Genomic DNA, 1,054,403 nt, shown 5'->3' with positions numbered 1-1,054,403 from the left:
TTCATTTTCCTCTTGAGCCTGTGTCTGAAGGTTTTTCAGGTAGCCAGTTTCCAGCATGCTCCATGGATATTTAAGGTGGTGGGTACTGAATTACCTCTGTACTCTGGCTGGTGCAGTAGCTTTTCAGCTCTTGAGCCTTGTACTGCAATACACAAGGGTCACTTTAACCCCCTGAATTCAAATAGTGTGAGTAACAACTGAATTCCTGGAAGCCCCAGTTTAGGTTGGAATCCTTCATAAACAGATTGCAGCACCATAATTATCTGGGCACTTCTGTGTGGCTCCAAATGCAGGGTAGGAGAGGGAGTCTTACAGAAGGCTTTTGGTAGTTGTGCCACTGTCTCACACATGGCCTAGCAGAAGAGGCACCTGGCTGAGAAATGCCTGTTGTGCTGTCAGCTGTATCAAGCTCTGCTCATTCACTGCTTGTTTCTTTCAAGGGTCAATGTTTTAAGCTTCCTGAGATTGCTGATTTAACTTTCAGCATTAATAATGAAAAGCCACTGGTAGGAATTGACATTATTCAGATCTCCTGTGGACTGTGGGGAAAGGGAGGGTAGATGGAGCCATGGACAGCTGATGTTGCAGAACTGAAGAATGAGAGCAAAGTCCTAGGAGAGGAAAGATGACTACTTCAGTTGTATAAAGGCTAGGATTACTTATTTTAGTTTGTTTCTGTAACATATGTATAATTTCACTGACCGTTGTGGTCTTGGTTTGGGGGTAAGATCTGCACACACCCCCTGAGGCTTCTGGCAACATTGCTTGGCTGGCATTACATGCAGTGGGAGCAGCACAGAGGGTACCAGCGCCTCCACTCTGACAATCTGCTGACACCTGAGGATCTATATGATGAACAGTACTGTTGCTAAGGGTTGTCTATATAATTGATAATCTGGCTGTATGTGATAGAGACTTATTCTAGGAGCAGGTCATAATTGTGTGTTTTCTGATGACGGGGAGGATTTTGGTTCCCAAACTGAATTGTAGAGCTTATGAGGCTCTGGTTGGATGGTTTCTGCAGGCAGAAAACTCTGTGTGAGACAGACAAACACCCAAAATGCTGCGTAGCTAACGATTGTCACTTCAAAGTCATCTAGTAGCAATTGCTATAGAGTAGAATTATCTGGGGACTCTTCTTTGGCTATGATGACACTATACATCTTGCGAAACTGAGCTGAGGTTACCATAATGATGAGACTCTATTAATTTAATTTGATATTGCTACAGGGCCTTTTCATGGATTGTCTGAAAAGATTAATATTCTTTTAACAGAAACACTTTGGCAAATCAAGTCACCATTTCCCATTCTTCCACTCCACCCCTGCATTTTGGGATCTGCCATGTACTTTTTCCATCACGCCTCTAGGTTCGTCATACTGCATCCATCAGCATGACATGAGTTTTACATACTTCTTTTTTAGAGTGCTCCAAGAACGTCTCCTCTGCTTTGTAGGGCATTGTGTCTTATTTTAAAGCCTACTACTGCAAAAATAATATGCAGTTTCATGTTGGGGGAAGAGGAAAATGAGCGGGTCTGATAACTGACAACTTCAGGGCTTTTTGGAAACCCACCAAGTGGACTAAAATGGAAGTTTTCCCCAAATGTGGAGCAAAAGGGATTTGTTCCCAGCTGGGAAGAGACAACCATTACAAATCCAGCTGGCCTTCCCTGTACAAGATGTGCTGTTCTCCCTTGTGATCTACCACAACTCTGCAGTGTTATTTTTAGACCTGCACGTTCCCCTGGGTAGTACCAGTGGGACCCAGGTAGCTACAGTCAGGTATGTGTGAGTGAGGGGTTTGTTGCTGTGTGAGTTGCAAGTGTCTCCAAGGAGACGAGGGAGCCTGAATGCCTGTGTCCTGACTTCATGTACCCCTCACGAGGCTGCTCTTGTTCCTGCTCTGAACAAAAGCCTGTGGACTATGGTGATACAAGCTGGCACTGGCCTGACACTTGTGGCTAAAGGGAAAATCCTAGGCATGTCCTGATGAGAGAGCAAGCTCATCTCATGTAGGAAGAAGTTAAAAACGTATAGGATTATGAGCATGTCACTTGGTAGAAGTGGCTGCAGTGAATAATCACCTGTGATAATGTGTAATTGTGAGCGAGTGCTGTGGGTCACAGCAGTGAATGGTTGTGAAATGTGCCATTTCCCATTACATTTTGCAGAGCTTCATGTTTATGCAGGTCTGTGAGTACACATCTCTTGTAATACAGGTTTTTGGAGAGCCCTCCATATTTCAGGTTCCTTCCTGGCAGGCCTGTCAGCAGCATCATCTGTCCATGTAGTAACTGCTATAATAGGGTTTGTATTTATTCACCTGCTACCTGTAATAGGAGCAGATCAAAACACAGTTTTTCTGTTTAGAAAAAGCTAAAGACACAGGTGTCTTCCCCCCCCTCTACCTGCAATGGGAATAAGCTGGGCTAGAAAATCTAGTGTAGTTAAACTGAGGTAGTTGGAAGGACAAGGCTAAAGATGGTGGTATTAGCAAATGCAAACTATGGTACTGAGAGCAAAAGCAAGGCCAGATTCAATGGGGCTTAGGGCAACCTGGTCTAGTGGAAGGTGTTCCTGCCTGTGGCAGGGGGTTGGAACAGAATGATCTTTAAGGCCTCTTCCAACCCAAACCAGTCTATGGTTCTATGTTCTATGCCTCTTCTCGGTGCCATTCTTTTCACCAGAGCTGGTGTGGGGATGTCCCACAGATTTTCAGTGATCTGAGGATTGCCATGGTAAGCTATTCCTGCTACTGCAGCTTCTGAGATGCAGGACCTATGGGGCCAAGGCAATGGCATGGCAGCTCCTCATGTCAGGCATGGCCAGCTGCAGTGTTTATATTCCTGTATTTATCTGGTCCCTAAGTAGGTTGACATAACATTTCCACTTGCATAAGCTACTGTGGAGTAGTGGGGAGGTGAAAGTGTGTGTCGAAAGGGCAGGAGGAGGAGAGAAGTTCTGCTTGTCATGTCTTATTTTAGTTCAGTATTTTTAATACCCTGGCTTAAATTGCCCTTAACCTGGTTCATAAATCCAAAGCTATGCTCTGATAATATAGCCAGGTCGATGTACTTACAGGTTTGATTGTAAAGATGAGCAAATAAATATAAAATGAACAGGCATATTGCTAAACTGATCCAGTACAATTTCACTGAACTACTGGAATAGAATAATGCAGCAATCAAAAGCTGCTATTAAAACTGAATCCATAAATCAGTGGATTCAAATTAACAATTCTCCAAATTAAACCTGCAGGTAATTAAATTCAATTTAGAGTTGATGCTAAGAGGAATTGCTGTGTTGGTCTCATTGGAAAGACACATGGAGAAGCCAAATCCTTTCTGCTGATGACATAAACCAGTGCTTTGGCCAGTACAGGCCTTAAGCTGGTGAATGACATAAGCACATGAGAAGTAGGTACAAAGAGGACATTAAAGCCTTCCCAGGAATGTACTTCAGAGCAGACAAATGCAGAGAATTGATTTATGTATGTATTTTGCATGAAATTATCAGCATCTGCATCAAACGTGTGGCCTCTTTGGGTCTTGTTCTTTTCTCACAGTCCTATTCTCTTACCTTCAGTACCATGGAATCTTCTCCAGGCTTCCTCTGGAGACGGTGGTTGGATTGCAGGCAGCCCAGTTTCTCTTCAGACCTCTTGGTGGCTGAGAAAGGGGGGAATTTCCCAGCCTCATGTTACCTTCTAAGGTATTGTTACTGACCATACAAATGCCAGTCTCTGCTACAGGTGTATTCATAGCAGAAAGGGGTGTGTATGGGGGAGGGAAGAGAGTCAGAGACCATCATGACCTGGGGTGTCTTCAGGTATCATGGTAATGCTTGGAGAAGTCTGGAGGGAGACAAGGTGGCTATTTCCCGCCTCCCCTGCTTCCAGACAGGTGTCTGTGTGAAGTATGATACCGCGCTGTCAGCGGGATCCTTCCATGGCATAGCAAAGGCAATAATAAATGACCTTTATACTTCACAAAACCTGCTCAGCTAGCATTAAGCATATGTTCTTTCAGAAACACTCTGATAGCAGGATGAGGGCAGAGAGGAGGAGGCCAGCCAGGAAGCTTGATGTCAGCCTTCTAGCTGAGGTAATGGACATAAAAATCTCCATATGCTGAGAAGTCACTTTAAGAAAAAGTATTAACCTAATTAGCCCATTCGTCTCTTCTCTCATCAAGCATCTTTCTAACAACAGTTATTTCCTGCCTTAAACTAGGAAACTAATACAGGTAATACCGTTGCTTGTGGTTTGGATTTATTAGAACAAGTTGTCTTGCTCTTTAGAATAAATTCGCTTCAATTCTGTCCACTTTGTATCTGTATAGACTAGGGAATTTCATTGCACTAAGCTGCCTTAGTGAATCCTAGAGTCAGAATTGTATCTATGGCCCTTTAGGATAAGGCAACCAAAATAATAATGCAATTCAAAACAGTCTTTATTGGAAAGCAGGAACTCATTTGCAGGTAATGCAGGAATTGCCCCAGGGAGAAGCAGTCACATGGAGGTGGCACACAAGCAGCTGCATTTGTATGTTTAAATGAAAATGGATGGTTGAACAAGGCCTGATGCAATTTTGTTTCTAAAAAGGCTTGCAAATATGCTTGCTAGCAATTCCCCATCAGAGCCCTGTGTCTTAATTAAACAGGTTTAATTAGTTCAGTTCCATGCAGCATTGCTAATCTGCAAGAATAGGAAATTCCTGAATCTCCCCCCCATATTGGTGACACAGTGGTTAAAAATGCAATTTGTAGGCTTTTCCAGCTCCAGTTAACACAGAGCTGTAGGAAATGCCTCTCTTCAGCCTTGGGCTGTTAATAGAAGTTTGGGTGTATTAGGAATGCTGCTGAATGCTGTGAGGGCTATTTTAGATGTGGAATCTTTCACTTGCAAGTGACTAAATCCTTTGGTTTAAATGGGAACTTGGTGTTTCTGCATTCAAGGATGTGATCTATTAGAAAATCATTAAAATCATGCCAAGAACCCAGTTCTGAGTCAGTAAAATTCAGTTCCAGAAGAATCTTGATCCTTGAGCTCATCTCTGAGCTCTCCATCTAGCAGAAATATTAGCAATTACCTGGCAGCAAATCTTCAAGCCAAAAGAGCCTGGACTTGTTTGGTGTTGTGCAGTGCCCTGTAGGACTAGGCACTGTCTGTCCTGGGCTTCCATCCAGGGCTTTCATCATTGGGATGTTTATGAACAAGAATTCCAATGCATCTATTATAAGAAAAAGATAGTCCTAAGATTTCAAGGTTAATTAAAATGAGGCTAATAGTGGGGAAGATCGGGAGCTGGTGTATTCCTAAACAGCCAAGAAGATGTTTCTAGGGAATGTAAATGCTAACCTGATACGGTAAAGGGAAAATACCAAGTGCTCACCTAGCAGGAATCTTGGCCAAGTCTTAAAAGGTGATTAGCTGTTTAGCCAGTGTCAGGACATCACTGGTGGTGTACAACCGCTCTGTATTATAGATGCAGGCATTGCAGTGCTGTTTGCCAGAAGATGGCACTCCAAGTATGGCATGCTGCGTGTTTCAGAGTCCTATCTGCTTGCTCCTGATCTATTGGGTAATAGTTTATGCACTTGCAGACCCAAAGTTGACAGAGATCTATTTAATCAATACAGCCTAAGGTTTTATAAGCACCTACTACCTTATGCCTCAAAGAGGTCTGTGATCCAGAAAAATGGGGGGGAGTTCAGCAAACAAGAAGTCACTGCTGAAACATTTAGGTTGGTGTCTCGCAAGCTCGGTGGAGAGATTTGGGGTTTGCCGCACAATTCTAGCGTCACTACATATCTCTTCAGGAGAGGGATATGCCCTTGGATAGCAGGGTTCTACTGCAGTGTAATTTCTGTGTCTGCACATAGGTATACAGTACTGTCAATCTTTATAGCTGCACCTTGAATATAACAGGCATATACAAGCTTTGTGACCTGGAATAACTGCAGGGGGAGTGGGCAGGCACAGAGTGTCTGAGTAAATAGTGCAGGGCTGGATGGTACCTTGATGCACTGTGAGTGCTCCTGACAGTGACAGCTCTGTACCATCCTGCTGGGGCAGGGCTGAAGGTAAGCAGTTAAAGGAAAACATTACACAGTGCTTAGGAAATGAGGACTGGATATCGTGCATAGATTTCTGTAGAGAATCTCCTGTTGCTGTTTCAAGCAAGCAATGGAGCAGAGCCTGAAGTTGTGGCGAGGCCATGAGTGTATTAGCGGGTGGTTTTCCATGACAGTAGAGATCAGGATGTGAAGGATGCACACTCTGCTCAGCAGTGGAGCATCACTTCCCCTCTTTGATCAATAGCTGTGAGCAGTCTAGGAGATGCAGGACCAACTTTCATACCAGGTGTTTTCCCAGGGAATGCTCCAGGAGTAACTGAGCCTTTCTTCTTGGAGACTAAGCAATAAAAGTTTTAACACAGGTGCCTCTTCTCTCCTTAGCAACCCACCTCCCTCCACACTGTTATTCCTTTCCTCTCTTGCATTATGGTCCATTCATTCAGACTTCCCATAAGCTAAAAGAACATAAAGTTTGTGGGCATGGAAGAGATTTATTTTGCTTTGCAAGTGCGATAAAATCTTTCTTTTTGCCCTTCAGCATCAAGCAGAGTTGTAGTTAAGGGGAATAAGTTAATCTTTTCATATCGGGGCAATAAAGGAACTGTGAACTCGGTCCAGAGCCCATTGGCCATGTGAGTGAGCACAGCCATGCAGTATTTACAACCCAGAAAGTGCCCAATCTGTACTTCTCTCCCTCATACTTTACCAGCAGATGCTTCCATTGTGCATAAGCCCAAATATTAATGATTCTTTTTTTTTTTTTTTCTTTTTCCTTCTTCCTTCAGTACTTGGGGACATAATCCCATTGTCACAGTGCTGGCATGCTTTAATTTTCCTATGTGGAAACCATTCTTCTGAGGCTGAATTTAAGAAAACAAAATGCCAACCAGTGGCCTCAGTATTGCTAATACTGATTCCATGGATTTCCTTTTATCACACCACAGAGCTAACAGACATTACAGAAAGCTAGTGAGCAGCCTTGGCTCATTCTGATTCCCACATACTCCTCTTGATGACAGAGTAAAGACAGGTCAAGTGGCTCATTTGAATGAGGAGCTGGTGAGGCTGGGACCTATGAAGGACAAAGATCAGCTTAAGCCAAAAGAGGCATTAAATTCCAAATTATTATTCTGGAAACCCTCTCTAGATCCAAGCACGCCCACTGAAGAATCCCAGGAAGGGTAATCCATCAGAGCAACCAATTCCACCTATTGCAAAGTTAATGTGGGTCTCTGAATGTCAGTTGTGTGTTTTTAACCTCTTATCACTGCTTGGTTTAGCTAAGTGCTGCTCGAGTCCTGATTTCTGCCTTGGATTATACCAAGGGTAAGATATCTTTTGTGCTAGTGTGTGGGGAACAGCCTTGGGTTAAGGTTCACTTCTAGCGCTGCTACGCTTCTCTCCTTAGGGTGCATAATTCTCCTTTTTGTTTTCCCTATATAAACAGCCTGAATGACTACATATAAACACGTGCCTCAACACAAATTCACCCTCTGCCTTCTCAGGAGTGCAAGGGGCAGCACTGAAGAGCCCTGGCAGGCAGAGCTGCCTCCCCAGGCCTGTGGGAGAGCCGGGTTGCTAATTGGAGCATCCTGATGTGGCTGAGTCGCTGGGAATCCCTGGCTGCTCTCCAAGCCACTGCATCAGGATGACAGCTGAAATGCAGATCTCATTTTCCCTTAATTCGTCAGGGAGCCTGCCTCTGATTGTACACCTCAGGGTTCCCTTTATGCTTATGCACTTCCCACAACTTATTAAGCTCTTAATGGATCGCACAGTCGTCAAGCTGCAATGTGCCGCCTTATTGGAGTAGCATGTGTTGGCTTCTCATACTGTGGGTTTGAGTGAATTTGGGATAGTTCTGCTGCCTCTGGTGAAGGTTTGGGTGTAGGAAGCTCTGCTGTGGTCCTTGAGGATGAGGAGGTGGGCTCAGGCTCCATGAAACTAATACTGGTGTCAATTATACCTGGATGCTCATGAGCTGGAGAAGTGAGACAGAAACAGTTCCTCCCCCAGTTAGTTCTTTCCGCTCAATTTTGAGCGGACCGAAGTACAACTTACAAACTAAGGTAACGGTAAAACACACTGCTGGGGTATCAAGGGTTTGTCAGCTTTAGGCTACAGCAGAGTGTGAGCTTCCACCAGACTGTCTGCTTGGTAGAATGGCAGACAGATCTACTCTGTCATTACAGCTGAAGCTGTGTCACTGATGACCCATGGCTTCCCTGCAGTTTCACAGCTACTTAGTCCTTCTTAAACATCTATTTGGTCTAATGGATGGATTTAATTTTTCTGAGAGCATATGTGACTGCGTATTCTGAACTGGGGCAGTGATTTTTCTACAATAATCCACACATCTGGGCAGGCTTTTTCCTTTGGGTACTCTAGCAGCATTCAAGCCTTCGTGGTACCTAAAAAACCAAACTTTGGAACAAATGAAGTGAGAGGCTGTGTTACAGAGGAAGGGAAGATCAAGAATGAGGCAAATTAGGACTGGACAGAGTATGAAATGTAAAAGAAATACCATGACCTTTTCAGGAAGACTGAACTGTGATCAGTCTTCTGAAGTTTGATTGTCATTTCTGATACTTGTTGATTGCATTTCCTCTTCATGACTTCATATATGTCCATCATCTGATCTCTGCCCCAGCTGCTAGGATCTCTTTTCTCCTTTTTCCTGACTGAAATCCTAAATAATTTTACCTTCTTATTCTCTTTCTTCCATCAAAACCTTCTGGGGCTTGGTTTTTGAATATAGATGTTGGCTGAAACATTTGGATCCTGGATGCCGTTTGGGTAGACGTCCCACCAGTGCCAGTGTTGTCTGTAGCCTCTCTGACACATGCCTCATGAAACCTGCCTTTGAGTTCCAGCCTTGGTGACAGTCCTTGTGATGCTTGGTCACCATTTGAAGCTCATTATGGGGACAGCCACTCTGTCCCCAAACTCAGCTCTTAGTTTAATCTTGTCCACAGCATCTCTTGGGGTGTTTCAAAGGGCCTCATAGGCAGGATTATTCAGGCAGTGTCTGTAGATAACGGAACATGAAGGCTGGGACCTGGGCATTGATACATTTGTCTGCCTCCTTCCTTCTACTATAGTCAGGCTCTATTCAGTTACCCTTGTTGCTGTGTTGGTCTCTCCTGTATAGCTCTGCCCTGGACACTGCCTGTAAGTGCTTTCATACAGGGTTCTAACTCTGCATCTGTGCTGTGTTCGGAAAGCTTGCAGTAGGGTAAATAAAACCCATCTACTTCCAGTTCCCTGTTATATGCATGTTTAACTCTGCTGAGCTCAAAGGGTGGCAGAGGCTAAGTGCACCTGCAGTGCTCATCCTACAAGCTCTGTCAATTCCAGGAGAAAGCCATGCCTCATGTAGGAGGTGAGGTAATAATTTAAAGTGATCCAGGAGACCATGGTGCAAGAAACACGCCACTGCTTGGAAATACTTCAGAATTTTTCCAGGAATGACTCGGAAATCTTGCTCTGTCCTTCTTGTTGTGTACAAAGTAGCATTAGAATATGGTTTCAGTGACTCTTTGCAAGCAGAAATGAGAGTCCTAAATCACTGATCGCTTCCAAATTTACTTGGAAATATGAGAAACCTTTATTTCCATTTTGAGGATCACAACTACAGCGCTGCCTTGTGCCATTAATAGGGAAAACTCGCAGGTTTACCAAAACACCCCATGTCTTGCATATGACTTTCACAGATGTCTACTATCACTTACATTTTTATCATCATGTACAATAAATACCAAACTTTGCTATTGTCTTCACTGCACTGCATTCAAAGGGAAGGCTGAACATGCAGCAGCATAGTGGGGTTCCCCCTTGCCTACCTCATAAAAGCAAAGAACTTGCCAAAACCGAGTAGCCGAACACTGCGGGCATGGAGAGAGGACTGCTCTTGGAGAGTGATTCTGTTGTGTTTAGTAACCAAGACAGAAAGGGAACAGCCAAATGCTCAGTCCCTCAAACCCCCAAGGTAAATCTGCTGCAGAAAGCTTTGTTCTACAGTTCATTGCCACAACTCTCTGTGTGGCAAATATTATACTGGGGTTTGTTTCCTTTTGTATTACAAATAGCTGTAAAGAAAGAATGGAAAACATTGGCAGTTAAAGGAGAAACAACTTTATGGATAAAATAGATGGTGTGTTGTTGGTCGTGTTGGTATTAGCCTAATTATTGTGCAAGTCCATTCTGAAAAGGGTTGCAGAGCAAACTGCTGTCATAAGGAAGATTAATTTCTGTAGTGGCAGTTCTACACAGTCTTTCTTAAATCACTTGTGGTGCGTTAGGTAATAGAAGTAAAGCAATGGTTTGTCTAAAGGTTTAATTCTCCTTGATGAAGCTTCCTCAGTAAGTGCCTTTTTGAATCTGGCTTGGCTTGCGTCTAAGATCTTCATGAATGAAAAATGCCTGCCTTGAACCAAAACTTTGAATAAAACAAAAGCTGTTTGGGAAAATTCTGCTTATTGTAAACTTGGAGGTTTTGAAACTCTCCAGCGTGTAGCAAGTGGCTAGCATGACAGAGTATGGTTTTGGATAGGTTCTGTGCAGCAGGTGAATGCTTTAGGGTTGATTCTGGTTTTATTACTCTATGGGTGTTTTATTTTTTTAGTCTTTAGGGATCTCTGATGGTTCAGGCAGCAAATGTGCTTGTGGAGTCCTTGGGCAACTCTGGCTCATGCTGTTCTACCCTATCATGACTGCTATGCCCAGGAGCCACCTCCTTAGAAAGGATGCTGATGGATGGTTAGGGATACGCATGGGAGGAAAGCTTTTCCCAGAGAGGTTGTTGCTGAATTAAGAAGGCTTGAGGGGAGGCAGGCAGGAAGCTCCCCTGCTGCTTCTCATAATAAAACAAAACACAGAGGAGTAGGAAGGGGTTTTGATCATGTTTTCCTCCTCTGCAGGATTTAAAGGTCCCTAACAAGTTGGCAGATGTTAGTGGAAGTCACTTTCCTGTGGCTTCAGGAAGAATCTAGACCTCCCTGTGAAGTCCTAATCACAGGACTGACCTTCTCAGAGGAAAACAGATACTGTAGAGGGCAGGCAGGGGTATGGGTCTGCCAGCTCTGACCCTGCTTCAGTCTGGTCTCATGCTTTATGCCAAAGAGTGTCTATATAACATTCAACCAGCCAAAGATGTGAAAGCTTTGTAATTACATAGGCAGAGCACATCCTCTGGTGAAGAGACTGCCACTTTGCCTGGGATGAGCTACTGTGCTCTTGAGCTGCTGGAGCAGCCAAAGTCACCCATCTGAATGGCGGAGGTGACAAGAGCATTAAATGCTGAGGATAGGTCGTGATCTGTGCCTGCCTGCTCCCCTCTGTACACAACCTCTGCCCAGCCATGGGAGATCACTTGTTCAAATAGGGCAGAGCTACATGGGGTTACTTTGGCTCAATCCCACCAAGGTCAGGAGAGTTTTATCTTGGCTGATGTGACCCACTACTGTTTTCTACCCAGTATTCCTCCGCCTCGCTCATGCTCAACTCCCTCTTGGCAGTTGTGAGAACTCTGCCATAGCAAATGCACCACAGATGTGATACCTGAGACCAGGCTTTGCCTTTACTGTGTGCTTATCTCCAGGGTTGTAGCCTTGTGTCATGGTCAGCCTAGTCTCAGTTTCAGTTTCTGCTATGCAGAGATGCTTGTATTAGGGGCTTTAAAACACAGAAATTCATTAAATAGCATAAAAAGCAACTGTTTGTCATCTATAAAATGAAGGGAAAGTGAGGCCAAAATACAAAATTACTTTACTCAGCATCAGATGGTCCAGAGCTGCTGCAGGATAAGGGGGTGTGCCTGGTTCCTGTGCCCTCTCTGTATGCTTTGAGCAATGCTGCCTCTGGCTGCAAAAATGTGTTTGGATTCCTGTGGCTGGCCTAGAGCAAAATGCCTTTACAGCATGTGCAGGTGATCCCTATGAATGTATTTTCTCTGAGCAATACCCTCAGGTTCAGCTGCTGAATGGCTCCATCTAATCAGAAGACCTCTTTCTTCTCCTCCCCACCTGAGAGTCTCTTCAGCAAGATTACTGCCAGAGCAATTCTGCTTTCTGTCACAGGGGCTTCACTGTGCCATAAAACTGACACCTTCTGTGGTACGTGTGTGTTTCTGACACAGATACTTACTCAGCCCCACAGGGCCAGCCTCATTTCCCAGCTTCAAAGCATCGTCTGCTGTCTCCTTCATACATCATCACCAGCAATGCACAGATATTAATAAAATGCAGACGGACAGAATGATGATCGTTGGTTATGTCGAGTAAATGTAAATGGGTTTCTCTCTTTGGTAAATGACACCCGGCAGGCTTATTTCATAACTTATGCTGACTCCCTGGGACTCAAGGTTGTGACTAACAGCTGTTGTTTTTACACAGTGACTCGCCTTGGCTGGAGGAGAACAAAGGCAGATAAATGTAATGTGATTTGTGGAGTCGCCTAGCGGAGCCTTGTCAAATGGGGCCATCTAAATCCCAGTGATAAAAGTGGGCCTTTTGCTGGGTTGTGACCAACAGGAGCTTTTTGTATTGTCAAGCTCGGCTCGTTCTCTGGAGAGAGCAGCGTGTTCATCCAAGAGCACCCTGTATTCCCCCTGTAAGCAGCATCAGAGGCATGTATTGAAATAAACACCAAGGCTTTGATTGAGGAGACAGCTCCGTCTTGGAGGAGATAGCAGACACATTGCAAGTGGCTTGCAGAATGCTGCCTGGTACCGAGTGAGGCAGATTTGTTTGGTGCTTGTCTCAGGAGGCCAAGGAGAGAGGTACTGCAGCTCTGTGCTCTCTGAGCCCACGGGGAGGCCTGTCCTCTGCAGTTGTGTTGGCTGGGTTGGGTGTTTGCATTTGAATTCAATTTTAGGTAGGGTCTTTAAAAAGAAAACCCAAACCTAATGGGTATCCAGGATAATCGGAAGTAAAGCGCAACCTTATTCACATGAATAGTCTGCCTGAGTTGTTCTGAGTTCCCAGGAGGTTATTTTTATTGTATTTAACAGAAGAAAATGCAAATAGCAACAAAACCAGCTTTCAGGAACTTGTGTTAAATAATCATTTTGCCTCTTGTCTGAGCATTAAACAAATTCCTTCCCAGAAGCATCCTGCCCTTCTCCATTCCCTCTAAGCATTTCTTGTATTCACTAATAATTGCCCATATTATTTTCCTCTCCTTGGCTGGCATGATGTACAGTCATCTTCATTGAGGTACAATTGTCTTCATTGAGGTCAGCTGTTGACAAGCTCAGAGTATCTTTCGGCTGTGCTGAGCTCGAGGGAGTTCTCATGACCAGCTGCCTGCTTGGGGAATGCTGCTGGGGTCAGATCTGGGTGCTCAGCTCACTGCCAGTGCTTCAGGTTTGGCGAAGCTTTTGATGCACGTTCCTTGCCCAAGGCTTCTCTTTCATGCTTATTTGCCTCAAGCAGCTCTAACAGCACCTGTTGTTCTGCCCCATTGTTTCATTAGGTAGTAACAAGCCATCCAGGCACTCGAGTTGGAGACTTTGACACTCATTGTTTCAGTGGTAACTCTTTCCTGCACAAGAGGCTTGTTGCCATCAAAGCTTCTTGTAAACACTCTTGGTAATTACAGCTGTCTAAAGCTGACTGAATTTTCTGCTTGACATGCTGATGGCCTTAAAAATTAGGAAGGAAAACAACTGCTAGAGAGCTAAAAATTTGCTTTCTAAAGCTCTAGCATGTCCTACAGCTGGTTGGTAAGGTTTTGTTAGTAATTCAGTTCTAGTTTTCACTCACTGACCAAACTGAATCGTAAGGTGGCCATCCGTCTCACTAAAAAATGTCTGCTCTAGGTTCAGTATTTGGTCTGTGTTTTGTGGTGCAAAATGCACTATTAAACTTCCTCTTGTTTAAACTAAGAATATTGACAAGCACAACTATTATTTTGATGTAGATTTTGATCCTCAAAACTCTGAATGGCTTTGCCTTTTTTAAGGGTATCTGTGGGATGGTGGCTTTCCCGAAGGAGAGGTCTCAAACCCGTAGAGAAGTTGCTTTGCAGAACACGACCTGGCAGATTTCTAGCTTGCAGAAGACCCTTTTCCTCTTGTGCCCAGAGTGAAACCAGGCCTACCTTCTGCTTATAAAGAAAGAAATCCCTTCCCTCTCCCAGGTCTGCACTTAAAATCACAGTGGATTATTTGCTCTCAGTGAACGTTTAATGTAGAGTTAACTTGATTTGCAGGAAGGAGATCTCAAGGCATAGAGCACCGTGTGTTTAGATGGTGCAGTCATTGCAGCTCTCCTTGAGCACTCAAGCTCCAGAGTATGACACTGCTAACCTTGGAGAGGGATTACATTAAGGCATGTTGCTTTCAGACTGAATACTGTCTTGACAAAAGCATCCTCCGAAAGTAGACAATAGGTGTGTTACATATTCAGGCTTGTAAAATGGAAGAAGAGGTAAAGAGAACTATTGTTCCTGGGATGAGGGGGAAAAGCGTGGTCTTCCAAGACTGCTCTTGATTAACAGCTCAAACCCAGAGAGCCCCCTCGGAATGTTTGAGTGGTTCCCCTTTTATTTCAGCACCAGCTCCGAGCAGCAGCAATGGAAGCAGCCGAGTGGAAGGCTTAACTGAGCTTTCACTTCTGAGCTGTTCCCCAAGAGGAGAGGAAACTCTCAGCAAGGTGACAGCAGAGTGGGAGCTCATGGTGCGGCTGCACATCTCCGTGATTAATAGGGCTCTGCAATTTGAAGAGCTGTCAAGCAAGTGCCTCTTGCCTCTGCTAGAACTCGGTGTTTAAATAGGGCTTCTTGCTGTCAGTGTTCCTGAGCTTATTTGGTATTCAAGGATGCAAAGAGGAACATAAATAATTTGATATTCATACTGACAACTCTAGGCACTGCCATAGCCCCAATTTCAACAACGTAATGGACAGTATGTTATCTCATAATGTGTTTTGAGATCAGAGCTGATTTAAAGGTTATTCATCCTGGGAGAAATTATGCTGTAATTGAATTTATCTTGCATTTATCTATTCAAGGAAACATAACTACAGTTTAAGGGAGAAAAATACATCAAGAACCTAAATTTTTATTACCAGTTTGTATAAAAGATACAAATTATTTCAACATCTTTCCTCCACTGAGCTGTATTATTTGCTTCATAATTGAAGTCCAGACTGGAAAATAGAGACTTCTTTCAGCAGATAAAGCTCTACACCTTTACCTCAAAGGATAGCTGAAGATGATAGTGGGGTGAAGCAGCACAGAACATGGAAATAATCAGGTAAATGTAAAACGAATTAGAAAGTAGCTGCATAGGGTTTAATGGAAAAAGAAATGTTCAGCTGTGAAACATGAAAGCAGAGCTATAGCATCCCCAGCCTGCGAAATGGGGGTTAAAGCACTTACTGGGGCAAATGGGTACATGATAACTCCTGCCTCTCTTAGTTGGCCAGGGCTCAAAGAAGCTCTTATTCAGATTAACAGATGGTGATAGGGCATGTAAGAAGCCACTGACTTGAGAGCTGTATCCCAGGGCTACTCGTAACCAGCCTGTGCTCCCTCCAGGGTGTGCAGTCTCCCAAGTGTGATGGCCTGGAAATGGAGCAAGAAGGGATGTTGGAGTATGTTGTCCATCCTTGGCAAGTACAGCAGCACGTGGCAGCAATGGAGCAAAGCTCTCCCTCTTGGGTATCTTGGAATGCTTCACTGCAATGAGTATAGTGGAGTGAGAGGGGTGAAGTGACAGGACCAGGACCATGTAATAAGTAAGCCTGGAACAAAGCCAAAGCTGGAAGGTAGGAACAGGCAGTACATGCAGTAGTTTTGAGTTGCTGGATTTGCACAGATGTGCCCATGGTTTCCTTCCAGAAGCTTCCCCAAGCCCTGGCTGCGCTGTTTTCTCACAGCGGCCAGACCTCAGCTTGGACCATGGGGCTTCCACTCATGAGCCCTGGCAAGTGGCTCGGGGGATACAGGAGGATGTCCGCCTGGGTACAGCACTGTCCTGCAGCTTCTAGGGGGGCTGTTTCAGAGCATCTTGCTTTGAGGCTTCACAGGTGGCACTTCAGAGCATAGACAGATAATGCTGAAAAACACTGTGGATGAATTGGATGTCATTGCCATGTCCAGCGAGCTGTTTTGAAAGGGAAGATTGATATAGTTGATCAAAACGCTCCTGAATGTGGATCTCTGTATCTTGGTTTCCTTGCCCAAATACCACAGTTTTGGTAAGGGGAAAAGAATTCATTTATCTCCGAGATAACAAATTTTAGGCTAAATTTTAGCCAGATGGTTCAAAAAACAGCTGAGAGATTATAGCCCCCAAACTAGGCTTTTAATAGAAATTATAAATCGCTATAAAGCTGCCACTAGCACTGTTCTAACAATGGAAGAATTATTTCCCTCATTCATTTTCCTGTTCCTTATTATTTATCTTCCTGTTCTTCATTATCCGTGTTGTTTCACCTCTCCTACTGCTTGGTACATCAAAGGGAAGGATTCGAGCCTTAGGATCCTTAGAGAGCCTCAGGAGCAGCAGAATTTCATGCCTTGCTTGAAAGTTTTCTTCAGAACTCGTCTTTAACTTGACAAAAATACTCCGAAGGATGCATCAGCCTGGGATGTTGTGCATCAGATTTGCACCAGTACCAGCAAAAAGGTTCTTTGAATGGTCTTGGTGGCACCAGTCCTGCTCATTGAATTGGAAGTTACTTATTTCTGGAAATCTGCAGCCTTGTGAGTTTACTCTGGCCTCTGGTATTCTCCTTGCTGGGAGACCAGTCTCCATGTCCCCCATGTCCTGCTCTAAAACTGACCGTGGGATGGTTGGATTCGTCTCGAAGGGTTTTTAATAGCTTTTTTTTAAAGCAGCACTGCAGCAAAATATTTATTCTCCGAGAGCTTCCCCAGCCTGAAGTGATTGCACAAGCACCGAGTGTTATTTCAGTGCCACTTGAGTACAGTCAATATTTGGGCTCTCCAAGAAAAAACCCAGCAGCCTGAGCGATGCTTACACACAGGTTGGGAAGAGCAAGTCTGCTGTTTGTCCTCTGTGTTCAGGGGTGCTCCCTGGTGAGGCTTTTACCTTTAAGGCAGTCACTATGAAAATGAAGTGTCTTGAAAAATCCCAGCTCTGGGAGGCTTTTAGCTCCTCAGAGGTAATAAAAAGACAAATAGATGGCAAAGCAGCCAGCGGTCCTATGAGGAACCTGCCGCTCATTCTGTGTTCCTGGGGCTGAGCCCTGAGAGGGGGACTCAAGGATTCCCTAGGCATAGGCTGGGGATGTGCAGGGGAAGGAGGAAGGGCAGGGAGCACTAAGAAGGGGTATAGGGGAGCTGACTTGAATCATCCATCTTCCTCCTGATTTACCCCCTTGAGTTCTGTATGTGATGTTGATACGGTGTCTGCTGTCTCACAGGCCTGTCTGCATGTGTCTGGTTAGGTTATATGCTTATACAAGGTCAAGAACAGCAGGACCCTTTATTCCTGATCTTAGGCTTGAAGATGGTGATGGGTTGGGGGGGTAGCGAGGTCTTGCTCCACTGCCCCACCAAGCCCTGTTACCTGTTTAGAAATGGTGGTGTTTTGCTAATGTGTGACTTTCCTCGCCAGCTTAGGTTTAACCATGCTCATCCTTGCTGTGATCAGGCTGCCTTTCTTTGTTTTGCTTGTGATACAATCTGTGATTGCAGTGTCATGGCTATAAATGATGCAAGTGGAGTACGCATGGGGGAAGTCTAGGCTTTGCTTTAACTGGGGGGGGGGGGAAGAGTCATCTATCTCTTTACTTACATACATTGATTCAGTTAAAAATTCCAGGATACTGGGAGTCAATCAATTGGCTGAATTGTCCTTGTGCCACTGGTGAAGCTCAAGAGTCCACCAACCTTTATGTGCTGGCAAACAACCTTTCCAATATTACATAAAATAGCTTTCCAATGTAATGCATCATTGCCTCTGGATGACCATGAACTCTGAAAGCACACCCAAAGCCCAGATGATTGTTAATATTTTAACACATGCATTAGTTCCACGAGCATCTGCCCTGTCTGTGTCCCTTCAGGTGACTGCAGCACTCAGCTTTGCTTTATGGTTCTCTCACCTTTACATGAAGCACAGTGTAACATAGCTGTCAAGCAAGACGTAGAGAAGCAAATGCATTGACTGATACAGAATAGAGCTGGAAAATCAGCTTGATGGAAAACAGAAGGAGAATACCCCTTGGTATAATAATATTTGCTAGTGGCTAAGCAGTTCTCACCTGAGCTGCCCTGGGGGAAATGAAGTTTGATTTCCCAGCTGGAAAATTTCACTCTAAGGTCAGCAAAGGGAAACAACTGTGAGAAGAGAGAATGTATTTCCTTCAAATGCTTATTAATGTGTGGATAGTGGCCTGACAGCAGTGACTCCTGCTCAGGTTTTTACTTGAATCCTTCATGTGAAGGAATGGATGTTGCTGAAACTCAGTGTCACAGCTGCATCTTGTGCTATGGCTGCTATGTAACCTTCTGGGACACTGAGACAGAGGCAGTGAGAAAGCAGTTACTTTCTGAATTAGAGTTGAGGTGAGTGGTGAAGTGCTCAGTGGTTCATCATGAAGAAGCTGCAAGATGTCTGTGAGTAGATTGAAGCCTTTCTGCAGTGGGGACTGGGGGAGGAAGGAGAATATCCAGCTTATGCTGAGTACAGTACAATTTTATGCAATTGTACCACATTGGTACAGGGAGATGAGGCCATTCAATGTCACTCAAATGTGTAGAATTCTGCTAAGCTGGAAACAAGACAAAATACAAATAAAGCAGTGGGTTTGGTCACTCCCAAACCCAGTCTCAGGTTTGAGACTCCTCCATCAGAGATACTGTTTTGAGGAAATCCCTCAGGATGGAATAAGAGTAACAGTTCTCTTCTGTCCTGAAATGCTTCATCTCTCCATGCCACTTAAAATGGGTTGGAAGCAATGGCTGGCTATGGCTGCAGACACCCTGGCCTGGTTCTCCTGCACAGCAGTAAGAGCTCTCAAGCAGCAGCCTGCTGCATCACAACATCAGGTTCATATTCAGTAGACAGGAATTGGTGGCAGTAAGTTAAACCTCTCCAGCACCCTGGTGAGGGCCTGCAGGGTGCTAGCTGCATGCAGAGCCACCCGCAGGACTTCAGACTCCTTTTCCTTTCATGCTAGGGTGCTGAAAGGCTGGGAGGTTGAGCTTGAAATAATGCCACTGCTGACATGAGAATTGGAGTTCAGAGGCAGATTTGCCCAGTGACAAGGCATCGCCCTGAATAGGTGTTACTTTACCTTGCTTCATTACATGAACAGAATTCAGTTGATTTTATTGAAGAAAAAGCAGTAGTGGAACAAAGGGACATTTTCTAATGCCATTTGAACCTGCCTTCTATTTTAATTTCAGCTCATGCCAACAGTGATTGCTTAATTGTAACTGTCAGCCTCTCCGCAGCCACTTCACTTTGCTCACTATAAACAAATCTATTTTAAATCCTGGCAACTAGGGGCAAACATCTCTAAAATGTCTAGAGCTGGGCAGATGCCTCAGCCAGTCTTTCCCTCCCCTCTGTAAATGGCACTGAGCACAGCTCTGGCTATGCTCAAATCACTTTTGTGCTCTCTTCCCACGGATGCTCTAGTTTTGTTGCTGGCACATACAGGGCTTTTAGTGGGTGTAGGGAAATGTTAATATGAAGTGAAGTGTTTTTCTTTCATGCCTGTCCCTGAGCATCCAACCTCCATCAGAACTGGATGAAAAACGGCTAAAAATGTTCATCTGCCTCCCTTTTCCCCATGTGTTTCCCCACAGTAGATAGGAAGCATTACCAAGACTACTATAACTTCAGCAGAGCTCTAGGGAAAGGAAATCACTGCATTTCTCCAGCACTACCCCATTTCTGGCATTCAGAAAAAATCCCCAAAGCCACCCCAAAACCATTTTCTCATCCCAAAACTTTTTTTCCCTTTCTCTGCTTGTACCTCGAGTAACTCACGAGATCTGCCTACAGCAAAGTGCAGGGGCTGCGGCCTAACTCCTGTGAATGAGATGGTGCCTCTGCTCCTTATGGTTCAGTTTGGGTTTTCTGTGGGCACACCTTTTGCTTTGCAGGTACACGAGCAGACAGGCAGTCTCTGAGGCAATTTCCATGTGCCCTCTCACAGAATGGGGAGTAGGGAGGGCTCATGGGCTGGGCGAGCACACACGGGACAGTTAGGGACCATTTACCACTGCCTGTCCTTGACTGCTGGTATCTGCAGTTGGTCTGTATCTTTAGATTTCATTTCACAGGCACATTTTAAATTGCTACATGTCTAAGGAAAGAGACAAAAGGGTTCTTTGCCTGCCGGAGACATGAATCACATCAGGAAAGGGAGAATAATAAAATATTGTTTAATATACTGCAATAGACACAGCAGATGTTTAACTTTCAATAAAAATGACCCCGTATCATTTTATTAACTTCAGGGATGCATTAGGCTCCTCTTCAGAAGGCAGAAGAAAATACATCTATTGTACCAAAAATTAAAGAGGAAATTGAAGGAAGATGTCATCATGGCATGTTTTCCCCACTACACAGTCTGGAGGACTGAGTGATGCAGTAGCACAGTTTTAATTAGAGGCAGCTCCTGTCAAGTCTTACTCGTATGTGCAATTTGAACCCCAAATTAGCCACCTCTTCCAAAAACATAAAAATCAGGCTGCTGGATTCTGCAAACATTAACTGCTGAGAAATCATGTGAAGTGTCTTAGAAAGTCTCTGGTGTACGTGCAGGCAGGCACGCTACGTGCATGGGCATACATAGCTAAGACCGCATATTCCAGTGATAGCTAAGAGCAGATAAACCTCCACTGACAGCCAGCTGCTGTCTTGAGTGTGGAAATCTGTAAGAGTTAAGACAATGTAGAATCTTCAGTTTATGTCCTGTCTCCTTCTAGTACAGCAGAAGGAGATACTGGACTGCACTGCTTGGTGCTTGAGAGCACTACTTCTTCCCTGCTCAGCTGGGTTCACTGTGTTGGTCAGATAACACTGACTGTGGGCATGAACTCCCACTAACATCTGAGGCTTGTTGAAAGAACTGATTAAGGTGGCAGCCTCTAGGAAGCCCCAAACGTGGGCTTTGGGGTCACAAGTACCCCTCCTGTAAAAGTTAAGCAAACACTTGTTTGCAGGATCAGGACCTGGCCTGTCACATCCATAGGGGATAAATGTCTTGCTTTAACTGCATCAACAACAGGCTTCTGCTTCAGAAAGCTTCAAGCTGAAGATGAGCTGAAATTATTTTTTCAAGCTATTCCAAGTGCTTTTCTCAGGCTTTGGAGTGTGTTTTGATGTTTTCTGCTTTCACTTCAAAAGGCTTTTTGACCACATTCCAGCTTGACATCCTTATACAAATATGTGAAGTGTTTCAGCAAGATGAGCCCTTTGTGAAGCTATTTTAAATTGTCGTAGGACTTCATGCTTTTATATTGATTTAGGACAGTTTTGGGTCACGTAGAATGATTTCATAACATCAGAGATCATCAGATTTGATAAGCTGCAATTTAGCAATGATGAGCATTGTGGACATGCATAATATGATTTTGGAAATTATTAGACTTCTTAAAACCTGCAATAGCATCACTGACAGGCATTGCCCATTGCCCTCCACTGTTCCTGGGCTACATTAGTAGCTGCAAATGATATTAAACCACTACCCAACCGAAGTGTGGGCTACCAAAGACAGCAAAGAGGGGAGAGTTATAAAGGTTAAACTACCGCAATTCAAGTCTATCGAAACAGAACTTGAGTGCTTCTCTAGAAGCTGTTTGGTTTCCCTAGACTGCAGAAGTGCTTTAAAATTCATGGTTTTGCTTATTTTCTGGTGTACTCATTTGCTACATTGACCCTTTCAGTTCAGAGGCAAGACTGAACTGCAGCACAAAGCAGGTTACTACCTGTCTGTTGAGCTCTTGTCAGCAGTTACAGGAGGGCTCTCAGCCTGTCCTCCATGTGATTGGATGCAGTGAAAAGAATACTTGTAGTGCAAGGGAAAAGTTTGTGTTCAGTTACATTGCTTCACAATTGGGAGATTAAAATGCAATTAGCAGGGGCTCAGTTGGTGATCACCCGGTTGACAGAGGTAGCTCTAAGTTCTCCTTCTCTCCTTCATACTAAAATGCTTTTCTCAATTAAATTTATACTAGAATGCTTTCCTCATTTAAATTAATCCAGTTTAAAACTTGTAAAACTGGTAGTCCATACGGAATAAGTATCAATAGGAGGAGTTAACATAAAACAGCTACTGCCAGACTAATCCTCTATATGTGTGCCTACATACTGGCCATTGTAGGCAGTCCCCAGCACAATCTCCTACTCCATCTTTCAGGACTACTCCCTCCACTTCTTTCTTCTAGTCTGATTTAGACGAGGTCTTCAGGCATTGATTTGAGCACTGTGCTCAGCTCTACTGCTAAATTGTCACAGAGAACCTCTGCAGCATCATATCCAAACAACCTCCTAAGTAATTTTTCATTGTAGTTTGCCCTTTGAAGGATGGGACAGAGCAGAGGTATAACCCAGTGGCCCCTGATTCCCATCACTATGTAACTTACAAAGCTAAGGTTCTATATTGGAATAGAGTTATTTTTATGATCTGTGTTGCCCAGACTCTACATAAATAATTACCATAACAAGGAGTTGTGTAATCTACAGCAGTAAGAGAAGGCAGTATAACTAATAGTGTAACACGGCCACTGCAGGATTATACCTCATTGTAACCGGGGGGGAAAGCCCAAACATTACCTGTATAATCTGGTAGCACCAATTTAAACTAAACCAAAGCATGGCCAGTCATTTGTGCACCTTTTGCAGTGCAGCCCTGTGGAAGTATCTCCAAAGGACTTTAATGCAGCAACAGTGACAAACGTAGAAGATGCAGTAATATTCATTAATTTTAAAGCCACTCACCTTTTAATTAAGTATGCTGTTGTAAAAGCTCGGGTTCCAGCAGAGATCGCCTCTGCTGCTTTTGTTTTACCTTTTTTTTCTGTCATTTTAAGGAATTTTCCTTGTGCTGTATTTACAAGCAGAGGAACACCTGGTTCGTGTTTCAGTTATGCCTTTGAGGTGAAATGTCTGCTGTTTGACAGTAATCATCTGCTTCCAGCCCTAACTATTCCATGATTCTATGATTCCCTTTAGTCCTTCAGGCTTTTACACAGAAACATTTGGGTTGTTTTGAACCCAGTTCTAGATGAATCAAGATTAAATTTATCAGCTCTTAAACTGAAGGCTGCAGCATCTAGAAGCTTCTTTTCTATGCAAAACAGATGAAATACACAAGCAGCTTATTTCATCCAGACCAGTCTGCAGGGTTTCAGGCCTTCAGAAATTCAACCTTTTGAAATACCTTCGTCAGGTTTTTACGCTTCAGGACAGATGTCTCAAAACATACTTGCACAAGATGCCAAACAAACAAAAAGCATTTGTCTGAGTGAGCCCAAATGGCTATCCTAGGGTCTTGTTCCAACTAACCCTACAAACGGAGCCCACCCAGAGGATCGCTTGTCCAATCAGAGAACTCTCTAATTACTTGGAAGAGAAGGGGAAGGGCGCACTCCCTGCTTTATCCCAGGAACTCTAGTCTCAAACCCAGGCTATTACCTTTAGTCATAAACTGCCTGCCCTAACACTGTACTGCTTCCAAGGGCAGTGCCAGCTGATGGGGAGAGAGCAGAAACCCACATCAGTGATTTTTGTAAAGTAAGTTAATTGAATTCCTTCCATCAGTGACTTCTGATACAGTACTAAATTCTGCATCAAAACTCTAGGAAATTTTGGGACTCTTACCAAAACCCACATTTCTTTTAATTGTAATGAGCTGACGGATATTTAGACAATATGGAAATTATCATCAGTAATGTCTTAAGAAACAAGCAGAAAAATTGCTGATGCTTAACATAAGAGCAATACTGGGATTTGCTGAAGTCAATGAGGGCATTTGCATTTATCCAGCCAAGTGCTCAATGTCGGGTGTATTTGTTATTGTGAAAGCATACTAAGTCATCAAGCTGTCAAGGAGCTTTGCTGACATTGTTACATTGGAATAGTCATTTAAAAGAAATAACTATAACTTCACTAATAGAAATGTGTTATTAGCGCAGCTTTACTTTTTAAGCCTCCAAATAAGATAGCCAAGACAGTGTTCTGCACTCATCCCCCGCCTTCAGGTAATTTTCTAATGCAACAGAAAAAAGCACCTCTCCCAAATGTATGGACAAAGCCAGAAAGGGAAGTACAGGTTCTGTTGTAACAGGCCATGAAGGATGCTTGACACCATCTTTTGACCGACTGCTTTGCGTTTTCTGACTACCACCCTTCTCCCCAGAGGTGGCAGTGTCAGGAACTGAGGGGATAGAGCTCACCAAATGCTTGGGACATCCTCCAAAGGAAAAACCAAGGATTTCAATGTAAAGTTGCTCTTCACCAGGAGTTGCTAGGATCTCACTCCTGTTCCTTGGCTCCAGAACTACTGCAATTGCATTATCCTCTGCCTAGCTACAAGCAGGATGAAAGCTCGCTTCAACGTCTACCAACGTGTCATTTTAATTACTTCACTGTAGGTCCTTAATCCAGATTTTCCTGCGCAGGGTATTGATTTGCTAGACAGCATTAGGAAGTTGTGCTTTAATTCTGGATCACTTTAAGTTCTAAAACGTGAAATTAATTAGTGGCAGTCCTTCCCCGCGTTTTAATTATTGCACTGTCGGCATAGCAATTTGCCTAAACCCTGGGGCTATACAGCAGCCCTTAGCATCTTCTCCCTCAAGCCCTTTCATCCTCTGAGGAGAGCACTGCTCTTCACAGATGTTTAGTTTGCAGACTAGCAGTTTATAGCATCTTTGCCTAGCAGTCACTTGTCATTATGATCAAGTTAATAGTTATCACTGTTTAAATACGCTAGTCATTTTGTGTTGATACATGGTATTGACTGGTTTCCACAGCTACAGCAGACAGACCTTGGGGTCTCCTGAGAGTTCAGAGAAAACTATTCTTGAAAAGGTGATGGGATAGGTAGGGATTATGATGTACAGCATTAGATGTGGAGAAACAGTCATGTCTGTCTCACAGCTTTCAGAAACATGTTATCTGTTTTAAGTTCTATCTTCAAAAGCCTAAGCAATATTTACCTTGTTTTTCCTTGTTCAGTAAAGTGTTCTGTTCCCTGCCAAAAGTGATCTATGGACTCTGTTGTATCACTGAGTCTCATTGCTGACTAATGCTTCTTAGTAAGGGGGATGAGAAATCTTACCAGTCAAGTATGGTAGCTGTGCACCAGAGGAGGAGTACAGCCCTGAAGTGTCTACCCTGCAGTCTCAAAGTGCCTGTAGTTTGCACAGACTAGACCTAAGACTGCTGTTTGGATGCTGATAACATGTACTGTTATCTGCTCTGCAGCCACAAAGCCAGCCAAGGATCACCTGTACCAACCTGTGCTGTAGCTCTTCGTCTGTATCTAGCTAGCTCAGGACTGTCTATGGCAAATGCAGTCACAGCTCTTCCACTAAAGGGCATTAGTTAATGTTATGTACATATTTTGAATTTACTGTAGGAGAATGTCCTGATAAAGCATGTTTAAGAAAGATGAAAAAAAAATACATATAAGGGAGTATAGAATCAAAGAATGGAAACAAAATCAAGTTTTCATCACTCAGGGTATAAAGCAGCCACTTAAACTTTCTATTTCTTCCATTCTGATAATTCCTCAATATGCTAGGTTATTTTACCTCCTTTTTCAAGCATTACTACAGCCACTGGCAGACTGAAGTTAGTGGGACGGATTGTAACTAATTTCCAATTCCATTCTTGTAAAAATGTAAAGTTTTTCATCCCTTTTTATTATCTTCTAAGTCCAACAGACTGTAGGTTAGAGATCACTAGTCATGTCGTAAGGCTCGTTTGCAAACCACTGTAATCCAATTACTATGTAACTAGGTTTTGACAACTCTTCTTTCCACTGACTTACAGAACAAAACCTATGTTGTGAATACTGTAATGGAACAGTTAATTCCAATATGGAGACGACTATTAAACCAGGCTGTGTGTATGACATGAAAAAACAGCCAACAGCCACCTTGTATGAGCTGTCACTAGGCAATGTTGACTGAAAGTACTGTTTATCGCTGTTCTGAACTTTGTGCTACTTGCAGCAAAGTGTCTATTTACATCCTTATTGTTGTGTAGCTTCTGACCTTAGTTCTCCTCTCTGTTCTTTCACTGCAGTTACATCGCTGTTCTGGAAGGCCGGCAGGTGCCATGCTCTCAGGTACGTGCATTATTCCTCCAGCAGCACTGAGTTTTGTCTACAAATTCTCTGCTTCCTCAGAAATGACTCTGCATCTCAAACTATTGACTGTTCAGATGGAAAGCATTGTAATCTGTTTCCCCAGAGGGCTTGTCTGCAGTAGCTTAACTTGCCCTGCACATAACCAAAATCACTAGGATACCATTTTTCAAAAAACAATTTAAAACACACGCAAAATGTTAAGAACTCCATGCATCTTTTAATACAGGTTTATTGTTAAGCTGAATCCTTGTGTGACAAGTGTCAGCCCTGAGCAACTTTGGGTGAAAAACCCAAAACACCCAAACAAAACAAAAAAGACTTTTACAGAGTTGACTACAGGCTTCTAAGGGAAATACTGATGGATGCCTCAACTAAAGTAATTAAACTCACTCTGGAGATTTACATAAAGAGAATAAATGAAAAAGCCTCCCTTTTTCTGAGGAGGGCTATTCAGTACAGGCTGTAGCCACAAAGGCATGAGAAGCCAGGGTTTGCTGTACTCTTGAAAGACCTGCAATTACGCGAATAATGCCTCCACCTTACAATCTCAAATGAAACACAGGGACCCAGGCATCTGATCTTCATGCATGATTAGATTATAGCTGGCATAGGCTTTGTAAGGTACACGCTTATTTTCGTCATAATTCTTTATGACTAAAAGTAATGAATTTGAATCAGATACCTGCTCTCAGGTGACGAGTACTTCCTTTCCACTGTGTGTTTTGAATTTAACGTGCCTGGAAAGACAGTGGGGTGAAATGTCCAGTGGGGTGACTCCTGTCACAACATTCTGTTACACTGGAACAATCTTAGGAAGTGAATGTAACTAAATTCAACCTATACACTTCAAGGTATTTTATCAATAAGGTGCAGTGCTCAGTCACAAAGTTAATTGATTAGTCCTATTTCTGTGACTGGAGCAGAAACACTAAAGGACAAGACAAGGAAGAAGAATCCGCCAAGCCTTTGAGTCACAAAAACACCTTATCCTTTTGATGCAAGTGTCAGATTAATCTTCGTAAATGGTCATAACTGCTTGTGCCTGGAGCTCAGCCATGTCGTTCCAAAGAAAAGTTATACAACTGGTTGCATGTGCAGTCTCATTTGCAGAGTGTTAGAACCACCAACAGAAACATACAGACATTTACTGTATGCTTGTAACAGGGTAAAAGATACTTGCCCAAATGTTGAGTGGACTAACAGAGTATTAGTTTTTTCCTTTAATAGTTTCACTAAAGTTTGCCTGCACAGACTGCCACGGCTGCTATTAGACACCTCATTTCTTGCAGTCGTGTGCAGATTACTCTCCATTCTTCATTAAATTCACTTTTAACTATAATAGGCAGACACAGCTCAGAGGGAAAATCTATTAATTTTGCTGAAAAATGTTAGATCTTGGGGGGGGGGGGGGGTAGTGCAATAAATTAAGTTCAGTTACCACAACAGGGATAAGTAAACAGGGACCAGAGGTGGTAACTTCTAAGACCAGAAGCAAAATTACTCCTGGAGGTTCCTTCCTTCTAAGGCAAGGATGCTTTTAAAAGCAAGATCTTTATACAACTAAGTAGAATAACTTTATGGACACAACCCAATTCCCTCATGTGATTATATATGCCTTAGAAGTGAATTAAATAAACATGAAACACTACAGATTCATCCCTGTATCATAAGTGCCTGACTGAAAAAGCATACATAGAAATTATTTTGTCCCTATATGTTCCTTATGCAGCTTATACAATCTTAATATTTTTAGCTTGATATAAATGGGATACTCCAGAAATATAGCAGATGGAGCTCTTAAAGTTAGAAAAGGAAATCAGCTTTTCCTCATATGAGATACTACTTACTTACTTCTTTATATAGTATGATTTAAAACTGGAATAACTGAAAAAATGCAATCACTAAATAGCATCTACACTGATTTACCTTGGTAAAGACAGGACAGCTTGCATTCAGCTAAGTTATCTGACAAAACTAATAGGATGCCAGTGTACACTTACAAATCTAACAGCATTCCACTATATATTTAGGAAATAAAGGCTAAAGAAGTAAATAATTGTAATGTAATTTTATCCACCTAGAAACAAAAGGTCAAAAGTCACAGCATGGAACTTCATTTTATTTTGTAAACTCATTAAAAAGATGTCCATGTACAAAACCAGGATATTTTAACAACATAAATGCAGACAAAGGAAATGATAAAAATTCAACACGTTAATAAAAAGTCGAGTTTTTATTTTCTTTCTGCATAATTCCATGTATCTTCCATACCATCTGCACACAATCTTAACTACAATTGTTAGAATCATTAAAATTCAGGAGGCTGAACATAAAAACCATTTGCTCTGCTATAGGAATGTGTTGCTGAAGGATACAAACCCTGTAGCATGTTAGCTAGAAGTAAGACACAAGACTGAAGAACTGGCTGAAAGGCTTCTAAATTGTTACTGTGTATTCATCTTCTGAGAATTCAATCTCAGTTTTCTTCTGAAAATATTTATATATTCCTTAGGGAAATAACAGCATTAGATTGAACGGGGTTTTTCAAAAGATGTTTGTTTCCATATTATCCTAATACATCTACTGCAGCTCCAAAAAATAAAAGTATTTCTGAAGTAAAACCATTTCAGTCCAAACAAGTGTTTCATTGTGCACCAAAAGTCACAGCCAGTTATATGACAAGCTACTGTGACATATAATTCAGGCTTCAGTATTGGATAGTTGTGACTGCAAGTTTGGACTTAAATCCTTGAGACACTGCCAGTGAAAGGTCAATTATAAAACTTAATTTTTTTTTAATCTGCAACTTAATTTGTCCCTGTTTCTCCTCCAAAAATGACTCTCAGGATTGAAAACTTATTCTTGTAACCACTTCTTGAGGTTTATTAAAACGCTTTCTTTCTTGTGTCCTCAAATGTAGGCTTGAGACTCTTGAGCGTTTCTCTAGATCCACTCTTCTTCACTAAGCAGAGTTTTTCAGTCAGGAAAAATTCATATCATGAATCCTTCTACTCCATTTCCATTGTAAGTGTCCTGGCTTCCAGGAGTTTAGTAATCTCACGATTAACAAAGAGCAACTTGAATGCCTAGGCTAGAGTAAATACACTTCCGAGATCTGTATTTGTCCTCTGCCAGGACACAGTAGTAGTGCAAGAAACCAGCCCCGCCAACATAAGGCACTTACTGACATTACATGAGAGGGGGGCAAGGGAGAGAACTCTTGTAACATGCAAGTCTAGCAAGAGTCTCACTGGAGAAAACCTTGATATTGCAGACGTAGGGTGCACTGCCACTTCACTGTGAGCTGCTGTAATAGTCTGCTCTGTAACAGGTATCAGATCCTCCCATTGGCAGCCACTTCATTAATCTTTGTTTTTTGGTGATCATATTTCACAGAAACAATAAGGAAAAGCAAGAGGGTTGCTCCTTGGATAGCAGCCAGCAAAAAAAAGTAATAGTTTAATTGGCAGCCATTAATATTACCTAGAAAGAAAAAGATTGATACAGATTACATGAATTAAAACGTCACTCCCTTCAAGCCTAACTAGTGAAGACATCTGGCAAAACCAAACCAAATCACATCTCCATCTGACAGCACAGTTTAATTTTTAATTATCCAGAGCAAAAGATGGACCTTCTGAGGAAGACGTGCACAGTACAAGGATTGCTTGCATTTGTGCTTCAATGCCTCAAACCAGGCAGTGTCCCTGAAGACGCTGATATGCTGTTACTGCAGTATTTCTTACAATAAATAGCTGGAAGCTTCTCCTACCACTGTAAGACCTTTGTGCAAACAAAGACTACATACATATAACAGTGGGCATGCTTCATGAAAGTCAACAATTTTAAGGGCTAAGAGGTTAATAATCTTTCTTTCTTCCCCCTCCGTCATGTTTTTAAGTCTGGTTTCTTATGCTGCAAACTTGCAATGCCTTGACTTCAGATAAACCTCAGTGTGTATTTTCATGTATGATTTACTTCATAATGGTAAGCAGTAAAGATCACTCCTCAATTTTTGAGGAGATGCCCGATTTCAAATGCAGAAAGAAAGAAAACATCCCTGTGCCATGGCCAAACGGACTAGAAAAAAATTGCTGTAAATAAAGCTCTGGATCCAAGATGGAAGCAAAATCACACTGATAGACGTTAGTAATGTAAAGCCTTTACCATCCTTTCTAGATGTGCTTTTAAGGAGCCTGGAGAAAACAGTGCTGTGATACAGCTTTAATGAAGGCAAAAAAGGAAGTCTTTCATGTTTTACAGTTTAACTGAAACAGGTAAATATATGATTTCTTTTTTTGTACTATGTATACTAGAGTCTCCTCCAGCACATTTTCACCCCTACTATATGCCTTTCTGCATCTGGAGGCCTGTACCTCCCTTCTCTGCTAACTCAAAGCTAAAATAAGAACAAAAAGATGAATGTTTTTAAAGGGAAAAAAGTTTGGCAACTCAGATATAAAGAAAGTGATTACTCAGATGTCTAAGCCTTCTTTTAGGACAAAGTTTACAATTCATGAAAACATACATGGCTTTTTTTTGGCTCAATTCACCTTTGACACTCCCTCAAAATTGTTACAGTGATTTGTACCGGATTAAATAATGTTAAATTAAGAAAGCTCATTGCTAAAATATTATTCCTCTATTAGGCAATATGCATTAACTATTGCTGTACTTCCAAGAACAATGTATTGGGGCTCATTTCCAACATGCACATAAGCCACAGCCAGTTGGACCATTATGATTATCAAAAAGGTTAGAGTAAAAACAGTGAAGTATACATCGATCCTAACGAGCTGTTCATGCAGCATGCCTATAACTGTTAAGATTAAATTACTTTAATTACTGAAACTTAAGATCCAATTAAATGAACTTATAATAAAACGCAGTAAAATTAAACAGTCTTTCCTTGACATTTAAAATACAATATACATGTGAATCTCCATCTCAATAGCAGACGTGTTTAAAGAGTAGTAATTATCCTTTATGAGATGGGATATTAAGCCCATGCAATCTCGGTTTTTGTCAGAGAAATAACAATCATTTCAATGGCAGCAACCAACACAGCAGTGCCAGCAGAGAGTGAACTTTCTCAGCAGAGGTGAGGCAGGCAGTTACCTCTCATATGGTATCACAAGTTAGTATAAAAAGCAGAAACTTGGTGCATGTGACTACAGTTATTATACAGCATCTAATGTGTCCTGGGTTCAGCTGTAGCAGTTGTTGTTCTCCTTCTTACTAGTTGGTGCAGTGCTGTGTTTTTGACTTTAGCTTGAGAAGGATACTGATAACACACCCATGTTCTTAGTTGTTGCTAAGTAATGTTTGTTCTGATCAAGGACTTTTTCAATCTCATGCTCTGCCAGTGAGGATGGGCACAGGAAGCAGGGAGGAAGCAGAGACAGGATACCTGATCCAAACTAGCCAAAGGGGTGTTCCATACCACAGCACATCATGCCCAGTATATAAACTGTGAATTTGGTAACTTTCAATAATGTTCTACCAAATGAAAAATTAGTGATTAACAGTTAAACCAGTAGCTACTATGGATACTACAGATCAAAATCACCCACTGAGTTCTTCAGCCTTGAGCCAGATGAATATAGCTGCTGAGCATGCTCGATTGTATGCTGAAGGGAGAAATTTCCAGTTCTGACAGCTGTCCAAAGGACAATCCACTGAGCTTACTCAAAACAGATGACCAGCAAGTCATGAAAGGTAACATCTTCCAGTTCTAGCCAAATCTGGATATATTTACCACAACCTAAATATCTTATAGAGAAAGCATTCAGTACTGTCTTCTCTTAGGTTGCTTCAGAAAACAAAGGCAAAAGGCTAAAAAAGCAACAAGTATCACACTTATTAATTTGTATGAAATTCTAGCCTCCTATTGAGCCCTTATTAACTGAATTATCTATACAGAATTGCAGAAAAAGATAGCTCCTCTGATTTTGGAATTGACTGGGAATTTGGGGAAAAAAAAAAGTCTCTATGTAAGTTTTCATTTGGTGAGGGCACTTCCATAAAGTTAAGGCTACCTGTGACCTTTTGCAGGTTCTTAAAGAGTAACATACAAACAAAAGATGGCAATTTGAGGCATGTGTACTGTTCCAGACAACTTTACGTTGTGGCAGCATGCAAATTGGGTTTAAATGGCAAATTCTCTCATGACAGATTTAAAGCAAGCTTAGGCTGCACTTTTAAGCTCCGTCTATACAATAGGTCTAGCATACATTTTAAGAACTTTTCACACTCCTTCTGTTGGAACTAATTAGCCCAATGAGGATGGGATTTTTCTGGAATTCCCGAGGTGCCACCTACTGGTGCCAATAATTATTTTTAACTTTAACTGGCAATACAAAGCAGATTGGACTTTTTTAAGACTACAAATAGCTAGCAGACAGAATGACCTCATGGTAAGTTTGATGAAGTCTCCTGAAACTAGGAAGCTGAATAATCACTAAGAGAGATGGGTACATTTTACTCCCTATAACTCCAGAAAGTAATTTCAGGACTTTATAGAATCATGGAACAGTTAGGGTTGGAAAGGACCTTAAGATCATCTAGTTCCAACCTGCCATGGGCAGGGACACCTCACACTAAAGCATCTCACCCAAGACTTTGTCCAACCTGGCCTTCAACACTGCCAGGGATGGAGCATTCTCAACCTCCCTGGGCAACCCATTCCAGTGCCTCACCACCCTAACAGGAAAGAATTTCCCCTTTAGATCTAATCTAAACTTCCCCTGTTTAAGTTTTAACCCGTTACCCCTTGTCCTATATTCTATCAAATATATTCTTCTTCCACACAGAAATTAAGTATTTTTTACTACAATACAAAAGTTTCTAAGTCATTTCTAGTGATGAAATGCAATAACAGCTGAGCAGGTAATTGAGAGGCCTTACCAAGGCAAAATACTTTATGCATCTTTCCCATGCTTTCATGAGGGCAATGTGGCATTTGGCATAGTCACAATTACTTCACACTTACTTCACACTTACATGTAAAATGAAATTTTATCTTTAACAAAATAGTAAATTTATTTATTTTTTAATAAGCACTGTGCCAAGACTCAACAGTTCCACACGCTTGATGCTTAACTGCTTGTGAAGGAAGCCTTCTACTTGATAGACTATGAATCCACTGAAAATAACTTACCAAAGTCTGTGTGATTACTCATCCAGCCAATTTCTTTAATAGACACTAGTGCCAACAAGCCAGAGCCAACAAATGATCCAATCCCCGAGAAGAAAAAAAACAGCCCCATGATGGCACTCTGCATAGATTTGGGAGCAGCTGAATATGCAAATTCTAGACCTGTATTAAAAGATAAAAAATGCTATTAGAAGATTTAAGAAATGATAGCGACTTGTTCTCATTTAATGCCACAGAAATTGCAGCTGTATACTACTTGTGGTATGTTAAAGACCTAAAACCAACCTTGGATATCAGGAGACAGGGAATTGAGGTAGTGAATCCCTATCAATCCCCTCTAATTGTTTTATGAACCCTGTTAAAGGTCATCAGTGTATCAACCTCTTAGACAACATTTAAGACATTCACTTTGATTTTATTAGATGTGTAAAATCAAAAAAATCTTCTGAGGCAACATATACTTTTTTTTCCTGTCCAAAATGATCCTCAGATTCATGACACTAACTCTAACCTGGCAAATTCCATGTTCCCCATTTCACTTATTTCTATACTGCCCATATGATGTGCAGTATTTACAAAGCACACGACATTCCCTGCTGAGAACAAAGTACTCAGGAACTGAAAGGTCACTCCTGCATTGACCACAAGCATTTATTTCTCACAGACTCAGTGTCTGTATCTCTGAATGTGCAGACAGAAATTAAACATAGCTGGAAAAGCAGCAATTAGTTTTAATTTAATTTCCCTGTAGAACTCTCCAAGCCCACTGCTCGCTACCCTGTTCTTTTTAAGACTTGTAGATATGGGACTTCAACATTAAATTGTCCTTATTCAAATTTCAACCAATAAAACCAAGAAAAACAGACCAGTGACATCAATGTGAAAAATCTGAGCTACTGAATTTGAGTACCAACAGAATGCACTGGGTTAGGCTCTGCCTTGCAAAGACTAATGCCCATGATTAACTCTCCTTCTTAGAGTAATACTCCTGTCAAAACTCAAATGGGATTATTCGCAAGAGACAATCATACACATTCTTTGCAGAGCCTTTTCTGACAGGTGAAATGCTTGTTTCAAAACAGTCTGCTTCATACTGAAAATTAATGCTACCCCATAATCATTTTTCTTGCCAAAGAGAGCATTATAGACCTGAAAATGGCACAAACCTTATGTCTTGCATAATAAAGGTATGCTTTATCTACATCATTACTAGTATTTGACTTCTACTACTCCAGACAGAGTTTAATAGAAAAACAGTAGCATTTCTTTCTAAGAAAAGGCCTGACATTTCAAGATAGTGCCTGTTATGAGGGAGGAGCTTTGTTCTTCTAAAAGAAACAAAACTATGTTCTCACTTATTCTGCACCGACACCTGAGAAATCTCCAATAACCAACACACTGCTTCTCTTCTCTTTTGCAAAACATGTTATCATGGGCCAACAGCAACCTGCCTGTGATTCTAGAAGGGAACTGAAACATTCTTCATGCAACTCAGTTGTGTGGGTTCCTGTAAATTCAAACCATAACAAGAGAATCGCTACAGTGATGGAGAGACATCTGCAAACGGAACATGGGGGAGGGCAAAACTACACTTATTTGGGGAATTAAAAACTCAAGGTTTTCTTTCTAAGCTTTGCCACTAATCTAACAATGCAGATTTTTCAAGGCTAATCTCACTTAAAGAAAAAAACAAGTCTACTACTTTCCAGATACAGTAACTTGGTTTTTAACCTCTTGTTAAGCTACCACAGCTGCCCCAAGTCACCAAAGGATCGGTCATGTTTTGGTCATCAGGCTTTTATACAGTCTGTACAAGTTATCTCAAGTGTATCACATAAAAGGATCTGGCCCATTTCTTCTCTTATTTCACACATCTACTGGATGCGAATGTTACTGCTAGAAAAAGATCTTAAGACACAAAACCAAACCAGAATGGGTGTAACACTATGCACTTTTTGCAACAAAATAAGGCACATTTCTAAACCTGAATAATGTTTCCAGCAACCCTAATATTTAATCTGGCAAAAGGAACATAAAATCTTTTCTTTGCCATCAGAGCTATTTTTGCCTGCTGGCAGCCATTGATAATGATTTCATGCTACCTCAAACAAGCCGTTTTGCAATGAAACTCTCCAGTTGGTGTTGTCATGTGTGATTACAATTCCCAGTTAAATAAGGATCCTTTAAGAGGATTGACAGAAAAATACAAAAGATTAATGCAATGTGTGTCATCTTTTTAAAGAAGGTACCTCAAGTGTAACTAATGTGGCTTAATAAGAATATGCTTAGGCTTGCAGTAAACAAGTGATATTTAGTCCCTTTTTATTCACGATAAACATTTCCAAATTACTGTAGTTGTTACCATTAACACTTTGCTTATTTTGAAGCTGAATTTCATAGCACAACAGATACCTTTATCAACTTTTTAGTATCAACTTGGTAAAGTATACTCTGAGGTCTTGAGAGGCATGCTTAAAGATACTAAGAATTCAGTTTAGATAATCAGAAAGCAGGTAAGAAAAAGCTTTGTAAAACAAATCAAATGAAAGAATAATAAAGCAATTAAGATCTGCATAGAATGGCTGGTTTAATGAAAAAGAGAAGCATTTGCATTTCCTATCACTGGCCAACAGGTTTTGAAATTAAAAAACTCCTGGTACAGACCCAGCAAGTGCAGAACAGCAGAGTGTTCACCTAGAATAGTGAGAGCCTTAAACACTTCTCATGAAGAAGTCCACTAGAGCAGCTGGAAAAATAAAAACCAACCCTCAATTTGGAGTTCAACAAGCAGGGACTGCATCAAGTCCTTGACCCTTCCACAACCTGCAGACAGGTTTGTTATTTTCTCCTTGCAAACACCTATGAACTAGTAACAGTGCCCGACAGAGAAACTAAAATATATATCCTCTGTTAAAGGATATGTGTTGACTGCACTGCTAAAGCATACTATCCATTGAAGAATCTAAAGTGTGTAGCATCTTGAGTCATAAGGTGCTTTAGAGATCATGAACTACCCCCTCTACCTTTAAAGATAAATCTATCTAAAGATATCTCTTTATTTTTTAAAGATAATGAACAAATGATAGGTGTTTACTGAAACAAATTAATTCAATGACTTGTCTATACATCACTGGCAGGGGGTGGAGAGTGGTGGAAACCAGAGACCTTTATCAGAGATCAGACTCTTACCTCAAACCTTCAGCCATTTGGCACTTACCCATTCATATACAATACTGACTACTGCAGAACAAGAAATGAAGAACTAGATTTCAGTTGGTGCAATCCAGTAAGACCCTTATGTCTAAATCTTATGTTTACTATCATTAGACAGTTTGTGTGAGGTGCTGGTTTCCAGGTACATGCTATGTGCAAGCAGAGAGCTAACTGCATTCACATTGTAAATGGGACACTCCCAAGACCAATCTGGTGGGAGACATCAGCCTACCGTTCACCAGAAAGGAATGAGGACACTAATGATGCATTTGAATGCATATCACAAAACTACAAATACACACAAGGCAAAGCCGTATCACAAAATAATTCCTCCAACATACTAAATAACTAAGGTGGAGTTTAATATGCGATAGATATGTCTAACTCTTCCCATCACACGAAATCACAGGCCAGACAGCTCGTAGAGAAGCTTAGAGCTTTTTTTTTTTGTTTCCTTAGATAGGAAAGGAAACCAAGCCCACACTTTTACTTGCTTAGCAATCCAACCACCTTGTTTTATTTCCTAACAACTGTGATGACAGTAGAACATGTGTAACCAGAAACCCGGTGGAGTGGAGGTTCTCTGTTCCACTAAGAGGGGAACAAATGGGCCATGTGACAGCTGGGGCTACCGCCAGCAAGAGCTTACAGAATTAGAGAATCTCATTTTAACCCACTGTACTTGCCCAGCGTGAGGAATGAAAGTAACCTCCTGCAGGGGAAATGAAACCAAGAAATGCTGTCCTAAGGAATCGAAGAAAAAGAGCTATAAGGAATGCCAGTTTGAACTGACGATCTTCAAAGTTCAGCACTCTCAACACATTAATAACTAACTATAGTTAAGCAAATACTAAATGATTTTTAAAAATCAAGACTCTGGAAGAGTTCCAATATATTACATCAGGAAGCTCTGCAAATCTCTTTAAGTAGTATCAGAATAGCTACTTCTATGATCATGAAAGGTTTCTGTTACTGCTAACCAAGCATTGCTTCCAAGCACTAGATACAGAAACACTGTGCTAAGAGATTCACAGTAGATTTTCACTCGTTTAACTACAGTAAACCACTGTTAGGCATACCACAGTGACAAGAGATATGTTGCATGTGCTTTCCTCCTCTAATGAGCCCTGCATGTATATGAAACAGAGCAGAAAATAAGATTTTATAGTCCTCTTCACCCTCTCCTCCCACTTCACTTTCAGTTTAAAAAAAAAAAATAAATCAATATGATCACACAGCTGTTCACTGCATCACACAGAAGAGTATTAAGAAATCTAAGTTTTCTTGCATTTGTTCAGGAAAGGGAGGATTTGAACAGTGCTTCAGTTTGCCCAGTATCACACTGAAGTACTAAAACAACTACAGAAAAAAACTTATCTCACCAAAAAACTTTAGATAGGAGTTATGTAACACTCAATTAGAGATGTAAAAAGTCAAGTAACATGAATTTAAGCTGGCGATAAACCTTTCCAAAGATGGCTTATTTCTTCCTTTTTCCCCTCAGAAAGGTGTTCCCACTTACTGATTGTCTTTCTGAAGGGTGAGCTCAGCTTTAAGCCAAAAAACATTACAAAGCACAAATTTTATTTGCAACAGAAGATTCAGAGGAGACAATACTGCATTGAAATTATTCTTTCAAATACGATGTTGGAAGAGTATATTGTTTTATATTGTTTGCAAATACCTTGCGCTAACTGGATGACAAATGAATATTGTAAGTGTTGCTCTTCTTGAAATTCAGCCTTGATAACATACTCTCATAAAAGCCAATTTTCAAATGTGAAAGACAATAGTTTGCTTTGACACTTATATTAAGTTATATCGTATAATACTGTATTTGGGAACATTAGAGCTTATTTATAATGATTTGAGAAGGAAATATTTATTTTCTAAGAATCCATCATTTATGATAGATATGAAAGCAGCTTTAAACCACACAAAGACTCTTACCTGCTATACTTGCAAATATTTCACTGAATCCAATCAGCACATATTGAGGAATCTGCCACCATATTGGCATATCTGCAGCATGGTATGTAACATTTCCAATTGTCTGATTAATTGTTTTAACCTTTACAATTTTCAGTCTGTTGCCTTCCAGAATTCCTACATGAAAGGGGGGGAGAAAATAATGACCTAAGACGCAAACATTGTTTCTTCATATTAAGAACTAAATGAGGATTCAGCCCTGCACTGCAATTACAAGTTATAAAATAGGAATATGTATTTCCTTATATCCTAACACAAAGCATTTCAGACTATTTTTGCTGTTGTTTTTCCAAAGCATACAGTTCTTCTGCCACAGAATTGGTGATTATATTATTACTCAGTAGGGATAATTATACAAATACTTAACCCCTTTCCAGATGCATTAGCTGAGAGCTCTCTCATATGAGCTACGTTGGGTTTTTTAAAGGCAATTTCATTTTCACAAACTACTACTTTGCAGTGTTGAACCATTGCTTCTGCCACTAAAGTATTAATAATTTAGAAACCATTTCAGTTACCTAAATAGCTACACTAGTTCTGTAGAACTATGGAAACCCTCTATGAATATGACCATGACATTTATATGACAGTTACCATCCCAAGTGATCCAAAAGCTCATTAAAGCTTGATTTACAAGCAGTTCTTTGCATAGGAAGTACTTCATGCAAAATGAGAAACAGGTACTATAGATGGTAAAATATCACCACTTTTAGCTCACAACAGTTTAGAGTAGAAAGTATCAAATAATGCTGTAGGGGTTTTGTTGAAGTTGCCCACATTAAGGGATCTGCCTCACTGTTACACAAAATGCAGAGAAACTTCCTGCTTCACCCCAAAAAAAGGTCTATAAAAGACCTTTCAATATCCTTGGAAATAAGGTGGATTTATTCATTACCAATTCAGAGGAGCAACACTGAGTCAATGAAACTACTTCCTACAGAACCTGTTACACACATGGACTCCTATTTAGTGCCTGTCAGTTTGGTCTCTTTTTACTTGTTGAGCCAAGAGCTGACCTAATCCTGGGCCACAAAATATCACTCCTGTTACCAAAATAAAATCCACCACCACTGTACAAGGCTTAGATGACAGACACATTGCTTCATGGGTATCATACCATGTACAACTGATTATATCTGCTTCCTCACTTCTAGCTTTTCTTTCCTAGAAGCAGCCAAAGGATGACATAGATATTTAGTGTGATGTTGGCTGAACCTATTGACAGCACTTTTCATATAAACGAGCACAATCAATTTCTAACACACAACATAACATCTGTTTTCCTGTTTATTCTCAAGTCTGTGACATACAAACTTTGAGGGGGCCAACCAGATCACTGTCTCTCTGCTAAGTGCCCGTGTTTCAAGGGAAATGGCTAATACTTGCAAAAACCACCTCATACCATGACATGAAGTTTCTTCATTAGCCCTGGTCATGGCAAGAGATCCAAGCTTGGAAGAAAGCATGAGGCAAGCCCCCTATAGCTCCCATGTGTAGTCTGTAGGTGAGGCCATAACTAAACAAGAAGTTCTAGAAATCGTATGCTAAAGGATAACATTGTATTTCATCATTTTAGGGAGCAGGAGCCAGAGCTCTGAAAACCAGAGTGAGGAAGCACACATTAAAAAGGGACTTAAGAGTTCTTTGAAAAAGATGGAAAGCTGCATTTTATAACTCGTGTTTGTTCATTCATAGCAGTTCAGAATCGATTCAGCTTGAAATCTCACAACAGCTCTACAGTCTGATCTTCTGAAATCCAAGAGCTGTACAGGGAAAATATGTTAGGCTGACTCAAGTTTGTTTAAATATTACCTTGAGGCCCTTAAGGAGTGTTTTCTTAACAAGTGTTTTTCAGGTAAAGACTGTTCTAAACTTAATACCTCAGTGCCAGGCCACCACTTTTTCCTCTACCTTCCTCACTTTTTAGGTGACCACTTACCCATCTTAAGTATCTTTTAGTTCTTCAGCCACCTCTGTGCCCGCTGGACTATGAGGAGCTAATTTAATTAAAGCTGGTTTTCTTTATGTTTTGGTTTTAATACAGCTGCCAAACATTTCAGAATGGAACTTAATTAAAATGTAACCAAAGCAATGCAGTCAGCTAAGAACTTGGATGTAATTCCATTCATACGTATTCAACACACACAAAAAAATCACTGCATCTCAAAATGATCCTTAATGTGTTTGATACTCTTCACAACACATGCAGATTTAGGAGGTATTTAGCCACATATGAGCATAACTACGCAATACCAAATTTTGCCATAAATTATCTTCAAAGTCGAGTACTTTGGAATCCAGAATCTATTGATTCTCACACTTTGACAGACGAACTTCAAATTTAATCTTATGGTTTTAGTAGTTAAAGGGATTTTAAGGTCTTGCTATAATTGTTTAAACTCTAATAATGAAGTAGATTTTCCAGTTGAATAACCTTAAATACTGCTGCTTAGAATTTACGATTAAATGCATGGAGCACTGGCAGATGTTCATTAAATCTAATCACTTTTATTCTCACAGTTTAGAAGATACTTAAAATAATCTAAACAACCTAATAGGCAGCCTAGGTAGTGTCCACAATTAATGTCAGTTAAGATAAGCAAGTTAAAATGGAAATATGGCACAAACAAATTAAGATACTTCCAAGATTGCAAGTTAAGATATTAACATCTTCATGCGTTTACAATTTTAATCAGTATCTCTCTCCAAGGCAAAAATGGTTGGAAGTGATGTTTTATTTTATGCATACGAATATATGGCTTCTATAAATACACTTATAAAAATTTTATGAAACACAAACCAACAGAAGCATTCCACCCTGCTAGAAATAAAAAGAGTTTCCTAGGCCCCAAATTTGTCACAACTGAAGCTCTTAAACTGCTGTTATGATGAAGGGATGTTAAGTTACTCCGAAAGGTTAAACTTTCCAACCAAACTGCAGGTAACCACCCAAAGAATTCATCTTCTTAAGAAGAGTCAGGAGAGGACGAAACCAACAAAGCCATGAGTTACATTCGTAGGTGAGTAGAAAACAAGGTGGCATTTCAAATTTTGAAGAATTCTGCTGTATGAACACATTCCCCAAATCAGCAATCATAGCTTCATATGCTTTTCTTCCCCAGTACTAGTAAAGACAGATACTGCTGGTTGTGCATTCGCTTATATGTGAGCCAGCAGGTTCTATTTAAGGAGCTGACATTTAAGTGTTTTACATCATCTTCTTTTGCTGGTAGCAGTGTCCTAAGTAATATGGAATAAGAGAAACATTCCTATTTTAAAGTTTAAATGACTTTGCTTTAAGAACTTTCCTTGCCTACATAGAAAGTGACCTTGGCCTAATAAGATAATTATCTCTCTTATTGAGAGAAATCTTAATAGCCGTATAAAATGTCCCCTTCTCTAAAATATAGGAGATTACAAGTGCTGAAATTAATTTATTTAATGCTATAATGCTTTATCAATATGTTCATTACAGTGATACTAGGTGAAGGCTATAGGTTCTATGAAGCATTGCTCAGTTCCACATCAGCAGTGCTTAACAACTTTAAATCATCTCAAAAGCAGCCGATTTATGGTTTGAACAGAGTTGCCATCTTTTTCCTCTCATGCTATAGCTAAGCTATTTTACACTACAGTAATTCCTAAACATTAGGGAACATTAAAGTAGGGGAGAAAAAAAACTAAAGTGTAAGGAAACTCTTGTTCAGCCATAACCTAACTTTATTATTTCAGATACAGGGAAAGGATTTTAGGTAAAACTTCACTTTTTTAATACTCAGAAGTCAGACTGTATGAAGGAACATAATTATTTCTGAACTGTTCTTCAGATTAAATAAATTTTCAACTTAACAATAAATTGTTGATAAATCAGACAACATAGACCTCCACAATACCATAAAGTTTAAATTAAGGTGACTAACAGCCTTATAAACACTGGACACTTTGCTCAGGCACTGAACATGAAGCTAAGGATTTGTTGAGAAAACATGGTCAGAAACCAAACAGTTCTTTTCTATCAAGCATACCAGAAAGTAACACTGTATGTTAAAACCTTACCTAACAAGTTGGCTTTAAAAGGTATGCTCAAAGTCTGTTTCAGGCAGGAAAAGTGGTCCAATTATCACAAACATTCAAAACAGTTCGGTAAGTCCTTGGGTAAAATCTCTTTCATTGTGAGAAATATATCAATGCAGTTCCATTTAACTAACCCATGAAAAAGAATTCTGAATAATCTTAAAGATTCACAAAGGTTTTTTAAAAATGCTCTTGCAAACAGCTGAAAAAAATAACGGTGTAAGTAGATCTCTAAAATTGTTTTCTCACCTGCAGCAAATGCAGAACACATTACAAAGAACATTCCAACTGCAATCCTCTTCAGTGAGGATGGAAGCAAGCCATTTCTCTTTAAAATGGGGTCCACCAATTTGTCTTTTAAGGGTATAAGGATGAGAATAAGCACTGCATCAAACATAGTCAACCAGGCTGCTGGAAACTGAAAGAATAGATGAGTTAAGTTAGCATTATCATACTTCAAGGATTGATTTTTTACTATTATTTTTTACAAAAGACAAATATTTTTGATGGAACACTGAGAGCCAAAATAACCTGCAGATATAGACACTGTGAAAAGAAAAATAAATGTGTGTAAAAGCTGAGGAAAACAATCAGTTATACAGGTTTTCATTTAATTTGGCAGGTCATGATTCTATTAGCTCAGAAGCACAAATGATTCCTCACCATAGTAACTCCAACAGTACTGCATAGTCTTGCTTCCAGCTGTGCTGAGGTGGGTGTGTGTTGGGGCTGTTGTTTTGGGTTTGGGGTCTTTTTGGGGGGGGGGGGGAGGAAAGGTGCAGGGGTGTAGGAGCTTTCCACTAGAACTGAACAACATCAGCTATTCAGAGTGAAAAGGTTCTTTTCACAAATGCAAATAATACTGCACATCGCAAAATGAGGACTAAGAAAAGGACTCAGCAGATGAAGAGTACTCTAAGAAAACAAAATGTAGAACTCAAAGATTTTTGCAAAGGATTTTTTTGTAAGATTTCTAAGCTTCAGAGGGTCCATATTTTACAACCTTACTCTTAATTTTTGTTAAAGCAAAAGTTAACTAAAACTATATGAATTCCTTTTGAAAGAAGAGATGGCCATTAGCATTGCTGCAACATCCAAGTTTTTCTGCATGCATCCTGAAATACATTTAATGGAAAAAACAAAAAAAACACTATCCTTTGGGAGCTTTTCTGCCATTAAGCCTTTTTTTTAGCCATAGAAAACCTGTCTGAGGAATGGCTGATTGTGCTACTCAAATCTAGTAAACAAAATTGTGCAATTATTTAAATGAATACACCCCAAGATACATCTTTAAAAGCATTCAAAGTTAGCATTAATAGCGCACAAGTCAGGAACTGATTTAATGCAATTAAATAGTCCCTACTGTTTTGCTTCCAGTGATAGACTCCAGTTTGACAGAATTAAACTTTTTTTCTACTTCAGTCACGAGAAATATTTAATAGCTAGGTTCTGTAGATCTATTATTAGGCTTGGAACTTTCAGAAATATGCCACAGAGTAGTGGAAACAGAGTTTTACTAATGGAATACAAAACTCAATTAAAATTAAATTACACTTGTCAAATGAACAAATAGTATGGTGGAATACATGCATTTCTCATTTGCAAGAATCAGTAACTGACAGTAAGATTCCCGTCTGTATGAATGAGACAATTTCTACCAAGCTTAATAATATTTAGCATCTGTTCAGAGATAACAAACAGACAGTACAGGAAGATTTATAAACATGTTCTGGTTTGGGGGTATTTTTTATATTGCATTTAGAACAGTGTGATACTGTACTATGCATCGCACTGACTCTGTGACCCAAAATACAAGCACTGCTTGATCTATGTGTTTCAGACACATTTGGTTTTTGGTACTAAACTGTTTCTGTGGGTACGGAAGCACAAGGTTAAAATAGATAAATATTTTTCTAGAGATTATCCAGGATGACCAAGGGGCCTGTGGCCCTCAAAGCTACAGCCAGAGTAACTGAAGCAGCCAGCCACATTCCCTTAAGGCTGCAAATCTCAGCCACTGCAAGTATCTCAAAAACCAAAGCCCTCAGCCCTCTAACACAGTGTGGGCATGTATCATTCACTGGAGATTAGAACCCTATTTCACTGAGTGGTTGTAGTCACTCCAGCATGGCTGACAAGATGACAAACTGCAAAAACATGAGTTAGCAAAATGTGAACCTTTAGATCTTCATAAGCTAAGCATGACTTGGCACTTTCACAGGAGTCTGCACCAAGAGCACCAAGTCTTTGACTGACATCAAGCCATGTCCATATTCAGCTTTGTCAAAAGCTCCAACTAGCATTAGAGCATGTATGAGGACATTTTTAGCACCCTCTCCATGTAGACACATTGCAACAGCCACTAAACATACTACTGCCTTCTTGCTCTGCATTACAGTTGTCATTGCAGTTCTCCAAGGCACCCAGACAAATGCTTTCTGGTTCATAGTCTGCAAACCCCAAGAAGTAGATGATGATAGAATATGAATTGATGAATGGTACAATTATGATGTTAGAACTGAATTCATCCTAAGCTCTCTTTAATGTTTTCCAGGCATTTCAAGATCATGCACTTGAAAATGGGAGTAATAAGCTCATTTGGCTATATAAAAATATTCAGTAGTTTGCTACACAAGGTTACATACATTGCTTAGCCATCTTCACTCACTTTGGAAAATGCACAGTGCATTCTGCTTAGTTAGTCAAGTTCTTGCTTATTTTAAAATATTCAGCAAAACTTCAAACCTGTCAATTTCCCTCCCTCTCCCATTCACCTTTTTGTTTGCTTCAAATACCACACTAACCTTAACCTCTGTAACAGTCTGTACAAAGACTGATTTGTGTAATGAGAGTCAAGGATGTAGGAATTTTTTGCCCTTGCTGAATCTGTTAAGAAAGAAGAGAAATACCAAATGCCTCTGGCACTGCTGCATTTCATACAATCGATCACTTGGGTTTGGGGTTCTTTGGTGGTTTGCAGTTTTTTTTGTTTAAAAATCTACGTTTTTCCATTTTCTACTCTATCACGAGCCTGCAAATTAAAAGGGCATACACATATATCACTCTTTTCATAGCAAGAGGAAATATATTAGTAAATACACTTGATTAGTATTGGGCAGAGGTACCTAAAAGAGCTTAAAGAAAGCCTAGACCTGATAAGGTACAAAGCTACTAAGGTAAAACATTGTATTACCACTCGTTTATTATCTCCAAACACTTCCATTTGGAGAAACCAAACTAGTCAGAATTGCTTTCAAAGAAACTGCCTACATAATATAGGCTGCAGGTCAGCATCCTTCAAGTAGACCACATACCAAAGAAGGCAGCAAAAATCAAATTAACTTATTATTGACTTCTACTGTTAATGCTGTTAAACCACAGGAAAGTATTTCAAAATAAACCAAGAAGAGCAACATAACTGATGCACTGCAGAAAAAGGAGCCAGTCACTCTTATGCAAGATAGAAAATCATGGTTTAGAAGTATCAAGACAGACCAGGATTATTGTTCCATTACCTTGTATTGAATTCTGCATACTCTACGTAAACACTAAAACCAGGTAACTAACTTTTAAAGCCATACTTTCAAGTTCGAAAAAGTGGCTACACAGCATGAGTGGTGTTTTAGTCTTGTCAGCAAAACCCATAAAAGCCATTATTTTTCTGAACTAATTCCAACATAATACTCTCCTTACAACTTGAAAACAATTCTAATGCCCAAAAAAGTGATGGGAAAGGCTCAGTTTGATAACCAAAGCTCCACGTTCATTTCTATACTATAAATATTCAGACTGACAATGGGACTCTGAAGTCATGTGTACACTTTGTTACAAGAAAGAAAAGCCACTTCTCTAGTCAAACTGACAGTGTTTCAACAAGACAGTCACATGTTTCATAATAACAGAAAAAAAATCCAGAGAGTTCTCTTAAATGCAAGCAATAAATAAATATGAAAAGCTCAATGAAAAGAACAAAATGGGTTACATATCAAAACGTAAATGTGCCAACCTGTACTGAAGAATTAGGAGTATACTAAAAAATCCCAGTTACCTTGAATGTAATCCACAAAATTGATGCAACTAAAGCAGAAGCCTCCGATTAATCAGGTTTTTTTTAAACAAGAAAATATCTTATGTTTAAATAAACATGCAACTCAAACACACCAAAACTTAACCTTGAAGGGAAGGTGGCCATGGTGTTCTGTGCCCAAATGCTATGCAACAAAAATTACACAAACTGAGAACTCAGCTGAAGAAACTGACCTTAGATCCTTTTGTTGATGCATTTAACTGAAGAAGTGTCAGACTACTCTTTATTTTTTTTCAACTACGTAAAAGTAACTAACTAGCACTGGGTTGGTTTAGAAGTCTTACTTGACCACTTACTTAACCACTAATTTCCATTAAGCCTTCAGCTATGATTCAAAGTAGTTCAGTTTTCAAGCAAGTTCAAACACAAATAAAGTACAAGCATTTTTTTTGATCTCTAAGAAGACTGAAGCCATTCTGTATTATTGATATTAATTTAAAATAAAAGAAACTGATCTTTAAGGTCAGTTCAGCCCAAACTCTTCTGTGATTCCAAACTTAATTTTAAAAGAGTTTCCAGTAAGCCTGTTAATATAGTCATACTTTGTTTTTAATTCTCAGTACCATTTCTGCAATTACGTGATGCCAGCCTTTCTTGAAATACAGTGATTGAACAACTACCTTCAGTATGCTCAACTGATCCAAGGTAAAGGGAATAAATATTAACTGAACAGTATGAAGTTACAAATGCATTCAGTTCTGAATTTGCAAATAATAATGTTACAGTTAAGTATGGGTATTCCTACTGAGTCTGTACGAACGTTGTTGTGCTACTAGCAACTGTGAAAACTTAGGGCATGTGAATTTAAAAGGTTTCTTCAGAGATCATACTTTGTTTGCTGAAGGATAAAGATACTCTTAATTGAAGCAGTGAAAGCAATCTGAATACATACAAAACAGGATGGTGTGAACTTCATATACTGGTAGGTATGCCAAAATCTCTGGACTATGTGTCATGTTTCTAAATACCCAGTATCTGTGGTCATTGATCCTCCTTAGTCACTACCTTAACTTCATGGAATTTTTGTACAATACTGTTTTGCACTTCAACTAAAGAAGCTTCTCACCGTTTTGCCAGCTTACCGTATGAATAGAGTTGGTGTCATTTGATATTTCAGGAATTTTCAGGTGGAGACTTTGCAATACATATGTTGTCTGCATCTAGTAGTAGGAAAGATGCGATTACTTGGAGGAGGACTACTGAGAGCAAGATATTTTTACATTTTAATCATTAACAAAGATGATAACAGAGGTAAAGTGCTACTATAGCAAAACAAAAAGAATTAGTGTCAGAACCTTGCAGGATTTTTTAACCCCTACATTTATTTTTACTAAAAGCAAAGAATCATTCATGTCACCTTAAAAACAACTTCTGTGTATTTTTCTACCAAAACGTATTTGCTATCCCAACTTCTCTTCCCAAGACAGAAGAGCCAGAAAGGAATTAATCAAAATGAAATCTGAACCACTTACCCTGACCTATCTGAATCAACTACAAGATGAAACATAGCTCAAATATTTGAGATGTTAAATTGTACAACTGTTAGTTTTAACTATCATTTTCTTTTCTTTTTTATTAGCAAGTAAAAATACTATTTGAAAGTATTCTTCGCAGCCATTTTTCATCTCTCAAGTTCAGAATGAGTTTCATATTTATGAGAGTCCTCAGAGAGACGCGAAATTAGATGCTTTGGCATACTGGTAAGCTAATATAGCTTTCCACAATTTTATCTAGCAAATAAAAAAAAAATCAGAAGCTATCATCACATAGCATTAGTTTTGCTAATATAACATTATTAAAATTACTCCCGAGATGCAACCCCAGATGTGTGAAAGACAAGTAGTTAACATTATTGAAGAAATGGGTGTTAAACAGGTCAAACTGCCAATACCAGAGTACCGAAAAAATCTTCTTCGATACTCATCTTTAGAATCACTGCTACTGAATGCCAAGTGTAAATAAACCTTACAGAACAGCTTCCCCACAAAAGCTTTTGTGTGTTTCCTCCAGGTAACTGCTCAGGGGGGTAATTTTCAGAGAGGAGTTAGATTTATAACACAGACTCAGAACTGCAACTGCCAAGAGATCTTTCAAATGCAACTGGGAGGAGGAGGAGGAAGTTATGGCCCTTAAATTATGGTTTTAGACATGTAAAATAAAAATGTAATTATTTGGAACTACTCACTTGAAAATATACTGTCCAGTAAGGTATTAAAGCCAAAAAGACAGGGATAATCTTGACAAGAGCCTTCACATCTTCTACTTTATCTTCTCTGAATGGGCCCCCACGAGACAGCTTGGCCATCTCAAACAGGCTTTGCTTGCGAGGTTGCTGAAGTACTCCCTGGCTTTCGCTTTTGAAAAGAATTTGAAATGTTCAGTAAAGCAGCAACAAAACCTCAATATCTCATTATAAAAAGGTCACACATTTCCAAAAAATGTTACTTGTGTAAGTTGCATCAGAACAACTAGATCAGGATGGATCATCAGCAGGTGAAAGCATCAGCTGAAAACTTCTATTATAAAGCTTTCTTTATTTCCCATCCTCACACCACCATGCATGAATAACTGGCACTGCAAATTCAGAACTTAAGAAGAGGATCACAAAATACAGATTATTCTTATTAATTGAATTGTTTTGTAATATGAATACATAGAAGGCCAACAGTATTCCACGGCCTTCCTAAGAGTGGGGTAACCATTTGGGAAGCAAAACATCAGTAGACATTTTAGCTGTCCATCAAGCCACTCTGAATATTAAATGCAGATTATAGTGTTTTTCAAATCAGAACTCATCCCATAAACATATCTAAGCAGAGAAGAAAATTAACTAATGCTTTAAAGGCAGCTTGCTTAGGTTATGTTATGCTTTCAGAATGATCTGGCAAGCCACAGCATTCAATCAAAACCAGCAGACTTGACCTTGCAGCAAGCAGACCCAGTGATTTCAAGATGTGCCACTCTCTCACTCCAGAAAGTATCTCCAGGACTAAAATTTTCCAGTTCTCAAAGCAAAATTGTATCTCCCAGTGTATTCCCTGGTGTGACTTCCTGCCATCTAGTTTGAACTAACTAGTTCCAACTCTTATCACTGAATCCAGACTATACAACAGAGCTCAATACACACCTGTTAGCTGAATGTTCCACGTGTCTCTTTCTTGAACAACAAGAATACGTGAGGATTTTAAACATGTCTGTGAAGGCACTACCATCAGGTGGTTTTGTGATGAAGAAACTCTGACCACATAAAAAAACCATGAATGAAATCCCAATGCAAACTGTTGGGATGCTGTAGCCAATAACAAAGCTCACGTTCTGTTGAATGTATGCAATGCCTCCCAGAGACAGAATAGCTCCCAAATTAATGCTCCAGTAAAACCAATTAAAAAATCTTCTTGTGGCTTCTGGACCCCGGTCTTTGACCTGGAAAGGATTAAAAAACAAGTCACTCCCTTTCTGAAGAAAATGAAGCCTGTTTATTAGATTCCATCAAGTTCAAGGCACGGAAGAGTTCAGGTTTAGAGTCATACTGAAATCATTGAAGTGTTTCGGGCTTAGCATGATATTTGATGAAATGACACCTTACTGAGCTACCCCATTATATCAGTAACCTACTGCTACAAGTTTAGGATAGGGATAAAATAAGCCATACAATGCTGTAGCTTCCCCATTAAGGACATCATTATTTCTACTGCATTGTCTCTCGTTTGGTCATTTCTCTAGACAAAGCTCACTCAGACTAACATCCCATAGTCCACAGAAGTTGAAATAACTATCTTTTTTGGTAAACAAAGTTAACCTACTTAAAAATTAATTATTAGCATTGTAACTAATTGCTTCTTAACTTGTCATAACCGATAACCATATTCCATTTTCTAAGCCTCAAATGACTGCTTGGCAATTAAAGCACAAATTTAAACTTTAGCACAGTCCTAATGCCTCTCAACATAAACTGAAGACTTGCCCCTCCAACATTTAAAAACTGAATAAATAAATTTGGATTGCTTGAGGTGTCACAAAATCCCAGTAAATATTTATTCTTCTATTAAGGCAGCACTGTTCCTAGTGCTGTCTTCCTGCTTGGAGCTCTCAATGTCTCTCAAGTGAAAGTAAAGACAACCCTGGTTTATAAAACTATCCTGTAGTGTTCATTATCACTCTTTATTCTGTAGTGCCTACTGTAAGTCACCTATGTTTTGTAATTAAGTCACGGGAACCTAACATCACTCATAAGATGCGATGTAAGAGGAATCATGCAAATTACAATTTGAAAGACATCAAAAAGATCAACTAGTCTGTAGAAGAATTCGTAATACTCTATTTGTCACTATTTTATGACTGAAAGGCCATTAATAGTGACTAGCAAGTCAGTGCTATGCACCAGTCCTTCTGAGTCAGGTTCTTGATTTCTAATTGCAAGTTTCCCTTCCTCATTTGCAGGATCTTCAAAAGACCTGTGTTTAGTTTGCAATATGAAAAGCAGGCTATGCCTTGAAATAGGTTTTTAATGTTGTCAGTTCTGATTTACAGCTTCAAGTTTCTCAGTGGTACATAAACTCATCTGTATCATTTAACCATGCCTAACAAAAGAAACATTAAAGTATCTACTCCTGTGCATAGTTAATAGCATCGTTAGGCATTCAGACAGGCCTGCTAGCATGTCAGATACAATCTTGGAGCCTCAATCCAAGAAATTCTGCCTTTCCAATTTCAACTTGGTACTCGCCTCCTAATTCTAACAGTCAGCACCTGCAGTAGTGTATCAAACTAGGAATTCCTTCCGACCCCCAGATATTAGAAAACAATTACATTGTAAGCACAGTGCTCTAAGTTACATAGAGTTAACAATCTACTTTATGAAGTTTCCATTTCTTCACCATAAAAATCTCAGTTCTAATTTCTGCAAGGAGGATGACCTCCCCCTCTCTCTTACAAATGACCTTGCTCACATCTATGCAAAGAAAAGCTATGAGATGGTAAGAATAGGACAAGTACAGCATGATGCTTCCATCAAGTTTTATCCCTGCCTCCAAACATTAGCTTATGAGAAACTTCCTGAACCAAAGACAGCTTCTATTACATAACAAATGCAGCAGATCACCTCTCCATGAACTTATCCATCCCACCTCTGAACCCAGGTCAGCACGTAATACCCTGTGGTAAAAAGTTCCCCAGCTAGTTACACAGTGAGAAGAACCACCTCCATTTGTGTGTTTTGAACCTGCCTTTTCCTAGCCTCACTCATTTTACCTAGTTCCAGGAAACAACAAAAGACAGCTGAGCTTTATCCCATCCCTGACCCATTTCTGCCTTTCCCCCTGATCATTATTTCCACAAGCCACTGTTACATCTTTCTTCTAGCTGCCTTTTCAGAGATAGAAAGTTGTAGAGTGTTTCATGATTCCTTGCATGGAAACTAACGACCATGTGTGTGGCCATTCTGTGAAGCTTTCTTCTCCATGTCCAGTATCCTTTTTGAAACTGAGTGACCAAAAAAGTAATACGATGCTCAAAGGACAGACACATTGTCTGTCTTTCTTACAAAGAACAGAATCCATTTTCTGCTTCCTTATCAAAGTATATATACACACTAAAAACCACACCATAGCCACATCTGAAATGCCACTATGGTATTTCATTGACAAACATTACTAAATTAATAAAACTTACCATGAATTAGCCAGTGGAATATCCTGTCAAAGTGGTAGAACTATGAAGAAGTCTTACCAAAACCAAAAGACACGGTAGAGTTAAAAGGCAATCCTTGTAGCTCCTTCCAAATATCACATGAGCCACATAAAATAGGAGCTGTATTGCATTTACAGTGAACTACTCAAAATTCCCCCCTCTGGGCTATTACTTGAGCTGTGTGACAGCACAAAATAGATCAGTCTACTCTTCATAAATAGACACTATATTCTAATAAGGGACCAAGAAGAAAACAATGCCACAATTTTATTATTTTATCAAGGATAAGTATTTTTCACAAAACAGCAGGAATTCTCCCTTTCCCCCTTATGCTTGCACTGTTTTCAATCACTCAAGCACAAAGAAAAATCTATTGCTCCCTCTGCTCAATTTCATCTGTGCTCAAGCATAGCAGCACTCAGATTGTGGTACCAGCATCACTAGCTTCATTGTTTTCTTAATATCCTACCAGCAACTGCAGTAGGAAAATGATGCACATTAATGGCATAAGTATGGTTTGGGTCCTGGATCAAATCTGTCCTGTAGGCTAAGGGTTCCACATCCCTATACTGAAAGTCAAAATAAGTATGTTTGAAAGATTCTGTACCCATCGCAACCCAAAGGTATGGAAAAGGTTACCTTCTTAGATTTACCATGTTTCAGTCAAACTCCTTACAACAGGAAAACACAAATATTAGCCAAAAGCCATGGCTAGAGTGCAAGGTCTCCTATCACAGCACAAAAACACTGCAGTAAAACTCTTCAAAGGTGCCCTGAAATGAACATTAGCACATACCTAATACACACAATTTATTTGTTCTAGGTAACATATGGCTTTGCAAATGAGCTGATATTCAGACATTTTCCACAGAATTTACCAGTGATGGACAGCTGTCACTTATTTAATCAACTCCCACTGCATAATACCCAGCCCCAAGTCTCCAGTTCACTGTTCTGCATTCTTCAAACTTTACACAGCTGTTTTCCCTAGTAAATGGGATAGCATGTCATTCCCCAAGAACAATAAGAAACAATCCAGTAGTGCTTCTGCTTCAATAAAAATACAGAATGACCTATTGTACTATACAAGGAGCATCCCAATTGCCCTAATTTTTCCTTAGGCCAAATTTTAATTATTAAAAAAATCACCTCCCAAACTCTTCCAAAAATTAAACAAAAAACTCACACCAAAAAACTCCAACAACAAAGAAATGAAGGAAATGAGCAGCTCTAAGCAGTCTGGCCACAGCTGCTCTGTTGGTCTTTGGCCACATGTCAATGCTGCCTGCATTCAGGTGGGCCTCTAAAGAGGAAGTAATCCTGCTACTTTCAAGACATCTAACATAACTTTTGCAAAAGAAAAATCTAACCTCTTATTTTTCTACAGTCAAAAATGCGTTTTATTTGATATATATGAGAACTATCCTTCACATGTAGTTAATCCAAATGTAGAAAGAAAAGCACAATGACATTCTTAGTTTTGTAACTGGGACCTATGCAGCACTGCATTTCAAAATAGTAAAGAAATAGTTCTCAGAATAAAAATTTCTAACACATAACATATATCAGACTGATTATGGCCAGATAAGAGGTAATTTCAACCACGGTTTTCATGATAAAGAATCCTAAGTGCCTGGAACACTGTTATGGGAATTGTGTAGTCATTAGGTTATTTACAGCCACTTTCAGCAGAGGACACATCAGCTGCATAACTCTGCACTGCAGCACTGAACTCATTTAGGATACAAGGTTAACATCTTACAATCAGAACAAAATTTTAAATGCAACTAGAGCAACAAGAGAGGAATTAGATCTTTAGTTCTGACACCTGATGAAATGTCATTACAGATACCTAACCAATGGCAAGTTCCATAGCACAGCTGTCCCTGAGGTTAATACTTAGACCTCATTCTGCCTTAGAAGAAAGATGACCCCTTGCTGAATTATTCCTCCCCTGGAATTTTAAACAGCAATGTCTTTCTTAGGAGATGATCAAAAGCAGTTTGTATGGCTTGAAACCAAAAATATTATAAAGCTCAAACATTAAGATTCTATTCGATTCTCCTGATTTTTATGTAAAGAGGCATGCATCTATGAGCACCACGTCTTCTCCATAGCTCCCATTAGATGCTTTGCTTTGTCACAAAGTAATTTCCTAGCTCTCTAAGGCAGTTTCAAAGAAAAGGTCATCCACAGGATTTCTTATTTTTGCCACAGCTAGTGACTATCTGGTGCCTACCATTCCACTGCTTCATCTGATTTGGCGTCATCTGCTAATGATCTCAAGTATTTCCTAAACCACAACATTACAGAGTTCCAGTATGTCATAATCTTCCCTCTCTCCCTCTTCAGATCACAACAAATCCAAAGCTACGACCTCCTGTTTGACTCACATGAAAGGAAAAAGATTAGAAGTTACTGACATTAGCAGTTTCTGCAATCAACTGACAGTCACAAGTGACAAATGTAACAAAAAACCCCAAACTTATCCCGGCCAACTATGTGAACAGCCACACAACGGAGCAAGGGTGAAAACACAGAAGCTTGCTCTTGTCCTTAGCACACAAAAGAAAGAACAATAACAGTTTTCCACAGTCAAATTCACAGAGAATTTCTGACCACCTAATCCATCATTACAGACACCGGTTAGTCTTCGAGAGTCTCTGGAGAAAGCGCAGTACCAGAGCTGCTACATAATTTCAGATTTTTATACTAAAATTTGGCTAGTCCACATTTAAAGTCCGCTTCCTCTCACTAATGTCACATGTGTTCTGCTTCTGCTGGAAACAAGACACAAATTAGTACTGCCCATGTGAGTGTCACAACTGCAGTTTTTAAACTTATCTACAGTCTTAGATGGTTGCAGTCGAAAGTTCAACAACAAAGTAACTTGCAGTTAGTGATGTTCAGTTCTTTATACATGGTCCTGCATCCTTCCCCAGAGGCTGGCAAATCTAAGCTCTACAAGTAAATGCTGAAAAAAAAAAAAAAAACAAAGATCACTCTAAAGCCGTCTTTCCACCAGCAATTTCCAATAAATTTCCAATAGCACTCTGTGTCTGATGATGCTACTGCAACAATGATTTTAGCAAAGATAGATTTTTGAAGATTACGGACTGATAGATCAGTGAATGTGGTTCAAGTCATAAAGAAGATATAATGTGGTTTAAAACTAGCATCTCTAATCACCATCACCCCAAAACAGATTTATTTATAATTACTCCTGATCTAGCTGATACTAGATCAGAAGCCTACTACTACTGTCGGCTTCAGTGCTGAAGCTAAACCAGCTTTCACAATGATGAGGGAAAATCATATTGTTTCCCAAGTACAGAAAGTCACAAACTGCTGCATAGAACAGGAAGTGACAGCAGAACACTGGCACTTAAAAGGGGAACTGGAAAGTGCCAGGTTATACACATCACATGATTACAAACACTATTCTGAGAACCATCAGTTCAGATTTAGACCAGTATGACAGATCAATCTGAATTTCTAGAAAAAAGGCTCTTATTTATAAACACAGTTAAAGTAAAGCTGGTCTGTGCCTAGTTTGCAGTCACTGTTTTTTTGCTAACCTGACTGAGAAAAGTTACTCTATACTAAGCCTACTTAGCCACTTGTAAGAGCAGTTCTAAAAGTATCCATGTAACAGAAGTTAAGAAACTATTTTAGAGGAAAATAAATACTAGAATTCAGTTCCCAATTTCCACAAAGTGATTCTTTTCTTCTAAAGAAAAATATCCTAATTATATTTGGGCTCAAATTACAGATCATACATTAAAACAAAAAAAAAATCCATTGTAATTTTTAAGAGATGTTCAAACAGTATAATTTACAATATCTAAAAGTTGGTTCATACCAGCTAAACAACATTATATACAATTCATATTTTCTTTTGGTATTTAAGGGAAAGAGGACAAATCTCGTCAGCATGTGTCCAGCCAAAACACATTTGCATTGTATTCTGGCCTCCCAAGAATGTGACTCTGGAAGACAGACTTTGTTCTCAGCAATACATATCCATTTACCCAGCGGTTTGCTGCATTTCGATGCATGGAGAAGGCACCCAAGAGGGCCCAAAACTGCACAACAATGTAAGTGGTATGCTGTAACATACTTAATAATAGATAAGTCAGAAAACCAGAGAAGGGCAAAAATTCAGTACTTGGCAGAGCTCTACTGATTATTATGAACCAGAAAGGAGTATTTCTTTTGCTTCACCCTACATAAATCACTGTGAATTATCTGCAACCCTATCCAAAACCTGCTTTCTGTGAAATCCTGGGGGGAAAGCCTTTAGAAAATCCAGCTACAACAGCTATGCTTCCATTGGCAATGGTTCTTCTTTTGCTCTGTTCCTGCCATTATTTATCTCTTATATTTAATGTTCATAAAGTGTTCTGGGGATAAGCAGGCAGCTTTGAAAAACACCTTACAAGATAAAGTCATATTAAAGCTATTTCACTTGATGGGCTCATGCTGGCTTGAACAGAACCAGTACACTGGGGACACGCAATCCTAGGCTATAATAATGTTTTACATTTATATACTGCCTTTCACCCAGAACTCCAGAATTTATAATGTAGCAAATACAAAGAATTACAGATGTAAACTACAAATTAGATAGCAGAGGTATGTTTGGCAAGATCCTGTGGTAGATTCTACCTCTCACAAAGACTTTCATGGCATTTCTGATACCTGCTCTAACCAGAACTTAATGAGCCACTAAACACACCCACAACTGTATAAAGGTATCTTCCTTGCCTTGTCACCAAGAACAATGGTTAGAAAAGCTGCTCATATCCAACCATCTGAAATTCTCCATTTGCAAAGCTGAAATTATACCCATTACCTTAGCAGATTATAAAATGAATAAGTTTACATATATATGCGCAACAGTGCATTCCAACAGACATTTAATTATAAGCTGTCTCTCAAATGTTTTCTGTAAAGCCACTTGGTTCTGCAGTGATGATCCAATGAATGACATCACTGAAATGATGATGTGAATAAGGTCGTTTGACAGGACATGTCCTTATGAGAAGGGCTCAGGTAATGTTTACCATGTTGAGAGCACCTTCCCATCCACCATGTGGTGCAGCATTATCCTGCACAAAAATATCACTCAAGGGCAGTGCAGTAGACAGAGAATGTCTAAAGCATAAAAAACTGTTCTCTAGCCTTCACTTACAGAGGATGATTGCTTATCAAGATATCTGACCACTGCCATACAAGGCGTGTGTTATCCTTGTCAAACCTAAAATATGTATCAGATATTCCACCTGATGAGATCCAAGATCAAATTAAATCCACAGTGCAGGATGCAGACAATCCACTTAATGGCCATTAAGCATTCAACCCAACTCTTCAAGACAGTGATGGCTTAACCAAACCAGGTACCGCAAGTAAGGCAGGGCTACGAGGAAGCCAGGAGTCATAAGAGATCAGACACCACAGACACTAAAAATGTATCAAACAGGGTACAACTTAACAGCTTACGTTACACAGAGAACAAAGCTGCATTATCTGATTCCTTCTGAGACTTAACACCTACTGTGATGTGCATCAATAGGCACACCATCCACCCCACCAAGGTAAGCCCATCTACATGACTGACACCTGTCTCCTGGTTCAGATCTGCACCCACACACAATTTGGCAGCTGCCAAATAATACTTGACCTGGTCTGCCCCGAAAGGGGTGATGTTGGCCTTGACTGACCCGACGCCCAGCCCCACGAGTACGAGTCCGATGAAGGTGGCTGTGGCACAGTAGCGGGTGGCTCCCACCAGGGAGCAAGGCGTCATGGTGGCGTTGGCGGCCGGAGAGGAGCAGTTCTCTACAGGGAACAGGGGGATGTCCCCACAGAGGCCCTGGCGGGTGTGCGGTGCAGCGATGACAGGGAAGGCCAGCATGCCCAGCAGGTAGAGTGCCATGCTGAGCAGGATGGTGCCAAACTTGCCTAGGAGGGCGTCAGCCAACCAGCCACCGAAAGGTGACACCAGGTAGGTGATGCCCATGAAAAGCAGCAGGGCCTGGCTGGCCTGGGCACCCTCCCAGCCGTAGGGAGGCCCGTTGAGGAACAGCACCAGGTTGGAGGTGATGCCGTAGAAGGCCACTCGCTCCAGCAGCTCGGCCAGCAGCACGGCAGCGCAGGCCAAGCGCCGCCCATGAAAGGCGCTGCTCGCCGCCCGGCCGCGCTCCGCGCTGCTCAGCAAAGGGCTACGCTCGCTTGGCTCCTCCATAGCGGCGCCTCCGTCCCGACCCCGCCGCGCACCCACCGGGGCTTGGTGAGCGGTGCTCCCAGCGCGGGGCCGGGCATTGGTTACAGCTGTGGTGCGCGGAGCTGCACCGCGGAACGGAGGTCACTGCTCTGCACCTGCAGGGTTCCCCTCGCCGCTTGCATTAGGTGGTAAAGAGGGCGGGGCGGGGAGAGGAAACATTTTACGGTTATTTCCTGTGTTAGTTCAGGCTGGGAATGGCATTTTAGGGTTAACTGGAGCTGGGTGAGACGTTGTGAATGGCACGGGTTCAGTGCTGGCTTCCGTGAGAGCCCTACTTTTCTGCTTAGGTTTTTCCAGCAATAACAATGACAGCGAAAGTACAGCGCGGTTTGTTTCCCTACTTTGCTTCTCAGTCGGAAAAGCAAAAGCGAGGAGCGTGCCTTTAAAACGTCCATCCTGCAGAAAACCCGCAAATGTGCCTTGTTAATGACTCTTTTGGCCGTCTTACACTGCCCCTGATAAATGAAGCATGCACACCTGTGCCTGGAGCTGCTCTGTGGATACTTGTCCCACTAAACAGGAGAGCGCCAGCTGGATGTGTGTCCTACATTTGGTGTTTGGGGTGAGGTTTATCTGAGGTGTACCTGCAGTAATAGTACGTCATAAGTACATGTGGAGAATGAAGACTGATTTGAATGGAACAAAGGGCATGATTAAAATGAGAAAACATAAATTAGTGGTTGCACGATCAAGGCACTAAGTGTTCCTTTTGCGCCACCATCACATATGTTGAGGTAAAGGTCATGGAAGTACATAATTGTCTTCAACAGCGGATCATAAAGTCATATTTTGGCCAGAACAAAGTGGGAAAGATACTCTTGGTTGTGTGTTTTCAGTGAAAAAAAGGTAAATTGTTTGCCATCATATAGTTACACCCAACATGTGCATATGACTTAACATTTTTGGAGCAGCGTTGGTAATTGAGCAAGCAATGCTTGTAAAAGTAAATATTAATTTAATGATGGGCCTTCCTAAATAACATATGCCATTAAAATGACTCATTAAATATATTTACTCTCAAGTAGTTAAATTTTGTGACATAGGACAATAAGGAAAATGCAGCTAGCTGTAGAGATCACATTTTGTGAACATGACCGATTCTGTCATTTAAAAGAGTATGTGTCAGCTTTGCCTAGCTTAATGCAATATATCAGTTGAGCTTACATTTTCTAAGGGGTCTAATAGTATTTGCTAGAGACTACAAAGTAATTTGGCACACTTTGTATTATTGTGTGTTTCAATATGTGCAGATACCACATTCTAGAGGCCCTTCATAATTTGTGACTGGAGCGAGATTTTTATATTGGACTACCCAACAACTGTTACAAACACCTAACAATGCTGAGTAGTATTTGAAATGTACATTATAAAATGTTATTTAAATCTTCAGGTACTGAGAAAGTAGGTGTTCTCACTGAAATTCACAAGCTACTGTTAGAACCCAGACATTATTTCTGGAAGTACAGCAGCTTCAGGAAGGTGGGTTTAAATTTTCCTCTAAACAAGAACACTTAGCTACAGTATATGTAAAACTTACTTATCAAGATATATCCGTGACTCTTTGAATACAATGAATACACTTATGTCTATATAGTGATGCATTAGTGCATATACATGTTTCCAGAGACACAACAATAATTAATGCTGCAAAGCATTTTTACCTTTTTTCAGTCAAGGTCTATATAGCATGAAAACCAGAGTCACCATAAATAGTGATAAAATGTTAAGACCTCTTTGAATGTTTCCCTTACTTTCTTTTTATTTCCCAGATGACTGGTTAAGTTTCCTCATATGTCTCATGGAGCAGGCCTTGTTTTACTTTTGCATTTTTGTCTTTTTTGTGTTACACACTAAATGTGCTGGATAGCTGTTGTCTGGTTTTACAGCTAGCAGTGGTGAAAAGTTACAACGGCCAAGCTCTCTGTAATTAGGTCTCTCTTGCAGATATCAAAACCGCAGCTTCCTTTTAACACAAAACACGTCTTTCTGAGCATCATCACATATCCTGCTTTAGGATGCAGCTAGGAAATATCCCTGTTTTGGATGATGTAGGCTGTTTTAGGTACAGGGCAAGATATGTTTCTTGGTTGGCATGCACGCTGCCAACTTCGGTGCCATGCAGCCGGATGGTAGCTGGATGAGCTACATCGTGTGTGTGAGATCTTAGAACCAGAAGGAGCATCTGTTGGGACAGGATTTAGAGTAGCAGTGTACCAGGAGACCGAAAGCTGCATAAGCTTCATGCAGTAGTGTGATACGTTACAGTTCTGTTAAACTGACAGTTGTGCAGCAGTGATGACTGGTGCTAGATTTGAGGGTGGTAAGTGCTCTCAAAAGCTCGAACATGCTTCCTATAGCCTGCTTCCAGTGAAACAAAAAGCTAGAATCCTGACTGGATTCACAAAAGCTCCCTGAACTTCAACTGAGCTGGGATTTCATGCCAGTAATGCTTTTGAAAATGGACATTAAAATAGCTTGTTCCCTTAAATTAGTATTTATACAAGATTTGTTGCTCCTTTAAGTTGTAACCATTCTTTTTAGCTTGGGTGGAGTTTCAGATGGTCTGAACAATGTTGTGCTGGATTATTTCTAAGTGGTAACTCAGTGAGATGCAGATAGTTGAACATAGCTCCGCAGCATGAAGACCCATTAGCAAAACATGGGCCAGTGTACCAAAATGCTTACAATTTGCCAGAATATACTCAAATATATATCTTTATCACTTCTAAACCCTCAATTCCTGCAATTATTCTCAGAGATCCACGTGAGTTATTTAAAGAAGTACTGTTTTAAAAATTACTAACTTTAAAAGCCTTTCTCTGTATCTGGCATATTTTTCTCCCTCTACCTGATACTGAGACTTGGAGGAATGCCTTAAGCCACAGTACACAGGCAGTGCAGTTTGTAGACCTCCCTTCCTACAGCCTTGGGGAAACATAAGCATCCATGTGGCCCTGTAGTGAATTCCACCAGGAAACTAGACCAGGTTATGGGTATACAGGAAAAAAAAAAGTGAGTTTTCTGTCAGATCACGCCCTCCTTCTCATCTGTCTCCCAGCCACAAATGTCCTGCTTGTTCTCTCAATGTTTTCACAAGATACTGACCCAAATTCAAGACCATATCTAAAGTCAGCCGCCTGGCCCCTATCAGTCTCCCAACAGACTCCCTCAACTCAGTGTTGGTGCCTGCTGCGCCACTCATCTGGTCTTTGCTGCTCGCTGTGCTCCCAATTGGGGTTTATCCTGAAGACTGGCTTGGTGATTTGGATACAGCTTTTCCCCTCCTGAGTTTAGGCTCTTCCTTTTTGTCTTCCCTGCTTTGTTGAATCTTTGGGTTCTGCCTGCTGCTATGGAAGCTGAGGTTCTTCACCAAACCTCTCCCCTGGACGTACACACCTTTGGCTCTTCATTATATGGCCTTCCTGACGTTCGGTGTGGTCTTTGACCATCCCACTGCCTTGTTCTTTAGACGAGCCCATTCCTCTGGCTTTTCTACTTGTTGGCATCTTACCCACAATTAGTATTTTCCCCATTCCTGCACATAATATGAACCACCTCCATCTTGGGAGACACATGGCAACGGCAGTGTAGCCTGAGGAGACGGTGGCTGAGACCGACCTTCTCCTCATGTTCTCTCCGAAGACCTTTAATTTAGGGCTCCCCCGAAGCCATGCTGTGAGCCCATCGTCTTTGTGCCGCTGAATGAAAACACACGGCGCTATTTACAGGTGAGGGGCTGGCACAGGACCGGTCAGGACAAGGCCGTCCCCTCCCCAGAGTGGTCCCGCCACCCCCAGGGCGGGCCGGGGGCTGCGGCAGGTGGCACCCCGGCCCCGCGCCGCGGTTTCCGGGAGGCTGCGGGGCCGCGTCCGGGCCGCCGGCAGGTGAGGGGGCGGCGGCGCTGCCCATCACTGAGGTGGCTCCCGCCGCGCGGACAGGAGGGGCCGCTATGAGGCTGCTCTTGCTGGCGTGCCTCCGAGCGCGGACCGGCAACGCGACCACCGCGGCCCGGATACAGTAAGTGTCGTCCGTCCCCCGCCCGCGATGCGATGGGATCGGGGATCCCGCTACCTGCTCTTACCCTTGGAATCCTCGCCACTGCTCCCGCCTGCGCTGCCCGCTCCTCAGCGAGCCGGCGGGCAGGGATGGGGGTGGTTCCCCCGCACGCTGAAGCTGCCGCAGCCCTCCCTGGCGGGCAGAGGAGGCTCCGGGCTGGGGCTGGGGTCCGCGGGTAGCGGGGGTCACGCGTCCGCCATTGGCTGCCCCCGCTGGCGCACGGAGGCCGCGTCTCTCTCGCCTCAGCTGTGGGGATGGCTGCCGGGGGTCTGTGAGAGGGCCGCCGAAGCAGGGCCCCTCCAGTAACGCCGGCCGGGGCCTGCAGGCTGGAGGGGTGTCGGGGGCGGCCCCAGGTGAGTCTTTGCGGTGGCTCAGCCAGGGCAAGGTGTCCCCCTTTGCCCCGTTACTGGGGGGTAGGGGAGAGGGGGAGCTGAGGGGTTGCCCCACAGAAAATACCCCAGAACCAAACCGAAGTTGATTCTGCTCAGGGCAGGTTTTGGGCACAGGAGCCGGTTGCATTTGCAGGGTGACCCAGGCTCACAATCCAGGAGCAGAGTTCCCCTCACTGGCCGCCCCATAGAGCCCCTGTAGAGTCGGTGTTAGTGGAGCAGCGGGTTTTTCCAAGAGGTGCCCGCTTTGGGGAATACCCAGGATGAGATGAGAAGTCAATGCGAAGACCAGGAGGCTGTAGGAGCTGTGATGAGGGTCTGAACCGAAGCCATCCTGCAGCAGTAGTTGTACAAGAGCTACTCCAGTCAGTGCCCTTGCTGTGGGGATTCCACATGCGGCTCCATTGGGGATTATGGACACGAATCTGTAGTGCTTTGGAATAGTCTGGACTAACAGAACTGCATAAATATGCTTAATGTCCCTGTTTAACTTTTTCTATGACACCTGGGAAAGGGATGTGGCTGACAGCATTTCCAAGGGCTTTGCTGTGCATGGGAGTGGTGTTTGAAAGAAATACAATGAAAATTAAAATGTTTCAGAATGGTTTTTGCCTTCTGAGGCATGAAATAAGGACTTGGTTGCTTTTTATCTGTTTGAGTCATCCACAGTTTAGTTATTCCTCTTAGGATGCATCTTCTAGGGTAGCCTTCTTGTAGTAAAGTTTTCCCTGACCTCGGTCTGCATAGTGTCATGTTTTTAATGTTGTGCATTCAAAATAGTCCTGTGACACTCAGTTTTTGCACTAGTTGTGTCATACCAAGTTCAGACTTGGATTTGTGCAAAGCTTTGTATAAGCTAATGGTAGAACATATCTGCTGCTTCATGTCGGTCACACAGGTGTTGAAGGTTTAAAGCAAACGGAGCATAAAGACCCAATAAAGCTGAAATTTTCTGAGTTTTACAGTTAGCAAATAAGTATTAATGAACAATAAGTATTAATAAGATGTTGAGATAAAACAAGTATGTCGTGTTTATAACACATTTTTATACTTGTGCATACCAGCATAGAGTTCTGTGGCGTGGTTTGTGTGGTATTCTGCATTTCCTTTCATCTCTTACTTTTTGCTCTCGCTGGATAATACAAAAGTAGTTATTCTTGGGGACATCAATCCCCGTTCTTCCTCCGTAAGGTTCTTATACCTTTACAAATTAAATATTCACTTAACTTCATCTCCCACTTGAAGTTTGTGGAAAGTCAGGCAAACATTTAGACTGTGGAGCCGTTCAGAGATCATCTAGGGGAAAGTAGGTTTTGCATTATTTCTAGTTAAGCTAAGCCTGAGTAACACAGAAAACAAATGTCCACGTATTATTTCAAATTGTTTTTCAATTACACTGAAGTGGATTGTGATCATGTAAGCATACTCTATCAAGACATAGTGGTTTAGCAAGGTGCCCTTATGTGAATCATAGTAATGAGCACTTTTGGTTAACCTTCTCCAGCTGTGACTCCTGCATTGTGGCCTGAGATAATGTGTTTTAGTATGAAAGATTTGGTGAGATGCAACAGCTCAGTTGGCAGATGGTTTAACATATTATCATGTTAATGCAGTCATTTGCAGCTATGTGAACACATCTGCAGTGATCTGTGTAGAGTGCATCAACTTGCTTTAGCATCCTCTTGCTTTATAGGCATACTGGGTACAAAAGTGGATGCTGCTTTCACGTACACCTTCGAACAGAAAGAAAACGAGTGAAAAGTCAGTTTAATTCATGTTCACAATAAAGGTGGATTAAGGATTCTACCAGAAATAGTGTTTGAAAGTCAGTAATTTGTCATGTTCAGTTGCTGTCTTATCACCTACCATAAATACTGTTTGTCATAATAATATAAATGTGCCTCTTCAGGAAAAAGAAAGAAGTCTGATAAGGCAAGCGAGTAAAGAGGCTAGTGAAGTCACAGCTATCACTAAAACTATCCAACTCAGATACTTCCATCCTAATACTGGTTTTCTTATGACTTTATGCCATTTAAAAATAATAAATAAATTTACATAAGATTCTGTATATGGCCAAAGGCCTGGGGAATGTCACTTCTTACACTAATCTGCCTTGCCTAAGGTTCATGTGGCAACCTTTGTAGCATATGTGATAGTGCATTGAAAATGCATGTTTCAGTTAATATTGGGCTTCAGTTGTATCCGAGTACATGCTTATGAATGTGTTTGTTCACCTTTTTTTTTAGCTTTGGTTAAGTATAAATGAAACAATGAAGGTGTCTTCAGGTTGGACATTTGCCAGCATAAATTTGTGGTTTAATATCACTGGGTATACCATGTTTATGATATTATAGCTGTTCCTATAACTGCTTCATCTTTTCATAAAGAAAATACTAATTTCCTGAGTTCAAATTAACTGGTGACAAAGCTGACCAGAATCTAATTTGGCTAGAAATGAGCTTGCTAAAACAAGTGATATAATGAATGCACTGTGGGCTTTATTCCTGTATTGGTGTGCATAATCTTTAATCACCTTAAAAACTATGAGCAATGAGTAGAGGATAAAACACTAAGCAAAAGTCTTTGGTTAGGCTGTCATTCTTCAGCCTTAGAAATAAGATCAAAGAAGGTGTTAGGAAAGAAAGTAAATGAATCTTCTCTGCCCCTTGAAATGTTCTGTTCATCTTCTATTATTTGCTAGTAAGGAGGAATAGAAATCTTGAATTAATTGGTTAATGAGAAAGATTTAGATTAAGCACTTTGTCAATAATTAAATATTTTTTTGAGAGAGAAAGATGGTTTCAGTTCACGTTTGAAATGGGAGAGCTGAGAGAGCCATTCGGTAAATCTCCAGGTAATCAACTGCAAAAGAATTAAACCCACAAATTCAGTAATGCTCTTTGCAATTATTTTTCTCCTTAGACATTTATTGGAGTAATTCTGAGCAGCAGCTTTTCTTCTGTTTAGTCTTACCCTATCTGCCACCATTAAAACCATACAGAAGAGCGCTTGTACAGCAGGAGATCCTCCTCTCTTCGTGGTAGATCACAAGAGGTGTTTCATCTACTTACGTCAGTTTGCATAGGTGCTGTGCAAGTTTAACCCTGCTGTTGTTTGCATGGCCATTCCCAGAGCAGGCAGCTGCAAGGCAGGCATTCATCCTCCACCTTTGGAACTGAGAAGCACTCATTTACGTGGCCTGCACTTGATGTATGTTGCATCCCAAAATGTTTTACATGGCTAGACCTATTTATAAGGCAGGAATAAACTTTGCAGAGTTATTTAGTCCTTCCAAAGGACACTTACTGACTTCAGAAGGATTCTCTTCCCATTTTCACCTGTATTTTTATTTCTGTTCTTATTCATACTTCATTCATGCCAACACGATTTCTCTGTGTTGTTTAAGGGGGAAATTTGAGAGAGAAATAAAATGAAGAATGCTTTGCTTTAACAAGTAAGAAAAAAGAATTTGCAATACAAACAGGGAAGATTGAGCAGGGTTTCAAGGTTTTCTTGCAATTTGATCAACTTCAGTGGGAATTGTGAATATTCAGCTATGGCTGAGTTTCAGAAAGGCAGTGGAGGTGACTCTGCTCACTTAGTAAGTTTTGAATTGGGCTCTATAGATTAACAGTAGTTGATGCATAGCTGCTTTACAGAATAGGCAGCCTAGGGGAAAGAGATAATTAAATATTTTTGGATTAAGCCTATTCTCTGCCATTCAAGATGTGTCAGTGTATCTGCCTACCAGGAACTTTTTGGAAATCAAACATTCTTTGTCTGCAAGTAATTCCATCGAAATACTGGTTGAAAATTAGAACATAAATGTTTTTGAGAGGAACACATAACAGAAAATGAAGCAAGTTTCAAAACTACAGTACTTTAGAAGTAAACATACTTCTTGCTCATTTGTGTCTTAGCTTTGGCCATGCTATGTTTGGAACTATAAAACTGTTTCTGTATATGAAGACCTGTGAACTGCAGATTCAGGTTGAAGTTTGGTTATAAAACATCATGTGGTATTTCATAGTCGTGTTAGAGAAAAATGTTTTTCTATAAAAATCTTTAATGAAGTGAAAACATGTCAGAAAATGGTTGTACCTTTTGGCAATATCTCTCTGCAGATGGTATAGATCCAGAGCAGACAGAAGTTTCACTGACAAGCCTCGTGGTTTCCAAGAGTTTAAAAAATAAAACAAAATATATCGATTCCATGAAAATTAAAATCCCTGGAGGTGGGAAATATTTTGTTCATTGTGCAAATATGTGTATGTATCACAGTGTAAGCAGTGACTAATATAATGTACTCTAAGAAATGACCTTTCAAACTTACTGAATGACTGAAATTTTCCCTGTTTGGTTACTTCCTAGTATAACACCCAAAATCTGGAACTTCATTTTAGAAACGTTAATATCCCTAAGCAGTGCTATTGGCTTTCATGAGAGTTTCAGTAGAAAGATAAGGCAGAGCAAGGCAAATTCTGTATCAAGCAATAATCAGTGGTTGGTAAGACACTTGGAAATTTATCTACCACGTACAAAAACTGTGACGGAGATAAAATGTGGCCATGAGATTTAGCATTCTCAGTGTTATCTTAGATTCACAGACAGCAGGAGACTGTGAATGTTCATTTTTATTTTTCGTTCAGAAAGTATTTGTTTATGAAATGGCAAAATAATGTGAATACAAAGTTGCCAGGAGGAGAAAGGATGGGTAATGTATCTCTTATGTCTTGGCTTGATTCAGGGACATCTGTGACTTTGCAGACAGATCAGCCTTCAAAAAAAATCTGCAGTAACTTTGCAGCACCCTCTTATCATGTTTCTTGATAACAGCATATGTGTGAAAATCTGCTTTTTTTATTATAAAGATGAAAAGTCATTTAGCAAATACGAAAATATCGCTGCAAATTTCAGTATTTAAATACTGCCCAATATCTCTGCTTCCATGCACATATATTTCCATATATGCATAATCTGAAGCCTGTGACTAATCATGTTGAGCTCAATAGTATGTTTATGAGATTAAAGCCTCTTTACATCTGGGAATTTGAATGTTTCTGGGAATAATTTGGTTTTTTTTTTCTTTGTTAAGCTATATGCAAATTTTTTACATGCTCCTGAGTCATTATGCATAGAAAAAAAAAGTTGAAATAACAGAGGTAAAACACAATTTGTGAGCCTTGGAATACTTGAGGGAGTCCCCTTCTGTTTACTGCAGAAACAGCTGCCATTCAGCTGTGAGATTTGGAGCTGTGGAGACTGTGGAGGAAAGAAGTAGTATTCCTTCCTAGTGTATTAAAAAAGATGCTTTAGATCAACATTCCTAACTGAGTTTCTTGATTCCCGATGTCCTGAGAGAGTTATTTTCAAATTAATTGTAATATGCAAACATATTGCTTGTACATGATAGTGATTTATGGTAATTGCAATACTGATGGGGAAAGGAATCTTTCAGACTATTTAATGAGCACCTGTGAAATTATGGAATACAGGCATGAGCATCCCAACTATTTGCCCAAGAGAGTTTCTTTCCACAGCTGTGAGATTTGGGCATCATTATTTAGTTATAAATTGAGAGCCTCTTCCAAAAACCAAGCAGGTACTTGGAACAAGTTCATGGGACAGCTGATGTAAGTAATTGCTCAACAGTGTAAATAAGGAGCTTACAATCTGGCTGTACTTTATTATTTACTAGTACTTATTGCAGTTTATTGGTCTTGTTTCAAATGGTGAAGTTAAAAGTAAAATGAGTTTCTTTTTAGAATAAGGAAGAAATACAGCACCATATGTTGTGCCAATGGAGCTCTGTCTGATATAGTGCTAATACATTCCTTCCAAGGCCTCTAGACATTTTACAACATTTTTAGCACCAATTTCTGCAGTAATGACTAACTTCTTCAGGACAGAAAATTACATTCCTTGGGAGGATATGAAATGATCAAGAAACGAAACAGCGACATTATCCAAGAAGCCATTGAGTTAGGATTTTAATGCCAGAGCAGTTAATACGCTATGAGAAATAAATCAACTGGAACAATATGTAATAAGCAGAAAGCATTCTTGTGGTCTTTTTATAATACTGAAAATGTAAACAGTACATGTCAGCAGATACAATGTGCTAGTTTTTATCAAAATATGGATTTTCTCAGAAACGTGGGTTTGATCAATGGAAACATTGATAAATGACTCTGGTTTCCATGGGAGGAATTGTGAGCCTGAGTATAAAAGAAAAGGCTAAAACAAAGCTCACCAAAATGCCTAAAGTAAAGCTCCCTGTAGTCAATCAGTTTCTTGACTTTGGCAGTCTTTCAATCAATGTTTTAATATTAGGAACCATAAGGATGAATAGGTGAGCTAAGGAAGTGTGGGGGTGTGGTGGTGTTGGTTTGGGTGTTCGTTTTGTTTTATGTTTTCTCTTTGTTAGAAATTGAGATGTTTAAAAAAGACTGTGAAAATGTGTAATTAACTTTTGTGGGTTTTTTTTTTCTTATACTTCAATTATCCTGTGCCTTTTTTACGAATGGGTAAACTAAGACAAGAAGCAATTAAAGCCACAATCAAACAAAAAGGGGATACAATTTTAACTCTCCAGTTTTATTTAGGTATTCATTTATTTGCATATTCTGTGTTTTCAGTAGCATTGATCAGCTGGATGTATTTGTGCTGTTTTCACTCAGTGGCCTTTCTACAAAATAAGAATCGAAGAAACTCTAAGATAAAGATCTAACACACTCAATTCCAAAGGAGTCTTTTCAGCATATTAAGCAGAAGCTCAATCAGGAAAGATCCTGATTGTGCTTCATTTCTGCTGATTTCCAGAGGTGATGCTGTAGGCTTGGGCTTTAAAATGGATGCAGATTTTGTTGCTTGGAAATGTGCCTGTGGCTTCACAATGCTGAAGGTAATAAATGTTTTCCAGTAAAAAAAAACACAACCTTGTGAATCGCTCCATGGTTGCTTGAACAAAATGAGCATAAATGCGAATATCACCAAAATTATTAAGGAAAAACATTTTTATTAGGCTTATTTTATATATTAGCATGCCTACAATGTTAATAGTGTATTTTTTTTGTTCTTTTTGTATTTGTTCTGATAATGAAGGAATCATCTACATGCTGCAGGTCACATCTGTGTTCTTAAAGATGCTTTCATGTATGAAAGTCAAACTGAAATAGCAAACCTAATCTCCACAGACAAGTTTGATGGAGCCCTGGCCATTCATCTTTATAAAGGAGGCAGACTTCTGCAAGGTAATCCTCTTTCTATTTTGCAGTAAAAATACCTCTTAAGAAGGTATTGAAAGAGAAGAAAATGAATAGTTATAAATGTATAAACCCACACATACTGTAGTTATTCTGTTTATCCATTTAAACAAATGTTCAGAAATACTGATAATCTTTCTCTGTGCGAGATCTAATCCAGGGAGGAGAGAACTAAATAAATGTACTTTTAAAGCACATAATGCATTTTATGATTAAGTACTTTAACTACATTAAGATAAGAGAATTATATTAACATTAAGATATTTTCAGCAAATGTGTTCCTTCAGAGGATAATGGCTTGGCTAAGTATAGCTGAGGTCAAATAGAAAGTATAGAGGCTAATTTGATTTTTCTGCTCAAAAAAGAGTCAGGGTTTTTTGGACATTAAATAACTTTAAGATGTTGTTCATGCCAGCTAAACTATAGGAGACAGGGTATTACCAGAAAACTAATAAATTTTTCTGTTGTATCTAGCCACATAGCACAAAATTTAGCCTGACATTAATGATACACTAGAAGCCCTGACTTTCAAAATTACAGGCAGTCACCTTCTGAAATTGCAGGTGTGGATCCATTTCTGTGTTGTACAAATCTATTCACTTGGACAAAGACAAGTAATTTGATACTTTCATCAGATCTCAGTATAAGTTCTGTTGTGCTGGTTTTCAGACTTAAGAAGTCCCCCTGCAATTTGTGCTGGTGGGTTTTTAGAAAGCCTGAATTATTACATCTGGCATGCTTGTGTATCTTGTGTTACAATGAAGCTCTGATTCTGGTAGGGACCCTAGAATACAAATAAAGTAAGTAATTCTCCAAGATGATCTCTGCTAACATATGTATTAAGATTTCTCTTGTTGGAATATAGAGATGATTGGTTTTGTGACAAGATCAAGAATTGTTTTGGAAGATGCTTATGGAAGGTCTGAGGACTATCTCTTTTTTTGCTAAGGAATAAAAAAGAAGGTTGCATTTAAAATGTTTACTCTAAAACTGTGTTGTAGTTTTGACGTGCATAGCATTGCCCAAGTGCTGTTGCTGTTAGCTTTTCAAAATTGCAAGTAACCTGCAGAGCTTGATACTTGAATGATTTACAAAAGCTCAGTAATTTAAATAAATCGCAGTCACACTGTTCCAAAAAGCATTTGCAATAATTGAAAGAAAAATAAAAGAAATCTGAAAAGCAAGGCAGTAAATAATATGATAGCTGGGATGATCCTAATAAAAGTTATTGTAGACTTCTTGGAGGGAAAAAGTGATTTGAAGGAGATTCCTGTTTCATGGAATATGTGTTCTTCCATACTCTCTATATGATGAATTAGCATAAAGAAATCCAGTGATTAGAACCATACTGCCATTACTACCATACTACCAATCTTTTGGGCCTTATTCTGGAAACTTTGTTTACATGATTGGGGATGTATGATCAACATACAATGGATGACAGTAGTTATTTACTTGTTTTATTTATTAGAGAGACAAATTATTGCAGAAAGCCTCTTGAAGACTAATGCTGTGGTGCTTTGCTACAAACCTTAAATTAAACCTAAAAGCTCTATATACTTAGAGTATAATATCTAAAAATGCCAAAGAAAGTCTTTTAAGTAGCCAGAATGGCAATTAGTCTTTCATTCTTTTTGTTTCTTTCATTTAGTAATGAAGCAATTAGCAATGCTAGTAAATCCTCATCTTAAAGCTCACTTAATTTTCAAATATAAATGGAAAACATAGAGTACCTTTTCTATTTTTATCAACATATTTATTATGTTCCTCATTTGCTTTAAGATTTCTTTATATGCTTGATTTTAACCATTAATTTTAATCATGAATTATAAGAGCTCATTGAATTTAACCTGTCATTTCTCTCCAACCCCTTAAGACACTGGATATTTACAGAAAGTGTCACTGATAGTTTCCACAGTCATGAACATTCAAGGTCATTTATGTTATCTCCTAGAAGGAAGAACCTGCACCAACACAGCAACCTCTCATGCCTGGTTGGTGGTCCACTGCTGAGGATAGTGTTGTCTACGGAGTCCCTCATCCCTCTCCCCTTCCATCTGATAGCAAAAGTGAAAAAACAAAGCACATTTTGTGCCTTTCTTGATACACAGTTTGTAGTGGCAGTATGGCCTAACTGCCTATTCTTGTTCCCAATCAGGAGGAAACCTTGGCTTCATCTGTAAAAACTAAGAGGTCTGCAAAATCCACAAAACTGGTCATCTTAATGGCAGGTTTTGTAGGCTGCCTTATTGGAGACTGCTTCCTTTGCAAGACTGCAGTCCTGTTTGGAATTTAAAACAATGTTCTGCATGTAGTAATTAGCCACCAGGAGGCTGTTATTTGTTAGCTTAATGTGGTGTAAAACTGACCGCTTAATTGGTTTCAGTGCTGAAACAATCAACAGTAAACATTATTGTCTGGTATCTTGATTAGTTTAAGGGGAGAACATTACTGGTGACTTGTCAGTTACTAAAAATTACTTGACTTGAAAAGAAATACTATTAGAAAGGAGTATCTTGCACTACTATTGGCTTTTCTGTTTTCCTCTTAAGTGATCTTTGACCATGTCCATGTAGGTCTAGCAACTGTTAGCATAGAAGTGCTACACTTACCTGTTCTGGTGGCTTTACCCTTTCACAAATATGAATTTATTCTGATGCCATATATCAAAACTAGGCTTTTACCAGAGAGCGTACACCACAAGGATATGTATGATTTTGTTGATACTCTAAAATTTGAATGATGATAAGGTCTTGTGCAGAATGTCTCATAGCCAACATGACTTCCTCTGCTCATACTCTTCTGAGCACTGTAAGGCATTGTAAAACAACTTCCTAACTTGAGTGATCACAGAGGGTCTTGGAACAACCAGTTATAAGCACAGATCCATCTTCTGGGATAGAATTAGGAAAAACAGTGGGTTTGTTGCAGGTTCACATATACTGCCTTATTTAATTTGGTGGCCTTTTCCAGTGGTGCAGATCCATCTATATTTTTTGTAGCAATAAAACTGGCTTCAGAAGTCAATATTTAAAAAAAAATTAAAAAATCAGTAACCAGCTTTGCAGGATGGTTACCCAAACCCCTCCGTGTTGGAATGCTTGAGGAGGCAGTGAGTGAGTGGCTGAGGCTAAATACCTGTGACAAAACCTTGCAATACTTTATCTTATTAAATGTGAATAGCATTTAAAATATATAGGCTGTTTGGTGGGCTGCCAAGAAACTGATTGGTTTTACTGAGCATGGAAAAGGCAAAGAAGTGTCTTATAGAGACACAGCAGATAACATGCTATGGAAGTGCGTAATTACTGTATGGGGTGTTTTCAGTGCCCACGTCATGAAAGTTCAAGTTTCTCCGTTTCCTTTTCAAAGGCTTTTGCTTACATAAGTGATACAGTATTATCAGTATACTCTTATACTTCTAATGTTCCTGTCTAATCATTGCCACTACATAATCTTAAGTCCTTTCCAACACTAACCATCGTATGATTATATGTTTCTATGTTGGTCAACTTTACATTATAGTCATTGCTTTGCAGGTAGCAAAATTCCTTTTGGAATCATCTTTGGTGGGACAGATGTAAATGAAGATGTCAAATGTGAAGAGAAACATCGGGTAATGGGAGCAGTGCTAGAAGAAGCCAGGTAAAACCATGTGTGGAAGGTTTATGACAAGAAATTGCATTTTTGTAATGGCCGATCTTTTTCTTCATAAAACATAGTCTGAATGCAGTCTGTTCATTTTATATTTCCTCGTATTTGTCCGTGTAAGAGTTGATGGAGATACTGCTGAAACTTGGTCTCTTGGGTTGTGAATTTTCAGAGACTCAAATCCCATTAAAAGCTAATGAAATATGTACTCTTACTAACTAATCCTGTGCTTTGCCTACTGAATTCTGTTTTGTGGAATAATAGAACTATGCATGTGATGAGGATATAAAATTCTAAGGCAGGTGAAAGAAACGAGAGTAATAGCAGGAGTACTTAACCTGGGATTTGGTAGCATGTTGCTCTGTAGAATAATCTGCTTTATGGGTAGAAGTTATAAAGGCAGCCTTTGATGGTTAGTATAACTCAACACTATAGCAGCTTGATTGTGGCTTATTTGACACGTTTGTAATGGATACAATTTTATGAAATCAAGTTTAGATTTCTTACCAAAATTATTTTAGACTATTTATATTTGCAGAGATTTAGGTAAAGAAATAGAAATGCACATCTAAATATCTGAAACAATATCCATACAGTTCTCATTTGTGCAGAGCCATCCTGGCCACGAAGTGGCTGATATTTGGTATTTAAATAGTGAATCTTTAGTAGTGGAGGTAGTTAATGGTGAGTTAGTGGTGGAGGTCTGATTATTTAAATTGCAAATATTTATTAGTGGTGGAGGTCTGAATATTCTCATTAAATCTTGTTGTAGTAATAGAAGCATAAACGAGGTAGGACTCTGTTTGCAAAGGCCCTGTGCCAGAAGTGCTAAATGTTGCACCAAGTTGTTTCTTTTTCTTTTTAAACTTTTGCTTCTTAGTAAATTCTGGTTTATATTACATATATTCAAACACATAAAACATTCTGTATTGGAATTAACATTTCATTCCGGTACAGACCAAGGTGCTCAGCACACTTAAGTGAGATAACAACTAAAAGTAACTGGTGTTTGTCCTGGTCATCACAGAATCAGACCTCTTTCTTGGAGGCGTGGCTTTTAGCTTGTTGACAGAATTCTTGATAATAATAAAATGCAGATGACTCGCATACAAAGATTTTGTTCCCCCCCCCCCCCCCCCCGATAATGTGATCCTTTCTCTAGGTACGTGAGCAAAGAAACAGACTGAAAAATGTCTTTAATTTCAATGTCAATTTCAGTTTTTTAGGTGACTTGACAAGGGAGTATTTACAGGGTGTTTTAATGTCCATAAAATTCCTAGGAACATGTCAGTGTAGTCATTTAATGTAGTTCAAGAAATCAGAGAAAGTGACTGAGAACCAAAAAGCATTACTCATTGTTTCAACATCTCCAGAAAAGAAGTGTCCTTTTGCTTGCCTTCAGCAGTGTTTGATCATTTCCATGTTTGGCCAGTAAGCCCTTTTCTTATTGGAAACTAAAGCATTTTACAGATGTAGAGATTCCAGTGGATGACATTAAGCAATAGTTTAAGTTTTACTGAGATTGAGGCTAATGTTACCGTTTTATGTGTAGCCAGAATAATAGCTCACCGATGGCAGGGATGGCGCTACTGCTACCTCTCTTGCGCTCCTTTTCCTTTCTCTTGCTTGTGGCTGTGTGATCCACTCTTCCTTGTGCCAGGACTGGACTGCTTTATGAGCAGGTTTAACTCACTAAATGGTGTAAAATTGGCTTCTTTTTTTTTTTCCGGGTTAGTTTTCTACCCCTTTAATAAGAAAAGTCAGCTTGTGGAAGGATACGAGAAAGGATGTCTTCTTGGTGGCAGTAAGTTGCTACAGCAGGTCACTCAGCTTCATGGACTATACTGTGCCTGAGCCTCTGATGACTTGAGTATTCTGAAGAGTCATCACTCCAGAATTGAGCTCTACATAAGCGAAGGGGTCCCTGAGTGTACAAGGTGAGATAAAATTTAAGCATCTGGAACATCTTATCAAATCCAGTGGTACTGCTTGCATATTTACTTTAGGAGAACTTAACTACTTTGCTGAACAGCGCTTGGTCAGGATACTGTCTCTGTTCATTCTAGGTAAGACACATAATTACAGTGGGACAGATGCAGCAGTATGGATTTTAGTTCATGTTAGCAATGAGGAAATGCATACTGAATCTGCAGCAGGCTTGTATCTCGTAGTTTTACCTTTTCCAATAGCACTATATGTTCTAGCTGTTATTAGCTAGCTTAACACTGGCATAGATATGGTCTTCTGTCTATTGTGCCCTATAAAATGTGGTAGGTAAACAGATTTTAAAGACAGCACTTAATCACGTTTATTGAGAAATCATTAGGGCATGTTCTTGCGTCTTAGTGTGACTTGTAGTTGGAAAACAGCTTAAGGACCCATTCAAGACTAAGTTTATATACTTGTTTGCTTTTGTTATCAGATAATCAGAAGTTATTCTTTAAACAGGTCTGAAGGAAGAGAAAAAAAGGTATCTAATATGTCAGCTAAATTTCAGCACTGTGCAAAACGAAAAGTATATAAAACCAGAATCTCTGAGTGCCTATTTGATCCAATTCCGTGTTTAAAATATGATCTATCACAAGCATAACTAATATACCTGTGCAAAAACTGTTTTACTGAATGTTTGGGTTTTTTTAATGATGATTAAGTTAGGAACTTGAAGTATAGCTTAGTAGCAGGGATTGCCCATGATGTATCAGAATATGTTACTGCATCTTTATTCAGTTGATAATATTTTCTCTGCTACAGGAAAGCAATTCAGTTTTCTAGAACTTACTCTGATTGCATCTCTTACCCAGTATTATCACTAGTATTATTCATTGCATAGCTACTAAATGAAACATTGATTTTATTGTTTTTTTTCTTTATTGATTGCAGGGTTCTAAGCAGAAAGTATCATGAATTGTAGATTACTTGTCCAGTACAATATACCATCACATTCCATAAAACAAAGTATTGAACATTGTCTAGCTTTATGAGTGTTTCATTTTTAATCAAATTTCTCTAAATGGTAGTTGTACTCCTCTAGGGTACTTTTTTTCTGTGGAACAGTTTCGTAGACTTAGGCGCAACAGAGTTTTTTTCTGCTTGTTAATGCAGTGTATTGAAAGTGTGATTGCAAAAACTGGAAGAGGAGCATGTACAACTTGACAAAACAAGCATTTGCAATGGCTTTAATAACCTTAAAGCTGTCAAGTTGTATATATGAAATTCATTGTAATACCATAAAGCAGATACTACGAAACAAATGTATGGGAATAAGGTCTGGAATAAGGTTTGTTTCAACAAACAAAAGTAGGAGTTATAATTCAGCATTTATGTGACTTCTAATGAATGATTGTGATTTCATGTCCCCAGATTATAATGTCTCCAATAGGAAAGCACTGTTCTGGTTGTGACTCGGCAATGTGCTTCATCTCTAGCGATTGAGGTGTCATAGGGTCATAGTCATAGGGTCGGCTCAGGACAGAAACGTTATGTCTATGAAAAACAAACACCAAATCAGAAGTGTAATATGTGATAACCTCTTTTTTATATTCAATATCTATAAAAGCAGTAAAAAAAAAAAAAAGAAACTTCGCTTAGCAGGCATTTTGTGTCTCATATGAAGGAGGCATTCAAAGATTTCTATTCCACAGTACTGATAGTCTTCAAAAATGGTCCCATTTGTGGTTCCAGTTAACACTAAAATACCATTTGAGTAAAGTCAAAGTATGTGTTTATATTCCATCACAACTTAAAAGCTACATTAAAGCCCAGCATGTTCGTAAGATCTCTTCTGAACAGGAATTCTTTATTAACTCTGACTCCATAAAAGTATCTTGTGTGACTTTTTGGTATTAGACCAAGCTCCCATTAAGCATAACTTGTTTATCTAGATGGCTTAAACATCTGACTTTTGTGGCTAAAGTCTCTCTGTGCTGAGAAACCCAAAAATAAAAACTGCTGCTTTTAAATGTTCTCTGATGTAACTTTTCCATTATGTGAAATGATAGTGTGCTACATCCATTTCATAAAGGCACATAAGTAGAAGTCCAGCTGAGCCATTATAAACAGCCATAAGAGAAAAAGTGGAGGTAAGGCTGGGAATTAAAATTCTCTTTTTTGCTGCCAGATGACAACTCTAGTCATTAAGTTATTCAAGTATACTTTGGTTTGCTTGTTCATATTTTGGTATTATCATTTATATATTATTGTAAAGGAGGCGTAGATGGTGTTAGTATACTATTACAGTTCTTTCATTTAAAGGCCCTTCTCATATCAAGAGTCTTAAGGTGATAACAGTCAAAGTGCCCTTCTATAAGTATTGTGTCTGGCTAGGTTAACGGTCTGTTTGCTTGAGATGATGACTGTGGTAACTCCAGTTTCTGGACACTGAATTCTTCCCTATTTATTATAGAGGAATATCAGGCATTTAACTCAGCACTGCAAATTTCATCTGCACTGCAGGTGCATAACATTCAGAGCTAGAGCTGAGTGTCCCAGGCCTGTGAAATTTTGGAGCTGAAGTCAAATCACTGGGTCATCTTTCTTCTTTTTTAGTTTAATTAATTCTGGTATTTTTCCTGAAGAATAACAATTTTGTCTCTCAAATGTTTGTTACTCATTGACAGCTTTGACTACTTAGAAGGAGAGAACACTGAGGAAAGGTTTAAAGAAAAGTTCATCTACTCATTTGAATTAAACTCAATTGGAGTGAGTTGCAAACAGTGGGGCTGGGTATTGTCAAACAATAGTAGTATGAAGGTTACTGGACTTAAGATCCCTTCTTACCTAGCTTCCTGATTAGGAAGAGGGCTAGTGCAGCTTGTAATGATGTAGAAACAGGAAATGCTAGCTCACTACTGCAGCTGTACATATTAATCAAATAAATGGGGGTATTTTCCTATTAAATGGGTTTTCTCTTACTTTAAGAAATCCTCACTTTAACTCCCAAGAGCTCTAAGTTGGAAAGCCTGAAGAGGTACCCTTTGTTTCACCAGTATTTTCTGGTAAAACAAATAGAAAGCCTGCTTTCTGTTTTTCATCTATAATAATGCTCTTTGTTCTTACAAAGAATTTTTCTGAAGTACTTTCCTGGTTTTATGTTTAAACACTTTAAGCAGATGTTCCCTACTATTTTTGTCCATTTAACTAGGTTTGCAGTGGCTTTCACGGTGAAAATGAAGGAACTGGCAGCAGCAGAGTGGGTATGTTTACATGATGATGGTGATGCTTATAGTAACTATGCATTCTCCTAAAATGTTTTCTAAATAATGCTAGAGAATTGCAATAATCTTCATATTCTTTATTCCTGTTTTTCCTTTCAGAGAAAGCATTTCATATTTATGTACTTCAACAGGTCAAATAGATCTGGCATTTAAAAGCTGTTTAGCATTTGAAAAGAGTATACAGCAGTTTAGGAAATGTTTCTCTCTAACATTTAAAACTAATTGTTGCTGCTGTTATCGAGATTCTCCTGATGCCATCCATATGCATGTATTGTTTCTTTTTGCATCATTTAATAAACTCTGTGTTGCTAAAATTGCAGTAAACAGCTTTACTTACAAGAAAGAATTAGGAAGAATAATTTGAAAATACTTGTTTTGTCAACACTGGAAATAGAATGAACATTTTAAAGTGAAATCCAGAGGTAAAACTGAAGTTGTGCTAAGCCCAGCAATATGTGATATACAGCCCTGTTGACCACGCCTTGAGGAATATGTAGCACATAAATAGCAGTTAACTTTGTTGAAACTCATCTCTCCTTCTGAAAAGTGAATGAAATACACTGTGCTGAATGATATATGGGAAAAACATTGTATAAAATTATTTTCATCCAGTAGTATAGTGGTTAAATACATATGGCAATGTTTTTGGAGGATATAATTTAGCCAGGAAAGGACTGGGAATAATAATGGTTTGTACAGTTTCTCTTCATTTAGTTGGTACCATTACATCTGCTGTATTGCAAGTCTACTTCAGAGATACAGTGCAATTATTTTAGCATCTGATGCTCCTGCTTGAAAACAGACTGGGTCAACATTTTCACCCCTGCATGGTTAAGCTGATGGCAGACTTCCAGTGGAGAAAATTGAGACAAAGCCTTGAAGTAGACAGTGCTCAGTCCTGGTTTCTGGTTTCTGAAGACAGTAGTGTCAGGCTGCACTAGTGACCTGTGAAAAACTCCACATGAGGCCGCAGGGCTTGCTGATTTTCTGTGCAGGGTTAGCTTTCTAACTAACTTCTTAGCTAAAAACTTGAACTGGTTCATAGAGAACTTCACTGAGCACCAGATCCAGTGCAGAGCAAGCAGTAACTATTTGGCTGACAGTAAGGGGCAACACACTGGGATAAAAACAACAAAGCAGGACCACCCTCTTGCAAGCTGCCACCAGTTGTTAGCTCCACTCACCTCATCTTATGAAACATCAGCTGAAGCTGAACAATAAATGCAAGAAGTAGAAACTAACTGCTTGGTATCTCTTCAGTTCTGACTTGCATTTTACAAACCCATTAATACACCCTTGCCTAAAAAAAAAAAAATCACTTAGAGTGGAGCTTGTACAACAGTTCAAATTAATTTTCAATACTTTGTTTCAGCATGAGTTATTATTTTTTTAGTCTGTTTGCATTAGAAGGATACCTGAGCAGGCACAGGATCTGGTATTTACATTACAAATGTAACTTGGTTTTAATAATTGCTAACATTAACTTCATGATGGGTAAACATGAAAGGCTCAGGTTCCGTCATAGGTCTTATGCCAGAAAAAGACAAAGTAACAGAGTATGAGGAGGAAAAACAAACTTGGATTTTGAGATTCCTTTGAAATCAGCACCTCAAATGTTTTTAAGTACTTTGATTGTTTTTTACCTAAACACCTTTGTGCTCTGGGCCTATTCTTAGTGTTTTGGAGAAGGTCTGCAGTAGACTGACAATTGGAGGCAAGTCTGTCAAGTCCTAAATTGACATACCAACTGCTGATCTGTGTCTTAAATGCTGAGGTTTGTGTTGTTTTTCTAGCTGTTATCTTCATGTAAAGGGTGAAAGCAAACGCCACACATTTACTTTCAAACAGTGAAGAATAAGAATGCATCTTTCCATACTGAGGTCACAGAATATTAACAGTTTTTATATATTAACTCACACTGATGTGAACTGCATTATTCCTTTAATGTGTGCTTTATTTGTTAGATGGTCAATTAAGAATTTAAATTATGAACATGTAAGCAATTTCACTGTGCTCAAGGGCTATATCTTCTGACAAATCCTTTTCTATTACATTTAATAAATTATCTTTAATTATGAACTACATAATGCAGTATTTATAATGTTCTTTGTTCCAGGTAAGTTTGAAATACTGTAAAAGACCTTGTGCTTACAGTCAGTGTTTTATTTCAGTAGTGGGAAACTGGTGCATAAGGATTGGAAGGTTCAATATAATTAAAAAAAAATGAAGCAATAGCATTAATTGAAATTCTTACAAGAATATAGTTCAAAACTGAAACATTCAAGGTTATATTGAGCAAATCTGTTGGAGATTACACCAGTTGAGTAATACCTTAGCATACTCCTTTACAGGCATTGCAACCAGTGCTTTTTAGAGCAACTAGCACAAAGGTTTGCCCAAATACTGTGAGCTCAAAAAACCTCTGCTTGTTTGCTGGGGAGCGTTGGGTTTTTGGTTTTGGATTTGTTGTGGTTTTGTTATCATATATAGAACATTCTCAAGAATACTTTGATGTTTTTGTGGAAAAAATGTATTCCCAAATTCATGATTTGAGTTGTAGAAAGAGACTGAAATAGGAACTTGCTTATTTAATCACTTAAATGAAATAACTAGCTTAGTAGCACTTTGGGAGTAGCTTTGGAAGTTGTAAGTAATTACTTTTTAAAATAGCTATTTTCAAATAATTTCTTATGCAATTTTTATTTGGGGATATTCTGCAATAACTACTATTGGACAGTTTTCCTGTGTGAACAAGTCCATCAGCAATTTCTGAAAAGGTTCGAGGTAAATGTGGTTTGTTTCATGTCCAATGTGTATAAAATTCTATTATGGATAAATGTAGACTGTGGTTTCAAAACCAGCTATAGTTTTTCTCTCAAGATGTAACATTTTTGGGGAAGTAGGGCTGTTCTGTAGTTGCAAATCTTTCTATTCTAGGGCGATATTTTAATTTCCTATGCAATAAGCAGTTAATGATTTTGATGAAGGATACAGAGATAAATTAAAAATACATTTGCACAACTTTGTAATTGTGTTAATTGCAAAATTGATTCATTGATACTGTAAATGTTCACTGTAAATGTAATCTGCATTGCTGGGTTTTGGTGTACATTAAGTGTATCTCTCTAATTGTCTATTTTGATTTTTAATAGTCGAAAGAAAACCACACTGATGTGCATTGTGTTAGACCAGTTGGGGTTTTTTGAAGGTTGATATTTTATAGTGAACTAAGAAAGTTACTTTTCTTCTCCTTCTCTTTAAAGCCAGATGCTAGGAAGAAAATATATGTCCAGACTCAAGGTGAGAGTTTTGAAATATTGACTAAGGCATTCAGTTTATTAATTTATTTTTACACAGGAAATATTTTGCTGAAATGGGTATGGGATTTGAAGTCCTGATTCCACTGAAGTTGAGCTTTTTGCCATTTACATTAACTGGGGCAGTATTGCAGTCTCTTAGCCTAAATTTTCAGCTTTTTGTTCTTTTCAAAAAAAGCTTCCTCAGATTCCTTACAGTAGCAATCTGAAAGATAAGGTCATATCTAGGGGAGCACCGAACTTTCTTCAAAGTATATGGAAGTTTTGATGCAGTATGACTATTCTCTGAAACTAAATTCCTTTTAATGCGTGGAGTTCCCAGCATAATGATGCCCAACAAGTATCTTATCCAAAGTGCTTGAGTAGTCTAGGGACACTCAACTCAGCATTTTAGATGTGATTGCTTAAGCTACAGCTCCCGATTGATCTACAGATTCCAAAGCTCATTTGGTATATTTAATTTTCAAAGAAAATAAAATCGTTTTCAGAACTACTATGTTGAAAAGCTCATTATGAGGTCTGTTTAGGCCATATTTAGTCTATATTTAAGACCATTGGGAGGCAATAGCTAAGATATTTAAAAAATAATAGTTTCATTAGTAAAATAATTGATCTTAAGGTCCTTTCCAACTCTAATTATTCTATGATTCTATGAGGCAAACCAAATAAATTAACATTCAGTTTAAATTAATATTTGTGTAATTTTATATAATTTTAATTTGCTATCTTTGCCTTATGTTAAGGACTTAGAATCATAGAATAGTTAGGGTTGGAAAGGACCTTAAGATCATCTAGTTCCAACCTCCCTGCCATGGGCAGGGACACCTCACACTAAACCATGTCACCCAAGGTTCTGTCCAGCCTGGCCTTGAACATCGCCAGGGATGGAGCATTCACAACCTCCCTGGGCAACCCATTCCAGTGCCTCACCACCCTAACAGGGAAGAATTTCCTCCTTAGATCCAATCTAAACTTCCCCTGTTTAAGTTTTAATGCGTTACCCATTGTCCTGTCACTACAGTCCCTAATGAAGAGTCTATCTCAGCTGACCTGTATCTGTTTTGGAATATGTCCCCTTAGATAATACTATCCCCTGTATAGATTTTAAAAGGCCAAATATTAGCGAGGTATAAGTGAGCTTAATTCCCTGGATTGCTAAAGAATTTCATGTGTTGTGTGATTGGGCAAAATTTTCAATTGAATTTCAGTTTGATGACTACAGAAGCATTGTGCAGGCAACCTGACCCTGTTGGGATGGGGAAAGTTTGAGATGAGAACAGCTGTGTATGGAATTCAGTGTGCTTGACAGAAATACTGTTTTCTCAGGGCAACACTTCAAGAGCCATAGTTCAGCCATCCAGGGACCAATTAAACATGTTGTGTTTCTCGTTTTGTCTACACAGGAATTAAGACTACACCCAAGGAAACATTTGACTGGTATAGATTTCTACAAAATGCAGGTAAAACTCATTTTTTTTTCTGTGCTCATTATATTTATTCTCGGTAGATGTCAATGATGAAAGAATTTTACAATGTGAAGGGCAACTGATTAGGTTGTAAAATGACTTAATGATAAGGAAAGTGAAAAAAATCTTCCATTAGATTCAGGCAGAATATCAATCGGATTAGTCTGGTTAGTAAACTACATGGGCTGTCTCCACATTTCTGGTCTGAATAGCACCAAAAGATAAAATCATCATGACCTATGGGTCACTGTCTCTTAGAAAGTAAGTTAGACCAAAGCACCAGCACCTGAGCACGCTGTGCATTAAAGTTGTGTGATAGAAACTCTGGATGTCTTTTGCAGAAGAGCCAGTGAGGCGAAGAAGTGATGAAGAAAGGAAATACGTGTTGATGTTTTAATATATGGTCTTGACCTAGAGCCCGTTTCCATTTTCACCAAAGTAACAGCATGTAAGGCAGATGACCTAATTTAAAGACACCTGGTCTTGGCAATGCTTTAATCGTTCCAGCTGCCTTTTCCCTAAAGAAGAATTCGTAGGCATTTTACTGTGGTAAAAATATTTCAATATTATGTTCATCAGTCTGATCTCTGATAGTACAGCTGTTCCCTCTGTTACAAATGAATCCTTACTTGTCAATTGCTTTATCACATCAGTAAATGTGTGCCATTATTCAAAACTGGTGCCCAATTTTAAACTCAGCTTTGTGACATTATTTTGTTCTCAGTAAATCATGGCACGCAAGCACAGCACCACTAAGATTAATAGTTTTCTGAAGTGAAAAGATTTGTCACTTGCTAGCACAGCCTCAGTGTTGATTGGATCTCGTGTCCAACCACTTTATGATTAAAATATCAGTCAACAGATTGAAGAGGGGGAAGCTCCCCCTAAAGTGCATTTCATCTAATGTATTAGAGACAGTATTTTGCCTAATGTGTACTAATGCAAAAGTGCAAAATAATTCATAATGTACATGAAAAGCAAACTAAAATGTGACTCTGACATCTGTGCCTGTTAAGTAATAACTTGAAAACTGGAATTAGATTTTCCAGTATTACTTTTTTATGACTGTTTCATCCCATCGGTTTTGTCTCTGTATCCATGTGGCAGCCTACAATTTCCACTTCTTTTAATTTTGCCCAAGGAGGTAGGTTTTTTGGCTGTACCAGTTAGGAGCCAGAGTGGATGACTCCTAATTGGAGTTTATAAGGATTTCCCATTGAATTGCTTTTCTGGGTATTTCCAGTTTCAAAGTCTTAAAAATTCTACTAAACTTGGAGAAATCAGGAAAAAAACATCAAAAATAGAAGGCGGTTTTGCTCAGAAGAATATGATTTTGATAGTGTAGGTTTGCACAATGAAGTGCACTTGAAAAGATTCCTAGCTTTCATGCAGATTAAGCTGTCCAATCTCGTTCACCTTTTGGCTTTTATGATTTTTTAAAGGTTTTTTTGATGAAGTTCTGTTCCATATTTAAAAGACATTTAATGATTTTTGTGGGAAATATTTAACCAGGTAATTCTTGCCTGTATCTTTAGTAGTGTCCTTGGAAATTTTTCAAATTCAGGATTCCCAAGACTGAATGTAAAGAAACAGGACATGCCCTACAGTGCAAATTATAATACATTTGAGGCATGAGTGTTAAATGTCCTTGGTGGTCAGACCATACATTGTCAGGTTATTCTTTAAAATAAAATAGGCTGTTCAGAATATTTCAAGACCTTCTTCATAGAACAGACTTCTTATGAATATTCTTTGTACTGATTTGTATTTTTTTTTTTAGTCATAGAACAGCCTTATCATCTGACTCATGTTAAATATAACCAGTACATAAATAGTCTCTAAGTTAGTGTAATGGCTTCAGAAAGAATTTAATGGTAAATTTAAGTGAATGGCAGACTACATCAAATACATTTCATTGTGGGAGGCTTCCCCCCACCTCCAGCCCCCAAATGTGAATGGTACTAAACCAAAAGCTAAGAAATCTCAGCTTTTTGGACATTTAATCTTATAGTTTGGGTTGCTAACGAAAATAGCAATAGCCTAAGAGAAACTGAAAGAGTGCTGTGAAATGTTATTGTTATGGGTACAGTACAATCTTAGTACAAAAATCATGGAATTAGTATTTCTTCGCAGCCTCAGTAGCAGACTTGAGAGTTGCACAGGTGATGTTTGTGTAGTGTGCATGTGTTAGCTTCTAGCTGCAGTATTTTCAGTGGCTGGCTGTTAAAATATTTATTGACTAAATCTACAAAAACCAGTGTTTAAAGTTAATCTGCATTCTGATTCTGCATTCTGATTAACAGCCAGCTTCACAGTTTGTCCTATGAGGATGAGAGACTGTAGTCAAACCCAGAAGTTGAACCAAGCACAGATTTCAACACAGACTTCCAAGAAGGCAATGTTTTCAGTATATTTAGTAACTCAGGCTGTTTAGGGTAGTGTTGCAGCCTGTGTCAGTCTGGAGGTCAGACCACATGATCAAAATGTTTTTCTCTGACCTTGTAATACAGGAGTCTGTAATACAACACCATCAGTTTTCTTAGCCATTTTAGAAGCCTGTTTAGACTTGAGAGAGACAATGAAAGTTCAGGCTTTTGCTGTAAATTGATTGACAAAAAATTACAAGACAGTCTAAGTAAACAGTAAAACTGGGACTGATCTTCTCTTAACAATTTAGCTTAGGGATTGAGCATAGCTAGTTAGGATCACAGGCTTGATGTCATCATACTGTGATGAAAGGCTCCTTTTGATTTCAGTGGAATGTGGCTGAAGCTTGTGAGATGTAAAACCTAATAAACACTTAAGACATCATGTGATTAGAAGATGTAGATAGCTAATAACATCTATGCTAATGAACTGAGAAAGCTCTTTTACCCAACAGATAAGACTAATAACTGGTTTCCTGGAAGGTGACATAGAATCGCAGGGTCAGATGCTTACTGCATTGTCAAATAAGACATGCAATATACTTTTGTAGTTTGATTTTTCTACTCTCAGATAATATCTGCTTCCTAGCATGGCTATTTTCAGAGCTTGAAAAGTTTACATAACCTGTAATAATACGGACAGGGATTTACAGAGCCGTTATGTTTTCCTAAAGTTATGCTGGAAATAAAGAACCACGTAAGAAAAATTAAATAGTAAAGGTTTGTGCAGATATATAGTTGACCATAGAAATAATATCATAGCAGCAGTAAGCTGTGTTCCCCAGCAGATCTGAAAGCATAGAGCATTTTTGTTGTCTGATCTGTTAGAAGTAATGAGAAACAGGGGAGAAGAAGGATTTCTGGAGAATTTTGCAGTCTGATTTCTCTGCATTAGGAGCCCGCTCCTGGAAGTTAACAGGCTCATATAATTTCTGTTGTCTTCAGAACCATCTCAGCAATTCTAGCAGTTATTCACTGTTGAATGTGAATGGCAGGATAAACGCTTTGGATACAGTTACTACCTTCCCTTCTCCTTAATTTCTATGAAACAAATTGCTTTGTAAAATAAAAGCTCAACTTCATAAAATGGTAATAAATGTTCAAGATCTGCAGGTGGCTAAGTGTATTTCTGAAATAAGACCTAATTAGGCTAATAATTGTTGAAGTTCTGTGTCATCAGTAACTTCAATTAAGGAAACCATGTCAAACAAGCTGGAAAACTTGGCTGGTCTGGGCAGCTTGTTTTTAATAGTTGGCTTGTGAAAGAGACACAAGGTCAAACTCTTGATGCCAAGAGACTTGAAGTGTGAGTGATGGTATTTCTGCTGTGTGTAGGGAGATGAACGTGAAGCATAACTGTGAATGGGAAGATTTAGGGTATCAAAAATACATGCCAGGTTCTTTACCTCTCAGCAAGGTAATGGTTGATATTTCTCACTTAGAGGCTTGCAGCTTTTCAGGAAGATTAAGGATTTGCAGTAATATATTTATTTTTACTGTACATCTGTGATTACTACATTTTTTTCCCTGATAGTACCACGGGGAGTGGAGTTACATGAATTTACTCTTTCAGAATCTGGTTAGATAACACTGCTACTTATTCTTGCCTTTCTTAGAAAAACAGTGTCCTTCCTAATGTTGCAGAAATGATTTGGGGTTTTTCGTTACTTGTGTTCATGTTTTGCTATCCTGGCATCAAAGTACAGATTTTAATAAAGGCCAAAGTATAAACTATCGTAGTGTGTCATGGTAGTAAAATAGTTGATGTGACAAACAGTTAAACAGTTTCAGATAAGGCACAAACTAGGAGACAGTGAAATCTTAAAACAGCAAACTGCTTATTTCCAGTATTGCATTATGAAAATGTTTACCATGTTTCACGTACTCCATTCTCTCATTCTGTCCTGCAACTGAAGACCTGAAAACAGTTTGCTAAAAATTAAACCCAGTGCTGTTACTGCATGCTTGCAGATGATGGGTAAGTCTAGTTGGATAAGTCTAGATTTGACAAACTTCTGGGCCATGCCATGACGCAGTCATAGCCAGCAGGAGAACATGAATCCTGAGTATTAATCACATTTTATCTATTCACCAGTATATTTTGTGCCAGGTTCCAGTACTATCAACAAATACATTGGAACAGCACTAGGATACCCTTTTGATCATTCAATTCCTCTCTGAAATGTGACGTGCTAAATTGCTGTGTTTCAATTTTGAGCAGCATAATACCACCTCTGCTCCGTCATGAAAAAGGAGTTGCATGACTGTGGGAGTTCCGTGTCAATTTTAATCTTCCGCTGTGCCTATCTCATTTCAGCTCACCTGCAGTTTATTTGTTACCATCCCCATAGTTCTGTATGGCATATGAGGCCAGCATAACGTCAAGTTGATGAGAGGAATGAGTTTTCGTAACCCCATCTATCTCTGTTCTTGTTTTGACCTTTCACATATTGCTAAACAGGTGCCCTGCAGGCTCAAGACTAGCTGTGGCCAATGTGCAGCTGGTTTTTATAGATAAAGCCAATGTAACAAATCAGACTACAGCAATAGACAAGTACTGACAATGTATGTGTAAAGGAACATCTCTTACCAGCATTAAACAATTGGTTTTGACACTGAAGGAGATGTTGATTACAGTGGCAAGATTTGACTTGCATTTAGTGTGTAGTGATTCTGAAGGGTGGCTGGAGAACATGTACCATGCAGTCTCTCTTTTTTATAGCCAGTGATTATGTACGGATCTTTCCATTTTGTATTTTCTTTGCAAAGCACGCAGAAGGATGTATGAACTACCAGAAAATTAAGCACAGCGTGGGGTTTCAAATCTCTGCTTTTGTAACACTAACAGAAACAGGAGGAACAGACACAAGCTGCTTTTTTTTTTTTGTTATTTGGGTGTTTGCATGTCAAACAAGATGGAGTCCTAGTGAATGTGTCAGAAGAATGAACCCCTTGATTGTGCCGTATTCATGTATTTCCATTTCAGAACTGAATCACACAAGGCAGTAGTGTATGAAGTAGCCTATCCGGGAAAGGCAGAATGACAGTAAAAATTCACGTATCAAAAGTCTTGTAAGCTCTAGGAAAAAGAAGAACTCTCTTCTCCAGTTTTCATCCAGCTGATGGCTGTAGTTGGTAGAGGCAACTACTGCAGTTATTCTCTTTGTATGTTCCCCTTGTCAGTGTTCTTGTGAGGAAAAAGCATACTAAAATGATTGTTCTCTTGTACAAATGATGTGTCTTTTTTTTTCACAGCAGGTGTGCTAGCAAGGCTTGAGAAAGCAATAGGTTGGGAAACAAGGCGTTGTCTTGATGTGTGCATTTAACCATTTTCAGTAAATGAGCAGAAAGCTAATAAGATATGCAAGTGCTGCTGAAGTTTGATCTTAAGTAGACAGAGAATGAGTAAACTCCCAGCACTAAGCAGTGGCAGTGATGTGCTGGGAAGGCAGTCTTCTCAGGAGTGTCTTTATAAGCTTCCAAGTGGATGGAGTGGGGAAAGTCTGCCTGCAAAAATGAACTAGGTGATGACTAAGATGTAAAACATACAATAAAATAAAACCACCTGATTCTTACTTCACTAAATTGGATTGCAAAAGCAAACCTAGCCCTTTTATGATAGGTTTTAGAAATGCCATGTAGAATCCAGTCTCTAGAACAGTGTATCCAGTATCTGCTATTTTGGAGAAAAGTACATAGAGTTTTGTGATACGGTAGTGCTTTGTAAAGTTGCATGAAGGGGGTGGTCTACGGTGAGAGTTCCAGGTTGTGAATGTATTTTCAAAATAACTGTCAGATGAGTGGACTATTTTCATTAATAACTACTATTTTAGGTAATTTCACTAGTGCAATAATAGGATTCTTGCTGATGAGATGCTTGGGAGAAGTACCTATAAATGCCACATGAACTGAATGGCAATATCCAAATTACAAAGTACAATTGCCATCTGTGGGGCCAGTTGCTGGTTTCTGTTTTGGGTTAAGGTTTTTGTACAGGGAGCAGAATGGCAGTCAGTACTGCCCAGAATTGGTCTCTTAGGGCTTTTCATTGTCACAACACTTTTAACCCTCATTTAATAAGATGAAGAGACTGAAAGCCGTAAGACAAAAACAAAATGATGTTAAGGGAGAAGAAAGTTTATTTCAGGTGTAGTTAATGTTGATTAGGTGTCCCTGCCTGTAGCAGGATGGTTGGAACTAGATGATCTTTAAGGTCCCTTACAACCCAAACCTGTTTACGATTTTGTGATTCTGTGGTTAGGGTACTGTCATATTGAGAGTGCAGTAATTCTATAGTCTGTGTGAGAACAGGAAGACGTGTTTTCTCTCTACTTTCTGACTACCTTTTCGGTGCTAACTGTAAGGTTGTTCCAAAACAGCCAGAGCAGAACATTGATAGATGGAAGTTCATGGTGTAAAATGAATATTTGTACCATATGGATAGATAAAACGTGATCTGAATTTTGATGACACTTTCTAGTAATTTGTTTTGTGTGATTTATGTTGTAAATTGAAACCAGTGCCCCATGTCTTAAAAACAAACTGTTAATGGTCCATTGCACCAGAAGAATGCATTTTTTAATCCAGATGTTTGTGTATTAGAAATTACAAATTATTTCTTGGTCCAATAGTCAGAAAAGTATTACTTACCATGTCTGCTGCAGCCGCTCTCAACGACTCAAGCTGTTTAAGTTAAATGAAATAGACTCAATAATGAACCCTGTGACAGGGAGCATTTAGAAGTCCCTGAAATGAATTTTAATTTTAAAAGCAATAACGTTTGAGTATGTAATGAGTTTTTTGATTCTCCCTCTCCCACAAAATATAGGTTTGATGCAGAACTCCTGTTAATACAATTCCTTGACATGAGGGGAGATACTCCTGGCATGTCTTCCAGGGCTGACCCTGTCATTAAGTTACACAACACCATAAGGAAACATAAGCTGCTACCAAGTTTGAGTGATCTTAAATTACAAACTGCATCAGTTCAGTGATGCTGTGTAAGCAGCTGAGTTATTCCTGCAGCTGCTGAAAAGTGGAAGGGAAAGGGAGGAGGAGACCTCAGGGAAGGGAGCTTTGCAGTGTTCAGCAGCAGCAGGTCACTGTGCCACCACAGCTGTCCTTGTGGCCTTCCTGGTGATCATAAATCTCACAGACAGTCATTCCGACCATACAGCATAGCCCTCCTGATACCTGTGTGACATCTCCCTGTATGGGACCGATGCATTAATGTCCCACAAACAGCCTGCTGCTGATGAGCAGCAGTTTGCTGCTCCTTGTTGAACTGCCTAATGTTAGATAATAAGTGTCATCTATCCTTGCCATGAGCTCAATAAATAGGTGAACTGAAGGACAGCAAACTGATTTGTGCAGTACAGTAAATCAAATGTGAACATTCCAGCCTTCTAGTGTTTATTAAATTATGTTGTTGTTATGTGTGTTCATTCAGCAATTTGTGGATTATGTTGGTTTATTATAAGCACATTTTAGAAGTTCATCACATAGTGACCCTTCTCCAGAAGTGTGTTCTGAATTAATTGTGCTGTCATAGAGCCCATGGCAACTGCAGTATCGTACATCAGACCTTCTTTTTCTAATATAGCCTACAAAATTATTTTTTGTGGGTTGTTGCTGTGTATTTACAAGATTTTTAACATTAAAAACTTGTATATTGAGGTTTTTTTCCCCCAAAATAATTTTTCATTTGTGTTTCATAGCAATGAGGTTAGTATAAATGCTTTCCAATAATGTAAATTATCGTTAACTATTCTGTTTTCTACATAGGATTATATTAGGGATAGATACCTATGGGACATTTACCTGATCTTCTATAATAAAAAGTGTCAGATTACCAGCTCTAATCCCTGCAGCCATTGATTAACTAAACCTCACAATATCCTTGAAATAGGTGCTGAGTTATATGGATGCAGTTTTACACTTCTTATGGATAGAAATACTGAGAAACACACGGATTTGTACAGTTACCTAGTCAGTCAAAGCTGGGTTCTGGTATTCCAGAATAACAGCCATCATTTTTTTTTTGTCCAAATCCTGCACATTGCCTCTGGAAGTAAACTCGTGTGCCCTGTAAAATGACACGCATGATTAAGTTCTCCACTGAGTTGATCTGAGGATTGATGCAACAGCATGAAACAGAGGGAATAATAAGGAAGATTTTTCAGAATGCACCCTGTTATGGTTTTTACTGTGGTATGTGCTCATTCATGAAACAGTTTGGAGTGTTCAGCTTTTTTATCTGCATTTGGACTATTAAAGTTATTTGTTGCAGGTATTCCTACAGATACAGACAGTTTACATGTTTTTCTCTTGATATGTGGACTTCGAAGAGTCAAAGACCCCCTGTATTTAGTAGATGTCTTTTCGGGTAGGTACCGGCTATTTGAATACCCTTGTTTTGTTACTGGGTTCAGATGTGTTTCTTCTAATGTTTATCAGCTTGGCATTCGTTGCAGAAAACTTAGTAATATATTTGCATTTAAAAGAAGAAATGCTCATGTAACCATTGATGTGTTCAACGCATTATTTCTGTAGTGCATCTTTTCCAGCCTGCTGGGAATAACAAAGCATCAAAATCAAAGCAATACTTGATGATTGTACTTGTTGGGAAAAGGGGTTTGCTGTTACATATAATATTAATGGAAAACAAAAGATGAGTTCACCTCCTTCAAAATAACTTCTTTATCTTCCTGTCACATGGCTGTTACACTGATTTGCATGTGTGCTAATTAGTATCACTAAAGTTACAAGCAAATTTTACCACCCATCGTTATGACTCCACACTGTAAATTAGGCTGGAGTTTTCTCATAGTCACATAGATGAATGTTTTGCCAGGTTCTGTTTGTCTGTAAAAGGTTCAGATATTCCAAGCCAGAAATTCAGCCTCCACTATTCAGCTTGCTTTTATAAGCCTTTAGCACCTTGTGACACTTACTTAGGAACAAATTACGGTTTATTAAAGTAATTGGATTTGTTCTATTCTGGTATCGAAAAAGCAGCAGATTTCTCTTTTGCATATAACTGAGTATTAATCGTAATGGTTGGAGTTGCTTCTACATGTACCTTTACATAGGAGAAAATTCAAATAATTTTGTCTCAGCAGCCACAGCCACTGCATTATTTAGAGTATTGTTCTCTCGAGATGATTCAGATTTAATATCTGAGCTTAGTTAAATGACCCTTGAATCACAAGAGATTGCATGGAGTAGAAATGCTAAATACTAACTTTTCATTGGAATTCTGAGGAGTAATATGAGGGCTGAGTGTGAGCATGGCACACATTCAGTCTTTTAAGGAGTAATACAATATTTGCCTAATTCTTTGGTATTCATGCAGCTGTTTGCATTGATTTCAGAGAGAGAATTAAACATTAATAATTTTGATTAATAAATTTTCTTCTTCTGGTTTAGATTGGCACAGAAGGGAACCCAGCATCCATCTGGGCATAATTGGACCTGCAGTAAGTTGCTGTAATTTTTATTTATTTGTCTTTTTATCCCTAAATACCTCTGTTTACTCACATCTGAGATACTGCAATACTTCTTTCCAAACCACAGTAATTCTTTCCAAACTGAACCTAAGGCAGAGGCCTTCTAACTGTTGCAGAGATAAGAAAGTACAAACCTAGCACTTGTAAAGGCTATTCACAACAGGTCTAAACTATAGAAACAGAAGAAATTCCAGTGCTTGGACTTGCCAGGTTCAGAGTTCTGCTATCAGCTAATAGGCTCCCTCACTCAGCATCTGCATTGCAAAAGGGAAAAGCAGCCAAGAGGATTTTTCTAAGGGGGTACACAGTGAGGTAGCCCAACTCCATTCAGGTAGGTTTTTATTAATGCAGACTGTTACCGGGAGCTCTAAAAGAGTTTACAGCAGGTGTAGATTTTGTTTACACACACTGATTTTATTTTTTGTTTGTTTAGAAGGCTTGGGCTAATTTTGTAAAAAGCATTTGCAACTGGATCACTGCAGTTTTATGTCTAGCTCACGCATGTGACTTGATAATGCCATTAGTCTATTATGGTCTCTTAGAACAAAATGTTTTGAGTTCCATTTGACTACAGAAAGAACTTTCATAGGTAAAAGGTATCAAAATATTTGGATTCTAATACTGGTGTGGGTTTATATACGTGTGGGATAGTACAAAATTGTTTAGTGTAACAGAAAGTACTAAAAATGTGAACTCTTTCAGATAAAATAATAGTCTTATTTCAATATGAATAATTTATAAATGAGCCTATCAAATATTTTGAAAGGCAACAGTTGTCGAAGATTTTTTTGCAGGTGTTGTTAATGAGGAATTGTAATGCTCTGAAGGTGCTATCAGATGTTCATTATCCCTGTTCTTACATCTTTCATTCACATGGAGGATTGCATCTTTGTTCCATTCCATTTAGATTTTGATGGCATTTCTGGTAGTCTCAGTTTGTACACAGTTAACAGTTGTCAGCAGGTGCAAAACGATCTTAGGTTTCTGTCTGACACCAGAGAGCAAGAACAGAGCTTGGGCTGACAAATAAAATTAGAACCTGAGTGCATTAAGGCCTGGTTTACATATACCTGAGAGGGAAGGTGGTGCTGACTAAAATAAAATCAGAAACTGAGTTGTTCTTGTATATTCACATCTCAGATTAAGCTTAGAGTTGGTAGCATTCCTTCAAATGAATTATATGTATTTTAGTAAAAGTGCTGGCCAATATTAATGTGAGACTTCACTTTTTCCCAGCAAGTCACAGAGATCTTGTTTAACAAATCTAGAAGTTACAAATTCTAATTCTCTCTTTTCACGGTCGGTCAGTTAAGTGGCAGCTCCTCTGTGATTGCGAGCTCCCTTTAGATAAAGCGCACGGTTGGGCTGCTGCCTCAAAATGCTGTCATGAATTTCTCAGCAATGGTTTGCTTTTCGTGACGCCCTAGTGCCTAAAAGGGTTTATAATGATGACCATCGCAGTCATTATTATGAATTAATCTGTAAATTGGTGAGGGAGAGGAGGAAAGATGCCTCAGAGCCACCAAAGTGCTTCTCCTAATTCTGTGCTAAATCACGTTCATTCCCACAGCTTCCCATAGCCTGGCAGAGGGACCAGGTGGAGCTGCAGGGAGACTGTCCTGCTGTTTCTGTTTCTAGTGTGTTGCCTATGCCAAGAGAGCATACTTTAAACTAAGAAAACTAATGGCAGCGCTTCTCAAAAGAAATATACATGTACTAAATATATAGCCATAGCAGAAGTCTTGAGAAGGCAGCCTGTAGCCTTAATTTAACCAGTGGAAGGGTATGAGTAGGCAGCAGTGTCATACCAGACAAACTCTAGCTGATGCTAAAAGGGTACTAAAAGCTTCACTGTTGCATCTGGGTAATGTGTTCGTGTCCCTCTAAGTCTCCTCTCTGATTCGTCTTCACGTGAGCCTGTAAACTTGTAGGCAGTCTGTTTTGTGTGAAAATAAATAGAATCTGAATTGGCAAATAAGAACTGTTTTTCTATTTTCTCGTTCAGTTTTGTTCTTTGTATATTTGGGGACATATTTTTTTCTTTTTAAAAGCTGGTTTTTTGCTTTTTTGTCTGCATTTTTTTTTCCATGCTAAAACGCAAGATGATGTGGAAGTGAACTGGTGTGGAAGGCAAATCTAGAGCAGGTGTAATGAAGCTGTGCTTTAAATCAAAAGATGCGCTTGCTGCCTCCAGTGAGGATTTTAAACATTTTAGTCGTCTTTTTACATTTGCTTCACTTCTTCATAAGCTAACATCTTTACAGTAAGCCACCAGAAATAACCCTGTAGCAGTGCATAGGACTGAACCTCCTCAAAACAGTTTATAACATATTTCTGCCATAGTACTAAAATATTGCTGAAGGACAAAAATAACTCTCAGCTCTGTTGGTATTTATCTGTACTCTTCTTATTCATGTTGCTACTCAAATACAAAACCTTAAAACTACCAGTACCATTATCTGTGAAGCAAGTTACATTTATTGTGGATATGAAAAAAACATTAAGATTATAATAATTAAGAATATAAAGAACAAAGGCACACGCACTGTTCTGTGCTTTGCTTTCATAAGATTATATAGCCTTTCAGTGCATTTACCATGCACAGTTGTCACAAATGGTGCAATCTAAATCATGTTGCAGGGTTGGCTCCTGTATGGTGTAAAATTTTTAGCATTTTTCTTCTCTTCCAGTTTTCTTTTTATTTATTTCTATAATGAAATTCAAAACAGTGGCTAATTTTCAGCAGCTCCATATTCCAAGAATAGAATCTTATGAAACTTTAAGGCCACAAAACTTCCCTTCAGCATGCAACCTCTGGAAGGCCACTTTGTACTCACTTTGTAATTCTTAACCACTCTTGTGGATAGTACAGAATATCGCTATGTTTGTAATGATACTGTATTCCATTGACAGCTATTTTTCCTCTGTCCAACTTCTTTTCATACCTACTGAGACAGTTTTAGTTGAATAACTTGCCTCCACAGATAGTGGGACCTATCTCTTTATACTGGATTGCTGTTACCTATTCTGTTTTGTGGGCTAGTTCTAAAATGAACCAGCTGTTGAACACAACTTATCTAAGCAACTAGAGGAAGTCTAATAATAACCTGCTCCAGAATATCCTCAAGCACAATAACTGAGAAAACCAGCTAGGAGACAAAGATACAATTTCAGATTCTTTAGCCTGCTGAGGACTATGAAATTCTGCCAGGTACATCCTGCCTTAAGTGTCCTACTCACAGATGTTTTAAAAGGTAAGATGACAACTCTTCTAACCCCTTGTTTGCTCGTTCTGCAAGAAAAGCTTCCTGAAAATGACAGGTTTGTTAGAAATGGTGAAATGAGCTGTTCCAGTATCTTAAAGAGGTTGTATATTTTTCTTTTAGACCCAAAGTTTTGTTTATTTAGATCCTAGTTCCCAGATGTTTTGGCTGAATTAAAATGGGGGGGGGGGGGGGGTTGAAGCAAGCCAGAAGACAGTGAATTTCCTTAAGCATTTGGTGTATGGAAAAGATGATGTAGAATGGTTGAGTTTAGTGTGTTTGCAAGGATCTTACATTTCTGGTGCAATCACTGCAGCCAGATTGCGTTGCGTCGCAGACGGTGCTTGTGTTTTCAGTTGTAGGCAAAGCTTGGTCTTGCTGAGCCTATTCAAGTAATCGATCAGATAAGAATTGTAATGTGGTGTCTGTCACCTGCTGCTGTGAATAAAGTGATTCCTTTCACAGTGACGCTGTCAAAACCTCACAGTCCGGAGCAATTGAGCAAATTCTTCCTATCTGTATTGAATATGGTTGCAGATACAGCTTTTCACTCTTTAGTGCTCCGGATGATATTCTGACAGAACTTTGAAGGGAAAACCAGGTATTAGTACATTTAAAGTCTAGAGTCATCCCAGCATTCTAATGAATATGTTTCTGGACCATTGCTTCTGTCTGAGTTAATTCTTACATGGCAGCAATTTAATATAGTGTGTTTATAGAAGATTTCCTAGATTTTGATAATGGTAGGCTCTGTGCTTAACAGGCACCTTCATCTTTGTGCAGGGTTTTGATTTATGACTTTCTGCACTATCAGTCACGTCTCAGATATTTCTTTGCCTGTCAGCAGAGTAGAACTTCTCTAGCAGTGCATCTGGTCCTGCTAGGTAATGGTTTCTTGCCATGTGCCCACTCCCCTTTCCATGTGTCAGTTTACCTCATCTGTTCTGATATTCGTACACGCAAGTTGCTTTCCTCTGATCTCTGCTAAACTGATGAAATTTGCAGCTCCTTAAAGGCTCTTCCTCTGGATGGATGGTATCTTAACAAAAGTCGATAGGTAACTGATGATCGTATCTGCCTGCTACATGGACAGGTAATAACATAAAATGTGCCAGCAAACACTCTACCTGTAGAAGAACTGGATCATGGAGACGTTTTGGGTGAAAGTAATATTCTTTTAGTTCCAGTACCTTTTTCTGAGACTATGCTAAGTTCCTAGGCATCCTGCCATAGTGTGTTGGCTTTGGAAGCATTCACATCTTTTAAGTGCATTTCCAACTTACCGAACAGCTTATGTTGCATCTAATTTCTGTTATATTGAGCCTGTGGTTGGATAACTGTGCCCCCTCAAGTTCCTAAATGTAGCTCAGGGGATCACTTCTCTTAAGTCATTGCTACACCCATCCTGAAAGTAATACTTTATCTGAATTCTCATATTCAGGCCTGGCTTCTTGGAATATTTACCTATAGAAGAATACAGCTTAAAGGACTGTTCTGTGTATGAGGCAGATGGCAATTTCTTGGCTTCCACTGAAGTAGATGGGATAGAAATTCATATCTTGCAATATTAATATCACAGGCTGTAGTTTTCCTTGTCCTTTTAAAGGGAGAAGAGCAAAGGACCACTGCTCATTATATCACTTGCAAGTATTCCATTGATTTTAATGGAAACAGAGTATAGGTTCTCACGAGAGGACCTCAGCATCACAACAGCACTTTGGGGAAAATGCTGAAAAGGTATTTGTACAGAAATTAAGTTCAATGTGAAATATCCAAGGAACCTGTGACATGACATCCTGGTTTAATGGATAGATCTGTATCATGCCCTGTCATCAGTATCAGCAAAGAGCACTTGATTTTCTCCCCTGCTGTTACCAAAACTACTTTCCTAAGTAGTAATGCAGGCCTTTTATTTCTTGCATTCGTTAGTGCAAGAGTGATTCACTTGAATCGTTTCATTTATAAAGCCTTGAAATAATTGATCTTGTGTTCAAAAAACACAATCATGGTTATAACAAATTCTGACTTTTTCCAAAAGTTTTCTAAAATGCTTTGATAGTGTTCTTTATATTGGAACGTGGAAAAAAACCCAAACAAAATGTAAGCATGCATTAACCCCAAGCCGTGTTGTTCCCAGTGCTTACAACTGCTGTATGCTGTGTAAACTACCATAAGTTAATCTAATATAGTCAGCCTTAAAAGCAAAAAAAAATCTCTTTCTGTTCTTCATGTCTAGTTAAGGGTTTTCAACTTCTGTTTATTTCTTTTAATTGTTAAATGATAATCACAGCCATAGCTAAGCTTTGCAGATAAACTGCTGGAGCTAATTGCTCAGCTTAGACAACATTTTAATAACTCTGACATACCGTCATGTTAGACTGTATTTTAGAGTTTTGTGTTTGTTCATTCTCAAACAAGCGGTTCTGTCAGTGCATAACATCTCTCTGCCTGTCTCAGTTTACATGCGGATTGCTTCCTGTATTAACTAAAGCCCGAAAAATTCCTGTTCTTCCTCGCATTGCTTACTCCATACACAAAGTGCCAAAGAATTGCTTACACATCAGTGCGTTGTTCCTCACTTAGACAGTAAGTTGTCAAATCGGTCATTTGAGTACTGTTAGCCTTAGCAGAGTCATCTGAAAAGTCATTCATGTTAAATAGATCTAGCACTAATTAGAACCTGCAGCCAGAGAGATGTCAGGGGAGAAGAAAGGGAACCTCCTCTTCTGACAGCAGCCCAAAGCTACGCTGCATTAGAGGAGTCATTTAAAGGTTTAGAGTGGAGTAGTCAATTCATGCTCTGCTATGCTGTGCACTCAACCCCCCTAGCTGGGTATTCTGAGTGTCAATCACTCACAAGAGTGCTTGTCTGAAGGGTCAAATGTAAACACCATAGTGGTAGGATTTCAAAGCTCAGCACATTCATGTCTTTAACTATTTTAGTAAAAAATGTGCTAAAATTTATTTTTCTTTTCTGGGTATTTCAAACATGCTGTAGTGCTAAAGTAGTGCCATATACCTTTGTGTGTATTCCTTCCTAGGTTGATCCCCTTTTTACCAGTGAAGTTAAGGAAAAAGTTAAAAGGTAAGAAGTTAATGCTAAGCCTTCTGTCTGCTCCAAGTGAAGGCACTTGGCTGACTAGCTTTTTAATCATGTGCTTAAATGCTCTTTCATAAATACAAACGAACATATGTGCACAACTCTATGGCTAATGAATTGTTCTAATTTCTTGGCATGTAATGTTCTCATACTAGATATTCCATACATTTTAAATTTTAGAATACCCAGTAGGTCTCATGCTTTGTGTTAAATCACATGTGGTTTAGTGTGATTTATGTTTGTTACGCTTTTAAGTCTTCTCCTTTCTTCCATCCTGGCTTCTGCAAGATTTTGCATGCTTGCTGTTGGTGGGTGAATGAGTAGCTGGACAAGATAACCCTGTACAGCTTTTATTCTGTCCCTAGTTTATATGCTTCCTGATTGAAGGATATAAATGTTAGAGAAATTGGATCTTTGTGTGTGTCTGCAGAATTGAGAATTGTCAGAGTTGAACAGAACCACCATGTAATAGCTGATACTATCTGATAATAAAATGTGCGTAAGGGGCGTGGTTTTTCATTCCATTGAAGCCAATATAATGATCTTTGTTTTCTATCAGGTTATTCATGGGCAACATGACTCCTGCCATCATGCATTTGTACTCCAGTTGATACAGTTATTTATCTCTATAGAAGCTGGTTGTTAAAATACAATCAGAAAAGCAATGTTTAACAAAGTCTGCTTGACAGGGAGCTAGCCTTAATGTCAAATGCACTTGTGTTTCCATCTGGCTTAGTGATCTCATGTTGAGAGCCATGCAGGAGCAGGCTCATCAACTGGAGGAGATGCTGGCTTTTCAAACATGATCACCAGTCTGAAAGATCTGAGACTGCACCCATAGTTTCCATCTTTTTTAACACTTCACCCTTGATTCAGTTGGCCTTGATTAATCGGAGGAAGATGAAACAGGAGAAATTTAACCAATCAGAATAGAAAAGTACTTATAATGAAAGAGGAAGCAGAAGAGATCTTTCAGAACCACATTCCATCCCCCAAAACCAGCAGCTGAAAAGTCAGCATCTCCTGCAGTTGACCATTCTGATTGTGCTCCATTTCTTAAGTACTTAAACTGTGTATAAGTATTGAAGTCTCTGCATGCATCCTTCCTATATTGCATAAATTCTTTAAGGGAAAATCACACCCCTCTCCATTGAACTCAGCTACTTCATTTAAGTACTTACAGTGGTTAACAGAGCAAGGTGTAATTGATCAAAACTAAAACTCAAGAACAACAGGCTTATAGCAGTGATGGATAGGAACTGATAGTGACTGACAGCAGTGTATACTGTACTGAATTTATAACCACATTTATCAACAGAAAGCTAACCAGAACACGGTGAAGTGGCAAGTGAATCTTAACACCAGAACCAAGCCTGAGTTGCTTTGACCACCTTCCTTCAGTGCCATAAGTTTTAGGAAAAATTGTTGGAGCAGGTTCTTATCAGGAGCCCTATTTGTGTGCATTTTATTTCTAGGGCACCTGGGGTACACTTATTACAGGAGATGCCCCAAGATGATCTTCATGCTGCTATGAAAAGGTGCTTTGCTGTGGTGAACAGCTCCATTTCAGAGGGGATGTCTGCTGCAATTCTGGAGGTAATTGCATCTTGGCGGTAAGGTTTTCCTGTGAGGTTACAGTGAATCTGAAATCGCCTTTTATTACTGGAAATGTGTGTCAACATTTTATGTCCATGTTTGAAAGCTAGTGAACACAAACCTAAAAGATCTATTTCTTCAAGTGTTAGTAATTAAAGTTTTCGTCTCTTGAACTGACAGGGGTTTTTGCTTTATTTATTTTTTTAAACGGCAATGTAATTTTATTAATCCTGTTAAATTAACGAGACAGACCTGAGATAGAAGAACCATTCTGATCTACTGGGGTTGTCATTCATTATTCTTGACTCCACATACACTTCCTTGCAATGGTGCTAGAGCAGACTTTCATTTATTCTTACATCCTTTCAAAAAAGCAATCTAAGCTAAGATCTGTGTTTGGTTATTTAATTCTGAAATGATTAATGAATGAATGACACGCTCAATTTTTTTTGCCATCAGTAATGAAAATTAATAACAGGTTTATTTCATACCTGTCAAAGTAGGGTGCTGCTTAGTATCAAATGCTTCCTAGGAAAAAAAATAAATGTACTGGAAATGGAAGTTATTTGGGCAGACACCTTTTACTATTCCATTTTTTCTGGTGACTGCAGAATGTTCGTTTGTGATGATCTCAGAAGATCATAGAAACTACTACATGATTTGTATTAATGACTCTCCTTTCCTATTTCTAGTAAGTACTTACGTATTACATTTCCAGCATGCTTTTCTTCCATGTCTGAAAGTCCTCAGAAGTAAGACCTAAGTGAGCATTGTAAGAATTAACTCGTAACTTGGAATTTATCATGGAAGTTGTGTAATGGGGATAAAACAGCTGGTATGCTTTCAGAAGCGTGAGCATGTTAGTTCATGTGCACATGGGCTACAAGCAAATGAGTTACCAATTGCAGGTGCAAACTGAAATCTTGCATTATAGTAAGGGCAGTTCAGCAGACATGGCATAGGTGTTGTGAGCCAACAGCTTCAGTCCCAGCTGAGTCAGGATATTCTACAAGCAAAATCAGGTCTTCAGTTACTACTTGAGAGACTACCTAAAGCTTGTGTTTTTTAGTACCTCAGACCTGTCTGATTTCTTCTGAAGTTACAAGGGTTTTGGTATTGTATGTCTGTTTACTAGACAGTTGTACAGTGGGATTTGATGACATGCTTATAAAATACCCTACTGTAAAAATCCGTCTCTCCAAGGAAGTGTCAGTCTAAGTCCCTGCTTGAGTTGGCCAGCACTAGGGAGAGCCATCTGTTAAGTTCTTGTTAAATTAATAAGGCAGAAAACTCTGTATAAGACGACTTCTGGTCCTAGGCTGGAAATAACATCTTGCTTGAATTTGGAAATGCAACTTTAATTCTCCTGAAAGTTCAAAATTTAACAAGGTCATGAATCTGTAAACAACAGTATTTTAGTATGAGATAAATATATAATAGATAAAAGAGATAAATACATAATCATATCTATTTCAACCTGCCTTAAGGTATGAAATCACTAGAAGCCATAACTAATTACTTTGTCATCTAGTACTGAGATTTTGCCGTAACTGATCTGTTTTCTGTTTGGCATTTGAAGAAGAGAAAACAAACATTATAGCAAGTATTTAAAATGTATCTCTTCCTCAGAAAGCTCAGGAGTTCTGCATGTTCCTGGGCATGTGATGGTGAAAAAGGCATTACTACTGGAAAAGCTTGTATGTTCTCTATCTAGTTGGTAAGAACAAGATTTAGATTCCAGCACCGTTTCATTGGAGTACTTCTCCTGTGCTCTAAAGACTATTCCAACTGTTATAAAAATTATTAGATTGTTAGGCTTTTACAAAGGAAAAAAAGAAAGGCCAATTAGAGAAAATAATCATAGAAAAGGAAGATGGCCAGACTTTATTCTGCTGTAGGGCAAAATCCAGTCTTAGACATCATGTGAAGTTCAGGCCTAGTAGTTTGGAATATAAGCCGTAGCACACTATAAAAATAAAGAGAAATGAAGGGATTTTATAGAGCAGTAAAATTGAAGAGGGGCCAACAAAAAGATGTGTAGGCTAGGAGGAAGGGAATGAGGGACAGTCCAGACAAAATAGTAAATAAAACCTGTATTTACTCTATAAGCTTTATACTGCTGTTTAGAAATGCTTATTGGATAAACATGCTTCCAAAGCTGAAATTTACATCCTGCGTCCTTCTGAAACAGCATTAAAACACATTTGCAGTCAGAATAATGTAACAAAACAGATGGCCAATGGACTAAATTGTTATTTTATGCTATTATTTGTGGAACCTAGGTCAGTAAATTATACATATTTTCAACAATGTAAATTATTTTTTTTATTGCTTAAAAATAGACTATCTAAATTAAATTCTAAGCCACTTCATGCAGTAATTATTTACAGCCCAATCCATTTGTTTAAAGCTCGCTGGTATAAAGGCAGCCCCTCATCTCATGTATTTGGCCATCTGTTCTGTCTTTCAGAAGCTATAATTCATTGGTACCTATGTGTTTTGGGACCTGAAAGCTTCCTTATGAAGCAGTTACCGCCCTCCAACTCTATGAGACAGAACAAACGTCTTTCCCTTTAGATTTCAGAAATTACAAAAAATTAAATATAAACTTAGTGATCAACTCCAATGAATCATCAACTATTTAGCATTCAGAAATAGATGTGAATGAACATATCTTGAAGAGATCTATTTTAAGTGTGTGCTACAGTCCAATCTAAACTTCACTACAGCAATACTGTGCCAGCCTATGCAACCACACTGTTAGGTACAGTCCAACACAGAACTGCCTCAGGCCATTCACACACATACTTGATGTTCACTGTCTATGTGCACAGTGTCCACTATCCACTGACATGCTGAATCCAAACTCCCCTCTGTCTTGCTGGTAACTGTTCTTGGGGATAGTAGCACTTTAGCCATCAGTCCTCACGTGGTTGTGCTGTGGTTTTCATGTTTTCTTCCTTTCCTTCCTTCCTTCTTCCTGGTGCTCTTTCCCTTGAGTGGACAATCGCTTGTTTGGGAAGTAGTCAGACTTGAAATACTCTTACAGTTTTGTAAAAGGAGAGATCCAGAGGTGAGGAGAAGGCCTCAGGCAGGTGACAGTGACCACTGCCACTGTCAAGCTCTTCATTTTCAGTTCGCACGGTCAAAAAAATGTCTACGCTCCCAGGTCACTGAACGTCTATGAATGAGGTCAAGAGCCAGCAGACTGAACACAAGGGCATTTAAGCCTGTCAACAGAAAGGTCTGAAAAACAGCTGACTCAGCCATTCTCTTTTAGAAGATGTTGATGCTTCTGAGGTAACCCTGTGTTAGGGCCGTGGTTGGGTAATTAGAGCCAAAAGCCATGTCCTTGATCTGCAGACTGAAAACCTGTCAGACGGAGTGGGGCACCGATCTGTTTCATTTCCTGGGTGAACTTCAAAGTTCTGTGAACTTTACTGATAAGTGCATTCTGTCATCATATGGTTTTTGCAAATCTACCTTTGGAAAACAGATTTAACAGTGAAGTCAGAGCAAATGACAAAATTATTGCATTTCCTCTCACAAAAAGACTTTTTAGTTTTAAAAACCCTGCATCTCAACAACTCTAGACACTTAAATTCAGAAATCTGTAGTTTTTACATTTCTCATTTATTTAATCTGGGCTGTGTTCACTTAGTTAATCTATTTGTCTGAATTACCTCCAGCTGACCCAGTAGTTTCTGATACAGAGTAGAAGACGTTATTTCATCGAGTGTTGTTATTTTTAGTGCCAACTAGTACAAAGCAGATGTTTGTTCCAGAAGGACTATAGAATTTCCATGTCCAGAGTATATTCATCTGCAGTGGTGATTTAAGCAGCATTTCTCTTAGATATTTTAAGCTATTAAGTCCTGTTGCTATGTCTCAGAAGTCCCTCACTGTTCTAGACATAACTGGTTCTGTATCAGCCAGGATCTTTTTGTCTTCAGTTTTGTCTGAGCTATAAAATACTGTGGTTCTCCTTGCAGTTCTGTTTTCTTACTATGTAGACTGAAGGAAAATTGCTAGCCATCCAGGAGTGTAATGACAGTAATTAAAAATGCATTCACTTTGAAGTGACAGGGGATCGGTATGAAACAGATTGAAGGTTTGGGGGAGTGAATTCGTTTCTCGTTTGACACCGTGATAATTGTACAAGATGAGTTTTTGCGGTTTTACAGTCAGTGCATCTCAAGACATCCGAATTCATCAATAGTAATTAAAGTTTCAGATCAGGATATGCATGAGTAACGGAGCTGAATGGCCAGGGTTTGCACATCAGTTACTGCAAAATCTAAGCTGTATATTTTAAAGTTGCCAGGCATTAGGGCGCTTGGAAGTGGTTTCTTAGCTGTGCTACCTCTCTGCTCCTGATTCTGCAGGCAACCTGAAATGCTACCGTGTTAAGACCCCACACTTCTTTTCCTTTTTTTATGCATGTGCATAAATGCACACATACATATGCATACAAATAAATAAATAAACACATCAACTGCCCTATAATTTCTGTGGACTCAAATCCTGCTTCTTCAGATGTATTCCTTGGTCTGTGAGGAGTCCCATAGCAATAGCTTTGTAGATAATATGTTTTGAAAGCGTAATGTGTTCTGAAAGCATAACCTTTTCTCTCCTCTCCTTGGTATAATTCAGTCAGAAGCTGGATCACTGCATACTTCTGTGCAGCCCCTGAATGCCCAAAGTCCAAGATAGCCTATAGTCACAGATGCTGTCAAAAGAAAAACTCCTTCCACAGTCCTGTATGACCCCTAGGAATCAGAGCTGAGGAGAAGGAGCCAAGCGATTTACACGGTCACCTTCACTGTCGTTGAGCTGCCCACCTCTGTCCAGTTCTGCACATGTTACAGAAAGTCTGTGGAAAAAAATAAAGTGGTTTAATGGAACAAAGGAACAGATACTTTGGTGGGGAGAAGTGGCTTTTTGTGCTATGAACTAATCTTCTCATCTGTGCATAATAATGGTAGGAGTTACAGTGACAACCTTTCATCTGAACTTTAATTTTATCCTCTTCAAGCCTGTAACATGTCAGGAGCTTCCTTCCAATGGGAAACAAACTGCATACTTTCAGATGGAAAAGCATAAACAATGAAGCAGCTATTTGTTAAAGTTCTGGACTGATAATATGTTCTAAGTTACAGTACTAATAAAAGGATAAACAAAATATTTCAGAGAAGTTCCATATAGGAGATCACCTTCGACGTGGTAGCTTTCAACTAAAAATCTGGAGAGATGGGAAAGAAAGAAGTCTGGTTTGTTGTTTCTGCCTTTCATTTTAAAGTTGTCATCATTTACATCTCAAAATCCCTGAATCCTAATAAACTGTTGTTTCCTCTTTCTGCGTTCCTCTAGGCAATGGATTTAAACATTCCAGTGCTGGCAAGGAACATTCCTGGGAATGCAGCAATAATAAAACATAAGGAAACAGGACTGCTATTTTCAAATCCTCAGGTAAGAAAACAACAGATCTTAGACCTTTCCCTTCCAAAGCCTAGGTTCATTTTCCATGTTTGCAGACTTGGCTTTTCCTCTCAGCAGCTTTTTCTCAGATTCTCCTACAATCCTGTGTTTTAGACTGCCTTTCTTTGCATTCACTTTGCAGTTCACTAAACTCTGACTAGGTGTCAGCCTTGCTGAATGTTTGCCTTGCCTGTGCTGCTGTACAGCGTGCCATCTGAGTGGCGCACTTCAGGTTTGAAGGCTCCATAAGCCTTCCAACTCTGGAAGAGATGCTATACTTGTGTCACAGTTCCCCTTAAGTACTAACTGAAATACAAACTCATATTTGACAAGGAGTTTCTAACCAAAAGAACTAAGAGTCTGAAATTTTAGATAATACGTTATCTCTAATTTCTAGCAGTAAGTGTTAATATAAAGCACTATTAGGTTCAAGATACTGCTCGGTCAGAAAATAATTAATGATTAAAATTAAGCAAAGGGTTAGAATGGAGCTTCTGTGAAGAGAAGCGAGAGTGGGGACAGGGAACACTACCTGTGTTTAAACACTAGAAATTTTCATTTCAGTATATTTTCCTGCATTATGGCTTTGCTGTTACACATGTGTTTTTATCCAGCTCAAGACTAAAAAAGCCCTTACTAGAACAGTCCATTTGTAAAGTAGAAAATGTATCATATTTACTTTATGGAGTGTGTGTGAGTGTGTGTGTGTGTGTGTGTGTGTGTGTGGTTAATGCCTCCTGATAAGTTGTACTTCAGGAAGGCAAATTCTCTCAGTTAATTTTGGGGGCTTTTTAATAGAAAAATTCTATTGTTTGCTTGTTTGTTTTTTTTTTTTGTTTGTTTTGTTTTATGGGATATGCAATGTTTCCAATAGCTTCTATGGAGAAAAAAGTCTTCATTAACATCTGAATTTTTTTTCTCTTCTTGCAATATCCTTTGGAAATGGGATACTTCCAGGCTAGTGGGGGCTGAGATATAAAGCTGTTTATAAAATCCTTTGTATTCCCTGCAAAAGCCCATTGACTTCCATATGCTGCTTCAGAACTTGACGGATATATGATCATGTTGAACACACAGATAGATAGCTTCCTTGATACGAATTCTCATACGTTCTGTTGGTTCCCTCAATATGCTGCTTACATTTGGCTTGTAATTCAAATACATTATTCATACCATACCCAATTAGCTTCATCATACATCCTTGTAAGAAGCCTCTTTTGCAATCTCCAAGCGTCCTACATTCCGAGTGTTTCCTTGGAATCCAAGATCAATTAAAAATACGCTATATATTTCCTTACTTGGAGGAAAGTGCAAATTTAAATACAGAAGTAGGCCCAGTGACATCGGTGGCTGTGTACAAATGGCGAAGGACTTCCTTTTATGTCAGAACTGGAGTCACAGGCTGTAAATATGTCTAGAACACTGTAAGCTTAGTTTATATAAACCCCTTCTGCCTGAGATCCCTTCTCTGCAACATAGCAAAGATCAGAAACTCCCCTATTCTGCTTTTTGATCCCCCTTTTGCAGTTACTCTAGCTCAGAAGTCCACAGAATCTCTTTGACATGAAGATGGTGACTTGCATTACCATATTCATACTCATAGGTAATATTTGTATTGGAATCACTAATGTTTGTGCAGATAGATAACCTATCTTAGAAAGTAATATTCCTGCTTTTCTGTAAAACATCAATTGTATCTCATTTAGTAAAAGCCCTTTTGTCCTGTCATTGTTGTCAAATACAGTATAAACTATCAAAGTTTGGAAATGGGTCAGGAAAGTACTTGGTTACAAGGGTAATACTCTTAACTCCACTGCAGAGTTGTTGAAAACTTTCTTCATGAGCTCAGAATGCCAATCATCATTGCTCATGGTTTTAAAGTAACCATTTACTCTTGTTCCTTATCTCCCCAAACCATATCAAATACAATTTTTAAACCACTGTACATAGTTTATCATGGGTTGAGAGTTATATTAGATCAAAGAAATGTGATTAAGTCAAAACACAGTTTCAAAGTAGGTTTCATATTTTTATTGTTGTAAGAAGGAACAGTTTGCCCATGGCACTTTGGATACTGCTTAAGAAGATTCAGTTGACAACAGGGAGCAGAAAACATCTTCTGGTAAGAAGTTTTGTGGGGTCTGTTACTCTGATTATTTTGACCTCTTAAGTATCTGGTATTTTGTGCCGCAACCTCAATTGCATCAGGTTAGTCAGGGAAAAAGCCTTTAATCATATAGGGAGATTACTGCTGTGGTCAGGTGTTTGTGAAAGGCTCTCTGCCTTGAAGAATCCAGACCACCAAGGATTAGAAAATGTCAAAGACTTGCTACGCAAGTTTGGTTGTGATGATACAGACTGTATCACAGCTCAAGAGTAGAAGGCACTGCTTATTTTCAAGTCATTACTGATCTGGGGAGGGAAAGCTTTACAATAAAGTTACCTTGGATACGAGCAGTTGTGTATGGTCTGCAGACTATCTTATCTTTTGAAAGCTAAATAAGAGGGATATAGAATTACCATTATACAATGAGAATTGTTTTAAATTGTGAATGCTGATGGTTTTCTTCTTTTGTTCTTGCTGAAAGTGAGCCTTTGCAGCTTACAGGGAAGTAGGAAATTCTGTGCATGACTGTAGTTACCGTTATCCATTTGCATTTATGCTGAGGCTACTTGACTGGAAATAGAGAAAGCCTTGCCAGTCACTGAAGACAATACTTGCATAGAAACAGTTAATGGAGAAGTGAAAGCTATGAAACGTTTTGTCCTTGATACTACCTCACTACTTTTAAATCATGGTTTGATCCTGCCATTACTTGAATTTGCAAGTTTATGGAATATTTCACACTGACTTAATAGGACCTGAAATAAAAAAATAAGTAATAGATAAGAATAGGGCAATAAATAATGCAAAACCACGCTGAAAGGGAAGACAGTTATTCAGCATTCTGAGTTTCAAAATTACATGTTCAGCATCTGTAAAAGCTCACAGAAGGAGCTAAATAAACAGGAGGAGGTAAATAAACTTCAAAGCCAGTAAGAGAGGCCAAGCACCAACCAAGTTTGAGAGAGAGTGGGTCCTGGAAAGACTTGTGTTAGCAGAGACAACTTTTGAAGTGGTGAGAGGGAAACACAGCTCAGCTGAGAACAGGCACGAATACACTGAACATACATTACTCTCCTCTGCCAGACGTGGGTCAGCGCCACTGCCAGCAGGGCTTCAAGCCAGAATATTGCCCAAGTTTTCAGAGCTTTCAACCTTCACACTGACCAGACTAATTTGCAGTTTCTGGCACTGCCAGCAGTCACTGTTTATACTCCCCTAGAAATATTGGCCCGTTGCCCTGTGAAGTACACAGATGGGCCAGCTGACTTCTGAGCTGTGCCCGCCACTGGGTTGATCTCTCGCTATTCTGAATTTACATCTGGCACTCGCCTTCCCTTGGGTGATTCTCTGTTGTTTAAGAATCATGTTCCTTTATCTGCTGAAGCTGATATGAAATGGTTTAATTGCACAGTTACTTTCATTACATAAATAATATATTAACCATGCATCTTATTTTCATTATGTGTGAGCTGCAGTTCCGATGTAGTTCTCATGGTAGTTGAAGGAATAAGTCATTCTAGTCAGTGCACTCACTTTCTAGCTTTATTTCCCAGATACCTGCGTATCTGTGTCTCTGCAAACTATTATACAGAATTTCTTTTAGGTACTATATAGAGAAGCTGACGTTTTCTTTAAAGATGGTCGGTCAGTTTACCGGGGAAAAAAAAGTATTAGGGATGCTGCTGTTGAAAAATGCTTGTGTCTGAAGTACTATCCATAGAAAGGGCACGTGAAGTATCTGTTCTGGAGGTACACGAGATGATCTTCTCTCCTGTTTGTTCTGGGTAGTGGCTAACTACTGAGGTTCAGCTTTTACAGTGTTTTTCTGTCACATGTAATTATACTGATTTCTGTATGTGAATAAAAGGCTTACTACAAATATGGATGTCCCCCAATAGTAAGTTAGCATGCGCATCACCTCCTTCATTCTGGCTGCTGAAGTGCATACCCTTATGTTTGCTAATTGGAAAGTCATTGATGAATTTTTCCCCTCCTTCAGCAGGAGTGAAGGTTACTTCACATCTGCAACAAAATATGAGAATGCACAAAACCGTGTGCAGTATCACTTGCACAAATTCAACGGAACAGCTGACAGAGCCATGTTACCACACTGTAAATAGCTTGTGTATCATCAGCTTCTAGAACAGAAAAATTGGATGTTCAATTTTCTGAAAAAGCTCCGAGTTCTGAATGTCTGCATTGTGCATGTGGGAGCTTCAGGCTTACCACAAAACTGTGACTGAAATGCAAGTCAGTTTAGTTAAGTGAGACACCTGAAAAATGAAGTTATTGCTTTCTAAAGCTGAGCATCCAAGACAAGCTAAGCCAGCTGTTCAAAGGGTATGAGGCAAAACCCAGATAAGTCATAGTGAATCTTCCCATTGGCTTCCAGTCAGATTGCAGGTGACTTGTAGGTGGTCATATTTGATTAGTAGAAGTAAAGATAAAACTAAGAAGTCCTTATTCTCTGCTTCCTGGTATTTTTCCATTTGCTTTTTCTCCCTCCTGCAGTTTCTCAACTTTATGCTTTGGAGTCAGTTTGGCATTTTCCTGAAATTATCTCCAGCACTAAATATTGTAACTGTGAATAAGGATCTAATTTCTTCTATCATTTACATGTTTCCAAGTTTTTGTCCTCTATATCCACATTTTAAAAGAATGCTAATAGGAGTACCTGTCAAGAAATGTTACATTGCTGCTTCTGTTCTTAGGTAATTTACATAAATTATTTTTAAACATTACATAAAATCCTCCACAGGAACATAAAATTAAAGTTGGAATGTAGTTCAGTGTGAACAGTATTTATTACTGTGATTATATAGGCAACTGGATGAAGCCACCATAAGTCATGTAAGTCTTTCCCACCTTGCCTGCTCTGTATTCTTGGCAGATATTGAGGAAGGAAAGGAGGAAAAGAACGTGGCTCTAAAGCTGGAGTCAGTGGCTGTATCTGCACTGTCTGAGAGAAGCAGCCTCAGGGTACTTCCTGGACCAACCTTACTTAGTATTTTTAGGGTGAGAATCACAGGAAACCAGGTAACTCCCTCTTTGGGCCATGTGAGTTCCAAGGGAAAAACTGATATACTGATAAAATGAGCACATACCTGAACACCAAGGTAGCTGTGGATGGAAAATGGGCTGGAGGTGAAGCATGTGGTCCTCCTGGCTAGTCCAAAGGCTGATTTTGTCAGTGCTGTGTGGACAGAGCAAAAACTACAGTACTGTAAAATAAGGGGTTGTTAATACACATGTATGAAAATCTTTCTATTACCTAGTTACAAACCTTTCTGACTATTCAAATTTGATGCCAGTGATGCATATATTGATAGTTTATCTTGTCAGTGAGAGCCAAAGCAGTGATTATAATATGTTTAATGTGATTTAACATACCAGCATTTCCCAGGGGTCACTTTATAGCCATGTATTATGCATACCCATCACTTGCATTACAACAGGGAAATTGATTCCGTGGTAACCAAAGATTTTCTATCCATGTATGTATTTATATACACTGTGTACTTAGATTTTCAAGTATAGCTTAGTAGTCAGCCTAGTGTTCATAAGAATTCTGGTCTTGTTTGTGATAATGCCTTTCACAGCCGATAGACTGTGTAAATAACGTATCTCTGTCTCCCATCCTTTTTGTCCCCCGCATCCCTATGCACTGATCTTCACTACCACTTGTGTAGTAGTGCAGTATCTTAATTTTCCATTGACACAATAGCAGTCTGCTTTTCTGACCTGAACCAAGACACAATTTTGCAAAGATCTGAGCACATTTATAATTGAGCTAAAGTATTGGAAGTTGTCTCCTGATAGAAAATTAGACCAGCTGCTCCGAACAGATTAGTTCGGACATCAGATCTCCTTTCACATGTTGGAAGTTCACAGTTTCTCTTCCTTAGAACTAAATAAATTAGAGTGGCAGAGGAGCAGGCAAAGGAAGAGCTGTATTTTGGCCAGTACAGTTAAAGGAAATTAATATATTTTATTGCAGAGCTTGTTTTGCTAACACTGCTGTGTCTGTAAGTGCCCAGATGCATCTGCTCCAGAAGAGCCTGTTGCTGCCTGCCTGTGCTTATCTTCATACTGTAACTGTTTATGTTGGTTTTTAGTCTTGCCATAAAACTAGCTAAAGATGTCACAGTAGCAGTGAGATACAAGTTTAGCTGAGCTGAGATCAAAAGCCTGTTGCCAGTTGTCCTCCATGCAGGCGACCAGATGAATTATTTAATTTATAATCAGCCTGGTTTTCTAACACTTGGGCAGGCAAACAATTTTTGAGTCATTAAATTTGTTGCTCTTATTTGTCTTAATGCTCATGGGATTGTCTGTGATTTTAAATGTCTTAGTTGGCGGGCTGTGTAAAATGATATACAGAATAATTATTTATTGATCACTGTTTATAAATAAACTATGATACTTGACCTTGAAAAATTCATTTGAATGACTTCATGTATTGGCTCAGAGTTGAAGAGCTTTACTGAAATCACAGCTGATACGGGTACAAGCTAGTTCAGTATCATTAGAACTTTCTTTATCTTTTTTAGGAGTTTGTTGTGCTGTCCAAGAGTTTGATGAATGACCCCATTATGGAAAAAGAAATTGTAACAAAAGCCAAAGACTACATGAAGAAACATCATTCATGGGAAAGTGAAAGAAAAGCCTATGAGAACCTTGTCCTAAGACTCCAGTGAATTGCAAGACCACAACTGATACCCACCAGTCTATGTAAAGCACTGTAATGGAGGATGTACAATTAGATTTGGGTTTCTCTTGGTTTCTTTTTTGAAGAGATATTAAGACATGCATTAATATTCTGTTCAAACATACCAACATCACAGGAGTTGTCTGCTATTCAAACTCAGATTTTATCTAATTCAGCACACTGTCTCTAGTGTACCAGTTCATCACAGACCAGTATCATTTTGTAAGATCACATAGGAGAAATACACTCTTTGAAGGCAGTTTTTATTGTTGTAAGGCCTCAAAGGGAGGATTTCTTGTATGCAGTGGAGCACACCACTACATAGAGCCCACATGACTGTTCTAATCATACTGCATCCTAACCAAACTGCAGTTATACCAATCTGAATGTATTTAGGTACATTTGACATGCACATACATGTTCAGAAAGCCAGGATTAGTTATATAAGCAGAGTATAAAATTATCAGGATGGAAGCTTTCTTAAGACTGGAAGATCAACATTTCTATTGACTGAATAATGACCTACAGTTATATAATGACTGCATAATTGCCAAAAAGCAAACAAGAGTGTTGCTGCTTGAGAAGAGTGAGGAGTATAGGGCATGTTTTGTACTGCCCTCTGGGTACCTGAACTGCTCTCAGGTTAGCTGATGTGACCAAACTATCCTGTGCCTGCTTTTTTTCTTGGGACCAGAACAGGAAGGCTGGCACAGCACCTGCAGCCATACATGGCTTCAGATTCCTGAACTGCACAGCACTGCCTACAGCAGCAAGACGTGCTCGCAGACAGAGATGCTTTGTTACATGAACTACCTCTTAGTTTGCCAGTTTTGTTGGTACCTCTGTGATTTATTTATTTACTAAAAGACTTATGAGAGCTGTGAAAAGGGAATAGGGGGTGGGTGTATTTTCAATTTACTAAGTATTTTGGTACTGTTTGTTCTCATCTGTGGCTTTCAGGATATATTGCAATATACTGTAGCAGGCTGTACTAAAGTGAGACTTACCTGGGTTTGAAGTCCATACTAATCATACCTTCCAGCTTGGTGCTTCTGGACAGATCTTTGAATCTGTAACTGGTCAAAGGATTTACATTTGCAGAAAACAAACAGCAAAGGTCATATTTTTAACTACTTGTTATTAGGAAACTATTTGCTTTGTATAGGCTTGATCCTGCCAATGAAAACCAGTGAGATGTTTCCTGTTGATGTAATGGCTGTTTTATCAGACTTTTCTTTGCAATAATGAAGTCCACTGTATATCTGAAGCTTTCCTCTTTATTTTTGATGTTTTGCAACTGTTGGGACAGTAAAAAAAAAAAAAATAAGCAATTTGAATGCTGTATATTGACTTCTCCAAAATCTCCCCCACCTTTTACTGTAACAGGCTTATGCTCAGCATTGCCTTCAATAACACAGTCCCTCAAGGGCCAATCTGGCCTGGCTTGAAGTCCAAGCATTGCTACATTCCCTTTTGAACACAATTTTCCTAAACATTTCTGGTGTATCCTTTGGCATGCTGGGATGTAAGAACCTGTGCACTAGTTCTCAGGTTAAAAGCCAGCAGCCAACATCTACCATTGAACAACTGCTAAGCCTGCAGCTGAATCAGCCTGTTGGGTTTTCCCTGCTGTCTCAGGAGGCACTGTGTTTCTTTGGACATCTCCATTACCAGTGACTATTGAGGCCTCTTGTGTCAAGACACATACCACTGTGTATTGAGGCAGTGTCTCAGTTGGCCACTATATACTGAAGAAGGAACCTCAATAGTATGGATTTTCAGCATGATGTATGTGGTGTAGAACTGTAACAGGCAATTAAAAAAAAAAACAACAAACCCTATTTAGAGCCAACTGAGCTGACCAGGAGTCCTGTTCCTCTCAAAACACCTCCTCTCAGAAGATCTCTGCCACTGTATCTCTGATATTGGCTTTGATCCTTCCACCCAGAAGACAATCAAGTATTGGATGTCTTCTGAGAACTACAAATTGTTAAAAAAACCCAAATCAAATACATAATGTGTGACAGAAGTCTAAGCATTGAAATAGCGGTAAATTATTAGTCACAGTAATGATCAGAAAGCTTTTTCTAAAGCATGATACATTTATAACCAGCCATCAAGCAATTCAATACATTGATCTGGAATTTGTGCTATTTCTAGCAAAACAAAACATGTTCAAGTGAGAAATTCTGCTACACCCTCAGAATGTAATTAACATATGATTTTTCAGGCTGTATTTAATCTATAAATACAAAATCTGCATCTGGGAAACAGCATGCTCATTTGCATGTGATAACCATCACAGAAGCACAAACAACCCTTCTGCAATATATGCATTAAGGGGAAAAAAAATACAAAACAACCAAAATAGTGGTGAGCTCAGCCCTCAGGACTGTTTTATAGTCATCAAATGAGGCAGCGTTCATCAATCAAGGGCATTCAGCTTTGATATCATTTATCACTGGGCTTGTGTTCTGCAACGTGAAGCCTGTCTATTAAGGCTAAGAGGTTGGGGCAACAACTGCTAGGGAATTTCATTGCAATAAATTGCTATTGAATTTATGTTTTAAATTTCATCCACTCTTATGTTCCAGGTCCATAAATATTCAATGAGATTTGCAAGTCCTTGTAAAGAAAGTATTAGACCCATACAAGCAATTTTAGATATATCTTTCAAGCAACTTCACTCAAATACTTTTATATGTAAGAATAATCCTTTCATTGTCCTGCAGCCCTAATTATGGTATTTATCCTCCCCCCTTCAAAGCCCCGTTTCTTACCCTGGCAGCTTTTTAAGCAAGGCACAGCCTGATGAGCTACAGATCCAAAAATAGCACTTGGTCTGTTTACAGGAAAAACCTGCATTGTGCATTTACCCCATGGCTAATTCTGTATTTCAGGACCTTAAAAATGTAAGGTTAATTAATCCAATTACATGGATTTTATTTCGCAATTAATTCTGCCACTGAATTCGCAGGAACTAAATGAAAGCAGTGGACCTGTACAATGGGTACTACTATGCTGTTCCCTTTCTTGGCACAAGTACTTCAGAAGTGGAGACAATTTGGTAGTGTATGGCAAAACCCAGCTAGAGCCTGGGGAGTGTGGAACGATAGCTTCCTGAAGGGGGATTTCATTTTAATTAGCCCTAAAGCAGATACAGTCCAGGTTTTGGAGGTTGTTTCTACATTCCCAATGCAGCCATAACCAGCATGTGTGCTAGTTACACTGATACTGTGTTAAGTCTTCCCATTTCAGCCTGCTCCCAGGCAAAAAGTTGCTGTTGGCTTAAACCAGCAAGGATTTACCAGCTACCAGCTCCACAGCCTCGGCTCTGCTGTTCTCCCTTCCTTGGCTTCTGCACTAACAGGCAACTGCTCTTACTCATTACAGAGGGCCTCGGTGGGAAGCAAAAAGCACCAGAGGAAGGAACCCGAGTATGACCGTGGCTGTGAAGATATTACTATTTTAGTGTTCTAGAAAAGCCTATATCAGAGCAGTCCGAGCTCCGAAAATAATTCAGGTGACGTGGCATTTTAAGCATCAAATTTTAAATTCATCTGTGAGCACAACGAGCGTTGACTTACCACAGTTACTGGGGGTGCCAAGGACTGCAGGACTCCTCCCTGTTCAGCCGTGGTCAGTTTGGTAGCTCAGCTCAGTCAACAGCTTAATTCGTCCTTCTGGGATGCCACCTGCAATCTGACCACTGTGATTTCATTTTAACAGAACCTCAGTGCTCCAGATCAGCAAAGGCAGTTGTTTGGTGATCTCAGGCAAACTGGTTTTCATGTTTTGCTATTAACTTTCTTGACATAGCAGGACTTAAAACAACTGTCAAAAGAAAATGTTAAATAATATATTGGAAGATTTGAAAGTACTTGTGCTCCTTCTGAAAATCATTTACCATCAACTCTTCCTGAGTATTAAGAAATCCAAACATCTACAAATGATACCTTTATGTTTAATGAATACACAAGTAGCTCAGTCTGCTGTTTTCAATGTATTTTCTCCTGTCTATTGGGCTCATAACCCATTCTGTCCCTTTCTTCCCTCGGTCTTTTTAATCCTTTGGTCAACAACCATTCCACATGGAAATAAAGGGAAAGTTTTGTCAAAGGCTTCTCGGAGATGGGTGCTTCCATGTGGAAATCAATCATTTGGTGGCTCAGTGGGATCTGAGCTGTTTTCTTTTTTTCATTAAGTTGTCTAAAGTGATTTCATCACTCCACGATTTACTTCACTTCCACCTCCACTCTCTGGTTGGTCCAAGTCGAGTTGCTTTAATGTTTGAAACTTAAACCCCATATAAGAGCAGGTATCTGCAGCCCTGCACATGCCCCAGTGTTCTTGGAGGCCACAGGTAGCTTTAATTCTGCCTGACATAGTCAAAGGAAAGCGTTGATCTCCCAAACTCTTAATTACATTTAGAATTTTAGCGTAAAGGGTGTATTATTAAAACAAAGGCCACCAATAGAAGAGCAAATTATAAGATACAAAAACCAATTACATTCTCTAAAGGGGTGGGTAACTTTTATGTGCACTTTAATCCTCTTTAAATGAACTGTATTTTCATCAAGTAACTATTCCATGTCATTCCTATGATATCTAATTCCAGGTATTAAATATTGAGGGTACTTGAAACTTCTCATCCTTTCCAACAATGTAGGGCAGCATTTGTTTTGTCCAGTGCCTGAAATACGATTCTAGAAATTCATTTCCCCTAGAGCATTACCAATAAGCTAATTTAAACCATTTTGTTTAAACAATACATTTCGTTACCAACAACAAAAAACATCTACTTACTGAGAAATCATCGATGTGGACCCCGTCCTGAAACACCCCCACAGCACCCTTTAACCCTTCCTACTCCAGGGGCAAGTCGCATCACCTCTTCCATGACAGTTTAGCATTCTTCTCACATTGCAATTTCCATTCTTGTGTACTTCAGCACAAATCTCCTTTAAGTCTAGCTACAACTATAACCTTGCTAGATAGAGGTCACTTATTTCATTTGTCTGATTCAATCAAGTTACATCAGGCACTGAAACAAAATGCCCCTGTGCTGCTTCAAAAATTAATCCCTGCCGTTGAGACGCTGCACTGTTATTTTAGTGGCTTTAATGAAGTGAAATGAGTTAGGGAATCTTTAATTTAACTGGAGTAATATATCAAAAGCTTATATGCTTGGAGCGTGGCCTTTGCCAGCCCTTACAGCCACCTAGGTTCTTTCCACATTTTTTCTTTAAAAGACACATTTAAGTATGCAGTCACCTGAAGCCACATCTGCAATGTATGATTTCCTGCTTAACGTGTACAAGTGTTTGCTCCTTGCAGCACGCACTACGATGCACGCCCAGGTTAATCCCTATGCTTACCCACACTTGTCAGCACTAGTACTCTGTGTTTAGAGGAGGGAGGAGGCTGCAGGCTCTCTCTATGGCTTTTAGGCACAAGGCTGTTCTGGTCTGCCAATACCATTGGTAGGAACGATTGGCTCTACAGCCCCTGTTTACATACCCATTATAATCCAGCAATGACACCAGTTATTTGAAGAGCAAGGTAAGGCTGTAAAGGTAACACACTCTAACAAAGTAGTAATGTTTTCAAATATTGGTATAAAATATTAGCACTTCAGTCCCTATGTAGAAATCAACCACTGAATTCAAACTGTGACACTGATGTGGCACTACCTCTCACTCCTCAAACAGCATCAGCAGCTGTTAGGTTACAAGGCGCTATCTGACATGAATAAAGGCATTAAAGGCTGTCTCACGCTTCATAATGTGGTTTAAAATAAGTTTGTCTTGGCCAGGGATTAGTGACAATATGGCTATTTACGAGCTGCACTGCAAGCCAGGCAAAAGCAACAGCATCTTTTTCTGTATGGAAGTAGAGCAAAGTAAGGCAACAGGAAATTTAATAACCATTTTCTGGAATAGGGGAACATTAGTATTACATGTTCTGAATATTCATCATCTTTTAATACCATTTCACTCTCTTTTTGATCTCAGTATGACCCTAGTAATGATTCTGCTGTGAACAGGTTTAGTATCTTTCACAAAGCCTGTAGCTCATCTTCAGTTTTGTATTTACTGTTTCTTACTGATTACATCTCTTCTTCTTGTAGCCTTGGGAAATGCTCTGAGGTGTCCCCAGAGTATTGTGCATCTAGTTACCTAGTGCAGGTTCCATCCTTTTTAGTTACTTTTCTGTAGCTTAATGAGATCATTCTTCTATCCCCTCCACTCTTAAAACATTCGTCCCTGCCTGTTATTTCTTTGAATAAGACATCAGGATGTGTTTAAGGAGAAGTCTTTGAGCCATCACTGTTAAGTAACAGTGTTCTACGCTGAAGCCACCTCTGTCCTTTCATCCTACAGCCTGCTGAGCTCTGATTTTGCCAGGAGGCAGCTCTATAGCAGGATGGAGTCACCCGACTCAGCTCGAATGTGGGATACCCTTTGCAGCAGCAGCCCAACACACAGGGCACTGTGCCCTGCTGAGACAAGGGAGCTGTAGATGTGCCTGTGGACATACAGGGAAAACCGTGAGTGAAATGGGAAAGTCAGCACAGCAGAAACAGAAGTGTGTCCTGGAGTCTCCTGATGCCTGATGTGCCAGTGATGGACACACACAGCAGCTCAGCTGAAGGAAGAGAGACAAATGCTTACCCTGCCTACAAAGAAATGAGCGGAGGTAATCTTGGATCCATGGAAAAGAAATGATTACTCAGCAGGGGAATTTCTGCATGAAGATAAATAGTCAGGAACTGATTTCCTCTAAGCTACTTTATGGTTAGCAAGATTAATCTCCCCTTCATATGAGGATCTCATAAATATAGAAAACTATTCTTCCACATTTCCTTTATGGTCAGTGGAGAGTCCAGGCCTCATCAAAACTATAGTTCATCAACATAGCCTTAGGTGAGGGTGATTCGCCTAGAGCAGATATGTGCCTCCATTGGGTGAGACCTTTTTGACACCCCCAGCTCAGTAAGGTTAAATCCACCCCAAATTCAGGTGTCAACTTTCTGACAAGGGGTTGGCACTGGAGGACAGCATCTTTTTAGAAAAACACCTGAAAGAGCCACAAGAAACAGATACCATGGAAGGGAGGAAGCTCTTGAAGATGTGTGAACTCTGCAGGTGACAGCAGCATCCCGCACATGTGGTGTGGGCAAGGTTGCTGGCAGATGGGACATGCTATCCATTAGGACAGCAGTGAAACTGGCTACAAACATCTCTGAGCTTCCCTTGATCACCCTGTTACACCTGGGTAGGGTGTAACACAGGGGAACAGCTGTTCTGATGACAGATCTACCTGGAAGAGCATCCGTCCAGTGCACACAGCTATAGACAACAAGCAGAACAAGTGTTCCCCAGGATGTATTCACTGCCCAATTTGCTGTTTTGCCCTCAGCAGTATTTTGGGTTTTTGACACTAATTTTTCTGTATTTAAATATATCTAAAACTACTAATAAATGTATCAGTTCTGCTATAACATTTGGGGAAGGAAATGTAATTATTTTCTAAAAGTAAACAACAGGTAACTTTCCTTTAATTGAAGGAAAGGCTGGTTCCTGAATCACAGCAAACTTGGTTCCTGCTTTAAGCAAAGACACCACAATGGCTTGATCTCAAATCCCACAGAAACCTGCATCCACTGTTAGCTTTGTGCACTGCAGGTGTGTAAGAGTCAGAACAGGTCTACACCTTCCTAAGGTGTCGCACTGATGTAAAACGTGTTCCAGCGCCACCACAAATGTCACACAAATAACATGCATACAAGGACTTCCAATCATGTGTCTTGGTACTGAAGGATTTCCAGAAAGACAGAAACTTAATCACAGGAAGCAAAAAAAGCCCAGAAAGCCTTTGGATGTAGCAGGTACTTTTGTGATGCTCTTTCAGAAGCTGTCACATAATATAGATGCTGTTCTCCCCAGCATCTTTGTAGTTTTGCCTGTAAATTCATGTTTCCCTGCTCCCATCTATTTTTGGTAAGGCCAAAAGTCCCCCAGAGCACTAAAATTACCTCTGTCAGAAATGTCAGAAGAGTTTACAGCTGAAGTAGGTGTTTGCCTGGAACACGAGAACCAGGTACGCCTCATGTGTGCTGGGGAGATACTAAAGTCAAGTTGCTGCCACACCGCCTTCAGGGGAAGACTTGGGAATGTGGCTGTACTGGAAGGAGAGACTTCTGTAGCATGTCTGCTTTGGAAGATCAGAGAAAATAAGTCATATTATCCCTCTGGGCTTGAACCGTGAGCCATTAAAGACTGAGCAAGATTAAATCATTTTAAATAAAACCTTCTTGCTTCATCTGTTGGGAGAAAAAACAGAAGAGCCCCTTAATACAAATGCAATAATTGGGGATACACTGGTGATGCTTTCCCTGCTTTCCCCCTTTGTATATTGTCAGTTCTCCCTACAACATTCCAGGGTTAGAACCTCTCTGCCTAGTAGTGCGAAATAAGTGAGCTCTTACTTTTAAGAGGAAAAGTCAAATTCTGTTGTGGCAGTGTTAAAATTCAGTTGCATCAAGCTTTATGTGTAACTGAGCATCCATCCACCTAAGCAGTGAAAACTACATTTTCAACAACACATCAATCGGCAGGATCTTATTAAGAAATGTAAAACCACCCAAAACATGTTCTTAGAGAGAGTAAGCCTTGCAAAGACTTTTTAGAAGGACACTAATGGCTTAGACCTTGAGTTCAGATTTGGGGAATGCAGAATATCAAATAGACACTAAAAGCAGCTTTTGTGTGTGTCTTTGCTCCGAGGTACCAGGGCCTCGGGGCATTCCCATCTCCCACTGATTCTATTAAGAATATTGGCTGCGCAGTACACCTCAGAAGTCAGACCTTTGTGTCATAAACTGGGCACTCGACTCTCTCTACCACTTTAAAACTGGGGATTTTAACTGTTCCATCTCTCTAGGTTCCCTGTATTTTTCAGGCCAACAGAAAATACAAAGAAACCCAGATTTTGCAGGAAAAAAACCAGCTATGACAAGTGCATTGTCATGTACTTGTGACAACTGTCAGCACATAACCTCAGAGCAAAAGACGCCATCTCTGGCCATGGATACCCCAACTTCCTCTGTGGAACAGGGGATAGCTGTGGGCTGATACAAAAGCTGCCGGTACCCATTCACAGGGGAAGCAGATTAATACCCTAAACCCCCAAACCACCATTGTGTATATATATGCAACTGCGTGAGCAAAATACCCATGTTTTCCTGCACATTATGCTCCATTATTTTTGAAGACAATGGTTTCCCTTGGCATTAGTACTCAATGAATGGTAAGTTGATTTCAGCTGAAAGACTAAACAAACAAGCACTAACAATGAGAATAAATCAGATTGCAGCAGCACTTTCAAGTAGCTGGTAAAAATAGTATTTTAATCAAATAACTCAGCTGTAACTGCCATGAACTGCTGGGGAGGTTAAGGCTCTAGCTCAGTATCCTAGTGAGAAAACACACAGAATTATTCAAACCACATGATTTCATCGCCACTGCTTGACTTGGATTTAAAGCAGAAGATGGCAGGCCGAGTTCCCATCCCCACTGCCAAGTTGAAGCCACCAACAGAACAAAGGTTAATGGAATATTCTGAAAGATGAGACATTTAACAGAGAATTGCAATGTGTATAGCAATTCCTGTGGCCAGGCTGGAGTGGATACCTTCAAAATAAAGGATTTGGGGGGTGGGTTTGGTGTCTTCCAAAATGAGGCATTAGGCCACAGGACTCTAGACTAGTGCTTGTGAGATGAGAGTTTAGCATGCAGTGGCCACGCTTGCACAGGAGGCGACTGCTCCTATATTGTGGGAATACTGAGAGGTGAGTAATGGGAAAGTCCAAGCTGCTCAAACAGAGCGATGCTGAAGATCAAAGCGAACGCTGCAGGTGACGCCATTCGGGTGTGCTCTGGTGTGGCTGAAGTTAGAATGTGGCTCTGAAGGATTTAGCACTCAGTGGACGCTGTGGGAAGCCCACTTCAGCAAACTCTGTCAGGCCACTTCATGGGCAACAAGCAATGTACAGTTTGAAACGTATTCTCAGTTAACATCAGTGAAATGAGACACAGCGTGACTGCAGTCTGTGCACCTGTGTCAGATTAAAACCAGCCCTTAGCTTGCCTTAGAACATAGTTCATGTTAAAAGGAATTAGAGCTGAACAGAGCTGAGAACATTATTTTTAACCTTTTTTTCTACAGAGGGCCTTACCCAGGGACTGCCAGATTATGTTTTGAGACCAAAAGACAGTCATCTTATTCAAGCTTAGGCACAGACCTTCCGCGTTCCCACATCCAGCCCAGCAGCAGCACCCAAACCAGAACAGCACTTCCAGAAAAGCATCTAAAAAACCAGCATAAACCTGCTGGGATCCTGGGTGACCTGGTCCCTCACTGCAAGAAGCTCGTTTCTGGTTCTACACTTACACAGCTACAGCTCCGTAGCCTGACGGTCACGTCTCTGCCTATGGATTAAAGAGTCTCTTCAAATTTATGTTCACCGCCTAAGTACTTTGGGGTTATGATCAAAGCACCACATAAGCTCCCTTTGATACATGGCATGGATTGCGCTCCTTGACTCTCTCTCTTGCTCTAAGGACTTTTTCAACCTTTTAATATTCCCCTCTCTGAATCCTCTCCAGTTCTCAGTGGCTGAAGAGGAAGATCAAGTCCCACACTTGTGAACATGTTCCACTTCTCTTTTTTGCTGCCCAATACTAACACAGGGGTGTTGTCAGAGGCCTCTTAAACCTAAAGCCTGAACTCTTTACTAGAAAACATGATGTCAACTTAGACTAAAACCAAACTTACCAAAAGGATATGTTTAATAAAACCCACTTTGATTGTGGATGTCAGCATAGAGTTACAGGTTGATAACAGTGACAACAGCTCTGGCTTCAGAGGTAAAAAGGACTAAACCATCAACTGTCTCAGTAGTCATAAAAAAGAAAGAAAAGGACACACTAATGCAGTAGAGTTTGCTCTATAGAGAGCAGTTGAAAGTGTTGCACTTTTCTGTAATACTGAAAGAGAATATTCCTCAAATCCAACTGCCCTGCAACTGAAGCAGGTATTTGTAATGAAACAAAACACTCAGCAGGAAGTCTATCACCACTGCTGCACGGCTGCTTTCCTACACCACTGCTTGCTCTGCCCACCCTCACCAAAGGGCCCTGCCTGGGCTGGGGTTAGGCTGTGCTCCACACACTGCCCCAGCCCCTGCTCCTGCTCCCCTGTTCTGTCTCTCACAGCCCAACCTGGAATAAAGATCATCCCCGCTTTCCTCTCTCTGCCTCCACAGGCCAGTTTGTCACAGCCCAGCGCAGCAGGGTCGGGAGCTGCGGGAACAGATGTGTGCTGCACCAGTGCCTTGAAGCAGGCGGCTGGATGAGAGATGCTCCCGGCATAAATCAGCACGATCACAGCTCGGTGAGGATGAGCACAGCATCTGCAGCTGCACTGGCTCAGGAAAGCCATGGAGCCCAGAGAAAGGTGTAAGAAAACAGGTTCATCCCTGTGGAGCTGACACCTTCCTCACTGTGCTGGCACTCACCCTGTGCCCAGCTCTGATGGCTGCACTGAAACTGTGTGTGACGGGGCTTTGCGTGTTTGCTTCCTGCAGTGATAAGTACTGCTGGGGAGAAGGGTATACGCCCATGATATTAGTGTTTCCCTGCCTTTTGTCCCATTAGGAACCTATAGGTCTTGCTTGGAAGTGGGTGTGCACATCAGCACAGCCGGTGCCAGGCTGAGATGTGACATGACGCCAGCCATGATACAGCTCAATGGGTTTAATAAACCAAGTGGTTGCTGTATGGTAATATTGTATATACCAAAAATTAGAATTCATCTGTCCCCGGAGTAATTAAAATAATTGCCACCAGAGGAAAAAGCTCTGTGGACTATTGCTACATATTGACTTTGATGGGAAACTACTTCTGTGACTGATAAATCAGGAGCAGACATTTGTGCCATGAACCTCTGCTTTCCAGTAAGATCTTTAATTGACTTCTCCATAAAGATTATGATGACTCGAAAACTGGTTTATCCTGCAGCCAGTGGTCTTTTACTCTTCCACACCAAGCATTTAAATGTCAATCTATCAACAAGTTGTCCACTGGGAACAAGGCTGCCCTTGGAGGCTGGGAGCTCAGGCTGTGTTCCTTATTAGCCCTTTCCTAGACCCTCTATAGTAATTTAACCTAAAGTAAACCAACATGTGATTAATTCACTTACAAAAAACACATCACCGTAGTTTTGATTACCCACCTCTATTATTTCCTCCAGAAAAACTTAATTTGAACAGTTGCAAATGAAGCCTTTTGAGTCCAGTTTTACCTAATTGAGGTTATTTAAAAGGCAAAAAACCTACAACCCTCCAAAATGTTATGGAACAATTCCCATCAGACTTCCCCCCAAACTAAGCATTTTACTTTATATTGAATATTCATTTCCATATGGAAAAAATTAAGGAAAACCAACCCCAACGCAAGACTTCATGAGCTGAAGCTTCCCCTGCTTTGTGTGTAGCTGTATCAGCAGCTGGGCCAGCCTGCCTCCTGCATTTTGATGCCTCATGCAGCTCCTGAGCTCACTCACATCTGATAGCAACAGATATGGTTATAGGAAGGAAAAAAATCCAGGTGGAAATTATTACTGCCTTGCTCTGCCTTGGCACCACATGTAAAAGCTATTGTGATCATGCCAGATTTCCCTGAATACACAGCATAGAGCCCGAAACATCTCCGTTAAGAGAAGTGAAATGCAACAGCAACCTCCAGAACAATGGAAGAGAAACCCTAAGATGCTTTTCTGTACTGTCACATGCTAGTTAGAGGTCCTAACATGATCAGGGCCCCCCTCTCCAGCCCTGCAAGGGGACAGTCTCTAGTATATAACATCCACACTGTCAACCCTGAGCTGAACCCAAACAGAGCTGCCACTAACCACCAAGCCACCAGGGCCATCCAGCGGGGCACAACTTCCAGAGGACTGTAGGGCAAGGCAAGCCCAGGCCCTTCCTGCCAGCTGACAGAAACCTCACACCACCAAGATGACAAATAACCAACAATAACCTCTGACAGGAGCTGCTGGTAATGACTTGTTTCCTGTCTCTTGTTTCCTAAAAAGCTCTCCCAGCCTCTTGACTAAATGAAATCAGTGAATCAACACACAAGGTCCAGGTATCAACTGTGCTCTACATTTAGGGGCAAATATAGTCTAAACAGCCAAATAATCATGCTCCTCTCTCAATACATACAGAATTTATGGTCACTGCAATATTTCAGCAAGGTACTTTCTGAAGGAGGAGCGGGCTGCAGAGCAATTAGGATGAAAAAGAGTTCTGGCTGCCTTTAGCTCCATGGCTCTCATCTGTCACAGAAGGAAATATATGCTGCTGCAGAAAGCCTGCATTAAAAGGCTGGGAGGAGAACATGCACCCCCCCAGCTGCTGGGTGTTGCAGTGGCCACAAGCTTCTCTGCAGCGCCAAAACCACATGTATGGAAATGACAGGCTTTTATTAGTGCTGCTACGACAGTAACAATCAAGTCTTTACCTTGCCCATCACATTTGGTTCTGTCTGCCTCACATTTACAGAAGTTGTTCCAAAGGTTCTGAAGTACACTGCATGAAGCAGTTCCTTCTGGTCTGGCCTAAGATTTCCTCACCTCTGTGGCTCCTGTTTGAGACCTACTGGCTTAACTGCTACAGGAGTACAGAGTCTGACTCCTCTACTGCAGCTCTTCACATCCAGGGATAGTCCAAGCAAGCCTATTCTCCAGCTGTAAAATGATAGCTACTTGCTTCTAACTCACCCAGATCTAAAGTTACCTCCAGATTACTATTTATTTTCCACTGCAAACAAATACATACCCAAGGAAAGGTATTTTGGCTTTGGATGATTAACAGCAAAGATAAATGTAAGGACAAACAGGTGAAACCTAGTTTCTGTTTACATATAAGGGGTAAACATAGAACTAGTTCTGTTCCTCCAATAAACTTCACTGTGTACCTAAAATAGAAAGCAGGTGTGGTTGCAGAGCCAGAACCTAATCTGGAGCCATAGCTCACTCCTGAGTGTCCTGGCCAAGACAATCCTCACGGCACCACCATAGGATCCATGGACCCAATATGTATTTATTTGCTGCAGGTGTTTTTTTATTCACTCTTTATTTGACAACCATGCACAGAAGTGAGACTCCAATTCCCTGCAGAAGGTAGCAAGTTTCCCCTTTCAGAATAACTGCTGGGGCAGCTGGAGACCACTGCCTTTGCTGTGCTTTAATGACAAGGTGAATAGGGAGAGCTTGGAGGAGAGGGAAGAACTCAGATAATCAAGTAAAGCTGCTCAAAATGTAGTCAAACAGTAAGTGCAGGGGAGCCCTTATGCCTTTGAAAGTTAAGCATTGCTTGGGCTGTTCTTATGAGAAGGCAGGACAGAAACCCCTGTTAAAAAATGACCTGGGTAGAATTGCAGCTCTGATGTACAAAACTCATTTCTCCAACATCCATCCTGCTCACTGCAAACCTGGAACTGCTGAGCCAAACTCTACCCTTTCCCTGGAGCAATCTGCACACCATAGCTGGGAGGAAAGCTCCCCAACATCCCTGGAAGCCCCCACAAACCCTGCAGTGCCAGGATAACAGCAGGCCAAGTGACCGGGAAGGCCAGCTTACACCAGTCCCGCCTCTGCTACAAGCACTCGGAACACGGAAAGGAACGAAAGACCTCATGAGACTGATCTCTTACCTCTGTGACAGAGTGATGAGAGAGACTGCAGTTCTCCTTTCAGTGCTAATAAACAGGTGTGTATATATCCTGTCTTCCTCTGCATATCCACACCCTGTCTGTAAAGCTATGTGTTTTTTTCTTTCTCCAACTTTATCCTGAGTATTTACTGCCCATATCTACTACCCACAAATGATGTGTTTCAAGCTAGTTGTACTCTTTGGGGGAGGAAAGGAGAAGGGAGGGGATCCTGAGATCAATAAGTCAGGTTAAGTAATTCACAGCTATCCCTTTTTATAGAAAACAAGTCTATTCCCCACCTCCCCACACCCCGTATCATTGTTGCTACATTATCTGTATGAGCCAGGCATTGGCAAGGAGGCTGGGAGAAAAAACTGACAGGACATTGTAAGAGAATTTAATGAAGTGGCTTCAAATATTGTATCAAAATAAATGAAGTGAATAATGCAAGAGCTCATTCCAGGTCCCTTCTACAACAATAACTATTGTGCGAGCAGCACATCTGAGGAGATGGGGATGGATGGATGAATACAAAGGTGCCACTCCAGCGCATTACAGAGCAGGGAACAATAGGCAGCCTGAATTGTGATATTTAATTTCGGTAATTCTTTGAGTCCATACACTCAGGGAGAAAACAGCAGGTGGTAAAGGAGGAGGAGGAGGAGGAATTATCAGCCTTTCTGATCTTACTTAACTATTTTGCTTCTGCTTAGGATGGAGGAAGAGGGCTGATTGCACGCCTGCCTCTTTGAACCCCCATGCGAGGCTATTGTATGTCAAGCAGCTTGGTGACAGCCATCAGCAAGCAGAGCTGCTGGCTTCCCATGAGGAGGACACTAGCTTGGCACTTCCACTCAAATTATCTGCCTTTTATTAAGCATATATGCAACAGCATGCAATAGGAATGGCCCAGAGCCAGGACACTTGGTCCCAGCCCCAGCAGCAACTACTGGCCTTGTTTTCAGCCCTGATCCTGCTGTGGATTCAGTTCAGTGCATCTTCTGGGCTTGCCAGCACCTGCAGCTGCACTCAGCAGACACCTTGGAACTTGGCATGGAAAAGCCCTGCTAGGACCCTGCTTTTGCAAATGTGGCTGCTTATTCACATCCACCTGATGGTACAGGGGGAACAATCCCCTTTGGTATGTGTACTTGTGAGGAAGGGACCTCTATTTGGACTCAGAAGCAAGGACAAGGATTCAGACATTGGCAGATTGCCTATTCCCAAATTACTGTGCTTCCCTGTCACTGTCAATAGTGAGGGAACACTTGATATTCTCTGGCTGTTTGCAAAATACCTTTTTATTTCCTCTCTTTACATGAAAAATCCTTCACACTGGTACGACCTTCCTGGGACTGGCACTGAGCACTCAGGTAATGAACAGTGCTGTCAGTAACGCTCTCCCTGCACTCCAACACTGGCTCTGCAAGAGGCTCCCCACTGCTCTCATCTGGGTGCAGGGGTGCAGTCAGCAACACAGCAACACCTTTCTGCAGAGGTCATGGGAGCACCACACTGCTAGCAACCAGGAGCAACGCACTCCTACCAGCAGTGACAGCAGAGACCCATTGGGGAATCAGCAGCAAAAGCCATTACAACCGTTACCTTTGCTTGTAAACACTCCCTGTGCCTCTGCTCTCATTTTGTCTGACTATTCCCTGTAGGTCTGGCAGAGAGAAAGCAAACAGCCGGCACCTACCCCTTCCTCCCCTCCAGCTCTGCCACCCACAGCATCCTTCCCTCCTGGGTTAGACAGATCCTGCACCCATCAGTGCTGTCCATCAAGCCTCTCCTAACCCAACTGCAATTCACTGACAGCTTTACTTGCAAATTCCCTCTCTGCACAGCTCATGCTAAGAACCTTAATATTCCTGGAGATTCAGGAAGGGGATTTCCAACAAGCATTAGGAAAATTAAACTTCTCAAGAGCTGTCTCAATCTGACAAGCTATTTCTAGCTCTTCAAAGTACGGTAAGTGAAAAATATTAAAATGGGGGATGGGGAAGTGGTAGTAAGCAATTGATGAATTACAGCTAGAAACGAGGGCAGCATAAGTCTGTTTCACACATATATGGATACACACACACAGAGAAATACATGAATACGCATTAAGGCTTCCTGCTACCTTATAACAGAAAATTATCTCCCACCCTTTCTTCCACACAAAGCAGCAGATAACACTACTGTGCGGGGCATTCGCAGGTTGTTTACACCTCATCAAGCGCAGAAATGGCAGTTTTTATTGCTGTTCTCTTCCCAGCAAAATACACACCATGTCCCAGCTAAGTCCCCTTTGCTCCTTTTTCCCCCCTCCCTTCCCCTTTCTCTTTTCCATCCCCTACAGAGCTTTCAAGCCTACACCCCAAACAGAGAAGCTGTTTATAGCCCAGGCCATTGCTGGGTGAGAAGCTGAACCAGGTTTTCAAGATGTAAGGGTGTGACTCTGAAGGAGGAGAGGGTGATGCTATGTTTTTAGGAGGAATAAAGCAGCATAATTTAGCTGGTACCAAATTTTTCTGCAACCTGGAATAGCTCTGGCTCAAAACCTTGACATTTCCCATGGTTTAAGGCCTGATTTGAGTCAAGGTACTTAGCTTGTCTGTCTGTCTGCTCTCCCTCTCTGCTGCCACTTTGCAGCAATCACCCAAGTAGCCTCACAAATCACATTACAATTGGGCTAGAAGAGCATCCTCTTCAATTACAGCCCCTCATTACAGGTGCTTTAGGAGTAGGGGACACAGGTTCTGTACTAGACCAGGGGACAAAGCAATTAGAAAAGCTGATTAAAATCCTATTGCTCTTCAGGGGCTGGTGTGATTGTGTGAGGGCTGTGCCATGTGATGGAAAAAACCTTTCTGAGCTCACAGCCTGCCAAAAATGCCGCTTCAGCTCTATGAACTGGTCTTGCAAAAGACACATTATTGAGTGCTGTGTTAAAGCTACAGTCAAGCATATGCAGAGAGCTGGGTACAGAGCTAGATCTGATCAAGACTTGGGATTTTTCAGCATTACAAAATATTTTGCATTAAGACATGCAGCCTGATACTATGTAAAGGAGAAACACAAAAGGGACTTATGTGACCTTGGTATCCTGCCTGGCGGAGCAGAAGGGAATGCCAAACGCTAAGAGCAATGCTATTGATTAGACCTGAGAGGGAGAACTGGTGGAAGAAAACAATACAAAGTTATTAATGGCAGAGAGGAGCACAGTGATTTGGGTTTTTGGCTTGCTGACAACAGGATAGCAAATGGGTGCCCCCAGTCAGTGAGACAAAGGATTTGCTTGAGAAACAGGGAGGCTTGAGATGCACCTGTACTGGTGGGAGAATCCCACCAGGAGCAGAGCACAGGGATACAGATTATCCTGGGCAAAGAAGCAACCCAGCAGCATCTGGGGCACCAGCAACGTTGCCCTCCCCCAAAGAGCACAGCCCCATTGTGCAGCAATGCAGGCAGGGCATGGTCCTGCAGCCTTCAAGCAAGCAATCCAGAAGGTGCAACAGAAAAGCAGAGGCACATCGATTATCAGTACAAGAAGAACTAAAGCTCTTGGGGACCCATCTAGAGCCTGCTGTTAAGCTCACACTTCTCTACTGATAGCCAGTGAGATACCCAACAGCTTGGGCAGCCACAGGCAAAGGTAGGTAGCGATACCTATCAGATCTCTAATGGAACCTCATGGCACAGCACAGGGTAGAAGAAGGGATCATCAGAGAAACTTCTGACTTTGATGGCTGCCTGAAAGGAAGTTGCTCTGTACTTGGCTGCTGAGCATCACCATGCAGGGATGAAGCCGAGGCTCTCAGGACCAGCTCCTCACACTGGCCTCTAAAAGAAGGCTGAGACACAAACACACCAGAGCAGATGGAGAATAAGCTGCAGTGAAAATCTGCCACTGGACAGCCTTCTGCTGAAGGCAGCTGGCCACATCCAGTGTGTGCTAAGATAAGCACTGCTCATGGAGAATACAGTCCCTTTATTCCCATCCTTATTTCTCCTCCACTCTGTTCATCTGTGCTTACAGAGTTCAATAAAATGTTGAAAATGGGACTCTTAGTCATCACTGCATGCTTCTATCATCAAGGCTGAGCTCTTTGGACTGTTTTTAGGTCATTAATATGTTAACTGACTGTAGTAAGCTCTAATTTAATTATTAGGAATGAAAGTCTGAACATGAATAACCGAATTCCTCATTACACTTAAAAATTGCAGCTTTCTTTTGCTGGTAATATTGGTTTGAGTACTCAGGTACCAAATATCGAGCCACTGTTAGCGTGCCCACACAGCATCAATCCGAGTTAGAGAGAAGCATCTGTGACTGCAGAAGGGGAATGCAACAGGAGGCCTCATTTGCACCCACTGAAACAAGGAACAAGTTAAGTTCTGGAAGACATTGCAAACAACTGTGGTTCAGTACTGAACGTGTGCCTCCAGGCTCCAGGGGCTGTTTTAAGGAGGCAGATGCAGAAACTTGTCGTATGTAATCTACCAGCCACCTTTATAATGTGACAGGAATTCCTTAATGAGCATTGGCAGTACATACAAACAGATCAGCAGTGCTGCTTCTCCAGCCATTAATGTTACATACGTGGGCTGCTTAATTTGCTGCTTCTCACAGAGCTGTCGCAGGAAGCCTGCATAATGAAGGATTTGTTGACAGAGGTCTTCATATCAAATCGGCAAAAAGGTAGAAAATAATCCAGTTTTAGGCATACTTGCTTGACTCATGTAACCTTGGCCCTCCTAACACTCCTGATTATGGGCATGATGTACCAGGCGTTCTGCTTTTCTCAGGCCCTTATTGCTGCAACTTTTGAACTTCATCTGCTAAAGCTTTCACCAAGAAGCCAAGCAGCATACTCACTAATTTCACAGGAAAGAGGCATTATCTGTGCCTGAGGAAGATGACGGCTGTTGGAGACCAAACACACATTCAGAAAGGTGTTTAAACATGTGCCTGTTGCCAAGTGCTCAAGCAGACCATTCTGAGAGTATTCTAACAGTAAGAAGTGAACTGGAAACAGAACAGAAATCCTATCTCCTCAGCACTTTGTAAGTGATATCCTGACTTGTTTTAGACCTCTCTTCTACCTGTCCCCAAGAGGCAGCTCATTCTGGGGCCAGACATGGCAGTGAAGAATAGACAGTCCCACTACTCCTGCGCGGGAAGCTCAGGTTGGCATTAACCCTCCTGTAAGACACAGGCCTCTCCTACTTCAAACAGGTACATTATCTTGTGTGTTTCTGATAGTATGGGATGGGAGTATCATAGAACTGATTTTATATAGTAGCTGTACTACAGGTAGCATCACTGCAGTACTCTAATGCTGTGCATGGACAGGATATGGTACTACAATAACCACATAGAAATATGTGACAGAGCTCCTGGGCTTTCAAGGACTAAATACACTCATCTCAGAGGCTTTTTTTCATGTTTGAGGCATTGTCTAAATGCATCATTTGACAGCAATAGCTCCTTGCCCGAGTTAATTCCTCAGTGATGCTTACTGGACTTTGCTTGATTAATACATACAGGAGTCCAACCAACACTCTCCTAAATGACACATGAAAAACTCCTCTAAGTTATAGTACATGAGTCCTTCAGCTCCAAATAAGGATATTCCACAATGAAGCAGTCCCACAGACCACAGGGGAATGACAGCAGAGAGTCTTGGAGAAGCTGAATATATAGAACCAAATCAAAGAGTCTCCTGTGTGCTCATTTCATTTACATCTCATTCATTATGGAAACAATGTGTGAAAGTAGTTTCTAGAGCTAATGAATGCAGGCTGCACATCGATTTAATACCTATTTCGCTTTTTCAAGTCACTTACCTCCATAGAACTCTAGTTCCAAAGTAATTATTTAGCTACATTGCTCAGACTTTGAATTCACTGGTGTATTAATGCAGCTTGCTCTAAACCACTATATATTTAAGACTGCTGAAGGGGAAGCTTTTAAAATGAAGGAAGACAGGAAAGAACCAGCTTACCTGATTTATAGGACAATTGAGTTTCTACTCCAGATTGTATTCATGCATAACATCTCTAAAACAAAACAGCCAAATTGCATCAGATACACTTGCTGTTGTTAACATGCCTGTATCAGTCTATCTACTCACAAAGAAAGAGACTCAAACATGAAAATAAAGAGACAACTGCAAAAAGAAAAAGTAATTAATAACACTTACAGGAGACTTCTTGCTGTCAGCAGGGCTCCTTATCAGGCTCAAGAGTTTGCCCATGGGAACCACAGCTGCAAACTGTTACATGTAAGCACCACCTAACCACCATCACTGCTTTTATAATGGGAGAACAGAAATTAGCCTCCTTTATTTGCCAATGGAATTCTTTGTCTGAAACACAACCTTTTCTTTCTTGAGATGCCCCTGAAGGTCTCACAAGTATGGACCCTGTACTGTAAGAAAACTGAATATATGCAAACACCCCCTATCAACAGATGATAGGTAGATGATACACACATACAAAAATCTCTATAGGAAGTTGATTTATTCTGCTATTAGCAGATTGATTAAAAGTGTTTGCTGGCATACAGATGGCCACAATCCACTCTGGCTCTCCTTGAGTAGAGCTCAGGATCCTGTTCAGTGACTGATACATTAAAGGGTGTGGGGGGAGCGATGCCTCTTCCTAGTTTTGTCAGAGATTGCCTATGATACTTTGAGCAAATCACTTAACCTTTGTGTTCTCTGTGCCAATAAGGAATCTGCCCTGCTCAGAGCACTCTGAGATCTATGGACAAAGAGCACTGTAAATACTATGTATTATTTATAGTATTGCCCTATGGATAATAGCAAGCTACAGCTGCTAGAGACAGCAGGGACCTCTGAGCAAGCAAAAAGGCATAAATCTGAATGTCAGTATCCTCAGCATTGTAGCTGGCGGCTGTTTTGTCCTAGGAAAACATTTTGGTGGTTTGTGCTACCAGATGAACTTGCTGTTAGTTCCTCATGTTCCCCAGAGGCAGCTAACACAGAAATCTGGATTTACCATAGCAGCTCATTGGTAAAGCAATTCTGACAGCCTGCTCCCAGTGTGGCTTGTACCTGCTCTTTCCAAAGGAGAAAGATTGGCCATGCAGTGATGCTTCTGCAAGACAACCTTGCACGCACGCACGCACGCATCAGACTGCCAGCTGAGATTTGGCCACTTCTACCCTGACCTCCACATTGCTTAGGGGAAGTCTCTGTGGACACAATGTAGTGATGTGTAAAAAGCACCCAAAATAGCTCCGGAATCGGAGGCAAGTGGGCTGGAATACTGCTGAACCTGCTGGGAGGCTGCAGTGCTTTGCTCCAGCACTAAGGCTGCTTCCCTCACCTGAGAGCTCATCCAGAGCTAGAGTGGGCCCTGCACTGTGCTGTCCTCACTGCCGCACTTTGTCCTTGAGCTTGCATAGCACCGAGTAATCCAGGCCTTGGTGAGAGGTGCTGAAAGAAAGCAAAGACCATCTGACGTACAAGTACTGATCTCCAAACTTTTGTGCACATTTGCCCTATTTATACCAACTTACTCCGTTAAATTTGTCATCAAAGACATTTAGCCAAATGTGGATCTTCCCAATAGCACCAAACCCAGAAACTCACATATCAGGCTTTCAGGCTACAAATATGCATGTGGATTTATTTGCACATAGTTTCAAATCTTGGAAGGGTGACTCAGTGCAAATACATTTGTAGCACAACATGTTGTTCAAGTTATACCTTCTCACCCCAACACTGCACAATGTAAAACATTGTGACTAGATTGTGCCATGAACCTTAATTCACCGATTCATCAAAGGACAAGTCTCCATACTGCTGCCAGTCTTTCACGGTAAATGTTCTGACAGTGAAAAGAAAGAGATGTTCAGAATAGGAAAAAAAAATGAAGCCACTAAAATGCAAATTTTATTCACAGTTGGCATGTTTATAAATATATATATATTACATTCTTACAATCTACAGTACATTCTATATATAGAGGGATTCAATCTAAGTGTTTGTGGGAGGGTGGGTGTGTATTAAACTGAGCAACCTAGATTCAATGATAGGAGATTTAATAATAAAAGGAGGGCAAGGGCTCACTCTGGAAAATAAAGGGAATCTTCATTTTAGTTAGTGCTTTGGAACTTTGCCACTGGTCACTGGAGACTGCTTTTGGACCTCACAAAAATGTCATGGTTTTAGGGCTGGAGGGCACATCGGATTCAAAGAGTAATCACTGAAATCCCACCATATGTACATCCTTATCAGAGGAAAGCAAAAGATAATCATCACCTCTGGGAGAAACAAATGTTATCTACCAAGTTTAGCTGTTCAGGCTTCAGTGTTGAATGTGCAGCACTCCTCTGTGACCTTCGAGTGCCCTCTAAATGTGCTGAGCAGGGGTCTAAAGAAGCATGAACAGAGGGAACAGAACTACCTGACCTCTCCCAGGGAAGGGGGTGGACAACGAGGCAACTGGTGTTGGTGTCTGAGTTCAGCACAAGCTACATTTACCCAAGATAGTGGCCAACTCCGGTACATGACAGCATGTAAAGCAAGTAGCAGAGTGGTACCAAGATGTCTGTGCTTGGCAAGAGCACATTGTGGAGACGTGAGTGTGCACGGAAGGGAAGGAGCAAACCACGTGGTTCCAAAGTTGACTGATGCTAGTAAGTGCCCTCAGGATAACAGATGGGGAGCGCACCAGGGAAATGGCTGGGAATACAAATTTGAAATAGGACAATCAAATAAAGTGGGCTTCTAAAAATAGCTTGTTCTCTCAAACTTTCCAAAACAGACCTTCCTTTATATGAGTGATATTCTGAGTATAGATAACATCTTCTATTTTACAAATTAAGAAATACTGAAAATTGGCTGGCAAAGTTTATTACCTTGGCATCTACTGAAAAAGAGAGTTTCAGTTTTAACTGTATATGTGTATCCATTCTCAGTGCTCGGGAGGCAAACCTGCTGGTTTGTAAACAGCCCAGTTATTCCTTTTCCCCCTCCAGATTCTTTGGAAACTCCTGACTTGTCAGCTCTGGGAGCTGCTCTGCTCACACTGGTGTTTTTTTGTCAGCTTTAAATTCATGTTCATGGATGGCCATTCTCCGCATGTGGCTTGACTGATACGCTCTCTTTGTGGATCTATTTATTCTGAGACCAATTTTTTGCTTTTAACCAAAGCTTGCAATATTGAACAGCAGACCTGTGTGAACTGGAGTTTGTTATATTTATTGATTTCCTGGGAAAGCTCAGAGAATGAGACCGTATTCTTTTGCTAAGGTTTTGTTTTTTCATGTTACCATGCATCAAAAACCCTCACACATCTCTCACTTCCATCTCTGAGCACAGAGAAGGCTTGCATTTTAAGAGCTGTCCAACTCTCCCAGTTGCTTTTGGGTGGCTTCTTGGGGCTCCACTGAGTTATTATCCACCAGCTGATTCATGTTATCAATACAACATTTTGCCCCACTACCCAAAATTAAAGGCAGAAGGTGAGTGAAAAACAAACAAACAAACAAACCAAACAAAAAGAGTCTTTTGTGTCTCACTACACATTTTCATGTAATCTCTCCATATAGTTTTTAAGTTCTTTGCACTCCCCCAGGTCCATATCCTGGCAGACCCATTTAATGTCATCCTCACTGCTCATCAAGACGGAGTTGACAGTTGGACACCCATCATCAGAGGAGATGGTGGTAAAGGTGGTGAATTTAACCCGTTTCCTCTTAGAGGTAGGAGAAGTAGTTGGTTCACTTTTCTGTTCTTTCCCTTCAGTGAATGTGGACTCAGTAGACCTGAAAGACTGTCCATTAATATTTTTGGTGGCATTTGTGTTGAGGAGATATTTGCTCTCTTCATAGTCCACTCCTCTGTCAATGGCTGTGATACGTTCATCTTGTTGGGATGAGAAATTTATGTGGTTCTCCAGAAGTTCTGTCCTGTTGCTCAGCCCAACCCAGTCATGAGAGTGGCTCATGCCTTCTTGCTCTTCAAAGGGAACTTGTTTGTTTCTGTACTTCAAAGCAAAAGTGACACAATTGATAAGGAAAACCAGAATTGCCAGGCAAAAGACTCCCAGGAGAGCATACATCCCTATCTCCAGGTCACTGAGACCCCTAGGTGTCTGGACTAGGTCATTCTCTTCCAAGTCTCCATTGCTTCGTGGCAAATCCACCTGTGCAGGGAAGCTCGTGAAGTCTATTGGGATGTTCTGCAGATGGCTGTCATCATCCAGGAGGCTTTCTCTGTCTTCTTTTTTACTTAGAATAGACCTTTGAGTGGTGGTTCCTTTGCCTTGCTCATGGCCCATTGAGGAACTGTAATACTGGCCATCTCGCTCCTGAGAAGTAGTTTTCTGACGCCGATCACTGGCATGATTTTCTAGGTGGACACCAGCACCTCTGTGTTTACTGTCACTGATGTTAGGGTTGGCATCACTCTGCCCAAACTTGACTTTAATGCTACCACTTCCAACAGCTAGGATGCTCTTTCTTTTGGATTTCTGGCACGATTCACTGATCACCATCTCTACCTTCACCAGTGTCCCCTGGCCTTCTGTCTCAGCAGCAATCACAGGCCACTTGAATTTGGGGTCATGGTGAACGGAGACCACCTTCTCATCCAGAGATGTAGCTGACAAGGAGAAGTCTTTGGAGTCATAAATATCCAGGGGCATGACAGATCCATCACTGAACTGGATCCAGCAGCTGATGGCTGCTTCCTATAATATATAAAACAAATACATGCATACCCAGAATAAATATCGAGGGAAATATGTTCTGTCCTGGTCTATTCCCTCCTCCTCTCAAGATCCATATACCACTTATAACCAGAAAAGAAATAAAAAGGGAGAGCAGCAAAATTAATATCTTGCCAAGATGTGAAAAGAAATGCTAGCTTAAAACACTCATTGATAATAAGATTTGTCTCCCCAAAGGTGCTTAAAGGAGCTGTATCCCCTGGGCTCTGAAGAATCTACTTCAGCACCATAATAAATTGCATGTCAGAAAGCATTACCAGTGACTGAGATCATTTACTATTGTATATTCAAATGAAAAAAAAAATTACATTATTTCTAAACTGCTTAAAATACAAAGTCTCCTCTTATTACACACAACACATGTTAAAAAATACCTAATACAGCCAGTAGGTCCATGCATGACTCCATACCTGCAGTCCTTGATTTTTGTCTCTTGAATTAAATAAGCCTTTTGTACAAGCAGAGGAAACCAATCTTTGGGAAACAGCCAGGGTAATTTTCACACTTGTTAGCAATTAAAAGCAATACAATAATGAGGTTTAATCTCGTGTCACACCAATGCAGGCTGTGTATTTCAGAGTGCGTGGAGGCTTACTGAGTCTAAGTGGGTCAAACCTGAGTACTAATTGCCTATTGCACGTGTATAATGGCGCAGCATTCCTGGGAAACTTGACTTTTGGTTGCTAACTTGAAACATTTTTAAGTATTCTTAGATCTCAGAAAACAAGTGCTCACCCATTTCTGAAAATCAGGTCCCATAAGGACTCTCAAATGGCCATCAAAATGACAATTCAAAATTGACATATATACAGAGAACAAATATATAGTATTGTCTTTTAAATTGTTTCTAGCACATAGTCATTCACCTGTTCAGATCATGGAGAATAAGCCTCCAGTCTTTTGGGATTGTATTGTGCATAATCTATTGGCCTGATTCTGAAATCCTTACAGCTACAAAGCTCCCCATGCTTCAATGGGAGATTTGCTTCTGTCTCTGTTTCAGGACAGAGCCCTAAGACTTTGCTGACACTGTTATAAATCCCAGCTTTGTGTTTATTAATCTTTGGATGTTTCTTGCAGGCTGCAGAGAATTTGTGTCATCAACTTTCATCCTCCCACTGTGTTGCTTAAACCTGCATAATCATTTAATAATTTTGCTTTGCTTTGGTTATAGGGATTGTGCTTGGAAAATCATTTACTAAGCAATGGAATGAACCACATGCCTTTCAAAATGAAGTCGGTCCCTGAAGGGTGTAAGGTGTGCATCTTCCTCACTGGTGTAATTCTGATCCAGTGTTGTTCTGAGTGTACCCCTGCATCCAGAGAGGGATTCATCTACGCTCCATTTCTGGGAACTGAAATGTCAGTGCTGGGCAGCTTACTGGGACTAAATGCCATCAACCCCAGCTTCTGGGCTGATTTCAAGGTATTTTGTTTAACTCCCCCATGTCAGCAACGGATTAGCTCACTCATCTTATTTCTATCTGCCTGGCATTGATTTTTTAACTCCCTGGAAGACTATGGGAGCCTGATTTTTATCACCCTATAAAGACAGGAGCTCTGCATTATTTCTCACCCTGCTTCCCAAGGATAAGACCCTATGATGAATTAAAGCATCTCAACACTTGGCCAGATTTCAAATGTGCATGTCATGACCATTTACCTTTAAAGCTCAGAACATGTTTAAGTGTTAAGAGCCCAGTGCATCCTTGAGGAACATCCCAGACTGATGGATTTGGGTTGGAAAAAAAGTTAAAATTTCAAATGTAGACAGAAGCACAAAGACAAATATCAAGGAGGGACCGATAGGGACATTTCAAAGTCCAAAAGCCCTTGGTGACTGTTGGCTCCCTAGTACAGGAACTAAGAATAACATGGGGAAAAAAATTAGTTTATGAAATCACAAATCAGGAAATGAGTCGATGCTGATTCATATTCTAGTAATGGGTTGGAATGAAAGGGATGTTCCCCAACTTCGTAAAATGCTCACAAAAAGTAACTAATGGAGCTTGCCATAAGGCATTACACTTCCTCACTTAAAGATGGACTTAAAGGACTGATCTGGTTACCTGTGGTGGGAGGCTGAATTTGTCAACCTAGCTGCCTGTATGTCATGTGATCTAGTAGGTACTGGAAGGGACAGAAGGGGGAGGGGGGTGTGTGTGTGTGTAAGGAGACTGCCGTTGCTTAATTATGACACATCATTCAGTTTCATGTGTTATTTATAGGATGCAGCCATGACAGATGGGGGATGCCTGTTTGTTGACTGGGGTTGTTTAGACATAGTGCCATTTTTCTGAGATCTTTGTTTTTCTGTAAGGGCACCTGCTGGCCTTAAATAAAAAGTGCCCATAAGGAAAATGTTTTATTAGCACAGTATCAATAAAAATCTGCTTGATTTCATCAGCTTGTAATGTCAGATATATTGAATCACAGCGGTGTCCTCCCACAATACAATACATGTGGGCAATAGTACCTGCTTTGGAGACTGGAGCAGCTCTTGTGCTACTGCAGTGGCAAAGATGGCCTTATTGCTTCCTGGACTGAGCTGCAGAGAAAGTGACAATCCAGTCACCAGCTGCACTCCCAGGTCAGTTATTGTCACCTTCTCATCCAGAACTGTCACTGTCTTCTCAGCCAAGATAGCATCTGAAAGGGGGGACAGTATCTGAAAAGAAGAATCAAAGTTAGCAACAGCCATTTTGCATAGCACCAAGCAAACCAGCTACACAGAACTTCTGTAATACATGTAACTGGTATTTATGTTAATGGGCAGAATTACTCTTAGCAGACAGACATTATTAAAATATGATTAAAAAATGACTAGTCACATTTTGTAACTCTTCTGCAATAATAGGGTGCTTATAACAGCTTAATTGTAATCAGCTATTCCATTCGCCTCTGCAATATGCTAACCACATCTGCTTCAGATGTATTAACTATTTGTAAATGTAATCTTTATATGAAATGCAATTATTTTGTAAGTGATTGACAGCATATATATAATGCAATCTACAGTTTTCTATAAAATCCATTGAATAAATGACATTTATTTCTATCCTATAGAAATAAAGGCTAATCTATTGCTACAATAACCACTCATGGTATTGTAATCAAAATTGACACAGAAAACTTATCTTGGTTAAAAAAAATGTGCACGGAGGTCAGTGCACTGATACCTAACATCCAAAGATGCTCACCAGGAAGCAAGTTGAATTTAATGATCCATACAGGGTACCACGCATATTCGAAGCAGTTTACAAGAAGCATTCTCTGAACATAACTTGCATTCAGTTTTTTTTCCCCTCAGATTTTTCTCTTCACAGCTTTATGTGCATCTGCTGGAGCACTGAAGTCCCAGAGCTTTAGAAAGTCATTCACAAAATCTTAATAGATTTTGCAGGAAGTCAAAAATCTCAAATCCCATTTCTCCAGCCCTGATAACCTCTGTTATTGACAGTGCAGTGGTTGTTTTCTGGTTTGATGGTCAGAGATGATGAGCACGTTTGGAGAGTTAGATTTTTTTTACCCTGTTTCAGTGCTTGTTAACATGTTTTCTAATTTGTAACCTCTCTCTTATTTTTAATTAATCTCTCTTACTTTTTCCTTCTCTTCTGGGACTCCCTTTTCTAGGCTGCTATTTCTTTCCACAGCATGTGAAAAGCTGCCAATGAGATGATGCACAGGTGAGTTACTATGCATCATAGTAACTCACTATGGGTGTTAACTTCAGACATAACACTCATATGTTACTCCAGAGTGAGTTACTCCAGAGTGGGGACACTAAGGTACAGCCACATATACAGTGGTACTTACAGGCCACAGTCTTAGCCATATTGGCTGAAACTGATGAAGCTAAATCTGCACCCCTGGAGAACATAACGTAGTTGTCTCTCTCAGTCAGTGTTCTGAACATCATTCTAGAAGTGCCAATGATTATTATTGCTTTGTGCATATTCTGAATTATGCCCCAACATTTACATTCTGTAACACATGCCTTGAGCTTGCCAGGTGTGCAGGGATTTGATCTGAGGGGACTTATATTCCAGTCTCAGATCCTCAACCAGCACTAGTTAATTTTTACTTTACCTTTGCTCTGTCGATGCAGGCTTTGAGAAAACTGAGCTGTTTCACCAGCCGCACTGTGATAGCCCGTATGCTAGCTCCAGGTTCAGAAACACCCTCAGACAAAATTAACCAAAACTTCAATCTACATTACTTTGGGGCACAAGATAAAAGAAAACCATCTCTTTGTGTCCCAGTCCTTGCTGCAATTCTGCTTCATCCTGTTGCTAATGCAAGAAGCTGCTGTACACCTCAGCTCCCAAGGTGGTGGGTTAATGGAGGAAAAGGGATAAGTAATTAATTTTCCCTACCTGAATCGTTGTCATTCCAAGCTCCTGCCCAATCAAAACCTGTCCGTCCTTCAGCTTAGCGATTCTTGGCTCTTCCACCTGCATGAAGTCACTCACCAGGTCAGTGATGTCAATCTGCCAGTCAGAACCCAGTAAATAGTTCAGCTGGCCACCAGGGTCTGAGGCTTCAGCTACAAACTGTGTGAGGACTCGCACCATTGCATGTTGGTACTGAAGAGCACAGCCTCTTCCCTTGCGTTCATCCTCTTCCTCATCATCGCTGTCCCTGGCTGGCCTGGTAGGACACCACAAATGAAAAAGTAATTTAAACTGGTGCTAGGAGTTGCTTCAACAAGGGACCCTTTGCCCCCTTCGGTTGCTCTGCTGAAGCTGATTCCTTCAGTGCATTTCTGAAGTCAGCCAGGTTCCCCCACTTTAATCCTATTTTCCTTGTTCATAACTGAGACCTCCAGGCTGCCCAGATCTCCAAAACAGCTGCTGAAATCAGCAACTGGCCTGCTAACTTTGGTACCATACTGTCCTCTCCTAATATCTCTCAGTATTTTCCATGTTAAGTCCTCACTTTGAGGACCTTCCCACTTTTTTTCTTTCTGGATCTTTTCATAAACATCTTAGTGTTGCCATGGGAATCTCCTCTTCCTGTGTGCCATTCATACTGAAATCATGTCTCCATCAAGATCCCCGTCTCTTTGCTGTTATATTAACAGAACCCTGGTAATAAATGATGCCTTACAGGTAGGTGGGAATAGCAAGTACCTACTTTATCAATTTGTTCTTAAAACACTGACAACAGACATAAACAATCCAGATCTGCCTACGTCCATCCTCTGCCTTGTCATTCACAAACCACTGACCTGTGGGCATGAACAGAATCTTTAAAGCTCTAGTTACCAGTGTCCTGACTCTGAGACACTGAGCAGTGCCACTGGACCCTACAGTGATATGAAACAAGTATGTACCAGTTGTGATCATTGACAATGAATAAATTAACTGGCAGGACCTGTGAACCAGGCTGCAGAATGACCAGCCTTGCCAGAGCTGGTCCTTGTTGATGTCTTCCTGCTGCCCGATGGCCAATCCTGCCTAACTTGACCAATTGGCTCTTCCCATCCTAATCACTAGCACTACACAAGGAAACTGATTTCCAGTGTAGGATCATGCAACCTGCATCTTCATTTCCCGCATAAGTCCACTGCAGGAGCCTATTGAATAAATGTCTGCTTGACCTTCAAATTTACACCGGAATTGCATTAACGTCAAATAAGCATGCTCAGATCCACTGGCCCTGACAGGACTTTGGCACGTACACATCCCAGAATGAACATCCTCTAATGAAACCCACCTCTTATTAGAGATGATGGGGACTCTCCACCCCTTGATCTGATTTAGTTCTGTGTCAGAGACCTCTATCTGCAGTGGGAGACGAGGAACCCAGACTGTCATTTCTAAAGGGGCACTTAGATGCTGGTAAGTGAAATTAACTATGACATTCACTTTGCCTTTCATTTCCTTCCCGTTGACAAAGACATAGTCACATCTGTCAGAAACCTGAAGAAAGGAGAAAGAACAAGAAATTAGTGAGTTTCTTCACAAATTATAAAGTACACCACATGCTGGGAAAGTGAGTGGGAGAAAGAGAAAGGATATAGGTTTAAAGTAGTTCCAAGTTCAGAGGACATCTAGGAAAAACAAAAAACGTGACTGGCATGACCCCTTAACAGCCTGTATAATCTGGCATCATTTTAAAAGGCAGGCTTTTTCTACTATAAACATTTTCTAGTTTAATTTAAGATAAAAGAACAGCTTCATTCTGTTCTTAATTCCCACTCTAACACAAGGATAGTCCTCTCTCCATGGCTCAGTCAGACTCTGCTATCCTCCATCTCCTCTGCTTTGTGTGTAGCCCAAAGAATACCACATACCCGTGAGGAGGAACAGGTAACTGCTCGTATACAAAACTGAGTAGGGAACAGATTTTTCTAGTCAACCCCAAACTGGGACAAAAGGTTCTTCAGGAGTCCCATTACCTGTGCCAAGGCATGAGCTGGTCACATCAACTAAAAACCAGTCACAGGGAAGAACTCACTGATGCCCAGTGGTGTTCCCTGGTGCCAAACACCACCTCAGCTGCAAGGCTGACACAAGTCTTACACAGTGCTCTGCTCAAGCTGGTCCTGATGTCATTTTATTTATTACCTGCAGTTTTGGACATCAATATTGCCAAGAGTTACTAAATCTCACTCAAGCAATTTAGCAGCTATTGCAAGGATCTAGGTGAGCTGACAGGACCTGTTCATTACAGCTGGTTAAAATATACGAGTAAATGTACACGTCTAATAATTTATTAACTACCACTTTACTGTGCTGATGATCTGAAGGAATGATCTATTAAAAGTCTGAACTCTTTTCACAATCCATTACCATCCAGACCTTCCATTCCATTCTGTAAATGTATTTAATATTTCTAACTCCAGAATGCAGTTTCATCCCCATCAGAATTTAATGCCGTTTTCTCCTTTTCTGTTTGAATGCTAAATGAATTTAAATCATATTTAAATATCACCAGCTTTCATAGGATAATTTGCATTCCTAATATTATTATCTTTAAACAACAACAACAACCCCCCTTACAGACAGATCCACAGCAAATCCATTTCCCTCCTTGCTTGTCTGAGCACAAGTTATGTTCCAAAAAGGGTTATCATGACCCTTGCAATGGCTCTCTTGCAAGTAATGGCTGTTCTAAGGTCAATATCTTATAGTAGCCATTGGTTTCAGCAGGAAGGTAAGGAATTTATTCACAGGCAGAATTATGGTTTGGGGGATTTTCTCACATTTAGCATGTTTTACATTAGCTCTTAACAGCTCCTGTGAGGATCCAATCTCATTGTGTTGCACAGAAATAAAACCTAGCTGCTGTCAAAAAAGCCTCAGAGCATGGGGCTGTGCAATGCAGGGAAAGGACCTCACAGCAGGCAGCTGAGGACAGACAAATCCTGCTCCAGCTGGGGCCTGTGGCACTGCTGTAATATCCACTTCATCATAGTGTTCATCCAAACTGGGCTGAGCTGAGGAAGAAGAAACTCTGCAAAACTCCAGGAGAAGCTTCATAAGCATAAGGCATAAGCGTATTTCCCTTCTGGGAGCAGCATGTCTGGGCAGCAGCAAGAGAGCAGACGTTATTCGTGCATCCTTGCAGAAGGCACACTAATTTAAGTGTAGGCTTTTCAGGGTGAGAACTACATCATACTTCCCACCTGCAAGGTCTAACTGTCTAATGGGCAGGAAGTCAGAAGACCTTCAGCCAGTACCTGGTACATTTTCTCCTTCTCCCACCCCATGGGGTACCTTGGTAAGTGGAAATCGTCTATTTCTTGCTGGCACTGCATTTATCCCTGTTGCCTTTTTGTATTTCAAGTGCTCTCCTCAGACCAGACAACTCCCCAATGTACCAAGAACCCCTGTCTACTGCTTCCAACCTCTCCTGTTTCACTGGGATGCCAGTGAGAATTAAAACAGGGCAGAGCCTCAAAGTGCTGATTCCCACCTGAGAGGCAACAGATCAAACCTGCAGGCAAAGTGACCCTGAGGAAAACATTCTGCCTGGGAGCTGATTGCCCTGAGGCCCTTCACCTGTCTCTGTGCTCTGCAAGCTGCACCATACCCACAAGTGAATGGCCTGAAGACAGGGATTAACTTTAGTGGTGCATGGGGCCAGGTAACAGCTTTCACTGTGACTTCCTCATTGCCTCTGCTTCCAGCTAGCAACATCTCATATTCTTGAATATTAGCTAGTTAACGCATCAGGCAATTAAATGTCTCCATGGGTGATCAACCTAGGACTGAAACCATCTCTTAGAGATCTGAGGTAACAGGTAAACTGTCTTGCAGTATGAAAACCAGTTGGGGGATATTTCCAAACATTGCAGAGAAGAGAGGGGAGCCCTCTCCCAAGCAGACCCCTTCAGCCTCCCCTGCAAGTCTCTGCTCTGCACTGAGCAGTGGCTTTTAAAGCATCCATAGATAGCACAGGGGGGATTTGGCCGTTGTTTTTATTAGACTCTGTGTGTGTGTGAAGAGCAGCACACAGGGACTGGAAAAAGGCTGAGACTCTCCCATGTAACAGAGGTAATTGCTGTATTATGCTAGCAAGAGATGGGAATCAGACTCTCAGATTTTAAATTCATTAAAGTTCAAGCAATAGCAAGAGAAAGAAAATTTGGCAGGCAAACAGATCTCAGTTCCAATTTTATCAGGGTATACTACAGAAAAAGAGAGTTAAAAAAAGAATCCACCCCTGAAAACCTACTATATGAATGATTCAATAAATACCATGACCTTGTGCTTTCAGGATTATGATTTATAAAACAAACTGATGGTCAGGAAAAGAATGACTATACTTGGGATACCCATTTCTGCTGTTTTCCTTTCTGTAAGTGGAGATGGCAACAACTATGAGCTCATTCGGTTCCCAGCCAGCCCTTCACTCTTTGAATGAATAAGCATCACTGTTCACTGCCGTTTGCATGCAGTCCTAACAGAGGAACAGCAAAACATGGTGCAGAGTACAGTACATTCTCGTAAATCAGGCCAGGACGTTCAGAAACAGGTCATCAATAGAAAGGCAGATTAGCCATGTCCACATTACTACAGACACATCCAAACAATCCATCTTCCAGCACAAGGGAAAGACTAAGATGTAGAGAAAGAAGAAAAACTGAGTTTCTCCATCTCCTTTGAGTTTTCTAAGCTGTTTGTTGGAAATGAGTGAATATTTAGTGAAATGAGTTTGGTGGGACTCAGCTGAGCCTCTGCAGGATGGATCTGCACATGAGCACAGACCATCCATCCAGCTCAGCAGCTGGCAACCTCTGGGCAGTCCTCAGGGCTGACACAGGCGAAGAGAGTGATGGGTTCCCCTTCGCACACCTTCTCCATGTTAATTCTGACAGGGGCAGCACAGAGAAGCTTCTGCTGCCACTGCCTTTTCTGAGCCCATGTCTCGTTTTCAACCTGTAATGGATTTCAATTCCTTGCTATGTCAAGCAGTTCCTTTTCTTTGGTGTTAATTCTCATAAACAGCCTTTAAGTACCAGCCCTCCTCTCTGCTCTCCAGTCCTGGCTTTCCACGACTCACCACACACAACAGCAATGGCTGTGGTTCAACTTTATTAAACACATGAATGGAGCCACTGCACATACCCTTGGATGCGTGTGCGAGCCAAAGAGAGGGCCTGCACTAAATCAACAACAGCTCCCCGACAGTGAGCTATTAAGGGAATTATGGGGTTGCAAAAGCTTGGTCTCCACAGTGACAGATTTCAGAAAACTATTAAACGCATTATAAAATGCAAGAGGGGAACTACAAAGGGCTGGAGCAAGGTGGGCGATCTGTGGGGAAAACCAATTTGTTTTCTTTCCAAAGTCTAGCAATCCCACCTATATCTCCTTTTCCTTTCCCCCTTTGAGTATTGGTATGTCAGGAATGGCAACTCAGTTTTCAGTGAAGGTGACAAGGGTTCAAGAGCGAAAGAGTAGATTTTCCTTTACTGCTAATGTAGTGCTGGGATACACCTCTCTGTGTTGTGACCACTATAATTCAAGGGCATTATAATGCCATTAAGCCCTTCTGGTGCTGTGCTCCCTTGCTGAAGCCTTTCTGGGCTTTCTGTCGCTGGAGCTTTTCACACAACCATGCTGAGCTGACTGCCATTAATTAAGGGAAGCTGTACTTAGTGCTCACAAGATGCTCCAGAAATCCTCTCAATACAGGGGACTTTTATCTCTCGAGGGAACTGGGATTTGAATGGCTTTTTTTGGCCATGAACTTGGTAGGTTACAGAAGTGCTTTGGGTTTCGTTTGGCTCCTGCAGCTCCACCTCTTTTTTGGTGAACAAGTCAGACAACTTTCTCTGAGTCACATACATATCTCATCTCCCTGCACCAGGGCAGCAGAGGGCAGAGGCCCATTCCTTGCTGCCAGCACAGCACAGAATTAGGAATTAGATTTCTAAGTGCACCATGTCTGTACCAAACATGTGGCTTCTGGCAAGCTGGGTGTCGAGTTCAATCATCACTACTATAGAACGTGCAAGGTGGTGTATTTCAAATGAGCTCAGCATTGCATTTAATTCAAACCCTTAGTCCTGTTGTGAGAAATGGGAATAGAGTTAAGTCACTGCTGCCTCCTTCCCCAAAATCCTCGCTGTAAATTCCTTCAGCAACTTTCTACACGGGGTACCCCAAAACTGGGCCCAAAACTCAGCTGATCGCCCCGCAACTGTGAAAATGATGCGGCTGTGTCACTTTAATTCAGGATTGTTTCCTTGGCAAATACTGACCAGAAAAGAAGGGGGGCATTGCTGGTCCAAGGCATATTTTTATAATATAAAACTTTTTTGATAATAAAATACTTTTTTATTAAAGCCTGTTTGTGTTCTTTGAAAAGAAGTCAGCTCTGTCCTTTAAAGCACCCCCATTCTGTACGTTCTTCAGGTGTGATCACAAGCAAGAGAAATTAGTTTTTATTGATTTCTCTTATTTTATTTCACTGTTTGCTAGACTCTCTGTGGAACAAAACGCTAAATGCTTTGAAGTCTTGTATTAGCAGGACTTCAGCCAGCCTAGGAAAAAAATGGAAAGAAGCAATAAAGCCCCTCATAAATCACACACAATCCATATCCCACTGACCTCCTGGCATCCAGTGCTCCAGTGAACATTATTCCCATCCCTTTCCTAAAAGGATTTTACTGCTCTTCCCATTACCCTTTTGCAGAGGCTGTATATGGTAGATATGAATCTGTGTGGCTGACTATTCCTTTGGTCCCGTAAACCCATGTTAGCTCTGGGCTGAATAGAATCCAAAGATCTAATGGGAGGGAGGGTACATCGTAACTCCCAGAAGAGGTACCCAGCATTTCACTGTTAGCTCTCAGAAATAGCTTTAATAGTCTTTTCACACCAAATTATCATCATTAAATTCCCACAGGATAATGGCAAAACCCTCACAGGAAACGGCTTTTCTGCTACAGTAATTCTGTAGAACTCTTACAAAGTCACAGCTAATAAGTCTTTGAAAATAAGATGCACCTAGAGCAGTTCTGGTTTAGGCATTTCAAGGGTGGCCTATTAGGAAAGTGTCTGACATTTCCATGTAAAACCTGTATTTCAGAAACACTCTGGGACTCTGGTCCCCTGTGCATGTTCTGTAAGTGATCCTTCCCTCATACAAGCATTCTTCTTTTATAATATACGCTTCAAACAAAGCCCTGCCACCTTGGCAAGCTCATGGGATCTCCTCTGATTTAGCACTGCACACATTTTCCTTGGTCTACCAGCATAAATGGCGATATTTAGTAACGTAAGTTATGTTAATGAGCCCTGCCTAAATCACTGCTGTCAGAAGAAGAGTGGGGGAGTCTCTAACAACCATTAAAATTGAATGAGGAGGGAAATAAATAAGCAAAACCAGCTCATTTGAGCTATAAAAGACTCCGGAACACAAGCTGTGTACCAAGGTACAAAAGGATGAGGCCATTATTAGCTCTATAAGTCACTTATAAATGACTCGGGGGAGGCGGAGTCACCTTTAATCACCTGCTCTTAACCCGCAGTGCTGGAGTGAGATACGTTACTGTGATAACTGAATCCAGCCTGAAATGATGCAACGCAGAGATAAATTACTTTAACAAAGAAGCAATGCAGGAGGTAGGTCAGCTCTAAGCGCACTGTGTGTCCCAAAAAGTGACCTCAGATTCTGTGAGGACCCCAAGTTTGAGAAATCTCTGTCCTCAGACTTGATAGCATCAGCAGAGCCGTTAACTACCCTGGATGCTGCTGGAATTAGGAACAACCACTGAACAGCTGCTCTTAAGGAATAATTAAAGCACCTCCTGTGTTGCAGAGAAAAGGAGATTTTTATTCCCGCCCCCCAGGAAGAAACAGTAAATGGATATAGCATCAAGTTTAGGGATGCTCTTCCCATTCCTCAGTCAGTGACTTGTTATGTTCAGCAGGGTGAACATCTCAAGCCAGGCTGCTCCACAGCTGCTGAAAGGAGAATGACTTGTCTTGAACCCTAACGACTGGATTCCAGACACACTTTAAATCTAGCATCACCTTGACAGCTTTCCCCATGTGGGGGGATGTACACTGCGTAAGGTCTTCTTAATTTTAAATATTCTGAATTTTGACAGTAAGTATTGAAGTATCTGCCAAAATAGCTGCCAAATGATGAGCTGTGTTCACAAGGCTTTATACCTCATCATCTCTTTATACTGGTTCTCTGCTCTGTGCAGAAAGGTTGTGCCTGCTTTAGAGGCGACAAGTGACACACCTGAACTCTACAGAGTCAGGAAAACCAGAGGGTGCTCTCAGATTTGAAAGTCCTCACCTTCAAAGCGTCCACACTTTCCTGCAGTGTTTTTCCTAATGCATCATGACACCAAAAAATGCTGCGATCTGATACCAAAAAAGCTGTATCTGCTTTTTGATCCAGAGACAAACATCTCCCTTAGTTTCTAAGGGTCTTTAGAGCTTATCTCCTGTCAGGCATTTTCATAGTGTCATCACAGAAACATACCTAGCACTGCTCCAGAGGAAGTTCAGCAATAAATAGATATTAGCAGAGACCTGTGCAAATGAAACATGGTTTTTTTCACTGTACTTATCCACCTGAAGCACATCACAGTGGATATTGATTAAGAGAACTCTGATACAAATTAATTTATATTAAATTCTTTGGTTTGTTCTATAGCTTTGTGGCAAACATCAATATATTACCCTCAGCAAAATGCACCTGAGTGCAATATGCAATGGCACGTTTTAAAAGGACTTACAGTTCTGGGCAAACATTTAATTCTAGCTGCGAGTTTAACACTTACTTTGTGAAGTTACGGATCTGACACAATGTTTGCAGTTTGCTGGTGTTATCAACTGAGAAATCCCCTCATTGAAAGTTTCCCCTCAGGAATCACCTTTTGTTTCTTTTTTGATTGAGATTTGGTGCATAAGATTTTGGTGGATTTTTCCCTTCCATATGGCTTTTGCACTCATTTCCACAGTAAGAACAGTTAAATTTATTTCTATGCAGTGGATCTGCACAGAATCCATACACTTGTCAAGGATGTAGTAAGAGAAGAGCAGCTGCCACGCAGTCATTTACGGACACATCATTAAACCCCCTTACACACCATGCCTAAGTACCTGCCTAAGGAATAACTGCAGTCTGGAAAGAGCTTCATCCTTGTCCTCAATTTGCCACAATGCACAGGAGGAGCCACCTTGGATGACACGCTCCCAGAGCACATGGGACTCTCCTATGGGACAGGCAGTAGATGAGGAGGATGAATGCTTCATCTCATGAGGGCTTTCAAGACACCTACACTTGGTTTCATTTCTGGGTCACGAAATGAGTTTTCATTTCAATTTCAAATGATTAAAATTATGTAAAGATACCATAACATCAAGAAAAAATGTTATTTTAAAATGAAAAATCAAAACATTTCATTTTGGAAATGTCAAAACAAGATGTTTCTTTGACACAACAGGAACCTGCTAGCATCCTTTTCTTCCCTTTTCTGTCAAGAGATTAAATTCCTGGGAAATCAGCATAATTTCATGAAGCTGTTTTACAGAGCTACAAATCTGACTGAATATATTGTGCCAAATTTTCCCCAAGAAGCCATAATCAACTGGGGCCACAAATCAAAACAAAACCTTCACAATGAAACTCTGCTCAATTAAAATCCAATCATATGAAATCTGAAGTACCTTTAGCACAATGAATAGTGCTATTCTCATCTGCAGAAAGGAAAGTAAAGGCACAGAACAGACTTTCTCAAAGCCTGGGATTAATTCCCAGCTCCATCACACACTTACTAGATGACTGTGTGTAATGTATTGAGATCCATATTCTCAAGGATATTGAAGTGTTATCTCCCACTAAACTCAAGGGGAGTTTGGTGGCTAAATCTCTTTAAGAATCTGGGCTTTAATCTCCCTTTGATGTATTTGTAAAATGAGGATACTATCCCCTTGTTTTACAGGGATTTTGCAAAGCTTAATCTAAAGAAAACAAGAGCGAGCTCAGGTGCAAGGGTTACACAAGTACATCTTTCTCTTGCTTGGAATTTGTCTGTACTTAGAGGACAGTCCTTCCCTATTTTCACCTGCACCAGCACACACCCACACCAAGGGCACAATACAGTTCTATGGGACGTAGTGTTAAGGGTGAAGTTGTGTCCCTGGCAAGCAGGCGATGCAAGGAGAAATCAAATGGCTCCATTCACCCCTGCAGTTCTCCACTCCTTTTGCTGCTATGGCCATCCCTCATTTGCTGTTGGCTAGGCTGCAATTCCTGCTTTCCAGCTGGAAAAGGAAGGTGGTGACTTCCTGTTCACCTGCTGCTCTTGATATTCAGCAAGCGGTGTTCCTGCCAGCACAGGATAAGCAAAAGAATGAGAGATGGCTTTGGTGTCTGTGCCTCTAAATCAGTGGGACATGGAAATGTCAGCACTGTCATGCAGGAGAGCTTTAGATAGGCAAGTACTGTCTGACAACTAACCAGAAAGCTGCTGGACTCGACCCACCACCTCATGCTTTAGATTTTAGAAGCCACAATTGTTTGTAATGAATGTGTCAACACTTTCTTGCCAATGATAATTAAGCTGCATCTCCCTGTTTCTCTCTTGATCAGAAAACCACATGCACTCTATAACACTCACTGTATCACTCACTGCAGGCATCCAAGCAAAGAGGGAGAAGAATGATGAACACATCCAGTACCCCAAGCTTTTTATTACTAAACTAAGAATGGCATTTCTCCCCTCCTTCCAGGAAAGCTTAAAGAGGAGTAACGACAACAGAACAACTCTGCCTCACACTCAAGAAAAGACAGGAGACACACAGGCTGCTTGTCTGTGGGTAATAAATACCTGACTTCCAAGTGAAGCAGAGCAGATCAATAATATGACAAATCAGACAGACTAAACACTGTAACCACGCTGCAAAGGGGATGGTCAGTCTTCCTTATTTGTCAGAACCAGTGAGTGAAGCAATGCTGGAGAGAGAAAGGTAATTGAGAGCACACAGCTTGAAACTGCCTGTTCCAAGGGCTGCTCATACTGTATGCCAAACCCGCACCTTTGGGAGCAGCTGGGAGGAAAACAGAGAGAACTGTGTGCACCACGAATCTGACCGAACACACAGGAAGGCAAGGTACTTTATGGAATTCCTGTATTCTCCCAGGGCAGCTGAAGGATCTCAAGAAATGCTGAATCTCCCCAGATGCAAAAAGGACTGGCAAAGGAATGTTGGCAGTCCCACCGTGAAGCAGTCCCACTGTTCCCCAGCATTCCCAGCACGCTGGAACACCCCAGAATCAAAACACTGATGTCAGACCCACACTGTGAAATGAAAGAACCAGCAGCATTAACCTGCAGTCAGTAACTTTGGTTTTGTCTATAATTACCATGACAGTAAAACTAGGTGTGCAAAGAACCTATTTGTCATATCTAGGACACTTGATACTCCCCTTGTCTACAGGAAACCAGAATCCCTGCCAACTCCTTTCTGTTCCACAAGCGATCCCACCTGCAATTCAGCTGAAGTCATCAAATCTCATTCACAAATGGCCAAAAAATATTTCTGTTGGCTACCATAATACCGATTTTACACTGCTTTGTCCTACATTAAGCAACAAATCTGTACTTGGATGAATTTACCAGGTATGTGTTTTACTCCCTCATATGCTGATCACAGAAGGTATGTGTGTAATTCTCTCTGGCATCCACCAAGTTATTCCTCACTGAGGCATGGTTTCAGCAATGTGGAGATCACTCTGTTTTGATAATCACCAAATCCAGCATACTGTAGCAACACTCTACAGTCAGAGACGAGACCCCTTGTACCCAGCGATGTTCCCTTCATACAGCTCCTACGACATCTAACCAAGGCAGGGAATCAGACTTCTATTTATTGTTTGAGATAGAGAGCTGAATCACACAGAGATCAGAACACATGCCTAAGTTTTCCCAGTACATGTGTGACCCAGCCCAGAAATGATTCCCAAAATCCTGGGCTCTCCTACCACAGTGCCCTGTTACTCCAAACCAGGGCAGACTCTGCTGTGTTAGTGAAGAGTTCCCCTGACCCCACTACCTGTGGGAGCTCCACACTTCTGCTATTGGCACACACACTGCTGTCACCCTTTTGGCATCTTCCTGGTGCTCAGCATCTGTGGTACCTTTTATCTTTTGGGGTGATACCCTTGCAGGATCATCACATAAGCAGATGGAAGGATTGGACTGTCTGAATCTCTGCGGTATTTGCTTAATACAGTATTTCCATTGGCTATGTTGAATTTTCTTTTTTGGCACCGCCATCACATACATTACAATTATGTTAACAAGCCTGTCTTTCTAAAGAACTCCTGGTTTTCTCTTCATTAGCCTGAAACACATTTCCAGTCATTTCTCATCTATCCTTACCAGGTCACTTTTGATATATTGTACAAGTGCAAAGGAGAGCTCTCCTTCACCAGCAAATTCAAATGACTATGACATATACGCTGCTTTTGAGGGTGTAGGTGGGATGGAAGTGAAGTACGCATGATGTGCTGAGTAGTGGGTACCACAGCTCCTCCACACGGCCTGCTGCACAGTGTAAGATCCCATGGCTCGGCAAGCTCTGTGCTTCAGCTCCCCTTTCAGACTGGGCTCCTAACTCAGGAGGTCCCCAGCTCAATTTCCGAATCTGAGCACTAAAGGCCATTGAAAGTCACTTATCACCTACAAAACATTCACATCTTATTCTGAGATTTGTATCTGTTACTCAGAATTGAGAACACGGCATGATCTAACACTGACTCCAATTAAATGCATTTTCTCTCTGTTAGAAAAAAATAAGATCCTCTTTAACAGGGTTTTCATAATTTTATGGAAAACTACTAAAAAATGAATAAAATACAGAAGTTCTTTTTGATCAACTGAAGCAAAAGGAAACTACCACCCTTATTGTGGTTTTAAGCATACTGCTACAAAACTTGATACTAGTTAGGTCCAGCAAAGAGAAGAGACATAAAGAAGCCAGCTTAAAATACATTTTCTTTAAGGCTATAAGAGAAATGTAAATCTTTACAGACCATTTTTGACTTCTAAACTAGTTAGAAAAAGGCACTGGGCTGATACGTTCTCTGCCTCCTTGGATTCACTCATCTTTCATCTCCATCACTGCACTGCAGGCTGGAAGCACTGCTTTTTTTTTTTCTTTTTGACAACATTCTCATTTTTCCAGTTTCCAAGAAATCTCTAGACAGGGATTGTCAGTTCTAATTACGCAGCTCGTGGTGCAGCGACAGGTGGTTACTGAAGGCTCAGAAATGACACTGACACTTGCAAATGGATTAGAAAGTTTGGCCTGTGCTCTTGACAAAAACAGCCATAAAGGAAGGACAGCAGGAGAGTGGTGAAGGCTACTGCATGGGACTGGGAAGACCTGGTTTTTTGGTTCCTCTACCAATACCACATGTGCAAGGTGCACCTGCACTACGGCGTGCCCGTCCTCAAGCTCGGAGATCTACAGAGATTTACAACGTATCTAACCAGCTAAGCACTAAAAGCAATAGAAATGTATGCACAGTGCTGTGGCCATGATTTATCTCTGTACCTTGTCCCACAGAGTACAGCACCGGGGAGACTCACTAGTTTGGGCATCTCTGTGCCATAGGCCATGGCATGCCATAGACATTGCAGGCATGTCATGTCTCTAGCCCTCCAGCAACAAATTGGATGCGTGGTCAAGGATCCAGTCTTTAGTAGAGTCATTTACCATCCATCAAGTGAAGACAACAGCACTTTTCTATTTCACAGGACAATCTTTGTGTTTGGAGCATTAAGGATGCAAAATTTCTGCCCAAGGATTTCATCCAAACCTCAGACTTTTCTCTGACTCTGGTAAGCTTTCATTCTGCCAGAAAAGGGCCCGGACTTCTGCCCTCAGACAAGAAGTGTCCTGCTTGTCTAATTTCTTTCCAAAAGAGTTATGGGTTATACATAAATTTTAATTAGGGACACCACTGAGAACTGATCTGACCTAAGCCATGTATGAGACCAGACCTCTGCAGACTTGAAGGAGGTGAGAGCACGAAAAAGAAGTGCGTGAAAAGACCCTGCAGTGAGAAGAGAATACCAAGATGAAAGGAGAGGAATTTGAACTCTTCAGTGCTCTCAGACTTCAGTGTCCCACAAGTACAGATCTGCAGGCAACTCCTTCAGTTTAGCCATGTCTCAGCTAGTACTTAATAGAACAATGAACAATTGCTGCTGAAATTACCTGTGTAACTTAGACATCATCCTGAGCGAGGGCACTGCATTTCAGTCACTCCAACGCAGGGAAAAGGAGATTACATGTGTTTAGTAATGGCAGGCTTTAGAGCTACAGAACAAAGAGATTTCAATCTTGGTAACAGGATGACTTCAAAGAGTCTTAAAGATCCAGTTCTCTTTCTGATACTGAGTTTGCACAGGCAAAGCCTAGTTCTGTTCCTCTGGCAAGTATTCAGACATCCACCATTACCACTTAGAGGAAAAAGGAGAAATCTGCTGCAATATACATACACTCATGCATGCATGCCAGGCTCTGGAAAGCTGGCCAGCACCTTGCAGTGACTGGAGAAAATAACGAAATAGCAAAGCATGAAAAATTTCTCAAAGAGACCTAAGCCTTTTTAAGCCAAAAATCAGTTGCAGAGAAGCATATATCTAAGCAGACTGTGCCGCAACAGCAGAGCGGCAGCCATAATAAACAAATGCCAGATGAAAGCTGGCATCAAGCAACATGGACAGGCCACAATGCCAGGGAACGTTTTCCAAACAACACTTGCTGTCACAGTGACTGCAAAGTTTGTACTGGAACAGGAACATCCTTCCCAACTGGAGCAGTGGGCTGAGGTGCGGAGCAATGAGGGGATTTCTGTCCTCACTTGACTCACTAACACAACCATCTCTTTCTGCAGTTTCCTATTTCTGGAGAACTGAAGATAAATGAGTTCCCAAGCTGGACTGCAGAATGGCATATGGCCGTGAGCTCGTCACCCCTCACGCTACTACGCTGTGACACATGGAGGTCAGACTGTGACCATACTTGCATGAGTTGCAGCAGACTGGCATGGCTAGGGGGGTCACTGCCTGATAGACTTGCTTTTAACAAACTCCTCTCCACACCTTGCTTGTTAGCAACCAAGATCCAGACAGGGCATTCTGTCCTTTCCCCATCTGCTAGGGACTTGCTCTCCTTGCACTCATTTAAGGAAGATTTCAAGCTCTCAACGCCTTCTGATTTCCTTTTAATGGGGAAACAGCAGTGAATCAAGCGGTGCATGCCTATGTGTGTGCAGGCACGTGTGCGTGCATATGTACACAAGGCCAAAGCTGGGAACAGGACAGGTGTGATCCTGGCATTCCCAAGTATTCCACAGACTGGGTAGCAGTGCCCTTTCTGTCAGGATAAAAGGAAAGTATCACCTTCATCATTCTAACATGTCTCCCACCATCTGCAAACACCACTGCTACTGACGCTTACCTTTCATTTTACATCTCTAAACAAGCCCCTCGTGATGGCGCAGATCTAAACCCATGCTCCTCCAGTGTCTCTCTGGGGATAGAAATAATCCAAAACCACTTGCTCCCCACTGTGAACAAAGGTCATTATTTTGACAAATTAGTTAAATCTCTCTCAGTCAGCAATGATGACCCTGAATTATTCAGCATGCATCTGTCTTCTTGCTTATAAAAACGACCTGTAAAGCAGAAAGTGTATTTCCCTTGAACCACTTCTTAAAGACGTAAGACAGTCTGGAGTCACTCCAATGCCCCTTGAAGTCAATGGGAGCCTTTGAGTTAATTTTCATTTAATTAATTTAATTAAATTTACAGATGATGCCAAGCTGGGAGGGGCTGCAAGTACACTGGAGAACATCTTTAGAATTCAAAATGATCTTAATAGAGTAGAAAATGGTTTGAAATAAATAGATGCAATTCAAAGAAGGTAAGAGCAAATTGTAAAGCTGGAATAAAAAAACTGAATAAAATACAGGATGGGGAAATATGGGAGAAAGGAAACACATTATTTCATCTTTGTCTCCGATTCAATATTGATCACAAAACCAAAAATAGGTCCTGTTATACTGGAAAATATATTTTGCACACTAACAGACAGAACAATGCAACCCATGTGAAAACCACCACTGAAAGCTCCTCTGAACTTCTAGACAGGAGACAACTTGACTGCGGTGTTCAGCACCCTTCCTGATGACCTGGAGTGAACTACAGTCTTTGTAGCAACGTTAATTTATGTTGCTAGAATGCAATTAAATGAGTTTGCAGTGCACAAAGTAAACTTTTTTCGTACTTTCTTCTTTCAAGATGTGATAAAATGCTAAATATATTATCCTCACCTGTATTTACAGCAACAATGGTGATAATTTACGTCACTTTGTGAAGTGTTCTGATGTGCAAGACAAGCCATTGCCTAAAAATTGATTGCATTTCATTAAACCCAGAAAATACAAGGAAAACACATATTAAAAAGATGGGACAAAGCCATTCTGCTTTCCTCATATAGCTAAACAAAAGGCTGATTTAGGACCAGTTAAATTACTACAGCTCAATACTGTTTCATTTCCGTGTTCCTTCTTTTGTACAGTCAAATAAAATAACAATGGTGATAATGATGAACATTTTATATTCAAACTCTTACTATTATCTAATACTGTCTCAGCATTTGCAAAGAATATATCTCCCAATAACACACTGTAAAGCATACCACTGTGAAGTCTCAGGGCCTCTGTACGCACTTTTTTCATAAAACTACTTGTTTCCATAGTATAGCTATTATTATCCTCTTTGTGCAGAAGAAGGAATGAAATGTTTACAAAGTTTTCCCCTGCTCACAGAGTGCTGGGGAATCTGCAAATGTTATCTGGGGCTAGAAATGAGGTCTCATTACTCTGAAGTTTAATAATAATCAACCAAACCACAAAAATATAGAATCATAGAATCATAGGATAGTTAGGGTTGGAAAGAACCTCCAGATCATCCAGTTCCAACCCCCCTGCCATGGGCAGGGACAACTCACACTAAACCATGTCACCCAAGGCTCTGTTCAATCTGGCCTTGAACACTGCCAGGGATGGAGCATTCACAACTTCCCTGGGCAACCCATTCCAGTGCCTCACCACCCTAACAGGAAAGAATTTCATCCTTATATCCAATCTAAACCTCCCCTGTTTAAGTTTTAACCCGTTACCCCTTGTCCTATCACTACAGCCCCTAATGAAGAGTCCCTCCCCAGCATCCCTATAGGCCCCCTTCAGATACTGGAAGGCTGCTATGAGGTCTCCATGCAGCCTTCTCTTCTCCAGGCTTAACAGCCCCAACTTCCTCAGCCTGTCTTCATACAGGAGGTGCTCCAGTCCCCTGATCCTCCTCATGGCCCTTCTCTGGACTTGTTCCAACAGTTCCATGTCCTTTTTACGTTGAGGACACCAGAACTGCACACAATACTCCAGGTGAGGTCTCACAAGAGCAGAGTAAAGGGGCAGGATCACCTCCTTCGACCTGCTGGTCACGCTTCTTTTGATGCAGCCCAGGATACGGTTGGCTTTCTGGGTGGCAAGCGCACACTGAAGCCAGCTCATGTTCATTTTCTCATCAACCAACACCCCCAAATCCTTCTCCGCAGGGCTGCTCTGAATCTCTTCTCTGCCCAACCTGTAGCTGTGCCTGGGATTGCTCTGACCCAGGTGTAGGACCTTGCACTTGGCATGGTTAAACTTCATAAGGTTGGCATCAGCCCATCTCACAAGCGTGTCAAGGTCTCTCTGGATGGCATTCCTTCCCTCCAGCGTATCAACCAAACCACAACTTGGCATGAATAGAAAAGACAGGCCTGAAACTATTCCCTCTCACAGACATATTCTAGAAAAAATAATGACACAAAAAGCTCACTCATTGAATGGATACAAGTCTAGGGGAGGACTGAAGAGATGCAGTTTCTGCTTCACCTCTGCCATTTGACCTCATGAAAGGTTTGTCTTCTCATTTTGTTCATTCAATGATGTTTTATTCACAGCTGTTCAGACTGTGAAATGACAGACTCTGATAGGGAACTGGAGCTCCTGGTCATTGAGACTCCATGCTCTTGGGAGATGTAGGTGTTGTCATAATAGAAATGTACTAAAAGAGACAACAATAAACATGGAAAGAGCAATTGTCTGTCTTGTGTGTATAGCCCTTACAATGAAGAACAGACACGTAAAATTTAGGCTATGATGTGCCTGGGGCTAATAGCAAAGTAAAGTCAGTTCTTAAAACATACTCGGGGTCAGCATAAGATTAGAAAAACTTCAGCTTTTCCCACCATAACAAAAGAGAAAGCCAAATTGTGCTCTAGCTCTCAACCTGTCAGCCCCATTGCAGCTAATGGGGTTACATGGCAGAGCAGCCTAGGTGCCATTTGGCCTGTAAGTGAAAAGCACTTGATCTTGCTGCTAACCTGAGACGACAGTTCCTCCGAGCTTCCTTCCACTTTCAAAGAAATGACAAGAGAAACACATTCAATAAAACATTTCAAGAGCTGGTTTCAGTGAGGATGGGAAATCAAAGGTGGAGGATAATTTGAAAGCATTTTGGAAGATTTTAGCTGCTTGTTCCCCATTGACTCTGATGGGAGTCATGCTGCTTTGATCTTCCAAATGCTTTCACACTCTCTCCATCTGACAAGCACCCACACCATCTATCTGTTTACTGTTAAATCAAGGTGAGCCCTGAACTTTGATTTCAGAACTATCTTCAAACAGAAAAGAAGAAAGAATAGCCAGATTATGGAAGAGACCCCATCTGAAACTATATAACCCTGTTGTATTGACGCATCTTGCATATTCTCAGTTTTTAGGAATTGATGATGTTAATAACAAAGCTGCATAACTGATCCAGAAGCTCCTGTGAAGCTTCATTTCATGTGAGGACACTAGGGTATAGAAGCTACAGGAAAGAGCAGACATGGGTCTGTGTACTCCGTACCTGGATTTCTTCCAGCAAACTCCTATTTAAAGCCTATGATGAACTCTGGACCGTTAAGGGAAGAACTGTACCAATCAGCAGCTTGTCTCTCCCAGCACAGTTTGAGAGAAGTAGAACAGCTCCATGCATGCATTCTCCATGCATACATACAGCAAAGACATGAAGAGGAAAACAGAGGAAGCTATGACGAAGTCTTTAACCTGGATTTGGCCTTGCAATTGAACAATGGTGTAATTAGCAAAATCTTCCAAATTCACCTAACAGTGCTTGGATTTCAAGGACACTAGACAGACTTCGGTGCTGAGGTCCCAAATGATCAGCTACGGATATCAAATTCTGCTAGTTCATGCTGAAAATCCCTCTCTGGAAATCAGGCTTACACTACAAAGGATGGATGACTACTCACATGCCTAATTCATTACAGATTTTAAACTCAGAGGCATAAGTGAGGCACTTCAAAACACCAGGATTTGCACCAAATTCTGCAGTACCCTGGATTGACCTGCAGCTCCTTTCAACAGATATATCCACCTCCAGAGGAACATTTACGAAAACATGGAGCAGAACTGTCGAGCAGCTGCTTCACTTGCTCTTGCAGTGCTTAGAGACATGTTACACCTTCACTAGTCCCTGAAAGAGTACCTGCTGTTACTCACACAGGAGCTGGCAGAAATGAACCCTCTAAAATAAAAGATCTCCTGAAAATAGCACATAGGGGAGTGGAAAGGGGAATCAGCAGAGTCTGACAGTCAGTTATTGTTATTTATTTGAATGAGGCAGGTGATGGAGCCTTAGTCCTGGACTGTCTCTCATTCTGCTACAAATCACACAAATACACAGCCACAAGCCTAAGACCACTCAAAATATACAACAAAGCTGAGGCGCCAACTCCTCTTTCTTGACTCTCATGCCTAAGTAAGCTCAGAATCAGGCCAGACCCATCAGACCAGGGTATGCTGACTGTTCCCAAAAGCAGTGCTTTCAGAAGTACTACCACAGCACCAGCTAAGCATCAGCACTTACCTTTGCAGATACTGCTGTCAGGGGAGGAATAAAGCTTGCAAGAAAGTGCATCTCAAGAGGCTGGTGCTTTTTAGCTCGGCAACAAGTGCCTACATTTGTGAACTGTGTTAGAGGTTAGAGTTCCTCACACAGACCTACATGGAAGAGCAGAGCTGTTCTGCTGACGTTTTAGCGGGATGCTAAGATGACTTTTTTTCTTAAGCTTAAGAAATCCACCAGGAGGATGAGTGGAGCAGTTTTTATAACAAGGCTCCTCAGGAATTCCAGTTAGGTGGATATGTGTTTCACTTCTTTACAGGGTATGAAAGTGATAAGATGGTGCAGCCTGTCAGATCTCTGCCATTTCACAGCCACACTTGCTCTTTTATAAAGACCTCATGGCCAAAACCCAGCAACACTCATGTATTTAGTGTCGCTGCTGTGCCAGATATACTCAAGTCTTTAGTGCTTCACTTATGCTAATCTGCAAGTCCCCTGCATAAACATGCCCTGTCCCATCTTGCAGGCACCTAGAGCAGCCAGGCAGCTGCACCCTCTCCTCTTGGTTTCCAGACAATGTGAACAAACTGGACAGCTCAACTGTATGGAAAGTTCCTTGGAAAAATGTACATAATTAATGCCAAGCTCTCGGCACAGCGAGCTGGCAGGAGCTCGCTCTGGTTTTATCCCTCATACTCACCAGTGGGATGAGAAGACAGCTGATGACAAGGGCTAAATATTGCTGCGATTGAGCTCAACCTGGTGCATTATTCTGGCTGCTTGTAACCTTACATGTTTTATTTAGAACAGACTGGGCTCATCTGGTACCCTGTGCTTGCTAATCATGCACTTGTCACTGCGGCTTCAAAGCAGCAGACTGCAAGGTTCACTGGTGTCCCGTCACTCTCTTCCTATTTCCTGCTGGAAGCCCAACTGTGCCATCACTCAGTGCACCCAACTTCAAGACCTACCATATATCTGATGACTGACACTCATCCATTCCCAGGCACAGTAAGACTGGGAAAGAGGGAGCAGTTTGTGTGGTATAGCACTTAATGGGCTGCACAAAGCCTTCTGAACTTCCCCAAGAATTACCTGTTGTAAGATTTTCAGGTGACTTATTAAATTCCTTATTTCTCCTCAGGTCAATAAGGGTTGTCTGCCTCAGGAAGATGTTACGAGGCACTTGCTAAGATTATCCTCACCATGCAAAATCATGCTATAGAAAGAGAAAAGCTGATTACAGGATATGTACAGTTCCTCCTTGGGCTCTTCCCTGCTGTGTCTCACCCAATCTCTGTGTATGTGTGTGTGTATTTCAGTGGGTTGAGATACAGCAGTTAAGAAGAGGTTCCCTAATCCTTTTCATTTCTTTGAAAAGCAGGACTCCATATAATGGAGGCAGAAGGAAAATGAAGTGATATTTCCAGCAGAACTATGATTGATGCAAAATCTCAGTGTGTAGTTATTCATGCCTATAGGATTGCTTGGGATGAAGTTGCATTTCAAAGTTGTTGGTTCCACAGGTTTTTTTGCATAAAGCAGTACTAAAAAAAAGTTGTTCTATCACCCTCAGAAACTGAGAGGAGATCTTAGCACAGTTTCATCTGGATTTTTGAGCCTTCTTCCCTCAGACATGTGCAGACAAGGGAGATTTTAGGGTTTTTTGCACTTATAGATGGATATGTGTGAAACCTGAAAGGCTTTCACAAGCTAAAATAAATCTTGCCACATTAGCAGACACTTAGATGGAGACATCACTCACATGGCATCTGTGTCTGTCCTACCTGCTTTTTATGTACAAAAAAACATCCACAGAATTAGCCTGGCCAACTCATTTCACAGAGAGTGCTTTCTTCCAGATACTTATAGCTGGCTAGCATGTAAATGTTGCTGTCTAGGCTCTCTGGATTACAACAATTTTTCTCATTCCCATACCTACTTGTAAATCTTCTGACAAAATTTCCAATGGACCAATGTAAGCTTCTTCCTCTTTTGCACAGCTTCTTAATAGACTGTGTGTACTGCAGCTGCACGTTCCCTTGTAATACGTTACTCCTCATGCAATTTTAAAGTTCATCTACTTTTAGTAAATCTGGCTGTTTCAGCTAACAGTTGTGTAGCCTTACGGATTTTTATCAGACAAGCAGATCATCTTTTTAACACCTTGAGTTTCTGGCTTTCATATCTTTCATTAAATCTATCTCCCTTTCATGATTTATATTTATGCCAATGCCCAATTCTATTACAACTCTCTCTTCTGCTTTTTCAATTTCGTCTATTATTCTTTTTGGGTCTATAATATAATTTCAGTGGCTAACACATGGACTGTCACTTCACATTTATGATCTGAAACATGAATGCGCATTATTACTTTATCTTTATGAAAATCCATGATAACTAATGTACTGATTAAATTTCTACCAAGCATCTTTATGTTCAGTTTCATGATATCTGGCCTCTAACCTCCTTCTCTCCAAACAAACTTTTACATCCATATTTACATATTGAGATCATTACAGTTCTTTTATCTCCCTGTCCCAATGAATTCAGAAGCTTATAATGGATTTAGGCGGGAGCTTAATTAGAAACTGCTCTTTTCTGCATTTCAGGCTACATTTCAAGTGAAAGAGAAAAACATGACTCTAACAAATGAAACACTTGATGTAACTTCCCAAAAGGCCACAGCTAGCTAGGTAAGTATTTAGTGGAACAGACAAGTATACAGTGGGAGATCATGGTGGTGCCCCATTCCCTAGGAAGCTGGCATTCATTTTACACAGGTGTACGTCTTTGTAAGAAAACCACTCTCAGCAGTTTCCCTCTGGTTAACAAGGACACCAGTGCAGGCAGAATGGGATCATTTTCAGGAGGGTTTTTCCCTTATTTTTCTTCTTTGATGAGCAGGGAGGACCTCCAGGTATCCTCAGAGATACATTCTTTGGCCTGCTGCACTTCTGTCTTGCTATGAAGAGGAAAGAAAACATACGAGGCTTTTCCACTTACGTGTAACTAGACTGCTCACCGCAGTGTCAGCTTCTGATGGAAGAGCCAAGCTGGGGTTGTTCCCAGAATGAGAAAACGTACCAAACTCCAAAAAAGCTTGCCTGAGTGATCATCTCATTATGACTTAGCTCATTAAAACTCATTAAAACTTAGGGCAGCCCTGAAGCAACCATAAATTCTGCTAGCAGCAAACTGGTCTGCAAAGGGACTAGATTCCATAAGACATAAACACGCTTCTCAGTTCCAGCTTTTGTGCTGCAGGTACTAGGTGGGTCTGAACAGAAGGCTTTGCATCTAAAGGGAAATGCAGTGATAGCTGAGTAATAAGTCTGATTATTCAGCAAAATTTTCTATACTTACTGCAGCTGGCTGGTGGATGAGAGTGTTTCTGCTTTTGGGTTGGTGGACATCACCTGCTTGCTGTCAGACCTTGCCAGAGCTAGTTCAGATTTCACCCTAATCATGCACTTAAACTCATCTTTTGAACTATATTTTCCAATGAAACCTGAAGTTGAGTGCTCAACTCCCATTAGACTACACCAGGTCAGTGACCTTAAATCACACTGAAAACCTCAGCCTTACAATCAAGTTGTTTTTCTAATCCTTTCACTAAACAAAAAATAAATGACTGACCAGACAAAGCTAAATATTACTAAATCTGGGGACAGCCATTGTAAAATAAGGAACGCCTTATGGCTCTAAAGGACTGACATCACCTTGACATCAATCTCTGGCAAAAGTATATGATTAAAAATACTTGTTTGAACTAGAAGTTTGTAAATCACTTCACCCTTGACAGTGTGTAAAGCAGGTAACTCACCTTTTGCTGATGTCTGAGTGGGAAAGAGTCCAAGACTCCTTCCACGATGTATCCTCCCTCCAACAGCACAATACCAGATTATTTCTGTATTTGTTTCCTGTGCTGTTGAGTGAAGGAATTTCTTGACCAGTTAATGTGTTTCTAGGATCATCTTCAAATGTGCCCTAGTAATTTCTGATTTATCTTTTCTTCAGTTTTTCTGTGTTGGGCACACTTTATGACATTTAATGTCTCATTTTATGCACTCAGTTTTCTCAGACCCTCAACAGCAACAGAACAACCAATCAGTCCATGAAGAAAACTCTTGCCAGCAATTAGCCCTGCTGGAGATCAGATGGTAACTGTCAGATCTGGAGAATAAGAACTACAGGATGAGGTTACTCATACCTATGTACAGCTTTCCTTGCAGCCTGAGCTCCAAAGACATAAATATCAGTGAAGGCAGCCCAGTTTAATCTATTTAGAACACAGCAGGAGATGAGATTAGACACACACATTGTTTAACCTGGGAACAAAGGGCAGAATTTGGAAAGCTACTTGTCAAGGTGTCTTCAAAAATTAGTGTAGTTCATGCAACTGTATTGCCAGAGGGACTGTTTCTTCTCCTGTCTGCAGGCCTGTGTGAAATCCTTGTGATGAAATTCTCAGCCCTAGGGAAACAGTTGCTTTCAAGATTTGTTACAAGCTTGAAACTCAGCTCAGCATCATCAAAATGTGTGAAGAACTTTCAAGGAAACATGGGCTGACTTATGGCTATGGCACTGAAACAGCTAAAATTGGCTCTGGCTGATCTTTGCTTTCAGCATCAAGCTGATGCCAAACTAAACCATCCAGGGACAGTGAGAGCTGTGCTTAGACACAAAAAAATTTCCCAATAAGGAACAGACTTTCTCTTCTCTTCATCCAATAAAGTGCACAGCAATCCCATTAACTGCACTGGGTTAACTCTGGATTCTCAGCAGTAGGAATCAGATCTAATCATTACAAAAATTGTATGTGTGCATGTGAGACTGGGCCTGATTTTTTCCGTTAGTGACAGTCAAGTGCAATTAATCCAGTGCTTACAGATGATGCCTAAAATGTAGTTCAGTACACATTCGTTGTGCCTTTAGATGCTAAGTCACCAGGGCAAATGATACTTTCCTTCATTACTGAAGTTTCACTCTTCCCTCTCCGACTGTTAGTGGAATGAAAGGGAGCATGTAATGGAACGTCATGTTCATAGGTTTCATCTTGGCATCAGCTCCAGGTCTGCACAAAATCTCAAACCCTACAACAGCTTTTCTCATACTCAGAAATGCTGAAAAAAATTGCTGAATCCTGAAGTCTAAAGAAGGTGCCCTAAATTTACTCAAACAAAACCCTTTACAGTTGCAAAATAAATACCTGCTTGCAAATAATCTGGTTATTTTAATAGTTATTATATGGAAGAGATTATATAAATTGAGAGAAAATATCAGCTTTCTATAATACCCACCTGCTCTAAATACACACACTTTTAACTAAAATTGAAGAGCCATTAAGGCCAGTTTTTATAGGTGCTTAGGTTTCTAATTCCCAATTAAATTAGTTGGATTTGAATGCCTAAATAGCTTCAGAAATCAGGCTTATCATCCAATAACCAGTTAAACAAGACAATGCTGCAAAACAAGGTTGAAACAGGAAAGTTGATCAGCATTCCTAGGGGTAGCTGATGTGGGAAAAATAATAGCACTAATGTTTCCTACAAACAGATATAATACCCCAGCCCCAGCCTTAGAAAAGGAAGAAGACCAGATCCTGTCACGTGTGTACAGCGTGAGAACTATTATAGATAACTATTTTGGATAATAAACTGGACTCAGGTAACTCCTTGTATTCTGACATCTCAAAGCACTTTTCAGATGTGTTTTGTTTATCTTCTTATGTTCTTGGAAATCCTTCAGAAGTATTACATCAGTTTTGCAAGTAACAGCAGGGAGAGCAAGTAAATGGGTAGCCAAAAGTCATCATGGAAACCAGGGAAGTGCTGAGAGCACGAGTCAGGACTACACTGCACTTGACAGAACGAAACAACACAAAAACATCTGCCTCCAAACATGCTCACTCTGAGTTATTTAAGGATAGCGATTTTTAAGATTTAATTATGCCACACCAAAAACATCTCAGGAAAAGAATAAATTGGTCTCTTATGAGATATATTTGTTTTGCCCAAGCTTACCTAGCTCTGCAAGTGGAAGCTGAGCACTTCTGCAAATGTTAAATGAGGAACTGTAGGATCTGGACATGCCGTAAATGGTGCTTACGAGACATTAGGGTACCACTAGATATTTTGTTGTCTCAAAGCTTTCAGAAAAGATTAAAAATGGGGCTGATATTAGAAGGCTAAAAACTGGCAACTCAAAGGGTAAGTAAGGGCAGAAACACAGAGAAAAATATATAAGATGCAGCAAGCACAGAAAAATAGCAAGAGCAGCAGCAACAGTGGCACAGCTGGAGAGCCACTACAGAAGAACTGCAGGAGGACTGAGAGATGAGGCTGAGTTGAAATGATGGGTGGGTATCATTAGCTGAATGTTAGCAACAACAGGAGCAACAGAGAAGACGGAGAGAAGCCTATCCAAAGATGGACAAATCATCTCCCATGTACTGTCTTTACATTCATTTTCCTGCACATATATGGACGGGAAGAGAGACATGAAAACCTGCTCTGTGGATAGAGATGTTTCACCTTAGGACTGTATCAGGACATTGATGTCTAAATGCCTGAATTTAGAAATGCTCTGGACTGCAGAAATTCAAGTATCACTCTCCATGGTTTCAAAGGGAACTGTTCACCCTCTAGATCAGTCTCTGCACTTCTTTACTCCTATTAATTAATGCTTGGCCTGGTAAATAGTAAGCATGATTACATGCCTAAAGCTGAACAGAAAAGTATTTGTGATTCAACCACAAAGGTCTGAAACTTACCTTGCCTAAGTCAATTCATTTAGCCTGTGGCCTGATGCACAAAGTTCTTGCCATTTAAGCTTCAGGCAAAGAGGATTACATGCTTGCCTCAACATGGGCCTAGAAAGTAATGCAATATGGTTCAGACAGTGGATGAAAGGGAAGAAACCTTCAGTCAGCAGACCTGCACAGACTCTTTTACATAAGAAATCTGGAAATATTTCTAAGTCCTTACTCAGCCACTAATATTTTATCATGACAGTAATTTTTATGTGCTGTGATTAAGTTAAATTTAACAGGAGTGCTTCCTTAAGAGTCTGTCCTAGTTAATGTATTAGTAACAATCATAATGCTGATGGTACATTTTATATAAAGATCTCAAAGCATTTTTCAAGGATTTAGTATTAATGTTCTTTATCTGTCAAGGTAATTCAGAACCGTTATACATCTTTTTGTATATGTCTATGCTGAGACAAATCAAGCAAACGACATGCCAATATTCACAATAGCACACCGATGTCACAGCTGAAAGCATATGCCAGAGCCCCCACTACAACGAGCACATTTCAGTGCAGCATCTGAAAACCCATCCAACAAGTTATCCAACTGTTATCCTATTTAATTAAGGCAGAGGCAAATGAAATGAAAATCAAGTGTCACACACTGTATGCAGACTGAGCCCTTATTATGATCTGTAATGCCTAAATCCCAACCCAGATTTAACCACTAGACCATACCTCCTCTCTCCATCACCACTGAAGAAGAGAGAACAGGCCATGATTACAGTCATGGGATCTAAGTGCATTTAAATCAGCTGAAAATACATTGTCACATATATTTTTGTTTTAATAACACCATTCCCTTCCATAGGTAATACAATATTGGGACAGTCTTCCAAATGATAAGCAAAAGCAAAGTCATTTTGTGGCTGCGATATCCAGAATGACATCCATCTGTACCTCAGGCATCCAGAAAAATCCTAAATTGGGCTGAGAAGACAGTAATTTATATGGCATATTGTAACTTTTCACTGCATGGTAACAAAGCAACACAGAATTTTATGTCATGATCTGGAGGCTGGCTTACAGCAGGCACAAAGAGCTATAAATACCACATCTTCTAAAAGGAAGTGGCAGACGGTCACTGGAACTGAAGAACCCAAAGAGTTTTAAAGCTGAAGGGATCTTCTGAAGAGAAATAATCACAACTTACAATGATTAATGCAAGTTTCGGAGACAGGTGCTATTGGATGATGTGAGCCCAATTTAGCTTTCATTTCTATCAGTGTGACATCATGTGTTTCAATAATGCACTGCTGGCTTAGCCCAGTGGAAGAAAGAACTAATTTCCCTTTATATTCAGCTTGTCTATTCCTTACCTCCTTGGCACATTTTTTCTAGCAATCAACCAATCTCTTTTCTTTGAGATGATGGAGCACTTCTCAACACTGGCAGTAAAACTCCTAATCCCCCTTGGAAGGCAAGGTGGTTTTGACATTCCTACATGGGTATCTTTCACTGTACAAATCTGACACTCAGAAACAGGGTGAGGCACTTAGAGTATCTTCACAACAGCTCCTGAGCATCTTCACTGGGGAGATTCAGAGCCACGGGGCCAGGTAAGACTTTTACATGGATGGTAATGATGTGACAGCATGAGAACGCCTGCACAAAACCGTAATTAACATGTCATTTAAGCAAATACATAGAGAAAGAAGCACTCCTGACCATCTCATACCCTTAGCTACTAATTCCTACTCCAATGTCACTTCTTTCCCAGTGCTGGCACAAGCATTGTGAGCATGTGAAATGAATTCAGTGAGGGAGCAGGGAGCTGAGCAGGCAGACAGCTCATCCACAGGAAAAAAGAAGCAGTAGCAAAAGGAAAGATTAATTTTCACTCAGTTGCACTCACGGCCAGCAGAAAGACAGGGGTGGCAGCTCCATGTTAGTTCCTTTGAAACAGTCATAGATTTGCACCTTAGCAATGGTTTAACACATTAGGTACATTCATCAGTCCCTTTTGGGTTCATCAAATGATTAAATCTGCCCACTCAGATCTCCTTTGGCATTAGTGACTGGATAGTCTTTAGATTTTGCCTTATTCTTTTTATGAATATAGACATATTCCTCCTAATAAAGGAACAGAAATACCCAAAGAAAAAAGAGATTATGATCCCTGCCTCTACAAGAACACATATTCTTTCCCATTAAGTACAAAGAGACAGATTTCTGGGTATCTTCTGTATAATTTTGAGGAAGCCTTCAATCAGGAATTACTTGGATTTTTTCTGTTACAGAGAGGTTCTATATCTTATAAGCTTATAGGCTTGCATAAATACAAAGAAACTGTAGACAGCAGCAACTGTAGCAGTCACACTGGGATTTACAGTATGGAAGATTACAAAAAGGCAAACAACTCCACAAAAAACTTGTTTCTTGCCAAGATTCACATCCAAATTGTGAATAAGCAGTATGGAAAAGGGACAAACCCGGTAACTTCAACAGCTTTAGGTGAGTTTCAGTCGATTCCTGGGACATGTGGGACTGTTATATCAGTTCTACATTCAGAACTCTCCTTTGCTATATCTGCTGTTCATATCAGAAAGAGAATAAAACTGGTCCCGCTCCCTTTATAACCAACACTAACAGCACATGCACTGACAATTACTATTACAACTTTTAATTTAGATACCAAATTTTTCTGAGTTTTTGCTGTCTCCTGATTGCTAGGGCAGTTGGAAGAAGGATTTTGTTCTTCACAGTTGTTTCATTGTAAGGTGAAAAGTTCAGAAAGATTCTGATGTCAGGAATACTGAAACTGAGTTGAAATGACAGGACATGATTTCATCATTTTCTATCAGAATGAAATGTTTGGACATTGCAGACAATAAAAACATCCATTTGCTGACTTAAATCAAATGCGTGTTTCAAGACCGATCAAAATTATTTGGGATGGAACAAGGCAGTTCAGCTGGTGAGAGAAAACACATTATAATGTGGAAAAACATGGCACGAACTTGATCTTCACCAAGCCCTCAAGGCAGAGATTTATTTTCCCATTACAAAAGTCAGCCCTACACAACCACACTCTAGGCAAGTGTTCAATCCAGACAAAATACCATTTGCTGATGGGAAAATATTTTCTTTGATAGCATTCATCAAACTATGCTGATTACATCTGGCTTTTCCTTCTATTTGTATCTTCCGAACCCTGAGTAACCAAAACCCATGTGACAACTTCACTTGAATGTGATGTTGCACATTCTGGTTAGCTGGTTTAATAAGATTACTGCTTCTGAAACAGGGGCTTGCTCTTACTCACTCGTCTCCCACTTTGCTTTGCTACACTGCAGGATGCTTTCTCCTCCTTCCTTCTCCCTCCACCAAATCACTACAGAAAGCACCAGGGAAGGGTGACTACTTGGATTCCCTCTTTGACTACCTGAGCTGCTCAACTCCATCAGGCCATAACATACACCTCCAAATACCCTCAGCTGGGCTTAAACTCCAGAGATCACAGGAAAACTGTGATTCTCCATACTCTCTTGTGTGCCTTTGCAGTACTTCCTTTTCGGGGCCCTATGCCTTAGACCTGCCACAAGGGTTTTCTTTTCCAGTTAAAAGCCGCAACTGAAAACCTGTGTAATCACACACACCTAAGAATGTGTTGTAAAAAGAATATCAGATGGACTGCCACTAGCAATATGGTTGTGAAATCGGCAGCACTGGAACTGTCAAGGCTAAACTAAGGAGCAGATAAAATCCTGGACTCAATTATCTCCTCCTTTTGATTTTTCACTCTGTCACTCCACTAACTGTAGGATTCAACTTTTCCCTGAAGTGTAAGAAAAGAAACCAGTGTAAGGAAGACAAGAAACAGCTACTAAAAGTTTAACATTTTAAAACAGTGTCTGCTTCAGGCTATTTTAAATGCTCTGACACTTCAGTTTCCGTAAAGTCTGTCACTTGTTTAAAAAGAAGGCATTTTGCCACTGATAAAACCACACTAAGTGTTACTGAAAGATTTATTAGCCTGCAGTAATATTTTACAAGTTTCCAGGTGCACTGTTATCCCCTCTAATAGAGTCCAAAGCGATCAGAACAAAGTGGGTAACAACCCTTCGCTCCATCAGCAGTAGCTTCCTATCATGTAGGCGCAATCTGGCTTTGCAACTCTACAGCTGCTTGATAAACAGCAAGCAGGGATAAAACATCACTGCTTCACTCCTCACGCAAAGCCAGAAAGATGAGATGCTGCAGAGGACAAGCAAAAATGCCTGACAATTTTCCCAGAGCCAGAACTGGTTGTAGAGCTTTGGGAAATGGGAATTCAGAAGGAGAAGCCATACCATAACATCCTGCACAACCCCATGGCTCGCCAGGTTGTGCAAGTGATACCAGAAGTCGTAACCCTCCTTTCACTCCTTCTGTCCCAGGAGTTTGCTTGTAATATAGACAGAAGTTAGTACGTCTTTATCTAAGAAAGCAACAAGATGCTCTAGAAGGAAATAAGCTACAGGTAGTTTGTTAGAAAATTACAGAGTTTTGGAAAACACACAGATTTTGAATGGAATCCTCTACAAGTTACACAGTGTATTACATAAAAGAGACAGAGAAACTGTATTCCATTCCCAGTGTTGGCACCATTCACTATGTTACTTCTGGCAAGTGGCTTCTGGACAGAGCTGAGAATAATTGGAATTTTTAGTTAACTGATAAACAAAATGAACCTAAAGGAGTTTTCATTTCAGGGTGACCAAAATGCAGGTTTTCAATTAACTTATCAAATTGGAAACCCAAAGCATTGGAAAGTGTTGCTTTGGAGACTTTTAGGTTTGGTTGAGCCTTGAAAACAAAGGCCATTTTGAAATGGGAATGTCTTTTCAAAATGACAGAAGATGTTGATTTTTCCTCTCTCCTCATTTTTTATTCAAATCATCTTGAGAATCTGATCCATATTAACAACTCAGCAAAAAAGTCTGCTCACCAATCTCTTTTCCACGAGGTCAGTAGGAGTTCTACAATGTACTTCAATGTTCAGAATCCCTTCACAGCACTTTGAAATCCTCACTTTAACCTTTCTGTGTCTCAGATTCCTCATTTGTGAAACCGAGCCCACAACATGCCTCCATGTTATTTTTGGTGTGGTTACTCTGTCATGATGGACCAAATAATTTCAGGTAATGATCTGTCAATAAAAATACTGTTTCAATGGACTAAATTCCGTCCTGACTTCTTCAACCAAGTCTGGCAGGAAACAAGTTAGTGCAGAATTTGGTCCAGCTCTTTAAAGATCTTGGAAGTCTCAAATGAAAGAACTGAGTAATAAATGTGGTCCCTGAAACAAAAAGAAAAATGAGGTATCCTCATTCTGCAAGGAAAATGAGCTTAAACTCATCATTAATCAACACCAAGGAAACAGGAATAAAAGCTAAGCCACGAAGACGTAATCAATCTGCTAGATGCGACATGACAGATGCACTGAAAAACAGCAATGGGAAAGACACAAAGAAATTTAATCTTTCTTTATATTTCAAGGGGCATCTTAAGCAGACTTTTTCTTCCATTTTCTATTCACTACTCTAATGTCCAGAGAACAGAAACTCTAATTACTGTTGCATGCTGAAGGCTGGCCAGTAATTATGTATCTTTATCTTCATTAGATGTCTGTGAATAAGGCTTGAAGTGAAACCGAGCAGGTAAACTGGAAACTCTGAGACATGTTTTCAATTAAGAGCTCCCTTTAAACTCAAGTTAATGCTGCTCAAACCTGCCTTCCTGCTGCAGAGCAGTGAACTCTAGGGGTTGTTTGCAGAAGCCCAGAACATCTTGATCTCTGACTACTGATAGGGCCTATCATTAGCATCATTGTGCAATGATAAGCACACAAGCCTTTACTGGTATATTCGTGGACTTGCAACCGATGTTAGCTATTCACTTCAGCAGTATTACAACTTCAATTTCTTTGCCAGGGTTAGAGTTGAACATATTTATCCTACAGATTGTTGTAGATTTGTATCAGACAAAACCGTTGCACAAACATCCGATGAACATGCCAAATAATTCTGGTAAAACTCCAGAAAACAAAACTGATTTTAAAAATATTGTCCAAATGATGCATTTGCTTTCAAATTCTTTTTATACAGTTAAAAAGTTAGCTAATGAGTGAGTTAGTGAGTGAAGACTTAGTCTATTAACTTCCACAGGGAAGACAAGGACCCCAATTAATTTCTTTCTGCTTTTGAACCTAGATTCAATCTAAGAGTTTGCTATACTTGGCTGATTTATCAGGTTCAGAAGGGCTTCATAGAAGCAAAAAAAATTGTCTCTTTTAAGACAGCCAGACAGACACATTTAATCAGAAAATACCAACATGGTGCCTGTTCACAGAAATAGAAACCCTGAGTAGATTCTAAAAGGGAAAAATAAAAAAAATGCTGGACTCTGAAATTGCTTGGGTTCATCTTGTGTATAAGAAATTATCATGAAGAAATTACTTGAAGCAAGTCCAGTGAGCGTAAAGAATTATATTTGAGAAAAAAAAAACCATCTGTATAGAGAGTGCAAGAAAGATCATTTAAACCTGTACTGTGCTCTATTCTTCAATTACCCTGCTCAAAGTTATCACTCCTTCTGTGACATGAAGTTACTAAACCTGCACATATGTCTTTACTCCCCAACAGGTTCCCATATGACAGTAACAACCAAGCACCTACACCCATCTTTGCCTACAAAGGCAAAAAATGGTCACTAGGAAGAATCTCTTTCAGGTGATGGGGCCCAGAGAGGCTTGCTTTGAAGCTGAACACTACCCTCGGCTGTTTGAATTCAAATTAACATGAACTACCATAACAGGCAGGAAGCTTAGCAATCCAGTCAGCTTCAGGCTAAGGCAAATTTCACAAAGGCCAAGTCCTTGATATGGTGCAGTTCACAAAAACTAGGGGGATAACAGGGATTCCCAGCAGCTGCAGGGGCAGCCTGTAGTATTTGTAATGGCTTTGCAACATGCTGGTTATGTTAAAAAACGTTCAATTTTAACTTTTATTTGTAGCCATGTCTCTCACTTCCTCTTCTCAAGTGACAGCCACAGATGAGTTTGTGAAAAGATAAAAGCTGCTGTAGACAAGCCAACATTTCTGTCACTATGCTGGAATACTTTCTACCACGTCTCCCACAACCACCGATGCTGACCATGTCCTTCCACTACCATTAAGGTGTGTTAACCATTAACCAAGCTGAGTAGGAATATGCAGGACTTCTTACAAGCTTTTAGTAGCAATATTGGTACAAGCTGAAAGTTCCAAGAAGCAGCGATCTTCCTGAGGATCAAGTCTGACCATATGATTCCAGTAATGAAAAAGCTCTTAAACACACTCTTGCAGGCTCTCTCCTCACCACTGACTAGGAATGTACATACTCTGAGTCAGAACTAAGATCAGCAATATCTTATTGTCTTGCCATTTATATTTCAAGGAGGTTTAGGCTACAGTGCTGTTGTACAGAGTAAATCTGCTGGTCAAATGCCTTATCCAGCAGTTTCCAGTCCATGACTGGCAGTCAATATGTCTCCTGTGCCACATCCTAGTAGCAACTGTGACCAAAGAAAATTCCAAATTGAAGTTAATGTTGCTTTCAACACATTGATGGTTAACAACCAAGAAAAGACCCAAACTTTGAGCCATACAATTCCTGTTCCAATGGGGCAAAGCAACCTCAGAGGAACTACCTCCTTCTCTAGAACATCAGCTGACAACATTCCTACACAGCCCATATAGCTGAAAACTAAAAGGCAAAGGTAGAGTGAACTCCAAAAATACTTTAAAAGTGGGAAGTGACAGACAATTCCAAGTATTTGACACGCAGGATGAAAAATGTGTGATTTTGTGTTTGCTTTATTGCTCCACCGAACCAATCTGTACCTAACAGTGATAATAAACCTTCATCTTCCAGGGGTAGAACAGTTAGGAAGATGAAAGAATTTGTTATATTAGAGAACAGCACCAGTTTGCAGGGCCTCTGTCTTCGTGTAATGGAGCAGAGCAGTATGATCCTACCTTAATGACATCTTCATCTGATGATCTGCACTCCACAGATTCCAGAAGATCAGTCACAGTGCCATCATCTTCCACGGAGATCACTTTGACAGGGACAGCCACTGTTTTTCCAGTCAGAATAGCTGTATTCAGGATCTCTGCTTCCTAAGAAACAAGAATAAAAGTCTCTTTGGTTAATATTGGTTGCTATCAATTCACTAGTACCACCTAGATTCAAATTCACTTTAATTTCTAATGGCTATGCCAAACACTGTTCCAAGTGCAGCAGGCAGGAAAGAAAAATTTCCTCCCTTCAATCCCTGAACCAAACTCCCAGTTCTGATTCAGGCCTGTTAAGGTATTTGTCATGCCCTAATTGCTATTTCATGAATGCTCCTCAAGTATCAGAGAAACCAAACATTGGAGGAATGACCCTGCACCACATAAACAAGATGTACCTTGCATCTAGCAATAGTGAAATCTCCATCCTGAGCAGCTCACTAATAACCTCAATGAGCACACAAAACTCATGTCTTAAGTCTTGCTGGTTTACCCACAAAACTGTTTTCCGAAAGGTTTTCTACAAATACTGAAATTCTGTGACACTATTGGACGCATAATGTTAACGTTTAGACCAAAGAAATCCTGTATAATTGTTAGGGAACAAGTTCGGTTTGGGAATTAGGGCATTAGTTTAAGACTGCCACCATTTCAGTTAAATGGGAATCAGGCCCTGATCAGGTTTTCTAGGATTATCCTGGCTCTTGTCAGCTAATGGTGGGCAAGCACTTGTTCACAACAGTTTTTCTTTACCTGTAAATGACTCTTGTGCAAAACCATTCTCTCCAAAAAAGGAAGGATGCTGAGAATCATTTAAACAAAGTGAGCTCTGCTGTGACCTGTATTTCTGGTACATCACTGCTGTGAAGGTTATTGCAAAATACATTCCTTCTATTTGATTTATCACTTCTAACTTCAAAGCACTGAGCTCTGATTGTATGAAGATCATGAGACTGAACAGTGCTCTCAGTTACCTGGGTGGCACATCAGTCTCACACAGCAGATACCACTGGCTTGTGCCAAGATACACAGAGTACACAAACTGGTGCCTGAATTCTTCGGCTCCTAATTGCAAGATACTGCTCATTCCTGGAAGGGTCTCTGAGCTACTCAGAACTGTGCCTGTGAACCGCAAACTATCCCATAGAACAAGAGGCTCTTGACTTCAGTTGGTTCTTGTGAAATAAAAGCTTCCAAAGCCCCCCAAGTGCTAACTCCTCATTATCTAAATAGCTCACACTATGAGCTCTGAGGCTGACCTGATTTTACTTGTGGAAGACAACAAAGGGGGAGATTGAAACCAAGTTACCAGAAGACAACTCCCCTACTGCCTCATGGGCTAAAGAGAAGCTGAGATTTCCCTCGTGGAAGGGACGCAGATCAAAAAGACCTTTTTCCTATTACTTAAAGTAACAGAGGCACTTTATTCAGACTCAAAGCAATATTAAAAAAAAAAAAAAAAAGGAAAAAAGGTCTTTTGATAGCTGCTTTGCTAAAGTTGCCCCATCCTCAACATGATTTTTAGGGGAGGGTGAAATAAGTTTTCACAAAAAAGAGAGCATAAGAAGAAAATCCTCTCCCTCTGTCAGCACAAAAGCCCTTCATATATTTGGATATCATAATTCATACAAAGGTGAGAATATCTGCCTGTACCATAAGGCCCTTCTGTCTTGAGTGCACCTTTGTTCCTAGTAGAGATTATATTATTCAGGCAACTGAGATTTCAGAAAGATTTGCAATTAAGTTTCCAGGTTCTTTTATTTGTTTCTCAACTGGGCTTTGCAGCGGTTACTGCATGCAGGTTATTTAGATACTTCTGCCACTCTCCTTCAGGCTCCACAGAGCTGCAAATGGGAGCAGCTTCGGCTTAACAAGTGCTATTATGCATTCACTATAATTACAGAATCCTAGCATTAGGTCCTGATTTTGATGACATCTGGGCATGAATCTCATTTCATTGGGACTATCTGAGGCCATACCACATGCCTAGCTACTAACACCTTGTACTAAGCTGAAAAAACCTGCTCCGCCATGCAGGAACAGCTTTCTTCCTCCACTGACACATTACAGTATGACCCTTGCAATTATTTTATAATGCAATGGGAAGTTTAATAATCAAGCCTTTGAAACAGCGTGATTAATGAGGTCTGCTTACCAAAGGCAAATGTAATTTCCCCTGGTAAGAGCTACTAACTGAGAACGGCTCTCACAAGCTCCATGAATTTCTTTCAAGTTTCTGAATTTTCCAAGTGCTAGTTTTGGATATTCATAACACAGACTGCAGTCTAACATAACAGTTTCCTGCCATTTTATGGCAACACATGCAGATGGCTACTTAGGCCATCTGCTGCTTCACCACCACTACCCTGCTTTCCTTCTCTGCTACCTTCTAAAAGCATGTGCACAGCACATCTAATCCTCAGGCAATTCTGCATGTCCAGACTCACAGCTGGCTCCAAAGCTCAGTAACATGGTCTCAGGTCCTGCCTCAGAGCTTTCTCTCTGGGCTGCAGTCTGGCAGATCTGTGCTTTACCCAATTGTGTGAGTAATCCCAATTACTTTAATAACAGTACTTACATGCAAGGAGATGAGTGTATTCATACTTGATTCTAAGGCAAGGCAGCAAATTTATACATTGTTTCTATCCAAAGTCAAAGGTTCCAAATTTGTAGTTTTTGTCTGTTCTAGATCTACGTTCAGAAGCAGAGCGCTGCCAGAACTGTGCACAGTCCTTATCACATGTGGCAGCATTGCTGATTCTTAGGCAGCCATAAAATTCTCCAAACCAGGCTTTGTCCCCTCTGTCCCCAAAAGAAATGAGGGCGGTGGGGGGCAAGAATGCCTGGAGGTCATACAAATTTCCTGACTTCCTATCAGCAAGTACTTGCTCAGTCTTAGGAAAACAAATCCACCCAATACCTCTTTACAGTAAAAGAAGGGAAAAGCGAGCTGGTGATGGTCCGAAGGTGTGTTAACCTACACAACAATAACTGAGCTGTGCATTCTGTTTGCAGTACCTCTGCATCTATGGATGTGGAGGATGATTTCTTTAGGCACCTGGTTTGCATCCCGCCCTTCAATATCGAGGCATAATAACCATTTACACCTATTTACACAGCAGGAGCAGAGTAAAACACTTCTTCAGCCATTTGTTTAATGGCTAGAAAGGGCTTAGTGTTCCCCTGCTGAATCCATATAAAAATTATTTCATTTTCAGGGAACAAACATGATACTTATTTAGCTACTCAGAGATTTATAGTTCAGAGTCTCAGCATGTAAATGCCATAAATCTATACAGTTACTAATTTAAAAGTGTTGCTTTTTTGCTGCTTAAGAGATAAAGGAATCTTCTGAAGAAATATTATGTTCTTTATCCATAACTAACACAGATTATAGGAGATAGGATGTCAGGGCACTGCAAGATGGGAATAGCTATGCTTTCGCAAAGCTATAGCCAAATATTCTATCAGCCACAAGCTGATTCCCTGAGCAGTTATTAAAAAGATGCTGAACTTTCTCTAACTACTATGTAGCATATCTCTGTAATTCGACCCTCCCAAGTACTAAAATGAAATAAGAATCAGAGAAAAACATTTTTCTCCATGTAACAGAAATGGAAGCTCACGTAATATTTATTCTCATATTGCCTACCACGTTGAAAAAATAGTAATAGTTTAAAGAAGATTCTGGAGTGAGTGTTCCTTACCTACTGAAGAGATTCGTATTAAATAACTGAGCATATTAAGCCCTCCAGCAGAAACATATTCAGAAGATGTACACAGTAAGCATCTATTTAAGTAGAAATGCAGAAGTGAATACCTATTATTTTTTTTCAATTTTAATTTGTAGCTTCCCTGCAATTTAATTTCCCTTTGGACATATTTTGCCTTATAATTCCTGCGGTGAAAGAAAGGACTTTAACAATACCTTTACAAATCTTAAGGAATTTCTTTTTCTCCCCTTAGTTCTCTCCATATTTACACAATATTTCCTAATGTTTGTATTAATAATGACATTTAAAAGAAATAAATACATGACTAACTCATGCTTAGCTCTGGGGCCCCAAAAAGACAGAAAAGTTTAGTACTAGCTGTTTGCACCCTTTTCCAAAAGCATTTTAGCATGATTCCACATCAGGTAATTGGTAAATGAATTAGGAATAAGAATACTGAAACTTTGAAATCTTAGACAAGTGATACAAAGGATTAACTGCCCATTTATAATCCTTTAGACATAAACCACTGACCGAGTCTGCACCTAAATTCACCTCTGAGAAGGAGTTCAGAACACAAGGGGTCTTTCGTGAACCTCATGACTCAACGGGAGGGTGTCCCTGACAGTTTTGCCTGGCCTTGCTCTCTATGCAGTCAATACTTAAGTGTACTTTGCTGTTGGACCTTGTTAAACCACTCTTGCATTTCCCATTGAACTTTGTTATCTCACTGTCTTATCTCAATAAAATACATTTCTGCTTCTTTCTTGCGAGTGAAGTGCATCACTCCATCTGCAACTCACACCCTTCAGAAGGAGAAGTATTTGTCCTACTACAACACACAAGGAAAACGTACAAGTCCCCACAACACTGCAATACATGTTCTATAGCACAGAGATCTCAAGTTACATTTTTTATTGCAGTAGTGGAATGTATTTTGCAGGCAAAATATCTAACTTGTAAAATCAAGCATGTTACTTGTTTTCAATAGGAATATGGCTTTTGGGTTTACTATGCACAGGCTGCATTGGGAAGAGAATAAAATGCTCACTGAAATCTCTTGAAATCCAGGGCATGCCATCAAATAGGAATGAATGGCTGCTTGAAAATCCATCCCATTTGGCCGTCATTAATATGTTCCATTTTACTATTTTTTTTCTTTTCTATTAATCAGTCTTGTAGAGCATTATTCCAGAGCACCACCTTGAATCCTTCTACTATTTATTTTTAAAAGACCCAGATTTTCTTCCCCCTCAGCTAGCAGCCATCTTATTTATATCAGAGAATCCATGCTTCAGTCTTGCATAACTAATTTCAAATCTTATTTAGCATCAAGTCTCAGAATTAAGAAGCTAAGTGACAGCTGTTTAATTAACTCCTTAAGCTGATTAGAAAGCATTACAGAAATCCCCCCAAGGAAGACTTTATAACTGTCAAGAGAGACTAAGGCCATGTTAATGCTTCTGTTTAAATTTAGTAAGCTTCTAAACCAATAAAGTCTAAATGCTTGACATCCTCGTGGATGTGGTCAAATTCAGCTTTTTCCCTCATGTTGCCACTGCAAGGACAAGAAACAAAAATAACAACATAGAAGGGATTTGAAAAGGCAGAAAGCAGCAGCTGAACAATAAAGCAAGTAGATGCATCTCTGAAGGAAGCTGTTGTGAGTTCACACCATCTTGACACTCGGTTATACTGGATTAGTATCCAACGCTGGAGTAAAGCTGAGCTTGCACCTTAAATGCAGAGTCATCTCCTAGCTTCTGGTTGCGAGTACAAGGGTTTGTTCATGGGTTCTTTAAACTTAAATCCACCTTTAATGATAGGATTATGGCAGCTGAAATACAAGCTAGCTGGTGGGGCTAGATACATGGTGGTCCAGAGAAGCTGAAAATGCTCCAAAGCAGATTTCCTTGTTCGTAGAACATTATTGTCAGCTCTGAGCTTGCAAACAGCTTGAAATAAATAAAATTTAATTGTAATTTCTTTATTTGCCCTGTGGTTTCCAAGCCTTTAGGATGCCCTAAAAAAAAAAAAAAAAAAAAAAAAAAAAGAAACAAAAAATTGTCTGCAATTCTTCTGTGTCTAAAAGAATAAAGGAACTGTGGCCAGAAATAACACAAAATAATTTGTGAGGCCTTTAACATAGACAGAAGAATTGCAAGTACAAGTTGAAATACTGCAGAAGTAGGAGAAATGATGGTGAAGCCTTAATGCAAAAATGTGAAAAGACAGACATGAACTTCAAAGTTAGGTGTTCAACGCGTGCACCTTCAACTGTGCAGAGTGAAATGTGAAGTCACTGGGAATGGGAGAGAGGAGAGAGATGAAAGCAAATTAATTACGTTTAAATTAAGCACTTGATACTTAATCAGTTTCCTTTCTTCCTTGGTACAGGCAAGAGAGCTCCACAATCAGATGTGCTGACACAGGGTTAAAAAGGACCATCAACTGAACCCCAAATGTGTGATTCTCTGCATAGACCTACCTGCTGACTCCTAGTCTTTCACATAGCTTGTAGACAGGCAAAACTTGATTTAATAGCAAAATGTGATTGCAAACCCATTGTTTAGAAAGTAATGGGTGGCACAATAAGTGTCTCAATACATATATTTCTTTCTTCTTCAGTCTGGTATTCCATGGCAGCTCAGGCTGCCATGGAATAGGGGGAACTTACCTCCAGCCACGCTCTTTCTTGCTCCTCCTCCACTGGGGCACAGTCAGTGCTTATGGAGTGAGCAGATTTGGCAAGGGTGAGCAGGGAAACGAAAGCACATGCACATACAAAGCACACCAATCACAAATTTCCAGTTAAAACCAGAGAAAAGCCAATGGCTGTATTTTGCTGTAAGGAAAAAGCAACATGGGACAATCACAGTGACTGTCTGCTCCTCCTACTGTCACACGTGAGGCATTTAGGAAAAATACCTAATTATATTTAATCTGAGAGTTAACTTTTGCAAAGCCTTTTAGCTATTTTATATTTTTACTAATGAACTTTCATCTCTGTATAGATAGAACCTAGCACTGCTAAGTTTGAGGAGGAGGAAAGAAGAGCCAACTATGTAAGACATTGCTGCATGTAGTAAATAGGAGAGAAGGTGCAAATAACAGGTAGGTGTTGCAAAGGAAAAATGGGATCATTAATAAGTTGACCAGCAGTGAGAGGTCTCTCATTACACAGACAGTGATAGTCAGTATAAAGCTCTAGAAGGAAAGAAACACATCTTAGAAGCAAAACTGAGGTGCTGCTGTATCTGCCTCAGTGAAGTAAGGCTGCGGCTCAGGCTTGTTTCACATCTGTATGGTGTTACAACTGGCAATCCTGGCTTGCAGACACCACCTGTTATTGTGGTCCACATCTTTAAGTGGTGACAAAGCCAGGAAATAAATCACCTCCAAGGGAGAGAAAAACATCTTTGCTTGTTGTGCCTCTTTTCCCAGCCTTTGTCTGCCTCATGTATCCGGACTGGCATTGCTCAAAACAGGGATCTTTTGGGGGCATTTGTGCAGTGTCCAGTTCACAGCTCAGAGCTGAGCTCCAGCTGCTGGACCAGCTAACAAGAGGTAATGGTTTTCTTTAAGGTGAAACAGCAAGCACACAACAAATGCAAGAGCAAAGTCGGGGTGGTAGGACATTGCCCCTGTTTTCAGTGCTAGCTGTTCTTTACAGCCCTGCTGCTGGGACAATGGCACACGAGGTTTTAACGTTTTCTGCAGTGACTTCCCGTAATTTTAAGCCTGTACTTTCTTCTAAGGATTTCTGGGAGTCAGCACCACACACACAAACTATCTAGAGAGGGTAATGAGCTATTTAGCAACAGGCAGTTTGTAACATTACCAGTAAGCTACCCAAGCCATACTGGATTTCCTTGATGCTCAGAGAGCTGAGGAACCAAGTCCTCTCATGGGAGTTCACTTTTTTCTAGCCGTAGAGTCAATGCAAATTCTAATTTGTCTCAGGTTTAAAGTCCCTTTAATGCTTTGATGTCTAACATTTAGGAGTTGTGTTAGCATACTTTCGGCAAGTCCTTTAATGCTTTGATGTCTAACATTTAGGAGTTGTGTTAGCATACTTTTGGCAAGTTCTCCTTTGGTGCTTTGGTGGTTTGCAGCACTAAGTAGGCTACCATGATCCCAGGAAGCTGTCATGTACGTTCTCAATTTATCAAAGTCAGAGAGCTATAAGTCTGTGAATTGTCAGGCTGCGGTTCTTCAGAGAAATTGCTAATTAATTCACAGGCTCCAAACTGTAACTCCATGAAGCTGCGCGTGCATACGTGATTTTGGTCTCTAGACAAACTGCTTTAGCTGATAATCAACAAGGTTTGCTCTTAAAGGCAAACAAACAAACAAGCTCGTGGAAGAGTTCTTTGCTTTTTCTAAGCAGGCTGCTTTTAGACATCGTTGCAGGAGGGAAAGGCATGCCTGATTGTCAAAGGAAGACCTTTCAGAGAAGCAGAGACAGGAGATCTGGCCTAAGGTACACGGATACGCTGTGTCTGATGCTGCTGAACTGCTGAGACTGGAGAGACTGGTAGGGACATGTCATGCAAAATTAGCTAAACCCAATCAGAATTTCACACATGCGGTCAGTATCTCAGCTCCCGGATTGATGTGCCAGCGTGAAGGCTCTTTTGATTCTCAGGCCTGCAGTTAGAAAGCCTAATGCAGAGGTTTGGTGCCTGCAGGGGTTGTGGAGCTCTGTAAGGGGTGGACTATGGGATGGGATGTAGGAATTTCCAGCAACAAAATGAAAGCTCTAGGACATCACTTCAAAGAAAAGATGCCAACGAGACTCTAGCAATGCAATTTAGCAGAGCAAATATTTGGTGCAACGTGTAGCAGAACCAGGATGAGTGGGGTCAAAGTGACTGAAACAGCTTTGCTTTCATGGATACAAGTACGAAAAATCCCAAAACAAATCAGTGCCTTGCATAATACATTGGGGTTTTAATTCTTTTTCTTTCTGCTGTCACTCCCAGGCGCTACTATGAGCTGCACATGAATCCTCCCCATCTTCCACATCATGCTGTGAGCTCAGTGGTCTAAAGGGAATACTAAGGGACACGGTCAGGGAACCCTGTCCCCATCTGCCTTACAGCTCCTTGGGGCCTGGCCAACACGGAGCAGATTAGAGCAACCCTTGGGATGCAGAAGTATCCAGCAGAGACATTTGACAGGGTTTTTTTCTGTCATTCTCTGCTTCCCAGAGCCAGACAGCAATGAAATCTGCATTCTTTCCTGCCTGCACACCCTGCTCCTCTCGCCTCCTGCAGACACTGATGCCCCTAGGGTGGATGACCAGCAGGGCTCTGTGCCACCAGGCCCTCCCTTCTGCCCCAGTCCTCACTGTCTGCTCTGGCCACAATCACAGTTCAGCACTGTTACAGCCAATAAGTGACAAGATGAAAGAGAGTAGAGTCTGGGAAGGGTGGGAGATAGGACTGGGAAGGAATCTGAGACAGATAATGGGGAAAGGGGTAAGAAAGGAGGGGGACTCACAGTTTCCCCAGGGCAGGTTGACTGCTGACTAAAAAAAATACAGGTAAAGCACTGTGCGCCTTGTTAAAGGGCTTTGCAAAACAAAGTACATGCAGCCAGTGTTGCAATGGATGCTAGGCACAGCTGAAGAGTGAAGCTGTTTTAGCAGAGACCTCCCTGCTCACACACTGCTGCTCTCATACTCTGTTATCTGCTCCCTTCCTCCACATAATCACACATGGGATGAAGCCTGTTTCTGCACTGGCTGGAAGTACTGATACTCTAGATTAGGAATGCGTAAGTGACTCAATGACCACAGCAGCTACAGCAGCTTACTTGGAAAAATATTTCTTAGTACATATCACAGAGGTGTAAATGATGTGTCTTTATGGTACTGGGGAACAGGCTTTCTGTAAAAGGCTGTGTGGGAATCAGGCCCCACCAGAATCACCTGAAATAAGCAAACCAGACTGAATAAAAGGAGAGCCCATGTTTTATTTTCTGATTGAGTTTAGATTTTCTACTGTTTTACTATCAAACAAATCGACACCTGAAAACAACTTCAGTATCATCCTGTAATGCGTGATGATGCACCTGCTGAGGTCTGCCTGACAGTGCTTTGTGCAGTTTTGTTCCCATATTGAAGCCCTCCTGTGAAATATTCCATTATATTCACACATCAAACTACCCCCAGGGCCTGTCTTGGTGACTCCCGTTTCCTTTATTGGCCACATGTTTGCACTGACCCATCTGAAGCAGGGCAGATGTGGGCAGAGGTGCAGACGCAGCCATCCTTATTCTGGATCTCAACAGAAGCATCCCCTCCTCCTCTGCTGCTTGCCAAGCACCAAGCACACAGCATCTTCACAGTCTTTTGGACTTGAGGATCTCCGCAACTCAGGCACACAATGCAGATACATCATTTTCACCTCAAAGCCCGTGACATTTTTGCCCCATCCTCACTATATGCCTTGTTATCTCCAACAATTTTCCCAGCTTCTAATGTCTACCAGCCAGCTCTGTCACCAGCACATCTGTACTTTTTCCCAGCACACCTGCAGAGCTAGTTACTTCACAACCTTCTTTAATATTCAGCTCTCCCACAGGGACTACAGGATGTTGCAAGTCTTGAACAGACACGTTTGTTCTTCTCCTCCCATCTCTCACAACTTTGGTTTAATCCTGTGAGGTCAAGCAAGACCTGTCAGTAAAACAGGTAAATCAAGATGCACATATGGCGTTTATAAATTTATATAGAAATCCAGGTCCCACCACATCTACAAAGTACTTCTCTGACAGGAAAGCCATTTAGCACTGTCTACCACAGCAACAATCCTAACACATTTATCAACTCTGACTTGATTTCCCCATCATTTTAAAAGTTCTGCTGTCACCCCTGCAGTTTTCCAGAGGCAAAGCCTCAGAAACAGTAAGGTTAGGAGATCTGCCCAAGCCACCACAGTGCCAGCTGTGCAAAGCCAGGAACATCTCTGGAGCTCTGGCATCCCATTTCCTTTGCTGCATATGGAAAACCCTGATAGTAACATAGATGATGCACCAAGGACAGTGGGCAGACAAAGAGAAAACGATGCAGTGACAGTGAGAAAAAAAGCAGATCTGCAAGGATGAAATCTGTCCCAATGTGGTAATTACTGTAAGCTCCCATGGCAGAGACAGAGAGCAAGGACCAACCTATTTTTTCAGACTTCTAAAGAAATAAAGAGGTTTGTAAGGAATAAGAGCAGCCACGTTCTCCTGGTCACTGTGTGGAGGAGAAGCTATTAAGTTGCCTATTCCAAAGTTTTCTTCCAGATTGGCCTTGGTACTTTTCATAGCACATTCATATTTAGTAATGTCAAGCAATAAGCAGTCTGAGCTAAATTGGGATCATCGCAGGGGCCTGGAAACCTGCCGCAGAACCAAAAATTCATTCATGAGCAGACTAAGGGCAAGCAGCAGGGAAGCCTGCAGCCATCGGGCTCTGCTGGGTCAGTAATTAGCTCTTCATTTGAACTTCAAACAGGAACACAAAAATAAACACGAGGGACGTTCAGAAAAAATATGATGTTCCAGCTCCCATATGGCAAATGGGGCCAAAGTCTGCTCTGATACATGTGATCACGACCTTTATGAGGACGTCATGATGCCCAGGACAGAATTTGGGTCACAGTATGTCCTTAGAAAAAATCCCTGACAGGGACTTGGTGAGGATGCTGGTCCCTGCCTGCAGCACCTGCAGAGGCTGCACCCTCCTGCTACTGTGGGTACGCTCATCCCTTCGCTGGGTCACACCATGTGTTGACACTGCAATTCTAGGAGCAAAAGTAAGCAAGTGTGCCTTTTATCCACACGTACCTTTGGTTATAACACTGCCATGTCTACAGGTGAGGAGCCCAAAAACTGCCTTTGCTTTTTATCTTGGTAAAGAGAGATCCTTATATATTCATATGACACAGCAACCACACTTTTATTTCCAAACCCTTCCCCTGTTACAAGTTCCATGCCCATAAAGGTATTTGGTGCCTGGATTTTAGTGGCACTACTGATTTAAAACTTTTTCTGTGTGATTAGCCTGTGACAACTGCTGCCAGACCCTTTGCAGATATAAATGGGTGTAATTTTGCTGATCTTATACATACTGACCCATACATTCATTTTCCTTGCCATATACAGAGGCTGTAGTATACGGAACCGCAAGAATCTGAACGAAGACAGAATACTTTTAGGCCTGATAAAGTAGGCAGAGATACAAAGCAGTGAGCCCGCAAGCTCTGCTTTGATCATTTATCCTTCGCAGATTTGTGACAAATTGTTTTTTCTGCATGAATCTGAACTGATACAGATTTACATGAGTAGTTAAAAAGTAATACCAACTGGGAAATAAAATCCCTAACAGCATGACAGGAAAGCAATAAACTTAAGAAGTGGTTAGACAAGACAGAAGAGTGATCAGAAATGCTTTGCAATAGAAAAGAATTAATAACAGGGAAAAGGAGCGGTCGGACACTTGTAAAGCTGGTTGTGTCAGGCTGAAAGCAGAAAATCCAAAAAGCCATTAGAAAAAAGACATGAAGAGTCTTGTAATAATATCCTGGGGAACATGCATGCTGTTGATTCGATGCCTTTAAGACTATGTTGTACATTCTGCAACTGTTGCTTAATGACTAATCCTTCTGGGATGATTGGTAGAGAACTTACGTTAGTGACAGTCCAATGTCCTCAAGGAAATAAATCTGAACTTGACATCATATTACATATTTTGTACCCAGGACATCTGAAGTATTTTCCTAATCCGATGTATGCAGAGATCTGTATTCAGTAATTCTTCTGATGTTACTCCCAGAGTAACAGCTTTCTTTTCTTCCTTCAGCTTCTTCTCATTTCAAGTATGAGAAAAAAATCAAACGAATGAAGTGCTAGTCACTCTACCATGATTATGAAGTTGTGAACCTGAACAGTTCTAGGCTGCAACACCCACACTGACAATAAAGGCTGTTATTTGTAGTGCTAGATAACGGCACAGGAGGCTGTTTTCAGGGTCAGGCATCTAGAAGTGACTGGGACTCATACTGTAGTTGGTGATTTCAATAGCAAAATTCTCAGTGGTTTTAATGAGTGTAACCCTGATGACTAATAGATCATCTGTCTTACTGTGATACAATATTCCAAAATCTTAACCAAATGCAACTACAAGTATCTCAAGGTTCTGGCCTTTTTGTGCGAATCTGAAAATTAAGAAAGAGATGCATGAGGAAGGAGTGTTTTCCAGATAACTTGTTCAGAGGCAAGCTTACTGTTAGGAAGGAAGGGGAGGGTACGCAGCCTTTTAAGATTATAAAGCTCTTGTCTGATAAATAACTGCCTCCAGATACCAACACTGAGCCTGGTGTGACCATTTATCACCTGTTACCAGCTATACAGGCTGCCTCCAGACACTGGCTCCTGCAGGAGCCATGATGATAACCGGCTGCAGTAGGCTCAGTACTGGCCTGTGACAACCTTATTTATTGGGTTAAAAAAGAAGAAGAAAATCTTTAGATGACAGCAATAAAAGCCTGGTTCTTCTTCAAGGTGCCGCCAGACACATGGGACTGAAACAACCTGACTTTTGCTTTCATTTGCTTAGGTTTTCCTGTTTGTTTGGAATTTACTACAAGCCGGGGCCCTGCAGCCAAAAGCTGTACAAAGCTCCTGACCTACCTTGATAAAATGACAGTTTTGCTCAACAAAAGCCTGTTTCCAAGAATCAGAATTCCTGTGATGACTTGCAGTGACTTCAGTGAGATCTAGTCTGAGCTGCATTCATCGCTTATCAGCGGTTAGATGGTAACCACAATATCGCCATCATTCAATGCTTCTTTTATGTGTTTCTGCTTTCTACATCAGGAATTTCCCTCACTGTCCCCAGCATTTCAATTCCCTCTTCAAAAAAGCAAATCATCCTTTTTGCTTTCCCTCTCTAACCTTTAATTTTTTGCTGTTCATGTCTAGGACAACTGAAAAGGGCCCTAAAAGGGCTAAAAAGGTAATACAAGAAAAAAGGCTACAGGTGAGATCCATGAGATGAGCAGTGGTCTGGTGAAAGGGAGCCAAGACTGGAGAATCATAGTCTTGCATCACAAAAGAGGAACATCACCAGATGGCAGAGCTCAAAACAAACAGAAGATGATTTTTTTCCCACATAATGTAGCTAATAATGAAATTCCTTGCCACGGAAAATGGGAATGTTTGAATGTGTTAAGCTCCACTGCAATTTAAAAGCAATCAAATAAATTAAAGAAAGAAATAGATCACACTTCCAAATCACAAACATGCTGAGCTACACACCCTTGAAAGCAGCTTCCTTTGCTCCATCGTTCCCATGGCATTTGCTATCAGCCCCCGTTGGATATGGGGAAATGGATCAGAAAAATCTTTGTCTTTAGCCAGTGTGATTCTCTAGACAGAAAGAGTACTCTATTTACTGCAACTGAAGTTTAAAAGCAGAATTAAATTCCCAGATACACAGATTTGTTCACCATTGTCCTGCTTTCAGAGACTCATTTTACAGATAGACTTGAAGAATTGTATTGGTTAATGGAACGGATTTTGGCATTAGTGGAAAATACAAGTCCTCAATATCAAATATTAAATTATTCCTGATTAATTCTTTTATAGGCTTGGACTTGCAACTGATTTAATACTCCTAAATAATTACTTCTATTATAACTGTGGCTTTGATTTTTAATTAACTGTACAAAGTTTCTCATTCAGATCTAATATTACCTCTGTTAACAATGTCAACTCCCCGTTTAGAGATTTTGTTCATATTAAACTCTGATGCTCAGTCCTTAAAGTCTGCTCTTCCACAACTCTGTGAACAGATTCCATATGAACCTTATTTATTCTACATCATCACCTACAAAAATGCTGTCTCCAGTATCCTGAACACTGTTGTCTGACAAGTAACTCCATTCTCTTAGTACTACTGCTCACATCACCTCATCTAACTCACATGATTCCTCAATACTAATTCGATGGTCATTTTTCATCTCCTGATTTTCAGCTACTTCACTGAAACTACTGACAATGTTTAAGTTAGGACATGCACAGAGCTTCATCTTTTACTGGGACAACATTTCTCTTCCTGACTAATGAAAATCTGGAATAGCTATCTCTACAGTACTTTATGATTATGCTGAGATAATGAATGATGCTGATACAGTGTATGATGACTGTATGTGTAGGATGACTTTATTTTTGTTCTCTCTGGCCAGAGAGAAGCCTCTCCTGCAAGAAGCTTTATGATTAAAAATACCAATAACCTGTTAACTATGTCTCTTTGGGAGCAGATGAGTGTTCAACCACACTGTGTCTGCAGCAGCATCACACATTTGTTGCAAGGTTACTGGACAAGGCAAAGCACAACATTCTCAAACTTGTGTGCCATTACTCACCTAAATCCATATTTACAGACCTAATTAAGTGACTTTATTCCATTAAAATTCAATGCAAGTGAGCTGTCTTGGAATTGTATGCTGATGACTTCCAGTGACCAGGCTCCTTATAATTCAGAGTCTGGATATGAATTTAGATGGCATATTTGAACCATTTACATCGTAATTTGATCCCTGCTTTGAAAATGTCAGTTTCTACTTTACCTTCCTTGTAATTAGATTCACATTTTCCTATGGAGAGAGGATATTGACAGTACTCACAAACACCCTTTAAATCTTTCTTTGGATAAAGGGGTGAGACATAGTATGTAAAATGAAAAGTGCCAGCATCACTTTGCAAACTATCACATTGTGACAAATAGATGTAAACCTGCATTTTTAAACCCATGCCCTTGTTGTGTTTTAGGGATCCCTTGAAGTCTCTGTTATTTTGTGCATTTTCTGCCTGCCTACAGTCAGTGTGACCGTAGCAATTCTGCCAGCCATCGCTGTTTTTTCTCGAATAGCTTGCAGGGTGACCCCGAGCTCTTTTATCTTGGGGGTCAAGCACACCCCTCAGTGCTCCCAATCACAACAGGCCAGTAATGAGGATCTGAACTGAGTCTTGGATGATCATCAGCCATCTGACAATTTGTTTCACCACTGCAGCATGACCAGAGTGGTTATACAGGAGGCACATGTCTCTCTCCAACACATGTGGGTCTTGCAACACCCTATGCACCTGCTCTGACACAGGCTACCATCTCTTCCAGCCAGAACTAAATAGTCCCTGCAGAATTCCAAAAGCTGGTGATAGTCAGTTCTCACAGATGCTAAAGAATTTCTGAGAACACATGAAGATCTGGCAAGATTTCTAGAGATTTTGAAGCTTTCAACTATTTTTCCATTAGGATTCCTGAAGGAGTTCTACTGAGAACCAAAAGCTTTGCAGGAAAACATTTTAAAACAAAAATGAACACAGGATAACGTGCTGCTGCTCTACTGGCTGGCACCTCAGTGAACTAAGATGGGGAACATCAGTTCTCTAGCTGTGCCCTGGTTCTGCCCAGTCACTGAGCTGCCTCTGCACCTGCCTGCACCCAGAGAAAAGATGCTATAACTTATTTCAATTTATGTTAACTTCCAATTACATTAACAAAAACAAGAAAATGCAGCCTAAGAACTCAATTATGTTGTGCTTGAGGAAATATGGAAATAACCATGAACTGCTGCATTTAACAGACTTTCTGATATGAAATTATTTGTATTCAAATCTGTGCAAAACCAATGATCATTTCTAGTTTTGATCAACTCAGCCTGTTCTTTGGGGAAATTAATTCGATGCTCTGGGTGTAAACATTCTTTCAAAGTTCTTACCGTAGAGCACTGTTTTCCTCCTGCTCTCCTTCGCACCAGAGCAATTTTCAAACCATTCCCGTTGATAACACAAATGAAACAGAAAGACCACTTCATCAGGAGAACCAGAAATTGCAATCAGAGAAGTAATACTTAACATAGAATTTAATCTGTATTCACATCATCTCCTGGTCTTTTCCAGGGCATGTGTGGGTGGCATGCAGAGACTTTAAGCAGGAACAGGTATATTTATGATTGCTAATGAATACAAGTAGAAGTGCAGCAGCTTTAGACAAAAAGTGGTTTGTTAAGCTACATCACCAGACCAAAGAGAAAGCAAAGATCAGTGCGAGAAGCTTGGTCACAATGAACAGATACCAGCTATTTCTTATTAAGTCACAGTGACAAAGCATTTAAAATCTACTAATACTGGTACCATCCTACCAGAACCTTGTACCAGGTCAAGATGCCCTCTCAGGGAGTGCTGTCCAAAGAGGAGGGGACCTTCATATTGGAAATGGATGTCTCTGAAAGCTGGCCATGATGAATGCTAGAGCTGAGCTTTGCTTCCTTGCAAGTAGAATGAATCTCACAAAATATTTCCATGTACTGCAATGTGCAGAAGTGACAGCTGTAGTTAGAGCAGCATCATGCCAGAGGTTAGATGGGGCATTTTGTTCATGACTCCAGCCCCAGCATGCTGACAAGAACATTTCATCAGGTCCATGGCAATTCAGAGGATGGGGGGGATGAAAACCTCGCGGTTTGTGATTTAGACAAGAAGCCATGAATCTGATAATCCCTGCTGGGAAAGGGAGAAACATGAGCCAAGGATGGATGGCAGTGAATGAGCAGGCAGAGCTGAAGCCTGGGAGCACTTTTTCAGCAGAAGCTACAGGATCACAGTTTTATGTTATTGACTGTGAAACAGGAACACAACACACCTTCCCTGAGGAATGCAAACCCTGGCTGCCACAGCCCTCCCCTCTCCTGCTTCTCAGCCCGTGCTGATCGTTTTTGTCCTGCTAAGACAGCAGAGAGTTAAGTGCATTTTAAGGGCCTAATTTTCTGCTGACTTAGCTGAAATGGCTCAGCTTTGGGTTTGATGAGTGCTGAGCCACCAGACAGGACAGGATGGGATGGAGATTCCTCATCAAGATGGCCAGGGAGGCACTGAGCAGTTAAATGAGAAGAGCAGCTTGCAGAGAAATAGGAAGAGACACCCGAGCACTCGTATGACCTCTGAAGTGCTCACCACCAGCACAGCACATCCCCATCTCCAAAACAGGTTCAGGATTGCCCAGCTCTTCCCTTTGCTAGATGAGGGCTCTAAGGAGGATGAAACAGGCCATTTCCTGTCCATCTTTAATTTCCAGAAAAGATGACACGGAGTGGAATCTGAACTTCAGCCTCTCCCATGTATCACAGGAGGACTTAATTTCCTTCCTAGCTGGTCTCTGATGCCCTGAATTATCAGCGTCAATATCCCCGTTCATCTTCCTTCATTTTCCTTCCATTCTTTCTGTAATTGCTTGGGAATATGAAGTGCTGCCAACATGGGGATCACTATTAACCCTAGGCAAAATGTGCGCTGGAAGACCACAAATCTTAATTCTTCTCTTGTTACCATAGCTATACCTAAGAGGCGACACTTGAATACTGCCTTCAAGCTCTAAGTAAATGATGACTGATGAAGAATGAAAGAATCAGAAAAGGAAACGACAGCATTTGAAGAAGGGCAAGCACATTCACGGTACAAACTTCAGAAATTAAGGTCTCACTATCTATTTCTACAAACAACTTGTCATCACCCTGTCTAAACAGATCTGTATGAGAGTATGGGTTTTCTGAACTGGTGGAGTAGGATTTTCAGAGCTCCTCATTTTGAGAAGAAAACCAGTACAGAACAGTTTTCCCTCATGCACTTGAAATTTTATTAATTCCACAAGAAACACTGACCCAATTCTGACACTTATTTCCACAGTGATAATAATGTACACTAAGGGTGTTTTTCTTCATGTGTACAGTCTTCTACCTCTGTTAAGGTAAGAGATCTAAGATTTTAGATTAGTGAGTAGAGCTTGCTTTACAAATCCACAGGTCTTCAAACCCATCTCTAAAAGTCATTCAAAGGTATTAATCCTCTTGATTTTCATTAAAATGGAAATAAACTGCAAGGAATGCGCCTTAGTGACAAAACACGTAATATCTGTGTTGTGATTTTTTACAGCTGGTGGAGAAGGGTGCTAAGGTTGACAAAGATTTTTTTTCTTCAGTGTTTCACAGTTGAATTAAATTAGTGTTAACTAAAGCACGCCAGAACCAGGACTTAGATTAATCTGAGCACAACCACTGCCACTCAGTCCGCACACCTCTTTTTAGGTGTGACATATGTCACTTCTCTATTGTCATGGAGTGTTTCAAGCTAGACTACACCCGAATTTCTAAAAATGAATAGGAAAGAAACTTTGAAATCAGATACACTATTTAAAATATATTCCTAGCATGGAATATATGACCAGGCTCTGAGAGAAGGGCTCACAAAGTCACTATTCAGAAGATGGAAGCTGCTGGATTATCTTTGTTTGAATGACATTTTTTTTCTGTCCTTTTTCTTTAGTTTTTTTAAATTAAAGCTAATGAAAAACAACGAATGTATCAGGAAAGTATGTCTCCTTTCACCTAACATTACCCTTCCTTTTGATGTTCCCAATTTCCCTGTCTCCTCTCTTCTCCCCACACAAACCAAACAGTCTCCTGGGTTTCTGAGGTGCACCTCGGTCTCTCACTTCAAGATTTTAACATTCAAAAAGATGAGCAGGAAGAACTTACTCGAGTCCCGGGTAAATCAGTCTGGAAGCCATGCGACCCTACTAATTAGAGAGTCCACCTTGTATGCTGAAGGAGGTTATATCTGCATCCTAGGAAGTTTGTATTCTGCACAGATTCACATTCCATTACTGAGTAGGTCTTTTACACCGTCTTACAGGAAAAAACATGGATGCAAAAGATCTGAAAAGCCAACCTGTCAATCTAGGCCCAGGGTGTTCATTTTTTTGGATAGCTTTCAAGGACATTTACTATAAATCTGTGAAAAGAGAGCTACTTACAGGTCTGGGATTTATAGAAAGTGCTGCCTATTTGTGCTCCGTCTTTTGTCAATAGCGTTGAGATTTGCAGTTTGCACTGAATTATCCAATGACCTAAATCCTAGCAAGCTATCAAAATCTGTTTCCCAGATAAAGTCATAATAGAGTTTGATACATTTATCAGTGCCAGGCACACAGCAGTGCTTACACGCATGGCTATTTCTCAAGTCTTCTTCAACAGCAGACAAAAGGGAGGTACAAATGAATTAAAACCTATTCACTCCAATGGTTTAAAATAATTATTAACCATTGGAAACACAGTAACACAATTCCTGCCTCTTGATTTCACACAAACTCCTGATAATGAGACACTATTTACCTAAGGTAAAGCTACCATGTTTTATGCTGACAACTCCAGAATGATTTATTGTGTTCCTTTATCCTAAATACTTGGGATAGATAATACTTCATTAAACAAAATATAATCCATTGCCATTCAGCTGAATAAGACTTGATACGGGAGAGGCAGGGGGTTTGCTAATTGTCAATATAACTTTATGGTGACATATTCTTTCAGCATCAGGGCTGAAATCTTTGACACGGGAAACTTATCTGTCTTTACTCCTCTCCAGCATCAGAAGAATCTTCCTGAAGCCCCAGAAAAGTTAAGTGGGAGCTGGAAGCAGCACTTGAGTTTTTAAGTTTATACAGCTCCTTTCTAACCTGAAGTGCTCTACAGGTTATAGCCCTGATCTCTCAGGAGGCTTTCAGGAAAAACACCTACCAGTCATGTCCTGTTAGGTAGGCTGCCCTGCCAGAATAAGGACCAGAGTATTGGGACTTCAACAAATGGATCAACTGGGCAGAGAATTTTTTCATATTCCCCAATTGCAATTTATTCTGGGATAAACTTTGCTTTCCGTTATTTTCTAAACTGGCAGAGGAATGTGTGTGAGGGTTGCTATCATAACCAACAAAATTGCTAGTGAACTGTAGATCTACACTAGAAACTACAGCCATGGTCCCTAACACCAGCACCAACAGACTTCTATCATGTATAGGTCAGGCTCAGAAGAGATCTACTACACATTCACCAGTAGACTGCACAACAGGGTGGAGGACTTGGCTCACCTTGTAACAATGGCAAGGGAGAATAAGGTCTCCTCCCCTGAACCTCCAGTTTACAACCTCTTTAAATTCACCAGATGTTTGAATCTTGTCTGAGACAGTCTATACCCACACCTAAGCTTTCTTATACATAGTGTAATGGCTTCATTTTATATTCAACTGCTTTCACACAGTCTGCCCTCAAAATTAAACAGTAAAGACATACCAGTGGAGCGACAGATTGTATCTATGGATAGTGAGCAAGGCACAAACTTCAGAGCTCAGTTTGGAGTTATGGAAGCAAAGAAACAGAAATGGCTTTAGCATGCATGAGAAAGGGAAAGCCAAAATGAGACAGACACATCTCTGTTGTGATATTAAGAGGCTCCTCATATATTTTTCTCCTTCTGGCCAAATGCAATCTGTATTACAAAAGGCTCCCAACAATCTGAGGCCCTGGGAATGTCCATCTGGTAGCAATGCAGGCACCACTGAGCAGAGACAGCATTATTAAAGCCTTCAACAGATATAGCCTATTAAAGCAAAGCCACCAAAACTCCACCCAGGCTTCCTGAGAGACATCAGACCAAAGGCTGCTGCTTACTCTGGGACTCATATGTAGGGCTTAAGGTTTTCACAAAGGTTGAATAGCAAAGCTTCAAGTTGTAAAAATACCCATCTCACAGCTGCCCCAGGGAAGGACTGTCACCTGGGTAGAGGAAATAGAGAAAAAGGAAGAGATTTCACTGGAAAAAAAAATCCTGCACTCAGAATTTAAGGTTTTTAAGTGCCTGTGAGAGATTCTGAACAGCATTTGGAGCTTTCGAAACTCTAAAGTCTGCCTTAAGCTAGGTTTATGTTGCATAAATATTTGCTTTCAAATTCATTACTATTATGGAAGATACAACATGAACATAATAAATGATTGTGGTATTAAAGCACATTTTACAGCATCATCTTGAGTGCTGTTTTTTTTAATGCTCTGCTTACATGACATGGAGGGATTTGCTCTGAAACTGCATTATGATGCAGAAAATTCAGTACTATAGCCCATAATATTTTTTTTCTCTTATCTCTAAACAATTCCTAAAAGACAAAATACTGTGAAGAACACAGCTTCAGTTCTGAAATAGAGACATGTGTCTTGCTACTTGGCAGAAAGGTGTTTTGAACTGGGGGGGATCTGGTACTAAAGATCCTAGCTGTACTTTTATGTCCATGTCCTTTGGCTCATGCCTGAAATAGTTCACTTACAGAGCCAAAGCAGAAGCAGCATAGGCTAAGAAGTGGGCAAAAAGGTACTGAAGAGAAGAGGATCTCTATATAGTGGGAAATAAATTAATAAACTGGAGCTTGGCCAGAAGACTCCTTTGGATCCAAGATCTTGTCACTCCTCGGCTTTGTACATTGAGAGCAGCAGGAGCTGGGGCTGGCTGTGTTCCCTGCTAAGGGCTGTGCTGGGCTTCTCAGACTGTCCCCTGGATGTGGCTGCTGTAAGCTACTGAATCTATCAGCTGTCATTTCAGCTGTGATCCCTGTAGCAGCATATTTAGCACAGAGCCAAAATAGGGCTCATGCTGCACTGTTTGTTTAGCAGCCTTATAAAATGTAATTAGTTAAACTTCTCAGTACTCCTGAGATGGAACGGCATTATGATTTCCTTTGTCAGTACTGGTCACATTTTCCTATTGAATCGAGAGAAAACCTTTCTTAAGGAGATCACAGTTAGGAGGAAGAAACCTTTCAGCTCACATGAATGTAGACTTCAAATTGTATTCAAATGGATGGCTCTTGAAAGTACCAAGCAGAATTCTGCTGTCCAAAGATATTACATTTATTTTGATTCTTACTGTCCTCTTTTTTTCATCTTTTTTTTTTTCTTTTCATTTTAATAATAGGAAAATAGAATACAATTTTCTAGGAATAGCTTTATGAAATTATGCAGCATGCCCATAATGTGCAATAATAACACACAACATCAGACAACAGAAAGACTGAGTAGTACATGTTGCTACACACTCCCCGCTTCCCCCTGCTCCTCCCCCTAGTTAATCTGCCTCTGATTACTGTAATGGTCCCTAGAGACAGGCAAATTATTTTGGTTAACTTACAGCATGTATATTATTTTTTCATTTGTGGCTGTTTCAATTAGCAATGTCATCTATTTCCTAAAGCATTTTACTTTTAAATAATTAGGGCTCACCAAAGAGGTTAGCACAAAAAAAAGTATTTGAAATGCTAATCCAGTATCACAGTCAAAACTGTTCAATCAGATTTAAATCCTGTTGTTTCCTAAACATATTGTAAAATATGACAGCATCCACCAAATACTGATAACCTCTGTGCAACACAAAAAGGTAGAGGCCAATGTATTACATATGACGGTTATTAAATGGAAATGCTGACAGACCCTTAAATAAGCTGAGACCGGGCACAGTGATTTAATGAGAGCGATAACGGGCAGGTGGGCTGAGCATCCCTGCTAAGATTAGACCTAGAGCAGCAAACGTGTCTTTTGAAACTGTTTCTTAACACAATCTGTACACAGGACCAGACTGTGCATTACAGGAAAAAGTGTCTTCTTTTTAGGCTAACTTTATTAGCCAGGCCTCTTACAACCTTGTTACTGACACTGACACACACACACACACACACACATATATATATAAAATGCCATAGTGATTAGATTTTTTTTTTTAGAGTGTCTTTCTTTTTCTAATTACATTCAGAATCAGAAAATAGGATGAAACCTGTTGCTTTGGTGCAGACTATGTCTTATCTCTGGGGTTAAATGCTTTTGCTCTTTTTCTTCATCTATTTCATGCATTTGGGCCTAACTCTGTAAACCAAAGCTCAGCCTGAACAGCTACAGCCACTGAAAATTTGCTAAAATAAAGCAGCCGTGTTAAGGCTTTATTCTATGCCCTATGCCTAGTGACTATTGTGCTTTTTGCCAAAATTTAATTAAGAAGATACACTTTATATGATTCTATGGCTCATTCCCTTGGATAGCAGCGAGTCTGTGGGTTACTCTTCTGCTACTCCCAGGAAGGCACCTTGTGGTGCAGGTGCCAATTTCAAAGGCTTGAGCCGGCAGCCAGATGGAAACACAACTTTACTTGTCCCTAATGTTTTCCCTGTTTCTGAACCCACAAGAAGTTTTGTTTCCACACAGTGAAATGAGCAAGAGAGATTTCATCTCATCCATTCCACTGCTCTTAGACAGTGTAAAACTTGATACCTGTCTTGTACTTGGGAATGATTACAGTGCCCATCACAAGGTGTTCTTTTTGTCACCTACAGGTTCCTTGGGATTTTACCTATGGATTCAACCTGAGTCCAAATAGGATCTTATCTTCATATACACATTTCCCAGTAGGTGTTTGTGCTAGGTTAGCACCGTAATCCCCTCCTCTTCTGAAACACACAGGTCTTAATATGCCTTTTTTCCCCTATCCTATTTTCTCAGCTACATTAAAAGTCAGACTTTGCTCCCACTCCTCAGCCTATTGGATACTCCTACACAACCCGAAGAGAAGGCAATTGAAGGAAAGCATTAAATGAGATACATCCCTCCTGGCCTTTTCACATTTAACTCAACTATTAATCATTGTTGCACCGATTACACTGTGATGACCCATCTGCAGCTCACTTATATAAAACAGCCTGAAATCAGACCCTTGGTTGATTACAGCAGGCAATTAGCAGGCTGGTCCAAGACCAGCCTCTTGGCCTGAGTTAAACTCAACTAACTTATCTCAAGAGATTCCAAGCTTTACTCACTGTGATAATTATCCAGGGCAAAAGAGACCTGAAAGTACGTTGAGAAGGAAAAGTTTATCAATAAAAGATACTTTTGCATTCATGATAGTTCTGTGATTATTATTGTTTTCTTGCCCTAAAGGCAGGTGATGGATGTGGAACTATTCTAAATGCCAAAACCAAGGACCCATTGTAAGTTCACTCTGAATACTGGTTTCATCCACATTCTGCATAATTTACCAAACTCTGTTCTTGGGTACGTAAAGAACAGCAAGCCCCCAGTTTGATCACTTTCTATAGGGCTAGAATAACTGCTGCAGTGGGGCACTCAGCTCTGCAGAAGCAGAGGTTGGTGAAGGTGACCATTTGTGGCAACTGTCTTATGCTGCTTCTGCGGTCTCTGGTGGAAAATGAAGTTAAATTGCTGAGCTTTTCACTGTGGAAACATCCAATCTCTTCTAAAGGCATGTTTTTCTATAAGAACCAGTACATTTTGCTGTCATAATACAGTACTACTTGAGTTTATCTCCCTCTGCACACCTGGCATGCCTTCATTCTATCCCACTTATTTTTAGTGTTACACAGGGAGGTTACTGATGTAAAAAGGTGCTCCCAATAGAGGGCAAAGCAAAGCTATAATCACATCGTGGCCTCTCTTCATCACCATGGTTATTATTGTTTCACATTTGCAGGTGCTAAAGGTTTGTCCATGGGGGATATAGAAGAACTGAAAAACAACAGCGAAACACTTGACTTCCACAGACACGCTTCAGGGTCAGATTGTGACTTGTGCAATCAGAACAAAAAATGAAGCATCAATGAGTCCCTCCTGGAAAAGATGAAGATTTCAGAGGTCTGCTTTGCCACTTTTTGTTTTGGGAATGTGTTCTTGGGGTGGGTTGATGGAAGGGGAAGGGAGGTTCGTTATCTCGCTGTAATACCGTTTATGGAGATACATGTCCAACAACTAGCTCAGGGTGTGGGTAAAACACTGCCAACAGCAGTAGCAATCAGAGTAACTGCTAGAAAGAACCTGGAACAGTAATTGATTAGGAATTTATTTCTTATTTGCATTCTAGCATTTTCCACAGCAGGCAGCCAGTCTCTCAGTGCTAGACCCAAATAATGGGGGGGGAGAAACGACATGTTGTTCAGGGGCCCAGAGAGGACTGTAATAGAAGCCTTAGGATTATAGTGGGTGATGGAAAATGTAAATTAAATGCAGGGAAATGTTTCCTAACAAGCACCTGACTGAAAATCCCAGTGAAAGCAGAGAAGTCCCAGTCAGCATGGACTAGATATTTAAATCAGAGTAGAGAATGTCCTTTAAGGCTCTCGTCCACTGTATTTCTGAAATGGTCTTACTTATAGGTGGCTAAGGCACTAAAATATGCCCCAAATGTATTGCCAATGATTCCATAATTGTGCTACAATGGATGGAACAGGTACTGTTGGCATTTTTGGGGGAAAAAAACTCAGATACAACTGCACAGCTGTAGTCTTTGAAGATAACATAGCTGACGGAAAGAAAGTCCAACTAAAAAAGGTTTTCTGGCTATCGTTCACAGGTGGAGGGATGTAAACCTTGGCAAGTTTATGAGCAACAGCTGCTCTGAAATGCTTTTCACATTCTGTCCTTTTCACAAAGTGCACACACGTAAATACAATCCCATTTATCAAGCACACCCACAACCATACCGCATGACTTCATAAAGGACACGTTAGAGTTATCTTCTGTCATCAGATCGTTTCATTGTATTTGAAGTTAAGTAAATTAATGTATCTTGAATTAATTTTCTTAGTGTTAAAGTGCAAACTGGGCTAATAAAAGTGACACATTGACTTTTTCCAGAAAATGATGTTCAGCTTATGGAGAACGGCAGCATAAATGAAAATTAGCCTCAAGACAATGTTAATTACATTTTATCCATTAGGAGGAGGGTAATTGAACCACTCATTTTCACTGCAAAGAAAACCCTTCTGGCTTCATAAAGGGAAACTATGTACCTAATGCACTAATTAAAGTCTAAAAATGTAAAAAAAACGCAATATAAAGAAAAGCGTAATGCAGGTAATGTGTATCTATAGTGTACTGAATTACCATCTTGGACATAATATGTGTTATTGCTCTCTTGCTGTGCTGAGAGGGCCTTCAAAATACACATGATGCAGAACTCAAGCATCTGAAGAAGCAGTCACGGAATACTGCCATGAACATGATACATCCTTAGAGATGTGTATTCAAAATAAAACAAAGGCTTCATACAACCAAGCAAACACTATACGTATACCTGACAGCAACAGTACTATTACAACTAATATTACTAATACTCATAATACCAATTACAGAAAGTGGTCTCTGCCAATTGCAAAACTTTGCCACTCATTTCTATTAGATTTATATGTGTCTGAAAGGCTGCTATTTACTTAGATGGAAAATACCTCCAAACCAGCAAAGGCATATAGGTAAAGGCTGGCCAATCTCTTGAAATAAGTAGGATACCCGTTCTTTTTTAGTAGCTATCTGGTATCTATGAATAGTTACATTAATGATTTTATCTTTTATAAACACTGAATACATTAATAAAAGGACTTTTTGATTGCTGGACTGCTGGAAAGATCTTGCAGTATACCTATATGCTATGATATCCTACTACTTTTGGACCTCCCATGGTTAAACAGAAAGATTCTGAGTTCTGAATATTAAACTGTTTTATAAAATTCATACTGCTCTATCAACAATCTCCGGCTTCTTTCCAATACTGCATACTATCTATTCTGGGCTTCACTGAGATACTAGAGAAAGAGAAAATTTATTTCTTGAATTTCTTTTTAAAGGAAAGAAGTAAAATAAATAAATTAGGGAAGTGCAACCAGTCTTGGGCTGATTAAATCTGTTTGTGCACAAATTCCATAAAGAAATGCCACAGGAACCATACCATCATTTTCAGCAACCAGAAAAAAGTGTAGGGGGGACAAGATCCAGTTGCAGATAATGTTATGGAGTATCTGCCTACTGGGCTCAACAGAATCTGTATCACATCCTTGAACTTACTGACCCAGGAGCAGCATCTCGGCAGACTTACAGTGAATTCAGAATACTTGCTTCTATGAAAGCCAAAAATACCTTTCCCTAATCAAAAATAATAATTTTTAGATCAACCTTTATCATAATATTACCATGAGCATTGAAAAGGATTATCTTATTACAAAAATGAAATGACTTAAATTTACCCTCATCATTGTTTCAGAGGAAAAAGAGGCTTTTTTTTTATTTCATTGTGGATGAAGCTGCTATTTGCATTTAAATGAAGGCATCTGAAGAAGAGGAGCTAGAAAGTTAGGGGTTTTTCCTTTTGAGGATGAGATTTCATTTCATTTCATTTCAGTATTCTCCTATAATGCAAACCTAACTCCACTTGCTGCTTCATTAAAGAGTCAATCAGAAGCTGCTTTCCAAAAACTGTCATAGAGAGTTAGACACCCTGATTATTCCCAGTTGAGGCTTTGTAATGATGCTAACCATACCGTGTTGGCACCCCCTAAATATCAGCAAATAAATGAGGCACTTCCCCATTTGCTGTATAGCATGGCATTTTTTTGACTTACTGTAACGGACCCATTTAGACAATCTGCTTTCTTAATATTCTGATCAGAAACAGGCTTTTATCAAAGGAATCATTTACAACCTATTCCAACATAAACATTCTGAAAAGTACATAAACACATAAATATTTGTCCCAATGTTATAGATGATATTACAGAAATCAAGCAGAGTTCCCAACACTGCACCAATGTCATCTGCTGGATACCTGAATTTACCTAAATGGGAAAGAAGATGCATGGAACGGGATTTTCCCTCCTGCATTAAAAATTCATACCAAATTCCATTCCATTTTGAGCATTCATATCTAGCTCCATACACAGGGGAAAAAACACACCACTTTCAGACATTTCACCTTTCATAGGCAAAGTTGATTTTGCTGACTAACAGGTACTGAAAAAGCCAAGGACACTGCAATGTCCGCTTCATCCCTGGAAGCATTCAAGGCCAGGTTGGATGGGGCTCTGAACAACCTGGTCTAGCGGAAGGTGTCCCTGGCCACAGCATGGCGTTGGACCTGGATGAGCTTTACAGCTCCTTTCAACCCAAACCATTCAGTGATTCTACGTCATCTGCCATTTTCATTGTTGCCTACAGCTGAAAGCAGAGGTTAAGTTTTAGCAGGGAAAGAAAAGAAACATTGAAAGGTGAGGTTAAGAGAAAAGGTTAACAGTGAGCAGTAATATAGAAAGCAAAGTAAGGGCTGGTTTTTGAGTCAGCCTGGATGGGCAATAATTTAAGTCTCCAACAGAAATGCTAAAACATTAGCTGAAACTCAGATTGGAAACATCTCCTTTCCTTTTCTCCTCTCCTCACACTGAAATGGGAGGCAGGACTGGTGACAAAATATTTTTTGTATTACAGGTCCTTTAATTTTCTGAGTTTAAACGAAGTACTTCAGAGACTGGTCATTAGAAACAATCATCTTTGCAAGATAAGATTACCTTATCTCACCCAGAGAGATGAACATTAATGCAAGAGGGATGCTGGGGAGGGACTCTTCATTAGAGACTGTAGTAACAGGACAAGGGGTAATGGGTTAAAACTTAAACAGGGGAAGTTTAGATTGGATATAAGAAGGAAATTCTTTCCTGTTAGGGTGGTGATGCACTGGAATGGGTTGCTCAGGGAGGTTGTCAATGCTCCATCCCTGGCAGTGTTCAAGGCCAGGCTGGACAAGGCCTTGGGTGATATGATTTAGCATAGGGTGTCCCTGCCCACGGCAGGGGGTTGGAACTAGATGATCTTAAGGTCCTTTCCAACCCTAATGATTCTATGATATGATTCTAAGATGACAGCTTCACAGCCTAATGTGTCATAGGGAAGACCTCTGCTTACCCAATTATACCCTTAACAGAAGAGAAGAACTGGGCAGCTCACTCACCTGGCCATTTTACAGAATAAGAAAGATGGTTTGAGATAGGCACTGGGACTGGCAGCGGTAGGGCAGCAGTTGTTGACTGAAATGTTCATCAAACTGAACAAGTCTAACAAGATCTCAAGCCTCGCTGGAGGTGGGGTTGCATCAAATCACACCAGAGGGAGTCAGTGGTTTAAAAAAATCAATCTCTCTTAGTCTGCCACCTGGCTCCAGCTGATTTGTTTCATTCAAGCATCAGGCTCTTTCTCATTAGCTGAGTAGAGCCTAATATACAGATCCAGTGCCCAACAAAGATAAAAGGTTGATGCCCAATTAATACATGGAACTCCTGCTTATTGTTAGAGATTTTAGGCAGGTTACCTATACTCAATGTCCATGTTCAGAAAAACACAATGTTCCTTTCAGTTGTAACTATACATGGCAGTTTCTTAAGCTACCGTGTCAGCTACCTGCTGAATACACAGGCGTAAAATGAAAAGATTTATTTTATTATGGTAGGCATCTCATTTAAGCCATTTTCAAGAATAATAATTTTAAACTAAGCCATAAATTCTCCCAAGAAAATGCCTTTTAATGCAGCAATGCAGGAATATTTCCATTAGCTAAACCAAGAGAAGAAAAAATGTGAAAGCCAAGCAAGAAGCTGCAGAAAAGAAAGGGAATTCTAAGGATGAAATTCTTTTGTCAAATGTATTCATGCACAGCCCATCAAAGTCAACGGCAATTCTGTGTGCATATTCAAGGACAGAATTTGTTCTAAAGGGATAAATTTTCAAAAGATGCTGATTTTTTTTTTCCTTCACACCCAGCATTTGCATAGACTCATTAGTATTTGTGAAATGGGTACCTGCGCCCTTAAACAGGCACTGCAGAGTGTAATTACCTATTCTGCCCGCATAAATGTAGGGGTACGTTGGTGCAGTCTTTCACCATTGTCCATTTAAAGAACAGTGAGGAAAAACAGTGTATTTATGGATATATTCTAGAAATAAGTTTTCACATTCAGGTGCTCTGAATCTTCCGATCTATTCTCCAGTTATGCTCAGGAAAAACATTCCACACATTTATTTTTGCTTTTTAAAATAAATGATGCAAAGAGGTATATTTAAGCAATAAGGATGTTTTCAGGTCACAGTTCATGCCCTCCAAGTCTTCAATAGTGCATTCAGTTTTGCATATGCCACACAGCACTGACTGGCTGTACTAAACTCTGCATTGCTTCACTAATCAAATTCTTTGCAGCCAAACTGAACTTGTAACCCTTTAATGACATCCCACAAGGACTGTTACAGACACCTCATCTACAAAACGCTCATCCCAGAGGATGGGTTACAAGTGCTGACTACCAGTACCTGAAAACATAAATAAAGCTGATTATAAAAATAATGCATGCACTAGGATTGTTTTATAACTGAAAACACATAATAATGATCCAAAGTTTTAAGGACATGAGAAGGAAAACTCTACAATACAAAACAATATCGATATGACGAGATATTTAGCAGGCAAGGCCGGGAGCAGTAAAACTCAAACTTGTACGAGAGGAAGACTGTATTAAATACTTCGCTAGTGCACGTATAGTCCAGTAACGAGTGGTGTCCCTCAGTGATCAGTGTTGGGACCGGTCTTGTTTAACATCTTTGCTGGTGAGATGGACAGTGGGATTGAGTGCGCCCTCAGCAACTTTGCCGATGACACGAAGCTGTGTGGTTCGGTTGATACCCTGGAGGGAAGGAATGCCATCCAGAGGGACCTTGACACGCTTGTGAGATGGGCTGATGCCAACCACATGAAATTTAACTATGACAAGTGCAAGGTCCTACGTCTGGGTCAGAGCAATCCCAGGCACAGCTACAGGCTGGGCAAAAAAAAGATTCAGAGCAGGACTTCTCCCTGAGGAGAAGGACTTGGGGGTGTTGGTCAATGAGAAAATGAACATGAGCTGGCTTCAGTGTGCGCTTGCAGCCCAGAAAGCCAACCGTATCCTGGGCTGCATCAAAAGGAGCGTGACCAGCAGGTCGAAGGAGGTGATCCTGCCCCTCTGCTCTGCTCTTGTGAGACCTCACCTGGAGTATTGTGTGCAGTTCTGGTGTCCTCAACGTAAAAAGGACATGGAACTGTTGGAACAAGTCCAGAGAAGGGCCACGAGGATGATCAGGGGACTGGAGCACCTCCCATATGAAGACAGCCTGAGGAAGTTGGGGCTGTTCAGCCTGGAGAAGAGAAGGCTGTGTGAAGATCTCCTAGCAGCCTTCCAGTATCTGAAGGAGGCCTATAGGGATGCTGGGGAGGGACTCTTCATTAGGGACTGTACTGACAGGACAAGGGGTAACGGGTTAAAACTTTAAACAGGGGATGTTTAGGTTGTATATAAGGAGGAAATTCTTTCCTGTTAGGGTGGTGAGGCACTGGAATGGGTTGCCCAGAGAGGCTGTGAATGCTTCATCCCTGGCAGCGTTCAAGACCAGGTTGGACAGAGCCTTGGGTGAGATGATTTAGTGTGAGGTGTCCCCTGCCTACGGCAGGGAGGTTGGAACTAGACAATCTTAAGGTCCTTTCCAACCCTAACTGTTCCATGATTCTATGAATAGTGTATAAGCATTTTAACGGACGATGCACTAACAGCAGTTTTGCCTCTGGTGAGCAGTTAAAGCCAGAGCTACCAAGATATCACTCATATATATATATGACTTTCTTTTTATTCCCTTTTCTACTCTCTGGCCCTCTCTAGATAAACCTGTATGAAACTCACAGGTGACTGTATGCCTTCTCCCTTTGCTGTATCCTTTGCATCTCTCAGTGTCCCTGGAAGCAAATGCATTCCTTTCCTTGGCCATTCTCTTTCCTCCTTTACTTGGGACTCAAGCAAACTTTCCTCAAACCAAGACTGGATCACAGTCTTTGTGCTTTGCAGACATATTGAGAGAAATAATAAGCACTACTATTTCTCCTGGTTTTGTCTAAGAAATAGTAATAAAATTGCAACAAGCATAGACAAACTTCTGAAGCTGAATTCATGTTTTCATATGGAATGCCACTGGCAAGAAACAATATAAATAACACTCCCAGGAGAAGAAAAATACACCTTCAATCTCTTAAAATAATTTTCTTCTTCCATCAAACACATTCAGCCTCTACTAATTTTATAGCTACCATTTTCTTGCACACTAGAAACTGCATTTTTACCCAGTTACTGAGTTTTACAGATAAAGGCAATGGAAAAGCTGTGGTCATTACCTCTCAATTCAGATGTCTTTAACAACAGTTTTCATCAGATTCAGTGATGCTCACTGGAGATACGGTTACAAAAATCAAGCTATACAATCCTCTTAAAGTGCTATAGACCACTTCTGTTAGGGAAATAAAAGCCACATATATTTGTAATTTCCATGTTCCACATTAAATGCCATGATTCTTAAGTGCTCTTTCTGGTCCTGCTTCTTACCTTGAAAATCTGAATCCGGCAAAATCTAACTATACAAATATATACCTCTTAAACAGAGTAAAGCAGAACAAAATACTGCGGTTGAAAGGGACCTACAACAATCATCTATTCCAAATAAAACATTCCTTATTGAGAGCTATAAAGAAGTTCTGCAGAATATATAATATGGCTTCTTAATGTACTTTTAAGGAAGCCAAGTAACTTTTCCATAGTGAGTCAGCGGAAGATGGAGGGAATTTGCCATCCCTTTAGAATAACCTGTTTTCCCAGCAACAGGGCTCCGAGGCTTTTGATCACTACACCCATATGTGCGTCAGGCACATCTGAAAGCAGAAAATTCACACCTGAAGAAATGAAGGAGTGGAATGATCTGTTGAGGGTGTGGCACCTGTGAGGATTTGGTGATGTGAGAGAGGACTGACTGATCAAGGCTGAGCTGAAATGGGGGTCCTTTGGCCATGGGTGTGAGGGGAATCCCCAGGTAACACCAGTTAGACATGTTACTACCCCCAAGGTCTTAATAGACAGTCCCATTTGGCTCTTCTGCAGAGTAAAGAGTACCAAGAAATTAAAAGAATAAAGCAACACAGAAGAAGGTGAGCCCGCTTTCCCAGGTTTGGGCAGTTCCTGGAAGACTGTTTATTTACCACCTATAGTTGTACAAGCACAGGCACATCCTTCCTGGGGCTGATTGGTGCAGAAAGGCAACAAATAGCTTGCAGCTCTGCAGAGGCACAAGGGGCAGTTCAGGGGAGTACTAAACACTGCCGGTTCCAATTAATTTCTTCAGTGCCGACGACTGACAAATGGAAAAGTATTTCTGATTAAAGATCACCTGATTATCTTTTTGTATCTGTCTACACCCATATCTAGGGCAGAAGTAGGGCATTATCTTCTTCACATAAACACGAAATGGGAACGATTCCGACTTCAGTATAAGCGAGACAAAAAGCAAGCTGATAGTTCACTTACAGATATGTTCAGGTGGAAGAACAAGTCAATAGGCCTGTGGCTCACCGCTCTTATACTGATACCTTCATTAATAAACTCATTTTCATTTCTTTCCAGTGAATTCTGAAAATCAATCCTTTAATGCCTCGTGAACAGCTTAGAGGAGGGCAGCTGCAAGTAATTTGTGCAGCCATAAAGAACTGTAGTCACATAGTAGTACAGCTCCCGTGGATCTCTTCTTACATAAATAATTACATTTGCTCAATGGTAGGGGTTTTTCCAACAATATGAACCATTTATGCAAGCACAGTGTGAAATGTTCACTTTGGCTTTCTCTCCTGAGTTCCAATCAAAGGCAGAAACCTTATGTAGAAAGAGAATCAGACATACCTAAAAAGAAGCAACAAAACAAAAGCTGCTCTTTGGCCATAAAGATATCTACCTTTCTTTAAATAAAGCCAATTGGAGCTTTAACTTACATTATGTTTAATAGAGTATTTAAGTTAACATACAGTTACATACATTAACATAGAGTTTTCTTCTTTGACAGGTTTCAAAGGTGCAGTGACAAGGTGAAGTGCTTGCATTAGGTACAGCTGGACTAACACTTGTTTTCCACAGCAGTTTTTCTTAAGTTGACATTTGAAGTTATTTGTCAAATGCCTCAAGTAAAACATGAAACTGTAGACGAAACCAAAGCTACTGGTTTGAAATCTTCCATGCACTTAGAAAGCCACTGTCAGAGGAGGAATTAAAAGTACCTCCTTCTGAGTCTATACCTAATGTTATCAAGATGTGCTTCCGTACCAATGCTTTTCCCTTCCATTAACTAATTGGTCTTGCCTAAAACCTGTGACAACCAGAAGTTTCAGGTAGTTTCTCAATGATAATGTGCTGCTTTTTTTACACTATCAAATCCATGTCACCTGTTATTTGGGTTTTCTATGTCACAGTTGTGACTGCATATAAATATCCTGGCTATTTTAAGGATAAATCTGTTGTTACTTTCTCTAAAACTGTGCAGTACCAGGGTTATGAAGGACAGGCCCATACAACACTCTTCTGCCAGATATGCTGCTCAACAGTACGAAAAGTAGCAAGAAGATCCTAGTGCAGCTCTACCAGAAGAAACCATGGCTGTGTTTATACTTGTGTTTATGCATTTTTTTAATGGAGCATTTACTTATCTATAGACATAAACAAATAGCCTGTGAATCTACAAATATTTTGCCACAATGTAATACTGGCCTACTAACAGTTGGCATATTCTTAAGTCTTTATATAGAAGATTCATGTTTACTGCTTTCAGACATCATCAACATGAATTTTTACAATTAAGATCTGCCCAACAAAGCCCTCACTGGAAACAGAACAAAACCTTGATCATAAACTCACTGAAGTTTTAAGTGCCTCCACACCAGACACTCCAGAAAGCAACAAGAAATTCTGTAAATCCAAACAGGTTATAAACAGAAAATGAGCACAGGATCAGAGCACCACCACCTCCATGTACACTGAAGACAGCAAGGTGGGTGACCTTGTTCTTCACAGTACTGGATCTAGCCCAGCTCACAAAGGCGCAAGGGCACTTCTTGGCCAGCCAGATGCTGCAGCAGTGCTAATTGTCCAGCTGTTTACACATGCATGCAGGACCATTCAGTGCAGCAATCATATGAAGGGGTGGTTTGCTGGCAATACAAAAGCAGAAAAAACCTGGCTATCAGGCAGAACAATGCCCAGAGGGAATTTACTACACCGATGAAATCAGGTCAGCTCTCAAGGTCCCTGGAAAAGTGCTGGCTTCTGTTTTATTCAGACTCTGCTTGCAACAGGACTGGAAAAGGTGATAGAGCTCCAGACAGAAACCTCAATGCCCATGATAAATGGCCAATGCAAGAAAAATAATTTCGATTCTCCCATTACTCTAGTTCCTCTGCAGATTACATTCTTCACTGATGTTCCTGTGCAATTTTATCAGGAGAAACAGGAAAGCATATCCTCTTACCTTAATCTTTGAAGTCTTGTGGACTATGACAATCCCTAAGAGGCATGTACAAGGCAGTAAAAGCTGCCTCCGCAATCTCCTAAAAGATCCCTGATGATGCTTCCTCCTATTTTGTTAATCTGGATTATTGAATGTATCGAAGTGAAAGGAAGATTTTGTGCAGGGGTTTCCCAATCTTTTCCAGTTATGAGCCTAGTTCTTCATGACTTACAGTCCAAAACATTGAAAAAACCTCATTTTCTAGAGGGCTTAACCTATTCTTGGCTGCTAGGATGCCAGCAACTGGCATCTCAGTCTGCTCTGTAGAACCACTGCTTTCCTCTGCCTACGGTCATTTGGCTGTGCTTATCCTGGAAGAAGAATCACTTCTTCCAGCTGCAAACCCTCTCTTTGTATTGTACTGCACTTTTAAATAGAAATGTCACGAAACCAGGCTAACTTGGCAGATCTCCCTTGTAGAATGAAAACGGTAAAATTCATGTCTGACAACTCATCACGTTATGTTTTCCTTTCATAGTACAGATACTAGCAGACAACAGAGAAGAGCCTTGCGTTGGACCAGCATAAGGGCAACCAAAGCAACCTGAGTACATGGGTTTTTCAAAAGCAAAACAAATGAAAAAGGTCAGACTGGATTCTGTCACATTTCCATGGCAGACAAAGAGAAAAAGCCAAATCTATTTTCAAGGATGGAAGGTTCTGGCTTTTTGTTTTTTTCCCTGCATATAAGTTAATTTCTCAGAATCCCAGGGACATGTTCTGCGCACCAGGGCTCAATCACAGGGCCCTAAATTACATCTTCAATCCCCCATGGAAAAACTGAGGAGGCAAACAACCTCCATTACTTGAGCTTGCTCATATATTGTTCTTAGCATTATATTGCAACCCAGCATATCCAACTGAAATCAGAGCTATGCTGTTATGCACACTACATATACATAATGTATTTAAAGCAGTTGCTGCCTCAGAAAGCATACTACTTAATAAGGCTGTGGAGACACACAGAAAGGAAAACAAACAAGGAAAGGCAACACCTTCAAACTCACAGAATAGTCCACCTATTTTCTGGCTAAATACCAAATACACTTTCTCATTCTTTATGTATGTCTTCCCAGTTTAATGCGGAAAAGTTACATTAGAAAGTAAGATAACTGCAACTGTACTTTCTATTGAAAACCTTCCACTCATTCTAGAGAAGCCAGAAGAACACAGACTGGGGCTGGGACAGCAAGCTGAGAATTGCTTCAGAAAGCAACGTTTTAAAGAAAAATAAAGTTTTTCAGAATAAAGAATGAATAAATCATTTAACAGACCACAGAACAAAATGTGCCTCTAAACTACAACGTTTGACACGTTAGAGCTATTACTGCATCTGCTCAACCAAGTCCCCAAAGTAGGAGAGCATTGGCTTTCTTGGATGCCAGCTACAATACAGATCTATTCTTTTCTGGTTTTGTTTATGACAAAATTAGATATATACTTTTACATATTTTTACATATGTTCATTTTTTTCTGTTTTAAATGTTGAAATGCTTTGTTTTTCCCCTCATATCTACGCTTTCTACTTTTTACAATGGTTCTTGTTATCACCACATCAGCAAAGAGCTATATACATATATTAGCTTGTACCCAGTTATGACAAGGAAACTTAACTCTGTTTTCTGACATCTTTTTAAGATCAAAGAGAAAATACATACCTGAAAACAACACACCTTTATTCCACTGAAACCGGCAGAATTATTTTTAAATTCAAGGGTAATTTGCCTCACAAATATTACAAGCAGAATTTGGGATTTTTTTGTATGAATGACAATGAAAAGACTTATCACTGTGGTGTACTGCTGTTCTTTGTGAAGCTGCACTACTCTTCTAGATATTTTAACACTTATTGTTTTTTACTCTTGGGTTGAACATTTGAAAGTCCTGCAATCTATTTTCAAATTGTCAGGACTGATTCTCATGCAAGGTATGGAGTGGCTTACTTACTTACTTTGTTTGGAGCTGAGGGGTTTAGGAAATAGAAGTTTAGCAGTGCAGAAAAAAGTCACTTTGAACTGCAACTACTGTATCTCCAGGGTAGTAATTTTGCAGAATCCCACTCCAGGGTAGCAATTCTGCTATTTTATGATAGAGCTACTAGTAAGTGGTATGAAAAAAAGAACCAGATTTTTAATTTCACATTTACATTTCTTATATGCCTACAGTTTAGTCTCTTTAAATGTCAAGCTTTTTTAAATGAAAGTTTTTCACATTTTGATGTTGTTGGTTTTTTTGTATTCTTCCCACAATTAGGAATGACATCAGTGATTATAAAACAACATCAGGTACTCTGAAATCTCAGCTACACAGATTTCCTGTTTTACTTTTTCCCCTCATCCCTTCTCTGACGGTCACAATAAAAATGAAACAAACGTCCTCTTACAAATTTATTTCTCTACATTCAGTAAACATTAAATTCTGAGATCTTCATTCTGGGTGATTTGGGTCCATGTCATCTATCTTTAGGTAAGTCTCTACTGTTCTTCTTCCACACTGAAAAGGACCACTCTTGTGGATGCCATGTGTTCATACTGTTCCTCCCGACAACACTTAGTAACACGTAAAAATACACCTCTGCACAGCCCACAGTTTAAATTTCTCTTTAGACACAGTATAAGGGGCCTTATACCAGGAAGAGCCTTGGGAGGTACGATGAATGACTCAGACATCCATCTGAATCACAGCTGTCTGCTTTGCTTTATTCTTTCCTGTCTAAACAAAATTACTTCTCCCTCAGAGCCCCTCCTTTGCTGTTTGCTGTCCCACACAGAAAGCCATCCCAACAGCCAATGTGAAAGAAAGGAGGCAAAGGAGCTGTAAGACTGAAGCTTATACAAATGCTTTCAGGTTCAGAAACATCCTGCACATAAATCCAGACAATCAAATTTGTTTTGCACTGCCCCAAAATCTCCACCAAGGCAACAGCTCCATTCCCTGTTCTTGGAGAGGACTGGTCCCAATCCCTGCTCTTGGAGAGGACTGGCCAGAACCAAGTGCTTTTCCACCCTGTTCAGCTGTCCATGCCCTACTGATGTAAGACAGAGGATCGAGCTTCCCTTCAGACCTTCTAGGCTATTTGCTAGCACTTGTTCCTGAAGCTGTCAGTTCAGCAGCCATGCTGCCTGAAGTGGCCTCTGCCTATGATTTTTAAGCTGTTCTTTTGATTGTGCCACTGTTCCTTTTGTATGCACAGGTGATGAAGCAAACTGCAGAACTGAGCTGGGTTCAGAATGACCCAAAGCCACCCAGAATGGTTATTTTTAGCCAAGCTCAGGTCCCCAGCCCAGCTCTGCTGCAGCTGCACAGGCGCTTGTACCAACCCAGCCGGGAGTGTTGGTGGGGAGGAGTAAGTGTTGCTTGACTTAGCAATGCTGAAGAAAAGCATCATCCTCATCTGACCAGGAACCTGTCCTCTGCTGTCTGCCCCAATGAACCAGCAGCTTTCAGGTCAAATGGGTAACGAATCCCTCATAAAGTGAGGCAAAGTCACACACAGAGCTGGTGGTCATTTCTTCTGAGTCCTGGCCCAGTGTTTAATTCACTGTCCCTCATCCTCTTTCTGGCATCCTGCCTCTGAGTTCATCTCACATAGAAAAAGGAATTCTCACTACCACTGGCTGGCAATTAAAGGAAGGATGGAAAAGTCAGAGAATAATTCTCTTAATTGACTATTTTTCTTACTACTTGTAATCTAGAGGAAATCTAATTAATTCTACATGAAGAATGACTATTCTGCAGCGAAGTGTAATTCCTGATCTCTGGGGCTTCAGCTTACCAGTTGTCAAATTATCCAATTACACACTTGTTAAAATCCGTTTTGGGGAGATTTTCATGGCTCATAAATAAATAATTTCAAAAGCTTTAATCCTCAAAAGAAAAAAAAAGAAAGAAAAAAGGGAAGCTCCTGACCCCCAAATGGTACCTCAGAATCAAAAACCTCATCTAAAAATAATGGCAAGAAGCTGAGAAGAGTGATCCGCACCTGGTTTGCAGCACCGCAGTGGTGATGATCTATTTCAGTAGGAAGAAATTTGCTGCTTCTTTTTCAGCTATGCTTTATTCAAATAACTAATCTGAAGGGAACCAATTAAGGCAGCATCCCTTTCATTGTGCCAAAAGGGAAAAATCTTTTCATAACCACATCAATTAAGAGGTGGGAAGCCAAGGGAGGCAGTAGCTCAAGCCAAGGGTATTGACGTACTTGAAGCAAGGCCAGCATGGAGCCACCAACCTGGTTGGGGGCTGGAGCACAGAATGTTCACAAACAGTGAGATGGAGAGAGCTGGGCCTTAGGAAGAGAAGGCAAATGGGAGGTCTTACTGCTTTCTACAGCTACCCCATCAGAGGATACACAGAAGATGAAGCCAACCTGTCCTCAGGCCTGTATGGCAATAGGATGGGAGGCACAAGACACAAGTTAAGACATGGCAAATTCCATTTAGATGCATAGAAAAACAAATAACCATGAGGCTGAATCCAATACTGCAACAGTTTTCCAGAGAGACTGTGGGCTCTCCATCTTCGGAAGCATTCAAGACTGAAGTAGGCAGCCCAGAGCAACAGGCTCTTTGAGCACAGCATGGGACTAGCTGGAGCTCTCTCCAATCTTGGCTGTTCTGTGACTTAACAACTCTTACAGATTCCCTGATTGAAGAGGGAAGGACACACAACACTTCCATCAGTATATGTTTGAAGGAATATTCTTAAATCAGTGTAAACTCTGGATCCTGATGTGACCAAAATTGCCAAATCAGGGCACAGAGGAAGACTCTCTGTGGTCTTTTGTATGCCAGTGAAAACAATTTAGCAGTCAGAATTAAAGATTGTTTCGCAATATTTACTTCTGTGCTGTATGGCAGCATTGTGTTACAAAATCCTGCGAGTGAAACTTGACATGAAACAACAGAGGAACAGAAGGCAGTAATCCGTTTTCTATAAACCCAGTCTCACTGGATTTCAATACAAGTAAGCAAACACCATCCCTGATTTTTGTATTTCAGCAAAAAAACTTTTGCAATGTGTTTACGATTGAGTCTGATTAACTGAAAGATATAAAGGTATTGGAAAAATAATCCAAATTAGGTGGTGCAGTAACTGTAGTGATTACTGGTGCTTCTGGGCACCAATGTGAGACATCATGACTTTAAAGGCATTCAAAGCACTTGCCAACTGAAGACAAGGTCCCTTTGAGCTGGCTGAAACTGGCTGCACAAAAATCATCAAATTATCAATTATTTATGGGACCTTTATTCTGAAAACTCAATTCACCAGCAATTTTTTCTGTTTTAAACCCGTAATGTTTTTAGTACCTGTGGCTTTACAGCAGTGTGAAAACAGGCCAGCGTTTCTAAATCTTGTGTCCACTGAGGCACGTACAAGTTCTAAGTGAAGGCTTGCTCTAAGTTCAGATCTGCCATGCTTCCCTGAGTCTTCTACATCTCATATCATCATGTAGCTTCAGAGCAACACAGAAAGAGTGTCAGGGCTGAAGGATTTGGCTTGTTTCAACCCAGTTCAACTGCATGTGTCTAATCAAGAAAAACATATGTAACGCACACTTAAGGAAGAACAGCAGCTGTTATGCAAAGCCATTTTTCTTAGGCTTTAATGCATAAGAAAAATATCCTTGTGTTTGTTCCTGCCTCCCTAGGGAACCCAATTTTCAATGCTCCACAGTAAATTGTGTGGTTGCAGCAGCTTTGCCAGCAGCCAGTCCAAACCTTCATTACTCACTGCCCCACTCAGACAAAAACTGGGTGACTGTTGCTTTCTGTTATTACAGGTGATTGTGGCATTAGTCAGCCAGCAACTGCAGCTCCAGATATAAAAACGTTTCTATCTTTTTGTCTTCAAAAACATCAAGATCTTTTTCCATAAGCCTCTAGTAACCTATGGCAGAACAAGAATTGGATTAAACTGGAAGATCTGCTTGATGGTTTTCACTGCTTGGGAATTTAAGTAGCAAAACGTCTGCATTGATGTTGCAATGAACAGAGTTACCGTTTCACTGCATCCTTCACAGGTTAACAAAATGTCTAATTGTAAAGGGAAAGAGCTATTGCTTGTTGTTTCAAATGTTAAGAACCCCAGGGTTGTCATTAATTCTGGAAGGAAAAATCCAAAGAATATGGCATTTTCTGGATTCTGGAGATTGCCAAGTGCTTGTATTATTTTCTCATTTCATTCCCTGTATACAAAACAAAATGCTATGTGCTAGTGACTCACGAATCTGTCAGTTTGGTAGTAGTTACACAACAAAGCCTGCCAGAGTAAGGCCACTGTTTTGCATAACAGTGATAATAGCTGAAGACCAAACCAAGCCTCTTTTAACAGTCAATTCTAATTGGAAAATAAATGAACCCTACACATTAGCTCTGTACAATTGAGTACATTCATTTGTGGAACCCACTCATGTAGGAGTATCAGAACGGTTACACCTGATGGGACTACTTAGCTGCCTGGTCCATCATTTGGGTACAGACAGATGCCAATGTCTCATGCTCTGAAAAAGCATAAATATTTGACATCTACACATGGGGAAGTAGTTTCAGATACCCGTGATTCAATTAGTTTGTGAACCATAACTGATTATGTGTTTACTGCATGAAACATTTTCTTCTATTAGCTGCACAGGCTCATCACAGTTACTAGAATGTGAAATAGAATCTGACTCATGCACTGCATAAAGGCTGATTAATGAGCTTCTGAATACAAAGTCCATGCTGTTGAAGTTGCCTGAACCACACAGAACCACTCCAATAGTTTGGGTCCAGGCACAGCTGTGAGATCAGCAGTCAGTAAGACTGGTACAGCAACAGTTCAGAATTAGCCTAGGGTCAATAATGACCCAGGAACAAGAAGAAACAGAGTACTACTAAACTTTGCCAACAGCTTCAGTTTGGGTGGCATGGTCAACACTAAAGTTTGAACTTAAATAAGCAGCACCAGATAAACCCAAGGATTCAGGAAGAAAAAAAAAAAAAAGGAATGAAATATGAAATGCAGCCCCACACAGTGCAAAGTTCAATCATGGGGACCAACAGCAAGAATTTCCGACAACAGGTATTCAACCTGAAACAACAGAGCAAAAGAAAGATCTGTATGTAATATTCAGTCACTGGATGAATGTATGCCACTGCTAAAACAAACCCCGACCAACCAATCAAAAACCCCCAACAACCAGAGCCAAAACCATGCATAATATCATTTCATATGGAGAAAAACAATATATGTCCAGACAGCAATGGTAAGGGGACATTATCTGGTATCCTGTAGTCATCTTGGCTATCTATTTTCGAGAAAGATGAATTAAAATCAGATCTGGTAGTGCCAAGAGATCACAGAATCACAGAATACCAGGCTGGAAGGGACCTCAAGGATTATCCAGTCCAACCTTTCTTAGCAGAAGCACAGTCCAGACAAGATGGCCCAGCACCCTGTCCAGATGGACAAGAAATGTTCAAGAAACTGTAAGGCCTTCTGTGATAAACTGTACGACAAGAAATTGTAAGACCTTGATCTACCTGATTTTAGGAAGCAATAGGATATACTTGTGAAAAGAAACTAGTTGCTTGCAATACCACAGAAATCCAAAGGTTTCTCTCTTTCCCATAAGCAGATTTCATCTGTGATTCACTAATCATTTTGATTTAAAAGGTCCCTCTTCAGAAATGGGTAACATTTTAATTAAATATTTGAAAACTTGCCAAATTATTGTAACTGCAATTTAAAAGCTATGAATTAGGAAGGTAAAAGCTTTCAACTACTCTCTAGACATCTTTTCCTTTTTCATAAAGCTGACTGTCAGTGAAGTGTTTAGCAATATTCCCTCGTTAAAGTTGAGTAGTGCAGCTGATTCTGGCTGATGTGATCCAGCATGTCTCAGTTGCCAGGCAGAACACAGGCCAGTGACAGCCAAAAGCAGATCCTCCCTGTAATCAATTTGTTCATCTATACTATACACACGGATGGAGATTCACACTTCAGCTCTCCCACAGAAAAGCATTAATTTAATCCAAAAGCATCCTAATCGTCAGTTTAGATGTTAAATTGCAGAGAAAAGGCTGCAACAGCCTCCAATACTCCATTCCACCTCCCCACCATGGATCCCCACTGTATTCCTGAGCAGCTCCCAATAGAAAACAGCAGCACTCTGACAACCTGAGAGGTAGCAAAGCACTGGAGCAGAAGAAAGAGCTTAAGGAAAAGGCAGGGAAAGCCATGATGTCTTTAGAGCTATGTGTGGGTGTAAACTTCAACAGTGACAGCACTTCCACAGCTAGGTCTGCATTCCCAGACCATGATCCACCCATTCCATCCACTGTAATGGGAAAAAGAGCCAAACTGAAACCTTGGTCTCGGAGAAGGCAGTCTGTGGACTTCAGGAAGAACTTGAGTGCACTGCCCATCCCCATCTCTTCTTCTGTAGGAAGGGACTAGTATTTTCTTTCTGTTTTTTATCATTAGTCTGCTCCGGCTTCTAAGTTTTTCAGGGTAAGGTTATAATTAAATGCAGCACTGAGCACCCTGGTTACTAACTCTGAGCTGTCTATCCAGTCTCCAACAGAACATAAATAGCACTAGCTAAACAATTAATGTTTCAGATACATGTATTTTTAAGGGCATTAATACCCTCAAGCATTTTTAAAATCCAGCAATGACTGGCACTGCCATGACAGCTGATTCCTGTAATTATCAGAAAAAATTTTGATACAGAAAAGCTTCCTATATAATAGATAGACTCTTTGCTGCAGCAATTGATTTTATTTATTTATCTGATCTATTTATCCAGCTTCTTACACTGATGGTATGTAGAACAGTTTACTTTCTGTCAACATTTTCATTACACTTTTATGAAGAACATCAGGAGCAAGTTGAAACAATAAATTATCTAAAAGGTATAATGTTAAACTGGTGTTCAGGTTTGGGATATTTATTAATATTATTTAATATGACTGCCATAAATACAACTTCTCACCAACCAAAACAGCTCTAATGGCTCTGAGGACAAGATCATCTCCCATCTGCAATGGGAGAACTGCTTTACAGGCCATGTTGCTTTGGTAGCTTTGCTAGGATGTACCAAAACAGAGCTTCTAACAAAATATCATCTTAAACATGAATTTTCCTATATGCTTAGCAATATAAAATATTTCTCTTCAACAAATAAAGACATTTCTTTTTTACAGCTAGTTTACTAACCTGACCTTGTAAAATAAACGCTCCACATGTGTTTTGTACAATAGCAGCTATGGAGACAAAAACACTGCAAAAATGATCATGCTGGTTTAGAATGTTTTTTAGCTCCACTGCTACCAGTGACCCTTTCCTGGGGGGTACTGACCTTGTAAGTCACCTGAGATGAAGGATAACGTGATCTTTCTTTCTAACAGCTCACCTGAGTTTGTTTAAATGACCTTCACTTGCAGCTTGAAAAAAGGTCAATTTGCTTTTCACCAAAGCAGCTTTTCTCTGCAAGAACCCTCCTGAGTACTTCTGAGAGCACGGACAGCTCAACAAGTTGGGACTCACTGGTAGGGTCAAATGAGTAGGAGTAATTCTTTGCCTTTACTACAACATGTTTGTTGCAAAGTAATGAGCTGGACTTTGGTCACTGACTCTGTTTAAGCCTGTCATAAATCAGGAGTCTCTTCTCAAGAGTTTTCTCCTACATGTGATTTAAATCTGCCTCACCCCATCTGAGTGTCTTGGAGGCCAATGTTGCACTGCTTGAGGATAATAAATAATGGACCAAAACCAGAGAGATAATGGCAGCTCAGCTGCTGATACAAGTTTGCAATTCACTGTAATTCACATGTTCACTACCTCCTTTGCCTACTAAAACATCGCTGGGAGCAATGGAAAGCTGTCTTTGAAGATGTTTCCCCTCCCGAGCAGACTGCAACCTCAACACTGTACCATTAATCAAGTTTCAAATCCCATCTTTTCTTCCTGCCCATTTCATTTCTCCAATGATTTTTTAGTTATTTGTTAGGTTGATGCTGACTAGATTATAAACATATCCAAGGGCTGTCCCACTGTATTCAGTAAGATGGAACAACAGGCTCTCCACAGGCATATGGGCATAAAACTCACCAGAGCCCAAACTGAAGCAGAGTTTGATAAATACTGTAAGGATTCTGTCCTGCTTGGCCCTGGCAAGGTGAGACATGCTAATTCAGCCCTAGTCCTGCCTGCCAGCAAGTCTGAGATTCTCTGGGCAGCAAGACAGCTCAACTACCAACCTCAAAATACCAACACTATGATTAGTATGAGGTAATCCTGGGCTACTCAGCCACTGCTACCACGACTCTGCTGTATTCAAGGATTCCTGCTCTGGAAGGCAAAACTTTTCTGCTGTTTCCCAGTTGCACAGATCATACAAGGCAGTCTATTACATTAAGATCAATTCATCTGACAGGGCTGGGAGTCTCTTGAGAAAGCAATCCAGATTCACAAGCTTTTTATACACAAGGGTGCTCATCATCCAGTTGCCGGGCTTCTGCATCATCTTCATATGTCCTACCGCTACCTGAAACATCTGGTCCATGTTGGTATCTTTAAACCTAATAATGCCTCGAATATCAGGGCAACTACATTTGTGTGAGCCAGGCTGACTCTAATATTAACCTGTTGATTCATAAATTTAAAATACAACCTTTAATTTTAATTTTAAACCTGCAACCTTTTCAAAGAATTTCTGAAGGCACACAGCATCCTGCAGATAGTTTTTTCTGTATTCTAGGAGAAGGGAAGTTAACACAGTGCATTTTCTAGTCAAAAGACTACTCTAATAATGGATTTATCAACATTGGGACCAACATCTCCCCCATGAGATTTGCAAAACAGGTGTTTTGCCCTGATTCCATATCAGATTATTAACTAAATGGAGGGCACAGACAGAATAGGTTTAAGGCACATACACAGCAAGACAAGTGATTTCCAGATTCAGAGCTGGTTCAGTTAACAACCAGCCAGGTATTTTATTATTCACCATTTTTACTACTATTATTTGCAGAAGAGATTTCAACTGATCCATTTACCAGCATGTCATATCTGCCCTCTGCCTTTCTCAGTAGGAATTATCTTGTATGTGCACAGTTGGCTACAGAGCTTGTCTGTATCTCATCTTCACCTAATCATTAAGGCTCAACAAAAGGTGAACACTGTAATTATGGAAGAGCTGACAGAATGTTTGAAAAGCAACAATAATCAATAGCAGCAAGTGTACAATTTGAGTGATTAAAACTGTGCCATTCATCACCTAACAAAATGAGAGTGAAGTAAAATAGGGAAGAAACACATGAAAGAAGTCAAACAGGAACTGGAAGCCGATTCTTTGGGATGCTAATAAAAATAATTCATATTCTAGAAGATTCAGGCATATTACTCTCACTGACACTCACACTACACTGCAAGTCCTCAACTCAAAAAGCCTCAGCATTTTTGCATGTTCAAGACAGCTAATGAACAAAAGGACCATGTGCCTTTTTAATATATTTCAAATGTCTGAACTGAAGAGGTGCTGGTTTTCTGTCTCAAGGGATACCTTGTTCAAGGTGAATGTTAAGAGAATGATGGTTAAAGAGAATTACAACGCATGTTAGTTGACAACAAAGAACACACCACAGAAGGCTTCTGCTTCTTCACTGTTTACTTGTGATTACACCCACCCTCCCACCAAAGTACCAGTTTTTCAGTAATTACCATGGAGTAGTCATCTGGCATTCCTTATCCAGAGTTCTCCATCTAGAATAAAGCCCTCTCTGTTTCTATAACCCCTGTACCAATCAAGGAATTATTAAAACCCCTCTTCTCCAGTTTCCCAGCCACACATTACCTGGAGACACAGACCTTGAAGGAAAACACTGGCAGGGAAATGGGAAGAGTTTTGAAGAAATGCACAAATTACAGTGTGAAACTGTGCTGGTGAAGAACTTTATACCATACAAATATCTGCCTCTTCCATGGGGTTTAGTGGATGGTTTAGTTTCTGTCAACAAGGCAAGAGACACTGCTGTGTGGCTATAAAAGCCACTGCAAAGCAATCATGGTAAAAGGCTAATCATTTTTTATAACCCTGGATAAACATTTCTGCCTGTATTTCATCAGGCTTAAGGGAAAGGATCATGCATTGCAAATATCCAAACAGGAGCTCACAGTTCTCACAATGCTCCCATATTAAATATCTTCTCCCATGCTGTTCCCACTCCCCTCTCAAAGGCTGGCTGGGGTCCCATGTACAGCTTACCAAGACAGGTTCTGTTACACTTTACAATTAGAAAAGGTATTATTGAAGTATGAGGAGTATCAGCCTTTATGGTACCCATACAGCCATAAAACACACCCTACAGCCTTTCTCATCAATATCCTTGAGTGCCCCACTGTGACTTGTGTTGCCATTATTGGTGTAGGGCCCTTCAGGGGGCTCAAAAGCTGGAATGTTAATATACCACAGGGAAAACCAAGAACAGAAGAGAGCACTGAAGAAAGGTAAGGTGAGTGCAGCAAGTGCCCTAATAACTTCAGCAGAAGGCAGGCAATTCCAGAATGTCCTGATGCCGATACATACACTTAAGTCTTTCCACTGCAGTGTTTTGTAACTCAAAAAAGGAAAACAGGAAGCTCTAAATTGGCCGATCTTCTGCTTTGCAATTTACAAATCCATAACAGCTAGTAGAAAAGACTGTGGAAAACAAGGATGGTGCAGAGGTGGTATGTGCTAGTCTATTAAAAAATCAAAGCTCTGCCTAAAGTTAAAGCAGTAAAATTGTTGTTTTGAAAAATTAACCTGTAATTGAAATATTCAACATCATTTCTGTTTGGTGCTTCTAAACATGAAATTACATGTTCTGCTAAGAAGCCTAGGAAAATTGACCCATATTAGCCCCAGAATCAGGGAAATAATATAACACTTTGTTTTCACTGTGGTTCTTCCTAAATGGAAGAGTAGAATTAATTTTTTTTTTTAAATTTTTAAATTACAAACTGGCTTTGCTAAGACCCCAGGGAAAGCTGAAGCACCAAGCTAATCTAAGTTAGACATCTTGAAAGGTCTGCACCTGAATCAGAATTTCCTAAGCACAAAATGAAGTACGTCAAAGATCTGGAGATTTGTGATACCTCAGAGCTGCTTCCCTGACACTCCAGTTAATGCAAAGAAGGTTAAAACTATTCCCAGTCTGTCAGTAATTAGGGGACCCCTGTCATTTATCTTTGCTTTCTCTCTTACCCATATCCCAAATCTGTTGCCTCCTAAATGCCATATACTAATAACTTTATAGACTTCATGTGACTTTTGAGCACAGAACTTTGAGCTTCTGGAAAATGACCTTCTTTTTTGTATTTAATGGAAATGAAGAGAGTGAGTTGATTTGTAGCAACTGCCCAAGAATCTTTGTTCTTATGAACTCGTTTTTTGCCACTTATACCACTCGGTATACCACTAAAGGAATAATGGACATATATGAGAAGAACTAGTGTTTTCTGCAGCGACTGGAACTACTAGAAATGAAATCTTTTATCTTCCCATTAAGGGATGGAACAAGTAAGCCCCCTACATTTCTCATTACGCAAATCAGATCACTTCTACAGCCTTAACCCTCAACACTCCATAACTCATGTGACTGTGCATTAGGGTCCCATCTGCAGACCTGAAAGCCTCTTCTCTATCAGCAAACCAGCAGAGATGACCCAGCAGGAACTCGCCCATGAAAAGAGTCATGCAAAACAAAGGCATTAGTCACACCACCTGGATTTGTATGATGGCCACCATACCAGTTGGAAAGAGCTATTTCAACTGTGACATACACCTTGGTAATGAAGCATGAACCATTAGAAACAAAGTATTTTTGGTGAAATAATCACTACAGCTGAGTGGTTCTGAAGTTGGTAAATAAAAGTAATAGCCAGCTCTGTGAGTTTGGAAGTGCAAAGCACACCTTCAGCCTTCTATAATGGCACAATTAACAGGCTCTCACTAGGGAAACATCCAGGTTACATTTTTTTAAATGCTCTGAGACTGATTTCTGTTTTTTCTTTCAGTGTTAAATAATAATGTGTCAATATTTTCTAATAGATGGTCTAAGAATGAAAACGGGGCCCAGCCAGACCTTGGACAAGTACACTTCATCCCTAATGATGAAGAAATGTGAAGGGGAGAGAATCACAGGATCACAGAATCCCAAGGGTTGGAAGGGACCTCAAAAGATCATCTAGTCCAACCCTCCTGCAAGAGCAGGGTAACCTAGAGTACATCACACAGGAACTTGTCCAGGCAGGCCTTGAATATCTCCAATGTAGGAGACTCCACAACCCCCCTGGGCAACCTGTTCCAGTGATCTGCAACTCTCACAGTAAAGAAATTTTTCCTGATGTTCACATAGAAGCTGAAAGAAAATTTCTGTTTGTACTTAGAATTTGAGTATCCAACAGGTGTTTTAGGTAAGAACAAGGCTAAAGGATCAAGCCCTGTAGTTTGCACACTGTGACTTTAGTTCTCTTCTCACTCTCAAAAGAATACAGAGTCAGAAATAAAAAACTGTGATTCGGGAAGTCCTTAAAAACTAGACCAAATGTAAGAGTACCTGTGATTCAAGTAAGGCATATACCACACTGGACTGCATGTCCAAGATTACCACTTCATTTAACAAGAAGAGAGAGTTCTGAATGCTGGAAATTGCATTTCTGTCTCCAACTCAAAGAGAGCACAACTGTGCCTGCCATGGGAAGCTGTGGTCACTCCTCATGTGGTTTCACTGCTGAATGAAGTCAGCATCTATTTTTCAAGAGGAAACATTCTGTTCCTCCCTCCCCTGTCAGCAGATTATTTGCATCTGTCAGACACTCAAGTTGGAAAGCAGTATTGAAAACTTGCAGAATGTGAGACAATTTCTTACCATAGCCAAAGGGAGAACTCCTACAAGGTCCTTCTGGCTTACGTAGATCTTGGAGATTCCTAGATCAGATGTTGTATCTCCAGGATATTCTACCTGCCATGTGATGAGCTGGGTCCCAGGTAGGTCAGTTAGGTCTTCAATTTCAAAGTCAATCTGCATGATTTCAGAGGAAGGACCATCCGCACTGCAAGAAAGAAAGAATAAGTAATGTTCCATTCACATGACTGATAAGGCAGCAATATAATTACTTTTGTATTAATAAAACAGTGGATTAAAGCTCTTCCAAAGAGAAGATTTGGTGGGATGATGGATTTAATAATGAATAAATCATTCGCACTTAAGTTTTCAGGACATTTCTCACACATTCAAGTGACTTAGTAACACTATGACGTGGATAGTGTTCACAGGTGGAGAAACAGAAACAAATCAAGGTAAAGCTAAGGCTAAAGCTACAGCCTAAAACTCCTGATTCCAAGGCTTTCCTTTAACAAGCACATTGTATGTTAAAGCAACACATGAGCAAATCTAAAGGGAGTCACTCCTTCAAATGGGAAATCACTGCACTGAAAGCATTTTCTGCTTTTTAAAGAGAGAGACGCAGAAGAGAGGTCAAAGCTCAGGATGGGGTCCGTGAACCAGGGCAGCAGGCAGCAGAGGACTGGAAAACTTGGCATTAATTTTTGGCTCTACTGCTACCTTGCTGTGAATGTTTGTCTGAAGCTCCTTTTGTCCTTTGCTAAACTAGGAGTTACAGATAATTGAGCCTGTTGCAGGACAGGAGAGTTACAAAACTGGATTATTTAATATTGGCCAATACTGCCAGGATCCTTGAGTAAAAAACATTAGAAAAGAACAAAGAGTTATGAGATGTGATTCCCCAGGATACTCTGGCAACATCAGGGTAACTAATACCTTATCAATGCTACTTTGTCTTTACATGCTGTCCTTCCTAAGGATACATGGTTCACATAAGTGAATATGACAAAGCAGAAACGTAAAGAGGTAAAATTGGAATGAGGTTTATTGGTACAATTCCTGCAAAGCTTGTTATAAAATCAGCTACTGTGCAGAAAGCAACGCAGTGACGTTTCTGCTGTGTATCTTGGTAAGGTGAGCTCCATAGTCTAGTGGCATTTACAGAGAAAAGAAAATACTCAATTTACTGCAAAGCTGTTGAGGAATGCAGAATTTTGTAGCAGTACAGAAATCCAGGGGACACTGAGAATGACAGTGCATTTACCTGTGAAGCACTGAAGGGAACAGATCTTCAGTGTCTGTGTGGAGGGGAAAGAGCAGAATTTCTTTCTGGGGGCTAATACTCATGGGGAGAAAGGACAGCACAGCACTGAAGGGTCACAGGCCACTTGTGTTGGAGAGTGCCACTAGAAGAATAAAGAATTACAGCAACTGATTGAAGAATCGCAGAATGTACTCCAAATCCAGCAGGTTTCCCAGCTGTTGTGGAACAAGAGCTAAAACTGGGCATATCTTTTTATGAAGAGCAGTTATGACAACAGCCCTGGTTTGGGATTCTTTCCAAAATACTCAGAAATTTTTATCATGCTGGCTAAATGCAACGCTTTGTCCAAAGCTACTGCTTGAAGGGTTTAATCCAATCGTCTTTAAGGTTCAGGTTTTAATGGATGCAGTGAGATCTTGCTATCCTGGATGGAATTTCAAAGGAGACTCTGTGTTTCCAAAATGGAACACATTGTGCTCAATTTCTCATTTCTTCATGTCAGAAAGATCAAAAAACCAAAAGAGCACAACTTCTAATCTAGCAGTGAATGCAGTCTTAGCTCACACTGACCTAGGTAGGATCAGAAAGCTGTTTTATGCAGCTGTGACTATTGAAACTCAGTTGCTTTAATTGTACAAGCAGGAATGGGCAATGCAATACCTATAAATAGCTGACAGTGATCCTGGTTTGTACAGTATGCTCTATCACATTTTCTGTGTTGAAAAAACTAACTGAATCTTCATATAATGAACCTTGGGTTTGTGATTCTATTCAGGGCGCCTTTCTTTATTGTTGCATAGTCTACTACTACCAGTCACTGGCTTTGCAGGATTGGTGCTGTCACCAGGAGACTGTGGCAGCAGCAAGGGACTGCTGCACAGGATGGGGCTGCAGGGCAGAATACCATGGAAAAACAAATGGTTGTCAAAAAAAGGCAACCAGCTTCATCTCTTCCAAGGATGCTGGCGATTAGGAGAAAAGGCATAAAGTGATTAGGGCACAAGGAAAAAAAGGCGGCAGTGAAAGGCACTGGGAATAGGGAGAGAGAAGTGAAGCACGGTCCTTACGTTCTTGGCACAAATACAGTAACCCTGAAAGAATGGAAATATTTCTTAATTTCTCCTTCAAAGCAGGTATTTTCAAGTAGGATTTCTTGAAGCAAGAAAACCCTACACTTTGCTACAAATGTGTTCTTGACAGAAATTATTTGAACTACTTCTTAGAAATACCAAATACCTCCAAATGACAAGATTACAAAGTACCTCAAAACCCAGTAATAATCTTACTGTTTTTACTAAAGATGTATTAAAAACTTCTGAAAGCACTGCATGACCTATTACCAGACCCAGGCTGTCAGCACCAGGTCAGGAACTTTTGTGTAATTAGTTTAGTCATCACTTACTATGATGATCCTTCCATGTGCAAGTCCTATGAAACTATCCCCAATTTACAGCCTTCCTAAGTAGTATTTAGCAGTTGAAGTATTTCAACAGAGAAGTTAAGTGTGAAAGTTACCCTTCAGAAAACAGTTTAAAAATGTAAATGGAGAAACTTGGACACCGAGTATTCATTACTGGAGTTCAGTCACAAACAATATTTGTGCCTCTTATTCCAAAGTCAAGGCTAATGGTGCAACAGGAATATTTCTATCGGGTAGCCAGCCACTGCTACTTGAAATGATGCACTGCCTAGTCCTCCTCAAGGTAGGCATATGCTTTATGCTCACTGTAATGCAACAGCATGTCCCCATTACCATTTTGCTAATGGTAAAACTATGATTGCTATTCTGAACACCGCAACAGTGTCACTTACAAAATGGGAGGCTTCACTATTAGAACTTGTAGGATGGACAAACTCACAGGTTCACAACAAGCTGAGCTGAACAGCGGTCAAAGCAAACTGATTTTTGTTACTAATTTAAAGTCAAATCCTTCACACAGAGCTTTGCTGTTCGTAAACTGTAGCGGAATTCACTGCGGTGCCAATAAACTCTCCTTGTGAACACAGCCCTGCTGAGCTGTGTACACACATTTTTAACGGGTTTCAGCCCAACCTGAAGACAGGGAAGACAGAAAACAAGGAAAACTTCATTGGAACAGAGTAGCCCAGCCTTTCCTCCTGTCAGCCAGGACAGCGCAGCATGTTCCTACTGTACTTCTTAATCTGCTTTTTATTTCTTGTCTAACAAAAGATCAAGCAGCTTTGACAAATTAAGAACAATGGGAAACTCTCTCTTTTCCCTAGGGGAGTGTTTCCTGCCTCCCAGAGCCACTCTGCACTGGGTTCTTCTGACACAGCCCTGACTGAGGCAAATGATTTTGGTTTCCAATTTCTCTTCTGCCCTTTCAGCCCAGGAGTCCCTCCAAATGCAAGAGGCTGGTAGCAAAGCCCTTGGCCAACTGCTAACACCTCTGCCAGTGGTGAGAAACCTTCTAGAGAAAGAACCAGCCACTCTCTGGGTCTCTACGGATGCTGTGCCCTGCAAGACACAGTTTTTGAGAGGAGACCCTGTAAAACCAAGAGAAGCTACTGGATGTTGGCAGTGTTAGTCCATCCAAGTATCCCATTCCTGATTTCACTCACTGTGGTATTGGCTTTGATCTTTACACAATAAGATTCTTTCTGAACCTCCTAAAACGACTGGGGGTGTAATGTTTCTCATGATGTATAAAGTTTTATCACTGCCTTTAGAAGGCTGTATCAGACACAAGAAGCCTGAAGCCATGAATATGCTAAATGAGACATATCCTAGGAATGTTAATGAAAGAGCCTTCAGAAGAAGAGAGCAAGAAAGTAATCTTTATTCTTTTTTAGCTCCACATACATACCCAGGTCTCCAGTACATCTCCTGTATCAAAGGAGTCTGTGGCCTGAGATGCTGCGCAGGCCAGGCTAAGAGGTGGATCAGTAGTGCTCAGAAAAGGGGGAAATGTTTCCAGGAATAACTGGAAAAGCTTTCCAGCATGAGAGAGGGGAGACAGCAGCACCCCATGAGGCCTGAGGGAGGTTGTGAAAACTGTTATCCGCATTTTACAGGAGAGAAAATTAAACTGAAAATGACTTCCACGTAAAAAGAGGGATAAGATGATTTATACATCACAAAGTGGCATTTCAGAAAGGAATTCATTTAAAAGTAAGTAAAAATCTTGGAGCACATAGGTGCTTTGTGAGAAACACCTAAAAATGCAGATGAAAGGGAAAGGAAGCCAGTGTAGACAATAGCCAAAAGGGAAAACACAGTTTCAAACCGCCTTCTCGGTTGAGTCAGTCTTTCCATTTGTATTTAAAGTAGTCAGGAAAGGATCTTGATAACCTTTCAGTTTATTTTCACCAAGAAAAGGTTGCCTGCTACTCTTTGCTGAATCCTTAACAAATACCCACAACTCCTGTTTCACATAATTCTGTGAGGGTTTTTTGTTTCAAGAAGCCTTTACATGAGAGTCAACCTGTTGTGGCAGGGGGACACATTTGCATTCCTCTCCATATTTGCCAGAGACAGCGATGACATCTCTTCTGCATAAACAGGTACTTGCAATGCAATAAACTACTTCTGCTTGGCATGTTTGCCAGCACCCTAGAAATTAAATGTATGGGTTATGTTAACTAAAAAGTGTGGGATCACAGACAAGGAGACTATACCACTGACATGTGAGGAATAAAAAGCTCAGAATGAGAAAAGAACACTGTGTTATGCCAGGCTAATTTATTTTGGCTTTTCTTTGGTGCTCATTGCTACACAATAAGCCATTGCTTTGGAAATGCTGGTAACTTCTTCCAGTTCAGCCAGTGGTCAGCTAAAAATACCTTTGCAAAAGATGATGACGGGTGTACACCTCACGTGCACGTTTCATCTCCTTTTTACGTGGTGGGTTTTTTTGGTGTATTTTATCTTTAGAAATCAAAATGTGCTCCCTTTTGGTTTCCTACCCTAAACCAATGCACACAAACATGTCTGCTTCAGGCAGGATTTGAACTCCCCAATACAGCGTAGAAGGACAAACCTGGGAAAAGGGGTCCACTACCGACTACAGTCCCTGGAAGCTTTATGTCTCTCTTGTACCCATAAGCTAAAGGCCCTCAAATTAACCCTACATGCAAAGAGACATCCTTTATTTTAATGAATGTTTGACTTTTCCCTCTGGCTTCTGAGCAAGAGTACACCCAATTAATATTTTCCACCTTTTTTTTTTTGGAAAAGCTTTTATACAGGATAAAAGTCGCAGAATTTCAGTGAACTATTTTATTCCTACAACTAGGAATTACAGAAGAAATCAAATATGGCAAGATTTGACATTAAGCATAATAAGTTAGCAGCATGATACTGCCTTTCACCAGTTGAGGAGCTGGCTCGGCTCCCGAATGTGAGCTCAACACATCCAGCGCTCAATCTCCCGCATCCATTCAGTAGGCATGGATCTAGCTGGCAAGGCCAGCAGGTTTTCCACCCCTCCTTTGAATTCAAAAATAAAATGCTTAATTCTACCCCAAAAGTTAGAAATTTATTAAAACAAAACCAAAGAATATGGCACGATACCTGCACCATGTGTTGCCAATGAACTACTATATACGCACTCTGCACACCAGTCCCTGGTCCTAGTCTAAGCAAATAATCAAAAGGAAGAAATACTGTGTACAAGATGAGGTATGAAGCGTGGGTCTCTGACTTTTCTTCCAAGGTCAGAAAGAGTATTCAATCAAATCAGTACCTACAGAACCTAACCCACTGCATTACAGCAAAGATCATTATTCACCATTGATATATCAAGATAAGGTGATACATACAGCAGTACATTAAAATATAACTTTATTCATTGTCATCTTACTATTAAAAATTCAGTGATGGGTAGGCTAAAAAGTAATTTTTCTTCAGGAATCAGCGTATGAAGAGAACCAACTAGCAAGAAAAATCACAAAAAATGACTCTGCTAGTCACGTCATAAGATTATTTTTAAGAACGGCTCCATCTCTCTGGAGCATGACATCAGCAGTGCTGGTCGAGAAATATTCACTGAATTATTTATTTGACTTTTTTTTTGCTATTTTCAAATGAATTATTCACTATACAATTTTCCAGCTGTTGATAGCACTTTTCCTAAATAACTCAAACCATTCTAAAGTGGGTAAGAATTAGCAAACCTTTTAATATAATATAAATTTAAAACATAATTTCCCACCAAGTGAGCATTTGAGTTCAGAGCTATGATTCTGAGCATCTCTTAACATAGTAAATCCACTGATCATTTACCACATCATGCTAAGGGAATGGTAAATTAACACTGACTTTATTACATCGAATCTAATCATCATTCACTAAATTATTCAACACAGTAGTGAGTAACCATCAAGTACTTTTGAAGCGGCCCAATCACGAGGCAACAGAAGAAAAACCACAGTTACTATGCAGGTGGGATTGAATTGCTGGGCTAAGAAAACACTTCTACTGACAGTTAAGAAACCTAATAAACCACTGCAAATACACTGTCAATCTGGGCTTCTCTACCTGCTGGTTTTATTGTCCTCAGCATAAAAATAACAATAAATATAACATTAGGCACATGTAAGTGTGATAAGACAGCGAAAGAGGAAACCAGGCATACAGCCACAAAGGACCATTATCAATTGATAAAGTTTCTACAGAATCCATCTAAAGCTCAGGCTACACTGAAGGAGACAACTGCAGAATGTGATGGCTGTTTTCTTAACTGACAAAAGCAAACAACCGAAGAAGGATCACATAGTAAGTCATTTTACACCTTGAAAAACCCAAGTATAAAGGCTTCAATGAAATAAAACTTCATGGAAACAGTGTGTTGACTCCACACCCTTGGTTTGCCCAGGGTTGTCAGCACTATAGGAATTTGACTCTTACATCATGACCCTCAGATCTAAGCCTTTAGATCAATTCCGGAGTGTTCCTTAAAAAAGCCTTAGATATTTCATTCACATTATGATTTCCCAGACAGCTAACACTGTCACTATCGCTTTACTGTCACCATCTCCTGAAAATGAAAGAAATCTTTTGCTGAGTGGGATGAGTCATGCAAGCATAACACTGATTAGGAGGGAGTAAGACCCACTATTTTAATACTAAAATATTACAGGGCCAGTGCTGTGAGTATTTGTTATTGAGTAATCCCAGTGTACTAAATCTTGAGATAAAGCACTGCACTCAGTGCACTACCCTGCAGCAAAATCCAGTCCTCATATATTTATCTACCAAAACCCCTTATGTATGTGAACAGAAAATTTACACTTGTGCATAAATGTATGTGGGATTAGACTTGCTAAATTCAGGTTAAGTCTTTTGTTTAGGAATTATTTATCCCTGAAAGGCAACCATGTAGATGAAAGTTATCTGCATGTGTGCTATACAAGCAAGCTTCCCCTGAGTTCAGGAATCCCGTTTAACAAAGGCTATTTGTTCCCATGCTTACCATACACAAGCCCAAAGGGAGTCCTTGGCTCATGTGAATGGATGTGCCCATGCAGGAGGCACTTGCTGAGTCTGAGACTTAACACCTTGCTGTGAAACTCGTCTACTACGGTGAGGCAAAACTGAGGTGAACAAAGAGGTAATCCAGTTGTTGACTCTGGTCCTACGAAATCCACTCCCTGCAACAGGGAACATGCAGAATATGTATGAACAGCCTCAATTCTCTATAGAGTGCCCATCTGTCCAGGGTCCACAGCAACATTTTCCAAGAAGTATCATAGGCCAGGGTAAAAGCAATCGAAGGGGCTATGAGGTGCTAAAGGGTAAAAATCTTACTCCTCTACCTCCACCTGTTTCCTTTCATGATTTCATGCTCTCACCCATCTTCTGAAATGCACACATAATAGATCACTTATATAAACTTATCATGGCTACCTTTGATAGAGTGCTGATGTTTATTTTTACATTTAAAAGGCTCAAGCAAGGAATCGCCAGCCTGAAAACATTGAGAAGCTGCTTTAAAAGTGAGTTCTAGAGCAAGTCTCCCTGAGAAGTGATAATTTACCACGCTAAGTTACTATTTTCTCATTCACATCAAAGACACAGAATTTTGCTGCTTTATTCCATGCTTCAGACATCAGCCGCTCTCCTTAATGCCCATGTTGGTCATTTAACTTTGGAATAAAGATGAGTTAAAAATTATGTCTCCTACCCATTTTTAAACAAATGTAACTGTAGTCTTAAAACCAGAGTGGGAGATCCAGTATCTTAGCATGTAGCTCCACTCATGTCTCCAAGGTGAGATCTGCAACATACCTTTTATAGGCCTTGCTTATTAGTGTCCACACTGGTTCAACAAATACAATTACATCAACATTACAGTCCACTAGATGCAAGGCCTTAATACATTTCAAAATCAGTGGTTTCTTTGGAGACATCTGCCAAGGCATATCCAATATCTGAGATAAGTATCCTCAACTATAGGAACTTCCTCTGCTGTGAACTATTCAGCAAGTATTTTTGCTGAACTCGTACATCTTGCAAAAGCATAAAGTTCTTTTCAAATTGAAAAAAAGAGAGAAGTTTTCTTTACCCATATGTTCAGTATCTGCCAAGTCGAGAATTAAACCAGAAAAACTTTCCAGCTTCCTTAATAGCAAAATAAAAGAAGCTTCCAGAATCACTTTTCTTTCTTATTTTTAAGCAACAACATGAAAAATCAACTGAAGAGAGGAAAGGGGAATATACACCCTGGCTCTCACACCCCTCCCAGGTTTGTGAAAGAGCTTTAGGCTTAAATGTATTTTTAAATCACAGAATTATAGGGTAATCATAGTTGGAAAGGACCTCTGAAAGCCATCTAATCTAATGCCTTCCTCAAAGCAGGGCCAATTTCAGTGGATAAAGCATGAATGGTTTAAATTTTCTCCCTTTTTGTTTCCAGAGGTGTATAATTTAGAGTCTTTTTTGTGATCCTATGGAAATGCTGGGATAGCCTGAGCGCTTACACTGTCAACTCATACACTAACACCAATGTGTAAGGGAGACAGGCATAAGGAGAGTCTTCTATCAGCTTCTGAAGATCTGAAACTTGGCCATGACCAAGTAACTAGAAGTTCTTTTGATCTCTGTGAGGCTTCTGTTCTCTTCCACCACAACTGATTTCACAAACTATTCTGTCAAAGTTAATTTTAAGGCATTGTTAATAAGCAATGATAAGAAAGCTCCTTTCACTAATTCTTATGGTGAAAATAACGGATCTGGAGCATGCTAAAAAAGGGGATGACAGGAGGCTACATTTACTAAAACCTGAAAATTAAATTATACCACGCTTTGCCAGGCTATTTCCTAGACTGTCCTACAGCAAAGCAGTATCTGATCACCAGCTCTAACTGCCATCCCCGCTTTCATACAAGCACCTTCCCAAACCCATTTGCCAGCTGCACAGCACTTGGGAGCTTCAGCACAACCAAGCTGCTTGAAATGCAGCATCTGTTTCAGTCATGTTATCAGTCTCTGCTGTGCTTTAAGGAGAAACAAGACCCTAATCAAAAAAGCATACAAAACACAAAAGGTTGATAACATAAATATCAGAAGTTTAGTAAAATATAACTATATTGGGAATTACATGGACACAGAGAAAGCCATGTTGCTCTCTATCAATTTTTGTTAATTGAAGACATGGAAATATTGATGTCTGCTTTATATACTATACATGTTTGGCAGTAAGGAACAGATATCTCTGGGTATCCACTGCACTATATACATTTGTTTTGCTTTATCCACGTATTTGAACCTTGACCTGGTGGGGTAAGAGGTACACTCACTAAATTACTTTGGCTGTAAAGATCAAGGCACAGTACACCTTCCCCGCTCCAGCTACGGTACAGTTTTAGTATCTGAGCAGATATTTCCCCTCTGTACACCTTGGGATAATCTGATAGCCATGATGAAATCATACAGACAGGATGATGATACAGGTCTGCAGCTGAGTCTAGGTCCTGTCGCATCAAATCATAGTTTTTGATGTACTTATGACATTAAAAATTGTGTGAGTTCAAAAGCTCACAGAACTCATGTTCTCACTGGCATGAACTGTTCCATTCAGTCAAGAAGTGTCATCAGTTTGGGTCTGACTACATCCAGCACTGACGCACCTGCCTTTTCACCACTGTGAGCCTAAGGCTGAGGTACACTTGAGCTCAGGACTGGTGTCCTGGCAATCCTTGGGTACTGAGAAATTGCAATGAAGAAAATAGTATGGGCAATTATTATGCTGCAGAGAATTATCAAATAGAAGGTGTACTGAGACCAGCAACGTATAACACTGTAGATAGTAGCAATCTGCAGTGATGTATGAGTACAGTCAGTCCCTTGGTGAGGTCTAGCTTTTCTATCTGACCATCAAGTAATTGCTTATCAAACAATCTTAATCTTATTTATGCAAATGGTTCAGGAGCTACTAATGCAAACACAAACTGTTCATATGAAAACTATGATCATTCATTCTAGATGAAAAAAATTCAGCACAGGAAGGAAGGCAGAGCTGCATTTATGTGCTGGTCTGGACAGGAAGAGATCTTGGTCCATATGGATAGCTCCCTGTTACAGCAACCACCACATCATGTAAGCTCTTCATAAACTTATAAAATCCCATTTTAAAAGCACTTAGGGAGTTTAAATCCCTATTCCCCTGAAAGGCTGTTCCAGAACCTGATTATTCTAATGGTTAAAGCAGTCTGAGGAGCCACCCTGGCTGGAACTGAAGCCTTCTATGAGCCATTGCTCAAAGGGACTGGACCATAGCACACTTCTGGCATTGAAATGGATACCATGGCCCAATGCAGCTTCACTTCCCACAACAAGTGCTCATAGCAAAATATTAAGTAACTCTGCAGACCTTCTGGAAGCATGTAATGGCAGATAATAGCTCCCTCATTTAAAATTATTCTTTCCATGCTTCTGTGCCCTCAAATCACCCCCAGACAAACAACTCCTTCCCTACCCCAACACAGCTGTAAACAAAAGAATTACATTACTGCAGACAAATTTAAGTGGACTTTAAATATTCACCAATCCAAGTCAGCAAGCTAAGAAATGGTAGGTTCTCACTACCGTATCTCCATACACCGTCAGAATATGAATACAGTTGTTTGTCATTTCCAAAAGTAAAGAAATCTTTCAGTAAAAGTAATATTCTCAAACTTATAAACTAGAAAACTGGAGAAGGGAGGTAAACAGGCATGGCATGAATTAGGGAAATGCTTCATGAATACTAAAGAAATAAACTGGCATGAGTAAGAAATATCACCTACACGAGTGATGCTCTCACTGTCACCAGCTTACGTGATGGACCTACCACATCACAAACTTCCTTACTATGTGGCAAACTTCCATGTAACGCAATTTGGTCTTTAAAGCTACTTTTATTGATATGTTTAAAGATAGCAATACTGGAACTTAAAAGAAGATTCTGTGAAAAAAAAACAACCAACTCTAGGGCTGAGCAGTCGCACAAACTGCACTGCTTCTACTTGTACAAATCTCAGGACAGTACTTGGAAATCTTTGTAACTGACTGTGGAAAGATGTACATCTAGGCCTTTAAAAAGACAAATTGACTTTATTGAACTGGAGGCAAGGTAATAGAGACCCTAATTATTATAATTATGAATTCAGTAATGCTAGTAATCATTAATAGTTTCAACAGCTTCATAAATCATTCACATAACAGGGAAAAGCAGTAAGTGAAGATCAATTTCCACTCAAGCAAGATTCCGTCTCATGACAGGCACCTAAATATCAGATAGCTTGAATTACTGACTTTTCTTTGGTTTATACTTACTGCTATTGCACTCTAGTTTCATAATACGATTTTTAGCCTTAATGACTTAATTTAATGTAAACTCTCTTTATTTTCAAGGCAAACCTGAAACCACTGCAAATATACACACTACTCTTCTTTCATTGCAAAGGAAAATCCTCAAGGGTGTACTAAATGGAAGACACAATCACCAAAAAATGTAGTCATAAATATCTTCTCCAAGCAAGCAAGATGGAAAATTCAGAGAGGCAACGTACTTCGAACCTCACAACTAGGAATGTGTGTGGAGAAATCCAACAGGCGGCTGTTATGAGTAATAAAAGCAACCAAACAACATGCAAAATTAAAACACAGCACTGCCAAAATTATCACTATGGTTTATGAATATAAACAGATTTTTAGGCATGGCTTTCCATTCAAGCTGCTTGCCTTCAGTAATGCTTTCATTGCACAGCAGGATAAAGTACAAATAAGAGCCACAATGATGGAGGGAAATGGACAAGTTATTCTAAAAACAGTAAAAGAAATAATCTGCTAGATTTTCAGAGGGCCTCAATGTGCAATACCTGAAGTAAGATCAAGAAGAGGAGAAGGTAGGTTGGTGATCTGCTGTAAAAAACAGTAGGTGAGGTTTAAAATGCAGAAGAAACAGAAAGTGCTAACTTTCCACAAATATTTCAAGGATTTAAGCATCAAGGAGAGAAAATTGCTAGAGCAGGTAGGCAGGAGAGTATAATTAGAAACAACAGGAAACACAGACCAAATTCAAAGCAAAAGGACAGTGGGAGAGTCGCAAAAGGAAATGGTAGAAAAAATAACTGGAAACATTTAAAATTAGATAGAATAAAATGCTTAGAAATAAATATTTGTTTGCAGTGGCAGCTATGGCTGTAACAAGCCTTTTCCAGTTTTTGCCTAGTTCCTGAATAAAGGATTATGCAATCAGTGCGTCTGTGTTTCTGTCATTCCCTCCAGTAACACTAGACTAATTTCAACAAAACCAGGCAGGGGATAGAGGTTAAGAATTATTAAGCTTTTTCAAAGCAGGCAGACAGCAGAGGAGAAGAGATTGAGCGATTAACCCCTATGCCAGAAAAGATGCAGTATATTCCCTATGAATCCAGGTACACACTCATTCCTAAGAAGCAAGCACACAGAAACCAGGCTTCTATCTTTTGGCTGCTCACCGAAATACTCCTTCAGTTTTATGGCTTCCCGATTTTCTTTAAAGTTCCAGTTCAGAAGCTGACCCCTGCTCAGCGAAGCACTGAAGCAGGCTCCTTCAGTCTTCTGGGACTCAATCTCATTTTGTAAGTTAAGCATATGTGTAAGTACTCTGCTAAATAGAAATGAATTTAAATACTCTGCTGAGCTAGGCTCTCATTTATCAGCAAAATCACCAGTTCAACTCAATAAATTCACCAAATTATATGTGGAGAGAATTACTCCTGACCCGTGTTCAATGCTGTATGAAAATGACCCCTGTAGGAATATAGAATCCCTGAACCAGGTCTCCCACATAATTAAGAGCACGACCTACACTTCTGCTCCAGACATCCCGAATAAAGCAGTAAACCAAAATTCATAATGTTATCGTGAACAAATGAGTCTTAGTCTCACTTACTAAGCTTCCCAGCATTGAGTACACTTGATATCTGCTGCTAGGGTGCTTATGATCAGTAGCACAGATTATTATCTATGTCACAGCATCCTAGGACATACAATGAGCAACAGTAACTCTGAAACGTAAGGACTGGAAAAGAATCAACTATTTTTCATGCTAAAACCATGCAGCAACATGAATGAATAATATTTCTCTTTGACAATTCCAAAGGAAAAGAGCTACCAAATATGTCTCTCTCTTATTTCCATATTTAAGAATTTAGAACTCTATTGTTCACAAAAGAACCATCATGCTCTGCAAAATCTATGCAGATATAAAATAAGAAGCAACAAATTCATGTCTAAATCTCCGGTGCACACTTTTCTAATGCTAAGGAACAAAATATTCTCAGATACGAAAGTCTAGGATTGATGACAAAGTTTTTACATAAATGTGAGAAGTGGGCAGATGAATTGTGTGGAGAAAAGATGAAACAACTTGGAAACCATTTCTATAAGAAAGGGAAATGAAGAGGATTGAAGCACTTAGCGGTTCCATAGGAGATATTTCTTCCATAGGTATGGAAAAAGTGACATCTCCATCAGTACTGATGAGGGGAAATTAAGTGTGCTTCTCTTTTCAGAAAGTCGTATGTTGAAAATATGCTGATCCTTTGCTCTTCTCATCTATCTCATAAATTCATAGCTGGTGGAGGGAGAAACTTCCACTTATCCTATGCTACTGCTGAAGTTCCAGGCAGTACATGCGTCAGAGTGGACTACCTCGAACAATGGTAAGTTTTTCCGTATCGTACCTTTCTAGTCTCCATGAGCTGCAAAGCCCATGGTAGTCCATGAACAAAGAGATGAAGAGTTACATTTCAAAAACTGAGTTCTTTTCTAGCTAGATTATTCCACTCCATTGCATTCAAATGTGTAATTTGTCACTGGAAAAATGGCCTTCTTGTCAGTCTTTCAAATAAAGATATTAAATCCTTCATTAGCTTGTTTTGAAGCCCTTCAAACCTGGGGGCTGTTTAGGTGGCAATACACCAGTGCAGTGATTCCACAAGATTCAGCAGGGAAAGATGAAAAATAAAAGCGGTAACTGAAACAGTTTTCTAAATGACCAGAGATCTAAGATGTCTATTTAAAGAAGTAAAGTTCAGTGGCGTATCACTTTGTAATTAGATTAGGTCAGTAGCACCAATGTACAGTACCAGCTACCCCAGCTCCCCCTAAAACTACAACAGAGAGAATTTTTTGCTGTGCTTTGCATTCCTAGACAATACAAAGCCCCGAGTGCTATGAATGCTGCTGGCTTTATGAAGATATACATCATTTTGATGTGGCTAAAGCAACCCCAGCGAGGAGCCTGTGCCAATTTGACGTCCTTTCCTTCCTTCAGTTAACATCCATCACTCACAGAGGCACACTGTAACACGCAGTGACACACACACAACAGAAAGAGCAGAAGAAAGCTTTCAAAGCATTTAAGTTCCTCTTTTACGAAGCGTAAACACAGGACACTGAATTCGGTCACAGCAGAGTTTCCAATGTTTGACAACAGAATCCACTCTCTGCAATTGAAATATTTATTCAGGCACAATTACCATACAAGATTAATATTTAAATCAAGGGTAATTTGCTTTCATTATTGCTCTTATTTCTTTTTAAACAACAGTTAAGATTCTAAACTGAATTGAATGATTTATTCTTAAAGCGGATCTTTAACATTCTGCATTTATTAACACCAGTCTGAAAGGCTCAGTCATTGATCAAACTCAGCATGTTCCAGAGTGATGGCTTGACAAAACAACCCTAGCCCCTGAGCTCTGGATTTTACAGCCATTACTGTCAATTATACACCCCACTGCAGGAGCAAAAGAAATCTTCATACATGCCAGCTGCAGCCTTATCCCCAAATTTTGCAGAGTTGATTATTATTTCAAACACTGAAGGGGGGAGAGAGAGAAAAGGGAAAAAAAACCAAGAAGCTAGCTGTAATGCAGGTAATTGAGATTCTACCCATACACTGGAAGACCTTGGCATATGAGTCTGAAATTTCTTTGGAGAGAATACATTTTGATAGTCATAATAGTAACCATAACACTGAGGTCTCTCTAGTCTCTTTCATGCAGAGATCTTCAATCAGTTTGTGAAGATGCCGGAATAGCAACAGGCATTTCACACAGAAATTACAGAAAGCACAAAACCCAGAACCACAGCAACACCAACAAGATGATCTGGGGAGCGTTGCGTGGAGCAAGGTGCAGCACTGACACCCCTGGGCTGCTGGGCCTGTCTGCCTCCAAGGGCAGAGCAGCAGAGGTCCACAGGGCATCCCTGCCTGGCACCTCACTAATGTCATGTGTTACTCTGCAGACAGGAGTTAGTAGCTCCTCATGGTGCTGTGCTGATCTGTCAGCGTGACTGCTGCTGGCCTGGCAGTCTGCACAGCAATCCATTTGATGGAATGGAGGTGCCAGAGTAGATTACTAGAAGAGCGAGGAAAAGAGGTAAAACCCAGTCCCTGGCTGAAATAAATGGGGATTTTACCATTTCAGTGAGGAACACACTTTCCACTGTAATAGTCTTGACTACCTGGACTATTGTCATATCCATCAGACCACACTGCAGAGGCTGTCAGGATGAAGTTTGAACTCACTGTCACCCTAAAGAAAAGCAAGTCTCATGTCTCATGATTCCATATGAGCTCTTCACATCCTGACCCAATATTTTTGGGTCATTTCCAGACATAAAAAACACGTCATCACAATTCCATATATCTCTTCCCTTTGCCTTCTCTCCTTATTTAGCAAAAACATGCATCACTTCAAACAAGAAAAAAAATGGCTGCAAGTCTGCCTGCCTGCTGCAATTGAGGAAGGGGCCCACTGGAGATACTCTTGCATAAAGCTGAATAAAGCTGTAGGGACTTACATCTAAGATTATCCTTTCCCCTGCCACTGACTCCTCTCCCCTTTCCTTATGTGTTTTCTGACAAGAAGCTTTTGCGTGATTATGAAGCGAGTTTTTGTCCAAGTGGAAGAATAGATAATCAGAAACCTCCTTGGACCTCCTGAACCCCATTAGATTTGCATTAATTCCAGCCATCACTTCCAAATGCTGCAGGGCTCACTGCCCAGGCTGGGAAACTATCAGCCAGACTCTTTGTTCTAGAGCCCTAAGATGATGGAAATACCTCAGTGACTGCATTAAGATGATGATCTCTGACACAACTTACCTCCAATTATCTGCTGAAAGCAGAAGAGATACAGCTTGAAAGACCAGGGATAAAAAAGGCAGAAATTAATACTTCAAGGTGTCTATTACAATATCAGCTGTTATGTCACATCTCCTAGGTTTGTGTACTGAAATAGTGATGTTTCTTTCCAATTCCTCATATACAAGATTTTAAAGAATGCATGGCTTGCATACATATATATATGTCTTTAACTTCAATTTTTAATATAACTTCATGATAAGAAATACTGCAGAATTTATTAACATTTTTCCCTTTCCTTTTCTGTTTTTCTCTTGTAAATTACAACAATTCTAAAACCATCCAGGTATAACAAGTGTCCTGCGTTTCAGTTTCAAGGCTTGGTTTTTGTGTGCTCTTAGCTTCTCAAGAGCTATTGCAAAACTCACGGAGGCTCTTTAATCCCCCTCAGAGCTGCTGGTGAGAACAGATGAGAGTTAAATCTGAATGCCTTTAAAACACTGTGTGTGGGTGCACAAGAAGGAATTCCATCACAGGCCTTGAGGGTCATATGCCTGCTACATGCTTATGTGTGCTCTTCCCTGTACTTAGTATTTTGTTGTTGCCTCCCAAAGAATTGGAGGAGAAAAGGAAACAAAAGCCTTATAATTTATAGGAAATGTATATACTACATGTTGCTAGCAGGAAATGTCAAGAGAGAAAAATAAATGCTTTCTGACAATTGCTAGTCATTTTGTGCCAGCAGCTAAACAACATGAGAGCTACGCTTTCCCTTCTCCAACACAAGAGCTCACTGTAGATGAATCACTCCACTGAATTATCACTTTCCATAATTTGTGGTGGTAAATTGTCACTGACATCACAAAAACAACGTGTAAACTTCAGATTTTATTAACAGATAGTGAAACATTGCTGAACCGCACTGTGCTAAAGAGCATCCTATGTAAAGCTCAGCTGGCCTCTCAGCATATGTCAAACCACAAACACTGAGCTGAACTCACACTCTCTTAAGATTCACTTCTTTTTATAAAATACATGATTTTTTTATTCCTAGCACAACATGAAACGTCGCTGTAAATTATGTGAACTAAATGGCAACCAGGAAAATATCAGCACATGAGACCTTTATGTGGCACTGCCTTTGCTTGGTTTATATGCATGTTTGGTAACCTGTTCACCTGTTTGCAACAGGCTTATGCAAGATTTGCCCCACGTATTCAGAGCTGCTAAACCTCAGTGAGGCACCGACACCTACAGGGTGCTCCATGTCACACCAGCGTGTACTCAGCATGGGTCAGAGATGTTCTCTGGACGCAGAAATCTGCCGCTCTGGAACCTGCATTGTGTCCTGCCACTGCTCCCTCACAAGCACTGAGAGAAACCAAAAGCCTCTCCACGGAGAACAAAGTATTCTATGATTGACAAAGTCCTTTGTTGAGCTGTCAACCCTTTTGTGAGGCAGTCCTGTCACGTATAGGGACCTTCAACATCACTGAGCTTCTAAAACTAATCGTTCTAGGCCCAGCAGATGTGTGGGTGTTTCATTTTCCAAGCACTTTCAGGGAGACTGAAATCAAAGTACAAGCTCCTGATAGTGAGGTAATTTTATTTACTTATAAGAAAAAATAACCCAGATTCACTGTCAAGTGCATCATCTCAAAAAACAGTCTCATAGCTTGAAGAATGATGGAGAAGAAATCATGTAAAAGCAAAGAGCAACATAACATTTAGGCACGTAAAATGTTTCATACCATGCTCCACACTGGGATGCTTTTTTGCCATATCCTGAAAAAAATTGTGATATTTACCACAGACTAGACTAGAAGCTTCTGTTAGTCATGTTGATCTTTCTTCAAGACATGATCGATTCCTGGAAGATCCATAGCAGGTATGCCAGCCTGCAAATGGTTTGCTTGTGGGGCACACACCTCTTTGTTCTGCCCTGTCTCTTTAATAAACTACGTTAACAAACCCTGGGGTATGAGTAGGGCAAGTTCTATTTTCAATGACAATTAAGCAGCATGAGCACACCCATGCACAGAAGGAATGCAGATTCCTTTATAAGCAACCCTATTGTGGAGTTGTCTTTATAAGAGGAATTACTTTCACCTTGTGGGTGAAGCTTGAGATCAATCTTCCTCAAGCCTCTTTTAAAATAACACCACCACACGTGGCACGTTCCCTGCTGTGTAACTGTTTTCTTTCCTATAGCCCTGCGAAGAAGCAATGTGATGCTGTTAAACAGACTGCTGAGACTACCCAGAGGGAACATTCTCAGTGCGTAACTGTTGAGGAAAATATCCCCAAAAGAGACACTGCTCTCGGTTAGTCACAGAATGAAACTTCTAAAACAATCACCAGGAGACTGAAATGGACAGTAGAAATCCAGGATGGTAGCAGGTAACACACAACCCCAATGAATCCTTCTCCAAAGCTGGGCTTTCGCAGAGTTCACACGTAACCAGGGCACAGTCAGAAGAGCAGCAGCGTGCCTTCTGTCAAAGCAGCACAGACTACAGACACTAGGCAACAAATTGGTAAATGACACAGCCCTGTAAATCACCACCTCATTTTTGTGTCCGAAATGCAATTACACATTACTACCTACTGCAAGGTGGACTACTAAGACAGATTATTGCAACCTGAGATCCCTTCTTTCTCATGAACCACAAAGAAAGGTGAACTGGTCACCAGCTCCAGAGGTATTTTTAATTTTGCATATTTCCCTCAATAAAATATGCTGTGGTTTTGGTTTTGTTCATGGAGGGTTTTTGTAGGCTTTTCTGGGGGGTTTACTCTCCAGAGCAACAACAGCCAAATACCAAACCTACAAGAGAAACCACTCTTTCCTTAGCACAGTAGTGCCGTATGAGACTTGATTTTTATGACATTTGATACAAGCAAAGCCTTTACCTAAGCACAGTTAAGCTTTCAAAAAAATGTTTTTTCAATATAGCGATTTCACTGTGTGAACAGTTTTAAGCCACTAGGGACAAAGCATTCTGTCTACTTAACCTGCATCAACATCTGCAGTGCAACATGGGCCTCAGGTGCTAAGGTCCAGGACCATTTCAGGTCAGGAACTGAAAGGAAGAGGCTAAAAAGAAATGACCAAATGGAGGAGAATTTTCTGCCTCCCAGCAAGACCTCAGCACCTGTCAGAGTAAAGCGATACCTAAAGTGCCTACAGGTCTATGCCAATTGTCACTGTTGTAAAAAAGAAGTTTGATTAGTAACACTCTCTGGAAGGAGGTTGATTGTTCACTGTTTTTAGACTTGTGCGTGTGCCAGTGAAGGGGAAGCCTAAGCACTCTGCAGTGATGAGGTGCCAAGTTTGCTTTTGCCTCCATAAGGAAGGCGAAATCATGTCTAAGTAGAGGAATGCGAGTCAGCAGAAAGGGGTTCTGATCCATTCCCTGCCACCTTCCTGCATCACCTTCAACCTATGACCTGATGCCAAATTCTCTCCCACTTGCTATACAGAAAAGCATAAAGATAGCAAAGATTTTCAGCAAGTATTTAAGCCCTGTAAATCATTTCAACTTAAGATGACATTCATGCACAAAGTAGTTTAAAATTACATCCTTAAACCTATCTCCACTTGGAAAAACACCTTCCTATGGTTAAGACCATTTTCATGTTGGAGCTGTGCTTAACAAGCCTAAGCGTGTGACTGCACTGAAGCGAGGCTGAGCCTGCTGCAGTCAAAAAGGACTTACATGATTAGGTACAGCAACTAGTGAACTTTCCTCATCTCAGTATTTCTATGCACAACACAGGGCAATGTCTAATTTGTATCAGGGATTAGCCAAAATCTCAGCTGTACTGAAACAATAGTGTCAGGTATACAGTCTTTACCAGAATATACAAGTAAATTAAAAAGCGCCCACATCAATTGCACTGCAATCATAGGGAAGAGAAGAAAGCACAGAAAAATACCTTTCAAACTCATAAGGGTAAACAGATGTAGACTGGAGAAAATCTATCTTCATATGCGGCAAACCCCATCATGATAGAAACAGGGCATCACCAGAGACAGCTCCTGCCAGCTGAGAGGACTGGGTGCTGAAAATGCAGTGAGTACCACATAATCATATTTTCACAAACAATATGTAGGAAGTTTGCAGAGTAGTTTACAGCTCTTCACTTCCGCAACAGATGTACACTAGAGGGAACCAAGCCTCTTATTTTCCCATTTGCCGCAGCCCAGTAGGATCATGGAGGAATGAGACAAATTGAGCGCATAAAATGGAGACTCCAGTGGAACATACAACTCCATGATACCCAAAGATATTCCTGTAATTACTCTCTGATAGCATTACAAGCATATCTTTTCTAGACGGCCACATTTAAAGTAGTTTAAAAATCACATGCGTAATTTCTTGTCCACAATTGCAAAATATAGTTGGTTAATCTATTGCATTATGCATTTGATCTTTCACAGTGGGCCACTGCCTTGCACTTCAAAATACATTTCTGTCCTTGAAAATGGAGTCAGTTACTGAACACTACATACGGATTCTTGAAAATCTAGTATTAGAGGGTCAGTATTAAAAGCTGAAGCGTTTTAGAAGGGGCATTAAATCTAGGAATCTTTAGATCAGCAATCCTGGGGTCTGCTGTAAGTCACTGCATCATTCTGTTACTAAATCAATAAAACCAAGATTTCCTGTGACAGTGGACAAATCATGGAGTCCTTCTGGGCCTCATCTCCCCATTTCTGCTTCCCTACTTGACAAGGATGTTACAGTGATAACCACATGAAACATTATGTGCTGCTCTGATAATCTGATAATAAGGAAAACAGAGTGTGTGCAAAAAAGAAAAACTTTAGTACAGGAAACTCACTGTTTTAACAGAAATGCAAACATATGATGGGAAACCAGAAAGACTAACTAGCATCACACTGCCACATTTACATTGCTTCGGGCCCCAGCATTAACCCATTCAACACTAACTCAAATATCTTGCAATCTCAAGGGACAATTATGCCATCTGGGATTGAGCCAGTGCACGCTCTATCTTCCACAGGGGTCCTTCACAATTAAGTACCAAGTTGAGCCCCCAAATCCTTACAGCAACAGTGATGGGGGAAGCTGGATCCTCTTCCAACATTCTCATTTCAAGGATGTTTAAAATCCAATATTGTACCTGAACAATATTTTCAATGTACCCTTGTCAGCTGTTCTTTAGCATCACTCTGGCACTGCTGTAATATTGTGTAAAATGCCCTCGTGACCTTCTTTACTTTCTGTCTGGTTTCAATCTTCTTTGGAATTAATAAAGATCACTTTTGAGCTCCTTATCTTTTAAAGGATTTATGATAAAAACTGTTTCCATCAACACACAGAAACATAAGAGTAAGTAAAGCCCAGCAAGAAATATTGAGAGTATCAGGAGAGAGAGAGATAAAGCAGATGGCTGAGCACAAGCATAAGAATTTCTAGTTAAGACAATGGGAATTTATGCTTATGGCAGATGAGACATTTTATAGTACTGTTTTTACATATTTCAGATATTAATATCTCTTTTGTCAGGGTCAAGGTCCGAGTGGTGGGATGGGAAGTGTGTATTAGCACAGACAGTTATTCAGGCTGCTGAAGTTGCAGACAGGAGTCGAGGGGTACAACAGTAGACAGGCAGGCTCCTCACCTAACTCCCACTGACATGTGCCAAGGACAGGAATTAAGAGAGTTCAGGGACGATTTTTAAGCCTTCTAAGATAAAGGCTATGTACCTGAGAGCCTGACAGTAAACCAGGAGAGGAGCAGATTACTCTCCAGGTGGCTTTGGTGGAGATGCCTGGAATTTCACAGTTACTTTCCAAGCACAGAATTACTACAAATTATATCGGCAGGTGGAATGTATTCATCCGCAGGTTTTTTGGCTTTCTCAGGCCGTAAGTCAATCTCAACAAAGTATCTTTGCTTGCTTTTCTGTTTTGATTGGTTAGCAGATCAAAAGCACATCTTGTAAGTAAAAATACTACAATGGTCTAGAAATGGCCTAAACTGGATGAGATTCATATCTGGTTGTAATCAGTTGCTAGAAGCTAAGTTACATCTTTGCCCATAAAAGATATTCACATACAGGAAAAAAGTTCCTACGTAATTACAATTATTTAAAATTAAGACTTTGATTTAACTTAAACTGGTTAAAAACATATTCTTAACACAATCCACATAAATACTACAGCACAGCAGATAGAAATAAACATGTCTGCGTGATGCCATATACTAAAAATTGAACAGATGAGGCTGCAAAAATAGCAAATAACCATGAAGTGCATAAACCAGTGATGACTTCCACTGTCTGAAGCAAATATTTTGCTCTGCAGAAAAGGACTGCAAACTGCTGCAAAAAGTGTTCAGAATCACTGCAATATATATGTCAAGAAATAAATTACTCTGAAGTTTGCTGCCCTGCCCTGGTTTAAAGAGTTACATAAATCGGCAAATTTCTCACTTCCACTAAAATACTAATTAAAATAAAGCACGAAGAACATTATCATTTTCTATGGAAAACTTGCCCTGGCCCCAGAGGGTTGCAATATTTCAGAAAGCACAGTGACAACACATACTGGAATTCACCAAAGCAATAAAATAAGGTACTACAGCTGTTCTCAAACAGGAAAGCTATCCAACCTTCAGAATGCCTGCTCACTGGTGGACATCTCTATGCACTAAGGGGTAAAACAGCCTTTTGCTATTGAAGATACTCTCTACTTGGCTTTTCCCATGTTTAAAGTCAATCTTCCAAACCCATTAATTATTACAGAGAATTGCTATACGAACTGGCACAGCTCAGATGGTATGAACAGATACACACAGGTAGGTGTGAAGTGCTCACATCATGGCTCAAAGGTGTCCTAAGGAATCTGAGAGCAAAAGTCTTGGCTGTGCTGAGCTGGGACTTGTTTTCAAGTTGAAGTACATTACAGGTTTGATCCAAACTCCTCTGGGTTTAAGGAAAGACATCAGTGGACTTTTCCTCAGGGTTGTGAAGGTTAAGGAGTAGTAGAAAAACACACGGAAATACCTTCTGCTTCCTTTGCAGGATTGAAATCTCTTCCTGTCTTATCTGGTAGAGATGTCCCTTATGTCACTGCCAGAACGCTCCATTACCTTTTCCTTTCCTGACCTACTTTGCATTCCTTTCTGGTTCATCTTTGACTCTCACAATGAAGTTTATTCCTATCTATCACCACATTCATTTGCAAAAAAATCTGCAAAATGTCAGAAGTCAAGGAAATGTAAAAACATGAACTCAGAGGAGAGGAAGAAAATCGATGCTTCTGTGTCAAATGTCAACTTGCCCATTTCAAAAAGTACTCCACTGGATTTTACAATTTGAAAGAAGCTGTGGCCCTCAGCTCACACATGCACTCAGATCTCCTGGAATCTCCACTGCTGAAACAACACAAAATCAACAATACGGAACATTCAGCTACAGCACTTCTGCTCTGGGGCTCAGGAACCTGTTGGGACCCCGGCGAAGTTTCCCAGTCTGCAAAAGCTCTCACTATTTGATACAGAAAAGCTGTAAATCTCTGAAATCTCTCTTTAAAGCAGGGTTTTAAATGTGAAAGGGTAGGAAAAGCTCAGCACAGACATACACACATAAACCACTACACTGAAACTAATGAGCCACAGAAGCTACATATGCTGTGTATGTTCACATTATACACACCAGCTGACCAAAGTTGTACTTTACATATCACATAAGAGTAACAGCTTGCAGATCACAGGTGTGCTACAGCATCTGGCATGTATTTTTTGACTCACAGGAAGAATATGGATGATCCAATCTAAAGGGAATGTATAAAGCCTAAATTCATTTTGAAGATACGCTATAATGACTGATGTAAAAGAAAAATCAGGTATTCTGGCAAACTAGGAATCATACTAAATCATTCCAAGAGCTAACCACACTGCTTGATACCATTAACTCAATGCCATCCGTAAAGAGATTTGAGGCTCCTGAGTCACAGTTTGCTGAACAGAAGCAGCAGCTCTGCTTCTACCAAGACCTCTTTTGAGTTGTACTGTACCCACTTAATGAAGCACACATTTTAATTTAGTCTGACACTTGGATATATTTTTAGATTTGATTTTTGCACCTTTTGTACACAACTTGAGATGTGTTGCAGGGTGCTAAAGCACGCACATTAAAAACCACTTGCTTACACAGACCGCGGCAGCACATGTATAGAAGTTCATCCAGAGGCAGAGGTCATTAGCACAGAAAACTGGTCTACCTATGGATGCAAAGATGACTTTAAACAGAAAATCTGCCAGTTCTTCATTGACACAGGCATTTGCCAAAAGCTATATATTGTAATGGTAAGATTTTCAAGGTTACTGGTGTCTGTCTGCTGCATTCACATCTGAGGTTCATCAATCTTTGAGCATTACACGGAGTATTTGGACAGTACAACTTTATTATGAAGTTATCTGGAAATGATTGAAGTACTCTGATCATAAATATGCAGCAGCAGCACAGGCAGCCAGGAGTTCGCTTCGAAAGTAGTAAGTATCATTTGGGAGACAGACTTTTGGATAATTCATATGCTATTTTCCTTGGTCCCTACACAGCTTCACGGTAAAGAGAAGACAGACACATGGGATGGAGTGGACAATAAATATTGCTGTAGTTTACGAACCTAGCTTGTCCTCTGCAGCACTTAATTTCCACATCATTTATTTTAAGGTAAATAATGACCTAGTAAGTGATGGATGAATATGATAAAGCCAAAGGTAAATTAACACCAAATACTGTCATTCATGACACCAAGATTAGAAGCAGTGCAAACCATCTGATGAATGTTGCTCATAAAATTTTTCTCATCAACACACCCTCCCAGGAGGATGCCCAAGGGATGGAGTTAACACAGTTCTGCACTCCTGGACACACACATACTTAATTATTCCTTTTTTCAGCAGAGGTCATGCAGAACATAATACAGAAAACAGACTCTAGTACTTGTGGGAACAAACACAGCACAAAAGATGGCTCCTGACCCCAGAAGACTGCAACGTGATTATAGAAGAACAGAGTAAGACTGTACACAGACACCTAGAGAAGCACAGGGATGATACAAGGTGTGGGCCTAGACATCCCAAAGCAGATCAGGGTAAAACAAGTATAAGAGTATCTTTTAAAACACTGATTTAGCACTTATGAATAAACAGGTTCTGAGTCCATTTGAAACTTTAGGTCTTTGAAATAGCATCACACTGAATAATGTTACAGTAATAAAATACTGTAGTGACAGGACAAGGGGTAACGGGTTAAAACTTAAACAGGGGAAGTTTAGATTGGATATAAGGAGGAAATTCTTTCCTGTTAGGGTGGTGAGGCACTGGAATGGGTTGCGCAGGGAGGTTGTGAATGCTCCATCCCTGGCAGTGTTCAAGACCAGGTTGGGTGATATGGTTTAGTGGGAGGTGTCCCTGCCCACGGCAGGGGGGTTGGAACTTGATGATCTTAAGGTCCTTTCCAACCCTAACTATTCTATGATTCTATACTTGGAAAATCTCAGATTAAAAGTGCTACAAATGGGTTCAGAATTAATATTGTTGTGCAATTAACTTAGTTCCCATTAGTAATACGATAAGGATTAACTAAATGATGCCTGATGTCTAATTCAGCTAAAGGTATGGACACAAAGTACCCTTTCATCTCTGGACTGTGAAAGTCAACTCCAGTATTCATATCTTGCCTTTCTATTCCCATGCTTAGTCACTTTGGTTGATGCTGGTGTCCTTCAGAGCTCAGCCTGGAGGCTTGGGACTATTTTTGTAGAGCCAGTGTGGATCAGGGTTTGGCAATACACACCAAGCAGCGGCTCACATGCGAAGTAATGAAGGATGAAAATTATGAAGCTTCCACTGGGAAATCTACAATACAAGTAAGACTGGAAAAGCTGAGTCAATCAGCCCGTTAGAAGGTCTAGAATAAATGTGCCGTAGGATTATTTTACTGCAACTGTGGCATGGCACTCTTCATAGACTCTCCATCCTCTTCTAATAACATTTTGCATTAAGTTAACCTCTGCACGTTCCTAATTTCCGGGCACTCAGGTAAATGATGGGTATTGAATATATTACCAGTATTATTGTTTTATATGTTACAGTGGTGGCAAAAGCTGAGCACTAGTGATTAAGCGTAGGAAATTAAAAACTGCTGTCAACAGTTTCTTTCTCTCTCTAAGGGTTTTATTTCTTCACCATTCTTGCTCTTGTTGCTTTAAGTAGGGAAAATGCTGTGGTAGTGATTTCTTTATTAGAAATGTCAATAGGGTCTGCCAAACTTTAATCAGCTCACTTGGCTATTAGACCAGACTGACATAAGCTTTCTTTATGAAATAAATGACTGCCTTATTGAGCTTACTATTAAAATACTGCAAATACCACCAATATGTTGAATGCAGCATTATCTAACTATCAGTTTCAACCTCAAATATGTTAATCCCCAGAGATGGCGAACCACTGCTGTCAAAGATTTCAGCCAGTGAGCAAGATGTTTTCCCCCTTCTATGTTTATATATTTAAAGCTCCTATGTCCACTAATTCAAAACCACCTGCCGGTAACCTGACAATCAGTAACCTCTGACAACTGCTAAGAAAGCTGTCCATTCACAACTTTGAAGTTGACTGATCCGCTTTCTTAGTGTGAACCCAGCGGTATTAAGTCCTCAGTGAGAAACTCTGGCACAATAGTCCGGCCTAAAAATTGGCAGATTTATCTCCTATTGGTCACTTTGGAACCAGATAAGAAACAGGCTGAAAAATTTCTTCTCTTTGTTCTGTACCAGCACTGCTGAACAGCAGTGAAAGGAGAAACTGAAGAAAGCTTAGAAAAAAGGGAGAAAGATTTTAATTCCATTTGGTCAAGACTGTTCAAGAAATAATGATGTATGCGCCTGACTGGGAATACTGTGACTGAATTTGTTATCCCTGGCTCTGAAGATAGTATTGAAACATTTCTGGAAATCAAATCTCGCTTCAGTTTCTAATTTGCAAACTTCAAATTTGATGCAGTCAAAATCAGAACTCACTTTAGAATATCTTTGTCTTGTTTATTATAAAAACCCTGCATTATTATAATGCTCCAGGCCTATCTATCAAAATGGCACTGGTCTTAAGAGCAGCCCAACCCAAAGCATGTGTAAGTCCAGAGGAACCCACTGACATAGCTGGTATTTTATCCAGCCTTTTCTATAAATTAGCGTTACCCTATTAAGCAATGGATGTCCAATGTCTTACCCTAGCTAAAGATCATTACCACTATCTCTTGTCATAAAGTCCTAATAGCCAGGATTCCATAGCTTGCATTTCATACTTGTTCTTTATTCAATTTGCCTCCATTTTGAAACATACTCTTAAATCCATCCCACCAATGGATTAATTTAAAATAAATATTTCAAGAAAGTACCACTGCTGAATTTCAAGCAAGTGTTCAAGTCTCGCTGATGCCAGTAAAATTTAAGACTAGACTTCAATAGTTCAGTGAATCAAGAGCTGGGGAAGGAGTATAGTGTGTGTTGTAGGTCAGCCTTACAGAGGTAGGTTACCAAGGTGTGAAGACAGCAGTATAGTAACCCCACACTTCTAAATCTTCCTGTAGAGCAAAACGAGGTCTCTCTTCTTGGCTAACCCTACCAGACTGTGGTGCTCTGTGAAGGGTATTCACTTTTCTTTATTTAGCTTTACCACAGTTTTATCTATTGCCTACAAGATGAACATTAGTTACACTGACTGACCTCCCACCTTTTCTTGTGTTGTAGCAAGAGTAATCAAGAGGAGACTAAGTATGTGCATACTAATGAAGTGCAAGTAAATAAATAGTGCCAGTGCTAACTGAAGTGATACATTTTCCTATCCAAAGCCAAAAAAGAACAGAAGCCCCAAAAGCTTATGGGACTTTAAAACAAAACAACAGGGGCAAAGAGAAGGAAGTTGTGAAATTCACCATATCAGCTTTATTGTTTGAGACTGGGCTCTTTGAGGTCGAGCTAAAAGAAGGAAATGCCATCTTTCAGCCTGGGTATATTCTTCCTAGCTACTCATTTCCTCCAAGACACTAAGAAGGAATCATGACAGATGACTCCTCTGCACTATCCATTTGCCCCAGTTTTACAGCAGAGATCAGAAAATTTATTGGATTTTGCCTGAGAAAGAGACAGCGTGTAATAACCCTTGTCTAGGGAGGATAAATAACATGCTGAATGGAGGTAGAAAAGCATCTTATCTGTTAATTGCAAGGAAAACTGTAAAATCAATATAGATATAACAAACCAGTCAAAGCAAGTTTCAAATTTCTGTTCAGGTGTGAGCAAAGAAACAGTGCCCGTTTCCAAGAAAGAGATCACTCCTATCACATTCCATGGCGACAGCGAACTGCTGGTTAGTCCTCTCTCCTACCTTTTCATTCTGTGGCTAATCTGTGCAATGACTTTTCTCTACTGTCAGCAGTGGTACCAGCTACAGCATCTCAGGTGTGTTGATTCCGGGTTCCCTGGCATTCACCACCATACTGGGTTACATACGTCTTAGTACATCAGTTTTATTCATACACAGACAGAACTATTTCAGGCAGCCAGTTCAGTGTAGCAGAAGAAGGAATAAAAAAGAAGCATCCATATTCTTATAAAAAACCTTAGTCTCTTAATTCGAAGCAACCAAAATAGTAACAGCTCCATACCTCCACTGTTTCACTCTCTCCCCAAAGAACCACCAAACTCCAATGCAGCTGGATAACTGTGTTCCAAAACTCTCAGATTCAAGCGCACTTCTTGTCTCCCATGCTCAAGACTCCATTTAGCAATTTCCACAGCAGGGAAGTAGCGTAGTTCCTTTATGCAACACTGCTAGACCTAAGGCAAAGGAACTGCTGTTGGTGGCCCCCAGAAAAGAGATGATCTGAGAGTGAACTTACTGCCCAAGGGATAGGTAGAATCGCATTCAACATACCTTTCATATCATGTTACAAATTGACACTTGTGGCTCATTCAAGTACTAAGCTCTCTAAAGCAGGTAGAGAACAGGAGAACACATGAATATACCATCAGAGCCATTGAAGAGCTTCCAACGCATACAGGAACGTGACAACATAAGCACCTACATCAGCAGCACATTTCCATTACAGGCCTTGAAAAAGCTCTTGCAATTTTGGACAAGCAGAAAACGAGCACAAAGCTCCCATTGAGAATACATGCGCTGAATTAGCTCATTAAATGTTGTTTCCCTGACCAAAAAAAAATGTTCAAATTTAATCTAATGCATCTAATATAGTTAATTACCTGACAAGGAATTTAGATACTGCCCCAAGAGAAGAGGAAATAGAATGTTCTAAATAAAACACGAGTATAAATGGGGTGGAAATCACAACTTTCCCTAGATATAAGAGATGTTTCCTTCGCTAGGATTTGTCTAAGAGAAGTGGGAAATTGTATAAATTCTAAATTAAGCACCGGAGGCTATTCACGGGGTCCTTTACATAAACACCCACTCACAGCTTTAGCAAACAAATTAATGTTACAAGTGAACACAGAAGTGGATTTTTAAGAGCTCTGCGTTTTGATCTACACAGAAGAAGGGGGGCTGGTTGGGTCTGGGGTGGACACACAACTTCTTTGTACTCAGAAATCACAATTAAAAAAGAAGTAAGCTAGACCAGCCAAGGTTTTCCTGGGGTTTTTAGCTTTAAGAGTACATTCCATGCCAATCTCCCCCAGCAACATTTAACAGTTTAGCACAGAAAGCCACACAGGGAGCTGATTGCATGTACATTTTTCCAGGCGCAGTTTCCATTTTCAAACTACTCTAATCACAAATATCAAAGCAACTGGACTACCACTGATTCAAAGACCTGACGTGTGCCACAACTGAACTGCCATTAATATAGTCACAGTGATGATTAAGTAAAGAAAACATGTTAACTATTCTGTTTACTCAATCATTCTGGGATGTAAAGCTGACCAAAGATAAAACTTATTAATTTAACAACAGCAGTAATTATTCTTTTTGAAATGGAAAATTCCTGCATACACAACAGTCTTCAAAATGAAATTACTTAATTCCCACAACTATGAGGTGGCACAAAATAATTCCTTTGACCCAGCTGCTGTTATTTAAATTAATTACACATCTAATTTCTATTAAAAGAAGTTAGGGAAGAATAAACAGATTTAATGTGATTACCCTAGCAAATAAAACACCTCTAAAAATGCAGGTGTGGTTTTCAGCCTCTGGGCAATAAAGGAGTTTGAAATTGTTGAATGCACAACTTGCCCCTAAGTTTGAGCCATGTCTTGATGCCGTCCATTATAGGGTCAAAGCAATACAGAACAGGATCCATGAGAGACAAAAATACTTGTTACTAAATTATTCCATGCAAATGAAGAAACTCAAGGAATCCGCTGTTGGCTTGACTCTAGTGAACAAAAAAAAAAATTAAGAACCAAGGGAAACCAGTTAGATTTCCCACACAGACCATGACAAGAAAAATGCTGCCCTGGCTGCTGGGACACATTAACAATTATCCAAACCAACTAGTTTTTTGGTAGTGCCAGCAACTATATCATAAATTGTCCTTTCTCTCATTTAAAGTTTGCTGTTTCATAAACCAAAATTCAGTGATGTAATTTCTTTTTTAAATTCATTTTTCATTGTTACAAGTCAATCTTCCATTTATTTGCCTAAATTAAGATTGCCTCTACTTAAACACTCCCTCCAGATAACAAGTGCTAATCATTTTTGTTAGGTAATGTTCTCCCTTTGTTTCAGACCTTTTCCATCTGTTTAGCTGTTTATTGACAGAGGAAACCAATTTCAAGGCAGACAGCAATACTGAATATATTTTTGCATTCTGTGTGTGTTTTTTCTCTTCCATGTCTTCCCCAAATTATGCATTTGTTCAGCTATGGTCTAAATGTAGCAAGAGGGCAGGGCCTTCGGTTATTATGTGAATATTATTCAGAAAGTAGTTTAATATAAAAACCTTTTTTAATATAGAAACCTTTGGCAGAACTCCATCACAAAGTAATAAGATTTAGTCTCTCAATTCAAGTAAATTCATAATCAGACTCAAAGAGAACAAGACAGCAGTCTGTCATACTTCATACCTAACTGCCTCCTGTTTGTTCAATAAATGAGGACTCCAAAGTCAGCAAGGTAGCATCCATACTAATAATAGAAGGACTTGTCTGTACAAACATCTCAACCACCTTTCTGACTTCTGCTTCTCTTTTTTCCCTCTTAGCCTCCTAAATGCATAGACCTCTTTAGCTCCATTTATTTATAGCATTGCCCACTATCAGCTAGGGGGGACTCGATAAACTTTCTAAATCATAAAGAACAAGAACAGCCAGATGGTTCTGCTCTATTTTAACCTGATTTTTTCATGGAAATCATCGGACAGGGGCAAATTATTTGTCTATTTACCTGTCAGGCCCATCCTGTTAATTTGACAAGAGATGCTGCCCACTTATTTTGCTTGCAATGAGGGAACATGGGAAGGAGCTGGGAATTCCTGAAGGAGGAGGATGTTTGCAATATACAGTACTAGCAGCACTGCCAAAGAGTATGAAGATGAAAAACCGTAAGACAAACCTATAACAAACCAAGTTTCTGAAGTTCTGCTGCTTTCAGAAAAAACAATTTACTTTTCCCAGGGAGAATAAACCACTATGCGGTCACACTTTTGACCTTAAAATATTATGTGTGAATCATTCTACAGGATGAAATTCTTGAGACGGAACGACTCAAAATAGTGTGTTTTCAACCCCAGAACCTACATTAGTATGCATTTTTGCTAATATCATGCAAAACATGATTTTTGGATGTCACCAATATGCTACTTCTGCAGTCATCTGGGAATAAAAAGTTACAAAGTTCATTCTTTCCTGCTGTCCATTTTGCATTTAACCAGTAATGTGATTTTCATTTCCTTCCAGTAATGCTTTATCATCTGTTCTTTCCTCTTCTCCAAATGACTGAAAAATAGCACTGAACCAAATTTAGTAGCTATCAACAAAAACAAGTTTGCTATCCCATTTGGGGGAATACTTTTCGTGCAGTTCTTTCTCACTCTTCCCTTCCTAAGGCATTTGGGAAAGCTTATTTTATAGGCTTCTTTGCCAGCCAGACATCTTAATCACATGGAATGTCTCAATTTCTGTGGGATTTTATTTAGTTTTTATGATCCTCTAACCAAATTTGAATGTTACCTTGTAAAACAAGAATTCCTTATTGCCAGGATGGGTACCATACTTTCTGGCTCATGCATTCTGGTAGAAATCTGACAAAGGCACAGACAATATATATCAAGTTCTATTCCATTAACCCATTAAAAATAGTACAGGAAACTTCCTCTTAATCTCATATCCAAACCATTTTACAAAGTATTTGTGCAAAATGCTTTACCGTTCAACTTGCCATGTTGACATCTGTGCAGCATTTTAACCAGAACAACTTCTGATCTCTGCCTTTCAACCCGTGATTGGAAATATTTCCCACTCCCACCCCTGTCTGCAGGCTCGGTCTCCATGGAGACCAGAGGACTATCACTTCTTTCTCTTCTCTTTTTTTTTAATTAACGCCATGGCCATGTGCCACTTGAGTGCAAATGCAGTGAAATTTTCATGGGCTTTCCACTCCATTTCAGTAGGATTATAGGTCAGTGAACCTTGAACAGGGAGAGCTAAACACGGCGCTTCCTGATAGACTATGAAAGCAAAGTTAATGTGCCTAAGGAAAAGATTCAGTGAAAGCCAATCCTTATTGGAAGAACTTTTCTAATGATGTTCACTCTCTCTATATATTTGTTTTTTATAAGCCTTCCATCCAAGGTTTTCAAAAGGTTTTATATACACTAAGCATGTAATGCTTAATATTATCACCTCAGTCTTCGGATCTAGACAGTATTGTCCCTACTATCACATGTGAAAAAACTAAGCCATAAATGTATTATCACTAGTCTAAGGTCACCCTGAGAGTGGTGCTGCTGCTGGGCTGTACCTACTGACTTGCCGTGTTCCCTGGGACTTTCAATAAGCCATTTCAGGGAACTAACTTTATGTTTCTATAGCACTGGCTATAGAAACTGTAACTGTATAAACCCTGTAAGGTCAGATCACAAAGGAGAAGCAACATACAAATACAGCAATACTTACAGTTGGTAATTGAATATATACCAAAAAATAGTTCAGCCACTAATTTTTTTCTCCATTGGAAAGCATTATGTCCAGCAAACTCTCTCACAACAGTATATGTAAGGACTCCATTTTCCTGTAAAACAATCTGCCTTCTCTGACCGGTGCAACGGGAGCAGCCCATGACACTGGCTGCTGGCCTAAAGTGCCTCATCAGATTCCACAACTGCAGTGGGCCAGCAGTATTTTGTTATCGCACACTCTTCTTTTCCCCATCTTCATTTAAAAAAACCAAAACAATAAAAGAAAACATGGAGGAGTGACAGTTAACAGCATTGGCTCAATACCTTTTGTTTAAGGAGCCAAGAAAAGTTTGGAATTGAAATCAGATTTTTCTACCAGGGAAAGGCCCCAACACCAAAACTTGTTCCTCCCCTCTGCCCTTCGTAACATCAATTGGGGTTGTGCTCTCAAGTCCTTGCAGAAATGCACAGGGAAAAAGCTATTGACTATATGATTTTGAAGAGGGATGAGGTGATAGTGTTTTGCTTTGTATACTGTATGTGAATCAACCCAAGATCTATACAGCAGAAGCAGCGGGACTGATCAATCTTTATTCGTAGGCAATCAAGCAAAGCTGCATCTTCAAGTCCCTTTACTGACAGCTCATAAAATGATGGTATTGATCACAATGCCTGAATTTGTAGTTTTAACAATAAAAGCAATTTGTTTAGGGAGGAAAGTAGCTCTACGAGGTGAACGCCTGTGGTTTATTAACTTTAAAAAATAATTCCGAGCAATAATGTGAAAGGTTAGACAGAACTTTTTAACCTTGAAGATTTGACTTCCATTTTCCCTACTAAGATATTTTCCGCTTGAGAAAATTTATAGTTTAGATTTTGGAGTCAAGAGAGATGTAGCAGGGTGTGCCTCCATGCCACAGCTCCTGTCTGATGCTCTTCAAAGTGAATGCTGCTACATTCAGCACAGCTCAGGTGAAACCGCAGGGTTCAGGCAACAGTAACTTCTGAAGGGCTCATTCTGCTTGTCCTTTCTCTTGCTGTCAGGCAGAATGAAGTACAGTTGTTAGAACCAAAAGGCACTTAACCAACCCCGTTCTTCTCAAACTCCAGATACATCATCCTGCTTTCACATCCTCCTGAGAAACTGAGGAAGTAGCAAACAGAGGTGTAAGCATGAAACTTGCTCACCTGAGAGGAACAGGGAATAGCGATTACCACTGCTTGTCCTAACCCCATACACTTCCTCTGCCCTGAACCTCTTCACCCAGGGTCTTTTCTCAGTAGGATTATACTGAACCGTGTTTTACCAGCTCTCAGCTGTGAGTGTGCTACGAGGAGACATGCATTTATAAATAAGTCTAATTAATGGGAAAATGAAGAAAGGATAAAAAAGGCAGCTGCACAGTGGAGATACCTCCCTTGCATTCCAGTGAAACGGAACTCGTACATCTGGCTTCCAGAGCCATGGCATGTAGCTTTTTCCCAGTCCCTCCTCCTGTACAGCGTATCTCACTGACTGGAATGACAGATCTGTGGTCACAGGTCTCAGCTAAGACACAGCTCTGAAGAGGGGCTACAGTGTGCTATGTCTGTGTGGAGCCTGCCGTGACAAGGTGGATCTCTGGACACCCGTACAACACACAGCAGCAGCTTCCAGAGCACACACCTCCCTGTGCCCCAATAGGCATCTGGGGCCTGCTTCTGTGACTGTTCCCTACCCAATTTCTTGTCTCCAGCATTCCCAGCTGTGCTTGGAAAAGGTACCACACTGCAGGATTCACTGGGACTGTTAGCATCCCAGCAGAGATGACCCAGCTCAGGAAGAGAACCTGGTGTCAAAAAGTCTGGGAGATTTGGGAGTACCTAAATTGAAACACAATCGTAATTACTATTGCTGTAGGTCAAAGACTCCACTCAAATACAAAAGCTTTACACCGTTACCATTTTGGTTTGGCATTTTAGGCTAACCCCCCCTTCCTCCTTTTAGGATACATCAAAGTGGAATTTTTACTCAACTCCAAATCCAGCCTATCTTATTTTCAACAAAGGGCCCTTTCAACATTACAACACACTGTCAGTTGTTATACACTGAAGCCAGGTCTGCACTACAGAGGCAAGATTTTCTGGAAATTACATAAGCATGAATAAGAAGCTCCATAAGGATGAAGTTTCCTACAGAGATCTGTCTCACAGTTGATTGACTCTCGTGTCCAAGAAAGTACAAGCTCTTATTGAAGATCCTGCCGTAACGGGCTATAAGAATTCAGCTGCCTGGGGATTCTCTAATGTCTTTTTTTCTTCTACGGCCTGCATATTTTCATGCAATGTGTAAGAGTATAACCATCTCTGAGCCAGCTCTGCTGCTGTCAAATTTCAAACACACATGCATAGGCAGCATTATAACATAAGGCTTATTTCCTTGGAAAGCCAGGATAAAGTCCTCCTTTTTCCCTCAAAGAAAAAACAATGAAACTCAGGAGAAATTGACCCAGCTGTAGTTACTTGCTTTATTTACTTCATTAAAAATGATGAATGTAGTCTTGAGTTTGCCCATGTATAGTACTGCTAGCTGGATTTATGACATAAATAAGCATAAATTCTATATGCTGGAAAAAAGCATCATACACCTATTATTAGTGATGGATCTGCACAGCATGCTAAAGTACTTGAATATATGTATTTGCCTGTTGACATCTTTCTAAAATAGAAGGAATATTATAATCTTAAAAATAGAAAGCATGAATATCGTTGACGTATAAGCAAAAACGTAATATCCACAGAGAGCAGAAGCAGTATGTAAATTAACATCTAATGCAACTACAGGAAAAAAACAGGGATTTTAGGAGACGAAAGCTTGAAAATTCAATTTGACATCTTTATGCACATTCACTGAGATGTGGTTAGCAGAGCACAATTTTCAGGTAAATTTAATCTGCGATATATGGAAACTGCAATCACCTAATAACGCATACATATATGTAACTTAATTGGAATTATTTATTAGCCATAGAAATAATTTGTAAGGCTTGATATGCAGCTGTACTACTTTCTTTTTAAGTTGCTACCCAGGCCCTTGGGGGTAAAACCCAGCAGAAGCTGTGTGCACTTTTTGGCAGCTAAGTCACGTTTTTTCCATCAAAGTTTTTGAAGCTTTCCAAATCCTCACATCTCCAGCCTCAAGTTTTCTGGAAGACTATGGGAATTCAAGCTGCTTATAGTCAGCGCCTTCACATCTACTTAATACCTCCCTGAGCAACCCTTTGCAATGACATTCGCTTCTACTATAAGAAAAACCATACAGATTCTCACATACCTACACTAATGTTAAATCCTTCCCAAGTACTATCCATACAAAATCAAAAGTATTACATTATTGTCTTTTTTCTAGGTCCATACTACATGAAAGGCCTCCCTCTGCATTCCTGTTCTCCAGTAGCACCTTCCTCTACAGTAACAGCACCTTTTACGAGAGCACACGACTGTTAACTTTAATGTCTTAGTTTTGTGGCAATTAAGGAAAAGATATTCAGCAGAATAAATTAAAACCTGACACAGTAGACTGAAATGGCTTTTATCTTCTGGATGATTTTAAAAGTTGAGCTGATTATTTCATTTAGAGATCAGACCAAGGCAACTCTCTCTTCCCCCTCCTCTTTTTCCTCTTGTAAAATAACTGTGACAGCCTGGAGAAATATTGTCTATCTTGGTTCCAGCCACTGCCCTGAAGGTGTAAAGCTATAGATGAGCTCAATACAGCTCGTTTCATTGCTAATTTCAGAGGGCATGTAGAGCTTCTTGTATCCCTAGCTTAACAGACAAATTGACTTTCTAATTTTAGACCAGGAGAGTTCTGCACACTCAAAGACCAAAAATGCTACTTTTCTGAAGGAATTAAGTACAAATTTTTGCTACTGAAAACCAGAGCATCTGAGTGACTTTCATCTTGCCATGAAAAACGGTATTTAGGAATGTTGCCCCACAGGCAGATGTTTAAAAACAAGCTTCAGATTGCTTGTTCCTTGGGAGGTGACTGTTTAAAACAGCTCCGGGTAACCTTCCCCACAGCATGCCACACTGCAGCGGGTAATTGCCCTGGTTTTAGAGGAAGGCAGCAGGCAGCTCGTCACAGCCGATGTGCTGTCACCAGGACACCAGTGCTCACAGCTTGGCCAGGAGGGTCAGGCATGCTTTGGTATTGAACCAACACCTGACCTGAACACCCCTTGTGCCATCAGAAAGGCAGTGTTCCCTTCCCTTTACTGCTTAGTTTCCCTCTTCTGCAGTGTTCTGGCAATGCCTCGTTAGCACCCAGCACACAGCTGCTCTGATAGTGTCCCACCTCTGGCTCAGCTCTGCAGAAAAGGTAAATATAGAAAAAGAGAAACAGAGGCTCAGACATACACAGTTCTGCACTGCCTACACAAGTGAATGCCCACATATCTGCCTTGGTTCTCGGGAATCCCTCTCTGGCACCTCAGCTTCAAGAGCCTTTTTCAGGAGGAAGGCTCCTGAAGAGTAGGAAGGGCAGAGCATCCATAGCTCCTCAGAAGTGGGCAACCTGGTCAAACACCACAGCATGAATATCCATCAGCGAAGTGCTGCAACAGTTATTACCACACCTTTAAGCAGGATTTACAGACTAATCTAACCGGCAATATAGAAAAACAAATGCATTTATTAAAACTATATTAAAAGGATGCCAGCTTGGCAAACGAAGCAATGTAATTTAGTCCTTCATGTGTTAGCATTGCAATGATCTTCATAATACACATACTGCTTTTTCCTGTAGTCTTCATTTAAATATTCGTTTTCTTTACTGCGGCCCCTAACAAAATTCTTCCTTCCTTGCTTTCAAAAGTTCCATTTATTGTATTATTTCTTATGGAAAAATAAATCCTCAGTCTCTCAAGAGAAAGGGGGACACAAGCATCATCTTCCACCCCAGCTGGCCAGCAGATCCAGACACACAGTACTGTGCTTACCAGTAACTCCCCTAAGAGTTTTCACCTGCCTGGTAATTGCACATTCCTTTATAACTTAATTCTTCTGATGGAAGCATCTGGATTATCATTAGCAGCTTGTTAGGACTTTCTCAACATGTTTGCAGGTAGCGATTACAATTGCAGAGTAAAATCTTTATTTGTGGTTTATCCAAGGAGCAGAAGCAGCATTTCTTTTCATACACAAGATTAATCCCTTAAACCCCTAAACAGGAGATATTTTACTAGTGAGTTACATAAGCATGACGAGAGTGCCAAAACTAGAAACCTAAAGAGCAAAAAACTGCTTTTACAAAACAATTGCCAATTCCCATCATCTCAAAGGCTTGATCGAAGGCTGCATTTTCTGGAACTGCACATTTATCCCCATGCACTAGAGCCAGCTAAATCCTTGATCATCTGCTGCTTAGAGCTGCTGCAAACAAGATTTAGATTCATGTCATTTATGAGAAAAGTCTTGATTTTTTAATAAATGGTAATTTTTCAGCAAGACATTGTAATTCTCTTTGAGACTCTTAAGGACTAAGTCAGGGGTTAATCTCAATAAAATACATAAACCAAATACAGAACACACACCCACAACCCCTCTCTTCCAGAGTTCTTGGTATTGAATGTGCATAAAATCAGACCTGATTCAATCTATTAGAACTGAAAAAAGAATTGCAATGTAGACAGGATGTCTGCACCACTGAGTGTGTATGTGTACCTCTAACATAAAGATCTCAGTGAGAGTATGGGAATGCATCATTTGTGGGTTTGATAGATACAAATGCAACTAAGACCACTCAAAATTATTTGGTGTGCAGTCCTGACAATCTTGCCAAAAACGAAGCTACTCAGATATAAATTTTTGTATCGGGGGATGTCTTGATTGAAACTTCTGGGGAAAACCAAGCTAACATTGTAGCCATTTCGACATGTGCAGCAGGGTTCAGGAGAATGGCATTGCCTGTTCATATTAAATGTTTAGAATTGCAAATAAGCATTTCAAAAATAAGAGAACATTGCGATGTTTCTTATGCTTTCAAGTGAGGACTTAAAATCTGGCAACAGACGCATTGTTTGGATATTTGGATGAACTTTGGATTTTGCATCCAAGATGTAAAACTGCATTTTGTTTTCACTATAAAAATCTTCCCACATTCTTCCAAACTGAAAGTCTCAGTGGGTGACAGGGTGGGGGGAGACGTTAATCTTGACAAATACAACATAGAGAGACTTGTCAGAGTTTGTCTGCCAAATTCTCCTCTGCCCATAATCCCATGGGAGATGTACCATGTGTTCTTGCAAGAAAGACCGGTTTTAATGAATATGCATGACAGATTAATTCTAAGATGTCCTAATTTCTGCTTTGGAGTTTTGAAAGCTTCTCAATTATGGATGCTGACAAAAGTATAATGTATGTACAACATATATAACACACTGCACATACATTATATTTATTAATTCTTTGTTAGTATTTTATTATTGTCTTTTGTTCTCTTGTATGCCTTTTGCTTTTCTTGCCTTCACTACTTCATGCAAATATCTGCACACGTCTGTAAGAAAATTAATTGCTTCAAGAATTAACAGGAAAATGTATCTCGGAGGAAACACTTCATAATCGATCTGTTTCCAGGTACAATATTTGCCACTTAGGAATAGATTAATTGGATTGAAAATTATTCAGTCTAATTATTTGCTTTCCAGTATAAATTAAATGTAAGAGTCAAACAAACTAAAAATGAAGAAGTTCCACTCAGTACTTTAGATTCTCCTGAGCTCACAGTGCTCATGAGATACATAGGCCTGTTTTCTACGAGGCTGCACCGTGTCACAGTCAAGCTGGCACATTTATCTTCACATGGCATTACTCTGTGCCACATAGACTTCCATTTCTTAGTCTCTTGGTATGATGACTTCATCTTTAATATGGGGTAAGACCACATCTGCACTTGCCAATGTTGTTATAAACAAACCTATGGAGACTCTGGTGCATTAAGGTATAGCTAAAAAGGGAATTATGTAAATACCAGAATCAGATGTTTTGGGATTGATTTTACAGTTGATTTAGAAACGCAGCGTAAGAAGATGAAAGTAATATAGTCTTACTTTCAGTGGTATATATTGAATAGCTATCCTGTTCCACAGACCCCATGCTGAAGTTCACAAAACTTGGACTTAGGAAAGCTTCCAGAGCATCAAGACTTTAAAAAATACAGTATCTTGTTAATATTGAAGGTATTCTACGAGCATCTCAGTTAAAGCTGAGGAAAAGGCAGGCACGTGCTCTTGCAAAATTCCAGAGAAAAAATTATGTCAAGAAAGGATGGAGATAGCAGTCATCTGTTCAACTAATTGCGCATTTGAATATTAGCTTCAGGTGATCCCTGAAACAAGGAATAATATTAACACATTTACATAAGTCCAAGCAGTCCCTCAACTACCACCCTGACAACGAATTTCAACTACAGAGACATCACAGCAAACTGATCCCTTTGTCTTTCTGTACCATCAACAGGAGTGCACAGTAAGTGCTAGACGGGCTCTGTATCAGCTACATCAAGACCAGCCAAGGCTGGGCCTGTATCAAAGGCAAAACAGCAGAGCTGTCACTTACTCACATTTTAAAGTGCACAATGTATGAAGTCATATTTGTGCTTCTTGCATGAAAAAGCTCTCAGGGTTCCTGAGTAACAAATGGAAATGTAGCCTGTAATAGTCCCTGTATTCTTCCAAAGAATTGCGCAACATGCCAGGCTTGCTGGCTCCCTTATTTGCCGTAGAAGATACAGCCTGGCTCCCCACTCCTACACACTCTGAAATGCAGTTTTGTCTAACATCTTACATAACATCTTTTCTATGCATTCCTATGCTCACTTTTGTGTCAAGCTATCATGCATAAAACACATGATTCATAAACTTACACAGTGAGGATGGATTTCAAATTGAAAGATTCAGAGACGCAAATTGAAAGTGTATTGAACATTAAAACAGCTCTATAGAACACTAAAAATTTATACTCCAGATTACATCCTAGGTTGGAAAACGTTTGCAGAAGGAGGAGTGTGTTGGTAGAGGTGGAAGTACTGCTTGTTGTTGCAGATTGCCATGCAGAGGGAGGAATGAATCACATTACACACTCCTTCTGTGTAACCCAAAATATCCAGTGATCACACAGACAGCTCTGCCTATGGAATCTTACACCTCAGTTTTCAGTCCTGTTGCTGATTTTTATATATGTCTGTGTGTATGTATGGTGGAATCAATGCTGCCCACAAAGACAAGGCATCCTACTATCCTAACAAAGTCCAATTTCTTCTATTGGTATGAAAGCCAACAGAAAGTCTTCAAAAAGAAGTCTAACTCACACTATCAGCTCCTGATAGTAGACTGGGAAGGAAGGCTTTCCCTGACTAGAAAACAAGCAAGCAGCCTTTGGTGCTAGTTGACACTCAAGGGACTAGTAAACAAGCAAGCAGCCTTTGGTGCTAGTTGACTCTCAAGGGACTAGTTAGCACATGAAAAGAAACAATTCCCATGTGACATGAGTTATTAGGGCTCATGCAGTTACAAGGGGTCATAAAACAACACACCGCTGACTTCTGCATTGTCTTCATGACAGCTCAGAGCAGCTCCTGCTATGTCAACCCACTTTACTGCATGCACATAGACATTAACAGACGTCAGTACACAGCCTGAAGGTTTAGCCCATATCCCCTCTGCACCTTTAAGATGGGGCAGCAGCACTTTCTTACCTCATTAGGGGTGATTAAAAGGCCAAGAGCTGACTAAGGCAAAATAATTAGAGGATAAATTATATCTGCATCATCAGTTTGTATAAATCAACCATAGATTTTTAATACTGCAATCCTGACTCGTCCATGTCATCAATATATCTATACATTAAGCCATAAAATAACTCAAATGCCCAGTGAACTTCAGCTTTGTACTTGCAGATGTAATTTAGTTAGGATTAGTTTTACTATTTGCATGGATGCTAAACTGTATAACGTCATTCTGTTAACCTTCCAATCCACACTTTGATGTCTGTTGACTTGTATGTGTTAGCTGGGTTTAATTACCTTTTTCATCCAAAACAAGGGAACCCTCATGCCTCAACAGCAACAGGCATATTTTCAGGCTCAGCTCATATTTAAAGTCATCCGCTCACTTTCTCACTCTCTCAGTAATTTGTATTACTTGTTACAAGATTTCCTCCAAGGAAAAGAATATCAACAGCACCATCAGATACTTTCACAGGACACACTTTTGCATTTAATATTAGATTTTTAATAAACAGGAGATTACTCACCTGTGACAGGTAGCAAACTGGGTTTGTCCCACTGCAATCGTTAGTTTGAGCTTTGGGACTACTAAAGTTTAAGGACCACAAACACAGAGCAAGCATGATGATGAATCCTTAAGATTCTTAGGGGAAATCATTGCTCTTCAAGTTTGATATTATGTTTATCACATTGAATCACACCAGGATAAAAATAAATACAGATTAAAGGGCATCTCCTCTACAATGCAGGTGGCAGAAATACCCATAAAACACCTGCACATCACCCAAGGACAGAGAAGAGAGGACAAAACCACCCCAACATGTCTGTGAATGATCAGCTCACTGTGACTTCTGTCAGCAAAGTACTTAGGCTTAGGTTGTTTCTTCCAAATTATTTCATTCCCAGTTCTGCACTTCAAGAACTCTCAATGAATGGGGATTAAGCTCCTAGAATCATTTATTGTTTGCAGATTTTGGAGGCAGACTGCTTAATCTGAACAGTAACTTCAGAAGGCTGCCTCTAGACAACTCCTTTGAGCACGGCGATGCGACTCAGTCCTGTTGCGAACTGTTAAGACAGTAACGAGTGGCGCCCCACAGGGATCGGTGTTGGGACCGGTCTTGTTCAACATCTTTGTCGCTGACATGGACAGTGGGATTGAGTGCGCCCTCAGCAAGTTTGCCGATGACACCAAGCTGTGTGGTTCGGTTGATACCCTGGAGGGAAGGAATGCCATCCAGAGGGACCTTGACACGCTTGTGAGGTGGGCTGATGCCAACCTCATGGAGTTTAACCATGCCAAGTGCAAGGTCCTACGTCTGGGTCAGAGCAATCCCAGGCACAGCTACAGGTTGGGCAAAAAAGAGATTCAGAGCAGCCCTGCGGAGAAGGACTTGGGGGTGCTGGTCAATGAGAAAATGAACATGGGCCGGCTTCAGTGTGCACTTGCAGCCCAGAAAGCCAACCATATCCTGGGCTGCATCAAAAGAAGCGTGACCAGCGGGTCGAAGGAGGTGATCCTGCCCCTCTACTCTGCTCTTGTGAGACCTCACCTGGAGTATTGTGTGCAGTTCTAGCGTCCTCAACATAAAAAGGACATGGAACTGTTGGGAACAAGTCCAGAGAAGGGCCACGAGGATGATCAGGGACTGGAGCACCTCCTGTATGAAGACAGGCTGAGGAAGTTGGAACTGCTCAGCCTGGAGAAGAGAAGGCTGTGTGGAGATCTCCTAGCAGCCTTCCAGTATCTGAAGGGGGCCTATAGGGATGCTGGGGAGGGACTCTTCATTAGAGACTGTAGTGACAGGACAAGGGGTAACGGGTTAAAACTTAAACAGGGGATGTTTAGGTTGGATATAAGGAGGAAATTCTTTTCTGTTAGGGTGGTGAGTCACTGGAATGGGTTGCCCAGGGAGGTTGTGAATGCTCCATCCCTGGCAGCGCTCAAGACCAGGTTGGACAGAGCCTTGGGTGAGATGGCTTAGTGTGAGGTGTCCCTGCCCACGGCAGGGAGGTTGGAACTAGATGATCTTAAGGTCCTTTCCAACCCTAACGATTCTATGATTCTATGACATGCCGAGTTACTTTTCAGGGGTATTTCCCTTTAACCACTTTCCTTAAGATGGTATGCATGTAGCAGTGATGTAGCCCTGAGCATCACTAACTGCAAGCCAACAGGAGATGGTAAATGCTGTCTTAACTGTACATCGGTATTTCTAAAGGATAATCCCCAAATGAGGGAATTATTACTTTATTTTTAACTGCTTCAAAAGGCAGCATCAGCAAGTCAATGCTAATTGTCACTTTTCCCATTTCCAGCAACATGCTCACAAAGAAAAGAACACAGGAATAGCCTTGTTCTCTAAGGAGAGCCCTAAAATTCAGCTGAGATAAAAGGCAATCTTCTTCACAATGACAGCTGAATTGCCCTGTGGCATCTCCTTCACATAAATGTCAGAGACAGAGGAGCAGAGTCCACCCTTAAGGTGCCAGACGGCTATCAGCATGTCTTTGAAGTGCCTTCCTGCAAGCCTTTTGTTTTTAAATGAATTGAATCTCTTTCAAACAGGTGGAAAAGTTGGCTAATAATACCTTTATCTAATAGTTGTTGGTTAATATTTCATCTCTTTTCTTTTGATTTGCTTCAAGATGATAACCATGAACCTTTTTTCTTGTCTATTAGCATTGAGTAGGATGGTTTCAAGAGAGATTCTGCATTTCTTGATAAATAAAATAGTTCTCGTCTTAAAAAAAAAAAAGAAAAAAGTGGGTCAGCATGTAAAAGAATGATGCACTGATGCTTGGCTCACACCAATTTACTTTCCCTCAAGATCTCAAAGGGTTCTCTCTCAGAGAGCACATTTAAGTTTTAAAATGAGAAACAAGAAATGGAAGTTTGTGACTAATTACTTTCAAACAGTGGGATGTAAACATGACTTCTGAGATGTTTACTACTTTCACATCACCGTAACATATAAACTCTTAGAACCTGAGAGGTTTCAAATAGCACAAGAAAAACCTATGAAAGAAAAATCAAAATGGCACACAGTATAAAACACTAAAGCTACCCAGGATAAATAAATCTGCATCTGATCATTATCCATATGCCTTGGAAGTATCAGCCTAACCCAACCCTCCACCCCCTCTGCCTGTCCAGCCTTTTGATATCATACTTGAGTATATCCTACTAGAAAGCATGTATGATGTCTACAGTCATTTTCTTGCTTTTGTATCATCATGATAAACTGAAGCTCATGGGAATCACACATGATGTGATGGGACAAACGACACTGGGAAATATTTTTGCTACATCATATACCTTTCCTGTAATTCCATCAAGCAGAAAATTATCTTTCCCAGCAATAACATACCTCTAGTTGCTAAAGTCACGTGAGCACAGAAATAGCAAGGGAAAAAATTAATGGTGATCTAAACCATAAAACTATTTTTATGAAGCATTTTGATGAACACCAGCAAGAGACATAATGTAATTATTGTGGCTATTAGGCTGTTATTTATGTCAAATTTGTTGCTTTTGTTGTTTCAGAAGCGTTTTAGGATTATAGCACTCTTGAGAGTCTATTAAATGTACTGGCAGACACAACAAGTAAGAGAATGAGGCAGTAGCTCACTGGTGTTACAACATGAAAACTAAATGTTAAATAACTAGATTTGAAAATGAGAAATATAGGGCACTAAGGATAATGTTATAAATGTAATAAAAAGAATGTATTATGCAGGAAAATCAAAGGCAATGCTGTCACAGGTTTTCTTGCCCCTGTTATTATCTAATATTAAGTCCTTGTATCATAAAACTGTTAAGAAAATTAGGCATTAAAATACAGTATCATAAAAAATGAGACACAGAGGAACAATGAGGGATACAGCCCAGAAAATACTGTCATTGTCTCTTACTGTGTCAATAGTCACAGACTGATTCAGCCACTCGTAGTTCAAAATGAAAATAAGTTTCTCTGCAAACAGCAGGACCAGCATCTGATTTCAGGCAGCATAAGCCAGTAACTCCTTCAATGCTATTAGAACTGCAACGCAAAAGTCAAGTGGGAAAGTATCAGAAGAAATGCTACCTTGGTAACATTTCCAACAACGAGCATAGGGAAAAGGAAATTGCCAAGCAAAGCTTATCCATCACATAATTCAAATACATCTGGAGATGAAGCAGTAAACGGTCACATCCAGACATTAAGGTTCTACCTAGAGATGGCCAAGTTTTGTCTAGAATTATTTTGCACTTGCTTGGATCAATGGCCTCATTCCTGCCTTAAGCACAGAAAACAGTAATGTATTCTTTAATGGAGTAACAAACTTTTTCACACAAAAATATAAACATGAATAAAGTATTTCAAGAGGATCGTGACCACATTAGTATCATATCAGAACAGAAGCACATCAGAATAGATCCGGTATATCTGCGTCTTTAGCCACCTCAGTCATTTTCCAAACCTATCCCACCTGGGATGCTTCCCATCCAACAGGAAACACAGGATCCCAGATCTTCCACTTTCATCTGTTCTCAATCATCACTAGTGCAGCAGAGATGCTCCATTTCAGGTACAAAGAGAAAAAGCACCAATCCAAGAAAACATTCAGAAAGTGCAGGACTACTTTAATCGCATCTTTCTAAGACATTCACCTCTTTACATGCAGAATTAAGAAAGGTCAGCCAACTTCCAAAGGGAGTAAGTGGCACATATCAGGATGTATCTCCCTGATTCACTGTTCAGTGTTTCTGAGCCACTGGTTAATTTCCATCATATCTTTTTCTATTTGGGTTTTTTCGATCATTTGCACAAAAACAGCAGGATGGAAGAGAGATCCTTCATTTAGGAGTAGCACTGTACAGATGCCACAAGAAGTAAGCCCATCTAATGATCTCATGGGTCAGGATTCAGAGTGTTACAACATGATTACTGCCTGTGAATGAAACCAGAAGAACTGGGGAGAACTTTATAATTGCTTCACCATTAATCTGGAACACTGTTGCAAGCCCATAATAAGCAAGGCACTGAGAACTTCAAATCATATTTGACAGATGGGCTTAATTAGTTATTCTCACACAGACTCACAATATTTGCTGTTAATATTCATTCTAAAACACCCTGCTGGCTGTGCTAATATTTGTATAGTAATCCTGTTACGATAAGCTTGTGGTGCCAAAACCTCAACAATCAAAAATGATGGATATATTTCAAACTCCGATAGAGAAATGCTCAGGCATCTTGGTTGACTTTGTCACTTGCACAAGTGCCTCCTTAATCCATGAAATTACACCTGTCACAGTAAGTTAGCTTTATTAACACTATCATCTGATCCATGTCAAATTATCAGAAGCACGAAGGTATCGAATCTTTACTTAATTAACATTGCCCCCTTTTCATTCACATGATCAGATCGCTTGATTTTTAGGAGTAATTAAACAACATACAGACAGAATTTGTCAAGTTCCTAATTGAACTATGGAAGCAAACAATTTGGTAAGGGACATCAATATTTAGCTGTCATTCATTGTGCAAATATAGTGACGAACAACACATCTAGATAAGGAAAAAGAAGTTTTCCCCAAAGCACTGAGCACATTCCCCTTCCCCGTATCATGCTTCATCTTCTTACAAGGAATAGCAAAACAGATGCAACTAAATTTGATGAGGAAAACAAAATACTGAATAACACAGTAGAAATATTTATGTTTGTTTACAAACAATGAGGAAGAAGTTCTTGAATGTGAGAAAACCACAAATCTCAACTCGAAGCTCAGATGGAATAAGTCAAACCAGAATTCCCACATATACCTTGTCTTCATCCAATTTTCTTTCCAGTAAAATCTTATATGAATATATATTTCTTTCAATAAACCTGAAGCAATGCTCATACTCAGCATGTGAAAGCACAGAATCCACAAATACTGCATGACAGGTGACATCATAATTTACTTTTTTGTGTACAAGGAAACGTTTTGAAGACTTGCCACTGAACGCTGAATATTGAAGGGAAATTAAGTTTTCAAGCTTCAATTCACCCATGAGGCTGCACTGTATTTTCCTGATGAGGAAGGAAAATCAGGCAAATGCACTGCATGGACCCAACAGGATAAAGTGTGATGGAAAACTCATTGTTGAAATAATCTTTGGGCTTGATCCAATGTCCACTGCAGTCAATGAAAATATTCACACTGTCTTCAGATAGCTTTGAACTGGGATTTTAAAGAATCTGTCTGACAGATTGTGCTAGACAGCAGGAAGCTCTGACCTTGGCACTGCTTCATTGACCAATAAAATTCAGTCAGGTATGAGACAATATATGGCTTAGATTGGAAAATACAGGATACTATAGCAGAAAAATGTGTAGAATCTGAGTTATAATGAGGCAAAAGTGATTAATGTCATGGTTATGAAGGGAAATACTTCCCTTCCTCTTTTTCCCATATACCCAGATTACAAAGACATGAAACTTCCTAGTTATTAGGCTCAGAGGGTATTTGTTTAAAAATTCTAAACCACATAATAAATCCACAAGGCCTCTCAGATTTTGTCAAATTTCAGAAGTAAATCACAGCACAAAACTCCATGTTATATGCAAGTTTTCTAACAGCAATGCCAAACACAATACATAGGCAGGCAGTCAGAGCCTTATAAATATGCACTTGACATACAGTTCCAGAAACAATGAACAAGAAGCAGCAAACGATATAGAAATGCATTCATTAAAGCAATCAGTTGTGACTGGAGAAGGAACATCCACCTGTCAGATGAAGGTTGTTTAAGACAGGTCAGTGTCCTATCTAAGCTGTGGCACAATGGAAATGGAAAACCTATTCCTTTCTGCAGATTAGAAGTTCCTATCAAACTCATCATCAAGGGTTTGATACTTGGAGTACATTTTAGTTTCCTCTAGATTAGAAAAAAACAGACAAAAAACCCCAAGCCAAAACAAAACAAAATCCATTCTGTAACTCTGTGACCCCCAAATATTCCAAGCAAGAACTACAAAAAAAACCCAAACCCAAAATAAAAAACCCCACCAAAACCAGCCCTATATAATTACCCCTTGCTATAATGCAAATCATTAGAAGATGTTAAACCCATCACAACCAAATTCCAAGATATGAAATACTCTCTGGAAACAATATCTCCTGCTAGCTTTAACTTGCTTTGAATATTAGGATGGAATAACATTTTTTTTGTGAAGTGTATGTGGTAGAATTAGCAATGCATTCCAAGATACAAACACAGCTTTTCCAAAAGCATTTTCGGCATGCATTATAATAAAACTTATTCAAGTCATGGCAAAACACTCTGAATAGGAAAATCAGCCGTTGGGTTGGTAAAAGATAGGCTGCTGTGACCTACCTGTTTTCAGAGGCAGCAGATTTCCTCTGGCAAACAATAACAGCTGGTGCGTATTTCCCAGTATAATCCACACTCTCTCTGATGTCCCACAAGTACGGGCTGCTGGCTCTTACACTGAAAATGTTCACACCTTTCTTCACCTTTGCCCTGGGAGGAACAAGAGGATATTTAACCAATTAGATACAGAATGTCAGCTCGATCTGTTACTTACTTCTTCATTATTTTCTCATTACTGCCCCACAGAAAATGCTACCACTCATTAGAGTTCAACAGTGTTACAAGGAAAAGAGATGAGAGAATTAATTAAGAATTCCATATTTTGAAGAAATGTTATCAAGATAGAAATCTTATTGAACTACGGTAATTATAGCTTTAGTCATAGCTAAATTAAGGAGTAGATAAGTTCTGGAGCACGCTCCTCACTCCTGTGCTTCCATTACTGACACTGTGCGCACCACTGGACACGTTACAGCTCTCCCTTAACTAGAAGCTATTGTATTGGAGATGGAAGTACCATTTTTGTCATGAAAAAAGTCAGGTTGTTGCTGGGTCATAAATCTGGATTAAGGAGTCATTGCTAGGTCTCACATTACAAGCAAAATTTGCCTTTTCTTCTCTCCCTCCCTGGATTACATGAAGATGACATTTCATATCTTTGCTCCATCTTTCATCATCTGAGTCCACAACATCTTCATTTCCTTTTAATACTGTTGGGTTTAGCTGTTCTATCAGCACTGATCCTAAAAATACGCAGAAATATCCTGATTTTTTCCAAAGGCAACTGGTTTTCTCAGAAGTCTTTCTATGGATGAGGTTAAACAACAGGAAAAGCTGTGTGACAAAATGTTACAGTCAGGATAACTAAAGTGGCTCCTACCGAGAAGTATTTTTTGGTTCTCATGTGTCAGCACAGTGCTTCTGGCTTCAAATGGAGAAGATGGAACTATACATATATACACATATATATATTTAAATGTGTTTTATTTACTCTCAAGCAGGTGTTGCATTCCTTAATTCTTTTCCTTTCTCTCCCTTTCTTTAACTATGTATCTAAATCGGTATCTTAAGGCACTACTGAGTTAGTCCACAGCTATTTACCACTGGCCACCTTACTGAATTAGGAGAGTTTCTGGTGGCATTAACTTTTGGGTTGTGAATGTGTTTACAAAAACAAAAAGTCCATTGTGGTCAAACAGCCTCATATATGAGCTGTCAGGAAATGACAGTTTAATTATATTTGCTTAAAATCTCATACACAAAATCCATTCGGTGTTATGGCAAGTTCTCAATTCTGAGCAAAAAAAACAAGAAGGTATGTGATTTTTTTGTATAAACAGCTGCTGCCATGCAGAGATGCTAATATCAGTAAAACAAGCACTATCAGCTCTGCCTCCGCATGAAATTACTTGAGAAATCTTTGAAGGACAACATCCACACAGATGTTTTCAGAATAAAAAGCCAAAAGGATTCTTTTCAACTGTCTTGGACAAAAAGGGTTACATCTCATTTCTCCTACCACTAACTCAACAGCGGTGGCTGCAATTTCCTTCACACACCTGGAAGGATTAATACATGAAGGCTGCCAATTTGTGCTCAAGTTCCTCTTTGCTGATTTCACAAAATGTACTTGAAGCAGGTGCAGTTACTGCTGCCACACCACAAACATCTCTCAGGACCGGAGATCAACAGCTGAAGAAGAGTGGAAATTAAACTGCATTCCTGGCATCTTGGAGAAGGAGAGGGACACAGAAAAAGGCTAGACCATATATGTGAAATGTTTATTGGTATATGTCTTTTGCTATTCCCAGTGACCAGCATCCAGCCCCACCTTTCTGTCCACCTCAAGAAAGGAAAACTGCTGTGTGTCAACCAAGACCAATGACAGAAAAATCACTCCCATTCACAGGGAAATGAGGGTGGCTCAGATCTTTGCAAATTAAGCTGGCCATGATTAAAAAACTCATATCCACCCTTCAAGCTCTCTAATGCAGTCACTGTCTCTCTAGCAGTTAATCATGGCTGATGAGAAGGTGCCGTGTGGGATTTGGGTCACCTAGCTGAGCTTATGTGTTTGAGAAGGCAGCTGTCTCAATGGAGCCAAGTCACTGTGCTCAGCTGTAGCGCAGGACAGCAACCAAATTGCTCAAAGCCAGTGATGGGTTGCAAGAGAACAGCTGATTTCATTTCACAAAGCCATATATGCCTGCAGCTTGTGCTGTAGGGTTGGCTCTTCAGGTTTTGTCCAGGACTTCCAAGTCCCAGATGAAGACACTTGTCCCTTGAATTCTCCTGGACAAGACTTGAGGGCAGGAGGGGGTAAAGAGTACGCATTCTAGAAAACCCAAGCAGGCAGTACCCTTACATAAAAGTAACCATTTTCCCATGATTGGAGCTTAAAAGCAATTAGTATATTACAATTCCTACCTAAGAACACACAGCAGATTGCATTGACTATACAACAGTTATGTCTTTATGGGCTTTATTAACAGAACTGGTGGGGAATTAAGAAAAAAGCAGCCTTAGACCATAGCACAGTCTACCATGCTCTGCTGGCACATACGTAACAGCTTTACTGTGACAGAAAGCTGTGCAGGGTCTCAGTACTGCTACATAGACAGCCACACACTGAAAATTTAGGAAATTTCTCACTTACGTTTTAAACAGCATTAAAAACCAGATTAAAATAAGTGTACAAACACAGACACAAAACTGAAAGCATCCCCTTCTTTTCTGTCTGGGTTTCTTTAAGTTCCAGAGTGATGAGGTAAAACAGGAAAAAAGAACACAAAACCAGTGAGGCAAACTGAGGTTTTTTTATCCCTGACGTTCACTTTATCCAACAACAAACTGCCATCCTGCACTGACTTCTGATGTTTCCAAACAAATGCAGATTCTTGTATATACTCCTTGGGGTAATTGCAGTCTATGGATCAGGACTTCTTAGAAGAGCTTTTGATAAGGTCTAATTTAGTCATCTATTAAAAGCCCCAAACCCCTAATTTTCCTGAAAACAATAACGTGACAGGATTGTTGTTTTCTACAGAATTAAGAGGTTAGGAACTGTTTTTGAAGAATCAGTTAAATATACTTCTATAATTAGCACAAAAGCTTCAACTCCACGATCCCAGGAAATCCTTTTTCCTTTAGCGTACATAGAAGCTGTGTTGGCCACTGTTAGGGAACAGTAGAATTTTATTCACATCAATTACAATGGCAGCAGCACCTCACAATGACCTGGATGAAACAGGGTTAACAATAACTGCAGGCATGTTATTTGTCAACAGGTAAACCTGAAGATCCCCAAGGTGAACACACTGTGGCTGCTGTCAGGGCTCAATTACTTCTTGCAAATCTGCTTTACTGAACTGCCTGGCTGTCACAGGGCAAGGTTCACCTTCGGCCCTTAAGCTGCTCCAGAGTGCTCCTGAGACAGCCCCTCGGTTCAGCCACAGTTCAGCCTACTGAGATTTCTCAACTGCAAGACACCAAAAGGCATATGCCAAAAGCCTCTCCATACATTTGCTCAGTTAACAGGCTAAGACAACCAGATTGTACCTTTGCTTAAAACACTGTGCCTGGGCCACAAGTGAAGTTGTTTCAGCATTTTGGGCCCATCACTTCACTTCGGGCCAGATTCTACTTTGGAAAAGAATGAGGAGAAAAAGGCCTTATTAAACATTTCAATCGTGGTTTAGTTTGGGTTTTTCAAAGAAGGAGCCAATCCAACTGAACACTTCCATAATTATTTCTAGAAGCTGTTACTTGCCCCTGGATCACTGCTCATAGTGCAGCACATCAGTTACTAGACTCCTAAGTAGCTCATCCCTTGCACCAAATCAATCATGGCAAACAAAGCACTCGGGAGTCTTCAGTTCCTGAAAACCCATCAGTGCTGACAGGGTACAAATCAAGGAAGGGAGAAAGAAAAATATCATAGAAGGAACTCCTAGAATCAATACATCACATCTGAAATCAAGGAAATACATTTCCTAAGTGCAAAAAGATTGCGATTCCCAATTCTATCCCAGGACCCACTAAACACTGTGTTTACTCTGATGATAAAAGAGGCTTCAACATGACCAATTAAGATGCAGGCAACATCCTCTCTCATTTATCAAACTGTCTGGTTTAGCATCTCCCAGGTTTTGCAGTTTACAACCAGCCAGCACTCAGCTTTCAGCCCATGTCATTACTGCAGGCTGGTAATGGCTGTGAAATCGTTACTTAAGTGTTGTATAAAGTGGAACAGCTGGCTGGTGAGAAATAACAGCATTACAGCACGTGTGCTGCTAAGTGCTGTGGTACAATGTCAACAGAGTGTCTGGTTTAACACTGCAGGGAAGGCAAAGACAGAGAGAGAGAGAGCAAGTGCAAATTCACCCTTAGGATGTGCACGAGATCAAAGGGAAGGAGTGTGCAGACCTGCAGATAACCTGCCACAGGCAGGGCTCCCCACATAGCGTTTTACTCCTTACAGTGTCCTGAATGCAGCATACAAATACCACCCATCCCTGCATTCCAAAGCAAAGTGAAAATAAACAGGTATCTAACCCTAAACAGCTCCAAATAAAGATGTTTTAAACCCGTGACATTGCATCTAGTTTTTTATTGCTGTGAGTGCTGAGGGCAAGGATCTGTAGGCACTTTTCATGCTACTTCCGAACAAGTGAGCTCCTTTCAACATCAAAGGAATGACAAGCAAAGGGAGGCTGTTAACACAGGTGCTACCATGGTTATCATCTTGTTACCAGTGGTGACTAGAAGGTGCCAGATTATGTGCAGAGGGGTGGGCACATTTTTGAGAGCTTCCGGGCACATAACAGGCATGGCAGTGCCATTGCATCTCCCCAAAGCACATCATAAATAACTCGAGGAGGTTGCTATTCCTGTTTCATGCTTTTTCCTAACCAGGGCCTAATCTTAACCCTGCAATGGAGAGAGACCACAGCAGTGTTTATGTGTACAGGACGGCAGTCTTCACTAACGTTCCCCACCTGTGGACAGCAGTGACAAGAGTGGGAGAGGCTTTTGTGCCACCGGTTCATTGCAAGCCAACGACAAGCAAAACGCGAGTGAAAATGGCTCCTCAAGTCATAAGATAAAGAAAGCGGGCCCATTTCCATCCACTGGAAAGTTTAATGCACTGACAACAGCAGCAAAGTGCTCCCTCCAAGAAACCTTGAAAAGTATTCCTGGTCCCAACCTGCTGGAGGTGGAAATATCCAGTCTGCGCTCCACTGATGGTAGCTTCGAAGAGGCTGAAGAGCTACAAAGCCAACCTCCAGACAGAGCAGACAGACCTCATCAGAGGTTTTCTAAAGACCAGAATTAAATGTCACAGCTTGAGAACCAGGTAGTAGGGAACTGGATGTTCTCATGGGATCTAAAACACAGGCAGCAATTTTGGCATGACTAAGCTGCTGATCTATTCAAAGGATTCCCAGGTAGCTGTCTCTTGCTGGTGAGTCACTAAGAGCACTAAGATCACTGTCTCAAAAGCTAACACTTTGAGTATATTAAGAGTCATCCTCTGCAGTATCTTGAGGTCACTTTGTTGCTGCATGTTGCATAAATGAGACCATTTTGACACCACAACACTTCAGTAAGACATTTGCATCCTGATGTTCCATCCCCTGCAAACAACCCCAGTTTGTAAATGCCAGAAAAGCTAGCAAGCTAACAAATAGCACTGGAATAAGAATTAAGTACGTTAACTAGAGCGCACACCAGACATAACAAAAGTAAAAGAGGAGCAGAGCAAGCTTCCCAGTGAGAGCAAAAACCAGTGGTAATTCAGTGGTCAGCAGGCTCTTACTTGGGGCATGCTCTCCACCGGTTTGATAAGTCCTCAATGAATTTGAGACTCTTGGTAACACTTCTTCCACCCCAGTGGAAGTGGTGTTACTGTGGGGCGGTGAGGAGTAAGAGCAAATGAGGAATCAGAATAAACACTTTCATCAGCAGCATCCCAGTCCCTTTCTTTTGCAAAAGCCTTTTTATCCTATTGGCTTCTACCAGAGCTGATCAAATTAACCACTCCACAGTGCAAGGAGGACTGGTTGGAATTTGCCTTCCCAGCATTTCCACCTCTAGTTTTATGTACGACATTAGGGTGATGCTAAATCCATACACTTTAAGGCCATACCCTTCTTTTGCCTCCCTCTGCAGTTTCATTTCTTTTTATGGCTGGAGCTAATATAGGAGAGAATTTGAGCCTGAAAGAGATTTATCTCTTTGAACATCAGTCAAAAATAAACTGTGCCTGTCATTGAGAAAACAGGCAGAACTCAGCCTGCTTTTGTTAGACTTAAGGCTTATTTGCAGCAAGCTGATGAAAACCAAGTGTACAGAGGCTTTCTGGATTTATACCTATCACAACCCCTGAAGAAATAAAGATCATTAACAGGAATAAAACTTCACATTTGAAACTCTTTCAGTGGAAGGGACTGTAGCTGAGAGGGGCCCATTTAAACAAACTGGTTTAGAACTGACTAAACAAAATCAACCAGATGATCTTTCAGGTCCCTTCCAACCAAAACCACTCAATGATTCTAAAACTGCAGGCTTCTCAGGCCACAGGAATGACCTATCACAAAGTTAAGTCATTTAGTGAGACAATTCAACGTAACCATCTCAATGTCTGGCTTTTAATAACATGATCAATTCTGGCATGGCTTATAAAAGGTAGGATTTGGATACTAGGATTTTATGTGCAGAGCTGGCTTCTGTAAGCCTTTTTTTTTTGTTCTGTTTTCCCCATTGAATACGTGCTGTACAAACCAGTGTTGTCAGTTGTGTTAAGAGAAGATGCCTCGAAGTTTCTTCAGATTACACTAATAGTTTCACTGATTGAAAATCCACAGCAGAAGAGAATCGGGACTCCCTGAGATACTGATGGAGTTAGAATAATTTATGGAGAACGGTCTAGCACAACATAAGCTATTTAAAGCTGTATAATATACCCACAAACTCTTATTAAGGTCTGTGGTTTTCAGCCCTGTGAGACAGAAACCAGTTATCATTATGCATCACCATGAAAGCAGATTAAAATTAAATCAATCTGTTTATCTATGGGCTTGCAACGCAGCTTTTCCAAAGCATAACATGTTCTCCATCTAATTAACATTTCAGGAGGAAAACCCATTCCACCCAGACACTAAACCAACCTCATTCAAATGGAGAGAGTACAGAAACACAGCCCAGGTGGATTTATAACAAAATTTAATTAGCGAAAGGGCGCAAGACCTATTTAAGCTTCAAAAGTGGAATTGTGCATAACAGGAGTTAAATAAAATAGATCCCTTTGTAATATGCATCTCTCAGACCTGCCCAACTGCCTATTGTGCTTACAGTTTATGTGCATGCAAGCAGTTGCATATATATATATATATATATATATACACATGCAATCATTACACACAGATTTAGATCATATTCCTGTGGCTTTCAAAAAGAAAGTCCATATGAAAAATATGTTTTGCAAGATGTAAACTACAAAAGTCCCTGGAGAATTGACAGAACGCGCACAAATCAATCCAAAGCAGAAACAAACACAGAGTTTGCAATTCTGACCTCTATTCACTTACTAAACAAACCATGAGAGTGCCCAATCCTCAGTGGGATCCAGAACCCTTTGTGGCTTCAGAACTGCATCTTCTGGATTTAGAAAGCCCCTAAATTATTGCTCAGGAAACAAACCATGGGAGTTATATGGATAATAAGAATAGCACTGTGCCTACCCAGGGACCCAGCAGCAGTCATCCTGGGACTCTCAACATGATGGGAAAGTCAGAAACAGGTCTTTCATCAACACTGTGTCTGTGTCAGCCAGCAGCCTGGCTGATGCACCCTCCTAATTTCATCACGTGGACTGTACGTGATATCAAATGAGTGGCAAAGTAGTGAAGAAGAGGAAAACAGCAGCATTATAACCTGAAGTGGCACTATAGAAATGTGCACTACTAGCTGGTAAAATCTCAGTAAGATGACAGGTAAGACACCACTGTTACAACTGACAAGGTTACTATTTGCTTTGCTCAAAGGAGGTATTATTGTGTTAAGGACAGGGGCTGGTATTCCTGCACATAGCCATATCTCAACAGGAGTTATGAAACAAGCACGGAGATGCTTAAGAGGAAATACAGTCACAAGGTTGGTAGCTGGAGGTCAAGGTGAGGAGGTAACCCATCATCTCTTCTTACCCTGCACTACTCAGCAAAGGCAGTGCTGTGACCTAACACTGACTTGCTGTCACCTCTCCCAGCTGCAGGTCACTTTCTCCTACAGGAATGGATCATCAGGCAATAATGAGCAACAATACTAAACAAAACAAAATATTTATGTATTCAAGGATGTGAAGGAAGGTGTTTGTTTACTGCAATGAAAGACAAAGACAAATAGCGCTGCCTGCTGATTTAAAGTGGTTGGGAGCCCTGCGGACTGTTTTCAGCTACTGTTTCCAAATTAAATGCAAAAATATGATGTAGGGTCTGAAATGTATCTTTCTGAAGTGCTTTTAAAAAGAAAACAATGGAACACATCCCTTCCCGTCCTGCCCAAACATCAGCAAAGCCACTAACAGCACAGCCTGTTCAACCAGCAATTTTTTTAAATTAGATCTAAGAAATGGTAGAAAAAACAAAGCTCAATACTGGGGACTCTATGCAGAGACAATAAAGTGCCCTTTGCCCCGTTTCACAGATGAAAAACATGGTAGGAAACAGCTGCCACACTTGAAGCATGTGAGAGTACTTGGTTGTGAGCAACCCCCAGAGAACCATCTAGACTACAAGGTAAGGGTAATGAAGGATTCCCCAGTTACCCGTTGCAGATGGAGTAAAACAGAACATAGAACAATGAAACAGTTTTTAAGTGCTGTAGGGACGTTTGTAAGTGTGTGTTTGCATACGTGTACATGTATTTTTATGCTGAATGGGCAAGCAACAAGTGGAGGAATTCTGGATTCACTTAAATTGGCTGCGAACATTAGATCAGTCAACAAAGACGACAAGGCTGGTGAACCGTGCAGTACAAGTCTTCCAAAACAAAGAGTTGCTGACATAGGAATAGAGCTATATATTCTCTATAATACCAAGAAACACTCTTGGGGAAGGGTTTGCTCCTTGGAGGTGATCTAACAAAGGTTCTTTGGCAGAAAGTTTATTTCAAACTCCATAAGCAGGACGCTGCTGAGGTATTTCAAAATCACATCTTAATGCAAAATGAAATGGCAGTATCACTGAGCAACAGTGATATAACAGAAGAGAATATTACCTTGACAGTGCTAACAAAGACCTATCAGTGAAAATGAGTTAGCGCTGTTCCCTAGCAACTTCTCACAGCTGCAGATAAAATCATTTTCTGGACATCACAGAAATCGTGAATACTTAGTTCTCTTACACAGGAATTCTCTCATCCATTGCCTATATGCAGCCCCCTCTAGGAGGTAACACAGGAGGAATTTACAGCAAGCTGTACCATTATCTTCACTTGTCCAAAAATTTAGTAAAAGACCCATGGGTCCATGTGGACTGTGTTTGTCCTTCATTCAATGACATGTATGTCAGATGTTCAAAGAATAGCGTTAGAGAGACAGAAACACAACATCTAACAGCCTTCACTGCAAATATCCAGAGCCTGCAAACCCTCTTACACAAAGGTGTTTTCTCACTCCTGGGAGCAATTCCACTGCTTCCTGATGACATTACTTAAAGTTTACAGAATCAGGCCTACAGTAAAGAAAATCTAAGGAAGTGTATAAATAAAGGGTTTGGGTTCTTTAAAGGAAAAAAGCATCGCTCCAGAGAGCTGCTACTGGCATAAAATAGATACTCACTAAGCAATTCAAATACCTATTTCTGGTCTATACAAAGAATCTCAGGCTGAACACTATACCCCTATGCTGACATATTTAACCACCTTTCTGTCATCTGCACGAGCGGCTACCAAAGCAACATTTGCTAAATAGCAGCAATGGTGTCTGCTGCAGGCAAACCCTAACAGCTCAGTGAAACCACTGATGCAGAAGGGAGTTCAATTAATACAAAAATGACACTGCCCAAAATTATTCTGTGTCCTTAATGTAGGGTACACGCAACGCTGCCCATGTCCAGCTGCAGCAGTTAACCCTTGTGCATGTCAGAGTGCACATATGGTTATGGCTTTAATACTGGAAAAGCTATAGAAGAGGGCCTGGCTGATCCAAGCAAGCAGAAGCAGAGAGCACTTGGAATTACACAAAACCCTCCCTGTCGATTGCTCTCCAAGACAGCTATTTTGCAGGGAACACAAAGGCAGCTGGTAATCCTCTCCACACAGAAATCCTGAAAAAACAGTAATTTCATCTCCTCTCAGCCTCAAATTTCATGCATATCCTTGGACTGTTTTATTGTATTTGTGAGTTTTAATATCAGAAAGATAAGCAGGAGTTAGAGAATTCTCCTCACAGCATACAATTGTTCCGACTATCCTACTGTGGAATTCAAACGTTTGAGAACCCCCTATTGCCCATCAATTGGTGGCCAAAGTTAAATATCATAAAACAGACTATGGGAACTTGTAATATAGACTGAGCAAGAATTAGAAACCTTTATAGCTTTAGGCATCAGATTTAAAGTGTCACATTTTTTGGAAGCAGATTGCTCTTTTGAAAAGAGAGGGGTTTTAAAAGTTTTAATGAACTGACATACAGAAATCTTACTTGTGGCAATGGTATTTTTTCCGTCTGCAGCAAAAGCCCAGCAGCAATCAGCCAAAAGCATTAACACTAAATTATTTACCACTTTTTAGGCAGAGGTGACCATAAGGCAGTTGATTATGAAAGTAGTGTCCTTGGCTACCAGCTGGTAGGAGAAAACCTGCTATGAGCTGGTTTATCAGGCACCAAAAGAATCAACGCGCTGGATGAAATGGCTAGATGATTAAGTGCTGAGAGTGATGGACTATATGTAGGCTGGAGAAATCATGATGGAGATAGAAAAATTGCAGAAAGGGAGCCCAGCAAAATAACTTAAACCGTAAGTTCATCAGACATTGACTTTCCCTCATTCTTTAAACTACGAGAAATGTGAGCTATCGTTTCAGGAAACCCCATGCCCCTGTTACACAGTAAGGATTTTACAACACAGCATCACGCTACCATTCAGCATGGAAACCCACACAGTTGTAGTAAGAAGGAAATTAATAGTCTGCCCAGGGATTAGGGCATTGCTTGGACTCAGTGAAATCCCAGCGCCTTTTTGCTGGGCTTTGCCTCACAGCAATTAACTCCTTTTGTTCTTGACAAGTGGATGTGCACTCACAAACTCAAACCTGTTTTTTGTGGGGGTTGACAGTGCTGGTAAGACTTGTGGTCACAGTTAACATTCAAATAAGATTCTCTGTTCCAGCCACACACAGCAGTCCTCTCCTGATTGTGCACTGAAGCAAGGCTGTGTCACGCACTGTCACCTCCGAACCTGGGTATGGAGACCAGATAGGAGCCTCAGCACAATCCAGTTACAGACCTCAGCAAGCACAGGTCATCAGCACGAACATTACATCTAGTGCTGGTGTCAACCTGGCACCCAGGCTCAAGCAACTTGCTGTTCTGGTGTGGGGCTGCTGCAACCCTCAAGCACACAGAGATGCTGCAGCTTGCCTGAGTTACAGCAGACCCTGCAGGCTTTCCTGTGGGCTTCAGCACTGAGGATACACTTCACTCCTTTCACACATGCCATGCACTGCCTTTAGTATCAGAGGCTATAAAGGGAGCCTTGGAGAGGTGTCCATAATGCAAGAGGAGACTATGTACAGAATGAAACAATACAGAGGACACCATGTCATAGAATCATAGAGTCAAAGAATAGTAAGTGTTGGAAAGGACCTTAAGGTGATCAAGTTCCAATCCCCGTGCCATGGGCAGGGACACCACACACTAAACCATCTCACCCAAGGCTCTGTCCAACCTGGCCTTGAACACTGCCAGGAATAGAGCATTCACAACTTCCCTGGGCAACCCATTCCAGTGCCTTACCACCCTCACAGTAAAGAATTTCTTCCTTGCATCTAACCTAAACTTCACCTGTCTATGCTATAGAAGACTGAGTGGCTGTACCTGCTGCTGTCCCAGCCTGGTTTTGTGGTTTGATATTCCTTTAGCTGATGGAGTGTGCTAGGTGACTACACCTTCTGGTTTAGCTTCCTTGAGAAGTAATCTAACTTGTGTACTTCACAACTGCTCTGTATTATAAATCAAAGCACAGTAGGTGAGGACAAGTAAGAGACTCTAGAAGTATGCTTAGGATGCAAACTGAACAGTAATGTTTACATTCCAACTGACACTGCAGGATGGAAGAGATAAAAATCTGTCACCAAAACCAGAATGTGACTGAATATCATCCTCTAAAAATCCTCATTTTCCAAATAAGATGCCAGTAGCAGCAGAGGGTGAACACCCCACCCTCCCTTCCTGAGCCATGGTCTTCTTTTGAATATCTGTCTTCATAGTAACTGCTTTGAGACATTCAGACGGTTCTGTTCCCATGAAAGGCACTGTAGAATCCACAACCTAGCTTTATGACCCACTGAAATATCACAGGCAACTGAGGTTGGCAGAACAGAATACATGTTGGTAGATAACTGGGTTAAATGTTTCAGTATTGAGAAACCTGCAAAACCTACTTGAGCTTTCTAACACAATAGACAGAAGTTAACAGTAGGTAAAATCCCATAGATGACAATGGGGCAAGAGAGCCATGCTGGTTTGAAAGGAAAGTAGCCTCACCCATAGGAACCCTGGTACAACACAAATCTCTGAAGATTCCTAATACAAGAGCAGAGCTGCCCCATCCCTGCTCAGCTTTTAGGTGAAGGTATTTTGTCATGGTTTGACCTCAGCTGACAACTTGGCCCCACTCAGCTGATCGCTCACTCCCTCCCAGTGGGATGGGGGAAAGAACTGGAAAAAAGAGAAAGCTCATGGGTTAAGAAAAAGGCATTTTAATAGGTAAAGCAAAAGCCACGCACAAGCAAAGCAAGGAATGCCCTCACCACTTCCCACAGGCAGGCAGGTGTCCAGCCATCTCCAGGAAGGCTCCATCAATTATAACAGTAAGTTGGGAAGACAAACACCATCACTCTAAATGTCCCTTCCTTCCTCTTCCCCAGCTTCACTGAGCATGACATCATATGATCTGGAGCATCCCTGGGGTCAGTTGGGGTCAGCTGTCCCAGCTATGTCATCCCCACCCCCCAGCTCCTTGTGCACCCCATCCTCCTCGCTGCTGGGGTGGGTTGAGAGGCAGAAAAGGCCTTGGCTCTGTGTAAATGCTGCTCAGCAGTAATGAAAGCATCCCTGTGTGATCAACTGTTACCAGCACAAATCCCAAACACAGCCCCACAGCAGCTACTATGGAAAAAATTAGCTCTGCCTGAGCCCAAACCAGCACACGTTTCTTGGCAACTGGTGAAAAAAAAGTCACAGATCCCACTCTCACCTTTTAGATTGCTTTAGGGACTTTGTGTGTGTGTGTGTGTGTGTGTGTGTGTGTGTGTGTGTGTGTTAATGAGTTTAAGACAAGGTAAAGGCAGACATCTGTTTCATAAAGAACATTTTTCCAGCCATAGCTCGAATGTCTCCCGCACACAGTGCTGTTGTTCTGAGAATCACACTGTTTTATTCCCAAATTGCAGAGAGGTAAATGATGAATCAATAAACATGGCAATGAAGAATTCAGTCCACGGTTCATTCAACTGCATTGAAATTAGCACTTCATGAGCTATTTTGCACACAGATTCTTTATACAGAAAAGTTTTCTTTGAAGACCTATTTCAAGCCCACAGTAAAGGTAGCTCTGCATGTGTCACACTCTACTGCACGTCCCTTTGAACAACTGCCTGCACAACTGGAGGCAGTTTGTAGAGACTAATTAAACAGCAGCCCCTGCCATCACAGGCCCTGCTGCGAGGACACTGGTGATGCCATGACGCATGTGCTCCAAGCAAAGGGCACAGTTGAAGCATCTAAATAACCATGCATGCCAAAGGGGCAGGGGGAGTAGGAGCAGTTGATTTAAGCATTTAAATCCATTTTTTATCAGTGTGTGGCAGTGGGAGTGTATAAAGAGCCCTGAGACCAAGGACTCCAAGGTGACTATGCAGAATTGCAGAAGGTCAGTGTGGGGCTGGGGAAATAAAGATGTTGCAGCACAGTTAGTTATAAAAAGACCCACTCCTCCTGTGGTTACAAAGGTTCCCTTGGAACTGCCTTTCTCAGCCAGAAAATAGGGGAAGACCAGTATAACATATTATTTTAAAAAACCAACCCTTCCTGTTGGCTGAAGAGCTGGCTGCTGATAACAGATTGAAAATCTCTGGTTTTCTGTTGATATATTGCTTTTGCTTAAAAGATAGGAAACAAATGCATTAAAAAAGAAAGATGCCGGGGGTAAATATTTTAGTAATCTCAGTCACAAACCTGTCGTATTATAAGGATTACAGTCCATTAGGATTTTATAAAATACATGGCAAAGCTTATAATGCAGCTATATCTCAATGACAAAAGCCTCCTATTGTGTTTTAGGAATCACTAGTATTGAAAACATTACCAAGAGCTACTTGTTGTAACAGGGCTAGTTTGGGGAAGACGGCATAAATGCAGCAGTCACCACACGTAACATCCCACTCTGCTCCATCCATGGGGGTGAGTAGCCTGTGAGTAGCCTCCTTGGGAAAGGCTGTTTCCTGAGCAAAAAGCCCTGATGTGGCATTTGCTTTGGAAGTTCCTTGCTCTAATGTTGAAAAACAGATGTTGGGATCAGCTAGAACAGCAGCTGTCATGGGCACACCAGATCCCCTGTGCAAGACCTGGCATACAGCCCTATTCCCTGCACAGAACCTAGTCAAGTAGAGACACAGTTGTTGGTACAAGGGGCAATAAATAAGTCCCAAGGTTTTGCTAAATAAGGAATTTTTTCCTCTTCCAAAAATACCCGCCTGGAAGTCAGGGAGTGACTGCTGGAGGAGATGTACTAAAATGGTACGTGCTAAAAAAAATAACATAAAATAGAGAAATCTGACAGGCCCTTCTGAAGGCTAATTTGAAGACCTTCCCTCTAGGAAACTGTTTCTGACAGAGCTATCACTATATATATGTATGTACTGCAACAGTGTAGAGGGTATGCTAATTAACTTTCACCCCACCTAGCCAAAAAATACTATTCTGAAAAGAAGCAAAGCCATGAACAACGTTGGAGAGTCAAATACTAGGTAGTGCTGTTAGCAAACTATTTGCATCAGCAGGTAGGCAATAGCTCTGGTATATACAGTTAGAATGCATTACCTGATGTCAAATGTACATTAAGTTTGTCCTTGAAGCAGAGCAAAGTTAGACTGAAATATAGAAACTGGGTCACTCAGGATGATATCAGAAGCATTATCCTATTTGGTTATTCGTTGACTGATCAGTGCCATAACACTGTCTTGAGACGTGCTCTGCTTGGAATAATGGATTAATTAGAATAGAAACTAAATGCTACTGATACTGGTGACGCAGGAAAAGACTATTACCTGGTGAAAAACAAAGAGAGCTAAATGCTACATTAGACAAAACACAAACTCCTAGTAAAATACCAGTTACAGAAACAGAATCCAATTTTAAATGCGACTTTAGCCCATTATTTCAACAATTCATATTCATCTCTTTCACAGGTAAAAACAAACATGGTCTTTAAAATGTTATTTGCAATACATACTCAAACTAATGATAGTACAGCAATATGCCAGATTCACATTTTGAGATGTTCATCAATTTCCCAGCACTGCTGAGAAGCACACCTATTTACCCCATGATCCAGTGGGATATTTTTCGTTCTGAATAATTGGACTCGAGCAAACAAGAGAGACAGAAAGAACTATGCTCAGAGACTGAGGACACAGACTCCATGTGGATTTTAAAAACTCTTCTACATACCCTTTCCAAATTGCCATGTCTATGTAAATTGCCAGCTCTCATCTGCACTGATTTGAATCAAATTGGCTCTAAGTCAGTTCAGAATTAATTTGAGCAAGATATTAGAAATGTTCTTACTAGTTTCATGTTCTGCGAAGTCACTTTGAAAGCAGAGAAGCTACAAGTCCCATCAGGGTATTGTACTTCCAAAGGTCAAAAAAGAAGTTTCATCAAGCCAATAGTAACAGAAAGAAAACTCATCAGCCTTAGGTGGGTAGTTTAGAGCTAGGTGGCCTTCCTTTTGACTCACTCACACTGGCTTGGCTCCTGCAACCACTTCACCCTGCAGTCATGACACTGTTTTTTTAATGGCATCATAGCAGAGAATTTCCCCTCAACTAGAACAGAGGAAGCAGAGAAAATGAGCTCTGCTGTCCTCAGTATGCCACGTTCCTGCAACAATATTATCACTCGCTTTGGGGAGATAAACAGAGAAACTGCGATCACCTCACCATAGCCCACGGTATGCCAAGTAAGTGACTATTACAGTGACATAAGGCAGGATGCCAGCAAGGCTCCAAGAAAAATGACATTTCTGTACTTCTCCTTGGAATGAAATATTTACAGGAAATATATATACATACATACATACATATATATATATATATATATATATATATATATATATCTCAGCTGTACCACCCTGTGCAAAGCAAGTGCCAAAGAAGGTTTAGGTGAGACCATGCACCAGAAACGGAGATCAGTCACTAGCAGGTCTCCTATCCTGTCACATACTTTACAGGAAAAAAGTGGAGTCAGTCAAGTTGGACTACAGTGTTCTGGTGTTCAACATCCAGGAATGGCATTTTCTTCAAAAGCTGCTACGAACTACAACTCCAGACTTGTCTTTCACAGAAATACACTCCAAAATGAGACACCCAGGATGAATGTTCACATTTGTGAATGTGTGCCTCGAATTCAGCTTCTCATGGGTAAGATCACAAGCAGATCACAGATTAGATGGAATCGCTGCAAAGTTTATTCAGTTTTATAGCAACCCTCAAGTTCTGTAATGCATTCATTGTAGCTTTTCAGGGACTATCCAAATCCCATTTCCCTGAACACAGAAAACTACCTTTTCTGTGTGTTCCTGGCTGCTCAGAAATTTGCAAGCCTCATTCTCCCTTTTATCCCTAAGGAGCTCTCCAAACCATCTCCATTCCATGTTTGTAATTTCTTGCCTCTCTTTTCTGGTCTTGTCCTCTTAGCATTCACCCAATAAAAATATAATATTTACTTATAATCAAGGAACTTCACAGGCCATTAATTTCTTTCTGGCCTCCTTAGAAATCCCTTCAGAAATTCTGGCTGTTGCCACTGACGCTAACTGGAGCTGCTTCAAAACTGCTAGCTTGAGATGACAAAGCCACCCCTTGCTAAGTAAGTTCAAGGATCAGGAAAACAGGACAAGGCTTTTGCTGGAGAGCGCTGAATTGTAAATCTGCCATTGCTATTGCTAGAAAAGTGCCCATTGATTTCATTGACCACTGAGGATTTCTCGGGCTCATTGCATGTAAGTTTATTTTAAGACACTGGTGAAACAGCAACACATTGCAAAGCTGTATTAAATCACATAGCTTTGCTCAGTAAGGGCTGTTTGGAAATCAAAGGGTGTAATATACATATTTGCTCCTGTTCTGCACAATAAATTATTTACTATGTCTGCATCTCATGTCAAGATTCCTAGACAGGTAGTTAAAAGTATATGAAATGATTTATTCAAGGTTTGGAGCGCTTGCAGCATCCATAATGTATCTCAAAACAAGCCATGTTACTTCCAGAACATACTTAATTTTCACCAGTAGTTGAGACACCTATAAAGCTTCCGAGCAATTTAATAAATCTTCTCAAAACTAGATGGGCATGGGTGATTTTGTAAATTTCCCACAGAAATAGGAGGCACCATTCATTTTTAAGCCCTGAGAGGTACCACATCTATCAGTGTTTGTAAGGTACTAAAAGCTTTTCGAAGTATACTCATCTAGATAAAGATTTTATGCTTTGATTTGCTTTTGTGTAACTACCTTTCTCCCCTCAGCTCACCTACTAAACACACAAATCTATCCTTGTCAATTCTGTATTTCCCTTCTCGGGAAGGGGTTTCTGGCAGTTCGGTATCTTCACAACTACAGTGTGTTTTTAAGGCCTCTGTATTCCTTGACAATGTTCACAGGCTGTCTCCAGTTTGCACTCCAGAGAAAAGGACCTTTTCTAATGCTATTGCCCAATCTTCCCTGCATTGTTACCAGCCAATTAAAGACAGGACTTTCCCATGCAGTTACTAATTACTGCTTATTAAAGCTAAGTACAACTTTTGACAATGCACAGTAGTACATCATTTACATAAGATAAAAAGAGGGCATTTAGCATACACAAAGGAATGTAGAAGAGATGGCACTACATCTATTATGAATAAGCATATTGTTATTCTAAATTTATTTTCACTCCACTAAATTAATCTTTCCCATTATGAACCTATTTTTAAATTCCTTATCACTAAACAGAGAATCTCTAGTTTCGGATTCTGCTTGAAACAGACTATTTCTTAATACCTGAATATAGATAACATGTATGTAAGACTAATTATGTCACATAAGCAGGTGGTTTTTGGGATTCCAAGGATATTTGATACTTAGTTTCTTTGTGTTACTGGGATGTATTTTATCAGCTTGAGCCCCTCTTAACCTGATTTGTTATTGAGGTTTCTACTGCAACAGCCCCCCAGACTATGAATAAGAGCACCACTGCTGATACCATTTTCCTGGTTTCCTCTGTTAAATAGTAACTACACATTTGTACATTTTTCTAAATTATTAGTTAAATCTTTAAAAAAAAAAATCCCATTTTACAAAGATATATTGATATTGAGATGTAAAGCACATGCATACAGCTCCTCACCAAATGGGGCCCTGTTCTAGCTCTGTGACAACCTGAGTAATCAGGCTTATAGCTGTGCAGTCCTTTGTCAGTTATGTTCAAGGCCAGAAAGATCTGTACAAATAACTACTCCCAACTTCACAGTCTCCGCCCCATGATGTACCTTTCCCATAATACAATTTCAGGAGCTTTTAAACACAGTGGGGACACAGCACCATTAGCAATCAACAGGACCAAAGGCTACAAAGTCACCTGGGTGCTGGAAAGTGCTCTGAAAGCCTTACCCACCAATTAAAAAGAAAAAAAAAACACAACCAAACCTATAATCTAAAAATGCATTCAGATGCCAAACCCACATCATATCCCTTTCTGAGTCAGGCTGCAACCTACCTTAAAGACTTCCATTTACAAAGCAAGTGTGATTGGAACAGAGTAAGGTCTCATTTTTCACCTTAGCACAACACCATTTTTCTCTTCCTGAGACGGTATTAAGATTTGAGATAATCAGTTCTTTTAGCTTAATAAGGTCAGTTATCAGCTTCAACGAAATACACAGCAATTCTGACGCACTTCTGAAATGAAGCCTATTTTCTTGGGATTGGAATACATACATACATTGTCTTCTCTCACTGTTTATATCTGGTTGTTTTTTTTTACTTCAAGTCAACCTTTCCCTATGAACTACAAGATTTAGTGGTAGCTTGCTGAGTTTCCTATGGCAGCTAGCCAGGTTTTAATTCCCCCAATCTGCTGATAACATATTCTTCAAAGATAAATCACTCTATCACAGGAGCATTGTATCCAGCCCCTGGTTTCACAGTGGCTGAGCCAAAGGGAAGACCAACATCTGAACAACTTGTTTCTGTTTTATCCTGTAAAATATTGATTGTCAGTAAGAGGAAATAAGAGACTGTGTATTATAAGGTACATGAAACAATTTTCTGTAAATCTCAAACCTTTAAACAATAATCATTGTGAAGGAAAGGTAATGCCTCTCCCCAAGATTCTGAATGCTGCCTCCTCTGTCACTGGACAAATCTGAATCTGAACGGCTGTTCTCTTAACACCCATAGGATATAAATGGCCCAGCTGAGTTTACAACAGTAATAAAGAACAGACTTTCAAACTGAGTGTGGACTGAAATATACAGAGTGCAAAATAAACATGCTAAAGCTGCTATATAATTCTGTCAAGCATATGGTAAAGTTATGATTTTATTTAGTGAACAGATTGTAAGAGTGAAGTGATGACAGATTAGGGTATATTGGTCAGTCATAAATAAGAGATTATTCTAATAGGAACTGGGATTGTTACTGATCATGCTGCCATGCAGATTTAGTAAGATCTAATCACTTACAAAAATACAGCTTCTTAAATACATATTGCAGCTCATCTGCAACTTTAGGTTGCTCTGCTGAAAAATCTATGAGCAGTACCTTAACTGCACCCAACTTCAAAGAGAATGATGGGGGATTTACATTTATGGAGGCAATTAGACATCCTTGTTCCTTCTAAAAGGGTCGAGTTACTCCCTTCAGAATGGCATTCTCAGCACAGAGTGCTCTACATTGAGATGACTAAACCAGACAAAGGAAACACTGAAGTCAATCTGAAATCGTTTTTCTAACCCTGATTGCTCTACAGCATTTAGGTAGGCATCACTAGCTATGTCAAAACCAAGAGACCAGGGAGCACATTCCAAATACCTGCTTCTGTGTGCTCCATCTGCACTCAGATTTCTTCTGGGACAAGACCTAGGTAGATACTAGCTCGCTCCACTGCTGAAATCCGTGCCAAAACCAGCTTCATCAAGGCATTATTTCTTCTGTTCTGAGTGCATCATCTACACAAAGACCTTCTTAGACTGTAAATACCATGCAAAAAATATCCCATCAGTGCTTGTTCAACAATTCACATCTCTTAGCAATGATCAGAAATACTGCGAGCACAGAACTCAAAACATTTATGGTTTATAATTCCTCCTGCCATTTCATATTTCATAAGTTATTACCAAAAGAATTAAGCTGGATCACCTATTGGTGTTTTTTCCCCCTCAGAATCAAAGTGGTTACTGTTCAGAGCATATGCAAAAGCTGTTAGGTGCCAAAGTAACTTCATATTTTAAACTCTAAGCAACTATGAATCTTCTTGTAGCTATAAAGTTAAGCAGGGGGATTTTGGATTTCTACCTAAATCTCTGAGACCAAGTATTTCTGAGACCCAGACAACTCCTCTGGTAGGTTTGCTTTTACTGTACTTCTTGTAATGCAGCTCATTTCCAAAGAGCAGAGAAAGTCAGATAATGCTAAAGAACTAAAAATAGTCACACATGACTTTATGAGGAGACATAAAAATTATGCTATGGGAGTATACAAGCTGTCTACGAAGACATACAGCAATTTGCAAAGGTAACTTTTTAAGAGCAAAAAGACACTGGTGAAAATGAATCCCCTGCACAACCCTCCTGCACAGCAGAGAAACATCGACATGAAGCCCCAGACAGCTCCTCTGCTGCAGGTATTACACATCCATCAGTGAGTGCCTGCCAAAGCCATTCATTGCCGAGGCTGACACACCTGCTCCTCCCGGATAATGCTCCATGGGACTTCCATTCACTTTCAGGGTTCAAACTGAAGTGATGTCTGTGACTTTGCTTTGTATTTTCAAAGCCAGGAAGGAATTTCACACATCTCAGAATGTCACTCGGCCCCAGGTAGAATACCCAGAAATGTCTGCAAAAGCAAATTCTAACTTCTCTTTTCCTAAACCCCTCATGGATGTAGCTTCAAGGTGAGGAAACCTGACCTGAAAGTCGGCAGCATTGCTGTTTCAGCACCCAACTCACTTGTCATTAAGAGCTTAGGTACCTAAAGATGCAAACAGGTCTCAAGGGGAATTTATTTACAAATACTCTATAGCAAATTATCCATTAAACTTCTTTGGAATATCATACACAGCACTCATTATGTTCAATTATACAACGAGGCTAGGAGGGGTGGCAAAAGAAAACTGCAGTACACGGCTTGCTTGCGGAATATGCCAAAGCACAACTTGTCCAACTGGAAGAGAAGTTACTGCCCAGTGTTACAAAAATGTGAAGTACCAGAACCATAGCAGCAAAGAATCTCAAATATGAAACTCACTTTGACAGCCCTGCAATCAACATCGGTCTATCAGCTGTGATAGTTACTGAAAGCTGGTGCTCAGGTTTCAGCCTAAACTTAGTTGCTCTTGACAGCGAAAGCTCTAACATGTTTCAGTTGAAGGGGGTCTCCCACTCTCCAGCTATGCTATGCAGGAGCTCCATTCTTGTTCCAGCTTACTGTGGGGCCACCCTGGATGCTAACAAATGCACCGTCCCTACTCAGGACAAGGAGAAGAAAGTAAGACTGATAGTTACGAAGTTCTGAGTGGGAATGGACCCAGTGTAAGACCAACTCATGCCAAGCCCCAAACCTGCATTCAGACTCAGGCATCCCCCAGGCACAGGGCTGCTTTTGGAAAAAGTCTTCACTTGGGGAACATCTCTGAGCTCCACCTTCTGCGCTCTTGATGAAAACATGTACTCTGAAACATACCATATACTGTTGTATGATTCCCAGCTCCAAACACTACAGTTAATTGCTCCAAATGGCTTTACCATCAGCACTCTTGCCTAGTGCAGGTAAGGAACCAGATGACTCATCTCTTTGGTGTTTTCTCACTTTTTGTCTTTTACTGTTATTAACAAATTTGACACTAATGAACTATTTTTCTTGTTTTACATGACGTTTCTTTTCTGTACAAGCTCATGAGGGTCAGGAACAAATGGCTGCATCCTCTATCAACCAGAACGTGCCCCTTGCTCTTCCAACACTTTTGCTTGTGTGACACATACAGTATTAAAAGCCTGTCATTGCTGCTAGACATGTAGGACCACAGGTGGATCAAATGCCAAATTTTGGTTATTAGCATGGTTATGTATTCAAAGCAGCATATTCCAAATGGTATTTACAGGGTACTGAAAATGGCCAAAAATGTTCCATTTCTTTGCTTCTGTGGTAAGAACAAGCTACACAAAGCTGTCACTGGCTCACACTAAGATGTCTCAGCATGGCACATTCCTACTACTGAAAACAATTATATGAGAGAGCAGACAAACAACTGAAAATTAGTAGGCTTTACGTGGCACTTAGGTTAAGTATTCTTGAAAGTATATTCATCTGGCACCGCATTTGCATTCGGATGGCAGATGAGAGAAAATGGATATTAAATTTATTGGTTCCTTTAGAAGGCAAATAGAGCAAAAGAGTCAATTATATCACAAAAGGAGAAAAAAATTCCTAGCTATTCCCCACATATTGTCTGACCTATCTTCAAAGCCTGCTAGTGTGTTTAATATACCAAACAGAAAGGCTGCAAGGCATCCTGGTACTGTGTAAAAGGAAAATAATCAACTCCCTTGTTGACTTGACACTGGGCAACTCAGCCTCACATTTCTTTCTTCCTCCAGCTCACAGCCTGCAAAATGGAGTCAGAGATTTTTCTAAACAACTATGAAACCTAAAGAAGAGTCTCATAAATGCAAAAGTCCTTTTTATCTATTATTATTCATTTGGTGGGGCTTAGCATTTATGCTAGTCTTAAGCAACACAAGGCACCTGATAATCCCATGCTATTAATTTCTAGTTTTTCCAAAGCTTCCTAATACATTTAGCAGTGTATTCATTAGGGTCCTGCAAAAAGCATTTTTTAGTTTGACTACCAAGGGCCTAGAAGCTTCTTGCCAGCACCTCTATGAATGTATTATACGCTTCATACACGCATAGGTTGCTTTTTCAAGTGACATCCAGATCTATCAGGAGACACCTGACATGATTACAAAGTTATTGGGGTACCTGACTTTCACATGGTATTGCAGTCATCTATGGAAACAAATACTCTATCAGTAGCAAGCTTGTGATACGAATGAATTGCCAAATCATCTTCCTCTTCATGGAGATGTCAATCACCTGCAGACTCTGACAGTGCCAATGATGCACGAAAGGGCATGCATTACATTTAAGCTGTTTATTTCAAGCTTGAGCAAAATGCCTCACCAGAGCAGATAGCTTTTGTTTTAGCTGAGCTGTCTTTCCAGGCTCCAGAAAATCCACTTCAGCTTCTAGAAAAAGCCACTACAACACAAAGATGAGAAGTTTCCCATAATTTTAAAAGATTTTGCAAGCACTGCCTTAAGAAACAAATGCTCGGTCAATCTTACAGTACCTTACAGAAAGAGGAATATCAAAAAGCATATTGCACCCAACAGGTTTCTGTCTTACAAGACTATTGTAATATATGCCAAGTGGTGTGTTACACAATTTTTTCTCAAGACAAGTTTAGGGGGGGAAAGAAACCCAAACAAACATCAAGTCTATTCAGGAGCAGCTATTCCAAATAGACTGCTCAATTTGAGTACATAATACTTGGCTGCTCTGAAAACACAGAGAAATATCTGAATTAAACCAGAGGGGGCACAAAATATCAAGAGGGATTATTTCCATTCTTGAATGCACTCATTCAATTTCAAAGGCTAAAGACAGCCTACTAGACAGCCACTTAATAAATTGCTTACATCTTTGAGTAGCCACTGGAAAAATCTTTCACTGCCTTTAGATGTAGTCTTGAAGAAAACTCCAGAGGGATTCTAGACACTTGTTATGGATAAATGGCTGTAGAAAATTCAGTCTGCTCAAAATGGCCAGTAATCCTATGCTCGTAACAACAAGCATGAAACAGCTAACTATACAATTCTACACAGGACAGATTCTCAGGTCACACAGCTGGAACACCTTCAAGGTCACTCATTCTACAGTGTTGGACAGGGACAAACACTGGGTGCCAGTGCTGTAAGCTGCAAGCTCTGGAAATAATGCTCTTTTTATGGGTTCAGGATTTACACCAAAGTAACCCAGCTCTATTGTAACAGCTCCTGACAAAGACAGAGGTTTCTACTGGAGACACCTGTAAGTCTGTATTTCTTTATTGCAATTGCACAATAGGCCAATGCCACAAGTGGAAGAACCTAGCAGAGTTTCATTGACTAAAGAGCAACGGGCACCATACTCAGTCTCAAAACCAACCCCAACTCCTTTGCTTTGTTCCCAACTCTCAGACAGCTTGGCTCAGAGAGCCCAAAGCTCAATTCAGCCTTCCTCTGCTTCCAGTTCTCCATCTGTAACTAAGGACGGTGACATTGACTATTCTGTACAGATGCCCCTGCATCTGTAAATGAAAGTATTATATCAGAGTTTGTTGCTATAGTTATTGTTGAAGTAGGCTGATTTACAGCAGGTATTACGGGTTTGGGGCTTGGGTTTTTTTTAATCAAATAGATAAATAATAATACACAGTAACAAAAAAAAAAGAACACATTAAGTACACTAAGTGGAATGCAGCGAAGGAGGATGAGATTGGCTTTAAGTAGGCTGCTGTCCTGTGTGAACCTTCCATTTGATTGTTATTTATCAAATCAGCAGCACTCAGTCCCACATTCAAAGATTCAAAGTGCCTGAGAACACTCAGTACAAAAGCTTTGGTAACTCACTCCTCTTGAAATTATTCTGAGCCACTAGAGTCATAATTACAGTGTCATAATGAAGAGGAAAAAAAACCCTTCTAACAACTAAATTCTTGTTGTAAATTGCATTATGAAAGTGGTAATTCCCTCTGAAGTAGACATTATCATGTCTTACTGCCCACGCCAGTTCATTATGGTGCCTCCGCTATCCCAGTGGAGCCTTCGCTTAGTAAATGAATGTTTTGGGATGATATTGCCAACTCGGGACTTATTACTTAGTTGAATATGGAAACATTTAGGCCATTAGCATACATTTAGAAGTGTCTTATTTCATAGATGTTAATTTATCTTGGGGGATGCCCTTCTTTCTTCCCTCCTCCTTTCCCTCTTACAATTCTTTCCCTGCAGGCAACTTATGTATTCGGTTAGGTCCTAGTCCATCCATTTGCAAGTTTGTGAACAGCTTCCTACTTTGAAACACCCCTGAACTGACATTTGGAGTCTATTTTCCAAAACATGCGAAGATCCAAGGCACTGCCTATCTTTCCCCACAGCTGAAAAGTATCACCAACTCTGGATGATTAAGAAAGTCTAAACCTGTTCAGCTAAATAATGAGATTTTTCAGGTATTCCAAATTATTTAATTCATCTAATTATTACAAGATTTCAAAGCCACACATACAGCATTTCTTCACAGAAACCTGGCTTAGAGAATTTTTAACTGAAAGCTAATAAATTCCCTCTATCAAAAAGGTCAAGAAGCTAGAATAACACAATGATGGCAATTCCCCCTACTCCCTCATTATTAATATATATTGGAAAATTTAAAGTAAATTAATATAGATTCCTGCATGTCCTTAAGTAAGCTCCCAGTCATGACAGGTGAGTGAAGTCCTGGGGTTTGGTTTCTTTATCATGTGCCAGCAAAGACTGCACATCTGCATGGTTGTGTATGGATGTCACAAGTTGGTAGGAAGCCCTGCTCTCCAGTTGACACACCCTGCATGAGCGCTACTGAGGGTCTCCAAAAGCCTGAAAGACCACATAACATTAGAGCAAGATGTGTTACTTACAATGATTTCCTGGGTGTAATTCTAGCAACACAAGCTACCTCAACTGTGTCATCTGTTTAGAGCTCAGAGAGTACAAAAAATCTCTGACCATTCCTTAGGCAGGAAGTAATAAAATACTGAATGCCTCGGTAAACCACAAATCTGTTTGTGCAGCCAGCTCTGTACCAGATCCGTATCAGTATCATCTCTTAAAAAAAAAAAAGATGCGAATATTCAAAAGCAAGAGGTAACTGAAATTCTTGCATCCTGACCTATCCCTGTGCCATTCCCAAATCACACAACCTGATTAGCGAGTGTGTACAGGTATTTGCACAGCTCATCTCAATTTGCTTCCATGAATTCGGAAGCGTGCAACAAAATCAGTACACTTATGCTGGCATGTGCTATGACATGCTGCCCCAAACAAAATCAGTCCTCTGAAACTATCTCCTTTCTACTGATTTCAGGTCATTGCTATGCAGTACAGGAAGCTGCTTTGCTGCCCAAATTTGAATTCCACCTTGGACACGGGCCTAGCAAGTTACTGCTGGGTTCCCAAAACACGGTGCTACTGCAAACCTTCCACAGCTCCTGCGAACAGCACTTTGAGATCAAAATATGTCTCAAAAATGCTGTTAATCAAATGGTTGCAGCCTTTCCAGACAGACACTGGAAAAAGCCTTCACCTGTAAAGCACACACTGACTCTCTTTGGCCTGGAGGCTGAGCATCCATTCTTGGTTCCTTCCCTCTCCCCTGCTCCAGCTCACCATGGCTCTCAGAATACGGCCCTTGTAGTGCTGAATCTGGCACTTGTCTGAACGCTTGGAAGGAAGGGCTGCTTTCCGCTTCTCCAGCATCTGTGCGAGCAATGGAAATGATGCTGGACAAGAGACAGCATTATCACAAGAAGGTGTTTTAGTAAAGGGAGCCAGAATATATGAAAGAGGCAAATACAATGGCTGCTTTTGCTGAAACTCTATTACAAGTTTATATTATTCCTTCCAGCAGCTTTGATGTTTATTCTCATCATTGTAGCTCCTTTCTCTCTTAAGAATGCTCATACCTACAGCTCACCTTCCTCCCCCTTAAATTTAAGCAGTGGAAGCCTTATTTAAACATCTCTCTGAACGACAGTGGTAATGTTAAAAATTGACTTTCCCCTTCTGAGTTTGAATTTGTCCACACACAACTGCTTCAGCTGGTGGCAACTGACATTTTTCTTTCAGGTTTTACAGATTGCTCCAACCTACAGACTGGCAAAGCAATTACTGTCTGCAAAATCTAGATCACAGGCATATTTTTAAAAGGGTATTTTAACACAGAAGTTGTTGGGTTTTTTTAGTTTTACGTTGCTAAATCAGTGCCAATTAGCATTTCTAGATGCAGAGAAGGAAAAAAAGCCTTCATACATGGACTCTAAAAGTTCAGAAACTAGAGGCAAGCAATCCCATCCCTTAAATAAAATAATAAGCTGTCGTGGTTTAAACCCAGTCAGGTAATTCGTTCGCTCACTTCCCCCCCTTTCTTGCCCTCCCCCTGCTCTCGGAGGGACGGAGAGGAGAATCAAAAGAATGCAACTCCCACGGGTTGAGATAAGAACAGTTTAGTAACTAAGGTATAACACAAATCACTACTGCTACCACCAATGATAATAATGATAAAGGAAATAACAAGGGAACAGAATACAACACCTCACCACCAGCTGACCGATAACTCGCCCCCCAAGCCCGACCAAGCTCCGACCGATACCTCCTCCAACCCTGCAGTCTCCCAGCCCTTCTGGCTAACTCCCAGTTACATCCTGGGCATGACGTGCTGTGGTATGGAATAGCTCTTTGGTCAGTCTGGGTCAGGTGTCCTGTCTCTGCTTCCTCCTGGCTTCCCCTCCTCCCTGGCAGAGCATGAGGCTCACAAAGTCCTTGGCCAAACCAAAACATCGCTATCAGCTCTGTTCCCGAGCCGAAAGTCAAAACACTGCACTGCACCAGCTACCAAGGAGGAGAAACATGACTGCTACTGCTGAACCCACGACATAAGCAAAGCAAGCAAGCAAGGAAAAACCCACCAGATGATTAAAAGCCATTTTCAGTACCTGTTAGCTTGAGTAATGAATACTTAAAACAGGCAATTCCTCAAAAAGAAGACAATCCTTAAACCCAAACACTTCAGAGCTTCTAGGTGTTGGATCCAAAGATTTGTAAAGAGATATCCTTTTGTTGATAAGCTTTTAAAAAACATGTTGCACCAATGTTCACAGGACACATTTGAGAAAGGAATGGGAAGACCACAGTTAAAAAAAAAAGGTAGGAAAATCAAGTTTCACTACAGCTTGCATGGTACCAAAACCACTGCACATCCTTGTTAGAACACAGGGAGAATTGCCCCTTTTTTTTTTTTGGGGGGGGGGGGGGGGGGGGGGGATATGAGAAATGGTTTTACTTACAGAGCATTTAACAAAAAATAACTAATGCAAACAAAATAATAATCAGATTTGGACACAGGGTCCATATATATCAACTTCTATCAAAATACTGAACACAAACTCTATACTAGTGGAATATATGCTGTACTAAGCATTCAAGAACATTATCAATTTGGGCAATGATACTAGATAGCTTGTCTCAGGGTGTGAAGTGTTTAGTATCCTCGTAGCAATACTTCCTGTGTTGACAGCCAGTATTTAGTTTCATCATTTTAAATTAACTTTTACAGATTTAGATCAGATTATAGCCACTATAATACTCGTGATCAACTGTTTTGTGCAACGGAATATCTACTATAGGCTATTATTGTTGACATTCTTTGTGATGGAGTTAAATAAATCATCTTGCATAAACACTGATTTCTCAACAGCAGCTCCACTTTCTCCACTGGGAAAAAATTCTTCTCTGTGAGGGTGCTGAGGTGCTGGCACAGGGTGCCCAGAGAAGCTGTGCCTGCCCCATCCCTGGCACTGTTCAAGCCAGGTTGGATGGGCCTTGGAGCCACCTGCTCTAGTGGAAGGTGTCGCTGCCAACGGCAAGGGGCTGGAGATGGATGAGCTTTAAGGTCCCTCCCAGCAGAAACCAGTCTGTGATTTCCACACCATGGGAAGCAGGTACTGATATGGCAGCCAGAAAAAAAAGATGGGAAAGACATTGCAGAGTAATAGGTTGGGAAAGGCCACCAAAATGTAAACAGGATAGAGAGGTGCAGAACAAGAATACTGCAAGAGATGCTGTTAAGATGAGTCTGACTGGGTTCACTGTAGGCTTCAGGGTGTGATGCTGTAAAGCAAGATCCTTCTTAGGATTGTAAACGTAACAGCAGGAGGGGCCCCATCCAGGACTAAGAAACTCTTGCCCAGCGCATGAACTCACTTAAGGAGAAAGAAGTGGTCAGGCTGACACGACTCTCCTGCACAGAACGGCATTCTGGCTATACCAGTGGCAAAACTGGTACAAGGACCTCAAAGGACACAGTGGAAGTACCCAACAAAAAAATGTCAAGAAGATTAAAGGGTTTTTCCTATGAAAATTTACCTTTTTTTAAGGCTCTGAAGAATGTGGAGGAGTAGAAACAAAAGCTGTTGAATTTCTGTTCTGCTGTTGAATTTTTAATCAGGAAAATAATATTTTTAGGATTAAGATTTCCTAGAAGGTCTAGGAACCAATCACATTCCAGGAATAAAGGACAATAAAACAACTCAATGGATACAAAAGCAATTGCCTCAGACTTAACATTTGACAAAGCTGGAAATCGCAAAGGAACAATAGATGGTAGCAACAATAAAACTCTATAAATAAGGTCGGGTAGAAAAATATACAGATCACTGGTTTGAAAGCAGTTAATGCTGAGAACAGATGAAGGTATCATTCTCAGCAGTGGTGGTGGCAGGAATAGGAAGACATCTCAGTGACACCGCTTGCAAGCGGCAAAGCGACATAGCAACAAGAAAAAGAGAGAGAAAACTGATCTGAGAAGTGACTGATGGTGTGAAAACAGCAGGAGGAGAAGGAAGAGAAAGCAGCTCCTCAGGAAGCAGAGCAGGCAGATTGAAATGGAGCAATTCTACTTGAGATGTGATGGCACAAAGACTGTCCCCAGCTCCCTCAGGTCCTGGGGTGACTCAAAGTCAAATGAACACCAGCAGAGCAAACAGTGTCTTTGGGACCTTGCTGCTGTACCAGTTTAAAACCCCCATATTCACCTGGTTGAGGAAGTGCTTGCTCGGAGAGGATCTCCGGGCAGCATTCAGGACTTGGAGAGGCCAGCTTCCAACATTCAACATGGAGAACAGGAAAGGGCTGTGAAGCAGATAATCCTGATTTTCAAATTGTACTCACTTTGTTTGATTTTTGCCACTGTTCTGTGTAGAGTGAAGCTGAGGATTCCCTTCTCAGTGCTGCATTTCAACAGTAAGCAAGAAGAGATGGGTGGATTTTATGATTTTTGCAGACATGAAAGAGCTTTTGTTTGGAAACTGCATATCTGTGAACAAATGGAATGTGATAAAGTAACAAGACGATCTATTAAAATATACCATGGCTTTACATAGGTATTACAAGGATGTGTCAGATCTGTTCCATCTAGATGGAATTTCACGTTTTACCAGGATATTAGAAGAAAAAGGAAATTCACTGACCCAAAGTTTTACAAGAATGTTCTACATATTTGGCCACCTAGATTAAGACAACAAAGAGAACAAAACATAGATAGCTTTATGTGAAGACAGACATAATTAGGCACTCTGCAAGAATACAGGAAGAGCATACTAATCCCAGTATCCAGCTCCTAAACTTGTCAGTAATAACTAGAGAAGTACAAGAAACTGGAATGGACACTGTCAACACAATGACCTGAGCTGGAAGAGGGTTCTCAACAGACAGCTGAGAGGGTGATAAAATACTTCTATGACTTCCTGCCACTATGTGACTTCATGTAGTGGCTGGTGCATATCAGAGCTAGAAAGTTTGCACTGGGTTTTCCACAAGCCTTGCTTTAGAAATAGACATACAAACCAGACATGAACTCAGCACTGTGACTGCCTCTGGACTTTCTCAAGGGGCCTGTTTCCCTGTCCCACAACAGCAGCATTAAACTGTTTTACTCTCAAGGAAGTGGGAGGTAGGTTGGCAGTGACCCACTCCGAGGGCTGTCCCTGGCCCCAGGCTCAGAGGAGGCATTGGTGCGAGACATATAATCCCCTTGTCCTGACAAAGCAATTAGAAATCCTTGCACATACCAAACAGCATTAGGGGGAGCATGTGAACAGCAAAATACTTTGTGTCTTATCTCAAGACACAATGTTTGATGTTTCTTTATCTGTGCTAACAGACCTTAAAGTCACACTGTTCCCAGTATGATGCCCTTACCCAAACCCTTCTTCCTGTTGGCTTCACTTTACCAGTCATTTGGGGATTTAAGTACATCACAGTGACATCTCCCATTATTAGGTGAAAGTGTGATGGATGACAGGAGCAGCACCTGCAAACAAGGCAGCTCACACCTTGTCAGTGCCAATCACACTTACCATCTGTCTTCCATTTATCTAGCAGGGACCTGACAGCCGCCTTTCATATTGTTTCATTTCTTACCACAAAGGAGACTCTAATGTTTTCTCCATTGAGAACTCAGAAGTTCTATAGGAAGAAAATCATACCCAAAGACATTGATTTCAGAAATTTAACTTGTAGTAATACAAATCTCCCCAGTCCTAAAGAAAAAAGAAAAACAAAACCACAAAATAGCAAACCAAAACAAACCTGTATTTCCCAGACGTTCATGTTCTTCATCTCCCTAAATTAATGAATTATATTGAAAGCATAGTTTTCCCTAACTAAATCCCCCAGTATCTCCATAATGTAGCAGGACAAGCAAAATAAAGCTACACAGTCTATAACTGCATGGAAAGACAAGTGACCCTACAGCCCACTGTGACTCCAGGGAGCACATCTGTACACAGCAGCACTCGGACTACCCAGTGTAAGCAGCACAGTTATCCTGGTATTTGTTAGCTGAACATTAATGTTCTGATCACACAGCTTCACATTTATTGATGGTCCAACCAATGGTGCTTACTCATTGCAAAGGCTAGAAGCTAGTCTTGAGTACGGTTGTAGCTTTTAGGTACTACTGCAATGAAACAGACCGTAACAACAGTCAGCTATAAGGACCAGTCATGGAGTAATGGTTGGCCTCAGGTAACTCTCAGTTTTTGACATCTTCTTGGTCAACATGACTTTGATTCTCAATGCAGTGGATCTTAACTGGAATAATTTTAACAGAAAGAACAATTTTCTTAACAATCTGTCAGTGCAACAGCAGGTAACAGAGTGCCCTTGAACTCAACAGTTCTGAAGTACTTGCCTCCATACTGCTACTGACAATCCTGGGGCCATTAGCAAGTCACTTCAAAATGTAGGAAAGCTATTTTCCCCATCTAGAAGACAAGGGAAATTGTATTTGCTTGACTAGCTCATAAACAGGCTATGAAAGTTAATTCATACTTGTACAGTATGCTGAACACAGCAGAAAAAGGGAGAAGTCTTGAGTGAAGCCTTTGACCAGCCAGTAGCAGAGGTGTGATTTCCCCTTAGCACTACTTTAGAAAGGCCATCACTGTACAAGCTTATATGAGGAAATAACATTTATTACAGTGAAATGATAAAGACACAAGACTGCCACCTTCTACGTGCCAGCATATAACTCCCACTTACTTCAACATGTCACTTACTCAGTTCATGCCACTGAATACAAACTGACCTAAGTGTCAGTCCATAAGACATCAAGTGTGATTCACCTTGTTAAAGGCCACCTTTACAAAAAGGGCAAACCAAGCTGCAAGGCCTGGGAACCTTGAGAATACTGCGAGCTTGCTGTTTAAAATGACAAGGTGCTGCTAAATAGCATCAGGCATTGTTGGCTCTCCTAAACAGTTACTTTTCCTTTAGTCTGTGTAAAAAAAGGCTCAGACTGCTGTATCTTTTATCCTCTTTTCTCTCTGAAGGATTAGGCAGGTTTTAAGTTTTCAGATTTCCTTAGCACCAGAAGCTGTCTTTAGGTCATTCATTTCACCAAAGACATTTACCAAGCTTTGGCGAGGGGGAGAAGCGAGAAGAAGGAAGAACGCTAAGATCTTCTGAAGTTACCTTAAATGCACTTTTTTATGCCTTCTAAAAATCAAACTCATATTCAGCCACTAACGTAAGACACATGAATTCTAGCAGTTGCTATAATCAGAGATAGACTTCCTAATCTGCTAAAGTTGCATTGCCAAGAGAAACTTCCTTTTGCCTACGGTACCATCCCTTAGTAAAGAGATTATAGTAAAAGCTCCAAAAGAGTGACAAGGCAAGTGAAACAACACCAGCTGAGGAGCTAATGCTTGCTGAGGGGCTGTGTATTTCCAGTTAAGTAGTATGTTACTGCTGGACAAGATCAGGACCTGGAGACCATCAGTCAGATAACCAACTCAGTGATCTGGGGTCTTTTTTAAAACTGAAGAAATAACCTATCAATAGAAACTTTTCCATACCCTAACCTGGTTCTTTGCAAGGACAAAGAACCCAGGAAAACCATTAAATTCATTTTTACATCAAGACTGAGCAGTGGAACAGCTGAAATTTAGAGTTGTTTGAACCAGAATGTGGAAGGGGATGGTTAAGTAATAGAACAAACTGAAGCTACAGAAGAATGAAATGAAAAAAGGCACATTAAAATTCTTTTTGATCTGCCAGAAGAGGTACAAATTCAGGCTTGGGATACCATGAAATAGCCACATAATCCCAGGCCTAGAGAAAAGCCCACCTCATTACAGAGTTTTATGTGGCTAGTAACCTTTCTGATCACCACTTACTGCCTGATTGTTTCTACCACTAGAATATGGTTTAGCTCAGCACCAAGAACAAAATTTGATATAGCTCAGCACTAGAAGAGCACAAAAGCAACTGGATAAAATACCAGCCTTGTTTGAATTCTTTTGCTGTATAAATTGAGTGCTAATGATCTTGACTCTACTCCCCTCATGTATTTATGCAGCCTTTTTCATGCTTGCTGGATTATCATTTATTGATTGTTACATAAAATGACAAAATTAGAGAAGTTCATGTAACCTAAACTCTAAAGGCCTTTTAGGGAAAATTGTCCTGATTATCAATGAGCATCACTTACTCACTACCACAATTTCACACTAGTTACTGTATTTCCACAATTACCATCAGAAAGATGACATTAAAAATATCACAGACAGACCACAAACGCTCTCATCGGTTTATATAAGTGGCACCTACATACCTCTGACCCCCAAGTTTGGTTCACAAATGCAGACATACCATAGCTACAGTTTATACAAAAATCTCATCTATCTCACAGTATCAGAGTTTTACAAGTTTCCATTACAACCTTCAGTCATTTCCTAAGAATAATGGTATTTTACACTTTTTACCAGTTTCCTACAGAAATCTGGTGATGGAGTTTGACTGTGAAACCCCAAACTATACATATAGGTTAGGATCAACTTAACAGTATAAAATCAGGATGTTTCTTTGAGCTAGTGAAGCTAAACTGGACTTCCTCCAAATGAAAAGATTTTCCAAAAGCTACTCACTCAGTAGCGACAGCTAAAAGTAGCATCGAAGGCCACAATATGAACATGGAATAATAGGCAGGGTTCTTTAACTGGAAAGCCAATCTGAATCTCTTCCACTTAAGTGTTTATGCTGCTTGATAATTTTTAATGTTGATTGAGAAAATATATACACCAAAAAGAAGTTCCTATGAAATGTTAAAAAATTCAGTACTATTCCAATGTATTGCTGATAAAATATGTTTCTCTCTCACAAACAGAATTCAAACCAATAAGCAAATCAATCCTTATTGAAGAAGTGAGCTAACAGATGACCTGTGGGGTTTGGTGAATTTTAGCTGTCTTTTATATTTACTGCATATCTCCTAATCAAAGATCTCAGATTAATTAGTTCATTCATCTCACAGAAATAACACTTTTTACCAAGATAGATATTACTAATTTCTTCTTAGCAGGTGAGGAGAGCTAAGACTGGGACTTCATTTTTCAAAACCTGGGGCTGCATTTATTTTTATTACAAGTTTCTTTTGACTGCAGCCATGATGCCCAAAGGTTCTCTTGTCTTCCAATCCACCATGCCCCAGCAGGCTCTCCACTGGCGCTACCACCTGGCAGGCCATAGGTTGCAGTTCCTCTGAAAGTTCATTTCAGGTATCAGCATACCCATAAAACATGCAGTGATTTCCACATGGGTTGCAAAGGAAAGCAGAATTTTGGTTTGATGAATTCCAGTGCCTACCTTCAAAGGATTTAAATTTTAAGATTATCTGTGTAGATCTGTACAGGCAAAGTCAGTAGGAAATATCAGGGAGCCTTGTCTACTTCACGGCTCACATTTTAGTAGATGCCGCTACAGCACTGGCTATTAGGTTGCTTTTATAACCTGTGTGCCTGGGCAAATGGAGAGTCCTGGTGAACTGCTCACTTGAATTCAGATAACTAAATTCTATTTAAGTGTGATTTTGGAACATGGAGTTATTTTTTAGACTGGTCTCGGACTTCCATGTCACAATGAAAAGTCTATGAGAGAGGTAGAACTAGCAAAGCTGGTGTCCCAGCTTCCAATCACTTCTGTCAATCACAAGATTTTCTCTCTTCTCTGGGAGTTTATTTTTCCACTGAAGCAGAATCTCTTGAATGCATTAGGTCACATATATGAAGGAAAAAGCAGAGTTAAGCAGACAGCTCAACCAACTAATATTCTCCTTTTAGATCTTCATATAAACTTATTGCAATTTCTGGCAATAGAATGCTGGTGAAAAGGTCCTCTCTTCAAAACACATAACGCCCACACCCCTTTGCACTCCTACGTGTCCTCTGCTGCAAATATATGTTTTCACTTCTTACCATCATCTCCCATACTTAGTGAGGTCATCATATATTATAATACAAATTTAGCTGATCTCGGCAGGGCAGAAACCATGTTCCCAGGAAGGAGAAAAGAATGAAAGCCTCAGGTAGGTAGGTGAGCAAAAAAGAACTGTTTGCAAGGTACATATTTTGCATATAAATCTACTTGTCATAGGAGCGCAAAACAGTAGGAGCACCTTCACTCTGCAGGCACTTCCATCAGCCCACTGCAAGCTCACTTCAAGCCTAACCCTGGTGCACCTTGGGCTGCAGCAGCAGTAGGGGAACATTCTTCCCTCAGATACCACCCAACAGAACATACAGCTGCCATGAAGACAAGTCCCTGTGGTGAGACAATGTGTGAGCAACTCTGGGGGGATCCCATGAATGTATGAGGCTTATGAAGCCTAAAAACTGTGTCTTATTACATAGCAATATCCAAATTCCTCTTACCAACCAGTTCTTAGCAGCCCTTTCTGGAGAGCTCAGCACTTAGATGCAATGAAGCTATACTACTGGAGGACACGAGTGTAGGAATTACAATAAGGCACTGCACGCTGCAGGCTCTGCTGCAGGGAGAGGTGAAGCTACTGGATGCTTGGTGAAAAGTTTAACTACTATGATGCTTCTGCTGCAGATACTTCTGGCAAAGCAGGTGAACTGGTGGAAAACAAAACCAAAAGCAAACCCCAAAACAAGCCACAGTGGAGTTGGGCTCCACCAGATAATCAAGGATACATCTCTCCCCTCATATGCTAACCAGTAAAGGACGTGCAAGAACAGCAACATAAACTACATTACAACATAAATAAAACTAGAATACAAATCAGAAATGGGAACAGCATCAGATCCTGCATCCCTCCCTGAGCACCAGGATGCTTCCTGCTGTCCTGACACACCAGCACACTATATCATGCTCTTTCTGATAAAGTCCACATCACAATGTGAAAAGAGACAGATGCAAGAAAAAGGCACACTTCCAAACGCCCTGATAAACTGTTCTAAGTTAGCACACAGGATTTGCTAAGTATAATTATAAATTGAATAGCTTTAAAAAGAAGAAAAAAAGCTACAACTTATATATCTATGCCAGACATTAAGTACCCGAAGTCAATTCCTTCTCTATCATTTCTTTGTTGAATCATCTCCAGAAACAAGAAAACAAATTTAAAAGACTGCAAGCAGAAAGTACCAATGCTGCCAACTTCAAAACAAAAAAGAAGGTTGTAGTTAGACTTTATTTTAGCATTAGCAACAACAAACTAATGAAAAATAACTGGCTCTACACTGTAGATTCAGAAAACTCATGTTCCTCAGTTTGTAAAACTATGGCAACCCTACATATATTAATTGTAATCTATGCAACACAGCACAGTGTTAATAACCAGCAGTAATTTGGGTTTGCAGCAAACAGGAATTGCAATTGCATAACACTGGAAGCTTTGAAGCATTAACTACTGAAAGCATTCTATAGGACTGACATGAAATAATACTTACATGCTTTCCCTCCTTTAGCAAAACATTTCAGATAAAGATTGCCTTCAACTGCCATTTCCAGTACACATATCTTGAAATTTGGAGAGAAAAAGTAAACCAAAATAGACTAGACTACTTCCCACAAACTTTAGGGATCTTTCAAAACCTTTTGATGGGAAGGATAGAGTCTTTAGCCTTCCCTGGTCAGTCACACGTGCAAAGATGACAGAACAGTGTCTGGTACTGCACACGCTGTGTCCAGGGCTGGTCATTGGTAAGGGACTTTGAGGTTTGCCTTTGATCACAGAGCCCTGCTGTGGGCTCTACAGCAGCTTTCTTTGGGCTAGGATGTACAATTCTATTTGTGCCTTTGCACTCAACCCCCTCATGGGGCCAGTTACAAAGAATACGATGAATAATTAATTTGTACTTAAAATAAGAGAAGATAATAGGATAGAAGCACAGGACATTCAATCACTTACTTTATAAAGGCATTTAATACTGCTTCATTGGGAAGATAGAATTGCTCAATGCTTGTATATTGCATGTCATATTCAAGTAACTGTTGATATTAGCAGTGATAAAATGGCTTCAGAGAGGTTAAGTGACTTGGCCAAGACCAAAGAGGAAGCAAGTGTGTGAATTAAGATCACAAATCAGTCAGTTTCATAAGTCTTAGTGCTCCAAGCTTACAACCTGGCACTTACAGCAGTATTCCATCATTACCCATCATTTAGGTTTTATCTCCTTCCTTCCTTTCCTCTCACACCCATAAAGAGTCAAGATAAATATTTTTAATTTCTCTAGTTCATTAAAAAACAAACCCTAATCCTCGGCCCTTATGGTCCAACTCTTCCACAAAATTAAAACCGTCCATTAGGTTCATGCTCATGACTCTAAATCTTCCCCTGCACCCAACAACGGCATGAGGAAAAATCACAGAGGTACCTTTCCCCATATATTTTAGTATTTAGCAGTTTCTAGAAGGTTCCCCTTGGAGACAATTTCCTGTTAGAAAGGGGATACAGTTTACTCTAAATATAACCATTTTCAAACAAAAAAATATTCAGCTGTGATAAGTGTTTTTTGCCTTTCGGTTGTTTTGCATGGCTGTTTCCTCTTTTTTGACCTGTCTATCCTATATTTTCCATCTGTTCAAGCCATGATTTCCAGTCCACTGGAGCAAAAGCAATGGTAAAAGCATTTTGCCAGCAGCCCTTGGCCTCACTTCATGAATACAGTTCCAAGTCTTGCTGCCACTCAAGGTAGAACTTCTAAAAATATGGGACTTTCAAAATAAAAATTAATACCAATTTCTCATAAAAGAGTTATGCTGGGGGGGTTCAGGGGCTTTCCTCTATCAGAGAGGGGCTCAGAGTGAGTGGAGACCAGACAGATGCTGCACAAAGCGGCTGACTGATATTTACAAACCAGGAGCAGAAACCATAAAGACCAACAATACCCATTAGAGTGCACACAGCCACCAGCACAGCACTTTCTGTCCAAAGGAGCTCTTCCTCTTCCTCCCCATTCCCGTCTGAGGTCTGTTATCCTTTCCTACATATTATAATGAATCACTTTACTGATTATTTACACAAATGGGTCATTTCTGCTCCTTTTTGCTCCATCTTAACTTCCAGGAGAGAGGACCTTTTGTATGTCTGTTCAAGCCTTGTATTTACATGTTTTAATAGGATGAAGTTTCTTCCCATCTATCTTGATGCAATGGCTGTACCTCTGCAAACCAAGAGAATTTAGAGTTCATGGAGACTTAAAACTCAATCAGGTCACAGAAGAGGTCTCTGATGGCTTTTACAAAATGTCAGCTAGAGACTCTTCCAAAGTCAGAACAGGCAGCATATCTCAAATGCATCTTTTGTATAGCTGACCATATTAAAAGAGAACCTACATAATGTAATCATAGAATGGTTTAGGTTGGAATGGACCTTTAAAGATCATTTAGCTATGAAAAATGGATATACTAGGCTAACATAAAATTGTAAATCCTGAAATAGAGCCATACTTCAGTCAAATGCTATCTCAATTATCCAATCACTTGGACACATGTTTACTATGAAAGAGAAGGCCATGAAAGAGGCATGTTGTTTGACACTGGGGTTATAGGAGAAGCCAGAGTAAAAGGAATTTTTTAAGCCAAAGCATTTAATAGAGATCAGATTTTGCTCTTACCTGATACTTGCTATTTCCCCCTCACAGAAGAGGATGTTTATAAATTAGTAACCACTGAAAGCTGAATTTGCTGTGTACATGTCATGGAGAGATGAATGCAGAACATGGATACTACAATTCTGACCAAGAAAACAGCCAAACAAAAACTCAGACATGCTGTAGCTAGATCAAACATAGGCAGGCAACAGTGCTTTAGAAGCAGAGCAAAACAGGTATTATAATTACTCTGGTATTGCAGCAGATTGCAGTCTGAAAGCCAGTTATTGGTAGAAAAACAGGTCAAGAGAAATCAAAACTCAGAAAAGCAATGTAAGTAACAGTAATCTGTTACAGGAGCTTATATATATGAAAAGGTAACAGTAAACTGATGTTTTTGAAGGAGAAAATGCCACATTTTCCATTTTGAACCAATTTCTGCTATCTATTTTAACCTTTTTTTTTTGTTGTGGTACGATAGCTTAGATCTCAAAATACAAAATGCTAAAATTCAAACAAATTGTTTCCTTTTTGTTCCAGAAAATCAGTTTTAGCAGCAATTAAAAGTTTGGGTGTTCAGTTTTCATCCTAATTTAAACAAAGCAAGAGTTCTGAAAATTTTATAAACCTACAAGTAATATCATGGTTATAACTAGCTCTACTTTAACTGATAACAGCTCACAGAAGTACAGATGCTTTGAAGTCACATTTCTAAGACACAAAAATTTACAGAGTAGAAGCAACGAGCAGTTTTTACCTTAGATCTCTTAGACAGAAAAGGGAGAAAAGGGTTTTAGTGCTTATATTTCAACCAACTTTGATGTATAGCAGAAGTTTCCATGCATGCCTGAAGTAATATACCTCTAAAGTCATTAGTGCAGGGGAAAAAGGAAAAAAGGAAAAAAGAAGGAAAAAAGGAAAAAAGGAAAAAAAGACATCCCTGAATGCCTACTTATGAGGAATCGCATTGTCCGTCTTGAAATTATCAGTTGGGAAACAACTTAAATCACAGTCAGATTGACTCAGAAAATCAAAACCTGGTATGTTAAGGAGAGCAGATATCCTACTGGTGTTTGTCCTCACCAGAGAAAGAGGAAGTAACAGTCCTCAAGTCAGTACCTAAGTGCTGTGGTTATTCAATTTATATCTCACGCACTTGCAAAGGAAAAACGACCCCATTTTATAGCAAACCACTTCCCACAGAAATCCCCCACAAATCTCCCTGGTCGAAAGGGGTGGGGGGGAAACAAACCATATCTAGGCAACTTCAGCCAGAGATTGTTGGTCTTAGAGAGCTTCCCACTGTAATGTTCCAATGCCTGGAAAGCCATGAAGTAAATGAACACAGCACTTGACATTACATTCAAAAAATACCCACTACCATCATTCAAACACATTCAAATACATTCAAACACAACCACCATCTATTATTTTTTGTTTTCAGAAATGGTTTTGCTATATCAAATATCCTATATTTGGATAAAAGCAGCACCAGGCTTATAACAAGTTGGGAAGAGATGTTTAAGCATATAAATCCTACTTAGATGCCTAATTCTTGCTCACTTCCTATAAATACCTTTGTGGATTTGAGATGTACTAATCTTAACACGAGTTCAGCGAGAGATTAGGAGAACTGCAAACTCCAGCTCAGGAGACTTTAAATGTTATCTCCTATTAGCACATAGATAGGTCCCAGCTCTACTATTTCAATTTTTGTAAGCACTCCTCAAAGGACAACTTCAAGAAAAGGCCTTTCTCACTCACAGAGATCACATCTCAGACAATTTATACCATATTAGACTGAACAACAGGAGAAATACTGAGTCAACCAACTGCAATACAATCTCTGTAGAGCAGCAATTGAAGGAGTGTTAGGCAATTTATACATGTGAAATTGACTTCCCGTACCAAGAGTAGAGAAACAAAAACTAAGGTACCAAAGAAACACAAAACAGCCTTACCTCAGTGTGAACTGATCTTCTGTTGAATTTTTAGCAACAGATACAAGGAAAGTCAAAATGTCACCTTGCTTGACAGTCTTTGGTGCATACTGGATGGCAATATTATTATCCAACCTCATTTCATTTAAAGAAGGGACAGCATGTGTCTGGTAAAGGAAAACACTCCCAATCCTCTGCAAGGGAGGTCCTGACTCATCAATGTCATTGCGCCCCAGTCGGATCCCATTACTTTTCCTTACATCCTCCTTGGTGCATTCCCCTTTCTCATCTCCTGGTTGTATGGCATAGTAAAGCTCCACAGGGCTCCCTTCAGACTGATCCATGGCTTTCTTACGGCCAGCAACAACAGTAGGAGGGTTAAACCAGCTTGGCAGGAGCTCCAGCTCTGCCACACACAGCCCCAGGTCCCCTTTCAGCCTGCAGCTGCCTCTGACTTCCCGCGTCTCTCGGAAGGCGAACACCCGCAGGCAGGGCAGCTGCTCCGTGGTGCTATAGTCATCCCAGTCCCTGCCCACGATGTAGAACAGCACCTGCACTTTGGGCTTGCTCGGGTAAATTTTGTCACTCATGATGAAGGCCTTAAGTTTCCAATTAAAGGAGAACTTGTTAGTAGATCCAAATGGATTTGAAGACAACATTAGGTCCTGGGGCACTACTTGTTCAACAGAAAAAGGTCCATAGCTGGCATTTAACACAGGTGGCCTCTTGGATTTGTAGATCAGAAAGGATTCCACTCTGGACTGCAAGCTAGAATTCCTCATAATATCCTGGTTGGCTTCCTTAAGAAAGAAGGAAACATCCGCATTGTGGATACGATAGGTCACAGGCAAGTAAGTTGGCAGTAAAGAAAATCTCTGTATGCTCTCCAGGATCCCTCGACTCTCAGTCACTGTTGAAAGGAAAGGAGAGTTTAAAAATCAGACCTCCAAGTCATACTGTGATATAACCTCACTGACTTTACTGAGGGGATTGACAGTGCTATGGTTGGGATTAGGGGCAAAAGGAAGCATCATCAATCCATGCAGAAGTCGCCTAGGTAGATGAGGATCTGTCTCATTAGCTTAGAAAATAACAGGTTATGACATGTTCTACATGGCAGCTAGATTAAAAGAAGTAGCTTATATAGGTTTACTCATGCTCAAAGGTCACATCTTCACTTGCAATATGCATTTACTGTTGGAGAGCAAAATTACCCCATCAGCATCTGTAATGTAAGATCACTGCACTGGCACATTTAAAAAGCTGTGACCACTAAGGCAATCTGCATCTGTATAGGAAACCAATGCGATGGTTTTACATCAAATGCTGCACATGGATCACTTAGAGCTCACTTCAACCTTTTTTTTTAGCACTCTCAAGCAATACATGGACCTTAAGTGGTTTCCTGCACAAAGCTGAATTTCCCTTTAAGAACAGTTAGCACAATAGCCATTTACACAAAAGCTTCTTTATAACACTCTGGTACTAAAGGATTTCAAAAGGAGCTTTATTTGCGTCCAATTTATAGTCCCTTCCATTTCACTTCATCTAAAAAAGAAAGTTTTTCTCCTGTAAATATCAGGATTCATGGCACTGTTGTTGCCTAACCCTACACTGTTCCTTAATACAGCTACATTATCTGTAGGCTGTACATCACTGCACACTGAAAGAACATTTTCAATGACTCTCAGCCTCTCTTAGTGCAAGATAGCTATTTTAGCTGTGCCATCGAGCAATTACCTGAGGCAGGCTATCATATTAAAGAATAATCTCCATTCTTTCTAGGAACTGTCAGTCCCAAAGAGTAAAGACATACTCTTAAAAAATACAGATGCAAATACAGAATGACCTTTTGAACATCTTACCTTCATGTTTATGTCTTCACAACCTAGGAGTGAAATAAATACCTTTTTTTCCATAGCAAACTCAAATCCTTGCCCTCATTCAGAAGAGTGACAGGGTTATCACAGATGGCATTCAAAGGCAACCCAGTTTCCAAGCTCTAGTCCACAAATGCTTTACTAGTCTGTATTTTTTGTTTGACATCCGACCTAAATATTTATTTGTTCATTAAGTACTGCAGTGGCCTAAACTGATGTCAGTTATTCCCTACCACCAACCTTCAGTTCAGGTACTGCAATTCACTGCAAATCCTAGAACAGGATGGAAGAGGCTTGTTATCTTCAAATCCTATGGGAAGGCATTGTTAGTTCCTAAAACCCTCCAACTGCAGATGACAAGTGTTCCCTGAAAATGATCTGGAAAATACCTCTCACAGCAAAGACCATCTTACCTCCCTATGGGCTGTATAACTCAAATGGGGAATTTACCTTTGCCACAAGGGAAGCCCCACTGATGCTACCCATAACTGACACGTCAGGCAGGGCACCTCCGTAACAAAGCAGTTAGTGTAGGGAACCTCACTCTGCCACAGACTTTTGGACTTAATGATCTTTTTTTTGCCAACCTAGTTGATTTTAGGATTCCTGTGCTCCTGTTCTATATCCAGCAAATAAGAGTATTGCTATTTATTTCCCCTCACCCTCTGTGTAAACTGCAACTGCGACAGACTTACCTTACTACTTATGTAAGAGCATCACCTACAACAACAAGGCTGTGATCTCAGCTAAGGTCTCCAGGCACTAACACAATGCAAAAAATAAACTAGAAAACTGGAGCAAAAACTTTCTATATGAAAAAGCAAAAGCAGGCAGCTATTAAAAACAAAATAAAAACCCACAGAAACAAACCAATAACAAACCCCAGATAAGGGTGGGCATCACTCAGCTGTAAGACAGAAGGAACAAACCTCAGCCCAAAAGAGGTCAGGAAGAAATGACTGCAGAAAAGAGTTTCACAGTTACGCAAATCTTTCAATCTTGAAAACCTGAAATGCCTCACCTAATAAGCAATTAAAATGAAAACCTTACTTTTAAAAGTTTAACTACTGTCAACTCTAAGGCCCCACCTGGAATTAGAAATAAAATCCATCTAAAGAATCAGGAAAATGGCCTCAGCACACATCCTCATGTGAGACTGCAAACTGCAACAGCAAAAAAAGGCTAAAGTCCTGTTATCCCTAGAGGTGCAAAATTCAGGATGGATCCTGTCTGAATGTAGAGGAAGTTCCATCCAAGGCTCTTCTGCTTGTTTTTAGTCAAGAGTAAACTGCAGAGATTCTTTGCATACAAGAACATCGTTCAGTTTAGTCTTGGCCTTCTCAACATTCAGCTCCCACTCTTTCCCCAGATATTCACTGAGAGCAGATGAAGTTTTTAAAGACCTTTTTCGAGATAATCCCCCAACAAAGACTTCTAACAACTCTAAATGGCTTTGCTAGTACTTAGAGTTGCAGGGATACATCTCTTATATCCAGCCCTAAGGCAAAATCTGTTCTGTTGTTGTACTCCTCAGATCCCCCCAGCCTATAACATCGTTCCTCCATCTAATGTCCCGTTTATAAATTCCACACTCATTTTGTACTCCTCCCAACAGCCTGGCAAAGCACCATTAAACACAGTGAGGCATCAAGGAGGCAACTTAGAGAGAGGGGAAAAAAGCTCAGGGTATTCAATTTTTTATTTCCCTTATTTTGATTGCAGCTCCCTCCCTTGCATTCCACAGGGAGAAGTACATTATTTTTATATTAAAGCTAACAGTGTTTCACCTCATAATTTTTTAATCATTTATTTTAGTGCTTAATTATCTCAGGGAGTAAATATCTTCCTTATGTATTCTCCATCTCCACAAGACAATGTTCCTCAGAGTTTGCAAATCAATGACTCTTTGGAATAGGAGAACACCACAAGTGGAAACACACAGGCGAACTGCCTATTACAAAAAGGAAACCATCTCACCAGCCAGAGCAGGGCCCACTGGGTTTTAGATTCTGGGGCAATAGCAAACTGGTCTGCTGGCTGTTGCACTTCCCACTACCATCAAGCTGTGGATGTGCACGGAATATGAACTGGCTTTTGCTGGAAGCAGACAGCAGCTTTCTAAACAGCCAAAGGCCAAAAATTCAACCAATTTTACACTTTTATCTGGGGAGAGTTATAATCAGCACAAACAAACAAAAAAAAAACCCTCAAAACCTACACTGAGCTCTGCAGTACCATCTGGATTTTGACCGTGAAAGTTTATTAAGGATTCTGAAGGATAGGAAATTGAAAACAAAAACAACTATCAGCGGTTTTAATTGCAACCATGACTATTTTGGTAAAAAATATGTTGTTTTTTTTTTTTAACAAAGGCAGAATTGTGTAAGATTAGAATTCCTGCGAGTTGTTGGGTAAGACCCAGCATAAAAGTGGAGTTTTAAAGATTTCAGTCATATCATCTACCCTAAATATTGTATCAGATCTGTGCCATCATAATACAGGTATAACCCACCTGAACAAATAAGACAAGAATCACACAATGCCTCAGCTTGAATGTGTCAAACAAAATAAAAGATGGGTAACTGAAGTGTTGTTACAGAAAAAAAAATAAGAAAAAAAACAGAGTTAAATTTGGGAACTGCAATTTATCTTTACTGTACCACTGCATCTGAAGGTTTTTGTACATGGGGAGCTTGGCAGAGGGATAACCAAGTGCAAGAGTGGTGAACATTAACCCGCCTTACTAGTTCTATGTGTGGATGTATGGCACAGAGCACGCCATACTCTGGGTTGACAGAGAAAAGCATGCTATCAGACTGAAACAAACTTTGAGTTTAATCTGTTCATATAAGGATAGATTCCTAAAATCCACAGAGATTCACTCAACTTTGAATTGACTAGTCATGGCAAGCTGTAACATCAGTTTATCTTAAGCTAAGACATCGCAGAGGAAAAAGCAGCTTCTTGCAGAGGACCACACCAAGCGATACCTTGCAGTACTATGGAACCTCAAAGTGCAGACCCTCTACTGGAATAAGCTGCTTCACTGCAAGGTCTAGTGAAGACAATCTAGTGCAACTGCAGGGTGGTGTTATGGCATTCCAGATTCAGGAAATGCGCCCCAACAGCTTGAAACAAACCAATAAAATCTAATTTTGATGTTGTGCTTATGCCAGGAGCTATTATTTCTCAATCCCTTACAATGGCATCTGTGTTTGACCTCTCCTGCTGTGAGCGGTTTGTTGAGGATTTCAATCAGTGGCCACCTGGGAAGAGATGATGTAGTAGGGCAGTTTTCGTTCCTCTCTCCTTAGTAAATCTTCCCCTGACTGACACTGTTTTAAAAATACTTGTCATTGATGGAAGAAGCAAATTCTTTGCAGGTCAGTGAATATGAAAAAAATCCAAGAAAAAGGCAGCATGATCAGTCTCCTCCCTCACAACCAAAGCTTGTGCATACGATACATCCCTCAACACAGCATTGTAAACCTGCTGCATTCGCCTTCCAAAAGGTCATTCTGCTTTCTTCATTAGGCTATTAATTTCATACTGCAGTCTGGCTAAAAATCTTCAGTCTTTATTTCTTTAGTATCATGTAACAGCAGCTCTCAGTCAGTGACAAACACACTGTTCATAGCTCAGTTTTATTGCAAAGTTATTGACCATTGCCTCAGAAAATTGAAGAAATCTGCCAGACCACTAACTCCGTTCTATATTGCTACATCCTTGGGACTTCATTGCCCAAACAGTTACTTTATTGTTAAAGCTGTTCAATCCCCAATCATCCAGCATTCATGAGAAATAAAATACTCTTCCAATCAATTACATAATGCTACTAGGAAAAAAAGCCTTTTTCTTGTAGGTTGAAGGGAACAACTTCTTGGGCAAACTGCCGTACCAGCTGCAAGCTCAGATGGGCAATGCAACAGATGAAATTTGTTACTGTACTTTGAGGGTTGACATAAGTGCTTCTTTTCAGTCTGACCAGAAATTTTATTTAGTTTCAGCTGTTCTTGAATCTTCTGAACACTTTTACTCTCCTAAGTTTGTTAGGAATTCTAATTGTTTTTTTAGCCAAGCTCTAGGAAAAGAACCCCACCGAAATATCAGTCTGGTAGGGCGATCTATTTTCAGAGCTGGAATCCAAAGTCACAAGGATACATATTCCAGTAAAACTTTTTGGCCTACAAGGATTCTGAGAAGGGACTTTTCATTAGGGACTGTAGTGATAGGACAAGGGTTGATGGGCTTAAACTCAAACAGGGGAAGTTTAGGTTAGATACAAGGAAGAGCTTCTTTACCGTAAGGGTGGTGAGGCACTGGAACGGGTTGCCCAAGGAAGTTGTGAACGCTTCATCCCTGGCAGTGTGCAAGGTCAGGTTGGATGGAGTCTTGGGTGACATGGTTTAATGTGAGGTGTCCCTGACCATGGCAGGATGGTTGGAACTACATGCTCTTAAGGTCCTTTCCAACCCTAACTATTCTGTGATTCTAAGACATTCTGGTCTTAACCTAGTTAGGTGGCTGAATCCACTAGTGCCCCTGTTTAAAACTGACCATAATACCAGAGTGAATACCATCCCCAGGCATATCTCAGTCAGTTCATAACAGAGGGACAATCGCCTCTGCCAGGATGCACCACTTACTATGTCCCCATTCCTTACAAGTAGGTATTTCCTTATGAAGACATTATGACATGTAAAAATCTTGAGTGAACACATTATTCTCTGTGTAATACAAGACTGAAATAATTACTGATGTGAGGCTATCACTATTCACACTGGAGCACTGATTTCCCATCATTCTTCTGCTTGCTAGGAAGAGGATTATCAGCATCTATCTTCCATACAAGCAGAAATAAAAGACTCCACCCTATCTGCAGCGGGAATTCTAATCTTATGTCCCAGTGTGGTCACACCATTAGAGAACAGTTTCCCAAAAGAAACTCATGTTCTGGTAACAACACCATCATACTAAAGGACAAGTACCAACAGAACAGCAATAAAGCTAAATCAAAGTGTCACAAACAGGAAAACAAAAACAAAACCCTGGAACCCAAGAGTCACACATTTATCTGTAGCCAACTAAAAATGCCTTCAAATCAAAAAGTCACCAATTTCTTTTGAAGTCCTTTCTTTCTCAGCATTTCAGACTGCTCTACCTGCTTCACTTGATAATGCTCTCTGGAACTGTTTCATCCTTGTAGGAAATCATCATTCCTCAAGAACAATGCTGTTCCCAACCTGCCAACATCCCCCCTTCCACCAAGTTATTACAACTCTTGTTCCAGTCCTGTATGCCTGTGTGGAGCTTGTTACAAAGCAAGGGAAAGATTACTTGAACATCAAGGCCATAGACCATGAAGAATAGCGCCTCTGTAAAAAGGTGACTCCTTGTTCCTTGCAACAGAATTTCAAAGAAGTTGCAGTTCTGTTCGAGAGTGCAACATACATTGAGCGACAGTGAAGTAGATGCTAAATAAAACAAATTAAAGTTTGCAGAGATACAGGCAAATCATTTGGATCATTATTTCTAAGAGGAATACACACTTGCATACCATTCTATGAAAACTATCAAGCATTGCTACTACAGTCAGAAACAGGAAGCATTTTTAAGTGTTGGGTCCTGCAAAGTAGGAAGTGCTCTGACAGAATGGGCTTAAACTCCATGCGAACGTTCACTGCAGAAAGACAAAGTAGTTAATGCTTTACTGAAACAGAGCCTGGAAGCCTTTGCAAGAGGCAATGTTAAAGCCTGCCCATCAAAGCATATCTTAGCCTCTTTTTCTTCAATCATGCTAGACTGCTCCTCTTGAGCAATCTTGTAATCCATCTTGCAATTTCTCCATTAACTCCACAATGAAGTTTCCATGACCCAAGTAGGATAAGAAGAAAATCTAATGAAATGCAGTACAAAATTCATCCCAGAAGGGTCTCCAAATACAATGCTGGTTCAGAAAACAAGAAACACATCTGCAGAACAATCCTCAGTTAAGAAGTATGCTCCATCTTGAGTGGTGAACCACTTGGACCAACTCAAAGAATTGTCACACAAGGGTTTCAAGGACTCACGCTTCTGATTTTACCTACAGTAGGGCAGCAAATTTGGATAAAAGACTTTGTACCCACGAACACGGTATCCCAGAGCAGGTACACACTGATAAGTGTATGATTGGACTATTCGCCTGTTGTGACCAGTACAGGGGTATTTATGTTGTCAATCAGATGTTACTACACCACAATGACTTTATAATATGGGCTCTCCACACAAGATCTTTCACACAGGAACAAAATGTTTAATTTTACAGAAAAATTTAGAAGTTACAAACATTCAGAAGTGGTCTTCTAGAAAGGGAGCTCTTGTTCCACCAAAGCAACCGGCACCACAGAAAGGTGTTCTGAGTCTTAACATGAGCCACTATCAGAATCTTCAAAAGCAGGGTAATAAAGTAAACCCCAAATGAATCCATCCATTCCACAAGCCTGCCTGTCAGCAGCGCCTTGTGATCTACCATAAATGATAAGTCTGAAAGTTGAATCGTGACATCAAAGGACTTCCATGTCTGCAGTGAGAGCACGCATCTGATCTTTGTATGCATAATCTTACAGGCATGACTTCAAGGATCATTGCAGGTCACATATTCATCCAGCATTTTTCATACTTTAACTGTTATTTGACTTGATGGGTTTGTAAGTGCTCATCCCTGATACATGCTTAGTGGATGCAGATTGTACTCCCAGTTGCTGTATCAATCCAGTTGGTGAATGGGCCTGATTATCAGTCAGATAAGGTCCTTTTCACAACAGCGCTATAGCCTGATGACACAATATTTTCTATGAATATCCCATTTTAATGAAGTTTAAAGAAACTTTTGTAAATTAATCATTGATGTCAGAACAGACTACACCTCATCACTGGAGAGAGATGAACAATCCTGAAGTCATTTTATTATTCCCACTGACAGACAGATAAAGAAATAATTTAAATAAAAGGGCTGCAGAGGAACACACACCCCTTTACAGTACCAAGTGATACAAAAATGATCAGAGAAAGAGCATATAACAAAGGCAAGTTCCTACCTGAAAAGGCAGCAAAGTAATAATTAGAGAAAATTATTAAGATAAAAGGCATTGTTTCACACAAGAGCCGATGTCAGCCTGAACATGAAAGAGCAAAGCAGTGATGGGCACCACAAAGTTAAGAAAAACAGGAAAAAAAAAAAAAACCAATCAACCCACAGTTACATTAACTAGTGGGGAACAGGGAAGGAGCAGGAAAGAAAATTCTTCTGACACGCCAGATGCAAAGCATCAATAATCACACAGGGGGCTGCCCCAAAACTATCAGCTGCATGTGATGCAAGGAGTAAAAAGTACTAGACACCATAAGATGCATCACTCCCTCGAGTGTGCCATTGCTTACAGTAGTGAGCTTTTGTCTCTGACTCACTGGGCCATCTTGACACACTCCATCTCTTTGCCTTTTCTGGAGTTTTGATGCATTTATTTAATGAACCATTAAAAGACAGAATCTCTCTTCAGTGAATATAGTACTAGCCCAGGTGCTGTCCACTATGGCTCAAGGAACCCCTATGGTCAAATGGCTAAGAGCCAAGGGCTTCAGTTTCTAACATACTGAAAGATTTCTCAGACTTTCAATGGCAAGTTTGTGTCCCCCCTCCCCTCCTATGCCTCTAACTGTGGAGAAAGAAAGGCATTATGATTTCAAATATTTAAAGAACAAAACCCACAAAAAAGAAAGCTGAAATTCTTGCCAAGAGTATCTTGACTTAAATACCCTTTCTAGTGTAATTATGCTCAGGAACCAACAAAAGGAAAGTAAGGTGGGGTAGTGGGCAAGTGCAGAGTGTGCCAGTAGCCTGACATCAACTGTCAAATTCCTCACAAGAGGGACAGAAATACATGACTGTGCAGTACAGCATAGCCTTATACTGCTTAAATATACAATCAGAAGTCAACCAGATTCTGCCTCAAATATTCGCCTAACCCCCCCTTCATTTTCTGGAAGGATACCCAGCCATTATCTATGGGAGGAAAAAAATTCTAAGCATTAAATTAACACCTGACTCAGCAAAAGTAACAGGCCAGTTTCTGTTGCCGGTCTTTCATGAGACAAGCCACGGCTATAGATGCTAATCCAATTCCAGTGGAATGCGAACTGCAGCACAAAAGTGTTTGTGGCTGCTGACTGATCATTCTCTTCTCCCAGAGTACGTTCCTTTAAAATGAATTGTAAATTTGTAAATCCATATTGTGCCTCTACATCTTGCTACAGTCTCTATCCCCAACACTGAATTTGTACGACCAACAATCACAGTATTGATCGTCTATTGCTACATTCGTTAACAAGAGAAAAAGATTCATTTTTTATAAGTCTTATTTAAATAACACCACAGTGATGGTACATGCAGTAAATTTCTGGAAATGTCAATAAAACTAGTAATATTTCACTAAACATATAAAAATTTTGGATTCTTAAAAGAAAGCGCAACTTCTAAATATTTAAGTGTGTTTTCAGAAAGAAGTGAAGATATCAATCTCTGCCCATGGCAGCGGGGTTGGAACTAGATGACCTTAAGGTTCTTTCCAACCTTAACTATTCTATGATTCTATGATCTGTACCTGAAAAGTCTGGAACTGGAGGACGCTATAGAATATATGTAAGTTATATACACATATATGCACAAGCACAGATACAAGAATATATGGCTGCTTCTTGGGTATTTCTACTCTTCACTGTGATCTCTGGTATAGACACACTGTGAACACAGGAATACATGCTGCCCTGAATCTATACATCCTCTTTCTTTAAAGTTCCAGGCAACAAAGGTTTAATTCCTGTCCTATAATGCTGCTCTAAAATAATACATGCAGTCCAAATCTCACCAGCTTTCCCTCCAAACCAGCTGTTATACTCATTAACAGAGATGAACAAGAACCTTCTTGACATATACTTATTAGCTTTTGAATCACAAGGTCTTTATCCTTCACATGAAGTTTTCTTTCTTTGTACATCCATAACCCTGACACATTCCTGATCCTTTTCATCTTGCCATCTAAACAGGAAGCTAAGGTGTCTCAGAGAAGAATTTGTCTGAAAAAAGGCATGCAAACATCAGTGTAACTAAACAGGCAGGTTTTCAGGAGTCTTATTCCAACCACTGAATGACACCAAACTTCTCAAAGGCCTGTAGCATGCTTAACGATGTTCAGCTATCTCTAATAGCATCAGGCATGGCATTTTGTCTGCCTCTATGTATGCCAGAGAGGAAAAATGAATACGTAATTTTTCCTAAAGGAAGTTTTGCAGAGCTAACAAAAGCAGCAGTGTGTGCAGCTAGCTATACCTCAGTTGCATCATCATCCCCAGGAGTATCCATGATAATCCACTCCCAGATCATGACTGAGCAGAAGAGATGATCTAAAAACTTGCTGCTAAGCAGCTCCTCTCTTCTCATTCCTCTTTTGTTCCTCTCAGCTGCAAAATCATGCTCTCTCTACTCGCCATTCTCTAGCCACTCACTGAATGGTCATCTTGTCTTTCAGGTGAGATCACTCAGCTCCTCTACACTGGCAACAACAATCTACTTTTTCCTGGCTCATAAAAATCTTTCTAGACTTAAAATACCTTTGAAAGTCTGACTTACTGTTCTAACAGAGCTGTGAAATACTATTATTTCTTTAAAAACAATGCTAGTTTGCAATTTGACAGGTGATTTTGTAATTAAGTATTTTGCCCTTTAGAAATATACATGGCATATTACTTTACCTTTATTTCCAGCACAAGAGCACAAAGAATATTAAAGCAATGTGCTATTCTCTCAACTCTCTCTACAGCGTAAGAGACAGAAAAGGTAAGAGCAGTGAAATTATCATTTTATAGCCCCATAACAACTTTTTTCCCTATGCAGACAAACTGCAAAGGGTGGGAACTCCTGAACTTGCCCAGTATTCATCCAAATAAATCTAGGGAAAGTTCTTCGGTTATACAGATCTCCAAAGTCTTATTTGGAAACTGATTACACCTTTTCAAATCACTTTCTTTCTCTTCCTTCTCATACCTATTTGAAAGTGGTTTATAGATAAGGTGATACTGATAGAGATGCTACAGCATTTGACACTCTGTAAACACCTAAAAATAGAAAGATAAGCAAGACTTTTTTGTCTTTTTGCGCCTGATGGTCTCCAGTGTTTTCTTTGGCACTTCCTGGGAGTTCATTCTGTCAATTTTGAGCCAGTTTCACATCTCCTTGAAGATTCTAAAGGTCATATTAATATCTGCCTCAGCTAAATACCTTGTTTTCTTGAAGCCTGACTAGAAATTGGAATGTTATACTTGGGTGTCACAGTCGGAATCCCCTGAGGAGGATGCCATGACACATGGAGCCAAAAACTCTGGCTATTTAATTGCAGTAAAGTTCCTCCTGGAAAATGTGGAGGATATTTGAAATTCAGCAGCAATAAGGACTGCAGGGGAGCTGTACAAGAAGCACTGAGAGCTCAAGATTATTTTCCCCTACCCTGCAATTATCTTGGATACTTAAAAATCCCTGCTACTTGGACATGAATAGTTTTGCATTCTAGTCCCACTGAGAAGCTTTGAACAAAAGATTTCAGAAGCACTGGTGAAAAACACACAATAGAAACCTCAGAAACAATAATCCTACATTTAAATCAAATTACAGATACACTTTCTGCCAAACAGGTCTTCCACTTACAAAGAGCACAAACTGAAGCCCCTGTCACAGCAACCACTTAGAGGCTGGTTCTCCGATCATACACAACAATTGTCCTCATGAGTGTCACATACTTGCACATGTGAATCCATATGTACATTTGAAATAGTTTATTTTTAGCATCCATGTTTGTGTGTATTTAAGAGCAAATCCTACTGCAAGCAAACCTATTAAGTCTGCACCAAGTGGATTCTACAACTGTATAATTGACAGATGTTTCACATCACTGCTTGTAAATAACAGATTAAAAGAAGAGGTTCTCTAATTGAATGTCTACAGAACAAAGAGCAGTATCTACTAGACAGAGCAAGACAGATGGTAGGATTTGTCTGCAAGCAGAAAACCAGCACAAAGGCATTACCCAATTTAAGTTGCATTTGGAACATCTGCTGGTCACTACATTTTATTCAGTGGGGCTAATTTATAGACTGAATAACTGATTTTTCAGCTGCCCAGCTAAACTAATCAAAACCCAAAACCAATTCTCTCAGGTCAATCTGAAGGGAGATTTAGGTTTTTACATTGCATCACTATAAAAGGAAGAAAACAAAAGCAAAAAACCCCAAAACAAACAGAAAACCCACACAAATCCCACACCATAATAAAACCTTCAGAATGGCTTTAAAATTTAAAAAGAAAATTAACACTTCTAATCTTTCTTCTCAAACTCTATCTTACTTTTTGAATATTACTTTCATAGGGAAGCTATTCTGTGTCTCCATTTTAATCCACAGCCTTTCTATTCAATCGGCATGTGTAAGAAGTATTGGAATTTTTTTTCATCTAGTACATTCATAACAAAGGCAGATCATTTAAAACTTGACATTAGCCATGCTGAGGGAAGCACTCTTAAACATACAAGCTACCTCTCATTAGTGTATTTAGATAATAATCAACTCAGTGGATAAATGGAATAAAGTGGAGCAAATATTTCTATGCCTAGTTACCAAGATCCACAAATCACTACCGGCTGCTGTAAGGATTAAACCTGTATTTGGAAGACAACAAATATACAATTAAAAACAAACAGAAAATTACCGATTACCGAATCTGATTTATGTTACTATTTCTAAGCTTCTTTACATATCTATGTTATGCATTGAATAAATACTTAAGATCCCTTTCCTGGTCCCTGAAAAATGGTCTGAGTTGATCAAACAAATCACAGATTGTATAGACATTTACTGCCTGGCACTTCAGGAAATATCCAGGAATAAATCAACTAAGACAAAACACTGAAAGTGAAGGAAAGCAAAAGCATTAAAGTGACACATTAAAAGTGCTCTCCCAAATTGCACATAGTTCACAGAGGTGCCACATATAAAATTTAAGACTTGAGGGTATTAAATTGTATAAACAGCAAGTAGTATCGTTGGTACCATATCAGAAGAACTTCTAATCTTAAGTAATTTTGATACCTTACTATACTACCTGAAGAAGACAGATCAAATTCACTGGTAAATACCTTGGGAGGAGATACCTGTAATAGGTGAAGAATCTCATATAGTGTACAGAAATAGGAGAAATGCTCCCAATAAAAAGTTCATCAGATAAAGTGCATGCAGTACCCTATGGGAATCAGCAGTGCAAGCAGTTTGTATCTGGTCCTTCCAGGTTGTTATGTCTCTGCTGCATGTGCATGCCAGTCCTTCCTCAGCACAGAACAATTAAATTCTGTCTACTTGTTAATGCAACACCAGCTAAAAAATAAAATACCTTGAGCACCTCAGCATTTTTATTGTTTTCTGCCTACTGCTTCCCTATATCACCCAAAATCCACAATTACCTTCTACTGAGACCATATCAGGACCCACAAGCTACTTCTGAACAGCAGAACATGCAAGGAAACACACCACAGTGGCCATCATCAGCACTCTCCTATGAGCATGGAAGAGGTCAGTATTTCACAGACAGTGTGAAACAAAACCCTTCTCTCTCATGTCAGCTGAAGATTTCAGACTGTTTTTTTCTGCACAGTACCTGTGGTTTTGTTTTGGGAGAGGGCTGTTCTCTTTGTGGCTGTTGTTGCTTTTTGTTCGTTATTTTTTTAAAGTAGTGATCCTGTCAGGATGTTCCAAATTATTTACATTTAAGAGAATGCACAACCATCATATGCACTTACTGTCAGCTCTACTTTCTGAAAAGAGGACTCTTCTCATTTCCCCAACAGAGTACAACGTGATCCCTGCTTAGGAACATGCATAATTCCATAGGCTGAATAACTGAAGGCAGCAACAGATCAACCTTTCCTCACAAATACAAAAATATCAACTCCCACCCTTGTTCATGCAGAAACACCCCTTAGGGCTTATGCCCTCTGGTTTCTTTCAGTCTCTTTAAAGGTCACAGTCTGACATTTCAACACTGTTAGAAGCCATATAGGAAGTCTTCCTTCTTATATGTGTGTCCCTGCTTAAGTATTATTCCCTGGTAGTCACAAGGGCCAAAGCAACAAATTACTTCTTTGTAAGAAGACTTGATCTGGTAACTGTGCTTGGAGATTGATTAAAACTAAGTCAAGGCAGCTCAGCTGAAATATGCTAGATAGAGAGAGATTAGCCATAAAACCAACAATCCGCAGGAAACCTGAAACTAAAATAGAAGATGCACCTTTCTTTCTCCTACTTAAGTCGAAAAACAAAACCACAGATGAAGTCAGTCTCATTCATAGGCCAGAGCAGCTCAGCTCTTTTCTATCACAGCAAGTTGTTTATTACCAGTTATAATTAATACTTCAATTTAAACAGAATTCTCCTCTCTCCACTAAACCATGACCAAAAAATGCAACCACCACCCCCAGAAAACAACTTACTTTCTTTATAAACCAGGATTTGAAGCTTTTACATCCCACCTTGTCCTTCCAAATCCATTTTAAGTGGTGACTGAGGTCACCAGACAGCATGAACTGCTCTTTAAGTGAAGAGGGAGACTGAGGGGAGAAACTCTGTATTTAATTAGAATCCACACCAGGGGATGGTTTGGCTAATTGCATAACTTAGCAAAACCCCAAGGCTGCTCCAGGTTAAATTAGTTTGTGAAAGCTTTCTACAAGCTTTTATGCTCTTACAGTACTCAGAATGTTATGTGCTCCAGTAACGCCTTTCCTGACTGATATTACCACCTGCCCAAAGTTCTGAGTCAGAAAATCTCCTATAATTTTTCAGAAGGGTCCACCTCCTTACTGGAACACCTAGCACTGAGCAGCCACAGCAACCGGGAAGTCAGGGAGCCACCTTCCCAAATCCTTCTGAAAGCATTCTAACAGGGAACGGCTGCGGTTGTGGGGGGTTTATTGCTTTTTATTTTTTATTGTAGGAAAAACTGCAGAAAGGTTGTTGGAAAATTTCTGCAGCTGTAATTAGGGAGTCTATCAAATATGTTGCCAATTAGCTTAATTGGTGTACAGGCTGAGTGAGACCTGTGGAGAAAAGGTTTCTCATTACTTAAGGGGGTGGGGGAAGAAAGACCAAAAGTTCTCATAAGCTTGCTAAGAGGAAGAGGAGCAGAGGAAGTTTTTGACTGCTTCTCATGATGAAGTAACAGTTCTCCAAGTATTTAAAGAGAATTCTCTGAAGAATGGTTTCAGCTGCACCTTGCTAAATCCCACACAAAGTGCTGGGATAATGATGATTTCTAGCTGGTTCTACTGGATTCCATCACAAGAGCTAAAGCTCTGATTGGATTGTAAAGATATTCAGCTTTATCAGGACAGATATAAGAGCTGCAATCTTAGGCACTGTGTACCTTCCAGTACCAGGAATAGATCACAGGATTTCTAATACTGCCCAGTGCCTATTAGTTCTGGAGTGATGGACAATGAAAAGGCTACAGTGAAATAGTGAAGAAGGATTTATGTTGCTTTTAAACTAAATTTCAAAAGGTTCACCAATAAGGCAAATGTCAAAATATATTGATCTATTTGGTGAGCACTGTAGATTTGCTGGGTATCACCTCCTGGAGTGTGTACATACATGTTCACACACAAACACTCCCATGGTAAATGTGCTAAGTAATACACAGCATTAAATCACTATCCAAACTATAATTTTGCACAGGAGTAGAAATCCTAACCTGTTCCTATTATTCTGTCTTATCTACATGAACAGCAGATTGTATGTATACACATAAAGTGTATAAAGTATCAAAAGTAAAGCAAAGTACAGCTATATAGCTTTTGAAGCTACATGCCCTGCCTGTGACTTTAGTGACAAGAGACTTCAGTGCCACGCAGCTTGGTTGTGGTTAAATTCATTCCAAGGAAGCCAAGAGTGAACCAAACAGCTCGGTAAGACTTAGTTGGCATAAGATCAAGCTCAGACAAGCAGAACGTTAAAGCTAACAGTGCCCCATGATCATACTCAGAGTCTATTTCGCCACATCTTTAACTATTTTTAATTTATGCCCTGATTTAAGTGCAGCTCCAAGCAATGGAATTTTTCTGGGATTGCCCAGACGTTTGATCTTTGCATCTCAAGAGAATACATGAAATTTCATGTCAAACCAAATCTACACTTTTTTATCTTAAACCTACAACTATGTCCAAACACAGTCAAGATCCAGAATCAAACAGCTCCTCTTTGCCTCAAACCTTAACTAGGATGGCCTCTCAGCATTAGTATTCTGCATTCATAAGAAGTCAGTGAACTAAAAGAAAACAATGTCTGAAGAAGAAGAATCTAATCAAAGCTACAAACCATAGGGGCTTTGTCTCATGGCTAGTGTCTCCTGACCAAAATACAGCTTAATTCACATCACTGCTTCAAGTACTTAATGATTTTCAGTCTTTTATAGTGCAGATCAATTAGCTCATCATGGTATCGTGGTGAGATTAAGTTTAAGTAAAGTTGTTCCCCTGTGTTCATTAGCCTATAGGAAGGTTTAGTCTCTGACGAATTTCCAGTGTGCAGGTTTTAGCAGCATACATTACTGATCAGAGACAGAGGGTAACCTTTAGGAAAAATGTTTCAAGTATCAGATTTTCATGCCAATAATAAAGCCAAGCAATATTTTTATAAATAAAGTTAAAGGAAAATACAATAAAAATGAAGCTATGTATTCCTGTACCCCAGTGAAAACTTTGTACTAATGGAAAAAATAAATGCACAGCAAGTTTTTATTCACAGCCCTCATATCTAAAGGTCACATATATCCTACTCAAAAACACACTACAGTGCTTACTAAATGCAGACATGGAAATGAGCCTATCAAGAGCAGAACAGCACTTACTAATGCATAGCACACATTTCTGTCTGTAAGTAAAACTGCAATGAAAAGAACTAAAGGTAAAGGTACCACAATTAGGTAAAAGAATAATAAATATCCTCCCTATATTATTTTAATACTCCTCTGAAAATTTTACATCGCTCAATTCTGCAAGAAATTTCAGAGGGGCTGTTGGGATTTTGACCTTTCTTGGCAGTGTTACTTTCCTGATGAAGGTCTGTGCATTAACGGGTAACTACTCCCATTCATACAAATAATGTCCATTTTAAAGTTTCAGCTGCAGCGTAACACCTAATCTGAACTGCTGTCTGTGAATAGAGTGGATTCAGCACATCTTATTTACGTGCTTATCTAAATAGGAGGAAGCCACACAATATAATTTAATGTACAGAGCAGTTTGCTAATAGGGAAACTATGCTCTGAGCAGCTTTTACTCAGAAGGTTTCTGTAGCTTGAAATCTCAACTCTTAATACAGCAGAATTTAATTTTCTGGGACACAGTTTCTCACTGACACAGGTGCCCTTATAGGAGAATTTACAGCGTCCATTATCTTCTCAAGTAGGAAGCACAAGAAATGACCAAGCAAGAAAAGACATTATAAAAGACTCCACTTAATCTGAGATTTGTGGGAGTAGGGCTCCAGTTAAACATCAAAAGCTAAGTTCAAAGTCCTACTGAAACAAGACCTGCAGTTGATAGTGTGTAACTCCAGGAGCTGCCCTGCCCATTTAGACAAATCATGACTGGAATTTCTACACAGTCATTACACAGCACCATTTATCTTGCTTAGTGTCTCTGAGTAATGGAGAGGACACAGACACTGACAGTCTACAGAAGATTCATTACCTGGGCCACTGAGGAGAGGAGTAAAGAACAAACACAACACTTTTCATCTCACTTTGACAGAATGGCAGAGGAATAAGTAAAACATGGTCAATACACTCCTGGGAATACCTGACTGTCAGTTTGCTAAGAAGTATGCACACTTTTTGCCTGAGGCTGGAAAAGCAGCTCTTAATTGGAATCAGATTGTGACCACCACACTCACAAAGCTCCTGCTTTGTGAGCAGTTCAATAGATCTCAGCCAGGCCACCTGAGAAGTAAGGTACCAGTCTATTCTGATTTCTTCACAGTTAGGTGGTCTTTTCCTCTCGTTTGGGCACTAAGAACCTTTCAACTTTGCACCGGGGGATGAAGTGTGCTGGACTGTTCTCTAGCCTGCCACGGGCAATCAATGTAAAATTCCCCATGTCAAGCTCAGCAACAGGTTTCACTGCAGAATAGAAGCATGAGTCAAAGCTCTGCTTCTCAGGGGGCCTTCAGTTACCAATGTCTGCTTCCAAACAGTTCAAGGCTGTAACTTTCAATCCGTTATTTTATGACAGAAAGACCCATCAAGATGCAAACAGTACAGCAAATCAAGACAAAAATCTCTGTGTAATGGAAGTACACGAGTTGTGACTTCATCACACTGAGACACCACATAATCCACAAAGACAGTAGAAACATACTTTTTATAGTAGGAATCACTAAAGAGATGCAGGATTATTTCTACCGAAGTTGACATCCTGTTATTTGCCTGCTTGACTTCCTTCCCTGGTCCATGCAGGTCTCCATAACCACAAAGATGTACGACTGCTACTGAAACCAGCTCACTGGGCAGGTTCAGCAGGAGCTCAGCCTGAACTGGCTGACATAACCAGATACCGGGAGGTCCTGCTGAGGTGCAGAAAGGAGTTGGTAACTTAAGGATACTTAAAGGTAGAACTTGGAGGTCCTAACAGAAGTGTCCGAAGAAACAACAGAATGAGGAAAAAGCTTAAACTGAGGTTTCTTCTGTCCCTGTTTAAGTTAATAAGAAAGGACCACCACAATGAAATAGGCAATTTAGGATAAGACATAGCGCATATAAACTGCACTAATTTACATGTAATTGCAGTACACAAAACATTTACAAGCACAAATACTCACTGAACTAAGAAAAGAACTCCAGTTCTAGACAGGAATAGGTAAATCCTGCCAACCTAGTTTCCAAACCTCCCACATGGAATCTACCCTTACAGAAGTAGATTCAGTGTTGAAAAATATCAGCAGCAGTTTGCTTTAACGACCCACTAAGTAAAGAAGCTCCTGAATGCTGGTAAATGCCATCCTGGGTGGGGAAACTTACTCTGCTTGAAACAGGACAAATTACTGTTAGCTGCGTAGAGCTCTTAGGAAGTTTGAGTCCCTGTCACAGATTCCGCTGTTGCCAGCACTCTCTTGGAAACCAAGGCCAATTAACAAAGAAAGCAAGAGCAGGATCATATTTAAAGGTGTACAGGTAGATAAATATACTTTCTACATGCTGGAAAAATTCAAAAGATGAAAAGGATAAAACCTACCACAAGCCAGCATGCAGTGGCAATCTGTCAAAGGTGCTCTGACTTCATTATCACCTCCAAAGTACAGTTCTCCCATTGTGCTTCAGCCATGAATGTAGCACAGGGAGATTTCAAAGCAGGCTACATAAAACATTTTCTTGGCAAAGATCCATGGCTTTATGCTGTGAACCATCTTTTACGTTATGTTTGGTTTCACTGCTCCATTCTGATTTTAACAATACTGTGGATAATAAATGAGTATGTTTCACAACTTGGTAAGATAACCAAAATGCCAGCCTCTACCTAATGAGCCTTATAATTGAGTTGTAATGAATTTTATGTAGTGCAGTGTAACTTGAATGGTGCAAGAGGCACTGGAAAGGTATTTAGGAGGGAACAGTTAACACCTCCATTTTCAAAAGAAGAGATAAAAATAATCACTAGTTTACTCACATATTTGTTATTCCTGACAGCGTTCAATTTAAGACCATGAGATTATTCATGTGAGTAAATCTGTTACAGAATTAAGGCTGCAGAAATAAGCCCCAAGAGGTAAAGGTGACAGTATTTAGAAAGCTCTTCTTCGTGCAGTATCTAGCTAGAACCGTGTGACGCACCCCTGTGAAGAAGGGGTTTACTCTAACATGACATGAAAGCCTGGGAGTTCTGAAAAAGCTAACAGCCACTTATAAACATATTTTTTACTGCTCAGGCTTCAGGGATAAAAGTGAGAAATCTCTATTCTTTTCCTTGTTTCTCTCTCTCTTTGATGAGTATTACCTCACTTGGATTTCACCTGGAAAAGCAATTAAAAATGAAATTAGGTCAATGAAATCAAAGAAATAATTTCAGGTCTCCTAAATTGCTGGCAAACTTTTTAACAAGACGAATGGCAAATGACAACTAACAAATAAGAAGCTTTCACACAAAACATTACTTGAAGCAAAACGCGTGAAATTCAAACAAAGAGCACTTGTGTGAGTACCCAGAATATTCTGAAATACATTTAATGACTTAAGAATAAACAGTGGAAGGTTCAGTATTTACTCACGGAAGAGTAAATAAAAACAAGCAAAGTAACAAAAATCCCCACTTTTCATTATGTTTTGCCCAAGAGGCACCTGTAGCCATTTTCAAAGAGGGATTTTCAGCTTGTAACCACACATAGCTACCGACACATTCTCAGGAAAAAGCAGTCTCTAAAAACATTTCAGAACTTCATGAAAATTCGTGACATACGGAAGGTCTGCAACACTGCTGGGTGGATTTCGGATAGGTTAACCCAGCAGGAGCAGGGGTGCTGTGTAACTACACAAATGGGCTCTGCACTCACTGGTGCTAACAGGCAGCTCAAGCTTTTATTCCTTCCTCCATGCTACTGTCACAGGATTAACCCAAGTTGAAATACTTTGTATCTGTAAAAATAGTACCGACTACTAAAATCTTATCCAGGTAGGTATTTGCTTAGATATTAGAGCATATTACTACATGGATACTTTTCTGTTTTAGGTTTTTATTACATTCACTTTTTTAATTGAGACTGCACACTGCTGGGTTGCCACAGAAGGCCTCCAGTTCAGTGGGATGCAAAAACATGCCACTAAGGAAGATGATTAATGTCATGGTTATCTTGTTGGCACAAGTCAGGATTGGAGGATCCCAAAAAATTTTGTTGCTCCAAGCTTTCTTGTGTTAAAAGTACAGGGTCGTAAGAGCTGAACACAAACCAGTAATTTCACTCCATGGGAATCTGAGTCAGTATCTTGCCGGGGTCTGCAATGCCATGGAAATTTTGTATTATCAAAGGATTTCAAAGAAAAACTGGATGAAATTCAATTTTATGCAACCATGTGTGCTTTTGACACATGTAATAAAAAAATAGTCTGATCCAAATCTCCACACAGCCAATTAAAAAGAGCTCCAAAGAACTTCATCTTCAGATCAGCTTCTCTGTCCAGATTTTGTGCCATGATAGAAGCCAAGACAACAACTGAAGTACTCTATGAATTCACTACTTTACAGAGAGGTTCTGTGGTGCCAAAATGTGTCATCAATAAGCATCATGTAGCTATGCTGATCCAGGAACAAGAGAGGCAAAAGCAGTAATTGTTCTGACAGGCATGTTCTGAGCTCTGTTGGGACTGCATCTGAAATAAAGGCTTTGTGTGCTGTCTAGGGAATGAGCTGTGCCTTACAGCCAGGAGACACATTTTTTGTATCAGCAAAGTATTCAAATATTGGGATCAGGTAATAAGTGATACCTCAACTTTCCCAGCAGGCACACTAAATTAAAACCAAAATCTTCCCACTGACACTATCTGTTCTGTTATCAGGAAGTTCCATTTCTGAAGTTCATGAATAGAATACAGTTGGCTTTACTCAGATTTCCTATTTTTTACAAGCCTGATGCTTGGACAACCTGGCAGCTTTTTAGCTCAATCATATAAATGTCTTAATACCCTGCATTGATCTGGAATCAACACAGTTGCAGACACACAGATAAAAAGCACCTGGAGAATTTGTTGGTTGTTATTTCAAGCTGTTTATTATTCCTTGAGGACTCATATGAACACTCAGAACTATCATGCCTGCATTAATACTGCTCTCCTACACCTCTGGGTACAGTAACACTGTACATTAAAGATGCTTTAGAAAATTGTTTGCGAGTTGATATTGCACTGGGATTACTTTGTACGGTCTGCAGCTTTGCACTAAATAAATACTGGAAAACTGCACACTGTGAAGTAGGCTGTTTGAACTCCTCAGTCTGGCCTTTGGAACACAGTTAAGAATAAAAAAAAAAGCATTGATATTTACCAAGTTATATTTTAAATCTTGGATTTGGCAGGGCTGTGATTAATAAAGACTCAAGGAACTTTAGTAATGCTGTGCTTACAGGCTAGCACTGGAAAACAATCATTCACAGGCTAGTGAAGGAGCACTTTGTAAGCTGTTCGTGTTGCCTGTATAGAGGCAGAGATCCCCATTTTTATCGCTATGGTGCAGTATGACAACAGATTATGAAAAAGAGGTATCACAAGGAGAGCAGAATGAGATGGAAGCATCAGGAGAAAAGTGGGAGAGAGAGCATCCAAAAATTCCCTGCTGGACTGCCTCTGATCTAGTGGGAGACCATCAGCCACAATTATACAAATAAGTTCAAGTCATGCACTCATGCAGTAAGAAAAATCCTATTAAGTGGAACAGATTCTATTGCCATGAGGAAAAACAGGAGCACGGAAGCAAGAATGAATCAAAACAACCAAATCCAGACATCCAAATCAGTCCTAATTCCATTACAACCACTGAAAATAATTTCATGCTGAAGTAGGGCTGTAAGGAAAATCTGTGGTATCAGTTTTTCAAGACAGATCTCAAGATATATCAGTACAGTCATAAGCAAGGTACATTCTGTATATAAGTACTGAGTAATACACAAACTTGCATAACCACTACTTTACAGATGTGCTGATGGATATTTTAAGCAAATAAAATTTCCACTAGTGCCCTGACTGAGTGAGCAAAAGATTCAGTTCCCCTTGGTCAAACAAGCAGTCAGTGACACACTGTAAATCCTAGCCGCTTGTCTGAAAAGACTTACACTCATTCTCCTACACCACGTTTCCTTCAAGCTACAGCTGTGAAATCACCAGCTGGATAAATGAAACTGTGCTTCTAATGAAGAGCTTTGAAAAAACAAGTCATTAAAAATCTCAGTAAAGTTTAGATACAGAAGTAACCACATCAAGCTGAGAGCAGGCAATTCTCTTGGGTCCTGCAGAACTGCTAAAATACAGTTTAAGTAAGCCATTGCTCCAAACCATTTCAGCAGTGCTTCTGGAATTTCAGGACAAGCGAGATTTGTTGCTTATTCAAGCCAGGATCTTCAGGTATCCTAGAACAAGGTTCAAATTCAACTGAAGCAGAAAGAGAATTGAAGTTTCAAGTTTAGGCTTTTATTAGACTCTAATGATAAGAGACCTTTTTATCTCATCATTCTCCAATCAACCACTTGTGTTCTGTAGCACAACCATGACATATAGGGTTATCCCAGTATTCAACTTCTCAATTTGCTTACTTCTGAAAATCAGACACTTTCCACGGTCCAGATGGACACAAGCTCCTATGATAACAAGTCAACGAGACTTAAATGTCATTCCTGAATCTAAACACAGATGAAACACTGAATTAATTATAAGAGTCCTAAGGGAATCCAACTGCAAAATTCCTCAGCCTAAAGGATGAGGCTAAAATAGCTTTTCACAGGCTCTTAGGAATATTAAGTTTTTATCCTTGCAAATGTTAAATTTCATCCAAATGAGGCTTAAAAAAGATAAGCAAACAACAAAGCTGTAAATGGTCTAACACATACTGATTTACTGTGATCCGCAAAAGCATTGTTATTATTGATGATAATATTTTTTTGAACTATGTGCAGTTGAGAACACATCAAATCGCTCCTGTATTTGCAATGAAACCAATACAGAACTCAAATTAACAGCTATATAATAACTGAAATCTTACTTCTTTATTAACAGTTCTAGCCAGTATCACATTCTACAAAACAATTCTGTAACACATTACGCAAACCACACAACTGAATTCTGTACATCACAATTGTCAAAAGCCAGGAAACACATGCAGTTGGCAGTAACATTATAGAGTTCTGGATTGTCAGCTCTGGTTCATGATGCCAAATAATCTCACTTCATTCATCTCAGAATTGTTTTAAGTCTCATCTGTCCCAGTTCCTTGAGAAAAAGACAACCCAAGATATCTTTTACGATCCTTTTAAAGCAATCTACTCTTTGGCTACTCCTGCTCCTTCTGAATTACTCTTAGAGTCTTAGTACTTCTTAAGAGTTTAAAGTAATGAATTTCATAAACTCCCCATTCAGTTAACAAGCAAGTGCCCTACTTATTAAGGCTGGAATTTGCTGACTGCACCTTTGAAATACCTTAAATAATTCTTGAACTCTTGCAATAACGGTGTCAGCAGCCAAATCAGTTAGAAACCTAAAGCCAATCTAAAGAAAGCAGCAGTATGTAGTTTTATAAAGCACCCTTCCCCAAGCGAGAGGCATCCTTACTGCAAACAAAGTGCATGTAGACAATTTGCTGTCTGGACAAGGCAAAACACTTCAGGAAAAGTCAGCAAAAGGTTTAATTCAAAAGAACTTGGCTCTTTTGTCTTGGGCATAGATTTTCAATAGTGAAGCTGCAAAATTCAAAGTTGATTTTACATTCTAAATGCAGAATCTTTCATTTACAAGTTTTTAAGTACTCAGATTAGTTTCTGACTATAGATTCTGCTGTTGCTTATTATTTTATCTATTCTGTCTCCATATCACATTATATATGCATGAATTCACATAGTAGAGATACTGTATCTACATGTCTATCGAGACTATTATTAATCATCTAAAAGGGGAAATGAAAATAATTTGCCAGATGTTATTAAAACATCCAAGTCATTTTATCATCTAGCAATGAATAAAGAAGCTTATGTGGTTGTTAATATATAGTAGAAGGAAAATTACTGCTTCAGGTATGGAAACAAGCCTTTGCAAAGTCAGCTAGCAAACAGAACTGTTGGAGAGCTTAATATTTAAGGATTACATCCAGCATTTCTTTCGTATTTCATCTGAACCAGGATTAACAAGAAGAAAACTCAATGCCTTGAGCAAGCAGATAGAGTGAAGAAAATAAAAGTGACCCAGTACAACAGTGTTACTTTGCACAATTACAACACTTAACATTAAGCATTTGAAAGAATTCTGCAGTACCAGTTAACTCCTCGAAACAACACAGTATTAGACCCAGTTTTAAGATCTGGAAGCCAAGTAGGCAATAAGGCATGGAGTGCAGCAGTTCCTGGGGCTTGTGCTAGATGTCCATCAAGTGTTAGGTCAAACCTTACTTGACTCGTATGACAAAGAGACTGTTTCCAAGTTTTCCGTGACCATCAATCCATTAGCCCTGCATGTAAGCCTAGATTTTTCCACAGAGTTGTCTGGAAAAGTGATTCTATATTAGCTTTCACTTCCTAGCCACAGATTACATTTTAAAATCTTTGGTATCTCTGTTTCATAACAGATTTCAAATTTCCCATTCATGGCTGGATATTTTACACCTGTAATACATATCACATTCATGTCTTCACATTTCAGAGTACTCTCTGAGAGAGTCTGCAGCAAGACTCAATCAAATTAGCCTCAACTGTCGGCAGGACCTCCTGTAGACAAAGCTGTAAAAAGAATCAGTATTCCAAGTTCAGTAGAGCCGTGACAGTAAATACTACGGATAGAGGGTGTGCTCCAGAAATCTAGAGCAGAAAGACGTATCAAAAAATGAATGAAAAAATGTGCACGTAGATGAAAAGAACTTCTCTCTCTCAATAAGGAAAATATTTTTGCCGTTATTTACAGCACTTAAAGAGCTAAAGTTGCAATAGGGTTAGTAACACATTCTGGAAACCAAAGGTATGGTCTCCAAAAAGTATAAGCAAAAACATGCTTCAAAATGACTCTCAAGTTGCATGTGTATTCACACAGGTACCACACCAAAAAGTAAATACCTGAAACGCTCTTCCCTAACCCTCAGCCAGTTATTTGCACAGGCTGAAATTAAACATTAAACAAGAAGTTAATGGAGAACAAATCAGCCTGTCTGTAATACTCAGATGCACCACAGCCCTTTTGCACTCCCACAACTTCATAATATTTCTTCATAATATTCTTCCATAAATTTCCAGAAATGCTGAGAATGGAAAAGGAGAATTCTGCTCTTTACAACTCTCATGCATAAATCTGGGATGACAGACTGTGAGCTAGAACTCCTACTCTCTTCCAATTCCTCCTCAACATCCCCCATTTCCTTTTGTTAATACTCCTATACCCTTTTGCAGTCTATTGTAATTGTGCACACTTCATTTCAACTGCAACCTCCTAACGTTAGAGGACATGCCTTATCTGTGTTTGCAAAGCACAGCATAAATTAACAGTATTATATACATACTGCTAATAATAATAATAATTAATATTTACTCACATGAGCAGAAGCTCAGATACAACATCCCATTTCAAAGAGACCTTTCTATTTTACTGGAATCCCAGTGGGATGACTCAAGGGCAAACATTAGAAAACTAGTTCAAGATCTGAACATAAGCAAATGCTTTGGTCAAGGAGAAGCCCCAGACTACTCATGACTTTCAGAATGACACTTATTCCCCACAAAACACAAAAATATGTGCACAGGACTTGGTGGGTTGGTTGTGGCTGTCTAGCAGATGTCCACCCAGCCACCCTGGGTGGGGTTAAAAATAAGATGAGAAAGCTTGTGGATTGAGATAAAGACAGGGAGGTCACCTACACATTACCATGAGCAGCAAAATAGGCTCAATTTGGGGGAAATAATTTAATTTACTGACAATTAAAATAGATTTGGAAGTGAGAAGCAGAGGCAAATTAAAACAACACCTTCCCCATCCTTTTTCCAGGCACAAATTCACACTTCCATTCATGCAAGCAAATTAGTTCAAACAAGCAAGTTTGTGTTTCTACTTTTCCCCTACATAGCTTTTAACATCATACAAGTGGATATTCAACCATGTACTCTTACTGACTAGAGGAAACACTTTAAAACAAAGTTAATACCATGAACTTGCTTCTCCCTTATTTCCTTCCAAAAAGCTAATCCTATTGCTGTTTAGAGCATACGATAATTTCCAACTGTTGAAGCAGTATCCAGCGGTACATATCAAAGGAAACAAATGGTGCAACTAATATTTGTCTTGGGCTTCTATATACCTCTTCAGTAACTTCATTTTTTTGACTTAGCCTTATAATCTTGTAAAGGAAAATGTAGATTTGTGCTGAGGTTTACTCCATAGTAACTATGTTTTAGAATAACATGCACTGAAGGAGGCTAGGTAAGTTGCCTCAACGCTTTAGATTAAATAAAACATTGGCTTATTTAGTAAGTGGCAGATACTGGATTGCATTTCCACCTTAGAGATCTATTCTCCAACCATGCCTCAGCACGGAGAAAGATGACCTTTCAGACAAAGATACTCAAGACCAAAACACATTCACTGCAAAATGCTATACAGTTCTAATCAGTCACTCACAAGCTTTGGCTCAGCAACTCTTTTCTCAGGACAGAAAAAGTGGAGCTGGAGTTAGAAGAAAACTCCACTTTTATCATTCTTCAATAACCTTGGAAGAAATACGCACAAAGAGAATAAATCTTTTCCCCATTTTGTCAGAATATGATTTTGCATTGTTAGAATGACTCAGAATTCCTACTGGAATTAAGAAATGAGCCTGAAGTAAAAACTGCAGTGAGTGAAACCAAGCAACTGAAACACTACACCTTGAGGCTGCATGTAAAATGCAACTATACAATAGTACTTCGGTATTTAACTGCTTGGTTTTTAGAGAGAGACTGGCATCTCACTGAAAATTTGTGGCAGAGATACCCATATATATGATGATCTATATGGAAGACGTGATACACAGAGCTTCTTGATTCTCCCATAGCTTACCTGGGGGTTGCGCAGCCTTTTTTCCTGCACATCCGAGACATAAAAATGATCTAAATGCAGCTAAAAATCCTGCACAGAAGCAGCAGTAGGGAAGATATTAGGGTCAAGTCCCCAGTGTAGCTGTTGAGCATTCTACAAAAACTGGGTAACTCTTTTAGTTGAGCCTGAGAAGGAAATACATACTTAGAGTAAATATCTGTACTATCTGTAATGTTTGCAGACATCTTCCACATTTCTTCTTGTCTGCACAGACCAGAAATAAAGTCAGGAACTAAACAGTATAATCTGACTTTGTATTCCTGTAACACCCCTTATCTGAGAGTGCTGGAGGCATAATATTGTTGTTCCAACAAACTTTGCAGAAGTAACAAGAAGTCAAACTGACAACACAGAATTGCACTGCTCTTCTTGAATTTCTCCTTTCACTCAAAACATCAAGGGAAAAAAAAACAATCCCACAAACAAAGCAACTGCAGCTCTGAAGTTTCAGTCTGTACTTACAGGCTCAAGAGTTAATAGGTCTCGTAACTATACTTCCAGTTTGTTTTCTTCCTGTCTCAGAAAGAAGGAATCACAATAACTTGCACAGAAATATTAAGGATTCCTTTTTATTTGTCTTTAGATATAAACTGTAAAGACTCAAATATGTTCAAGGTTTCATCCACAACCACAGAAATGTGAAGGGTTTTTTTTAATAAATGAAAGTTGGATTCATAACTAAATCCATAACTTTTGAAAAGCACAAAATACCATGAAACTGATTATTCTACCCTAAGCAATCCTCCAAATGCACTATATAACCATACTTTAAATCTTACCTATCAGTATTACTGCATAAAATTTGCCAGGCTTTGAGAGCATGGTATTCATGATAGCCTTTGGTAAAATGGGAAGAAATGCTGTGTTCATGCATGAATGCTCACTGCTGTTAGAAGGGATTTCAGTTTAAGGGAATATGCATGATACACAGATGGACAGACTGGAGAGAGAGAAGACCTGAATCTGCTCTGTAGAAATTCCACAACCCAAATAATATTGCACAGAAGAGGAAACATACATTCAGATCAACCACCCTGCTTTAAACAGCCTTTAAGGAAGAAAGCTCTGAAGAAAAATCTTTTCAACGTGGAAATACAATGAATGATGGGAGGGAGACATTCTCCAGTCTCAAAGGGAAACAAAAGACAAATGTGAAAGAGAGATGCGATTTGGAGCTGTGCTGTCTCAACCTGTCAGAAGCAGTAAACTCACGAGCGAGCGGATTCATCATATTCTGTAGAAGCTTTCCAATGGCTGAAGTCTCATAGATATTGGTACCTACATCAGCTAGATGAAAGCCAATTCAGGTTTATCTACCTATGCTGCAATCACATCTGTATTTGTAGCTTCAGTGTATCACAAACCCAACAAGAAAACCCATACCTTGCAGTTAACAGCAAAGACTGAAATTCCACTTAGATCAGTGAAAGGAGTATCATCTTCTAATACATTGCAAAAACCTTTTTCTTATTTGTTTTGGGGTGGGATGTTTTGCCTCATAATCCTCTTCCTAACAGATCTGGAGCTAGCAGAAAAGAATCACTGGCAAGTTTCTCTACATTTAAATACAAGTGTGGAAACAGAGAACACATCTATTAAGGACAACATATGTAGAAGTGCTTGCCACATCCCCTACGTGATTAAAGGGTAATAACGAAGAACTGTGACACGTATTTGTTTATATTAATGTAATAACTTGCTAACTAATGATAAATGTATGATAATCTATTCTAAGTGAAATGAAGTGTGCCCTTACAGACAGACTATGCAAATGAAAGCTTCTGCTCACACAGGTCTAGATCATGAACATTAATAACAGTGTATCCTGACTGCTGTGAAAATAATTACATGAGTGATATGTGAAGGCAGAACAGGATGGAAGAAGACAAAGTATTACAGGGTTATCTAAAAAGCTGTGCAAGCCCTAAAGTCTGCCCCACTATCATTTCAGCATCTCAAGGTATACAAATGCAAACCAAGTAATTATTTTTCTATCTCTTAACAAACACACTTTACAACATATAGTGACATGCTTTTTAAAGGCCTCCTGACTTCAAGGTTTTGTGCAACGCATAAGGTCAGTCCTCTTTCCTTGCAAATGGTGATGAGGATTCCATGAGAGCAGCCATGACTAGCTGTGTTACTTACCTCACAGAACCACCAACTGAAACATATGCTCTCTCGTCCATCTTTGGTTTCATACCTCTACCGTTGTTATTTGTGTTCTGGAAATATTTGATGCTGCTGAAACAAGGATGTAATTGTGCAAACTCGTAGTTGTTGTCTGCACACCTTACATGCCACTCCAAGTATGGCTCTACACACTCCTCTTTTTGTCGTGTTTAAAAAAGGGAAGGTGGCTTCCGCCATTATGTTTGGGATGTCTTCCAGATTCATGCAGAAGGGGCAAAAGGTAACTAGAAAATTTCCTTCAAACTCAGTAAAATTCCAGGACACCTTCAGTCACCCGTCAGAATCTTTCCAGTGCAGCAGACTCAGCAGATATGGAAAACTGAACCCATAGCTGTCATCCAATAAACTCCACAATATTCCTTTCCACAGATAATTATACATGGAAAGATGATGCCATCTCTCCTTATGCTAAGCAGTCCCTGATTACCACTGGCATCATTTAAGAGAACGATGTCAGAATACCTCTTGTCTCTGCAATTCTTCCTACAATAAAGATTTGTGAAACTCTGGAAATTAAAAACAAAACTGAAGTTACTTCCTTTCCCTAAAGAGATATAAATGGGAAAGGCCATGTCAGGGAAATTAAAAGTTTAAATTTGGAATGAAGTGAGGATAGCACAGCTGTCAGGAAGCAAGCTGTATCTATTCAAGTTATTTTCAAAATCAAAAATAACCTTCGCAGCCCAGCCACACTTATCCCCTCTCTCCTTCCCTTTTCCTCCTGTACCTTCACTCCAACATGCTTGCACAGACCAAAATGACAAGGTATGAAATGGCACAAAACACAGAAGCAAAGTTTAAATGCAGAATTTCATTAAACAAAATGTTTAGACTTTATATGGCTCTTTTTCCTCATGTACACTCCTTTCAGTATACGGTGACAGTCCATTTTCCCTTGAGTTTTGTAAGCACAACTTTCTTTGCAGAGCCAGACCCTACCATTAATATTGTATTTCTTTTGGAAAGAACTGGAAACATTAAATTCTGCATATATTATGTGATACTCTGGCCTATACAAAGTGATGACTAAGTTCTGATGAAGGTCAAAAGCCATCAGTAACAGCCAAGTTTCCCTTTCTGCCATAGACAAATCTCTGATGGTCATCCTTGGTATTCTGATAACAAAATCATTTAGGTAGGAAAAGACCCTTAAGAACAAGAGAAAGATCATCATCTACAATTCTTCAAAGAGAAGATCACTGACCCATAAATCTACTCCTGCCACTTGGCCAAGCTTTAGTGAAGTCTCAGCAGGAGGGAGCTCCTTTAAAAACCAAACTTACAAGAATCTTTGCAAAGAATTGTCTCTTTACTTTGTGTAATTAATTCCTTGACTGCTACAGAAGGATAGTCTGAGTGAAAACACGCTCTCAGACTGTAATGATTATGCTAATCTAGTGAAGAGAAAAGATGTGCTGTATATTAATCAAAGTCATGAGTTCTTGGACTAAGTGAACAATATTGTGACACTCACTTGTCACAAGTACAGAAGGACTCTATTACAGGATTCTGCATTTATCTTGTGCTTGTGAATGAAATGCAACTAATGAAGGTTCATCATATAAGAAAGTTAAAAAGAGCGTTTTCAGGAAAAATTGCAGTGTCAGAAGGTATCAAGTCCACAGTAAAACTGGTATTTCACCTCCGCACTCTAGAGTATCATGTAGTCTAAAAAACCAAGGGGATTAATCAAAGGTCTTTGGGGAAGGTTCTTCCTTCATCTTTTAAAGACCATTTGGACACCGTTTCTATAAGCAAAGATACATATTCCCTTTCTCCTGTCTACCATAACTTGTATTTTCATAATTCCTGAGTTATTACTGTACTACCTAGTAGGAACACACAGCACAAAGTACAATGCACCCATCAGGCACTAAATACAGTCCTAATCATATAGGTAATGCAATGAGCTCCTGTGTTGTCCTTCTGGGACAGTAAAGCATTACTACTGTATGCCATCCTCTCTTCTGGCTAGCCTTATGAAGGCAGCCGGCTGCACTAAGTTGTTCAAATCCCAAATGATTAAAAATATGCTGTTAACAAATCCCTGTGACTTATTATATATATAAACATAAACATATACAAACCGAAACAAAATGAAAAGACAAAGGCTACCTAACGAGAGTACTAGTTCTAAAGTATGTGTGATTGTAAGCTTGGAGCATTTTTCTCTTCATAAAATTAATTTCAAACTCCAGAATCCTACCATAATTTTTGAATACCACTTCTTAGATTATTTAAGTTACCCCACAGATTTTTGCTACAGAAGGTTTCACCCAGTACTCAGGTGCCAGAAAAGTCAGTCACATACTGATTTGAAGCATGTTGTCAAAGGACAGCTAGGCAACCACAGACAAGTGGGACTACGCAATGGTCTCAAGGCTTTGTGTGTGTGTGTGTAACAGACTGAATTCATAGAAGTTAGAGAAAAATCCCAGAGATCTCTAGATCTAGTTTTACTCTGAATAACACTGAAACTTCTGCTGCTGAAAACTGGTTTCAAGTTCAGGGTCAGACTATCAGCATCTTAGCAAAGCCTTGCCCAGCCCTCTCCAGCACATAAGAAGGGGAAGGGCAGAATTTGCACCACCACCATGGCCCTGCTGTGTCTGTTCGCTCTCTCAGCCATCTTTCAGTCTCTGAAGGATACACAACTACTTTATCTTCATCCTGCTTGTCACACAAATGGATCCCATCATAACCTAGACACGAAGGATTTACAATGCTCTACAACTTGCTATGTAGGTTAATAGCTCATTTTGCCTCCCACTGTACATATGACTCCCATTAGTACTAAGAACTCATAAGAAATAGACAAATGCCTTCCAAAAACCTGAATGAGTTATCATCTTCAAAAGCTCCTTTTGTTAGCAGTAAATCTCTATGTATTTCTTCTGAATACAGTGTATAGAGACCAATAATTATTATACTCTTCCCAGCAGGAAGTAAGACTTATGCAGCCAGTCTTGTAAATATAGCCATTAACAAACCAATTAAAGGAACCATTAACAAATCCATCCAAATTGATTTCAACATTTCTAAAGAATAAGGAAATTTCACAGAAGAAAAACCTGCTTTAAACATTGTAGCAGATTGCAGGGGGGGAGAGGGAACACTGGAAAAAAATCCTTTGTGACTGCTCCTATGCTGGAGCAGAGGAAGAACGTGAGGAGTCCACTCCGAGGAAGAAGGAGCAGCAGAGATAACATGTGATGGACTGACCACAAACCCCATTCCCCTTCCCCCTGCACCACTGGGAGGAGGTAGAGAAAATCAGGAATGAAGCTGAGGCTGGGAAGAGGGAAGGGTGGGGGAAGGTGGTTTAATATTTGGGGTTTATTTTGTCATTACCCTACTCTGATTTTATCGGTAATAAATTAAACTCATTTCCCCAAGTTGAGTCTGCTTTACCTATAGTGTTAATAACTGAATGATCTCCCCATCCTTATCTCAACCACAAGCCTTTTGTCGTATTTTCTCTCCCCTGTCCAGCTGAGGAGGCAAGCAACAGAGCAGCTTTGGTGGGCACCTGGTGTCCAGTCAGGGTCAACCCACCACACCTGAGCAGAAACACTGAAAAAGGCTGGATTTTTTTTGCAGGAAATCTTAAGGAAAAGATCTTAAAAAGGCTTACCACATTGGAAATAAAATCAGACAAAGCACATGTATCAAATACATGTGTTGTGAAAGCAGAAGTGACTCTAATTAGAAAGCTTCTCCTCCTGTTAAAACAAAGGGGATAAATTCTGTTTCCCATTAAAGAAAAGTGAATCCACAGTAATTCCTCAGGAACTGCTTCGCCTTTACATCAAGGTAACAAGTAGCTGAATGTAGTTGGGGTTCTTGGAAATCAGATGACAATGAAGCTCCAGAAGTGCTACCTACACACCAGAGCATCCCATTTTATAAAAGGTCTGTCATGTTTTAATCAGGAGAGGATGATGACCCAGGCTGACATACAATTCATATACTGAATACAACTTGAGAAGCATCTGGTGCATTAAATGCTCACAGAATGCCCTGGTGCACTCAAGGGGTGAAAGCAGACTGTAACACAGATTGGAACACTAAACCTGGCCAGCATTCAATTTTGGGGTTTAGGCAAATCAAAAGCATACACATATTTTTTTAAGGGTTCTTTCCTTTTGTCCCCTCATTGACATTATAGTCTGAAGCAAGAAATGCCACAGAATGTGTCTTTTACCCATATGTAATTAGTATATAACTTCGCAGCAAACTTGGAATATTTTATCCTATCTGAGAAACATGAAACATGTTTCATAAAACATGTGTGGAACAGTTTCATGCCACCTGCAAAGGAAAAAGTCAAAATTTACAGTTCAGAGAGGCGAAACACCAAAGGCTTCAGGAAAGGCTAATTTAATACATCTGTCATATACAATTACACAGTGAACTGTAATCTAAAACATCTATATTTTCCTCTTCAAACATAAAAGAGCCAATTGCCCAGGCTCAGAATTAAACATCTGTTTCATGAAACAAAGATATTAACCTCCAAGATTTTTTTTATGAATCAATAAAATTCAATCATTCAGCACTCTTTAGTAGCAGTTGTTTTCTCCATTACACAAATTGCTACAGCCAATTCCTCAGCTTAAACCACTATGGTGATTGAATTAAAGGTAGTGGGTGGGCTGTTATTACCACAGGGATACAGATGCTTCTTTTACTAATATAACATATTTATTAAATACGGTTTTGCTGCTGTTTCTGTTACTGGATACATTGACAAAACTATGTAGACATGACAGAATCAAGAAAAGAAACAAACACAACTGGTAGCATTATGCTTTGGAAAACCTGCAAATCATGTTTCCATATTAATCACAAGGTTTTAAAATGTTATCACAATTATTCCATTGTTTTAATTCTTATCCATCGTTAGTACATACAAACCAGTCATGAATAAAACAGGAAGTGGCCCAAACCATAACTTCTGTCCTTCCAAGTTACCCTTCCCAACTTTGAAAACAGAACCTAGAGCATGGAGCTTACACTTTAAAACCTGCTTTCTCTTCCTGATGCTGTTTGCAGAACACATTAACTATTTTAGTCTGGAGGTATGGGAACACTGAGCTTCTCTTCCTTCTAAATTTTCCCAGACACCAAACTAATTAAGTGCAATGTGTGCAGTTGTAATGTCTTCTTCACCAACCCCTGGCAAAAACAAAGGGAGTAGTTCACCTAACAACAGCAAACACAAGACTAGTAAATAGGCATTAAAACAAGTACAACCATCATAAATCAAATTCTATTTTGAACTTTGTAGTAGGTTGCAGATATGAAATTCTCCTAATTCAAGAATATTAGAAATAAGAGACTGTGAAAAGGGAAACACATTACTCACACTTGTTAAATCTTGTGACGTACTATGCCACAAGGAATTTGCTTGCATAAGCAATGTTCAAATAAAAAAAGCTCTCCCTGGAGGCTTTAACTAAAATGTGCACAGCACCTTAGCTGATATTTCCAGATTGCCAAGCTGTCCAAACAAATAGAGATCTGACAGTAAAGACATATGCAGCTTCTCAGCTTTTCACAAGGAACACGAACATAGATTAACACCAAAATACCGAAGGAGACCAGCACTGGAAATTGTTCTGCAATGTGAGTGGGTCAGCTGCACCACACACCTGGGAACAAGGTTCCTGGCCTAAGCCCGTTTATCATGGAGTTCAGCATGAATTTTGAAGTTTGATAAATTACAGTAAATGAGAAGATGAATAGTCTGGAATGACTCTATTAAACCATCAAAATTAATGTATACCTCTCTCTAAGCAGAAACATCATCTTCTCCAGACGATCAAGGGTCACTTCAAAGTACACAATTACAATGTGTAATTGCATGTCCTTAGCATATAAAAGGGGTGACTCCTACTGGCTTTGGCTGGCCAGTATTCCAGACTCTTTGTGAGCATCTTCTAACAAGAAATAGAGCAAGTAGCACGAATGAAATCAGTCACGAAAAATTAACAGCTGCATTTCCCCTGAATATCTTTTCTCATCAAAATAGAAGCAAAGTATTTGACCAAAATATAGACTTAAACCAGGAAAAATTACAAAACAGGCCTCCAGAAAGCCTGTATATTTTAATAAGACCATTAGATGCTTTTCCCCAAATTTTGCTATGCAAAGTTATCAAAAGGTTAGAATTCGAAGCCAAATTCCTTTGGGAAGAAAAATAAATCTAACAAAAATAGTTACAAACACCTCCCACAGATTAAAGGTTATTAAAAAAAAAAACAATGGGTCAGAAATACCTCTCTTCTTCCTATCCCTCCACAATACTATCTCATTAGATTGAATGCCTTTTTATTCCATTCAGTGCAGAGAATTTCTGAAATCCCAGTTTAATCAAGCTCAAGTCCTACTGCTCCTCTGAGGCACCATTTTCTTTAAAGCCATAAACTCCAGCCAAGGTTGCGTTAACACTCTTTTTTTCCCCTCCTTGAATTATTAATAATCAAAGCCTAATAGTATTCTGGTGTCTCACCTACTCTTTATGGAAATACTTATTTTCTGATTTCCTTAAGTATTCTCCTTTACGCCAAGATCTATCTCATTCGTGTGTTACTGAAAAAAAAAGATGACATTCAGGATAGATGAGCACTGTGAGGATGTTGAAGGGGGTGTCAGATGCTAGAAATGTAGCTCCATGCTCTAATCTATTGCATCCAACTATTAGCAGGTGTTCCCATAAGTAGTTTAAAGAAGGTTGGGTTTCCTTTTTTGTAAGAATAGAATTCTGGATATTGTGCAGAGTAGCTTCAAATGTAGAACAAATTCATTGATGATTTTTCATCCACCCATCATTTCACATTTTATGTGTCCACTGTAAGCTCTTGGGTCTTAACAACTCTGAAGTCAGTAGAGTCCTACCTCCGTGTACTGATCACACTACAAATAGCATGGGGTGAGTCATCCAGAAGGACCTTTGATACATGAAACCTCAAAGAAATTGTGGCTATGGATGCAGATGGCTACCCACAGATGCAGTTCCTCTCTAAAACCAACCGTAACCATCATGGTATCAAAAAAAACCTAAATGGGTCTGATATGGATTCAGAAGGGGATAAACAGTTTCACATGTGATCTCAGACAGGGACAGTACTCAGCTCCAGGGGAAAGACAAACATGTTTCTTAGTGTTTTCATGGGAAATAGTTATACAGAAAGAACCACTGTGGCACTACTTTCCACCATACCGAGTAAAGTGGCTAGACAAGGAGATCCTTTGGTTCTAATGTACTATACAATCACCGTATAGTACATTATACCTTGCCCCATTTAAAAGCCTAAGACTTTGTCATGCTTGTTTCTTGAGGTAAAACTAAGTGATTACAGAGCCCAAGAACCACTCAAAAGTAGACTTGCTTTGTTCCTTAAAATAAAACTGAGGACCAAGTTATAATTTTAATTGTGGCTGTATTCCACAGATGATAATAGGTTGAAATCCAACCTGACAGAATTAATTCTAATTCTAAAAACATTACAGATGTTTACATGATAGCTTCATCTGGCTAAGAGGGACTGGTCTGTATGAAGTCCTGTTTGTCACTGCCACAGAAGGACTTGGATATGAGCTGATTTTGATGTATTAAAGGGTCTGAATAGTGGGCACTAAAGATATCCTTAATCTAACAAAAAATGACCTTTCTCAAAGCAAAACAGGACCATTTGAACTGGAAACCAGAAAAATTCAAACTGGAAAGCACATGCTTTTAATTTCCAAGGTGATAATCAACAGGAACAAGCTTTAAAGATAACCAAAACAAGAATAGGTCTGATTTTGTATGACCCTTTTTAAATGTACAATACTAGACTCAGTACAAAGGTAAAACAATGAAAAAAGTCTTAATTACATGTTTGATATTATAAACAGAGAGACCCAATGCCTTTCAAGCCCCTCTGCACACAGAATCAGCAGAGCTATAAACAGGGTTACTAGCTTTAAGTCCTGAACTCTGGACAACAATGTCACGTATTTATATGTGGCTAGGGCAGGAAAACAAACCCAGAAACCTAACAAAACCACACACAGCCACATTAATATACTATGAGGAGGCTACTATAGAATTATTATGTTATATTCCAAAACCAGTAGCTAAATTAATCTCTCTCAGCACTGTTTTCTTCTCCAACTTTTTCCCTGCTTTGTCCCTGCACACACACCCCCCCAGCTAAACAAATTAAACAAGGCCTTTGTCATGATTACCTATGGAGTTACTTAGACAAGCAGCCTCCCAAGGAGGACTGCCTCTGAACAAGATGCTCACTAGATATTCCAAGGAAAAGTCACAAGGGAAATAAGAAATGAGTTATTCTGGTGTTTTAAATCATGTCTCAACAGCCAGTGTCTCTGAAATGGTATATAAACAGCTCACCTGCCTACTGCTTGTAAGAACATATAAAAAAACAGCAGCCTGTAAATGTCTTACTAATAGAAAAAGGACTTTTCTAAGAACTGGAAATTTGGTAATCTTGGAAACATCCGATTTAACAGAATGCTCTGAATGTCACTATCAGAAAGCAAAATGAAGAAAAACAAGTACGTCCCTACTTCTGGGAGCAGCTGCTAGAAGTGGGAATCCAAATAAGAAAGTATGTTATTAACCAGCTCTGAAACAATGTAAGAACAACCTAATTTTAGGGAGCAGATATGGAACGTATTGTGTGCACAACAAGCATGAAAGCTTTATTTGGGAATGATAAAAGCTATCTTACAAGATAGCAGTCATTTGTGTAATCCTGGATAAAGGAGAATTCAGTTCACTTCTGTGATCAATGAAAGTCTTAAAAACAATGCAGTCAATGTGATTCTGCTCAGAAAGGACATCAGGGCTGCTGATGTTCAGTTCAAGGTCTTTCAGAGAAGCTAAGAAAACAGAAGGCAGCCTCCCCCAGCCCTGCACCTCCTCATCCCCCTGGAATTCCTAATCCTCTAATCTAGTTTCATCCTTCAAATACTAAACTCCCACCTAAGGACTTACACCACATTTCCTAAGATTATTTTTTTTTTGCAATCTCATTAATATCATTATTAGAAGGTATTTTCTTCCACTTCAGGTTCAGACACTCAGTACAAAACCTGATAATTCTCTTGCTTTAAGAATTTTGCAGGCTTGTAAATTTATTCTGGTATTTCATTTCAAGTCTGGTTTTGGGTTGGGTTGGTTTTTTTAAATCATGGAAACTTCGAGTGTTTAACTTAACAGTTTATTGCATTTCTTAAAGATCAGCCTGAAGAATAAAGTTCAGAATAGAGCAGCAAAACAGAGGCTGCACTTCTTCCTTAGCTTTAAGAACTGCTGAAATAGAATAGTCTGTTAAGTGCGAGATCACTTTCTCTAAATTAAGCAAATAAAAGCCAGAATTAAAAAGACATCTTCATCAACTTCTGTTGTAGTATCAATAGCTCTTAATACCACATCAGCATCCTTAAGCTCCAGCCAGGATTCTATCCACTGAGCTGGGAGTTGAACCAAAGTTTTCAAGAGTCAAAGCCTGGATGTTCTAGTCTCTGCTCCCTCAGTTACTATGGGAGGGTTCAGAAGCATTCAGCATTCACCACTTCCCTCTGCAACACTTCTGGGTGGACTTTAAAGAAAGCACGAGTCAATGTTGAGATGGACTGAAAATCTCTCCACTCATTTTGGTACTGAAATGTAAAACTAAATGCTTGCAACAACCTAGCCTTCATCTACAGAGTAAAGAAGTATAATCTCTAAACAGATGTATTCATGCAATTCTGTTACCTGAAAAGAAAGAAAATGAACCAAGATAAGCACAGTTCATGCCTTACATATTCATTAAATATTATATGCTTCCATTTCTTTAATCATGTGGAAATAAACCAGATTTTAATTAAAAAGATGGTGGTTACCATAAACCAGAATTGGAAAGCAAAAAAGCCTCAAGCCAGGAGTGCACAATGTCTGACAATTTCAATCTATTAGCTATCGTTCTGCCCATAGAGATCATGGTTAGCCAGTAAACTCGCCCTTTCAATTCACTCAAAGCTTCCATCTATTCCATCTGTGCTCTCTGAACCTTTCATTTCCAATAGGTTCAGGCTAATTCAGAGCAGCCAGGGAGGCTGATGAACTCTACCTTTCTTTCACATCCTCAGGGCTACATGCTGACATTTTAAAAAGACCTTAGAAATAAATGTAATGCCACTTCTTTCACATAACAAAATCATTTATTTGAATTCCATTAAGGAAGCACACAGGTGTAATTAGGAATTGGTCCACGACCCAAACAGCTATTTGCCCCTATTCTGGTCTAACAATTCCACTGTAATAAAATAAAACACTCCTGGGAGCTTACAGACTTTGAGCTAAAAGCTGGATGCCCTAAGAATCAAGATGGACATAATTTAAAAAGAAGAATTTGTAAGAGTCCTTGCATCTTGATACATACAAACCAATCGTGGTACTTGTGACAGATTTACAATTCCCAGATGGCAATTGTCTACTATGTACATTCTGGTGGTGGAAGAGAAAACGGGGGCCGGAAGCAGGAAGCCTACACAAGACATGATGAGCCATTACAACTTCCCAATTTAGTCCCAGCACTAGTTCATAAGGAAAGAGAAAACAAGTGACTAAGAACTGGGAGCTGCTGGGTGATAGGCAGATGTGAGAGATTTCATACAATAGTAGTCTGTAATGCTTCATACAGAACTGAAAACCAAACGGAAAATGCCCATATCCATGACAATCAAAGGGGGATGCCTGGCTTTTTGGAAATGGCTGCAAGAGCAGCCACTGCTGATGGCTGAAAATGACCGCAGCAATGCAACTGGGGCAAGGAAATGAAATCCAAATTTCTTCCTGGAAACTCCTGTGTCTTACATCTTCTTGCAGTCTCTACCATCACTGCTACAGAATTCAGCTACTCAGAATTAGTCTGGCTAGATTAAGAATATGAAGAAGTTTCTAAAATCTTAATTCACTCGTCAAAATAATCTGGTATTGTCCACTTCAGTTTGGAGTGCTATAGCTGAATCCAAAAGCATAAAGTATAGTAATCATCACATTGTCAACAACAGTGGGAGGCTTTCCTTCCCCTTCAAAAATGTCAACCAAGCCATGAAATGGAGTTTTCTGAGGGAGAACTGTGACTGATACTATTTTTTATATAAAATTATCTTTGTCTAGCTTGCATAGTTTACATATTACTATTATACTTAAAAAATGTTGCAGTTTTGTAGGTGGAATGGGATGTTTCTTCAGTAAGGTTTATCAGCTGAAAATAGCACTTACATTAAGTGACCACTGTCAATTTTTTTCTCATTTTGACTGTTTCCAGGCTACTCCGTAAGGTTGAAAAACATTTAATTTCCATAATCATGATCTTTTTCTACAAGAGAACAAAAAAGCCTGAGAACAAATTACTGGAGGTACAGCTTGATATGACAAAGAAAGCATAATTGCAGGCTACTGAGGCACGCACTCAGCCTTTTTTCATCTCAGATCTGGTGAGCATTTGGCCTTAGGGTGAGATTACTCACAGTGCCATATCTGTGGGAAAGCTGTTCTTTCTGGTGAGTTAGTTTTCCATCAGATTAGGGAGGTGAACCACCTCAATATGCAACTGCAGTAGAGTTGGCGCTGGTGTCTGCAAAAAAACCCTAACCTACATAAATGAGAAAAAAAAGATTAGTTTTCAGCTGGCTCCATCAGCTCTCTGTATGGTTCATTACTCAATTGCATAACTGCCAGTTCCAGACAAGAAAGAGAGGCTGCAGCAGCCCCAACTGAGGCTGACTTCACCTACTGAGAAACCACACCATCATCCATGCTCCTTTGCAGATCAGATTCAACCTAACAAAGACTGATTACAAATTTTCTTCTGACTGCTTCCAGTTTAGATGTAAGTGAACAAAATTCAGCACCCAAACCAGAGGAAGGCACCAGTGTTCATACACTGTGCTAGCACTGTGCTTGTAAAATACAGTCTTTTAATTTCCAAGATCTGTCATAACCTCCTCCTACAGCCAAATCATAAAAATTCTGCACATCTCTCCTTTAAATCCAGACCTTGACTTCAAAAGACTTATTGTTCTTTGCTGCTGTCCTGGGTTCAGCAGTAGCAGTCATTTTTCTCCTTCGTGGTAGGAGTTTTCACAGTACTTAGCACAGTTTTCACTGCAATAGAAAATACTATGTCATTTCGTTATTCCTTTCTCTTAAGTTACATGGTATCTGTAGTGCCACATAATGCCTCATTTCTCCATTACCAGCACATTTGGTGACTACTTGTCCAGGGCAGAAGGCAAGCTCTATTGCGAGAGGTGTGCAATCCACTTCAATTGAGAAGGAAACTAAGAAATTTTCAGTATCACCTTTTGCCAGCAGGTAAAGGAAGGACACGAAGGGTCTTTGCAAAGTGCGAGAGCTTCTATGACACAAAGGAAAAATTGCTGAGAGAAAACCTTTACTATTTACTACTGGCAAACAAGGTGAGAATTAAGAAGCTCATGTGAATGAGAAAATATTTTCCTAAAAAAAACTAAAAGGAATTATTTTCAAACACTGAATAAAAAGAAGTGAGCATCAGTTATTTTAGTCTTTCGTTCAAGTGGGTGAAATAAAGTACAAACCATTTCCCACAAAATTATTATGAAAACAAGCAAAAATCTGTCTTAGCTGTTTATGACTTGATCATAGGTAAAATTAAGACTTACTTATTCCATAAAATAAATATTGAACCACCATATTTTTTTCAAGTCTGAAACCGAGTTAAAATTTCAGTTCCCCCCCCACCAAGGATGTACCACTGATTTAAAAAATCCAGAGCATTTCACTTGTTTTGCTGAACAGAGCAAAGCTTCTTTGCCAGTTTTTCCATATCAGACTGCATGCTAGATGCCTGATCCTCCATTCCCACCTCAGCTAAGTTCTTTAGGCAGAACATAACCGCAGGAAGCTCAGTGATTTTGGGAACCATCTGAGAAAAACAGCTCTGACCCCTGGCCATTCTGTATAGAAGGGATTGTGTCCTCTGAGCTCAAGCTGCTTTAACTCATGTGAGGGCAATGTTGCGGTTCAGCAGGATACCAGTTTTATAGGATAAGGTCAAATATATGTGTAACTTGCCCATGGACTATGGTACATGCACGTGTGAGGGAGTGTGACGACTCAAGACCTCCTGGGACTGTTCTGGTAATGGTCACAGTCCGTGTGCGCTTACTGTCTTCCTGAAGCAAGCCAGAGAGTACGGGCAGCAGATATTCTGGTTCTCTTTATACACAGTGTTCACAATCCCATTCTTCACTACCAGTTCTTACTCTGCAGAGCAGTAGCAAAGTTTGATCTTTACTTGTTCTTGTCATCTAATTTTCATAAATTTATTCTTGCTTACCCTCAAACTTGATTTTCTGGGCTCTCAGACCAGGTTTCTGATTATTTTCTAACTCCTATGGGTCAGTACTACAAGTTCAGTATCATCTCAAAATCTAACATGATATAGTCTGTTTTCCTTCTGTTCATGTCAGTGCTAAAAACAAGACAAACTTGCAACTGGAAGGTAAACAGTAAAGGCACTGACCTATAATTAATGAGGCAAGGAAAAGTGCGAGAAGTATGGATGAATTCACTTACTGAGTGCCTGAGAGAAACATTTTTTCAGTCACTGGAGAAGAAAATGAAAAGGTAGAGGAAAGCAGCACTTGTAAAGGACCAGTCAGATTCAGACAGAGATGAATTCAATAGATGAGCTATTCCTAAGACAGATGTCACAGAAGCATAAAACATAACTGAAACTGCTACAATAATTCCATAGGCTCCAGACGAGATTTTGATAGTGCTTGTCTGTCAGAAGAAGATAAAACAAGCCTGAGAATGTGTAGTTTCTCTGACAAACTGATGAGACTAGCAGCAACAAGTCAAAGTCCATAGACAATAGGCTGAGGGAACAGTGCAGTTGTCACCACAGATAGGAATACTAGGATGGCTGCTATTCCCAGGTTGAAAACACAAGTGAGAAAAACACATTGGGAAAAAATGATGAGCTTTAGCACTCCACATTATGAACTGAGACACAACAAAAGTCCTCTTATGCCAAATAACATCCTGCAATGCTCTCTCTGCATTCTGGGGGGAATTTTTCTTCATCCCTTGATCTTCACTGTCTCCCAACAACCTCCTAGGTAGAAACTGTAGGCCATAAAGACAAGAAGGTTTGACACAACTGATTAACTGAAAGACTATCTTATGACCCACTGCAACAGCTAAAATCACCCAAGGCCTGTGAATGCTCCCCTGGCACCTAAAGACAGTTATTATCAAGACATCTCTGTGAGGAATCTTTAGTTTTGAATTCACTGTTCCCGATTTGGGCTGCCAAAGCACAAATTTGTTAGCACTGCAAATATGCTGCCAACTTCATCGTTTTGTCTGAAGCTGCTGAAAAGGAAACAGTTGAAAAGAATCTCTTCATGAACCATCTCTTTTATTGCTATTGATGCAATTTGATTATTTGATGAGAACCTATAATGCATATGAAGACATTCTAAACATCAAGACTATAAATACCATAACAAAGGTCTGCTATGTATAGTATCCTCTACTTAAAAATATTTCTCTTTTATCAGGGTCTGATCCAAACCGCGTGCACAATTCTGACAGGAATAGATGAAAGGATGACAGGAACATACGACTGTGTAGAAATAGAAAAGAAACAAACAAATGCTTCAACAGCGATTACTGTACCATTACTCTGACCTACTGCTACTCAGATAAAGAGTCTAAATAAAAAGGCAGAAAAGACACAGTTGATGCTGATATATGTATTTTAAACTACTGCAGCAGAAACAAGAGGGAACATTTACAACAATACCCAAAGTTGTGATAAGGCAAAGGGGGGGAAAAAGGTAACAGCAGCAGCAACCAACTGTGTAAGGATCACAGATCTTAGGTATCTCCCTTAGTTAGCATTTCATCCATTACATAAATGAAGCATTAGCAAAAGCAAAGAGAAAAGAGCACTGATATACCACTTGAAATAGCAGCCTGCTGGATAGCATTTGGGAAATACTTTAATTCTCAAGAGAATGCATAGGGCTACCTGGGTTATACTTTTCTAACCAGTAAATTCAGTCTGAATTCCAGACCTCCAGAAGCTGGGTGGTTTCAAGCAACAGCAAGTCCAAAGAAATCTACAAAGATCCAAACATGAGAAAATAAAGGGACCCTGCACTTGGATGCAGTATTGCTAAGACTGTCCACAGCTTCAAACCAAACTGGCCAGAAAATGTAAGAGAACCTGCAAGCAGAAAAGATTCACATAATTTAAGAGCTTCACATGCACAGCTCTGCTGTTGACCATTTATTAAACAATGACAGAATCTTCTGCTTCTTCAGTGGCAAACAAGTATCTTGCCAACTTTCTCACAAATGGTACCACCGTGTTCACATTCCACAGGTTAAAAAAACAAAACATCTTCATTGAACAAAAGGTTCCAAAGCTGATGATGGTTGTGAGTGGTTCTTTTATACAAAGGCTTTGCACATTTCAGGATATACTGAAAAGGTGCCTTAGACTTGTGGTCTTTTCACTCAAAATGCTCATTTTTTGAGGGGACTTCAGCAACTGTTACTCTTGAGTAAATGGGCAACTAGAAAAAGGTTCAAATATCTTGTACTGGCTCCCTACACAGATCTACAAACCCGAACTAGCACTATATAGGGCACAGAGAAGACAAAAGAAACTCAGGCTTCAGTGGAAGCCTTCATTTCAGCTGGAGGTAAAACCATACGTAAATTAGAAAACAAGAAGCTTAAGGATTGTGCCTGATTCTCTCTGCATTCTTATCAAATCAGCTCAGAAGTTCAGAAGAAAGAATCCATTTACATTGTCTGCTTCAATTTTCACGTCCCAGCAATAAAGGAAACCACTAGCCAACAGTTTCTTTCACCAGTTCATCTCATCACCACCACTGCCACCCACTGTTTGCAACATGAAGGAGCTTAAAATAAACCCCAAAGACTTGGAGAGAATGAATTAAGTATTTCTATGATCTGTATCATCTGTCAAAAACTACTTTTCACTGTAAGTGGTTTGTTGCATTATTAATATGGATATTCCAAACCTTTTCTAATAATTTAGTAACAGATTGTAACAAAAAATATAAAAACATCTTTATGACATCTTTCTATTTGAAGGTTTTATGTGCCCTTTATCACGCTGCTGTTTGAAAAGGTTTAGACAGTTATTAATTGTAACATCATAGGATGGGATCAACTTAAGCTCTTAGAATTTTTTAATCACACAGATGATTTCATTATTTCTTTATTTTTTCCTCTTACACTGCTCTTCTATTCTTACAGGCCTCTGAGTTGTTCATGTTGTCCAGCAATCAGGACAATCAGAATGCCATATTCCTGTTTCTAACTCAGCCACTAGCAATTAATTAATGTGGCAAAAATGTATATTCTCATCTGAGAAGAGGGACAGATGCTCTACAAACAGCAAGTAAAACAGGTCCTTTACTCTGAGCAGGCAAGGCAGTTTAAAAGGAAAAGGGAAAGCAGAAAACTGATTTTCCAAAGGTTACAGAAAGCCACTGGGTACCCTGACTCCTAAATCACCATTGTGAACCACTACATTGCCCAGCTTTCATAAAGATAACTCCAACAAGGTAAAACGATTGTAATTCTCTAAAAGGATAATACCTGACTTAAAAAAAAAAAAAGGACAAGAAATCATGCTTTATAAGGTCATTTAAAAATATAAACTAGTACTATTAGAAGACCATTCCAAGCCATCAGTCATTTTCCCATTTTAAAGCCTATCAAACAGATACATTTCTGCTTTCACAAAATATCAAACACTATGTAATCCTCAATCTTGTTGGAGAAGTCAACATTCATGGATAGCTTTTCTGAAGAGATTTTGTTTATTTTTGAAGATACAGAGCATGCTGTCAGGTCTGTAGTATAGGCTGGCTCAGCAGAAACCCATTAAAACCACTTTACTGGGCAGATGGTGTCAAAGAGTCAGAAGTATGTAACAGAACCCTACTGCGCACAAGTGTTCAGTATGCAAGAAATCATCTTGTATCAGACAATTGCTGCAGGGGAAGACAGTCAACCACAAAGGTTAGAGCATAGCACAGCTGAAGTCATGATAGCTTTACAACTATTTGCCTAATAGTACGGGAAAGGGTAGAGAATAAGAGAACCTTAACTGATAAACCCTGAGTAAACAAGGGAGGATCTATGGAGAGCATCATATCAAGCTTCAAAAAGCAATACATCGCTTTTATTGTCCATCACTAAGGGTATAACTACTCTTCGTCTGTAAGAGGGATATCAAAACTCAGAAAGACTAAACCAAGGTTTTAGAAGTGTCTATTTTGGATTCCCATCTTTTCATATTCTGATTTACAGGACTGCTGAGCAGTTGGCATTTCAGCAGGATTTCTAAGAATCAATCCAAAGAATCTCATTAGAGACATCAGGAAGCAGCAGCCTTGCCTCTACAGTCTTAGAAGATGACAAATTTCAATTAGTCACATATCAGCTATGTACTAGCACACCAGCAGATTATGAGACACTCCTTTTGCATATGTTCCTTTTCCATTCCCTTTTACAGAAGGCAGCCCAAGTTTTTCTAGTATTTTCAATTCTTCAGGTGAGCTCGACACCTAACGAAGCACCTGAGTTAAAAGATCTTGTGATCCAAGTTAAATAGTTCCTAAACATAGCAGATGCAGTGAAAATTAGTGTAAATTGGACATATTAGTGAAGACTGAAAGTATTCATTTAATGCTGCTTACAGTGTAACAAAGCATTATAATAAATTTATAGAATGTGTATGCACCTATTTCCTCTGCTTGAGAAAAATTGCTCAATTTTGCCCCAAGTCACATGCTGTTGACCGCATAAAGATATCCTTCTCCATCTCTAGAGCTACTTGACCAAACTACTTCTATTTCTGAAACATGCTCAAGATGACAGGAGGGTAACTGCTGATGCATGGTGGTTTTACATGTTCATTACATGGGGAAGTTCTGCAAGGCTGAATAGTTCCTTCAACAGTAGCTCAAAACACAATCCACTGAAACAACATTGGGACCCACCTTCATAGCAGGGAAACCTGACAATACACCCTGTATTCCTAACAGCAATGTAGGAAATCAAATTTAAGAATTTGCCATATATAGACAAGAAAATTAACTATCCAATGTATATTACCAAAGTAAAATTAACCAAGCAAGACTGATTACATTAAGACAGAGATGCACAACTCTGAAGGATACCGATACTTCATCTTTGGCACTATTTTCTTGAAAACAAATGGAATTAGACACCACAGCTCAGTAGAAAACAGAGGATACAATTATGTGCTAATACAGAATCTTTGATATGTGAGTGGATTAAAAACTAAGAGGTATTGTTTCCTTTCTTATATTATGGATTGGATTAATATTCAGAGACACTATTAGCTACTTATCTTGGGCAATTCTGGATTCCTCCTCTTGTACAATGAATTTACAGAGTGCACACGGAAGACATACAGTTTTAGAAACGTAAATAAAAAGCAAGCGATGATGGAGACCAACAAAATTAAGGTCCTGAGATCATTTACAATTAGATGAGACTAATCTCTCTGGCTTAAAAATCTGAGGATTTTTTCAGCGGGTAAGGCATTCAGCCTCACCTGTGTTAACATCTGGACACCTGCCTTATTCCTTAGCAAGAAGTCTGCGGACTGACTGCTCAACAGTCTGCCTACCTTGAAAGCAGATATCAAAAGGCATGCTGTAGAGCATCCTGGTTCAGCTAGAGAGGACACTTCTTTTGTTGCTTCTTAGTCTGGCCTTGTAAGGTCATATACATCAAGAATAAAAAGTGTGTTGACACCTTTCTACACTGCTGCTTGGTACGCTCAGTATTACCACTGCTACTGTTTTCTCTTTAACTAGCTAACTCATGTATTTTGCTTGTTTTACAGGACCTACGTTATTCAATATCCTTCCTTGTGTTTTACAGTCTACATGGTCAATTTTACATGCGGTCTTATTTAGCTTGCTCTAGCTGCAAAACTGCAAACTAATGAGGCCAAATGCGTTTCACCAAGAGAAGAGGCGCTATTAAGAGACACCATTAGAAGAAAAGCAAATGAGTATAAAATTGAATAAAGTAAGGCTGGAAAATTGTTATTAACCATTCCCATATCAAAATCCTGGAAAGCCTTATCCAAAGCATCTTACACAGCATTATGACATTAAGTCTTTATTTACAAATAAAACCCCGAATAACAAATCAAATCAATTCACAGGAACTTTAAAAACAGCTCAATGGGCCTTTGAGAAACTGAAGTGACTACAGCAGGAGGGAACAGGCTATTTTGTAAATCTGGGGTAGTGTAGTATCAGCACAGATAATCCACTACCAACCATTTCTACGTGATCTGTACAAGAAACAAAAATGTATGCATTTTGCTGATCAGCTTTCAGAGTGACAAACATCTGCAACAGAGAAAACTTGATCCAAAAACCTCTCTGGAAACCTTAATTAAAAATACCCCAACAACTAACTCTGACGGTGTAAGAACAAACAAACATCCTCTGTGAGTACAGCGGAAGCCTTTTAGGAAGTTAATTGACCATTAAGTGACTGGCAGACTACTCCTACATTGCTTCACTGAACCACTACTCAATGTTGATTTAAGTGACCCTATGCTGCAGTGGATTAGAAACACACACCATCAGCTATTGCGTCTGAAGTACTGAGGCAATACCAAACAGCTCAGAGAAACACTTTAAATTACTACAGTTAGTCTCGCTACAGCAGTTTTTCCTCAATCCCTTTAAGGACAAGAGCTATCTAACTTTTTGCAAGAAATCCAGACCATCTTACACATTGTCACAAGGTCTCTGTTTACAACCAAACACAAATTGGGATGCACTCTGAAAGAGGCCTTGTTACTTCTATTTCCTCCCTTGTTTTTTCCTCCTAGCTTGCACGCATAAGGTTTCTGGCACTGGTTTCACAACACGGCTCAGATGTTCTATGAATCACCACTAGTGTGTGGGCCACAGGCGGAAAAATACCACTCCAGAAAACTGTCTACACTCCGAATTAAAGCCTACTAAAGGCAATGAAACTCTGTGCAGTGACTGTAACAGGCTCTGGATCACACCCACTGGGGATCAATAGATGAATGCAATATCTTATAGAGCCAGAAGTTAGATCATTCTCTAGGTCAAGTTTATTACTAAACTAGAAAAAAACTAGGTCATACCACTAAACCAGAAAGTGGAAGCTTGCACAGATACTACATAGGCTGTACTTCTTTGAAGGATGAAGACTTTCAATCCATTAGCTTTGTGGGGCCATCAGACTAACACCTTACACTGGAATTAAGTCTATTCAATAAAAGATGAAATCAAGAACATGAAGAAGCCAATCCTCATTCTACAGTTAATTTTTCCCCCCATGGAGGAGGGTGAAGTAGCCTAACATCTTCAAATATATACTTTAAATATGCTTGTAATAATCAGTGTTATCTAAATGTCTCTGAACTATTTAAAATCCACTTCATTTTGAATTGCCATTAATAATGCAGCAGGCAATATTACAAAGACTGCTGAAAATAAAGTAATTTAATGTAACACTTTATAAACCAAACCTCCAAACCAGAATCTCAGCTGCCTCTTCAGCTTCTCTGCAATCAATCCGTCTAGAGTCATGTTTATGCATCCTAGGACCTGTGATAGACTGCCACTAGACTTGGCATCCACAACAACCTCAGGAGGCTGATTTAGTGCAAATGCAGCATGAAAAATCAGATTATCTTTTGATTTTTCTCTTTTATTAAATAAAACTGATCTTCATTGAATAAAGCTGCTTTTATTAATATCGAAAACATTGGTTGGTGTCAGAGAGCCTGCCAGTCCTATGGAACTAATAAAAGAAAAGACTGAAGTAAAAAATGAGAACATTACAGGGAAATATTAGAAACAAAATCACATTAAGCCAGAATTGCAGCTGACAAATAAAACATTGGTCTAGCTGTAGATTTTTTGTTGTTTAGTCTGACTTGATTATTTTTACTGAAAGAAAAGAAATAAAAATGGGGCTTCTCCCAGAAGTACACAGTGGCAAGAAACACAGTAAGAGCAAAAAGTGCAAGTTAAATTCTTCCCTTTCCCTTGTATAATGTCTCAAACAACACTAAGTTAAATGTAGCTGGGACAAAGTACAAAAACTTTGGGTTTATGGGAACATCTTGAACCTTAAGGTAAAAAGATTTCCTTTATCCTTTGTGTTTTTAAGAAAACTTTCTGGGTTTCTGCACATGGGCAAAAGCTCACAAGAAAAACTCCTGATCAGACCTGTACTTTATGCTCATATAAGTTCTGGTCATCTGAAATCAGCATGCAATAAATGTTCTGTATGTATCAATTGTACAGAGCAAGAGATGCCTATGATGAGTCTGTTCACAATCAATGTCAGAACTGTTACCTTCAGAAAAAGAATGTGCCCCCTATCACCACAATAAAATCTTTCAACATGAATCGAGACTCAGCCATGAACTCCTACCTAGTCACCACCAAGGAAGGGAAAAAAAAGAATACGTATCTCAGATCCCATATACAGCATTATTTTACATTACCAATGTACTATCAGCATTCCAGATTAATGAACTTCAAAGTATGAAGTGCTGAAGCACAGATTTTTGCACTCTTCAGCTTTTCATTTTCCATATTTCTACTTCTGTTAAATCCACAATGCACTTAAGTGTCAGCAGAAGATCTGCACATACAGATCTTCAGAAATGGCCCACAGCCTTCTGGAAGACAGAACATAACTAATAAGCTCAGCTGTGTAGTTCTATGTACACCACTACTCCCACTGAAGCCAGCAGACGCACAAGTGAGATTAAAGTGAAGTAGCTTCCTGTACAACTACAATTCACAGATATAATCCACTAAAATCGTAAGAGAAATGCTATGTGGACAGAATGATACATTCTGATACTAAGCATAATCACAGAATCAGTAAAATTACATACAGTAAGCCAAAGACAGAGTTTGCCCATAAGAAGACAAACAAAATCCATAACGTAACATTCAGTAGAAATCAAGAGGGTTTAAACAATACTGTAACATGGAAAATTCCAAAGGAAACAGAAGCAATTTAAATCCAAATATCTAGATATTTCTCTATTATAATGTAACCAAAACTAAGCATTTGGGGGTTTAGGTTTCTGGGAGATTTCCACACACATACAAGATAACAGAGGGACAGCTTGTAGATAACAAGGAGATTGGCATCACTGTGTATGTACTATCCACATCTCTAGGCTATGAGGAACACTCTTAGGGGTATACAAGAAAATCCTGCCTAATACAGTTGCCAAGCTTCCACTTTCAAAAAACAGAGAGAAAGGAAATCTAAACAGCAGCTGTGTGGCCTGAGATCTCATTAGAAAGCAACTCGCAGGAAGATTGCAGCCCAGGATGACAGAGAAGAACAAGGAACGCTCAGCAGAATGCAGGCAGAAAAAAATCATTAAAATGTTCATTTATTTTGTTATTGTTGAACTTAGACCTGAAATTTAAAATGTATTCAGGAGTTTAATCTGACAACGAACATTCATAATGTAAAAGGCTCCTCAATCTCATGTCTCACAATATACATCCTGAAATTGTTTAGCATCTCGCAGGAGATGCTCAGTTCATTACAGACTTAAGCCAAGCATGGAACCTGAATTTCAAGTAAAGTATTAAAGTTTTTATTCTGCTCCAATGAGCCTAGTGAGAGGTTTTCCCCTTAAACAAAGGAACGAAATGTCCACTTTACTGTGCCTGCTGTATCACTCCGTGTTTTCATTAATGTCAACTGGACTTCAGTTATTTTTTAATTGAAGATTTCTGAAGACTTTCTTTTTGTAGTTGATACCAAACAGCAAAATACCAAACTGACTGAGAATAAGCACTGGCTCCCTAGAAATGACTGCAGAAAACTCCTAATTGAAGTCAAACTGTGAAATGCAACTGCCCCTATAACTACAGTTACACTGTCTTGTAAACTGTCCATTGTCTATATATATGCACATATATGTACACACACACGTATGTATAATTAGACCGACAATTTATTAAAATACATGGATTACATCAATAACAAATTATTCTGATAAGAACATGAAGCTCCATTGAAAACAAGGTTTCATTTCTCAGGCTGGAGCTGTTTTCTGCATTTACAAGATACAAGCAAAGCAAAACCACAATAGTATTCTCAAGTCTTCAATGTTATTACCTGAAAGATTTGGAAATACAGCAGTAAAAAGGTGTGTTGCTATGGTTCTGAGTAATCAGCAACAGACCTATGCACAATAGACAGCTGATTGCTGTTGCATGTTAGAAGATGTTTTTTACCTCTTTAAGAAAACTTTGTCATCATGTCATAAATGAGATAGGTTTTCTATTAGCCACAGAAAGGCATCAAAGAAACATACTCTGTAGTAGTAATCAGACTTGATTACTACTACATCTATCTTCTTATGGAGGGGAGGGGAAAATCAACCTTTTATGCTGTCAAATTTATACTGTAGATTTCCAGAACACTCTGGTCTTCCCAGAGTATGCAAAGGCATCATAGTACAGATGGAGTCTGCTACTGAATATGGAAATACATTATTCCATCAAAGATAGATACTAGACAGCAAAGAGTCACAGCAATCACGCATTAATATACTGGATACCTGAAGTGCAAAATAAATAGCACAGACAGTATCAGTAATTCTAATGGGCTCTCATGTATCTGGTTTCATAGAATCACAGAACTGTGTAGGTTGGAAAAGACCTTTTAAGATCATAGTATCCACCGCTAATATTGCACTGGCCAAGTCTACCACTAAACTATTTCCCTAAGTACACCTTTTACATACCACCAGGGCTGGTGACTCCATCACTTCCCTGGGCAGCCTGTTCCAATGCTTGACAACCCTTTTGATGAAGAAATCTTTCCCAATAACCAAACTAAACCTCCCCTGGCACAACTTATTCCAATACATATCAGATTTAATGAGACTTCACAATCACAATACACAGAAAAACCTCACTCGTCAGTTTTTATAGGATTTCTTTTCCACCCAAAAGACCTCCTTTCCAAGTCAAGTTTTCTGCCTATGTTTATCATTCAAAGGAGATGTAAATAACATTTAAGAATAAAGTCATATGAGTGCTGTAATTGCTGAGCTGGCAATAAACACTGTACTCTGTAGGACTGAAATGCCACTTACACTCCAATCTTGGAATAGCTGAAATCTCAGCCAAACACTGTGTTAATGCCATGTTAAGGCTGCAAACTGAAACACACCAAAAAAAGACAGGAGATGAAAAAGTTTATATTCTTACTGCATTGTCAGCCTACCTAAAGTACTGATATTCCTTATAATGAAATACATAATTTGCAGCCCAGCTGGGAAATCAAAAACTATTGGAGTGCAAAGTGAATGAAGCAATCTTCCGAAAAGACTCAAGACATCCAATCCCCGTTCCTAATGCATTTCCAATTGCAACTTTAAAACTGTACTTATGTAGGCACTGCGTTTAGGTAACATTTGAGCAGACTTATAATTTTGTTGCTTGCTTTCTTAGCCTGTTCTAAGGAAAAAATGGAGAAAGGAATGTGATACAGCGAACCACCACAGAAACACAAAGCTGTGTATTTTGCCTTCTGTTCGTAAATTCAGTTCTGGGACCAGTAAAATAAGTAACTAGTAAAAACTCAAGAAAAAAGAAAGGTGCTGGTATCTGTAAGAGTAAAAAGATGTTAAACTCTTTTAAACAGTGATGTTTATATACAGAACTCTTTATAAGCATGTTTGCAAAATCATAGATGAAATACATATGCTATTATTCTCTTAAGATTAACCAAGAGTAAACTTTAATTTCATTTCCCTGCTAAAACGTAACTGTATAGCTGTTGATGAACAATCTCTGCTCAGTTAAAATGTGCATTTATCCTAGTTTATATTCCATAGGAATGCTCAGAATCATCTAAATTAAGTATTGCAAAAATGCATTCACCTTTTGGAGAGGCTATCACTGAAAACTAAGTGAGGAGGAGGACTTGAATGCACACAAACACATGTGCATTGCCTATATGCTGTTTTTTTGATTCTTACTATAAACACACTCCAGGGCAAGAAGAAGGTGTCACTGAGTCATCTGAAGTCATGCTGTCAGAACATTCTAACTCTATTCAGCATGAAGAATACCAGACACCTGGTTCAGGCTCTCATCAAAGCTTCTGAACATTTCAGTAAGCACGTATACCTCTGGTTCAGTAAAACCTTGCCAACCAGTCTGAGATACAGGATTTTTTATTACAACATAACAGAGAAGCAGCTAACTCCAACAGCTTGCACCTCTCAAGATTTCACATTTGCAGATAACAAACCTTTTGTCATCCAAAACCAACAAACCTCACAACAGCAACTACTACATGATCGAAAGTGCAATAGCCAGGCAATAAATACCTCAGTAAATGGGCAGATTTTTGTCATAGTCAACCAACAAAACCCCAGCCACTCGGGATTTCCCATCAAGATATCTCTGCTCCTGACTAGCATAGGACTCTCCCCGAGTCCTTCAGTCATGAACTGTGGGTATTGACAGTCAAGGCATTACCAAGAGAGGGGGCAGAGGCTGTGGATTCAAAATAAACAAGAAATAAGATGCAGTGAAGAGACTGAGACTTACCTTTGGAAAAAACTGCTGCCAGGCTCAAAAGGAGAGGTGACAACAGATGCCCCATATTGCTAATCCCAGAAGTGCACATCCTAGGGTGCGTTATGACTCAGTTTTGCACACTTTGTAGTCAAAATAAAACTCGGTCAGCTGGAGAGGCTACATTATCAGAACAGGTCATCCGGAGAGAGTAAAGAGATTTCCTTCGGAGAGAAGGCTTACTTCTTTAGGTTTAACCCTCCCCTTTTCTCCCTTCTTTCTTCAAAACAGATGATACTGTGAAATAAAACCCCTCTCCTCTCAGTAAATAAATAGGAAACAGTTCAGGCTGAAATCTCGGTCTGGGGCTACAGTAGCCTGAGGCAGGGAAGCACCCCACAACACCCCTGGGCAGGGGCGGCGGGGCTTCGGCTCCTTGGGCAGAGACGCTCCTGCTGCTCGCGCCTCACGAAGCCAGCGCTCGCATCCCGCTGGAAAAGCACGGCGGATCCCCGGGCGTCACCAAAGTTTTCCTTTGGGTGATGCTGATCAGCCCTGAAATCATCCAGACACGTAGGCTGGGGTTTGTTGTTGCGCGCCCTCTCAAAAAGTTCTCGATTTCCTTATTGACTTGTCTGACTTTCCGCAAGAGCGGGAGGGGGTGAGCGCGGCTCTCCCCAGAAGGTCATTGCCACAGACGTGCCTATTGCTCCCGGGGCCGGCGGGCGCAGCGGCCGGCGGGTACCTCCCGCTCCAGCCGATGCTGCTCGGCTTGAGCCCGCAGCGGGGCGCCGGCCCCGGCCCGCCCGGCAGCCCGCCTCCTTCGGCCCCGGCTCATCCTACGCGTGCCGCGGTTGCTGTTTACACAGAGACAGAGATTTCAGCCGGGAGATGTAGCGGAAAGCACAAAAAGAGGAGGGAAACAAATAAATAAATAAGCTGCCGAGCCAAGCCCCGCCTCGCACCAGGCAGCGCGGCAGCCCCAATCCCCGGGCAGCGGGGCGGAGCGGGGATGCCTGGCCCGGCCCCGGAGACGGTGCTAGGGGAAGGCGAGCACCGCCGCTCCGGGGGGCTGGAGCCCGGTGGTGGGTCAGCCTCGGAGGGGGTCGGGGGGGTGGCGCCATGAGGGCGTGTTACGGCGCTGCACAGGCTCCCGGAGCGCAGCGGCTGAGGTGGCACGGGATGAGGCGCCGCCGGCGAGACCGGCCTCCCGCTGCCGGCAGCGCACGGGGGCCAGCACAAGCCTAGCTGCCCTCTGCACCCGAATAGCTAGCATCGCTGCGGCTGGAGGCAGCAGCAGAGCCCGCCGCCGGGCATGTGTGCTCTCCTGCGAGTGGTTTGTCGAAGGCTCCTTCTCGCATCCAAACGCATCATATACTGAGCGCATCATATACTAAGGCACTCTTGAGTGAGCCGAACTATGCCGGTACGGCCGGCATTAGGAAACAACGTGAGGACCGTGTAGTACAATACTGCATCTGTATTGTACGAACAGGGGGAACACCTACATTTGGTCTAAATGGCAGTGCTGGGGAAAAACAACTGACTTCAGGTTTTTGATTACGGAAGGTATCAAATGCAAGAACCATTCAACCCTTTGGCCAAGCCTAATAAAAAGACCGGTGTATCTTTGGCAGACAGAATGACAGCAGTATGCAATTTACCACAGCCCAAACTTAAAAAAGTAGCTACAAGAACTTACCATCAGTATGTTCCTTCACAGAGAACATGTTTGGGAGCAATAAAACCACTAATTTAATCTTAACATCCACAATGCTGAAACTTTAAAGCAAGTCCATCAAAATAAACTTTGAAAATGTACACTTCTGTTTGCCAACACCAAGAAGTACATCTTAACCACACAGTGAGAAAAGGCTGTGGTTTGCATGATGCTATGAATTCATTTTAGAAGATCACATCAGTTCTAACAATCCCAGAGAGGTTCTCCAGACCTGAAATGAAGCATGCAACTGGCACTGTATCTGAAACAGAAGTGTATCATCTCAGAGCATCCACTGGCTGAAAGATAAATAATTGTTATTGACATGATATATAGCATGTTGTGGCCAAAACCTTTGTTGTCCAATGTAAGAGAAATATTATAAAATAATACTCTCTATCCAAGATAAATCAATCACCTGGAAAAGGAAGTCAATGCCCAGCTCCATTCAGCAGCAGGATGAAATATGCAAATATGCAAGCATAACACACTAGTTAGTCTGTGTTCTGACAGACACAGAGAAGCTTCCTACAGTCTACAGAAAGTATGAAAAAGTGCAAAAAAGGAAGAGCTTTCTCTCCAGATACAGGTGTAAGCGGGGCTGCTACCAACTTTCCAACTTTTAAGAAAAAATCCCATACTAAAAAGAGAAAACCAAAACACAGTAAACAACCAAACCACCAAGATTCTCTTCTCTCCACTTCTACAGTTTGACTCCGTGGCCAGTACCTGGCTTTTACTTTGTTATTTGCACAACATAAGGAGATGTTTCATACACACAGTCATTCCAGGCATTCAGGGGTCACCTCCTCTTCCGCTGTCATGTTATCCCAACAAACCACGTTTGGGTCTCAAGCCTTCTCAAACTCAACTGATTCAGGAATAAACCATTGCCTCCAGTCCCTTTGGAAATGAGTAAGTGTAGTCATTTCTTGCATATGCCATGCACAGAAATCACATTCCCTTTGCTTTGGTGGGTGTTGTAGTAAAGTGACAGCTGAAGGTTAGGCCACTTGCCAAATTCCACTCTGCAAGAGCAGGTGTCTCAATGCAAGTTTCTTCTTACAAGTACAGGTGAGGACACTTGTACTGTACAGTCTCTGGCTGGGCTAACACCTTTGTGATGAAAACACTGCCCATGGAAAATACCATCAATTCATACTACTCCGTAATGAGAGAACATCTTCCTGTTTTATTAGCAATACACTATTTTGGCAACTATGTCTGATCTTTTCTGGGTAATTAACACAAGTAATTGTGAATGAAGAATTGGCTTTAGGAAAACACAAGAAAGAATGAAAAGACCTTCGTCCCCACAACTTGTGGCTACCTGTAAAGGTGGTAAACCCATTAATCCGCATCCAAGAAGTTAATGAGAAAAATCCATCACTACCGTGAGACTTCTTGCTTCATTTCCAATGTGATATATCAACTGATATATATAGTCCGCTTTATGTAATTAAAATTGCTAATTGTTCTAATCAGTTTATCAATTCACATTTTTGTTTGAGGGCTGGGGATTGTTTTTTTTGAGACAGTAATGTTCCCTCATTGACAATATAGAAGTGCAACTCTGGGAGAAGCCCTGGTAACACAGCAACAAACAGCAGACTGTAGAAAAGACTGTAACCAGGTGAATTACAAGTTTTTCACTAAAACTATTTTTCACTCTCAATTAAACACAGAGAAGAAACCTGGTGCTGCTGAAGTCAGTGCATACTTTACCACTGATTTTTAGAAAGGCAGATTTTTACTCCTATTTTGAAGATTACACAGAGGGCATTGAAATGATTATCTGGGTTTGCTACTGCACAATATCCAAAGTAAGGAACAATTCCAACTGTAGATTCAGAGGACAAAAAGGAAACTCCCAATCAGTTTGGCCTCCCTGCAACTTTATATGATTTAATGCATTGCCTTCAAACTTAGTAGCCATGAAGTTGCGACCATCATTCATAGCAAAGCATGACCTGTTCCACTCTTATTTTATCTTTGTGTCACTCATTTCTTCATCACACATACCTGCAGACTTTTCTCTTTGTTCAGGTAATGCAGAATCTTTAGTGATAGGAGTTCTTTGCCACATGTGTACACTACATCCTGGCCAGCAGTGGCACAGTCACCAGCTGAAGTTTTTTGTGATGCTCCCACAAAAATAATATGAAAATCTGAACAAGATAATGGGAGTTGCCACAAAGACCAAACTGAGTTACACTCTTAAATTTCACCTTAATTTCTGGATCTTACTCTCTTTTGACATTCACCAGCACTTTGATTTTTGTTCCAGTGACAGCAGAATGACACATTCAACTCTGTAAATTTGTTTAGAACTAATTCACATCTGTTCTCTCATACCAGATAGGAAAATAAAAAATAAAAGCACTTGATTTCTTAGAATGCTTCTCTTGCATGAGAAAAGCAGATTCAGTTCAAAATCTTTACAAGGCCAAACTAATAAAACCTTTTTGACAGCTTGCAGTTGTGCTGTCAGTGTAAATACCCCTCAGAGCACCTATCTCTTTAATGATCAAACACTAACCTTAATAGTGAACAGTATTCCTATCAGGCTACTTTATGTTGCAGGGCTTGCTGTCAGTTCACAATAGCTGAAGAAGCAGGTGATGTCAGTCAGAGTTTTCACTCTCCTTTACTTGTTTCCAATGAAGACTCCGAAATAGCTTAGTTACAAGTGAGTTCTAAAAATGACAAAGAACCTTATCGCACTACAGTTAGGCTGTTACCAGCCAGAGCAGTAGCACTCTAATGGACAAAAAGTGTATCTAAGAAGGCTTTTTTATTTGAATTCATGAGCTAATATTTTAACTTGCTTCCATCTGATGGTAGAATTTTAAAAGCTGCTTTGGCTGCAAGTTACATACTCATAGTACAATAAAGTGCAGTGATTTATAAGGACCAAGTTTTGTAAGATACAGAGGCCAGCTTGAATAAGAGCTCAGTAAATAAACTAACCAGTATGTGTGTATCAGGAAAAAAAAAAAAAAAAAAAAAATCAAAATCACTATAGGAAGAAATACGTATCTCATGACAAAATTAAAAGACACAAACAAAATTGCTTCTTCCTGGTTGAACTTAAGCCTCCACAACAGTGAAATCTGATGTATTAGTACCAGTACTTGCCAAGTTACAACAGGGGAGTGATCTAAATGGCTGGAATGTAAGTGTTAAGATACAACAGTGTCCAATCTGAAATCTGGTACCATTTTCAGTGGCTTGTAGGAGCAGATAACATGAAATAACAGAACCGAGAATGTTACGATGACTGTTCTAAAACGTAACTAAAGACAAGTTGATGTGATGCCTTAGAAGTAGAGAGGGCAAAGCCATTTAAAATTACTATGGAAACAATGCAGACATTTGCCTGCATGCACTGCCAGCTTTTTTTCCTTTTTATTAATAATATTTTTGTTTATATCAAATGAAAATGAACAGAGGAATAGGACGCTTAGCATGCTGTGCTGTCTTCCATAGTGGCTAAAGCAGATGCATAGGGAAGAATATAAAAATAAGGCCAGAATACACAATAATTCCCTTGAACACTCTCTCAGCCTTCAACACCTGAACCAGCGGTGGTATCTCTGTTCTCAGAAACCCTCAACAACTTCCCCTTTTACAGGTCTCTTCTTGAACCCACATTAACTTTGGGCATCAACATCTTGGTTCACAAGGAAAGGATCGCCACAGCCTGACCACAGCTCACATTCAGAACCCTCAATACCTACTCTGCACCCAAGAACTTCTGACCTTTACTATAGGCTGGTGTTGTTTTGTTTTGAGAAAGAACAGGACTCAGCTGTCATCCCTGAAAAACCTACAGCATTTTCCATATGAACCAGAAATAAAACCTTTGATTTATAAAAGTGTCTTTGCTGTTACACAGACTGAATAAGAAAAACTTCATAGTGTATATTATTTTCCATTTTTTCTGATAAATTCCATCCCAATACATTTTCCATATTTAATAATCTACTACAGATAGTGAGTTTTTATCTACAGAGGATTTCTAATTCCTCATTCAGACTTTCAATTTAATATAAACCCCTGAAAATGCAATAATTTTATTAAACAGGATTAAAATGCAACTCTTATGCTTCATCAACTGACTTTTTTAGTCTATGGCTCATTAAATACACTAATTATATTTTTGTAACACCATACTGTGAGCAGGGGCTAGACCTTCAATGATTAGAAATATTTTTGAGAACCAATTCACCTTCTGTGCCAAACATCTCTTAGAATCAGAAAGAACCCCGTCCTGCCAAAACTCTCAGGTACAGCATTTATTAATGCCACATACTGATTACTGTGACTTAGATTTAAAAGGTACATAGTTTCTCAAGACTAAGTGAAATATGGGTCCAAATGCACAAACACAATATAGTCCAATAATTTGGAAGGAATGAGAAATTCAAATATGCAAAGAATAGTAGCTTTGAAGAGATTGCAATCTTTCATAAACATATCTTTGTAAACACATATGGCGTCTACTTGTGTGTATACATCAGACCTTAAAACAGTTGCCTATTTGGCAGTATAGATATTACTCAGCTTCATAGCAAAACAGGCTTGCTGCTACGACAAGCACCAACCCCGTTTTCCACCAGCTGCTTGTCAACGATGGAGTTCTAGTGACCCCTAGTGCTAAATTTATGCGGTGCGGCTCCATATAACTGAAGACTCAAGAGGAGGTGCATTTTAGACGTTCTCTGAAATTAAAGAACTGCATCTAAGTAAGTGAGAGAAGTGCGAAGATGAGGGAACTAAAAGACATTGGAAGAAAAAGTAGGTCTTCCAATTTGTGAAGTCTGCTATTATCTATAAATATATCAAACATTACAGTTAGAATAGTCCCTTAAAGCATGCTGACTAAAACATGCTTAGCAAAGTTTCAAAAAGCACGGGATTACTTAAATTAGCTAAGCAAATGGCGGTTTGAAGGACAAAATATTATTCTGACTCCCTTCCTGAATCTCTACCAGTTACTGAAAAAATGGTGTTGTCCAAAATACTGACTTCTGAAATATTTTTGTCTGCCTACTGAATGCTACATATTTTAGATCTCACTGTACAGTAACAGTTGATCTATAAAGTCTAAGTCAAATAGATTTTTAATGAAGGATAACCATTCTGTATGATGGGTTCTTGTTACTTGATTATAGGTACCCAACACTGAAGTGCTTCTTAACATTTTTAGTACTGTGTATGTATTGTAGTGCTATTATTTTAATAATTTATTGGCTTGTTATAAACTATGAATGAAAGATTAATTATACCAAAATTAGTAGCTATACAGAGCCAAATTCAAACCTAATATATAAGAAACTATGCCTTTTAACACCAAACATAGTTTTGCTCATTTCATCCTTTCAGTATGATAAGAGCTAGGAATAACAAACACATCAAGAGGGAAAATATTTGTGATACAGAAACTTAAAAAGAGTTTTTAAGGTAATTTCCATAAAGATACTTAAAATTAAACAGTTCCTCTTCTTCCCTTCTTCTGTGGGTGTTTTGTTTGGGGGGTAACTTTAAGATACAGACCTACATACGCTTCCTGCTCTTGCCTCACTTAGATAAGAAACATCAGATGTAACCAGGGCAGGAGGGTTTGCAGAAAGCCTTAAAGAAGTTATGTTAAGTATCTGTACAAGCACTATTATATCACTGTGGTTAATCTTTAGCAAAGGTATATACCCTCTCCAAAGTGGAGTCAGTAAGGTCTAAAAGCCACTTCAATCAACTTGAAGTGACTGCAAACTGTTTACTGAATTACAGCTCTTGAGATGTGTTCACTTCCACTAATTCTCCAGGCCCCATAGCCACCATATTTTTGCACAGAAAATGCTTGATCAGCAATGTGTAATAAACAGAAGGTAGAAAAATTCATGACATGTATAAATACACATATTTACTTTTCAAAGCTTCCCTAAAGCAGGCAGCTATTGCACACAGTTCAACTCCAATCACACAATGAAATTTTTGCCTTTTTTTCCAAACCCCTCATTCTTATCACAGATGGGAGAGCATATGGTAGAAAGCCCTTGTAGTATATTGGAAACAGCTTCCACATTATAGTACATTTCATATTGAAACTACAGAGTCGGTAACTGGGAGGAATCAACCGAAGATCTACAATATTTTAACCTTCTCACTATAAACAATTGCTGCCCTCTCAGTTGGAACTGTGGGAGAAGGGAAGACAGGAGGGGGAAATTACACTAGCTCCATGAATGCATGGCCAAAAAACCTCACTCCACCCTTGAAAACAAGATTCTGTTAAAAAAAGATACAAAATTACACGGAAAATTGGAAAACAAGAGGTATTAGAACCCACCAGGAACTTAGAGTAGCAAAACTGAAAGAAAAAGTAAAGGGAGAGAATAAGATAGTATAGGAGATGCACACAAAGTTTAACTTTTCTTATGGCTTGCTACTAAACCAGGTTTTTAGGGACTACCTTATGATGCTTAAAATTCCACCTGAAGGGAGCTGCTGGCATTCAGTCTGACAACACTGCTGTTCTAATTAGTCTCCAACCCACAGAATGCACAAGTTTGTTGGCTGTTATATTTGTTGTGTGAGTAAGAGCTGAACAGTGACTCCAAGAGTCTACTAAAACCCATATGGCAAAATTAAAAGTTTTGTTTTCTTTTTCAGTTTCTAGTGGGAAAATGGAATGTAAACTTTTAAATACACAGAACTGAGTTGATACTGCACTCCGGTGTATCATAGGAGAAACAGTCCTGCCAATGAAGGCTGGTTGGCAGAGAACAGGCAAAGGAAGTAGCCAGTCTTTTTCCTGCACCAATCATAGATTAACATCAAGCCAACTTAAAGCACAAACCAGATGGCTGATGCATCAGTTTGACCCTTTATCCTCCACAATAGTTTGGTTATGTTATTCCCCAGGGCAAAAATCACATAGGACCAAAGTCTTTCCCAAAGAAAATCTTCCATATATAAACAAAAAAAATTCCCAAATAATCAACTAAACATCAGTCAGCATGTCTTACTGGAAACAGGTGATTGTTCTGTAGTTAGAAGTGTTCCCACAGGTGCCATCCAGCTAAAATGCCTTAGAAATAAGTATTATTTCATTGCGCTGAACAATGTTAATTCTACTGTATATTTGCATCTGTGAATTCCCTTCCTCCACAGAGCTTGTTTTCATGATTTCGGCAGTCATCCAGGGTGTTGTTCGCACACTCACACACACAGAGGCTTGAAAAACACAACACTTTCTGTAGTGTTAACCATAAAAAACAACCAACCAACCAATACTTATATTCTCATAATGCTGAAAGATACATATGACTACTTTAGCCATCAAACCTGAAGGAAGTCTTTGATTTTGGAATATAAAGCTGCAGCTATCAAGGATGCTGGTCTATGCATTACCTATCCTGTTTCAACCTGTACAAGACCAGTGAGGGATGCCTAGGCTCGAGGTCACCACAGTGACCTCGATAAAGCTTTCTGTTAAGGGCCATCATTCTTAATATTAAGCTCGCTATATTTTTGGGGAGTACTAAACTGAATGCTGTCACCTTTCAAATCACTTTTGTTCCATCTAGATCAGCCATCCATCTAGATGCTGCTTGAAGTTTGATCTTTACTTTCTAATGTGCACAGGCCCTGGTCTTGGACATAACAGCCATAACTTTGCTGCTACAGAACAGCTACAGAACAGCTCTTCTCCAGAGGTCCTCCATTGCAAAGGTTCTTAGGGCCTCACTGGTAGTCCCATAGGCAGAAAATCATCTAGTTTTAATTGAATCTAGATTACTTTCTCTGAAACCTTGATTCAGCCTAACATGTGAGGGTATTAACTCCATGCAAATGCCCAATAATGCTATAATATTGGCACAAAAATAAAATCCTCTGAAAGCACAACAGACTGAGTCACCAGCTACCACCTCAGTCTACTCAGGACAAACACGTAGCTCAGAGAGCACCTTAGTGCCTAAGGTTATTAACAACTAGTTTTTCCTGAGGTTAATGAACAGAAGCAAACATCTTCTGTGGAGTTAACGCTCCCAGGAAATGCCCTGAATCATGATCACTACTATGATTTACATTCAGTGTAAATGCTTTGTATTCAATTTATAGCATTTTCTACCTCGGCATCTCAGAATAGCTTATAAATGTAACAGCATTCTTCTTAGGCATCTTAAGATGGAAATTTTAAACAGAATGGGAAATGAAGTAACAGCTAGATCACAAAGTGCTGTGTATTACAGTTAGGAGCAAAACCTGGATTTTCTTTGTTATATCTAATCTTGAGAGGTTTTTTAGAAAGTCTGTTGTGCCACGTTCTCATCTCTACAATTACCTTTATGAGTGCACAAACACTATGCAGAATACTAGCTCAATTTCATGAAGGATTTTACAGTTGATTCACTCTGTAAAAAATATTTTCCTTCTATATCAACTTCTATAGCAAATACAGAGATGAAATATAAAAATTAAGCCATTACGAACTGAAAGACAAAAAACATTTCACCACTGCAGGTTCAACTTCTTACTAGTATTCTTCCAAAACAAGATTCCAGCTGAACTGACCAAATCTCAGACTCAAATTTTTATATCAGCATAGATGAATACAGTTTCATCTCTGTTTCCCTGCCCAGTGTGATTAGTAGCATAATGCCTGCAAGCAGATAAAGTGCAAAGGGATGAATATGGGGAAAAACATACTGCAAGACTGACACTAGCTCTTAATACTTGAAAGACAAGATATTAAAAGTCATTATTTGTCATTAAGTTATTATGTTATTTAGTTGGGTTTTTTTTAAACGTCAGCTCAGTGCTCAGTAGTAGTCCAAAAGTCTAATAGGAATTTAGGAATGCTTATGAGTAAAAGATGCTGTAATCACAACAGCATAAAGACATGAGGAAGACAAGACACAGGTAGAAGCAACATTTGTCTAAGTTTGAAAAATAGGCGAAATTTCAGGTAATTATCTTTCTTTTCAGACTCGAAGCATAGATTTTTAAGTTAAATGGAAGTTAATATCAGTATCTCTGGATGTTACTAGACACATCATATATCTGAAAATAGATAAATACTATATGTGGAATTAGAAAAATATTAATACAAAGGAGATTACAGTTATTCCCATAGAAAATGTAGGGAATTCATTAAAAAAAACGAAAGTAGAGGATAAAGTTAAAGATATCGTATAAATGCACAATGTAGCTCTTAAATACTACACTCAGGTCTTGTCATTGCCTCAAATAACACATAGGAAAGACAGAAGAAAGTGTGAAAGGAAAGCAAGATCATGTGAGGTATGAAACAGCTTCGCAACAAAAATAAATCGACTGACTCAATCTTATAAACAGAAGTACTGAAGAGAGGCTAACATTGCAAATAGTACTTACTTACACTTTTACTAGGATTTAGAGTCCATTCACAGGAATTACTTCTGAGCCTCATGGCGGGGGGGGTCGAACTCAACCTTTAAGGTCCCTTCCAACCCTAACCAATCTACAATTCTATGATTTACCAGAATGTAATATATTAATATAGTGTTATCAGTCTTACTAACCTCATAGTTTCACTGTCATCATAATAATAATCTCATACATAGTTTTGTGAAAGTTACACTTGTATGGAAGCACTTAAAGACCCTGAATGACAGACTGAAGTATTTATTGGGGTAAACCTAACATCTGTACAGTAGCTCTTACAGATATTTTTGCTTATTGAATCTTTCTTAGCATAGACAAGGTATCTTTGCCTCTCTTCAAATAAATCTTCAAAACTTAACATTATCTTCTTCCTATTTTTCCCAAACTGGGCAGAATTGCTTCACTGCAGTTAGGACAAGGAATTACAACATGCAAAGAGTACAGGATGAAACCCATAGATTTTACTTTGTAGGCATATAGGAGCTGGTCATGATAGATGCTCTTGTAACACCTATTTCTTTGAAGACCCCACTGACTTCAAAATTGAATACGTGTTTCCCCAGGGCCAGAGACAAAGGCTGTATTTCTATTAGCATCTCCATTTTCTGACAGTAGAATTCCTATGAAAATCTCATAATTGGACTTATTGCAGATATTTTAGGGAAAGAGTAGCCTTTATGACAAATTAATTGAAAGGATATATCATTGCACTGACCATCAGGAATGGGCCAGACTGTGACTGCACTTTGTCAGGTCAGCATAACTCAATTTACCAAGAGCCTTCAGCCATTTAAGAGAGATTAAGACAAGTTATGGCTTACTTCTGGTGCTTTCAGAAACCTGCCCAAAAGGCTTTAATGATGTAGCCAGTGATCTAATAGCTCTTGTAAAAGCTCGATGAAGATCTGTAAATGGTAATGTATAGAAGGGTATTTCTTTTCTGTTAGGAAGATCAACAAGAACACTCAGCTCCTTCAGGTCACAGGAGAAGCAGCACTATTAAGTCTACAGCACATTCATGATCTTTCTTTGGAATCAGTCTTTGAGCATCAGTGAAATAAACTCAATACATTCTCACTTTGAACACTCAGGCACATTAACTGTAGGGCAAGACTGTCAGAAGTACCAGAATTCAATTAGTCCTCTGTAGTTCTAATTGTGTGATACCTTTGAAGGTCCTGTGTTTTTTTAATAAGCCAGCTGAGGTAAGTTCCCGATACACATAGTTTGCCAATACCATTGCTGATATTTTACCATAAGCATACTACAAGCATTGCAGTACAAGCACAACAACCTACTGCATCGCAGTCAAAGTCTCACTTGCATATGACCATTTTTACTTTCTTGCCTGCGTTCTACTGGTTCCCAAATAGAAAGAATTTTCTACACCAATCTACTTTTTCTACTACAATTGTTACATGAAGTTAATCACCCTTCTTATAAGTAATTAAGCCTCTGCTACGATACCTGATTGCCCATGAGGAATCCTGCCATTCCATGAGGAATCATGTCCAACTGCCTGCTCTTCCTGAGATTTTAAAGGCTGCCAACCACCACCAAGCAACAGCTCTAAATCACTTACTTCAAATTTCTGAGACACTCCATTTCTGTCATGCAGCTGGTCACATTGCTTATGGATATCAGCTTAACTTTCTTTCCTAGAAGAAGTATAAGCTTTGGTCAAGCTCTTAGCATTTGTTTAATTCTTTAATGGGTATTCTGCAGCATTCTAACTCTCATTCAAAGGTCAAGAATTTGAACTCACTACTTTTATAATAAATATCAGCTCATACAGGCGGTTACATGCAGGTCAGAAAGACTTTTGATGTGCATAGCTGTTTATCAATGGGAGTGAGGACATTCCTAATCTGGCACTTCCCAATCAATTTTCTCATCTGCGATTTAGAAAGAAAACTGCATCTTATGTCCAGCATCATTACAAGTTGTTTTATACTCAGAAGCTTAAACTGACAATAGTCAGGCTAGTGCCACCATTACACAGTAATCATCTCAGCAATGCACATTTAGGTGATTTAATCAAACAATATCAATTAGAACATGTAACTGATGCAATTCATATTATTTTAACTGAAGTGATGCTGTACAGGAATGTAATGAACACAATTTTTCTCTGCTCTCTGTACTGCTGAGAATCTCACAGTCATATATAGTCCAAGGCAAGTGCAAAATGTTGCTTATTGGACTATTTATATAAAGTAACAGCTTTTCTGTCACTACCTCATTTTTTTAAGTTCTCATAGTTTAACAATCCTTTCCCAGTGCCCATTTCATGTGCAGAAATAAAGCTCTCTTCCTGCAGCATTATTGCCAGCTCTTAATAGCAGCATTTAATCTTTGTTTAACAAGTAGTATTCCAGAAAAATTTACAAGTACTTGTCAGAAAACATTGCAGGATCTTGTTACATTATTACAGTTTTATATTGATTAAACACATGGTCAGTAAAATGCATAATATAATTATAAAACAGAGCTCACAAGCTATGCTACATCCTTTTGCAATTCTTATTTAAAAGCAGCTGATTTCACTTTCATTTATTTGTTCTACTCCTTCTATGTGAGCTTAGTACATTTTAACTTAAGAATGTGTCATAGTGTTGTAACGACTCTTAAATTGCAGGACACTAAGAGGCATTCTGCTTAGCAAAAATTACAACATTTGAAACAAGTACTGGCCGTTCATGAAGTCTGCTATAAACATCACTGGATTAAATATTAAACCATAGCAGTCTAGATTATGCTAAACTTTGTAAATGGTCTGATCAGGAAAATGGACTATTTATGTCACACAAACAATGACACGATTTGTTTTGTTTCTAAAGTAGTTCAAGATAGAAATTAAAGCTGTGCACTCCTCAAAGTGAGTTATTAGCCTATCAAAAGCATTAAGTAAACCAAACAGCATAAACAGTTAACACACAAAACCATTCCATCTAGTTAAAAAGATGAAAATAAATAAAATATTTGTCATTAAGGGCACATGTACGCTATGTGCATTAAACAGCCAAGCTATTCAATTAACTGTGCCATTAATAAATAATTTAAATTATTTTGTCTTAGATAAACAGTACTTGCATTACAGGAATTAAGAACCTTTGTATTAGTAAAATAAAAAAATTGGTTTTAGCCCCAGACTATGCAAGAAAGTTGCGTCTTTTAGCCTCAAAGACAACAGTTTGAGATATGCCTCTCCACCCATTTGACGTGGCCAGAGACAATAAAATGCAAACCAGTTGGCACGCCATCCACCAAGCAAAGTGTGGTGGGACAAGGAACTACGTTGTCCTTCATGGCAGTGTAGGGAGCAGACTTTATCAGGTGCAAGTCTGCATCACCACATTCATACTTCTGAGCCAAAGCTGGCCATCCCAGGGATGGTACCAGCATACCAGCTCACAGACGCTGCTGTAGGGATCTGCCTGCTCTCCTCCAGAAAGCAGAATACTGATGGCTTCCTGAAGTTTACCAGTCCTAGCACCTCATTACTGGGATCACACTTAGTGTAACTTCATAACTGGGGAAAGATTTAGTATGTTTTTCACCTAATTAAACTTTATCAGGTCTAACTGGCAGCCCAACTAATAGATTCCACAGTTTCTTCTTAAAATGCCTCTTCTAAAGCCCCATCTTAGAACTCAATTTTCTTTGCCTAAAGAGCCATATAGTAAAAACACATACAGACTGTGGAAGCTCAGCAAAAGTTTACAGAATTTTTAAATCTGAGTTCAACTACAATGAAAAAGAGGCTATAGCTTGGTTTTTAATTTTACTGGTGCAGCCAAATTTTCCAAAGCATTCATTTCTTTCCTTTAACAGTGTCAATGCCCTTGTCAAATCAGTTGTGGAAGCAAAACTGGACTGTTTTTCAATGTAGTTTGTCTTCCATATTTAGGAAATACCCCAAGCTTCTAGAATCGCCAGCACAGAAAACAAAAAAAAAAACAAAGAATGAGAGGATTCTTGCCATGGAATATGCTTGCATGCTATCTGCCTTCCATGAAAAATAAAGCAAAACAAAACCAAAATTTTATTTATCCAGTGTTCCATTTTCCTTTTTAAACTGTAACTACATATACTTGCTTTATGCAAACTATCATAGTGTGCATACACATCACCTTCTGTAAGATGGGCTATTCTGCTTGTCTTTTTATAAAAGTTTCACTGACAATAAACAGGAGTTAAGTAAGTGTAGAGCAGAACTGCTCAGGACCATACTTCTTCATCTACACTTTGGAGATCTAAGTGTGGGGTTTTTTTTAAAACTGTAGAGACTGCAATAGTTTCTTGTCATTATTTCAGCAAGCCCAAAAGAATTATGATTTTAAAATTTGTATCTTATCATTCCAGTTAACATTTGATGCTGCTTTTTCATCTAAGCTAAGACTGCATGTCAATAAACGGTGGGGGCAGACTTGATATATGTTTTTCTTCCCCTTCACCTGCTCCTAATAGAGCTATCCCCCTTCAACCATTAGACACTCAGAAAAGATCATTGCCTTGTTACACCTTTTGTTTCTCCATTAACTCCATCTAAGTGACCCCTTGAGTGTTGTAAAAGCTTATCATCTATTTCCTAACTGAATTAAAGTGAAACCAGACAGCAGACTGTGTACAAAACCTCAGTCAGATCTTTGATCCTTTGAAAACAAAGCAAATTTGAGCACTACAGGATTTAGCTGTATGTGAAGACTAAAGTACAAATCTGATTATCCACTGCAGGGTTGATGGGAGCAAGCAGTTCCAAATCAATGCTACTGGAAAAGACTACAACAAAATCTAATATTCCCTCCCAAGACTTTTCCCTCTTGTACAGTATCTACAAGAATCCTCATATATTTTGTTCTAAAGTTTTGGTTTATTTGGGTGGTTTGGTTTTGTTTTGTTTTTTTTATTTTTTTAAGAAAAAAAGCCTAAAATGTCAACCTCCCCACCCTGATTAGAAAATTAGTTTAAATATAATGATTTCATGCATCTGTGAAGATCTACACTAAACCAAATCTTGTATTAATTTGGTGATTTGAGGGACACCTAACTACCAAAAGGACCAGCTTCAAAGAAATTTAAATATACATAAGATAACACACACAAATAAAGCACACTAGCAACTGCTTACAATCAACCATGCTTATGAGCTATGGTTCTTTCAGCATCACACAAAAATGATTAGGGATGAAATCTGGTTGCAGAAAATATCCTGTTCAATTTCTTTTAAGATAGCAATCTTACAAAGATATAAATGAAAGCAGATTTTGGCCTGTAGCACATACTTGCATGCAGACATAACTTCACAGGATAAGCTGTTAGACTAGAGGATGAAAAAATCTTTTTGCTTAACTGAACTGGAAATGATACAGTGTGCATAAAGTAGCTATTTATAGATTATATTTCCTTTGCAAGTAGCTTGGTGGCATTTTTAATTTATAAAAGCTATAGCATTAACTGTAAATATAAATAACAGCAATGTTGCTATCATACAAGGACTCTTGGCCTCTAACTCACTTATACATTCTCTTATGCCTCTGCTGAGAATTAAGCACTTTTTCAGGTATTTAGATTTCTTAATCCTCTGCATGCTTGGCAGAAAAACAGAGAAAAGAACAGAAAGGGCATGGAAGGTTGCAGTTAATCCCAAGTATGAGGAGGATTGGTTTGGTTATTTAATGTTCACTGCATTAACAAGACTTTGTAAAGCTAGGGCTGCTGTGCATTTTTTGCCTTCTAAATATTATAGAGAAAAAACAAAAAATCATTAATATGCAATAGATTATAGACATTTTCTTTGAGTGAAAAACCTATGGATTTACAGGTTTATCTAAAGACAGCACTGGTGAATTCATACATGAATTTATCATATGAAATATTGGGATATTGATGGGATTTACTTCTGATTTCAAAGAACCATTATTTTTAACTTAAATGGACTTACATCATCTGCATATCTTACAATAGATAATTCTGGCATTATGTTTCACTTTGCATCTATGTTTGTCATAAATAAACAAGGCAGTACATTTACAGTATCTCTAAGTGGACTAAAACCTCATTTTCTGCACAGTTTAGAGAGGAATCTAGTAGTCTAACAAAGCAAGTAAAGAAACGTTTGCATGACTCATCTCCATAATGACCCATTTAGCTTTAAGTATTAAGAATTAACGTGATAACAGAGATCCTAGGTTTTGGCTAAATACTGTAACTCTTATTACACCTACCATTCCTTTACATAACATATAAATCAAAGAAAAAAATGAAGATAACTTTTGCAGCCATTTATTTACACTTTCCTGAATTATAATTAATTTCTACCTTGAGGCACTCAATGATAGAATAAAATTGCTCTCACAGTAGAACCTTATTTTATATAAAGGAAACCACGATTTGCAGACTTTGTACAGTACCTCTGACATAAAGACAGTTGCAGTAGTTGTTTTTAATCTGTTTTCATGTACTGTGGAAAATAAGTACATGAAACATCAAAAGAAAGCCTAAAAAAGCCCCTTCTGAGTTGACGTTCTGCAAATTGGGGATTTAAATGTGCATTTCTACCACGCAGACTGGACATCACTGAAGTAAAAACTGGTCCAGACAGATAATGCAGAAAACAGTCAAACAGAAAAATTAACTGTTACTACAGTCCCTTCCTTCATCTTTGCGACCCAGATAGCATTAGTTTATATATCGTTTCAACTGTAGCAGTGCATAAAGCCTTAGCCATAACTAGGACTCCATTGTGCAGACCAAGGCATAAATGCAGAACAAATGAATCCTATTTTAAATACCAAACACTTGCAATGAGTTGTTCCAGGATGGAGTCAAGGCATAAATGTATCTCCTGATGCATTTGGTGAGGTTTCTTTACCAACCAGCAGAACCTTCAAAGTAATCAGATAAGAGATCAGTGTATGAATACTTGGATGGGCTGGAGTGCTGCCAATTCCCATGGATGTCAAGTCATATCCTTTGCTGCATACTACAAGCATAGGTGGTGAACACTGGGCATAGCAGCGGCTGTTACACTGAGGAGACAGGAATATTGGAATTATTGTAGATAGAGAATCTTCAACAAATAATAACACCTAACTCTGCATGAAGACCTTACACAACTACAGGATGTCTTTGTAGATGTTGCTTTAAATCTGAGGATATTTGTCTGTTCTGTAAAAGAAGGTAACCACTGCCATTTGGGTACCAAAGCCTACATGTTGTACAATTGCTGAGGCATTACTCCTTTGACCTTAGTACTTGAAGTTGCAGAGGTTGTTTCAGTCTTGAACCTGTTACACCTGCAAAATCAGTTTACAGCTGATTTGCAGGCCAAAGGTGGATATACATATGGTGATATTAAATGCTGGCCTGCCTCTGGAAAGTGATGACCTTGGGTTGCTACTGCCCAATTCAGAAAAAGGAACTGAATTTGTTCATAACACCAACAAGCCAAAAACTCTGGTGATAACAAAAGCTTGGTTAAGACAGGTCTGAAGAGTAAACAGGACCTGTACAGCTCTTGAACTGCACGTAGCTGTCTGCTACCAGGAGAAAGATAATTCATCATGATAAAAACAAACATCCATTTTAAACTTGCTCAGCAATGAGGATGGTCTTATTTGCATAATGATGGTTATTTGAATATGATGAGAATTTCCCTGAGCAAGTCTCAAGCTCAAACACATTTAGATGTGATACAGTCTGTACAATTTTCTCAAGGATTGCAATTTAATACTATTTATCTAATGAAAGAAAAATAAATATTGGCTGTAACATCCCATTATGCTTGAGAGCTGGTTTTAAATTACACTTGAATAAAGTAACTGAGTGTGGGATGTTTGCATTTCCTCAAGGAACGGTAACACTTCTCAAAATAGTGAAAAATATCATCTTTCTCTGAGTAGCCTCCATCTCAATAATGGGACTGCAGAGATAACACTAACGAAGTGGGGCCTATTGCATTTTCAACACTGAATATCAGCCATAGCAGCAATGAATCAAACAGCATTTCATCAATATAAAACAGTATCAAGGAGTCCTAAAGCCAAGTTTCAGGGAAAAAAGACCGATATTTAGAGACTGATGAATAACCATTGACTATATTTATACTGGAAACCTCACATGAGTTTTAACAAAGAGGAGCACTGGTCGCTAGAACCATTAGTAAGGAAAGGTATGGATTGGACATTATTTAGTATGTTCAGAGTGTTGCCATTAGCTCTAATAAAGGCATTTCTTGGTTGGAAACTGCTGTTACACACACGACCAGAAGACAAAAGCTCCTGTTTGCCAAGTCTGTATCAAGTACAAGAATTTTTTGCTGTTTCATTGTAGGAAAGCCTCTGCATTTTTCAGGATCTCAGATCCCACCTCTAGTGAGAACTGATAGAATTTCAAGATTTTCAAAAGCATATCTCAATGGGAAGCACAGGCATGGATAAACTGGTGTTGAATATGTACTCACTGCAACAGATATACCTACATATAAGCGCACCAAATTAAGCCAGCATTTGGCTCTTGGTAATTTCAGATGTCAAAAGTGTTTTTAGCAAGGATGCAACTGTATGATTGCAGAGCCATGTATCTGTCTTGCCAAACCTCAGATAGCGTAAGACTGAATTCTGTGCTGCAGATAATGTGGGTAATTAACTATCAAATCCATCCATGTGACAGGTTATTTTATTTGTGTCTTCAAAGGAATAAGAAAAATTATGCCTAAGCTTAGCTCAAAGCTCATCCTGCTCCTATTAAAGTCCATGCAGGCAGGGTTTTTCTGCTGCTGAAGTTAATTAGAACAATTAAGTCATTTTAGGTTAAGAACTAGACCATCAAGAAAGCTTTGTTCTTGTAAAACAAAGTGCCCTTGAGAAACAGTTGAACTACCTGAAACTATCATCTTGAAAAGCTAATAATGCACCTCTAAAAGTGAAAAGGACACAAACTAGTATTTTTAGTGCAATTCTAATAAAGAGTCATTTGTAAAGTTAAACAAATTTTGGTAGATTTTTTTTAATGATGGCTTGCTCTTCTCCTTGTGAACTTCCACTGTAATCTTCCAGTGTGAATCCACCGCATCACAGAAGCATCTACCATTGACTAAAATTCCCAAAATCTTAATGGAAAGTTGCCACCCATTTCAGTGAGAACTGAGGCTGCCACCCTGCCACATGTAAATGCCTCTATACAAAACCATCTCAAAAGAGGTTACCACTTCAGACTTGTTGCCAGAAGTTCTGGCTTCTTCCTTTAAAACTAGGGTTCTATTCCTTTGACGTTAATCTAGTTCATCAAGATCAGCAAGCAGATAAAGACAACTACAAACCCAGTTCACATTTCAGAGACTTAATTTGCAAAATGTGGCATTATCATCTAACATACAGAATAATTCTATATGTCCACTTAGTCAATTCAAGCACATTTAAAAAAACAAAAAGAGATTTCTTGACATTTAGTGCCTCAAGACACTGATCTTTTTGCCAAAGCTGAGCCCATTGGGTTTCTCCACCATGGTGTGCAGAGTTCATGGCTTTGTTGGCAATTAAATTTCAAGACATTTTGCTCAGTTCTTACAGTTCAGTAGTGCCGTTGTTAGAGTCATTATCCTTGCCATTACTTCTAGAAGAGTTAAAGGAAATGGAATTTCACTCACACAACTTGATAAATCATTTCATTAAAAGAAGGAGAAAAACAAAGAATTGTTCCTCTCACAGTGGCACACCAACCAAATGCCCTGCTCAAAAGAGAAATCTGAAGAGTGCTGGGAACATTAAAACTACAGTTTTAGTTAATGTGATGAAATAGAAGTGACTGTAACCATAAAGTGCATTAGCACAGTTGAAATAATAATTTAATAGCACAACGTTACCTGTCTGGAAAGCAGCTTGTCCCTTCATCTGTTTATCTATTTAGTCACACATGAATGGCCAGTCTGTACTTACAGGAATATCAGTTCCCTTTTGCACTGTGACCCATTTTTAACACTTTAATGTTTCCCACCGTACTTTTGGTGAAGAGTGTATGTTACCTGTCTCTTGCTAACTCCTAATATCCCATATTGCAACTCTGCCAGCATACCCTAGATTTACTATGAAAAATTTTAGAAGTATTTAATATAAACCTACAAACTACATGGAACCTGCTAAAATCCAAGTATAAAAAGTACTCAATGTGCTAAGTTGCTCAGTACCTCAAATACACTTTACCAACTCCTAAACAGTTTTCTTGTATGCTCATGTAAGACAAAAGTAGTAAGTCCTTTTTACTGCCCTTCTCTTTGAAAATATCAACTCTAAAATAAATTTCAGAGAGCATTACAAGCACGTGAATGCTAGAGAGCTACCTTGGGAACAGTAAGTGGCACAGAGAACTTCAAAGGGAACAAGAAGCCATTGTTAAATGAAGCACTATTATTATTAAACGGACAAAATTCAAGCAGTGGCACTACCTGGATCTGCAGCTATTTGTGTATTTAGTAGTCTGCTGGATTTGAGAGGCTTCCAGCACTGAATCTCAAAGTAGCTTGTCAATGCCTCTAATGGAGCAGGCCTAGATCCTAGCTCATCTGAATCAATCCAGCTACATAGGCCTCAGTGGAGCTCTACTTGCATATATACATCTATAAGTATATATATACACATCTATAAGCTATATTTATATATTTACACATGGCTAAGCATCTGGCTATGTGTCTCATTGAGGATACAGTTCTCAGCAGCACAGGTAGCCAGCCACATGCCGACTTGAGTAGGTTATTTCCTCTACACATTCTTCATTTTTATTTTCATATATACTTAAACATTCCTTCCAACTGAATTCTAGTTTTGCTTCTGTGTTTTCATGGGGCAGCTTTTTTTGTATTTAAGATTCTAGTATCTTTACCACAGATTTACATCTCATTTGGTAATCAGGCCCCTAACCTAGATAACTAAGTTTGAGTTCAAGTCTTCCAGCTTAGGCTTCCTGCTAAGTTCTCAGGGTATAAACATATAAATAAATACCTTAAACCTACTAGACGGTAAAGGGGCAACACACATTCTATTTGTCTTTTTTTTTTCTTTTTTAAGAATATATAGTAAATAGAAATTATGGTCACACCTAACATGCCTAGATAATGTCATAAAAAAGAATTGAATTACCTGCATGCAATCTGTCAATATCAAAGTCATTATGATTGTTAACTTTTCATAGCAATGCAATCATTGAACCATGCAAATTTACTGTTCCACTAAAATTAGGAGCAGGTAAGAAATGAATCTGAATGTCATTTATGTCTTCAGAGAGCTCCACTAGTAAACAAAACAAGGATAGGTTCATGCTGTGTAGGGAGAAGTCAACCTGCATTCTCCCTTCCTCCACAGCCATTGTTCAGCATGTGACAGTTGCACAGAAACAGGAAAGAAAAAGCTCCTTATGGAGACCTAGAAGATAAAAGGTCCAATTCCCACTTTTTTGATAAGACATTTCAACTGTCTCATGTTCAACTTTCCCATCAAGTTAAGTGGGGGACAGTGCATCCGTATTTCAGAATCACATTCCAAAGACAAAATCAGGAAGGGGTAGTGTTTATAAGTTCTTGATGTGACTTGGCTGTATTTTTCTATGGATTTCTCGGGTGAAAAACAAAAACTGTGGAGTGCAGGGTTTGGTAAGCAATGCGGTGACCATAGCTCATGCACAACTGACTCTAGAAAGCAGAATTTAATGTGTCCAAAGTCATTTGCACAAGCGCTATAGTCTCCATGAATCCCACTGATGCTGAAGCTATCATGCATCCAAAATAGAAATATTTTTCTGTATATTTTGTATAAACACTTTTTTTACACAGTCATATTTATGCTATTTTCTAGTATCTGCCTATGCTCTAATAAATGCATTAAAACTATTTCACATACACTGACATTTTTCATCTGACATACAAGTTAAAAACATTTTAAATCAGACTAAAGGTCAATTTTTGTGACATACATACCTCCAGTGTCCTAGCCATTTATGCTCTACCATTTCTCATCTGTCGTTTACAATCAGGTTGTTTCAGTCTTCTAAGCAACCTACTCCCCTGACATCTGTATCAAGCTTTAAAGACTGTTTCAACAGACTATTTTCCCATGAGATTTTTTAAAGAGCAAATTCTTCATTTAACTGGGCATGCCTCTCTTTTTCCATCTTAATTCACTTCCATTTTCCTCACAGACTTGTAACAAGATGACTATGATGGATCATGTTGATTTTATATGATCCTTTACAATGGAAGAAAAGATAAGACAAGTAAGGCTTTTTGTATTTCCCTAAACATAATACTGCTTAAAGCAGAGAGTACTGTTTGTCAGAAGGCTTCAGAGAATGAAATCAAATGCTTTAGGTTATTATCTTCAGTAACAGTCAATGTTTGTCCAACTTTTCTCTCAATTTCACAGGTACAGTGAAAGTTATGCTGACACATCAAGAGACCTTTGGAGGAAGGCACCACATCAGAGCAGTGCTTTAGATCAAGCCTGCTAATTAATTCAGTTATCAGAGAAACTGTCACAGCATCAAGGACTCACTGAACTCCGACATGTGGAGATAGCAAGACTGTTAACAAGACACCTTGTGCTTCCCCAGATGTTCACCTTACAGAGTTCCATCATTAGGCAGAACAAGTTCTGTGCTTATTAGCACAAAAGACAGTAATCAGCTGAAACAGTCTGGAGAGGAGCTGATGTCTCCAAGCCAAATGGGAACAGTTTAGACCAAACAGATCTGAGCTTGCACAGGCTGGTAAATAATGTGCTCAGAGCACACTGGATTTTGGGTCTTGTCCGATTATTTGAAACTTTTTCTACAAGGGGTTAGTGTTCATCATTTAGATGCATCTAAATATGTCTAACTAGAAGAAGAAAACTACATGTCCACTGCAATAGAACTACACCAGTAATTAAGATACACAACTATTCCAGTTTTTCCCCAGATAATTTTTCAGTTTTAAGCAAACAGCAATTTCCTACTTCTCTAGCAATTTAAATTCTCAAATCAGTTCAGGAACACTGTGTAAAGAAGGAACTTTTTATTCTTTGTTTTTTTTCAGATTTCTGTTTATGTGGCTGTATAAAAGTATTAATCACATAAAACGATTTGGCCTGCATGTAAGGCTTGAGATTAAAGCCTTATAAAGACACTGTAGCTGCTACATTTGAGTAGAATATGATCCAAAGAGTACCACTCTTTGAAGAAATAACATTTAACATGGCGCTGCCCAAGCTTAATGGGTTGGTTGTTTTTTCTTCCAGGAATTAGTGATAGTTTCAAAGTTGATTTGTAGGCTGGAAAAATAAGGTTTTAATACTGCTGCAGAGAGATACAATCTTTTCTTCATGGGAGTTTGCTAAATACTTATTACTGGTCTTGCTTAAAGCAATAGAGTGGGTAAGCCTTATTTAATAGAAAACTGAAAATACAGATGAGCCTTCTCTGAGAGTAATACAAATTCCATAGCATCATTCAGGGTCAGAAGAGGTTTATGCAGCCAAAGACCAGGTATAAGACAAGAAGACGAAGGGTTTTACCTGCTTTTCACAAAGCAATGATAACACATACCTATTCCCAAATGGACTACTGTATTCATACATGCCAGCAATACAGATAAACTTACATGTTTATTACACTTCTGATCCCAACAAAAACTTTGTTGCCATTTGAAAAAAAGCAGTAGATTATTATTTGTGATCATACATTGTGATACTGATAGCCTACAACTGAAAGCACAGTCCAGATGAATCAAAGCTGCATGGAGATAAAAGTTACAATTACTTTAAACTACTGTCTTAAATAGAAGGTTTTATTGTCTTCTAGAAAGTAACCCTACCAACAAATCTTCCAGGATGTCAGCAGTATTATTATACATCCAGATCGTACACCCTAGCACAGTCAGGAAGTAAAACACTAGGAAACAGGAAAAAAGTAAGGTTTAGTTGGTGTGGGAACATAGTAATACAGCAGCACATAAGCTTCCATCAATTTACCACTTATACATACTTCAGTCAAGTATCTGCTCCTAGTACAAATAGGTGTCCCTGGAGGGTTTACATGAAGATCTAAACTGGAACAGTCTTCAGAAGCTTAAGAACCTTTTAGAGCTGGCTAAAAACTTTACAGCATTTTAAATTTTATATTTATTTCCTTAAATTCAATAGCTTTTATATTAAGAATGGTTTCATTGAGTTTTTTCCTGAACATTTAATAATTTAGCAGGAGATGTCACACATCAGTGTTTATAATCATGGTCAGAGTCATCCTAAAGCAGAATGACTGCTTTAGGGTTAGCTTTACTACACAGTCTGGAGCTTGAAGGATACTGTAAAGAAGTAAAATTTGAAACTCAGGTTGTTGTTATTTTAAATATTTTACAAAAATATTTGCTTTCCAAACAGGAAATAATGAATCTGTTTCAGAAAATATTTTGATAATTCAAAATGTGAAGCATTGACAGTGGTAAGGAAATGATTCCAGCAGCATTTCTGCATAATGAAGCAAAGTGTAACAGTTTCAATCTGTAGGGTTATAATTCACTGAAACAACTATAGATATAAAAATACTAGACATTTTATGGTAGCTTTTCCTTTCCTCACACTGGTTTATTTTTGCTCTGGAAATGCAGCATATTCATTAGCCTAAAAATTGCCACCAATTAAGTGGTATATAAATTGTCTAACAGCATATTAATGAGGAATGAGGGGGTGTTAGTTATGGTGCCTTTATGCAGTGAAGAAAGAAGCATTTTTCTCAACTGTTGATATCTAGTCCTTGGACTGCTCTCCAAAGCAAAGCAAGACAGGTCTAGACTTAAACAGACTTCTTGTTGATCAAGAAATGCTTACTGAAAAAAACATCTTTGAAGCTGCTCATAATTTGCTGCTTTTTTTATTCAGTTATATCTGTGCTTGCTGGACAGTTAAACAGAAAAAAACTGCTGTGTAATCTTGGTCTCAAAATACTAATAGACTAATCAGAAATATTGCTCAGTCAATGCCCCCGATTAGTGTTTGCATTAATATATCATCTAGAGTTAATATATCAAGAGCCTGTTGTATCGGGTGTTACACACAGAAGAAATTGTTATGCCTGAAAAAACAGCTTATGAATGCAATGTATATTGTGTCCTTGTTCCCTACAGCACTGGAAGGATCTGTTAAAGCAGCTACCACCTACCCTGCAATCTGTTTAAAAATTTAATCCCCAAGGGCAAGTCTTTGTCACACAAGTCATGGTCCATGGACAACTGAACAAGCAGCATCCAACACATTACCAGAATGGGAAATAGTAAGAGCTGTAGCAGTTCAGTCACAGCACCCTGCTAAGATAACAGTACTGCTTCCAGACCCAAGCTTACATGCCTTCCAGGCATGCCATAATGGAAGTAGAAGAGCTCAAGCCTGCAGAGGTTGGCACTACCTAAGGAGATTCCACAAATTATTCTCTTTCATAATGCAAACTCATCTTGTGTCCCCCCTATGCTTCAAGTTACTTTAGCAAAAATAGTGAATTTTCTGCCATCCCTTGGAAACAAAAGCAGATCTCTTTCCCTTCAAAAGAATATCAAGGTTATTTCCCTTGCATCAGTTAGCATTCCTCAAGTAAAAGCCCTCTGTGCTACAAAATACAGCTGCATGGGACTGGCAGCATGCTGAATTTCAGGGGTTGAAGAAGCTCAAGGATTTGATAGCATCATCTCAACTTATTATACAGCAAGTATAGTTTAGACAGTATACTATATATAGTATATAAAATATAACCTTTTTATGTTTTTACCTATTTCCTCTGTACATGGGCCAGTCTCTCAGCTGGTGCTAATCAGTTCCACTGCAAATACTGCTACATAACTTGATGTCCCTTTCTTTTACTTTACCCCATACATTAGGTACTTGAGCTAGGATTTCACACACCCTGAAGAAAAGGATTTTAGGACTGAATTTGAGAACAGCCAAAATTATGCATTTGTACAGGCATAAGCTTGGAGTGTACTACCACAATGACTATTTCTGCATATGCTGGGGTGCCCTTTTTTGGGGCAACTGAAATCCCCAAGCCTTATGATTTTATTATTATAGTTGCATTCAGCAGAACTGATTCAGTCATGTCTCATACGCACAGGCATGATGACAACTTGAGCATTTTGCTGTTGAGCTAGAGGGTTTTATTCATATGGCACTATTTTAAGATAGCTCATCCATTATACAAGGAAAATAAATATTTTATTCATATTAAGTAATTTTTAGAGCCTGATTGAGGTTCTGGTATCACAGGATCGACTAAGGTAACGTAACCAGATGGTATTACTTGTACTCCTACTGCCAAATAAAATCTGAGCATCCTCTCTCAAATGCTTAATTTAGAGAACTTAATTTGGGTGCCTTTGTTGTCAATCACTCTACTTAAACTCATTTACCAAAAAAATCCAACAGACACTAGCACGCACAATAAATCTCTGCTAACCTACCAGCTAAACCTGCTTTTCTCTAACATCGAAGACTGCACTATAGTAAACGTGGCTTCAGATTATTTGCCTTGGGGATTTTGTGAGCACTTGGCTTCAGACACGTACTGTACAAACTAAAATGGAAGGCATTAGCATTTTGAGCATACTGAATTTTTACGGAAGCTTATGGGGAAACCACTTTATTTGGAAAAGAAATTATGATCCTTTGCTTAAAAAAGTTTTCTGTTAGTTTGGAGAGATGGTGGCTGACTAGGAAATAAAAAAACAAAACCCAAACAAAAACCCAGAACATTTTTCCTCCTGAAATTTTTCCAATTAACGCATGCATTGGATAAAGACTTTCCTGGTATCTTTTCTCAGTTGGAGTATTTTTCTGTATATTAAAATTATAAGATAAAATGGTTGTTAATACATCTGCCTTTTCCAAAGTAAGACATACAGGTCATTCACGACAGACAGTTGTCTAGCCTCTTCTTTTGGTCCTCCCAGTGACGAACACTACATATACAACCATATGCCCTCCCAGGACAGGGCACTATCTCTGCTGTCATTTAAGTCTCTTAGCTGCAATTTGCTTCCAATTTTTTCTCTTTCTGTTCACCCTAATGAAAACATTACCTCCTTTGTCTCTACAGCAGAAAGCAAGCATGACCTAGTGTGTTCACCTGTTTTTAAGGACTGGACTTGATCCCAGGCTGTCACTGAACATTTTTTCATTACTTTTCATTGTTATATGTCACTTCAATATACATCTGTCTTCTCTCTTATCAACTGCCTTGCCCAAGACTTGGCTAATCTTTCGATCATGACATGCACATTTACTTTCTGTAAAACACTGGTTCACAGCTAAGTCTCACCTTCATGCACTACAATAGTATACTGACCTCTTCTTCACACCACCAGGCGCCAGAGAACTCTGTAGTTTTAATTTTGATACAATTCCTATTGTTACATTAACAAATGGCAATATTAAACCCCAAGACATGCAGAAAATGTGAGATTTCCTAATTAAAGATTATAGTAATAGAATCCTCTGTCAACTTCTACTGATTAGGCAACAACCTAAAAAAAAACCAAAAAAACAACCAAACAAAAAACCCCAGGAACCTGATTTATAATTGAATTGAACATGTCCTTCAAAAAGGCCATGACAAGTTTAGTGACCTGTTAACTGAAATTAAATCTTTACAGGAAAAAAATACAACAAAAAAGGGAATGTGATGATTAACATAGCTTGAAAAAGATATGTTTCTTGACTGAAAGTTCAGCTGCCAGAAATCTGAGGGCTGAATATTAACTGTCTTGGTTAGATCATCATTTAACAGAAAGGTGAAATGATCTTCCAAAGCATGCTTTTGTTTGTAGCAAAATAACAGTCTGAATTCCAAGTACTGGATTCATATTACTCATCAGTCAGTTTTTAAAAAAGAAGAAAAAATTAATACCAAGCTAGCTGGAAATACTTTTGATTCTAAAATCCTAGGTACGTATTTCAAATTTCTCCTGATGTGAACAACAACTTTGAGTGAAGTAATAAATGGAGAGGGGGTTGTAGCGTTTTTTGCAATGTTTTTGCACCCTGGTTTCTGTTACAATCAGATGCAGTTAGAATCATGTAACACATCTGTCAAGTATAATCATTATTTTCTCTAAAGACTGAGTCAGTTGGAAGTCGTTTCATTTATGCTATGCATTAAGAGAAAATACAAATATCATAGAAAATAATTACAAGTCATCTGTGAGATAACCATCAACAATAGCTGACATTGTATCTGTCATTTTGTAATGACATAACTGCAACTTATTTTTTCCCCAGAGAAACATCCATAGAAAAAAGCAGTGAACACGTAACAACTACAAGATCCGTATATGATATATAAAATAAAGAAAATTTTATCAAACTAGCATTTCAAACTGTTTGCTATTTCTTCCTCTTTACAGTTCTATTTATTTTTATTTTCCCCTTGCAGACTTAATGGGCAGTTAGGACCAAAGTTTTCCCCCCATCTTCAAATGAAGATAACAAAAACTTTCATGTCCTAGGAGACTGCACATAAAGTCTAGGAGGATAACCGATTTCAACCCTCATGTGCAGCCTAATACAAATGTATTAAATATTTGCTAGTCTCAGAACCAATGTGGGAAAGTACTAACTGTGTTTAGATTATTCATTCTTTTAATCCCATAGGACAGGATTACCCCCTGCTTCAACCTAAGCACATTCTTAGCAGCTTTGCATAACTTTACAGTTGATGAAATATATCCTATATGGCCTTTATACTTGTTCTAGCTTTTGAAATCTCTATAAGGCAGTATATCTGAGGACTGGAAAAATTAGTGGATACTATGGGCACACAAGCATCTTCTTCCCTGAAGACAGGTTTCCCTAAAGCAGGATTTGGCTATCCAAAGCACATTTTCTGCCTTTTGCCAGTATATCTGGATTGAACATCTTCCTTGAACTCAGTTGTGAATCTACCTGTTTGCTCAGGAAATGGTGCATAAACGCTTCTTAGTCAGTGCTACACCAAATCAGAAAAAGACAACCATTTTACCCAATACAGATTCAAACACTTTCCATGCCTTTAAACATAATCCCTCATCATGCTGGTTCACTCTGACATCAATTTCATTAGATGACCTAACATTTCCTTTGCTTTAATTAATATCCATTTTTCCACTGAACACTTATTACCAATATTTAAAATGAGAATATATTGTGAAACACTACTGGAAATTTGTTGGCTAATAATTATCATCTTTTTACAAGAGAGATCTCACTTCACTTCAGTTTTCCATAATTTAAGAGTATTTCAGCAAGGCTGAATAACTGACAGGAACCCTAGCAAGTGTTTTGTTCCCTGTATATATTCTCTGGAGAAAGATCTAAGAATTTTATCTGCGACTGACATTATTAAAGTCTTTTCTGATACATAACATACAAAAATGTCAGATACTGTAGTTATTCCCTCTTCTAAGTGCAGATTTACTACCATAATCCAAATACCTTGTTTTCATTTCAAGTACATATTACATTCAGTATGCGTTAAGCACAACTTTATTATTTGTAACTCACAGTTTACAAGAAGATTCATATCTCTTTCCAGCCTTCTGCTATTCTGATTTCTGCATTACAGCAGGTGACAGGCGTCTCTGGAAATCTGAAGCAGGCTGAGAGAATTACATGTAAAAATCAGTATTCTTCAACTGGAAATGGAAAGGTCTGCTCCTAAAATCCAAGCTCTAGCATTGCATCTAGTTAACAGATGCATGTAGGATGTGGATAATCGGAAAATAACAACTAGGGTGCCAGACTGTGGTACATCATATATCCGAAAGAGCAGCAGTTTGAAGAACTGTACAGGCAAAAGTTATGGCCTGGTGAAGACTAGTTTTTTTCCTTAAAAAGTGAGCAACAGGTCTTTTTCTCCAGGTGCCAGGTCAGAGACTATGCATAGGGTGGCTCATGAAAATAAAACAGCACACTGTGCCTAGAGTTCCTAGAGTGCCTAGAGTTAGCGCTATTTAAATATTTTAATTCATGCTTGCTGAAAGTATGCAAAATTTAGGTAAGAAATGAAGCAGTATTTTAATCTCTTTTTATTGTTTAGATAAATCAATCAATCTCTAAGGAGTTCATAGCTGCGTTATAAGCAGGACCCTCATATTTGTAAATCAATATGTGAATTGTATGAAACAATTAAAATCAGTACAGCAGAAAAGCTTGTGAAAACTTAAGACTTAGTATCTAAAAAACTTTTTCTAGAAAAAGGTCTTTTCAAAGTCAATTTTTCTAGCTATCTTTCTGTATGATCTTCTTCATCTTGCTTGTATAAGGAGTGACCTAGCTCAGACCTGAATAGCTAGTAAGCATGGCTATGAAATTTCCAGGATTAGCTCACCTCTGGAAGCAACAGACATGTCAACACAGAGCTAGCTGCTGAGGAAATAATGCAGAAAGCTCTAGTTTTTGCACAGAGGACTGTGTAACAGTCAAACTACATCTCAAACACTTCTAATGCAGTTTATTCCAACTGGATCCTACAAATCAACTCAGGCCAAAATCACTAGTAGAAAGTGTTTTTTTTAAGCTACTGTATCAATCAAGATTTTGTGATACAGCTTTCTTTCACAATCACCTTCCTAGTTAACTGTGCCTACACATTTGTTTCAGTTGTATTATTTGAACTGAAAATACAGCAAATGGAAGAACTGAGAATACTTCCGTTTCACTGAACTATAAAAGTGAATCATAATTCACATTTATGATTAGGTCTATTCTGTCCAGTTGCTTGGCCTGTTGTTGCTTCACATCTCAAATAAACCCAAAAAAGGTAGCATAGAATTTTGCCAAAAACACAAGGGACATAATAGAATCCATTTAGGGAAGTCTAAAGTGAAGTCAAGTAGAAGCAGAGCACAGTTAATTAAAAGTAGTCCCAAATGCTGGGGGAAAATCACTCCTGTAGGCCTTAGGGCAGTTCCCTAGGAGCAATCAGAGTGAGAAATGGGTATCACAACCATTTGTTCAAAGTAAAGACTTCAAGAAATGAACTTGCCAAGGAATAAATACATCCTGGTTTTTCAAAATTTATTTAGCTCACTTTTATTATTTTGCCTTTGAAACATGAGCTCTTGGCTGCAAAATTACTAGGTAGCTCCTCTCAACTTGAGCTGAGCATATTAAATTCCTAGAAAACCAATAAAGCCATGTTTTGTAAAGAACTAAAATTAAATAGAAAGTAACCCAATTCACCTTCAAAACAAGCTCCATCTTCTCACAAAAGTAGTATTTGAAATACAGGTTTTGGGGAAAGCAAAAGTTTTAATAGCAGCCATCATGAGCCACTAATCTAAATCAAACACTATGCAGCTGTCAAGCTGATAATGGGGGGAAGTCTTATGGGATATTTCAGTGATTTTTTCTTTTTTTTTTTTTTGTTATGCAAATCCTTCAGGTAACAAAACAGCAACAACAGTTCAGTACTGAATACTTTTCATTTGATTTAACATGAAAAAGGCACTTCGGCTAAAAAGCTGCAGAAAGTATATGGCGCTCCTTTCATGATGGGAAAGTAACAAAAGCCTAGGAAGGACCCATTACTGCAAGGTAAAAAGGCACACTGATGCTACTTTAACTGTAGTAAGAATAAATTCCATGCAATTTCACATCTGCATCACTTGAACAAATTATGGCATAATCTACATCAACAGTGTTAAAAAAATAAGCTTGAAGTCTACAGACTTTAGCACCAATGCTTTCAAACATATATCCCTGCAGGTATGTAAAGAATAACATCTCAGTTAAACTTCATGTGGATATAAACATGAACCAGGCTGAAGGTGTACGTTTGTCATAAAATAATGCTGTTTCTTTGCCCAATGTAAATGCAGAACTGGACAGAAATTTAGAGGCTGAACTCTGGTCTTACAGAAAACCATGGTTACCAACATAAAGAAAATGTTGATGTTATTTATTTTTATATCACACATTATCAACTTATAAATTAAGTCTTGACAGATTCCCTTTAACAAATCTCAGCATTTTACCCATCTGTTTGAAATAAAAGAATGAAAAAGCAGTGATCTCCTATTAAATTTCACAGGAAAAAGTAATATATTAGGCTTCAAATTTCATTTCTTCTCTGGGACAACAGTAATTGTGAAAATATTTACTCATATGAATATTGTTGCTAAATTTAAAGAGTAAAATTAACCCAAATGCTTTCAACATGAGGATTTTCACTGGGACCTAAATGTATCCAAGTAAACCTAAGGTGCACTTTGTTCATGTCTTGAGCATTAACTGGAAAATAAAGGGATGAGGGAAACTATGCACCTAATGTAATGATGAACCCAGGAGATTTTAAAAAGCCAATGAACTGAAATACTTTCAGACTAAGTAAATCTTAACTGCATATTCAATTACAGATAACTAAGAGCATGTAACAAACACTTAGGAGTTTCAGCAGATTTGAAGCTATTACCTTTATGTCTCAGAAGTCTACTCCAGTACAGTGACTTTCTGAAATAAAAAAAAAAAACAAAACCACATTTCAAATCTAACCCACAAAACAAACCAGGACCAACAATACAGATAAAGGATTTGTTCCTTTACAAATGCTTGTGTTTGGATTTTTTTCCAAGAAAAATTATCAGCAAAATAGATCATTTTAAGTTAAATAGTTCAGTTTAAGGATATGTGAAAAGTTTGCTACTCTTAAAGAATTTACGTTCTGGTCTTTTTCTATATGATGCAAGGTTTACCTCAGTCATCAATTACACTGCTAAATATAGCATGCTGATTGAAAAACAGGTTTGCGTAAGTTCTTACTGTCAAAGGATATACCATGCATTTCTAGGGATTAGCGTAACTGTGGCTGAACAGAAAAGGTAAGCAGTCTTTTAGAAAATGAGGCCAGGGATAGGATGAGGGGTAATGGTTTTAAACTGTAAGAAGGTAGATTTAGATATTAGCCATACTGAGAGAGTGGTGAGGCCCTAGCACAGGTTGCCCAGAGAAACTGGGGCTGTCCCATACCTGGCAGCGTTCAAGGCCAGGCTGGATGAGGCTTAGAGCAACCTGCTCTAGTGGAAGGTGCCCCTGTACCAAACAAAACCCATTGCTAGTTCCAACCCCAAGATAAACAAAGCTTAACACAGGCAGAAGGAGCGCAGCTGCCATCTTGTTTCTGCAGACTGGGCTATTTTTCCTTCTCTGTAATGCTTACTCTCATTTTAATTCTAGCATCCCCCTTTAGGTTCCGAATTTACCTCACAGCACAGCCCCCCTCAACTTCTCTCCCTCTCCTCAGAACCGTACCACAGCACAGTTACCCAATCTACCCACGAAGAGAGACTGCAACAGAGAAATTCACCTGATTCCCTGCAGCAGTTCCTCACCCTCCAGCCGCCCCCTGAGGCCCACAGCACCGCCCTCGCCCACCTCTCCCACCGAGACAAACCTCTGAGGGCCACCAACGGAAACTCCCAACGGCCGCTGTCGCCCCGGGCTAAAGGGCGGGTGTGGGGGGGCAGGCGGCAGCCAGTCAGGGCTCGGCAGACGGGATAGGGCTGCGCGCGAGGAGCCGAGCTCTGGTGCTGGGCGGGAAGAAGCAGGGGCGCGAGGCGAAGGCGGGAAAGGCGCTGCCCGGTCGCTGTGGTGATAATGGCGGCTCGTTTGAGGTGAGAAGTTGAGTTTGCTATCTGCTGTGAGCAGCTTGCTGCAGCCGGGTAGCGTGCTGCTCCTTCTGCAGGAGGGAGTTCCTTCTAGCTGTCTGGGCACTTTGTGGTGTTCCTCCAGGTCGTGGCTTCAAGCACTTGTATCCTTCCTGTTTTAATAAATAAGAATTCTCTTTGTGGAAACAGAGGCTGTAGTGCTTGAGGTAAGTCAGGCCAGCAGGCTTTGACTGATTTTCCTTCCTCGGGTAACAGTCATCTCTACCCCTGCTGAGTACACAGGAGAAGGGATATTTCTATGTGACCAGGAGAAACAGAGCTATCTTCATTCCTGGTGCATGATGAAACTAGTCCAGCAGGGCCAACATAGTTCCTGTTGGTCTAAAATGACCTGTCTTATACTGCAACAGGGAACACTGCAATTAAATTGTGTTCCTGTCACGTTTAAGCTGATTTGTCTTTTTAAAACAGTATTCTGGCCTGTTGGTCATCACAATTTATGGCACTTTAGTTAAATTTTTTTTCCAAAAGAGTTTTCAAATGAAAGGGGAAAGGAAACTATGTTTTCTGTGTTCTTCCTTTAACTTTGACATTCCAATAGAATTTTCATTGTTGCTTGGAGTTTTTTTTGGTATCCCAAAGCTTTTTTCCCGAATCTAGATCGGTAAGTGATAATGCTTTCAGATTTATTTTTCCTAAGATGTGACGTAAATATCACAGAAAAGAAGGATGTACTGGAGTGGGTGATGTCAAAAGAGCCTAAAACTTTAAAGTTGCTTCTTTTTCGTCAAAAGTGCATAGCTACTACTCTGAGAAATCTCTTAACAGATAATACTTAAGATTAGGGCTTACTACAACATGTTCAAGTACAATAGAAATAAGAAACCTCAACAAACCTATGTGTTTGGGTTCAGACTGCTGGCATGGCACACCATTGCTATGTATTATGTGACTGAAAGGTCTGAACTCAAAACTTAAGGTCTTCTAATACATAAATAATTTCAGCCTGACTTGCAATCATGTTATTTAGTCATATAGTGTATGTAAGTGATAAAAGATTCCCCATTGAGTTAACTTCCTGAGGGCATTTTATTACAGTAACAATCTGCAGGTCAAAAAAAAGTCATGAAGAAACCTTAGGAAGTTGACCTTCTGATTCTAGAGTTGCAACCCTAATTAATTCTTATTTCTCTCTAATAAGGTTTTTATACCTGATAACTATATCTAGTTATTGTACTGTTTGTCAGTACTGCAAATGAGCAAATTTAGCATAATGCTGCTTTCTAAGTAATTGCTGTTTAATCCTGACTTTTTTTTTTAAAAAAAAAAAAAGGCAGTACCAGTGGTGATTGGAAAGGACTTTTAATTTTGTTAAGGCTAAGTTCTCTTTGGGGGAATAAATCATACAGTACATTAGTTGTACTTTATAAAGTTTGATGTTTCCATATGGTAGTAGTTAAATGACTAGTATGTTAACAAAAATAAAATCCACCCATATTGAAATTGAAATAAAACTTGCTGTTGGTCTTGTTGGGCTCAAGGTATCACAGGGAGAGTTTTTGGCAGTGGGGCACCATTGCTAAAGCAGCTGAGATGTTTTGTCTGGTAAAATGTGTATTTACATTAAATGAAATGCAGAAAATACCAAAGCTTGGAAGTGCTCTCCTTATGTCACTGCTGAAGTTGGGTAATCCAACATCCATAAAGTATCTAATAAAATCTTAAATGTTTTCTTATTTCTTCATTTTTTTGGAACAACTTTGCTAGTATCAATATGCATTTCTCTCTCAGCTTCTAATATATGGGAATGTCAATAATGCCTTGTTCTCTAAAATGCATCAAGTACTTTCATATTGCTTTCAGGTACATAAAAGTGTTCTTGAGCTCACAAACAGCAGCTGTAAAACAGGTTGTGTTGAACCAGGAAGAAAAGTGATTTTTACTTATTGATCCAAAGGTTTTAAGAAATAGTCCAGCTTCTTAGACTTGAATTTCTGTCAGTGAAGTTTTGAAAACTGATTATCATTGTACATCTTAATTTTAAAGCTTGTTTAGGAAAAAAATAGATCTGATCCCAACCAATAGAGGACCTGATGTTTAACTGACCTCTTTGTTTTGAAGTCTTTTGCTATTTTAGTGTAGGATGAATGAAGGCAACATCTCTACTTGTTATTTCTATATGCTTAGTACTGTAAGATGTGCATAGAATAGAATTAGCATTATTTTTAAAAGCAAAATCAACTATTCTTATATTGTCTTATCTACACCTAAAAGACAGTGGTAAGAGGCTATAGGTGAGTTCAGAGTTCCAATTTCTGCCAAATAAATAACGAGATCACACCTTTTAAGCTTACTTTGCAATTTGGGGTTTAACTTCAAGTCTGAGAACATGTATTTTTCTTTTCCTTGGTATGTCTTCCAAGAACAATCTTTCCTTTGTTTGAGGAAATAATTTTTGACATACAAAGGACTCTGGAAAAAAATACATGAACGCTAAATGTTTTGTGCTTCATGTCCTAAAATAGCTTTGCAGTTTCTTTCAGATACTTGCCACAAGTTAGTAAGTCTTAACTATCATAACAGTATATTTCAAAGTGAATAAATAATTATAGTCATCAGCACATGAGCTATGCATGGATTTGGTGTTGGAAGGGGATTTTTCCTTTCCAGCAGTTTTTTTTGAGCTTTTTCAGAAATACCCTCAGACTGTCACGCATGGTTGCTCTTGTAGATGCAGGAGGTACCAAATCTTTATTAGAAATTCACTTAAGTTTCCAGGAGCAGGCTGGAAATATTAGTTAATCCTCACTGTGGGGTTGCAGGAAGGGCACTCAAAAGTAAAATGGCTTGCCCTGTGCTATGCAGTAAAGAAGTTGCAGCATGCTGACTTGAATAACTGGTAGTACTGTCACCAGTAGAAGAGGAACGCTTAAAAGTGATAACTAGAATTTTAATGTGCTATATGTGGGCATAAGTGGAAAAGTGCTGAAGCTGCTCTGTGATACAGACCAGCACAAGGCACAGAAGGCTTCCTGCTAGAGTTGGCATAGAGATACAAGGCTCGTCATTTCAACTATGAAACATGAGCAGTGGTACCTCCTTGCATAACACACAAGATGAATCATGAATCGTTTTTTAGCATCATTGAGGGAATTTTTTAAAAGAAATTTAAGTTGGTTGTCAGAAATAGGATTTTTTTTTTTATGGCCCAATTTGCAAATAGGCACTTCCAGATGAAGACAAGTAGTTGGCTTATCTATGATATCTATATGTAACTTTTTGTTATCAGTAAATAATGAAATTTTTGCTATTGACTATATCCTGCAGAGTAGGATCTATAAAACTTACGATTCATCATTCTGCTTTGTGTGTACTTGTATCTTTTAATATCTAATAAACTGCTTTTAAGTGAAAAGGTAAGTCTTCTCACAGTAGTACTAAAGGCTTTGTAGACATCTATACTGTACAATTTGGAGGCAAATGCTACCATTATATTGGATTTCTGCAGGTATAACTTGTGGTTACACAAGTTCAAAACACTGGTGAACCAAAAGCTTATTTCCTTAGGATTTAACGAACTTACAGAAAGTCATTGGCTGTATTTCGCTTTGAAGAGCATCTGTCAAATTTCTGCTTGCTGGCTCCTTCTGCAAGGATCCAGTGTTTGAGATGTCAGAGCCAGATAGGTTTTTAAGGTCATATCTAAGGATTGTCCAAATATGAGGGTCTTTGGGGTTGCCGCCTGTGATGAGCAGATGAAACAGTGTAGCAAAGGTGTTCAGTTGTAGCCTTGCTCTTCTTTATGCTTCCTATTTCTAATGCACAAATGTCAGAAGTATGAAGAGTAGTAACTGGAGTTTCCCATGCTGTCAGTCCTGTGCCTGTAATGGCTCTTTATGCATCCTTCCCAACAGGTGTAATTTAAAGTAACTGAATCGGCATAGACCTTGGTGTGCTACAGATAGCCTTTAAAAACTGCTCTGATGCTTTCCTCCAGTTTATTGTGGTGGTCCTGGCTGTAGATCAGAAATTAAATTGTCACGTTGCTATTTATTTCTGCTTATATCTCATAAGTAGTTAACGCTTATCTGCTTTTAAGTATGCAGAGTATGTTCTCATGGACTTATTGGAAAACTCTATTTGGTATTAACGTGCAAGTTCAATTATAAATGGATGCAAAACTAATTAATTTTTAAAACTTAAAATAATTACCTGAGTCACTTTTGTTTAATTCCTGCATTTGATTTTCTGATTAAAATGTTATAGAACTTTAATGTCTTACTGCCTTTAGACTGAGCACATGTTGTTTTATCTGGTAGTATTTTCAATTATATAGATGTGGTGTTGTATTAATTTGGATCTCTTTAGTAAGAGAGCTTCTTTCCTGCCTTTAAGAACTCTTCTGTGTCTGCCTTTATTTCTCATGCAGTTATTCTGGCTTTTGACATGCACAAATCTTATTTTCCATTCTAGCCAATACAGCATTGCCTATGTGAATTCAAAGCCTGATTCTCTATTCAGAGCTTAAAAAATAACTTCATGTGAGAGCTGCCTAAAGTGCTGCTTTGTCATTTGAACAGGGAAAGATCTGCATGCGTTATTACATATACCTCAAGAAGGTCTCATGTGGCTTGCACAGATTTATTTTGCTGTATCTACAGTTGTATATTCATGAATTGGAACAGCATTAAAATGAGGCTGAGAAGAAGCTAGAATGCAGGATACTTTCACAAGCACATTGCCATACTTATTGGTGGGAAATGGCAACTGTAAATATCATTGACAGTGAGGCTTTTTATGCTTATGGCAGTCCTTTAGCCCTGATTTAAGGTGCCTCTGCCACTTAATCCCAAGTGTTTTGTGCAATTCTACAAGGAACATTAGCAACTTGTAGCTATCTACTAAATAAAATATTTGTCAGCTTGGTATCCAAAAGTAGCTGAGTAAATAGCATTTGTGTGAGTTTTTCTCAAGGGAAAAATTATAATCTAGTGAAAGGGTCACAAATAGAGAAATCAGAAATCCAGATTCCTAGTTGTGGCTGATACTGATCTACTGTGCAGCCTTGAACAGAATACATGAGGGACAGTGCTTACAAATCCTGAATTTACACCAATCGTTAAAATCACAAAAGTGCCTGTCACCTTTTCAAGAAAAATATTTTCTAGAAAATAGATGTAATGGTACTGGTGTGCCTTAGAAGAGTTCTTAAGGCTCTGAAAGGTTCTTTTATGTCAGCTGGGATACTTCCTTGGCCTCCTTATAAAATACCTTCAAGAGTGTTTTCAGAAATAACTTCCTAATATTGAACAATAATTGAGAATTTCATGAAATAACTACTTTTCTAACAAACCAGCTGGATGGTTGAGTAAACAAATGTAATTCTCTTTAAAGGGTTCTAGTTTTCTAATATGTGATTTCTATTAATGATAAAAGTTCCTATCATTAGGAAAGAACTATGCATACATTTGTCGTTCTGAATCGGAAAGTATGGAGCTTTAGCAGCACCCTAAATAACTTTTAAAAATGAGATAACTTTGCACTTTGTTGGCTTATATAGTGATAGATGCTAGCAAATGCCTGCTGTCACTGAAATTTGCAGTGTCAAAGTCCATCAGGGTAGGAGACAAAGCCCTTGGCCCCAGACGTATTATTTTAGTTTGTTCCCCAAAGAGAGACTGAAGTAGGTATTTGCTTTCCCCTGTCTCTACAGCTCAAGTCCCGAAAAAATCTAGAGCAGGATGATTTTGTCAAATATTTGCAAAAGATAAAGTTAGTACAGAAGGGCTTTGAGTATCACACTACTTAGTGCATAAATTCCTGGAATAAAAGTAAAAAGGGCAAGTGAGAAGATTGAGAGCACTGTCTGGTGACTCTTCAGACTAATAGCAGCATACCGTCCTAATCTGCTCCTAATGTTGATGTTCATGTCATTATGTAGCCTCAAGAGCTTTCTAGATAGGTGCACAAAGCATTATCAGCAAAAAGATCTTGTGCACCAAATGACTGGATTGTACATATTAAGAGTGATTTTACAGTTCTGTTCTGTATGAGTTGTCTTTCTCCTTCACTGCTCCACAGAGGAAATGAATCTGCTTTTGGTATTAAAAGGAAAAGTGGCTGCTTCAGCACAGGGATGGGCCAAGATACCAGCTGTTACACAGGTGTATTGCTTACAGCTACATCTGAAATATCAGTGTTTGGTAGTTACCACTGACCCTCCCTTTTTGTGGAATTTCTCTAGGACCTATAGTTGCATTTTTTTCCTCTGAAGTTGAAATGGGCTTTTGTCTGATCACTCCATATGTTGTGTATTCTGGACCATTCCCACCACAGATGTTCCTCTTCATGCATTAAAGCTGGATTTCATCTCATTCGGCTTAAGCACTTGACTTTAAAAGGCAAACAAATCAAATCCCTTTCTTGAGGGTATAATGTATCATTTTCCCCTCTTTGACTGTGTATTATCATCCTTTACATCTGATTGCATCATCAAAATCTAACTTCCTGCATCTGTGTTGGCTAATTAGTGCTTTGGCTTTAAACCTCCTTTCAAAAATATACATTTTCTGAACTAGTCAGTATTTTTATTTATTTTATACCAAGTGTTCTGAGCATGTTTAATGAAAAGAGGAAGAGTGATGATTTCTCTAAATTGGATGCACCAGAGTGAAAAGACAGGGATGCAAAACCAAACAAATCAGTAATGGGGGGGTGGGAAGGCAGATCTTAGGAGTGAGCAAGTAAGGCTAGTGATGCTTCAGTGGCAGCAATCAATCAGGTGGACTAAGTTTAATGAGAGATTTAAAAGAAAAAAGAGAAAAAAAACCCAAAACTTTTGCTCAAAGCATGTGAACTGTTAATGATTTGACTGTAAACCTTTTTGAAAATGCTGTTTCCCAGAGGCGGAGACCAATTGAAACAAAAAAGGGAATGAAACTGTTCTGTAGACAGAAAACTGATGTGTATTTGGTGTACTTGTCTAAAACTCCACTAATCTAAACATTGTATATGAGATAGGCCACTCTTACTTTCTTCAGTTTAAAATCATTTGGTAAATTAGAATACTACTTTTTATTGGCATTATATGTTGGCTTTATTTTTGAGCAGGTTTTTGTGTTGCTGTCAGATGTATCTAATGAGTTGCAGTGTATTCATTCAGTTTAATAAAAACTAAATGATTTATGACTGGAAGCAATTTAGTGTTAAGTATATGCTGTCATCTACTGGTCATCCCATGTAATCTTGTTTCCTACATACAGCTTTTATGTCACCCTTACTGGAGAAATAGGGAGTCAGGGGTAAGGTTGCTTCCTTGCAACTGTCTTGATTGCTGTATCTCTTCTAGGTGATGCAAAAGGTAAAAAATAACTGACCAGTTATATGAACAGATCATTTTGGGGGGCTTTAAAGAAGAACTAAGTTGAGTGGGAAGGAAATGAAGGGCTGCTGTGATAATTGTACCTTCAGAAATAATGTTTAGTCCCATCTTCTGGTTTTCAGTTAATCAGGAGGTGAAAGCAAGTGCTAATGTGAGATACTATGTATTCTGTGTATACAGAGGTGACTTGATTTTTGCACAGAGAATTACTTTCCAGTGAAGCTGATTATTTTCAGCCCATGTTCAAATGTTATTTGCTTGCATTTCTTGTTTGGTCATGAAGCTCAATGCCCAAAGTCATGCCTGCAAGAGCTCACACTCCTTTGGCATACTAAGCAATGCGACTACATCTGGTTTTAATTGTACTATTTCAGATACGCTAAATAAAAAATTACAAGTAATACAAAAATAAATGTTTCTGCTACAGAAGAGTGTTAGCAGGTGATCAGCTGATGTGTTCATGGGAAATGAGGCTGTCCACAGAGAATATAGCTTCATCTGTCTCCATTGGAAACAACAGAGCATGGAGTCCTTGGGCAGAACCTATTACTGAGCCTTTATTGGAAGATGGGCAAAAGAAATGTTAATCAACTCTTGATTAAAATGTGCAGCTCAATCTCATCAACTGGAGGAAGCTAAACGCTAACAATGAGGAATCCCTGAATGAACTGCTCAAAAAGATCATCATAAATTACTGGACTTGTTTTATGGACATGAGTTATATGAATGTTTGAGAAACACCTTTCCTCCTATCCTCTAATTCCATAACAGCAGTTGGAAAGGCAGTTTGGACATGGTAGTGTGGAGGAAAAGATTTCTTCATACCCCTATTTTTCCTTACTTTATGCACATGCAGACTTTTATATCTCTGCCTTCTTTGAGGGTTGAAGACTACTGCTAAAAGTTTGAGTCCTGGTGATATTGCTATTACGCTTTCTCTTACAGTTAACCTTATGCAGAGTTCTTTGAAGACCTACTTGCTTCTTTTTGTTCCTTATCCACATTAACACGGATCCATTTCAGCTGTAAGAGCAGAAACGAAAGTGTGTGGAGAATAAAATGGTAATTACAGCCGGGGAAGAAAGGTTTGATGTATGGAATGGCGGTTCTTGATGATGCCAAGATATGCTTGTGTATGTTTACATTTTATGGTATGTATCATAGTTTGTTACTAGCAGAATACTGGAAATAGGCACTGTTAATGACAATCAGATCTCAGTGCATTTTCTAATGATACCATATTATTAGCAGCAGTTGCTTTTACAATACCTAGAAACCAGGTACAAATAAAATGACAGTGCTTTTAGACTGAGAATTTAGTACACTTAACAGCCTTCTGATTGTTTGGCCTACATAACTTGTATACTTTATTTTAGTACCTTCAATAGCAATTATTCTATCCGCTGAGCAAATGTAGAGGGACAACTTTATTCAGACTTTCATATCTGAAAATCAGCATGAGTAACATTCTAATTTTGGGCATGTGTGCTCTAAAATAATATCAAAATACTGAGTCTTAATAAAAATCAAGGTAGTATCTCTTTTTGATAATGTCTCTCAAGGACAAACTTGGTTTTTTGAACAGAACACTTCTTTGTATGTAATTATCACAATAGGATTAACTTTTTCAAAATACCTGCCTATAAAGCAGTATGGACAGAATTACTTTTCGAGAGTGGGAAAGACCAAGCGGAACTTAATTTTTATTTTCTGCTTTTCTGTTAGAGCAAATCATACTTGTTGCTCAGCAGCGAGGTTGTTTAATTTCTAGTTTCATTTTAGCCAGGACTCCTAGATGAAAGTATAGATCCTAATACTTTGATGTCCAGACATCAGAAAGTTCTTACTGTACTCAAGCCAGCCAACTTCTATATTAAATTTCCAAATTTACTTCTGGATTTGTTACATTTCCAGTAAAGATGGTCCTGATGCAAGTACTACAGGCGTTTTAACCATGATTCTTCTAGATGTGGTCCTGAACTCACAATTAATGGCAGAAGAAAAAAGATTTAAAGAGGTCAAGAAACAACAAGTGTTAGGATTTGGATTTTCAAAGCCACTTACTAGAGTCAGGCCTTCTGGAAGTTAATGGGACTTGGCACATGGCCCAAATTCAAAAACTTTTATCTAAAGTGCCAGTGGCCTGTGTAATGCAAGACTGCCACTAGCTGAGCTGCTGCAGCTATGTTATAGCTGTGGAGAGCAGTATAAAAAAAGGAATCCAGTGTAAACAAGGCCTTCGGGAGAAAGATCTGTAACTCCTCCCAGGCCCCTTCTGTGACCTTGGGCACAATGGGTGGGTGCTTTGAACAGGCACAGTGTTAACTCACAGCAGGGCTTGAACTGAGCCTGTTTATGAGTTTCTGCAATAAAGATTGTGGTACACAAATGCCCATACTTACTTGACTAAGGAAAAGAGATGAGGTACAGACATTGTTTATTGAAATGAATGGAATTGGCAAGTGTTTAATGGCAAATTTGTCTTTACCAGTGAAGTAACTTAATGTAGTCCAAGTACATAAAATGATCAGTGACTTATTCCAACCACAGCGTCTTTTGCAAAATATTTGTGTGGCTTAGGAAAAAAGTACATGAAAAGTAACTCATATGTTGAAAATAATATTTCTACACAAAATATCAAATGGCCTTCAGTGAGCCTCAAGCTAAATATGTGTGAATGTTGGCATTATGGAGTACATTGTGCTGCTGCTTTTCATCTCCTAGTATACCACCTAGTAGATAGAAATATACTTCAGATTAAGTCAAAACCCTTAAATTAGGACCTAATCTGCTAATATTCAATAAAGATAATACAGATTGACTTCCTGGCATTTTAAAGAAATGAATAAGTTTTAACAGACCTAAATTGGGTCAAGATTTCAGCTTAGGATAAGTCATGTTGCTTTTATTGTTTCATCTTGTGAACATATATTTCATCATATTGTTTCATCTTAGTCAGTTATTCTTAAGCTTGTTTTAGTATCCTTGTGCTGACTGAGATTTTGATCAACATGGTTGATCATACTGTCATTGTTCAGTAAAATGTACACCTCACATTTAAGGAGAGAACATGTTTTCACTCCTTTCTAGAATCAACTCTTTATATTTTTAAAATGCAGAGTTGAATGATTTGCCTTGTTCAAAAGGCACAGATAGAATTACAACCCAAATACATTAACTTTGGTTAGGGGTGAGACTGGCACCTTGCTTGTACCTACAATCAGTACACAAATTAGTGTCATTTCTCACCAGAAAGATTATCTTGGATTCAGTTTGGGAAGTGCTCTGTAACTTAGGCATGCCTCACCAGCCTACCAAGATGCCATTTGTCAAATTTCTTTCTGTAAATGTAACCTTTCTTAAGTAACGTACCTGAAAGAGAAATGAATGTCAGGTAATTCAGTGAGATTGAATGGCAGGACTTTGGACACTTATAGCTTCTGCAATGCTTCATATCTGAGCAAGGAAGAATTGCTAAGTTCAGAAATGCCAGAATCATTCATCAGCCCTTTGTTGAGATGATGTGATAAAATGTTCATAGCTTGTAGAATATAGGATTTTGTTTTGCCCGCATCTGCCAATGTATTTTATGTTCGGTTCAGCCTCATTGTAAAATTTGGGGGAAGTAACTGAGTTCATTGATCCATGAATGATTTCTAAAATGGCACATAAAATGTAACAGGGAAGGATATATCAGCTTGGAGTGCTTTTTATGCAAATTACATAAGTAATTTATCCTTTGGCATTAGCTGAGCTGTGTGTATCTGTTACAGCAGTCTGAAGGTGCTGTAAGTCATGGGGCCTAACCTGCTGCCTGTTGAAAACAAATTAGAGGGCTGCCAATTGACTTTGTGGAAGCCAAGAACTGTTTGAAAATCTTCTAAACGGAGAACTATACCAGTTGCTCATACTGGCTAGGAATTGTATTCCATGTTATAAAAATATAGAAAAAATAAAAATATAAAAAAGCTTCACTCCTGTGATGTTATAGACCTGATTTCGTTTGAGTCAGACTCATGGAAGAATAAGACTGGTAAGAATAAGATGAATTAAGGCAAGTTCATCTATGTTATATAATTCCAGTAAATGTTTGCTTGAGTATCTGCTCTGAAGCAAAAATAGCTGACTACTGTTAAGCTAGTCGTGTGTTACTGCCCCATAGAACTGCTACAGTAGTCCATTGTTCTCCATCCTGTATACCCAATACACCTTAATGTTCCCCAAATAGTCAAAACTTTAACAAAATTGCAAAAATCCCCAAGTCTTGCACATGCATGCATGCATGATGTCAGTGTAGAATTTGAAATACAGATGGCTTTTTCCTTTTTCAAATGTTCTTGGAAGGTAGGAGATTATATATAAATATTTTTTGTATGTGCATGTAGTTGCTTCTGAGCCAAAATCTCACAGAGATCAGTGCTGGGTAATAGTTATACCTACACAAAGGTATAAAATTTATATCTGAAGATCTGAAATGTCTTCAGAAGATCAGATGAACAGTAATGGGGAGATACCAGGGTTTTACGCAAAGCCGAATTCCCTGTGCATGCCATCCTCAGCCTTTCACTTGTCAGGGAAAGCTGTATTGAAATGATGGCGGTAGTGGATGCTGACATCTAGTGGTTATAGGGCACAGAGGAGAATCCAACTTGGTATTTTGTTAAAGGGTTGAACCGTGCGTATCAGCGCTGCAGCTGGGTAGTAAGCTTTGGTTTTTAAATGAAGTTTCTTTCAGTCTGCATTTTTTACTTTTAAAGGCTTTGTCGTGCATGGTTTTAATAATTCGCAACTGCATGTTTCTCTAGCTTCTCAACATCATGTAGTCTAAATACTCTGTAAAAGAAAATACTTCGATTTTCACGTGAGTTCAACATATGAATGTAACTGGTTATCTAATTGGAATGCAATAGAAGAGCCTTTAAATGGTTCTTAGATTTTCATGTAGGAATAGAATGGTATTATAGAGAAGGCATTAAGAGCTTGCAGCCCTGACCAATGGCTGTTCCAAGATACAGAGACAAAATCCTGACATCCTGTTCAGAGAAGTATGTTAAGAATTTGCTTTCCGAAAGCAATACTGACAATATATGAATTTGGTATTTGTCAGTCGTTAGCGATTTCATGCAAGAAACATTTACCAAGAACTGTTAAATTCAAGCACATTTACTGTTTTGGAAGCTTGTATAGTCACAATTTTTTAGATACTGGAGAAGTTCTCAGAAGTATCACTCTTTCTGTGCCTTATTCTTATGCCTTTGCTGGTGCTGTGGCCAGAGATGGGGTACTAGGCTACTGTATCTTTGGTATGACCTAATAAGTCATTCCTTGTCATTAAAGGAATAATATTCCATTTTCTAAGTTGTAACATCCTTAACTAAGCGTCACAACCATTCTTTTTCCATTTTGTTGCTTTGAGTGAGATAATTTGTTTTGTCTCACATTTTGGAGATGTACTCTGCAGTTCTGTCTCATGAACAAAAATCTAGAAAAAGTTCTAATACAGCAAAATGCAAAAGATTGTGTTACATTCTAAAGACCACATAAATCTGTGTTCCCTGGCATGTATGGGCTGCTGAATTCAAAATTGCCTGATGCGATTAACCATTTTCTTCATCTGTATTCTAACACTTATGTCAGTTTAATTTCCCTCATTGGAAAAAGATCAACAGTAAAAGGAAGTACAGAGAATGTTAAGATGCACCATTTAGCATTTAATTGTATTGTGTGCAGAATCTCAGCTAGATAAAACTGAAAAAACATTTGCTGTTTTGCAAAATTCAGAACTGCAACATTTTAGGCCTGAATGGTGCCCAAATCAGGCATCTCGGCCTCTACCATGGTTTTCATCATGTAATTTTGAATCTGTTGCTGCACTGTCAGAAGGGCTTTCATCCACCTATATTCCTCGATGTTTAAAGGCCTTAATCCACTCTGTTATGCACTGTTCTGGAGCAGTGACACATAATCTTGCAGCAGTTCTGTGTTTGCCAGCTTTTGGGAGTATTTGCTGTGTTATCTTAAAACAAAATGAGTCATAATTTCTGTTGGTATGGTTATATGTTACATATATATCATACTTGGATCATAGCTGCAACTAAGCTTCATTTTATTTGAACTTGTGTTTAGGGAATAATCTAGATCTGGAAATACCAGAACACTTTGCAGTTGTATTGTTAGGGGTGGTCTTAAATTCATGGTTCAAGATTCTTAATGTACAAATAACATTTTGTTTTTAAATGATCTCTATTTTACTTCTGTTGCTTGATGCTGAAATTAAAAAGTGGGTTTTGGCAATGAAAGTGAAATGAAGTAAGGTAAGCGTGTGTTTGTTGCAAGGTGGTTCTTTGGCTAATGCTGATGCAGTACATATGTTAGACCACCAGGTAGAGCTACATCCAATGATAAGAATCGGGTTTGTGCTGTGTAAATTTTCAGGAGTTTTGGTCTCTCTGACAAGTACGTTTGAGAATGGCTTTTCACTGAAGTAATGTGAAATAATGGCTGTATACTTGTTAGTGGTGAGATTTTGCTTCTCAGTAGACGAAGTGAAAAGATGAAAAAGGACATGCATGAAGACCATTTGGTCACCAAAGCTGAATAGACTGCCGTTTAAAAAAACATTTGGGGTGGTGGTGATGATACTACAAAGAGAGATCTACTTGTGACCGTTCAGAGGCTTTAATTAGGAATAGCATTTAAGATGATTCAGGTTCCAGTTTCTACACTGTATTTTACATTTAGGATAGGTTGTTCTAACTATGAAGCAGCTGAAGTGTAGGTTACTGCTTGATTCTGACTTCAAAAACTCCTGAAATATGTTTGCACGCAAGAAAAGAATGACTAGTTGATTAAGGTCATATTTTTTAGACACAATATATCTAATGATATATTAATGATAAACTAATGGTATGCTAAGAAAACAGGTTGTCCTCTCAGGAGTGCAAGAGTTTCTTCAGTGCTGTTTCACAGCTGTGGACTTGTAGGTGAGAGAGCTTGCATGCTTTGCCTCAGTGTGCTTGTATCATTAGGACATTATACTATTTCTTAATACATATTTTGAAAAAGATTTGTTGCATAACATTAAATATTTAACCAAAAGCCTAGAATGATTAATGTTGCCCCCGTTGCACCTTCTTTTACATTTCTCTTCTCATGTAATCTCAATCTATAAAGTCAATATATCTCTTCTTTCCCAGAAAGCAGCTGTTTGACAGAAAGGTAAAAAACTTTATTTTCCTTATACCTTCATACCTTGAAGTTATATAGTATATATTGAGTTTGATCTTGAACTGTGTGATGTGTGACAGTATATGCAGTGTTTGTCTGGCAAGGCAGCTCTGAATTTGTCATGTAAAAATGTTCTTTTCCCTTCAGTCAGCTTAATGCCTATGTGCCATTCCAGAGCATGATATCTATATATTCTGACAGTCTCTTACAGAGGAGTAGTGCCCTGAGAACCTTCTTACGCAGAAGGTAGATAGCCTGACTTTTCTTGGAGGCCATGCACCTGTAACTTGTGGTTGGAACCACAATGTGATAAGCAGAGTTTTGGTGCTGAGGAGTTTATAGTCATAGGTGTGAAATCTTTGTTTCTCTGAAAATGATGGCATGGGTAATGACAACAAATATGTGGTTGAATGACCTGAAGTAGTTAAGATGTAATAGAGCTCCATTTATTTCTTATTTCAGTAGAGGAATAACAGCTAACAAGAGCTCTGTTCTGGGACTGTGTGCACTTTCTCCAGATTAAGTCAAATTTGTTAGATGTAAAGGAATATATTTTTTTTTTCATGTGCCTACATCTAGTTTAGGTTCGTGTATACATATTTCTTCACGATTTTCAAGTTAAAGAAGCCAATAAATATATTGCATGTACTATAAGCATAAGCTTCTGATGCTGGATTTTGATACATTAAGCTGTCCAGCATCTTGCAGACTGTAAGTGCAGTCCACAGGTTTGGCAGTTGTAGCCATTCTAGAGCACTGAAAGAGTCTGCAGTGACATACTGCAGGGAATACAGGGGAAAAAATAATTTACAGTGCTTAATTCCAGTATGAAGCAAATTGTGGAGAGTTTTGCAAATTTCACTGCGACATGCCGCAGTTTCTTGTGGAGCAGTTTTTGATGTGGAAGGAAAGCTTCTGTTATATAGGAATGGTTGTGGAAATAAAGTATAATCATCTTGAAGTGCACCTAACTTTTAAAATGCAAATAATGCAGGGATTCTCTGATTGGAGAACTGGTGCGGTTTTGCTTATGCAATCAGTGGTGTATGAGGAGCACAGTATTGTGAGACTAATGTAGTTCAGAGACCAAAGCATCTTAATATACATAAGATTGGCAAAGAGAAAAGGATTAGGCTCTTCTTTTATACCCTGCAGACAAGGTGAGCAGTACCAGTCATGCATTTCAACACAAAGTATCCAAATCAGACATTAAACACTTACTGATAAACAGAAACAAGTATTGGAATAGTTTTTTCTGTGGCAAGACTGCAGTGCCTCCAGTGTTAAAGGTCTTTAAGTACAGATAGGCAAGCATTTGTCTGTCTGGAGTGTATTAAGTGGAGCTGATCTTGCAGTAGAGCAAAGGGTCTAGATGACCCCTGTGGTTTCTTACAGACATAATATTTTATGGAGGTTTTTGTGTGTGGATTCCATCTGGGCTTCACCTGATGAAGTGGAAATGACCCTTCCTTGCAACTTTGTTCAGTTCTTTGAGTTAGTGTAGTCACTCATGTATGCAAAGCAAGAAGTTCAAGGGCTTTTGTGGTTTCTCATCCCTCTTTCGTTCCAAGCATTTGCTTGCCTTAAATGTGATGGACTTTGTCCACATCCTTTCCCTGCTTTCCACTTCCCAGCTCCTGTTAGTCTTAATGCTTTTCATTTGCTGTATCTGGCACACACTAGTTTCTTTTATCAAAGGACTTTCACACCTGAGGCCTCCAGTCACATACTTGCAGTAAAGTAACAGCTTAAAAGCAAATCCTTTTAAATCCCGAGGCCAAAGACCGTAACAAACATATCTCCTCTAGGGATCAGTTTCCAAATGTGCTTTTGAACCTAAGTCCCAGCAGGCATTTGGCTTTAAGTGTGTGATAGGGCTTTATTTATTTATTTATTGTAGAGCCATCCTCCCCTTCATTGTTCACATCTCAAGATGTGCTATTTAAACCTATACCTCTGGTGAATTCTGCCATTGAAGTGTAGATTAGCAGAGTGCTGCTGGGTGGTGAAACATTGCAGGACAAAAAGATTTATCAAAATAAAATCTTATGAGTATCAGTTACAGGGAGAATGCCTATCTCTTGTTTCAGGAGGGAGGGAGAAGGTAAATCTTGGTTGTGAATCAACACTTTGAAAGTGTGCTGTGTACGGGGCAAGGCACTCGGGCTGTGGCAGTGTGAAGGAGACTTTTAAAATATGACTGATCTTTTGAAATACTGTGCAAGATGTGCTGTAAACTAAGGTGCAGAATGGGCCTCATAATGAGGTTACACATGAGATACTTTTCAGTAGTAGTTTCTGCATTCTGCAGGCCAGTATGCAAACTGGGACCTGCAAAATAAACTACATACCTTAGGAGACAGCATACTTTATTGTGTGAAAAATCATGTGAACGTGTAGATTAATATTGGCACTTCCAAGGGCCTGTTCAGACATGCAGCTTTGCAGTTTGCAATTAGATGATGAATTCTATATTTTTTGTGGTTATTATTTCTTGGGACATTTAGCCTTGTGTGAGCTCAATGGTAGGTTGCTTTGTATAATATCAATTGTTTCTGTCCACGCTGAGTATTGCCAAACTGTAAAACAAGATCCAGCCCACATACTGGAGCACAGTTCCCTGAGGACAGGGCTATGTACTAGGTAAGGATTGATCTTTATCTTGCTTTTGTCAGCTGTATCTGCTGACAGTTCATTTTCAGGTGACTCTGTACTATAATACCACCACTCACATTCTTTTCTTTACAGTCACATTAGGTGGTTGTTCTTGTTTGAGGAAAGATACCAAGTAATCACAATGTGAAGTTTAAAATTAAAAAATGGTTGCACAGTTTCTTCTTTTTTGGATCTTTCTGTCTTGCAAATCAGAGCAATTCCAGAGCTCACGTTCTCTCAGTCTAGTAAATCTCTGTTCCTTCTTCTCCCCCTCTCACTGTTAAAAGAAGGTTTGTTTTTTCATGCTGTGGGACTTAAGGTACTAAGGAATCTCAATTCTCCCCCCTTCCTTGAACATTCCTTTAGTATTATTTTACTATGAGAGTAAAAAAGGGTTGTTAGAGACAAAAGTTAGAAAGTCCAGTTCTTTAATTCTATATAAATCTGTCTGGTCTGTCCAAATACTACTCTTCCATTTGCCTTAGATACCCTTTGACACTTTGCAGACCTCTGGCATAATTTTGTTACTGTGTGTGCTGTTCCCCAGCTTGGTGAGTGATGGAAATCTGGGATTTACTTGCAGTATATTGTAACACCAAAATAGTCCTTAAGATTTGTTTCTAATTCAACTTATTCACCCATGCAAATATCTAGCTCAGTTGATCTGATGCTTTAAATTCAAGCTAGCTAGTTTGGTGAAAAGTTGAAGCTTTGATTGCAACTGATGCTTGATGTACTTGGCTCTCAGCAGTTCAAGTTACCCAGCTTATAAAATGTTAATTTAGCTTCTATTTGCAGATCAACTCTTTTCAGTTTGGTTATTCTTACGTAAGACATAATAGTTTGAAATACAGTATTTCAAGAAAGTAACTTGTGTTAGGCGTTACAGTGAATTAAAGTGCAGTAATTGATCCAAGACATTGAAGTGAAGAAAAGCAGGCAATTCTAAAGTTAAATGACTCTTAACACAATGACTTTAAAGTATTAAGCCCTATAAAAATATAATGAACTTTTTAACAAAAGAGGGAAAACAAAAAAATGCTTAAAGCTAAATATGCTACAAACACTATGATGAGTCAGAACCCTGTCTAGATTTTTTCCATGTTGAAAGTTACCTAAAGTGAGGCATGTAAATAGAAAACTGGAAAAGAGTGATTATTTGTTCCAACTCTTTTGCACCAGAAGAAGTTGACTATTTCAATCCTTCTAAAGAATCGGAAGCCCAAAGGCAATCTTATGTAGCCTAAAGCAAGAGATTCATAATAATATTAATAGCCATATGCTCCATTTCAGCTAAGTACCCCAAGGCAATGTGGTAATCCTCCCTGATTCTGGAAGTTACATATAAGTCTAGCTACGAAAACTAATATAAATTGAATCTATAACAGAATAGAACAGATTGTAACCAGGTTGAAAGCATGTCCTTTGGGCACAGTCAGCAGAGGGGATATATTGAAATGTAAATTAGTTGGAACACAGACTATTGTTATCAATTTGTTTGATAGAGTTTAGATGTATATGTTAGTATACTACCATTTCCCCCTGTGCCATCCCCTTAATCTAGTCTGCATTTTGTAAAAATGATAATGATTGCAGTTTTAGGTAGCCTCACATCGATTACAATACCCAGTAAATAGTTTTCCCATGGGAGCTCAGGTCTAGGCATAAGGCTTTTGACCTCTTCCAACGCTGTAATTCAGATCACAGTTCCAGTGCAGGTTGTGTCCAGATCTTGATACAAAATAGCTTGTACTATCCTAATAAATACAACCAAGCTGTGTCATGGGAAATGTGCTATGTTGCTGTCTTGTGTTAAAGATGTCATAAACACATGAGATTTCTACTCTTTTGGTCTGTTCGTTTTTATTCTTTTGGTCTCGTCAAGCAGTATGAGCATGTCCCCAGAGAAGCTATCTTCCCGGTGTCTCTTTCAAGTAGAACAGTTCCATTATTCCCCTTGTGCAGATTAAGATTTTTTTGAAGCTGCAACTAAGAAGGGTAAATTTTGAAACAAGTTAAATGCCAAACTTTGCTGAAATCAGTGGAAAAATAAAGCCTTCTATCTGCTACTTTCTCAAAAAAGAAAAAAAAAAGTTAATCCTACCAAAAGACTATGAAAATGCAGGGGGGGGAAAAAAAAAAACCAACAAACCCACTGTAAACTGTACAGTCAGCTAGAAGGGGTTACATATTCAAAGCTTTATTTCCAAACTCTCCAAAACTTGTGGAGGAAAACCATCTGGAAAGTATGCTTTCCAGGTCTTTATTCCTGATATTGTCAAACTTGCTATATGCTTGCAGGTCAATTCTACAACATACAGATATTTCTGTACTCATTCTGGTAGTCACTTGTTTGTGAACTCCAGATGTGTGACAAGCTGATGTTGCCAGTAAAAGTAGTGTTATAGTAGATTATCAGCAAACTTGTGATGGGATTGACATGCATAAGCACAAGTACTTGAACGTGCTTTTTTTGTTTAAATTTCCTTTATTCACATTGTTCCAGAAGTCTGCATGTGGAAGCTGTAAAAGTAAGAATTTGCTCTCATAAACTCGTCCCATGACTATTTTGTGTATTCATTCAGTGCTTCAACAGGTAAGTAAGGTTTTTTACGGTGGCAGAGATATTTTTGGAAGAGACACAGGAATGAATTTGTGTTCACGTTGGTCTTAGCTTCCAGTGAGCATCTGCTGTAACACCTAAGATGGGTTTCACTAAATGTTACCTTCACTAAATGAAGAGAGCTAAGAAGATCATGTAAAATACATACTGCTTTTTATCTTCATGTATTTGCAGACACACAGGGGCAGAGTTACCAGTCTTACATTGCCTAAAGCTGAAACATACATCCCAGGTGGATACTGACACATGAATGGTTTTTAAGAGTTTAATTTAAAAATGAGAATAAAAAGGTGTCTAATATTTTTCCTTTCTTAAATTTCTTACTATATATAAGAGATAAATATACCTTGGAGAACTCCATCTAACAACACTCAAGCATACAAATGCCAGACAGACCTCCATTCAGTAAAACACAGTATAAAATAAAAAAAAATGAAAGATTGATTTCTTATCAGTGAATCTGCAAATATTATACTTTACTGTGGGGTGTCAGTGACATGATTTCAGATAAAGTTAATATAAATTAGATATGTAATAATCTGGCCAAACATGCCCTTAATCTATATTTTGTTAGGTTAGTTCTCAGATTCCTTAGATTAGGAGCTCACCATATTTTTTTTAGAAATTAATAGCATGGTCCTTTTAAGAAGATAAATTTTTATCTCACTCAGATGATGTTCTCAGACTGTCTTGCCCCTTCTGCCCTAAACTACTGAGTTTAATGTCATTGTATTTATAGTGATGTTCCCTGCCTTTATCCCACATTCCTTTTCCTGCTGTCCTTTCTTTGATGTAGCTCATTTTGTTGTTATACACACTATATGCCACACGTCCGTTCAGTGACTGTTTTATATCGAGGGTGCTTTCCCATTGGCCTTGTTTAAAAAAGGTACTAGGGGAATACTTGTTGTTGGTTCCACCACGTATGTAGCTGTGAAGAAGCAGGAGTAGGATTCTGCAAATCATAGTGCCTTTTTTTGTTGTTCACCTGCTCTTATCAGTTAGTTTAAAAACAAATGCAGAAAGACAAATAGAGAGATTTAGGGGGTTGTTGAGGTTTTTAATCTTTAATGAAGCTGTGGTATAACAAAATGAGCTAATTTAGTAAGTGCAGATGTTGACAGGCATTCACAGGAACCCAGGAACTTCATATGCTTTGACTTTCAGAGTTTTAAAGTTTGTTTCAGGAACTTTCACCTCTTTGCTAGCATTTTCTTTGTTCCACACTAACTTTTTTGTCTAGCTGATTAGCATAATTAGGTTAAACCTGTTTTAGCTGTTTGTTGTCAAAGCTTATGGAAGGACCATGGGCCCATATGTATTTTCTAGTCAGCAGATGCAACAGAAGATACTATTCCCTGTAAGCCTTGTGTTTAGTGCTGGTTTGTGGTGATTACAGTTTGGGCAGAATTGTAAACAAGTAAAAAAAACTGTACAAAAGCAATGTTACATGACTGCATATTTAAAGTATCCATTTCTGGGTTTTTTAGTATTATGTATTTTGATGTTTGTTTATAAGTTAATATTGCCAATAATACCAACAGTTCTCATTTGCCCTGCCTTTCAACCAGGAAGCCTTCTCTTGTAGGCTAACCAGTCAGCGCACCCACAATTTGGAACCTGTGCTGCCTCTAACCCTCTAATGAAAAGGGCATGCATGGAGCTCAAAGAAATAGATCCTGTGCTGATGTTGTAATGAAAAGAAAGGTAAAGAATGTAGAACATGAGCTGGAGTTTTGGTGGGTGCATATGAAATCATTTTAGTAAGAATATTGACATTCATTCAGCAGCTGTGCTTTACTGACTGCTAATGTGCAATAATAGTTTCAGCCAGGCACAAAAAAATATTTTATCCTTATAAAATAGAAGTAATGTACTTCCTGTGTGTAAAAATTATATCCTATTATATCAGGCACGGAGCAGTCACTCTGCTCACCTGTAGAAAGAAAAGCTTCCATTTAAATTATAACACTTTAGACACCTAGGAACCAAAACAGGAAATGAGGGTGGAAATAATTCTAGATTTAGTAGTACAATGCATCAGAACCTCAATTATGGTTCTGATTAGTAAAGCTGTATTGAAGTCATTGAACTGTATCTAGTTACCACTGTAACTAGACTGTAGCTCAAAATGTGTATGGATTAAATCCATCCTCTGTGGCACCAGTTCAATGACTACTGTCAATTTACAGTAGTGATATTAATATTAGCAGCTCCAAGGGTCCTCAGGGATCAGGAGACTGCCAATTAGACACCTTGGGGTATGTTTTTTTAAGTACAGTTTCCAAATCTAATTTGATATAAGATCAACCAAAAGAGAAATCAAACTTTTGTATAGAAAATACACTGCAATAGTATGTGAGAGACAGAGAAGAAACTACAGACCTACAGTGCATACTGGGCCTGCAGGAAAAGATCACTTGCCTCTCTGCTGAGTGGCATTAAGGTATGTCAGTGCCTGTGGTAAGCTGCACAGAACCAGGGAAAGGAGCAAGAGTCTTTTTGATACCTTTTGATTTCTCCATTTTTTATATACCATCCATTTATGTTAGTCCCAGGTTACTTTGATTGGAATCAGAAGCTGCCTTGTGAATAGTGTAGGTGCATGTTTAGCTTTTCACACATAGAGCAGTATCTACATTCCTCAAGAAATCCTCTAATTCAGAGAAATCTTACAGTGACATCTAGACTTACTAGAAAGCACTTCACATCCTTAAATTTTTTTATACCTTCTGTATATAAAATAAATCTAATTTTAAAAACCTGCATTTCTTTTCAGACACAGTTCCTTTGTACAAAATCTCTATGTGGAAAGCAAGGGTTAGGCTTCCTGCGCCCACTTCACACCTGTTTGATTTACTGAGCATTTCTTAGCTATACCTTACAGAGCCAAATAAAGGGCTGTTGTTGCAGCTCTGTTGTGGAAGGACAAGAGAAAAAAAAATAAGTGAAGAGGATCAGGACAGCTCTATTCTTGACCTCAACTTCATTGCTTTCTTGATTTTCTTATTGTTTAAATACATCATCATGCTTGTACTTATCATTCTCTCTAATGTGACATGCCATAGGGATGTGTGCAGTGTAAGTAGTCCTTTTAAATTTTCTAGAACAAAACCATAGCAGCAGAAAGAGTAAAGTTGCTTGATTGGCTGCATTTTAAGCCCACTTTATATTGGATTGTAGAATAAATGAAAGGTGAGAATACACTATGAGAGAAAGATATTCTCTTGTCATGGAGAGGGTATTTATGGATTGGTACAGGAAGCTGATATTGCTGTCATTCTGTGGTAAAATGTAGGATTTCTATTTCTCTTCCTTGTCCTATTATTTACATGATTTTTTTCACCTGATGTCTGTCTCTTTCAAAGACAGTTTAAGATGCTATGATATCCTTCGTGGGAAAGCTATACAACCACACAGAGCACACTAGGAAATACTCGCATCATCTTGACTTCAGCTGGGATACAGCCATTTTGCAGGAAAAGCTCTGCTGAAATGTTCCTGGCACAGAAGTGTGTGTATTTCTAACCTTCCTACAAACTATTGAGCTGTTGCTAAAACATGTATCAAAATAGCTTCTCTTAATGTCTATCTTAAACCTTTGGAGAGCTGAGCACACCCTTAAGTGCTTTAGCGCTCTTACCTGGATTTGGTTTCAGTCATTCCAACTGCAAATCACACCTGATAAGTAGCTGATAATTATCCCAATTTTATAGCTGAGTAAATGCTGCAAGGATAGAGTTGTTTAATTTTCACGTTTCTGTGTGTCTGGTTTGTATTAGCATGACAGCTGAGTGTCCAGCCCTGAAATTCTGACTGATTCTATGCTACTGGCATACTTCTGAGAGGAAGCAGCGCTCTTCTGTAACAGGACATAGCGCACAATGTAAAGCAAGCAAAAGCATTTACTCAAACAACGGCTCATATTGGGCTGCAAGTAGACTGCAGAAACTTGTCCATAATGTTATAGATCAAAAAAAAATGTTTCAGTGGACATGATAACATGTCACAGGCAAATATAGTATTACAGGCTTTCATTACAGGCTTATTGATACATTAGACTTTGCACTGCTCTGTAAAGCAACTTCAACTTCAGATAAGGAGCTGAAAGCATAGTGCTTAATCACTAACCATTCACAGTTCTGTTTCCTTTGGCAGTTTATGTAAAGACAGTTTTACTTCTTGCATTGGTTCCTAAGCATCTTTAGTAGTATGTTGGATAAAGCACTGATAACACAAAGAGCTAATTTGTTTCAGTTGCTTCTGTGTATATTTTGATTATGAAGACTTTTGCATTAACTTAAAGACACAAAATGTTATAAAAAAAGAATACAAACCCAGTTGCTTCAGTCTTTGTCAGAAGGGTGTATCACAGAGAATGGAAGAAATTAGCAAAAAGTGAGCATAACTGTTCTGCTGTAAACCACTACTGGAGGTATTTTGTGTTCCTTTTTCCAGGGAAGGCTAAATCTTTGAGTATGTGAGATGTACTCCAAATTTTGAAGGAAGGACAAAGGATTAAGAGCAGGAAAAAAAGATGGAAACTTGCTGAAATGTTTACTTGTAAATTTAATGTGTAAATTTAACTATGTTGGTGTATTTAGCACAATTCAGATGTATGTGTAATGTAAAGTAATTCTGATAGTCTAGGAGAGGCATTTTGCTTCTGTTGCTCATGTAGAAGCAAGGACACTGTGTACTGTTAAATAATGAGAAAGCCGTCTACGGGTTCCAGCCTTGCAGCGTGTTCGACAACTCTGAGACACCGTCCCTGGGACAAAAACACACAAAAAGGTTATTTACTGCCTCTTCTTGCTTCAGTGTTATATGCGGGCTGCAAATCTCTCAGAAGTATAGCCAAAGCCTACAGGAGGTTACAAACCATGGCTGGATGGAAGTAGCTGCTAGGATGTTTGCTGAGCTGGCAGCTTTAATTTTGCACCTGAGCTGCAGCTGAATTGAAACTCAGTTCAACTTCTGTTTCCCAAGCTCAACTTTGAGTCCAAAGTGGATTTATTCCAAATCATAACTAGAGGCCCTTATAATTCATGTTTTCCTGACAAGCCTGAAAACTATCACTTCTGCTCTTCTTTTTTATCACACCCCAAAATGTAAACCAGTGGAAAAAGGCTGGTTTTCCCTTCATTATTTTTCTGAGTTTCAGATTAATTTTGAGAATTAGATAAATTTGATAAGACATGCCTTTTGGAGGAGGCATTGGCAGCTGTAGAAGTTCTGAATCAGCTTACCTCTCCTTTTGGAGTATACATTCTTTTATTTATACCAACTGAATTTGCAGCCAGCTGCCTGATGACAAGAGATAAAGGAGACTCATGCCTTAGTGTATCTGAATTCTGGTGAATTACGAGGCATAGTATAAATTATGTTATTGAAGTCTTCAATGTGCCATACTCAGTCTTGGTTTCAAAATAGTTTTACTCTAGATCGTCAGTTAACCTATTGCTTGGGGAGATCTGCTATTATGTACTGGATTCTATAGCGTACATATACAAAGGAAAATTTGATGTTCCTACCCTAGAAACATAAGGCTTCTATAATGTTTCATGTTTATTAATATATGTGGGGGAAAAATCAAGGCTGAGGTTCAAAGTGTATTAAAAGAGGCTGAGCATCTAAATCTCCTGGTCTGCTCTGAAATATATCTTCAATATTGGTACACTCCCCATCAAATAATGATTTTGTTATTTCTTGAAGCCATTTATTACAAAAGCAGCCTCAGATTAGGTAAGGATGTAATTCTTTATGCTATATAAATTGCATAACATGTAATAAACATTTACTGTCTTGAGCTCTCATGTCTTGAGCTCTCATGTTCGTTTGTGATATTTGCTAAAGCCCATATATTGCTATTCCGTTCCATTGTGATCTGAAAGACTAGACAGTGCTCAAAGCAGAGTCCTGATCAAGAATTGCATGAACTGCATCCCTCTCTTCAGGAGGCACCATGATTCAAACACATCCCTCTGAGTCAGAATTCCCTCCTTGCTTTGCTGCTGCTCTTAGAACATAGCAGTTTTGCTGCTGGTCTGTGCTAGTGGCAGATTACAACACCTAACATGCAAATACTAGCTGACCTGTACTGGCCACTGAGAAAGAACCAAATGAAAGTGAATTAAAAGAACTAGGGTCCTGTATGAAGGTATATAGGCCCAACCTTCTTGTCTTGAGGTAGTCTGATGTTCTGGGGGTATTTATGCTTGTAAGAAATTCACTTCACTCCTCTTCATTGTCATTTTCCATACATGAATCTCCAACTAGAAACAGTTCTCCTTGGATGACTCCTATTGATTGATAGGAGCTTGACTAGAGGAATACATGAAGTGAGCTTTTTCTGCTTATCTGCATATAATAGGTGCAGGTCTGTTGTCATGAGCACATATTACCTGAAACCTAAACCTGGATCAGCTGTTGCAGGTGTAGAATATAACTTATGCTTTAACTGACTAAGAACTATACCAATATGCAATCCTCAAGGATTATTGCAAGTTTGCATCCACTTTAAGAACAATATCTACAAAAAAATCAAAACAAGACTCAAATTTGGTACAATTTCAGGTCATAAGTAGATCTTCAGTGCAGTACAGTCCTGGGTTGTATTGACTAATGACTATATTAGTCATAATGACTAATGACTTCATCATGACTAATCAAAGCAAGTTAAGATAAAGATGCTTCCTATTTTACTTCCTAGTTCCTGTAACAAAAAAGTTCTGGAAAATTGTTCAAGGCTAAAGTCCCAATTATAAAAGTACTAAATTCTCAAAGCAGTAGCTTGTTATTCTTGCTCCCCTTCCTGCATCCCTCTTCCTCCAGGAGCAGCAGTCTTCCAGCTGCCTGATGCTGTGTAAAAAAAGCCAGGGTCATGTAGATGTCACTACTTTGCTCTGTTACTTAGTTCTTTGCATGCTCCTTGAGGTTGCTAGAGTTCGGTGTTTGACTTTTACCAATGTGCTAATTACAGAGGAATTTGAGTATCTTCAGCAGTCAGCTTTCTGACAGCTTTCATTATTGCAGCCGTGATATGTAATTGTAAGATTTACCTTAGTAAATCCATAGACAGTCCATCCCATTATCAGTCTGTATGCTAGATGGAATAACCTGATATGTGCCCTTTTAAAGAAAAGTACTAATGGACAGTGTAAAACTCCCCACTAGGAAATGATGAAATCGTGAAAGTTAGGCTTTCACATGAAATACATTGGTAGAGTATGAAATACTGTAAAGATTCTAACAGGTGAGATGAAAATGCAGTCCCATGCCTATCTTTCAAAGTTTTAGGAAATAGTTAAAGTATTTTCTTAGCTTTGTTTTAATTTTCTCAATTATCATTTTTGGTTTTGTTTTTTTTTGAGATCTTTGTGTATTTATGGGTTATGCCGGAAACTGCATCTGTTCAACTGAGAGCTTAATCAAACATGCTGTTTACTAGTGCAGTTTATAGGATTACTTCTTTTTTGGATTCCCCATCTTCTCTGTGTTCTTATGAAACGAGCTATATTGGTTAATTTTTCAGATCTTACATGCACCTGAAAGCAGTACCGCACAGCGTCTCCTCCTTTGGAACCTGGCTACAATGATCTCAACAGCATGTATGTGCACTTGGTAGCCTGTAATTCTCCATCCTTTCCACATTGGGAAGATGCAATAAACTTTACAAAAAGTAGGGCTTACTGGTTCATAAAGAATTTGAACCATAAACTGTTTGTTTCTAACTTCTGTACAGTGGGCAGCACAAACTACTTCCCAGTTCACAGTCCCTGTGGGGTTTTCAGAGTGTGCACTTCACACAGCATTGCCTGTAATATTTTAAGAGATTACATATCAAAACTTCTGTTGTTATCACTGCAAACAGCATGTCTGCACCATTACCTGGTAGTACGCTTTTTGCTCAGCAGTCAATTTTTACATTTTTTTACTTTATTTTTAAAGAGAAAGTACAAGAAGGTTTATATACAGCTCATGAGTTTTCTGTAGAAGTCTGTTTCATTAGTAGGCTTCAGATCTATAAAGCCTTGTACATGTGCTTCATTTTACTTGCAAGTGTCATCTCCTGATTTTTGAGGTGATTATTCCATCACTGAAGTTCAGTGTTTGCCAGGTGCACAAATCTGAAATGGTTTTCTTAACTTTTTCATTGAATATATGAGACTGGAGCTTTTGCAATAAAGATTTTTAAGAAAACATCCACAAACCAGGCTGCAATCTTTGCAGAAAGTGTTAAATTCAAAATAATCTCTTCACCACCATATTTAAATACCAGATGCAGTAGCTTCAGGATCAGACTCTTGTCAGCAGGAAGCATTGCTGTCCATAGACACTATTAGCAGTAGACTGTTCATGAATGTACATGTTAGAAGATTAAATTTTCTTGGCAAGCAAGGTAGCCCAGGGGTTAAAAGCATGTCTCTTGGAACATCTGCATGCTGGTGTCCTTCAAGTTTTAGCATGCTAACTTCAGGATTATGCCACAGATTAAAGAGTTTTATTTTACCATCAAAGTTCTATAACTAGAATCTCTTGGAATAGGAAACATGATCTGTTTTGCTGACTGCTCTGGGGGATTTCTTCTTTTCACAGGTTTGAAAATTAATATTCTTTGACATTCACTTTAAATTGAGACCTGATATCCAGTAAATCAAAATAGAGATATAAATTTGATGTGCGGAAATCAAGATTAGTTTAATGTTTACTATCTTCATGCAAATTGGATTTCTCTTCCTGTCTACAGAGTGACAATTTCAGAGGTATTCCTAATGTGCATGTTGACATCCTACAAACTAGATCAAGATTTTGACTAATGAGTGTTTGTTTAATGCCTGTCAGTTCATACATATATGAATCTTTTATGCATTGTTAGTTTAATTTGCTTTCTGTTTCACTATGTGAAACTATAATATTTCTACTTTTATGTCAAAGCTTTTCCCTGTAGTGAGAAAAAATACAATGTATGTTGATGTATCTGATATGTATTTATTTAATCACTTCATAGCTTCTTTTCATTGTAAGCAAAATGTTAAGACTGAGATTATAATTTCTGGTTTGTTTTTTTTTTTAAAAAGAAAGGCTAGTCATAAGCATAACTATCTAGACTGTGAATTGAAAAAGTCGCAGAAATTTCCACAAGCAAGCTGTGGAGTTCTTAGCAAACTCTTCTACCTCTTCTCTGTATCTTCATAGGCCATTCTTCCATACTGTCTACCTTCAGTTCTACATCTGCAGCCTTATTGTCCTGCTTGCAGGTAAGCGGAATCACAGGTACCAAGCCGCTCAAAGCAGCTCTCAACACATTCTACCCTAGAAAGGCTTGTTAGACACACAGACTGCAAGTGATATGCTGATGACTGATTCTGCTGTCAGTTCAGATCTCCATTCAGCTAAGGCTGGGCCCAAGGTAATAAACCTACTCAGATATTAAGACAGTTTAGGTGTTCCTGTGCCATGTATCTGGAATCAGAAGCTTTGGGAAGCTTGTTGTAGATACACCTGAGCTGGCTTTGTGCATGTGTATGGCTGTGTGCCCAAGCTTGTAAACTTTCCAGGAAACAGCCATACTGGGGGCTGTGTGCAACACACAGACTGGCCTTTTGAGAGTTACTGAGGTTTGGAAGCAGTACCGTACTGAGATTTCTGTTACCTCTGGAGTGAGATTTGCTGTACATTCTGACAGTGCATAATAATAATATAGTGATACAACAAGTCCTGAATATGCAGTGGACACTGTGCTATTGTAAATGCAGCTAGTATTTTAGAAAGACGTTTTTCATACATTTGCACTACAATTAAAATTATGAAAATAATTGTAATAGAGTTCCTTGAGGGTAAACGGGTAAAACAGGATTTGCCTTGTTAATAAGGAGTAAAAAACCCAAACAAACCCAAACTAAAACCAATCACCAACAAAAAAACACAGACATCCAAAAGCAAGAAAAGAAAGAGCAAGCTACCACACACCATTTTCTTCTATAAAAAAGTGGGGTTGGAAATGTATTTGTTTGAAACCAAGCATATATATGTCAGATTTGTGATATGCAGAGATATGAGTTTGCGCAGGATGTTTTCACATATTAATATTTTCTGTGCTGGCACAGAAAAGACCATTTACTGATCCAGATCTCAGACTATTTTAGAAAATGTGCAATTAAAAAGGGTGTGTGATGGGGGGAGGAGGTAGAATTGCTGGAGTGGAATCACTCTTACTCAGATTGCTAACCTACTTTTGAAAGGTGGAGTCATTTACTGCTGTACCATGGCCATCAGCTCATTAATGAAGCTAGGAGAAAGAACCATAAACACTTCAAAAAGAGATAACTTGGTGGAGTTCCTTCCCTGTTACCATGAACTAAGAAGGAACAACTCCTTACAGTGAAGGAAGAGTAAATGTGCAGCCTTGTGAGCCCTGTGACGGAGCAGTATATGAGACACAACAGTACCGTGTCATCAGTGAAGGTTTCTGAGAATGTACGGGATTGACATTATCTGGTTTAGACTTTACTCACTATGCTGTTTAGCTATTGCTGTTAAGCTGTGCGCCGGTACATAGACTGTGGTCGTGCTTAGGTATCACTGTCCTTTCCTGAGAATTGCCTATACTATTATAAAGCATAATAAGAGGTTTGATATGATGAAATAATTTTGTCTTGGATACTGCATGCATTCTGTTGTGCAGCAGTTGCTGTGAATTAAGTGGAAGTTCTTTCTAGTATTTGAGCTGGATCTTCAATGAGGGTAGGCAGCTGCTGCTATGAAGTCAGCAGAGCTAAGCCAGTTTGAACAAGGTAAGGATTTGGTTCCGTACACTAGTAGTAGACACAAGTGATTGCTGATGTATTTGAACTATGAGAGTACTACCTGCTTACTGAAGGGGCCTGTAGAAATAAGTTTTGTTGTACAAACCAGAGAGGAGAGACTCTAATTTTAGATACAAATAGCAAAAAATTAAAAAAAAAATCTAATATTGACAGCAGGAAATCTTTTGTTGTACAGAAATGTGGTGAAAAGCCAAACACATCACTCAGTGGCTGATATGGACAAACTACTGGCTCAGTGAAAAATTGTGAGCCAGTCTGTTAATCAAAATGGTACTTTAAGTGTCACTTAGGAAAATTGAAAAGTAAATACCTAGACACTCCTAGTAATCTAATGGTTCTTTTAGTGTAGGTGAATAGCCCCACCTAAAACCAGGCCCTATCACTCCATATTTCATTCACTGGATACAAGTTCTCTTGATAAAATTCTATATGGAGCAATCTTATGGCATAAAGACATAGAAAATGATGTAAGAGATCTTTCCTTGATTTATTTTTAAGTTAAGCAGAAACACAGGCTTGATTGAGTGTGGATATCAAGTGGGTGTGCATCATCTTCAGGCAGGTCGAATGATATTTGTAAAGGGTGCAAGTACAAACTGGATGTCTCAATACAGCAAAGCCATGGATGCAATAGCTAGGCGTGTGATGGCATGCGTGATACTCTACCTGATGATCAAAAGGGGAGAGTGCTTCTTGAAGCCAAACCAACAGGTATATCAGTATTGTGAGGACAGCTGGGAGGGTGTGAAACACTAAAAGGACAGGCACACACAGGTGGTTGTGGATGTACCCCACTGAGTCCCCAGACTTTAGAATATGAACATAAAATGTGTCCAAGAAAGTGCTGCCTTTCCTTCATCTCTCAAGGGGAGCTGATGTGCCCATACAGTGGCTGGATACTTTAACCTGATCAATAGAGCTAGGCTAATTTGGGAAAGTTTTGGTCTTGCTGCAAACTCAGAAATGGCAGTTCCTTTTCTGTGAAGCTCTTTCAAGGCCACAAATACTAGATCCTAACACTGTTAGTATCAAGTTTTTTTCTATGTATAAGAGAGGAAGCATGGTCTTGTTAAGAATGTGGTTTATCTGTGGGTTTTCTGAGAGTGCCTTTTGCTGCTGAAATTGAGATAACTGTTAGGACAGCATTTCTATTTCTAATACCTTGGGAAAGAAGGCCCATAGGAGTCAACACAGACACCAGGATTAGAAAAAAAAAGTTAAATACAGTACTTGAATTTCTGTAGCTCAGCAATTGACTATTGAGGGGACTAGTTTTGGACAAGGTCGACACTTGAGCTAAAAGGCATGGCACTGTGTGAGTGTATCAGTGCAGTGCAGTTTGTGAGGGTGGTAATGGGACAGCTTCAACAGCAGCTTGTATCAGACGGCATTAATGGACAGATTCTGATGTGTAGCAGCTACTGTTAATTTTCTATTACAGATTTTCAGTACCTTTTAACTTGTTACACTTACTTTTGGCTATAATCGAAGGACTATTAATCACAATAGCTAGTTACAAATTTTTCTTGTGTTTGCAAGAAAACAAAATACAGTTAAAGATATGCTAACATGTATGTTCCAATGGGTTTTTTTTTCTAAACTACAGCTTTCTAGGCATTTTCTTTAAACCCTCTCTTGTGGATGGACAATTTCACCTTTCGTTTTCTTCCTAGCCTCTAAATGGCATTTTCTTTGCTGTGGGCAGTGCAGCAGCTATGCTCTGCTCTACTTGTCATGTCCCATTTGCTGCCACCCCAATCAAAAGCAAGTGATTTGGCACATCTCTGAGACAGCTTTTTTAAAAAACAATGTTCCAAGGACATAACTAGACACTGCCATTCCTGGGAACCAGCCTGCCTTTCAAAGCCCATTTGCTTTATTTTATGTGCTGCTTCCTGTTCTTTTCACATTCTCCTCTCTTTTGTCTTTTAAGCTTGAACTGTAGAGATTCTCAGGAACAGATTATAACTTTCCTCCCAGGTGAGATCAAAGAGGGTCTGTTAGAGGCCTGGTTGTCTCTTTTTCACTTAAAAAAAAAATAAAAAGCAAACTTTCCACCATCTGCTAGAGCCAGCAGATGTAAATACATTGTAGTGTATGGTAGAGGATCTAAGGTAACTTTCTGAAGCTGTTTTCAACACCTTCCTCTGCCCTTGATAGTTTATTTTAAAGGATCTAAATGCAGAATCTGAGTTTGTGGATTATGGCAAAGGAATCAGTGGGGTAGGCTCTTGAATTCCTAATTTCCAGCTGCTGTATTCCTGTTGAGATACCAAAGCACATAAACAAACTGAGATCTGATTCATTAAAAAACAGGCAATGCAATCTAACTTCTAAAAGGTGTTCACTGAAAATCCCACTGTTAAATTCAGAATAATAGGTCAGTATCTCATACATGCAAGTGTTACATAGGAAAAGTTTTATAACTGCGTTCCTGGAAGTGTTGCCCCATTTTATCTCAAAATCTAAAAATTTGCAGTGTCAAGGTCAGCTTTTACAGTCAGGAGAAGGTAATGGATACAGGGTCTACTCATTATCAGAACCTCCATACAAAATTGATCCCCTTCTCCTACTTATCATTTTTCAGCTTTCCCACTGCCTTTTTACTTTCCTTTCATCTCAGCATTCTGAATTTGTATGATGTGTTTTGGTTCCATTTGTAATAATTGGTGTCACACACCAATACAGCTGAATTAACTGGTTTCTAGTCCCAAATGGAGCAATCAGAAGCATGCAGTTAGTTGCTTTTGCTAAAATAGCCTTGTGTTACTAAACCCATAGCTGACAGCTATGGCAATAGTTAAAAGAAGGGAAAAATATGGTCACTGGATATGGAAGTCACTGTAGAGTCTGTATGTTGGTTCTCTACAGGAAAGAGAAACAGGAGATGGCAAAGCTCCCTTATTGTCAGCATAAGAACTTAGCATGGTAGCATGGAGACTTGAGCTGGGGGTATGTGAACCTTCAGGAGAGAGACTCAGGAGGGGAAGAAAATCTGCAGTAAGACATGGAATTTTGCCTTCAGCTGCAGAGACTTGAACAAGTATTTGAATTTAATGTACAAAAAAAAAATGGAGTTGAATAAAAGAATTGGAGAAGGTGGGAAAAGACAGAACAGCAGGAGCTTAAGATAGCAACAGATTCTCAAGATGGCTTCGGGGGGGGGGGGGGGGGGCGGCTGCATTACTACATTTATTTTCCTCCCCTATCATTAGAGGTCATGCGTGTGTATGAAACATCATTTCTCTTAGAGCCATCCTTAGCTAGCAGCATTTGTATGACTTCCACAAAAGATCAAAACCAAGTTCCTGTGGACTTCATAAAATCCCAGGAATGTCTCCTTTGGAAGGGTCAAACTCTACTGGGGAATACTGGGGAAAGACAAGATAGGAGCTGGGTTTAGATTTTTTGTTCAGCTGTTAGTCTGTAGGAGTGCAGCAACCTAAAGGCTGTTAGTTTGGTGACTGAAATCTTGGGCATGAAGGGTTCTTCCTCCAACATATGCCACTTCATCTAATAAATTTGTAATTATTCTTAGCATCTTGCTTGGTCGTCCACTTCCAGAAGGGCAAAGCACAGAGAGGGCCAGAAGAACTTACAGAAATTCTAAGGAAAGTCTTCTAATTCTGGAGAAAATTATTATAGCAGCTGAGAAATACCACTGGGGTGGTGGTAACTGTGTGGGGTATTGTTACCTAAGAATATTGCATGGAGATCTTTGTTATGCTGGAGGCTTCATCTAGGGTAACAGGCTTCATAGCTGAGGTTCAGTTAATACAGCAAATGATGGTAGCTGTGATATAGACTAGATACTGGTATTTTTCCACGTTACCAAAATGTTTATGACCGAACTGCGCATTATAGCTTCAAGGCTTGCAAACGTACATGATGCTTTGAAGAAAAATGTAGTGTGTGAATTCCTTCAATGTATATACTGCCAGATTTCCCCCTCAGGTATAGACTCCTGCATTTCTTCATTTGAGACTTCTTTATCACGTCGTACACCAGACTGCATCAGACAGTTACTTCAAAGTTTTCTTTCTTGCACTGCACTAAATTTGTTTGTTTGTTCTGCAGCCAAATGCAAAGCCTTCTCCAGCTGAGGAGAGTTTAACTGAGGATCGTCCTTCTGAACCTTCCACAGAGATTCTGAAATGATGCACTGCCATACATGTGGAATAAGAGGTGAGAGAGCACAAAAGATTGTTATATGCTGGTTTTGTTTGGCATCTGGTGAAAAGTGGATATTATTCAGCATTGAGTTACTTAATTGGTGTATCCTGTCAGTCTCAAAAATGGCAAAGGATCATACTGTGTATGGCATGACTATCCATGGTTTATAGCATCAACCTTGATGTGCCTCAAAGCTTCCCTGGAGAATACTTGTAGTAACTACTTAAATACACTTCTGGGTAATCTGTTACTGAGTTGGGCAAGGATCACCATTGTATAAATTCTGGGACAGAATGTAGGGAAGCCAGTTTTACTTGTCTTCTGGGTGAAGCTGGTAGAATATAGATGTGTTTTTCTCTGTTTCTGGATTTCTCTGAATTCTTAACTGTATAAAGGTAGTAGGATTACCCTGTGTATACCTGAGAACAGGATTTGGATTCCATAACTTTTTAGACATACCGCTAGATTGATCCTCTTGATATTAGTTTGTGGGATTGCTTTTATCTTATGCAGTACTCTTCACATTAGGCCTCCATGTGGCTGGTTATTAGTGAGACGATGGTTCATGGAGCATATGTCCTAAGGGGAGCCTGGGATTTCTAAGTGGGTAGTCTCACAATAGCCAAAAGAAACCAACTATTGCCTTTGTGTCCCGCTGTTCACTTAGCTGAATATAATTGCTCAAGTACAGAAAGGCTTTTCAGCACAGTTTCCCTGGGTTTGGGGTGCTGCACTGTGACTAGTCTTGTGACTACATCAGCTTCTGTAGCCAGTAGCAAACGTGAGAATGGTGCACCCACTATTGCTATATCCCTTTGGTCTCAGACCATGAGACCAGGTACTCAGCTACAGCTGGACTGACTGGAAAGTAGGGTTTGGCACAAGTCCAGGCTGAAATGGGTTGTTCATGCTGTCCTGCAAAAACATGTGTCATTGCAGCATCTATTTCTGATAACATAAAAATTTATATTTATGCAAAATGTTGGCTGTTCTAGTTCGAATAAATCTGTATGAGAATGTGAGTAAAGGAAAGGCACTTATCAAAAGAAGCTCACTATGAAAGGAAGTGTAATTTTAGTTGCCATTGATACTCATTACTAAACTAGTGATAAACTCATCTGCTTAGGAAATAAATGTCAATGTACTTTTGTAATTTAAATGAGAACTTGTAATATGGAAAATATGCTTCCTGTTCAGATCCTTGAAGGTTTGCTTTGAAATAGGAGTCCCCTGTGATGTCTATTTCATTTTCTTTCATTGTTCAAGTGTTGTGTCACTGATGACATCTCTGCTGAATGCCGCCCAATTATAACATTGAACATCTGCACAGGGACATTATACCTTCCCAGGGGAATTATGGGAAACAAGCACATTGGTAAACAAAAGAGTAACTAAAATTATTTGTAGGAAATTTAGTCTTTAGTCGCTTTGTTGGCTGCCAAAGGTTATGGCTTCTAACAAAACATTTTTGCCTTTTACAGCTAGATCAAACATTAAGGGAAAGAAAGCTTTTATAATAAATGCAAGGGAAAAGTTATGGTTTGCACTGTACTTATAAAAACAATTTCCATGGGTAAGTGGGTGTTTGGTGGCAAATTGCTGTAAAATATGTTTGTAATATCCTTACTACCACCATATAGGGCAACTTTTAATTTATTCTTTCTGTGCAGAAAATTGAAATCTACTAAAATGCCCAGGATTCCATAAGATAATATATAGATGTAAATGTCATGTATTCAGTCTGAAGCTAAAGCATATTATCTTGGTGCCAATGTTCTGGGTATTTAACAATTCACTTGATGTTTTAATTCCAATTATGGCTTTTGTGGTCAGACACTGAAATGATTAGGCACAGAATTCCCATGCAAGTCAGTGGGAATCTCATGTGTGCAAGTTTTGCAGGCTTGGGGCCATAACCACATGCAGGCTATTTCCAGTGCAGCTTTCGCCAGAATCCTTTGTATTCAGACCTTTGCAAGGAGGAGACTGAGGACACAAGTGGTACCTCTTTGTTTCCCAGTGCTCTTTGGCACTGGGGCAAAAGTGTGGAGGGAAGACAAATGTATAGTCCAGTCAGTCCATGCTCCAGGGACCTTTGAATATTCCGAAAGACCTGCAGTCATGGCAGGATTTTGTCTGTCTGGCAGTGTCTGTCCTCAGCCCACCCCTTCTTCACTGTTTTGTCACTTGAGTTTCAGACACTTCTCCCAGTCTTCCTTCTGCTCTATCACTTTCCTCTGGTTTTCTTTGTCTTTCCTTCTAGTTTATTCCCTATAAATTGGCAGCATTAGAAAACCTTGATCATCTGACTTGCTGCATGCTGCATCACACAGTGATACAGACTTAAGTTATGTATGTGTTTTCATAAACTGTTATGTCTGTTTGGACTTAAGACTGGAAGAACAGGAACTGGTGACCACTGCCTAAGGCAGTGGGATCAATTCTTGCTTGATCATTAGGAGCTGCTTTATTAAACCTGACTTTTATACGTATCTGCAGTGGAAGCTCGATACTTTCAAGAACTGGTCTCCATTCACATTTTTTCTTCATCTTTCTTTGTTGGATTAATCAATAGCTTGCTCCCACCCTGGCAGTATTTCAATTGTTGAATTAGTTTGATTATTTTCTTTCAGTGAATACTGAAATGATCTGCAAGTATTATCCAAAATACTGCAATTTAAAGTCTTACTGTAATGTTGAGGACTGCAGCTGAGAAGCATTGTTCTTTAATTCTTGCCGCTTAATTTTTGAGGGATAGAGCTGTTAAAATGGGGGGGGGAGGCATTCTGTCACACAGGAACTGTTCATTTTTTCAAAATGGATAAATATTGAATATCTTTTGTTTTATCTCAATCTATCTGTCTGCAGCTCCTGCTCCCTTCCTGCCCCAAAATAAATAGACCTGTTGTTGAAATAAGAGAAAGTATGTTTCTATATCTTCAAAATAGAACTAAAAATACCTGCTTGACCTGTGGGTTTTAAGGCAGCTCACAGCTGTGGTTAACACTAGCCCCCCTGCTGAGATCAAAGTCTGGCCCCATCCAGCTTGAAACACTGCTGTCAGTACCTTGTTGTTAGGCAGAAAGTAAGAGAGTGTTCCCCTCTGCTGTGGAAAAGCAATGTTTATTTGATCTTGGGCCTCTTCTGAATAATTTTGCTAAATCTAATTGCTCTTGATGTTTAGCCCAGTACATCATGGGCTTTTTCAGAAGTAGCTCTTTATGCAATGGGTGAAGCATCAGAATACAGTAAGGACCACTTCAAATATCTCTCATCAAGGCAAAGAACTCTAGATAGATTACTGCAGATCAATCTGTACAAACCCTGCATAAACACTGAAGCTCTTTTAAGTTAAAATGTGCTTAAAAAACCCTTATGTTATGAAAGGTGAATAACTAGTAAGAGAGTTATGTAAAAAAAGATAGAGAGGTCTGGTTAATTCACTCGTTCCTGTCAGCTTATGATGAAACAAAACATATGATTAAAAATTGTATTTATTAGCATACATTAACATTTTATGTTCCCAAAATGTAAGCTTCCTGCATGTCAAATGCCAACCCTCTTCCTAAAAGTGAGGCATGGTTCTGACATGAATGATGCTATTGCTGCTGCATATTGCTTGTTTGAAACCAAAACACTTTTACTGATAATTATTGTGAAGGACTTTGCAATGGGCTGTGACATTTGGTTGCTGTTCATGCTTCTGGCATGCAAATGATTTGCAAATTTTTCTGCTCATACGTAAGAACTTTCAGGGTGAAACCATAAATGAGAACAACAACAAAGTAGAAATTTCCTTTGAAAGCAGAAAAAGTAAGTGAGCTTTGCTGATGTAATACCATACTGAATGATAGTACACTGGGTGTTAAGCAAGGATGATTTGTACCGCCTCCCTTAACTGTGAGACTGGGAAATGAGGGTCCTCTTGCAAAGTTCATTGCTAGTTTGATAGATGACATAATCTCTGTATTAAAAATCTCTCTTCTTGACACTTCAGACACCTCTGCTTGACCTGTATATGTGTGTGCATGCTTGCAGCAAGGATGATGTTCCCATGAGTCAGTCTGAATGCAGGAGGGTGCTTTAGGCATATGCAGAGCACAGACTGGTGGGAACCAGATTGTCACCCTTGGGCAAGAGGAGACCAGCTGCTCAAGCACCATTTGTTTCGTCCTTTCTATTACTTTTGCTGTAGCCAAGGAAGCTGTTAAGTTAGGTGTATAGAGTTGACAATGTCTGGGGAAGAGAGTTATCGGGAGATGATCTGCAGCTGTCAGACCCATTTTTTAATAACTGTAGAAGTAAAAACACCATTAGTAAGGGCTTTTGGTTCCACCTCACACCTTCTCCTTTGTTGAGACAGAAGCAGGCTCATCCCCTTCCTGTCTTTTTTAATTTCCAATAAAGTGTTGGATGGCAACAGCCAAGAGTACAGAAGAAAGAGTGGGGCTGCTTTGAGGTCAACTTCAGTTTTCTCTCCATTCACCTACACAAAGCCATTTAAACACACTTGGGCCTTGAGCCTTTATGCTTAACTTTTCCAAAACTCTACTTCTCACCCCTGGCTTTCATTTTCTCCATGTTCTTTCATTTTACTTCACAGAGCAGCCTCTTATTACCCCTTTCTCCAGCCCACAGCTGGTTAGATTGCTGGCTAGCCTTCCCATTTTTCCTACTTTCCTAAAGACATTCTTACAGTAACTATGTGTTGCTTCATTTAATAATGTGGTGTTCTTTACCTCTGGACCACAGATTTCTGTTTTGTTTGCTTAATCTGATCTGCTTTGCTTTGCAGATCAGTCTTGGTCTGTATATGGTTGGCTGTGCCTAGGGACAGTCAGTTACACAGAGCTGAATGGGATGCTGGGCTGCATGGACCTTAATCTGAGCCAATATAGCTGCTTGGATTTTGTGTGGTGTTGAGAGGCTGCAGCAGAAGTAGATCTATTGCTGCTTTGTGACCTAAGGGAAAAGAAAACTCTTTACTGCACTAAGCCTGTCTACTTAATGAGTAAAGGAATTCAGATCAATAAAAGAAAATAGCAGCAGATCTAGAGGAATTCCCCAGGGCCAGATGCATTATCTCACAGTCTTTGTACAGTATTTTGCTTCTGTGCAGTTCAGGAAGAGCTTTTCCACCAGTGCTAGACATTGGACCAGTTTAAGTTTTGGGTTTTTTTTTCAAAGGCTAATTTTAGCTGGGAGATTGGAATTCTTCCACTCCTTCCACAGTCACTGGTGAAAAACAGGCTGCTTTCAACCATGGATCAGAGCAGGAGCTTCTCAGGCTGAAGTTTGCTATTCTTCCCCTCTGCTCAGTGCACAAGCTCTGGACTTACCCTCTGTACAGGACTGAGTTTTGTTCTGAGAGTATGAAGTGATCCCTCCTGGTACACACTTGTGAATTTCACCTTCCTTTTTCATTTGATGGGAGATTTATAAAGACAGAACTCCTCTAGTCATTATCCTTGGCATTTATTTCAACATTAGATAGAATTTGTGATTAAAATCATGGCTCTGATATATTAAACCAAAGTTCAGGGCGGGGGGGAGATTTTCTCTTAAGTGTTATGATGAGTTGCTTTATTTCTAGGTTTTTCAAAGCTCCTCCCAAAAAAACCTTTTAGTTTAAAGACTTTAAATTCAAAACATTTATTAATAATGTAAAGGGCTGCCTGTCACTCAAAAGCTATAAAGAAACTCTGAAATCAAAGTGAAGTGGTTTTTCATCAAAGTGTAAAAACCCTGTAACTTTGGTACCAGCTTTGGTGGTGCTTTGCTTTGTTGGTAAACCCACTTAAAAAAACCCACCATATCATAGTCCTCAACACACAATCACAATCTATCTCAGCTGGTCACTACTAATCTGGATGGTACAAAGTACTGAATTGTAAAATCTCTGGATTCTGTTTCTTGTTATTGATTTTTGATTTTCAGGTAGCAATTATGTCCAGATTTTTGAAAAGTTCTCAATTTTTAGTGCTTTAAAATTTGAGGTATCTGGGGAGAAACATCTTCAGTCACTGCAATCCTGCAGTTGCCACAGAGTTTTTAAAGCCTAAACATTCTGCTGGTTTTGAAACTGATGCTTTTGAAAAATACCACATCTGATCCATATGTAAAATGGGTGTTGTGGCCAAAGAGCAGTAAAACATATCTAGCGCTATGTTTACTAAGTTGTTTGAGCGTCTTTGAGCAAGGGGAGTGCTGAAGTGTCCAGCATAATTCAGCCTTGTTAGTACACTTACTGGTCAACTGCCTTCCCCTGAGAGCCATTAAGATCCTTACTGAGGGTAGCTGTTAGTATCACATTACAAGAAAACAATGTTAAGGCAACCTCAAAAACAAAGGTGACTGGCAAAATGTTTTCTCTTGGTGGAAATGAGCATCACATTACATTTCACTACTATTTGTTTGCTTTGGAAAGGGGGGGGCTAGGGATTTTCACCTTGTCCTTAGGGCAGCAATTTGCTCACCTTACACTTTCTAGTACTGAAAACATTTGTTCAGATTACTGTGTTTTCATCTGATCTGCTCTGTTGTTTATATAGAGGTTGCTTTTCAGTAAAATCCAGTATAATTATTGACACAACTTGCTCTGCTCTCTAGATTATATCAAACTCGCTGGAACACACAGTAGAAAATGGGTTCTCTTTGTTGCTTTAGGTCACTAAAACTCCTATTGAAGTCAGTTAAGCCAATAGATGTTCCTAAGGGATGTCTTGCTGTACTTCCAGAACCTCCGCACACAGTATTTGGAAACAGATCTAAATGTACCTGACTGACTTTAGGCTTCTCAGCAAAATAAATGTTTTGTGGCAGTGGCAAATTATGTTGTAGGGGCAGAGAGAAAGGGAGGTGTGGGAGCAGTCAGACAGTGAAGCTGGAAAATGTGGGTAGAGGTCTGAGGGAGCTGGAGTGTGCAGGTGATCCCCAAGAATAAGTTAAGAGATCAAGAAACCAGGGTGTACTTTAGAGTGTGTTTTGTATGGACAAAGAAGCCATGATCAATCCACATGCTTTGGTTCTGGACTGGATTTGAAACTACTTTCCCATCCAATAAGACTTTCATCTTTTTCTCAACACATATCATGTAAGCCCCAGTTACCTCCATTTCTCTTCACATTTTAAAACTCTGATTGACTCAGTGGCCAAATTTCTGGCCAATCCCTAGAGTAGACTAAGTTTCTAGTTTCTAGATGTACAAGAATGGATCATGACTACCTTGATTTGGAGAGGACCATTTCTGATCTCTAAAGTTTATTTTGACTTACATAATGCTCTTGTTCATATTTAATAGAGATTATCTTTTTAATAATAAAAATGCATCACAACTATATACGTTGTCAGAGATCACTGGGAGTTTAACTAAATTAAAATACTTCACATATAGTTCTATTGAAGGTAATGACATAAAACCTCTGTAAGAACTGCTGAAATGTCCATTCTTTTGGTCCAGCAACAGTGAAAACTCCTGACTGGCACGTTTAATTTGTGCCTGTGACCTGGATCATTGAAACTTTATCTGCAAGAAGAGTGGAAATCTTCAAAATGAGTTTCCAGCACCAGCTTCCTGTTTACATTGTTCAGGGGTAGTTACAGATTGTTAACATGCAGTTGCTGTTTATGGTTAATGATACAATTGAGGCATCTCTGTGCAGTTCTCAGCCATTTAAAACTGTCGTAAAATAACCCAAATAACAGGATGATCAAAGCAATATCGTTGACTCTGCATGATAGTGTGACTGCAGCATTTGCAACCATTACTGTAGAGCACTATAAATATATTTGGAATAGCACAAAAGAGATGTTCAGGTTACAAAAACTATAGTTCAGACCAGAATAGAATCATAAAATAAATATCCAGCTCCATTTGCTCTCCTTGAATATTGCCAAAAACTGTCTTTTGATGCCTTATATAATATTCCTAATTTGCAGTAAACAGGTTCCCAGCATTTATTTGGGAATCAGGATTCATTGAAGCAGCACAAATCAAGCATACAAACATGGAGATTCCAGAATAATTAGAAAGCCTTTGTTGTTTTGATGTTTTTTTTCTCCTTCCAGTTGGGTACTTAAGGCAGGTGACTTCTGATTTCTTTGTGAGGGCTGTGATACATATGCTTTGCTGGGTCTGGATGATTTCAGAAAGTAGTGTTTTATTTTTCATGAACAGCTTTTAGTTGTCATTGCACAGAGTGTTGCATAAGTCAATGATAAATCAAACTAATAGATTTTAAAAACGAAGCGTTAGAAGGTTTTGTAGTTTAAAAGAAATCACAACAAAGCATGAGTGCTGACTTTTTATCACCTCTCCTTTGAGACCCAGTTTATTTCATCATTGATGTGAAGCATGTAGAACAAAACAAGATGACCTGTTTTCATCCTTGGTATAATTCCACTAAAGTAAAAAGCCTTATGCCAGGAATGCATTGGTCCCTATGTAAAAAAGGTCCTCACTCTTCCCAAGAGAAGACTGAAACTGGGTTCTGTTTTCATCAACACCCTTTATCTCACATCAAGGGTAGCTGATTGAACACAAGGAATTCCTAATATGAGTCACTTGTCATTCAAGCTCTTCTGGCTGGGGATACAGTGTTTCTGGCTTTCTTTGGCAAAGTGAAAATTACCTTGTTTAGCAGGGCCAGGGACTGAATGTGAAGCTGGCAAGTAACTTGCATGTGTTCAGTTTCTGTAGGTGGTGAATAATACTGGAGTGATTTTGAGGTTTGAGTATAAATAAATCATAATTATGGTGTTTTCTTCTAAATATATTTGCAGTACTGGGATGAATTTTCCATGCTTCATTCAGGGAGCCCTCCAAACTTGACTGCAATAGCATACCAGAAATAACAGAAAGGATAAAACAGCTTTTAGATATTAGCGATCATTTAACTGTGGGATTTTTGGTTAACATCTACAACAGCATTCACCACATATATCTCTCAATAGGTAAATTGTTATTTTCTAGCATGTGCTAGACAGTAAAGTGATGGTTATTAAAATGCTTCCTTGCTAGCTTCCATATATATAACTATTTTATAGCTATTTCACATTACAACAGAGTTTACTCCTCAAAGTAGGTGCACTTCTTGTAGTTTTCTGTGGATCTTATAACAAAAATTCTTTGAATGTAACTTTATAGGTAGACTTTAATTTCTAGGATTGGCAGTGGAAATGACAATACACAAGAAGCAAGAGGCAGGAAATGCCTAACATTTGCCTTGCCATTTTTCCGTCATTTTCATTTCTTGGTACAGTGAGAACCCTTCTAAAACCCTCTGAAACGATCTGCCACTGCAGCTTGCTTGACACCGCCAGAGTCTGAAAGGGACATTGGTTAAAGTTAGTGGGTAAGGAAAACTTTCAAGATGTTCACTATTATAATTTATTTTGAGTTCAGCAATTTAGGGGGCAAATAAGTTGTCTAAATCCACTTGGGGTGATAAGTCCTCTAAATTTGTAATAGATCTGAATAATTTTTATGTTTTCCTTGAGAACAGCATTTGAAAGTGCAGATGTGAGGATCGTTATCTTAATGACACAACAAAAGTCTGGGCAGTCACAAAGACTTTCTCACATAGTCAAACTGTCCTGGGAGAATCTAATTTGCTGTTGAGGTATAATACCAAACAAATGCTTTTCATTAAGGAGCTGCATGAAACAGTATCAGTCTAACAAGAGGACTAGGCCTTTGAAATGTAAACAAAGTAGCTCTCAAGGTAACATCCATTGCCTTTAATTGAATCTGCCTTGAAAGCAGCAGTTTCCTTGGCAGAAGAAAACAAACTTTTACTGGCACACTGCTTCACCCCTCCAGCTTTTACCTTACCACATTTGGTATCAGGGGAGGTTGTAAGAAAATGAATACTTTTTCTGAAGTGCTACAAAACCTCATGCTGCTATCACAATGTTTGAATTTAGCTCAGTGGTGACAAGATGTTAATATGAGGGTCTGAATTGCAGCAGTCTTCTGTTTGAATGTGGACCATGGGTCTTTGCTCTGTCACCTACTCAGTGGAAGCTGAACACATCTTGGCCTTGCACAGCATTAGCTGGGAACAAAGTCCAGACTTTTGGCATGCTGCTTTACTTTGAAAAATCATGATTTTATATCCCATCCATGTACCTCCAGTAAAGTCTTGAGTTTATTCAAGTGAGGAAGAGTTTGCAGGACTGGTGTGTTTTTTCCTGCTTTGTGACAGTCTGAGGCTTGACTATCAGCAGGTATTCAATCCCTGATAGAGGGCCCTATATTTATGAGGATTTTTCTGTACAATCATAGCTATATAGGTATAAAAAGAACCAAGCACATGTACAAATTTATAAGAAAATCTGTGCATTATGACACAGAAGTACAGACACTAAAAACAAGGAATGAATTCGGGAGCATCCCGAAGTCATAGTTCCCCCACTGTAATGTATATTTTGTGTTCCTTTCTTCCCTGTATTGGTGCCAAAGCATACAATGGATGATCTGTTAGAGTAGGCAGAATTAAGAGCAAACACTCAAGCTCAACCAACTGAACAAATGAAAAGAGGTCCTTGGGCTACCATATATATAGACCAGAAGAATAAGGTATCCAACATTAAACAAAGCATACGCAAACTTCAAATAACATAAATGCAAAAAGATATGATTCAAGCATTGTGTGTATATATTTATTTTTGTATATGCGCAACTAATCGTGCAAATGTAATTGTGTTGGTATTTGCATACAGTAGAACCATGAATTGAAAATGCATCTATTGAAATGAAAATGAAATTAAATGACTTAGCTATAGGAAATTAAAAAACATCTTTGTGGACCTGGAGATATGGTTGATGGTTTTTGAAGTATTGTCTGTGTTGACATTGTTGCATGTATGGAAAGAGAATTTTATCAAGTCTGGTTCTCCTAACGATAGTTCAAGTCGTAAGACTTAATTCTCACTGCGAGTTGTCAAGATAGTCCACTGCACAGTGCTACTGTTTCAGAGCTTGGAAACTGCAGCAAGGAACAACAAATACGTTTGCTATAGACATTAATAACCTGCAGTTATAAACCACCAGTCTCTTAAATTCTGTAATCAGCAACTGTCATGCATTAGCACATTGTTCATTAGCTGCTTGTAATTTAAAGTGGAATGTAAGAGAATGTGTACATTTCCACAGTGCAGTCTGCATGCACACTGTCCCATTTTGGGTGGGATGTATTATGGAAAATGTGAAGACAACTCATCACTGGAAAGTGTGTGTTTCCAGTCATCAGGAAGAAATGTTCAGCTAAGTGGAAGTGACCTAGTATTAGTATAGACTTTCACTACATAGTCTTGTAAACTTTTTTTGTCAGTCCTGCACTTTTAATGAGGAGCAACACCCTAAGAACTCCTGGGGTTGGGGTTTTCTTTTGGTTGTGGATAGTGTTATTTTCTGGTTTGCGAGGGTAAAACTTGGTTTAATGTTTTGAGAATAATCACTAAAGTCAGTGAAGAGCCTCTGGAGGTGCATTAAATCAAATTTAAACCTGCAGTGAGGATATTCTAAGAATGTAACTTCCAAGTTTAGTCTCAGCAACTGAAACCTTTTTGTTGGGATTTTTATTCGGTGTGTAGTAAATGCAGCTTCAGCCTGGTGAAGAATGTGTTTCAACTAATTTTTGTTTTATGGGTGTCAGTTAAGAATACCATGTGTTTTGATGTCAGAAGCTGCTGCTTTTTACTTTTTGGCCTTGTAGTTAGCAGCTTGTCAAACTGGGGGGTGGTTTTCTCTGTTTGAGCTATGTCTAATGTTTATGGGAGGTTTTACACCTGGACCATGAAAGCTCCCAAGAAATGTGGGTCTGATTTCAAATGCAACATCCTCAGGATTTCTGTTTGATTCTTAGGCTCCTGTGTAAGGAATAGAAGGGCACATGCCAAAGCTGATGATGAATTCAAAATACAAACTACCTAGAACTAAACCCAAATCTTCATACGTGTAATAGGAAAGGATTTTCCTAGCATTTTGTTTCTGCTCACTGATATGGCTTACACCCTATATGGGTATGAATGTGCTTTTGCATTCCTTTAAGTGTGCAAAATCTTGGTACCAATTTGCTTCTTTCCTGTAGCCTTATACTAAAACCAAGACCTATCCTGAACAGAATGGGAAAAAAAGGTTTATGAAATTTCATTTAAAGCTGAAACTTAAATTCAAAGCGAAGGAAAATGCTTGCTGTGTCTGGCTCATATTTGTATGCAAAGAGACTTCATTGGACTGTTGCCTATGTTCTCATGGGCTTCTTTCTTTATCTGGTAATTTAAACAGTGAAAGTCTACAGAAAATAGCAGGTTCTTAGAGGAAGTTAAAATTACAGAACATCCACAGCACTATGCAAAACACAGCACAGGCACATCTGCCTACCTGGGAGAGCAAAAGCAGATAGAACCTGGACTCTGCTGAGAGCTGGTGTATCTTTGAGGGTAAATTGAACTGCTGCTGGTCAAATCTTCTCTATATGACCACTTTAGATTGAGTACTGATGAAGACTGATTTGCCTAATTTGTAAGATATTTACATAATGCATATTTCCTTCTCATGCTTGAACTGCATGTTGACTACCTGCTTACTGGGCAGGGAGGCAACACAGGATAACTTACACTGCATGTGTGTATGCTCAGCTATTTGCAGGCCATTATATGGGGTACTAGTATTGCCACAGTCAAAAAGATAATCCTTCAGTAAAGCCTCATAATGTAGCAACCCTATGTACCTTCAAATGTTGGGTAAATTTTGGTGTAGTATTCCTGGAACTGATGTGTGGAACTCCAGTTATGAACCAGAATACCTCTATGGTATGCTCTGCATAAGTGCTGGGGGAAGGAGAAGATGATCAAAGGAGATGATGATCAAGGATCTTATTTCTTTGCCTTATTTAGTTCTTGTTGCTACATAAATAATGCAAATACAAGTGCAGTCACAGGGATCCCAGTCTTCCCTCAGCTATGAATATATTCCAATAGATTTAGCCAATTATAACAAAGAGACAAAAATGACAGAAGTCTCTATTTATTGTAGTAGAGCTTCTACAACACTTAAACAGCACCAATAAACCTTAATTCTTCTTTGAAAGGTTTATTGTATGAATACCAGGCTTTGGACCATTCTGGGACCTGAATTAAAACCATCCGTTGGGCAGTAGCATTGCTGGGTAGGAATGGGGAGGTGGGCAGCTTGAAAAGAAAGAACAAAGTCATCATTCCAGTGGCTTTAATTTGTTAAAGATCTTGTTAGGGCTATAAAACTTTACCAGGTACTGCAGTCTCTTAGTTTAAGGAGGGAGGTCTGGTCTGGTCATTTCATACCAAGCCGTTGTTCAACTTCCCAACCTTGAGGTTTATAGGCTGTCACGTATTGAGCTGTTCCTGAACCATGACTTTATTGAATACTTTGAGAGGTTCAGATTGTCTTTCCTCTCCTTCCTGCCTTAGATTATTAGTACCTACTTGAACCTGAAGAGATTCCATCAAATACGTAGCAGGATTTTGTATATTCTTTTGGAAGAGAGAAAGGGTTTTGTTTTCTCTCTCTTCCATGCAATAGCTCAAAAGAACAAAGCAGTCAGGTAGCATACCATTTTTTCCTGCTTCTAAACACCATCTCCTTCTAATAATATGGTTAATATCTCTAGCATTCATCAAAGGATTATTTAAGAGAAACAGAGCCTGTAGGTGAGATACTAATTACATACGTGAAGATGGATGTTGTGCCAGGGCTAAGTGTCTGGCTTACTGGTGATGAATGTAAGAGGGTAAGGCAAAGGCAAGGACACACCAGGAAAACTTCTGGTTTGCATCTCAAATTGCTTTGGCAATTAGACTCCCGAAGTCCACAAACAGACATTTATCATATCCTTATCCTGACATGTAGGGCCTGAATTATAGGTAGTTCCAGTAAATGAAGAGCCTATCATTTCGGCAAGCTTTGGATAATGCCTAAAAGCACAATTCACAGCAGGGACAGGTACAACTCTGAGTCAAATGTGATCTAATTCATAAAAATACATACATTTGCACAATGCAGAGAAACAGGGTGACAGGGCTTGCTCCCTAGCAATTTACTTTTCCTTCATAAACTTTCCAATTAGATGTCTTAGAAAGAGCATTCTCCCAAGAGCAACATCCACAGCTGTTCATGGCCTGATGTAATCCTGCCCTGCAGAGCAGGTCTGGGGTTTGACTCCTTTTGGTGGACGGGGTAAGGAGACCTGCAGTAGGTATGAAAATCCATCAGGTGTCTCTCAGTTGTAATGAGTATCCTTCAGCCTTGCTAATGGAAGAGCTTGAAAGATGCTTCTTACTCCTGACAAAAAAAAAAAGCTTTTTGAATTTCTAGGAACTCTTTCAAGTTTCCTGAATTCGGTTCACAACCAGTTAGAGCAAACAGAAAGATAAATCTCAGGAAATTTATAGGGAAAAAAAAAAAAAAAGGCAGCTTCAGAGAAGTTCACATCAGGCCTTAGGAGGGCAGTGAATGGATGAGTGTTCCTGAATTCATGCTTTCTGTGACTGTTAGCTTCAGAGAATTTGCAGAACAGGTGAGTTTGACCCATTGTTTAGTAAATCTTGCACTGAGAGTGAAATTGGATAACTTAAGCTGCTATTCTGGTTCCCTTATCACCTGTGTGTAAAGAATTTGACAGTCTGTATTTTAAAGTATTATTAATAGGATTTTTAAATTACACTTGTGCTTGAATGAACTAAATGCTTCCACATGACAAATTGATACGAATGGTTTTAATAAACAGAAAATGAGAAGTAGGTTCATCTGTCCCTGGGGGCTTAGCTGGTTCCATTCATTCTTCTTATTAAATCTTGTCTGTATGGCACTGTTGTTCACCTTGATTGATTACCTGCCTTAGCCGTAAGCTTGGGTGGGTTTCTCCTGTGCTATCATTTCATAAGGCAGTGAGATCCCAGGCTTGAAGAAGTATCTCCACTAATAAGGAAGATTAATAGATACTCTGTGGACCAAAACTTGCCTTGGCTACAATAAACGTTCTCAAAGGAGACTGAACAGCAACAGATGAGTCAGACCTGCTGCATCTTAGTCTGTATTTTGTCAGTATAAATGCTTCTAGCTAACTCATTTGGCAAGAGATTAGAAGCTGAGCAAGATGAACTTCACTCTTTCCCTCTTTAAAAAAAAAACCAAACCCCAAACACTATAATAACAGCTAAATAGTAATAAAGTCAAACTGACCTATAGAAACAAGAGCAAGCATTCCTCTTTCCTTTCCTGTGAAAGATAACCCCCACTACATAGTAACAGGCTTTCGTCTGGAATAAAAGCTAAAAAGTTTATGACCTATGTCAGCAAGCGTTCATCGTGAGAGTCAAGAAGGGATGTGTCTGTTTTCTGCTTTACCTTTGACAGAGTGTCTTTGTGAGCACTTGGTCTACAATTGGAAAACTATGCAGGAATACCTGGGACCAGTAGAAATAGGGAGATTATGATAACTTATTTCGCTGTTTGACATGGAGAAGCAAAATGAGAAGTAACCAAACTGATGATAAAATTATATTTATTCTAATACCATAAAGTAACATCTAATTGAATTTAAAGTTGAATTTTTAATAAAGCTAAAGCCAAGGACAGCGGAAACATCAAAAACATTAGACTAGATTCTAGGAACTGTAACTGCGCAAAATTAGGGATGCTGGAGCAACTTCCCAGTTGTGTCATGGATTTTGAATCGCTTCTGACTTTAAAATATTCTGTTTTAGAGACAGGATATAAGAGGAGCCCTGTTTCTTATGGTGGAATTCTCTACTGTGCATCACTTAGGCATTACTTAAAGAGCTCAAGTGATGCATAGACCTTGCTCAGGCCCTTACAGAAAGATGATCTTAATTTACAGTACATGTTACCATTTTAGATGATAAATTGCAAGATTTGGATTCTCCTGTCACATCAGGGTAGATGCGTATCTGTGTCATTACAATATATGAAGTGTCCCACCCTATTGAAGAAGCCAGTGCTGATTACAAAGGGGGAAGATACACTGTGATGACCTCAGATTGTTTAAATATTGATGGGATTATAGTGTTGTGACTGATGCTAAATACAGGTAACTTAAGGTCCTTTCTAATCCTAACTATTCTATGAAACTGTTTAGATCATTTAAATCTTGCCATAGCTTAAGATAGTCACCAATCTTCCTACAGGTCATCAAGGGTAACTACATCTTAAAGTAGGCATAATAGATACAAATTCTTGTTTCTATATACTGGCACTCACCTGTAGCCTGAAAGGGTATCTTGAATGGTCTGCCCTTTTGGATCTGTCACTCACCCTTGAGGTGTGGTCTCACGGTAGGCTCCAGAGTTGCATTTGAACATGACCTCTCCCTCTCCAGCTACAAAGTCCTGATTCTGCATCAGTCAGCAGGAGTTTTAATGTTGATCTCCTTGAAGGCAGATTTGGTCTTTTTTTGTCTGCAAGACCAGCAGCCCCATTTCTCAGAAGGCTCCTGCCTGTGGAGGTTTACAATACAAAGCTCAACACTTCCCTTGCATTTGCTCCCTCATTGGGCTTGGACAAAGCAAACATCAAATGCTATGAAATCAGGATTTTAGTATTTTACCCTTGCAACATACCCATTATATGGAGATATTTAATGAAGCGAGAGGCCAAAACTGAGTTATCAGGCAGACTGAAAATAACTAGCTTGAAATCATAATCATTGTGAGTGTGTACTTTGGTATTTGAGTGGTAGTTTGCCAACCACTGTAGTGGAATGGCATAATGGAAAAGATGACAACATCAAGATTGTTGTGACAATGTCTGATTGTTATTTGTATGTAATTTAAGGAGTAAGCTAATCTTCTGTGCTAGCACACATCAAAGAAACAAATCAGTATTAAAAGAGAGGGCAGTTTTATAATTTCCAGACTGTCATTCTTATAATACTATTCTTGTACAAACTATCATTAATTTTGTGCCTAAAGTACATTTTCAGCGTAGCTCATTTGCCTTCTCCAAAACTTTTCCACTAACCTTCCTTATAGCCCTTAGTTTCAAGTTCTCTAGCTATGTATAACCTATAGTTGAAGGACATCATGTAACAAGAATTGCATTAAACCTGTATAAAGAAATGTAATTCAGTTAATATGTGATAAGATTGTACTTTCATAGTTATGTCTGTGCAAGATAAGGCAGTGACCAAGTATTTTCAAAACATTGTCCCGCCCTTTTTAAATTATATTTACCAGTTTAAAGCTGCAAACCACTTTAATAGCAGGACATAATCAATCCCAGACTAGCAAGAACTTACAAGTATCTACAAGTAGTTCACGCATACCAAAAGACCCTGTAGGCATTTCAGTGCCTGATACATGTGCACATAGGTATTTATTTATAAAACACACATGGTTGTACCTATGTTATGCATGTAGTATGTGCATTGTAGTATTTAGGTAAGCAGTTAATTCAGTTTGCCTATTTACTGTTGATGTTTATAAATAAATCTGTGTCCGAGAACAGGCTTTCCATGGGTAAAGGCTATGCAATTTACTTAGAGTTATTAAAGAACTTACCAAACTAAGGAGGACTGCCTTGGTTTTAAAAGGAGGTATTGTAGGAGGTCTGAAGTGACACCAAAAAAAAATTTGTCTTACAAACACATACAAATAAAAGTACATAGGTATACAAATGCATATACATATTGCTTTATATATCCACACTCACAGGCTGCCATTTGAGAACGTGATGATTCCAGAATAAATACTAGCTTAATGTTATGCCTTGTTTTGGTGTTAAAAACATATAAATATTGTTAGGGCTGATTTTTAAGATGACTCAATTTCCCGATCCTGCTCCCAGCACGACCCCACAAACAGCTGAGTTAGCAAAACTGGTGGAATGTGAGCTAGCCTGGGAGCAGCAGCATGCAGCAGGGGCTCCTCTGGAGAGAGGGTAGGTACGTGTTAGGTCAGTATTGCTGCTGGAGACGGCATATCCTCAAACCACAGCCTTGGAGATCCGTACATACGCTTTAAAGTACAACCTTCCTTTTGCATATAATAAGGGAATTCTGACAGCATATTGGCACACCCACCAGGAACAAAGCTTCAACAGGCACTGTCAGCTGCCCCAGGGCATTACCTAAGAATAAAAGATTGAAAGGTGTGCTGTGGGGATGATTCATATACCTGAGGCTCTGACCAGGTGCTCTGCAATTAACTGCATTAACCTGCAGCTGGAGTGAGTTCAGAGCGGAGGTTAGCTATGCTCAGTTCAGTTGGTTTAAAATCTGTGCTGGGGATTATATTCAGTTATTTATAAGGCTGGGGTTGGGTTTTTTTGTTGTTGTTTTGGGGGGCTTTTTTTTGTGTGTGTGGCTCTGCTGAAATGTTAAAAAAAAAAAAAAAGAATGCTATCTGAATGCTGAGGTCTAATAATATTTAATGCAGGGTGTACAGGAATTCTCCTTCTAAAGTTAGAGGGAGGCACCATGAAATGACATTTAGAGTTAGGATGACATTTATTTGGAATATCCACTAACTTGGGGTAGGTGGAGATAGACAGCTTTGAAAAGCAGGCTGCTCACAGGGATAACCCTTTTTCAGTTTTACAGAACATGGCAGGGCTTAAAAAATGTGCCTGCCTTAGCACACGGACAGACTACATGATCTCTTTTGAAATCTGTGCAGGATCTTTTTACCCGCTGGGTTTAATTTCAGAATCCAGTGCAGTCATTAAAGAAAATAAAATTATGTTTGTTCTTTCATCTGGAGCACAGAGCAGTATCAATTTTTCATTCCCTCCTCCTTTGCATTCCCCCTTCCAAAAAAAAAAAAAAAAAAAGTATAGATGGAGGAATTCACCCTATAGCTCCCCTAAAATGTCTGAACTTCAACAGCTGCTTTGAATTGATTCTGTATACTTGGTTGCCTAATGTGTGCAACATGTAACACTGGTTCTGTGCTCTTGAACGGGAGATTAACAAAACTGGACTATTTTGTGTACTGAACTTGCAATCAGTCTGGAGAGGTCTATTGTCCCAAATGTCTGAATTTTCTAATTACTTTCTCATGGAGTAACAGTATATTCCAACACTGCAATGTCTGAGCACTTCCCACTCACTAACATAAAGCAGAATTTTCTTCATTTAAAGACAGGGAAACACAAAGTTAGACAATGGGCTTGTGTACACAGAGGCATTTTCCAGTAATACTGTATCATTATAGTTAACCCATGCTGTTGTCTGTGCACTTCTGTATGCAAAAACAAGTATTTCATACTAAGTGGGTCTTTTCCCCCACCTTGTTTCAATAATTTCCAAATAATAAAACTAAATATGAAAAGAAAAAAAAAGTCTGGACATCTGAAAGTGATCTAAATGTAACACTTCCTCACCATATTTCATGCTGGTATAACTTCACTGTATAGGACAGCTTTGTGTATCTTACTCTGTACCATGCTGGCAGTTTGTATATTTAAGCCAGATTGACTCAGTCTTGTGCTTTGGCATGGGAAATACAGCCCAATACAGGTACTGGATTTTGTGACATGAGGATGGACTGTGGTTTAGGCTGTGAGTGAATGTGGGGCTCAAACAGCTGACAGATACTCTGACCTAAAAGACAGGCTGGTCAGGTCTCTCTTGTTCTGCAGCCTGACATCCTAGAGTAAAGATTCTGCCAGCCAGCTACAATAGTTTTTAGTGTCATCAGATGAATGACAGGCTGCACTACAAATACATCAGCTGTGGCTTTTGGACAGAACCAACTTCTATATGTGACCTTTATTTTGTGAAACTTTACATGCCTGCCTTAGCTTCTGGATCAGTCTCTCTAGTGCCTCTTACTTGCGAGATACACTAAGCATCTCTTTTTTGTGATCTGGAAATAATAAATAACATTCCAAACAATGGTATTTAAATTTCTCACTTTTCATGCTTGCTTCAGAGAATGTGTGATTGTCATCACGCCCTTAAAATGCCAGATGGAGAATGTCCAAGAGCAACACACAGCAGTGATTAAACCCATATCACCCGTTTGTGGTACCAAAGAACATAGGAATGTGGTTTGGATATGTAGGTCAGGGCAAAAGTCTATCTAGCATGATACCCTGTCTCTGACTGTGCCCTCTAGCAAATGCCCAGGGTAAGGTCTGAGAATGGGTAAAACACAAAGCTATTGTGGATTTGGTACTTTCTCAATATATCATACTGTATATTGAGGAACATCATATACCTACCGTATACAGATGGGAAACTTTGAATTACTAGATTTTAGTTCAAATCCACCACAGGAGCTGCATCATGGAAGTCAGATTTCTTTTCACCCAAACTGCGGGATGCTAGTGAAATTCAAGTAGATATTGGTTTATTCTAGAATAGGTGAGGGTAGAATTTAATGTGAAGCTACCAGGTCATGCTCTCCATTTTGGCGTCACCAACAAAGAATCCAATGCTGTAAGGAGACGAGATAGCCAGTTCTGTAAGTCCACAGGCACCATATGTGCCTTTCAGATCTGGCTTTGGAGGGTTGTCCAGTGACTAGCAGGTGTTGCTAAATATCTGAGAAAGAAAAAAAAACATTCAGGAGAAGGAGCAAGGTTTGAATTAGAATGGTGGTATTTTATTTCTCACTGTGTTCTTCTTTCTGTTTCTTACACAGGGTACATACTCTGTATCACATTTTAGCCTCTTTATATTGATTATAAAAGGACTTACCTGCAATACTGAACAAGGAGTTTATTAATCCATACCTGAAAAACACTGAGAGATGTGGGTCTCTATTATAGTCTCTTTTAAAAGGCTCTTATGAAGAGAATAGAACTTGAGACAGGAGGGTAACTTATGCTAGGATTGGTTTCTACATGCTAAGGCAGCTGATGTATCAGGCTGTTTTTATTATAGTGGTCTACATGGAGCATGAGAGAAGGTACCTTGCAGGTTTCCAAACTGATTATTTCAGATTTTTTTTTTTAATAATGTTAAGAGTAAAAACTTTCCAAAGAGATAATGTGATAAATCAAAGAAAACCAGTCTAGTATTAGGAAAGTAAATGTCTCTTACCCGTCTTCTGAAAAATTATTTGAAAACCTTTATTCAGAACTTCAGAAAAGGGTGCTACTGTGGCTGCCACCACCTTTACTGTGAAGTGCCATACAATGTAACATGTAGTGTTATAAAGGAACTCTGTTAGATAAAAGGACCTGAGAGATCTTTACCATTTACTTCATGAACATGTGAGAATCCTGTATCTCTGCAGCAGGCAAACGAGCTGGCCTAGGCCTCTCTGGCTCACACAGTGGAGCGTCAGGGACAAAGGGAGGATATGTCAGCAAGCTGCTGCATTTCAGCCCTTGTAGTGCTCTCAGGGGCTGAAGTTGGGCCAGAATGGCCCTTGCATTAGGTTGCAAATCACTTTCTGACTCTTCCAATATGCTTTTGTCCCTCCTACAAGGATTACTACTATTAATTTGACATTTAAGTAGGTGGATAAAACTGGCTCATGGACTGTTAAAGGTTGAAATTAATACTATTATTAAATCATGCAAATGCAAATTACCTTAAGACAGAAACTTAAGTTAAAGACGGTTAAAAGGCATGAGGGTTTGCATAAGGAGGTCTGGAATTTTAGCCTGCCTCCCAAAATAGAAAATCACCTTCAATTCATTAAATAGATTGCTAACCCGAGTTCACTGCATGACGCTGTAGAGACTACTGATAAAATTCTAGAACTGTTCTCTTCTTCTTGTATGGCATTAAGAAGTGAGGCATTAAGAAGTGAGGCACTGTAAAAGTCTATACCAGTCTTCTGAAGATACAAAGACCATAGAAATAATACCAGAATAATCAGTGGTTTGGGAAGACACAGGATAAAGAGAACTGCCTTGTCTATTGCATCCCAACTCTCTGCTGCTGAACAACTGATGAAAGACAATGCCATCTTCTTATGAAATAGGGCTATTGCAAAAAGCATGTAAGAGAATTAAAGAGTGTAGTTGTCAGTGGTTTTAAGTGAGGGAGATTTTTCAAGTTTTGTAGGTCAAAGCTTGGGTTTTTTCTTTCTTTTTAGTAATATACCAAGAAGTGTATAAAAAGTGAAAATACATTGATTTTCAGATTTTTTTTTTTTTCTTTGTTTCTGGTTAAATGCATCATCTTCATGTTTTCTTAAATCTGGATAGTTACAGAAGTACCAAAAGAACATACAATCTTATCTATTGCCTTCTAGGTCACAAGTTGGGTGATCTTTATAAAGCTTTAAACAACTTTCTGCTTTGATGTAAAAAATGTAAAAGTATCAAAATTGAAGACTTAAGATACTGAAAACAGATTACTTTGTTAAGAAACAGGTTGTGAGTGGTGGACACAGAACACTTGGTGGCATCTTTGACACTTAAATCCTAGGGTTGAGGATGAAAACACTTCATGTCAAAGTACCAGTTCTGTTCAAGCTAGATGATGCAAATAGCTGCACTGGAATTTTATTAGAAAGATACTTTAGTGATGCTTTACAAAACAACATAGAATCATAGAGTTATTTAGGCTGGAAAATACCTTTAAGATTATCAAGTCCAGCTGTTAACCCAGCACTGCCAAGTCCACCCCTAAACCATGTCTCCAAGTGCCACATCTTTTAAATACCTCCAGGGATGGTGACTTCTCTGTTCCAACGCTTAACAACTCTTTCAGTGAAGAAATTTATCCTAATATCCAATCTAAACCTCCCCTGATACAACTTGAGGTCATTTTCTCTTGTCCTATCACTTGTTACTTAGAGAAGAGACTGACCCCACCTCACTACAACCTTCTTTCAGGTAGTTGTAGAGAGCAGTAAGGTCTCCTCTCAGCCTCCTTTTCTGAGGCTAAAGAACCCCAGTTTCCTCAGGCCTTCATGAGACTTGTGCTCCAGACCCTTCACCAGCTTTGCTTTTTCTTTGGACCTGCTACAGCACTGAAATGTCCTTCCTGTAGTGAGGGGCCCAGAACTGAACACAGGATTCGAGATGCAACCTCACCAGTGTCTGGTACAGGGGAGGATGATCACTGCCCTGGCCCTGCTGGCTGTGCTGTTGCTGATACAGGCCAGGATGCTGTTGGCCTTCTTGGCTACCTGGGCACATGAGAGCATGAGGAATCAAGATTCTTCTGTAGCAGGGTGGTTCATTTATTTCTTAAATCAGAGAAGATTAAGGGCTGGAGATTAGCATTTTCCTTCTCTTGCATCATCCAGGTTGTACACAAGTAACATTAAGCTATACAAAATAGTGCCCAGAAGTGGGAGTTCCATGGACCTGGTTCATGTGCCTGCAGTGCCTAATGCAAGTGCAGTAGTAGCCATGTAGACCCTTCATACCCAAGAGACTGTTTGCTTGAGATTTTAATACTCCCATCTATTGTTAGCTGCTTGCATTTTTATTTGTGAAGAGTTACAGACTCGTGTCTGAATGAGAGTTTTAAAAATATTGGGTTTATCTTGAAAAGTAAGATTGGGAAATTTCCATATGGAAAATAAGGGAGAAAGTGACTGGAAGAGAACTAACTAATCCTCACTACCATATGCGGCTTTCTGTACATTTATGCCGTGCTGAGCCTAGATTTGGCTGCAAGACATGCTAACATTGCATGCAAAAAGAACGATGAATGAAGTCTATTGAATGGTGTATATAGGAAATGAAAATCTCTGCTTTTTTTTTTTACTAGGCCTGTCCTTGGTTTTAGTCCCTATAGAACTTTCTGCTGTGGCCTGTGCTTTAAAATGATAATATCCCTGTAATATTAGATTGCAAGTGAAAGGATATTCTCCTATCTTTGTGTCATTTTAGAATTACTGGATTTATTTCTGACCAAGGATCTTTTTTATTCTACTTTGGCTTTAGTTTTGTTTGTTGTTTTTGTTCCTAAGAGGAGAAAAATACTGTATCTTTAAATTAGGAGTAGCTGAATAATGAATCTTGGGCAGTGAAAAGGCTAATGTGCTGTGGAAGAGAAGGAGTTTAATCTAATTTAGTTGGAGGGTGTCTGTCTGTGGTGTTGTTTTCTGGACTGTGGGAATAGAGGAGGGAAGCTGCCCCAGTGAATGGTTCCTCCTGAGCCAGAATCAGTGGGGAGTCCCTTAGATGCCACTGATCCGAAGCCAGGCCATGAAAAGGGGATTAAAGAAATGTTCTGATTTGCAATTCACACTAATGCACCCCGTGGAACCTTTGGTAATATTTCAAACCACATTTCAAGGGAAGTGCCCTTAAAATAGCCAGCTAAATTGTATTAGAGTAATACTATACAACCCACTCATCCATTTATGATTTGGTTTTGGTTTTAATTCTTTTAACTGGTGGTGGTGGTGGGTTTCTAAGGCAATCAAAACTTTTGTGCGTTGGGAATATTTGCGCTTGCATGGGAATATTTCTTAGTATGCCTGTCCTATTAGGCCGACTTGTTTATTTAAATATTGGAGAAAAACTGCTACAAGGACTTTGGGGCTATGAAAGAATAAGCCCATTTAGTTTAAAAATAAACATTTTTGCTGCGTGCCATTTCATTTTGTCAATGGCCAGTGGAAATGAAGTAAGAAAGGCAGGCTTCTAAAATTGCTAAAACAGTTCCCAGCTTGCTTTTTCTTGTGGGTGATATTTTTCTTTTACAGTTGCTGTGTTCTAAATGGATGAATTTTTATATATACACATATATGTGTGTATACATATATTTTAGAATTTGTTACCAGAATGAACACTGTGGCAGATGTAAGCAGTTCAAAAGTGCCTGAATGAATGAATACAATTATAGAGGAGGACAGGATTATTGAATGGGACTAACATTAAACTGATCTCTGTATTTTGCGTAATAAACAGCTCGCTAAAAATATGAAACCCGAAAACAAGGTATAGGTACAGGCCTCAGTATAAGATTGCCAATATCAGTTCATGGTCTGCCACAACACTATTGTTATTCATAAGTAATTTAGACTGTTTTACTGAAAATCTTTAATGTATTAATTAACTCTTCAACTCCCTGAGCTTATCATTTCATTTCTCTTTGCTACTGAAGTGTCAGAGCATTTTATCTCAAATGGATTATTTGGGTTTTCTTTAATCCCATTTCAGAAAAACATGCCCCACACTGTAATTTCCATTGACTCCAACATGTACAGAATAGATGAAACTTTGATTTCTACTGTCCCCCATATCAAAGTATTTTATTAAACTGTCACTGCAATAGATTACACAGCTTAAACTTTGGCATTACAGGGAAGAGTGGTGTGGTTTTTTTCTTGTCTTGTTTATGGTTTGCTTTACCTACAAAATATTTAGTTATGGTTTGAGTTATCACAGGCCTTATTAAATATTCAGGGGGTTATAATCTTTTGCTTATGGGACAACAGAGCTGGACTTAAAAATAGATGATTCCTCTGCACATTTTGGAGAGGTGGGGAGATAGCTAGCTAGAGGGAGAAATGCATCTTTCCTGTGAGTTGGCACATTATTTGAAATCATGTTTAATTATAAAGTTTCATTAAAAATCTTTTGCTTAAAATTTTAGAAGCCTAATAAGATTTCCATTAATTTAAACATATCACTATTCCCACAACGGCCCAAATGCTTTCTTTTTCCTCTTTCATCCATGGTTAAATATGTAAATAAAATGTCTAAAGTCATTCTTCAAAGAAGACAAAAGAAAAAAGAGCTGAGGGAAAAGACAGCCATAAAATTCCTCCCAATTCTCCATAACATTTGCCAGAGGGGGGCCAACTCCTAGCCAGGGCCTAGCAGCAGGGGTGCCTGGCTGCTCCATAGAATCACACATCTCAAATCCCACACACAGGAGAAAAAAAAATAAAATAAAATATCTTTTCAGCTGGAGCCATCAAAAGGCTCTTTTCATTTATTAGTTACAGAGGTATCTTCCAGTTGCTGATTTCTCAGCGCTCTCATTTTTTTATATAACGTTCTATTTGTTGGTTTCACTGACTCCAGCTCCTTGAATGGGAGAGAACCCCAGACAGCTCTTTAAAAATATAGAAAGTAAAAGGAATGATCTAAAGCAGGATGCTAAAGTAATGGCTGGAAAAAACAAGGCTGGTTTAAATTGCCACATAAAAGATCAATTAAGAGAGACACAACTACAAAGGTTGAGGGTTCCCTCCTGCCCCCTTTTTTCTCACTTTCTTTTGTATTTCTTTTTGCCCCGTAGGAAAAAGGGTTGCTATCAGTGCTATAGAGGAAAACAGGCCATGGTTTAGTTCGTGTATTTAGATTAATATGAATGGTGATATAATGTGCTTTATAAAAAGACTTGTTGAAAAAAAAGTATGTTTACTAAAAAATAAAACCAAGCTTCCAAACAAATTGAACGAACCAAATATTGCATATGTTCATCTTGCACGTTATTTCAATTCTACTTTTCATTATTATTTAAATCCTACTTTTTAAAAGTAGAATTTACTTGTCCCATGTAAAAGCTTTCCCCACGCTTCCCTCCTACCCCCAGCTGAGCTCTCCAGAAAAGGAATCAGGATGCATACAAATACTAAGAAAACAGGCTTAGATTAATGAAGAATGGAGATGCCCCAACACACACTCTCTCACACACATACATACACAGAGACACACTAAACTAAATAAAGGGGGTTTGCCCATAACCCTGCCTGCTTTTGTAACATTCCCTAAGGAATTTCAAAGTGCTCAAGGAAAGGTCAGCCCCTAAGACCAACACTCTATAAGTATAATCTCCTCCATCCACTGAAAAGCCACAAGGAGGACTACTCATTTAAAACATTTTTATGAGGGCTTTTACTTTTAGGCAGAAACTAGCCACATCTTCAGGGGCTTAAAGACAACCATTAGCCCTGGTCTGTTGTCCTTGCTTGGCTCCATGTCACCCTTATCACAGTTGAGGAAGCCAAGAGTTTCCTTTCTAGAGCCTAGCGGGGTATTAACTCCGACCCTGCGGGATTTGGTAATTTCCAGGAGAATCCGTGTTCGCTTCGATAAGAAACAGGCACTAATGGAGAGGAGCCCGGGTTGTGTGGGCGAGCACGAATGCAGAGAAGGGAGATTTTCCTTCCTCATTAATATGTTCGCTAAAACTAAGCTCAAAGGAAAAAAAAAAAAGTAGAACTAATCTTTTGACTTCTGATCACAGTGCTCCTTTTTGGTCTGCAAAACTGGGAATTCTAGTTTGGCGTGGGATTTAACTTCCTTCTAGCTCTGATAGACCAGTAAACAGGATAAATCTCAAAGCTTAACTTAAAAAGTAAACACAACTCACTTCAGAACGATCCCTGTCTGCAAAACCTGTTAAGTACCTTTTCTACAGTGGATGAAGTAACTTTCCCAAGGGGATGTCTCTAGTTCTCTTAGGGTTCCTTATTTAACGAAGATGAAAAAAGAAAGGGAGAAAAAAAAAAAAAGGCAAGCAACTTTTGAGTGATGCCATCCTGTGATTAAAACCATAGCCAGGTACTTGCAAAAGCCTGCCTGTCCTGCTCATGCAGGGAGTCGAGACAAAGCACGACATTTGAAAACAGCTGAAAGCAACCCTGGTTTATGGCCCTGACAGCGAGGACTTTACAGCACTCGCCATAAAACACATCCTCCGCCCCACATCCTCCTGTCTGCTACAGCATCACCCCCCCTGCCCCGGGGGGGCAGCCCGGGAGGCACCACCCCCCCGGCCGCGGCTCCTCCTCTCCGCTGCCTACCTGAGCAGGGGCTCGGCCGGCGCCTTCTGCGGACCGGAGCTCGCTAAACTTTCGGGAGAGGGCAAAGAGAAGGGACGGGAGGACAGACAGGAGGGGAGAGAAACAAATGGGGCTTTTTCTAATCTGTGCTGATCAAGGAAAACCTGTAGGGGTCCTTAAGGAGGTTTCAAGCCGTTCCGAGTGATTGGAAAGTAATCACCGTGTCAGCTTCACCTTTCTCATGCAAAGTGGATGTCGTATGCGAGGCGGATCCTGCACAGGGTTGTTTTTTATGGTGTTTTTTTTTTCTTTCCTATTTTATTTCATCCTCGGACTCAGCCGCCCCTAAGCCCCAGCTGCCCGGGCCGCGGGAGCTCCTGATAAGGCGGGGACCGGAGCGGGCAGCGCTCACCCACACGGGCCGGCCTATTGCAAACCCAGAGGAGAGGGCGGCGAGAACGGGGTGGGGGGGATTTAGGCCCCCCTCTGCAGTGGCTTAGATATTTCCTCCTCCTCCTCCTTTATTCTGCGCTCGGATAAACCAATCCCCACCTCTCGGCAAGAAAGTCCAGAGCCGTGACCCGCTCTAGAGAGAGGAAAATCCCCGGAGGAAACCCGCTGGACCGAAACGCCGCCCGGGACGTGTGCAATTTGAAGCAGTGGTCGCTCGGATCTACCCAGACCCGAACGGTTCCGGCATCGCTCTGCCCCTGCTCCGAGGATGCAGCGGCGGGAGGAGGAAGGGTGGTGGAAAGACGGATCGTAAAAGTGAAAGCCCAGGGAAAAGAAAGTTGCCGGGCTCCCCGCAGTAAGTGCTGCGCATCTGTGGACTGCGGGTACTTTCCCTTTCCCCGGCTCTTTGGGAAGTTGCCCGCCCCCCTCGCTGCCTGGCCCGGGCTATGGTGACCTGCGCGCCGCCGCCGCCCGCCGCCGACCCCCCCAGGGCGGGCCGGGCCCGGTACTGGTGTCGTCCCGGGCAACAGCCGCTCAAGTGACTCCGCCGGCGGGAGCCGAGCTCCGGCCGTACACTTGAGGCCCGCGCCGCTGCGGCCGCCGCAATGGGGCCGGCGGCGAGGAGCGTCCTGCAGCCCTTGCTGGTGCTCTGCGGGCTGAGCGGCCTCTGCGCGGGGATAAGCTCCATAGACATTGACCGCCCTGGTGACGGAAGGTGCCAACCGATAGAAATCCCCATGTGCAAGGATATAGGGTACAACATGACAAGGATGCCTAACCTGATGGGACATGAAAACCAAAGGGAAGCTGCTATTCAGCTGCACGAGTTTGCCCCTTTGGTGGAGTACGGTTGCCACAGCCATCTGAAATTTTTCCTGTGCTCCCTCTATGCTCCTATGTGCACAGAGCAGGTTTCTACGCCGATCCCAGCCTGCCGGGTTATGTGCGAGCAGGCCAGGCTGAAATGCTCTCCTATTATGGAGCAGTTCAATTTCAAATGGCCAGACTCCTTAGACTGCAGCAAACTGCCCAACAAGAATGACCCCAATTACCTTTGCATGGAAGCCCCCAACAACGGGTCAGATGAGACACCGAGAGGATCTAGCATGCTGCCACCCATGTTTCGGCCACAGCGGCCCAGCAGTGGCCACGATCTGCAGCAGCATAAGGACAGTCTGAGCAGGACCTCCTGTGAAAATCCTGGCAAGTTCCACCATGTGGAGAAGAGTGCTTCCTGCGCGCCTCTCTGCACGCCAGGGGTTGATGTTTACTGGAGTAGGGATGACAAAAAATTTGCTGTCATTTGGATTGCCATCTGGTCCATTCTGTGCTTCTTCTCCAGTGCTTTTACTGTACTCACTTTTCTGATAGATCCTCAACGTTTCAAGTACCCCGAGAGGCCCATCATCTTTCTCTCCATGTGCTACTGCGTCTATTCAGTGGGGTACATTATTCGCCTCTTTTCAGGTGCTGAAAATATCGCCTGTGATAGGGACAGCGGCCAACTCTATGTCATCCAGGAAGGACTGGAGAGCACTGGCTGCACCATTGTGTTCCTGGTTCTGTATTATTTTGGTATGGCAAGTTCCTTATGGTGGGTAATCTTGACTTTAACTTGGTTTCTTGCAGCTGGGAAAAAATGGGGGCACGAAGCGATTGAAGCAAACAGTAGCTACTTCCATTTAGCAGCATGGGCCATTCCGGCTGTGAAGACCATCATGATCCTAGTTATGAGAAGGGTGGCTGGAGATGAGCTGACAGGGTTGTGCTATGTTGGAAGCATGGACGTGAATGCCTTGACGGGGTTTGTACTCATTCCTTTGGCTTGTTATCTAATCATTGGCACTTCTTTTATTCTCTCTGGTTTTGTGGCCCTTTTTCATATCAGGAGGGTGATGAAAACAGGTGGAGAAAATACTGACAAGTTGGAGAAACTTATGGTCAGGATTGGTGTCTTCTCAGTCTTGTATACAGTGCCTGCAACTTGTGTGATAGCTTGCTACTTTTATGAAAGACTTAATATGGATTATTGGAAAATTGTGGCAACTCAGCAGAAATGCAAGATGAACAACCAGACAAAAAATTTAGACTGCATGATGAATAACTCTATTCCAGCAGTAGAAATCTTTATGGTCAAGATTTTTATGTTGTTAGTGGTGGGCATTACTAGCGGGATGTGGATCTGGACTTCCAAGACCCTTCAGTCCTGGCAAAATGTTTGTAGTCGAAGATTGAAGAAGAGGAGCAGGAGAAAACCTGCGAGTGTTATCACAAGTAGCGGCATCTACAAAAAACCTCAACATCCACAGAAAACTCACCTTGCAAAATACGAATCGACATTACAACCACCCACTTGTGTGTGACCAGGTTTTAGAAAAGACTTTATCTCACCTGGCAGACTTACAAATGCCCACAGTAGCAGTCAGAAATTAAACAAGTAAATGGTGCTGCTTTTTTTTTTTTCTCTCTCTCTCTCTCAGAACAGTTTAATATCTCAAGGCAAAAAATGTATCACGCTGAATTCAGGACCTGGTGAGAAGCTGAAGGTAAATGTACTCATGGAAAGGTTTTCAATGAAAGGAATATTGTGTATTAAACCAGTCTCTTCTGTTACTAATCTGTAGTTATGTACTTCATCCAGCCCTCAGATTTATTTAAAAGAGATAAAAACACCCTATTTAACTTTTTCATGTAGCTGAGCTGGATTTCCTGCAGGTTTCTGAGTAACAAGCTATAGTTTTCTGGAGCAATGATTTGATTTTGAAAGTGCCCAGTGAGCATTGTCTCTGCAGGGAAACTAAGGTCCCGAAGAGGCCTGTCCTCAGTGAGTGCGCTATCTGGGAGAGCAACTCTGTGCTAACTTAAAAAGAGAAAGAGAGAAATCCTTTACAGCTCATCTCAGCCTAGTGGGTTTGGAGTGCCTAAAAATAGGTTCAATCTATAATGCTCACCAATATTCTTTCACTAAAAGAGAAACTTCCTGCACCAGACACAAACTTTGTGAATAAGAATAATGTGCAATACATTTTTTTTCTTACCATGACATGAAAAGAGAAACAAGTATTTTGCTGTACATAAAGACAACAAAAGAAGTCTCTTAACAAAAGAACTAAGAGGTCTAGTCCTCAGAAACCCTTTAGTGTTACATTTTGTGGCTTTTTAATGGAAATCAAGCCAATGTTATACACGTTGGGACTGATTTGTGCAAAAAAAAATGGGGGGATCAATTCAAAGAGACCCAAAGGGCTTATTGACTCTTTCTATTGTTAAACAAATTCTCACTATGAATAGATCAAGAAGCACTAGATTCTGCAAAGGGAAGCTTTGTATAGAGTGATGCTCTTTACTGTGCTGGGATGCACAGTGTGTGCTGTATATATTTGTAATATACAATTATTTTTCATGCTCCACTATTTTATTAAAAATAAAATATGTTCTTTAGTTTGATAATTTTGTGTGTTCTAAACTTTCTCTGATGTGTTATGTGGTTAATAAACTTGTTTTCTCAATAACTTGCTAAAAGCATACACTGAATATACTTGCCTGCAAGTATAAACAGATAGAACAAGAATTTCCTCCAAAGATATTGCAAGTTGGAATTAAACAAATGGGATTTTGAAGTTGCATCTTTCTGTGAGCCCCTGCAACTGAGAAAACTGAATGGGAAGAAGCTTTAGTGATGTAAAAAAGCTGCGGAGATGGAGAGTAGTACCGTGTTTACAGAACGCCGAGATTACAGCAGTGACCCTCGGTTAACACCCCTTTCAGATTTGCATGGGGTATGTTCAGCATGTTAAAGATAGCCGGCTCACTTCAGCGCAGTGTGAATGCGACTCAGCCTCGACTCTTCAGGGATTTTATTTCTACCACTACTGAAAGTATCAGTGTTATTTGGGAAAAGACTTAGGGAAGATCGGGAGAAGTAAGAGGGGAAATAAAACCATGCTATTTGAATACTGCTTTTGGAAATCTAGCTGTTAAAACTATATATGCATTTTCAAAAAGTTTAGAGTGGAGCATGATTTTGAATGAACCTGCAGTTTTCCATGCAGTTGACCGATGGGCAGTGTGATCACCTGGGGAGATAGTAACATAACCTCACTTTCTCACACGGGCTGTTCTAGAAAACCCTTTATCAGGTGTCTCATCACAGAAAGAAGAGAGGTCTTAATGGGCTTTGGTGGAGTGAGGATCCCGGTGACAGTCATCTTGTGTCTAGGAACTCTGTAACAAAAGGATCCTTTTCAGTGGTCTGGTTTTTCAGTTTATCTGTGCAAGTGTGACAAATAAATGTGTGTCTTCTTGTAGGCTTTTTAAATGTTTCTAGGAACAACTAATAACTTGAATGACAAAAATTAGGTTGCAGGTATTATTAATAATCTTTGTCTAAATTGCATACGTGCAAAGCAGCTTTCAATGTAAAATTTATCTTCTGGGGGAGGAGGAAATCAATTTTTCCTCCTTTATGCCTGTGTGCACTGTTTGGTACACAGCTTTTAGATGCCCTGGAAGATAATCCTGTCAGAGGACACCCTGCTGGAGCCAAAGTAGGACATTCCATGAACCAAAAACACTCCTGAAACTACTGAATTAATGCCTCTCCATCTGTGTATGTTCTAGTTGAGATGGATTATATTAGATCTGAGAAATACAGTTTTAAAATCACCTGTGTATTGCAAATTGCTACAGGAATCCTTCAAGTATGTGTTTGTTATGGTGCGTGGCACATTGTCAGTAACCTACCTGACTCACACCAATTTCATCTCTGATATAAATGTTAGTGCTGGTTTTACCAGTGACAAGATTTGTTTAGAGAATGGTTTCAGGCTTCACTCCAAAATACATTATCCACTGAAATAAACAGCTCACTATTTTTGTAGACTATAGACAATTATTTGCTTTCATTGTTGTTCATGTATTTTTACAGTCTGCTACTAGGAGTCTGGAAGAGGCAAAAAATGAAGAAAGATGTTCAGCAGTGCCTGAATTCCTGCTGCCTTTCTGAATTTAATCAGTTGTCAGCTTAGGCCCTTCGCTGTCACCAGAGCAGAACTGCAAGTTCTTCTATGAAAATACCAAATATGAATGCTTGGCTAGATGTATCACGTTACAAATAGATTCTCGCTGAACTGTAAACTAAGTATTTAGATTTTATTTCAGCTTTACAGTTATTCAATTATTTTGTATTATTTTACTGGTAAGCGAGCTAGATTCTTCAAGTATATAATGATGCTGATTTCATTACATCAGATCTAATGTACTGTAGATGCAGCCAAGTATAATGATTGTCTTCAAGGACATCTTAAGAGTGAGTTATTTCAGAAATCGTACTTCTTGCTGTCCCGTAACTCCGAACAGCCTTAACAGTTTCATACTGAAGTTGCTACTTAAGGAATTGGAAGCTTGCAGCTGTTAATGGAAAGTGATATACTTATTTTCACAACATTTCAGTGATTGAATATAACATTATTAATAATTTAACAGAGAATCTTGTCTTAGAAGGCTGCATATTAGTAAAATGATAATGATAAAACAAAAGTCTAAGAAAATATCACAAAAAATATTCTGTATTAAACTTATTTACTTGTCACAGTAATTTTATATTTTAGTAAAATCATGTTCATATTTGTTGAATTTTATTGGATTTTTCTCTTAGTACTATCAAGGCCTGTTGGGTATTTGCTTATCAGCAGACTTTTCTTGAAAGTATCTCCATGTAGATGTATTAACAATGCAGTCACTCCATCGCAAACTTGTTGAGGAAGGAATATGAGTCCAAATGTCCTTCTGGAAAGGAAGTTTCATCACAGTCCAGTGGCATTTATCAGATTAAAATAGCTCAAAAAAATTTCATTCTGTTAGTGTATAGATAGACTGTAAATCAAGAATCAGACTTTTGCCACAGGCCTGTGTACAAGTGCTCTGTTCTCTTTGTAGATGACCCATGAGGGTAGAAATTGTCTCAAAGTAGGTAGATTCTGAGGATGCAGACTGTGTCTCAGCATTAAGTACAGTGCAAGCACCATGGTTGAAGGGAAGTGAAGAGCTCTATCAAGGAATGTTCAGATCTGTTATCAGATTTTCCCCAAAGTTGCATTTTATATGTATGTTATTAAAAAGCTATTTTTCACATATGGCTGTCATCCCATGGCTTCAAACTCTATGAAAAGCCCAGTAACAACAGCATCTGTAACATAAACTTCTCTTATTCTAACGCTTAAAATCCATGGCTTCAAGGGGATAGTTCTGTAATGATGGGATATTATGTGCTCAGGTGGTCTTTTGATGACAGGTGGTCTCCAAAAACAGATGGCCTCAAAAGAGGAACTTTAGTGCGTTTTGGTTTAAAACATTTGCACATTTCTTTTAAAAAAATTTGAAATGTTATCCTTGTGTAATGTTGTGAAGTATTTTAGAGTAGCTGAGTTATTAACACTGACAGATGATAAATCAGGGCATCCTTTAAAAGGTGGGTGATGGTGATTATGTGGTCTTGCAGCTTGCTTTGATCAGAAGTGACAGGCCTGTAAGGTCTATGCCACTCAATCCCCCCTGAAGGGAGATCAGCACCTGTTTGCACTTTGAGGCTCCTCTACCTCCCACTGCCTTCCAGCACTATTTCATCTTTTCTAACACACTTGATGTTGATTAGCTATAAGCAAAGTCATTATTCATTTACAAAACACTCCTTGATGGAGCTTACTCAAAACTGTATTTCAGTAGCAGTGTTTGTGCTGTTACAGTTAAGGTTGTATCAACGTTCCCATAACAAAAGCTTTATTTTCAGTGAGCTGCAAGTTAAATTAGCCTGGGTGCTCATATGAACCTGTTTGGGTATTTTTGTCCATACAATAGTATATATTGCCCATGAATCTGTTCTGCTTGAGCTTTCTGTATCTTTTTATGTGTATCTAGAAGAGACGGATGATCAGGTTTGAGAAACAAAACAGGTCCTGGTTTGTAAGGTCAGATTTTAGCTTTAATAAGTACTGTTCCAAATAGCTTTTTCTTACTTGTGAAATGCAATGGATATTTCTACAAAATAGCACAAAGCAAGTCCTTGACTTCACCAAGGGCCATATGGCAGATCACATAAGCAAATCTCTACAGATTGTTTAATGTTGTCTATGGAGGACTTTGGTATGGACTTGCCGATCTACATGCAAATACATGCTGCAGTCAGCAGTGTCTCATTAGTTAATTCTGGTGTGTCTGAGAACAGATGTGATTCGTGCCTGTCTGGTTTGGGAGCCCAATTCTGCTTTTCCTGTAGTAACAAAGTTAAAGCTTTGGGAGCTGGACATCAAAGGCTGGACCGAGTGATCATTGTATATATTTGTAAGGCATTGTTTAAAAAGGAATTCCTTTTATTTGTTGTCACTAGTTTCTTCCTTCTATTCTTCAAGATCTCCTCACAGATCTGCTCCACTGAAATCAATGGGTGTCCAGCTAATTTCAGCATATGCTTTGAATTGGACTTCCTATCCCAGGGAAAGCATGTGCTACAGGAAAAGTCATTATTTTGATAATTTTTTTCCCCACATCAGAGCATTATTTTGCAAGTCCTGACAGGACATAAATTCATTATATAGAAAAAAAATAAAACAGTGAGGGAAATTATTTCAGTTATATTTTCAAAATGTGAGACTGTGTTAGAATGCACAAAGAATAGTGTGTTGCAAAACCAAGTGTCATTTCAAAAAGGGATGTTGATCATGTTGGGATGGAGTGGAAGTTTTGTATTTATTTAACATAGGCTTTTTGAGAACACTGCACATCTGTTTATTGCAGAATGCTCAGAATTAATAAATCTGTATTTCCTGCTGGCAGGATACCCTATCAAGCATTCTTCACTCACTTTATATCTCTGCTCATGAGCCTGCCTTTTACCAGGGGGCTTAGACCTATATTATCTATGGGAGCTATCGATGAGCAGCAACATTTTGAGTTGAGCCCACAATGTGCTCCTTGTTTCCTGCTTTCTTCACTGATCAGCACTTATGTTCCCCTTCCCCTCTCTTCGACTGCTGATCAGTCTTTCATCATCTGCATGTGACTTGCTTCTGTTACCCTCCTCTCAAGTGATCCCAGCCTTTTAGTCTCTAATCTGCCCACACACAGCTTTCTGTGGTACTGGCCAGTAGCTATGACTGCTTTGAGGTTTTTCTGTTTGACATAAACGAAAAGATATTTCAAAACTTGTGTTTTATCTTTCTTTTTGGGTAAGGAGTGTGGCAAGAAATAGAGGTTCAAAGTTCTGAGCTACCAAAGGTGCAGATGAACACAGGCGACTGTTGAGAAGAGACTGCCAGCTCTGAGCAGGTGCCTCAGACTTCAAAATACACTTTGTGGAACACAAGCATTGTTTGGTTCTGTCTTGTATATTTGCTATTTTCTATTTTCTTTATCTGAGACTAATATCTTTGTGAAATAATAAACAGCAAAGGGAGAAAGAACATTTGATCAATTGATAAAATGGGAAAAAAACCTCACCTTGCACTCAAAAGCTTTTAGCCTGAGGAGAGGTTTGTATGCCTCAAAGCTTGCAGGTTTTTCCCAGTTATACCCAGCTGATCTAATAGAAACATTCTGTCTGCCTTCAGCCCATCTTTCTCATATCCTTAGTTCCTCACAGCTATAGCAATGCTACCCTTACAACTGCATTACGAATAGCATCCATGAGACTGATTTTGACCTTCATGGCTCTTTAAACAGATTTAAAAACTGGACTATGATCCCTACAGTAATTTGATAACATTAGAAGTCATGGTACTGAAATCTGAGCCCTTGATATTCTTTCATTTGGTCCATTTCTCTTAAGATTTTAGTGAATCTGGTAAAAAATATTTCAATTTCATATTGTCATTATTTTGTCCTGTAAATGGATTTTTCAAGAAAGGACAGATTTCTATTGAGGTTTTAGGCTTTTTAATTACTGTAGGTGTTGGGTTGTTTTTTTGTTTGTTTTTTTTTGATCCTGTCATCTTTTTTTTCTTTTTAAAATTAGATAAAAGAACCTTTTTGTTCTTTGGGATACTGATTTTAGTAATGAGATATGACAGTTTCCCTAGACTTCTCATCCTTTTGCTACACTCTCAATGCAGCCTTTTAGTTTCTTCAATAAGCCTTTCTTGTTTGACATAAGACATGTTGGTAACGTTTTCATAAGTTATTCATAGACACTTAGTAGAGAATAAAATCCAAGTTACATGTCTACATGTGATTTTTATGCTAACTTAACTTGATAAATTTAAAACCAGATTAAAAAAAAGTATTTCATTAGGTTGATGCAATTCCCAGTGTAGGCATGGTGATAACCATAAAGGTAGTTTTAAGGACAGAGCACCATACCAGGTACCATGTAGAGTAAATTTGAACTGTAGGGTTAGGAAGATCAAGTCTCACTTTAGATGTCTTGCAGATATCTTTTTTGGGGGGGAGGGGGGTTTAGTGATTTCCCTCTTAGAAATTTTGTCTGTTGAAGCGTAATGTGAGGACCATACGCTCTCAATGCAATAGTACCATTCTGCTAACTAACGGATGTACGCTTTTGGAACAAATTCCGCTGCAGTGGCAGGGGAAGGTTTGAAGAATAATCCAATTCAGAACTCCAGCCATTACTGGTTTTGTTAATTAACTTATCTGGGGCAACAGGTTCTCCTGCATGGTGCTTTTGAATTTCTACCCTTAGAGCCCACATAGTTTGGTCTGTGAGGGGCTGTATTATGCAGCTCTTTGGTCAGTTTTGAAAACTACTGAGCCCTTCATTTGCAGGATATAATAAAACCAACATTTTAAAGGCAGAAAAAGGTATGTTCTCTACTCCTTATTTTTTTACATCCACATTTGGCTTCAGATGAGCTGTTGATGGTTAGTGACCTCTGATAAAGGTACTTAATAAACCAGCTTCTGCTTTTATTAGGTAGCACAGGAAACACCAGTGAGACTGGGGTATTGCTGCATTTAGAGTGAAGTGGAGATCAGCATAAGAATGACTGGACAGGGTCCAACTGTTTGTGTATTTCAGCCCTAGGTAATCAGAAGCCACCCTCTTCTGTGTGTATTGGAAATATTATGAAATGGAACAGCTGTGAGTTTGCCTTACGCTCTTCCAACTGCCATCATCCACAGGGTTGCAAAGCATGACACAACACCAAAGCAGAATCACAGCCAGAGTAAGTGCTCAGTGGATCATACACTCTCTGATAAAAAGCAGATTCCATTTATCTATAAATATTATGTGTTTCCTAGAAAAGCAAAATTCTGAAAGCAGCAATTCAGAAGTTATTTTGAGAACTCCAGCTTCTGTTTCCGTTGTACAAAATCTGCACTCAAATCTCTGCCTGCTGAAACTCCCATGTATCTCTGAAGACCAGAAAGCAAACTAGTGGCTTTCTTTTTAACTTGGGAACCATAAGGCTCAAAAGGGCTGAAAGTGTCAGTGACCTTTCTGTGAAACTTGCTGAAGTGTTGGGACACAGTTTGCAGCTTTCATCTCTGCACTGCAGCTGTGCAGATTGGAGATCTCCATTGTGCAATGTGGACATGCCCAGACTCACTGTAATGCCAGTCAGGAGCATAGCTCAGGTCCTGTCATTTCCCATCCTGTGGTGAATCCTATGGTACCCTAAGCCACAGTCCATGTCCATGGAAGAATTCCTGTTTCCAGATTGAAGAGGACGAGGACTTCTTTTTTTTTTTCCCCTTTTTCTCTTACAGTAGCAGTGGATGTTTAAAATATCAACAATGGCAGTGACAGGTTTTGGTTTTTTGTATGCTTTTGTGCTAGTTCGAAGTAATTTTGAGGTATAAGCTGTTTCAGTTTGGCAACCCTTGTGGATGTCCCTTTCCTGCAAGTAATCTCCATTTGACTGCATGTTCCCACCTTCTTGTGTTAATGATCACTGTTCAGTTGGGTATTTACAGCATCAAAGAGCTGCTGTTTGAAATGCAAGCTTAAGCAAACTATCCTTGTCTACAGCAGAACTCAAAATGCAGGAGACTGATGTTCTGGTTCCTTGTTTGATGAGTTTAACACAACAGACATATCTACAACTTGGCATTTAAAAACATCAACAAAAACAAACAAGTTGGTTTCATCTGCATAACAAAATGTTTCTTGGACTTGCAGGGAGGTTCCTTTGAAATGTACAATTGTTTCTGTCAGTGATGGGAGAGGGATCTGGCCAGTCAGGGGCACAACCATTTCAGTGAGTCAAATCTATACCTGCCTCATGTGAGGGCATTTAAAACCAAACCAAACAAAAAACTGCAGGGGCTCTACCATGATATATTTTTCTTGAAGTTATCTTTTTAAAGCACTGATCCAGGGCAAGCTTTGCAACTGATTTTAACAAGTATAGAATCAGTTTGTGACTGATTAGAATGCTACAATTCGTAACACGGTTCCAGTAACAACCTCAGGTCACTCCAGTGAGTGATTCCTGACTTGGTTTTACATGATATCTGTTCAAAACCATACAGGACTCAAATAGCTGTAGTCTGTGAGTAGTTTAGTAAATGTATGCAACAGAATATCCTTTTCTATCATCACAATCTGACCATACATAAAACTCTCACTATAAGAATATTGAGTATGTTGATATTTCACATCAGTGAATCTTATTTCAAGGCAGGTTTATCTTTTGGATTTGTACTTTAAATGTACAAGCAGCACTTCGGGAAACTATGTGGTGAGTTTTTTCTTTTTTATTTTCACAAAGGCCTCCCTAAATTATCTCCTCTTTATTCTGGTTATTTGCAGAAGTAGTTTCTGAAAACAGGAAAACTAATTAGCAAAGCAAATTCCCAAGTTACTGAGACCTGTTCATGTTAGGAAAGGAATGACTGGTTTCCATTTCTTTTCTGTGTTTCGCATGGGATGAGTGACACATGACTAATGTGTTACTGGTATATCTTAGACCTCTGATGAAAAATAAATGCTAGTACACTAAAAATGACAGTAAAGTAATCCCTTTAAGTATACTGTGGCACTCTGTGGTGCTGTTGAGTAGGGCCCAGAACCATGTGGCAGTCACCACAATAATTGCTCAGAATTTCATAAATTTGCATGTGCTATCTTAGATCTTTATATGGCTTCAGTTAATGTAATATCTCCTTACTTCAAACTAGCATTTGTTCATCTAAATATTAACACCAAAGCTACATCATCCTATTACAGATAGCGAACTGAAAAGCAACCAAGTGTGGACAAATCGTTCCCAGGTAGTAAGGCAGGAACAGGTTAGAAGACAGGCACAGCTGAATGGCTGCAGGCACTGTGGGGCAGCTGACTCACACAGGGATGGAGGGAGAAATCACCCCCAGTCAGCTGAGCTGGGAGCCCCAGTTTTTAGATACAGCATCAACAGTATCTTACATCTACATGGAGCAGTGGTTCCCACAGGTGCTGTGGAAGATGTGCTTTGGGATCACAGCAGGAGCAGAGTGTCACTGTCTTTCAGGAACTAGTTAGAGCTGACTGATGATATCTAGCCAGTGTGCTCCCAGTTCCAGAGAATTCATAACGCAAGCCACTAGACTTGTTGTCTCTCATGGGGCAGGCTAATATCTTGGCAGGGCTCCCATATCCTCCTGGATTCCTGTGGGTAATTGGGAACCAGCTTTTTTGTATAAGGGCAAGACTGGTATCTTGCCTCAATGCTGGCTCTTTCATCTTCATGAACTCAGTGAGAACAAAACCTTGAATTACCAGTTTTAAAAGTAGGAGTGAAGCTAAGGCAGAGCAAGAGGAGGTGTATGGCTTTTGAAGGGGAGTTTGAATGGTAGAAGGTTGGGAAAGAGTGGAGCTCAGTCTATGTAAGATATGTGAAAATCTATGTAAGATATGTGAAAATCTATGTAAGATATGTGAACGCTTGGTGACTTACTGAATTCTCATTCTTTTATAAAATCAAAAACCTTATTGGGTGTCTAAAATTCTATTTTCTTATTTTATAAATGTTCAGAAAATAATATCTATGATGAATAATCAGAACTTCCTAACATGGGCAGTAAAGATAGCAGATAGCTTTTCCTGTGACAATATGATTGTGACATATTACGCTAGCATCTCCAGTCTGGCACTTCATGAAGTAGCTGCACCTCAGCTTTGGATGTTCCAATATAACTATCGATTATTGATGATTTATTCTGCTAGTGTATAGTTACTGTATAGTCAAGAGATTCTTCATTGCAGTCACTCCTTTTTGCTGGAGAAGTTTCATTCATCTGCCAAAATCTAGCATTTGCACAGGTTATCTAAGAAGATAATCCCCATCAGGAATTTAAGACTTAGTTTTCATTAGTTCATTTTGTATATATACGCATGATGGTACCTCTAGAACTGAGTTCAGAACTGCAAAAAGACAGGCAAAGTATCTCTCTTTCCCTTTCAAAAACTGAAGCTTGTCGAACATTTCTGAGAAAGGGTGTGAATTACAAGGTGTAGGATTATTTGCAAGCATTCTCTGGAATTTTCACAAAAGAAGTGGTGAAAACCAGAGATGATCTTCACTGGATGAAGAGGACATCTTGTTTTCAGAGCCATTTCACAGGCAGTGAAGATAGCAGCTGAGATCTGCTGCCATAGAGTCCATGCTCTGTCCAGCCTCTAAAAGTTAGGTAACTGTAAGAGAGATTTGAGGCAGCTGATCCCATGAGCACTGTGAATCATTCTTGTCAAGAGAAGAAGAAATTATAAGGCAAGTTTACAAAATCCTATTCTAGCTCTTATTCCCCAAATAGGAATCTTTAAAACATGTTGGAAATGATGTGACCACGTTGTATTTTACTGCAGTGCCTGTAAAATTGCTGTAGGTTGAGGGGGTTTTTGAACTGAGTTCTCTGTTCATGCTCCCAGCACAGGCTGGGGTTGGTGGCTATGCTTTGGGAGTGCCTGTGCCAATCAGGAACAGTGCTGATGCAATTACTGGAAAAGCATCTTTTCCTGTCAGTTAAGAATTTTGTCAGTGTGGAAAAGGAAAAAATGGCCTATGTTTCTATTTTTTTCTTTAAGCTGCTCCACCTGTTAATTAGGCCACACACCCTCAGTAAGCACAGTATGGACAAGAAAGACTGGCCTCAGTAATCTTAATAACTGCAAAAACCAGTATGTCTATTGCAGTTGGGTTTCAGCAGATAAATAACATTCAGGGACACAGGAAATGCAGAACACCTAGAGAAAGCTCAACTCATATATAGGAGGAATGAATAAATAAGAGGGCTTTATCTCCAGTGATTTACCAGTTATCATTCTGATTTGAATTGCATAAGGGTAGGAGGGGAGTGATGCCCCTTTCCACCCATCAGTCTCCACTCATGGCAGCATGGTGCTCATGGAATGTTAGGCATGGGAGATAATTAAAAGCATTGTAATAACTGTATAGAATGTGTCACCGTTGCCTGAAGCTTCACCATCATCTCAATTCACACCCTACCCCTTTCTTTTTTTGCTCCACCCAAGCTTTGGTTTCTTTCACCCACTCATGACTTTTGCACTATCTTCCCATGCTGCTGTAACAGCCTCCCACTTTCTGTTGCCTTTCCTCCAGAATAACAACTGGTCTGTTCATCGTTGTGCAGCTGTACACATAACGACTGAATTCATGGAGTTATCAGACAAATCAGTATCAGCCACAATCAATATTCTTATCTATTAACAACTCACCATATTATACATGCAGGTAGGATAAAAGCGGGGCTGAAAGTACATCGTACAAGTTGAGCAAAATCAAAGAAATAGACATGTTATTAGCGAGGAAACACGAACCTCAGCTAGTCTATCCCGTGTGCTGAGTTGACATTCATGCCAACCCTTTTACAGAGGCCAGGGTAGATGTGACTGGTTTATGACATGGATATCCACATCATGCCCAGAATAATATGAGACTTGAAGCCATTGAAATCGATTCTTGTGGCAGCAGCATTTGTTCAGTAGTGCTTCACTGATCTGCCTTTTCTTTTCCCAGTATATTGTGCCTTACAAACAAACAGGTTAAAAAAAAAACCTGAGAATACCACATAAGACACAAAGGTTCAGTTCCTAGCTCAGCTAGGATCCCAACTGCTAAAGGGTTCCTCTGGTGAGCTACAGGCTTTAAGACAGCAACCCCAGTTTTAGGTGGGCCATATTATTTCTCAGAAGTGAGTGCAGATTTCTACTTCGATTATGCAGTTTTTGAGATGAAATGCATCATCTTGAGTAAAAAGGCAAATCAGATCTTGGCAAAGCTTTTATCAGTAATGGACCATACAGAATGATCATATATTTTCCAGCTGACAGGACCGATTCTGTTCTTTCTGATAGCAGTATCATTGAGAAGTTATCCCATCAGCTTCAACAAGGTACACAGATGCATTCTAGGATAGCTGAGAAAGTACTCTTATAAACTACGTATGTGCCTTTTCTCTTAGATTCTTTTCCTAGTTAGATTCTGTTGGAAAGCAGGCATTGTTTTCCATTGGCGAGCTCTGAAACTAAAATGAAATGAGATAAGTGTATGGAAGGTATCATAGCTTAGGAGGGGATCTGGAGGTAGGTATTTCACTAGCTAACTGTAAGAGACAGAAGGGATGTTTTCCATTTTTATGTATAAGTTGACTACTTTTTGTCCTCAGGGGTAATCAAAACTCACTGAAAAAAACCCGCATTATTGGATTATTATTTTTTTTTAATATGGGCTGTTCTGACTCTTAAACCCTTGAGTATTAAATGTTGTTTTGCTAATGTGGGGAAGGGATAGCTCTTACAAAAGAAATTCCCCTTCTGTCCAAGCTAAGATCTCATCACATCTTTCTGACAACAGCTAAAGCTCTGGTTCTTTTTTTTCTCTAAAAAAGGAATGTAGAGGAAATACTGTCATCCTCAGAGCGTACAAAGTGAATTCTATTTTTTACCTTTTTCTTCCCCCTTCTTTCTAGTCCATGACAATTAAGCTCTATGGAAAGTCCCAAATTTCTTTTTGCCTGGTGATTCTAAACCCCCTTTTCTATCTTTCTCTGAAGCACTGGAGGTTGGCCACGGTTTGAGGGTGGATTTGGCAAGCGGTATTAAACTCTTACAAATTCCTGGCTGATGAGTCTTGCTCACACACCCAGAGTTAGGCTGATTGCCTGATTTGGGGTCAGGAAAGAAGGAATATTCTCTAGGGTCAGACTGGCACAGAACATTGACTTCTTTAGACTGCTGTTTGTTGTTTTGGGTTTTTTTCTTCTGCAATGTACAATACACACTTGTAGAGTAATTGAACAAATACAGTGCTTAGCAGAAGCAAAAATCACTGGTAATGGACTTCATTTTTTCTGCCCCATTCCTCATAGTAATTATTACTGTGTCCTTCAGCCTTTTACTTCAGGTCTAAACTTCTCTATGTGATGGTGGGAAGTGTCTGTGAAAAGTTGGGAGCAGCAATTTTGTGGACCCTTCTGGATGAGCATCTACTGCACAATTATCTCTAACTGAGGGGTCCTGGGTTTGATGATTCAGATGCTGTTTTCCAACAAAAAGCTCCTATGAGAAAGAAAATACCTGTTTGAGCCAAACAATGATATTTTTATTGCTATGAAACTAAACAATTGATTTGTTTATCTTTGGATATTGTATCTGCAAAATACCAAAATAGTGGTATTTTGCAGATATAATATGTTGGTTTTAAACTCAGATGATGCAGAATTTTGTAGAGGGCAGGGAGATTCTGGGTCAGTACTAAGTTTTGTCCTACAGTAGAAATCTTCAGAATTGCATCCTTTCTGATATCTGTAAACATGGCAATATCTGTTTCTGCAGATGACTAGTTCCCAGTGAGAATGACTAATTCCATGTCACTCCTACTGAGGTTCCTGTGTGACACAACAGAATCAACAGGTGACTCAGCCTGGATAAGGATCTAGAAACCTCTAAGCTCTCTGTCCTTTGATTTAGTTACTAGACCTCAGTGAAAGTACAGGACATGAGTATGAAGGCTGTTGTCAGTACCACAAAAATGCAAATTGAATATGCAGATCACCTAGTTACAGATGCAGGCAGGTCACTGACTTAGTAATTGCCTCAGTTACAAACTCAAATGCAAGCATGTGAAAATGCAAGAAGGATGTTTATTTCTTTTCTTTGAGCAATTTGAACTCTGGGTACAACCCTACAGATACCCAAAGTCCTGATGAAGCCTTTGGCACATCTTCTGGCCTCCATGAAGTTTCTTTTCTGCTTCTGCAGTTCTATAGATCATTTCCCACACAGAATTTATGTGCTGAAAAGTGCATTTTCTGGATCTCCAAGAATGGACATTGACCTCATTCTGTATGTCACGTACTTCCTTCTATTCACTTTCTGTACCAAAAATTCCTTTTTTGGCTTTGGTGGATTAAAAGAGCAGTATCTCTTCATCATTCTTAATAAGGAATAATAAAAATGCTCAACTTCATCTATGTTCCATTCTAAGAAGCTGAGTACTTCACGTAAGTATTTGTTCAACAAGATTTTGCTAGCAGTTGACTTTTTGTTGGGTTTATCCACATTAAAATATTATCTGCCGGGTGATTTCTCAATTCTTGCAGTGTTACGTAGTCCACATAAATAATATTAGCTTTCAACCATATTAAAAAAAAAAAAAAGATACAGTGGTAAACAAGGCACATCCAGCTCCTTCAAAGCTTTATTGATTTTGTAGGAGATTCCCCAGTTTTCATCACCTGAACATTTCACTCCACAATATTTAAATGAATATTTCATGTGGTTTATATTAAAAGTAGACACTTACAAACTGCACAGAATCTTCTGCTTTTTTTCTGGCTCATCGATTTCCATGGTAAATGTACCAGTTGCCATGGTTAAATAACGCTTTTTTGACTGCCAGTCCTCCACATTCATTTTGGACTGGGAGAGTGGGATTCTCTCCAGTCAGTACTTCATAACTGTAATTAAAGTCTCATATGCAAGAGTATACCTTTAGTAATACTCCTCCATTACACTGATTTCATCAACACTTGAAAGGTTCTTTTGCAATTAATGATTTTTCACAAGCAGAAACAATTGTCCTGTGATGGACAGAAAGATGACAACTGACATTACTAAGGGTGGCCAAACCAGAAATGATGGCCTAACTGATTTCATTTCTTTTAAGTGGAATATTGATTTCATTCTGTTGTCTTTTTATTTATTTTATTTTTTATCAGGATGCTATTTTTTGTTTTGGTTTTGGGTTGTTTGGGGGGGGGGGGGGTGTTCTGCTTACAAAGGAAACTCCTGCCCTATCCAAGTTAAAATCTCAACACTGCTTTTTCACAATAGTTTGCCAATAAACTTTGATGCTTCCTTTCCTTTTGTCATCCTCAACCAACACTGGGTGTACAACCTGAAATGTATTTTTGCCTTGTCTTTTTTCACTGTAGATCATCTCATCCAAGCTGTATGGAAAGGCTTAATTTTCTGCTTGCAAAATACATCTAAAATCCTTCTTTTCTTCCCATATATATGGGTGAAAGGCAGATACCGCATATTGTACCTTAGTACATATAATATATTTCTACCCATACCAATGAATTCCATCTTATCTCAATTTTATCATCAACACGTTACTACAGAGATTATCTTCCTGATATCTTGGTTGGATTGTGTTGTGGCATGGTCTGCCTGTGGCTTGCCTTTATAAGATGCCCCTTCTCCACCACTTCAAATATTTACAAGGCTGTTTGTGGATTTCATTAGCTAACGTCTTTCACACACTACCTGTGTCATATCCACAACTGCTCCTTTTGATGTCACCTTTATCACTTAATTATTATTTTTCAGTTAAGCCCCTTTGCTTTTCTTGTATTACCTCTGTGTACAGGTGGAACATTTCTTAAACATCTCCTAAGTAATTGCATTGTAATCCCTGTAATACCTTTTAAGATGTCTACTCTGCTGTGATGTCTATGCAAAAATAGCGTTGGTTAAACATCTGGTGTAATATAGTTGCTTCTTGTGCTGACTGGTATCAGTGGCCAGGTTGCATATGTTTTTCCTGGGTAGAACCTCCACTTCTTTTTTTATGTGTTGGGGCATTGCAAAGTAGATTCTGATCCATCACCGAGGCTCTCTAGCATCAGTGCAGTGAAAATAATACATGATTATAATTATTTTGGGTAATTGTGTGACAACTGGCATTGTGTTTTGTAAGCTGGCTGATCAAATGTTCTGCTTCAGGATATCAGCTGATTGCCTCTTTGGTTGGAAAAGAATTACTGTAACACTTGTAACTAAGCCTCACAAAACCAGTCAGGTGCATCCTTTCCTTTTTGCCTCCCTCTAAAGCATTTGTTGTGTTTCTGAGTCATAATCACACTCCATCACATTAAATGCTTTTTCAGAAGTGACAGCCTGTAATAATAGCTCTTCCCCTGTTGTCCCAACCGGGGCCCCATTCAGGTCTGTTTTAAAAACACTTTGAAAATCCCACCCTTTGTTACCTTACTTTAATCCTGTTCATCTTTATGGCAACAAACCCTTAGATACAATTCAAGTATAAACTATGAAAATGTGTAAAAATGCTCACAGCTGCATGAGTCTTAAGGTTTTGTTCCCTCTTGATTAAATATTGGGGTTTTTGCTTAGCATTCATTAATGCCAAAAGAGCCTTTGATCTTTCTTCCACGAGGGCATGGAATCTGCCTCTTGTTAGCCAGTACCAAGGCTAAACAGGTACTGAATTACTTTTGATTACACAGCTCAACCTCTTTAACAAAAGAAGGATATTTTGTTTACTTATCTATATCTGTAATAAGTCAGGTGCATCAGAAGCTTGTGGAAAGACTGTACAATAAAAGCCTTCACTGACCTAATCAAAATTGGATGCCATTTTGGTTTTCAAAGTATAAACTTTTTACAGAGCAAGGTCAATAGAGCCTCTTAAGGTGGAAGGCTAAGCATTCTGAATAAGGAGGTCCCAGAGTCAAGGGAGAGCCACTGATTTATGACAAGCATAAAACAATTCAAAAAAGCTACTAATAGGAAGTTTTTCCTGCCTTTGTGGAGCCACAGGTGTGAGGTGGAAGGTTCTGAGTCAAGCTCTATTGAAACAAGCTCTTTCTCAAGTGTTATAGATAGGAAATGCCTCTTTTTAATGGCTGGTTTAATAAGAGAAGAGGAAAAATAGAGGAAAGAGCAGTGAAATATAGAAATGGAAAAGGAAAGAAAGGAGAGTGAGAAATGGAGCAAGAAACCAAAACCAGGTCCTGATCTGATTACCTCCCATTCTGCTCTGCATTTGCTCTTCAGCATCAATGTGGCAAGAAGAAAGTGATGTTATTTTTGAGATGGTGGTTGCTGGAGGGAACCACACCACAGGACAGGTTTCTAAGGTTTTACACACAATGAAGTGTGCTGTGTGCTGCGGTGCACGTCTCCCTTTGCTTAGACCTTTCCACACTAAGGCTTCAGTCTCTCTCTGTCCCAATTCCTACATTTAAAATTGGGAAGACAGTATTGTTCATCTTTATTGGAGGGAGACGGAGGGAATCTCATTCATTGATTTGGCAATAGACACCATATAAATTTATATAAGAAACAGAAAACCTATTACTTTTAAAGGGTAGACAAAACTGTAGGTGAGGTTTTTGACCCATTTTGAACTTGCCATACCAAGGAAATAAGGCTAATATATTCACAGTGTTTGTCTGTTCCCTCCCTCTATTTTTGTTCATCCTATCAGCTAATTTCCACTAAACTTAAAAGAAGGGTGGAGATCTGAAGAATTCCCACATATTTCAGGAGTTCAGAAGTAAGTAGAAGTCAGGGAAGGCTTTGTTCTCCTATGCTCAGTATAGGCAGCCTGGTATTGCAGGCATATCTGGTGGCCTAGCAGTATATACATACCAGCTGTTTAACCAGTGCAAGTGTTGATTTGTGCCTGTCAAAGCTTTTCCTATTTCTTGCTCATCCAGGAGGGCAAACAAAGGTGGCTGGGGAAGGTGGGAGAAAGCTGCTTTGGGGAATTAAAAAGGCAATGAGAAAAACCAGGCTGTATTATGGAAAAGGACTTAAGGCTTCGTTTGGTAGTGGGAGGATCCCTGGAGGTATTGCAAGGGTTGAAGTTGCTTTTACCTAGAGGTATTGTCTCTGGTGATGGAGGGAGGCAATATGGAGACAGGCACAGGGCTTGCTTTTCAATCTGGAAAAAAAGTGAAAACATAGCACAGAAAACTGTAAACTTTGATTTCTTTAATTTTGCCTTTTTATTTTTCCTATGAGAAAATCAAGAGAGACAACAAACAAAAAAGTAAGGGACAGATATTGTAGATCTCTACAGTGATTTGATAATTTTTTTGTACTTATTCACAAATTCAAAGCTCTTATTAACTCTAAAGTCAGCATTGTTACCAAAGAGCAGCTGGCACAGTAAACATGCCTGCCTCACCATAGTCTAAATTAAAGAATTGGAAGCAAACCCACAAAAATGGAGCCATGGCCATCTTTTATCCCTTTCACCTACATTATACCTGAACTTCAAAATCTAACTAAAACAATTTAGATACTGACATGATTAAGCACATTCAGTTTCATTTCATTTTTCCCTTTAGTTAAAATGAGTTTATTAGTATAAAGATATTCTATTAATTCAACCTCTGAGTTAAAATCAGAGCAAGTCAGAAACTCCTAGAGTCACCATAGTCTAGCCTATGAACTCTCACATTTGCTTTTGAGAGAGCTCTTTTTTTCCATGCAATTCTGCTGGAGACAGGGTAGTTCCAGCTGCTTACAGGTAAAATATGTTTCTGTTTGTGGAAGTTGTATTATTAACCTCCACTGTCTGCACCGAGGTAGAACAGTCTCTGTATAGCTATACATCTAAAGAGGCAAGTGCAAGCAAGCAAACCACAAGTACAGTGGGTTACCACTGAAGACAAATGTATTTGAGCCCTACCTCCTCCTGTGACCCAGGAAGAGAAGCTGCACATCTGGGTTATGCCTGAGAGGAGGGAGATTAAGTTTCTGTGAGTGTCTGGAGAGGAAGGGAGTCCGAAGATGGAGCCAGGCAGTAAATGGCAGAGGCTGAAAAGGCTGTGTTTGTATGGATTGTTTAACAGGCTCCTGATCCTTATTGGCAAACATCGCTTTAAACTGTTTTCATTGATCTGTTTCCTAAATCATTCTAATAGTAGTCAGCAAGTTGCATACTAAGGTATGTGTGATGTGTCTGCCAAACAGTCCTTGCTGTCATGCACAAACATGTATTTTACACACGCAGCCTGGGTGAAAGAATAAGCGAATGGACCGTTCTGAGAGAAGGGGTTCAGAAGGTTTTCTGCTCATAACACTGTAAAGTAGTTGGAAAGTAATTAATGACTTGCCCACTGTGATACAGGAAGTGTGAGTCCCCATACAAATTAATTTTTAGGTTTTCTGATCATAGTCTGAAGCCAGGACAGGACTATATTCTCCTTGCAAAATATTCTGACAGTACAGAGTGCCCGTCCAGCCCATCCCATTTCGGTGTGAATCAGATGCTTTTCAGATATCAGTAAGGATTAAATGTTCTTTTGTCCAAAATAATTTAGCACACAGAAGTGATACCAGTGGAGACATATGTCTGTTTCCAAACCTCCCTGCATCGCTTGTCAGCATTTTCACATAGGTCCCCTGCAACACTCAGCAGTTACGATGCCAGGAATAATTAATATCTGGGTTTATTTATTCTGTATTGTTTGTACTACACAGAGGCTTACTGTGTCACAGACAGACTAAATGAAATCAGCCTATATGGGATGATTAGCCTGTACAATTAAAGCCACTCGAGAAGCTGAGATCATCCATTCTGACACAGCCACTCTGTGTCACACACACACACTTAAATAGAGAAAAGGATCTTTAGCTTACCAGGGAACAAAGCTTGGTATCACATCCAGCAGGCCCCATTCGAAACTCAAGAAGAGGATGCTATCTAAATTCCTGAGACTTTCAAGCTAGTTTGTTGGATGTCATGGATGCAAAAAGCCCTTTGATGATGCAGTCACTCGACTGAGGGGAAGGGAACAGCAGCTGTTACAAGTTCTTCAAACAAGGCTTCCTTTTTTTTTTTTGCCTTTGCATACTGTTAGCCCATGGTTCCATGTCCTGTTAGAACAAGTTAAGATGAAAATCTCATTCCTGCTTATTCTTGGCCCCTTTATTCTCTTCTGCTGAACGAGTGCTTTATTTTGGTTGTGTCCCAAAGCAGAACTGTGACATTTTCTGGTTTAAAAATAGTAACTAAAGAAGAAGCAAGGTTCACTTTTGTTGGTTTTGTTTTCAAAACTGATACAAGGCCCAGTACAGAGCTCAACCATCCAAACACTGAATCAGCAAAATGGAACAGATGGTAATCTGTGACAAACATGCAGAAATGACTGGCTGTTGTAAGGGAAACCAGGAATCGGTTTTGCTGGACTTGTGGCCAGTGGAATAGTAATACCACCTCCTGCATGGCCTTATACTGCCATGTTTGTGCATTGTCTCCTTTAGACTGCTTTGGTACACTAGAAATTTTAGCTAACAGTGTTAAGAGTTGTTTCAGTGGATCATTACCATTGTTACCTTCTGCTATGGTGAGTAGCTGTGAACAATACACCAATAATTGAGAAGCAAGGAACTTAAGGAAATAAAAATGTTGAGGGATGGAGGCTGTAGAAGGGCAACTAAGGAAGTAGGTGACCTCTGAAAAACTGGAGGAGAGTAGGGTCATTATGGATCAGAAATCAAGTGAGTAAACAGGATAGCTTTTGTCTCTATACAGTTAGTTATACAAATATATTTAGCTGTCCTGCTGCCACTCATATTGTAGCAGCACCTCAGAGTTTCAGTTCTGGCTCAAGACAGCTGTGTGCTAACATAGACCAAAAAGACTGTCCCTGCCCTAAATAACTTTTTCTAGCTAGTACAATATGATATTAGCAGGGCTTTGCAGCTGCAAAAATCAGCTGTAAAAGGATATTAAATCTAGGCCACTGCAAAAGGATCTAGTGAAATAAGGGGAGGGATGGAAAAGGAAGGAAAGGAAGTGAAATAGTAAAGATTATCACTGGGAAAATATGTCCCACTTTTGAGGTTTTTTTTCCCCCATGTTCTCCATTCAGAAAAGGGCATAGGTGAAGATGAAAGGGAAATATTATAAATCACATCACAAAAAATGGCAACGTGACAATGTGAAAAAACCCAGACAAATGGTTTGTGAGACAATCGTTGCAGCAGTACTGGAGACGTCAGCACTCCAGACACAAGTGTTCACTGAGAGTAGGGTATAATTAAAGGCAGAATTTATCTTACCTGACAGGGGAAATAAAGTGAATGTACCAAAACCTGCTGTCCTACACACTGATGGAAGGACAAAACAAAGCTTGACACCAACAGCTTCTGATGTTTGAAAATTACTGAAAGTGTCATGATAAGAGCAAATGATACGGAAGGCTTAAACAGTTTGACTAAGGGGTGTGATATATCTCATTATGCAATGATAGGTAATGACTTGATCCAGGCATGCCTTCAAACCTGTTACAGATCTGTTACTTCTTTGACTTAAGCACTAAAAATTCTCATGGAAAAGCCCAAATGTGAATTTTGGAGCAATGCAGAAGTTTTGCTTGCACAGCGAGGTCAGGTACAGGAATGTATGGGCTAATGTGATTTTTTTCTAGATTACAACAGATCTGAGGAGATTATATAATATATAGTGATGGTATAATATACAGTGGTAATGATATAAATTGTCTAAGGGAGTAGAAAGATAATTAAGACAAGATTGAAGCAGTCACTGCCAGATGACATGCCTGCCCATCATAGTGTAATGCAGGTCTTAATCTGGCAGATCACTGTGTGGCACTGTCACACTGAGTAAAAGTACCACCAAAGTGGAGTTTTCCCTGTCACTGATCTGAATTGCTGAATTCCCACATTGTGGGAGAGGCTATCACCTGAATCAGTCATTCCATATGGCTGTAAAATCAAAATATTCATTATTTTTCTAGCTCAGATCCAGCTCCTGCCTGCTGGGAAAAACTCAGTGCAGCGTAATGAAGTGGGTGGTGTGGTATCAGTAAGGAAATGAACTTCTGATAACTTAGTTGAAGCAGAATATTTATATTCATCAGATTTTACCGGTATATCAGCAAGAACTGGAGTTTCCAGGTGACCTAAAGGAGAGCTTGTTGGCCCAAGAACACCCATATTTTTCCTCCAGCTATATCTAATACTCTGGTAGTATTAATTACTACATCTTCCCATGAACCAGGTCTGCCCACACACTGTGAGGACACTGCAGAGCTCTACTGCTATTGCATCGAGTGCAAGCAGATGCTGGTGTAAGTTATTAACTGTCACTTTCAATTGAACCTGACAAGAATGAGTTAATGGAGTAGCTCCATTACAATGGTAGGCAGGCAAATAAAAGCCACACTGAATCTACTTTTCTTGTCTCCCTTGTTTTCAAAGACAGTGCTACTGGCATAACACAGAATGCCCTGTGCATTCATTTGCTGATAATGCTTCTCCCTTTGGGGGTGAGACACAGCTCCTTCATGGATATAGAGTAACTTACTCAACCACAAAGAGAAACCTTTTCCTTCCTTTAAACTGTTCTCAAACTACCAAAGCAGCTACTGATGATGACCTACTTTGCTGGCTACTTTTCTCACTAATAGCAATTGAAAACTGGAGATAACAATCTTGTTTTTTCAAGTACCTAAGATTTTACTGCTTTCATTTGTGTTTCTGTTAAATTTGCCAAGTAAAACTAAGGGATGTATTGTACTGGGTGAGTCTATACCTGAGAATTTTAGAAAATGCTTGACCTGGGGTCTGATATCTGTATTTATAGTTAAAAATACAAATTAGCAGGTTTAATAAGCCAGACAGAGAACATAGGGCAAAGCCAGTCATATTTCAACAGTGGAAATGCACAAAGCTTGCATTCAGACCAAGAAGTTCACTATGAAATGGAATAACTAAGAGAAGGCTTTTGCCTACTACTTAAGTTTGGATGAAATCAGGGGGTTTTGTTGTCATTTCACTCTGCTGATTTTAAATCTCATAGGCCCATGTCAGATTATATTCATGGTAAAGTATTTGAGGAGTGACTGTGTCTTAGACCACTCTCCTGCAAAAGTGCCTGCATATATTATGTCTTTAAAATTAAAATATTCTTCAAGAAACTTGAGAGAAATTTCACACACGTTTAAAGTTGAAGAGGTTGGAAGTGTGTGTACATTAGTTGTCCTATGTAAGTTTTCCTGCTGCACCCATGGGATTTTGCATTCTAAAGTCAAGATTTCTACAGATACTTAGATTTAACTACAATTGCAGTATGGCAAATTGTATAGCAACAAAGTGCAAGAACAAGTATGTCTTGTTTTGGAAGTTTTCTTTATGCCTCTTACTCCAAATGTTTCTTTTGAAAACTAATTTCTTTAATTGTAGCTACTTCCACAAAAATGCTAGTGAAGTGCTGGGAATACACACTTAGGCACTAGACATGATTAAATACACCATGTTTCCTCATCTTCATGCTCTGTGTCCTGTGTATTGTAAGAATAGTTACCGATCCCAAATCTTGCTGCATTGCTATAGTGTTGGAGCACCTTGCCACCAGCTTTGCTTTTCTGGTACCTAACAGATCAAGGAGAATTCTTGGAAGATCACCATCCTCTTTGACTTTTTCCTGATACTGTCTTGTATTTTTAGCTGACATCCATAAAGATATGTCTTTATGTCTTTAAGCCTTTCTGGTAATCTTTATGAAGATGTTACACCCATGCACAACATCTGCTGAGCCATTAAGTCAGCCCCATGCATAGTGTTACAAGTACCACCTACACCAGTTGCTGCAGGTGGTTCTTAAATTTCAAAGACTGTCTGTCAGGACTTCTTAACAACTGCCCTTCAATTTCCAGCAAAAACTCATTTTCATCTTGCAGTTCATTTTGAGGCTCAGCCCACGGGAGGTTTTTTTACTGGGGCGATGTGCATTCAAAAACTTGAAAAAGTTGAGTTCTTTTGAAAGTAGCAACACCCCTCATCCCCTTTAGAAGTACATGTGGATACAAAGCTGTGAGCTTTTTAAACTCTCCTTAGTCCTGTATTTTTCCTTCCGAGTTGCCCTTGATTTTGCCTCTTTGTTGCTGATTTCTCCCCCTCTCCCTTTAGTACTGTCCCTGATTTATATGTCAGAGAGGAGTGCATCTGATCAAAACATGGCAAAGTTGCTGGTTCAGCACTCACAGCAGAGGATGGGAGAAATGGGCTATGTCTAATCCTACTTTGTAATCGCTGTCACAATGCTGTGACGCTGCCAGTTGGCACGTAAGAGCAACAGCGGAATTTGGAGGAGATTATGACAGGTGCTCATAGCGCATCTAGGACAGCACGTGCTGCAAAACAAGTCCTTTACCTACCTGCTCAGACTTCAAAATGAATAGCACATTGTTTTCAAACAACAACCTGCTGTTAAAGAGTGTGCAAGATAGTGCAAGTGGAAGGAAAACTGAGCAGGCTCTAGAGCAACGTCTAGGTATGTGATTGTACTAAATTATATCTATATTCAGTTCTGCTTAGAATGAAGTGGCTGTAAGAAGCTCAACTAGGTAGGGTGGTGGGGTTTTTTTAACTTCAGCCTAGGAAAATTTTGTGGGAGGAGTCACTTTGGAAAGGTGGGAAAGCCTTTACCCTCAGGTTGCCTCAGTAAGAAGCTCCTGCTGTGATACTTGAAAGCCCAATAGACATGTCTGAATTTATAATACACTCTTGAAGTATTCATTCATAATCCTATAGGGATTTTCAGAGCCACAAAGAGGATATATTTCTTTTAACTGGCTACAGGGAAAATATTAGTTCCTGCTGTAATAAACAAATAGTCTATTTTGGTGCAAGAGCAAAAGTATGAAGAGTCAGAGCAAAGGAAAGGGAATAGTTCTGACACTCCTGGAAGTTTCTGTTTTTCTAAAATATGTGATACCCCATGAACTACTTCTATTTTCTCCTCATTCTTTACTCCCTGAAACTTCACTGGTATAACCCGGTGCTCCACCAGTGTGAATCAAAGTCATTGTATTCACACCAGGTAAACTCTTTAGCCAGACTGCTGTACAATTAAAAGAAAGGGAATACTCAGCTATATATATAAAAAAAAAAATGAAAGGGATCTATTTTTCCCTTGGATCATTTGTCCCACAGTCTCCAGGCATATCGCAAGAGAGGATCTGTGGCACTGCATCTCTACTTTATGCAGCCACTTCTGTTGCTTCCACAGTTTTGTGTGGGCTTGTGCAGGCAAATTATGGTCAGAATAACACAGGCCTCCGAGACACATGGGCCAGACTGGTGATGAGTGGAGACTGGGATGAGTATGCAGTGGGATTCTGCTGCTGTAAGATTAAAACTGAGTTTGTGTTGCTGAAAACATAAATAGCCATTCCTAATCATTCTTTCAATTCCTAAGCCGTGTCAGCAAAGTGCTCCTGCAGACTTTTACCTCTTTTGCAGCACGCTGGGACAAGCCCTAGTATGCATCACGGATGTTGGAATTTAAGCAGTATATATCCTTTGTGCTTCATGCGCACATGAAGTGAATGTCAGGAATTGGCACAGATGCTTGCTAGCAGGTGAGGTGGCTGCAAACTCTGTGCTGCTACTGCTGAAATCCCATACTCAGTGGGACTTTACTCTTCTGACTTTTGGCCCTCTGCCTTCAACACCCCTGCAGCGAAGGTGAGATGTAACAACATGTGTTTTTAGCCAACAACAGCCTACACCTTTACCACTAACTCATACTATCCTTCTGAAAGAAGGGGCCTATCCCATTCATGTTTATTTTGATTTCTTTGTCAATGATGTGATTTGCTGCTAGAAAGAGAAAAGGAGCCGAATTTGAGTTTGTTCTTATATTTATTTATCTACTCTAGATCATTTAATATACTTCTTAATCTATACTTTAGGCAAGGCATGACAGCTACTTAAATTTATCCAGCCATAGCAACCCAGCATAGGAAATGAGAAAGAACAGTTTATCCAAGTGAGGCTACAAGGAAGCTTTAAGCAGGCACGGTGTAACTTCATCCATTTTGATGAAAAGAATCCAAAAAGATTTGCTCAGAAGAGAGTGTGCAGCACCTCAGTTCCTACTGAAAGTTCCAACAAATCCTCTGATGACAGTATGTGATCAGGACCAAGCTGAACTTGTTATGTCACCACATTTCCTGTAGCGCAAGTTGTTTTTGCTAGAAGTCTGTTAATCCAGTGTGGAGTCAGTCCAGCTTTGTTCAGCTTGCGAAATCAGAGCCCGAGGTGGAATAGGTGCAGATCATACTATTTGCCCACATCAGAGATGCTTCACAAGATATCTGTCTAAGAGAAGATACAGAGAGAGAATTAACCTGCTTGAATAACTAGTGGTTTTAACTGCTCTGAATTACAGAGGTTTCCCTGAAGAAGGGAACTCAAGTTTACCTGGATGACCACGCTTTAATTATACATCAGTACAGGGACAACATTCTTACTGTTGTGTTGTAATTTTACATTCTGTCAGGCTTAATGAATCGACATGCACTGCTGCCCAGTCTGAGGGCTGACAGACAAACACATTGTAGTCACCAAAAGAAATGTGACATTCTAAAAGCTTGGGACAGCAAAGGGGAAATTGGTGGACTAAGCTGAGCACTAGGAATCCTTATCAACAGAGGACAAGGTTCGTTAAATTGACAGTAAATAAAAAAGCACCCAGAAACCAGGTAAATGGCTGAACTGCAGACTGCAATGTTAGCACTTCAAATTCACCATGGCAAATTCACTTTGCCATCTGAACCTCCCATCACCCAATCTTCCCTTACCTTATTTAGAACTGAGTAACAGCAGGGTCTTATCTTGGGAAGTCACTCTCAGCTCAGCTGGGGAACAGTATACTGGAAGCAGCATTTTCCTCTATAAATACATTAATTGGAGTCCATTTTCCTCACTCTGTATGTGCATAATTTGCACTACTAATGGGAGCTATGTGAGCTTGTCAGTTTGCTGGAAACCTTCTTCCTTTGGGTCAGTGCAAGCTCAGCTGTCTTTCATGATGTACACATTTATCCACTTTATTCATTTTCCTCGTTGAAAATAATGCTTTTACTTCTGTAGTAATACAGGTATTGAGATGAAACCTAGTATGTCAGGTCCAGGTTCTAAACGTCGTTGCTGGTTCTTATGAAAGACACAACAAGGCACTTGGCTGTTGAATAATGCTCTCATTTGCAGAACTGAACATTATAAATTGCAATGGTCAATGGGAAAACAAAAAATTAGTTTAGAAGATATCAGAGATCAGTAGATACTGTTTGTAATGCAGAAATCAGTCCATTTGTAATGACTTTATAAACTAATGTACTTATACTTCATTTTGGATTTTCTGTGTATTTGGACCACTAGCATGTTGAAAGTGTGCATGAAAATACAGGTACAGGAAATCTACAGCATAATACGCTGACATTTATTCTGCTGCAGATTTTACTTCCAGTCCTCACTGAAAGAGAATTTGGGCATGATGTGGACGCCAGGCCAAGCCTACATGTGCCAAACTAGCTTTCTTTTAGGATATGCATAGATATTTTACAGCTGTGAATTTCACCCTGAGAACAGAACTTGTGCTGGGTTTCTACTCTTTATAAACTGGCTCATTTCTTGAAATCCTGGACACTTAAACTGTTCTTTAACTGCCTAGATTGGAAAAGTTAACAGTAAACTGCCCTTCTTTGTGAGCAACTTCAATTTTTCATGCATATTTCATGTAATAATTTTCCATCTTAGTGAACTTAAGTCCACATTTAAATTCCTTAATATGAATTCTGCTATTAAGCCTTTGGTAGGAGGTCTTTTTTTTCTCTCTCCTTTAAACTACTTTGTATTAAAATAATTACTTTTGTTTCATACATGATCAGAGACTCACCTGACCTGTCTCTGCAAGAGATTTGACAACGCCCAGGTCAATATTTTCCCTAGTAAGAAAGCTCTTTGTACAGCTCACCCTGGGAAGCTGTTGAAAAGTCTGAGCTGCAGCTAATAACAAGATTAGTTTTCCCATTTGGCAATTACAACTTCCGTGGTGCTTGAATGGTGGAGGAAATTACTGCAAGTGGAAAACGAGCAGAGCAGAAAGGATGGACGCTTCAAAAGACAAAGATTTTCTCTGTCACTATTTTATTGCAGCTGCCATGAGCTAATCAGACCTTGCTGATAACGTGGGGAAATATCATTTGGGGATCTTATGGCCAGATTACAAAGTAAAGTGAAAGAAAACTGGAATGCTGACTTCAATTTGAAAGGAAAAAATTGTCTTTAGATGCATACATGTGGCAGCTACAGATGTAGATAAAAGGTGCAGATATGCCTCCGGGAATATAACTTTGTCTATGGATTCAAAGGCTTGCATCATAGGCAGAGCTGGTATTGCAACCTATTATTAAAAGTGACCAGCGTTAGCCATAATATGATCCTGTGCTAAGAAAACTGATAATTTTTACTTTGAAACACTTGGAGTAAAGACTTGGAATTTGGCAGGAGGATGTTCTTTGCATTGTGCATAGGCTTTTTGATTTTCCTTTGAAAACTTACATGAAGTTACTGAAGATAAAACTTGCTATAATTTATCATCCATAAATGAGCAGTATGAATATCTGAATCTCTCAGCAAGTTTGGATTTGATCAAGCTGTCATTTCACCTCCTCTAGCCCTGAGAATGACTGGACAAAGAATATTGAAAATAGAGAAGGAGGTCACTACACAGTGTCAGGAGAAAGCAGAAATGTCAAGGTGAGAGGGAGACATGAAGTTGCTGGAGAAGTGTAGTTTGCACAAAGATCTTGATAAGACCGGAATTGTCAGGATAAGTAGACTGGCACTTGGAGTCAACGGGACCAAGAATTAAAGAAGAGTTCATGAAGAATTTAAAGTGTGCTTAATCACAAGCTTGCATAAAGATGGAAGATGGTTTCCTAGTTAAGGAATCTGTCCTGGGGAGCTGAATTCAGCTGTGGAGCGTGATGCCAGTGCAAACATTTAAACCACATTTTTCAGAAAACATTATTAATGTATGTATTTCCCAGTCCACATCTAACTGGAGACTCTTAAGTCTGATTTGCAGAAGAGCAAAGCAATTTACACTTAATAATAAAAACTACTCTGAAGAAGATCGGGCCTTCCATGTCTCAAAGCTTAAATTAATGAATATTTCCAGACTTCATATCTCAGCAATTCTCCATCTCTTAAAAAGGACAATATTCTCTCATCTCAATGTCATATTGTAAAAATAATTCATCCTATGTATTGAATGATAAAAATCATAGGAAAAATAAGATATACAAGGAAAAATAGGCATCATATTGTAACAACTGCTGCTAATGTTGCAGTGAGGGCTCTATAAACGCCCCTTTTGTTCAGCAGTGATGCTGCTATTTGCTGGTTGATTCTGTTGAAATAGAACACACCTGCAGACACACCCGATGCAGTGTTGGTAGCAGTACTGCTGGTTCCTGCTGTACTGCTTTTGCATCTCCCATGTACTGTTGCTCAAGATTAGGATAGCCATTGTTATAGCAATGGTCCACAATACAGTGTCATCATTTCAGAGAGACTGCATAACTGGAACAAAATGTGCTGATAATGAGACTTCATTATTGGCTGAGAAACCACAGAAATTAATGACTTGAAGACTTGACAAGTCCTCTTAGGTTTCCTTCTTCATTCCTCAGCCAGAGAGAGATTCTTCTCAGTTCAACTATCTTCAGAAAATGTTGTAATACCTTCTTTATTAGCTGAGTTTTTTCATGCTTTTAGAAGCATGATGATCATAAAAACAATCACCCTGTCCTCTTCCAACTCCAAAATGTTTGAAAATCTGAAAGTAGAGCTTTGAATGACAGAAGTGAGAAATGTATTAGATAGATATTGTAAATGTGAGACCCATGGTCTATGGGTGATGACTGCAATTTATTGTCAGAGTTATAAGCAGCCACCATTTCCATCCTCATGGAGAGAAGGCAAAGTGGTCATAGTAAAAAAAATGCTTTAGAATCACAATATTAGGGAAAAGCTAACCAACAGCTAAACCAGACATTATATGGGTAAAAGAGAGCACCAGACTTGAAGAAGGGTTTGTTTCTAAGATAGCTGCGTATTTCTTTTCCTGTTTATTTTGAATTATCAGCTCTTACTGCTTTCTACCACCTTTTCTATAATCTTTGAAAAAACAGCCAACATTCTGGCTGTGTACCTTCTGAAAGAGTTCTGCTTCAGGATTATGAGATGCCTTCTTGCACTCCTTTGAAGAACAGCTTGTAACATGTGCATGTCCAAGATTGCAATACAATTGTGTGTGAGTCATGATGGCAGTGCTCCAACACACAGGGAGAGGACCTCGAGTGATAAAACCCACAAAAGGGTAGATGTCAGGGGTTGCTAACTCTTCATGCTTATTGGTTTATATTCCTTGTGGCTAGAACCCTCCATTAAGTTGCAAGGCATGAATCAAGGGTGACTGTGAAGGGGCATATGGTGCTGAATCTGACTGTGATTTAAATGAGACATCTATGGTATATGAGCCTTTTTGCTATTGCTTTATACTAGGGTAAATTTCAGTCTCCTAAGCATAACATGGAAATTACATTTTGGGCTAACTGCTCCTGTTCTTTTCTGATTTCCAGGTGTTCACTGTCAGATTAATGTTAGAGGTAGGATGCAGGTTAGGGCTTGTATCCATGCTATTCTGTATCACAGTATGGCAGTTTGAAACTATTATGAAGTAGTTTTACACATTAAGGTATCTATATCACATCTCTGACTCCTGTAAGTTTAGTGATAAGTGAAAGGTACTTTCATACTGAGATAACTGTGCTGTGGTAAGAAGGATGACACACCAGTAAGCAAAAAAACCCCAACCCAAACTCATAGATAAAATAACCCCCAGTAGATCTAAACCAGTATTTACAGTAGGCTTTACGCTTACCCTTGCAGAAAAAGATGTTCCACAAAATGTTTGTGTTTCATTTGATAAAAGAACAAGAGCATAAGTGCTGACTGGTTCTGAGTTTTGGCTTCTGCTATCCTTTCCGTCTTGCCTCTAATGAACATTTAATTGGTTCAAGCTATGTTTATCCCTACAGTGAGCTGGCAAGCCCAGATAACTGTCTAGATTCTTAGGTGATATAAATAGGCACGCTTCCAGTGAGTTTAAGGGAGAAATGCTGATCTACCCAGCTGAAAGCTTGCCTGTTACATTTCATGTTTTAATTTTTTTATTCTTTTTTCCATATGGAACTATATCTTCTGACTGAATGCAGATGCTTCCTAAGCATAAGCCTTGGGATGGCAGATTGAATCTGCCTAACGTATCTTCTTCCATCCTGCAGCCTTGTAGGAGACAGAAGGGAAGAGGGTTTCTTTAAGTTAGATATTTTCTAGTAATCTTGTGTCAATGGGAAATCCCTATAGTTGCAAGTTTGATCTCTATGTCTATGTATGTAAACTTCTAGGGAATAGATGAGAGAGCAGCAAATGCTATTCAAAAATAAATACTATAATTCCTGGGGATTGTATATCAGTAGAACTAGTTGTATATTGCAGGCAGCTTTTTCTTGCAGCACTTTATATGGTCTCCTAACACCCAGGTAATTGCACACTTCCTGCCAAATACACAGTCTTTGGGGAGAGATTTTTCGGGGTTGCTGATTTATAACCAGAAGTCTCTGAATGCATTGACTAAAACTAGAAATTACTGACTTGGTTGCAAATACATATGGATGCATGTGAGCAGAAGTTGATTCTGGTTTGAATTTTTCCCTCCGGATTTTTCAGCTTCCCATTGCAAAAAAAATATCGATATCAAATGGACAAGAATCAATGTCTGTTACTCTTCTTTTTCCTTACACAGGTATGTAGGAATAACACATCATGCCTGCCTGAGTAGATGAGCTGCAGGCTTTTGCAGAAGTGGCAGGGAGATAGTAACAGACTGCCATGGGAGAAAACCAAGATGCTTTAAGTCAATGCACATGTTGGAGAAAAAAAAAAAATCCAAGGGAAGGCTTCCTGGTGAAAGGAACCCAAAGCTTTTTGGAGGGGCAATAAGCATTTATAATGCTGCTACTATTATGTGTGCAGGAGGATTTTAGCTACTATACCAGAATTGAGTCTGCAGTACTCCTCGGTGTTTGGGGAAAGGAACAGAAAGGCTGCCCCATGCTGAGCAAGGACCTTTTGTACTCTGTAACTGTCAGATCTGACGGAAAGGAAGCCACTGAACAGCTCTGTCGTAGCTGAGGTAATGATTCTTGTTGACTGTTTTCCTGTTGCTGCAAAGATAGGAAGAGTCACACTGTGCCTGACATCTAAGGAGATTCCACAAGCAATTCGCCTGAGTCAGCAGGCCCTTTGCTGCTGCCTGCAGATAGAAGACATGAGCCAGAATTGGGCTATCTAAAGCACACCTCTTGGGGTGGGGGGAAGGTGTGATGAAGGGAGCCTGCATTGTGCCTAGAAAAGGACCAGCTTTCATTATGCAGTTCAAATATCTTATAAATATATGTAATATAGTGTAGTTGTTTCCAGTCCTGATCAGCTTTGAGAATCCCACCCTTTTCTAACTGCAGCCTGTCACTTCCTTGACTAATCCTCCCTATAGTTGCCTTAAGTTAACACCTCTTTATTTCAGAAATTGGCTTTTTTAGATTTATACTCCACTAATTGGCTTTTTCACCCTCTGAACCTTTTCTGCTTCCTTCTGCACGCAACCCAGCCCCTTTCACCACCTAATCCCCTCTTTCCACACTTTGATTCCACCATTCTCTTTTCCCTTCTTTTTATTTCCTCCTGAAATGAGTTTGTTCTCTTTTGCTACAACCCCTGAGGCTCTCGTGTTAAAAATCTCAGACTTATGTTGTGGTGTTAAAAATGTCTGACTTTCTCTGACTTTTATTATCTGACACTTGCGAAATAGGCTCTGATCCTACAAACATGTATGAACGTGCCAACCTTAAATTTGAGTGCAGTGAGACTTGTGCCTGTGTTTATGGTTTTATGGTTTTATCAGAAGTGGCATTGTGTTTATGTTTCTGTTTCTGAAAATCCAAATATAAGGAGTCCGTGTTAGAAAGGTTCTGCTTTACGTAGGGAAAAAATAAGGAAGAAAAGAAATAACTTCTAATCCTCCTACTTGTAGAAGGAGACAGTTAAGTGTAAATCGTATAAATCTGAAAGTCGGAGGGAAAACAACTCAGTTTTCTCCCTCTATATGTATTTTAAATATATATTTTAAATCTCTTCATTGTAATCTCATAATCTTATTGAAGCTGATACAGATTTTGAATACCTGCAGTTGGCAATGCTGAGCATGCAGTTAAACATATCTGCAATTATTTGCACTCACTTATTAAGTTATCGCTGGATTTTTCTAAGCAGAAACCAAATCAGTCAGAAAGATGGACTGCCTATACAGTAACAGAACAATGCTGTGCCCAACGCATACAAAAGATTCAGAGAACCAAATCTGTGCTGTTCCAAAGGGATATTTTAGGAACATCTGGTCTGCACTGGAAGAAGCATTTCTCCAAAAATGGGGGGGGGGGGAATCAAAAAAGTAAAATCTTTACATGTATTCAAAAGCAAAACTTTAACGAACAGGCTTTGATCTGCAAATGTAATTAGCATTAGAATTAGAGATGGAATGGAGATTTGTCTAAAAGCATTAATTCAAATCCCACGCCTGATATTTTCTTATCACTGCTGTAATTCTAACAGTGCCTGTGGCAGATTCAGAAATCAGAAGAAAGGGACAAGGGCAGTAGGTCTCTCACTAGCAAAAAAAAAAGGGGGGGAGGAGAGAGAGGAAAAAAAGTGATATGGAATTAATATCCCCAACCCAACTCTGTTTTCAATGTATGAATTATTTATCTTCCAATCTCCAAACGCCAATATATCTGTATGCACCATTACTTTGATCTCATGCCTCTACCCAGCACTGCAACGCCTAAAATAAGATGGCTGTGGAAACCTATAGGCTTCAGGTATATTTAATTCCAATAATAGACCTAAACATCAACTACAGGTTGCTTTTGAAAAGTCTGGAATAACCTATTTTCTGGAAGCTATTCCTTCTTTTATCCTCCTGTTGTTGTGTGTGTGTGTGTGCATTAGGACGCATTGTGCCTGCAGTTACACCTGAGTAAGCCTTATTGAATTACCTCTGACCGCAGTTACAGTAACAGTGAACAGAGTTGGCCCTGGTTGTTTGGTAGAACGTGAACTGAGGTAGAAAGGTTAAAATGGTCTCCTTTGTAATGTGTGGTCCTTTGTATTAAGATAGCTAATCAGTATTTGAAGGGATGTTTGAATTTAGGATTAACCTTGTTCCGGAGTTCCGTGAGCATCAGAGCATACATACGTTCAGACAAAGCTTTTTGTTTGGTCAACAGTAATACCTTCTATGCCTCTTTCAGTGGGGAAGAGAAGGCAGCTCTGTGCTTTGATTCCTGTGTCACGGGGCCTCCCAGTTTAGTCACATATGTTTCTAAATGTGCTTGTTTCTCAGTAGTGGTAACAAGGCTGCAAAAACTTTCAAACCTATGACATCCCTTAAACATTACAGATTGTGTTCAGGCTAAACTAGGTGGCCAGGATACTACTTCCAGACAGAAGTCAGAGTTCGTATGTGGACATCTCTCAAACTCCTTTCCAGCCAATTCATTCATTCTCTAAATTGTGCTCTCTTTAGAAACAGAAATAAACATGTGATGATTAAGCACTTACCAGAAGATTTGACCAAGCATTTACAGTTTTCAAGTCAGTATTTTTCTTGTTATTACTATTATTAAATTTGCAGTTTTGCTTGATCGTGTTACAGTTTTTACTTTTTTTTTTTTTCTTTTCCCCCCATTTCCTAAGAAGGAAAATAACTTTAGCAGGAACAAAGGCTGAGAGGCTGAGCAAAAGGCAGCCATAAGAGTCTTATCAAAGCCCCAACAGAGTGGGAATAATTATTCACACTCTGTTGGGGGTTCTAGAAAGACCATCTGAGGAAAGGGATCACTCAATCTTTTCAACATGTGAAATTAAAGAAAACCACTAGAAATTCAGTACGGGGTTGGGAGGGGGAAGTGAAACGGGCAGCTGAGAAAAAGACGTGGCTTTTCCTCTCACAGTTCATTCACACCATTAACTGACCACTAGCCGAGCAGGCTGTGCTGGACAGTGCTCACAACAGTAGTTTCGTAACAAATCTCTCTTAATAACTTTAATGAAAGGATAATAGCAGAGCTGAAAACATGACTGGACAATAAATCACATTTAACTGATGTGTGCTGCTCACTGTCTCTCACCGGTGTGTTAGTTGTTTATTCTGCAAATGTAGAAAAATACATAAGCTTTAACTAACCAACCTAATTGTTTGATTTCAAACACCTTTGTGTTATCTCCCACACTTGCCTTCATTCTTGAGAGGCATCTCTTAAATATTCATGGTACAGCCTTAATTGCACCACTGAAAACTTTCATTTTTAACTATTTGACTGCTGCTTTTTGAAGATCACAACCTGTCATATTGATTAATATAGTTTCACTTTTTTGCTGGACTCTCCCATCTGTATCCATTTCTTATTTCAAATGGTAGCTCTCTCTTAGACAAACTCCCTCATTTTCTTATGTTTTTCATAAAACCTACCTCCGTGGAATCCTGTGACACATCTTCAGCACTGCAGTAATGCAAAAGTCAATAATCTAAATAAGCTGAGATTTGTCAGATTATCGTGTTCACTGTCTCCCTGGGAGTTAGATAAATAATTTTATCTCCATTACACAAATGGGAAACTGAGGCAGGGAGGTGTGAAGTAACTTACTCAGGGTCACAAAAGAGGTCTGGGGAGAGTAGGGATTTGAATATACCTTTTACAAGCCCAGGGCTAAATATATTGACCACTATGTCAACTTTGAGTTTATTTTAGAAAATTATGTATATATATATATATATATATGCATATATGTAGTTACTCAAAATCAGTAACTAGGCTTGACATCTAAAATGCTAACAAGAATTGAATCAACTCTAGTCTTTTGTAAAGCAGGGTCTATGTAACTAACTGTAGATAGCCTTTGGCATATCAGAGCTCTATTCAAACAGTTTGGGAGTGTTTCTCCTCCTGAATTGCCTCTCTGAAGTTCACCTCAGGGTAAAGTAGCAAATTGCCACACTGGGCAAAGCCTGTGATTTTTTGAGCACTGCTGCACTGTTGCATGCTGAAGCGCCACCATTGCCTGTAGCTAACTTCCATTCCATCGGTGGCCCTGCAAAGAGAGATGTGGTTGCAGCAATATACAAAAATGATTATTGAAATGATGGGGTTTGTGATCTTCTGAAGAAAACTGCTTGTACAAGCTGGGCTGAATGTTCCACTCCAGCCATTCACACAGCTCAGTTTGCTAGCTCAGCACATTAGTTCACTTTGTGTTATGTTTAAGAATTATTAATGAGGGGCTTGTAAGGCTTGCTTTATTTTAATGTATGATTCAAGACAACACTGGCAGGATTAAAATCTCCATTTTAAATGAAAACCTGTTACTGGTTTTTGTTTGCTTGGGAGTAGGTTTTACAATAGCTTCGCAGTTGGCTTTGCGTTGGAGATTAGGCTGGTTATTGCCCAGATGGTACCTCACCTGCAATTACAGCCATGCTGAACCCTTTTCTTACTCAAATACCTTTCTTTCTGACTGAAGTAGGTTTTGAATAAGCACAAGTAAAATTAAAGGTGATCTCTCTGTCCTTTGGGTTTCCATTATGAAACTGTTTCTTGACTATGTTAAACAAAAGACACTAGGCAGTTTTCTGGCCTGGGGTTTTCACACATTTGTTGAGAAGCAAGTTAATAAAGTGCAGATTGACTCAATAGGTAGAGTACCAACCAGGTACTGAGTCACTGCTTCATCTCTGACCAGCTTCTGGAAATAAAGGATACTATTTATTCTTAAGTCACTGCTTCATCTCTGACCAGCTTCTGGAAATAAAGGATACTATTTATTCTTAAGAAATAACAGGTCTTCATCTCCCTACCGTGTCTTGGGAGCTCTGCCACAGTTTTCTGAAATGTTGGCATCCTGTTGCCATGTAAAAAGCCCTTTTTCATCTTCTTTTCAAAATCCTTGAGAATGATCATAGTTTGCATTCACCACACCATTTCTTACAGTGCTGTGACTGCTGTTTGTCTGCCCTTTAATAGGCTGGCAGGCACTGCCTGACCTGGGATTCTGGACAGTGACAGCACAGCACTTCTGCTGCCAACAGGGGACCAGTGTAGGCAGCCCCTGGTCTTAGGCCTGTGACTTCTGTGGGCTGGCAGCTCTGGAGGAGAGGTGTATTAGGTAAGGTAGAATACTAAGCTCAAGATTTATTTTATATGAGGGAAAAAGGGGAAAGTTTCCAGTCTGAATTCATAAAAATAAAGGCAGACCAGAGCCTGAAAGCAGCCCTACGCTGGCGAAGAAAATGAACTAGGTGATGTAAATGAGTTACCTACATGTCTAAATATTGCAATCCTAAGAACAAATAGAATCTAAACTGTTCACTGACGTGTGCCTCATGTTACATCATATTTTACTACTTTATTCTATGCATTCTGCTAGTTTCTAGCTGATATGCCATGCTTGCCAAGGTGGTGAAAATGACAGGCGGCATAGCAGAACCTGAGATTTGGGAAGTGATTGCTACAGGTAGAGGTTGGAGGCAGAACCAGACCCCAGAGTGCCTTGCTAGCTAAATGTCAACTGGCCTTTTCCTGTATGGGCTAAATCTTGATGGGTTTGTGTTAGGAAAATTGCAGATCCCCAGCACTATATTTTACCCGCAGGGCTAGCTGAGCTGTGTTAGAAATGTGCTGTATACCAAGGGAAAAGTATTCTCTGGTGTCAAAAAATTGTTGGTGTTGCTTTCATTATTTCTTAGAAAAAACACTTTCAAAGTAAAAAAGAGGATTTCTTTTTTTTTTTTTTCTTTTTTTTTAATCTTAAAGGAGAAAAAGCAGCAGGGAGTTGCTTTCCTTACTCTATCTGCCCTTTAAAATCCAGCACAGAATACCCTATTAATTTATTTCCTCTTTTCAGGCATCACTTTTTGAAAAATGCCCCTCGTATTGCAAATATGCAGCTGACTTATTATTACACCCAATGCAAGGATGGAGGAATTAGAAACAATTTCTCCCCCTTTTCTCCCCAGTATCAGGGACTGGTGGCCACATGGCAAGAGCCCTGCTGATTTTTCCTCCGAAGCAAACTAAAGCAGATAAGGTCTGTCTCTCTCCACTGACACACAATGTAGGGATGTGCCGCTGTTATAACCCCTGCGCCACAGTTATTGTTAGCAGGTCAAAGCACTGAATATCAATAGACTAATACCTTCACCCCTCCAACCCGTCCTCTGACTGGAATGTACACTTCTATTGCACAGCTTTCACCTTTGGCCCTCACCATCTTCATGGCTCCGCACTTCAAAGAATCCTGCTCATGTAGAAAATGCCTTATTGAAGGAATGGTCATAGCTGCACAATTATTTCAAAAAAACTCGACATTGTATTTCAGCTGAGGACAGGAGAACTGGTGAAAGTCTGAATCACTTTCAAGATTCAGATCTAAATCCTGAGGTTTAGAAATATGAAAGTCAAAACTACAATAGTCCAAACACACAGAGCCTATTCTTTGCGCCTTGAAATGTGGGAAATTAAAGAGCTGCTCTCAGTTTGACTACTCACCTTTCCATTTTCTGAGGCACCCAACAAAGTTCCCTGTGCTAATGAATACAGGTTTTGATTGTTGGATTACACAGATTATTTTCTGTCATCTTCCAGTCCTTTAAACAATTGCTTCCTTTGAAATCCCTTATGCAAGAAGCATATGACCTTACAACACTCCTATTTCTCTTTTGTATTTAACATCACAGTCCTCTCTGTGGTTATATACAATATGGGGAAAGCTATAGGTCAAGGCTATGAGGTGGTAGCTAAAAACGTAGGGTGCTCAACTATTGAATTTAACACAAAATGCACAGAAGAAAAGAGGGCTACATGGAGAATGATATAAAGGTAAACATCATTTTTTATATCAAATTTTCTTAGGGTTTCAAAACCTAAGGAAGGAGATGGCTGCACACAGGATAGGATATAAATCTGGGAACAGGAAATTAAATGAGACGTAAACTCAATTGCTGAAGCAATCTGAGATTAAAACTTGTTTGAAGTGTGGTCAAGAATACCCATGCTTGTTGGAATTTATACTGGAAAACCATTCCTACCTGACCAGTTTTTCTCTGTCCCTCTCTTTCTCTGTGTTTTCTTTGCTCCCTGAAAACATTTCCTGCAGTGCACCAATACCAATCTGTCATGAATTTTACATAAACATTTTCCCATAATCAGCCTTTCTCCCGCAGCATCTTTCTCCCTTCCTTGCTGGTATCCAGCCACCCCTCCAGCTCTAGTACCTTCAGTCTAGGTGTTATGTTGTACAATGGGGGCCAGACTGTCTATCACAAAACAACAGAGGAACATCTGAGCCTAACAGAGAAATAGCTTCTCCCTGAATCTAGTGCTAAAAATGTTTCACATATCCACAGTATCTTCCATTAACACAATACTGCACGTCACAAACAGAAATACCTATTTTTGATTATCTTTCAGAAACAGATTGGCAACATTTAGAGAAACTGAGGTATTACTATTAAACACCATGAAATGTTAAGTGCCATGTAAGACATGAGGAGTATTTTCAATTCCCTGTGAAGCTACAGACATGCTATAAACGCAGGGAAGCTTTCACATACCTTCTGAAGGTGATTTTTTTGTGAATGTTTATTATGAGATTTGTTGTGCAGTACAATTCCTAGACTGGGATTTAAATGCAGGAAAATGCTGTGGGCACAACAGTCTTGAAACAATAAATGGAACCTAACTTTGTCTAACTCAGCATTTAGAATTTTTATTGGCAGAGACTTGAAGAAAAGAACCAGAAATCATAATTCAGCAAATTCCTTCTATCAACTTTCTGTCCTTGTAGTAAATTATTCACCTCAGCAATGACTCAGTTAGGAAAACCTTAAAGGCTGGATTCCAGCACCCTTGCTGTTATTGGTTGGCATTATGGAGCATCCTGATGAATGCTACAAAAAAATTATTGAAGGTAGTACAACTCTTTATCAAGAAAGGTATCAGTATTTGTGTTAATAGTCACAGTACAAAAACTCCTTGAAATCTCATTTGACAGTCAACTCACAGATTTGTATCACAGTGGGGCTGTGAAGCATTACTCACTTCACAGCCAAATTCCAGGTATTGGAAAACCATACCTGCCCTTGAATTTCTCAGTCCAAGACCTTAGGAGGGGCCTTATAAGGGACAGTCTCAACCGTCACACTGTATTTTATGTCATAATTCTCCTTTTATGTACAGGTAGATATAAGTATCTGTCATTTTACAGTGATGTCTGTGTATTCCACACCACTGCTTTAACCTTTGGCCGTATCTTCTGAGGGGGTTTAGGTTGTAACGACTTTAGCAATGTTTGTGTGCCCTGGCATGACAGTGATTTTTGGAATTGTTTCCCGAGGCTTCCTGATAAGCACAACCTCTTTAGCAGAATACAGTGTTTTGCCTTGTTACTCATAGTACCAAAGTTGTCTGCAAAATACAAATATTTGACCTTTCCCATGTCATTATATAAGCAACAAAAAAATACAACCCTGTTGAATGGCAGAAGTATTTCTTCCTAAGGCTTTTTAGTAGAATTGTAAATTCAGATAGTTGCTCCGTAACCAGCTATGCATTTGGCTGTTTGTAGCATCACAGTTGATTCTTCTTTGCTTTGTATCTTGAGCAATCACTGTGGAGCAAACTAGTTGTTAGATACATCCATCCTGATCATTCTAAGTTTTTCATATCAACTGTGTCCTGCTGTGCAGAAGGAAAGAAGCAATGAGAGATCACATTTAAAATGTCCAAGATGAGCAATTAGATTCAATAAATGTAAGAACCAGCACCTTTCTTCACAGGCAAAGTGTGTCTTAGTGATAGCACAGTGTCAGTCAGAGGTCCTCCCAGAACACTGCACTCTGCATTTTGAGAGTTTTTGGTTGGCAGTAGTCCTTAAGAAACACAATGTTTGCATTGCTCTGTTGAAAGTTGAAATGATATATTTCCCATAGAATATTTTTGAAATCATATAAAATAATCCATATGCTACATAGGCACAGACGTTTCATCTCTTAGTCCTTTCAGCTATCATGAACTGAGAGTTATCATTTCAGGTTTCTGGAAAGCACTTGATGCAGTCAGTTCCTTTTAAAACATATTTTGTTGGAAGCTGTTAGAAAATTCAATAAGGAGACTTTGATCATAATCCATTCATTGACTTTTTTGGACTAACTTTTATATGGGATTTGAAGTGGATTTGAAGCTTCTGTTTCAAAAGCAAAGCATATTTTCCAAATTCCTGCAGTGCCTCATGGCATCAGCTTTGCTTTTGAAATAGAGAATGAGGATGCAGATATATTAAAGCTAAGCTCAGAGAAACATGATTTTTTCACCCCCTCTAGAAAAACAGGAACATCCTTGCTCTTCCTTTGAATACATAATTAGTGCTAATTGAAGACCCATGACAGAAATTTATACAGCAGGACAGGATGCAGAATGCACAGGAGGTTTTGATCAGTGGCAGAGACAAGCAAATGAAGATCTGCAGTTTTCCTCTTGATGGAACCCCATGTCACATGTGAGACCTACATGTCGTAAGTCATTCTCTAGTCATACATAGTCCTCATAAGTGGTTGCCCAATACAACTGTACTGGTTCAAAATCTCCATCTGCTGATGCCTAAATGAGATGCTTGCTTAAAAATCTTAGAATATTTCATGAGACTTCATACCAGCACTGAACTCACTACTGTTCTGTATAGCGTGCACACGGATGTATGTGTGTATCACATACATAGCTCAAGCTAGCGCACACCAAGATCTTGAGGGAGCAGTCTCCTTTCTGTACCTACTAATGCAAGGGTGACTTCCACGGGTGCTAACTGATGTCTCATTTCTAACTCTCCCGTTCATCAAGATGAGAAAATTACATAACACAAAATCCCCATTCTGTTTTTAAAATTTTCCAGCTGTTAAGCAATTCCCCGGATCCAAATCAAAGTCTGCAGATGCCCTGGGAGTAAAGTCTCTGTTGAACTATAATAACACATTCTGGATGCAATTGCATTATTAAGAATGTTCATGATGGCTCCATGAATTTGCCTGGATGTGGATCAGCTGCTCCTAGTTCAGTCATATGCTATATAGTTATGTCCTTATGTCCTTCCTATCATTATCCTTTTCTGATATCTTATGTTCTTGCTTCCTTCAGAATCCTTAGGTCTCCTTCCATTCCCCTCAATTTGACATTAAAAAAGTATCCCACTGCAGAGATATATCCAGACTAATGTGACATCGAAATGGCACCAAATGCCATTGGCAGCTTTGGGAATGTGTATTTACAAGGCAGCTCCATTTTGGTTAAACAAACAAGCAAAAAACCTACAGCTCACCAGTTCTCTGGCTTTTTCACTTATGGATGTTTGCTCTAGATCCAAATGAGTATATCCTTTACTCTGTAACTGGAAGAATAATGCACAGCACTTGTACAGTAAGAATTAATGGAAAAGATGTTTAGAATGTGACCTGCCTTTATGCATTTGGAGCTCAATTCAGCAAAGTGCAAAACAAATGCTTAATTTTCAGGTAAATTAAAATGTGTTTTTAAATACGCATTGGGTAAAAATTCATCCTAACATTTACTAAGTCCATAAAGACATCAAACACCAGCAGTAGTCAGTATTTCGTTCACAGAATGAGATAACTTGCAAATTTTCTAATTGCAGGCAGACATTGGCTCAGGCTTTATGGAATTTGTTTAATCTTTCTGCCTTTATAAAATGTGGATATTGCTATTGGAAAGGTATACCAGCAAATTTCATTAATAGGCTTTACTGGTATAAACTAATTATACCTTTATACAGGGCACTAATGACATAAAACACCGCAGAAGGAAATTTCAGTGTTAAATGTAATCTCTGCTAGGGAGACCAAAAAGTACTAAGAAGTTCTGGCCTGGAGGTCAGGAGGGCCATCAGAGACTCCTCCTTGCATTCCCCCAGGCCCAGTTTTCACTAGGCGGTACCATGGAGTTCCTTAATAGGAGGGCTTCCTTCAACATCTGCGTCTTCTGAAGGGATTTCAATGGAGCTTTTCGCTCAAGTCACTCTGAAAACATTGCACACTGTCATGGATGGTAGCAAGACCTAAGAGACTTATAAATATTTCCTCGGCTTCAGCAGCACCAGACTTTACCTGGGCTCATTTGTCCCCTTGCAAAGTAGTGAAGATTCAGTCACTTGCTCTCAGTTTTAGGTTTTTTTTCTTTGCTAATTCATGTTGACAATTTATGCACTTAGAACTGAAATGGAAAATGGTGAATTTTGGTGTAATTAAGTATGATGAGCTTTACCATATGTTCTGCTTTATGTCAGTGTGCATGTAAATGCTATAATGAGTAAGTAGCTCTTCTACATCACACTGACCATTTAAAATGGTTGTTCTGAAATGGAATTATTTTCTTTTCCTGTACAAAACATGTCATAAAGATTTGTGTTGCAGTGGCTGATAAAATCCAATAACCAAGCAAAGTAAAACCTTCAATAAAGTCATGAGCTAAGAAAGACTTGAAGAGAAACTGTTTAGCTGTTCAAAAGTAATCATGTTATATAGTGACTATAGCTTGGTGCAAAGCAGTTCTGAAAAGTTGAAGAAATAGGATGCTTTGGACAGAGAGAGCAAATTGAACTAAAGAAATATTTCTGAGGTTAGCAGTTTCATTCCCTGTCAAATTGTTCCTTCTTCAAAGATGAATTATTTCAAAGGGTAAAAATGGACATAAATAGGACAAGTTGTCTTTTTTTTTCAGTATGAGGACTTAAGTGCAAGGTTTTCACTCCATAAAATATGTGAATTGATTTATTTGGCCTGATAATAGCATAAAAACATTAGATTTGTATTACACGGTTTGGTGAGGGCAAAATAGAATTTCTACTATACTGCAAAGAGAGTAAAAGAATTGAAGTAAAACACTTTGCTGTGCTGCAAGAACAGTTATCCCTTGGAACAGATACATAAGTGACACTAAAACCTTTGAGAGAGTATGGGGAAGTGAGTGAAAATCTCTGATGTTCTGTTAAACAGGTTGAAATAAAAATCTTTAAAAGGGTTTGCTTTGTGATACATGCATGAAGTTGGACATCTTCTATTGGCAGATAATAACAGCATGTGATTTCTTTTAATTTGCTAGGCAGCTTTTGCCATGGACTGTACTCAGAAGCAGGAAACAGCACAGATGATCTGTCTGATAGAGTCCCGTGTCTGCAATGGGTTCTAAGTAAAATTCTGATGCTCTTATGAAACCCTTGTGCACATGTTCTAGGTTCCCTCAAAACCTAACAAGAAAGTAAGTTCAAATTCAATTCAATAGTTAGTAAATTCAAATATTTATTCCCCTTGATGTATGCTTTAGCCCCGCTTTACCTTTAGTCAGATTAGTTTATTTATTCTCTCTTGCTATTTAATAATTATGCAGTGCCATCAGAAGATAAGCTGGGAATGGACCATAGATGAAAACCCCAATTGATTTTCCCAGGGTGGGTGTTTTGGTTTAGGAATGGTCTCCCTTGGAGACACCAGTAGAAGTGTCAGTATTCGCAGAAGGTAATGTGCTTCCGAGGCAGAACCTGGGTGTCTGTAAATTCCTGCAATTCAAATGGATCTGTAATGTTTAGAATGATTGAAGTTATGTCCTATATTGCAATACCCAAGAGTCTTCCGAGTTTTCCAGTGTGGTTTATGACTGTGCTATCCACTTGAAAAAAATAAACAAAACAAAACCAAAAGCTGGTAAATGAGACAATTAAATGTCTTAGGTTGAGATTCTCCATAATTTATTGCAGATCTACGAGAGAACATTTGTAGATTCCATTTAATTCATTTAATAGTAATGCAAACATTGATATAAATTAAAACTCTGGAACGCTCTCTCACATCTTTTCTCTCCCCATGAGAGGTGAATGAAAATGATTTATTACTCACAGATTATAATTGCTTAAAATAGGTTATGATGTAAGAAAAAAAAATCTAATCCCTTCTACCAGGCAGTAGCAAAATTCTACAGACAGAGAAATTACATCTAACGCCAGTGTGTTAAGGAAGAAACATTCTTCTTCTCCCTTTGGGGAAACTCTAAGAACATCTTTTTAGAACTGTCAAAATTCACAAGCTGTAATAAATTATTCTTTTTCATTACCCATTTATTAAGTAGGCTGTTTGGTATAATAGAAAAAATCTGTCTAATTTTTACAGCATTACACTACTGTGATTTCTCATTTGAAATAGACAAGTTATCAAGAGCAGTGATGTGTTTTATTTTGTACATTGGGACCATCTTTCCTCTGAATTCTGATGAAGACAACTTTTGAAGCATGTAATACTCTGTCTGTCAGGATGGTTATATGTCAGGACGGTTACATGTCAGGAAGGTAGGCTGGCTCAGTGGAATTGCCAACCTTAGGGCTAGCTCATACACAGAACTTCGACTGCAAGCTTAGGTAAGTCATGCACACAATACCCACTACTGCATTTCTGCCATCTCTTTGCTAATGTACATCACAGTGCTCAGTACTTCTCCCCCTTCAAAATGCTGGATCCCATCTTCTTTCTGTCAGACACTGCGGGACAATTTATGAGGAAGGGAGTTAATTTACTGCTCGTAGTAATTATATTGATGTGTCTGATTCACTCTTATTTACAATTACCTGAAGAGCTAAAGTAGACATCAGATGCAAAATTTAGTACCGTGTTAAACAGGAAATCTGAAGTAAAACAGACCATCAAGGAATTCCACAAACTTTAACAATGTTGTAAATACTGGCTATAAGATGCTGCGGGAATCTCACCAATTGTGATGCTGATGTGAAATTCTGAATGAAACTTTATGCTGGATAAATGGATAAAACCCTGGTTTAGGAAATGAGAAATCTGGAATAAGGTCTTGGCTCCATCACAAATCTCTGTGTAATTTTGAGAGAGTAATTTATTCAGTATAATAATTTAGTCTATTATAAATATATGAAGGTATTATACTATAATTACGTTACTATAATTTACATTATATAAAATATATAAATACAGTACAGGCCTGCTCAGGTAAAGCTGCCTTGCGCCTGGTGGTGGAACTGAAACAGTAATGACTTTGGTTTCATAAAATGAAAGTCAAAATACATATTCTTCTGGTTTGCTTAAGCTGGAGCAAATGTGCACACTCTACCGGAGGTTTATTATGTGCAAAGAACTTTTGAATAAAAGATCCAAAGTCAAAAACCAAATTGTAAGTGGTGAGCATAATGGGTTTATTTAGAGCACTGTCAGGCGTCTCGCTCACAGGCCACATTTGCATCCATCCTACCCATGCTCAGAATCAAATGTCTGAGGTATAATACTACAAGTAACAACTGCATTTTCATATTCAATGCTCTGCAAGCTCAGGGGAGGTGTCTGGCCAGATCCTTAGCTGGCAAAATGAACTCTTGTGGGTCACACAACATTACACCACGCTTCTCCTGAGGTTCACTGCATTTTCTATATGGGCTTGCACACATGGTAACATGTAACTACACAACGTAGCCCAGTTAATGTGACTATGAAAGCAGAGTGAATAGATGGCTGCAATGATATTTTTAGGAAGTATGTGTGAGACCTACAGTATTTCTCCACCCCCTAAAAGGGACACACAATGAAAACAGAAAGACAAAATAAAAGCTACCTATCTCCTATGCCCTGAATGGCAACAACGAGCCAGGAATGCTGCCTTGTTGGCTTTGGTTGAAAATATATAAATAAATGATGGTTATAAAACCCACATTGTATCTTCACAGCCAGCAGCGACATAAAGCTGCTTTCTTCAGCTAGGAAGTGGATTACATTTTTATAACTAATCCACAGCTCTTGGACTGAAAAGATTTTCTAAGCCCCCCCTCGCTACTCTTCTAGGTCTGTGCACAATAAAAGCTTCTTTCCACCTTCTTCCACCCACTTCCCAAAAGTATATCCATGGTTCTTTTTTTGGACTTTGTGCCTGTGTAAATAACTTTGTGCCTTTTATTGTTAAACAGGATTCACAGACAGGAAAAAAAAAACAACCCAACACCCAAACAACGCAGTGCTTCACTGATCCATAAAACCATTATAGGCAACATTTCAGTTTCAACAAGTGCCAAAAATTCTCCCCCCCCCAGTATAAAAAATAAAGCAGAAACAAAAATAACAAGGCTATTAATCTTTCATTAAGTTAAAGGGATGAAAAGGAATCGCTTAAAGTATCATTCTTTACTTGCACCACAAGATTGGATGCCCCCTGCTAACTTCAAAGGCTCGAGAAGAAGCTGGTTAATATTGTTGGCACAGAACCAGATTGTGGTTTACTTTAGTTTTTCTGATTTTTTTCTCCAACAAAAGAAAACATTAAGGCTTGGACACTGATTGCTGAGTAACAGCTATTGAAAGAGAGTGCCTTTTGTGCTGCTACCACTAATATGTCAATTTTCAGACACATAATAGCTGTTCAAAAAATTGTGTCAGCCGCTGCATGAGGCCAAAAGTCTGTAACATTGCTCCTGTTTGTTCTGTGGTTTCGGATCAGATACAAATCACCAGTTTTCCCTATATGCCAGAGTGTTTGGATTTGCAATAGCTTCAGTGAAATACGGACTTTATCCATCCCAAGAGAAGTAATAGATCCCCCATAAGCCACAAAGTCACTCACCTGCTTACCTGCGCAATTGCTCTTACATTTTAATTCCTCCCCAGCCCCAAAGTTTGTGTATATTGAAAACAAAGCTAATTGCTACTGAGCGACATAATTTTGTGGTTACTTCTCTTTGTGCAGGGGTTTCTTGTCAGTGTAGTGCAAGCTGTTAAGCTGCAGCTTGTGGTTGCCGCTGCCTGGCAAAGGGTACATAACAAGAAGCAGGGAAAAGGAAGGCAGGAAGTGTTTGTGATGGTTTGATGATGTGCTGATAGCTTAATGTGCTTGGCTGAGTTGTGTGGTGCAGGCTCATGTAAATCCATGTTGCTTGGTGTGCATGTGTGGCAAAGGGAGAAAACGTTCCATGTATTTTGCTCTTTTTCTGATAAAGAAATAGCTCGGTATCCGTTGCATGGTCAGCCTTCAGCCTTTTTCCTTAAGTGGATAGTAAGGAAATACATGCGTGACCATGCAAAGCAAGGCCTCCTGGGCTTTGAGTACCTTAATTCCCTGGGTTTCAGTGCGACTTGTCTTGGGCACAGTAATTGTAAAGCCCAAAGAACCTTCCCACATCCACACAGAATAGCTGCTGTGCCAGATGCTGCATGCATAAGTAGTGGTGTCCATTTGGTCAGCTGAAAGCAGACAAGGCTGCCCAAATGGCATAGGCACAGGGAGATGGAGAGACCTGGCTTTACCCACCAGTGCAGATGGCTGTGCACAACTGGGAGGACAAAAAGCCCCACTTGTGCTTCTGCATAGACCAGATGGAAAGACAAACCTTGGAGTAAAAATCTGCAAATGGCCAGTCCTATAGTAGCTGGAAGTTCTATTCCTGAAAAGCAAAGCAATTCCAGCGTCAGGTCTGGCCAGTAACATCTTATGACACTACTGACATACAGGCACTGGACTCCAGACCTCTGCTGACCTGCTGTAATGTCTTGTTTATAAAATAGGATGAGAAAGTACCAGCTGAAAATTTCAGTGCAGCTTATGGAATTATTCTGCATATAAAGGGAGTAGATATTTTTAAAATACAAACTATATAAAAATAGGGTAATTGGAAATATCTATTTTATTTCATCTGCTGTCATTCACTCCCCTATGGCAGCACCGACTGGATCTGCCCTTTTGAATCCATATTACCAAATGACACAGATATATCCCATTTGTCCCTGTGAAGTTTTTTTTTTCTATTTACGCCAGGCTATTAATGCATAACAACTGCAAATAAATTTGGCTACTTTCCCCAGAGTGTATTTCCCCCAACATCTCCCTGTTACACTCATATCCATTATCTCCTCTAACTATTCCCTCTGGGCAAGATTCAAAATTCATCATATAACTTACATTTAATCCAACAGTGTTTGCATAAGGCATATATACATTCTTGTGTATGCCAAATATGACAGGTATCTTAAATTCCTTCTTTAAAACCCTTTTCAGGGGAAGTCTATTATGCTGTTGCTGTGATGAATAATGGCTCCCTGACTTCTAATAAACTATGTATTTTATTTGTCTGAGTTAGCCCATAAATTCTTTGGGGCAGGAGGAAAGGCCATGGCCATTATCCCTTTTAGGTTTTTCAAGAAGCAACATATATTTCCTGCACAAATAAGCAACTGGAGGCAGTTGCACTCTTTGGGAGGCAGGTTGCCCAATGTTTGCTATTACCAAACACTTTTCAGTTGCTCCTAGTTCTACCAAATTGTATCTGTCCTGAAATGTGGGATCTCAGATGGCTGGCTCAGGCATTTCCAGGAGTATGGTGAAGGGTAAATTTTTGGTGGTTTTGTGTTAAAATATTCTGTCAAAGAGAGGAGGAAAGCATAAGTTATGTTTTTAAAATACTGATACTTCAGTGTTAAGTGCTACAGAAGGTGCATTAGGGAATTAATAACTCTGTCTCAAGGCCAGTTAGTGCTGTGTACACACCAAACACTGGAGATAAAGAGAAGCATTAACCAGCACCTCCATGTACTGAATGAGGCCTGGGTTCCCTGGGGGAAAAAAAAGTGATCATGTAATTCAGAACTCTGCCATAATGTATAAGGAAGCAGGAGGCTTATCTTGCTCCCTGAGCACCTCAACTCCTGGCATTTTCTTATTTTTAAGTGCTTGAGTTTGACCTGAATAACTGTCACCCAACTTGTTTCTCTGTGTGTATAATAAATACTAGAGACTAGTGCAACAATACCAAATGCAATTATTTCATTTGAGCAGCTGTATGAATTGCATCCGTTTCAGGTAGAATGGCTCCTTCCCTGAAAAACTAATTTTCTCCATCTCTCAGATTTTCTGATGGGGTTTCCAGCTGGACAGGACAGGGAGTAAATTCTGCAGAACCTGAGCAGTGATGCAGAAACAAGAGCGTCACCGTGATGTCCTTCCTGGCCATGGGATCTGTGCTATCCCATCAGCAGGGACATTATCCTGACATTTTGTCAGCAAACTTCCCTCTTGCAGTCTTCCTGACTTCAATGGTCTCTGGATCAGGCCTGGGCACGTGTCATGGATGTAAGCATATGGAAAGATTGTATTTTAACACTACATACAGTCTGGCTGCATGCTGCAGCTTTGTGACTTTTACTGCATTTATGCTTCCCTTTGTGTAATGTTTATCTTGAAAAGAAGAGATTTAAGCTTGGCTAAGCAAAAAGACTTTTCAAGAGGGGAATGACTCGTTCAGGCTTGAGACGGCTGTCTGTTAAATGTTATATTAATGATAAGATCCTAAAAGAGCTGGTTGGGGGTAAGCAATCTTTTTCTTTCCTTTTTTACACTATCTTTGCTGAAGTTTCTTTTCCACTTGTAGTGAAGGGGAACAGTTTTCTTTTGCTCTCTCTCTTTTTTTTTTATCACCAACTTCAACCACAGGGTCAGCTTTGATTTGAGTGAGTCAGAAACATATTTATCTCTGAAGTTCCCCTTCTGTGCCTGGGAATGAAGTGTTTCTCCTCATCTCAGAAGAAAGAGACATATTTTAAATAATAGCAGTGCCAAGAAAAAAAAAGAAGAGGTAATGACAGGTGTTTGTTTTACCTGCTGTATAGAAGGCACAGTTTATATGTTGCTGGTACATACATGATTTTAAGAGACTTCTTTAGTTTCTCTGTGACACTGTTTATAGTTTGTTTACAGAAAGAGATCTGTACTCCAGATTTTGTTCTAAACTCTGCTCAGCTCAGACAGTTGTTACAGCAGATAGACTTGACCTAGTACTCACCCTGTTTAAGATGGTTTATTTTTGCTGGCATTCCATAGTTGCAGGAAGCACTCAAGCCTTAATCTGGACTACTTGTCAGGTAGTGAAAGGAAAAAAAAACAATTTAGGGAGCAATCCTCTTGAGAAACCATACATGGGTTTTAAGGAGAGCTCAGCAGGCCTGCAAATGCTGCAGGCAGCTTTGAAATCCCCAGTTTAAGATGGGCCAATGGGGCTTTGCTGTTGATGCCCCAAGGGAAAAGCCAAATGCAGCACTCATCATAATGTGAATGCCTATCAAGAATAAACTGAGATTTTGCATGGTTTGATCATCCTCTTCCTGCCTCCTTCTGCAGTTTTGGTGGAAACAAAACTGCTTAGAAGCCTGGAAACCCTGGAAACATGCTGGTTCTCAGACTCTTAACAGGTATCTCCACGGTCTTCAAGACTGAAATCTTTTGTCCCCATAGCTTCTGCCCTTGGGCAGGAGGAGTACTTGCCATCAGTGCAGCTGCCTATCTGTTCAGAGGGCTGTGCGCATTGAGGAGCAAGCATATGCTATTCTTGGCTGTGGTTCTTTCTGAGTATTAGACGTCCTGACAAGGGTCTTTGTAATGTTCTTGGCTTCTGTGGTCTTCCCTTGCTGTACCCATAGTAACTGGTTTGTAAGTATGCCTGGTATCACCAATGCCAGGCTGTTATGCAGGATCTCACATGGTGTCCCATTGTAGTCTGGTAAGAAACTCCTAACATTTTGAATCTCAGAGCAAGCAGTATTTGCTTCATCTTCCTTTAGTATTTGAACTATCACTCTTTTTTCGTAGTATGGCTAAGCTAGAAAGAACGAATTTCAAGTATACTTCAGAGATACTGCTGTGAGCTTTGATTTCCTTATTTTACCAAATGCACAATTTGAAAGAAGAGGGTCTTGGAGCAGATGCAGAATGTAAGCAGTGGGTGGTGCTCAGCATCTCTGAGAGTTAGCCACAAGGATTTTACACTACATTCATGACATAGGCTTAGTAAGTAGCCTGCTAGTTCTACAAATACAAACAAGAAGATTGCATATGTAGTTTCAGATTACTCTGAATTATGAAACAAAACAATTCAGATGTACTTGTGGCAGATTTGGAGGTGGAATTTGCTTTTTCTATTACTTATCCAGCTGCATTTAGGTAGCTCAGGGAATTAGAAAGTTCTTCTGGTAATTTTTGGAGGGAGTCTTTTGATTTCTTTATTGCAAATCCCAGCAGGAGTGTTGCAATTGCTATGTTTCTGGAAGGTATATTCTCTCCAGTGCCATTACTATATTCCCTTTCACTGGACAATCCTTTTGGAAAATGAACTCATGGGAGGAACTGGGTTGCACAAAAAAAGGAGCAGTGGACAAGTAATTCATATGCATGTGTCCATGGGGAAAAGCTACTGTATATGCAAACCTATTATTCTGTGCAAGCACTAATGATATATGGGGGCTGCGTTACTGGAATATCTGAAGTGTACAAGCTCTCTATAAGTTTCTGACTGACTTGGGGTCTAATGCAGCTATGAACTTGAATTAATTAGATGAATCTTTTGGTACTAACAATATATAACTCGTTCTTACTGTCATTAAAATGAACTGATTTGCCGAGGTGATCAATCATTTATATCCACTTGGGAAAAAAAACATGCCTCTAGAGATATATCATACAAATTCATATTAAAATAGTGGTCATAGTGCATTTTGGCTTGTACTAGAAATGTTACTGCTTAAAAGCTTTTAGAACTGCACCGGTACAGACATTAATGGCTAAATAGAGAAGGACAGATACTCAGCAGATGCAAACTGCTGTCATTTATTTCCACTGAACTGTTGCAATTTATGCCAATTGAGAGAATCACTGTAATGGCCACTTCTGTCTTCACGCTGAATGTTGCCTGAGTAAACAATTAGTTTTACTAATTTAATGGAAACTCTTTGCATGTTTTCCCATGCACTAACCTCGGTTTCAAGATAAGAAAAGCACACAGTGGAGATCAGCTCTGACACAGAGAACGTTATCCAGGCTGAAGTCAAAGGGTGACAGCAGTAGCTGCTACTTGCACAGTTTCTCCTTGGATGGGAAATTTTGACAAAGGGACAGGAAATTCCACAATACCGATAAAAAATAATTCAAGAGTATGGTGCTAACAAGTATAGCTTCACCTTGCAATCGCACTGCTTTTCACTATCTCTGCTCAGAGCATTTCCACCACTGACTTGCCAGGTGTTGAAAAGGATGTTGATCCGATTGCCACTGCTTTGTGCTCCAGACTTGTAAACTTGGCAGTGATTTTGTATTTCTGAAAGCTTCATGGAAGCCAGCCACTTCTAGAGTGCTTCAGGGTAGTTTTCTCTCAGGCCTTGTTGCTCCATGACTTCTGCAGAAAATCTGTTTCCCCACTTCCCTGGAGTGCTAGCTTTCAAGCTACATACCTGTGAACAGAGTATGGGAGGAAACAGGGTTCATGTAGAAGTGGAAGAACTAGCACGACCAAACAATAACCCATGTATGGTGCAATTTCCAGTGAAATTGATGGTAGGAAAACTGCTAAAGATTTGAAAATTCATTCTTTTACCCTTCTTTCTTGGACTTTTTTTCTGTCCTCTAAGACAGGATTTGGACTATTTAGCTGATGTTTCTGTTTTGTGCTTTTCTTTCATTTGACCATCCTGTGTTCAGATTTACTGACAGAAGCACATAGCCCTGAACACCGAGCATGCGCATAGAAAATAAGACTTCTTCATAGATGTCTTTGGATAATGTTTAATGAATTAATGGGTTAATGAAAGGGATGGAAGAAGTACAAATAGTTTATATTTTAATATTTAGTTCAAGAAACCCTTAACAGATGTACACATACTATTCTTATCAACCTGGGAAAACAAATAGAAAGTTACTGAAGCAAACCACTCAGCCTAATATGAAGGTTACTAACCACCCTGGAAAAATGACATAAATGAATAAACAGGCTTCCTTTTCCTTCCTCTAGCAATGCTCCCTCACAAAGACCTGAGACCAAATCTAGTGTGATAAATCATTCCTGCTAATACTAACCATTGTGAAAAGTTAAATGTAGAATTGAATGGTAATCTTGTCAGGCCATTTCTTCCTTAGTTGCAGCATACATACCATGATGCATTCCTCAACTGTTGTTAATTTAAAGGTTTGAGGCTGAAGAAAGGATATTCTGGAAATGTCATGCTGGTCCATGTGGGTTAACTTAGTCTGAGCTATCTGCATTTTCAGCTTGAGGATTCAAAGTGACTTGGTGGCAGACTTATTTTTTTCTCTCTACTATTTATCTTTAATCTGAAAATCAAGAGTGCCAAGATTTAATATTAGAATTATGTGCAGCAGATTGTTAGCGCTATTATGAAAAACAGTTCATACCTTAGATCATAACAAATGGAGGAGTTTTTAGATGTGCATAGATAGAAAAGAAAATACTTTCTGTTTGGGAGATTGTACAGTCTATTTCACTAGGAATGGTAAGAGGAAATGTTAGTTTTGCTAAGAGGAAATCATGCAGATTTCAGATTTGCCATGTGCCACAGGAAAATATCTGTATCCAAACAGTTAAGATTTTAGATTATTTTGGCTTTTGCTTTTGTAAATGGAAACCTTGGGCCTATATCATTATCTGTCCAACTATCTGGACTCATTGTCTTCAACCTTTTAACCATGTTCTTAAGTATGTTTTCAGGAAACAGTGTAAATACCTTGGTTTTGGTAACATGTTTCATCTTAGTCCTTTCTCCATTTAGGAGCTACACAATTCTGACTAAACATCCCTGTACAGAAAAAGCATCCCACTGCTCAAAACTTTTTTACTTTGCTGAGTTCTGTTTTCATTTAGAGCATAGTCAAAATTCCATACTTGATCAGACTAGTGGTATAGTTAGCCCAGTATCCTGTCTTTAAGAGAAGCTAGTAACAGATGCTGCATAGGAAGGGAAAAGGAATGCTTCAGTTAGTAACCCAGGGGTAACCTGCCTGCGGGGAGAGATTTCTCCTCAAGCCACAACAGTTTGAGACAGAGTTATGCCCTGAAGTATAAAGTTTTATATCCTTTAAAAAACAGCTAGCATAATTTCACAAAACTTTTTGTGAAGTATCTGTTTTTTCATAGAGTCCCATTAACTTCCTGTCTCCACAGGTCATACAGTTCAATAAACCAATTATGCTCATTATGAAAGAGATCTCCTCTTTGTCACTTGTCTGTTTGATCCATTTCAATTTAATTAAATGGTCAAAATTAAAGTCTATTTTTTTCCATCTTGAAAATAAATCCCTCGTTGTAACTTTTCAGAAAATAACCTATCTACTTCTGGATATTTCATCTGGAGTAATTCTGAGTTTTTACACTGATGAGAGATTATTTAAGCAACCACCTCACTGATCTGCTATAAAAACAGTATTTTAAAGTTGCAGTTTTCTGTGGAAGAATCTAGTTCAACATGTAGTTCTCTTCTGTCTTTCTAGGATCGTTTGCTCAGACATAATGAATTCTGCTGAATCTGATAACTTTATTTCTTATAAAGTAATCACAGTAAAATAATGAGTTACTGTATCATCATTTTTGCTTGCCTTTTTCACTTGAAAAAAGTCCTTGAGTTCTTGATTAGTCTTCTTGTTTTACAGGACTTTTCTTCTCCCAGGTTGAAAGAAAAGAATTATTCAGATTCTTTACATTTGATTCACCATTGCTCTGAAATAAGGAACGGTATCCTTTCTTATAATGACCCAAAACATCAAGGGTGGCTTCCTACTCACTATGAAAAGGCATAGGTCCAGCTTTTTCATTGGGATAAAAAACTAGTTAATAAAATCAGCACAGTAGTTCAGATATGTTAGCCTGTTAGAGCTCTGACAGGCAAGTCATAGATCTTAAGAAGAAGAAGAAGAAAGGGCAGGAGAAACAGAGATTCATGGGAGAAAGAAAGGGGGGGAAATGTGATTTTAGATGGTATCAAACAAAAGAAAAGAATGTTACTGTCAGTCCTCTCCCACCAAATTTGTCTCTGCCCAGTTCAATGCTGGTTCCACTGCTCAGGTCAGAGATGCATTAAAATGCAATAAAATGATAATATTTCTGGAAAACTGGAACCATCTTGGAACTACTTGAAGAATTCTTAAAGGGACTGATCCCAAACCCACAGAAGTAAATAGGACCTTCTGCATTGATTTCAAGAGGCTTTCAATTACCCCACAATCCTGCACTGTTGAAACAAATGCTGAACTGGCTGTTGGCAGGGTATTTGTGGGGAAGCCACTTCTACTGTTACTAACAGAATTGATCACTAATAGAAATGAAACACCACACTGTTCCCTGACATGGTGACATGACCACTCTGTACAATAACTTTATGTAATGAAAACCATCACAAACTTCAGATTTTTTACATGTTTGAAGAATTAGAATTCATCAGAAGTTTGAAACCTATTGTATTAAAGCTATCAGAAAGGGCTTGTATTTACTTCCCAACCAGCACATTTTAGAAGTCTGTGCACTTTTCCAAGTGCTATTTCATGTCCTGTTCCTAGTGATGACCTCTACTATCTGTGCTGGACTTAGGTATTATTTTTTACTGAAATGAGATCTCTTTAATCAGCTTTAAAAACACTGTGAACTGAAACTGCTCTTATTTAAAAGTTTAACTTTACTTTCATCAATTTATAATCAGAGTTCCTCTGGTATATTTGATTCCTGACAAACAAGGATAAAAGTCTTGTGCCCCCATTGCTAATGAGATGATAAAACAGCAGGGATCAAGTTTTTAATTACTACAGGCTATGCACTGGAGAGGTACCAATGATATTTTCTATTGCATGTCTAAGTTGTAACTTCAGGCTTATGACAGTCATGCTGTGTTCCTCTGCCTTTGATGATCACTCATCTTTGTCTCCTGAGAACATACAAAAATTTCTGAGCTTGGATCCTGGGGGGCTTGCAATTATTGCTGTAACCTGGCACAGGTTCCAGTGTAGTACCATTGCTGCTCAGTGAGGATCCGATATCTGAACGGAGGGTAGGACATGCAAAACATCTATAAACTTTTCTTCTCAGACAATCTGGATTCTCAGTCTAGTTGCCCCTTTAAGAATTATGCTTTTAATTAAGCTGAAGAATCATTTAATATTGTTTCATTTTTTCCTATTAGAAGCACAATCTATTTATTACCTTCTCATACATAAAGGATTATGGCCACAGGCATACAGCAATACACATTTTTCGCACTAGAGGATTCAGGTCCTGGAAAATTGACAATACAGTTTTTGGAAACGATCATGTTTATAAGCTTGTTGAGCGAGTTTTTTTCTTTGAATGAAATTAATACTGATGTAAGAGATTAAAATGCTTTTTCTAGTTATAAATAGCTCCACTATTAGAAAGATGGAGCTGAAGCTGATGGTTTTGCAGAACCATCCTTCCTTACCATGGTTTTACAGATCTCCACCTCACTGATCAGCCTGTGTATATTTGGCCATTACTCTGGTTTTTCAAATGTTTCTTTTTTCTTTTGCTCCATTCCACTCTTACATAAGAGTGACTATTTCCTTTGGCTCCAGTGCAAGGCAAACAAAAGAAGAGCCACCAGTTGTGCTAACATAGACAAAGCCCAGATGAAACCAGAATGAGGATGTTTGCAGGTTACATGGAAAGTCACCTCTCCCAGTTGCCTTAGGACTGAATCACTGCTTTAGATCACCAGAAATGTGTGGGGAGATAAAAATAAAGAGCAAAATCATTGAAAGTGTCTTCTCACTGACTTGCTATAAGTTTTTTCTCTGAGTTTGAGAAATCTGAACATAAACCAGCTAGGTTCTTCAAACAAGAAGAGGCTGTCCCCATACAGGCTATGTACCCACCCACCAAAATTTGCTCTGAACCCAGCGCTGCTTCTTTTCTGCCACAGCTGCACAGCTCTGCCACTGTCCGACAGAAACTTACAGACATAATTTCCTTTCAACTCTTTTACGCTGAGAGAGCACTCTGTGAGAAAATTATTTCCTCCCTATTTTATGTTGCCCTTTCTGTTTAATCTCTGCTTGATATGAGAGAGGTATCTCTCAGCCTTCTTTCCTAACAAAATAAAGCTGCTATTCCTTTCCTCAGTTCCTTCACTTAATACTTCCTCTCTGCAGCTAAATCTCAACCAAGGAGGGAGTTTTCCATTTGGGGAAGGAGTTAAGACCACAGAAATAGTGACATCTCCAGCATGAAGTGGAGTCAGCATGTGGAAAAGATGAGTCTGGGAGGACCTAAAATACAAATAATGAGGAAGTACTTGTCTAAACTGAAGATTTTACAATAATATCATTTGTGTATGGGCAAAATACCACAGGATGTGCCTGCATTCAGAAGTAACTGCAAAATACTGTATGAAAGCAAACTTCAACTAATATATTCATTTCAGCAAGATTTGTGAGTTCTGATCTGACTTGGATTCTCCAGAGACTCCATGTCAGACAAATGCTACAGAAATCAAGAGACCAGATGACCCACTTCTCTCTAGCTTGAGTATAAAAACCGCACTGCTTTGGTAGCCCTATCCAAACTGTCTGTAAGTAATCATTCTTAAGAAAAACAGGGTGTTAACATTAACTTCAAAAAGTACTTCACAAATTTGAAAACTTACATTAAATAACCAACCATGATTAATGCACTTGGCTGTAGAATTCAATTACATTTTAAAAGCAAATCGTGAAGGAGATTTCATACTTGTTTTCTTTTACAACTGATATGACAGATCAAAAGTGTTAATGTTACAAATACTGAACTGACTAGAAACCAAATACAGCTTAAATGCACTGATTTATTTTACAAATGTAGGACATCCAAGTGGTAGACTATTGTTCCGTAGAGGCAATCAGTGGCACTTAAGAACTATACAGCTTGTATCAACTCAAACCAATGCATAAACAGAATCAAGAGATGTCTAATATGCTACATAATGGAACTTGGAATGAAGTTGCCCATAAAATATGTATACTCTGCAGAAATCACTCCATTTTAATGATTAGTTTCCTAAAACGAAAATGTAAAGTGTTTAAAAGATTTAGCAAAATGTGTGCATAGATTGAATAAATCATCATGGGTATCAATTATATCTTGAAAATTGTGTACTGCTTTTATAACATCAAGGACTAGTCTTAATCACAGCTACAGTGTAACTAGAATTTTCTTAATGAGTGTTGTTCTGTTATAAGATTAACTTGTGCTGAAGCTGAAAGAAGCTAAAAGAACTTTGAATTAAAAGAATTCCAAAGAAATTTGAGAGGTATGCAGGGCAGGACATTGTTCTGACATATGTTGAATTTTTGGCCCAAATGCTGTTCTACTTTCGCACTCCATGAGGTATCTCATGGGAGTACAGTAAACAAGAGCTGGCTTTATTCCAGAATTGTAAAATGTAAATATTGCAGTGGGCTACAAGAGCAAAACTATAGTAAATTCCTGTCTATATAAGAAAAATTTGTATAAAATAAGCACTTTACATTATTATAATCCTTAATATAGAGGTACATCAGTTACAACTCTTTAAGTTTCTGTGTTTAGTTGCAAGTCATGCTTGACTGACATATCGTATCTATATTGAATGTGTACCACTGTAATAGCTCTGACACAGCAGCATCACTTTATCAGTTAGGCAAGCTATTAAGTGAAGGCCAGAGAACTTGAAAGACTCCTGAATCAAAACACAAACAAAAAACTCCAGTGAATTCATGTTTATCATCAGCATTACAAAATACTTTAAGATTTTATTATTAAAGAAGACTATTATTTAGTTTACTACAAAGCAGGGTACAGAACCAGTAGTTTGAGAGGTGACAATTCATTTTATGGGCACTCTAGTTCTTGTCCCCCTCTTTGCCTGGCTTACCCAAAGGGGAATCATGGTCAGCTGCTTGCTATTTGTGTTCAGGATTTTCTTAACTTGGTCCATTTTCAGGCTGCTCGTCATGAATGAGATCTAACATGGGACATAAAGAAGATCAACTTTATGATCCACAAACAATTTATGGGAAGCAGCTGGTTTAGTGTGAACACATAAAGTGTTAGTACAGAGATCATTCAGCCCTGAAAACGGGCTCTTCAATGCAGGAGCAGAATACAGCATCATTTTCTGTTATACTAAAACTATAACGCTGTGAAATTACAGGAAGAATTACAAACGAAAATATTCATGTTTACAGAAAAGGGAACATAACTCTTGAGGCTACTGCCATACCTCAAGCCTATGATTTCTATATGCTGAGAACAGAAACATTTGCATTTGGCATCTCATTTTTCTTCAGCAAATTTCTTTCCTCTGACTTTCTCACTAAAAGAGCTGTAGTGTGTATCAAGAACATTACAGTACTTATACAAAAGGAAAACTAGATAATAGGTGTTTTTTATGTCAAAAGATTGTATTGCTTTTCTCCTACTGCTGGGTGGTCATAATATTTAAGTCATAAATGGGCAAATGTCAAAGCAGGTCTCCTGCTGTGTCTGACTCCCTCTAATAATTAGGTGCTGTTTTATTGTTCTGTGGCTTAGTTATGAGTACAGCTGTCAGCTGACATAACTGGTAATGGAAGGACCACATTCCTCATAGCTAGACAACTCCCTTCAAAATTCACAGCATATTTACAGCCATCAGATTTGCAGTATCAGGTTCCAGACTGTAGCTGTGCACTGCAAAATAATATCTGAACTGATGTGACTGCACTGTTAAGTATGTGCATGTAACATAAAAAAAAAACATATTCATACAAAATAAGAGGATTGTGTTGGGAGCCCATCCACGTGTAGACAGAAGGCTCCCATCTGTATTTGCCTAAGGAAAAGTACAATAGCCATTTACGCCTTGCCTGTCTTGCTGCTGTTTGAAAGGTGTTTTACCATCCTGCTTTAGATTGTCTCTATAGGCTCCTGTGGTACTTTGAAGGTCAAAAACTTCTGCTGGGCCTGATAACTAATAAGGGAGAACCTTCCTATCCTGACGTATCTTTTCTTTGAAGGCTTCAGGTGGCAACAGAAAAGCTTGCTTTGCTGAAGTTGTTTCCTGGGTGAAAGGAAATAAGCTGTCTTGGGAAAGAAGGCTTATGGAATGATTGGTGCCCCATTGCATGGGCCACACCAGGAGCTGATCTGCTTGAGGTGACTCTTTGCAAGGTGTACTTCAAGGACAGAGGTCTGTGTTTCCCCCTGCGCAATCAGTCATGGGGTGGCCCACAGCAATGATCATTCTAGACACCTCTTGTCGCCTGAAACAATTTGGATGGCAGCAAGAAGAAAGCATAGATCTAGGAGGTGCTGTTCCCTCAGACACAAGCGGGAGATTTCCTCCACACTTGAAAGCCAGGTGTGAAATAATGGTGAGGGTGGTTCTCAGAAAGAACCACTTCAAGAGGCATTCTTGAAAAGGAAGAAGTTACAACTTCTTGCTACTCCAGCCAAAAGGTACACAGCTTTAATGCTGCAGGATTATTTGCTCTTTGTGTACTTAACAAAACATGTCAGTAATGTGCTGTATAAAAGCTTTCCCGTGGCAGCTGTCAGACTTGTTACAAGTTGTAGTTGAGCAACCAGTCAGAACATGTGGTTTTCTTGGGGAGAGGATTGTTATGAAGATTGTTGTGTTTATTCCAGAAAATTAAATTAGCTCCTTGCTATTCTATAGTCTAGCAATAACTTCCTACTGGAAAGGCACCCTCCTTCAGCGGGGACTTAGAAAAACAAGCAGAAAAATAGCTCATTCAAAGCTAGTAGTGTACGGGAAGGACATTTAGAACAAATTGAATTCTTAACATCTCAGTGCCTAGACTTTATTCAAGGAAGCAGTCTCTGTGGCACCTTTTTTCCTGGGCAGAATCCGTAAGGGCAGTCCCTTGTTGCCAGAAGACAGGTAAGAGACCAGACTTTGGACAGAGAATTTATTTGCCACAGCATGCTCCCGGACACAGAAATGGTAAGAAAAAGTTTACTGAGAAGAAAACCAACCAATAGTCTATCAGTAAATATTAGGGGTTTACTGGCAGGCCCATACTGACCCTGATGGAAGATGTTAATTCACTTTAGCTGTTATTTGAATAGGAAAAAGCTAGAGTGCAAAAACCAGCAAACAACATAAGACATTTTCCTGTTTCTAAACAGTGGCTAATCACCCAGCCGACTTTTTGCTAGATAAGAAAGTTCTGGTGGTGGCTATTTGTGAGAGGCTTCATGCAGTGAGAGGTTTTTTTAATTATTTTTGCCCAGGAGACAAATGTGTAACCATATGATTTCTCCCCCTGCTATGTTAAAAATGCATTTGTATTTTTTCAAGCACACCCCGATTAAAGAGGGCACATCTGTTTTAAGTCCTTCTTTATGAAAATTACTGAGCTTCCTCTGAAAGCTTATCTTTTAATTTCAAAATTCTTTGTAGCAATAACTTAGATAATAACCAACCATATTTCTGTCTTCTTTAGGAAAAAAGGGAGAGAGAGAGAAAGAAAGCACCATTTTTGAGCTTTGAACTCCCCCTCCCTCCCCTCCTTGGGTCTCCTTTGAAAAGGCCCCCCTCATTTGCGTTTAAAATGGATGTTTCATACTGGTTGATTAGTGTTAGTATGGGATACCAGCCGCTCGGAGCCCAGGGCTCAGCTTGAGATCTGCGGATTATTCATCAACTTCCCCGGCAGGGGGGACCGTTCTCACTCTCGCTGCACAGCAGCAAAGTGTTCAGCTTTGCTTTGCAAGGCTTTTTTTTTCCCCTCTTTTCACAAAGTTTTTTTTTTTCCTTTTTTTCCCCTCCCTCTTCTTCCCCATGAAGGGGTTACTTGAGTGTACATAACACCAGATCACTTGTCATACCGAACCTCCCCCTCCCTGACCAGCTTGCTCACTCTGAATAGCACAGAATGGATCGGGAGGTATTTACCATATGTCTGTCTGCTTACACCCATTGTTTAAGGCAAAGATCATTTAAATACGTAAATTGAGGCTTGGAGAGGCACTCGGTTTTATCACTGTATTATGGCCATATTATAGCATCTTTTTTGTTCTTTTTCCTTAGGCCTGCTTGATGTTTATCATATATTAAGTTAGAAAAGATGGAGAGGACATATGTTAGCATGTGTCTGCATTAACAGTATTTCAATAACATTTATCATCATCGCTGTTAGCACTTTGAATCCAGATCTGAACAGACTTTATTTATTTATATTTTCTTATTTGACATTAGCTACCTGTGTATGTTTGTAATATTTCATTGCTATTATTACTCATACCTATTAGATGATGCTTCAGAATCATGGAAAAGGAGTTCTCCTTGTGCAGAACAAAGATAAATAGCAGACAGTTTTGTGCGCCTGAAATCTAGCCCACTTTTTTGTCATCTGATCTTACAAAAGATGAGTTCCCTACAAACCTGGGTCTCTCAGTCCCAAAAGCCATTATGGATACAGGAATACAACTGCAACATGAAGAGTTTTTCCAGATATTAGTGAGCATATATATTTTCCTTTGCTGCTTTGTCTGCAGCTGCCTGAAGGCATTCCTCTTTCCTTGAACATGCTTACACACAAAATTATAATGTCTACAAAAAGGCAGACTTACTTTCTTTTAACTTTAGCCATCTAAAAGAGTCTATGATTCTGTGAACTTTGATGATTAGTTTAGAAGAATGTATCACTAATGGAAAGAAACCAGCACCTGCAGAATATGACCACTCTATCAATACTTACAATGCGGAAGAATATCCTCTAGATATACTATCCCCACTGAAAGAGTCCACATAACTCATTTGGATCAAACTCCTAATTTGTAGATAGCAGAGACTGGATGAGATGATTCACTCTTATTCAGTATGATTTGATGCAATGATCAGAATCATTAATTCTTCTTAAAATTAACAGCTACCACGAGCTAAATTTCCTCTTTTGTTTCCTATTTTCATCCCTGAAAACTCTGAAAAAATATTTTTCTTCTTTGGTACTTTTAGTGAAATATATTTCTCCTTTGGGACATCTTTAATCTGCTTACAAGGAGGTTACTAGGAGTAACAGACACAGCACAGCACTGTGAAGAAGAACTTCACACCTACATGGGCACCCACAGTTTCCTATTCCTAATGAATATAAACTAATGATATGTTTTCTGAACCTGTACCTCCTTGTTGAGCTCTCTCACCATGAAACCATGGCATGTAAAAGTCAGATGTGTTATTTTAAAATACAAATGGCCACGAACACTGCAGTTGTGCCAAGCTCAAGGCTATGGATGTGTATCTGGCATGTTCCTTCAGGAATCGGCACTGTACTCCTACTAGGTCCTGTGTTCCAGGAGGGCTCGGGCAGGAGCTGTACCCAGCTGTTCAGCCACCTCTGTCCAGAAAACAAAACTGTGAGGAGCTAGAAACTAAGTGGTCAAAGAATGATTTTAGGCCTATCCACGGTTAGACATACGCTGAAGAAATTATGCAGACTGAAGTTAAGGATTTATGTGCCTGTTTCTCTCTGAAACTTGTTTGGGGCACAGGAATGTTTCTTTTCACAGCCCCTAATGCCTCCTTACTCTTCTCAATTTGGTGTCTGCTGCAGCATGACCACAACAGTATTTGAGTGCCGTTCAGAATTGCCTCATGTGAATTCTGCCTCTTTCTTCTTTTTCCCAGGAGGAATCCATGTAATAACTACAAAAATTTAAATACATACATAGATATATGTGCATATATACATATGTATACGGACAAGTGAAACTAGTAACCAAGATGTTTGACTCCTGCAGCCAGGAGATGGGTGTTTTCATCACAGACATCAAAAGAAATATATGAAGGAGGTGGGGATGACAATGAAGCTGATAAGTCAAAGGATATTGCAAAAGATGTTGCAAGAGATGGAAAGGCACATTTTACATATTGTGCTGCATTACAAATTATGCAGTCCACATAAAATACTCTAGAGACAACTCAGAGAATACACTATGTGTCTTGATTTCTGAGGGCCACTTTAGCAGGATAGTGTAAATTGGCACAGCTCCACTGACTTGAGCTGATTTGGAAAATAAATTGCAACAAAGGAGACACCAAAACAAAACTTAATGAGCTCTCAGTCATTTTATTCAGTTGCATCTAGAGGCATGGTGATATTTCCAAGGTATTGCTTACAAAGCATTAGAGCCATTTGTCCTAGACTCATTTAACATGTATCTACCCAACTCAAGTCAGCGAATCCATGTACATCATCTGCTTGATGCGATAAATATATGATTATATATTTGATAGTACATCTGTATTTGATACATGCCAAAGCCATGCAATGGCTAGCAACATGGATAAGAATTTAGAACAAATTTAAAATACGATGGAGTTATTATATCTTCAAATTACTGTTACAGAGATCAGGATCTCCGCTATCATCCATGCTTTCTCACGGAAGTCCATGTGGAAATTCATTGATCAGGATCATTTGTAACAGGGTCCATCAGGCATCTGACATTTTAAAAGTTACACAAAACAGAATTTATAAAGTCATTACCTGAAAGCATTCTAAGGGAGGTGAGTGAAATGGTGACACATGTTTTGATACATGTTTAGAGTTGAGTTTAGATACAAACTTTTTTGAACATAACAGAAAATGTGTGAGAATTATATTAAACTCAATTGCAAAATTAATTATTGGGGGTTTAAAATTGTAAAGCACCATTTGGGCTTTAAAGAATCTTCAAAATAAAGAAAATAACTCAGGTATTTATGGTTTTGCTTTAATTTACATTGGTGCTATAAATAGCCGACAAGAAATGATGACAAATAAGCTATTGTAACCCTTTGGGAGTTTATTAGGTCATTTGTGAGAGGGTTGAATAGAGTCATTTGTTGCCCTCAGGTGTCTGAGAGTCTCTTTACCCTTGGGAAAGGAATTTAACAAAGGAGTGTATTTCAAAGAAGGGACTCTCTGTTTTCCACCCTTTTTCTGAAGTGTTTTCAAACACACTCCAAGCTAAAAATTCTCAGAAGTGAGAAAAGGAGGTATATATCAGATGACCCCTGAAGCAGCTGACAGTCCTAGGGAGCAGAAGATATGGTCAGATCCTAGATGCTTGAATCCAAAATATATTTTCACCATAGGAGGCCCTGATTTATTTTTGCCCCACCCACTGGGTGCAAACTTTGAAATGCACAATACAAAAGCCTTGGACTAATGCCCTACTTGCATTTTTTTTCATTTGGCTGAAATGTGACATGTCTTATATTTTGTCAGCTTCCAAAAACACTGGGCAGGGTCTTTGTTACAAAAAAGACATTGCATCTGCCTTAATCTATATATCTTCTTAATTAAGTAAAGGATTAGCATTTGTGTAGGCTATAATAAAACAGACTGTCAGGCAGTATCAATATAGCCATTGTAATGAATCTGCTAAACATCTTTAAGGAAAAAAATTAGTACAGTTTTAATTACCTAGGTAGCATCTAGGTAGCTATCTGTTCCAAGAGCAATGGTCCATACAATCCCTCCAGTTTTCCATTGGAACTGACAGGGAATCCAAGGGGAAAGGAAAAATGGAAGTGAATATGTGTATATGGTTTGTGTATATATATTTTTTTTTTGTATTATGGTTTTTGTTTCTTTTTTATTTCCTGAATAGTAGCAATGACATTTAGCTCATGATTCATATCTAAAATGCACACGGTAAGCATTTATAGCATCACCCATCTTGTACTTGGTTCAGGAGGTGTTATCAAGGGAATTTGCTAGTCCATTATTTCTGCTTAATTAAAATACTTAAGAGATGAAAATCTATGGAAATTAAAAGGTTAGTAATGACAATGATGAAATAACAGCACAGTCTGAGTAAAGCAAATTTGCAGTATGGAAGTCTCGAATGCAACAACAGCAGTTGGACCAGCTAATAAATATGATTGTTCTTTTATTTTTCCTTGGAGGCTATTGCTGATGGGTCCAAGGCAAGATAGATTATCTTTGTTTCAGGAGAAGCATCCTTCCTGTACAAAAAGGCATCCTTCCTTTGCTTAAAAGAACTTCTGTTTGTAGCGTCTCTCAGAGACATGAGTCACACAGAAATAAGGAAACACCAGGCTAAAAAATTAGTGCAAAAACCTGATTTTGATCAGGGAGCTGTCACAGGGCCGTCACTTAAGACTAATGTCACCAGTGTCTTTGGCTGAAATAGGGGCAAATGCACTCTATGAGATGAAATCAATGAAATGAGATTCATTGGTCAGGCCAGGGATATGTAAAACAATAGGAAGTAGAATGTAGCATGAATTTTTCTTCATTAATCACAGACGATAAATCTTAAGAATTCTATTTGTAGCTCATTTCAGATTAATGCTGATCAGTCTTCCAGCACCACTGTTCTATCCTTTACCTTCCTGTTTGCTGCTAGCAGTACAGAAAAACTGCAATGGCTCAGAGATTTTTCTGGCTTGGTATTAGGACTGATTTGTAATTTTTGCTCTGTACAAACACATGTTCTCTTTGTCATTGTAAGACCATAAACCTGAATTTGGTGGGAACCATTAAAAACTCTTGAAGTTTAGGAAAAATTTGCGTTCTTCTAAAAACAAAAATAAATCTTCAAAAATGTACTTAATGACTTCTAAGGGCTAGAAGCTGGGGCTTTTTATCTTACTGGGAGGCTGGAGGATTTCACTGTGTTTTTAAAGCATCTGCCAGTCTCCTTTCCACAGCACAGTGTCAAGCAGGAGTTACTGTATGTTTGAGAGTGAGAAAAACAAAGCAATGTGAAAGGGAACCTGTTTTCAAACATCCTTTTGTGCTCTGGATGGGGTTTTGTTTCCCTTGACAGAAGTCTGAATGTAGTGGGCATTTCTGACCTACATTTCAGGGAGCTGACTATTGTCTGTCTGTGTGTACATAGCACATAGCAAAACACTGCCGTGTTCTCCCTGCGCACTGGTGGGCAGAGATTTGTACATGCCCAACACCCTACGGGGCTTCCCAGACCATCTCAGAGATGCTCCTGCAGATTTGGACACCATATATAATTTTTCTGTCGCTGAAAGGACCCACTTCAAGGAGTTTATAGCTACAATAGAAACTAACAAATTATTGCAAACTTTGCACTGAGTTTAAAAACTGGGTTCACAAGGTAATAAATATGCCTCGCTTTTGGCCACAGTTCTCCTGCACAGGGGGAGTCCCAAATAGCCAGCCTAACATCTGCATGCTGGACCGCCTCCCTCCGTCCCCTTCTTTGCATTTACAGATGGATGCAAGCTTGGAAAGCTCTGTAGAGAAACAGTAGTTCCAGCATCACATCACCTGAAGCACATGCAGTAGCACATACCATGAAGGAGGCTACAGTCCTGTTGTCTGCCACTCTCAAAAATTATTTCCTGGCCTTGTTCAGGGCTTCAAGAGTGTACTGTCATCCACTTAGATTCCACTTGAACCCCCTCTCAAGTGAATGCCCTCTAGCTCTTGTCTTCAAATAGTGGTGTCCATCCTTTTTGATCATACAAGTCATGTAGATTTTTCAAAGGCAGAGCTGATGCTTATGGTCCCTCTTCTCTCTTGTTTCCTCATTTCTTGACTGAAATGTCACTGTGCAGTCAGTTCACAGGTAATTCGTGCAAATCAGGCACTTGCTTGAAAGATGTCCAAGATGAAGAATGGCTAAGGTCGGGTTGCCCCTATGGGACTAAGCCCATGTAGCTGGCATATCTTTTGCTTAGGCTGAATTTGAGAGCACACAGAAATTACTTTTTCAGAAGGCAAAATATTCTGACTGTGACTGCTGCTCATTCCTGGTTACTCTCTCTCTTATGGGCCTTTCGGTATCTTGCCTGTACTGTCATGGATGTAATCCACAGACTGCCTGCTCCTGGCTTGTGGAGACCTGCTTTCTCCTAAGCTGCTCCTTCAGGATCAGTCACTCTTCAGGATCAGTTTTGTCAAGACAATTTTATGCTGGGAAAGTACAAAAGAGTAACTAGGAGTGCTTGAGGAGATTGAGAATGAAAAAGTTAAGTGCAATATGAAATTAGGCACTCTCAAGAACAGGCACCACCTAAAGCAGGAGATTCCAGTATCCGTTTGGTATTCAAGTTCTATATTGTACACCATAAGCACACAGTTCCTCCATGTACCTCAATGGAAAGTTTGTCACGTAAGTGATTTAGGTAATTAAAATCCATGTGTTTACTTCTGGAGTGCTTAGAATAAATTAGGAGCTCTGCAGAAACCTGCCACTTTCCCAGTAGACAAAGCCCTGCTTGCTCCTGGTTACCAGAATGACCCACCTGCTAAGGTAGGGCTATTTAAAAACAGTTGCTCATACTATCTACAGCAAAATTAGTTCACTTGTGAGAGCTGATTCCCATCAGAGTCCAGATAATAACTCCTGTGAATTCCCCTGTTATTGACATCTGTGTCAGTAATTCAAACACACAAATGAAAGACTGAGCTAATATGAAAACCAAACTAGTGTTACAGTAAGCAGTAAGAAATATATTCAGACCCTGAACTGAAACGCATCTTTGGTATCCGAGGTTACAGCCATACTTAGGAAGTACCTAAAAAAAACATTCCAATTGTTTCTCATTCTTCTAATCACCACCACCTTCCCAACATGACCACTACCATGGAAATCAGATGCCATTGCTGCAGAGGGATCAGCACACCAGAGCAGCCTCTATTAACACGTTTATATACCTTGTGCTCCCAGTTCCTCAATAGCTCTGGTTTAGCACATTGCGTCCCTTCTGTGCCCTGAGAGGAAGGTCTAGGCTGAAACATTTCATAATGAAACAATGCACTTGTTTTTCTTTCTCATGCAATCTTTGCATCACTTTATTCTATGCTGCTTGTTTTAAATTCATTTTACATGTAGGAGGAATATCTTTCCATAGTGACAAATGTGCTCCCTTTAAATATGTAACAGTAGAGACTGAGGCCTATTAATTTTAACTTACTGTATTATATATCAAATCATTGTGATTGATTAATTCTAAATGAGAGGTGCTAGAAGAAGATTTAAGGAAAAGGTTTAAAATTGGGATCGAGCCTTCATTATTTTGCTGCTCAATAATTTAAAATGACATCCTTAACTCTGCAGCAATGCATTTAATTTCAGGGTACTTACTAGACTGCATCTGGAGTGAAGTTAAATTCTAAGACACCTCTGAAATATTCATGTTGTTGTAGAGAGGGTGCAATATAAGACTACAAAAGTGACTTTAGGTCTTGACAATCAGACATAGGAGGAAAAGATAAGACTCTTACTAATGGCTTTGACATGATCTAGCAAAGTTTCTAAAAACTATGAATCTTTGAAGGAAGTCTACAACTGCTGGTCAGGATCTTAAAGCATCCATCCATACGGAATCCCACAGAACTGGGGGTGGGTTTTGATATCACAACAATGAATTCACAAGCACCCTAACTAAAACCTATTGCTTTTATAGGCAGCTTGTGATAGATTTACTGAAAATGTGAAAACAGGCATGTGTCTTTGCTTATGTACACTGCAGATAATACTTCTGTCCATGCTTCCTATTTGTGTAAGAGCTGTCTGAAGCATACCTTCTATAACTGCTATATGAAGTACACAAGAAAGTCAAGTTTTCAAGAGTGCAGCAGTCAGTCTTAAGAATTATTTTATCTGGATCACTTATGAATGAAGCCATAGAATATGAGTAAATGCTACCATGTGTGGAAAGAAGTACATGTTTAAATGCAACATCCTTTGAAAAAGGTCAGGGAGCACCAAATGTTCATATTTTATTTTTCTCATCAATTCAATAAAGACAGTTGCCTTCATGCAATGAAATATTCAGATTAAATAAACTGCTATGGAAACAGAATACAGGGTGTGTGGTTTGGTTGATGCAGCTACCCAGGTGTAAGAGACATGTAGAAACGTGTTTGTAACTTAGTTGTGCTCTTCCACTCCTTTCATCCCTGCAGACCAGACATAGTATTTGTAGTGAGCCAGGAGCAAAGTGCTTTTTCTAATACTTTACTACTATATTGAGGAATTTGCTCTGCACTTCTGTAACTAAGGATATCAGTTGTGCATTTGTGTTATTGCTTCTCATGACAGTGTATTTGCCAGGTAACTAAGATCTCAACCCATTTTTCAGAAGTAATTCTTAAAATAGTGTACTAAAGCTGTTCATTCACTTGCTTGGATAGCGCTCTAGATTGTGACTGTGGACCTGATAGTGTGCACAAAGGAGCAGCCACCCTGCTGTCCCTGTATCAGTGGCACCAATGCACAAACTCATTACTGTGGTCGCACATAAATGCTGTGCTGCAAGGCCACTCATTCTCATGCACAGCGCTGACAGAGGTTTCAGTGAAAACATTTCAAAAATGATTTTGCAACTTAAGAAAACATACTTCAGCAATTACCATTTCCTTTACCATGAAACCAAATTCATTGTACATTACAGCTTTAAAGCTGAGATCTAAGGTTCAGATCAACTCTTTAATCCTGACTGTGGCTTCGGGTACTTCCTGATATTTATGAGAAATGCTCCAGGCCTGCAGCTGGGCTTTGAACAAAAAAATAATGAACTTCGTTGACTGTGAACAAAGTTCTATACTATTTTAAAGAAAGTTAAGCTGTGACATTTTTTTAATCCAACACTAAATCACATAACCCAAATTCTCTGCATAATTCAGGAATGAATGTTCAGAGCAGTAACAAGACAATTAGATCAAACCGGGTTGCTACATAAGCTGAAATCAATTTATCTAAACTTAGAATTATTGCTAGTCTCTCTCCTGAAATATATCCCATTGCTTTTTGGAATAATACAATATTTTACTATGTAATACCTGAATCAAAATACTGTTTCCATTCTATTTTAACATACTCCATATACTAATTCTCCATCTCTGCTTATTAGTTGAAAAATGTAAATAATAAAGGATTGGACCACATGTTACAGAATTTCATACTTATATATACAATACACTTTACAAATCTAATTATAGTTTTAAGTTCTGGTGGCCTTGTTCCTGTCTGTTTAATGTGACCTCTCCATTTAATATGGGCTATTTACTGAGAACTTACATCAAATCAGTGCTTGCTCACTTCGCTCAGGATTTGGATACAAATGAAATGTCAGATGTGACTGATGTGAGTTTGTAACGGGCAGAAATTAATGGAAAATAGAGTGAAGTTGATACAGTGCAGGAAATTTTGGCAGGGATGTGATGGTTTTAAATGAGGCCATTTTTTTTGTCAGGAAAAGAGGTCTCAGGGCACAGTCTGACAAAACAGGGCTTGGAATGAGCAGTGATGATAACTGCTGTGATTAGATACCCTGGTAAACAGGGAACACATGAAACAGAAAAACAGTTTGCTTTTGTTGAAACAAAACACATTGTTGTCAAGGGGAACAGGAGAGATTCCTACACAGACTCCAAGAATAGAGTGAGCGATGTTTTAAGAGTTTGAAAGAAGGGCTCAGACCAAAATAAGGATCTGAAGTGAAAAACAGAAATTAGGGATAGAAAAAAATATGCCCTCAAACAGCAGAGGAAATACAACACTGAAAAATATATTTTCCCTCTTCCTGACAGAAAATACGTGCATTTGGTTATATATTATTATAATTGGGTATTATCTCCTTAGTAGCAGGTTTTTTCCATAACGTGCCTTTTGCTTTCTGTTTAGTTATGTAAATACTAGCCCCCCATACTCTACCCGAGGTAGTAAGTAAACTAGGCTTCACTGTGTATTCAGATCAGTTCCTTTATTCAAGCATAATTATAATAAATTAAATGTGATATTAAAAACTTGAATTGGGAAGAAGCAAGGCTATTAACTCACAAGATACTATTTTGGATAGTAGGTCAGTCTTTAAAACCTCACGCTCTCACTTCAGAAGAAAACTAATTAAGAATGTAAAAACACTGTGGTCCAGATTTGTGACTACTTATCACCTACCACAGGAACCTATTTTAAAGGTTAGTTTTGAGCAATTCCCCTTTGAATATTTTTGAACAAATATTTAATAAAATTCAGGAGCAAGATGTTGGGCTTTTAAAAATCTGTTTGCACGTGTGAGTTGCTCTGTTCTGTTGTGAAGTGTTCTTTACTTTTCTTGCTTCGTCACAGCAGACAATACTTTTTATTCTGGTTTCTTGAGGTATTGCCTTTTCTGAGGCTAGAACCAAAAGAGCTATTGATACCTGGACTTGGTGTTACAAGACAGACATGAAGGTAAGAGTTTAACTTATATTGCTATGAGTTTGCAATACACTTAAACATTACACTAGAGGTATTGCAGTGAGGGTTTTCTTCACTGTGTGCATTGGAATCACTTATTTATTGACCATTCACAGCCCCAAAGTGCTGCTCGCTACACAAGTTAACAGCTGTCTGCTAGTACAGTTCCTGGCTCCCACCTCCTCAGGCATCTTTTTCCTGTTTATACTTGTACATCAAATGGGCCTTTGGAAAAATCCCTGGTTTTCTTTTGTTCTGTTTTCTTTGTTCTGTTTCCATGCGGTCTTTTCCCTTTTGGAGATGACATGTATGGGAAATGGCTTATTGTAGCAACAGGAGACAGAAGGCAAAAACAATTGCATCATGGGTAAAACAAACATCAAAGCAAAGTGTGAGCCAAGTAGCCATGAAAAAGTTATTTCATATGTGGTATTTCAATGTGTTGAAGTCTAGCATCAGTAGGATTTTGGCAACACACAAAAAAATTGATGCAGAAAGTTACCAAACAGTTACCATGGGCTAACTCTTGTTTTTCTCAGTGTCTCTGAGAAACCAGGCAGGACGAAGGACATGCTGCACCTGCTGCAATTGGTGCATTGCCATTTCCCCTATGAAAATTCATTAAGCCTACCTGCAGAGTCACAATTCTCACTGGGCTTGGCTTGCTAAAAAAAATAAATATATATAAAAAAGCAAGCCTGAAAGCCTGTGAAAACCAAATTGGAACCTATCTTTCATTAACTACTAATTAACTGTCTGACAGCCCACATATAAAAGTGAGGGTGCTTATTGTTGGTGCTTGTTTTCACTTTATAAGGAGTTGCTGTAGGTAGCCAGCCTGATTAAGTACTTTTAACAACTCCCATCTAAAGATAATTAAATTCTGCAGTGAAATATAAGGAATCTGGCTTAAAAAAAAATAAACATTAAGTACAGCAGATATTTTTACTGAATAAACAAACGTTACTATTTCCTACACACACATGCTGCTTTCTCATAATTTACGTAAGGTAAATGACTTTGACAACATCTTTATATTCTGTTTATATACTGCTCAGCCAAGAAAATCTGCATCTTGTGTTTCTGCAGCTCTAACCCGCTGACCCACTGGAGAGTTCTGCAGGCAACAGAGCAATAAAAGCTGCCACTGTGGGTGAAAAGCCCTCGGCAAGCAATAGTCAGCACTCTCAGAAGAACTGAACATGCCCCATCTAAGTGTATGTATTGAGTTTGTTAAATATTTATCCAGATTTAGATGTGAATAATAGAAACCACATGCTAACAGTACTCCAGCTATCTTTAAGCAGCAATGCCTACACTTTCATAGTTTGAAAGCTCTGCTTTTTAACTTGTAAAAGAAAATTGTGCTTAAGTGGGTACTACACTGATGTCAGTACACACAACAAAACTAGCTTTAGAGGCAATCTAAATAAAACAAGAAGAAATACTTGTATTATGTTAAGAATTAATGTTAACAGTGTCACCCATTTCTACCTGACATAACAGAGAACAAGGCAAATGGAACCTTGTCCTCTATTCACTGCAGGTACCTGGAAAACTGTAAATGACCTCATGAGATCAGACTAGTCTTTTATAAAGGTAAGTTTTTAACTAGACGGTGTTATCACTTGCCCCTTGAAGTCAGTGTCTGCAGATGCATCAGAGCCATCGAACTTTAAGCAAAGCGTCACTTAGAAAGAGATGTGCACTTGAGCCCTGGTGCTGTCTAGACATCCTGCCTTTCCACAGAAGCATGGAAAAGCTTCCCACAGAGCTCATCCCCACTTCAGGCCACTTCTAAGTCATAGGATTTTCTAGTTTTATTGTGACCTAAAATACAAGTTGTGATTCTCTGTACCGATTATAGCGATTGACTCAGTCTCAGTACTTAGAAAAAGGTGCTTTTTCCCCCCTTTTAAATGTATCTCAATGAGAGGACAGATGCTCATGTGTTTTGAACTGTGCATGTTTGATCTGATTTGTCAAGCCATTCCTGCTGGCAGTTTAAATGCCACGCACACTGTGCTCGTTTCCAACCGTTCCTGTTCGTGTTCTGTACACCTCTGGAAAAGAGCAGGAAGTGCAAGCGGCACCGTTGTTAAATGTAGCCGACAAAAGCAGCCCTTCGCTAAAGCAAGTTTTATTTCTTGTTTTATTGCTCCACCTTCTGGTTAACTGCGGTTTACGTGGGATGAGAGAGAAACGATTTTCAGGCGGAATTATCACCCTCTCACAGCTGACAGCCGCCACCCTCCAGCCCAGCGCTGCCCGGGGGCCGCTCCTGCCCGGGTGCACAGGGGTGCCGGGGACACCCACACCTCACCGTGCGGCGGCTCCCTCAGTGCAGCGCCTGAGGCACCACGCACATGGCCACAACGGCCGCCGCACCTCCACTACCTTCAACTCGATCCGCCGCGGCCAGCCCCGCTCTTCGGGACTTTCCGGCAGCGCTCGGGTCTCAGGAGCCAATCAGAGGAGAGTGTGCGTTCCCGCCTTGCCCTACTAGCGCGTGCCGGCCGGAAGACGTGCGTCTGCGCAGGCCGCGCTCAGCCTGAGGGGCGGTCCGGACCGTGTTAGTCGGCCGCTGGACGGTCGGCGGATTTGTGCCCGGAGGAGCGATCTGCGGGCAATGCCGTTTGTGAGAGTGGTTGTTAGCCTGAGCAAGAACGAAGTTCTGTAGCCCCGTGAAGAGGACGGCCGGCTGTGTGTGGCTGGGGTGGAAGCAGTTCCTTCGTGGCCTGAGGGCAGGCTGAGGTGACGCTGTAAGGCCCGCAGGGGCGGGGACGCCTCTGGATGGGGATTTGGGCCGTGCAAGCTGTTTGAGGGTGGTGGAGGACTTCAGGCTGAGCACAAGCGGGAAAGAAGGGTTGCTGGGCTGGGGAAGAGGACAGACAGGTCTCTGAGGCTGGTTTGCATCACTGGGGCACTGCTCGGGCAGCGAGGGCTGGTGTGTCTTTTGCATGCGTTGTGCGGTAATGGAATACATTAGGCTGAGCTGAGTCCCAGGTGTGACTTGCAAGTAACATCAGTAGACCCTGGGTTACACCTGTCTGAGGTTGCAAATCTGCTGTGCTCTCCAGTCTAGTTGACTTTCTTCACAGCTTCTGACAGTCAGTTCAGACTTGACTACAAGAAGCTGTAACTTCCCCACGCAATCTGTTGTGGCTGTGTGGGGAGATTCAGCAGCAGGGATTTTTGCAGAGGGGTGTATATTTTATTATTTCTTTATTAAGGGCAAATACAGTAGTGCTGTTCATAATATTTATTGGAAGAAGGATGGGGAAAGGAGAAGGTTGAACACTAATGCTGTAGGTGGTTTGTCTTAGAAGATGACGGGAAGAGCTAGAGCCAGATCAAGAGGAAGACCTCCAGGGCAGGAGACTCCCATTTCTTCTGTAGGAGCTGCATCTGTAAGTTGATTTCTTTTTTAATGAATGACACGAGGCTTTGAAATGTAATTGCTTGACTACTTCCTCTTTTAGTATTTTGCTGTCATAATAGAGCTAATTGAAATAGGTAATGTTTTTATAGCCTGTTTTGTCCACAGTGATACAGATTCATAGAATAGTTAGGGTTGGAAATGACAGAGAAGCAGAACATTCAAGGCTGCTGTTGATAAATATTTGGGCAGAGCCTGTGTCTACCAGATGTTCTGACCTGTTCCTGTTGGTTTTAATTTTAATATGCAGGACTTTGTCTCTGCATTTGAACTAGTGTCTAGGGCTTGTTTTATGCATATTTGCCCTGGTCAAACTCTAGCTTGAAAATGGCTGATCTGTATTTGAAGCCATTGCCATGTAGCTGGAGATTTTTTTTAAAGCAGTTTCTCAAATCTGTCAGTTGTCAGTAATCATCTTTCGTGTCATTAGTCTGGAGGGGTGATCCTAGTCCATTTCTTGCCAGTGTCAGATGAGTTTAAGTCATGATAGAAGACACAGTTTATAATTCTCTTTCTCAAATGTGAAATACATGGAGCTCCAATGTGAATCTTTAATGAATAGGAAAGGAATGTAGTCAACTCAGGATAGTGGTGCTCAGTGTTTAGCTAATGTTGTGTGTTGCAGTGGCACTTCTTAATGTTATTTATTCACTAGGCAGTAATTGCAAAAACTGTTTTTATAAAATAAATAACTACTTGAAGTATCAGAGGCATTGTTAAAAATGAGAAGTCCAGAAATTTTAGTTACAGAGTTGGGAAGAGATTTGAATTTACTACTAATTAAATGCATATTAACTTGCAAAAAAAGAAAATTCCTCGACCTGCATTATTTTTAAGTTTGAGGTACAAAGTAATAACTCTGCTACATAATACAGGAAAAAAAGTTTAAACTTCTGTAACTGTCACATTTGAGTACTTGAGTATTCTGTACTTGGTTACTGACTTTGTTTTGGTTTACTCTTGGGAGTATGCTGTTTCTTCAGTTGCAGTAGGAAAAGTTATTCCCAACTATTGCAGGTTCATCAGACTTTGCCAATTCAGCCACCTGGCCGTCATCAGCCACGTGTTCATCCATCACTATCAGAAGAACCTGGTGCCCGTGGGTGCCAGAGCGAGAGAAGGCCAGAAGGTCAGAAAGAGTGAAAAAGTTCATTGCCCTCAAGAGCACAATTAAGGCATTCCTTAGACTATATTTCAAATTTTTCTTCTCAAAATGAGATTTATTACTGAGATTTAGAAACATTCACTCTGCATCCTTTGGGATGCAGTGTAACTGAACCAGGAATCTACTCCATCTGTACCATCTCTTCTATCAAAACAATAAATTAGAAAGCAGTTGGCACAATTACCTGCATGACTACCAATCATCAATTTCATTTTGTTGTTTTGTTATGCTTCTTGAATCTTAATAAGGAAATAAAATTTTCTTGCCTATTTTGGATCAAAGTGTATTTAAACATTTTGGTGCCAGCTGGAGCAGAAATGAAAGCTCTGTCCTCCCTGTGTTTGCAAAAAGATTGATTTGGAGGATTTACATCCCTTTTTTTTTATCTGGCTAGTGAGCTGTTCTATTTGCTTACTAGTTAGCTGTCCGTAAATCTTAAGAATTTGTTATGTGTTACCTGAATGTTATTATGAGATGGATTTACTACTTAGCAAAAGCTGTAGCTTAACATTTCATGATTTCTCTTGGTCTTATGTATATCTGATTTTCAAAATGGAACTGTATTTACTTTTATTTATATTTAAGTGTTGACTGTAATTCTTTCTCTTCCTCAAATTTTGAAACAATAGGATTACAGATTTCTGTGGGATTTCAGGAATTGTCTTTAGCAGACAGGGGTAGGCGTCGCAGAGATGTCAATGACCTTGGGGTGAACACTCGGCAAGCCATAGAACATGTTCAAGAATCAAAAACTGGTATGTTTGTATTAGACTGTAGGCATGTAAGCAAGTTGAACAAGTTTTGCTTTATTTCTGCTTTTAGTATCCTCTAGAAGATCAAGTAAATAAAATTTTTACTGTGTATTAGAAAAAGATGCAAGTTGCTCCCAGTATCTGAAGATGACGTGTCTGATGGCAAAGGGCTTCAGATGGAAGTTGTGTTGCATTTTCAATTGCAACTGTTTATATATAAGTGATGATCCTTATATGTTTCTGATGTCCACTTCTTCAGGCAGGACTCTTCAGGACTCTGTAGGTTTGCTTATAGAAGTTCTGGTTTGTAATGCATTGGCCTAACCAAATTCCTAAAGGTCTGATAAATATGGAATTTGAGAATTCTTCTGAAGAAACGTTGTAGTGTAAATAACAGGTGATGCACTTCTCTCCCTGAGATGAAATTGTGCATATGAAAAGAAGCAAAAGCAGGCTGTCACAGTTGTCCTGCCTTCCTGGTAGAACACAATCCTTCTTAATGTTCAACAGTGCAGTTTCTGTTCTGGTAGTAGTTTTGTATTGCAAGTGAGCTGTGAAGTGTCACAACAATGTAACAGCAACTGTAGTCCCTTTTTGCATAACTGAATAATGGCTGGAGCACGCCATAGGCCCAAGAATGGCAAGGCTTGTTCTGCTCAAGTCACTTTGGGCCAGAAGCAGTACAGTTTTCATTCTCACCTAGCTTTTCTGTCTAGAGCTATGCTGATGCTAGGTCATGGGTCACTGTACTTTGCAGGCAGCTGTATTCCTGGCCTTTTATTTTCTCTTTATAGCTTCACACAGTTATGCTTTGTATGTTTTCATTATTTTTTATTTTCATCTGAGATGTTATATTTCAGATGGGGAAAAATGGATAATGTAACCCAAATTAAAATGGATGATCCATAATTGTCTACAATGTACTTTTTGTATGAGACTTGTGTCTTTAGGAGAAATTGAAATGATATATGAAAAAATCAGAAGAAATACTTTAAATAAGTGATCTGAAGCCACTTTTTACTGTTGTGGGTTTTTTGTTTGCTTGTTTGTTCATTTGAAAAATCTTGAAATACCTAAAAAGATGTCATCTTGTAACATATGGGAATGTGGATATCTCTAGTGATTGACACTGTTAGTTTTTGTTTTATGCTTATGATTTGTGTAAGGCAAGATTAATTTGCCCACAAAAGAAGTTTAGGTTTTGGTGAAAATTCATCTTTCTCGTATTCAGTACAAATCCTTTGGGAAAGAGGTTACTGATCTAAATTCTTGCTGTGGGAGTTTTCCTGACAACTGAAGGAAAAAAAGCTCTAATAAGTGGGTGTCTGTGATAACACTACACCTATATGAGCATTTCATATAGTTTACTGAGTCACGGGACACAACAGACCTCTAACCTTTTGTCTGAATGCCTTAGTTTTTTGAAATGTCTCAGAACTGTTGAATTCCCATAAACTGGCAAAAGTTTGTAACTACTGACATTTTTGCCTCTCATTTTAGGTACTTCTGGTGTTAGGATAAAGCTAACTACAAATTACTTTCGTTTGACGTCTCGACCACAGTGGGCTTTATATCAGTACCATGTTGGCTATAGTCCTGAGATGGAAGCACGCCGCCTTCGATCAGCTTTGCTCTTCCAGCATGAAGAGCTAATTGGAAAGACTCATGCATTTGATGGATCAATACTATTCTTGCCAAAAAAACTAGTGAATAAGGTGTGATACAAGAATGCTATCTTACTTTTTCTTTTGACATGCATTTTATGATGCATCTTGTTTCTTACTGGTCTAGAAGTTAGAGAATTGATGTCCCACAAGCAGTGTTTCGTTGTGTTGAATATATTGGTGTAAGCTAATTTGCTTGTGTAGAGAAATTTGGTGATAAACTCCTAGTTCTCACGCTTAGGTTCTGCAGGCAAGAATAATCCTCAACATAGAAGTAGATGGTACATATAGTATTTTTCCTTCAGTTTTCTTTCTGCTTATATCTTTTCATAACTTCTGTATTTTAACATCTAAAATAATCAAAAGGGTAGATGTAGTGGGTGTATGTGGCAAGGTTTTGGTAGCTGGGTGGTCTTGGATGGCCCCTGTGGGAAAAGCTGTGGGCCTACCCTGCGCTGGAAATTTCCAGCTGGCTTCACAACAGAACGACTGTAAACCAAAGCTGAGCCCATCAGGAAAGTTGATGGCTCCTCTCTGTTTAAAATGGGAGGGACACGCCGTGTACTGATGGTAATATATTAAGTTTATTTCTTCAAGTTGAGTCTTTTTCCTGCAATGGTAATTAGTAAGTGCTCTTCCTGTTGTCTTACTGAATTCAGCTGCTTTGTGTTTAAGGCTCCATTCTTCTCTGTTAGTCATCTTCACCCAAATGAATGAATCCTAAAGTAGTTTACAGTCATAGTAGAAATAAAATTCCCATTTGAGCAAAGTCTTGGAATCTTAACATGCAAGTCCAGTTGGATATCAATGGAGCAAAGTGCAGAAAAAGCCTAGTTTGCTTCTAATTTCATTGACCTAACTTTACTTTTCTCAGGTTACTGAAGTGTTTAGTAGGACTCGAAATGGAGAGGATGTGAAGATAACAATCACATTGACTAATGAGTTGCCACCTTCTTCACCTACATGTCTTCAATTTTACAACATCATTTTTAGAAGGTTTGCTGTCCAAGTTGTATCTTTATAAGAAGCCATTCTAAAAATGTCTGACCTGTTTTTCCTTTCCAAGGAAAGGACTACAAACTAGTATTACAAATGTAAATTTGTAAGCCTTTGCAGCTACCGTTACTGTGTGGCCAGTCACATCTGGCAACATTTTAGTGTGCAGTTACATGCATGTTTCTGGCCCATGTTAGTATGAAATGAGTTCATACCTTTTTCTTGTGGAAGCAGATTTATACTGAAGTGCTAACTGTTGTGGGCAGTTAGTCCTATATCTGCCCTCCTTTTGAGTCTGCGGATTTGCTTCTTAAAGCAAATGGTGGTGCAGGACTTTGACCTGGCAAATTACTTCTTTTGCTGTAGTCTTTCCACGTAAGCTTGGTACTTGGGCTGCCTGCTTCATCTGACTGCTACATTCATCTGGGTGGTGAAAGGTTGGGTTGTATGCTAATATTCTGAAGTGATTAACTGTCATTAATAAGTGTCTGTGGCCTTCCTAAATTGAGTTTAATTAAAAGGTCACGTGTGATTGTTTTATCTGGTCAGATGAACAAAAAGTGAGGTTGGGCAGAGGGATGGGGCCATGCATAGTTTGATAGAATGAATAATAATGGTAAATGACATCCATATTTCAACTTCCAGGCTTTTGAAGATGTTGAATTTACAGCAGATTGGACGCAATTACTACAACCCCAGTGACCCAATCAGCATCCCTAATCACAGGTTTGGAAAACAGGATACTTGAGCTTAGGGGTGTGCAGGAAGAAAGGATGGTATTTTGGTACCGTTCTGGTGGTTTATTTTGTAATAAAACCATGGACTTAAATTGGTATTCCTGGGAAGCATGAGACCTCCTTCTCAGTTTCTTGTATGTGGAAGATCTCATTACTCGTTACCAGTGTGTATCCTGATACTACATTTAACTCCAGTGTCAGAAACCTTGCTTAAATGTCTGTAAGGCTGAGATCTCGAGTACTTTGATTTTAAAGCTCAGAAGTGTCTTGCCTTCATTCTGAAGGCCATTTAATCTGTGGAAATTCATACCTGGCCATACCTGGCTGTATGGGTAGTTCTGGAACTCACCTCTTGCTAGCTGTCATGTCATCTACCTGCTACAGGATCCCATACAGTGTGACTGTTGCTTATGGATATCCATAGGCCTCTTGTACAAGTTAGTAAGCTTGAGTTTTGACTGGAGCCCCATCATATATCCGTAGTGTACTCCTTGCCATTAACTTAGCTTGCATAACCTGGTTGGTGGAAGAAAGTGGACAGTGTTCTACTAGATAAACTGTTGGTGGTTTTAAAGTGTTTTGAATACCTGTACTAAAATACCTGACTAAAGATATCTTCATGTAAAATATTTTTCTTTTCTTTTTCCTTTCATTTTCTTTCTCCTTTTTTTTGTTTTTTTTTTTTTAACTTTCAGAGCATTGTTTGTATTTGGATCATGTTTTCTCTGTGTATAGCATGAGGTGTCCCTGCCCATGGCAGGGGAGTTGGAACTAGATGATCTTAAGGTCTTTTCCAACCCTAACTGTTCTATGATTGTATGATTGACTGCTTTCTAATGTCTGGGAAATTAGGCAGAGATGACTCGGGGTGAGAATAGAGATGCTTTAAAGCACATTAAGATTCTGTTTGTTCTTCTTTGACAGGTTGATGGTTTGGCCGGGCTTCACAAGTTCTATCCTCCAGTATGAGGAAAGCATTATGTTATGTGTAGATGTGAGCCATAAGGTTCTTCGCAGTGAAACAGTGTTGGATTTTATGTATAGTCTGTATTACCAGGTTGAAGAGCAAAGGTTTAGAGATACCTGTGCTAAAGAGCTGATAGGTTTAGTTGTTCTTACAAAGTAAGTCTCTTTGTATCCTTGTTATCTTGGAGATCTGTTTATTTTTGGGGGATGTTGCATGTCCTGAAGTATACGGTGAAGCATCAGAAAGATGGAAATTATGTCATTGTCAAGCAGCAAACTAATCGAAGCATTTACAAAGGCAGAAAGTACATGCTGGATTAGTTCTGTTTTTTTCATTTAGTTTTATCACGGTTTAGTTTTTAGCTGAATTGTTAGCCTGTTACAACAGAAAACTTCATGTTAATGCTGCTCATAGGAACAAAACTGCCAGCTTACATGAGTATTGCGATTAACCGTTTTGTTACTACTTTTCTGTTTGAGTTAAGAAGTAAAAAAAGAAAAGGAAAAAAGATTAAATTATTTATTTAGGTACAATAACAAAACATACAGAGTTGATGACATTGACTGGGATGCCAATCCACAGTGTACCTTTAGAAAATCAGATGGTTCTGAGATCAGCTACATCGACTACTACAAAAGGGTATGGAAACTGAACTGTCAGTGTGTGTGTTATGCTGTGTCCAGTCCTCTTGAGCATCTTTATTAATAATCTGGATGATGGAGCAGAGTGTACTCTCAGCGAGTTTGCTGATAATTTACCAGAGGTAGAATATATGGACAGTCTTTAAAGGAATTAATCTTTGATACCTTTGGTTCTTTGAAACAAAATTTACGTATGCCTTTTGTAGCTTAACCTCCTCTACCATGGAGGCCTACTGCTGTAATTGTGAAATCTTTCTGCTCATCAGTTTCAACTGTAAAACAGGATGAGGCTTAAAAAAACTAGAAGCAAAACTTAGGATATCCGTTCTGGTTCAGGATATAGGATATATTTTCTCTGCTTTTTTCGACTTTGCTGTGATCTCACTTTTTTGTTTTTAAATGCTACCCTTTGGATGAGTTCTGAGGTATCATTCTCTTTAAGAAAAAGTTAAACTATGAAGTATGTTTGTTGACATGAATAACTGCTACCAAGACCAACTCTTGCCAAATGCAAGGAAAGGTTGTTGAGTTTCAGAAACTTCACTGGGAATCTTTTTTGATTCTTGTGTTGTCTTGAATTAAATTGTTCTATAGGGCAGGAACTTTGCCCGTTACTGAACTGAAATGAGCATCCTCATCTTGAACTGGGTACTGTGGGTGATACAGCCTAGAGCAAGGCAGAAGCATTGTTGCTGTTGTCTCTTAAAAGCCAATAATTGGATCTCACCAGTAGAGAGAATAGTGCTTCCCTGTTTGGCCTTTTCTGACAAAGCCTATTCCTTTCAAGTTAGATGGACTAACTCAAAAAAGTTGCTGGTTGCTTTTGTTTTGGTTTAGTTTGTTTTAGGAAAAATACTGATTTTTCTAAAGTGAGCATGATTATTAAGAAAACTGTTATGAATAAACTAATGTACAATATACATTTGTAATACAGCAATATAATCAGGAAATTACTGACTTGAACCAGCCTGTCTTGATCAGTCAGTGCAGAAGGAAGGGAGGAAACATGATGCCAGGACCTGTGGTTCTAATTCCAGAGCTGTGCTTCCTAACAGGTACTGTAGCATTGTTTCTTATCAAACCATCTGTTAAATCATAATGCATACTGAAAATGGTATTTTGACAGCACCCTCTTACCAAGTTAGGTAGAAGTGTTTTGTGTGTGTAAACATGAGTTTAGACTGAAGTTTTGCAGCCAAAAGATTAGATTATATAAATGCAGCTAAAGAGTTTGAGGGGGTTTGATGTTGTGTAGTTTTTACGTGTGGTGTTAAACACTGGCCTACTGATAACTTCAAGAGTTTATTGGAGGTAGAACTTCTGCTTAAGAAAAAAAGGTACATTTACTATAAATTGATAATTTTGTAAGATATTTAAGTACTTTATTACTCTGAGATACTGACTTTGCACTAACCATACCTGTCCATCTCAGCACTGTTTTGTTTTCCTTTGGAAAATATAACTCAACAGCTGCATCTGTTGTGTGGTTTCCTCTCAAGTGCAAAAATCCAGAATTTCCTTTTTTTCTGTGCAGATGGGAATGTGTGTACAGGGAGCAACTGAAAACCTTGATTACTCCTGACACTTTGTGTCTGCAGTGCATATACAGTTAATCTGCATGACTTGCAAGTTTGCTTTTCATAGTCTTTTTACTCAGAAAAAGATTTTGCTGTTAACAGGATTAACTGAGAAGATGCGTAATGATTTTAATATGATGAAAGACTTGGCTTTTCATACACGACTGCCACCTGAGCAAAGGCAACGTGAAATTGGAAGACTTGTTGAGTATATCCGAAAGTATGCTACCTTAATGTCTTTTGTACTATTTTATCATACAAATTTTTCATGACAAACTACTTTCCTGTAACAACACTTTGGAAATCATACTGGTTTTAAAAAAAGTCTTAGCAAGAACAGTTTTCTTTGTTTTAATTTAAATCCTGTTTTTAAACAGAGATGACAATGTTCAGAAGGAACTCCGAGACTGGGGTTTAAGCTTTGATTCTCATTTATTATCCTTTACGGGAAGAGTTGTTCAAGGAGAAAAGATCCTTCAATCGGGAAATGTGGTAAATAAAGCAACTTCTAAATATTTTGGATAAACTGATAAAGCAAGTTCTTTAGGAAGGAGGTACCGCGTACTGGTTGATAAGTGAAGGATTGTAAGTGAAGACCTTATACACAAATCTCTGTCCAAACAGGAGACACTCAAACTTCTTAATTTGTTTACAGGTTCTGTTTGGAAGCCCCTGGAGGTTTTCCTGTCTTCTGTTACAATAGTGTCTTCCTTGCAAAGCAGTCCCTCTGTCTAAAAGTCATTTCAGATACACAAACTAGGAGACTATAGGTGTTTCTAACTAGCTTCTATTTGTTAAAACACCAGTGCTTTAAAATGAGAACCCACTATTTTTTTTCAGTACGTAGAATACATACACTATCTGTTCAGTCAGAGGTGAGGTAACTTAGAGGTGAATAACTTGGATTTCAATAGGTTGCCATAAAACATGATGTATTTGTTCTCTAGTAGAAGTCTTTGTTTTGAATAGATGCAAAAGGGCATGTTACAGTATCTTTATTTGTGTATCTGTGTTTGGTAAAGGCTTTTTTGTGTGTGTTGGGTGTTATTGAAAAGATCTGGTATCTTCATAGTAATACTTTCTCAGCAATTACCTTACTAAAATGGAAAATGTAAGAAAAATAAGTCAGTGCTTAAACAGCTGCGTCTTTGTAGCACAGAATCTGTGTGGCAAATAGCAGCAACTTGGCTAAAAATCGTAAGTATCTTTGCATCATTATGAATGAAGCATTTGAAGAGTGATTTTTTTGAAAGGGCTAGTAAAGCTTATTTTCAGTCAGTGACAAGAGCAGTAAAGGAATGGTTCAGAATCATTTATATTTTTCTAGGCAGAAGCATTCCAATCTGTTCCTGAAGTGTATCAGGAAGTAGTTGTGGTATAGTTTGTTCAGGAGGGTGTTGATTTTCTTCCTTTACTGTCTCTTATTTACAGTTTGATTACAATCCTCAGTTTGGTGATTGGTCAAAGGAAACTAGGGCAGCTCCCTTAATATGTCCCAAGCCCTTGGACAACTGGTTATTAATATACACACGCCGCAACTATGACACTGCTAATACATTGCTTCAAAATCTGTTTAAAGTCACACCAGCTATGGGAATCAAAATGAACAAGGCAACCATGTAAGTGTCTTTAGAAAGCTGATGGAAATATCATTTTATTCTGAAGGCATAACTGTTAGCATGCTTAGGCTGTTAAATGAGGAGTATAGTATAGTGTGTCACACTACCAAGTTCTGTGAGATTTGTGCTAAAGTAAAGTTGATTTCGGTAAACAAATTGTTCAGTTTTATCCAGTGACTGACTTCTTACACTTTTACTGGTAAGAGTTTTCACTGGAGGTTCAAACATGACAAAACCAAACCATGTCAGATGTAAAGTTGTTGAGCAAATCCTTCTCATGTGAAGCCATATTTAATATGAAAAGGAGTTCTGGATTACATGGTTTAGTGTGTGATGTCCCTGCCCATGGCAGGGGTTTGAAACTAGATAGTCTTAAGGTCCTTTCCAACCCTAACTATTCTGTGTATTTTCTTGCTGACTTTGGATGTATTCTGATTTTTTCTCATTGCAAACATCTTCGAGTACCTGTGCTTGCTTTTAACTTTGAATTTCATTGCTGTTGGAAGCCTGAATTATGGGTGATCCCTCTTAAAATCTTCAAAATGTGTGTCTGTTGTATGTTTATTAATAGCTGTAAAAGTGACACTTCATACAGCACTGATGCATAATGAGCACTTGTGTTTTTGCTGAAGTTTCAATAGCTGTTAGTTGGGTTTTTTTTCTGTAAGCATTTTTCTCTTCCTTTTCAGGATTGAAGTAGATGATAGAACAGAAGCTTATTTAAGGGGTTTACAGCAAAGTATTACCTCTGACACAAACATAGTATGTATTTGAACCTGTAATTTCAAATTGCATTAAACTCTGTTATTGGTGTTTTAAGACTAGTGGGTTTCATTCTCAGAAATAAAACTCTTGGCTCCTGAGTATCTGCTGTATGCCTACTCATACTGCTGTTCAAACTCCAGACTAACTATGAGTATCCCTCTGGGAAAAGAGCCTTTGTACTTTGCTCTGGAGCATGGGCACTGAAACTTTACAGGTATTTCTTTCACTGTGAACACTTGAATATTCCTCTTGAGCGTAAGAAACTTTTAAAGATCTACAACTGTGATGTAAATCTGAGTGTGCAGCTTCTTAAAATCATTCCTTTTTTTCTTTAAAGGTAGTTTGTGTTTTGTCTAGTAGCCGAAAGGATAAATATGATGCTATCAAGAAGTACTTATGTACAGATTGTCCTGTTCCAAGTCAATGTGTGATTGCTCGCACTTTAAGCAAGCCTCAGACCGTTATGGCCGTAGCAACAAAAATTGCCTTACAAATGAACTGTAAAATGGGTGGAGAACTTTGGAGTGTTGAGATCCCAGTAAGTGATTATTTTAATTTTTTTTAATGGTAATAGCTTTTTTTTATTGAGCCTTACTTCAAAACAAAGCCTTCCCCCCCCCCCCCCCCGAAGAAAAGAAAACTGAATATTGTTTGTGTAGTTTCTTTCTTCTCTATGAGAAGAGGTGTGAAGTTAAATATGACATAAGGAGATACATAATTCAAGAACTCTGTACCTGAGGTTTGTTGAAGTATCCTGAAACCACAGGCCTTATGTCAGGATCTTGTTTGGCTGTAGGATGGAGATGATGGGTGCTTTGGCATGTCTTCATGTACTAATATGTGTTCTGTATTGATTCCTTTCAAGCTGAAACAGGTAATGGTTGTGGGAATTGATTGTTACCATGATACAGTATCTGGAAAGCAGTCAATTGCAGGATTTGTCTCTAGCCTGAATCAAACAATGACACGGTAAGATTTGAATGGGGTAAGGGGAGTGGGGGGAGAAATAATCTTTGTATCTCCCTTAACTGAGAAGTAGTTTGTATATTGTCATCATGAAAGCGTCCAGATTGATTTACTGTACGTAGTTAATGAGAACTTTATATTGTGAATTATTTTTTCCACTCTGTCCCTTAAGGAATAGCCTTGTCCTTCTTCCACAGTGCTTGGGAGGGGGGCCAAGTAGCGGGACAAGGGCTGGGATGGATAGAGGGCATCAGAGCTAGGGATCCTCTGCCTTTGGCTGACTTGTGTAAAAGCTTTTTGAGCGGAGTTGCACGTGGTGCTAAGGCATTTGTCTACCGCAGGGGCTTTGCGAGGGAAATACTGCACTAGCGCACTAACTCTTGCTTGACTGCATTGACCTGCAATAAGACTTAAGTCCTCATAGCCTTTTAAAAATAACTTGATTGAGGTAAGCCTGGGAAATGCTTGGCAGCTCATCTGTTGTTTTGTTCTTCACAGGTGGTTCTCCCGCTGTGTTGTTCAAAGTCGTGGGCAAGAACTCGTGGATGGGCTCAAAGCCTGCTTGCAGAGTAAGGGAAGGCTTTCTGTTCTTCTTGATTCAGAGCTAAGAAAGACAGTTTAGCTTCTCAAAACACATTTCCTCAGCTGCCTTGAGGGGAGTCATTACCAAATTAAAAATATTGATGAAAATTAATAGCATTTTGTATGTATTCCTCCACTGATTCACATATTTCTTGATAAGCGTATGCTGCTTATCAGTGAGCTTCAAAGAATGCTTTAAAGGAGATGGATTTAAAGGATGACAGCTCCTTGCTGTGATAGAGGCCAGCAGAGTAGATAACCTCCTTGTGCTCTTTCTTTTTTTGCAGGTAACACTTGTGTATCATGATGCATACCTGTTTCTGATTAGTGAAAGACTGAGGACCTTAGGTTCCAAAACTTAGGGCTCTTTTCCCAGTAATAAAAACCTATTTTTGTTGTGGAAAGATTTTTCATGATACTAACAGCTTTTACTCTTTCTTTTTAAGCTGCTTTAAGAGACTGGTTCAAGTGGAATAAGTATTTGCCCTCTCGTATTATTGTTTATCGTGATGGTGTAGGAGATGGACAACTATATACTTTGGTTAATTATGAAGTGCCTCAATTTTTGGATTGCTTGAAGAGTGTTGGTAAAGACTACAAGTAAGTCTGTTTCCAACAGCCCCCTTTTTTACACTACAAGAGTAAAAGGATGCTGGGGCATGAATTAGCAGGGCTCATTTGGAGAGCTTTAAACTAGATTCGAAGGGGGATGGGGTTGTAGCTGGGCTTGCCCCAGTGAGGCAGCACTCCAGAACTGATGAAGACTGGGAGGCCTCCTATAATCCTAGGGTGAAATCGGTGTGCTCGGCTCGCTCCCTGGAATGTCTGTACACCAGTGCACGCAGCATGGGAAATAAGCAGGAGGAGTTGGAAACCTGTGTTAAGTCAGGAGACTATGATCTGGTGGCAATTACAGAGACGTGCTGGGACAGCTCACATGACTGGAATATGGTCATGGAGGGCTATGTCCTCTTCAGGAAAGACAGGCCAGCCAGGCGGGGTGGTGGGGTTGCTCTTTATGTACGGGAGCAACTACAATGCACTGAGTTCTGTCCAGGGACAGATGACGAGCGAGTTGAGAGTCTGTGGGTGAGAATTAAGGGGCAGGCTGGCAGGGGCAATACTGTTGTGGGTGTCTCTTACAGACCACCAGATCAGGGTGAGGAAGTTGACGAGGCCTTCTACAGGCAGCTGAGAGCAGCCTCACAGTCACAGGCCGTGGTCGTCGTGGGGGATTTTAACTTCCCTGATGTTTGCTGGAAGGACCACTCACCAACCCAGCCACAGTCCGGGAGGTTCCTCCAGTGTATGGATGATAACTTCCTCCTGCAAATGGTGGATGAGCCGACCAGGAGAGGAGTGCTGCTGGATCTCATCCTCACTAACAAGGAGGATCTGGTCGAAGCAGTAAGGGTTAAGGGCTGCCTTGGTTGCAGCAACCACGAGATGGTGGAGTTCAGAATCTTGTGTGGTAGGACCAGTAGAATAGCAAGTAGAATTGCAACCCTGGACTTTAGCAGGGCAAACTTTGGCCTTTTCAAGCAATTGCTAGGGGAAATCCCATGGGCAAGGCTGTTTGAAGGTAAAGGGGCCCAAGATAGTTGGTTGGCATTCAAGGATTGCTTTTTCCAAGCTCAAGATCGGAGCATCCCAACACGCAGGAAGTCAAGGAAGAGGGCCAGGAGACCTGCGTGGCTAAATAGGGAATTGCTGGGTATGCTCAAGTGGAAGAGGAGAGTTTACAGGTCATGGAAGGAGGGGCTGGCCACTTGGGAGGAATATAAGGCTGCTGCTAGAGGATGTAGGGAGGCAGCTAGGAGGACTAAGGCCTCCTTAGAATTAAACCTGGCGAGAAGGGTCAAGGACAGCAAAAAGAGCTTTTTCAAATACATGGCAGATAAAACTAACACCAGAGGCAATGTAGGCCCACTGATGAATGGGATGGGTGCCCTGGTGACAGAAGATACAGAGATGGCAGAGTTACTGAATGCCGTCTTTGTCTCTGTCTACTCTGCTGCAGGCAGTCCTGAAGAGCCCTGTACCCCCAAGACCTTAGATGAAGTCAGGTCGACGGAGCGGTTTGCTTTAGTTGATGAGGAATGGGTTAGAGACCAGTTGAGCAATCTGGACATCCATAAATCCATGGGTCCAGATGGGATGCACCGGCGGGTGCTGAGGGAACTGGCAGAAGTCATTGCTAGACCACACTCCATCATCTTTACCAAGTCTTGGGAAACGGGAGAGGTGCCTGAGGACTGGAGGAAAGCAAATGTCACTCCAGTCTTCAAAAAGGGCAAGAAGGAGGACCCGGGTAACTATAGACCGGTCAGCCTCACCTCCATCCCTGGGAAAGTGATGGAATACCTTATCCTTGGTACCATCTTAAGGCATATCAAGGATAAGAGGGTTATGAGGGGCAGTCAGCATGGCTTCACCAAGGGGAAATCATGTTTGACCAATCTCTTAGCCTTTTATGAGGAAATAACACAGTGGATGGATGGTGGTCTACCTTGACTTCAGCAAAGCATTTGACACAGTCTCCCACAGCATCCTCACAGCTAAATTGAGGAAGTGTGGTCTGGATGATCAGGTAGTGAGGTGGACTGCGAACTGGCTGAAGGAGAGAAGCCAGAGAGTTGTAGTCTATGGGGCAGAGTCTAGTTGGAGGCCTGTAACTAGTGGAGTGCCTCAAGGGTCAGTACTAGGACCAGTATTATTTAATACATTCATCAGGGATTTAGATGAGGGAATTGAGTGTACTATCAGCAAGTTTGCTGATGACACTAAGCTGGGAGGAGTGGCTGACACGCCAGAAGGCTGTGCTGCCATCCAGCGAGACCTGGACAGGCTGGAGAGTTGGGCAGGGAGTAACTTGATGAAATATAACAAGGGAAAGTGTAGAGTCCTGCATCTGGGCAGGAACAACCCCAGGTTCCAGTATAGGTTGGGAAACGACCTGTTAGAGAGCAGTGTAGGGGAGAGGGACCTGGGGGTCCTAGTGGAGGACAGGATGACCATGAGCCAACACTGTGCCCTTGTGGCCAAGAAGGCCAATGGCATCCTGGGGTGTATTAGAAGGGCGGTGGTTAGTAGGTCGAGAGAGGTCCTCCTTCCCCTCTACTCTGCCCTGGTGAGACCCCATCTGGAATATTGTGTCCAGTTCTGGGCCCCTCAGTTCAAGAAGGACAGGGAGCTGCTGGAGAGAGTCCAGCGCAGGGCAACTAAGATGATTAAGGGAGTGGAGCATCTCCCTTATGAGGAAAGACTGGGGGAGCTGGGTCTTTATAGTTTGGAGAAGAGGAGACTGAGGGGTGACCTTATTAGTGTATATAAATATATAAAGGGGGAGTGTCACGAGGATGGAGCCAGGCTCTACTCAGTGGCAAACAATGATAGGACAAGGGGTAATGGGTACAAACTGGAACACAAGAGGTTCCACTTAAACTTGAGAAGAAACTTCTTCTCAGTGAGGGTGACGGAACACTGGAACAGGCTGCCCAGGGAGGTTGTGGAGTCTCCTTCCCTGGAGACATTCAAAACCCGCCTGGACGCATTCCTGTGTAACATTATCTAGGTGTTCCTGCTCCGGCAGGGGGATTGGACTAGATGATCTTTCGAGGTCCCTTCCAATCTCTAACATACTGTGATACTGTGAAGAGAAATACACACCTGGGTACAAAAAGTGGTTACTGATGAAGATTGTTTCCTTTTCATCCTTATTTATTTTGATTTGAGCTCAAGTAACTGCTTTTTACATGATTTGAGATACCTAACTTGTAATATATCAGGAAAAGTTTTTAGTACACACACCACTTGAGTATTCAGTGTACATACTCTTCAGGCATTCTTCATCCATATGGTAGTCAATACCTTTCTTTCCAACTGTTCGATCATGTCTTGTAGATCAGTTTTTTAATTAGCACTTCTGAAGGGACTGACTGTCATCCAGTCACTTTTGTTCTGTGCAGTTTTCGACATTTTGTTGTAAAACTTAACAATTGCAGTGACTTGGCCTCATAATCTGCTTTGGAAAATGAAAAGATATCCTGACAAGGCAGCAGAATGCAAGTTACAGTAGTAGAAACTGAAGTGCTTAACTACTTTTGTTTGGCTTCTGTAATTACTTGCTCTTTACCAAAACCACTATTAAAACACATTGTCTCCTCTGTGAAAATTGAGGGGGATAGGGTAGAAATAAGGTCTGTAGTTAGAAGATCCCTTTTTAGTAAGTTTTGTGTCTCCCTATTAAGTTAAATACAAGCTGGGTTGGTGAGTAATAGTATCAAAGTTACACCTGAAACTAAAAATCTCAAGTATGAACGTCGTATTTAAATCAATGAATTGGTGAACTTGCATGTGAAATTAATGTTCTGGAGAACTTTCAAGCTTGTTTGTAATTTGAAGTTCTAAAGAATCTTCTTCTGAATTACTTAGTGCATTTTTTTGCCATAATTTTGTTGTTGTTGTCTTATTTTCACTTATGTTAGTCCAAGGCTTACTGTGATAGTTGTGAAGAAACGAGTGAATACCAGGTTCTTCGCAGGGAGTATGGGAGCACTTAAAAACCCACCCCCTGGTACTGTTGTTGATGTGGAGGTTACCAGACCAGAATGGTGAGTTTGTATAGAAGTAGCATGTCTGTTTGCTGGCAACCTGATAATAAAGGAAATGTATCTGATATTAAATTGATTGGGGGATCGTGTAGAGTAGTGCTTTCTGTACTTCTGTCCTTTGGTAAAGAAATCACAGTGACTGTGTAGATGAAGGAAATGGACAAACTTAAGTTTTCATTATGCAACACTTCACGGTTTCCAACATCCAGGATTTGTATACTTTGCAGCGTCACGTATGCTTTAAGGAAATGCGCAGGGTGGGTATGGGGAGGAAAACTCTGTGAAGAAAGGTCTTAAGACTTGTTGCATAGCATAAGATTATTTATGTTCTTCCAGATCTCCTGGCCTTTCAGGAATAGGGGAAGCTGATTTTTGTGGTCAAAGGATAAGTGTATTTTGGGGGTTTACTCAATATGCATAAAGTGACTTGAAAAAATAAGACAAATCCACACAAAGCAGCTATTTCTGTACCAGACCGCTGAGGTTCTGTTTCTTCTATTACAGGTATGATTTCTACATTGTGAGTCAGGCAGTGAGAAATGGTTGTGTTGCACCCACTCATTACAACGTAATTTATGACACTAGCAAACTGAAACCTGATCATATACAACGTTTAACCTACAAGCTTTGCCACATGTATTATAATTGGTCGGTAAGTATTTCCTCTGGGAAATGATAATGTTTTTCTTCTAAGATTGCATGTCAGTATGCAATAACAACCCACAAGAGGGTAGAAAAAGGCATCCTTAAAACAATCCAAAAAGGCATCCTTAAAACAACCCAAAAAGCCTGCAGGTATGCTCTTGACCTAGAGTGGTGAGGTCTGGAGATTAAAATAATCTTTATTCTTACTAGGAAATACTTGCTTTAAGTAGTATTTCCAAATTCTCTGTCAAAACAAAAACTGAAATGATTATTTTTCTTACTTGCAGAAATACTTAGTTCTTTGTATGGAGATGGAACAGGGCTCCTCCATTTCCCTTAAGGCTTCCCTTGTTGCACACCCAGATCAGCACACAATTGGCTCATGCCCAAGATGTGCTTTGTATCTGTCAGTTTGGTGATCAGAAATTCTGCATGTGACTTACACTTCAGTGTCAAATGTAAACCTGTGTGAGAGGCTTTTTTGGAGTGAGGAGGGGAATGGAGCTTGGCAATTTTGGCACCTGTTGTTCTGTGAAGCAGATTTCTTTAACATGCTCAGTGTATGTGATGTTTTTTTTCACAAACGGGCATAGTCTACAAGAATTGTACATTTTACATGTACCCAGACTGTTGAACTCCGGGGCTCTGCTACAGTGAATGTGTGCTTATTTAATGACTTGAAAGTAATTCCTTTTATCTTTTTCCCTCTGCAGGGTGTTATCAGAGTACCTGCTCCCTGCCAGTATGCTCATAAACTGGCTTTCCTTGTTGGTCAGAGCATTCACAGAGAGCCAAACCTGTTACTTTCAGACAGACTCTACTATCTTTAAAGTTGAGTTACCAGCTAAAAAAACCATTGTAGTTCCTTTCCAGGGCATGGGAAATTGTCTGAGACCTGATTTTGGTTTGGTTTTCTTCTGAAGGGACACGTGCATGGCATAATAAGCATGGGCAGTGTGGAAGTTTTTCACAGTAGCAGGAAGAAGCTTGAGATCTGCTACCTGTAAAAATTACATTATTTGGCATGATTTTTTAATACTTATTTAATAGAGTTTCTGGGATTCTTCACAAAAGGTTATCTGTTGTTCTTAAGTTTTAGGGGAAGCCTTACACAGAATAATTAGGATTCAGGCTAGCATATTACACTGTCAAATTCAAAATGCAGCTGTTGCTTCCTTGTTTTCATTGGCTATTGAAATGAGGGCAGAATTATTTCTGTATCTTACCATAGCTCCAGGAACACATTTATGAGACAAGGCTAGGGAGTGCTTTCAACAAGAAGGTATGGCTTAGAACTGGAATGCTGTTGTGGGGGCCGTGTGACTTGCACTGGACTGAGGTGCTTTTTCGTAGTCTTGTCACTTCCTATTTACAACACAGCGTGAGTAAACTGCTGTTTTACAACTGCCAGTTTGTAACTGGAATGAACTAAACGTCTTGGTTGATACTGTTTAAGGGCATTCTTGTTAAACATAATTTCCATTAAAGAATATAAGTGCACGGACGAGCAAGAAAGTAAGTAGATGGGTTTTGGCCTCACAGCACAGTTCCCAGTAATGAGCAGTGCTTAGGCCTGGGTGTGCCTAATTTGGATTAGTGCTGGGTTTTTTTGGGTTTTTTTTTTAACTAATGCATGTTGAACCTTGTTCCTTTTTGTTGTGAGATTTAAATAAAGTTGTTGCTGTAATCCGTGCCGATTTGCTCATGTTAGATGTATTTGCTGTACTTCAAGGGCATTTGGTGTGACATGTGCTAACCATTTTTACCTCTGGAAAGCTCCTGGAGCTGTGCGTCCAGAGAAGCCTTTATCTACAGTGAACTTCAGCGGCCGCCAACAGTGCTGAAAGATGAGGGAGCACCAGAGCTTGTGTTGAGTTCAGGTTTTTAATTTCCTGGGCTGACAGCACTGTACCAGCTTCTTCCACACAGAATTTGTAATGAAGAGAGGCAGCAGGGTTTTGTGACAGATATTTTGGTCCTTCTGCTGTCCCACAGTGATAGCTTTCCCTGTTCACTATTAGGATTCAGTATTTCTTCCTAGTTCTGTATCACTTACAGGTACTCATTGTGATCTGGTTTCTGTCACCGGGGTCAGTAGGAAACTGCGTCCTTATCCACCACCGAAAGGTAGGAAATGGTGGTTGTGGCCTGTTCCTCCTGGAACACTGTCCCTGGGCAGGTGGCTAATTCTTCCTGAGGGGAGTAGGAGGCTGACACTGTAACCAGGGAGCTGATACAGTTCATTCATGAAACATACTGCACTCTACAAAATATCAAATTATTTATTTATATAAAATATAATACACAACAGTTGTACACATGCACACACCCACACAGTACTTTACCACAAATTTAGGCCAGTTATTTTCTTTAATTAACTGTTATAATCTAGCACACGGTATCTTACAGGAATTTACATTATTATCTGAAGACACAATGGGGAAGCTTTGATCATTCATTTATAAACCTTCCAGAAATTACAAAAAGAAAGGCAGTCTGAAAAGTATGTATAAACAGTAAAAACAATTTACAAATGGACAAGAATTACAAAATAGTACCAGCCAATGACTGCCATCAGTGTGTACGATTGGTTTGCTGAAGATGCCAATACTGCAGCTGATATTTGATAATCGCCTGGTGCAGCCTTTTTACTGGCTACAGCTTGGGTATGTAACACAGTTTTTCACTTCTTACTGTAGACATGCACTTGATGGTCAATCTGACATCAATATCAAAATGCCTTTAACTTAGTACTGTACCTCCACAGGGGAAATCACTGGGGATTGAAGGGTAGTTGTGGTGGAGGTTTTGGGTGTGGGTTGTTGTTTTTTCCTCCCCCCTAATTTAGAACATCGAACCAGGAACTCCAAAACTGGAGGTGGTACAGTCGAAACTAGGTGAGTCTCTGAATAACTTACAGTGTCTGAGTTCAGCTTAGTGAAAATGTTGACAAAAGAAATCAGTACAAGGGGTTTGGTTTGGAAAAGAAAGAAAAAAAAGAAGCAAAACCAGAAAAGAAAGCATTTTGCACAGCACTTTCAAACTCCCAGGAGTTACATCAGACAGTGGATGGAGTCAGTAACAGAGTACTTGATCTTAAATTACCATGTTTGAGGGAAGATGAAGACAGCTGAATACACAGTACATACAAAGTATACGCTGTATATTTATTAGACAGTACAAATCATTGTGCATTAATAAGGCAAAACATCAAGGCTGATTAAACTAGGAGTTTCAAGACCATTTCTGTTAGTGATAAAGATTAGATGGAGTAGGGTGATCTCTGCACTTGGAGTCAATGAACAGAGTTTTCTTGCCCCACTCGTGGTTAAAGGAGACTAAAGGCTGAGATTTATCCAGTGGAGTTGCAGGTGTGAAGTTGACTTCAAGTAAAACCACGTTCTTCTGGTCTTAATCCCCCAAAATTTTAGTCAATTTTGTTTAAAAGAAATATTTGCAACAGATAATCCATTTCTTTTTTTCTTGCTGTTTTGATTAAGCAATTCCCATGATTGTATTGATGTCAGAGTTAAAAACGCAAAGGTTTGGGGAAGTTGCACTGCATAGTCATGAAAGCCCTAGTTTTGACGTTTAAAGAAAAAATAAATACACAGACTGGAAGCTTTACAAGTTGTCCAGGAGAACATGACTCATTTCACTGCACCCAGCTTTTTCAGCAGTTTCTTGCCTTTGGAAAGCAGCCCCTTTTTCTTTTTCGAGGACATATCCCTGCCTCTCCCGGGACTACCAGAACCCATAGGTGACGTAGGTGACCCAGAATGGAGATGGACTGTGGGGGATGGTGCTCTCCGTGATGTACCTGTATTCTCAGGAGGAACCTATTAGGTACATTGTTATAATTTATTGAATGTTTGAAAGCTTAAAAGCTGTTATCATCAAGAACGTTGATAACATCCCTTGTCCCATCACCCACTTAAACAAAGGGCTGGTTCCTTTCGTCTTTGTGGCTTAAAACAGCGTACAGGCTTACAGAAAAGACACATTTTGAGAGGAAGTAGAGACGATAGGAAACACTCCAAGAGCCCTGGTTTGGTTACACGTCTTTAAACGAGGAGTTAAAGACACTCCTTTTGCCATAATTCTGGCTACGAAAGCCACAAAACTGGTTTTGGTTTTGCATTTCAGTACTCTGAGAGTACAGAAATGAAGAGGGGTACTTTTAGCTAGGGAATTAAGAGACGTGTGTTAATTACTACAGATCAGCAGTCCATAGAAGCCAAACCATTTCAGAGGAAATGACTTAAAATGCTACATGATTATTTGTTTTAAATGCCTTTTCTTTAAAATTGGCTAGCAAACTTTATGTACAGATTGAGAAGATGGCACATTGGCTTGAAAGAAAACAAAAAAAAAAGGAAAAAAGAAAAAACAAAATCTAAAATGAACCTTAATTGCAATCAAAGAAAGCTTAAAGACCCTGGCTGCTTGATGTGTGTGCTGCAGCTATGAGGTTGCTGAATGAAGGTGAGCATTTGTACGATAGTTAGATGACAGCATTCCTAAACATTTTAAACAGCTAGTTTCGTTTTTTGTTACTTTTGTTTTTTAAATCATCAAAAGCACTTGAATGAAAATGCTGAAATTGCTCATACTCAGCCTACCCTAACTACAGTGCCTGGCTGGCAAAATGCACTACTACCAATTCAAATGCTATTTTCACAGTAGAATCCATGCCATGGGGACCCCTGCTAGCTTTGTAGTTCAAGTTAAAACACTACAATTTACTGGCTGCGTGTGCAACAATGAGATAAGCAAAGGGGCTTCAAGCCTACTTTGATTTTAAATCAAGGTCTAATTCTAATGAAAAAAAAAACAACTTGGTAAAGCACCCCAACGTACACCTGAAGATACCATATGTTTAGTCTAATGCATTCATCCAGTGAGCTGCATGTTCCGTAACAGACGTTTATTGCATTGGTAAACCAAACAGTTGCCGATACTTCAAACGTGCTCTTTCTAGGAAAGATCCAGGTACACTGTACCATGTGAGGGGATGGTTTCAGAATTGCTGAATCATTGGCCTTAGGCAAACTGGGGTATAATCGATTATGGAAAACACATTTTAAGGCAGACAATTTAAGTAGCTAGATTTGAGTGTAGTGAGTTTCAAAACCAACTATACCCTCGGCAGCTACCGCACGTGTTGGCTTACGGCTCATCTGTGTGCTCGGTAAGGGCTGGGGGTCTGTGCTTTTCTCTCCGCACAGGAGCTTGCAATTCCTCCCTCCCGGCTTGGCTAACAATGCAATATGCAGCTGTGGTTTGTAGGGCAGTTAGACACCAAATGCGCCTTTCTATGGAAACAAACATTTAGCTTGGGAAGAAATATGTTCCAAACGCTGACCTTCATCAAGTGAGGTCTAATTGACTGAGGATTCCTTCTGAAAGGATTTGTTTCCTGCAAAAACTAGATTGACTTGACCAGGTACAGTGCAAGTGTAGAGCCTGTTCTTCTGTGGCCAAGGGGTTTGGAGACATATTTCTTTTCTTTCTCCCCACAATTAAGTTTCAAGACTTGCATTAGAGAGCCAGGTAGCTTAACTGAAATCTCTATTGGTATCTTCAGTTGCTCACTTACGTGAAGGCTACATTGCCTTATTAAGGTGTGAAATGAACACTCTTCTTCTGTTTCCAAGCAGATGAGCAAAGAAATAAAAATATATATAAAATATATAATATATAAAAGTATTGCAGTGATGAAACAAAACCAAAAATGAGATACTCTAAACATGATTAGTCTTTGCTAAAAGACAAGTCTCTGGGCAATTAACTACTGCCAGTTGGAACAGGGAGCCATAAGGACCAAGAGATGAATACTGTCAGTCAGCTGCAGTTACAGTTCCTGGTCAGAGGAACGTCTGGTCCAGACTTCCCTCCACAGTGACTTTTGCCTTCCTCTAGGTACTGCATGTAATAGTAGTAGCTTAGGAGCATTACGAGGTAACTACTTGCTTAAACTCCAGTTATAACTGAAGGTAATGTACCGACTGCAATCAGATGGTAAATTTGGTTTCTCCACTGACAACGGTAAGGAGCTAGTGGGAGGCTCAGTCAAGGCATTTTCCCTCATGTTTTATTTTATATATTTGAAACAATTTTAAATGGGTGGATGGATTTAAAATGTTAAAAGTAATGTCTAAATTATAGATGAGACAGAATGGAATGGAAAATAAAACATGAAGATTTTCTTATTCGGGTGCTTACCCTTTTTGCTTTTGTACGCATCGGTGTATCGTGAGCATAGCGCGAGGGCGCGTCAGACAAAAACACTTCCACATCGTCAGGCACTTCTTCAAGGAAGTTGGAAGGAACCAGCCCCTTTTGTCCGTTAAGTTCTCCCTGAAGCAGGATAAAAATTCCAGTGAATTTTTTAAATGAAGCAAATGTAGGCTCCAGAGAGAAAGGGAGATACTTTTGACTGGCAAGGAAGAGGAGTGGTAACAGTTTCTCTTACAGTGTAGCAGTCTGAGTGACTGAAGAGCTGCCAACTTACATAGTAAAACCCATCTTCATCAATTTCGCCAAAGACAGTAATGATGTCCCCTGTGCAGAACGTCAGCTCTGCCTGCAGGAAAGGAAAGAGGTGACAGAGCAGGTTTTGCTCGGCAAAGGGAACATTTTTAATACTAAATCCATTAATACTTTTCCGAATTAAACTGCTGAGAGCAAAACCTTTGTTTTATTTTTCAAATGTATTTTTTTTTTTAGCTTGCTAACCCCAGCACCTCTCCCACTTGGGTTCCAGACACCCCCAGGGCTCCCTGGGACACGAGCTGGGCTTCTCTCAACTGTATGGGTTTACATGTCATTTAGGTTTTGTAACATGTTTTTAATTCCTGTGGCAAGTAAAATGTGGGAACATACAACAGAAATCTGAAAACAATAATTGGAAAATAATAATTCCCTACTCTTTGTAACTGCATATAGAATTGTGTTCTGTACATAGGTATGCAGATACATTGCACAGCATACATCCAAAGCCGACTGTAACATGTCTTGAGCTGTATTGAACAAATCCTACAAAGCCTGTTCGTTGATTTTCACTGAACAGGAACCAGAAATCTACTTGCTCAGGAACCATGAGCTTGTCACACCCATCTGTCCCAAAACACTTGACCACTGTCTGTAATGCTGAGCTATGTTTGAGCACACCAGCTCAGGGAGTGGTGCAGCTCCCTGAGCAGAGCCATGGGCTGTCAGTACCTCCACATCAACGTTGGGAGAGCTTTCTCTGGGATCATAATCGTACAGAGCCACCATCCTCCGCGTGGACGCCGAATGCTGTCTGCCACTCCGCCTGTTTCTTTCTGTTCCAGCCGCAAGGAGAGGAAGGGAAGGAAACCTGTTAAAGTTACTTTGAACAGAAAACAAGCTGCAACTTGTCCCCACATCGATGTCACCCAGTGTTGATACTCTCTAGCACAGTGATAAAAAAAGGGTCACAGATTACCAAACCTATTAACACAGGTAAGGGTTTCCAAACAGCACATACACTTCATAAATACTTTCTGGACAGTTGCCTGCCCTCTGTCTCCTGCATCCTCTGCACAGCATTCCTTCATTTAAGTGGCTAACAATTTAAATCCAAAGAGAAAATACACAATGCTTTAAAGTGTTAAAGCAGGTGAACTGTTGGGGGTAGGATGCTAACAGCTCTCTCAGAAACATCCCAGAACCGAAGAATTGGTTAAAAATTACCAGGTAGGGCAACATTTCTGTCACAAACTGCCTCCTCTCCTCCATTCCAAGCTAAAGTCCTTTTGATTTCTCAGCTACTTCACAGGACACTGACAGCTGAGCACAACAAAAAAAATCCACTTATACTGGCAAAATATAAAAAGATGCGACCAAGATTAAATATTAGTTGAATAAAGTCATGCAGATACTGACTGGTATCCCACAGTGTAGTAAAGGGCTATAAAAGATGCATCCGCATATAGTGAAAACAAAAGGCAAAGCAGCTCCAGCCCCGTTAAGAGCACTCCAAAGTCAGGAGCAGTGAAGTACGCATATTTTCTCTTACCTATTTTCTCCACTGGTGTGTTCAATGGAAGAAAGCCTTGTTTTAGGAGCTGATCCATCATCTCTTCGTCATCTGCTTGGATCTCAGAGACCATATTACATGGAATAAGGCCAATCCTTGTACAGGTTTCTCCACGGTAGAATCCATCAGCGTCTTTGTCCCCATAAACCTGTTATTCGAAGAGCGATAATGTTGGTCAATAAAGGTTTTAGCACTTGGAATTCTGATGCAGGTTAAATGGTGACTAAAGCATAGACAGATGACGACAGTTTAGATGTGGGATTCTGTTACCTTTTGACTACTACTATGGCTGATGCTATAGAACTGGAATTCTGGTTAATCTGAATTATGACTGAATTAATCTGAATTATTAGAAACATCAGCACAATGTCAAGACAGAAATGTCTTTTTTTCATTAGCAGTGAAATGCACAAAACCTGAGAAAGCACCATTAGAAGCCACCAGTTTCTCCCTGTGCTGAGCCGAAAGTATAGTTATGGGATTACACTGATGTTTATGGAATTATTCACATGGCACCAACTCTGGAGCCAGCAGAATTTCCTTTCAAACTGCAGCATTTGCCAAACTGTGCCAAAGCCGTGGTGTTTTGAGTAGAATTGCTTGTATAAGATCAGAAATGTCTGTGTGACAGTTAATACACTTGATGGATTTACTTATTTGAGCTCTGCTGCTGTTTGATGTGAACCAAGGTATCAAAATAGTGTGAAATTCATCAGCAAGAACAGGTAAAGCCCAAATTTCTCTTAGCTTCCAAAAGCGCAGTCAATCCATAAAGGCTGATAATGATAGAGGGGGCTGGGTCAGGGCCTGTACTGAACAAGAGCACTGTTCTTAAGGCCACGCTGATGACTCAGGTCAGGCTGTTCCTTATTTAGGCTCAAGTGGTTCTGCTCAGGAAAAACAAAAAAAAAACAAACAAAACTGCCCCCCCCCCCAAAGAAAAAAAAGGTGCCACAAGAAAAAAAAAAAGGACAAAAACCCCACCCCCCCTTCCCCCCCCCCCCAGCTGGCTCAGCTCACGTACAGTGGGTGTCTTGAAAAGACTAACCCATCTCCAGAGCAATGTGATGAGAGATTCAAAGCAGCAGATCCAACAGTAACCACCATGGTCCCAAATATTAACAGCACTGAGTTAGTATCAGATGTGGGATCTCTCCAGACTTCTCAGTGCCAAACATGTCCATATTTGTGATTAAGTAATTAAAATACCTGAGTAAAATGAACTTTTTTGCATAGAAAAACAAGCCCTTTTCAACAAGCTTAATGTTTTTGGCATTAAGTCTTATCTGACATAGGGAGGGAAGTAACATATCTAACATTACAAATTGTGACCTGGACATCTGCTAGGATCCAATCCAGCACAGTGGAAGGCAGTCGGTATTTTAATAGCCCAAGTTACAATTTTATCTTTGAAATAGGCAATGCAACAAATGAGCCTGTATTTTTATAGCTTCTGTCCCAGAGCACAGTTAAATCTCAATCCCCCTTTGGACCGCAGCAGCTGCTCCTTCTGCCACTCTCATTTCTGCTCATCCTGCACCACATCAATTACACAAAAGGCTGCTGGAGGAGATGTTTACATTTGCTGAGTCAGCAGAAAATCTGCTGATGTTTAAAACTGAGCACAGCAAATGGAACAGCTTTGCCTTGCAGCTGCACAAGCATATGACGAGGCAAGCCGGGCTGGAGGGCTGGCTAGAACACTGTCCCTGCCACCTGAAACAGAGCAGAGTTCTCTTCCATGCCCAGTTCCAAGGCATGGAAGTGTGTGTTTGACATCACACAGTCAGGAAAGGGAGTGGTTTTCCCACCTTCAGAAGACTGGGAAAGAGAAATACCTAACTTCTGTACTTCCATGAATTAAAGGAGTGCCTGACATTTAAAATGTACAGCAGCTCCAGTACGTAAGAAGGTGCAACACTAAACACTACCTCTGCAGGAAAGACAGCAGTTCCTCTCTGAAGCAGTTCTTCCTGCAGGACTTGTGGCAATGGGCATAGAGGGCTTCAGAGTCACAATTTTGGTCTTGGCACCTAAATCTCTAATTGAGTCTGCCCCTAACTATAGCAACACTGAGATTTGTGTCCATTCCCTAACTATTTTTAAGCCACTAGCATTAGATATTAGGTTCCAGATCCACTCAGATTTACAGCCTGAACCTCTGGAGGAATAAACCCCTTAGTCACTAGTCACGCAAGTTGCTTTCTCCACAGGGAACAAAGGACACCTGCTTGTACAACAAGATCCTTCCTTTCCTTTGGGTTTAGATCCCACCTTAATGATCTGTCCTTCTTTAAATGGCAGCTCCTCTTCTGCAGCATCAGGATTTGGGGACATTGTCAGTGGATCGTAGTCAAAGAGTGCAACAAATATTCGAGTAGAAAGATCTTCTGTGCCAGGATCTGTTTCTGATTCTTCATAAATATCTGGAGAAAGATGGTCATGACCACCATAGCCATCTATGGAAGTAAATCCAGAAAAGAACAGTTCAGAACTGTTGTTCTGGCCTCAGCTTTGACCTATTCCAGTTAAAAACGCTTGGCATTTCAGTGAAACCCCAGTGCCTCACTGCACCTCCTTTTAAGCTCAATGTTGGGTTTTGAATTAGCAAGTTGTTATTTTCCTAAAAAGCATGTAATGATGAGCATGCTCGGAACGTGGTGTTGATCCCTGACACCACACTGACATTTACACATGTGAATGCAGCTCAGGTAAGAAAGCCATTTCTGTTAGGTTTACTAGAGCTTGCCATAAATTAATGAAGCATGTTAAGAGTGGTATGAGGAGTCTGATAGGCTTTATCATTACTGCAAAAAGAACCATGCTTTGGAGCCACCTGATTTCCAGCACAGCTGCTTCTGCTCTTCATGGACACAAGAATACCCATCCCAGCTGTGTTGACAGACCATGTTTTAGGTACCAGGTTTAAAACATGGTTATAACCTCTTCTCTCCAGACAGGCAAGAAGAAATACATTTCAGTAGTTATTACTTCAGTGTTGGAGATACACTGCCTATGACTTTGTTTAAACACAGTCTATAGTTAACATAGCCAGCAGTGCCCCAGACCAACCCAAACACTTATGTGTTAAAATCCACCAGAAATAGTTAGCTATGGCTGTATTTAACTGCATTAACAGGCTCCTGAGGAAAGATCATCCCCGAATGACACTGCACTTGACACTGCACTGGAATCTGGCACCAAATCAATTAGGGCATAAAAAAATCAGAACTGGCATTTTGGCTCCTATCTTTCACACTTTTCAAACGTCTTGCAGAATGTCCATGATTCAACAACACACTTAAGGATGGACTGCAGTAAAACTGAATTAGAAAATCAGGCCCAAACAGCAAACAGTGTTTGACTGACAGGTTTCAAAGGCTTTTAGTTTTGTTTGAAAGAGCACGTGGCAGTGCCTTCCCAAAAAAAAGGCTCTTTCAAGACATACGAATTCCCCAGACATAAAGCCCTCCAAACCACAAGCCGCTTGTGAAACACTTGGCTTACAGTGCACATCCCACTCACTTCAGCGGGTCACCTACTTTTGTTCTTTGCTCAGTCAACACTTATCATCCAGTTCACAAGATCCTTCACAATGAATCAATTGAGAAAGTGATGTTATGAATTATGATGGAAATGTAGTTCAACTGTATCAAAGTCTTCCCAACCAATTTTCATAGTAAGACAATTTTTACTGTAATCTCCCCTTACAAATGGAACTCTCCCATTTTTTGGTAGCAGTTCAAACATTCAATATGGAACATTTTAGGTAAAATTTCTCTTTTTGCCCCTACATCAGATGCATTTAACATTTGATATTTTTAAAGTACCAGGAAAAAATTTTAGAGGGTCACAGCTTTAAGGGAACAGCTATGAACTCTTGGGTCCAGAGTGCAAGAAAGAGTGTGAACAGGGAAAAAGTGCAGAACAGCAAAAGGGCAGGGAAAAATTCCAGCCAAGAAGCTTTACGCAGGCACAAAGCACAGAAAGGAAGTGTCGGAGAAGGACATATATGGGACAGAAAGCAATGGGACACGAAGAATGGGATTCTCCCCTGTTCTGCCCTTCTCCCACAGTCAGGTTACAGTCGTACTCAGGCCCACCAGGTGCGTTGAGGGGTGTTTTGTAAATTAAAAGTACCAATTTGTGCATCCAACCCCAAGTGCAGTTACTGGGGGTTTGCTGCAAACATCAATTGTAGCCAAAGGTGTCTCTGGTAAAAGCACTGCCTGTAACAATCTGACTCAGTCACGTTTGCTTCAGTGAACCAGAAAACAATTTCTTGATTAGCTCATCAGCCACTTATCTAATGCTTTCAAGAGGCAAAGCTGTGTATCATACACATACACACAGAATCGTGTATGTAAAAGTTCAGTCTTTGGATGCAGCCAGCCAGATTCCCAACTGATGCACAGTCACAATCACAGCTGCATTAAATTTACCACATGTACACCAACATACACAAGCTGATGATCTGGTTGCAGTCAGTCAGATTTGTTTAAAATTCAACATTAAATTATGATTACACTAAATTTCAGGACCCCTTTTGTTTCATTGCAGATACCAACAAAAAAAACCCTAATGCTTTATGTGTTTCTAAATTCTATATATGGCCTGGGTTGCTTTTATGGGTTAACTGTTTCACTTCAATTTAGTGTGTTATGAACTATGAAAATTGAGATGTTGATCATGTGATGATTTCTATGTTGATGAAGCAACAAATACTATCAGTAGTAGGTATAATTGCCTTAGTTATGCAATGCAAGTTTGTCATTATAATGTAATTATCCCTAAAAATAAGAATAATTTTTGTCTTCAAGTGACACAGCCAAAGTCCTCTGTGGTCACTGAAAAGATCCCAAACGTTTGTTTAGCCCAAAGCTGTAAATCAGAGCAACATTGAACTGCTTCCTATTATAGGGCATTGGGTTGTGATATACCAGCTACTGTTTGTCCCTGCCCAGGCTGTATGAATCAAGGGGAAATGTGGTCATATGGATGGATGCTGTTCAGGTGTGTACAGTACATACTGACTGGCGTTAGTAGCAGCATAGCTTCACAGAGGTTCATGCAATGCACTGGGCTTGGGCTCGGTCGGGTATGGAAAGGCTGCACAGCAGTGTCAGGACAGAGGACTAAGGGCTGTTTGTCCCTTACAGCTGAGCTGAAGAAACTTACCTGGGAGCAGACAGGACTCACGAGCTAGGTTCCCCTGGCATTCTGCATTGCATGCAATGTTGTCATACAGAACCCACACTTGTTAACACGCAGCTCTACAATGTGTCTGTCAAAGGAGGAATAACGTTCGGCATACCGTATCTAGATTCAGAGGCCATGGTACGCTGCTGAGGCCATTTCTTGTGTCCACCAATGCTGCGATAATAAGCTTCTTCTTCTACAGGTGAAATATTTCCCTCACTACCTGACCGAGACCGACCGCCTTCACTGTTACTGTCCATTGTAATTTCTATGGAGAAAAAGGGAATGATCTATTAAAACATATTGTATAGTTGCCTTTGCGGAGGCTCCTGCGGGCAGGCTTTGCCTACCTTTGGTTTCTGACTTGCATATAGTAGGACAGATAAACACTGCATAAGCTTTGCCAGATGTCTCAGCCTCTAGAAATCCTTCTTCAGCAGGGGTATCACAGAAATGTGCACCTTCTCTTTTTAAAGCGTCTGAATTTCATGCTTTTGAAAGTTCACACACTGTAAATATCGTTTGTTAAGTTGTTGGATAGGAATCATCGTTTATTACGAGGTTTAAACAATCCTACCTGCCAGATCTGCAAGGTCAAGAGCACTGTAAACTGTGTTTCACCTTCTAAAGTATCAACCTAAAAACAAAAATTAATTCATTTACTTCAATCCTACCTGCAAGAAGATACTCAAGTATTTACAGCTTAACGGAGAAATTACCTCAAAGAACATAAATTCTGGAACATTGTGGAGAAAGGTTTGATCATTGAATCCTAAGAACATTACATTTTGAAAGTCTTTCCTGCTAATTAAACTTCCCAGAGCTGCCCTAAGAGCTTCCCATCACTAAGGTGACCCCTTTGTTGAACAACACAGCAAAAACCCCAGGCGTGCATGGAAAAGAGTAAGCTGCTGCCAAGAAATTTGGAACCCGTGGTTTTACGCTGTACGCTGAGACCAGCAGCAGTTTCATGTATTTAAACAGTTTTAACTTTGGCTCAGTTGTATTTACTTCCTCCTTTCCCTTTATTTTACTCTGCTTTGCGTTTGTGGAACTACATATTATCATGATGCAGTTATAATACCTTCCTTCTCCCAAAACCACACTTGTGGCCCTCATTCAGGGTTAACTTCCTCTGTCAGTGGGAGCTCTGAACAGTGGGTTCAAGTTTCTACAATGCACTACTATATGCTTTTGTGTGCCCTACTTTTACCACATCATCTGAACTCTTGATACATCTCTCATCTTCAAGGCTTTTTCTTTCTCAGCAGGCTTACAGGAAGCAACTTTTGTGCAGAGTTTTATCAAGTGTTTACATTTGCTTCACTTGTCCTCAAAGTGATTTAATACAGTATGATGCTGAAAGTGAGAAGTATCGCATACAGACCTCTCAACAATTTTAATCACTGGCCTTTCAGACAGAAATTAGCATTCAGACTCTAAACCACATTAAGGCCTTTCAACAGCTTCACAGCAAACCATTTTATTTGTTAGCTACTGTACCTATTGCTCACTGGTTTGCTTGTTACCAGCATTAGACAAAATTTTAACTTATTTCTTATGGAACTTCCCCAAAGAGCACCAATGGGTTGTACAAAACACAGAATACACCAAATCATTCCTTAACTTCCAATGAAAGAAATAAAATCTGAGATTTTTTTTTCTATTTATCTGTTTGAGCACAGTAATTAATGTCTCTCATTCCTAAGCTGTTGCTATTGAGCTACTGAGCAGTGAGGTCAGAACTTAGCGGTTTCCATGTCCTGACTTTGTTGATACAAAGTGAGCCTCGGTAAATTTAAACACTTCCCTTCCTAAATAAAATGAACATTAAAAGGAGCCCAAAGGGTTAATTCAAACCTATCTGCTTGCTATTCATAAAAACATGTTTTAGCAAATAATAGAAAGAACTCCGATACAAAACTTGCTTTAAGTATTACAAACGTAAACCAGAATTCCTTACTCCTCAGTTAAAAAAAGGCTGCTTTCAGAGAAACGGGACACAAAAAACTAATGTTCTTCACAGCAGCACCCAAAAGCTACTTGGTTCAGCTAACAATAACCTGTCACCAGAAGCTCAACAGCCAGCCTCAAGCTGACTCTCCCCCATTTCATAGCAGAGTAATTCCTTGACATCTGTGAAGATTATCCTGGTTTACACCAGGGTGTGGGATGATGATCAGCCTCTGAACACTTGTTCTACATTGAAGACAGTAAGACAGCTTCGTGCATGACAGCTCTGTGTGTGTTTTGATCTATGGTTTCAATAATTATTATTATTTATTAGATATCAAACAGTTGTGCCCACCAGTAGGATTTTGCTTTTAATTTACAGTACAGGCATTTTAGGAGGATTCTATGGAAAGGGAAAAATAATATTTAATACTGAAAGCATTCCTTAATGATCAGTTTCTTCCCTTCTGGTAATTCCCATTTGTGATGGCTCTTATTCACAGAAATGACAGGTGAGAATTGCCTGACATTGCCTACTGTATTCACAAATTAAAGGTCAGGTTAGGGACAGGAACCAGACCAACTTTACCTCTTCATGGAGTAAAGTTCTGCTAATAGCTCACAGAACTCTTCCTGCATTGGTTTTTGCATGTGTTTTCTGGTTTTCAGTGTGAATGTTTCTTATTTGTCAGTACAGAGTGCAAGTTTTAACAGATAAGTATTTGTTTCACAGTGTCTTGATTCCATTATCTTTTCTGCACTACTTTTTGGATTTTCAGGTATACACCAGCATATAGTTTAAGTCATTAGTAAACCAGAATAGGGATGATTCTGTAGGAAATACCAAATCTAGTAAATGCATGGAAGTTCCACAAACTTGTTACATTTAACAGCTTCCATTTTCCCATCTGAATTCCAAAAAGTAGTCAAGAAAATGGAAAGTGAATGCAAAATGACAGTTGATGAATGGAAAGATGGATGGCTGAATGGATGGCTGAATGGGTACATTCATTTTACTGACCCTACAGCAGCCTGCCTGCAAATTTCTTCTTAGGTAAAATCAAACAGTATCTAAGTTTAACCAAGCTTAGAAAAGCTCCAATACCCACTAAATTCAATGACAAGACTCCCAGCGATGTCAATGGCTACTGATTCAGCCCCCTGTGAGACCCCGGCACACTCATATTTAGATGGAGATGGTTTTAGTTCCATTTCATCCCATTTAAACTAAGAGGAACCCCAGCTCAAGACAAGTGTCTGATGTTTCTTTTTTAAGGACCACCTTCCCAACTCTGAGCTGCAAAGAACAGAAATGCACCAATCTGTCCAACTAACCAATGGAAGGGACCAACATTGGTCGAGACCTTTGTGGCACTGCACTGCCATGAGAGGACCTTCGCCCTGCATGCTCCACCCTTTCAGGCCGTCCTGCAGATGATGGATTACCTAAAAGCTAAAAGACAACAACAAAAAAACAGGTTTGTAAGTTACATGCATGGCAGTATTATGGTTACACGGTCGGACATTAATCAGGTCAATCACATTTGGAAGCATAAGCTCTAAAGGCAACTAAACTTAGTTTTTAACTGAAAGGTTAGCTGAAAAGTAAATACTGTTGCCTTGCAAACCTGCAAAAGAAAAAATGGTTCCTTGATTTATGGCAGAGTTTTGTAACCAGCAGTCACACATCAGAACAAAAAGAAAAGAAAAGAATAATTTTTGACATATTCTTTTGCCTTTGTTGTTGCTGCTAAGATGATGTTACAATCTCCTGAAGAGCAGTACAATCAGTCATGAGAGCTGTGGAGACTGGCCTGCACTGAAAGACAAGCCTTTCTTTGCATTCAGCTATAGCTTTGTCCAGTTTGCAGCATGGGAACAAGTGTACATCCTTCTGTTCTTTGAGCACACTGCTTTCCTATAATGGCCTTCAGTTGTTAAAGCCTTTTAAAGGTCATTGAAATATGTAGAAGGGAGTGTAGACACTTCATCTCACATCACAGCTGGCTCTTTCTGTTCACTACCCTTGCAGGAAGTGTTGCTATTTTAATAACCGAATGGTACTATTTTAATGCTCTCCAGAGCATTTATCATGCAGTCATTGAGATTAATTCAGCTTGGGCACCAATTTCAGTGGGTGAAATTTTTAAGGATCATTTCAGCATAAACTGCTAGGCTAGAAGAGCAGGCAGCTGGTTTCTACACATTAGATTTGAGGTTTCCACTGTTGCAGACTGAGAGGGTAAAGAACTTGCTTTGGTCTTTAGGGAGCAGGGAAGCCTAAGGATGCGTCTATCAAAGCGTGGAGGCTCTTCTATACATTAATGGACAGAAATGCAAATAGGCAAGATCACACAGAGGCATCCTTGAAAGATATGGAATGGCCCTGGCCTCTCCCTTTGGAAGAAGCTGTTTGCCTGCATTCTCATGCAGAGATGCAGTCTGCAACTTCAAAGGCAAGAAGAGATGGTCTAAAAAGGAAGGCAAAGTAGTGACAGTGCAGATAAGGTAGAAAATGGAAATATGATGAAACCTGTGACTCCATAAATCTGGGTCACTGTCACACTGGGGAGAGAATCTTGATTCTTGTCCAGAGATGTTTCATGATAAAGAGCATATCCTGAAAATTCTGGGAATGAGGTGAATAAAAACAACATGACGAAATGACATCCTTGACATCAAAAAAATCAAATAAAAAATAACTGATGAAACATTTTTCCAGTTAAAATGAAGCTTTTTTAACAAAAGCGACATTTAGATGGGCAAAATAAAGAAAAACAGTCTTTTGGAAGAATTATAGTTCAGCTAACCCTTAATTAAAATTTAGATTCAGTTGTCCTTTAATAAAAGCAGCCATTATTGTAATTTGTTCTGTGGGAAAATCATTGTAAAGCAAATTAAACTGATTGCAGCATGACACAAAAGAGGACTGGAAAGAAAAATGTGGAATAATAAATAATAAAAATGAATGGGGAGGGAAAAAAAAAAGAGGAAAAAATGTAGCAGAGAGGCCCAAAAGATGGACTCTAAAAATTAACTGAGGAAGGAAAAAAAAGGGGAAAAAAGAAAGAAACCAGACTGATTTGGCAAGCAGATGTTAGAAGGAAGATTTATTTCACACACCAGAGAGTCTTCTGCATCTCTGTGGGATGGCTTTGCAAGTGGACCAGCTGCCCTAGAGTCAGCCATTTTTAAGTCGGTCTTCCAGCCTCCCTGAACATCTTCATTAGACAAATTATCTGTTCTAGTGCATTTCTGAGTCTCATACTTTTTCTCATAACTGGGCTTGACCTGTTCACTCCTGGGCTCTACAAAGGAAGGACCCAGGTCACCGAAATCCTCTTCGATGCTGGTTTGTCTGGTTAAGGTTTTCCTGCGAGCAAGCAGTGGCCTCATGCTTTTCCTGCACGAACAGTTAGCGGTCTCTGCACAACAGCTAGATGCAACGTTGGCAGAAACTGAATCACAAGTATATCTGAAATTAAAGCGAGATTCTTCTTCTTCACTTCCACAGTCTAGTCCACTGTCTGGGCTCCTCGATAAAGACCGGCTATATTTACATCCTTTGTCGTCTGCGGCAAAATCCTCCATGCCTGAAATTCTGTGCTTGGCTGGGTACCAGAAGTTGTGCTGCTGGTCTTGATTGTAGGGCCTAGGTGGTCTAGAGTCTCTAGCTATTGTGGGATTCTTTTTATAGGGCATACCTAAACCCTGCTTGTACAGCAGTTCAGAGTATTCACCATCCTCTTCAGCTACTTCTGGAATACTGAAAAGCTTTTTACTGTGATGTATCTGCTGTGAAAAGTCAGGCTGTTCCAAATAAGTGGCTTCAGTGGTCTTATCGCACTCCTTAAAATTATGTAATGTTAAAAACCAGACAGGGAACAAACAGTGTGTGACAAAAATAAAATGGGAGGGAAAAGGGAGAAGAAAAGAAAAATAAAGACAGAATTAGTTTTAGAGCAATGGCAAACATAAGACATGCAGCTTATTTAGTGAAAAGGATGTCATGCTTTGAATGAGAATCTGTGAAAAATAAAGACATGATTAAGAAGTTGCTGGATGTCAGATACAACATGAGAAGTCAGTACAAACAACTGAGTGATGCTCTTAACAAGAATAAACCCATGCATTTAAAACAAAGCAATAAAAGCCGCATACAGGTTTCAGCATGGTGAATGAGAATGGCATTAAAACACAGCACTAATGCTTAGTATGTTCCTTGCCCCATGCCAAATTGCAATGTGATTTTTCTTTGTAACCAGAACCCATATCTGAGAATTAAAATTCTGCTCTAGCAAGCTTTCTTGCTTTGCATCTGTTAAAGCATCCTATGAATAGGGAATATTAAATCTGCCAGAGGAGAGCTATTCTATTTACATCCTTTGTAAAACACCTGCACCATTTTCACAGCTTGGCTTCCACAGAAAGGACCCTGAGAGGCAGCCTGCACTGACAGCACTGCCATCAAACCTTCATAATCTCATACCTGCTTGATAAAACCAGTACTTGAAATCAGCCTATTAGCAGAAGCAAAAGTCTCTGTTTATACCACAAGTAGGTAAAAACTATCCCAGCCTGGCTAAAACAAGCATTCAGAACACAACAGGCACATTTTGTAATTTTTCTATTACATCTACACAAACATGGGCTGGTGTGACAAGAGAGGCCTATGCAGTGTCTTTGCTGGACTTTGAGATGAGCGAAAAATGATGCAGGAGGTGTCGGGTTTGACTGACATGGTTTATAGAGGCTACATGACGGAGATCACCCCTCCTTGTACTTTATTTACTCAATGCCCAGATGAGGTAGGTCTCTGGACACAACAGCACCCATAAATAGTGACAAGATCATCTTGGAGACTTCAGCAATACCTCTCTCTCTGAGCATATTAAACTTCACTGGGTTTTGGACATCTTCCTTTTTCAGGCACTAGGAACTTTCAAAGTTACTTTATATTTGTTTTATCTGTTTTCATTCCTTTTTAAAACATGCATCACCCTTGTGAAACTTTTGAGAAAAACTGCCATAAAAGTAGAAAAAAGTCAATAAATACGAACATGGTTAGTTTTGACTGGAGCTCAAACATCCCCCATTTCAGAATGCTAGATCAGGTGAGTGAGTTGAATTTTCCCTTGATCACCCATGTCAGCCTTTGTTTTGGGGAACCGCTGGACTGAATAATAACCTCCCAATAAAGCAAATATATACCTGCATGCAAAATGTTTTCTTGGGGCATCTATTAATTTGGGAGAGAATTCTCAATTACAGCTGCAAGGCATGGCTGGCATACTTTCAGATGCAAGAGGAACAGGAATCTGCTGACATCATGGAAAATTCAGCAAACACGGCTTCATTTCTTTTGTTAATTACTGCTATTGCAAAGGGAAACTGCATCTAGTGAAAAAGGGGAAATTACCAAGCACTTTGAGAGCAGAATCTGACCTGCATTTTCTATCAGAAATCATATCAGCATGGTGGGCCATATCCTCCAAATGAGACTCAGACATCCATGACTCCCTAGGCAGTATTCATACACTGAATTCCACTTCTGCAGAATGAGTCAACCAACCGTACCCTTCCCATACACTACTACATGAGAGAAGTCTGCCTGCAGACTTGAACAGGTCTGAAATGATTTACTACACCAATTAACAGTCTGAACCTTTCATTTAAATAGCAACATTGGCAATACTAATTTAAAACCAAGAAGTAAATATACTTTCTGAAGCACAAAGAACAAGAACAGTGTAGGGATAATTCACTTTTTCCCAGAGTAAGGGAACAGAAGAGGCATGCATTAAGATCTAATTTTCAACCTTTATATTAGCAGAGTAATAGATTATTTTTTCTTTTCAGAAGTACCTGTCTCATTCCAGATGACAGTATCAAAGAACTGAATGAAAACAGTTACAAGAATGGTCAAAATTCTTGTATGCAGGAGAAACTAGTATTGGATTTTAGTTAAGTAAGAGCATACAGGATGAAAAATCAACCCGAGTTTCCCTGTAGTTCAAGTCATGCAGCTTTCTACGAAAACACGATTTAGTGTAATTGCTAGACACATTAAAAGCAAACACAATTTACATGCATTAATATACTATGGGAAATATATATTCTGTATTAGGTAGGTTCAACATTCTAAGTATGCTTTAGTTGTTATGTTGAAGCTGTCTTTCAGGATGAACATTGCTGTGCAGTGTTAAAGCAATATTTCTGATAGGTGTTTCCTGTCTCTTGTGATTCCTCAGAGCACAAGAATCGCTAATAAAGCGTTTCTCAAACACAGCTGACCCAACTCTCTTTCTTACAAGCATGCTTTAAAGCCTGTGGAGGAGATGGGACTAGTACTAGAACAGAGACAAATTACTCAGACATTTAAAACCTAAGTTGTTCTTTTACTGTATGCATGGCTGTTTATATAAAACTCCCTGCTCAGAAACAGCTCACTGTCTGGGTAGCACATGTTGTAATATATTGTTGTGTGGACATGGGAAAGGTCCCCGAGTATAGAACAGAAATTGCAACTTCAACAATTACATATAGGAAAACAGTCAGTTAGTTAAAAGATCAGCTATCAAATAATGCAAAACCCAAAAGCAATTACATGTATTACTTTACATCATAAACAATGACATCATAAACAAGGTTCACCCCAGTTCTAGGACTACCAAACAGTGTGATTTCTAATGGTCTGAAAAATCCATAACTAACAGAAATGTTCAAAGAATCAAAGCATGGAGGTCCTCCCAAGGTTTCTCTACAGCCACACTTACTTACCTTAAGTGCATTGTGTGAAGTCACACTAACTCGTCGCCTTCCTCCATCCTCCAGCTGCATTTCTGAGTACAGCTCTTCTTCATCTTCTTCCATAATATCAGACAAGTCAGAACCTCTGCTGCTCTCTGTATGATACTCTTCACCATGGCAATAGTGAGGCTAATCGACAGGATGAAAGAGAAAAATCTTTACTGACTGTAAAGCTGAAAATCCTTGTTTAACACCAATGAGGACTAGAGCACATCCTAGGTTTGCATAGCAGACTAATAGCTACATATAAATTACAGCATGCAGCTTGCTGGTCTGTTCTAGTGGAAAGACCAGATTTCAATTTTTTTGCCCACTTAAGCTCCCAACTCAAGAAATCCAATCTTAATCCCATAGGTGATACAAAAAAGGATGTCTGCACTCACAGCACCCAACCTAGTTTTAGTCTTGATTGAATTCCTTGATTCTTAAATCATGAGGTCCTTCATGCATCAGTGCACTTGCTGACCAAACTGTAAAGGTCCTAAGATAATTCTCATATCACCTGCTCTTCACAGATGCTTGTTACATCACATTGTAATTTAAAAGTGATCAGCATTTAATTCTTGCAGGATGTTACTACCATTGTGTGATATAGCCAGCTAATGAAACTTGAAGCTTTCATTCTCTCAAACAGGAGTGGCCTCTGCAAACATCTAACAAATCAGATCATGAACAGAACTTAATATTTCTGAACTTTCAAATGGAGTCACCTGACTGTCAGATTGCAGAGGAATATTTGATCAGGTATTCTAGAAGCACTAGAATTCTAGAAATCACTGCATTCCTTCCTCCCCCAGTAGTAGTGAAGAAAAGACTTTAGATAGGGAATCAGCACATGGAATAGCAGTTCCTTCTGGAAGATACTGGCAGCACATGGCCATTATAATGAAATTAGCCAGCTAATAATTTCTTATGGAGAAGGCCATCATAGATGAGATTTCTCCAATTTTCTCCAATTATTTCTTGCCTAACAAACCCAGTGGTAGACTGAGCATTTTTCATAAATAATGCAAATGAGCAATTAAAATACAAGTAAGTGAAGCTATAAAATAAACGTCTAAGAATCAAGTTACACTTAACACACTGTAGCTGTTTGTCCAGTCATAATTTCAGCGCTATCTCTCAAAGTGCATTTTTTGACACAGTGTTTTAAAGCAATGAGGAATTCTTTCAGCCTTACATGAAAACTAAATTTGAAACCTAATCAGACCTGAGAATATTTGCAGCCACAAGAGATTTCACATTTAGCTTTGACGAAATTCCTAGTACATAACAGAGCTTAATCTTTTTAGGCTTCAAAGAACTTAATTTCATTGAGCCCTTGTTTCATGTGAGACACCTGAGACAGTAACACAACCAGGCTACTCACTTGCTTTCCAAGTTCTGACCCTTTCAGGAAATCATCAACTGAAGCCCCCCTTCTTTTGACATGAGGAGAATCATAGCCATCTTCCTCCTCATCTGAGTTGGCATACTGGACTACGTTACTCCTTTCACTAAAAACACTCCTCCTCTCCATCTAGAAAGCAACAAGAAAATTGTGAAGCAGACGGTTCCTGCAATCAGCGGAAGAAACGGCAAATATAAGACATTAGGACTCAAGAACCCACCATTTAAACACACTCATGGTTTAAAGCAATCTTGGTTTCCTGACTGTAACCCGAGTTTTCAAGAATTTTTTGCTGCTTGTATTATCCTTGCTCATAAACAATTATACACTTTTATGTGAGCATCAACTCAGCTGCCAGCTTTCTTCCCTGTACCACTTACGTCAAAGTTCTCAATATTCTACAGTCAGAGGCTGCTAACAAAGATGCTAATTTCCCCTTGACAAAGGTTTAGGAGACAGCCTAGTCACTACAACAGCATTTTGCTTCTTCTGCAGCAGCCTACTGCAAGGGAAGAACTTCTACTTTTGGGCACTAAACATGACAAATACCACTGGCACTATTTGACTTAATTTAGAGTGAATCCACCTGTAAAATTCTGTCCAGATCCCTGAATTAAACGTTTCAAGCATCACTAAAATTAACGTAATTAAACACGGTTCAGTGCATGTTATGTCAGCAATTTTCAAAACCAGAGGAAGTATTTTAATTCTCTTTCCCTATATAGTTTTTAAATCAACTTTCACCTCAGAATGCCAAACAAATTGCCTTTTCTCCCTCTATTACATTTATGCCAGGCTGCTTTATTTATAAACAAGAGCAAGAAATATACACATGCATATAGATGTATTCAGCAAACCTTACTGACCCAGAATTATTCAGCTGGGTTTAGCATACAAGCATGTCTCTGTCTGCTGGTTAGATTCCCTTATTAGACTTTTCTTTGTGAATTGTCATTTTGTGAACTGTCAAAAAGATTAGCTCTCACAGTAACTCTGCTCAGGACTTTCGTCTAGCTGTCTATTTAGGGACCCATTTTTACACTGCCCTTTATTGCTTTGGTCTCTTTCAAAGTACTTCTGAACTTGGCTGACTTTTCTCACATAAGCATAAGCCTCCCTTTTGAGTCCTGCAGGATCCAAGCACAAACTTTGATGATTACTACCCCCTGCCCAGAACTAAGGTTCTGCATTTTTGGAGACAACATTTCTAGTACTGTTATGGGCTTCCTATGCCAATCAAAAGCTGACCTTTATGGTTACAAGCATATTTGTGGAAGATGGCACAGAATTCTGGCACACTGCTTCTTCTCAAACTACAGATCTTTGGGGTTTAGGAATAATTAGCTGTTCCTTAAAGCATATGATGAAAAAATTCTTTGATGGAAAGTACCACAATGAATAAAGCCAGCCTAAACAAAAAAAGACTTTTTGAAAGAAAAAGTTTGCCTTTACCCTACTGCTTTCTGCAACTCGTTGTGCAGCTTCTCTTGCCATGGCTTTTGCAACAGTATTTGGGACAGGCGTGCCTTGAGGTTGAGGGAGTATTCGGTTGGGTGATGGAGACCTCCTCCCCTGGAGCGGGCTGTGAAAGTTGGGAGCAGGGGGCTCAAGCATGTGTCCATGAACAGGGGATGCCGAACGAGTCTGCTCCCATGACTCATCCATTTTCAAATGTGGACCTAAATGTTCTTCTTTGGTTTCTGGGGCTCCGGCACTTGCTAATGGCTTAGATTTGGGAGCAGTTCTGGGGTGAGGGGTTGGAGGCACCAGTAGATCAGATGGAATGGCAGCAACAGAAGAATCCACTGATTCCCCTTGTGCAGAGAGTGTTCGAACAGTAACTTCCTTGGCTTCCAAACTCCTTAGTCTCATTAGCTCCACCAATGTGTTCTCTGCTGTTGGAAAGATCACCTCTGCCACCTGAAGTAAACAAGCAACATATTAGCATGAAGATAACTAATTCCCTCCCCTCCAACCCCACTAAAATACAACCTTTCAAGTCTTAACATGGAGAGAATTACTGCCAACACAGAGTGGGCTGGCTGCAACAGCCCCCACCAGTTAGCACCAGTTATCTTTAACCCTTTCAATCCATTTGTCCAAAAGATGAAGTGATTATAGAAAGGAAGCTAATGAGCAAGATAGATACACAGAAACAAGAGTAGGTTCTACTGAAAGCTGAGAAAAACCTGCACACATCCAAGTGCTGTTGCATGCTTATTGTTGCCTTCACCTACCAGTTGAAATTCACGTAATGTGGATGGTCACTATAACGCTGAAAGAACTCACCCGTTGACCTTTTGCATAAACACCATAGCCTGTAACATTGGCCCCATGGGAGGTCCCTGTTGCTGTCAGAGTTGGTGGTTTCCAGGACACCAGTATGGTTGCTGGGGTGGACCCACCCCGTACAGTAACATCTTGAGGTGGAGCTGGAGGACCTATGAAAGACAAGAACAGTAACTATACAGATTCAAAAGCACTTACAGAAGCATAGGCTCAGTAAGTTATGGAGCCAGGAACTGGCCCTCAGCTTACAGCCATTAAGTAAGCTAAACTTCTTTACAAGATGGTCTGTACTTGGAACTTCCTGTGGACCTATTTTTTATCACTCCAGGCTGCATAACTGTTACTTACCCGTAATACAGAAGTTAACAGAAAAAGGACAGAGAGAAAGGCCCTGGAGTGGCACTGCTGGTGGAAAACTGCTGCAGCTGACAGCAAATGACTTTTTGGTATAAATCTCTGCACTGAATGAACCCTACATACTCAGGAATCACTTTCAAAAGTCTCTGCACTATGTGTGACTCCAAGTAATGATTTATAGGCCAGAAGCACATTGATGTTAAGGCGCCATGTGAACTGCAAGCCAGAACTTTAACTTTTTCAACGAGCAGCACACTGGTTTAAAGGATGACTGGATTCAATGTGTTTGCACTGAAGAAAAAAAAAAAGACACCTACTAACCTTTTAAGGAATTTGTAACATATTAGTGTTGAAATACATCCTTACTTAAAAGACGTTATTACCCCACCAAAAATAGCTCTACTTTGGACAGAAAGTCAAAGTAAAAATATCGTAGAAATTATTAAGTCATTAGTTTCCAGGCATCTTGTTGTATTAAACAGTCAAATCTTGAGAAGTGTTTCATGCTAAAACTTCAGAAGCAGGGTTCAGCTGTAAGCATTTCTGTGTAACAGCCAGAAGAATGCAAACCTTGGTTGCTGTGAGTTTGCTCATTTATTGCTTTAGCATACTTCAGCAACTAGAGGGAGATACAGCATGGGAAGTGTTTGGCCTGAAAAAACATCACTGGAAAGGCCTTCCTTTCCCAAATAACAAAGTCAACATAGCTAATAAGTTCAAGCCACCATGTAGGCAGTATCTCCTGACTGCCACACAACACAAGTTTAAAACACGCTCCCCTCCAAGCAGATTCTGTAATAGCACTACACTTATCTCACTGAAATGATTGTAGACAAAAGAGCGAATGCCTGAGTTGAGAACATTTTTACTGGAACTATAAATCAACAACATCAAAAGCAGTAGACATACAAGCTTAACTCCCTCTCTATTCAACCAGCATCACTCTCTTGCATGTCTCCTTACACGTAAGTCACGCAAGCTAAGGAAGAGACCAGAACTAATTCCTGTCCCTTTGCTAGAATCAAATCCCAGCAGGGAGTCAATTAAGCCATAGCACGGTACATGCTGTTGAAATTTCACTTGCCAGGAGTCACTTGTATTTGACTATCCCTGCTTCAGAGACATTCAGTGCTCTGAAAGTCCGAATATATACTTTCTACTTGCCCTTGATTAGATGACCTTGGTGAGATGGATCTATAAGGAGAGATGATCAAATTTTTCAGGTACACCCCCAAAATTGTGAGATTATCCTTTAAATGCATTACATTATTTCTGCTCTAGTTTTCAACATTACTTCACTGTTCTCAAATACTGGGAAACGACTGTTAACACTTATCAACATTCCTAATGCGAAAGCACTTTCCAAAACACAGCCGATTTGCTATCTTTACAAATTCAAATTGTACAATGTGATTGCAACTTCACAATCAAAATGCATTTACATCCCCTAAATGACTGTTGCTTCTCTAAGATGTCTGTGTTCATTTTCAGTAAAAAGTGCTTTAAGACACACAAACAACACGCAAATAATGTGTCACAATAACTGTATTTTTCCTAGTGTTGTTCATGCCAATGAAAATAAATTACTACCAGAAATACTATAACTGGACAAATTAAATACAAATGGAGATTACCCTGATAAAACAGTGTGTAATCTGTGATGATGGTAAGCATGGCTTTCCCTAGTGATCTCCCCAAAATGTTCCAGTCAGAACAAAGAAGAGAGTAATGCAGGACAGAATTAGTTTTAGATACCATAAAGCAAACTATTAATCCCCAGTCTGGTCATGAAAGTGACAGGCGTTCCAACATAAAGCTAAATGTTAAATTATTTAGTATTTTCAAAGAAACACAACAAGCATTTTCGGGCAGGGAGGAAAATATCAAACCTGCTGGCAACGTAGAAAATTCCACAAAGGCCTCCTTTTTTTCTCGCTGTTCCAGGGGAAGCTGCCAGGGCATCTGATGGGGCTTTGCCATGACCTTCACCTTGTAGGCCATATTGGGCTTCAAATTAAAAAAATGATACTTGTAGCTAGCAGCCTTGACAATGTCAAATTCTTCTTCATTAAGAAAGATCACATGACTGTAATTACTATTTGTAGGGAGCCAGGAGAGCTCAGCAGAAATCTGGGTTATGTTGTCCACTTTAAGATTAGAGGGGGCCACTATGACATCCTTCCCAACTAACAAAGTGCACTGCAGTTCATCTGAGTTACCCTTGTTTGTGATGCTCTGAATTGATATTCTGTATGTACAAGTAGAAATATTAAGCTTTTCTATAAGAGCTTTCGTTCTGCTTCCCAAGGCTATGTTCATCCGTATTTCTTTGTCAACCAGAACATTGTAGCTGCTAATGGTTCCCCATCCGGGTGGCACTACCGGTGGCTCCCAGCCCACAATGACACTTTTGGCTAGTTGTTTAATAAGGGTGATTTTTCTAGGATAAGGCACAATGTCTTCTCCAATTTCATCAATGTTCACATCCAGAGTCCCTGCGCCATTGCTGATTACACTAGAGTCTACATGACTTGGTGGACTTATCTCCAAGAGATCTCCTTCCAAAACAGGACCCGAATGGCTGATAAAATTCTGATCTTGTTCACTGCTTAATGTGCTTGATAATCGGGTCTCATTGTCTTGAACAAAATCCACAAAGTTTGAAGGGACTAGTCCTCTTTGTCCGTCTAGAAGTTCCCCTGGTAAGAAAGAACAATGCCATTAAAAAGGAGCATATCTTTTGCATGTCAATGTCTTGCAAGAGACAAGATAAGGAAGAAGATATAAGTGAAAACTGCATATAAACAGCAGTCACAGTTTCAGAATATAAAGGCTCAGTGAGGCAAAACCCAGAAATGCCAGTAAGCTTTCTTGTCGACTTAAAGCTTGCCAGTAGGAAAAGCTGACAATATAAAATATCTTATAATTAGCTTTGCCTGCAAGGAGCGGCTTTGCTGGTGAAGAAACTCTGTTAACTGACACAATGATGACGGAATAATTTTAGCAACTTATTTGGTAGTAGATGAAGGAAGGAATCAGGAGTGTGTTTGACAGATGAGCTGCTTTCAATCTGCATGAATTAGCATGAATTCACAGATTAAAAAAAAAGTACCTTCGTAAAAGCCATCTTCATCCATATCTCCATACACATAAAGGTACTTTCCTGCCGTAAGGGGGAGCTCTGCTTCTGGATTTTCATTTGGTCCATCAAAAGGGTTATAACTGCAATGGAATACAGATGGAAAATGTGTGTTCACTTACAACCCCCACACAACTGCATATTAATCAGAAAAAGGTGTACAGTTCTAGGCCTGCACAGGATGGTAATTCCTCAGCTCAATCTTTTTGCTTCCCTTCTGAAACATACATTCTGAGCTCAGTCTAGGTCAGTTTGTTGTGAACTGCAACTGTACCACCAGCAGGCTGCCATGAAACGTGACCTATTTGCTGAAGTGCTCCACACTTAAAACCACGTCCTTTTCTATATAATTTGCTCACACATTTCTCAGCTGGGACTCTTGGAATACACTGGCCATAGTATTTTCTTTTTTTAAAGTGAATTAAAGCAAACTCTGTTGTGGAGGTCTTTTTCTATACCCATATTCCGTTTATCAGACAGTCTTTTATACAAGTTTAACTTCAACAGAGACAAGTTTAACAGAGACAAAACCAGGGAGTTTACACCTAAAACAAGGTACTCATAGACAAAAACTTCTTACAAAGTATTTAAATCCATACCCATCCTTTAAGAAATTGTTAAGTCACAGAAAATTTTATTATCACAGTACTTCAGATCTGAAATTTTAATGGGCAAAATAAAGATAAGAAGAACTTTCAAATCTTTCTTGCCCTGATGAAAAAGCAATTTGTAAGAACAGATTGAGACATCCTCCATGAAGTAGGAAGTATACCTCATCTCATTTAGACCTTGAAGGGTAGAAATACAGGAGTGGCTAAAAGAGGCATGTCATGCTAAACTTTCTCTGACAATAAAAGCACATGGAAATGGCACTACTGTGCAGCCACTGCAAACAGGAAAGGGGTCTGCCATCCATAACATTGGTTCCTGGTAATAATTAGGTGCATGAATGAAAGTGAAGCAAAACCAAACATTGAATATTACAAACATGTATTATAGAAGTAATGAGCTAGGGGGGTTACCTATATCGGGCAATGCAAAGATGGACTTTCCCAGAGTATCTCTGCTTTGAGGTATTGGAATTCTGGTCATTATCCATCTGTAAAGACAACAAAAAAAATACAACGGTGTTTCAAAAAGCACTGTTTTCCTGATGGGTGACAGAAATCACACAGCAAACATGCAACATTTAAGAATAAATAAATTCAATTCTAACATGGTTAATTTTACTTGGAAGAGCTTAGGCTACAGAGGAACTGCAAGTCAGATTCTAACAGGACAAAGACCTATTCCTTGATATCTTGCTAGAGTGTCAGACCACCTGCCTAAGAATGGATGGTGGTTTTCCTCAAAAGCTTGCTAAATAGGTCAGTGGAAATGGCTGAAGGAGATGTGATGCTGACCACACCATTCCCTTTCATGCTGCCTAATAAAGACATGTTTTTACCATACCAGTCTTACTGACCACCTCACCCTTCTAAGTTTTTACTAAAGTCTTCATTAAAGTATAGTAAACTCAGTTATTCCAAGATGACCTGTTGTAAGTGGCATGCCTAGTGTTTCCAGGCATAATACAGCAACATGATCACACGGACAACCTAGGGTGATACTCTAATGTTTTCATCAGAAGTAATAGTAGAAACCTCATACCAGTGACTAAGCACTTAAGACAAATGCTGAGTTTAGAGCTGGTGCTCCAAACATCTCAAAACATGAGAATCATGTAAGATATACCCCCCCTTGGCAGTCCAATCCTCAACAGCATCTGCTGAATTCCGTCTTCCACTAACTGAAAGAAGCAATGTATTTCCTCTGAATTTACCATCACATTTAATTCAATTCTGCAAGGCCACACACTTATTCCATTAGAAATCCAGTTTACAAACCCTGGAGATTAAATTGTAATGCTGAATCAACACAGACTCCACCTATTCTAGCTCTGTGCCAAGTATCTCTAGGTAAAATAGCAATGCTTTCTGTTATGCTTCGAGCCTAGTAGAGTTTTTACAGAGAGAAATGCACTTTCCTTGTTTTACAGTATGCTGTGAACTCTTTCAGGAAAAATTAACAACCTTTCACCTGAGCTTGAGAGAACTTCAAGATAGAAATACTAGTTTTAACAGTGGGATCAAATAAGGGAAAAATTGAACATAATTTTATGATCTGGAAAATGTGAATATTGAACTGCAACTTTCAGGCCTAAACTGGTCCCTGCCTGGTTTTGTATGGAAGAAAAGTGCACCAGAAAATTACTGAGTCAAGTCATTGTTCCTGTTGGGTTAGCACATCACACACTATTCTGCCAAAACTCCACTTCCAGCGATGAGACAGTAATAGTCAGCTAACAGGTACTCCCCCTGTGTAGCATTTGGGAATGCAGACATTGTCAAGTGTTACCATTCTGAAAACTTTGTACAGGCATGTCACAAAGCTCCTAACTAACCCGATAATGCTTATTCTAGAAGACTTTGTTACTAGTAACAATCAGGGAAGTTGCAGATGTATTTTCACAGAGCGTCAATTGCTTTTATTTCACACTTCACAGCATTATGCTCCATTTCTGGATTTTATTCATACACTCTTCCCCTGGGTCCTGGATACCCCTGAAAGAATGGAGCTTAATTTCTGTGAGCTTGCATAATGTAAGTATGCATCACATAATTACACTCTAGAAGACACACAATGAACAATTCTGCAATAGAGGGCTTGACATTCTCTGTGAGATAACCCAAAAATAATAGAAAGAGGGAGTTAAATTTGAAGTGCACTTCTATTTCTTGCTGTTAGTTTTGCCTCTGTAAGTCACATTGTTACGCTGCCTTTTCTGGTTTGACTACTTCGGGATGCTTTTTCTGTGGCCTCTTCAAAAAGCAGTGAATGTTCCCACTTCTCAGCTATGCTGCTAAACATAAATATACACATATACTTATTTCTGGATTCTCCTTACATATGCCCATGGAATTCCTACTGTACAAGAATATCCCGCACCATACTCAGGCTTGTGATCCACTTTAAAACATTTTACCAACTTCCATAGGTTCAGTGGCAATTAATATAAAATAAAGTATGCACACAGTTTCAATTCATTTACTTTCATAAGGATTAAGAATGGGATTTACACAGCAAGGTAGAGAGTAAAATCTGAAGATCACTTCCTTATAGCTGCCTGCTCACATCCTGCAATTTTCAGTTCCAGGTTATTGGCTCAATATCAGTTTAGGAGACTGCTAGAAAGAAGTCCTGCAGAATGAGCTACTTCACTGTCAGAGAGTACCTGCCTGGACAGGGCACTGCATGGAACTTCTCTTTCACCTGTCCAGGCTGTATCAAAATCACACCTTTTGGCAGATAAAATAAAAATAAAGCTGCATAACACAGATATACACCAAAAAAAACCACAAACTGAAATGCTGACTTACTATGCACAGAAGCAGTACAACAGTGGAGGCTGAGGTTTTCACAGAATCTCAAAGCTCTCTCACACCCATTTTTTAATGCTGTGTAACTAGGGTATCAGCTAAGACTTCTTTGAAAATATCAGATTAATTCCCACTGGTTAACCAAGTTAATTCCCATGGTAACCAAGCTGTCTCAGAAAATTAGAACATTCATATCTTGACCTTCTAAAACCAGGTGGACCAATCTGCACAGGTCCCCTGGAGTGGAGAAGTCTTGGCCCCATAACATATATTTTCAGTAACAAATTTTAAAGGACAAAGACTCACGTCTGAATCAAATCTGCATCTTGGGGTACCAGATCTTGACTTGGACAGGAATGTAGGTTTGACAGACAATTGTTCTGGTTTGTCTCCAGATATTTGAAGGGGTCGTATAAACTCTGAAATCACACAACGACTTCCAGAAGGACTTTCATGACCTGGCAGTGACCAAAACACACATAAGTATTGTTCTTAAGCAAAAACATTGCCAAGTAATAAGAAGCAGTGAGTTATTTCCTCATACTGTTAGAAATCCTTCTAGAAAAAGACTAAGGTAGGTAGACTGTAGTGCATAAAAGTTACTAAGCCTACTAGTTCCTAGCCTTTCAGCAAATTGCATAAGTCAACAATATGTAATGGAATATAATGTAGAAAGTGAAGGTGTTTTAATAAATAAATCAAATAAAAGTTAAAATTTTCCCTAATGAAAAAAAAATAAAAATCCACTTGTGTTCTTTGATAGCTTCAGACGAGTTATCTGACATGCTGCTTAACATGCCCAGCACTAAAAGCTGCTGTTGGAACCCTTCTATTTCCCTTGGGGACTTTGTCATGTACTGTAAAGTAGAATCAAGTCACGTATTTATCTTCTAAGAAAGCAGCTGAAATGCTAGTAATTTAGTTGGCAGGATATTCATGTGGAAATGAAGGGAAGTGATTTGGCTTTTTGCAGGACAGAGTTCCAAGAACACCTGCTTCACATTTCTTATGAGCTCCTCATTTACACTGGTACCAAAACACACAGTTTGATCCCAGGGCCATCTCTTCAGTTTCTAAAAAACAGAAGGGATCCCACCTCCACTTAAAAATAAAAAGAAGATGACAACTTACACTGCACGTTTAAAGGACTCAGGGAGGCAGCCTTACAAGAGGCTGAACACTCTCGTCCCAACTCAAGTGAAAACTGGGCCCAGTGGTGAGGAGAGGCAAGTTGAAACAACTCCATCAATGTTGCAAGAGGGACTAATAAAGTGTAATAAAAAATACTTGTACATTTTTTCCCTTTTACTGTTAGTTTATTCCCCAGATGACATGAAAACAAGCAGGATATTGTAAACTGAACCTAATTATACTTGCCGCATCAGCAGAAGTTACAGCAAAGCTGAGAGCTAGGGCATTGCTGACACAATCAGATATGAAGAATGCCTTCTCCTTTCTCTCTCTCTCATTAACATAGTGAATCTATGCTCTAATTTTTTCAGACAATGGATATGTGTAGGTTCAGCATTTCCTCTCCAGTTCTGCAGAATTCTGGACAGCAGTGTTTTGCTACTGAATTGTAAGCTTCCCAAACACATGCCACAGGAATTATGAGTGGAACTTCTCTGTTCATCTTGCAGAGGAGAATAAGCTCCAAAACATATCATCAGAGGGTTTTTCTGGTGTTCTCCTTAGTCCGATATGATTATTTTTCTCTGCATCACTGTAATTTACAGCAGGACAGCTTAAGCACATTGACAGCAGGGAAATACACAAGTCATCATATAAAAGATTAATTACAACCAGCCCTGCTTACAGCAGTCCCCAGGCTGAAAAAGGGCACATTTTTTATTCTTGGAACCTCTCTCACATATATAACAGAAAAGTCATCCCCGTTCAGAAACCTTTAGCCAATTTAGCTCCTTCTGTTTGCTGTTAATGTGCTTGCCATATCAGCTCATCAGTGCCAAGCCTATAAATAACTGGTCCAACTGTGATTATTCATTCAAAAGAAACTGCTGTTTGGTCTCATACCTCCTGGATTTTTCAGACTTTATTATTAAATTAGTTTCACTATATACAAAATGTGGAGAAAGATTTTTGGACAACATAGCCCTTGCTTTGCATACAAACAGGATAATAATCAGGATAGGAACATGCATTATCAAGAACCCCAGAAATATCAAGATCCTGGAAGATATTTAACTCCCTTATTTTTTCCACTTGTTAAAAAGGGTATGTAAAATTTACCTTGAGTCCTTAATACATAGGACAGAAAACTGTGCACTAGTTGTAATTGCCTCATATGACTGTACACATCTATGGCTCCAGACTGTGCTAATAACTAGATACAGCCTACTCAGATACCACTGCTCAGCAGAGTAAGACTATACCCATATCCCTCAATGTATGTCTAAATATAGCTTCTGCCTCAGAAATAGCTATGCAAAATGGATCTGTCTTCCTAAGTGGACTTATTGCTGCCTTCAGAGCCCTCTGTTTCGCTATTATTTTGGCTACTTGTGCAATGTAACATCTCCCTGCTCAATAAAACCTGTAGTGGGTGCCACCAACTCCTGTCTCTTTATGAAAAAGCATGTGAAATAACAGGAGCTGATCCTCTAAGACTCTTTCCCATGCTGTGGGACTGCTTTCATCTGGGACCACAATTGGAGATATTTCTTAAAGCAGCTTAAAAATTAATGCAGTTTCATTGAATTCTAATATCTGCAATCTATTGGAAAGAACAGATTTTGGGGCAAGCCATGTCATAAAACAGTAGCAGTTAGTTCCTGCGTATTCTGGACAGGAGACTTTAAAAAAGGTCAAAAGATGACTAAATAATACATGAAAATTCATGTTGATTCTATGTATGTAGAGTCATAGTTGGATTAAAAAAAAACAACACAGCATCATCGAGCAATGCCTTGGCAAGAAGAGAAACAGATCCATTGTGCATGAAGCACATTCCTCCTGAAACCTCCCGAATCCTCCTGAATCTTGGTAATCTGCCAATCGTCTGTTCTGGGGATCACGAACACATGAGTACAGACAAAAATGGCTACATTTAAAACCAGGTCTAACTTCACCTCCAGAACAAGAAACAATTTCAAACAGGGTTCTCTTGTTCATCCTAGACAATTTCACTGCTGTCCCTGGGCTTGAACAGCAGAATGTGGAAGAATCAGACCTATTAAAACTTGTTAACTCACTGGAAACTATGAAAAAAAAAAAAAAAAAAGCCCCTTTCATTTTTGCACTCTGCAAAAAAAAACCCAAGAGTTAAAAACGTAAAATTCACAAGGTCAGTTCCTAAGAACACACAGCAGCTTCTAAGAATGTCTCTTTTTTTTTTTTTTTTCTCTAAATACTAGAGAAGAACCTTATGAAGCCAAGGGGATTTTGTCTACAAAGTCTCATAAAATCCATATACCGTCAAAATGGCCTTTATTTTCCCATGACTGCCAAGTATCTGGTTAAGGAAGTCTGAAGACTACCCTTTTATGGAAAGAGGCAAGGAAGAACACCACACTTAATTTAAATTTCCCAACACAAGTAGCGCTGGCCATCCTTGTAGTAAATTAGTACAACCTCCAGTTTATTTATTGGAACTACTGATTCATTATGGACTACCTAAATTATCTAGAAATGCCATTTAAATGAGCCTCTTATCTGATGAATAATAGATCTTAAAGTTTCTATATCTGATGGGCTGATGCCAACCTCATGAGGTTTAACCATGCCAAGTGCAAGGTCCTACAACTGAGTCAGAGCAATCCCAGGCACAGCTACAGGTTGGGCAGAGAAGAGATTCAGAGCAGCCCTGTGGAGAAGGACTTGGGGGTGTTGGTCGATGAGAAAATGAACACGGGTTGACTTCAGTGTGCGCTTGCAGCCCAGAAAGCCAACCGTATCCTGGGCTGCATCAAAAGGAGCGTGACCAGCAGGTTGAAGGAGGTGATCCTGCCCCTCTACTCTGCTCTTGTGAGACCTCACCTGGAGTATTGTGTGCAGTTCTGGTGTCCTCAACATAAAAAGGACATGGAACTGTTGGAACAAGTCCAGAGAAGGGCCACGAGGATGATCAGGGAACTGGAGCACCTCCTGTATGAAGACAGGCTGAGGAAGTTGGGGCTGTTCAGCCTGGAGAAGAGAAGGCTGCGTGGAGACCCCATAGCAGCCTTCCAGTATCTGAAGGGGGCCTATAGGGATGCTGGAGAGGGACTCTTCATTAGGGACTGTAGTGACAGGACAAGGGGTAATGGGTTAAAACTTAAACAGGGGAAGTTTAGGTTGGATATAAGAAGGAAATTCTTTCCTGTTAGGGTGGTGAGGCACTGGAATAGGTTGCCCAGGGAGGTTGTGAATGCTCCATCCCTGGCAGTGCTCAAGACCAGGTTGGACGAGGCCTTGGGTGATATGATTTAGCGTAAGGTGTCCCTGCCCATGGCAGGGAGGTTGGAACTAGATGATCTTAAGGTCCTTTCCAACCCTAACTATTCTATGATTCTATAATTGTGACACTATTATATATATAGAGTGAACTTTTTAGATCCTAATCTATTCTGGCTAGGTTTATTTCATTTCCTGATACATTCAAACATCACCCATTAGGGCAAAGCATCTGGTCATAAACTGATCTTGCTTCCATCATTTGCTTTGCTTTGAAAGCTGTCCTTGTGTTCCCTCTTGTGCTCTTTCTTCCTCACACATAATAAAAATAACTACACTTCTGGTTTGAAGAACTTGCTGTAGCATTACCATCATTAGTGTCAAACAGTTGACTTCAATAATTAGAAATCCTCCCCACTGGCTCAAACATTACTGTTATCAGCGCGTTCATCCTGAGAATGAATATTGTCCTAGGATTTCTGATGTTTATACACTAGTACTGCAGTCCCTGAACAATAAGTCATAAAAATCAGTAGGTTATAAGAAAAGGTGTATAGAGCAAGGCCTTCAAACGACATCAATACAGACTTAGCTGTGTTTTCATTCAAGGATTTCTTGGAATATGTCTGTTTGTTAGGTTTTGAAGGCTTTTTTGAAAGCTTTTTCCATTAACATTTCAAAAATAAAAGTAAGTTAATTTGGAAAGTTTGCCTGAGGACCTCAGAAAGTTTACTTGTTTTTTACTTGAGGACTGGGGCCTATTTATATCAATTCCAGATCTCAATCCAGATTTAGGCTATCCAGCGATACAGACTGACCTTCACTAGCTGCCTAAAGGACATCTCAATACCTAACTACCTTTCCTCTAAAATTAATTGTTGCTTTGAAAATCCCACCCTTGGAGACATGAGCAGCTAATCCTGTTTATGTTACATTTCTACAAATTCTTACAGCTATCAGGTAATGCCTTCTGAATTCTCTATTTAGCGCACTTTAACACCCACTTATGTAAGACTTGCAGCTCCAGATATGCCTCTAAACAAGTATGCAGCACAGTGGGCAAGACCACAAACAGCTCAAATTTTGTGTTCAAAAACCCAAGGCATACAATGTACAAAGTTACTGAAGTGAAATGAAAGAAGGATGTCACCTTGGTTCCTTTTGACTTGATTTCACATTGAGTTTAGCACCCTTCACTGAAAATAACTGCTCATCTGTAATGATAGGGAAATGACTTGTGATTTCTAGGCACTATGCCTCAAATTTTTTCTAGAAACTTAGGAAGATGAAAAGTCAAGACTACTTCATTTTCCCAGCTCCTCTTCATACTGATTTTAAAACAACCTGGGGGGAATTTGTAAGTAATGGAAATTACCTGACAAGTGTTCCTTTGTGGAACGGGTAGTTACAAAGTCATTCTAGCATGGATGATACTGAGCTGGTAAGCATACTCTGCAGCCTTGATAACAACACAGTTAAAATGTACAGTCTAACATGATTTGCATGCAAGTTAGTTTCAAGTGTCTTCAGGTAACCTCTTGCCTTCATCTTCGCAATTTTCTTATGAATAATGAATGGTTAACAAAGTCATGTACTTAGGAGGAGAAGCTGCCTCTGGCAACAGGATATGACCTGACAGAAATTCACTTGGAAAAACACATACTGGGCTGAAGTTACTGAGCACTATATGTGAAAGACCAATAATATAGGTGTAATTTAGTAAGCAACTGTAGATAATATTCCTATTCAGTTCTATTAAAATATATCCCATGAAGCCCCTTTCCAATCAAAATCACTGTGACTGTACCTGTGTTTTTGTAGTCAGTGTTTGCTTGCATTGAAATGTTTTCCTAATGTTCTACTTCCAAGTTTGTATGGGGAAATGCCTTTTCTGTTGAACAAATGCAATTAAACCAAATACATTTCCATGCTTGGCAAAATACTCCATGCAGTCTTTCCATTTTTTACCGAGGTCTATTTACAAGTTTCTTTTATGTAATAGCGAATGCAAGGGGGGAGGGGGGGCGTTCTTTTCTCATGAACTGCTATTTCAGTAAGACAGCAGATCTAACCCTCTCCCTGAAACAGTGAAGGTCAGTCTTTATTCTTCCAGGAGAAGCAGATATTTACATAAAGAATACAACATTTTAACTCTAAACACGTTTCTCGTCACTACACTCAACAAGAGACAATTCTACTCAAAGCAGTGCCTGAATAAAACTGGAACAACCTCAGTGAAGACTTAAAAGATACTCCGAAATTTAAACAAGTCACAAAACAGGAACAAAGCAAATTCTGTCCTCCATTTGTAGAAGCAAACTGTATTTACATCAAGTTACACCTTAAAACGTACAGGGTACAGCAGGTAACTACAGATAAAATGCTGGTCCTTACCTTTGCCTATAGAAGTGGCTATTCCATTCATTAACTGGGATAGAGATTTACCGGGAGAACCAGAGATATCTGAGGATGCCACTGAGTTACTGCTCAGGAGATCAATCTTCCCTGCTTGCTGTCGGAACTTCTCCAGCTCTCTGGATAAGAGGTTAAACTGCTCACTCTGCGTCCGGCATTTCTCCTCTAGCTCTCGGACCTTGGCCTGCACAAGCAAGACATCACACAGACTGAGTTCAGAGCGAGCTGTGACTGCATCAGATTTTCCTACAGTACCAGGAAGCCAGGATAGGCAAAGTATTTGGGATGCACAGGCCTACAATCACATTTTTCTGCCCCTAAATTCTCACCCATGTTTAGAACAAAACCTTTTAGTATCTCTGTAATATCGCAGTAAGTATTCCTTTAATCCCCAATTTCCAAAGGGAAATTTCCTCATTGTATTTTTGGCACTGCTAGAACAAAATCACTGCCAAGAACACCTGCAAACAGATCCTGGAGCTTTGTGACTTCTACACACATCTGAATGTCACTTTTGTGCACTCTTCCAACTTTTCTTAAACCTCAGATGTATTTCTGAGGTTTGCCATTCCTCTGTTACTAAGCTGAAGACTCCTGAGTTGATAGATTAACATTTATGTATTAAAACCCAACAACAACAAAAAAAGGCAAACAATGGTTCATGCAGAATGTGAGCCTAGCTACTGGCTGAATTCCCTTGCAAAAATAATGCTCCTCACTACAGATGCCAAAACACACAGAAGTAATCCAGACACCAGCCAAGAGGAGAATGTGTGTAAGCTTGTGAGAAGTACCAAAATGTCATTGTTGGCAAACATTTTTATTTTGAGGCATCAGCCTTCAACAAAACAGAACTTCAAAGATAAACTTGTGTGCTGACTTGGGAAATCTGCCTACATACAGTTTACGAATTCCTGATGTGAAAAAATGGATGAAGTGATGGAAAGATTCCCTGGCTGAAAGAAATGACAAAGGGAACCTATGACTTTACAACTTTTACTCAAAACATTCATAAGGGGAGTGAAAATGTGAAATCCAAATCTGCACATTCATTGTACCAGCTAAATTTAAGATACAATGATTTTTTTCAATAGAATGCATTTAAATTTCAATCTGCATTTATAAACAGCCTGTGTATCTATTTGCATACACTATCAGATATTCCCAAAAAGAAACCCCACAAACCTACAGTGCCCAGAGAGTAAGGAAAGAGCACAATAACACGTGTTGCAAATACTGAAGAACCAGCAAAGCTCCTGAGAAGCTCAGTTGTGAGGTCTGATTTTCACACAGGGGCAAACAGTTGTTCTGTACTCCGAAAATGTGTCAGAGCAAAAGTACCATTTTAGACCTAGGGAGCACTCGTGGTCTTATGTGCTGCCACCCAAACAGGCAGAAGTAGCTCAACAAAGACAGTAATAAACTCCTTATGTAAACAGCTAATAAATTATATCCTAATCTGATGCTTTATGATGAACAAACATGACTTCCCTTCGTTAAAACCCCCTTCATAGTATATGCCTAGTTAAACAACTGAACTAACAAAGGAAGTCTGGATACCAGTTGGATTCATTTAATTGTACTGAACATCTTTTTCTTGAAAGAAAAATGTTCTCAGTTCATATAAAAAGACCTGCACATACTACATATCAAGAAAACAACATATATTACATATAACTATAAAAAGAGCTTAGCACAGCTAAGGACAAACAAAACACTTATAGTCCCCAGAAGAACACAAAAATCTCAATTTCCTACCACAGCAGGTGGTACTGTTTGTTCCTTTCTTTTGTAACAAATATATTTTTAAAGCTACAGTGAATTTTGAGGAGATAATTTCTTCGTATTCATAAAACACAAATTAATTTAGTTCTGCCAAAGAAGTCTCAAGGGTATCTACCTGCCTCATTATGAAACAGAAAACAATACGGTTAGAGAGACCTTGTGGGAGTTTTACATAAACATTAAATGCTTTGATTTTTGGTGGTTTTTTTGTCTTTCATCTTCTCACCATGGTTTTGAGCAACCAAAATATAAGCCTTTGCTACTTGTTAATTTGGTGCATGAATAATTCATCTATGTACAATTTTAAAAGAACATTAAACAAAGAAAGTAGTAAACTGATGTGGGTTTTTAGATCCCCTCTTTCCAATGGGAAGCTTAAGGATGAGGTATTCAACTCACTAAAAATATATACTGACCTTTCCACATGCAGTTATAGAAACCCTATCATTAAATAAAAAATAAAAGCATCAAATCCAGACCTGAACAAGATGCTAAGGCTGCCTTAAAAAAAAATTTGGAAAAATATTATTTTAATGTATTATTTATTAATTTAAAACTTCTTTGCATTTCATATGTAACTATAAGTTTGACTTTTCTTTTGAGCATCTACAAACTTCAAGTTGTTCTTTCATGACAGTACGAAGCCTGGATGAAAAATGCCTTCACTACTTTTCTATCAAGGTTGTGAGTTAGAAGTGAGTACAAAGCTGTTACTAAGTAAAGAACAAATTGTCCTAAAATCCACAACAGCGCTGGTGGGAAGCAGCCCGTCCCCATCTTTGTTTTTTCAGTTGAGGCAGGTTTATTGTTACCCAGCGACTCACCTCCCTGTGGAAAATCTACGTGTTGGATGTCACTGCAGAGCAAGGCATGTGCTTATGCTCTCAGAAGAATTTTTATTCTATATTGTGGTATAGCCTATCCTAACAACAACATAAAAGTGCCAGGTCTACCAAATCTCCCTAAACCTGGTTCTATAGCAGTGGCTGTATGAAAACACATTCTCTGCTCCAGACCACACTTGAATGTATGCCACCTGGTACTTGCCAAGTTTCTCATACAATACAGAGAGCTATTTCTAAAATGTAAACAGCTTCTTAAATGGAAAATGAAGCAGACTTCATCCATTACAAAAAATACTGTTCACACAAGACAGATATGACAATGAGCAACTTTCCAGGTGGACAGCTTGAATTCAGACTAGTAATTAGCTCACATATTCATTTCATGGTTTAACTGTTTACACAGCAGCAATGGCTTTCAATAGATGGCTCAAGCATTCAACTTAAGGAGAAAATATCACATAAAATTATCTCTGTATTAACAAAGAAACAATCTGAATTCAGACAAAATCCACACAGTCAGAAAGGCACCATCTTGAATAAACTACCAAACCATTCCTACTGGGCATGCTCACCAGAAATAAGCTGTCAAAACCAGCTTCTGGGTTTTCATTAGGTCATGCCAGATTTGAAAAGCAATCTCTTGTAGAAAAAAAACTTCTGATATAAGTGATTTGGTATGAGGTCAATAAATGCCAAGCATGCTTGTGTAACAATGGTTCTAGCACACATCCCATGCAAGGTTAGGCAGGACTATCATACTCATTTTAAAGGTCAAAGTGCAAGATTCATGACAAGGAAAGGAGAATTTATGCCCTAAAATACCTGCATGCTGTCCAAGGTGTTCTGGATGAAGTGCAAAGCAATAAATTCCAAATAGGACACAGTAAACAAAGAGATGTGAAATAAACAAAGAAATAAAAACAGTTTTGAGCACTTTTTTTACATTTCAAAGCAAAATACATTAGAACAATTAACACGCATAAAAACATGCATTAACACAAACCACACTACAGAACATTCCAGAAATCAATACCGCTGCTGATCTTACATTGCAAAAGGCACATTAAATAAAACGCTGAAAATTAATAGGCTCATGGCAATGAAAAGCAAAAGCTTAGGAAACAATGGGGTTATGCAAATCAGAGGTCACAGACAAATCAGCTAAATGGGAATTCTGATTAGCTTGAGGCGGGTAAACAACCATTTGCCTGCCTTGTTTCTACTTCTCTTTTCCTGCATCACATACTTTCCACCAGGCATTAAATAATAATTTAATATTATAACCTTAAAGGAAAGACAAACTTAACATACGCGATGATAACGAAAGCCAATGAGTAAAACATTCTGTGGGAATGAGTGAAACATTCTGTGGGAATAATAACTTTCACAGATACAAATAAACATTTTTATTTTTTAAGATGATCAATGCATCACAGAAAACACCTTCCATCAATACACGACCAATAAGTGCTCAGACAGAAAATGGTAAAAAGAAATCACCTTCTGCTTAGAACAGATTTTTAACTGAAATATTGACAATGCACTTGCTATAATCTATAATATCCCAGGTTATTTATGATATGTATTTTATGTTAAGACCAAATAACCATCCAGTGCCTTTTCTTTTCCTCAGGCAGAAAAACTGGTTTACTTGTGCATCTGTATTTTCTGACACTTAACCTTATCCTTCAAAAAATATGATTGGAAATTAAGGAATCTGTTCTTCAAGCTGAAAAACTAGGGAGGAATTGTTTGCTTTAGGAATCTTCTTACAGGAGCTCTAATTTCTGCTATACATTGTTGTAATTTGTCCTATCTCGCCCAAAACTGTAGGTCAGCCTGCATTTCTAAACAGAAGCAGCAAAGGGAATAAAAAGTTCTGTCAGCACCAGTCAGATATTTGAGTGTATTAATTTATTTCAATTAGAATCTTTGTGGTTTCCTATGTAATTTAACCATAACTGTATGTATCCATTCTAAAGGTTCCATTATTATAAGAGTCTCAGTTTAAAACCACTAAAAATTTAACTCAAACCTAGAACAAAGAGGTTTTGCACACTTTTCCTTATTCAAACTAAAACTGACAGAAAATCTAATGGGTTTTGAATCTGAGTGAGAATTTGCTCCTATTCTCCATGTCACTTCTATACAAGCCACATGCAGTTCTGTATCTTTAGGCAAAGACTAAATCAAAGACTAGACTGGAGATTTTTAGGAATAAGGAGTCGAAGGAAAGCTTGAAAAGCTACTATTGAATTTAGAGGCAATATCCTGTGCCAAGGTCATAACTGCTATGAGCAATTACTAATGAAAACACTGACTTTTTTTATCTTTATGAGGGATGCTGCCTTTATGGATGATGTCAGTATGTGCAGGTAGTTAGTGCCTTAAAAGTTAGTAAATCAGATATCTGAACCATCTCTCAAAATTTTATTTATTTAACAGCATTTACTTACTAAATCCAATAGTCACTGGTAAATTCTACAAACGTATTGCAGCATAGCTGGGAAATGCTAAGAAAGGCCACTGCTGGTGATAAACAGCAATAGGATTAGAGGCAATGAACATGGGTAGCATCCAGAGAAAAATGCTGACAGGATACAAGAATAATATTATTCATAATGAAAGTGCTCAAAGACTGAAAGAGGCTGCCCGTGTGGGCTGTCATATCTCTATTCCCAGAGATGTTTAAAAATGGACTGGGCAAAGCCTTGAGCAGCCTACAGTGATTTTGAAGAGGGCCCTTCTTTGAGCAGGGAGGTCCCTTCCAAACAGAATCATGCGATGATTCTAATTAAAAATTTGAATGTGTATCTGGTGCCTGTGGTTTTCGAATGCCCAGTTCACGCTGCCTAGGAAATACAGTTTTCCAGTAAGAAGAATGAAGTGGTCCCTGTCTACTACGCCCTTTGAAGGTTTTTCAGTGTCCAAATTCTTTTATTAGGTTTAAAAATTTTGGCTCTTTAGCATGTTGCTTTCGGCTGACTACACAGTATTTAATTAGGAACGTTAGGTAACTTATTGGTATTTGCAGCTATATTTCCAGCCCAGATAATAATAATTCCCACAATTAATCACTTCCTTTTTTATATACCTGACAGTATTTTACAAAACACAGTACCAACATTTCTATTCTATACAAGGAAAAAGTGAGGTACACACATCCATCACTTCCAACAGCTCAGCTTAATACACTCCTATCTGAATTATAATCTTTAAAGGATGCAATTACACTAGAAGAGAAAAAAAAAAAAAAGTAGATGCCTACATATTATTTGAACTTTCAAAGTGATGATACTGTACAGTAATCACATACAGAGTGGAACCTCCACAAGCAAAGGTAACACAAAGGGTATCTTCTTACCTCTAGCAATTGAACTGCTCCTTCATGTTCCTTCTTAGCTTCAACCTGAGCCTTGATTTTATAAAAACAGAAAAGGGAAAGGGAAAGAGGAAACAGAAAGAAAAAAAAAATCAGTTAGTCATACCACATGTAGTATGCTCTAACCACAGAAAGCAGCATACTGTATACTCAAATCCCAAGCCAATTACGATTTTGAAGGGGTGGCTCTGCCAATATTACTACAGAGATTTGGTTCCAAGCCACTGAAATAACTGCTTATTTTTAGGAGACTGAATCTCAGCAAATGTTAGCAGCACTGGTATTTTGTGGTACAAAGACAAGCATGCTCAATACACTGCGAGACAAGAACACACCAGAAGTATCTCTGAAACCCTTTACATTAAAACTGAAAAATGAGCTTGTTATTCTACATTGCAGGAGGTGCACACACCTACAACACCAGCTAGGAGAAAGCAACACAAAACCTAAGCTCATTCTTTACATGTAGCAACAGTGTTATCATCTAAATAAATAGTTCACAGAACACTTCAAGGCAACCACAAAAAAGCTTGTCTGTAAACAGGTGTGCAACATTACAGTCTGTTCAACTGAGACAAAGAAGAAAAGAAGGAATTGCAGAAAAGTTTATTTTATGGTAAGAAATTCAGTTATAGATTTCTGGTAGGGAAAAGTCTAAACCTTTGTGTTATGCTTACTTTATTTCCATTTAAGTTTTCACTGTCTTCTTTACTGAAGCCTGCCCCAGGTAAGCAAAATGTTTTATTAACCATTTTATCAGGCTGAGAGCAGTATGATACACTAACTTTGCCTCTTTGCTCCTTTATTAGTGTAACCCAAAGACCACAGTCTGCACATTCCTCATCAAAGGCAAGTCTTAAAACTCTCCAATTTTGCAAAAGTCAACACCCTACAGACTTTCTAATTTAATGGGCCAGAAATTCCCATGATGGACACTGGCACAGCTATGTTAACTTCATTTTCATCATCTGTGAGGGCTACCCTACTCTATTACTGGTTTCAGTGGAAGCTGGGTCAAGCCATAAAGTCACAACTGAAAACATACATGCAAGCTATACTTCACTGTCATGCACAGTAATAAATCCTCCTTCAGACCTGCATGCAGAGTCATATTTCTTCCTATACTGTAATAAGTCTTACTGATAGCACCTGATAAATATTGGCTCCACGAACATTACCAAATATGATGACAGGTGACATAAAGTCTTGTGTTGTCCATCATTACAAGTTTAATAAAATCTACCCAGAATATGAGTTCTTGATAAAGGATTAGAAAACCTGCATCAATAGCTATCTCTCTTTTACATCAAACTGTCTTGTATTAAGGCTTTCTTGGAGAAAAAGACCATCTGATTCCCCATCAGCACAAAACCTTGATGAACAATATTATATTCTTCCTTTTAGGCTGGAAATCTGATCAGTGTGTACACATATTAAAAAACACAGTGGATTTTTATTTAGAATATCAAAACATATCACCAAATGCATCAGACTGCACCAGCAACTTCCTTTGTTTTGAAGTACACATTTCTGCGTTTCATCAGGAACTTCACAACAGCAACAAGATAGACACACTGTGAAACGCCACCTGTTACTGCCTGGGGAGTCTCTACTTTTAATTTTATGGTACTTTTTAAAGTAATTAGGTGACTTCAATTAAAAAAGGAAGAAGGAATTTAACACATATGTACTTGGTACATTGGGAGGTCATCTCTGGGTGAAATGTGAGTCAGCAATTCCTGTTTAATGGTGAAAAGCTTTATAGTTACTTAGGTAACACATTTACTTAAATTATTTTCCTGTCAATATACATTGCACTGTAATGTTGGAAAGGAGGTGTGTTGGACATCCGCAGCCTAGAGGCTACAGAAGGACAAATTAATCTGTGCTTATTTCCACTACCATACCTAGAGAGTCACAGGATCTTGCATAACTCTCTACAAGGTAGAAATGTGCACAGCATAGGTATCCTCCCAAAATCTTCCTGTGTTTTGAATATTTTCCCTCTTCTACCCATACAATGTACGAACCTGGTCTTCATTCTTATCCTGTTGCATTAATAATAACAGTACAGAAGCAACTAAGCATCTTAAGCATGTTATGATGGAAAAGAATCTGACCTTGGAAGGTCTGAAAATCAAATCAAGGCCTTTTTCTTGTTGAGTGGTATCTAGAATGAATATCACAAGTGGATTTTGTCAAGAGATGTGATGGCTGGAATGTTTGTTTATGTTGTCACAGATTCTTATCATGAAAGGCAATTGGAATTAAAAAAGACAATAGCGACTTAATCTCATTCAGAATTAGATGTTTCAGGGCAGAAACAAGTACTTGTGCAAAGTCCAAGGAAAAATATTTCACGCTAATGAATGAAACTAGTGGGAAGGATGAATTATTTCTTAAATGCTGCTAAGTAATGTATAGACAATTTGTTCTGGTGGATTTTAGTATAGGAATTCTAATCTAAAATTCTAGTAAAACTTCTGGTAAATGATTATTAGATAGTCATTTTTAACATCAATAGTCTTATACTCCATGCTACTTCAGGTCCACTGAACAAGAATTTAATCACTGGCTACAGATGCTGAGTTAGTCACATTGAGTACAATACCACATACAATAAAACCTTGTTTGTGTTTGAAGCCTGTCTTGCTACAGCTTAACAAAAAATGACTGGAGAAAACAGTATTACAGAGATTAGTTTCCTGTTGCCAATCTGTAACAAAAAGACTCATGTAATGTGGATTTATTAGAAGGTAACAAAATTTAGCAAGAAGAAAAGCCGCACCTTTTTTTGCTTTGCCAAGAAATTTAAATCCAAAATTTACATGGAAGTTCAAATAATGACAGGTTAATATAACTATAAATGAGTTTTTGAAATATGCCTGAATAGATTAATTGCAAAAGGCTAAAAGAAAATTAACTGAAGATCTCATTTGGCCAAGTGAAGTTTTTCTATTTCAAGAAAACTATTTTAGATGCATCTTTTTATTCTGCTGAGAATGTCTCTCCATGCCAATTCTCTACCAAATTATCATTAGCATTATTATTTGTGTTTTCATCTAGTCAAGCAACTGGAAAAATCAACAGTAGTACTGAGACAACTGCAGCTTTTGCAACTATGGTGCGCAAGTACCTTGACAAGGAATTGACCTGAATCTAATTTAGTGGAGATAGATGATAAGAACTGCCACTGTCTGGAACAGAAAGCCAAAAAAAATCCTAACAAAACATTATTATGTCAGTGAGAATGATTAATTGTTCCAGCCAACTGACAAGAAAATGGTGGATTCCCCTATTTTGATTATAGAATCATAGAATCGTTAGGGTTGAAAAGGACCTTAAGATCATCTAGTTCCAACCCCCCTGCCATGGGCAGGGACACCTTATGCTAAATCATATCACCCAAGGCCTTGTCCAACCTGGCCTTGAACGTTGCCAGGGATGGAGCATTCACAACCTCCCTGGGCAACCCATTCCAGTGCCTCACCACCCTAACAGGAAAGAATTTCCTCCTTATATCCAACCTAAACATTCCCTGTTTAAGTTTTAACCCGTTACCCCTTGTCCTGTCACTACAGTCTCTAATGAAGAGTCCCTCTCCAGCATCCCTATAGGCCCCCTTCAGATACTGGAAGGCTGCTATGAGGTCTCCACGCAGCCTTCTCTTCTCCAGGCTGAACAGCCCCAACTTCCTCAGCCTGTCTTCATACAGGAGGTGCTCCAGTTCCCTGATCATCCTCGTGGCCCTTCTCTGGACTTGTTCCAACAGTTCCATGTCCTTTTTATGTTGAGGACACCAGAACTGCACACAATACTCCAGGTGAGGTCTCACAAGAGCAGAGTAGAGGGGCAGGATCACCTCCTTCGACCTGCTGGTCACGCTCCTTTTGATGCAGCCCAGGATACGGTTGGCTTTCCGGGGTGCAAGCGCACACTGCCGGCTCATGTTCATTTTCTCATCAACCAACACCCCCAAGTCCTTCTCCACAGGGCTGCTCTGAATCTCTTCTCTGCCCAACCTGTAGCTGTGCCTGGGATTGCTCTGACCCAGGTGTAGGACCTTGCTCTTGTCATGGTTAAACCTCATGAGGTTGGCATCAGCCCATCTCACAAGTGTGTCGAGGTCCCTCTGGATGGCATTCCTTCCCTCCAGCGTATCAACCAAACCACACAGCTTGGTGTCATCGGCAAACTTGCTGAGGGCGCACTCAATCCCACTGTCCATGTCAGCGACAAAGATGTTAAACAAGACCGGTCCCAACACCGATCATGGAATGAAGACCAGATTCCTTCCTTCCTGACATTTAAAGAATGAACAAATATTCCTGAGCCCAATATAGATGGAAGCAATGGAAATACAGAGGAAATAGATGTATTTGTATCAATTTTCTCCCTACTGAGGATTTACATATATTGGTCAGGTTAATGTTAGCCTGCATTAACATTTATAAATCAATTAGTACAGCCATGTAAACCCAAGAGTAAACATCCACTTGTTACAAGTGCATCAGCAATCATGCAGGAACCAGTCTGGTGGTTGCAGTTTAAATTCCTTCAAACCAAGAGATCTGTTCCGTGACCTGTGCTCTTGTCACTGCAATTCACTTTTCTACCTGACTTTCCCTTTCTCCACTTACCTTCTGCAGGAGTTCAATTTCCTGCTGTTTGGCGTTGAGAACAGCCAAGGCTTGCTCATGCTCCAACTCCAGCTGTTGCCGCCGTTCAGCAGCCTCTCGCATATGCTGTTTCAAAGGAAGCAGAAAAACTATCAGGAGACTTTAACGCATTCTACCTGCAGTCAAACATGCTGCCATTCCCAGGCATGCAGATATTCTTCTCTACATTAAAGATCTCTGGTATCACTGGTAGGCAAGAGGGAAACTGGATGGGATTTTAATATGGTCAGTACTTAGAGGCACATCGCCAATGCTAAACTCAGGCATTCTGACAGCAATCTCTTAGGATATATGACTGTCATTGCCAGTGATATGCCTCTGTGATGCACAAGTGAACAGTACCCAGTTTATTCATCAGGCACACATTTATATATGGCATTTTGCTGAAAAATTAAAGATTGGGACTAAAAATAGCTTGACAACTCCCTAAGTGCCTCTTTATCTATGATATGCTTTTTTTGTGATTTGTTTTGCAAATGATGACCCACAGAAATAGCTTATGTTTGCTAATCTCTATTATTTATAGCAAATTAAAGCAAAACTACCAGAGGTCAATTTGAACAGAAGTGACTATACGGTACTCAAAACCAACTTTCAAAGTACAGTTGCTACTAATGATTCAAAGCAATATGATAAAGGTTCTTGGGAAGAGCAGAAACTTGTCAAGATACCCTTGCAGATAGAAATCTTTTTCATTACAAGTTAATATTATTCTCCCAATATCATTATAACTTTCAAACACCCTGTTCATAAATGGCAGTTAAGAAAGATCTCTATAGATTCTGATCTCTCTGGCGAAACTGGGACTAAAGGTTTTTATTTTCCAAATTACATATTATTCCCATAATACTCACAGAACAGAGGCACAATATCTTATCTGCAGCACCATGAGTTATTTCACATAAACCTATTAGGAATCAGCACATGCCTAATTGTGTATGGGAGAAAATTTTATCAAGCATATTGCTAACCTATGTTACTCACAACAAAAATGGACAGCACAGGGGGGCTGCCTTCTCTCAATTTGGGCATGTTTGCAAAGAAAGCAGAAATGTCTCCAATACTCCCCTTGGCCTCTGCTTGGGAAGTTTTTAGTTTTATTTGATGTATTAATTAGAAACAACAACAACAAAAAAATCAAAGATCTTTCCAATTTACCAGTTTTCACTCTCAGCTAAGGCTTACTTTCCAGGAATGTTGTGAGGATTCAGTGTCCTGACTGTCAGCATTTCTGAAGTATGCACATAGAAAAGTATGCACATAGTAGAAAAGTTAAATGGATCTGTTAACGGGTAGAATCTATTCTCCATATTTAACAAGGACCAAAAATAATGGTTCTGATTCTCACCTCATCTGAATGAACATCACCTATTTTTGCTAACCAGTATTATGATTTAAATTTACTGAGCTCAGCAGCTTCCATCAAGTCTTACGTAAAACTTGACAATGATGGAGCATCAGCATATTTCTTATATTCAAGAAATAGTGGGGCTATCAAGTCATTCTTACACCTTTAATTATTAGTAAGAAACCAAAGGTCTCACTTCATTCTCTCAAGATTTAGTACCAGATTTGGTACAGCATTATTTGATACTGTTAAGTTCTTATTACTTTTACAAAAGCTACTACAGAACATTTCTAGTCCTTTGGAGACATCAATAAATAATTAATACCATGACCACACAGTGAATCTATAAAATTCAGCTTTTAATTTCTCTGTTTCCTAAAATATGTATTTAATGATCTACAGTTCACAGATGTTAAGGTCAAAAGAAACTATTTGGTCATCTGTGTAAACCTAAAAGTACCTCTCTTTCATTTTTAGTATTGTCATGATCTACTTACTATTTAAAGCAGCAAGGATCTATTCACCCCAGCATCTGTCCCTCCCCTGGCACAGCAATTAAATCTCCCCCAAACCAGAAGCAGTTCCTCCCCTCCTGCTCTGCTCACAAATCGGTTCTGTCTGCAAATCTGTTTTGCACTTCATATCTGCACATCAGCTGTTGTCATTTCTTCTTCCAAGCCTGAGGGGAATAGGTTAGGGAAGTAGAGAAGGACTTCAGGAATCACTAGAAGACCAGCAGGGAGAAAGCTCTATGCTGCTGAATTTCTTCTGCATCTTCCTTCAGGACTGACTTTTACAGTGATCACATTGCCATGGTTTTTGAAGGTGGTTACATTCCATTTGTCCTTGCTATCACTGTCCTTAATGTGAAGCGGGTTAGAACTTTTTAGACATGTATATTTGCAATTTTCTTTTTGCACCCTTTCTAGAGGTCCTAGTAATGTTACTCTAACGTCAGAAAGCAAATCCACATCTGAAATAGCTTCTTTCAAACTACAGAGCTAGATGGTTGTGCAGTATAAGCTGTTTCTGAAATAACAATTCAGGGACCTGCTCAAACAGTTGTTTTTCCAGGTTCCGCATTTCACAATGAATAGTCCATCATAGTTCCAACCATTTCAGTTGACTAGAGCTGCAAACAAAATAAAGGAAACAAAGGAACCCATCCTTTCCTATAGCAGGGACTCACACAGTTCTAAAATGTGCAACTGGTTAGTGCTAGAACAAACTCCAATGGCTTTCACGAACTAAAGTCCTAAAGTCTTGTTTATGAGACAGAACTCATACATGATGCTGAATGGGGAGTAAATTTAATTCCCACCCAAGTACTCTTACAAAAGGACTTCTCATCTGCGCTTGCAGATGGGTGGGCACCATTACAGTGGAATGAATGGGAAAAGCTGGCTGAACACATCAGAAAATCAGAACGGTTCTATGTGAGAGGCACTGTGAAGATTCTCAGAAATTAGCTAGTTCAGCAGTTCTTTATCTTCCCTTTTCTGCTGTGCTGATACATCCTGAATTTCTCAAAAGAGAAACTGAATTCCTCTTCTGACAGGGAAACAAGGCTAAATATTTCTCAAAACTTTCCAATGATTGGAAAACTGTAAACCATTTTTTCAAACTACTTATTTCCTGAGCATATGAGGACACATGTGAAATATACAATTAACTGCATCTGCTTGGGCATAGTTTAGTGCTAAAAAGGTTTCAAGACTATTCAAGGCTGTTCAAATTCTGCCAGCTCATAAGGATTCTGCTCAAGGGACAGAACTACCGAACATGAAAAGCCAGGATTCCTATATCCACCAGACAAGTCTGGGGTTATTTTTTTAGAAGGAGTTGTTAAACAGAACAGTAAGAATTATGAGATGTACAGGATATTTCTCTCACTAATATTAGAAGTATTACTGCAGTAGTAGTTAAGGAAAAATCGGTCAAATAGCCAGATTCAGCTCTTCTACAGAAGAAATTCGGGAAAATTAAGTCAAATGCCTGCAGATAATCTAATTAAAGAGTGGAACTGTTTGGTATGGCCAAAGAGGAAAGTATGTTCTTTAATCTGTTTTAAGAAAACAGAACAGAATCCATTATTAGAGTAGTTTCAAGTGTTCAAAGCCATATAAGCCTCACAAAATCAGCATCTGAACAGGGTTTTATTGCTCATGAAAGTGGGGTTTTTAGTATCACAGGAGTCCAGACAATAATAATTTGTATTTTAATTTGATGAAATGAGAATTAATGCCAATTTATTTAGAGCAAAATCTAATCCTCAGCTGTTTTATGAGCTATGAATTCACAGTTCATTTCTTTTCTATGACTTTTTTCCTCATATATTTCTACCACGAGCTCTCTGAAGTGAATTTCTGTAGCTATCAAGCTGGAATCCCACAGTCATCATAGAGGGAGCACAGACAAGCCAGACCTGTTGGCACAGCTTCTAGGTGTTGATCCTACTTTATAGGTACTAGCGCATGGCTCACAGTGAAACAGAAAATTAGTGATAAAGGCTGTGGAACTGCCAGGTTTGTATTCCAGAGAAGAAAAGGAAGGAAATAACTTCCTACTTATTCCTGGGAAAGGTTGTATTAGTGTAAAGACAGATAGCAGTGTATCACTCTTCTGTTTAATTTGGCAGTTTCATTTTTCCTTTCCCAATAGATGTGTTTCTTATTTTTATTATAATTCTAGATTTTTTCCATCAGTACCACCTACTGACTGGTAAACAGGACACTGATAATTCACTGCACAACAATACATAGAACAGGAAACTCCCCTCAGCATTGCCTAAATAGGTTATTTCAACAGCTCATGCTTCTAGAAGCTGCTATAGTAAGCTGGTTCAACAGAGCAGTCAGTTTACCTCTGATAACTCCACAGTCTTTTGGAGGCTCAGAAAGAGGGATGTGACTTATAACCACCTTTCATTTCCACCTGTGGCTGGCAGACCTCCTCCTCACCTCTTACACAACATTAAATAAAACTTGAGAGAGGGTTTCAACAACATCCTAGCAATACAACAAGCCAAAACAAAACCTCTCCTTAAAATTCAGATAGGTATCCATTTGCATAACTACAATCATCTCCAAATGCTCAGATCTATTCTGATGCAGCCAACAGCAAAACTACTTTTCCCATTTTTAGAGTGAGTCTGATGCAAGTCAAAATCATTAACAAATCCAACTTTAAATAAGCGACTGCAGTTATGACAAGCACTGGCTGAAGCCACTTAGCATTATTAAAACAGTCTGCAAAGAAAAGCCTTGCTCACAATTGAAGATCTAAGACCAGTTATTTGCACTTCCATCTCCTGCTCCCAGGGCATTCATCCCTCCTTTGCTAGTCACTTCAATGGTTTGAAAATGGAAAATTTTGGGCTTGAGAAGATGAAAAATAAGCAGCTCTTTGGCAGTTTGTCAGAAAAGTTTCAGCACCAGATCAATCTTACATTCTAAACAGACTGAAAATATCCTTCATTTTTCTAAATGGTCCAAATTACAGACAAGTGTTTACAATTGTTTTCTCTCTCAAGAAGTCTCACTGTAGTACTCACCAGTGCAGTTTACTCACTGATGCAAACAGCTGTAACTGCATGGCTTCTTTGTTGTGGGTTTTGGTTTTTGTTTGGGGTTATGTTTTTTAATAATCTTAGTTGCTTAATGCTCTTCAAGACATGTTTTAGTGGCAGCTTTCCACATCACAGCTTCCGTATTTTCTACAGCTAAGAAAAACTGGGAACTGTGGCTCATTCAAACTAGTTTGTGTTTCTACCACATCACAGATCCTTCTCCGTTACTCCTGATCCATCCATCAAGGTTTGGCTTACCAAGCTACTGACTTGAATCTTATTTAATCAATGAACATCAGCACTATTAATCAAGTAATAGAGGTACTGGATTGTTGGATTTTATGGCATTATACATACCTTTAGGACCTGCTCTAAGTTCTCCAGCTTGGCTTGGAGCTGATGTTTTCCCTTTACAGCCAAATCTCTTTCTTTGGTCACTCTGAGAAGGGTTTCTCTAAGATGGTCATAGTCTGATTTTACCTAGAAAAAACAGAATGTCAACAGACATTCAACACAACAGAATGTAATCATTGTCCAAACTTATAATTAATGAAAACTATATCTGTCACAAACACTTCTGCATGTTAAAATGGGAAGAGGAGAAAAAGTTCAAAGAACTTAGGAAAGAAGCATGAAAGATGGAATGAAATGTTCATTGAGGAAATTGTGTGCATCTCATTCCGGCATACAGGAAACATCTTTCAACAAGGACTACAATCTGGCAGCCAAACTGTAGTTATGCAAATTTAGATAAGTATTAAAATAAATGACAACCAACTCCTTATTTCTCTGCATTTCAGAGGCATCAGAAATGGGTATACTATCTAGACACAGAAATCTAATATAAATATAGAAATATAAGTCACCTTTATTCTTTAGTATAAATTGACTTAAATTAAGTACCTTGGTGCTAGCTTAACCATTTCAGTAAGACTAAATCTTTCGATAAAAGGATTTTGTGAACCAATGATAGTGACTACTTCATAAACACACATAGAAAATAAGAAAATATTAAACTATTTTATCCTGCCATAGAAAAGTTCTTTCTTTAAATCAGATCAGCTGAAAATTTTATTTCTTATCTCTGACCATCTTATGCCTTTGTGTCACATATTGATATGTGACAACAGGATTTTCATAGCTTGTATCATATCAGGAACTGCAATTTTTACATTAAGACTGAAAACCCCTCAACAATAAACACCTGGGTAAATCAAATACATAATGTTGACATACTATTTCCACTTCCCTGCAATGCTTTTAGAAGGTAAGAAAGCAAAAGAAAGATCCATATTATTTTTAGTGAACAGTGTTCCAAGAAGCATCTGTTTTCCTTTGTTAACTGCAACACAGGGCAGAAGCACAAACAATGCTGGCAGGTTTATGGACTAAAGAAAGGCAAAGCAGTACCAAGTACTGGGATGCAGCACAGCCTTTCATCTGGGTGCAGCTCATGTTTCCTTCTCACTTTAGCAAAGGAAGTGACAAGTTTTTTTTTTTTGTTTTCCCAATTTAATTACTGTAATTCCTTAGGATTTGTAAAGAATGAGTGGCATTAAAGCAGTCTCTGAGGTGGAGATCTCCTGAACCTTTTCTAAAGGAATGTTTTGGAAACTGATTCAGGCTTTCTATTTGCCTTCTGGCATCAGTTTGTTAACTTGCAAATTTTGCCATAGACCAAACAATCTAAATGGTCGCAGCCAGCCCTGGTATTCATCTTTGCAAGAGGGCTCTTTAGGGTGCAGTGGACTAGAAAAAAGAAACATGAAAATGGAACAAATCATGTTTTCCACAAGAACTGATGCAATTATTGTCAACCTCATGATTTTTTTTTTCTGTGCACATTTTTCTTTTCCTCCTCCCTCTTTTCTTTCTAACTGATGAAACTATTAAACATTGGATTTTCAGAATCTACTAACTTCCTGCACCCTTTGGATTGCATTTCATTGCTCAGATCAGTCAGTGTATATTGTTGAAGAATAATGGAGTGGAAAAAAAGGAAGCAATGAAGCATCACTGTCAACAACACAATTTTGTTATTGCCTGTGATTCCCAGTTTATTTACTGAGAGTGAATGAAGTACAATATTTTGAACAAGTTTCAAGAAAAGGTTATTTTCCTCAGGCTTTAGTTTTCCCTGTCTCTAAAACAGTTGACACCAACTTACTACCTTTGTAAAGAATTTGCTGAAACTTACTAGTCATCACAACCTGAGTAATTTTGGGGAGCTACTGAGCCTATGGTACCTTTCTGCTATATGCTTTTCCCAGGAACACTGATAACTTTAAATATTCCTACAGGGCATTCTTACCTATACTTTCTGCTTTGAAGATTGTATACCACATAGAATGTGGTGATAGACACATTTATATAACCCATAAGGCAGCATAAAACTTGATGAGTCTATCATTTGCTCTTTTTTTTTAGATAACATTTGTTCTTCAATGTGAATTTAATGCTCTCTTCAAGCAGGCTGTTTAAGAACATATGGGATATACATGAACTTGAATTACAGAGAGCACATTAAAATATCAATGCTCCCAGTGGCAAAAACAGTTGACCTAAATAAAGTGCCATCATAAACAGTTTAAATTTCATGGCAGAAACAGGGAACATTTTGATCTCTGATGTTTCTCTGTTCAATGCACCAATCAATTTAGTTTTCATCCCAAACCTTCACACTTGCTAAATGTGCCCTCATTTAAGTCAGTTATGACAGCCAGAATGCTGCTAAAGCATCTTCCACTTGCTGAACACTTGAACAGAAACTACTTACTGAACACCAGCTCACCAAAGCAAACCAGCAGTTTGTTTCACTGGTGAAAAGCTCCACCAGCCTTATAACCCACCATATGCCTTGATTCTAGACGTTATAGACCTGCCAATTTCTCAAACAACTGTTCAGAGAACATGACTGACAAAACTACCATGAAAATGGTATGATTTCAAGTATTGTGGAAATAAATTCTGAATGTATAACGCCTATTCTCTTTTTACATAAAAGCACTATCCCATATACATTCAAATGAACAGGAAAATAAGAGCCCAGAGTCACAGCACTCCTAAAGGCCACAAAATCTTTTCACATGTACTGGACTCCCAGAATGCAACTTTGTTTCTCTTATGCAGAGTACCAAAACTAAATCATGTAAGCTATTTAAATTTCAGCTTCATTTTGTGGATTTAAGGTAGCTAGCTTCTTTTTCCTCCTTTCTAGAGTCAAATTTCAGCCACTACCTTGTGCACAAATGAGCGGCAGTTTTATCTGTGCTACATAACAGAATGCATAAATACTCCTCCAGCCCCATTTGATTGGATGCAGTTGGCCTGTTTTTCAGGACAGCTCTCAAGGGTGAACAAGAATAAGTTATTTTAGGCAGGTTTTCCCCTTCAGGGCTGAGCCCTAACTCTGCTCCAACCTCCATCCAAAGTTGTACAGTTTCCCACTTTGTGATTAGTAAAATGTAATCTAAACTGCACAACCTATCCTCGAGCTCACTGTTTGTGGTAAAAACAAATCAAAACCAAAGAGAAAACCCTGAGTAATTACCTCTGAAAATCTCTTATATGCAAGAAGGAAAACATGAGGTCTGTTAGCAATCAGAGCACACTGCAAGGATGGCATGTAGTTAACGTTGCTAGAAGTGAAAGGCTACGCTTGCAGCAAGTCTCTGATTCTGCTGAGGCTGGGATATAAAATTAGTAGAGTAGGCATCCAGAACTGTAGCCTTGTGCCTTTCACAGTATTGAATAGATCTGAAGACACCCATAGTATGACAAATTCTGACACTGTAATAGTAAACGGTAATTTTATTATTTAGTGGCTAATGTGTCGAAGGTTGATATTTTAACTTCGTATTTTAAATTCATTTTACTGGATTTTTCAAGGTACCTCAAGCACTTCACTGCTGTAGGAGCCAAGCACTACCTAAAACAAAGCATTATTAACCACGCAGTTCTTCCCTTTCTAATAGTAAGAGGGCTAACATTTTTTGTGTCACCAACATACTGAGCCTTCACTGCATTAATGCTGCATGCTATTTCTGTGTCAGCTAGAAAATAAAACTGCCTAAGTAAGACTTCATGTGCCTTGTGAAGAGTGAAGGCAATGTGTAAACAACAACAAAGAGGAAAAACGTTAGGAAAGGGAGAAATTCTAGACAGAGGAATAAAATTAAGTGATGCTATTATACGTGTCTTCCTCCTATCATAGAGTCTTTTTATATAAAACCTCAGCAACAGGGAATTTCAGGTCTGCTTCGATACCAGATACTACACCCAAAATGCAGAGTACATCCACAGCCACGTCTGAATTTTAGTCATTTACATTGTCTCAGGAACTCATCAGAGCTCCTCTGGTTTGGAAATTCAGCAGTGGGCTACTCTGTGACACTTGCACGTCAGAGATATGAAAAGGTACAGTTACCACTGTTTTGCAAGCTTTGAGGATGGGCTTTCATCAGGGCCTATGGAAGTTACAGCTCTTCTGATATGAATGAGGTTGCCGAGCAACTCACTTCAGCCCTGTAGAAATCCCAGGGTGGAGTTTTATTTTTAGCTAAATTTAGCCCTGTAAAGTGGCTGGTTCACAATGTTTCTTCCACTGAATGCATATGTGGTGAGGTAAGGCACACCAGACTCTCCTTCCATGCTGGTCACCACGCAGTATTTGCCACAGATATAATCACACTCTAGTCAGAAACATATTTCTTGTCCCATAAAAGGTACAAACAAGAACTGAAGAAAAATGCTTACTATTAAAATAGCTTTTATATCAGGACCTGGAATAACTGAGACTATGCCATGTGCCATGCTACAGGGGAAATAACTACTAAATAGAGCTTAGGACATTTGGTGCTGGACAAGAGATTTTCAACATTATATTGTGAAATATTAAAATTCAAAGAAAAAACAAAGGGAAACAATCCACTTTTATCCACTCTGCAATCTGATCGCTGTAACAAATGAATGTATGAGATCTGTGCTCATGATGTTACCTGGTCATATTGGAGTGCTTTGTGGGACACACTTGCATACTGAAGGCTCAGGCGATTCTTTTCTTGCCCAGCATCCTTCAGTTCATTTTCCTAAAACACAAGTAAAGAATGTTACAGACCATTCTTTACAGCACATCCTATTAAGTTCTTAAGGAAGCAATGTTTTTGCATTATTTGGTATTAACAAACTATTAAGAGTAATATCAGGCACAGAGCCAAAAGGCACTGAAGGTGCAGAAAGCACAGAAGCAGCAGATTAGCTTGCAATTACAGCTGGCGTTCTCATAAAACCACGTTTTCAGTAGATGATCTGATTAAAGATGTGCAAGCAAAGAGAGATGATATGAGTTAGAGGCCTGGTGCAAACAAAAACAATAATAAAAAAGACCTCCTTGTGGATGTAACGAAGAGCTCAGACCTGGCTGTCTCACAGCTGGGACAAGAGAGGGACTTGGCTTCCAGAAAAATGTCATGCTATCAAACTTAGGTCTTCAGAAGGCATTCTGAGGTCAAAAGCCCACAACTGCAATGTATAATCATGTACACAGTTTTATGCACACCTATTTCAATTTATTTATAATATATAATATATGAATATATGCACATTCTAACACAAATATTTTTAGAATCCGAGTAGACCATCTGTGTACTACACTGGCAGCACTATAAGGAGGAAAAAAGGACAAGTAAATAAAACTCAAATATACAGTCAAACTAGACATGCAGAAATGCTTTGTCAGGTCACACAAATCAAAATACATGCAGCTCAGGAGAAAACTGCATAATCCTCTAATGTATCTGACAATTTCTGTTTCACAGAAGCTGAAAAAGGTAGTTGTCTGTGCTGCAATCTTCAATTCAATTCCTTATGAAAGTTGCAATCAGTCATGCTGGGCAATCTGTAATCTTTCCATCCTACAGCATGCACTAGACATTCTCTTCTGAAAACACTGGTTATATGTGCCAAAAACTGTACTAAAATTGGTGACACTGAGCCCACTTCTGACTGATATAAAATTATTTCCAATATTGCACCATTAAAACCCACACTATCAGCAGATTTCTCTACTAATTCTGCTGAGGTGTAAAGAAAAACTGTTCACATGTTTTATCACAATTTCTCTCCAAAATTCTCAATATAAAAAATCCCAACAAGCTGCCAATTCCTGATTTACCAATATAAGCCCTAAAAAAAAAAGGTAAATATTCTTATATTTAAATGGTTTTCATACTGCTTGAAACAAAAATGTGCTGTATCAAGCATACCTTTCTTAAATCTCTGCACACAAGATTCATGTTTTAAATAGAACACTAGTGTCTTCAATTAACAGAAGTTGTTAAACTGTGTATCTAAATTGTTTCCTAAGCATCATTTCTTGAGCATCAGAACCAGTGAAGCAGACAGACTGCTGCCTACTGGTTACATGACTAACATCTAAGAAGGCAGGACATTCAAATCTGTTTGAAATCGGCCACTGGGTTCAAAATTATAAAGTCAGCTAAACAAATAGTATGATCATATGAATAGTTTCTGTCTACAGAAAATGAGATTAAAATGTTTTATAAAACATTTCACACAGAAAACGCCATTCTGAGTATCAGCAACTTTAACATATGAATTAATTCCACATAAGATCCTGCTATGCCCACCCCTGGAGTGCCAGTCTTATAGTTAAATTTGAACACAAAGGATAGTGAAAATCAGTTTGGTTTAAATAATGACATGTTACAGCACCACCATGGTCCAGTATCAGAACATCTCATCAGCTTTGGGAAACTGTTCTCCCGACTACACGTCAAGTGCTCCTGCACTGAACTAAACTAAGAGGACAAACTGCAGCATGTTCACAGTCTCTTGACTGCAGATGTACCTGGCACATATGCAGCTCAGCAATTATAATTTCTCAACTCTATCAAAGCTGTTATTCAGGGTGCAATTAAAGTGGCAGTCAAGTTCTGAGAGATGCTAAGGGCCTGAGGGCTAAAATGAGAATTTCTTCGCTTCCATTGCATTTGCAAAGGGGTGAATTAAATCAGTAAATATTTTTATAATAGCAACAAACGGCACATAACAGTTCCTTGGATATGCAAATAAATCATTGTGTCCTATTAATTGCTGAAAGTCACTTGTAAAGCATTACGCGTCTATTCTGCATCTTACAAGATGAAAACCAGCTACACTATCTGCTCTGAAACCTTTACATCAGCAGGCTCTTGTCAAGCCAGATTTGACATTGACTTTAATGAATCCATTTCCACTTGTTACAAATCAATACTACTCAGCTGACTTTAATGAGGAACAAGTGACAACGAGTTACCAGGTTTTAATAATGTTATTAAAAGGAACTCAACCAGAAATGGGGTGGTGGGAAGGGAAAGGAGAGGAGGAGTAATTGATGGCAATCTAGGCCAGCATCTTTCACACCCTACTTCAATTCTCCATAATGAAAAACAGTTTATGAAAGCTGGCACAGCAACTGGTCTGGGTTTTAGTTTTACCTAAAGAAAACACATTTTATCATGTTATTTGCAAGGATGACTAGAAGCAGGGCAGTAACCCCAGTTTCACTGGTCCTTAGTTATAGGCATACTTAGAACATTTAGATTGCTTGCTCTCAGAAAAAAGCATTAAGGAACAAAGAATAAATAATGCACCAAAGGTCTCAGAGCAAAAACATGTAGTAAAAGCCAGAAACTGAACCAGTCTTGTAAATTATTTAGCCAAGTTCCTTTATTGGGCTATGGCTTCCAGAAATTATTCAAGTCGTAATTACTGAAGACTCAGAAATTCCCACAATATTAGTTTCAATTTGTTGACTTGAGTCATTTCTCAACAATGGACCCTTAAAACAGAGGTTCTGACAGAAGAATTCTTGTAAGTTCAATAGTTTAGCTATTACGTAGTACTAGCAGTCATACCCCTGGAAGTAACCCATGATGTGGTTAACTGAAGCAGCACATACTACTGCCCAAAGCACAAGCTAGTTTCTGTGCAATATGTATAAATAGTACTTCAACGGTTATGCTGTCTCTCAAAGTTCCTCACAACCAGTTTCTCCACTGTTGAATGTTTCCAGATGCTATTACTTGGAGAAGCACACTCATTCTATAGTACGGCTTCTACAGCTCATGTTCTCTCATGGCTGTAATAGCTATGCATTGTTGTAGTTTGTGACTTTCTGCTTAATGCATCAATTTCAGTGATCTGGTCCCTTAACAATATTTGCCTCAGCATTTTCCAGATTGGTTAAAAATAAACCTTCAACAAAACCAGACCAAACTTAATCCCAGCTACCCCAAACTAAAATCCAACTAACAGGCAATTAATATATTAAAAAGAGAACTGAAATCACATACAGGAAGATGACAATTTTACTGGGTTTTTTTTTTCTATGTACAAACCAGGTAACTCAAATTTCCGGTATAAATTCTTATTGGCCCATGGTCAGGCTCTTAAAGTTGCCAGATTATGGCTGCTCCTCTCAAAAGCGATGTCATATCACCACTTTGTATACATTCATTTAATTGGGGGCAGAGTGGCACAAAAGAAGGTATTTTTCATCTGGGGGGAATCTGACACGTTTGATTGATTACCTTTTTACTATGATGTGAGTTGGTTTCATTTGGATTTATGGCTGGATCCTGAAACAGCTTTGAAACTTCAAACACATTTTAAGCAAGACAAAAATACCCAGGTTCTCACACATGAAGGCTACGCTTCCTTAAGATGCTATACTCAAATAAGTATTTTTCCATTCTCTCTCCTTCACTTGTCAGCTAGCATTGAATGCATTAACAACAGGGCAGCACTTCTCACTTTAGCTCTTACAACTGCCAATTCCAAACAGAACCTCCAAGTCAACAGAATGAAGAGGTCAGCAAATACATAGCGCAGCCATCACAAATGACAGACTTACTAGCAATAGGCTGGACATGAGCTTCTTGCCTCCAGCCTGCTTGTGAATGCCAGGGATTCCCTGCTACAGACTTCCTCCTCTCAATTTAATACTACCAAATTCTAAAAGGGATATGCAAAGAGACACCACTGTTATTGCTTGGACCTAAGAGGGGATTTTGTGGGATTTCACAGTTAATTTGGACCTTGATCTAGACTTTAAACTTCTTGACAATAGACCAGTACCAGTCAAAAAAACAAGCCTGTGGAAAGCATTACAACGCACTCTTCCCTCATCCTTTCTAATTTTTTATACAAACAGTTCTGACTTCTTCTTACAAATTTAATGAGAGTTTTGTCCCTTTTCCCCTGCTGCCCTCTCCCGTTCTTCATTTATTCATGTATGTAACAATTCTGGCAATTTAATTGTGCCTAGGAAGCAACACTTAACTGGGGTCAAATGAGGTCTACCATTTAACCTATGCAAATCAATCCACTGCAACTGTTAATAAAGACAAGTAGAGGGAAGATTAAGAACTCATCAAGCCAGTTAGTCCAAGACACAGCACAAAAGCAAACACTGACTAAATGTTAGCAGGCTAACGTGCAAGTGAAAAGGAAGCAGTACTTCATATTCCAAAAAAGCTTCTCACCAGTCTCCTTGAAGGGCTTGAAGAAATTGAATTACTAGTCTAGCATGCATCCAAAAATTTTACAAATAGGGAAATAAGAGTGGAAAATTAATGATGAGGAAAGAAACCATAGAAGCTGTATGTAGCATTGAAAGCATTGTCCCAGATTATCATCAACTAGCTCCAGAACCAAACCCAAGCTTTTTCTAATGTATGTAGGCAGAAGCTGCACACAGCTTAAGCTTCTTTACCGAGTTAAATGCATGAAGCGCAAGCCATACTTCCATGTATTAAATATGTGGTGGTATGTCAGTCAAGCTTTATTCATGTCAGGACCATAATTAGCATAATTGGCAAAAAGAAGCTGAAAGGTTTTTAGCATGCCAGTCAAAATTCCAAACAGCAAGGATCCTTCCTGCTGGATGTAAGGAATGCTTCAGGCATTCAGCTCAGAGTTGAGAAAACAACACTAAGGATGATCTTTTCAGCGTCTGCAAAGTAAACTGAATCAGAAACTGACAGCCCTCTCAAATGTATACAAACACAAGCAATCCTGCAGTGTGTTATTTTTAAGGGGTGCCCAAAGCACTGCATGGATATAGAGACTCACACACCAGTACATACTTCACAAAACATGAGACAACTAATAAAACATCCATTAAAAATATATGAAAAAGAGACATATTAAAAATAAATGGTGTTACCTTATATATAAGTTGCATCTTTTTAAGTGCAGAACAGAAGGCAGAAATGTGTGTTCGTAACAGAGCAAAAGTAAAAATTCTCCTACAGATATAAGGACTGACTATAAAACACACGGTAGGAGGATGACTTCCGCAGATTTAATACAATCTGACACCACTGCCTGGGTAACAAGGTTCTACATTGCCTGGAGAAAGGCATCTGTTGCCTTGTGTGCTAGTGTGCTCATCCATCAATTATTTTTCTTAAAAAAATAATGCTATGCACTATTCATTTATTTGTAGCTCTTTTTCTTTGAGACTTATTTCTGCCAGTAACCTGGAATGACTGTATTAGAACACTCTGATGATAATCCCCTGTGATAGTTCTCTATTTTGATGTTACATGAATAGAATTAATCCAAGAGAAAAGTGAAAACCTCCAGTCCACAGGTACTTAAAAAGGAAAAATGAAGAATCTTCTGATCTTCTCTCATGTATTTTTGCCCTGTAAATGACTCATTTCTAAGGTCAGGTTCATCACCACCAATTCATTTTTTTTCTTCTTCTCAGAGCTAGATTTGAAAGGCAAAACTGATTCATCCTGGATAGTACACAGTAGAGCTATTTAAGAACCTTAACATGGACAAGCTAACAGAGCTAGGCAGAGAGGCACAGCCTGTACAGCAAACTGCCATTAAAACCTTTCTGATTTTCTCTTTGTAATTAGCATGTGGACGACACAAGAAAAATACAGGCTGTCCTCCATAACTCTAACCACTATATAGCATAGCATGGAACCAGGAGGAAGCACTTTTCACAAGAGGTGCTGCTGTTCTGGTACTGTTAGTTCATGTTCTGACACAACTTACATTATATCTGACAGCTTTGGCTGCATACCAGTAAAATAAGCCAAAGGAAGCACTGAAAGATGCTGAATGTCACCTCCCTGTTCCATGAAGGGTACACTTCTGCTCAGTACAGGCTTCCACAGTTAACTCTGAGTTAGAAGGTTGCACTTCCAATAAATTACACATTTTAAGTTAGTGGCAAACTATTAAATGCACTGAAAAATAATCGAACTAAAGACTCTTTTTTTGAGGTACTTCACTATTTCCATTTCATTCATCCTTTCAATTGCCACGATAAACTACATGTTAGCAAGTAGTACAGGGAAGTAGACATTTTATGATATTAACATTTAAAAACTAAGGAATTTCTACAGACGACATTAACAAGCATCATAAGTTTTTCTACTACTACTCTGAAGATTAAGGAAGATGTACTCAGTAATGCTTGCATTTTAAATAAAATCACAATTTAATTTCCTTTATTTTAAAAATAGGACCTTTTGCATGCAAATTAGACTTTGTTCTAACAAAAGAAAACAAATGCAGCTCTACCCCCTCTAATCAGTTGGCTGAATTTAGCCTAAGAAACACTGTATAAAAATAGCACTCCTTAAAAAGCGGTACTAAATAAGGAGCACAGGAACCCTAGCAGTTTATTGGACTTGGAAATCATCAGTGTCTTAGCACTACAGCCACCAGACCAGATGTTATGGAGGAAGCACAAACAATTACTGCATGGTATTATTTTATACTTCAATAAGTCTCTTAGGATAACAAGCTTTGCGCTACCAACTCATTTCATTCACACTCTTTTTGTCTGTTTCTCATAACCTGTCCGCACAATCTTTTTTCTACCATCTCAAAACCATCACCCCCATGAGAACACTTATTTACACTGCCATGTTCTGCAGGATCAGAGAACTGAACTTCTGGAAGATTCTCCCATTTTAGAATCACATGTAACCATGTTTGATTTGCTTCTCAGACTACAGCCATCACTGAAAATTGCTCTCCCTATTATTTTCTTCACCTATGGCACATCATATGTACATGATAAGACCCCCTCATCTCTTTCTATAATGAAAATGGCTAAAGTGATAACTTTAGATAGCTCTAAGTGCAATGGTTTTATTAGCATCCATACTGGTGAATAAATACCATCAGCCTGCAGATGTTTATAATGAATTACCTTATATGCAAGTCCTCTTCAAGACTACTTTTGGACATTCCCCAAGAAAGCACTATTTAATATTTGCTATTATGTTCATATTTTATGATGCCTTGTTTCCTCCATAAGGTATGTGGAATGCATCACCAGAGTCTACACTCAAAAGCCCCAGTGTCTTCTCATACATCAGGTCACAACACAGAATAAAGCTTCTAATTGGCAGTAGGTGGCATTACCTTTTTTTTCTTGTAACTTCTGCAGAAAGTAACAAACACTATCCCAACAAGCAAAGACAGCAACTGTTATGTTTCCAATATACCCTTTTAAAACCTTCTCAGCATTTGCAATGAAATGTTAGCATTGGATAGCTGCTTAATTCCTTAATGGCAAAATCATACATAATCTTCTTGTGGAAACATACTATATGTATGTATAGCTGATAACTGAAGAATCAATTCAAGGTAATTTTAGGCCTATCAACAAAATAAGGGGAAGGGAAAGGTCAGTTCTCATCAATGGCGAGTTATTTACGTATGTTAACACCTTAATACTTTCAACTGATCATTGTTCAAAGAACAAAGTTATGCAGTATTAATAATGCTTTCATCAGTGACCATACAAAAATTACTTTGATATGCATAAGCTTTAATATAAGCTTCATACCAAAGTAATTCTACCACTGACAACACAACTGTTCATAATTCAGCCACCCACAGCACCTTTACAATGTGCTCTAGCTTTTGTTCAGGTTACCCTCCTGACGATAGCCAACTTACCTCAAGTTAGCCAAACTACTACTTAGTGTTTCCTTAACAAACAAGCATATTTGGTCACTTGAAAGATTTTACCTTTCAAATAACATCCAGCTGCTGGGAGTATAAACATAGCCAAAGATACAATAAAAATACATTTCTACAGCCTTTAGTAGTGAATCAATCTTAATATTACAGCAGTGTTTTCCCTTGGACAGTATTAGAAAGTTAATCAATTTGATTTGTGGGCTGAAGTAAAATCAATATTTACTCAGGGGGGTTTCTTTCAATTATTTTTACACTCACTTCTCAACACAATAAATTAATCCCTATATCTGACAGAAGGTCTAATTCTCATTTGCTGTGGCACAGTTCTAGTTCCTTCAGGGACAGCTTATACCCAAGGGAAAAGAAAAATTATCCACTGCGAAGGGAGAAAGGAGTGAAAAAGGTCCCTGGTCTTGTATAAAGGCACAAAGAAAACACAGTGTAGGTTAAACATTAACCCCACTTGAATGCTGTTATCAAGCTTGCATGATCTGAACGGGGCATTCCCCACTGCCCCCTTAACAAACATTTTTTTTTCTATTTTACTATCAATACCACATATTTTTGTTTCACATCTCCAATTTCAGTAAATCGTTCTTTTGTGTTGAGTCCACTGGATGTGCCAAAGATCTAACACTTCCGTAGGTCAAAACAAACACCACCAAATATTTAAGAATAATTAAAATTCATAGCATGATTTTAGTGCTTTCTGCACAGGCATGAATCTTCACACTTTGGGATAATTCACAAGGAACTTGCTATCTGCATTTTCCACTTCCATTTCACTAGTGGCAGAACAAAACAGATGAGCTAAAAAGCATGAGCAAAGCTGTTTTGGTAATGACTGGAGCTCATTAGGGCTAAAGCTGCAAAAGAAAGCATCTATTCAATTATCTACTAAGTCATTAAGGTTTCCATTTGCTGATCAACCAAACACAGAGTGCAGACTGGTAAACAGCAATGTGAACTTGGAGATTGCTCAGTAGAATACCTTACACCATCCTCTAAAGACCATGTGTATTCTTATTCTGCTAGCACACCAGTTGCAGACGCTTTTAGATAGGTATAGCTCATGGAGAGATCTTGTCAACTTTGATTAAACTGTCGAGTTCATTGTGCTATTTCTTATAACAGAAATTTCTTACTCTTACTGGAAAAGAGCAAAACCATTTCTTGCTCTCTTTCACAAGGTAATTGAAACACAGTTAGTTAGATCAGCTTTCACAAATATTTCTCAAAAAGCTTTCCTTTTTGTCATGCAGAAAGAGGAAAGAACAGCAAACCAGATCAGCTGTTGTCATGGTAACATCATGCCCCAGCAGGTGAACAACTCAGTCCCGTGGCACTAAAAAAGGATGAAATGTGCTGAACCTAAGCATAATATCAACTACAGCTCAACAAGCTCAGTGCTTTTTTGTAGACTTGCATATTTTTAAGCAACACTTCAGAGAGGCAAATGTTAAAAAACCTGTGTGAACTCTGGTGACACTAGCAGTTATTCAATTGTCTCAGTAATTTTATTAGGTAGAAATTCATGTTGCATAATTTTGGAAATCTCTATGCAAAGTTTAGCAAATATTTTAAAAAATTATAAATTACTTGGAAACAAAAGGCAGTTTTTCGTTTCAAGGCAGATAACGACAAAGATTTGCTAAATAGTGTTAGAAGTTTGATGCTAGAAGCATCATTCAAGAAATAGCTCTTCATGCTCTAAAAGTTGCTTTTCCAGAACAGGTAATAGTACAGCCTTCAGGTAAAACTGTACAATTGTTTTTTCCATCTTCTGTTAAACTAAGATAGAACATATAAACACCAAACAAACGTATGAGTTAGTATTATGGGCCACTGCTTTCCCTGCATGATTTTTTTAACAAAAGCTATACAAAACAATGCGCTAATCCTTCTAGGATCGAACCAAATCTCATCTACCTCTAAACCTTCCAAATCTACCTCAAAACACTTCACTCCCATTTACAGAGATCACAATGCTTCGTTTTCCTGCCTTGGGGAGAACAAACATGCAGGTAAGCCATGACCCTTCGCCATCTGCAGGGCTCTTAAACAAATGGAAATCACCATGTATCACATTCTGTTAATCAAAGCTGTTTTCAAATCATTTTTTAATCGAGTCTAATTAATTGGAATCAAGAAATCCTCTGCATATGGAAGAAGGAACAGTGGCTACTTGAAGACAACTCTGCAGCTTGGAGTTACAAAAATGGCATTAGGAAAAGTTATTTGACAGAGTGCAAATGAAGACGATGGGAACAGTATCTCCACAAGAATCGTACTTCTGAGTATGTTGATTTTGGATTCCCCTCCTGGTTGTAGACATCCCTGACAAGCCGGGACAGTCACCAACAAGGAACACTCTGTAAATGTGGTCCTGGATTATTTGACTGGCACTGAATAGCAATAGAAAAGCAGACTCAGAGACAGATACTAACACACAAAATTCCTCCTGTGTATCACACCCTACACAAACACACAAGCCTTTAAGCCTTTAAGAACTACCAGAATTTCTTATTTTGCTGTCACAAATCTGCTCTATATCTCTGCAGTTTATAAGAACAATTTTCCAGGCATTTTTGAGGAGAGCAGAACACAGACAATGTATTAACAACAATATGTATTAACATATTTGTGCTAACATATCATAAGAAACAAAACAAAGTCTAAACAATGTATTCGCAGTTTTTCTTTCATCTTTTCTAAATCTAATTAATGCTGCCAGGAAGATAGGGATGAACTATTCTGCGTAGTATAAAATAAAAAGAAAATTAAATCATCAAGGCCCTAATTCATACAAGGCACTAACACCTTAAGAGCCGTGGAATATTGAAGCAATATATCTGAACCCGCTAGTATTTTCCCCTTCATTAAACACTGACACAAATCCCAAGAAGAGTCCTGACTGCTTTTAACAGTGGAGAAAATCATCAGTTAGAAATCTGCATTAAAGTTGCAGTCACACTTACTTCTTTGCTATTCTTGTCTTGGCAAGCATATTACTTGGCATCTCCAATTAATCTTCAATGTGCTTCACCATGACTAATCAGGTGTATCTTACCCTCAGTCTTAAAAAATTAATGATTTCATTACCTAGCATTACATGTGGTAACCGTAAAACATATTTCACTCCCACTTACTCAGAAAGCAGTCCTGTATATATGCAACTGCATCCATCTTCCCTCCTTAATGACACAGGCAAACAGAAACAGTCAGAGTCTCTTTCTGCTCATTCAAGCTGTACCACATCATACCCTTAATTAAAATCAATCTTCCTTACTAGCCGAAGCTGACCTTTTAGCCACTGCCTGGAAAGAGAGTATCACTCCCCTGGGGGCTGTTCAAGGGGAGGGTCTTCTTGTGCCTGACACCTCTCAGCCACCAGATAAGATCAGGCAAAAGCACATTAAAATGGGTAATTCAGTAAGGTACGATTAATATTATTTGTACAAGGAAGGCTGGCAAGCCACACTCAGCTTCTCACTTCCTGAAGTACATGAGGAAGGGAAGCTTTTTGTGATGCATCTGTAAATATTTACAGTTTGGTTTATTCTTTAAGTCAATTATTAACTGCTTGAGGCTGAACAGGAAGATTCTGCAAGGTTTCACTCAGTTGCTGTATTCAGCTTCTTATTACTATATTCCTTAACTAGACCAGACATTCTGGGACTTAAGGCATTTGTATTATTTCAATAACCAAAGTTTATTCATAGTTATTTCCATGATAAAACCTTGACACATTGTGGAAGCACAGTGTTATTTTTTTGCTACTTGCTCATTTATTGAGATGTTTAAAATAGTTAGAGCCTGCAAAAGGATTTTGACTTATGCCACTCAATCGGAGCACTAGGAAATTCAAATTCTCTTTGCCCATAAAATCTTTTAATATAGGCATGCATTACTCATATCCTGAATATAGCTCTTATAATCTTTCTTGATGTCACTTCATATAAAATTCCAATGATTTTATGTCTCTCTTAAAAACATATGCAGTCTTTGCTATTGTGATTTGTGCATTTGCGGGTATTTAATCAGAGTTTTATATTTAAAACATAAACAACCTGAGAACAGCCCAGAAGTCTGAAGGCCATCAGGAAAACCAACCAGGAAGAGTCTAATCAGAGCATAGAATTCATCTTTGGTGTAAAATGTCAGTTGATCAGCAAATAATCATGAGAGAAATAGAAAGGAGAAGAATAATGATGCAAAATATTTGATTTCTGAACTGAAAATAAATCATGACTCAAATGATATATTAAGGGAGAAAAAAAATCCCAACTTTGGAGAGTGAAAACAACCCTACTCAAGGAAATCTCTGAAAATCGTTGGACAATATAAAGGATTATTGCTGCTACTATTGGAATATAGTATTCCGCTTTACAACATTAAGTGTTGAAAATTTCTCATGCTGAATTAAAGATCAAAAAGAAAATAATTCCAATGCTAATTATATTTATCTTTAGGGCTCATTGTATTCAATTTTTTGAGCTCATATAAATCAATTGTTGTGGCAGCTACACATTTAAAGCCTGGTAGAAGTTCTCAGGAAAGGCTTTGAGGAGAGGCAAGAAAAAGAAGATACTGAAAACCACCAATTACAGAGAATTTCTTACTTGCTACTCGTACGTATATCATATTGCTACTCAAACAATGTCCAAATATCAATCTTATGCATTTAAAAACTTACTTCTAAATGAATTATGATTTTAAACTCCCAGTACTCTAACTGAAAGATACTGCCAACTAGTATACGCTAACAAATACTTTTTGAATACTAGCTTTTGGGCTTCCCTTTGTGTCAGAAACTAAGATGCATTTCATGCAATTTCATTCCACCTGAACTTATATTCACGTCACAGTTTCTGTGCCTCACTTGCTGTGCATTATCAGTGCAACAGAGGAAAACAATGAACAGAAATAACTTATCTTTGTTTATTAAATATTTGTTTGCTGTGATTCTTAAAAATTATCAAAATTATCTTTTTCTCATGAGTCAACTGAAAAAAGAGAAAAAATTATATTTGATTAAAATAAGGCTTCATCTTTGTATAGCAATCTCCCAAGCCATACACAGACAACATCAGCATGATTTCTGCTCTTTCAACTCATCAATTAAAACCTAACCTACAGCTGAAAATCTATTAATGAAGTAAGAAACGGATCTCTCACAAGGAAATTATAATTCTCTATGCAACACACAAATCCTTGGAGAACATTTGAAAACTACACAAAGTTTCCAGCACTTCAGACACTTGAGACCAGATACTGTCAACTCTATTTCCACCTATTATGAATTTCATTAACATATATTTTTATTCATATTAAAGCATTTTCAATTGTTAGCTCCCCCCCATGTATTCGTGACAAGGAATGCTGAGAGATCTTCAGTCTTCAAGCAAACTAATGAGCTCTAATAAAGCCAAAAGAAATTAGTTCTGGTTAAATATTAACAGATAACAAAGTTAAGTGATGCTTCTGAATTGCAATGGTGTGACTTTCAAAATGGAAGGTTAATCAAAGGGAAGGTACAATTTATCTCACATTAAGAATGAAGATTTTGAATTAGGCAGCATTTCTAAGCACATGAAGAACTGAAAAAGACAGTGAGAGTGTACGTCTTCATAGGATGGCTATCAGGAAACCTCAGGATAAATATAAATAGACCACAAGACAGTAGGGAATATTCAAAAGAACATAGCTTAGCTGCATTTCTGACCATATTAATTCAAAAATATCAATTATATTAGCTGACGATGAACTCTGCCTTTGCACTTTGAAGGGATACTGCATGGTGTCTTACCTGTCACTGTAACACAGAAGCAAACACAGCTAACTACCCTCTGCATTTTTTAATATAGACTGTGATATTAGTTATATATGCAATTTAAATGTTGTAGTGCAGGGATGTCAAATGCAAATGATGCCAAGTCTTTTCTCTTTTTGAGATCTAGATGAAATCTCATCATACTGATGCTAGGTTTAAATGAAGTTGAGCATCACTGAAGTCTGCTATCAGCAAAGTGAAGAATGAAACTGAAAATTAAAGATAGCTTCAGATGGCTACACATTTATGAAGTTTTCCAAAACACAGATTGCATATCACTGATTCCTTTTCCCTCGTATCTACTGAAGAATGACACTTGCTTGCCAAAAAAGTGATTACCAGAGATCACTGAGGTACCGGGGATTAGATCTCTTAACAGATCCCCCTACTCCAGCAATAATCAAAATACTTGTCATTCCAGTAGGCATAATAGCACATAAAATACCAATATTTCTTCTAATTTCCTAATGCAGAATATTTAGCTCTGGAACTGCAAAATGTTTCCATTGCCTATAGCACTAAACTAAGTTCTATTTTCACAAAAATATTTTGACAGGTATGTACGTCTGTGAGATCCTGCATTTGTGAGGAGGCTGCCTTTTGGTGAACTATCATTTCAGTATTAATGTGCATTTTAGAATGGAGGAACTGTAAATGTGGATGTAAATATGTAAAGATCATGGGCTTACTATCATGATCTGTTGAAGGAGAAGCAGTGGTTAAACATGCTGGTTTTGATCAAATGTTTTATTTCATCATACATATTCAGTTTTGATTTAGTGCTGCAATCTTCATAGGTAAACTACTAATTTCAGCTCTGTGCTCTCAAACAGAGGCTCTCATGAACATGTTCTTTATTTTCCTGCATGCATGGGCCTTAGAAATCTATGAGCCTAAACTACCATTAGCACAAGCAAACAGGAAGGCAGAGTTTCATTTGTTCAGTTTACATGCACATAAGAAAAATCATGAGCATTTTCAGTTGCTAAAAAGAAAAGTTCATTTTGAACAATGAATTGGTTTTCTCCTCAATTTGCTCATCCCCTCATTAGAGATCCTTTCCCAGCATTACTGGTTTACTGCTGTTCTATTTTGTAAGCTTCCAGCAAATTAACACTTAATTGAATTCCACAGAAAAAGATGTTACAGGCTTTCTCCCCCATGCCCGATGTAGACACATTTTCTTCTCCTTCAATTTATGCTACATTTAATAGTGGAAATTATTTTTAAGATTGATTTCTGATTATTAAGCCTGTTATATTTCAGAGGACCATTATCCCTGTCTATCTTTGGCTAATTCTCAAAGACTTGATCTGGAACAACTTGTGAAGGCCAAAAGTGGTACTTACACAAAAGACAATTTCTTTCCCTGTCTACTTCCCCTTTACAGCACTACACCCAGCATGTGGCAGAAGGCACAAAGTCCACACGTATTTCCTTCTTTCACAATAATACTGGCAAATGGTGGAGAATGAACAGAAGAGCTAGAAATAAATCATTATCATCCAAGGAAACTGGATGTAGAATAAACTCTTCTTGTTATGGACAAGCAATCTACTTGTGGCCAAACCCACACATAAAGTAATTACTGTTTTAAAGTGTTCTGAAATTCTTTTAAGAAAATAAAGTTATTATTTACTGACAGTAGGTCATGAACATAACCTTCCTTTAAAATATATTCTTCATATATAAATATTGCTTTTTAAATTTCTATGCTTCAAATTGTTTGAAGTATATTATCTGCTTAATCCATTTCTTTCACTCAGGCATTTCAGATTGCATGCGACTATGCAAAGTTTCATTCCGCTTAACAGACTTGTGAAGCTCTTCACTAAGGAGGAGAAAAAAATATACAGCCTTAGGGTGTTTTGAAAAAGAAAAAAAGAGTAGTGAAATGGAACTACAAGGGAGAAATTTTGAGTTAGATCTTACTGACACTGTAACTAGCAAGAGAATTCAGGTTACCTTTCTCAATCTATTTTCTATGGAAAAAGCAGCTGCTGAAGGAAGCTTGTTAGCTTCATTTCTTCAGACTTATGATTCTATTTCAGTCCCTGTCAAAATGAAAACTGCCACCTGATTAGGATCTTGACCAAATGCAAAATACTGCAGCCCTCAAACACTCAGATAATGTTTTATTTACCCAGAGGAAATGAAACTCTCTGCCACCCTGTTTTGTATTCACTTTTCATGTCTGATGCAGAGGATCAGAATCTGGGCCTTTTCTTTACTGTTTTCAGCATAATTCCGCATGATTCAATCTTGGTGTTGCCAAGACTGTACACACCTTAATTGGGCTTTAACTACATCATTAACCAAATCACTTCACATCACTTTATACTTTCCTTAAGAATGACTGGATTTGAGCTAATGTTGTCTCCTTAACTCAGTCTCTTAACTCAACCACTGCTAGCTGAACCACACGTAGAAAATGACAGAGCAGTTTTCCCTGAGGGTCCCAAATTGCCCACAATGAAGTGATCTGCCTCCGCAGGGCGAAGATGGCAAGCTGAAAGTTATGGCAAACTACATCTTTGCATAGAAAACCTGAAAATCCCAGTCCTGTTCCCAGGACAGGCTGGAAAACAAGCCCAAATTTTGAATATTTTTTCTGTGCCAGACTGTCAAATGGCATTATTGCTTCTTATGTGCAAAATGTGTGTGGAAAGTTGCTCAAATGCCAAAATGTGTCTAATCCTGCTATAATGTAGAGAGTAATTCCTAAATTTAGGAATTAATCGCTTTGCTGTCCAATGAAGCGTACACAACAAAAAGAAAATCTCCTCTAGGCAAGTCCTCATTTTAAACACCAATTCAGACTTCAGTGAACACCAGCACTAAATGTCTGGAAAAAAAATGAAGCTTTCCATTGTTGCAATTTAGTGTTTTCATCTGCGCTTGTTCTGTATCACAACACAATCAAAATTGCAATATTCAGTGCTTAGATGTCATCCAATACAGAGTTATAAAGTGCTTTGCAAATAAAGCTCTACAGCTCTCTTGGGTAATACTCCTTTTTGTGGAGGATTCTGACTTTTTAGTTGTGGTTTTATAAGAACTCTGAACAAAAGCTTGACATTTCAAATTCTTTGTGCAAATGAAAGGAAGGAATGGTTCTTGTTTTAAATACAATCTACCTGACACTGCTGCCCTAGAGCAGTTCCTTGCCAACTTGAATCTTGGGAACACTAAGTCTTTGATTTCAGGAATTCAGAGGACTGAATTCTTAGCTTCTAAAAAATGAAAGAGACTAGGGTGACCAACCAAGCAAACAAGCTGGCAACAGAATAGTTTGCCATCTTCCAATTTAAATTACTCTTTCAGTAACCCTACAACATGGTTTTCAAATGCCCTGTTGAATCCCAAGCCAATTAGTTAGTGAAATTTCCGATTTTAAGAAAGTATCAGCAATGGTCTACATGCATTGACCAGTTACAGGGTTTAGCTCTGCATGTGTTTGATACTCTGTGGATTAATACAGAATAAGATATTCCATGATAAACACATACCATATTTGAACTTTGGTTTTACAAATCTTAGGACTGGACACCAGTCCTGCTGGGTGGAAAAAAGTAAGATAAAAAGGTGAAACAAAACCCCCAGAGACCAGATTTCCTATAAATTTTCTTAAGTATTCAAAGGAATCACGGTGAAACCCAAATGAAACTGCCCAGAGCATTCTGTGAAGTGAAACCACAGAGAAATAAAGAGGGAAAAAATGGTGTCCCTCCAACCAGTAATAAGCAGACACTTCTGTGGAAAGCACAGCAAACTCCCGAAGTGCTTTATGATCTTCAAATACTGACTGGTTAGGGGAAGGCAAGGAAATTTAGTCCTATTCATAAAAGTGTGCACTGGCACACTTGCTCCTGTCCTCTACAATAAACTCCCTCAGCAGGCTCAATCACCTTGCTAGCCTCTGGCAAGGTACTGACCCTGCTTTATACACATTTTCAAAGGCAAATTGTTTTTTACTGCTTTTGAGGTGTTGACACATTCCTCTTGAACATGGGAAAACTGCTACAAACATATAGTAAAACATCACCACAAATTAGACTTTAGTGTTTACACTTTCAGTGAGACAATCTTTCTCTGATGCAAAGCAGATTCTTCCTGTAGACTGAATTTGTCATTGAGATGCATTCTCAACCTGAGGTATTTTCCTTTTCTTCTGAAAAAGGTTTATCAGTGGGTCTACACTACAGACAGAGGCAAATACATAAGCATAGAACAGCTTCTCTTTTCAGCTAGGTGAGCTAAGAGAACAGGGTTCTAAAAATAATTTGTTTTGTTCAGCAATAGCTTTCATCATTATTCCTTTTGCTATTCTTGCAGTCTGAGAGGAAGGCTAATTTTTCTTCACAGATCTCTGCACGTGTTCTAACAGCTCAACCCAGGCTCTGAATTTCAGCCTGCTAAGGAACCAGAAGAGACATTTGCAGGGTGGGACATTAATGTCACTTGAATCAAACCTGCTTGAGAACTTTTATTGCCATATTGTAAGTAAAAGATTCAAAACAGGAATCGTGGAGGAAGAAAATGGTAAAGAAAAATATTAAAGCTGTTGATCACTAGCAGAAATAACCATCTTGCTTTTATTCATTGACTTGGTGCTTGCAACTGAAAATAAAAAGAACAATCTCAGTTTCTTCACTTAAAGTGCAATCTAGTTATACACCTTAGTCACCCCCATCAGATGTCTGTATCTTTCATTCCATTAATGAGCTAAGACTATGGGCAAGCAACACCTTCCCACAGCGTGAGCCACTGTTCTCATGCAGACACCTACCCATTCATATGCTACTGCGTGGAACACCCCAGCCTACCCCCTGGTTTCTGATCATCCGATTCACAGTTGGATCAAGTCTCTGCAACTGCTGAGTGGGACACAAGCTCCCTTCTCCTTCACTGACAGATGCTCTTAGAACTGTGAAGTTTGGAGAAGGACACGACTGATGGAAACCAGATGGAGAAATCAGCAACATGCCCAGAGGACTTCTAATGATTCACAGATCACAGTTGGTGACTTGGCCTTGGAAAATGATAATAACCACAATATTACAGAGCTTCTGGAGTTTCTTATTTCATCAGTATTTTAGAACTATGGAGGGGTTTTTTAATATCAATTTAATTTTTGTACCGAGTACCCATCAACATATGGTTTCTAAAACACCACGTGTACTATTTGCAGTATACAAGCAAACTTAAGCCCTTAAAATACATTTTCAGATAAATAAGTTGAAACAGTTATTTTGAATTTGCCAAAATGTAAATTTACAAAAATTCTGCTTTTCTTCAAAGTCATCATCATACTTCTCTTCAGTATTGACTATTGTACATCTATCACTTTGAATAGATCAGAGGTGTATAAATCAGAACCTGCAGATGAAAGTTGGCACTGACATTACCATATGCTTTCTGTCAGAGGGACTGCAGTCCTAAAATATCTATTCTGCTAAAGCACAGATTATTTTCTTGTGCATCACCCAAGACAGCAAGATTAAAATCCTGACTAATTTCAAATAGTGAATACTGACCCTGAAAATAAAGGGCTTCACTCCCTATAACAGAAATACCCCACCAAGATGACACCCCATGGTACTCAGCTGTGTTAAACCTGGTTTAATTAAATTTTTACAGCGCCTTTCCGACTCTTTTTTTTTTTTAGCTTACTAAATACGGTTTTACTTTTTCCCAGAGGTAGAGATTTCCCCATCACACTCAAGGGGTTGTCTTGGTTTTCAACTTAATTATACAGTAATGTGCTAAAAATGGTGTTCCATGGGAGGACTGCAGTCTTATTCATTTTACAGATAAAGATGCAGTCCTATTTCAGGAAAATTATTTCCAGAATCTGAATAGTTGAGATCTTGTAAAGGGTATGTCCCAGCTCATCTGTCTATCTCATTTGGTTCGTGTGACACTCAGGAGGCTAGAATCCAAGAAACAGAACTGAAACTAAATTCCAAAATTGAAGTAAAGAAAGCTCACTAACAAACAAAAATACCCCACTGATACAACAGCACAGGGGAGTGGGGTGGGGAAAACTCACAGTGATTTACTGTATTGGCAATGTTTTGCAAAAGTAGTTTTTTCCCCTCCATTATCTGCCAAAGAGAAACACATAAAACTGCAGTTCACAGAATGTAACTAGGAAAGCCAGGCATTTGATTCACCAGATTTTTTCTGTTCTGATCTACAAGTCTAGCTCTGAGGCTGGCAATGGTTTCACTGCAGACATAACAGCAGTCAGAATTTACATGGCATGCAGACATTGCAAGGACATGAAGAAATCCAGGCACTGCATCGTTTCCCTTTGGGCACTGAAGAGCTAAGAGAACATCTTTCTCTTTCAAAGTAATGCTTAGCTGTGCTGCAAACTATAAACTATCCTACTAAATGAACAAGATGAAGTTTCAATAGAATACATGTGGTTGGTTCAGACGGATGAAATAATTCAGGAACAATCAACTTTTCCCTTTATATTTACTGTTTTTTCAATATACTGCCCAGGCTGGTATTGATCTTTCAGTCCTCTCCTACCATCAGAAAAAAATACACAGAAAGGTGTGAGCCCAGAGGCCCTTTCCAAGTGTATAATCTCCAACACCAAGGACTCTGTAGCAGGGAAGAGCAGGCCACAGAACTCTTGGACAATTCTGTTCATAAAAACAGAGTATAAGCTCTTTCTTTTCCAACTGTCTTCCACAACTGGTGACTACCCAGCAATTTTTTATTCATTGGAATAACAGAAGCAACTACAGCCTGGAATAATCCAACCCCAAGTGATATTTTAAAAGACAGTGGCTATATAAACCAAGAAAATAGTGAATCATTGATCTGTATGCTCAGTGAAACTACTTTTACTTATTGATCAGTGCTGCTATTTAACATTACTTTCTGTTAAATCCATGCTTTGTCATTGACATTTGTGACATCATCCCTGCTTACAAACCTAATCTGAAGACTTTTCCACAGCATTGTGAACTCATATACAACAGAAATGCACAAGCCACACATCAGGTCACTTGCTCTTCCTTACCAGAGAAGCCCAATTTACTTCTGCCCTAGAAAAGTTGTCTTATCCAAAAACTGCTTCAAGAATCCAAAATTTTAGAAAATATCTGCAGTAGTAAGTAAAGGAAAATTCAATTTCTCATAAAACTTTGGACCCAGTGCAGTGGCAATATGCATGTTTCTTCTGGAACTGATGTCAATGTCTTGGAGAATGTTTACACTAAAGGAAATCCAGGATTAAAGTGCCAACCTTAGTACGGGTGGTATTGCAGCCTGTTGTCCTGTTCAGTTCTTTGAACCAAGGAACTGTAGTAAACAACGCCACACTGCAAAACAGTAAGATTTTAGGCAAGAGCCTTTTATGATAGCCAAAAGCTTCTCTTTGGAACATCCCTTAACCCAATATTTCTTGGGCACAGATTCATTGTAAGAGACAGTGGCGCCAGTGCTGTAATGGACAAACAGTAAGAAGTACTTATATACAGTCAAGAAATACTGACCTAAAACTTCTGGTTGCACTGCTCTTTGCTACAATTACCTTGACCCACACAATAATTCTATTATTCTTGTGTCAAATTCTCTTGACCTAATCATGCAGCTATGGTTTTTTAATTTACTTATTCATTTATTTTTAGAAGAGAGAAGGGAAGAGGCATTTTGTTTCTTAGCTTCCTCATCAGCCTTGAGAAAAGTAGATAAAAATTTGCTAGAAACCTAAGAATTACTGCTCAGCACTGAGCCCTGTAAAATATGGTTACACATAGGCTTAATGGTCACTACAGAATACATGAAACAATGTATTCAAGATCGTTTTTTTACATCCGTTGCTTCTATTTGACCTGTTACTTGGAATCCCGTACCCCTGGATTCATGGAAATAAAGAGCTCCTTCAGAGTAGTACATGACACAGTGATTATGGGACTCACCAGGAATGATAATTTGTAATTTCACTCCAAAACCTCAGCTGGATTCCCAAATTGACCAAATAGGTTATTTCCTTCCTAGAGGACTTCTAGGATGGGAGAAAGTCTTTGTTTAGTAATGCCCTGGCACTCTAGAAAATCTATGAGGCATCCATTATTTAGTCAGCCAGCCTATAAAAATTACATGACTTTTAACACATTTTTAATTGCTTTTAATTATTAACATTTACACTGCTCTCAAAATGACAAAGTGTCTCAGCTGGAGACATGGTTAAATTTTTAATAACACTGGAAACCAAACCAGCAAATCTCAGACTGTGGATTTTCAACATACACAAAATTACATGCATGTGTATTTATAGATAAACCATTATCTATATAAAGATGTATAAAATTATATATATATAAAATAGATGAACATAAAAACATATATACGTTTTTCTGCATGTATGCTTAATGAAATCTCAGGATGATTATGTTGAGAAGATAAAAAGGAATTGAAGCTCAAAAGGCTTTTAGACTCCACAAGCTCAAACAAAACAATTGCACAGACACCTAAAAATGCCTGTCTTACCATACCTTTAATTTGTGGAATTTTGTTAGAAGAATACTGAGGCTACTAGAGATCATGGCGTGACAGGCTTGCTTACTATGCATTTCACAGGTCAAGTGAAAAGCAATCACTTCAAAGAAAATCCCTTACATGAATTATTTTACTCATGTACCAAGCAAGCTATCAATAACCTGGTCCATTAAAAAGCATTGCTTCCCAAACAACTAGTTTGCTGCTTTTTTTTTTTTTTCTACTACCTCCTCAAATGTCAAATACTTTGCAATTCTACAGCTGAACTGCGCACTGGAGATCACTAAATACAACATTTATTGCCCCAAACACTTATTGTAGATAAGCAGCACCTATGCTTCCTCCTTGTCTCTCTGTGGCTTTCTCAGGACTTTTCTAAATTGCATTTTAACAACTTACCCAACTTTCTACACTACATCTTCAAATTATTTTTACCCTTGTTCTAACCCTAACCCCAACCTTAGAAAGCAGAGGTAAGTTAAATATAGCAAGTTAAGTATAGCACAGCTCTTCTTCTTATGATTTTTGCCAAAAAGAGTTTTTCTTGGCTCTGTGACTATCAGATATCTTCCATTTTATATGATCTGGTCATTTCAGATAAAGTTTATAGACATGTTTGTTGCCAAGCAAACCTTTTAGCTTCTGAAGTTTCCAAACATCCGTTTTCAAAACAAATCGGGTCTGTCTGCAATGTTAACCACAAAAGAGTAAATGAGCCTCAACACTGCTAGGGCTAATGACATTAGGTTGCCAGGAGACACCTTGACTATAACCCAGATTGACTCCTAGCTAAAGACAGCCAGCCAGTAATGCTGTTAAAACATCCCCACAGGCTTCTTTCTTGCTCCTTCTTTTCTGGAAAAATTATTCACGCAATTACAAAATAGTCAAAACAATTTTAAGAAGAGTACTGGAAAGCAATGAAGGTAGCTCCCTCCATGATTCGGATAAAGACATACGCAGCTGCGCATGCTCAGTCCTTTCTCAAGGCATCTCTAACCACTGGTCACTAGCACCATCCTTTAAAAAGGATGTCTCACAATTTTGACATCCCTCTTGCTATATAATTTTCTGTTTGAGCTCCAGATGAGCCTCAATCCTCTGAAAGGAACCTCAGGAGTACATAAATGAAAGTCCCCATGAAGGACTTAAATCAGATTGGAGAGCTGGAAGTACCCCTAAACTCTTGAAATATTAGAAATTATTTAGCATAGGCAAACACTGTGGAGAAAGTTGCTTCTCTCTTTAACAAGAATTAGGAAGCATCTTTCCTTAAGTAATGAGTCTTATCCAACTTTCAGGACCTTAAGGAAATGGAAAAGCTATGCAAGGAAAGTAGCAAATTGGGTTTGTTTCAGAGCAATGGAAAGAGAATAGTGCTAATACAGTGCTAGCAAACAAGATTCTAGTTTCCCTCTGATACTTCTGAATAAAAACTGCAAACAATACTTCTTGGTTCAAGTCCAAACAATAATAAAACCCATGTGTGACAACCAGTGCACAACTCTATGGTCAGCAAAGATGAACAACCTACTAAAATTGCCTCCTGAAGTTGTCAAATTGGGTCATAGGGATTAACTACATAATTCAGAAACGCTCGGAATACATCCTGACACTGTTGCTACTTTTGCTCTACTTAGGAGGCTTTTGACTTGTCTTCTACACTGACTTCAAACCCAAGTATTTCCAAATTTGTAAACTAGCCAACATCTTTGACAAAGCAAAATAAGAACAGGAAATCTTATGAATGCATGTTTGTCAGCTTGCTTTATCTTACTCTCCACTTCATAGCCTTGGTTTCCATTTCAGAATCTGACAGGAGCAGGCTTATTCCACTAAACCAAATTACAGGTATTAATTCATGGCTCTCGCTTGTTTGCCAGCTCCTGCATGCAGAAGGGTAGATAAAAATGTATTTACAGCAGAATTTAATTACCCATTTTCAAGCCACTGGCCTCCTGGCAAAAGTCTGCCAATGTCGTGCAGAATAGAACTCGGATTAAGAATTAATTTACTGTCAGCAATGATCTGCAATTTAATGGCTTAATCAAGTTTGCTACAAAATTGGTAGAGAGCTCTGGAGCCTAATACTGCCCCAGAGCCTGCTGCATCTCAAGACAAGTTTCAGAGATCCATTACATAATCATCATCCAGCAAATCCAAGATCTCTCTCATGCAATCAGGAACTGCCTCTAGCAATCTTACGGCTCACATTACAAAGTTACAGCTCAGGGGTTTCAACTTCAGTGCATGCATTTGACTCTCCTCCTCTTCCAGCTACATCTCCCAGAGAAACTGTACTTGCATGAATACAAAGATTAGCATGTAAATACAGGCCAGTGTGTGACTAACACCTTCTCTCTTGTCCTTTCAAATCATAACAGAAATATAGAAAACTTAATAAAAAGAGACAAAAAGTTTTAAAACAGAAATGCTTTATTTCTGCTTTAGAGTGGTCAGTATGATTACTGACTTCTTTCTACAGGAGCACAGCTGAAGATGAAAGTAAGAGATTAAAACTTTAAAAATCAACTATGAACTGAACCTTTTGTTAGAAATCTGAAATTTATTATCTTTGAAATCCATGTTTTCTGCTAGAAGCCAACTGATAGAATAATAAAAGTGCTGAAACAGAAAATGTTATGCTAGAAATAAGGATATAAAAACTATTCTCTTAAGCTTTTAAGGCCAGATTTTAATGATCTCAGAGGATCCAGCCTTTCAATACATATAATAAGCTTCTCACACGAGGTGTTTAGCTGAGCTGAAATATTCCAGATGCTCTGCAAATTACCACTGGTTGTCCTAATATCCTGGGGGAAACTCCTAGAAGTGCCTTCAACACCACATCATCACCACAGCTTACCTACTTTACTCTTTTTTCCTGCTAAGATTATGAATCATCCTTATGCCTCCCATTCTGTCACCCACCCATATTTAAATCACATCTGGCACAATGCTACTAATACATCCAAATGCTTCTTTTTTCAGCACTAAGGACTAATTCTTTTTTTTCATGTTTTTCCCCCTTTTCTTCTCCCCCTCACCCTTTCCCCTTCTTTAACCCTCTCCTTTTTTTTCCCCTTTATTTGAATATAGCCTTACAGCTTTCCTCCCTTATTTTAGTCTAGGTACTTCTAAAGAAGCACTACATCACTACATGATGTATACTTCAGTATGCTTTATATACTGAACTTAAGAAAGATAGAAGTTAAGAAAGGAACTTTTGCATCTAAGTGTAAAATGAACTTGGATACATTCAGAATTGTGCAGACAGGACCCTTGTGCAGTCCTACACCTTCACCAAAACCTGATCTGCACATATGGTGGAAGAATACACTCCCTATTCATGGTTAAATGAAACTCATGGGTTAACATGATGAAGCTTATGTGTAAGTGAAGATACAGTACAAGTCTAAAATACACCAAGGCCAAGTTCATTAAATAATCTCTATGTTCATTAAACAATTTGTATGAAAAAAATCCTTAGCTAATAGCAAACTCTTGTTTCCTAGTATTTAGGTTAAAGAATATGCTGTTGTCAGAACTCAAGCATGCACCAACGGTAAAACAATTCAATTCTGAAATATCAAACCAATCCCCAAAAAAATCCAAAAATGCACAGACATGATGAGCTACATGTTAAATGTAATGCAGTGGATGGATGTTTTAGTAGTCATCACTTGCATAATGTAATCGTTCAAATACAGGAGGTAAACTGAAAAGATGAAAAATGTATATTCATATAGGAAAAAACCCAACAAAGTCTTCAATTACAGTTTGTCATTCCTAGTAAGTCCCCTGTATCAAGTATTTCTCAGCTCAGTTTACATACAATATATAACACGACACCAAGTCCTTTAATAAGTGTGTTGAGAGTACTGCAACATGGAGTCAGACATCCAGAAATCTCATTAAGCATTTGATCACATGCATTCTTAAAGTTATGAGAAAATTACTGTAAGCATCTGTACCTTAATTAAAAAGGCTAATTAGATTTTATACATAAGACTCAGCTTTAATTCTCCAGCCTTGCATCCACACAAGTAATCCACACTAATAAACATTTCCTTAACACCTGTATAGACCACTGGACTGCTACATCCTTTCCTTAACAAATGCATTGTTCCCATATAACCTACAACACTGCTCTGTTAGCTACCTGCAATACCATGTTTCTCATACCATGAAAACTTCTTCAGAAGCAAGAAAACTCTATGCTTTTACTCCAGTTTTAGAGGGTTCCTGCACATTCTGTTTTGAATTCTATAGGCGTGTATTACAAGGATATGTTATGAAATATTACAGCTTTTATTCTCTGAATTTTTAGCATGGGCTTGCCTCCAAAGGCAGCTAAGGATATAGTTGTTAAACTCTTCTTAACAAATAAGTATACACTTCATTAGAAAAGCAGAATGTTCATTCACAGAAAATAAGAAAAAACCTTTTTTACAATATTATAACTTTCCCCTCTCAGAAGAGTATGTGCCAGAACAGTTATGCTCATAAAGGAAATGCAAATTATCAGTGCACATGCACAGACCCTAGAGCATGCAGCAATGATGGCAATGACAATACTGGTGAGCTCGTGTCCTAATAATCATCTCCCTGCCCATTACGATACCACTTACAATTACAGCACTGAATTGAAAAGAGCAGCTCCTATTCTCCCTAAATAATCTTTTCACATCCCAGACAGCACTCAATGGAAGCAGCAGGCCTAAATCTGCACTCCACACATCACAACTTCCATGCATGATCTAACACTGGCTTCTTCACTTTCACTCCAGCAGCCTCATTTGTTTCTCTTCTCTCCACAACAGTACGCCTAGCACTACATGGATGCTTTACTGCCACAGATGAAGTTTTCTGCTACCATCACAACAGGAAACTTTCTGTTTTCTTTATGTTTTCAAACTGTCAACTATACGAACACAATTTACATTCTCTCAAATAAAGTTACACCATGCTGGATTTCCTTTCAACATGGGACAGTGGCAGGCATAATGTTTTGCTTTGTAAATTCAGAACAGAATTTTCTTTCTGTGCAATCATCTTCAGAACCTACACAAGGAATTCTTCTCATCAGCTGCAGAGGGCTCACTGCTAAGAGCAGGCAACAGCAAAGCCTACCCCCACCTCAAGTGGGAAGCCAGGCTGCAAACCATCAAAATGCCAAAGGCACAAAATAGCATGCTTGTCCCAGTTTCTGCATGTTATTTTGGTATACTTTAAAAAAAAACCAACAACACATAACTCATTAATTATAACCTTTCAAAAGTGTGTTTTCCTTTCCCCTAAACTGTTAAAATTTAGCAGAACAGCAGCCAAAGTTCTAATAAAACTATTTTTAGCCTTTGTCATGCAGAGAACCTCATGAAGAGTCTCATCTTTCTATTAATGCAAATATATTTAAGCAGACAGTGCAGGAAACTTTAAAATATGCTAATCACTGTTTCTTTGGACTCCAGTCTCTAATGTCTTTGCTGATGTGTACTTATCACAGGCTAAGTAAAGGGAACATGATCATTTAAAGTGTCAATAGTTAGTCACAAATCCATGTAGTGACAGCTATATGTGCATTTTACTGCCACATTTATAGGTTTCATAAATTTTCACGTTCAACATCCTTTTAATATATAATGTTCTTATTTTCTTATGTCTAAGCTGAATTGCCACAGCATGTTATAAATGGAAATGCTTTTGATAATCACATGAACTGTTTTTCTTTTTAAAGTGATTCGGTGCTGATGAAAGGGGCCAGATTGAGGCCTTGCAGATTGGAGTTCCCTGTTAATCCACAAAGAAAACAGGGGGCAGTAGCTGGGCCAACTTCCCTCCAGTACATCTCCATTTAAATCCCTAAGAGAAAAAGAAAAAACCCAACCAACACACATATCGCATCTCTAAGTCACAGCCTGCCTCTGCCTGCTCATATCCTTGGCCTTGCTTCCTATTTTTACTAGCAGAGAAAGTAATCAAGGAAAGCAGTGCATTTCTGGGGTTAGACTGCTGCTCGTGAGCTGCTTTGTAGCACACATTTAAACCCAGCAGCCACACAACACTCGTAGGCCAGCACATGGAACTTCAATGTGTAGTTAAAAGATTACATTAATTTTATCTGCTAAAGCACTGAGATAAAGTTACTGGGTCTTACTTGGCTTCAGCACTACTTTTTGAAAGCAGGTCAGGAAAGATGAGTGTTTTCTTCAGGAGGTCTATATAACTCTCAATTTTGTCACTATTATTCAACGAATGAGTATTAGCAATGTGGCCAAAATACTGGAAAATATTTTGGCTTTAACTCATCTACCGTAAGGAATATAGGAGCAAGCATCACTTGGAAGACAAGGCCCAGACACTTGTCCAAACCACTTGCTAACTCCTACCTATAAAACTGGACTAGAAATTTAAAGAACAAAGATCATTCTTTAATGATACACAAATACATCAGCAAATAGGGGAGAATACGATAGCACGGAAATAAACAAACCCACAGGATTTTAAAACACCACAAGTAGCTCAGCCAGAATACTTAGAACAGAGCTACCTGGATTAGTCATATGGCTACATGAACACAACTGGATTGTGCATCACTTGTCTGTCTTTGGTTTTATTTCTCTCTCTCTCCTTTCCTTTTACATTACTATTACTATTAGAATATTTTACTTTATTTCAATTATTAAACTGTTCTTAACCAACAAGTCTTACCTTTTTCTGATTCTCCTCCCCATCACACTGGGGCCTGCAGGAGGTGGCACTTGGCTGCTGGCTGGGGTTAAACCATGACAGTGACTAAGAGCTTCCTCAGACACCTTCTTGCCATATTCATATAAAATCCTGCCTGCCCATAAGGAACCATCAGTGAAGAGATAATGGACTCTTGCCTTCTTAACAGTTATAAAGCTGTTTTCTTATCTCAATAAAATGCATATATAATACTGGCCTTGGATTTTAGTAAAAGATCAAATCCCATTGAAATGAATCTTCCAGTCATCTCGGGAAGCACCAGTTGTGTCTAGAATTGCCTTGTCTTTTATTTATATTTTATTCTGTTAACCGAAACAATATAGCTGTTAGAGTAGATTTCACCTGTTTGGCTTTGGTTTTACCTCCAGGTGAGGATGCCTACACCATTTGTTTCTGCAATTTCAACTGACACATATGATCTGCAAATCTTCATGGCAACTACACAAAACATGCTGTCTACTGTGAAAGAAGGAACCAGGAAGTTTCCAAATATATTCATGAGTGGTCTTTATGCAGTGTGCTTTGCTTTGAATCATACTCTGCTCCTTCGTGACTATTACTGCAGATTTTATGAATTCTAAAAATCCCCATATTTGCCTTGCTGAAATGAATAGTCTCAATTACATCTCTGAGACCATGCACTTAAGCCAAGATACTTTTGGCTCTATATGAGCATATTTTTAAAATGTGTTGCTAATTATTTATATAGCTCATTATCTCCTTGTTATGCTGAGCACAATTCATTTCCTTCATCCACCCACTGCCTCTCAGGTAACGATGAACTCATGGTTTGACAGTGACTGAAACTATTACTTTTCTAAGAAAGAAATGAAGCAGTGCAGCCACTCTGGAGGAACATTCTGTAAAATCCAAAAATGAGACCTCACTGTCATTAGATTTAAGAAGCAAGGCACTTACATTGCACCTTTCCCCCAAATACAGAAAATCACCTATTGAGGCTTCTTCAAGAGCAATGCAGATACCTATGGACAGCTGTGTGAATAAGGAAAGAGTGAGAACATTCCAAATGATGATTGCTTCGAAACTGTTTTAATCAATGTAGCTAATTTCTGGCCCTTCAAAATCAAATAAGCCATACCAAGGCCACAAATGATGTACCAACTAGTGGTACATATTGCTCAGGGAGAAAAAAGTGGTCATTTACATAGAGATCCCCAAACATAGTTGAAAACACAGTATCTGTGCATATAAAATATGGATGAGTGTTAAGTACAGGTTAAGACAGGAATCTGTAAACTTCACCACACACTAATATGCTCCTATTCAGACATCTGGTTTTTTGGTTATGCTGGATGAAAGAGGACAGCTCAGAAATAGTTTTATGTATCTTTTTGACACCCAATCTGCTTTTCCTCAGTATGCCTTTTATCTCTGATTTACACCACCAAGCCATGGGCTCATTACAGGCTCTAATATCAAAAAGGCTCTACATTCAGAAAAGGATTTCATTTAAAATATCTTTCTCAAAATTTACTGGACAAGCAGCCTAGCAAATGCAGCTACCAGAAAATTCTGCAGTCTGATTCATTAGGAAAAGTTAATTAAATAATGTTCTCTCCTCAGACATACTATTTTGTCTTAAAGATGATTAAACAAGAGGCAAATGTAATTAGGATATCAAAAAGTATAAGCAAAAAAATTAATCTTATAATGCATTTCAGAAAAATGAAGTAATAAATCACCTTGCTCCATAAGCCTTTTGTTTTGCTGTAACGGAGAGTGCATTGAGATTCTTCAGTTATCTGATACTAGTATTACATTTGTTGAAGCAATTTAGGAGGAAACTGGGACCGACATACAGTACATTTAGGAGGAAGATAATATACACAGCTAAGGCTTATGCAGATGGCAGCCCTTCAGAGAGGAATGAACAGAATGCTGGGTAGTGAGAGTTATGAAAATATAGACTACATCCATAAACACAAAACCAAGATTAAAAAAAGAGTATATATATATACATATATTGCACTGACTGTGCATATTATATAAATATATATATGCAGTGTCTCTTAGACAGACCCCTACTTTATATCCCAGGTTCAGAAAATAATTCTTTTAGGGGAAGGGGAACTTTTGAAGGTTTGCATCACTGGCTGGTTGTTGGCTGGATGCATTTATATGACAGTATGCAAAAAGAAAAACATGCCCTGCAAGCACTACCCATATAATCTGCATTCAGTTCCTGAGTCTATCTTAGACTTTCTTTAGATATTACTTAGCTCATTTGTTCTGTTCCTTATAAAGGAACAGAGATAAAAGTGTTTTGTTGTTCTTGTCGGTTTAGACCAAATTCACTGCTCAGTTATCTCAGTTATTCTGAGATAATTTTGGGATATCTCCTAAATCTGCAATCACAAACCCCAAATGCCTAGTTTTTAATAAAAGAATCTTCACAGTTTTAATATATACAATAAAGCTTATCGGAAGGCCTTACATTTGAATTTTATAATTCAGCAGGATAAATGGATGTATTCATAAGAGAATTCACCACTACATACACTTGAAAAATACATGTATATTTTCCAGAATCATAACAAGACAGCATGGCATCCAGCACAGACAAAACTGTCCTGAGTCTGCTAAAGGCCCCACTCACCTATGCTCTTTTGGACATCTGAGCATGCTTCATCTCTCCAGAGCTCCTTTAACAGCCACTCTCACACATGCAAGCCACTCAGTCCCAGGCAGCAACAGCAACAGTGCTTGAGAGTACCTGCTCCCAGCTGGTGCCTCTCCTGACCTACCCTGACTGATTACTCCATAAAAGAAAAAAAATACAAACTGTATTACAAGAGTGTTTCCTTGAAAGGTCATATTTGAGTCAACAACCTTTTTAAACTCAGGGAGTAAGAATATTATGTTCTAGGAAGAAAGAAAAAAGGTCAGCCTGCTTTCATGGCTACTGATTTAATCCAGTGTGGCACTGGACAGACCTCATTGTTTGGGCTTCTAAATATCTTTCCCTGCTCTCACTCATTCAGGAATGTAACAACTTGCTCTAACCCCAATTAGAAAAAAAAGTGGGTTTTAAAACCACATAAAGATCTATTTTTGACGGAAGTTCTCTTCACAGCTAGCAGATAAGAAAGGCTTTTATTATACTGGCACTGTATCAACCAAATTAAAACAGAATTCTACATTTGAACTATCAATCTAGAATTCGAACAGTCAATTGAGAAAATACCATTAGAAATGGAACATTATCTAAGTAATTTCATTGGTACGGAGAAGAAAACCGATGATGGAATGGTAAAGGGAAATAAACTATTGAAATAGCTCATTGGCACTTCATGCTATGCGTTTAAAAATACAAGAGACCAAAAATAATAAAAATTCAAATACATTATGATTCATTTCAGCATTTATCAAAACCCAGATACTGTTTTTGCCCATGGATATTGCTGATGTCATTGCTAAAAATCTCACACGTGTCCAGGGTACAGGAAAGACAAGTGACCTCAAAAAGTTCCTTTCATAGAGCTGGCTATCCAGCTTAAACACTAAGGTCTGTATCAGATGCATTCATATTTTTAATTATTATCCCACTACACCAAGCCCCACTGTTCTGCCATCATAAAGAGCCTGAAAAACAGCTCTGAATAGCAAATAACACTAAAATATTCACAAAAAAAGTTTAAACACCTAGTACTCTGACCTCAGGAACAAATAAATTCAAGCGAATCTTTGGAAAGCACGACAGATTCCTGTTTTGCACAGAGGCAGAAAGGCTTAAATTGAGCTCAGTGTGTATTTTAGAGAAAACTACATATTGCAATAGAATAAAGCCATTACAATTTTTCCATCATGAACATGTGATAGAGGGCTGTATCTCTCAGCAAAGTGCTGTTGTTATAGAAACTCTGCTGACATGTTGCTAGTATGGCAAAAGTGGCATTATACCCACACTAATGTCCTTTTTATCGACCCCAGTTCTAAACACAAGAGCACTTGAATTTACAGTCAGGGAGCTGCACGTCATTCAGTGCAGCTGCAGGCAGTGTCAAATGCTGCTGTTGCATGGTAACTAACAGGTAAGTGGTACAAGCCTGTTCTATTTATGTACACAGAAAGCTTGTGACAGAAGGCGAAGGGAACATTTGTCTGTAAATAACAAATTTGGTCTCTGTTTACTAAAACACAGGATTTTCCGTCTGCAGTGAAACCACTCCCGAAACATACAGTACCAGAATGAAAACTGAACTTATTGCTTCTGATTCTCAGTATAAATGATTAAAAGTTATTTTTCCTGATACAGCTGCAGGAATTAATTAAAAATTAAATAGGAGTGAACAGTAAGTGAAAATTTAGCCTCAAATACTGTAACTACAGTATGAAAGAAACAGTGCTTAATATGTTGATAGGAAATTTTAATCCTGGCATCAGAGTATCTAACTCTCTCACTATCTGTACTGCAATACTATATAAACAACAGTGTTTTAAAAGGAGCCTGGTATCAAGCCCAAAGTTTACTCTTCATCCAGAAGGCTGCTATTGCCCAGCAATCATTTACATTTCTTGTGTTCCACTTAAATACTGACAAATTAAGCTGGGAGAACAGACCCTGAGTGGACTCAGTGACAGTCTATGTTGGAATTAAATGAGCTGCTGCAAATAATCATTTCGCTATTCTGTTCTCAAGACCCTAATCCAAACCACTGTTTTTTGTTTTACAACACCTTATGCTGCTTGAAAGCATGAATTATTTATGTGAATGAAATGAACAGCAAAAATTCCCACTAATTTTATTCACATCCCATTTTTGTCTCAAGTTGTTTTTTATCTATGTACTGGGTCTAGGTCTACACACAAAAGCTAACTTCTCAAATGACTTCTGTTAAGGGAACTTCTGACCACAATGTTAGGAGATTGACATCACTTCTTTTACCAGAGGTATCTTTTACCAAACCTTAACATTCAGTTCACGTCACAACTATGTAATTATTCTTTTCAGAAGCAGAGATGCAGAGAAGGCTCTAACAGCCATTCAAAATATCACATTTATGCACTTTTCTCTTGTCATATTAAATACCATTACTTTTGATGCAATCAAACTAATATCCTTCAAATGGATAAATCCAGCACCAAATTTAGAACCTCAGGCTTCAAGTATCAGGCTCTTAAAGCAAAGCTTTAAGCCTTTACTTTCAGCTCAGTGAGGTACAGTGTAAGAACAGTGAGAATACTACTTTTAAAAATGGTACCTTTTAAAGAATTTTCTTTAAATTATTCTGTTAGTTACTGGTTGCTAAGTCCTTTGAAGATCAAAGGTGCTATATGAACTACATCTTATAACTCAGTCACGGACAATGAACAGACACTGAATAAAGGCATGCAGAGTTCCAAACTTATATTATTTGCTTCATTATCATTGAATTAAGTCAGTTGTAGTCTTTTCAGTGTTTCTGAAAAGACAGATAAAGTATGGAGAGCTTCTGCAACTTTTAAATTCACAGAAGGATTCTCATGTCCCAGTATTAATCTGAAGTGCTAGGACTTGTTTGTGCTGGCAGTAGCATGAGAGCAGTCACCTGCTCATCGCTCACCCCCTTAAGGCATGCTACACATTCCAAAATGTGCCATTACAACTGCTTCTGCTGCTGTAGAAGGACCTGATCTGTGCAAAAACGATGCTGGGGCGGGCAGATGCAGAAGTAGCTTGACTAAGCAGGCACTTCTGTGAAAAGGACAACCATGAAATCATAGCTTTGCTATCCTGAGCAACTGACAAGTGTTTAGAGGATAACCCTATACACAGTACATCTCTACTCAGCAAACTGCATTTACTACTTGAAATTGACTAAATTGACTCCAAAATTCAACTCAAGACAACAAGTTCAATCTAGTTTCTCTAGCAATTTCCAAAAGCTTGCCTCCCTTTTCACAGCATTTCTGTTTACATTAACAAGTTTAAAAAGAGAAATCACACCCATTATGATTTCACAGTCCAAAAAGAAGTAAATAGGGTAATGAAAGCAAAAGCAGATAAAACAGCAATTAATTATAGGAAACAAAATGTAGTGTTCCATCTGCACCTCTGATTTTAAGAAGAAACAGAAATTTGTCCATTTATGTATTGAAATATCTTTGTTCTTAAGTGAAAGTATTTTACCTAAAAGAAAGAATTAAAGACACCTCACTGGCACACATATTCCTCTCTGGAAGTTGTCTTCAGGTACACTAAGATTATTCTAGAGTTTTTATATTCAAAGGACCCTTCTCTGATTTCAAAAGGTGCCTGAAACTCAGTATGTGTGCCAACACAGAAACCCTAATGGAAAAAATCTGACATTCAGAATCAAGTGTCAGGATGTAGACACCAAAACAGAATGGAATGTGCTGATCTCAAGCACTAAGCACTATGCCCTGCATTTTTGTACTCGTGCATCCAGAACAAATCATTGGAATTACAATTTCTATCACATTTTTCTTTACTGAACTCTCTTTTTACACTTAAATTATGTCCCTACTACATACGTATCATTTAAGTACTTCTACTGTTCCACAAGATTCTAAGAAATCAATACAAAATCTATTGCTATAAAGACTGTTGAGGCAAACCCTCCATCTCCCAAACACTCCCCCTCAGAAAACCCCAGCCCCCTGATGTTAGTGACATGCAAACAAAACCAACCCAAACAAAACCAAATGAACAAACAAAAGCAGCAGGAATGCAAAACTAGATTTGTCTTTAAATTCATCAGCCATAAAATAGTAAAAAGAAATAAGACTTACTAAAAACTGCCAATGCTGATGATCTTGATTTAAGGTGGCGACATGAGACTTAGAAATCTGGGTCTCTTCTAAAAACTGAGTCTGATCAAATATTTTCTGTGATGTTGCAGGCTGCAGACATGATGGATCATATCCAAACTGTGTAGAATAAAAACAGAGTAAGTCAAGTGACCAGTCTGTTAAAACAGCATTTGTATTAGCTGACTAGCAGTTGCTCTTCCTACAACACGGCATGTTTCATTAATATATTTTTCATTGTCTGTGCCCCCAAAAGCTGCTTGAAAGTGATGGCTTGATATACATTATATATGACAGAAGTCAATCTAAACTAGTAAATTCAACCTTGCTGAACAAACACTTTGTCAGGGCAGGGAACAAAACTCAAGCCCAATATAAACCTCCAAAATACGGCTTAAATAGTGTGGTTATTGGTCCCTTGCAGGAAATCCATTTCAGAGTAAATGAAAAAAAATGAGTTTCAATATTTTCTCTATAAAATGTAGGGACATAAAACTAGGCAGAAAAACTCTGACTAGTACTTATCATTAGAGGCTGGAGTTTGCCAGTATATCTCTTTGCATTAGCAACAAAGTTCCAGCCAAGCTTATACAAAGTACCATTTGAAATCCTGAGGATGTTTTGAAAGCTCACCCACGTAACCCCCTAGATTAACAGCAACCACCGGTTTGATATTTCATTTTTTTTCAGGACCTCAGCAACATCAACATCCTTTTTTGAAACATCAACATCTCCTTTTTCAAGAAGGTTTGTAAACAACCACCCCAAATGCACTATATTTTCACGTAAATATAATCTGAAATGCACATGTTTCTGAGGAAGCTTAAAAGATCCTGAATTTGGGATAGTTCAAAACTACTTAATACTTTGTTTAGCATTTTCTGAGCAATCAAACACCATTTTCAAAATGACTCATTAGAGACTATAAGTTACTGAGACAGGCACAACCCCAAAGGCATTGAAACCAGTGGAAAACCTTCCACTGATCATTGGGTAAGGTCCTAATTGTTTATAGTTCAGCTTCATAAACCAAGAAAAATCCAGTAAAGCAGTTCTTCTCTCAGGCAAAATTAGCTTCCCTTCCTTACACCAAAAGTCAATCAGTTTTAATACCACCTGAAGCAAGTAACAATTGATTGTAACAGCTTCCTCAGGAAACACAAAAAAAAACCTGAAGAAGTTTTATGAAAATAAAAGAGGATTAAAAGAAAAATGGAACACAGCATCATCATTATGACAGCTTTAAATGAATCAAAGTTAGTTGTAAAGTCTAGCATGAAATGCAATTAACTTGTTCTTCCCATTCCCAGAAGCAGTTTAGCAAATCACTAAGATGATTACATAAAAAGATACCTATGTGACTGTCCCCTTCATGGACAGTAATGAATTCATGGCTGTTTTCACTACATTAAGATCATCAGATGTAGGACTGTCAAAAAAGCCCTATGATTTTTAATACTTAATTTACAAGACTATAATTCAAGTGATGGAATGTGAAGCATGCAGGTAGAAGAAAAACTTTGACTAGCATGGTGAAAACTACTAAAACTCCAATTCAGAACTTCCAGAAGATGCACACATCAAGCATTTGAGAAGTGCATGCGGTCAGTAGATTTATATGCCTTGAATTACAACATGTAGAGCACATTCCTCGTCAGATACACACACTCGAAAAGCTGAGTATTTAACAGTGTTACAGTATTAGGTGCATTGATTAAAAGAACAGAAAACATACAGATGTAAAGATAACTTTTTTCCCCAAAAGAATTTCCCACTCTTAAGATTAAATATGTCCAGCCAGGGTCAACCCACCACACAGACCAACTCCTGCAGAAAACAGGCGTGTTTTGCAGTTAATTTCTGTAAGAACTTGTGTCCTCCCTTCTGCACAAAGTCTTCACCACTCTGAACCACACGCTTTATCTGCTCACCCCTCTTTTCATAATATTCAGGTCAAAATAACTGCATGCAAAGATGTTAGAGATCTCGAAAGAACTGTTTCAGAAACAAATGGTGTTGCAACCAGAGCTATGAAGCAGTAAGGCATCTTTACATGGGATTTGATTTGGGTTGCATTTCAAAATTAGAAAATAAAAAAAAATTGAGTAGAAAAGATATGCTAAGTTCAGCAAATTAAATTTAGGTGAGCCCCCATCTTTGCAGAGATGGTTCACTTCAGCTATGCTGTGAGAGGGTAGGAAAGGAGTTCAGAAACACTCAAATCAGTCCAGACAGTGTAGGGTGCTTGGGATCCAGCACTACACTGTGCAGTCCGGTCAGCAGAGGAAACATGACGATAGCTTCCTTCCACCCAGTAAACAGCACTGTCCTGTTTAAATCCTGTTAAAAACTATCAAAGTATCAGTTCCTTCCTCTGTTCAGCCAACAATTCCACCTTTCATCCCCCAACAGCATTTTTACATAAGCATCTCTGTGCTTCTTCCTTAGGCCCCAAAAAGCTTCTCTATAAGCATTTGTCACAGGTATCCAACTGTCCTCCTTAAAATTCTCAGCGGCTTTCACAGGTACCTATGCAAACTAAGTCAAATTCAGCCAGGTGAGACACCACACGCAACAAGGCTACTCTCATTCCCACCGGTGTTGTTCCATGACTTCCACCCCTTTTTCTCTCTTATTAATCATATCACCCACTAAAATGTGAACTTCTCAGAGAAATGACGCTGGTTGCTACATGCATGTAGCACAACAGTCTGGAGCCTGAATTTGTGCTAAAACCATAATGTAAACAACAGAGAAGAGCTGACATATTTATTGGCCTTGGTAGATGATAAACATGATTAAGCTCTTATGAAGACATTAAAATTCGTATTTTTCACTGAAATAGAACTCTAAAAATAACTCTGGAGAATGCCCCTCCACATACAAAATGACAAGGCATACGAATTGCATCCTGTATGTACAAGCTAAATATCAGAGGTTACTGTCTAACAGTTTGCTCAGAGTTAATGACAGATATTTCCAGTCATACCCCACATTTCCACCTATTTTTATATGTCTTTACTTACATAATGTTTGGTGTCTTCAGCAGCACCAATCTAATTCTGATGTCAAGATCAAGGCTGTACTTGTAGGACATGGGAAATCACACTGAAAAACATGCATCCTTCCATTTCTGTTGGGCTTGGGCCTGGAAGCACAGGATCTTTATTTATTCATGAGTTTCTTGAGAAGAACTAGTGGTTGCTTTGTGTCAGCTGCATAGGATCGTAATTCAATCTTCACTGGAACCTGTTTATCTGAATGACTCATTAAGGCACAAGCAGACTGCTAAAGAACTGTTTCATAGTATCAAAGCCTTTCAACAGGGGGAAGATATGTTTTGAGAAGTCACTTCATGCTGTGTGAGTTTATAGAAGTTAATTTTTTATTTCTTAAAAACATAAAGAAATAAAGTAAAGCACATTCACACCTGTAAGTAACATTTTCCTGCAAGGACTGTGTCAATGGGCACTAGGATGTTTTATGGGCACAGGCCTCGAAAATGCAAGCTCACAGCTGCAGGAACACTGGGACAGGATAGTTTCTAGGCTTGGTACTCAAGCCTGGGATATGCAACCAGCTTTTCAAACAGCGCTGTTGCCATTCCTCTGAAATTCTACTATTTCCTACTGTCGTGGTTTAAACAGCAGTAGCAATGCATTTTTCTCAATTCCTTTGGCAGCAGAGTGCAGGCCACAGTTTGCTTTTACTTGGAGGGGTGTCCAGTTCACTTGGAACCCACTGCCCCAGGGGTGGAAACACAGCCCTACCATTTGCCATGGACTGATCCAGACTGCACTGGAACAGGGGCAAGCTTCAAAACACAGCACTGCACCAGCTACCACGAAGGAGAAACACGATTGCTACTGCTGAACCCAGGACACCTACGTATAAACTACAATGAGTCAACTGAAGTTTCAAAGATCTACAGCTCTAGTATCTACTGCATTATTATAAATGCAGGTTAAGAAATGATCTTTTAGGGGACTATGTTATTGATAACACTCATTACAGTTTCTAGTCAGGAAATTGTCAGGTGACAGACACAGCAAGTACAGTTGACCCTTCACAGATCTTTTCCGGAGATCACTGCTATAGCATACATATGCCATGAAAGTCAGTTCAAGAACCAAAACAGTTGTTCTAGGAAAATCACCTAGAAGGCAGAGCAGACATGGTCAAGTGATAAAGTTACTGCTTAACAGCTATGTTTGAAGCTCAAAGAGCACAGTAAGAGTTTACAAAGAAAGCACAAACAGAGGAGCTTTAACATTACTTAGTTATTATGCTATTTCATAATACAGTGATACAAAGTATCGATACATAAAGGTGCAGCATAACAAAACTTATCGTGGTCCGTTGGACGTGTAAGTCTTTATCAGTTTGCGTATTTATTTTCCAGCTGAAATCAGCAAGAGGCAAATGTCAGTAAAAGGTTAAGGTCTAAACCTGAATACTGATATTCTAAGGAGCATCTATAAAGTCACACCTTCATTATGTTTTCTTTAAAACTGTAAGTCATATTGGAGTCTATACCATAATTTCACGTAGATCACAACCACCAATGTATTTTACAATAGCTAAACTTCTTCTGATTAGTGAGGTGTAAATATCACCTTTGAAGATAAACCAATATAACTACAAAACCAAATTACAGCAATACTCCTTACATGACACAGCTGTGAAACAGTGTTTTGGAAATTAATTTGAAAGATGCTGTCATCATGTCACATATTTTACAATTTCTAGCTATAAATTAAAAAAAATTCAGCATTTGAATTTGATCTTAGATTACAAATGACAAATGGACTGTGACTGAAGAATCAGTAGCCAAGTTACATGAAAGACAATACCATTCAACATGGACGGCAAAATGTCAACAACTATCAAGTTATCAGTCTGCTGAAGCAGCTCTTAAAGTGGTGTTTGTAATATAAGACACTTCAATAAATCCTTCATAAAATACATTTCAATCTTTCCTCTTAAATTGAAAGGATTACCCTGACTTGCCTCTGCTTTTAATACATGCCCTTTTTCTTCTGGCTCTATCAGAGAAATATTCAGTATTAGTGAAATAATCAGTAGCATTACAATGTATAATAATTATGCAGCTCTACACTCTGTGTGGGTGCATGCACGTGTGCAGAGAAAGATATATTTAATACACATGCTAAGCAAGACAATAGATTTTATTTACTGGCTATAATTAATTCATTAGAATTTATTACTGTCCTATTAAGTCTAAATAGGTAACAATAAGGCAAACCCTGGACTAGCAGCACTGTGGAAACGCCTCTTAATTTCTTATATTAAAAATATCACAGAGAACAATCTCCTCTTCATTGTGGTAATGCAATACAATAGTGCAGTGTCAATCAAGGGACGTGGCACACTGTACTACCCACAGCTCAGAGAAATACTGCATGCCTCAAGCAGCTTAAAACCTCTGTTCATAGTATATGGCACCTTTTTAAAAAATGAAAAACTATGATATTTTACTTCTGAAAAGAAGAAAAATTGAAGCCACTGTGGCACTGGAATAATATTACATTATGTGCAAAAAACAATGTGATCTTTATGACCCTAAAAAAAAAAGGGGGGGGGGGGTATTGCATTATCACTATTCCCAGCACACCACACACACAGCTGGTCCTAGATCCATAACAAAAAACTGATCCAAAAGTCAAATCCCAGCACAACTGCCTGCAGTTTACAGAATGGTTCCTCATTTTCCTATATCACTGTCCCATACCTGACCTTGTGCAGTTTACATCTGACAGGGTCACAGTGAAGTCATCTGCTGCAGGCAGTCACCTTTACAAATGATGCACATAAACACACACTTTATTCTTCATACAGCTTTGAGATCAGAAAAAACACTTCATGTGCTTTGCAATCTTTGTGTTTTACTTTTCCAACAAAAAAGAAAAAACAAACCAGTATATATTACAATTCTACATTATCACCAAATCTTACCCAAAACAGCTGACTGACACAGCAATATGGCTGAGATTAACTCTATATTACATACATTTGTTTTTATTTTCTAGTATCTAGTCAAATATTACCCTCCATCCTTATTATGACTGAGAACATATGGAAATATTTTGAGGATATTTGTCACACAATTTGAGAGTTTTGTGGTATATTAAACAACCCCCAGTTTTTTACTATTTCTTCATATTTCAAAGTCACAAAACAACTTAATTAGCAAGATCATACCATGACATCCTTAATCTCATTAGAAAAGACTAATAGAAGCAGAATGAATTATTTCATAGAGATTACTGCCTTAACACTATTAGCCTTTACATCACACAGGCTCTTTTTGAATTTTCAATTCAGTTGTAATTTTCTCCACTACTTTAATTACAATCCTTAATTAAGTCCCTTCTTTAATCAACTTTATAGTTCTGTCCATTCATTTATGGCTGTATATAAAATAAGAAACAAAGAACAAGTTGCAAAACCATGGGGCCAGCACAAGTGCTTTCACAGTATTGGGATGGCCTTACCCTCTGCTCTGAGAATTGCAGGTATTCCTTCCTTCTAAATATCCAGAATAAATTCATAACAAAGAAAACAAAAGTTTATCTAGGTTTCACAAAACCAAAGAACAAGTTTGCAAAACCATGGGGCCAGCACAAGTGCTTTCACAGTATTGGGATGGCCTTACCCTCTGCTCTGAGAACTACAGGTATTCCTTCCTTCTAAATATCCAGAATAAATTCATAACAAATAAAACAAAAGTTTATCTAGGTTTCACAAAACCATGACTCATAAAAACATGATTTTGCAGTTCCTGAAAATCTGATGAATTAGGGATTTTATTTACATACTTTATTGTTAAGTTCTCTGCCAATTTTAAGAACCTGTAGACTGGTCACAGTTTTCACAGCTGGGTTTAGATGGCAGGTCTGTTATCTATATATTATGAGGATACACCAGGATTTTTAGATCACAATTTTCATCACACACTTCAACATCCTGTCCTGACATGGACAACACCAATCTATATAGAGGAATGGAGTGTCAATACAGAATAGGTGATGTATTATAAGAAGCTTTACTGCTCGAGGTAAACTGAGACGGGAGATTCAGCTAAGCTGGCAAAACTATTTTCAGGCCGTCTCTAAGTACTAATTCACTCAAATCTACTACATCTGAATCTGAAAAAATCAGTAACAAGTCTACTACATCTGAATATGAAACAATCAGTAGGGACTGTCTGGCAAGAAAAATAGTTGTAAGCTGTTCAGATACATTAAGCTTGACTTTACTCCTATATAAGCCTCTATGTTTCTTAAAAAAAGAGCTGTATCTATGTACACGAATACTTTTATGTATTTTCACCAGCATTTCAGTGAATGCATTAAGTCCATTCTGTATTTCTGCAAAATTTTTCTATTTGATAGTTGAAACAGTAACTTTTCAGGGTATGCGGGTACCACATTTTTCAGAATAGGTAATTTATTCTCCAAAGCAATAATTGAGATTTTCCAAATGCATGCTTTACTGTTATCATAAGTAGTTCGCAGTTCTTACCATAGCAAAGTCCTTTGAAATTGATGGCATTTTAGCCATGAAATTAATATGCTACTTCCTTTGAAAGCTGCCCTTTTCAACCATTCTGCACGGGGAAGATGTAGAAGTCATTCAGATTCATTCAGCACACTTAACATACTCTATACAGATATGCATACATACTTGTATTGCCAATTTTTTTTTGTTATTACTCAATCATTAAAGTCCTGATACACATATACAGAAGTGCTTTTCATTAATGAATGAAAATATGTACCTTCCCTTTACACAGTTTGAAGTAAAATCCAACTCCGGTTTTTAGGAGGAGTTAATATTTGAGCCACTGATTGATCCCATCAGGCTGAAAAGATCCCAATGTATATCTTCCATGAACTTCTGTTCAATTGGATTTTAAACATTCCTTGAAGTTCAGATTGATTTGTGTCGTGGTTTAAACCCAGTCAAGTAATTCGTTCGCTCACTTCCCCCCTCTCTCTTGCCCTCCCCCTGCTCTCGGAGGGACGGAGAGGAGAATCAAAAGAATGCAACTCCCACGGGTTGAGATAAGAACAGTTTAGTAACTAAGGTATAACACAAATCACTACTGCTACCACCAATGATAATAATGATAAAGGAAATAACAAGGGAAGAGAATACAACACCTCAGCACCAGCTGACCGATAACTTGCCCCCCCTCAGCCCGACCAAGCACCGACCGATACCTCCTCCAACCCTGCAGACCCCCAGCCCTTCCGGCTAACTCCCAGTTACATCCTGGGCATGACGTGCTGTGGTATGGAATACCTCTTTGGTCAGTTTGGGTCAGGTGTCCTGTCTCTGCTTCCTCCTGGCTTCCCCTCCCCCCTGGCAGAGCATGAGGCTCACAAAGTCCTTGGCCAAACCAAAACATCGCTATCAGCTCTGTTCCCGAGCTGAAAGTCAAAACACTGCACTGCACCAGCTACCAAGGAGGAGAAACATGACTGCTACTGCTGAACCCAGGACAATTTGGCATTGTATTTGCATTTGTTTGCATCAGGTGGGAAGATTTAAACATGAAGTTTCCAAAACATACTGGTTTAAAGAATATTTGCCATTCCTAGTATTTCTGGCATTTCTAACCTACAAGAGACATGATCTGAAAATCACGCTGTGGTATATAAATCCTGACCTCAATCCTTTCACCAGGAAAGTTCAAATTTGATGTAGTTTTTGCAGACCCTCATATATCTACATCTACACAAGGAGATATATTCTTTTTTAACAAATGACTGTTTCAAATAAAAGGAACAGTATTCTGATTCAAACAAAACCATTGTTCATACTTATCAAATTAGATGTGTGCCATTTTTTTAAGCTGCCTCCTGTCTCTCCAAATCTCTGTGATTACCAAAACTTGTTTTCAGGCTCTCCTCAGACTGCTTCTTGATGAGGACAAAATCCTCGCCATCCCAGACACACAATTTGCCCTTTTCCATCTGTGAAGTAAGCAGCTATTACTTTATTCTTTGCCTGTAAATTACTTCTGAATTTTCTGATGTGCTAAGCAGGAATTGATCTCTCAGGGAGGGCTAAGAAACACCAAGTGTATTTGGAATAGCAAATTTTTGTATTGGTCTAAACACATTTCCACTTTTGCTTTGTTTGCTAAAATTCTTTTCCCATCACGATACAACAGAAATTTGTCATTTCTTGATAAAGAGCCTAGATGTTTTTTTCCTTAAATCCTGTTTTTCAGAGTCCGATAAAACTTTCTAGTGACTTTGCTTAAAGATCCATTTGAATACACGTACCAAAAGTAAATTAGCAACAAAAATGAGAAATGCCAACACCCTCTCTGCATGCAAATTACTTCCCTTAAATACAAAAAGTGAGACCAAGGGAATTCTATTTCACTGAGCAAATTAACAAAAGGTCAGAAAGCTTGATCTTTGTCACTGGTGTACTCTGTCTGAAAGCTGAACTGCCTTTTAAATATTTATAAGGGAGAGCTGTAATTGCAGGCTGAGAGCTGTGAGAGAACTCTGCATGTACAATACAGGAAACTGAAAATATTCGCGACATGGGAGATATTCCACCAGAGGAAAATTTGGGTGAAGGAAAGGAGCACTAACGTGGCATTTTAAATCACTTCTGGATCAGGCTGCATAAGTAGGTGGCCTGAACTTGTTACTTTTGGGGTCTGTTTGCAAATAGACACAGAAGAAAAATTCAGACCCTTACTAGCCACTGAAAACTGGAGGAAAAAAAAAAAAAAAGCAAAATAGTTTTCAATGACCAGTAGCAGATGGAGCCATGTTTCAGTTTTGTATTTTTAAACAATATCAAGAAAAATGGGAAGAGAAACAGCTGCATATATGACAAAGTTGAGAGAAAACAAAAATGTTCCAGACACTGTTGCATGTATTAACTGGGCTTGCTACCAGCAACAGAGCTATCTCCCAGCAGATTATGGGTTCTTGCTAGATAATCTCCCTTCCTGATGGATTTTAGTGCCTTTAATTAAACTAAATTTGTGCTTGTCCCTCTAGTTTGAAAGCCAGTTCCAAGTAATTTATTCTATTCAGCACCACAAGAAAAAATGCTCACAGAATTCACACTCCATTCTTTCTGTACAAATCAACACGGTACAAAACAAGGTGACCAGCCTATAAAATACAGGCAAGATGCAATATGACCAAGGTCCACATTATGGACATAGCCTCTTGGTCAGAAAGTATCCTCAGCAGCAAATTGCTGAAGACTCAAGATTATGCACAAAAAATAAAACTATGCATTTGCCTTGCTCTTACTCTCGTGCAAGCAGACTGTTAACTACTGCTGAAGAAGGTATACTGAACTAAGTAGACCTTTTTTTCTGAAGTAATTTTATGTTCCTAGAATGAGATTGAAGGAAGAAGGCAATATGTTACCTAGCTCTAATTAGATGATATCATCAGTGAACTCTTCTACTTGGGCAGATGCTAGTGCCAGAGCAGTCTTTATGTCAAGTTCCGTAGGATAAGATCTGCATTCCACATGTATTAACTACATTCCTGACTGGCTCAGACTCTGGTGACAATAAACCTACCCCACTTCCTATCAGTACACCTTAACTGAGTTACAAAATCTATCTCAATACTCAATATAGACAGGTCTTCCACAAGGTCTACCATCTTGAAGGAAATGCATTTTTGGTTGAGTACTAAGAAATTACTGGTGTATTGCCACTGCCCTCTTCTGGGTGAGACAAGAACGAGACCTTTGCTTCCTCCATTAGTTTGGGCTGCTAATGAAAAGTACCTTTGTGACTCTTGTCCACTTTTACACTGGATCAAGAATGAATAAGCAAAAAATATTTGTCATCAGAGCACAAAAATGGGATTCAGGGGATGCAGATCTACTTCCTGGCTACTAAGACTCAGCCTCTGCCCCTGGACAATTAATTCGGCCTCTTTGTAAAGAAGAAAAAACTGGTCAAGCCAGGCAGTTTGGGAATAAACTGTATTAGCGACATGGAACCATGGAAGTACCATAGTGACTTCTATAGTGACTATAGAAGTATCTCAGTAGGTAAAAGAACCCAGGCATGACACATCCACTGGAAAAAATGATTCCTAATTTTCCGTATCTGTAAAACCACTCACTGGAAGTGTTTGATTCCTTAAACGTCTGTTCAATGATCTTTCCAATCTTAGCCAGATTGAACAATTCCCATTATGACAGGAATAGGAAACATTACTGAAAATGCTAAGTTTAGCTTGAGGGTAATTATACAGATTTAGCTTTGGATGAATGGTGATCTTGATTGTGAATAGGAGGATTGTTGTTCAGAGTTTTTAATAAATAAATTTAAAAATTAGAGCTCGCTTGTCACTTGCAACTCAAAGTAAGAAAGAACAATAGGCTGTACTGGAGGCTATCCAGGCATTCAATCACAGCACTGGAACAGAAGCATCCCATAGTCTACATCACCAGAATGATAACATAAAAACAGTTGACACAAGAAAAACACTTGAGCAGCAGCAGAATGCACACCCAAGCAATGGGAGAAACTGTAGAAAAAAAATTGTTATTGCCTTTGATTTCATAACTGAAAACCCTGGCAAAGTGAATGACTCTCAAATGAAAGTAACCTAACTTACCTAAAGCTTGGGTTTTGTTTGTTTTTTAAAATAAGAACAATAAATATTAAAAAATATAAAACCCTACAGCTACCACACAGCTGTGGCTGCATAGTTTATGTCACCAGGTATGGCATTAGAAGAGCTTTAGGGTCTATTTCTACCTTACCCTTCCTGTAACATAGATAAGTGAGATCTCTTTTCTACTCAACACTTTCAAGAAGTTGAATCCCAGCCCCAAAGTTGTATTTTAATAGTCAATAAACACAGGACCTATAATAACAGGGTTACTCTTCCCTCATTTATCTGGTACATGGTGTTTAAGTAACAGGAATTTATCCAATTACACGGTGGTCACGTTTGTGACAAACCTAGCTTAACCCTCCTTTCTTAAACAGGACATTTGGCAGCTAAGATAGAACTTGTGCTCTCCAGCACATGCAGCTATTACAAGGGAAGGTATGTGGGAGCTACAATCATACGGAATTGGTCTGCATTTCCATTCAGTTCAATTCCCACTAAGAGCCTTAACAGTGTATTCAAGTGTGTAATATGATCCTCACTGAAGGGTTCCAGCTCCGTATTACCTGGGGCAAAATACTAGCACCTTACTGTCTCAGCCAATAAGCAGGCACTTGCATTTGATTGGGATGATTATATGTACTTGTAAGGGCTGAAATATTTCACTTGTGATATTCCCCTCCAGAGTGTACCTCTACAACTATTTGAGACCCAATTTTCTGAAAGCCTGGTACACTGTTGTCATGATACCTGCTTTACCCTAGGGTCCTGAACAGGAAAGCAATGCCAACCTGTAGATAATTAGCCACTTGAAACAACTATCACTGAAGTCTTTTGAAGATCTGTGTTTGTGCGTTACCCGAAAAACTCTTCCTAGAACAGTGATCTCAGCTTTCAGAACCAGGGCCATCAGATGCAAAAAGTCTTTGCACATTTCCACTTCGATTTTGGTACTGTTTTCTGGTCCACACTGCATCTCAAGCCCAGCTGCTATGGAGGCCACCTTCCAGTGGTTTATACTGTCATGACCAACAAGCCAACTATTTTCTTCAGAAGTTGACAAATTACATTAAGTCACTGTTACAGAGCAGTGAAGTCTGCAACTATATTAGTGCAATTCCCAGACCAGTCTTATACTGTTTTCCCTATCAATGCTCATCATCTGCTTCAGTTCTTGAAGCAGATATTCTGTAATCTTCACACAAAAATATTTCCTCCATCAAACCGATAACTCTTCACAAGAACTAACACTGGTGGGAGCTCCACTGAGCAAACTTGTATTTACAAAAGCCTCTTAGCACTCCTCAAATGCTTGCCTTCATTTTACTCTTCTTTATGCGTTCAATATTACATTGGTTTGCCCCTTCAACTTAAAACATTCTCAATCACTCCAATTTTCTTAATGGCTTTGCTTTAGCTGACATCAGTTCTCCAAAGCACTGCAGTCTTGAGGGCTCCCATATTTATAGCTACTGTGCCTAATTGATCTGAGTTTAATTAAACACCTAGCTGCAGAAATCTATCCTAAATTCAGTGCAAGTCTGCTGTCAAAGTTTTTATGATAAATTCAAAGCCACGTTACTTTGTACCTTCTGTTCACGAGGCCCTGATGCAAACAAGTCGTGTCTTACATATAAAAAGTACTCCTAACTATAGGTCTCAAAACCCAGAGTACCACAGAACATATCAATAAAAACTGTGCAACAGCAAGAAACGTGATTACTGGGGAAAAACTCTGATCTGGCTATCTAGATTTTTTTTTTAATACTCTGAAATAAAAACTAAAAGCATAAACTGAGATACAGACACAAATGACATCTGTATACTACCAGCTATTTCTTTCATGAAGTATGAATATCAATTAATTTGCCTGATCTGCAAATTAGAAAAAGCTTATTTAGCATAACTCTGGATGATTTCTCCATTTTATTCACACTGCAAGTATGGACAACCTTCATGTAACTGAAAACTGGTCTAAGAAATCACTCTTGTGATGAATGTGCCCGTAACTGTTTTTTCACAGACTATAAGGAAGCTCTGCACTAGCCACCAACTCAACTCTGTATAAATCACCTAACTGAAAAAGAAGTCTTCATGAAAACTCAATATCCAGCATTGTTAAGTATTCTAAAATACTTGTTTTAATTTAAAAATCCACATCATATATTAATGCACACATCACATACAGATTTTATAAAAGTCGAACAGATTCCACGGTCCACGTGTTAAGAGATGAACAAGAGATCATGACTGTCACAGCCATATCACCACTCAGCACAGAACTGAAACCTCAATTTTTAGCAACATGTATGAACAAGCTACTGTACCATTCTGCAGAAACCACACACTAACAAAATACCTATGTTTTCCACGGGGCTGTTGATTTTTATTTATATATCAGTCAGATGAATTTTTCTTTCATTTGCACACATGTAACTAATATTTTTCTTACTGGCATTACCTCTAAGTGATATTACCAGAAGTCTACGGAGAATCAGGACTTTAAGCCCTAAGTATTATTAACACAAAATGTAAATCCTTTAAAAAGGATTTGAGGTGGCTTTTTATGAGAAAATGAGAGTCAAGAAAATGTTCAACTCCCTTTGATATAAACAACAGGACAAGAATTAAAGATTCATCTCTGCAAAGAAATCTGAAACCCAAACAAAAGCCAGAAGGCATCTGATAACAGCTGGTATCTTTCAATAGCCAAACCATCCGAGTTGGACATCCTTATTTTGGCAATAGGAAATGTATCAATTTGGCAAAAATCAGCATCTCCCCTCACTAAACAAACAGCATCCTGAACCTGTATTGTACAGTCCATGATTATTCTGTCCTTTCTGTGTGCAGTATTTCAATGACCAGCAGCAGTATCACTGATGTTTGTCTGATCACATGGCATAAGGGCTCTGTTGATAATTATAAATGATTTCATGACCAAGCTTAAATGTATCTGCCAAAACAGAAATTGAACCTGCAGAGAGAAAGCACTTCTTTTTCCAATGCAAGTCTTTCACATAAACCCCGCTGGATCTGTGCCTACATATGCAGCCAAAAACATTAGCAAACAGACTAGCCCTACAGCACAGCCACCTGAGCACTGCAGGCTTCCCCCTGTGTTCCAAAAACACTGCAGTCCACAGCTTTAGCTCTACAGGTGAATAATCTGTCATTCTGGCCAGGCACTAATGGGCTAATCAAAACAGATTTTCAGCCTGTGGAGTATAAAACAGGACTGCTTCACTCTAAGATCAGAAAGAGATGTGTCAAGATCAGAGTCAAGCCTTCAGGTCCTAAACACCACTTGGTGTAAGAAATACAACTGTTTTTTCAGATAATAAGAATTTTGGACCATCTACATGGAAATTATGAATGATGCATCAACATCAGAAACAAGCACTTAAAAGGGGCTTAATATAAAAAATAATCACATTTTTAATATAAAATTGAATATTCTTCATGGGAATCTTTTGTTTATTATTAGAGGTATATAAACACCTATACCTGATCTAATTGTCTGGACCTTTTTACAGTCAATGGAAAAATTGGCACTTCTAAGAAGTAATTTATCTCCACTCCAAGATAGATACTAAAAATAGAAAGCTTTCCTATTCCATCTAATTTTTATAAATTATTACTGGAGTACCACACTGCCCTAGCACCAGCCATTCATCATGGCCCCTCTGTGATGGTGCTGCAACCAGTTCTTTCACCATCTAGGCTTAAAGCAAATTTACCTTGACCTCCCACTTGCTTTTCTTATGACTCATTTAACAGATCGCCTGAACCCCATATACACTTGTGCATGTACCTTCATTTCACATGAAACTGTGCCTGTAATAGCTGCTGACACTCAGCCTTTTCCAGGGGAGCTCTATGAATAAGTTAAATGACTAAATTATCACAGGTCCAGAATTAAGCTCAGAAAGTGAGAATCAATTTACTTTGACTTTCCTATTAAGTTATATGAAGATTAGTTAAAGGATTTTCTTTTTCTCCAGCCTCCATCTGCATCCTAGATAAGTAAAAGGATAGAATTGATGATATGCAGGTCACATCTATCTTCCTCTTTGATCCCGTTAATGAAATCAAGATTCATTGCAATTTTCTGCTTTTTCATCGTGTGAGGAATGAGGTTACTTTGAAGATTCCTTGAAGCTTACAGTATTTTTCCTCATAACTAGATTCTATTTCTCCTGGATATCTTACTTCTTTACCACTGCCAGTATATGCTGTTAATATTAATCTTTTGTCTAAAATAATCTAGACTGAGCTCCACAAACTTAAATTCCACCTTGAATTTATACTGAAATTTTTATAGAGATTTTTTTGCCTTTTCTCTCTCACACACAGGCATCATATATTTTTAACTACTGATGCAAGCAGGGAGGGAGCATTTAAACTAAGACCTCATACATACTGAAATGGCTGAAAAGGAGTCTATCGAGTTCATGGTTCAACTGATACGTCAGTTGACAGCCCAGGACACTACCCTTTCTCTACCAGAATACGAAATCCAGTCAAGTCATGACTGTACACATGATATAACGAGAAAGATGTTTCTTCTCTCCATGAGTTAGAACAAGATAACCAGGTCACATAACAGGAAAAGCCAAAGCCCACAGCTGCTGCTAGCTAATGTATGATCAGCACAATTCCTCTGAAAAAGGCCTTCCTAGCTAGCAAATTCCCAACTGCCTGTTTGCCCATGGACCTTCCTCTGCTTCATGGTGCCACTCATAACAGTCATGAATGCAGGGAGGAAGCAGCAGGTCAGGCTGACAATGTGCACTTAGCATACGACATCAGTGAAACACACCATGTCATGCTGCAAACAGCCATAGGCGAGAGAAAAGAAAGAGGCTGAGTTAGCTTGTGAAAGTCTCACTTGGGCTATGCCAGATTTGAGAGGTCTGTAAATAGGTTGTGAAAGCCCTTGCTTGGATGGATTTCTGGTGTGTTAAAGGAAGCACCGCACTATCCCTAAGTGAGCTGCTGAGCCTTGTACTGCCATTTCCTTCCTGGAATAAGAAAACAATACAAGCAAAGGAATCGGAGTACAATCTTTACACCAACCTTCCACCTCCTCACCTTCCGCAGAGCAGATTAGTGCACATTCTATTTTAATTCTGTGTGAAAGCCATTAGTGCAAAGATTGGAATACATAACTCCAATTTAAAATAAACAAACAATAAAACCACAACACATCTCCTTGCATGCTCTGCTGGCAAGCTTAGATAAGCACACTAGAAGCAAACTAAGAATACTCCAGACAGTAAAGGTTAATACTGCTGTGGTATGGCTTGGTTTTGCACAGTGATTTAGGCTCACTGCCAGCCCGAGTCCTTCAATGTTTTAACTATCTGCAGGTTGAGTGATTACATTAATAAACTTCCAGTACAGACAGTATGCTAAACTCTAGCCACTGTTCATGTAGGAAGAGGATGGAAGTCTTAAAATACACTTTCTTTTCTAAATAAAAAGGCAAATCCTGCCCTGATTTTCTCAGGAAGAACCATTCCTTAGAAACCTCTGTCAACCTCTTCTTTCTCAGCAGGATTTTTAGGACCAGGGTGATTCCCTATCAAGCCAAAGATGATGGTTTTTTTTCCCCTTCATTTTTAAGGTTGTAGCAGCAGATAAAACATTCCTACCCATCACCCACCACAGGTCTACATATTTCAGATACCAGTCATAATATCCCTACAAATCACAGTTTGAAGACTTTAAGGCCAAAAGCATACATACACCTGTACTATTCAAGCTAAGAGAGTAAATTATCAATGACTTATAATCAGAGATTTATTTAACTCATCATAGGTCAGTCCAGAAAGCTTCAGGTCAACTCCAAAATAAACAGAACTGTAAGCAATCAGACTGAGCTGCACACAATCCCAAGTATATCTTACAAACTAGTACATTATCACATAAGGATGAGGAGCAATCGAATCCTGTTATGTTCCATACAAGTAAGAAAACACATTTGGTAACAGGCAAAACATTTGCTAACAACACCAAGGGAGAATTGCAAGCAATGTATTACAAGCCACGTTGCTTCACTTATCACTCTGAACCATCAGCAAGGAATACCTCTTCCAGCAACTGCAATAAATGCACTTTACTTTTCTGCAACAGGAACAACTCCCTGCTAGACCTAAATCTTGACTTCTGCCTCCACTGCATCCAGAAAAAAGATAAAAGGATTATTTGCAGAATGAGTCAGACATAGTTACTCTCTTCCTGCAGGGAACTACAAGCACCTGTTAAGAAGTCAACAGAAGTATCTGTGTCTTGTTCACAAAATGTTGTTTCATCATCCACCCTCCATGACTACCAGCCGTATACAGCGCTATACAACTGCCGTATTTTTTTTAGGTTGATCGGTTTTAATTTCTGCATCAGGAAATGATTGAAAATGTTTCATATATACAAAAAACTACACATTCACCTGTAAGTTTACTCAGTGGAGCAGAGCTATGTGGGTGGAACATTCAGGTTTCTTTCTCAGCTCTGTCACCGACTCACTGCAGAAACTTGGGGAAATCACGTGCCCTTCTAAACAAAATGGGGATAATAATCATTCTTAGCAAACAGATGTGCAGTAAGACTTTGTTAATTAATGTCTGTTGAGTACTTCAGAATCCCAAGCTGAAAGACAAAGTGCATCACACGAACCCATAAAACATAAAATATCTATTATTAGCATTTAACAATAAGGAATAAAGCATTTAACACTTCTTAACCATTAATCCTATGCTTGTAAAAGGCAAACTACCATCCTTTCTAAACAGAGCCAGAAGCCTGTAAAAGCTAGGGACTCTGCCTCCAAACCTTCTTTCACCTCACTGAGGTGGAATTATTTAAACACCACCAGTATCAAAAAAACCTGCCTGGATACACAAGAGGTTCCACTTAAACTTGAGAAGAAACTTCTTCTCAGTGAGGGTGACGGAACACTGGAACAGGCTGCCCAGGGAGGTTGTGGAGTCTCCTTCCCTGGAGACATTCAAAACCCGCCTGGACGCATTCCTGTGTAACATTATCTAGGTGTTCCTGCTCTGGCAGGGGGATTGGACTAGATGATCTTTCGAGGTCCCTTCCAATCTCTAACATACTGTGATACTGTGATACAAACGTGCAGGAACAAAAACAACCCTACAACTAGGCAAACAAATAAGCTTGTTTGCTATATGCTTAATCATGTGCAACCTGATTTTCAGGTTGGGCTCCAGCAACTATTCTGCAACCCTTCTGAAGACAGAAAAGATGGAAAGATCAGCAATAACCCATGATGGCCACTTCAGGAACCAAATACAAATCTAAAAGACCACAAAATAATGGCAAAAAGTAGAGCATCTTTAACACAGAAAGCTTATCATAAAGGTAGCCATTTATTAGCATGATCTTCTATCTTTATGGAGAAAAATTTGAGTATCCATTAATAACTCCTACTTGAAGCAGATGCATGAGAGGCTGTCAGGAAATATTGTCTTCTGTTCTGTGCATGGTCCCTTTTCGCCCTTCACATGACTATGGCCCATATGTTTCTTTTGAGACACGTTATTTGTTTGTGGTTTTTAACTTTAATGAAGTTTTACTGCTAATTTTAGAGTTGTAACTTGAATTTTATCTTCACAATTGAATCAAACAAAGTGGCCATTACATGCTTCTCGGTTCAAACAGCATTTTATGTTGGAGGCTTCTTCAAACTCTTTGCTCCAGAATCAGATTCAGATCCCCTCTAAAATGGAGAATTTGCATGTATAAACTGACTGAAAGAAGGTTCCTTAACTATTGCTTACTCTAATCAAAGACTTAAAACCACTACTGCCATCAACATCCACCTAACCATCAATCCACTGGATCCATTTCCTGAAAGCATCCTCAGAATATCCTGAATTCTTTTCCAGAAGTGGAAATCAAGACATATTTTACTATGAGAAGCTGGCAAGTACGTGTGTACGCCCATACTTGCCAGCTTCTCATCATACAGGAGATCTCAGAGTGATCACACGGAAGTGATCTCTTCAGAATGCACACACTGGGTGCCCATGCCCAGGTTATGGCAGAAGGGCTGCAGGGGCCTTTGTGGGGAGAGGCTGGGTCTGTCCTGCACTGGACACAGCCCATCACAGTGACGAAAAAGCAGAGGCAAGAAAACTTCTTACATCAGATCATCAGGATTTCTGCTAATGTGGGCCTCCAAGAACTGGCCTGAATTTAAGATACAGCCTATGGTCAAGCCATACAGGTCAAAGCACAACCTCTACTACCCTTGCTGCTTGCAGTCCAGAAAAACAAACTCTGTGAGCTTAAAGCATGTGGAAAGATGCACTAAACAGTTACTCATTAGCTTTTGCGCAGAGGCTGCTGATGCCTTGCATTTGGTTGGCATGAAGATACATCATGTTTTAAATTACCCTTACATCGCTATTAGTGAGTTCTATCAACTACATTCTTTACAACACTTCCCCATCTCTTCAGTTTAATAACAGATGTTCCCCTCTGGGCTTGCTGTTATCGTGTAAAATTTCCCTGCATATTTCCCCCCGCAGTCTTCATGACTGACTTTCATTTGGCATAAACCCGGAGCACATATTCTTGAGACAGCAGAAATAATAACCCAATGTATTTGACCCCACAGGAATAACAATTTGAAATGAGAATCTGCTTTTCCTAGGAAGCACCAAGTTCAAAATTGTAAGAGGCAGAATTACTGATGAAACCAGACTACTACCTAGTTATTTTGTTATTAGTTTTATAGTTATTTATTAGACTACAGAGAGTAAGCTGCATTAGTGTTCTTACATAATATAAGCTGTATAAATTCCTGGTTTATTCATATTGCCCATTCTTTTTGCTTGTTCCAATTGACCTTTCTGTAACATAAACTCTACACTAACACAAAAAGTTAGAGCCTTAAAATGTATTTTACACATTTCACAGTATACATAAATTAGTTCAATTATTCATGATGGAAATAATATGGCTTGTTTCTTACATTTCTCTGCTTCCCTTTTAAATGCATATGGTAATTATAAGAGACATGCAACACAGAGTAGGATGTTGTAGTAATTCCCCTGAAGTATTTACTTGATGCTTGTATTATTTATGTAATAGTAGACTATTATCAATCCAATAATGATGGATAGTGACTGTGGGACTTCACAGGCCTTCTTCCATAAAGTAGGTTTGATGGGACTATAAAAATTCAAATGTATTTCTTCTCATTCATACTTGTACTGGATTACAACTGTGGGATTCAGGCATATGAGAAAAGATTTATCACTTATGTGAGAGAGATGTACTGCACTGACCCATCACAAAAGAAAATTTTTTCACCCTCAAGTTATTCCAAGAAATTAAGGAATTCTAATAACAGGAACAACACGTACCTTTAAAAGCACTGCAGCTCACTGGCATGCATTATTATTCTCCCTAGTTAATGCCAGCAATTATATTTTTAATGCACATAGTGCCACATTCCTCAAATCTGTATTTTTCTACAAGCCATGAATGCAATGAAAATTCCATCCTCTTGGCAATTACTACACATCACAAAGAAAAGATCATTTTTATACTCAAGGCAGATTTGACGTCAAGGACAGTCCCATTTTGCTGACTTGTGAAATTAAGTTTTGAAGCAGAAGCAGCCCACAAACAATAAGCTTACAAAAAGCTAAACTACAGTATATTACTGAGGACAAAGACAGGACCAATGACAAGGAATTAAGGAGAATACTGTCACTCATCATCATTTAACAGAGAGCATTCTTAACTCTGTATTGAATCAACCAAGCTATCACACATATAAAATTATTGTAAGGAGTTGAATGACATTTTATCTTTCAACCAGTGATTTCTTGTAGGTGAGGGGACTAAAAACTAACTATGGCATTATAACCTCTCAAGACCCACAAATCTATTACCTCTGGCTCCTGGAAGAAAGTAAACTGAAAAATCAATACCTGATTTTGGTTTTCCCCTATTGTGGCTAAATAACTTCTCTCATTAAAAACAAAAAAAACAAAACCCACAAACCATATTCAAATAGTAATGTATATCCAGACACTTTTCTAACAGTCATTATTTGAGATTGTAAGAAAAAGGGATAGAAATGGCCATACTAGATCAGATTTGAGACCTACGTGATACAGGAAAAATATTGTATCAGATGCTTAAGAATAAGGCACAAGTAAACCACAGTAAATGCCTTTAGGATAATCTCTAGTCTCTTACAGGGGCTGAAATAAGATATGATAAATACTTACAGAACACCAAAGCACACAGGGCTCAACATCCACTCCAATACAAGTACAGTCCAGTTTCATTCACACATTGCAGAATGTAACTCAGTCATGTTCAGGAAAATTTCCTGTTACTTAGTTACAGGAAATCAGAGCTGAGAAAATATCCTTTTCAATACCAGCACAGTCTCTTAAACAAAATGATACTAAAAAACCAACAACATTGTTGTCTACATGTGCTGGTAACATTTCACCTAACAGATTAAATTTTAGTTAACGCAAACCAGAATATCTGAAAAGAGGGGAAAGACCACACATCACAAAGTGGCTAAAGAATGGGGTAAGGTGGAAGAATGAGGCTTCTCCTTCATGCTCCCCCAAATACTGCATCACTCTGCTCTGTTTAATTGTATACTTTCACTGTCAGCTATCTGAGAAGTGTTCTGTGCCTCTTCCAATGAGGCTGATACTCAGGACCTTGCCAGCAGCTCTTCCTGCAGATCAGGAACAGGAAATGTTCCAGCTGTTGTCACTTTTAGTGTCACATACTTGTTGCATCAATGTTGACAGTTATATTTAACAAAATGTGGGCATTTGCAGTACAAATGTTATGCTTACAGTCATGATTACTGCTCTCTGCCCACAGCAGCTTTGCACAAAGAATCATTAAAACCACCTGAGCCTTGTAGACACACAAGAGTTACACCACTGGTGTCAGCAGTACACTATATCATTCCCTATTTGATTCTTTTAGCTCTTATCATACTGCTTCTTGGGTTTTTCTGTTTTCTGAATTGTTTTAAAACAATTTCCATAATCCATGTATCAAGAAAAAAATGTGTATTTACAAAACTCCTACCATCAGATCATAAGAATATCAGCAGCCTGGGGCTCTTTATACTTCATTTCCTTTTAAGAGTATTTACTGAAATGAAAGCTAGAAAGGTTGCAAGCTAAGCATAAGATTTATGGTTTATGATTATTAGTACCTATCAATATCAAAGCTGGCAAAACTTTCATTTGCATCCAACAGCTGGGATCAGTATTTACAAAGAAGTCATTAAGCAGGGCTGCTTTTCTCTAGCTGCAAGAGACACTTCACCTTTTGGAATTATGAAGAAAAGGTGTTACCTACCACCACTATAGAAAATAAGCCTAAGTCTATTTGAGCCATCAGAGCTATGACAATTGCTGTGACATGAAGGATCTACCCTTCCTTCCAAATCCCTTCTCACTTATCAGCACTGTATATACAAGATGTTACTCTAAAGCATACAAAATCCATGTTTGTATTTCCTCCCTGGCAGTAATCCTCAAGAAAAGACCATCACAGCTGCTGCTCCCCAGTACTCATCACTGGCAAGGTACCACACAGCACAGGCAGTTCAGATAAACAACCGCTAGATTATGGCTGAGAGTGTAAGAAAAGATCTTCTATTCTAAGTTTTCATGTTTGATACCTTCATTTGTTTGGGGCAGCCACCTGTAACATCCTGAAACCATTCAGGATGGAGCCTGGCTGACAGCTCTCTTTTCACTGTGATTGTAAAGACATTAACTGGAAGAGGCCCAGATCCTGAAGAGCTCATCTATGCATGTCATTAACAGAAACAACTGCCCTAATGACAGGTTTCCTTTAAACCACACAAGCATTAGCTGTACCCATCTGCCCTACCACACAAACACAAAACAGCTTTACAGTTGCTTCTTTGTTTTCCTCCTAATTCATACAAAAGCCAAGCACCATGATTACACAGCAGTGCACCCACTTAGGCTTCAAATATGACTCAGCTACCAAATCACAGGGAGCCTATGGTAGATACATTTGTACAGATGATTTAAGACTGTTGAGCAACAGAGACCCCTTCCAACAATGAAACATTTGTAGTTTCAGTATACCCAGTAGGTAAGCCATTAGGAGAACAGATAGACTGACTGTAGTCACCATGATTTATCATAGCAGGAATTTTTTAAATAATTAATAAATACGGAAACTCTTTACTATGAGTAGCACATGGGCAGTCAGTTAATTTAATGTGAAAGACTGTCTTTAGAAGATCAATGTTTCCCCCTCCTCCCTTCTTATACAAGATTTAATTAAGGGAAGCAATACAATGGCTAACATGTTGGACAGGACTCTGCAAACAATATCCATAGATCTGCACTGACCTTGCTGAATGATCTTAGGAAATAAACCTGAAGCACACTGAAATTTCTCCTCTGCAAAATGGTATCAACCATTATTCTTAGGCACTTTCCGAAGATTTTTTAAATGAAATTTGCTGTTGCAGACTAACAGCTACTCTGTAACAAATGCAGGTTCACACACCACTGATTTCGGTAAGAAATTATAAATTTTAAAATCTGACTTAATTTTAAAAAAACAAAACACACCACTACCCAAAATTTAATTTAGTTGTTCCTAGTCTCTAACTGCAACTTCTGTTACATAGTTGCAGCAGCTCATTACACAGCCCTCCCAGCAGATACTGAACATGAGGCACAAAGATCTCCTGTGATTTACTTGAGAACACACAGCATGCCAAACGTGAGAGCCACAAACAAGACACAGCCTCCAAGGCCCATACCCTGGCCAGGAAACCAAAATGAGACATACTCTTCCAGGCACAGAGCTGGTTCATCAACAATGGAGTCCTTCAGCTGCACTGGACCGTCTATAAAAACGTTTTAAGCTACAAAAATGTGAAACAATAAGCAAAGAAAAAGCGAGAGAAGCCATTACTCTCTGAGTGGATACATTGCTGTCACAAAAGTGCTCCTTTTGCAAAACAGCAACCTAATGAATTATCATGCATTAAAACTTTATCATCCTTACATAGCATTTTTTTAAATTTCTTTACTGATTGATGTTTTAATTTTGCATTATGCACCAGAGCCCAATTAAGATCAGTAGGAGGTAAAGAAGCAGGGGGGACAGAGAGGTTTTCAATTTTTGTTCTGTACTCTGGTCACTTTAAAACTACAATCAACAAACCTATCAGGAAAATAGATGGGATCCTAGCATACTGCATTTAATATCATTCGATCATTACCTGGAGTGCTAGTGTTTAAATCTAACCCCTCCCCTCTTCTCCCCTGCAGCAAAGGCAGGCAGTGCAGACGGCAAAGCATTTCAGGGAAATAAGACAAGTGGCCTGACAACTGAGGGCACAAATCTCGCGCCAGAGCAAACCATCCACAAGATTTCTACAGTCATTGTACATTAAAAAACCTGATCAGACTGTTGGCTTCAGACAGAGCCTTATGTCAGGCCCAGTATGACACAAGCACATTTTCCCTAACTACTTAAAGGTTATGTAATAGAGATCTGCAGAGCATTAGCAGTCACATGACACATCCCACTAAGATTTCAAACTGCCACCTACAAAATTTAATTAGCAAGCAGTAAACAAGAGGGAAAGGAAGAAACACACGCCTGGAACCAACACCGAATATTCTGAACATTCTAAACTATATGCAGAATTGGGGGCAGGGAAGTGGGGAGAACAGAAAGCAGAATTTAACAAACATGTATAATCACAACTGTCACAGAACAGGGAAAACACAGTAAACAGGACAGTTTCAATCACGTACTGCTTGTTATATTGACAACTGTGAGCTTTATCCAGCTGAACTCTAAGCACCATCAACTCTACCCATCTCCAGTAACAGTTTAGCACATTAACACACTCCCGGAGATACTATGCTGAGCTACCCCTCCTGGTCTAAGCTGGCACAGACCTATAAAGTCCCTGCTGATTAATGTCAGGGAATATTTTTAAGTGAGTTAAAAAGTGTGCTTACTAAAGATGCACTTCGCATGTTGGTAAAAAGGCACCATGATATTCCACACAGGAGTAAAAACATGGCATTTTTTTAAACTGTATAAGGAGGTACAGAAACATTTGGCAAAAGAGGAAATGGTGAAGCCCCAGAACAAATTCCTGATTCTGGAGGAATTAAGTCTCAATGTAGGATTCTTCTAAGCTAACCTAGCTCTAAAAAGGCTTATGTTCCTCTCAAAATTGGCAAGAGGGGGCATCACTGTCATTTTTCTCCCCACATATGCAATGAAAAAAATTACTTGAAGCTATATAAAAATTATTTGTGCTCCTTAGCAATAAAAAAAAAAAAATCTGAAACCAACACCTAAATAAATCAGTGTAGTCCCAGTGGAGGTGGAAGAAAAGGGGTGCATATGCTGACTGCCTGTCAAACCACTGTGCCTCACACCAGGCCTTAAGGAAGGTATTATGCTGAACAGCTTGCTACAAGATGATCTTCAAAGAAAAATCATAAGATAGTTTGTAACTGTCAGTAGATGAGAACAGAGAAAGGAGACTCTGCCATACTATTTGCCACGCCTTCCCCTTGACTCTTCACCATAATACCGTGCACCGTTGCTGCTTGCTAATCAACATCAAAAATTTGGCATAGTAATACTTAGTGCCTATATAACCAAATGTTATACTGGGTGTAACAGAAAATACAAAACTTCATAACAGTTAAAAAGAAATGAAAAATCTGACCTACAGTTGTATTTCCTCTGTCCTGACTTTTGCACTGTAAATGTTTTTACCAGACCTCTGCCAGCATCAGGGAAACTAGGCTCTTCACTTCAAACTGAACGTACCTGTGAGCACAGTATAAAGTTCAGAAAATCAAATGTTATTCTGAAAAGCTCAGAACCAATTCAGGTTCTTCTGATACTTGGAAGTATTCTTCTATACATAACAACATACAATGCAGACCGTCAAGTGATTTATAAGTAGCATCCAGAAGCCTCTATTGGGGTTTAGCATCCTGACAGAGAAAACACTCTTTGGTCTGAAGATCTCATATTTTAAGAAGATAAAATAAGTACAATGCAGTGTAAAGGGTTCATTATTATTCCTATTTACAGAAAGAGAACAGAACCCAAGGGATACTAAGTGCTTTGCCCATGGCCATTCACAGAATCTGTGGCAGAGCTGGAAGTCACACTCTGATTCCCTCATCAAGAGCCACATCACAAGCACAAGCCAAAGTATGGAGCCACAAGCCTGTAAGCCACTCTGATTTCTCCAGCAAAATGCCAACCACAGGTGGTTTTACAATCATACTTTACAGAATGAACGTAACTCCAACATGTTATTTGACAGGATGGTTACTGGCAACAAAGAAACCCTCAATGACCACATTCAAACTTCAGAGACAACCAGCTGCTCCACAAGATCATTAGCTGCTCTCTCAGGGCAATGTTATCACTGTCATTTCCCAAGAGTCCACTCTGTGCAAACAAGCCTGTTAAAACTCCTCTTTTTCACTGGTGAACAGAAACTAGTTTCCTGACACGCTGCTGCGACGAAGGTGCATTTTTCCAGCACTGTGGCTACATTCCTAATTAATTTCTAATCACAATATTAATATGTATTTTTCACTTCTAACAGCAATGAGCAAATGCTACTGTCAGCAATGCTTCATGACAGTTCTCATGTGTGGCAGACAGTCAGTTTATAACACCAGGAGAGTCAGAAGAGAGATAATCATCAGTGGCACCAGGTGGTTTCCAGAAAAATTTCAGTTACATAGTACTATGCATGGAAATATTTTCCACATTAGAGAGTAAATGCTACCTATACAGCTTACCATTCTGTCAAAGAGCTCACTGGACATGACAAGCTAACGCTATGAAAGGGGGAAACAAAAGAATTTACACTAAATTGCACTTCAGTCAGAAGCTTTTGCTAAATATTAAACCATGTCCCAGGAAAAAAAGTCATGACTAACATTTCAGTTACTCTGACATGCTTTGTGATGGTGAAAAACAGCCTTGGCTCTCAAACCGTATTTCATTCAATGTTAATAAAGGACAGGACAGTGATGCATGACCAACTAGTTTCTTATTTCAGAATGAAGTCAGAATGATTTTGGATATTTAATTTTGATAAGCAGTGCGGCATTTGACACACATAAAGGTAAACCCCCTATACCAGAGGATACCAATTATCCCATCATGGTAGGCATCTTATTTCTACCTGCAGCAACCCAGAAAAGCTCAGACTTTTGCAATAAACTATTGCCCATTATTAATAGTTAATAAGAACCCTAGTCTCTTGTGTTTAAACATTTGTTTCATACTCAATATCACACACCTGTCTAAACTACAATGAGTATGCACATCTAACATACACCTAAAATAGAATGAGCTGACATTCAAAGAGATAGGTATTTTGTAGATATGCAGAAATACAAACCTAGCTTTTATCAGTATGGGATTGGCCACATATAGAGATGCTTAAGATTTCTGAGCTTCTAATTGTCAGTTAACTCAAGTAGCATGTATCAGCTATTCAGATCATTCTCATGCAAAATCTGTGGCACTGCACTGTCCCGTATTTTGCCTGATCTCACTTTTCCTACCCCTAAAAACCATGTGCCATTTTAAAGCTATAATGCAGTTACAATTCTAGAAAATTCAACACATTACTTGTTTTCAAAAAGGTGCTCCAGGTATACCCAAATATATAAAGATGTATGTAACAACACTGCACCTCTGTCCACTGCCTCTAGTACAGAGCCATGCTCAGTGTCAGGAGGCTAGAACTCAGCTACAAAAAAATCAGGGTTGCTCTCTGGTCCACAGGCAGCATGACCACTTCACCAGTTCAGAGTAGGCCTTTTTCCTATTAAAAAGAAAGTAATGCACAAAGGCCCCGGGCAGGACCACCATATGTCTGACAAAAATAACCAAGAGTCACCTAAGAAAGACTGACATCCTCCTCTAAGGTACTAGAGGTAACATGGATGTCTATCAGAGGATGTCAAAGGCGGTGAATCCTGGCTGACATCTCTTAAGATTTAGTCTGAATTGCCTTCTCATGTGTCAGCTGGGTAGACTTGAAAGCCCTCCTCTAATGAAAACATAACACTGCCTGATTAAAAAAGCTGAAATACAAAGTTACTACAGTAACTTTCCTATCAGTTCATGTATACTGTGATTTTTCATTGTATTGAATTTATGGAGATGTTTTAATTTCTCTCTTACCACTTGGTCTGTGTTTTAATATTTCATGATGTTTTCTTAAGGCAGCTCTTCTATCTTGCTAAGCAATAGTCATTATTTGTATTTTGATGCTGGCAGTCACAGCATTCTTTCCCTGCCTCAGCATACTTGGTACAATTCCTTATGTTAAGATCAATGGCTTTGATTTTAGGAATTTCTCCAAAATATGTAAGATCACTTAAAGAGCAGACTCTGCATTTACTAGATGCAATGACAAGACTCATTAATCAGTTATTATGCTGAGTTATTTTATATATAATCTCTGCATCACTACCTGCACTGGACAAAAAAGCTCAGTCAGTGTTTTACTGCTAAAATAACAGACAGCAGCAGCTTAAAAAAAAAACCAAAGCTTTCATAGGCACTTGGATTTTCCTCATTATTCTAAGATCATGTATGAATGTAATGTCGACTATCACATCACTCTTGGAAAGGCATACCTTATCTGCCCAATGCTATAAGCAATAGCCAATTTTGGAAAGAGGTTAATGAAAAAAACCTGCAGTATCCTCTATAATACTGAGCACAGCATGCTAGTACGTGCTAACTAATTAACTGGTATTTATATGCATATGCTATAATAAAATGTTGTTGTTCTGTTCTACGTACATATACATAGCATACTTCCCACAAATCTGCTATGTATAGAGTGTCCACATATGTACATATATAGCTGCAGAAGAGCTCTCCCTTCTACCAAAAACGGATGAAATATTTACTTGCAATAGGTCTAATTTAGCATTAGATGCCAGACAAACACCACATATAATTTTATTAATATTTTTACAGAAGAGTAGTCACATTGATGCCTTTGCCATGACATAACAATATACAGCTGCAAAGCAAACAGATACTGTGAATATGCACCATGCTTGGGGTCTGGGAGGGGGAAGCTGCTAGCCAGTATGATTACTAACTTTGCACTAATACAGAAAAGAAACATGGCACCATCAAACCTGTCCATACAGTATTTATTTTATTGCAAACCTTACAAACCTTAAAAGTGAATGGAAAATGACATCAGATTAAACATCAATAGGAGGGAGGATGGAATAATCTAGCAAGAGTTTAATCCCTTTACCTAGTGCTCGTGCACGCTACTAACACATTTTATTATTCTAAACAGCACCTAGAAGAAAAGATCCAGTGAAGGGCATCATCAAATTGCAGCAGAATAATAAAGTTTGTCTGCCTCCAACAAGAGTTACTGCTGCATTACTGCTAACTAAAAAGAAGATTCTCCCCCCCACACACACTTAGAAATCTTCAGCCTTCCCACCCTCATTTGCCCATAAAGCATTTAACAGAAATACCTATTTTTAGAAAGGGTGAAATCTCAGCATACCTTCAAATCAAGTGCTTCCGATGTTCAGCAAGATCATTGCCGAGAGAGAGAACTGCAGTCTACTGTGTCAAATTACAACCTTGTAGAGAAAGGCGGCAGCGTCGGCAGCAGCAGCATTGGTGTGTTTGCACTGCTAGTATTCAAGCTAGAAATGATTCATTAGTTGTCTGCAGGGAGGCAGGGTGAAAAAGAGAGAGCAAGCATCATCGGCCATGCAGCAGCTGCCAGAGCCTATGAAACAGCAGTGCTCGCACACACATACGCACACAAAGATGGCTTTCCCTATTTGCCAGTTTCTCTTTCACATAGTATTAACCCCGACACAGCAGCAGGGAGCACGGACAGTAGCTGACAAGCAGCAAGTGGGATCGCAGCAAGGATGTGTTTCAGTGAGGGAGGGCACGGGAGGAGGTGGGTGTTGGGAGATTTTATTTTACCTCCAAGTAATGCTATCACAGGATCTTCTCAGTAGGTCATCTGTGGCCTACTGGCACGAACCAATGAACTGTAAATGTGAGCTGCAATGTTTTTTTCACTCCCAAGCCTGCCCAATGGAAGGCTTAGAAACTCAAATGCAGAAGGGTATTAAGACAGATTACCTGGAGCATCCTAACCATTCTGTCTTCCCTCTTGTCAAGAAAACTGTATACAGTATATTCACACAAAACTTCTAAGTGTGCAACAATCAACTCCCCAGCAGCTAGAGGGAGACACTGTAAGGGGATACTGGGAAAGATTTTAATAAATCCTTTTTTTTTTAATCTTTAATCTTTTTTTACCCTCTTTTTTAAAAAAATCTTTTTCTTCCCCTCTTTTCCCAACTCACTCACCCGAGAGATGATCTGACCACTTTGGGAGTGCATTCAGTAAAACATAGCTGAATTATCAAGGCTGAAGGAGGTTAAATTATCAAGAAAACGTATGAAGTTATACTGAGTGGAAATTCTGCATTTTCCTTTCACTTCTGAAATACTGCACTCTGAAGGCACTATTTTACTGAATTCTACTAAAGTATCTGCACAAATACAGAAATACATCTCTCTGTTTATACTGTATACCTACATTAGTTTACAATTCCTTTTTAAGTACCAGTCCCCCCCCCCGCCCAGTTTTACTAACATGCATGAGGAGGAGGAGAATTCTCAGAAAACTTTGCCATTAACAAAAGGAGCCAGATCTTCTCCAAAGTCTGATAGTTATTTATGAAGTTGAAGTGCATGAAGAGTACCCTGATCTGCAGGAACTGTCAGCATCAGATGCTTCACTGCAAAGTATTAAAAGCCATGGAAGAGAGACTCCTCAGATGACCTCTTTCTCAAGTTTTGTCTTACCTAGATTTCCAGTTCATGGTAAATTTGACTCCTGAACCATGAAGTTTACTTCACAGCTAATGAATCTTTCTAAAATGGCACTGCTTATGTTTCTGCATATTCCAGTTCCCAAGCATCAATCTATTTGAGCACCTGGTTAAGATTGCTACCCCCAAAGCTTCTAGCAACACCAAGTACCACCTCTCTCACCTGTATTGAAAGCATTTCTCTGCAGAGGCTTAGAATATGGTGCAGAGTATCACAGTGTGATCTCTGAAGTAACTGACTGCTTCTGAAAAATCTGTCCCTCATTATACAAATGAAACAGCTGAAAAAAATGATCCCTGGTTCTGTGGTATTAAAAAAAAAATAAAATCAAGATGAAAAAGAGGGTTACAGACAACCTGCACTTTCTTTGCTAAGGTCTACCATGGCACGTGTTAGAAAGATTAGAGTTTTCTGAATGGAAAGTCCAACATCTAAAGATACCCAAGACCACTCTTTTGCTCAGTCTCAGCCCAAATGGTTTTGCCTGAGATTACTCATGACTGCAGCGGGAACAACAAAACTCTTGATATTTTTGGAGAGAAAAGCTGTTCATACTCGGATTCTTATGTTCCTTCCCAGATTACAGTATGGCTGTGATCACCAGGCAAGTGCGCTCTTGCTTTTATAACCAGTTTGTGGCATAAATGGTTTCCTTAAAAAGAAAAAAATGAAATAAAGAAGAAATCTTATTTTGAAAAATCCTTTTTTTTTTTCTTCAGTTGAGCTACATGTAAGTGTCAAATCCAAACGTTCTTTCTATGACTGTATCAGCGCTTAAACACAGATCTACAGCATATGACACAAAGTGATACCAGAAGATTCCAGGTGACACATTCTGGAAATCTAGCTTGTCTAGGCTGGAGACCAGATGAACGTATCTGCTGCTTTATATGCATTTGTACAAACAAAATAAAAACTTGATAAGCCAACCTGATACGTGGAAATAAGTGATATCACTATTAAAATGGCATTATTCATGTGCTACACTGAACCAAACCAACTCTCCTAATTCCTTTTCATAGGTGGATTTAAAACATACCTGCATATGGCCATGTGTAGGTATATATAAAATATGTAAATTACCATAAACTTTCTGGAAATTTTGTTTTAAAAATATGGAAAATTAAATTAATAAGTCACTTTAAAAATAACACTTTTTTTACATTATCAGCACAGCTTAACTGCTATGAAGACTTTAAAACATACTCTTTATCTCAAGTAAACATTTAGAAACTTGAGTCATGAAAACTTGACATATTCAACTTGTTATGCCACAGCAGATGAGAACTCACATTTTACTGGAACTGTGAGATGTTAAGAACACTGTTAGCAAACAAATTATTATTAATTTGGTAGTTTACGTGGCCAAATATCAGCATCAAGTATATAGCTTGCTAGTAATTTCTGCCCTTTAAGGATGCAGCTATGCTGATGACAGAGTTGGTGGTAAGCAGAAATGCACACGTAACAGTGCCACAGAGAGAGGAAAGGGAATTGCAGTCGTTTATGCCAGGCCAAGAAATCCCCCCAGAATAGCAATCCCCATGTAATGACCCTGCCTTCTGACAGACAATTTTCTTCAAAAAAAGAGACAGAACATCAGAGATCTTTCTGTAGATGACAGGGCTCTACAAGATGCCACTTTAACCATGTAACCTTTCACGGGACATAATGAATTTCATGTTCTTTCTTGTTTTCCTGAATTATGTGAAATATTTATTTAAAATACATCCTAAAAGATTAATTTTTCTTTTAGTACCTTTAGAATAAAAAATAAATCTTGCAGTGCATTGGTGCAACCAAAGAAGCCAAAGTGACGATAAATCCTTCCCATCCCAATTCCACTTTGTACACTGAGACAGACTGGGGTAATAATAAAGGAGCTCACCTTACTAGCTGCTAAAACACACAGAGGGCCTCCTGCAGAGATAAAGGACAGCTGTCTCTGAAGCCACAACAGCTCTTTCTGAGATTGTTTCAGTAACTGCTCCATGTCACCTGGCTTCTGTCCCATTAGCCCTTCCTGCAAGACAGGAAATTTTCAATTTCTGTTTTCTCAACTATATGGCAATAGTAATATATGACTTGTCATTGCCGGATTTCTAACTAAGCGGAAACATCTGCTACACAATATATCTGTATTTATGCAAATGGCTTTTTGTCCTCAGTTTAACAAACCTCTGCTACCTAAAAAGTAAGGTGCCTCTTTGTAGCATCAGCAGCACAAAATCCTGCATTTCAAGTACCCTAGTACTCTGGCTATTAGTCACGCCAGGTTAGGGTGGGGCAGAAAACAGGAGCAATTCCAACCTTTGGCAGCTGGAAGAAGTTCCTCTTACAACGCTGTAAACAAAGGGCTTGGAGATGCTGCTGGTAGGGGACAAAATCAGTTACAAGACAATGCTGACAAGAGTTTGATGCATGTATAATAATTACTATATATAGGAAAGCCACTCAGTAATCCAAAGTACAAATTTATATCCTTAGTCGAAGTCTTGGTGATAAACCACAAGTATTGTGAATTCAGACCCCAACTCTCTTCTACACATGATAAACTGCAAGATACTTAAAATCAATCAGCTTTACTGATATTTTTTTCCTACTTGAATTTAACACCTTTAGGAACAGTATAACTCTTTACCAGCTAATTTAGATATTAAGAGCAGAACCAGATTTTTACCTACCCTCAGGCATCCTAGCTGATTTTTCAGTTCTTCACACTCCACTTGCAGCAGTTGGATCTCCAGATCCTTTATGCTTTCGGGTTGTTCATTGATATTTTGCAGATGCTGGGCCTTAACATTGCCAAAGTGCATTTTCTGCTGTAGAGGAAGTGTTTTGGTAATTGTTTTTGTGATGACAGCAGTGTTATTGGATGACAATGTCAATGAAGTTGAAGGGCTGACATCCTGGCAAAGAGAAAATACATTCTTCATGTCATTTTTGCTAAAGCTGTGTCTGAGGGAAAAAATATAATTCAAGTTCTTTCAAAAGTCGTACTATAAATGCACTATTTGGAAATTTTCTTCTTCAGATCTTTCATTCAAACAGTAAGTGAGCAAGAGAATTTCACCTGCTCAATCACCAGTAAAGAGACAGGCATAACACAAAGAAATACAAAGCAATTTTTTTGTATTTGTTTTTTACTTCATTCCATGGATGCCAGCCAGCCAGGATCACTCTTGACAGTATGGGTATCAATGTATTTACCACTTGATGGCAACATAGGGCTGCTGCTTAGCCACGACTTCTGGTCCTTCACTCAGCATTGTTATCACACACCCAACTAATAAGTTATCCTTGCTGCTGAACATGCAGCTCACTTGGAAGCTGAGCTTCAGCTACATCCAAGGTACTGTATTCCAAAAGGCATGCTTGACCGCTCTGCAAAACCTTCATGAGGAATCTGCCATGTCACTTGTCATTTGACTGCTATGCAGTCAAACTTACCTTGTGAGAGTGGTAAAAGAAACTGAAGCTCCCTTCTGAGGCTTGGCAGTTCACAGCTCCTTATGTCCCAAATCCTCTTGCTTTACACCCAGTAATTACCTTACTCCTTGGCTTGTCCCAGTGGGCACTCTGGTGCAGTAAGATAGTACACCCCTTCAGCAACAGTATTATGACTTAGCCTAGTAACACATTAATTCTGCACACTCAATAATTGATATACAAAGGCAGACCCATTTAAAACTCCTTCATTTTACTATAAAGCTCAAAAAGGCAAGAGACAAAAAAAAGCTAATTTCTTATTACATGCTTGTGAGAATACCACTTCCAGCCTGGTTTTGCTCTTAAAACCAGCACATCACTTGAACAAGTCATTCATTTTCAACAGTCTACATGTAAGACTGGCTTGGTGTAACTTCATCACAGAAATAATAACTTGCCTCAATTTGTGTCATATTCAGCTAAGAATATTAATGTAGCTGGAAGCTGACATTATAATTTAAGATTGTGTAGGATTTTACTTGCAGACGAGTAAAACATTATTTTGGTTATCACTTTCTTTAAATTTTGTTCACGTATTCACAGTTGATTTTAGAGAGGATAACCAACTTCTTGGTTCATTATGCCATGATGTGCAATCCCCCAAGTCTATAAGGTAAGTTTTCTTATTTTCCTTATGAAATTGGGATTTTTGTGGTGTGGTTTTGGGGGTTTTTTTGTCCCTCCTGTTTGGGCTAGAGAAAAAAAAAAAACAAACACTCAATTTTTTTATATTTCTCTAACCCTAATTTTGATGAAGGCCTAAACACTGATCACAGGTGAAAAACCACTTTTCAACTGACCTGAACTGGTTTCACTGCAAGGCACTCCCTTTCTCTCAGTGTCTGCTCAGCCAGCTCACAGTATGGCCCCTCCTCAGGGCAGAAGCTCCCCGAAAACCCAGCCCTGCCCACTCCCTCAGGGGGACCAGAAGAGACCCTCCAAGGGCATATATGAAGCACCATTCAATGCTAGTTTGATAGCTCTAGAAACCTGGTAAAATTCATTAAAATACAGTAACTATAAGCAGTATTTTACATAAAAAATGAGAAACACTAATATTCAAATAAAATTTTTTTCTTATAAAACAGGATTCTCTTAATTTTGAAGCATTAACCATTGGAAACCTCAGAGATCTGACTGAGATAGTATTACCAAAGGCCAAGTTTATTGTACCATCTAGCTTCCCTGGCATATATACACATATATATACATATATACATACACACACACACATATATATTTTAATTAGAAGTGCAAAAAAAGGGAAAAGAATGGGATGAAGTCACTTAACATGAACCTTGTAAATCTCTGCCAGATACACATCACTAATGCATACCCAAAGTTGGCGAATACTCAACAAAAATAAAAATAAATTAATTTGTAGTATCATTTACATTTATAATATACTAAACAAAAATCCCTGAACACTGGATGAGTTCAGCAAGATCAAAACTTGATCAGAAATACCCCGGTCTTTAAGCACCAGCTCTCGCACTTCACAAAATGGAAGACTAATGTTTACTTCTCAAATATTAAAGAACCTGAAGGATATATGTATTGCATAAAAATATAAATACGTCCCCAAGTGAGTCATATCAGCAGATACTTGTATTTTAATAGCAGCCTGAAATACTGCTATAGCTGTCAAATTATAGATTTAAACTCGGATTGTTTAAACATTTACATTAATTCTACTGCAGTGTGATGTGCCCACCCGGCTGCTCCTTCACCAACATCGCCCCACCCCAACAGATTGTGGAGGCAAAAAACAGATGAGAAAGCTCGTGGGTTGAGATGAAACTGGGAAACCACGATTTACCATCACAGGCAAAAAAAAGCTTTCACTTGAGAAGATTCATTGAATTTAGTGGCAATTAGAGTAAGCTTGGACAGAGAGAAACAAAGACAAACATTAAAACACCACTTCTTAACCCCCCCGCTCTCCCAGACCCAACCTCACACCTCCATTCCCAACTGCTCTACCTTCCCCCTCAGGAACAGCCTGCTCTGGGAAGGGCTGCAGCGTGGATGTCAGCTCCCGTCACTGCTGCAGGGGACTCCCGTTTCTCCTCCTCCTCACCCCTCTCCTACCCGGGGGCTCACAGGGCTCTTTCTCACACTTTTCCCGTCATTTGGGGCACGTTTTGCCCGGTTTCCGATGCGTTTTCCCCTCAAGCGCCAACAGCCCCACCGCAGGCCTCGGCCGCCCCTTGTGGTGGAATTGGCGGGAACCGGCCTTGTCCGGGGAGGGGCAGCCCCTCACGGAGACAGCCGCAGCCTCAGCATGGCCATCCCTCGAGTACGTGAACTTAAAGCAGAGACCGAGACCACCTCTGACCATCAAGAGACACCTCTGCTGAAGTGCTCAGCGTTCTGCACCGCCTCTGTCAGCGCAGACCCCAGGCACAGCACCCGGCCCCTCAGGGTGAGGGAGGCCGCAGGTAACGTTAACGATTCAGTGTGTAAACTGAGGTGACTTGAGCAGACTTCCGATTTTTAGAGACAAAAGGTCCCCGAATTTTGAAAGCTTTACTGCCCCAAACTGGAATACTGGCAGCTTGTCACAAATAGATCCTGACACAGACCTCAGATAGGTCAATCAGGTGTTACCCTCCCGCAAATGCAGTTTCTATGCTCTCAAACAATTAATTTTGTCATTAATGAAAAGAGCTAGAAAACCTGAATCAAACTGTGGTGTGTTTTATCTGCTAAGTCTGCACATGAATATTTAACAGGCAGGTTTCTTCTATTAGGCATTAAACTGTTGAGTAAATGATACAGGAAAAATTCAGGAAGTTGCCAGACACTTAAGTGTGTATTGATTTTTTTAAGCTATTTTTATCGTGTTTGTATCTACTGAAGGGAGCAGCACTGAAAGCTCTGGAGAATGAATCCATTAGTGAATAGAAAAGATGAATCACAATAAACATCAGATAAAGTTCCCTGTCATCACTAATGCACCCCAGTGTCACTGGAAAAGCAGTTTCTCTGTAGATAAACAGGGCCCTCTGTCTCAACCACAAGGGTATCCTCAGATTATCCTCACTGTTCCCGGTCTCTGTGCTAATCTCAGACTCAGTGCTTTTTGGAAAGGTGTTAATCCCTCTCTTTCAGAAGGCTCATGTGAAACTACTACACTGGAATTGCAACAGAAGGAATTTAACATCAGCATGCCATTTTTTTATTGAGGGGTTACTTCAAATGGACCAATATTTTAAACTGGGTATCTCACAATTAAAGCAGCAGGTAACTGTAATTAGAAAAATTACAAGAAAAAAAATTGTGCTGGGCCATAAAAACCAAAAAAAACCCAACCAAACCTATCAGGGAAGCAAAGTGTGAGAGGAATCTCAGTGCATCGGGTGCCAGGGAAGGTGCTGGCAGTGGTTTGACCCTACATGCAGTCACTTCTGATTCGTGTCAATGCTGTGACAACCATTTCAGCAGTTGACAGTAAAGCCACTGGAAGATTTTAGAGCACGTAGCACTCACCTTGCTCTTCTTAACATTTACTGAGCTGCTTTTCAGTTTGCTTCTGCCCTCAGATCTGTAGCGTGCAGACTTCTCAGCTGTTCGTTTTGCTTTCTTGTTGCCCTTTTTGGACTGTGGGACAAAATAACTCATTAAAATATATTACAACACATGTAAAATGTCTCAGCGATTCCCATGGTCTTTAATGTTTGTTCTTGCATAGTAAAGCGCAAGTTTCAAAGTATAGATGTGATGCTTAGGAGAATTAAAAGAACAAATTAGACATGGCCTTCAGTCAACAGCAGAGGGGACAACATCTCTGTGGCAGACCTCTGTCACTGGTTCTCTGCCTCTGCAGTGGTTAACATGATGGGGACTGTGCTAATGCTACAGAATGTGAGACCAGACATCACTGCAATCCAAATAAGAAGTCATATTACTAGGAGCAATTTGTTCCTTGCATGGCATTTGGTCTCTGTCAATCTCAGGAAGAATCTCTCATTTGGTTTATGCAGAAGATGGATAAAACAGCAGGGATATAAGTAGCATGTGGTTAAATGGTAAATGGCACTGCTTCATCAGATTACTTACAGTCAAAAGAGGGCACTTTCTGCTACATCCCTGGCATTAAGCGGGATAAAGAAGCACACAAAGAGGGACCTTTGTTCCTTCTGCTGTTACGCAATACAGAATGACAGGTCACAAAATAAATACGCAGCATTATTCTAACCATGCTAGACATTTTAGCATCGATTCATTTCTTTAATTTCAACATGGTGTCAATTTTACAGCATGCTACATTCAGTGTAAGACAGTCTTGTCTCCTAGAACTTAAAACCTAAATAAAAATAAAGGGAGCTAGGAAATTGGCCTCATACCGTATTTCTCAGTTAAAGGTATATAGTAAAACTCAGTACTCTTTCTTTTAGAAAGGTTAATCCCTCTTTCCCTCTTCATGGATATTTAAGGGAAATTTAATAATAGAGTTTCCTCTTGTCCCTCACTCTATGTGCTGCCTATAAGTACTAGCAAAACAGCTCAGTTTTAGTTTTTTTACATTAAGTAACATTTAATCTTGGATAGCCGAAACCACTCCCAGAGAGTAAACACTGACAAGATCTCTTTCCAAACATCACTACCCTTATTTTCATCCTTTGCTGATGGTGAGTCAGGCTGTCTCTGTTTGGCCAGCATGACTTGGCATTTTGTATTGTTTGAGGTCTGGATTTCATATTTGAAAAAAGGTTGAAACTTGCAATACCAAGCAAGAAGCTGTATTTGGAAAAGGAAATTCAGAGTGTATTCATTTTTCTGATCAGCCCTCAAAATTATCTAATTACCCACCAGCACAAAATGGTAGGAGGAAAAAGCAACAAAACAAGCCAAATGGAAAGGAAAAGTGAATCGGTTCTAATAAAGCAGATAGCTGCTTGCAATTGAAAAGAAACCTTTTATGGAGCTGTTCTGGAGTCACTGTCTGTGAACCAAAGGTAGTTATTAGAAACTACAAACACCAGCCATCTGTCACTGTTCGAGCTGTGATGGTTTCTGTTATAGGCCAGGATGCTTGGGAGGAATCCAGAAGTCTTTTCTGAAGATTAAAACAATATTCCATTCCCCATATTCTCTGAATTTTTCCTGTTTTCATCTGATGTGCCACTGATGGGAATCCTCCACATCTAAAACAGCACTGAAAGTGGAGGGCTAGCAAGTATTTCACGACCTTGCTCACACCTCTTTCCCTTTCTGTTCCTATAGCCTCCCAAGAGTAAAGGAGGAAATGGGAAAACCTTTTGCCTTCCCAAGCACTTATTTCCAAACCAGTGAGGTCTGTGCAACCTCACTGCCTCCTCCTAAAGCTGTCAGATTTCTCTTAAAATGCAATAAGATTATTCATTTTAATAAGAACATTACATGCATATTCATTTTTTTCCTTCAAATAACTACTATTTTTCAGCAATTCAGTTTATATTTTTCTCATATATGTTACTACATTGTGTTGCTACATATATCACTATGTAAGAACAGAACTTTTAAGGTTGTAACAGATAGTAATGAAACTGTTCCCCTTTAATCACAGAAGACATATTTTAATGCAGTTAAAGTAATTTCAGATTTACTTTCCTTGTACTAAATGATAGGGAAGGCAACAAGGGCACTTATTTATATCTGTGTAGGATAAGAAGACTGCTCAATGGAAATCCAAGAAAAGCATCCTGGCCTATAAGTCTGAGTCATTCTGCGTAGCACATGCTTGCTTACAGCTTAGCAACAAGCCAACTGAGAGAAGAGAAAAAAATGTAAAGAGCAAATATATCATCTAAAACCAGCTCTTGTATATGGATATGTGAACCCAGCTGTATTACAGGGAAACATAGAGACTTTGCCTTTACGTTCTTCCAACTCACTTGAAGTTTACAGGCATTTTAAGCATTAATATATATCAGCTGTAATTAAAAATGCATTTCAACACTTGCTGAATTTTATCATCCTGTGATCTTGTCTGTTTACTTTCAAAGACTAATTTGTTCCATGATTTTGTTTGCCTCATATTGGAAGGAAAATCAGACCCAAAAATAATCTAGGGGAAACTGTATAAATGGGAATTCTGACTGAAACCTTATAAATATCTTCAAAGTCAAGTGAGCACGAGTGTGCCCAGCTGTCAGGCTTTGGGTCTGAGCACAACATCCATCTTGTCCTGGCACATAAAGTGGGTGACTCTCTGGGGTGGATCTTCAGGAAGATGACTGTAACCTAAAATTAACCTCCTAAATTCATACACAGGCTGTCAACTATCCAACTTCATTTCAGAAATGCTGATGACAATATTCTGCTAAGCACTTTGAAAGGCTTTTGTAGAAACTTGCTGTAGTTCTGAACCTAATTTTAGGCAAACTTTTTTTCTTTCATCTTGCCATCAGTAACTACTGAAGAACAGTGTAAATACATGGTGAGAAAAAAATTTATATTGCAGGAGTACACTAAATGTACTCTTCTACACATGCAAATTAATGTATTTTAAAATAAATGTACCACTTGGTAGGCAGCTTAGGAAGCAGAGACTTTCTTGTGTGGGGAATATGAAAAGGACCTACAGTTATCTTAACAGTGAATACTTAAAATGAATACATCAGGGACAATAACATCAGTTCTCCACAAATGGTGATATCCCATGTGGGTAATACAGTTGAAGACAGACCAGGGAAACATTTTGTATAAACTATTATTATTATTATGCCTTGTGGCAAACTCAGAAGAGGGAGAGGCACGTACTAAACTAGAATTCTTAATGTGGATTACTTGTTGTGGGTATAAAGATATTTCCTCAACAGAAGTGCAAAAAATAAAGATCGATTGAGAGAGCAGCCATGGCCACCTGGGACTGTGAGCTAGGATCTCAAAAATCTGGATCTAAAAACCACTTCAGATTTATCAGGGCACCAAAATTTACCTGTTATCAAAAGTTCGTCAAGCTTTAGAGCAGTTGTTTGATAGAATTTGTGTTGTGATTACAGCCACATCATAACCAGAATACCCCATCTCTGAAGCCTAAGCATGCGTGTAAATGTTACATCCTTACACCTCACAAAGAAGCTGCATTCTGGTTCTGCATATTGCCCATGTACTTTCTGCTTGAAAAAAATCTCTACTTTCTAAGCTGTCAATCAGGTAGTAGAATTTCTGTTTCTTTTTAATTAATTATTTTGCATACCTGAGGCCTATCCTACAATATAAAGCTTTTTAACAATAAGGTTTTACATATTTTTTCTTCTGCATGGGAAGATTTAAAAAAAACCCAAACAAACAAACAAACAAAAAAAACCAAAAAAAAACCCCACACCAAACCCGCTTCAAACTTACTTTAAATACTTCCTCAAAACCCCACCCTTAAAAAAAAAACCACCAAACCCCAAAACTCTAAAAACAAATCTAGGCAAGTTTTCAGACAAATTCTGGCACGTCCTGAACTGGAAATGGTTACTCACCACTCTGTCTTCCTCTTGTTCTTTAGTCAAGGGCTTATCCATTTCTGAAAGTGATTGATTTGCCTTGTGGGAATCCAGTACAGAATAGCCACGATCCATAATGCAACCGCTAGCAGACTTCTGTAACAGAGGGAAGAGTGGCTTGAGAGCATTTAAACCCTCCAGAGAGAAACCTAAATTGGCTTATGGGACTTCGGACTTCTAATAAAGTCAGCCAGCACCATTTCACTACTTAAGCTTTAAGGTAACACGTTACTTGGTTATTTCTTCTTCCCTTTTGATATGCCTTTGTCTCCTCTTCTTCCAAAATATTAATGGCCTGTCTTGCATCTTTAATTCAAGCTTTGGCAATGCTGTGTGGGTATTCTGACACACCTGTAAATTAAATTGCCTTTCCCTTTCTCCTCCCAGCACTTTTCAAAAGACAACCAAGATACTTAGTTACAGGAGAAATAAGCATGGCTCAAAGTTTCCCTTTTCCTCTAAGGAGTTTCATTGCAGATAAGCAGCCAAGTGGTTTTGAACCTTGGGAGCTAGTTAGTAGATAGCCTCCCAAATGTTTGGTAGGTACTGTGAGACAGTAGGTGAAACTCCTTAAAAGCAATAGAACTGTCTTGCCTGTTGGAGAGCAAGTAGCTTCCTGTCAGTACTCAGAGATTCTCCACCCAATGCAAACAGTGAAGTGTTTTATATCCAGGAATAATAGGTAGTTCTTACGTTTGTGTATGAAACAGCAGAGTATTATGTCCATACAACAAGGCAGCGTGTGCCAGCTGAAGGCATGTGCATAGACAGAGCAAACCTTACAGTTTTAGTTTTAGAAAGGGAGTAATTTCCCTCCCATCCAGAAGCAGGACAGAGGTAAATAACATATTCTTAGGCCAGCAATCCTAAAAGATTCATATCAGGCGATTCCAGCAGTTCAGTACAGAATCAGTGATTCAGTTCCAAAACAAAGATCACTTCCCTTATCTAAAAATCATGGGTCACTCACGAAGGCACTGAGCCATGCGTTTCCAGTTATAACCCTTACATTTCAATAATAGCTAAAGCCGACATTAGGAGAAGTTATTCTTGCAACATTTGTAAAGAGCAATTCAATTTAAGCTTCCTGCCTCAGTTGAAAAGAGAAAGCCATCAGAAGCATGACTACTCCTACTGAGCACCACACAGAGCTTCCTATCTAGTGTATTTGGGGTTGTCCAACAGGGACTGAAAAGCCAGTGTCTACAGTATGCAATTAAAAGATTCATACTGAAGATGCACTTTCACTAATACCTGCATTGCTTGTTTAATGATAGTGTGAATACCCTTACTGGCATTCATCTGCAGTCTGTGCTTGTATTACACACTTCATAAAGGGAAAAGATGTCCCTTCTGAGGGTAACAGGAGGAAAATGTTTAGGGGGAATTAGCAGATTTAAATTAGAATTGTGCTTTCTGGTACAATAGCTTAATGAACAAATTACTCATCTTGGGAATCACAGGTTTATTTCTACTTCACATGTAGGCCTGAACCAAGTGCCTTTGAGGCTAACAGGAGCATTGCTGTGAATTTCATTAACAGAGCCAGAGAAGCCCCTCCTTCAGCAGACAAGAAGTCCAGCAGAGAAACTAGATTGAAGCAGCTCATTTGTACATGTGCAGGTACTTCCAAAGCTCGCTTACCTGTCTTCTCATTCATAATTACTTATAGTCTTCACCACTATTTAGATGCATTATTTTTAGATTTTATTTTATAGTAACCATATGAAATGCAAAACTATATTTTTTGATAAGACTTTTAACTTCTACTATATTCTAGAATAGTCCAGTGTTACACATTTTAAATCTACTCCAGTAAAATTAAAATCTACTCCTCCTCATGCTGTGTACTTGCCTCAAAGGAACATAAGGTAGGTAGGAGATCAGCCGCCCTTTGCAGCATCTCTTGAAATCAGTGGAAAGATTCCCATAGGAGTTGATTTGATTCTAAATAAACAGCCAGCCATATTGGAACCAAAACTCCAACCTTCAGACCCTTTCTGAGATTAATTTTTTCTTATCAGTTTCTTATTACCAAGGACTATGTCGTCAGCCAAATGAAGCAGCACCACTGCAGTCACTGAAGCAGTCCTTCATTGGCATACCAAATGAGGATCTAGCCTGTGACAAAGGATGCATTTCCTAAGAGTCTATATACTATCTAGACATTGCTAACGATGGGCTCAAGTAGAATTGTCTATTTTAGCAGCAAGTTCACAGAGACATATGGAAACACTGGTGAAATTGTTATTAGCTGCTAAAATGCTAATGATGCCCTGAATTTCTTACAGACAAATGAGTAAGGGTCTTTCAGAAAAAAACCTTTGGTTTGAAAGAAAATTACCAAGACTCCCAAAATAAAAATAAACTGCAAGTCAAACCAAGATAACTATCTTAATATATAACAAATTCAACTATTTATCTTAATATCAGTAATAACTACTTATCCAGTGAGATAAAGGCTAACAGAAACATTATTAGACTAAGGCATGTATTTTAAATACTAAAGTAGTGCTCCTATAAAGCCATAAAAGCCTTTAATAGGCCTAGCTTTATTTCACCCATAATTTAATTTGTTCCACATCATATTGGAGGAGCCTGAACAGAAAAGCCTCCTGCTCCAACCCAAGTGAGCAAGTGATTCTCCTGTGACAACTGATACCAAAAAGGAGGTCCGGGGTTTGTGCATCACAGGCAGTTGTGACATTTTTCTAACCAAAAATGTGCAAAGTAAATACAGAGAAAATTGTACAGCAATACCCTGAATTATTGAAAGGCTAGCTGTGCAGAACAAACATAATTAAAGGGTCTCATTATCTTCTAAATAATCATTGTAAATAATGCTTTAGATAATTACTTCATTAGTTCTCAAAACACTAGCTTTTATTTTCCTCTGAGATTCCATCCACTAACTCTACTCTGAATAAATTGCCAAAAGGGAAAATCAAAAGCAGAACAAACATACGAGCTGGAAATGCAATGTGTACTTGTTGTAAGAACTGATTTAAACTCAGCATTTTAACCTGTTTTGAAATGGATTTTTGGTGTTTTTTTGCTAATTTTCGGAAGGTTAAAAGCATGGGTTTTTTGAATGTATATATTTTTTTCTCCAGATTGCCTTCTCATGCAGGTAGATTCATTTGCTAGCTGCCGTATTTCTCTATTTAGAGATGGTTGACAGCAGTGTGGATAGAACAAAGAAAAATCTATATTATGGATGACTGGCCTTCTTAACTAAATACACATTGCCATTTTTCTTCACTACAAATACCATAAGGTAGACTCAATAATAGAAGAGACTATGTGTCTATAAGCAACTGCCTAAACAAAAGGAAAGCCAAAGATCAAGAGAAGAAATGGGCGGAAAAATCAAACCCCTGCAATTAGATGGCTCAATAGCAAAGAAAGTGTGTTTGGAAAGCAAGTAACTTCTTATTTCCTAACAGCATCCTGTGAGCAGTGCCAGTAACTAAAGCAATGGTAGGAAAAAATGGCAAATGCTTTCCTGGTGAGGTCCCAGCCAATCTGCAGCACTGCAGAAGGCTGATGTTTACAAGTCACAGTGTTTGAAATGGCTTTTGCCAAATGTCCATTAAAGAAATTAAGTAACAAGTGCTAAGTCTGCAGAGCACGTCAGCAATCATCCAATCCTTTACATAGAAAAGGCAAAAGCCAAATCAGCACTACTTGAAACTGAGGAGAGAATTAATTTTTTCACAGAGGTGATTACTGAAGTTTTGAAAAGGCAAATCAGCAGCAACCATGAAGCTGAGAGAGGGTTGAAACATATTTTGCAGAGGTGCAGCTTCTTTTTTGTTTAAAAACCGGTTTGTGCTGGTGTTGGAAGGAAGAAACAAATTTTATGGCACTTAAGTTCCTCTTCAAAGAAGAAACCCAGAGATACTGAAGTTACTTAAGTTAATTGGCATTATATAGACATTATTTGAGGCTAAAAAGCTAACAAGAGATAAATATGCATGACTAGACTGATGTATGCCCTGATACAATGCTGTGGTGTATAAAGAGGGAAGTAATAAGCATTAAAGAGACTGTATCATTAAAAATTCTGAAGGCTCTCCTAAAGATGTTACTAGGCATTAAATCAAGCACCACCAAAAAGAGTAGAAAAAAAATGCATCCCAGAAACTGGTTTCTAAATCCTAATTGGATTTGGTTTTTAGGGAAAAAAATAAAGTGGATAGTATAGGGAAAAGAAATCTTCTCTGGTCTTTCAATCAGTGTCAGACGCCGAGTAGTGCTAAATAGGCTACATGAAAAAAAACAGACTTGAATCCAAGGAAGCGTTCTTCCACGACCCACTTTTTCAGTCCTGTCAGCGCTTACAAGCAGTTTCCACACGGTGGCGGATTCCGGATCGAGCATTAACCCGGCAAGAGCCTGCCACCCTAACAAGCTGGGACTACTTGACTTTTCCTGCAATTTCCATTTCTCTTCCTTTCCTGCTTTATTACACTATCGACCACCTAAATAAGAGACCATGGTGCTCCTGTACTGAGTGAAAAAGACATCTGTGTTGTGAGCTTGATAGTCTTTGTTAAACCATATTCTAATGATCATAGTTTATAACTAAACATGTAATGCTACTTCAGTTAGAACAGGAGGATTGGACTGCTAACTCCCATTGGCTTCTTAGTGATGTAAAAGTACTTCAGCCAAAGTTGTCAACCTGCAGATGCATCTTCGTGTGGTACCTTCAGCAGGTAACACTTCACAGCTTGAGATGTAACACACCAGGCCAACTAACCTCTTTTTTATCTCTTGTGTCTAATCACAAAACTTCAGTGCTTCAGTCTGAGAGCTTGAGCTTTGCTTAAACGTACAGCAACAACCAGCTGAATGTCTAAGCAAGTCAGACTACCACTCTAATAAAGATGCATTTATCACAAACCAGTATTTGATTTGTTTTACATTTTTACTCACCTGTGTTCAAACTGGTCCGAAGGCAACAGCAGTCTTATAAGCTGAAATGGGCACCCATGTACAAGCTCTGTGCTCTGCCACACAGATCCTGTGGGATCCTGGACAAGTCATTTCAGGCACTTGGACAAACTAGGATTTAATCTTCCAATGCTACATACAAGTAGAACAGCTCTGTAATAGTTCTGATGAGTATTTAACTCTACAGTGACCTACAAATGGGAGCCAAGTAAAGTCTGGAACAGGCTTTCAAATAGTTGCAATCTCTTCACTTCTACTTAGCAACATCTGACTGGACAAAGATACTTCAGGTAGTGTGAAACTGCTCACAGTGAGGAAACCATTGTCTGGGTGTCTCTGTTGTGAAATATCATTGCCACCCCCTGCTCCTTGTCTAGAGTTCATATATTTTATGTTTTGTCTAGATTGTGCCCTTCAAAATAACCACTTACATCCCTCAGACAACTGAAATCTGTTCCACAAACAGGCCAAGGAAAAAATTCTTCCCAAGGCCAGATTTTCTTCTTACAAATCCTTAGACTAGCAAATATTTTGTTTGATAAGACTTCCTATAAAAAACAATTCTATTAATCCACAGAACATTAAGATACAGAGTTCGACTGTATGAACAGTCATGACAGAAGGTCTGAGGTTTAAAAAAACCACAAAACACAACCCTAAATAAAAAAACAAAACCATGCTTATATTTAAAAGATTCCGTTAATCACAATCAAAAGTGTTTCATTCTGTAATGTAGAACAGTAAGAGAATCTGGTCTGATCTCACCACTGACACTGCTTTTGCACTAGGTGACCTGCAGAGATCACTTCCAGCGTAATTCTCCGATTCTCTGATACAGAGATGCTCACTGTAGGCTCATGCCACAATTCAGAAAGGAAAAGGTTCGAAAAATAAGCCAAAGATTTCTTTACAACGAGCTGTCAGCGTTGTTATCCAGACACCAGCTTTTGTATGCCTTCTCACCTATGAGCTTTCACATCTCATTTCAGAAATTTCAAATACGACTCCTTTAACTCTTACCCAGTGTTAGAAACACTGATGAAAATTACATAGTAGCAAACTCAAAAAGGTAAAAACCTGGTAACTACAGAAAGTTAACACAACTGTATAATAATACCAAATAACCTTGTCAAATATGTATGGAAGCTGCCTGTTTTCCGTAAGATTACATAAAAAAGACTATAAAGTGAGCTGTTACATAAACAGCACCTCTGTTGAGCCCCTATTCATTCTGACATACTCTTTACACTGAGTTGCACTCAGTTAGCATAATGTTGTTCAGCTCAGTTTACTGTTAACTGACAGTAACTGGCAAGGGCTGACCCATGTTCTCTCTAAAGTATGGACAGAGGAATTAAATCTTTGCATGCAAAATAATCCTTGTTTTCTTCGCAGCCGCAAAGTCTGTTGTACAGTAGCTATTCGCATCAGAACTTAGCCATTCTCTAACTATGCTTAAACATAAAAATCCTCCTTTCCCCCGATTTGCAGTAAAATGGATTCAAACGCAGCCAATAAAATCAATCACTCTTTACAACATGTAAATACGATTATTTTGTAATTACTTACCATTTCCATGTATTCTCCTTTGTAAAAATGTTTATTCATGAAGTTCTTTTGTTCTTCAGAACCTAGCTACAAGTGCTTACCAAATGCTCTTTTTATTCCAAAATGCTCATCTCCAAGTGCTTCACTACTGGCAGAAGGACTCCGTGTGCTGGAGAGAGGCAGCTAAAGAGGCTGCAACTGGCACTATGTAGCTGAGCAGCCAATTGCTTACTGTACATGACAGAAAAGACTGAGCTGATTCACAGGTGCAAAGGCTGACCCACTTGGGGAAGAATGCCATGGTTATTTTCAGAAGTTGCATACAAGCCACATTAACGCATCAAATCAAATTTAACATTGGGTAGCCTAAGTCTGTAAACCCCCTTTCACACCCTCCACTGCTCCCCCTCCAAACCCAACAAAACAAAACCCACATCCAAACTGTTCTCTCCAAACTACATGAAGCACAACTGTCTGAAAGGGTGTGGGTTGTTTTAAAATAATATCTTTATAAAAAAAAAATCCTTCCTCTTAGGCAGCAGTTCCCTCATTTCCCTTTCTCTTTTAAATCTTATTTATCAGGCTTGCATTCATCAAAACTATGCTTAACAAATCCTCCGTTGCCTAGAAATGTCTTTTCTGTGTTTTGCGCTACAGAGCAAAGAGAAGCAGAATAAAGACAGATTAATTTGGAAACAACTCTAGTTCATTCTGTTGGATTCATTTGTGTTCAGATTTGATGCTTTTTCCCAAGGTACTGGGGTAACAGCACTCAGTGCCAGCAAAAAGCTCTCAGGAGTGGCACACCAGTTTCAAACACGAGCACATGGGAATAACTCCAGTTACCACCTGGACACCAAAACCCTCAATCCATTCCAGAAATTCCAGTTCTGGGGTGAGCAGGTAAGAGGAAGTTACTTTAATTCTGCACTGATAAATATGCACTTCTATGAGGATTTGAGAATACATGAATAGCTTCATTCAAATAAATAATTCACATATTTTTCAAGTTCAATATTAAGCAAAATTCCACAGGTATATTAAAAAGGTATAAATCCCACTGATGTCTTCATAGTTCTCTCTACATCTGCTTTGACCATCTCTACATCTTTTTTGGTAAAAAGGTTCAGGAAATACAGTACTTTCACTCTAAGTATCAGTTGTTTGACATATGTCTTCACAAAAATGTATCAGCCTTATTCACACACTTACTGGAAATATTCAAAGGTCACAGTAACATCATAAATATAAAAACAGCCACAAGATACTTGCTTAGATAAATTTATTAGTGCATAGGTTAGAGATATATTCCCCTCCAATATTAACAGAACAAAAAAGTTCATGTGAAAAACAAGTTTTGTTTTAAAACAAACTCATTGAGACAGCTGTATAACAAAAAGCTATGGAGTAGGCTATTTAAATTTCTTGTCTTGATGGGCAAATTATAGCATTATAAATAAAAACAACATGATGGGATTTTGAGGGTCATTTTAGGTGATCAGCTGTTAAACAGCAGAACCAATTTCTTTTCCCCCTTATTTCTGTATATGTATAAATAATATTTACTGATAAAAATCTAGAAAACTATAGAATAAAAAACATATTTTACCTAGACTGAGTACTAAGGCAGCCAATCTTTCCCTACTTTGCATGTAAACTTCCAGAACACTCACCCATGTTTGTAAGGACTTAGAGGTAAAGAAATTTGTTCATTAATGAAGCCAAAATTTTTCAAGTGACTTCGTTATGGCCAACTTGCAAAAAGACCAATAATAGTAATTTTTTTTCTTTTTAAATACGTTTGACATCTGAACAGGTCTAGCACATTCACAGTGTATTTGGACAGCAAAGCAGGAACTGTCATACATACAATATTCACTGTAAACTTTGCTGAATTTAATCAAGTCCACAGACTGAGTTACAGTTGACCGAGTAACTTCAATCTTAGACACCTTCAACAAAACACGAGTTTAAGGAGTTATTGCAGTTAACATTATAATTATTTGAAACATTGACAAGTGTATTTTTAGACTGTATTTAAAAGGCACACATTATACTTCCCTCTAATTCTCTCACAGTGTAAATATATCTACATATCTACAAGGATATGCTTAAACAATGAGAAGTCAAAAAGTCAAGTTACAAATATTTTACACACAAAGTACAAAAATAACCTGTAACATTAAATGCAGTTATTTAGTTACATTTGAAATCTTTCAAGCCTTTAAGTGTTGCAAACTAGCAGTACAACAGGTGTGTATATACTAAAACACTTCATACATGTTAAGACTAACTTTGTAACAGATCAGTGTCTTAGTTTTTATTATGTTTCAGACTTCTCTGAAGGAGTTTATGTGCTACACTCACACATCAACATTAGCAAGCTTCTGAATAAGAAATTGTGACTTGGCTATATAGAGGAAAATACGATTTTTGTCACATTAATAGTAAGGCTAACTGATCCATCAGGGTTATTTGTATTTGAACAAGGGTTATTTGTAAAATTATCTGCTAAGGTTCAAATTTAATGTGCTTCATTACTGCATTCTTTTACCAGAAATGTTGCAACTAACATTTTATTACAGAGGCAACAAAACATTTAAAGCAATTAAAGTTTGAAATTGAAGGAAAAAAAACAAAAAGCCTGGAAAATGTAAAAAAAGCTTTTGTTTTTTTTCCTTCTCAAGTGGACTGCAATAGGAAGACAGTTAAGGAGTCTTTTCAGGATAAAATACTTTAGCACTTGTTGGAGAAAAAAATTCAAGTATAAAGCTTAGATAGCTGACTAAATAATTACACTTACAGACAAGGCTACATGTCAAAAATGTTCACACGAGTGCTAACAAAAGCAGAACTGGTAAGGTACTACTTTTCATGATTAGAATCAGACTTGCAATAGAAAAAAGCTCCAAACAGTCAAAACTCGAAAGTCTCTCAACTCCCTATTTAAACTGTTTGTAACACTGAGATATGAAAAAAAAAAATCTAATTTACTTCAGTTCAAAATAATTAAGACCAAGTTTCAGTCTTACAGAGTTTATGATGCAAATCTATCCATATCTTAATACATTCTCATATTCATTTATAAGTAAACATAAAGAGCAACTTTTAGATTTTTAACCATTAGTGATAGGTCATCATCGTGGAACAATGTAAGGCATCACTTATTAAGAAAGGTTTGGTTTTACAGAAGATGTATTTTGGAGTTTCTGAAGGTTCATAACTCTTGGAATGTGCTTGCTAGGATAGTGTTGTTGCTAGGATAATTCCAAGTATCAGAAGCAGTACAGTAACACAGATAATGATGAACATCAGTTTCTGCAAAAAAATAAAAGTTGAGATTGAAATACCCTGTTCACACACGTGTACAGCCACAGAAAAAACTGACACCTCATCTCAGTGCTTTGATTTTCTTTCTAGAAAAATTAAGATAAATGCTTACTGCATTTATTCTTTCCTAACGTACATGTAACCATAGTTAGAAGATGGAGCTCTGTGAAACATTTCTATGTTTTACTTCACAGTATAATTGTTATTACTCACAGCCAGCTTTTGTAGTTATCATTACATACAGAAGCAGATGCAGTAGTGAACATTTACTTACCAGGGTCATGTCTAAGTACAGTAACATTGCCTACTACCACCCTCCCTTGATAAATATTTGTAGTCTGCTCAACTCTTGAGATGGCATGCTTAATGGAATTCACAGAACTCAGTAAAACGTACGTAAAAACACTGTGTAGGTAATACCTCAGAAGAGCTGCAGGGGGGAAAAATGTATAGGTTCTATGTATATGCATGAAAGCCTGGCATCAGGTCAGGTGTTTCTGACTCTAAGCAATGATACAGTAAATCTGTTACCTGCCTATAAACCAAAGCTGAGAAGAAAGTCTAACAACAAAAGTAAAAGCCTTGCTATTAAAAAGAGTGTTAGTACAGAAAATTGAGTTTCTGATAAGCTGTTCAGAGTGATACCCTGTTCATAGTGCCTCATGCATACTTTGAGGATCCTGCATGCAGAAGTTGACTTTCTGTTGGACTCAGGAGTTAAGTAGCCTGGTTACGTGTTATCTTGACAAGAATTGGTAGCTTAGTATAGCAAGAATCTGCAGATTGAACAAATTATCAAATTTATGTCCTAAAATTCCAGCTGGAATCTTTGCAGACTTCCTTCTACAAATATGTTATTTCCCACTGCTTCATTTAGTCTGGTATTAATAAACAGCTTGAAAGTAAGAAATTGTAGGATGTTCTACAAGGCATATAGCCAACTTCATGGTTGTAGACATTTCTTTTTATGAAAGCCCTGCCTAAAACCATGTAACACCCCATCTGATAAAGTTCCAAGTGTAACTGGTATCCCATATACTGGTGTAGATTTTTTGCTGATGTGAAGTTTCAGTATAAAAAAATTTCAAAGGGCTACAAGACAATAACTGCATTTTTGGTCTCATTTCCTTCTGCATTTATGAGTCTCATGTAGTGATAGCATTCTGTGCATGTGGCAGCTTACCACTAGGTGTCAGTTTCAATACTGACATGCACAGCACTTTTACAGTATCCAGAGATGAACAAGATCCCCCAATGCATCTTAAGCCTACTCTCCAGTGCTAACTGCGTGGATATTATGGATTAGTAGAACAATACAAGTTACCAGGCCAAAACAAGAGCATAATTAGTTGATTAGTTACTTACTGCCACTGTGACAGGAAGTCACACATGCTGCAGTTATCCATGCAACACCGAAAACCAACAGACAAACCAATAATGAGAGCAACTACAGCAATCAACACCAATGACACAATGACAATTATCCACATTTTCTGTCAAAACCCAAGGCATTTATTATTTTAAGATTAAGCACAATGATTTGCATTTATTTTTAATGTTAAAAATAGTCAAGTTTTAGATCCACACTCATTTTTGTTAAAGCCTGCAGTGTTCTCCAATTGAGATAAATTTACCTGTATACTCTTGCATGCATAAGAATAAACACTGTTTACAGTTAAACTACTGTAGTTAAGACTTATATAGTTGTCAAAGATGAGAAAAACACCATTTACATATACATTAAGTGGGCTCTTTTGATATTTCTTAAATATTTTTCTTTAAATATAGTGTGTTACCTACATGTAGATATCTGTCTGTAAAAAGATATATTATTCCCTCAAATCCAACTCCCCATAAAAAGCCTCATAAAATTGCACAGCTTCTCAAAAGAGGAAATTATGAAGTCAAAAGAACAATTCATTCACTCTGCAATCATACAGTTACAAAGTATAAATTACTCAGTAGTTTGATTCCAGAATATATTATTTCGCTTTCTGATGGGAAGGAAGATATTGAAACACAAGTTTCCACACCAATGGCAAACACCTGAACGCTACTCCATTCCTCCACAAAACTGAGTATAGTGGTTTAATATCACACTCTTTCCAGAGGGAAGATCTCCCTTATCTAGTACTTTTACAAGAGTACAGAGGTAGTTATCTGTAAAAAAGAATAATTGCAGATGGAATTCTAAAAAAGCCTTCTTCAGCAAAACAAGTAATTTTGTTTTTCCTGCTAACATGGCAATTTTACGGCTCTAAATCCAGGTAAATTTACCAGTGATAAAGAAGCAAAAACCTTTAGCTTATTTAGAGTCTGAATAATTAAAAGGTATCACAGCAATGGATAAGAACCCCCTGTGAATTTATCTACTGGCATAGTACATTAATTCTTCTTTGGGGTTTTTTACACTTTGTAATGACAGATTTTTAAGTAGAAAACATAGCTTTATCTGTGTATGAATTGCTTGTATGTTTTTGTAGTAAGACAAGTTTCTGTCCTCTACTGGTAATATCAATTTTTAAAAACTGTAACAAATCACTTTGGAAAGGTTATGATTTTTTTCCTGATGGGACTGTGGGGTTGCTTGTAAAATCCTTTGGTAAATCTTCCTGTCATATACTAATTTATAACAACATTTTGTAATTTTAAATTAAATGTGTATTAATTCTAGCTTAAAGGACTGAATACAACAACACAACTAAAATTGAAGGTCACTTCATACTGTGCTAATATACTGACTAGAATAATTACAGAAAGATAGCATACCCTTCGTGCTTTACTTTGATATTTAACTGCCTTTTTTGTTTCTTCTTTTGCATGTTCCACATAATCTGATGCATTCATCACGTTCTTTTCTATGTTGTTGATCATTTCACCCTTAAAATGAAATTTTGAAAAAAAAACTTATTAGAATACATGGATCCTTGCTTAATGAACTGAAGAGAAGGAAGGCTACAGAACATAAGTGATTAAACAGTAAATAATGTACATATTGGCAGCTGACATTTTTTCTGCTTTGATGTGTAAATGGAAAAGGGAATGAGAAGCAAGGGCGCAAAGTTCTAACTAAACAAGGAACATTCATGGGCAGGGCAGGCATATTTCTCCCTTTAGCACGAACAAATACTGAACACCTGAAAACATACCACTGAATGTGAGGTATGTTTTAACAGTCAAAACTAAAGCTGACACACTAAAGAGATGAGAAATCTCTGAGGTGCCTGCAAGTGGGAAAAGATACTGACTCCTTTTGACACAAGGTTCAACAGTTATCTAAGAACACACACACATATAATAGCAACCTCAGAAGTTCCATGGAATTGAGGGCTCACCGTGTCAATACACAAGAAATTCAAATTAAGTATGATGAATGAAGTTTGGTAATGAAATGGAGGATTTGTGACAAATTACAGTAACTCCATTACCTGTGTTTCTGTCCATCAGAAGAAATAGCAGCAGTAAACAGCAAAGCATTAAAAAATGATGCACAAGTAACTTTTGTTCATTTCTAATTCAAAAGAAAACTGCTACCTTTTTTTTTTTTGCCTTGGCTAGATAGTTAGCAGTAAAGCAATGCAGGACTGGGAGAACAAAACCCAATTAAAAAAAGACAAATAAAATAGTCCTTTTCGGGAAAGCATCTCCCCTGAACACGACTCTTTCCACTTTGCTACATAAATCAAAGAATTTTAAGAACAGAAGTTAAAATATTTTTGTTAGATAATTGGTACGTAAAGACATGAACAAATTTATGTAGATAAGATAAAGCTTATAAACATACTTGAATGACTTTTCAATCTCTGTATATTCACCTTAGAACAGTAATCATACCTTTGTATTATGTGCAAGTTGCACACATTCTTGCTAATGCACATTTTATTCTACAACAATAGTCCTTTATCACACCTATAAGAATCCTAAACTCCCAAGATACCAGCAAACATTCCACCAGAAAGTTGTTCTTTCTTAACCAGGGATAAAATGTTTGAGCTTATTGCAATATAAGCATGCTGAAGAAAATATTAAGTATACCAACTGAAAATAAAGGCTACGCTTAGTTATTCGTAGGTAGACCACGAGTACATCCAGATTGTGTTTGTCTAAAAAACCTTTAGTGATCAACTTTCATATATTCTAATCATAGTCAAAAACCACCCTAAGTCTGTACTATCTGAATATAAGCAATTGTTCCTGCATATTTCAAAGAGGAATACTGAGGGGAAGAAAAAAAATAAAAAAACCCTCTTAGATAACCGTGTTTGAATTGGTTCATTTACCTGAGTCTCAACAAACATTGCCATGTCCATAAACATTTCATGTAGTTCCCGTATGCTGGATTCCAGTTTCATAATATCCTTGTGACGCGACTCAATTTCGTTCAGAGCTTGCCTAGTGATCTGAGAGTCTGATATAATCTTTGGAAGAACAAAAAAGATACGGACATAAATATGTGCTGACATACTTCTAAATATGAGAAGCAGCAAAATAGAAGAGAGGCATAAACTGGACTAGAAATACGTACATCTGAAGTGAAAATTGAAGGATTACCGCTCTCTAACATTTCTTCCAGTTCCTCATCAGTGGTGGTCTTTCCAGCTAGGATAGAAACACCAATACTTTACATAACATCACTCATTATTGAACATAAGATTTTGCCATACCAGAAGGATGATAATTCAAAGAAAATTATTCTATTAAGCATTGTTTTCAGCCATTACCAAGTGCCATTTTGCATATGGAAAAAACACCGCAAACCAACCCAAACCAGAAAATATCAAGTAATAGTCAGAAGACAATGCTGAGGAAAAGCTGAAGGCTCTAACTGAGTTATAGCAACACATAACCATGTCCTAAAGTATTAGGATCTCTCTCCTTAAACATATAGGTAAAGAAGAACTTAACTTGCCCAATAAACTTAACTGAAAAGCTGAATGGAACCATACGCATGAGAGGCTAATGACAAACTTGAGAATCACAGGAAAAGCAAAGTTACCTTGTGATTTGCCAACTTTCTGTTTGCATTTCCTATTTCAGCAATATATGTACTTGCTTTTACAGGGGATAATAAAGGCTAATCTTAGGTACAATATGTTATGGATATTTTAGACACCTTCTGAGGTAGATGCTGTAGTTCAGAGTACAGTCAATTACCTTTCTGAATACTCCTCATAGTAATCAATGATGAAATAACTCAGATGCGAGTCAGTCAACAAATGATTAATGTAAATTAACAGCAGCACTGATTTTAGTCAGCTGAATTTCACAAATGTTCTTATTGACAAAAATGTCACAGGATAAAAAGAGATGTTCTGTTTAACACGTTAATTTTAGAATGGCTTTTACTAATACTATTTTCAGAACACAGCTTTTGTCAATGTTTCATTAAAAGTTGTAGCATCAGAAATAAATGAAACAAAAGGAAAAGATAATTACTTGAATAGTTTTCAACAAAAAAAAATGAATTGAGTTTAACCTTATTTTCTTTACAGCTGCTCTGAATAGCAACACTAAAGAGTTTATGCCATGTGATAGTTTTTCCTCTCACACCCTGCAAAAAGACATGCAAGATCTATAATGCTTTGTACCATCTTTAAGTAGCAAGAAACAAGGTAGGTATTAACAACACAATTAACTTTTTTAAAAAGTGTATTCAGGTCACTCACTTATCTCCAATTGCCTCTGTATCCGACCTTTGCTGCGTTCTCGAAAGAGAGTTTGTGTCTCGTTGTATTCCATCATGACCTCCACAAACTTGTGAGCCAAGACAGAGTGCTATTTTATAAGGATATAAAAATGTGGAACAAAACCAATTATTTTTTTTGTAATACAGCACAATACTGCACAGCAACTGAAAGTTACATTCCAACAAAACAGAACATAAACCTCTGAAATAATTTCACAGTGGTGAAAACTCATTCCCCAATTTACTAGAATCCTTTTATTTAAACTTAAGTGATCATACCTGTGTTTTTCTTATCCTGAGGTCCACTGATGTCCGATTAGCATTTTCACCCTGATCAAAAGTCTGCTCAATAGCTAAGAACAATACAAGAATGTTATTAGTCAATGGTCAGTATAATTATTTAATAGCTCAGTTACTTTGTAAATAGTGTTAACTAATACTTTCTTCATGTATAAGATCCCCACAGACATGTTTAACATTTGGGGTGTGGCAGTGATATATAGATAATACAAAATAATTTTGATAATTGGTACAGATCTTGTAACACAGTAACCACTTCAATACTTTTACAGAGTCACGCTACTGTCTATTACTATAGAAAAATCTCAAAAGTTCTAACAATACTGGCTGCTCTTACAGTTTAAACAATAAACACCATACCCTAGTGTTTATGGAAGTAATTGTAATACAGCAACATTAAAACACTCAATATATTTCAAAACCTATGCTAAACAATGAAGACATAGCCACAGGGGAAAGCCAAAGCAAAATTAGCTAGTTTGAATTTAAAACACACTAAGTGCTCTAAAGCAATTCCCTGTGTAGGCATGTATGCTATGGAGACTCTTCTTGTGGTAAACCTTCCAAGACACCATGACCAAAACCCAGCAGTTAAGCTGCAGAATTCACATCTACACAGAGAAATTGCTTTGCACTTTAATTTTCTATGCTATTCCTGAAAGCAAGCAAGCTCTTTGTCCTGTTCCACAGAATGGGCTGTGCTGAGACCTGGTATTTGTCAGTGGTGAAGGTTGCCAAGGAGGAATAAAGTAGAGGACGATAGGGTTCCTGGCATGGGTTGTATATTAGTTGGCAGGGAGGGGGAGGTTCTCCAGTTTAAAGAGCCATCCAATCCAGTTTATGCACACACAATGCAACTTTTAAAGTTTAGGAGTTCAGCTGCAATGTGCTAAGTCTGTAACACTGCTACATCCTGAATCATTACACATGACAGCAGTTCTACTTCTCCTCACAATTTACCCTTTAACCTGGCTCGGACTTTATTAGCAATCTTCTTTATTTCCTCATTTAATTCTTCAAGTTCTTCTTTTGTTCCTGAAAGAAAAAAGAAAATTAAAAACATGTTGTTCTTTTTTTCTTCAGAACTGTTGATAATGGTAAGCCAGCAACTATCTAGAACTCTACCTTGCAATGTCATAACTGCATCCAGTATAACCATGCAGAGGACTTGTTTATTATACTCCTAAACACTTTACCATTTTTGTAGCAGCATACTATTAGGTTCCTGCTTCTTATGAGAAGCTCTTACAGTTGGGAAATGTCATTACCAAGTCATGAACTAAACCAGGTAATGAAATATTCCACATTTTTTCTTAACGTAACACTTTCAGGGTAACGTTCGTTCGCTCATCAAAATGAAAGTTCACTGAAGCCTATCAAATGAAGATACAGATTTTTCCACACTTCTACTTCGGTTGTTTAACATGGACTCATAGCTTTTACCTTTATTAACACATCTGGACCATGCACTCCCTATTATTGAGAATACTACACAAAGAATTCACAAAGAACTTCACTACATCTCTGCTACTGGGTTTACTGAAGACACTAGATTCACAAGAGCCTACATTACTTACAGGCAAGGTCATGTTCCTACACAATTCATATGCATGATTGAGCACAGTTTTTAGCACAAACACAAGCTGATACATGAGCTGAGACCACAGATGTTAAAACACTCAAATGAACCCAAGATGTATGTATGAGATGACTGTGTATGATTGTCAAGACAAAAAGCAGCCTGCAAAGTCATTTAAGAATACAAGCGTATGCCCATCTGTAGACAAAGAAAATAGGAGGGAGAGAAAAACTAACATAGAAAGTTCAGTTTTCATCAACAAGAAAGAGCTGCAACATTTCACAAAAATATCTCCCCATCTTCCCTTTTCTTTAAGCTTCTCCCGTAAACATAGGCATTCCTTGAATTAACAAGGGTTGACAACACATGAGGTTACTGGTTAAGTTCCCTAAACTTTTGAGTTCTCTGTTCAGAAAGCACATCTGCACTTCCAGCACTTCTAAAAATAGGGCTCCGTCATTGAACTGTCTACTACTGCTAAAGCAGCTGGTTATAGTGTTACTGTTAGGCAGGATCTTGCCCCTATTTAAGAATAAAGAGAAGATGATGGCTGTACTGTATGAGTGTCAGCTGACACTTCAACACTGACACCAATTAAAAGAAATGCAAATAGCCTCTGTGTTTCTGAAGACACAACCCATTTCATGATACCATATTAAACTGGAGTTTTGCTCTAGCAAACGTGTGGATCATGCAACAAATACGCTGAAAATGTATTTATTCAAATGAGACTTATGGAGTAAAAAATAAGCAAATGAAAACATTAATCCAAGATAAAAAATGGAAACATTTCATGAACTGTGTTACATTTTGCATTCTGAACACCTCAAGTTCTATTCCCATAAATAGCTAAAAACATGCAAATTATTTCAGAACATCCAGCCACACATATCTGAAATCCAAAAAAAGTGATACGCACTTCCTTCAGGATTTGGTGCTGACAGGATAATGCTGTGCTGCTTCTTCACTTCTTCCACATTTTGTGCTATTTTTGCTATATTATTTCTAAGTTCCTCAACCTAGAGGAAGAGAAATATGGCAATGAGAACAGTACAATAATTCAGGCCAACATTTGATTTAGAACACCATTACAAAGCATATTGGGGATGGGGTGTAGATGAATTTGTTAAGCCTAATTACAGAAGTTAAAAGGCACAGAGAAATAACTAAGTCTTCAATGCATGGTGAAAACTATAACTTTACCTGTTGGAAAAAGTCATCCATAAAATGGTCTTTTTCAACAATAACTGTCTCCCCATCTTCGTTTCCTTTATACTGTAAAAGACAACAAAACAAATCTATGAAATAAAACTCAGGCTCCTGTTCAACACAATGACACCCTCTTCACCACTGCTACTGCAGACACATTTCTGCCAACAGTCTGCCAAGTCACAAAAGCAAGTTTCCTTCTGAGGGCCACAGTTCAAAAAACAAACAAGCAGAGAGGTCAAAGAAAGAAACCACCCAACTACCATGAAGTAGTGAATGCTCAGGCATTTACATGTACTCCTCTGTAAACAGCTTCAGGACAGAACCAGTCTGTGAGTGATGTCACAGTTTCAGTACCTGCCATAAAAACTATTCAAATAATATTTGGCATGTAAGTATTCTCTCACAGCATAAAGATACTTCCACAGCGAGTCCCACATGAACTGAAATTAACATTCAGTTTACTGAGACAGTGAATCAATCCCTCTCAAAGAAATGCTAAGAGAGATGCTGATGACTGCCTTGTGATGGTGAAAGCTCAACATCTGTTGCAAGCTAGAACTAAAAGCTACCAACATCTGCTTACTAGTTTTGCCCTCGGATGTCTCAAGGCTGCCATTCCACACCACTTTAGACATAATTACACACACTAAACTATACACACATTACATAATTGATAAACCCTGGAACAGCAGCCAAGGCAGCAGCAGCTCAACCTGACAGGCTGTCGCAGCTTGCCAGGGCATCCAGCCCAAAACACTGCCTCCCTCACACTGGCCTAATCCTTGAGCCAGCCCTGCAGAATACATGGATCCTCACAGGAACAGATATTAAAGTTTTATCAAAGGAAAAGAGAAAACATGCATCCTAGAAAGGCAAAGAGCTCCAGCCTCCATGTTCTTTAGTTCCCTCTGTAAAAAGCACAGGCTGTTTGAACAGCATTGAACCAAAATTAGAACAAAATATTATTCTAGATAGTCAAAGGGTTATCTGTTAGGAAAATAAAATACAAGACAGGTACCATCAAGGGATTTTCACATCCTAGACACTTTTCTTCTTACAAGTCACTCTGCCTTTGGTCTTCTAACACCTGCTTTCTGTTCCTAAACCCTGATCCTATTTACCCGTAGGCCCTTTGTTTCTGGTTTTATTAAACTAGGCGAGATGTATATTATTTGCAAGACAATTCTGCAATTTAATCCCATGTCAAGCACTGCTTTTATCTAATCAAGGAGGTTATATTTAATGAAGATCTAGGAGTGCCCCAAATCTTCAAGGAGTTATTACTCAGACTTTGTGACAGTTGTTTTCCTGCAAATTCAGGGAGTGCGTAAAGCCCTATGACAATCTTTGTCAGAAATCATCTGTTTTTTATACTCACGGAAACCCATAAAGCCCCAGCTGAAATACAGAAATTTAGGTGTTGCTACTTTCCCGGCCCACCCTCCCATCACTCATAGCACCGTGTGTCATTGAAGACTTTTTGCAGTTACTCATTTTGAGGACATGACTGCTAGAACTCAGTATTAAAGAACCTGTCCTCAGGGACTGTAATCAATCAACAGTCTTGCTTAACACACACAAGTGAGACAGTCACCCAACTTTTACCCATGCCAGAGACTACAAAGCTACCAGTTGAAAGTTAAGAATGAGCAACACATTAAAGACATTTAATTTCATTACTTATGTAAAAGAACAACTTCTGCTTACATTCATTTACTGAGTAAAGAATAATTTTTGTACTTGTTTATAACCACATACTGTATTTAGTTAATTGAACTAAAAAAAAAAAATGAAAATAGCATTAGCTAAAAGACACAGATGTCAGCTTTCAGCCTGGTCAGATGATCTTGGTAAAACATTAAACACCTGAGTGAATCATAAAGAAATGAAAGATACAAAAATCTTGCTGAGAAGCCCTGTTTGTAGATGCCAGGCTGGAAGGGAGCAATCAGGATTCCCCACCCTATAGGCAGGTCCACATTCATTTCACTTTTGCATTTGGTTGCAATGACACCACTGACAGATTCTCTGTCTACAATTTGTTGAAGGATTTATGGACATCCTAGTTTGAACATCAGCACCTGAGATACTTAGTGACTTGTCAACCTCTGACCTCTACATTCTTAAATCACCACTTCCCTAAAATACAGCTTATCTGCTAACTCTCTTGAACTTTAGTGATGCACCTCTTCTGATGACCACACAATGTAACCAAGAACTCACTTTTATCATCAAGTTCAACAGAAACACATTGTTTCTCCTAGACCTTGCCTCCCCAGCATAACCAGTATCAGAAAAAGCTGATAAAAGTTACACGTCAATGTCAAGAGCAAACTAATGAAGCCTGTTTGCAGATCATACCTTGACCTTGGGACTCAAAGTCTGGGACATACAACCCTATAAACATTCATAGACTTGTAAAATGTATCAAGTTCCTTAGAAACTGGTTTGTATCACAGAATCCAGATATTCAGACAATATCATTTCTCAGCTCCAAGGAGAAGCTATCCTGGTGGCTATGAAACTTCTGACATTTCCCATACCTTATAGAATTGCAAAAGTCAGTCTAGCTTGAGATTCCTTACCACATTAATTATCAACCTTTGAAACTGAAACAGCTTTTGACCTAAACCCACAACTATTACTTGCTCTTTAAATCCCATCCAAGGTTAGTTATTTCTCAGTCCAGATCACGTGTATTCCTCTGGCAGGCTCCGAGGACAGTAACTGACCACCATCACTCCAAGGACTCAACCCCAAGGAGCGGGTTACAGAGTGTTACAGTTTCTCCTTACAGCATCAGTGTTTCCAGAAATTCTTTTCTATCACAGCAGCCAAGAAGGGCTTACAGACAGCCAAGATGATCAAACAGGCAGCTCCAGCAGGTCAATTTTTAACATGCGTTTATTAGCATTATCAACAACCAGAACAGCATCATATGGTAACCATCTATAAGAAATTAGCCTGTTATGACACGGAAAACATACAGCTCATCTTCAGAAAATTCCATGTCTGAACAAAGACTAATGTAAGAAATTAACTCCTGAGGAGGGAAACTCTGTAATGTTTTCCTCCTTCTGAAATAGTTCCTTTTGCATTTTTTTTTCCATTCCACCCAATTCTACCAATTTTAAACTTTAGGACTTTGTGGTTCTTCACTTGTTCCTAAACAGTTGTGGGGGCACTAAGTGAACGCCCAAGAAATAGCTTACAAAAAAAAATCAATGCAGTTCTGTTCAAGTTACGGGTCTTTAACAACAACAAAAGCTACAACCATACATTTTGAAAGGTTTTATCACAGATATCCTCAGTAACACTGAAGAGTAAGGAAATGTAAAAGCATGTATTTAAAATGATTACCCAATCAAGCAAGAAAAATAGATTTCAATAGACAGCTCTGCATCCATTTCAGAAACAAGGTAGTAATTTTAAAGCCATATGAACAATGCTCCCCTAACTTGAAACCCAAATCATCACTCCTAAGCAGAGACTTTTACATCTTACTGCTTTCTTAAATGATTTAGCAAGTATAACAAAAAAGTTTGAATGAGTTTTATTAACAGGCCTTTAAAAGGACATCTGTTTTTAATATCAGACACTAGCTAAATGTGCTGAGCTGACTGTCTGAACATAGACCCCCCAGCTCTTTTCAAGCCATTTCAAGATGGATTTGTATCCGTGAACAGCAAACCACTGAAGGCTGGGAGAATGTTTTATAATCAGTGCTATGTACTTGCCTTGGGTTTGTTTTTTCCTATTCCATAAATGCATACCATCCACCACTGCTGAAAACAGCATATGGGATCAGAGAGAATCTTTTATTCTTCTTTTAATCTTACACCAATTTGTGCTCAAAATAACTAATACCAGTCTGGGATTTGATCAATTGTCCAGTTAATTGCAGTCAAGGACAATTCTGACAGCTGAAAGAAGTTCATTTTGGCCTGCTTAGAATCATTTAGAAAGTACATGAAAATAATCCCCTACAAATACGATTATGGTTGCTCTCTTCTGAAAAAGCATGTACTGTACAAGAATTTTTCTAGCAAGAAAATAAGAGGATGCAACATTATCTGTTCTCCAGCAACTACTTTAGCCCTGCTTAACTGCTCAAAAACAGTGTAATAACAAAAGTATCAAAAAGTTATGATCATTTTATGTTAATGGATTACAAACACTGATAAGTAACATTTCTCTCTCTTTATAAAAGATACAGGGCAATTTAGGAAAAAAGTTACAGCTTTTAATGACAAAAGTTTGCTTGCTGTCACATAAAATCCAGGAGCTCACAAACAAGAACATGTTAACTTCAATGAACATTTCTGCTAAAGGGAATACTGTTAAAATGGGTCAGTGTTGACTGGCCAGCATCTCTTCAACTACTTCTGTACCTCAAAGGGTCTTTGGGGGAAATAGGGTGGATGGAACTTATTTTGGCAAGATCCAACCAAAGTAAAACACTATGAAATTCTTATATTAAAGGAAAAGAGGGAAGGCACAGCTATTCCTGAAGACCTTGCAGGCCCAGGCCTGTTCAAAAAACATGACTTATATGCTCTACTTAATGATTCAACCAAATAAAATACAATGAAACTACACTAATCAAACTGAAACAGTTTAGAAAATAGGCAAATAAATGTTAATACATTAGTTCCTCACTCAGTTTATTTATTCCTTTTCAAAGCAATCTTATCTAAGTGTGGTCAAGGATCACAGCTCAAAGCGCTTATGCTACTGAAGGAACATCACAAAACCATGATCTCATTATTTCTCATATAGATGAAAGGTGGAAGTTGCTACTTCCACGAGTTCCCTGAGGAAACCAAGTTTTACAAAAGGCACCTCCCTCAGGGATGCAACGTTTCAAAACTTCATGTCAACTGCACACTTTGGCATGATAAAATTTAGACTGGATCTTCAGTAACTTCAGTTGATGTTTAAATATTTTCTTCCAGTTAGAAGAAAACTTTTAAGTCTCTAAGCTATTTGTTAATTCTACAGGCAGCCATACTGAACACTTATAAGCAGCAGCTTCCTGCAGTGACGTTCCAGTTGAAGCAGCTTGCTGCAGTACCACATTTTCAGATATCACATACTAAATCTGGCTTAAAAGCCTCTATTCATAGTTGCTTTAAAAACTGTTAACAATATCTAAAATGAGGTGTTAGGGTTTATTTTCTGTTGTTCCTTTTTTTTGTGTGTGCGGGTTTTTGTTTTTACATTAATAAAACCCATTCAACAGACCACTGCTGCTTCCCCTCAGTCAGAATGAGGTCTACTTGTTTAAGGCTATACATGAAAAATTCAATTCAGATCACTGCTTGCTGCTTCCTCTTTCCAGGAAGCAGGCACCATCACCAACATTTGGCACGTATTCCTACAACCTGGACATGTTTAGAAATAGGAAAAGGGAAGAATTAAATCTGAAACAAATTACACAATTCTTTGGCATGCCTCCAAAACATCTTTCCTGATAAAAGATACTGTAATCTGATAAGGCAAAATCTTTTCAGATGCCAATTCATCCTTTTAGGAAGGAAGATGAAGACACTGATAATTCCATCTCTTAGAAACAGAGCTTCCAAAATGTATTTTGTGATCCAGAAGATATGAACTTAATTTTAAGATGAACGAGCGCTAAACATGCCTGCATGTCGACACAGGCCAACTTCCACATATATGTGGAATCCCAGAACTATCACAGAAGTTCTCGGTGATCTCCACTTCCATTTCTTTCCAGGAAGAAAAACCAAAACAAACCAAATATCCTTTTACTTTACCCAAGCCATATCCTGCTGTTGACAGGACGGTACCTCCCTCCAACTCTCCCTTCTTTTTTAGGATACCGTTTTCAAAGCACAAATAAGGGAAAGAGTGTATAAACATAGCCAGCTACCATTTTGTAAACACGCAGGAAATAAAATCTGCGGATAGCTTTATGGACGCGTTACCGGTTAAACCGTTTCCAAGCGGATAAATCTACCCCACGACACCGCGGGCAGCTCGAAAACAACGCTATTACCCGGTGCATCTGCCATTCAGAACTGTAACGGCCTGGACGCGCTACAGGTCAGGAGGCAGCGGGGGAAGGTGTTCTAATAAACCGGAGAAGCCTGACCTCTTACTGCCAGGCCCCCAGACCCTCCCCGGCTCCCGGGGGAATCCGCCCCTGCCTGAGAAGGGAGCGGGGAAGGGCGGTGCGGCCGCCTCCCCGCCCCAGGGCCGCGGCGCTGACTGCGCGGATCCCGTCGTGGAACACCGGCCTTCCCGCCGATGTCCGTTACCTCAGCCGCGATAGCGGCCCCAACTCCCCCGCGCTCCGCCGCTTTGTGCCCTCCCACCCGCCGCCGCCCTGTCCCCGGAGGGCGCCCCGCTGCCCCTAAGCCGAACCCTCGCGTCTGCCAGGTCAGCCAGCCGGTCCTTCATCCCCGCAGCAGCTCAGCGGCTGCCCGCGGTACCGTCCTCCTCCTGCTACTGCTCCCCGCCGAGGGCCGCCCGCGCCCGGCCCGCTGCCCCGGGGCCACCTCCCCTCTCTCGGTCTCGGGGCCGGCCGCTGCTGACGGGCCGGGCTGCGTTACCGCCCCACCCTCCTTCCGCGGCGCGCTGCGCAGCGGCCACGCCCCCAGCCCCGCCCCACGCCGCCGCAACCACAGGCCGCGCATGCGGGGAAAGGGGCGGGCGGGGGTGGCAACTGTCCCCTCGGGAGCCCGCCTCACGCTACTGACGTCAGAGAGCCGGTGGCTTGGGCGCGGGCGCTGCCTGAGGTAACTGGCGGCTGCCCCGGTGCAGCGGCGGGAGCTGTGAGGGAGTAGGGGAATGGCGGCTGGTCTGGGGCGTCATGAGAGGACGAGTTTTAAAGAGTTGTGATGTCATTTTGGAGTTTAGTTTTATTTAGCTCTTCTCTGGCCCATGATGTGGGTCGGCTGCAATCGGGCTGGGTGTAATTTATGTTTAGTGTGAAAAGCACACAGGCTGCATCCTCCCTTTGCTGATGCTTCTGTTCACCACAGGCACCCCTTTCCATCTAAGAATATGAAGTTATAGCCTGCGGCCTGCTGTTCACCCACAGAACAGCTAGGAGTGATAAATACAATGACTGGAAATGAAAACAAGGCTGCATGCTTCCATTCCACAGAGCAGAAGATAACCTGCTGACTTTAATTCTTCAATTAAAACATGCTGACACATTTCCTTGTGGTGATATTTAGGGCTCTAGTAAAACACCAAAACTTTGCCCAACTTTGCCCAAATCTGTACAAAACCAGGTATGTGTTCAAAGTCTGGGAGCTTCTAGGAAATACAGCATGCACCTACTGTGGAAGGCAGAAAATCCTCAGCGGTATTGTGTTCTCAGGTGCTATCTAAAAAGTACTATTTCAGAATACAGCCAATTGCCTCTTTTAGTGTCTCAGTTCTATATGTGCAGACTTTATCTTCTAGACTACATGTTCAGCAACTGTAAATGCTAAAGCTTACTTTTGGATGCTGAGCAAAATCTATGCATAATTTTCCTTGTGTAGTTAAAGAAGCTTATTCTGGATCAGGAATTTAAAGATCCTGAATTAGCAATGTAAACCAGTTTAACTATAGTAAATGGCTGAAGTTTTGTTTTCCGAAACAATTAAGGTCTACATCTGCCCTTCATCATTGACCTAGTATATGCTTATCTTCTGACAGCGTAGGCTCTTAGCAAAACTTAGTCTGAAATGTTTTACGTGGTGAAAAAATGAATAAAGTTTGTCTTTCAAATACTTAATTGAATTTTACTACTGTATGGTCCGTTTTACCAATCTGTGCTGAGAGTGACTAATTTCCTCTTCAAACCTTTCAGTGTCATTTCCTGTGTCGTCTTGAACACCAGCATGCAGATCTCTGTTCCTGCCTCAGCTCATATTCCAGAGATATTTCCGCATCGCTGCTGTAACTGGGAAGTACAATTATGTTTTCTTCTCATTGCTTGCCTGCATATATCATTGCCTTCGTTTACAGTTTACAAAATGGTTTACTTCCTACTGATAGCAGTTCTAGTCACATATGCTGTTTAGCTGTGTGATCCCATTTATCTCCAGTGCTGTATTTTGTACCATTCCTCATTTGTGTCTTCAGACACATAGTAGGGGCTGCCTTTTACCTTGTGCATTTATCTGGTGAGTTCCTAAGTTTGTTCACAGTTGACCGAGTCAAGATACAGGAAATGTAAAAGATCTTTTAAAAGTAATTCTTATGCTGATTACCTAGTGATACCTTAGTGACTCTAATCCTTTAGATAGTAATCTTACACTGCTGATGAGTGCCTGGAAGCGTTTTGTTGCCTTTGCTGAATGGGGTTATCTGGAGCCGATGCTTTTCGCATCCTCTGAACAGAACACTTACATATAGATGATGATGAAACATGATAAAAACTGGATTCCACTGATAACAACAAAATAAATATTTGCCAGGAGCTCAAATGCTATGTTAGGGGCCTTTAAAATTAGAAACCTATTTTAGTTATTTCAAAGTAAAGTGTTAGATATTATAACCATTTCATTTGCAGAGAAAAAAAAAAGTAGTTTACTAATACATTTGAACGATATTGAGATGTTTCTTAAGTACAGCGAGTATTCTACACACAGTTAAACATTGATTTTGTTTTGTTTTTTTTTGTCTCCTGGAATTGTGTATATTAACAACTGCCAAACTCAGCTAATGTGGGTTTATGGGCTCCTATTTATAAAAAATGTGCCTATTTATGAAGAAGAGAGGTGGAATTCATGAGGATTTTATAAAGATAGCACTGTGCTGAGGAAAACTGGAGTTGTGCGTTCTGAAAAATACCCTTCCTGACACCTAGAGGCGATCAGCAAAAATGCTGAAGAGCCCACAGACCCAACTCATCCAAAAAAAGGGAAGGCAAATCCAACAAGCCAGTGATTCTTCTAACAAACAAAATCTTATGCAACGTTTGGATTGGCATTGCACTATCAAATAAACAAAAATTACAGCACAGTACAGCCACTCTTGTGAAGCTTTCTATACACGTTGCATCTATGCCTGTAGAAAGTAAGCAAGAAGGAATTTGTTTGCATATATAATGTGCCATGAAATATTGTTAGTTCAATATATGTATATATCTTATCGCTTATTTATTCTAGATTATGAGGTGCACAACAAACATTATGCAAACTGCATAAAAGTTGGTTTAAGTATACTGGACTAAAAATTAAAAAATAAACCCCAAAACCTTAAAAGTCAGTGTGTACCCATGAACCTCGTACTTGCAGCCAATGTAAAACACCTGTGGTCTTTGAAAGTCAGTTTTTGAGCAACTTGATTCCACTGAAGTTTGGGTTTGAGACCTTAGAGAATTACTCTAAATCTAGGGATTACAAAATAACTTTTATTTTCATCAATGCACTCTCCAGTGGGTGCAGCTGGGTTTGCCTGATGTGCTGACAATCATGGTCATGAGGCACATTTGAGAGAAGCCGTTTTGAACACAGCTGTTTCCACCTGAAGGCTCTTCAATTAAATTCACCTGCGGCTTTTAAAGGCTTTATTAAGCCACACCTGAGGCGGTGTGGTAGTTTTTCTAAGTAACTCCATGCAATTTTCAAACTTTGTCTGCAGAATGAGTGCCATCAAGTGACTGAAACGCTTCTTGATGCGATTTTAATGCCGGCGCAGGGAGGCTGCCGGGTTTCTTGAGCTCAGCTCGGTTCCGAGACTGCCTCACCCCTCACCAGCGAAGCTCGGCCACTACAGCGGAAGGCGCTGGTCGGGGCGGGAAGCCCCTCAGGTGGGTAGCTGCGCGCGCGCGTTCTTCCTGCCGTACCACAGAGGAGCTGCTCCCCGCTGTCGAACAGGCCGAGTCTCGCCGGGCCGCTGACCCCCCTCGTGGGGCCGATCCGCCGCTTCAGCGAAACACTGGGCCTGGCCCCACGGCCGCCAGAACCCTCTCTCAGGGCTGCAGTGGACTACCAGCCTCCTCCCGCCCGCCTCTTACCACGTGACGCCGGCTCCTCCTCTTCTCTGGCCGCGCGGCGTCGCTGTCTGGGTATTTGAACCTCGCTTCCGCCATCTTCCTAGCGCCTCGGTACCGAGCGGAGCGGCGTGGAGAGACGCCTCGGGAAAGGTAACGGGGTCGGGGCGTCCCCCTCATCCTTGTGGGAGCGGGTGTGGCCGTTTTAAAAACCCTGAATGATGGTAATGGCGGTCACCGTTAGTTACCGCCAGGAGCAGTATTACATGGGTTGGGTTGTAGTGAGGTGGGCCTGAGTGACCGCTGCAGCTGTGGTAGCTGACTGTTGTGGCGGCTTTTCTCCTCTCAGCCCTTGGAAACGGAGAGGTGGAAGGGTAGGAGCGGTGCTCTTCTTAGTCCTGGGAAAAAGGGCTGTCGAGATTGGAGAGGAGGAACAGAGCGGGGCCTCCAGCGACCCGAACCTGCGGGGGGAGGGGAGGAGGCGCGCGCTGCTCAGTCATGGTGGCTCATGGCGGGGAGGGAGAGAGCGTTTAGGCCCGTTGGCGGGGCTGGGGCCTGGCCAGAGGAACGCTTCTCTCTGGACCTCCCCGAGGACTCGCTCTGGGTTCTCCCGGTCATTGAATAGATTCTCCTGCTGGCTGGGATAGGGATTCTGGGCGGGCTGGGGAGGACTTTCTGCAGAGCGAGGCTGGGCTTGGCTCTCGCAGAGGTGTCCTTCGGAGGCCGCGGATCGGTGTCTCCTTTCTCGAGCCCGACACCGAAGCGGTGCGGCAGCCGCCTACCGTTACGAGGCGCCGGAGTGGGCGGGGAGGTGCCGCCGCCATTATCGCGCGTTCCCGCCACATGTGGGGAGACGCGGCCCCGCTTCCTGCCCCATGAATGGCCCCGGCCCCACGGGCGCCTCGTGTGGTCGGGTGTGGGGGGCGGCGTGGGCCCGGCCGAGCCGCCTGGCGCGCGGAGCACGCGCCTTTCCGGGCGAGCTGGGAACGGAAAACGGCGCCCGTCCCCTTCCGGCGGGGCCTGAGATCGGCTCGCCCGTTGTGAGCTCACATGCTGCCATTTCCCCTGCAGACCCAGCATGGCCGCCCAAGGAGAGCCCCAAGTGCAGTTTAAGGTAAGGGAGTGGTTTGCTGTGGGTTGGGTTTTTTTTTGTTGTTTTTTTTTTTTTTCAGTAAAAAAGTAGGACGAGCGACTATGAAGTGCCAACGTGGATGGTAGGTTTGGTTTTGATCTGATGGTATTTGCTTAGTGGTGCACTTGGTTTATGGTAGCACAGCATGTGACTTGTATAAAGACATTCTGTTGCCCTGTATCAATCAGATGCTGTTTGTAGTTTAATAAGTTTTAGTGGTGCTTTGCTTATAAAGTGGCTTCTAAATTTTGGAAGTAAAGCTGACAGCAAAATGTACTTAAGCTGAATTAGAATTGACTGTTTATTGTTTTGTTGTTTTTTTTTTTTTTTAGGGAAGATAAGTGAAAGTGTTTCAGAGCAGAACTTCTTGGTGTTTTGTGGCTTTCTTTTATTTGGACAGGAGGGGTTGGTTGACTTTTTTTTTTAACCACCAGGAGTCTTTCAGATTGCTTCTTCAGAGGCTGTTAATTGCATCTTTTACAATACTTGGCTAGAGTATTCAAATTGTTAGTAGTGCTGGCTTTTTTAATTGTAAGGTTATGGTGGGTTTCTTCAGTTTAAGAGCTTACATGAGTTCCTGTCTAAATATGGTCACCTTCAGGTTGAAAACCCCAAATATTCTTCATTCAGTGAATTGTAGCGTAGTAGAACCGTATATGTAGTGCATTATAGTTTTCAGCTGCAGGAAGCAGACAAGTCTGACTACAGTTGTAGCACAACAGGCTCAACAAATTGGGTCCTGGTACAGTGAGTTAATGGAGGACCCAGTCTTTTGTTTACAGCATCTTGTAGGACAAAGGTCTTTGTAGTAATAATTAGTATGTACACTAAAATGACCAGTAAATGTTTCTAGAAGTGTACTGCTCTGACTTTCTTGCCTTCTTCTGTCAACAGCTTGTCCTGGTTGGTGACGGTGGCACTGGTAAAACAACATTTGTAAAACGTCATTTGACTGGTGAATTTGAAAAGAAGTATGTAGGTATGTCTGAAGAAACTTGAGATCTATACGATAGAATTAAAAGTGCAATTCATGACTTACTAAGTGTGTTGCTTTTTCTTAATCACTGTAGCAACGCTGGGTGTTGAAGTTCATCCTCTGGTGTTCCATACTAACAGAGGTCCTATTAAATTTAATGTATGGGACACAGCTGGACAGGAGAAATTTGGTGGCCTGCGAGATGGCTATTACATCCAAGGTAAGAACTGTGTGTATGTTGGGAATATTTGGAATCTTTTGCAGTTCAGTCCTTCATTCTGTTCCTTTTGGCCACTCTGAAAGCTTTAGTGTGGCTTGCAATGGTGAACTGGTGTCTGGGTTTTCAAACTCTTCATGTAGGTACAATAATTTCCTTTGCTGGGCAACTTGTGCTGGTGTAGGAACAACCTAAGATTGCATTTCAGTGTGCTATTGCAGGCTTTGATATAAATGAAGAATAGCTGGTGCGCCTTAAATTACAAGGTATTGCTGATGAAATTCAGTCGTTAAGAGATCATTTAGCACAGATTTATATCCGTATTAATCTACTTGGGTGAGGCAAAGACTTGGAATGCACAGACAGATTTTTGGATACAGCGATAGAGTTGCACATATGCCAGAGTCTAGTTACCTTTCTAAAGAATATGTCCCTTATTTCTGCTTGGTCAAGTTCTCTTCTGTGTGTACTTCAGTCACCTGCATCTCTTTAAAATTTTGCAAGGTATTATTGGAGCTAGATGTTGTTGCTTTTCCTTTAGAAGTAGCAGGATTGAGTCAAACCCCCATCTTCTTTGAAGAGCTGTTCTGGACAAGGGTGTCCCGAGATGTGGGCTGTGAGTTCTCAACCTACCCAAAACGTTCAGTAGGATTCCAGAGATTAGTTAAGTTCTGTCAACTAAGTTCTGTCAAATATGTATGTAAATCAAAGTTGACTTTTGTAATCCTTGTATAGTCTCATAGCATACAACACAGTTTGACTCAGTGGGGAAGTTGCATTGGTAAAACCAGCTGGTCTTTAAGATGAGGCACTAAAGATGTAAAGTGTGATGATGGGTCCAGTGCTGTGGACTTAGGCATTGAACTTGTTAACAGAATCGTCGGCTCCCAGAACTGTGAAGCTGAGGGGCAGAAGTTAATGCAGTTGTTTAACCCTAAATGTAAATGATTTCTGTATGTACATCTTCTTTCTCCTGTTTAATAAGCAAGTGCTTACTCTCCTGATGTAACTTGTGACTATTTTCTTGCAGCTCAGTGTGCCATCATAATGTTTGATGTAACATCAAGAGTTACTTACAAGAATGTACCCAATTGGCACAGAGATCTGGTACGAGTATGTGAAAACATCCCTATAGTGTTGTGTGGCAACAAAGTGGATATTAAGGACAGAAAAGTCAAGGCCAAGTCCATTGTCTTCCACAGGAAGAAGAATCTCCAGGTATGTTGGCATGAATTCGTAGGAATCAAATTTGTGTGCTGTAATGATGTGTTCTGCCTTTGTCACTCCATGATGTAATGGTGAGCTTTATATCCTGTTGGCTAAACATCAGGGAAGGGGCAAGTAATGATGTTAAAAATGATCACCACTGGTTTTGAGCAGAAGCTACCATAAGCTGTTAAAAAGCTTGTGTAAGTTTTCTTTCACTGCTCAGAATCTCATCAGATGACACAAGTGAAACTAAAGTAGATAAAGTTGCAGGAAAAGATAGGTGCATGTTGTCTCCTTAAAGTTCCACCTTTGATCAGATTGGGTACCTTTTCAGTTATTTGTTTCCACCTATGTGCCTCAAATGGTATGCTTCTAGACACTTATAGCATAGGTGTTTCTGAAAGCATAAAGAGCAGTTGTGGTCAGAAAGCACTAAGGTAAAAGTAGAGCTGATTATATGCATGTTAATATCAGTATGCCCTAAATATCAGAGAGGCGTTATTTCTTTAATGAAGTACAATACACACTTTTTTGCAGTATTACGACATTTCGGCTAAGAGTAACTACAACTTTGAGAAGCCTTTCCTCTGGCTTGCTAGAAAGCTAATTGGAGATCCTAACTTGGAGTTTGTTGCCATGCCTGCTCTTGCGCCACCTGAAGTTGTTATGGACCCAGCACTGGCAGCACAGTATGAGCAAGACTTACAGGTAAGTGAGAAAGGTCAGGTGATTGCCTTTGTGCCCTGTTAATGTATTCAAACTCCTGGGGCAAGAAACTGAAAAACAGTTCTTAAGTGTAGCTTCTTTGTTCCAGATTGCTCAAACCACTGCACTGCCAGATGAAGATGATGACCTGTGAAGGATGAAGCTGGAGCCCAGCGTCAGAAGTCTAGTTTTATAGGCAACTGTCCTGTGATGTCAGTGGTGCAGCGTGTTTGCCACTTTATTATCTAGCTGAGCAGAACATGTGCTTAATCTTTGGGATGCTGAAAGAGATGAATGGGCTTCGGAGTGAATGTGGCAGTTTAAAAAAAAAAAAAAAGAAAAAAACCCTAAAAACACTTCATATTTTGGACCTGCATATTTAGCTGTTTTTTGGACTGCAATTACTTCCCCTTTTGAGTTTCAAATGTAAGACTGCTGCAGTCACATCAGAGTGTTAAGTGGTAAATCTTGTTTCTGTCATTCCCATTCTTTTTTGTTTAGATAATAAAGTTGTATTTCAAGTATCTCTAAGCAAGTGAACTTTTCATGCATTGTTAGGAAAACCCTTCAAAGTGTCTTCTGTTGTTTGGTTGAGGGTAATACTTTGTCTGCTGCAGTTTTCATTCTCTGTTCTTTTCCCTCCTGCTTCTCATATTACACTTCTCTTGCTAAATCAGAGCTAACAGTTAACCTTCCCTTGATTTCCTCAAGCAGATAAAGCACCCGAGGAAAGCTGAACTACCTGCAGGTAGAACTAAAACAGTGAACAATTGACTGGTAAGCATGACTGGATGAACATTCCTGTGCAAATGGGAATGTGTGTGGTCTGCAGGGTGTTTGGAGGGAAAAGTGTAGTTCCGATTATGTATGCTACCATTAGATACAGTCTTTTGGATCTTTTAACTTCTAATATGTTCTACAATATGCTTTCACAGAGCTCTGTGTTTTTAGTAGCCAGAAACAAATGTCATCTGGGTCTTCTAGGTGATGTAAGAGCTGTATCTTTGCATGGAACATCATTTAGTAGAGCTATAGCTTATTAAAGAGAAACTCTTTCTAAGCATCTTAAAATTCACTAACTAGGAAACAGCTGTAGTTTGAGCTAAAAAGCTCTTGGCTGCAAACAGCATATTAACTAAAACCACATTTATATAAATACCTAGACTTTACTGTAACTGCACCAAGTTCTTAATTTGAAACTAGCTTGTTACAGCACAAATGGTGGAACATGTCAACTTTTAACACTACCTTGTAGAGATGAATCTTGGTCAATATTAGTACTCCTAGTAAACAAAACTGAGTTGAAAATACCATTTTTCAGTAGTGGTTGAGTACATGAAGCCTTGGAATCTTCAGTTTTGTATTTTTGGTTTCTTAATAAAGTGGAGCATTTCATTTACTCCTTTTAACTTGCATGTTTGTCTACGTAACGCCTACTTGAATGTTTAACTACTCATGGTAGCAAAAAGTGTTAACTATGATTACTATTTTTGCAGTACTGTTGTAAAGGAATCACTTTTAACTTTGTGCAGGTTGGAGTTCTGTGGGTTTTGGTGGTGGTGTTGCTTTGTTCGGGTTTTGGTTTTCAGCAAGTCAATGAAAATGGGTTGTGTTTAGGGCCTGGAACTCTTAATGAAAATAAGGGATGTTATGTACTGAGTTGATCAAAAAGCAAAGTCCTACTTAACGTTTCATTGGATCTTTTTGCTGCATCCTCTTGCTTTAACTTCCTGTTGTAGGTTCTTTGTGTTTACTAATTTACCTGCGTGTTTGTGTGTCTTAGTTAATACTGCTAGGTTAACTATTTGCTGCTGCTTTACTAGGTGTAGTAGCTTTTTTGTCTTCAAGCTGTCTGGCTTCTGAAAATGCACAGCTTAAAAACCACAAATTGATTTAGAAGACCTCCATACTTCTGCAGTATTGATACGCCTTAAGAAGAAAAAAAGCAGCCTTGAAGTTACATTTGTGTTGTTTCAGTGTATTTATGGTGTCATCTTTACAACTCGCCTGCTGCACAAAGGTACTAAGTATGAGTTCTTACAAAACCTGAAAAGGTCTATGAAAGGTGAAATAGCTGTTTAAGGACTAGTATGACTACAGTGAGCTTTGCTTTGTAATATTCAGTGTTACTTCCCAGTCAAAAAATCTTCTCTGAAGCAGGCAGTAATACTAGGCCTGCTGTAAAGAATTTTTCTATTTAGTCAAGTAATGAGGAAAATAAAACTTGCATTCTAAAACCATCTGTACTGAGTAGTCACATCAGTCTGTGCTGGTATTTACTGTTATTAGGACTGAATTGGTGAGACCTAAATACTTTTTTGCAGTACTGACTTTGCTCTACTTGGTTGCTCTGTGATGTGGTAAGGTTAATTGTGGGACTTGTTTTGTTCCCTACAGATTGATGAATTTTCCAACAGTAAGAGCTCTGGTTTCAGATTGTTTTTTAGTGACTTGTCAGTACAGAACTTGCTCAGCTTAAACTTTCAAAAGCAGGAAGAGGCACTGGGCGATTTACTGTTCCTAGTTCTGATAAAACTTGACTGTTCTGAGTGCCCAAGCCCAGAGGAGAAGACTAGTTGAACTAGTGCAAGTGCAAAATAAGTAAGGCAAAAGCTTCAGTTGAAGAAACTGGTAGAGGAAATGTTTTGCTACTTTTCACTGAACCCTTAAATGCAGGAGTGTCATAGGCTCCCTTAGGAGCTTCAGTAGAAACCCTAGCTTTAAGGATTTTGAACAGAATATTTTTTAGAAACAGTGGAGAGCACTTGTCTGCAGAAATAGAAAATCTGTTTGCTAGGAAGGATGAAATCTGCCCCTCTTATGCCTGCAAGTTAAATTTGTCTTTTTCGTTTGGAATTGATTCTGTTGTGTGGCTCATATAGCCTTAGTCTAAACTAGTGGAGGGAACAGTGCTGAGGCAAATTGTTCTTTATATCTTTGCCTTCCTGAAACAAGAATAAACCATCTAATAGAAGCCAGTTATTCTGACCTGTGGTGGTAGCGCTGGTTGTTTTATTCACCTCATTTAGTGGCAGGAGCTGATTGCTATCAGTCCTGGTTTAAGAGGGCCCTGTGTCTTACAAGTAACTGAAAAGCTAAGTCTGCTGCTGCTTTGGTCAGTTTGTTTTCATATGGGTGCATTAAACTATAGGCCAGTTTTGTATATGTGGTGATTTTAGCGCTGAGCTGAAAAGTTTGCCTTTAATAATATTTTTCCTAGTACAAGCAGCTATATGAGCATGTTGTGACGGAGTTTTTCCTTGAATGTGTCCTGTAGCACTTCTGATAAGGTACAAGTGGTCAGGAAGCATCACTGATATTTGTGTTGGGAGCGTATGGATGACTGTGCTGTTCTATACCAGCAGCTTTTTCGGAGAACACCCAGGTCCTTAGACTGGTAAGGGCAGTAGTGGTTCTGACTCTTCATTGCCCTCTGATTTGTTGGCAGCTGTCCTTGGGTGCAAACTATTGCCTTTCCAGCAAAGATGGAAAAAAAAAAAAAAATCCTGTTTCCTCATTTGATTTAGAGCTCACTTGGCTGCTTGATAAATGGTACAGTTAAACTTGGAAGAATTTTAAGCTGGAGAAGAAAGCTTGATAGGATAAACTGTTGGAAAGGCTTTGTGGGACTTGCTGATGATTCAAACCATACTCTCTTTATATATCTAGTTATTGAATGATAGTAGGACTGTTGAGATAGAAGGCTTGTTGTTTAGTACAGAGCCTAAATCTTCTTAGGGTACAAATTTGAGCACCCAAGACCAATAGTTTAAATTGGGCTGCGTGGGTGACTTTCTTGTATTTCACAAAGTGAATACATTGTTCAGTGAGTGAATGCCACTTCCCGAAAATTCTTGTTTTACAAGCTGCATCACTAAAAAGGGCCACTAGTTCAGTATACGAGCAGTTTTTTTGATTCTGTTTTGATTAGCCATAGTTGATGTCTACCTTGCTGTGATCCTGGAATTCTGGGATTTAAAGAATCAGATTCCTGTATTTCTACTACTTGCCTGGGGTGCAGGGAGTATGAGAATGAAATGTTCTCATGTATTTTAAATAGAATTTCATATTCTGTAACACAAGTTTTAATGTTGGATCCGCTATCTCGGAAGTCACAGGCTTAATATATTTAATGTAAATATTCAAAATTGAATTTCCTTAGTATAGGAGGCATGAACTTGGCTTACTCTCAGTTGCCTGTTGACATGTTAATCAGGACTGAAAAGGTCAGCTAAACTCTTCAGTCACAGAAACCTCATAAGGTGGTTGTGATAAATAACATTTAAGAAGAAAACTAATCGGTGTCAGCCAGTGTCCTTCTGATCATAATGACTAAGTGATGAAATCACTGATTATAATCTGAAGCATCAGGATCTCCCTTGATATGACTATTTAAATTTTCTGGATTTAAGTCTTAAGCTAAAGGTAGCAAATGAAGTGACTGATGTAAATAGTTCTTGTTTGGTTTCTGTTTCTAAGGTGAGAAGTTGCAGGAGCCAGTGCCACAATCTGATTTTTTTTTTTTTTTTTTTTTCCCCCCCCAGGTGAAATACTGAGTTCCATTGTGGTTACTATGTAAGCTTTGCACTATACCAGCCCAGTGGTAACTTGCTGATGACTCTTTGACATCTTGGTGACATTTGAAAATAACACGGGAGGGAGAAAATACATGTTTTCCTTATACTGAAAATATGAGAGACATCTTCCCTATCTGGCTTTTTTTGATGGATTGCACCATAAAACTGCTGAAATTTCCAACTTTCACATTGGCTTTGCAGGGCAAGTATTTAGGGGAAAGCAAGCAAACTAAAGAGGCTTGTTTGATTTATAAATAAAAAGGTCATAGTAAAGGTGAACTTTACATACCCATTGCCTTTGGATTATGCCTTTTAATTACTTGTATCAGTTTTACTTGAATACCTAAAATCATGCCTAATTATAAAACTTTTTTCAAGATGCAGCAGACAAGTGCAGTAGTTACTCAACCATCATGTATTAAAAAAAAGAGACGTTTGAGACATATCATCTGTACCTTGAAGTGCAGGAGTTGTTGGCCAGGTATGTGAGGCTTAAAGTACATGTGTAGTTCTTTGCGCACTAGCTGAACATGTCTGATGTAGTTTAAAAAACTTTAGTGGGAGTTGGAACATTGAGGATTGCTTTTGTGGTACCAGTTGCAGCCGCACGGTGGGGCACACTGTCTGCGTAGCTGCTTTGCTCCAGCCCTATAGTGTTAAGTCGAAACATTACCTGTTGGGGCTGCACGAGTGTCATGTATTCTAGAAGGGATGCTCTTAGGTTTATTAACAGTAGCAAATGGCTATGCATGTGCAGTAGCAGATGCTACGTGATACAAATTTAAAATGGGAGTATGTAAGAAGTTTGTGGGTTTGTTTTGTTGGGTTTTTTTTTGTACACTGTTTCAAAATAAGATAAATAAAAATTTTAGTAAGACTAATTTTTTTTAAAGTTAAATCCATGATGTATTTGAAATGGACCAAGACAGTTAATTATGGGATGATTTTTGTTTTCCTGATGCTGTTAGCATAGCACTGCACTGGCACTGCCATCATGTACTTGTTTCTTTGCCTACTTTTCAGTACATTTAGATTAAAAAATAAAAAATTATAAGGAACCAGCCAACATATTGGTAACTGACATGGAATTAAGGTATAGCATTACTGGGGGGAAGTATCTGTGCATTAAGTGCAAAACAAAAATATGGTAAGGAATACATAATACTTAAATCTAGTACGGTACTGTGTTGTTTAACTCGTGTCTTGACCTTGTAGTCAAATTGCAGTATAAATAACAAAATTAACAGAAAGCTTGAAGAGCTTGCTGTAAAGAGACTAAGTAAGGTAGAGAGATGTCCCTCCACTGAGACCTCCAAATTTAACATGAGGGCCAGAAGAACTGCTGGTAAGATAAAACAAGCAGAATGTTGCATGAGGCAATGAGATGACAACTCTGTTGTAAAGGGCCAAATTTCTGAGAAGGAATATGAAGGACCTCAAAAGTGGGAAGAAGAAATCATGCCACAAGGTGGGTTGCCAGAAAAGATATAAAGAAAGATAAATATCTAGAGAACAGTATACTCTTATGTTAATAACATACTAATGATTAATACGGGATTTTATGGTTTAGTGGTAGACTTGACAGAGTAACTGTAGCTGTGACTTTGATCTTAAAGGCCTTTTCTAACCTAGTTGATTCTATGATTCCAAAACTTAACTAGCTAGTAGCCATTTTACTTAATAGAAGTCTCCTATTGGATTTCAAAGCAAATAAATGAAGGCAGTAGGGGGAAAGAAAGATGCAGATTGGAGAGGGAGGGGAAATGTCAAAACTCTTCTGGCAACTGAGAGTGTGTCTAAATGGTACTTCCACAGCAGATAATTTAAAATAAAGACTACTTAGTACCCAACAGATTGTGAAGACTTCCTGTACCTTTACATGAGAGGGGCTGATCACCCATTGTTTTTTCTTGGAAAGCACTTAAGGTAGTGCTGATGTTATACCATAGCAAAAAGCTTTAAATACAAGAAGTGGAACTAACAGAACATAATCAGGTTGGTTCCATCACTCATCTTGGTTTGTGCCAGTCAATCAACTTTGTTGGAACTTCTGTGATTTAGATGTAAGCTGCTTGGGAAAATTAACACCCTGCAACTTGGAGATTACTTGTCAGGTAGATGTTTTGCCATTTTCTTGTAGGTGAATAACTTTGCAATTTCCAGATAAGGTAAACAGCTGGGACATTCAGTAACATGGAAAGGATAAATATGCTTTAGGCATATAACATATTCTGTGTTGCAGTTTGGAAGACACGTACCCTGGGGCAGGCATTTTTGTATTGCCTGTTTTATTGCTTTTCCCTTTAATTCATTTTGCAAGTGCTTTTCAACTGCTTCTGTTACAGGTTTTTAAACATGTAGGGCTGCCTCTTTGATAGGTGTGTAGTGCCTTGTACAACCAAGACCAGGTCCTGACCTGAAGAAAAACATACTTACTTTTCATGGAAATATTCTAGATCAGACTTGTAGAATAATTGCAAATGAAAATGTATCGGTATAAAAACCTTCTGCATTTGTAAAACTAATAGAAGAAAACTGTGCTATCTGCTTGGGTTAATTATGCTTTCAAAACTTTGTATTTCAGTTCTGTGAACCTCTATTGAGTGGATACTTGCTGCTAGTGGTTTACCACTAGCAGAGGACTCATGTTCTTACCCCACTGAGCAATGGGTAAATCTTACTTATAAATACATGGCCTATATCTCTGATCAGTCAAAATCTGACATTTTAAATTTTATCATGCAATTTTGACAGGTACTGCCTTGACTAACGAACTGTTTCATATTTAATTCTACAGATGTGAATGATGATGCAGGTATTCCTTGATTATTCTGTGTCCTGTTGTTCACCCCAGCTGACTTTGCATGTGCTAAAAAAGGCTTGGAGCCCAAGAGAAAGAAGGGAAACACTTAATCTCTTGAAAAATCAGTATTTCTAGTTAAAAAGGATCTGAAGAATCTCATGTCGGTTGTCTCTAGCTGCAAGTAACATCTGAAATGACATTTACTTAAGTCTGTGAAAATCTCAGTTACAAATTCTCTAGAAAAAGAAAAGGTGATCTTTTTTGATCTCCATATCATGCCTGTTTACATGGTCAAAACCTTATTTTGAATGTTTGATTTTATTTTAGTTTGCTTTCCTGCAGTATGCAGTAAGAACAGTGACAGATATAAATGGGATTTTTTTTCTTTGGTTTATTTTTTTGAAAACATGAGTTTAGCAAGTTCCATGATTCCAGGGTGTGTTTTGTGGTTTTATAATCTTTGGGATGGCTCTTGCAGCCAACATGTGATTTCTCCTGTCAGATTTATAAGCATTACAGCCCAGTGATGAGTGAACCAATAGGAATCTCACTGGTCAAGAGAGTGCAGGCAAGAGAATTTGTGCTAGGGTTTGGTTTATGTATTGATTCTTTCCTATCAATGGAGATCTAAAACCCCAAGACTCCGTATCTGAAATTGCAGGGCTTAGGCTGGATCTTAATTCTGGAATTCAGTTTTCATCCTTTTAAATGAATGGGTTGCATGCCAGATTTGATGACTCTTCAGATCTGGCAGATTTGGAAGCAACTGCTGATGTTTTAGCCAGCTCTTTGATTTCAGTACCCACCCTCTCATTGCTTTTGCACTTAGATATAGAGTAAAAAACTACAAAAGACAGGAACTGTGCTATCCACATAGAATGGAAAGTCTTTAATATGCACATCAGTAATTAGGCTCAGATGTTCTTACTGCAAAGTAATTTGCATTGGCTTCTGGGTGTGCTCTCTCCATTTGTGCTAGTAAACTTGTTTCACAAAGCAGCTGAATGAAGGAGTTGCTTTTGTCCGGAAGAGCAACAAATAACTAAGTAAATCTGTAAGAGGAAAAATTGGCACGAACTCAAAAGGCAAAACTTTGTAATGGTGAAAGACTTGGGTAATTCAGAAAGTCTCACTGCCTGAATGATACCAAAAACTATGCTGTTACAAGCAATGGCATTTTGGCAAGTAAGATTTGGTTTAATCACGTAAAAAAGAATCTGCATAATGTTTAATTTATACAGTTGTCCAGTTATATGTAAGCTTGACATCAACACTGAGATAATTGGATTTGATTAAATCTTTGGGATTTGCACAAAAGTCTAAACTGTTTTTCAAAAATCAGATGTTTTCTTCAGTGTATGGATAAAGATGTTCAATGCACTGCCGCAGTGTGCCCCAAGTCTAATGAACAGCATGATAAAGTAAATATACAATAGATTAATCTGCTATTAATTAGTAAATGGGCCTTAATTCAAAGAAATGTATAATTGTAGGATGTCATTAACCTGCTTACTTGGTCTCTGAATCATCAAGTTCTTAATGTTTTCAGAAAGAATACATTAATCAGATTCATATTACATATATAGCACAGTAAAAGTATTTTCATCTGATTAGGCCTAAATTTCATTCTCGAAAAGCTGTATTTTGTTTTCTGGCATAAATCGGCAACTTCTCATTTTCTTAATTAGAAAAATATTTTTCCATCGTAGCATTTGCCTTTTTGAATGAACTCCAGGATTTTTTGTTTGCTTTTTCCCCAGTCAGAACTGTTTAGTTTGTGCTTTTCAGTATAGTCAAATCGGACAACTTCATGCAGTGTTTTCATGAGTGTAGTTTATTTTCTGATTAATTTTGGCAAAACAGTCTTTACTACTTGATGTATCCTAACAACCAGGTCCTGCAATGGCCGCTGCCGCCCTTTGATCATCTTCTGTTGGCATTGTGCAAATAAGAACTGTAATGCCTGGAGTTCTACCTGTGAAGCTTTCTTCATAGCTTTTGTTCTCACTGATCTGAGAAGCATTTGAGTTGCTCTTCAGCAGCTATCTTTCTGCAGGTAGATCCATACCAAAGTGGGGGACACAGTTAAAAGCTCATAGCAGCTTGTTATGCCACATGTAATAGCTGCTTATTCGCAACATTATCTTTGTGCTCTTGAAAGTCACAACTTTGAGGAGCTGCACTTTATCAAGAATTGGCCTACTGTTAATCACAGCACTGCTGTAAGGCTAATAAAATCTGTATGTATTCATAACTGTTTCCCATGCTAGTAAAGCTTCCATGTCCCTCCCATAGCATGCATTCTCTCAAAGGCAGTACTAGCATTTATAGTCTGTACAAAATCATGCATAATCCTTTCCCATAAGATCTAGAAAGTCTTGCTTTTATTCTCTTTTAAATTAAAGTTGTTCTTTATAATGCATTGAGGGGTTTTGTTGGCTATGTATTGGGAATTCAAATCTATATTTCAGGATTTGCATTGAAAATATTAGTGTTGATACTGCTAAAGTTAAGATTTGAGTATGAGGAAAAAATGAAAATTACATCCATGATGTCAGAAGTTACAGAATCATAGCAAAATAGAAATGGATGGGACTGAAAGAAGTAATCTAGCTCATCCTTCTGCTGCAGGGTAAGACTGTTTTCATAGTTGACAAGTGTTTTTGTCTAGCCTGTCCTTCAATACATCGAATAATGGAGATTGAACAGCCCTTTCTGTCATTCACTCCTGTGATGTTCTGCACCAACACCAAGCTTTGCTACCTCTTATTCCTCTCCACTGAGTGTGGAAAAACAAATTTGGTTCTTTACACACGACCAAATCCCTCTGTACTTTGTGGTTTCTCACTCTTGACTCCTGGTTTGCTGGTGACTCTCTCCCTACACCCAAGCACACAAAACTTTTTATTTTTTTCCCCTCAAGAATGGCCTTAGTCATCTTGTTGTTAACCTGCATTTATGTAGTGAGTTACGTGTGTGTAAATAGAGACCATCCTTTCATGTTTTTTATTTTGACAGTTGTACCTAGGTTTGAGACCCAGAAAAGACTGTTACTGCTCTAGGCAGCATATGAACTTCAGAAATGGTGGCTATTTCCAGGGGACTTTAGATCTAGGAGTTCATTTCTGATTAAAAAACCAAACTCACAAAACAACACCAACTCCTTCAAACCCAACATCTTTTTAACAGATTATGTAAAAATAGGTAGATAGGGCATTAAGATGAAATTAATCTTAGTCCTCAATGCAAAAATAAGCATTTTTATTTTGTAGTTCAATGTACTGAATAGTGCAAAGAGCAGTAAAGTGAAGCTGTAGCAAGCTTTGGCATAGTGTAGCAACCAAAACTAATCAGGTTCTTGGGTGCAGTAGACCATGCTCTTTTGGTAATCAGTGCTTAAGTCTCAGCTGTGGTGAAGTGGCTTTGCTTGCAGCCAGTTAAACCTTAGAAATGGTGAGGAAAGCCAATGTAGCAGCTGTGGCCACAGTCCCCAGTTTAGGAAGGTGACTGCAAAGTCCAGGCAGAGTTTGTGGGACAGGGATGCATGCCAAAGTCATGGGGCAGGTGACTGGCACAGATGGTTTTCATATTGGATGATGGGAGTGCAGTTAGCAGGGGCAGCATCTTCATCCTGTATTATTTTGTCCTTGTACAGTAGTAGCTAGAGAGAGTACTGTTTGCTGAGTCGACCTTGTTGACTGTGAATAATGCAAGAGTTTCTAAATACAGGTCTGATGTGCTGCTTTGGTAGTGAATATGTCAAACTTAGGGTCTGAGAACTAGTGCAAAACCTTCCTATTGGTACAATCTTATCAAGACCAACTTCATAAGTTAAGAACGAATGGGGTTGGGTTGTTTTGTTTGTTTGTTTTTAGTCATCCATTTGGTTATCAAATGTTCCTTGGAATGGACTCACAAATCTATATTGGAATAAGATGGTATAAGGAAAAGGTAATAAACTGTTAAAGGTGAGCACTTAATCTATGAACCTGTGTCTGCTTTAGAGGTCTGTGAGTAAATAACATCACTAAAGTAACTGCTGGTATAAAGGTGTGCATTGACAAGGTGGCAAGCTTAGTACAGGGTCTTGTTCTGGTTCCTTGTAGTTGTGCAAATCTAGTCAAATTTCACCTATGTACATCTGAGTAGTTTAAAGAGAGTTAGTGGGAGGATGTTCTCTGTAGCAAAGGTTAGCTAAATTAGTGTATTAAACTATGAGGGGTTTTGTGTAAGCGAATCAAATCAATTTTGTAACTACTTGCCTTGGATGTTCATAACAAGCTAGAAAATTTAGCACTAAAATTTCAAATTTAAGTGGATGGATGTTGATATATCTGCTGTATCCACCATATTAATACTGTTCATTACTGACAAACAAATTGATCAGGGAGTCATTTGAATCCAGAATATTTATTAGTTTATTAGTAGAGACTCTGATATTAGGTAAGTTTTACAAAATCTAGCTAGTATTTATTCTTAAAATAACTCCTAAGATGTTTGTTAAAACATTTCAGTCCCAATTACGCACCAGCTCTCTTGAGGAAAGTTAATGATTCCAGTGAAAACAAAGGAAGAAAACAGTATTACAGATTGTCTTCTCTAGTATAAAGCAGTCTTTAAAGGATTATTCTCTCTGCTTGTGTTTACATAGTTAGTAATAAAGATTTTTAACTTCAGGTTATTATTCATTTCCTGGCAAATGTCAGGTACCGCATTTGCTGATTTTTCTGTTTCAATAATACAGTCATTCTGAGTGAACATGAAGTGAACAAGGAAAGCTGAAAATGGAATTGAAGAGTTTAATTATCGCATGATAGATCACACTCACATTGCTCTGAAAGTGTTGCAACCAGCATGTAACAACTGAGCTTCTTTTCTGTTAATCCTTTGTCTTTGAAAGGCTCCCATTTTCCAAAAAATAAAAGGTATGGGGAGGAAAAGGGGGAGTGGAGAGAGAGAAACCTGGGGCACATCATTTCCCAGTGCTGTTTGCAAGCCTGTGATTGTTGCTACACATCATCAGGCTTTCTGTTCTGTATAGGGAGCTCATTCTACCTGTTGGCAAATGTCTGAGCTGTAGCATGTCTCCTTGGCCTTTTTGCTACTCTCTAATTAAGTGGGACAGAAAATAGATGGCTTTTCATGGACCCCCAGCACTGTAATGTGGGCTTACAGCTCTAACCCCTTTAGCAGGGCCCCAGGACAGCTGGTGGGAGAGCTGTGCTGGGAAGAAACCTATCCAGCAGGCTTAGTGTGAGCTGCCCATTTACCCAGCATATGCAGACCTTTGTGCTTTTATTGACATGTAAGTACTTTAAATGGACATTATTTCATCTGCAGGTTCTTCAATCTACTGTGATTGTTTGTCTTCTGATTGTTGGATCAGTTACTCCTTGTGTGCCAGATGCCTGGTGCTGCCTCTGGTCTGTGGTGGGAGCAGTGTGACTTTTCAGATCAGGTTTCCAGAGGATCACAGGAATAAATTCAGAATTTGTTTCTGCAGATAATTTCCAATGTCTGCTTGCAATTTGCTGTTTCCACAGAAATTTTTGGCAGTGTACCTGTTTGCTTGGATTCTCACAATTGTTTTGGTAAGCATATTCTTTCCCTAGACAGGCCTCTCTTGGCAAATATTTCAAATTCCTGTCTTTCTACATTTTAGCTTTTTTCAGGATTTTTTAGCTGCAGCTTTGTTATTTCTAAGGGTGGCTCTGTTTGACAGTACATGAAGCAGAATTCCTCGGATTTACACAGAATTCCTCCTTTTCCTTCAGGATATAGAAGAGTTTGTGGCTAATGGTAATGAGAGAATGAGTCAAAAAAAAAAAGCCACAACCAAGAAAGCAAAAGTCAGACTGGTTTAAACTACATGGGGAAACTAAATTTTTGAAGGAACTGAAATTCAAAACTTTCAAAATTATTTTGTTGCAGATAAAATCTGAGTTACAAAATAAAAAATTAAGCTTCTTTCAGTAGAGAGGTTTTGTAGTATTAAATTTTGGTAACATTGAAACTTTCATATGCCACATGAATGTCCACAATTAATTTTTATCTCTTTAGTCTTTGGACCCTGGAGCCCCATCTACTCCCCAGTCATCTGCAAGGGGCTAGTTACCACCAGAAGCTTTGTTAGTTCAGTATCCATCCAGGGTATGGATAAACTGGGTAAGTCAGGACCACAGCTACCACCAGCTGAGCTTCCATCTATGTAATTTCTATGTGAAATGTCAGTGTAAAACTGTTTCGTCCTAAAAGTTAAAATCATCTAGAGTTTGGTGCAGAAGTTGTAATGAAGTAGATGAGTAATAGGGCTAATATACTGTAAGGAATAGAGCTAAGTAAAGGAACCAGGCAAATAGAGGCTGATAGAGGTACCTGGAGAGGTGGGGCCAAGAGGCACAAAATGGATGGGAAGTGAGCGAGGGTAACTAATGTTCAGACGATAAGGCATAAAGAGGCAGTGACAGGCATGGAAGCAGGAAATGTGATCACTTTCCTATAATCAGGAGCTTATGTATCCATTGATTTTAGGCAAAGAATGGGGCTGAAAACAAAATCCAGTATATTGATGTAGCTTTTGGCAAAAGCAAAGGTAGATAAAATAATTTGATTTTTGTTGCAATATAAACATGGTCTGATTCTGAATTTTAGTTTCTAGTCTTGCCTACACCACCTTGAAATTGCTCATATGAGGATAAAGAAAAGGGGAGAAATGAACAGGGAAGGAAAGGTTATCTGTTTTGTTAAAAGTACTACTATTACAATTTATTTCACTGAAAAACTTGGAGGGAACTGAAAACCAAGTTTTACCATAAAGGAGTAGATTAAATGAAGACTAGCCACAAGTTTTAGCTGCTTTTTTTCTTTTCTGTGTAAAATGATGGCTAATATTTGTGATGGAGTATAATTGGGAGGCTTTTAAAAATAGTTTAAATGTAATTATCTTTTATATATAAAATAGTGGCAACTATAGAAGTGTTTTCCTAGTTCTTCTACTGGTTTAATTGTGCAGCTTTGAGCAAATCAGTGAAATCTTTAATGCCTCAGTTTCCCCTTCTTGATATACTGTAAAATTAATCCCTTAGAGTGCCATGTAGTTTAATTCAGTACTTTTTTCAAGTCATGCTTCTTCAGGCAGAAATACAATCTGTTGTTTTAATTGATGTATCTTAGCTTTCCTTCAAAACTTTCTGCCCAAAACCTGTTTTATTTTTCTTAAGTGTTTGAATTAAGAGCAACTTGTTGTGCCTTTGATTCTTAAGTGTGCAGTGTGCAAAGAGTAGTAATCTCTTTTATGTGTTTGCTGAAGCACGCTGATTTGTTTCCACTTGTTCCTAGCTGGCTGGTGTTAGGACCCAGAAAAGAGACAGCAGCAACGTGATATAAATAGAGTACCAGAATGGGACAAAGTTTGAGGAGAAAGTATGACATCACTCGGACTTTCTCTCCACCCAAAAAGATCTGGGATGGAGGTGCAAATGTGAGCTGGACAATTGAGGAGTTAGCAACTCTTTTCAGTTCAGTTTCAGAGGAATAGTGAGAGTTACATGCTCTATGTGCTACAAGGAAGTACGTTTTCTTGCTTGCAAAACTAAAACTGGCTTCAGATCTCTGACAATATGAAAGTAATTTGAAAGGAAAACGCAACCATAGGAAGAAAGTTGAAAACAAGATCTTTTCTTTTTGGCACAGATTGTAACAGAAATATTTGACTTCTTTCCATGGAACAGTACAACTTTTGGATCTGATGCACATTTCTTTTAATTTTCCTCCAATCACAGTAATTTATTTAGAGTTAAATGAAGAGATCAAAGTGTGAAGCAAATGAACACTACTTAAAGGTTTGGAAGGATATTTTGCTGTCACTGAAGGAATGGACTTTTTGAACCTTCATGGAAAATGCATCTTTTAATACAAGAAGTAGCAAAGGAAAACTTGTGATTGAAATCTTATAGAAATTAGATTTCAGTTTTACCTTTAAACTGAAATAGACCATGGAGAACTTATCATCTCTGCTCTCTTGTCATTATTCTCTGCTGATTTTATTTCAGTACAAATATCAGGTAATGTTCTGAATATGGTCAGTATTGAGCTATATTTGGATCCCTCTTTGGAAGTTTTGCCTCACTGTGTCTCATTATGTTATGTTTTATGTGCAGGTGTACGGAAACTATTCCCAGTTACCCAAACACCCAGGTAAGGAATGTTCTATTTGCATTTTATGACAATGTGCTTAAATGTTTATTTGCTTTTTTGGTTTGTATTTTTTAATTTTCTTAGTAGCTCAAAAAAACTGTGATCCTATATTTAATGTCAACTACATATTAAAAAATGTAATAGTCTGAAGTATCAGACTGTACCTGTCATTTTAAATTCAGTAACTTACCTTCTGAAAATTCTGTGCAGAATGGAGAAGAATGGTTTGCATTTGACAGATAGAAAATACAAACTGTTTATGTTTTAGTCCTTTTTTTGAGCATGACTTTTTGAATCGGACCTTTACTCAGCCTCTTTTCTTTTTCCCCTCAATGAGTTCAGCATTTTCAATTCAGTGATTTACAGTTAGATATGCCAGCTTGTGTACTTTGCTGTAGTTTTGCATGGCTTCAAGTTGTCTCCCCTCCTCCTAGTCTTCATGCCTCAGTTTAAATTGCTTATAGACCATATTAAGGATCTCTCAGATGTTTTCAGTGTAGAAAAAACTTTCTTAAAGCTTACTTGGGGTCTGTGTGTAACTGCAGAATTCTTCTGGTTTTATATAAATAGTTTAACCTCAAGCCTCATGGTGGTGTACAAGTACAATTTTACTGCTTTAGCAGTGCATGTATTGCTTTGTGCTTTAAGTTTTAACCATATGTAATTATTTTCAAACAAAATACAGTGCGATGTGGCAAAGCCATGTTGTCTGCTATTGCAGTAGATTCACCCCCATTAGTTGCTTTTGTTCTGCCTTCACTAGAAAGCAAAGAAGTATAGTCTCATTTTCTATAGATGAGGATCACTGGCTTCTAGCTGAGGAAATGGGGTGGTGGTGGGGGGAGCTTCCCACATTAAAGGTGTATGTTACACAACACCTATTTTGTAATATAGTGTGTGTATGAGTAATGCTTTCTGAATTGGAGCTGGACTTGTAAAGAGGTCCTGTGATTGTCCTAAACACAGCGTAGTTACCTATTGAAAGGATATTGCCTTGAATGCAACTAATACTTGGAACAGGTATTTGTTTTTGGAGATCTTCTGAAGGCTGATTGGCTGGTAGTGGGGCAACAGTGTGGCTTTGTGTAGTTTTGAACTGGCAGCTGGGAAAGCCATGGGCATGTGGGTCTAGGCAATTCACTTTGCTGCATGTATGTTTTCCTTCCAATTATTTTTGTGCATTTTTGCAACCTTTTAAATGTAAGCTCCTTAAAATATAACTGCTTCTTAGGAGTTTGATGCCAGCTTTGGCGTTGTTGCTATGCTGCTATTACTGCTAATAATAAAATTCTTGTGCCACGTTATGACAGAGGTTTTTTGCATCAAATTATTTTCTCCCTGGATTCTTCATTTCTATTTGTCTCAATATTTTTTTCTACCACCTCTCTTAACTTCAATCCTTTTTCTATTTTGATACATAAAGATGTTAGTGGGAGCAAGAGATATTTGTATATAAGCACACTGTGAAACAGCAGGCATGTTCTGTTCTCTGTGGAGTGGAATTAGTAGTTTGATTAAAGTCAGATAGAGGTATGTTAGCACAGGTAGCCTGTGTGGATGCTCTTAATAGCATAGCAATTTATAACTTCCTTTAGCAGCAGTCAGAATATGTTTTTTGAAGATAGAACTTAAGCACGTGTGCAGATGTAGTTTATGTGAATGCAAAAACCCTTGTTCCTAGATCCTGTTTCCTTGACATGCTTTGTCATGCTCAGCTTAGTTGAGTTTGGGTTGCCTGGAACTTCTAGTCTGGGTTTTGTATATGCTTATTCTGTGTCGCTATTTGCTTATGTTGGCAGTACCCTTCTCCTTTTGTTAGCAGTCGTGCCTTTCTCTGTGTCTTCCAAATATTTAAAGGAAAGGTATAGGCATAGAATCTCATCTATTTCTCTGAAGACATCCCCATCTGTGGTAAGACAGCTTCAAACACTTCTAGTCAAGTAGGCCAATAGTAGATCCTGGTCAGTTATGAATCATTTGTTAGATATTGTTTAGGAACAAAAATACCTGGGAACTTCAGTTCCTTGAGTCTGAGAGAGCTGAGTTACCTATGAAGGAGGCAGGAGCAGTGGTACTATGCTATAAAGGCTAAATACTCTCCCATGCTCTCCCTTCTCAGTGCTTTGTGCTATCCATGGTGTGTTTAGAACTTTGAGTAATGTTTTGAAAGTCTTGAATGATTTAACTGTTACTTCAACAAGTGCAATCCGGTACAGTAACAGGGATTTATTCAGAGATTGTTGCACATTTTAAGTGCAGTTAAAATAAAAATCAGTTGAGCTTTAAAACCAAATTTTTTGCAGTGCTCAATCAGATAGTTTTAGTCTACTCTGCCATTTTGATCTGTCATCTTGCTTATGTGCTGTACTTGATTTACATAAAAACCTTGGCTAACTATTGACTTCCCTTATTGCTTTCTTCTGTGGCAATTTAACTGCACTCCTTGTTTGCTCTTACTTTAATAACCTTTTCATCTGTATTTCTTGACAGGGTTCAAAGTTCTCGCATCAGCTTCCCACTACTGGCCATTGGAAGATGTGGATGGAATTCATGAATTTCGGGATACAAATGGAGGTAGATAAAGGATTCGTTGACAGTGGCAATAACATAAGTATTTGTGGCAGTCTGTAAGCAGAAAGGGATCAGAAGAAATGAAAGGGGTTAGGTTTTGTACCACAGCAGTTGAGATTCTTTTTTTTCAGTTGATGTTTTTGCAGTGCTCCAGTGTCCAAATGATAACGTATTTGTGAACTGATTTTACAGAGTATTCTCAGATGTTTTATGAGCTGTCTACGCATTGTTAAGGTTATAGAGAGAAAAGTTTTATGATGCAAAGGGTCATTGAAATCACGTTGTTGTTGGTTGCTTTGGTACATGCTAATACACTCAGTGACTGAGATAGCTGGATATGCTGGCAGTGAAGTGCCTGCTGCTTTTTTGAAGGAGTTAAGTGCCTGAATTCTTCATGCAGTTTGAAAATTCCGTGTACCATCTACAGAAAGAAAAGTGCAAGTTCTTATCTGTATACTGACCCACTTCTGTCTGCTTGTGGGTATTCCCTTAAAAGCAGTATTGCAGCATTAGTACAAAATTTTTTTTTCAGTCGGACAAAATAAAGATAGTTTTGGTAAGACAAAACTTTCAGTGATTTGAAAAAGTCAGTTGTCAGGACAGCAGGATCCCTGAGGGAATGGTATTAAAAAGCAGTTCGGTTGGATTTAGCAGTTTTCTGGTTCTGATGTTTCACATCAGTACCAAAAAGGGTAGTGGAGGTTTTCTGGGGATGTGCAGGTGATGTAATTAATGGAACTTTGACCAAACCAGTGTATCCGATTGCAGCGTTATGGGTTTGCAGGGCCATTCCTTTCAGATGAAGTTTTCGGGTATGCTCTGTCTCCTTTTGAGACTCAAAGGTCCCTTAGTATTATTCATGTGGAGTTCTTATTCTCTTCTGACATTTTAGCCAGTTCCAAGTTTGGTTGATGTATGTTCCCCGGTATTTTCTACACTATGGCTACCACCTTGGCAGTAGAGCTACACAGTTTTGTACTTGTGCGAGGGGTAGGCACTGTACTACTACTGGTGACTGCAATATCTTTACTCAGAAAGATGCAGAAGATTAAATCTGGAGTTAGAGACCTTTACAACCTTACATGAAAGATGTTAACAAAATTGAGAAGTTACTGCTATTTATCATGCAAAAATTGCGCTATCAGTCTCGGTTCCTAAGTAGGGAAAAAGATCCATGTATTGTAAGCTTAGACTTTGACCCATCTTGCCACAAAACTTCTTAAAGGAATGAAATTGGCTCGCCAGAAATAAATCTGGGCAATATTCTGCTCCCGTTAGAGGCTGATGGCAGCATTCCTTTTGACTTCAGTAGAATCATAATTTGGCTTACAAAAAGTTACCATGTGAGTTCTCCAACAGTGTGTTAAAGTATTTTTCTGACACTGTAGTTTCGAGAAGAGTAAAGCACTCCATATCTAGCACTGTTTTAGCACTTGTGTTACGGCAAGGTTATTTTTGAAAGTGCCTGAAAGAGCGCAATTGCTATAAAATATAGCAATTGCAAATTAATGTTGGATCATTATTCAAGTTATGTTAAATTGCTTCAGCAAAATTCAGAAATCTTTTCAATAATATTTTGGAAAAGATAGAGCAGAACATAGAAAGTTCTTGATCCTACAAACCTTCACTTACAGGAATTGGACTGGCTAACATGAGCAATCTCCTTTGACTGCTATTATGACATTGTGTTAAATAACTTTACAAAGGAGCCAGCTGCATTACTTTGCTGAAAAAATGTTTGGAGGACTTTGTCTTACTATTGTTGGCAAAGGATGCCAGGAGCAAAAAGTCTCATTCTCTGCAGAGCAACTCTGATAATGTTGAATTTTTCTTTAGTGTACTGGATAGTTCAAATTCTTCAGTTGCTTATATTGTGTCTTATAATACACAGTTATTCCTTCAGCTGCCTCCAGCAGAGTTCTTATGTATCTGTCTGAGATTTGACTTTGATATACCAGTAAAGTTTTCTTTTTATAATTTAATGCAGGTGACAATTTGCTTGTTTTTGATACCATTCTGATTACACAACCCTTCTGTTTATTGCTAGAGCCTGCCTTGTTTTTCCACTCATCACATCATGCAGTTATTTTCATTCCATGTTTCTCCTCTTAAATCCTTGAAGCATCATAATCTGTCCGTCATGTTAATCCATTTTATTTGTTGAAGTCATTGTGTGTGAAGCCAGATTTATATCTCTCAAAGCATTTGTGTTGTGAGAGTGTCAGTGAATTAATTTTATCATCTCAGCAGTAGAAGCAATTGAAGGGAAACAATCAACTTAAAATATAGCAAACAAAAAAAGATGTGGCCGTGTTCAGGTTTCTCATCTGACCCCTTGTTTTCCACGTGTTTTTATCTGGAGGTTTTAGCATGTTTGTTTTTGTTTGGTTGTTTGTGGTTTTTTTTTCCCTTTAAGAGCATTTGCCTTTCCCTTCTATAAGCTCAGTTGGCTTAAATTCCAAATCAATGTCTATTTACTTACATGGGCCTTCCCTCAAGCTCTGTTTGCCTGCCCTGGGTAAATAATTACAGTGGGCAACGTTAAATTATCAAAATTAAAAAAAAAGAATAAAGTTTTATTGTCAGATATAAAACAGTTGGGTTTTTTCCATATGTTTAGATGGACTTTCTCATATTTTAATTTATGCCCATTGCCTCTTATTTTTTCACTGTATATAACTAAGGAGAGTCTGGCACTATCTTTAGTGTCACTGTGTGTTTATACACATTGATAAGATCCCTGAGCTCTCTTATGTCCAGGCTGAGCAGTGCTAGCATTCTCAGCCTTTCACTGTATTTGCTTCAGTAAGTGCATGTCTCTCTTGTACTGGGGAGTCCAGACTTTAAATTGCCCATAGCTTTTGCACCAGTATAATGATTTTTGGTATAATTGCAGAGCTCCTTACCAACATGGTCATATTTGAGAGCTCTTCATCAGCAGTTGCACTTTTTATTAGTTTTCCTTTTCAGTTTACTGTAAGAAAAAAAAATGTTTAACTGATACTGCATTTATTTACCTTGTGTAGTTAAAGAATGTAACATTCACAAGTATACAAGTCCTTAGAAGTGGTTGCATGATAATTTTAAAGGCCACTGATCAACATCTATATGTTGAGAGATATGAACTGGTCAATTCATTACTGATTGTGTTTATTCATTGTTTTGCTTATTTGCTTATTTTCTTTTGTTGTTCCACCCAGCTCTAAGAATCCACAACTTCACTGTGCTTCCTTCCCATAACTCTACCTTTGTATATACCAATGACTCTGCCTACTCTAACTTCTCTGCAACTGTAGGTGAGGATTTAAGTATTTTTTGTTCTGCATTTGTCAAGGTTGGATGGTTCTTGTAACATTGGATTCTAAGTTAACGTTGAGTTTTGATTCATGTGGTCATGTGGTAAAGGTCTGTTTATGCTAACATTGTCATCTGTTATTGAAAAAACACTCCTGCAATGTTACCTGAAGTACCCTAAACTCCTGGGAGAGAGATCATCATGCTAAGCAGTAGCCCATGGGAGAATGGGCCCCAGTGGTCCTCTGAAACTAATATTCGTATTACACTTAAAATAAACTGAGATAACATTTCAGAGGAACATAAAGAGCAGGTCTGATTTTCTTATTGCTTGCCTTTCAAGGTTAAAAGGAAAAAGAAGCCATTTGCTTTTCGCTATTTCTTAGTAGTTTTTAAAGGACACATTAAGACAAAACCAAGCAAATCTGCAAAGCCAGGAAGTAAAATTTTGTCAATCATGGCATCTTTGATTAACATGATCAGTTTTTTTTTTTGTTTTATTTTGTTTTTTTTTTTTTTAAGGCAAGAAGCAATCTGGGTAGATATGTCCTTTTAATATTTTTCCTTTTTTTACATCAAAACACCAGGAGATAAAAGTAAAACAGAAAATGACAACTCTCCAGGCAGAAAACTGATGATTGGAAATCAGCTACACAAGCATAAACTTAGTAATTTAATTTAAGTCACTAGCATTCATACTTGTGTAGGAGCAAGTGTCCACGTTACAGTTGTGTTTTAACTCACATGTTCTTTACTTCTTGGAAAATCTGACCTAAGAAGAAGGATGGAAATGATAACACAGTCATTAGGACTGCTCAGATTCTTGGAGGGTTGTATTTGAATGCTAAACCCACTATTTTTCTACCTTCTAACGGTGAAAGTGTTCTAGCAAATGTGAACTCTATTAATAATGAACTTCAAATGACCCTAATTCCATTCACTGCTTTCTTATCTCCTGTATAGGCCATTTGCATAGTTCATGCATAATAAGATATATTCAGTATAACATTAAAAGGAGTGACATCAATGGCAAGGGAAATACTATGGAAACAGACGTGCATTATCTTAGGAGTAAATCTGGCTAGATGAACTTAGAGTTCAAGTGACTAAAGAAATGTTTGCTTCATTTTCTAATACACAGTCAAATTTTTAAAAGAAACTAAATTTTATTTCTCAGTTAGAGGCAAAACTTGTTGACTTCTTCCTCGAAGTGGGGAAGATATGAAATGAGACTTATCTGTATGGTTCTTGAAAAAAAACATAACCCTAGAAACTCCCGAGAAATAAACCCCACCAAACTTGAGTACAAAACAGAAAAAAAATAGTCAAGCAACAACAACAAAACCCAAAACAAAACAAACAAACAAACAAAAACAAAAAAAAAACCAAAAACCCACAAAAAAAAAAAAATCCCCCAGCAAAAGTAAACCTACAGTTGGGACTGAATAAACATACGAGGTATACAAATGTAATAGAATTGTGTTTCTGGGAAGTTTTGATTTATATAAATATTAAACTAGATTTTTCTTTTCCTTTAGATATTGTAGAAGGAATGGTGAACAAAGGAATTTACGTCACTGAAAAGAAGGGAGTTACCTTTCTCTTCTTTGGAAGCTATCAAAATTCTTGCATTAGTAATCCAGAAGTTTGTGGACCTGAAGGTTAGTAAATTCATTAATTGCTATTAACATTTCCTTTGCTGTCAAGTTACGTAATTCAATGACTATTGTTTCCTTCCTCATTGGAATGAACTCTAAATTACTAGCTTGACGCATTCCTGTATTGAATTTTAAAACAGTTGATTGTTGCTGAAAATATAGTCTTTCCTAACTGCAATTTAAATTGGAATTGATCACCAGCTACTCAATGATTTACAGTGCAATTAAATCAAACAAAAACTAAAATAAGCTTTCCGTGCCCAAAAATTTTGCCTGTGGCGCCAACTTTGATCATACAAGAACTGCAGTTTGACAAACAATAGAAGTTGTCCTGCAGGTTTCAAATTTAGTTTTAAGAGACAGTTTTTCAGTGTGGCCTCTTAACAGGAATGTGGTTTTTTGGCTTGGGTTTTTTTTAGATTTATCTTTGGAAATAACAAAATTAGTTTTTTTTCTCTTCCCTTTCCTCTTCTTGGGCTATGTTCACAAAATAGCAGGTAGAATGGGGACACAGGTTTGAAAATGTGCTGATTACAGGAGGTCATTAAAACTATTCGACTGTCAAACCAAACATGCAACTAGTCACTAGCATAGAACATTCACTGGAGACTTGAAGTACAGTAGAAACAGATCAGTGCAAAACTGTGGCTTTCCATATGTAAACTCCTGCAGCCCTTAAGCTTGAGAAGTATGGTTAACATTGATTTTTCTGGCTTTTATTGGTTTGGACCATTCTTCAGACAGGTAACATCACCTGAAATAGGATTTTTTATTTAGTTGGTTTTTTTTTTTTAGCTGCTAAAGCAAGAGCCATGTATGAACCTTTTTAGAAATTAGGCCACACTCAGACCAGATGGTACACGGCTGTTACCTGAGAGTATTAGGAAAGAGTAATTCCATGTCCTACCATAGGTATTTTTCTTATACATGCTGTAGCTTTTCATACCCTTTTTTTCATACCACTTGGAAATACAAATAATCAGTAAGTCATATTATTTCTACATCTATAGTATAATGTAATGATAACAATAAATCATTTTTATAGTGCCAGAGCATTCCCAGTATCTCTCTAACAAGAACATTAAACCCATAAAACACTGAAATGTTCCTCAGATAAAATGTGAAATCATATAAACAATAAACACTAAATCACAGTAGTAGTATAAAAAAAAGAGGGGGGGGCGTGGGCTAAGCCAACATCCCTTTATCTAAACAATGTGTCTTTGTTTTTCTCCAAATCAAATAAAACCTGCAGCAATGATAAGATATAATTTTATTCAAGCCTCCTATTGCTTAAACATCCTTTGATGTTTGCTTGTGACATTTGTGTGAAACTGGTGTTAAGTACACTTAACAAGGGAATGCTTTCTGAAATAATCTCGGGATATTTTCAGATGAAATATTACAAGCTGTGAAACAAAAATCACATTATTTTTTTCCTAGGCTAAATTTCATGACATTTCAGAACTCTTTATTTTGAATTGAGAAAACAAGTTCTTCTTGTTTTTTAAAACATTGAAATATTCTTCCCCTGCCTTCCTCCTTTCATTAGTAATTTTTAAACAATGGTTTTCTGTAGAGCAGTTTTGGCCTCATTGAAGTGGCATTTTCAGTCAAAAGAAGTATTTTTGAAAGATGCAAGAGAACGTTCTCTTAATAGTCACTTTGAACACAGGAGGAGCTGAATTTGGTCAACATGTGGAAAGTTAAAGAAAAATTAAAAAAGCGGTCATATGCACAACATAGCACTTCATAACTGTGTGTTTGTGGTGTGCCTTTAAGTTTTATTTTGGGAAACCATCTCTACTGCATACATGCTTTATTACTTAGTATCTCTGCCTACATCATTTAAACTTCATCTCCCAGCCTGTAAGGGAGGAATACCAGCACTTCGGTATCTCTCAAGTGTGATGAAATGCTGGAAAAAATTTGAGACTTTGGCAGAGGAATCTCAGTAATAGCAGTAATAGATTAACGTGGTCACTTTTGGTGACCTTTTGAGGTGGTGAAAGATGATGGTCCATTTCAGCCTGTTACTTGTGTGGTAAAGAGACTGAAGTATGAACTCAGGCTCATCTGCTGATGAAGATACTGCAACTTGCTTACAACAAGCCTCAAATTCTTCAGTTGGGAGTTCACAGCATTTAAAGCTTCAAGCCCATATCCATCAGGATCTAGCAAACTGAGACTGATGATGTTCATATACTGATTGATTTCTAGGAGGCCAATGATAATTGATTAGTATTTCCACAGTGCTTATTTTATCATGTTTAAAGTGTTTAGGGAATAGTATGTATATCTTGTAAATCGATGGATGCTGCCACGAGGATAAACAGAACAATTAGACAGGAAGATACTACAGTTATTTATTCTGCGGTAATATAATTTTAAACTTTTCTGCTAAGAAATGTGAAATAAAAAAGAATTTACATTCCAGATAGTAGTGGGGAAAAAATTTCTAATGACTATAGTGAGCTGTTTAAGGCCTTTGCATCTTTAATCACATAATTGTGAAACACAAACAAACCAAAAAGTTATTTTAACAGTAAGTGTACATAATAGCTTGAGGGCTTCATTACCTTGTGCTGAGCTATCTGGTAGCAAATTGGTGAAGTTCATACTGCTTAGGGGGCCTGCAGAGGTGCTCACTATAAAATCATCCAGACAAATACTTTGACTACAGATCCAAAGAGCATAGTCAGCAGGTTAAGGGAGATGATTATTTCCCTCTGTTCAGCGCTCATGAGATCATATCTGAAGTACTGTCTCCCATTTTTGACCCTTGATACAGAAGAGATGCTGACAAGCCGCAGTCCAGCTGATGACTTAGGGTGCTGGATAGGATGACATGGGAGCAGAGGCTGAAGCTTTTTCTTACTCCATGAAAAAAAGGGAATGCTAAGGGCTGTCTTCAACTATGTGGCTATAGAAGCAGATGAAGCTAAACAATCTTGGAGATGCACAATGAAAACATGACAGGCAACAATATAGGCACATTGTACCACAGGAAATGCTGATTAGATCTAAGGAAGTATGTTTCCTTGCAACATTTGTGGCCAAGAATTGGGGTAGTTTGCACAGCAAGGCTATGCAGTCTGTGTGTGGAGTGACATTAAAAATCACAGCTGAGCTCTAAGCAGCCAGATCTAGCTCTGAAATTGGCCCTGCTTTGAGCAGGCAGTTTAGACTAGGTGATTTTCAGAGTTGTTGCCAACTTAATTCACTATGTTTCTTTGTGGTAAACCTCTTCCACTTCTTTACTTCATAAAATTTTTCTCAACCTGCTCTGAACTCGGATTTTATTGTTAGCACTTTGTACTATGAATGATGAACCCTTTCAGAGCTGTTTAGTTGAGCCATTTTCTTTCTAATTGTATTTGACTGAAGAAGCTCTACTGCAGAGCTATTGCGAACTTGTGCAATGCAAAGGAGGTTTAATTTGCTACATGGATTTCAGTCAAGCCTTTAGAGGTAGCCTTTATTGAAGAAACAAGCCATCTTACAGAAATAATATTTTTTTACTAATGTGCAATCTGAAGAGCTCTTAAATTTTATGGTACAATACTAGAATTGACTGTTAATTGAACAGGTTTATTTGTGGTGAAAGTTAATCATGCACTTGCAGGATTGCCCTTGAGTTTTGGGAAGAATTCTGTGATTTTTTGGTGGGGACCTCAGAATTTCATCTGTGGCTCTGCAGATGTTTCTGTCCCTTTCTTTTATATTGGATCTTTGCTTTCAGCAGTTATTGGAGCATTGAAGTGTGAACACACAGGTAGTAATGTGCCTAGAAGAATTAAAGTGTAATTAGCAAAGGTTGCCACTGAATAAGCATAGGCATGCTCGCAGCCAGTTAGCCCATCAGTAGCTTGAAAGCAGTCAGTGTACTATTTCTGGCTCTTTTGGCATTTGGTGAACGTGAAAAAAAGATGCAGATGCTAGTGGAGGATATGGAGGTATGAGAGCAACTTGTGTTTTGAAATACGTAAAGATCACAGGAGGAAAAGGGCATCGTCGCAGCAGGGTGAGAAAAGTAAGGAGACTGGAGAGATAGGGCCAAAGGAATGGAAGCATAAATATGTACAAAAAAAACCTAAACCAACCAAACAAAACTTCATTACTTTAGGTGCTCAAAGAGCTGTAGTTTTAACTGATAGAAGCTACTCGGAAAGCAGTGATGTCCTCATGTGGTGCAAAACTGAGGAAGAGATGTTTATTCAGTTTGAGCTGTTATAGCATTGTTGATTTTAAAAATGCTGTCCTTGTTTATGCTAGCAGATCATCTGTCCTCCAAAGCATTCCCACTCCCTCTCTCCTACAGAACTGGAAAACTTTAATTGCATTTGTTTTCTTCATTAACATCTCTTGCTTCCTTTCATTAGGAGTAACATTTTCCTTCTTCTGGAAGACTCAAGACCAACAGGCTAAGTTTCTCCCTGCCTCTGGTGGACAAGTAATTTCCAGTGGTTTCAAAATCTGTTCAAATGAAGCTGAAGGCTCAGTGGAATTTTACACCCGTGGAAATGCTATGATGAAGTGGAAAGCAAGCTTTAGTCCACCAGGTAAAATTTATTGTATTTTTTTAATTATTAGTTGTTTTATTTGACTTTATTCTTGCACAGAGGTGTAATGGGTAAGAGCACAACTTCAGGAAAGTGGATATATAAAAGTAGCTGTAGAGCTCTGTGCTTAGAAGTTCCCTTGATGTGGGCAGAGAGAAAAAGTTTGATCTGAAAAAACAGTGATACTGTATTATAGAACATTTGCAATTCAGTAACAGTCCCCAGACCCAACTTCAGTTGTTTTGTGAAGTGGAATTGTTATCGACATCAAAAGATCGACTGGTTGGATGGAAACTTGTGTGAAGAATTCAAGTCAATCCCTGACAGTTCTTGCTATATTCTAAAAATGGATACATATGCTGTCCTGTACTGCCTCCTCAATTAAGGCTTTTTTTTGGTAACTGCCTAACTGGGTGTTCAGTGCTTTGGTCATTTTGCCATCTGTGGAGTGTCAAGTTTTTTGTGCCATGGTGTAGTATTAATAGACATTTTGATACATCCCATATCTTCCTGCTTCTGTCCTGTTTATTGTTGAGGAGCAGTAATACCTTGTGACTGGAATAAATTCTGTTCTTCTAGTAATGCCAGTGACAATCACTAAACCTCTTCTTGCCTTAATTTACTACCTGAACATTGTTAAAATAGGACTTTCTCACCTTGTAGTAGCAGAGTTTTTAAAAGCTTGATAAATCAGTGCGGAAATCTTATTTTAAGATAAAAGCAGCTAAATGGTAGAATAATTTATGTATTTGTGGAATATCCGATCCAAGCAAAATTAACATTATGGTTTTGGCCCTCTAAATATAAGAGAGAAACGCTCACAGTTTTTAATTAATCTATTTTCTTGTTCTCCAGGTTTAGCAGTCTTTATGCTATTCTTGCGGAACTGTGTTTTGAGACAGAATTGAAGGGACTTTAAATCTTGGCCAATAATACTTAGCAAGTATAATTTATGAAACTGCAGTGAGCCCAAGAAAGAGTTCAGAGAAAAGCTAACAGGCATTCTGCCAAAGTATGGGCTTCCCCATGGGTATAAAGATTAATATACATGACATCAGCATTCCATAATTCACTCTTAGCACGTCCTATACAGCTCTATAGCATTGCACAAGTCAGCAAAAACATACTGAACTGGAAAGACTCTAAATGGAATTGATTCATGGGTTTTGCTGTGATTTTTGATGTTTTGCAGGTCCTTACTGGACTCACATTCTTTTTACTTGGAAATCAAGGGAAGGACTGAAAGTCTATGTCAATGGAACTCTAAACACAACAGATCCCGATGGGAAAGTTTTCTATGATTATGGAGACCCCACTGCAAATCTACTGACTGGAACAGAGGGGGATCAGACCAAGCGCTATGTGAATGGGGCATTTGATGAATTCATTATATGGGAGAGGGCACTCACCCCCAATGAAATTGAGCAGTACTTCACAGCTGCTGTTGGTGAGTATATATATGCATTGTTGTCATAATTAATATTCTGTAAACATGCTGACTTAAAAATGTTTAGTGTGTAGGGTTTGTGTTCATTTTACATCTTTTTTGCTGTTGAAGCTTTTAGAGGCAGAAGTTGTCAGTTATGAATGTCACCAAAACACTCAGCTGTCTTTGACTGTGCAGTTTTTTCATCCTGGGTTATAGCTCCTTAAAAATGCCATAAAGAAAATAGCAAGACCTGAAGTATACAGCCATTGTTAGATCCCCTAGCATCAAGAGCAAAGGAGCAATAATTAAACTTGAGGTACAGCAGTATTAGGAAAGACTGACTCCAAATTTCTAACTTGCACTCTGGTTGTTATGTAGCTTGGAGCCAAGTGACTCAGTGTGTTCCAGCAGATGGGGGTGATAATGGTTATCTCTTCAGTTCCTGGAATGATAAAGACTTACTAACTCCTGTATGTCTGTGAACTCAGAGATCAGCCGAAATGTCATATAAAAGACAGAGGATCAGGATTAGAACAAAGGCTTTGAAGACTGGCCAGTAAACCCTGCCAGTTGTTCTGTGGATCTTTTTCAGTGCAAGAAAGTCTGTTGCTATTAAGTGCTTGTGTGTGAGTAGCAGTTAGAAAACATCCATCTCGGGAAATAAAGCTATGGGGCATCTGGAACATTTGGCTTGCTGGTAGTTTCCCTGCTTTCATTTATTCTTACTAGGTTACTGGGAGCTAAAGCAGTTACACCCATAACTCTTGTGCTTTTAAACCCATGGGAACCATTTTTACAATGGAAAGTCTTTTGAATAACACAACTTCTGATGTGTGCCTGGAAATGAGAAAGTGTGTATGACTTCCAGGTTTGGTTATAGCAGTAAAATTATATAATTTTCTTTTTATTAAGAAAACCCATAAACTAGTTTACGTATAATTGAAGTAGCTGAGAAAGAAAACCCTCCACCTGGTATATAATGAAACAATTGCCATTTGCTTAGCTACACAAATAATACCAATTGCATTCAAATTTTTTATTTTTAAATCTTCTTATTTAAAAAATATTTCTATGAAAGTCTTTAGAAATTCTGGTTGTGAGAGGATTCATTTGATACAGCAAACGGCTTTAAAATATTAACAAAAGCATTCATAATGCTCTGATCATGTTGGAAAAATGCTTTTGATTTGGCTGCTGTATCTTTCACAACAATCTAGGGTTACTATAACACTACCCAACTCAAAGCTACCATAAATCACATCCTTTGATTTAGTGTAACTCAAGAAGAATGTTATGTTGCTAAACTCAAGAGCAGTAGATTTTCAAATTGACTTGATCTATCTACATGTGTTCCCTGTTTCACTGTCGGAGAAGTATGAGTTACATAAATACAAAGAGAACTGCCTTTTAACCCCTTGAATTCTTGTGAGCTCACAGCAGCCATCCTCTGCAGCGTTCCATGCTCCCAACTTCACTCTAACAAATAATCAAGGCATCATGGAAAGCTCTTTCCACAAATGCAAATCTTATTCAGAACTCCGGTTTCTACTTCTTTTCCTCTGTACTTTGGTTTGGAAGGAGTCTTATTGCAGCTCAAAATATCTGTTAGCTGAGTGTTTGTAGCTAGCTTTTGAAACACTGGAGGAAGTTTTTTTTTTTTTCTTCTCTTACATCTCTAGTTCACAGCTTTTCAGGGTCATCTGGAACTATAAGTTTTCTGTGAAAAATAAATTTCTAGCTGCTTAATGGACAACGAAGCTTGATGTGTATTTTCTACGAGCTTAGGGATTAAAACATAAAGGGATGCCAAGTATTTCCCTAAGTGTGATGAATTTCAAGCCAATATTACTTGAAAGTGCTCAGGTGATTTGGAACACTTGAGAAATGTCGAAATTTTTTACATTTTCCTTCCAAGTAGTGGACTGTTCAGATCTTACAAGATTTCCAATTCAAGCAATGAAGTGAATATTACAATGCTAATCAACATGGCAAATAAAAGTTATTCTTTATCTGTTTACTGACTTTGGAGGACTTAAAGCACAATTGAAGCTGGACTTACGTGGTTTGACATCAGAAACTTAATAGGACAGCCTGTTTTTTAATAGGATGGGTAATCATGCTCCTTTTTTGGATCCATGAGAAAAACGTGTCCTGTGTATGCAACTTCTGGTTTGTTGTGCTGAAACAGCATACTCGTGGCAAATGTAAATTCTTGGTAAGGCCTAGAATAGAAGAAAATTTTCATTCCTCTCACAAAAGGCCAATTAAATCCCTTTGCATGGAAATGAATCGATATTATTAAGTGGAACAACTGGAAACCGCCCAAAATAGAGTTTATTCTTTTTGCCATGACAAATCATTTATGACATGCTCATCTAGTAATTTTCTAGGGATATTGTGCTTTTATGTGACATTGATTAGTAAAGCTATCTGATTAATATTGTTATTATCTGATTAATAGTGACCTCACTGTTGCTTGAAATCAGCTGAGAACGCATGACAGAGATATTAACTATAACATGCTCCGACTACTAATGGAGGTTGTGTTTTGACCATTTACTTGCTCTATGCAAAACTGGCATGCCCCAAAAGCTTTAGTATACCAGCATTGGTACCTACGGTATTTGATTTGAGGGTGCCTTAGTTTTGCTGCAAGCTAAGTATTGCCATTGGCTTTGAATAGTTCTTATAGGTTATCTTTTTTTCTTAATGTGGAAATGTTTTTCTAGTCATGGGTGTGATTTTTTTATTTGGCACTTAGTCAATTTAGGCTTAAGATATAAGTAAAAATTAACATTTGGAGATCATAGCTGAGACCTGAGTCTCATTTTTTCTGGTGTATGTTCCAATCCCAGTTTCTCATATATAGAAATACAGCAAGGTCATGTATGAAATTGTCAGAAGTGCCTACAGATTATAACTCATTTCTTATAAGAGGCAAGATTTTTCTTTTTTCTTTTGCCTAAATACTTTGCATAAATATTGGGGGAAGAGCTAGCAAAGGAAGATGGATGCCAGTGTTTTAATTGTACAGTTGTCCCTTTTCATTGAGATATGACACTTGCAATTTCCTGTTTGCAAACAAAGGTCTAAGTGTTTAAAATAAGTGTCAAACTGATGAATCACTACACAAAATGCTTTAAGCAAGCCTGTGTAGCTACAGTACCGCACATAAGTAAAATGCATGGGACGGCACATACCAGATTTATTAACACTTGTATTTGTGTATGTGTTTTCCCCAGGTGTGCAAGTTCTGCTTTCTTCAACACTTCCATGGTCTGTGATGACAACCACTACAAAGCCTGTGGTAAGACAGTCCTCAGAATTCTTTTCTATACTGTCCGAATGTGTATATTTTACAGAGCCTCCTCACTTAACTAGTTTCATTAATGGCACTTATTTTAGTATCCAGTTATAAATACTTCCAGATACGCATAGAGAGAACTTTTAGTGACTGTGGGCAGAGTCAGTACAGAGCTTCTAATGTAAAACAAAGGGAATTAATTGATAAAAATACTATCTATATTAGAAAATATTTGTATTTCTATAATAGAAAAAAAATTAACATTTCAGAAGTGTTTCATTGATCTTTGAAGATACAGGCCATCCAAAACTATGTTGTGAACATTTCCTCTTGTTTCCTTTAAAATTAGAAAAAAATCTCACCCCATAACAAAATTTGTTTTCATCTGTTCAGTAAATGTGTAATGAAAACTGTTAATTTTTCATATGCAGAATACAATTAGCTGTGATCAGCCTACGTGCAATTAGCTGTTGCAGTGTATTTTCTCTTTATTGCTATCTGCAGTGTCAAAGTTCTATTAGTTTTCTTCTTGCTCACAGAGGCTTTCAGGAAACCATAGTAGATAGGACCTGAACTGCTAACAGAAATATTAAATTTTGGCTGTTTATCCTGTCTGTCTGTTTATCTGTGTGTTTTCCTTGTCGCTTGGCTTCTGTAGCCTCCTAGATCATCCTCCCCCACAGCAGTCTGCTATGCTTCAAACTCCCTTTTGGGCTAAAACAATTAACCACCTCCATATAGAATAATTTCTGATGAGTTGTATCTCTCTTGTAGCTCTCTACTAATGCCTATCGTCCCATCATAACAAATCTCACTGAGGAGAGAGGGAACTTCCGCTCCCCTGACACCATGCTGGCCTACCTGGAGAACATGTCCTTCAGCTTGCCCAACAAATCCTTGTCAGAAAGTACTGCTCTGAGCCTAACAGAGGTAAGTGTTTTTCACATCTATGTGTGGAGCCAGAAATTTCTCCAGAACCCTGAAATTTCTCCAGAAGCTGGAATTTCAACTGCAGCTTCAAAAGTTTTTGGCGATTGCAGAAAAAACATGTGAAAAAAGTGGTAGCTATTTTAAGGAGTAGCAGAAGGTGAATTTCAACCAGAGAAAATAGTTCAAATTTCTTGGGGATATTACCGAATGCATTGGGCCTATTTCTACAAGACGCTGTAGTCAGAGTAATGACAGAAGCAAAAAGGAAGCATACATAAGCTGATAGCAAGCTGTTTCAATCTGGCCCTGGTTACCTGCCCAAGTATAATCTTTTAACATTTTATCTTTTTGATTCACTTTCTTATCACTTATCTTTCTTATCTTTTTTGAGTCACTTTAACCTTAGAAGGTTAAAATTTACTAATTACTGCTGTCTGCCCAACCTTCCATTGGCATTTATGGCCTCTGTAGTAAGCAGAGGCAAGTCATGCCTCTCCTCTGACTTCTCTTTCACCAAGTCATACACTTCTTTTTCTGGACTTGAAGGGTCAGAGGCATGCATCCTGCTCTGCCAGGTCTGGAAGTGAGAAACTGTGGGAGGGTGCCTGTCTATGCTGGTGGTGTTCCTAGCTTTTGTGAGTCAATAGCTTTATCTTGCACAGGTTTCCAGTCACAGCCAGGACTCCTGTGAAGACATATTTCAGATCTCCCCTGAAACTGGTTCCTGGGAAGATAAGGTCCCAAGCTTAGCTGAGTTATTTTTGTTTAAACTAGTCCACAAAGTGTGTGCATGGGGAAGGTGTTTTCAGCAGTCTGAGCTGAGGACAAGAGGTCAGTTTTCTGCTAAGGTAAAGTAAGCTTTCTGTAAAAGGATGGGCATCTAATTCCATGATTTCAGCAGGCTAGAAACCTATTATTACAATAATCAGCTCTGGCCTCACTGGTGATTGTTGCTTTAAGCCTGTGGTAACACTACGGTGACAAGGATTATTTACTCAGGCAAACAATATAAATAAATTCTTTTGAAAACTACATGGACAGCAATTGATAGTTTGTGTTAAAAGCTTAGCATTTGCAAACTGTAAAGCTTGGATTTCGTGGATCAGTTAGATATGTTGCAAAAACCCTTCTAAAAAGCTCTAATACATTGTTTCCTTTTGCTCTAAATTGAAAATGGAGCATCATCCTGTCACATATCATACCTGTTTCCCACATCATTTCAGTTGCCATTTTGTTGCTCATTCAAGCTATCTGATTCTGCTTTGTGTGCCATGAAAGTGATTTGCAGACAGAAATGTGGGACATGATTATCTTTAGCAAAGCTATTTTGGGAAGTAAAGACAAGAGAGTTCTGATCATACATGCAGACTCTGTCATTTGTCTGACTGATGGTTAGGCTTTGCATTGTCTGCAGCTAATTCCCTGAGAGACAGACACTGAGCCCACATGCTGCTTTCAGTAAAGTTATCTGTTCTGATTGTCATATGCCTCACAGCATGAGAAGATTTAAGTGATATGCAGTAAACTTTCTGATTACTGACACATATTCATTATGCATTGCTTCTGATAAATGTCATGTGTTTTCTGTAATAATGCTGCTTTGCTCAATAGCTCCCATGCTCCTGCTTTACCCCTTTCCAGTGTCTAACACACCTCTTTTGGAGTAACTCGGGATGCTATGACATGAAAAGAAATACTGAATGCTCTGGGCAGTCTGGGCTGGGTTCTGGGTTTTGGATAACTTCTGTACATGCCAGGTAGAATTCCATACTGAACGTCCGAGAGGGGCTGCATGGTTTGTGCTTCCCGAAAGTAAGCTCACGTAGTAAAGCTCTAGTACTGCCCTATATATTACAGTTTGTAAAATCATGCTCAGAAAACTCTTGCAGCTTTCTTCTCTGTTTCTTAATGGAACTTTTAGATATTTAATTGATGGTTTTAAGGCATTTAAACAGAAGTTTAAGCAGGAGATGTGGGTTTTGTTTGAGTTTTTTTGTTTGGTTGGTGGGTTTTGGGTGTGTTTTTTTTTTTGTGTGCTCTCTTCTCCTCCTGTTTGTCTTCAGCAGCGAGACCTCTTAGGACAGGGACTGTATCATGTTGAGCACTTGAACAGTGCCCACTAAGACAGATCTGGACCTCTAAACCAATTTTAACATGTAAAAGTTAAGCAGATAATAAATTGTACAAGTGATGTGACCCAGATATATACCAAATGCTGTTGATATATCTACTTCTCTAAGGCTGAAAGAGGTATTGATGTCGTATAAATTCAGATAAAATGGAGAATAATCTCACTTCAGTCTTAGTTCCAGTGTTGTCACCTCGGCTGTAGTTTAGTGATTGCAATTTGGGAGTTTCATAGTGGTGTTACTCTGAATAAATAAATTATTACTTTAGAATGTCACTGTACAGAACACAAGAGTGCTGGCAAGTGGAGATGAACCTGTGACTTGAATCAAAATGGGATTATAATCTTAAACCTAAGAAATTCATAGCAGATACCTGCCTTTGATCTTTACCAGGAGATGTAGTTGATAAATAAAGAATCAAATTAATACAGTTTTATTTATTTTTTAGGCATTTTTAAAAGTCATAGAAGACTTTATGTTATTGCCCAACTGGAGTGATGTACAAGAGGTAAGACAAGAGTTCAGCTGCATAATTTCACATGGATAGTAATGAAACTGTTTGCCTGCATTATTAATCTTGTTAAGACTTTTTTAGCAGTCTGACTGACTTACTTTCTCACATGTTACTTTCATATTTTCAGTAAAGAACCACAGACAGAACAATTACATCATTTTCTTTTATAACACGGTTTTGAGGGTTAAAATAAGGGAACTTTAACTGCTTCTGTTTCCACATATTTCACAATAAATGAAACAATTATATATAATAGAACAGATATTGTTGCTAAAGTGTTTAATAATTCCTTTTTTAGCACTGAACTTAGGTATTTAAAAGTTTATATTTGCTTTATAGATTGATATTTTCAATGCATATGAAATGTGTGGTAGTGCTTGCCTGTGTAGTGAATTGAAGCTTCGAAAGAGATTAAAACTAATATAGGAAAAACTAGCTTGTTTCAGTGTTCTTTCTCTTCTAGTGTGCCTTTTAGAGTGCAGAGAAATAGTTTCAGGAGGATCCCAGGAATTTCCTGAGGGATTTTTTTTTTCCAGTCTTAAGGGAACACAGTCTTCAGACCTCTTTTAAACTGAGAGGGAGAGATTAAAATAAATCAATGTCTCACTGAAGTCTAAAATGCTTTAAGACCAAAAGATAGCTAATTGGCTTAACTTTTTAGCCTAAAATTCTTGGGATGTGGCTTTGTATTGGGGACAATTTATGTGGAAAAGGTTGTAGAGAAAGTCACATTTGACTTTGGATGGTTGAACGATGGCGCACACTGGAATTCAACATGGCACCTTCATATTTTGTGCTATGAACTGCATTTTTTTTGTTGTAAAGCCTTCTATTTTATTTTCCTACAGACCTTTTACATATTTGGAAGTCTAATTCAAACTATTGACAGTGTGATGGCTCATATGACATGCAATCTGGATGAAAACTCCTTACCTTCAACTCTTGAGGGCACATCACCTGTGGCAGGTAGGATTTAGCAAGAGTGCTTTCTCTGGGCTGTATGGATGTCCTAAATGCTTCTGTGCTTCGTAGCCTGTCCTTTTCCCAACATTAAGGAGGAAATGAAAAAGGATAATTTCCTGTTTTGAATACAAAACAGTGTTTCAGTTGTAGAAATATGACTGTGCAGTTAGTCTACAGGTAATCTGCTCTGACTGTTCTTGAACTTCTTTGAGGTTACTGGGGAGGGGTTTAGCACATAAATTCTATGAAATCAATCTAGTAATACTGTACTAATAGGCAGTTAAAGGACCTAGAGCTCCTATGCAGCATTCCAAAGCTGCAGATATCTGAATGCTAAAAAAAAAATCTTAATTTTGAATGTTTCTGCAAGAGATTGCAAATAGTAGGAATAGTTTTGACCTTTTAGGATAGTTTTATTTTACTGCTGTTTAGTGTCCTAGCCCCCTAGTTTCATCAGTGTCTTTGGATGCTACAGGTAGCAAAGGTAATTTATCTGTCCTGGCATTCTGTTCTGACTTGCTGGGACCTGTGTGAGGGGGCAAATAATAAGCACTCACTAGTACCATTAATGTATGGTACGTACTTTCTTGAATACTGGCATTCTCAAATGGAGCAGTGGAGGTCTGAAATAATGTCTTCAAATGTCAGTGGAAGAGTGTGTTATCAATCTGCTTTGCTTGCCCTGGTAAGCTTAGCATTTGAGCATGGGTGAAGTGATCCATGGTATATTAACAATGTGCATACCACCTTCTCTGTCATAAAGGAGCTGGGTATAAAAGGCAATTTTATACCTGGGGAATTTACTCTATTTTTCTGAAAATACCTGGAGTTTTAAATTGAGGCCGCTGTACTAGCTATTAGGGAAATCTAGTTAAATAGTCAAGTAGGTTGTAGAGGCTATGTATTTAATCATATGTTTGTTTGGGCTATTACACAGATTACACCTTGATCAAGACTCATCCTCAGATGCTGAATTTGTCCCACTATCGATTTCCATCTCGAGGACAGAGTTATATTTCCATTCCCAGTGAAGCTTTTCATGAAAAAGGTAAAGGGAGGATTTAGAGGGAGGAGCGGAGTCATGCAAACAGGGTATCCATAAATGATTTTGCTTGAAAGCAGGTTTTTGCATGCTTTATTTTTTTCAAGTTACTAATCAGATTGCTGTTGATCATACTGGCTAGGAAGAAGCAGCAGCTGTCCTGTCATTTGAATGAATGATTGATGTAATAGAATTTTCATATTACTTGAATTAATCTTGAATAATAGAGCTGGGCCACAGATACTGAAGCTGTTTAATTTTGACATCTTTTTGCAGCAGAGAAGCCATAATTTCAAAAAAAACTCCACTTTTTTCATTATCTGAACTGGTTATTTTTCAGAAATTCCAAGGTGTCAACTCAGGTATTACTTACCCCTTCATGCAAAATCACTCTTAAAATGTTGTATAAGATTAAACTATAAAATGACAGGTTTAACCAACAGCAGCTACAGAAGTAGAATAAAGATGTAAAGTACAGTCAAGGCAAAAAGCAGGACTTGGAAATCCATACCTCAGCTAAAATTTAATACTCAAAATAATCTCAAAAGCAAGATATGGCAGAAATTGGAAGCTTTAGTCAACACCCTAAGATAACAATGTTTGAAGTTAATTATCTATGTTTTAATCAGGGATTGAAGGAGCCTATTAAAGAAAAGCATCTACTTGCGTCCTCAAATCTTTGAAAATCTGATTTATATGCCCTAAATTCCAGCCCATGGAATTTACACTGCAGAGACTTTTCTGCAGTTTCCTGTGTTGAAGGGAAGTTGGTCCTTATTCAGAAAGTGCAAAGTTAGCTGCAAATAAGCTGCAGTGAGAAATACTTTAATAACTACTGAACTGCCTACCTGATTTGTGGTGGCAGCCTTGTTTCTTAGCACTGGCAGGGGGCTCTAGCTGGAGACTTCACTGCAGGTGCTTTGAGGCTGCAATAACTATAATGGCAAACCAACTTGTAATGTCAAAAATAGCATGTGAGAGGACTTTTTTTTTCCTTTCCCACTTAAAGTTTCCTTCAGAACATAATTGTGCTTGGTACCGTGAAATGAGCTAGCCCATTAAATTTTAACTTTTTCTCAGCTAAAGCTCACTGTGAGTACTTCACCCCTCAGGCCACACTTCTGCACTGTCTGATCTAATGTAAAAATTTATTATTTCACTTTAAATAGTTGACACTATAAACACTTGGAACCCAGCAATAGGGATAGTAAAAGACATCTGTGTGGCTGACACTTAGAAAATACATGTCTGTCTCTTCACTCAGATGCTGGAGAACCCATAAATATTTGGAATGCAGGCAGCAAATAGATGACCAAAGTGGAAACTAGTCACCCATGTTTGAGTTTCATAAACTGCCAGTTAATGTAGGTGGTTGCAAAGTAGCTTTGAGATTGCTGTGGCTACCATTGAGACATACTCTGCTATGTCATGCGACCCTTTCTAGTGCTGTGTGGGAATTAATAATTGACACTGATTAACAACTTATTTTTGAAGTATAGTTGCACAGGGCAGGCATCCTTCTGTTGTGCTTTTGATGTCTCCTGTGCTGTACTGTAAGATATTAATACTTTTTCATTTGAAAGAATCATCAGAAATCTGCTACAGGAAAGACATGAAAATCTATAGGAGTCAAGGTTCTTAACATGGAGTTTCAGGTCTAGGAGAGAATTCTCTTGCTTAAACGGTTGCTCTGAGGAATAACCCCTGTTCCTTTTTCACAGCTTGGATTACCATTGTTGGCCTGCTTTACCACAATATGCATTATTTCTTTCATAATATCAACCCTATGGATACCAAGTAAGTACCTCAGACCCCTCATGCTGTAAGAGCTTATTTCCTTACCGATATACCTTTATAACAGTCATATTATCAACTATAAATTATGAGCCATAAGCCTGATTCTGCAATACTGAGGACATCTAGTCATTAACTAGAGAGAGATTAAAGCTTACATTAGATGTTTTATGTTGTAATAAAATAGATTCACATAGTGACATGTTTGTCTTTCTCTGTCTTCTCCATTTTTCAGATCTGGTATTAGAATTTCATAATTTTAATCTGTCTCATAAAAGGAAATTACATCTTTTCTCCTGACACATGTAAAGATAAAGTACTTAAATGAAACGGGCAAGAAAACATAACAACCCTTTTTAGATAGAATCTGAACACTAATCCTAGAAACCCGTAAGGTAATTTTATAACAAAAAAAATGCCAGGCAATGCTTTAAAGACCTCTTGTTTTAGATGCTGCATCAATGAAATTGTTAGCATATAAGATAAATGCAAAGCTGTATACTTCTCAGCAATGGAGTTTCCCAGGGAATTTTGCAAGGCCATTCATGTAAATCATTACACTTTCAAGTTAGTATGACTTTGTTTTTATTTGATCTTCACTGGGGTGTGTATATTAGTTTACACTTTCTCTCAGTCTTTTCCAGTCTCTTTTTCTGTTGTTTTTATGACAGTAGAAGGAAAGATGCAGCATCTCAGCTGTCACGGATTGCCTTCCTGTCTTTACATTTACTTAACATTGAGTCCTTCTATATATACTTAAACTTTTCAGTTTAACTTTGCAGTACCAAATTCTGTACTCAGATGAACAAATTCAGTTCACATGCTGGTTACTGGGTTTCTGATACTGATGTGTCAGAACTAAGAACTGGTGCTTGGGTTTGTGCTGAACAAGTTCTGTTTTATTTTACCTTGCTGAGGAACTGAATGAAGTTATTTTAATGTTTGACATGACTACCTTATTTTTTCTGAGAGGAAAATAAGAAACCATTGCAAAGTGGTGGCAGATGTAAATAAGGTGGTTTTTAATGCGATTTGCAAACTGATTATTCCCAGTGGTGTGCTATGTTTGAAAACGCATGCTGATGGTTAATTTGCCTTGGCTCATATTTCTCATAGTAAATACCATTCGTTCCCATAATCAAAAGGTAGATGACGGTGACCATTTTAATTCTGCAGTTTGTTACTAATAATTTAAAAAATTTTATCCTCCTTAGTTACTCTTAAATGTGCAAAAATACCAAAGTCATAAGTTTAAGCTGAAAGCAGAAATAAAAGGGTCCTTAGGTACTGCAAAATTACTTTAGCCTAGAAAAAAAGCATTACCTGGAAGATTAGTTTATCTGTTTGTGTCGTGACCTGACTTACTCTCTAATGAGCCATATTGGACATAATCGATTTATCAAAGTAAAGCTGTGAAATACTTCTAAATATATTCCTATGTGTATGTTTATATGCTTTATGTATGAGTTTATCTGTCTTAAACGCTAATATGTGTGTTTAATTAGACAGCATGAAACCCCTTCAAGTTTTCTTCTCACTTTGGTTGGTTAGTGTTTTCTTACATCCCTTACTTCATAGAATTCTTCCTAATTATCAAAGGCACTTTCAGCAAGGCTTATAAGTCTTTGCAAAAGAGGAGTAGAATGAAGGAGTACTTACAACTTCAAGTGCCCTAATGTCTAAAGATGTTCCCTATACTTTTTTGGTGTTGTTTCTAGTCCTGTAGCATCTTGTGGTGCCAGATTTTGCTGGAAATTCATTGACTTGAAAGGAAAAAGGAGGTTCTGTGTTAGTGGTGGTGTGGGTGAACTAGAAAAATGTGGTTGTTATACTTCCTTAATATATTTGTTTCTTCCCAAGGATTGCTGAAGCTACTGCCTATAAAGGTTATATGATCTCAGCAGCGAGTTACCTTATCTCTGTCAAAGTGGAACCTCTACCCAAGCTGTCCCACAGTCTGTCAGGATCTCCTCTTATTACCATCCAGCTCACCCACAAATTGGTAAGGCAAATGGTTCCATATTTTTAGTTGCAATTCAGATGGCATTTGTGACTACAGTATTATGTTTTTCCAACCATTGCGCTTCAGTGGCTTCAGTTTCCATCACTGCACAAGGCTGATCGGTGCACATGTTGAAAAAGGTGAAGTGACAGGTGTAGCTTTAGGCCTTTCTATATGTATTGTTCTGTGAATGTTTGTGCAGGCTACAGTAGGATGGTATAAATTACTGTTTTCTCATTAGAGCTTCCAAAACCAAGAATTCATTTATGGCTTTTGCTTTCGGTCTTAATCCCCATATTGCTGAGGTGTTTTTGAATATTTTCATGAATAAACCCAGAGAAAGTTCTCCTCCAAGGGCAGACACAAGTATGATGGGCAGAGCATCCCCTGGGATAGGAGTGGAGCAGTTCTAGTGTGAACTACCCTTTCTAGAGAGCAGAGCATTCTGAACCTAAGAAACAAGAGACAAGAAACACAAGAATCTGAAAAAAAATGGAGACAAATTTTATTGAAACTGACCAATTTTGATAAGACATTTCAATTTCACTAAATCAGCATATTCCAGTAAAAAACTGGAAAACTAGCTGATTTTGATTTGCTTTTGAAGAAGAAGGCATTTCTTTGTCTTGACAGAGGAATGGTGAGTAGTTGTGTGCAGCTCTCAGGTGCTGGCATGGGGCATGCAGCATCTGTGACCTACTTACAGCATTGAATGGAAATGGAAAAGAAAGATTTCAATTCTAAAATGTCTCATAGAAAACATCTCTCCTGAATATTTATTATATTTTTCTCTCAGTGGCTGTTCTCAAGCCAGTTTCTCTTCTTCCTGTTAAGCTTCTGATAAAGATGGAGTAGGCAACAGAAAACAAATACATGAAAAAACCCAAAGGCATAGAAATGAAAGGTGTTGTTTTGCTGACAGTTTTATAAACTAAGGACTCTTGTGAATGTCCCCAGTGGACTCTTAGAGGCGGGCACTTGGAAGGAAAGATTATTTTGCGTAGATCATTTATAAAATGTACTTTGCTTTATTTATTCAGGTACCTCCTCATGCTTTAGTATGATTACTTACTGGTAGGCTGTTAAGCAAACCTGTGTTGTGGTTTTTTTGTGTGTGTTTGTTTTTTTAATGCATGTTGGCTTTCGCTGTGAAGATCACTGAGGTCTTGGTGTACAGGCAGAAATTTTGTATCTAACAGCTGCCTCATACTCTTTTAATCGGTAGAATTGTGGTATGAATATGTCTAATGTATTTTGTTTATGATAGATACAGATTGACTGGTAGTTTCAGACTCTACCTACAGCAGTATGTGCTTTATATTGTGCATTAGAGGGGTGGCTGATTTCTCTTACAGAGCTCTTAACGCTATTTGTCAATGTGTTGATGGGCAGCCATCCATTATCCTCTGTGCTATTTATACAGCTACTTCCATTTTGAGGAATGTTCAGGTCTTACCGTGTTAACCCCTGTTCAGGTGTGACTTGGCTTTGGTCAGTGGTGGTTTTTAAATTGTATTTTATGTTTCGAAATCATTTTGGGAAATGGGGAAACTTATTCCATTGTGTTAACAGCACTGGAAAAGTAGCTTAGTGCTGTCTGAAATCAGTCCATAAATACATTTGTATTTGAAGTTCTGAGAGTTTTAACTATAAGGGGGAAGTATTTCTAAATGTAGTGAGCATGATCTTAAACTTTGTTCAATAAACTGTATGGAGGTAACAGCTGGGCTAGATTTTGCTCTTAGGCATACAACCCTGAAAGGAGATGGATAAAGCACAGAAGGTAACCCCTCTGAAAGGCAGAGGACTTGTCATTTCCTTACTCCCTCTGGTACTAATCTGCTACTGGCTTTTATATCTTATTAATTGTCAACATCCTGTTACTTGGATGAGAAAGCACAGGTCCTTTCTATCTTGCTAGATATTATTTCACTCTCTGAAGTGGATTCATTCAGTTGAGTATGATTGCTCATGAAATTAAAGTAGAATTTAAAATGTAAAAGAAATTCAGGGTTCAAGATCACTGTGTTAAAGCATGTACTCTAAAATGAAGAGTAAGTCAACCTATTTATCTAAGATTATGATCGAATGTAAAGACTAAAGCAAGAGCATAAAATCTGGTTTAGAAACCTGTTTCAGCCATTAAAATATTGCTTGTTTGCTTATGCTAATGAGAGAAACATTTGAAGTGGATACTGATCTCATTCTTATAGATTGTTCCACGTAATGTTCTCAGAGGAAAGTGTAGCAAGAAAAAGTAAAAAAAAACAGCAAGTCCAAACAAATGGCTTTTCTCTATTAAAATTTAAATTTGCGTCTGACTTTACTCAGTTGATTTGATAAAGTTATAGTTGCTCTGATGGCATCTACTGGATTTTACAAGTATGAAAATGCGAGGAGTGAAAGGAGAATAATGTGGTTTCTTATAGTGGTTGTAGTGATGCGTGGCCCAGCTTAATAACATCTTAATCCTTTTTTTTTTCTAGTGTGCATAGGAAAAGTGCCAGTCATTAAGTAACAGAAAACAAAAGGGTGTAAAATAAAACATGTCTATTTTAGGAAACGGTCACAAAGAGAATGTCTGTGAACTGAGTATCACCTCTTAAATCAAAACTTCACAGAGCATTTATCATTCCACAGCCTGACTTACTGTTAGTTAAATCTTCCCTTAAGCAAGGATACTCTGGGGTTCTCTGAAATGGTCTGCATTTTTTATATAGCTTTTGGGAGCTTGAGGTGATTAAATTCCTCTTTCTGTATGAAACATGAAGCAATACAAACCAATATTAATACCTAATCAATTAGGGAAGACTGCAGGGAGTATTTATAAATGGCTTGTTAATGCTTCCTTTTGCAGGAATTACCATGGGGCAGTGGGAAGAGTACACAGAAGAGAAGGGTGCCCAGCCTGTGGGACAGGCTGGAGGTCAAACTGGAGCTGGGAATTCTCCTCATGGTTAATATATACACTGTTGCTTTCATGGGTACAGGCACTAGGGAGAGCAGGCACTCCCCTCCATTGGAGGGGATGTAAAAAGAGGACGGTAGTAATTACAGCCATTAGGCTTTGATGTTCAGGCTTGAAGCTGAGTTCTCGTGGGACTAATTCTTTCTACTGACAGAAGAGGAAGAAAATCTTCTAGTCAAGCTTCTATTAGTGGAAAATGGCTTACTGACTTAAAATAGAAATTCTTGTGTATCAAGATGAAAAAGGCATCCGATTTTTTTTCACAGGATAAATATTTTACTTATTTAATTCTTATAAAGATTCCCTGTGGGTAGGACAGACATGTACATTTTGCTGCTTACAGTGTTATTTTTGTTTTAATTGTTACTATTCTAAACTTTTACTGTGCCACAATACCTGAAACTGGTCTTTCTGTTACTCTTTTTTGTTTTATCTTATGAAAATATTAACAGCTTTAGATGGCTTGTTTTGCAAGAAGACTACATCAAGGATTTAAAATAATGTTTTTACATAAGAACATTAAGTGATTGTTTTCTTCTTTCTGCCATTCTGAGGAATGCTTATCTGCTCTCTCTGTCCACTGTGTCCACTATTGTAACACAGTGACAAACCTGGGGATGAAAAGCAATTCTCATTTTCTTTCTCTGTAGATACAAGATAGCTTTCCTTGTGATATTATGGGATCATTGAGGCCCCTTTTGCTTGAGACTTTTTACATATTGAAGAATTACATTCCTAGATCTTCTTAGTGACTGTCACTTCCTTCCTGCTGCTTAGAGTACGAGATAAAGACGAGAGAGAACCCGTAGTACTTTGACACTGTAGGCTCAGATCTCTTGTTGTCACTCTGTTAAGCTCTTCTATTAATAATTGTATTTAAAATATGATTAAATATTTTATACTGTTGGTTCAAAGTTAGTCACACTACAGTAAACCTTTACCTGTGCCAAGGATGGGAAGCTTGTTCTGTGTGTGTACAAATTATTTTCTTTCTATACCTTACCTGAAAAACTATGTCAAAGGCTGTGATGCCAGAAAGTTATGTTCTTGACAGCTAGTGTTTCCTGTAATTGCAGCATATTCTATGTGAACACACATTTTCCTCTGAACTTACCTGCTCCCTCAGTATACCTTCTGGTTGGGTCAGGTTGTAGTATGTGGTAGTCTATGTTGTTCTATAGACTGGAACACTCTCAGCCCATCAAGGAGGATCAAAATGAAAGCAAGGTATATATTAAGATGATCAACCATACTAACTGTTGCTCATATTTAGCCAGTGGTATTACAGCTGAAAATGTGACTTCTGCATGAGTGTAAAGGTGTCAAGTTACATTAAAGACATATTTCTTGAATTATTTCTTCACAATAGGTTGTAGTATTCATTGTAATATAAGCATTTATCGGCAAAAAATTGTGTGAACTAAGCCTTCTAATAGGCAAAAGTTGATACAATAAGTTACAACAGTCAGTTGTTACTCAGGAACATTTTGGTAGAAGACACATTTTTTGTCTGATTTTTAAATTGATGATGCTCTGCTCTTCAGCAACTCTAGCTGATTTCTGTTATCTTTGTTGCCAAAGACAGTAGTTCATCCAACACCTTCAGTGTGTGTGGGATGATAAGACTGATGATAGTTTGCAGCTGAAGAAAGCTTAATCTCAACCCTTCCAGATGTTTTGGTATGAAGCAACAGTACATTTTGTAAAATGATTATCCTCAAAAAAATTGTTTCTCGCAAGAGGTTTTTCGTAGCAGGAGCAGCTAGAGAAGAACTAACATTTCATTTGTATGAGCCAAGAAATTCCAGCACAGGCAGAAATTCAGAGAAGATGAATGTCAAAGCTGAAACACAAATGCAACATACTCTGGCAAGTGTCAGAAGAGGCAACAGAGGGAGAAATGGTGTAGCCACTGACTGTTACATGCTGTGGGAGGGCCTTGCATGAAGAGTAGATGCAGACTGGAAATTCTTAATGTAGCTGGTTTCCCCAAATACAGTTAAGGCAAGTGCCACTGGAAAGACTTGTTTGATTTGGAGTGTGGGGGGGGAGCCCTTTGCTAAGTTACTACTGTAGCATTGTTCCATCTCATTCCTTTGCTCCATGTGGTTCATTTTAACAAACGTAGCACTTGGGGAGTTGTCTGCTTGACCATTAAGTCTTATCTTTCCTCCCATATTATTACACTGAATCATTCAAACAGCTGCTGCTTTCCTCATTTTTTTTTTGACCAACTAATCTCTTGATCATTTCTCTGCTTTTGCTCTTTTACTTTCTGCAATGGATGCTGCCCAGCAGAACCCCACAATGACTTGCTCACTAGAGTGCTTAGTCAGTGAAGCTTTATCAGCTTTTCCCGTTTAATCCCATTTCATATTCTGTTACACGACTTTCTTAAATCTCCAAAACCAGGAGTCATGTAAGAGCATCATTATTCATTATTGTAAGTGCAGCCTGCGTGTCTGGGAGGTGCTCTCTTGGGTACTACTTTGGAGATGGTAAAGTGCATGGAAGAGACAGAACTCGTCTCCTCGTAACTGTTCTCCCATGATGAAAAAGTGCTGGTAGTGCTCTTGCAGCTTCAGGAGACAGAGACAAGGTTAAGGAAAATTTTCATTAAGCTTTTGATAAGGTAGTGGAGCTCCAGCCTCTAAAAGGTACCTGAACATCATCGTACTCTCTTGTCTTTTGCCTGGCCAGCAGTGTGCTGTACCCCAAGCTTTGTTTAGTATTATTACTGGTAGGAAATTAAAATGGGAGTATGACCAGTTCCTGTTTCAACACAAATATTGGTGCTACCATGAGAGAGACAAATCAATATGCAGGCAATTTATTTTTATGGCAAGTTAAGTGTTGACTAATTTATATATCGATTGAGGAAAACCAATGACTTTTGCCCTCATCTGCAGAACAAAGGTATAATTTTTCACTGGATGGACTTTGCCAGTGAAATTTAAATAAAATCTTATGAAAACTGTGACTCTTAGAGTGTACCACAATTAAACAAAAAAATAAATAAAAATCCAGGTCTTCATAATTTAGAAAGCAAAGCAAAGTTCAGTACTTTGTTATGCAAGTTAAATCTTTGCTATAAGGAATACAGGAAATCCATTGAGTTCAAATGAGAGATAAACAAAGTTGCAGCTGATTTTTTTGTTCGTGGACAAAAATACAAGTAGTCATTACAATGATATACAGCATCTCTAACAATAAAGCAGTAGTTCTGTATTGTTAATGTTATTAGCAGAAACATTGCAGGACTTATTTTCTCATAGGAATCCATTCTGAAAACCTAGAAAAGCACAGGAACAAAAAATATAGATTTTTTTTTTTTATTAAGCACATTGAAGATTGCCTGCTATAAAAACCAGGATTGCACTGTAATAAGCTCAAATTCATAGATGGTTTCATTTCCATGTCAGAACAAACTTAAGCCTTTGGAGGCACAATACTTCCCTGTGTATCAGTCATTTGTCATGAAACAAGTCCTCAAGATTTCTTTGTAAATGAGTTATTTGCCTTTGAGGTGGATATTACAAGAGGAGTGAGGCCATCATGAAGTTATTGGATGATTTTGGAATTATGCAAGTGAAGTTTTCTTTCAGTTTGAATTTAGTTGCTGACTTTTATTTTTTGGATATGTGGGTAACTTTATATGCCAGCTTCCACTTAGTCTATCTATAAAATTACCTCTTTCTTAAAGAAAATAACCACTGGTGACTGGAACAGAGTTATCAATCTACAGCAAAAAGCATCTGCTTTTCCTCTTACAAATTTCTGCTTGCAAGGGACAGTGCACCAGCAGTTGGAAGTCAGTCAATACCAAGCAATAAAGTTTGAAAAATCTTGCTGACTTTAAACCCCAAACTGAATCCCACAGTCATCCTATTTAACAGAACTGCAGCATCTTATGCTGCTTCACACTCTGCCTGTGATTGAACATTCGTCACAGGAGGAGAAGGGAAAATTAGAGGGTTTATATTTGATGTGATCAAATCTGGCCCAGTGATGTAGAGTTCTGTTGCAGATGTGAACACAATTTTTAAATTTGATTTGATTCCTCTTGTTTAAGCTCCTCATCAGTGACTGCATCCTCAAAGCATCCTTGCATGTGGTAGTGGATTATAGCAAGAGTTGTGCTACATTTAAGGAACTCTCAGGGTTTCTGCTATAAAACAGATTTCTTTGTACAGTGTTAATACAGATATATATGTATTTAAATGTTATGAAAAAAGTTACTGGAAAGCCAACATTCAGATGTTACTTGCTTTTATGTTTAAAATCATAAACAGAAATGTAAGAATAACGTACCACCAGTCTCTAATCCCCCACTGTGAACATGGGTCCTGTAAAATCTCTCTTGATGAGGTCAAGCTGTTTTGAAGTGGCAGAAATAAACTGCAGCATTTAAAATGGCAAGAAGCTGGATTTAGAACCAAAATGCCCAAATTATTTCTGACCCTATTTAAAAATATATATATAATTTTGCCGATTGAGAACTTGAAATTCACTACAGTCAGACAGTTGGAGGGAGCGTGTTTTCAAAACTGTTTTGTAAAGAGATACATTAAATATAAAGGGTAAAATTCAAATTTAGTTACAACCGGTAGTAGAACTGCTGACTTCCATGGGGCCAAGCTTTCAGTCCTCACGCAAATGGTGATCTAATTGGCACAACTCCATTCTTCATTATTCATAACAATTTGGAGACATAGAATCAATTCCACAGAGTAAAAATGCAGATATTTTTTTGATAGTTTGTCTGTCGATTATGCTGGCAGCCAGTGGTTTTTAGTGAATAGAAATCTAATGCTAATGCATTGCTGTCTCCCCATTAGTAACATCTTAAATAACCTTATAGAAGCAAAAGAAGGAAGGACTTGGCAGATATTCAGGACCCATTGACTGAACTCTAGAGAGGTTTAACTCTGTCTTCCAGACAAGGAAGACTAGCTTCCAGGCAAGTTGTTGTGGTGTTTAAGAAAGATGTTGTTGTCTGTTTCCCTTGATTTGTAATTTTGATCCATCACATTACAGCTGAGTTACGTTGTCTGGATTTATAATGGAAGTCTTACACACAGTGGTAAGCTTTAAGATCTAGGTTTTCCTACACTAATTTTCTTACTGTATTTTCACATATGGCAAGAATTAAAATAGACAAGACCCGTGTCCCTAAGTGCTGAGAATTGCTCTTAAGGCAGTTTTCTGTCTCTAATATCTTATGTGTATCTCAGAAAGGCAGTTTCCACAATACCACTTGTTGTAGAGTTAAGTGGGACAGTGTTATGAGGAATACAGCTCTGTGTACAAATATCTTCTGAAAATGTAAAGTTCTGTCAGCACTTACATTTAAGTAGTTAACAAGTAGAAAGCTCACTACAAAATTTCTCGCTAGGTATTTCAGCTGAGGTGCCATCTGCAACTATATTTTAATCCGCTTTTTTTTTGTATTGCTTTTAGTCGTAAGGGATCTGAGTAACCTGTTGTACATTCTCTTTTAGATAGTTTGGTGTAACAGTTGCTGGTTTGTTTTTTTTTTGTACCAGTGGCAAGTTCAAAACGTTAGGGCTAAGTGTTGAGGGAACTGAGCTACTTTCATTAATTCTGTGTGGTTTGATCTTGCTCATGCTCTTTGCCTTTTAGATTGTGGGTTCACATTTCTCACTTGCCAGTCCAAGACATTATCACATGCTTGTATTCCAAGTTCCTAGATTTCTGGCATTTCTGCCCATGTCTGTGAAACCTCTTAAGCTTGTGGGAATAATTTATATGGCATGAATGACCAATATTTAAATGCATATAAACAAATGATGCTTTACTCAGAAACTGGTAAATATACTAGATCTATTTTTGTGCTCCTGAGTTATACACTGCTGCCTTGGAAACATACGTCAAAATGTACTAAAAATGATAAGTTAATGAAAGGCTAACTGTTGTGAAGATGGGACATGTTTTTAAATGAATACATCCTTTTTCACATACTGCGGTTTAGAAAAGTGCTGTGGAAAAGCTCTAGGGTATTTGTTTTACCTCACGAATCAGTTCTGGGTTTTTTGGAGAGGGGCTGTCCAAATGAGTACAAGATCTAGAAGGATATATGGATGGTAATAGGAAAATTCAGATGTACTTGTCAAGCTTTTTGACCATGAAGCTCCTCTGTGTTGGCTGTCAGTTAAGAGGGATCTGACTAGGAATTTTTGAAAGTTGCATATTGGCATGTTGCACACATTAGACGTGAATAATGAATGCAAGGGAGTTCAGTATGGTTTTGTGGAACTAAAAAAGCTTACTTTGGGATAATGTGGATTGAAAAGTTGTCTTCAAGTTTGCTGTTCTGGTGATAATGTAGTGGACTGTTTCCAAATGAATTAATTTATAGTAAGGAAGAGGAGGATTTGAAAACTTAAGTCTACTTAATGCAAATTGATTTTTTTTGTTTGTGTTTTTTTTTGTACATTTAAGTAGTAATAATTCCTATAGCAAAATGCTGTGAATATTGGTTTGTACCACTGAATGGGAAAACTACAGTATGGTCCACATTCAGAGTGGAGTTCTCACAGCCGTAACAGCAAAGTGGGGAAGACTGAAGGGGAGGTACCAGTTACACAGCCTAAGGGAGGCAAAGACTTGCTCTGCTGCTGTTGGTGAGCGTCATTAGTACAGAAATAATTCTGCCCTTTCTAATACACTCCTGAGCTTTTGCATTTAACCATCAATGACAAAACAGGGCACCTGTTAGGCAGTGGTGAGTGTGAGCTGCCTGTGAATTTCCACAGTGGGGTTTCTTCTAAAGCAAACCCACAGCCACCTGATACTGTATTGTGGCTGTGACCATGCTTATTACAAGGCAGCTCTATGCTAAGTATAGGCTGCATTACAGTAATAGCACCAGTCTTAAACAATGCTTGTATTCAGCTCACACAATGTAAATAAAAACTTTGGCTTAGAAGAGAATGCTAATTTTAGCTTAGTAATGGCAGAGGAGTCATACTTCAGAGAAATCTGTGGATGGTAATTTCTGGGTTTGCTTATTTCCCTCCCCACTGCTTGTTACACCAGGCATTTGAGCTTGACTCCCTCTGCTTTGCAGTAGAGCTGGTAGATAATGATATTAACAGCTAGTAATAGAAGCTTGGAGTTGTGTTTTTTCATTAACAGGAAATGTGCAGATGATAAGAAGGGATTTTCCCTTTTTTAGGTGTTTGGTTTGTGTTTGGGGATTTTTTTTGTTAAAATATAGTACACACACACACACACATGTTCCCCCCCACCCCAAAACCCTTCCGGTAGAGTCCTTCCCAACTCTGCAGTGACTTGCAGTGTGTGCCAGTAATCTTGATCTGTTCTAGCTATCATGCTATTATTTAATGACTAACATGTTTTGAAGGGGAAAGTGCACTGTAGATGAAGGCAGGGTTTATGTGATAATGCTTTTAAGTATGACAACCAGAGCATCACAATTTAGCAAAGAGAGTAAAGCAACATGTTTTACAGGCATTAGTCATGTGATTTCAATCAAGCACATTGTCATATACTTTGCTGAAGTCGAGTATTATTTAGTGCTAAACAAGAAAAGATAGATGATGTAAAAATCATAGACAAATCCCATGAACAAATAAAATGAAATAGAAATTTAATTTGCAGTATATTAAAACTGAATGAATTTAAAGTTCTATTTTAGAATATTAACCTCTTAGAAAATGAGGGGAAAAAGAAAAATTAGAAAGGAGAATGCAAGGATTTTTTTTGAAGTCTTTTTTTTTTCTCTTTTGAGAATTATTTTCCTCAGTATTGGACTTTGATGTTTCTCTTATTTGTTGTTCAAATGGAGATGCTTTATGTATAAAACTAATGCAGGAGGCCACAGAATGTTTTTTTTTATAAAGGTAAGCTTGGAAATACTTGTGAGGATAAGTGTAGAAAGTCATGTCTCAGAGGCACAGATATTTTTAGTAAAATGTTGGTTGATTTCAGAGAAATAAGTTGCAGTATTAGTTCAAATAAACACTCAAGTTTCATTAGAAGTCAGTGCGAAAAGCCTCTGTAAGATCTGGTACTTTTGCAGTGAGCCAATGTAGAGTGGACACTTTCATAGTCTCTCTGTGGATGTAAGATAGAGAACGCATAAACTGAACACTCAAGGAGTTTTTTAATTAATAAAGTCACGAGGGAAAAAATATCCTGTGGCACATAAGACTGGTCATGTTAAACTGTGTGTGAATTATGCCGCTCTTTGACAACAATTTTATAATAGACTTTTTATTAGCCTAAAGACGTTTTAAATAATGTCAATAGTGGTAATTGCAGAGCACTGCTGTCTGGATTTTTCATTCCTTGTTTCTGTCTGCTGTGATAATTGATATCAAATATGTCTTGCAACAGAATAAATCTGGAGAAAGCACCAGACACACCAGGGACTTTGGTTTTCCTGAGAAATGTTTATAATTATTCGTTTAAGCTGCTGAAATCTTACTGGTTCCCACTTGCTATTGGTGATGACAATTCTATCCTCAGTAAGTTGTGGAATCTCAGATTTGGGAGAAAGCTGCTTTTTTTTTTTTGGTGGGTTTTTCCTGCTTCAACCTAAAAATAAATTTTATTGATTTTTCATCTGGCAGACAAATGATAATTTTTTTTAGGAGTACTGCTTAGGCTGTCAGAACTGGATCCATTTGTCTTTGTCAAGAAAGTCAGCCTTTCAATGTAATGTGATTAATTATGCATTCCAACTAATTAAAAGGCTAAAAGAGTATTGAATTTTTATTCTAATCTCTGATTTCTCAGTTTAATATCTATGTAATGGTTGTGTTGTAACTAATGCAAAATTTTCCCCCTTGTCAGTGTTGAAGGCCTGATTTCCATTGATTTCAATGTATAAAACTGTTGTGATGATCTCTTTTCTAGTCCAACAGTCTTGTTTGTTCTTGCTCAAGCTGCAGAGAAAACATGGCTATAGAAACTGGCTAAACATTTAGTTGGGTGCAGGTTCTCAGATGGAGTCCATCAGCAGGAGTTCACAGAAGTTAATAAAACAGTGCCAGTTTGTACTAACTGAGGGCACCTCCTCCAGGAAAGACATTCTCAGACCCTGCCACAGAGGATTCCAGAGCCTTCTGTAACAGCCTTTGTACTTTCAGAACCTGCTCAAATTTGCAAAAACAGGACTACTGCAAACCTGTTGAACACTAGCAGTAAAAGCATTCCAGACCATTGTTTCAGGCTGGCATATAAAAACTTTGATACTTAAAACTAACTCTTAAACCAAAGTTGTTTGATGAATGGCAGAACACACTTAGAGAGGAGCTCAGTGTTCCCTTTCTTGGTCCTGTGAATGCAGTGTTGAGTCCTCCTAAACTGACACCAAGGAACTATGACAGCTTCATGCATTTCTGCTTTGCAAAGCAGTTGGGCTCTGTGTAAATTCCTTCAAGGAACAGAAATATTTACACTGAAAATCTGCCAAGAGTTAGACAAAGTGTTAGTGAGGGTGAGAGAGGTGTGGGCAAAGGAGGAAAACCATCCAGGGAATAATTTAATATAGCAAGAGAAAATAGAGCACAAACAGCATTTCTGTTTCAGAGAAGCATTACTTTGCTCTTGGGAACAGTTACCCACTGTGAGGGAAATAGGCATGAATTCAGCCTCCTCTGCAGGACTGAGTTCTCTTGCAAATGGCCGAGTGCTGTCAGGTCATTCACTTCAGAGCTTTCCATGTGATAAGGTGAGGTTAACTTTTAATCTTTTGGGTCAAAGCTTTTACTAAGTGAGCTTGAGCTAGATACTGAAGGCCCATTTATTACTGCATTCATAGCCAGACTGGTAGGAGCAGTGAAGGTGTGTACCCGTACACAGATGTGAGGACGCTTCTCAATGCGGCCACCTGCTTTACACGTGCAGGTTTCTGTTTCGAGTTGGAGCCAGTGTGCACAGCTGCAGCACCAAGCACAGGTCTCTGGCACTGAAATTCCTGCCCTTAAATCCCAACTAGGCATACGTAATTTGTCTAGCAGGGATTTTTCTGCCTTATTTTCTTTTGTTGATTTCTCTTTAGCCTTAATGGGAATGACCAGTTGGGAGGGGTGAAATAGATTGTTATTCAGTATACAGGTCTCACACAATCCCTTGAGGGCTGGTAATGGAGGAAGCAATGGAGGGAAGCATGGAGGGAACAAGCTCCTTATAAATGTGTTATTAAGCCTGGTAATTTTTTTTTAAGATATGTATAACTTCACATGTATCTAACCACCTTGGAGTATGTGATGTCACTTTAAATCATGAATTTCTTGGCTGACCACATAAACATCAAACCCAAGTATACCCCGTGAACCTCAAACCTGATGGAATGATAGATATACTTGCAGTAGAATTTGTAGAAAGAATTGTAGAGACTTAGTGCTTTTTTGTAGTAAAGTCTATACCCAAAGGAAGGAAAGCACAAGTTGACTGTAGTGTATTTTGTTTTGTTGTATATTTCCTTTTTTCTAACTGTTGATTAGCTTTTTACTTCCCTCAACTTGGCTATTTTGTATACCCTAGAACTAGATTTACATATTTTAACTCATTCGCTGTCTATCTCTTGAGCAAAGTTAGACCTAGTAAGTATTAGATAGGAGAATGGTATCCTTACACTTAAGGAAAAAAAAAGTAGTTTGCTTCCTGCAACTGTCACTGGGCCAGCAGAAAATAAGTGTACTGGCAAGAGTATTCAGCAGAGCAGCAACTTCTAAGTGGTTACTAAAGAGCGTTCCTGGAAGGCAGACTCCGAAAAGCCAAATTTTGAACTGTGGCTCTTGACTTAAAATTGTGCTACTTCAGTGAATTCACTAATCCATGAATTTGGGGATCACCAAAAGTACTTGATGGCTTGAATTATACATGCTGTTGAAATGCTCAGAAGAGATGTATATTCTGAAAACCCATACAGTAAAAAAACTCCATAAGATGCAGCCAAATCGTGAATGTAAAAGGAAAGATCTACTGGGTAACTTGCTCATTGCTTCTGGGAAACATCCCAAATTGGTTTCCTTCATTATGCCTTAAGTTCAAACGTGGTGGCTGACCAAGCCATGATCCTTTGATGCTGTTTAGATCTTGCACTGCCATCCTGCTGTCCCTTGTATTAGGGGAAGCAGAGTCCATGGAGGCTCCTTATCCTATCTGAGAAGAACTAACAAGATTTTCTTGCTTGGTGTTGGAAAGATATTATTTATATAATAATGATCTTAACGAATGTAGAAGTATACTGTAAAGCAGAGGTACAGTGTATTACGGAAAGGCAACTTTTCCAGTAGTCCCACTTATCTAAACTAGATGCAACATCTTCAAGTTACAAAGTAAGCAGAAAGGCTGAGTTTTGCATTTCTTGCAAGCTGTGACTTTTTTTCCTTGGTATCAGGTATTTCATAAGTGTTTTGTACTCATTTGCCTGATTCTATCTTCACTAATGCCAAACCCCACAGAGATTTAATGGATTAAATACAGTGATCAGTTGTATAAAGGCAATTAATACAATGACTTTGTACCAGCACTACTTCTAAAAGCTGCTTTTCACTTACGTTTTCTGGTTGCACACTTCATCCCTGTCTTTGCTGGTGTGCAAGTCTTGTAGAACATAATTTTAATTAATACTTTATACCTAAACTTCTGTGTCTGTCTTATGGTATTTTATTTTAGATCATCATTTTTGTGCCATAGCTTTTTGCATTGACTTCTGCATCCTGTATCTATCCTAGTGCTAGCAAAGAGTTAGCTTATGAATTGTATGTTATTAAGCCAAAATGTTAGGGGTCTGTTGTCTGCCCTTCATCTATTTTGAAGGGCAGCAAAAGCTCTTATTGGACCTTCCAGTGGTCCAGAGGTAGGAAGAATAGTCCAGTGACTGGGACATGGAGTTTCACTGACTGCTGTTCCAGTGAGTCCCTATAGCAAATCAGAAAATGTGTAGGGCAAGATCCATAAAAGCATTTGACTCTCCAGCTGCCCTCTGTTTGAATGAAGCTTGCACCCTGTTTGCAGCTGAAGACCCTGGTGAGGATGTGTTAGCATAACACTTATGTATTTTAACATCCTATACAGCTGACATCCCTGTTAGCTCAACATTCCACACTATTTGTATCATCAAGAAGAGATGTTAGCTCTTCCAGGATATAATCCATCTCATGCCAAAGTGTTTCTTGATGATATGTTTTCTGAATTACTCTTATTTGTCTCCACTGATATGAAGGGAAACTGGTGTGATCAACATTTAGGTTTGTTCATCTAAAACCCACCTGATGTGTGTTACTGCACAGTCACTCTGATCAGCACTCCTGAGGAATTTCCCTGCTGTGGACAATACGGTGAGGGGAGCACCAGAGATGCATTAAAGAACTGAAAGTATTATTTGTGCTTAGTGTAAAGACTGTACAGATGAGATATAAAGATTTATATTTGTAATGATTGAAGGTTGGATTACTTGCTGAGAAATTCCCCCTTTTTGGATTTTCTGTAGTATGCACAGTTTAAACCTAATGAATGCATTTAGAAAGATGGAGAAAAAAAATTTGAAAGGCAAAGGTACTGAGACTATCAAAGTCCTGTATTTTTCCTCATGTTCTTTCTTGCATGATTGAATCAATTTTTGTATGTTTTGATGACATCACAAATGTGATATTTCAGCCCAGAGCTATAGAGCTCTAAAAACAAAAATGTGTCTTGGAACCACTGATGCATCACTGACAAGGCTGGAGCTTCCATACTAATGGGAAATGAAGACAACCCCTGCATTCAGATTGTTTCAGTGTGAGCTACAGTCTCTCATTTGTCTGTGACATTCCCTCATAGCACTGGGTTTCTGAGCAAGAGATGAAGTTATATTACCTAGCTGTAGTTTGGGCTAAGTTACAGTATTCACAATATAGTATTGCTTCAGTTACATAACTCTTGATGAGTGGAGCAGGGCTTGGATGCTGCTTTCCTCCCCACATGAAAGGACCAGGTAGGAACCACACTGCACCTACGCTCAGCTTGGTTCCCCTTTTGCACTGGGTGAGCCTGGGTTGGTGCAGATGCATTTGTGTAATATTCACTTGGGAGGAAGCTCAGGCACGTTTGGTTTAGGAATATGAGGGACAATATAGATCTCAGTATTTTGCATTTTATACACAATACCTCCTTCTATCACAGTGTCTGACAACTCCAAGAAAACATGGTCTAAAAATAAAGATAAATTTCAGAGTGCTTGAAAAACATAACTGTGCAGCTGAAATGTATGCTCTGAGGAGAATCTAAGTATCTTATATCTTAAGAATTAAGTATACTTAGGTATATTCGAGTATACTCTTTTTAATTTAGTCCAGGCTTGAGAGTATGACAAAACCAGCTGCAGCTTTGGTACCTGTTGATGAAATATGGTGTTTTATTGTTCCTCTTACTGGCAGTAAGACAGATGTGATAGAATATTTTTTGCTGCTATGGTTGTATTATGATCAGTATGCACGAGCATTCTGCTCTGTCCCTCTCTGTCTTCTGGCTTGGCTCCATCCCTCCTGAGGAGGAATACACTAGGTGACACTGAGGATGAAGGCTGCAAAGGGAGGCAATTCTCCATGCAGCTCTTGCAGAGGAAAGAGATGGCTCTGGCTGCCATCCTAGCTGGCCTGTGGCTGATGTGCAGCTCAGTAATTTATGCCACAGTGATAATATGTTGTAGTGCCAGTAACTTTTTATAACACTCATAAAATTCCTTAGTCCTGTGGGGAAACATTCCTCCAGTGTGGGCAGGAAAACAATCACTTTCAGATGTCAGTGTAGACTTTTACACTGAGATGTTGCCAACTACGTATTAAGGTGACCAAATTTTCTAGGCACCAAGTCAAGGAGAAGTAGTTTTGGAGAGATGGAAGGAGGCGGCATGTAGACCCCACCTGGGGTATCATACAAGCCTTCAGGCAAGCCAGGACTCCACTCCTATTTCTCACCATCTACCACCTACTCCTCTGTTGTATCTTGAAAGTTGGATACTAAATGACTATCAAATAACCATCACAACCTGCTGTGTTATTTCATTTAAAGTCACTTTGGTTTATAATTTAATCCTTGCCCTGCATTCCTTTGATATAATCTGTGTAAGTATTTTCCAGGGTTCATTCTGTCCTACTCATGCTAGCTACAAAAACTCCAGACTTTAAGAAAATGTTAGCAATGAGGCAGCGCCTTCCAACACGGCTGTGCCTGCTGCTGCCAGGCCAGGCTAGGCTGGGGAAGGAATGTGCTTGGTGGAGAACACCAGGCAGGGGAGATGATTTTTTTTCCTGAAAATGTTATCACAGGAGATGTGCGTTGAATAAACTAAACACAGCTCAAATAACACATCTGCTTCACTGTTCCAGTTCTGGGTGGATCAACTAGTAATAATTGCCTTCAGGAAAAGATACTGGCATAGCTAAATCTGCAGTACCCTGTTTGTGCTGTGTTTTTCTTTATGGACAGAAAGTCTCTTTTGAAATCCTTTTTGTTTCCTACTATAACGGAGAAAAAGCCATTTGTGAAAACTTAAGATATTTTTGCAGAAAGCTTTTAGAGGCAAAGGTGTCTGCTTGCTCTTAAGGTTCAGTCACTCTTGAAACTTGCTCTCATGCTTTCATTTTAGTTAAATTTTTAAGGTGTTCATAAGTTTTATGTTTCCTAACATTCTGCTGAGTGAATTCCTGTTTTTGCACTGTCGTGGTTTAAACCCAGTCAGGTAATTCGTTCACTCACTTCCCCCCCTTTCGTGCCCTCCCCCTGCTCCCGGAGGGACGGAGAGGAGAATCGAAAAGAATGCAACTCCCACGGGTTGAGATAAGAACAGTTTAGTAACTAAGGTATAACACAAATCACTACTGCTACCACCAATGATAATAATGATAAAGGAAATAACAAGGGAAGAGAATACAACACCTCAGCACCAGCTGACCGATAACTCGGCCCCCAAGCCCGACCAAGCTCCGACCGATACCTCCTCCAACCCTGCAGTCTCCCAGCCCTTCCAGCTAACTCCCAGTTACATCCTGGGCATGACGTGCTGTGGTATGGAATAGCTCTTTGGTCAGTCTGGGTCAGGTGTCCTGTCTCTGCTTCCTCCCGGCTTCCCCTCCTCCCTGGCAGAGCATGAGCCTCACAAAGTCCTTGGCCAAACCAAAACATCTCTATCAGTTCTGTTCCCAGGCCGAAAGTCAAAACACAGCACTGCACCAGCTACCAAGGAGGAGAAACATGACTGCTACTGCTGAACCCAGGACATGCACCTAAGAAATAAATGATTATGATCTTATTGCAGTAACAGATATGCTTATTCCTACAATTAAGTTTCAAAATAAGAAGCAATTTTAGACTGTAAGCCTACCTGTGCTTAATGTCTCCTATCTAACTAGCACCTTGAAGAGTTGCAGTCTTGATTCCAAGATTTAAAGAAAATCTTCATTTCATCTACTGGGTTTGATCAAAGATGGTGGGAGGTCTGTGTTTGGCTTCAGAGGATTGGATTTAAGCTGTTATAGACACATAGCTTTTGAAACTAATGCAGTTAAGATCCATGAAAGAGAATTGATATCTAGACATAAAATATATTAAGGATTATGGAATTGAGAAAGCTTTTTCAGTGTCAGTTGCATAGACCAGTACTCAAATAATGCAGCTAGTATTCGTATTTTGTTACTTAAACATATCAATTCCTCACAGTTAATGTAACTACAGATTACACGTATCTCCTTAGTAGTATAATGGCTTCTCTCTGTTAATGGCATTTGCAACAGCAATGTCCTTGTGAAAAACCTTGTAATACACTGTGCTTTGATTTTAATTCAAGTTTGAGTAACCTTCATCTTCTAAAAATCATGAATAAGTAAGATATGCAAGATGTTAATTTGAAATAGAAATAACATAATTTTAGCATCATTTGGTTAAAGATACATGTACGTAATTTTGTATGGTGACAAGATTTGAGCTGGTAACTGGTCGGATTATTTTTTTTTCAAACAAAATACGTGCATAAGGTAACTGCTACCGGACCCCAATTAGCATGCTTACTTAATTTGCATTCATAGATAGGATATTACTAGCAAGCCATTATGCTGGAATCTCTAAGCAGTGAAAAACTTGACAAAGCAGACAAAAACTTGATTTATTAATAAGTTTTTACGTTCCAGTACTGCTGGCATTAATTTTTTTTAGACAACAAAAGCAAATTAAAAAAAAATATTTTTTTCCTACAGATGCTATCGATTGGAACTAGATCAGGAAACAGCAAGTCATAAGGCTGTTAAGTTCCTTGAACGTGTTCATTGTGAATGGCCATTGTGCAGAGGCAGTCACTCAAATGTAAATTAAACCCAGATCTTCTCCAAAAAGTGCCTTGCCTAAAATACAGTATGAGCAGAAACAAGATGCTGCTAAAAAATGACTGTCCCAAAGGGAATGACATAGGAATAGACTTAAACATGTCAAAGAATTTCCTGAAGCTGGGAGTCCTGTATTTGACATTTGTGGATGTAAAAATACAGCAGAGGTGGAAATTGGACTGAAAATTTGGACTGGGGGTATTTTTAGCCAAACTTTACAACAACTCTGTAAAGAGCCCATTTTACTGTGAACAACATTCCATGTTAATAGTAGAATTGCATAAGAGACCAAATGGATCTTAATCCTCTAAATTCTTGTGTGAGATAGAGGAAGAGGATTTTCTCTGGTTGTGTGTGGATAAAGCATTGGCCTAAGATCTTTGTTCTGTAAAATGTAGAGTTTCTCATCAAACCTGACAGCTGTTGCTTGTGAAGAAACAAGAGCATTGTAAAGTCTGTCTTAGGAGAAATAAATAAAATGCAGATGCTAAATTAGAAAAATACCTTTAAAGTTATATCAGTTGCAAAAGAAAGCGAGAAACTCCCTTCCAGGAATGTTCTTCATGGCGGGTGGTAGCACACACTGTGTGCTGTCAAAATAGGTTCTTGGAGCGGGAGGTGTAAACACAGGCTGGTGAGTCAGCCCCATGTCTGATGGTATGAATCCGTGCTCCCTCCAGCTAGAGCTGCCACTTAGGAAATGCCTCAGCTATTGTTTGCCATTTGCCACTTCTGCTACAGTGTAGTAGGAGACAGAGACCAGCTCCAGCTCTTCTTTAAGCTGCTCTAAAAATGGGAGCATGTATCCAGTTTAGAGAAAAGATCAGGTCAGACATTATTTTCTGATGAGATACCCGTTAATGGTTGTGCCTCACCTTACATGGACATAATACACTTATAATGTGAATATGTATTTCCCCAAATTTACTGTGATCTAAAGCATGTTGTTAAAAGGGTTTTTTTGACCTGCTTAAATGACCTGATACAGACTTTGGCAGTAGAGTGATTGCATGAGAATTAGGTCTTTCCAATTAGTTCTTCAAAGTCATCAAGGTTCCTTGGGATGAATCTGTAAAACAAAGCACTTTTCCCTGTGATATAATCCTGCCTTTTTTACATGCTTCTTGGACCACCCGCTGTGGCTAGAGAGTTAGATTCTTAGATGGTATATTGGAACTGCTGTCAGATTGGGCTAGAACATCTGGAAGAAAAAGGCCCCTGGATAATAATTACCCATTCCATATTGTTCTTTGTTTTCCACCCGTTTGAATTCTAAGGAGAGATCATCTCAAAAGGTATAAAGGATTTTAAGACTTGCAGTGGTGCAGACATTTCACGATGGTTCCAGGATGTTCAGTCTCAGGAGCCTCTTTGTTGAATGTTGGTTGGCAACAAAAATTGTAAGGTGGGTTTGTTTGTGGTTTTTTGTGGTTTTTTTTTTTATTGGTTTGAGGGTGAGTAATTAAATACAAAGCTGGGAAAATAGGAGGAAGCATGCAGCCTGGATTATGGTGTGGAAGCAGTATTTATAAGTGCTGCAGTTCTTACTTAGTCTCTTAGGGTATATGAATCTCTTGACTTTCCAAATGGGCTCTAAAACATCTGCTGCTTCTTTGTTTATCATCTATATTGTTCATCCTTCAGGTCGGAAGGGAAAACAATGAAGGCAACTTTTCTTCAGCCCTTTTTAGTCTGGCCAAGTTCTGCCTTGTCTAGCCCTTGCCGTGAGAAGGACTTCTCAGCTTGCCTTGAGAAGCAAACCCAGGAAGTATAACTCAAGGATGTCACAAAAAGGCATCCTGACTAGCAGTAACTTCAGTGTCTAGCACTCACCCACAGGCTTTACCTTATTCCAAAAGTGTCACTGACCCTGCTCCAAGCTCTTCTTTTTATTGTTTTTTTTTTTTTGATCCAGGTGCCAAAAAACTGGCAGTTTTGTGTAATATGTGGATATATCCACACAACAATTCTTCACCTGCAGATGAGAGGACATCCATCATTTTTCATTTTACTTCAGGCCAAAACTCTAACTAGCTGTGGCAGAAATTCACAAAATACCAGTCTCTGTTTCCACTTGGTAAGAAGAGGTACTTAGGCGAGGAGGGCCTGTCTGCATCTCCTGAAATGTGCAGTCATAGGGGCTGTGGGACCCAGCTCCGGGAACTGCAGAAATCAGGTTTGTGATGAAGGTATTAGGGGCCTGGTGCAAGGAAAGAACTGAAAATATTTGCAAATATAGATGTCAGTTGTTCACTCAGTCATCTCTTTTCTTGTGGCAGAACAGAATGCAGTCTGTTTCGTACATTAAAGTGCCTGTTCCCAAGGCACCTCACTCCTTTGTTTATAAGGCAGAGCACATCTGCAGAGCTATACTGGCCCCCAGATAGCATGATTTCATCAGGAGTGGTGGAGAAAGGCCAAATGGGCACTCTTGTTTTGCAGTCAGCCTGTGACTTTCCTCTTGTAGACCAGTGAATTCAGCTCTCCCAGGCAGGGTACAGGTTAGTTCTTTACAGTTTCTCATGAAGTGTTTCTCGTTTGACACAACCAGGCACTTTCAATTACATCAGCACCTGCTGTTCAGAGCACAACAGCAAATACACTTCAGAGAAAAAGATGAGCAATAGCCTGTCATGTAGAAAGTGTATTTGCTTCTTTACATTTCTCCATGCGCCAAAATATTTTTTGAGGGGATGGTTTCTGTCATTACAAATTATAAATGATTTCAGGGTATTTCTTAGGAATGCTTCTTTAGACAAATGGGTTGTCTGCTTATGCTGAAGTAATTTGTATGTCCAGAATACATTCATACTATTGAGAGTGCTTCCATAAAAACCTTTGCATCACAGTTTTGAAGGAGATTGATGACACATTTTGTCTTTCATGAGTTTTATCTCAGCATACTAAGAACTTATCTGTTACTTCTGTTTTCCATATTGTCACATGTGAACATAGTGATAAACAAGGACAGCAAAATCCACAGTAGCCAATTCACTATTGCCTGCAGGAGTCATTTACATTTGTGAAGAGGGGATGTAAAACATGGTACCCTTGTGTGCACAAATGCTGTGTCTGGTTTTTTATGGATGTAAACAATGGCACGTAGAGTATGATTTTCAGAAATGTTCTGTATTGGTTTGACTTCTCTCAGACCTGTGCTGATAAATATGGAAAATCTCTTTTTGGTGCAAAGTAGAGCATTTGGACCATATCTCTTATGTTTCTTCTTCCATTCCTCCCTTTGGATAAGGTAAGCTGGAGAAATATCTGGGAGTGGTCACCAGGGAACAGTGTGGTCCAGGAAACCAGTTATTCTGTCTCTGTGTTGCCTTACCCTTAGGAAGATTAACATAGAGATAGCACATGGGATTATTACAGGGGAGAGAGGTGTGTTCCCTTTATACTTGCTTGCCTCTGAGTCCACAGTTGTTAGTACAAACTGTATGGCAAGTCAGTAAAATGAATGTGTGGCATTAATTCACGTGGACTGATTATTTTCTAAGAATTTGGATTGTGCTTTAATGGTCCCTTAACAAATATCCAAAAGTGTTAGTGATCCTGGTCAAAGTCCAGCTCTGACTAAAGTATGAAATTAGCTGAATCACAGACCATTTCCAACAAGTTCTAGAGCACAGCATAAGATGGACTTGGTTCTCAGAAATGTTTGGGCCAGTGCCACAACAGGGGTGTTTTTTCTCTGTATCCCGAACAGTAACACTTGTGCAGGCAAGCCTGCCTGTGTCCATGCAAAACCACTCTGTATCATTCAGGGATCTGGGTTTGCTTGTCTGATGAACATTTTTTTTTTTTTTCCTGAATATAAACGACAACTCTACTAGGAAGGTTCTTCTGGTGTCAGGGTATTCAGCTTTTCAGGGTGTGCTTTGTCGTGTGATATCCCACTTTATAAAGAAGAAATCTAGTGGGTGTTCTTTTTTCCATTACCTTTAAGTGTTTTTGTGGGTCTCTGACATTTTGGTTCTGGTTTTCTTCCATTTGCTGTGAATTATGATTGGTTTAACTGAAATGTTACTTTTTTACTGAAATAAATGTTTCAGTAAAGTGTTTCTATAGTGTTTTTATTCACCTGTAAGACTTCTTGTCAGCCCTGAGACAGCATGTTCATGAAGCTTGCTGTATATATTTGAAAAAACAGTATCAGTTTGTTTGTATTTTCTTTCTTGCTGCTGTGTATATAAAATCAGTGATTGCTGATTTTCTTAATAGGTGTGTGAAAATCAAACTCCAGTTGCTGTACTGCATACCAGGGTCTAGTCTGTATCAACAATGGCAAATGTACAGCATAACTTCATTCTTGAATTAGAAGGCAGAACATAGAAACAGTATCTGTATAGATAAATAGAAGATAAATACTGGAAGTCTGTTCATAACTCTGCATAGGATATAGACCAAATTTACATTTTGAGTTGTTTATCTTAATAGAATGCTTGCTTGAAACAATTCTAACCCTGCTTTGTCTGACATGTACATTTGACACCTGATTTCTTACAAGAAGAGGTTCCACGCTTGCAATGCAAACTAAATGAACTGAGCAGTTAGTGCCTTAGAGTCCTTACTGGACATAGCACACCGTTACACAGTCAGAGGGATACAGGAGCGATTCCACTGTGGGAGAATTCTTTGGGAACATTTAAGTAAGCAAAGTAATTCAGGAGAAACAGAGTACTATAATCAATCCCTGCTTTCAGAAAAGGACTAAGTTGATTAGTTACAAGATGGATCAACCTATTCAATGCCATCTGTATAAAATTACAAGATGGATAGGACTGAAGGAATAATAGAATAGAAAATAAAACCCGGTAAGGTGCAGCAACTATACAAGACCAAAACGTTGTGAAAAGATATATAATAAAGAGAAATATATGTGGAGGCCAGCAGCTGAATATATTTCCACTGATCAGTGCTTGTGTATCTGTCTGGAGTTTGCACGTGTCAGCAACTTCAAATGTATTCACCTATCTGTACCCCCTTAAACAGGCTGAAACCTGTGCAGACAAATACAGTATTTAACATGTCATCCCTGAATGGACAAGCGGGTCTAAGGTGTTTTAGGGTACCAAAATGAAAGCTGAAAAACTGTTTACCAAATATATAAGGAAAAGGGAGAAGATTAAGTAGTTATTTGAGGAGTAAAGTAATTTAGGACTTGGCTGTCAGAGCTGGCAGGTGGGATAAACCAGGAAGGTTGGATTGAAAGCTGGGAAGAAATTAGTCCCTATATAAGGTGTATGGAACAGCAGGCTATTGTAGAAGGTGACCCACTGGATCAGGTGAAGGTGTGTGTAGCATACCCTTACAAGGCTATTTTAGGAATGAAGAGCTGGTGAGAAATCATGTAAAAGAGATAGTGGAATTGTTTCTAATAGGGATAAAACCAGTTTCTTTTAATGTATTATCCTGAGGTTGATTTCATCTGATCCTCTGAAGCTTATTGGAGATGGATTCATAGACCTCTTCGAAACATGATTTAAAAGAAGAACAAAGAATGGTTGCTGAGAATATTCTGGGACCCATCAGACTTTTTATTTTCTGTCTGCCTTATCTATCCCTAGGTGCCCTGCTATTCTTTCAGGTTTGCATGCCCTTTTATGAATACTTCATTTAATAGCCAACTTAGCCTCAATGGTGTAGCATAATATTATTTTTAAACAGCATTTACTTATTGTCATCGGAATTTGTTTCATCAGAAATTAGTCATGTCAGCTGTTACTTTGCAGGCAATCATTGAGGGTTTTTAACTTCCTTTCAGTTCCCTCTTTAAAACTTTAATTCATATCTAGGAGGAGTAAAGGTCTGACTTGGGGGTTGTTAACAGAGCAGCAGCTACTACTACTGTCCCTTAAGAATTTGTGTTGTTAATAGTTGCTCATTTAATTGAGGTGATGTTCTAATTGAATGATCATCAGCCTTATTTCTCCACATAAAGGAGAAAACCAAACTAACCTTTTTAATTATCCTTCTCTTTCACTGCTTTCCCCTTCATCCAAGACTTTAGTACATATTGTGCGTGGATAGTTGTATAATTATAATGACTCTGTGGTTGTCAAGCAGGTTTTCTGCATTTCTGCTTTAGAAGCTGGGAGTTCCTAAAGGGTCACTGGAGATCTTTCAGTGATCCCTGTCTTCTGAAATCCCAAGCATCTGGTTTATCAGTGAACAATTTTGAGACCATCGTTCAATTTTCAGAACAAAAGCATTTAACCTGTGCTAACAGTATTCAGGTTTTGATGTACTTTCACAACTTTTTGTTGTTAGGCTGGAGTTTTCTTGAGGAAAAAGTGTTGCATACTCTGCAAGAGATTCTTTGATCTCTGCTGCAAGAGAATTGAGTGTTGTGTTTTGCTTTTATGCTTACTCCTTACTCCACTAAGCGAGTTTGTTGAGAACTGGGCAGCGGCCCATGTTTTGAAAACCCTACACAAGGTGATTCTGAAAAGTTCTGATCTCAAAGAAGAACCCAAACAGTGCTCCGAGAATCAGTGAAGAGCCTTGGGAATCAAGAATAAAAGGCTTTTTTTGCTCTTAGCACTTCAGATTAGGCAAGTCTTTCTGGTCTCTCTATCTCAAATACACATGCTGAAAGTGTGCTTTCATTTCTGGTGCAGTGGCTCACTCCTTGGAGACAGTATTCTCCCAGATGCGAGAACTCAATTGGACATAAGTGTGTTTTGCATAAGATCTTATATAGGACAAGTCTTCTGGGCTTCAGTCAAGCAAAACTGCGCAATTCATTAATATGAGAAAGTAAAGCAGGAATTAACTGTAACAGCGTAAAGATTTTGTATCACCTTATTCTATTTTTATTTAGTACAATACGTTAAGATGTAGACTGGATTTGGCTTCAGAGACAGAGGTTGGAAGTGCATCAAAGAGATAGATGAATCTTGATTCCCAATAAGAAATGGAATGAATTATACTCAGGTAGGGAGGTCATGATTATTGTACAACCTCTCAGTACCTGCTGTTTGGAAGGCACATGCAGTATCTATCTCCATAGGTTTTTTCCTTCCTTGGCCTCTCTTGGGCAACTCGTGCTTGCAAAAGACCATGATGAAAGGGTGGGCATTCTGTTGTCTAGGCATGTGGCAACTATTTCAGGGGAAAATAACTTTTTTTCCTGAATTGTGATAATTTGTGTCTTAAATCTGTTTGACTGCATAGTTTATCATATATTGTTGCCATGTTAGTTCTTGTCTTTAAGACTGTCCAAGATCATTCTGTAAGCCTTAGCTTGCCTAGTTGTTCCCCTGTTACTGGTTATTTTAAGAACACATACGACCCATCCTAAGACTGCATTTGGGAGACTGAACTTGAGAACGTTGTACAACCATCTCATTCCAGGCACAGCTGCTAATTTAGTTTTTGTCTTACTGCTTCAGCTTCTCATTCCTAGTATGATAATAACCAGATGAGATCCCTGGTTTATGTTACAGCGTTTAAATGAAATAGTAGTTCTGAAATGAAGAGGATCTTTTAAATAGCAAGATGTCATGGTTTAACCTGGCAGGCAGCTAAGCACCATACAGTCACACACACACACACCCAGTGGGATGGGGGAGAGAATTGGGAGGGGAAAAAAAGTAAAATTCATGGGCTGAGATAAAGACAGTTTAAAAGGACAGAAAAGGAAGGGATAATAACGATAAAAGAATTAGAATGTACAAAGCAAGTGATGCACAATGCAATTGCTCACAACATAATTCTTATCCTAAATCCAAACCAAAGCACTGTACCTGCTACTGGAACATAAACTAACTTCATCTCAGCCAACACAAGGACGCTAGGTAAGGCCTTTCCTCGTAAGGTAGCATAAATCAATAGCAACTAGAATGCTGAATTCACGTTGTACAATGTTAGAAAATAAAGATCATGAGGGAGAATAAATCCCCCACACCTGCTCTTAATTTATTTTAAACAGCAAAACAAATGAAACCCTAATTAAGCTCATAAGTCATAGTGTGAACAGAGTCCAGAAAAATGCCAGTTCCAATAAATATGACAAAAGTATTGGCATAAACTCCATGGATTTATATAATTGGAAGAACAATAAGGCCGCTTTTAGTTGATCTTGAGACATGACTCAAAAGGTGAAGAATGAGAAGGTAAGTACAAATAAAGGGATTTCCCCCCCTCCGAATGCTGAAAGGGTTATTTTTAACACAGTCAACATTTTCATTTTAGGTTAATGCTAGCCAGTGGGGTTGGAAGAACTTCTCAGTGGGTTTACACAACCAGCTGAAGTATTCAAGATAATCTGTACTGAACTGTAACGGAGCTGGATAAAGTAGATTCTTATACTAATCAGATTATAATAACCCAGACCATGGTTCACAGTCTTCATAATCAGCTCTTGGTAATGAGTTCTGCATTACTGTTCCTTAGATAAAACTTTTCTTCCTTAGATAAAACTTTTCTGGAGAGAGAGACTTTATTGTTGAGAATATAAAGTCTACACTTTATTTTTTTTTTTCAACCAAGGCTATAATAGAGGAGTGATGGACACGCCAAGCAGTGGGGGCCACCTCAGAAAGCTTGTGGCAACATCTTTTCTGAGAGCCATTTAGTGTGAGCAAAATGCATCCCATGCAGATGAGTGCAAAGAGAAATTACTTGTGCTCTAGGGAATTGCTTCAACCTGCAGACCCCATGGTTGCTCTTCCCAAATGATATCACCTTTCTTTGTGGCTGTGGGCTTACTGTTACGAGCTACTGCACTGGCATCCTGGTGGAAGTGAAAGAAAATCAGCTATGAGCTTGGCTCTGTGTTTTTTCCCTCTGTGTAGCTCCATGAACATCAGCAAAACACTTTTTGAAGCCTGGGACTCAGACCTCAGAGACTGAAAGACTCATTCCATAAAAGTACAACAGCATCTATGTAGAACAGCACTCATTTTAAATGACTTTTGACCTGAAGTGTCTGAGATATTTTTCATCCTTTAATTAAATAACGTCAGTGTTCAAATAATAAATACTGCCTGTGAACGAATGCGTTTATAGACATTCAAGTGATCTCCATGAGAATAACTGGCCTACAATAAAGATGTAATTTGCCCTTTTAAGTAGACTGAATGATCTAGATTTAAAAAAACGGAGCTTCTTTTATTTGAGAAAATAATAGATGTTCTTTTCACATCCCACATTTTTAAAAATAATTAGTCATGAAATGTCATTCAGCTCATGAAATAGCTTCTGACAAAACTAGAAGAGCTTGTACTTTAAGTTTATAATTGAAGTTTATACTAGTGGGTGTTAGAAGTGCATATGTGTAGGCTAATCATAGTCTCTTTGGCCTTATTTACAATGAGATTTGTCTTGACTTTGACTATTTCAAAGTCTACTGAATCATTGTCTCTAGAAACCTAGCCATAAGGTAAATTGCTCAGTGTCCACATCAGGCTGCTGCCTCCATTTTCTGGTAGTGATGAATCTCATTATCCGAATCCCCTTATTCCTACTCTGATGACTGGTAATAGATAAAAGCATCTGGGGAAGATCCTCAGGGAAGAAGGGTCTGCAGTATCTTACAAGATGAATTGCCCTGGGGTCAAGGTTCTTAGTGAGTGTCAATTACTATAAAATAGGCTGAATTCAGAAGAACTTGGCTTTCTTGCACTGAGTTGAGGACACAGACCTTATTTTCCATTGCCTTGCACTTCGTGTATCTATGTGCAGTGTGCACTGATACAATTCTATTTCTCCTTGGTAGCAATTGACTCACACATATATAAGCGACTAGTCAAGGCTCTGTGAATTTTTGTTCTGTTGCAAGATTTGGTTCATTTTTAGTCCTGTCAATTCCCTTCGATTTCTGTTTAATGACAACTATGTAAACCTTTGCTTAAACTCTAAACCAAACAGCATCTAAGTTTCAAAAAGATATTTTTACCTTAAAAATACAGTGTAGGACTATGAGCTTCTTGAGTTGTGTTTGAACTGGATGTAAGTGCTATGAAATTAGCTTTTCATGTAGTATTTCTGATTCGTGGCTAACCAGGCACTGTGGCGAGTCTCCTGCAACTGCCCTTCCCATGAAATTGAGAAAGATGCAGTTTGTGGGCCAAGTTTCAGATCTGCTATAAGTAAACCATGCAGTTTTGGAGCAGTGTCCCAGATTTCTGGGTTTTCTGAAGTTAAATTAGGAAAAAAGATTGGAAATTACCTGGGTTCTTTAGAGTTCATCTGCCAATGCACTGCTGTTCATTATTTTCCCTTTCCTGTGATATGCTCACTCCAATTTTAAATAGGCCTTGTGATGTACTTGAGTCAAGCTGAGCCATCAGAAAATCAGCCTTCATCCTAAGGAGCTGTTAGGGTTATGCATGTGATAGTAAACCCAATACCAGGGAGTTCTGGTTCATTCAGATGCTTTGTATCTTTCCAACTAAGTATATAATTTATCACAGTGTTTTTGATTTCTCTTCAAACATGGATGATTTTGTGTCAACCTTATTCAGTATTCAGTTGTTTTTATTAATTTCACTCACAGCTTTCTAGAGTGTTGCTGAATTAATGTATAAATTTTTTTATTCATAAGTGCAGTCCTGTGTATGTAAATCTCCTTTCTGTAAGGATAAATATGAAGCTGAATCTATTTGCATAAGAATCTTATTTTCATGTATTTACTCCAACTTTTTACTGCCTTTAAAATCCTCTTATATTGTCCCTTGATTAGGGCTGTGGTGATGCCCTTGATCATTACGCTAGGAAACTGCAGTTGTCTGAAGTGAATGATTGTAAATATAAAAGGGAAATAAAAAGATAGTTTTATATTGTCCAGGAATTTGATATCATAAAATGGATTTCTATAACTTGTATAATTATATTTTTGAGCAAACGATTTAAATGTAGTTGGTTCACTTAGACGTGTAGAGGAAGTATAACTAATCATCTTGGGAAAGGAAAGAGTCCATAATAAATCAGTGCCTCAGTTTCCCCATCTGTGAAATGGGCATGATGATCTTTTAACTTTTTTTAATCCTTTCTAATTAGATATTTGGCTCTTCAGAGCTGAAGCTGGGTGTACTCAGTGCTTGGCATATTGGCACTTAACACATAGTCTCAGAACAGAGATTTTAGAATATATTGCTGCGGCATCACTGGTTGAAATTAATTAGAAGATCATTTTTGATACTGCTTTTGAGAAGTCTTCCTGTTCCAGTATACACATTTAAGAAAAAAACAAATAAATTCCTACCCCCACCTTCCAAATCAGATCTGAGGAATCCAAATTTTGGTCCTGCTGAAGTCAATGGTAAAGTTCCCATTGACTTCAAAGGGACCAGAAGTTGGCTGTTCATGTATGGGTATTATTTTTTCAATAAAAGAAAGCAAAGCCAGCTGAAAACAACTTGGGCAGCTCACATAGTTGCTGGTTCCCATAGGCCACAAATATTTTACTATTTGGTTTGTGTCCATTTCTCATCATAAATTTGATTCAGGCAGTTATTATTCAGCTTGCTAGTAGGATCTTTGGAGAAGAAACTGTTGTGGAAAATAAATCACTAAGACCTGTATAAAATTATTTTCTTAATGATTTCATATTTTCAGCTACGCCTCTTGTAAATCAGGTAATGTGATAGGAAGAAGCATACATGAAAGAAGCAGCCTCAATTCTCCTCAAGTGGCTATGTGCTTGGTTTCTGTGATTCATATAGGATTCACTTATGCTTTACTTTACTATTATTATTTATTGTAACTTTGGTCCCTTGGAGAAACTTCTGGAGAAAATTTATTCTTGTGTTGAAGTCACCGTCTCCACGAAAAGATTTAACTGAAACTGTAAAAGCCATTGCACTCCTGCTAGTTTCTGCTGGAAAAGTTTATGTTGTTTTTCTCTTTCCCAACTATTATTTACCCAGATAAAGAGCCTGTATGTTTTTATAGCAGTGACTTTTTCCTTCCCAAGCTATCTGGAGGGAAATCTAAAGCACTGGAGTATGAGAGTTATCAGCCGTGTGCTGTGGTCTGTGATTTTTCAGGCTGCTTGGATATTGAAGCCCTAAGGGAAATCGCTGATCATACTGCATGGTCTCTCTCATCCTTGACACTCAGAACAGTTCTCAGGAAAGGCATTAGTGACCAGGTGAGCTGCTCAAATGAATTTGTTTAGTTTAACTCAATTTTACTGGAAGTAAGGTCCTGGCCAGCAACTGAACTAGGGGTGGAGCTATTTGTGAATCCAGAAGTTTACAATACTTGTTATTTGAGTCCTTTTTACTGCCACAGATGAGATTGCCTGACTTGTACTTTAGGAGATGTTTTGGGAGAAAAAGCACTATATATAAATGAAATGTATTATTATTACTATTACAGGGTTTTCCATAACTTTTATAGTTCATAGCCTGTCAGCGTTTTCTTTAGAAACCCTGTATTTTAGGTGTCTACAGTTTGGCCTTGAAGTTGTCCTCAGAGTTAAAATTGAAATAATGGAAACAAGCTTGTTCCCCTCCTCTCCCTCCCTTTTTCTCATAAAATGAAACAAGCTCTTTAGAAATCTTTGCATTACAAAGGCGCAAATAAATGACACTGTTGGCTTGGGGCTTTGTCATGCTCTAAAGCTAAAAAAAAAAAAAAGAAAAAAACAACCCAACCAACAAATGAACCTCAGACAGATGCATTGTTTCCCTTTTACTTAGCTGGAAATCATCACCCCGGTGGAACTGATCTTGTAGTTTATATGGATTTGGTGGGTCTGAGCCTTTTGCCACCAAAATTGGTATCTGAACTCCCTATACTGGAAAAGAAAGGAAAGCTTGGGTAAAGCAGTAGGATGACAGCTTTGGGGAATGTGCCAAAATTAAAATTACATGTACATCCTTAGCAGTGCAGGTGACAAGAATGCCTGCAGGCTTTTTCACTTTTATACTGTGGGGGAACTTGTTGAGCAGTTATGTTGTCAGACTTTGGACTGTGATTATGTGTACCTCTGAAAGACGAAGATGCTTGTTCTGGGCACAGATTTAGGGTGATTAAATTCAATAATTTGCTGTGTTTCTTACAGGCCAAAACGCAAAAGAATGCAACTCAAAAGAAAAATATCAAAATCTTTTGAAAATGTCATTTTTGTCAAAAATTAGGGGACAATTTTTTTTATGCTTAAGTGATCTCTTGGGAGAAATAGTTTGGAAAATGGGGACATCTCAATATTTTAGTTCATAAAATTTAATATAATTTTCATTTTTCCAGTCCCACATTACATCAAAAATGGAAAAGCTGAATAAAATTAAGCCAGTTCCCCCCACCTCCATCCAAACAAAATGTAGAGAGGAATATTTGATCATGTAAAATTTCAGGAAAAATAAGAAACAATTCTGCATGAATCTTTGAGTTTTGTGTCTGAGGGATGAACCGAAATGGGTAACTTCTCACCACAGAACAATTTAATGGACAGGCATACATGTGATTTTCTTCTCCTTTGCTGTATGTGTATGAAAAAGCTGTCCAGATCTCCCAAGCAGGTAGTTTGATATTCATCAGGCTTCTGACTAGGCTCAGCACAGACTGTTTGTGCATTCCGTGTTTATAGCTGTGGCTCTTCTTTGGATGTGATCTTTTTTACTGTCAGATAAAGTGGAGTTTAATGTAATCTAATTGGAGTGAGTCTGTTTAGTGAAGAGAATGTGTTTTCTGAGACTCTTCTGTGTTCATCCTGTGTTCATCCATGTGTTTGTGTGATTTCCAACCATGGTCAAAATACTGCTGGCATTGTTCAGAGAATGTGTTTTAGTTTACTGTGCCCAAACACATTATGTATTTCAGCTTGAGAACAGAGTAAAGAGAAACTAACTATATATATGTGAAATTAGATTTAGATGCCAGTAGTTCTGTTTGAATAATATCCACCCTGTTTCAGCCTGACATGCAGTTATTCTCTCAAAGAAATTTTTGTGACCTTGAGTGTGGGGAAACAATTTTCTTTTGTTTTCACTAAATAGCCCTCTAAGAAAATTGTTTAAAAGCCACAACCAACCTAAAAGATAAAACAAGCTTTTTTAAAAGGCAAGAAAATTTTAAGTGTTACAATCAAAATGAATAGAAATAAATGCTTTTAATTGTGGGAAATGTGCAGAAGTTAATTTTCTGAGGATATTTTAAACCTTGCCTCAGCCCTCAGCATGCCAGCAAACTGCTTTATATAGCTTGTGTTGGAGGAGCTGTGTTAGTAATTGATGCTGGGGGACTGGAGACTGCCATGTCGGAGTCTCATGATTGCTACGTTTGTTGGCGTGTGCATTACTAATGGCTGGATAGCAGTCCTCTGCTGTAACATACATTAAAGACTGCTTGTGTTAATTACAAGGAAGAAGTAGGCAAAAGCGTACTTGGGATGTCATTTTTTGGCAGCTGAAGTCAACGAACCCAAGTCTAGCAAGTGCTGTAACCTATAATATTCATGTGCCACATAGTTGTATGCTGCAATTTGTACATCTATTGCCATCTGCAGTAATTCTGTTATCTTGGCTGTGTTGCTCTGTGCTTTTATTTATCTTTAGATCTTTCAGTATTTTACTATGTTCTCACTGAGGCAGAGGGATTGTTGAGCACACAGTGAGAAGAACAGAGGGGAGCCCTGTGTTCCATTTCTTCAGTGTGTGGTAGATAAAAAGATTCAGTCTAGCTGCAGTCTCAGTTATGTACAACATGTCAAGGATGAGAGTAGATTACTGCTGTCGGGACTGCCCAAGGCTGGAATTAATTTTTCTGTTCCTTCTATTAAATTAAAATATAACATGATTGTTGTCAAGATTTCAGTCCTTGAGGGCAGGGAAGAAAGGAGCTAAAAGCAGTACAAGTGGCACGTGGATTTAGGGAGAAACAGTATTTTAATAACCTTGATTCTTCAAGGGTAAGACATGCATCTGTAGGACAGTTTATATCTAATAGCCGTCACTAGTGCACCAGATTGCTACTCATTGCACCTGTTTGCATTTTACCTTCAGATGTCTTCACTTGTATTTTATCTTTTTGTCTTCTCGTGCAAGTTCTTGTGATGGTTATGTTGCACCCCCTAAATATCTTACGTAACAGCATACAAGAAAATCCTTACACTGGTGCAGACCAACGAATGTGTGTAATTTCCATGCAAGTAGCCCCTTCCTATCTTTGGGAGAATCAAGAGGAATGATACTTCCTGTGATACAGGATCAGTCCTTAGGTTTCTGTTCTGTGATGTGAAGTGCCTAAGATCAGTGCAGATGGTTGATACTGCAAATTCCTCTTCACAGAAAAGTAGATGGTACTTTTGCGAAGAGGATGCAGCTGGAACCCATAGAAGAGATTAAGGAGTGGGAAGCAATAATTTATCTGTCCTGAATTTTCCCTCACACAAGTATTTCCCTGAATACAGCAGCTCACATTTGTAAGCATTAGGGCAACCAGTATCTGTGTCAATTAAAACCAAAATACTAGAAAATAGTGCAACCTGGAAAAACAAAAACAAGTAAAATACGCTTTCAAAGCAGGCCCCACCTTTGTGTTCTAAAGGGCTCTGGTACTGGAAAGCTCTTACTGGCTGGCAGCACTTTCCAGTAATGAAATCTGGCAGATTCTGAAGTCTCCGAGGGTGTTAATGAGGAATTTTGCTGGCCCTATAATGGAGACAATGATCCAAAACTCCTTTAAATCCAAAGAAGGACTGTAGCTGGTTTAAATGTATTTGGGATCAAGCCATGAATTCTGTAACGATGATCACTTTGTAGGCAGATTGAGTTGGATATGCAGGCACTAGTTGATTTATGTTACAGCTCAGTTTCAGTTACAGCTGTGCTCACCCTGAAGCTTGGTATAGGTCCAGTGCAATATAGACAGAGCGTAATGGCAACAAGTCCGTTTATAAAATGGCATTAAAACTCCTTGCATTAAAAGGTCATACTGAACATCCTTAATGACCAGATTGCTGAAGGCTGCTTTTACAGGTATCAGACATTAAAGGTTAGATATTCCTGAAACATACTGATTCACCTGAGACATTGGCCTTTTGATTCTGCTGCTCTTATGAGGCTGAATATGGAAAGAACTAGGAGAGTGCCAGGGCAAACAATGAGAAGATAAGTAGGAACAAAACTCCAAAACAAGGCTGGTTGGATCAGTATTTTGCTGGTGGGAAATAAACAGAAATGAATCATTGCTAAGAAAGAAGTAAGAGGCCTAGCTGTAATATTGGAAGTCCTGCTGCAAGTGCTTAGAGGAGTCCTGAGCTACTCTTTACCCTCCACTATGTGCCTTTTAATTAAAATGCACCTAACGTGAACTGGGTAGCACCAGAAGTAGCTGATTGTTGTGTTACACAGTTTGAAGAGGCGTAGGTAGATAATGTTTCAGATGGGGCTTTGCTACTTTTGAAAATTGTATTTTCTATCATTCCTTTAAGGTGGAGTACTCTTAGTCAGATGACAAACTTGTACATATGGCTGAGTCCAAGAGAAAGAAAAAGATATGTGTTATCCCTTTCCTCTTCTCATTTTTCTGTCTCCTTCCCCAGGCTCTTTGGCTTTTTGAGTCTGTGGAGCATGAGGAGACCATAATGAAAGACTGGCCATAAACTAGAACATTATATTCCTTTTTTTTCTATTAAGGCTCAAGGCTGTTTCACTGTGGTGCTTTAAAATTCTGATTTATTAGTGGGCACAATGTGGGCTATCCCCTCCGGTGATCAAGGTTCCCACTACGTAAATTGCAGCCTTAAGGTATAGTTTTATGAGAGTGCTTGTGTGATGTTCCCATTAACTGCAGGAGCCTTTTGTGTACAGGACAGTCCAAGAATTCCAGTGATAACATTGATGCCCCTGATAACTTATTGGGCTGAAGAGAATCTAGGTACATCTCCAGGAAAGGCTGTTTTTCTTATTTTTCCTATTTTCCGTTTTTAGAAATACTTGATTCTGAATTACTTGCCACAAGAGTTTGTGAAAGAGCCTCTCATCTATGTAAGAAATGACTTTGCATTTTTTTTTAACAAAATGCTTGTTAAGTATTCCTAAATAAGCAGTAGATGATATGGACATGGGACAGATATGCATAGCAACTGTCATTCTTGGTTATGAGGATACTAAGTGTTCTTAACTTATAAGCAGTGGTTGGAAGGAATCTCTTGACTTATTTGGACTGTGTGTCACTCTGTGATAGGTTAGCCATCATCTGTTTATTAAAAAATACATTTATTTTTAAGGCTATTAGCCACTTATTAAAGTATTTATAAACTCTAAAAAGGAGGTCTTAATTGGAAGTGTTGCCCCATTGGACATATTCCCATGAACACTAGCAAGAATGTTTCCAAAAATAACATGTTTAGCAAAAGAAAGAAATCTCCATGGCATAAAGCATCCCAAACTAGCACTCAGATGACACTGGAATAGTTGCTGTAATGTTCTGAGACGCTGTGTTCCTAAAACTGGACCATCTTTCTTTTTAATGACATGGTCATGGCGGAACAGGAGTATTGTGCTCTGCACTCCATGAAGTCACTGGGAGTTTCCCCGTTAGGTTCAGTGGGAACAGAACGGGGTGCCTCTGACCCTATAAAGCTATTGTCGTGCAGCAGTTTCCTTAAGGCTTTTGGGTTTGGGGTTGTAATTTTTCTGAATTTGTAGAGTTATCCTGGTAATTTGAATTTTGTAGCCAGCCAGTTCTGTTTGTGTATCATTAAAGTTTTGTTAGTTCTGAAAGCATGTCCCTATTTATTTAGGATGTTTTACTTAAAAAACAAGAAAAAAATGCCAATTTAATTATAGGGTGCCTGTGTCACAGGAACTTACTGGAGTGTGGCACGCTGGTGTGTTGCTTAACTACTAGCCACTGCATCTTCTCAGGATGTTTAAAAATCCAGGTTACCACACAGTGACATTTCAGTGAAGTGCAAGAAAGAGGAAGGGGGGGTGGGGGGGGTGTAGCAGCATTTCCATTGAAGGGAGAACATAAGATCTCTCATTCTTTGCCCATTTTAAATTGTTGTACTAAGTCATTGACAGGCGACTTTGGAGATTTTGCAAAGTTCTAATGACCATAGCTGCATTCCTCAGACCATTAGGTCAGTTTCCACAGGGACCTATTGCTGATTTCAGGAATCACATGGAAAAACTGAGCTCCAGACAAACAGCGCAAACTGTAAGCTGAGTAATTATGGAGGTATTTAAATTTATGGCAGAAGATGCGTTTATGTAGCACTTTATGATATGGTCAGATGAACCAGCCAGCAGGCAGCAATACCGTATCAGGCTGCTTGTTCCTCTCTTCCTGAGTGTGCTGCAGTGTGCTTTGAGTTTGCTTTGACAGCTGTTTTGTACAGCTGCACGCAAATCTTTTGGTTGAATTTCAGTGTAAACTTTTAGCTGAGGAGAAAGAGGAAAACCTGGTGTCATGTTGAAAGTAGGGAAAGACTGAAAGGTTGAATGAACTGCTTCTTTGAAACTTTTATCCTGGTTGTCTTGAAAAAAACCTGTGTACAGAAAACTCAGAGCTCCAGCTTCTCAGGAGTGCTGTATTTATTATGCTTCTAAAAGCACAGCCTTGAAGCTGCCTATGTATCGTATCTGCAGTTTCAAGAGTGTGCTGGCAGGCTGGCAGAGCAGATTGCCCCAGGCTCTCAGCCCCTTCTGCCAGCCCAAGCTGCCTGGTGCTCCAGAAGTGCTGGAGGAGGGCAGCTGCCTTGACACTGTTTTTGCGCAGCACTAATAGCCGTAGCAGAGCCAGGGGCCCTGCCTTAAACTACAGTTGGCTATTTTTCTGTCACTGCTGCATCAGCAACAATATCTCTATCTGCGTTATGTCTGGAGACATACACAAAGCTAACTTCCATTTTCTCATCTAAAAGCTGAACTCAGTGGTTTAGTCTCATATTACTCAACTCTGTAGCTGGAGTTAATGGACCAGGCCTAATTCCAGACTGGTTCTCAATTCTTTGGATGTGGCTGATGAACAGATTAAATAGTTCTGGCACTCTGACACTTCCTGTGAATGAAAAATGACACTAAACTAAATAGTTACATGAATTTCATCCCCATTCATGCAACAGACTAAAAGACAGTTCATATTTGGCAAATATGCAGGAATGGAAGAAAAGATTCATATCAGAAGAAAAATGTCAATGTTCTTGAGAAGAGGGTTTTTTTTCCACAATCAAAAGGGGGCAGGGGAGAAAGGCAGTGGAAATCTATGAGCTTAATCCTAGAAAGATCTAGTCAAGGCAAATATGATACCTTAATGGGATGTTAAGGTCTAAGAAATAGAGACTTGCAAGAGGGGGTTTTACATCTCCCTGCTGCTCAAGAAGCATTACAGAAGAGTGGTTTTGCCTCAAGACGAGGATTAACTTTAGAGCCAGCTGGGTGCAGATTTAGGTTGTATCTGAACAGATTCTGCTCCTGTCTGTCTCCCTTGCCTTGGTTTCCTTGTTTCATTCATTGGTTGTATTGCTTAAGACAGCAGTGGTAGCTTATTAATGTGATAGAATATTGGCATTTTTGTGGGGGTTAGTTTTCTTTGTTTCACGTAATTTTCACTCTAGCTCCTATGTTTGCCAGAACTAGAACAAGTGAAGCAGTGGGCATGTTATCTTCCTCTCCTGGAGTTTGGTGAGAGGGAAGTTGGGAAGAAAGCCCCTGGGTTCACTGGGTGCTTAAAGAGGCATTCAGATAGTCTATGGTGTTTTCTAAAATACCACAGTATTAGGCTGTGTGTGAACATGGGCTTCTACACTGTTCTCTGTAGGCTTTAGTTGGATTCCCACCGTGCACAGCAGAACAAGATACAAGAGTCGTATTTTAGTCTGAGACATTACAGATCAAATAAGTAGGATAATGAATGTGAAACAAAACATATAGACAGGAAAGAACCTCTGAAAAGTCACATGGGGAAAGTGAATTTGGGAACAAAGCCAAATGGCCTGAATCCAAGTGATTTTTTTTTTGATTACACAGAATAAATGTTCCCTTATCTCACCTAGTGGTGCTGAAAATCTTGGCCTTAAGCAAGCATAAGGTTTTTGCAATATTTTCCAGTCTGATTACAACAGTCTTATCTTAGAAGGCCTGTGCACTGTATCTTTCTGAAAGTCTTTGTCATGAGATGTGGCATTGCAACTGGAATGTTTATTGTACTCTGTCATTATTTATACTCCATTGCTTCCATTGACTGTCTGTCCCACCCGCTCCCCAGAGATTAGCAGAGTCAAGGAAAGGATAAATGATGATTAGCAGCTAGTCAAGGGATGTAAGAGCTGAAAGGGTCAATGTAAAACAAAGGCTGCCACATTTAATTCACAAAGAATGTGAGGCATTGCTTTTCAGAGGCAGCATTCCCATTTTAATGAGAATGGAAAATGCTAGCATATAAATCCAGTCCTAGGAAAAAATATTAGCAACAAACGTACTGTGGTAAATATTTTTACCATTAAGCCTGGTACTCTGCTTCTGACATGAACTGTTAAAACTCCTCCTAAAGCTTTCATTAAATCTTGTCTTCAAAACATCCTTTAAAACATGGTCCTTTGTTTTGAAAGAAATATTTGTAGTTATCTTTGCTAATATATGGTGATGAACAAACTGAGTATCTTACAAAATCTTGGTTTTTTTCAAAACGCTCTATGTAGACCTGAGCAAACTCTCACTGAAGGTGACAAAGGGGCTTTTGACAGTTGGAGAAGCTGGTATTTTCCCTCAGGAGTACAGGAGTTTTATTCATATTAGCCTATCTATGTCATAAACCAGAGTTCCACCAAGTTACCTGCTATGCACACACAAAACAAAAGGATTTTTGTGCCTGTGTCTTGAAGACTTTGCTCCTTGGGTGCTCATTTAGCTCTTGCTGCTTTGCTGTCACTTCTAGTTCTCCTCAGCAAGGGTTGCTAAAGCCCTTGCTTATGCAGGAGCCCTGGATAACACCTCACTGGCTTTACGGGGCTCCCAAAGGACCTTCCCTGGGACCAGCAGCCCTCACTGCCTTGCTGTATTCCTATTCCCACAGTGTTTCATAGGTGAATTTTGGCCATATTGGGCATCTTGCATTCTCAGACTCCCCAAATTATCCATTCCCAGAAGTTAAATCTGTCCTAGGAGGTGAAATGCAGGGCATGAAAGTCTTTATGAAGAAAGTAAATGCATTATTCCCATTTATTTCTGTTATTATCATGCAGAGTACATGAAATTTTAATGTTTCACTGCTCTAGGCTGCTGAAGTCCTTGTGCTCTTCAGAAATAAGGACACACACTTTGTTTAGTCTTTGTGCAGGAAAATTAGGACATCTTTGTACTTTTCCTTTTTGCCTACTTAGAAAGCATAATACATATTGATTCCTCACTTGGAAATCTATCTTGGTCTGAACTACTATCTGCTTCTTGTGTGAAAAGTGTCTTAATAGTCTCTAAAGCCTCTTTCATAGTAAATATGAGTAAATATTGATTGATTCCTCTTATAATTATGACTTTCAGTCTTGAAGGAAACAGATGTTTGCTAATTCAGACTTCATGTGTGTTTTGGCAAAAAGTATGTAAAACTAAACCCGAACTGTGCAGTGAGATGTGCCGCTGCTGTTGGGGTTTGTAGCTTTGTGTTGGTTTTGAATATGGTGCAACTTCTTGCTGTTGCATTTTATTTGTAGGCATTGAACCTCTGTTTTATGGGTTTTGGTTTCATCTTTGTGAAATATAGTTATCAAAAAACCCAGGCATGTCTTGCTGGGGATATGGGTGACTGCACTGGCTGCCCCTTCATGGGCAGCACAGCACAACAGGGGAAGTGCCCAACTCCTTTTCAGCTAGTGCTGAGTTGTCCCAGTTTCATGTTTCTGATTTAAATTCTTTCTGCACCAGTAATATGCGGCCTGAGAATCACAACTGCAGTTTAAATGCTAAATCTGTGTGTCTTGAATGGTTCTAGTCTGATGCAAATGTTTCTTTTCTTAAAAAGAAAAAAGCCATCAGGAGGAAAAGTCCAAACGCTATTTTTGAAACTAAGAATTATGGAAATAACTACCTAATGGGAAAAGTATTCTTAAAACTGATGCTGTTCTGTGCATCCCTTTAAGTGATTACACTTTATGCCTGCCTTTGGTCCCTGTCACAACTCTGGTCATTACCTGAACTTTGTTTCCTGTTATCCAAATATCCAATATCCAAATATCCAGGGCTCTGCATTGGGCCTGGATATTTGTATGGCAAAGGGAGGTATTTCTGCTATGTCAAAATACTACAGGTGAATGGGGGAATAAGGAAAGATTTGTTTACCTCTTTCATTATGGTTCTGTTGGATTAGAAAAGGTGTCCATTTTTAAACAGCCTTTTCAGTGTCAATCAGACCAGTTGTTTTTCTTTAGTAGTACTTTTACATGAGTTAAGAAAAACAGAGGAGATTAATAAAGGGTGTATAGAAGGAACATCTGCTTCTTGTTTTAGAAAAGCAACACATTCTTAATATAATACTTCAGAATAGCAGAAAAAGGCACAGCAAAAGGAAACAGAAAACTTTAACAAAAGACACTGTCATCTATTTCACTAAGCAGTTTTGGGAAGTTACCATGAATTTGTATCAGCAAGACCAAATGATCTACTTTCTTATGCTGATTGTAAGGAGGGTTGGGAGAGCTGAAATGATCATTCATATGTCCAGAAAGGCCTTTAAGCTTCTAGCAGTGTATGTGACTAGAATTTTGCAATGGTGAATGGTTTGCACAGACACAAGACAGAGAACAACCCCTTGGGATTTGGTGTTTATGGCCTCTCTGCAGTCTTCATGACAGCGATAGATTTCCTTTTATTTATTTATTTGCTAGTCTGACAAACTGTTTTTGAACCCTCATAAGCAAGCTGGGTTTCTTCCTCTGTCCGGTGTGAAGTTCTGTTAGATCTAAGTGTGTTCTGGATGGGAGGGGAAATGGCAAAAGCAGAAAAGCTGCTCTGCAGGGCTTTGCATTACATTAAAACCAAAATAAGGTCTTTTAAGCAATGAGTAGCTGCTTCAACATGGGCACCTTGAGTGAAATAACTTGCATTCTAAATTACCTGATTTAAATGAGATTTCTTTGGAGCCAGACTGCATTCATTAATTTTGGAGAGGTAATATCTAGTTGGAGGTCATGTCCTGAGTCATTTGGAGGCAGTGTGGAGTTTGATGGCCTTGGCTCTCTGTAAACAATTCTATCAATAACATGCAGGAAATAAACCAGCTCTTGTTTGCCCTCTAATTTGAGCTGACTTGCTGAAACTCAAAATGGTGAGAAAACATGTCCCAGGTGTTTCAGAATCAGTGACTTCACTTTGCACTCCTCAGTTCATTCTTAGGTGTAGAAATCATGTGCAGATTTGGAGGGCTGTCTATGTACATATAATTTTTTCTCTTACATGTAGGTATAACTGTTTAAGGACATACCAAAACCATCTGACTGATGTATTGCTAATTACTTAAATGGGACTGTTTGTAGAGGAAAAAATACTAATATTTTCACTTTCTCATTCTTTGGAACAGAACTTTCTCATTTAAGCATTAAGGCAGCTTTTCATGTAGATCATCAGTTCAACCCTGTGTTTATTAGTGCTTACATAAGGAAAGACTACTATGCAGGGACCTGTTTCTCACTGACTGGCATTTAAAAATTTTACACATCAAATATTTATGAATGTAACTTGGTTGCTGCCCAAATTGAATTTCCAAGGTCCTTATCCTAGAGTTTCTATCTGTGAATGCCTTCCATTGAAGTCAGCTCCATGCATCTCTGATGAAAATGAGCTTTTCTTTCTGTGGCTATTTTTCAACCTTTCTGTGCTTTCCGATTATTACTGTGATTTACAACAATATGGTGAGTATTATTAATCTGGATTGCAGTCAGTGGGAGTTTGGCTTTGTTTTACACTGTATCTTAAATAGTTTTGGCTTCCAAGCTGAAAGAATTTGGCGTGCAAATACTTGTCACTGCCCAGGGTTTACAAATACATACAAAACACTCATCATGCCCATATGCAGCCAGGCCAATGAGAAAGGAAAATGAAACAAATACAGTGTTACATATTTTAGATGTTTGAGAAATATGTGAAAGCATAGTCCATAGAGGTTACATGGCTTAGTGCAGCTGAGCAAGGTACTTTGTGCTCAGAAATTCCTGAGTATAGGCCTCAACACTGGTACACTGATGCTAAGTGCCTGAGGGATCTACATGAATGTAACCTCCGTGTTAGGGTGGAACGTTTTTAGCTGTAAAATTAAAGAAGAGCCATTTGGGAGTTGTGTATGTGTGTTTAGGGAGGTTACAATTTTAATTCAAAGGTTGCAGTCGGTTTCCATTCCAAAATTGCAGCTTTTCTCAAGCAGGTTTTTTTTTGGGGGAAAAAAAAAAAGACTTCTATGCTATTTAGGACCCAAAACCAGAGAGAAGAGCTATTACTCTTTTAATGCTGTAATGACATTGCACTTTAGGGTATACTCAGCAGTCACTGCCCTAGCTTGCCATGATGCCTACCTGTGTTACAAGCAAGTAACTTGAAGTAGATCAAAGATTCAGGCTGAAGAAAGATGGACACCAAGTAAAGTTTGAGTTTCTGTAGGTCATAAGTAACTGTTTTACAGATTCACAGTGCCTGACAGTCTACACCGAGATCTGCAAGTGGTCAGGTAATGTCTTGGCAGCAGTTGGATGAAGCCTCTTGTTCAGTGCCATAAGAAAGATGGGATCCTGTTAAGAGGATGTCATTTTTTTATTTAAAGGGATGTGGACTTGCTGGGCTAAGAAAAATAGCAAGATCTTGTGATGCTGCACACATTCAGATGTGTGATCAATTTGTTTTGCTATGCACAATAATTAAAAAAAAAAAAACAAACAAAAAAAACTACCAGGACAATTTCCTCATCCATTCACTCTTCCTTTCTTTCTCTCTTTAGAAAAATGCTCTCTACTAGAGCAGCCAAGAGATTTTTCAGTCTGTTGCTCTTTGCTTTTTTTCATTCCTTTTTTTGTTCTCACACTGCTTGCCCAATAGAGCAGCTGTTAAATGGAGAAGTCTGAGAACTGGGGAAGGCTATCGGTGTAGCATTTGATTAACAATATTTTTGCAGGAAATCGATACATCGACTATTTTTAACCTCAGGCAAAGGAAGGATCAAACCCAATCCATATTCAATTACATATGGCAAACTTTTGTAATTTCAGATGACTTTATAGTCTGATATTTCTCTGTTTTTTTTTCCTTTATGTTGCTCTCTTTCGCAGTCTCCCACCTTTGTGGTATCAGAGGATTTTCTGTTTGTTGTTTTTTTGTTTTTTTTTTCTTAACTGTATGTTTGTACCATCAAGAAATACATTCAGTGAGCTTTCATGTTGACCCTGGGAGCCTACATTGCTCTTGCTTGTTGCTTCAGTAAGTGTGTGTTGGCGTTGCCTTGTTGAAAGTGGTGGAACAACTACAGGGCTGGCTTTTATGCACAGCACAGTATAATTCCCTATTCACAAGCTAAAGTCTTTTTTGTACAATTTAAAACATTTTTTTTCATTACTTGGGCTAATTACATCTTGGGGTGAATCAGTCAAAAAGACGCTAAATTAAAATAGATGGGTGATCTGAGCCCGAGGTCTGTTGCAATGCAGTCTTCCCACAGCTTGGAAGAAAACAGCCAATATAGTTGGTATAGAAATAGGTGATGATTCCTTCTTTCTCTTTCTTTCTTTCTGTCTTTTTTCCAGGGAACTGAGTAGATGAATGTACATTAAAGTTTTAATTTTCTAAGTAATTAGAAGTAAAAGATGGAAAGTCAATAAACTGTATGGCCTTGGATAGATCATGCTAAGTGTCAGGATGTCACTGTGAGGGCAGAAAGGCTCTAAATTAGAAGAGTCATTTTAGTCTGTAATTTGATCCATATACCAGAATCAAAATTCATAAATCTCTAAGAATATTTCAGTGTGCCTGTGAACTACACAGAAGGCACAAGCCTACTGGCAAGAGGCTTGCTTGTCTTCAAGCCTTTTCTTGCCACCTTCAAAATAATCCATGGTATTTTTGGAGGTTGAGGAGATTTTGAGAAGCTTCAAAATCTCTGAATTAGACAAAATGCTGTATTTTGTAAACAGTGATAAGTGGACTCCAAATTTAATTGAATTGGGTAAATTATTAGCTGCTTTGTTTGAGAGGAGGTCCAACACCCAATACATTGGGCTTGGAAGTACTGAGTGTAGATCAATGGCAGATCTGACCCTCCAATATTTCCTTCTTTGTGTTGGAGAAAAATGCATGTTGAATGAGAAGGTGCACACCCTCTTCCCTTGGTGGCCACCACTCTGTAGCTAAATATTTGCTTTTTAAAGTCAGGGGTGGAGAAATAAGCTAATCTCACAAAGGTTCACCCCACCCTCTGCTTGGCCTCTCTTCCTTGGCAAGCCTTCCCAGCAGCAGCTGGCTGACTGTTTTTCTTCTGCAATTGTGTTCATGACATTTCCTGCAACTAGCTTTTCCTGAGGGTTTCCAGCAGTCCTTTTAGCCCCCCACCCCCTTTTTTTGGCCTTTTCACTAACTAACCGTGGCCTTGTGCCTAGTTCCCAGCATGTAAGTAGTGCTGTATCCCCATCCATATATATCCTCTGTATGCTCTCAGCAGATAGAGTGAGGTTCTGTGGTTTGCTTGTAACTCTGACTAATGTAGTGAGAGTCAGTGTTTAGTTTAGGGATGCTGAACAGCCATGATGTAAACAGAGGCAGTCCTTCCTCAGGATACCTGCTTCAGCAGACAGACACACACTTTGCTCTGGTTCTCTTTTAACATAATTCTTGTTTGAAGAAGCTGCATGTTCCCCTCTCCATGCACGAGGACTGATAGAAAGACAAGAGATGAGGGAGAGTCAATGCACAGATCCTGGCTTACTTAACATGCTGCTGCTCTCCCTCTGCAGACTACTGAAAGCTGCATAAACTGTCCTTTCATAGGCTTTTATAAACATTAGGGTGACTTTAATCTTTTGGAGTAAAAGCCTACTTGTATATTAAGCTTTCTGTTATCAATGTCATTAAATCGATATCCTCAGTGCTGCGGGATCCAAGTCATATAAGCTGTCACACACAGTTTAACACAAGCAATGCAGTATTGAGGTACAGTCAGTTCCTTTTTTCATAGATTAGAGAGTAATTTGAAGTAGAGTTGTTGAAGATCAAAGTGGGTTTATTCTTCATTTTAGCCAGTTTCTTATATATTTGGGGGCTTTCTGTTCTAATGATGGTTTTGTTGCAGAACTTTAATGGAGTCTGAGAAGATGAGCGTTTTTTTTAATGCAGTTATCATAAATGACACTGAAAAGCCTTGTGAGCCTTATGTTGTCTGTGTAAAAACATGGGAGGGATTCTTTAAGAGAAGTAAATAGACAAATTGGTAAGAACCTTTCTTGTAAACTATTGCTTATGTATTCTTTTTCCATGTGGGTATGCACACAATTCTGGACAGCTCAGAGACTGTAGCCTCACTTAGTGTAGTCCTTTGTCTAATGAGTGACATCTGTGTGTAAAGATGGAGAAAAATAATAATTTGTCCTTTGCCAGAGATACTTAATAGAGGCTAAAACATACATCTGGGATTTATTTGTGTAAAAAGATACGCAAGTGAAGTACTTTGTCTTCTTCCAACCTGACCCTCCGATGCCCTTTCCATTTAGTGTATTAAGAATCAAGATTTATCGAGAGATATCTTACAAATCAGAAATGACAGCTGTTATTACAGCAGATCTTTCTCTCTCTTATTTTTTTTTTTTAGCCACTATTTGTCTATCACAGACATGAAGTAATTTGTCATACAAACTGACTATAGATTCTTTCAAGTGCTTAGTTCAGGAAAGCTATAGACATGACATTATACAGCATAATGGGCAAACATGCTACATGCCTTGCTGCTGGTAAAGCAGAATGAGCTGTGCCAACAAAACTCTAAATTAACTGAAGTTGCAGAAGGCAGTTTTCCAGTTGTGGGTTATGGATCATTGGTCTTCTGATGTTTCTGAACTAGTGCTCTTCAAGAATACACTGAGCAGCAAGAGGTGGGATTAAGGGAAGGAAGCAGTTTCTGAAACACAGAAACTTTCAGACAGAAACACTCCTATTTCATAGAGGGCTTGTGATTTGGAAGGTGCGCAGGACCACTGCTGTTTATTAAAGGTGCGACTTGTGGTGGGCACTTTCTGAAAGCAATAGGAAGTTCAGAATTGATGGATGTAGCAGGGAAGATACCCACTAGATCCTGAAGCCTTGCATGGGGCCTTTACAGGGCAGCCAGAGATGGGGAAGGGCTTTCAGGAAGGACTGTTCTGTATTAGTTAACCTCATATACTTGGTTTCACTACATCTCTATCACCACAGCTGGAAAGAAAGTGACAGGAACTTTCTTGGGGGTTATATCAGTGAGATATTTCTTGGTGATGAGGGGTGTGAATCTTGTCCGTTATCACTTCCCAGTGTGGCATACCTGGGAGAGTGTGAGTTTTACCATTTGCTTTGGTTCACTCATGGGGAAAAAAAGCTGAAGAGTCAAAGGGAAAATAGAGACCCATGGCAGATGAGTGGCAGTCTTTCCTCTCCACAGAGATCTGCTGCTTCTTTCCTCTCCACAAAGCTGCAGTCTCAGCTGTTTCTGTAATGAAGTCTTAGGAAAAACAGGGTGAGTCAAGGAACTAGAAAGTTTGTCTGGGGTTGTTGCTCAAGCAGATAAGAAAATTCCATTTATGTTATCCAGAGATGTGAGTTAAGAAGTAGTAAATGGCCTTATCTATAGCATAGCTACTTCAAGTGTGTTGAAATCCAGTATGAATGTGTGAATGTCCTGGGTTAGGCAGAAACGTTTTATTATCACTACTAAGGAGGGAACTGTGTTACCTTGTGCCTGACACTCCTTGGACTTGTGAGAGAAAAGGAAAATTGCACCAGGGACTTCCTGTACTTGGTCGAGTTTCAGCATGATTAGGCAGTGGGTTTTCTTGCCTTCCTTCTCTGTAACAGGGAAAGCAGTACTTGGTTATCTTTCATCTTGACAACAGAATTATGCTGCAGTAATCTGAGGGTTGTTAATTCACCAGTGATTAGTTTATGTTGAAGACTTTTGTAATTAAAAAATTGCCTTAAGGGTCTAACATAATGTGGACTTTGGGGATTTATGTAGTAGAAAGGGTTGAACACATCCTGGAAATCCTCTAGTTTGCATATTTTTGTCTATAACAAATTATTGCTTCACTCCAATATTATTTCGATTATTTTGTCATGAAAGTGTTGTAACAGAGTGGAAAATGGGGTTTTGGAGCTTCCTGAATGAGGAGATTGCAGTAGCGGCTAAATCTGTTTATGGAGGATAGAAACTATGTCAATTATACTGCTAAGGTGTGTTAAAATAAAATCGTGAATTATGGCATTGCTCTTTCAGTTTGATTGTACGTTTTGAAGTAATCGCTATTGTGGAAAGAAAATGTCTGTGATTTGGTCATTGCAACACACATTTCAGTGTTATTAATCCTAAAATGTGAGATTTTTATTACCCAATGAGAACAAACCCAACAAAGCCAAGTACATGCTGAAGAATAATGTCCTAGTCCTGTAAAAATTAACACATATATTTGTGCTTATACACAATAAACAATCCTGGTTTGCTGTTTACTTAAACGGGATGCAGACTTCTCGCTCAAAGTGATTTGAGTTTAATCCCAGTGTGTAAAATTAAGACTGAATAGCAGCCTTTGCATGTTTGGTGTTTATGGTAAAGCTGAAAAGACTGATAAAATTTGCTTTCAGTTATGGTGTATTAATCTAGAAAAGTCTATGGAAGTTGTTATAGCAATGAAAATTTAAAGTAGTTGAATAGCAAAATGTATTCCTTAAATATTCTTTCAGTGTTTATATTTTCTTCTTTGCAGACTCCCCGACAATACAGCCAAGCACTAAATAAGAGTAACAGAGTTCATCTTTACTGTGCATTTCTGGACTATAGGTATGTTGTGTAATTTCCAGTTCTTTAATGTGCATTAATGAGATTACACCTAGTTTGTGATGCTGTATGTTATCTACATTCTTGTTCTCTTTCATTTACGGAAATAGTTAAAGAAATAGAGGCCCTGTCTTACAAAACCCACAATCTGATAGCGGCTTCTTACTATAAGGAGAAGACTTGTTATTCATAGACCCCTACTAGGTGGGTAACTGAGACTCTGAAATATTTTGCAGTCAAAACTGCAGACTGATACAAATCCTGCTTATCTTGGTTTATGAATATGTCCACTTGGGCAGATGCTTGGATGTTTTAAGATGGCAAACCTCCAGCAGAGCCATTAATTTCACTGGATCTGTTTCTGTGTCACAGCATCATGTGAAGTCAGTGTTTCAGAGCTGTGAATTTTGGCCAGTACATGGAAGGGTGAAATATTATGCCCCTGAATGCAAATTAGAATAAAAGGGAGATAAACATCACTTTAAATTTCACTCAGGAAAGAGGAACTACAGGAAAGCAGTACCTTTTTTTTTTTTTTTTTTTTTGTTAGCCCTGAATATATTTCATCTGTTTTTTGTTTCCAGACATGCTGCTTTAACTGAATTAATTGAGAAGGGATACAAATAGTGAATTTTGAATTTCCTGGGAATTAACATCTTTTGAGCCATAACAGTATAAGCCTAATTACTATAGCAGTGGCCTGCAATGCTGTGGTCCCTCCTCTCCAGCATGCGCATGCAAGGTCACTGTAATTGTTTTATTGAAGTTTTGTTTCAAGTACGTTGAACTATCCCAGCTGTTGGCAGTTACTTGTTGTTATGGTTACTCACAAATTACAATAAATTAGAAACAGATTTTACTGAAGTGAATTAATATGGTTGGGGCATTGTTCCTGTACTGTTTTCCTTTGAGGCTTGAGCCCTTGAGGCTTTGCCTTCAGACAGAAACTGAAATATGAAATCTGTCCTTCCAAATGAGTTTTATTTGTGTCAAGATGGCCTTATTCCCTAGTGCATGGCAGTTAAAGAGTAAGCAGTTGGTTTCTGACCTATGACAGACTCTCTTTAAAAGCTCAAGGAGGTCCCAAAGGACAAAAGAAAAATGATTTAAAATAAGTACCAAGAAAAGTACAGATCACTCAGTCTAGCATCAGGACCTCACATAATATCAAAAGTAATAAATGGGTAAGAAGCAGGCAGTTTGGGTGGGTGACATACAGTGCCTGAGCCCATGGAGCCCTCGGTTGTGTTCCTGTGGCTTCTATGTCCCCACATCACTGCAGTGCTGTGATAGCAAAGGGGATTCTGGGTTTCTCTGGTTCCAAGGAGAAGCAGACTCATGAGGATCACTTTCCTGTACAGCCTTGGGACCTGGCCACACAGCCAGTCCAGCCATATCCTCAGAGGAGCTGGAGCTGCTTTTGTTGCTCCTGAGGATGAAGTGACAAAAAACAACTGACATTGATGGGTCACTAGAAATCTTGCTCAGCCTGAATTACTTTGACAGGATGAGTGGCACAGTGGATAAGGGAGGGGCAGCAGATACGATTCACTGACTTATGACTTCTGCAAGATTATTGACTTGTCTGATGCTGCAGCTTTCAGAATAGAGGAATTTGAGTCTAGGTGAAATGCAATAAATGGGTTGCGCAATGTAAAGAAAAAATGTAGTTATCATTCATTGGCCATAAGACTGGGGAGAAATCTGTAGTGGCATTCATGAGGGGTCTGATCCAAGCCATGTTCCAGTCAGGATTTTCCTTAACTCTTTTCATGATGGAATTGAGAAGCCACTAGCAGTATTTGTGGATGCTGCAGCCTGAGATTGTTTTCATACCTTTGTATCTCCTGTACAGTACAATGCATGTCAAATTAACCTGCACAAGATGCATTTTGATAGAGATTATGTTCTGTTTTTGTGTGCTTTGCAGCAATGGAACTGGTGTTTGGTCAAATGAAGGTTGTGTGCGTGAAAGTGGGGACCTCAACTACTCAGTGTGTCTTTGTAACCACCTCACTAACTTCGCCATTCTGATGCAAGTGGTGCCTCTGAAGGTGAGATTAAACAAAAGAGTAAATATGTCTGTTAAAAATTAAGCATAAATACATCAGTTGCAGCATTGCACCACATCAGTAAGTGATTGGAACTGGGCTCATTTTTGCCTAACTCAGGTTGATTCCACATCTGGGATGATGTTTTAATACTTCTTGACTGTATTTTTAAAAACCTTTGGGGAACTGAAATGAAGCATGAAATGAAACATGTCTGTTGTAGGTGGGAATTCTCTTTACTCACACTTCTGGCATGATTTCTTAAGGGCAGGAATAGCACTAGAGGACATTGTACAGGTGACAATACAGGGAATATATAATTTTTTGGTGATAAGTGTGGGTCCATGTTGAGTCCCAGGTAATGTTGCTGCTAACAAGCCAGTGAAGGACGTAAACCCTCCAATGTGCTTCACTTACAGTTCCTATGGTTTGGCTGTTGTTTAGTCCCTCTCTCAGATTTGTTCTGAAAATCTCATCCCAAATCTTTGTCCAAGATACACCCTTAAATTTGACTGTTTAGGATTATGTTCTGGTAGTATTTTTTTTTAACCAGTGTAAAATACGAAGTTGAGATGCGGGCAAAGACAAGCTTTTGGGCTCTACAAGCAGTCTATGCTCAGTTACAAATTCTTCAAACATTTGCTAAGTATTTGTTTCACATGTCTAAGCTGTAAAGCCTATTGAATCACCTAGACAATTGGAAACTTCTCGTATGTGTCCTTGGAACCCTGCTAAGTAAATGTTAAAATGCTGGAGATTTTAAACACATATACATGTTTATTCACCATGTTCTGAAAGTCATGAGCCAAGGTTCAGAGGGCCCATATAAATCACCCACTGGAATACTAGATTGTCAGTGCTCTAAGAAATTGTTGCAGTGATTTTATATTCAGTCTTGAACTTCTGTATATTTTATTCTTTTTTTTTCTTTTCATAAATGGTGTTCACAGATCATATGAGACAAGGAAAAGAGAGGGTGGGAGTATGCAGATGCCCACATTTGAACAGCTCTGTTTATATGGCTGTTATATATCTGTGGCTGTATAAACAGAATTGGATGAAATTTTTCCACATGAACGCTATTTTTGACAGAACGTTTATTTTTTCTCTAGATTCTGTTTCTTACAAAAAGGGGTCTGCTTTTCATGGAAAATGTAAATAAATGATTGGAAATTGATTGTTTGAAAACGGGAGGTTTTCATCAAAAGCTGTATTTTGGTATAAAAAAGTGACTTAATTTTTCATGGGAATTCTACTTGGTGTGCTTTGTACTTTCATTCTCCTGTGGAAAGTATAATTTCCCTTTCTTCCGTTGTACTGATAAATGCAGCTTTCAGGGTAGCACAAGCAAACAGGTATCCTCTCCAAGGGCACCATAACAGCCTTTAACCTAATGCACTGGTCAGCAGGACAGTACAGCCAGGTATGAACAGCTCTACCACCCCTTGCAGAAAGGCAAGCTGATGCACAGAAAAAAATAAGAAAAAAAAAAAGAGGGGGATATTGATGATTCTAATGAGATGTAATAGAGGCCAACACGTGTACAGCAGCTTCAGACCTGGGAGAACACTGCTGATGGAAATCCATGAACTCTTGAGACCAGTTCAGTGCAGTAAATATTCTGACTGTCTCAGCTCCTTTTCATGAGACTAATTTTCTTTTTGCTTAAAAAAAACCCACAACCCTAAAACAATGAAAAAAAACCCATGAGCTTTCCATTAACGAGACATTGCAGTGTTTTAAGGAGCTGGCTGTTCACAGCTGGAGAGTACAGCATACTCTGAGCTCAGGCAAAGCGAAGGTGTCTCTAAGCAGCAAACATTGACAATAAGCGACCTTCCTCAGAAGTAACCTGTCACGTAAATACTTGTGGCAAGCATTATATGATAACTATTTGTCAAAAATGGTAACTTTTTCTTCTGAGTTGTGCTAAATTCAAGCAAGAATCTTCTTTCTTAACTCCTTCTCTTTGTTTCTTCACATGCTTAAGTCTAGTTTTTACCACTTTCAGAATAGCATGATCCAGACTTTGTCAGCTTTGACCAATGTGAACCTCCCCCAGGGCTGCCTTTCCTGCCAGTACTTCTACAGCTCATTTTCATACCTTGCCCAAAATCCAGCCCATATGCACAGTTTGTGCCTTTCTTGTGGGCATAAATGCCTTTATATATTCTCAAGGTTTTTTATCATTGTGATTTTAGCATAAGGTACAGAACTGTCAATAATTTATGCACCTGGCTTGGGGAGGAATTACTGTCTCACATGGATTTCATTTTGTTTCAGTGAGGCATTCATAGGAACAAAATCGTAGGATATCTTACATCTAACGGTGTTTTCTCTTGAATACGTGAAGTATCATGAGATGAGGAATGCTGTCAAATTGGTAGACATTTATGGAACAGACTGTCAGGTGGGTCTAATTTTCAGGGAGCATAGAAATGCAAGAAAGTTCTTAGGAACAAGCTGTCAGGTCTTGATTTTCCTTCTTGATCTTTACTCAAAACAGCTTAGATTGATTCAGTCAGTATTCTGCTGTATGCCAGCTGGAAGTAATCTCCGGAGACTGAAATCTGCTGAGATGAAGCAGCAATTTTATTCCAATATTTTCAGAGAAAGAAATTGAAAGAGAGAGGTCATAAAGAGAAATTTTAAATTCTGGAATTTTAATTGAAATGTGATGAAATGAACCTCTACTCTGATATCTGTGTGCTATACAGCAGTGTGGGAAGAAAAAGAACTATGAATTCTGTGAGTAAGCTAAAATTGAGCTTGGATTACAAGTGCAGTTGAATGCTACTCCAGATTTTATATTAGTTTCAGCAAGAGCTTGAATGCACTGAAGTTGCCGTGATTGTGAAAGAACGGTATGAACAAAACTGCTGATTAGCTTGAGATGCATGTATGCAGTTTAGCTGCTTTCAGTGAGCAGGGGATTAGCGGTTGTAACAAGTTTATTTCAGGAATGAAGTAACCATCTTGGAAAAACTTACACCCATGTGGTGCTCAGATGTCAACCTGGCACTGACCTGTTAGCCTGCTGATCAATTGGCCCATGTGGAATACCAGAATTATTTGTGTTTTTATCACTCTGGGGTTATGTCTGTATCATGGCTGGCCCAAATCCATGCTTGCTTGCTGGGATTCATTTGTCATGATGGTTTTAACTTCAGAAATGATAGCATTTATTTGGAGGTTTTGTATATTAGTGATTATCAACTGGTTTAAATGAGTCAATAACTTAATTGAAGGTAAAATGTGACTGAAGATGAGCAGAGTATTTGTGAAAGGGACATGTTCAACCCTTGACTGCCTTCATGAAGTTATGTGGATGCAATTAAGGTCAGAAATTCCAAATGAGAATTTGGAAGCTTTGTTCAAAGTCTTTTCACAGCTCCGATCACGTTACTAAGATAGAGAATTTCACAATTGCATCTACCCCACAAGATGTGTCAGTGGGACGTTCAGAGCAGTTGTGCAGATATTAACTAATCCATGTACCCCTCCTCTGGCAAACGTATTGCTCTGACCAAGCTTCTCTTTCTGATGGGAGAAACTGAGGTAGAGTAAAAAAGTCCCTCGTAGCAAATAGCAGCTGAAGCTGCACTCTTGGCGTTTATGTCTGCCCTTCTCATACCTTAATCCACAGAAGTATTCCAGCTTTCGCTTCATCTGGTGCAGTCAGAACAAACCTTTCCTGCCAGCTGCCCTACAGTGTTATAGTTAGGGAGACAATGGTGCATTAATATAGCTGTGGTAGGAAAAATAAACAATCCATTTAGTTTGATGTGTTTACACTGGTTTATGTTTGCTGCTTCTGGAGAAAGTCCATGTAGAGGTGACCCAGGGTGATATGCTCCCTGTGGTGGTTTTCTTGTAGTACTGTAGTATGACAGTGCTCCGCTGTGCTGCAGGTTTGAACCTGGACAGAAACAGCAGAGAATGGGAGATGAGGTATTCCCTCAGGAACGCATCCTCTGCTATCACAGAGGCTGGGGAGATCACAACCTGCAGCGCCACCTCCTGCATCCAGCAGAACTTCCTTCTGGAAGGGAACTGGCTGGTGGAGAGATCCCATTTCTCTGGGGTGTGAGGGACAGGTGAAATCAGGAGAAGAGACATGAGCAATGCTCCTCTGGTGCAGACAGATGGAGGAATGTCTCAAGGTGCTTCCTAGACATCAGGAATCAAATCCAACACAGAGTAAGCCACATTTTAAAAGCACTCCAAAGCAAATTCAGATGCTATTATTTTATTTTGGGCAGCTTTGCTTCCTCTCATCAGTCAGTGGGACCCTATGCTCCTGCCAAGAAACATGCCAGCCATCTGGCAGTTTTTATTTTTATAGTGATCCAGTAACTACAAAGCATGCCAGGCTATTTGTACCATCTGCCACATAAATGCCCTTTCATCAAAAGGGTGGTGGACACCTGGGGATCCAGAGTTCAAGAATCCCTTTTAAAGGGGAAATCATTGCCTCCCACAGGAAAATAGAGCTTGAGGTTTTGGTCTCCCTCCCAAGTGACCAGTGCAAGAAACAACTGTAGTATTTATGGCTCCTAGACCATTCTGTTAAATTGGTTATTTTTCCCCTTGTTTTTTCCTCTTTCTGCTTTTTTCAACTGTGAGAGTATAAAAATGACTACTATAAAGTTCACATGTGGATGGACATTTCCGGTGAAGTAATAGTGTCGTACAATCTGTGGCAGAAATTGGTCAGGTTTTTAAACACATTTTCTGCATTTCTAAAGCTAGAAATTACTTTGGTTTTCATCCCATTTGTAGTCTGGTTCCATACTCCAAAAAGGAGGATCAATCAATACAGTTCAAGATGCTCAGCAATGGGGCTTAAAAGCAGAGAAGTGTTTATAAAGGGGAAAGTATTTCCGACTGTCTGATCTTGCAGCTAGAGCTCTAGAGACAACCCACAGCATCTTTAGGGAGCCCAGAATTTTGAAAAGACTTAGGGATTTGGCTGTGAGTTTCTATTTGCAAAATGAAAGGCATCCTAAATTTCTTCTTTAGGGCAATATGTGTGCGTTTATTTTATTTTTCACTGTTCTAGCTGAGTTTGCCAGCAAGTTTTGACAATGGATGGCTGACTGAGAGCAGAGTGCATCTATGCGTGTCCACAAAGGCTGTTCTGAAAATGTCCTGGTATTGTCAACTGCTTTACAAATAAGAGGGATTGCTGTGTAATTTACAAGTTTGCAACATTGTTTTCCTCAATCTAATGGTGCAGTTATTAATCAAACATTGCACTGGGCGGGGGGCATTTAAAAAGCAGTCTGAAATGATAACCTTTTTTCTTAACTTTCTCAGCCCCCTGAAGTTCAGATTATATACTCCAATAGGACAAAGAAATGGAAATAATGTGGCATTCTCTGATTTCTGCTGGTTTGTAATTTTAATATAATTACTTTTCTCAGCATGCTGTTCATTGCTGGGAACATAAAAAGAAAAATGCCTTAATTCAGTAATTTTTCTTTTGTGTTGCATACTTAAAAATTGGATAGGCATTGCAGTTTTTTTGGTCCTTGTTTATTACCACTGACAGTTTATTTAACTGAAGAGATCTCTACAGATTAGACAGCTCTTACCCATCAGATGAACAAAGATAAATCAGCTCATGTGTTTGTTCTAGCATTGCTTTATAAACTTTCTTTGTTCTTTCTCACTCTCTCCACTTGCCCCTCCATTTCATTGCAGTCAGTTTTCTCCCTGTGGAGGGACACATGTCGCTGGTGTGGTCACAGTATGACTGTGCATTATATTTCTTTTGTCCTTTCTATGCTCATGCTCATCTTTCCTGAAAACTGAGCACTAATCTTGGTTTTTAACTAAGAGTCATTGTTCATTCTTCTGCTATTCCATTTCTATGCCAGTACAGCTCTGTTGATTTTGATCGAAAGAAAGAGGAAACTCTGATTCTGTCCTTAATTCCATAGAATTACATGGAAAAACTTGGAATAATGCTGCAGGACACTAAACCCCTCAAATTCCTTAGAGAATTGATTGGTTACTTACTCAGTTTCACTCAGAAGAGAACAAAAATTTACCCTTTATTTTGGAAAAGCCCAAATAATGGTTGATAGAACTCTTTTGTTTGAGGAGCATGAAATAGGATTCTATTCTAATCAGAATACTTAACAAAATAACATAAACTTCCTTTCTATGGTGGAAATGAAAGCTCTGAGCTATTTGGCAGGTAGGTCTTCTTGCTGACTAAAGGATTTCCCCACACAGTATAAAAATGTTATGACATACTGCACCTTTATCCATCACTGTTCTCTATTGCGTATCTTTAGACTTACTCATTCTCTACTCCTGAGTTCTGTCTGTCTTCTGTATCGGCCTTTTTATGCCTTCTCTCCCCAAAATGTAGGGGAAATGCAGGGCTGGGTACCTGGCAGCTCTTGGCTGTGGTGCAAGCTGCAGTTAGCTGCAGTCCTGAATTGAAATGGATGTTTCTGAATCAAAGCCCAAGCCTGGGATAAGGGAGTTAGACATATTAAATTTCATTGAATTTTACTGGGAGCTGGGTATTTAATTATCCTCAACTGCTCTGAAAAAATCTCAGACTTGGAGTCTGGCAAGAGACCATCATTTCTTTGCCTTCAAGCGCCTGCTGGACGCACACTGGGCTTTATTCTCCTTGCAGCCCTAACTGATGGACTTCATTATGGCTGTTAATTGGAGAACAGGATGAGCCTGCTTTTGCTGGAACCAAGGAAGTAGAAAACAGATTTAGAAGTCTTAGATGTATGGGCAAAAGTAGCTCCTTCAGGTTCCCAGAGGATAATCTGCTTTAACTATAGGGTTCAGCATCTCTTGAGAAACACTTACAAGTCTTAGGCCTGAAATGAAGGCAGAAAAAACCCACTACTTTGTGTTACGTGGAGATATGAGGAAGAACTTGCAAATATCTGCTTTTCTGATCCCCAAACTTTATTAGAATTTGGTACCACTTCACAACTTGAGTCCTCCTTCCCTGCCATGCTTCCTTCAGGCTTTATTTGAGCTAAAAACTTGCTGTGTGAGATCTGAAATTAACAGGTTACCTACTGTTTGATGACATCTTGCCCAAAACTATTTTAAAGGATGACATGGGCTTTTAAAAATACTAATTAACACCTTGGCAGAAATATTTGGGAAATGCTACAGTTTTCACATTACAGTGAATAGTTCTAAATTATCAGCCACCAGGCTGGGCTGACTGTAGGAGAACATGCCTTTAATCCTGAAAAGCCCCCTCTGTAGCACTTTATTGCTGATCACTAGGTGTTGTGGAGTTAACAGAGAATGGGAATTCAAAAGCATTTCTGCTGGAAATGGCTGATAAAGGTGATTGTGCTGCAAAGCGTGACTCGGAGAGGCCTTTTTTCTCTAAACTTGCGGTATCTGATACATTGTGGCTTGAGAAAAGAAGACTCTGAATCAAGTTATTTTCCCCCCCTGAGAGCAGTGATTGTGTGGTGCTGTTAGGTATGACCCTGCCAAAATCCTTGCGGTGATCTCAGTGTGTAGACTGAGCCTCCTGAACTAAACACAGATGTTAATTTGAAGAAACATACTGTTATGTACCTAAAAAAGTGCTTGGCAAGCTGAAGGAAAACAGAGATTTGTATTGTTGTTATTGTTTAATATATAAATAAAAGCCTCACTGGACTGAAATTGAATTTCAGCAGCCTTTCTGGAGGCAATTAAAACCATTAGCTTCATCAGCCAAGGACAGCTTTTTAATGTCTCCGAAGCACTCTGGCTGCCAAAGTTAATTATTCATCCTTTTCTTAATTGGATTCAGACTGCATCTTAAAGGTGGGGTAGGGTTGACTGAGCCTTAATTTTTCACCCCCTACCTCTTCTTTCTTCCCTCCCTCCAAAAAATGTCTCCTAATATATTGTTTCAAGGCTTTGCGGATGGGTTTGAGAGTGGATTTCAGCCAAGGGCAGTGGGTGGTCATCTGATGGCAGATCTCAGCCAGCCTGACAAACCGGTTAAAATCCATATGTCATTATAAGTAACTTCATGGTAGGAATGTTTTCTGAGATGGAAAGCTGACCGAAAGGGACATTAAAATAGAACTTTCTCTTATATTTGGACTTAGAGTAAAATACAATTGTCATGTCTTGCATTTCTAGCAGTAAACAAATAACTCTGGTTTCATAAAGTGTATGCACTATATAAGCACATGCAAAAATACATTGTGTTCTACTGGTAAGTAACACTAAAATACAAACGATAGGTACAATAACGTCCTAAGATTGCAGGGCTCATTTTTTAAGACTGTAGAACAGGTTTTGGTTCAAAAGCTTGTCTTTTTCTGGAAAAAGATGAATTGCTTTTCACAAAGGAGTTTTCAAAAGTAGTGTAGACAATGAAATTACTGCTTTTGATAGCTAAAATTGTGAAGTTGTAATTTGGTATACAGACAAACCCTTGCAGGATCAGCTGTGGCAAACCTTGGTTTACGTGTTTGAACTCAGCCCTTTGTCTGACGTGTTGCCTCTACAAAAGCAGACATAGAGGGATATTTTGCAGTATGCAAAGAAGAAAATCTTAGATTAGTAGTTCCCTAAAATGTCCTTTCCTCTGGAGGGAGCCAAAAGTGCCCCCTTGGCAAAGCAGAAAACATGCAGTCAATTGCCTGAGAGATGACTGATGAGGAAAAGGGGCAGGAGTGCAGATTTCACACAAAAGAAGGGGACACTGAGTAGAGAAGCCTGTGTTGCTCTTCTTGTGCGGTTAAACAGAGGAGTTGGATGTCACTATTCTCCTTGTTATTAACAGAGTCATAAAGGAAAAACACATATTTGCAGTCTGAAATGGTATATTTCCAGAATCATTTTTTCAGGCCATCTGGTTGCCTGCAACTTTCCAAGGTAAAAATGTTAAGCAAATGTGCTAACTTCTCTTATGAGGAAGAACAAGGGTGAGACAATAGGTGATAATACTGCAGATGGGTGTAACTTCTGAAACCATCAGATCTTTGCCCATGCTATTAGTGACACTAGCAAGGTGTAAAGGGTGTTACACCCTGAACTGGAAGGGTGGGAGTGTTATATGGCATATTAATTTTTGATCTGACTTTGTTAAAGCTGAAACTAAGAAACATCCCGGTTTTAGTATTCATGATTACTAGCAGTCATGATTCCATGAGCTCGTTTCCCTGCTTTTCAGCTTACTGCAGAGTAAGAGACCATCTAAACTCAAAGAAGCAAAACCTTCTAGAAGAGTAATTTAATATAGATTGGAACAAGTGTGAGAATCTGGCTCATGGGACTACTTCACAGATTGCTCAGTGTTTTATTTGGTACTTTCTAATGCTGTTTTCTTTAGTAATAGCATTTCAGCTTGATTAGCATTTTTGTGATGACTACAAGATCATACCTAATTACTGTCTCATATTCCAGTTTTCAAAAAGAAAAGCTGAGAGAAGATGAAATCAGCTCATATCAGATGCTTTGACAAGCTAGGTATTTCTAAAAACCTGCATGCCTGTTAACCCTTACAGTGTGAACATAGGCACACAACATCCAGCTGGCCTGTAACGGGTTGTGGGAACTTAGTACTGAGACCTGATATTATAAATACAGGTTCTCTTCTCTCTTGCACCATATACCTGTATTTAAAAATGAGGCTCCACCCCCTGGAAATCATTCCAGGCCTTCTTTTCATGCTGTATCCTTCCCTCCACAATTCCCATCACCTGCAGAAAGGAGATGATTTCACTGGCTGGAGCCGTGGTGAACAGGGACCACTCTCTCGTGCCCTCCAACATGACAGCTGTTGCAGGATCCATCTTTTCCTTAGTAAAACAAATTGCTTCAGCATCATCAGATTTTGGTTGTGTTTACCATAGCAAGAGCCATTTCTTGAGTTCATAGTTGTGGGAACCCATGTAGGTTATTTTAGATTTGAATGAATCTTCTGCATATTGTTGATTAGAGGGCTGGGTTTCCCCCCCCCCTTTTCCATTTCTAAGTAATACAGGCTCCACTTGGGAGAACCTGATGGATGTGTTGTCTTGCCCTGCAGGGGTTTCTGGAGGAAGACTGAGCTAAAAACCAGAGAAAGACATTCTTAGAGGCATTTTAGTTATGACAGAAATTAGTCAGAAAAAAGTTGTTTGTGTGATTGTTGTCTTCTATTGGATTGTTATGGGAAGAAAACCCCAAAGGCTTTGAATTTTGCCCATTTCCATGAGATGGATCCCCTGTATTTTTCGTACTTGTATATGGTAGTAAAGCATTAACTTTCCTTTGGAGATCTTGCCCGTGTTTGCCAGTGCAAACACTGTAATAGACCAGTGTAAATCTAAATGAGTACTGCGGAGCTTTGACCTCTGTAGGGAACATTTTCTGGGTGCATATGTTGAGGGCTAAAGGAGTGAAAGAAAGCTTTGAACTGCTGAGAAATAACTGATTTCAGAGTGACTTGAAGCTGGAAAAGCTTCCTCTGCTTCCCTCCTCCTTCTGTAGAACTACAAGCCACCTGTCACAGGAGAAAGGGATGTGTATGGGAGAAATCAGGAAATAAGGTCCGTGCGTTTTGGACTTGAATATCTCTGATGAGGAAATAACTTTGAAACTGCACAATTTACCACACAAATTATTCCTGTTTCGGGGATCTCTAGGGAATGAGGGGTGATGGGAACTCTTTTGTGGAAATTATATGGACCTTTTAAGCTGGTCCAGCACACAGAACACTTTTTCTGTAATTGATGCTATCCAAGTCAGGGAAAAGAAATGTGAGTTTGGCTGAAAGAGAAAAAATACTGAAGAGCTGCATCATATTTCCTAGGAACTATAACACCATAGCAACAGTTGTCTTTCAGTGCTGCTGGTGCATCGCTTAGTAGTTCTGATTGCTGAGCGAGCCACAGTCCATATTCTGCTGTAAAACTTCCTGCATGTGAGCTGGTACCATTGGCAGATAATTACCAGGAAAATGTATATTTACAACACATCAGTTTTGTCTATAATTGAAAAGATTTTTTTCCTCATACTACATGGCATGTCATTTCTGTCCTTTAAAAGGAATTTTAATGGGATGTTTATTGCTAGAAATGGTTGGATTTGATTAATGGAATTGTTTAGGGGGGAATTTTTATTGTGTGTGTAAAATAATAGAAAATCCAAAACAACGAGAAAAGATTACTTTTTATTAGAGTTACTGTAAAAAAAAAATTGGAAGATACATTTTTCCTTTCAGTATTTTTCATAATAAATATATCTTTTGAGGGAGGTTTCGGCTATGAATTTAATTTATAGCAGATACGCTGAAATAAAACCAACAACATTAGAGCATTTTGATTGAACACTTCTTTTTTTAATGTTCAGTTTATGAAAATGTCAATTCCATCCAGATTCAACTCAGGAAAAATGTCTGAAAATTCTTCTGAGGTGACGAAACTTTTCCTGCCTATCTCTGTTCTCCTTATTATGCATTAATACTGCCTGGCTCCCTTTGTTTGGGTGTGGCTTTTTTGTCATTCTTTTATGAGAACTTGCATGGAAAATTAAAGCAGACTTTCTGATTAATTGAAGATGAATATTCAAAGCACACTGCGTCCTATCCCCTGACCCTGCCCCAAATCTGTCCAGGTTGTAACATAGATCCTAGTGGTGGGCACTATGCAGATGAAACGTTCATGAAAACTGAATTACTTCTACAAAAGGTGCTTGTAGATATAAGCAGAGGCTGAGACAAGAAGCTTACACTCTGCCCATGCTGGGTCTTTTCTGTGGTCTTCCATTCTGTAGATGTCAGCCCAGCTCCTTCAACAGGCACCAAAAACATGACACTTTAAACAAAACAAGTGGGCTATAAATGGCCTGTGATTTATGGGTTATCTTAGTTTGTCAGTTCTCACTGCTGTGAAGCACTTCTGGTATTTGCACAGTGATGTAAATTATTGCAGCATGAGAGCATTAGCAAAGTGCCCTGTGAGTTGTGAAAGATCTCATTGCTGACATCTTTTGTTCAGCCAATAAACTGCTCTAATCTCAGCTTGATAATATCACAGCAGCAGAGAGACCAACTTATTCCGAGGAAATCCTGATTAATGAAATAAGAGAGAACCAAAATGCCAGTGGCATGTAGACGCTCTGGCTGTGTGGCTGAGTTGGCTCTTAATTTCCTGTGTTAGAAATGCAGCGAATAATTGTGAATATAAGTGCATATATGGGCAGATGGAGAAGGAACTGCTATATGCAGGGGGGGCTGACCTGTGGTCCTGTAGTGTAATAAATCAATTAACAGCTTTTATTTTGTGGGTTTTTTTCCCTTTGTGTACAGCTAACGAGAGAACACCAGGTGGCCCTCTCCTCCATCACTTACGTTGGGTGTGCTCTGTCCATCTTCTGCTTGACGATCACGCTGGTCACATTTGCTATATTGTCGTGAGTAATTTTAACTTAATATCTGCTGAATAACTGTTATGCAGAGAGCCAGCAGTGCATTTCAGGCCACTGGTTGGGATCCCTGCCGTTGCTCAGGATAAAACAATGGCTATTAATTCTACCACTTAATTAGATTCTGCACATGTATTTTGTTACAGTTGGTTGGTTATTTCTAAATTACTTTCATTTCCTGAAATAGGTGATCTTTATATAGTAAGCCATTTCCATCCTATGAGGGATCTTTAGAAGTTCTCTAAACTCCTAATGTTTTGCTGTAGTTCAAGAATCTTGCAAGGAGGCTTTAGGAGGGCTTGGTCTGGAGCTCACTGCAAACACCATATGAACAGGGACTGCTGGATCACTCCCTCTTCTTACCCCCTACATACATCTTTGGATTGCTTGCTGTGTGCAATTGGTACTTCTGCTTTTCAGCTGTTTTGTCTGTAAGGCAGTAGTGTGTTTATAAAGGTATACCCAGAAAGGAAAGCTTGGTAGGCATTAGCTGACCCACTTTAGTTTCATACAGGTTGTACACAATTACGTCATATAACCCGTATTTCTTTTCAAGTACCTTGCTGTTCTCTGTTAGGTAAGTTTTCTGATGTGCTACTTTAGTAGGATGAAGGACATCATAGCCAGTGTGAAATTCATTCCATGATTTACATTTAAATCCTCTGAAGCCTCCTGCTTGTATCATTGCAGACCTTTCAAGGCATCTCTCACTGGAAAGGTTTTCTGCCGCAGCGCACTTAGGGGTCTTTATGCCTCTCTGTTTCAGTAGTGAAAACTGAGTCTGAGGCCCAGCTAGGCTTGATACAAACATTTTTGAAAAAGCGTTCATAGAGGTTTCTGTCTAAATAAAAACCAGAAAACCTGACAAAGGGTGAAGTAACTTGTCTGAGGTTGCACGGCAGACTGGGAGCACAGCGAGGAATGGGATTCTTGTCTCCTTTTGCACACTAAATCATGTTCTTCTTGCTCAAGAGTTTGAGTTGTGATTTCTATGCCTAAGCATGTCTTTTGGACATCCTGCTAAGAGGCCAGTTTCTAGGAAAAAGGACTTGCTGGAACCCAGTAAACTGATTGCAGTGTTTGTTTGTTCCAAAACTCATATTATTTCCAAGTCTCAAGACCTGTGTTGGTCATACTTGGATTAAGTGCATAGCCATGGCAAAATTCACTCTAAATAAGCCCCACTTCTGCCTATCTGGCATTGCGCTGTTGGCACGTTTAGGCTAAGTGGAATTATCTGCTCCATTTTTGTCTGAGTGCAAAACTGGGTGTTATAATGTTTAGAAAGGCAAAGGGAGCAAATGGAGATGGTATTGCTGGAGCAGGGCTGAAAACTCCTCAAGAAACTAGAGGCAAGCGGAAGACTTGGAAAGAGAGCTTGACTGTCACCGGGTTAAGCACCCTACCTACATATAGGATCATTCAAACTGCCAATTAAAAATAATTTGACTAGGTTTTCACTGGAGAGCAGGGCCTCGTTAGACAGCTGAAGTGAAATTTTGCAATGTAGTGTTAGATGACAATGAGGTAAGTGGAGAGGAATCTGGCAAGTTCTTTGCTACCCTGTGTACTGGCAATGACAGCCACTTCCCAGGAGGGCAGTCCTGCTTGCCTTCAGGGTAACAATGTTCCAGTTTGCAGCTACATGAAGTGCCTTATTAGAAAGTCACTGGCACCAGGCAGCATAGCCTGTCTCTTTGCATTACTTTCTGGACATCAGTACTTCTTGTTGTTTTCCTCTTTACTCCCTTCTAATGGAGAACTGGCTACAGTTGTGCTGGAAGAGCTACACTGACAGAACACAACTGTCTGCACTGTCCAGCCTGTGTCACCCTGCTGCAGGGGACATGCACGACGTGTCTCCAGTGGTTGCAAAAGTCATCCCTATCCAGTGTGATACAACAAAAAGATGGGAGCATGTACTGTTGTGTGGAGGAAGTACTGCTTGCTGTTCACACAGCCAAACAGCCCAGGTCTTCTGGAATGATGGAAGCTCATGGTAGGGCCTGGCAGGCAGTATGGATTGAAATAGAAAACCTGTTATCACTAGTACTGTTTTTTTTTTAAAGTGAAGAATAAAATTATGCAAAAGGCCCATAATGTTCAGATAAATATTTTTGTTTGTTTTCCACTTCCCATTTCTGGATGAGAACAGAAACATGAGCTCAGAAGGCTCCCAGGAAAGCATGTTCTTGTCAGCTTTCCAGCTGCTTTTTGCAAAGCCAAGAGAGATATGTGCACATGATGTTGTAATCAAGGTCAGGTCTCTGTCAAGATAGGCACTGCCCATCTGCATCAGCAGCGATAGTTCCTGTGCTCAGAAGCTGATAATAGTAAAGTCATAATTGTAACCAATGTCTTTTCACATTCCCTTATTTTTAATGCAGGCAAATACCAACAAAATAAAACCAGAAACTTTGGCACAGTATGGACTAGATGGTGCGAGACTGTTCTTTCTGTGAGGTGTATATCTGACTTCCTTGACAGTACAGCACCATTCAGGATCAAGCCCTTTGTTAGTATCTATCACAAGTCATCAGCAGAGCTAATTAACATGTAAATCAGGCTTTCTGCTGTCTTTAGAATGGCAGGAGAGTATCACGGAATCAAATAAACCTGTTAGGTACCACTCCATCCTGGTGGAAGGTGTGCTCAAAAGACATCACGATAACCTCCACCAAAATGAATGACCAAAAACCAATAAAAATGCTTGCTGATAACTCATAAATACATTTGTGCTTCTTGAATATTATTTTATTCATGTATCGTTCTATCTTCTGCTAGGTCCGTCAGCACCATCCGCAACCAGCGCTATCATATCCATGCTAACCTCTCCTTTGCTGTCTTGGTGGCTCAGATCCTGCTTCTCACCAGCTTTCAGTTCAGCCCTGGAACAGTAAGTCCTAAAAAGAACGATAGTCGGTTTTGCAAGGCATCTTCATGGAACGAATGCCTCATGCCACATGCAAGAAATTGTCTTGCAAGTGACATCTCCTATTTTTAATGTGTCTTAGCCAAAAATTATATCCTGCAACACTGGATACAGCCTTCTGTGCAGCCAAATAGTGTTATCATGGTATCTGGCCATGTCTGGATGTTTGCAACTGAAAGAGATACACACCCATCATATCACCATCAAAATCCTTACAGTGAAGAAAATAGTATGAATTTTGTATTTAGGTAGGGTATTTGTATTTTTGTTACAGTTTTGGTTTGGTGTGGGGAGGGGTACTTGTAGGGTTTTTTTAATTGTTCTCTGCTATGGTACAGTTTGCCTTTTTTTTCCACATTAAAAAGTTATCTTACTCTTGTTGGAAGGTAATGAGCTTCCTGATGTAACTGTGGCAATTTATTTTGCTTTCTTGGAGGGCAAACCAGAAAGCCTTTGTGGTTTTTGTACATGAAATTTTGTGTGGTAGAATACGCTGTTTTTCTGAAGAGCAGATCTGTTATCATGATCTCTGCTCTAGAGATGTAGATTATTTTAAAATATCATTCATGTTTATTTGAGTCAGTGAGAAAGGTAATAGGAGCTACTGCTTAATTAGCCAGAGCATTACTTCCATGTAAGAGTTTAATCTGAGATCCTCAGTACTGTAAAAAGTGTATATGCTTCTCTTGGCATCTAAGGCAACCATTTGAACAAATGACAAATACCTTACTGTTGCTTATGTGGTACTGAAACACTATGCATGTATAGATCACATATATCAGAACTTGAAATTACAGATTGATTTTATGGATGTGGTGGGAATTCCTTATTCAGAGTACCATTAAAACTGGCATCTCAACCAGCTGGGTTAGATTAAGACAAATATGCCATGCTAACAGTATTACGTACTAGTAAATCCAGTTTGTTTCCGCCGTTATGTTTAAAAAATGTTATTTAAAGTAACATAAGGTCTGTTGATGGAAAGTCCCACCTGCAAAAAGAAGAAAGAAAACCTGATTTTAAAATAATCTTCCAGGGTGCTTGTTTTTGTAATGATCAAAACCTGGCTCCTTTGGTGACCAGCTATTGCTCCATCTGACTTTTCACAAACAGTGAGCAGTTTCCATTATTTTTGTTTCTTTTTATTATCAGTACAATAAATGAGGTTTGCATACTCTTCATTTTGCCAATACAAGTCCTTAAATTTATTTTCAGCTCAGATCGGATCCCTTGAGCTTCTGTTATGTTTATAAATAACAGTAATGGCTGGTTTTACATAGGCTATTTTTACATGACGATCTAAAAGCACTTTGTAGAACTAAGTTCATGCTTTTTTGCTATTTAACATTCAGGTAGGCCCTGAATGAGTAAGATCATGTGCAAGGGAGAAAATGCTAGGGAATGGTTTATATGGAAATGAAATGGAGACAATGGAGAGCAGCAAAAGATACTACTTGAAACTGAAGACAATGGAAACCAGGCATTAAAATAATCCTCTCCAAGTATAGAGCTAAATCTGTTTAGAAAGTACATAGACTTGAGGGCAAGAAAACATTCACTTAGCATAACAGGGTGTTTTATTCTCAGGTTTTCTTTTTTCATCAGTCACTTCAGATAACATGTAAAAGCCACTTCACACTTTTTCAGGGCCTGCATCACCTCCAGTCTTCTAAAATACTGTGAAATACTAGTTGGGTGTAGGTGGAGCCCATGTTCCCCAGAGATATGTCCCAGTGTCCACTTACATTTATCATATCCCTTGTCCACACAGAGATGTCCTGCTTGTTTAGTTAAGCTAGTGGAATGCTCACATACATTGAAGTTACAGTTTAACAGGTGCATATTTTAATTTATCTTAAACCTATTCAAGACTTACTTAAATTGAAAGTAAAATTAAATTTAAAGTTAAATTGAAACAGCAGCACCCAGAAAGCAAGACTTGTTTTATAGCACAAGCTTTCTGAAGTGAAACACTTGTCTGCAGAAAACTTGGATCCAAGGGGTTATAAAAATTGTGTACTAAGTGAAACACTTCAAAACCAGACTCCATGGATATTTCAGCCCTCTCTCCTGTAACAGAAGTAATTGTAGGCCACAATACTGTAAAGATCTTAAAGCTGAAAAGAATGAGCTACATACTGTCTGCTACACTTTTTATTGTTTTAACATCTTGGGATCAGGGATCTTGTGATTCATCCTTTTATTAGTCTCATGTCCTTACCTTCTGCATGCTCTGTTCTCACTAGTTCTGACATCAGTTTTAATACCTTTAAATGCTGCTTTAATTGGACTGCTAAATGGTATTTTACAAAAATAGGGAGACTGTATTTACACTAGAAGGTGTAAATTTGTTAGTATTCTGCTTCTGCCAAAGAGACTTCTAGTGTATCTAGTGCTAAACTGATATAAGTGCCCTTGCTTGAGAAGAGGACAAGTGGTACCAGTTTGTGTGAGGAGATACAATGAAACAGGGAACAGCACTGTGGAAACAGGCCCTGAACTGGTACCACTTTCTTGCATCACTGCCTTTAGATGCTCCATTGTTTCCCATCACCATCTCTAGGGTTATTTAGTTTTTGATTCCAGATACGGTATACAGCGTTCCGCTGGTAATTTCAAATGTATTATTTAATAACTTAGAATTTATATTGCAGCAATTTTCCTTTTGTAGAGTAGGAGTCATTTTTAACCACAAAACTCTTATAGCCACAAATAGGAATTTTGTCCTTATAATACATCCAAACCCTTTTTATTTTTGAAAGCTGGCCTTTGATACCTAACATCATTAGTGCTAACCCAGTAGTCCTAAATGATCATGGTATATTCCAGGAAGGCAATTATTCCTGAAACTACAGTATCTTCTTACTAGACAAAGCAAGTCTCTTCACACACAGCATTTTCTTCCTACACTGACAAGTCCCTAAGATATATTTGCTGTCCATGTTCCAGTCTTACGACTTCCCTTAGACTTTCAGCATCAGATGGATTTCTTTCTTCAGAAGGTTTTGCTGCCTAGTTACTCTCTGCTATAGATTAGAGAGTCTACTGTTTTTAACAGAATGCTAAACAGACTTGTCCATTTTTTAAAATAATTAATGATCAACATTTCTTCAGGCTAATAAAGCCTTCCAAAGACCTGAGTGCATGTTTGTGGGAGAAAGTATTATTTAGACATAGGAAAATGGAAATTGAAGTAGAATGTGTTAGGCAGCATTGGTTTTTCCAGCACAACTAGAAAATGTGTCCACTATTTGAAGTTCTGCATCAGTGTATTGAGCTGTTTCTCACTCAGTACTCCTGCATTGCATTGCTTAAACTACTTTGAAATAGGGAGATGAAGTGAGCTACTTTTGTTTATGATATGTGCATGCATAAATTCAAGATTGTATCTAGGCAGCATATAGATTGCAGGGAAGGGCATTTTCAGAAGGGTTCTGTATAATGCAGTAAGATTGCCACTTGAGAACACTATTAGAAGTTGAATGTATGCAAATTTACCTATCTGTTTTAAGACTGTCCTCAGTAAACAAGTGACTCCTATTTTCTGAGAGGCTTTTCTGAGAGTCTGCTTTACTTTCTCAACAACTATAACATGATGTGCCTTGCTGCTGGCTGGACTGATTTTTCTATTTCCACAGACTCAGTAGTAGTCAGATGTAAGAGTAACAGTAATGAGATCTGTCTTTTTACAGGCAGTCTGCTAAAAGTAGTGTGCATCATATGACACAGCAAGGGAGCTCTGCGTATTTGTAATATGTAAAATCTCATCTTTTCAATGCCTTTTTCAAGAAGGCAATCCTGTCATTTAAGAATATCTTCAAAGTAATTAAGGCACAAATACAGAATGAGTAGCACCTTTGCTATGGATCTTCTGTAAAAAAAATCTGGAAATCTCTATTATACAAAATTATTTATAGGACAGTCTCCTACTACACAGTGTTTTATTTTTCTGCTGTTTTGCAATTCCTATTGTTTGGCTACCTAAAAATTGGAAAGTATCTATTTGACAGAACTAGCTTGTAAGTCAGCTTTATGTTGCATTTATATTTTCATGGAATAATCTTCTAGTACAAATCAAAAGGCATTAAAATGGATATCAGAGCCTTATAAAATTAACAGGAAAGGTTTTTTACATTTTTTTTCAATAAGCAAATCTGGTTTAGTTATATGTCACCAAAAACTGCAAAATACTACAACACTTACAGATCTCACATACATGAATTAAAACCAAAGTTATTGCTTTTTAATACATTTAGTTACAGTGGATTTGCATTAGAATGTCCTTGCAGTAGCACAGAACTAGCTGACTACCAGTGGGAAGCTATGGGAAAGCTTTAATTTTTGTTAGATGAGCAAGTCCCAACATTTTAATTTTCATTAGTACACAAAATCCCAAGCCATCAACAAAAAAGAATAAAATGCTAGCACACGGCAGCTAAACTAAAGCAACAAAGGGAACTGATGATTAACATCTGAAGACCAGTGTAGCAGAAGGCCAGCAAACTGATTCATACTGGTAATGCTTCCTCAGCACACAGACTGCATCTGCCTGGATACCCGACTGTGACTTGACAAGGAAGGGAAATGCTGGAGGGGGGAAAGAAAGGGTCTTCCTGTTTGCATGGACGGCATGCAAGCAACCCCTCTGAAATTCTGTAGGTGTCACAGAAGGGATGTTACAGCCACCAAACAGAATGACCGTCATCAGTATGCTGCAAGATGCGAAACACATATAGCTGGGACTTGTTCCAAGAGCGTGTTTAAAATGTGCCTTAACTGAAAACAAACCAAACAAGGTTATCTTGTGGTAAGATCATTGGCACTCACATCTGTTCAATTACTGCACGATGAGCAAAACCACTTGTGGTGAGACATCCTGGAAAAGCAATTAGCAGGGAGAGTGTGCTGTGTGAATACTTGAGGAGTGGGGAAGAAGAAAGGATTAGTTTTTCCTGTTCTTGTCAAGTAGGCCGATAGGAGACTTAGAGAAAAAAGTAAAGATCTCTGTAAAGAGCAACTTACTAAAAAGCCAGGTTTTAAGCCCAGACTGCATTATCTGTAGCTCACAGTAAGCACTGAGGTGGGTGTGAAAAGGACTCAAGGGGATGTTTTTACTTCTTGCTGCATTGCCTTAGTCATGGCATTCTTCTCTTTTGGGGCACTTCAAAACGTATGTTACAGTTTAAATTGAAATGGTCTAGTTTACACCAGGTGGGCTCACTTTCTAGGTGGTATTATTCTTTTGCTTTAACTTTTCTATTAGCTCTTATTTCCAGAATCTTGATAGCACAAATAAAGGACAATCAAGGAGTATTTAAATTATCTGAAATCTTTGAGTTCTTAGTCTTAATCACTAGATGTATTCTTGCCAAATATGACTTCATATAAGGCTGGTACATCAAACTGAGAAAATGGGAATTCAAACGGGGGCAAACTAGATACCTACTATTGAGCAATTAGGGCCCAAGAACCAATGAAAGTTTGCTAGCATTTCTTGAAATGTCTGTATTGTTGGTGGAAGAGCATATGACACTTTTACAGACTTTTTAACCAGGACAGACACACATGGGAGTACAATGAGATTTAATTTATGTGTTACCTTATGTTTGATGTAAGCAACGAAGTAGGAAAACCACATGGCAAGGTGTAACTAAATAGCAGGTTTAACATGGTACCTCATTTTAAAATATCTCCATTTTGCTCAAGCTTAACTGATCCATAGACTTTCTACAGTTCCTTTTAGAAAACAAGGCATGAACTATGCAACAGAGCAGGGAGCAAGGTACAGGACAATGCCTGTATCCCTACTTCTTTGACTTTCCTGCTTTGCTGTATTTGCTACAGGCTTAGCAACACGATGTTGACCCTTCAGTTTTGAATTCTAAAATTTTTTGTAGACTATAGTAGGAGTATTGCTCCTACAATTATAAATAACAACCAGCTTGGATTTCCACACCATGGTTGGCAACGGTTTTGGGGTGGTTTGTGTTGTTTGTTTTTTTTGTTTAAAGCTAAAAGGTTGTGTTACTCTGAAGCTACCTGAAAATAGTCTAGAAAAAAGAAATGCTCAAGTGCTTTGTTTTTAAGCCTGTTCTACTCCAGAGATTTAACATTTACCATGTAAATGTATATAGAAAAAAAAATAAAAGTGACTGCATTACAAAGAAGTAACATACTAACTTTTGTTCTTAATTCAGGTGCCTTGCAAGATCTTGGCCATTCTCCTTCATTTTTTCTTCCTGAGTGCTTTTGCATGGATGCTGGTGGAAGGATTTCATCTTTACAGTATGGTGATCAAAGTATTTGGGTCAGAAGAGAGCAAGCACTTATATTATTATGGAATTGGATGGGGTAAGCATTTATTAGCTGCTTGGTATAACTCTTCTTACAGTAGGACAAGATTATATTCAGAAGCATGTGTAAAATTGTCATCTTATGACCATAGTTAGCCTTATTGAGAGTAGGTCTGTTGGATAAGAAAATGCGTAATTTTTCTGACTATAATCAGAATTTAAAGTTTATAGCCTCTAAACCTAATTCCACTGCAGTAAATTCCATGACCTCACTAGGCCAGATCAGATCCTTAATTACTAAATCAATAGCAGGAGTGTGGGAGGGAGGTCTTACTGCACTGGCGCGTTCCTTTTTTGGTTCTCACTCACTACACTGGCTTATTCTAGTATTCTGCAAATCGTACATAAAAAATCAGCGCAGTAGCACAGGGGTAGCATAAGACTTCATAGGTTGATGTTTTGTGCCTTGAAATCATCAGATGAAAAAAGCTGCACAGAGCCTCGGAGTTATGATTAAGAATAAAAAAGTAGCACTATGACACAGGAATCTCACAGATAGCAATTCACAGCTTTTTAAATGCAGTAATGAAAGCATAACCTGTATACTTACTGAGGAGTCGAAACTGAGTATTTTGTTCCAAACTCTTCACAACACATGGAAGTCAGCTTGCAATTACTGTCCTGAAGTACAGCTGTGATGCTTGACAAACCCCACGTTTAGAAGAAAACCTCATACATTGAGTCAAAAGGAGAGATGTGAAAAGATAGCAAAGGAGTATCTATGTAATTACAGGTAATTTCAAAATACATTAAAACATGCATTATCTTTCTTCCCACAAATTAATTTTGAAGATAAAACCCAATTATACCAATAATACAGACCTACTGCTGTCATAGTGGAATATTTAATATCAATTGGCACCTTGCAGATCTGAGTGACACTAATGCTGTTTACATTTTTAGATAAATATATATACACATACATACATATTTCAACAGCTGCCTCCTTGTCCTGTTTTTGAATATGACATTTTTATTCTGTACATCATTTCTCTTTGGGTTTGAAATCTTCTTGGAAGTTATAAGGGCAATTTGATACGTTCTTCTGGTGAACGTATCTGCTACACTGAGAAGCTTTCTTCTGTGCCCTCACTGTTTCTCTGTGACAAGTTCAGGAGTATCACATACATATGTCCTTATCCTGCTTACTCTTAAGGAAAGGCCAGTTTGCATCACAACAATATGCACCTTAAAGCTTCGGGTGCTGAAAGCAGTTGAAAGCTGTTTGGCTGAGTTTTCAGTAGACTTGAGTAAAATATCTCCCCCTTCTGTTTTTCCTTTTTTTTCCTCCAAAACCACTACTCAAAGCAGGCTAAGTGGAATAATTCATCTCTTGCATGCACACAGACCTAAAAGTAAGAGAACCCAGAGAGGCAGAGGGTTAAAGACATTGGAGGTTTGTAGATTCTTTTAGATTGAGTGCTAAATGTAGATAAACCTGCTGATGTGGTAGAGGTTTCTTGTGGATTTATTTAATCCAGAGCTCATGGAATACAAATCTAAGTGGCTCAAACTAAAGAAAACGTTCTCATAAGACCCTGAGAACTCTTTCTCCTTCAGAAATGTTATGTAAAAAGACACAACAGTTTATAAAATAATTAGGAACTAGTGTTTAATTCATTGGGGTATTTGCGTATAGCAGATGATTTAATTAACTCAATTTATAATCAATCATTAATTACCTTATGAAAATAAATTAATGATTTAGATGTGCTGCAATGCACCTTTACACTTTTTTTCCTGACATTTTGTGTAAGGTTTATTTAGTGTAAAATGGCAGCAATCTACAAAGTGATTTAGAAGGCACAAGGATAAACACGGCATCTGACTGAGATATGACTAGTACTAAATGTTGCATTTTGCGTCTTTTTATTGCAATATGATTGCTACCACTCAATTAGTAGTAATTAGCACAATGTGTACATAGCCTATATATGCATAATCCAATGGGATGTTAAATGTGGTTACTAAAAAGTCTCTTCAGTGGTATTTTGAATAATGCTTTGGCGGAAAATGCCACAGGCCCAACAGTAGATGTATGGAGCAAAATACAGGAGGTACCAGCAGCAGAAGTTTCTGTATCAGTTGTAGCAATGCTGCTCTTGGCAAGGATTGTGTAAGAAACCCGGTGACAAGCTCTGTTTCTGAAATACAGCAAAGCTACTGTTTGGACAGGTAGTGGAAGACATCATCCATGTAACAGTAATACACTTCTCTGTGTAAACTTTGCATAATATCTTTTTTTGCCAAATATTTTAATTTTTGAAAGTACATTCCAATGAATATTCTTACAAGGACTAGAAAAAAAAAATTTACTGAAATCCAGTAAATCTACCACGTCACTGGGAAAGCAGTTTGTATTGCTTTATTTTTTCCATATAGCTCCAAGTATTTACATTGGAATTAAAATCTTGAATTTCCTTAATCATATCTGACATTGTGCTATTGCTGCAAGTGCGTCTAACCATCACTGACGTAATGTAACGAGGCAACTCCATTCCAGCTTGTTTATCTCTTGACAAGTATCAGGGCAACTTTCAGTCAACAGCACCGCAGCTCACTGGCTAGAATGCAAGTATAATGCTCATCAGTTGGTAATAGATGTTGCTAAACAATGATGGGTTTAGAGAGATCCAGCCAGCAGCGCTCCTTACTTAAATGCTTAAAAGGACACCCAGGTTAGTCAGCTCCCAACTTTCTCTTTTGTTAGCATACTGGCACTGAATATGATTATGAACGTTTAATTAGAGGTCAGGTGTCAGTATTGCATTCAGCAGCAGTGTGTGCTCGTTTTCTGTGGGGTCGTTTGGGCTGTCCCTTCATGAACTTGATGAAAGGACAATAGTGAGAAGTTATATCTATTGCTAAACTTCCCACATCTAAACACAAGTCTTGCAAGGCTGGGGGAAAAGGCTAAAAATGCTTTATCCTAAAATTACTTTGTTTGGCCTTAAAATGAGGGTAAGTTTGCATTGAATACAACTGTCAAAAGAAAGCTGAGCATTGTTGTACCATCCTGAGACCATAATAGATATATATTTTCCAGTACCTAATAAAAATCGATGTTTTCTTACACTTTGGCTTAGCTGACCAGATGGTTGAAAGAAGTTGAAGGTAAGGATGTTGCATTTCATGTTAGTCAAAACAGGCAGTTCATTTCTTCATTCTTAGCTTTTTGAAGTGTGAATGCTTTTGACTTTTGCAATCTCATGGGTCCTGGAATAATTGCAGACCCCAGTCCTTAACTTAAAATCCCAGACTCATAATTCTTATTTAAGCAGAGGCACTGGGGGTAGGTACCTGTGTAAAAGCTTCCATCCTCTGTATTAATGACAAGTTGAAACTCGAGGCAATGAGAGGAGATAAGGCAAGGAACTCTGCACTGAGTATCACTGATCCTTGGAGAGATACTACTCCTGTAAAATGAATTTAACAGTAATCAGAGAGGCAGGATAGCAAATGTGCAGAGTTGATTGAAGTTCCTGTTTATTATCTTTAGTCCCAAGGGTGCTAAAATTACCTCAAAGACGGCAGTTGTCAGGAATTCAAAAGAAGAGCAATTAGAGGAAGGTGATAATATCATACCTTTAAAACCACCTTGAGATTGATTGAGGGGAAAAAAAATACTTTGTTGCCTTGGTGATTCAGCATAATACACACAGATTATTGTAGCAAAACTTTTCCCACCCACCCATCTGTAGGATACTGATGATAAGAGTTTGTGATCCTGGAGCATTTGCTGTGGCACTTTGGCCTTAACATGTTTTCCTATTTCAGACAATCTCCTTTCCTATAGAGACTGCCTCAGAATGAAGATTTTGTTCTGAGCTGTCAAAAAGAGCTACGTTTCTTTATTTGCTGTTACTTGGTGTAGTTCCAGACTTCTGCATGGGTACAACATAACACAGCAGAAGAAAATCATAGGAAATTAACTTCTACAAAACAAACTGGAGAATATACTTTCCTCCATGAGGCAAAGTAGATCTTTTCAGTATTGGAAGGAAATATACTTCCATCTGTGTCTAATGCTTAATCTTTCTCTATAAATGACATATTTAGCCTTTTAGAATTAATGTCCTAAAATTGCTTTGAATTGTCTGCCACAGAGTCTCTATGGCCTGTCTGGGGTTTTGCTATGTATAGAAGATGCAGAAGCTTTCAAAATATAACATTCAGATTTACAGGCATTTTCAATTTCATTTATCATTAGTGCCTCAGAAACATAAAGCAAATGGATTAGATGTGACGTTTATAATGCTGAAAACAGGGAGTAGCTGACATTCATTTTAGACTTCACCATACTGAATGTATTTGGGCTGAGTTCTCGGAGAATTTTGTCTAAGCAAGGATTGTGTTATTTGGTTTCCTGTGCCAGGTATTAAGAGTTTATGCCTGCTCTGCAGGCTGTACTTTGATGCTGAGTTTGGGAGGCAGCTTAAAATTAGCTGGCCTAGGGACCTGGAGAACTTGAGCTGCAGCATCACGTGCCTCCATGTGGGTTGATCTGCCCCATTTAAATATGATGCTGTATTGCTCTAGGGCTGCAGAGACACGGATGACACCAGTGCCACAGATCAGCTGCCAGAAAGGTGTGCTAGAACATTTTCATCTGTGTTCTGGAAAGCATGGTCTGTTGCACCATAAATTTAGAGATTTGAGGTAGGATCGGTGAGCACGTTTGTAGCATCTGCTGAGAAAACATTCAGATACTGTAAAAGTCCATAACCATAACTCTTCCTTGGATGATAACCAGTGTCAGCACAACACTTTAACATTACCTATTATGGGTGTAGACTAAATTTCAGTGCTCTTGCGTAATTATTACAGACAAAAGTTTGAGCAAACACACTTACATTTGTGTGTAATATATAATCCATATGAATTCCTGAGTCCAGATGAAATATTATGATCCCCTTAGGCTAAATGTATTTTTTCAACCTTTATGGAATTTATTGAGTGGTTGTTTCTTAAAGGAAAAATACTCCAATTTCACTGTTACAAAACCTTGATTCTTCCTCCACTGCCATTATCCATTTAATATCTTGTTAATGCAAAGAAAAGGCAAACTGTACTATAGGCTGCAGACCATTTTATTCTCACTGAATTAGCAGCTCTTTTTTGTGCAGATGACAGCTCTGTGTTTCATCTGCATAAGTTTTATTATCTTCCAAAGGAACTCTGTATTTAATTTTCTTCTTCACTGCCACTTAAAATTGATATGTCATGATAAATCCTTTGAATAGCCAGCATGTGACTTGGGGGGAAAAAGCAGGCAGACTGGAAGTACAGAGCAGAGTTAGTTGGGCACAGGTATTTTTGCTTGTGTGACAAATTCCCTGCTCTGGGAAGACAGCTTGAACCAGAAGTCAAAGAGTGCCAATCAACAACTGGCAACCAAAGATGTGATTGGGAATGTGGACAGACTCATGGCACCTTTCATCCAGGTAGCTCTCACACCCAGGGCAGACTGAGTTTCAGCAGATAAGCTTATGTCTGTGCTTAATTGCTCTGTTGAATGTAGTCTTGATTTTGTTCAGATATGTGTAGGAATTTCCTCTCTTAAATAGACAAATGAGCTTGTAAAAAATCTTGCCTTTGCTTAGGTCTTACATAAGTATTACTTCTAAGGGGTTATTCCTGATTTGGACAGGCATGGGAGAGCAGAATCAAGTTCATGGAGATATTAAACTTAATCCTGCAGAATGGATTTTGGAGTCCAAGACGTAAGCAATGCCTGTAGATGTTGCTTCTAAACTACTGAGTATCCTTCCTATTTATAAATACAAGGTGCTTTTAGCCACAGTCATTAAAGAATGAAAATATTTCTCTAAAAATTATAGTTCTGCCAGTACAGGAACACTTTACAGAATTTTGTGAGGATGATATTGGTAAGATTAAGCAGAAATTGCTAGTCAGAGAATTTTATAAAAGCCTCATGCAGAAAACCTGAAGAATTCAAAAGAAAATCAAAACAACCTATCATATCTAATACTCTCTCTGGGACCTGGGTATTAAATTCTGTTAGATGATAAAAGGCCAAACTTCATATTTTATTAAATCATACAGGAATTAACAGACAATCATTTAATGTTTAAAAGGATGAGGTTTTACTATAATCAGAACTGTTGGCAAGAAAAACCTCGCTTCCTTTTGAGCTCCTGGCCAGGAAAGCCGTGCTGAAGTGGCACGACAGGATACCGCAGAGCCGGGGGCCAGAGGCATGCAGCCCCCCAGCAGCAGGGCTGCAGCTGTCTGTCTGCCTTTGAGTAATTGGGGTGTGATCCTGTAAAGCACTGCTCCACCTCCAAGGATGCAGCACATGGGAACTGTCAAAACCCACCTGGAAATACAGCCTAGTTTAAACACTGAAATCTTGTAGAGCTATTTCATATTTATGTTAAAGTAAGTCTTTGTTGGGCATCTGAGTGGGATGTGAACTGGCTTCTGTCTTTTCATAAGCATCTCCTGCTGCTGTATGTGATGCTCTAGGTAACTGTCATCGTTTCTGTCCTCCCACCTGCTAGCCATGCACCCATGGGAGAAACTCAACTTTGTTTTCTAGACAGTTTTGAATTCTTGAGCAAGGTGTGCTTATTTGTGGGAAAGTGGCTAAAATAAGTGTGCTATTGCTTCACAGGATATCGCTGCTTGAATAGCAAGAGACAGAAATTACCTGAGCAAAAAAACAGGCAGGAAAAGGACTATGAATCTCAGTGAAATTAGCAGTAATTCATTTTAACTGTTAAACTAGTGCTTTATTGAAAAGTCATTTTTTCTGACATTAATTGATTAAAACATGTATCAGCTGCAGGAAGATGTCAAGTTAGACTTAATTCTGAAATTACTCTGAGCTGTTCTGTCACCCATACAAAATTTAGCTGACCTTGCAGGGTTCACTGAAGATGTACTTTTGTTACTAATATTGCCCCTGACTTTGCCTTTTTTGCAGGCTGCCCACTGGTGATTTGTGTAATTTCTACATCAGCATCCCTAGACAGCTATGGAGAAAGTGGCAAGTGAGTATGGAAATGTCTTCACCCTGGGTGCAGTAAGGATGAAAAATCTGATGGGGAGAAAACCCTGTAGTTAAACTAGGGCCCTGTAGTTAAACTAGTTCTGCAAGATCCTGCTGAGGAACTGGTCAGGCAGCCTGGAAAGAACGATTCTTGTATAGGCATATTCTTAGACCTAGAAACCTCGGGTCTGCTTTTCACTGCTGAGATGATGCACAAAAGCTCCTGAGATGCTTTGCCTATTTTTCCCTCTTGCTGCAGAGGTGTCAGGCCTCCCACCATGAGCACCCTGCTACCTCCCGCACAGAGGAAAGCGCAGGCCGGAACACTTCTAATAGGATGGCAGTAGCCTTTGATTGAAGATAATCTTTGGAAGAACACTGAAGTTAAACACCTGAAGACCTAAACACATAGTGTTAAAAAATTTGATAATTAGTTAAGCTCCTTTCTAATTTATCTGAAAAAAAAAAACAAACCAAACCCACCACAGGTGGTTTTTTTCCTACCATAATATAAGCAAAAGATCTGGAGCAAGGGTTATTTTGTGTGTGGTAAACTAGCTTACATCATCACTGCTGCAAGAAAGACTTGTGAAGCTGACAGCATGTTTCCCAGCCTCTTCCTCGCCACCAGCCAGGCAGGGCACAGAGGGCTTCACTTTGTCTCTTGCTACAATGACGGTGCTCACGGCACTGAAATCACTGCCTGTGATACAGGGTACAGGAACAATGAATAGCAAATAAAATGTTTCCCTTCTTCCCAGCTTTCCGCCCCTAACGCAATTTGAAGGCGTGCTGGGGCAGATAGCTGTCACTGACTCTGCAAGATCCAAATCAAAGTGAGATCCTGCCTCAGATTCCCTGTGTGAAGGGAAAGGCAGCTTCTTACTGATGCTCTGGTTTCTTGCTTTTAAAATTCATCAGTCTTCTTGCATGCTCTCTTAGGCTTTTTTTTTTCCTTTTAATTAAGAGCATTACTAATTAATTGACCATGTGTTCCATCTAAAATCATTCTAATTTTTCTCTGCAGCTGCTGGCTTTCACTAGAGAATGGAGCAATCTGGGCTTTTGTGGCACCAGCGTTGTTTGTAATTCTGGTAGGTAAAACCATAGCTGCTGCTTCCTTGTTCCATGTCTGTGTGAGCCTCACAGCAGAACTTATTGAAGGTCTGATGCCAGGCCAGTGACACAGCAGAGGTGAATGGTCCAAAATTACTTTGTTCCTCACCCAATTTTTTGTGGTGTTCACAGTAGTGTATTAGTATATACATATTAATTCTCACACTATCCCAAGACAAAAATACAACCTAAAATACTGGGACAGCCCTCTTGTTAAAAAGTCCTGTTGGGGACATCAATAACTGTGTGGAACCAAGTAATATGGGGCTTTTTAATAATTCTCTGAAAGATCCTCAAACGAACAAACTCTGTGGCTTGTGTTTCATATACACCAGTAAAAGCTGAAAGGCCAATTCCACCTCCCTGGTGTTGGAAGCTTTTGCAAGTGCTCTCAGTAGAGATGCTCATCTGCAGTTTGCAAGCAGTCAGCAGCTAGCAGGAATGGGTTAAAACAGTGGTTAAAAAGGAGTTGTCACCTTGGGGGTGAGCTCTGGGGGAGGTAACAAGCCTCCTCCAGACCTGTCTTGTTACAGTGATAAAGAATTTGCGCTCTGATTTTGGATTCAATGTCAGGTACAGCAGTTTGTCCTGCTGAGCAAGGAGGGCTGTGAAGGTGAGTTTGCTGGGGTCAGGTGGCTGCCACAAATGCCTCTGCCACCTATAATGAACATCATCTTTCCAGGGGAGGGTGCAGGTTCATGGCTTCAGTGCTAATACATGAAGGCTCTACAGCGGTTTAATTATGCCCACACGTTAAAATACAGTGAGTTTTAGCCTAATCACAGTGATTACCTAAGGAGCCAGTGGTGTTTGCAGGGATTAAATGGGAGATTATTCCTCTTCAGCACTGTTTCCAATGCTTTAATTGATCAGGCCGTCTACGATTTTTGCTGCAGGTTATAATGTCAGAGTGACAATATGAACATGGAAAAGACTCACTGGTTGCCTTTAAAGCTTTGCTTAGATTTTAAAGGCATGAGCCCAAATCTAGACCAGAGTGTGCCTGCTGTGGTGTTTAAGGAAGGTCAGATCCTGACTACTTACATGGAGGAGCATCAAGAGGAGCCACTGATTGTACCTTGCATTTCCTTAAGAAAGCTAGGATTTCAATGGAAGCACATAGAAATTTCCCAAAATTTTATTACATGGAAAAACCCCATAAATCATGCTCACAAGCCAAAGGAAGAAAGGGGAGCTATCCATAGAGAGCTAGTATTTACCATATTTCTATAATTATTTGGCAAGCAAAAGGTGGCTTCTTGGCTGGCTTTTTCCTGGCAGAGAGTGAAGTCAGCCTCTTTTATACTGCAGCCCAGCCCAGTCCAGCATCTTCCACCCAAGATACTGTCCCTGAAAAGCCAGGCTGAGTAAGCATACTGCAAAAAAAATACAGTTGCTATAATGATGATGGAAATTATCTCATGTTAACATTTTAATTAAATTATTAATGCAACACTTGAAAGACCCTGTGCAGTAAGGGCAGGTGTATTTTACCTAAGTGAAAACATATGTGTGTAAATAAGAAATGTTGATCACTGGATTAGAGCTAGTTAAACAGCTCTGGACTTTGTTGCAACAAACTTAATTTGTTGGCCTGTACCTTGTACTTTCTGTATGTCAGTTTGTATTCAAAGATATTTAGATATTGATGATTAGAGAGCAATTAAAATAACCTAATATTCAAATGTCTCCTTCTCACATTAGCACTCACTTTCTGGCCATCCTTTAGCAGCAAAGGAGGAAATGAGATGCAATCAGTACAATCGGGTCTTTCCCAGCTCTCTCCAAACATGGTATTAATCACAATATGTGATTAATAGTGCAAGGCTTACTCACCTGAGTGAGCACAGCCTTCAACAGTTTGCATGTGTATCTGCTTGCCAGTGGAAGTAAGGGTTTGTCTGTCTGGCTCTCACTTAGGATATACAGCATTTGTGCAGTTCAAGCTGTATTCTTGTAGGGATACAAATATTTTGAGAAGGAGTGATCTCACAAGGTTGATCCATGTAGAGCAATTTGTTAAATAGTGTAATCCCAGCTCTGCCCAGAATAGCAGCAAGCTAGCTGACAAATTATTCTCTCTGGGCATTGAATATGCAAGCTGAAAAATGTGCTAGTGCCTATAGGGAAATAAGGAAGCTAAACACTATTTTGTGTGTGCCTGTGCTCTTTAAATAACAAATCAGCTACTAGTTGCATGAACTAGTGTTTAGCTCTGAAAATGCTTCTCAAAAAGCAGGTTTTGACTACTTCCATCCACAGTTTCTCTCTGCCAAGAAAAAAGGATTATGCTGTGAAGAAAACAGGGGGACCTTTTCAGCTGCCACTCCCTAGAGACTAGGCAGACACAGTCTACTTTTGTCCTGCCACAGGCAATATAGACATCAAGGAGCCTTCAAACAGAATGATGTGGTAGGAGTGTGACTGGGAAAAAAAACGCACATACTTTTCTAGGGAGTAATTCACAGAACCTCCCAGCCCTTTATGGATTCCCATACTCAAAGTGCTCTTTCCTTGGGCGTTGAGTCAAGGGATGTGATGAAGGAAATATTTCCTTCTATGAGTAGGTCTTTTGGCTTCTACCTGCATCTGAAGGTTTAAAGATCACTCTCTCTCACCCACAGTGCTCAAGCCTCTACATTCTCTTAAGGCATTTATGCAAAAAAATTGTTGCTATTGATTTGAAGGCCAAGCTATGCTCAATCAGAGTTGGCCTGGGATATGCCTTCAAAGGAAGAAGAAACTTGACAAAGCACCTGAATGTTTGGAACAAGACATTACATCTCTGGCAGAAGGCTTTGTTTGTTATCAACCATCTGCTGGCTTGGTCTGCTTCCATAGATATGGCAGCATTAAGGAAATTCTGTGGAAAGCATCTGTGTACAGGGAGCAGTGGGCGTGCTGCAGGCAGTGAATGGTCCATTGTGGGGGAAGATACCTGGCTGCAGTGACAAGTCCTTTCTGTTGTTTTCTCTGCAAGTAGTTATTTGTCTGGTGTGTTTTACAAGTCTTACAGATAAACAGCATTTTTATGGAGCTAAATGATTTCCATTAGCATACTGTAAGGATTTGATGATGTGGGGGATTTGTAACTACTGTCTTCAGATAGGACTCCAAAGAACTTGAGGCCCAGGCTGAGCTTGCCATCACTGACTTTAGTTGGTACTTGCTTATGAACATTCGATATATAAAAGAAATTCTCCTCCTTATACTTGCTGATCATACCTGATAAAGTAAGCGCTCTTCCTCCTGATATTTATTCATACCTTTATGTACCACTGCAGACTTCTGTATGCTGAGAGTCTAACTCTGCACCTAAGGCCACTGATGGAAAAGTGACAACTTGTGTCCCTTATTAGACATCACAGGGAAGGGTGACAGAATTGGACCCATAGTGTTTAAAGGCCCCGAGACGGTATGATTCCTCAGAGTCCTTGAAATCAAGTATATAGCTCAGTGCTGTGGTGGATTTGAACATAAATAAACAGACCACAGCTACTAAACCCCTTTGTTACACTGTTTTAAACTTAAATTCCTTTCGTTTTAAAATTAAATTTCTTAACAGGAAAGCATGTGACATTTTTTTGAACAAGAGGACAGACTGTAAGAAATTAAAAATTAAGGATTAATATTAGGAAAGAGGAGAAGTCAGGGATCTGTTACATTCTATTAATTATTGTGTATTTCAAACCTTGAAATTTTGCTCTGCTATTCAGCTCTGACTGGTGTTGACACTACATGCATTAATATGAAATAATGTACACAGAAGTCTAAAATAACTCAATTTAGTCTATTCCATCTGTAGTTGGAATTGCTCAGGGATAGCTAAAAGTGGAATCAGGCTTTTCAAAAATCATTTTGACACTGATCTATTTTAATCAAGTAGCTGTGTTTGGAAATGCAGAATACCCAGTAACTGCTGATCTGCCCAGCAATGGGCTGCAGCTGCAACAGCTTGCAGCAGTGGTGTGCAACCACTGCAGTCACAGTAAGGCCTCACGCCATGAGCAAGTATGTTAAACCTTAGATTGGAAGAGTCAGTTATAATTCCTTGTAGCATTGCCCAAAACTGAAGTGGAGCCTAAAATAGTTGTGGTTTTAGAGGAAAGCTGGTCAATGGATTTAATTAAAGCAATATGTTTTATTCTTGTTTATAGCTCCTTTGTGCTGCCAAGCCTTTTCTTGGCTAGGATGCAACACACCACATCGGAGGGTTTTACACATGGGATTTCTGCACTGTACTAAAGAAGAAACAAAAATCTCATGAGACTTGGAGGAAGTCTAGGCGAAACCTCTAGAAAAAAAAGAGAAAACCGAAGTGAGGAAGGAATCTGTCTCACTGTGTCTGGTCCCTCAACATTTTGATGAGAGAAGATTTTGAAAGAGGTCCTTTTTACCCATTTAACTCTCTTCCTGATCTGGTAATTTTCAGTCAGATGAAGCTCTCACTACAGTGAGCCAGAGCTCCCTGATGTCATTGGGATTTTTCCATGGGCCCTGGTGGGTGTTGGATCAAGCCCCACAGTAATGGGAACTGGCAGCTCTTGCTGATTTCACAGAGATCTGCAAGTGGCTGGGGTTGGATAAGCTGCCTTGAAAGGAATCCTGTGAGCTGGGAAACAAGCACTGGTGTTCTGAGCTAGGTTTTTTTTTGTAAGTAGAGTGTGGCCAGTACCTGCAAACAAAAGTATTCTTAAATTCCTGTGTAATTTAGGCACGGCAACCGTCAGGTAATGTGGGCTTTCAGAAGAGTATGAAACAGCAGCTTTTTATAGTTCCCTTATCTAAATGTTTATATTCTCCTAGTTTGAACATTCTGATACAGGTTAAAGCACAATGGGTGTTTCATCAAATAAGCACTCTCCCATTCAAATCACTGGCAAAGTATTTACATCAGATGCCAAAAAAAATCACTGGAAGAACAATTCAGTGGCGGTGTTTTGGTTTCCCATTAATAAGAGCAGTGGAAATACCTCCATGCTTTACTTACTGAAACATTAACAGAGACAGACATTTGTAGCTAATCTCTTTGTTTAGGCTGGATGGGATAACTGTGGTTTCTCAAAATACCTACGCCAAAATTTTTAAGTAGTTCAGGAAATCTAACTACAGAACTTGGGAACTGGAGTGTAATGGTTCCTCGCTAATTTTACAAGTACATTGGTTTTTATCAGCAGTGAGAGCACAATGTTTCCTTCTCATCTTTAAATGTATTACTGATGCTCCCTGGAAAGACACGTATTCACACTGACTGCACAAGAGAAACTCTAGGCCTTTTTAAATTTCCACTTTAGGACATTCAGAATTCCTAGGAAATTAACTTTCAATTTAATGTCTTTTATATGAAGAAACTAAAATTCAGCCAGAAATGCTGGACATTTTGTGCTTTAGCAAGCCATCAAATTTTTGTCTCCTTCAAGACTATCCTGCTTGTGCTGTTTTCATGACCAGATTTTAGCTTTCATGTCCAGTACAGAGAGAATTTACAAGATGCTGAGTGCTCAGGTGCTGGTGCTGATCATTCACAACTTTCATTGGTTTTTGTGGGATGTAGGAAATTTAGAAGTTGAAGAATGAGGCTTCACTTTTGGGGAGAGTACCTTAACGTACATTATTTAGTCATAATTTGTGTATTTTTAAAAATGCTATGCAGAAAGCAAAAGCTGGGAGTATCTAAAAAGAATTGGGAATGGAAGAAAGCATTAGAGTTTAGTAAAGCTGGCAGGAGTGTTTGCAGTCATCAGACAAAGGGATTCTGGACTGTGGCAGGGTAAACTTGAACTGTCAGTGAGACATCCACAAGGAGGTGTCAAAATGTGACTAATAAAGTGACTGATACTTTGGATAAAAGACTATAAAAGGCTGCTGAAAGAGAGTATGTCGGGAAAGAAGTAAAGGGTATAAGGCATTTTCTGTGTAATTCCCATGAAAGCTGGAGTAATGATGATGGTCATTTGGTCAATGTGTCAGAAAATTGGACAGTCTGGAGAAGAGAGGGAAGAGAGAGTTTGACTTGGTCAGGTTCCTCATTTGCTGCTTCAGTTAATGTGCATATTTAGCATATAAATGGGTTTCTCAAAAAGGCTTGTTACCACCTCAGTAAATTTACAAAAGTTATTTACGAAATATGATTTGGTGGGAATAGGGAAAATGATCCCAAGGCCTTTGATTTCACCTCTCATTCATCTCTGCAAAGCTGACTGAACAAGTGCACTTGTAATTGAAAGGCTGTCAGGTATTCTTTGAACAGGCTAAAAAGCTGTGGCAGAAATGAACTATCACAGATATGTTCCTACTTTACACAGGTGATGATCTGCTCTTAGAAATCTAAAATTAAGAGTGGTCAGAGTTGAAACATACCAATGAAACCATTGCTGTCAGACATTTTGTAATTCACCCTCTCATCCTGAGAATTACAAGATATGTGTCAAAATAGGATACAGTGATTGAATTTTAACTGAGGAACAGCATGATTTTAAATCTTCTCTTTTTGTTCTTTAGTTCAGCATAGTTTTGTCTACCCTTGTTCTTAACTTGATGCTAAATCTCAGCTTTGCAGCAGATGTGTAACTCCGGACAGGAAGGGGAAAATGCATCTTTCACCTTAATGTTCTCTCCCTTTTTTTCTTTAAACCCAAGGTCCTTGCACAGCAAGACAATCTTTGCCACATTTCCTTTAAGTGGTAAAGATTTTCTTCTTTATTCACCTGTGATGCCAGAGCAAACTCTCTTTTGTTAGACATTTTCAGCCTTAGTCTTTTCAAGATTTCCTACTTTTCGGGTGGGAGTTCTTTTCATTTCGTTGGTCCTGACATCAAAAAGAGCAGGGCTTTAGAAGAGCAGAGTTCAGGCTTTTCCTCATTGCTTTTTTAAAATAATCTCGTGCTTAAATTGCAAACAGACTTCAGTAAGAAACAGGAATTGCTGACTGGGAAGTGCTTTCTGAAGTCTGTCCGCATGCAAACACGAAACCAAAGAGCACGCAGACACATGGCCCTGCTCACTGAAGTTTCTGTCTGATTTGTCAGCTGGTAGTAGACTATTAAGGTATTTATTTGTACAGTAGGGATGCTGAGCACTTCTTTAGCTGTGAAGCAATCTATCAATCCAGCCTTATCCTAGACAGGCAAGGACTGTTCCTGAAGGAAAGAAAGCAGAAGCAGAAAAAACCCACTGCAGCAAGAGGGAAATCCACTGACAAGACTCAAGCTATGCCAGTCCAAAGTTGGAAACCTCGTTTGCCAAATAAATACAACACAGAGAGTTCCTATTTTCTGTTGTATTTGTACAATACATTCTGAGGGCAGTTTGCACCTCTGACAGAGTCGATACTCACTGTCCTAACCAAGTCTTGTTCCTTCTTCAGGTCAATATTGGTATTCTCATTGCTGTCACAAGAGTTATCTCAAGAATCAGTGCAGACAACTACAAGGTCCATGGAGATGCCAATGCCTTCAAGTAAGTTTTTCTCATGCAAATTATATTATAACTAGTAATTTCACACTAGCAGTGTTGTATCATACAGACATGTATCATGGAGTTCTCCCAGAACACTGATATCCTTCCTCTTCAGTAAAAGGCAAGTAATGTTAAAGACGGCATGTCATTCTCTTCAGTGCAGCCAGTTAACCTATATTATCTGAAAGCCAAATGCAGCACAGGATGAAAATGGTGGTTCACCATGAGCTGAAGTATTTTCTTGCTTATTACAGTTACCAGCATTTGTTGATTCATGGTCTGCACTTTTGTTAATGGAGGCTTTCCTCTTCCTGCTGTATTCAAAGAGCATCATTAATCTGTACTGGGGTATTGCAAATATTCTGCTCCTTCAGAGGATACACCTTGCTTCTAGCCCCCTTTCAGCATAAAAATTAGGCATACACTTATCTTTAAGACTCTCTGGGTACTGAAAAGTGCACAGACTTATGCTGGATTTAAATGTGTGCTTAAATTCAAGTGGGTCTCTATATCAAGGTGCTTTGGGCTTCTTGGGATGATGGCTTGTCTGAGAGTGTATCATCTTTAAAATACTCTACTGGCAAGGCTAGAAGGGAAACACAAGACAGACATATCATTGTGTGCATATACAAAAGGGAAAATTCTGATTTCTAAAAGCCATAGGGTTGCATATGTATAACTAAAGACCTAATTTAATACACTGATTATAAAGATGCTGAATATTCTGTTTTGTATTTTGTTATCTTCTAAAGATGCTTTAGTCCAAATATAAAAAGGGAAAAAAAGGACACTGTATATAACTCAAGGAATATGTAACTTAGGTAGAAGGAAAATGTGATGATGTGTTTAATGCTTCTGAGTCATAGGCTATTGTATGGTAAGGATTTGGTGCCACTGCTCTGAAATGGTATCGTAAAGAATAATTTTTATGCTTGGATTACTTATGTAATTTTTAAAATGCCATTAAGTTTTAACTATTGGTGTCAGTTACCTAATTGAAGTTAATTTAGTTACTGTATACTTACCCGACAGGAAAAGAAAACCGGTAAATAAGTCTACATAAAAATCTATCAGATAATTGCATTGTAGTGAAATAAAAAGACTGGGAATTAAAATGATTATTTCAGGTTTGCTGAGTCCCTGTGACCTTCGGAAACACATAGGAAGTTAGGACTTTAGGAAGCAAATAACTGTATATTGTCAATGCCAATTTGTACACATTATTAGAATCGAGACGACAAAGGAACAACCTCCATTAGTACAAGAGATGCTACACAGATTTCTCTATGTACTTATATATTTCCTTATTTGTATTACAAAGAATTGATTCAATACATGCTGTGCCCTGCGCACTAATACATGTTAATTTCTTTAAAGAAAACTACGTGTGTTTATGCAAGTAAAATGGTTTGAGTGGAATGGCGGAGCTCTGTACTGGAAATGTGACTTCTCCAGACACCCTGGTTGAAAATGTTCCTTGTGCCAGGTAGTTTTTAAAATACAGATTAAGGATTTGACCTAAAAAAATAGAGACAAATGATAATCAGTGGGAAGATACATCTGGAAGCATTCAATGGTTAATTGGCTCTGACAGAACGGTTTTCCTCACAGAATTAAATTAATTCTATAAAATATACTTGAAGGTAAACAATATAATACAGCAGAACATTCTCTTCTTCTGTAGATCTCATTATAGAAAGGGGTCCTCTGAAAAAAATCTGAAATGAGAAGGGCTGTCCAAAGAGCTGTCCAAATCAGAGAGTATTTATACCCTGATTCAACATACTGGTGAGGCATGAAGAATTAGGGGTTTCATGTACAGAGGATGTCATGGACAAAGTTGGTCTGTTGGAACAAAGGTGAAGATAAGGCCTTTGTAACACTGGAATTCATTTTCTTGCCATCGGCATTCCTCGTACAGGTGGGAAGTTTGTATGTGCGTTGTGAAGTCATTCTCTGTGGTACCTTTTTCCAAAAAAAAAGAAGAGAACAAAAAAAAAGAGGGTTCTGTTCTGACAGCTGCATGGGATTGGTTTTCATAGTGAAAAACACCCCATACCCCCAACCACCACAGGGTCCTAGATGTTGATTAGAGGCTGTCAACATGTGAGAGTGCATAAGCACAGCAAAACAAATCGGTGACAGCACACAGAAAACAGAAAATCACAAGAAGCTCTGTAGTTTCTGTCAAGTCACCATCATCAGGGACTGCAGGGTAGGTTTTGAATCAACAAGTTCAATTGGATTAGGGAGGAATCACTTAAGACTGCAAAGTGCTTTGTGTAATATAAGCCTTAAATAAAGGGCCTGTCAGGCATCCATCTGAATAGTGCTGTTCATGTTATTAGCTATGGGGAAGCTACAATATGTTAGAATTTATCAAGCACTTTTTAGAAACAGTTGAATTAAAATGGCACATAGTGACTTTAGTGAGACAAGAAAGCGCTTGTCACCACGTTGCAGTTGTTTGCTGCGGTGAAGTGGTGCATAAAGCAGAAGTGGTTTCTTTAGGGCTGTGTTCAATGGTTTCAGAAAGCTAAAGACAGAAGACAAGAATTGCAGTGTGAGCAGCTGAGGAGGGGAAGCCTGCTCAATGCAATAAACTTGAGAGGGACAAAAAGAGGGATTCTGGTGCTGTCTTTTCTAGCTGGAATGAAATTCAAATGGAAAGCACAATGAGAAACAGTAAGTTGCTGTCTATAACAATTTGGATGACGGCACTTAAACAGCAGGGTTTTGAAGTTTATGAGTGATGATGACCTGAAAGGCGTAGCAGGACTGGCTGAAGAACAGCGCAAGTGCCTGTGGCAGGAGCGTGAGGGAGGTGCCAGGACCAGTTTGTCTTCCCTTGGTAACTCCAGCCAGTATTTCTGTCTGCTTTAAGCTCCTGAGTAAGAGGCCTCACTCGCACTTGCAGCTGTGCTGAGTTCAAATACAAACAGCATTGTAGTCTGAAAATCCCAGCCTACAGGTTTTACAGAACAAGCTCGCTCTGGCCAGGCTTTGCTGCCAAAGGAAAAGTTTAAACATGCTAACCAGGACTGGCTTCCCTTTCTGCTGGCAGCCTGGGTGGGACAGTGCCTAACCTGGATTTGTCTTCTCTAGCTCCAGAGCTTAGTAAAGCCAACACCATCTCCCCTGGGCCTCCTCATCAATACAAAACCATCTGCTTTCTGCCATGCAGTTCATTTAGTCTGTTAAATCTCACTCGCCTTAAAAAGTTCCATTTTCTCCCCAGAGACTAGGGAAGGAAGCCTAGACTGCCCTATTTGTACTTGGATACCATCTCCAAGCACGTCTCAAGGAGGTGTGATAACTTGTACCTCTGAGGTCACCAACCCATAACTTAGCAGAGATTACCTTAGGAAATTACCAGGACAAAGATGTGGTTATGAGCCATGATGATATCAGTTAGAAAGGATATTTATTGTTAGGGAAATGCTAGTACTGGAGCATATTTAGTTTCCCCTCCAGATTAAGTTACTTGGCAACACAAGTGGATATTACCAACAGGACTTGTTTCTCTTGGCAACAGGCAGCAGTAAACTGATGTAATTATTTAGAGTAATTGTCCCTGATTTTCCATATGGCAACAGGTCCTCTCAAATGCTGACTCAAATGTGACTACAGAATATGCATCAGGGTGAGCCAGTGCTCTGCTCTGAAGGCAGCATCTGTCAAACTTCATGTTTAACAGCTAAAACAGAAAAGGAAGCTGTGAATAAAATTCATTTTTTATCATAAAATTAATTTATTATTTATCTTCCCTGTTTACATTTCACCCAGCATAAGGTGCAGCGCATTATCGACTGACTGACCTCAGGTTCAGCCACTGCTTGTCACAGGAGACATCTCAGACATCATCTTGCTGGACATTTTATTTTAGTTTCAGAGATACTGGTGTGGACATGTCTGTTTGTTCAGAGTAAATAATAACAGCATCCCCAAAATAAAATACGGGATTATGGTACATAAGCTGCAAAACACCCAGTACTTTCAGGCAGAATGAATACAATTAATAATCATTGTATGATCAGAGATGCTAAGAAATGCATAATGGAGTCCTGTGACAATCCGAACAGTAAGTACTTGTTGGTGAAGGAATTTTTGGGTGTGTGTGAAAATAGTCACTTTTTTAGTCTTGGAAACTGTATTCTGCAAGTGCAGTTTACTGTTAAGAGCTGAGCAAAGAATTGTTGTTCACCCCCATTTATTACTTGATTTTATTTAAGAACGCTTTTTTTGTGTTGTTTTTGCAGCATACTAAACACGTGTAGAACACAAGCTCTTTCAGTTGGTTGTGACTGATTATATTGGAACCCTTCATTAGATGATCAGCTATTGACTCTCAGCAAAATACTTTTGTGTAACAATTCAAATGGTGCTTTCTGAGAAAGTTTTGCATCCAGGGAACAGATTTTCCACCAAAAGCAAATTTAAATGTTTTAGCTTATAAGGTGCTGAATGAAGTGTCTTGAAACATTTAAATGCATGCATACAACGTTTAGTTGCATTAGCCATTCTTCTGTTAGGGAAACAATCATATATTTGAGTTTACGTGTATGAGTAGTTTCTCTAATGCAAGTAAAGCAGATTAATGGAATTGCTCACGTGCTTGAAAAGCCACATGATTACATTTCTCAGTTATGGACCATTTGAATTATTTTTCTTACTTATTTCTGCTGCATGTAAAGTCTTATTTGAACTCAGTGCATTCATTAACTCTTATTGGGGCTTACGCAGCTTTTGTCTTGCTGCTTTACTCCTTTAAAGTCTCATTGCTATGTTTAGTTGGGAAGTTATTCTCTGACACAGTGAGAAAAGAGATCCAGTGCTGACAGTGTTTTGGAAATGTGCACATTTCATTTCCCATGGGGAGAGCTCTTTCCTGATTGAGTCTGTCACAGGTAGTTGTTTGATTACGTGAGTTATGCGTCTCCTGGATTACAAAGGTTAAAGTATAATAATACTTTTCAGAGATCTTAGTTTTGCATGAAGACTAATGTTAATATAGAGGGAGAAATGCAAAGCACATCTCTGCTGCAGGAACAGCAGTTTTAGTCTAGAAACAGAAACCACGCTTAGCCACACCACTGCACGTTGCCAGCCAGAGTCACTTTTGCATTATATTGTCTAGAAGAGACAGTCTCGTTAACTTTTCTTGACTAAATTGCCAAGTCCAAGTCTTACTGAATACTTTCTCATTGCTTGTTCTGAAATAGCCCAGTGAGCTGGAAAAACCTCCATCTTTTTTCTAAAGTGTACACTTGGAAGCTGATGAACCAGCAGTGATAGCTATCATCATCAGCCACAGAGAAAGCGATTACGGCAAAATTAGAGATAGTTCTTAGCTTTTTACCCCATTCTTCTTTCTTTCATTTATATTTCCTTCATCCCCCAAAGCTTAATCTTCACTCAGTAAAATAATAAAACAGTCTCTTAGTTCTGTATTAGGTGAAGGAAAAACATTCTTTCTGCTTAGTTAAATTAATGACTGAAAATCGGAACAAATGGCAGTAGCTGCAGTGCACAGGAGCAAGGAAAACTCAGCAGGGCAAGCAAGTCATGTAAGATCTTGGGTTAGTTTATTCAGCATTTTTTAATATAGCATCAGCCATTCAGCATGAAACTGAAAGCAGAGTATTTGGGTTTAATGCAAATCCCACCCTTACTTTGGTTATTTGAAACCAAGTAAGCTGTACAGAAGGATTTTGTCTTTGACATATACAAATACAAGAGGGCTGTCCTCCAGCAGCTCCTGATGCCACAGACATCTGTATGGTTTAACCGTGTAATCGACCATTCTAAAGCACTTTGCAAAGTCATCTATTATATCCCTGCAGCAAGCCGAATGCACTGTGGCAAATTGCTCATCCGTTTAATCAGTGATCTGTTCCATGCCATGACTCTGCATCACTGTTTCACTGTGTTTATAAACACGCTGCCCGCCTCCAAGCTTAGTGGGTAGTGATGATGGTTATGGTGCTTTCAACGTTATTCTGCAAGATCCTGTGCATTTGTTGCATTTAGTTCTTGTGAGTCCATTCCTGTTTCGTGTCATTTGGTTTCCAAAGACTTCTCTTCCAAAGGATTCTGTGCAGCCCTTCATTATCACAGAACTTATTTGTCAATCACGGCACTTGCTCAAAGCTCTCATGAGAGCTCTCCTGCCAAAGGAGATACCATCATCTCCTTCCACAACTGAACTTCACCCCTTTGGGAGACCATTAGAGAATTTCTTTTTCTTCTTTTTTTCCCTTTCCAAGAGGGATGAAGAGCAGGTTATTATAATCTTCAAACTCTTCTGAAAGTCTATGGGGATTCAAAATCCATAGCATTAGAAAATCCTTTCTGTGCCTTTCTGGGTGGCACATGCTACACTGCAACCCTCAGATAAATGGAACTCCTTACTTTTGTGTGCTCTGCTGAAGGGGAATAGAGCTTTTCCCATTTGCTGAACGAGAACAGTGTGGCAGGCCAGATCTGCTTCCAGCAATTCCTCTGACAATTTCTAATTGTAAGGAAGCATGTTCACTGAACATGACTTCAAACAGCATGAGTGATGCAGCTCATGGAAACTCTTGGTAGGAGGAGAACTGACTGGCAATAAAGGAAATAATTAAAATTAAAGTATTAAGCAATGACAGTTAGTGAGCTCAAGTGCTTCTGCCAATGATAATGTCTTCAATCTAATTAAATTTTGGCTCATTGAATATGACAAATACAAATGCAATTTGGGCATCTCTTTATTAGATTCAGAGTTTTAGACTAAAAATAACATTGGTCTGAATGTTGCCAATGAGAGTATAAATGAGGAAGTGCTAATCTTTCAGCAACAATAATGACAGTAATGGTGTAGTGCTTTCTTTACCACATATGCTAAGAGTCACAGCACTGGAGAAAGGCTCCAGGCCATGTTGTGATTATTCAGGTGAATTTCAGGCACATCTTGCTAGGAGTAATACAAGTTTTAAAGTATGTAAAACATAGCTGCTATGTTTGCATTTACTGCAAAACCACAGTAAAAAAGACAACTAGTAATAGGCTTAAAACTCAAATATCCTAAAGCTTCCAGTAGTGGGAAGGGAGTTGCAAAGCAGTGGAGTTGATCACCTGGAGAGCTGCTGAGTGTCTGTCTTTCCTTGAATGGCTTTCATAAGTGGTCACACAAATGCCTGCAGGGCTAATTCTGGTGCCAGGAGTGACAATGGATTCTGCCTTGTGGCTGAGTTGGCAAAGATAACATTGTGAGTCTTTGCGCAGCCCATTTTGTTCATAGTTGTCTCCTTCTGAGACAAAATCATCCTTTGTGGCAATTGCTTTCTGTCATTTCTCCTTCAACAGGATTTACTACTCCAGTGTGATCGGGGCCTGTTGATCGTAGGCTCAAAGGAACAAGCGGCTCTGATACTCATGTGCTTATTTCTGTCTTGTGGTAGGAAGGGCACTGAGATACAACATACAGGTACAAAATATACTAGGAAAACTTGGTATTAAAGAGATGCTGGATTTTCTGAGTATAAGGATAAAATATTTTTCATTAGGTACATTTAGGCAGGTTTGTTGTTTTCATATCCGAGTCTCAGGAAGGCAGGAATGAAGTTGATTAAAACTTGATTATTAAATCCCTGTGATAAAACTGCTTTTAGCATGATGGAGTCAGTAATAGAAGGGAAGGATATGAGGGAAAGGGCCACATCAAGCCACCCTTTAGCTATTTCCCACCTTCAGTGTCTAGAATCCTATGTTGTGCTTATTCAGTTTCTTGGTTTCACCCTAGCAGTCCCTGAAGGATGCTAAGAGCAGTTGCTGCAGGTGAAAGCTACTCTCTGTAGGAGCTTGTGGGTGCACTGCATTGAGACAGGACCTCCTTAAGTCAAATCAGGATTTATTATGGCATTTAATGAGAACAGAACTCTCATGCCAAAGGCTGAATCATTCCTGATGAGTCTTTTATGGTATACAAGGTGCCAGCATACTCAGGAGTTGGGTCAAAGATGCTGTTAGTGATAGATATAGTGATGTATGGGAACAATGCAGGTGTGGTGTCATCCCCCCCCCCCCCACCATGTCTAAAGAACAGCTTGTCTTCTTTTTGGACTTACAGCAACGGAAAGGTTCAGCTTTTGAAAATCTGCTGTGAAACGGAGCTTTGAAGTTCATATTCTTTTGTTTTAGAAATGCCCTAATTATAGATCAGATTTCAGGCCATGGAAGTACTGGTAGGGAGAAGTGCAGTGTCATGAGTCAGAGCTTTATGCCTGAACCAGGGTAACAATTAAATGCTGGTTGTTGATCACAAAATGGTGCAATTCATTGTGAACAGCAATAACTTCAAGAGTTTGCTCGAACTGCTGCATTTACATCCTTGCTGCAATTTATAATCCTGGAACTCTGTGTCAGCTTTATGCAGAATAATAAGACAAATATTATAGTTATGGCATTGCAGAAAGTAAATGCTTATTTAAACATGCACCTTGTGCAGAGCTCTAAGCATCCTTGTAAATCACTCCCCAGCCTGACAGAGCTCTTAGCTAAGGGTGATTTATGTATTTTCCTGACAGCATGCTCTCAAAATAAAATTAAATAAATGAAAAATACAGGTAATTACAATGAAGCAAATATCCTATTTTAGAATCAAAATCCTTTTTAACTTTTATATACTATCTTCAGGTAAGTAATAAAATGTGTTTAACTGCAGCAATGTTACAGGTGTTTGGAAATAGAAATTGGAAATTATGCCCAATTCTTTTCAATTGAAATAGATGTGAGGCAGAAACATTTTAGTGAAAGAAACCGAGTAAAATGCCCTTCTTTTCAGGGAATATTAGAAATAATCAAAAAGTGAGTAAGTCAGATGGTAACTGAAAGTATGAGAATGTCAGGAATAGTGAGATTTTTGAAGGGAGGTGCTGCAGTCACCCCATGAAGAGCCATGTTCTCTAACTCTGCTGTGTTTATTGTGAGTCCACACAGCTTCTCCAGCTGCCTTCCCAAATGAGTTACCTTATTTTAATAAAGATATTAAAAATCTAGGGAATACCCAAATACAGCAACAGAACAAAGCAGCCTTGGGTGTTCTCATGTGAGCAGAGATAGTAATGACTCAGATTACTAGTTCAAAAAAAGTAAGCAATAATAAAATATGTATGGAGCCACATCAAGGAACTTACCATGAGCTGTTGTCTGAGCCCACTGTACAGAACAACAGAAGCAGCAAATCCCTAGCTCAGAAACTCAGAAATGGCCACGTTTTTCATTTTCATAATGTATATGGAACTGCAGCTGTACCCAGTACTACAGCATCTTAATAAAAGGGCTTGAGATGGCTCCAGGAAGCCCCAAGAGCCTCAGCCACTGGTGCTGGCACTGGCACAGGTCCCCATCAGCCATGCACCTCCATACCCCAGAGCTGGCCAAAGCCTGCAAACCTGCTCCTGGAGATGTCACAGGTGTTGCAAAGGGTGATAGCGAAAAGAGATGGGGACAGGATCTGGCATGGCAGCTCCTGGATGCTGTGAGTAGGTCAGTAGGGAGGTAGTAAGATTCTTTCATGTTTCCATGTGCAGCAGGTCCTTGGGAGAAGGCAGGAATTCTGACTTCTTTAACTTTTCTACCTGAGCTTTTCTGCAGTTACGACCTGAACTTTGATCAACACAATAAAAGCCGTATGTAGACCAGCTTCTTTAATGCTGGCTTCATAAGAAATCAGGTTCCTCATATTACAGCACTGCATAGTTGAATGCTTTCCTGCAGTCTGCATTCCCCTCCAAAGCAGCAGTCACTAGAGCACGTGTCAGACTCAAACAGCAAGGCAGTGATTGCTGTACTTCAGCAATTCTTTTTTTTCCCCTTATGTACATTTGAGACAGGTGATCAAGCAAGTATATGGCTATTTATTTGCCACTACTGCAGTTAAAACTCATATGAACCATTACACAGAAAATGACTTTTCTTTCTCAGTTTATATGCCTGACCTTGATAGCTTTTGCTGTTCACTTGTACCGTTGCCATGGAAATGGGAGAATGATCTTTCTTTTGGTAATGTTGAATAATTAAGGGTCACTGAGACTTTTTAGGTCAAGAGATCATTTTCAGAGTTCAGCTCCTTGGAGGGTAAATGTTATTCCACAGAAACGTTGTGTATGGATTGATGTGATTGTTACTTCATCATCCTAAATTAAACTATGAGCCCCACTGACTTCAAGCTAAGAGCCAGACCTACAGATTTCTAATAAGCCCATCTCTTTGAGGCTGTTTTTTCTCAGTCTTCCCAGGCATGTCTCTCTGTGTTAACTCCTAATCCTGTGCTTTGGACAACTCTTGAGATGTTTAGGGGAAAAAAGGCACCATCCTCATTGGCCTCCTGGTTTGGAAAGCCAAGGTAGATGTGTGCTGCCATACAATTCCTGCTTCCTTTGCCTTTATTTTTATACAGAGCATGTTGAAAAGTCTCTCTACCTATAGTTTCTGGCTCTCTGAGCAGGTCTTCGGTTTTGCTATACCCTTTATTTTTCCCTGCATGTCCATTCTGAACAAGCTGTGTCCTTTCATATCGGTATTGCAGTTGTGTGAATTCTTTCCTCAAATCTGTTTTGTGAGGGTAAGCGAGCACTATGAGGTCCTTTTCATAAGGTCTGCAATTTGACTATCCCTCTGTATTGGCACTGGGTCTGTCATCTCAGTTTACTGCCAGGAAAACAAAGATTTTCACTGCATGATATAATAACTCTAAGAAAGATTTAAATGGTTGTAAATAGTGTGATAAGACTAATTTTGAGTACATTGTTTCAGGATGACTTGCAGAGATTTAGCCAATTAAAAATAGTAAGTGTTGGACTAATATAGCTTCATGCCTCACACTGACAATATACTTGGGGACGGTCTACACAGAAAGTTGTAATGAGATGGAAGAAGTCCTGCATTGAGAGCTTTGAAAACAATGGAGACTGTATTGGAAGAAATAATTAGGTGCAAATGTTGGAGAAAAGAAGTAGATGACATCTAGCCTTGGTCCATCTGGCACCCACAGGCAGGATCTAGCCCTTTGGGACATTTCCATTGCCTTGTCCTTGGAAGAAACAGGTAATGAGTTTTCTGGGAATAAGCTGTTGTAACAAATTCCTTCTCCTGGGCTGAGTCCAACACAGAGCTAGGCGCTAGGTCCCTGTTAGGAGAAGGGGGGAGTCTGAAGGAACATCTGTTTTCACATATGGAGAGTGTCCAGAGGAGCTAAGGTTAGATTATCCTATTAATATGTCACTCCTATAGCTAACTTTATGGTCCTATTTGGCAATTAATTACTTGATATCTTTGTCTGACCTAGAAACGTAAATAATACCATGACCTTTTCCAACCCAGGACTAGCTCATGGCTACTGCGTACAGATAAACCAAATCCTCCTGCACGGTTTTTGTTGTCTGCTTGTGAGGAAAAAAATGCTGCTCTCTCCTTGGGTGCTTTCTCTGTAAGATGCAAACTGAGAAGAGAACTGTTCCCCCTTTGGAAACAAACTGCCGCTTGGTAATAGGCATGCTATATGAAAAGACCTGATGCATTAGAACACTGCAATTTATTTTCTTTTTAAAACAATGAATTAAGAGGAAGTGGGTAGTATTTTCTAGTTTTTTCCCTCTCTTACTTCCTTTAAAGTAACTCCAAAACCAGCTTTTAAGGAAGAGTCAAACACTGTACGAAATTGGGAAGGGAACCGTTTGTGTTCAGGAAGTTCATAAATCTTCTCTATTGGAAGGTTCAGGGCTTGTTCATTTTAAACTGCTTTAATTTCCCACATGGTTTTCTGAGAATTTGATGATTTTGGCTTCTGGCCACGATCATCAGCACCAACCACTGGGAAATCTGTTCTGTCGCCCCTTACCCGAGTCTCCCCAAAACTTTTCCAGCAGCCACATTTTTGGGGTTTACAAGAAGTGTAACATGTGACTGCAGCAAACAGCCAACCCTTCGGTCTACCTGCACGTAAAAGAAATGTACCACTGATGGTGAAGTTCCTGCAAATGATTGTACATAAACGGATTGTCTCATTGCTCACCTATGATGATCCTCAGCAGAGCTGAAGTGATTGTCTAACTGGAAATGTTTATACTGCATGTTCTTTTGGAGGTTGCTATGGGAAAAGAGAAAACATATTCAGTTACATGGGGCTGTTCCCGAGGTTCAGGTGATGCTTCAGTGGAAGCAGAGCATGAAAGGAAGCACAGTCACACAATGTTTTGATGATTAAAGTACAAATATGCAACAAGACTATTCACTAGCAAAAGCTGCCAGTTAGCTTTTAATGTAGACAACTCGGAACAGAGAAGCTATCGGGTGTCTCTTGGGAATGAACACCTGAGTATCCTGTGGTAGAGAGCCTCTTGGTGCAGGTACTGTATGGCCTCATCCAAACCCAAATATTCACACTCCTTGGTTGGATGTGGAACATTCTTCTACTGTGAGAATAAGCTCTTATTTTCTTTGATGACTCAATGGCAAAGTTCAGTGGAAAATTAGCTGTAACCTTGGACATCAAGTGGCAGAGGATGCTGTCTCAGCAGCACTGCAGTGAGAAAATTAGAGTCCAAAAATGTTGAAGAAAGATATTTTAGAAAGAGAATGGAAAAAAATTCCTTAGCAAATTCTGTTCCCCGAGGAAAATATTAACCACTGAAAACTCAGCTTGCAAGGATATTACATTTTTAATTCTTCATTTTATTTAATAGCTTGCTTTAAAGACAAGGAGAAGGACATGTTTTAGTGAAGTATTTACTACTTCCTTTGGGAAGTATTTTTTTTCTTTGTTAGTTCTAGGATCACGATGTGATGGAGGTGACATGGGACTTGCTGTGGGAGGCCTTAGCAAGGCATGGATTCCTAAATCCCCTGTTAGGTGCTGAAATCGAAACTCAATGCTGCCAGCCCCCGGAACTGCCTTCTCAGCTTTGAAATTCTTAAGGTACCGCCATTTCTGGTCACTGTCAGAATTTTTTCAGGCTTGCTGGGGATTTGAAGGGAAACTTGAATTTCAGTCCCTGCTCCACTGGATATTTACTGTAAGTATAAAATAAAGCAAGCATTAGGAAGGACTTGCTTCTCTCAGGGGACTGCCCCATGACTCATCTGTGGGGTACACCTGACCCAGTGAAAATGTCAGTATTTAATGTAAGTGGAGCCGGTTCGGTAGGCAAGAATGAGCATCACGCGGGGAGTCTTAAGTACTCTTTTGGAATTACAGTCCCTTAGGCAGAAGAGTGATTTGAGCCCAGACCTATACTCTGGGCAAAAGCTGTATCTACTGAAGGCAGCTTTAGCTTTTGGGAAGACTTATGAGAAGTAGCACTGCTTTGACAGCATCGGTGTTCTTACGAGGGTCTGTGGTGAGAGAGCTGGGCATTGTACACCGAGTGTAACAGAGAAGGAGTAATGCCACCCTCTTCCCATGCACATGAGAAAAATCAATCTAAATTTAGTTGCTGTTGTAGCCTAGTTTGTTTTTTTTTCATAGCTGCAGTACTTCTGAATAGCAGCATCTTCCCTGGATTATAAATGGCACCCACCAGAAAGCAATGATCTGAAGCATCTGTAAATGTTTCATACTCAGTTTCACAACATCACTTTGAAAGGGCAAATAACATTTGGGAAAATGGGAAATTGCATCTGCACTTACCAGTGGTTTTGTCTTTTTATTTTTATTTTTATTTTTTTCTTAAATTTATTACAGTTGTCCCTATAAATCACCCAAGATCAGTTGGGAACTGTTTATGTGCTAATTAAAAGACATTCTTTGGGCCATCAGCCTTATTGACTATATAGCCAAGACAAAGTGTAGGAGGAGAAAAAGGTGCATGTAGTTTATGAGCTACTGCTCTGTGGCAGGAGCAGAATTCAAATCCACACCTGGCCTTTGAGATTAGTGCTTTTGAGAGATCAAGGTGTGCTGCAGAGTGCACAGATCAATTCTGTTTTGAAAAACCCTCAACACCTACTCTGTGTCATGCTGCGTGTGGAGTAAATTGGTTGCTAAGTTAGAAGGGAGCCTGAGGGATTGACTCCAATCTGTGCTTTGGCTACTCTGCTGAGCTGCTCATACCATCCACAGTGCACTGCACTGCTGAGACTTGGTTGTTTTTTACTGAGGAGTGAAAGGAAGCCTGATCCTGTAGGCTCCAAATTATACCAGTGGCTTTGAATCAGCCACAAAGACTTGTGACAGTTTTCATTGCTGTTGGCTGCCTAGTTCACTAAAAACAATGACTTGATATCAGTATTCTTCCATTTGTCTGTCTGGTGTGGGTGGCAACTCACCACCTAATTCACTTAGCACTTTCTTTGCTCCTTGGAGAATCGGGTAACAAAGTGAGCAGCAGCACACAGGGCTTCTGATGCCATGGTCCAAGGAATGCCATTCCTCAGGCACTGGAAGGAATGGAAGCCCAAGCACTGGTGACTCAGAGCAATCAAGGTGTGCACTGCCCAACTTGAATGAAAAACGTTTTCATTTGCAGTTAGAATTGCTGCATGTAATTTCCCAACAGCTCCTAGCTTGGAGGTTAATGAACATGAGCTGTAACAAGAATGGAAACTGAGGCTAAATTTAACTTCTCACCGCATTGTTGTGGGATGTTAGGGGTTTGGATTTGTTTATTTTTCTACCAATTAAGTGCAAAGGATGTTCCTGAAAGGGGCTAGTGAGAGGAATTTCATTTGAAAGGCCTATTTGTCAGGGTAATGATTTTGGTGACTTGGGAAGGACTTCCCTTTTTTAGACAGTGTTTCCTCCAGTTATAATCTTGCCTTATGGGTCTGAATTTAGTTCTTACTTCAGCAGGCATCATGACTGAAGAGTAGATGTCAGAAGTCTTAAAAAGGATTAGTGCTCCATATATGACCAATAAAATTGAGTTGTGAATTAGGGGTCCCTTCACAGATGTAATAAAGTTTTCCTTCTGCAAGCAGTGAAATTTCTTTCTTGTAGCTGTCAGTGTAGTCGTTCTGCATGGGTGTAAGATATCAAGTGTGCTCAGGGCAATAGCAGAAAAGGGCAGAGATCAAATAAGGGGAAGGGAGCAATCTCAGTTGACTAGATCTGTTCCAAACCAATTGCAAATGCAATAAAACTATAAAGCTCAACCCTGCTCTTGGAAAAATGTTCTAGTAACTTAGTAACAGTGCAATGATTTTATATGATGTTGGTCATGAAAATACGGCTCAGAGCTGTTGAAACCCATACTTCTTGTACACTGGGACTTCAATACAGCTATGATAATTATCCAACACGGAAGACTTCCTCTACTGATGGATTAGTGCATGCTTCAGGAGCTCAGCTGGCGTAAAACACTGGCTAACAAACAGTCCATCTGACTGAGGAAGACAGAAAATACAAAATCCTGCACTGAAGTGAATGGAGAACAAAAGCAACCCAAGCCAACTGAAGAAACTGGCAGTGAGCAAGCATTACTTCTCTAGAATTAGAATGAAACTAAACAATAGGAAACGGGAAGAAAAATACTGTTTTTCACCAGGAGATTCAAAAGGTGAGTGCATGTTACATGGAGAGCTGGATTAGCAATTAATGAATAACGTTACTGCTATCTTTACAAGTGTATCAGAAAAATTTCTAAGGGTTTTCAAAGGACTCCTCCCTGCCCCTCAACAGGGGGATTTGCACAGGGAGTGCTCAGGTGAGTGGGACTATGTATGAAATTGCAATGGCCAGCAGTGTGTGCAAGGCAGCCTCTGCTGCCTGACTGCTTTTAGCAATACAACCATACTAAGCTGAAAGAAATCGAAAGTCATGGCAAAGAGTGGTTCTTGGTGAGCTTCAGGAGTCTCTGCAGCCCAGCTGAGGAGACTGTTAGTGTTGGGGCAGAGTAAGAAACAACCCTAACTGTAGAGTGACTTGCTAAGTAGTCCATGTACAGCTAGTAATATCCCAAAGGCTGTTCAATATATACTCTGGATATAAAGATGTAATCAGACTCAAGATACTTCACATTTTCCAGAAGTTGTCAGAGTAATAACAGGTACTTAAAATAAATACATTGGCAAAAGAAAAGAATAGAAAGAATGAAAGAAATCTTTGTCCTGGTTCTGCTTTGTTCCTAATTAATTCCAGGGCTGGTCAGTCAGTGTGTATAGATGCCGAGACATAGAAAGCTCACCAACAGAATGCCATTAGACTGCAGGACAGTAACAATGTCTGAGCTTTTCCATGTGTATGTGAGAAGCAGGCTGTTAGGTTGCTTCCAGTTTCAACAACCAGAGCACAAGAAGAGGCATGCAGGAGAAATGTAGAAGGTCCTTTATAAGGCAGTGGCTGATCTGTTTTCTGCCACATTAGGGTACAAGGACAAAGATTTCAGCAAGGTTTATGAAGCCCTGGTGGGGCTAGACCTCAATATCTGCAGAGTAAGACCTGCCCCTGCCACAGTGTTGCTTTTTATGTCAGCAGTGCCACAGACAAGTCCAAGTGATGGTAGTGACTTTTAAGGTTGAACAGTTTTAGTCATATGCAATATTCCTTCTCCAAAAACAACACATACTTCATCGTGCTTTGTATCTTAGTGCACTAGAACTAATCTACTAAAATATTCATGTAGCAAAGAAAAATGGGAATTAAAATAAAGTATGTGCAGTGTATCAGAATTAATGTGCTGAGTGGAACAGTAACTTCTGTATTGCTGAGATTTTTAACCTTGCCACCCTAATGGTGTCCTGATGCAGTGTTTTACATTGAGTATTTTTCTCTTTTAAAGTTCAAAGATAAAATGAAATAAGAATGGGAAGGGGAGGGGGAAGGAGAAGGGAAAACCAGAGCACCAGGAGCACTAGAGCTGAGTGCTCTGTGAGTAAAGCCGATAAACACATTTGACTGGTAATTTCATACACAGTATGAAATCCAGAGCATGCAACCATAGGAAGCTGTGCAGTAATTAAGCAAAAGAAAAAAAGACTTAATGAGATTTAAGTGATATCCATGCAAAGCTGACCCTTAGATGGCCATAAGTGAATTTCACCCTCATACGGCTGCTCTTCTAAATGGGTGTGCATGAAACATTAGTGCATTTGCGTGAAAAATCCCACGTCTGTATTTTGCTTTTATTGTTAGCTATGTGTTTCTGCTGCACATGTGCTGAACCCTATGCTTAACAGTGCCTAATAGTCTTTATTAATAGATGAGTTTTAAAAAATATATAAGGTATTTGTTATGTTAAAAGCTCTTGAAAATCCAAACTGCAAGAATGATTTTCAAAACACTGAAATTGAGTAACTCACACTATTCTGCCCCCAGCTACAAATTACAGATGAAGCTTTTTATGCTCTGACTCAAAAAGAAATAATGAAAACTTATTTTTGGCAACAAACCAGCTGGGGAAAATTATATTCGAACTGCAAATTCACTACAAATTGAGAGCGTGAGCACAAAAGAGATAAAGAAAAAAGGGTGGTTTATAATGAAGCCAGTTTTGCAAGTGTAGCTGTGTTGGGCATACTAATCACCTGCTGTATTAGGTTAGAGAGGACATTTAAACCCTCGTGGAACCTGAATGTACCTAAATCCATCTTCCAGGTGTTGGTGTATCCTCCCTCCAGTCCCAGGTCTTGCACAGATGCAGTTTCCTGAAGGCCTGAGGGCTCTGTAGTATTACACAGGTTTTTCTGCACAAAGGTGATTGCAAGAAGTTTACTGCTGGCAGCTCCCAGTGGAGCACAGCTTGTGTCAGAGCTGAGGTGATGAGCTTTAACCTTAACGGAGAAAAACACAGAAATCAAACTTATTTCAGTTGTTTTCAAACTGTACCTTTTAAAATACATTTTTCATTAAATAGGAGAGCTCCAGCTTTAAGGTATTCCTTCATTTTCTGGCTGAACAAACCCTTTGCAGAATTACACTGAATTGTGCACAAATATTCATGGCCAAGGACATAAATATATGAATCAATACAGGAATATATATATATATATATATATACAAAGATTCCAGATTCTTCCCTGTCCCAGATTTCCTTTGAAACCTGAAGCCTGTGCAGCTCTTCCACACAGACTTTTAATCAAGGCTATAATGATGTGTGTGCTCAGGTCACGGAAATGAAGATGATGTCTCCAAGTTTAATTAGAAGATTTCTTCATAGAAGTGTGTTGTACAAATTCCTCATTTGTTTTATGTTTGTTGTAATTACAAGTGTTCTCTTGTCATGCAGCTCTGTGCACCTCTCCTGAACCTGCTTTTCTAGCTGTATGAGGCAGCAGTAGGATATTAATCTCCCTAAAACAACTTTCTGTCTTGCATAGGTTTCCAGCTAAATAGAAACGTGCTGATTTCTGGAAAAAATACAGCTTTAATGATTATGGACTGACTTTTGGATTCTCATTAGCCCTGCTCCCCCACTGCCCTCTTGGCTTCTTTATCCATAATAGTGCCATAGACTAAATTCACTGGAATATTTTAAGCACATTTAATTTTAAGTATGTGCTTAAATATTGTGGGCTACAGCAGGAGTAAAGTGTTTGTAAGTGCTGTGGTAAGTACGGATTAGATCTGCCTTGTTGGTTCAAGGATGTTTCAAATGAGGACAGGTCCCTCCTTTGTGTTTTCTGTTTTGTACCACCAAAATTGTACTCGGCTGCCCAGGAGCAAGTTTGTCCTTTGAGAGCCTTCACTGATAATCTGGTGCCTGGGTGTGCCAAGTTTTGACTTCATCTCCGACAGGCAAAATTGCACTGGATGCCTGGTTAGTAGTGTACTGACAGCAAGAATGTTTTACCCTGTGGGATTCAGGGTGGGTTTTGAGTGAGTGATTACAGAGTGGTCGAATGTCATGAACACTTCTGAGTTGCCCACTGCTGGGAAAATGGGAGGGATGACTTATTAACTCCATTTAGTGGTCACCTAGCCCTGCTCTGTTTCACCCTGCCTCTACTGGGTCAAACTGATGTGAAAACAGCTTGTTTTGTGAAGGTGTTTAATGTTTTAATCAAAAAGCCAGATGGATTTGCCGAGAACAGGCAGACTGCCATCCCAGATTAAAGTGATGGACTGGGGGTCCATCCAACCCTGTATATCCACTGTAAAGGTTAGGCAGAGTGATTCTTTGATCACATACTCCTATCTCGGCACAAAAAAGGATTAGGGACTTTCTGCATAAGCAGCTGCATCTGAATTGTCACATTTAATAATCCAGAACAGAATTGTCTTCTGAGTATTTATAGGCTCCTTTTTAGATGTCCATAGCATCCTGTGGCAAGGACTTCCTTAGAGTAATTCAGTCATCTTGTCATTTTTCTGTGATTACACTAGAAACACTCCGTAGGGCTATTACTATGGTACCCTTGAATATTACAGGGTATATGCAGGCACAAAGGTACAATTCTTTAGAGCAATTCATTAGCATGAATCAGAAATGGTGCTCCGAGGGCTTCCTAAGGAGTTAGACAGTTGTGTGGGATAAGCAATAATCTTTGTGAGTTTAATTTTATCAGTTGTGCCTGTCTGCCTTGGAAGTGGCTCTGTGGTAGCGGGTTGCAGAGAGATATTAGCAGTGTTTATGCCAAAGCAGAAGACAGATTAAAATATTGCCTGTGCCTGTTCTACAGGGTCCTGAGCGCTCTGAGGTTTGGCTGCCCTTAATTCCTTTTGCTGATGAAGGAAATAAGCTCTGTTTAGAAAGTGCACAGCTCTTTGGTGGTTAATGTAGGAGGCAGTGATACACTGGAGAGACCTAACCATGATCTTATAAGTCTAAATGCAATGCCTTTCTTTGCTGTGTGTTTCCATTTGTTTTTACTCTCTATATAAAGTTTGGTCCTTGGAATTCAGCTGCCTCAGAGAACCTAATGTGATGATTTCATTCTCTGGTATACTACTGTTTCTTTTTGTCTTTCACTGTAACACACATGCTGTACACAACTCATTAAGGCAAATCCAAAAATCCCTCTTATGTTTTCAGTTATATCAGCTTTTCAGCTGTCATACCACCTGCCAAGACCTCCAAGCTAAGCCGAGTGAACCTAGAATCACAGAATCAGGGAATCACAGAATCGTTAGGGTTGGAAAGGACCTTAAGATCATCTAGTTACAACCTCCCTGCCATGGGCAGGGACACCTAACCCTAAACCATATCACCCAAGGCCTCGTCCAGCCTGGTCTTGAACACTGCCAGGGATGGAGCATTCACAACCTCCCTGGGCAACCTATTCCAGTGCCTCACCACCCTAACAGGAAAGAATTTCCTTCTTATATCCAACCTAAATTTCCCCTGTTTAAGTTTTAACCCGTTACCCCTTGTCCTGTCACTACAGTCTCTAATGAAGAGTCCCTCCCCAGCATCCCTATAGGCCCCCTTCAGATACTGGAAGGCTGCTATGAGGTCTCCACGCAGCCTTCTCTTCTCCAGGCTGAACAGCCCCAACTTCCTCAGCCTGTCTTCATACAGGAGGTGCTCCAGTCCCCTGATCATCCTTGTGGTCCTTCTCTGGACTTGTTCCAACAGTTCCATGTCCTTTTTATGTTGAGGACACCAGAACTGCACACAATACTCCAGGTGAGGTCTCACAAGAGCAGAGTAGAGGGGCAGGATCACCTCCTTCGACCTGCTGGTCACACTCCTTTTAATGCAGCCTAGGATACGGCACACTGCCGGCTCATGTTCATTTTCTCACCAACATATTGGTAGGGACCTCCAAGACACATGAGCTATTTCAGTATTTGGCATACATTTCTCTGCATTGACTCTGAACAAAGCGGGGTGGCAGCAGAATAATACTGGGGCGTTAGAGGATTTGTATTTGGCAGCGGCACATCACGTTTCTTTTATTTGTGGTGATTAAAAATCCCAAGTCACTTTCTGTAAGAGAAATCCCGTGTTGTCCTGACTCAGCTGTAGTGCTCAGCAAGTGTATTCTGGATGTACTACATGGTGGGATTTGTTTTCCCATGTGATGCTGCCTTTGTTCTCAGTTTCTGCTCTCTGTGTTTTTGACTCTTAGACTTGACTCCTCATCAACCAAATACTACTTTGCTGTAACTGTGGATATGACCACAGTGGTTATGTGACCATCTCTCCATCTGCACTCTCAGTTACTGACTCTCCATCTGTATTTATCCCATATGATACTGAAGTTCTGTTATCCCCATTTTCATTGATGAGGGATGAGTAATTAAGAGACTTGCCCATTGAAAGACTTTTATGGAGAAGAGTCATACACACGCTGCCTTGCTGCCAAGACAGCCCTCACTGATAAACTCCCTGTGTGGGCTGAAGTTTAACTGTCTCATCACATTTCCTATTTTTGTTTTCTCTTTCAGGCTAACAGCTAAAGCTGTCGCTGTTCTCTTACCGATCTTGGGAAGCTCGTGGATCTTTGGGGTTTTGGCCGTCAATGCCCATGCATTAGTATTTCAGTATATATTTGCTGTTTTCAATTCATTACAAGTAAGTAACTGGTGGAAAAGTTTCTGGCTATTAAACTGCTGCTGTGATCCGGTAGGTGGATCATTAGTAATGTCTGCACATGCCTGTGTTTACTGCATTTTTTTCCTATGTTCCTTCCTCTATCTTTTAAGCCTGTGCTGACCATACAGTGCTGGCAATAGTGATTCTTCCCAAATAATGGTTACAAAGGGGAAGAATCCTTTTATGTCTCAGGAACAAACAGCACTATAGTTACTAGAGTGCAACAGACTTCTCCCCATGAACTGACAAGAAAAGTTCCAATTATCTCCAAACTGAAAACTGTAAATTCAGCTGAATATTCCCCCAAAAGAAGATAATTTTGGGGATGGGAAAGGTATGGAATCCCTTCACTTTCCATTGGGCAAAAAGGCCAAGGATGTCAAAATTCTGTTGTGAAAATTTTCACAATGCTAAAACCTTGCTTTGCTGACGTGAAAAATGTTGATCTGGCATTTCCCAAAGAGTATTTCCCTCTGCCTTTATCTTTGCAAGCACAGATGAAAAGTTCTCTTGTCATGAAAAGAGAATTCCTGATTCTCTACAGCCAGATCTCTCTTGACACCCCAGTGATTAGGAGGTGCTGTTTAACAGGAAAAGGTCCAGACAAGCTTCATGGTAACCTAATGCTGCAGGTGTCTCCAGTTTAATGTAGGGCAGTTTGGCCCACTCTTTGATATTTATGCATCTCCAGCTACTCGATACCTGCTTTATACAATAATGCAAGAAATATTCTATCGTATGTCAGATTCACCCTTCTCCCTTTTATCTGTTTTCAGGGATTTTTCATGTTCCTGTTTCACTGTCTTCTGAATTCAGAGGTATGTAACCAAATAGTTCTAACTAATTTGGTGTTACCAATTTCAGGTAACACGAGTATAAAACAAGAAAAGACTCTCCATTATCACTGCCTGCTATGCTACTGATTTTTCTTTCAATTAATACACGGTCTTAATACAAGTCATTAGTAGTGACTTTGTGACTTGTGGCATTTTGACCCATGCTTGACATTTAATTTACTTACCTAAGAAAGGTTTGAAAAAGGAAAAAAGGAGAAGGAAAGAAGCCCTGCTGAGCAGAGCATGGGCTGTGTTGCTAAGGAAGGATGCAGGACTGGCTCTGGCTTTGTTACATCTGCAGTTCCAGGGAGGAAAACAAAGACTATTCTCAGAAAACATACTTTCGGACATTGCTCATGCAGCCATTAATGGGAAACCAAACAGAGTAGGACACACTCCAGGTATTTTTCTTGGCAGGAAGTTCAGGTTTTCATTGTGGATCAAGGCATCTTTTTGCATTAAGGCTGTCTCAGAGGAGCTGGGATGAAGCCAAGGCAAGGCTGATGTCAACAGGGCATGTGGAGACCAATCTCTGCTGGGCCTGGAGCTTGCATTATCCACTCCTCCCATTCTGCAGATAGCAGAAAATGCTCGGCAGCATCTATTACAACAGCAGTTTCTTATGAACACCGCTTCCGGCTCATGGGAGTGCTGCTTGGGGAATACAACTTGGATTCTCCCACAGCAACTTCTTCTGGATGCTACTAAGTAGTTCTGCCCCATGGCCTGCTGTTTCTTCCTATGTAACGGCAGCACTCCAACTCCTCTGTGGAGATGTTATTTAGTATTTACAACCTGTTCAGTCTTAAAGCATTGATATTACTTTTGCTGCAGTCAGTCTGGAGAGTCAGGGCTCATTATGGGATTCTTGATCTTTACTGAAACCAACTGAAGTTAAGCAGGCACCTTAAAGGTAAGGAGTCAGAAATATTTCTTTGTTCTAGTCTCTCCCAAGCTCAGAAAGCTTTCCAATGTCTTACATCAAAGACAAATGTTGGAATTGCTGCCCTTTTTCCAGGAACCTCATGAGAAAACTCAGAAACTTTTCAGAATTTGTATCCTCAAAACCCATTTTCTGTCAATTTGTAGTTGAAGAGTTGATGGTTCAGGACTGTCACCTGCACCTGTGCAAACAGACATGAACTTTGCAAAAGAAATCTTCCACTAGGTTTCTTTTTTTCCCTGGAAGGTTAGAGCTGCCTTTAAGCACAAAACCAAGGTCTGGTCCCTTACCAGTAGCTCAACGCGCAACGTCAATGTGAAACCCTTCAACTCGGACATTGTGAGTATTCCTTCCTTCCTTTTTCTTTTGACTTGTACTTGAAGGTGTTGCACATTAAATTCTGTTAGACAGAACAGGACACAAGGCAGCACACAGGTATTTTTAGTGCCTAACCTAACGCATGGTGTAGATGGGTACAATCAGTGAGCATTAAGCTGCAGCTACAATGTTTTGAAAGCAAAGGACAATAATTCGATTTCTGGTAAAATATCAAGCATTAAACAAAGGTTTATGTTCCCACCATTTGTAATGGACTTTGCATTATGCATTCAAGCAGCATTTTGGCAACCTATCTGTCTGATGATGATGGCTTTTTGATAGAGCACTTTTACATTTAAGCTTGAGGAATAAACTCTTAAATAAGCCAACACATGAATATGCTTTTCTAGCTCTCCTTAAAGACATCTATTTCTATAAAGAACCAGACTTCTGAAGTGATAGGTATTATTAAGTGATCACTGCCAATCACTTTAGATCGTGGCAATACCTGTTTGAAAACCCTTTATGGCATATGCTTTCAAGACTGTGACAACTCTGTAATGTAAATAAATGTCTTCAAGCTTTTACTTCATCCAAATAAAAGTGGTTTAGCAAAATACATACATCTATTTTCAATATTGTTTTGTTCTCCAGATGACTGGGAACAGGCCAGGCACAACCCCCACAAAGCTGAACACCTGGGATAAAAGCACCAATTCAGGCAACCGCATTGATCTATCAGCAGTCTGACAGTAATACCAGCTTCTAAGTGAAAAATCAAGCCATACATTCAGGACCTCTGACACGGAATCCACCAGTTTTTCTTCACTGTTGATACCAGTAGAAAACTGCTTTTTTGATCACTGCCTAACAAATTGGAAATTGCCATATTGTTTTGTTGAGTAAATAGCCCTCATCTGCTTGCCTTCAAACTGTAACGCCTTCTACCACTTGGCTATTAGCAACAGATGTAATAATAGCTAGCACAGAAATACACTGGATGGTTTTGACAGCAACAATGAAAACACTAGGTATGCAAAAAGGGCTTACTGCTATCTGCATCATTCCAGCTCCCAGAACAGAGGAAAGGCAACATACCTCTGGAAAGATGAATTTTTATGCTTTAAAATGAAATGCTTCTCATTGTGATGTTGTAATGGGGCTATTCTGGTCTTGCTGTGCACTCTGTTTACATTTATTGCCTTACAGAATCCAATTATCAAAGTGGAAGCTTATTCAAAATACATAGTGTGGTGATTAATTTAAATGCTACAAGGAATCCAGGATATGAGCAAAGAAGCCTGTTCCACCTACCCAGCTCCCAGCGTGGGCATGGAATTAGCTAAACTAATATACACATATAATGTCTCTATGCACATAAACAGCACCTGTAACATGTACATGTCCTATATGTGGCCTACTGGTATTTTAGATATTCCTGTTTACATCCTACTTATAAAGGCAGAAGTGGCTAAGGGTATCCTAGAACGGTCCACAGCATTTCTATCACTGATCTGTATCTGTTCACATATTGCAAAGTATTTGTACTGCTTTGCCTGAAGCTTTTGGATGCAATCAACAGCTGTCCATTAAGTGCATTTCACAAATGCACTGTAGCTTTTGGAATCAAACTCTGGCACTGTGATTTATCTTTCCTCTGTTCTTGGTTAAATCAAGACACTGAATTCCAACCATAAAAATGTAACACAATGATATACTGTGAAGACAGCCGGACTACAAGGAAGTCTATGTATTGTTACCTACAGGCATCTTTTAAATAGGTCTCTGCAGAGTCTTTTGTGTTTTTAAACTCTGCTCAGCACTTAATAGCTTCTGCTTTAAAACTGCTATGAAGGATCTCTAAGGTGAAAAAAACCACTGTAATTTTTCTTTTGACCGGTGTTTTGTAGGTTCTCAGAGGTGGTTTCTGGAGCACCAATGATGCACCTTTCCAGACAGAGATAAAGCAGGACGTAAGCTCTGGAGCTGGTCAGAACCCCTAAATATGTGTCTTGCTCTGGGATTTACTCAGCGGCCAGGGGCTCCAGAGCAATTTCCAAAGATGAGTCCCCCTATGCAGAGTGGCTCTGCAGCCACATCTCCTTAGCCCCAGCTCTTCCCTGTTCACAGTAGCTGTCTCCCTAACTGATTTGCTGGAATCACTCCTTTTCACACTGGGCTATCAAAATAGTAAAGGAAAGGAAATAGCAAAAAAAGAGGTTGAAGATTTGCCTAAGAGGTTTTGTGTTGATCTTTTTTTTCTTAATTAATTGTTTGTATCTTCCGTGGCTCAGGCCATTTCTGCTCCCAGTGACTCTAGCAAGACATCTGCTATTGATTTCCAAGAGGAAAGATATTTGCACACTAATGTGCAGGGTGGAAATTGTGTATTGGATAGTAAATTTGTGAAGAAGAAAATAAAAGTAAATTGATCTGTGAGGAACAGGAACCATTTATCAATTCGAACTCAATTTAGGGACGTGTTTCATCCAGAAGACATGGAGCTGAAAGTTAGAAAACATCAATGCACTTCATTTCTGATCAGACCAAATCCCTTCCTACACTAAAAAAAATGATCTGTTTCAGTTTGGAGCAATCTTTTCTGCTTTCTCCTCTTCCTGGCCAAGACTTGTTGGTACGGCCACCAAACTGAAACCTCACAGTTAACTCAAATCTGTCTGAGGCTACATCTTTTAGTTTCACCAGATATATGCTGAATTTATGCAGCTGCAACAGAATGTGACATACCGTATATCACACATACACATGCATGAAACACATAGGCTGCTTGTGTTTCCTACTGCTCAATTACTCAACCTGTTGACAACGAACTCTAAAAGGCAGGTCAGTAAAAGCTGAGTATGTAAATGGCTGTGTCTTTACTTTGGTTTTTATGCATGGCTTTTTCCTTGCCTCTTCTGCATTGGATGTCCCACAGCTGTGTAAATATAGGGGCTGTTCTTGGCCTGAGAATGATTATTTTTTTCCCAAAAAAAGACAAAGAAGAAGGAGCTCTCTGAGTGTATGGAGGAGACTGCAACAGAACAGTACTGTGATAACAAGAGTTCAGTGTTTGTATGGTGTGCAGATGTGCAGACAACATATTTAAGCATATTTTTTTATATTGGAACATGTGGGGTTTTTGTGTGTTTTATTTTGGGGTTTGGGTTTTGTTTTGCTTTTTTACACTGTGACCATGGCTATAGATTTAAACCCTCTTTGATCCTTTCCAATCTTTGTGTTATAGCACAAACAGGTCTGTGAATGAACCAGGACATAAAAGCTTTTTTTAAAACAAATTCTTAGTTTTAAACAATATTCTCCTCTACCCGATTTTCATTGCCTGCATTTCCTCCTGTGCTCATACATGTATTGGTCCCCTGCGTCACTACCCAAGGTCCACTTGAAAAAAAACTCAACAAATGACAATTGCAACATACAAATGACAGCACTCTAAAGGGCTAAATCTGGTTTTCATCCAGGTATAGCAGACTTAAAAAGTGTTCACCAAGAAAGAAGAGCATTTTTGGCTTTCTACTTTTGAATGTGATTTAGATGTATTAAATACCGAGGGAGCATTTATTATCCTGTATCCACTGAGATCCACTGTGGATAACCTGCATCCCGTGCTTTAACTTTTGAACAATGTGATGAAGCAGTTTATCTTGTTCATGGCACGGGATGTTAAGGAGGTGGAACACTGCATTTGGAATACTGGGTTGGGGATAGTGTTTCTTCTGGGTTTGATAAACAAGTGAAAAAAGTCCAAAAGCACAAATGTGTTTTGTTGCCATCTAAGTCCACTCCTTTTGTTTGATTTAATGTATTTTTGTTGTTACTGAATGCAACAAATGTACTGAATAAGAAATGCTCAAATGAATCTTTAAACAATCTCTTCCTGCCCTCAGCCTTTTGAAGCCTGAAAATCTTGCAGGTTATTTATGGCTTGTATATAGCAGCTATTGCAGTATTTTTCTTTCAGGACAGCATCATTTTGTCAATGGTATGAAATCTTAATTGAATGAGATGTGAGTTTTAAAACATGTAATGTAGCCAGAATGACTTTGCCAGTAAGTAGTAAAATAATTTAGTTTTATTGGGTTTCACCTCAAAATAAACAAGAAGTCTTACTTTCCTAAAAGAACTTTGCATTTGTTCAAATTATTCTTTTGACATGGATTATAAACAACAGCATAACAATTATGGCTCCCTATGAGTACCAAGGTGGTGATTAAACAAGCAGAGCTTTTCTGACATGAGAAGTCCTGCTATATGCATCAGGTGTGCCAACTGTATAGAAGTTAATGCCCACTGAATATACTGAGAGAAGTCATTCCTTCCCCTTAGGGAAAGCAGCCTATTTTATGAAGCAGCTGCTGCAGATTATTTCTTTTAACCCAACTATTTCAGTAACCTAGTCAAGGTCAGTTCCTAGGTAAAAAAATTCGATTTATGGACATGACAAACAGATTGTGTCTCAGCCACAGAGGGTAAAACTCTCAGCAGTGTGTGTGTACGAGTGTAAAATATATATACATTTATATTTATTTACTTCTCTATGAGGGTGGTGGGGCCCTGGCACAGGTTGCCCTGAGAGGCTGTGGCTGCCCTGTCCCTGCCTATGCCGGAGGGTTGGAACTAAATGAGCTTTAAGGTCCCTTCCAACCTGAACCATTCTAGGATTCCATATAGATACACAAAGTCAGATATACACTGACACACACATTTCACATATATATAAATATATGTATTAAAACCCCAAAACCCCAACATATTTCAGAAATCTTCCTACCACCACACCACCATCTTCTCTGTTTGCTGGAGTTGGGGACAGATATTTTGCTGCACACACGATAATTAATTTTCCATGGCAGTTTGCACTCTCCTGCAACCCAGTAACTGTAGCAGCTGTCAATCAGCCACTACCATCCATGGTTTGGATGCTGGGGAGCACAGCAGGCATGGTCAGAAAGGACAGCGTGTCAGGAACACCGGGGGTTTGCTCTGCTGTTGCCCAGCTCAGTGACCTTCAGCAAGTAACTCCCTGACTATGTGTTTATCCCACCAGTGAAATGACAATAACAATACAGCCCTCTTTGTTCAAACTGCTTTGAAACTCACAGTTGACAAACAGAGTATTTATTATTAAATCCTAATGCTACACAATGGTTTTGTTCTTTCACCTATTGCTGGCTGCAGTGCTGAGAACAAAAGGATTGTATGGCTGGCCCCCAACCTTCACCCTGTCCCCCCCAGCCACTGCATCACATATTTATGCCCTGCTCAGTCACTCTATAGCAGGGTAATGGGCATAATGACGTGCATTACAAAAACTGATGTTTTTTTAATTAATGCCTACTGTATTAAAGCTTGACTACTACACTTTTATCTGGAAATGATAATGTAAATCCACAAATGATGTATCTCAAAGAACAAAGAGATCCACAAACGCAGCATCACAGGGGTGCAGGGCTGTAGATGACACCTTTTCAAGGTAAAAGCTAGTTCTATTATGATTAATAGGCTGCCAGCTGCTTCCTCTATGTTGCATTGCTGTGTATATGTGGTGGGGTGATGATGAGATGTTAAATAGGAGGGGATTTAGGTGATGAAAAATAACCAATTATATCCTGAAAAATTAAAGGTTGGCATTCAGATGAGAAAGGTGTTTCATCATCTTTTAATACCTATTACAAAGAAACCTTTTCTCCATTTGTATCCCTCTGAACCATGTTGTAAGGCATACACGAAAGAATGCTCTGTTGCTATTCTGTGGAACATAGAGGGTATTTTTAACATTTTTCATTCATGACAGGATAATGAATTAGATAATTTTGGCACTGCTTTACATCATGTTTGCCTTTAAAAACGTATTCATTATATCCATATTATGCTTGGATGAGTCAGTGTAGTATGTCATGGATAGCTATTGCTATACTTGCCCTTGTTCACACTATTTTCTTTCTCAATAATCCCATATGTTCTTGGAATTCAGGGGCCAGATTTCACCTTGTCAAGGGTGATTACAAAACTAAATATACCACTGACATCAGCATCTTCACCAGGTGCTGACACAGGACAGAACTATTGAGTCATAAGACACTTTTAAGCACTGCTCAGTGCATCTTTACCAAAGAGCCTCCATCACCAACTGCTAATTTGCTAAAGGTAATTCCCAACAAAGCACTCTCAGGCTAATTTACCTATACACTAAAGGCAACCAGAATTTTCTGTGCATACTGTACAAAAGCAGGCTTCACTGGGCACTGCACATGTCCCTTAGCATTCTCCAACGTAAACATTTGTTTATCTCTACTGCAGAACATGGAATAATGAAGAAAACAGTTCAAGCCAAATAAAGGCAGCACAATGAGCAACTGTCACTGCAAAAGCCTTAAATTTAGTTTGTGCCCAGCTCACAATACGCTGGAGGAAAACGCACTATAAAACACAACCAAACTTTTGCCCTCCGAAGAATGTCTTGAGTTAAGCAGCAAAGAGTTCCTTGGGAATCTGGGCCTTACGCAGTAGGATTTTGGCAACTTAAAATTCATATTATATTGACTATAGCATGTTCCCTCCTGGCATTCTTGATTCAGATTCTGCACAGGTCAATGCAATGTGAGCACGTCTTCTCACTTAGCCAGTTGTGTGTCACTGATCTGTCATGTTTTACCATGTCCAAAAGGAAAATTAAGGGGGGGGGGGGGGGGATGTATGGGCATGTGGTCATAGAGGAAAAAGGGCAAAGCTCTGTCCTCACGCTGGTCTCACACTCTGCTGATGACTGTGTGGGAGGCTTTAGGATCTGAGGTTTAGCATCTGTGAATATCTGCACAGATGGCTGACTGAAGCAACAGCAAAAGTATCTGTAGACTGTGTTCCACAATTGGTGAGCTTGCATTGAGATTATACATCTGAAATTTTAATACATAATACACAGTCAATAGAACACTGCAAGTTCAACCCCATGGTGCAGGGGTATTTTTCAGTGCTATGTTTTTATATGCCTAAAAGGCTGCTCAGTATTGCCTGCTAGCAACAGCAAATCAACGTACAGCATGAAAAGGTCTCCCAGAATCAGTTCTTAAAAGCCAGACTATCCATTATTGGTAGTGATGCTATAAATAATTTCTTATATCTTCAAACTAAGGGGATATCAGAAATAGTGGCTGATTATCACTTGGCAAAAAGTAAGTTTAAGTTGGGAACTCTCTAAGCAGCTTGCTGAAACCTTTAGTGTTCATCAGTTTTAGGAAGAGTGTTCAATCACAGCCTGAAAGAGAAAAGTTAACTAAAGATTTCAGAACTTCTGTGTAGGGCAAACGGTACCCAGAGAATATCGGTGTGCAGATGATATACACTGTGTGGAGAAGAAAATTGAGTAAAATGTTGGTAACACCAGCAACTAATAACCGACTAAATCATGCTCATGTGAAAGAGCCTACACACAGTAAGGAAGCGTTGGTCAGTGCTCTGAAAATACTGACTGGCAAACCTCCTTGGAATATTCATCTTTTGACCACATTGGCCATACACACACATATCACACAGGAACCCCTCCTGAAGAGCACAAACTTTTGAATAGATAGATATACCCATTAACTCCAGTGGCTCTTTGAGGCAAAGTCTGCTATAGAAAGGATATTGTTGCTTTAACTTACCCCAACCAGCTGGGGAGGTGCTGATGCTGGATGAGAGAATGGAAAAGGGAACAAGACCCGTGTACCCCCTGACATACCGACTGTCCACGCAGCAACAGCAGGTCCCGCATCAGCACAGACATCACCATCCTCCCATGCCCTGAGCCAGCAGGTGTGTAGCACAGCACAGAACACACCGTGCTTCTCACCAAGAGCCCCTAGACCTTACAGCTGCTAGGAGGTCAGTACAAACCCCAGAGACTCCCCTGCTGCCAGTGCTGGTCATGTTCAGCAGCACCCGATGCAGGGTTCTGCAGCACTCTGCACTGCCTCGCATGCACACACAGACATGGGGTCAGGTGCTGACCCCCCACATTTGTATCAGTAAATGCTTCATCATTACCTCATGGAACGTGCACTCCTCACTAGCATGGCTGTATTACAGTTCCTGTATCATCCTTTTTCTTTCACTGCTTATGTACCTTCAGGACAGACCCTCCCCCATTAAAACCAGAGACTGCCCAGCAGTAACAAATTTGCACCATTTACATTTTGCAGAGGAGAGCACAGCATTTCATTCTACAGGCACAGCTGCAGAGCCAGTCCTATTACATGCCCTATACCTCTTCTCTGCCACAGCAGTTGCTGCTTCTTTCCATAATACTGTCAAGGAACTTGCACTCTCTCAAACCCATTAAGGAAGATGAATCATCACAGAAAAAGTCACGTCAATGTGTTTGCCAAAAAGCCACCACAGTGAAACAGTGCAGCCTTCCTCTTTTTTTCTCATGTAGGGGAGCAGGAATCACCCAGAGGTCACAAATCTGGATTCCTGCATTCTGTTCTACAACGTAGCTGGAAGGTACGTGTGAAAGCTGCTCTCTGCTTGTCTGAAGAGTCTCCAGTGTACAGGTTGTTTATATCAAAATCGGTTATTGCTTACACTTACTGAATTGTCTGCCTCAGACACTCGATACAGGATACATTTGTGCTGCAAAATAAAACACTCATGCCGTGTGCTGCCATCCTAAGAGCAGAGTGGCCACTTAGGAGGATTTTAGTGGACAGTAAAGGGTAATAGTTGCACCACGATTTCAAACGTCACTTCTATGATCTTCTCTTTAAATCTGTGATGGCTGAAATCAAAGCAGCTTCTGAAATAATACTTATTTTCTAGTCTATCCAGACCAAACCCATGAAAAGAGCAGGCCCTACAAAGCCAGGCACTGAAAAGCCTGAAGTCCAGCACTTGCTGCCTTCTGCAACTGGAGTTCTGCTCTGGGGCTCAGCTCCTGGTGCCAGCAGCCCAAAAAGCTGGCACACAGAGAAGGCCTTGCCTAAGGCAATGGGAAGAAAGCATGAGACAAGAAAAACACCCCTGGTCCTGTTTCCTGAAGCACAGCAGTCTTGCATGCAGGCTGAAAGCAAGGCTCCCCACCCCAGCTGGGCTCCTGGCACTGACATGGCACCAAGTGCCCGCTCCCTCACAGCATCACTCAGTGCCTCACTCGCTCCCCTGTGCTCTGCTTCCCACCCTGCTGTCAGAAAGTCACAAAACGGTTTGGGTTGAAGGGACCTTAAAGCTCATCCAGCTCCAACCCCTGCCACGGGCAGGGACACCTTCCACTGAGCAGCTTGCTCCAAGCCCCTGTGTCCAACCTGGCCTTGAACACTGCCAGGGATGGGGCAGCCACAGCTTCTCTGGGCACCCTGTGCCAGCGCCTCAGCACCCTCACAGGGAAGAGCTTCTTCCTAATACCTAAATTCACGTGTGTGTGCAGAGCAAACTTTGTGAACCAACAGCCTGCCTTTCCTCTGTAACTGTTACATTAGCCATAACTTGTAATGACAAACAACAAAACATTTTGTAGAACTTTTAATAGCATCTTCCTATTAGGTAAATGTTTGGTACTATGAACATCTAACTGTTCTTTCTGCAAGAAAAATACAGTCCCTCCTGGATGTGCATCAGCACAATAATTTAACATGGAAAGAAATACCGAAATACCAGATAATTTTCTTCCTACATATCAAAGCTCTTCATTTAATAGACCCATTTTTCAGATAACAGCCTCAGTAATGGCACTACAAGAAATGCTCATCAGGAAGCTCAAAACAGCTAAACTCTAGTTTCCTTTGGTGTACTGTAATTTGCAAATCACTGTACTTTCCAAGATGAGAAAGTAAGAACTAAGAGAAGCAGTTTGAGGAGAAAAAGCAAAGAAAACCCAACCCCAAAACCAGAAAACTGCCATGCAAAAGGAGTAATACAAAGGCACACTGCAGCCTCATTCTGTATCTGAGACACAGCAACTCACTTTGCTCTGTGGAAGTAATGTACAACGCTCACACTGCATATACAGATCTTCAAACTCTCCCTGCCACCAGCACAGTAGGAGCCCAGCCAAACCCATCTGATTTTAGTTAAGAAACATCCCTGCAGACACAGGGGACACAGGGTCTGCTCACAGGTCACAGAGCACATTAACTCCCTTTTCAAGGGAACAGAGCTATGTGTCTGCGAGGGGCAGAGCTGATGGGAAGTGCCAAAAAGAAAGATATTTACTCATCTGCTAAATTAGAAACTCCCATTAAGCACAGTAGAGCTGCTCACCTGCTGCCATGGCCAAACCCACTGTTACCCCTTCAAGTTTTAACTGCCAGAAAACAACAAAATTCTCATACACGATAACAGTGAAACTAAAGCATAACAACACATCTGTGTAACCAGGATGTCTGCTTATGTCTGAATAAGATGCAAGCTGGATCAGAGCTATGGCCCCTTCCTGAACTGCATAAATGGACAGCAGCCTGGTTTTGAGCAGTCTGAAACCTCAGTTTTCATCTGACCACTAACTGCATTTTGATCCTTACTGCACGTTCAGTTTGAATTGTACTTTCAGGTCAGGAAATTGTAAAATAAACCTACTCAAAACCCCTGAATTCCAGTTATTTGTTTGGCACTTAACATTCTTCTCAAGTGCATCATTACCACGATGCACCTCCCACAATGCTTTAAGAACAACTTCGGGTTTAGTCGCTTGTGTAGTCACTCCCCACATGTTTCTCTTTCACTTACTTGGCATTATCTATCCAAGTGAAGCCAGAGCAGATGTAATAAACAATAGACATTTACCTCCTACATGGTCTACAGGCACTGCTGCTTTTGCAGTATTAATTTTGGGACTTGGATAGGGAAGAGGTTGTGTTACTTCCACTTCTACCTTCTGCTATTTCTTCCTAAGGATGGTGGGGTTTATATACCTTTCCTATGGATGGTGGGGTTTAGACAGTGGGGTTTATACTTACAAGTCAAACCATACTTGTCTAGGATGTGTGAGGCAGCTGGTGTCTGCTTATAGTGATCAAATACATTCACAGGTCTTGTTCCCTTCTTCATTCTTTCAAAATGGTTACTTCCCATAAACACCTCTCTAGTTTATTTAACTCCTCAGGCATTTCTCACTTAGTCTTGCCATCACTTACATTAGGTATTGCAAACATCCACCTCTGCAATGCCTACGGTTTCACTTTCTCCTTTTAACATCTGCATCTGACACTGCTCAGCCTGGCTGGGGAGATTGAGGTTATGTGTTAAAGAGGAATCCGTGGCTATCTGTAAAGCCCCGGTGGTAAGTGCCTTATTTGTAAACACTCATTTACAGAAATCCATACTTGGCTGAGAGTTTTCTGAAAGCACCCTCTCCATGAGCCTAGATGGCTCTGTGAAGTACATCCTGAAGTGCTGTGAACTGCCATCAATTAGTCAGGCAACTCCTGCCACCCGAGAGCCCATCTCCTGACTTCTCCAGCAGCTAATTCCCAACATTAGAGCCTTGCTGCTGGCTTTGACTCAGGTCCTTACCCCCCCTCTGCTCTTTGGCTCAGGATTGTTCTGGCCCTCGGCTTCCTTCTGGGCTGGACTGACATTCTGATGGGCAGCTGCTCCTCAATCACCACCTCTCAGTGCTTTACTTGCTTTTATGCTTTGAATTTGGCATGTGATGGATGCTGGGGCTCTTGAGATAGCTGTTTCTATGGAAGCTTTTCTCCTCCACATAGATCAAGGGCACAAACTTCTAAGTGGCTGGTTTGAATTTACTAAAACTGGTTCTCTAACAAAACGATTAATATTGCAAAACTATGCTTTGCCCCAGAAGTTTCTAAAGCCATTTGGAGGCAGGAGCACAGAAAGCCCAGTCACTGGGTCCAATTCCCTGCAAACACAACGGGCACTGGAAGATGACTAGACTCCCATTAATAAAGGTTATTTTCCCCTTTGTTATTTAAAAATCAGCAGAGTACTGTGGGAACATGGCCTTGTCCAGGTCCTGGCTTATATCCCTGACTTGAGGCACGCTCTGCTTGGATGCTTCTTGCCACCTCTGCAACTTAATTACTCTCTGCTCTCACAGTCTGCAAGGGTGCAGCAAAAAAAGAAAAAGGATTTATCTGAAGCAGAAACCCCTCGATCCCGACATCCACAACATCTTGATTTACTCTGCCTCAGATATGCACAGCTTCAATCTGCTGCGCTTTCCTCCAAGCCACAGAACATGCTCAACCCCAGCAAGCACACGGGGGCTGCTCCCCAAGTCTGGCTTGTGCTAACAGCAGGTCTGCAGTCTCTATGGCAACCCAAACTGAGAGCAGCACTTACAAGGGATCTTCTTATTAATAATTTCATTGGCATTCAAAAGAAATCACAAGACCCCTTAGCAAAGGCTTTGTCAGGGCTCCTCTGCCATAAGATACCAGAAAAGCATCTTTTCATTAGCAACTTGCCCCAGGCAGCAGAACTCCACCTTCTACCACTGGTTGGACTTGATTCCCTCAAACTGCTTCCAGAGACCCCAACTTTCCTGGTCTCACATTACTCCTCCTGAGCCTCAGTCAGTAAGAAATGATGTTTTGCTGTTCTAGGAGCTGAGGTACCATGATCATAAGCATGAGGGGAATCCCTTGATGGATCTACCAGATGATGAATGTAGTAAAATCCACCACATCTTGGACCAAAATTCACTTCTCTTTAGCAGCTGAGGAGGTATCGGAAGGCTTAATGACAGAACAGTAAACTGTGCTCTAATCTGTGAAAAGTATTCTCTTGAGCAGTTTTGTGTGCAGTATTTACAGTGCTTATTAGCTAGTCATTATTATTATAAATGCAAATAATACTGATGATGACAGTAGTGTTTAGGGGCTAGCAAGAAACAAGGCTGCATAAATACAAAGTAATAGCCAGACCCCTTGCTGGTAAGTAGGATGGATGTGGAAACTCAGTGAAAAATGAACAGTAAAAGCTTTGTGTGATACAGCTCCCCTGAGTTTACCTGCTGGTCCTTGTGCTGACACTATGATTAGTAAGAGGAGTTTCTAGAAGTGGCTCTATAACCTGTTTTTATTAATCACAAATATTTATACAATGCCTAGAGGCAAGAATCCAAACCAGAACCCCACGGTACTGGTGGCTGTATGTACACTTAAACTTACAGGGTTATTTTCCAAAAGAGTAGATAGCCTAAATGGATGTTCATGCTGCCACAAGAGATGGAAAAGGTGACAGGAATTCTGAACAATAGCAGGAAGACTTCATCCAGCATGTTAATGATACTGTTTGAAAGAAAGACATTGCGAGGGTGAATAATAACTTACTAAACCACAGTAAAGCACTGAAATAAACCTATTACCTAGAAATCTATTTTCAAAACATGACGACTGACTCCATGTAATGTTTTAATTTGTGCAATTATAAGGTAACTATGAAAACAATTAAAATATGCCAGTCTCATTTCTCTCCTAGCAGGACTGAAAATACGCTATAAAGCTTTTAATTTGGGAATTACACGGGAATTTACAACCTGTGAATGTCCATGACTGAAGTTAAATCACCTGGCCCTAAATCATCCTAAAGCTACCCCAATCACCTCCTTACTTCCCATGTGCCTTAGCATAGTTTCCAGGAGGACCTGCTCCATGACCTAGCAAGGCACAGAGGTGAGACTGACTGGCTTGCAGTTCCCCAGGTCTTCCTTTTTTCCCTTGTTAAAAATGGGGATTACGTCAGTCAGTGGGAATGTCACCGAACTGCCACAACTTCTCAGATCTGACAGATGATGGTTTGGTCAGCCAATTCCCACGGACTTGCGCACCTTCCGGACCCTTAGATGTTCTCAAACCTGATCTACAGTGGGCAGTTCTTCATTCTCCCAGGCCCTTTCTTTCCCTTCTATGACTTGGGTGAAGGACCCAAATCCCTCACTGTACAGTTACTTTCCCAGCAGTATTCAGAACCAGCAGAAGATGACAGAAATTGTTGGTACTAACAGCAGTAAGCTCCAGATCAGGCCTCGACTTACACCAGTAGCACTGAAAAGAGCCCTCCCTAATTTTCAGTAAAGGGAATGACAACATGTTAAAACAACCAGACACAGCAGTCAGAAATGAAGAGGATAAAAGACTTTTGCTTCTGCTTTTGCTACAGAATATGAATAGTTCCCAAATCTATTTTGAAACATCAAAATATCAGAACAAAAGGGGAGGAAAAAAAAGGGGAGGGGGGGGGGGTGGGTGGGAAGAAGAAGAAGAAGGAAAGTAATCCTCACAATTTACCAGCCATTACAGCAGTCAGCATTCCTGGAAAAAGACAGTCCTGGTTTATGATCCAAATTACAGATAAGAGCTAGCAACAAAGCAAACAGAATAAGAAATGTTATTTTATATAAGTGTGAGAAAAGCATGTCTCAGAGCAAGCCCAGTTCTCTGTCAGGAAACATGACATTTACCATCAGTCTTATGAGAAGTAGGTAAAAGAGAAAAATAACAGGTGGTTGATGGGAGAAATAATAATTTTGCCTCCCATCTATCTAGAAGGGCAAACTGAGGAAAGCTGCTGTTCTGCACCTAGCACATGTTTCATTCTATGTAAGCACAGGTTTACTAGAGGAGCTAAAGGAAAGTGGAGCCCTTCCCACCCTCCCAACTATTGCTGAAGTAAGAACAGTATCCTTTGGATAAATGAAGATTTACCTGTATCTTTCACTGAAAGAACTGATTGCATCAAAAAGCTTGTGTAGCTGTTGGTCTTGAATAGAAGAGTTTTCTATGTATGCCACTCTAGTCAGGCCAAAAGGTGCTTATTAAACATTCTCAAGTGGTCCAACTCACAGACCAAACTGTTCGTGGAGTCCAGTTACAGAAATACACCAAAGATGCAAAGTTGCTTATTTGTTCTCCTTCTAATACATAAATTCTATGAGATAAATGGGTTGTGATAACTTCAATGTTTAGTATTCTAAGACTGGTTCTGTTTTTCACTATTTTATTTATTCCTCATAAACTTGCAACATTTTTTCCAATTTCCTTATTACTGCCAGCTATAACACGGTAGAAATTTCCCTTCTTAGAATTTACATACTTAGGTTATTTGCTCCCGATGATACCCTTTTCCTTATAGTTAAGAAGGCTTAAAGACTTGCATCCAGCCGAACGTAAATGAGTCATATATATCGCTGTCAGAGTCTGTCTAAGGAGTGATTTGTGACTACCCTTTCTCCACTTCTCATCCAGGCAAAAATCATTAGAAAAGATTTAATCAAGAAAGAGTAATGAGCTTGAGAGAAGCTGGCCAGACAAATGAGAAAATCACTTGACTTCTGTTAAAGATGTTGGATTTTGAGTTACACCCTACATTTTTTATTAAGTTAATATAACCTCGGTTGTCTGTTTCAGCTGAACTCCTGTTTCCTACCTATAAGTCAAACTGTAAGTCAGATGCAAGTCTGCTCTTTAGGGATCTGTGTATGCCCGTGAGTATATATCAATATGCATACATACATTTAATCCTGTAGATTAGAAAATCGAAGGTGTTTTGGCCCTAATATCTGACTTCTTCTTATCTACAATCTTGCTGCAAACTGCAAACCCAGATTAGAAAGGCCAGGATGCCTACAAATGCTGCCAGTACTTGGGCATTTTTGATTTTTCAAGTAAATGAGTCTTAGGAGGATGAACAACCAAAGAGAAACAGTCATTTATTTGATGTGTTTTCTTATGTGATAGAACATGCAATGAACTAGAAAGATGTGTATCAAACCCTGCTTCTGGTAAGAATTCCAACATTGGAGTAAGCCACCCCCACACTTCCAGAACTACTTTTTGTATTCAGGTCAAACACTCAAATGTTCTTGGGAAACAAACATACAAACAGACCCCCTTCCATCAAAGTTTGATGCTCAATTCAAGTAAACGATGTGATTATCTTTTTTTCCCATTGCTCAGCTCAGTATGTATTTGTGGTTCGCTAGCCACCAGCAAGGAGTCCAGCTCAAGCCATTACTGTTTAAGACATCCATTTAGAGTACATGCCATTTCACTTCAAAAAGGGAAAAATTACAAGGCCTTTATGCAGAAACGCAATTTCCAAATGGAAATGTAAGAGGAGGAAGAAAAATATTTGCAGAAAGCAAGCACAGATGCTGTATCTTCAGAGTATTTCTATTCCATACATGAAAAGAATTCCTTTCTCTACCTCAGTATTGTGTTTTCACATCTCCTAGTGTAAATCTTATTCTGGTTTTGTGCCATGCTGATCCATCCACTCTCTAATGAATACATGAGGGACATTACCAGGCAGTCTAGAAATACAGAGGTGAAAAACTAACATTTTGCAGCAAGCTATATATCCTCTGAAGTGCAACCTCTTCCTCACATTGCATTTTATCATGAAGAAAACTATACTTCAGGAACAAGGCCTTAACCTTGGAAAAAACAAAACCCCACCATGAGTTACACAGCAGTCCATCAGCCTTAAATCATTTACCCCACTCTGATGAATCTGTTCTGAGAACTATTTAAATGAATGCTTCCAATAGAAATATGAAAGGTAAGGCTTAAAGGCAGGACAAGAAATCTTATTCAGAAGGTCACTTCTGTCCCTCTGTTGCCACTACACACTAGAGTCTCTAGAGTGGAACAAAGTGAACTAAAAAGGTACATCAGTCTGGCATAAAGACAATTTTCTGTACCATTCCATATTTGCTTGAATTCAGATGTAAAAGCCTTTGTCTATTTCCTTTTCAAAATCAAAATAACTTAAGAGTGCCTTATCTCAAACACGCATAGTCCAAGAAAGTGCATATGGTAGTAGATACCCTCAGAGATCAGAAGGGCAACTTGGGCTGGTTTCATCCTGAATGAATTAAAATAGTTCAAAGGCTACTGAAGATGATGCTACTGATAGCATCTTCTTAAATAAAAAACGTTCTACCCTTATGATTTTTAAAGAACAATCAATTTTCTCTACCACTGAACTGTCCTGGATTGTATAAACAGGAAACTTCTCTAACATAAACAATAATACTTTCCTGTCTCTCAGATCATTTCAGAGCATGATGAAACAATTACTGTATCAGTGTTTGCACTAGGAACATCACTGACTGGGCTGCATCTCCCCAGGATCATTTTCATAAAGGTTCTTTTCTCTGTCTTGCAAAACAGGGCAGTGAAGTGTAAATTCATAGCTCAGTGTCTCTTGCTAGTAACATCGCAATATAGCCCTCCCCACCTCATAGTGTCTTCGTACAAGAACTTCCTTCATAGACCAGTATTTCTCTAATTAGAACTTGTCAAACAGTCTATTTCCAGGGCAAACTGGGAAAAAAAGCCTCAACCAACCACCTTGGTCACATTATCCAAGCAATATGTTACAAAACAAATACACTGGAGCCTTGCCCAGTCCAGGACATTCTGAAGCAAAAAGCTTCATTCAAAAGGACCTTAGAGCCAAGAACTATAAAAACAGCTCTTGGAAAAGTGGGTACCTAATGTTGTTACAAAATCTAAACGGAAATAAATGCCTTATGGAAAATAACTCCCCTTCTGCCCTTTCACAACTACAAGTCTGTGATCCCAGTGAGGCTGCTTCACCCACACATCACGTTTTAGCTCACAAAATACTAATGTGCAAAACTGATTTTTAAAAGGGTAGGAATTGAACCAAACTGCCACTTTTAGTGAAGTCTCACTGTTCCTCCATTGCCATTCTCTCACATTTATTGATGTTATCCCTCTCTAGCACCTAGTTTTAAAATGCAAGTATGCATTTTTTGCTAGAGCATCAAATGTTTACTCTGTGTATACATTAGGTGCACAGAGTACTCCTAGCCCCAATTTCTGCTTAGTGCCTTGCAGTGCTATCGTAATACAGTAATAAAGAGAACTGTAATAATAATATCAAAATTACGAAAGAACATTAAGAACGCATATCTAGAACTAATATTGTTCATCCACAGTTTAATAGGTCCCTTAATTTCCCCTAAAATCACCAATGCAGGTCAGGTAGGAAAGAGAAGAAAAAGCAAAACCTTTATACTAGCTCTCATGTTTGAGTCAAATTTATGAGTCTTGTAAAATGCAGACTCGTCTAATAGCTGAAGAACTTGGAAAATCCACCTTACTCAGGGTCACACAAAAAGCAGTGGAGTTGGTACTTGAGCCCAGGTCTCAGGAAAGGCAGCTTTGTTCCTTCCTGTGAAGAAGACCTACGCTATCCTACGTCTGCGTGACCAGCCCAGCTAAGGAAGCACCAGGTACCTCTTCATCTGCACAGCCAACCTTGCCACAGCCAGAAACACTGAGGTGGATATGAACATTTCCAAACATACACAGTTTAGATGTGGAAGAACCTTGAAAGCAACAGACGGTGGCACTTTCTGTTTTGGGGGTTGTTTCTTTTAAGGAAAACCCAAAGGTAATAGGTACTTGTAAAAAATTCCTCTATGGTCACAAATGACAGCTAATGATTTGCCTTTCCCTTCCTGACCACTCTTAAGGGTTTCCTCCTTGAGGATACTGCCATTTCTGAAGGTTATGGTGCCATATGTCACACTATCAAAAGTCTTAGAAAGGATAAAGTAACTGCATTAACACGTTCAGATTAATTCAGTTCCTTAATTTCCTAATATAGGCTTCATGCAATGGGTGGGATTCAGTAAAATTTTTGATAGTTCCAGAGAAGCTAAATTTCAGATGTTTTATTAAAAGGAAATACTGCTGACAGACCCTGTCAAGGAAGGCATCTATTTACCTACTCAAGCTAGATTTCAATTTACATAAAACTTCAGGATTATTGTCAATATTTAAAAATCTGATTCAATCACAGAGAGAGACCTAACCCTTATCCTAAGAGTCAAACTCGGAGAAAGGCTGGAATAAGCTCTATGCAGTCACTGAACTCCTATCACTGAACAATCCTCTAGCTTCTAAAACTGATCAAACCTTCTTCAGCTTCAAATCTAGAGCATGATTCTGGAATTTTCACAGGTGACTATGACCTACATCCCCAACTACTCAGGGGGCTCAAAGTCACAAATAGAATACATCTTGGTTATTCTCTTTCTTCTAAGCCCCCACCAAAAGCCTGAGCAGACCTTGAGAAGCAGAATATCAGAGCAGCAGTGGAGTTTTTCCAACTAATTCAACAGGTCCCTGCTTCTCATTTCTATTCTAAACAAAAGGGGGACTGTGTGCAACCTAGAGTTAAAAAGTCAAGTGAAGGCCCCTCTCAGAATAAAAGCAGAACTGCAAACAGCCAAATGTTAATAGAACAATCTAAAATCTGTTTATTACTGGGACAAAGAGCAAGCAGCTCCCATGCTTCCTGACATTCTGGTTTAAGACCCTTCTCCCAGGCAGGCATAAGCAACCAAAATTATTATCAACAGAATGAGCTGGAGTACTTGCTGGTGTTGACTCTTTTAACTGCTAAAAGCAGGGCAGTTAGTGTTGGGGCACAGTGTGTAGGATACAGTGTGATCTGCTTTCAAGCAATGCAAGCTGCTCAATGCTGAACATAGAACAAGCAAGGAGAGCTAGTGTATTCATATCTTTCGCATGGGACGTGAATGGGTGGTGTGAGCAGGCGGTGGCACTGGGCAGTCTCAAGAGCACAGGAGCTCTCACACAGCACAAGGCACAGCATTATCTTTTTGGCCTGGTTGTTTCTTCTGCAGGTACTTTCCTGCAATTACACACACAGTTCAGCACAATATACAAACAGAGAATCTCTCTTCATTTACAGACGGCATTTGATCAGTGCCTCCATGTACCAATTAGACCCTGTTGAGTAAACAGCATGGGCACTTTTGTGATTTCTGCTTAAACTGAATTCAAGCCTAACCTGGGTATTTTCTAATATGCTGCTGAGTACCCAGCTGCATCTTTAGGCAGCCAGATTCAGTTTTTTTCATGCCACTGCCCTAAGCATCACAAGGGACTTGAGCAACTAAATCCTGCTTTCGTGAGTGACTTGGCAGATGGAAATCCAAGTAGTAGAAGGCACTGAACAACTCTTAAAGTTCAACTGACATGGGCAAAGACATTAAAGTATGCTTAACCCCTCAATGCAAATGAATACCCAGCAAAATGTGCAAAAAGCAACTATGATCCAACTACTTTCAAAAGATGTTTTTGAAGATACAGCTATGTGGGTTTGCCCCCATGTCACTTAATGATGTGACTCACATGCCTGAATCAGCTAGAAGCTTCCAAAAATGTTTCCTTATTCCTTTCTGTAAAATGCAATTCAAAATAATATCTGGGGGGAGGGGGCATTCCTAACACAACAGGTATTCCTCATTTAAGCCTTTAATGTATTATGTCTTTACAAGGTTGTAGACAGCTATAGCTACATAGCAACAAACTTCCCTTTATCAGAGATTTTGGTGCAGTATTTATTTTGTATGCTCTTGTATTTGAATTTCAGTCTCTAAAATAGCAACAGTCAAATTGGTTTCAGTATTGTCTTTGCACCCTTGCAAAAGGAAATCTCATTCAAGTCAAAATGGTTTTTATTATCCATTGATCTTGATAAGCAAAACCTACAGCAACTAATTTCCAGGATTAAACTAATAAGTTAACTTTGACTCCCTAAAATCCTGACTATTGCAAAAAAACAAACATTAAGGGAAAGCAATTTAATGAGATGAAAATGTCCATTTTAGCTACATTTTCATAGCTCCTTTGGCCAGGATGAGCCGACACGTATCATAATCCAAGACAAAGACATATAATGTTTAGAAATAGTATACAAGTTATTCTTCCAGAGAATGAGCAGAGTGTGTTATTAATCCTAGGTTCTTAGGCCAACTTAATTGCTGTCAGCGAATCAGTAATTATTTATGTAGCTTCTTTATAGTAAGTAACTAAAGGCTTGAAATGACTTATGACACAGTTGCTTTGCAAATTCAATAATTATTTTTTGATAAAATATAGCGTATGAGGGTACATTTACGTGGGGAGCTTCTGCTGTCATATCGTGTGCTATGGTATATTATATTCTATGTTCAGCACAATATCTTGAATGAAAGTGTTAGTTAGCAACCAGTCCCTGTTAATATGAATTCATCTCCTCTTTGCATGAATTAAGCAGGACACATATACATATAAAGTTGTTGGTATTTAGTACACTCCAAACCAGTAGGGATAGGTTTCACTTTAGATTAGAAAGAAAATTAAGCTTTAATTTGAGAGGTCAGGAAGTGATCATGTAGTGTCCCCCCAAGAAATCTGGTATACAAGAAAATATTGGTTTACAACTCTCACTGCAGCAGTCACCATCACTTCTGTAGTTACATCTTGTCAAGAGTTGAAGCCAGTTCCTACTTAGATGAGTGTATTTTCTATCTCTGTTTACTTGCTACCAGCAGCAGCCAAAACAAAATTGAAGAATCTGTTAATCTGACAAACTTGCCATATACACGATTAAATTCAGAGCTCTTGAGCTGTATGAAGAATGAACTGTCTGTACTATTCACATGTTCTCAGGCTAAGGATCCCTGTGCAAGTCAGAGTACCAAAAATAATGAGAAATTCAGCAGGATTCAAGATAAATATATATATAATGTTATGGCACTAAAAGCAATTTCCACAATTCTTAATTTGAGCAGATATAAGAAATAAGGAATACTGCAGACTGGAAAGGCGATGAAAGATAGAATAGGCTTTTTTGGGGCCAGATGAATTAAATAAAGAGATTGTAACAAGAACCTGTAACAAGATTCTGACACAATTCAGACAGCCAAGATGATCGGGTTTTTTTGTGATCCCAACTTTGTAGCTATTTTGTAGAAAACAAAATCAGATCAGAAAGTTGAACTTGTTCAAATCACTGTCATCACTGAAGGAGATTAAAATAGCTGTATTGTTATTACTTACCCACCTGGGTGTCCTCAGGCCCAGGAGGGGGAGAATGGCATGATTTTACCACAGGTATGTGTAACAGAAGCACTGACCTGATCCTATCTTGCTCTTTTCTTAAAGAATAAGATTTTCTAATTACAAAAGGACAGCCTAGAGTCTGTATAGACGTGAAGTACATAAAAAGCCATAATGACACTACATGGCACGTGCAGAATAATATGTAGATTACCAGTAATGCAGATTTTACAAGTACTGTTAACACCTATGAATAAATGGCTGTATAACCTACTAGAGGCTTTGAAGATGCAGACAAACCCTCTTATTCTTAGCTTTAAAACTGTACCAGTAATTTTCAAGAGCTGAGACCAGTCCCTCTAAAACCTCTGCAAGCTTTAAGCCCTGTTGTCCTTCTTTCCAAATATGCAGTTTATTCCAGAAAAAAAGAGGCCAGGAACTCCTGAGGAGACAGTCTGCCAGAAACACTGCAGGCACTAAGGCCTGCCATTCATTTCCATCTTGCTACTCATTGCAAAGAAAGTATTAGAAGGCATTAGTTACGCTCTGCTAATGATGGAAGCTATTTTCCAGCCAGGACTTAGGAGATCAGCAGCATCTTGCAGATGCCAAGCTGGCACAGTTCTTGGGAAGTCTTCCCAAAGGCCATCTAAATGGAGGGGGAAGAAAGGAAATCTGTAGAATATCATCTGAATATGATTAAGGAATTTAGATGTGGCAATAAATTAATAATAACCACTACAGAACATAGTAAGTGAATGATCTCTCTGTACAAAATCCTCTCTGTCTGTTAAACATTTAAACACTATGTACCTTTCATTTACATTTAAATTAAACAGAAGTCATTCAGTTCTGAGGCAAACATCCATGAAAGTTGTTGAAAGAGTTTGCAGTACTTCCAAACGTAAGGTAATAATAGTATTGTCTTGTAGAAGTACTACATGCTCCTGGAAATGGCAACCAACTGCGATTTCTTTAGTGATCTAATTGGTATGCCATTGCCCCTATTATTTCATTTTGCTCAGTATGAACACAGACAGATGCTGGTTTTTAGAAGAGCAAAATGATGCTTTAGATGTGTGAAAATGAAGGGTTGGAAACATGATGAAAACAATTCCTCTGGGAACCAGGGGTGCCGAGAGAGAGCTCAGATCAGGGAAATTAAAGAAAACTTAAATGATACATGTAGAACTGTAGTACTTGAGACAGCATACAAGCCTCACGAGCCAGACTTTGGCCCACTCAAAACTGACTTGAAGTTAAGACTCATTAAAATCTAGAAACTTCTAGGACATTAAAAACTGGGGAAAAGTATCTTGGTTATGTTCAAGGCAACAAGTTCTATTTTCACATAAAATAAAGCATCCGTAGTGACTACATGTTGAGAATAATGTGAAAATAGCATGGTGTCACACAGAAAGGTTCACAAATACAACTGAAGATGAAGCCTACTCCCAGAAACACATCTGGTATTAACTGGGAGTCAAGCAGTAATTCATACCCTGGATCTGTTATTGTTTGTATCCTGCTATGAAGAGCAACACATCCATACTTCCAAGATGTCACTTCAGTTAACTCTCTCTGTCATTAGCTGGCCCTGAACAAATCTCTTGTCTTTTGGCTTCCAGTAAGCAAAAGAAATTACTTTGTGGACCTACATAGCATCCAATCCGTATTTCACACACACCTTCAACGCTGTAGCTAAATTAAGTCACAGTGAACTTCAGGAAGCAGAGCAGGAGGGAGGAAGAAAACGTATACCACTACCTGCTATTTTAATGAGTATCTCTGGCTGCAAATCTAATCAAAATAATTTTAAATACTGGTGAATATGCATCACAGAAAACAGAACGATCCAGCACAAAGAATGATGCCATATCCTCCCTGCTGCTGGGAGCAGAGAGCTGCAGATGAACTGGCTGCTGTGATGTGATGTGATCACTGGGTCTGCTTTTATCCTGTAACTCAAGGTCTTAAGCTGCACTGAAGCATCTCACATTGGCTCAGGCTATGTAAGTTAACTAATTTAACTGACATTTTATTTTAATTTCTTTGCTACAAGATCAGCCCCCATTGTTCCTCTGTGCCATCTGCAAGTACAAAATGTTATCTTGTCTCAACTTTAATCATTGGAACAAATCCGTTCCTGGTATAAATTCTGGCAAAGTTTCAGATCTTTGCAGAAGGCCAGAACAACACAGCCAAATACCTCCTATCTTACAGGATGGATCAATTTTCATACCTAAGGTATATATTCTCACGTAATAAACTGAAAAAGATTCGATTCTGGAATAAGCATAACAATTCTGGCTGCTCAGTTACTCTGTAATCACACACAACACAGCATAAATACATAATGAGGATATGGAGATAAGAGGAAACTGGCAGGGCTGTGATCCCATTATTAACTGGCTGATGGCAACCCTTGCAATGTAATCAAAAGTGACAACTGCCACAGATCAGCTGCTAAGGCATCCGTTTTATGGCACGGTGTTGGTGGGCTCCTGTTGTGTTTTTGTATAGCTTCTCTAACAGGACTTTTTAGTCACTGAAGGTGAGGATATGATTTGTTGACTGTTGTGATCCATGAAGGTTGGAGCAGCCCAGCATCATCTTTCAAGCCCCATGCCCCTCATGCAGCACTGGTACTCCTCAGCTTGAATTATAGCATCTTCATCTAGAAGAGATCTCCCAGTGCCATGACTGTTCCCAGTAGCTGTCCTTGCAAAACAATGTGTTTATTATAAGGTAATTTATTTAATTACTTTTATTTCTTGCTTCTTCCCACCCCAGTGAACCAGCAAACTGAACTTGTTCACCAAGAAAGCAGTGTTTTGTGGATTATCTGCCAAGTTTAAACCAATGTAAAGTGGTGTATGGGCAGGCTAGTATTGGTGTAACTGGATGATTCTGAATATTAAGCCTGCTTCTGTTCAGTGTAAGCAAACCCACAGACTGCTTCTTCACAAGGAACTAAGTAGCTACAAGCCCTTTGAGCTGAGTTCTATCCACCTGAAGACACATCAAAGCTGCTCCAGTGCCACTTTCTCACCAGCTTTTAGATGACAGTGATGAACGTACACACAAGTTAAAGCCATGCTAATTCTTCAATGAACTGGTTTTTCCTGCTTATGGATATACCCACAGGTGAACATGCATTTTCCATGAGAAATCTAGGGGTTGTATGAAAATTGTTATTCAAGTCACATAAGGCAGAACAATCTGAGCAAGAAATAAAATCTGATGGTAGATGAAGGCTTGCAATGTGCTAGATCTTGTAAATAGCTTAAACTACTGTGATTAACAAATAAATCTATAGGCAATTCAAAGTATACTTTCAGACAATTCGCCAAGGGCTATAATCACATACTGAGTTATTCAGTAAGTTCCAGACTGATCTGTTCAGAGCTTTCTACAAAGAACATTATCATGTTATCTAAGCCATATTCTTTTAGTTTCATTCCTAAAGCTCTTTTTCTTCTAAATCTAATTCTTACAGTTATAAGGGTTCTCCTATGTCTATCCCTCTGAAATTATAGTGTAATAAAATGTATTTTATATGGTTGATATCAAGAAACACACTTTTCTATGCACTGCAAAACAGGAAGGAATGTTATTCCCAGCTGTATTATGCCCAAATGCAAAGCATCAGAACCATTCATTTTGTGTCTTTCATGTTACAATGTTAAATGTATGTATTTGTTAGCTTAAAAACATAACTAACCTATTTGCATGGGTAGCTATCTAATACAACAAAATGCACATTTTTTTAGCCCAAACAATCAGGAAGTCATCACACTCCCAGGCACATCAGGAAAGAGTTTGTGAACAGAGAAGAGCAGGACGTTTCCATGAGAGCTTTGCAAAAGTCAGCAGGATAAAAAGCTCACACAATATCTAGCCATCACTGCAGGTTACCTCTAAATTGTCTCAAAGTCTAGTGCATAATACCATCACAGTATAGAGAATTAAACTGATTTGAGCCCCTGCCTGCATTCCTGATGGAGGCAGTTGGCTATACCTGTTCAAGGAGAACACTCGGCACAGTGTATGATATTGACACATACAAAGAAGCTGTTTAACACTGGCTTATGACTTGCATAGCTAAATCTAAAGAGCAGAATTACCTCTCATCATGATGCAATCAACAGTATTTCTTCCTTACAGATTCTCAAAAATAACAAAAACCCCTCATGATACCTCACAGGACAGCATCATTTGGTTCGCAGCTGGTTTCCCAGTGAAGAAATGATAAAAGGTTCATCTAAATGCATTTTCTGATCAGATGTTAGTGACTGCATTTTGATGGAGGAGAGGCAAAGCATGTAAAGATATGTTCAGGACAGAGAAGATACATAACTGGATGTTACATGAAGGAAGGGGCTTGCTAGAACCATGAACATATATTTGGCAGAAACCCCAGTTCTAGCAAGCTAATACAGAATGACAAGCATGATACTAAACACTCAGCACTGCATTATAATTTAAGAAGCAATATCTATTTCTACATTGTCTGACAAGGAAAAAAGAAGTTTGTTATCTCTAAAACATGAGCTTTAGCGGAGAAAGAAACCAACCATGATGGACAAAATTACGTGTTTATGTCTCAGATCTGTCAGTTTTCTCCCACCTTCAATTTTCCACAATACTCCCCCATCTTTCAAGATAAATAGAAGCTTTTGATTTTACAGAGATTTATTTCTGTACTCAGTCTCCAGTCAAGAAGAAAGGCACCTGTAGCCCTAACAAACATCTCCAGGCCTCACTAATCAGTGCTTTTGATTTCCTTAAAGCACATTTAATACTACGGTCAAAGGGAGAGTCACAGAGACTGATGACCTCCATTTAATGACAAATAGGAAGTTGAGAGTATAAGCAGAGGCTGCTCCTCGCTGATTAAACCACATGCTCCAAGCCCAGCTGAGATAGCTCATTTGTAAGGGTAAAACATGAATTCAGCTTTCATGTCCAGTTAGTCTTTGCTATGTCTACCTAGCCTAAAAGCACAGGCTCCAATTTGTGACATCAATCATCTAGCCCACTACTATTACTTCACAATAACCCTAATTTTTGATAAGCCACAGAACAGTCCTAGCTGACGGCAAAGAGATTGTCCTTTTCACATTGGGAGTATGACTTCAAAACTGAATTTGTTGTAGGCAAGAAGTATTTTTGACAGCTATATCTGATAAATGATCTGAGGGCAGTAAAAGGTTTAACTGTTGAGGATAAAGTACTGAACCTATTAATTAAATTGGCTTTGATGAATTTAATCATTATATATGAAACAAAGGTGCATAACAAGAAATGATAAGAATAGAGAGCACACTAAGTGATAAAGCTGAGAGACTGCTGTAATGATGGGCTAAAACAACTACAGATAACTGATCCCAAAGGACTGCATGGTTTTTCTTTCCCAGTATAGTTTTGAACAATTTTAGAGAGAACAGCACTGAAATAAAAAAAATCAAAAATCATGCATATTCCTGAGATTTTTTTAAACCTATCTCTTAACTTGGACCACAGGCGATTTTAAGTCCACTTCAAATTATATTGTTAAATGATATTTACAATTCAGTATCATTTCCCTTTTCTTCACTCCAAAATACAATGAAAGATATCAGGAACATGTGTTAGCCAATGAGAATCATCATTTATATTCACTGATAAATTCTCTATCGTTTTATCAGGCTCTAGTATTATTTCCATTAAGACAAAAATTTGCAAGACAATGCCTTTAGCCCACATTAATCTGTCTTGCACCAAAGGAAACCCTGAATAACTTACAACAAAATGTACATCAACCTGAAAAATACGTTTTTCAGAGAAAATGTAATTTATTTTGGTTTTACTTGGGAAATCAGTACACAGCAAGCAAAGCAGTTACTGCACAGTCCTTCCTGCCCAAGCACAAAAGTATGCAAAGTGCACTGTAAGAGAGCCTCAACTGGAAGCTAATGAGTTTGTTAATGTAAATTCACACCGCCAGGTTGTTTTGTAGACCAGCCACGAGAAGCATTTTATACTATGGGCTTATATTAAAATGCCCTAGTATGTATTACTGGAAGCTAAGAAACCTGAAATCACAACTGCGCAGATTATCTAAAGAAATGAGCAGAATGTGGTTTTGAAAAGCAGTGGGACGTGTTCTCTGCATATTTTCTAGTCTATTCCAAAACGTTCCTCTGAACTCTCTGAGACAAGTCCTTAGACTGGCTGAGAAACAACATGCCTCTCTTCCCCCTTTTCCACTTCCACCTACACACAGGGATGTGTCTGCCAGCACATCAGTCTCCAGGACAAAGCTCCTCTGCTCAATGAAGGGTTAGTATCTCTTCTTTCTTTTTCCACTAGAACCAAAATCCATCATCTCCTGGGTTTTTATTGATCTTATTTTTCAAATAATGCAGCCACCCTGAAGAGTCTGAAACAATCTAAATGCAGACCCCTTCGGCTTTCTTGTTCTACTTCTTCAATAACTACAAATATTAATACAGTGCACTTTACTTTCCCATAAGCTCCTAAAGTATAATACCAAACTGTAATCAAACTTCAAAATGCAGTTGTCAGGCCTCAAAAAGGGAAAAACTTGCTGGACCTTGGCTGTAAGTCTGGCATCTGGTTTCCTCAAAGATATCATGGGGAATGCCAGATGATGTCCCTCCTGCCTACTCAGTCTGAACCTTCAGGTCTCCTAAACAGTGCTGAATCTGTGCTCCTCCCTTAATGACAAAAGAGCTCATAATCATGTTAGAAAGTGAGGGCTGAGAAAGCCAATTATAAAGCACAAACCACCATTCACTGCTGCACATCATCTCTTGGCAACTAATGCAAGTGAGCCCCCAAAGATGTATTTACTGAACTAGACAGCTGTACAGGAGAAGAAATGGCAGCTTATAACTTCTGCCCATAGGTAATGCTAAAAATGAGATGCTTTTCATAATTATAGTAGCACAGATTGAAAAGAGAGGAGAAGAAAAATTGTTCTTTGCTAAGGTTTAAAATCAGAGATTTTAAACTCTTTTGGATCATGATGCTTGGCAATAAGCCAGACTAACCAGAAGTGGTACTTAATTCATCTGCAATGCCAGTCTCTATCAATGGCATCTTTTAAAAAGAGAGGGCCATCAAAATGTAGTTCATCAAATCAATGTAATTAAAAAATGAAAAAATATTATAACTCATTCTGCACAAAGTGATTAAGACTGTATGCCCATACGACAGCTCTTCTGTGATGGAAATGGCATGGTGTCATGCAACCCTGTGCTAGCAGACCTAGTGAACCTCAAAGCAAACTTTGCTTGAGCTGTCTTCCACCCCCAAAACAAAGTCTAAGGAGGTACATGGGAAAAAAGCCTTTACTCTTCTTGGTGTATCCATCTCTGCTTGCTCTGCTCAGAGCACCTGAGCTCAGTGGACTAAATTCTCTGTGCACCACATGCAGCATTGCTGCGTGTTGCAGATAAGATGAAGCTGTTGGCCCTCGTATGTGTACTAAGTTTCTAAGGGTGGAAAAGTCATGTCTTGCTGAAAATAACGTTGGCAACATCACTGAAAACTAGAGTTGTGTATGCCATTGTTTAAAAACACAAATATAATGACCATAAATTATTTTAGCAATCTTTCAAAAGTGCCTTTCATCTTCTTGGCCTCCAAAGTACTTTCTAACCACTGACTGCGATTCTGATGTTATGAAGCATTTAAGCTACATTTAGCTTTTAGCACATTTCGGCTCACCTGAAATCAGCAGAGCCCTTAGGACATGGTTAATTTTCACTGAGGCTGATGCCTGCTGGATTAGAGTGAAAACCTTCAGTGCTTGACATTATTTGACTGCTGCTAAGATGCTGAACATAATAAAGAGGATGTGGGAAGACACTGGATGGTTCACAGAACTGGTTAACGCTCTGCAAGTATTTCTCAGCTAAGGTTTCACTGGACTTTTTCCTTATGAATTTCCCACAGAAATTCCAACTTCTCTGAGTCTATTCTTTGCAGAAAGCTAGCAAACTTAATAGCTTAATGCATGGCCTCTAACATGGCTGTGTCAAACAGCTGAGAAAGCTCCTAGGCTTGTACAATTTAAAAGAACAAATAAAACACGTAACCAATACACGATGTCTAAGCTAATTTGGACAGAAAAATGCAAAACCTATTATTTGACATAAGTATTTAATGTCCTTAACACATCAGTGCCAACGTTCAACATTTACTTGCTTTCCTTTTTTCTCTTCAACTCTTGGCTTCAGCAAATGCTGGAAACCAGCAGAGGATCATGATTACATTAAATTATCCTACTGAGTAAATACTGGGTCAATCCATCTTGCAAACAGGTCAAGAGAAATTTTTCACATTTCTTTCTGAGAGTACCAGGCTGTTTTTAAAGCAATTACAGTCATGGCAATGATGCCTCAACCGAATCTTGTATTTTTCTTTAGACTTTCAGCTGCAACTTGACTGAAAAAGTCTGAACAATACCCAAAGCAACTTCAAATTCTCCTCTTCTGACCTTACTTTGCCAAACTCAATTAAAGCCCGAAAGCAAATTGTTACTTATTTCCATACTGATTTTTTGTCCTTGTCATGTACTAACCTAAAGACAGAAGGATCCTATCTTACTTCATCAAATTCTTCAACGTCTAGCAGCTAAGCTGAGAGCAGTGAGAATGAGTGATAAAGGCTATGTGTCATCTGTGTTTTAACAGCAGCTTTGTCTACTGATTTTTAATGTATGTTGTAGAGATTCATTTTCTGAACTACCTCTGTAACTAGTCTTCATCTTCTCTTCCCCAGTGGTTTCCATTCGGACTGACTGCAATTCTCCTGACTTCACTAGCATCAGCAGCCCTGGCTTTTAAGCTTAGGATGGTAATTTTGGAAATTCCAGTCTCTGAACAAAGCAGGTGGTACATAATTTTTGAGTGCATGGGTCAGAATGATTGCTCATGAAAACTGAGGGGGGAACCCTCAGGAAACCTGAAGATGTTCTGAATACGAGTTTTTGCTGATGGATGTCTCCAAGACATATGTCCAAGTCTGGCACACTAAGCTATACAGATGGCAGGCAGAGCCCTCAGGTGTAAGGAATTGTTCCTTTGCTGATGCACTGCTGGACATAGAATTGTGCCTTTATCTACAATGTAAGTAATGTCTTCTCAAAACAGCAGAGGAAACCACATCAAGTTACTGTAGGAGTAATTGGTATTCATTATAACCAAAAACCACCCACATATAAAATATAACTTCAGCTGTCCTCTAGCTCTTGCCTCAGGGGAAGGAAATTCTAGGACTTACATGCAATTTTCCCTGATTTTGAAGAATGCTTCATTTTGGTTTCAAAATTATTTGCAGCCCACATTAATCTGGTGGGCTCTGTTTTATTGTTAAAATGTAGTTATACTTCAAATAGTCAGGAAACTGCATTCTGTATGTTCCAGTAGAAAGAAATGGATGGGAAGTTTCCTTCAGTTTCATTTCTCCTGTTTGCAGTTTCTGATTCAGCTTTGTAGGCATTTTGACTGCTGTTTAATCAGTTTAATTACTATTCTGCATTCTTTCCAGCCTTTTGAACATAATCTTAAACTCCTTTTCCTAAGTGCCAAAGTCCAGTTTTGCCCAGTATGAGCCTGACTACTTTGAAGCTTCAAGCTTTTGTTGACACATCCTTCGACATTATCATAAAAAATTCATACAGGGAGGACAGTTGAAATATGTTGCAGTTACTGGTGTATGACTGGCACAATGCCGCTGCATGCAACATATTCAGCATAGGAAAAAAGGAGGGAAAAAGCCTAGGTAATTGCAAATGCCAGCAAGACAAATAGATTCTGTTCTTGTACATTTAAGACATATTTCTTACTACAGCTCAGTATTTGGCAAGCAGAGTGTATACTTAGCTGAGAAAACAGTGAAACATAGTGTTTAGCCACAGAGTATTGCATTTTTATATATCCTTCCCCCCCCCAAGTATTTGTCTATTAACATATTTGAATTATGATGGAGTAGGAATTTAAACTGCAAAAGGGATCCCTGACCACCCATGACAGTACCTCTGTTTAGGATGATGACCACTCTATTCTGCTTGTGCTGAGGCCACTTCTGAAACAGGGCATGGAAGCACATACCCAAACTTAAATACCTGCTATGCCAAAATCAGAATCTGTAGCTCAGATTCCCTTATGTCCAGGGAAAGAAACCAGCGTCTGTTATCTCAGGCTCACAAGTATCTCTGAGGTGCGGTAGGGGAATCACACACTCTCTCCTGCCACCAACTTGTTAGACAACAGACACAAACACCTACACTGTTACACGTTTATAATTAGGTGACATGAAGTCTACCAGGGAGCCTGTGGCCAAAATTATTCAGGAGCAGCTGTCTCTCAATGAAGAATCCTAAAGGCAGACGAGCCCTGAGACCTTCCAGTGATGGGAAGGGATTGCTCTTGTGCTCCGAACTTTGTGTTGTGTTTCTATTCCCACAGTACTCTGGGAGTTCTAAGGTACATTCTTGCACCTGCAGTACCATCCTGTGGTAAAGACACAGAGAATGTCAATGCCTATTATGGTTTACTTAACTGCAAAACAGGGAATGCCTGGGACAAGGATTATCTTCCTGTAATGGGTTGGAACTGGCCTCTCCTAAATTCATCTAACCTTGAGGAATATGGGAGACTACTCAAATTATCCTATTCTAAATGAGGTCTTCTAGTATATAATTTAATATTAAAAAACAGGCAAATTTCTCACCTTTATCTATTTGGGACTAAACTCTTTATTACTTCTTTAGGGACATTTAGCATACAGCTGTCTTTTACACAGAATGCCTTTCTCGCTACGTTGGCAGTTTAAGAGAAAAACCAACAAACAGAAGTTTAAGAGAGAAAAAACAGCAAATAATTTACTCCCAGTTTAATGCTCCTTTAAATGGCCAGAAAAGCATCTCAGTGCAAACTGAAGTCAGATCTATTGCTAGTACCCAGCAGCACATCACAAAAGAAGACATAGGTAAGATTAAAAATAATAATCATAAAAATCATCTGTGGAAAAGAAACCATCTAAAGTTGTTATTCAGTGTCTGGTACAGAAAATGCATTCCCTACCTGAGACTAGTAATGAGTCATCCAAGCAACTTGAAATGAAAAGCATACAGAAGGGAAATTGAAGAAAAAAAAAAAAGAATTTAGAATCCAAACCTAAAGAAGATGATTCCAGGCAGGTAAACACTTCAGTAGATTACTGAAAAAGATGGGATTAATATCAACCTTATCTCCAAAGCACAGAAGTTACAAGCACATCTGGCAATCTGCTGTTGTTATCAGTATAACATTCCTGCTAAATGACAGATGGGATTCAAAGCAGGCCTCTTTTTTTTTCCAAGAGGGTCTGAAAATAAACAATAATAACTCAGTGTGTGAAAACATGGCCTAGCGGGAAGGTGAAAATACAAGAAAGAATTCAGGTCTCCATGAAAAATGTATCTATACCAGGCTTCATCTCACACAGTTTTAGAAATTAAGATTAAGGTGTGAGATGCAGGGTCACTGCGTTCTGGGTGCTTTGAAGCAATGTACTGAATTACATTATAGGACTGATTCCTCCAGAGACAAGAGAGAAAGTCATCTTCAAAAACTAGAACGGACACATGAGAAATAGAGGCTAAAGAAATCACATTAACTAGGAAAAAAAATGTCAAGGTAAAAAGAAGAGACTGTTGAAAAACATTAATGTGTACGTGCTGCAGCTGACATGACAGCGCCGGGGAGGGGAGCAATGCTAATGGCTAATTGAAACTAGATGTATACACGAGTGTGACATGCATGTCCTGCAAACTGCAGGAGGTGTAGCCAGATTTAACCCATCTGGGAGACAGAGGATGTCAGTAAATTCCAGACCCAGGTCCAGACCTCAAATATCACAGGCTTTCATCTCACGGCTCTGCATCCGGGACACTTTTCATGTTGAATAAGAAAATATACCCCATCATAAGAAAATTAAATAAGGCAATGAGAATAACAAATAACTAAAAGAACAGAGCTGCTCTTCTTAGAATGTAAAACATTTAAATTCAGAGAAGAGAAGGATTCCCAGATGGTGAAATATCAAGGGAAATTGCTTTGTCTGTAGAAAAAAAGAGGAGGAACAATGTGTCAGACAATGGCTTTCCTAAAGGTATGATTATAATTAGATCAGAAGCAGTATGGTACATGATGTGACAGATTTGCTAACACCTCTCTATGACAGACCCATTTAAATAAGCTTATTGATGTGGAGCTGCAACATGACAGCACCCACTCATTGCAGCCTCCTGCGAGGATCAGCTATCTCTGCACTCTGGTGGGAAGTAGGATGACTGAAGCATTTGCTCAGGGTGGGCATATCCTTTTTACCCCAAGCAAAGATGCTGTAGGATAGACAGATATGGGACATTGCAACGTGTCTTTGCAAGACGCCACAAGAAGTAATGGTGGCAGCCACATTAGGAGTGAGACAAGAGGAAATGAGGGATGAGTGACCAAGAAAGGCAATGGGCCTCCATGTGCTGAAGTCTTCTGGTTTACAGTGATAACCTGAGGAAAGATCTGATGTAGTCCAACTCAAGGTACTGGGCTCGATAAGAGTAACAGAGTAAAATCCTATAGCCTAATTTAACAGAGGCTAAGGCCACATGATGTGAGTTTCCCTTCAGGCCTAAAACTCTATGAGGAAATAATAAATTCAGCACTAACATGGTAATGGCAGAGAAAGACTCATATGAAGTTGTTTCAGTCATAAGAACTGAAGCTGGGAATGTATTACTTAATGATCTTACATAGGAAAAAGTAAAATGGGAAATGAGGTTGCAAACCATGAGAAGGGACAACAGAGAAAGATCAACATGCCACAGGCTTTTTGTGTAATCACCTCAGATGGGTCAGAAAGGTCTCTAAAAGACAGTTCATTTGTCTCAGAATGAATGACATTCTTACTATAATCAAGGAGATCACTTCATGGGATTTGGGCCAAATTTGAAGACCTCTGGGTACTTAAAGGTGAATGTACATGTCTAACTGGGTTTGCAAAGGCTGCTAAGCAAGTCAGGTAGACAGAATGTCAATGCAGAGTTAGATATCTGCTAACACACTCTGGCACTTGGCAAATGTCAATGAGTGCCTATCTAAGCTTCATACTCTGCAGATCTGCCCCCTGACAATTACTGGTTACTGCAGCCAGTGATGAGCCAGCAGCAGGGGAAAGCCCAAAATACTGTATCCTACAACCGTATATTGCATTGATAGAACTTAACCCTCGTGTCTGGATGCTTTACATTATTTTGAGCTATGCCAGGTGTACAACTGCTTTGTGTTGTGGCAGTAGCCTGAAAAAGTCCAGCAATGCAGCTAAATCTGGTCCATTTTATAAAACTCACAGTGGTAAAGTGAGTAGTATGATGCCCCTGAAAGGTTTTTAGTAATAGAGACCAAAGCAATTCAACATCTAGAACACCGCATATGATTTTGAAACAGACAGCTACAGTATTAGAAAAACAGATAACAGTGACACTGATGCAGCAAACCAGAGCATCTCTCCATTATACATATACTGTCAATATTGCAGATAAATCTGTTTAAATACAGGAATGCTGTGATACCTCCCAGCTAGACCTGCAGCCAAAACTTGTGATTATTTGTATTTTAACTGATAAACTATAACCTCAGAAATACCCTTACCTGCATTAAGATTCTATTATAGCTATACAGAATATATAAATCTATCTGTGACATACAGAGGTAATTTACAGCAAATCAGGAAAAAGGGTAGCAACCATCCTAAAATAACAATTGCAGCAGAAGTACTTCTAATCAACTTCAAAATCCATGCACTTGAGATATCCTTGAGGATTTTAATGCGCTTCTTGTACTAATGATATTTTTTCTGTAAAGTTAATGTAGTAATTTTCACACCATTTTAATGTGTTGGTACTGTTCATTAAAGCAGAAATTAGGCTGCCAGATGATAGCATGCTATTAAGTCTAATAAAAATGAAGAAAAGGAACTAACTATTTTGACACTAACTAGACATAATGAATAGCCATCTGAAGTGGGTTTCCAAACAACAGTACACAGCTTGTTGACAGTGGGATGAGAATTTCCATGAGAGCATATGTGTCAAACTGCATTTTAAGCTCTTTAGAGGTTTGTATAAAACACATGTAAAAATTACAGGATGGAAACTGGAACTTCCACCTCTTATGATGGCACCACAATCTATGTATACCTATAAACCGATATACCAACCAACTAATATTTCAACCACCAACTTTATGGTATACTTGTGAAAAACAGTGATGCTTACAGCAATGCCTAATAGGCATTTTTCTCAGTTACTGCATTCAGAGAAAAAAAAAAAATCCTATCAGATTGTTCTGCAGCCAGAAGTAAATGTTAATAGAACTCATTGGGGGCTGGCTGGATGTGCCAGTACTCACTGGAGAGAGAAAAGAAACAAGTCTTTCCGATGTTGTTTTAGGCCAGAAACATCTGTGATACCAGAGACTTGTTCTTTTGCTATTTTTAGTGCAATAGACAAGTGTAGATATATACATCACTTAAGTAGTTCATCAGTGCTATGATTTGCAATGCAGCCACATGTTAATCACACATTTAAACACTGATACAAAACAAAGCATACAAATCCCTACTAATTGCATTGCTGATTTTCTGCTTATATTATTTAAATATAGCTAAAAATGACAACAGTAAAGGTTTCTGTGACTGGCTGTCAGTAGCTAATAAGAAGCCAGGACTCGGGGCCCTTGCTATCAAATGTATTAACAGTAAAATATACATCTGTCAAGGTAACAGACAATTAGCAATGCTGTTATGCACATGGATGATTTTCTTGTAGAGATTCATTTAAGCAGAGCATTTCTTTATTCCAAGTTTTGATACTGAACTTGTACACATGGCAAATAGCCAGTAACAGGATGCAAATAATGAGCCTGTATCTTAGAACACAGTGCATTAATAGAAGAAATTGTGTAAGATACTTGAAGTCAATGGCCTTACACAGCTGCTTAAAAATTAGTGTATGGGTCTTGGATCTACATTTGATCCTAGCTACTCATTTCCAGCAAAAATCTTCTGATCTTTAGCTGCCAAATTCTGTATCAGCTTACATGGAGTAATGTGCAGCCCTGATATTGTTAATGTATCCAGCTCCACTTCCATGACATACAATTTTAATATTTCTTTGAAGTACTAAATTCCTTTTATACTTTTTTTTTTAATAGGAAAATAATCCATTTCAGACCTATTCATCTTTCTGATTATTCTCCTTTTCAGGTATTTGTACATCTTTACCTTTTGTAGGAGTGCCACATGAAAGAATAAGCTTACTAATAGAAAACAGTATTAAACACCTTTGCATGCCTGCTTTTTCAGCTTCTCTAATCCATACTTTGTTCCCTCATTTAAGCAAGACAATACACAAGATTCACTCAGCAGAAACCATTCAGTTTAGTATCATATAGCTTGTCTTTGGAGTGAAGGTTTCTGCACCCTCCTAATGGCGCTTTGATTTGAATGACTTTAAATGAAACACCATGATTGCATGCTGCAGATTATCCAGACCTGCTGATGTTGAGTCTAGAAACAAGTGTCCCGTCTGAAAACCAGAGCCTTACCCTTGTCCCTCTGTGAAAGCAGCTATTTTCTACTCTCCCTTTGAGAGCCCACAGCTGTCACTGCTACTCTCTGTAAGATGAAGGAGAGAAGCTCTAACCTGAATTTAAAGCTAATCAGAGGATGAACTTAAAAGGAAGCAAACAATAAATCACATTAAACTGGGAAGCAGCCACATCTCTTCCAAAAACCAAAGGTGAGATCTCATCAGCCCCACCGCCGTTCCTACCAAAATTCTGCTTGATTTCAACAGGATTAAACTCATCATGAATGCGAGTCCCTTGTGACCTACTGCTTTTTTTTTGGCCATACGGAATGAGACTTTAAGCTGCTTGAAAAGAGAGAGCTCCAGCACTGACCTACAGAGACCTGCTTTCCCAACACACAGTATTATGACCATTCCTCTAAGGATTCTTGGCTTTATTGGCGATTAGTTTTAAAATGTGCTTGCAGAACTTGAAAATAGGCCTCCTGATCTCCATTTCTCATTGAATTTAATTTCTCCATAAAGTGTTCTTAATGGTTTATGAAATTATTTTCCCTAAAATGACACAGGAGAGGAAATCAATGCATTCCATCCTGGATGGCAAGGGATCTTGGGGGGGGGGGGGGGGGGGGGGGAGAGAAAACTATAATAAATTCCAAACCAAAAACACTTCAAAGCCCACTTCCCCTTTCCATGAAAAAAAAAAAGGTATTCAGTAGATGTTTCCATGCCTTCCAATTATAAATGTGATTCGATGGGTCACTAAATTAAAGCAATGATAACTAAAATCAACTTTTTGTGTAAAAAGATGAGATAAAAGAAAATGTGAAGCTCTCTCATACATCAAGTTTGCTAATAATCATCTAGAGGAAACAGACTTCCAGATCACCTATTGTACCTTATGTGAATAGCAACTCGCTTTCTTTTATGTAATTGAGACATGCTTCAGAGTTACAAAGACTATGCACTCTTCACCAGAGGGACTTGGCTAATTATTAGAAGTTTCCAAGCTAGTAATACTAATGAATCTAAATCTGCCTGGCACTGTAACTGCCCCAGGCTATTTGACAACACGCTACAGATGTTTTGTGAACTGCTGGAGGCACCCATTTCTTCATATGCTCAGTGTAATGAAGAGATGGGGCTTTTCTCACTGATCTTGGAAAAAAAAGAAATTTTAATGAAAACAGAATTCTTCTATCCTGAATACCCTTCCCCCTCTAGGAGCAAGGAAATGCTGCACTGAATCAGAAAGGAAGACATTTTTGTACATAAAGAGACACTTCTACCTATCTTTTAGTACAAATTATTCATATCCAGCTGCTTGTTATAGCTTTTGTTTTAAGAGGATGGATTATTACTAAATGATTTATACATAAGCAAAGTTAAAAATGAATACTTACTCTAAATTAAACTGAACAAGGATAGGCCTATATCTTAGCGCTACAGGGGATCTGAGATCACTTCCCTGCTCTCCCACGTACTGATCTGTGTGAGGAATTAATCTGTTCTGTATCTCACTTTGCTGCAGTACAGGAAGGATAACAAGCCTTCTTTTTCCCAGCTATTTTTCGCTTCTTACATAAGAAGTATATAAAGGCTTTGAGATGGGGACACGCATAAACAATTCCTAACAGAGCTGGCCCCAGTCTTCGGAACAATCATTGCCATCAGAATATAGTAAGAAATAACATCACACAACAAACCTGCACATGCTTGAAGAGACCAAGAACACCTTATAACAAATAAGTTTAGATACAGATTCTGCACCAATGAAATTCCCTTTGGAAACAATGAGGAGAAAACAGTATTATAGCTATTGAAACCTTTCTGCCATAAGACAAATGGACACACGTATGAGCTTAATCCCTAGAAATATTTATCACATTTGCTGAGCCATTAAACATGAAAAGCTGATCCCCAGAACATGGAAACACAATGCCTCCATTAACGGCGATTGTTGAAAACTGGTATTTCAATCAGTGTGCAATACAGGTGCATTCCAGTAAAACTTCTACTTTGCATCGCTTTCTTTGGATCAGCTGAAAGCTTGAAGATCACTAAGGGGGGGATTCTTCCACAACAAAATGCTTTCCTCTGCCTTTACAAAATGGGACTAGAAAGCTGTGTTAATACTGACTTACATGGATACTCAGTATCTTCCTAGAAACCCTACAAACTAAAGTTTTATTTGCATTAAAGTATTGTTAATGCTTTCTTTAAAAAAGCAATCTCTTTGGAAAACAGCAAAAAGTATCTCTCAAAGATGAAGGCTTAAGGAATGAGATGGGAGTCAAAGGAAAAAAAATACTGGTAATTTTGGAGCATGCAACTTCTGGAGTCAGTATTTAATAAATGTGCATTACTTGAAATCCAGGTGGAAAAGCGGAATTCTGATCAGCTGGGCACGTCGCTCTGTATAATTATGAGTCAGAACCCACCTCCTGCTGTTCAGAGAAATCGTATTATTGAAAACATCATCTAGTGGAAAGTGCATTAGTGTCTCTTCCCCACAGGTAACTCTCAGTCTCAAGTGAAATCTCCGAATTAATTTCTTTGCAAATGTGCTTTATCCTTTCACCAGAAGACTGATAGCTCTGCTGGTCTTCCAAGGAATCAAGCTTCAGTGTCCCTGGTTCCTTCAAGCACACAGACAGGCCTGTAATTAATTACATTAGTGATCCCATATGTGGAAATCTCTGTGGAGTTGGGAATCTACATTGTACTCCAGTTAATAACAAAATCTCAAAACAAAAACAGCATCTGACCAAAACAGACCTCTTCAGGTAAAGGGGCTTTTTAGTGTTGTTCTTGTTTTAAAAGACACCTCTATTTCTTTTCCTCTCTGGATTTATAAAATCATTTAATGTAATTCTTATACATCACAAGATCCTGTGGCTCCAGCTCAAACTCTGACATTAACTTTATGAATTCTTAAGCATAAAGTTCTTTACAAATTGAGTTTCCTATCTGGGATATGAAAACAGATTACCCAATGTTAGCCCATCTCTTGCTGTAAAAATAAATATACCAATGGCACTGAGTACAAAACAGCTAAATTAGACACTAATATTCATGGCAAATAAGTTCTGTTAAAGTATGCCTACAAATATCTCAAAATATGGCATATTAAAAAATATCAAAACAACAAACCACTTTATATCCCTGATACTTATTATTATGCTTACTGAAATGATTATATTTGCTGTTTAACCAGGTGTTGGGTACTGCTAATTACCTTTCATTACAATTAATTCACACATTTACTATGTGAAAGATCTGAAGTAAAATAAACCATTATCAGCTGGTATGACAGTGATCTCTGACTCTCCAGAGGAATAGGGCCTCAGCAGGATCTTAAGACAGGCTGTTATTTGTTCAGGGTAACTGATATTTTCCTGTTGCTGCTGTAGTATGGACCACAGCAGGCTAAATTAAACCATTCTCCTATGAAATGCAGAGCCGAGTTTTTATAGAAGTGTGTGGATGAAGCACATGAACTTGTTCATATCCTTTTCCACTGCTAATTTTTGGTCTATAGATGTGGATAAAAGTCTAGCTTCCTTTGAAATATAGTTTGATATCTATGTTTAAAATATCATTATGCGTTTGACACAAAGGTAAATGTAAGAATAGCCAGATTTACATTGTGAACTTTGAAGCAGAGCTTAAAAGAACTATATGGCTTGATAATCATCTTTGTAAGATGAATAAAAAAATTAGAAATAAAAATACAGTCAGTTCAGAGGGCAACATTCCAGTTAAACCATTGAAAACTTTCATCTTTTCATCCTCCCAAAGATCACCACCTCAACTCTTGAATCCCCCTCAATGGCTTTCTTAAAAACTTGGTTCTTCAACCAGTTTCTTGCCTTTCCCAATGTTAAATTTGAATCTGCTTTGATTTGAGGTCCAATCCCTCTCATGAGGAGTGAAACCCAAATGGCAGTATATACATAAATGCCATTACATGTATAATATAAAAGCAGAAAAGAACCAGAATTGAATTGGCATTTCTCTGTAGCTTTATGTGCAGTTTCAGAAGCTAACTGAGCCTACTGTGACTCTTTTTACATTTATAAAACTGTAACATTTGTGATGTGCCTTGTTTCTACCTCAACATGAATTTGCTGCTGAGTTATAATTGCTTATTACCTTTAAAAGACGCTTTTAACGTAGTGTAAACTCAAAACATACCGTGACTTCTGAAGGTGCTGTACATAGCTCAAGCTAAAAAACCTAAGAGTCTTATGGGAAAGCAGCTGGGAAAAAACCCACCAAAACTGGCAGAAGAGAAGGAAGTTACAGTCCCTATCCACGGTTGCCAGTCTGATACTAGCTGGACTCTAGAAGTTGGAACTAGTCCCCGAACAAGTGTCAATAGCAGTAACTGTGTTTTTCAGATGAACAGGATAAGACGAAGTGTTCATCTGAAAACTGGGGAGAAAACAGTTATTTGTTTTGTTAGCTCAGTCTATTGCACTATAAGATTTGCATTTCCTTATGTTTTCATGCATTTGGTTTCCTTCAAGAAAATATAAAGTCTGCTGTGGATGTTAAGGCAATGAGAGGCTGAGGCAAGATAATATTGCGAAGAAGAATCTTACCAACTGCCCACTGTGGGCTTTTTCCTACATATACTGCAAGAGCAGAGGCGAGATACTTGGATCATGAAAGGGACAGAGTTCTAATGCAAAATTATCTTTTTCTATGGGAAAAATAACAGCTGCTCTGCTAAGTGATAGAAGGATCCTGGAGAACATGTTCAGAGCAGGAGCCACAAAGATAGTTTAACTAGAATGTCATTCACTCTGTACTAAAATGGCAGCCAAACCAACTTAGTTTCAAATACCACAACTGACATGGAGACAAATTCAATCAGTGTAAGTGCTGTTGTCCAGGAAATATTGGATTCATTTCCTCCCTCATGTAGCACATATACCAATTTTTTTTTTGGCTATGAATGGCACCCCAGTTTTACTGTTCTTATGCTACTGCATGGCACTACTGCATGGACAAATCCATTCAGAGCAGGGTTAATCTTGGCTATCAGCAACAAATCGTTTTTGTCAGAGAACTTGCTTATTTTGAAAAACTGTCCTTCAATTATCCTCTTTTTTTTTTCTCCAGCAAAGTCAATAGCTCTGATTTTCTAAAAGGTGAAAACAAAGTGTCCATTATGCCTGAGAAATGATGATGCTTTTACTATGTGATGTTTTTATTATAATTGTCTCCCCATTATTAATGAACTTTTTCGTTTGGATTGTAGAACTCTAGAAACAGACTTTCAAATGAAGTAAAACACCTGTGAAAGGAAAAATCATACACTCCATCCTGGCACACACCATAAATGTTGAGCAATGCTCAGCAACCAGCCCCCACTTCCTCCTCTTTCAGCCTTTTAGTTTCAGGCAAGTTCTAAATATAAGATCAAACAAGATGAGGAAGGTCTATAGCTGATAAAATAGTGTAGACTTAATTTCAGTCTCTCTCATGCCACTTCTCTAAAGCAGTTCAAGAGATAATGTTGGCCTTAATTTACGAGGTTTTAAAATACTCTGGGATGAGTGAGAGAGCACCTACCATTTTTGTAGCACTTTGATCACACGAGATATACTGCACTGGTTCCTGTCCAGCAAAGCCTTTAAGCATTAATATCTGTTTTAAAGCTCTGTGTAGAATTAAAATAAGTCTCTTGCACGAGGCTGGAAAGCAGGATGGAAAGGAAAACAAATTAGAGAGACTCAGTCCTCTTGATGGGGATTCATCTGTTAGGTAGAAGCAGGCCCATGTTGTAAGTAGATGCATGTGACAGAAAAAAACGACAATATAGACGAGAAATGCTGTCATTACCATGGCAACAGCAGAATAGCAATTATGTGAAATACCATAGAGAGTAAGAGGGGATGGGGGGGGGGAAATACTGATTTTCACCTGGATTCTCATACCCTATTTCATATTTTCTTTAGCTCTATATATTATATACACCACCTGAATCTTGCCTTTTCCCTTATCAATTCAATGGGAGAATTCATCACATGCTTAGTCTCTTAAATCACACAAGGGAAGATAGAGAATAGAACAGGGGAGGAAAGGAAAACTTCATATACAGGTGGCAGGGAAGAACGGGAGTGAACAAAGATGGGAAACCTCCTGTACTGTATGCGTGATGGGCTTCTGGGGTGAGCACCTGAAGCTGAGAACTTACTGGTCTTTCACCTGCACCTGCCTGAACACAGAAAGTCATGGTATCCCTGTGCAGCACAACTTGGTTCAATGTCTGCCTCACTGTTTGCCTTGTTTTCAAAGTCTGGTCTATTCTGAGGGGTTTCAAAATCTCTTTTTGTCCACAAAGGCAATTCACTGTGTGGCTCAGCTGGAGGATGCTATATGCCCAGGATATGATCTGTTTGCAGTTCGTGCAGAATGGGCTAATCTATACTAATATGTGCCAATCCAGTCCAAACCACTTGAGCTATACCTATGTGGTATTTTGTAAGCTGACTACTTGTCTAACTCATCACTTAACATCATCTGCTTCAGCCTCCTCAAGGATCTTTACCTGCTCTTTTTCTGTTCCTTTTTCACAGCACTGGGATGAAGAAGGAGCCTCAAAAATCTCTCCTCATACAGCCAGAAGGCCTCAAGCTAAGTGGTGCTGGGGGCATGAGTGTGAGAATGCCTACCTATAAAAATCAGATTTATAACAATCTCTTAGAGAAACAGCAGAGCAGATTGGGTAGGCAGGATATCTGTGGATGGAAAAAACCTCATTTTGAGGACAAGTCTGCAAGACAGATTATAGCACATCCAGCAGGATCAGAAAGATGACAATATCACAATGCTGATTGCTGTGAGTAGTCCAAGTTCAGCAGTATTTTCTTTCACACATAGGAGTAAGAATGAAAATGAGAAAATCATGGCAAGAAATGACACAGTGGACAAGGAGGAGATCCTGGGCCTGCTCTTCTCACAACACAGCAACAGTATCTTTGAAAATCTCATGAAATTAAGAGTATTCACTGGTTATCATGAACCAGTGTCAGGACTGCACTGTCTTCTGCAGAGATTAGTACCTAGAATGTTTTCTTAAATATGGAATAGAACAGTGAAGGCCATTGTACCTACGCAACAAGAGATGCTGTCAACTAAAAGGAGAAAAAAGTAAAAAACAAAGAAAAAAGAAATAATGAAATCAAGAAAAAAGATAATTGCTAAAAAAGCTTCAAGTAGGAGTCAAAAAGCTCCATTTTGCACGAATACTTCTCCATCTCTTCCTTGCTTTGTATCTCTAATTATGTATAGAAAAATAAAAAGATTAATTTCTAGCAAAGAGTATTTGTGTGGGTAGTAAATGATGAATTGTGGTGGCACACGCGGCGGCACATGTGGCTGTAAGGATACAGAACAGAGTTTATGCTCATAAACATCACAGTGCAATGGCCCAAAATGCAAGGACAGGAATGGCACAAACATAGATTCTGGTTTATTGGGTGCTTTTTCTCATGCTGACATTAATATAAACATACTCCAAGGGGCAGCCTGTATATTACTGATTATCAATAAAGTGATTTTATTTTGGGTGCATGTACAGACAAAAACAATACCTTGCTACTGTTTGGCTTTTCAAAGTCCATTTATGAATAGGTGCAGTGGTACAGAACTGGAGACTGTCAGTAAGAGATTCCTGGAGTCACCAGAAAAAGCAACGTATTACTTGTTCCACAGAGAGCCCTTTAGTGGTACTACCTCCATGGGCTGAGCTGCTCACTGCAATGGATGCAGAGATATTTCCTATTTTACAGAGTACATGCTTTGACTGATGCCAAACCTAGGAGAAGGCTATTTAATGCTGACAATATGAATTAATTCCATGTAACTTATAAAGCATACGGAGTTGGGTTTGTTTCATTCAAGATGGATTCTTTACTTGGTTTAGGCTTTTTATCAGCTTTCCATTTTTCCCAGGGTTGCCAGACTGATTGCACTGCATCTGGCCTTTCACCAAGAGCAAGTCAGGTTAAAACTGTGCTGAATAGTGGCAAAACCAAAGTACTATACTGAATCCCACAGACAGTTGGATAGAGCACCAGAATGCCAAAAATATGATCACTAATTATAGCTCTCTCTGCCAACATTTTACACTTTTATGATAGTTTAGACAGAACAAGGACATGGAGAAATGCAATCCACATTAACAGGCTGAGTTGTACACCCATGCTCATAAACATCCCTCTAGAAGAAAAGATTTAAGTGTGATGACTAAGTATTACCTGTCTGGATTGACATTATGGGGCAAGTTATGGCCACATACGCCATCAATGACTTAGAATTGTTGAGGATGACAGTAAAGTCAAGAGAGGATGATAGTAAAGTCAAGTGGATTTATACCAGAATAAAATGTCTATGAAACAATCTAATGAAGTGATTTTTGCAATAGCGAATGCCTTCAACTTAGCTTCCACACTTCTTTAACTGGATAGAGCCCTTTATAGCTACCAACGCATGATCCAAATTGCTGGTAACTGCTATACTGAGCATGAAAAACGATCTCTGTTGTAATTCCATAGATCAGTATATGTTATTGTACTGGAACAGGATTGCAATCACTATTAATGGAACTACAGGAATGGCACTTTCTGGGTGGAAGTAAAATTGGGAGGGAAAACCCATAACCATCAACATCTCCAAAGAGCAGTGCAGCACTGCAGAGAGAGAGGAAGAAGATAATTCAGAAATATTTTACTGCCCTGCTGGGTTAAGTTTTGTCATTCAACCAACTATCCAGCAGGTTGACCTACATCTATTACTGTCTTTCCTGGTTGAAGAAAAAAAGACTTCCAAACCTTTGAATAACAACACAGGAAATCTGCAGTCATTTTAAGTGGAAAATATTACAAACCCTAACCTGTTTAAAACATTCAAACCATTATTATCCACTTCCATCATTCCTTCCATATTCTGTTCTATTTTTTCTTGCCAAAACAAAACCTGTTATATAAGTTTTTATGTCTCCCTTTGTATGTTCCTTCAAATACACTTCTGTTAATTGCTTTTCCTCTGCCTTCCAAATTCAGCCAACGCCACTTTTTGCTTTAAGCCCAAAACTTTCTGCAGTCTGTTTTTCTGTTTTTAAATTAGTTCCTATTTGACATTTCCAGATCATGCATTTGGCTAGCAATAATGTGTGTTTTTAAACAACAGCAAGGAAAATAACCTCTCCTCAGGGAGCAGTGAGGGAAAGAGAAGGAAATGCTGCAGCATTTGCAATGCTCAAGCAGCAGGTTCTACATGGCACCAGCCAGGCTCTGTTTCCTCAGACACCATTTCCAGTCAGTACCAGCCACACAGTATTACCAGCTCTTTCCAACTGCAGTAATTGTTTTAAGCCCTTTGGGTGAACAAACCAGAAAGATGCTAATTAACAATAAGCCTGGGTGGACACAGCTGAGGAGAAAGAAAAGAGGCACCAATATGCTTATAAATATTTAGAGTTAAGTTTGGCTTATATAATGCAATGGAAAACTCACTCCAAATTCTATAAGCTTAGAAAAAAAAGAGATAGCTTGTGGTTGAGGATAGGATTTCTCCTGCCAGAAATCAGGAGTCCCAAGAAATTTCTTAGAAAATCTATGGGCTGACACTTGGGTTGACACTGTCAACAGGTTCATTCTCAAATACCCATCCCATTTCTGTGAGGCAGAAGGTTAAATGGGTGACTCCAAAGAACATAAAATATATTGTGTCTATCTCTTTGCACCGGAGTCTGAGACTGTACTCAAACCAGATAAATGATCTTCTGACAAATCCTTCAACTTTGGAAGTAACCCGAGTAACTTTTTTCCCCTATCACAACAAGAACCATAGAACCATAGAAGGAGAAGACATGAAGTCTTTGAATATTTCACATCTTCATACTGCAAAGTCTTACAGTATATTGAGTTACAGGGATGGAAGTATATATATCACTGATATTTCTGCACAGTTTGAAACTGGGACTAATAGAGATAATCCATCTTAAATCAGCCTGAATCCTGCTTTGGATCTGAGCACCTCATTTTCAGCACAGTCCTTAAGCGAACATCAGACTGTGTTCACTGAAGTGTTAACACGGTCAGCACAAAGGTCTCACCCTGGTCAGTGCTGTGTTGGTAAGCAGCTACATTACAATAACTCACAAGTCAACATTTCATCTCTGCTTGCTTCACTCTTTCTTGGAGACATTGCTACGCTTCAAGCAGAAGAGCAGTGTGCCTCAGGCAGTATCTGTTTCCCAGTCTGTCATAGGAAAAGTAGTTATGTCCTCATGAGGGGGAAGACACAAGTCACTGTCTGGACCTGAATGACTGATTTCAATTCCTCATGAGAGACTGGGCAGGCTTCTATTCCCAGAGGAATTAAGATTCATGGCAGCCTCTATCCTCGTGAGTCCAGGTTTAAAGTACCATATAAGACAGATGTGAGAACTTCTTTACAAATAGAAAAGATCAGGGCATTAAGATTTGAATACAAACCTACACTAACACGGCAGTTAAGATACCCTGTAATAGTTTTGCTGAACTGAGACCTCAATAAAAGGTTGCCCTTTTTGTTTGCTAATCAGGCTGAAATATTCTCAAAAGGACTGGTGATCATTCCCATAGCACCACTAAAATGTACTGCCTTTGTTTACAGGTGTGTAGATGTTTCTGCTGGGTTTCACCATCTGTCCATTCATATTTCTAAATACTCACTGTCATCTTCATTTGGACATTTGTTTTTTTCACAGTGCCTACTGATTTCAGTAGCAACTGTATCTCCTGTTACAGGTGAGAACAGAAAAAAAAAAAATACAGTAGACTTGGAAACTTTTAAAAGCTTAATTTTTTTACGCCATCAGCTTTCTGCTAACTTCTGAAAAACAGATTGTACCTGTTGGTACGGTTAGCTAACAAGAATGGAGTGAGGTTGTTAGAGGATGGAAAGGTTAAACAAGATTGCTCTGTCATTAGGGATGATGCTGTCTGTGAAAATCAAGCACTTTGCAGAGGCTTCATTCTGCGATCACAGCAAATTTTTCATATCGGCATCTTTCCCAGCATGAAATCAGAGCTGATCCTGTTGTTTCTCTGCATCAGTTACCACCGCAGCACATCCGCAGCCTCTTTTTTGTTTTTTTCCCCAAGGACATATATTTCCTCTTGCTGGGAATTCACATTAATGAACCCTTTGGTTTTGCTGAGTCCCTCCCTTTACATTTCCCCAGGGATGCATGTGAGGCTGAGCACTACAAAGAAAGGCTATCCAAATGAGTTGTGTTCCCTCTTGTAGGGAAGCACAAGCTCTGCTGTCAAGGTCTCTACTGCTGAGGAAAGACACAAAGTTTATTGCTATTACTCTGCCTTCTCAAGCCTTTATTTTGCAAGACATTCCATGCTTAGAGATTTGCTCTCACATTTACATAACACAAGATCTAATAAAAGACTATCCAACCAAGAAGATAGGGTTTTTTAACTACTGTTTTGCAGAACACTTTGCAGAGGAGGCAGCAGCTCTCTCACTATGTAACCCCACTTCATCAAAATGGCATTAAATAACGTCTTAGATACTAAGCTTCCTGACTTACTGTCACCTTTAGTCATTGAATGCTGGGCAGGTTTTTTAACATCTTTCATCTTTGTACAATCATTTTTTTCATCTTCACTGTTCTCAAGTACCTTCCTCTAGACAAGCTTTTCCCTCCCTCACTATCCCTCATTTGAAATCTTCTGTCACTTTTTTGACAGCAAAGCCATCATTATATAAAAGTTTTTGTTCCTTTACATGAAAGTACGAGAGATTTTAGTTCTTTACTTGAGTATTTTAACTCCTCCCAAAAGCTGCCTAATTATTTTGTGGGATTCAAAATTTTCTGTAGCCCCCAAACCAGCCGGTAAAACAGTTTGTGTCCTTAAACAGCTGTAAAAATCACCTGCAATTTCTATCCGTATGTCGTATAATGCCATATTGAGAAAGAATACACAATTAAACTTGACCAAGTTCTTTTGTCGCTAACAAAATAACAGCAAATAACATAAACCCAGCAATCAGTGATTAATAACTGTCTGCAAAATTTCATCATGGAGTTTATGGAACTATTTATAATTGAGAGGAATATCAGCTGAAAATAAAAATATCAAGCGGTACATCAGTAACCATTTCCTAAAATCAAGACCTCTCACTGAAAGAAATCAGGACTCCAAGCTGCTGTGTAACGTTTATCAACAAGGGATCTCAAAAGCACTTCAGAAAGGTTGTTAATAGCCTCTCCTCATAATACAGTGTAGAGGAGCAAATTGAGCTGCCGTAAGATTGAGGCCAGATTGGTTTCTCATCTTAATATACCAAAATATACATATTTTAATGACAAGACCATAAGTGAAATCTGAGATCCTCAAGGCTACTTAAGGAGGCCATGACCCATGGATAAATGCCTCATTTTAACATTATCTTCTGTAACACACTGCAACAATATTGATTCACTTAAACCTGACCTGGACAAATACGTGACTAGTTCTCCAGTAAAACCAGTTCTTCTCCTATATGTACAAAAAGTGAAGAAATAAAGCATATAAATGCTGAAAAGACCCTAAGCCGTCCTGCAGCTTTTCCCTAATGCAGTTCAGCTATGGCCATCCCACTGCACCTTCTGATACTTTGAGAAGAGCTGAAATGAGGGAATGGGGTGTTCACTGGCAAAGACAGTTCAAAGCTGGGAGTCTCTGATTCCCTACTAATAGTTCCTAAAATGCTAACCTTGTCTAGAAAGAGCGAGTGACTTTGCTAGTGTGGCACCTCATGGATCTGAGGTGTGCCGTTTCTCACCCCTTGGATGTGTAATGACATTGGAGAAGTCTGGATGAGGCTGACTGCCCATTAATACTGAACTGTACTCTTAAATAAATAAAAGCTAGAGTAAACATAATACAAAGAATATTCATTATATTAACAGAAACAGACAAAATCAAGAATTTCTTTAAACAGATGAACACTAAAGAAGTGGCACAGGCTTGGATGAGGATTTCAGTGATTATCGAATGTGGACTGAATTCTGGCCTTATATTGCCAGAAAAAAAAAATTATCACTGTGTAAATAATATGATCTTTATTTTAACATATCCACACTCATAATATTTTATAGTTTCCTGATGTAAAAGAAATCTTTCTCCCAGCATGTGCAGCACTTCATGAGCTTAAAGGTAACATCTACCTGGAGTCATGGATACGCACATTATGCATAGTAGAGATTTAAGGATAGAAACCTATTGAAGACAGCCAACGTATTTCCTTCTGGCCACAAGGAAAACCAGATCATTTCCTATAGTAACAAGGCAACCACAATAGAAATATATTTTTGTATAATTCAGAACTATAAGATTGTAGGTTAATACCTATGTAAACATACAGACATTTTTTCCAGGGCAAAGAGTGAGCTTTCTATTTCATTTATATAAAGGAATATATATTTGAATGGGAAATCATTAGGAATAATTAGTTTCTGTGAACATGCATTGAGTTTGTCTAATGTGGCTTTATAGCATTAGCCACTGCAAAATAACATACAGAACAAATTAAAATGTTTAACTGCAGCTGAAATGGTCAATTTTGGAATGCAGAACAATAATGCTCACAAGGTCAAGGGAATCAGACACCTGAATGAGGAAGCGAAGCTTTAAAATACTGAGGAGGTTGAGAAAATTACATGCACACAACTACATACACATACGTGTTGTACCTAGGATGCTTTGGGATGTTTTTCTAAACAGCAACTTCAGCTGCCATTACAAGTGGTACTGAAATCATAGCAAATTCAAAAGCAATTTTGAGCTTCTTTTCTCAAGTGACACCATACAGCTCTGGGATAAATTACTTTCAGATGCTTTAAAAGTAATTTAAAGCATACCACTTACAATAAGGAAAACATTGTTTATGAATGTTTTATAATCGTATTATGGAAAAATCCATCTTTGCTCAGATGATGGCAATAAAAAAGAAAGATTGAAAAAAAGGCTTTGGAACAGTAATACTTGCCAGGTTATTCCCACTAGGTCAGGAGATGACAATAATGGCTTTTACTTATACCCAATACTGTTCATAAAATGACATCTACTTAAAACATCTTCAACAACTCCAAAAATTATTCTATTACAATATTAATAATTAAAACTTACTTCCAAAAATGGATCAAACATAATTTGCATATCGAGTAAACCCTGCAGGAGCTGGGAATATAGAAGAACCAATATGCAAAGAAATTAGACTTAATAAATTTTGTAGCGTTTTATTCACCTCACTGGAGATAGTAATAGAACAAATCAGTAATCTATGATGATTTGAATTTATTTCCAGACAATATGATGAAATGGCAGAAGAGGGCAGGTGTAGCATGAAGGAAATGTTGGAGACCTGTGCTACCAGCCTGGCTGAGCTTTGAGAGCAGACAAAGGAGATGGCTTATTTGTGTGTGTGCTAAAGAGGTGGTCCTGGCCTGGAGGAGTTCAGGATCCATCCTGCAGCACCTGTTGGGTCCCCAGGGCCACTGGCCCATGGTGCTGCTCTGGGCAAAAACCTAGAGGCTCAAGCAGGAGCCAGAGAGCTGTGGCTGTGTGAGGACTCAGGTACCTGAGATCCTCTGCAGAGCAGCATCTAGAGGGTTTAACCCAGCCATGTACACAGTGACTGAAGTTCAGTGTGACTGTGGCAGCAGAGCCAACTCCGTCACATGAGAGAAAAGGCCTGAAACAGGAGTTGAAGGGGATGGAGCATCACAGCTTCTCCACACTGTGATGCCACAGGTCTCATTGAGTTAGAGACACCTTTTCCTCCCTGCTCAACAGCTTTTTGTAAGAACTACGTTTATGAAAGAAGTAATGAGAATGGCTGCATTACTGAGTGAGCTAAGGGAGAAGGATGAAAAGTTTGTTGCCTTAAATACCTGAGTTGCCTACTTTGTACAGTGGTCCTTGGCATCCCTGAATTCTGGTACCAACCAGTTCTTTGGGGCACAACATTTGCTCTAACTTGATTTTGCTAGTGTACGCACCTAAATGATCATGTTGGTTGGTTTGGTTTTTAAGCACCAAGATAACTCATTTTTCTGTTTCCCAGAGCACACCCAAGTAGTCTGCTTCTTTCTGCAAACTCGTAGCACAGAGGAATCATGTAGCCTTTGTTTATAACCTGATTATGGAACTAATTTCCCTTCTCTTGTACTTGTATTCCTAAATTGTCATCTAACTGAAAATCTCTCTAAAGGCAGGATTTCCCCTCTATTCAAAATCAGAAAAATACTGGATCTCAAAAAGAAAAAATACTTTCTTAAAGCTTTACAAAAGTATAAAAGGTAATCTACAAGTAAGATGAAGATTTTAAACATGTTTCTGTGAAAGCAAATTCTCACTTCATCAGGAGTAGTGAAACAAGTTTGCCTTGAGGAGCAGCACTGCCCCAGGGCAGCTCTGGTGATGATTTGAGGGAAAACCACAGGGTATTTGGTTCCTTTCCCTGAGGAAGAGGAGGCCATGGGCCTCCTGCTCTGCCCCTGCCCTTCCTTGCATTCAGTGCCTCCCCTCTCCCTCCACTGCAGGCAAAGGAGCCAAAGAAATGGAGGGAAAGATAGTAACACCTGGGGTCACATCAAAGCCCAGAACAGCAGCCTTGTTTATCTGAATGGAGAGCAATGGTAGCAGTGGCACAATGAAGTGCCATTTATCCTCAGCTCCTTACACAACAATGCAGGAAAGTCATTTGATTAAAGGGGCAGCTCTGCACTTTATTGCTCTTGATTTCTTTCTTCTTCGTGAACCTCTGGATAAATTCAACCTGCTTTTCAAGAGCATCAGAACAACCACAGGAGCACTTGAGAGCTAAGGCGGTGGTGGGATGTACCAGACATACAGCTTGAGCAGTCACAGCATTGCACTGATAGAAACTGAGTATAAACATGCCCTTTAAAGCCTGAAGGGAGGAGAACTGATGTTTCTGTTTATGAAATTAATAGGTCCAAAAAGTGTAGCATGCTGAGACATCAGGCTATTAGCGGGAGCCCTGCTGACAGCCCACTTAGAGGGGAAGAAAAAAAAGCCAAAGCTGTGACAGCAGATTAGGTTGAGGAGTTGGAGCTTTTTGCTTCGTTTTTTTGAAGACGTATATAGGGAAGTCAGCAACCTATTTCAATGATTGCTTCCTCCAAGTCTAAAAATAACACACAACCCTGTACCTCTGGTCAGTCAAGAGCCCCGGGCAAACACACAGAAGATGGAGGTGACACAGCACCCTATCCATGGGGACAACACTACTCTAAACAGCTTGGTGGCAAGGGGCAGACAAATGGCTATGTGAATAAGCAATCCCTTAATAGTTAGCTCTCCATCACCCTAGGCTAAAATTTCGATACTTATAGGCACCTTATGGGACCTGCTGAGGTCTTTCTTTTTGAAAGCAATTGATCTGTTTATCAATAGATTTTTTCCACACTAATTACCAGAACCTGGGGTAACTGCTTTAGGGTGAAGTATCAAAAATAAAATGAATACACATAACCGGTCACCAGATGTCACTGTCTTGTCATTCCAACATGGCCAGAAAAATATAAATCCATGAGCAGAAAACACACAGACATCCAAACAAGAGGTAGGAGAAAACCTGGAATATGAGGACACAGCTCCTTGCCAGGTCAGCAGAACGGGAAGAAGATGTCATGGTTTACTTTAACAAGTCTGTCAACTCTGTTATAATCACCGATTTATTACATTAATTTCCTCCCCATTGGTAGATGCTTCCGATTACCTTACAGTTGTAGAAACTCAGGATGATCAAGGACACTGAGCATGCTTCCACTGAAACCAGACAGGTCTTTATGGTCAAGATTACAGTAATCAGCTCAACTGGCTTTCTGAGGAACTTACTCTATTGCACATCTTTCAGGCAAATTCCAGTGCTGTGGTAGGTACCTACAGCTGGACACCCCTCAAAGTGATGTTAATATTGAGGCAATATCAGTAGCTCCTTGTCAAATAACACATCATCATTAAAAATACAGCTTGCCCACTGCTTGACTCCCTGCTGTCACAGGGAGGGATAGTTAGGCTATCACCTTGTCCTGGACCAAGCTGTGGTTCACGTAACAGGCTGTTCTGGGCAAGGGCAGAACTTTCTAGGGCTTTAAACACTACTGCTTTCCATAAGAGGAATGTTTCACTGGTAGATTCAAATCCCCAGGAATGTGACTTTGAGCTGTTACACACCCTTTGCACCATTTTGGAAAGGCACAGCGCATAGTACGGGAACAAAGTGGGACTGTTTGACTGCAATCAGTGAACTAGAAAGGTGAGTTGATAGCAACCTGTAGTTGCTCTTAGATAATGTGGTCAAATTCACACTGAGGATTTTAAAAGTATCTACTCAGGCAGCAGGTTCTCCGGGGAAACGAAACGGTCCTTTGCATTGTGAGCCGCACGCACCTCAATCCTTTCTCACCTGCCCCACAAATTAAATGATTCCTTTTATTTGAGCTAAGAATACAACTTCTCCAAAACTGTTTTGCAGGGAGGGCTTCTCTCTATGCCAAGTGCTTTTGTAATACAGGGTAAAGACAGTCACTCTGATGAATATCTTGGAATCAGAACACAAAAGGCAGAAGGAAAGGAGTTTTAATTTTTTAAAAGAATGAAAAACTACAGCACAGAAAGACTAGTGCTCATGTTTCCAAAAGGGGTCATCAATTAATAATTGTTTCCCATTTACAATTATTTTAAAGGACCTGTCCTTTATCAATTTTACTAAGATCATACTGCAACTCCTCATTAAAACTGACAAGCTTTAATGGGAATTCTGAGTCCAATAATATGCCATCCACTTTTAATACAGTCCTTTACATTTGCAAATCTCAGAATGACTGAAAGTCAAAGATGTAACATTCATTTTAAAATGGGGGGATTGGGACTTCTGACTGATTTGCCTACCATGACCTAGATAGACGACCAAGGGCAGAGACGGGGATTGAATCCAGTTTTCATTACGCCGTGTCTAGTATTCTGCTCTGGTCAGCCTTGCTGACTAATAAGAGCATTATCTTCTGGAATAAGGTTGAAATTTTATGGACTTGTAATGTTCCCATTCATAAAAATACTCTATAATCTTCCATAAAGATGGAACAATACAATAAACTGCTGAAAATCTTCATGCAAGAACTGCACCTTACAGCTTAGGAGAATTCCCTAATTGCAAGCATTTTTACACTTAAAAAAAACCACAAGAGGTATCCTACACAGAGAATGAATGATGTAATGTCTCTGCATGTCACAAAAGAGTGAAACAAATCCTTCCCAAATTCATCATGATGCACAATGAAAGAAACAGCACACCTCTAAATGAACTAACATGTCGTACGCTTTCCCCAGTTACGAGGCATGTGACAGTATTATCAGTCAACCTCTCTGAACGTCCTCCTGCCTCACTCCTTGCTTTGCTTCAGTGAAGTAAAGGAATGCATATGCCTGAAGTGAATCAGAGACTTGACAGCTTGTGCTTGGGAACACCCAGCTTGGCTTGAGGTAAGGTCAAGTGCTCTTAAAGCTACCAGATGTACTACTAAGGACTGCTGCCTTCATCCATTTTCAGCTGCTTTAGTTGTCTCCTCAGTTGACAGATACCTGTACACACATGTAATTAACTTGGAGACAGGGAGATTTTTGGATTTGACTATCAGCACAAGAAAGAAAAAAAAATCTTCTGTTTATTATTTCAAATTTTGCCTTCAAGTAGCATCAAGGCTACTTTGGAGTCAGGCACTATAATTTTTGGCATAGCTGAAGACTCTTAACACTGGTCCTGTAAGTTTTCTTAGTGATGTTCATGTGAAATGCTGCTGACAATAATGAAGAGTTGCAGGTTAAGACTTCTTGCTTTGGACAGGCAATAGTCAAGTACTTTTATAAAGGTACTGCATGCCACTAACAGAGGAGCTATGACTGACTCAGAAGACTTCACTAAGCTGGGAAGGAGCTTATACTGTATATTAATTTGAGTTCTTATTCTGGAACAAAGTAAAAGCTTTCTGGCTTGTAGCCGTTACAGAAATGCGTGCAATTATTTTTTTTTTTTTGGTGGCAGTTTTACCTCCATTAAAGCTCAGAAAAAACATAAATATTTGTAAAATGGGAAAGGCTGAAATGCTAGAGGAAAATGTTGTTGAGCAATGATAAATTATGAGGGGAGAAAAGCCACCAAGCTTTTCTGATTGCAATTTTACATTCAGATCTCATAGTAACACCTAGAAATTTCAATCCAGTTACAACCCCAGCACAACAGTCATTGTCCAAGAGTATAGCAAGTGACAGCTCCTGTCCCAAGGAGATCAGCATGTTAATACCAAGTGATTTAGAAGATGCAGTAATTTACATTAAGCATAAAATTTGCCCTTAATGCAGCCAAGACCTATTCATTGATCTCCAAGGAATGAAATTCTGTGCTAGCATTTAGTTACGCATGCTCTATCGAATGCCTTTGTGAACTATGGATATTCATTTTGTATCACTAAAAGTAATTTCAGATGACCTACCTTATTTTCAGATAAAAAGCAAGTGCAGTAAAGTTTATTTAAACAAACTCACTGTGGATGAAAATCTTATTTTCTAGTAGGAACACTCAGAAAAAGGCAGCATCCATGTGGTCCTTAAAGTGGTCTTGCACAGTTCAGTGCTACATTGAAATCTAATTGAAAGCAACTGGACTGAATTAGATAATACAGAACCTTAACTAAAGAATCAAAACGGCTAAGTAAGAGAGTAGCTGAGCAATGTGTGTGATGACAGAAGCACCTCATTACTTTGTCAACTGGAGTCACAAAGAGAACTATAAACACATTAAGCGCAAATGCCTTACTGAATCTTATCAGTAGGGTTTTTAACAGGGCTTAGTGTTTGTCTCCTCTCCCACTGGGGCTAACAACATCTTGCCATTATCAATGGGGATAGATGTATCCCACGGGGGAGTTAATGGGGACAGACGTGTCTTGACCCACAAAAAAAAAAAAAAAAAATTAAAAAAATCCCCAAACCAGAAAAACACACCTAAAAAGTATTGAAACTTGTAGAATCCTTTGCAGAAGATACATGCACTGTAATGGATGTAACCACTGTATCCTTTACAAGGCCATGGGTATGGGGAAAGTACTTTGTCCCTTTGTGGATTAAGCAGTGACGCCAATCTCGGGTCTCAGGCTATTCAGGGACCCACTCTTCAGCCTCAGCATCTCCCACCCTCTTCAAAAGTTCAGGGAACCACTGGCTCCCAGAGTTGTTTATGAGTGTGGGAATTAAATGGATTGGGGTAGACAGGAAATCATGGTAGCACCTCAGTTCAGTACGGGGAAGTCCTCACTTTAGCAGTACTTTAGAACTTGCTTAAATATTTTGCTATCCTGAGGAAAAAGTAAAACACAAGGCTGAAGGTGTCATTCTGCATCAAAAGGTCAAACTCTCTTCTGTCACAAGCACTGTGTCCATGAATCCTCTCCATAGGGGTACTGAAGCTGATCTTAAAGAGAAGTTGGGCTCTTTTCCCTTAGTCCCTTATTCTGATGGAAAGGCTGCTGCTGCTCCTCAGTGCTGTTGTGAAAGGGAACCTGCTTCTAAACTACCGGTCTGAAAGTATTAATGTTGTGTCTATATTTATTCTTGTATCGCTATTACCCTCCTCTCTCCCTTCATTTTCATTTATATATAGCAGTGATATTCCTATTCAGACTTCACTCCATGAGAATGAATGAGAAAGCCTCTAGCTTCCTCCTGCATGATCAACTTTCCATTCTCCCAATTATATGAGTAATCTGCTGCTGCTGCTTTTCTGATTTTAACTCATCTTTCTTGAGCATAAATGAACAGAACTGCAAACCTAAGCAAAAGGAAGCCATGTCAACACTTTGTTCAGTGCCTTAAAGCTTTCCCTCCTTGTCAGGAATTTGACTCTACTACATATTAAGTTTTAATGTACTTATTCTGCATCATCTGCATGATGCTGCAAAGCACCAAGCTCTTCTTAAAGCAGAAGACAGAAATTAGCAGTTGCAGGAAGATCCACATGCGGGAATTGGATCCAGTGTTCACTTTAACTCTGCTTCTCTCAAAAAAACCTTCCCCATTTATGAAACATACAACATAAAAGGAAAAGGAGGGACAGAGTGTGAATTCTGCTGTCATTTAAAAGTACTTCTGAAGAACATTGGCTAAAATGTCATAATATTTTCTTTAACACCATTAAACATTCTATGAATTCAATCAACATAGTCATTGTAATTACATAATTAAAACTCAGAACGAAATAGTGTAATTGCTGTTTTATGGCCATCATTACATAATGAGTGGTTTTATGGCAATCTCAGCTAGCTCTGGGTTTGGGTAATTTTAAGAAGTTGTTGATTTCCACAATACCACTCATGACTTGATCTAGACTACTTAAAAAACAAAGGAACTCTTAAAAGCGTTGTTTGTGGTTTCCACTTTTAAAAGATGTGAAAGGAGCCTCCTTCTGAAAGGGTTCAATAAAAGCTTAAACCTCAGAAAAGTGGATTTTTTTAGAGGCATGAACAGCCAGCTTCCAGCTGATTAACAGAAATGTTCAGCTCGGAGAGATTTTTAATGAAGACAATAAGCCCCAGAAAATACCCATTTACGGGTAATATATAACTTAAATCGGCAGCTCAATCATGGAGTCTCAGCCTCCCACACACCAGATTACGTGCTCAAGATCTGAAGCACAAAAGACAGCCCAAGGAAGAGAAGGGGACAAAAATAATCTTTGTGTGTTTATTGTGCCTCTCAAATATTGGTTCAGCTTGAGAGGCTTTCTGTCCTAGTGCTGCCTCTTGCAGCTACCCAGGAAATGCTCACATCTTTCCTTCTAGTTCCCTCCCGTCCCTGTGCTACACCCACCAAGCACCTTGCAGGTGGAGGAGCACTGGATAGCATTACACCTCATTCCTATTTTGTGGGAGTTGCTATGGGGCCTGTTAATCCCTGCAATTTTAGGAATGTTCTGCTTAAGAATAGTATAAAGAGCTTTGAGATGAATGGTAGCAATCAAGCAATGCATATAATTCCTTATGACAGCATTTCTGGGCATCACAACAGAAAACAAACCAGGCAACCAACTGCCACTTCTTATTAGACCCTGTACAACCACAATTGCATAAATATTCCTACATTATACAGCAATGAGTCTAAAATTGTTGCTTGTGGAGATGAACTAGAGCTAGCGAAGCAAATAACTGTATGCACACATAACACCAAGCACAAGATCACATTGCAGGCTACAAGTCTGAGAAAGTAACTAAGCTCTGGACAGGTTAACTTGCACAGTTTTTGTCAGTCCCTAGCCTAGGTGAGCTAAGATATGCCTACATGAGCTTAGATCAGACCTTTAACTGGTAAGCAAATGTATTTTTGGATTATCTCTTTCACTATTACCAAAAAAATAATACCTGTGGTTGCATGAAAATCTCATCTACTCCCATTTCCTATACTACAGAATATCCTGGTGTCAGTGCTTGGTTTTTTTCCTTGCCAAGGAGAATAAAACTACAGACATGTCCACCTAAAACAAAAAAAAGCAGCTGTATATTAGAGAACATGTTACTAACAGAAGCTGAACTCAAAGAATATTTATAATGTAAGAGTACTCAATATTGCAGTACTGAGATTAGCATGAATCATTCAACTTATTTCTCAAATTTGTTGATAACATAATAATAACAATAATCAAGAAAAAACAGTTCCCTTTATATACTCCAGTAGATAATAGGAAAAAGTGCCACATTTGGGCAATAATAGCAAACTAATATTCTCCTGGTGAACCAGAACAAACTGCAGTTTACAGTGTGCAGATATTGGGGAAAATGGAGTTACCTCTTCAACAGCACCTGCGTGTCTAGGAGGTTGCATGTTTTCTGTTCTTCAAATAAACCACTAAAGTTTCCTCTAAGTACATTTCCTCTAGAGTACATTCCTCTAAGTGTTACTGAAGGCAAGTTTGCCCTGAAGCAGTGGGTGGTAAATGCTTATTTATGACTGTAAGCTAATGGTGCCATCATCTTCAGAGCATGAGACCTTCACAGTAAAACAAGCTGATTAAGGTTAATGAGTCAATTAATTTTGCACCTGGTATCATGACTAGTGGGTAACATCCTGCACTTTTTGTCCTGGGAAAGTATATAACAACCCAAGACCAAGAACAGAGTTATTTGGCTTAGAAAAAGATGCCATCGTCCCTGCATCTCACAAGCCTTGAATGAGATCAGGCAATTAAATATTCAGACAGTTGTTTTTCACCAGTGTTACAACTTACATATTTTTTTCTCCCAAAGCATCATCAAGACTTAAAGTGTGTGTGTCCTATCTGAAGTGCTTACTGAATTGATAATGTCATGTTCATGACTTGCTCATGGTTGGCACTGTAAGTCTGCAATGAACATTTTCATTGTATCTGGCACCTGTGCAATTCACCCAGTCCTCAGCCTGCATTCTCTAATATAGCTACAGTTAAAAATATCAATATCAAAAGATTACAGTCTACAGGACTAAGTGAATCAATACAACAGCTTCAATTTGATTCTTATTGAATACACATTCAATTTCATGGGTAGGGGAAGCCCTAAGTTCTTGCTTCATTCACTCTTTTATTACCTAAAGTCACCACATTTGATGGATATTCATTCATGAGTGAACTTTTGGCCCTTTGTCTACATGCTTCTTGCATTCAAAGCATGTCTACATGCTTCTTGTATTCAAAGCATCAGTTATTTGCAACTCTGATTTCTAAAACACACTGAGTAAAGGGGTCTTAGCAGTTATTTTATCTAAAGCATGATCATACAAATGACATCAGCAGGTTTCACGTTCAGCCCTAAATGGAATTCTAGTTAAATCTGCTTAATCTCATTGCCAGTAACATACATTAAATCTGGGCTCTTGTATTTAAGCTTGGGTTTTACTATCTCATCCATTATAGGCAGCTGCCTCTTGTCTCAAGTTATTTTAAAAGGGTATTAGAAGAGTAAGGCTTTAGATTCATATTTAAAAGACAATCCTGCTCATGTCAAGATTAACCTTTGTATTTCATCCTATCGAACCATGCATCAGCCTTCAGAACAGGCTAGTTCTCTCCATGCTAATGCTGCCTACCTAACAGGAGAGCTGACAAACAGAAATATTAGTGAATCAAAAAACAATTACCTCACTAAAAAGTCTGTCCTTTTCTTACCCCATAAATCTGATGTGGAGGTTCTCAGATTTCTTTGCCTTGGACTCTCCTTCTAAATTTATAGCACATTTCCCCCTTTTTACAGTCAGATGTACCTCACACAATGTACAACACAGGAGTTCTTTGTTCCTTTTTAAAAGAAAGTAGCGGGTGGGATGGGAACCTCACAACCCAAACCCAATATACTTCTTGCAAAGACCCCAAATTCTTCAGTTATCTGACTCATTTCACATTTTCTATTCTAGTTGCACTGTAAGTTATTTGCAAGACCAACTTCATAGCCACTGAGAGTACAATGGAGTTTAGGCATCTTTTTTCCAGCCCACAGGACCAGGTGGAGTTCTGCAGCTAAAGACAGCAGAGAAGTAAGGTGAAAACTAAAGTATCACATTCCATGTGTGATCTCCTCACCAAGAGGCTCTTCTCAATTCTCACAGTTATGAAAACAGATTTAAAATAAAGACCCCACAGATACTGTATTTTAAGCCTGTGGTAAACATGTGTAGCTCAAGTTCCATGACTAAGTTTGGCCGTGAAGAGATGCAGCAGAAGAAGCGAATGAAGTTGTTTGGAACCTGAGTGCTTAGTGCAGAGCAGGCAGCTGTAAGGATCTGTACTCAGCTATTTTTTTGTTCCTTTTTTGGACTGTGAACAGTATCTGAATTTATGCCAAAACAATCTGGCTGGAACCATTCATTCATCTCACTTCTCAGGTCCATAAACATTCACTCCTCCTCTGGATTTGATATTCTACTTTTTGTTTTATTTCCTGCCTGCACAAGGTAGAAACAAAGACTCTTGCATAGTAAGCAGCAAGAGATTTCTGCAGGGACGTTATCATTCAATGTCTTTATGTGCTCCTATTCAAATGTGAACGCATTGGTGTGTCTTTCCAGAAATCTTCATACCTTTTCTAGCAGTTAATAGCTTAGTTTGGAAGCAGAGGTACTCTAAATAGTGGAAGCCAAAAAGTACATTAGTGAACTCATCTAAGAGAAGTGTGCTGTTAAATAATATGTAGACTAATTAATGTAAATGCAATGGTGAGAACATGCTGACATTGTTGAAGTTAATGATCCAGCTGCATTATAATTTCTATCACTGTAATACCGAGAAAACCAAAGAAATTGGCTTTCTGCATCCTGGAACAGCATTTTCACTAGGCATCTGGCAGAGACAGTTATACAGTCTTTCTATACTTCAGTTAAGACCGCTGTCTGATTTTTATCATGGAATTTGGGACAACAGTTGAGCTTTACGTACAGCCTTGAGCAAAATGTGACACTAAGGCTGTGCTATGCCAGAAGTAGGTTCCAAAGACCTGTGATTCAATGACACAGCTTCCAGAGTCCCAGTTCTCAGCCCCACTTTTCCAACTGCTCCCTTCTTTCTTTGTTGGCATGGCTGACCTACGCTGCTGGCTCCAGTAAATTTTAATACCCTACCTGATGAGTCAGGAGTAGCAGTTACCTCATTGGGGTGGTGAATACAGCATCTGACGCACTTCCATGCCTCATCCCCTCTCAGGTATGCATTAGTTATTTGCTAGGAAAGAGATTTTAAGAAATATAGAGCTTTGACCAAAGGCCAGTAGAGTATAGATGGAACTTATGCTGTTACACAATACAAAACTATCTCCTCTTATTACTTCATTCTACTGAAGCAAATAACCACAGTGTGGCTGCTCAAATGTTTTAAATACAAGTGTATGACCAAAATGGCCTACTTTATCAAGGAGTTAAACTCAGGCTACATTTCAACCATGTTCAAGTCTGTTAATTTCAATGGAGGGTCACTGTTTTACAGGGGTGAAGATGGCAGTGTATGGCAGACGTTTCTTGGTATAAATTTATAACTTTCAAAAGTATCTAGGCATCTTCACCTGCAACTAAGAGATGCTGATGGCATCTGGTGGGACTTTCAAATGTGGGTGCTGAAATCAGTAAGTCAACACATAAGAGCTTTTAAAGACTCACAGAAACTTGACATCTGGAGTTTAAACTCTTGAAGATCTTTGATAACTATCCTGTAACAACCTATGTCATTATGTCTAATCACACGTTTTGCCTGTTAGACAAAATAAGCGGATGAGCTTCAAAGTTTACCAAGGAGTTGTTCTGTTGAATAAATACTGTCTTTTATGTATAATTACTTTTTGCCTCAAACTGCTCTTCAGACAAGGTGTAAGATCTGGAGCATGGGCACTTTTGTGTATGGCAATGGAGGAGGCTTCTGAAAAATCCACAACACACAATGCTCTCAAAGCAACACACAATGCTCTCAAAGAAAATGAATAGAAGAATACGGTGCTGTAAATGGCCTAAAGGACAGAACAGCTAGTGATGGGGTTTTGGTTCATTTCACCAGGACTAATTTTCAGGGTTCAGAATGAGGGATAATATTTTATGAGCAGTACAAAACCGCAATGAAAATGATCATGCCGTTGGGTCATATTTCACAAGTCAAAAATCATTACTGCTTTATTTAAGGAGGGTCAGGATTTGTCTACAACCTTGATTCATAAATGCATTTGGCCACCAAAGGCCTTTTTTCACAGTGAAAATGAAGCACATACATTCTGGCCCCTGCCTCAAGCACTGCTGCTTTCAAGCACTGTATATTCCTTTTCTACTCCAGCGTGATTCATTTTACAATTTCCAAACTTCCTTCCAGCTACAAGTCCTGCAAAGGGACTGCTACTTAGGAAGAATAAAAAATGGCAAGCACAGCTGCCCATCCTGCCTAAAGCCACTCAGTCACAACACTTCTTTGAAATCCCAGCGACAGGGATTGCATTGGCTAAGTGAGAGATGTGGCACTGTTGCAGGCAGACCAACAGAACATGGCTTTTTCTATGACCAGACAATTACTGTGAAGATTACATTCTAGAGACAGATTTTCTGGGTATCTCAGCTCCCCTCTAAATAAGCTGTACAGATTCTAAAAGATACACTCAATGCTGGAAAAATACCAAATACAAGATAAAGCACAACAATAAAACCACATTTTAGGAGAAAATGGAATAGACACTATCTGTATTTTTCTCTTTTTCCCTACCTGTTGCTTGTATTTTCATCAACAAAGTGTGTCAGTCAAATAGACAAAGGCTTATTAGTCAGTGACCTTCATGGGCAGCCCATTCTTGTTGAAAACCACTGTCAGAAACAGAGAGATCAAGAGTACACCTCATGCCATGCAGTGCAGCCTTTCCACAAGTCTACTCCAGTTCAGAAAAACAGAACTTCAAAATTTCTGCTAAAAAAAAACCCCAACAATATTTGGAAATGATGCTGTGTCATGCCCATTTCTCATGAGCTGGATGCCTATTTCACATGGCACATCACACCCAGGCACTCTTGTGATACATCACAGTAATCTGGTAAAGGAAAATAATTTTGTGTGACCTGGAATATAAAGCACAGCTGCTGGAGGGGTTTGGAAACGCACAGCACTCAGGATGCTGTACCTGCAGACGGGATTTATATTTATGCATCTTTTCAGCTGAAAGGTTAAAAAGAAAAGAAGAAAAACTTTTTATCTGTTAGTCAACTCAGCTACATATATGCATTATGTATATGAACAGATGATAAATGGTAAATATATTTACCCTAGGGAATTAGTCTACATAACAAAGCAAACAGAGGCCTGGTTTCCATTTCACACAGCTTTCACAAAGACAGAGAAAAAATGCTGAATTCCTTAGATAAAGCAAATAAAGGGGCAACAAAAAAAAAAAAAAGAGGGAAGAATCCAGTGTGTGTGCAAACACCTTTACAGATACAGGTAATTTTCTACGCAGTGCAGAGTTACCATGGTGATGGGCATGAATCAGATTAGATAATTTCTCTGCTCAAGAAACCCTTCTGCTGAAGCCATTGGCAGGTTTTCCAGTTGATCAGTAGCATTAGGTCCATGTTTATTATTTTTTCCTCTGCAGAACAAATTGTATGAAAGGTTAAGTGGCAACATTTGCACACAATAAGATTATCTAAAGGAAAGACAAGGAGGCAGTTCAGACATGAGTTACAGACTGGCTCAAAAGCTTACTGTAACCAAAAGAAAAACACCTATTCATCTTGGATAACTTTCAACAGAGCTCCATGAAAACACAGAAAACCTACACAAGGAAAAAAAGCCAACAAAAGCAGAGAAAAGAGTGGATGAGACCCCTTTGATGCATCAGTATGAATAGATAACTGCAGATCTTGATAACAGACATCTTCAGAGCCTCAAAGTGCCTTTCCTAAATTAGCAGCTGCCACCTTTACTATGCCTACACAGCATCCTTACGGGGATTAAGGGACACCCAGCTCGGTGTACCCTGAGCAGAAATTGTCCTTTACGTGAGAAGTGGAAGGGAAAGGCGGTAGAGCATGCAGGAACAGACTTCAGTGATTCCCTCTTCTGAAACTTGCCACTCAACAACACATAAATCCTTTGTTTTCCCCATGGAAGCAGCTGTGGCAGTGTAGCATAATGGAGAAGGGCTTGGGACCCTCATTTAGCTTCTGCTCCCTTGTCTGGACATGCTCTTGAATGTAACCATGTGAGGAATTCCTTCTGTCAGCACGGTAGCTAGCATGTCCTCAGCCTGCTCAAATCATAGGGTAAAATGTACTGGCTTGAATTTCAATTATTCTGCTATGAAGAAATAAAAGGACTTGCCCAAAATCATACAAAGTAGGAGGAGCTGTATGCTGCTCTGAGGCCCGTGTCTACATCATTTCAACACTGCAAACTTCAAGATGCTTGAGCCATCTCTCCTACTTCTCAGTTCCGTTACCTACAGAAATCTGAACAATTATGTATCTTACTGGAATAGCAGCTCAATCTTAGCTAACAAACCATCTTCTTCTGAAAGCCACTGGGAAGTCTTTCCAGAGAGATGAACAGAGAGTTCACAAGACCAGAAAGATTTTATTTCAAATTGAAATCTACAATGGATGTTATAAAATGACAGTTCTACTTTATTCCAGAAACAAAGGCTCATCATCATTTTGATGCTCTCAGTGGAGTGCATGTGCAAAGAACCTTTGGTTGATTATACAGCTGCTAACTGGAATATGCCAAGATATCACAGTATTTCTCTAGGGTTTTTTTAAACTGACCCTTTCTTGCCTCTTTTGATCTCTTAAAAGCTAGTATCACAGCAGCCCTTGCTGGAGTGTCACTGTGTAATGCTTCCAGCAGTTTGGAAGTGCATTCCCATGGTAACACTTCAAACCCTGAGGGCTACATAATTTCAGCACAGTAAGCTTAATATCAGATGCCTGAGCCATCTGTCCAGCTCCTCAATTAACGTCGTTAGCTACTGGAACTTGTGCAATTACGGGTATTATTGAAATCACATTGCAATCAAGGAACAAATCCACAACACAAAAGCAGGACAGAGGAAACCCTAAAGCCACACTGAAATGGAGCTAGTATGAGTGAAAAGAGAAGGTGGGGCACTTCATCCAGAATTTAATGCAAATTAGAACTTAATCTGGCCCATAATTTCTATCTTGAGTCTTCATTTTGACTGTGGAACAGTTTGAATCCTGTTCTCATTAAGGGAAATGGCTGTGTGGTACAGAGGAACAGAAAACTAACCTCAGCACTTGTCTCCTCTATAAACAAACTTAAGAGAAACACCTTGAGACTGAGATGGAAACAGTAGCCTCAAGCTAGTCCATGAGAAGGAAGAGGGCCTTTTCTGCTTGGTTTAGGTTTCAGCTAAGTACTGTGCAGTCATCAGAATTTATTAAAAACCTGGTAGATAGATTTATACTGACCACAATCAAATCCTGGAAACTGGATCACATCCTATGGAGGCTCCCTATGCATGGTCTTTAGATATGTGTACAAATCATTAGGTTAAAGCAGGTACACAGAGGCCCTGAAGGGACAGCGAGCAATTTTCTTACACACAGGGAATCTCAAGGAGACTGAAAGCCACACCACATGCAGGCAGCAGGCCCAGAGGAGGTGACATGCAAGGAAGCTGAAACAGAACACGCAGGAAAGGACATTGTGGGAAGGGGCAGTGTTGAGATGGCAACCCCTGGGCACACGTGGCTTCGATGCTGTCTGCAGAACAGTTGTCTCACCATTTTACTTGAGGGCTGTGAAAAGGGTCTCATCTCACCTGCCTACAGACAAGTAAAATCGAGGATCTTCAACTAGTTATCTACAACATCTTAATAGTCCTTAGAGAGACATAGGCATTTCTACAGCATGACTAGCATAGCACTTTAGACATTTACTATACAATAAGACAAATCATTCCCTATTTCTCTCCATGGACCATAAAAGGCCTCTATATGCCCAGCTGAGCTAGAGATGTCTGTCCTGCAGATGTCTAAATTAAAGCAGCAGAGTCCTACCTTGGGAGTGCTCTGATGATTGCAGTATGAGAAAGACCTGTTTTCTTAGTTTAGAGGAGCCCACTGTTGATACCATCCATCACAATACTAAGGAAACAAATGGTGTTTCCTACTACAGCTACAAGGCCTACCCTGCTAAGTCCTTACAAAGAGATGCTCAAGAGTTTGTCCTCTGAAACAGCAGCCTGATTATCAGAGCCTCCTTTCTGTCTGCAGCAATTCTGTTCCCAGCGTTAAAAAAACCTGCATGAAACTTCAAAGAAAGACGACAAACAAGAAAGTATATGTCAAAAGACATAACGGTCACACATGTCAGCAAAAGAAAGGCAAGGCACAAATGAAGATACTTGTAGCAGTTTGTTCCCTCACAGCAAGCACTGCTGCACAGTATTTCATCTTTCAGCTCATGCTGGTTTTGATATTTAACTGCTGCTGGTATTTCAGTTACTGGTTCTATTTCTTGGAATGAACCTGTTAAGTGAAGCAGTAATGCCCATAGCTACTCCTCCCATATGGCTTTTTGTTTTGCAGTCTCATGTTCCCAAAGCTCACTTTGCACAAGAGCTGGAGGGTGACCCCTCTACCAGCAGCCACTTCCCAGGCTTTCGCCCAGGTCCCCTCAGCCTGCAGCACAAATAGCCTTTCCAGTCCTCCCTCCGTCTTGTAGCTTGCTACATCCCCTCCACCTGGAAGAACAAGCCCAGAAATCACAAGTACCATTTATGCTTAAACAAACTGGCCATGAATAGTCCTGTACACAAAAGCTCAGAGCTTTGCCAGCCTCTGCAGCAGGCAGAGAAATGGTTATAAAAAGGTTGACTCTGACTCAGACTTTGGTGCCTGGATCAGTTCTCTCCTAGATGTTTATCTATTTACAGGTGTTATTCTATTTCCTGAAGAAGAGCATTATCATGGAGTAAATCCTGTTTCTCCTTAGAGGGACACAGGGTATTTTGACAACATCCCTCACGTCCCTTACAGTGTCACAATGCTCTTCACTTCTGTGTTTTTGCTGCAGACTGTTAAGTCTGCTCCTTCTTATAAGAGACATTTTTCTAACTAGAGCTTTCACAGAATAACATTCATTTTCTCCTTATTTTGTATGAATGTACTGATTTGACCACAGCTACAACCGATGATGTGGGTTTTTTGCTGCTTCTACATTCAGGTACTTGAAATAATGTTGCCATGTAATGCAAAGCTATTAACTGCAGCCTAATATCTACCAGCCAGTGACGTGTGTTAGAAAATCAGAGAACTATCCCAAAGGGAAAACTCAAAACATGTAAATACAGTTTAGTGATTCAAATAATTATAATTGTTTTCAATAACATTCAAATGCAACATTCAGATTATGAATGTTAATTCTCTGTACCCACTCATCCATTGGATTTCAGTTATTATAAATCCCAGCTATGACAAGGTTCTTTGTATGGTTTAACAGTAAATGAACCATACGTGCCAGACTGACCTTTTGTCACATTCTATTTATGAACTGAAGACTAAAAATAGCCTCCAAAATCATTATATGCTGATACAAGACTGTCCACCTTCTTGGAATCAGAAAGATTTCCCACATTTTAATCCTGTGTATCATTAATATTGGGAGCTCTGCTATTAAAAGCTAAAGGCTATCTCTGGCACATTTTTGCAGAGCTTGTGGAAGTGACTTGGCTGGAGCTACTCTTCAATTTTGCTGGCTAAAATTGCAATACTGCAGTACCTTTAGCTCCTGCCAGCAACATCAGCCACATACATTTCTAACCGAGAGAGCCCATTTAGAACAAAAACCTGAATATGGTTTGGGTTCACTCGCCTGCTCACAGGCTTGACTTTGCCTCTGAGTGCTTCCTGTGATTGCTTCTTTCCCTGGGAGAAATCTGTGGTGCTCCCCAAGGATGCAAAAGGCCTGAGCTGCTGTATCCTGCAAATCAGTTATGATTCTCCTGGGTCTGGTGAGGCATAGATGGATAAATAATTAATGCACTGTCTTTTAAATCCAAACATATTTACAAGGGAGAGGGGTTTGCTGCTGGTGGTGTTGATTTTTTAGAGTTTGGTTGGCTGTTGTTTTTTTTTTTTTAATAATCAATACATGATTTAAATTCTATTTTCCCTTTCATTTTTACTGAGTGACAATCAGCAACTGTTACTAAACTATGAACATAACATAAATTAAGGCTACAGTACTTCCCTGTGAAGGTCTATAACCATCCAGGATCAAAACTACTCATTTATTTCTCAGCAAGTCTCAGACAAACATATGCACACATTAAACACTTCAGTGTCTCAGTATAGCCTCAGGAACTAATAGCAGGAACCAGCACATGCATATTATATCATTCTGAAGAAGTCCACAGGTTTTTAGTACAAGCACGTTAACAGAGGGCAGAGTTGTGTTTCACTCTTCCACTGACACACAGCACAAAAGCAAGCATACAGCTAGGCCAGTGATTTCAGGTTGCAAACTAGCTGTCTGTACCATTAAAATGTAGAAATACTTACTGTGACTGGTAGTACTTCACAGTACTACTGTTCAGATTTTTAAAACTATTTTAATGCTTCAATAATTTGCACAGTTTTGTGACCGAAGAGGAAGCCTCATGTAATTTACTGAGTCTCCAAGTAGAGTATTTTATGAAAATATTAACTTTCCTTTTTAAAGAAAGTTTTCATGATGCTAGAGAAAATACTTAAAAGTAGCAAAATATGTGTCCCAAAGGTCCAAGCAAAAGAGAATTATGCATTTTAAGATTTTTTGATTTTAATCCAGTTGTAGACCTTAATCATAAACTTTGAACTCTTGGGATTGCCATTCCAACTCCAGTGCCTGCCTCTTATGGAAATGGGAAGCCTTTCCAGAGAGGCACAGAGACTGCTTCAGTACCAGGCCGTGACCTGAACAATTATTTTATGCTACTCATCGATACAATAGGGTGAAGCAAAAATGTTGTTTCCCATATTCCTAATTGGACAGGGCCTTTAAGTATGATGGTAAACATGGAAAACAGCAGCCCACTGAAGATAAGCAAATACACAATACATTACCACTTCATATACCTTTACTAGTACCTCCTCACATATACAGCATAGATTACTGTTCTTCTCTATCTTGCACTCTCACCTTTGATCTACCTGACCCTTGTTATCTTTTTCAGAACCTCCCTATGTGGGCCAAATGGGGAAAGAAAACAAAAAGACTGAAACCCAGAAGCTGTATAAATATGCTGACACCACTGGCCCTACATGTAAGGACCATCCATCATATTCATCACCTCAGTAAAACTGCTGGTGTGGACAGAATGCAAATCCTGTTACTGCAGAAGAGGTATCTGAGCACCTGTGTGCATAGCAGCCATCTAGGGGTCATAATCAGAGGATAAGTAAGACCATTTCAAGTGTCATGCTGATTGTACTGTACTAAATTTGCTAATAAAACCCCTCCATGCCTGAAAGCCACAGAACCCAAGAAAATGTGATTGCAAGAGAAGCTATAGTGTGAGCTGATTTATAATGAGTGTGCAGTCATGAAGTGAAAATAGCAAGGCAAGAGTTAACACAAGACTGGATGAAGTCATTATGAGCCCTAAGCTCTATGTAAAATGATAAAATAAGGGCATCTAAATTCCACTGCAAATCCAATAGGCTGCATGCTGGAAGCAAAGAAATGAGATGAACAAGGGCTCATCTACATTAGAAAGTTTTACTGCTTTAATTAATCCAAAACCATAATTAAAACTGTGAAATCTTTCTAGTGTGGATGCAATTTTACTGATTAAATGAACAAGCACTTGGAGCTTACTATGGTTCAGACATATCACCTACTACCTAACTGTACTGTACTCTGGCTTGTTTTAATATACCCAGTTTACTTCCACAGATGGTTCTGGGTACAAATGTAAACTTCATATAGAAGTATTTATCTTGTATATCTCCATGGATGCAGGACTAGACCAAGGAAGTGTTCTGGAGATGGCCACAATCAATCAGACTGGTCCACTAGTGACATGTGCTGTGTACTCCAATTCTTGAAGCGGTTGTCCTATGGTTCAAGAATTAAATTGTAGTCAAATCTCTCCCCAGTCCTACTCCAGGCCTATCAGCTGGGATAAAGTTTAGTTTCTTCAGAGTAGCCAGCATGGTTTTGTGCTGGAAGCAGAGCTGATAGCCCAGGGATGTTTTCATTACTGCTGAGCAGTGCTTATACAGCCTCTTCTAGTGGGCATAGGAAGTTAGCCTACCACTTGGCATTATTTCCACCTACAGATTAAGAACAATTAATCAATAAATAATTGATTGAAAATCACTGTATTAATCACCATCCACTATTCACTCTGAAATCAATGCAAGACTTAGCATGAAGTGGCACTACGGCTTGCCTTGATACAAGTACAAATGTGGCAAATCTCACTGTACATTTTAATCCACTAAGGAATCAAGACTACTCCAAAACTGAGTAGCCCAAGATGAAAGGAAATGCAGATCAGTGCTGAAATCACGTAAGTCCTTTTGGTGATCAAGAGGGAAAACACATTATTATTTACAATCTTCACAGCTGTGCTGAAGTTACGGTTATTGTAACTCAAGGGCCATTTCCTCTCACTCGACATGAACTTGTGCACTGAATTACTTTTAGGAGCAATGTGAATTAAGCATAAAGCTAACATAACTGGAATTTCAGTCATTATTTAGCTGCTTTTCCCCTCTGCCCCAGAGTCCGAAACCCAATGCACAAATTTGCAATAGCAGAATTGGCAATGCAATAATGGAAAAACTGGAAGAGTTTTAATAAATTATTCTGAAAGATATTAGACAGATGATAATTCCCAATTCTTTTGAACTCCATCAGAGAATTCTCATTTAATTTCCTGGGAATACACTTTGGCCCTAATCACTTACAAAATGGGATTAAACTTCTGGTTTCATAGTACACCTATGAAAATCTGTAGAATCATGTAACACAGCTTCACAAAGAAGGGAAAGCTGCCTATGTAGCTCTATGAAACAGTTCCTTAGATTGCCACCTTCAGCATGAGCCAGCTTATTCTGTCATTCATAAATTAAAACGCCTGAAGTCAGAAGCAATTTCTTGAACTTGCCTTCAATCTGTGGGCTTTCCACATTTAAAGGTTTTTTAGCATGCATTTAAAATTGAAGAGTGAGCATGAGCAGCTATCATTTCTGTAAGACCATAATAAAGGTCAAACATTTGTTAGATTGAGAGTGACATTAATACCTTCTGAATTCTTTTTAGAGAAGGTCCATCATAGTATCGTTTTCTTGGAGTGTAATAGGTCAGCTGTCAAATCTATCACCACGTCTGTCTCTATTTTCCTGCTTTCCAGGCAGGACCAAAGAATAGAAGGAAATCAAAGAAATACACATTTCAAAAGCACCGATTTGACAGCTTTAGTCCCACGTTCAAGTATGCAGTAACCCATTACCTAGGGGACTGCACAAACCGGTTGCATTCTTACATAACAACTGACTCGAGAAATCTGAATGACTTAACCCAAAAGACATGAAAGACTAGATTTTAGCTGACTTCTTAGTTAACAGAATTAAAGGATCACCTTCATGCTAGGCATGATATCCTGTCCTTAGATTCAACAGGCTGCAAAGAGTAGTTATGCTTTCAATTCCTGATCTGAAACAGCTGAGCACGACAGTATGAATAACAGGCAGAAACCTGGCTCCACTTCACCTTCTCACTTACTAATTAGAAAGAGGCAGTTGGAGCAGAGGGCAGGCACACCTTGCATACAACGGAATACTTGTATTAGACCTGACACTTACTATTTACATGATAAATACTCAGTGAATGCCGTGGCAGGGATCAGGTATCAGCTAAATCACCGTATACCATTCAAAAGCACAATCTATCCCTTCTCCCCTCTCCCAAGAGAGACCAATAGCTCACATAAATCAGTGTAACTCTTCATAGGAGACATATTACAGCTACTGTGATAGTCAGGCATCTCAAAGCACCATAATATTTGGTCAGTAAATTAGTATAGACTTTTAAAAAAATATTTACAATGACAGAAAAAAGCAATAAAATGAAATACAGTGAAAAGAAAGACATATTTTACCTAATGCAGTCACGCTTCTGGTTTTAAATGTCAATGAAAGCTAGCCAAGTTACTTGTGTTTTATGTATTTGTACATGTTGGTTTAAGAAGAACATAAAGTTATGTAAGTGGAAAATATATTATTTTAACTGCAAAAGGCAAGTCAAGTGAGGAAAAAAAGGAAAATGGAGAAAACTGTTCCTGTGTGGCTTGTCATTCAGAAGTAACTGCACCTCTTTTTAAACCAGGCCAAGACACAGAAAAGTTTATAAGAAGAAAATCCCTTCTTAAAAGGGGGGGGAGGGAAAGAGAAGAGGGAGAGAGAGGATGCCCCAAACATTGTAAGAAACAAGGACTAAAAATTTGATGCCAGGGAAAACCAGGAATAATTTCCATGTCAAAAGAAACTTCTCCAGTTTTACACACATGCTAATTTAGTGAAGTCTGAGCCACTGACTTGAAAGCTAAAAAACAGAGTAGTGAACACAGGCAGGATTCACAGAAAAAAAAACAACCCATGTTGTCTGAACAGGGCTCTCTCTTCTATCAGGCTGTTTGATAAACAGAAGTATACCCCTCTGCCCCCAAATCATCATTGTTCTAATCACTTCAGTGGAACAATACTGATTTTTACCAAGTGAAACAGAGACAACCTTTCTGTCTGACCTTCTGTCACAGAAGCAAACAAAGCTCCTTCCTCTGGATGGCCACATCCGAATCCAAATACAGGTACCAACTGTGGCATCGCAGACTCCACCATGAATACAGACATTTTTAGTAGCAAGTATTCAAAACTCCTGTACATAAAGTTATTTGACAAAATAAGAGATTACTGGTGAAATATACAGTACTCACCATCTCTTGGCAGCACCCAGATTCCAAAGTGTTGATAGTGATAAAGAACTTCCTAAAGCTGTGATAAAAAGAAAGTTTCTTATTAAGTGAATTTTGTTTGAGAAGGGAGGAACAGATGAAGTTTCTCTGTACTTTAGCCACTTCATAAAAAAGGATTCTCCAAAAACAGGAGAATGCTGATCAGAGATCAGTTCAGCCATTTGAAGTGATTTATAGTCATGATTCACAGCAGGTACAGATGAATACATGATGACATAAATTGTAGGAATGAAGGAAAGCTTTAATTAAATGAAAGCTCTGAAGGTGAAGAGAAAAATATTTTCTGTATTATTTAAGTATAACCATGTAGGATTTTTTTAATCTGAGTAATTGCTTGTACTTGTCTACAATACATCTGTCCTGTGTGTTAAGCTTCCACAGGGATTTCACAACAGTTTCTACAAATTGAAGCAGCAAAATGGACATGATGGAAGCAGAGTAAAACTGATACAAGACTAATAATATGGCACAATTAAAGAGGGAGAACAGACAGTCTTAGCAATACACATCATTGCAGAAGTAGTTCCTTCTCTGAAGCACTCTCTTTGCTACTATCCACATGTAACCAGAGAATAGAAGTAAATATATAGCTGTTTTTTTCTGTTAGATGTAGTAGGTTGGGCATCCTCCAGGTTTTATCCAATGCTGTAAGGATACAAACCCTCTGTATCTTGTATCCATACTAATATTATGGATTTAGGAAGAGTTCTTCCTGGTTTTAGCTGCCTACTAAAAGACTGTAGAAGACTGCATCATGCATTTCAAAATCCACTATTAATACCATATCAGCATTTTGAGTCCCTAGGGAGGTAGATGTTGTTGCAGGTCACCCACAAAGAATCTACTTTCCATAATGAGGAGAGGAACTCTGACATCTGTCAACAGAGTAAATTCTACTGTTTTGTAAATATTGATCAAACAATCATGGTTAATGATACAACTCTGTAAGTGAATTAGACAAATGTTCCCACATGGCTGTCAATTTAATTTCCCAGACTAAATTAGCTTCTTTTGTAAAGCAAAACCCTTTTAAGGAAGATAAATTGTTCAGTGACATCAATGTCCATTTCAATTACGGCTTTATTCTGGTAGAGAGTGTTCTGCATAATATACCTGCTGATCACCTGATTGTATTGTAAGAGTATACAGCAGGAGCCACATCACACTAACCTTGCACATTTATATCCCATGTCTATAAAATATGGAAAAGCTGATGTAAACAATACCCAAGCAAGTGATAACCTTTTGGTAACCAACAGTCAGCTGAGATGGAATCACCTTTTTAGTTTAATTCACCCTAGCACAACCGTGGTTAAGAACAGTGCAAGAATGGGAAGCCAGAATACACCAAAGGAAACTTGCAAATATCTTAAAACCAACTGATTACCTCTTAGGAGTAACTCATGAATTGCTCTACAGATTGCTTCAGTGGAGACAAAACTGCCTGGGACTGAGCTCAAATGGCCCCTATAAAGCAAGAAGGGAGTGGTGGGGAAGGGATTAAATTGATCCCATTTAAAGAAACAGGAAATCCTTTCTCCCAAGCCTGCTCTCCATTCAGATCTGAAATACTGCTCACTGAAGCAGGGTAGCTGCTCCCCACTGACTTCAGTGGACTTTGGAAAGCCTGATACAGAATATAAATGCCTTTTTATTTCTGCATGTTAGCCTTTTTGGCAGTAATTCATTAGTTCTGAAAGACCTAAAAAAGGCTCCTGAAAATGAACCTTAACCAAAGGATCATTTATTTGCATACAGTTTATTTCAAAATGTTTATGCTAAAATAAACTTTTTTGTAAACATCACTAACTTTAAAACTTCATTTTGTGACAAAATGGCTATTAACTCTTTCTCCTAAGAGAATCTTTTACCTGATATGCTCTAGTTGCATCTTGTGGATGGAAGGAAAAAATCTGAGTAATTTCTTATTCAAAACTATGACTACACTGCCTTTTCCCCTCACAAGACAGGCAGTGGCTGCTTAAATGATCTGATCTTACACGAGGAAAGAGAAAGCTTTATCACTCTTCTGCAATGTGGGTACGTATATGGGTTGCCCAACAGAAACAGCACAGCATGAATCTCAAAGCCCTGTTATTACATTATGCAAAAGCAGTCAGTAAAAAGGAAGAGATTATAAAGGCAATTTGCATATTGCATTTAGAGCTTAATGAAGCTCCTTTCTTTGAAGAGGGGGTCAGCTTTTTTAGGATATTCAGGTGGCTAACTCAGTAGGAGCAAAACACCGAAATGCCTTTGAATCTCCCTGATGGACCTCATTCAGACAATTTAATTTCAAGAACTGGGATGTTATTGGAACAATGAATTGAGTCCTATTTAGACTGTGAGAAAACTTTAATGTTTATTTTGTCTCTGACTGCTATGTTTCTTTCTGTATATTTAACCCCATCTTGAAAAGGCACAGTCTGAGGATCCATGTTAAGTGGAAGAGAGTTGTTGTATAAGCAGAGGAAACTGTGCTGAACAAAATCTTTTTAGAAAGTCACTTGGGGGCTGCAGCTACATCATAGACAAATGCTGCCTGGAATGTCTTTCATACCTTAAAATACTACAGCAGTGTCCAAGCCCAGAAAACACTCACCCCTTACAAATGCCACTGCTATCACAATTTGCATTAGGAAACCCACCCTTTCCCTAAAAAATCCACGCTATCTGACCTGATGAGCCTCTCTGCTCCATGAATACTTAGCAACAGACCAGTTAAAGGCCTTGGACTACAACTTTATGCTGCTCCAGTGTTACATGCTCTGGGAAACTACTCCTGACTGTCCTGCCCTACAGGTGCCTCGTTCTAAGCTCTGTGTTATGTATATGCCAGTACATATCCTATCCCTTCCCCTCCCAGCCCACTGGTGACTGTAAATCCATTATAATGTTAAACAGAACCCAGCTACTCAGTTGGAGTGATCAAGACTTACTCTCTTAAAATCTGTTAACTGTTGTGTCTGAGCTGAGGTCATGCCATGTGTCAGTTGAGTCCATGGCTGCTCTGTTTGCAGCTTGCTCTTGTGTCATTCCTGGGAAATCACATAATGGGCCTGCTGCTTTCACATTCTATTTACTGCAGGTACCTCCATCAAATTTGTAGTGCATTGTAAGAAAAATTTACCAGAAGTTATAAAGCATCACTGTGAATAACTGATGGCAACCCTAGGGCTGGCCAGAAAATGGAACATCTCCTCTGCAGCTCATTCCAGCATTTATTTTCATTCTGAATCTAAATTAAAGTCAATGAATCAAAATGAATTGTACAAATGCATGTAAACATTTCCTCATAATAAACAGGATCCTATGAATCATTTAAGTGAAAGTATTTCCAGCAAAAGATTGATCTTTTTGTAACCAGTTGTTACCTGGGAAATAGGTAATGATGGGAATGCTGATTTATGATCACACAATCAGATCATGGGGGTTAGATGGATGAAACAGCTGCTTCTCCATGGTGCCAGTCTCAGAATTAATTATTTAAATGTAAAATTATGCACTGTAGAGCTTTTGCAAGGTTTATTTCTGAGGCCGTTACTGCAGAAACCCTCTCCTCCACTGCATGAATACATACATCACTCCACTCACAGTCCTCACACCTTGCAATTGATCGGTATTGCTCACTGACCATTTAAAGATTTGAGACATATGTTATCAATGAAGTTTTTCTTTATTATAATGCAGAAATTCAATTTTAGGCAACAATTTCATTTTCAATTTTTTAAACCTCCAATCTACCAAAATTCTTGGATGTATGGATTTGTTCATATTTTGAAAATAGTGAAACTGCTGTACCTTACTGATGGCGTTGCTAGAAGCTAATTTACTATTTAACGTGAGTGACGGATTATTTAACAGTTGGTATAAGGAGAAGAAAGGTTTGCTTCTAATACTGACTGGAGAATGTTCTCTTTTGGATGGCTGCTTTGGGTTCCATTTTTTGTTTATTTTTTTTCCCCCTGGACTGGGTCAATATCTGCCTCATTAAGTATCTTCTGAGATGTGACCCATTTTTCGGAGTGCTCCTCTAAGACCCCTCAGAAAAGGGATGAAAGCAGTCCAGATTCTGGTTTTAGGCTATATGAATAATCTGAACAATCATCTGAACAGTTATCTCAGTAACCAGGAACAACTGAATCAAGTCTCACGGAATAAAGCCCATAGAAAAAGAAAGGCAAAGCTCTGTCCAGACTCAACATGGAAGAGTGGGCATGAAAGAACACCTTTATGCATCTTACTATGTGTAGATACAGGCAACAGCTCTAGTCTTCTCTGATATAAAGTTGCCATAGCACTTTCATTCATCAGAGTACAAGGAACACATGAGAAACACTGGCGTGACACTCACTACAGCACAACTTTGACCAAAGAAACATACTAATACTCTTAATGCTGAAGATTGAATGCTGCAACACAGCTAGCTTCTTTTTAATATCCTCAGTGAACAAAGGCTAAACAGCAAATTTAAAACAGAGCAATTTTCTTTTATCAATTGAATTGTCAAAACTAAATCAGGATAGTTGAAGAAATTGAAAAGCAAGATAACATCACTCATTTGTGAACACGGAAGGATACTTTGCGGTTTCCTTCCTTGAGGCCTCTTGCACTTACACCATGCACTTTATGCATGAATCATAGGTCTGAACTTATCCTAATTTTCCAACATCCATAAACTCATCACTAAAACAGATCATATATTGACATAAATTACAAGCCCATCAAGATCTTACAGAATGTATTTTGTGGGGGGTTTTACCACTGACTTCATTGAACATAGAGATAGCCAGTCCTGAGTGCTTTTGCATGGCTGACATGGGTAAACATCACTTTCTAAATTCCACTGTGATATTTGCAAGTGAACTTACCTGCACTTTCAAGAACGAAACTACATGTCCTGAGACAGCTAGATAGATGTAGATATAAACAAGGAATCTGAGTCACTGAGAAATAGAAAAGACTAATCAATACCAAATAAAGTTTCTATTTGTGGGACAAGGAAACGCTGGTTTGAGATGTGCAAAATGATGCAGTCATAAATTCTCAGGGTTGTTGTTTAGAATTTTAAGTTTAAAAGATTCAAGATCCAATTCAGTATCTTCTCTCTTTTTCTCTTTTCTAAAAGCTTATATTTCCTGCAACAATTTCAGTTATAGGCATTTGTCTCATTGTCATAAAATACAATTTTCTACGTACTTTCTCCCTTTTTTTGAGCAAACATTTTATTGTTGCAGTTCCAGGTTCAATTCCAGTGTAAATTCAAATAACATCACCTGGATGAATCAGCAGCAGCCAAATGAAGTAAGAATCTTCTACCAGACACTCCTTTCCCCAGAGACAATGTAATAACTGATGGTCTTCTCCGACTCCAGACATTTTAGTATCTGATTTAATTTGGGAAGATCTAGATGACTGTACAGACTTGATGCTTCACAAGTATGCTAAAACAAAGCTGGAAATCACTGCTCCCTGTAATTATTTTTCCTCAAATATATTAAAGTCGTATCTCTGAGACTTCAAAGGCCCCTTCTCAAAACTGAAACAATTTTAGTAACAGCTGCTGCATTTCCCACAGGCTACTCCTAAGCTTACTTGAATCAGTTTAAACTGCACAACTTCTGGGGTTTGCCTTAGCAACAGACATTAATTTCAGCAACGCTTTTGTGGTAATTAATACACAAAATTAAACACACAGCTATTAAATACTGTTCTGTGACTGGCTTTCTGGTTGTCCCTGAGCATGATGCTTATGGCTGTGGTTGTTTTATAAATGGCTCATGGAAAAGATATCACGATGTTAATGCTTCGTAGCGGCAGTTGCAACCGACAGGCATCTCAAACACCCAAATGTGTCTCATTTAATAACTTTAGCATTGATGGGACTGTAACATTTTCAGAATTTAGATATGGATCCAGATCACAGTTTCAAGGATGGCTTAAATTACTATAATGGATCAAATTAAAACTCCATGTCCAAACATGTGCAGCTCCTCAAACCCTGACTTAATGACCCATGACTAATTCAGCAGATCATGGCAGAAGCATAAGGTCTGAATATTTATGAATATTCTGCAGAGACAGAGTTGTTATTTTGTTCTTTAAAACAGATGACTGCATATATTTTCACAGAAGCTACATGTGTAAAAGTAGAGTGACCGATAAGAACAATTCTGATTTTTCAAAAGCATAAGGAAAATTATGGAGAGGCTAAGCTATGATATTAAAAACAAACTTCATATAATTGGTGTTGTGATTAATGAAAAAATTAGTACTGGTTTGGAGTACAGCATTTTTCATAAGATGTGAATGGTGAAGAAAGGGCAGGGCCAAGGTCAAAGAAAATACGGCCTCTGACATCTTACTTGAGCTCTGTCTAAGGTAGAAATCATGTATAAGACATTTTAATTTTGTTTCACTGCTTCAGTAGAAGGCAAAAGAAAATAAAGCTGGGAGGAAATTTACCTGAATCCTTTTCTATGGATCTGTTCAAGAAGAATCAGAAAAACAGCAAAAAACCACAACAGATGCAGCAGAATGACAGATCTCACCTTAAGTAAGCTATAGCAGAAAGGAAACCCAAATATGCCTCATAGAAAATCCATCCGGGTTGAGTATGTTGTGTCTGCGTAAAGGCTACTCAAGGAGGAGAATTTAAAACAGAACACAGAAATAAAGTAAAATGTCTCCTGACAACTTAGTCTACCAAAATTGTTCAAGTCTCGAGATACTTGCTCACCATGCACAACAAAACCCACTAGGATCCTGGGATTTAGGAGTGGGGAACAGACTGACCAGAATGACTGGCTCTGCCGCTGAACAAGGGAAGCAACAACAATTACGAATTCATAGCTGGATTTTTTTGGTGTGGTAAAATGTATTTGATTGACTTAGTGAAAGAGCACCTGCTGCACTTGCCTCTAAGAAATATCAGAAATGCCATCACAATCATTAAGAAAAGTTCAAGAACAAATGACATATCACTTTATAGCAACAGCTGTTTTGGGGAGGAGTTGAGGGAGTGATGGAGGTGCAAAATCAAGAGAGCTGCATTGTGTATATGCAATAAATTTCTGCTTGCAAAAGCAATTTATACAGTCACTGGGAAAGCTAGAGCAGCAACAAATGTCACGGCATAAAATATCACTTCAAGGTGATACTACAGGATTTGCAAATTCAGTCTTCAGAAAATCTCCATGTTCTAGAGCCTAATTCTTTCAAAACTAAGTCCTGAAAATGTGACTTTTCTGGGGTGTCTCCTCCACGTCAGCCCTGTTTGGCAGGTGTTTGGAAATACCCATCCCATTCCATATCCCTTCAAACAAAACCAATGACAGTAATCCCAGGGGAGGCAACTGGCCATAGATTTTGGCAGATTTCCCAAATGAACAAGGATGAGATTATCAGAGACATCCACAAATTCACAGATTGACATCCCATTAAAAATGAAATGCATCTTTACAGGTCCTCTGCTTTATAGGACACTACAACACTGTTCCCAGCAGTTCCATGCTTGCCCATTGGCAACACTGTGGCATGAACAGGGCATTAGGATAGGCAGCTCAACAGTACGGATTTAAATTCTCAATGAAATGGCCACTTGAGCCTGAATTTCATGATTTTCACATCCCACAAAACACTGTAAAAGGCAACAGCAGTGAAAGAAAGCATAATGAAGTAAAAAAGAAAGCATAACTAAGAAAGGATCCCAACTTCAGTGGTCTATGCTTACAATTCCCTGCCTGTGCAGCACTGCACATATGCTCTGGCTTCTTCATAGATACAGTCAGCTCAGTAAAAGTTTCCATGTTATCTATCTATTGATTAAACCGAAGCACATCTCTTTAGCTAAGATATACTCTTGGTACACTCTTATCCAGTAAAAACACATAGAAATGTGCCTAAAAATTTCCCCACTGCTACTCTGGGTGACTCCCACCAATTCAGGGAATAAAAAATGGCAGCAGCACATGGGTCCCACTCTCTCAACCGCAGCATCTCAGCACATGGAAAATGCATTTGACGTTGGCTGAAGTGCAAAACAAGCCTGCAATCTAGTATGCCTACATATTGGTCATTAATAATCTTTACAAATGAAACAAAACAATGCATGCTGCCTATCCCATGGCTTTAACCAGGAGTAAAGTTACATACTTTAACCTACTGAATAAGGCAAGCTTGTACTGCACAATTTCTCAGTTTTGCAAATTTAGTAAGATAGAAATGACTTCCTTAACAAGCCCACAAGCTTTCCAGTGCAAGATTACACCTTATTTTCCAGTGCTCAAAATCACACAAGCATCAGGATTTCTTAATTGTGATTGGAAAACACAGACTTGTTTTTCTTACTAACATCACGGCCAAGCTTTCTTACCTTTACTGTGAATTCACTCTTCCATTTTCCAGAGATTTTCTAAATGGAGTAAGTTCCAATATCCTGCAAAATAAAAAAACAAAACAACAACCTAATTTTAATAGTTTTAAACAATTTATCTCACTAACTGTACTTTCTGCCCTATGGTGCAGTGCCAAACCTTCATGCCTGCTCCCACAGTAGAGACCTCTAGTCCTTGAGAAAGGGCTCAGCAGCCCAGATGTCTCAGAAACTTATTTCCACAAAAGGAAGACTTTCTACTTCAGTTCAAAAAGAAATAAAATGCAAACTCTTTGCTGCAAGCTTCTTTATCTCACCTGTGCAGGCTGCAGCGTGAGGTCAGAGTGATTCCTCACCAGAGGCAGGATTTGGTTGTCGGTGTTTAAGAGGACATGAACATTTTGTTCATATAGAACAAAAGACCATATAGACAGATTGATCCCAACTAAAAAACTGAACTTTGTTTCATTCATTTTAATCTGTTTTTTTTAAGTTGAAATATCTTCAGAGCGCAGGAAAAGCACATGTAAATTCAGCTTAGTTGAAGCAGCCCTTTTCATTCTCTGCCTGGAGTATTTGGGCACGTCAGGACTTTTCCTTATTCAACAAATGATGGGACTGAGGAGCTCCCCACACTCTTTCAGGCTTCACCCCATCCAAGACAGCAGTGACCTGTGACCTTTGACCCCCCTGCAGTTGACTATTGCCTCAGTGAGGGTCTTGAAGGCTGTGTGCCAGGACCCTCACAGGAAAGACCCAGGTTAGGATGAGCCTGTGCTGCATTTAGAGCAATGGGCTCATCTGTATGTAGAGATTCTAGCTGACAATTTTGTTTTAATTTTAAGAAGACTGTTCTGTTTTTCTTTTGAAAGTTTCTTGTACAAAGATAATGTTCTACATCCACCTATGAAAACACTGACAGATTCATTATCTCAGGAGAATCTTTAATGTGTGTGCCTTAAAAGAGTATCTAAACTATCTCCTTTTCATCTAGTTTTGAAATGCTAAAATGAGGTGGCCTATTTTTCTTGAGGTTGAAATAACGTGTGCATCTTACCTCACACAACATAAGGAAGAGAAGCAAATGTTAGGAAGAGCATAGCTCCTAAAAATCCTGAGCACATCATTCACAGCAATTCTCTTGAGCTTTTGAGAGCTGAAAACACGGGGCTGACAAGGAACGTTGCACTTCCAAAACAAGAGCATTCATCAGCAGGTGTATTCTTTCCCTACAGCTGTTATGAGAAAATTCATTTTGCATTCCATGTTTTTCCCATTCATTTTGCACCTGGGCAGTAAATTTCAAAAGTATATTCTCTTCTCGCTCATCTCTTCCCCCAAAAGGTGGTGTACCCATTTGTGGTGCAAACAGGAGAGCAGACCTCCCACTGCCTCTTGGATATGCATGAGACTTTTTTCTCCTACAGTTCTGGAAGCTTGTTCCACCTAGAAAGAGAGCGATGGGGCCATCAGCCTCTCAGCTGCCGGATAATCCTCAGAGCACCATTAGCTGCAATGTCACTTCTCTGCCTTCAGTGAGATGTCACAGTAATGAAAAATGGAAAAAACAGTGTTCTGCAACTGCAGAGGAAAGGGTAAGGGAGGAGATCTTAAAACAGGAGTCAGTTCTGGAAACTCCTGCAATTACTGTCAGCTCACCTGCCAGGGTAATTAAGAGTCTGCAGTGTTGTCTGCTGTTTAATGCCACAACATGTGCCCAAATGTAAATAAACACGTGAAAAGTAATTCAGCCTATGATTTTTCTCATAGCATTTTATGAATGAAAAATAAGCAAGTTGTTAGGAATTAAGCCAATCATTGAAACTGAGGAAATTTGGACAAAACTCCTAGTGTTGTTAGTTTTGCAATAAACTTAGTCTGGCACTGAACAAGGCACCTAAGTGCTCTGTGCCTCATTTTCTTATAAATTGGAACAGCACACCAACATACATCCTCTTTGCACATCTTGCCAGTGTGAGACATAAACTGTTCCGACTGTGAGCTACTTCTTATTCGGGGTCACCTCTGGAGAGCCATTTGGTAAGTAGAGATGTTTGCGTTACATCTAAAATAGGGGTTGTAGGTTTTTCCAGCTCCCTGGTGTGGGTACTTGTCCCTTCTGCTTTCTGGTCTCCCAGGAGGGAGGAGGCATGACACAGCATTCTTTGCTAGGTAGAAATCGCAGAGATTGGCTCTGGGAGGGAATATCAGTGCCTTAAACACAAAGACACAAAGCTAAATAGGAAAGGACCAGTAAGCAGGGTATGTGCTGTGGTAATCTGCTATTCTGTTTTGGGAAATAGGCAGAGAAAAACAGCTTTCTGAGATCTAAACTCCAGGAACAAGTGGTTGCTAACCTCAGAGAATCTGGGGACACTCCACTCTAACTGTACACACGAAAGCCAATCCTGAGCATTCTGAAAATATGCATCTGTGCAATGTGTAGCACAACTGGGCATGGATACCTAAAATGTAGCAGTAATAACAGTAACGTATCTTGCTGGTTCAGAAAGTACATTAATTACTGGGGTAAAGTGAGAGGAAGGAGACATTCATGTGAGCTTGTAAAGAGATGCCAGACAAAGCATTTTGCACATGAAAAAGTGAAGTGCGTGTGTTGGAGTACTCTCTCAGAGACTAAAAATACATCTCAGGCTCTTATTTAGGCACCTTAAGTAATGTCATGGTGGCAAAAAAAAAATTCAATATTAATTGCATATGCTTTCAAAATAGTCTAAATTACTCTATTAAATAAAGCCATGCCTCAGGAAGCAGCTGTTGTTATTACATATTAATAGAGTAAGACAACTAACTCCTTTGTGTTTACCATCTCTTTTTTCTCTGTGTGTTTCCTCATGAAACCTCTGCAACGGCTGTTTGTGCAAGCTGCCTGTCTACACTTGTCCTGTCAGACTCTCTCCATGGTCCAGTGAGACCATGGCACTACATCAGGAACTTTCTCACAGTCACCAGAGCCTCTGTTCTCTCCTGTACAACAACAACAACAAAAGAGAGAGGAAAAAAATGAAGAGGGCAAAAATACCTGTTAAGGTGAACTAAGAACGAAAAGTCAGACTTGACAGGTGACACCCACCCTTGCCAGCACTCCTGAAGGCAAAAGGGATGAGACAGCTTTTAACACATGGTCTGGTGACAGAAAAAAGAAAATCCAGATGAGAAGAGGTACTAGCCAAGAGCTCTAGTCTAAAACTTTACCACAGAGATTGCTAGGCAGCTGTATATGTACAGCACCACCAGCACTGCCCAGCAGCCACTTCAAGGAAGAATAACATCAGTGGTATTAATAATATTAGCAGGTCCCGTTTTTTTTAACAGAGAAAATAATTCTTCAATATCATCTGGGATTCTAGTTAAAAGCTCAAATTAGGAAGGCAGTGACCTCATAAATGAGACAAACCCAAACTTTAGAATACCTGTATGTCCTAGACAGTTACAGACATACATATATAAAAGCTGTACTGGATGCTTGATGCTCATGAGAAGCATGAAATGGTTCTCTCTCTCTCTTAAATGACTGAAAATACATTAAGTCATTGTTCCTGAGAAAGAAACATCAGGTGCTTTGTTACCAGCATGCTGCTGTGCTGCAATCTACTATTTGCCAGCTCAGGTGAGCTGCCTGTCTGTCCCTGCTCTCCATCCTGGCAGGCAGCCTGACGTGAGCTTGCAGTGCTGCCAATTCAGCTCTGCTCAATTGTCCTGGGTCCATTGTGCATGCTTTGCTTTTCTTATTTGGCAGTGAATAGTGATAACAGACACAACACTGGTATCCCCACAGGTAGTGGAAAATCTAGTAGGAGCTGTTAATCAAACACAAGTGCAATGTCTACTAATTCATGGTACAATTGCACATTCTGTAAACTAGAAGCACTCCATAACATCGTTCTTTAACAAGAGTTCGCAACTTTCTTTTCCCCTTGTCCACATAACTAAAGTGATAGCCAGACTCTGAAACTCACTCTCCCACTGAACACTGCCTTACTTGAGAAGACAGGAAGAAATTCAACAGCTGTGTACAACAATCAAAAGCTAAATATATAAATAGTTTATCTAAATGAGTTTACAACTTTAGGACACATTAACATGAAATCTAGGACAAAAGAACCATTATATAAGCCACTTCTCTCTCCCTTGTTTGTAATGGAAACTGGTATTGTTGTCAATTGAATGAGCATATAAGCAAACATTATAGAGATACAAACTGACAACAATAATAAGTCATTCCTACAAACTGATTTTTACTGAAATCCAACAAAGACATATATTAAATATTAAAGGCAGTCCAACCACAAAAGCAACCCTGGGCGTAGAATCTGCTGCTGTTCATGGTTACAAAATATTGAGGGCACTTTTAACTGCACTGGAGAGAATAATTACATCCAGTAGAAGAGAAATAGTTACAGTTTATAGTACAGTTACTGGCTATGTTCATATATGGCATAAATCTGAATTTTTCAGAATAAGGACTTGACAAGACTTTATATCTTCCTTATCTCTGTTTCTCCAGCAGAAAGAGCATTTCCTTCTGTAAATTTCTGTAACCCACTGTGTGTAAAATACAACATTTCCATGCCATCATTAATAGTGCCATTTTGAAATGCTAAGTAAAATTCCATTTGATTCAGTCTATGCTCTAAAGCTCCCATAACAGGACTTATTCCCAAAGGTGAATCCCAGTCACAAGTATTTCATCAGAATACAATTAGCAGTTACAAAGGCTCACACCCAAGAGAGTATATACCAGCCCCAATAATGCCTACACCTATGAATCTGTATTAGTGCTTAGTTTGGTAAAGGCAGAAAACACTCAAGTACCTCTAAGAACTATTTGTAATAAAATTCTGTGTCACGATGTATGTTTCATGTAAATTAAATTCTAAGGATGTAGACAAAGAATGGCAAGAAGGTAACAACAACAAGGTAGGTGGCTACAAGCCAACAACATCTGACATGAACCTTCTGAAGCTCTGCCTGGGTTAATAGGAAGTAAGTCTAGGTTAGCTTCTGGGCTAACTAAATTGTGCAAGACACTTGTTTAACTTTAGAAAAGCTGTTCAATGTCATTAAGAAACAGTGATAGTGCCTGTGATGGTGTTCTATTTATTTGTTCTTTGTCCAGAGGTTTTGCAAGGATCAAAGTGCCTGTGAGCGATGGTGGCCAGGAACAAACATTACACAGAAACTTGAAATAGAAAAGCTGAAGATTAAAGAGTTGGGCTGGAGGCTGGTGCTGTGCAGGGCTCCTTGTAGGACAGCCAAGCTGCAACAGGGCGACAGGGATGGTCTCCATCCCCTCCAGCTCACCTTGGAGAAGAGCAAGTGCTGGAAAAGAATGAGCTGTTTTCAGTGAAGAGCTGAATAAACTTCAGAATGTAAGAAATCCACATAGCACTTGTATTCCCATTTCCCTTAAAGTGTAAAGATTAACAAGGAGAAATAATTAGACAAAATAAACTAGTCTGCAGGTAACAACTGAAAATTAAATATCTGTCTATAGAAAGGGCTACTGAAGCATACTGGAAAGTAAATAGATTTGGGGGAAAAACAGAAGCTGTGTGGCTAGAAAGGAGCAAAGCACCTTGACTTACGTCAAAAGGATGCTAATAATCAAAATGACATTTAGAAATTAGAGTAGTGGAAAGAGCACATCACATACAATTTAAAATGTAAATTCCTTGCAAATGCAAGAAAACCCTGCAGATACTCCAAAGGCAATCAGAGAGCAAAATCAAAATTAAAAAAGCCAAAGACAAGAGAACCTCATACGCTCAGAACATCTTTATATATTTAATACATAAACATACTAAAAATATGTAATTTTCTAGATGCATATGTAAGAATGTTGCATGTATATGTATGTATGGCATGATGGCACTCATGTAAGAACGCATGCCATTCTAATCCTTCTTAATTTCTCATCTGAAAACAGACATGCAGTCTGTGGCAAAGTGGCTCCAAGTTTTACGTCTGTAGCCAACAGGTCTGGAGTGCAACTGTACAGTCCATTTGCTCCACTGTCTCCCACTTACCCACATCCAATTTGACCTTGGGATAGACTTTAGTGTCTGTTTGTAGCAAGGTAAAATTGCTAGGACTTGAGATTCCTAGTTACTGCTCACTATTATGCTAGCATTCATCCAGCTACTCTTTACTAGTGTACCAACACACCTAACAATGTTTCTTACCTCACTACAACGCTGCTGAGGAGGAAAACACTATTCTTTCCTCTTGGAAAGTGCAATATATCTATGGTGCAGTCACAGTAAAGACTGCTGAACATACATCTGAGCTGATGTGGGAACTGGTGGCAGTTAATCTGCAGTAAAATGTGAACTGCACACATTAAATGTCAAAGTATTTACCAGATAAATCTGGTCCATCCAAACCAATTCAGTTCCAATATGTTGCACTGAAATGCTCTGTAAATTTTAAACTAACACTGCCATAAAAGCACTGAAGATTAGGAAGAGGGCTCATACCCCTGTCCCAGACCTGGGATTCAGGGACAAGGTAGAAAATACAGAAAATTCCATTGGAGTGCTCAAAAAAGAGCTGAGATACACAGCCAGCATTTCACGTTTCAAAACAAAAATAACCACTGCAACACTATTCACAGGTGACAGCTGAGATTGGTGCTGGTGCCCAGACTGCATTGTGGCTTAGTAGGAAAAGTATTTCCTCTGCAAGTTAAGGTTAGAGAGCCACTGCCCTCATGACTAGAAGGATCCATCCAGCTTTGCTGGACTCATTCATTCACCAAGCTATAGAAGCCCAGGATGCCCTCCAGACCTGCCATGGATACCTCACTCTGCTGCCAAGGGCATGAGTATTAGGAGGACAGGGGAGAGCAAGCAAGCCAAGAAGAATATGGCCCTACAGCTGAGACACAAAGGGAGACTAGGAATACTGTCTTGTATGACTAGTTCTGGCTTTTGGTCCACTTCTGTACAGTTAACAGGCAAAGGAGCAGGAGCTGGGATCCTGTCTTCTCACATACTGAGGGGTTTAACTATACATATGTCACAAAAGGTAGTCTGTTATTTGCAGGAAAGGAGTCTAGTCTGTGAATCTGTAGAATAGAGGAACACTCAGCATGCAGCTCGTGGGGCTAGTATTGAGACAAACCCTACAGCTGGTGGCCCCACTATTTAGCAAGCTCTAGCCTGAGCCTGCATCATATGCAGGATTCAAGTATCTTATTCTACCATAGTGGAAAATTTCCTGACCTTCAACCACCCCATTTCAAAGTCTCATTTCTTTAAGCACTGCAACTCCCAGATTGCAGAAGCCTAAGCAGGCTTTCTGGACCTTACTGCACTTTTGCAATATCCATCATTTAAATGTCACTGAGAACTGTGAGCCCTTGATCATTTATCTCTTAAAGGACATTAGGAAGCAGAAGCAAACTTCTTAGCACAGTTCTGCCATGCAGTGAAGAGGCCATTCTCTGTTGAAGTGCAAAATTATGCACACAAAATCAAGAACAAGGAATGATAATTTGTGGGTGTGCATCAGAAATGAATCATTCCACAATTGTCGCCTCTTTACCTTATGTTACTGAAACAACAGTGACATTATTCATTAATTTAATTGCTCAACTTACATGTTTTACTGTATTCAACCTTGGGAATTATGTAAAAGAACTGAATACATACCAGGCCTGACAAGTTTCAGTTTTCCTGATATAAACTACCACCGCGTGAAACTGAGATACAACTACACATCTTTTTCTCCTAGACTTCGACTGAACTCCACATCCCTATAGAGGAGAAAAGCAATAAAAGAGGCTTGAGTAAACCTTGAGTAAGGTACTCATGAGGTACAGCTGAACTACTGTTGAGGAAACCTTGCTATGGGCAGGCAAATTATTATTCCTAGAAAAAAACAGAAAGGGAGAAGAGTGTTTCTTATGTTTGTTACCTGGTCCCTGATCTGCTCCAACACAGCTATGAAGAGTTCTGAATTTAGGAAATCATGTTTAACTTTTTTAATACTGTGTTTTGTTCTATACAGGCTAGCTGACCAGTAGACACCTTGCTACCCAGAATTAGGTAACAGTTTACGTATCTGTCTGCATCTATATGTTATTTATGTTATCCTTGTGTTATTTTAACCTCTTTGTGGAAGCAATTATCCTTCTGCTTTGAGTTGGTATGCTGCCAGGCAAAAAAGGGCTTAGCCTATAGCTGCAATCCCCAAGCTGCATGACAAATAATAAATAGCAGTTACACAAGCCAATGGCACATTTCTCAGCCAATATTCAGCAGAAATTCTACTGTGGAAAAACAAAACCAGTGCATTATGTACCAGGAACTCTGAGAGATCTCTCTGATTAGCTTGCTTTGGCCACTACTGTCAGTCACCAGTTTTTATAACCACCTCTGCCTGCTTTCTTTTCTGGTCCCCTTCTTTCCCACTTCTGCTGCTGTTTAATTCTGAATAATGGAAATGGAAATTACTTTTTTAATTATTTATGTTTTGGTAGTTTTATGAGAAAAATTTAGTGCTGCTTGGGAATAAAATGCTGGTTTCGATCTTCTCGACAGCTCTTCATGTGTTTCTCATAGATATTATTACTTATGTACAGGAAGACCAGCTGAGTATCTATAAGTTTCAAGGGGTTTAGAAAATAGCTTCAATAGTTTTATCTATCTACCAACATTCAAAAGTGAAACAGGCTCCCCTCTACATAAGGTACTCAGAGCATGTGCGTTGGCAGGGCTCCTTTTGCTGTGTGGCATCTCTGGGTTTAAGAAGCTTGGGAAGAGGCAGGGTTATGTGTAAAATCTTTAAAAGAAAAATAAAATATCAAAAAAAGAAAAGAAAACCAAGTTGATTTGGTATGAATGCAAGATAGCTCCTTCTAGAGATAAGTGTAGGAGCAAAGGATGCACCTGACTGAGGGCTGTGTAGGATTTAACATTGTGAGCAGCAGAAATCTGTGAATATTCCTCTCCTTCCATCCTTCCTATTGGGATGAAACCTTGACCCTGAGCTGCGGCCCTGCAGTCTGTTCTTTCTCTTTCCACTTGATAACTGTGAGAAGCAAGGATCAGAATACATTATTCACATCTAAGACTGTTCCATAACTGGATAAACAACATACATCACTATTACCTAAACCAATGGATAGCAAATCATTAGTCAATTATATACAATTAAATACATACCTTCATACATCCATCCATACATGTATCTGAAATGTTTGTGGACAGGAAAATTTGCTATATAAACATTTGAAGCAGAATTACCATTTCTGATTCACTTAAACCTCCCTCCCATTTTTACCTTCTTTGGACAATCTGTCTTTCCAAAGAAACCCTAAAGAAGGCAATTTATTCTTCAGCAAGGGTTAAAATCCCCTAACTGTGAAATAATTAATTAGATTATATCAAAATCAGATGAGAAAGAAACTGAGTAACTGTTAAAAAATGGACTAGAGATAGATGAATTATGAGAAAAAACTGTCTGTCACTTAGACACTGAACTGGAATTAAGGAGATTTAAGCAATTCTCAAATCCTCCTCAGACATCAAGAACGACCTTTGGACAATTGCTGTGTTTCAAACTCCCCTTTATGAAATAGGTTTGGAAATAATATTGACTCTCTTTTCCTTCTGGGCTTTCTTGTCTGTGGAACTGTAAGAACACTGAGTGAAAGATGACTCACTCCTTGTAAATCTAGCCCTAAGCATTTTCCTCTTTCTCCAGAAAGTTAAAGAACAGTATCATTGAATGGGTTTCTTGCAGAGAGCAAGTTACCAGCAAGTAAAGAAAGAGGAAAATTGAGCTCAATTATAGCTAGTAAATCCAAAGGACAAAACAGTAAAGCCAGATTTTATGACCAAACTATATCTGGGAAAAAATCTGGACAATACAGGCTGCCCAAAAGGGATTTGCTGTGTTTCAGGGACAATTTCATTTGTCCAGAGGGCAGAGAACTCAGGCAACTGGTGCCACGAATTTGATTCTAACTCATAAGGAGAAGAATTTGAAAATAGAAAGAAATTTGAGGAGGGTGAAAACCAAGAATTATCTGAGTTCTCTATTGCAAGGCACAGTGCAATAAGAACAGCAAAAATCAATAGGTTCAGGGAATTAGTAAGCTGAGTCTTTTGGGAAGAAATTCTAAGGGAAAATGTAGTGCAGGAGAATTTGCAGTTATCAAAACAGACTATATTAAAAAGACAAAGGCAAAAGAGTCTACCATGGAGGAAAAAGACCTGGCATGACTCTTTAAAGAACTTAAAAATCTAAAAAGAACATAAAGGAGGAATGGGAAGGTATTATACAACTAGACAGGTATACAGTTAGAAAAATGAAGGTTAAAAGGGAGCCATTACTAGGCAGGAATATCAGAGATAATAGGAAAAACGTTCCTTCAGTATCATGAGAAGGTGGCAAAGGTGAAGATTATTTAATAGGAAAAGAGCAAATAAGAGATGAGAAAGCTGAAGGATTCAAGGTATTTTGAGGACTTATGAAGGACAAGTAAGATCCTAACAAACTGAGGAAGCATAAATACAGAATCTATTTGCTGACATATGAAAGTCCAATTAGATATTACTCATTTCATCATGCATGAAGCTGACAAGCGCAACCATCTCTAATACAAAGTGACAGTGTCTAATTAAGAGCATCAAAACCTGACTCAAGAAAACAGCATCAGGAGACAAAAAAAGGTTCAGCTTTCTCTATATCTCGAATAAACATCCCATTGAGAGAAGACAAGGGATATCAATAGCAAAGCAGTCAGGCAATCTCTGCCTTTGAATTTTCATATAAGAAAAACTCAGCTCAAGCCACCTGGGTACTAGCACACCAGCCTAACACTTGGTCATAAATTCGAAGTTTAACAAAGCAATCTGTATTTTATATTTAAATTTAAAATTGCCTTTGCAGGCCCAACCACATCTGATCTTCTACCTAAAAGAACTTGCATGTGTCCAAGCATAAACTTAGTGTACTGGAACATAAGACACGTATCTTCTCCCTGTGATGATCCTGTAAGGTGTTCAGTTCATCGAAGAACCAAGCTTTGAAAAGCCAGTTAGGTTTTGAGTCACTTCAGTGTTCAGGTGAATTATTATTTAGCAAGCTTGGCCTGCTTGTTGTTATCTAAACCACAATAATGTTTCTACCACCTATTTTTAAGCACAAATTGAATTTTAGAAAGCTTAACTCTCTGGACTCCTGGTTTTGTCTACAGACAATGTGTCAGAGCAGGAGCTTAACTCAGCAGGAGCCTGTCTCTGTGTAAGGAACACACACAACTGGTCTTTGAAGTCTGACCACCTGAATTACATTTTCTTCAATACCTCACACAACATTGATTATATGAAACTGCTTGCACATGGAAGCTACAATGTCTCTTGAAACAGTCCTAAATATTAGATACTCTGATCATTCCGATATGACTGAGTCACTTTAAACACACCCTGACACATAAAAGATACCATTCAAAATGTCCCAACTTTTTACCAAGCAGCAGAAATAACTGACCATCAGAGCAGATCCACAAGAAGTCATAAATGAAAGAGACAACTGACAACAGTTGTAGATTTGGGCTATTTATTGCTTCTTTTTTGTATTCGTTGCTTTACTTAAGTTTTAATCTTGGAATCTTGGTGGTTGGTTTTGACCAGACAGGTTTGGGGGGTTTTTTAAATGCTTTTTTTTTAGGGCTCGGGTTTTTGAGAAGTCAGCCTTTTTCAAATTTTTAGTTAGCTGTAGCATCAAGGGATAAAAGCTTTTATCCATTTTTTCTTCAGGCTACAATGCAACAAGAGAGAAGATGCATACAGCTTTAACTTCTGAGTATTCCTCTTAAAACAGCAGGACTACACAGACATACCTTAAAATGCTAAGTGCTCACTAAATTAAACTGTTCATATTTACTATACAATTAAATTACTTTTCTCAGTTTATCCTTTGGAACCACTCAGGAGAGTGCTTGGCAACAGCCACTGAGCAATCTGAATACACTGAAAATTTGGTAATTCTGTGGAATATTGGTTTCTTCAAAATATTATTTAGAGGAATAATTCCTGCTACAAGACAGAAACAAAGCATGTCTTTGTCAGCTTTAGAGCCATTCAGGGAAAGAAACATGCATTTGGAAATTGTGTGACTACATGAAGTGATCAAACAGAGAGCCATCCATTTCTCTCCTTCACTATGTTCTAATAATTGGACAGTTATCAGTTAATGAATTATAGACCAATTTCTGTCTTCAAAACACTCCCTTCCCATTGACTTCCAGTTCTTCCATCAGAAAAAACTGTCACTGTAATCAATAAGATGTTTGCACTCAACTGCAGACAGAATCTGGTAGAGCTGCAGTCTACTGAAACAGACCCCTAAGCACTTCATAAACAAATAAAATACCCCAACTATCAGTACAGACATGCAGCATCACATCCTGCATTTTAAATGCATATAAATTTGTTCACCTGTTATCCAACGCTCTTCATTCTGACTAAGGCTGTACTGACCCCCCAGATTATCATGATTTACCAGTTACAGAAATCATAGTAATCTCAACACTGTCTGTGTCTTAATTCTGCAGCCATGGCCACAATAGCTTAGCTCATCACCAGTGAAGCAGCACAGGAAGTACTGAACAGCCTTTGGAGCTGAAAACTGTAAGAAAGTAAATTTCAACATGAATATTTTAATCTTTTCTTTCCCCTGCATGTGTGCTGTATTTTTACTTCTGCCTGCAAACCTCCAGGCACAGCACCTTGCTACAGTTTCTGACTATCAGTTCAATATAAATCAAATGTAGACTTAATGTTTATTATTGCAAATGTAATGTCAAGTAGATGTTTCACAAGGGACAATAATTACGTAGATTTAGCAGAAAAAATCTGCTCTGTTTGAATATCTGAACATATTAATGGCATCACAGTTTTCTTCCAGACAAAAGTTTCTTTCATTAAAGAAGTCCATTAAAAGGTGGTTTTTTTTATAGTTAGTATTTATTTTGCAGGAAGAGGCAGGGATTTGCCCTACCTTTTTTTTTTTAAGAAACTTAGTATTTTATTACAACTCAGCATTCCTTCTCTGGGGGAAAAAAAAATAAGGAAAAGAAGGGTTTAACAACATATTTCCAATTGACAGTTGATATCCAGACACCCTTACTACTATAGTAGTTTACTCCCTGAACTCCCACGGTGGCATTTACTCAGTAAGACGGTATATAAGTAAGTCAGTCAAAAGATCAATATGTGACCCTATGAATTCACAGCCACCAAGACTTCCCCAATATTTATATATATAGCCCTAGATAACATTTAATCTATATGCTTATCGTGCAACTTGCAAAAGAATATAAACATTATTTGGAAGCCTAAGCTAACACCACATTGCAGATATACAACAAACAGCAGTTCCTGCTTTTGAGCCATATGGATCAGGTACGGAGGAGAAGAACAGAGGTTTGGATGGTGCAGCACGTGTCCTGTTTTACCTCTAACATTGGACCTTCTCCCAGCCACTGCTCTCAGACTATGAGACCTAGTAAACTATTTTCCTTGAGGATCCTGTTCCTGCAAATGAATTTTAGAAAACTGAAGCTTTCATTTCAATGCATTTTAAGCATTGAAAATCTGATCTGAATCTTAAATACTCAGAAATTAAACAGCCATTGGAATGAACTAGAAAATTATTGGTAAAAATCCCTGTGAATTCTAAGTGAATCACATGCTGGTTTGAGTCTTGAGGCCAGCACTGCATAAACCAGAAACTTTCTGCTCATTTTGCATATTTGCACACTGGAGCTAGGAAAAATATGGAGGAAATTGTAGCTAGAAGTGTATATGATTTATAGTGCTTTGGGCTAAGTGGCACAATTTATGCACTATGTCCTACATAGCCTAGCCCAGGGGCTCTGCATAACATTTTGATGACGATTTAATTTACTTGCTGTAGTGACAGTATAGTCTGTCATATCAGAATTTAAGTACATTAAGCAGCAACACCATAAAACTTCTCATATTCATTCATAATTCTAGCAGGAAAAAAAAAAGTATATATTTCACATCAGAAATGGTTCTCTTCTGAGACAATTCTCTTTTGGTTGGAAACTGTAACACTGACAAGCCTCTATACCCTTCTGGTCCTTTGCTTTAGAGATACGGATAGGCAGCAAGGCAGCAATATATGGACATTATATGCAGCTCTTCTGTCCCAACTCCCTGGGCAGTACAATAAATTAACACCATGTGCACTGAGATGCCAACACATCTGAAACAATCCTCAAACATGTTTTCATCTGAGAGCTGATAACTGACTGTCTGGGCACTCCTCGTCTGTATTAGGCCTCAGCCAAACACATTAATTTAAATTATGAGAAAACAAGCCCAATACACTTTGCCTTCCGAAGTGCTGGGATCACTCACCCAGGCAGCTCCTAGCTGGAGCTAGGTGCACTGACTGATTGCAAGTGATGGGGGTCTGTTTCCTAAGCAGCCTCTTAATGAGAACATTTCAGACTAGAGCTTTGCTCTCCATCTTCCCATCCATATGGGGAGGTAAGAATTAGACTCTCTGATGCAAGTCCTGGTGTCCTTCCTCTGCCAAATACTTTATTTGCAGAGAGGTTCACAAGTATCTGTTGGAAGACTACCTGGTCAAGGTATAAGGCCTTAATCCAGGCCCAGCGCTGCACTGGTATTACTATGTAGACTCAGTCAAACACAGCATTACGAATTCCAGTCTAGCAGGAGACACTCTTAAAAATCTTGTCATAATTTCCCTGGATTGAAATGGTAATGGATTCTCATTTTCTATGGACGCTTTGAGAGGAATATGCCAAAAATCTTAAATAAGGGATGGCACATGCACAGAGGTTAAATGGAATTATTCTCTGTAAACTCATTCCCTTCTGCTCAGAGTGACAGTGATACATATATATCAGACTTGCAGGCTTATGCCATTGAGTTTAGTGACAGACTTCCCAAAGGGATGAATTTTTGCTCACTTGCAAGTGCAAACTGGGTTCACTTAAAATTAAATTTGCATACGCTCTGTTTTTATTATTAAAGACAATGAGAAAATACTTGGCTGGACTTGGCCTAGAAATCGGATGGATTGCTTTTCATCTCTCATTTTTCTGGGAAAAACTCTATCTTTTTTAACAGGAGCTAAATATTCCTAATACCGATGCTCATATGGGCTGAAACATCTTTAATCTCAAAAGCTTCCTAAAGTAGCTAAAGCACCTCCTGAAGAAATAAGAATAGGATAAAATCTGACTTTTCCTATTTCTCTGAAGCTTTTTTGCATACATTTGTATTTTCCTTATTCTCAGATAGCAACCAATTAAAATTGCTTTTATCATTCTCTTCCCTAGTTTCTGCAAAGTTAGGAACCCTGTGTGAAGTCTAAACACTCAATTAATAAAAAGGGTGAAAGTCCAGTTATTAAGTTCCATTAATACAAATGGTTTTGAACATTTTGCTGCTGCTAACAAAATACCAGCAAATTCCTTGTAAAATGACTTGTAGGTCATTTGTGACTGAGGCAACTTAAATAGCACTCAAAAAATCCCTGCTTTGGACTAATTACTATTCGTAGGAAATATCTTACTAAAAGAAATAAAAAACCAGCACAGCTCTCTTAGAGGCAAGACCTAGAAAGATGATTTCAAACATCAGCCACATGCAGCTGACATTCAAACAAGACAGATCTTACAACGAGGAAAGCTGAAAACATCAAATTACCACCTGGGAATTTCCTCAACTCAGAACATCTGTAGTGATTTCAGACCCATTCCAATTCCACTGAATTATCCTTGAAACAATGCTAAATGCTGTGGCATGTAATAACCATGAGGGAAATCCTATTCTTAATGGTGCAGATCCAAAAAAAGATTTCAGTATCACAGCAGCAGTGTATTTTCTGGACTTACACAGGAAAACAGCTTAGGAGATGGAAATTCTACAGGTATTTTACCATTTTCTTGGGTTCCCGTTACATTAATTTTAACATTTTGCAATTTATGTTTCTGTTCTTAATGTGACCGGTGTCTCTTTTTCTGAATGAAACATTTCCCTCTAATCAGAATGCAGCTCCTAAAGCCCATTAAAATCAGAGACATAGTGTTAAAATGTCAAGTGCATAATTGATGTGTGAAATAAATGGACTCTCAGGGCTGTACGGAGGGTGAACAGGCACTCTGAAGGATACTTCAACTGAATACAGTAGAATTGTCTGTTCAAATACAATAAACAGGAACATTTTAAGCCAGCTTTTACCACTGTCTTTCTTTCTTTCCTGCAATGGCTGTAAAACAAACAAAAACTCAACAAATGCAGTATTTCATTTGGGCAAAACTCCTACTGCAAATCTCCCTTTTCTCTGAAATAGATGAAAGTGAGAAAGACTCAGAAGCAGAGCAAGGACCCTGATTTTATTTTCTTCGTGATAGCAGCAGGCAATCATGAAACCGAAGTTAGTTTCTCATTACGTTTTACACAGCGTAGTAAAAGACCAGTTGTAAAAAACTGCCCAAAGGCTGAAAAAGCTGAATGCTCCAAATAGACAATATGTAACTTTAGAGAAACCTAACTTTTGGCATGATTATTGATCTTATTTAAATGAAATTTTTATCCATCAAACAAGCATAGGGCTTATCTCTCCTTACTCTCTTTAGTTTGTTCAAATGGGATACTTTTCTTCACACTGAAAAGCTACTGAATTTTATGACTGCATGAAAAATGGCACTTCTACATTTCAGAGATTAATGTAGATATTTATGTAAATAATACTAATACATATTCATTTTTAAAGAAGTTGCGACATTCTACACTATGATAAAAGAGTTAAAATTATTCTGTAATTCAAGGGCACAGATGAACACCTTTGAAACATCTAAAGAGGACAGATAGCTACAGGGATAGATGTATAGATGGTGGAGATTAATAGAGCCTAACCATCTTCTAATCAGTCTTAAGATTTTAATTTCCACTGCCACCAGCAGAATTTAAATATGTATTTAATTGCATAAATGTTGCCAAGTATCGTACTTTATATCTCTATGGTCCTTATGAATATTCATATCAAAATAATCATTGCAAATAGGTTGTCAATAGAGCAGATAGACAGTCTGAAATGCTTAATAATAATCATCATTATAATAATCGACCCTTGTATAGTACTTCCCATCCAAGGTATATAATGGCCCTTTTTCTTCAAATTATCAGAACTTAATTAGGATAGTTCCCGATTACCTTGGGAGACTGCACTGTGAGAGAGTAAATGAGAAAGACTGGTCTACAAGAAAAAAGGCTGGTCTTGTAGACAAGCAGTGAACTACAACAGAGGACACCTGGAATGACAAGAGGACATTGGCACATGGGCCAAGCCCTGATCTTGGGCAAGTCTATGTGCATTTGTAAATCCCGAGTAATTCGGCTTCCTTCCCCCTTCATTAAAGTCTTCAAGTAGTTTGGAGTTGAAATGAATTCAGTATTTCAGCCATTTAATGTAACAGAAATGGTTCTCTCTCTCTCTCACGGTCATTCAAGATTTTATATTGTTTTGCTGTGAAGATGCCGCTGTTACAGTTGTATTTAATTCCTCCCAATAACTCACAGGAAACAAAAATTTGACCTTTTCCCTTTGGTTGTATTTTTTCTCAGCAGTTACAATAAATGAAATATCAAGGCCTAATGGAAGTCTGGGATCTATGAAGGATGTTCAAACCTGCACTTAGAGCACAGCAGTCTTGCTTTATCGAGGGAAATTCAATTCCCTAGAGTGCCTCAAGGTTTGTACTTGCCACTAGAAATGTGTCATGCATCGGGTCAGACAATGCAAAACAGCATTTGAACAGCAACCATCATTTCCAGTACGATTACATGTGATCACCTTACTTAAATCTGCTTCCATGGGTTAAAAAGTAAAGATCCATTCTGGCATAAATTGCTAAAAGTCTGCTGACTTGAATGGAGCAGAGTTCATTTACACCAGGCTCAGGACCGGCCAGCAAACATCTGAAACACAAAATACGTTCTTTTTCTTTAAGCCACTGCATTTTTATTACCCTTTGAAAGGAACTCTAAAGTGTTTACTTGTCAAGAAGATGAGATATTTGCTGTTAAAGTTCATTTCCTTAAGTTTTAAAGTAATTACCAGTATTGCAGGGGTCGTTCTTCTCCCCATACCAACCCCCAGTTTAAGTAGAGAGACATCAGTTAATGTTCAGAGGAAAAAACAGCCCCAAGAAGAGCAAAGAACATGCATGAGCCTGGGAGCTGCTGAGACATGGAAGCACTGCCCTAATGCACGATGTCTTTCCACCTCTCACCTCTCTGGGCCTGAGTGACTTTTTTTTTCCCCAAGTTATCTTCACAGTAATCTCATAACAACAGGAGTTTGCCAAAATGCCCACCAGGCACTTAGGCTTCAAATCCTTGCTATTCCCGAGAGCCTGCTGCATGGGGGTTTTTAAAGGCAGAGCTGGCACAGTTAGCACATAGGGAAAGGTGAGAAAACGGCAGAAACTGCCACCAGCATCAGACTCTTAAAGGCAGGATTTTTGTAGTGATTCGTAAGAGCTTGTTTCTGTCAGTGTTATGAGGTCTTTATGGCTGTTTTAAGAGATTAGGAATGAATGGAATGTTTTTAATTCTGGTCTGCTTATGAAACAGGGAAGTACTCTGACACATCCCTTCAAAGACATGTTCCCCATATTTTACTTTGAGATACAATTATGTGTAGCTGCTGCTAAGAAGAGGTGAAACAGTAGTTTAAAAGTAAATGCAACTTTCAGTAAAGTCAACACTTAGAGGAGATAATTAAATAAACCTCTGTTACATTACCTGAAATCTATTCTATCAGTCTCAAGCCATCAACCGGACTAAGTAGAGCTCCAGGAATCCATGAGCACTCCAGTTATTTAATGCAACAATTTGAAACAGTGATACTGGTGCCCCTGTTTGCAGAGAGCGAGAAGAGGTTCACCAGAATCCATTGTCATTGGGAAGTTTAGGTAGAAGAGAAAGGCAGAGCAGAAAGATGAACCCAGACTTTCCAACTCCCATATTCATACCAGTGCACAATGTTTCTACCTTCTGCACTTTAGAAGTTCACACATTCTTTTCGAACAAATAATTGCAGGGTGTTCTTTGATATGGTATTGCCTAGTCCTCTGGATCGCTAGAATATGCAAGCATATTCTGCCCCAAACAGGTAGAGCAAAAATATCTTTTAACATCCTTTGCTTTGTGCGACTTGTAAGAGGGATTAAAGATTGTAATGGTAATGTTCCTACAGAGAAACAGAGTGCTACGTTAGGAAGGAAAATTAATCAGCTAGTGGTTCATTAGAAGCAAGATCACTGAAATCACTGATGTAAAAGTAATCTAATTTCCTCTTTCAATGATATGCAAATGTCTAGTGCAAGATGCAAATATAGAACAGGGAATTTCTGTTGTTAGATGGCTCTGTTGCTGAACAGGAAAAAATGTAATTTTTCTGCACTTAACAATATTGTTCCTCTGGTTCAGAGAACTGATGGAGATGATGTATCTGTAACTGCCACCTGATCCCTAAAAACAACTGAGCTACGGTCTGAAGGGTGATCTGCCATATCATCCTTCGTACTGCAGCACACAGCAGCGTGAGCTGCAAGAACAGCCACGTTAGCAGATGGCAAGGACATCTCCCTGCAAGGGGGTTTGTCAGCAGATGATAATTTTCAAAATATCCCTCTCCTTTCCCACTATTGTTCATGAAGTGAAGCAGATATTCAGCCCACAAGATCAATAAAAAGATTTATTAGATAAGGAACAGTCAGCTCAGGACTCCATGCAATTAACCACAAGAGTCTTCTTCTGAAATCATGGGACTGTTGAATGAGTTACTACATCCTGAATCAGCTGCAGAATGACAAGTGAATACTTGCCTGGTTAATCGTGTTTATCACTACTTAGCACCTCTGAATTGTCACTGCCTATTATCCAGCTTAATGCATTTATGCATTGTTACTGTTAAGATTTTGAAGCTTCTCTAAACCTAGAACTTCTAGAAAGTGTTTCATTTTCCAAACCTATATAGATATATAAATATATAATTTTATGTACTTCAGTTTTCATATGTGGAAACCCAGCATCCTTTCAATGGAGCTTTTAACATTGCAAGGACATGTCCATTATTTGATAATTACAAGCTCAATGAACTGTGAAATGTTTCTTCCTTCTTTGCTTCTTTCTTCCTTTCAAAAATTATTCCAATTCTGGACAATTCCTTTAACTGATCTTTGAAAGGTTTTCCCTGAAAGTCCATTCCCTGATTTGGCTTAATATATTTCTTAGGGTCAAAGGAAAATCAGGTCAAGAGTAATGTATTTACACAGAATACGTTAGCCTCAAAAGGAGCAAATGAAAAGAGACCGACTGCCTGAATCCATCAGCACTGGGATTTGAGGCATCTCATCCCTCATGCTTTCACCATTCTGACATGTAATTAAGATAAATACCTCAGTTTTCATCAGAAATCTAATCCTAGAGATTTTATTTAACCTAGCCCATAGAATATTTAATCAAATAAATTTTCTATGCGGTAACAGCAAGCATGCCAGAGCACGTGTGATAAGATAAAAATATTCTGAATGTGTCAAGATTATTGTAGCCTGATGCAGCCCAGGTGCCCACAACCCACTCCAGAACTACAGAAATCCCTGACAATTTTTTTGCTTTTTGTGCAGATAAAGTTTCAAAAAGGAAAAAAGATGTAAGTGGAAAAGTATCAGAACCTTCCCCCTTCCACATAGGAAGGCAGGCAGGATTATCAGAATCTGAACTGAAGCACAAACTATGCTAGCATTTAATCTACTTTCCCGGAGAGACAGTTCATTTGTCACTGACTCCCTGGATGCTGAGTTGCCTTGTTTGATAGCCTGAAAGGAAAAGGTTGAATGTCTGCAAACCTATATTTTAACATGCTGCTTACTTGGTATTTTTAGTGATCCTCTCAACACCTCGCGTTTGTCAAGTTTCTTTATCTTTTTATAGTTTGATATACATAAATGCAAGTGTTTCTTTCCTCCAAATAAACATTCAAGTAATTCAAGGCTTAACTGATTCCCAGCCCGTTGCAAATGCAGCAAGAAAAGGCTAAAGATGAGAAATTACACCAATAAGTGAACAACAGAAAGAAAGAATGTGTTTATCTGAGAAAATATGTTTGGCAAGTTCTGTACTAGCACAGTCAGGGAACAGTCTCTTACAATAATGCTTACAGACTCCCAAACAAGTTTAAATCCAAATACTGCATTACATCTAAAACCACAGAAAGAATAAATAGTCCAGTGCTGGCGATTTAAAGCAAACTGCTAATAGCTTAAAATATCTGACCAAAACCTAATGCATTCTGTACGACTTTGTATGTCTGGTTTCCTATTGCAATCCAAAAGAATCCCCATGAAACATACAAATCACCATCAAGCTTCACATATCAGACAGCAAATACAGTCAGTAATTTCTGTCTTGGGCTCTGAGTACTGGATATGTACTAGGTTGAATCATTCAGGGAAAGCTTACTGAGGTTTTACTTGTTTAGAAGGATAAGCAGCCAGACCATGCTCCCAGTATGTAGCTCTGCCAATGCAGTGTCACTCTGATTTGTAATGCCAATTCCCAGCCTAAGCTAGACCTCGATGCACTTCCCCCCTCACAATTACTCTGCCAATCTAATGTTCAATCTACAGCTCCAGTGGTAGCCCGCTGATTACTCTGCTCTGTCAAAATTCATGGTAGTTTGTGAAAGGACAGACCCTAAGCCAAGATTTCCATCCTGCAGAAGTGTCTCATTTTCAAAACTGCAGTGAGAAGGGGGAAGGGGTGAGGCTGCTTATTGTTCAGGATCACAACCAAGTTTCAGCAGTAAGAAATTTTCCAGAGATGGGAACTGAAGGAATTTGGAAGAATGTAATTTCTGGCATGGCCAGGAAAGTCCATTGTCGACCTGAGGGGCTGGGCAGTGACGGGGATGAGTTCATCTAAGGGGATGAATGGCCCAGAAATGGCTGGCTGAAGGATTCCTCCCAGTAGCACTGGCCTGTTGGAGCTAACAGAATGCTTCGACTCCAATCAATAAGCATTTTGTCAATGAAAACCTGACTTCTTTAAAACACTTCAACAGGCCCTGAACACTTAAATGTCACGTATCTCCTTTGCTGTTATAACTTTCACCTACCAGCATTTGCAGCATGTCCTGTCCTATTTGTATTGTATAATTCACTATAATGCTGCCTGAAACAATATTTTAGTCTGATTTTCTTATGCCCTAGGTTGGTAAGAATTACAGAATTGCTCCCTGGAAGCCAGTGAACACAGAGGAAGCGTGAAGACAGCCAAAACTCTGCCTCCTGACTAATTCGAAGGGTGGCATGCTTACTTTTAGCCTTTTCTAGCTGTTTGCTTTCAGCTGTGATTTGGCATATGAAGACAGCACACTAATGGCCCATTATGAGATTTAAAAAGTGTTTAGCGATGGATTATATTTTGGGTGAACATTCAGAGCTCAGAATGGTATAATATGGTCATTTTCTATGCATCTTAGTGTAATTGAGGCAGGTTGCTTATATTGTATTTGCATTTCAATACCAATTTTGGGGGGTTTGTTTGTAAACAAGCATTCAGAAGAATTGAATAGTGGAGTATCAGATATAAACAGAAGGGAAAAACAGATTTAATACAAATATTCTGAGGAACAAAGGCCTCATGCAGAAAAAGATAAAGCTAAATATATTACACTTCATGTACATTATTTTAAATATAGTGACAGATGAGCTTCACAGAATGCCACGTCACTAAGCCTTTTTTACCTGAAGAAATTGTAGTGCTTTATGTGCTGAAAAATCAGACAGCACATACATTATAACCACAGTGAGAGCTTTTTGCCATGGTTACAGCGCTAACTGTAACTGTACTTCTGGTGATTGTCAGGTAGAACTGTGTTGAGTGCTTTTTGTCTGAAGAATTCTATGAGCATGAAGAAATGCTCTACCAAATAATGCTGCTCTGAATATATACAGGTGAATCGTGTATAATCGTTTTGTTCCACTGATTATCTAAAACATACTCATATTTCTCTTCTGGTCAGTCCTTATTCACACGTAGTGATGATCAGCAGCAAACTAGGTGTTACATTTAGTGATACTGCTAAAAAACAGTATTGAGTTTGCCTTCTCTCCTCCAATATTGACTTTTCATTTTTAGATTTTCGTACAGCACTTGGAAACCTAATTGTCACAGAGGTTATTGATGATTCCCCGTGTTTCAAATTCCTTTACAGTTGAGTACTTTAAATATATTTAAAACTTTAAGTTAACATTGCTTGCTGATAGAAATGGTTGAAAGTTATAAAAGTACTAAGCGACAGCACTACAAGACAAATCTACTCTCTAGCAGGACAGTCTGATAGATACAATTATAGAAGTGATATATTAAGTGTATTTTTCTTGAGATAAGTAATGCTAATGTTAACTTATAAGAAAAAGAAAATTCATTAGTTTTAAGGACATAGAATTTTCTTTGTCATAGCAATTAAATAGTGAACATATTTATTAAATCTTACTCTTCCTTCTGTACCAAGATCAAACATTTCTATTAAAAATTGTGTGTTCTGCTGAACAGCAATAGAATAAATCAATTTCTGTTATGATTTGACAATATTTTGTGAAGAAATATATCTATGAAGGAAAATAATTCCATTAATTTTTGTCTTTAAATTTCAGAATTGTGCAAATTGCTTATTTTTTATATATGTGATTTCTGTATTTATGTAGAAATATTATATATACACAATTAATTAGTATATTTAATTCAGAGAGAAAAAAATAAGCTACAATGGAAGACACATGTCTGCACTGGAAAGGAAATTAATATAGATTACCAAACAGGACCCTTTCAAAGAATACAGAAGAAAAAGAACAAAATTATACGAATTATGTTCAACTAGAAAATGGGGATTTTGAAGGTTTAGGATAATTGAAATATGAGTAAAAGGGGGTTCAAACACGTCATGCAGGCTTATCTTTTGTCCTTCTATCCAGCGCTTCATCCAGCCATCTCTAACATCCTGACACACTCAGCAATGGCATTATCCAGCACTGGGCATCTCACAAGCTGACCAGGCATAAACAAGGTTTGTATCTTGGAAGGCTTTTCAAAATGACATCTCTCTTCATATAAATTAGATCCTCTTCTATGCTTAGAAAGCAGAGAGAAGGAAGAATTCCCATTTCTTTTCACAGCACTCTGATCTGCAAAGGCTTTGATCAGATCTGCTCCCAGCCTTCTTTGTATTTAACTGTTCTAGTCTCTCTAGTTCCCGTTTTCCTCGATTCTTTATTAAAAGCATGTACCCGAAATGAACAACCAAGATAATGTGATTCATCACATTCAACCAATGAGATTCTAGTGAAATAAAGAAAAAACTGTTATAAATAAATCTTTTTTTCTATGAAGTATTTGTATTTTGGATTATTGCCAGCTATGCACCATATTTTATATAGATTATTCCGTAAGAAGATTTCAACTCACTTGAAGATAGCCTGTGATGATACACACTTTTTAACCTATATTCAATAATTTATATCTGAATATTAATTATTCAGTGGGTTATTTTGCCCACAAGGTTTTCAGGAAGGCTATTAATTGGATAAATTATGCCTTTAAATTGTCAGACAAGGAACTCAATACTAGCCACTTTCCATCAGATGCATTGCTGTACAAGCAGATAAATACCTGTTTGACAAACGTGTGTTAAGCAGCAGCTTAGAAGGAATTGCATTGTCTAAAGTTTAATGAAATCTTTGAAATTGAGGTCTAAAGATCATCACAATTATTTCCCATCATCTATTTTCACAAGAGCTGCAAAGTCAAAACAGGAAGATAGGAGCTTATCTCACAATTAACCTTTTGTACTAAACAGTGCTAAAAGTCTGCAGAAAGAAGAAAATTCCTTCATAAGCATTCTGAGAACATTTACATCACCTGCAGTGCCTAATGGGGTTGTTCTGTTGTCACTCTGAAGGACACAATACCTCAGTGAGACATTTGCAGGCAGTGGAAATGAGCCAAGGCTGCTGTGATAATGCCACCTGCAACAAATATACCCTGATGAAAATAATGCCCTGTTTTTTCAGTTACACATAAAACTGATGTTCTGGTTCAGAGGCAGCTTTTGGTTGTTTAATTCTCACAACCCATAGAAGAGGCTGCTATTTTTTTTTTCACTAGCATTACCAGACCCTTTTGATCCTTGCTGAAGAGAAAACAGCTTCTACCCTATTTGTGCTAACAGAGTTAATTCATTAAATGGTTAAGGCTCTTGCTGGAGTTGAGACACTTTGTTTCCCACATTTCACTTTAGCATTACAACTTACAGAATTGGTAACTTTCAGAGTAAAAAAAATAAAAATATTTACTTGCTAGAAACACAAAATGGATTGAGGCAAAATCATGCTATCAATGCCTACACAAGATCTGAGCAAACCTGTGTCATGTAGATCACATATACAAAGACATTCTCATCAATATGAAAACTGCAAAGTAAAGAAATTCCATCTGTCTTTCAATTCAGAGATGTTCTGGAGGGTTTTTTTAACTCTATACTTCTGTTTAGAAGAAAGAGAATCCATTAGGGCTGGATCTCACAGCATAGCAGCTCCTGTGAGCATGTAATCCACTATAAGAAAGTTCTCAGAGAACTGCCCATGTAGATAGAGTATGTGCAAATCAGCACCTAAGATCTGGAGAGACCTTCCACAAAACCTGTGGTTTCATTCAGGTCTCTGGCACAAATCAGTTATGGGAAAATTATCACTTCAGGACAAATGTAAACAGCTTTTACTTTCAAGATTTGTGATAACATCATCAGTATTTAGATATGAGACTTATGAAATATCTTCTCTTCAAGCATCCTAAAAGCACTAACAGAGACTTATACATCCTTTCTGAAAGTCTGCTTTCAGACTACAGCTTTCTTGCATTTGTCATCCTCTGAAAGAAACTGTAAAGCACAATAATTTCCTCTCTGGCAGTTCAAAACAAATAGATAATATGAGCATGTCCAGTGGGAGCAGTAAATATCATAATGTAAGGTTTTAATCTGAACTTTAAGCTGAAAAGGGTCCACAAAGCCCTGTCCAAGGCAGGAATAAATTAAAGTCTTACAATGCTGCCTAAGGGTGAGAGTCAGCCACGGTGATGCCACTCAACACCACTGCTCTTTCTTGATACACACCAGACAAGCAGTAAAAAAGGAGAAAAAGATCTTTTGGTGTCAAGCTGTACCGATGAAAGGAAGAGCCGACAGATTTTTATAGGTAATACTTCAGGTAAAAGCATAGAGACAGCTACAAAAAAGTGACACTAGTGAGAAGGAAGGAGGATAGAGAGACCCAAACAGCCTGTAAGTTTTTTCATACACCTTATCTTCCAGACCAGTTCATGGTGTTACCTTTGACAGCCTTACAAATTGGCATGGTTTTTAGAAACTAATGCAAAAATACATTTCAGAAGTGAAAAGTGGTTTGGCTTGTTTTGGTGTTTTTTTTCACACAGAAATGATGCAAGAACTAAACGTTCATTAAAACCACAATTCTATTTTATGCTGTTTTATAACTCTTCCAGCCAATTGATTATAAACTCTAAGAAAATATACTGGTAGTTCAGATAAGTAATAGTTTAAACAAGGCCCAGCAATGTCTTGGTACCTAAAGGAAAACACAGCATTTACTTTTAGATGCAAGCTGTAAACTTGCTATAGAAGCTAATGGGGGCCTACCACTTCTCCTGACTGGAGAAGTACAGGAGTGATTCAAATATGCTTCAGCATCCTCATTATCCAAGCTTATACTTCAGAAAAGATGTTTCTTTAGAAAACAAGAAGGGTCAAAACATAGGCTTATAATCAAATATGCCTTCATTTTTCCACATAAAGAATCCCAGTCTGTCTTGGACATTGCCTTTTCCCACTTCCAACAGGCGTATCTGAATTGGATTGCCTTGGTGCTATCCCTAACCTTTGGAAAGCTATCCTCCCTCTGAACAACGTGGAGTTATTCCTCCAGAAGGTGTGAAGGTCTCATCAAAGTCCTTAATATTAGGTTTGTCTTACACTTGGCAAAGAAAAGGAAACGGTTGGTTAAAAAAAACATATAACAAAGATGGAAGATTAGCCTTCTCTGTCGGGGTAAGCCTCAGAACAGAAGCAAATCCAGTCAGTTGGAATTTTCCTGTGTCCAGAAATAAAAAGACTCCTCCATCAACAAGCAATTAAGACAACCCATGTAATTACAGAGGTGAATTTATCTGCTTCCAATTCAAGGGTAACAGTCAGTGAAATAACACCTGTGTCACACTCTGCTGAGGTCCCCATGAAGCCAGGCCATTTTGTTTTCTTCTTGTCAGGAGTTATAATACAAATGCCAGACACCTGAACCACGTTTCCAGTTTCGTCTAGTTCTGATTTACTGCTCTATGAAGCAATCTTTCTGATTCAACAACAGTTTCATTAATCAACAGTTCAACACAATAAAATAATAGATGGATTACAGTTCTTTGGTCACTTTGTAGCACTAGTAAGCATTCCCTGAACATCATGATTTTGCATTTAACCCTGGTTCCTTCTTACACTTAGGAAGCATTTAATTAATACACAGCTTCCACAGGATGCCATATAATTAACTTCTACAACCTCACGTATTAGTAATCCAAAATTATCAAATTATTCCAGTGGTTCCATTTAATTTTCCAAACGAAGGAAATGTATGTTTAGCTTGACATCTCTACATAGTAAGTTGCATAGGACAACTCTGTGCTCTTCATTCCTCCAAGAGGAACGCTCTTCTGAAAAATAACTCCTAATATATCCAATAAACAAAAATATAAGAAGAGCCTCAAGGCATTTTGGTACTTCACATTATATTGTTTTACACACAGAAGTACAAATGCGTTAAATCTGCAGTAAAATTAAAGCACTAAGAAACATGTTCCAAAATTATAGTCCTCTTTATGATGTCATATTAGTGCAATAAGGTAAAGAATACAAGCATACAATCATTACGTTAGTCACCTCAAGTTTGCCTTAACTTACTTAATTGTATTTTCATCATTTCTATAGACTATCTACATAAGCTGCTTTTCAGAGCAATTTAGAGAATTTTAATTTTATAGATACCTATTTACGCAATTTAAATTTTTATAGATATCCGTCTTATCTCAGTGTAACAAGTTACAAGGCTCCTTGTACTGTTCTCAGGCACGTGGATTAGAAAAGGGAGGAGACAACAAAGGATACAGAAAAAGTATCTGAAAAAGAGGAAATTATGAGAAACTCTCGAGTCCTTCATTACCCTACATGCCATGAAATGCTTCATATTTAGTCCCTCCTGTATCATTGATGCTATGATGAAGCCTGTACCTTTTCTCCTATATCGGTTCTGTTCTGGTATATACTTTTGTATTGTATATAAAGGACCTTATCATGCTGACACTTCGGACAGATCGATTTAACTTTTTGCCTGGCCTGTCATTGCTATGGCCTTGTTGCAATACCTGACCATCCCCTGGAAACTGTTCTTGGCATTTAAATCAGATTTAAGATGTTCCCTTACACTTATCTGCATCCTAATCAGTAAGTCATTTAATTCCCTGGGGGAATTTATTGCCATCCTTTACCACTACTATGGCTTATCACTTTCCATATATCAAGAATGCCCTTTCTCCTTCAAATCCCTATTTTCCTAACTTGCTTGTACTAATTTCCTCACATATCATCACTGCTTACCTGAGATGTGGCTGCCACAATAACTCTTCTGCATTTAACTCCAGTCTAAGCCACTGAAGGAAAAAGGACATGGTTTCAAAAAGCTTCTAATGATCTTAACACTCAACTTTAAAAGGCCTGATTTCCGAAAAGTCTGAGCAATTGCCCTCGCTTTGACTAGATATCAGGCTGATTGTTTGGGATGTGACTCATTCAAAAGCAGTAGTATTGAAAAAATAAAGATTCATAATTACTTGTGATCCTGATAAATCCCTCTGAAATTACTCTGTGATGGACAGTGAGCGTTTGTTTGAATCCTCAATTCTGCATTCAAATAAATAATTGCAGATATAACCAGATGCAAATAATCACAGCAGCAAATTCTCTTTCATCAAACATTAAAAACATTGGTTTTGAAAATGAACTGAAGGAATTACAGTTGTTACAGAAGCTTCCTTTCCAGCAACGTACCTCCTCTGCCCAACACTTGTGAAGGGCAAATTGCAGATATTATGTATGATTCTTAATTTCTCTGTGAAAAATTACATGATCTTTCCTAAATGGATAGGTGAGAACGAGCTAATTATTGCCTAACAGTTAGAAAATGTTTTGTTCATTGCTTCTCTGAACATAATTCTAACCAGTATTAGCTATAAACGTTCACGTAAAGAAACAATTCCTGCAAGTCTCAGACAAAGTTTGTGGTGAAAAAAATGACATAATATCATTAGGAAAAAAATTAAGTTTGGGTTATTTTTGTTGGGTGCTTTTTTTTTTTTTTTTGGTTGGTTGTTTTTCGATTTTGCCGTGTCACTTGACTGAACATACACTGATTTTACACTCACTTGTGGCTTTATCTACTTCTTAAATATTAATACTAAATTAAACAGAAGCGACATCTTGTCTATGAAACCTTGTAGTCAATGCCTACTCTCTTAAATTGACTATCAACTGTAAATGAGTGTTTAGTTGGAAAGAAAAATTATTCCAATATACATCAGGAAAAAAAAGCATAACAAGTTACTGCCCCATAGTTTAATGGATAAGTTGAAAAATTAAAAAAGAAAAGAAGACAGACACTCTTTACAGTTAGATGGGGAAAATGTTCTTCACTCATACACCAATGATGGACACAGAACAAACTCCTAGGTGTGTACACCTGATGTTACCATGCCCAGCTCTAGCACATGTTAACTGGCAATGAATCGCTTGGATTTTGCAAGAGTAATTTTCAGGGAGTCAGCAGCATTGCTGATCCACTGTTTAAAAGAATTACTTCTGTGCTTTGATGTTTGATCAGTCAAAGCATTAACTTTGTAGCCATGAACATCTGTCACCCCACTGCCCCTCTAACAGCATCCACATACCCACTACACTGATTACCAAAGGAGGAATCAATCCAAGCAGCAAAACAATCTTTCATATTTCCATGATACAATCAGTTCCATAAATCAGAGTTTCAGAAATGACCAACTATCTTACTCTGTGTCAGGTTCTGACTAGCATTTCTGTGGAAAATGGTGTCAAGTCAGAATGGTGAAAACTCGGTGAAAATTTCATCTAAGTTGTAATAGAATTTTTGCTTTATCCAAACTAGAAAATCAGAAAAATAACTGTAGTAAGGCTCCGACTGAGAGAAATTAAATTCAAAACTGGGCTCTATATAAAGACTATGTAGAGCAGAAAAGCTGCTTTCAGAGGATAGAGGGGCATCAGGTCTAAGAATACCTTCAAAATCTTTCTCACCTGGTGAAAAAGTAATACCCATGTTCCAAGAATTAATCAGCTTTAAGAATTACCAAACCTTTTACCTTAGTGTTCAGCAATGAACTGTAGCTCTGGTTGGGAAGAGGTGAAGTTCAACACCAAAAACTAAAGAGACCTGCAGGACAACTTACATGATAAGTCTCAATATACTTTGTATATTAACCCCCTTGTCAGAAAGAGAATATTAATTCAGGAATCTGCAGCCCATCAGGGAGTGTCAAGTGCCCAGTTACACAGCAACTGGTAAGCAATACTGATGTCCCTCTGCCCAACACCATTCAGGTTTCTCTAAGCAGGGCCCGGAAGTACTTGCTTCCCCACATATTGGTACACATAACAGGATTCTTTTACAGCACAAGAATGATGTTTCACTCATGATCTTCAGCAAAATTAGACTGACAGCTACCAGCAGAAACTGCACTCACAAGGTCACACTGATTTAGAAATCACATCAATTATATTTCCTAGGGTTATACTGTTCCCTTTGTGATGTTGTCCTACTAACCTTTAAAGAAATCACACATTTGGAAAAAATAAGAAATGGCTTAAGGAAAGGAACAGCAGCCATGGATTTATGTATTTTTTATGGCTCTACTTATCAAACTAAAGGAACAGGAAAAATTAATACATTCTCTGCCTGAGGTTTTTCATCAGTAATAATATGTCAGGTTTAATAATACTAACCCAACACTACCATAAAATTCAATTCACTCCTTTTTGCACCAGGCTTTTGGCAGCTTTGGGTGGATACCTCCATTAAATAGAAAAGGAGAGCATTCTACAGCATTTTACTCCTGATAAAGCTTGCAGCGGCTGGACTGATGCCCTGGAAAACATTTCATGTGTCCCTCAGTTTAGGCAGAGGTAGGTGTGCTTACCAGCCGTTCTGTACGCAGATACCAAGCAAATGGTAAAGCCACGCACCACACCACCATTAAATTTCACTGAATGAATTTTTAATTGCTATCAATCACCAAAGTACCTTGTGGTCTAGGTCTAAATGTTCATATTTATACCAGCAAGATGGCCCATACCCATCATTCAAAAATTCAGACCATTTACAAATACAACATATGGATGCTGCCATTACATTTACTTCAAAAAGGTCTGAGAATGGGAAAAATCACTGACCAAGAAAATAGACATCAGCAGTGAGAAAAGCTGACAATATTGATGATATGCCTTTGGGCAAGAAAAAGAGGCTCTTCATCACCTTTCAGTGTGCCTTAGACTTCCAGTGTGAAGCACGGGAAAGAAAGCCCAGAAAACTTTCATTGCTGTTTTACATAATGGGTTTCCTTTCAGCTGAAAATGGTGAGAGAGACTGAGACAGCTACCCGTTCCATAATGGATATTTTTGCTATCTACTATACATCAATGTAAATGATAGCTATACTCAAATAAACTGCTGAAGTGTAAAAGAATTCAGGCTTGGGAAAGGGTATTTTTTTCCCTGTATGAAACACATTTGGGAGTCTCACCTAAAAAGAGATGTGTATCTATATACAGAAGAAAATCATGCCAAAATATGGTCTTGTATTTCTTGAGGGTCTTTTCCAGTCAAACATTAAACAACCTGAGAAACTGAAAAGTCTTCAGTTCCAGGGTATTCTCACTCCCACCTTTATACTGTGACTATTAGACAACATTCTTACATTTGGTTTAGAAGAAAATGCATCATTTGCTTCTATATTGACAACATGGTGCTTTAACTGTTTGGGCGTATGTCTTCCCTGAGTATACTATGCATTTTGTAATTTTTGAAAAAGCTGGACTATGTCACTATGCTTAATGGGCCTCTAAAGGAGTTAAGGTACAGTAGTATTATTGTTCTTAGATCCCTTAAAGCCACAAATCTGTAGTACTGTTTTTTTGTAAGTATTGGTTTTGCTATGTAATGGATAAAAGGAACTATGTGCTTCCCTGTGGAGGGAGGAGAGTTATGTTGCTTTGCAGTTCAGGAAGTGAAATGGATTCCTCTTTCCTCACTGTATGTAGAGGCTATATAAGTGTCAAAAATGAAGTTCAAAGTCAGAGTATGTAAGTGACACTGCAGCTTAACTGAAATCTGTAGATGTTCCCATTCAGAGGAGCAGTAATTTCATCTCTGGATTATCACTCTCACCACATCAGCATCAGATGTCTTTAACCTCACACTGCCCCAAATTTTCCCACCTACAAAATGGTGGCAAATGACACTGAGGACTGCCAATTGACAGTCTCGCTCCCCTCAACCTTTCCGAACACCTTGTAAATTGTGCAGAGGAAAAGTGTATTTTTAGATCACGCATAATAAAAGTCCCAACATATCTAAAGACACCACAGGTAAAATCCCTTTGACTTCAGTGGGAATTGCTCATGCTTGATGAAATATGGATGATGCACAGAAGCCTCTTGGCTGTTAGAACTGGCACTGACTCATCTGCATCTGCTCAAATTTCACCTAAAGAGGAAATAACTTCCGTTTTTTTGTGAAGTATTTTAACCTCGATATGAAAGTACGGGGTCTAGTATTAACTGGAAACCATTTCAAAATTACAGTTATTAACAGATTTCCCATTTAAAGACATACCCCAATGTTAAAATTCACTTGAACTACAGGAGGAAAAAGCGAATATTCTGTGTTAGTGTAAAGTTAATTTAGATTATTGACTGGTATGTGGAAATTATACCACGTGCTTGATTTACTTGTACTCTTCCCCCAACAGCACCTGCTGTTGGCCTCAGTTCTGAGGCAGACCCTTGTCTTGATCCAGTACTGCCATTTATGTGTGCAATTCCTGTGAGATGACACAGGCACCACTACTTGGGTTTTCCAAGTGTGTGGGACTTCAGTTTTGGTTTGTGTGGGTGAGACTGCTAAACTCTCATTTGGTCCTGATTTACAGTGGTTGCTAAATTATTAAGAAAGTACATATGCTACCATTCACTAGAGAGCAGTGAAATGGAAACTGCTCCCACAAAGACTTTAAAATCTTGTGGATTCCAAAAAGTGTCTGAACTTCTGTAATCTTGGAGAAAATGCTTGTGATGCTCAGTATCAGTCAACTAAGAACTCAGAAGAAAGCATAATGAATCATTAAATCAGATTTTTTGTGACTTAGCTCAAATCCAAGGACTTTACATGGCTATTACTAATTTTGGCATGTAATTTACTATTGTATGTAGTAGATTTCAGCATATTAAGTAACCTTTCTGAATGCAAATTTTATGACCTCCAATTTTTTTTTTAGGTAAAATCCAAGAATATACAACCTTTCAGAAAAACAAAAGAAACTTCTGCAGCAGCAAAACCAAACTCTTAAACAGAAAACTTCACGGAAGTTTAAATTTAGTATTAAGCTATTTTAAAATTAAAGGTCAACACCAAGAACTCTCTGAAAATTAAAATTCAGCAAGAGCAACGGTAAGTTTGTAAAGGTTCCCAACTTGTCAAGTATTTTAACATTAAAAAGGAAAATGCAATGAAGGGAATATATCTTTGTGCCTGAATTTCCATGGAGTAAAGAAGCAAATGATTTATTGAGCTTTGCCTCCTTCTAAGATCCTGGAATATCTGTGAGGGATATTTGATCTCTGTGAAGGAATCTATTTGAAATAGACAAAAAAAATTTTACTGTGTAGACTGATTATAAAGAGCTGTCATTGAGGTTTGCCTTCTCCATGCCCCTCAAGCCATTAGTCAACCAGACCATCTAGCATTTGTCAGCTGGACTTCATCTGCAACCAGTAGAAGTTGTTCCAGTGAGCCCTCTGTAGCTAAGATCAAGCCCATTTGGCAGATAAACTTTTCTGTGTGAAATCAGTATTTAACAATACCTAAATGAGCATTCTAGTTTACATTCTGAAGAGCTCACTCTGTGGGCTTTTTATTTGGTAAGGGTGCTTGCATGAATAAATGTGAACATGGAAGCTCAGACTGGAAATTGTGGCACAGAATTCTGTTCTTCTACTACTTGCACAGGGAAACACAAACCCTAAACACCATTATAATGTGTTGCAGTTATTCAAAAGCATTTAAAAAGTGAACCAAAAGGATGTCAAGCAATGGATTCACTCAATTTTAAGATAATTTCTAAAACATGTAAATACAGCGATTTACTCTGGACACTCGATGAAAAATAAATCAATTTTTCATACTGTTGATCACCTTTTTAGAACAGAAGAAGTATTTAAAGTCACATCCTCATGCAGCAGATTCTCTCTGAGAGTACTGAACCAAAAATCTAAGAGCAAGCTAGAGAAAAACCAAGAGGAAATAGAATTTGGGAAAATTGGCACAATTTCTCTCTGTTATTTTATCACATTTCACAAACAGTCCTAATCAAATAATTGCTTGTTGTTAAAGTGTATTTTCCATTCAAATTTTCAGGCGATAACCTCTGTGCATACTCGTCTATGAAACATATTCTGCATCCAACTGTATTACGAAGTACTGCTGCCTATCAGTAAGATCTGTCTGAGCAGCACATTTTCAGTCGCAGGCAGCACGTGCTGTTTTGAAAAAGCCAAGTATGGTCTTTATTCTGTATGCACTAGCAGCGTAAAGGCTTTGAAAGCAACAGTCATTTCTGAAAAAGAAAGGAACACAGTGTACTCTGCCATAAGTGTTACAGCTCTGCAACAGCAACATCACTAACATCCAAGCATTTCCACTGTCTGTGTGGTGACGGCTCAAGAAAAAAGGAGGTTTAAATCTGTGTATAATTCATCACCATTTTGGTGCCGATTGCTTTTACAAAGCAGTCACTGCAGACTCCACACCAGATATATATTCCTATTCTACCTCAATCAAATCCCTGCCAGGACTCAAGATGAACCTCTCTGGAACTGGCATGTGACAGAAGTCACAGAAGAGTTAGGGGGCAGAGATTTAGCCACGCTTTTCTTCCTTTGATCTTGCTGCAGCACCAATGTTCATGTACTTGCAAATGCCACTTCTCTCCGCCTCTTGTTTTTTTTTGCTGCTCAAAAAGGCCTTCTACCAGAGTAGTTGATTTTCATATCCATAAAGAAATGCAAAGATTTCTAGCCAAAAGGGGGAAATGATGATTGTAAAACAACCAGAATGATGGAAGAATCATGATCATACTGCTGGCACTATATGTGCCATTCATGTGTATAAGGAAGTATGAAGAGATTTTAAAAGTTAAGAGATTTAGGTAAGCAGGAATAAGGCTTAAACCAGAGTCCTTTCACCTTCTCAGCTGCTCTGTACAGAACAGATTGACATGATGTTTTTCTAAGCATCTCACAAAATGCATTAATACAAACTTGTGAAATAAGCTTATGGTTTAGTGAGATTTAAGCACATTGCAAGCCAGTGAAGAATGACAAGTTGATTTATAGTAGTCAACTTCAGAAATATTATTGTTCATGTCAGGGAATACATATAAAATGTTATGCACTCTGTTTTTCATGATTCACATGTACTGAAAAATGCCAAAATTAATCTTAGGTATTGTTATTTCAACATCCTGTAAGCAGAACGCATACTGCATCAAACTGGTTCAGTGAGTAAGAAGTATACAAAAGAATTTGCTGTATATCCCTAAGACGGGGGGGGGGGGGGGGGGGGGGAATAAATGGTTGTCATTAACAGACAAAACCATATTAAATGTATTTAAGGAAACAATTAAGAAAATCAATCTTAATCTGAGGTAGAAAACTATCATGACTGTTCCAATTACACACAAACAGGTAGAGGTGAAATCAGAGACATTCTGATTTATATAAAAAGGTCAAGCTTTACCTATTTGCAATGTTTCCTGGTATGAAGCTGCCTTCTTCAGTACCCACACATTCCTCCTGATCCCGCCTGTGCACTCATGCCAGTATCAATCAGATCCTGCTTGATTATGCTAAGCCAGTAGAAAACTAATCTTACAAAGAGCAAACAACTTGCAGAAAAGTTTTTCTTGGTCAGCTTAATTTTATGCTGACTCAGCCCAAAAGTGGCTCAGCAGCAGTGCAGTGAGCTCAGCCTAGCACCCTTGGGAGCACAGCCTAGATGAGAGCCCCAACCTCCTCACTTTGAAATCAGTCTGCCTCTGCCCCGGCTAATAAGCACAGAAAAGGGTTCTCTGAGAGATGAACCAAATGAAGTGGAACAGGAACCTGACCATACTTTCCCAATTCCATTTGAGTGCACCAGACCATTCGCAGCTCTGGTACGAATGCATTGTTTCTTCTCAGCATTTTATCCTGGACCTCAGACACTTTGCCTATTGAAATTTTTAGTCAGCTCAGTGTATTTCTGTGAAACTTTTGGTTTCAGTACAACAGCATACCCATTATAAAAACCTATCTGTTTGGTTATTTAAGCTAGCTCTATTCTTGAGACTATGACTTCACCAAATGTGCATTTCCTTCAATCCTCAAGAAAATTAACAAATCCAGTGAACTTGAAGGGCTTACAAGTACAAAGCCCCCTTTCCACTTAATCCAGAGGGCCTCCAGCAATTACAGCTCCTTAAGAGACTGCTGTATTTACAGTGCTGAGATAAAGTGACTAGCATTTAATATTTTAATAATCATAATTCAGGTATGTTAATTCTGCAAATGTTACCAATATTTAAAGGTCTTGGCCATGCTTTGTTTCTTCTTTATGTAAGCGGACAAGGTTGTTTATTGTTGTCCTGTTCAGAGATCAACTGCATGATAGGAAACAAAAAATTCAAAATGATCTTTATATCAAAATAATACAGTTCTCAGTCAACAGAATTCTGACAGAAATATCTATATGGCAGAACAATGGCACTGTTTGATCTTACCCTTCCAATTATTATATTCACATTATGGGAGTCAATCAGTATTTTCACTAAAGAAAATGTCCATGATTTTTATTGGTCTGTCTCAGGCAAAACACTTTCTTTGTTCTTGGAGCATTTATTAAGAAATAAAGAAGTGACAAAAATAAAACAATATCTGAAACAATTCCCCAGAGCCCATGAATTTGCCTCACACATCCACAACTAAAGCAATCTGTAACCTACGCAGAAGTTTGAGCATAATTGAAATCTGTGACCTTCAAAACATTAGTACATATCGATTCTGCCAATTTATCATAGGATGAAAAAGAATTTTGCAGTAAATCGCACCGTTATTTCAATCAAAGATTTTAGTTTCCGAAGAAACAAAGGTTTAGAGAAACAGCTACAATAATTGAGCTTATTCAGACTGGAAACTCTGGATGTGTTAGGAATGTAAAGCAGCCTCTGATTGCATAATGCTTAACACAACAATCAGAGAAGTAATTGGTTTCACACTTCTTCTAGGTTTTGTTTCTTATTACCAGGCACAGGCAGTGATCATCTCTTTTTGTTTCAATGCAAGAAATGACAACTGTTGCTAATTAATACAGAGTATCTTTATTGGTAGTTTCTTACACTTTTAATTTTCTGGATCTCTCTAATTTTGAGAAGTCCTCAACTTCCAAACCAGCTTCTCTTGTAACTGCACAACTTCTATTTTCCTTATATTATCTACTGAAAAGATTACAAGAACTCAAGAATAAAGTTTGCCATGACAACTGCTGTGATAATATTTCCACGCATCTGAGAAAATTATCTCTTCCTGAAGTAAGCTGAACTGTTATTAGAGGTAGCCTGAATAGAGAAAGAGGAGAAAGGCTGGGAAAGAAAGAGGGAAGGGACAAATATTGTTGGTAACAGTGTTATTTCAGTAACAGTGAACATGAAAGGCTAAAATGTATTTGAATTGTTTAACCGGTTGGGCAGTCAATGAAACTAGTGCACATTCTTCCTTCTACAGTATCATATGAAACTGATTTAACTGCCTCAGATCAATGAAAATATTCTCTGGCAGGCCTTAGAATGGCACATTTCAAGAGCAGATTTGCACAGACACAAGTCTGGGTGGTTCAATATCACCAATGCTGCAGTGCACATGGTTAGAAAGTCTTCTTTGCTATATCCTCCACGCATTCATCTGCATTCACTACTACCTTATGTGCTGGGCTTGGCTCGGGCAGAGTTAATTTTTTCCATAGTAGCTGGCATGGGGCTGGTGTTTGGGATTTGTGCTGGTAACAGTTGATCACACAGGGATGTTTTCATTACTGCTGAGCAGCATTTACACAGAGCCAAGGCCTTTTCTGCCTCTCACCCCATCCCAGCAGCGAGGAGGACGGGGTGCACAAGGAGTTGGGGGGACATAGCTAGGACAGCTGACCCTGACTGACCCCAGGGATGTTCCGGATCAGAGGACATCATGCTCAGCATGTAAAGCTGGGGAAGAAGAAGGAAGGGGGGGACGTCTGGAGTGATAGCATTTGTTTTCCCAAGTCACTGTTACAAGGGATGGAGCCTTCCTGAAGATGGCTGAATATCCAGCTGCGCGTGGGAACGGGTTTGTTTTGTTATGAGCAGCTTTTGCTTTACCTATTAACTGCCTTTATTTCTATCCACGATTTTTCTTTTACCCTTCTGATTCTCACCTCCATCCCACTGGTGGGAGGAGCAAGTGAGCGGCTGAGTGGGGCTGAGCTGTCAATGGGTTAAACCACAGCACCCTACTATTCCTTCATTTTCTTAATCTACGTCTTGCCAGGTACACCTGACAACATGTGACTAAGTTGAAATATGAAGCATTTGTCATAAATGGTGTATGACCAGGATAATAAATCTTGTCTCAACATTCTGAGTTTCCCTGGCAGTTCAAGAATCAGCCAAGCGCTGACACACAGCTTCAATTCCAAATATGGTTCAATTCAATACTGTGTGTGCCAGAATCTGGGCACGCTGTTGGGATTTCTGGGAGCAGCAATGCAGGACACACAGCTGTGTGCCTCTCTGTGGCCCTGAAACGTTCCAAGGCTTTGGAAAACTCTATTGTTCACCTATAATACAACTGACCTAATCCCTCAGTAGTTTTAGAGACATAATATTCTGCTTAATGCAAGAAGATCATGTCCTTAAAATAAACTTACTTGGTAATACTTAGTGTTCAAAATGGAAAAGGGGACTGTACCTAAAATTTCACCTTAAAATGCAAGATGGCAACGTTAATATTAGCAACTCTGTACTTAAATCGATTGCTTTTAAAAATAAAAAATAAATTATTGAATTGATTTTTTTTTTCTCCAAAAGATGATTCTAAAACAGTTAAATATTGGAATCCTCTCTTACACTTGTTTATATTCTGGGAGTCAGTGCAGATACCTGACCAGATCATCATGCATCTACTTTAAGAGGGACCTTCTCTTCAATGCCAAATGCTTTCTATCCCACACAAGAACTTTCAGCAAGTATACATGTCATACAGCCACAAACCTATACAATGCAGTCATCCGAGCTACTATGCATAAATTGCCAAAATACAACCCACTATGTCACAATCTTTCAGTCAATGGCACATTTTCCCACTGAATAGATAGAATGTGATTGATAGTGGGTTTTCCTCAGAGCATTATCTAGTCTTTTATTCCTGTCACCCCAATCCTACAGGAGTTGGGCATATATTACCAAACCCATTTTGTGTGCAGACTTTGAAATCCATCATCAGGCTGTTGATGAATTGTTTCATCTGTTCTAAGACACAGAAACAGGAACGAGAAAGCCAACATCTTTCTCTGCTGAAAACAGTGGAAAGAACTGGTACAACACAACTCACCTTACATAACCTATCACGGCATTTTTTTATCTGCTTTTCCCTCCCCCATAATTATCACGTGCACAGCCCTGCAGTATCAGTATTTCCAGTTTCCTTTGAGAAGGCACTGCTTGTAGAGAGGTTTTTTCCACTCTAGAAGACAGGAATGATTTTTCTGAATCAGAGCCAAGGATTTTCTGTATACCCTGTCTAAGAAAAAAGCCATACTGAATGATTAATACTTCTCAGGACTGCCACAGGATGGTTTTAGTTGAGAAAATAACTGTGGTCAATTTTTGATAGTGTTTTCTGCCTTGTTATAATAAATAGCTACCATTTGGGGGTTTGAGGACTCTTATATACCAGGATAATCTTCATGTTACATAAACCACTTTTTTGGTTAGTGAGTGGATCTTGAAGCAGCCCTGATCTGTTCCTCACATCCATCATAACAAAGAAAATAACAGCACATGTTCTTAAATCATGAGTTTTGCCCCATGCAAAGGTCTGAAATACTCTAACACATACCTGCTTTCTAGAAAAATAATTTTAGGAGAAGTAACTTTGGCACATTGAGCCTTATGCTGATTCTTAGGACAAATTTCAAGCCTAAAACAAAAAAGTTCAGATAAGAGTTGTGTGTATGACTCGTTAGTGCGTGTTACTCATGCAGTCTGACAGTTTTTACCTCTTTATAGCACTGCAGAATCCTACAGAAGTCGATTTAGGCACTACCAAAACTACATCTCTGGCTGAATCAAGCGATCAGAAAACACTCTACTAAATTGCCTTCCACCTTTTAAAAGGTCAAGGTTAATAGCGCTTCCCACAGCTGCCTGCGCAGTGCTGCCACTCACTTCATCTCTTCAGAAAGACTGAAGTCACTCAGTCTGTCAGCACTTCAGCTGCAATTTGAAATGCATCCGCTTCTTTAGAGGATACATCAGTCTGCCCACTCAGCCAAGTAATGCAGTATTGTATTGGTGATGAAAAAAGTTTTAATGATAATTGTAATTTTATACTGTTTTTTTCCCAAAAGACACTGTGGAGATGCTACTGACGGAAATGACCTGTCATTATTTAGCAAAGCAGAAGATGGTAATTATCATGGGTTACATTTCCCTTTGCACTGCAATGGTAAAACATGCACTCCTGCACTCTAACATGCAAGTCCAAGACAAAGAGAAGATGAAGCAGAGCTTTATTTGTAAACTGAAGTTCAGAGTTCTGGAAGTGCAGGACATACTGTCTACACTATACTTAACAAGAGAAGGTAGAAGAATCAAAAAAACAAAGCAAAAAGAAGGAACAAGAAATGAGCAGTATCAACAAGAAAAAAAAAAACACCAGGCTTTCAGTTCTGTGTTTACAGTTCCCAACCAATTTCAGTGGCACAGAAAAATTGTGTTTTCTTATGCCTGCATTTCCTCAGATGTGCTACAAGGGGAAAGCAGATAGTTCCCTTCTATGGAAACAGTTACCTTATAACATGGTTAAATGAAGTTTGCTTTCCGAAGTTTTCCTCTAAAATAGCTGGTATTAGCCTCTGTCAGCACCAAGATGAATGGGCTTAATCTTATCCAATATACTAATTCTTTTGTTCCTATTATTTTCAATCTATCCAATCTACAAGGTTACGGGAAATCTCTTTTCTGTTGGCTTTCAATATTGATTTATAACTATTTTAAAGTGTATAATGGAATGGGAAATCAGTAACTAAATCTTAACCTTATCCTTTATCCTTGGGGTACTGGTGTCAAGGTAGGTAGGTGACTTTCAAGTTCTGACCTGCTGTTTTCTTGAGCTCATGCATATAGCAATTAATACCTGGTGATACTTGCTCAGCCAGTGGATCAAATTATAAACATAGAATTGTCATTAAATTTGTACAGCAAATATCGAAGTTTAACTGACTGAATCACATCAGCTTCTATTATCAAAAATAAGGGAATAACTTGATTCAGGGGTACTCAAGGCATCAGGAAGTACTGATAATAAAACATGTAACTGTGCCTTTATGGGTTTCTGCAACCTCAGTAAATTAGTATAGTCAGCAGGGAATTAATTCTATTAAGTTAAAACTTTGGAGACTCAATCAATATGCAGAAGGTATATTCAGTAGCTAGAGAGACTGCAACTAGAGGTCCATGAAGTTTTCCTTCTCTTGACTGATAGCATGATGTACAGCCTGATACTCACGTATTTATCATACTAGTTATTAATCTGACCTTATAACTATTGAAGAATGAATTATGAGGGCTCATAGTGGGCTAGAAATATAGTACGGATGGAAAATAGAGTAAAATGCACCCAAAGATCCATTCTCGGAGGAATTAAGAGTTTCCCAAGAGACAGAAAAGCTTCACTAAGCCCACGGATAGGAGGAACAGCGGGGAGTGAGCCAGCAGCTGCATGGTTCTGAGTTGCCAGCTAGGCTTAAACCCCGACAGGGGTGCTAAGCTGAAGAGGGAGTTGACTTCACTCCAATAATGTAATTTCAAGAGATTACGTTTAAGAAGTGACTTTGCCTAAATGGGTCAAACATGGTAAAATAAACTACCTAAATGATCACTCTACTACACACACTAAGTATATAAACGATGTTCTGTAATATGCCATGTATTTTTAGTGAATGTCCGCTGATCAGCCGTAATAGTTTTGTAACAGATGTAGCTTATTTGAAGAACTTATTAAGGAAGAGGGGAAAGATCAGACCTTCACTTAGGTAATATGAAGGTAACATTTCATATGGAAAGCACAACCAGAGCTGCTTTACTTATTTCAGATTACAAAGAGAAATGATTATGAGATGCAGCAATTCAAGGGAGGCCCAAGCTATTCCACCGCAGTAGGGACAAACATGCCTGTGCCCCGGGCTTGGTGGAGCAGCACTGTGAGGAGCCACCTGAGCTGGCAGTGGTGATTTATCTCCAGAGCCAGAAGCACCAGAGCTGCCTTGGTGTAGTGCTTTGACTAATTACCCTTTCAGAGATGCAGAACTAATTACCTTGGCTTGAGCCCAGATGAGTATTTTTTGTATTTGCCTAATTATCTACAGCGTGGCATTGCTTGAGCTAGATAAGCATATCCTACTTGATAACTGGTGGAAATGCCACACAACTATGAGAATATCAAGTTGTTATTTATGGAATAGAAAAATAAGTATTTACTATAGCTGCAAGTCAGTCAACAGGTACTAACATCAGCACATCGTTCCTGTGATCGATTATAATTCAGATCAAATATCAACTATAGCTTTTATAATAGAACCTTATCAACATTAAAAGAAATAATTTCAAACACTTTTGCCTTCCAGCATGGTATTTAGTAAACACACTTTCTCCTAGAAAATAAATAAACTTACATAAAAATCTGCACAATATGGAATTTCCTTTTAAGGTTAAATTTCTTTTTTAGCATTGAGATATTCAGTCTGGATTTGAAACTGATTTAATCTTGTTTAAGCACAAAAATATTTCAGCCATAAGTAATATTCTAAGAAAAGTACTTAGGGCCATGCTTTAGAACATGGTTGCCAAAATGCCCTATGCTTAGCAAATACTGACAAGGAGTCCTCTGGTTCAGGAAGCTCCACAAGTCAGTGGTCGAACATTAGTCTTAGACAACAACCTATCAAACACATTTATTCCACCTCTTTAGCATGAATTGAGGAATCTCTGAAATTCTAGTGTGGTCAGGAAACCTGTGTCACAAAGGCAGAAATGGGCAGACTCTCTTCTCTGACATGTCTGGGTGGAAACTGAAGCTATTGACCTGAACATGCAAAGTGTTTTTAAGACCAGAGGAATGAAGCAGGAGACTTTCTGAATTTTATTTAGAGGTTAAAGCCATTCAGCAGTTTCACTGATAGCTTTGTTTTGACAGGAAAAAGAGGATCAGATTGAAAATGCAGTAACATAAACCCAACAATGGCAAAGCTGTCCTTAACAGAAAAAATAACGTTCTCACAGGAAAGCAGACTATCTTTTCACAAAGTTCTAGATTTTAAGAGACTGAATGCAAATTAATCTAATTTATGAAGAAAACCTGTTTAAAGGAAGTAGCTTGTGGCCATGGGACAATGCTGAGCAATCACACAGCGCTTCACCTTTCCTTCCAGTGCTGGTGAGGAACAGGTCCTTGTGCACAGACCCACAATTATTTATACTTCAGCATCCTTAGCTGAAGGTAGTATTAACATTGTCACCTGCAATAAATAGTTCCTGACATGATTTAATGAAGTCTAAGCCTCAGAAACTAGAAGGTTACATATTATGCATTTAAACACTAAACAATGAAGTCCTACTCCGGATTTTTAAATCTTATCCAAAATCTATAAAAACTGAAAATGAGGCAGGAAAATTTTAGCATTATAAATTTACATCCCTTAAACAGAAGAAACCGGGAGCAAGACATTAGGGACACCACCACATTATAAATGTTTCAGATCACATCTATAAAAAAAAATAAATTTGCTATTTCATATCATCAGATAAATATAATCTCTGACACCAGTCTTGGTAAAGAATCAGAAGCTGCAGTTAGTGTGACAAAAATACCTAAGTGGAACTGGAAAGTATAATGCTAGAAGTGTTTCAGCTCTCCCCGTATTGTGAGCTCATCTTTGTTTCCATCTGTGGGTTGAGGACAGCAGTAATACAGGCTGGGAGATTCAGGGATAATTAAGAGCCTGCCAGCTGCAGAAGTGACAGTTCACCGTTTCTTACAGTTATATGGGAGTGGCAGACTTTTTTATTACTAGTTACACTTGTCTGAACCATTAAAAGCTCATTATCCTGTAAGCTGAGCTCTTATGTTCTCCTGTAGACAAAGTCTCAGGAAAAACTGCCTCACACACACACTACATGGATTAATATCTGACCTATCACATCTATAATCAGCAAAACTTTGCTTCTTATAATCTTGACTCCTTCTTTTCATTGCTTTTTCACCACCTTCTCAGTAAGACATAAATAACACTCTTTAATAAAATTTTATACTGACTAAATTAAAATGTTCAAGGTAATATTTGATGAGGTATAGTGATGCTGGCCCCACTGACTTGACTTCAGTTATAACCTCAGATCTCTTTTTAAGTTACTATCACTGTTACAAACTTTCCTGAAGGTTGGGGTATACCAAGACACAGAAAATAAGCAAGCACAGAAACACATGCCCTACTTCTAGGCTTGGGGAGCTCATGTCTAAAAATCAACGATGCTTTGACAAGTTTTACTGCAGTCAGAGATGTAACTGTCATTAGTCTCTTTGGGAACAGATCAGAAAATTTTGACACCAGGAGTCATTTCACCAATCCTTCTTTGTGCCTTATATTTACTTTTTTGAAAACTGGGATAGTCTTCAGAGACAGATACCTCATTTTTATGAAAAGCATATTTGTAAATGTAGCTTTGTTCACAGGTGGAAACACAAAAACCTGGGATTTACTTTTCAGTTCACTTCTTCCAAGCTGCAGAATTTTTCATTTGAAGCAATTAAGAAAAAACACGTAAGTAGAATGCTGTTTAAGCTAGAAAAGATCAAAAACCATTTAACAGTCTTCTTTATGTGAGTCTAGACAGGAATGCATGACATTAATTCAAGTGCTTTCTACTCTGTATTCATTTTATACCTTGTTTGCTATTTATTAATTAATTCTGTAATGCACTCCTGAAGAAAACTAAGTCCAAGGGAGTGTAGCCCTCATCTAGTTTTGCTCTGTCAAGAATAAATGCATAAATGTATTCACTGAAAGCAATCATTACCAGGTCAGGTTTCATGTGGTGTTTTGTTTTCTTTAGGTTTCACTTAGAACAAGCAACCCGCAGCTCTGTCAGAGCTGAGTATCTAAGTAAAATGACGAAACCTTGATCTCTCTGAATCTGTAAGTAACCCATTGACTATAAAAAATACAAATGAAAATACATAAATGGAAAGAGATGTCTCACAAGATACATAATACTTTGTAATATGCACTCTCTTTTGTCTTTTTCAAATCTTTATTTGTTGGGTATGTTTTAAATTTCTGTCCCCATGACAGTCTCCATTATCATTCTTCCCTGGTGCCGGGTGGACAGCACCAACTGCCTGTTTGCACCCCTCACTTGAGGGGTGAGACACAGTGAAAGAAAAGCATGGTTCTGACCAAGGAAAAACCAGCATGGGGAGAATAGCTTTGACTCTCTCTTAGAAACCTAATGTGCTACACATTAGGGAAAAAAACATACAGTGTCAGCTGCCTGTGTTCACTTTGCACACATAGAAAAGCTGGAAAGAATTGATTACAATGGCTTTAGTTTGTTAATCCATGCATACGGCTCCTTTTGACCTGTCAGGATACCCAACTGCAATCATGTGTTCCATCTCTTCAGTCCAATGTGCATGTATTTCTTTATCTCTGCTTTTATCTTTTTAACAACTGAATCAAAACAAGCTGCAAACCCTTTTCCAATAGTGTGGATTTATTCTCTGGCTATTGACATAGTTCTAAAATGCATTTATTTTAAATTTCAGAATGGCCTTGCCTTACAGGAGAGTTTTAGAAACTCTTGTCTGGAAACTTAGAGCCATAAGGAATCTTTTTACAGTGCTGTTGCTACTTGCTTAATGCTACTTTCACCAGTTATTATTGGGATTTCAAAAACCAGACTAAGAAACTGTCTTACACATGAAATACCTACAAGTCTTACAATTAGAAGTGAAGTATAATGTCCAAATAATCTTTCCAAACATCTGGATTATGTCAGCAGGCCTTAGTTTACATTCACCTATAAACAACCACAGCCGTACCTTTAAACACACACATACAGAATGTATTCTTTCTTATGTGGATTACATGACCTAAGCTTTATCTATATGTATAAGAGCTGTTCTTTTAGGGCCCCACTGTTTAGCTGCAAAAGTCCTTTACAGGATATAAAACTGAAATATTAATAGAATCACAGAATCATAGAATAGTTAGGGTTGGAAAGGACCTTAAGATCATCTACTTCCAACCCCCCTGCCATGGGCAGGGACAACTCACACTAAACCGTATCACTCAAGGCTTCGTCCAATCTGCTCTTGAACACTGCCAGGGATGGAGCATTCACAACTTCCCTGGGCAACCTATTCCAGTGCCTCACCACCCTAACAGGAAAGAATTTCCTCCTTATATCCAATCTAAACTTCCCCTGTTTAAGTTTTAACCCGTTACCCCTTGTCCTATCACTACAGTCCCTAATGAAGAGTCCCTCTCCACCATCCCTATAGGCCCCTTTCAGATACTGGAAGGCTGCTATGAGGTCTCCACGCAGCCTCCTCTTCTCCAGGCTCAACAGCCCCAACTTTCCCAGCCTGTCTTCATACGGGAGGTGCTCCAGTCCCTGATCATCCTCGTGGCCCTTCTCTGGACTTGTTCCAACAGTTCCATGTTCTTTTTATGTTGAGGACACCAGAACTGCACACAATACTCCAGGTGAGGTCTCACAAGAGCAGAGTAGAGGGGCAGGATCACCTCCTTCGACCTGCTGGTCACGCTCCTTTTGATGCAGCCCAGGATATGGTTGGCTTTCTGGGCTGCAAGCGCACACTGCCAGCTCATGTTCATTTTCTCATCGACCAGCACCCCCAAGTTGTTCTCTGCAGGGCTGCTCCGAATCTCTTCTCTGCCCAACCTGCATCTGTGCCTGAGATTGATCCAGCCCAGGTGTAGGACCTTGCACTTGGCATGGTTAAACTTCATGAGGTTGGCATCAGCCCACCTCACAAGCGTGTCGAGGTCCCTCTGGATGGCATTCCTTCCCTCCAGGGTATCAACCGAACCACGCAGCTTGGTGTCATCGGCAAACTTGCTGAGGGCGCACTCAATCCCACTGTCCATGTCAGTGACAAAGATGTTGAACAAGACCGGTCCCAACACCAATCCCTGAGGGACACCACTCGTTACTGGTCTCCAGCCGGACATTGAGCCACTGGCCACAACTCTTTGCGTGCGGCCATCCAGCCAGTTCTTTACCCACCGAGTGGTCCATCCATCAAATTGATGTCGCTCCAATTTAGAGACAAGGATGTCGTGTGGGACAGTGTCGAACGCTTTGCACAGGTCCAGGTAGATGACATCAACTGCTCTACCCCGTCCATCAGTTCTGTAGCCCCATCGTAGAAGGCCACCAAATTGGTCAGGCAGGATTTCCCCTTAGTGAAGCCATGCTGGCTGTCACCAAGCACCTTGTTGATTTTCATGTGCCTTAGCATGCCTTCCAGGAGAACCTGCTCCAAGATTTTGCCTGGCACAGAGGTGAGATTGACTGGTCTGTAATTCCCTGGGTCATCCATTTTCCCCTTCTTGAAAATGGGGGTTGTATTCCCCTTTTCCCAGTAAGAAAAATATTATTATTAAGAATAAAGAGGCACCAGAATGGAAAAAACCTCACTGTGCTCTCTGCCACGTTTCTGTCATCTCAGTACAAGTCCATCGAGTAGTCACGGGAAAATCCAGAAATTAAGGCACATTTTCAAGGAGCACTCAAGCCAGTCAGAAGGAAATGTGCAAATAGTACGATTTTTTTAATTAAATATGCTGGTTTACTATTACATAGACACATTCTAGAAGTCTTTCAAAGTAATGTATGCAATACTGAAATGGTTTAAAATGATGTGTCACTTCAATTTAAAATGATTTAAATTCATTTCCTTAATTTCCTTCTTAATGCAGGCACATGCTTTTACATTTTTCACTGACATTATTTTCAGCAAATTATTTGATCGTTATGAGCATTTCCAATTCTTTTCCTGAACCAATAGTTGTTCATAAAACATGAAAACAACAAGACACAGCAAGGGAAATATAATGGGTGTTATTCTAATGAAGGCAGGGATTCTGAAGGGCCACAGGATTTTCAGAAGGCAAACCCTGCAGACTAGGCAAGGCAATTCAGAGTATCTGTGAAATGACAAACACAACTGAGATAGCCAACATAAACATTACAATAAAGAGGCAGACAGAAACTGAAAAGTCACCAGTCTTGTAAATTTAAGAATAGCTTGGGAAGACTGTTCAAAAAACCCAAAAACCAATCTTACTTGCAATATTATTTTGAGAAGGCAAAAGCTCTGTCAACTGACAACAGTAAAAAAAAAACAGGTAATTTCAGTCTGACAGCCAGCTGAAATCCATAGAAACTGTATTATCTTTATGGGCAAAAATACTAGAAGGCTGGAGGAGTATCAGAGGAGTATCGCACGCTCACCTGTGCTTTTGCCTTCTCCATAATTAAGTGCCTATTGCCACTGTTGTACAGGCTACTGGACTGGATTAAACCTTAATATATACAACCATTCACACATCATGGTCTTTGTCACTGGACTACTACTTTTTACATGTACCACAAAGCTTTTGTTCTGGCTATAGCATTATCATCAAGATACCAAGCAAGCTGAACAAAAGCAGCAGCTCTATCACATCAGCTGGAGAAGAGCTCCCCTCTCCTAGGGGTGTACAGTTTCCAGATATTCAGGGCTTCAAAAAGCTATCAACAGATCATTTTCCTCTTTCCTTCCCTTCAGAAAAAGTAAGGAAATATTGTAGATGTTTATATGCAATAATCATTTCTTCACTGGACCCATGCTTTTCCTCATTAAGAATGAGAATAGTATCATGTTTAAATCAGTACATTGAAATTACTGTTAGATACATGTGCGTGAGTCATAAAAATAGTAGAGATTAAGCTGCCCTGAGCAAGATACTCATAATCAAAGTAGCCTATAAACATGCACACAGTTATGTTGGTTCAGATGGAGAACTGTAACTTGTTCTGTTGTAACACAAATCTGTTTGATCATATTCCTATGTCCATTTTTTGCAGCAGGTATGTGATGAACATTTCTCAATTTTCAACCATCACCTAACTAGTGTAATTTTTTTTTGCATCCCCATTAATCATAAATCATAATGAAGTAATTTATTCTGAAGCAGATCATAACAAATGAGGAGTACATAATGTTGAAATTAACTGTTAAAGAGCAACAGCTGTTACAGTATTTGAAGTTCTTATTACTGTTGACCTCTATGCAATACATACCACAGGCTGGGCTGTTACAACAGAAAGATTCCTTTCTAAACAGTAGTTGTGTCTATTATCTGCACTGGATTAGTGTCACTGCCTATGCTTTTTAATACACTTGTCATCCAGGATAAATGAAGATCGATGGCAACTATTAGTCTATTTTTTCCATACTTTCTGTGGTTCAGTGCCTTACTGCTTGAAAATGTTGATGTGTAAAAAGGTGACATCCATCAGCTCTATTGTTCACTGGTTCAAATCATACAATGATGAAAATATCAGTGTAGTGCTGCTGACTTAGACCATAAAAGCATAAGAGGTCCTGGGTCACTGTGTCAAATTTCTGTGATCACAGTCATTAATGTAAATGGCACTCAATACAGAAAGTTCTTGACCATATATCACAAGCCACAGAAAAACCCATTACCCTAAAGCACTCATACAGAAAAGACCAAAAGCCTCACAATATATAATGTGTGCCTTGGAAAAGGAGCAAACAAGAGGTATTACCAGCATACTGTAATCCTTGAGTGTAAGCAAATTTGTTAGGTGTTAAAAATTGTTAGCATTAACCCAAATGCTCTGGACTTCTCCAGGAAGCAAACTGCACCCTCTGCTTCAGACCAAGGACTCATGTCCCTGGGGACACGACTTCACTCAGTGTGTACAAAAGGCCCTTTTCGTGGTGAAGTCTCGATGACAGTTGGCCCATCATCCACCAGTGCAACTCAGAACGTTCTCCTCCTCTAGCTGGACATCCTCATTTTCAGTTCCTAAGGCATGACTTTGCTCTTTGTATTGTTAATTTAAACTCTGTTCTATTACTACAGGCAACAACGACATTACCATATGATAATCTTACTGCCTACATGACTGACAAACTCTGTTAGCTTTGTGTCAGTAGCAAATTGCATTATCTCTTGATTATTCTCTTTTCTTCAAAATCCATTCTAATGCTGTGCATGGTATTACAGTCAAACTAAGAGGTTTGTATTTCTTATAGCTGAATATCTGATAAGGCATTTGTACTTTCACATTGTAATCCTCTATCCATCATCTCTAACCAGAAAGCAAAATGAGTTCCAAATTATGAACTACCTATATAGCAAAGACAGTAATTGAGTGAATTATTTTGCTCCTCCAACAGAGGATTACAAACATTATGGAGTTGTTATCCCATGGTGGTGATCTAAGGGATGTCAAATTCCCCAAATGATACCACAAATAGATCTCCTTCCTTTTTCCCAGATTCTCCATTCACCACAGTCCTTGCAACAAGGCACTGCCTGCCTCCGATTTTATGTAACTTTGAGTCTCACTGGATTCGACGGAAGTTAGGTTAGCCAGAATATTAATACTAGATTTTTTACCTGAAATAGTCTTACCTAAACACTACAGTAAGCCAATTACTGTAAAAATTTATTGACAGATGATGCCAACACTGAGAAGCCAATGATCTCATTTGGTAGATTATACAATTCAAGTGTGTACAAGCCACAGGGAAGAAGCAGGACTCAGGAAAGTTTTACATGAAATGATCATAAACAGATCATTATAAATACCCAAATTCCTGCAGGAGCCAGCAATGAGATAACAGCAGTCCAGGGAAAATTGGCAAGATCATTTTCTATCAGCAGAGAAGTAGAATTACCCATGTGTTCTATTTTTAATTTGTTTAAAAAGGCTTACATGCAGACTTGCATACACACGTACCAGCATCTTCAAGAAGTTTACTACCATGACTGGAATGTTCCTATATAATTCAATCTAATTAATTTCCTAAGGTGAATTCTTTAAGAAGCTCTGCTTACTAAGCTGTAAGATGATCGTGTGCCTGTGATAGGGTTGAGATACTGCTCTTCTCTTCCCACACAGCTTTTTAATAAAACTGCTGCCAGTTTGCTGATCTTCCCCTCTTCAAGGTTAATGGCTTGCTATCAGTGAATTACTTTTCATGATACAGCTTAGGTTATGAACTCCAAAATTGTCTTCTGTGGGCTCCATCTTCAATGTGTTTTAGGCTGAGAGAAAAGCACAGTTCCTAGTAACTGAGGCAGATTTCACAATAGGGAAAAGGTACTACAGAAATGAAAAGGGATAATGTCAGCTTCAGAAACTTACCATTTTGTTCTATAAGACATCATAAAATTATTTCAGTTGGTCGATGTTGTGGAACAACTGCTGTCATGTCCTCTAGTAAAGCTGAATACCTACAGGACTGCAATTTACCAAACGTTGCCCTGACTCCTTTTTCTTGCATATAGAGCCTCTAGACTAAAGATGTTGCAGAGAGACAACAACCGGCAACACTGCATTATTCCAAAGGTTTAGAAGCATGAATAGTCAGGCAATTTATAATGTGCAGTCTTTGTTATCATTATGGAACAAGCGTTACTTAAGAGCCAACTCCGTAATAAACCAATACTAGTATTTTTTAATCCTGTAAGAGGGAAAAGTAGCGACGATATTAAATTTGATCTTGAGAGGTACATCCGTGCTTGCATCCCACAAGCAGGTGTTCAGCAACACCCTGAAGTTTTCATATACTTGAATGATATGTCACGTAATTCTTTACCAGTTGGTCCTTTCCACCCTTTAAACTTTGAGAGTGAATTTTGTAAGAAACCAATGACAAGACTCCAGTGACACATTAGAACTCTGTACCAGGAAATACACATTTGCTTCCAAGCTCTGGGAAACATTAGAGTATCTACACTGTCAAAAAATAAGACTTCACCACTTCAGCTGTAATTTCAGTCATAAAAAGAGCTGTAAGAGCCTCTCATCCAGTCTGGCTGTTATCTGCTAGAGATAATTTACTTTACATGATGCCATTTCAAAAGGGGTGTAAAACCAGCCAACAATGCAAGCAAAGCTTTCTCAGCATATTTGTGGTACCTTTGCAAGTATAGTACTGCAAACTGCTTAATTTGTTTCATTTTGAATAAAGCATCTGTCACATTTTGATTTTTAAGGCAGAGTGATGCATGGTGGTACAGCTCAGAATTACAAGCTGTAATGACTCTTACCACTTTATCAACAGTGACAGCAAAGGCCAGATTTTCTCTTATGATTGACTAACAAATCTATTGTTGCCATTCAGAAAGTGCTGCAATTATGTCACCTTATTCTAACAGGCAATGAGCACAAGGTTGTTTTGTCCAAGTTGTTGGAAAAGGATTTCTAATTTTTCATCTATCTCACAAATGCACCCTCCATACACCCTTCTCCTATTTAATTACTTCACCAGTCCATTATATTGTGCATTAGAGCATTAGCCATGTGAAACCTGCTTTAATTTTCCATTCTTTAAGACTGAGTTGTGCAATGGCTGTGATCTATTTCTTTTTTGTCTACAGAGATAATTACCAGTCTTTAGTTACAGCCACATGCATAATGTCTTCAAGCTAACAGTCCAATATTAACCTATGCTTTAAAAATGTTTTTAAAATATAAGCTTTTTAAAAGAAGAGCAGAGATTTTCTGTGCTTCCAGTGGATTGTTATTCCTCTTTCTCTTAAAACTTGTTTGTATTTACATTTAGTTTCCACGTTTTTACACAGTGCACTGTAATTGTACATATAAACCAACAAAATCACACATCCCCGAGATGTTATTTGTGAGAAGGAAAATGTGTGATTGTAGCATTTTCCACATTTTGCCGATTTTGCTATGGAAGCATAGAGCCAGCCTTAAAAATTCATTTGTGTTAACACCTGAACTGTCAAAAGGAATCTAAAAATTGTATTTTAACATATTATCTCCTTATCACAAAACATCAGAGTTGTCATATTACTTCTTGTTTAGTTTTTCCTGCTTAATTGCCAGCTACCCATGGACAGAAAAGAATCTTTTTGTTTTCAAATATAAACTTAACTCCTCTAATGTTTTGCTGAAATATCTGTTTTACTTTAGTATAAGTCTTGTTTTCTCAAATACTTCATTTACTCACAGCAACCAAATCCAGGGTCCCATACCACTAGCAAGGGACAGAGGTCTGGTTTTCATCTAGAGGAAGAGATAAAGATCTTGCCAAGCTCAGAGACACAGAACTATTAAAATCAGCACAGGTATGAATAAAGGTGCCAGACAAACTGCCCGAGTGGCACTCAGCTTCCATTTGTGTTCAGTGAAAGGACTTTCAAAAAAGCAAACTTAGAACATCTTTAAGTAGCTCTACTTCTTGATAAACATGCCTTGTTACAAGGTCTCAGACTGGGCACTGAATTCCTAACACAAAACTTTAAAGCATGCAAGCCCTATTTTCTAACATGGTTTAAACAGAAGTCTCAAACAGACCTCCTTAAGTAAAATATACACTGAATTCAGCAAAACTTCCCAGAGTATTGAATCTGATAGTGGTACCCTAAAACTTCAGCTTAAAAACATCAGTGATCCTTTATGGAATAGACTTTATAAAGAGATTAAAAACTTTAGGGTTAAAGAGAGAGAACAGGGTGCTGCAGCATTTCCATCAGATTAAATCAGGATAGTAAAACTAAGTTCTTTTACCACTAAGCAAAACCTATACTGGTTTAAACGCTAAGACTTTCATTATCTAAATTAAAAGTATACTGTGTTTATTGAAATCAGAGATAAGCTTGCTGTTTTACACAAGTGGTCTTACTTTGATGTCTCTGGATTAATATTCATGAGGATTCAGACTATTAACTACACATGTATAACATCTGACAAGAAACATATCTTACAGACTACAATTAGCGTAGGATGCTTTTAGTTTTGATTTCATCTTTCATTTTGCTGTGGATTCCCACAGAGTTTTCATACTGTCAAACAATGTTTTAAGGTTGGTTCTGGCAGGTTTATCATAGTGATGGATCTGACTACAAGTCAGACATTCAAATCCAAAGGGCATCTTTCTCATTTTAAGCAGTCTTACATGAGTGATAACCTTCAAATTCAGTTGCCTTAAATGTTGGCTGAACTATCAGCAGAACTGCAAATCACCAGAAACTGTTCACTCCTCTATCAGTTCAGCCCATATTGCACGTCACTATATGCACTACTGGGCAATACCGACACATCACTTTTCAGAGTCTCGAAGGCATGAAACCTTTGTAGACTATGATAAAAACCACAACTCACAAATAAAAATTACTTTTCTTTTCCACATGGCACCAGTGCTTTGAAAGTAATATCAACTACTTAAACAGAAAAGTAGCAGGAGAAAAAACAAGCACTACATAAGGAAAAGTCTAGCATAATCAGGTAACATCAGTCACACTCACTGTGAGCTCATGCTTTGTTCTAGCTGGCACGGTGACTAAATGAGCACTATAGTAACTATAATTCAGGGAACTGTGCACAATACGCCAACTGTTAAATGCATTGCTTTCTCTGATAACCTACTTGTGGCAAAGAACAATTCCTGATGGCAGCTGAAAGCTGCCTGGGAACATCAGCTCCTGGCAGCAAGCTTTCTTGGCCTCTTTTGTGAAACTTTTTATCAGATTCCAACCACAGGGCTGTAGAAGATCTCAATGGAGTAGCTAAGACCTGATAAATCAAGAATGTACAACTAAGATACGAAGGTAAAGAAATTATAAACAAAGATTTCCAAGTATGTCAAGGGAAGGCTGTCAACCATAGGTGTTCTGAGAGACCAACACGCATAATGACAACTTTTGGATAAGCTGAGAGGAATCATCTCGTCATTAAGAGAGATGGGCCCCACAAGCAGCCATAAACACACAAGAAATTGTGAGCGGATCTTTTTTCAGAATTGAAGCTAAAACTGAAAACCAAAAATCATGCACCACTTGTATGGTAATTACCACACCAATAGCTCCTGTGCAGGGAGCACTACCTACCTCTGCCTCTGTAATGCTGCCTAAAAGCTTCTACCTATTTCTCATAGTGCAAGAGAGAAAGTCATAAACTGCATGGCAATAGCAACAAAAGGCAATTACAAAAGCAAACGTCAGAATTTGAATTGTAAACTATACACGAGCCTCGACTGCTAAAACTAAACCCAGAGCTGACCATAAAAGGTTTGAAGTTGCCCTGCTGGGGCTAAAGGTTGCTTCTGCTCATCCCTTTAATAAACTACTAGGCATTACACTAGACCAGAGCAGGTAGGGCTTGAGAATCACTGCATAGCAACCCTTGAGGATAAGTTCACAGGATCCATAGGAAACATTTAGTATTTAATAGAGAATATATATCAAATTACTCCTTATATAATAAAGAATTATTTTTTCTAGTAGAGTTGTGGTGCAGGAATATAACTTTCTAAAACAGAGACTAGTTTCTTCTGACAGCAAAAGCTACTTTAGGCCCTACTGTGTAAGCCCTAATGCCCATTCAAATCTCTGGATTTAGAGAAACAGAGAATTAATCTTTTGAAAGGCACTGCATTTCCCATCGATTTGAAATCCTGGAGCTTCAGCTGTTCTCTTTCAAATTACACTTTCATGAATATGGTGTGTGCAAACGCGTATTATTCCTTAACATGAGTAAATCTATTAAGTTGTGTGTTTTGTTCTAACACAACAATATCATCACACAAAGCTTTTTTCACTTCAGCATTCAGTGTAAAAGATTAAAAGGAAATTAAATAAATGCCATTTTTCAGTTCTAAAATTATTCTCCAAAGGCTGGTGGGGAAAAAGACTTGAAATGCCCAAACACAAAACTATGAAGTATTGACTGCTAAAAGCAGTTATTTCCCTCTAAAAATGCCGATACTGAATTATTTCATTACATAGTCACAGCTGAGAGAACTCAAAAGCCACAGACTATGTACCTGCAAAAGATAATGGAGAAATCATCTCTCTATTATTAGCTACTGCTGTACTTTTAGGCTGTTTTATGCTAATGAACATTGTAAGAGTCTATTGACAGGCATACAGTAACAGATAACATTTTAAACCTAATTTTAATTTGTAAACCAGACATTAAGGAGCTTAGCTAAACATGTTTTATGTGACTGACTTTTTGCAAAATACACTACAAACTTTCCTAGTAGGAGTTGAAGGTGAAGGCTGTAGCAACCACAGAACATCACAGGGGGCTTGTCACTTTTATAGTTCAGCTTCTAGCATTACCAGAAGAATAAGGTGCAAAACAACCTGTGTAACTGGCACCTTGGGCTCTTTCTCATAAAGGTTACCATTTCAGTGTACAGAACTGAGGGATCAGAATGTACTGCTGCTTAGAATCTTAAGGGAAAGTTACAAATTATTTTATGAGGGCATTCTGTTCCCAAGGAATAATGCCTGAGGGATTTAGAAGTATGTCTTAAGAATTAGTGTAGATATGTCACCCTGGTCTCCTAAAACTGCAGGATTTAGAACAGCTTACTGAGCTTTCTGGTTTATTAATAAAACTTAGAAGAACTTACATAAAAACATGTTCCAAAAGTGAACTACTATTTTCAACATGAAAATACTTAATGAGTGTTCTCTATCAGTTCTCCCCTACAGTGTTGGAGGCATACAGTAATATTATTTTTTTGAAAGAAACACAGCGATGCTGTCAACTTTCCCATGCTGTGTTTCAACTTGCTGGTAACATCAACAGGAAAGCCCTTGGAACGTAAAATACTTGCTCACAACTGGCTTTTCAGTATGTTTTTCTGTGCCACAAGGATAGTAGAACACTGATCTGCCACTCAAACCAATTACTGTTTCGCCCTGCTTTGTTTGCCAGGGGCTACCATGTGGTTTACCCCCAGCTGTTAAATGAATCCTCAGCATTGCACTAGAAGGTTTCAAGCACTTCAGTAGAAAACCACCAAATGGGAACCACTAGCTAAAAGCCGCAGAACTCTTGCAGCTCTTCCCCAAGGTTTGAGATGCTGCTTGAGGCAGGGTTTGAGAGGGTTATAATCAATCTTTGATTCCTGAACTTTAAAAGGGCTTGTTTTGGTGCAACAAGCTCCTCCGGCAGCCACAAAATCCCAGGATCTGCTTTAAAATAGTCACATTTTTTTAATCAACATATTCTGAGCAACTGGGTTTAGAATATCAAGAGAGAGAGCAATAGACACAGGGATTTATCACTCATCCTTCATTATCAATGGAAGGAAAGAAAAATGCCAAATGATCTTTTGCCTGGCTTCTGTCACCTTCAGAGTCTTCTGTCAGACCTATTTCAGCATTGCCTCCTTGGGAGACTGACAGAAGCAAAATGTTTGGGCCATGCAACTAAATCATCTGATGGGATGAAGAAAATTTCTTCCTCCTTTGAAATGGTTATGGGAAAAGTATATAACTAAAGCTATCCTCCATCAGCAAAATCAAATTGCGACCAACTGGCACAGCTGTCTCACACATCAATCAAAACAGATATCAAAGGAAGGGAGATGGAAAACCAGGAAGCATTACATTATAGGGAAACACACCTCAACTCCGTAACTGCAGAATACTTGCAAGCTTCAGAATTAAAATTTGACTGGTAAGGTCTGAGTCATTGGAGGAATGTATGTGATTAGAAGCATTTAGAGAACAAATAGTACCTAGTTACTTCCTGTCTGAATGTCTTTATGACTGACTTATCCAGTTGTTCTTGTACCAGTGCTGTCTTTCAAATTCAGTGGCCACGTTCTTCTTTAGTGTTCATGCCTCTGATGTGCACACAGGTAGCAAACATACCCTCTTAGCTTGATTCAGTCATGGTAAAATGCTATGCTCTTCTTGTTTTTCCTTCTAGATCAAATTTGACTTCTCTGATCATCCCACTACTCCAAATCCATACTAGTTTCAATTATTCTACTTTGGAAATGAGTTCCTATACCAGATAAGGACACAGTTTTGCCATATACGAAGGATGTAACATTTCTCAAACACTAGAAATCTACAATGAGACATGACCTGGCATTTCCTTTATGTTGTATCACACTACTGGATCATAATGATCCTGAGATCTAGTATCACACCCAGATTTTTCTTCACTTCACTGTCATGGAGAAGACCCTGTGAGCTGACTTGCAGGGTAAGAAAAGTCAACCAGAAGTACAAAGATTAAAATATCATAGAATCAGAAATTTATAGAATCATAGAACAGTTAGAGTTGGAAAGGACCTTAAGATCATCTAGTTCCAACCCCCCTGCCATGGGCAGGGACAACTCACACTAAACCATATCACCCAAGGCCTCGTCCAATCTGCTCTTGAACACTGCCAGGGATGGAGCATTCACAACATCCCTGGGCAACCCATTCCAGTGCCTCACCACCCTAACAGGAAAGAATTTCATCCTTATATCCAATCTAAACTTCCCCTGTTTAAGTTTGAACCCATTAGCCCTTGTCCTGTCACTACAGTCCCTAATGAAGAGTCCCTCCCCAGCAACCCTATAGGCCCCCTTCAGATACTGGAAGGCTGCTATGAGGTTTCCACACAGCCTCCTCTTCTCCAGACTGAACAGCCCCAACTTCCTCAGCCTGTCTTCATACAGGAGGTGCTCCAGTCCCTGATCATCCTCGTGGCCCTCCTCTGAACATGTTCCAACAGTTCCATGTCCTTTTTATGTTGAAGACACCAGAACTGCACACAATACTCCAGGTGAGGTCTCACAAGAGCAGAGTAGAGGGGCAGGATCACCTCCTTCCACCTGCTGGTCATGCTCCTTTTGATGCAGCCCAGGATATGGTTGGCTTTCTGGGCTGCAAGCGCACACTGAAGCCAGCTCATGTTCATTTTCTCATCAACCAACACCCCCAAGTCCTTCTCCACAGGGCTGCTCTGAATCTCTTCTCTGCCCAACCTGCATCGGATTGATCCGACCCAGGTGTAGGACCTTGCACTTGTCATGGTTAAACTTCATGAGGTTGGCATCAGCCCACCTCACAAGCATGTCGAGGTCCCTCTGGATGGCATTCCTTCCCTCCAGGGTATCAACCGAACCACGCAGCTTGGTGTCATCGGCAAACTTGCTGAGGGCGCACTCAATCCCACTGTCCATGTCAGCGACGAAGATGTTGAACAAGACCGGTCCCAACACTGATCCCTGAGGGACACCACTCGTTACTGGTCTCCAGCCGGACATTGAGCCATTGACCACAACTCTTTGTGTGCGGCCATCCAGCCAGTTCTTTACCCACTGAGTGGTCCATCCATCAAATTGATGTCGCTCCAATTTAGAGACAAGGATGTCATGTGGGACAGTGTCGAACGCTTTGCACAGGTCCAGGTAGATGACATCAACTGCTCTACCCCGTCCATCAGTTCTGTAGCCCCATCGTAGAAGGCCACCAAATTGGTCAGGCAGGATTTCCCCTTAGTGAAGCCATGCTGGCTGTCACCAAGCACCTTATTGATTTTCATGTGCCTTAGCATGCCTTCCAGGAGAACCTGCTCCAAGATTTTGCCTGGCACAGAGGTGAGACTGACTGGTCTGTAATTCCCTGGGTCATCCATTTTCCCCTTCTTGAAAATGGGGGTTATATTTCCCTTTTTCTAGTTGTTGGGAACTTCACCTGACTGCCATGATTTCTCAAATATGATGGCCAGTGGCTTCACAACTTCATTTGCCAGCTCCTTCAGGACCCACGGATGGATTTCATCAGGTCCCATGGACTTGTGCATGTTCAGACTTTTAAGATGGCCTCAAACCATATCCTCTCCTACAGTGGGCCCAAGGTCTTCATTCTCACAGTCCCTGCGTCTACCTTCCAAGACTTGGGTGGTGCAGTCAGAGCCTTTGCCAGTGAAGACCGAGGTAAAGAAGTCATTCAGAACCTCAGCCTTCTCCAAATCCTGTGTAGCCAGTTCTCCCGAGAGCTTCCTGAGGGGGCCTACATTGTCCCTAGTCTGTTTTTTTTATTTGCTACGTACCTGTAGAATCCCTTCCTGTTATCCTTAACATCCCTAGCCAAGTTGAATTCTAACTGAGCCTTAGCTTTCCTAACCTGGTCCCTAGCTTCCCAGACAACATCCCTGTACTCTTCCCATGCCACCTGTCCTTGCTTCCACTTATTATAAGCCTCTTTTTTCAACTGAATTTTCCTCAGCAGCTCCTTATCCATCCATGGAGGTCTCCGGGCCCTCCTGCTGCACTTCCTTCTAGTTGGGATGCAACACTCCTGAGCTTGCAGCAGGTGATCCTTGAATATTAACCAAGAGTCTTGGGCCCCCCTGCCCTCTAGGGCTGTATATCCCAAGGAACCTTACTAAGCAGGTTCCTGAAGAGGCCAAAGTCTGCTCTTTTGAAGTCCAGGGCAGTGAGCTTGCTGCACGCTCTTCTCACTGTCCTGAGGATCTCAAATTCGAGCATCTCATGATCACGGCATCCAAGGCTGCCCTGGAGCGTCACATTTCCAACGAGCCCTTCCCTGTTGGTGAGCACGATGTCATGCATGGCACCTCTCCTTGTCAGCTCCTCTATTACTTGCAGAAGGAAGTTTTCTGCCACACAACTTCCACACAATATCAATGTACTAATGTATACTCAACTAGGTTAATAAAGTAAACTCCTGTTGGTAGCCTGTTTTTAGTGAGCTATGTGCTTTGTTTAGTTAAATTACCTAATCCAAGTAAATTACAATGTTTATTAGTACTTACTATCAACCAGTTGCAAGACATCATCTCACTCAGTGAATTACACCAGAGGGAAAACAGCTCACTGTTGCAATATGATTGCCTGGGACTGATTCCTATTTTTTTATAAATAGTTTTGAAAGCTCATCTGAAGGCTTATATTCTTAACAATAGTGTTAGGAGAAAATCTGCCCACTATAAATCATTCTCACATTGAAACAGGTAGTGAAAACAATAAGCCATGTAACAACTGTCTGAAAAAAGGGAAGGCAAAATGAACTCCCATTAAAACCAAGCAAAAGATGGAAGTATTTAGGAGTTCAAAATAACTCACTAAAGAAAATATGGCTCTCAAACAGAAACTGGGCATTAAAAAGACAAAACTTAAAACTGTATTATGCAAATAGAGAACTGCCTTAGAAGTATAGGTGTGATTTATACCTTAACAATCATACAACTTACAAATACTTTGCTTTTGATGTTGTATGTTGCTTGTTGCCAGGCATCAGAGGCAGCTAGTTCTGACAGAGAAAAATCAATACAATTTTGCCAATGATTCTTCTTTAGCAGTCCATCTTTTTACAGTAATCTCTATTTGACCCATTTGTTTGTTGTCCTTTTCTTTCTCCTTGCAGTGTTAAAGGAAATTGCCTTTTGAACTTTCTTAGTTGTTTCTAGCTATTAAAAAAAAAAAAAAAAGTGTTTTAAATCTGCTACACTTCCCATTTGGACAACTGCGTGTGTGACTGGTCAGTGCAACTACCTCCTTGTTGCCCAAAAGCAGAAATGAGGAACCTATAAGGCTGTATTTCACCTAGATTTAAAACAAGGTTTATAAATCTAAAACTAATTCAAACTGTAATGTATATATTTACAACAATACTGTCTAACTTATCTACATAGCTAAAAGCATTATTTACCTTCACTGTTAGGCTTAGGATTTTTTTTCTGTTCTCTATTCCAGACCTAGGAAAAGTTCACTACACAGGAAGGCTCAGTTATTTTTAAAACAAACAAAACCACGATGGTCAGCCACCAGAAACAGCATCCATCAGAAGTCAAATGTATGCCAGTGAAATAGGATTTTAAAAATTGAAAGTACTTTCCAGTTACATTTTCTTACTGTTTTTACCTGCAACTTGTTCAAAATGCATATAGAAAATCTCCATGCCATTTCTGCATCACAAAGCATTATCTGTGCCCATCAAATTTAGCAACCATTAAAATCTAAACCAGATGATCATTTGATGTGACACTGAAGTAGCTAGTGATCTTGATTACATTTAAATCGCAGTCAGTACCATTATGCTGCACATCACACCCCTTTATCTATGTTGCATATCATTTTATTAACATGATCTTCAGGCACTGGATAAAAGATTGCTGTAGCTGTAATAACCAACTGAAGTTTACATTTGATTTACCAGCCTTTCTTTTCTTTAGTCATCACTTCACTGTATGATAAAATCAGAACATAATGAGCTGGTAGTACAATAAAACTTTCATTAAATATGAACTCATGCAGCTGAAAGAAATATACATAGTAAAATTTGAAATTAAAATAGATATATACATAGGAAAATGAAACAAAGTATATATTATTATTATTTAAAGCAAACCTCCAACAGTACAGAGAAGCTGAAATCAGGATTTAGAAAAGTGAAGCCCAGTAGTACCATCTTCAATTAAATGTAATTTAATTCAAATGTTGGAAGGTTTTTTCCTTATCAGATGACTCATACAAAGTAAATTCTGTGACGCAGTAGATCTATTTGCACTGTAAACAATAGCATCTTAAATTCTTCTTTTTCACTTGGCAACACAGACTTTGTAATTTAGTGCTTACATTAATGTGTATACTATATTTAAAGTGCGAATTTACCTTAGAGATGATTAATGGCTGATTTCTCTGTCTGACAATGAAAAGAGTAGCTGGCATGGTATTTTTGACTTTTACCTTTGTAATACTAGAAACCACTGCAGTTCTTCCTCTCAGTAAATTTCAGGGTATACAAGAGCATTTCTAACATGAACATTGAGAAGGGAATGATGACTACAATCAGGCAATGAATGTTGTTAAAAGGACCAAGTGTTTTTTTTCACAGATTATGTCAATTATCTGGTCTGGAAACTCTGGTCTGCTTTTCAATTAACTGTATTTATATGATCAGCAGTTAGGTGCCAGATCAGAGTCCTGTTAGTAGGACATCCTGTTTGCTCATTCTGATGTATGAAAACTAGTAGCTCTTACCTTAAAGTTTCTCTTTGACAAGGAAATAAATTTCACATTTCATTCCCTTTTCCTCAATAAATTTCTTTGCACCCTACAGTAACTCAAAGAAATCCCACATGGATGTTAATACAGACAAAAGAAGAGACAAAGTTTTAGTTTTGTAGAGTGAAAGGAAAGAAAAAATTCTAAAATCTGATAAGGCCTGAATTAGTTTACCCAAAGTCCTTGCCTACATCTTCCCACATTTGCATTGTGTTGTGTTTTCATGACTTCTATAAAGACTACAAAATAAATCTTAGTCTCCTGTCCATATTTACAGACTCTGAGCAGCATGCTGTAAGAGGCTTAGCTTTATGCACTTAGTAACAGTTCTTTCCAAAAGCTGGAGGCAACATACTATGAACAGAAGTTTCTACCTGAACCAAACATCAACGTGTGGACAATTTAACCATCCTTTGATATAGTGCTAACTACTGCTCAGATTTCTCTCAATTGTGTACGTTTGTAGGAATCACTCAAAACCCAATGACCTAACAGGACATAAGAACATCTTTGTACTTTCACCCTACTGCTAATTTATCACTTTCCACCTTATACAGCAATTTACATGTTATAAAGGCAGGTTCCAACATTTCAGAAATTCATAAATTGTTACATCTGGAAACAGTGTGACCTTGAGCACAGTCATGAGATCTAGTAAAAAAGGCAGCAATGTAGGAAAAAAAATTCTTATCTACCAGGTCAAAGCTTCTGAAACTAGAAATAATTATTTTAATCATTAAATATTTTTTATTTATAATATTTTCTGAATCACTGGTGTCAGTGTAAAAGACATTAAAACATGAAGTTGAAAGTTGTATGTTCAATTAGCATCTGATAAAAACAAAATATGCAGAACACAACCATCTTTAAATGCAGTCTGTAGCCAAAAAAGAACACAAGTCACTGCCTTTGGTTGGGAGCTAATACCTTACCATTATTAGCCTATTGTGAAAGTGTTCATACACTTGTCAGATACATCATTTTTGGGTAATTCCATTTGTCAGTAACAGTTATTCTTTGATTGATAAGCTTAGGAGAGTAAAAAACAAATATATTTTCAATCCCCTTCTTATCTTGTTTTGCAATTTTTTATGGGAAAAGCTGAGTTCTTCTATCTGAAGAGAATTTAAATAAAAGTCCAGCCCAGCTTTATGCCTGAATTTCACTGGATTCTGAATACACTACTCAATGGGGTTAAAGGACTCCAAGCTTTCTACTGTGGTAATAGATTCTTTAACTGAAAGAGTGTTCTACTCACACACAGAAGTTAACTGAAAAATTTTCTTTCAGTAGATTTCCATCAATGCAGGGAAATATTTCTTTTAAGGAAAAAGTCCAGAAAAGCATCACCACTACAGAGTGAAGAATCATAGATTCCTCAGCAGAAAGGATCTCTGGAGATCCCTAGTCCAACCTCCCACTTAATGAAGGTCTATTGCCACCATCAGATATGGGGAGCCTGGGCTCAATTTGCCTAATTTGCAGTATTCACTTTCATTAATAAGCAATCAGATTAAACTGCAAAGACAGTCGTCACGGTCCATGGACATTGCATGTTAGGAAGAATTTGAGCTTTGTAAGGTACAGTTAAGATTACCTTCTAATCTTTTTCCGTGTTAACACATGGAAATATATCAAAATACAACACAGCCTTAAACCAATCATCCTACTGTGCAAATGCAGGAACTCAGCAGAGAAGCAAATTACATTCATTCTATATTATATGCATAAAAGTAAGTTGTTTTGTGGTCAACCTTACATTTAAATAAAGCAATTCAGAATGGCTTAATTTTCTGCTTTACAGCAAATGTAATAAAGTTTGTATTGGTCCCAATCACCATCTGCATTAAAAAACCATGCTGCAATCAGCTGTGGTTTTCAGAAGGATGTTATAATTAATGGCTTGCTGCTGGCTGCATTTTCAGTCGCTGTGTTCTGCATGGAGTTATATCTCTTTCCAGATCTGGGTAAATGACAATTTCCCACATTTCTCTCACAGTGATACTATTTCTACATGATTTTGCTGAGCATTTTTAACATAAATATACATTTCTTTCCTGTGTATGACAGATAAGCATAATTAAATTTGTTTTAAACAGCCACAGAGGACTACAATAACAGCCCTCTGGTTAACAGCGTTACACTTCACACAAAGGTGGGAGAATACTGAAAACTGAAGCCAGGCTAGCTCCATTCCAGCCTGTATCAACTATTATATAGTTACACTGACAACAGTGGAAATGCACTGGTGTAAGACGAGCTGATATATTTAGAAAATCTCTGGGGCAATCTTCAGTAGCCTAAACAACAGTTATGCAAGCTGCCAGGCAACTCAAGAAATGCTACAAGAGTTTACTTTCAGAATTCCAAAGCATTTTTTCCATCAAAAGCAAATTGGGAAACCCAGGAAATACTATGAACACTCAGAAAGCAAAGGAGAAAAAAAGAAAAAAAAAGAAACTGGAAATCACCTTACCCTCGTGCAAGCTAAGGATCATTGTATTTCCTACAGATATTCCCTGTCTGACCCTACTCCCTCCATTGTAAATGAGACGCTTTAAATCTTTCTACACTAAGGACTTTTGAGCATCCTGCTCTGCTTTCATACCTTTAACTGGACGTCTGTCAAATCTGGCTACTTAGGTTCATGGAAGCTTTGTGCAAAACTTTTCCTTATTTGAACCAAAGGGGCCTGCTTACAGAAATACATTTCCAGGCTTTACATAAAACCATTCTCTGGTTTCTATGATGGCCTCCAATATGGAATTCAATCTGCTGAGTTTTGATATTTAATGATAAATATAAGAGAACATTCATTGTATTTTGACTGGAGAATCCAACGAATGGAAAAGAAAAAAAAACACAATTAAGTTTATTTTCATGTTTTGTTGGAAACATGTAGTGAAATTAATGCTCATGCCTATTCTGACAGCAGGGATCCAATGATTCACAGATGCTGCTACAAAGGCTGCTGGAGAAACTGCTACAGAAAAAAAAAAGGACTGCACAGGGCTAAGTCTGGGATAAAAAAGCATTTACTTCTTGCCAGCTTTTATACCTGATGCCTGTTACTGCTTTAAAACAGGTTGCTTATACCAGACCAAGACTACAAGAGCTATTTTAACAGGAAACCCACAAGGCGGTATCTTTGGCTACCATATGCAACTGACCTGCACTGGATTTATACAATGTCAACAGTGGAAGATTAGTTTCCAATATGGGAGAAATCCACTACCTAAACTAAAATTTACAATGGACAATCTATTTGTTGAAAAGCAAATTAGTACTGTGGATACTCCAGAGTGGGACAATGTCACCCGCTGATCAGCTACAAATTAGTTTGTGTGCATAACATACAGAATCCCATTTATTGCATAGCTGGAGAGACGATTTGTTTCAAACCGGAGTCTGAAGGTACTATATAAGCAGAAGGGATATCCTCTCTCACTGGTCTGAGTCAAGAGTTCAGTATTTGCAGTTCCCTTTGGTTTTTTGCTAGAATTTCAGCTTACATGTCTCTGGCCTCTCGCATACATTTTTATAAACTCAAACCTAACTCATACTGTGCAGTAAACAAGAGAAAACGACCTCAAATTGAGACATCTGTAATAAATGATATTTTTTTGTTAATAATATACAGCCCCACAAAAAAGAATTTGCGTGGCTGTTACATCTGTGTGTAATACATTAGGCAGCCATCTTCCCTGGCTCTGCTACCTGGGGAGATTTCATGATAAATGCAAATAAATAAGAGCATTTGGGTTTGCAGAAGAAGCTCAAACTTTTTCCTCTCCCATTTAAAACTACAGTATACTATTGCAATGACACCAAAATCCCTGTTGATTTTACTAATTAGCTTTGTACTTTTGTTCTTTTGTGGACTGGCTTGAAGAAATAGACACAGAGCCACCAGCAAACCTGCTAATTGTGTCACACAGATACTAAAGTAAAATAGAAACTCTCCCTGCAAATCTGTATCGTGAAAAGGAAACATTATTTCCAGTTCCTGCTTTACCATTATCTTTGCAGATACAGCAGGAGGAATTTATACAAGCATGGGAATTTGTTACTGGCGCAGTGGAGCCTGTTCCCGACTGAAACCTGACTGCTGCCAGTCAAATCCCTGTCTCTGGGAAGGGTTCACTCTGCTCATCCCTGTGTTCATTAGTAATTGCAGCATCTTGACAAATTCTTATCATAGAGAGTGCTTCTCTTTTATACCGCAAAATTTATACTGCAGTGTTTTTGGCTGTATACCATCCTGCAAAAAGAAATATATGCACATAATAGTCACTTAGCAGCAGTCATACTACCTTGGATAAATGACACCTCAATTATGTTAACAAACACCTCCACCAAGATGAAGATTTCATATAAAGGAATATGAAAATACCTTTTGTTATTTGAGAGCCAGTCATAACTGGCCCTTGCCTATACCTATATGTTAAAAACAGCAGGAGAAATGTGTCTGTAAAGGCTTCATGTTGGTGCACATGTTGCTTTGTGTAATAAGCACCCTATCACACATCTAGTACTCAGCGCCTCTAAAATAAAGCTACATCTGTAATACCTAGTATACATTTGGAAAGAAAATACAAGAAGGTGGTATCCACTGTCAAGGTGAAGTAGCTGAAGCTTGTTAATTACAAACAAATTACAATTCAGACACCACTAGTTGTAGATGAATAGAAGGAAATAATTTTGTTATCGCAGGGAAACACTGACCTTAGTGCGCACGAGATCTCCTTGCCTTTAAGAGATCTGCAAGGTCATGCATAGTTCTGCTTCACTCAGGAGGGTGCAATGGAGCAAGGAGCTCTAATAAAAAGACATTCAGACACATTTCAGGTTTATCGGGATCAATGTTGTAATGATCATATAGTCATATTGTTCTATATCATGACCATTAAGATAACTGAATTGCTAAAACCATTCATACAGGATGTTGGAGATGTTGAAAAAAAACATGCAGAAACAGCACATAGCATAAGAACTTACAGTTCAGCTAAACCAGCAAAATGGTTCTGGTCAGAATGCACCTGATCTTCTAACGAAGCCATTTAACAAAACTCAATCCAGAATTAGAAGTACTGATTTTATACGTGAGTGCAAGCAATGCAACTATAAACTTTTCATTTGCTTTCTTATGGACCTGAATACTCCTCAGTTTTCACCCACATATGACCTCTCCCAAATTCACTTTTCAATCTGAATCTGAAGTTACAGCACCTACCTTAGTGTCCAAGCAAACAAAAAAATATCTGTAGAAGTATTTTTTCATTGCAATAATAAAAGTAAACAAACTTGTTGCCAATAAAATTCCTGTATGCTATTCCATATACTGCTAATTTTTCCAGGTCTCTTGCAATTTCACACTCACTGTACCTATTTATGGGCATGGTTAGGTCAAATAACTCAAAACTCTGACTGTGATTTCTTGAAGGTAATTCAGATGATGTGCAGTGACTTCAGAACTTACCCTAAGCCTCTCTGTTGCTGACCTATCTTTCAATTTCAGTTTTGGCTTTTATTTTTACCAATAAACCTGGCACAATTCAGTTGAAATATGTGAAGCAAAACCACTTCACACAGGCTGGACAACATCAGCCCTTATGCTTTTCTTTCCTTGATGCTTTCAAAACATAAGGCTGTATTTTTGAAGTGCACAGGAACTGCAGAAGCTCAGTGAATAAACAATACTTTGTTGTTCACTTTCAAAAAATACAAAGTGTAATTCTTTTATGCACACTACTAGCATAATTTTTCAAGACATCAAGTACTAAAAACGTTGTAAAGAATGCCTGCTCCTGTGGCTATGCCTGTTACTCCCTGTGGCTGTATAATTTTGCAGTAATATACTTCAGAAATCCCCTTTTGTGCAGGTAGGGAGCTATTACTGAAACACTGACAGTATGCAAGCAGGAAACAATGTACATTACATTGAAAGCACAGACTAACTCTGAAGTTTCCTGAGCTTCCTCAGACTCAGAATTGACAGTAAAGAGGTACAAAGATAAGAGAGACATAAACAGTGTTTTCCCAAAGTAACTCTTCCACAGGTACTGACAGTTTTGATGTTTCTTCCAAGCACTGACATTCTTTATTTACTGTTGCATTTCATTTTATGGATTTTTTCCCATGTTGAGTTCAAACAAAATAAAGAGAAGTTTGAGTTATAGCATGTACCATGGTCAGAAAGGGAATTTATAGAATTAGATCAATTCTTGTTTCTTATCCACCTGGACTCGTAAAACACTCATATTGACTCTCTGGTACTATAATCTTTGCGTTTGGTTTCTCATGCTTCACAATCCATTATAAGCTAAAGGAAGAGCTCTTTATGAGAGAACTAGAAGTCCTGGGACTTTGATAATGCTACACTCTCTTCTGCATGATTTTTTACCTGAGGCATTTTGACAAGTTCTCCATCTCTTATTTCTGCCGTGTATACATATTAACTAAAGCCCTTCAATGAAATCCAGTAAATATTTCAGTCAGGGAAGTCAATGGAAGTACATTTCTCCAGTTTGCTCAACAACAAAAGAAATGTCTTTACAAAGAAAGCATGAATAAAATTGGACAAATTGTAGACGTTAGGTAAGTAAAACGGAAAGGAAACGAATGGGTGCAAGGAATTCCCCTCTACCTACTTTGAGATAGCTCCAAAGGGAAGAAATTTATTGTTAAGAGTTCACTGTACTTATTTTCTCTTAAATGATACCACAAAGGAAAAGTTCGTGGAACAGATGCAATATTGTGTCCTAGAGGGAACTGAGAGACATATCAACTCACTATTCTGACACAGCAAAAGATAATATATCCAAGATGCTTCTTAACAACTATTTCTTAAATAATTTTATGATGCTGAAATATGGATGCTAGGAAATGTCCTTAAAGATCTCTGTACAGGTCTAGCTCTTAGATTCTTAGAACAATTTTAGCTGTCTTTACTCTGTTTTACTTTTCTTTAGAACCTTAAACAATAATGGTTTGAAATATAGTTTAAAAGATGCAATTTCCCACTTCTTTTGCCACTTCAGGCAAAAATGAAGCCGCCTGGAATTTCTCCAGTCTGGCTCTCAATACATATGAGGGAAGAAACAATGGTGCCTGTGATTTAATAAAAGTGATTATGTGTAATGAAAAGCTGTGACCCCTTGGTAATTCATCTAAATGAGATCTGCACAATAAAAAGGAAAATTTCTTCCTTCTTAACTTTGACATCCTGGCTGAAAGCATCATCGTTCCAATTGAGATACTGAGATAAGCCCAAAAGCTCCAGACTAAGTGTTACTGAGCACAAAGTTGCAACTTGAATTCTGACTTCATTCTCTGTATAAAACTCAATACACATTCCAGTGGGAGTGAGATTAATCCCTAACTATGAAGAAAACTTGTCTGTAATGTGTCTACCAGTGAAATATATAAGCCAATCAAACAAAGTAATGGTAGCTGGGCACATAAATCATGCAGGTATTTAGGATGCCAGAAACATTGTTGTTTTTTTTTTATTCCCACAAAAATATTCACACTTATAATAGTAACCACAATGCAGACTGGATCA

General features: G+C 39.2%; 9 protein-coding genes and 6 long non-coding RNA genes across 37 annotated transcripts; 7 read left to right on the top strand and 8 right to left on the bottom strand.

Annotated features, from left to right (window-relative positions):
• Positions 1-28,487: 28,487 nt before the first annotated feature.
• Positions 28,488-58,877, bottom strand: SLC15A4 (solute carrier family 15 member 4). The gene is made up of 8 exons (XM_057414944.1): positions 58,280-58,877; positions 50,036-50,331; positions 49,094-49,262; positions 47,991-48,068; positions 43,071-43,239; positions 38,709-38,864; positions 33,549-33,707; positions 28,488-29,872 (listed from the first exon to the last, which is right to left on the bottom strand). The coding sequence occupies exons 1-8, from the start codon at positions 58,841-58,843 to the stop codon at positions 29,724-29,726; spliced, it is 1,740 nt and encodes a 579-aa protein (XP_057270927.1). The 5' UTR covers positions 58,844-58,877; the 3' UTR covers positions 28,488-29,723.
• GLT1D1 (glycosyltransferase 1 domain containing 1) lies at positions 56,475-114,680 on the top strand. Of its 6 annotated transcripts, XR_008972858.1 has the most exons (13): positions 67,582-69,679; positions 70,432-70,580; positions 74,132-74,237; positions 79,384-79,435; positions 82,720-82,756; positions 84,177-84,233; positions 92,955-93,050; positions 94,094-94,143; positions 100,478-100,521; positions 102,012-102,132; positions 103,762-103,829; positions 107,503-107,601; positions 114,268-114,292. XR_008972858.1 is itself a non-coding variant. In XM_057414949.1 (12 exons), the coding sequence occupies exons 1-12, from the start codon at positions 56,653-56,655 to the stop codon at positions 114,412-114,414; spliced, it is 999 nt and encodes a 332-aa protein (XP_057270932.1). In that variant the 5' UTR covers positions 56,475-56,652; the 3' UTR covers positions 114,415-114,680. The 6 variants fall into 6 exon arrangements, 5 of the variants coding, with proteins under 5 accessions (XP_057270932.1, XP_057270934.1, XP_057270931.1 ...); XM_057414949.1 differs by lacking the exons at positions 67,582-69,679; positions 103,762-103,829 and adding an exon at positions 56,475-56,693 and having other exon boundaries at positions 114,268-114,680; XM_057414951.1 differs by lacking the exons at positions 67,582-69,679; positions 103,762-103,829 and adding an exon at positions 62,122-62,140 and having other exon boundaries at positions 114,268-114,680.
• Positions 114,681-121,112: 6,432 nt separating this feature from the next.
• Positions 121,113-135,505, bottom strand: LOC130602255 (uncharacterized). The gene is made up of 4 exons (XR_008972859.1): positions 135,397-135,505; positions 135,199-135,253; positions 122,464-122,639; positions 121,113-121,172 (listed from the first exon to the last, which is right to left on the bottom strand). It is a non-coding gene; the product is annotated as an uncharacterized LOC130602255 (long non-coding RNA).
• A 1,597-nt stretch (positions 135,506-137,102) lies between these two features.
• Positions 137,103-409,652, bottom strand: TMEM132D (transmembrane protein 132D). 4 transcript variants are annotated; one of them, XM_057414941.1, is made up of 9 exons: positions 409,526-409,652; positions 322,130-323,018; positions 280,151-280,297; positions 230,015-230,198; positions 179,228-179,371; positions 145,676-145,881; positions 144,334-144,607; positions 142,434-142,625; positions 137,103-139,918 (listed from the first exon to the last, which is right to left on the bottom strand). In XM_057414941.1, the coding sequence occupies exons 1-9, from the start codon at positions 409,542-409,544 to the stop codon at positions 138,746-138,748; spliced, it is 3,228 nt and encodes a 1,075-aa protein (XP_057270924.1). In that variant the 5' UTR covers positions 409,545-409,652; the 3' UTR covers positions 137,103-138,745. The 4 variants fall into 4 exon arrangements, with proteins under 4 accessions (XP_057270924.1, XP_057270923.1, XP_057270925.1 ...); XM_057414940.1 differs by lacking the exon at positions 409,526-409,652 and adding an exon at positions 378,860-379,226; XM_057414942.1 differs by lacking the exon at positions 409,526-409,652 and adding an exon at positions 337,557-337,689.
• Positions 409,653-448,418: 38,766 nt separating this feature from the next.
• On the top strand, positions 448,419-554,698 carry LOC130602243 (uncharacterized). The gene is made up of 4 exons (XR_008972855.1): positions 448,419-448,528; positions 552,853-552,926; positions 554,022-554,149; positions 554,439-554,698. It is a non-coding gene; the product is annotated as an uncharacterized LOC130602243 (long non-coding RNA).
• Positions 465,037-477,130, bottom strand: LOC130602242 (uncharacterized). The gene is made up of 3 exons (XR_008972854.1): positions 476,198-477,130; positions 468,999-469,062; positions 465,037-465,621 (listed from the first exon to the last, which is right to left on the bottom strand). It is a non-coding gene; the product is annotated as an uncharacterized LOC130602242 (long non-coding RNA).
• On the top strand, positions 477,171-480,079 carry FZD10 (frizzled class receptor 10). The gene has a single exon (XM_057414925.1). The coding sequence runs from the start codon at positions 477,235-477,237 to the stop codon at positions 478,990-478,992; it is 1,758 nt and encodes a 585-aa protein (XP_057270908.1). The 5' UTR covers positions 477,171-477,234; the 3' UTR covers positions 478,993-480,079.
• A 942-nt stretch (positions 554,699-555,640) lies between the features above and the next one.
• Positions 555,641-574,982, top strand: PIWIL1 (piwi like RNA-mediated gene silencing 1). The gene is made up of 21 exons (XM_057414924.1): positions 555,641-555,686; positions 556,259-556,342; positions 557,389-557,500; positions 558,166-558,291; positions 559,789-560,003; positions 560,827-560,948; positions 561,594-561,674; positions 562,610-562,807; positions 563,180-563,291; positions 564,228-564,348; positions 564,973-565,090; positions 565,248-565,362; positions 566,302-566,489; positions 567,179-567,251; positions 567,592-567,792; positions 568,120-568,223; positions 568,719-568,789; positions 569,249-569,402; positions 573,290-573,415; positions 573,920-574,067; positions 574,774-574,982. The coding sequence occupies exons 2-21, from the start codon at positions 556,262-556,264 to the stop codon at positions 574,888-574,890; spliced, it is 2,583 nt and encodes an 860-aa protein (XP_057270907.1). The 5' UTR covers positions 555,641-555,686; positions 556,259-556,261; the 3' UTR covers positions 574,891-574,982.
• A 1,342-nt stretch (positions 574,983-576,324) lies between these two features.
• On the bottom strand, positions 576,325-712,719 carry RIMBP2 (RIMS binding protein 2). 10 transcript variants are annotated; one of them, XM_057414914.1, is made up of 28 exons: positions 712,591-712,719; positions 708,623-708,733; positions 704,326-704,550; positions 703,530-703,664; positions 669,978-670,115; positions 634,093-634,182; positions 629,453-629,575; positions 624,141-624,245; positions 619,483-619,533; positions 613,468-613,672; positions 606,988-607,139; positions 604,285-604,361; positions 603,236-603,345; positions 602,013-602,822; positions 599,767-599,918; positions 598,930-599,397; positions 597,457-597,606; positions 596,058-596,216; positions 592,401-593,126; positions 590,613-590,730; positions 587,440-587,592; positions 584,400-584,584; positions 582,105-582,273; positions 581,285-581,388; positions 580,575-580,646; positions 580,286-580,420; positions 579,660-579,706; positions 577,761-577,899 (listed from the first exon to the last, which is right to left on the bottom strand). In XM_057414914.1, exons 1-27 carry the CDS (start codon positions 712,687-712,689, stop codon positions 579,680-579,682), a joined length of 5,049 nt encoding a protein of 1,682 aa, XP_057270897.1. In that variant the 5' UTR covers positions 712,690-712,719; the 3' UTR covers positions 577,761-577,899; positions 579,660-579,679. The 10 variants fall into 10 exon arrangements, 9 of the variants coding, with proteins under 9 accessions (XP_057270894.1, XP_057270895.1, XP_057270900.1 ...); XM_057414911.1 differs by lacking the exon at positions 579,660-579,706 and having other exon boundaries at positions 576,325-577,899; positions 712,591-712,717; XM_057414913.1 differs by lacking the exon at positions 577,761-577,899 and having other exon boundaries at positions 578,619-579,706.
• Positions 707,482-736,988, top strand: LOC130602241 (uncharacterized). Of its 3 annotated transcripts, none has more exons than XR_008972853.1 (4): positions 707,482-707,571; positions 719,876-720,024; positions 727,957-728,063; positions 736,742-736,988. It is a non-coding gene; the product is annotated as an uncharacterized LOC130602241 (long non-coding RNA). The 3 variants fall into 3 exon arrangements; XR_008972852.1 differs by lacking the exon at positions 736,742-736,988 and adding an exon at positions 736,570-736,706; XR_008972851.1 differs by lacking the exon at positions 736,742-736,988 and having other exon boundaries at positions 727,957-728,111.
• Positions 722,338-792,697, bottom strand: STX2 (syntaxin 2). 2 transcript variants are annotated; one of them, XM_057414927.1, is made up of 12 exons: positions 792,688-792,697; positions 737,619-737,690; positions 731,220-731,291; positions 730,936-731,035; positions 729,398-729,472; positions 728,417-728,490; positions 728,118-728,226; positions 726,977-727,050; positions 726,732-726,869; positions 725,221-725,331; positions 723,884-723,944; positions 722,338-722,439 (listed from the first exon to the last, which is right to left on the bottom strand). In XM_057414927.1, exons 2-12 carry the CDS (start codon positions 737,652-737,654, stop codon positions 722,339-722,341), a joined length of 951 nt encoding a protein of 316 aa, XP_057270910.1. In that variant the 5' UTR covers positions 737,655-737,690; positions 792,688-792,697; the 3' UTR covers position 722,338. The 2 variants fall into 2 exon arrangements, with proteins under 2 accessions (XP_057270910.1, XP_057270909.1); XM_057414926.1 differs by lacking the exon at positions 723,884-723,944.
• Positions 741,193-746,827, top strand: RAN (RAN, member RAS oncogene family). Its single transcript, XM_057414928.1, has 7 exons — positions 741,193-741,342; positions 742,261-742,303; positions 743,216-743,300; positions 743,392-743,517; positions 744,545-744,732; positions 745,261-745,431; positions 745,538-746,827. The coding sequence occupies exons 2-7, from the start codon at positions 742,268-742,270 to the stop codon at positions 745,580-745,582; spliced, it is 651 nt and encodes a 216-aa protein (XP_057270911.1). The 5' UTR covers positions 741,193-741,342; positions 742,261-742,267; the 3' UTR covers positions 745,583-746,827.
• On the top strand, positions 760,080-900,600 carry ADGRD1 (adhesion G protein-coupled receptor D1). Of its 3 annotated transcripts, XM_057414920.1 has the most exons (26): positions 760,080-760,871; positions 760,968-761,004; positions 763,495-763,578; positions 766,776-766,871; positions 768,408-768,530; positions 772,910-773,089; positions 774,282-774,536; positions 777,761-777,825; positions 778,597-778,752; positions 781,330-781,389; positions 782,244-782,361; positions 783,296-783,406; positions 785,122-785,197; positions 787,055-787,196; positions 836,398-836,471; positions 838,399-838,522; positions 850,818-850,921; positions 853,718-853,829; positions 860,063-860,216; positions 867,168-867,234; positions 868,261-868,327; positions 875,716-875,807; positions 897,112-897,238; positions 898,036-898,077; positions 899,285-899,377; positions 900,011-900,600. In XM_057414920.1, exons 1-26 carry the CDS (start codon positions 760,803-760,805, stop codon positions 900,104-900,106), a joined length of 2,724 nt encoding a protein of 907 aa, XP_057270903.1. In that variant the 5' UTR covers positions 760,080-760,802; the 3' UTR covers positions 900,107-900,600. The 3 variants fall into 3 exon arrangements, with proteins under 3 accessions (XP_057270903.1, XP_057270904.1, XP_057270905.1); XM_057414921.1 differs by lacking the exon at positions 766,776-766,871; XM_057414922.1 differs by lacking the exons at positions 836,398-836,471; positions 838,399-838,522.
• On the bottom strand, positions 892,958-954,493 carry LOC130602244 (uncharacterized). The gene is made up of 2 exons (XR_008972856.1): positions 954,353-954,493; positions 892,958-893,552 (listed from the first exon to the last, which is right to left on the bottom strand). It is a non-coding gene; the product is annotated as an uncharacterized LOC130602244 (long non-coding RNA).
• Positions 954,494-970,417: 15,924 nt separating this feature from the next.
• Positions 970,418-982,914, bottom strand: LOC130602249 (uncharacterized). Its single transcript, XR_008972857.1, has 3 exons — positions 982,837-982,914; positions 974,424-974,481; positions 970,418-970,515 (listed from the first exon to the last, which is right to left on the bottom strand). It is a non-coding gene; the product is annotated as an uncharacterized LOC130602249 (long non-coding RNA).
• Between the last annotated feature and the right edge of the window lie 71,489 nt (positions 982,915-1,054,403).

Source organism: Pezoporus wallicus, unplaced genomic scaffold (genome assembly GCF_028554395.1).
Source record: "Pezoporus wallicus isolate ANWC-B61680 ecotype Strahan unplaced genomic scaffold, APGP_CSIRO_Pwel_v1 contig_8047, whole genome shotgun sequence".
Classification (NCBI taxonomy): domain Eukaryota; kingdom Metazoa; phylum Chordata; class Aves; order Psittaciformes; family Psittacidae; genus Pezoporus; species Pezoporus wallicus.
This window is presented reverse-complemented; position numbering and strand designations above follow the sequence as displayed.

Coding starts and splice junctions, on each gene's coding strand:
- SLC15A4 (XM_057414944.1), bottom strand. CDS start 58,843: ATGGAGGAGCCAAGCGAGCGTAGCCCTTTGCTGAGCAGCGCGGAGCGC. Junction 50,332..58,279: donor CCCCTTTCGGGGCAGACCAG/GTCAAGTATTAT, acceptor AATCCTTTCCAG/GTCAAAGACCGGGGTCCAGA. Junction 43,240..47,990: donor ACACCAACTCTATTCATACG/GTAAGCTGGCAA, acceptor CTATTCTTTCAG/TTTCCAGCAGCCTGGTTGAC.
- GLT1D1 (XM_057414947.1), top strand. CDS start 69,513: ATGACTCTGGTTTCCATGGGAGGAATTGTGAGCCTGAGTATAAAAGAA. Junction 74,238..79,383: donor GCAGTGCTAGAAGAAGCCAG/GTAAAACCATGT, acceptor CCATTTAACTAG/GTTTGCAGTGGCTTTCACGG. Junction 107,602..114,267: donor TGCTATTTTCAAATCCTCAG/GTAAGAAAACAA, acceptor TATCTTTTTTAG/GAGTTTGTTGTGCTGTCCAA.
- TMEM132D (XM_057414940.1), bottom strand. CDS start 378,938: ATGTGCACTTCTGGGATTAGCAATATGGGGCATCTGTTGTCACCTCTC. Junction 323,019..378,859: donor GGCAGCAGTTTTTTCCAAAG/GTAAGTCTCAGT, acceptor TCCTTTCAACAG/TGACTGAGAGTCGAGGGATC. Junction 144,608..145,675: donor CCCATCATCTCTAATAAGAG/GTGGGTTTCATT, acceptor GTGTCCTACCAG/GCCAGCCAGGGACAGCGATG.
- FZD10 (XM_057414925.1), top strand. CDS start 477,235: ATGGGGCCGGCGGCGAGGAGCGTCCTGCAGCCCTTGCTGGTGCTCTGC.
- PIWIL1 (XM_057414924.1), top strand. CDS start 556,262: ATGACGGGAAGAGCTAGAGCCAGATCAAGAGGAAGACCTCCAGGGCAG. Junction 556,343..557,388: donor CTTCTGTAGGAGCTGCATCT/GTAAGTTGATTT, acceptor CAACTATTGCAG/GTTCATCAGACTTTGCCAAT. Junction 561,675..562,609: donor ATCAGCATCCCTAATCACAG/GTTTGGAAAACA, acceptor CTTCTTTGACAG/GTTGATGGTTTGGCCGGGCT.
- RIMBP2 (XM_057414911.1), bottom strand. CDS start 712,689: ATGGATCGTGGCTATTCTGTACTGGATTCCCACAAGGCAAATCAATCA. Junction 670,116..703,529: donor GTGTTTTAGCAGCTAGTAAG/GTGAGCTCCTTT, acceptor TATTCTACACAG/TTTGGATATGATCCATCATG. Junction 597,607..598,929: donor GAGTTGCAGAAAGCAGTAGG/GTAAAGGCAAAC, acceptor GTTGCTTTCTAG/ATGGAGAGGAGGAGTGTTTT.
- STX2 (XM_057414927.1), bottom strand. CDS start 737,654: ATGAAGGACCGGCTGGCTGACCTGGCAGACGCGAGG. Junction 731,036..731,219: donor TGGATGACTTTTTCCAACAG/GTAAAGTTATAG, acceptor CTCTTCCTCTAG/GTTGAGGAACTTAGAAATAA. Junction 723,945..725,220: donor ATCAAAGTAAAGCACGAAGG/GTATGCTATCTT, acceptor GGGTTTTGACAG/AAAATGTGGATAATTGTCAT.
- RAN (XM_057414928.1), top strand. CDS start 742,268: ATGGCCGCCCAAGGAGAGCCCCAAGTGCAGTTTAAG. Junction 742,304..743,215: donor AGCCCCAAGTGCAGTTTAAG/GTAAGGGAGTGG, acceptor TTCTGTCAACAG/CTTGTCCTGGTTGGTGACGG. Junction 743,301..743,391: donor ATTTGAAAAGAAGTATGTAG/GTATGTCTGAAG, acceptor TAATCACTGTAG/CAACGCTGGGTGTTGAAGTT.
- ADGRD1 (XM_057414920.1), top strand. CDS start 760,803: ATGGAGAACTTATCATCTCTGCTCTCTTGTCATTATTCTCTGCTGATT. Junction 777,826..778,596: donor CAACCACTACAAAGCCTGTG/GTAAGACAGTCC, acceptor TCTCTCTTGTAG/CTCTCTACTAATGCCTATCG. Junction 787,197..836,397: donor TCCAGCTCACCCACAAATTG/GTAAGGCAAATG, acceptor TCTTCTTTGCAG/ACTCCCCGACAATACAGCCA.